General features: G+C 36.6%; 2 protein-coding genes, 2 long non-coding RNA genes and 2 pseudogenes across 5 annotated transcripts; 3 read left to right on the top strand and 3 right to left on the bottom strand.

Moving 5' to 3' along the window:
* Positions 1 to 69378: 69378 nt before the first annotated feature.
* Rpl10l (ribosomal protein L10 like) lies at positions 69379 to 71219 on the bottom strand. Its single transcript, XM_048415722.3, has one exon. The coding sequence runs from the start codon at positions 71146 to 71148 to the stop codon at positions 70504 to 70506; it is 645 nt and encodes a 214-aa protein (XP_048271679.1). The 5' UTR covers positions 71149 to 71219; the 3' UTR covers positions 69379 to 70503.
* Positions 71220 to 249213: 177994 nt separating this feature from the next.
* Positions 249214 to 1012115, bottom strand: Mdga2 (MAM domain containing glycosylphosphatidylinositol anchor 2). Of its 2 annotated transcripts, XR_015004446.2 has the most exons (18): positions 1011608 to 1012115; positions 686774 to 686913; positions 605647 to 605821; positions 536894 to 537090; positions 518392 to 518524; positions 492473 to 492742; positions 452257 to 452586; positions 424607 to 424900; positions 353623 to 353892; positions 332813 to 332961; positions 293530 to 293707; positions 292284 to 292304; positions 287038 to 287193; positions 286434 to 286592; positions 271408 to 271538; positions 256458 to 256563; positions 254256 to 254816; positions 249214 to 253936 (listed from the first exon to the last, which is right to left on the bottom strand). XR_015004446.2 is itself a non-coding variant. In XM_048415642.3 (17 exons), the coding sequence occupies exons 1-17, from the start codon at positions 1011678 to 1011680 to the stop codon at positions 254728 to 254730; spliced, it is 2871 nt and encodes a 956-aa protein (XP_048271599.1). In that variant the 5' UTR covers positions 1011681 to 1012115; the 3' UTR covers positions 249214 to 254727. The 2 variants fall into 2 exon arrangements, 1 of the variants encoding a protein (XP_048271599.1); XM_048415642.3 differs by having other exon boundaries at positions 249214 to 254816.
* On the top strand, positions 266052 to 266767 carry LOC146892393 (elongation factor 1-gamma pseudogene; annotated as a pseudogene).
* On the top strand, positions 266764 to 267742 carry LOC146892392 (elongation factor 1-gamma pseudogene; annotated as a pseudogene).
* LOC125387819 (uncharacterized) lies at positions 946261 to 962605 on the top strand. The gene is made up of 3 exons (XR_015004445.2): positions 946261 to 946693; positions 947396 to 947550; positions 962439 to 962605. It is a non-coding gene; the product is annotated as an uncharacterized LOC125387819 (long non-coding RNA).
* A 62771-nt stretch (positions 1012116 to 1074886) lies between the features above and the next one.
* Positions 1074887 to 1079144, bottom strand: LOC125387753 (uncharacterized). Its single transcript, XR_007227986.2, has 3 exons — positions 1079097 to 1079144; positions 1076723 to 1076801; positions 1074887 to 1075002 (listed from the first exon to the last, which is right to left on the bottom strand). It is a non-coding gene; the product is annotated as an uncharacterized LOC125387753 (long non-coding RNA).
* Positions 1079145 to 1153433: the final 74289 nt, after the last annotated feature.

Here is a 1153433-nt window from a genome sequence, read left to right as displayed (position 1 = left end):
TGAAAGTTGATGTCTAATAAGAGAGATGACTGGAAGGTTTATGGGAGCTTAATTTTAAAGATAGGGAAGCAGAAGCAGCATTAGCAAGTGGGAAAGATACATGTTTGAGAAAACAATAGGGGGAGGGGGGAGGCAAGGAGGGGAGCAGAGAAAAATGTAGAGCTCAAAAAATCAATAAAAATAGTATAAATGTGAAAGCTTGATAAAAACTTTTGATTCAAAAATCTAAAAAAAATCAAGCAAACACAACAAAAATGAAGAAAAATTCCTTTAAAGTCCTAATAATATTAAAGCAATTCACTATAATTGTGTTTAATTTAGGATCATCAAGAGAGAAACAGAGTAGTTAGACTACAATAAAACAAGAAAGAAAAGAAATGACTTCTTTAAAGAAACGTTACCCAATTATTCAAATACAAATGGCATTGGGGAAATGGACTGCTTCTTCAGCATCATCCCTCCTCTCGGACTGGGACTGTAGGAATAAGAGGGGAGAGTCCTCTGAGGAGCTGAAGCCCAACCATGTCTAAGAACAGAACACTCCTCTTAGGAAGCCTGTTGTGATTAGAACATATGTTTTGATTCACAGATTTGCAATAAAAGGAATGAATAGCTCAACACTACACATAAGCTATTTTAAAAATTATTTAGAAGTCTATTTTCGAAATCCTTCCAATATCATATCATGGAATATTTCTCCACACATACCCGACAGACTATGCCAGGGTACCTATTCTTAATAAGTCCTATTGAACTAATGATATAACTGTAAAGCTACGTGTTTTTTGATCTTTAACTTTTGTCTTAATTATTTTCAATTACAAAATAAAATAAATCTTTTTCTTCAGTGTTGCAGTTGATGTGCCTACATACATCATTCTTAGAGAGTATAATTAATATAAACAGGGCAGCAATGTAACAAAAGCATACCCATGAGCTGCTGTTTTAAATATACTTATTTTATTCCACGTGTATGTGTTTGCTGCAATTTATCTATGCTAACTGCATGCATGCCAGAGCCCCCAGAGGTAGAATACAGCACCATCTCCTCTGGAGTCGGAGTTGTGGGCAGTTACTAGCCACCACAGAGGTTCTGGGAACTGAAACGGGTGTTCTGCACGAGCAGAGATGTCCTTCCCTGCTGAGCCATCTTTCTGTTTTAAAAATAGCTTATCTGAGTGTTGAGTCATTCCTTTTGTTTCCACTCTGTGAGCCTAAAATAAACTATTTCATGTTTGTAGCTCTCTATAAGAAGAAAAACACCCATAACATGGTATAAGAATATTGTGTTGTCCAATGAGGACCCTAAGAGAGACATACATGGATCTAATCTACATGGGAAGTAGAAAAAGATAATATATCCTGAGTAAATTGGGAGCATGGGGACCATGGGAGAGGGTTGAAGAGGAGGGGAGAGGAAGATAGGAGAGAAAAATATAGAGCTCATTAAAAATCAATAATAAAAAAATACTGTGTTGTCAAAGGGTGTGAGAGCTGATTTTTGTATGTATTTGTGCACTGATCAAATAGGGAACCAAGAGGACTTTTCTGAAGACAAAGTGAGAATGGTGCAGCAAAAGTGTGAAAGAGAATGTGAATTAGCCCATGTACGAGATTTTCTCCCAGGAGCAGAGCTGACTGAGTGACATGCAGAACACTCCATAATTGTAATGCCATTACTCAATTCCTTTTCAAGTTTAAGCAGAATGGACAATTAAAGTGTCTTGGCATTTGTTTTATGTCAAAGTAAACTACACTTGAATATTCAGACTGTCAGAAAAACAATTTATTTTTGCTGATTGAATAATGGAGTGACATTTATTTTTAGAATAACATAAATATATTTAAAAGATGTCTCTTCTATTTGTAAAAAGCCTCATTTCTCTACTCATGAGGTATTTTATAGGTATAATACATATAAAATGATGAATTAGGGGCCCAAAGTAAAATTCTAAAATATGGCTGCTTGATTAAAAATTAAATGTCGTGTTGAGGCTCCCTGGGCTTCCTCTTATCTATGTTAGCATGCCTATTGAGTTTTCCATGTTCAGTCCATGTTATGAGTGCAGCTTCTAACATTTCTAAGAGAAATGATCTCACAGCAAATTCCTTCTTCCTCTGGTTCTTACAATCTTCCTACCTTCCCTTCTGCAAAGATCTCTGAGCCATAAATGTGGGAGTTCTCTTATAGATGTTCCCTGGTTCCCTGTTGGGACTAAGAAGGCAATCAAGAAATTCTGAGAGCAGAGAAACAGTCTTCTCTAGGGAAAAGAACACCAATTGGTTAAACAATAACAAATGGCTAATCTTGAAAACATACATACAACTTACATTATACAGACTGAGCTGGCTGTACTAATGTAGTTAGAAATATCCATATCCATGTATAAACACGTGAGTATATGTAACAATTTAGGAAGAACAAGAAAAGAAATATAGGAGGATTTGGAAGGAGGAAAGTGAAGGGTAAAAGGTTTATCATAATCTCAAAAAATTAAGTAATTTTAAAAGGTAAGCGTATAAATAAATACACATACACTCACATTCACGATCATATAACCACTCAAGCATACACACTCAAACTAACACACATACACACACACACACACACACACACACACACACACACACTCTTGCCTTCATTTTCGTAACCTACAAACCACCATACAACCTGCTCTCACCTGTATCTCTCGTGTCTCCATGTTCCTTTCCCTCAGTTTCCATGCAACCAAAATCTTCATCTTTGCTTATATCACATCCTTTTATTTGTCATGCCTCTTAACAAATGTGTTGGATACTATTTTGTCATTTTTAATAGTTTGTAATCATTCATCCTTCTTGCCTTTATGTTTTTCTTTGTTTTCTTATAAATTCCCAATTTTTATGTTTATTTTCCCCTGTATTTTATTAATTTCCCCACTTCCAATTATGGTGCTGTCTTCCCTGACAGCCTGTAAGTATGGATCCATTCTCCCTTAACTACAGGTCAGAGAGTTGGAGTTTAGTTGTTACTTCAAGGTTATTGTCAACAGTTCAAATAACAGGTGTGGCTAACATCCAGAGCTGGTGTTACAGGCATTAAACAGTAGGTCTGTACCGATCTCAGACAAAGGTCAAGGCTCTATTCCACCATAACTTAGCTGGGAGAATTCTGTTCTCTCAAGGTTATGGTCAATAGGTGTGGCTAATAGCCAGTCCTGGTATTTCAGGTATTAAGAAGTAGACTTTCTACCTCAGACAAAAGTCTAAGGATCCATCTAGGTTCCTACTCCCTTAGAGAGATAACTATGGATTCCACCCAGGAAGTTTGCCTACAGAATATTTTGGTATAGGGTGTGAGTGTTACTTATCTTGTTTTGGCAACAGAATATTTAACTAAGAATGTAGCCCAAAATCCTTCAATTGGTCTGTTCATTCCTTGTATCATGTTACTGCTGTTTTTTTTAAAAATCTTATTCCTACCTTTAGGGGTGGGGTATTTAAACAGATTGAAATTAAACTCAGATGATTTCAGCATTCACTGGAACTCTCTCCTGGTACTATCCCATGTCTCTGTTTATTATCTTCTCTTGTGTCTTCATTCTCTTTACTTATTTTTCTAACTCCCGTGCTCCCATCCTGGTAAGTGGCATACTTGTTGAAGCTGGTCTCCGACATTTTCCAGCCCTGTTTTCAATTAGAAAGTCACTTCTAAAATTTACTCTCTGTTACAACTTATTGAGCAAAGATAAATTTAATGAACTGGTATTTTATTGAATCAAACTGAAAATTCAGGTTATACTATGCCGTGGACTGAAGGATGTCCCTACAGTGCTAAAATCCATATGTTGAGACATAAGCCTCAATGTGATAGCATTTGGACACAAGCCAGTGGAGTTTAATTACCAGTGAGAGACCCTCAAGTGAAGAAGGGGACCTAACTCTATCATAAAAACAAAGTAGAAAGTTCTGCAAGCCAGACAGAAAGCGTTTAACAAGAAATGAACTTGGGCTTTATAATTAGCAGATGCCAGAATTATTAAACAAAAGTTGTTTAATAATTGCCTTTGAGGATGATCCACCCAGGCTCTGGCATTTTGTTGTCAGCCTGAGCCAAATCAAGCTACAATCTTGTTTTCTGCATTGTGTATTAGCCCTTTTTTTTGAAGATGCCAGCATCTATCTTGCATTACTTTGAGTTTTCTCTTTAGGACCTTGACTTATTTTCAACTTTATCTTGTTTTCAACTTTATTTATTAATATTAGCGTGTGTGCGTGAGTGTGTGTGTGTGTGTGTGTGTGTGTGTGTGTGTGTTTACATATTTGGAGACACAGAATTCAGAGGAAAATTTTCAGGAGGATGTTCCTTCTTTCCATTTTCAAACTGCAGAAAGCGCCTTTACCCACTGAGCCATCTCACTAGCAACAGAATTTTGACTCTTCTTTTCTTCTTTAATCATCTGAGTTTTTGTTATTGACTTCTGCTTTCAAGTAGTAACATAGATCCATATTTTCAATGCATTATGCTTAATAATCACAACCTAAGAGTTGTGGGAATTTGTTCATTTCTAATGGTGTACTTACCTGGGCACAATTTGAGGTATCCTGAATCGTGGAAGCCTGTGGTGCTATGAGCTTTTAAGGGACTTCTCAGGGTCCTATTATACAAACTTTTGGTTAGGGAAAACGGGATCATGCTGAAGTATTTATGGCTTGCTTGCATTCCTTTATTGATTGTGCAGATCATTATTTCATAGATTTCCCATTGAAGGCTCCATGATCAACTTGATCAATCTCCACGTATTGACTAAAAGGCTTGTTTTGTACAGATGCTTGATTCATTATTTCCTTCCTAAAAATAAAATTGTGGACATTATATGGCACTGGGACCTCATGTGTCCTGGTTCTTTCACAGCCTTGCGATGGTTTCACAGGAGCTATTTTTTCCAAGAAGAGCCAAAGTTATCCGTAGTTTTCATTGCTCTGCGCTATAATTATTGAGAATGACTTTCTTCCTCTTCTGTGTTTAAGATTCTATTAAATATTTTCTGAAGTACTGGTTTGTTGAACATGAAATTCTTTAATTTGAGATTATCAAGAAATGTCTTTATTTATTTATTAATTTTTAAAATGAACTTTCCTGGCTAAGGAAATCTTGATTTTGAGATTTTAGTCATATTGTATTTGCTTATTTTCTTGATGCCTAATATTCTCAGTATTTCTATGTTGTGATATAAATAAGCATTTTGGGGGCTGGGCACATCTTTCAATTTTTTCTACAGTTCTATTAAACTTTGATATGGGTCTTTAGAGTGGGTGATCTTCATTGGATATATTACTGTTTACAGGGGAGAATCAAACATCAGCAAAAGGGGCAATTATTTGCCAAAAAAATTTACTAAAATGTAATAAAATAAAATGGGTATTTCAATTCAGCCCACAATACGATTATAAGACAAAGAAGCTTAGATACTATTAAAATAAATAGAATTTAACTATTGTTAAAATTAAGGCATTGAATAAGTACAAAATGAAAAGATGGGGGGAATAAATAACCTTAAAGATAATTAACACAGATAAGTGGAAAAGTATATGGGGTGAAATGTAGGAGAAACAATAAGAGGGAACCAAATAATGGATGAAGAAAAGAGGAGAAAAATCATAGGATCTAATTAGGCAAGACAAACTTTACACAAAAGAATGCAAATGAATATAAAAGAGAAAAAGTTAATATATGACAGCCAATATTTCTTCCTTACTGGGAGGATGGGATTGCCCACACCCTGAACTGTCCTGTAATCAACTCAGAAGGCAATAGAAGAGCAGATCATTTAAAGTTCAAACAGACTAGTCAAGGAGAGCTGTGTGCGGTCTGTCTTCAGTGTTTTTGCTAAGTTTAATTCCTGCACAGACATCTACCTTCAGCTGTTCATTTATCATGGAGTTCCCCTAGCACAGTGTCCACCACATGAGATAGTATCAGTCATGTGCAACGTAGGCAGGCTTTCCTGGACTACAACGTCCAAGGCTCTGAAATAGGCTACAGCCTGCTCCTTCTTACATTTGAGGTTGGATATTCTTGTCTTATTAGGACTCGATTCTTGTTTCTGCTGATGCTTTGCAGCCTTTGTAAAAATATGTTTGTGTCTGTGAGTGTATGTCTAAGTCAAAGCCTATCCTGTGTTTGTGCATGGTTTTCAGGGCCATTGCTTAATAAGTCAATGGAGAGGGGCTCAAGTTTGGAGATAGTATAGTGTTGAGTATTCTAATATCTGCTCCAGAACAGTTTCGTTGCTGAGTTGCATTACATTTTGAACTTTTTTTTTTACTGTGTTAATATCTAATCTAATCAACTAATGTATTTGGGGCATCTGAAGAATATGACATTCTATTATTTTTAGAGATGACATACCTTTATATAAATCCTGATTTAGGAAGCTTTTATAATTTCTGCACAGGCAGACATTTGTACCAATAATTCATTATTTTAATTAAACATGTTTTCTACTTTGAAGTGTAATCTTTTATTTAGACTAACATGTTCTCATGAATTTTATACATTTGAATAAGGGCTATTCCTTTTTAAAGTTATTTCTTTTATTTCTTGATGTTAAGGTATAATTACATTTGTCCTTTTCTGTTCTTCTCTTTAAATTCCTATTTACTCCAACTTTTTCTCTTTCAAATTCATTGCATTTTCTCATTATTTACTGTTACACACATATTTGTGAAAGTATATTCAAATATATTCCTAAATACATAAATATAACTCGTTATAAAAATAACCAACTGCTTGTGCTGTACCCTGGGGAAGACTATTTATCCCACGTTCAGCGTTTCCTAGTTAGCTGGAGTTCTTTGTAGGGTTGAAGTCTCATGGGCAATCTCCCAAGCACTTTGCATGCTCATTGGTGCCATCCTCGCTTAGTTCATATTTAGATAGCCATGTCGGTGAGATTTTAGGGTTGTAGCTTTTAACATTACTAGGAGATGCACTCTCACAATCTTTCTGCCCCCTTTTCCTCAATATTTTCTTAGCCTTAGGTGTGGAGGTGTTTAACATGTGTCTATCCATTGAGACAGGGGACCACAACTCTGCATTTTGATTGGTTGTGGTTTGCTGTAGTGTTCTCCATGGGTTGCAAAAAGAAGTTTCCTTGATGAAGGATGAGGACTACAGTTGTCTGTCGATATGACGACAAATATCTAGACTATAGTTAGGGATTGTGCTGGTTTAGTAACATTGTAGGTTCTTCTCCAAGATCTACAACTTCACGGGCACTGTGTACTTGCCTAGGTTTCCATTACCAGACATGGTTTTCCTCTTGTTGAGTATGTCCTAAGTCCAATTAGAGAGCTGTTTACTACCACCAAGGTATGTGTGCCACTACTGTACCCTTAAGGCGATGTGCCATTTTGGCTGTTGAGTGGTTCATAGACATCATACTGTGTAGGACTGTTGGTTGGCCACTCCTCTGTAAACTTGCATGGCTGCTTCTGGAACCATGAAAGCTAGTCCATAGAGAGAAGGCTTTCGGGTCAGTAAAGCTCAGAGGCCTATGGGTTCTATGTTGAAAGTACTGGTGTCTTCAGCAACAAGAACTTTACCTTCCACCTCTGGGAGGACATCGAAGAGCAAGAGCAATAAAACTATTCTTTTTATTTTCACGTCATATTTTTTTTGCTTTATTTTAATAATATATTTTATAGTATAAATTTTAGTAGACCATATGACTATATTTCTGATATTTTGAATATTAAAACTTCTTCCATTCAACTTCTTATGAACAGTGATCTTCTTCTCTTAGTATATGAATACTTCTTCACCACATCTACACTGACATGTGATATAAAATTAAATTTACACTATATTCACATTTGCATTTAATTAATCCTTACAATTACAATGACACTCATTGATTTATTAGTAGTTCTTACCTTAATCTTAAGAGGTTAGAATTAATACACTAAAACTGAGAGAGTATTGTCTCTTATACTTAAATATAATATCACCTATGTTTGATGCTTTGTAGTGAGGAGCTGCGGGCAGGCCTGCTTTTCGTCTGGCCAGGCTCCCGCACTGCTACCTTAGCCCCGGAAATAACAACACACAAATTGTATTCATTTAAACACTGCCTGGCCCATTATCTCTAGAGAGTTAGTAACTGGCTAACTCTCACATCTTTATTAACCCATTTCTAATAATCTGTGTAGCACCACGAGGCAGTGGCTTACCGGGAAAGATTCAGCATGTCTGACCTGGTGGCTGGCTCCATGTCGTCTGCCTCATTACCCTCTTCCCAGCATTCTGTTCTGTTTACTCCACCTGCCTAATTTTCTGTCCTATCAAAGGGCCAAGGCAGTCTCTTTATTAACCAATAAAAATAACACATAGACAGAAGGCGCATCTACATCATTGCTTATCTTATAGTCCAACAACATGGAGATCAAGTCTAATATTTATACCTTAAGACAAAAAGCTTATTTCTTCTCTTGAAGTTTGTTTCAATTGATGAAATTTTTTTTCTTCCAAGACAGGATTTCTCTGTGTTGCCTTGACTGTCATGGCACTCACTTTGTAGACCAGGCTGGCCTCAAACTCACAGAAATCCATCTGCCTCTGCCTCCCAAATACTGGGATTAAAGGCATATGCCACCATGCCCAGTCCACTGATGAAAGTTTTATACTCCCCTGAAAGACTGGTAACTAGGATATACTTGTCTGTATATTGCCTTGAGACAGTTTCGGTTTTACTATATTTAGTCTTTCTAGACACCAACACCTCACATTCATTCATTTCTTCATTTTTTGTTAGGTTTTTAAAATAATGGTCTTTACTTATTGTAATAGCCTCATTTAAATCAGTCCCAGATCAACATTGCTCATCCACAGTAGAAAAACTCCGTTTATTCTCACTTAGTATCTGTGTTGTATGTTGCTTATACAGAGGCAAAATAATGAGACCTAGGGATCAATGGCATATATTTGAAGCCCATTTAATGAGCTTGTTATCTTGGTTTATTTCCTTCTCTTATATTCATTTCATTCCTTTATATTGATGTCATCTGTGTAGTTATATTTTAGTCTGTCTATTGATTTAATGTCACTGCATCCTAAATCTAGAATGTCAAGATATTATTTTATTATTTACAGTTCTATAAACCTGTTGAAGTTTATTTTCAATTTATGGCCAGAGAGGCAATCCATCCTAAACTGACATGATCACTTCACTCCCAGAATAAACATGAAGCTCCACTTTTACTTTCCAGTGTCTGAATTTCCTCTCTTCTCTATTATCTCTGTCACCTGGGTTGAGATTCATATAAAGCTTGATTGGTGCTTCATTCCCTATGTGTAAGAGCCAATCATGTGATAAGGCAGTGACTCTGTTTTTAGTGTTCTTCCATATGTACCTTTATTGCTAACTTAGTTCAACTTTCCCTCACAGGCTGCAGCCATGATTTCTCAGTCAACGATGCAGCATCTCCTTGCTTCATTTCATCCCATGGAGAGGAGAACTTGTTTTCTCTTTGCAGTTCTAATTCTCAGTCAGCTTTCATTCTGCTAATGGCTCTTCCCTAGTTCTTCAGATGGTATTAACATTTCTTTTCTTTCTTTTTTTTAATTTCACAAGTTGGTCTTTTTTAAATTTTTATTTTATTTAGTTAACATATTTTATTTATTTTGCATACTGACTACATACCCCTCCCTTCTCCTCCCTTCTTTCCTCCTGTTCTCTCCCTCCCACTCCCATCTCCTCCTCTTCCCATCCACTCCTTCTCTGCCTCCATTCAGAAAGGGGCAGGTCTGTCATGAGCTCGAACAAAGCATGGCACATCAAGCTGCGGTAGGACCAGGCTCCTCCCCTTGGTGGAATCAGATTGGTGAGTATCCTGGCTGCCGTCCGTGAGTCGTCATCTAGTCACTGGTGAAAGCAGATGGTATTAACATTTCTAAGAGACTCCTAGGGCATCCTAAAATAACCATTCAAGTTTTTTATAGTAGAAATATGTTCTGATTTTGAGTTGAATTTAACAAGACACTAGTACCCCTCACACGTGCAGTTGGAACAAAATAAACATGAAAATCTCTAGAACAGTCAGTACATTTATAAATGACATATAGACATGACTCAAATACTTTTTCAAGTTGCCTGCAAATTCATTGAAGTTGTAGAAATCAGTGACAGACAAAGACATTTGCAAAAGACATGAACTGATCATCTAATTACATTGTCTTTAAAACCTGGCTTTCCTTTTTCCTTACTGGTACTCTTCCCATATGGAGGTTAAAGTGAAATAAAAGATATAGTGCATGAAGTACATGGTAGCAGCAGAAATATTCCACAAGTGGGGCACTTATCAAATAGCGATTATCCACTAGCTGCTTTTTATTAGATCCCTGACTCTATCTAGAAGAGATTACATTGTCATTTGAAAAAAAACAAATTAGAAATGGTTTTTCAAAAGAGTAAAGTACAAAAAAATAAAAGGATTTTTCTACATATCTTTTAGACTTGGAAATAACAGAATTTGATCACCAAAGGTGGCAAGATATGAGGCAAGACACAGCCTTCTTTCCTTGTGTACATTTTGTATTGGAAGGAATGTGGCAGAACGCAGCAAGATACTAAATAGCCAGGCTTAAGTTCCTGAATGTGTGCAAACTGATGGGGCAGGCATCTCAGGCCACCTCTCTTTTCCTGGAATGCTAATACAGGAGCTGGAGGAAATGTTCTCTGTTTCTCCACAGGTTTCCTTCCTCAGATGTAAGCTCTGAACTGTACGTTCAGCTTAGAAATAGACCACCTGTTTGCCTACCATAAAAGTTGACAGCAAGCATCTGAGGGATTGACTAGAATGAGGTCGAAACGTCCCATTGGGATAATTCGAGAGTTCTCAGATGTTAGAAAACATATACAAAGAGAGGCTTTTTAAACCAACAATGAATTATTGGGGCAATGCACCCTTCGCGATCCTGACTTCCTTGCTCATGTTCTCCCTCCTTCTGCTCCTCATTAGGACCTTTGGAGCTCAGTCCAGTGCTCCAATGTGGGTCTCTGTCTCTATCTCCATCCATCACCAGATGAAGGTTCTATGGTGATATGTCAGATATTCATCAGTGTGGCTATAGGAGAAGGCCAGTTCAGGCACCCTTTCCTCTGCAGACCAAGGAACAAGCTGGGAACATCTCCTTGGACATCTGGGAACCCCTCTAGAGTCAAGTCTCTTGCCAACCCTAAAATGGCTCCCTTAATTAAGATATATACGTCCCTGTTCCCACATCCACCCCTTCTTCATCCCAACCATCCCATTCCCTCAAGCTCTCCCCATCCTCCTCTTCTCCCTTTTCTCCCCCCACTTCCCCTTAATCCCACCTCATCCACACCCCCATGCTCCCAACCCCTACCGGGCAATTTTGTCAACTTCCAATATCCAATCACCAAGGCCAGTTGGAATGGGACTGATGAAGCATGTGATCAAACCGGACTCTTTGAATGTGGCTGATGGTGGAGACTGTCTGAGAAGTAAAGGACAATGGCACTGGGCTTTGATTCAACTGCATGGATGGGTTTTGTGGGAGCCTTGCCTGTTTGGATGCTCACCTTCCTGGACCTGGGGGGAGCGGGGAGGACCTTGGACTTCCCATAGGGTAGGGAACCCTGACTGCTCTTTGGCCTGGAGAAGTAGGGGGAGGGAGAGTTGGGGGAGGGAAGTGGGAGGAGGGGAGGAGGTGGAAATTTTTAATAAAAAAATAAAAATAAAAAAATCTAAAAAAATTATTGGGGCAAGTAAGTAGATTCAACTTATTTCAGATGCAGCAAATCTCAAAAATTCTCATTACCCACACATCTTTTCCAATTAATTACCTGAAGATATCACATATCACAATACACATTATTGAAGAGGGGTAAGAAACTGACTTAGAATGCAAAGTATTCTTACTAAAAGTGTAGGTAAAGAAGTCAATTTCCAGAACCAGTTGAATTCTGAATAACTAAATCTTTCTTCAATTCCATTGTTATGAATGATCAGCATTGATAAATTGAGTTAGTTACTTTTCTGTTACTATGATTTAAAAACAAATAAAAAAATGCATGGCCACAAGCAGCTTGCAGAAGAAAGGGTTTGTTTGGCATATACATCCAGGTCGTAGTCCATCATTGAGAACAAGAGGGAAAAGCAGAAACCTGGTGGAGAAACCACTGGCTCACTGGCTCACTCACTCTGGTTCATGCTCAGGCAGCTTTCTTCTACCCAAAGGTGTAGGCCCACCCATACCAATAAATTATCAAAACATTTACCCACAGATAGGACCGTAGACAATATGGGCAATCCCTTACCTGAGATTCCCTCTTACCAGGTGACTCTTGATGTAACATGGTGACAATAAAAGCAAGAAAAAAAAAGGTTGTGAATATTTATTGCCCATGTATTATACTCAAGGCACCGTTTTCCATATGTTAGTTCATTAAATACATTCTTTCCTTTTTCTCTTATCAATCCTTATCTTGAACTCTTCCTTTAAAGGAACTGAAACTAACATGCCTGCTTGTAAGCATTGCTTTTTCCTGAAATTTTGGTTTCTTTTTTTCTTCCATCCTCTCTGAGTCAACATTGTCTATGATTTTTTTAAGCAGTAATGGCTTCACTTAGCTTTTAAGCTTCGGTACAGCTATCATTCATGTTCTGCCCATGACTATTATTTCATGCAGTCTGTGTCTTTAAAAATTCACTTATATCTCGGTTGATACGACTGTACATTTTCAGTTTAAACTTGTTTCTTGTAGCCCATTCTTTCTGAATTGGTGACATAGTATGGGAATTTATAAAGACAGGGAGAAGGGAAAACTTTGAAGTAGTTCATCTTGCTAAAGGTCTAGTGAATAAAAGTTTTTACAGTTATTACCCAAATCTCTATTTTACCCAAATCCCTATTGAAATTCCCTAGAGGTCTAATAGGCACTATATCCAAAGAAACCCTCAGTGACCTTCCCAAATCGGTCTCGTTAAATAAGCAAACTCCAGCGGCTCTGCTGCTTATCCTTCAAAGTTGGTGTGATCACTGGGATAGTTTTCACATTGCATGTCTAATAAGTCAACAAAGTTGCCAAATATACTCAAGATCCAACCATATTTTATCATCTTCATGTCTACCAATTCAGACAATTCTTTCAGTATCCTAAGCGATTTCTAGCCTTGAGCTTTGAATTTTGTTCAGATTCTTCTTTCCTTCCTTCCTTCCTTCTTTCCTTCCTTCCTTCTTTCCTTCCTTCCTTCCTTCCTTCCTCTCTCTCTCCTTCCTTTTTTCCTTTCTATTACTTACTTGTTTTTGTTTGTTTATTTATTATGGTTTTTTTTTTTTGAGGCAGAATCTCACTCTGTAGCCAGAGCCAACGTGAAAGTCACAGAGCCTCTTAGGCTCCCCTTAATTCATTTCAGCTCTTTTTCTTTAACCCCCTAAGTGCTGGGATCACAAGCAGAAGCCATAAAGCTTGACTTATACCAGAGCTTTATTTATTTTTCACTGTTTAAGAAAATTTAATCAAAGCGAAAATTTTATAATCCGAATACAGAACCTCAATCAGTTGCTACTTAGAAACAAACTGACATCCCAAGCTATTTCAGTTTCACAGTAAGAACTACCCAATTAAGTAAAGGAATACTTTAAATTTTGTTCCTTGCTAAAAATTCTTCTCCCAAGGTCTATGAAACATTAACTTATTCTTGTATTTTATAATTTTTTGCATTTTTGTTTTTTTAATCATAAAATCTGGGGCTAGTGTTGTTAGACCTGGCATTTACTCGGCCCATGGGCTCAATGTTTTTTTCCTTTCTTTTTTATTTACAAATTCTTATAAGTTTACATTCTTTTTTCTATGTTTAGATATATTTTTCTTCAGTGAAGTCCAGTTTCTTATCGTGGTCTCTGATTCAGATAAAACACAGGAGACACTGCTTTCAGGGCTGCCTTGCTCTCTGGGCTGCCTATTCAAGCTTTCTGGGCTTACAGTGTGATTACAGGTTCATCAGCTTCTGAGCCGAGTCTCTCTGGAGACTCAGTATGTGAAGCAATTCAGAGTTATCAGTCCAACAGCGCGCCAGTGATTTTACCGGCAAGAGGAGAGTGCATAGCTCCATTCTGTAAACAATACTGGAGATTAAACCCAGGGTCTCTCACATGAAAGGCAAGGGCACTGTCACGGAGCTGCTTCCCTAACTCCCACATTTGTACTTTTGAGGTGTCTTTCCCCAAAACCCCTTCAACCCATCATTAGAAATACAAACAACACATTAACAGGGCTGCTCAACACTCCTCCTCTCCTGACTGCCTGCACTAGGAGGAAAACCCGTTCAGCAGCTGTGAGCTTAGAACCGGCAGCTCTATTGTTGATGACTATCAGCCTTTTCATCCTAACTCTACTGGCCTCATAAAGAAGGTACAGATACCATTTAAATCTTCACTTTGTCTTGGTCATCACACAAGCTGTTTTTCAAGAGATTAACATCCTGTGTGACAGTCTTTCCTAATTCTTTAGTCCGAATGCACTTATTAGCATGTAACATGTATAGTCACGTGTTTGTTCACTTATTTTTCTTTCTATGTGCTCCAGATGAAGACTTTTTGAGTAAAAGTTTGAAGCTCCTACCATAGGAGCCTGTCATCTGCCTTCCCACTCATCTGCCCAGTGAGTAAGTGCAGACAAGAGGAAGTTTTGCTAGCACCTGGAGCTTGAGTACAGGCAGCCAGTTGGATGCAAGAAGACCAGCTCTCAAACCACAGTACATGGCAACCTGCTACCTTCCCCAGAAGAAAGTTGAAATATAATTTTTTTTTAAATTTTTGATATCTTCACCCACACGTCAAAACGCCAGTGACAGGAAAAGAGATGAGCTTCATGGAAGCATCGTCTAAATTTTAGCTGAAAATGGAGATGTTTTACTCTAGGCTTGCATAAGCAGAGCACCACAGCAATGAACATTTTCAGAAATAGAATTACAGTAAAAGAACACTATTTTATGTATTGAATGTGCCTGTAGGTGTACGCATGACAGGAATGTGATGTTTTCACGTAATTTATTTCAGATACATTTTGAAGAGTGTTTTTGTAACTGGACCCCTTGTAATTCATTGGAATTAAAAGTTGATCATTGATAGTAAGATATTAAAGAGAAAACTCAGTGTCTAATGACAATTAAATGTGCTGAAAAACCTACTATAACTCCCAAAAATGTAATTTAAAAATAAATCTTTTTTTATACTATCTCTATATCCTCTACATCAAAATGTTACAATCAACCCATTGGATCATTATAAAAACTGAATTAAAATCCATCCATCTTTTTTATTACAGTTCTGCAGTGTTTCTCAAATCAGGGAAAATTTAATAAATCTTTGAAGGACTTAATAAAAGAACAGAAGATTTATATATCTAATAAAAAATTCATTTATTTCTGGTGGCTTTATTTAATTTGTTTCTCTATGTCTTCTTATAACCTATTAGATATCATTTTGTTTCTTAAAATGCAAAGAATAGAAATCATTTATATAATCTTTATATAAAAGAAGTTTAGACTACTCAAGTAGTCCGTGTGTTTGTCCTTTAAGATGTAGATTTGAGGCCAGTCTGCACTGCCGCAGAGACTGGGGGAAGGTCTTTTTGGCAACTAAATTTCAAATCCAATTGTGTCATTTTAACGGTTTTATTCATCATTCACATAAATTTCCGCCAGAGGATTCCAGAGCACAGACGGGAGTTTCAATTAAGTATCTCACAAGGCAATGAAAATTCATTGACTTCTTTTTGTTTTTAGTAGAAAAGAAGCTATTTTGCTGATGAATTTTTCATGGTATGTCAAATTGTGTTGTAATCCTTTTCTCGAGGAGAAAAAAATGTATGTCTGATTTTAAAGCTCTTTATAGTTCATGAATTAAGAATTAAGACCAATTAAAAGGGAATCAGTAAGATTAACCCTTTGTTGACAGCTGAAGTGTGACTGTTCTGATTATAAACGTTTTAGGATTTGGATAATAGAGTGGCTTTGTTTCTAGAGATAGCGTTAAATGACAGTGGGAATACGAATTTCTCTCCAACTAGGCTTGTCCTTTCTCTGAGAATCAGAAGGCGGGTTTTAAAAATTACACGGAAAACAAAGTCAATGAGAACCCAACAGTGACACAAGTGGTCCTAGGCCACATGAGACTGTGTTCTAGGACACTTGCCAAGGACTCTGTTTAGTACTTAGCACAGCACCAGGGGAGATGACAGTTATTCCCATTTAATTAGTTATGTGACATTCGATAAACCTTGCTGGGTCTAATATCCTTCTTTTGTTCAAAACCAAGGACTTTCAGTATGAAATGCTATTCAAGTGTATTTGCTGGGGGAACTCCTTCAGCCAATGGCCTTTGAGATGCTGGCCCACTTTGGAAGTGGCCTTGAGTACTATATAAACTGATGTAGAAACGTGCACACTCACTTGGCTGCTGGATTCGGTTCCTGTTCCCTGTTCGTGCAGAGGATTGTTGATCTGTGAGTCTACCCTAAGTAAAGAATCCTTTATTATATTCCATTCTGAGCTAGTGTGGGACTACTTTATTGTACTTGCTTACATGTCATAATTCCACCTGCTTCAAACATGAAGCTGTTTTGTTTTGCTTTCTTTTGTTTTGTTTTGTTTTTTTGAGTCATATACTTTTGTTTTATTGGACAGGGTCTCTCGTTGGTCTGAAACTCGCTGGAGAAGAGTCCCAGGGATCTGCCTATTTGTACCTCTTCAGTAATGGGATTGCAAACACGTGCCACCTTGCTTGGCTTTTTGTTTCTTTGTTTTTAATAGCAGTGAATAAGGCAAAGGAGACACTCCCATCTGTATGGTATGCATAGTCCAAAGGAAGGCTACACAGCAATAAAAGATGGAGTCATTGATTTTTTTTTCCTTCTAGGCTTCTGATCACCTTTTTCTCACATACAAACTCCTCATGGCCTGAGCACAGAGTTCTCTACGTTCCTTTTCTTGGATCATTTATTTCAGAAAACATAAAAGTGTAAATTCTTTCTCTTCCTCTTAGAGATATAAATCTTCTCATAGCCTTTTGACTGTTTTACAACATAGCACTATCTTGCTTTGAAATGTAATTTTTTTCATATTTTGAAATATAGTTGTGAAGAAAGATAGAGCCCCTGCCTCCAGGTTTCTGTGGGAGGGTAGAGCCTGAATTGATGGCTAATGTTATAAAACTTCTCCCTACCATGAAGATTTAAGGGACTATATTTTTCTTTAGGGTAAGACCAATTTGTATACAAACCTGACCTAAGATCCTTCCTACTTCAGCTCTTAAACCTCTTGAGGCTTTTGGTTCAGTAAAATGGAATTCAGGCAATTTGGAGGGTTTGTGTCCCCTGCCGCAATAAAGTCCTTTCTAGTTATTTAATTTTGCCCACTGCAACATTTGCTCTGGCAAAGCTAAATATATCCTGTGCAGTAAAAATAAAACAGGGTTAACACTTGCTGGGAGGGTTATGTCTTCACAGTCTTAGTGGAGTGTTCCATATAAATTCAGGGAAAGAACAATAAAGGAAACACCTGATAAGGAATGGTAAGAGAAGAACAGTCCTTCCAGGCCAAGAGTCCTTCAAAGGTATGCATGACAACATGAAACGTGGCCAGTGTAGTGGTCACAATAAAGTGGCCACATGAAATACAACAGTAACCATGGATCCTGGGCTCCAGTGTCTCACTGACTATTGTAAGGTCTGATGTTTAATCCAGTAGAAAACACTAGAGTTTTCACCAGAGAACATTGAATAGAAAAGGGGCACTGTTTGAATTATCATATAGAATAGCCATGACAACATTGGAAAACATAAACAAAGATATTTGCAGATAAGAGTAAAAGCAAGTAATAAATTAAGAGCAGAAGGTTAGTAATTAATTTCAATAATGAGAGAGAGAGAGAGAAAGAGAGAGAGAGAGAGAGAGAGAGAGAGAGAGAGAGAGAGAGAGAGAGAGAAATAATGGCTCCAGAACCAAAGTAGAGTCGAGATGTTGAGGTTTGCTTAGATTCCAATGTTTTCAGGGTAGAATTATTAGCATTTCTTAGTAAACTAAACTAAGCGACTCATAAGAGTGAACTAAATAAGAGACTGTGGAGTGCTAGACCCAAATGGAACATCTCTATCATATCCTCTCTTTTCAGACGTCAGGATCATCCTGGAAGAGGAGACTGTAAGAGCCAGAGATAGTGGAAGGCTGCAGCAAAACAGTGGTTTCTAGATACATTAGGGCAGCTGCATATATGAACCAACAGTAGCTGTAACAACATGCACAAGACATACAGAAGCTCAAAAGACATACGACCCAGCATGATGGGGAAAGGAAGTCATAAATTCTCATGCTGAACTGAAGATTTATAATTGATATTAGGTAGAAGAAGAGTTCATTGTCTATTTATATTTGAGCCTTGAGGTGTTACCCATGCATCAGTAGATGGTCCAACACCCATGCACAGGCTGTACTGGAAGCACCAAGTGGACTTGGTGGGGCTGAAAAATAAAAGCTAGTGAGAGGAAGTCGTGGTGGGTGGTGTAGGAGAGGAGCTCAATGAGAGGCGTGAAGAGTCAAATTTATCAAAATACATTGTGTGTATGAAATTCTCAATAACAAGGATGAAATACTGTTTAAAGAAATGAACTGGAGTGTTTTTTAAATTTTTCATTTATCAGTTGGTTTTGATTTTTTTTTTTTATTCCTTCTTAGAGCTGTGTGTTCTCAACTTAGAGGATCAGTCTGGTGAAGAAACTTAGGAGATTGGTTTCAACATGATAAGTTAAAAGATCAAGTATAATAATATTGAGAGTTTTAACTGAGTAATAAAACCATGAATTCCAAAGATTTACTTGTGAAAAATTGAGAGGATACACACAAAAAATTTTAGTTCTATGCATAGTATATAATGAGGATATTAAATATAAATATATCATCATTAATGTACATCTAATCCTTGACCATGTCAAATGTCAAACTACCTTGAATGACTCTAAAATGAAATTTATAAGTAATGTAATTCTATATCTATTATTAAAAGCATGAAGCCACAACTGTCTTTAATCTCAAGAAATAATCTCATTATAGATGTTTCATAATAGAACTAAAGAAATTAAAACTATCCAAACTTGGTATCACATGCCCTTAATCTCACCACTCAGAAGACAGAACAGTAAGATCTCTATAAGTTCAAGGCCAGTATAGTTTATACTTAAAGTTTGAGGGCAACCAAGAATACACAGTAAGACTATGCCTTCAAAAAATATTTTTAGCTAAATATTCTTGAAATAATGTGAACATTTTTGAGATTGTTTTTTAACAAATTCCAAATCTGCATTTTAACTTGGTTAGTTAAAAATATCTGTATCTAAGTCTAAGTTTATTATAAGGTACTCATTTCATAAATACTTACCATAAACTGCATTGAATATCTCAGTAATTGTGCTAACATGCTATACTACTCTATTTTTCTCTTTAGTTGACACCATAATACATAAAATAAAGGGTGTATTGAGGCTAACAAATTGTTTAGTAATTTTGAGAAACTGTGTTCTCTAATTTCAAGCTTTCCCTGGGTTTAAATTTTGTTCTTCATAGAGGAGTTCTGGAATCTTAGAGTGTGATGAGGCATACTGAAATTAAATATTACTGATCTATATTTATAGTAGACTCAATGGGGCATGACATTGGACAGAAAACACATCTCTGATACACAAGAGTTAAAGATTAGCACTTTTACCTGATTTCTCTGGCAGCAAATATGACATGTACTGACATTTTAACTCTCCCATTTATTAATATTTTTAAACACTGCCCCCAGAGAATTTGCATATGGAATTTCTCAAACTTTCCTGCCAAAGGTACACCTGGAAGGTCATGTCAGAGGAAGGTCCCAGCAGAGAGGGTCTGGCGAGGCTGCCAGATTGAAGGCTGCTGGACCCTTGTGTTTCCAAGATGCAGTCGGGATCACACACCAAGGAGTGGCAAGCAGTCTCATTCAGTTCCTTCAGAAGTGACTCAAGGCAGCACCTACTCTGTTCTCTGTGGACACTCAGAATATTTGCTCATCCATGTTTTGCCTCTCAGTGGGACGCCCCTTCACAGTGCCTCTTCTGCATCACATTTTCTCGGATGTCTGGATAAAAGCTGTGTAGTAACTGTGTGATCTCCTCCACAATAAAAACACCATCTCTGCCAATCCCATCAAATTCTGCAACCTGGCCATCCACCCCTCCCCATTGTTGACCCATATGTAGTGAACATCAATATCCTATGTATACGCTAGGGGAATTCAGTTTCCTTTCTGACTTTTTCAGACTCCTAAAGTGTCTATAAAATAAAATGATTTTACAAGCAACTCTTCACTGAACATAGTGTTAATTTCCTAGAGAAAATTTAAATATAACATATACTCTTCCTCTATTTATTCCCACCCATCCTCTCCTTTCAGTTTCCTTCTCTTTTCTTCTTCTTTCTGGTCCCATACCTTCCCCTAGTCTTTCTTCTACCTACCCCCCACCACCACACAATCTTTAATCTATCATCCTAGGTTCAAATCAACAGGTAAGTGGTAAAGAAAGTGTGGCATATAAACACTATAAAGAATGAAATTGTCATTTTCCAGAAAATGGTCGGATTCTAATATGGGAAATACTCAGACACACAAAGACTGATACCGCTCTTATTATCTATGAATTCTTGAGTTCATTAGATGACCGTGTTTTCATGTCAGTCTTGACCTCCCAGACAGACCTTCCACTTAGGATCTATGCTGCCTCTGCCACTTTGCGGTCCTTGGAACAAAGGGGTACTTCTGGAGGTGAACACACAATGTAGGACTCCAGTACTTTCGCTTTTGTTTTTAACCTGGAAAGAATGATTTGGGTGAACTCCTTATCAATGAAAAATAGTGTTGCTTTCTGAATGTATTGGCATTATATTTCAATGAACAGGAAGTTCTTTGAGGTAGAATGTTTCTTGCTAGAACAAGGCCTGAGGAACCAGGAATTCCAATGGGAAAAGCTGAATAAATAACGAGTGTTCCAGATCCATTGCTAAATTTATGCCAAATTTTTCATGTTTTATGACAATTTTAAGTTATTGTTACCCCATTCCATTGATAGGAAATAGAAGCACATGAGGTCCCACTGTGTGGAACCCTGTAAGTGGCAAATATCAAACCTGACACCATGACAGTTTTGTTATGACTCTCAGCTGCTTGTAGAATTTATTGTTGCATCTAAAGATTTTATCCTATCTAAATTACCACTCACTAACACTGTCATAAATGACTCTGTTTTCGGTGTGAATTTTAAAAAGCTGCATATTACATTTTCTAGAATTTACACGGGCTCTTTGTAAATGGCATTATAACTTGCATGCTACTTACAGAGCCTGAATAGACAGGGCTCAACAATCCTGGACTCTGAGAAGTTCTTAGACCACATGACATCAGATGTTCTTCCTTCCATGAAATAAATAAATAAAATCTCTAACAAAAATAAACATTTTAGATTCAGCAATATCATTTATATGAATAAGTTTTGTATATTCATTAAAATTTCACAGGAATCAAAAATAATTTGATATTCATAATCTTAAAAGAATACTTATTTAACAAATTCTCTCACTAGCCATTGTAAGAAAGCTTGGCAGCTATGCTATACTGTCTTGTAGCATGAATAATAAAAACCCATAAACAGAAATTGGTTTTCACCTGAAAACTAGAAAATGAAGGCAACCAAGCTACTGGAGAAGTCTTACCTATACAAGGCTGGACAACTGCAAAGTAAGTATAGACTAAACCTCTCTCTCCTCCCATTTTTTATTCCCTTTAGTGCTGAGATTAAAGGTGTGTGACTCTCTAAAACTGGGATTAAGGGTGTGAGCCACAATCACCTGAATTTATTTCTGCATTGATCTTGTGTAACCCAGGGTGGCCTTGAATTTAACAGAGATTCACCTGATTCTGTCTCCCAAATCTTGGGATTAAAGGTGTGTATCACTATTGCCTGACCTCTAGTGGCTTTAGCTTTGCCTCTGCTCTTCAGGCAAGATTTATTTATCAAAATACAAATAATATACCACTACACTTTCTCTTCTGATATGTAGATAAACAAACAGATTTATATATTATCTAAAATCAAATAATAATTTCATACCTAATCAAATTATTTAGATATAAAATTTAGTTTGGAATGAAAATTATTCTTTCGTAAAACTAAATTGCTTATCTATTAAACAAAAGCAAACCTATGTAAATCAACATCTAGTTGTACATTTTCATTACTGTTGATTGTTATTTAAATAAGAAAGTAAATTCCATCTTAGAATTTATGGTCAGTTCAGTTCTCTCTACTTACTGTAAGTTGTTTCAAAATCATAAAGAAAACAAGAACTTAAAGATTTTATTGTCATCCAACTTGAAAATGCTGCACTAGGTACAATTTCAAGGGAATATGCTCAGAAATGTGTTACATCCCCACTCAGATGCCCTATGAATAATTTATTCTGCATTAAATTGCATATTTAATTATATAATAACAAAACACTAGTTAAATAGTGCTGCAGTTTCAAGGCGACATAGGTACATGATGGCACTAACTTCATCCCCTTAGAGAATCTTTATTTGTAGTTACAGTTCACAGTATAAGACAAAGAAACAAAAGTTTAGGAAATTTTAAATAGTAGGCATTGAGCTAAAGGGAATAAAATCATGGTAGATCATGTGTGCATGAGCACATGTACATGTATACATATGTACTCTTATATGTGAGAAACTCTTGATCATCTTTGAGTCCCAAACATGAGTTGAGGTGCAAAAAGCGTTTGAAGATACAGAAAGCAGGACGGATAGATGTGATATTCACGCTTAATTGACTTTTCTAACTGTCCAAAGCTTTGCCTTCTCTTGTGTCTAATGTGGAGATGGCAACTTGTTATTACTACTTCCCTTTTATAATTCTACCCTGACCACCTTCACACTACTCGGGATTCCCTGCGTCATAAGGAATTTTGCTTTCTGTGCACTTCTCTTCCACATACAATTCTGGTTGAGCCAAAGACTCCAGTGGCCCTTTCCCTTTCCCACTTTGCATTATTACTGCAAAATCATATTGATAGGACTTCTGTAGCTAGCATTGGAATCAATAGTACTAGTGTGTCTCTCTTTCTGGTAACAATATGAAGTTGGGACTCCAAATATACCTTTCTGTATGTCACAGATTATTTGACCTCACTGTGTAAGTAGTTCACAGTTTTCCCAACATTTTGTCAATTTTTAATAATCTTATAAAATTGAATTATATTGTCAATTTGGATGTTCATTACCTCATTTTCATTGTTAATATCTACACTACATAGGGTTGGATGTCTATTGGACTCATCAGTGTATCACAGTATCCTTCAATATACCAGAGAGATTCCTGACATTTATTAATATCTATTAATCAATTGTTGAGTTGAACATCAATTTGCACAGATCAGTTTGAATGTTTCCAAAAGTCCTGAAATGTAAGTCCAGAAAGTATTGTTACGTGCCCTTTCCTGTCTGTATACTTTCCCACAGACATACTGCATTTACAACTATTCAAACACAAAATTTCCCTTGCAATTTCTCCACGTTTTTGCTTAGAGTATGCCTAATTCCTACTGGGCTACTTCATAAAGTATTGATGGTGCTGAACTTTGTTCTTATGAAAGAACTTTCTTTCTTTCTTATGAGACATTGGAATTCTGTATTATTGCTGAGATAGCAATAATCACTCTCTAGTTGCAGATTACTTGATTAAAAATAAGTACATTTTTAAATGTTTGATGTCTAACAGAGAACTGTACAAAGAAAAGTCTGGGTTTTTATTTAGAAAGATGGGAGGCAATTAAAATAAAACTTTTGATTAAAGCAGCGTTTTGAGCTTCTAAACTGCCATAACTTCTGAAATCATTCCACGTAGATTGTGGCTCACTCTCCTGTTGACTGCAAAAGAGAAAAAGCCATCAGTTACCTATCCACAGGGCTGGGCCTCACCTGAAACACCCTCTATAAGATGAGTCAGGTGCTCACTTTTCTCTCTCTCACCGCCAAGTATGAGATTCCATGCTCTTTCCTGAAATGCTGTGTTTGTCCATTGCCTTAACATTTACTTAGTCATGACTTTTATGGCTATGTATATTTTTACTTGCTGTAACTATTTATATGTTACTGAAGAAGTATTCATTTCTAAAACTCATATATGTCTTTCGCAGACAACTTTCATTTTTATTATCATTGTCATCTTCTTTGTCAAAGAAAAAAGTACTTCCTTTTGAGTAATTTCCCACTATGCCTTCAAAAATGCAAAATATATCTTTCTGAGCTTATGATAATAAGCTCAAAATAATTTCCCCCAGTTCCATCTATTTGCTTGCAAATGTCATAATTTCATTTTTCTTTACAGATAGAGTAATATCCCATTGCATGTACATATCGATCGTATTTTTTTCTGTTCATCTATTGATGATCATCTAGGTTGATTTAATTTCCTAGATACTATGAGTCAAGTAATGAACACGGATGTTCAAGTTCCTCTGTATTAGTATATAAAGTTCACTGGGTATATGCCTCACAGTAGCATAGCGGAGACAAATGGCAATTTGATTTTCAGAAACCTCCAGACTGTTTTCCTAAGTGGTGGCATTACTTTACACCCAGCTATCAGTGTATAAACTTTCTTTTGCACTGCATCCCTGCCAACATTTGTTTTCATTTGTATTTCTGAAGACATTTTTGACAAGAGTGACATGGACTTTTAAAATAATTCTGATTTACATTTCCCTGTAACTAAAAAAAATAATACTTGCACTTTTTACAGTGTTTTCCTAGCCATTTACATTTCTTCTTTCTTTTGAAAGTTTTCTGTTCAGTTCGATAGCTCATTTTTAATTGGCTTATTTATTTTCTTCATGTTTGGCTACTTTCTATGTCTTTAAATGTCGTAGACACTAATTATACAGCAGACGAATAGGTAACAAAGGTTTTTTTTTTCCCTTTCTGTGGCTGTCGGTCCTTGCCTCACAGCTTCTGTGGCTGTACAGAGCTTTTAAGAGACCTCAAATGTTTGTTGTTGGTGTTATTTTCTGTGCTACCAGAGTTTTACTCAGAAAGTTCTCAGCTCTACCTGTAAGCTGAAGGCTGTGTTCCGCTTTGTCGTCCAGCAGTTTCAGGGCATCCACTCTCAGTTTGAGGTCCTTTATCTATGTGGAGTTGATTCTTGTGCACAGGGAAAGATAGCCCTGTAGCTTGTTTCTTTTTCTCCCCCTCCTCTCCCCCTTCTCTCTTCCTCCCTTCCTCCCTCCCTCCCTCTCTCCTTCTGTCTCTCTCTCTCCCCCCTTGTTTTCTTTTTTCTTTCCTTCCTTTTTAATTTTTTTTCTTCATGTTGAAACTCCACTTTTCTCCATCCCTTACATTGTCTCTCATGTGTGAATCTCGACTTGAAATATGCTTTGTTGTGTGTGCTTAACTGGGAGTGTAAGCGGGAGCCAGGAAATTAGGAAGGAGCCTTTTGAGTCAGGAACAGATTGAAGGGAGTGACAGAGTACATTGCAGGTAAAATAAAGACGATGGCATGGCAGACTAGGGTAGAGTGGCTTAATCAGGGAGGGACATGAAGTATGGGGAGATCAGGAGGGGAAGGGGAGGATTAATTAAAGGTAAGAGGTATGAAAAGTCATATGGAAACTAATTTTCTCCCAGCCAAATTTTCAAAAAGAAACCATAAGTGGAAGGATAGTGGGACACATGTGAAGTGAAAGAAGAGAACTGAGTGCTAAGAGTAAGGGTAAAGTGTAGATGGAGACAGGAGTGCACAGTGGGAGGGGTAACTGAAACTAAGTGTGTGTGTGTGTGTGTGTGTGTGTGTGTGCGCGCGCGCGTGCGCACGTGTGCACGCACGTGTGTGTGTGTGTGTGTGTGTGTGTGTGTGTGTGTGTGTGTGAGTAAATAGTTAGCTAATGCCAAAATATAACTTTAAAAAGAGACTGAGTGAAATTACCTCACATGGGAGGACGAGATCACTCCCAGGAAATAGAAAGGACTATACGTGAAAAATGCAGTACTTGGCATGGGATGCCTTCCTACAAATTATCAATCACGAGAGCCCAGAGAACTCTGAATCAACAGAGGTCACTGACATTGCTCTTGGTTAAACACCATAAGTACATGGTAAGATCTTATGGCTAAAGATACCCCATACTTGGACCAGAGGACATAGAGAAATCAATCTTCAACTGGCAAAAAAGCATCCTTCCTGTGCCTACTTTCCATATTGTTGGAACGTGCTATATAGTCTGCTATGTAAGAATAGACATCATTGATCTTATACAACTCTGGAACCTGAGTAGTACAATACAGACCAACTAGGACAGAGGTGCCCATTAGAACAGTGGTGGCATGGCTCTTATGTGGTACCTGAACACTTTCTTACTGGATTGAGGCCTTCTTCACAGGAAGGAATTCATGTCTGGTCCTATAGTTTTGTTCAAAGACCTATGGCTATGGAACCCATAGGCCGTAGAATAGAATCTGCTGTCATGACTTGGCTAAATGACCATGCTGTAAAACTGCCTTCTAAATATTTATATTTATACCCAGAAACTTGGGCTTCTCCCAACCTGACGACAGAAGCTATTTTGCTATGAGAAGCCGTCGACAGAGAGAGGCTCATAGTGCTCTGAATAAGATACTGAATTCGTGGTCCCAAAAACTACATCTATAGTCAGGCCTCCCACTATCAGTGTTAAGGGGACATCACGGAAGAGGAAACTTCAAGAACGTTAAGAATCAAAGAATAGGAAGAAGTGCTGTGAGATGTGGGCTTCTGCACATGACATGGCTATTGCACTCTTAAACCCTCAAGAACCGTGGCTACCGGCACAACACTAGCACAAAATTATCACAGCCAAAACCCTGCCAGACAGGAGTAGAAGAGCTCCCAGGGGCCACCCCTTACTGAGTTAGTGGCAGCTGACAGCTGCTGAGGAAGGGATCATCATTCAGTTTTAAGGATATGTCCATGCTCAAACCGTGAGATTTCCCATTCTCCCGAGGATGGCCCCACAACCCATGAACATACTGGCAGTGCTAAACTCGACTAGTAATAAAAATAAGAACTTGACATGCAAAATATTCATCAATATGGTTATGGGCCAAGGCCAGTTTAGGCACCCTCTCCTCTGCTGCCCAGGGAACAATCTGGGGACCTCTCCTTGGGCCTGGGAACCCCTCTAGAAGCAAGTCTCTTGCAAACCCTAAAATGGCTCCCTTAGTTGAGATATATACTTCCCTGTTACCATAACCATCCTTCTCTGAATGTGGCTAACATGGAGACTGTCTGAGAAGCCATTGATAATGGCACTGGGACTGCATGTACTGGCTTTTTGGGAACCTGGTCTGTTTGGATGCTTACCTTCCTGGACCTGGAGGGAGGGGGGAGGAACTTGGACTTCCCACAGAGCAGGAAACCCTGACTGCTCTTGGGACTGGAGAGGGTGGAGGAAGGGGAGTGGGGGGAGCAGGAGGGTATTGGGAGGAGGGGAGGAAGTGGAAATTCTTATAAATAAAAAAATAAAAAAATAAGAACTTGAATCTTGAATCTCAGAGTGAAATGTATTGGGGGTAGGACATGAAAGAAGGTGGAGGGGAGAAGTTCGGGTAGATATGATAATGTTTCATTATATACGTGTATGAAATTCTCAAAAGAATAACAAAAAATAAAAGTTAAAATTGAACAAATGCAAAATATATACTGTTCTTGCCTCTAAGAGTAGCGTGCTATTTTCACCGCATGATTGATCCTAATATACCGAAGGTGCAGAATGTCCGTGTTCCAGGCTACATATGGAGCAAACGCCAACAATGTAAATCATCCACTCAGCAGCCCAGTGGGAAATTAGTTCATTCTAAAATGGATCATATATTGTAATTATCAAAGTGTTTTGTGCCCAAATAAATGAACAAGCCAACATTAAAAGGAGGAAGAAAGTGTTCAGTCGTCATGGCACTGAATTTGAGGGAGAATTCTCAGGCAAGGAACAAATCAAATTTTTATTTAACTGTGTTTAATTGGGAAATTCATATATACAAAATTCAAGCCCCATATTTGCAGCACCATGTGAGGAGACACAATCTAGAAATTGTATTGTAAACTTCATAGAGGAAATGGCTTGCTACTGCACAGCTTCATAATTACTTGTGGCTGGTTTACATTTCTATGCATACATAAAAGTATGGTCAGTGCATATTTATTTACTTTAGAGTGTATGGCTTGTGCTTGCTGCTATATCCCCTTCATTGGGAGGGTGCTGAAGTGCATTTTTTTTTTCTGCAGGAGAAAGGAAAGTTGGATTAATTTGTTTCTTACATGCTATTTCAAAGTTTGGGAATTAGGGTAAGATAAACTTAAAAGTTTTGTGTTTTCATTGATTGCTTTTAAATATCCCCATGAAAGCCCAGCCCTGTATTCCTTTGCTCAGCCTGGTCTCTCTCAGGGCTCTCATTACTGCCAAGATCAGCATGTTTTTGGATGCTATTAACTAGCAAAGCTCAGGCATTTGGGATTACTGGAAAATAAAAATAGGTTTGAACTTATTCACATTCACCTGCTGTTCTTGAGATGGAAACACTCAGTGAAGCAATTTGAAACAGCCTAAGATTTTTTTTAATTTAAGGAAATTATTATATTTAATGAAAGTATGTACCAGAGAGCGAGCCACTAAGCCACAGACAATTGTGTTCTTGAATAAACCCTAAACCTTTTTATACTTCAATTTACTTAACCTAGATCTTTTGTAAGCTTAAGAAAAAAAGAACACTATATGCAATATATTTTTACTGTCCAGAGGGTTTCCAAACTTTTATTGGTTAGTTTCTAAGAAGTGTGATGTATTTCAAGTTCTGTTGTGATCCTTGTCTCCTTCAGAATCATAGGGCCTATATATTGAAGAGATGAAAATGATCACAGAGATATCTCTGAAACCAGGATTTTCAACCATCATCAGGAGTTAAAGCTCCTACTGTTGGAGCTATCTTGATTTTCATTTGGACGTCATTTGGAGTTGGTACAAGATGTTCTCAAAAAACTTCCATTAAATCCCTGAATCTTCGACTGAGAAAGTTCTTAATTTCCTCCAGTTTCTGCTTCTTAGAACTGTGCTAGTGGAGAACAGTTCCTCTAGAAACAGGCAAAGTCTTAACTTATAAAAATCGAGGTTATAGCAAATGTATTGTCGGACAATTATGGAGATGGTATTACCGACTTGAGAAGCACCTGGCATATCTTCAATGCAAAATAAAAGTTTCTTTTCTTTCCCTCAATCTTTCTTTTTTCTTTTGTTTTCCTTTTTTTTTGAATGTACATTTCTACATACTTTGTTATAAGAGTCAGAGTGTAAACTATTTGTATTTCAACATTTTTAAGTCTTTTGAAGTGAATCAAAAGACTTGACCTCTTCACCCCACCATTAAGGTTTAATGTGCATTGACTGCACATGGGTGTGACTCAGTGTTATATTTACACATAGGCATACACTGGACAGTGACAAATCCTACCACATTGAACCACATCTTCCTCACACCAAATTGTCTTAGCTGTTTTTCTGCTTATTTTAACAGAAAAATAGGCCTAGGGTAATGGATTTTGGGGACTGTCATTATGACGTAATTCAAATTTTTAGATGGACAAAAGACCACAAAGGCATATTTCAAAGAACCATAACACACTGAAAAAAAACTAAACATCAGGTAAATTCAAATCAGAACAACAATTGACATATCACATTGCCTAAGCTGTCATCAGAAACCTTCCTACCAAAAAAGAGCCCTGGACCAGATGGTTTCAATGCAGATTTCTATCAGAAGTTCCAAGTAGAGTTAATACCTATACTCCTTAATGTGTTTCACAAAATAGAAACAGAAGAGTCATTGTCTAACTCCTTTTATGAAGCTGCAGTCACCCCAATACCAAAACCACACAAAAACTTAACCAAGAAAGAGAATTACAGACCAGTATCACTCATGAACATTGATGCAAAAATTCTCAATAAAATACTGGCAAACAGAATTCAAGAACACATCCAAAAAATTAGACATTATGATCAAGTAGGCTTCATCCCAGAGAGGCAGGGCTAGTTCAACATATGAAAATCTATCAACGTAACCCATCATATAAATAAACTGAAGGAAAAAAAATATGATCATTTCATTAGATGCTGAAAAAGCACTTGACAAAATTCAACACCCCTTTATGATAAATGTCTTGCAGAGATTAGAGATACAAGGTTCATTCCTAAATATAATAAAAGCAATATACAGCAAGCCTACAGCTAACATTAAATTAAATGAAGAGAAACTCAAAGCCATCCCACTAAAATCAGGAACAAGACAAGGCTGTCCACTCTCTCCATACCTCAACACAGACTTCTTAAAAATGAGAAAAGATACCTGGTTTTGGTGAAAGTATGAAAAAAAAGAGAACTCCTGCATACTATCTGCATTGGTGAAAACATGATAGCTCATTGTGGAAAATGGTCCCTAACTCTGGGACTTGAGAACACAAGTGAAACTCTCAAGATTCCTACAAGCAACACCTTAGGCTTACCGTACAGCAAACGAGAGAGACCTCTTTCCTGGGTTATTCATGTCACGTGGTTCTCCTGCCACTGCCTGGTCTAGACCCCAGTGTCCATGTCTTATGGAGAGTCACCGCAGCTCTCCAGTAAGTGTCGCCTCTTCTGACCCAGGCTCTAATGCTTTGAAACGGATCCTGGTTTGGATTTTGAACTTGAGTCACATGTAAGGCACAGCATTAAGAGCGGCTTGGCACATTGCATACTAGCTGGCTGCTAAACAATGCATGTACCAGTTGGGAGGGGTGCTATTCCAGCCATTGCCCTCCTCTTCTTTATTTTCCTTTCTCGGCTGGATCTTGATTCATATTTTACAAACAGTACCATGCTGCTTAACCACAAGAAAGCATTTTTGTTCATGTGGAGGACTTCATACGAGACTCGAGGCAGAGATGTGAGAAAATTCAACTTAAATCTTCTTGAAATTCTTATCCATGTACAGTCCAGGCAAATAGATATGTATTAGTTAATTACGTATTTCAGCCTGACACATCACTTTTTCTATGCAGCTCTGGTTAGGAAATACTCAGTGGTTTTTCAATTTCTCTTATCTTTAAGAGAAAATGGTCTTGTATCTCATATTACTCTATAATCCTTCACACATTTTGGGATTCTTAAGTAAACTTCTATTAAAGTTTACTTCTTTATAGAATAGAATATTCTTTATGGAATAGAATAGTTACTTCTATTCCAGTTAGAATAACTGGAAATTGTGTCAAGAAAACAAAGTTCAGGGCAGGGTAGATGGATCAGCTGGTAAAGGCACTGCCAAGCTTGATGACCCAAATCCAGTCCTATAGTATAATGGTTGAAGGAGGGAACTGGTTCCCACAAGTTGTTCTCTGACCACCACAAATATACAATGTCAAGTGTATCTGCCCACCTATAAATAGACAAATGAATAACTAAATAATTATAAAAATGAAAAAATTCATTTTACATTTCTTACAAAATGTATATATAAGAGATGTACAAACTATATTAAAATATCAAGCAGAGTACTCTCTCCCACACAATAGAAAAACATGTTCATACTGGAAACTATGCAGCCAATATTAATATACATGTAAATATTGAGTTGATACAATCATTTGATAAATATAACATTGAAATATTTAAATTAGTCATATTTAAGGAGAGTAATTGTAAATCTTAATTCTATTTTATTCTTGACTGTTATTCTATTTATTTCATAGTTGAACTTTTGGAATATTTGACAAATATCTATTAATAGTTGATTTTTTCACATGAATTTTTTGTCATAGAAATTTCTTTTTCACAATTCAAATAAGTTTAATCACATCTTCCTGCTGATAAAAATAAATGGTTTGTGCAAAATAGGATATGAGCAAAACTCTCCTTATGTTTATGTGGAGATCTGTCTTTCCTTCCTGGTTTGTCAAACTTTCCATCTCAACATACGATATTAAATTTGTCTAATTGACTGATAGGAACCTACAAAGTATTGATAATTTTTAGATATTACTAAAAAAGTTGTATACAGTATTATTTTCTTCTTAAAATTTACATTTTTAAAATGTTTTTTAACAACTTAGTGACTTAGGTTTCCCTTTGGACATATGGCTTTGATGGTAAAGTTGATATGGATGTGTATGGAACCTATAACAAAATACTAACATTTGCACCTTTTCTTTGAAAAATATAATTCCAGGATTGTTTAAGAAAATTGATATTTAATAATTATGCTTTATCTCTTCTGCAATTGCTATAAGGTATGCTGACTTTTTCAAATAAAGTATAACTCTAAGAATTTAGTATACTAAGTCATAGTAGACATTACACACAATCCTGTTTATAAACAAAGGTGATCTAAAATCCCACCATGCTTGAGATAAATGAATAAGGGTCTTTCAGTGTAAACACAGTTGAAGATTCAGCCACAAGCAGGTAGCGTATGTGCTCATTCTCCCCAGCTTGGCTCACTGTGAGGACTCCTGTATTTGTCTTCGATGCTGGGAGACTGTGCCAGAACCTACAGAGGACACCATCCCTGCACAGTTGGAACCAGTCACGTCATAAGTAGTAGGTGCAAACATTCAATTTTTAAAGAGTAGGTGGCAAATGCAATCTTACAATCTCTAATTATTTGATTCAGCTTAAAAAAGAAAAGAAAAGAATATTCAAAAAGTGACATATAGACTAGTAAATATAATACTCACCAATTTCAGAAAGAATTTTCAAGAACCATTTTTCTGGTATTATCCATGTACAAAATATAATTCACCATATTTCATCTAGTATATTTAACAATTCTATATTTAACAAAATATAGAAACTTCTGGTTTTCATGATAATTTATTCTCCAACATCTTAAACTTAGCAGACATTTATAAAATATAGCTTTTATTTATTCATCTTTATATGATGTCCAATACAAAATAGAAATTAAAATATTAAGTTGTTTCAAGGAAACTATTTCAGTGCAAAAAATTCTTGGGACATCAATGAGTGGTGTATTAGTGCAACTCATTAGGTGCTTTATTCCAAGCTCATTCTTCTGACGTAGACAAAGCCAATGAAAAATAAGAGAAATCAAAAGTTTTCATTGGCGTTATGGGTAGTGGTCAAAGGAATAAAGCAACCATAATGAACAGACAGCTTATACACATGTGCTATACACTGTATATTAATTATATGTTTAAAGTATATACACACATAGAAAGACAGACAGACAGAATTCAGTACTTAATTAGGACAACTTTTAATTCATGCTCACAACAGCAAGTAAGCAGTTAGAATAAGGTTAAACAAAGTCAAAGTAAGGACTAAAGCTAGAGCCTTGAAGTAATCAATCAAAATATAATCAAAATTTTATGAAGTATAGATACATGGAAAAAATCAAAGTACAAATGCAAAGCAGGAAAACATTATTTAGCAGAAAAAATATAAATAATACAAAATTTATGTTTTAAATAAGATGTTTAATAGATTGATAAATGATAGATAGATAGATAGATAGATAGATAGATAGATAGATAGATAGATGTTAGAAAGATAGATGGGCTGATGATAATTTTGTTTGTGATTTAACAAATAAAGCTAGCCTGAAGATCAAAGTGCAGAGCTAAATCACTAGTTAGTCATAGAAACCAAGCAGTAGTAGCACACATCTTTAATCCCAACACCAGGAGATTCTCTGTGAGTGCAAACCGATCTCTGAGTTCAAGGCCACCCTGGACTACAAAAGATTGAATCTGTCCAAAAGGGAAACAGAGCTTACACAAAATTCCAATTTCTGGGATCACATGCCTTTAATCCTGAGGTTCTGTAGAGATAGTATTCAGTCTAAGGATTCGTGGAAACAGGATCGCCCCTTTTATCTGAGCATTGGTAGAGGTAAGAACTCTAATGACTGCGGCTCTGCTTTTCTGATCCTTCAGCTTTCACCCCCGATAGCTGACTCTGGGTTTTTATTATTAAGAACAATTAGAATTTGTGCTACAGATCAATATAAAGATATTGATATATAGGCATATAGATATATAGATTAGTCATGTAGATAACGAAGTTAAGCAAGGAAGATCACTTCCACTAGTAACTTTTTGACACTTGCTAAGATTTGAAAAGTCAAGGTGAAAAGCACATTACTAATAAAAAAACAATGAAGAAGAGGAAATAAGAGTAATTCCTCCTTTGTTTTTATTATATAGAAATACAAGAAAAGAAATCCCTTCAAATAGAAGAGGAAAAAACATTTGATGGAAAAAGAGAATGATCATCAAACTTTGAAACCCTAACAATAGAACACTAGAAATAAATGTTTTGAGAAAGGTCCATTTTAAGAAATACTCTGCACAAAATTTGTCTTACAAGACTTGGAGTAAAGGTAGTCAGAATAGCAAAACAAACAGCTGTAGTAAGGATCCTAAATGGGGCTGTGATCATTAGAATGACCGAGGAAGGATACCGCCAAAGGAATAGTAGACACTTGGCTTGGAAAGCCACCTGTGGGCAAGAATAGGGAACTTACAATAAACAGAAAGTGAATAAAGTGTGCATAAAAGAATGTTATCAAGACTTAAAAGCAATGGTCACATTTGTACATTTCAGGAACATGCTGTATAAATTTCTAAGTTTGTTACATTTGATTCCCAAAGTTCTGTCTCAATAACATGAGTGTCAGTGATCTAAATACACCCTTCCTTTGGCATATTTTAATGAGGCATAGTAAAGTTTGGGGAGTCGAAGATGTGAGCCTGTTCCACCTTGCCTGGAGGTCAGAGAGTTTAAGCTTATTTTTGTTCTTTCAAAGTTGTTGACCACATGTGTGGCACAAATCCTGACCTAGGGTGAGGTTACTTCATGTTTTGGAAATTATGAAGGCTCTATAGAGGTGGATCTGTTTCAACCTGACAAAAGGTCAAAGAATTCAAGCCTACTCCTGCTCATTCATTTTAAAACAGGAGGCTTGACATAGGGAGTGGCTGCCCCCCAGGATACTTGGTCTAGGGCATATTTGCTGCATATTCTGCCCAAATTATGAAACGCTTTACTCGGGAAATAATGGCTTGATGTCTCAAGTACTGAAGCAAGTAACTGTTCTGGTTGTCTTTTGCATCATGTTAGAGCAATCTTTTTGCCTTCTTACACCTTTTTGTATGTGTGTATAAAAGCATGTGAAAATTAAACACGGGTAAATTCGGTATCCAGTATTCACTGAGTTGCCCTCCCACAACTATCCAATGTCTCTGTATTTCTTTCATATCTCTGTTCCTTCTACACAACATTTCTAATCCACACGCCCCTTCCCTGGAGCATACAAACCCGTCGTGACTGGACTGATCAGAAGTCACCACAAAATGTGATTTACAACATAAATTAATACACCTGAAGTTTGCATCTATGTCTGAGTTAGGCCTGCCTACTATATGGCCTTGATGACAGTGAATAAAATGGGGGAAAAAAGGTCACGGAGATGTGATAGAGAAAATAATAATCAGGCATATGTAAGCTTGGAAGGAAAAGATAACACTGCAACAGCCAGCAGTTCTGTATCCCAGCAGCTAAGTATTGGCTAACACCCTCCATTGAAATTCTGCCGTGCACCAATTTCCTTGTGAGCAAAGCCATTCATCAGTTCTTTCATGCTGGTTCAATTAATGCTATGGTGCTCGGAGGCAGTGTAGCATCAGCACTGGTGAGGAATTTCAATTTCTGTAAACAGGCCTGTAAATATGCCGCCGTGGATAAATTGGCCATCAGGGTGAAAGAGAGTAGCAAAGGAAAAAGCGTGATTACAGGGAGTTTTAGAGGGCTGGGAAGCTGCCGAGCCATTACTGTGAGCAAGAACAATGGTTCTGCCTTCTCTGCTTAGCTGGCATTTTTTGCTCCTTCCGTTTTAGCTATTTCCAGGCAAATACTCTTCTCTGATTTCTAGTTCCCCCTTAGTCACTTTTGAAATACCCCTGATCCAAATTTTTGGGAGAACCAAAACCTAATTTGCCCATGTGTGTGTTCATTTTCAACTGGGTCACCTTTTCACCATTATAATTCAACCTTCTGAGTTCTCCAATCAGAAAGTTCAAGGAACTTAGGATGGCTTGGTAGGGTGTTTTATTATTGTTGTTTATATCCTTAACACTTTTTTTTTTTTAAAACTGGAAGATTCTCGCCTACCTGCTTCCTTAGCTCTTTCGATTTTTAGATCTTTGTTTCTATATTGCCAAGAGGAAAAGTTGATCTAAAGATGGGAAGGATTTGAGGGACGAAAGGGGGGGGAGAAGTGATGTAATTATATTTTAACTAAAATATAGTCTAAATATGTTATCTAATAAAAATCACATCATTATTTTTGGCACTCAGGCATTCTGCCTGCCCTTGGGTCCTCAACTGCAACCACTAAGAACACTCTCAGTGTACATCTGTTTCTTAGTATCCAGGCACTTCCACTGGCCTGCCTTTGGGGACCTAGCAAGATACCACATCAGCTATATCCATTCCCTGTGTGCATGTGCTACGTCCCCTCATATAAGGCAGGATCCGCTCAATCCACAACTCCACAGGCCTCACCACTCTGGCTCCAAGCCCCTTCCCAATATACCTCCCATGTGAGTCCTATTGTATGGTGGAACTTTTCTTCCTGCCACGCCATGACTTGTAAAACATAGTTACAATGAACAATAGATAGAATCCAAATGTGTCTTTGAAAGAGGTGTCTTTTTATAAACTCATAACGTTCTGGGCTGGAAATATGCTCAACTGTTAAAAGTGCATACCGCTCTTACAGAGGACCCAAGTCAAATTCTTGGCACCCAAAACAGGCAGCTGACCACCTCCTCTAAGCTCCATCTTTAGACTCTTCTGGTCTGTCTGGGCACAGTAGTAACTGACAACCACCCATAAACAGATGTCTGCACACACTCAGACACTTAGTCTTAAAATAAAAATAAATTTTTAAAATATGCTTAAAGGGAAAACTTATTTAATGTTATGAAAATGTCTTTCCTTTAATATTATAATTTTCTCCAAAACATCCAGAGGTTATACTTGAGTTGTTAGCAAATGAAAGAACCACAGACACAAACTTCATGGTATTTCTTTAGATACATCAAATGCTATGTAAACTGCTGTGTGCTAGATATGCATGAATCTTTGTGTCTGATAAAATGCATACTATTGTAAATCCTTTAGGTTAAGGGTTTTCAAAGAGGGGTTGGAGAGATAGCTGAGTGGTTATGAATGTGTACTAATCTCAGACATGTTGGTAGAGACAGCTTGTTTGTTCCCGGCTGCCCAAATCATGAAATAATCACAGAGAAACTATATTATTTTGGGTATTATTTCCTGCCCCACAATACATAGGAAGGCATATTGTGTGTGGAAGGGCACAGAGAGAAGCCAAACAGAAGATTTGCCCTGTTATTTCCACCCATCCACCAGTCAGCAGCTACCCTTGCTGTCAGTCTCCTTGGGGTTAGAAATCAGCCTCACCTTTCTAAAATGCAGCACACTTCTCTGTACTATCCATGCAATCACAAGCAGAGGAATCGGCTTCCCTGATTTCACCTGTACACAGTTTATTTGGGCAGAATTAGGTTAATATTGTCCGTAAATCAAAAATCACACCTTTTAATTATGAATCTCATTATAAAAAATAAAATTAAAGTATGTTGGGGTGTACACTGACTTTTCAGAGAAATATTTGGAAGAGTTCAGAAGCAAAGAAATGTCTACAGGCATTTTTAACAAATGGGGTAAGTAGAAAAATGTTTCACAGCACAGAGCTTAAAATGACAAACTGTACTTGAAATGTACTTCCGTGTTTCTGGTGCCCCACCATGCTTGATTTATACTTGCACGCTTTTTACACAGAATGCAAGCAAATGCATTGTAATTTTTATATGGGATAGAAGTACTTATTGTATTATTTGTTCCACTTTGAAATTTCCCTCATTTTGGTGTGGGAAACTAGAGACTGGTGATTTTGGTGTAGGAACTTGGGACTAGTGATTTTAAAAATGAGATCTCACGTTTATTATTACGACCATATTTGAATTTCTGTATTTTGTTTTGCATTCTCAGAAATACTTAATTCTTAGCAATAACAAGACACAAATACAATATTATTACAAACTACAACTACAAATACTGTTACAAAACTATTACCAAAAAAAGTAGGTAATGGAGTGATTGGGGTTAAAAGATTTAGATTAAAGCCCCAATTCTGGTACTAGCTATCGGTGAAAAATCTAATTTGATAACTAGTAAACGATTACTTAAGTAGATTTAAAGCTCCCCAAAGCCTAAACTACATCTAACATTTAAGTTAGTTTAAAAAATTAAGGATTTACTTTCCAAAGAAACTTGGGAAGCTTGTAAAAGCTCAAACAAGAAAAAGCACATAAAAAAACCTCAGTGTTTTAAATGTGTTAGAAATCTTTGACCCATGACCAATGAATTACATCTCAACCCACTGGATTACCTTGACACTAACATTATAATCAAGTTTAACATCTCTTGTTAAAATAAGTGCCATTCCTAAGAGCTATTATGTATTTAATAAAAACTGAAGTTTTAAGTCAGTTGTGGTGGCACATGCCTTTAATCGCAGGACTCCAGAGGCAGGGTGAAGCAAATCTCTGTGAGTTTAAGGCCAGCATGGTGTACTTATTGAATAGTTTCAGGCCAGTCAGAGTTGCAGAGTGAGATGCATTTCAAAAAGAAAGGCAGTAAAAATTTTTCAAAAGGAAAGAAAATTTCTAATAAATTCAGTGAGAGTCTCTTGCACATCACTCAGAGAATGGGCTTGCACTTCGATTTCTTAAATATACCTTCATGGGAACACAGCCTGCCTGTTTGTTTCCATATTTCCTACATCTGCTCTCCTATTTCAGAAGCAGTATGAAAACTCTGACACAGACAACACGGGACTTGCAGCCTAGAATATCTGTTATACTGAAGATTCTACCAACTTCCTAACTGTAACACTGTTTATGCCCAGTGTCTTAATCAGAATTTTGATTTCCACAAAGTTTTGTTGGTGGTGGATTCTTTCTGTCTGAAGAGCATCAAGGAATTTGCATACAACATTCCAGAAGCAGAACTCATGCCTTATCTCCAACTCCAATGCTGATATTTTCCCCTAGACTTCCCCATGTCAATCAGCTGCCTAAGGTGAAGTTTGATTCACTCAGGTTTTACAAGCTAACACTACACTACCCACCAGCATGTTTCGTAAAACCTCACACCACATACTTGGTCCTCCATACATACCTTCTCCTATTCTTAAATTGTCTGTAATGGCCCTGTTACTACTGAAAGAAGTCAACAAACACATTGACAGCACAAACCGATTGTCTTCCACGTCTGAGATTAAATTCAGAATCTAAACTGAATTTAGTGGTTCTAAACTGGCTAAAATCAGTGTCAACAGCTGGGTTCCATTTTGGAGGTGATAGGAAAGCATCCATTTTCTTGACTTTTCCAGCCTCTAAGCAACCCCTTGTTTCTTCAAACCCGAAACTGACAATTGAGTGTTGGTCCTGTGTGAACTGTCTCTCTGAGTCTGACATTCTGCCTCTCATAACTTAAAGATGTTTTAATCCTAGATAACCCAAAATAATGTCCTAACCTTTAAATTAGATAAGTAGAAACTTAAATTGCACCTGCAGACTTAAATTCACATTTGCTGTTTGTTATAATAAGGTAACAATGTGTCGGTATCTGCCACGACAGAGAAATATTGTTCTTACATCGAGTTTAACAGTTCAATAATCTATTAAGACAGAAACTTAAGACTCAATGCTAACCTCCATGCTTGCATCTGTATTTCGTCCTAATCCAATCTGTCCACTGCTGCTTTCATATGCATCTCCCTAGCTACAACCTAGCAACTTTGCACTTTACATAGAGAAATGCCCATGTCTCTTCAAAGTTGTGTGTAGTGTGGCTCTGAATTCTCCAGTATCAGCATCAACCCATCATCATTTGGGATCACTATGTCTCAGAAAAAGTCTGCAGTGACATTTTCCTGCCTGATTAAATGCTACTTTTATGTTAGTGAACTTCATTCTTTTTACAAATCTTCTTGTGGTGACCTGTCACTTTCATCTTAGCTTAAAGGCCATTTTTTGGAGAACCTTTCTCTCTTTACCAAACGAAACTTCCCTCCAATAATCATCCTCCACCAGTTACAATGACCTATAAAGAAATCGTTTTATTTGTTCTCATTGTTATTCACTTGTATATTTATTCTATGCTCTTATATACCAGAGTCTGAGAACTTAAACTTCATCTATCTTGTTGAGAGTGTCAGGCCCACTGTGGAGTATAAAGAGGAACAGATACAAAATTCAAGATGTCATTGTTTTTTACCGCTGAGTAAAACTCTAATGTATATATGTTCCACACCTTCTTTAACCATTCTTCTATTGAGAGGCACCTAGGTTGTTGCCAGGTTCTGGCTATTAAAAATAGTGCTGCTATGAACATAGTTGAACAAATGCTTTTGTAGTATGTTAGGGCATCTCTTGGGTATATTTCCAAGAGTGGAATTGCTGGGTCCTGAGGGAGGTTGACTCCCAGTTTCCTGAGAAACCGCCACACTGATTTCCACAGTGGCTGCACAAGTTTGCATTCCCACCAACAATGGATGAGTGTTCCCCTCATTCCACATCCTCTTCAGCACAGGCTATCATTGGTGTTTTTGAGTTTAGCTATTCTGACAGATGGAAGATGATATCTCAAAGTTGTTTTGATTTGCATTTCTGTGATCGCTAAGGAGGGTTAGAGAGAAGGGAGTAGGGGAGAAATGGGGAAAGCTCGTTGGACTGGGATGGGGGGGAGGGAGGAAGGATGGATATGGGATCAGGGAAGAATATATCTCAACTAAGGGAGTCATTTTAGGGTTTACAAGAGACTTGATTATAAATGGGATCCCAGGTCCAAGGAAAGATCCCCAGATTGTTCTCTGGACAGAGGAGAGGGTGTCTGAACCGGCCTTGGCCCATAACCATACTGATAAATATTTTGCTTATCACCATAGAACCTTCATCTGGCGATGGATGGAGATGGAGACAGAGACCCACATTGGAACAATAGACTTAACTCCCTAGGTCTAAACGAGAAGCAGAAGGAAAGAGAACGTGAGCAAAGAAGGCAAGACCAGAGGGAACCTTCATCCGACGATGGATGTCGATACAGACGGAGACCCACATTGGAGCACTGGACTGGGCCCCCCAAGGTCCAAATGAGGAGCAGAAGGAGGAAGAACATGAAAAAGGAAATCAGGACTGCGAGGGGTGCGATCACCCACTGATACAAGGGGTCGGATCTAATGAGAGTTCACCAAGGCCAGTTGGACTGGGACTGAACGAGCACGTGATCCAACCAGATTCTCTGAATGTGGCTGGCCCGGAGTCTTTCTGAAAAGCCATTGACAATGACACTGGGATTTGTTTCCTCTGCATATACTGGATTTTTAGGATCCAATCTGTTTGGATACTCACCTTCCTGGACCTGGAGGGAGGGGGGAGGAACTTGAACTTCTCACAGGGCAGGAAACCCTGACTGCTCTTAGGGATGGAGAGGGAGGAGAAGGAGGAGGAGGAGAGGGAGTGGGGGGAGTGCGAGGGTGTTGGGAGGAGGGGCAGAAATGGAAACTTTTATAATTTAATAAACTTTGAAAAAAAAGAGGAACAGATATTCAGTTAACATAAGAACAAAGCAAGGTAACAGTGAAATGCTGACAATGATTATGGTAATGTACTGTATCACTAGAGACCTCATTTTCAAAACAAATTGAAGAACTGATGAGACAGATGTTAGAGAGCACAGGCTCCTTCATTGGCTACTTCACCTTCCAGTTTCAGTTGTCTACAGTCATCAATAGTGAGAAAATATTAAATTCAAACTTGCGGACACTAACTATTCAAGTTTTATGTCCTAACCTTATGTCCTATTCCTGCTGGAGCAGGAATCAGCTTTCATTCATTGAAGTTAATGTTGTGCACACCGTCCACTCATGTTTCACTTTACCTTATTATCAGGTCTGCTGGCAGAGTATCAGAAGAATATATATGTCTATATCTATATATATATATAGATAGATAGATAGATAGATAGATAGATAGATAGATATCACTCATTACCACTTCCTGTGGGTATGCATTCCATAAACTTCAGTGGATTCCCAAAACAGGAAGTGGCAATATTGTAATGAATTACTAAAAATTATTAGCTAGAATTCTCAACATTATTACATTCCTCAGTAGCATTAGCTCTCTAAGTTCATGTTTGATGATCTCAAAAGAACCTAAAAGTAAAGGTATAGGGTCAGTGTAGAATTATAACAAATATTTTATAATCAGCATATTAATTATTTTACAGGGGTTATTTAATTTAAGCTCTATCTTTAATTTGTTCATAAGAAGAACCTAGGACTTCAAGTATTTAAGCAAATAATAACTGATGAATATGAAGAAAAATCTGTAAAAATCATGAGTTCTGCTCAGGTGCATACAAATGCCACCCCAGGAAAAAAGAAAAGGACAAGAACAGATACATATTGAATGGTTAAGACAACAAGTAGGGGGGAAAAGCAAGCTAAAAGCAAAGCAATGCACTCAGGTAGAAGACTATGAGATGGGTGCTGATTAGGAGGTAAAACTCTTGTCTGCACACCAGTCAGCCTCAATAGCTGGTTCCTGCCATAAATATGAAAAACGAATTAGTAAAATGTGTTTTTACTTAATGGTGACTTAAATTAAAATTCAGAAATGGACTATAATTGCTTGAACCAAAACCTTTTCCACAAACTAAATTAAAATGTCTTCATCTATAAAAGGAGCTTTCAAATAATGATAGGTAAGAGCAATCCTGAAGCTGAAGCTGCAAGTGTAGCAAGCATAGGCTACCACCATTAAAACACACACACACACACACACACACACACACACACACATACACACACACAACATCAAGCACCCAAGATTGCACAGCACAGAGCAATCGTGACTATGCTCTCAAAATGCATCGATTGTCCAGCAAAGAAGGATTCTCTTCATTCCTACAGTTCACTGATTCTGAAGCACTGCAAAGTCTTCACTTGCACACGGAACCTCCACAGTTAATAGGTGCATGAAAAAGGAAGAGAAAATCAGGCTGTACATGTCGCACACTGAGTGGAACATGAAATGCAGCAGTAAGCGGCCAATGTGAGCATTCTAATTGTTTGAAAAGAGAGAACAAACTGGGAAAATGAGAACAATGCAGTGTTCATCTTATATGTGCAATCATAATAAATATGACATTATTGAAAATCTAAGTGAAGATGACTAAAAGATTGAGAAAAAAATTATTCTTACCGTAAAATATTATACATTGTGCCTAGCACAGCCTTAGGCTTTATATGCAACTCGCTTTTCTAGGAGCTATTGTGCCGACTTATAAATTTCATATGACTTATAAGAAAACTAAAAACTTTTTCCATTAAATATACAAATTATGTTGCAAATAGTCATTCAACTGTCTTCCCTTCTCCACTGTGAATGAAGTCAATTTAGTTTCCCTTTATGCATTCATTTTAATGTTCCTGATGTATTAATGTGTTTCTTCTTTGAATTTATTCCAATTTATTTTCCATTTCTTCATTATGATTGAATATTTATACAAGTATGAGTCATACATTAGAATAGTCTAATTCTGATTTTATAAATAATTGTAGAAAACTATCAATGGCTTACATTGATCTATTTTCCTTCCTGTCAACACATTTCTCTCTGTGTGGGGAGGGTATGTGTGTTATAAAAAGACAAGAGTGCATTGAGATTTCATTTAGGATACTATAAGATGAGAAAGAGAATTGTTTTTCTTTGGTAAGATTCTCCAAGCCTCTACATGATGTCTCATTTACTTTCTAACTGCTCTCTGGGACATCTGGACTCAGTCTGCTGTATGGTCTGGTAGTTTATGAGCAGTGGTCATCAAAACTCTGCACAGCATGTTTTCGTGATCATGGAGGCTATCCTGGGCTATATGAGACAAAAAAGGAGGAGTAGAGAAAACCTAACAATATTGTTTGTTCGTAATAAAAAACCTGGAGTCAGATAGTAGGGGGTGAAATCTGAGAGATCAGAGAAGCAGTGCAGCCAGCCACTAGAGAGACTTTTGACCTCTATCGAAGCTCCAACCGAAGGGGCAAGCATGTCCTCAAACTGCTCAGCCTGCATCCTCAGACTGTAACTGTTTCCACTCAACCTCAGACTTTGTCTGTCTCCTGTCTCTTTCCACCTTATATTCCTCTCTCCACCCAGCCATATCACTCCTGTCTCCACCTCCCTAGTGCTGGGATTAAAGACATGGGATCCCAAATGTTGCAATCATCTTTGTGTGAGCTCTGTTTCTCTTTTAAACAAATTGAATCTTGTGTAGCCCAAGGTGACCTTGAACTGTCAGGGATCCCCCTGCCTCTGTCTTCCGAGTCCTGGAATTAAAGATGTGTGCCACCACTGCCTGGCCTCTAGTAGTTTAGCTCTGTACTCTGATCTTCAGGAAAGTTTTATTTGTTAAAACACAAACAAAATATCACTATGACTCTCTAATTTCTCTCTCATTATTAGTGAAACTGGGACTAGTGTAAAGGAATTGATGTTTGTCCAGGTACCAGATTTAAAGCACTGCAAGACTTCCAGTTAACAATATGAAGAGCTGTATACTTTAAATGAACCTCCCAAAGTATAACTAGCATTCCCTTGTTATCATGGAACATAGATTTAGTTAAATTGAAAATAAATAAATCTCTAAAAAATAGAATACATTGTATTGGAACTGAAGAACGTGGCTATGAATGGCTAACAAAATGAAGGGGGTAGCTTTCCTAGTATGACTCAGAAGAGAATCATTGCAAAATCAAAGTGGAAAGCAAATTTAGAGAACTCAGTAAACAAACTACATTTTTGACCTCTAGTAACAAAAGAGAAGTCAATTCCAAGATAGTAGCAATCCAAAGAACTGATAAAATCTGTAAGTCTCTATTTAAAAAGATACCTAATGTAGGTCTTTGTATATAAAAGAATTACATATATATATATATATATAATAAGTTAAGCAAAATATAAACTCAGAATTTTAAAAATTTTTAAAAAATTAAAGTAACATTACATAATAAGAATGGAAGTCAAAGGAATAAATGACAAATTAGACCTGGTATGAGTTCTAACATTGAAATAATTAATTATAAAATACAAATTTTATATATATAGACATAGATATACATAAAATATGCAATATAGATGAAGTATTTTTAAAAGGTAGTATTCCTTCTGAAAGTAAAAAATAAAGCATGCCAAAAAGCTAATATGTTGAAAGATTATGGTCCAGACACTATTCATATGACAAGAAACTGAGATGGGAAACATGGGAGATTAGATTAAGATGCATAGTGAGCACAGTGCAACACCATAGCCTCTGAGTTCCCGAGGAAACAGCAAAGCTTGGAGATCAAGAAGACCTATGAAAGCGATAGCTATGAGTTAAGTCTCTACAAAAGTTACAGCAGGAGATACAGAAATCAAAATAACAAAGAGAAATAAAAATACATGGCATAAAATGTGAAAATAGATAAAAATAAGAACCAAAATAAAGAGAATTTTTCAGAACATTTCTATCAACAACATTAGAGAAACCTCAAAGAGAAATGTAGACAAAGACTGCTCATTCATTCCTGGGCACACACACATGAATAATAACACAGAAACTATATTAATTAAAACACGGCTTGGCCTATTAGCTCAAGCTTCTTATTAACTAATTCTTACATTTTAAATTAGCCCATTCCTATTATTTTGTATTTTACCACAAGGCTCATCGTTTACCAATAAGGTTCCTGGGAGTCTGTCTCCTTCTGTAGCTACATGGTGTCTCTCTGACACCATCTTCTTTTCTCCTCTATCTCTGTTTGGAATGCCTTGCTCTGTTCTGTACTGCCATAGGTACAAGCAGCTTCTTTATTCACTAACCACCAAAAGCAACACATATTCAGATGGACTGCACACACCAGAGAAACACACATACGCACCACACATATATTTTAATATAATTAGTATATGTATGTATATACATATGTATTATTTAAGTTGACCCCCAAATGTAACAACATCACTAAGACGTTAAAGATAAAAATCTTCATGCACACACATAGAATAAAAGAGATTCAGATATGTTAAAATGAAATCCAACAAACCTAACAGGGAAAATTATTGTAATGCAAGGGTTTTTTTTTTTTTTTCCTGTAGCAGAGAAGAGTGAAAAACTATTCTAAGTCAACAAACGAGCAAGGAATAGCCTACTAAGGAAACAGTATTAAAATTACCAGCTTTTCTCAGCAAGTATCAAAATTTACACAACAATTGAACCTGATTTCTATTTTTCCCTGGAACCCAAGGACGTTCTTATGAAAACAAAAATGTATTCATATAATGTGTATCATTTATATACTACTATAGAGAAACACTAAACTAACCCCATATGCTTGTAAAAAGATTTGATGAATTCAATTTGTTATTAATTTGAAAAAAAAAGTATAAATAAAAGAACCTCTGGCAAAACTGAAAACAATTTAAACTTCTATTATCCCTAAGGAGAGTTTCCATTATAAAGACTAGAAATATCTGTAGAGATAAGAAGTGAGATGTAATTTCTTTAAATTCAGGATTAATATAAGATTACTTCTTACTACTACTGTTTCTGTTCAAATTGTATTAAGTTCTTATTGTATTAACAGAAGTAAAATATGTAAAAGTAAATAAAAGTAGCAGAAAGAAAAAAGATAATTAATGGAAATGAAATGTTTTTATGCTAAAAGGGTAAGACAATTAGAAGAAAGATTTATTAAAGTTGATCAAAGGTCATTTAAAATGAATTTTTTGGGGGGGTGGGAATAGGGCTTCCTTTGTAGATAAGTAAGTCCTCCTAGGTAGATAAATAGGCCTTTCTATGTTGACAACTCATTCCTAGTCCGTCTCTGCACTCATTATATTCCGATTCACCCTCCAAATTATGGAGATTTGCATGCATAAACCATGATGCCTGGTGCTTAGAGTCTCTTCTTTTCATAACCAACAAAAAATTGGACGCTGCTAAGAGCAAATCTTAATAGAGAGATGCAAACCAATAATGAAAAACTTACTAAAACTCTCTAAGGGAGACCCAGTGGTTGTAGAGGTGTCTCTACTTTGTAAGACTGTCAGTGAACTCACAATACTCCTCAGATTACAAACTTAGGAAAGATAAAAACCATGCCAGCATTTTAAAGGGTACCGGAAAACCGAGATTTGACTATCTTTTGCATTAACTCTTCCAGGGGAGAGACGAACAGGCATCTCATCATGCTGAATGGGCGTCAATGACAATATCAAAATATGATTTCATCAAAATCTAACTTGATGAAATCTATGAGTTTACTGGTATTCAGTACAAGCCTCTGATGAAAAGAAACATACTGGCATATGGGAGATCTTCCAAACACCCACATCTCCATTAATATTCATCCACTTGTGAATGGCAACCTAGTGAAACCTGCATCATGGAGTTGTGCTTTTGATCAACATTTTACTTTGTTTTAAATCTTTTACATTTTATATACTCTATCACAGAGGTTCTTAGAGGTTGCATATTATATTTTCTGCATATCAAATATTTTGATTCTAACAGTAGCAAAATTATAATCGTAACATTGTGATTCATAACAGTAGCAAAATTACAGTTATGAAGTTATAACAAAATAATCTATGGTTGGGGGTAATACAACATAAGGGACTTATTAAGGGGTCCTTGCAGCATTAGAGAAGTTGAGAACCACTGGTCTAGCATCTCCCAAGATCACTTGCAGCTGGGGAAGAGATAAGAGATAGAATCCCTGGAAGGTCATCTGACCCCCAGAGTGTGCCAGTAGCTCCATCACTACGACTCACAGCTGCCTACCACTCTACTGTTTCTCTATAGTTTCCAAGCCTACCAGGGATAAAGCCCAATGCAGAGAAAAAAGCAGCATGTAATACAATATTATCCTCTGATTTTGATCCTATGGAAGCAAAATATTGCAAAAGTACCCCACATATACTGAAGAAATATGAGTGAGAAGGATTTGCCTTAAAAAACAAAATGTTTTAAGGTGCCTGTCACAAACAATCTATGTCCTTCTCTCTCTGACATGATAGTTACCCATAAAGCCAGTATGATTTTTGTGAATGTACTTACATTTAGATTTCTTTACTATACATTTATTCATATTTCCAAACTATTTCTTCTAGATTTGTTTTTTAAGATCTTTGGAGAAAAATATTATACACTTTAAGGTCTTCTTTTTTTTCCATTAAGAATTTTCTATCTGAGGTCTATCCATGATTTTGACTATAGTTATAGTTTATTTATCTTCAGTTTATTACATCTTCCATATGCACACCAAACATGGACAAATTTAATATTAAGACTAAGGAAATTCAGGATTTTCCTGTATATTTTGCTCTTCTGAGCAATGTTAGAGTATTTTCTAGAATCAGTATCCAAAATAATGATTTTTAATATAGTTTTGAATTTTATGTGTTTGAGTATTTTGCCTGCATTTACATATGTATATGTGTTTTGTATCTATGCAGTATCTGAGGAGGCCAAAAGGGGACATCAGAGTCCCTGGAAGTTCAATTATAGAGGATTTATGCCATTATGTGGGTACTGGAAACTGAAGTGGGATGCTCCACAAGAGCAGCAAATTCCCTTTCCACTGAATCATCTCTCCAGCTCCCAAAGTAGTATTTTTGATTCTGGACAAAATCCTCTTGAAATTGAATATATAATGTCAAAGTATCTTTCTCAGTTTGGAATGTATATAGATCTCCAATTCACTATCCATTATTCCTGGGGCTATTTGCTACAACTATGTCATTAAATATAGTTAAAGATAAAGTTTTGAAAATATCAAGGTATCCTTAGATAAGATGATTCAAATCATGTACGTTGTGATGTCTGGTAACTTTTTATTTAAATTTTTGAAGCATAAAATTGGGATAAAAGCATCTTACTAGTAACACATTTTGACAATTTTGTCTCAAATTTTGTTTTGAAGCTCATGTATCTGTCACATTCCTAAAAATTAAATGGAAGACCATACGCCTTGTCATGGTTAATGTTGTCAATTTGTGTTGTTAGAAGGCTGCTATTTTCGTTCTTGGCTGCTCAGCCCTGAAATAATCACACAGAAACTATATTATTTAAATCACTGCTTGGCCCATTAGCACTAGCTTCTTATGGGTTAACTCTTATATCTTAATTTAATCCATTTCTAGTAATCTATTTATCGCCACATGACTGTAACTTACTGGGTAAAATTCCCAGCATCTGTCTCTGGCAGGGCTACATGGCTTCTCCTCTGACTCTGTCTTCCTTCTCTCAGAATTCAGTTTAGTTTTCCCTGACTAGCTCTGTTCTACCTTATCAGACCAAGCCAGTTTCTTTATTTATTAATGGTAATCACAGCATGCAGAGGGAAATCCCACATCAAATTTGATAATATTTAGAATCATACTAGAGAGTAGTAAGGCACACATGTAGGTGTATCTGTGAAGGCAACACTTTGAAAATTAATATGGAAGACTCATGCTACATGCCATCTCATGAGTTGAGAGCCCTGGTGGACTAATGAGGAGATAATCAAGAAAGTGAACAGAACATTGTTGAATTAACGTGGGCCGAGAAATACAAGGCTAACTAAAAGATAGACCAATTATATTTTTCTTTATTATAAGGGGCAAACTCACAAAACAGGAACAAGAAGTCCAAGCTCAGCTCTGTAGTGAGAAAACCACAGAGAGAGCAAGAACCCTGAGCTGCCCAGTGTTTTTCTCCTGGTACCCAAAAAATTACACCCTAACTTGATCCCACCTCTTAAAGTTCATTGGCTGACAAAGATTCCCAGTAACCTCTCTATTTTGTCTAAAAGAGAGTTCCAAACCCAAAACAAAACTATAAACAGTGGGAACAGACATCAAATATAAAAATTAGAATTACAACCAGCATAAACAATATTAAGCAAGAAACATATGCTAAATGTTTTAATAATTATCCTATTCTAAGGAGTCTAAGTCTTGTATTAGAAATGGCTTGGCTAAGTCATAAGAAGAAGGTAACTAAGACTATTTAATCTTCAACCCCATCAAAGGCCTGAGATGGGAGATAATATTACTTGAGCAGGAAGAAAGTGCAATTAAGCAGCTACCAAAGCATGCAGCATATGACAGAGAAAACTGGCTACCTGAACAATCACCCAAAGTCTCATTTGCAATGTTGAAACAACCAACTTTGGCTAAGGCCTAGAGTAAATGACAGACCATTTTCAGAGGCAAGAAAAAATTTCAGAACTATTTTACCCTGTATTGGCAAGGTTTGGCAGTCTTTTTCCTTGTGGCTTGCTTATCTAGTCTGGACACCATGTACTTTGTCAGTGGTTGAGGCATCGAGGCATGGGCAGTTCCTTACCCAAAGGCCAATTGTGCCAAGAAGAAAACAAACTCCAAGTGTAGTATCTTCAGTGTTCAACATTCTCTTATGAATAAACTTGTGCTGTCAGGAGCAATCATGTCTCATGCCAACAGAACCCTAAGTTATTTAAATGCCATGTTCTACAGATCTTTGAAGTGATTGAAGATTACCCATCAAGGCAGAATACAATCTCTATGTATCTAAAGAACCTAATTAATCTGACTAGATAGATAACAAACGTGAATAACTATAGACCTATAATACTTAATACCTATATAACTTAAAAACTAAGACCTCATATCAGAATATTAAATAATTTGTAAACAACTGTGCAGTAATGATGAAAATGACCTCAAAATGCAAACAATGTATAAGTATCATTATCAGAGATAATGCAATATGAAAACGTATCCTAAAATTTGTATCAATATACAAAATATCTTAAAGAGAGATAGAAACATGCATGCATACAATCTGACAAAATAACTTTGCATAGGTGTATAAATATTGTAAACAAAAACAACAAATATAATTTGAACTTGTATCAATATATAAAAAACTATACCAATGTAAATTGTTCATAAATAATAGCTCACAAGTATTCACTCTATTACCCACTATTATCATTATTATATATATTACGAAATGCGTGTGTGTGTGTGTGTGTGTAGAATGCCTTGTCTGTCTTTTATCAACATATATTCATTGGTCCAATGAGAGCCTTTGCCACACCTCCTACATACACCTGAAGGCTGAAACCTATTCTTGCCATTCCCAGAGAATATATTAGTCCTAGTAATTCTATGTCTACAATCAGATGTCCTATTCTACCACAATTAAAACATTTGGTATTTTGGTGTCTCCTCATACCATTGGAAATTGCTTCTTCTACTAAAGCTTCAGTACTATAGTCAAATGTCTCAACATTCATTGTCTGTAAGATCCTTTTGTCCATTGATACTGATCTGAACTTTAAAGGCCCAAGGATCTTTTTGCATTCTAAGTTGACATTCTGAAAAGCCAAAGATTTAAGTAGTACATGTCTAGCTTCTGGATCTGTTACTCCTATGTGCACAGTCTTAGTTAATCTTTGTAAAAAGTCACTAAAGAGTTCTCTCTGACCCTGTATAACCCTAATATATGATTCAATTCTTTTTCCTAGGTCTGAATCCTGTCCCAAACATTTAAAGCTGCTGTGCTACATAGGGACAAGTTGTGTTCACCGTAAAGAAACCTGATCTTGAGAATCAGAGTAATTCCCCTCGCCCAGAATTTTAATTTTGCAAGAAAATGGATGGAGCTAGATAACATTGTTTTGAGTGAGGTAACCCAGACACAGAAAGACAATTATCACATGTACTCACTCATAGGTGGCTTTTAAACATAAAGCAAAGAAAGCCAGCCTACAAACCATAATCCCAGAGAATTTAGACAACAAGGAGGACACTAAGAGAGACTTACATAGATCTAATCTACATGGGAAGTGGAAAGTAGAAAAAGACAAGATCTCCTGAGTAAATTGGGAGCATGGGGACAGGTAGGGGAGGTTGAAGTGGGGAGGGGAAAAGCAGTGAGGGGAGCAGAGAAAAATGTACAGATCAATAAATAACAATAAAAAAGAAAAAAAAGGTTCCTTTTACATAGGAGGGTGCAATTGTATTTGGGGCATAGATGTTCAGTATTGAGAGTTCCTCTTGATGGATTTTTCCCGTGACTAATATAAAATGTCCTTCTTTGTCTCTTTTGATTGATTATAGTTTGAAGTCTATTTTGTCAGATATTAGGATAGCTACACCACCTTGTTTCTTAAGTCATTTGATTGGAAAAACTTTTCCAACCCTTTACTCTGAGCCAATGTCTGTCTTTGAGGTTGAGGTGTGTTTCTTGTATGCAGCAGAAAGGTGGATTCTATTTTGTATCCAATCTATTAGCCTGTGTCTCTTTATAAGTGAGGTGAGTCCATTTATCTTAAGGGATATTAATGACTAGTGATTGCTATCTCCTGTTAATTTAGTTTTCATTGTTGGTGATGTTGATTTGTGTGTTTTTCCCTTCTTTGGGATTTGTTACTGTGAGATTATCAATTGTCTGTGTTTTTGTTGATGTAGCCATCTTCCTTGGGTTAGAGTTTTCCTTCTTTTGTATAGGGCTGGGTTTGTGACTAGGTATTGGTTAATTATGGTTTTGTCATGGAATATCTTGTTTTGTCCTTTTATGGTGACTGAAAGTTTTGCTGGGTATAATAATCTGGGCTGGCATTTGTGATCTCTTAATGCCCGTAAAACATTTGACCAGGACCTTCTGACTTTCATTGTCTTTATTGAGTAGTCAGGTATAATTCTGATAGGTCTACCATTATACATTACTTGGCCATTTTCCTTTGCATCTTGTAATATTCTGTCTTTATTCTGTATGTTTAGTGTTTTGCTTATTATGTGGCAAGGGGACTTTTTTTGATCCAGCCTATTTGGTGTTCCGTAAGCTTCTTGTATCTTAATAGGGATATCTTTCTTTAGGTTGGGAAAGTTTTCTTCTATGATTTTTTAAAATAAATTTTCTGTGCTTTTGAGTTGAACTGATCCTTCTCCTATTCCTATTATTCTTAGGTTTGGTCTTTTCATGGTGTTTCATATCTCCTGAATATTTTGTGTTAAGCTTTTGTTAGATTTAAGGTTTTCTTTAACTGATGAGTCTGTTTCCTCTATTATATCTTCAGCACTGAGATTCTCTCTTCCATCTCTTGTATCCTGTTGTTTACACTTGCATTTGTGGTTCCTAAATGTTTTCTCATGATTTCTGTTTCTATAATTCCCTTGGCCTGTGTTTTCTTTATTGTCTCTATTTCAGTTTTTATGTCTTGAATAGCTTCTTTCATATGTTTGATTTCTTTTTCTTGGTTTTCTTTAAGGGATTTGTTGATGTCTTCCTTTTTTTTTTTTGTCTCCACTTCCATGGAGTCACTTAGACCTGCTCTAGCCTAGATTGCTGGCTCAGACCTGTTTCTGTACATGTCCCTGGTCTTGATCTGCTCCTGCAGAGGTTCTTGGCTTGGGTTTCATCCCGCAAATGTCTCTGGCTCAGATCTACTCCCTCGGAGTTCCTAGACTTATATGCATTTGGACCCACAGAGGCCCTGGCTCAGGCCTACACCCTCAGAGGTCCCAGACTCTAGCTGGACCCGCAGAGGTCTCTGATTCCTGCCTACTCCCTCTGAGGTCCTAGACTCACACCCAGACCCACAGAGGTCCTGGCTCAGGCCTAGTTCCTTGGAGGTCCCAGACTCATGCCTGGACCCACAGGGGTCATGGCTCAAGTCTATTCCCTTGAAGGTCCCAGACTTACTCCTAGACCCGCAGAGGTCTCTGGTTCCTGCCTACATGCTTGTAGCTCCCAGATTCACACCTAGTCCCACAGAGGTCTCTGGCTCTGGCCCATTCCCTCAGCAGTCGCTCCCCTGTGGAGTTCGCTGTCTCAGGTCTGTTCTGGCCTAGGTTGCTGGCTCAGTCCTGTTTCTGCAAATGTCTGTGGTCTGGATCCACTCCCACTCATGCAGAGTTCATTGTCTCAGGTCTGCTCAGGCCTAGGTTGCTGGATCAGTCCTGCTCCTGTGGATTTTGCCATACCAGGCCTGCTCCAGCCCAGGTCACTGGCTCAGTCCTGCCTCCACAAATGTCCCTGTTCTCAGTTCACTCCCACTCCCACAGATTTTTCCATCTAAGGCCTGATCTGGCCCACATTGCCAGTTCTGTCCCACTCCCATGGAGCTTCCTACCGCAGGCCTGCTCTAGCCTAGGTTGCTTGCCCAGTCCTGCTTCCTCTAATGTCCCTTGTCTGTATCTGCTCCTGCTCTCATGGAGTTCACTGGCCCAAGCTCATTCTGACCCAGGTCACTGGCTCAGTCCTGTTCCTATGGAGTTCACTCTCTCAGGCCTTCTCTGGCCTAGGTCGCTGGCTCAGTCCTGTTTCCATACACGTCCCTGGTCTGGATCCGCTCCCCACTCACATGGAGGTTGCTCCTCAAATCTTTCATCAGCGAGTCAGTCACATCTTGCTTCATCTCTCTCTCTCTGGGTGACAACTGCAGACTCAATTAAAAATTATAAATTATAAATTTGACCTTATAAATCTTACCTGTAAGGAGTTGGAGTAGGTGCAATAACCGTTACCAGCCAGTAGGTGTCACAGCGCAGTTGTAGCCACATGGCCAGCCTGAACAGTTTGATTGGTCTTTACTGAAAAATATGCTCAAATTAAAAGCAGTTATTCAGTGTAAACCAGACTGTGTGCTCCTTGTCAGCAGCCACACAGGGACACCTGGGGAAGCCCGCACCCTGCCTGAGCTTCTGCAGCCAGGAAAGCTGAACCCACAAGCCAGCCGCAGTACACCAGTAGCGCATGTCAGGGGACCCGGAGTGGCTCCAAGGTGCTACTGAGGCTAACAGCTACTCAGGGCTGCCACAAGGGAATGCTATCCAAATACCCAAAAGCACCGCATAGAGCATGGTGGTGGCTGGCTGTATTCACAGTGGACCCAAGCCCCACAATTTGGTGCCAACTGTTAAATTAACACAGGTCGAGAAATACCAGGCTAAATAAAAGATAGACCAATCATATTTTTCTTTACTATAAGGTGCAAACTCATGAAACAGGAATGAGAAGTCCAAGTTCAGCTTTGTAGCGAGGGAATCACACACACACACACAGAGAGAACATTGGACTGCCGGGGCATTTTTCTCTGGGTACCCAAAAGGTCACGCCCTAACTTGGTTCTACATCTTAAAGTTCATTGACTGACAGAGATGCCTCATCTGAACATTACCTTCTCCCTTTGTCTGATTCCTTGACCACAGGGATTGCTATATCATACAAGTCTTTCCCTTAATGGTTTAGAACAAAACAAATATTGAATCTCAAAGCTGTATAACTATAGTACATAATAATATCATATTTAGAGATTGATATCTATTACCTGCATACACACATAGATAAAGAGTTTGCCTAGAGCTATATAGATATGGATTTCCATGGGGGGAGAATTTGAAATTTGCCCAAACTTAGTGCATTTATATGGGCAGAGTAGAAGAGGGTGGATTTGTTTCAAAGGGGTGTTAAACGGTTTCTTTGTGTTGAATTAGAATTCGTTTTTCTACAATTTCAATATGCTTCCAAATTTTAATGATTTGGATACTTGCTGAAATGGTTTTTGAAAGATATTCATCAAAATAGTTATGGAACAAGTTTGACAGAAGAAATAGACATGAAATTTTTATTTTTTTGGAATAACTACCAACTTTGCTTTATTAAAACTCTATTGCTTTTTTCTAGTATATTTTCTTAGCAGTACCTAAGCCATATTCCATAACTTTTTAGTCACTATCAATTATCAAAATTATTATCCAACCCACTCAAGTCTGTTAAATGTTCCATTAGTATAACCCATACTTATGGTTTCAGCTACTTAGCTCAAAAATGGGAAAATTGTCTTTTCCTATAATTTTCTGATTTTTTCTTATTCATACCTTGATTTAGGTTATTGACAACATGATGTAAGTGTTGGTAATATTCAATTTCCTTTTCACATGTAACGTATCTTATGGACTATCTCATGAATCCCAGGCATTTGTAGCCAAATGATGACTTTAGGGAATATATTTGTCATCACTTTGGAGGGCATTTGAGCATCTTTTCTCTCACTGAAGCCATTATAGACAGAATAGGTAAGTGGTGCTTTCATTCTCAGCCATAATCTGGCATCATACAGGAAATACCCCAGACAATAGCTTCCTAATGTGTCTCCCTGTTCCATCAGTCAGTACTCTCGGGAAATGGTGCTTAGAATTAATTGTTGTTTCAGCTTAAACACCATAGCCTTGACCATACTGATGGATCATTTAAAACTGAATATTAAAATAAAAAACAAAACAAACAACAACAACAAAAAAAACTGAGCTAGTAACATTCAGGGAAGCAGGTAGGAGATCTTCAGATCTTTACTGTTCCTCCGCTCCGCTAAATCCAATCCCCAAATCTCTTCTCCACTACTGGCTGTGACCGATCCTCCCTTTCTGACTCCTTCACAGAGGACTAAGGAGATCCTGGTGGCACATCTTGTTTTTTACCCCTGGACTTCCTGAGCTCCCTGATTCCTATCCCTAATTGTCAACTACCAATACCAAGAAATACATGCTAAATGGAAACCGCAGTGGCCACACCTGCCAGGATCTCAGAATTACTCACTAATAGGAAGCCCACCACCATCACACTCTAAGTATAAAAAAGAGCAGCAGAAAAACATACACTGAACAAAGACAAGACCATATATCAACACCTAGAACTAAAGTTCTCCCAAATTCAGATACCTAGACACCAGCATAAAAACACATTTAATAACAGCAGAAAAAATATGTATTCGCCAAGCAGCCCTACTATAGTGGACTCTGAGAAATGCAATATAGCTGAAGGACTTCAAAAGAGCATTTATGACTATTTTAGAGGTTCTCAAACAAAAAATGAGTAAATTTATTAAAGAAATTGCTGAAAAAACAGACAGTGGAAGGAATGAACAAAACATTTCACGACACCATTAGAAACAGAATCAATAAAGAAAATGCAAACTGTCGAAAACTGAAAAATAAAAGTTTAGGGACTTGAATAGGCACCTCTGAGGCAAGTCTCACTAACAATACACGGTGGAAGAAGGTTCTCAATCATTGATGACAAGACAGAAGAAATGAATACCACTGTTAGAAAATATTAAATTTGGAAGTACTCCTGGCACAAAACATTGAGGAAATCTGGGATGTTATGAAAAGACTAAATCTACGAGCAATAGGAATAGAGGTGGAAAAGAAGTACAGGTCAAGGCAAATAGAATGTCTCCAACAATATCATAGAAGAATGTTTACCAACCTAAAGAAAGAGCTTCCTGTCAAGGTACAAGAGGCAAGCAGAAACAAAAATAGACTGGAACATGATAGAAATACCCCCACAACACACAATAGTCAAAATGAAGAAAGAAAAAAGAATGTTAAATGCAGCAAGTGAAAAATAGTATATGAAAGCAGAGCATTATAACACCTGACTTCTCAGCTGAGTCAAAAGGGCTGCTACAAACTCTAAGAAAACACAGGTGCCTAGTAAAAATTTCAAATAAATGGAGAAAGACAAATAAGCCATGGTAAAAACAAATTTAATTAATATCTGTCTTACAAGTCCAGCCCTATAGAAGGGGCTAGAAGTAAAACTTCAACCAGAAGCGGTTGATCATGCCCAAGAAAATATAAGTAGAGTAATAAGTAAGAACCAAATCAAATAAACTGAGAAGAAAAAATGCACACACACCTCAAAAACTAAACAATGGGAAGCAATAAATAACACTCATTGATAACTTTCAACATCAATGGTCTTGACTCCCCCAGTAAAAAGATGTGAACTAACAGAATGGATTTAAAAACAGTATCCATCCTTCTTCTGAATTCAGGAAACACATCTTAACATCAAGAAGAGAGATCAAGCTGAGCAGTGGTGGCTCACGCTTTTAATACCGGCACCTGAAGGCAGAGGCAAGAGGATGTCTTTGAGTTTGAGGGTGTACCTGCCCTGATGCAATAAAGTGACTCATGCCTTTAAACCCAGCACCGGGAGGCAGAGGCAGGAGGATGTCTGTGAGTTTGAGGCTGTTCCTGCCCTGATGCAATAATGTGAGATCCTGGTTCAACAGACTTCTGTGTCTTTCTCCTTGGTGGCCAGTGGGGAGTTCTGGGCCATTCGACCCTCACCATCCTCTCAGCCCCAGGGAGAGATCTGCAGGACAGCTCTGCCTCAGCCCTATTTGCAGGAGAACCCAGCAGAGGCCAGCCTAGTCTACAAGAGCTAGTTACAGGACAGACTCCAAAAACTACAGAGAAACACCGCCTTGAAAAAAAAATAGATATCACCTCAGGATAAAAGGATGGGAAAAGATAGCCCAAGCAAACAGACCTAAGAAGGAAGCCAGTGTAGCCATTCTAATAAAATACTTCAAACCGAAAGTCATCAGAAGATGTAGGGAAACTCACCAGATCCTCATCAAAGGAAAAAACCCACCGAGAAGAGGTGCAACTCACTTATTTTTTAATGTGGCAAAGAATGGTGTGTGTGTGTGTGTGTGTGTGTGTGTGTACATTTTTAAAGTGTATTTTGCATTTTACATTCTGGCTGCAGTTTTCCATCCCTCTCCTCCAAGTCCTTCCCCCCACCCCACCCTCTCTGTTCCCACACCTCAATCCACTCCTCCATTGTTGTTTCTGTTCAGAAAAGGTCAAGTCTCCCATGAATATAAACAAAACACAGTGTATCAAGTTGCACTAAGAGTAAGCACCTCCACAGAGTCAACTAATTTTGGTTCATAGGGGCTCACAGACACCGAATCAACAACCAGGAAGCCTGCGTGGAACAGGCATAGATACTCTGCATATATGTGACAGTTGTGTAGTTTGGTCCTCTTTTGGGACTCCTAACAGTGGAACCAGGGCCTGTGTCTGACTCTGTTAAAGGTTTTGGGGACCCTACTGACCAATTTCCATTATGAATGTAGATGCAAAAGTTCTCAATAGAATACTCGCAAACTGAATCTAAGAACATATGAAAAACTTTATCCATCATGACCAAGTATGCTTCATCCAGGAGATGCGTGGATGGTTCAAAATACAAAAATATGTCAATGTAATCTACCATATAAACAGACAGGGAAACCAAAAATATACATGGCCATCTCATCAGATGCAGAAAAGCCTTTAACAAAAATCCAACATCCCTTCATGATAAAAGGCCTGGAGAGTTTAGGTACACAGGAAACATACCTCAACACAAGAAAGGCAGTTTACAGCAAGCCTATAGCCAACATTAGATTAAATAAAGATAAGCAAAGCAATTCCACTAAAATTAGGAACAAGACAAGGTTGTTCACCCTCTGCATATCTATTCAAAACAGTACTTGAAGTCTTAGCTAGAACAATAAGACAACTGATAGACATCAGGGGTATAAAAATTAGAAAGGAAGAAGTCAGTCTTTTAATTTGCAGAAAATATAATAGTATGCATAAATGACCATAAAAATTTTACTAGGAAACTTTTACAGTTCATAAAAATTTCAGCAATATAACTGGATACAAAATTTACACATAAAAATCAGTAGCCCTCCTATATACAAATGACAATAAACTGGGAAAGAAATTAGGGAAACAACAGTTTTCAAAATAGCCTTGGGGAAACTGCACCCAGGATATAATGTGTGAGAGAAAAATAAAAATTAAGAAACAAACTACAAATTTAAGACATTGAAGAAAAAAAATGATGAAGATATCAGAAGATGGAAAGATCTCCTATGCTTCTAGAACATTAGGGTTAATATAGTGAAAATTGCTATCCTACCCAGAAATCTACAGATTCAGTGCAATTCCCATCAACATACCAATGTAATTCTTCACAGAATTTAATTAATCCCAGCACTTGGGAGGACGAGGCAGGCGGATCTCTGAGCTTGAGGCCAGCCTGGTCTACAACAACAACAACGAAAAAAACCAAACAAACAAATGAAAAACAAAACCACGCAACACAGGATAATTAAAACACTCCTTATGATACTGGAAATGTCACAATCACCACCTCAAATTGTACTGCAGAGCTACAGTAATAAAAAGAGTATACTATTTAGCACAAAACAGACATGTTAATCAATAGAAAAGAAATGAATAATCCAATATATAAGTCCACACAGCTAAGGATAACTATTTTTACAAAGAAACCAGAACTGCACACTGGAAGCAAAGGCAGCATCATCAACAAAGGGTACTGACCAAACTGAATATTTACATGTAGAGTGAAAATAGATCCATACATAGCATACTGCACAACACTCAACTCCAAATGGATCAAGGACCTCAACATGTAGCCAGATACACTGAAGCTCATAGGGATGAATGTAGGGAATAGTTTTGATCTCATTGGTCTAGGAAAAGACTTTTTGAAAGGAACACTAATATCACTGACATTAATAACAATTAATAAATGAATGTCACGAAACTGAACAGCTCCTGCATGGTAAAGGACTTCATCATTTGTACAAAACAGCAGGCTACAAAATGGAAATGATTTTTTTCCAAATACACATCTGATAGATGTTTACATAAAGAACTTTAAAAAAAATAAACCAACTGGACTTCAATACAACAATTAACCCAATTAAAAAATGGGGTAACGATCTAAACAGAGAATTCTCAAAAAAAAAAAAAGTCAAATGGCTGAGAAGCACTTAAAGAAATATTCAACATCCTCAGCCATCAGCAAAATGCAAATCAAAATTACTTTGAGATTTCTTCTTACACCGATCAGAATGGCCAAGATCAATGAAATAAATGTTAGGTCAAACTGGGAAAGATATGGGGTAAGAAGAGCGCCAATCCATTGCCAGTGGAACTGCAAATGTGTACAGCCACTATGAAAAGTCAGTGTAGTGGTCCCTCAGGAAGATGGGAGCCTAGCTACCTAAAGATCTAACTATACCACTCTTGGCATGTAAACAAAGGATACTTCAACCCACTACAAAGACACTTGCTCAACCATGTTGACTATAGGCCCAAAAATGTGAACCCCTATTTCCACCAGGACCAATAGTCAGAGAGTTGGAACTTACTTCTAGTTTCTTCAAGGTTTTTGTGCTTCTACCTCAAACAAAGGTCCCTCTGAGCTGTGGGTCAGAGAGTTCTACTCTCTCAAGGTTATCGTCAACAGGTGTGGCTAATATCCACACTTTGTACTTCAGGTATTGAGAAGTAGATCTGTTTTTTACCTTAAACAAAAGTCTAAGGATCCAACTAAGGTTCCAGTTCCCTTAAGGGGATAACAGTGGATTTTATCCAGAGAGTGATTTGTCCACAGAATGCTAGGTCTAGGGTGTGAGTCTGACTTGTTTTGTTCTAGCAACAGAATGTTGAACTACAGATGTAGCCTGCAACCTTCAATTGGTATGTTTATTTCCTTGTATCATGTTAATCTAGTTTTTTCTTACTCCTACCTTTTGGGGTTAGGGGTATTTTAAGCAGTTGGAAATTAAATGTGGGTAAACTTCACTACTCACTGGAGCTCCCTTCTGATACTATTCTATATGTTTCTCTGTTTAATTATTTTTGTTCATGTCATCATATTCTTTACTATTTTAGAAATACTAAATCCCCATGCCCTTACCCTGGCAAGAGGTATTTTTTGTCAAGGGTGGTTCCTGACAATTGTATTTTATTTTGTTATCATTCCATAAAAGAAAATGATGGGAAAAAAAGAAACGGGTGATTAATAAATTCTCGATTCTGGCATCTTTTCTGACCTCTACCAGTATCGAATCCTGTTTGTTGATTTGATTTGGTTTGGTTTCACTTCAGAGATTTAAACTTTCAAGTAAAATAAAATTTTCTGTCAGTTTGCATTCTGTATATCCCATCAGAGATGGAAAGGGAAAATGCTACTGTAAGAACCAAACCTCTGTGTAAAAGCTGCTTCCACAACCAAGTATAAGTAATACACCACATCAGGGGTATAGACTACACATCTGAGCTGGCCGGGTATTAGTATATGGTATCCCATGACATATTAAGGAGTCAAGACCTAGCATCCATCAGACCGTGTCCCTTAGCCATCCTTCCATCCCTAGGATATTGTAAAGTAGATGGATTGCATTATTCAGCCCTTGAACTCTAGCCCTCAGAGAAAAGACTAAATGAAAAATGACAAAAAAACCCGAGAAAGAGTAACTAGACTCAGTCTCAACTTTTCAGATGGAACAGGTCTGTGAAAAACAGCTGTATTCTAATACAAGAAGCCTGAAAGTAATGCTTTTAATAGTGAGCTGATCATACAATGAAAAAAAAAATGAAGAACAAAAAAGTAAATAGTACATGAGAGTTCACGTCTGGGCAGGATCAGGCAAATATCCATAATGAGTCATGTATAAAATATTTAGTAAAAATAGAGATGAATTTTTCTCAAAAGGAACTCATAAGGTAGATGGCAAAATAAAATTAAACAGACATGCAATTTACAAAATTGGCTGGGTTGTGATAGTGCACACCTTTAATACCAGCACTAGGGAGGCAGAGGCAGGCACATCTCTTTCAGTTTGAGGGCAAGTTGGACTACAGAGTGAGTTCCAGGATTGCCAGGGCTATACAGAGAAACCCTTCTTCTCCCCCAAGAAGAGGGTGTGCTGGAACACAGAATATTAAAGTCACGAAATCATTTTAAAGGGGATAACTCAGAAGAGCTAAGAGCTGAGTAGCATTGAGACAAGAACAGATGTAAACTTAATACCAGTGCCAACTGTTAAAAATTGGCATCAATTTTATGTCCTTAATATGTGTGCAAAGCACCATGTGGCTACTTTTTAAACCACATTTTTGATGTTTTGTTCAATTACATAATACATTTGTGTTGTGCCCAGATCACGACCCCAGAGAGAGACCACCAGAGAGGCTGACTGTAATAAGCAAGGTTTAATCAGCATAATACAAACATGTTTGGAACTCATCTCCATCCCCGTTACAACAAGGTAGAGAGGAGTTGTATCTCCTCTGTGGGGTAAGCTTTTAAAGGCATAACTACAGAGAGAATCTTTGAAGATGCTTTGGCATGGGTACAGGGACTTTTGCTCCCTCCCATTCTGTTAAATCAGCTTTTTTCTTGTTTTTAGAGAGGCCACTGTTCTTGAGTTAGGCCATCTTTATCAGCCTGTACCAGGTGGCTGGCTGGGCTGAGCTAAGTGACCTTGTGCTCAGAATCTCCTGGGTGGGAGAGGGGAAGGCCACTATCTTCCCGGGAAAACATTCTGCTAGGAAATTTCTTCTTGCCCCTTTGAGAATAAGGGGTGAAAGGTCCCACGATTTGTTTTACACAAATTCCAATTTTTTTTTCACTCCATGATTTTGTGAAAACATATCTTAGAGTTCATGCCACCATTAGTATTATTTCTGAATGATACCATCATCCAGTTGTGTCCTCCCTCTAGTTTACAACTTAGCTATGAAAGTGCTGGTACTTGGTTTGTTGGGTAAAAAAAAAATCTCCTTTAAAATGTTTTTTAAATTAATTTTTAAGTTTTTTTCTATTCCTACAATGAATTTTAATGACCTTCATTTTCTCCCTTCCCCTTAACTCCTCTCAGATCCACAGTCCTCCAGATTCATCTTCTTTATAATTTTTTATCAGTGAATTGATTAAAATTTGTGTTGCATATGGAGTTGTGCTGTTACTTTTAAAAGCTGTTTTCAGATTTATGAGTGTTTGGCCTGCATGTATGTATGTGCACCACATGTGTACCTGGTACCCATGGAGGTCAAATTGCCTGGAACTGAAGTTACAGATGGTTGTGGATGCTGGACACCAAACCTGGGTCCTCAGTAAGACAGTTAAGCTCTCTATGACTCTCTATGACTATGGAGTCATCTTTCAAGGCTTTAAGGTTTATCTATTTTTTAAGATTTATTGTAAATACTATGTGTTTTGTGGGTGTGTGAACATGAGTGTTTGTGTCTTCAGAGTCTACAGGGCAGATCCCCTGGGGTTGGCAGTTATAAAAGGCTGTGAGCTGCCTGCTGTGGTACTTGGAATATACTCGGGTCCTCAGGAAGAGCACCATAAGCTCTTAACCAGTACGCCATCACTCTAGTTTAATTTCTTAAATGTATTACCTCATTCGATCCTAAAATAACAACCTGATGTCTTAAACTCATTTCATAGATGTACAAATAAAGGAACGGTGGTTTTAGTTTCTCTCAGTAAGGGTATAAGCTTAGATTAACATCTAGTCTTTTTATAATACTTTCTTTCCTATCTCCTATAAATTGTGGTGATTTTTAAATTTATAATTGGAGGTTTAACTTTTGACCACAATCATTATCTTCTATACTATTTGCCTTAAAAATGACACAAAGACTTACTCTTTCGATTTTGGGAGAGTGTGTACATGTGAGGTAAGTGGAGGTGCCCACAGGGGCCAGAAAAGCCTGTCAGATCTGCAACTGGAATTTCTGTAGTTGGGATCTGATGGATGTGGGCACTGGGAACTGAACTCCAGTCCTCTGTAAAATGAGGAACAACTCTTAACCACGGAACTATCTCTTCAGTGCCTGTGGTGGTTTGAATAGGAATGGTCCCATAGATGCAAGGGTTTGAAAGTGCCACCATTAGGAGGTGGGCCTTGTTGGGGGAAGTGTGTCACTGTGGATGTGGCCTTTGAGGTATCACATGCTGAAGCTATGCCTAGTGTAGTACACAGTCTCCTGCTGTCTGTTGATCAAGCTGTAGAATTTTCAGCTCCTTCTCCAGCACCATGTTTGTCTGCATGCCACCATGTCCCGCCATAATGATAATGGAGTAAATCTCTCAAACTGTAAGCCACCCAATTATATGTTGTTTCCAGGATCATCATGTCTCTTCACAGCAATAGAAGCACTAAGACATTCTCCACCTCAAGTATTTTGAGTGTAGATTAAGTTATTATGATATACCAACAACTTATAATGTTTAAGGCAGGCATGATTGGTACTAAAGGATTTCTTTAAGCTCAGTCCTTAGGTCAATGCTGGCATTCTAGCAATCAGAAAGCACTGCTTGAATTATGTCAGGGGTAGTAACAGAGCATAAAATATCTGCCACTATTAAACATAGACAGTTCGTGCTAGAGATGATATATATTTTCATTTTAAAAATGAATATTTTAGGCTAAATATGCTTAACATAATTCCATTCTTTAGATGCAGCAAAAAATGAATTACGAAATGATCGCCTTTGAAGTGAATTTTTCCTAATTAAGCCAAAAATGTGTAGTCCCACTGGTTTTCTCTGTCTTTCTTATTCAGTTTTCCATAAAATCTGGAGACTCAATCAACTAAATGAAAATTTTTGGGGAGAGTAGTATTTTCTTCAATTTAATTTTAAGTATATATTTCAAATAGTAAATAGTTTTTGAAGTTGTGTATAACTACAAATATATTAATATAGGTTCTAAATTAAATTATCCACTTTGAATATTTTTACTTTTATTGATTATTTGTGGATTTTTCATCATGAATTCCAATTCCGCTTACCTTCCCAACTCCTTGCATCTGCCCTCTGCCCTTGCAACCTCCCCCACAATAAAAACCAAATTTAAAATAAAAACCAAAAACCAAACCAAACAAAAAAACAAAGCAAACTAAAATAAAAATATTACAAATTAAAAGGGAAGAATCTCGGCGCGGAAGATGTAGTGTGGTCTGTTTTGTCACACATCCATTCATCTTTACCTGAAAGTGTTCATTGCTAGGATCCTTGGTCTGACTCAAGTCCTCTGGCTTCTGCTACACCGTGGGTAATGGGCTCTCACTAGAGCTCCTCTTGGATATCCTGTAGTCCTGGGTCTTAGAGATCCTGCTGTTTTGCATCTGTAAGTTTGTCCCCTTCACATGGTCCAACATACAGATGAGGTGGCTCTTGGGGTGGGCGAACTCATAGCCCTTTATCTGGGCGTTGGTCATAGCTGGGGTGGTGAGCTCCCTAGCTTTCAAGCTGACACTATCCGGGTGAGCTCTTCAGCACTGTGGAGACTAGCTCACTCCATACAGCAAGGAGCAGCGCCAGTTCTCCTGCTCCCGTCCCTGTCACTCTGTCACCAGGGCCAGCTCTATTGTTTGCCCAAGCAAGATGCAGGACCCTCTCTCTTGGTTGCTGCAGTGGGGATAGGAGGCAGGTCAGCTCTCCTGCCTCATTCTCTCAGGGCTGGCTCACTCACGGCCCTGACAACAGGCTCAAACTAGTTTGCTGCCCAGGCCGGGTGCAGGGCCCACCCTCCTGTGTGCTACAGTTGGTGAGGGGCAGGGATAGCTCTCTAACTCACATGGGGCCTGCCACAGGTGGTAAGACTAAAGGCAGCAGACAAGCCAGTTGGGGAGGTGGAGTCAGCTCTCCTGCTTTCTGGCCATTAGGGTTGGCTCACTTGTATCCCCGACTGCAGGACCACAGGGTCAGCTCTAGTGTGCTTCTCGGGTGAGGTGCAGGGCTATGACAAGGGGTAGGGTCACCTTCAGTGCACGCCTGTAGTGAGGGGTGGGGGTCTAGTGCCTAGACAAACTCTCACCTGAGGGATAGGGCCACCTTGCCTGCTGCAGTATCCAGGGGCAGGGCCAGCCACCCCAAGTCCAATGAATGGTGGGGCTGACTCGGCACAGCACGGTTCCAATGATCCCCCCTACCCTGCCATGCTCTCATGGGCCATGAACACCACCATGGACCCCAGCTATAGCATTAGTATGGATGCACATATGGCACTTGTCAGCAGCTTGGGTCTGAACACCACCATGACCCAGGTGACAGACAGGACAGGCCACCTAGATCAGCATGGCCCTGTCGGCAACAGCACAGTCCCAGGACACCAACAGGGTAACAGGTGGCTGCCCAAACCCTAGCTGTTTGCAGAGCCCTCGGTAGCAACTGGAGCCAGGAAGACCACCTCAGATCCTGGCCTCCACAAGGCCACAGACCCAGACATGGCCCTAAGCAGCTGCCCGTGTCTGGATGTCTCCATGGCTCAGGGTGGCAGCACCAGCTAACCAGATTAGCATGGCCCTGGGTACGACATGGTCTGTGGACATCCATGTGGTCCAAGGTGGCCGGCCAGATCCATGTTCCACATGACAACAGGAACCCAGGACATTAACTCAAATCCTGGCTGCTGTAGGGCCATACACCTAGACACGGCCGTCTACAGCAATCCTGACCCGGATGACACCATGGCCCCGCTGTCGGGTGGACAGGCCACTCAGGTTAGGATGTCCCTGGTGGCAGCCTGGTCCTCAGATGCCCTCATAGCTACAGGTTGTTGTCCAGACCGCAGACATCTATGTGGCCTTTGGTGGCAACAACGGCCATGGACATCTGTGCAGACCCTGGCTTTACTATTACCCAAACAGTAAACAGCTGTTTTGTTGCACTTGTGCATAAATACATGAATATAGGTTCTAAACTAAACTTTCCACTTTGAATAAAAATTTGTAAAATAAGAGCCTTAATACAATTTTTCTTGAGTCCAACTGACCTCATCAAATTTTTCAAGTAAGAACTTAAAACTCTGAAATCAGAAATATCAAAAAAAAAAAAAATCGTAGCTTAGGAACATAAAGAAAACTTTCAAAGAAAACCAATTGGTGAAACTACATTTATTTCAACATTTAAAAAAATGGAGTTATAAATAATTTATTTCAAGAGAGATGGCCCAGTGGGTAGACAGAGAGCTAATTCCTAAATTGTCCTGTCCTCAAATATGACTCTTCCACCCCAGTATCTGAAATAAAAATTTAATTAGAAAAACGTAATCACTTATAATGCAAAACTGTAGAAAAATTAATTAGACATGGCAGCAGACAGCTGACCCAGTAGCCTGGTCTTGTAATCAGAACACAGGAGGTTCCGTCCTGGCATCCAGGAAGTTGTCAGGAGTGGTGGCCTGTTTGTAATTCAAGCACTGGTGAACCAGAGCTTGGCAGGCGCTGAGGCGAGCTGCCCACAGTCTGGCTTATTTAGCAAGCACTGGAACCTAGTAAGACCCTGCCTCAAAAAACAAGGTAGGTAAGGTCTTTGAACATGGTTGTGTTTAAAGGCCTTGCTGAACAAACACAAGAACTGGCATATGGACTTGGACCACCAGGATCCCTGTCAAAACCACTTACAGGCCAGGTGGTGGTGGCCCACACCTTTAACACCAGCACTTGGGAGGCAGAGGCAGGCGGATCTCTTTGAGTTCGAGGCCAGCCTGGTCTATAAGAGCTAGTTCCAGGTCAGGCTCCAAAACTACAGAGAAATCCTGTCTCGAAAAACCAAAACAAACAAATAAAACCACTTATAACTCCAATATTTGAGAGGAAATGGCAGAGGAACCCTGGGGCAAGTTAGCTAGCTAGACTAAGAATTGGTGAGCTCCACACACGAGAGAGAGAGAGAGAGAGAGAGAGAGAGAGAGAGAGAGAGAGAGAGAGAGAGAGAAACCAGAATGTCCAAGGCAGACTTCTAATCTTTTTTTTTTTTCATTTTATTTTTTCAAGACAGGGTTTCTCTGTAGCTAGCTCTTGTAGACCAAGCTGGCCTCGAACTCAAGAGATCTGCCTGCCTCTGCCTCCTGAGTGCTGGGATTAAAGGCGTTTGTCACCACCACCAGGCTCTGACTTTCAGTCTTAATATCTTACCCATTTGTGGAAAGTCCTCTCCTGTAAAGCTGATGGCTACCCACCAGTTTTTAACATGACAGTATTTCAGATTTCTTTTGTGATGCTGGGGAATAAACTGAGACAAAGCCTTGCACACTCTGCACTATTACTGAGCTCTTAGATCCCTCCTATTTCCACACATCTGTACGCACAAACATTACTACTAATCTTGAAAGCAAACAAAACCAAACATAACAATAAAAAACTCTTATCCATAACTGTCTTATAAATGTATCGAAAGAAGAGTTCCAAGTCTCAAGATTCTTTTTAACATGCTTCAGGAGTTTTGAAACCAGAAAGAATGATCCCCAAATTTTATGGCTATAGTAATACTTAAGCAAGGGCTTGGTTGCTTGTTTCTTTTTGAATTTTTAAGACAATTTTAGTTTTTGAGAGTTTGATAAAATTCAAAAAGGACTGCACAGGAGCCAAACTATCTGGTTAACGTTTACCTTTATTAACTGCCATGATGTAATTTCCTAGAGTTTCAAGAGTTCTCAGAACACTCAGTGAAACAACAGGTAAGCACTTCTGTTAGAGAGCCTTTTCAATAAATTCTTGTTATTTGTTGAGAACTACCTATAACATGAATATTCTCGTTGTGTAAAATAGCAACTAAGTATAAAACACACAAGTAACTTACAGGGACAAGTCAGATGTGGTGCCATTTGACTAGGAAGACATAAATGCAAACAATAAGCAGTGTAACCATGGAGTTTAGTCCCCCTTTCCAGCCTCCTTTAAATACGCATCCTCTGAAAATGTGTCATTAGTGGAGGAAAACAGGAGGCCGGATTTCCAGGATTAAGATGCAGAGGTCTCAATCAAAGAATGGGTAAGCTAACCACAAACTAAATAGCATAAGCCCAGCAATTTTAGGTAATATCATTTCTAAATAAAACAGAAACCACCCGTGTGATCGCTGTAACTCTAATACAGGGCAAACAGCAACAGATTACAGATGCTCTCCCCAGACCCCCTCAGAACAGATGGCTGATTTAGTGTCATTTTCTCTTCTTTGCTGATTCTACCGGGACCCAAACACAAGCAATATGAACTCCGTTGTCACCTATAACCTTTCTGTGATGAAGAAATGATTGGATCTTGTCTCCTGAGTGCAGGACAATGTAAGGCTTGTCTAGAAAATCTCTTCAGTATACTCAAACTGTTCCAAGATTGATAACCTGAGGTTACAGGTAAGTCTAAAAATAATATTGACCAATTTATAGCGAAACAGCCAAATTTAGATATAAGCTAGTTTTAAAGATACACTCGAAATATAATTCCACACAGATCTTCCAACTCAGCACTCTGAATCCTGGATAATAGTTTCATTTATGCCTTCACTAAACAAAATGTTCACTCCAAAAATTTAACGTAGATGGCTCAAAATAGCAAATGCGTTGTCTATAAACTGCAGTTTTCTTGTCCCTTGAACAAAGCAGGCACTTTCCAACGAAACGTTCTGTACTATGCAAACTATCGTCCTACATGCTATAAACGGAACAAACACTCTCAAACAATAACCTTCACTTGTGCAACTGGTCTGCCAGCTGAGTCCTCAGGAATGAAGAGCCCGCCACTTGTCCAGAGGACCACGTTCCGGGATGTATTTAACTCCGCAACCGTCGGGGATGAGGCGCTTCGCCGCCACCTTGCCTTCGAACTCCTCGGCGTTGAACTTGGTGAAACCCCACTTCTTGGAGATGTGGATCTTCTGGCGGCCGGGGAACTTGAACTTGGCACGGCGCAGGGCTTCGACCACATGCTCCTTGTTCTGCAGCTTGGTGCGGATGGACATGATGACCTGGCCGATATGCACCCGGGCCACGGTGCCCTGCGGCTTCCCGAAGGCGCCCCGCATGCCGGTCTGGAGGCGGTCGGCGCCGGCGCACGACAGCATCTTGTTGATGCGGATGACGTGGAAGGGGTGCAGGCGCACGCGGATGTGGAAGCCGTCCTTGCCGCAGCTCTTCACCATGTACTTGTTGGCGCAGATGCGCGCAGCTTCCAGGGCCTCCGACGACAGCTGCTCGTACTCGTCCGACACCATGTGGCCGCAGAGCGGGAACTCGTCCACCTTCGCCTTCTTCCGACCCAGGTCGAAGATGCGGATCTTCGCGTCGGGGACCCCGCGGCAGAAGCGAGACTTGGGGTACGGCTTGTTCTTACAGTACCGGTAACAGCGAGCCGGGCGACGACCCATGGCGACGGCAGGAGGCTCCGGAGCGCGAGTCCACGGCCAGCCGCAAAATGGAACCCGGGGAGAAATCTGTTACCCACAGAGCCTTGCGGGGGCCATAGAGTGCGAGGAGGACTTGAGGATAGATAAACCCTTCCGCCCAGGCGCTGGGTCAGTGCGCATGCTCAATGGGAGTGGGTGGGGATTCGGGGTGGGCTGGATCCTTCAGGGCAGTGAAAGCCGGGGTAATCATCCTGACAGCCTTGTTGATCATCTTGGATTTGGGGCTTTGACCTTACGCTTTGTAGTGGGTTAAAAAATAAAATCTCCTATACTGAGCGGTGGTGGCGCACGCCTTTAATCCCAGCACTCGGGAGGCAGAGGCGGGCAGATCTCTGTGAGTTCCAGGCCAGCCTGGGCTGCACAGCGAGTTCCAGGACAGGCTCCATTCTACAGAGAAACCCGGCCTTGAAAAATGAAAACATAAAATAAGTCAGGTCGGTTTGCAGTTAGGCTAAATGATAACCATATAATAATCGGCTTTCCAGAGCTCGTATCTCACTGAGCTTTGTAGATCAGTTTTTTGTTTTGTTTTGTTTTAAGTAGAGGAGCAGCTTTCCTGCTTTATCTACGTGTTTGGCTTGGCACGTGTGCTCTAGTAAGGCTCAGAAGATAAGAACCGTGGAAGGGTAATGAAAACGTCGTTTGTACCTGTGATGATTGTTGTATCTCTTTAAGAGACAAGCCACACCCACTCCCTCCCCCATCCGCTGAGGCAGGCTGATCTTCAGCTTCTCCCTTCCTTCCTCCTCTTCCTCCTCCTCCTCTTCCTTCCCCCTCCCCCCTCTCTCTTTCCTGCTGGGGAGCCTGCAGGATTTTTAATTTTTCCATAACAGTACCTATTACACGGTAGTTGTTTTAATATATGAAACTTACTTGGCCTAAGGAAATGATTTGTTTTTCTAAATATGGGATCTACAAAATTGATTGAAATGCCACTTGAGTGTTTTAACTTAAGGTTATTGGTTTTCTAATATTAAAATGACTACAAACTATAAAGAATATATTCTAAACAATCTTTCCATTTAACTGATGAGTATTTTCTTGATCCTGATGTTTGATTTCTGTAAGATTATTGAGACATGGAACAGAAGGTAGCTGAGAAAGAGAAGTTAGAATTTGCAAACAGGTTTGAATTTTTCCAGGTTTGGTTATCATTATTTTTTAATTATTTATGTTATTTCACAAACCCATTATCTCCTGGAACAAAATCCCAGTGTAAATTTATCCTGATAACTTTTCCTTTATTAATAGAAAAGAACAAACACTCTATATAGTAATTCTTGCTGTGTACAGATTTATAGGATACCAATGTTAGGATACAACAATTAAAACTTGGTGTATAGAGAATTTTCCCATAGAAGTTTGAAACTCTTTTGTGTGTGTGTGTGTGTGTGTGTGTGTGTGTGTGTGTGTGTGATTAACATTGCTTTTAAAATTGAGACTTATTGCTGGGCGGTGGTGCCACACACCTTTAATCCCAGTACTCGGGAGTTCCAGGCCAGCCTGGTTTACAAGACTAGTTCCAGGACAAGCTCCAAAGCCAAAGAGAAACCCTGTTGTAACATGAGGGGCCGTCTTGTTGGGGTATCTGTTCCCACCTGCCCTGTACCCCACAACCGGCAAGTCCCAGAGAAAATCAATCACACAGAGATCTCTATAAGTTATAAAGCTGATTGGCCCATTAGGTCAGGCTACTTATTAGCTCTTATAACTTATGTTACCCCATTATCCTTATCTATGTTAGCCACATGACTCAGTACCTTTCTCAGCTGGGCAAGTTACATGCTGCCTCTTTGGTGGTCTGCACAGGAGTGGCAGAGGGAGCTTCTGCTTCCAGAATACTCCCAGTCTCTTTGCTCCACCCCTACTTCCTGTCTGGCTTTCCCACCTATACTGCCTGCCTGGCCAATCAGCGTTTTATTAAAATATGATTGACAGAATACAGACAATTCTCCCACACCACCCTGTCTTGAAAAAAAATTCAGACTCATTAACTTGAGAGATCAAGGAGCAAAACATATCTGTAGCATGTAAGCCCCTCACTTGTACAGGCTGTACATAGCAGCCCACTTCCCTTTTTGAATAAATGGTAAAGACTGTTCTTAAATTAACTGACCTTGTAAAATTTGCTGCTCTAGCAAGATAGTAGGTCATAAGACTAACTGCTATTTCTGCTTTTGTAATCAAATTTGCTTAGTCTGCTCATAAAGATGACCAGGGAAACTATAAGATGTAGATTAAAATTAGACCCTACTTACATCTTAGACAAAATACATGTATGTAATCTTGTGGGTTTTGCCTTTATAAGAGCCAGCTGATATTACTAGGGTCTGCATCTTGGGAGCGCTTTCAGGGGTAGTTCTGGCTCCACATTGGATGCTGATACCTAAATAAAAAGCCTCTTCTTATTAGAATTTATTAATGGTTATGGTGAATCTCTGAGTGAGTCCATACCCATAATACTTTGATCCCTCTTTCAGTCAGGTTGTCTGGGACTCTTTGCTATGTTCCTGGGTATTAAAAGAGTATGCTGTCTCCACCTTGGGCTTACATAACGAGAGGACTTACATGGTACTTGGAATCTTATTTTAGATAAATGTGCAAAAGAGGAAAAGAAACCCATGAGACACTGTGGAGTGCTGATCTAGACAGAGGAGAGCAATCAGGGAAGACTAATCTCAAATTCTACAGGAACAGTTAAATGGTGACCTACATATGGGAAGGCCCTGGGTCCTAAGAACAGGAAACCTTTAAGCTAAAATAAGGCTGCTGGGATTGTTAAGGAACTTCACATATCACAACCAGCCACCTTACAAATTAGGGGTCTTGGTTAGCGTTCGTGAGGCTATGGAGGAGCTTCACACAAATGTTCTCAGTGACTGGACTATGATGAATAGACCCGGCTGATCAAAATGTATGCAAGGACATAGGAAGGGTATACTTTATAATACTGCAAGAGATGATAACCTGAGCATGATTTCGTACATTTTACTTTATGCATGTGTAGTGCTTAGAGTCTATTGTTATCTCAGGAAAGAGAGAAATCTGTGAGATAAGAGTAAGAAAATGACCGATCAGAGTCCATGTGATACTAGGTGTTTCTACCTGCCTTGATTTTGCCTTTCGTTTCCAAAATTATAGAATTTTTCTTAACAGAGAATGTGGTGTCACCATCATTCCTGCCTAATAAACTTTTTCAAAAATCCAAAACGTAACCTACCCTGGGTTACCTGGCCTGTGCTAGTTCTAGGATTTGAAGTGTGGCGCCCTACAAAAAAACAAGAGGGCTGTTTTCATTACAGTTCTCGTACACATAGCCGCCTCAGTTACAAGACAGTCGGGAAGGTGGAGAGAGAAGCAGGGGCAAACTGACACCCTTCTTTTATACGCTTTTATCTTGCCTTAGATATATTAGGGGAGAGCCCATGAGAAATGTAGAATCCAAGTAATTCAGTTCTAGAAAATGTGAATGATGCTCACCATAATACTGTCACCCACAGTGGCATTATTTTAAGCCACAAAACAAAACAACAAAACCAAAACAAACAAGAAATGTAAATTTTCCTCTCTTGAAGTAGGTTGAAGTAACTATGGGCTGCATAGAAGGAACAATTTGAGATTTCTTGTTTGAATTTTTATCTTAATAAATGCAGATAAAAGTTTAAGAAATAGAGACATTGGTGCCATGAAAATCAAAATGTTCTAGAGAGAAAGGCCCAGTGGGAAAAGTGTTTTCTTCACTGACCCAAACCAGCTGTGTCAGGATTCTGGCCAGGTCTGAGGGTGGAGGACTGAGAATGTAAAAGAAAGAAAAACCATGATATCAGGCCATGTGGGAGACCTTGTGAGAGGTATCTGAGTTGCCAAAGAATACTGAATCGTCAGTAAATGTTCAAACGGATAGAAAGATTCTTCCATCTTACTGGATAATCTATTGGGGGATCAGCAATGTAGGCCCAGTACCCACCCACCTCCATCACTACGGCATTAATAGTCCGGAAGGTCAGATAAAGGTGTGTGTGTATGGGGGTGGTGTATAGGTTTTATATTTTTCTTTACCATTGTGATTCCCCTGATTGTAAGCAATTTAACCTGACCCCAAGTTTGCAGTGGGCCTTTCTGGTGTTCTCTGATGGTCTCTCAGAGGCTCTCCCAAGCACAGCCTTCTCACCTATAGGCTGAGCTGGAAGAGGTGGTCTCTCTCTCTCTCTCTCTCTCTCTCTCTCTCTCTCTCTCTCTCTCTCTCTGCAGGGGAACCCATAATGGTCTGTCAGCTGTGTGAGGAAAACAAAATCTCGTACTTATTCCCCAATTAGTACTGGGTGTTCTGTTCAGAACCTGCCACTCTCTTGTGGCTTGATCTTTCCAAGGTGATTCTTCCCACTCTGCACCTGCTCAGCCGCTTGCCCAATCTTCACCCTTGACAACCTGTTCTGTTTTTTTTTTTTTTACATCCTAGCTGCAGTTTCCCCTTCCTCCTCTCCTCCCAGTCTCTCACCCCCTCTCTCTTCCCAACCCTCAATCTGCTCCTCCTCCATTTCTGTTCACAAAAGGGTAAATCTCCCTCCCACGGCTATCAACAAAACATCATATTGTCTACCTTAAGACTAATCATCTCCCCTCATAGAAAGGCTGGGTAAGGTAGTCCAGGATGAGGAATCGGGTCCCAAAAACTAGTAAAAGAGTCAGAGATAGCCTCTGCTCCCAGCATTAGGAGTCCCACAGAAGGGCCACGCTACTGTCATGTGTATATAGAGGGCCTCAGTCAGTCCTATGTGGACTTCCTGATTGTCAGTCAGTCTCTGAGCCCAAGTTAGTTGATTCCTGGATTTTCTTGTATCATTGACCCCTCTGGCTCCTAACAATCTTTTCTCCCCCACTTTTGTAGGGGTCACCAAGCTCTGCCTAATGTTTAACTGTGGGTTTTCATCTGTTTCCAGATGATCTGTTTGTAAAAATTTTATGTTACATGAGCTGGGCAGTGGTGGGGCACGTCTTTCATCCCAGCACTCGGGGCAGAGGCAGTCAGATCCTCAGACAGCCAAGGCTACACAGAGAAACCATGCCTTGAAAAACTAAGCAAAAAACAAACAAAAGGAAGGTTATATGGAGTTAGAGGATAAAGGGAGATTATTTTTATTTTTTAGAGAAATTCTTTTATGAAACTGTTTTCAGTTACACCAGTCTGTTATAGTCAACTATTGTGTAGTATTTTAATAGTTAGATATTTTTAAATAAACGTTCTGTTAGCATATATTTTAGCAATATTTCTTTGTGATTTTTTTGACCTTTGATATTTTGATATGATGCATATTATTTTGAAATCTCATCCTTTATGTATTTCATATTTTTGATAACTTATTTAGACCTTTATAACTTGTAAGTTTTGGGGGATTTTTACTTTGTAAATATCTATTTTAATTTTTATATATGCATTTTTATTAAAACATTTTTATCTTTTATATATAAATCCTTGTAACATTTCTATTTTTAATATTATGAGACATAATAGCATTCATAAATAACTTATTATCTGTTATGAGAATTTTCGGGGGGAGGGCTACTAAGTAATGTCTTTTTTAGTCCTTATGACAAGTCAAAGTTCAATCTTAAAGTTCATCCTGGGGAACCAATGAATTTATGAGGCTTATTTACAGATAATTAATATGGGATCACTGCTGGGAGTGGGGGTGACTCAGAAGCACCCATTTACACAGTATGAGGACATTTTATAGTTTAGATAGGTCTCTCTCTCTCTTTTTTAGCTGTTTACCTGTATAAAAATGGCTGGGGTGGTCTACTTGTCCCCTCTTCTCTAAAGGAGTAATGACATCCAACAAGCCCTGGTGCCATCACTTTAGACTGGCACAGCTGAGGGCGTGCAGAGGCCAGTAATTTCCTTCAAATGATAGGAAAGAGCCTTATAGTGGATCTTGCAAAACCTGTTGCTTTGTCCTGTGAAGTGTTTGAGTCAGTGTATGCCCACCCCAAAAACCCCACTCCCCCACACCCCAGCAGGTACTTTTCTTCTGGCCCAAACCCTGTGGCTGCTTCAACCAGGCACCCCATCTTCCCCAGAGGAGAAATTCCCTGCTATAGTGGAATTAATCCAGAAAAACAAGCAGGCTTTTCGGTCCAAAATACTTTATTAGGGGGCCCAGGCTTGCCCAGCTTCTACAAATGAAAGGCAGAAGGCTTTAACTGGGGATCTAACAGTCCCTTACAGGATAAAAGAGGAGGGGCACTTGACTCAGCCAAGCAGGTCGGAGCCTTTTTGTGTGATTTTACGACTGTATCGTCAAAAGAAGAGACTTCCTCTTCATCCTGAGGCCTCATGAAGTGAAAGTAATTCAAGAGCTGAACAGCTTCCAAGTCCTCAGGGCCTTTTATCCGTATTTCTTGATTCGTTATTTTTATCTTTTGCACAAAAGCAAAATTTTTTTCTAAGTGTTTCAGTGACACACAACATAATGGAGAAAGAGGCAGAGAGTAAAGCAATCGAAAAAAAAATCAAGTTTTCCTTAGAAAACTTCTGCCAAGTTTTACTACTGATTGCCCTGCCTCTTCTTTCAGACCAGGCGTGCCTAGTCTAAACGTGAAACTTCAGGGCTGTACCTACCTTGCCACTATGTATTCCCTTACTTCTGTTCCTGTTTCACTGCCACTTGACCCTGAAAATCAGGTCCTGCCTGGACCCCAGAGCAAAGCAGGGAGGAGACAAGGAAAGAGGCTAAAGCTAGGAACAGGCTTCAGGGAGCTCACCCTAGCTCAGATTCCTTTTAAGCAAGGTATACTCTAGGATGGCATACAAAGCATTTGACATCTCAGTGTCTGGAACATTTGAGCGCATACATACAGGGAAAAGGTGGGTAGGCTCTGGCGCCAGTCCATAGCTGGCCTTACCCTGTATGACTATGTCTAGGTGAGGGGAAAATTGCCTACATCTCATCCTCAGGGCTCTGGACAATCTCCAGTTCAGCCTAGCTCACAATACGGCACAAACATGAGGACCTGAGTTTATATGCCCAGCACCCACGTAAAAGCCAGGCATGGGGGCATGCATCGTAATTCAGCCCTGGGAAGTAGGAAGCAGAAACAGGGAGACCCTGGAGGATCAGTGGCCACGCTGTTTAGCAGAAACCATGAGCTTGAATCCTGAGATAGACAGAGTGGAAGAACTGAAAAGAATCCTGTGTGTTGTCCTCTGTCTTCTACTTGTGCACCTCGCCATATGTATACATGCACACACACACACACACACACACACACACACACACACACACACACACTAAATACACTTATAACACAGTTTTAAAAATAAAATGGAGATGGGCTGGAGAGATGGCTCGGTAGTTAAGAGCACTGGCTGTCCTTTCAGAGGTCCTGAGTTTAGTTCCCAGCAACCACATGGTGGCTCACAACCATCTGTAATGAGATGTGGTGTCCAATTCTGGCATGTAGGTATGCATGACAGCAGAACACTGTATTCATAATAACTAAATTAATTAATTTAAAAAAATCAGGTGGAGAGCAACTGAGAAAGTCACGTGACATTGACCTGTGGCCCACTTGTGCATGCATAGATGAGTGTATCCACATACACATGTTCACACAGAGAATGTTTTAAGTGGAGTGAGGTGTAAGAACGAGGCAGTATGACTCTGTGGGATGAAGAGCTCTAAAAATGGAGACTGGCCTGCTCGATTTTATCCCTTCTCAAATTTTGTGGCAAGACCCTAGTGAGTACACACTATGAAGTTGACTACTGTGATGATGAACATTTAATAGTCTGTTCATTGTTAGGTTTCAAACCTGGGATAAAGGCTGAGATGTCTACTTAACATATCAAAGCAGATACTGGCCACCAGATTCTCCCTGCATCTTTCAGTCCCTACCTGATACAGGATCCTCCGAACTTGTATACCCCTTCCCTACCATGAACTCTCCAGCCTAGAGGGCTGGGCTGCTCTTCCTTACCTAATCCAACCATTTTGTTACCCACCCTTTTTGTACCTTTGGGTCTGCTGGCTGCTGTACCTGGTCCCTCTCTCTCCCTTCTCCCTTCCCCTCCCCCTTCTCACATGACTCAGTGTCACGTCCACTCTGGACTCTTCTAGATGTCCCTGCCTCTGGCTATGCTCTTCCACACATCCACAGAAAAATTCTCCTCCGCTGTACCTGAAATCAGTCATGTGCTTTCCTTTCTTTCTTCATTTCTTTTTTTTTTTCAATTACTCATTATGGAAGTTTTGGGGCTAACGAAGAGAAAGTTCTAATGTGCAGCACTGTTTTATTAGACACCAATAGTCTATCATCCATTTAAAACTCCGGAGTGATGTTACTCAGCACAAACCTAGAGAAGTACACACTCTGCTTATGTGAGCCAGTGTTAGTGGACTCTAGGACTGCTTATCTCAGAGTTGGTTGCTGTGAGATAAGGAAACTAGAAGAGACATTCTTGGGTGAACCTAATAGTGCGTACCCTGAAATGATGTATTCGAGGCTGGGCATGGTCAGATAACGTTCAAGTTCTAAGAAAGCAGGCAGCACGCATGTAGCTTTTTTAAAAAAATGTATTTATTTATTATGTATACAGTATTCTAGGTATTCCATCTGCATGTATGCCTGCAGGCCAGAAGAGGGCACCAGTACTCATTACAGATGATTGTGAGCCACCATGTGGTTGCTGGGAACTGAACTCAGCACCTTTGGAAGGGCAGGCGGTGCTCTTAACCGCTGAGCCATCTATCCAGCCCCACATGTAGCTTTGATAACCTCTTCCTCCATGTATCTGTTCAGTGCCGTAGCCTCATGTAAGAGGTAGGTATACTTCTTTCTATATTACAGCAAGGCAGCTAGCCATTGGAGACATAAAATTTGCTCTAGACAGTGTTAAAAATATAATCAAAATTAGACTTTCTCGGTTCCCTTGGGCAGACACCCACTGTATAACCACAGGCCATGTTAGCCAGACAAATCAGCTAGGCCTTCTGCCTGAAGACAGCATCTATTCCAGCTTTCAGCAGACCCAATTCTCAGTTGTCCCTTCTGACCTTGTTGTTGTGTCCTAGCTCCCAACTCCAGCAAACTCCCACTGCCCAAACAAAAGCCATGCCTGCCAGAAGACCAGATAGACTGCCAACCCATGGACCTCCTCCACTTTAATGGTACTCCCCCTTAGACACTATCCCTAGTTCCCCTTCCCCTCCTTTCTGCCACATTCCCACTCCCTGCTAGAGCAGAGGCCACAACAGCCACCAGAAATCCAGGTAGGCCACCCACCACAGACCTCTTTCACTCTCACATGCTCCCATCCCTGTAAAGGCTACCCCCAATATCCCCTCTCTTCCTCCTTATCAGTCTCCAACTCTGTGGAGACTCCCTACTGGATCAGAGGCCATGCAGGCCTCCAGAACTCCAGCCCCCAGCTCAAGCTACCCACTCAGGGACACACCCTCACTGTCTAGCTCCCATGCTACCTGTTCTCCCCTCCTCATCGCTGTGTCCTAACACCCAATTCAGGCAGAGACCTCCTGCTCTATACCAGAGGAGACTCTGACCACCAGAAGTCCCAACTTAGGTGGAGACACTCTACTCAACCAAAGGTCACAGAGCAAACTCCACCTTCATTTTTGACTGTTATTTTTTTATATTACAATAAACCTCTCTTTGTCAAGACATGGAAGGCTGTGTTGCTCTTCTGTGTCGAGTTATGTGCTTCCTTCATTGGATCAGTACTCATGTCACATTAGCTAGAAAAGTTAATGCTTTTCTCTAATGAGCTCAAAAAATTCATCAATTTTCCATTAATTGAATTTTGTAGTGTTTTTAAAATCATCCAAGAGCCTATTAACGTGAATTAAAATGTTTATTTAATTAATTTAAGCTATTGATAGAATTTGAAATTTGTTTTGACTTTCTGGTTCTTGATTGCAAAATACTTCCTGTCGACTTCACTGCATTTATTTTACAGTCCATTATTTGCTCTCTGTTATTTAATGAATAAGTTTGAAATCATGAATCGATGAGATCTATTTTTTTTAATAAGGAATGTGGCCCTTTTCATCTTTTCCATTTATCTTGTTTCCCAGGACAGAGGAGAACTGGATGAGTCAGCAGCAGGAGTAGTCAGAACAATTTTGGAAGAAATTGCATCAGACCAGCTAGCAGGAACTCATCCATCCATTGACACAACTACTTAGTACATAAACATAATTTATTAAAATCAAACGCATGATGCCGTACTTTCCCTTTAGACTGACCTGGGGATTACCAACACTCCACTGTTGTCTGTCCTCAATGAAAGTGTGAAGGAGGAGCTGCTCCTGTGGTCACAACAGGGTAATTGTTGAGCCTAGCATCATCTTAAACTCTAGCGCTTACATATTTATCAATTAATACTGGTCAGTGAAATCCAACTGATATTACGGTCAGAATAGCACATGCCTCCTCATTGTACCCCACTGTGTGGTAATTGGCTTCCTTAGAGAAACGCAGGCAGGTCTGCGTCTGTGCCACCTGATAGCAGAGATAACGCAGCTTCATATTCAGTGCTATTCACTGTATGTAAGCTGCTGGTGTTAATGTATATTCAAGGAAGAAGAACTAGACTTTATTTCACAATTAAAGCATAATCAAAGTTAAAGATTGCTAAGCAACTTCTAATGCCATCATAACCCATGTCTGGATACAAAATATCTACATTTCTCAAAGAAGAAAGGTACAACAAATAAGATTCTCCACCCATCTATAATAGATTTAGGTTACAGTTTGAAGTACAGATGTTTATAGTCTACATGAAGTCCAAGTGTAGGAGATTTTCTTTATGTCAATATGAAGATTCATGTATGGAGAATTGCTTGTGGGACAATTCTGTATTCTGTCAATTATATTTTAAATAAATACTGATTGACCAATAGCCAGCAGGAAGTAGAGGTGGGGCAATGAGAACAGGAGTATTCTGGGAAGAAGGAAGCTTTTCCCCAGTCCTGTCCAGACACCAAAGAAGCAGGATGTGACCTGCCCTGCTGAAAAAGTTACTGAGCCATGTGGCTAACATAGATTAGAATAATGGATTAGGGCTGGAGCGATGGCTCAGCGGTTAAGAGCACTGCCTGCTCTTCCAAAGGTCCTGAGTTCAATTCCCAGCAACCACATGGTGGCTCACAACCATCTCTAATGAGATCTGGCGCCCTCTTCTGGCCAGCAGGCATACATGCAGACAGACTACTGAGAATACTGTACACTAAATAAATAAATCTTAAAAAAGGAATAATGAATTAATATAAGTTATAAAAACTAATACGAATCCTGAGCTAATGGACCAATCAGTTTATAACTTATAAGAGACCTCTGTGTAATTTTCTTTGGGACTTGCTGGCTGTGGCAACTGGGCAGGACAGAAACCCCAACAAGCAGGCCCTCATGTTACAAAGAATCAAATTTCCTGGCCTCGAACTTCTAAAATATAATAGCAGATCAAACATAGAAGGTCAGCAGACAACACAGGCTTTGAAGAAAAGCTGAAAGATGTCTATTTTCAAGGATGCATGAGTGTTCATATGTATTCACTAGTTTCTTTTCGTATGGTTCAGCCATGCTTCATGGGTGTAATCTTCTGTATATTTCGACCACGGCTTCTGGGCTCTTAGATCTGATTAGTCTTTCATTTTCTACCAAAAGTGGCTTGTAGCCCTGCGGTGGTGGTGTACTCGGGAGGCAGAGGCAGGCAGATCTCAGTGAGTTCAAGGCCAACGTGGTCTACAAGAGTTAGTTCCAGGACAGGCTCTAAAACTACAGAGAAACCCTGTCTCAGAAAAACAAACAAACAAACAAAAATAGCTTGTGCTTATACCTGTGTTTATTTGTTTGCTTTATATTCACTGAAGTCCCAGTGCACAAGGACCTGTTTTGTTTTTGTACCTTTTCTGTATCCTGTAATCTTGCATGGTGGTCTTTTCAGTGATTCAATTCCATTGAGCACTCTTTTAGCACCCTGTGAGTTGTATTTGTGGTCTTATTACAAGCCAAAGATCTAATCTCAAATCTGTGAGGCAAACTGTTCTCTTTACCTTAGATTCCCTCAAAGTATATGGGAAGAACCCAGGTTAAAATTTCAGAAACCATAGTACTTCACTGAGATCAGTAAGGCATATCCTTAAGCTCCTTGGAGAGCATTCTGACTTTTGAAAATGCCTGAGCAGGGTTAATATTTTGCAAAGTCTTAACAAAGGGTTTAGTAGTCACAATTTCTTGGCCCTGTTTTTTACTGACAGTGCTTGGAATTTGATCTTTGCCTGAAAGTTATTTCTGATTTAGAAAATTGTTTTCTATTTGGAAAATCTGGGAAGGAAGAGCAGTTTTATTTTTGAAATATGCTAATTTGGGTTCTTTTATATTTAACCATCTGTTCATTAACTAATCTCTCTCCTCTTTTTATTACAACCAACTAGAGGAATCCAGGTGGCATTTCCAGCACTTCGACTGAAATCTCTCTTGCTGGATGTCTACTTCATTAAACATATTTTCTATTCTACTGCAACAACGTTAAACCTTCTGCCGGGACACACCAACATCTTTCTTTCTTCTGAATTCTCATAATCTTTTTTTTCAAAGAATTTCAGTATCCACAAAAAGCTTTTCCAGAACCCTCCAGAATTCCATCAGCTCTCACAGTCTTTGAAACCTATTTGAGCTAAGGGGCTTTCAAGCCAGTGTCTCATTTAGAACTAGGAAGCAGGGAAGCATAGAGTCTACCTCCGATACCAAATCCATGCTAGTAATCTACTATGGTGAACCAGGACTTCTGCCATAAAACAATCCATGGCTATCATTACTAATTCTTCTGAAGATGAATATGCTCAGTCAGAACATCTTCGCTCGGGGATTTTCTCGTGGTTTATTAGATGACAACTTCAAACAGGTGGAAAAGTCCTCACACACAGTTGCAGGTACTTCTGCCTGTTGTCTGGGGTCTCACCTGGAGCAAATTTCCTACCCTTAACTCTCTGGGGGATAAGGTACAGCCTGGGGGCAGATGGCTTGCTTAGAACACATGAGGCCGTGGGTTTGAACTCGGGGGTTAAGAATTATTCTAGAGAACTTGCTTCTCCTCATTAAGACCACGAGTCCTGTATTTCACCTGCCGGACTCCCATTTTTTTATCTTTAGTTCTAAGGTGACTCTGGACACCAGGAGGCACATCACCACTAGAGGACAGGTCAGGTAAGGAAGGCGGCTTCCCAAAGGCATCACTCTAAAAGTCTTAACTATTCACCATGCTTGGGCCTCTGTAGGATCATATTTCTATATTGGTGTGGCAGCCAGGCTCTGAAGCCATAGGCCCACCTGAGGTGGTTACAGACCTGCAGACAGCCTGTCACTGCCCTCAACAATAGCCAGGATGTGCTGTTCCTTCTCTTTGTTATAAATATAGACCGCCTAGGGAGAGATGTTTTGCTGAAGGTAATAACTTAATTCCAGGTGCTGTCCCTAGCTGCTCCTTCCCCGAAAAGAGAATATTAATGAGGTATCCCACTTCGGTTGAGGGGGGGATTAAGAGAGTTTTTGATATAATAAAGGCGGGTAGATCTTCAGGAGAGAGAAGCCTGAGATGCCCTTCCGTGATGACCATGTAAGCTGTGTCTGGTTATTCCTTGTGCCTCCGTACCAGTCGAGTTAGAGACCCACGGGCCCTAACAGGCCTCCACTGAAACCCTCACATATGGGACTGTTAACTGGTGTATCTCAAAGCTGACTCAGTGGGCAAAGCCCCAATGCTCAGTTGACTGTTGCAAGCAGTTAGGGGCAGCAGTTTAACTTTGAATGTACCTAAGGTAAAAAAATAGCTGTGCAGAAAGTGCCTGAAAAACTTAAAAGAAAGGTAATAGTGATGAAAGATCTCGAGGGAGATTTGATTCTTTCTGATTTGACCCCAGGAGTCTAGAGGATCACCTTCATGTACAAGGCCACACAGAGGCTCAGAACTTTCCAAAAGTTCTGATCTCTTTATGGCTGGGATTGAGGCCCCAAAAGACAATAGCTGAATATACTATAATGCTACAGACTGATATGTCATTGACATGATACCCAGATGCATAAAAGGAACCCTGCAGCTAAGAGTAGAAAACATACGATATGGAACAAGCAAGGATGTTTCTATTTTCTCTTCCAACAGTACACCTTTCAACTAACTGAGCAGTTTTCAATGAACATATATAATAGAGAATACATTATTGAAGGGATTACTCAGGACCTCAGGAGCTGGCCTGGGGGACTCAGGTGGTCAACATGATTACTAGATAAGCGGAAAGACCTGCCTTCGAATCCCAAGCATGCATTGAAGAAAAGTTAAGGCAAGGCTGCATATATACCCATTATCATAACATTGAGTGGTAGAGACAAACAGAACCTGAAAGCTCACTGTCTAGCCATTCTAACCAAAATGGGCAGCTTCCTGTTCAGAGACCCTGCATTAAGACAATGGGTATAGAGCTATGGATGAAAATAATTGATCATGCTATAACCTTCAAGTGCATACAAATACGCACATCTGCATATGTGTGCAGGCCACACCTCCATGCACACACAGATTATCTCCAAAATCAGCAGTAGCAACAACAACAAAATAAAAAACAACAAGAAACAAAATAAAACAAAAACATGTGAGCAACAAATTCCAGTAAAAACAGATGGAGAGATAGATCTGCACTTGAAAATTACCATGCCACATAATTTTAAAATGTCTAGTTTTCAACAAAAATACAAATTGGGAACTCAGAGAAATAGGTCAGTATTGTTCATAGACCAATGAGGAAAATCAGTTACAAGAAATTTTCCCTTAATAAGCCTAGCTGTTGATCTAATCAACAAGAGCTTTAATGCTGCAATAACAAATATCTTCAGAAACTAAAATAAATAGTGTCTAAAGAACTAAAGGGAAAAGTGGGATCATGCTTGCCAAGGAGACTAGTAGTAAATAGACAGAAAGTATTGGTGTAAAAAGGTCTGAGTGACAGTTGGGGGATTGGATTATGTGCTATATACAAGTACAAAATTACCAATAGTTTAAAAACTAAATGAATGGGAAATTCTAGAGACAAAAATAGAATAGCTAGAATGAATAATTCGATAGATGGGCATGCCTGATTTTATAAAAGGAGTAATTAGCAACCTTGTACATAAGTAAACTACGACTTTCAAGTCTGAGCATCAAATCTGAAAACAGCATAAAGCACATAAACAGGCAACAAAAGAACAGTGATGCTCTATGTGTGTGCTAGCATGTGAGCAATTATCAAACAAGTAACAGCTGTTTAGAAATCAACAGATTCTTACACTCATCATTGCCACTGGTACACACCTGAAATCCCAGCAGTCAGGTGACTGAAGCAGGAAAATCACTGATCCAAGAACAGTTTGATCTATATAGAAAGATCCTGAAAATAAAATAATAATAATAATAATAATAATAGAAAGGACTATTTAAACAACTAACTTTAAACAGAGAAAATCTGAAAGGGCCTATAATAAGTAAAGAGATTCAATTTGTGAGATAGTAATCTGTACATTTCTCACAAACGAAACTTATACCCAAATAATACATTATATCAAATATTCACATCAACCATACTAAACTAATTCTGAAAGCAACAGTTATTAACAATGTTACCTTTAAAACAAGACTTACAAATCAAAATCAATAAAAATTATAGATAAATAATCTTTATTGATACCCTCAATAAATTCTGTAAACAAAGTCCAGTAACATACAATAAAGATTATATAGTATAACTAAATATGAATTGTTCTATAACCCACAAAAGTCAAGAGTAAAGGATGAAAACCACTTGGATATTCCAATAGATACATGATAAATGTATTTGACAAAATCCAGTACCCTTTCATTAAAAATATTGAACAACACTAGCATCTTGGATAACATTCAACTAACATAATGTTTAATGAAGAAAGATGATTTTCCTAACATCATAAATGAAACCAAATTATTTTCTCTATTTCTACTCAGTATTGTAGAAGAGCAGTAACCAGAGTACTAGGCAAAGATATATATACATAAATCAAGATGGCTTTTGCCAGGCTGTGGTGGCACGAGCCCTTAATCCCAGCACTCAGGAGGCAGAGGCAGACAGATATCTGTGAGTTCGAGGCCAGTCTGATCTACAAGAGCTAGTTCCAGGACATGCTCCAAAGCCACAGAGAAACCTATCACAAAAAAACAAACAAAAAAAAAAAGAAAGGAAGGAAGGAAGGAAGGAAGGAAGGAAGGAAGGAAGAAAGAAAGAAAGAAAGAAAGAAAGAAAGAAAGAAAGAAAGAAAGAAAGAAATGAGTTACCATCTTTCATTATTTGCACCTATAGTAACTTGTAATGTCATGTCAAGCTACAACTGGGACTCATGCTCTGCCAGTCTTGAAGTTGTGAAGGTCAGCTGTCCTAGCTCAGCCATTCAGAGAACAGAAGACTGAAAATTGTAAGCAAAACTGCTTTGGTGTCCATGTCTTAGATGAAGAAAAAGGAATGTTAGGGGAGTCTTGACTCTGGGTAAGGGTGCTGTTTGTGTTAGCTCCTTAATCTTTCATTCAGTGCCTGCCAGTGCAAAGGAGAAAGAAGGTCCTGTGTGGCTTTGAGCTCTGTATTACCAAATCCTGTGTGTTTGTAGGAATGAGTGAGCTGGGTGAAAAAGTAATATTGGTAGAGCCTGTGTGGTGGGGGATGCTTTGTTTTACTTCTGAGTAAATTGTGAAAACAGTAACGGAACTTGGTACTGGCTTTGTTTCATGTGATGTATTAAATAAAATATCTGTGGTTTGGCAAAAAAAAAAGAGAGGGCTTTTAAATTATTCATTGTATTTATAGAATACTATTATTGTGGCAAAATAGTCACAAGATAATTCAATGGGGGAAAAAGTCTTCCTAACAAATGATGCTAGGACATCTGATATGCAGATGTAATAAATAAAGCCAGATTTTTAACAACATTTAAAAAAATACCGCAAAATGGGGCACACACCAACATGGAAAACCTAAAAGCATATGAATATTATAAGAAAATAGAAACTATGTTATTGTTCAATAATGCCAAAAGCTTAAATAATGAAGGAAAATTAGATATGTTGACCACTACCATGGAAGGGGAAGCTTATAAACTGGGAGAAAATACTTGTACACATATATTTATCTCTCTCTCTCTCTCTCTCTCTCTCTCTCTCTCTCTCTATATATATATATATATATATATATATATATATATATATATCACTGTGTTGTAGTTATCTGTGTAGATTGAACTGTCAGTTCTCCTTAAATTTTTAAGAGTTAAATGATAGTATACACTGGAAATGTTTAAAATATATATTTGAGTTGTTATAACAATATTGATGACTGAAAGTGTAGTGTCTTTGTTAATTGTATATCACTGTGTGGGTAGGCTTGGTTTCATTCACTCTTTTTCTATTGTAATGTCTAATACAAACAATACACATATTTTGAAGAGAAGAGAAAACTGTGTTTTGAAAAACTCTATGCTACAAATTTTGTTCATATTTAGTCCTCCCACCCACCCAAGAATAAAAAGAATCATCTCTTCCTTGAGCTTGCTTTAAATAATTAAAAATGACATCAAATTAAAGCATAATCCTTTGGTATGAAATGTTAACCAAATAAATTATTAATCACTAATTATGATAGGCTGACTCTCATTAACTGTGAAAAAATGCCAAGAATTTCAAACCATTTTTTCATAAAACATTGTTTTCAGAGGATATAATCATCTATTTGTATATGTGCATGCATTTGTATGTGTGTCTGTGTTTTCTGTATGTATTTTTGTGTGTCTTTATCTGTGTGTATGTGTTTATTATATTATTTTGCATTTGTGTGTGCAGATTACTGCAAAGGCCAGAAGTGGGTTTCCGATTCTCTGGAGCTGGACGTGTTTGTGAGCTAGATATGGATTGTAGAAACTGAATTCTGGTCCTCTGAAAGAGTATTGTGAGCCCTAAGGCACATCTCCAGTCCCATCAGAATTTATATATTATCTATACCAACTCCATAACTGACAGAATTCATTGAAATAAACAGTTAGAAAACAGTTAATTGGCCCTTATGTATGAACAGTATAAATGTTTAGAAACACAATCTCTGAAGACATAGATATTATGGCATATGAATTTCTAATTTTTATTACTCATATATTGTAATACTCCTCTGTATTGCATTACTGTGTCGTGGATGTACTTTCACCCTCCTAGGAAGTGATACAGGAAAGAAGCTTTTGGCATATTTTACTAATTGTCAATGTAACTTTGTATAATCAGAGACAAGTATGCCAGGCCATCTTTAATTCTGATGCATGGATGTACGACCTCCAAGTTTGTTTCGTCTCAGTGTTGTGTACTTTCTCTACTTACTGAACAAAACTCCCAGTTTTAAGATTTAATGTGAGGTAATTCATAGGTTTTTACCTAAGTTAGTTAGCTTCCAGGCAAAATAACTTAAATTTTTGAGAACTCATAGAACACAAGCTATGGGATCCAACCTGTAGGTAGATTCTTACAACAGAACTCCTTTCACAGCATCTCTGCTCATAACAGTTTTATTTAGTTGATCATCTGAACTGAATTAAAATCAGAAAGTTTTATATTAAATTAAAGGAGACTTTAACAAGTGACACAGGCTCACTTCTGCTCTGCTGCATTCCTCATGTGTGGGAGCAACAGCTGTGAAAAAAATCTAATTTGAGAGATAAGATGTGTGCACATGAAGAAATATGAGTAAAAACTCAACACACTTTGATGCTTATAATTGCTTTTCATACTTGAGATATGAAATTTGAAGAAAGTAATAGTTCCTTCAGCTTAAGTGGGATTGTGGATTGGCCATGTCTTCCAAAAGTCCATAAACAAGATGTCTTGGGGAGGGGTAAAGGATTTTTTTTTATGTTTTTACTCATTCTTTGAGCATTCTATAAAAGTGGGACCTGCTGTCAACTTCTTTTCCTTGTAGGTATGCCTCAAAGGGGATATTGGAATTACACCCCTTTCCATTTCTCCTTTGAGACCTAGCCACAAAGTGAATGCTTTTGCCTTATCATAGAGCAAATGTAAGAAAGCTAACCTTGTAGACTGAAGCTGGCAAATTGTGACCAAAATAAAACTTTTAAAAATAACCCGAGTAACTGCTGTGGAACAATGGTCTTTTATCCTGTCGTTAATATAGCTCTGATTGGCCAGTAGCCAGGCAGGAAGTAGAGGTGGGGTGACTGTAATGGTCATTCTGTCTCTTTAAGAGACAAGCCACTCCCACTCCCTCCCCCATCTAATGAGGCAGGTTGATCTTTAGCTTCACTTCTGCCTCTCTTCCCACTTCACTTCTCTGCTTCCCTACTTCTCTGTATCTTTCTCCTCTTCTCTCTCTCTCTCTCCCCCGCTTCTCCCTTCTCCCTCCATAACCCCCTGAATAAATATTCAACCTCACTCTGCATGTCGTGTCTATCCATGTCTCTGTCTTCTGCCCGCCCACCATATGTCTCCCTGAGTGGGACCAGCCACTGCTCTGGGATCAGCAGCCATCTCTGCCCGGGACTGGCTGCTTCCAGGGCCAGCTGTCTGCTGCCACATGACCCGCTACCACCATTTGGTACCTATAGCATTTCTGCTGACTACTGTCACTGGGGAATCTTGCAGCATTTTTTAAAAATCATAAAAGTGATGAGAGAGGGAGAATTCTGGGAATAGGAAAGTGTCAGTCTGCAGTGGTCACCCAGAGATAAAGGAAGCAAGATGTGACTGCCTCACTGAAAAAGGGTACCAAGCCACATGGCTAACACAGACAAGAATTATGGGTTGATATAAGTTACAAGAATTAGTTAATAGGAAGCCTGAGCTAATAGGCCAATCAGTTTAAAATTAATGTAGACCTCTGGGTGTTTATTTGGGACTGGATGATTGTAGGACCAGGTGGGAGAGAAACCTCAGTCAACAAGTAACTCTGTTATTTCTTAAGTAATATAGAACTGATGAATACAGATGGGGTAAAGTTACAGTTAGGGGAACCATTAGGTGACTCCATGGGTAGAGCACTTGCACACAGGCCTGACAACTTGATTTCAGTTCAGGAATTCTCACAAGGTGACAAGAGAAAACCAACCACAGGGCATTGTCCTTTGACCTCCATGTGGGCATATTGCATGCACACCATGTATACCATGGTATTCTACACACACACACACACACACACACACACACACTCATAGGCACAGACAAACCCTATACAAATAAATGAAAAAGAATCTCTAGTTAGGAAGCAAAAAAAAAAAAAAAATTCCTCCATCCTCCATGTTTCTGTAGTGACACTCATGTAAATTATCAGGAAACTAGTTTTTCATTACTTTTATTTCCTGAGTCTCTCCTCCTTGCTGTCCTGTTCCATTACCCCACAGTCTATAAATAGAGGTGGTCCTCTTTTACAATGAGTATACATACTTGGCAGAAATTTTGATATCACTAATGAAGCACAGAAATAAAAAAATCTCTTGATATCTTTAATAATTAATAACAATTCAGACACATATGCATACTCTTATCTGTGCAGTTCTCCGAACCTTGCCTTAGCATGGAAAATTAAGACTCAGCATCCTCCCTAGGAAGCAAATTAAGTCAGCTTGAATCTGTGTTTATTACCAGTGAGTGGAGTGGAAACCTTCTCTGAATCTTTGGATGGTTTTCTAAGCCGTTTAGTTACATAGACACCTTTTCTCTTTTGTGGAGGCCCAAAAAGGCCTATTTCTACCTTGACCAAAGGTCAGGGAGTTGGGACTTGTTTCTAGTTCCTTCAAGGTTATTGTGCTTCTACCTCAAAACAAAGGTCCCACCTAGACGTTGATTCAGATAGTTCTGCTCTTGCAAGGTTATTGCCAACAGATGTGGCTAATTGCCAAACCTTTGGCTCCAGGAATAGATCTTTTCCTACCTCAAACAAAAGTCTAAGGATCCAAATAAGTTCCAGTTTATGAAGATAACTTGGTATTCCACCCAGGGAGTGGTTTGCTTACAGAGTGTTTTGGTCTAGGGTGTAAGTGTGACTTGTTTTGTTCTAGCAACAGAATGTTTAACTATGAATGCAGCCTGTGACTTTCAACTGGTACATTCATTTCCTTGTATCATGTTAATGCAGTCTTTTGTCTTACTCCTACCTTTTGGAGTCAAGGGTATTTTAAGCAGTTGGAAAGTAAACGTTGGCGATTTTCAGTACTCGCAAAAATTCCCTCTTGATACTATCCTATATGTTTCTCTGTTTTATTGTTTTTATTTGTGTCTTCATATTCTTTACTTATTTCCAATCCCCATGCCCTTACCCTGGTGAGAGGTATTTTTTTATCGAGGCTGGTCCCTGACACTCTTTGACAGGAATGAATGTGTTCAGCTCATGCTAATGATTTCCTTTTCAGAGCATCACCTCTTGACAGGAGCTTGTAAACCATATCTACCTGTGAATCTTGGTCCAGCTGGACATTCCCTCTAAATCCAAGGTTGAATCTTTCTGTACAAGTTAGTTAGGAAAATATTCAAACTAGACTGGCGATAACTTTTATGTGTGTATTTTCTCATGTACAGCGCAGCTTACTTTAGCATTTTGATTTTCCCTCAGCAATGTGGGCTAAGGAGCTAGTTACAAAATCTGTGATGGCAAATGGTGGCAGAACATGAGATTTGCTCTGTTAGTACTTCTGTCAGAAGTGTTCTTAAAAAAATGAGCATCTATTCCTTTTAAATTATGGACACAAATAGGAAAACTACTCTATCTGAACTGCCAGTTTAAAATCAAGATGTAGTTGATTGTAAGAAGCACCCCAGTCCCTGGCATTCATCCTAGGGGGCGCCAATGGAGCGCCAATGGAGCAGAAGACTCCATCTCAAGCTCCCTCCTTCTGGGAGTTGACTCCACCTCTAGAAAGCCTGCCAAGCCCTGACCTCTCCCCAGGATCACTCCCACAGGCTATTTATGCTTGCCCTGGCAAAAGGAACTTGCCTGTGCTTTCCCTCTCTGTCTTTTCCCCTTGCCATGCTCCTGGCCACCAGAGAGCACTGCATTCATTAAACATAGGCATCTTGCCAGCCTGGTCTACAAGAGCTAGTTCCAGGACAGGCACCAAAGCTGACCAACAAGGCGTTTGACCCAGGATGTGGCTACTGGATGCCTTACTCTTGAAAGATCAGTCAATAGGATATTTTGACTTAGGGAGTGATTACCAAGTGTTTTGAATGTAAGAATGTAATTATACTTGCTTGTTCTTTATATAATGGAAAACTTGTGCCCTCCCCATTTGATTGGGATGTGTAAGAACTGTGAGTAATAAATTCCTTTTTGTTTGTTTGTTTTACAGTATGCACTGGAAGCCCTCATAATTCTATCTTCTGTCTTTTGCCTATTTTTTTTCTCAACCCACACTTTCCTTCTCAGGAACAGACAGACAAGTCAGGCCAGACCCAACACAGGTATAAATAATTTTTTAATTAATTAATTAATTAATTTGTTTGTTTATAAAAATTTCCACTTCCTCCCCTCCTCCCCATACCCTCCCATTCCCCCCACTCCCTCTCCTCCCTCTCCAGTCCAAAGAGCAGTCAGGGTTTCCTGCCCTGTGGGAAGTTCAAGTTCCTCCCCCCTCCCTCCAGGTCTAGGAAGGTGAGCATCCAAACAGACTAGGATCCCAAACAGCCAGAACATACAGACAAAACAAGACCCAGTGCCATTGTCAATGGCTTCTCAGTCAGCCCCCATGTCAGCCACATTCAGAGAATCCTGTTTGATCACATGCTCATTCAGTCCCAGTCCAGCTGGCCTTGGTGAGCTCTCATTCGATGAGTCCCCTTATATCAGTGGGTGAACGCACCCCTCGCGGTCCTGATTTCCTTTTTCATGTTCTCCCTCCTTTTGCTCCTCATTTGGACCTTGGGGGGGGGGGTCTCAGTCCGGTGCTCCAATGTGGGTCTCCGTCTCTATCGCCAGCCATCGTCGGATGAAGCTTCCCTCTGGTCCTGCCTATCTTGCTCACGTTTTCCCTACTTCTACTACACATTTGGATCTAGGGAGTTAAGTCCAGTGTTCCAATATGTGTCTCTGTCTCTATCTCCATCCATCGCCAGATGAAGGTTCTATGGTGATATGCAAAATATTCATCAGTATGGTTATGGGCCAAGGCCAGTTCAGCCATCCTCTTCTCTGCTGCACAGGGAAGAATCTGTGGATCTCTTCTTGGGCCTGAGAACCCCTCCAGAAACAAGTCTCTTGCCAACCCTAAAATGGATCCCTTAGATGAAATATATACTTGCCTGCTCCCATATCCATCCTTCCTTCCCCCATCTCATTCCCCCACGCCATCCCCAATCCTCCCCCTCTCCCTTCTCTCTAACCATCTCCCCTTACTTCCAACCCCCACACCTCCCTGTGCACCCAAGTTTGCCTTGCAATCTTGACTACTTCCAATATCCAGGAGGATAACTATATGATTTTCTTCAGGTTCACCTTCTTATTTAGCTTCTCTAGGATCACGAATTATAGGCTCAAAGACCTTTAACTATGGCTAGAAACCACTTATGAGTGAGTACATACCATATTCCTCTTTTGGGGTCTGGTTTACCTCAGTCAGTAAAGCATTTTTTATTTCCATCCATTTGCATGCAACATTCAAGATGTCATTGTTTTTTACCACTGAGTAAAACTCTAATGTGTATATGTTCCACACCTTTTTTAACCATTCTTCTATTGAGGGGCACCTAGGTTGTTTCCAAGTTCTGGCTATTACAAATAGCGCAGCTATGAACATAGTTGAACAAATGCTTTTGTAGTATGATAGGGCATCTCTTGGGTATATTCCCAAGAGTGGAATTGCTGGGTCTTGAGGGAGGTTGACTCCCAGTTTCCTGAGAAACCTCCACACTGATTTCCATAGTGGCTGCACAAGTTTGCATTCCTACCAACAATGGATGAGTGTTCCCCTCACTCCACATCCTCTCCAGCATAGGCTTTCATTGGTGTTTTTAAGTTTAGCTATTCTGACAGGTGTAAGATGGTATCTCAAAGTGGTTTTGATTTGCATTTCCCTGATCGCTAAGGAGGTTGAGCATGACCTTAAGTGTCTTTTGGCCATTCGAAGTTCTTCTGTTGTGAATTCTCTGTTCAGTTCAGTACTCCATTTTTTAATTGGGTTAATTAGAGTTTTAGTATCTAGTTTCTTGAGTTCTTTGTATATTTTGGAGATCATACCTTTGTTTGTTGAGGGGATGGTGAAGATCTTCTCCCAGTCAGAAGGTAGTCTTTTTGTCTTACTGACAGTGTCCTTTGCTTTACAGAAGCTTCTCAGTTTCAGGAGATCCCATTTATTCATCGATTCTCTTATTGTCTGTGTTGCTGGGGTTCTACTTAGGAAGTGGTCTCCTGTGCCTATATCTTGCAGACTACTTCCCACTTTCTCTTCTATCAGGTTCAAAGTGGACGGATTAATGTTGATGTCTTTAATCCATTTGGACTTGAGTTTTGTGCATGGTGATAGATATGGATCTATTTTCATTCTTCTACAGGTTGACATCCAGTTATGCCAGCACCATTTGTTAAAGATGCTTTCCTTCTTCCATTGTATACCTTTAGCTCCCTTGTCAAAAATCAGGTGTTCATAGGTTTGTGGGTTAATATCCGGGTCTTCTATTCGATTTCATAGGTCTACTTCTTTGGTCTTATGCCAATACCAAGCTGTTTTCAATACTGTCGCTCTGTAATAGAGTTTGAAGTCAGGGATGGTAATGCCTCCAGAAGTTCCTTTATTGTATAAGATTGTTTTGGCTATCCTGGGTTTTTTGTTTTGCCATATAAACTTGATTATTATTCTCTCAAGGTCTGTGAAGAAGTTTGATGGGATTTTGATGGGGATTGCATTGAATCTATAGATTGCTTTTGGTAGAATTGCCATTTTTACTATGTTGATTCTCCCAATCCAAGAACAGGGGAGGTCTTTCCATTTTCTGGTGACCTCCTCAATTTCTTTCTTCAAAGACTTAAAGTTCTTGTCAAATAGGTCTTTCACTTCCTTGGTTAGAGTTACCCCAAGATATTTTATGCTATTTGTGGCTATCGTGAAAGGTGATGTTTCTCTGATTTCCTTCTCTGCTTCTTTATCCTTTGTATATAGGAGGGCAACCGATGTTTTGGAGTTGATCTTGTATCCTGCCACATTACTAAATGTGTTTATCAGCTGTAGGAGTTCTTCGGTAGAGTTTTTGGGGTCGCTTATGTATACTATCATATCATCTGCAAATAACAAAAGTTTAACTTCATCCTTTCCAATTCGAATCCCCTTGATCCCCTTATGTTGTCTTATTGCTATTGCTAGAACTTCAAGCACTATATTGAAGAGGTATGGAGAGAGTGGACAGCCTTGTTGTGTTCCTGATTTTAGTGGAATGGCTTTGAGTTTCTCTCCATTCACTTTGATGTTAGCTGTTGGCTTGCTGTAAATAGCTTTTATTATATTTAGGTATGATCCTTGTATCCCCAATCTCTCCAACACCTTTATCGTAAAGGGGTGTTGAATTTTGTCAAAGGCTTTTTCAGCATCCAATGAAATGATCATGTGGCTTTTTTCTTTCAGTTTATTTATATGATGGATTACATTGATAGATTTGCATATGTTGAACCAGCCCTGCATCTCTGGAATGAAGCCCACCTGGTCATAATGGATGATTTTTCTAATGTGTTCTTGGATTCGGTTTGCCAGTATTTTATTGAGAATTTTTGCGTCAATGTTCATGAGTGGGACTGGCCTGTAATTCTCTTTCTTTGTGTGGTTTTGGTATTAGGGTAACTGTAGCTTCATAGCAAGCGTTTGGCCATGACTCTTCTGTTTCTATATTGTGAAATACATTAAGAAGTGTAGGTATTAGCTCTTCCTGGAGGTTCTGGTAGAATTCTGCATTGAAACCATCTGGTCCTGGGCTTTTTTTGGTAGGGAGTTTTTTGATAACAGCTTCTAATTCTTCACGACTGACAGGTCTATTTATATTGTTCACCTGGTCTTGGTTCAACTTTGGTATATGATACTTATCTAAAAAAAAATGTCCATTTCTTTTACATTTTCCAATTTTGTAGCGTACAGGCTTTTGTAGTAAGATCTAATGATTCTCTGAATTTCCTCTGTGTTTGTGGTTATGTCCCCATTTTCATTTCTGATCTTATTAATTTGCATGTTCTCTCTCTGCCATTTGATTAGTTTGGCTTGGGGTTTGTCGATCTTGTTGATTTTCTCCAAAAACCAGCTTTTTGTTTCATTGATTCTTTGAGTTATTTTCTGTGTTTCTATTTTGTTGATTTCAGCCCTCAGTCTGATTATTTCCAATTTTCTACTTCTCCTGGGTGAATCAGCTTCTTTTTTTTTCTAGAGCTTTCAAGTGTGCTCTTAAGTCTCCAATGTGTGCTTTCTCCGTTTTCTTTAATTGGTCACTTAGTGCTATGAACTCTTAGCACTGCTTTCATAGTGTCCCATAGGTTTGAGTATGTTGTGTCTTTATTTTCATTAAATTCAAGGAAGACATTAATTTCTTTCTTTATTTCTTCCTTGACCCAGGGGTGATTTAATAGTTGACAGTTCAACTTCCATGAGTTTGTTGGCTTCCTGGGGGTAGCATTGTTGTTGAATTCTAACTATAATCCATGGTGATCTGACAAGACACAGGAGGTAACTAACAGTTTTTTTGTATCTGTGGAAGTTTGCTTTGTTACTGAGTATGTGGTCAAGTTTTGAGAAGGTTCCATGAGCTGCAGAGAAGAAGGTATATTCTTTCCTATTTGGGTGGAATGTTCTATAGATATCTTTTAAGTCCATTTGATTCAATACCTTCAAAAATTCTCTTATTTATCTGTTGGGTTTCTGTCTGATTGACCTGTCCATTGGTGAGAGAGGTGTGTTGAAGTCTCCTACTATTAGTGTGTGTGGTTTGATGACTGCCTTGAGTTCTAGAAGTGTTTCTTTTACATAAGTGGGTGCCTTTATATTAGGAGCATAGATATTCAGAATTGAGACTTCCTCCTGATGAATTGTTCCTGTTATGAGTATGAAATGTCCATCTCCATCTCTTCTGATAGATTTTAGTTTGAAGTCAATTTTGTTAGATATTAGAATTACCACACCTTCTTGTTTCTTAGGTCCATTTGCTTGGAAAACCTTTTCCTAGCCCTTTACTCTGAGTAGATATCTGTCTTTGTGGTTGAGGTGTGTTTCTTGTAAACAGCAGAATGTAGGATCCTGTTTTCGTACCCAATCTCTAAGTCTGTGCCTTTTTATAGGTGAATTGAGTCCATTGATATGAAGTGTTATTAATGACCAGTGGTTGTTGACTCCGGTTTTTTTGTTTGTTTGTTTGGTTGGTTTTTTTTTGGGGTCGTAGAGTGTATGTGTTTCCCTTCTTTGAGTTGTGCTTGTGAAGGGTCACTAGGTGTCTGAGTTATTATAGGCAGTGTTGGGAATGTTGGATTCCTTGGGTTGTGATTTGCCTTCTAATACTTTCTGTAAGGCTGAATTTGTAGCTACGTATTGCTTAAATTTGTTTTTATCCTGGAATAGTTTGTTTTCTCCGTTGATAGTGAATAATAGCTTGGCTGGGTATAGTAGTCTGGGCTTGCATCCATGGTCTCTTAGTTTCTGCAGTACCTCTATCCAGGACCTTCTGGCTTTCATGGTTTCCGTAGAGAAGTCTGGTGTAAGTCTGATAGGTTTACCTTTATAGTTATTTAATCTTTTTCCTTTGCAGCTCTTAATATTCTTTCTTTAATCTGAATGTTTTGTGTTTTGATTATTATATGGTGAGGGGATCTTCTTTTTTGATCCAGTCTATTCGGTGTTCTGTATGCTTCTTGAACCTTCATAGGGATATCGTTCTTTAGGTTGGGGAAGTTTTCTTCTATAATTTTGTTGAATATATGTTCTGGACCTTTGATCTGCAATTCTTCTCTTTCTTCTACCCCTATTATTCTTAGATTTGGTTTTTTTTATTGTGTCCCACATTTCCTGAATGTTTTGTGATGAGAATTTTTTGGATTTGCTGTTTTCTTTGGTCAGAGCGTTTATTTTCTCTATGGTGTCTTCAGAGTCTGAGATTCTTTCTTCTATCTCTTGTATTCTGTTGGTTATGCTTGTTTCTGAAGTCTCTGTTCATTTACCTAGATTTTCCATATCCAGCTGGCCCCCTGTTTGTGTTTTCTTCATTGCCTCCATTTCAGTTTTCAAATATTGAACTGTTTCCATTACCTGTTTGATTGTTTTTTCTTGGTTTTCCAGAATTTCATTTACAGATTTACTCATTTCTTCAAACTTTTTGTTATAATTCTCTTCCCTTTCTTTACTCATTTCCTCAATCTTTTTGTTATACTTATCTTCCATTTCTTTATGGCAGATTTTCACCTCCTGTTTAAGTTCCTCTATTATTTTCATAAAGATCCGCTTAGAGTCGATTTCTTCTATTTCTTCTGGAGTAGGGTGTTCAATTCTTCTAGTTTCGTGATCCCTGGATTCTGGTGATGTCTTGTTGCCTTTCAGGTTGTTGGAGGAATTCTTGCATTGGTGCCTGCCCATCTCCTCCTCTCTGGATGAAACTCCTCAGCACTCTCTGGATAGAACTCCTCAGCACTCTCTGGATAGAACTCCTCAGCACTCTCTGGACTGAACTCCTCAGCACTGAAACAGGGACAGCTGGTATTCCAAGGACTCAGGAGACAAAAGGGTGGTGACAGTGGGGGCAGGGAGGTGTCCGTGGAACACTGAAGACCCTGCCACAGAAGTTGAGGGGGGAGGCACTGTGCTCTTTTCCCGGACAGACCGCCCTGGCGAGCACCCACTCATCTCTCTCAGGTATAAATAATTTTAAATGAAATAGTCTAAGTAATTTTTCTGTTGGGTATGAGCATGGGACAGCAATAATTGTGGCATTACAGCCAGTAAGAGAGTTAGGGATGTCACAGTTTTTAAAGGAAGGTAGGATGGCATTTGAGAGTTGGCTTCTTAGTGAGAAACAAGAATGACATCTGGAAAGGACCTGGGGGACACTGGGATCTTACTAGTAAGGAGACAAATGTTTTCTTGGTGGTAATATTTATCTGTTTCTGATGAATTTAAATATTTTTGTGCTGTTGTAAACAGTATGTGTTCATCATTTGATAGTCTTAGGATAGGAATGGCTTTAAAGAGTTCCTATTAACGGAAAAAGTCAATTTAAAAATTCAATGTTGACTGAAAATGTTTGAATATCAAAGACCCAGAAAGAAAATAGAAACTAAAAAAAAAGACAAAAGGAAATGAAAGACCTGGATAAATACAGACCCCTTTAGCAGAAAAAAATAGAGCCAAAAATCTAAGCAGGGAGAGAAGAATCAAAAATCTAGATTGGCCAGTTCAGTGACTCTGTTTCAGGAACTAGCTGAAGATAAAGTTAGATTATAATCTTGAGAATAATCGTGAGAAACAGTGAGTTACCCCGTTGTGATTATCACTGGTATTTTCAGAATTTTTCAAAGATCGCTGGTATTTTCGGAATTTTATGGTTTCTTCCCTTAAATACCCCTTCCCCTAGCTCCTTGGAGTTGAACTCTCTACCCCTGCAGGGGAAATGAATTTTGGCCCCAGTGAACTGGTTCCTGTCCTGTTAATAAACCTCATGTTATTGCAGCAAGGAGGGTCTCTTGTGATTTCCTGGGGGCGGGTCATGTTATCCCTAGACTTTAGTGACACTCTCCCCGCTCCAGAGGTCTTTCAGGAAATACAAATGGGGGAGGGGGAAACCCTATTCCCAAGTCATGTATTTGGACCATATGCCTTTGTCCTTTGGAATTACAAGTTATACAGAGAACGTTAGACCACTGAGATGGCACAAATACATAAGAAGCAGTACATTAGTTTGCCAGATTGCTAAAAGTTTTATCTGTGTATTATAGACCTGGAGCCAATGTTCAAAAGGCATTTACCTAATTTAGTTTCAAGAGGCAGAGAAAAGCCACAAAGAGCTCCTAACTAACCTCTAAGGACCTCTAGCCAAGTCTGCTTAATGTTAGTAGTATCAGACGTTACACCTGTTTAGTAGAATGCATGGCTTTTTAAACGAATGTTAATCACATCATTTGGCAGAAAACTTCCTTAACGTCATAGGATATATGAGATTCTGTAGCTCAAAGCCAAAAAATTGCTCCTTGGGAGTACCGCATAATTATTAAACCATATCTCTAGCTAGCCTTAGAGATATAATATGTTGTCTTTAATTCAGAGGCTTTCTGCCTAGAAACACTGAGAAAATATATTTTGTTTAAAGTATGCATTTAACACTTAGGAGAGATTCACGTGGTTCAGATTATACAGTGGAAGATTTATTGCTTCAGTGCTGTTTGTAAATACCCACTGGGGCACTGCCCCGTCATCACCAGCAAGCTAGAAATATTTTGGCACCACATTCATGAAGATACTCTCCTAAAGCAGCATTTTGTGTAATGGCTAGGGAAATAGCATCCAACATTTCTTAATTTTAAATGTGCATAATTAAATTCAGTTGTATAAAATACGTTTTAGGCCAGGTGTGGAAGCACATGTCTTTAATCCCAGCCCTCAGGAGGCAGAGGCTGACAGATCTCTGTCAAGGCAAGCCTGGTCTACTAGAAAGTTCTGGGAAAGCCAGACTACCCAGAGAGACCCTGCCTCAAAAGCAAAACAAAACAAAAATCAGCAGCAAGCTCACACACATCTGAGTGAAAACAGCCAATGTGTTTTGTGTCTTGCTGATTGACTGATGATTGTGTGTGCCTATACTATATCTCTTGGTTTCCTTCCTTAAATTAAAGTTTTGAAAGCATGCCAGGGTAAGCAAGACCAACCAACAAGAACAATATTCTAGTTTTAGAAAATTCAAGTGGAGAAAGCATTAATAATGACTTCTTGAATTAGAAAGTAAGAGTCAAAGGGTCTGTGGCATCCGTGGCATCGAGGTATTGGTAACATGGTATCTGTACTCCTGGGCTTGCATAGAATTGAAACTTACCATCTTTAAGGATAGTATGATGGAAGAACAAATGGGCAATTGGTCTTTGTCATAGAAATTGATGAATAATGCAAATTGAAAAGAAATAATCCTAGACTAAGTTACCTAATGTTTATTAAAACACAGTGGAAAGTCATAATGAAGCAGGTATACAATTTTTCTATTGTTGAGCTATAGAAGAATATTATTTTTAAGTGTAGGTAGTAAGGAATATTAGCTAAAACTCATAAAACATAAATTCTGAGTTCACTATTCTACTTTCAAGGTTTCATTATAAAGATAAAGGGTTTTTTCCTGTACTTTGATTAAAATAGGAAATTTGTGAAAATGTAAAAGTTATACAATGGAAAATACAATAGTATAACAATGTTATAATTATAATGCTGATATATTGATAAGGATGTTAGTTATATGAAAATGATAAGGCTATACCAATATGAAAGCTATTGAATTAGATTAAACTTTTTTTCAAAAAAAGAAAATAAATATGCAGTGTACATACTGAGTACTTATCGATGTCTTCCATCCAGTTGCCTTTGATTTCCTCAAGGGATTAGGGACTATCTGTTGCCCCATGGGTCTGCATAATAGACCTGAAGGAATACTCAATATGCTCAAGATTAACCTTTGGTCAATGATGTCAGACAACAGCTTTGACAAGAATATTACTTACCAGGTAGAGACATGGGGATTAGAAAGCTAAGTAAAGAGAATGAAGACATGACTAAAAATAATAAACAGAAACATAGTATAGAACAGGAAGGGAGTTCCAGTGAAAGTTGAAATTGCTTGCATTTAATTTTTCATATGTGTTTATACCCCACAACCCAACAGGAGGAAGAAGACAAAAAAACTGTTTTAACATGATACAAAGGACAACTGGAATAGTTATTTACTTCGATACTCTGAGACATCAAGTCGTTAGAATTCTTCTGTTTAGGCAATGAACTCACCCTAGATCAACTATCCTAAAGACAGCTATTCTCAAGGTCAAACCTTCTATTTCAAAGGAAGGAGCAGAAGTATGCTTGAATTTCCTGACCATTGGTCAGGGTGAAGTGGATCTATCTGTATTGGCCATCTTAATGTCAAAAACACCAAGAGACCACACCCTAGGCTGAAGTGTGTAGCCACAATGTTGTCAACAACTTTGAACAAGCTAAAACCCTCTGCCCTTCAGACAAGGTGGAAATAGGCTCACATTTTTGGGGTTCTACTCAATAATAATTCATCATCCAGTCAGATGGGATGACTCTTCCCCCATGTTCTCTCCCGTGTCCTAAAAGGTGCCCACATCATAGCGTCTCTCCTATTGTGAAAACTTACTTATGAATGTCATGCAGTGGGCCTTCTTTCCACCTGCAAGCTTCGTGCAAGGCTTCTGGGCTTACCTTTCGAATAAAATTATTTTCTTTACAGCCCTCACTTACAGTCTTGCTTATGGGAAGATTTAACTAAAGCAATGTTTTATGTGTGTTCTATGTCTTAGTGTGTATGTGACACACACACACAGCACATACTGGTATGTGGTATAAAGACAGTAAGAATATTAGCCAAGATGTTGGTTAATAGAATTAGATGGCGTGTGTATACATTGTGCTGTTCTTACTACTGTTAAGCATAAAGAAGAATGGATCAAAAAGTCAGTTCACTAAACCTTCTAACTACACTGAGTTCTAAGCCAAATATAGATATATTCCAACCGGATGTTGATGGTGGACATCTTTCATCCCAGCACTCAGGAGGCAAAGGCAGGCAGATCTCTGTGAGTTCAAGGCCAGCCTGGTCTATACGAGTGAGTTCCAGGACATTGACGGCTACCCAGAGAAACCCTGTCTCCAAAAACCAAATACATAAAAAAATTTAGAAAAAGATATTTTCCAGATGCAATTGGAAAATGCTCACAGTCTATATCCTTCCTTCTTACATGGGCCTGCTCTTCTCTTCTGGAACTTGGTAACACATAGGGGAGATGTTGGGCATCTTCCTAAGCTAAATTTGTAAGCAGTGCAGGGAAAAGTACAGGAAATTTATTGTATACATCCTAATAACAGCAAAAACTCAAGTAAAGCATTTTCATTCATCACATTATTGAACTAAAAGATAAATAGAAACCATGTGTCACCAATGTTGATCATTAATGCCATGAATTGCTAGTACCATTTTATTAAGCATTCAATTCCTGCCTATTATATTTAAATTAATTAAACATTTGGCATTTTAAGATCAAAGTTACATATAATTATAATATTTATATTACTCTAAAACTAAGAATTAGAAGAGAAAGAAAGGTTAGTGATGAGCTGTATTTTTTTTGGCTGACTTTTATCTACTTATTTTGGTGTATATGTGTGTGTAATTTATGTGTGCTTTTGTTCATCTACACATGTGCTTGTAAGTTATGGAGATTGGAGGCCTATGTCGATGTCTTCTTCCTCTTTTTCCAACTTATTTTTTGATAGAGTCTTTAACTCTGCCCTCTCACTGATTTGACTATACTGGTTGATCAGTGTGCTAAAGGGATCCACCCGTATCTGACCCCCACCTCCTATCTCTAGACTTTCTGTGCTATGACTGTAGATGCCACTATTCCTGGCTCTTGTATAGGAGGAGGAGATAAGAACTCAAGTCCTCGGATTTGATGCAGACTCTTGACTGAACTTTCGTCCCAGCCCTGAGTCATACTTCTTAATGCATTGTCCATATGTCCATGCCTGCTAGCTAGTGCTCTTTGTGTGGAACAACGTTTTTTCTTTTCTTTTCTTTCTTTTTTTTTTTTTTTTTGGTTTTGTTTTTTTCGAGACAGGGTTTTTCTGTAGCTTTGGTGCCTGTCTTTGAACTAGCTCTTGTAGACCAGACTGGGCCCGAACTCACAGAGATCCACCTGTCTCTGCCCCAAGTGCTGGGATTAAAGGCGTGCGCTACCACTGCCCAGTGTGAAACAACTTTTGTCTGTTGATTATGAAATGAAAGGCAGTTGCTACTACAGAATGAAATTTTATTACTTTTTTCATTTTGACACTTGTACTTTTTGATTTTTTTCTTCAAAGAAAATTGAAAGCTCTGTCTTTACAACTACTGAATCATTCTATAGGGCTAAACTGTGTTTATGAATAATGGAATATTAAAAATTCTATTAATTGTAGATTCCTATTTGCTGACCCTCTAAACTTCATTACTTGTTACCAAGCAAGCAACAAACTCAGACACAAGCTTACTTGAGAAAAAAAAAAGTCAGTGTTCTATTCTGCTTCCTGTTGCTGTGATAAACCACTCTAAATGAAAACAACTTGATGAATACGGATTTACTTATTTTATAGGTTCCTATCTATTCTCAAGCAAGCCAAAGCAGAAACTCAAGGCAAGAGCTGGAAGCAGAAACTGACAGAGGAACCCGGATGACTTGGTTTGCTCCCTCTAGCTCATTTGGCTATGTTCTTTTTATACAACCCAGCCTCAAGGGTTGACACTGCTCATAGTGGGCTGGGCCCCAGTACATCAGTTTGTAATTAAGAAACTGTGCAACAGACGTGCCTATGGGCCAAACTACTAAGAGCAGTTCCTCAACTGGGGTTCCCTCTTCTGAAATATGTTATGTTGAAACTGAAGTTAATTATGAAAGTTGGTCTTCCCCTAATGGTGCTAAAAAGCAAGGTGTTTGAAATAAATATTAAAATGTATGCTAGAGGCAACTTTCTACATGGAACAATTTTCACATAATTAAAATCTCTTCAAGATGATATTTGAGGAAAAAATTCTTGCCTTGTAAACATGAGAAGCTGAGTTTGGACTCTCAGCACTCATATAAGAAGCCAGGCATTGTCATGTGGCTACTCAGTTGTACAAAATTGATAATCTACTGGTTCAATAGAGACCCAGGCTCAAAAATAAGGTAGGGAGCACGAGAGGAAGACATATGACCTCATCCTCTGGTCTCCACATACACACATGCATAAACCACAAAAATTTAAACATTTTAGAGACAGGGTTTCTGTGTAGTTCTAGATATCCTGGAACTCATTCTGTATACCAGCATGGCCTCAACCTGACAGAGATCCTCCTGCCTCTGATTTCTGAATACTGGGATTAAAAGTGTGCACCACCACCACCCCAGCTGCACAAACTTATTTTTTAATAAAAGGACAATATTTGGAAGAATATTGAATATTTCACTTTAGTACAACTCGAACACTGAAATGGTCAAAACACAGGACAATTGTAATACTGAATTGATAATACTCTGTCAGCTGTTGCCAATATGTGCAGATTTCATTACATTGAAAATAAACCTAAAAGACCTAAGAGCAAAATATAACCTGTAGAAGTATCAACTGCCAACACAAACTGCTTATTTACTGAAGGCCCCTGTTGATGGATAATTTGGTAGTCTTCCTGTGTCTTTAAGTAATTAGGCACTCACTACAAAGTAAATGCTAAATTACAGTTTCTTCCTGCCGCAAAAGAACTTATTCTCAACTCTAACTAAGTGAAGTGATGTTTATAGTTCTTACATAGCAATACTTCAATGGTCTAAAACTCTTCTTATCTATTTATTGTAATTACAGTACTTTTAATAGTAAATGGTATAAATGGTGAAAGTTGTGAACTATATTACTTTCCACCATGCTATTTGCCTAATAAATAAACCTGGTTATTTTCATACCCATTTTTACTTCACCAGAAAAGAAAAGTGACCACATATTTGCTGCTTGTTTTTAATTATTATGCTTTTAAAATTATGATTTGTCAGATATCCCACTGTGTTAAACTTCCATTAACTCATCCAACTATAAAAACAAGTAAGTTGACAAAAATAAGCTAAATAATTCCTCCTATTGAACACATGAGGTCATCAAGACTTAAATGGCTTATCCAGGTCTACATGGCTGAGCGCTAATGTGATCCGAGTAGGCTATATAGAAATTGCCCTGGTCAACTAGTGTAACTAAGAGATTCATGTTGTTTCCTTACAAAACTCATACTTCTTACCTTACTCTTCTTTCTTATTACCTTTCTTAAGAAATTAATATGTTTTAATGTATTGTTTCAGAGTATAGCTTTCAACTTTTTTTCTTTCTTTTATTTATTTATTTTTTTGTCTAACCCACTTGGAAAAATCATGCAAAACACAGAATAGTGAACTGTAATTAATTTAGAACACCAAGTGTGCTTTTTCTGTGCCTATACTTCCTTTCAAGTTTACTTAAGAAAATAATTTTGGCCACAGTTGGACCCACCACAGTTTGAAACCACAAAGCATAACAGAAAAGACTGCCCTGGAGTCAGACTGCTGTCACATTCTAGCATTTTCTGAATGTGTGGCATGGGAAGAGCTAACTGTCTCTTTGCATGGGAGTTCTTACTTGCAAAATGTACAGACCTACGGAAGTGTCATGTCTCTGTGGTAATGATTAACGAGTATACAGGATTTGGAATGAAGGCATAGAAAGTATGCAGTTAAGGGCTGATCACATGACTCAGTGGGTAAAGATCCTCCAGAATTGACAGCCTGAGTTGGGTCCCTGGATCCACAGGGCAAAAGGAGGTGTAGTGTTCTCCATGGTTGTCCTCTGGCCTCCACCTACTGTTTGTAACTTTTAAAAAAGTGTGCAGTTAATGACAGGTACTCTAATGAAAGGAATGGCAGATCGAAAGGGTGCCTAGGTGCTTTCCCTACATGCTGTCTCTATTTCCATCTTTGTTCTATTTACTTTATCAGCCTTTGGGCTTTGGCGTCATTTTAACTGAAAATACACACTCATTTTTCACTGCATTAAATATACAAGCTTTCTCGATTATAAAAAGCTTGGTACTTTACACTAGCTTTATATGATTTCTGTTCTTTTAGGCGAGTGCACAACATATGAATTGAGTTACTTGCTAATCCATCACTCAAAGTGTGCGGCTTTGGCATTGCATACTGGTTGGTTAATAGCGCTAATGATGTTCTCAGCGGTATGATGGCTTTTTTAGTACAAGTCTCAATCTTCACTAATATTCCTGTGCAACATTCTCCTTTATCTTCCTGTCATTTTCCTGATGGATTTCCATACACTGAGGCATTTGGAAAATCTATCAACTGTCAATTTTAGGATTATATTTTTGCTACACAAGGTAAGCTTTTAAAATGTTTCACTGCAAGCCTAGAAATGATCAGTTCTTTCCTTCTTATGAGAATGAGTTCCTCCTCATTATAAAGCAAATTATGAAGCCCAAATTCATCTTAAGTTTCTTCTTCCACAAAAGTGGATGAGAAAGAAATATCTCTGGGCTCTATCCTCATTTCCATCTTTTAATCCATGGGTTGGCATAGTACAAAATCAAGTTTCCAGCCTAACGAGAAAGTTTTTAAGTGCTTTTAGAATCATAGTTTTTAAAAAGCATGTCTTAAAATTTTCTAATATGTATCTTCCTACATTACAATTATTTAACTTAATACAAATAAATTTTCTGAGCAGTTAAATTTTTATAATTAAAGAAGAATATAGGAAGTAATTTATTTAGTTCCCTTTTCAGTACGGTGTTTGGAGTCATTTCTAATCCTATGTATTGATATCAACAAAGATGTTTATTTTTATTAAATTTTGATGTTTCAAAGAAACATTTTTCCTCTGTCAAATATAATACAATGCATTGTCCAAGAAAAATGAAAATAACTACTGAAAAGAAATGATCAAAGCAAATATGTCCAGGCCTGGATCACAATGACTGCCTGAAACGTCAGAACACGTGAACCACAGCACACAGTAAGGCAAGTACAAAATATGAGTGTGACAGTATTCCATATACAGAAAAACAAAGGAATTTGCCAAATAAGGTTTCCATAGGACACAAATTTATCTCCTTGTCTGTCTAGTTTGCTCTTAACATTTTGAGGTTTAGTCAAGCCTTTTGAAAACATTAATTATGGACTCTCTCTCTCCCTCTCCGACAGCTGTGTGTCCTGAGTCAGGTCCACATACACACCGGAGGTGAAACAGCAGCAGCTTAGCTCTGTCTGCTTGTCCAGTCACCTTTCCCTCCTGCTTCTTCCTTTGCAGTCTGCTCACACAACTCTTCTCCAAACTGCAGTTTCCTCGGAATGGCTGCAGTGCCAGCAGTTAACTTCCCAACAACCACCTGCGATCTCCCATCGGTCCAATGTCCTTACCAACTTTGTCTGTGAGACCTTGATCCAGCTACATTTTCACATTTAGGACTATTTTGAGAAAACCTTCCATTTTACCGCTGTAAGACTGTTACCAACCACGTAAAAGACTCTGCTTAAAGCCCTCTTAGAGCCTTTCTTCTTGTCTCACTGTATTCACCCAGAAACAATGCTCTTGGTGCTGGAGAGATAGTCCAGTGGTTAAGAGCAATTGTGGATTATGCAGAGTACCTAGGTTCAGATGCCAGCACCTATAAGGTGGTCCACACACTTTGTAATTCCTTATAGAATTAAACAACATTTTCTAGCATCTCCTGGCACTCACATACTATATAGACAAACATAACTCATAAGTGTACTTTCACTTATGTATGTGAAAATAAAAAATTAAAACAAAAATAAATAAAAATAACACTACTCTTTCAAGGTCCTTGCTGACCATTTGTAGCTCTTCCCCAAATTAGGCATTTATGGTAGCGATCTCTTTGAAATGCTTTTATTTATTTTGGTTTATTTTCTCTGGTTCCTTTCACTACTGCTTCCCATGCCTATGTCAGTTTTTAAGTTTGCTAGAGACGGCTTACCTTACTCATCTACAGGAAGTGTACCATCTGTTTAAAACAGGATAGAATCCATCAAACGGTAAGCTAATCTATTATGACTGCTATGGTAGTATCCTTGACTTGACGGGGTGGCTGTTATACATCAGATAATACTTCTTACCTTTCAGGAGGCTGGGAGTTTCTGGAACATTCAAAGCGCTGGCATATTAGTGCTGGAGGAAGCCCATTTCTTCACAAATAGCAGTTCTCCCACCGTTAACTCACTTGCTCAAAGCAGCAGGGCATCTCTGGGGTCTCTTTGGTAAGGACACTTATTGCATTTATAATGTTTTTGCCATTATGACTTAATCAACTCCCTCCCCGACTCACTTTCTAATACTATCAGCGTCTGTACTGGCAGAGGCAGAAAAAAAAGCCAGACATTCAGTAAGCAAACAAGAATTACTCAATGATTTAAATTCCAGATTGGTAACAATTGTCTTTCTTTAATAAAGAGGAAAGTGCAGCCACCCATATACTAGGACAGTGGTGGCAGGGGAGAATCAGGGACTCAGATTTGCATTGTTTCAATGCTTGAAAGTGCAGAGCTGGGCTCTCAGCTACGGTTTCCAGAAGGGAGTTCAGTTCTACAACATCCTGATTTTAAAGGAGTAAAGTTTGTACTAGACTTTCCCCCCAAATGGCTGTTAAGACTATATTATCTTAAAGTATCTTATTTTATAGATTTCTTTTGCTGTGAGAAAATACTTGAAAAAGAAAAAGAAAAAAAAGGTTCTATTTTAGCTCATGATTTTTTTCAACCTGCTTACTTGTTTTGGAGCCTGTGATGAGGCAGGTCATCATGGGAGTCAGTAGGTGGTAGAACAAAGATGACTACCTTGTGATATCCAGTAGGCAAAGAAGGTCCAGGGCCCTATATCCCTTTAAAGGACATGCCCCACAAGCTAACTTCTCTTACTGATCCTTCCTACTGAAGATTCTGCCACCTTCCAATAGCATCACAACTGGTACCCAAGTCCTTACTTAGGACTTTGGGTCCATTTTGGCTCCAACTGTAATAACAGCAATGAAGCAGATAGTATTTTGTTATAGCGGCAACAAAGAGTCATACACCGTTTCTGACTTGGGATATACAGTATCATCAGAATTTGTTAATAATTAGATGACTTATGAATATTGATTTAAACTCTAATACAGTGGTTCTCTACCTTTCTAATGTTGTGGCCCTTTATTCCAATTCCTCAACCATAAAATCATTTAATTACTACATTGTAACATAGCTTTGCAGCTGTTATGAATCATAATCTAAATATCTGATATATAGGGTACCTGATATGCAGCCCCCATAAAAGGGTCATTTGAAACAAAAAGGGTCATGACCCATGGGTTGAGAAGCACTTCTCTAACACATTGCTGCTGCGGGAGTATCTTCCGCTGCTTCAGCCAATAGTCGCTGAAGCACGAGCCCATGGTGCTGTGGGAGGGCCTTCTGCTCCATCAGCCAATAGCCACTGAAATACCAGCCCACTGGGGCATGGTATATTTCTCTTTTAAAAAGAGACACAGAGCTCGGCTCGGTCCTCTTGGTTCCGGCTCTTGGTTGCGGTGCTTGGTCCCGGTGCTTGGTCCCGGCTCCTGCTCCCGGCTCCTGCTCTAGCGACTAGGCTCCCTTTCTGATGGTTTATGTTGTATGTAAGTTTTACCCCCCAAAATAAATAACCCCTTAAAACGTAACTGGTGTGGGATTGATTCGCCGTCACATTGCATTCATTTCTTACGGCTTTTGCTGTGCAGGCAGTCTCAGCCTGCCCCTGGCTGCTCTGGAATGCCTCTTCTTCCACCAAAAAATCAAGACTTTCCCTGTATGCTCATAAACCTCTAGCACCTTCCTCTGTGCTCCATCAGTTGTGACCCACTGAACACTTGGATTAGCTGCATAGATTTCCTTATCAAAAGGGGCCTTATTTGGCCTTTGTCAAAATGTATTTCTGGAGGTCACCACCACCCAAATGCTAGTGTGCTCCTATTTCCAAGAAAGCTCAAGTGGATACGACTATTAAACAACTTTGGAGACATCATTGGATTCGGCTAATTAAAGCACTTTGCCTAAAAAAATATGAAGCTTGTTTCATCTGCTCTCTGATAGACTCTATTGCTTATGTCACCATTTTCTAATGATAGGCTTTGGCCAGTTAGCTTATTCCTGCAGGATAGTATATTGTCCTAAATTTGCTAGGTAGTCACTGTTTCCCGTTCTGATTCATGCTTATTATAGTTGAATGGTTTCATTGTGTTGCCGGAATTCTGATTTTATGAAAGATAATTTCAGTGTATTTCTGGTGCATTTTTCCCTTTGAACCCATGCTTTATGTTGTTAGGAAAACAACAGCATGACAGTTAGAGAATAAAATTCAATATGAAGTAAGTCAGAATTTTGACTGATAATTGAATATTCATCACAATTTTTGTTCCCATTGCTTCAAGGTCTTCCACATTTGGGAAATGTAAGCCTATAATCTATTGTCCACAGATAAAATGTATAACTCAAATAACAGTAAACAAGCCAAGTGATGCTCTCCCATCAAACAAGTTGTGGAGAAAAGTCCTCCAGTAGCTATGCACAGGCCAGCAGTGTACCATTGTACACCATTACGAGCTCTTCCCTTTGTACCCAGGCATGTCTACATGAAATGGAAGCCACAATTTTTCAAACGTTTCTTCTGACCTAAGATATGCTCTCTGAAAATAAAAATAGAAGCACTTCCAACTGTCAAAACATCAAGTTGATTCTATCAAGTAGTCAGTCTCTGAAAAATTATGGAAAAGATTATATATTGCCTGATGGAGTTCATTGAGTTACAGTATATTTGGGGTGAATTTCTAAGAAAATAAACATTATAATAAAAACATTAAGTTGGGATCATTTCTCTAAGATATTTACACTCCAGAAGAGCCCAACCAAAATACTCTGAAATCAGATTTAATGATATCCATTCTCCTTGTCTTTTTAACTGATCTTCTAGGATTTATTTTATGGTCTTGATAACTTTCAAATGGCTCCTGAAGCCATAGAGTGTGCTTTTGCCCCCACACAAGAGTCTGACCTCCCATTAGCAAGAGGCCAATCTCAGTATAAAACAGCAGCAAACATCAAAAAAATTCATTTTTTCAAAGGTCTGGCTACATGCCTAAAATAATCAATAAGTCATTTATTCCTGCTTTGGCTTCATTTTCTCCATTCTATCTCCAAAGTCAGCAAATGTAGCTGATTTTTTTTGCTGCAGAAGAAGCAGAATATAATAAAATATGTATAACATTCTCAAAGATCACTCAATCGCTTCTTATAACGCTTGGCTGTACTCATTGTGGCAGCCACTTCTGGTCACCCACAAAATAGTCCATCATTCTTTCTTCACAGAAGTGGGCCATCTTTTTCCGCAGAGCCAGCCCCTCTCTTGTGGTTGTGGTCTCTGAATGTGATGGTTGTTTGCCAGGATGGGAAAGATGCATGGTTTTAGGCTAATCGTTGGTTGGTTTGTCGGTAGGTTTGTTATAGTGAGATAAAAGGGAACTGTTTTCTTCCAAGAAATACTCCTCTTTAGATGAAAGGGGCATACTTGATAGAAGAAAATAAATACCATTGTTTCTTTATATGAAGTGACTTCACAGGCAGTGCCTAGAGTGAGAGTCAGCACACATCAATGTAGTGACACAGCCTTGCATGTCTGCAGCCACAGGTCACAAAAGGACATTACAGGGCTCTCACTGAGCCTAAGCCAATTTAAAAAATTAACTTTCCTCCAACTTCCTGGAAAATAGGGAGGTGAGGCCTATAGCCAACAAGCTTACTTGTGTCTTCAGTTAAGAAGAAACATTTCTGCTGTGTCTGATTTTCTTGTAGAAACAATAAAAAAATATATTGATCTGCTTAAAGAAATAAAGAGAATGCCAAAATAGATAAAAGTTCTTCAACTGATGGGGACATTCTATATGAAACAGAGGTACTGGGATATAAAAGAACTTGTCTTATAACCTATATCCTCTGTGAGATGTAGATATTTGTCTCTTCACTGTTTAAAATGTATATCCAGTTATGTGTGTCAGATAAGCCTCATAGCAAAAGAGTTGACCTGTTACCCCTCAGCACACAGAGCTAAAATCATCACTCTCACAAGCAAATTTCAGTGCTTCACCAAGTTTTGATACTTGATGAATGGTTTTGTCCCATGGGACAATTGCACATTTTTCCTTCTTTATCAGTGTGTATTCTATATATTTAACCACCTGACTAGAGATTTAAAACATTCTATCTTTTCTAAATATGGACAGTTTTCTTTTCCTTGTACTTAGTGTAGGGTCAAAGGTCTGAACTCACTTTTACATTTGAAGACCCACCAATTCCTGAGCTCAACATCCCACCAATCCCTGAGCTTGTCCCAAGCTCAGTACTTAAACCCACCAATCCCCACTCGGGAAAATCCACCCTTGAAAACTCCTCTCCTAAGAAACCCTATAAAAATCTCTTTCCTACTCAGTTCCCTGCTGCTTTGTGCCCAAGCAGTGACTGGTTACCCTCTTGTGTCTTTCCCAATAAATCTCCTTTAGTACAAATTCTAATAGGTCTTAATCATAAAAATCCAGAGTCAGATATTGGGATAAATGCTGAAATATCAGAGAAGTAAGAAAGCCAGCCACTAGAAAGACCTTTTACCTCTACCGAATCCTCACACTGAAAGGGGCAATATCCTGTCTCCAGGAATCCTCAGACTGAACCCTCAGAATGAAAGCCTTGAGCTGCTGTTTCCTGCCTTATATTCCTCTCTCTGCCCAGCCATATCCCTTCCTATGTCCATCTCCCTAGTGTTGGGATCAAAGGCCTGTGACTCCCAAGTGCTGGGATTAAAGGTGTGAGCTACCACTGCCTGGCATCTATGGCTAACTAGTGGCTAACTCTGTAATCTGATCTTCAGGCAAGTTTGATTTGTTAGACCACAAACAAAATATCCTGTCTGAGATTTGTTGTATGGTGTGACTTTGCTGTATTCCTTGGCTCTTAACTGCCAGGATTCCATTCCCTTCAGAGCTGTACCACTTACACTTACTCCCTAAATGACACAGCATAGCAACTGGAGTATATTACATATTAAATAGGACAACATCATAACTTCTGTTTAGTTTGTTTTCGAGACAGAGTTTCTCTGTAGCTATGAAGTCTTTCCTGGAACTTGCTCTGTCAACCAAGATGGCCTCAAACTCACAAAAATCTGCCTGCCTCTGTCTTCCGAGTACTGGGATTAAAGGTGTACGTCACCATGTCTGGCTACAGCATCTTAACTTCTAAAGATGATTTAATGTACTTTAGGTCACTTGCAAACACCAAGCCATTTTTCACATAGCATGCAAAGAATTTGTTAAAAGTACTTGGCACCGTGGCTATTTCAATCTTTTGTCCTGCACACTTTCACATTTCAAGAAATAGATCTTCAAAGGCATTTACCAAACATAAAATTTTATTTTGATATTGTTTTAAATAATATCTTTGTATTAAACTGGGCAGAAGCTCCTTGTTTGGGAAATTACTACTAACATTTGGTGTGGATAATATTGACTAAATTATTCTGTGTTCTTTTGTGGGGGGAAGGACTACTGAGAAAATTTTTCTGGGACCTCAACAGCAGAAACTGTTATGATTTTCTATGCAAAGGATCCCAAGCTGGGTGTGGTGACTTAGCCATAAATAGAATTTGACAGGCTGAGATGGGGATTAAGAAGGAAGCCAGGATCTAGGGAGATGGTTCAGACCCTCTCTGAACAAAAGAGAGCCCATTGTCTGTAGTAAATTATGTGGCTGTGGCTGTAAACCTCAGACATATTAATGTAACTCAAATTTAGCAAAAATCAGATGACATTAACAATGTATAATTATCACTATTTTTTATTCTTATTTCATTATTTTGCTGCTCTTTTATCTTTTCTGGATTTTCTTCACTGACTTATTATCTGTCACAGATCTACTCCACTCTCATGGACAATATTGTGTATATTGTGAAGATTTTATTTTAAAATCCCTCTCAAACTAGTCTTGCACTTTTTCATAAACTAAAATGTCACTGTTAGAGATCATGATAAGAAAGACTGCCTTCCTATGCTGCTGCGGAGGTGAACATAGGATTCCATTAAAGATGCTGTGCTGTGTAGGGTCATCAGAAGGTACAACAGGTAAAGGCAGTTTCTCATCAAGAAGTCTGGAGACTTGGGTTTCCTTGAGTATGAGGAGAAAATCTGACTTTATCAAGTCTTTCTCTGTCTATCTGCCTGCCTGTATGTCTATCTGTCAGCCTGTCTCTCTCCCCCTGCTCCCTTCTTTCCTCTTGTCCTATTCCTTCACCTCCCTGTTTTCTCTTCCCTACTCACTTTAAGGGAATTAGTTCCTTTTTTATGAAATCAGTAAATTATAAGCCAACGCTTTGTGGTTAAAACTGAGGCACCTTGCCAAACTCAAACATCTGGAAGCTGTTTTACAAAGGATCACCGTAAACCTTACCAACTTCACTCCTAAAATGAGCCAGAAGGGAGCCCATTTCCAGACCCAACAGAAGAGACAGGGTGAAGGTCTCTATCTGAAGCTACCAACTTTTTACTTCATATAGTGTGATAATTTGTTAACATGGTAAACTCATTAGCACGCTAAGTTGAATGAAAGAGTTATCTGCCTAGCACTTACAATCTGAAATGTGCAGTCACCAAGAACAATATTACATCTAGCTGATATTTCCAATCCCACTAAGCTCCTGTTTCTGCTCAGCAGTTCCTACTTTTCTGCTATTCAGCTGCATCAGTGACTATGTTTGTCACAGTGAGGGGACAAAAAATGTCCTTCTCATGTCAAAACAAGCACACCAGCCTTGTATAGGACCCTTTCCTATTGACTTGTTTTTTGAAGTGTTTGCAAGATATGTGATTCCTTCATGTTTCTCTTAGATTCATTTTGCAATTGTCAGGAGACTCCTTTTATTCTTTCACCAGAGACTAACACCATTCATTCACCTATTTAAAATTCAGAGACTGGGTTTCTGCTATCTTCTAGGCCTGATTTTAGGTGCTTTGGTAATAGGTACAATATTGGAGTGCGGGATAAGCAGTCACCCAGTTAAGCATAGTGTCATAAGGAGCTACAGTAGGAATAAGGAACAGTTGTATAATGTAGCAGATTTAGTGGATAAAGTGTCGTAGAGGGTTTTTCAAAATTATTTTGAGGCCATAATATAATTACATCATTCCCGTCCCTGCACCCCTTTACCACCCTCACATATATCTCTCCTTGATCTCTTTAATATTCATGGTCTCTTTTTTCATTTTATTAATTGGTTACATGCACGTGTGGTGGTTGCCAGTGCACATGTGGGGACTGTAAATGTTTATACTCAAGCACATTCATAAATATTCTAAATACATAGCTACAGCCTTCTCAGTCTGTACAATATCACCGGTACGTGTGTTTTCACGACTGACCACTTGGTATTGGATAACCAATTGGTGTGCTCTTCCTTGGGGAAGACTATTTCTCCCACTCTCAGATTTTTTTCATTGTCTGTAATTCTTTGCTGAGGGTTAAGGGTTTATGAACTTTCCTGATTCTTTGTTAGTACGTATATTGGTGTGGTCCTTGTTCTGCTCACATTGAGAAAGTCACACCCAAAAAGATAATAGAGGTTGTTTTTCAAACATTGGAAGCAAGATACCAGGCAGGTTAGTCAAGGGAAATCCCATGTAGCAAAATCCCTTGAGCTAGAGATACACCATAGTTAAGTATAATGTGATTAAAAACTATAGTAGGGATAAGGAACAGTAATTGTTTCAAAAACGGCTCTAGACTCTCCCTACTTGGAAAATGTATTCATATTTCTTGGATTATCCACCATGGTAAGGGACAGGGAGAGACACAGCCCCACGTCACCATTGTTAGTTCCACAGCACAAGAATAAGACCACTACCACAATTTCTGACTCAAATCTGAACCACACTTTAGTAAATACTGGTCAGGGTGATTGATATTAGTCATATCCATGCACAGGATTCCCAGTTTATGGTCCAAATTTATATTTGTCAGTGGCTTTTAAAGGCAAATCACATAAGGCTATACATTTTCCATCTTTGTCCAATTGGGCCAAGCAGACATCCGAACATACCTCCTGCCTACATACCTCCTGCCTACATACCTTTCATCTACATACCTCCCATACCCGGTGCAGTTGGGGCAACTGAGGTTCTTTACAGAAGCAAAATCACAGGGTGTATTTTCTTACATCAATAACAACCCTCAGCATTCCAGGAAGTTACTGTTCTTGGGCAAGTGTGGCTAACAGGTTAGAGGTATTTCTGTTGTATAGATCTCTTAAACTTAGTAATTAACACTTAAACATATCTTTAGCCATGGTGAAAGATCCGAATAAATCCAGCCCCCTCTAGCAGAAAAAATAGAGCCAAAAATCTAAGCAGGGAGAGAAGAATCAAAAAACCTAGATTAGCTGGTTCAGTGACTCTGTTTCAGGAACTAGCTGAAGATAAAGCTAGATTATAATCTTGAGAATAATCTTGAGAAACAGGGAGTTACCCCCCTTGTGATTATCACTGGTATTTTTGGAATTTTACAATGATCACTGGTATTTTCGGAATTTTCCAATGACGCCCTCCCTACCCCCTTTGGATTACTGGGTTATGGTTTCTTCCCTTAAATACACTTTCTCCCAGCTACTTGGATCGAACTCTCTACCCCTGTGTGGGAAATGAGTTTCGGCCCTAGTGCACTGGTTCCTGTCCTGTCAATAAACCTCGTGTGACTGCAGCAAGGACGGGTCTCTCGTGAATTCCTGGGACTTCATGTTATCCCGAGACTTGAGTGAGAGTCTCCCCACTCTGGGGATCTTTCAATGGCAGCAAACAAACAACTTGAGTTCTTCTCAGAGACCTTCACTTAGATAAAGCAGAACCCCAAATTTCACTGCAGAAAGGAATTTTAGGACAAGACAATATAAAAAGACGGTTGGAGTTTATTTAAAGAAATGTCTTTAAAAGTACAAAGATCTAAGCAGGGAGAGGAGTAGAGAAAAATAAATTAAAAAAATTAAAGAGAAAAAAGAGATGCTCAAGGAAGGGGAGAACAGGAATCTGAAAAAGAATCTCATTTCACTGTCCCTACAATAGTCACCTGTAGGATTTGGCTGAGTTACCCTCAAATAGTTAGGAAATATAAATGAGATTACTATCCTATTTTGAATTAGAACCATAAACAGGCTTGTTGACATTAACAGCCAAAATTTATCAAACTCCTGTTTAAATTGTGTTATTAGAGGTTATGCAGCTACACTATTTCAGTCAGTTCATGTTTTGTATCTTGTGATAAAATCCTGTCCTTGAGGAAATCTAGGTGGTGTAACTTGTTTGATAGCTCTTGTCTACACAGAGATTCTAGGGAATGTAGGGAATCCATAGTATTCCAGTGGAATTCCGCTCTTGAGTGTGTTCTGCATATGGATCTGTGCAGTGGGAGTGTAAGCAAGAACAGTGGGTCCCAGATGAAAACTACATGAGCAAAGCTGAATAAACAAACTATTTTGATACATGTAGTGTTTTCTTTATATCACACCAACCTTTTGCATGAGCTATAAGGCATACTGGTTATTTTTCTTTCTAACCTGTATCTTTTGCAGTGATCTCAACATAGAAAGTACATTTTGATATCAACAGTTATTATTAATATAGATTATATAATATATACATCGTCAGCTGCTGTGCAATCATTTCCCTAAGCATCATAATTTTTTAGCTTCAGGCAAAGAAGCAGATGCCATCTTTTTGTTCCTGAGTATTTTTTTAAGTAATTTTATTAAATTATAAAAGTTTCCATTTACGCCCCTCTTCCTATCACCCTCCCACTCCCCCCCCCACTCCTCCTCCCTCTTTGTCCCTAAGGGCAGTCAGGGTTTCCTGCCCTGTGGGAAGTTCAAGTTCCTCCACACTCCCTCCAGGTCCAGGAAGGTGAGTATCCAAACTCCTGAGTATTTTGCTTGTTGGTTTATTCATTTTAACTTAAAGCAAGTTCCATATTTTAATACATTTGCAGTATATTTATCTTAAAGGCACTAATGAAAAACAGTAATTGGGACTTCTTTTAACCTTATCTCATCTTCTCTCCAAGAAAGGAAGTATTTAATACAATTTTAATTTTATTTTATTAATTTTATCTATTAAATGTTGATATTTAGATTCATCAAGAAACAATAAGCAGCTAAAGGCTGAAAATTATGTTTTGAAACATCAACAAGCAAGGAAACACATTTATCATGAAGAAAGTGTTTTTTTAAAAGTTTTTCAAAGAAAGAAGATGATCTATTTTGGAAATTGTTGTTGTCTACAAGACATTTAACCTTAAACAATTAATAAAACTAAAACTGAATGTCTGGGCTGAAAATTTTCAATGCATACAAACAAAAATTTTAAAGTATAAACTTAGGCTATAGAAAATGTGCTAAATTTAATAGCAAACATAGTTTTAGTTGGATGGATGTTTAATAAGAAAGCACATAAATATTTCCCTTGTATAGAGAAGTCTAAATAAGAATAGAATCTTATGCAAAAATTTTAGTGAAGATATTATGAGGCATGGAATTTCTAAATGCATTTTATAATCACTAGTACAGAATTACTTTTTATAGTAATGAAAAATAAGAAAATTTTATTACCCTAATAAGGTCAGATCTTTACTTAGAGAGACTATATATAACTAGTGAATAAGTTTTCCGAATTATAATACAAAGCAACAGAATACAAGTCATCAGAATTCACATCAAAAAACAGATTAAAGAAGTGTCTTCTTGCATTGATATGTTTGGAAGGCTGAAGTGATACGTTTGATATATTTTGAGAGAATGAATGTTTGCAGAGAAGTAATTTACTCACACCTGACCTCTTACCCATTTAGACCAAAGTTAGTTTTAAGAGATGTAATCCTATGTAGCTGAAAATATTTCCTCAGTCTCACCTAGTCCTGCTGGACCACTTTCTTTTCTGCCCTTCAGTCCCCACTTATGAAATAATCACTCAGAGGCAGATATTAAATACAATTGCTTGGCCAATGGCTCAGGATATTACTGGGTAGCTCTCTCTTATAAATTAACCCATTTCTACTGATCTGTGTATCAGCACACAGCCGTGGTGTTACCTCTGTTTTAGCATCTTTCTCCTTAGGCTACTGCTGGCATCTTTCGTCTTGGTTGGCTAGCTCGCATCCCCCTGGACCTGCCCTTCTTCTCCTGTATATTTGTTTGTATTTTCCACCTAGCTATATTCTATCTTGCCATAGGCCAAAACAACTTCAATTATTAACCAATGGGAGCAACATATATCCATAGTCTCCAGAAGGACATCCCACCTCAATCACACACAAAGAATTCTAATGGATTCTCTTGCTTTAGTCAGTCATTCAGTAGTTTAAGACAACAACAACAGCAACAAACTACAAAACAAAAACAAGACAAAGCAAAATAAACCTCAAAATTTTACATAGAAATCTCTCTAAAACTGATTGTGTCTCTCTTTCTCTGATATGATAAGGAAAAGCAAACAGTGAACCTGAAGGACATCTATTAGATCTGTTTTCACAGGAAGCCTTATTAAGGGATTGGTTAGATGATCAAATTATAAGAACTGTATTTCAAAGTTCATTATGACCAAAAAATATTCATAGCTGAGATGTAAACCATTTAAACACAGCACCTTCATAAAGAAATAGAGTGGTGAATGTATTTTGGCCTTCATAAAGAAATAGAGTGGTGAATGTATTTTGGTACTTCTGAGAAGATATTACCAGTTGATAGTAGCACTAGATTCTTGAAAGAATGTCAGAACTACATAAAAAACCAGATTAATTGTGTCTGTTGGTTCTTCTCAGACACATGATCCATGGCCAGGCAGAAAAGCTAGAGACAAGGTTAGTGTGGAGGCACCTTCATTCCTCAGAAGGTGCAGACACTGGTTTCACTTTCTTGGGGATTGTGAGAAATTGCATCTTGAGGCTTAGAACTAATTATTAGTAGATGCACTGGTGGCATTAAAATGGAAGAAAATAGTAGGGAGTGGTAGAAATTGTCCAAGGCAGGGCCTGATTGGAGGAAGTAGATAATTGGACTTTTGCTTTAACCAAGGTATCCTGCCTTTAAGTCTTCTTTTCTGTTGCTCTTTATGAACACTCTAGTCTGCCCCTCCACCATCATCTGTCTCATCGTGGGCCCCAAAGTAGCGCCACCAGCCATCCTTGTACTGAAACTTGGAGCCAATCACTAATCCTTTAACCTGATTCACTCAGGTATTTTTGTGTGATGAAAAGTGGCTAAAACAACCAAAAAACTATTTTAGCATCTTTTCAACTACTAACAAAAGAAGCTTAGGCCCTGGGATTTTTATCATGTTGTGTGTAAGGAAATCTGGATGAAGAGTAATTAAATGATTTTGAAGCCAACAGTCAAGAACCAATGACTCCTATTCTCATTTAGCCTTCCTCATTCTGAGACAGAGACAACTGCAGACAAAAAGCAGACACCTAGGTTGTTTCCAGGTTCTGGCTATTACAAGTAGTGCTGCTATGAACATAGTTGAACAAATGCTTTTGTGGTATGATAGGGCATCTCTTGGGTATATTCCCAAGAGTGGAATTGCTGGGTCCTGAGGTAAGTTGACTCCCAGTTTCCTGAGAAACCACCACACTGATTTTCAAAGTGGTTTCATAAGTTTGCATCCCCACCAGCAATGGATGACTGTTCTCCTCACTCCACATTCTCTCCAGCATAGGCTATCATTGGTGTTTTTGATTTTAGCCATTCTTACAGGTGTAAGATGGTATCTCAAAGTGGTTTTGATTTGCATTTCCCTGATCGCAAGTTTCTTTTGGCCATTTGAACTTCTGTTGAGAATTCTCTGTTCAGTTCAGTACCCCATTTTTTAATTGGGTTAGAGTTTTAGTGTCTAGTTTCTTAAGTTCTTTATATATTTTGGAGATCAGACCTTCGTCTGATGTGGGGCTGGTGAAGATTTTCTCTCATCCAGTAGGATGCCTTTTTGTCTTAATGACAGTGTCCTTTGCTTTACAGAAGCTTCTCAGCTTCAGGAGGTCCCATTTATTCAATGTTGCACTTATTGTTTGTGCTACTGGGGTTATACACAGGAAGTGGTCTCCTGTGACCATGTGTTGCAGTCTGCTTCCCACTTTCTCTTCTATCAGGTTCAGTGTGGTCAGATTTATATTGAGGTCTTTAATCCATTTGGACTTGAGTTTTGTGCATGGAAAATAGATAGGGATCTATTTTCATTCTTCTACAGGTTGACATCCAGTTATGCCAGCACCATGAGGCTGACAATGGGGGCTTACTGAGAAACCATTGATAAAGGCACTGGGACTTGTTTCTACTGTATGTACTGGCTTTTTGGGACCCTAGTCTATTTGGATGTACAGCTTTCTAGGCCTGGATATAGGGCAGAGGGCCTTTGGACTCCCCATAAGGCAGTGTTCCCTGCCCTCTCTTAAGGAGGAAGGGGGAGGGAGAACGGTGAGTGGGGGAGCAGAAGAGGAATGGGAGGAGGGGAGGAAGTGTAAATTTTTGAATGAAAAAAAGGCAGACAAATACTGAGCCAGGAACCCATTTCCCATGAATAGCAATGTGCTACCAAGGGAAACCCAGTGTCACTCATTCCTAGTTGGGTTTGAAAACACCGATTTTAGAGGCATCATAGCCGAGGAATACAGTATTAGCATTCTAGCAGTAGGTAACCTTATCAAGATTTCTTTGTGAGGAGTCAAAGTTCACTTTCCCTAATCAAAATTCCCTGAAGCTTTCCACTTGAGCCTGTAGATGTTCAATGTATGGCAAAATAAGACAGAAGACATTGTGACTCTGTCTTCATGTTGTGTTTACTTCTTTTCTGTCTTAACCCTTCTGCATGTAAATGTGTTCGTCATTTATAATTATTCTGGCAAGATTGTAATATAATATAAATTTGGCCCTTTCTATCCAAAACTGTAATGCAAGGTTAATTTGGCACATTTCTTGTTGGACCTGGTATGTGTTACTTCCGTGCTAACTTTGTGTTTTCATGACAACTCAGTCTATTCCTAAGGTCCAGGCCATGCAAAACTTGAGGCCATGACATTTATAAAAGGATACTAGCTGAAAGAGTAACTTTGCAATTCTTGGGGTAAGACACCTGTCCTTTAACTAAACTTACTATTCATTAACAATCAAACATGGAGGTCAGAGTGTTTATACAGAAGAAAAAATAATCTTTCAAAACTATGCCTGTGACCAGTGAATAATTATCTAACTTTAGCCTTCCACAGAAATCAATAACAGCTCTCCTTCTCTTTGTTGAGGAAGTGGCTTGATTACCCCTTTGATCAGCTCTGGCTCTCCTCTGCTTGTCAGATGAAATCTCAGTAAAAACACCTTGTCTGTTTTGTGCATGACTTATGGATTTTCCTCCTCTTTCTCTTTGCATGTCTTAAGACCTCATAATTTGGTACTAAATGAACTGATTTTCCTCTTTAACTGGCCCGTTCTTAGTCCCAGCATGACTTTTACACTTCCCTACATCCCTTTCTCACAATGTCCAGAGTTAGGAAGAGGCTAACTTTATGCATCATTTTAGAGGAAGAGTAACACCTGTGAGAAACTTTCCAATAAATCTATTTTTAGATCTCATCAGTCAAAATTATGCAATGTATCAAGTCTAAACAGCGATATGACAATTGAGAGTATTTAAGGAAGAATTTCTTATCTAAGCTTTCAATACAGCAAAACGTGAGAAATGGAGGAATGCAGGTGTGTTTGCAGCACTGCAGACTGAAGGCGCACCACTCCTGAACGATGCCACAGTCCTAGCGGAGAGGAGATAAACCAGTGTCTGCTGCAGACTGAAAATGACTTGTTGGAGTGCAGGGTTGCTTTTGAAGTTCTGCCATTCGTGTAAGCCGCCTTTGGTGATATGTTAGAGATTAAATGTGTGCCTGCGTCTTCTGGTTCTCGACGAAACACGGCGACAACTGAAAACTGAACTTTACAGAAGATTGAAACATTTTATTTAAACCCAGCGTGCGAAATAGACAATAAGGCAAACAACACAGAGATCGACGGAACAGGTGTCTGCTGTGAATTGAAAGGACCCGCAAGAGTGCAGGCGTCAGGGAATCATTATGGGAATAAGCATGACGCATTTCATCTGTCATTCACAATAACCCGATTAGCAGCGGACCCTGTCTTGATGTAAGAGGGGCTTGTGCTGGGGAACTGAACTGTGTGACTTTCAGAGTAAGTCAAGGAATTTGAAGTGTTTTGCAGTTTTTTCTTTTTTCTTTTCTTTTTTTTTAGATGGTTTTACTATAGCACTAAGTATAGTTCAGGAACAATTGATGTAATTTCACAAGTCCTGACGAAAAACACTCAAAATGCCTATTTCCCATTTTATTTTTCTCATGTTTTAAAAATTACATCCTTTGTTTCTCTTTCAGTGGTCATTGTTGTAAGCCTTAATAGTTTCAATGAAAAAATCCATTTTTCTGTTTTACTTGATTAAACCATTAAATTAGCTGTAATTCTGCTTAATGTATTATGATAAAATTATGTTCTCCCAAATGTAATCTTCAACAGAACAGAAAATAAATTTCATTCTTTATCTTATTCCCTACATATATTTTAGTAGATACTAAATATATTTTAAATTAAAATGAGCCATAAAACCTGCCATTTCCTGTTAACTGCCACTCTGAAGTCCCATCAGGAATGTTATGCCGATTCGGCTTTATTGTACTGCGAGCAAACAGCACATAGTGTAAGACCCTTCTAGTTCACACGTAGCAAATCCTCCTAAATGTCTGGAAACATAGCAGGGATGTGTTTTCAGATATTCTTTATTGACTGGGTGACTACCCTGTGTGAGTGTTATCAATTGCTGCCTAGGTCTTACTCAATTCAGAAACCATTTGGGGGCCTGTCATCAAACTTTTACTTAAGCCCCTGACATTCATATCCCTTTATTTCTCATAAGGGTTTTCTAGACCATTCTGACTATTCTACAATGATGGGCCACTGGCAGAAAGCTAACTGTTCCTTATGTAGAGAAGAAACTAAGTCATTTCACTGTTTAGTTAAGGTGTGTGTGCTGCTTCTAAGTAATCAGGGTGTGGCTTACCGTCCCTCTCTTCTCCTATCATGTCAGTGGGTGATATAGATCCAAATGCTTAAACTTCAGTTGATGTCATATCCATGATCAGAGAGTGTCCTCAGGCCTAACCTGTGTGCATTGTGGAACTGATGACCCTCAAAGGGGATGCTAGTCTCCAGCTTATGAAATGTTGAAAACGTATACTGATTTAAGCTGATTTACAACACAGAAAAAATAAAATTCTTTCAGGTGAGTTTTGGAATATTTCTTTATTGCCTTTGGGAGGTATTGAGTGTAAGAAATCAGCAGTTTAGTGTCAATTCGTGAAACAGAACAAGTTCCTCTACCCTTCAAAATCCCCATTCTTTTGATGCCTTGTGTTGATTTTTAACAATGCTGATAATTTTTGAAAATGAATGCAAGGAATGCTTACTTCCCTTGACTACCCCATGCTTTCCCCTGAAACTAGACTCTCCAGTTTCAGTCTCCTCTCCCTCGTTCTTCTGTCTGGGGAATTCCGTTCTAGAACATTTTAAATATGTCAACTTTCAAAACTATTCTTAAGTCAGCAGATGCTTATTATTGTATCCAACTTGTTCTCCATGATAAAAATAAGCCCAGGCCACCAGTGGGAGGTGCTGTCAGCTGGGTTAGGATCACAAACTGCAGAAAAAGCAGAAAGCTATCTGAGCTTGAGAATTGGAAGATTTTCTATTTCCTGACAGAGAACACAGTGTAACCAGGGTGCCTCCATGACCTCCTGTCAAGACTTCTCGACGGGATGGATAACACCCTTGAATTGTGAACCAAAATGAATCATTTTCTCCTGTGAGTTGCTTTAGTCAGGGCTGTTGCCGCAGCAGCAGGAAGGTAGGTAAGAAAGCTGGAATACCCAAGGCTTCGTAGATTAACTAATTCAAGGCGTCAGAGAGCTGTTTAAAAAATGGTTTTGACCCATGCGATTTGCCCAGTTATCAGGACAGGAGACACACTGTTCAAAAACAGAGTATATATACTACAACCAAACTACATAGTTTGGTGAAAAAGTCCAAGAAAATTATAGCTCATATACAAGCTAATGATTTATCTTTTGACGTGCTTAGGAGTTTGGATTTAAACAGTAATGAAACATTGACTGATCAAGGAGGAGCGATATGACCTGGTTTGTGTCTTGAGAAATATCCATTGTCGGATGGATGGGAGTTGTACATAAAAGGAGAATTACCTGAAAATGGATGCTAAATAAATCAGAGGTCAAAAGCCAGTTCTTCTACACAGCTTTTTACACACACACACACACACACACACACACACACACACACACTCACACTCATTTACTCACTCACACTTACCCATCTCTTTTCTTTTATCTATTTGTTGGGAGCACAGTATAAAGGTTGTTGCATCTTCACATCTCCAGAGAAAGAAGGAGAGTTAAGCATGTAGGATAATCTTTCCAACAGGAAAGAGGAAAATCTCACTCTTCCATCCAGAAATCTGGGAATTGGAAGTGATTAATGGCCTGGTGATCTGAGTTATCTGTTGAGCCAGACTGTATCAAATTCCTACAACCAGGACCATGGTGGCCAATAGGTTAAATGATCCTTACAGTCAGGGATTCCTCAAGCTCCTACAACCAGGACTGGAGGGAGATACTTAGTACTAAAATGTACCCTTACATTGTCTTTTAGCCAGAGGCTCCACCAAGCTCCCACCAGGACCAGAGGTGGCAAATAGCCCAAGTAACTTCTATGCTATCTGTGTGACAAACAGGCCAGAGCCTTCCTTAGGTCCTTAAGCTACTAGAGGTAGCCCTACCTCTAGAATCCATCTTCTTGTAACAAGTGACCTGAGTTGAATTTTGACATAATTATACTTCCTTATGCACTGGAGATTGTGTTACCCCAGGAAGGTTTTTTCCAGATTGTACTGTGTTTTACATAAGCAGGCAATGAGCTGCCTAGCACCATTTCCCCGAAGTCTTGATCCAGGAGGACGAAGACAGTCTGACCTGAGTTTTCATGTTCATCTCTTCGCAGCTCACTTCCCTGCCTGCTGTGACCATCTGCAGGGTCCCCTCAACCTACAAGATTAGAATTTACCAACTCACTTGGCTCAGAAATGGGCTTCAACTAATTTAACGAATAAAATACATTATGCACCTTAAGAAATAGTGGTAGATGTTTTGGAATCGAAGTATGAAGCACAAATTGTTCCTGCAGGTAATTGTGGCTCACCACAGGAATAAGAAGAAAGAGAGCAGTAAGATTTTAAAAAATATTTTAGGAAAGATGAAAGTTGAACTGTCTTCATTTTTGAATGAGATTCGAACCCAGGGCTCTTCAATTGCTGTCGCTTTAGGAAGAATGGGCACAGCAAATATTCATGAACAGGGAAGAAAATTACTCCAGGTTTCAGAATTATAAATATAGAGTGAGCAAAACTTATAAAAGTGAACACTGAACCTTTTCAATCTCAGTCAGTTCATGGCGTTTACTTTGCTCATGATCAGGTGTTTGCAGCCTGTCCCTACTTGGTGGAAAAGCAGAATAGAAAAATGTGTTTATGGCTTTATCCCAACAGAGATGGGACAAAGGAATTGGCTCACTTTATAACAATCCATCCTCCCACTTCTCCTACGGTACTAACCCAGTGTCACAAGAAAGATCATCTGCGCCAAGGGTTGCACTTCTTAATGCTACTATATTGATAACATTTTGATGAAATAAATTGCTTCCAAATTAAGACAGCCAGGATTATGGCAAATGTGGTTCAAACACTAAGCAGTAAAATCTTATGTGCTGTTTGTTCTTTAAGCATCCTCTTCCTTCTTCCTATCTACTTACACTTCAACTAGTGTATATTCCTAATTCCAGGTTTAAAGACCATTATATTTCTTCTGTGCCTCAGAAACATAAACCTTGAAATACAACCAGTATGCATGTTAGGGATATTCAAGGAAACAAAAACAGTGAGATATATAGGCACCTAAGAATCTGTTTATTATAATAATTAGTTAATGTAATTATTTAGGACAAGAAGTCTCATGATATGCTGACTAGTAACTGAAGAAACAGGACGGCAAGTGGAGTTGAACCTGCATCTGAAGGCCTAAGAACAAAGCAAGCCAATTTTGGAGTTCTATTACTAAAACTGAAGGGCTACCAACTTGGGGGCTAAGAAGCATTGTTGATGGAAGTACCAGACCCTGAAGACCAAAGTATCTTGACTCTAATGGACACAGCGTGCATGTCTTCTCTCTAGGAAAAAAAATGAATTGTGCCCTTCTCCAACCTTTTGTTCACTGTGCTACTGAACAGTGTCTGCAACCTTTTAAAAATATATTATTTGCTATTTTGAAGCACAACTTTGCAAAGTTACCCCATCTCACCATGAATACCTTCTACGACCTTAATAGACTTTAAACATGTGTCCCCTCTACTACAGAGCCCCAGGTAGGTGGGATAAGCAATGTAAGTCACCACGTCCAACTAGATCTCCGTTCTTCTGATTCAAATGTTAGTATTTGAAACTAACTAATAAAAGTACTGTCACAGACATACCCCCAAACATTATTTTACCAGCCGTCTTGCTATGACCTGGCTCAGTCAAGTTAATATATAAGTTAACCATCCAGGCCAGGCCTGCCCTTTGCTCTGTAGCATTAACTTTTAGAGCTATCTCAGTGATAAACACTCCAGTAATTCTGCAGGACACCCACATCTAACACAGACTATGGTTTTCTTACAAACTGAAAGCCTCTGAAACTACTTTGTTAAAAGTAATTTGAGATCACCAAGGTCGCAAGCAGCAGTGTGCTGCTTAATGGGGGTCTGTATTTCACCATCACACTGTGGTTACAATCGTATACCCACGTGTTCTAGAGGAAAACACGACATGCCTGGGTATCAAAGTGACAAACTTGCCAGTCATACTTATGTTTTTCTGTTTGTCTTTGAATTTTCTGGGAAACAATTATGTCTGAGTAGACAGAGGAAAAGCATTGTTCTTCGCACCAAATCAAAACTTTTACCTTCATTTATACTGCCTTCCTCACTGGAGTGATTTTCCTTACTGGATACCTATATCAACACATTGTTATAAACAATGACATCAGGAACTTAACTAAGTGTTATTCAAAATGAGATTTTCTTTTAGCTCAATTATTCTTGCCCAGTAACATTCTCCTTGTTCTGTAGACGGAATCATTTATTATAATTATGAATTTTAAATTTCATTCAAAGTCATATAGAAGTAGTAGATATAACTTAAGTTTTTGAGATTATAATTATAATGGTTCTCAGCTACCCAAACGTGAAATAGTCACACAGAAACTATATTAATTACAATACTACCTGGCCAATTGTTTAAGCATGTTTCTAACTAGCTCTTACATCTTAAATTAATCCATTTCTATTATTTTATATTTTACCATAAGTCTTGTGGCTTAAGGGTACTGGCATGCTGGTGTCTTTCTCCTCTGGCAGCTACATGGAGTGTCCCTGACTCTGCCTACTCTCTCCTCCTCTATCTGCTTGGAATTCCCTCCTTGCCCTATTCTGTGCTGCCATAAGCCCAAAGCAGCTTCTTTATTCACAGCATACAGAGGGGAATCTCACATAGTCTCAGACCTTTGGATTCTTGGTCCGTGTGTGATGGCTCTGTCTGTGAAGCTTGAATGGGTGCAGACTTACCAGAAGGCTTTGAGATTTATGAGAATCCTCACCTACATCCAGGTTATTCTGTCTGCTAGATGCTTATAGTTAAGATGTGAGCACTCAGCTTTCTGCTCCATCCCCCATGCTTGACTTGTGCTGCCGTACTTCCATACATGACGGACTCTCATTCTTCTGAAACCATAGCATCAAATAGATTCTTCATTCTGTATGTTGCCTTGCACATAGTGTTTTATTGCAACAGCAGAAATGTAATGCATCAAGTAAAGGTAATTTTCTTACTATGCTTAGTGTTTAGGGTTCATAAAAAGGGCATGCCGTTTTAAAGGTGATGGAAAGTTGTTGCATGTTTTTCTCTTTTTCTGTATCATTTTTTAAGTTATAAATTAGACATATAGGAAATGGTATTCTTTGTTCTTGTTCCTAGTTTCATGATCATCTTCACCTAGGATTTTGCTGTATTAGTTTTTGAATCAACCATTCTACCATTCATACAGGTATCCTTCACTTCTCTTGTCAGAACATTCTGGCTCAGAAACTGTCCTCTCTGGTAATATACTACGTAAATGTGAACCCAAGTCTAAATTAAAAATGAAATACTTTCTGTGCCTAAATTGTTTTCCATTTGAAACAGAGTTTTTGATTATTTTTATAGGATTTGAATAACAGTTGCATAAGTTCTGAACTGTGTACATTGGGAAAAATTCATACCAGTTGGATGTTTTAAAAGCAGTGACATTGGGATGAACTGTTAGCTTGCTTCCAGCTAGGACTGACTGATGGATTCCTTGCTCATATGTTAATATCAGGATCCTCAAGGCAGCCTTATTAGCTAATAGTAATATTATTGGCTAATATTTCTGAGAGCTGATTCATGTTACAAAGACAGAATTCTGATGATTGTGATCGGTGTCCTTACATAACAGTCCTCAAAGATCTGCCTTGCCAATCAAAACTGTGGACATGCAGTAAAGTGACGGCCATCTATGAAGCAGGAGGCAGTGCTCTGCTGGTTCCTGTGCCCTCCTGTCCTTTGATCCAGAATGCCCAGTCTCCAGAGGCTGAAAACTAACTACTTTAACATCTGAGTCACTGAGATTATGATATCTCGGTGTAGAAGATCAAGCCAACTGAAATGTTCCTCCACTGTCTTTTCCACTTCAATACTAAGTAGGCAAAGGTTGTTCCACTTTTTTCCTGTCTTCAGAAAACAATTTGCCTATTTGTGGGAGTCTTAACCTTGTTTCCAAAAGTGTACCCATACAACATTTACTTATATGCAAAGATTATAACACAAATACTGGTTTCATGAGTATAATCAAAGTAGAGCTAAAATCCATTAATCTTATAAATATTTGGAATCACTAATAATTGGAAGCCATTGGTTATTAAAAGCTATATTACCTTCCTAAAAGTTATATTCACGTAAATAAAATACACAGTAGGCATTTATAGAATCGATGCTTTATTTGAACAATTTTATTAAATATATGCATTGAATTTTAGACTTGTATGGAATTTATAGACTCAATTTCATAGGTTTTCATGTTTCATATAAGAACATATTGCTTCTATTAGAGACACGAAACCACTCAATGAACTGACAGCTGAATGGGGAACAAAATCCATTCCCTTTGTAAGGCTGTGCATTCTCTGAAAGAGTTAGAGATCAAGATAACACCTCTTTTCCCAGGGGTTATGTATGTTCAGGTAAGTAGAACATTAAATTTACACGAGCATCCCCTAAGAGGTAGGAAAATACTCACGGGATATTTCATTTGATGGGTATTTTAGCCTTGAATCTGTGTAGCTAAGATACACTTTCCAAGTCTCTTTAATTTTCTTTCATTTTCCTTTTGGTGAATGTGTAGGGCATTTGTTGCAGTAAACTCTATGATGCCAGCTAGCTGTAAAATAGATCAGTTTTATGAGTAATCATCCACCACAGCCTAAGTTTCGGATCCCTGCTAACTTAATATGTACACATCTCTCTCCTTACGGTTTCACTACAGTTGTCTTAGATTTTGCTTTTAAATTTTTCCCATAAATTATCTTCTTGTCTTTTCCTTCTTTATCTGAATCTATGTTTTCTGCTTTTCAGGGATACTGGTTAGATTTCTGTTATTATAAATCAGTAGTAGATTTCAAATTGTGCAGAAGAGTTGTTAGAAAGGTTAGAAAGTTCATACTCACATAAAGAAACTTTTTGCAGAACACAATTGTATCCATTAACAAGCCATGAGTATTCACAAAGAAATTAAGATGTCACACCTACACACCTACACACCCCCCCACACACACAATGCTGGTCTTTGGCAAACTTCTGTGATTTCTTTCTGCAAGACATAGAGAAACGTGGAAAACTGAATATGTCTGAACATTGTCATTAATATGCAACGAAAATTAAAAGGTACTTCAAGAAATTGTTACTTTTTTTACTCTTAATTGTTATGTTCCTGAAAAGTAGATCATTACTGCGGCTTTTAAAAGCTTTTTACCTAGAAATTTTAGTTATAGTGTTACCTTTTAAGAATTGATTTTGAGTTAAAATACTTGAAAATGATTTTAAGGAAAAGTGTGATAATATAATACTTGAAAATGGGTCCTTCAAGAAAATTACATATCAGTCCATACCATGACCATTATACACTCTTTCAAATTACCTGGCATTTTCTAGAGAGTGCTAAGTGATGCTTGAATTAATGTGAAGTAGAACTTAAAACAGGGCTGATTCTGGTCTCCGAGAGTCTGAGGGAGTATGTGTGTACATGTGACTGGTATTTCTAAATGACATCATGGTGATAATAGTCTGTTGTCCTCTAGATGAATACTTTACATGAAATTCTTACAATTGTTTAAATTATCTTGTTTCTTTTTGCTATCATAGTTTTAATCAATAATAGGTTGAAGCGTAAATATTCATTAATCCTGGCAAATTTATCAAAAGTTACCTTTACATATGTTAGGAACAATTATTATTATGAAGAATATTTTTGAATCAGATTTACAAAAAGAGATAGCAACTGACTAATATTCATACTAAGACAATATGATATTTTTAATAATTACACAAATATGTGCAAATCACAATCAACCTCCTAAATCCCTTCTCAAGGGAACCTTTCCCCAAGGTTCTTTATATCTGTGTTGTAGATGTAAGATTAACATGGAACATTACCCCATACTTGACCAATCGACAGATAAATTGTGTTTACCTGCTTTATTGCAGTATAAATGACAGAAAATATAACTTATGTACACTTTGAGTACACAATGCTATGCTTTAGTATAATAATACATTGCCATGTTGGTTGGAGTATCTATTGTTGTGATAAACCACCTTGACCTAAAGGAGCTTGGGTAGGAAACAGTTAATGTCATCTTATAGCTTGTAGTCCCTCATTCGGGAACTCAGAGCAGGAACATAGAGGCAGGACCTGATGGAGGGGTGCTGTTTACTGGTTTGTTCCTTATGACTTTTTCAATTTGCTTCTTACAGCGCTCAGGACCTCCACCCCAGGGATGACTTTGCCCACAATAAGCTGGGGTCTCCCCCACCAGACACTAATTAAGAAAATGTTCTGCAGGCTTGCCTACAGCCCAGTCTATGAAGGGATTCTCACTTGAGGTTCCTTCTTCTCAGATGACTCTAGCTTGTGTAAAGTCGACATAAAACTAGCCCAGTCAAGGGTGAAAAGAGCAAGTCAAACTTGTCACCGTGTTCATTTCCTCACATATTTATGGTTTGAATGGGGTCTGTGGGGAACACATTGAAAAATATCTCATTAATTTTCAAGGCTTTGGTACAATATTATTAACTATAATCGTGCAGTTCAGTGGCACTCTTGAACTTATTTGTCCTGTCCCAGTACAACTTTAGTACACTTTGGTGAGAGCAGGGAAATTTTCTAACTGTTTGTCAAGAGAAACTTTTCTTGTAATGGTTAACCTTTTCTCAAGAGGAACTATGGTTGGCATGTGTTTTTCACCTCTGATTTAAAATTATGATTTTGCACAAAGAAATTTCCAATCTCAGAGCCTTGTATTACCCTGACTTTACCCTTACAAACACAAGAGGAACTCCAAGTGCTTGCCTCACAAAACACTGTGCGTGACCCTCAGACTGCCTCATAGATGAACTGTTACATGGTTGGCTCTTGGAAGAGTGGCTGGTCATATCAGGACCCCATGAGTTTGCTGTGAGGGGGCCCTGGTGTTGTCTAACATCTTCTTTCCATAGGATGGTGATTAGAGAAGATGATTTCTCAGTGCTGCGGGGTCAGGGTCATTCTTTCCAGGTCCCTGTGCATTTCATTTCTTCTCAAAGCTGCAAACTGGGACTCGGGAGACAGGTCAGTTGGAAAAGGGCTTGGGAGTGCAATCATGATGACTTGAGTGTGAGCTTCAGAACCCATGTAAAACTCCAGGTGTGAGAGTGTAATCTTGTATCCCAGTTCTGAGGAGGTGGAGACAGTTGAATGGCTTCTGAAGAAGGACACTTGAGGAACTTTTTCCCTCTCTGTGCATGCATGCAAGTTTAAAGTCTTTTTGTAAAGCCTTAAGTGTAACGTAAAAGAAAAAGAATGTATTTTCACATTAAACTCTGTTTTCACATGTAATATCTGGTTATGAAAGAATGAATTTGCCATAATGTAACAATGCTTGAAGACATTTTCAATTTAAATATACTCTCTACTTTGTGAACGTGTGAATGTAGGTTGTCATACTGACAAGCTTGGCTGCACCTAGTGTATACATTGTGTTCTTTACGAGGTGAGGAAACTCAAAGTAACTTATTTCTCTGATATATGACATATACTAAGCTACTTAGGTGTTATTTGTAATATCAAATATTATATTAAGATTATACTTTTCTTTGAAGCAATATTACTTGAAACTATTAGGATTAACTTGGAATGCCTTCCATAATTAGCTTCAATTTTTGTTATTTAAATATGAAGTGCAATAAAGTTATTATATATATTAATTTTATGTTTGCTGGTGTTTTACCTGCATGTGTATATGTGTGGGGGTGTCAGAATCCCTGGAACTAGAGTTACAGACAGTTATGAGTTGCCATTTGGGTGCTAGGTATTGAAACCAGGTTTTCTGGAAGAGTAGCCAGTGCTCTTAACAGCTGAGACATCTCTTTATTCCCAATTTATTTATTACTAATTCTTATAACAAATGACTTTATAAAATATCTGTTCTATTTTATTCTTTGAGACAGGGTTTCTCTGTGTGACTATCCTGGTTGTCCTGGAACACACTCTGTTGACCAGGCTGGCCTTGAACTCAGAGGATAGCCTGCCTCTGCCTCCCAAGTGCTGGGATTAAAGGTGTGCAGCATCATGATTTGACGGAAATTTAGTATAATGAACCATCTGTTTTTCTGTTCAGAACATGAAATAAATATTTATGTTAAAATTTATTTCCTTATTTACTTAAGAGTCTTCATAAATTCTTTTTTTAATGATGCATTTTGTTGTTTCTAATTTTGTGCATTCATGTGTGTTGTTTTGTGGGTATGTACATGTGACTTCTGATTCCTTGGAAGCCAGAGTGTTAGACTTCCTTGTATGGTGTGGGAAGTCCTTCTGTATATATGTTGCTCTTATTAGTTAATAAATAAAGCTGTTTTGATCGGCAGCTTAGCAGAATAGAGCTAGGCGGGAAAACTAAACTGAATGCTAGGAGAAAGAAGGCAGAGTCAAAGAGAAGCGATGTTGCTGCCACCCGAGACAGATGCACTGGAACCTTGCTAGAAGGCCATGAGCCTCATGGTAAAATATAAAATGGAAATGCATTAATTTAAGAAATGAGAGCGAGCTAGCAATATGCTTAAGCTATTGGCCAAACAGTATTGCAAATAATATAGTTTCTGAGTGATTACTTCATGATTTGGGCAGCCGGAAGCAAACAAGTAGCCTCTTACTACACTTGTAGCTGGACTTTTCTATGGCTTTGTGCTGCTAGGCTTGGGTGCTTAGACTTGAACTATGGTCCTCTGTGAGAGCACCTTGTACTCTGAACTGCAAAGCCATCTTTCCAGCCCTACTTTCTTTTATAAAACTTAAGATCTGAAATTATACCATTCTTGTGACACACATAAGTCAAAATAAACAGTAAACTAAGTAATAAAAGGTTAATTTTTAATTGTTTACGATAATTAAGAACAAAACTTAGCTATTTTTTTTCTTTCAGAGCCAGATAATAAATACTTTGTGCCCCTTGTGCAGTGGTACAATTTCTCAGCTCTGCATGGTACTGAGAAAGTGTACAAGTTCTCACCTCTGTACTGTAGTGAGGAAGTGGTTCAATTACCCAGCTCTGTCACTATAACAAAGAAGTGGCCAACTACCTACCTCGGCCACAATAGCGAGGCAGTGGCCTGAGATAAAAGGCAAAGTTTGAGAGGGCTCTTTCAACAGAGTTATTAACAAAGCTAAGGACTGTGCCTCATGCAAACTCTAATCACCTAGTTTGCCTACTCCTTTCTTCCATTATTAGAATTTAATGACAATGTCAATTATACTTTATTATTTTTTCCTTTTGAAACACATGGTGATTTCCTGGGCTTGTGACTATCTTCAATGTAGAAGTCTAAAATCAGTTATATGTAAATGAGAAAAGAAGCTCCTGTAAGACTAGCGTTTTCCTTTCTCCTCTTTGTTTGGTTTTTGCTTGTATGTTTGTCAGTGTTGGGTTTCAAACCTTGGTCCTTGCGCTTGATAGACAAGACCTCGTTTACCACTGTTATATCTTCAGCCCTCCTAAACCTGTATTTTCATATCTCATTCTTTTCTGGGAAGAATATGTGGACAAAAAATTATATTTCACATTTGATCAGCTTAAATTTTGAACACTACAACTATTTTAATTTAGTTTAGCATGATATGTGAAATAACACATTTTACAAGTAGAGATCCAACTACCATCTAAAAATGTCATGAGAAAGAGGCAGTTTTGTGAGGCTCTGTTAGTGAATGAAACAGTGCCAGCAGCCCTGATGCTTAGTTTTGAACACCTAGCTCAAGTTTGAGGCTACCATCTTACCAGCTCCCTACAGGGCATGGTTTCTTCTCCTTTACAGGACACTGACATCAGTTTTACAGGTTAACTTGTAAAGTTGAGTGTTTGTGTGAATAGAAACAGATTTCATTCCACGTTAATTCATGCCTTCTTTTAAGGAATGATTTGGACTTTTAATCTCCTGCTCCAAGTATTCACCATATCTCTTTGCCCAGGCTGGTCAAAATATGAGTAATGCCTGTGTCTGCGGAAGCTTAGAAAATTGGTCTGCTTGTTTCCTTGAAAATCTTCTTTTCATAGCTTCACTGTGCTGCACCCTGTGTACAGACTGGTATGGGAATTAGTAGAAGACTCAAGAGGGTTCTCCTGGGAGTCTCTGACGCCTTCTCTCTGCGTTGCTCCCTTGTCTCTAACACTCTGATTTGAATTCCAGTCCTAGTTTTCCTCCACCTTGCTCTTTGTCTCCTTTCCTCCATGGGACTTCCGATCCCCTAGGTTCTCCTTCCTTCTTAGAATAAGAACTTTCTTCCAAGAAGAAGACTTGAGTCCTCAGCGCTCTCCTCTCTGTTTCCTCTGACTTGCATCTCAGTACTGCGAAGTCCATCATCTGCGAAGCGATTCGTGTCCACCTAACTTCACAGTTGCTCCACTGAGAGCACATGCCAAGCATTCGCTGCTTTTCAATAAGCAGATGCGTGTCTTTAGTGTTAGGCTCATATGGAAATCTAACTTTGTTGTGGGAGTAGGAGCTGGGCTTATCTTGTCACTTCATATTGATAATCATCTAAACTGTGACACAAACCTGTACCAACTCTGATGCAGTAAGTCTCAAGGTGCTTGCTTGTCTTTATTTCTTCCTCTCTCCTTCTTTCCCTCCCTTCCTCCTTTCCTTCCTTCCATCCTTTTTCTGTCTTTGAGACAGCATCTTACTATATAACCTTGAACTCACAAAACTCCTTGCCCAGTCTGGTTTGAGAGCCAACATGTTGCAAATCTCCATTTGCTTTATTTAAAAATTATTATCTTTTAAAATACATAAGCAAATGTACTTGTTTCTCCATATTCCTGGAGCTAATCTTGCTCAGATTCTAAGACACTAAAGCTCATAAATGCTCACATGTCTTATATAAAATGGAATGGTATTTACATATAACCTATGTAAATTTTCCTGTATGCAGGAACCATCTCTAGATTATTTATAAACCTGAATCTTATATAAAGGGTAAACCAATGGTTACACTATATTATGCAGGAAATAATGTCATAAAACAAAATGAGAACATAATAGATGCAAAACTTACAGATGAAGCCAAACCATTCATATACACCACAGCTGTTTAAACTCTGAATTGTGAAACCTTATGTGTTGAGATTTAACAATTTGTAAGATTTAGACTTTACCAAACGGCGTGTCAATTATAAAAGCAAACTCTAAGAATGTCTGGATTTGATATAAATTACATTAAAGAGCTTTCAGAGCAAATTGGAAATGTGTAACAATGTTTTGGTGTTTCAGAATAAGTTGATTTATTGAACTCTATACTTGAGGTGTGAAATTAACATTGAGAAATAGTAATATAATTGATGTTAAGGTATTATTTCCTGCCTAACCTTTGCCAATACTACGTAAAGATTAGCCTACCAATCAATTTCACAGGGATTGTGCCAATAACAGAAAGTGAATGCTTTTTTCCCCTCTTTCTGTTTGCTATTGTAGATTGGAAATAGCCAAGAATATACTGAAATACAACAAACACAATAAATTGTTTTAGATAGAAATTAAATTGGGTTGAGGAAACAATACTCAAATCTTTTCTGGTAAGAGTTAAAATTGAAGAAAAGTTTTCCTTTACTCTTAAAATGACTGCTTTTTTTCCATAGTCCTTGAAAAATCATTATTAGACTGACAGCCATGTGATTACACATATTCCAGTGCTTTCCTGTCAAAATTCAAGTCACATAAAGCTGTGTCTGAGGGTTATAATCACTGGGGTGGGAGAGAATCAAACTGGGTTGTTACTGTTTTCTTTAAAGCCATATGACTAGATGACCTTCCCTAAGGTGCATCACAGCAAGGTGTATGTAAACAAACTTTGAAGAAAAACATATATAGACCCACCTGGAAACTGGAAACAGACAAGATCACCTGACAAAATTGAGAGCAGGGAGGTGGGAGGAGAAGGAAGTGTAGAAGGGGAAGAAGAGAGGAAAAGGGGAGGGTTGGGGAGAACTGGAGGAAATGGGATAGTCAAGATGGAGGGACAACAGAGAAGAGAGCAAGGAAAGAGATATCTTGACTGAGGGAGCCATTGTAGGGTTAGCAGAAACCAGGTTCTAGAGAAATTCCCGGGAATCCACAAGGATGACTCCGCCTAAGACCCTAAGCAATAGGGGAGTGGGGACCTGATCTTGACTTGCCCTGTAATCAGATTGATGATTATCTTAAATGTCACCATAGAACCTTCATCCAGCAACTGATGGAAACAGAGGCAAAGACCCACATCAGAGCACTGGATTGAGCTCCCAAAGTCCATGTGAAGAGTGGAAGGAATGAGAATATGAGCAAGACCATGATGGGTTCACTCACTGAAGTAGTTTACCTGAGCTAATAGGAGCTCACCAACTGCAGATGGACTGGGAAGGAACAAGCATAGAACCAAACTAGTTCCACTAAATGTGGTTGACAGTTGCATGGCTGGGGCAGACTGAGGGGCCACTGGCAGTGGCACTGGAATTTATCTCTATTGCATGTACTGGCTTTTTGGGATCCTATTCTCTTTGGATGTATACCTTGCTCAGCCTTGATATAGTAGGCAGGGCCTTGGACCTTCCACTTTTCTCTTTCTTTCTTTCTTTCTTTCTTTCTTTCTTTCTTTCTTTCTTTCTTTCTTTCTTTCTTCCTTTTGGTTTTTAGAGATAGAGTTTCTCTGTAGCTTTCTGCTGCTTTGGGATCTGTCTTGAAGCTCATTCTGTAGACTAGGCTGGTTTTGATCACACAGAGATTCACTTGCCTCTGCCTCCTGAGTGCTGGGATTAAAGGTATGCACCACCATTGCCCGGACACCAGCACAATTTTCTTAGTGACCATCCCTTTCATATCCTCTTTACCAAATATTAAGGAGAACTCCTGGGCTGAGAGTATTGCTTAGTATTAGAATATTTCTTCCTTAGTATTCTCAGTGCTCTCGGGTCAACCCCCCAAAATTTCCCATATATACAAATATGCACACACACACATAAACAATAACAAACAAATAAGCAAGGCAACCCTCCACATTTGGAAAGGAGGAGGACTTAGATGAAGTAGTGCTTATGCTCCCTTCCATCAAGAGAATATTATGAGGGCAAGAAATATTTTTGTCTTAGATTAACTACTAAGATGTTATTACTAATTTTATCATATTACCTTAAAATATTATAATATATAATATTATATAATACTTTTTATAAAATATTATATGTAATACTTTTAATAAAATATTATATATAATACTTTTAATAAAATATTATATATAATACTTTTAATAAAATATTACATATAATATTTTTTATAAAGTATTATAACCAAACTATGAAATTCCTCATAATGTAAGGCATATATAGGAAAACCTATATCATGCACTGAAAAATAGTCACTTGTTTGGATCCAGACTGATGGCCGGCAGCTTGAGAACCGGGGTTAGGAAGCAAGGGGAAGTATGCAAGTGTTTCATGGGTAAATGTATTAAGTTAGGAAAAAAACCCTTCAGAGATCAAAGATACTACTGAAGTTGAGAGAATATAGGCCATACAGCCTAGGAAAAGAAAAAAAACCCATCTGTTACTAGAGGTAAAGTATTCAGAATAAAAGATGAAATGTTTCCAGCCACAATGGAACCCCTCAACTGAACAAAGACACTCTGAAGTTAAAAAAAAAAAAGAGAGATCAGCTATGAGTGTTACATTCCCATCAAGTAGTTCTCTGGATGACCTCAAATTAGTCCATTAAGTTGAGGAAGAGGACATCAGGACAAGGGATCAAAGAAATAAAACAAAGGCAATTACATCAAAGAAAGCATTAGGTGTATTTCCTAGCACATGGTGGCTATTGACTAAGACCAGAATTTAACTGTACATATTGAAGGACCTGTAACACAGGCACAAGAATACACACACTCTCACATCCACACACATCTGCAGTCCAAATTAAACATCTTCATTAGTTTGTATTTCAGTATAATTCTCAAACTCTCAAGCTTGTTTAAGTGAAACCTGGCTCTGAATTCTAAGCGATATTCTAAGAATTCTAAGCGAATTCTTTGAGCGATATCTCCCAATACTTCAGTCTATAGTAGGTGATGAACAAATGGGGGACCTTCCAGAGTTTAAGACTGGAGGGTAATTAAACAGTTTTCAGTTGTCCCAGGGCAATGAACTACAAAATAAAATGAAACAGAATGAAAACTAAAACCTACTGCTTATACCGTGCAAAGCCCTGCAGTGTCCTGCCATGACCAGGACAGATAAAATCTTTGCTCTTCTAATGCACGCATCTTAAGGAGGCACCAAATAACTTGAGATTGGTAGAGTTTACTCTGTATAACGCAAAGGATTATATGATAGCCAACAGGATAAACAAATTAAGTCTAAACTCATGCAATTTGTAAAAAGATTAGTCTTGTATCTCTTTGGATCTAAAACTTTCCTAATTTTAGATCCATGAATATCTCAGAACAGTATCAGTTTTACTTGTCTAAAAATTGCCCCACTTATTTGTTTATGACTATGTGACTGTGGCCATAGCCCATTCTTTAATGCTGCAACACTGTGATATCTGAAGGACTTATCCTGCGAGAATTTAAGTCACAAAGTATATTTCAATCCATAAAAACGTAATGAATACCAATATTTGAATATAGCAGTATTTGTGGTATTATCTGCATGATTCTATAAGTGATGTTTCCAAAGCAGAAGAAAATGTTGCCAAATTTTAAATATTCAAATATTTTTTCACTTTTCTTCCTCCTTGTTAACATAAATCTAAATATGAAACCAACTGTTAAGTTAAAGTCTAACCAGGCACAAACATAGACATACGATAATCACTGGTAAATTCTTGTTTTTCCATGTACATAAGGTGTACATACATTGAGATCAATTGCCCTTATTACTATAAAATCTGGTGTTTGTACTGTTTCTCACATTAAGAACTTAGTTGAATAATATATGGCAAAAATAAAGTATAAATTAGAAAATAAAATCTTGAGTTAATTTCCACTTAATTTAATTTCTGAGTGTTCAGGACTGAGTTGAAACCATTTGGTAAGCTTTGGCTCCAGACAGACTGTTGGTGAACGGAGTAGCCTCTCAACAGTCAGCCTCCATTTAAAGTTGTAAGATTCCAGTGCTCATGTCAGATTACACAGATCTTTGACTGGATAAAGCATTCTGACTGCAGATGAGTAGTTAGCACTCAGGAGTAATTTGATGAGCAAAGAGAAAAGTTACCTACACCTCACATTCTGTTTGAATTGAATATCAGGAGAAACTAATTAGTGAAAAGATGACTGGAAATATAATGGTCTATTAGTATAGTTAATTTCAAGATAAACGACAGGTAACTTCGATTTCTGTTTGCCTAAGATTATTTTTTAGTTTTTTAAAAATTTATTCTTTGTGTCTTTCACATCATGCATCTTGTTGGGGCCCAGCCTTGATGGGGTTCACACATTCCAGAGTAGGGGGTTGTGGATATGAAATATCAGATAAAAGGAACAGAGATATGAAAGAAATACAGAGACATAGTATAAATCCAGGAAGGCAATCCAGTGAATACTGAATTTATCCATGTTTATTTTCCATATGCTTATATACCCCAATCTAAAAGAAGGCAAAAGACTGCATTAACATGATACAAAAAACAAACAGAGCAATTACTTACTTCAATACATGAAACATCAAGCCACTAGAGCCTGAGTTAAGGATTCTGTTGTTTAGACAGGACATGCAGTGACCACACCTTAGACCAAGCACTGTGTAGGCAGTCACTTCCTGGGTCAAACCTCCTGCCACATCCTTGAAGGAGCAGGAATAGGCTTAAATTCTCTGACTTTTGGTCTAGGTGGAATAGATATACCTCTGCGGTCATCTTAAGATCCAAAACACCAAGTAACCACACCCTAGGTAAAGATATCTTGTTTGTAGCTACACCTTAAGTAAGATCTCTGTCAATAACTTTGAAGGAGCAAGAGTAGGCTTAAACAGTCTGGCCTTCAGTGAAGGTGGAGTGGACCCACTTCTGTGGCCTGTATAGCATTTCAATCCCATTTCCCTGCCCTTCATATTTGCCCTCTGCCCTTACAACCTCCCCCCCAAGCAAAATAAAACAAAATTTAGGAGAAAAAAAAGAAGAAAAAAATGTGAAAAATCAGCTTCATCATGGAAACTGTCGTGTGACACAGTGAGTATTGAAGTAAACCTTTTTATTTATTTACCTTTACTAGAAAGTGTCCATTGTCAAGAGTTCCAGACCTCTCATTTCTGCTATATCATCCATGCTGGGCCCTCACTTGATCCTTTTGGATGTCCTGCTGTTGCCCTGTGTTGTAGGGATCCTGCACTTTGATTCTGCAGGGCCGGACCCACCCTTCACATGCTCCATCAGATCACAGATGGGGTAGATATTAGGGTAAACAACTCATAGCCCTGGTTTTGCACCTGAGTAGTTGTAGGGATGGTCAGCCCACCAGCTTTCCCTTGTCCTCATCACCAGGATGAACTCTCCAGCATTGCCCTGGCTACTCTCCGTCCCCACTTAAAGAGATGAGCAAGGGGCAGGGCCAGTTATGCTCTCATGCACTCAGGATAGGCTCTCCCACACTTACACCATCAGGACCAGCTCTACTGTGTTGCCCAGGCAACGGGCAGGAACCACACTCCCAAGGACTGCATCTTGTGAGGTGTAGGGGCAGCATTCCCACTCTTATGCCCTCAGGGCCGGCTCTCCCCCCTGTCACAGGTGGCAAGGGTTGGGGTATCTCTCCCTTGCCCACACCACCATATGTCCGATATGTCAGATATCTGATAGGGCCGTATTTCCCACACTCACATTTTAGGGGGTTCACCTGCACCTCCTGTCACTGATAGTAGGCCATTAGGGTCAGCTTTACTGTGATTCCCAGGCCAGGTGCAGGGCCTACTTTCCTAAGTGCTGCAGCTGGTAAGGGAGAGAGGGTCAACTCCCTTTCCCCTACTACAAGTGGCAAGGGTGGTAGGGGCAAGGGAGACAGGGCATCTCTCCTTTGCCCTCACCACCATAAGGTAGATCAGTGGGATGTGGTCAACTATTCCACTCCCTAAAGGCCAGCTCACCTACACCTTTGCCCAACAGGGTCAGCTCTACTTTGCTACCCAGGCAAGGAACAGGGTTCACTTTCTTGAGTGCTGCAGCTCGTAAGACAGAGAATCATCTCCCTTGGCTGTTGCAGGTAGTTAGGGCTGAGGGGTAAGTGGTTGTGAGGGAGCAATTCTCCCCTGCCCATGGCTCTGCATGATGGATGAGTAGTGGGGACAGTTCTCTTATGCTCACAGCTTTGGAGCTGGCTCACCCACACCTCGGCCTACAGGGTCAGCTCTACTGTGATGCCCAGTGGAGGTGATGGGCCTGCTATCCTGAGTGTTGCAGCTGGTGAGGGATAGGGGTAGCAGCTCCCCAGCTCTTAGGACCTCAGGGCCAGCTCTCCCACCTGCCCAAGGTGTAGATGGGCAGAGGGGGCCATCTTTCCTCTTCCTGTGCCACCATAAGGCAGATGAGTGTTGAGTTCAGATTTCCCATGCTCATGTTCTTGGGTGGCTCACCCCTGCCTCCTGCGACTCACTTGGCTTGCTCAGCCTGTATTCTTGTAGAACTCAGGACTACCAGGCCAGGGATGGCACCACACACAATGGACTGGGTCCCAGTCACTAATCAAGAAAATGCCTTAAAACCAGATCTTATGGAGAAATTTTCTTTCTTGATGTTTTCTCCTTTCATATAACCCTAGTTTGTGTTAAGTTGACACAGGAATAGCCAGCACACTTAGTCTATCCCGAATTCACCTGCAGTGCATGACCTCTCTATCTCCTATCCCACATAAAATCTCTCCCTCATCTCTCATAGTTGCCATTCTATTTCATGGTACACACACACACACACACACACACACACACGAGCACATTTACATATAATTAAACATCTAGCTTCTGCATATGAGAGAAAACATTTTTCTTCCTGTCTCTAGTGTATTTCATTTACCTATGATTTCCAGCAGCCTCTATTTTCTTGCAAATTTTATCATTTTATTTGTTGCTTACTGAATCAAATTCCATTGCATATATATTCATTACCAAAGCAAATTAAATTGCATATATTCACATTTTCGTTATCTGGCACTTAAGTTGATCCCATTTTCTGTCTATTGCGAATATCTCAGCAATAAACAAGGGTACAAAGGAAGTTTTGTGGTTTGTCATACAGGACCCTTTGGTATTTATCAGAGTGTATAGCTGGGTCATATCGTAGTTCTGTTTCTTGAAGCTAACACTTATTTTTTGAATTTCATGCAGTGAATTTTGATCCCATCCATCCTTCCAGTTCCTTTCCTTCCACCCTATGTATTCAACTTCATTCATCCCCTCCCTCTCTCCTCCTCTCTCTCCCCTCAAAAATTGACCGTTATTATTCTAGAAATCCTTGGTGATTTCTTGAGTAGCTGAACAACTCGACCTTCCCTTCAACACTGTAACAATTGTTCTTTCTGTGCATCCTCTTGCTGACATTTGCTCTCTTGGTGATGACCATTTTGAATTGGGTGAGACAGAATCTTGAGCCTGTTTTAACTTTTGTATCTGTTTTCTTTGGAAAAACAAGTCTGTAGTTTTGTTTGTTGTGACCTTTTCTGATTTTGATATAGGGATGATTTTTGCTTTGTATAATTTGTTTGGGAGTGGATCTTGTGAAGTTCTTGAAAAAATGTATATGTATGTATTATATATACATATATAATATTTATATATGTGAAATATATATTTGAAAAAATACATACATATATATTTCTGGTAGATTATGTAATATTATATAATATTATACCAAAACAATAATAGTAGGTTTCTCCCAGTGTCTGTGACTTATCTTTCCACAGGTTGTTAGCTTCATTAAAGGTGTCAGGTCTGGATTCTATCTCATGAAACAGTTCATAAATCCAACTTTATAAATCCATCAGGCATGATGAAAAATTAGTGGGCCTAATCTTTGGCATGTCTTGGGTGGGTAACTATGTTTCCAGTGGGATCATGACCGTATCTTATCCAGAAGCCATTGTGTTTAAGTTTCTTCCCAACTTCTGTCTCTTACATTGTTTATTTTTCCTTTTCTGAAATGCTCCCTGAGGCATAGAGGAAATGATGTAGATGTTGTTTAGGGACCAAGCACTCAGTGGCCTCTTTTCCTCAGTACTTTGACCAAGTTATACCGTGGGTCTCTGAGGTTGCCTTTCCCACTGGAAAAAGGAGCTTCTGTAATGAAAGCTGAGAGTGTCTCTAGTCTCCACAAATGGTTATATATGTTCCCTTTAAAACACCCTCAGTACCTACTTACAGGAGATGGTCAGTTTAGGTTAGGAATATTCCCTCCTGCTAGAAGCCTTAGCTAAGGTCATCCTGGTAGATTCCTGCCACATTTGATTGATATTCATAGGAGGACTGCCCTTGTCTGAATATAAATGGAGGAGGAGTGGATGGGGTGGGGAGGGCGGAGGTAGGGGGAGTTGTGGGAGGGACTGAGAGGAGAGGAGAAAGGGAAAACTGGTCAGGATTTAAAAGAAATCATTTTAAAAATTATCCTTAGTTATATTGTAAATGTTCTGGTAAGTTGTGGTTACATTTTCATGGTTCTAGAAGTTTCCATTCCTCTCTGGTTTCTAAAATGACTTACTAATGGTCATTTAAAAGTGTGTTGCTCAGACTCTAATATATGTGTAGTTCCTTTAGTTTTTCTGACTATTTGTCTCTAGCTTTATTACAGTTTATGATAAGTGTAATAATATTGATAAGATACAAAAGACAGTTTAATTTAATTTGTATTTGGTAACACTGGTCTACCTTAGAGAAGACTCATTTGAGAAGGATATGTAGTTGGATAGAATATACTATAATGATTTTCTAAGACAATATGTCTGTGGTGCCTTTCAACTCTCATATTTCTTTGTTGATATTTAGTTTGGAAGCTTTGACTAGTATTGAGGTCACCCTTAATTATTATATTAAGATTCTAGCTGGCTATGCATTTTATATTTGCTTTTTCAAGTTGAGAGCCATGACATTTCATGAATAGTTGCTTCTATTAATTATGCAGCAGTTTTCTTCATCTCTTCTAATTTGATTTGAAATCCACCTTATCAGATATCAAAATAGTTAACTCAGCATTTTTTTTAAGTTTTCATTATTTGATAGCTTTTTTTATCTTAAAAATTTGGCTCTCAATCTGTGGGTGCTTTACCAATGGTGTGAGATGGCCCAATCTACTTTTGAAAAAATATTTTTATTTTTATATTCATTTAATATATGCAAGTGTTTTGCCTGCATGCATCATATGTGTGTCTGGTGCTTACAGAACCCAGAAGGGGACATCAGATCCCATGGAACTGGATTTACAGATTTGGTGCAGGAGAATTGTCTGTATTCTGACAATCTTGTTTTAAATAAATGCTGATTGGGCAGGTAGGAAGTATATGCTGGTCAACCAGACAGGAAGTGAAGGTGGGGCAATGAAAACAGGAGAATGTTGGGAAGGATGAAGCCCATTCCTCCCCAGTCCTGCCCAGACCACAGAAGCAAGATGTGATCTACTCAGCCAAAAAAGGTACCGAGCCATGTGCCTAACATAGATAGGAACAATGGGTTAATATGAGTTACAAGAGTTAATTAGAAGTCTGAGCTAATGGGCCAATCAGTTTATAACCTATTGTAGACTCTCTGTGTGATTTTCTTTGGGGACTTACTGACTTTGGGAACTGAGAATGGCAGAAATCTGAATGAGCAGGCCCACATGTTACAGAATAGCACCCACATGAATAACTACTTCCACAGAAAGCCTTAATCTCAACATTTGGGAGACAGAGGTAGACTGACCTCTGTGACTTCAAAGTGTGGTAGCACACACCTTTAATCACATTGCCTCTGAGGCAGAGACAGATATATCTCTGTGAGTTCAAGGTGTGGTAGCACACAACTTTAATCCCAGCACTGAGGAGGCAGAGACAGATGGATCTCTGTGAGTTCAAGGATAGCCTGGTTTACAGAGTGAGTTCCAGGACAAAGATACACAAAAACCCTGTCTCAAAAAGCCAAAAATTAAAAATAAAAGAAATAGAGTTTAAAATAAAGACACATGAAGATAAAAATACATAGAAAATCTTGATACTGTATGTTATTATGCTCTCTTTAAATTGTTTAAATGCTGAGGAAGGAGCAACAGCTGCTAAAAGATATTTGCTTATAAATGCTGCTAAATTAATCCAATATATGTATTTTCAAAATACCTTGACTTCAAAATTGAAGTCAGAAGATGTGTTACTTTGGAGAAGAGATTTTGCTTTTGTTTCCACAGGAAATGAGAGGCTGTGGACTCATTCTGAGTTAAAAAAAATCAGGTTTGATCAAGGAAGACTACCTAAAAAATCTCCAGTAGGAACAGATGGCCCAGATGTCAGAGTTCTACATCCAGAATGGGTTCAAAATGTTGCCTGAAATGATCAAGCCTCACGGGATACTCCAGTAAGGACTTGATCATAATTCTAAATTTTCTTTAGGTCCCCATAAGATTATCAGCACCCCCAACCAGCCAAAGTGGCCTAGAATACTACACCCACATTCCCACAAAATGGACTATGGATATTTTCTTTTGTTTAAAAAAAGAGAGAGAGAGGGAAGTGGTGCGGGAGAATTGTATGTATTCTGTCAATCATGTTTTAAATAAATGCTGATTGGCCAGGCAGGAAGTAGAGGCAGGGCCATGAGAACAGGAGTATTCTGGGAAGCAGGAAGCTCCTCCCCATTGCTGCCCAGATCACCGAGAAGCAAAATGTAACCTGCCGGGCTGTGAAAGGTACTGAGCCATGTGGCTAACATAGATAAAAATAATGGGCTAACATAAGTTATAAGAGCTAATAAGTAGGCTGAGCAAATGGGCCAATCAGTTTTATAACTTTGGAGATCTCTGTGTGATTTTCTTTGGGGATTGCCAGTTTTGGGGTACCTGGTGGGACAGAAACACCAACAAGCCGGCCCTCATGTTACACTGAGGTACTTTGATGTCCCTGATTACAGGTTTAACAGCTTGCAATATAAATACACATCTTTATAATATTTTAGGATGTGATACCATGCATTCTCTTCTATATTTCCTAAACATTTATCTTGCATTAAATTAAAAGCATAACAATATTGCTAGCATATTTGATGTAATCATAGTCCTACACCTGAAAATCATAGCTTTAATTAACACTTAAATATCTGAGAAATTTCTCAATATTAACATATGATATAGGCATATAAGTAAAAGGTAAGAATGATACAGGATCACTAGTAAATTCTCATCTTGAAGGTATCAAAATCATCTAATTGTTCTGTGTAAGCTTTTTCACATCAACAAAAGAAACTTAGATATAAACACAGCGTTTATGAAGATTGCCTATTTAAATTAGATCCAAGGAAAGCATATTTATTGTATAGTTAACTTTTAGTGGCTTCTGTGATATAAAAGTTTAACTGGTTTATATTCTCTTGAAATAAATCAGAAGCTACTCTAAAAAGGTCATTGTATCCCTAGAAGATGTGCATGATACTAAATTCACTCTTTCTGCCTGTGTGCCTCAAAACAAACATCAAACTTTTAAAAATCATAAATTGCATATATTTATGGCTAAGAACAGTACCAGCAGTGTCGGCTTCCATTTCCCATCTCCTAAATCATACTTCTTAATTGATGATTCTGGTCTTATGGTATCACATACTCATCTATTTCATGATTTATTCCTTCACAAAGATGCACTGAGAAAAAATTTCCTAAAGTAGAGTAACTACAAAAGAACCAGTCAGAAAAATGTTGTAGCAGATCTACGATATCAACTTCTATCATATTAATGTGTCCTTTCTTCAGATGCTTTCTACTTATGGCAGTAACGTCTCCTTGGTATAGGAATTTAGTAAATGCAAAGGAAAAGAGTTACCTGAATTTTCCCTGGATACCTCATGGAGAACTGTTTTTCATATTTCATATTGCATTCATCATATTCATCATGCATATAAAGGTCTTCATAGTACATATGTATGGAATATATGTATATATGCTTATGTGCATAATGTATATGTATATATGATTTTGAAACATGGCATTACAGCTTACTTGCTATTTTATAAATGTCATAATTTCATTTTTTGTCAAGATTAAGTTAAATATAAGCTAATAATGTTACATAATATCTGCAAAATAGTTCATGGCATTCACATAACACCTGTTATAATGCAGTGAGCCCATTTCCTCTAGCTTAGCAAGGAAGTGGGCTCTTTCTTCTTCCCAAATTGTGAAGTGGATGTTTATTATCAAATACATGTGTTTCTCTATAATTATCTTAGAAGTAAAACTTCCTATACATTTTCCATATCCTAAGAAATAGTGTGCTTTAAGCTTCTTGAAATGTTTAGACACATTCATTTTTCTCAAAACAATGTTATTTAAACTCATGTCAGTTGATAATCATTATCCTCTGTAAAGCAGAAAAACTGTAGGATGCTTATTGACTGTGAAATATTGGTTTTTGAATATAGAATGGAGTATTCTTTTCTCATTATATGAAATATTGTTATTTTATTTATGCCATTTATTTGGTCATCCATCCTTTTCCTCCATTATTTCAAAGCAAGCTTATTACAAATTCAGTTTGTTCATAGCATAAGTTATGAGTTTTCTCTTCTTTTGACCTATTTCTGCAACAAGTGAAGCCACAGGGCGATCGGTAATGAAAAATCCCCAGACTATCTTAATACAAAATATACAGCTTTAATAAACAGAAGTAAGACTTACACCAGCTTACACCAGAATCCAAATGATCCATCTGGACACAGGAGCCAGGCGAGAAAGAGCTAGCGGAGCGTGCTTACAGGTTTATAGGCAAGCTTTAGCCTAAGGGCGACACGCCCCACAAACAGAAAGTGATTGGCTGAACTCCCCTATCAAACAAGTAAATTCAGGTCTTCTCTCTCCTTTCTTTCTTTCTTTCTTTCTTTCTTTCTTTCTTTCTTTCTTTCTTTCTTTCTTTCTTTCTCTCTTTCTTTCTTTCTTTCATGCTGTCATACAAGTTCCAAGGACAGGAATGTACTGTGACCAATGTCTATTCTTCATGGCTGTCATTTGCACACAGTGTTTGGATTAGGGAATGGACATTTGTGTCACCAGCTCCCTTACCATGCCACTACATCTAGCTTATCTCTGCTCAGGCCCTGTGCATGCTGCCAGTCTCTATGTGTTCATATGTGCATCAATTCTGTTGTCTGGGTGATACTGTTTTCTTGACATCATTCACGCCCTCTGGCTCTTACAATATTTCCACCTTCTCTTCCTCATAGCTCCCAGAGCTCTGAGAGAAGGAGTTTGATGAAGAAATTCCATTTAGGACTGAATTTTTCAAAGCCTCTTACTCTCTGATCATTGCCCACTTGTGAGTTTCTGTATTAGTTCCCGATAATTACAGGAGGATAATGAATAGATCAATGCTCAGATATGGCTATTTTAGGTGATGTGTACTAGGGAAATATAAAATACAGAAACATTAAAACAATAAATACATCATCTATAATCAGACTTACATGGACCTCATATGGTTTTGCATCAGAGTGTTTACCTACACTTTCATTTACTTTGAAGAGAACTTTCAGTTTTCATGATTGACTAAGTAGTTGTAAGTTCTGTGACTAAACATTAACGCACTGTGTAAAAGTTTCTCCTTTCTAAAATTGAGGAAACTACATGCATGCCCTCTAGCAGAAGACAGGCTGGTACAATATTAGTATTGTGGCAAATCAGAAAGCCTGTGATACTTTCATGTGTTTCTTCCTTGTCACACTGTTTCCCTGGATTATTTGGGAGAGGAAGTGGTTGAGGTTTCTTCTCTATTGAAACCTTTCAAAGAGTCAGTGAGTTTAGAGAAACTAATTCACAATTTCAGTATTAGCTAAATATTCTGTATTATTTATACATTCAAGAAATAAAAATAGCACTCTTGGCCTCTTTAAAAAGCATATATTTTAATGTCAAATCAAAGTTGTTCCTGATGTCTGAAAAATGATCACTCTTTTGGAATTACAATAATATTTGGACATTCCTCCATTCATCATGTTAATTTACATATTGAATTACAAGTATAACTTTATTAATGTTATTTATAGTTAAATGCTTCTTTTTCAGTTCATTTAATCTATTTTATGTGTTACTAAGATCTTATTCTAGCAGAGATTCATGATCCTCACCAGACTGCCAAAGTTGTCTGCGTTACCAAAAAGTTGCAAATCTGAGGACTCACCAGTTTATATCCTTTCAGTGCCTTTTTTGTGGTTTAAATCATAAATTATTTTAAAGTAAATTTTCTGTAGTATTTCCAAGTCACTATTCAGTCACAAAAATGGATGTAGTAGGAAAATATTTATATGTTCTCATAACAATATTGTGGCATTAGTTCACTACAGTTTTGGAATCCTTTAGGGTCTCATGTTTCATTAATTTATTGGTTTTATTTTTATAGGCATTATAGGTTTTGACCCCTAAAGTAAGACTTTAAACTGCTGGCTTGTCACACTGAAGTTTTGAGTTTTGGAGGATGCTATTAGTTATTTGATTTGGGCTAAGGAAAATGAGCATCAATTTTTTTATATAAGAAAATATCTGAAGCATAATTTTTAAGTGTACATTGTCAATGCCAATCATGTTCCTTAACAAATAGTTATCTATGTATAACATCTCCGAAAAATGACTGTACTCTGCAGTCAGGTGGAAAATAATTTTTTTCAGTACAATAAAACTTGATGTGCAAAAGCATTTTTCTATCTCTTCGCTGTGTCTGGTCCAACTTTTAGCATTCTGTAATATATGACATAATGCTCAATAAACACTTAATATTTGCTACATAATATTTCAAATAAATACCATGATTTATAGGGGCTGAAAGATACTTTTGAATTTGAAGTTTAGCTGTAGGAATTTCAAAAAGTGCCTACTTGTATTTTTGTAACATTCAATCATTACTAGTAAAATAGAGTAACTTTTACAAATGGTTGAAAAAATTGATTGTGCAGATATGATTTACAGAAAAATATTTTTTCCAGTTCGCAAACAGTAATTTTCCACTGTGAAAATACATTAAGGGGAAAAATATGATCTTAGAAGTTACTTTTTAAAAAGTTATATAGGTACATGATATTTGGCGCTGAATGGCCACTTAAATTGTTTTAAAATGCATCACCTTTGAATCCGTTGAGAAGCTGATTGCACTCAAAGAAAAGGCAGAAAAATTTTGGTTGAGAAAATACATCAGTTTAGTAGAACACTCAGTGTTGGCTTGAGCAAGTGGGCCATTTCATCCTCATCCAAGGAAAATATATTCTATACCTGTACATGCTTTATGTTCTTTCCTATACGTGCATATTTATAATGAAGTTTAATTTCTAAACTAGACAAAATACAAACGATGATAAGATTAGCAACAATAATAAAACAAGATAATTATGCCACCTGCCATGACAGTAGACGAAACCTCTGAACTGTAAGCTCGCCCCACTTACATGTCTTCCCTTGTAACCATTGCTTTTCAGGTCATGATGTCTTTTCAGAACAATAGAACCCCTAAGATACTTGTCTTATTGTATCTTGTTTTGTACCATTTTACTGTTGTCTCTTGGCAGTATGCTTTTTTTTCTGTGGAGGAAATTGAGGATGAGTGGATCTTGGGGAGAGGTATAGGTAAAAGGCCATTCAAATAAATGCATCCTGACCTCGAAACCAGAGTCAAAAGCTTAAAAACAGCCAGTGAAAGAAATACACCTTGGCTCTGAAACCAGAGCCAAAGAAACACACTCTGCCCCTGAGCAACTCAGCACAAAAATCAACCAATCAATGAATACAAAATCTAGCCAATCTCTGAGCATGACTAAACTCAGGGATTGAAATATAACCATTCCCACACAAACAACTTCACCCTGTTTAAACTCTGTTCCTAGGATACCCTGTATAAGCCCCATATCTGTTCAACTGGGACTTGTCTTGTCCATCCTGGCTGAAGCAGCCACTTTTCTGGATTCCTCTCTGCCAGTAACTCTTTATGAGGTTTGGGAGATGACCTTTCGCTGGAGATTAGACAGGCAGAGAAGCAACAGCTTTCACTGGAGCAGGAACAGAACTGTTACACTTGTGCAGAGAATCCCCCTTAGCACAGTGGAGCAGAGAAGTAATGGGTCTCCTAGAGAGGAGCAGAATTGCTACATTCCTGAGGGGAGAGGGACAGAACTGGGAGGGGGCACAAAGATGGGGGGACATGACCATCCCCCACCAGAACAGAACTGTAGCTATCCCCTGGCTTCCTATGGCCAGGGTGCCTTTCCCTTTTGAGCTGTAACACTTACAAGAGGGAAGGTGGGGTAGGAGCGGGAAGAAGTGGAAGGGGTATTGTTCTTTTTAAAAATAATATGATGTTGGGATGGCCCAGGCGGCCTGCAAGCCAGGCAGAAGCTGCCGCCAGAGCAGTACAGGGTCTCCGGGCGAGCGGCAGAGTCAGGCAGCTGGATGCGGTGGACGACAGAGAAAATGGACATAAGGCATACATAAAGCTAGACATTTATTACTTAAAGAAAGGGAGACATAGACAAATATAGAGAGAAAAAAGACACACGTATACACGACACGAAACACACACACACACACACACACACACACGAGAGAGAGAGAGAGAGAGAGAGAGAGAGAGAGAGAGAGAGAGAGAGAGAGAGAGAAGATGGCGGGGGGGGGGGGTCAGAAGTGGCTGGGGTGGGCGTGGTTAGTTCTTAAAGTGACAGCAAAAGAATAACAAGGGGGAGGAACTGTGGTTGCGATATATTGTATGAGAGAAGAATCAATTTTTAATAGAAATTAAAAAGAAATAGTGGACAGCCCATGACAAATAACACCCAAGATTGATCTCTGGCCTCTATATGCATGAACACACATGCTCCAACCTACACACATAAATTTGCATGCACACACAAGTTAGTGTGTGTGTATGTGTGTGCATTTGTATGTGAGAGAGAGAAACAGAGACAGAGAGAAGAGACAGAGGCAGGCTGGCATATAGAGATAGCTACTATGTATGTAAAGAATTGTTGTACTCCACAGTGAATTGCTAAAGGCAATTCTTACCTCAAGTTGTATATACAAGAATGACCTGGACAAGTAAGTCATTCTTGGGTGACAGTGTCCAGAGAAGGAAGTTCCAGAGGGTCAGAGATAAAGGATGTAGACTGGTGGGCTGTGTCAGTGTGCAGTAGGGTTTAAGAGCCACACTCTAACCCATGACTTAAATTTTGATTCCTTCTTCATCATTTCTTATACCATCTCACACTTAAAATTAAAGGATGTTTAACGTATTTCATATATCATGTTTTAAAATAATATAAAGATTCATGCTTAAGTTCTTATTGTGAGAAGGGAGATTTTTAAGCTGATATAAGCAATTATACTTACATTTTGGAATCTGTCTATGTAAATTCAGTGTTATCTGCCACATTGGCTCCTGACAGTGTTACTCAAGCTGAAGTGAAACATCATCTGAAGTGCTGATTCCTTGGCATGAAGATGAGCTGGAAACAACAGTACCATCACATAGCTTGAAAAGGTCCAAATTTGTGGCTAAGGAGCTTGTCCCTAAGCATGAAAACCTGAGTTCAAGTGACAGAAACCTAGCACATGACATGCACGTGTACACACACACACACACACACACCACGTGTTGTCTTTGTCAGTGTTCTTTTTCTTTGGAAGAGACATCATGACTGAGGCAAATCTAATAAAAGAACATTTAATCAGAGGCTTGTTTATAGTTTCAGAGGGTTAGTCCATGATCACCATATCAGGAAGGAGACATGCATGGTACTGGCGCAGTAGCTAATCAATGGGCAGCAAGGAGAGAGGCAGAGAGAAAGACACAGAGACAGAGAGAGATACAGAGAGGAAAGAGAGAGAGGGAGGCGACTGGGACTTGTGTAGTCTTTGGAAACATCAAAGCCCTCCCCCAGTGACACACCTCCTCAAAGGCCTCACCTACTCCAACAAGGCTACTCCTCCTAGTCCTTCCAAACAGTTCATCAACTGGGAACTAAGCATGAAAATATATGACCTAAGCATGAAAAAATAATATGTGGGACATTCTCATTGAATCTACCACATCTGGGGCCATGATCTTGTGATCCCAGCATTGGGGAGGTGGAGACAGATGAACCCCTGAGGCTTGCTGGCCAGCTAGTGTAACCTAATCAGTGAGCTCCAGACTAGCAAGAGACCATATCTCCCAAAAAAGGTAAAGACACCTGAAGATAACAACTAAAGTTGATCTCAGTTTACCACATGCATGTTCAGATATTCATGTGTACTCCTCCCCAACATACAAGCATGAACACCCACACACAGAGTCACTGAATCAAATTTCCCAGGCACATGGCCTAAATATCTCTGCATTTAAAAGCTACTAGATGAGTCAGGTGCTGGTTAAACCATTGTAACACTGCTCTGAATGGAATATGTTTTCCTTGTACCTGTACTCAGTTAAAGTCAGATGAGTCAGAGAGAGAAAGAAAATGTGGATAGATATTCTTGGTGGCCTTGATGTCTTCAGGGAGTTATGAAGTCTAAAAAGGAAACAAAACCTAAAAGGAAACATTTACCCCACATAAGAAAAAAAAGGCAATAAGATTATGATTAAAAGGTCACACCGTGGGTTGCTACCATCAAGAAGTGTGTGTAATAGTGTTACACAGCATGGTCCATGGAGTTCATGTTTCTGTACATGAAAGGGTTCTTTCAGGCTGGAACCAATATGAAATTTAATCTTTCTGTCAAAAGAAATTGAATTACATTCTCACACTTTGCCACAGCTCCATTTGGACACATAGAAATCTGGCCAAGGGTACAAACTGTCTCAGAAAGATGGAAGAAAGAATGTCACCTTGCTGGCCTAGTAGACCTCTGTTCAGGAAAGGAGTCACTGAAAACGGAGAAGACTTTTTTCCCAAATGCCCAGAAGGGAGAAGTTACATGCACGGTTCTGGGAAGCTTCAAATTATGATACCAATTCAGCAAAGATATTCACAAAGAAGTACTTGCACCCACCTCCTACACGATGAAAAACAAAATGAAATGAAAACGAGACCCTACTGGCTTCTTTTTTGGGTTTGTTTCAAGATTCTCTGAGTTTACAGTCCGAGTGTAACAAAAGGGTCAACTGTGTCTAAAAACAAAATTAAAAACGGTGATTCATCACACTGTTTGTTCCCACCTATGGGTAATTCTGGTCAATTTCTAGGTTAATAAGATAGTCTTTCAATGTTCCATCCATGGATCTTTTTCTTGTACCCCTTCTGATTAGTAACTCTCCCAATATTTAAGTAGATCTGACTTGAAAACTGTGAAGGGAAAGCAGAAAAAAGCCCGACAGTGCCGATCCAGAGGAGAGGAAAGTCAACAGAACAGTTGCTGCTTGAAGGTAGCATAATGAAACCTAATTCTACATATTATAAGTTTATATATAATTAAAAGAGAAGACGTTGACAAACTAGCTCACAAACTGTTACTCTCAAATTGAAACCTGAGCTTTTGGAGAGAAGAGGTTTAGTAATTTGTGCAAATCAAGCTCCAAGATTTAAAAAAAAAAATCCTAAAACGTAAAGCTTTCGAACCACAACCTAGTGAGAAAATTTTCAAAGATTGTTTAATAGAGATATGCGGTTTAGTGTCTCTTTTTGTCTACTTGATACCACAAAGGGTCACTTTAGAAGAGAGAGTCTCAGTTGAAGAATTCCCTTCACCAGATTGGTCTGTGTGCATATCTGTGGGGCATTGTCTTGACTGTCAAATGACTAAAAGGGCCCATCCCAGTGCGAGCAGTACCATCTGTAGGAAGGTAGGCCTGGGCTATGTAAGAGAACTAATGAAACATGGCCCAGTATACAGACCTACTTTTGTTTTTACTTCAGCTCCTACCTGAGCAACTGCCTAACTGTAGTGATGGACTGTTACTTAGAAGTATATGCGGAAATAAGATCTGTCCTCCTATAAACTCCCAGCGGAAGCTAGAACAACAGATATTTCTGACACTGAAAGAGAACAATGATGATTCAACTAAATGCAGGGTGTATGAGCAGAATTTAGATGCTATCGTTAATCTCAGAAGAGGATTATGGGCATAATTCTAGTTAAATCCAAGTTCAAGTCAGAGTTTTAAAAAGTGAATGCCTATTTAAGTTTGAGGCATAAATACCAGAGCATAAGGAACTAGATTTTGGATTAGAGGGTATACACTGAGGCTACAAGTAATATTAAAAAACTAGATTATAAGTGCCTGAGAGATCTTTAGATGGATACATTGAGGATGGCATTATTTTCAATAATCTGCACATCAACCAAATAGGCTAAGAAGTCTCTAACTATATACATCAAAATAAGAAAATAAATACTCTCCTTTAAATATTAACCATGTAGTGACTGTTATGGCTAGCATTTCTGGAGAAACTGTAACAAAATATGATCACTTGAATATATGGCAAGACTGTAACGCGGAGAAAACTAAACCTTCAAAAAATCATGTGGAATGCCCACACAGTCATCAGAACACAAAAGAAGACAAAAGATGAGTCTAGAGTGTGCAGCACGTATGTGGAGTGTTTATGATTGACTATAGTTTTAAAGCCTGGTGACTTTAACTCTTTGTTTGAACTCGTCTATAAAAGAATAAGATCTAGAAGCGAAAGAAATGGCAGAGAGGACATTTTACATTTGGAATGGTGGAGGGCTATAGTTTTGCTGACAATATTTCACAATGACAAGATATAAGCTATGTCAAGAAGTGATTGGCTGAGATAGAAAGACGAAATGATTACAAAGCCACCAGGGAGAGTAAAGCACATTATTAAAATTATCCTTGACCACAGATACCCACATATTCCTTGGGCTTCATCGCCGCCTGGGGCAGCATGGCAGTCCACTGATATACCAGTATGGCCTCCTGGTGAATTATGGACCGTGGAGATATTTCCACGAGGTTCAATCCAGGAAATGAACCATTCTTCATCTCAGATATCCTGTCCATGCTCAAAGCCAGTGCCATCCTGTGTCCTGTGGCTGGACAGCTTGTTTAGGGGCTGAGTCTGCGCAAGCTCCAGGCTACTGCTGCATACCACCCTGTTGACCCTGCCGGGAAACTGCATGTTCCTCCATCAACCACAGCCTTTTTTCACACCTGTCACAGCTGTCCCTGCCTGAGGCCATGCTGATGTCCGTGGTTCACGCTGTTGCCCAGACCCATGTTTGGGTCTACGGTCCTGATACAGCCAGGAGCTGTGTTGAGGTCCAAAGTCTGTGTTGCCACCAAGGGCCACTCAGTTGTCCGTTTTTGTGCCACTGCATGGGGCCATGTTGATGTCTATGGGTTGTATTGATTCTGGGGGCCATGGTGCATCTATTCAATTTTTTTTTACCACACTTGTTTGTTCTGTGCCATCATTTCCCAGCTCCCTCCGACAATAAAATAATGTAAAATAATGTCTTTCTCGATATGAAACACAGGCATTCACTTTATTTGAAAGGGTCTTCTATGCCAAATCATTCAGTCTTTCCCATCTCTTTTAAATGTGCATACCTTCTCAAGTCATTGAGATCCACTATTTCTCATTCTGTTCAGTGCAATAATGTCAGAAGATAAGCCAATTGTTGCTTTGTTTTGTTTTGCTAAATTAAAGATATTTAGCATTGGCAGCAGCAGATTTTGTATAAGTCATTAATCTGAAGCTTAGTTTAATAAAAGAAACCTTGTGAGAACTGACAAGTGTGTGGATAGGATGTGATCAGAACATTTTGACACAACTGTTTTGAACTGTGACCTTATAATTCTGCCTTGGGGAGACAAGCTGTATACACACAAGTTGTATGTGATGATCATCAGACACGGAAAGAAAAAGTGTGCGTCGGCATTAATGTGGTTACGGCTTAGGGAACTTAATTAAAAAAAAAAGTCTTCTCCAAACTCAGAGACCTTCTTACAAAAGCAATAAAGACAGAAAAAAAGTGTTTTCAATAAGCAGAAGTCAGAATATGATTGCACGTAAGCCATAAAGTTCCTGTGAAGGAGACTGGAGAGAGGGTTCTATGCTTTTAAGGGAGCACACTGTTCTTGCAGAGGATCTGGGTTTGGATTTCAGCACCCGCACAGCACATCACAACCACTAGTGACTCCACTCCACGTATCTGGCACCCTGTTCTGGATTAGTTGAATAATGAATTTTCTCCTAAGACTCAAGGACACTACTCACCACAAGCAACTTACTCTCGGTCCATGCTGTAGTTGGATACCCATCTGGGATGACCAATTGGTTTTATCCAAAGGGAAATAACCTTCTGATATAAGAACTGGTGCATTTGAAACTGGGATAAGAAGCCCACCAAAGTTACATCACCCCCTCCCACAGAAAGGAAGAAAGGCCATACTGTTCTCTTTGATATTTACATTTCAAAGGGATCATATCCAGAACTTTGAAGGACAGCTCCTAGGTCATAGAACAGACAAAGGGCCTGATAATTTTCAAAAGGATTTACACATATTTCAAAGAGAAGAGAAACTACTTAGAGTTACAACTGGTTCCTTTAATAAAAGGACATTATTTTCTCTTGTTTTCCATAGAGAGAATTAAAACACCATTTTAAAGTATAATCTATTAATTCTTTGAGAATTTCTCTCAGTATATCATGATCAGTTGTGAGTTTGCACATTAGCCACTGCCCCTCTGCACAAAGAAACTTCTCTGATTAGGTCTGAGGGCTGATTGTGGGTAGAGACATATAAATTTAGAGGGTGATTTGATGTTATGTCCAGTTAGCAGAATAGGAGGAATTCTTTCCTGGGGCTGGTGAGCTTCCTAACCATCAGGGCTTGGCCAGATTTACAGTAATAAGTTTGAGTTTTTTTCTGTGTACTAGGCCTTAAATTCAACCAGAAAGTGACTAGTCACCTCCATAGCATTTGTGCCACGGTTGCAAGCGTGGGTGCATCATGCCTCACTGGTCCTGGTTCTTTGGATATATACCCAAAAGTGGTATTGCTGGGTCTTGAGGTAGGTTGTTTCCTAATTTTCTGAGAAATCTCCATACTGAAAAACAAAGTGCTTGTACCAGTTTGTACTCACACCAGCATTGGAAGAGTGTTCCCTTCACCCCACAACTTCTCCAGCATAAGCTGTCATCGGTGTTTTTGACCTTCCTCATTCTTACAGGTGTAAGATGCAATCTCAGAGTTGTTTTGAATTTTATTTCTCTGATATCTTATGATGTTGAGCATTTCCTTAAGTATATTTCAGCCATTTTAGATTTTTCTGTTGAAAGATCTCTGTTTAGGTCTATACCTCATTTTTTTATTTAATTTTTTGTTACTTTGGTGAGCAATTTCTTGAGTTCTTTGTATATTTTGGAGATCAGCCCTCTGTCTGATGTGGGATTGGTAAAGATCTTTTCCCATTCTGTAGGCTGCCGTTTTGTCTTGTTGACCATGTCCTTTGCATTACAGAAGCTTCTCAGTTTTAGGGGTCTAATTTATTGATTGTTTCTTTCAGAAGACAATATTTTTTATGTTTAGTTGTTTTTACCCTGGTGGTCTAGATCTCATTCCTGAAGTATCATCTCAGCACTAGCAATAATCAGGATCAATGGGTAATTTTGTTAGAATTGTAGGATTCCAGTTATCACTACAGCAATAAAAAACAAAACACAAACAAACAAAAATACCTTTGCATAATTCCAGTTCCAAACACTATTTTAAATCACCATTCTTTGGTATACCAGAATAACACAACTGACCCTCACTCTGGACCACAAATTTTTTCAGACTTCAAATATCCAGTCTACTAGATTAATAGTATTATCCCCAGGTACTCCAACCAATCTATAAGAACCCAAAATGTTTTTAGCATTAGAGTTCATGACTTCAAACTTAGACTTGAGCTCACTCCTTTTGAGCTAACAGATTTAGAATTTGCTGCTATGCATGTTTCTGAGTTTTCTGCATATACAGATTAGCAAGATTTAGAACTCCTTGGAACATGAGCTGTTTCCTCCTACATTCAGTCTTGAACTTGACCATGTCATCAGCATTTTGTCTCATGTTACAGAACTGAAGACTATGTCCAAAGGTAAGTATAAGTCTTTGCATATGACAAATAACATAGATGCTGTTACTAAAATGTGTATAGAGGAGGAGATGGGTGCTCTGCAAATACTGGTTGTGGGTATCAGCTACTTAACCAGAAGAGAAGCTTTGGGGTTTGAGAAAGCGAGACGTCTCAGCCTTGTTCATGTTACATATCTTAAGACCTCAATATTTTCCTTCTAATTATCTTCCCTTATATTGTCCTGGGGTTGAACATTTAATGAAGGCTACAATTCTGACATGAAGACAAAGGTGGGAACTTCAGTTATGCACCTTGCCATGGTAAGATCTGTGGTCGTTTTTAAAGATACCTTCAAAGTTTTCTGACTTTCTGTTTGTTCTCTGTGTTGTATACTCACAACTGTTATTTTCTTCTTCCTTCCCACACACAGTTTGTCTGGCCATGAGGGAAGCTATGGTGTGTATCTCACTTAACCAACAGACTGACTCATTGCCACAGCTACTTGATCTCTGAAGAATTTGCTGTTTACTTACCTGCCATTCTGTGTACCGATGGTAATGATTTTATTGACAGCAATTGCATTGGGTCGGGTGACTTACAAAAATATCATTCCTCCTCAGAAAGAATGTTATCCACTTTGCTTCTCAAAGAAGGCTGAGAGAATTTTCTGAGAGGCTGTTCTGGAGTCGCTGCTGGACTCTAAAACTCCAGTCAGGCACCTGGAAGGGTTCCCAGGGACTGGACAGGGTATTAGCATAATGAACTCACTCCCTATTACTGCTCAATCTCTTGTTATATGTCTCAGTTCTCAATCACAGATAGAAGTGAGAAAGTAGGAGACCGCTGCCATTTAGATGTCTCCCGAGACTCGGCAGATTGATGAGCCAGGAATAAGAGTAGAAGGATGCTAACACATGGGCTGGTAGCTGTCTACATATAATATTTGATTTTCAACATTCCAACATGAGAGTATAATAAAACTCATGAGATTTTTCCATACAGATGTTGACACTTGAACTGTCCCTTTCTTCCCAAGTATAGAATACAATACACCAGGTGTGAGATGATCCTCTGAAAGACTATGAACATATTGGCCATTAGTGGGAAACATGATTGGCTATTTCTTAAAGAGATACTCTGATAACAGTAATAATATTTCACTGTGTGAATTTAAACTCTATGTACGATGTGGTTTTTATTTTTCCTTTTTAGTTTTTCTGACCATATATTATTTTCATTTTTATTTCTGATCTTACTTCCTCTGAGGTATTTTAGAGACTGTGGTGAGTCCTATGACTAACCGAGACTCCAATCTCAGGAAAGCTAGCCACTCTTACATTAATCCTTCACAGTGCTGTCACAGGGGCTGGTGGAGAAGTGTATTTATTTCTGTGTGACTACATCGGAAAGACTGTTGCTTTCATCTTGATTTCATCATGTGTACCTTTCTTTTTATATCCTTTCACTGTGTGGAGCCACAATACGGCAATCTAGTGAGGACTGTGAGCCAGTCATTGATCTTGGCACTTGAACAAGCTTGACCCTTCCTTCTCCATGCAACCTCCTCTCTGCAATGCCATACGCCAATACAAATTTGAGAATACTATAGATGTTCATCTATCTATCTATCTATCTATCTATCTATCTATCTATCTATCTATCTATCTATCAATAATATAGCAGAAATCTGAGAAATCCCGTTACATTTATTTATTTATTTTGGAAGAAGAAAGTTTATTTGGACCTGGAACGAACCTGTCTTAAACATGTTGAATACCACACTTTTCAAACTTTTGTGGCAGAATTGATTTCTTTCCATATGCTTCTGGTGGTTTAATTTGATTAGCATGCCATAAAGTATTGCTCTTTGATGTGGGAAGTTGTTCTTCTCATACAGGAGTATGGGCGTAAATTTTATTTGTGTTAATAATGTTGAATAAACTGCATTTAGGCATGGGGTTATTTCTGGCTACTGTGCTTTTACCTAACTTGATTGTCCAGTTTTCAGACATGGATTTAAATCTTCCTGCAGCTGGGAATTCACCATTCATGTTGCATTTGCTTCTGTTTTCAGAAGCACAGTAATGGCCAAACTAAAGCCGGAAAGCTAGTTCAAGGTTTTCTGTCTGCTTTGAAAATGCAGAATGAATTCTGGAGTGACCTTGCATGAGGAGTCGTCACTTCACTCCTTCTCTAAGTCTGTTGGAATGACAACTTGGAAATATACACTTCAGGCTTTTCATTCAACTGCTGCATACACTGGGTGAAGAAGGCTATGCTGTCTCTATTTTGTTTTAGACAAAATATGTTTTTGTTTTTTATGTGTATATGCATATACATAGATGAATGTAGCAGCATTAATTAAAAAGATCATGAATTAGAAATAAGACATCATTGACTAAAAATTATAGTTGTCAAAGTTAATGCTGAAAATAATAAATGTATAATTGATAAAAGCCAACCTTGAGCTGGGCATAATGTCTGTAATACCAGCGCTCAACCGGTAGGGAGATTTCTATGAGTTTGAGATTAATAGCAAATTTCAGATCAGTGGAAACTACAGAAAACCATACTTTAAAACAAACAAACAAACAAACAAACAACAAAAAACTTCCAACCTAACAACATTGCTTAATATAGCTTTTATTAATACGTCTTTGAGGGGTTATTATTCCATAATTTCCCATTACTTTTAAAAATAATACCTGTGAGTGTGTGTGTGTGTGTGTGTGTGTGTGTGTGTGAGAGAGAGAGAGAGAGAGAGAGAGAGAGACAGAGAGAGAGACAGAGAGAGAGACAGAGAGAGATGCACATTAAGCATACATATGAAGGCCAATTCCGTTGACTCTTCCCTTCTATCTTTACATCTGTCCTAGGGATTATATTCATGTCAACAGACATTGCTAGGTAGTGCCTTTACCTTCTAAGCCACCTTATCTGCACCTTTTGTGAATTTTAAATCTGAAGTTGAGAATTGCCTATTTTTTTCTTTCTGTTTGATTTTTTAAAATTATTTATTAAAAATTTCCAGCTCCTCCCCTCCTCCCATTTCCCTCCAATTTCCCCCCACTCCCACTCCACCCCCCTCCAGTCCTAAGAGCAGGCAGGGTTTCCTGCCCTGTGGAAAGTCCAAGGCCCTCCCCCCTTCATCCAAGTCTAGGAAGGTGAGCATCCAAACAGACTAGGCTCCCACAAAGCCAGTCCATGCAGTAGAATCAAAACCCAGTGCCATTGTCCTTGGCTTCTCAGTCAGCCCTCATTGTCAGCCACATTCAGAGTGTCCGGTTTAATCACATGCTCGTTCAGTTCCAGTCCAGCTGTCCTTGGTGAGCTTCCATTAGATCAGTCCCACCGTCTCCATGGGTGGATGCACCCCTTGCCTATTTCTTATAAAAGAAATATTGAAAAAGAACTAGAGTAGCAGAGCCATAATATGAAAAACAACTAATTGATCGCTGTAGCTTAAAACCTAGAAAGATACCTCAGGGTATTTTACTAACTTATGACTTTGACAATTAAGCTTTTTCATCAAATAAAGACAGATGTTTAGATACATAAAACACATCGATTCCAACAAGCTGTATTTAGCAAATCAGGAATGTATATGTTTCTTTTCAACAAACCAATAATTTTAGGTACTTTATTAAATTATGACAGCCAGTTTTTGACCTTCAAGATAATATGATCTTTTTGACATCGAAGCCCATGAAGCCAAAGAAAAGCATGGTGGATAAGAGATAATGCTCTATAAATTGTGACCTTATGGAGAGAAAGAGAAAGTAATTTAAAATCATTAATATGAAAGAGAACAACCCTCAGTGGTAGAAATGTGCAAAAGAAACATAAATACTTGTATTTGTTGATAAGATTGCTGAAAGTCAACTCACACCTATTTTATATTTAGAAGGAATAATATATTTTAGGAAATCAAGAACCTTAGTTTGAGATTTCATCTTACCCTTGTTAGAATGTCAAAGATCCAAAATTTAAATGAGAACACATGCTGGCATGGATTCGCCAAAAGAGAAGCCCTTATTCATTGCTAGTGAAAGTGCAAAGTGCTGAAGCCCCTATGGAAATCAGTGTGGAGCTTCCTTGGAAAACTAGAAAGAGGCTCAAAGTGATCCAACTGTGCCACTCTTGGGCTTATACCCAAAGACTCCGATATTCAACCAGAGACACTTGCTCATCCTTGTTCTTTATTGCTCCATTCACAACAGACAAGGAATGGAAACAGTCTAATGTCCATCAGTGAGTGAATGGGTAATAAAATATGGTATAGTGCACAGTAGAACATTAACCTATTGTTAGCATAAATGAAATCTGTATGTAAATGGATAGGGTTGGAAACAGTCATTCTGAGTCAGCTAACCTAGGTATAGGAAGACAAACACTGCAGTTTCCCCTCGTTTGGGAATCTTAACATTGAATCTTTAGACAAACTTGTTTTTATTTTGAAATAAATATAGACGTCAGCAAATTAGTAAGGTACCTATGGGGGGAGGTGCTGTTTTAAGTGGATGAAATAAGGTAGACAGTGATAAAAAGGAGGAAAGGAGATAATGGAGCAAATAGGGTTACACAAGGTGGGGGATGCGAGGGCAAAGCAGATGAAGAAATTCAGAGAGAGCGATAACTAACATTAAAGGCAATCTGAGAATGCCATTTGAAAAGCTATTGCAAAATATATTTAATATAAACTACTGGATGTATACATGCACACAAACACACACATAAAAAATAGTTTAAATGGAATCATCCACACCCCATACTAGAAATCGTCACTAGGCTAAACACTATTGCTGAAATGACTATCATTAACCAGTAATCAATTAATACACATATCTGTTATATTATATATGCCATTTTAGTCAAATATTTTCTCTTCCATCGGACTATTCCTTCCCCTCTTGGTCCATTTGTGAAGCCAACAACTTGTACAGCTATGCCCCTCTTATTTCTCTGGACCCATATTCTGTTTCTTACTTCAGAGCCATCAAATGCACTGTTCTTACATTTTCCTTAAATAAACCATCTCATCGCAGCACATTCCTTTAATCTTAGTACTCAAGAGGCAGAGGCAGGAGGATCTCTGTGAGTTCGAGGCCAGAGTCAGTTCCAGGACAGCTAGGATATTATGCAGAGAAAACCTGTTTCGTAAAACCAAAAATAAAATAAAATAATAAAATACCTCAGTAGTATCTGGCCTAATCAATCTGTGCTTCACATGCATTTAATATTCTTTTTTTAAAAATTATTTTTAGGTTAGTGGGACTCAGCATAGCTGCCAAGGCATAAAGACAAATTATCACGCAGCAATGCCCCCAATGAAAACCACAGGCTAACAAACAAATGACACATTGCCAGATGTGAGTTGTGTTTCTTTTTCTAGTCAATGAATTTCACTGATTCCCCAAACATCTTTAGCTATTGGCACTGCTCTTAGTGACCTTCCAGAACTTTATAGAAAGTCTCTATTGCTGAAGACACCACATGCTTGAGTCATAGAACATTGAGAAGTCAGTTGATGCTCACCGGGAAAAGTCACCTCCAGCTTTCACAGGGCTGGAAAGTGCTATGTGTTCTACAAGTGGGGGAAAGTAGTTATTAGTTTCAGGGACAATTTTTTTTTTAATTAAAAACGAGTGTTAAAAATGTTCTGGTGGAAGCTTCACTCCAGTCCCTGGCATCCATATACCTGAAATGTTTCTGCACCCCATAATCCCTTCCATTGAAGGAATAATCCCAATCAGATCAAATCAAACTGAATTAGAAAAAAACAAGGCTTAATGGATACCAACGCTCCTGTATGACTTTCCAGACTCGCAGAAAGGAGACAGGAAAGGAAGATCGGGAAAACGACCTGTTTGTTCTCTGGGGGAGCAGTGTAAACACTCTGTGGGAGTGGTCTTGAACATCTTTGGGGAAGGTTTCATCATTTGGTGGCTTTCTCGGGGTGGAGTCTGGAATGAGGCCACTCTCGGGGGAGGGTGCTTGGGATGGAACTTCCCACAAACATTCCACACTATTTGGATATATGGATGCCAGGGGCTGGAGTGAAGCATTAACCCAAATATTCCAGACTCTTTGGTTATATGGATGCCAGTGGCTAGGGTGAGACTTCCACCAAAGCATTCTAGACTCTTTGGATATAGGGGTGCCAGCTCAAGTCTGACTACTTCCTGCAGGTATGGGGTGACTTGCTCCCACACCAGCAAATAATTTTTAGGTGTCAAGGATGTAAGACATCAGATAGCCCCAATTTAAAAGATTTTATAGGCCTAAATTCCTCCATCTCAGCCGGGGTGGGCACCGCGGCCCGGGGCAGGCGGTGAGTGCAAAGGGACGGGAGTCCCTTTGTTCTGATAGCCGGCCTGCAGCAAGCTAAGACCGCAGACACGGAGTCTTCTGACCAGCGAGGGGCTCTGATCCTGTGGATGGGTGAGTGTGTTGACCGCCATACAAGTCCGGTTAGGTACACACGGTATTCCCGCCATCCTTATCTCCCTGACTGCTCCAAAGGGGCAGCTTCCCCCAGCTAATCCCTCTCTCCTGCTACGCCATCCCAGCTTTCGGCCTCGAACCCCTCCCCTCCTCTCTCCCTTTTTCTGGGCTTAAATTCCTCCATCTCAGCTGGGGTGGGCACCGCGGGTCGGGACAGGTGGTGAGTGCAAAGGGAAGGAAGTCCCTTTGTTCTAATAGCCTGCCTGCAGCAAGCTAAGACTGCAGGCAAAGTGATTCCTGGATAGCAAGGGACACTAATCCAGTAGAAGAAGACCCAGTGGAGGAAAGAGCCATTGGAGAGCATCTGAAGGAAGAGATGGGCAGGCGCCAAGGCAAGAACTCCTCCAACAATCTGAAAAACAACATGAAAACACCAGATCCCAGCGATCTTACGACAGAAGGACTGGAACGCCCTATTCCGGAAGAAGTGGAAAACAGTGTCATTATGAAAGCAATAGAGTCTCTTAAACAGGGTATGAATAACTCACTTAAAGAAATAGAAGACAAATATAACAAAAAGATGGAAGAAATGAGTAAAGAAATGGAAGACAAATATAACAAAAAGGTTGAAGAAATGAGTAAATTCGTAAATGATACCCTGGGAAACCAAGAAAAAGCAATCAAACAGGTAATGGAATCAGTTCAAGAATTGAAAACTGAAATGGAGGCAGTGAGGAAAACACAATCCGAGGGCCGGCTGGATATGGAAAATCTAGGTAAATGAACGGAGACTACAGAATCAAGCTTAACCAATAGAATACAAGAGATAGAAGAACGAATCTCAGATTATGAAGACACCATAGAGAAAATAAACGCCCTGACCAAAGAAAACAGCAAATCCAACAAATTCTCATCACAAAACATTCAGGAAATATGGGACATAATAAAAAAACCAAATATAAGAATAATAGGAGTAGAAGAAGGAGAAGAATTGCAGATTAAAGGTCCAGAAGATATATTCAACAAAATCATAGAAGAAAACTTTCCCATCCTAAAGAGGGATATTCCTATGAAGGTGCAAGAAGCATACAGAACACCGAATAGATTGGATCAGAAAAAAACATCCCCTCGCCATATAATAATCAAAACACAAAGCAGTCAGATTAAAGAAAGGATATTAAGAGCTGCAAAGGAAAAAGGTCAAGTAACCTATAAAGGTAAACCTATCAGACTTACACCAGACTTCTCTATAGAAACCATGAAAGCCAGAAGGTCCTGGATAGAGGTACTGCAGAAATTAAGGGACCATGGATGCAAGCCCAGACTACTTTACCCAGCCAAGCTTTCATTCACTATCAACGGAGAAAACAAAATATTCCAGGATAAAAACAAATTTAAACAATACGTAACTACTAATCCAGCCTTACAGAGAATACTAGAAGGAAAATTACATCCCAAGGAATCCAACATTGCCAACACTGACTACAATAATTCAGACATCTAGCGACCCTTCACAAGCACAATTCAAAGAAGGAAAACTCATACACTCTATTACCCCCCCCCCCCAAAAATGACTGGAGTCAACAACCAATGGTCATTAATATCTCTTAATATCAATGGACTCAATTCACCTATAAAGAGGCACAGACTTAGAGATTGGTTACGAAAACAGGATCCAACATTCTGCTGTTTACAAGAAACACACCTCAACCACAAAGACAGACACCTACTCAGAGTAAAGGGTTGGGAAAAGGTTTTCCAAGCAAATGGACCTAAGAAACAAGCAGGTGTGGCCATTCTAATATCTAACAAAATCGACTTCAAACTAAAATCAATAAGAAGAGATGGAGATGGACATTTCATACTCATAACAGGAACAACTCATCAGGAAGAAGTCTCAATCCTGAATATCTATGCCCCTAATGTAAAGGCACCCACATATGTAAAAGAAACTCTTCTAGAACTCAAGGCAGTCATCAAACCACACACGCTAATAGTAGGAGACTTCAACACTCCTCTCTCACCAATGGACAGGTCAATCAGACAGAAACCAAACAGAGAATTAAGAGATTTATTGGAGGTATTGAATCAAATGGACTTAAGAGACATCTATAGAACACTCCACCCAAATAGGAAAGAATATACCTTCTTCTCTGCAGTTCATGGAACCTTCTCAAAGATTGACCACATACTTGGTAACAAAGCAAACTCCCACAGATACAAAAAAATATTAGTAACCACCTGTGTCTTGTCAGATCACCATGGATTAAAATTAGAATTCAACAACAATGCTACCCCCAGGAAGTCAACAAACTCATGGAAGTTGAACAGTCAACTACTAAATCACCCCTGGGTCAGGGACGAAATTAAGAAAGAAATTAAAGTCTTCCTTGAATTTAATGAAAACAAAGACACAACATACTCAAACCTATGGGACACTATGAAAGCAGTGCTAAGAGGAAAGTTCATAGCAATAGGTGCCCAACTAAAGAAAATGGAGAAAGCACACATTGGAGACCTAACAGCACACTTGAAAGCTCTAGAAAAAAAAGAAGCTGATTCACCCAGGAGGAGTAGAAGACTGGAAATAATCAAACTGAGGGCTGAAATCAACAAAATAGAAACAGAGAAAACAATCCAAAGAATCAATGAATCAAAAAGCTGGTTCTTGGAGAAAATCAACAAGATTGACAAACCCCTATCCAAACGAATCAAATGGCAGAGAGAGCACATGCAAATTAATAGGAACAGAAATGAAAAGGGGGATATAACCACAGACACAGAGGAAATTCAGAGAATCATTAGATCTTACTACGAAAGTTTATATGCCACGAAGTTGGAAATTGTAAAAGAAATGGACATTTTTTTAGATAAGTACCATATACCAAAGTTGAACCAAGAACAGGTGAACAATCTAAATAGACCTGTTAGTCGTGAAGAATTAGAAGCTGTTATCAGAAATCTCCCTGCCAAAAAAAGCCCAGGACCAGATGGTTTCAATGCAGAATTCTACCAGAACTTCCAGGAAAAGCTAATTCCTATACTCCTTAATGTATTCCATAATATAGAAACAGAAGAGTCATTGCCAAACTCCTTTTATGAAGCTACAGTTACCTTAATACCAAAACCACATAAAGACACAACCAAGAAAGAGAATTACAGGCCAATCTCACTCATGAACATCGACGCGAAAATTCTCAATAAAATCCTGGCAAACCGATTCCAGGAACACATTAGAAAAATTATTCATTGTGATCAAGTAGGCTTCATCCCAGAGATGCAGGGCTGGTTCAACATACGCAAATCTATCAATGTAATCCATCAAATAAATAAACTGAAAGAAAAAAACCATATGATCATTTCATTGGATGCTGAAAAAGCATTTGACAAAATTCAACACCCATTTATGATAAAGGTGTTGGAGAGACTGGGTATACGAGGATCATACCTAAATATAATAAAAGCAATATACAGCAAGCCGACAGCTAACATCAAATTGAATGGAGAGAAACTCAAAGCCTTTCCACTAAAATCAGGAACGCAACAAGGCTGTCCACTCTCTCCATACCTCTTCAATATAGTGCTTGAAGTTCTAGCAATAGCAATAAGACAACATAAGGAGATCAAGGGGATTCGAATTGGAAAGGATGAAGTTAAACTTTCGTTATTTAATGACGATATGATAGTGTACATAAGTTACCCCAAAAACTCTACCAAAGAACTCCTACAGCTGATAAACACCTTTAGTAACGTGGCAGGATACAAGATCAACTCCAAAAAATCAGTGGCCCTCCTATACACAAAGGATAAAGAAGCTGAGAGGGTAATCAGAGAAACATCACCTTTCACGATAGCCACAAATAGCATAAAATATCTTGGGGTTACTCTATCCAAGGAAGTGAAAGACCTATTTGACAAGAACTTTAAGTCTTTGAAGAAAGAAATTGAGGAGGATACCAGAAAATGGAAAGATCTCCCTTGTTCTTGGATTGGGAGGATCAACATAGTAAAAATGGTAATTCTACCAAAAGCAATCTATAGATTCAATGCAATCCCCATCAAAATCCCATCAAACTTCTTCAAAGAACTTGAGAAAACAATAATCAAGTTTATATGGCAAAACAAAAAACCCAGGATAGCCAAAACAATCTTATACAATAAAGGAACTTCAGGAGGCATTACCATCCCTGACTTCAAACTCTATTACAGAGCTACAGTATTGAAAACAGCTTGGTATTGGCATAAGAACAGAGAAATCGACCTTTGGAATCGAATAGAAGACCCGGATATTAACCCACAAACCTATGAGCACCTAATTTTTGACAAGGGAGCTAAAGGTATACAATGGAAGAAGGAAAGCATCTTTAACAAATGGTGCTGGCATAAATGGATGTCAACCTGTAGAAGGATGAAAGTAGATCCATACCTATCACCATGCACAAAACTCAGGTCCAAATGGATTAAAGACATCAGCATTAGTCCGTCCACTTTGAACCTGATAGAAGAGAAAGTGGGAAGTGGTCTACAAGATATAGGCACAGGAGGTCTCTTCCTAAGCAGGACCCCAGCTGCACAGACAATAAGAGAAACAATGAATAAATGGGATCTACTGAAACTGAGAAGCTTCTGTAAAGCAAAGGACACTGTCAGTAAGACAAAAAGGTTGCCTTCTGACTGGGAGAAGATCTTCACCAACCCCTCATCAGACAAAGGTCTGATCTCCAAAATATACAAAGAACTCAAGAAACTAGGCACTAAAACTCTAATTAACCCAATTAAAAAATGGGGTACAGAACTGAACAGAGAATTCACAACAGATGAACTTCGAATGGCCAGAAGACACTTAAGGTCATGCTCAACCCCCTTAGCGATCAGGGAAATACAAATCGAAACCACTTTGAGATACCATCTTACACCTGTCAGAATAGCTAAAGTCAAAAACACCAATGATAGCCTATGCTGGAGAGGATGTGGGGTGAGGGGAACACTCATCCATTGTTGGTGGGAATGCAAACTTGTGCAACCACTGTGGAAATCAGTGTGGCGGTTTCTCAGGAAACTGGGAGTCAATCTCCCTCAGGACCCAGCAATTCCACTCTTGGGAATATACCCTAGAGATTCCCTAGCATACTACAAAAGCATTTGTTCAACTATGTTCATAGCAGCACTATTTGTAATAGCCAGAACCTGGAAACAGCCTAGGTGCCCCTCAATAGAAGAATGGTTAAAAAAGGTGTGGAACATATACACATTAGAGATTTACTCAGCGGTAAAAAATAATGACATCTTGAATTTTGCATGCAAATGGATGGACATAGAAAACGCTTTACTGAGTGAGGTAAGCCAGACCCAAAAAGATGAACACGGTATGTATTCACTCATAAGTGGATTCTAACCATAATTTAAAGGTCTTTGAGCCTATTATTCGTGATCCTAGAGAAGCTAAATAAGAAGACGAACCTGATGAAGATTATTTAGCTATCCGCCAGGAGGTAGGAAATAGTCAAGAGTCCCAGGTAACCTTGGGTGCATGGGGTGGGGGGGTGGGGGGGTGGGAGGATTGTTGGAAGGGGAGAGGGTTAGAGAGAAGGGAGTAGGGGAGGAATGGAGAAAGCTCGGTTGACCGGGATGGGGGGAAGGGAGGAAGGATGAATATGGGATCAGGGAAGAATATATTTCAACTAAGGGAATCATTTTAGGGTTTATAGGAAACTTGATTATATATGGGATCCCAGGTCCAAGGAGAGATCCCCAGATTGTTCTCTGGACAGAGGAGAGGGTGCCTGAACCGGCCTTGGCCCATAACCATACTGGTGAATATTTTGCTTATCACCATAGATCCTTCATCTGGCGATGGATGGCGATACAGACGGAGAACCACATTGGAGCACCGGACTGAGCCCCCCAAGGTCCAAATGAGGAGCAGAAGGACGGAGAAAATGACGAAGGACTGCGAGGGATGCTATCACCCACTGATACAAGGGGTCGAATCTAATGAGAGTTTACCAAGGGCAGTTGGACTGCGACTGAACGAGCCCGTGATCCAACCAGATTCTCTGAATGTGGCCGGATTCTCTGGATGTGGCTGGCCCGGAGTCTTTCTGAGAAGCCATTGACAATGACACTGGGACTAGTTTCCTCTGCATATACTGGATTTTTGGAATCCAGTCTGTTTGGATACTCACCTTCCTGGACCTGGAGGGAGGGGGGACGAACTTGAACTTCCCACAGGGCTGGAAGCCCTGACTGCCCTTAGGGACAAAGAGGGAGGAGGAGAGGGAGAGGAGGGAGTGGGAGGGTGTTGGGAAGAGGGGCGTAAATGGAAACTTTTATAATTTAATAAAATTACTTAAAAAAAAAAAGAAAACAAAAAAAAAAGATTTTATAAAAGGCAGCCCAGCATTTGGGCATCAAGCCTCAAAGTGTAAGTGTCCATTTTGGAAGTCTATGCCAGACCTGAATTCTAATGCGATGTGTCCATGTGGTAGACCTTTGGCAAAAACAAACAAACAAACAAAAAAGCAGAGGGGCGTGAGAAAATCTCTTTAACAGGATGTCTTCTGATAAAAGGATCCCACAAGACAAGGCAGGTCCTTGGTGCCCCGATCACAGATCGGGAGCCTGCTGCGATCATGTTACATGTTCACAGGGCAGCCCAAAAATTGCATGAGGACCTGGGCCTCTAAGCCAATGGCTTGGAAATAAGAACGTAGCCTGACAAAGCCAAACTCAGCCTGGTGGAGAGCAAGTGAATGGAAGAAGGATGTTTTCCCAACAGGTGGCGCTGGGCCACTGGGAGAGCAGAACCCCCTTGTCGAGACGTCCAGATAAAACGTTTCTGCACCCCATAAGCCCCTCTGCTGACACAATAATCTGAATCAGACCAAACCAAATCGAATTAGAAAAAGTCCAGGTTTAAAGGATACTGTAGTAAGAGGAGCGGGCTGTGTCCTGCCACCCAGCTGGCTTAACCCCTGAAATAATCACACAGAAATTGTATTAATTAAATTACAGCCTGGCCCATTATCTCTAGCCTCTTATTGGCTAACTCTCACATCTTGATTTAACCCATTTCTAGCCGCTTGACTGTGACTTACTGGCCTGAGTCTAACCAGCGTCCGTCTTGGGCAGGAAAACCATGGTGTCTGCCTGTCTCTGCTTTCTTCCTACTAGAATTCTCTTCTGTCTACTCTGCCTACCTAAATCTGCTCTATCAAAAGGCCAAGGCAGTTTCTTTATTCAACCAATGAAAGCAACGCATAAGCAGAAAGACCTTCTACAGGATATAAATGCTCTCAGATGGCTTTCCAGCCCCACCAAAAGGAGACAGGAAAGGAAGACCAGAAAACCATGTGTTTGTTCTCTGGAGAGGACAGCTTAAACACCCTGTGGTTTTAAGGTCTTAAGCATCTCTGAGGAGGGGTCACAATTTGGTGGGCTTTCTCAGGAGTGGAGTCTGGACTAAGACAACTCCCAGGGGAGGTGACTTAGCATGGAAGTTCCACCAGAACAATACCCAAAGCGTCTGGGATGTTCTGGTGGCAGCTCTGCCCCTAGCCTCCTCCCCCTTGTTGCATCTCAGAAAGCCTGCCAAATGATGACAACTCCTCCAGACATGCTCAAGACCACTCCCACAGAGTATTTAAACAGCCTCCCAGAAAACAGACTTGCAGTTTTCCAGTCTTTTTTTTCCATCTTCTCTCTGAAGGGGACTGGAAATCATCTGTGAGTATTTTATTCATTAAACCTGGGCTTTTTCTAATTCGGTTTGATTTGATCTGATTTGTATTGCTGAGTTGGTAGAGAGGCTTATCAGAGTACAGAAAGCATCTTTCTAGACAGTCTACAGAGTGTACTGATTTGTAACATGCTTTCCCCTGATATTTCATTTTAAACAAAATAGCAGAATCTTGCTTTAAAAATACTTCTGTTTACTAAGTGTCAGTTAAGCATGAAAAGATTCCTTATTTGTAAATCTCAGAGAGGTTTCTTGCAGAGGAAATAAAACAGTCTCTCCATCTACAGAGCTGCTCCAGGGGGAGGGACTTCAGCTGTGACAGCAGGGTTCTTTTGTCTGTAAGTCTGGAAGTTGTGAGTTAGGCACGCACACAACAGTGTCCCTCTCTAACATCTCAGCAGGCACATTATTTCATGTTCAGACTCGCTTTTACAAAAACAGGACCTAAAATATGTATCTCCTGTCCTATGCATAGAAAACAGACTCTAACGTTCACTTTTGTGATAAGAGAGGGAGGTCTTAGAGTAGCTGTGTTTTAATGATCCTGTTAAAATTTCATTTGATGATTTGGATGACACACTAATGTTCTGAGACATAGTGACAGTTTTATCCAACTCAAACATCAGAGGAAGTAAAATTTTGTCATGGCTTTACTGAAAGCAAACTTTCTCAAGTCAGAACAATACATCAGAAGAAATCAAACATAAGAGACATATTGTTTTAGGTGTAGCTCTAAGGATAGTTTTTGGATAAAAAGAATATAGTAACTGGATAAAGAATTAATCACAGTCGATTTCCTAATGAAATATTTTCTGATTTTAAATTTATCACAGATTTTTCTTGGATAACTTTTTTCTTAATCTAGAAGGCAGCAAGTAATTTGTTTAGATAGAAATAAAATCCATACTACAACTATTCTTGTTGATACAAAAATTCTCAAAAGGGAATATTTTATGCCCCAAGAAATTTCCCTGTGAAGAGATACATCTAATCTTATTCTAAAGACATACTTCATAACTTTATTTTACAGTATCAAAATATGTAACAACCCTATGTCAATGGTGTAAAGCTACTACCTGTATTTAGAACAAAATTTCCTAACACTGTATATTGCAGGCAATTCTTATCATAAATAATCAGTGTGAAATTGTTATCTGAAACTAAAAGCTGTAAAGATCAACACACAAAGATGTATACTCATGAGACATGTTCTAAGACACCTTTTTGAGTAGATGCTTAATGAGATTGTTTTAGCCCTGCTTCTAATGTCAGATTTCTAAGAATACCGTGACCATCAAAATTGTTGTCTCCATAAAGTATGTAATTGTAATTCTGATAAAGTACAGTAACAATACTAACCATAAAAATACATAGATAGTTGGAAACACTAATATTTCTCCAGAAATATTTATGGTAAAAATTATAGTGTCCAAACTAGTAAGGCTGAATTCTCATATTCTTGTTTGGCAAGCAGTTTCCAATCACAATTTTGTTTTCTTTCAAAAGGCCCTTAAAAGTGAAAACAGAGTCTAAAAGTGCATGAAGCCCTTGTTTCCCTGACAGCTGTAGTCTTCCTTTTCAGATTTAAACATTATTTTTAAGTCATAACTCTCATCACTTCTATATGAATTAAAATTGTCTGAAGATCTGAACACTTAGGTTAGACACATCAAAAAGAAATGCTGAAATTCTGATGAATCTTTTCTGAAATAATAAGATGACTTCTCATTTAAAAAAAACTCAAAATATTCAGTCTCTGTCAAAACGTACAGAGACTGCATACAAGGTAGCAGTCTAGACTATTAAAATACAGAACTGTCTGTTACCAAAAGACAATGAAAGGTTCTTTAATTGTGACTTATTCTACTCAGGAGAAAGAATTTAAGAAGATAAAGAACAGACAAAACTTTCTACATAAATGCACATTTTGTCTGCTTCTGAAAAACTGAGTTATTGATTGCTAAAAACAGCAAATAAAAAAACCAATAACAACAACAAAAACCCTGTAGATAACATGACTTTAAAAATGAGTCCTTCAGCTGAAGTCAACATAGGTAACCAAAGGAGTGTTCGAGATGATTTGTAAGTCTCTATTCTTACTATTAAAAAGTCAATACTAGATGAAAAGTTACAGAAGTGAGTTTCTTCAGAGGCACCTGAACTCCGACATCTACCCTGAGTCCATCTCCATTTCTTTGCCCATCTCCAAATCAATAGTATATCATATTTTGGCAACATGCTATATTTCTTAATATAATATAAATTGCTTGAGAATTTTACAATGTAGTTTTTTTCCTCTGATTCAATGAGATACAGAGTTAAAACTCGCTGAGGAAAATAATTAGTAAAACATGCCAGTATTCTTGTTGATACAAAAATTCTCTATGTACCCCAGCATATCCCCTATAGAAGGACATGTTGTAATGCCTATCAAAGGACGTGTTGTATACCCTTAGATGTTTGCTCAAGTGATAGGGACTTAACGGGACTCATTCTCAAGCTTGGCTTGATTTCTTTAAACTTTATAAACACATAGAACTGCAGTTTGATTAAAACTTAAAGGTGATAAACAAATGCTTTGAGAGAAAATAAACTGGTATGGACAGCATCATTAGAGTATTTTATATGGACTCAAGTTGGACCACATCCTACCATAGCATTATCTCAAAGCCCTTTCAAGGAGTTACAAGGGCATGCTAGACTCAGAGAATGGCTCATATTTCAGTATGTCGGTGCAGAGGACAAATTAAAGAAAAAAGTAAACTAAATCAACTAGGCAGGTTGAATCCAACCTTCAGAAGTCTCATGCTTAAGAATGAGACATTAACTGGGCAGTGGAGGTGCATGCCTTTAATCATAGCAGATCGCTGTGAGTTCTGAGTTCGAGGACAGCCTGGTCTACAGGAGCTAGTTCCAAGTACAGGCTCCAAGACTACAGAGAAACCTTTTCTCAACAAACAAACAAACAAACAAACAAAACAACAACAAAAACAAACAAACAAACAAAAATGCTAACTAGCTAAAAATGAGATCTTGATCTGAGAATGTCTCTGAAGGCACCTAGTTAAGTCCTTTCCCAGTTTCCCTTGCAAAGGTGTACAGAGGCCCCTAGAGCTGTAGTAGAAGGGCCAGAGTACAGTCTCTAGATGTTAATAGAACTTCATAGTGTTGTCTACAGGATGCTGGTTTTGAATGTATGCAAAATGCAAGACATATGGATCACAGAGGCCTTTTTTCCAAGTTCCAGAGAACTTCTGAGTCCAAGAAATGTGTGTTTGGGTCTTTTTCTCTGCTGTGAGCTCTTGAGGTACTGTTGTGTTAAAATATGAAACTGAGACTGAAGTTGAAGTGGAGAGACCTCAGGATGCTGGAGTTTTCAGGACCACAAGTCAGTTAATGAGGAGAGCTGCAGGCATGGAATTACAACAGAACACAGGGAGGCTAAGGGTGATACATGTGGCAGAACCAAAGGTCATGCTTGTCCAAGTCTACACTAATGTAGATGATACTACCATAGTCTCCAGATGACAGACATGAAGCTTCAGGTTTTATGGTTGCTCTGCTTTGATCTTATTTTCTCTTGAAATCTACCCATTCTTCATAAAATTTTTAAAGTAAAAATGGTTACTTTGGTTGTCTATTAGAATTATATACTATATATTTTTTTCAGGGGTTTACATTTAAGAAACTGTCTAGTATAGTAGCACATTCCTTTAATCCCAGCACTTGGGAGGTCGAGATAAGAGAATCTCTGTGTTCTGAGTTTGAGGTCAGCCTTGTCTACAGAGCAAGTTCCAGGTTAGGCAGGACTACAAAGAGAAAAAATAAATGTCCTGCGTATAGGTGAACATTTCTTTCTTGCCCACTAGTTATCAAATGCTCAGCCATAGCACTGGCTTAATATTAACTAGCTCTTATAACTTCAATTAACTCATATTTCTTACCTAAGTTCCACCACATGAATTATGGCTCAATACCTCATTTTGTACGTATCCTACTTCTTCTGCATCTGGCTAATGATTCTCCAGATTCTGCCCTTCTTCCCAGCATCCTCTATGTTCCCAAAATTCTCCCTAGCTATTGGCCAGCTTTTTTTTTTTCATTGATTTTTATTGACTCTACATTTTTCTCCCTTCTCTGTATCTCCCCTCCCCTGCAACCCTCCCCCAAGGTCCCTATGCTCCCAAATTTCTCAGGAGATCTTATCTTTTTCTGCTTCCCATGTAGATTAGATCTATGTAAATATCTCTTAGGGTCCTCACTGTTGTCTAAGTTCTCTGGGATTGTGATTTATAAGCTGGTTTTCTTTGTTTTATGTTTAAAAAACCACTTGTGAGTGAGTACATGTGATAATTGTCTTTTTGTGTCTGGGTTACCTCACTCAAAATGATGCTTTCTAGCTCCATCCTCAAGATGTCATTATTTTTTCTGTTGTGTAGTACTCCGTTGTGTAAATGTATCACATTTTCCTTATCCATTCTTCAGTCAAGGGACATTTAGGTTGTTTCCAGGTTCTGACTGTGACAAACAATGCTGTTACGAACATAGTTGAACACATGTCCTTGTGGAATGATTGAGAATCCTTTAACTATATACCCAAAGTGGTATTTCTGAGTCTTGAGAAAGGTTGTTTCCTAATTTTCTGAGAAATTGCCACATTGACATCCAAAGGGGCTATACCAGCTTGCATTCCCAGCAGCAATGCAGGAGTGTTTCCTTTACCCCACAACTTCTCCATCTTAAGTTGTCATCAGTGTTTTTGATCTTGGCCATTCTTACAGGTGTAAAATTTAATCTCAGAGTTGTTTTTATTTGCATTCCTCTGATGACTAAGGATGTTGAATATTTACTTAAGTGTCTTTCAGCCATTTTACATTCTTCTGTTGAGAGTTCTCTGTTTAAATCTATACTCCATTTTTTATTGGATTGTTTGTTCTTTTGGTGTCCAATTTCTTGAGTTCTTTGTACATTTTGGAGATCAGACCTCTCTCTGATGTGGGGGTTAGTGAAGAACTTTTCCCATTCTGTAGGTTGTTGTTTTGTCTTGTTGACCATGTCCTTTGCTTTACAGAAGCTTTGCAGTTCAGAAGGTCCCATTTATGAATTGTTTCTCTTAGTGTCTGTGCCACTGGGGTTATATTTAAGAAGTGGTCTCCTGTGCCAATGTGTTCAAGTATATTTCCCACTTTCTCTTCTATAAGGTTAAGTGTGACTGGCTTTATGTTGGGATTTTTGATCCATTTGTACTTGAGTTTTGTACATGGTGATAGATATGCTTCTATTTTCATTCTTCTACATGTGGATATCTAGTTATGCAAGCACCACTTGTTAAATATGCCTTCTTTTTTCTATTTGACGTCAGGGATTGTGATGCCTCCAGAAGTTCCTGTACAGGTTTTTTTTTTGGCTCTCCTGGGTATTTTACTTTCCCATATGTAGTTGAGTACCATTCTTTTAAGGTTTTTGAAGGATTTTTCTGGGATTTTGCTGGGCATTGTAATGAATCTGTAGATTGCTTTTGTTAAGAATGCCATTTTTACTATGTTAATTCTGCCTGTATAAGTTTGATTTATTCCAAAGTCTACTTTTTCTTGCAGAAGTTTACCTTGACATTTTATCCTTTCTTAGCATTCTTCTGTGCACACATCCCCTGGGTATCTGAGTATGTCTAACCCCCCCCCTTTTATTTATAAAGACACCATCTAGTTTGGATTAGGGGGACTAGGTTGCCAGATATTAACTTATTATCCTCTTTAAATATCTTGTATCCAAATTCAGCAATATTCCGAGGAGCTAGAAATTAGAATGGCAACAAATAAACTGGGTGGAGCATGATGCTGTCCATAATGATGCAGCATATGTACCATGTGCCGCTGCTTCATTGTAGGCTCAAATATTTTGAGGCCAGTGAGTAAAGAAAATAGTGAAGTTAAAGATTATGAAACTAAATGGATGCTAAGGACTCTAGTAGGGCAGGAAGTGTGGGCAGATATAGGCTATGAGATGTGATTTTAAGTTTTTAGAAAAAAAAGTCTATGTCAATACAGACTTTCTGGTCAGTTAATGAACCATTTTCTTCTATTAATAAATTGCATAAAATATTAGAGTTACATTAGACTGAACAACAAGGAGACCTGGTTTATTGATAGTTTCTTAAATATTTTACTGCAGCCTTCAAAAGTGTGATAATTACTTAGCTAGGATGTTAATGCCCACCTGTAATCATGACAGGGAGACAGGAGGGGTAGGAGTTCAAAAAGGAGCAGAACAGGCTGCGTGATAGCCTGTCTCAAAAATAAAAGCATCAAACAAATAATATTTGTTTGTTTTACAAGTATCGAACACACAAGTCTGTTTCCCTCTTCTATATAATGACAACCTCATGCATAAATACGTATTTTTATTTCTATAAGTAATTTCATACTTTCACAAATGTTTGAAATTTCAAACTGTTGTACTTACTTGCACATAGTGTGAGAAATTCCTACTTTCTGGTGATCCACGGGTATTATACACATTTTTTTTTATCACTACAAGTCACCATCCTACACGGCATCTACTAAATGATTCATATTTAGCATAGATAAAATTGAATAAGGAATAGAAATGATACTTTCATACCTTTAGGAAATGAAACCACAATCATTTTTAAAGTTCGCTCTTTTGAAGACTATCAGTCAAAACCATTAGAAAACACCGTCAGTACTATGTCTTGTGGGATTTTTATTGCTATCTACCTAACAGACAGAAGAAACTAATGGATTTCTGGGAAGGATTTATGTACAGCGTCAACTACTTTAAGAAGCACAGCATAATTATCACGACTTTTATGGAACAATGTCACTTTTGAATGTAACATGCTGCTTGGGGTAAAAGACTTCAAATGTAAGTATTCACATAAAATGGGATTATTGATTCACCCAGCAGCCAGTCTGCTACCTCATAATTACATTTTATGAAAACCATTTTATTAAATATTTTGGGTCTCTCATAACAATATAAAGCCATAAAAATGGTGGGAATTTAAAATCTCAGTTTTATTTTCAATCCTCTTGGAACGCTGTGATCATTCTTTTGTATGTGGGAAGAATAAATCCAATGCTACAATAGTAATTCCAGACAGTAAGAGTTTACTTGGGAAAATATAGGACTTTTAGGCTAATTTTAAATGTATGTGATTTACCTTAATAATTTAGTCCTTATGTTTTGTACAAATTCACAAAATTAGTTCATCTATCCATGGATATGTAGCATGTAAGAAATTCAGCTTTCCCAGTCTTTGCAATAGATGAACCAGTTTGCCATTCTCTTTCTTTAAGCTATATTTAAGAATTAAATATAAATATACTATATGTATTTTATATACTTTCTATAATATATATTTATATATTATATAAATATACTAATATAAATATAATATACTATGGTTACATTTACTCATTACCTTAAATTACAAAAGTAACAAGTTCTCTAAAGGTCAATTTTTCAACTTTTCTCCATACTAAGTTTTCATATTAATTGTTCAAAAGACATTTCATACACAAATGTATAAACAAAGAAAGGGTGGCAATTGTATTTCCATAAGGATGCATCTTTTTGTGAAGGTTCAATTCACAATGATTAGAAAATCATCATGAAGTGAAAAACTCTTTGTAATATTCAGTAATGTATCATAAATAATCAATTGATAATGAATAAAATGTCCTTCCTTGAAATATTTTCCTATTATAAGGAAATTAGTAAACTAAGGACAATTATGTTTTATATTTATAATACATAAGCAAGCTCAAACTACACACTCCAAACTGACTTGGAATGTTTTGGTTAGTTATTTGAAGAACTTGATTCAGCATTTGTATTGGCCCAACCAGATAAAAGATCTAGACATACCAGTTCTGTAAATGGGGATATGAAATCAATTTTAGCTGTTTTGAAAACCAAAAAAACTGCTAAGGGAATACAGTGCTTCATTCTCCTTGTTTTTTGAATGCACGCTCTTTCAAGCTGTTTGAATGTCTCACATTCAATTCAAAATTTGAGATTCATAGAGGAAAATAAAAACCCTCAGTTTACCTTCCAAGTTGACTGCTGTTATACTGTTTGCTAAGAATTTCCTGGGGGTGTAGACCACATGTTCTGGGTAAGTATGTCATGTTATTGTACTTAACATCTATACCCTGAGTTTAGAAACTGAGACAGAATAACTGATAAATATTAAGTAAGAAGATTTCACATACAGCAGTAACACTTTTAAGTTTCAGTTTAGGACTTTGACCCAGCTACTCTTTAAAATCACTTTCAATAAAATAATAATAAAATAAAATAAATTGCTTTCAAGTCAAAAAGTATTAATTCTATAGTATATAAAATAATCTTATGTCTACATATATTACCTCATCTCTCATTTCATACACAAGAACTCAATGTTCCAGATTTCTCAATAAAATATACAAGATTTTGATAACTAAAAACATTCAAAGAAACAAATATCATTATACATTGATATCTTCAAATATATTCATCAGCTTTTAAAAACTCCAAATAATTGGGGTAGTAGTTACTAAATCAATAAAGAAAAAGTTTGCAAAATGCAACTCCATTTAAGATTAAAAACTCACTAAATTGGGAATAAAAGGAAGCTCTATAAACTTATTTTAAAAAGTATAAGAAAATCTAGATGGTATTGGACATGGGTGTTATAGTCATGCTGCTTCATTCAACAGTGTACTAGAGACTTAAGATGACTTAAAAGGTACATCAATGAGCCAAAGAAAGCCCACCCATTCAGAAATGAAACTATCCAAATTTAAAAATTAAACACTTTCTATTTTCTCCAGATTTCCTCTAATAAACATGTTAAAACTGAGGAGTTTATCTTGCAGAAATGAAAGAAAAGAAATGAAGACATATTCTTATAAATAAATGAATTCAATGTTCATAGGAACAGAATTTCTAAAGGTCAAACACCTACAAAAAAGTGATATATCCACAATAAAACACAATTCAGCATGAAATGATATGCTATCACTGAAACATGCTACATGTAGTACTGAAACATGACCCTCAGTCATATGAGATGTCTCTATCAAAAGGAGAAATTTGAATGCACATGTACACACAGACAGGAAAATACAAATTGCTTATCAGAGCAGAGATAAAAATGATCCTGGAGAAGCCAAAGAAGGAAAAGGACTCTAGCAACTCACAGGAAAAAGGAAAAAGGGATAGACTGTCTTTCACAATCTCAAAAATAACCCATGGTTCTCATCCTTCTATTGCCCATAATAGAAACAGTAAATTTCCATTTTAACTATTTAGTTTGCCATACCCTGTCACAGTAGCAGAGTAATACACCAGGAGGCGATGATGAGAAAAGCTTAGTTTCTGATGACTTTGAGATCTTGACTACCTGATTCTGTTGAGTGAGGCATGTTACTCTTTTCTACATTTTGTCATTGTTTGGTGAATTTCCTATTATTTTAATTCTGTCATTTCCTAGTTGATGAAATTACTTTTGTGCTATTTCAGTTTACCAAATTCACCAGATAATTTATCCATGATAAATTTATCTAGACAAAGACCCTTCAACCTCTCTATTCTATTAATCCATTTTGCCTATTTTGGATCACCAGTTGTGTTGAACTCTGTCACAGGGGAAATGCCCTTTAATGTTATTTTCAGAAGGTACTACTATTCCTTTTGTGTTAATCGTTGTTCCTAAGAGTCAATGAAGAGTTTACCAAAGTTAAGGTTCTCATTTTGGAGCTACATGAGGAAGAGTATTTCTGAAGTCATATACATTAAAAAGTAGCTTTATTCATTTATTATGTTATTCAGTAATAATTCGCCAGGTGGAAGTTTCTCTTTTATTCTTTGAGAAAAAGCTAACACATATATACACATAACATATATATATATATATATATATATATATATACATAGCTTAAGCAGAAGTTTATTTAGCAAAGCCAGTTGAGTAGCATACTCCAGAGACAAATTGAAATAAGGTTACCCGAAGGATGAGTTATCAGCCCGTTGGCTTCTGCAGTGGATTTTGAAAAGATTTTAATGAATATTTATTATGTGTGTCATATATTCATTAAGTAAGATGACCCTGTTTCCCTTCCAAATCATACTAGAATGGACATAAAGGATATTCTCCTGGCATGAAAAGCATAGAGGAAGAATGTCAAATGCACAGTACATGTGATACTATAATGCACTTGGGTTTTGCAGATTCAGACCCTTTGCTAGTATTCAAGTGTGGCAATCAGAAGGGTTGTCTGGCATCTTAGATTTTGGTATAGTGGAAAGAACCTAATCAAAGCTTCAATAGGGGTACACTGACCATCAGAAAATACAACCACCAAGACATAGTGGCAATTGGTCTTGCTTACCTCCTAGCCTTATTTGATCATATGCATAAATATGTACATATTTTATAGGATGATTATTAATCTATCAATAATATTTTGTATTTGTAATTGCACTGTATTTTAGCATCTAAAACTTCTTGGAGGAACCCAAGAGCATGTCTTTTCAATTACCATGATAATACATAGTGACCAAGGCAACTTAGAAAGAAAAGTATTAAATTTATGGCTCACATTTGCAGAGTGTTAGAGTCTATGACTATTATGACAGGGAGCATGGTGGCAGGCAGGCACGCAGCAGGCAGACAGGCTGGTAGGGATGGTACTTGAGCAATAGATGAGAGTGTCTATCTTGATCCATAAACATGAGGCATTGGCAATGACACATAAAGTTCTTGAAACCTTAAAACCCACCTACAGTATCACACTTTCTCCAACAAGGTCACACCTCCTAATTCTTCTTGAGCAGTTCCACCAATTGGAGGCCTAGTATTCAAACATATGGGTCACTGGTCATTCTCATTTACAACATTACATTTCTACCCGACCTCCATAGACTTGCACTGGATCACAGTGCAAAATACATTTAATTCAGTATCAAAAGTCCTCCAGTCTTTCAAAGTTTGAACATTGTTTTAAAGTTGAAAGCCTAACCTAAGAGTCATGGAAATCACTTAATTGTTAGTCCTGTTAAAATCAAAAAGCAAATCATTACATGTCTGTAATACATCTTGGCACAGAATATGCCTTATAATTCCAAAAAGGAGAAGAGGTGGCACAGTGAGGAAATCTTGGATTAAAGCAAGACCAAACCCAACAGGGCAGAGTCCAAAACCTGCAACTCTATATCCAATTTCAAAGGACTGAGATGGCTCATGCCTTCCACCTTTGCTGACTGCTACACACATCTGTCTCTTGGTCTGGGTCCACCAGGCTGTTGGTAACTCTCCTTGGCAGATATCCCAGTGCTCTGGCACCTACAACATCCTGAGGTCTTCAACACGATCAAGACTTTACTTTCACAACTTCATGCAATGGTCTCTGATTTCCACACATGTATAACCACATTGAATGCCTGGTTCAGTAGCATTCCTTGTTCAAACATGTGTTCATGGGGGCCATTCTCAATCAAACCACAATGGAATTCGAATCCCTCTACCTTTGCGAATTTCTTTGTCTCTTTACCACTACCATACACATGAGTGAGTGCTTGTGTTCCTGGTATCTAAAATTTTACAACTATATTCTTGGTTTACTAATGTCTACAGTGAGCATCTGTCAATCTGTTCTGCTCCTGATATCGCCATTTATTTCCTTTGTTTGTCATTTCTGAAAACTTTGCTTCCCAGGGTTGGTTTCCTAGACTGGAGCTCTAGTTCGTTTTTGTTCATTTCAAGGTTTAGCACCTTTTAGATTTTCCTCTGACTGTATTTTTGACTTTTACATGTTTCCTTTAGAAAGGCTGCTTCCTGTTCATTGAGCATTTTTCCCTCCTCGTATCTCCTCTCTCTAAGAATATTGGTAGCATACTGGAACTTTTCTTGCTTCTGGCATTGTTGTCTCCTTTCATTTCTTTTTTGGTCTTCCATACTGTATGTTCTCCCTTAATATCTATTTCTACTTGACTCCTTTCCATCCTTGGACCCTGCCTCTGAAAATAATATTGAAGTACACAATGTGTGAGAAAGCTCATGGTGGCTTATCAGTTTTTCCAATGGCATTTTCCACACCACAGTACTGTTTCACTCTCTAGAGGTATGCTGCACTCCTAGGATTCTTTCAGGTTTGTAGAAATGAATTGTGCTCTTTCTTACCTAAAGACTTGCATACTTAGCTATAGAGCATGGTGATCTGAGATCAGAAGAGGAGGAAACAAGCGTCCACTGTACAGTCACCTATTTATTCACCTCTTTGCAGGACTTTGCTACATTCTCCCATGCCATAAGTTCTTTGGTTTGATTTCTTCTGCAGAAAAGACAGAATCTTGACTTTTGTCTTTAATAAACTTACAGAGATAATAGAGGTCTAACTGTTTCTCATAAAGTTTTACATGACCCTCCCAGCTTTTACCCTTCCTCTCACCCTTAACTACTCCTTAATGCTTTCTGAGTCTTTAACATTCTACAGGTGCCATTGTTCTGCTTGTTTCTGCTCTGGAGATCCTCTCTCTTTTATTTACATGTTCAGATCAAGCATTATGTTTTTCATATTCTAAAACATAAGCTGATCCTTCTTGTTTTTCTCTCCCTCATCCCTCATTCTGTTTTTTTTTTTGTTGTTGTTTGTCTTTTGTTTTTTGGGTTATTATTTTTTTTTTATTTTATTGGATTAAAATCTTTGTGATCCCTCTACTACTTATGTAGTAAGTTTAGGAGAACCACAGTATGATGTGAGATTCCCCTCTGTATGCTGTGATTGCCACTGGTTAATAAAGCAGCTGCTTTGGGCCTGTTGATAGGGCAGCACTTAGGTAGGTGGGGAGAACTAAAGTGAATTCTGGGAGAAAGGGAGGCAGAGTCACGGAGAAGCGAAGGAGCTGCTGCCTGACATGGACGGGCTGAAACTTTGCTGGTAGGCCACGACTTGGTGGTGATGCACAGATTAATGTAGATGGGTTAAATTAAGATGTAAGAGTTAGAAAATAAGAAGTTAGAGCTAATGGGCCAAGCAGTGATTTAATTAATACAGTTTCTGTGTGATTATTTTAGGGCTGAGTGGCCAGAACCAACAAGCAGCTTTTCTACAACAACAATAATATTCAAATATATCATGAATAAATGTAAAACTAAGCAATATTTCAGAAAAACCTCAAAAAGACTATAGTTTCTACTATTAGGTAATAGTTATAAATGAGTACAATGCTTCTCGACCATTTAATCTTAGTTAATATATAATCTTACATATGAGAAACCAATAATTAAAACTCAGGAAATGTGGCAGAGTTTATAAGAAAGATGACAGTATTTATTAATGCAAAGAAGATAATCTTTCCTGTGTTCAATGAAAAAAATATAGTACTTTGCTAACTTTGAAATAAGACATAGCTGAAAATGCAGTAAAATAAAAGTTACTATAAACTAATATTCTGTTCAAGGTCCTCCCCTCCTCCATCCAGGTCTATAAAGGTGAGCATCCAAACAAACCAGGCTCCCACAAAGTCAGTCCATGCAGTAGAATAAAAAGCCAGTGCTATTGTCCTTGGCTTCTCAGTCAGCCTTCATTGTCAGCCACATTCAAAGTGTCCATTTTGATCACATGCTCCATCAATCCCAGTCCAGCAGGCCTTGGTGAGCTCCCAATAGATCAGTCCCGTCGTCTCAGTGGGTGGATGTACCCCTCGTGATCCTGACTTCCTTGCTCATGTTCTCCCTCCTTCTGCTCCTCATTTGGACCTTGGGAGCTAAGTCCAGTGCTCCAATGTGGGTTTCTGTCTCTATCTCCATCCATCACCAGATGAAGGTTCTATGATGATATGCAAGATATTCATCAGTGTGGCTATGGGACAAGGCCAGTTCAGGCACCCTCTCCTCTTCTGCCCAAGGAACAAGCTGGGGATCTCTCCTTGGGCCTGGGAACCCCTCTAGGGACAAGTTTCTTGCAAACCCTAAAATGGCTCCCTTAATTAAGATATTTACTTCCCTGCTCTCATATCCACCCTTCCTCCATCCCACCCATCCCATTCCCCCAAGCTCTCCTGAATCCTCCCCTTCTCCCTTCTTTCTACCCATCTCCCCTTACATTCACCCCCCCACACACACCCCCGTGCACCCAATGCGGCAGGGAACCCTGACTGCTCTTAGGACTAGAGAGGGAGGGAAGATGGGGAGGGACAGGAAAAAGGGAGGTGGGGAGGAGGTGGAAATTTTTAATAAATAAATAATTAATTATAAAAAGCTTTTAAAGGAAAAAAACTAATATTCTGGGAACAAACAAAATCTCCAAATAAGTTGGCATGGTTCACATAAATTTATTTTATTAAAGATTTAAATTAGAATTCAGAGTAATGGACTTCCTTATGGCATTTTCATATATACGCACATATATACATACATAAGTGTGTGTATGTGCTTTGGGCTTATTTGTCCTCCTCCTCTGCTTCTTTCCCCATTGCCCCAAGTCTTGTAATTAATCTTAATTTTTTAAAATGTAACTTAAAAATTCTGTGAGCATTTCCCATATGCATACAATGTGTTTGGATATTTACCTGCACTTTCCCAACTCTTTTTAGTTCTACCCTACTTTTCAATTTCCCAAATGCCACATCCTCTTTTTGTTCTTCTAATTTAAACCCCACCGGGTCTCATTATTGCTATCCACATACTTCTGAGTGTAATCTCCTGGAGCCGGGTTTATGGTCAGTTTGAATGTACAAATAATAAAGTCAGAGCCACCATTAATGTGTTGGTGGTAATTGAGGAAAAAAGTCTGTCCTTCCCCTCTGTCTTTTTACCAAGAGCAAAGCCAGATTTGAACTCTCTACTTCATTCTTCCCATGTCTTCCTTCATTCCTTTCTGTGAGTTGCATGAATCTGAATTTGTGCTTGCCTGAAGACGATCATGTGACTCTCTCCCTGTTCCTTTGTCTGTTCCTAACAAATGTCTTACTCTATCTTTTAATGAATAGCACAAAAAGAACATGAGGAAAGAAGGAAAAATATGCCACAGAAATCTTTAGCAGAGTTTTGTGGTGAATTAAGTCACTGGCTCCAGCTGACCAAGAAACAAACAGTACCACAAACATCATCTTTACTAAGTGATATCCATATATTGTGTTCCACATTTATGATGGATATTCATTTAATAAAGTTGTTCACATCCTATCTTTTCTGTTTTCAGCAAATGTTTACCATGACACATGCACAACACCCATGTATATATTCCTGTGCATCAGAGACATGGAAGAAAACAGAATTTATGACTACAGCAGTGCAGTCGGTTTAGGTTTTCAAAGTAGATTATAGGGGAAATCCAAGGTGAGGAAGGTACATTGTTCCCTTTAAAGTTAAACAAACATGCTGAGTACACAGTTGGGTATCAGTCCTATGTCTTAAGTAACTGCAAGGTGCTATTAACTCCAGCTATGAGGTTCAGAAAAAAAGTTCCAGTCTTTTAGAACATGAGAGAGATTTTTCTAAGAATGGATTGCCGCAATGAATGTTTAACCAGGAGCCACACACATCCTTTACTAAAACTGATTCTTTCTCCTCCACTTCCATGAGCTGTCAACAGCTCTTCAGCTATGGATGGAGGCTTTTGAGGTCCTTCTTCCTCAGTGTTGCGATATTGCCTGGCTTGGTTTTGTGCACGCAGGACTCGAACAGCCACTGCAGCTGCTGTGAACCTGTGAGTGTGTCAGTCCTGCCATGCTCATAAGACGGAGTTTCTTTCTCGTCAACCGCTGGCTCTCCTAAGCTTTCTGCCACCTCTTCTGCAGCACTCCCTGACCCTTGAAAAGAGGTTGTCATATAGATGCTCCATTTGTATCTGAGTCCTCTGAAGTCACTTATTCTACGAACTTAGAACAGTTGTGAGTTTCTGTTTTAACCACCATCTATCTAGTTGTTCACAATGAAACTTCTCTTAAGTGTTTAATCAAATTAATTTTTTATTAATGAAAACTCAGGAGTCTGATATCAGGGTAATAATCTGAATGATCAGAGAGGCAGCAGAGAAGCGACCAGAAACCTCTTCGGTCTCTCCTTCTTAGATCTAAAGAACTGAGAATCTTTCTAAACCCTTCCCTACTACTTTCCGTGTCTCTTTATGTGTCCTCTTTCTCCAAAACCTCTATGGCTGATTTTGGTCAGCTAGTCACTAACCTCACTCTCTGAGTCAAAGTAAACTTTGTTGTTAATCTTTGGAGAGTCAGAGTGTAATCAAAACATCCTACAACACTTCTCTACAGAGGTCTGAGAGTTTCACTAGCCTATGGATAAGGAAGTACAAATCCAGAGATCAGTTTTATTCTGTATCATTTACCAAAATAATAGTAGCAGCTTTATCCCTGGGGACTAAATTCTTTCACCATGGGCTCTTGGCTAGATTGATAGTTCAGGCTTGTATTTCTTGTTGTAGTGTGGGTCTCAATTTCAATCAGAAAACAGTTGGTTATTTTTATATTTCTGTCATTATTGTCCCCATGGGTATTCCTGCCACTCTCCATGGTTTCAGATGGGTAAGATTATTGATGACATTTACCCCCATATCAACCTACATAGCAACTCAGGTACTATAAAATCTAGCCAATAGGAGAGAAGCATCCTGGTCAATATCAGCTTGTGTCCTGTGACCGCAGCATCTTTAGCATTGACATTTTACACAACAATTGGCTGACTAGTTTATGGGCTTTCTGAGACAGCCCTGACTTATACCCTCAGGGATAATATCCCATAGCTGGAATTGATTTTCTTTTAATTTGGCAGACTATGGGATGATGGACTAACCTTTGAAAATAAGATTTGGACCTGCAGAAGCTGTTTCATTGGTAAAGTAGTTTCTACACAAACAGAACGACTTGAGTTTGGATCCTCAGCACTGACCCACAAAGGTGGGTGTGGCAGTGTGCTCTACAATCCCAACTCAGAGAAGACAGTGGCAGGTGGATACCTAGGGCTTCCTGTTAGCTAGCTTAGGAAATTGGTGAAATCCTGGTTCAGGGAGAGATCTTGTTTCAAAAGGTAAGTTTCTAACTAAATATTTTGCTCTGCTGTAAATGGAAAGGTTTGGTAGCATTTCTGGTGGTGACCAGTTGAAGCTGAGAATCAGTTGTCCTTACAGCTATGCGAAGGATTTGTTTGTTATTTCTCTTTGCTAGAGGCTCTTAAGATGATACAAGCACACTGAAACAGAGCTGTGATGCCCCAAATGGGGTAGGAAACAGTGGTTTGCCCCCTGCTTTCTTCTAGAAACTTCTAATTGAATATTTACTGCAATACAGCCTAGTTTCAAATTTCTGAGTTTCTTGAAGTGAAATATATTCCATTCAATAATTTTCACTTCCTCACTTCCCCCCATTCCCCTCCTACTCCCCCACTCATCCTCTTCCCTTGCTCACCAGTCTTAAGAGAAGTCAGGGTGCCCTGCCTTGTGGGAAGTCCAAGGCCGTCCCCGCCTCCATACAGGCCTAGGAAGGTGTGCATCCAAATAGACTAGGGTCTCAAAAGTCAGTACATGCAGTAGAAGCAAGTCCCAGTGCCCTTATCAATGACTTCTTAGTCAGCCCCATTGTCAGCCACATTCAGAGAGTCTGGTTTGATCACATGCTAATTCAGTCCCAGTCCAGCTGGATTTGGTGAGCTCCCATTAGATCAGCCCCACCATCTCAGTGGGTGGACGAACCCCTCGCAGCCCTGACTTCCTTGCTCATCGTCTTCCTCCTTCTTCTCTTCAACTGGACCTTGGGATCTCAGTCCAGGGCTCTGATGTGGGTCTCTGTCTCTATCTCCATCCATCGCTGGACGAAGGTTCTATGGTGATACTTGAGACTATCAGTGTGACTATGGGACAAGACCAGTTCAGGCACCCTCTGCTGTCCATGGACCTAACTGGGGACATCCCCGTGGGCACCTGGGATCCCCTCTACAGCCAAGTCTCTTGCCAACCCTAAAATGGTTCCCTTAATTAAGATATCTTCTTCCCTGCTCCCATATCCACTCTTCCTCCATCTCAACCAATATTTTTTTAACAGACATAACTCAAGGGTAAAAGGAGGGTTAGTTATAAAAAGGCTAAGAAAATTATACATCGTGCTGTATTTGTATTCTAAATTTTATATCCAGCATTGTTATTCATAATTGCGATGCTATTGTCATTTTATTTGTCTCATTTATTTAAAAATTCATATTTAAATTTAATAATTTTAGATTACTTTAATTTAATACAAATTTATTAAAAACAGTATTGGCTGCTTTCTCATTTGTCTGCTGTAATCATTACTTTTCAGATTTATTCTCTCATAAAGACTCAACCAACATTCTGAAATGTGTGGACAAAGTCAACTGGTTGGCAGTATGTTAGTATGTAATGGTGTTTGTCCCTAGAGGAGAACATATTTTAGAATAAGGACTACTTATTGAATATTAAGTTGTTCTGTCTCTGTTTCCATCCATAGACTAGGACCATCAGTGATTGTTCAAACCTCAGTAATGAATAGTGACATGCAGAGGTTATTTCTGAGGTAAAGACGCATTAAGAGGATGAAGTAACATATAATACACATATGTATACCTGCATACATACACATGAATATGTGTATATGCATAACACAGACAAATTGTCTTATATTAATGACTTTCAACAAGTAGCTTCATATTTTTGTTTTTTTGAAATTTTCCCAATTGTGGCAGATGCAAAATCAGTTTGCTGCTAAAAATATTTGCTGGAAACTTAATCTAGAGCCTCCTTTCAGGTTTGCAAATGGTGGTTTGAAACTAGATTTCTAGTTAGTCTTTTAAGACTCAATAGAAAACATTTCTTAATTGCATTGGAAAATGGAGCAATGTAAAAGATTTATGTTTTGGTATGTATACAATCACTGAAGGGCTCTTTGGAATAGACTATTTTATTTCAAATTTGTCTAAGACTAAAGCTAATTATGAGGATATGCAAATAATGACAGAGTGGCATATGCCATCTCATCAGCAAACTGAAATGAAGTATGAACAGATGGTTTTGACCTCTCCAAGGAAATTTTGCTGTATTTGATAGATCTTTATATATTTTTCTTTTCTTGTGAAGACATAGCCAAAGAATGAGATATCATTTTATTAAATGAAAATGCATTTGCATTTTTGAAATTCGTATGAGCGAGTATGAGCTGCTTATAATAAACAAGGATATTACAGATCATTATTAAACATCTATGCTTAATATTATGTTCTCTCAGAGCAACCAAAAATTCATGATCATGATTATGAGTGGATAAAACATGCACAAGAATAATTTTTTAAAAAGTCTTTGGAAGTTAAAATGTTTTGTTTACCAAACGTCTTTCCATTAAATAAATAAGATCAAAGGAAAATATCAAGAGTAATGCTCCACAATGAATATGTAAAAATATTTTAAATATCTCTCTAAATGTGAAACAAATTCATATGTAATAAGCAAAAAAGAAGTTTATTCTATACTTTATTCTAAATGTTTATTCTGTTTTACAGGCATCATTGATAGACGATAAGGCTCTGGGCTGGTATCCATGATAACAACCCTTGACAGTTGTCCTATAGATGAATTATCTCTTTGGGTGTCAGCAGCACTCAGATAAACAAATGAGTTAATGTACATCAGATCAAGCTTCAGATCCAACCTCATCCCATGCTGAAATCTTAATTCCAGCCCAGAAAATGGCCCAGATAAAGCAGTGTACTTACTCTAAGACACAGAATCTGTGTGCTGATAGATGTTGTTTTAAGCTATGGAGTTTATGATAATACTGTTACCTAGCAACCGATAACTCATCTAGCTATTTATGCAATTAGAGCTGTGCTTCATTCAAAGAACTGAATACTCTTTTGTACCTTAATTATAGAACAAAAATATGCACATCTTACAAACAAATTATGTAGTGAATGCAATTAATAATTACAATATTCCAATGTATATGTTGTTGTAAATAAGCGTTTCTAACTAGTCTAATTTATATTATGAACAAATTTGATAGAAATTTTATTATATGATGATAAACATTTCTGAGATACAGTTCACTATAGGTAATATATTAAAGAGAAGTTTTATTTTGCCAATGATGCAAAACAAATTTGTTCTAAACTGTTCTGATTTGTTCAGAACTGTTCTTTTTGCTTTTGAAATACATGTCTAGCACAATTTCAATCCCTATTTGAGCTCCTCACATTTAAAACATGTGGGATTGTTTGCACAAATGAACCTTTTAATTAATTTACATTAATATTATTGTACATCAAGAAAGATGAAATAATAAATGCTGTGAGCAAATTCCAATCTCAACACCCCCTTTCTTCAGTACTCTTACCTATTTGTTCAGATTTCTTGCAACTGCAGTGAAAATATTCTGTGCATGTCTCTCTAAGTTGAAAAATACATAATTCCTTGGCTGGAAACGTTGTTCAGAAGTTACGAGCACATATTGCTTTTGCAGGGAACCCAAGTTTATTTCCCAGCATTCACATCTGTCTACTCCCAATAGCCAGTAACTCCAGTGCCAGGGTTACTACATCAGCAGAGTTACTATATCAGCACCCTGCATGAATACATGCACTTGCATGCACTTACCCACAGACAGACACATGCATATACAGATGATTCAAAGCTAAAGTAATGTTTAAAAACTAAACAATTTTATTATTCTTTGCTCCACTATCAAAATTAATACTTTTATAAAATATGTTGTTAGAATTCAAATGGCCTCTTTTCTTCCAAATGTCCAATTTTATTAGCAATTTGATCATTTGACCATAATCCATATAAAGACTTAGACTAAATTTTTTAATATACTTTAACTTCCTTTCATCTGATTTTTTTTTCTTTTGTAAGTTTTTAGTTTAGGAAGTTAGTGTTTTTTTTGTTTTGTTTTATTTTTCCAGTAAATGTCTGGCATTAATCCAGATTTTCTTAGTTTCATTTCCCTTGGCTGGACTCTTACAGACTTGCAATACCTCTGAGCCTTTCCTAATATCATACCTTGGAAATATGACTTTATGAGTCATATGAGTTTTTAAAAAGATATTTATTTCTAAAATTATGTGAATGTCTCTGTGTGTTGAGTTTGTTCCTGTGAGTCCAGATAACTCATGGAGGCCAGAAAAGGGTATCAGATCTTGTGGAGCTGGAGATACAGGAGGTCGCGGATGGCCAGGTGTGAGCACTGCAATCTGAATTCCATCTGCTAGAGCAGCAATTTTAAACATGGCGTCTCTATCTTCCCTCATCTCTGGTTTCATGTGCTTTCATTAGCAACTAGTGATTATATGGTTGGCCTCATTTACACATTTTTAAAGTTTATCATTCTATTTTCTGTGTATAGGAGTTTTGTTTGCATGCACACATTTGTATCACATTCGCGCCTGGTGTTCACGGAGGTGAAAGAGGGCATCAGATCTGGAAACTGGAGCGACAGACAGCTGTGAGCTACCGTATGAGTGCTGGGAATTGAACCCTCTTCTTCTGCAAGAGCAGTAAGCGCTCTTAATGATCAAGCCATCCTTCCGTCTCCTGACCTGTGCTTTTGAAATAAAATAAAAAGAAGCCATCATTCATTTACTCGAGAGCTTTTTGTCTTCTTTAACACTGAAGGTTCTTTTTTTTTAATATTTTCAAATTTCTTAGAGAACGTCACCTCTACTTCAGCAGAAATATTTCAATCCTTTTCATCACAGCATCATGGGGAAAAACAAGACATATATGTAGTTCTTGCTTAAACTTAACTTAATTTATAGATTCAAGTAAAATTACAGAGCATAAAGTTTTCCTGTGCAACAACACCATTTTCAAATTTTATTTGAAAATATGCAAATGTTATAAAAGAACACACACATTCAAAATGCTGTGTAAATGAGAATACTATTCAGTTAAACTTAATTCTTAAATATTATTTTGTGTTGATATGTATGACATGTGTATACATTTGTTTGTGGGCATGCACATACCATGGTGATAGTGCAGAGGTCAGAGGATTATCGTAGGTATTGCTTTCCCACTTGTTTGAGGCAGAGTATCTTTATATTTGATGCTATGTGCATCAGAACATCTGGCCTGCAAGCATTCTAAGAGGATTTCATCTCTACCTCCTATCTCACCCTAGGAGCACCGTGATTACTGATAGAGGCTATCAATTTTATGGATTCCAATTCAGGTACTTATGCTTGTCAGCTGACATTCTATTCTCTGAACTTCTCCCAGATCCTTCAATCTTAATTTTTAGTGCCATTTTTTTTTATTACCAGAACTGTAAGGCAATAAAAATGTGTGCAAAAATGTGAATGGCTCTTGAAGTCATTATATTATCTTTAATAATTAGGAGCCAGAAACATAGAAGGAAATAAATGTGTAACTGTTTTAGAATTTCTAAAATACTAAGCAAATAGTAGATAGTTTATATATATATATATATATATATATATATATATATATATATATATATATATATATATTTCCTGTAAAATTTCTAGGTGAGCTTGTCAAATGGCCATGGTGGAAGGGCTTATAGTATTCATGTGGTGAATTTCATAACAAATCCATTGTTTAGTAGACTTCTGTTTAATTATCTTACATGAAAAAAATTACTGCTACTGAAAGTTGTGCAGTAGAACCCTTGAAAAGTTACACAGAAAGCAAGACTCCAAAGTTTTCTGTACAATAGATAAAGCAATACTTAAATAAATTTGTTCCTAAAAATACATTGACAAATTTGATAATATATCTCATAATCAGGTTTCCTGCATTTTATCTTTCTGTGAATTCTAAAGGATGTAGAAGGAATCACGCATGCCTGGAGAGCAGAGACTAAGCAATAATGTGAAAGCAGTTATGAGGAAAATCTAACGCACAAATAACAAAGACTTAGCTAGGGAGATGAAAAAAGTCAATTCATATCTAGATAAGTATGCTTCACAGTATAGGGTCTTAGAGTTTGCTAGAAAGTTACACTTTGTGGGTCTTTTATTACTTCAAACTTCAATCCCACAACCCCACTTCAGAACTTTTTATTCTTACAATTCTGTTAATTCACATGTTCTCTGAATCAATTTTTATTTTATAAACTCCCATAAAATTTGTTTATTTAACATCTTTAACCTATACCTATCACTAATGTTATACATTCTCTTTGTGAACAGGCATTTTTAAATACTTTTTTTTTGTGGTTGATGATAAATGCCCAGCACAGAGAACAGTGCTTACCATTTTTTTTTATTTTTTACTAATTCTTTGAGAATTTCATATAATGCATTCTGCCTATATTCACTACATGCCCCAGGTCCACCTTTGTGTTTTTATTGTCCCTATTTTGCAAATTCATTGTCATAGTCATTAGTTCTATTGCTGTGAAAAAGCAATATGACCAAGGCAACACATATGAAAGGAAACATTGAATTAGGGGCTTACTTACAATGTCAGAAATTTAATTCATTATCGCCATGGTAGGGAGCATGGCAGCATGCAGGCAGGTACTTGAACAGTAGCTGAAAGCTACATTCTAATTCAAAGAAAGAGAGAGAGAGAGAGAGAGAGAGAGAGAGAGAGAGAGAGAGAGAGAAGCTGGGGGGGCTGACGACATAGGCTTTTGAAACCTTGAAGCCCACTCCCAATGACACACATCCTCTAATGAGGTCATGTCTAATCCTCCTGACTCTTTCAAATAATGTCACTCTCTGGTGACTAAGCATTCAAATGTATGAGTCTATAGGGGTCATTCTTTTTCAAACCACAGGATCCTTTTAGCCAACTTAGTGCTGCCTTTGTACTCTTTAGTGTTTGAGCACTGATTGGAGGATGGGTCCGTTTACCAGAAGTAAGGGCTTTGAATAAAACTAGCTTGCCTCTTCTTACATCTACCAATTACCAACAGTTCCTCCACTAGTGGTGGGACGCTACGCCCACCTCCCCACTTCACAGTGAGAAATTTTTCTGGCTTCAGCATGCATAGGTCTATGTATGCTGCCGCAACTGTTATGTGTTCCTATGTGCAACTGTCTGGTTGTTTCTGGAAAGTTCTGCATTGTTGTCGCTATCCATTAACTCTAGCTCTCATAAGCTTACCATCCCCCTTTCCAGTATTATCCCTGAGTCTTGGAAAGGTGGGTGTGATATGGATGTCCCATCTGTCTCAGAGGCTAAAAAATCTGCAGTTTCTTTTTCTCTGCACTTTTATGAATTGTGAGTGTCTATGTTAATCACCCACTAGGTTTCTTTTAAAGTCTATTTATTTATTATGCATACAGTGTTCTGCCTGCAGGTACACCTGCAGGCCAGAAGAGGGCGTAAGATCTCATTATTGGTGGTTGTGAGCCAGCCCATGATTGTTGGGAATTGAGCTCAGGACCTCTGGAAGAACAATTAGTGCTGTTAACATCTAAGCTGTCTCTCCAGCACAGTCACCCACTACTTTAAAAGGAAGTATTTGATGCAGTTTGAGAGATGCTAGTCTATGAATATGATGGCAAGTTATCAAGACAGTGTACTACTAGGTCCCTTGATTGTAATTTTCAATGTCTGTAATGAATATAAAACCAAAGACAAATGTTGAAACAAGACATGGCAATTAACGTTCCTACTTTTTATTTAGTAAGTCTCAGGCTGTAGATAACAGATTAGGGTGTAATTGATGCCAAAAGAGGACAGAATATACCTGCTGTTAATGATTTTATGTTAATAACCAGCATATAAATAAGAAGCAATGAAGTCAAATTAATTATAGAAATTTTATCACTTTTGATCTATTTGTACTAGAAGAGTCAACTCTTACTTTTATTTATTATATTGTCAAACTCATAAACATTTTAACAAATTTTGCTTACCTTTTCTGCTCAACATTAAAAGTACAGCACCATTTCCAGGACAATAAATGAACACCCATGTATTCTCAGTTAGATTCAAGCATTGACAAATTTGTCTGTGTTTGTCTTGTCATCAGTTTCTCCAAGTCTTGATTCATTTTGACTATACTATGTGGAGGCTGGTTTCAAGGTGTTGGTAATTGTCATTGTTTTAGACCAATTTCATAAATACTATTGTTAATATTCACAAATGAAATCTTACCACATAAAATCCTAAAATGGACTAAAATTTTAAAACTCTTACAATCACAAAGCACAAGTTATGTAAAGAAGGAAAGGATGGGCCATTGCTTCAGAGGGTCTTGTTTGATCAAACTATACTAGCTGGTAAGAAATCCACTGCACAGGCAGCAAAATGTCTCTGTCAATTCTAGAGTTTTGGAAGCTGTTTACAATGTACTTCCTGTTTACTAAGGTAATAGTATATCCTTCTAGAGTATTTGATAGAGTTGAAGAAAAGATAGTTCTAATTATAGCTTTCCTTAATTATGATAAAAGGTAAAGAAGATATAAGTATTGTAACTGTAATTCTTGCTTGATACCTGCTTTGTTATATATAATTTTACTGTTAAAGTTAAAGCCTGGCAGAAAAAGAAAAGACCCCCCCGAGTAAATTGGGGGCATGGGGACTTTGGGAGAGGATTGAAGGGGAGGGGAGAGGCAGAGAGGGGAGCAGAGAAAAATGTAGAGACCAATAAAAATAAATAAAATTAAAAAATAAAGAGATTAAAGGGGAGATGAAAGAAAAGGGGTGCAAGGATGGTTCACCAATAGGCACCTAAGTTATAAAATTTGTCTAATAAATGACTTTAGTGTTTAAAAGATAACATCAAGGAGATACAAAGAAAATAAACATATATTAAATCCTTGAAATGTTAATAAATTAATGATCTCATCAATGAAGTGTAGTTCAGCAAGAGAGTATGTTCACAGTATATTAAAGTCTTTGGGCTTTATGGCTATTTGCAAATTTAAAAAATTTATTTCTATTAGTGATCCAAAATGGAAAAATAAAATGGTAAGAAAAAGTATTTCAGGAGTAAGAAGAATGTTTGTTATACATGTGCAGGCCACTTGGTTCAATCACTATGTCTGATAATGGTGCAGGAGAGTTCTGTATTCTGTCAATCATATTTTAAATAAATGCCGATTGGCCAGGCAGGAAGTATATAGGTGGGAAAACCAGACAGGAAGTAGAGGTGGAACAAAGAGAACGGGAGTATTCAGGGAAGCAGGAAGCTCCCTCCACACTCCTGTGCAGACCACCGAAGAGGCAGGATGTAACCTGCCCAGCTGAGAAAGGTACTGAGCTGTGTGGCTACCATAGATAAGGATAATGTGGTAACATAAGTTATAAGAGCTAATAAGTAGCCTGACCTAATAGGCAATCAGTTTATAACCTAATGTAGACTATGTGTGATTTTCTTTGGGACTTGCTGGCTGTGGGGTACCGGGCAGGACAGAAACCTCAACAAGCCAACCCTCATGTTACAGATGGTGCCCACATGGATAACTGCATCCACAGAAATTCTGAGAAAGCTTGGGAAAGAATAGAGTAAAGCATGGTTTCTTGGTAGTAGCAATTTCCTAGGTCTGCTCTGCTTGCTAGAGGCAAGCAAGACTCTCATCTAAGAGAGGCTTCCTGACTCAGCTTTAGCTGCAAAATCTTGCAGCTCTTTTAAGAGGTCCTGCCACGAAACACTTAAATAATGTTGAAGAAAAGCTGAATGCATGCGTTTCGGTTTTCAGCTGTAGCAGGAAAAAAGCCATGCTGTTTTAAAATGCTGGCTTTTGAGGCCGTCCTGCCAGGGCAAACTCTGACTCTTTCAAGCAAGTGGTCCTGACTACAGGGGTTTTGAGTGTTGTTTAACACTGTTGTAGCTTGCTTGCTGGCAAGGACCTTGAAACGCCGTAGAGTTGTGGAGATAAATGTGACTACAGCCGGTACCTCTGCCATGAGGCTGGAAAGCTAAAGAATAGGCTGTATCTAGCAGTCAAAGCCATGGCTCTCCATATTGCTTAGCAAATTTAAGACTCATGTGGTCAAAAAAGAGAAATATACAGTAAAGAGAGATTCAAAGACAAAGGAAACCCCTAAATGTTTTACAGTATGTTAAAAATATATGCAGGCAAAATTCAAGATGTCATTGTTTTTTTACCTCTGAGTAAAACTCTAGTGTATATATGTTCCACACCTTCTTTAACCATTCTTCTATTGAGGGGCACCTAGGTTGTTTCCAGGTTCTGGCTATTACAAATAGTGCTGCTATGAACATAGTTGAACAGATGCTTTTGAGTATGATAGGGCATCTCTTGGGTATATTCCCAAGAGTGGAATTGCTGGGTCTTGAGGGAGGTTGACTCCCAGTTTCCTGAGAAACTGCCACACTGATTTCCACAGTGGCTGTACAAGTTTGCATTCCCACCAACAATGGATGAGAGTTCCCCTCTCTCCACATCCTCTCCAGCATAGGCTATCATTGGTGTTTTTGACTTTAGCTAATCTGACCGGTGTAAAATGGTATCTCATAGTTGTTTTGATTTTGAATTTTGCATGCAAATGGATAGACATAGAAAACGCTTTACTGAGTGAGGTAAGCCAGACCCAAAAAGAGGAATATGGTATGTATTCACTCATAAGTGGATTCTAGCCATAATTAAAGGTCTTTGAGCCTATTATTCGAGATCCTAGAGAAGCTAAATAAGAAGGTGAACCTGAAGAAAATCATGTACTTATCCTCCTGGAGATTGGAAATAGACAAAAGTCCCAGATCCTTCATCTGTCGATGGATGGCGATACAGACGGAGACCCACATTGGAGCACCGGACTGAGTCCCCCATGGTCCAAATGAGGACCAGAAGGAGGAAGAACATGAAAAAAAAAAACTCAGGAGCGTGAGGGGTGCGATCACCCACTGATACAAGGGGACTGATGTAATGAGAGTTCACCAAGGCCAGTTGGACTGGGACTGAAAGAGCATGTGATCCAACCAGATTTTCTGAATGTGGCCGGATTCTCTGAATGTGGCTGGCCTGGAGCCTTTCTGAAAAGCCATTGACAATGACACTGGGACTTGTTTCCTCTGCATATACTGGATTTTTGTGATCCAATCTGTTTGGATACTCACCTTCCTGGATCTGGAGGGAGGGGGGAGGAACTTGAACTTCCCACAGGGCTGGAAGCCCTGACTGCTCTTAGGGATAGAGAGGGAGGAGGAGGGGGAGGGGGGAGTAGGAGGGTGTTGGGAGGAGGGGCGGAAATGGAAACTTTCATAATTTAATAAACTTTGAAAAAAATATATGCAGGCTAAAAGTTAAATTTCTTAAAGTTAAAAAGAAAGAAAGAGAGTAGTTGGGTATGGTGGTATACACCTTTAGTTCCAATGCCTGGAAGACAGAGGTAGATTGACCTCTGTGACTTAAAGGTGTGGTAGCACACGGCTTTGATCCCAATGTCTGGGAGGCAGAGACAGACAAATCTCTGTGAGTTCAAGATATGGTATCACATGCCTTTAATCCCAGCACTGGGTTGGCAGAGACAGAGGAATCTTTGTGAGTTCAAGGACAGCCTGGTCTACAGAGTTATTCCAGGACAAAGATATACAGAGAACCTGTCTCAAAAAGTAAAAGTAAAAATAAAAGAAACAGAGGTTAAAATAAAGCCGCATAAAGATGGAAATTACACAGAGAATCTTGATACTGTATGCTATTATGCTCTCTTGGAATTGTTTGAATGCTGAGGAAAGAGCAACAGCTGCTAAAAGACTTTTGTTTATAAATGCTGCTGAACTAACCCAAGACAGTTATTGTGAAAATACCTTGGCTTCAAAACTGAAGTCAAAAGGTATGTTACTTTGAAGAAGAGATTTTGCTTTTGTTTCTACAGGAAATGAGAGGCTGTGGATTCATTCTGAGTTAAGAAAAATCCTGTTTGATCAAGGAAGACCACCTGAGAAATCTCCAGTAGGAACAGATGGCCCAGATGTCTGAGTTCTACATACAGAATGGATTCAAGACTGCTGCCTGAGATGATCAAGACTCACAGGATACTGCAGTCTAGACTTGATCATAATTCTAAATTTTCTTTTGGTTTCCATAAGATTATCAGTGCCCCCAACCAGCAGGAAGTAGCCTGGAATACTAAGCCCACATTCCCAAAAAATGGACTATGGATACTTTCCTTTGTTTTTTTTTTTTTTAAAAAAAGAGGGGAAAGTGGTGCGGGAGAATTGTCTGTATTCTGTCAATCATATTTTAAATAAATGCTGATTGGCCAGGCAGAAAGTATAGATGGGAAAACCAGACAGGACGTAGAGGTGGAGCAAAGAAAAGCTCCCTCCACACTCCTGTGCAGACCACCGAAGAGGCAGGATGTAACTTGCCCAGCTGAGAAAGGTACTGAGCCATGTGGCTAACATAGATAAGGATAATGGGGTGGTTATTCCTTTGCTCTGGTCCCTTTAAGGGCAAGCCACGCCCACTCTTAGCCACTTCTGACCTCCTGGTGGCCATCTTAACCTCTTCTGTCCCTCTCTCCTGGCGTGTGCACATGTGTTTTCCTCTCTCTGTCCTCTTTTCTATTCCTGTCTTTCTTTCTCTCCTTCTTCTTTAAGTAATAAATGTTTACCCTTATGCTTAGCCTTATGTCTATTTACTACGTCCTGTGAACCTTTTATCCGCCGTACCCACCTGCCTGAGTTGTCCAGACGCATGGCGGGACCAGCCTGCCACCCTGGAGATCTTGCAGGGACCCACAACCATCCTTGTCGGACTAGCGGCTGCTCTACGAGCCTGCCAGGGAACACTTCCGCCTTTTAAAGAACAAAAGGGGTAACATAAGTTATAAGAGCTAATAAGTAGCCTGACCTAATAGGCCAATCAGTTTATAACCTAATGTAAACTATGTGTGATTTTCTTTGGGACTTGCTGGTTGTGGGGTACCAGGCGGGACAGAAACCTCCCAACAAGCCAGCCCTCATGTTACATGAGAAAAAAAAATAACCCAAATGTATAACTATGACAAGTGTGTAGCAATTTGAGCATTATCTGTCTGTGGAACATGTTTACAATGAAATTCTTGGCAGCAGAAGAAATAAAGCACTGACATATAAGTCTGTGGATGACCCAAGTACGTACTTGAGTAAAAGTTTATATCTATGTCTATAATCTGTATTACTTTTGATAACTCATGATATACACACACACACACACATATCATAATACAGAAATATATTTTTTCCAACATCAAAAGACTGTTTAGTCTTTCAACAGTCTCAACATGTCTAAAAGTTCAAACTCCATTCTGAGACTCAGGGCACTCTGTTAACTGTAACCTCCTATAAAATAAAAAATCAAAAAGCAAATCACAGATTTCCAATATGCAATAGCACAGGATATATATTTCAGAAGGGAGGAAAGGGAGCATAGTGAGGAAATATTGAAACAAAGTAAGACCTAAAATCAGCTGGGCAAATTCAAACTCTGCATCTCTATGTCTGATGTCAAAGTGCCCTTCCTGTCTTCAAATTCTTTCTATTTTCTTGACTACAACATACTTCTTTCCCTTGGGCTGATTCCACACTCAGTCTGTAGCTTTTCTCAGCAGATATTCCATGGATTTGGCATCTCTAATATCCTGGAGTCTCCAACACAATCTAGGCTTCATCTTCAGCTTCATACAATGGTCTGTCTGGAATATATATATATATATATATATATATATATATATATATATATATATTATATATATAATATACATATAATTTACATATAAATACACTCACATATACAATAGACACAAGACGTGCACATCAAAATTTATAACAAAATAGTAGAAGCCCTGTATTGGGAAAACTGGAAGTGGGATTTTACTTGGCAGGCTTAGGTAAGGATTTTTTTAGGATAATAGTAAATTTCAGCATATAAAATTATGTACATAGGCCTGCATGCATAGCATAAACATTGAAAATTACTTCATATTATTCAAGTGTTATCTCATAAGAAAAAGGCTAAACATATTGAAAAGATGTTGATAGAGATGCTGATATATCTAGCAATAAAGTGCAATGAGGGATGGTTAGAGGAAAAGGACACACAGTAGAGTTTGGGATAGACAATAATGGACGATCTGAGTACAGCGTATGGCTATCATCTCATAAACAATTGCAACAGCTTTATACTTTTTTGTTAAAACTTTTAACTATAACATTAGGTGAGTTATAAATCATGGTGAATTCACAGAGTAGAAGGTGTAGATCATTAATGTTCAAACAAGTTTAAAATAGCAGCAGAAAGCGCCACACCATGTACTGTAGTATAGAAAATACTTTATGATTGTATTAAGGTCATCTGGAGGACAGGATCACTGTAGAAGATGTCTATTTACAGATGCAAGTTTGACATTTTATTTCTAAACTTGCCATACAATTTATTACTTTAATCAGTATTGTATTTGGAATCAAGCTGCACCACTTAACTTCTAGAAATTTAATTTCATGTGAACTTGAACCCTTGTGAAAAGTGAATTTCTCCCATGAATGTCATAAAATTATTTAACCTTAATTATCTATTTTTGTTTCCTCTCATACACACATGTTTTTATTATTTGTTTAGAATTGGACAGTTAATTTACTTCAAAATAAATTCATGCTCTTTCATTCTTGTTATAAATTGAGTTTATGTACTTAAGAGGCACCATTAAAGCCAGCATCAAGATATTTAAAATGCTATTTCAAGGGAAGCTGGCAATGAATAGCACTTATAAAATTAGCCTTTACTGACATTACACATTTCTGAGTTTATTAATTAGTGAGTGGGTCCTTGGATAATAATGTAACCTGACCCTGTTATCATTATAACTGAAAAAAGAAAACTAAACGTTGTTTATCTCTTTATATTGATTAGAAAAAAGAAGTATCAACTTTATATAGTGAATCTTTTTAGTGCTTTTAAAATGAATTTCTACACAGAAAACAAAGATATGATTATAGGAAAACTGGTTTATACCTTCAGATGATTGGACAAGCAGTACCTCTTAATAATTTTTAAAGGATAAACTTTGCACTTGAAACTCAATGAAGTTGATATGTTTTAATTTCTTCACCTACCACAGGTTGTTTAGAAAATGGTAGAAACTGATAGAATGAAATTCTTTTTCTCTTCAAATTCTTCAGTACAGGAAACTGTGATTCTCACTGACTTACACACCAAGACACACCAAGATAAGGTAAGATATTAACTCATTTTACATTCTTTCTTTCACTTTGAATGTTGGCTAACTGCCAGCCTCTTTCAGTTACATTTGACTATTCCACTAACTAGATAATGAAATAAAGGTCAATGGCATGGTAATTATAGAGAATTATACTTTTCTCACGTACAAAGCAGTATTTCATGAGCTCAAAACAGTTTGACTTAAGACAAGAACATGCAAACTGTGGTCATAAAAGCAGTGATTGGCTGAAGTTAAACATTTAGCACATGCCATATTGCTTATATGAAGCTATAAAGTTTTAACTGTTAATACCAGTGTTTAGAATTTTATTTTGAGTCATATATATGTGTGTCTCTACATGTCATGTTCATATGAACCTGCATACAGTTGCCTTCAAAAGGGGTTGGTAGGTTTCTGGGACCTGGGATTACTGGCAGTTGTGAGCCACCCAGTTTGGATACTGGGAATCACACCTGGGGCCTCTTCAAGAGCAGTGTACTTTCTGAACCACTAGGCAATATTTCTAGCCCCCAAATCAGTTTTAAATGTAGCCACTGTGACCTTAAAATGATATCCATATAAAATTATATCCAGTGTTATCTATTCAAAATATTTATGAGAGATGATTTCATCAGTGTAGTGTTCTACTTTTAATCATTCTGTTCAAACTGTTTCTGCCTGTTCAATGTAACGTAGTATTATCTTTACCTATCTTGTGTTTAAATATTCCCATTATGAAGATGAAAGACAAGCTACTTTTATTTTTCCTTCCTTCCTTCCTTCCTTCCTTCCTTCCTATCTTAGAGATAGGTTACTGCGGAAACAAATGCCTTATATTCAACATACTGCATCATTAAAGTTTTGCAGACATTATTATAATTAATATAAAATGATTACAAATCTACACCATTGACATAAGGTTTTTAATCATTGCTTCCATTCTCTGATAGGACAGAGAAAAGAATGAGGAGGAAAATTAAAGGAAGCATTCAATCAGGGTGATTTTCATGAATATCCTTGATACTCAGAACATAGCCATGTATCAACACATGCTTCTTGGAGTACTATGCATTCAGTACTTTAAAGTAATTTAATTTTAAACTTCTTTACTCTTTAGAAAGTTTTGTGCATGTGTGATGGTCTAGACTTAAAACTCTAACCCTCCTGCTGCAGCTTCCAAAATAATGGGATCACAGGTGTGACCTACCAAGCCTGGCTTCATGACTGCCTTCCAAAGGATTTTTTTTCACTATGATAATATGTCACATTTTCACTAAATCCATCCATTTTCACTCAGAGTAGATTTGAAAGAATATATTTAGCAGAAGTTGAGGTTCTTTATGACAGAGAAGCTTCCAAAACACACAGGTCTGGGTAAAATTCCTTTGCACAATGTCTGCTTTTGAAGGGAGTTTGTGGGTTTGCCGTATCCATTCTAGAAGTGTATAGTTGTAAATGGTTAATTTTGCATTAGTGCTTCTTACAGACCAAAAAAAATGCATCCTAGAACACGGATATGACTGGAGCACAAAAGTGACCAATTCTAGAATTACCTTGGTCAGCAGAGAGCAATTTCCCCAAGCTTCATGGATCCCACATCTCATCTCATTTGACCGCTCTGGTTTGTGGGGACCAATTTTCATTCTTTTCTTTTTTGTTTATTTGTTTACTTTGTCTATAGTAAAGATATAAATACTTCTCAAGTAGAGAAATGGATTTCCTTCTTTTAATATTTTGGAGAAATTGATGGAAAAAAAAGAGTCACTCATCCTGGTAACAGTGCATCAGAAGCTTCTGCCCACAAGGGTTTCATCTGGAACCAGTTTTAGTATTTTAATACAAAACAAATGTTTAATTACAGAAGAACATCACCACTTGAGGTCTAACCTTAATTCTTTAATCTGATATAAGAGATGCATAAGTGACACCTGAGGATCTTGGGAAAAGGCACCTGTGTTGTTAGGTTAGTTTGGATGTGGCAAAGAATAGATGAACACATGAGTCATAGGCTTCTCCATATAAGAAGGTCATGGCCCTAGTCAGGTGTGTAATTGTGTATACCAGAGAGTGTGTGAGCAGACAGGACAGCTCCTATTTTAAACCTAAGGGAGAGGAACCCTACCACCTCACCAAGATGAAAGAGTTCTACCACAATGAAAATGAAGGTGATCTAATCACACCCAAGTAGAAATACCAAAATATGTTACCAAAATTTTGCTCCGAATTTCTTTCAGCTTCCTGGCCCTGGTGACTTCTGGGAAAAAACTCAGTTGAAACATCCACATCACAATATAGAAGCCAGAGTTACAGAAAAAACTGCAGCACTTTAAAGGGAGGCAAGCAGGTGTGACCCCCAAAGAACCAAGCAACAGGAAAACGTTGTCAAGATATGGGAGTAGTCAAGGGTCAGATTGAAGCATTGGTCTACTGTAACTTCTCTTCAATCATGCATTTTCCTTTGGTCATTAAAAGTTCTGATCACACCCAGTGTAAGCAAGCTCTGATTGCTGGGAAGAAAGGGATAAGTCACTGGATCATCTGTTTCAGCTCTTCTTATGTGAGTTTTCATGCTTCCCATGTGTGCACAGTGCCCAATGAGGCCAGGAAAGGAAATCAGATATCCTGAAACTGGATTTATATGGGCTGGACAGTAGAAACCAGCCCAGGTCTTTGGCAGCAGCTATAAGAGCTCTCCACCACTGCGCCACCTCTCCAGCTCCAGGCTCCTGCTTTATTTTCTCGTAGTCACCATAATTTTTGGTGACTAGTGACATAAGCCAGAAGCGACCAACAGCTTTCTTTCCCCTTTGAGTACCTGCAATGCCTTTTGAAATCACTCCAAAATATATAGAGGTGTTCTTTCCTGCCACATTTTGTCTTGAGTTATGACCCTGAACATGCTCAGGAGTCTCCCTTTGTTTGGGGAAAGCAGGCCAACAATGGCAGCTGCACTCTCCTTCTCCTTCTGTGCTTTGCTGTGCACAGGCTGTAATATTTTGGCTTTCCAATCCCCAATTTGTGACACCATTGTATTTGTTTTTATATTCAGGTAGATATTTTTATACTATTTCTTAAAGTTTCTAAAACAGACAGTATTTCTGGGAGCGGTGTGCCTGTTCAAGTGATTGGCAAATTTATTTATAATAACTCTTTTTTAAATTTATTAGATTTTTTTAAAAAAAATACCAATCCAAATTCCTACTCCTCCCCTCCTCCCATTCTCTCTACACACTCTCCCACACCATCCCCATCTAATCCTAAGAGAGAGTAAGGCACATTGCTTTGCGGAAGGTTCAAGGCTCTCCCTATAATATCTAGGCTGAGCAAGGTATCCATCCAAAGAGAATAGGATCCCAAAAAACCAGTACATGCAGTAGAGATAAATCCTAGTGCCACTGCTAGTGGCCCCTCAGTCTGCCCCAGCCATGCAACTGTCAACCACATTCAGGAGAAAAGATAATGCTGTCTCTGTTTTTTCCCAGAGAGTGTCCACCAGATACAGTGGTGGAGGCACTGTAATATGGCGTGACTCCACCAAGAGCCAATGACAAGACTTCATTCCATTAGCAGAGTTAGGCAGTTTCTATCCTGCATTTAACAAGTTGGCACTTATGAAAGAGGATGCCACCCTCAGAAACCTTCAAGGTTGCTAGTATCTACCCAGTTACCAGCAATGACTCTGCTGTTCATTGTAACTAGTTTTATCTCAGACAGTTGGCCTATCCTTGTCCTGGCTTCAGTGGTTCTCAACCTTCCTAACACTGTGGATTTGGAAACACAATTCCTCATATTGTGATGACCCCAGACCATAAAATGATCTCATTGTTACTTCCAGAACAGTAATTTTGTGGCTGTTATGAAACGTTATGTGAATATCTGCTATGAGACCTCCAAAGGGGCTCAACCCAAGGTTGAGGACACATGAATTTTAGACATCATGGTCTGAGTCAGGGCTCTTTTCTGTTTGTGCCACTATTTTGAGACATCTCTGTTATTTACCACCTATATTTCTAGTCTTTGTCTAGTTTCTTTCAGTTTTACAAAGAAACTAGCTTACCCCCCCTTGCTGATGCTTTCCACATATTTCAAAGCATGCCTTTTTCCATAATCAAATTTTATGCAGCTTCAACTCTCTTATTTATTTCTTACCTTAATTATTCTACTTTTATTTTCTCAGTAAAATCTAACATGCTGCTTTTTAGATTCATGGTTGATATTTGTATTTACATATCAATAGACAAACATTTTTTCTTTCTATCATTCATGAATTTTCTTGAGCATTTTAAAAGCTGAAACCTCCCCCCCCCCTAAGTTCTCTGGTATTTTTCTCCTTTTTAAAGACACTGTGAAGGCTATCACTGAAAGTTGCAAGTCATTTCCTTTTTTATTCTAGTAGCAGAGGTCCTTGACCTTCCTAATGCTGCAGCCCTACAATACTGTACCTCATATTGTGGTGACCCTCAGCTATACAATTAGTTTTATTGCTCTGAATAACTGTACTTTTGCTACTCTTATGAATTGAATGCAAATATTTTCAGAGATATGTTTTCCAAAGAGGTCCATGGCCCACAGGTTGAGAGTCACTAGTGTTAGCATTTGTTTACAGTTAGCTCGCCACTAAACGCCATGTAGAGTAACTATGTACTGGGTTCAGTGCTGAGTACGAAATCTTTTTTTATTTTACTTACCAATATACGTCCACAGAAAACTGATGCCATTAGGCCTACTTTTCAGGCAATGAAACTAAAGGTATTTTTAAGAAAATTTCACAGGTTTGTCTTTGTTAGCAAATGTGAAGTTCTTAATTTGAAGCCTAGATCTTGTCACCCTGAACTCCATATTTTCAGTCATTCATGAGGTCCAGGTTATGATTCACTAAGTAGCTAACAGGCTAAAACACTGAGAGTACTGATAGTTCATAGGGGAAAGGTTATTTACTTTGTAAACTGACTAATTAAAAGTCTATTGATATCTATAACAATACTGAATATCAACCATAAAAAAATGGAAGAGGGAAAAAAATCAATGGAACACTTCTCTAGGATTTGATTATACACCATGCTTATTTGGGAATCTTAAATTTTGTCCTATTTTCCACCCTTTGATATTTAGACATAAAATGGATACACCCTTTGATATTTAGACATAAAATGGATATTAACATGGATAAATTTTATGTATATATATATATACATATACATATACACACACATATGTAATAAAATTAATGTGGATAATTTGAGGACTGGAGGAAGCCCTAAGTGTGTGAAGTCCTGAGTAAATGTGTGTTGTTGATATGAGCTGGCCATGGCAAGGATCATGACCAATGGAAAAATGGCAAAGACCTCAGATCAATGGAAAAATGGCAAAAATTTCCCCTCGAGTAAGGCTCAAAGGATAGCAAAGCCGTTCTGTGGTCTGTATGCAGAAAATGTTCACCACAGCTTTTCCCTTCTATGTGTTTACAGCCTGAAGACAGCTCCCTACAGAGACTGCTCCTACTGAGATGACCGAGACCTGTCTCTGTGACTCAGTTGTGTACCATAAACCCTGCCTCATGGTCTATCTGTCTGCAGTAACCCCACCTTCTTGTTGATCTATATATAATAAACATACTGAGCCTCTGGGGTGCTGAGGTCATTCATTAATAAGCTCTGCCCACCTAATCCCTGCTTTTCTGGGTCTGTGTACTCATGTGTTTCTTTTCCTTGTCTTCCTTCCATCTTTACCAACCCAGTCGGGTCAAGACTCTATGCAAGGATCAGAGAAAGGTGTAATTCGAGAATTTTAAGTGACCCAGTTTCTTTAATTTTTGGATCAACATACAGTCTTTGTGTAGATATTTCCAGGAATTTGGAAAGAGATCATTGTCAGTGTTGTACTTAAGTGCTCAGAGTTCTCTTCACAGCACAGAGATGCTCTGATTCAAACATAATATTTGGATATCAGTGAAACCTTTGAAGCAGCATTTTTTTCACTCAGATATCAGATTAAGGAGCATACACTTTTCTTATTATACTAGTCCCTTTGCTTTCAGATGAACAATTCAACTACTCTACACATTATCTAATTAAACATTATCTAATTAAAAATTGAAATATTGAAATTTTCATATTCTGACTCTCAAAATGGGAAAGGGTCACATAGAAACATCTCCATGAAGTGAACAATTAAATATTCAGAAATCATATTGACTCAATAATGTCGGGAGAAAGAAGTTTCCTCAGTATTTTCATGGTTCCTGACTAGAGTTGCGATCAAACTGACAAAGAACTATTAACAAGAGGAAAACATTTTTTTTCTTTCTTTCTTTTTTTTTTTTTTTGTTTTGTTTTGTTTTTCGAGACAGAGTTTCTCTGTATCTTTGGTGTCTGTCCTGGAACTCGAACTAGCTCCTGTAGACCAGGCTGGCCTCAAACTCACAGAGATTCACCTGTCTCTGCCTCCCTAGTGCTGGGATTAAAGGCGTATGCCGCTACCGACTGGTGAAGAAAACATTCTCAATTTATCTGTGCAAAATTTGTACTTGATGTATGAAGCTTTTGAAAGTGCAAAATCCCTGAAATGTTTTCTGATTTTAGGCTCAAGTGTAGTGAAGAATGTATAGTGTTGTAGGCACGGGGCTGAACAAAAGGATGTGATCTAATTGTAGATTGTAAAGGGAAACCCAGAGTGGCCAGGTCATTCTCTTCTGTCTTTCTGTGTGTTCCATCCTTCCAAGTACAAGGCTCTGAAGGGAGGGTCCTATGAGATAAGGGAGATTGGAGAAAACCAGCTCTTGTGTAAAAATAGGGATTTAGAGTAATGTTTCTAGATTATTTCAAAAAATATCTCTTTTAAGGGGAATTGAGTTCTAGTGACTAAAATGCACTATGGGGAAGAGCAATTCTAGTTTTTGTGGCTTGTTTTGGTGAAGAAAGAGAAGAAAGAAGGGGATAACAGGTCTGGAGGATCTTACTTCTAGGCCCTTTGTGCTAAATGTTCCCCTTAATAGTGTAGTTTGCTTATACTACAGCCTGAACCCTAGCAAAAAATATAACTTAGTAGTAGCATGTAGCATGTTGCTTCTATGGTGAACCTGAATTTTAAAAAAATCTACTTAACTTGGAAAATTACTCACAGATATTACTATCTGCCTTACCAAATTATTAAAATTAAAAATCATATTCCCACTGACTGAATATCATTCCTACTCTCAAAAATTTGTTCTGCATTGCGCACATTATGAAAACATAACAACCCATTGATCTTCATCACTCTTGAGGTTGCTGGTCTCCTAGAAAGTTCTCCTAGGTGCCCTTCCACTGTGCCCATGCTCCTTTTGTTCGTCCACTTTTTGTCTCTACCTAAGTCTTTTGCAAAAATGTCTTCGTTGTCTTTGTTTCCCAACAGAAACCATCCAGGGGACTGTGCCTTGGAGACTTCTGTCTTGGAGACTCCCAGCCCAGGCTGCTGTTCTCAGTTCTCCAGTGTCCCTTTCATCTCCTGATGCACACTTCTCTGCTTTCAGTTAATTGTGCCACCCCCATTATCAATTTTCTGTCCCTTTGGTGTTCTTCTTCCAGGAACAGTAGCGAACATGTGTGGCATATGTGTACCTCAGCACTACAAAGACTAGGACTGAAGAATCACTTCGATTTGATGCCAGTCTGGACCACACATCAAGGCAGTTTGGAAAAAAAACAAAAAAATGTGACATGAAATCTCAAGCTCCTTTTTTCACATGCTACTATTTTTAGTGCATTTTGTTTCATTTTTAAAGCCTCTATTTGTACCTTTTCCCTCATCTATGTCATCTTCATAAATTTACCTAAATCCTTCCATCTAAAATGTTGCTGGAGAGTGAAAATGACAGCATTCCTCTGGATTTCCAACTTTTCATAACAAATGCAAAATGATCATAAACTCTTATTTGTTTCTGTTCTTTCCATATGTTTGTATTTCTTGTTTATTTGTCATGTTTTCTACACATATTTATATACATAATATAAATATTTATTGTACATGCTGTTAAAATTATGTATGTATTCATGTTTATTAAAAGTCTAGTAGTTGTTACAATAAAAGGCCCATCATAAAATTTTAATGTGTTTAATCGGTCTTGGTTCTCTGATAGACTCATTCATATACATCTAGAGTTTTGAAGTACTATAGTAGTAATATTTTAAAATTTTAGAGTTGGAGAGATATCTCAGTAGTAAAGAGCACTTGCTAAATATTTTTCAAGATGAGAATTCAGACCTCAGCTGCCATGTAACAGGCTGAGCATCTTCTGAATGCCTGCCACCGCAGTTGTGAGAAGGACAGAGGTATGAGAATCACTCGGGCTTGCTGGCTTTTAGCCTTGCTGAGTAAATGCGAACCTTAGCTTCAAAGAAAGATCTTGCTGCAATGAGGAGGTGGAAATGTTTTAGGAGGACTCTGCTTTCTTCTTGGGCCACTACATGCATGCATGGGTCTACTCACTCTCCCACATGTGCACAAGCATTCACATACACCTACAAATTAACATTCTTTCAGTAAATATAAATCATAGTAAAAGAAAATAATATTTTATTCACATTAACCAATACTTTCAAAGAAAGGTTTGTTTCCTTTCATTAGTTTTGGCTTATTAGTAAGAGAGAATACATGTTTTCATTTTTGGTCATGACGTAACCCAACATTGTGCACTGCCTTGGGCTGTGCTCCGCATTTCCTCGTGTGAGACAATCACAGTTGAAGTGGAATGCTCACGACAGGCTGGATATCACTCTCTTTCTCATGATGAAGAGATACCTGTAGGTGGGAAAAACAGACAGGATGCACTGCCAAACCACTTCAACTTTTGAAATTGTTCACAAGCCTGAAAAGGATAGTGGTCCCCAACCCCTTTGTCTTCTTATGAGTCACTGTGTTTTCAGCCCCATCTCTTTTCTTATTTAAAGTTATTTCCTTTTACTTTAAAAGTAAGAAAATTTATCACATGAGTTTATTAAAGGATGTATAGAAATCAGCTAAATACATCAGTGGTAACGGCAATGATTCATTTCCACAGCCAACATCCTCCAAATTTAGGTCATTCATTAAAAACACGAATGAAAATTTAGGGAAGTAACACACATGCTAGCCCATGTGAAGACTACAAAGCATCCCCAGTAGTATTTTAATGGCAAAGATTAAAGTTGAACTTTCTACTTTATATAGAGAATCTTGAGAGGTGTTATGCACATAAAGGTGTAGAAATAAGCTTTTGTTTCTCCTTTTTAAGGTGAAATGTGTGTAATAGTGATCTTTCTGTGAAACAAGAAAAAATAACACTACAAAATATAAAATTTAGTTTTTGTTTTAGAATGTATAACATCAAATTTCTCCATAATTAAATAGTTTTAATTAATATTAGATGTTTGGTGCTTTGTAACAATTCCAAAGAATATAACTACAGTGCTTTGAATGAGAATGACCCCATAGGCTTACATGTTTGAATATTTGGTAGAACTATTTGGGAAGGAGTAGAAGTTGGGGATGCGTGTCGCTGGTGCTGGGATTTGATGGTTTAGAAACATTTCATGTTTATTCTCTGTTACTACATGCTTTAGGAATTCCTACCACCAGTAGCCTTTAAGTTACGAGCCCACTCGGGCATGGCCTCTTATACTATATATGCTGATGTAAAACGTGCCTCTGCCCTCTTTTCCAGCTGTGGGATTCACTTGTTGTTCCCCCTTCCCTCAGAGGATTGTGATCTGTGAGTCTAACCCTAAATAAATAACCCTCTATTATTCTCAATTCTGAGGTAGTGAGGGATTTCTTTTTAGTGTCCATCTTCATCTGGTGCCCAATGTGTATCCAAACTCCACAACTACCGGGTGGCCTGGTTTAAAGGCCTAACCAGTCCACAACCCAGAAAGTTTCTCACTCCTACACGTTTGGCTTGATTTTACCTACTAAGCAGTTTTTTGTAAAACCCCTGCCAATTAGGGGAGCTAACTGTTTGCGGCAACTTGGAAATTTCCCAAGCGTGCGCTGGCCTCCCTCCCTATCCCTGCTGCCACATTTCCTGTCCTGTGGCGACTTGAGCAACTTTCAATTTGTACTCCAGCTCCTGAATTTGGGGCTTCTTGTTCCTTGTACGGAATTGATTTAATTGCTTTTAATTTGTCAAGCAAAACATATTCCTCAGCATTGAACCAGCACCAAGGCAGAGAAATCTAAGTGGTTCAGGACTGTTTGTAGCACCAGGCTGTGCCTCTAGTTGTGACTCTGCAACCATGACACCTGCTGGGCAATAAAGATTATTATACCTAAAACAACTGGATCTCATAGCAGGTAAATATTTTATTGATTAATAAATCAATAAACTTGAAAGTTATGTAATTGCAGATAACATTACCATGGGAAATTTTAGTAACATTCTTACTAAAACTATGAATTTTATTCTGCAAGGCTTATATGGTTATGGTGATACATCCATTTATTGGATATTAGGGCTCAGTTTTTCTCTTCATAGTATATCCTCAAGAAAATGGTTTGAAAACAGAGCCAAGAATAAGGCACTTTTAGAAATGATACTAATAATGAACAGCTAGCTGACAGGATTAATACCATGGAGAATCAAAAGTTAACTGAAAAAAAATAATACTATTGAAAAGGGTAACAATAATTTGACAGACAACATTGAATCCATGTCAAAGGATACTGAGAAAGTATCTGAAAGAATTCATACTGTTGAATTTGATAATCAAAATTTGTTAAAAAGGTATGATAGAGTATCTCTCCAGGATGGCAATCTGCATACTATTCAAATAATGTCCAAGGATGAGGTGTTATCTTTTAAGGAAAAACTTCAGACCTTTGATTTACATATGCAGAATGAGGACCAGAGTTCAAGGACGGGCTCCAAAGCTACAGAGAAACCCGTCTCGAAAAAAAGATTATATAAAAATTATGTGTGTGTGTAATAATATAGAGTCATACACACACAGACACACACGCACACACATTATCATTGAGATGAAACCAACATTACATACTGAAGTAAAGTCTCTAAAAGACAACCATGAGGGGCTTTGGCAATATGTCTATGAATTTATTCATACTTCCTTTAAAGATGACAGCTAATATCCACTATCTTTCAAAGCATGCAATGAGAGGCTTTTGCTGTGCTGCTAAAGAACAGAGTCCTGTGGTGATGGTGGGGAATGAATTTGGCGAGGGCATCACAGTTAGGACAGCTTTCTTCTTCATTCTCAACCAGTGACACTCAGGACAATTACCTACCATGTTTTGGCAAGAAGCTCATGTGTGGAGAATTTAATGTATTCTGCTGAAAAGACTAAAGAAACTGAGTCTTCCCAGGAACAGCCATCTGAGTGTTTCTTTAGTAAATTCTGAAATTTAGGCTGGCCTTCAGATGACAACAACCCTCTCTGAAAGGTGTTAACAATCATGTAGGAAACCTCACTCCCAAGTATCCTGGAAACATCTGGATTCCTGACCCATAGAAATTGTAATATGTGTGCTTTGTGGCTACTGAAGTTTTGGAATAATACATGATAATACGTGATACATCAGTAGCATACATTTTGACAAACCAAAACTGGAAGACACTGTAACATAATCCTATAGTATGAGAGATGTTAAAAATGTAAACAGTTGGAAGAATATGGGGAATTTTGAGAATGTCTGTAAAAAACTGACAGAACATAGAGAAAATTGTCTATTAAGGCATCATGCCTTTTCAAGGAGCCATGAGTGATATTTTAAGAGAATGTAATGAAAGTTTAAGAGAGAAACAGAGAGGGAAAGAGAGACAGAGAAAGAGAGAGAGAGAGAGAGAGAGAGAGAGAGAGAGAGAGACAGAGACAGAGACAGAGACAGAGAGTTAGTTGGAGGATACTTACCACTTAATGGGAGTTGGAAACATCACTCATTAACAGTTCTCAAGTAAGAACAGATACTTAACGGACTGCAATGATTTAGCAAAATATGCTCCAACCTTATGTATTTAACATTCTGTTAACATTCTGGTATTTTACAGTAAATAATGAGAGGAAAGGGATCATTAGGTAAGGGAAGAGGATTAAGCAACAGATTCTAAGCAAAGAGAGAAAATAGTTTCGACGATGGAATCTGTCTAACTATGAAACTAAGACAATTAATGCAAAACTCTTTGCTAAATTCTCAATCATCTACTGAAGATACTTCAGATAAAACAGAGAAATACCAAAGTCCACAAAAGAATGGAATAGGTAAACTCATAGAGGCTCAGATTCAGAAAACAGATTTCTAAAATAAATTTAAGGGCATATTCTGGGCTGCCACATTGCAAGTTTCGGATAGAGGATTTTCATTCACATGACTAGAGTTTATGGCATTGGAAAGCTAAGTAAACCAGTATTATTTTGGGCATCCTTCAGCAACTTAGAGGAATTATTTATGTTAGCCTCTAGAACTTTATAGTGAAAAATAAAAGCATAGTTCAAAATAAAATGAGATGTATAGAAACCCCAAATTCAGGCAGATACTAAGTGTTAAATTTACTTTGGTGAAGGTGAGCCACATTTGACAAAAAGAAAGAAGAAATGGGTAGAGAAACAAAGAGCTAAAAGGTATAGTGTTGTGGGGTAAGATGAAGAATCAGGGATCACTGTTCCTTCTAAGGACTAGGGGATGAGTTGTGTTGAAGGACTTATGAATATAATTCAAAATTAATATGGTTTTGAACTGATATGAAAGCTTCTTGCTTGCTGACCACCATTCATAGGGATGGAAGGTGCTATGCAATCTGTGAGTAAAGAAAAGTCATTAAAAGTCTAGCCCAGCTTTGGACCCTCTGTGGTATAATACTGACTATACAACCAATATATGCTTAAAAGTGCAGTTCTGAAATGATTGTTGCAGGGACAACCAACCTTTCTAATAAAATCTGAGGTCCATTCCGTTTGAGGGAACATGGCTAGTGCTGTAAACCTGGTAAACTTCATGGTTGGGGTGATCGTAAGCCTTAGGAGGGGAACTTACTATTGTTGTTTTGTGATACCTGCATGGTATTAAACTACCTCATAAAAATTATATTTATACCCATAGATCAATGCTACTCTCAGCCTTGGTTATAGAAGTCCTAATTTGCAGTGAACCATGTGAATGCAGAGACTCATAGCCTTTCAAGGTGCTGAGAATAATGGCTGAGTTATGAGCCCTAAACAGACATGATTGCCACACCTTCTAAAGCTTAGGAAACAAAGGATAGATGATATGGAGAAATACTGTGAAACTGTGTGCTACAGGCATGACTCAGCTGTTACAATCAAGATCTCATCAGCTTTGCTAACCTACATCTGGGCCTGCACAAGACTCAATTTATGAACAGTATCTGTAGGGAAATGGATTAAGGGTCTGTGCTTCTTTCTGATGAACTATCAGCTATTTAGCAGTTGATGAATCCTGGAGGAAAAGAGATCATTGTCTTTAGTTATATATTCCCCGATGTGCCTATAGGGTTTCACACTTGTTGCTATGTAGATGGCCCTGGTTAAACTCAGGGGAACACAAAACAAATCAAAAATTGCCAACTATATTTACCATCTACCAATTGGAGGAAGATGTGATGAGATCCAGGACATCAGCTCAGGAAAGGTGGCTTGCTCACCATTTCCTTATCAGTTACAAGATTCTGAATCAATAATTTTAAAGTGAATTTATTTTCATAAATAATTCAAAGGGATTATATGTATTATTGCCTTTAAAGTCTTTAATTCTTTATTTGTTATATATAATGTATCTGTACCATTGTGTTCTGCATATTCTTATAAAATTAAGATCCATTTTATAATGGCAATATATTTCATGCTTGTTAATGGAATAATGTTAATTATATTTTTTTTTTTACCTTTCTATCCTTAAACCTTTTTAACATTACAGTGTTTATTTGCAGGGAGATTTCAAGATAATTCTTACTTAAAATCTTGAGTATTTGAAGAAGACTACATTTGTCAACTACAATTTTGACATTATAGTTAACAAACTTAATATCCTAATTTTAAAAAGGATTTAAAAACCCCTGACTGATCAAGAAATTATAATTCCTAGATTGCTTATGCTCTGGCATGTTTTTCTCTTTTCTTGATGACAAATTTTCACTTTCATTACTTTCTTTTCATGAATATACAGATGATCCAAATGGTAATAAAATGATTGTGTGCACACCTTTGCGGGGTGCATTAGATCTTTCAGGCCACTTGAGTCCATTTAGTAAATTGCTACCCTCATGCACTAAGTGGGACTCCAGTAGACTAAAATCCTTAATGCACTTAATAACTTGGCACTTGTAATTGCCAGTGATGGCAGCACATTTGCTTTCAGATTTTCACAGTAATGATTATAAAGAAAGAATTTGTGCCCAAAGATTTACATGGTTAGCCATTAGTATTATATAGGCCTTTTTTCAATTTATAATAAGCCTCTCTGCCATACACCGTTAAATAATGGATATTTCAGAAGATACTGTCAATGGTTTTGCTTCCCCAAAAAGCTGTTTATTCCAAACAATAAGAGAAACCACATGCATACTTCATTTTGTGCTGTATTTCCATTTTCTCATACTTAATGGGATTATCATTTTTAAAAAAAACCTCATAGAAAAGGAAAAGGATTTATAAGGCATTTGTAGAAATGGAAATGTGAGGTCAGAAAGTTTCCACTGTAAACAGCTGTCAAGTTTTAGAGAGCGTTCATGTATTCATAGCAGCAGTTGTAGTCTTAAACTATCGAGAAACTGAATGTTTAAATTCTCTTACATAAAGATAGTAACTATATAACCTGATATAATACCTTGATTCAGTTAATAATGGTATTCATATGTGTGTATGTGTGAGAGAGAGTGCCCTGTATTATACAACTTAAAAATATGGAACTTTTGTTTGCTATTTGGAACTCAATAGTGTTGTGATAAAATAGTCATACTGCTGCGGGAGTACCTTCCGCTGCTTCAGCCAATAGTCGCTGAAGCACGAGCCCACAGAGCTGCGGGAGCGCCTTCCAGTCCATCAGCCAATAGCCACTGAAATACCAGCCTACTGGGGTGTGGTATATTTCTCTTTAAAAGAAGAGCAGCAAGCCTCGGCTAGGCCTCTTGGTTCCGGCGCTTGGTTCCGGCTCCTGCTCCCGGCTCCTGCTCCAGCGACTAGGCTCCCTTCCTGATGGTTTATGGTGTATGTAAGTTTTACCCCCCAAAATAAATACCCCTTTAAAACATAACTGGTGTGGGATTGACTCGCCATTATCTGGCACCCGAACGTGTGGGTTTTTCCCCCCTCGTGGCGTGGGCCAAGCAACCAGAGCCGCACACCGCTACTGGCTCCCGACTGGCCCCGACCTCGGGCGGATCTGGGAGGGAACTTTTTGGATTCTGCTACCCCTATCGGACACTGTCTTCCCCACCACCCGGCTGAGTCCAGCGCTCGACCTGCGCCGGAGCACACGATCTGTGAATTTAACCTCTGGATTTGAGTGTATATATTCTAGAGTTTACTTCCTGGATTGACACCATTGCCACGTGGATTCAGGTGTGCCCCCGCCACCTACTGGCAGGCAACGGTCATTACAGGTAAGATTTTTCTTTTTGGTTGAAAATACATACATACATACATACATACAAGTACAATTTCTTTTGATTGGAAATGTCATAAAATATAACTATCCAAAATTTCAAAGTTTTTTTAATTGCGCTATGGAGGATATTCTGAAGGATGTCTCTGATATTCCTCTTACTTGGTTATTCCTGGGATCTGTTGCTTTTCTGGTGTTTGGCTATTTTATAAGTATGATACAGTCCTTACTGACTGAATCCACAATGCTGAGGGCAGAGATTAAAACCTTAAGGACAATTCAGACTGACACCAACCTCCTCAAAAAAGAGTTTGGAGTTTTCAAGGAGGAGACTAGATCAGAGTTTGGAGTTCTCAAGGAGGAGACTAGATCTTTGTCTGATATGACTTGGTCGACTGGCCAAAATATCAAGAAGGTATAGTATGATATTGCTTCTTTAGAAGGGAGCTTCACTGCTCTGGAGGAGGGAACGACCAAAATGACTCATAACCTCCAGTCCATGACTGTAAGTGCTGAACATTAGCTGAGAGGATTATAACCATTGAATGTGAAAATCAGATTTTATGAAAAGGGTATGATAGATTAATTGACAGGATTTCCATACAAGAAGGCATAGTACATGCCATGAGGATTATATCCAAGAAGGATATGGTATCTCTAATGGACAAGCTCCACACCTTAGAATTATCAATGAAGGTGATTGTGTCCAAGGAGGAAATCGTGTCTCTGACGGACAAGCTCCATGCCTTAGAATCGTTAATGAAGGCTTTGGAGCATAATACTGGACAGGAGATTCAGGACTTACAGAAGGCAATGGTGAGCAGATTTAATAAGATTGAGGAAATCATAAACTCTGATGAACAGGAGCAAAAGGTAGAAAGGCAACATTCACTTCAAAAAACTCTCAGTCTACATAGAGTTATACCTGCTTTTCCAGTAATAACATCAGAAAAGATAACCGGCTCTAAAAACCCTAAGGTCATTAAAGAACATACATGGGAGCCTGATCATACATGAATGATCTGAAAGAATTTAAACAAGCAATTGTGAATTATGGACTACATTCATCCTTTGTTAGGGAGATGTTAAAATCCTGGGCTCTGAGCAGCAGGACCACCCTTCAAGATTGGAATCAATTAACGTCAGCCGTCCTCAAGAACAGACCTTTATGGCATTTCAAATGCCTATTCAAACAAGAGGCCAGACTTTTACAACAACAAGAATCAGCGAAAGGAATTGAGGTTTCACTAGATCAAATTCTAGGGGAAGGACTTTACTCTGATCCTCAGGAACAAGCTCTTTATGATGAAAACATTTTATCCATATGTGCTACAGCAGCTCTAAGGGCCTGGGACAGGGTTCAAGACTCAGGTCAGAGATTGGAATTGTATATCAGGGTCAAACAGGGTCAGAGAGAACCCTTCAGTGACTTTTTACAAAGACTAACTAAGGCTGTACAAATAGGGATACCTGATCCAGAAGCAAGAAATATAGTAATTGAGTCTTTGGCTTATGAGAATGCCAATGTAGAATGCAAAAGGATCCTGGGGCCTTTAAAGATCAGATCAACGCCTTTGGATGAATGGGTTCTACATACAATGAATGTTGATACATTTGATTATGGCAATAAACATGGGTGCAAGAAGTAATTTCCAAAGGTAAAAGGAGACATCAGATTACAAAATGCTTTCATTGTGGCAAAATGGGACACATGAAAAGGGACTGCAGACAATGGAATTCCAGGAATAATGCCTCTTCTAGAAATAACAGGAATAGGAGGACTCAGCCTTCAGGTTTATGTAGGAGATGTGGAAAGGGCAGGCAATGGACGAATGAGTGTAGGTCAACAAGAGGTAAACAGGGCAACCCATTGCCATCGGAAAACTCAATGGGGAGCCTCACGCAGGCCCCCATGGCAAATGTGGTTCAGTCATTTCCGATCACTGCAGAGAACATGCCTCTTCAGGGAAATTAGAATGCCCCATGCCTGCTGTTAAAAGCAATAACGGCCTGAAGGATGAGTTAAATGTGGTGAATGAATCAAGAAATCTAAGAGAACAAAGTAAACAAATATTCTGGCAGACTTCTATAAATGAACAAAGACCACAGCTAAGAATGTGTGTAAATGGCAAACTTATTACGGGCTTACTGGATGGACACAGGTACGGATGTAAGTATCAATACTCCAGAATCTTGGCATCCGCATTGCCCTCTTCAGGAGGTAGATATTCAGTTCTTAGGAATTGGAACCCTATCTTGAGTAAGACAAAGCACGAGATGGGTCAATTGTATAGGTCCAGACGGACACATAGGAAAACTAAGGCCATATGTAGCCAATATTGCAGTGAATTTATGGGGCCGTGACCTATTGCAGCAGTGGAATACCCAAATTAACATTCCTGCTGCTTCCAGAGCCTATATTTCTGAGGACAATATTACAAGATATTACAGATGGCAGAAACCAGCCATTAGAGCTATACAAGAACACAACACAATTGATGGCCCTGCAGAGATACCAACAGCCATGCCTCTAAAATGGTTGACTGAGAAACCAATATGGACTAAACAGTGGCCTTTAGCTGAGGAAAAGTTACAGGCTTTAGAACAGCTGGTATAAGAGCAATTAGATGCTGGACATATAGAAGAATCTACCAGCCCTTGGAACTTTCCTGTATTTGTTGTTAAGAAAAAATCTGGTAAATGGAGAATGGTGACAGATCTTAGAGCTATCAACAAGGTTATTCAACCTATGGGCCCTCTGCAATCTGGAATTCCTCTGCAATCTGGAATTCCTCTGCTCTCCCTGTTACCAAAGGGATGGCCTCTTATAGTTATTGATCTGAAAGATTGTTTCTTCACTATACCATTACAAGAAAAAGATAGAGAAAAGTTTGCCTTCACAATGCCTACTTATAATAACTCTCAGCCTGCAAGGAGGTACCACTGGACTGTCCTCCCACAGGGAATGTTAAACTCTCCCAATATTTTGTAAGCCAACCATTGAAAATTATATGCAAACAATTTCCTAAGTCCATAACATACCACTATATGAATGATATCCTGATATCTGATCAAAACAAAGACACCTTAGAAAGGCTGTTTGAATAAGTAAAAATAGTATTACCTAAATGGGGATTGCAAATTGCTCCTGAAAAAATTCAGAGAGGAGATTCTGTTAATTATTTAGGTTATAAAATAGGTTTACAAATTAGGTACAATTTAGGAGAGACCGGTTATGAACTCTTAATGACTTTCAAAGATTATTAGGAGACATCTCCAGCCTATGTCCAGCTGTTGGGATAACACCTGATCTAATAATTCATTTAAACAAGACCTTGGATGGTGATAAACACTTAAACAGTCCCAGAGAATTAACAGCCAAAGCAGAAAAAGAACTGACAATGGTTGAGGAAAAATTACAGGAGGCTCATGTGGACAGGGTAAATCCAAAGTTTAGTTGTATTCTCGTCATATTGCCTTCCAGAATTTCTCCTACAGGAATCTTGATGCAAAGAGATGATATTATCTTGGAATGGATCTTTTTACCACACAAACCAAGTAAAAAATTAAAAACTTATGTGGAAAAAGTCTCTGAATTGATTATAAAAGGAAAATTGAAACTTCGTCAATTAGCAGGTGTAGTAGACCCAGTAGACATTATAGTGCCTTTCACTGCTGATGAGATAAAAAAGTTGTGGGAAGACAATGAACCATGGCAAAGAGCTTGTGCTAATTTTTTGGGAGAAATCAATAACAATTACCCAAAAAGCAAGAGACTTAACTTTATAAAGAGAACTTCTTGGATTCTTCCTCGAATTGTCCGTGATGCTCCAATAACCAGAGCCAGTACATTTTATACCGATGCTAATAAATCAGGGAAAGCAGGTTACAAATCAGAAGAATTGAGTAAAGTGGAACAAAGTCCTTATGATTCTGTCCAGAAGGCAGAATTATATGCCATCCTTATGGTGCTTAGGGATTTTAAAGAACCTCTTAATATAATTACTGACTCACAATATGCAGAAAGAGTTATTTTGCATATTGAAACTGCTGAATTTTCAATTCAACCTGATGATACAGAACTGATCTCATTGTTTATCCAGGTACAAGACATGATCAGGAACAGACTCTACCCTATGTATATAACACATATCCAATCCCATATGGGTCTGCCAGGTCCTCTAGCACAAGATAATGCAGATATTGATCAATTATTGATTGGTAGTGTACTGCAGGCATCTGAATTTCATAAAAAACATCATGTCAATAGCAAAGGCTTGAAAAAAGAGTTTTCTATTACATGGTAACAAGTTAAGGAGATTGTAAAGAAATGCCCTACTTGCTCTTTTTATAACCAAACACCATTGCCTGCAGGAACTAATCCAAAGGGTATTAAAAGGAATGAAATTTGGCAGATGGATGTGTTCCACTTTGCAGAATTTGGAAAATTAAAATATGTACATCACACCATTGACACTTATTCAGGCTCTCAGTGGGCAACTGCTTTAACCTCAGAAAAAGCTGACTCAGTAATCACACATTTATTAGCAGTTATGGCCATTATGGGTATACCTGCACAAATAAAAACAGATAATGGTCCAGCTTATATATCTAGGAAAATGAAACGGTTTTTTGCTTATTATAATATTAAGCATGTTACAGGTATACCATACAATCTTACAGGTCAAGCAGTCATAGACAGATCAAATTGAACTATAAAGGACATGTTAAATAAACAGAAAAGGGTGGAAAATGCCCCCAGAAATTGATTACATAATGCCTTATTAACCTTGAATTTTCTTAATGCTAATGAGGAGGGAACAACAGCAGAAGAAAGACATTGGATAACGGAAAAGCCTGTTGAACTAAATCAACTGGTTTATATCAAGGATGTGCTGACCTCTCAATGGAAGTCAGGAGATGTGTTATGTTGGGGAAGGGGTTTTGCTCTTGTTTCCACAGGAGAAGAAAAATTGTGGATACCATCAAAATTAATAAAGGTTAGATCTGAAGAGAAGAAACCTCTTAGAAAGGAGAAATGACAGCATCTATGATGATGATGACCATACAGGTGGTAAGAAAAACATAGAATGGGGAGAAGGTTCTGTTCTTATCTCCACAGGAAAACACTCATCTTTGAAAAATTCAAAGGACCCTGGATGTTTAAATACTGACAGATGGAAAAATAACTACCCAATATGGATCATCAAGAAAACTGAATTGGTTCTGTGAGTATGAAGCTCTGGAATATACTAAATCATATTTCTGAATTTATAGAGCTGGTTTTTGAGTTGGACTCTTGGCTCGGTCCCTCTCTAATTCCAAGCCTGTTGTTAAGAGAAAAACCCAGAGTTTCTGGAGTTTCTGTCTTATGTCAAGAACCTTATGATATGAGACGGAAAGAAATATGAGTTTAGAAAATATCTTTGCTTTTCTTCATATCTATCATACTTTTCATTGAATATGTCTATCATACCTTTCATTGAATATATGTTTATATATGTCTATATAATTAATGTTTAAGTTTTCCACAATGAACAATGAGTTTTTCCTGCACTGACATTTGAAGTTTCCAGGAAGAAGATGGGACCCCCATAACCACAACTCCACTCGGTTGATATGATGTCATGATACTGATAGTGCTACTACAAGTCCTGTTTCAGGTATCAGCTGCACAGATGATTCCAACTTGGTTAACTGAAATGGTGCACATCTTGTACAACATTCTGGCCAGACCTCCACAGAATACTCAAAGACTTTTGCAATTTTAAAAGACATTGATCTTGAAATTTAACCATCATTTTACTTTCACAGGATCCTCCAGAAAGAACCTCACCCCCATGACAGCTGGAAGTAATTCTAGAGGACGATGTCCCCTCTCTTAGCAAAGTTTGTCCTCAGGTTTAGGAACAATATTTAGGGATTGATTATAATTAGTATACAGTTGAGAGTTGGGAAAGAAATTTTATAAGCTCAGGGATCTTTTTGAAAAAAAAGAGGGAAAATTGGATAGATAATAATGGTATTTGTGAGTTATTGTTTATAGATAATTACATTGGCATAGATTTTTGGATATGAATACAAAGTTAAATCATATTGAATATTGTATGTATGCATGCTTCTACCTCTTTAAAACATTTTTATATATTGATATATATATTGTATTGATATATGTATACCATATTGCAGTGTACATTTTTACCTTTGATTAAGATATTTACATATTGTTTATGTATTGATATTTATTGTTTACATTTGGAGGTCATTATCCTCATTTATTGCACAGTTGTTTATTCTCTTAGTCTTTAAGTTAGATATATGTTAAGAATTGTAGATCAATAGTCATCTATGTCTGTCATATTTATGGTTAGACTAATCAGGTTCTTTAGATACATAGAGATTATATTCTGTATAAATAGTCTTCAACCTCTTCAAAGAGCTGTAGAAAACGGTATTTAATTTAATCTTAGAGTTCTGTGTACTGAGACACAATCACTCCTGGCAACACTGATCTATTCCCGAGAAATTGTTGAGCACCAAAGACACTCCACTTGGAGCTTGTCTTCTTGACAAAACTGGCCTCTGGGTAAGGAACTGCCCATACCTCAACTACTGACAAATACACGGTATCCGGAAATGGATAAACAGAACTGTCAAATCTTGCAAAGACAGGGTAAGACGGTTTTGAAAAATCTCTTGCCTGTTAAAATCCGGAAATGGATAAACAGAACTGTTAAATATTGCCAAAACAGGGTAAGATGGTTTTGAAAAATCTTTTGCCTTTTAAAAATAATCTGTCAGTTATTCTAGGCCTTAGTCAAAGTTGGTTACTTCAACGCTGCAAACAGTTCTTTGGTGATTGCCCAGGTAGCCAGTTGTCTCTGTGATTTGTTGCATGTTTTGGAAGTTCTTTGATTGCACTTCCTAATTACTCAGGTAACATTATTTCCCTTCTTGGATCTTCTATGGGGTTGAAGACTAGATAAATGTAGCTACTTTCCTCTCATGACTTGGCCAAGTTATTTATTATACAAGGCTTTAGCTAGTTAGAATAGGATATTTGTACTTATTGTATATAATTTTGTGGGTTTGTACTTACTGTATATAATTTTGTAGTAGGCTTAGAACTCTCTTACTTAAACAAAAGGGGGAGGTGCTGAGGGAGTACCTTCTGCTGCTTCAGCCAATAGTCACTGAAGCACGAGCCCACAGTGCTGTGGGAGCACCTTCTGCTCCGTCAGCCAATAGCCGCTGAAAAACCAGCCCACTGGGGCGTGGTATATTTCTCTTTAAAAGAAGAGCAGCAAGCCTCGGCTCGGCCTCTTGGTTCCAGCGCTTGGTTCCGGCTCCTGCTCCTGGCTCCTGCTCCAGCGACTAGGCTCCCTTCCTGATGGTTTATGGTGTATGTAAGTTTTATCCCCCAAAATAAAGACCCCTTTAAAACATAACTGGTGTGGGATTGATTCGCCATTAGTCATACAAATGAAATAATATTTCTTACTGCTCACGGACAACACTTTCATAATAACAACTGAGAAGCCTGTGTTGAAACTTCGTTGAATATAAGGGTTATCAGAGTTTTAAACAGAATAACAAGTGTTCAACGTCTACCTTCAATTGAAGGAATAGTCATGGTGAAATTTTCTGTATTACACTGAGTTTTTGCTTATTAAATGCAAACATTGCAACCAAGTAAGTACTTTTAGTAAATAAACCTGACTTAGGGCTCATTCAAGTCAACCATTGTCTCTTGTAGCAGCAGCCTTTCTGATGCACTGATCACAGAGGGGATCTTCTCTGACCAGCTGCACTTTCTGAAGGTTTGGTAGGTGTCATGGAAGATGAGATTCAGTCTCTACATTCCAACATGAAAAGCTCAACAGAATTCAGCATGTATTTTCAGACACCCTGATTTCCTGCTGTTCAGTTCTTAGTTAGCAAACGTATAGCAGCCTATGTAATCCTAAGGGGAAATTGATTTGAGATCCAAGTTTAATCAGAGGTTGAAAACCACTTAGCAGTTATTGTAATCCTTAAATATATGGTGTCAGTTCATATATTGTCATTTAGTGCACTGTATAAAGACACTGAGTCAGCTTTGCAGTTTGAAGTGAAACTACTCTGTTACTTCTTCGTATTTATAGATTTCCTGTTCTAGATTTGTGAAAAAACAAACAAACAAATAAACAAAAACAAAGCTTCTTCTCGTTCAAATAGAAAGATAAAATGGTCTTATATGCCCTACCAGTGCACCTATACTGCTCTGAGACCACTAGTTTCTGAAGACGCTTTTCAACATTTCAGCCTGATTCTTCATGGTTTAATAAAGCAATCTGATTCAGTCATAGCGATTTTGTCCTACATGTCAAACCAAAGATGTGTGTTTGACCTATTGTTCTTTTGTCCTCTGTCCAGAGTCATGGAGGTCTCGGTGTTTGTTTACAGATGTGGAACTCATGTATGTGTGTGGGTCTGTGTGTGTGCATGCCACATGTGTATGTGCCACAGACGTACAGGTACATATGGAGGCCAGAAGAGGGTCTGGGAGCTGAAGTTACAAGCAGTGTGGATTGTTTAATAGGGATGCTGGGAAATTAATTGGTCCTTTCCAAGAGCAATATATGTTCTTAACTACTGAGCCATCTTTCTGGCCATTTGATTGTCCTACTTGAAAATGTAGACTGAAGGGAAGTCTAAAAATAAATGAAGATTGTATACATAGAGAAGTCAAATTGAGCTAAAATTACAAATTTTCACACTGTTCCCCCAAGTATTCCCTTTAGAGGGTGACAGCAGGTTGGCAAATTGGAAAGCTTGGGTTACACTAGGGATACAGTAGGGAACCACTACGAAGGAGTAGATGATGAGTTGCCAAGACAAGAAATTTATAGTCAGCCAATACATAGTTTCCAAATTCCAAACACTTCAAATGCAAGATAATAATTTAACTATTTATAATTCAGCATACCTTCAAATTTGTTTTTGCCTACTGATTTATGGTCTTTGAAGGAAAGGGCATTCTAAAGCATGTTCAATTTTATCTATCTTCTAAAAACTGTAGAACAAGGACCAAGGAGATGGCTCAGCGAGCAATGGTCCCTACCACCCACATGGAAGACCTGTGCTTAATCCCTGCAACCACATGATAAAAGGAGAGGGCTGACATCTCTTCATGTGCTGTGGCTTAGACATTTGCATCCACACAAAGAAATAAGGGGGATAAAAGTTTCTTTAAATTCATGGTGTACTGCAGAATAGAGACGTGGACAAAAGCAAATACAAACTCGTTTTGAGTTAACAGTGCAGAATTATACAATTGAAAATTCTTTATTAAAACTAACCCTCAAGTTCTTTCATTATTTCAAAGTGACTTGACTTTTAATAAGTTCTATATATTTTAAATTCTTTTCTTTAATTTTTAATTTTTTTTTTTTGCTTGAGGCATTCTACAAATTAGGGGAAAAAGAGAAACGATGAAGATTTAGATATTACCCGTCAGGTTTTAGAAAAGAATGAATGCTTATTTCTCCCTTTCCTTAAAATATCCAGCCTGTTATCTATTTCCTAAAGTATTCTCAAACGTGCCAAAGGCAATGATCTCCCCTAATTCCCAATACATTTCGCCTAAGAATTCTGCTAGCTCCTTCCCCCTCCATGGCACTTGCCATGGTTTAACATATGATACAATTCTGTTGATGGTAGCAGCATTTATAGAATAATCTATAAAAATCTCATCACAAAAGTATTTTTATTTAAAAAAGTATTTTTATTTATTTCAATTATTGCATTCTTAGAACATAGAATGGTTCCTGCTAGTTTTGGCCAGAGAGTTCAATGGTGAAGTTACTTGCCACAAGCTTGTTCACCTAATTTCAATACCTGGAATCCACATGGTGTAGAGAACAGACTTCCCCTCAAGTTGTCTTCTGACTTCCATCTGGTTGCAATAGCTTGTGAATATACACACACAAACAAATATGAATCTATGGAAAGACCAAAAGCTTATCTCATTATAGTTATTGTCTTATTCTTCATGAGTGAATGGATAGAGGTATGTATGCATCTGTCATGTTAGAAAAGACATCAGTATATGTATGATTTAGTAATTGTTTGAATTTAGTAATTGTTTGAAAATAAGGAGTGGTCTATAATGTTATCATAAAAGCAAATGTTCACAAAATTTCTGAATCTATAGCAATTCAATGACCTTTTATAGACTGAAGACAGAACATAGTTATAGAAGAACTGAGATAGTTTTTTAAATGTAAGACTTTCATTTCTAAGTTATTCTTTCTTTGACTTGTAAGTCAGTTCTGGGAGGTTTGCTTTGTGGAGGCTAATGAGGTAAGTTTTATGTTACTTAAGGGTAAGGAAAATCAGGGTGGTAATGTCTCTTTTAAAATGGACATAATTAATCATGGACTCTTTAAATACTGCTCCATTCTCAATTGGGTAAACAGCATCACAGATTCCATCAAGCTCATAGTAAGGATATTTCTTTTTTAAATTAAATTTAGGTTTCAGATCAGAGTTAATATCACAAAAAGATAATTTGCTCTTATCTTCAAATTTTTTTAAGGCCTTACCTTTAAAACATGTGTTTATCATTTTGTAAAGTATCTGACTGGAAAGACATAAGGGCTCTTTGAACCATCAACCTTCACAGAGCCTCATAGCATCTTTTCTCCAGAGCTGATGTCTCTCCCCACTTTGTGATCACCTTATTTTGGATACTGGCAGTTTAACAGTATAAAGGGCCTTTTGTCTGATGAGTAGTCAGTAGTAGTCTGAGGAAACAGAGTACCTTGTTTCCGGCATGGTCCTCTTACATCCTGTGATGCACCACAGAAGTGGAATCAGCCTTTGAAGACTCTAGGTGAGTTGAATATATTGACTAGGTAAGCAGTAAAAATTCAAAATGATATGGCTATGTACACATATATGTTTTATTAAACATTTATAGTGCTTTATTTTTTTCACTCAAAGTTGCTATAAACATGGGAAAAACAAAAGCATATGCAAATTGATGGCAACTTGACAGTGGAAAATTGTATTTCCTGAGCTGAGCAGCAACCTTAGCTCACACAAGGATGCCATGTACTTCTGGTGAATGAATAAATGCTAGGAGGAATAATTTCAGGAAGAAAGAAGCAGAAGCAGAAAAGTTAAACCTCTCATGACTGACTCGCCAAACCTGAGTTATGTTGAAAATTTATCTTGTCTTCTCTCAATAGTAAAGCCCACTTTTAAAATTATTGAAAATAATTCTGGAATAATGTTCTTGTACACTGTAAGGATTTGTCACTTATATTAGTTTAACAAAACACTGGTTGGCCAGTAGTCAGGCAGGAAGTATAAGCAGGGTGATCAAACTAGGAGAATTTTGGCAAAAGGAAATAAATGGTCAGTTACCAATCAGATGTAGAAGAAGCAAGTTGAGAATGCCTTACTGAGGAAAGGTACCAAGTCACATGGCTAAACATAGATTAAATTATGGGTAAATTTAAGTTGTAATAGCTAGCTAATAATCAGCATGAGTTAATAGGACAAAAAGTTTATAATTAATAAAAGTCTCTGTGTGTTTCTTTGGGGCTGAACGACTGTGGGACTGGGTGGGACAGAAACTCCCACCTACAAATGGTGCCCAGATGTTTGCAAAAATTTTCATATCAAGCCTGAGGAAGCTTTAAAAAAAAGAATTCTAACCAGACAAGAACAGAGTCAAGCATATCTTCTTGGAAATTGTCTTTACTCTTTGTAGGCTCTGTTTCCTGGCGGTAAACAAAGGTACAACACCTGTAAGAAAGGCTTCCTGATTCAGTGTTAGCCACAAAATCCATATGGCAGCTCTTAAAAAGCCCTGCCACCAAACACTTAAATGGTGTGTATAAGCATACAGTGGCATGCTTCTTGGTAGTGTCATGAACCTAGAAACTCTACAGAGTTGTAGCAATAACACATAATAATAATAAATCTGGCTCCCACCAATACCATTGCAATAAAGCTAGGCTCTCAGGAAGCCAAGGAATGGGCAAAGCCAGCTGCCAAAGTTGCTGTTTTAATCCTAGCCATATTGCTTAGCAGATTAAAGACCCATGTGCTCAGAAAAAAATAGAAATATACAGTAAAGACAGATTCAGTTAAAAAAATCTCTCAAGGGTTCATAGTGTATTAAAAATATATGTAGGTTTGGAAGAAAAAAGGAGAAAGGATAGAGAAAATCCTTAAAAAAGTAATAGAGCAAAAATAAAAGAAAAGTCATGTAAAGATGGAAAATATATAGAGTGTCTGAATGCTGCATATTATTATATAGTCTTTGAATTGTTTAACTGCTAAGGAAGGAACACCAGCTACTAAAAGACATTTAATTATAAATAGTGCTGGTTAATCCAATTTATATATTTTGAAAATGGCTTGACTTCAATATTTAAGTCAAAAGATACATTATTTAGGAGAAGAGGATTTGCTTGTCTAGGTGTAGCCATGTGGCTTGGTACCTTTTCCCAATAAGGCATTCTCATCTTGCTTGCTCTCTGTCTGACCGGTGACTGACTGTCCTCCTTTCTTCTTGCCAGAAATCTTCTAGTCTAGTACTCTACCTGTACTTCTTGCCTGGATACTGGCTAATCAGCATTTTAATAAACTAATACAAGTGACAATTCCTTACAGTGTACAAGAACATTATCCCACAGCAACTAGCATTAAAATTAATTTTAAAATTTGAAATGTTTTGCTTGTTACTGAACAGTTATTAATTCTTAGTCTCCTCTAGTAGAGGGTATTGCATTTCAGACAGGACATTTGCTTTTTGATGAATAAAAACACTGATATTTCCTTTATCTTGAAATTATAAAAGAAATGGTATTTAAAGGAAAAGTAAGACAGCAGCAATGTTGTGAAGTCACTTGATAACAGGTATGGTATTTTTGTAGGCTATTTATTATGAAAACCATCACTGTCTTGAACTTCCTGAAATTCTATCTTAATAAAATGTCTCTATTCAATTTCAACATTAACACTCAAGAAATTTCTTTGTGGAACGTAATAATCTAATGGAAACAGACACAGTACTTAACAAATTGGTTTAGTTCATTTTTGGAAGAAAAATCATAGATACAGATTTTCTTTATAGCGAAGTCATGTAATTTCCTCAGCAAGATCAGTGTTTTTTTTTTTTGCTTAAGTTTATTAATTACATCAAGTTATCAATGTGGGTGTTTCAGAAAAAAATCCTTTATAGATTTTTTGTTATTTGGTAATTCATGTCAGTACCATGACAATTCCAGTTATTTCCTGCAACCTGTGTTCAGTTGTAAAGATGAGTGAAGATGACAAGGTTTGAATACCATGTCTTCTTTGCCCAATTTCTAATGTAATTCCACATTCAGACGGGTAGGTGTTACATGGGATCTCAATTTGTGCTATGCGTGCACAGACTGTTGGACACAACCAACACTGAAGTAATTGAGAAGACTGCAGTTATGTGTGTCCCGTCTGTGCTCATGTTATAGGTATTCTTAAAATAACATGAATCTGACTCAGTTTGTCCAAAAGAAATATTCCCCAATTTTATTTCTTGAGAATAACTATGAAGTATATAAGACTTGATTCTTTGCCAGGAGATTAATTCAGCCTCTGAGAAAATGACTAAAAATTTTATTTTGAAATTATAAGAAAATTGAAATGAATCTGTGACTGTAATTTTCATTGATATACTGACCAATATATATACATATACACACATATGCATATATATACATTTATCTACACACATACATATATGAATACTTAAATAATTGAACTTACATTTGTGCACATTATATATGTAGTGTATAAAACACACATTTCAATTATATACATGATAAGTTCTGATAAGTAAATTCATTCTTTTGTCAATCAGTCTTCTCATTTTTAGAATATAATATGCCTTGTTAACTGACTTAAACTTTCAAATACCACAAGTAATTCATTTTGTATCTGTAAACAAATAATACTAGGAACAGTTGAGGATATGTTATAACGATAGACATTAAAATCCCCTGGTTTGAGTTCTAGGTCAGTCAATAGTTGCCTTGCCTTTTATAGGTCAATAATAAAATATCTATTCAAATTAACTGATCCAATGAATGAGGATTTTTTTTATCTTATAGAACACTTGCCAACATTATATTAATATTTTATTAAAAATTGATAATTAAATCCTATACATATGAGTAATATTAAATATAGTAATAAAACAAGTGATGCAACAGGAACAATAAATTCTTTATTCTGTACATTCTGATATACAAATTTTTCTTGTTTCTTGAATTTTTAAATACATGTACACATTTTTATTCATTTGGTTTTCTATGTTTTTAATTTAATTCAACAAATATTATTTGAGCACCTAGTATGCACTAATCCCTGATGTTGTCACTGCAGGGAACAGAAAGTAAAAGATAGTGCCTGCTCATATGGAGCTTACAGTCTTTATTAAGGAAATAAGGAGGACCAGTTCGTCATACTACAAAGCAAAATGTTTATCTTTTAAAAGAGATACTAAAAGGTGACATTGATTTTAACAAAATTATCAGATAAAAAGTCAACATTTGACATAAATGTTTAAGAATAAATAGATCTCCCCGTGACCCAGGAACATAAGCTACAAGACATCATTAAATTAGAAGACATTCCTTGCATCCAATTCAAAGAATTTAGAAAGAATGAATGTTTTCTAGGGATAGTATTCTTTTCTATAGAAGCACACTATATAGTAGTTTAGCAAAATACAAATATTTTTTAAAGTGTGGTTATACATGTAGGCATTTGTACTATAATAAACATGTTATAGGTAGACAGTGAGGATCCCTGAGAGGGAACCAGGAGGCTTGAGGTGCCATGTTCTCATAGTTCTGGTAAGAGAGTGGTACTGTATTTAGGAGGATAACTCGATAGGATTGTGGTGATGGATTTGAGAATGGGACATAAGTGGAGAGACACGACTTGAGATGGTCTTGAAAAGTCCAAATTTCTGTGTAGGGAGAATGGGGTTCAGAAAGGTTGAAGACATCAGGAATGGAAGAAATAGTGATTAGACTGAAGACATGAGGGAAATGGAGGCAAAGATGGCTCGGTGGATTTACAAACAGTAGAGCATAGTTTACTGGAAGGCAGAAGCAGGAGTAATGGTGACCATATTAACACGGCAGTCTGGGAGAAGTTCAGAATTCAAGATGACATTTGTCCTTCTTTGTTTGTTTTTGGAATTATGTAAAGATTTTATTTTGTGTTTTATTAAAACAGATCTATCCATAGTATTTTTTCTAATAATTCAGATCCAGGTACTTCTACAATCTTGAAAAACAGGGACCTGTATGTGCAATTATTGACTTATTGTTTGGTGTACAAACATATGGGCTACAAGCATGACAAGTTATTGAATGAAAACTTGTGTTTCCGTGTTTCAATTTATCTCTAATAATGGATTCTGAAACAGTACTAAGCTTATTTAAGCAGTCTATTGAAAACACAACATTGATTATGGAGCTTTTTTGATAACTATAGAGAAGAAGCTGATTATTTATTAGGATTCTCAATTCAGGGACTAACCTCATATCTGTATTTTAAGATTTACAGACTAGAAGAACAAATTCAATTTGAAAATAATCTACCAGGGCTAAAATTCTTATAGTGTGTGGGAAAAAATTAACACAGGTCTTTTGGAATGACCATAGTTGGGCTAGAAGAGCATGCAACATGAGGAGAAACAGGTTAAATTCTGTAGCATCAGGAAAGCTACACAACACTATGACAGGTACTGATGTTGTAAATCTTATAACTGATGGGTGATGCAGTAAATCACCAGACAAAATATAACTGAAGGGAATGGGTTTCAAAGGAAATCTTTGGAACCGGCTACTCAGAGATTCTAAAGAGGCAAACACCACTGTTGACACTGTGTTGCTCAGAAATATTTGAATAAGTGGTTAAGCAGCAAATTTGTGCTCCTCCTGGTTTCCCAGTGCTCACACTGTATTAGGTGGGGGTCTCAAAAAACTATACCAGCCTTCAATCAAAGTTCTGAGAAATATTAATAAGGGAAAACTGAGGATGCGTATACTAAAAGAAACTGATTAGATATAAATGGTCAAGTTGGGGTCCCAGAGGAGCACAAGTATTCAATAAAAGCATAAAAGTGAAGCCATGTTTAGGGTTAGTCACAAAAGTGCTAATGTTACAGAAGCCATATTTGAGAAACTCAGGCAAGCTCAGTATCTGAAAACAAAACAAAGAGCTACTGGCATGAGGAAGAATGGGAGAAAGTAGATCGTATAGACATTTTATTACTTTAATAATTAATTCCTTATTTGGTGAGCAATAGAATGCCATTAAAATATCAAGAAACAAAATATTTACTTCCTTATACTCTAAGACAGTCAAATAGTCTGCATGTGAGGCATGATGCAGCCAATAGGATGTAGAAGTCTACAACAAGAAGTCTTGTATCTTAGCAGATTTCATAGTAGTTCGGTCTATAGTAGGCACATTGGAGATGGATAATTTGAAAATACACTTAAATTATATACGAGAAGCAAATTGACTAGATGTGCTAATTGAGTGTACAAGGTGAACAATGAATAATATCAAGGTTAATTTATTGGTGACTATGCCATTCTATTATAAGAGAAACTGGAGAAGTGATGGGGAAAACAAAGAATAATGTTGAATCGTTAATAAATAGGAATAACAGTAGTGAAAACCTCATTTTAGCCATGCACTCTACCTTGGCTTCACTTCTGATTGTAAGAACTGCTCAGACAGTTGACTGAAGAAAGCAGAGTGTATCCATGGTTTTTATCTTGGTATGTAGAGCTAATTAAGATGGTGTTTGAGTCCACAGAATACATGTCATTAGCACACACCGAAATCAATTGTTCTATCTGGGCCAGACAGATGCAAAGAATGTACTGCAGCTTTGGGCTGAGTTTATGCTCAATGCACTCTTTCCCAGAATGAATAAATACAAGGGAAAGCCTATAATTGAGATAAACAAATAATTAGTGTATAGGGGAATAGATAATCAAGTAAAAATTCTTTTTAAAAGTTTCAATATCTTAACTTGTGTAGATTTCTTTTTCAAAAAAAATTGTTTTTATAGAACTATGCTAAAAATTCTTAAAGGATATGCCCTTTATGTCCTGTCCCAGAAATCAGTATTTCTTCTTGCATACAGTATTCATTATTGCTATTGTTCATGCACATATTGTTATTTCCAATAACTTTCTAATGTGACTATCACTTTTTTCTGAACAATTAGTATTTCCTACCTAAAATTTAAATTAAGTGTGCTTCACTAAGTACTAAATACTAGCATATTTTGATTGTTTAACTTACTTGCTTTCCTTGGTCAATGTGTGCAATTTGGTGTCAATGAGTGGCATTCTGTCTCCCTATTTTTTCTGCTCTATCACTTCAGCCCATCTCTAGGATGTGATCAGGGAGGTATGCTGTTCTTCCTGCATTTAACTTCTGTCTAGAAAACTTAATGCTATATTTTTCAGCCTACCTTAGTCTTGTAAAGAATCAGATCAGGCCTCTCCACATGCACAAATTTCTTTCTTTTTTTTTTTTGATGAACTATTTCATCTATTCCCTTTCTACCCTCCATTTTTTTTAATTACAGAATTAACATGTTTAATACTGGAAAAGGGGAGCGAAGGTTGGAGGACAAGACAGATCCAACCAGACAGGAGGGCCAAGGATTCAGAACAGCTTATGTCCAAAAACATGTAATGGTAGACATGTTTTTACCCAGACTATATATAGTGAGCATGTTGGGATGTTAGCAGAATAAAATGTGCCAGCTTGCCTTTAAAAGCAGAATTTTGACCTTCCCTTCTATAAATAAGCCACAGTTTTCAATTTGGATTTACCAAAGCTGTCTTGAAATGAAAAGCCAGAATTGTATCTGAATTCCAGGAGGTTCCAGTAGAGATATGAGGAAGTGAGAAAAGAAAATTAAAGTAACTGACGAAAGTTTGCTGTTAATCCCAGGGCACTACAGGCAGTGAATCTGACTCTGCTGAAGAACTCTGGAAATTTTCAAATGGGACAGAACTAGTCTCTCCCAGCGCAGACAATACCAAGCTCCGGTTGAGGATAGTTTGTGTAGGGCAGTGGGATAGGGTGGGTCATTGGTTGTGGCACAGTAAACTGAGGGTAGCTAGTACAGGGTAGTGGAAAGGGTGTTGTTGGTTTGAAAGGCAGCTGGTAACAGGCACAGGGTAGGGTGAGGGGTAACCTGGTTGTGGGCAAGTGGTTGAGGATGGCAGGTAGCAAGAATGGAGTGGAGTGCTTGGTGCATTTGGTTGAGGTTGTGGTTATGAAACACTTTGAACTACAGTTTTAAGTAGTGCCTGGTCATGAAGAAATCTCTCTCAACTGTCAGACCTCTGAACGAAAAGCATTCTTTTCATTTGCAAATGAAAATTAAATACGGGATCATGGAAATGAAAGAGCCATGACTACAAATGCTGAGAATATTCTGAAACTGGAGCATTCATTCACTTCTGGTAATATAAAATGGCAGGAAACCCTGGAAAACTTACTAGGTTTTTATAAAACCAAACATGCAATTACTGTACTACTCAGCAGATGTACTTAAAGGCATTTATTCTGAAGAAGAAAAAAGATCCAACATTTATACAAATGCACGAGTTTTTTTTGTATTTTTCAAGGTTTATGCTTTTGTTTTGTTTTTGAAAAGTCCCATAATGGTAACAACCCATACCTTTATTTGGGCAAATGCTTTCACAAACTATCCCACAGCCAAACTCTGCAAGATGCAATAATAAACGTAAACCTATTGCTACTAATAAATCTCTGCATAATTATACTGAGAGAAGAAACATCCTTCAGTATAAACATGCAGGGTCCCTCTTTATGTTCTTGCACTGGCAAAAAGGAAAGGACATTTTGAAAGTCAAAGATCACTGTAGATGCTTGGTGAGTATTGCTCCATTTAATCAGTGTATTGCCTAGGTGGTAAATACTATGGAAACATTTTCATAGGTGAGCAGACACTTGTGGGAATACTTGTTAAATGTCAATCATAGTTCACATGAATGAGTTTCTTAGACATCTTCTCCTTAGTTAGAGATGAGGGAAGTGAGGGAGATTATGCAAGAAACAGATGTAAGGGACACTAAACCGCACACACACACACACACACACACACACACACACACACACACACACACACAAAGATTGGATAGGCCTTGTTCTCCTAACAGTCCTCCTGCTTCATACTGCCAATTACTGGAAGGTGACTCGCTGCCCCAGCTTGGGGAACACTTCTTAGACTCTCTAGTCAAGGTCATGCAGCTAGTGTGGGTAAAATCATAGCCAGGAGAGAATCTGATGATTCTCAAACTCTACATCACACAGCTCAGAATTATTTTCATTTAACGTCTTAGTAAATGTTATGTTTATGTATACAAGGTATGTACTTGTTACTGTGTGTCCGTGACCATGCATGTGTGACTGTATATCTTCGTGCACATGCATGGGGGGGGGGGCTCAAAGGTGAATACTGTCTTTCTTCAATCACTCTCCACCGGCATATTTCCTTTTCACTCTCCACCACAGTGCCTCTCCCTGAATCTGAAGCACAAGCCCATACATTTGTGTTAGGCTGACAGGTCAGTGAGTTTCAAGGATCTGCCTGTCTTCCTTAGCTCAATATGAGACTATCAGAATAAAGTAAGCCATTTCTTTTAAAGCATAGCTCCTCCTCTTCCTCCAACTCTATGGAATCAAAATCTCCTTCATGCTAAAACCGTGGGGTCTTAATTTTCAAGGCTTCCCTCTGAGATTATAATTAACATTAAAATGTGAACCCAGCCACATTCTGAGTCATAGAGGTTTCATTTCAGGTTCAAATAAAATAACTGATCAATTTATACCTAATTTAATAACTCATTAATCATTTCCTAAACCTTTATTTTTACTGTTTTAAGTGTGTTTTTTTTGTGTGTGTGTGTGTGTGTGTGTGTGTGTGCATCTGTTTGAATGAATGCTTTATAAGTACAGGTACTTGCAGGGACCAGAGAACGAATTGGATCTCTTGGAGCTAGAATCACAGACAGTAGTTAGCTGTCCAATATAGGTGTTGGTAACTGAACTTGGGCCCTCTGGAAGAACAGAAATCTCTCTTAATTGCTGAAACTTCTTTCCTGCCCTATTACTTCAGTAATCCTAAAATTCAGTTTTTGTTTACAACTCGCTATCTCTAAAATAAGACTGCCTGTCATAACTGGTAGTATTTTGCTACTGTAACAAAAGCAAATGCTTTGTTATTTTTAGTTGTACAAAGAGTAACTCGGATTTGCTACTGCACAGAGGCACACTGGATAACAACATATAGAATCATGCCTATCACACAGTTCTTTTAAATCTTGAATCTCAAATGAAATTGTGTTCAGGATGTCACAAGAGGCCAAGTGCTAGAAATGGATGTCATCCATTGTATGCATATTCACAGAGTTAATGAGTGTGAGTAATTAGTCTTTAAGAGTTACAGCAGATGAACTGATGCTTCTGGAGATGCACACATTGGACCTGGCAAGTAATGTCAATAGCATGTGTGTCTGAGTAAGCGAGTAATGCTATTGCAGAGATTGGAAATAATGCAGAAGGCTCATTTCCAAACATAATGTGTGCAAGGTGCTTCTCAGTACTGCATAGTTTTCTTCAAAAACCCTCAGCACACTAAGAGTTAGTAAATGTTCGTCGATGTTTTGGCATTCTTAGCTCTACAAAGCTGCTTAAGAGCTTTACAAAGACAACTGTGCTCCGCCTCTCATCAGCTGCCCGGAATACCATATTATATGGTTGCTGGTATCCCTGTTTCACAGGAGAGAGGCAGAGTTGTGGGGGCATAAGAAAAGGAAAAGTCATATGAGAAATTGGCATAGAGTATGAACAAAAAGAAGTAGTTTGCAATGCGAACTTGCTCAATGAAGGAAATATTACAGTATAATGTACTCTAGAGTAGCCTACAGTTTGCCATGAACTCATACTGGCAGGGCAAGGTCTGCTGAACTTACAGTGCGCCTAAGAGAAGAAGAGAAAGATGTGCATGTGGTCAAATATTCACAAATACACTTCTTACAAATCTTTTAAAAGCTTATTTAATTCACTGATACCTTATTTTCATTTTCTAGTTCCCGTGTACCTATGTGAAAGCACTTGGCTGTGAAATTTTTCTTTTTCTCCCTTCTACTGACAAGGATACTGTGTTTTAGCTCCTTGTAAGATTCATTATCTATAGCCTTTCCCCCTTCTTCTTTCTGGGCACCACTGTGGGTTTCTCCACAACAAGCCTCACCATGTTGTTGTTTGAGCTTTCTCAGATACCTGATAGCCTGCATGCATCTCACTCAGTCTTCACCTCTGACCTGGGTGAAGTCTCAGCTGTCCTTGGGACAGCTATGGAATGAATACCATCTTGACATTGCCCTCCTTTCTTCTTTTTATACTTTTACCCCTTGTTCCTTAACTCTTGCCAGAAAATCCACTGTCTTCTCATTCTAGTTTCAAACTAACAAGCCTGTGTGGACAGACAACTGTTACTCTCAATTAGCAGGAACTAATTTGTCTGCGAAGGTGTTTGTAACTTGAAAAGAAACAAAACAAAACAAAACAGAGAAACCACTGCAAAGGGCAAAGGAATGGACCAGTGAGTAAAAAATGAGAAGCTCCGTGGAGCTTGTAGAATCAGAATGGTATCTTTAGTATCTTTAGCATCCTCAGTTCCTCAATATTGTAAGGGCTTTTGGGACGCTAGCAAAGTTCCATCGAAATAATTTATATTATTATAAAAACTTAATCAACAAAAATGAAGATGCATGTTCACTTAATTAACAAATTTTAACACACAAAATACTCCCACCATTTACTTAATGATTAAGTGTTGCACTATTGCTGCATAATACCACCATAACATTCTTTCACTGCGTTGCTAAATTGTGCAGTTTAGTGAATTAAGCTATATAATCCAGAACAGAAACAAATTTAAAAGATCATTGGCCATCTCTGCTCAGTACTGTTTTGATTTTGACTATTTGTTTCTCATTTTGCATCATTTATTATTTTCCATATATAGATTTTTTTGTTCAGTTTTTGTTTGAGATGAGGTTTTACTACGTAGTTCAGGCTGTACTGGAACTTGCTATGTAGCTCAGTGTGACCTAAAATTGTGGTGAACTTCCTGTGTTTAGCCTCGTGAGAACTGAAATTCCACGTGTGAGCCTCCATGCCTGGGTTATATCCTATTATTTTTATAATGTTGCTTTGCAGTTTAAATTATCAAACATGTCTGAAAATGCTTGCTGCAAATCATATTCACGTTTTCCTAGGTGATTGGAGACCAGACTTTTATACTGCAAAAGATGTGGAAAGAAACTACATTTTGAAGTAAGAAGGAACTCATATGTATTTGGAACATTAGACAAGCAAGCAAAAACCACTTAATCTATAACTAATAAACTACAGTTGAAAGAAGAGACCTTATAAAGTATTATTTTCATGTTTAATGTGGGTTTCTATCAAAAACATGCTCAATTCGTCTAATTTTCTCCAGGTTAACTGTGAGCTTTCTTCTCAAAGAAAATATTAGCATTTGGGCTTTGACACACTTCTGGTGCCTACTTACAATTTAAATTTAATTTAACTTTTATTTCTTAACAAATTTTAACACACAAAATACCCCCATTAAGATATTTGGATGCTGGAAGACCAGAGTTCAAAGAAAGTCTCAGATACACAGAACGTTTGAGTTCAACCTGAGCTACAAAAGACCCTCTATTAAAAAAAAAATATATTATTGCCTGAGAAGTTAAGAAACACCAGATATTTGTGTTAAAAACAAAACTTTTGCAGCAATTGGATTTTTTTCTTTTTTCCTAATATACAGGCCATATTTTCTGTTTATGAAATTTCAACGATTTTATAATTAAAAGAGAACAGTTCTGAATATTTTTTAGCCTTTTAAGGTTTTTAGCTCAAATATAACTTAATTAGTAATAAATCATGCCATATCTTTCACTGAGCCCAGACTTATACCTTACCTCATGTAAGACATGGATAGACAGCCTTGCCATAGGCAAGGTTACTATATCTTCAAGGAAATAAAAATGACTAGAACTGAGGAGTAACTTCCTAGTATTTTAGGAAACAAAAAAAGGATTATAAAATGCTACTAAATTTAAATGTTTATGGAGAATGCAGAGTAATAGAACACTAGTCGAGGAACCATAGGGAGGGGGTTGATTTTTAAACACAATTAATTGCGTCAAATGTTAATTATATTTATTCCTTAATGTTCAAGGGTTTACTTTGAAGCATAGTGGCAAAGATAGAGAAAAATTAAGCAGAACAGACAGTAAAATCTTGTGCTAGTTTTCAGAATTCCACTTAAACTTTGATTCCAACTGATCATTGTGGGACAGTGTATTTGTTTCCTTGGGAAGACGTGTATTTATCTGACAGTGTCCTGGTGAACATCTAATTAAAAAAAAAAACAAAAACAAAAATCTCCCTGCATAGAGTTGACATTATCAATCTGCGATTACTGCAGCACAAGGGCTGGAATCATTGCATCATCAAGCTTCGGTAATTTCGTGTCTTATACAGAAACTTAGGTACTGCACCACATCATAATTCTTAAATCACATTTGTTCACGAAGATTGTAGTGTCTAATGGCTTATCCCAATCATGTAAACAATCTGTCACAAATGATGCCAAAATCAACCCAAATCTTGATGGTCTAATTATGCTCACAGTGGTGATGAGTCTATACAGTCTTCTTAATTGTGAAAGAAACGATGACACTTTCATTTTAGTTGTCATTTTAAATATCATTTTTGTTGTTTCTTTAAACGTAATTGCTTATTGACAGCAGAAAATTCCCCCAAACACTAACAGAGTATTTAACATAATTTCATTTATTGAAAAAAAAACAAAGTAAAATAACATACAGCTATCTGAAACTATTTGGAATAAGGAAAGTATCAAAATGTAAATTAAGTTCCATCTAAACTTTATGGTCTTCAATGTAAATCGTATTTCATAGAAATTTAATACAATGCATATTTGATTAAACTTATACATTTAAATATACTGGTGAGACTCAAGAATTAAAAATGATAGCCTGGAAACCCAGGACAACACTGAAGAGCCATACAAAAACAAAAAACTACCAAGCTCATCCCTACGCATAGAATTTCCCATCATTTTATTGAAAAATAAGAATACATTTCAGATCAACTTATGGAAAATTAGTACAATTGAAATTAAATTCAATCAGTTGTAAATATATCCTTGAGAAAACTATTGCAGTTTCTACCCAGAGTTTAACCTCAGCCCAACTCCAAATTTTGGATTCCAGTTTGAGATTCTCACATGGGTTCAGGGTAGTGAAACCACTACTCATAAACTCATTAAGCTTTAAATGAACATGTGCTCATAAAGCAATCCATATAGAAATTTGTGGAAGCTTTACCTGTCTTTATCTCTCACCTCTATTTCAAGGCAGACATTAACCCGCTCAGGACTGTTCCTCGCTGATGTACTTCATAGTACAGTGTCAAGCTTCTATATCTTTCTTTACTCATGAAATAACATACACAATTATATGTATACATACTATGAATATTCAGTCATTTTTATATTAGTTTTGAAAAAAATCAATTTTGTAGTAGCTTTTCTCCTATGACAGAGTAGAAAATGATACATATTGTGTTCTAAAAACAACTCTAGAGAAAATGAATTAAATGGGTTAGTCACAAAGGGAATGCTGTAGGAAAAGAAATAGTTTGGGATTGAACCCTATGATTTTATTGTTTTCACAGAAAATGCAATAACTCCTCATTGACATCAACTGCCCAGTTGCAAGAAGAGTGTACCGTCTGCTTTGCTGAGACACAGCTGAAACAGTGGAAGTAGTCATCAACCAGAATTTTTGGGGGGAAGGTAAATTTTTTCCATTTTAAATGTCTATCGAGTGGCCCTCGTATTTGAAAGGCACATTTGAAAAAAAAAAGGTTTTGTGATAAAGAACATGTACTTAGGAGAATCATTTGAAAAGTTTACCAAAATCAGATCAGTCTATCACAAACTTTAAAATTATCAATAAGACATAAATTGATTATGAAAAATAATTGTTTCTTTGAGGTTTATAGTCTTAAGTACAGAACTAAATGAATTAATTATTCTTTAAATTACACATGTTTTTGGCAGGTAAGTTTATTATTATAAAGTACTTAAGATAAATTCCATGTTTGGTGAAAACTTAGTACAGTTATAATTTATATTTTTTCATATTTCCAAGTATGAAAGTCAAGAATGGAATTATATTCATTATATAGTACATGGTACAACGACTATCTAGGTTCTAACGCAGATACAATTCATCGTTCTGCTGAGTCAAATCAATGGGAGACATGAAATGAAGACCATTCATGTCAAGGTCTGCTGCCTGACATTTTAACTGTCCATTCATCAGTGCTCTTAAGGAAATGCAGTCATGGAGCAAACTTCTGATCTACTGAATACAGGAAGCCACATGGAGACAGGGACCACAGCAGACCAGGAATACATGTGATCCGTAGTGGATCTATACGAACAGATGGCAGGAAAATTGCGAGGAAACGGAAAAGCAAGGGCAGGTGTGACTGTAGGGCATCTGAGAAGACTCTGATCTTTTTTAAAAAAACAAGGAAATTAGGTTATAAACTGCATAGTCCGTGATTAGTTAGACATCCTATAAGTGTGATTCTTTTTCTTACTTTCAGGTTTGAAGAAAAGAAGATCATACTTGATATTGTTTGGCACTTCTGGTAACTTTCGTGAATGTGGTGATACTCAGGTTCTCTCAGCTCAGGTGTGAACCTTCACATCACTACATGGAAATCCTGCTAACTGCAATCAAAATAGGCCTGGTTGTAGAAATGTTAACTTGCAAAGGAACATCATTTAACTGAAGAAAAATGGTCCTGCTTCTGATTAATAGGGATCAATTATTGTCAAGAATTGGAGATTACATGGTATGTTGTGTCTCCCAGAAACCAAAAACCTAATGGTTAGATGCTTCCCCATTAAAACAAAAACAAAAACAAACAAAGCAATAACAACAACAACAACAACAACAAATCCATCAGCTCCACTGGCTTATTTCCATCATAGGCCGATAGATTATCAAATTGTCAAAGGGAAAGTGTTGTTGCGGCCAGTTTTCGATAGACATAGCAGTGTTAGGAACGGGAATGCCATCGATAGAGAGGTGCTTTAAGGGTTTCGTGATCATTAGTTCTATTAAAGACAAGGCGATTTCACAAAATTTCCAGTTCATTTTCCCAAATCATTTTAAAGCTTCCACATTTTTGGCTTTTTGCCTTCAATGACAGCAACTGAGCATTTGATCTGAAGTCAAAACACCGGTTCTCTCTGTTAGTTTGTCTAATGGAGGCAGATCTCATGTGAGAAACCCATTTTATTGTCATCTCAGTAGTCTGTTTGTTTCCCCCTCTGACTGCTCCCTGTCCTTCACAGTCTTCTGCGACTTCTTAGAAGTTTAATCAAAATGATTTTTGAAGTACCAGCCAGTTCTCGTGAACTCAGTAGTGTGTTTTCTGACAATGTGAAAGTTTAGGAAAAATTTATTTAGTATTTGATAAATGCGTAATGAAATAACTGAATCTTTTGCTTACAGAAGCTTGTTGGCTCGGGATAACTTAGATGAAAGAAAAACCTTGTCATTTTTCTTGAAAGAATAAGTATGTTTTCAAATGAATTTTGGGGTCTTTTTCCTTTACGTTTAACTTGCAAAATCATCACTCAAGCCAACTTAAAGGTAATTGAAAGAAGATGACAAATTAAGCCTCTCTTTAAATCAAAAGATACCCCTGGTGCTCCGGCAAAGAGAATGTAAAAAACAAAACAAAACAAAACAAAATGAATAAAATTGTGTTTTCCTAATCTTGGACAGTGAAGAGATGTGGTTAGTTCCAACACGGTGGAACAGGCCATGCAATGCAGGCAAATGCACGGTTTTCAGACGCTAAGTGCCCATATATCTTTTACTTGAAATCTTTGGTTTGACAGAATAGAAGAATGCCTTTGAATTTTTGAAAAAAAAATTCAATAGGACTAATTAATTCAAATAAATTATGATAGTAATTTGTTCCTTTTGTTCAATTTAAAGGATTTGGGTTAGCTTGCTTCTATCACTACCTAGGTTTTCTGATATGTCCCATTTTGAACTGATGATGAAATTAAACATTAAATTTCAAAATGCCTTTAGTTCATTCTTTACCTATAGAGGTATAACAGTTTCTACATGTATTCCAGATAAAGGAAAGTGCATTGGGTGTTTCTAGTAAAATTTCTTCCTCAGACAGTAATTGCGTATGAAGCACGGAAGAGTTATCCCGAGATAACATAACCAGTAAATTACATAACTAATCTCATTTTAGTGATAAGAGAATATTGCCCAACAAACACACGCACTGCTTGTCATACCTTACCTGGAAAGAGGCTTTATTGAACAGAGCTGTAAAATTATATTTTAAATTGAATTATTGAATTTGCACAAACATTTCTACAGTTGTTTAAAAAACCAAGCTTTGTCATTTCTACTACATTTTGTTGTGCTTTTTATATTAATATTTGCAAATACTGCAATTTAATACTTAGATTCCCAATTACTTGCATAATCAGTATTTTTTAAATCCTGGGGTATGGAAAGAACAGATAATAATAATATTCTTCTTTAGACAAAAGTCTTTTTAAATGAAGTTAAAAGCTGAGATAATTTAAGGAAAAAGATCTTCAAATTTTCATAACCAACAGGTGTAAGTGGAATTTACAATGCATTGGAAAACTGGCTGGTTAAAGGTATGCTTTGTCCTCAGGTAGCTCAAAATCATTTTTACAGGTTTTTGTTTTTTTGTAAAAGTGTTTTTTTTAATCTTGTTAAAATAATAAAATAATATTTCACAATTTGCACGGAGTCTGACTAAAGGGCAGAGGCATATTACCCTCAGAGTTTAGAATAAAGCCGGCTTTTTCAGGCCCAGTTCCGCGGCAGAGTTCGTCCGCACAGCAATCTCCATCATTTCCTCGTTTCCTCTAAAGGCAGGGCCAATTTCATTTCAAATGGAGGTTAGAGTTAAAAAAAAAAATCACTTCTGTGTTTTACCACCTTCTGGGCTAGGTATTATCACAAGAACCTTTTGCTCTGGTTGACCCATTTAATAACCTGGAAGAAAAAAGTGTTGCTCCCATTTCTGGTCTCAGTGGAAGTTCCTTTCTATGGACAATAAGCCAAAAGGCCATGGCTGTCTAGGAGGTCAAACAAACAATCTTGTCTGCATGGGCTTCTGCAGCAGCGGGTCCTTTCTTCTTCAGAAGCGGCTGGGGCATCTCGCCTGGAGTTTGCACGTTTCGGCTGTGTCGTCTGTTTACAAACTAGTTCTACACAAACCATTGTTTGCAGTGCAAGCTTCTGAGTGGAGAATTATTCAGGCTTGTTTCATTGAAGGCACTTGGTTTCCATGGCAATTTATAAAAGATGGTGGTTTGGTTTCTTCATAGGAACAGATGACGTAGTTTGGGTGTTCAAGTGGCCGCAAGCAAACTCCGATAAGCCTGTGTAATATGTAAGCCCAGGTTTACTGTCCTGGATAGTAGTGCATGCAAAAAGAGACATCACACAGTTATCTAGCTTAGCCATGGGAGGGAGAAAAAGGAAAAAAAGAACAGCGAACAGTAACAACAACAAAAACCAAACTAACAACAGCAAAAGTGGGGTGGGGTTGGGGGGAGAGAAACATGAAACCTTTAAATAATTCTGAGTTTGGAGTATTTTCAATGACGGGTAACAGCCAAAGGTAAAAGGGCCTACATTTATTTAATTCTCTACATAAAACCTTCTTGAAAGGAAAATAAATGCCAGCTCTCCACGTACCCTGTTTACAGTGAGGTTTTTGTTGGCAGGCCATTAGGTTTCCATGGTAACAAGCAAACTATTCATTTGAAACAAAACCAGCCATGACTTTGTGCTTTGACGAGGATTTCTGTAGCTCTTTATTTCTTCTTCTTCTTCTTCTTCTTTCTCTTTCTTTTTTTTTTCTTTTTCCAGAGTTCAACCAGATGAAGCTGTAATCGTTGTAGCCACAAAAGCACCTGAAGGTCTCTTCCGTACCCAGGCCAGGATTATCTTCTCTATGTAGTTTGGAATAAGTTATATTTCCATGATGTCTTTTTATCCCCAGTGCTTAAAAAATGCTGTTTTTATTATTAATTTTTGAGTCAGTAGTCAGTGGAGGAATCTTTGGTAGTTTGTTTGTTTGTTTGTTTGTTTTTCTGTGTCCATTTACAAAGACTCTTTCTTCATGCCAGTGCCTGGTGAATCATTGATAGCCTCTGCCAAGATAAGGTCACCTTCGAGGACTTAGGATAGAGATGAGGATGATGACGGGGAAAAGCCATAGGTGCACTAAGATCCCAACAGCACCATCCACGGAATCTAGAGATAAAGAAGAGAAGTGCCCAGAGCAGACATTAAGGACATAAACATTCCACAAACCTACTCATGCATGTTGTTTGAACTAATAAATTGAACACACGTAAAATAATTTGGAAAAAAAATAGGTTTTGCACTACACATCAGCTTTAATTCTAAGGCAAGCAGAAGGGACAACAGCCTGGATTTATAGTTATGTATATGGCAGACACATTTTACTCTGTATTTACTAATTTGAAAGCTTGGACATGAGAATATTCCAGACTATGATACTGAAAACATGGTAGGCTTTCGGAGTCATTTCCTTGGGACTATTCTCACCACTTCTGCTTTCTCTTATCTTCCCCATTTGGAAAGTTTAATTCAAATTATGAAATCCAATGCATTTAATTTTGGTAAAATTGTAACATTTGCATGCAACGTGGATATAAACTTCATTTAGTGTAAGGGTAGCATCGTTGATAACTGTTCTGAAAGCAAAATTAAACTCCACAGTCTCTGAAGAGAATACATTGTGTGTGTGTGTGTGTGTGTGTGTGTGTGTGTGTGTGTGTGTATTCTGGGCAAACTAGGTTCATGCAGGTGCAGCAGAATCTTTTCTGAAGTGAAAATCAAGGTAGTTGTTACTAAGGGTGTATTTAAATCCTAAGTGTCATAAAAAGACACCACGACCTATTGATTTTTTTGTTTTTTACAATGTTATATAATAGAGTCACTTTTGTACATTAAGCTGTAATTGCATAGTTGACTTTCAATATCTAGACTGTAATAATTTTTCCATAAATATGCTGAGTTCAAAAGGCTCTGTTGCACATCAGACTTGAGAAACATACATTTTCAAACCTTTAACTGTGCTACATCATTGATGAATTATTTGTTTAAATTTAACTTGATTACTCTTTCATTGTGTGCTCATAGTTTTCAGATAGGTCTAAGAAAATCCTGCAATTGATATGCATTCTAAAATACGATTCTAAAAACATGTTTCAAATGAAAGAAATGAGAGGAAGCTTTAGGGACCAAGGCAATACTTATTTCTAATACTTTTGAAATATTCATGTTCAGTTAAGAATGACCCTGAAATAGAAAATTGAAATTTGAAGATATCATTCAAGTAAAATATACAAACTGTTCTGCAGATAAAAACAAAACTATTTAACAAGACTGTGAAGCAAATATGAAGTAGATTATGTCAGAATAAGTAGGGCTACTCCAATACAAAATATACACACTAAATTCCCATATAACTACATTTATATAAACAGTGTATTTCAACTATTTGGAGTAAAAACAGCTTGGTTATGTGAGTATTATGTGTATAGATTTGGCAAATATTTTAGCAAAAGTTTTCCAACCCACTGACAAAATACCAGAAATAAATATATTTTAAATGTTTTTAATATTACAGTGCATTAGTCTTACATAGAATTAAATAGAAATTACTATCACTTTATGCTGCTGCAAATATGGCAAAAAGGGCATTTAATCATTTGATTTAAGCATACCTTGGATGATTCACATTCAGAAATAAAAAAGTTTTAACCAAACCATAACTTTTTGTATGAAATGGAAACATGCTACTGTCATAGTTCCTATGTCACTTCCCCATCACATTAAGTGAGACTCAACAGGAGAGACACTTACTCTTAGTTGTTAGGTCCTGTTTTGCACATTCTCCTTCAGCTATTGATACATCGTCAATAGCGATGTCACCTTCTATCCCAGGACCTCGAATGCCTTCAAAAATTAGCTAAAAACATGATAGATTTATTTGAGTGGTTTTGTTGTGAAGAAACATATTTTCTCAGTTTCCCCTAAGCACACAGCCCAACTCTTCCAGAAGTATCTTAAGGAAGGAGTCAGTTATATTTTCAGGATATATATATTTAAAGCCAAGAGCAGAATGGTGCCCTACCCGGTCAAAATGCGTTGATGCTATGCAGGTACACTGCACAGGTTCCTCATGCTTTTATACTCACCTTTTGACATCCTGCTGTGATGTTTCTGAAATTCTAAATTTAAAACTTGATGACAATTATGTGTATAAAATCATAAATTTGAATCTATTGGGAAGCCTTTGAATTTCCAGTATTTATAATAGTCGAGCATGGAGGCCCAATGCATGAGTGCTGAGAGGGTAGATGAGTGATATCAAGTAGCCTTCATTTATAAATTTCAGCTATGATAACAAAATAAGAATGATTAGATAACTTTAATTAATTACTCTTGAAGGAGACAAGATCTTTAGAATTATCTTCTTAGTCTTCAAACCATCTCTTTTCTCCAGAAAAAAACAATAAGTTCTAAAATGTAACCAATGTATTTAGTGGTTTGTACTTTCAAAATTTTGAAATAAGGTATTAATTTGGCTTTTCCAAAGAAACAACAATTCAACAAACAACTCTAGCATAAGGTAATACTGTTGCATGCATTTCACAAAATAATCTGATTTTACTATTATTGTAAATAAAATTTACAATTTTATTTATATATTAAAATAAAATAAGTGTGAAAATTTATTTTGAGCAGTAAGAACTGTTTGCGCTTACTTTTGCTTCATCTTTGAAAACAGTTCATTGAAGACAAATTTAAGATTATTCTTAGAGAGCTTAGGCTACCTTTGAAAAGCTGATCAACATGGCTTTGAATGCTATGATAATTTTATCAATAAAAATCTCCAATTAGTTGAAACTAAAAATTTCTTATCCTGCCTGATCCCACAGTCGTTTTTAAGATAACCACTCAAAGGTTTAATATTTATTACATACTTTCTGGTCTGGTAGCTCAGGCTTATTATTAACTAGGTCTTACAACTTACATGAATTCATTTCTATTAGTTTATATTTTATCACAAGGCTCGTAGCTTGTTACCTCACATCTTGCTTCCCCTGCAGTTGCTGTCATCTTCCTTACTCTGCTCTTTTTCTCCCTGTATCTCTGTTTAGATGTCCTGCCTGGCTCTATTCTGCTTGACTATTGGCCAAGTCAGCTGCTTTATTAAGCAATGGTCATAAAACATATTCACAGCATACAGAGAGACACCTTACATCAATTAGTAAGCAAGTACATTGGTTTTCAAGCATTTTCTTAATTCACTGCCCTTCACTTAGAAGCAGTCTGGTAGACAGAGTCTTTACAACTTCACAAGGGAAATGTTTGGTGAAGTCTTAATTAACAGATTTAATTTTTAAATACTGTTTCTTATGTATCCTTAGTATTTATTCATGATAATTAAGCCTTCACAAAGCCATCTCTGGAAAACATCCCAAATAACATGCATCACTGAAGCTAAAGTTCAAACACTCAGAACCAAGTTTTCAGTTTAAGAATTTTGAGTCTTGAAGGGAAATGGGCAGAAAGAACTAAATTATATGCTCTGAAATAAGAAACTGCTGAACCACAAACCACAATCCCAGAGAACTTAGACAACAGTGAGAACCCCAAGAGTAAACTAGGAGCATGGGGACCTTAGAGGAGGGTTGAAGGGGAGGGAAGAGGCAGGGAGGGAAGCATAGAAAAATGTAGAGCTCAATAAAAATCAGTTAAAAAAAGAAAAAAGAGAGAAACTGCTGAAGTTGGGATGTTAAGTATGAAGTTGTCTGGGACATGACTACAAAGAGGTGGAAATGTGAATATTTTGGATGACCTTAGATACAGATCCTCACCTTATTCCGAATCAAATGATAGAATAAATCAAATTTCCCCAACCATTTCTCTCTTTCATTATGGGATACTGACTCTTTGCTGATGATAACAGGAACCAAGTGTCATCCGGAGCTAGTTCTGAGAATCTTACTGAATATTTGTTTAATTCCACACAAGCAAACATGTTCCACTTTTGATTAAAAAAAAAGGCCACATTTGTTGGATTTGTTAGGGTGTTGTCATAAGAATAGATTTTTATTTTATGTATGTATTATAAATACTTGAATACAGTGTTATATAGAACACTGGGCTGACACTAAATGACTGTTGGCCAGACATTTTAATTTCAGAGAGCAGGAAAATGAGATGTGTTCTAGCTAGGTAATTTTGACATAAGTATCCATAGTTGTGTAGACTTTTCTTGCAGAATTATTTTCAGGTACTCAGAATTTGACTTTGAATAGGTCAAGACAGGAAGTAGGAATAGAAGCTCAACTAATAAAGCTTATGGAGTGGCATGAAATAATCCTCTTGTACACTATAGAGATTTGTCAGTTGAATTGGTTTTAATAAAACACTGATTGGCCCGTAGTCAGGCAGTAAGTAGAGGCATGGTGACCAAACTCAGGATGATGGGAAGAAGAAGGGTGGAGTCAGAGTGGCCAGTCTGACACAGAGGGGGCAGAGGATGTATGTGCCATACTAAAATAGCACCGCCGAGTGGCAGAGTATAAATAGGGAATATGGGCTAACTTAAAATGTAAGAGTTAGTTAATAAGAACCCTGATTTACTGGCCAAGCATTTATAAGTAATATTTTGCATTGATAAATAATATTAAGTCTCTGTGTGGTAATTTGAAAACAGCATGTGGGAGGTCTGGACAGGAAATGTCCATTTACAATGGAGGAAGATGCAGGGCTTGCAATGTAGCCATGAAGAAGACAAGGAAACTACATTCCTATGTGCTTTTTACGGTATAGTGATTTAAGAGGGCTGAGTCCACTAAGAGTTAGCTAAGAAGATCTACGGGTGCCATTTAACTTGGATGCTGAAATCACTTGAGATTCAAACATTGGAAGTTAGAGTTCAAAGTTTCATTGGAAAGAATGTATAAACAATAGCCTTATTAGTTAGTATTCATGCTGTCTTTGCTATGTCAGAGTGAATAGTTTGATGAAACTATCAAGCTTACCTTAAACTATACACTTACATTCACTTAGTAAATTCTCATTGTCTATAGTTAGGAGCCAACATAAGGTGACACATTAGTATTTAAAAATAAAAAATGAAAATGAACAAATTCTCAAAATCATCTCTGATCTCTTTGCAGCTGCTTCGCTGGAAAGTTACGTCTTATTTTTAATAGTCCATCACTCTAAATTTTTCTCTAGTCGTTGCCTTTTAATACTGATGATTCCTACTGGTTCAATTATTTTTGTAATGATTAATTTTCCTTTTCTCTCCTTCCCGTCTTTCTCTTCAGCTTGATCAAGTTGCAAGGTCAGATCAAAGTTTACATTGAAGATAAAACCTTGAATCAGGATGTGAAAGATACCATTTTTCTTTTGGGAGTTATGGGAGAAATTGTCTAAAATAATTCAACCTTTGTACTGTCTTCCCACCATCAATGTGTTGCAGTATATGTTCAGTTTACAAATCAACAAAAATTGAACTATACTTTGTCAAGAGGGCTATCTTAACTTAGAGTAATTTTATACATGATTATTTCATCTCTTCATATTTTAAATTAGCCGGGCGGTGGTGGCACAAGCCTTTAGTCCCATTACTCTGGAGGCAGAGGCAGGCGGATCTCTGTGAGTTCAAGGACAGCCTGGTCTACAAGAGCTAGTTCCAGGACAGGCACCAAGGCTACAGAGAAACCTTGTCTTGAAAAAAACCAAAAGAAAAAAAAGATATTAAATTATCTGGATGGCAATAACAATTGGATGATTTGAAGATTTCTTAGTTTTGCTGACTTTTATAACCATTGATAATATCATTGGCCATTAAGTATATGTAGCAAGGTGATTTTTTCCTACAGAAACCTAGCATGAGTTTAGATAGTCTATAGAATTAAATCAGGGAATTAGTTATTATTTGTTGTTATGATAAAAACACTTTCTGTCAAAACATTTGCGATATGTAAAGTGTTTTTAATATTTATGTGCAACTTTGTGATCACTATGACTTTAACCAGTGGGACAAGGAGCTATTATAATCCCAGAAAGCTCCTCTAAGACAAGGTTGTCTGCTTATTTTTCTTTTGATATTATAATCCAATTATATTTCTTCTCTTTTCTCCCTTCAAACCTTCTCATGTAGTCCTCTTCCCTCTTCTTCATATTTTTGTCTTCTTTCAATGACTGTTTTTGCATGCATACACACGCCTAAATATAACCTGCTCGGTACGCATAATGCTATTTGGATGCATGTATTCAGGACTGCTCATTTGGCCTTTGGCAACCAATTTGTGCGCTCTTCTCTGGAGAATGCCGCCTCTCCTACTCCTAGCTTTTTTTAGTTGCCTGCAGTTCTTCGCGTAGGGTTGATGCTTTGTGGACTTTTCCCAACCACTTTGACATGTCCACTCCCATCATGCTCGTTGCTTCTTTTTAGATTTTGTTCCAGTTTGCTGAACTATGATCAGCCATTATAAAAGGTAAGTCATGGCTGAATTAGGCAATGGTCTCTGAGTACAGCAGCACATCATTAGGAGTCATTTTATCGTTACATTTTCATTCTGTTTTTAGACAAGTTATAGTTTGTTTTACTCTAGGTTCCTGGGTTATCTAGTTTGAAGTTCTTGGTCACTCTAACAGTGCTTCCTTCTATTGGTTTATCTTGTCTGACTTCATTATGACAGTTTTTATTTTCTCTTCTTATATTTTATCTGGTTATATTTTTTTCAAAAATGAATGAACAAATGGAAACTTAACTACTAGGGTAAAAATTAACAACTGAAAAACTGTCACTTATGCTTGCTTGAAAGGGAAAAACCAACTTTCTTCAACTGGGTATATCAAGCACTTCAGGACACGCCTCATGTTCAGGAGTAGGAGATCAATAGATAATGGACTCCATTGATTTTTGTATGCTTTTATTTGGCTACAGTTCAGTGTTTTTTGGGGGGGTATCTTTTCTTGGTTTTGGGGGAGTTTTGTGGTTGTATTAAGTTTTTGTTTATTTATTGAGAAAGAACTTAACATTGGGTGGGTGTCTCAGAAGCAGGGAGAGGATTCAGAAGCACTTAGGGGAAGGACGAATATGATAAAAAATGTACCTAAATATAAAAAAACTGTTTTGAATAATAAAAATATAATACAAAGAAAAATAAAATTAAAGAGATATGAGGCAATGCTTGTCAGCAGGCAAATTGTGCTGACTTCTTCCGTGGAGAAGCTACCTCCATACTTAACTGTGAGGACAACTTCACAATGCTACCTAATCAACTTGCTGAGTGTCAGCATTAGGAGCTTCTAATCTGAAATAACAACCTAAGACGTGAATTTCTGGGAATACAGAGAAACAGAGCACATTGTGACTTTTAAATGGGAGGCATTTATTGAGAAATTTTTGTTTCCTATTTTTAATTCTGTTTATTTATGTGATTCTCTCAATGTGTAGGTACTCATGGGGCCAGATGCATTGGAGACCCTGGAGCTGGATTTACAGGTTGTTGTGACTTGTCTGTTGTGGTTGCTAAGAATTGAACTAGGGTCCTCTGCAAGAACAGTATGCATTTAACCTATGAGCTATCTGTGCTGACCTTTAAAGTGTTTTCAATGGTGAATTCCAATTATCTGCATAAACCTTCTGGAACTTGGCTCAGCTTGTAAGCTATAGAACTGCATACAAATATGTCCCTGCGTGATAGTGATATCTTCCAGATGATTTTTTATTATTAAACACCAAAGTCATGTTGAGAAAACATGATCATCATTTATCAATAATTACTTACATTTCAATTTCTTTGAAATCTGTATCCAACTATTTAAATGCTGATTCAAGAGTAAAAGATCTTTAATCACTTTTGGCAAAACTAATGAACTACAAATGGTAGTGTCTCATAATGTCTTTTAACACTTGATTCCTGGAAAAAATAGACTATATTACAAACGAATTACAGTATTAACAAGAGTAGTAAGTTCTTTTCCTTGACACATAGTGTATAAAATATAAGGTACTTTATAGGGCAAAAAATGTATTGAGCTTATACTTTCATAACTTTTGCTCTAATCTTTGAAAATGGAGCAAAATATGTAATGAAAATATTATTACAAACATTGATGGTACTAAATTAAGTCTATGAAAAAGCTTGGAAAGAAATATTCATAAAATAAAACCTTTATTTGGTACAATATAATTTATTTTCACTAAGCAAATGGAAGTTGTTCAATAGAACAGGCAAGTGTGTATGTTTGAAGAGTTTTTAGATCAACATAATTAAATTTTCAATCAAATAAAACTAAATGAATCTAAGTGAAATAATCACTTGACACCATTCATAGCTAATTTACTCCAAAAGAAGGATAATATCATGCTCTTTACATGATTTAAAATATTTCCAAATATTATATGTTTGAATGATACAACTTTTTACAATTTAATTTACATGACATTATATTTGTATCTCTTGTTGTAACAATGCTTTTTGGTAGGCATGACATTACAGGAAGTATTTTAAAATTCTTCATTCTGTATAAATTATTTCAAGTAAAAAATTCTTTTTTTAAATAATTCTAACTAACAATAAAGAAGAATAAAGCAAATTAAGACTATATTATGTCAAAGTATGAGTAATTTCCTTGCACAGTTAAGATTAAAGAAATTAAATAAATATTTTAATGAAATAAACATTTTAGTCAATATATCTAGAAATACACTGTGAAATAAAAGAACAGAAATTTCATAATTAAAAAATATTACTTATCTTGATTTCTCACTGATAGTTTAGCTAAAGATACACTGGACCTAATTTTTAACTTCTGGTGGTTTCTACCCCAAACAAAGTAGTGAAAATTAAATTATTTTCTTCCATTTGAAACATACAAATTACTAAATGAAGTAGTCAGACCCTGATATAATGATAATCATAAAAACCCATCATAGATACATGAGAAATGAAAACCAAGTCTTGCCCTGATGAAGTTTTCAGATCATTGTAATCAGAACCAGTTCAAAATCTGTTCAGAAAATCTGACCGGAAGAGACTGAATTGAGACCCCCATAGAAAAGAACATGACTAGCCTTTAATCTATACTATAAACTTTTGCTTCACTTAGCCATGTCTGGGTTTGATACATTTGTTTGTCAAGTCATATTCATAAGATTGACAAAAGATTTGAATTTAGTTTAGAATTTTATGGGTTTTTGTTTTTTGAAGCACTATAGGAAGAAAACAAAATATATGTGGTCAGGCACAAACAATATCAGAAAATACTAAAAAGGAGAAAAAACAAAGTGGTGCTTAGAAAGGAAGAAAAAGAGAGAGATAATGAGAGAGAGGGAGAGGGAGAGAGAGAGAGAGAGAGAGAGAGAGAGAGAGAGAGAGAGAGAAGGCATGGGAAGACAAAAGGTGATTTTCTTTAATAAATATTAAATTCTTAAAATGCACAGACTGTTCCTAAGTCACTTAAACACATCATTGTAAACACTTTCCACTATTTACGAAAATCTTACAAATATTCAGTATTTAAGTTCAAATTCATGATGTCTATCACCAAATCACTAGATTTTCAAAGAAAAGCAAACCAATGATCTATAAAAGGAAGAAGAATTCATGTATTAAACCAACCAAGGATAGATATGTCATTCCAGAGAGTGACTCCAAATAGTTAATCATGATTTACCTTCATGTAACTAACTAAATAAATAAAAATATTTTGTAAAAAGACTAACATTGAGTTTATAGAGATGAAGTGTTTGATTGCTGAGATGAAAAATTCATTGAAAGAGGCTAAATTTAGAGTAGGCATTATCAAACAAATGATCATTGACTATGCAGGCAGAATATAAGCCATTCAAATCAAACACAAAATCAGACAGCGTGGCGGTGCACGCCTTTAATTCTAGCACATGGGAGGCAGAGACAGGCAGAGTTCTATGAGTTGAGACCATACCTAGTTCTAGGACAAGTGAGGTACCCAAGGAAACCTAGTCTCAATGCCTCCCCACTGCAAAAGAAAGAAAGAAAGAAAGAAAGAAAGAAAGAAAGAAAGAAAAGTAAAAAAGCCAAATACAAACTTTCAAAGAGGAGTTTGAAAGATAAAATGGGTAACAAAGAAATATGAAGAAATCAGTCACACAATCCTCAGTTTTCATATAATGGTGAACCCACAGGGTCAAGAATTTCAGTAATTTAGAAGTACATAGAAAAAGAACACATCAAAGCATATCAAAGTCTAGGTTCTTACAACCTATAATAAGGAGAAAAGTCGTAAATGATCTCAGAGAAGGAAGTTTGCACAATAGAGAGAAAAATAAATGTGTGTGCAACCAGAGATTCTTACTTGGGAAGAAGACTGAGACAGAAGGGCATCCAGAAACTTCTAAAAGAAAAACTACTAAGCTATGCCTAGAGGAAACGATTTCTTTCTTTCTTTCTTTCTTTCTTTCTTTCTTTCTTTCTTTCTTTCTTTCTTTCTTTCTTTTTCTTTTTCTTTTTTTTTTATTGAAGAATGAAGGTGAACAAGACAATTTTTTAAAAGTACAGAAGGTGAAAAGAATTCATCCTCAACAGACCCACACTTCAAGAAATGTCAAATGAAGTCCTTCAGGCCAATCAAAACTAATAGCAGAGAAAGTAGGTGCTTTCCACTGCTATAAATCTATGAAAACGTCCAAGGAACACAAGGGAAGGAAAGTACATTGAGAACCAACTGAACAAACCAAGGCTGCCTTCTTTATCAGAAGCAGAGCCGAATATAGCAGAAAGATTTTCTCCAAGGCTTACCTAGACCACTAGGAAGGAAGTTTCATTAATTTTAACAACTTTCAACATCTCTTTGTACATTCCTTTTTATACATTTCTGTGACTTTTACGCAAATCTCTGTAGTTGCAGAAACACATTTTCATGGGTATTAAACCTGGACCTCTTTTGTGAGTTTAAACTACCCCATTGATTTCTCAGAAGAAAAGATCCTGAAGTTCCTTCTTTTAACCAACAATTGTGAGAAACTGAGTCCAGTGGGTGAGTAAATCAGCAGGAAAAGGGACTTGAGATTGGAAGCCCACAACTTCAAACTCTGACCTGGTGCTCCCTCTGCCTTCCCTTTCTTGTCCCCGTAGATTCTCCTCAGCACTCCTGCTTCAGGGGTAACAGCTGTCTATGGTCTCCATGCTGCCTTTTGGGTAATGAACTAGGTTTTCTTGCAAAGGCATGATCTAATAAGCAAACTCCAAACTTCTGTTAATGTGGAAAAGCTAATAGAAGAAAAAGCCTATTTGAATAAATCACATTATAATTTAATATTGTCCTGCAGGCAGTTCAATTAACTCTCAATATTGAGTGGGTTTTAGTTAAGATGGTTACTTATTTATTTTCTTTCCTAATTTCCTTGTGCTTCCATGTAAACTTCTTACCCTCCTCTGCAGAATTACCATGGCAGCTGGGACCTTGTACAAAAATCCTGCAAACTGGAAGGCCTTCCCTGCTCAATACAGTGGGGTTGAGATCATTGTGCTCTCTGAACCACCCATTTCTCTTTTGCCAAGCCACTGTGCCCTGGAATTTCTGGAAAATTTCCTGCCGGGAGGGTTCCAGTATTTGAGAGTGACAATGGATTCCGTGTCTTTGAGAGCAATGGCATTACCGATTATGTAAGCAATGAGGAGCTGCCAAGAAGCACTCCAGAGGCAGCAGCTCTGGTGGTGCATGAGTTTTGCTGACAGTGACATCATTCAGTTTTCCCCACTTTGAGCATCATGTGCAGGCCACTGAAAATGCAGATATCCAAGGAGATAAGGCAGCTGGATGTTTTCTTGAAACCTAGGAGCTTTCATGGTGGTAAACAAGTGACATTGGTTGGTAACAAAGTTGTCTGCACCCTGCTGTGGTTCTCTAAACAGGTCTGAAAGCCTACTTTTCCCCAGGCAGTAGCCAGTACCAAAGGTTGGTTTCTTACTTGCATTAACCAGGTCCATTTCAGCACTCTCCTGGTGTAAATAAAGCTGTGTGAGAAGATAGCCCCGTCTGATGCTAAGAAGTTCGCAGAGAGCCAGCCTTAAAACTATACCCCAAGAAAAGAAAAGCCCCAGAATGTGTGGGGACCTATGGAAGTGAACCTATTCCACCTTATCTACAGATGAGAGAGTTCAGATGTATTCTTGCTCCTTCAAGGTTACACAACAAGAAGCTTGACCTAAGGTGTGGCTACACAATGTTTTGCCTAGACAAAAACATATTTTGACCTAGGGTGTGGTTGCTTAATATTTTAAGACGCAAGGAGGTAATTACATTTATTTGTTCTTTGTATCAGGGTAAAGAAGTCTTTTGCCTTCTCCTTTCTTTTGGATTTGAGTATATAAGAACTTTGAGTACTAAGGTTAGGGCGGATTACAGTATTCACTGGATGCCCTCGAGAGTCTGTTTTCTCTTGTCTACTTCTTCCTTAATCCTCACGCCTTCCTCCAGGTGTGGACTAATAAATAATTCAGTTGGGGCCCAAGAACTGAGTGGAAAGAAAAAATGAGGCAGCTGCCTCAGCTCCTAAGGAGATGGGTGAATGTGAGTAGGCGCCAGCAACTGAGCACAAGGCTACGGCCCCTTCGCTCACCTTCTCAAGGATATCTTCATGTGAAATGAGTTTAAGCAGAAATACGCCTATGAGGACACCCTCTCTGTGGTGCCATATTTTGGAGAGCATTTTGATAAGGATGATCCCCGTGGATATGATCTGGGTATGCTGAGGACTACTTCCTTGAAGAGCTAATCCCGGCTTTCATGGGTTGCAACCACAAGACAGGAATGTTCCAGGGATTGGGAAAAATGAGGAAGAATGCCTTAGCTAGATTCCTTCTCTTCAGAACCAACAACAACAGCTCCATTTCTGGCATTTGGGTCTTTCCAGGCCGAGCCTGCCTTTCTGCTGAGTGGGTCTAAATTGGCAGGTGGACTGTGAGTCATAGACATTTATACTGAATACTGGACCCTGGATCCAGACCCTGGTTGAAGAGTATTTTCCTTGGAAAGGGACTTTACAGCGTATAGGCAAAGCCATCAATCAAGACAAACAAACCTGTACCCACCCTTTCATAGAGATAGAAATCATTAAAGGAAACTGAACATCGAAAAGGTGCCCCTCAATAGAAGAATGGTTAATAAAGGTGTGGAACATATACACATTAGAGTTCTACTCAGCAGTAAAAAACAATGACATCTTGAATTTTGCATGCAAATGGATGGAAATAGAAAACGCCTTACTGAGTGAGGTAAGCCAGACCCAAAAAGAGGAATATGGTATGTATTCACTCATATGTGGATTCTAACCATAATTAAAGGTCTTTGAGCCTATTATTCGTGATCCTAGAGAAGCTAAATAAGAAGGTGAACCTGTTGAAAATCATGTAGCTACCTGCCTGGAGATTGGAAATAGACAAGAGTCCCAGGTAACCTCGGGTGCATGGGGGGGTGGGAGGGTTGTTGGAAGGGGAGAGGGTTAGAGAGAAGGGAGTAGTGGAGGAATGGGGAAAGCTAGGTGGACTGGGATGGGGGAGGGAGGAAGGATGGATATGAGATCAGGGAAGAATATATCTCAACTAAGGGAGTCATTTTAGGGTTTACAGGAGACTTGATTATAAATGGGATGCCAGGTCCAAGGAGAGATCCCCAGACTGTTCTCTAGACAGAGGAGAAGGTGCCTGAACCGGCCTTGGCCTATAACCATACTGATGAAGATTTTGCTTATCACCATAGATCCTTCATCTGACGATGGATGGCGATACAGATGGAGACTCACATTGGAGCACCGGACTGAGCCCCCCATGGTCCAAATGAGGGGCAGAAAAAGGAAGAACATGAAAAAAACTCAGGACCGCGAGGGGTGCGATCACCCACTGATACAAGGGGACTGATCTAATGAGAGTTCACCAAGGCCAGTTGGACTGGGACTGAACGAGCATGTGATCCAACCAGATTTTCTGAATGTGGCCGGATTGCTGAATGTGGCTGGTCCGGAGCCTTTCTGAAAAGCCACTGACAATGACACTGGGACTTGTTTCCTCTGCATATGCTGGATTTTTGGGATCCAGTCTGTTCGGATACTCACCTTCAGGGACCTGGAAGGAGTGGGGAGGAATTTGAACTTCCCACAGGGCTGGAAGCCCTGACTGCTCTTAGGGATGAAGAGGGAGGAGGAGGGGGAAGGGGGAGTGGGAGGGTGTTGGGAGGAGGGGCGGAAATGAAAACTTTCATAATTTAATAAACTTTAAAAAAAAATTCTCTAGTGGACACTGTATCCTGTATAAAATATAACTTGTATAGCTGTGACTTAACTAAAACCTAAGCTTGCCAATTATGTTATATTAATTACAAAAATATTTACTTTATTTGGTAAGATTTAGAAATTAGATTTCTCATGAAAATAGAATTTTACAAATTATCTTACAAGAAAGGACATTCTACAAGTAATTTATTTGTTTTATAACTTGAGTTTGTCTCTCTTTTTTTAGTTCTATGACTATTTGAATTTCTCTAAGATACTACTTAGGATGAGTATGTCTGTCACAGTTCTTAGTGATTGATTTTGTATGGTTTTACATACTTGACTTGATCATTTCAATATGTAAAACTTTCCTTGCTAATAACAATTATTCAGGCAGATTTTTGTTTGTTTGTTTGTTATGATTTTTGAACAGGGTTTCTCTGTGTAACAATCCTGGCTGTCCGGGGACTTGCTTTGCAGACCAGGTTGGTCTCGAACTCAATGAGATCTGCCTGCCTCTACCTCTCAAGTGCTGGGATTCAAGGCATGCACCACCACTGCCCAGCTTCAGGCAGTTTTCAGTAAGAGATATAATCGATGACACATCCATACCTGTCTCTTCAAAACTTCAGATAGGTAGGGTAATTCCAACAACTTCTCCATATCTTTAAAATCCCCCCTCCCAACCAGGCATTTTTAGTAACTTGTTTAAGTCAGAAGTAATCATATATGTTCCTGAATCTGATCTCTTTTCTTCTCTGTTTTTACAATATAAACCAATCCGTAGCTCAAGCATTATTCAACACTTTGTAAGCCAAATATTCTTAGTCAGTAATGCCTGCTTCCAAAATTCCAGTCATGAAAAGGTAAGTATATCCTGACGTCTCTCTCCTTCCTGTGTACCAGGTAGCTTCCAGCATCTTTTACAAGAATTTTATCAAATCTTATGCCTTCCAGTGTGACAGACAGAAAATTGGAGCTCACATATTTTTCAACTAATATCTAGAAAAGTAAAGGACTTTCCTGGAGGTACTAGATAGATGTTTAGTAAATTGATATAATGTCAGTAAAGGATTGACTTGATTATAATATTATCATAACTTAAATTCTTCTTGTATATGTATTTAATTTAATCATTGTGTTGACCAGGCAGCCCGTGTAGGAAGAAAATATGTAGAGAATATCAATATTTTAGAAAAATAATCTTCAGTGTCCAGACACACACACACACACACACACACACACACACACACACACACACACACTTTAATATTAGTTGAACACTGAATCCTGTTTTCCCAGGTTAAGTTTATTCCATTTTTTTCATTGTATTATCTTTCATAGATGTAAAATGATTCTGCTGCATTTGTAGGTATATGATTCCAAGTAGTTTTACTTAATTCCTTATACTCTGCTCTTGTGAAGAAATACAGTCATTTTATCAACTTGCTTAGGTTTAGAAGATTAACCTCTCAAAGAGTCATAATTTTACAAATTCTGAGAAAAGAGATTCTATCGAGGAAAATATTGTATAATTGGATCAGTTTGATTCTCTGTACCCTTAAATGTATGACATGTCATGTGTGCATGATATCATTAAGTGCACTTGAGTCTTTTCAAAATAAGGGTCAAACTATAGACTATATTAAATGTAAAGAGATTTTAAATATATTTTATCATTTTATAGAAATAAAAACATTTTGGTATATGTTAGCTAGAAATGTACTAAAATATAGGTGGGTATAAATATATATGTTGTTAATGTTACTTAAATCACAAATCTATGCTGCCAACGTTATTAAAATAGCTTGTAGGTATGTCATCCTTTACAGTTATTTTTAAGGTTTCTTATTTCACTTAAAAACCTCAAGTCATTAAATTTTTGGATGTCTTTGTAGATGATTTTTTGGTATTCAACTGAAGTCTAACTTCAAACAGAAAGAAAAATAATTTGTTTAAATTATGATTCTGATTGAGGTGACAGATTCATTTAAAACTGGATCAAGATTTATTCAACAAATTGGTATATTGATACTCAATTTTATTTGTGTGAAAATCTATATTACTTTCTATAGAGAACAAAATACACAAAATACATGCAAGTGATTCTATGAAAATAGATGACTTTACTGATACTTTGAGTTATTTTGTTTTGTTTCTGGATCAGGGTTTCTCTGTGTAGGGCTGGTTGTACTAGAGCATGTTTTGCCGACCAGGCTAGCCTCAAACTCAGAGATCTACTGCCTCTGCCTCCCAAATGCTGGGACTAAAGGCATATATACTGTGCCACACAATACCTTGAGTTTTGATAGATTGTTTTTCTATATGGTATTTCATGGAACATAATAAAGATACACTGTCTTCATAAAATAGTTTTTTAAACTGAAGAGAAACTAAAATAATGTGATTTTTATATGTCTTATCTAGAATTTCTGAGTATTACCGTCTTATTTGCTGCTTCTTCAAGATATGTGTTTAATGTTGCATGCAATTACATAGCAATCAATGAACAAAGGTGTTTCTTACCTGAAATGAAGTAATTGGATATATATTAACATGAGCCTCATTCCACCGTTGTCCTTTATTCCCACTTGAAGACCATAGAGGATTCTCTATTGTTGTCTGCCCTTTCAAACGTAGATAGACATTTAAAACACCTAAAATAACAATGGAATTTGATGTTGTATATTTGTGTCTGCTTCAAGTTTCTTTCTCCTCGACCAAACATTTATAAATACTGAAAATTAAATTCTGTAAAACATTCTAGTGTCTACTCCTCTCTTTCTGTTCTTATCTTGCTATCATGGTGTGATCTAGCGCTAACAATGTCCTATTTCCTAGAAACTAAATGATACCTTATATTGTTAAAATGGCTTTGCAGTCAAGGTTAAAGTTTTTGAGAAGGAAAGGCTGGCCTAGATTACCTCAGTAGGTTCTAAATGCAGTTACACATAATATTTGGACCAGAACCAAAAATATTTTGCTTCAAGAGAGAAGACAGGCTTGTGATGGATGTTATCTCTTATTGAAGATAGGGAATACATCTACAAGTCAAAGAATATGAGCTAGAAGAGGCAAGAGAATAGATTTTTCCCCAGAATCCCCAGAAGAATATTGTCATCTTGATTTTAACACCACAACGTTTGAGTACTTATTTTGCATTTTGTTTTCCAGAACTATAAGGTAAAATGCATCAATCTTATTTTAAGCCCAGTTTTTGTCATTTGCTATTTATTATGTTAGCAGTGGAGAGGCAACACAGTATTTACTCATGTACTAAATGGCCCACACACTAATTTGGCCTTCGTTTTGACTTGTATTATCATTTAGTATCTGTTTTATCTTTAAAATAAAATCAGATTTATTTTCATCTAAGTAGTATTTTCCATCTGAAAGTATTGAACATAAAATAGATAGCTTTTTTATTTCATCATTTAATGTGTCTAATTTTGTGTCTTGTACAGAAAAGTGAAAAGTAATGATGATAACAGAATTGATACAATACAATGTATGTTAGGGACCTGTGCATATAAGGAATTAATCTTCTCAGGAGCTCTATAAAGTACTTACTGCAATTATCCCACATTACAGATGAGAATAGTTATAGGGCTTAAGTGACTTTCCCTAAGTAATGTAACAAGAAAATAGCAGGGGCAGGCTTTAAACTCAGAGTTTAAATTTTATGTCTTTTGATGATGCTATCAATATTTGAATAGAGATCATTATGAACACCAACTGCATTGAAATGATATATTGCATTGCTATGTTGAACAGAGATCATGTTATAAGAATACATTTTACACAATAATAGATGAAACTTCTTTTGTCTTAAGGTCTATTCATTTAGTTTTATAGGAAAAATAATGTATGCCTTTTCATCTATAAACTTATGCAGATTTTTATTGTTCTACCTTCCTTATTGTTTTCATATACTACTTCAAGAATTTCTGTTTTCTTTTTAAATGTAATGAATATTTACAGATTTTTACACACAAATATTTTATCATTTAGAACTTTAATTTCTATACTGTTTCTAATGAGTCCACCCACTATCTAGCTACCTCCCACACTCTTTTATAACTTCTGTTTCTCCTCTTCGTATCTAGCTTCTGCTTTTTCTTCACTCCTTGTTCTATCATTCACCATTTTTGTTTCTTGAATTTCAAATTTTAATGTATATTAACAAAAACTGCAATGTACTGAAAGTTAAGTGCATCTTTTTCAACAGATATGCTCCTCTGTGTTCTGCCCCTAAGTCTCTTCCACTCTCCCACCCAGATATCTCTTATTCTTTCTTCCTCTCGGTCCTAAAATTCTTTGCCTTTGTCTGCAATGTAAAGCAATCCTGTAGCCTTTTCCCCCCAAGATCATGTTTACTACTTCTCTTTCATTTTTTCATATGGAAGCAAGACATAGTAATTTGGTTAAACTAAAAGAAAATTGATCTTGCTGCCATATTTGTAATTGGATTAGTTAAATATTAAGAATGATACTACTTTTTATATATGATCATTATAATTATAATTAACAGATAGTGAAGGCTATTAAACCTGTCAGAATTTGAGGTTTTAAGTTACTTTAGTGAAACACATATTTTTTTCCTTATTTATTTATTTAAAGAATTTCCACTTCCTCCCCTCCTCCCAATACCCTCCCGCTCCCCCCACTCCCTCTCCTCCTCCTTCACCCTTTCCAAGAGCAGTCAGGGTTTCCTGCCCTGTGGGAAATCCAAGTTCCTCCCCCGTCCCTCCAGGTCCAGGAAGGTGAGCATCCAAACAGGCCAGGGTCCCAAAAAGCCAGTCCATGCAGACGAAACAAGACCCAGTGCCATTGTCAATGGCTTCTCAGTCAGCCCCCATGTCGGCCACCTTCAGAGAATCCAGTTGGATCACATGCTCGTTCAGTCCCAGTCCAGCTGGCCTTGGTGAGCTCTCATTCGATCAGTCCCTTTGTATCAGTGGGTGAACGCACCCTTCGTGGACCTGACTAATAAGTGTTACAGACCAGATGTGAAATGCCCCACAATGGCTTCTATGCCAAGGGCTTAGTTTTCAGTGCAATGTTCAGAGTTATGCATTTCAGGAAGTGAATAATTGAACATTAGAATTTTGACCTAATATATGTTTATTTCTGTTATTTAATTATTGAATATATTTTATATGAAAAATATTTTTGCCTAAATCTAAACAGTAGCCATCTAAATCATATCAGAGTTAAAATTAACTTTAGAATAAACAAGATGGCTGTAATTAATTGTGGCTAGATTATATTTTAAAAGGAAAATACTTGTTTTATAAAAAGATAGTATAATTAGTTGAAAGATGGCTTCCACCTGTGTTAAAATTTAAACAATTTCTTACATAGGTGCCTGTAATTATCTTATTGTCTCCAAGAATAATACAAACTGCTTCTTAGCTGGTATAGTCTTGAGATAATGCCAAAAGTTCATAAATAAACAAAGACTCGACCCCTAGCATTTCCCATGTTTGTTCCTAAGACAGAACCTGCTGTCAAAAGATATCTATCCCTATTCCAGGTTACCTTGGTCAACAAAATTAGAACTTGTGCAACAGAATAAAGAAAGCTCCTTGGGAGCAGTTAGAGGCAGCAGAGCTGATTCAGCACGTTATTATATTATTACAGTAAAAATTTCAACATGCATATGATGGATTGTGTTAATACCCTTTAAAAGCATTTTTTTTTAATCCTCAGAGAGATGGTTTATGCTTGAGTAGGTATCAGATGTCAGGATATATGAACTTAGCCATCCCCAAGGATCTAATGTTATGTAATTCTATGCTAAAAGTTAGAAATAGTTAAATAAATCATAGATTTCTCTTCCTTGACTCCCAGCTGTCAAAGGCTAAATGACCTCAGTTGTTTTATATTACAGATAATGACTAAAATTCAGGATTCTTGTTTTGCAATATCCACAATTTATACTTAATATTATTTCATCTAAATTACCATATAAAACATAATTTTCATAAACATTATTTATTATCATGATTAGCTAGTTGCCATCTTTCTTTAAGTCTTCACATAATTGTCTCTTGATTATTTAACTATAAAATATATTAGATGTTTTAGAAAACAGCTTAATGACTCATCTTAAAATGTACATTTATCTTTACCATAGATACTTGCAATTGAAAAGTTTGTGTGAATTAACTTGTCCTTTGGCTTGTTCGAAGATCTGGCAATCAGTTACATATAGATAGCATTTTTATTATAATCAGTAACATAGATTCATTAATTGAAGTTTCACATCCTTTGAAAAGATGAGAATGCTGGAAAATTATCTGACTCTAGGCAAGATCTATGTATATTGAAAGGCAATTGTTAGCATCATTTGTTTTATGCACACATACAAAGTGAGAAATTAGGAAGTCGTTATTTCCTGCTTGAATAGAAATGGCTGCATCGATACTATTTTTCAACATGCCATTGCAACAATATCTTAAACCAAAATGTCAGGTCAATTTCTCCCATCATTATCATGCCTCTGGCATCTAGCTGAATTTATACCATAACATTTTTTCTGGTGGTACTCTGTTCGGGCCTTCTACCATGCTATTTCAGGTTCCTTATTTGCATCTTTTGACTCTTTAGCTCTAACTGTCCCCTGGAACAGTGTTCTCTATTCTCGCACCTTAGTGCCTTCTGATTCTCAGATACTGATCATTCTAACTCTACAGAGAAAGTTTTAAGTTAATGTGGCTGTCCTAGTGTTTATTGTTCACCCACAGTATAAACGTGTTATATATATGATTGAATATACGTTCTTTAATTTAGTAATTTATTATGTTAAATCCCTGAAAGCCATTTGATTAATAGGAAACATTTACCACAATTCTCTATTATCTTCTATAAAATTCTAAATAGGACTAAGCACCTGCCTCATGCAATTAGTCCTGATTAATTTGGTTAGTGAAAGAAGTAATCAAGAGCCAAAAAAAGTCTTCATTTTCAATAAAGTGAGTTTAAATGCTTGTTTCATTGGGTAAGAAGAAAAACCAGTTAAATTTTTTAACCATTATTTCTATTGATGAAAGGGTATTGTTTATCTACTGTAGATCACATACTCAACTTCGTTTAAATATACTGGGCTCTATTAAACACATCTAAGTGTTCAACTTCAGTGCATGCTAAAGAACTGGCTATGGGCGATGTACATTATATGCATATATGGAAATGTCATAACACATATAATTAATACAAAAATAACAATTTAAAAAATAATATATAAGAGGAAGATAATTTCAGAGATTGTTTGTGATTGTGAAACAAGTATTAAAAATAAATGCATTAGATGTTACTTGTAGTTTTTAATCAGAGTATCTGTGATAACTGTTTCTAGTAACATTTATACAGAAGAACGAAAAAAATAGATTCTACTCATATCTCCTACTCTAAATACTTATCATTTAAGAATGTAGTTTACTGAATGAATGTCATATGATGCTATCAATTTTAAATATAAATAGGTCTTTATTTAAGTCATTGACTTATTCTTAACCGATACCAGTTATTATCAAATTACCACAGTATAGTTGTTATTATTAATATTCCAATGAAGACTTTTTAGCATCCTCCTGTTGTAGTTCCTAAATAATTTAGAAAATGCAATAGTCAAGAAACTTAATTGAGAATTTACCAATGTAAAAATATTTTTCACTATTTCATTTATATTTTCAAAATTTGTGTCTGTCTGGTTGTCTGTATGTGCACCCTGATATGAAGCTGGACATAGAGGCATTGAATATCTTGACACTGGACTAGAGTCAATTCTGAGTGACCTGGTGGGGGTGTGCTAGGAACCCAACTCCAGCCATCTTAACCTCTGAGCCATCTCTCCAGCTGGAGAAAAATACTAAAATAGTATGTTTTACATGCATCCAATATATTTGTAATCATATACCTGTGCCCCATACAATTAAGAGAAATACTGTCTCTACCAAAACTGGAAAGAAAAGGCAGTCTCCAAAAACCATCTAAAATACAGTCACTTTTCACTGTTATCTGTACAAAGACACTTATATCACCATTTTAAAATATTTGAATTGCAGCATATCACATAGTTCAATACCGTTAATATCCACTTCATGTGAAAGAATAATTCAAGGTATTTTTTAAAGAGAAAGTTAATAAGACATTAACTCCATATCCTTAAATGCTATTTCTACATTAAGTTAAATCATCATAAGACAGCATATCTGAATCACAGCATTTCGGACACAATTTCATTTTCTTATGCATATGGATTATCAGTGTGTGTGCTTTTATTATATAAGCTGCTTGTGACACTACATCACATATGATAGTTTTCCCCATATTTTGTGTTACTTACCAGAGCCCTAGATGTAAATTCACTGGGGGACAATAATTAACTTATTATTTCCTTATTTGTACAATGCAAGAAGTTTTCTTGAACTATCTACCATTTCCTGTCTGCATTCCTTATACTTTTTCTTGTTATTCTTTTAATACAAATGAAAGGCAATGTAGCTACTTTAGGCCATTTTTTAAACCTACTAAGCACTTGTTGTTCTCAAGAATCACATATAAATACATCTTGCTTATTGTTCTCGGGAAGACTGCAAAGGGACATGCTTCAGTGTGACAAATGCAGGTATTTGCAGTAGGAGCAATGAAAACGAAGGGAGCAGAGAGGGCTGAAAAAAACACTGAAGATGTCCTTCAGTTGTAATCTAAAGTAAAATACAAATTTTGCAGATGGTTAAGAAAGAGAAAGTGTGTTAACTCTATCCCATAGCCTTAAAATATATTTAGTTGTAAATGAATATTGATTGTGTGCTTAATCTAATATTTCTACTCAGGATACCATGCCCTGGAAAGAGTCACTGATTCTGCAGCCCTCATGAAGCACAGTTCGGCAGGAAGAAGGTCAGAGGCTGTGATCTCCACAGAACCTCAAGTGTGTTGAATGTGACTAGAACAGACTGTCCTTGCTTGCACAGCCAAGTCTTCTGAGTGTGAAACAACATTGCCATCTACGAAGCTCTCATTCAAGAACTGCATAGTTGAGTTCCAAAATAAAGTTTTTAAAAATGTTTAATACTGTGTTAAGTATACAGTGTTGTGTTGGTCTGCAATATATCGGCACCCTCGTACACCAGAGCTACACGTTGGCTACTTGTGTGAGAAGCCATGGAGGGACAAGTTCTTGAGGCTTTTATGTTACAGGCTTTAAAGGATGAATTTCGTCGTGAGCCAGGGAGAGAGTGGAAATTAGGAATCTGAGTCTGTACTGGTTGCTTGAAGTCATAAGATTTTGACTGAGCTTCTCTTTCCTTGCTTGAGACACATTTCAGAGTCCCAGGACTTAGGGCCTCACTCCAGCCTCTCCACCTATCAAGTTTGACTCCATTTTGCTTTCTTCTAAAACTGTCCATTCTTGGAGTGTGCACTTCATATTTACTTTAGAGAGATGAGACTTTCACGTTGCCTGCTGTTCTTTTTTGCAGAAACGCATCAGAAGCCATGTTCTTACATAATTATTTTTTCTCACTTCAGTGGAATTGGAATTAACTCCCTTCTTTAGGGATAATTCTATTATTACGGCATTACATTCCTACCTTTTCATAAAAATTTCTTCCCCATGGACTTACAACATCTGTTAACTTTCCCTTCTCAAATCAGGTCCACTGTGTGCCCACATCTCTTTATTGTCATTTCTTCATCATTGCAGTTATTATAATCACAGAAGAATAACTAATTCATTAATTCTTTTTTTCCCTTTCATCTCTGTAACTTCACAGTGAAATAGGATTTTCAGAGGCAGAACCTTGTTTAATTATCAGGAAACTCAAAGGACTTATTCATAAATGTATTCTGTATTTTACCTCTAATTTTCTGGGACAGTGTGATGCTTCTAGCTCAAATTTTTTTTTATTTATCAAACTTCTACCATATTTAGTGATTTCCATGAAATAAAGTTTCTTTAGGACTTCAGGGGTTCCTTCAATTAATTAAGAATTAGCTCACTAAAAATTAGTTCATTAAAAAGTAGCTCACTAGGAGACACAGAAAAGGTTATATATGTACACACACATATAAATCATTATTAATATCTAAACATCACATTGTGATAATTAATTTTAGTTGTCAGTTTGACACCACTTAGAATCACCTGGAAAAAAGTCTCAGTGAGGGACTGTCTTGATCAGATTGGCCTGTAGGTGTGTCTATTAGGGGGTTATCTTAATGAAGTTAATTGATATGGGATGGCCCAGCCTACTGAGAGAGGACACTTGCTAAGCCAGGGATCCTAAACTCTATGGATAAGCGTAGTGAAACTGAACTGATTATAAGCAAAAAGAAAATCAGCATATATGGATTTTTTTTCTCTCTGCTCAATATTGTGGATGTCATGTGACCAGCTGTCTCAAGATTCTGCTCTTATAACTTCCTCACAGGGCTGGAAAATAATCTAAAATTGTGAACTAAAATAAGTCCTATCTTCCTGCAATGAGTTTGTCAGGGTGTCTTATCCCAGTAACAGAAATCAAGCTATCTACATACATCATCTACATACATGTTAACCTTTAAACCACAGCAGATCGGGTGTTTGATTGGAAAATACTTTTCTCAGCCAATTTTGATAAAGCATCTAACAAACCTACAATTGTACCAGTCTGGCAGACAGCCTTTAAATTGTACCTCTAAGCTAAACCTAATATGAATATTCTTCGCAATTGTCTTTTCTGGGGTAGGGGCTTAGTTATGATAATTAAAATAAATCGAGACAATGTAAAGCCATTTCGGTGAATACTTTATAAATGTTTTTAGCATTCATTTGCTTTCTCTGTTATCTATTACTTGCTTTGAAGGAAACCAGTTCAGTAGAGATAGATATTCACACTCCAAAACTCAAAGGCATCCTCTGGATAACAGTCAGCAAAACATTAGCATCCTAAGGTCTGAAGGCAACATATAATTGACAATTTAATGAGGTTCCTCCCAAATTGACTCTTGAAATTAGACTGGCTTCCTTTCTTGCTCTTTTCTTTTTTAACTTTGGAGCTTGATCTAGAACTAGCTCTTGTAGACCTGGCTGGCTTCAAACTAACAGAGATCCATCTGCCTGCTCTGCCTCCTGAGTGCTGGGATTAAAGCCATGTACCACCACCACCTGGCTCCTTTCTTGTTAGACTAATAACAACATCAAAAAATGATACTGACCCAGGAAAACTATGGGCATTCTCATGATTCGCAGACACCATGAGAAAATAGTTCAGCTTAAATCACAGTTTTTTTTAAAGAGGTTGTAAATTAATCATGCAGCAATGGCTAAACATAACATATCAGATTTTACTTAAGTGGATCTCTTTATTTTTGTATTGTTAGAAACTGCTGATTCCCAATATGTTACCTGTTAGCCAGTTAAGATTGCAAGACTTCATCACAATTAATCAAAACATAGTAAATGAAATTGGGATATGACACATTCAGAAAAAAACTCATTTTGGAATCATATTTTTAAAAGGAATCTACACAACTATTAATATTATTTGCAAAATGAGTCACTGTAGTTCTATTAAGTTTACAGATAGATGGGGGTCTGAGTTAACGTACCAAGATAGTAAGCATACCTCAAAGATGATGCAGCTTCAATTCTAGATCATTCCAATAAAGCAAATGACAACACACAGAGTGTAGGTCTTTTATCTTGCTTTCCCAAAGTACATGAAGTTTATGTTTATATTATTTTCTAGTTTATAACACATGTAATACATTTTTGCCTGTGAAGTATGCCTTAATTAAATTAAATCTATCTCTTAATTAAAATGCTTTATTGCTAAAGTACACTAACAATCACCAGCCTTCATAGAAACTTTTGCTGCCACAAGGCCCTATCTTAATGCTGATGGCTATTAATTGATTAGTATGGTAGTTTTAGAAGGTTGGGTGGTAAAGTCAATGTCTTAAAGCAGATGGCAGCAAAGTTTGCCACAATGTTTGATGTTTTCTTTAGCAAAGGATTTCTGGGCAGAAAGCAAGGCTATTAGATATCACTTGACTCACAGTAGACTCTTCTCAAAAATTAACATCAATCCAAGCAAACCTTATCACCGTTTTATTGACTAAGCTTAAGACACGGATTGCTTATGTTCTTTGTTGTCATTTCAACATTCTTCAGAGCCTCTTCAGCAATAGAATGGTATAGTCCACCTAATAAACTAATTTCTGTGAGGCAGTGACTCCTGTGGAAGAAGTCACATATCTGGAATCCTTTCCAGAACTTCAATTGACTGTGAGCGTCGGACAAAATGTAGTCTGGCAGCTGAAGACTTATGAAACAATTATTCCTAGGCACCAAGTTTGCATTTTTTTCATGCCCTCTAGAATGGATGTATAAATACATATACAGTGGACAGAAAATTACCTTTCACTATCAGCTCTTGGCTGGACAGGTGCATTGTCATTGAGCAGTAATTCTATCAAAGGACTATCTTTTCTTTTTATAGTTGACCCCTATTGTGAGTTTAAAAACTTCCACAAACTATTTTCTAAACACATCTGCTACCACTCAGCATTTCTTAATCCATTTATGGAACATAGGGACAGGAAATTTAAAATTCATAACATCCCTAGGAATCTCAGGATGGTATGTGACCCTTGGCTTCAGTGTGAAGTCGCCAGCTGTATTAATCCTTTTGTCCTAATGTGGGTGTTAGTCTGACCTTTGAATTCAGGTGCTAAATTAACCTCTCTAGCTATGAAAGTCCTTCATGCTTTTTTCCTCTGTAGAACCCTGCGTGCTCCACATTGAAAGTTTGCTGTTCAATGTACTCATCGTCCTTTCTCACTTTCTAAAAAAATCCTCTGAAACCCACGCTGCCATTTTTACACCAGCACCAGTTTCACGCTGAACTATGATTTTTGTCATTGTGCTACGGGGACAGTTTCCTACCTTAAATCTCATGACTCCAACACTTTCAAAATCTTTTTACTGGTTCCTTACATGCTCTTAGTCATTATAGAGTTGTAAAGAATTAAAGTCTTATTCTGTGTTACTCTTTGACCTAACAGGTTGCTGTACCTGGTTTGATCTAAGGGACCCTTTCATGTTTCTTTGCATCAGCACTAAGCCCAGTTTGTTTACATGGCATTTGTAAGCTCATGAAGCAGAACTTTTGATGTCTCCAGGGGCTTTTTCTTTCTGCATTGATAACGTGGTAGTGGTTTGCTTCAACAAGCTCAGCACAGTGTAACCTACCTGAGCTCTTTTCATGCCTTCCTCTCTAGGCTCTCTCACTTCTAATTCTGGTAAAAAGCAAGAGGCACGAGAACCTTTCACTTGAACATTTACAGGCCACTTTAGGGTTATTGATTGACCTATATCCAATGAGTCTGGACTTGTGGCCTAAGGAAGCTAGAGGAGAGGAACAGATAGCAGACGAACAGCCTGCCAAAGTAGCAGGCAGGGCACCATCTTTGGGAGCATCGTTTCTGATGACTTCAAATAGAATAGTTTCATCAAAGACAATGGACCATGGATTACAATAAGATAAGAAAATTGTATAACTTATTGTATAACTGATACAATAAGACTAAGAAAATCTCAAATATTTTGATTGTTAGCAAATATTCAACGCAAGCAGAAGGACTGATGGAATTCCTGCAGTAGGACAATAGGACTCAGAAATGTGCAGAATGTACTTGAAAAGAAAGACCCCTTCCCCTGATCCTTTTGCCAACACTACTAACTGATCAGAATTTCAAAGATTTGGTGAATTTAGAATGTTGCAAGCTCACAGACAAATCATCTTGGAACATCTTCACCACTACTCTTAATAGTCACTTATTGCCTTCCTCTTACATGACCTAATGTCTTACAGCAATCAGATCAGTCCCTGGGTATGTATGGACAGAAACCTAGTCTATAAGTGACTGAAGGGTCAACAGTTGCTGTCAGAGGGTGTCTGAGGCCAAGAGACAAGACTTCCCTGCTTTGTCTAAGCCCACCATTTAATATTTCTATAAATGTTTTAAAAAGTACTTTGATTTGTCCTGTTACTAGAAAGGCATCATCAAACTGTCATGGCTTTGGGACAGGAATATGGAAAAATCTAAATCTGTTTTCCTGGGCCAGTGTCACTCATATTGATCCCAGAATAAACAACATCTCTTTGAGGGGAGAACTGTGTGGTTATATCAACATAAACTCAATTCAGGGTTGCCCAAACTTTCCATTTCTAAATAATGCAGTATCTGTGAGATTCAAAAAAGAAAATATAATAAAACCAGACATGCCTACATTACATCTATCTTTAATTTAATGAACAGCCTGGGACAAGTATATGTACTTAAAATATTAGCAATTTTTGTGCCTGTTCTCTGCTTAGAAGTCACACGTATTAAACCTGGAACGTAACCTGCTACTTTTGAGATCAGATTAAACTGAAAAATGACAACAAGCTCAAATCATAAAAATTTACTCAGAAAAAAAAAACAATGCCACTGATAATTTGAATAAGACAGGCGGAAACACTGATGACTATTTGCTAAGAGTGAAGGGAAAGAGGTGGAAGTTAGATGTTTGTCAGAAGCAATTTGCATCCCATAAACATATAGACAATTTAAAATGGAATCACAAAGGTGCTGGTTTCACGAATCAAGTGCATATACATTTTGTCAGGTATATATATATATACATATACATATACATATATATATCTTAGTATTATATATACATATATACTTGATTTTTTATATGTTTCTAAATAAATTATGAAAGGCTAAAGGAAGTTTTAAAAATATATTTTAAAATGATAGTAAGTAAAATAGACAAGGTAAACTGAAAACAAAAATTATATCTGAGCTAATTCCACTCAATATTTTCCAATAAATAAATAAATAAACAATAAATAAGGGGAGTAAGAATTTTGAGATAAATCATTCATTTCACAGTTAATATAGTGTAAGACCATGGTCACTCACCCCAAATCTCTCATAGCACCTTTTCTGTCTCTGTTCCATACCCCAATGATATTAGCATCCTTGTAGTATTGACTTCCATAGTCAAAAACTCTGGCTTTTGATCGGTAGTGTCTGTGATAAATCACTGTGACTACCAACTGACTGTCACATACTTAGCCTGACTTTCATGACCCTCTAGTAAGTCTTCCTGCAGAGCAGGGGCTGGGTTCAGCTTCCTAGGTTGAATTATGCCTTCACTCTCAGCTGTGTGTTGGGCATAGTAACTAAAGCTCTGTATTTCAGCGTTTTTATCTGAGATAGAAAGTAATTATCTTAACAAGTCCAAATGCTTATTGTGAAAATTAAAAGAAATAACAACAAAGTGCCCTCTACCACAGCTATTTGAGTATTGAATGAACAGGGGACTATTATCTACTACATCAGAGAGGATGGTGATTATGGTCTTATAAATCCAAACTAGAGCTTCCAAAGACAGAAATTATTGTTCCCATTTTGCATATGAGGGGGCTAAGAGCATGCATTCAAAGTGATTTCTGCAAAGTCTTAAGGTGACTGTGTGCTTCTACCATAGTATCCTTTGTATGTATTGTGTTTCGGGTTGTGGCCCTTTTCATTTTTCTTGCTATCTACGCAGGCTTGTCACTTGTTGCTGTACTGAGAAGAACACGCGTGTACTTCTGACATGAGAGTGAGTGAACAGCATGGTTGATCCACCCACGCTAACCTCATGAGGTTCAGCTCTCTTCACTGTAAACACTGGGCCATGATGCTCACTTTTACAGGGAGAGTAGCAGCTTAAACAATATGGCAGCTGGTATTGTTGGACTAGAAGTCCAAACGTCAGGGAGGAGTTGCTCCAGACATCACTCCCATAACCACAATTAATGCAAAAGCAAGAGGATTTTTATTCTGTCATGACAGGGCCCTTCAGGTTCGGGATATGAAGGATATCCGATAGCTATTACAGTCCATCTTTTAAAGCAAAAAGCCACAGACACAAGGGGAGAACCTGTAGGTTGTTTTCCAAATTATTGGATTGGCTTATTTAAAAGGTCACTAGCAGTGATTGGTCTATTCCAGGGCAGGAGAATAGCTGCGTGGTCAGGTGAGATAAGGGGGAACATCTATGGGCCATCCTGACCTTGTTCCAGTGACTAAATCAATACATCAGGAACTGAGTCAACATCTGTGAGTTGTCTTTGCCTTAATTCCCAGAATGGAGTTATGTTTGAAGATTATTCACAAGGACACAGGAGGATAAGCAGTCCAGCATGTGTGTGTGTATGTGTGTGTGTGTGTGTGTGTGTGTGTGTGTGTGTGTGTGTGTGGCGGGGGGGGGCGACTGTCCCGTTTACAAGAGAGAGTGAGTGTAAAGTTTTAGAAAAATGTCTTAGGGTTGAGGGGGCATACAAATGCATTTAGAGTCTTTCAGTATATGCACTATGTGACTAGTTTAGTAGTTTATGCCAGTACATGTTTACATTGTTTCTGTTAGTTCGTATCAAGAGTGTAGGGTCACCCTTGTTTTCACAATTGGCCAGTGTGTTAGTTTTACCTTACTACTCACAAGGGACTGTCGTCCTTTGTGTATAAGCACCACCTCATTTCTCTCCTTGGTACAGATGTGTAATCCTTTGATTAAGCTCTGTTGGACTAGACATGTTTTATTTACTTCTCGGGACTGTGTCTTAGTTTAGGGAGGTGGTAAATGTATAGTTCTAGTATAGTATATGATACCGACAGCCATGGTAAACACAGGGCCACAATTTTGTATAGCAATAGGTTGCAAATATAATTATTTTCTGTTTTTAACATAAAAATTATAGGTTCATATCATTTCAAGACCTATACTTCCAACATATGCAGATCAGTATATCTGTCTTCTGTGCTGACTGTATTGTCCAATTGTTATTTTTTTTAACAAATTGGGTGCTCAGTTTTTTTTGGACTTCAGCATTGGATACTACAAACTGTAAATGTGGATAATCTTTGGTCCCACTGAGGGGTGTCAAGTTCATATGTTGCTGCATGGTATGGTACTCTTTTTTAACAGAGTTGCATCATGACTTACGGTAAGTTTCATGACTGCTGTGTGAAATATCAAAAGGTAGATGCCCTCAGTTTTGTAGTCCCTCTAAGCCTCTGATATTCTTCAATCTAGTTAGTTTATTGTATATACATTTAAAATAATCATAACACTATTATGGGTGGTGCTAAAAGTTCTTGTCTGAGCGACAATATTCCTTTTAATCATCATTAATATACATTGAGAGATTATTCAAACTTCGGAAAGAAACAAAGCCTAAATTACGTCATACCAGTTTCACAGAAGAGCATGTGAAGAGTATAATTTTTGATGGGCGGCCTGACTCAGGATCCAGAGAGACAATGTTACTCAGAGTCTGCAGGCTCTTGTCTGAGTGTCCCAGTTGTGTGATGGGAGGACACCTGCGGGGTCTTGCCTAGCATTTGTAGGCAAGTCATGAAACCTAATTATCATATTCTCGGACTAAAGCTGCCTTCCTGGAGTGAGTGAAGCTTCACTGGGATCGGCAAACAGACAGTAGAACACTTTATTATCTTACCTATATGTTGCCCATACATGTGGTAGAAGAAACTGAAACAATACGCAGTGTTTGTGGGTCCATATGGATTTTTGGGAGCTATGCTGAATACAGGGCTGAGAAGTCGAGCCTTTTCACCTTCTAGTCTGGGTCGTGATGTCTCAATGTACATATAAAAACCTGGAAGTCGGAGAAGCCAGTGTTGAAGCACATTCTTATGAAGTAACATAAGTTATCCTCGTGACATTTCAGAGCTTGGATCCATAGTGAAAGTTGATAACATGGTTTACATCTCATTAATAAAATCTGCATAGTTACATATAATTAATCACTTTCACAGAAAAAAAAAACACATAAAGATCTGAGAGAAATGATAATTTTAGAGATGAATTAGTACAAAATAAAAGGTAGTACTCTGATCTTTCAACTACATTTATCACTAAGATGTGAAAAAATATTAATAACCACAAACCTTGGAAATATCTGAATTGCTGTTAGTATGCGCAAGATATAAAAATTTACTCTATGATTCTCAAATACATAGCTCATGACACACTAGTATTTCTTGTTCAAAACATTTCCAGCTCTCCAGTTGCTGTGCACACAACTCTGGAAACCCTCCTACCTTCTTTGGAACCACTGCGATCTGCATTGGGCCCCGTGTTAGGAGTGTATTTTGTATTTCTTGTCGCAGTACTTTGTTTTGTCCAGTCAAAATTATCAGTATCATCTTGGGTGAACAAACAAATATTACCATCTTCAAATCCACAGTGAAACTCTCCTGTTAATAGATTTTAATTAAAATAATAAATATTAATTAAATAGAGCATTGCAACATTTTATTAGAAAAATTTCAAATATTACAATGTAATAATAGCATAGTAATGATATCCCAGCCTTAATGGCACAATTATCACTAAATATAGAACTATTATAATTTTGTTGTAAAAGAGTAATGATTTTATTAGCTTATTTTAATTTTACAAAGTAATGGGTTGCCTTCCGGCATTTCCATACGAACATACAATGAATGCCTTTTGATCATATCACTCCCATCCCCGAATATCTACCATCCTTTTTCTACTTTTCTCTTTCATGTTTCCTATAAGCCCCCTTTAAGAGTAATACCTTAGTTTACGTTAAATCAATATCTTACTATATAATTAAGGCCCAAATCTTTTGTTTAGAACCAACTAGGTAACTCAAAATAATACAACAATTCATGTTTGACTTTTTCCTGGAGAATTTTTTAACTTTTTTTTAATGCATTGAAACAGTTGAGGCAGAAGTGTCGATTAGGAAAGAAACTTTCTGAAAGAGAAGGGTTGGAACAGACTCATAATCTCAGCACCAAGGAAGCTGTGGTAGAAGGACCAACATGACTTAAAGTGTACAGTAAATCCCAAGCCGGCCTTTATTACAGACAAGACCTTGTCTTAAGAAACAAAAGAAAACGAGACTTTGGAGGTCACATGATAGCATCTTAAACATGTACACCTGGAGCGTGTAATTTTTTATGCCCTCTCCTCTAGAAATGTTCTTCTACACACACATCTGTGAAGCTGTACGTTTGCTTAGGGCAATGCGACAGCAAATTGCTTTTAAAACAGTCATCATTCATGCTTGAGTTGAATGTGGGTCTGCCAGATGTGAAGATCCTCTTGAGGTGAATTTTATAAAATAACTTTATGTAGACCCCAAGGAAGGACTGGGAGCTTTCGATGCTTGCCATATGCTGAGTTAAGAGAGGGACTTTTTCAACTTGTCATTAAATATGGGTGGTGGTAATTCTTTTATCTATCTATCTATCTATCTATCTATCTATCTATCTATCTATCTATCTATCTATCATCTATCTAACTATCCATCTATCTATCTATCTATTTATTTTTGATTTATTTTTGTCTTTCGAGACAAGAGTTTCTCTGTAGTTTTAGAATCTGTCCTGGAACTAGTTTTTGTACTCCAGGCTGGCTTTGAAATCACAAAGATCCACCTGCCTTTGCCTCCCAAGTGCTGGAATTAAAGGCGTGCCCCACCACTGCTGGGCTGGGTGGTGGTAATTCTACAACAGAAGATTATCTTACAAGAATTTGCCCTGCTTCAACAAGTGTATACACAGATGATCTGGTTTATTCCATCAGAAACACGAGCTGCATGCACCAATTGAAAAAATATAAAATGTGGTGTATATTCTTCCACTCAATAAAGTAAGGACTCTGCAAAATCTCCACTCTTCACTGTGAGTTTCTCAAAAGAGGAAACTTTGGTTCAGTCAGCTTTGCTTACCAAAAGCAAAATGCACACAGAATCCAGCTTCACTGAAGTTCACAAAGAAAGAAACATCCAGACTCGACCAGTGGAATCCCTAGTACCCTTGCAAAGGGGTAGATCCGTTAGGCATCCTCAGGAAGAGGGAACTTGATTCCCATCATATACCCTAGTTAAGTGAAGTCTTTTTCTTTACAATTAAGGAATAAGTTTTTGTCAGATTAAATAGTTACTATGTGTCTGTATATTTATTTGTATTCCATACAGATGGATATGTTCTAGAAAGACAATATTCTACAATAAAATATTTTATTTTAAAAAACATTTTTATCTGTGTGTGCATGTATGTGTGTGTCCATCTTTCTCTCTCTTTCTCTCTCTCTCTCTCTGTATCTCTGTCTCTCTCTCTCTCTCTCTCTGTGTGTGTGTGTGTGTGTTAGTGTGTGTATACCTTCAGTATGGTGGTTCTCATGGAAGCCAGAGGAGCTGGAAACGAGGTAGTTGTGAGCTACCTAAAATAGGTGCAGGGAATTGTACTCAGCTCCTTTGGTAGAGCAGTAATTGTTCTTAACCACCATACCATTTCTCCAGCCCAACAATGACATCTTCCAGGCACATATTTCTGGTACTGATTTTATATGAAGGAAGACAGGATCTTAGGATGCTAGCAGTCAAAAGTATAACATTTGTGACAGTAGTGTGGCAATATGCATGTGACTTTCTCCTGATGTCTTTTAGGAACAATGCATAGTTTCTTTGATTGTGAGTTTTGATCCCAAAGGAGACTGTTCTGAAATGTCTTCAGCTGTTTAGTGTCATATTTTACTTATGAACAAAAAGAGGTCAAAGAAAAAAATGGTAAGATGTAGTTCAGAATTCTTGCAGAAACTTATGCTATATGTTTTTAAATTAAGTACAATGGGGCTAGAGAGAGGCTCAGCAGTTAAGATCACTGGCTGTTTTTCCAGGGGACCCAGTTTGGTTTCCAGCTCCCATATGGCTGCTCACAACCAACTAAAACCCAGTCCCAGGAGAATCAACGCTGTCTTCCATCTATTGAGGGCACTGACATACATGGTACACATATACATCTAGGCAAAGCACTCATACATATCAAATAAATACAATTGTTAAAAAAAAGACTTGGTGAGAATGCTTTTTAAAAATTAAGTAACATGATTTTTTTGTTGTTGTCGTTGCTTTGTTTTTCAAGACATGATTTCTCTGTGTAGCCCTGGTCATCCTAGAACTTGTTGCATAGTTGAGGATAGCCTCAAACTCAGAAATCTTTCTGCCTGTACCTCCAGAATGCTGGCATTAAAGGTATAGTAAAGTGATTTTTTTTTACAGTAAAAAATAATTTTATGATTATTCTATCACTTTAAATTAGATAATTACACATACATGCAAAGAAGATGGCTCATATAAAGTTTATTCAATAAAGAATAATCAAAAGATAATGCATATTAACTAAGATACATAAATAGCAAAAGCCAGTGTAATATTCAATTTTAAATGATCTCACAAATATGAAAAAAATGTCTTGGAATTTATCAAAGTCAGACACGTAAGACTGACTACTTTTTAAATTTTTGTTAAATTTCTGATTATAGCAAGAAAATCTGAATTTAAAGACTGTGGTGTTCTGAATAAAAATGGTCACCATAGCTTGATATGTTTGAATGTTCCATCCTTAGTTTGTGGAACTGTTTGAGGAGGATTAGAAGGTGTGGCCTTGTTGGAGAAGGTTTGTCACTAGGGGTGGGCTTTTAGGTTTCAAATGCCCAGTTGTTGTGTTGTGATCCTCCACTTCATGCTTGTAGATCAGATGTCAGCTCTCAGCTACTGCACCTGCCTGCCACTATGCTACTTGCCACGATAGTTATAGACTCTATGACCCTCTGGAACCATGAATATAAATTAAATATTTTCTTTTATCAGTTGTCCTGGTCATGGTGTCTCTTCCCAGCAATAGAAATGTAACTAAGACAAAGACACACAAAGATGTTTCAAATATTCTACATTATAGGATCTCTAACATTTTACATTAATTTTCCAAATCTATTCCAATATGGTGAATAAATAACTTAACAAATTAGAACTAAGAAGCTGGGAACTCTTTGGCCTACATGTATCAACCTATTTTATTTTTTTGCAGTCCCTTAAAACCTGAAAAAAAAATGTAGCCTTACATTAAAAAAAAAAAAAAACAAGAGTTCTCAAGTACTGATACTGAGATTAGGAAATGTATAGTTCATAGGAAATCCTCTTTTTACTTCAAATGGTTTACAAAGACAGAGATATGTGATGGCTAATTGTCATGGGCTCCATGGTCTAGAATCACCTAGGAAACACATCTTGGTATATTCTTTAGGATTTTTAGACAGAGGTTTAATGGAAGAAGGCAAATCCACCCTGAATCTGGGTACTACCACCTCATGGGCTGGGATCAGTGAATGAAAAAAAAAATGGGGGAGAACTTGAAAGGAACTAGCATTCATGTATTTGTTTCTTGACTTCAGATCCCAGAGTCACACCTTCCTTCCATGACAGATGGTATCCATATTTATGACATGAAAAAACAAGAGTCCTTCTCCACTCAAGTTGCTTCTACTAGGTAATGAATATGGGATGGTTTTATGTGTGGCACTAATTTTCAGGTATATGAACACTATTCCTCATCATGTACATATAAAATGTAACGTAAAGCAAAAATTCAGAATTCAAAATCAAACCAAGATCAAATAATCAGAAAATTTAATTTACATAATTTTAGTAATTTGAGGCCAGGTATGTTGGTGAATGCTTGAAATACCTGTACTTAGGTGGTACTGAGGACATTGCAATGATGAGTCTATGTCCTAGTCTACCCTAGACTATACAGTGAAACACGGCTTTTAACAAACGCAATGCTAAAGTAAAATAATATCATGTATAAGAAAAAACTTAAATACAGGATTAAATAATCAAGGGTTTGGTTGGTGGCTCTTGGAGTAAACACTTTACAGTTTAAGCATGGTGACCTAAATTAAAACCCAGGTTACCATGGTAAAAGTAGAGAATTGATTCTGTAAAGTTGTCCTCTGACCTCCACAGATGCAAATTGGAACACATGTGCCCTGCCACAAACACTGTACACATACATTATGCCCACACATGCACTAGCAATGATAATTATTACTATAACAAATGGCTTTAATAAGTCATTTTAATATTTATGGGGAAAAGACAGCAAATCAAGAATCAAATCAAAGAAGACCACAAAATGAAATACACAAAAGACGTCAGAGAGAAACTAAAGAGAATGCCATAGTTATAGAACAGTGAATGCTAGCCAGTTTGGGGAAATGACTCCATATTTCCTAACTTAGTTAAATGTATAACCATCTATGACCAGTTCAAATTATTTGTTTATATCCTCTGGTAAAACTATATCCCGTGAACTTTGAAGTGCAGTCACAATGCCAATTATACTGCTTTGAAATCATTGTTTTATACCAAGTAAGAACAGTTTTTACCTAATCTTTGTATATTTATATGTAATCCAATTCTTCACTATGTAATATAATGTGATTTTCCAAGTGAAAATAATATACTTACTCAAGTGAGGATTTACAGGTGCTGGAAGAAAAGCCAGAAAAAGCAGAGCAGAGGAGGGGGGAGAAATAGAAAAATTTTAATAAGGCTTGAATGTCGTTTGTAAACAAAATTCTAATAAGTCTACTCAGAATTCTATGATTTTCTTCCAATCCTAATGATGGCAGTGGATAATTGCATCTGATCCATTTTGTTCTATGGGATATAGAATATTTTACATTGAGCTTATATTAAGGACTTCAAAGTACCACAAATTCAGTGTTAAAGAGCTTAGGGGAGTCAAACAATTTAAAAGGAATGACATTGTTCAACTTTTATACCTTAACCAGTGCTAAACAAACCCAGAAGTCAAACAGAAGTCATGAGTAAAATAATCTATGACCCAGATGAATTAAGAATGGAAGCAATTATTCAAGAGATTATATTTATATTTTTGTTACAACCACATTTACTAAAAATAATGACATATAAAATTAATGAAATTATCAAATCATGTTATATGTCTGAAATAAATCAACACCATCACCAGTGGGATTTGATAAATTAACACATACCCACACACACACAAACAGAAATTTTTTAACATAGATTTAACATATCTTAAGTGACAGGACACATTTTTACTGTTTGTGCACAAAGCAAACCTTTGTTTGAGAAAAACAATTATGCTTTCCATAAAAATGCTCTACAATTTCTCTTGAAGGGAGAAATAAAGATATCAAGTTTTACTAACAAGTAACAAAAATATTTCTACTCTACCATGTAAAAGGAATGCGTCTATGATCAAGAGTTATCACTGAGAGCAAACTCTGCTCTTGAGTCTCTTGCTGTTTCTTCCCAGAAATATAGTGGCTGGTAATATCCTTTGTGGGACTTCTGCTTTATCATTTCCCTAGCGTCTGGCTAGCCACCAAGTTAAACTTACAAATTCCTAAAAAAGCAATACATACAAACATGTAGAATAAGCCTGTTCAACCTTACACAAGAACATGTAGACGTGTGGTTCCTAATCTGTGTGTTGGTACCTCTTCAGGGGGTCAAATAACCTTTCCACAGGGATTGTGTAAGACCACCTGCATATCATATATTATACTATGATTCATAACAGCAGCAATAACACAGTTATGAAGTAGCAAAAAATAATTTTAAGATTGTAGGTCATCACAACATATGGAAGTATATTAAAATAAATCTTTCATATCATTTCATACACAAATAAATACTTGCAATATAAAAAAAGCCTACTTACCAGTATATTTGATTACACGAATTGTTGAATCTCCTTCACCAAATTTAGTGAGAGGAGTTAGTCGGACTTCATAGGCCTCTGGTTTAATCAGTTCAGTCAAGTTATATGTAATCAGTTCTCCCTTTTGAATATTCCCATTTATTTTAATCTCCTGTTCCCACCAACGCTGCTGACCAGCCTAAAATCAAAATGATTGTATAATAATGTTTCTAGCATCTAATTTAAAGTTACTTGCTTTGTTCGAAGAAAGTGAAAAGCAGTTTGGAAGTTTAGTTAATTTCATTTTAGACGTTTATCAAACATATTATATTTTATACATTATTATTATATATGTATGTTTTATACATATATTTTATAATGTCTTTTTCAGATGTTTCTTGATAGCTGAAAATTGTCAGAGATTAGTTAAATGGATTCATCTTTCAATGGATCATTTTATACTGAGAGTTGGAACATTCAAACAAAGACCATCATTTAATGCTTGAAGAAAGATCTTTGTAAATTCATTTAACATAAATTATTGATAGTATATGAGATTCTTAAACACATATACTGAATACCTAATAGTTTTCAGGGTGAATTGTAGGTATAAGAGTTCTAACACAGAGATGAGTATTGTCTTAGCTCTTGGAGTTCATTGAAAACAGAGATATAATGAATACTGAAATAAAGCTCACTATAAAGATTTCCAAAAGTCACGCATGCACTTAAAAAATTAAAATAACAGAGTGATCCAGTAAATGCCATTGGAAAGGACCCATTTCCAAATAATCAGAGGGTGACTCCATAAGAATGTTGTTTGGTAGTTAATAAGATAAACGCAGGCACCTGTCATTGGGTTCAGGGGGATGTACATACCAGTGACTTTGAAATAAGTTGTTGCAGTGGAGCAAAATGGATGAAAACACTACTGTAGCAAGCTAAAATAGGAACTAGCATCAAACAGTATTCTACACTGAACACAATGCTTGGATAATTTTATGATTAGTTTTGGGGGGCAATAGGTACTCAACTTGGGGCCTCACACACGACAGCAAGTGTTCTCTGAGGTATGTTCTCCAGCCTAGGCCAGACAATTTTACAGAACAGAAAAATAAATTACCAATAAGCCAATTGGGATCTTAGAAAAAACTCTTTCAAAATTTATGAAAAAAGACCTCTTCTAGTACCATTCCATTAAAATTTTGAAAAATTAAGAATAACCCAGTAGAGTAGTTAAGAAAGAAAGATACTCATTCACGAAACAAATTCATTAGTTTCTGTTTTGCAACTTCACATTTGGTTTGTCCCTCAATAGTCAAGAATTGCTCAATGTTAGCATGTCTGCTAAGGAAAGAAGAATAAGTTTCTTTTACATGGAGAAACACTGACCAAGCTTCCACATTTGCTTATAGTGAACCTATTAATTGGCTAGAAACAATAACTTGATTAATCGTATGAATGAAACTGAACTTAAATCTATAAGATGCTTTATTAATAATGTTCATTTACTGCAGTTGTTTATTTTGGAATTGAAATGAGAAGAGAATATTGAGTCATATTCAGTAGTCACAAACAGAAGCAAGAAAACATTTAGTAATTGAGACTGTAGACTTGTCTGCATTGATATAAAATCACCTGGTCTTTCTCTCAGTCTCTCTATTATCTCGCCTTCTCACATTTCCTCTTATATGTATATTTGATTTTTCCTCATACATATAAATAATATCTATTCTTTATTTCTGATTCATGTGACTGTTATTACTAATATTTTTAATTTTTATTAATTAAATTATTGCATCCTATTCTTTAAAGTTCTTAACAGGTAATTATAGATTTATTTACTTTTGCAAATTGAGCTTTTTTTACCATTTTAACATATTTTGCTGACTTATCTCATTCTCATGGATATTTTTTATTCTTCTAAAATCTAATAACATAGATGATAGACAAATGGCAGGGAATAGGCATAGCTTATTTAAAATATTTTCTGCTACTGCCCATATCTGAAATATATTACATATATTCCTCTTTTTGATAATATATGCCCTTGATATATATTTTAACTATGTGCTGATCATGTGACTTAAAATTCTCCTACTGGGGAATGTTTGCAGATAAAGGCAAAGAAATAGTCTTTTAGAGGCATACCTTTGTTCTGAAATGCTCCTAAGGGCATCTCACCAGGCTAGTCACTGTTTGACTGTGAAACCTTTTGATAGCCCAGATAAAGGTGGAGAAAATTCCTTAGTTTCCACTAGTCTTAGGCTTTTATTTTTGTTTGTCTCAAAATGTTAAGAATCAAAGTTCAGATTTGCCTTGGTGGTGAGCAGCTAAGCGCAACAATTGTTTGAATAAGAATTTAACTTACTAATGTGGATTGTGGATTTACATGTTTCTTCATAGTTTTACGTGGCAATTCTTTCTTTCATCTCTGTACACACATACGCATGGGTTCCTTATATGTACATATATTTGTATATATATTGTATCCATGTACTATATATGTGTGCATATATGTGTATTTACCTATATTCATATAAAAACTGATTTGTTTTCTGAAGGTGGATTAGTCCTGATTATGAAACCTGGCCTCCTATGGTTCTTATACTTCTACTGCTAAACTTCTGAAAATGAAAATGTTTGATATGTGTACTGTTCATGTTTCTCACTAAATTGTCCCAGAACAATAAACAAAATAGTTGAATCAGGAAGAGATTATTTCATATGTAATTCTTGGAGCTGTGTTCAGAAGAGAGTGATAAAAGAATATGCTATTGAAGAGGTATGTTTACAAAATAAAAGCACATACAAGATTGTTATCTAAGTATTACAGAGAGAAGTCAGTCTCAGAAAGCTTAACTACTTAACTTTAAAAGACAAAATTGGATGTCTACTATGAGATTGAATTTCCTAGAACCATCGGGGAAACTACACCCATGAGATCTCATCATAATGACTGCCTAAACAAGACCCAAATAACGATGACACCAATGAGTGTGTTAACATGGAAGAGAACTCTCACAGTTCCTATCATTGACAAAGAACTCCAGACAACGAAGTTCTGGAACTGGGAGAAATAGTCTTTCCTAGAGAATAGGACATCAATTAGATATACACTACCAGTGACAATTCTGATCAGTTTGTTTTACATACTTAGAAGTATATAAATGTATATTATATATACACACACATTACAATAATTAATACAAGCAGGCCAGACGCCACGAATCAGAAGAAGATAAAAGGTAGAGGTACATCGAAGGAGTTGGAGAAAGAAAAAGAAAAAAGAAAGTTATTTAGTTATATTTAAATATAATAAATACATAGGACTAAAAATGATAAACTAGAGGAGATAAATATGACTGTTTAAAACAGAAACTTAAAATCAATCAATATACAGAGATAGAATGTCAGTGGAGTACTCAGCCACAAAAAGGATATCTATATGTCCTACCCCTTCTCAAGGCTCTGAGACTATTGCAGATAAGGGACAAAAGATTGTAAAGCCATAGATCTGGGAGCACCACAGCAAACAGTGTCTTCTGGGAATGACAACACCCCTGAACTCATGAACTCAAATGGGCTCTGTGGCTGCCTGCCCAAGAGCCCATGATCCCAATCAAATTCCAAAATGATTTGTAGAGGTGTTTCAGATCCCCACCACTTACAGAGGAACTATGGACATTCGATAGCTCTAGGGAAGGAGAGTGTTTCTTAAAGGCTCTAGCGCCTGATAAGTCAATGCCTCACCCATTAATATATGGTCAACACAAACTGTGCCCCATAGGTTAATTCAAAAAAAGACTAGAAGCTGGGAGGAGTTGGAGGGAGGGGTGAATTTGGAAAGAGTTAGGAGTCGGAGAAGTAGGGGTGAACAAGATCAAAATGCATTGTATGAAACTCAAAAAATAATAAAATCACATAATTTGAAAGTCTGCTTTCCTTAGAATTCTAGATTACATAGGGTTGTATAAGCCTGAGCTTTGAACAACATGAATATAATAAAATTCTTATAAGTAAACAAGAAACAGAATTCAGTGGCAAAATGACTCAGATAATAGGTATTTCACAGATGAAGAAACTCCAATAACTAATTAATTAGGGAAAGCTAAGTCCTCACAAAAAATCAATGAAATAGAAATTAAATCCCCATTATTTCACATAATCAGATAGACTAAAATATTAAAAAATGAAACAGTATTAAAGTTTGGTGTAGCAATAAAACAATGAGAAACTTTAAGCATGTCAGAACCTATGTGTAAGAAATGGGAGTGAGTGTAACTCCACCTCCCTAACAAATCAGACTGCAAAGGTGCTGTGAATTCTCCGAGGACTCTGGTAATGCTGACTCCGGATTTATGACACAGTAGACAGCTATGATAAGCTTTCTGATAGCCTTGGTTTCCCTTAGTTCCATAACTCCTGGGTAACAAATCACCATTTGATGGCATATATGCTTTGGTATGTCTGAAGGACCCTGAGTTGTAAGAACATTATGTCATATAACAGACAACAACCAAACCTGCCCAACATATTTATATCTTTATTATACTGGACATCAAATCTTCCCTGCACTCCAGAAAGGGAAATTATTCTCTAAGGAAGTTTGCTGTGCAAATGAACTTTAAAAAATGTGGCTATAAAAAAATGATGCGGTGTGTCTGTCCGCACAAGACTTGCAGAAACACATGTCTGTAACCATCTGGCCTGCAAGCATATAGCCCTGCTGGATATGCAAACTCTTCCAAGTTTGTATGGCATTAAAAAATGTTACAGCTTTAACAGGTGAATTTTTATACTCAGTGACAGGAATATTCACAACATAGGAAACAGAAAATGGCATAAGCATAAAAAAATAAAGTATAAAATAAAATCAATGGTTATTCCTAAAATATCTCTGGGGGCCAATTTTTCTTCAAAATAACTTAATGTAAATAGCAATTCTTATGTCTTTAAATATTAAGTTTTATATGTAGGAGCTGAAGGCAAAGGTGTAATTATTTCAAAAGGAAAATAAAATCAACTTAACTCTTTCAGATAAATGTATAAAGGCAAATAGGACAGTAGCTGAATCAAGATACGGTCTTCTGGACATGTAAGCTTAGTACAATCCCCATTCATCGCACAACCAGAGGAAGTGCGATACAGCAAAGGCTGTGCTAAAGCATTTCGGTTGGTGTGGCTATGGGGATGTTGTTATAAATTCTGAAGTCTCTAACCTCACCTGTGAATTTAAAAAGCAATGACCTCGGATCCAAGCCTTTCCTTTGAAGCTGTCATGAAAGTATACCATTCAATCGTTGAAAGCATAAGCAATTAATTTTTTGTATTGCATATCAGCTAGCTGTGCAAGTTATACAAATGGAAAGTGGAAAGTATTGTTTTCACAAACTTATGAATGCACAGTTACACCCACTTATTGAGACTGAAACCAAGGAGCAGTTGAAAATAATAGAGCCACACCATAAAAACAGAAAAAGCTTCAATTCGTCCCTCCTGTGTGCGAGAAAGTTAAGGGTTAAAATTTTTTATGTTGATTTCAAAATCCATTTCCCTTTGCCTAATAGATTTGTTCCTTCCATATAGCTTAGAGCTAGCTAATGCCCCGAAATCCTCACAATGTGGGTTTTTTTAAATTAAAAACTGTGGCTTGTGGTTTTATTTATTTTTAAAATTTAAACCACATGGGATTATTAAATAGCTATTGCTGAAAAGGTCTCAGGAGGAAAAAAAATGTTAGAGTCTTCCTTTAATTTTCAAAGGATAGAAATTAGATATTTCAGGCAAATTAAGCAAAAATCTGCAACAGACTTAAAATTGAAAGCAGGAAATAAAATCATGCTGCCATCTTTTCCTCATTCCATCTGGATGGCAAACACCTAAAAGCACTCTTCGGAAGTCCACTGAAAAGAACTGGAAGAGAGAGAACTAAAAGGGAATAGAGGTACTTTAACTGAATACAGGGCACATCCACACCATCGTTCCTCTTGTTTTAATGTGACTAGCTGAGAGAAAGACCAACACTGCCTTCCATGGGAACTACTATCTGCATTCACCAGTCATTCTGCAAGGGATTATAATAGCTGGCTTTAAAAATATGGACACTGCAGAGTCTAATCCATACAGTCATATGCTTATCCACAGAATAATACACCTTTACGATGAGATTTCAGGCTGTAAATCATTTCCTTTACTTTTCTGTAGCAAGCATGTGCTGATGGTACAGTTAGTGATATCATTATGACGTTTCCATCCATCCATGTGCTTTGATTATATTAATCCATCTTGTCACTTTTTCTATCCATCCTATTACCCCCATGCCTCTTCCCTTGTATATCCAGAGTGTCTCCACTTTCAATTTCATACCCCCATTCAGTTTCTACTTCTAAGAGAAAAGATGCAACATCTGTTTTCATGAAACTGACTTATTTCACTGAACACAAGGATCTTGAGTTGTATCCATTTTTTTTTTGAAAATTAAAAAATTCATTCATCACAGCTAAAAAATCTACTGTGCCTGTGTGCCTTAAGTTTTATACTCCCAAGTGTAAGGCGGATGGCACGGATTTCAGATGCGCCATTGTTTCAGCTACATATTGTAGAGGAAGTGGTTTTGCAGGAACTGTGCTAAGAGTTACTTCCCATAAACGCTGGAAAAGTTCTATATCAATCTTTGCTCATACTCGCATCTAAGTTACTGCTGACAGGACCTTCTCCAGGAAATGCATAAGGGTTTATTCATTTTTGGTGGTCACATCTCTTGGAAACTTGACCTTTATTTCTGTATTAGAGGAAAGTAGCATCCTGTGGAGGCCAACTTCATCTTGATAGACAGATTCACACCTGGTTTGTCAAAAGAAAGCACCAAAATTTGCTGATTAAAGTTTCTGCCATCTCCTGGGGTGTGACGGCTGCATGTACTAATGCTCATAGCATTTCCATTGTCATAAATTTACCAGGTCATGGCCAGGTCGATGTTATCGATGACTTTCATTGGGAATCAGACTGCAAGAATAAAAATACAGCTTGGAAAGCTTTCAGGATCCATATTTATGTCAGAATTGAAAGGTGTAATACTGCTGTATTATACATAAATCATTTTAGCAGTCACAAACTAGGAAGTGATGTCAGCACTCTGTATGCTTCAACACCTAACTAAAATCTTCCAGTATTTGAAAAAGGAATGTACAGAGACCCACATTGGAACACTGGACTTAACTCCCTAGGTCCAAACGAGAAGCATAAGGAAAGAGAATGTGAGCAAAGAAGGCAAGACCAGAGGGAACCTTCTTCTGACGATGGATGGCGATACAGACGGAGATCCATATTGGAGCCCCCGACTGAGCCCCCCCATGGTCCAAATGAGGAGCAGAAGGAGGAAGAACATGAAAAAGGAAATCAGGATCGTGAGGGGTGCGATCACCCACTGATACAAGGGGACTGATCTAATGAGAGTTCACCAAGGCCAGTTGGACTGGGACTGAACAAGCACGTGATCCAACCAGATTCTCTGAATGTGGCCGGATTCTCTGAATGTGGCTGGCCTGGAATCTTTCTGAAAAGCCATCGACAATGACACTGGGACTTGTTTCCTCTACATATACTGGATTTCTGGGATCCAATCTGTTTGGATACTCACCTTCCTGGACCTGGAGGGAAGGGGGAGGAACTTGAACTTTCCACAGGGCAGAAAGCCCTGACAGCTTTTAGGGATGGAGAGGGAGGAGGAGGGGGAGTGGGGGGAGTGGGAGGGTGTTGGGAGGAGGGGCAGAAATGGAAACTTTTATAATTTAATAAACTTTGAAAAAAATCAAAAAAAAGAAAAAGGAATGTAAGGTAGGAAGGAAGGAAGAAAGAAAGAAAGAAAGAAAGAATGTAAGGAAGGAAAGAAGGAAAGGAGGGAAAGAAGGAAGGAGGGGGTAAATAGATTAATGAAAAGGAGAACTACACAGCTTTCAATCTAGATTAAAACTGGATGCAACACAGTTAAAAGTGTAGCGCTAGGGCAAACAAAAGTAGAGCACACCTTTGAAGAACAAAGACTTTGAAACCCTGAACAAAGCCAGAACTTCTATAACAGCAAAAACCTAATCGAAAGGCTAGAAACACAGCTACCTCTTAACATTCTCAGATATTCTCCTCCATACTTTACATTAGTTCACAGTCCCAAGATGATATCTTAAGGATGAGAAAAGCTGCTCAGAATAATGTAAGCACGGCCAATATCTATTGATTGAATTTTATGAAGTAAGGTGTATCCTATATATATCTCAATGCTAATTTAACATAAAACAATGTAAGCAGTTTATCTTTAAATTGTATTTATAGTATATTTAACACATTTTATTAAAGTTTATAGATTATTGTATCTCCATATAAAATTTTCTGAGTAACTGAAATAATAAAATTGTGCAGAAAAATAAAAGATGTCTTAGAAGATATAAAGGTTATGTTATACTCAAACAAATTTGGTTCAAAATCTTCCTATCTCTTTGTGCCATTCTCTTGGTATCCTTGTAATGTTTGAACTATAATTGCTAGTATCTGTTTTAGGAAATATTTGAGGTGATTTCTTTTCAAAATTAATATACAAGTACATTTAGCTTATTAATATATCTTGTTTCACATACTAGGTTATAATTTTAGTGATGAATTATAATGGTGATTTAACTAAGTATATGGAATAACAGTTCGAATGCATGCACATGCAATTATCTCCGCTCTATGGAGGAGGCAGGACTATAAAGATTAGGCGCTGCAGACCAATCCGAACTGCAAACTAAAATGGGTCACAACCACCAACCAACAGTAAAATCTTGGTTTTAAGCATAGTATGTAGAAGATGCCCATCACAGCTCAGCAACAGTACACGAGAACATCACCGAGCAGCCGCGTCTCATTTTGGGGCCACTCTCTGTTCTCGAGCAGAATCCAGAGAGTTTCAGGCAGCACACTACAAGCTCAGGAAACTAGGAAACTTCAAAATTTCATTGTTGCAGTGTGACTAATAATTTTACATCATGAAAAATTTAAAAAAAAAATGAAGGCAGATCGTCATAAACCTGTTTGTAAATGTGATTAAATTTCTAGGGACAAATGTGACATCTGATCTGTTATTTGCACAATTAAGAACTTAACCAATATTCCTCAATATTCCTCTCTTTCACTCATCTATTTAAGGATGGTGATCTATGCTATAGTTCATCTTTCACAACTTAGGGATCTGCAGTTTGGAATGATAGTTGAGAATTCTGCACGTAAGCAATTCCATTAAGAAATGAAAAATAACAGCCATTAACATTTTTTTGACGCTTTGCTAGGACCAGTTTACTGAAGATGTTAAGCTTTAATTAATTTAATTTCTTTCTGGAAGTGTACTTTGGTTGCTATCATGATTATTATTTCATCAGCCGAGGAAACTGACACACCAATATTACCTAATTCAACACGACACCCTTCATTTGAATCCTTGATCTCCATATCCAATCACTGCAGATGTATCTCTTTTACAGGTTTTCTTGACCAAGAGAAACACACCCCTATGATTATTATAGTGAGTGTGTGGATGATAAACTAAGATTAAAAATCCAACTTCAGGAGGTCACGCACTACAAAATATTCTAGATTTTGTGATATTGGGCAGCTGAAGAAAGTCAGTACCTGCTTTGAAATTTTTTTAAGTACACCAGTGAGTATGTGATCTGGCTGTGTCCAGTTCGTGCTCACAGCTCAGACATAACCCACTAAATGACGGTGAATTTCACACTGCCTTAGGAAAAAAGTTGTGAGTAGCTGGCATACCCCTCCACCAGGTATTTATGACGTCCGTTTGTTAAAACAAAATAACTGCAAGCAAGAGTCCATGCTTAACAGTAAAAATTAGCATTCTCAATAGATTCTGAAAAATTACAGTGGAAGAAAACTTGTTTCCTATCTAGCTAAGAAAGAGCACAGGTTCTGTTATTTTCTTAATGTCATTGCCTCCCTAAACTGGAGCCGTTCATCCACTTCAACCTGGGAGAGCTGTTGACCTAATGTGACACAGCTATTCATTTAAGAAATGCATAGTTTCATGTTTTTGTTTCAATTGTTTCAAGGTTTAAGTTTGGATTAACTTGCTATCTCTCTGATATATTATGGACTATAGCCACTTAATTTAATTATTTTGTGAATAACAAGGTATTTTTCTTTCCAACTGTAAGATGAACACCGTGTTAAGTCCTAGGATAGCGCTTATGGCTGTAGTTTCACCCTGAAAATACTGCCTGTGGCTTCCATCTTCACAGGCTGTACCATAGACAGACGTTCAAATGAGTCTTACATATTTTTTCAAATTGCTGTGGTGATTACCAATCTCCAGAATTATTTATAATGTTGGTCAATATTATAGAATATCCACTGTGTATTAAATAAATTATTCAACTTCATTTAGGAGATATATCTACAAATGTACAAGCATTATCTCCTAAGTCTAACTAGACTGACTCAGATTGATAGTAATGAATGAATAACCACTTTAAATCAATATGGCATTCATAGGGAGAGATTTCATGTTAGTACCTTTTTATAAAGTAGAGCAAACATACTTTTATGTAAATTTAAATATGGTGCTATATAATATTGTATTCAATAAGTAACATGATAACAGCTGAAAAGTATTGACTTAGTGTAGAAAAAAATTAAAAAGAGTGACTATACAAGTGTTGAAATAGAGATTAACATCGCTTTCTGAATTTTAGATTAAAAATATCAGCAGTATTCTCTGGCTTAGAAAAATTACTAAACAATGTGGATTGATAACATTTATAATCAATCCACAACCATCTAACTTAGTTTTACATGATGAAGAATGCTGTGAAACCATCATGAGGTATCTTTGTTCATAATGTGTCTTGAACCAGGAAGTAAATAGAGAACACACAGAATATGGAAGACTCACGTAAAATACACATGGTCATGATGCCGCAGGGCGATCGGTGATGAAAAGTCCCCAGACTATCTTAATACAAAATATACAGCTTTAATAAACAGAAGTAAGACTTACACCAGCTTACACCAGAATCCAAACGATCCGTCCGGACGCAGGAGCCAGGCGAGAGAGAGCTAGCGGAAGTGCACTCGTCAGGTTTATAGGTAAGCTTTAGCCTAAGGACGACACGTGCCCCACGAACAGAATGTGGTTGGCTGAACTCCCCTATCATGGTCACATTTTAAAACACTGTTAAGTTTCATGAACTTTTCCAAGAGCCATAGAAAATTTAGAACTTAAAAAGTATTAGAAATATAAAATCATAAATTTGCTAGATTTTTATGATTAAGGAGAGTCAATAACTGCTTAGTGGGTTTGCATTTACAAGTCAATGTGGTTTATCTATTCTCGGTCTTCATGTTCTTTAAAGAGAAAACATATATGGATGGAGATGCTGGGCGGTGGTTTTGAAAGTGGAGAACTCATAAACAGCTAAGAATGGGTTCATACACTTGGAGAAATTTTTAATTTTATCCTTAATTATGGCTTGTAGCTCTCAATGCAACAGGTAACTTCAAACATCAGAAGTCATGGACACAACACAACAACATAAGTTAAAAAAACAAACAAAAGCAGAAACACCACCTGTGTCTGTTCGATGCTCCCATGAGGCAGCATGTTGGTCATAAGCTGCAGCTGTCAAAACTGGTTTTGCAAAGTAGAAATTCACATCAGTTTCATAGACACTTCTGTTATTTTGCTCTTTTCAATATTATACACTCATATGCATCTGTCTACATTGCAAAATATTTTTCTAGATTTTTTTTAATTTGGGTTACACTTTGCTAAAATTGTCTTCCATTTAAAAACTAGAAGAAAAATGCTAATTTAAGAAACATCAAACTAAAAATAGGACAATGTTGCACTTAACCGTTGCCAAGCAATACAATATAACGGACCACCAAGAAGTCTTCTTGGCATACACAAACATCTATTTCTTCCTTGTGTACAGGCTGTCCAAGTCAACTGGTGAAAACCTGGCAGAATCTGGCTCATTTCTAGTCGTGACTGGACTCATGGTTAGTTCCTTGTCCATCATTATCTTGGTCCATTAAGTAACTCACAACATATTTTTCCCCTTATTGGGCTCAGATGGTGTGTTGAGGTGAGCAGGATTCTACATGGCCTCCTAATGTCTAGGCTGAGAAATGGCAGTTGTCATTTCTCTACAAAGAGCAATTCTCATGAGAATGTCCAACCTGCGTGGGTCTGAGATATGTTACAATATTGGGTAAGGTTTCAAGAGAAATAAATCTAAGATGAACAAAAGTATATTTCATGATTCTCAAAAAGTTTGAGACGATCACAGTTTTTCACTGTAAAATTTTATTATTAAATAAAAATTATCAAAATATGTAAGTTATTTAAACTTACACACATATTGTAATTCATTGTATATTTTGGTTCATGTATGTGTGTAAAATGTGTTGGGTAGTAACCTCAGATCAGGAGGAATTGAGTACACTGGGCAGTAGCCCCTACCGATAAAAATAGCTTAATTCCTAGTATGATCCACTCCACCCACAGAAACATATGCCCAGCTATCAGAAACAACACACCCTGTTCCCAGGCAAACCATAGAAAGTAGTTATAATTTAGTTGTTGCTCTCTCTCCCCTTTCTCTCAACCGCCTTCCCTCCCCCATCTGTCCATCTGTCCTTCTCTCTCTCTCTCTCCTTTTCTCACTGTGTGTGTGTGTGTGTGTGTGTGTGTGTGTGTGTGTGTGTGTGCATGTACCACAACCCATCTAAGAACACTCAACCTTCAACCCACAAAAGGACTGGGATGCCTCACTGTTCCAATAAAGCAGTGTCAGGTTGTTGAAATTGATTGTGTCTGCTTTTCTGTCTCATTTTTTTACATCACGTATGTATGGGTGCATGCATATGTGTATGTTTGGGTGCATGCAGAGGCCAGATGTTGTGCTCTACAACTTTTGCCTCTTTCTTTGAGATAGCATCACTGACTGAACCTGGAGGCAGGCTGCCATCCAACAACCTCAGCGGTTCTGTTTCTGCATCCGGATCTCCACAGTGGTCTGGGCATCAGCATGCAGGCCTTTTACATGGGTGCTGGAGGTCTGAACTCAGGATACTTGCACAGCAAGCTCTTTTAGCTGCTGAGCCATCTCTCCAGCCTTGTATTTCATAATCCCTTTATACAATCCCAAATAAAAGCAAAAACATTAATGTATTAAAAATTTGAAAAATGATCATCTACTTTCCATTAAAATCCACCCACCTGTTACTGAGCCATACACAGATGCAGCAACTCCTTCTCATAATATGAGATTAATTCCAAATTTTTACAAAAGATAATTGTTAAAAACATTTCTTAGGCTTTCATTGGTGACTATTGAAATAGTAAGATTACATCAAGTTTAATTTAAATACATGCAACAAATGAGTCTCTAAATGGTACCAAATAAGTTGATATTTGATACAACCAAAGATATAGACATATGAGCATTTTTTAGAGAACTCCATACGGTATCCATATTCATTTTTACATGAAATTCTTATCTATATTATTATTCTTTACTAGCATAACTTATTCATCTTTATTAAATATATAATCTAAAATTGCTCCCTAGTTAAAACTCTCTACATCCAAATATCATTTCTTAAATGGTTTTTGTGTTCGACTTGGGTCTTATGTAAGCAATTTACTACTGAGCAACATCATCATTTTTAAATTGTATTTTAATTTAATATAGTCCTCATCTCTTTACCCAAATTAAGATAAATTTGCACAACATGTTCCAAACTTCAGTTATCTTAAGAGAAAACACCAATGTCTTAAAAGTAAATATTTGAAAATTTAATGTCTTTGAATATGCTAACTTTTCTAATACAACTTAATATTCAGAGGTTGTAAAAGCAAATTTTTAGTTGCATAGTTTTTAAAGCATGTACAATTACAACTAGAAAGGCAAAGATAAACTCATGATGGTAATTTCCAAAACATAGGTCAGAATTCTTAATATATGCAACTTGTATAATTAGTAAGAAAAATCATAGAATTTTAAATAGTTGTAGCTAATTAAGGTAAACAGTTTAAACAAGAAAGGTATAAGTGCATTCAGAAAGAGGTTTATATGATTTGGGAAAATTTAAAGTGGTTAACAAAGATGAAACCATTAAGGGACTTTCAAGAGATAAAATTTTCAGTACTCACTGATAAAATGGATATTAGTAATGAATTACAGGGAGGCTCTTTGCAGTCTGAGCAGTTGGATCCACAATGCCCCTTCATTTCAGTGGGTAGTGCAATGGAGAATCAAGCATCAAACTCAGCAGGGTAAGACTTAGAACTATCTGATTTGAGAGGCCTCAAAAATAAATGTTTCTCAAATGGGGAGATAGCACTCAGCTTTAAGAATTTTATCCATCCACAAATTTTAAGTGTTTAATAAATGCACACTAATGACCATCCCATATATGTGATGACTCCTTTAAAAAATAAAACTAAAGGAAAATAGAGACAGAAAAAGAGGTTAAATGCAAGTAATTGAAAGCAAGACCATGTGACTGGAAGGGGAAAAACACTTGAGGAAAATATGGTTTATCAAGGTCAGACAACTAATTAAGAACAAAAGGTGTCAATAATTCTAATTAAGCAGATGGAATCAATGAAAATATCACCAGAGTGTAAGAATTTTAGCTCAGTATAAGCAGGAGGAAGATTTATTTGTACACGATAAATTTCTCAAAAGAAAGAAGAAAATATAACAGGACTTTTTATTCTCTCCAGATCCAACTGCAGAGATATCATAAAAGAAGACTGACAGTTGTTAGAGGAAAATTGCAGCCCCTAATGGAAAAAAGGTCATGTTACAAACAGGAGACACATTAGCAGAGAGTGTTTTGTTTTTCCCATCATTGTATAGATCAGTCATTATTCAGCCTTTTCCTTCGAAGAAACAAATGAACAAAATGACCACATCAGGTAAAAGGTCACAGATGGATAATGACACAGGCAAATTGACAGTCAGAGAGTATCTTCTCCCCTCAAAATATTCAGGTGTAAGGAGCCTTCCCAAAGCTAAAACCTAGGTTTTCTTAGAAGAGTCTGAAGGGAGATGGGCAGGAGTCCAGTCTGTCTGCAGTGCTGGGGGCTGACTGTGTTATAAAATAATTCATCTGTATCATTCAATTTCTCTCTGATCCTTAAGTTGAAGTGGTGGGGAAAAACTACCATTTAAACTTCAGTTTATCTAATGGATAACTGTGGTTCCCCAGATCTTGACAAAACAGAGAAACTTGCAAAAGTTAAATACATTTCAAAGAGCTAAGAAGACTGGTATATTCATACACAAAATGTTACTTACATCTTAATAAAAGAATGCTGACACTTGCTACAACTTGGATGAATTTCAAGGAATTTACACTGGTTACCTAAAGTCAATAATAATTAAAATAAATGATACTAATAGAGATGGAGATAAACTTGGTGGTTTCTCAAAGTTGGGGTGAATGTGGCTATAAGGATGTAATATAAGTCAGCCCATATGTGTCAATACAATAGGGTATCCTGATTGTTCTGCGGTATAGCACTCTATGGGATTTACATTCACATTATCTGTACAAACAAGCACACATACATACCAAATAGAATATATTCCAGCTAGAAAATTCTGGTGGCATGCTGGAACTTGTACTGCTGTCAAAATCTTGGTATTTGTTTGTTTGTTTTGTAACATACCAAGTTTGTTCAAGACGTTACATTGGGGTTGGGGCTGGAGGGCTCCAAAAAACTTCCCTGCATATTTCTATGCAATCTGTTGTGAGTTTATGTTATTTGAAAATAATTTTCACTACTGTAAAAAGACTTTATATCAAAATTTTTGTGAAGAACTAGAAGGTGTGCATCAAGGTAGGAAACGAACACACACATATACACAAACACAAAAATTTAATAAAATGAATGGAAAGAAATTCCATAATCTTCCAGCAAATAGGTTATTTAACTACAAAGAACTGAAAATCAGAACTCATTCTGTAGACCAGACTGGCCTAAAACTGACAGAGATCTGCCTACCTCTGCCTCCCAAGTGCTGGGAATAAAGGCATGCATCCCACTGCATGACTCTCATTTCTTAGGTTCCTCAAATTCTAAGACACACACACAAGTTGTATTAAGACACATTAGAATAGGAATTGCATAGGTTTAGGGCATAAAATTATTTCTAAAACACATATGCAACGAGATAGTAACCTTTAATCACTAATTTGTTGTGTTCATGGACAAACCAAGAAATTAGAGGTATGTAATTTTCTTACCAATTAAATAAGGCTGGCTTTCAAGGCAGTTAGTATACTAAACTGCTGAGTTCTGAAGCAGTGTAGAGTATCTAATTCATAGGAAGGGTGAAATATTAACAGCATGCCATAATCCCCCATTAATGTCCTTCATATTAGTGATGGTGAAGGGACTGTTTGCTGCAATGCATGAAGTTCATTAAACAGAAGTGTGCTAAGACTAGGAACCGCAGAAGTGATTTGTCTGAAAACAGTTTAAAACTGTTCAAAAATTACAGAATGATACAGAAAACAGAGAAATAACTTTTATATATTTATCAATAAAATAAGCTCTTGCTATCTTGTACTTACTCAATATACCTTTTTACTGTTAATAAAATGCAAATGTACAGAACCCTCATTTGATCCTTCATACTTTGCTTTTATATCTTTCTGCCCTCAGGATATGGAGATGTGTGTGTGTGTGTGTGTGTGTGTGTGTGTGTGTGTGTGTGTGTGCATTTTCAGAATGTTCTTTGGAAAAATCCTCTCTCAAATAGAATTTCAGAACTCTTCAACATTTTTTTGATGACATACAGGATTTTTACACTTTGAGGGACAAAGCCTATCTCTTTCCATAACTGGCTTTTTGTGTGTGCTAGGCAGGAGTTTTCTAGAGAGGCAGTGTTTGTTACTTCAGCACTCTCCCAATGTGCGTGCTACAGTAGTGCCATGGAATGTGTTCGAAGACAGCCTACAGCAGCAAATTCTTCTATTTGTCTGTTTTCGCTGTTCATCTATGACCATCATGTTTCATGGTATCCTCTAATAATAGTAAAGAATCCATTTCACGTTTTGGGTAACATGATATAACATTTCATGATGGACAAAATTAGAATTTCTCAAGGTTTACACTAGTTTTCATGACCATAATGTAAGATAATTAGAGAACACACAGACCTAGCTAAATATAGAGCTTAATTACTATATCTCCTTTTTGGCTATATAATGTAATTTTGAACAAATTCCACTGAAAAAGGAGCATGGACTTGTTTTACATACCAAGAAATACACCCCTATAATTATGGTTTTAGCCTCAGGTAGCATTTCTAGATAAAAAAAATGAAAGTTCTGTGATTTGAATTTTCATTATTCTGATATAATACATTTGATGCTTTAAAATTATTTTAGAATCTTAACCAATCTTGCAAATGCAAAGAACATCAATCCGTTTCCCAACAGAGGAAACATTGATCCTTCTTATCTCTTTTAGAGTTACTGTGTCTGACAACTGAGGCTAAAGCTGAGCACATTTTAGCTGATGTATGGACATGCTGCTTTGTTTCTGATACAAGGCATGTTCCACTCCACATTCCCACTCAACATTAAATATCTCAATTTTATCTGTTATCTTCTGTTAGTATGACTTTAAAGAAAGAGATTTTTAAAGTAGAAATTAATATACATATAGAATTTTATCTTGTAAGTCAAATCCAGACCCCACTGAAAGTATTATTTTTAGTCTGTACAAATTATAATTAAGTAGGAGAAGTAACAGTCTCTTGGATTATTACACAGTAAGTGAATTATAGTTAATGTGTATGTCAAAAAAGAAAAGGGGAAAATTTTTAAATGGTAACACAAAAAATGATTAGTACTCTTGTTAGGTAATTACTTTGATTTGATACACTACAATCTATAGATGTATCAAAACATCTTTTTATGTCATATAAATAAATTCAATCAAAAAGTCACCATGTTCAACAAATGGTGCTGGTCAAACTTAGTAGCTACATGTAGAAGAATGCAAATAAATCCTTCTTTCTTACTCTGCACAAAACATAGGTTCAAATGGGTCAGAAACCTCAACATAAAGTCATATACACTGAACATGATGGAAGAGCAAGTCTGTAATGGTCTTGAGTGCACTAGCACAGAAGACAACATTCTGTACACAATACCAATAACATAGGCACTATTAATAATTAGGGCCTCATGAAACTGAGAGGTTTCTGTATGGTAAATGACACTGTCAATAGGGCAAAGCTGCAGCAGACTGGAAAAGATGTATAACAACTCCACATCTGAAACAGGGCTAACGCCTAAAATATATAATGAACTCAAATCTAGATATCAAAAATTTTAACAATCTTTTTAAAACAGAGTACAAATCTAAACAGAATTCTCAGAAGAGGAAAGCCAAATGGCTGAGAAACAAAGAAATGTTCAGCATCTTTAACAATCATGATAATGCAAATCAATACTACTTTGATATTCCATCCTACACCCATCACAAGGGCTAAGATCAATAACACAAGTGACAGACAAGGATGTGGAACAAGGGAAACACTCCTTCATTGCTGGTGAGAGTGCAAACTCGTTCAGCCACTATGGAAATCAATATGGTAGTTCCTTAGGAAGTTGGGAATTGATCTACCTCAAGATCCTTGTATACCCGTCTTGTGCATATACTTAAAGGACACTCCATGCTACCCCAAGGAAATTTGTTTAATCATGTTCCTTGAGGCTTTAGTCATAATATTCAGAAACTGGAAACAAACTATATGGTTCTCAACTAAAGAATAGATAAAAAATGTAGTATATTTATACAATGGAGCATTACTAAGCTACTAAAACAATAACAGCGTAAAATTTTCAGGCAAATGGATGAAATTAGAAAAAAAATCATTCTGAGTGAGATAACCCAGACCCAGAAAGATAAAAATGTTATATAATAACAACATGTTTATAATAACAACTTAAAAGTGATTGTTAGTCATTAAGTTAATGATAACCAAGCTGCAATCAGTAAACTCCAATAGGTTAGGTAAAGCTGAGGGGTCAGGAGTCGGGGAATGCATGGTCTCCCTGGGAGGGGTAAACAGAATAGATTTTACTGGCATACCGGGGGTGGGTGAGGATGAGTTTCAGGGGTCCAGGTACAGGGGAAGATGGGTGTAGATAGATCAGGCGGAGAGACCATTGGAATTGGGGACATTTGGCATTGTATGGAAGCAGTCCACTGGAAACTTTTGGGGATATATGAAGGTGATCCTAATTAGTAACGGGGGATATTCAGACTCAACTGGACAGCTCTTGTCCCCAGGGGAGGCGTTCAGTGGCAAGACTGGGTTGCATTCATTTGAGTTGTTGGATGAGAGGATCACATTGAAATTCTTAAACAACCTAAGATAAAGGATTGCTCTCAGCAAAACCACAGTGAGGCTCCATTGCTGGGACAATATTTGTCCAACTTATTGAACATGGAGAAGTCAAGCGTATAGCTCAATAAAAACTATAAAAATAGAAAAAGAAAAAACTCAAGCTGGTGCCTACCTGGAGCCTCCCCGCAACTCCGCTCAGTTCTAGTCTCTTTGAGGCAAAAAGGTACTCTGGGGAACCCTGAGTGAGAAACTTGGACATGAACCCAACCACAAGGCCTATGATCTACAATCGGACTCTTGTATCTGCTTATGGGACTCTTGATGAAATAATAGCTTTTGTTTCATATTATTAATATTTTATTTTGTCATTTTGGGTTATAGTCTGTTCTTTTCTAATGAGCATTAGAAATGTAGTAGATCCAGAAGGGACGAGAGGAAGGATGGGAGGAACTGGGAGGAAGGGGATGATTATAATTAGAATATATTGTATGAGAAAAGAATCTATTTTCAACTAAGGGAAAAAATGAAAAAAATCAATCATTCCTCAAAAATAAAGAACTAACAATAATGATACAAACTAAAGAGAAAAGATATCATAAACAATGTTGGATAAAATATAATTACTTAACTAATAACATTCGCTTTGATGAGTACAATTTAAAATCTTTGTTTTAAAAATTTAAAATGTTTCATGCACATGTGTCTATGTGTATGCCCACATGTTCATATAAGTGGAGGTGTCTGCAGACATGGGAAGGTCAGAACACAGCATCAGGTGTTTGTCTTCTCATTCCACTTTGTTTGGCACCGGATGTCTTGTTTGTTAGCCTAAATGCTAATCTAGCAGGCCCATCACTTCTCGGGATTCTCCTGACTCACTTTCTATCTTGCCACGGGAGTTCTGGTACTACAGAGGTGCACTATGCATCTGGTTCAATCTATGTACTTGCTAGAAGACGGAAGATTTATAAAAATGGTAAGTGTAAACCCAGCCTACTCCCTGTGGTTGGGAGGCCATGGTGTAATAGAGAACCAAACACTTAACCCTTCAATAACAGGATAGTTCCTAACAGCATTCTAAAACTCATTCCTATATCCACAGGTCAATGTAGTTCTCGCCCCTTGTAGTAATTTGAATGTAAAGGGTCCGCAGAAGTTCATAGGAAAGGCCACTATTAGGAGATGTGTGTGCTCTTGATGGAGGAAGAGTGTCACTGTGGAGGCAGGCTTTGAGGTCTTTTATATCCTCAAGAATTGCCCAATGAGACAGACCACTTCCTGTTGCCAGTGTGTAAAGACGCAGGACTATATATCTTTACAAACACCTTGTTTGCCTATACACCACTGTGTCCAATCATAGTGATAATGAACTGAACCTGTAAAATATAAGCCACCTCAATTAAATTTTTTCATTTATAAGAGTTTTCCATGGTCACAGTGTCTTTTCACAGCAATAGAAACCCTACCTAAGACACCCCTCCCCACAAAAGTTTCATGTAACAGATGGAAAAGTCACAGAAAGTCAGAACGAGGGAAAATGAGACAAGAATCAACTTCAGGGTTCCTGGTTCCAGTTGATAGCTTTACAAAACATCCATAAACCTTAGAGAACATTATGAAAAATGGGAGAAAATATTTTCAGTTCCAGAGTCAAGTTAGGACATCTGCTGTGAGACAGTGTCCTCTATGTGTGACAGAAGTGTTGCCAGGAGGTCTAAACAACATGGTTTTCTAAAAAAGACTAAAAAAAAACCAATTAGTGTGCCAATGTGAGCTAACTATCCAGAGAAGTAAAATTTTCATCTAGACTTTAGAAAGTACGTACAGAAGAGATTTACATTGCACATAGTATATGGCAGGGGGTGAGGATGCAGAGGGTGTAGGTTTCTTGGTTTTATATGTAACAAAGAAAACATCTGCTGATGAAGTTTGATGATTTTTGTCTCCTGTCCCTGAACACATTTTGGAACTGTTTGAGGTCGCTGACTATTCTATGCAAAAGTTACAGTTAAAGTATTTAGGAGTCCTCATCTTTTTAACATCAGGGATTTCACCTTCACTATAACCTCTCTTAGAACCTCACAAATTTCCTATTTTTGCTGGTTTTTCTTTTTGAAAGTTATTCGTAAATTACGAATAGATTTTCACAGAATGCCATATCATCAATATAGATAATATGATAAACAAATCTGGTTTTAATATTCTAGATGTTTTTCCTTACACTTGGACTGACTTGAGACTTATATGTGCAGCCTTGAATTTTAGGTCCTTTAGTTTATTTAGGGTTAATTCGAAGAATAAAATAGCAACAAAACATGGAAAAGTACTGATCACTTTCAGCTAGAACTTACAAGTGCAAGCAAGAAACTATTTTTTCATTCAATGTTATTTAACAACTATAATAAAATAATGAGCATATAGGTACTGGAAATAAAGCTTCTTGACAAAGAGTGCATACTGTGCTTGCAAAGAACCTGAATTCAATTCACATTTCCTGGGCTGGGTGACTCACAATCTGCTTTATTCCTAGGACCTGAAATTAGTCATGTGAACATATCACATACAAAATGCACTCATGCATATAAGTAAGATAACAATAAGATCAATCAGTTTAAAACAGCAACAAAATAATGTACATGTAGGAAACATGAAGCCCAGTCATTGCTGCTTTCTCAATACATGATGAAATAAAGGTCTTTCTTGTACTTAGCTCTATTCATCACATGTTTCTGAAATGATTAGCATTAACATGCTTCTGCAATTGTCCTTCTAGTTATTTTGGTTTACTCTGTACCAAATTGTAGGACTCAGGAAATCACAAATGTGCTTCTTATTTGGTTCAGTCCTTTCCTATACACTCTACAGTATATAATATCTACCTACAAAAGAATCAAAGAACATTGTGGCCATATCAAATTGTTAACAGGGTAACAGGACCATGTGTCATGCTTCATGGTTGTATTGCATGGATCATATGTGAACAAGACATTTGTATAATAACTCATTTACTCAGTCACTCATAAGATCTCTTGATTTCCTTTGAACTTCTTATATGTATCTGTACTATTTGAAATACACAAGACAGCGACAAAATTAAATATCTAGACTAAAATGTAGATTTTACTGAGGTTATATTTGCCACAGAAAATCAAATGATATTAATATAGTTGATCACATATTTTTAGCCAGGAAGACAGAGCTTAAGATCAACTGGGGTTTCTCTGCTCTACTGACTGTAACACCATGGAGCCTAGGCTAGTTACAGAGAGATGAAGAGCATGTTACAGACCCGATCAATATGGAGGACTGTTGGACCAGTGTATGTTTTTACAAGGTCCCTCCAATCACAGCTGATATTGCAAAAAAAAATCTGCATTATGCAGAAAAAAGCTGTTGGCGCAACATGACTTGTAGTTTGAAGAAAAGAGAAAACAAAAATTACAGAGGAGATATATTGAGAAAACAATTAAAATTATTTTGAAGATAGAATTATTCTTTTAAAAATGCTTGCATGGTATGGTTTTAAAAAACGTTTACAGTTATTATTGCAGTACCTTTTAGTGGAAATCCATTTATATTCCAAAACACTTCTCTAATTCAAGAAGCTTCTTATTACATCTAAGGAAGTAGCCCATGAATGTTTTACTGTGTCGATTCCAAAAGCATGGATTTCTGGAAACAATAATTTGTTCTACGACGATTAGGATATAAAGTAAAACAATTTTATGAATATGTGTATATTTTATTTATGTTATATCAAGACATAAAGCTTCCTCCAGATTTTATTCTTAAATTTTATCATCTCACATATCTCTGAATGCATTCCATTAAATGTTTGTCTAATATGCAACTCTAAAATGGTTAATTTTCTTCTTTGAACAAGTTCTTTAAACTATACAGTTTAATATGGAAACACAAGATTGTGTTGAAAGCATTTGCAATCATGTAAGTGTTGAACAGCTGTCTTCATTCTGGCTCAGAATTATTCCTCCTTTATCTCAATCTTCATTCAACCACCAGGTCTTATAGAGTTTGCCCTGGGTATTTCTCCCAGGTCCTCAGTGCTGTCTCCCTGCTATAGAAGACTATATTTCACTCAAGTTTCAAACAAAAAAGAGAATCAAAACACAAAAACTTCCTTCACTCATTGCTTCTATCATATGAATTTGATATCACAACAGCGATCACTTGTCTTGTCTGTGTTTTATCTTCCACTTCCCAAAGTCAAACTATTTCTATTAGAACTCAAATGACCCTCCATGATCTTTGTCCCTCTTTGTCAACCTCATCCTTCCAGTTCTCTCTTTTGGAATATACATGTCAATAAACTCATTTTTTCAAGGGGATGCAATGAATATGAGTACAGCATGTGGACCTTACTCATCTCAGATTGCTAGTTCTCTCATTACTGGTTTTCCCAGATTCTCTAATGTCACCCTCCCATGTCCCTTATATGGACTTATCACCAAACTGATTATAGTACCTATTACTCAGCTTACTGTAGACTTTTTGCTAACCTACATCTTCACGCTTTAAACTTTCTTACAACAAGAACTATTGCCTCAAACCACTTTCAAGATTTCAAAGATTAAAAAAATGCTATGTTAATGGTTCCCATAATTAAATTATTTATAAAGTAACAAAGTGAGGAAGATGCAACCAGAAGCATTACAACGTTATACAAAGCATCACATGGAGAGTAAAAAAACCTTATGTACTCACATATGGATCAGAAATGAATCAAAATGTTACATGTAATACTTAATATATCCAAGGACATAATATATCTTGAAACATAAAATTGGGGCATAGGCTTTATTTATAAATATAGTAGTATATACTTAAATTAAAACCTTTATGACAAGTAAATCTTATCTTTAAAAATGGTAGAAATTTAGTTAGGTAATAAATTGATTGCTTATACCCCAATGATTATGCCCCCCACCAATCCACCAATGTACATATGGACAACACTAGCTGGGCTCAGTAAGCTAGATTTTATATATATATATATATATTATATATATATATATATATATATATATATATATATATATAAACAAGATGATTTGGATTTAACAGAAGCATGTGGAAAAATGAAAGAAGTTACAGAAGGAAGAACATGATCAAGATGAACTATACTCAAGCATGAAATTCTCAAAAATAAAAATGAAATAAAATAGCAGAGGCAAACAACAGAATAAAATAAGAAGAATGCCGAAGTTGAAATAGCACTCAAAGACCCATGCTTGTAAGTCTCTTCAGTCAAAAGCTTGGGTTCCAATTCCTGGTGCCTTTTTTTTTTTGTTCTGTGATCTTGTGTGAGCTATTTACACCTTGAATCCTTCACAGACAGAGTAGAACAAAAAGCTTGGTGCACTTTATTGGGTTAAGAGTTGAAACACATAGCATATGTAAAAATTTTAGGCTAGCATCAGAATGCTACAAATGTGTTAAGATTATTAAATATGTATTACTTATGTTATTCAAATGCTACCCTCAAATTTCTATCTGACTCCTTGTTCTGAAATGATTTCTAAATTTGGAAGTGCACAAAAGTATATTCAATCTGTTCTATGGTTCCTTTTGTGCTTGTGGTTTGAACTTCTAATTTCAAAGAGGAGAAGCATGAAGGCAGCAAGCCATTGTGGAGTAATTGTACACCAGCAGGAATTCTGCAATCACTTTTAAAGGACCATAGCCAACGGTTCTCATTTGAAGGCTGTGTTATACTGACCCTCTTAGGAAAATATTTTAACTGCCAAAAGTTATTCATACTACTTGCATAAGATACTATAAAATATTGATTTCAAGTTTAGAGTATATGATTAAACCAATAAATACAACTGAAGATGATGCAGGAAAATTAATTATAGTCTAGAGTTAAAATTTTAAAAATAAATTAGATTGAAAACCAATTAAAACAGCCTTAACAATACTTACTCTTCGTGAAATACAAGAAAATTGCAACCTGATAGCTGTAGGCATTTTCATGTGCTTTAAACATGTCACTCACAGTTCCAATGGCCACATCTCTAAGGGAAGCAATGGCCAACCACTGGTCTGCCATAGGCAGATCTTAGTTTCACACAACCACAATCAAATAATTTGTGATAATTAATAAATTTCTTATAAAGAACAGGCTTGGGACACTAGGCTACCAGTAGGATGTTTGAAAAGCAAGATAATGGGCTAAATTTAAACCCAGCATCCACACAAATGTCTGGTTCATCTGCCCATCTGTAATTCCAATGCTGAGAAGGTGGAGACAGGTAGGTGCCTGGATGCTATGAGACAATGGTCTTGTGCCCTGTAAAGATTTGTTACTTGTATCTTAATAAGGCACTTATTGTCCAGTAGCCAGGCAGGAAGTATTGACTGGGTGACCAGAATAGGAGATTTCTAGGGAGAAGAAAGTCTGCAGTTTGTAGTGGTCACCCATACAGAGGAAGCAAGATGAGAATGCCTCTCTGATAAAAGGTACCAAGTCACGTGGCTAACACAAACAAGAATTATGGGTTAATGTAGGATGTAAGAGTTAATTAAAAGCCTGATCCAGTAGGCCAACCAGTTTATAATTAATGAAGACCTCTGTGTATTTCTTTGGGACTGAATGGTTGTGGGGCAAGGCACAGAAATGTCAAGCAACACCTGGAGTTTGCTGGCAAGCCATCATGGTTAACTGAAGAACTCTAGGCAAGGGAGAGACTCAGTCTCAGAAAACAAGATGAAGGGTGATTGAGGAACACACTTGTGGCTGAACCCTAGCACCCCATGCATACATATACAGATACACATGCAACCACACAAGCCCTTATATATGCATATTCCCTATAAATCATCCAAATGAATACATTAGTGAATACATACATTGCCCTTACAAATATCATCCCAAAAAACTGTGTATACTTTGGCCATATTTAAAGAAAATGTTTGCATTAGGATTAGCTCTCAGAATATCTGTTAATTCCTAAAACATAATTCCATCAACCATTTTGGAAATATCTAATTGATCATATAAATGATATCACAAGCACAATTTCAATTATAATGAGTAAATTCATCTATCTGGTAATAAATTAGAAATCATGAAAGGGGTGCAACTCTGTTGTGTAGAACTTGCTAACCATGCATGCATCCTAGCATCCCAACTTCAGCTGCACAGAGAGAAGAAAAGAAAAGAATAAAAAAGAATGAAAGCCAGAGAATTACCAAATTGAAAATTCATTTATTCCACGAAAAGGTTCTGACACAGCATTTTCAAGGCTGTGGTTAAAATAAATTTTATATACCTGACATCATAAAAGAATGTCTGTTAAAAAGAAAGACAAAAATGGTGTATGAGCTCAGTCTTCTCATAGTAGAATGGTCAAATCACATGTTTATCAGTGTGGCCCCAAGTAACTGTTTCCTCAACATGCCAGAAGTTGTTAGAACTATAAATGTCCAACCTAGGCAGTAAGTCAGCAGTTAGTTTAACAAGCCTTGAGAACATCTGGGGGCATTGCATCTTGAGAGCCACTTCTGCTGAACAAGCAGTGTTTTAAGGGTATAAACAGGTACAAAAAATAAAGTACACAATTGGAGAATGAACTTAAATTCAAACAAACAGCTCACATAGTGTGAAAGCCTGAGAACATGTGATAGCTATTAGTCTGAATGTGAAACTTCGTATGGTTTATTCTTTCTTAAAAGCAATTAAGTGAATACCTGTATTCTAATGAGCTTTGTACTTCTAGTCACATGAGACTGGTCAGTTCCTAGTCTGTTGGACAGTTTCTTTGACATGGATTAAGGTGATGGAATCCATGTGGGTGGTGGTAGCACACACCCTTAATTTCAACGCTCAGGAGGTGGAGGCAGAAGCAGGTGGATCTCTGAGTTCAAGGCCAGTCTGGTCTACATAGTGAGTTCTAGGACAGCCAGGGCTAAATAGTGAAACCACTTCTCAAACAAAACAAAACAAAACGAAAATAAAAAACAAACAAAACCAAAATAAAACATGAAACACAAATAATAAAAACTCAGAGTCAGATATTGGGTTTTGATCCAAAAACCAGAAAAGCAAAGGAGTCAAGTCACTAGTGAAGTCTTACCTCTATCAAGGCTGGGTGAGTGCAGACAAAGTCCACAAATCAGACAGAGTCTTTCTCTCTATTCTCCTATTTTATATTCCCTCTAATGCTGTGATTAAAGGTGTGAGTCACCACCTCCTGGATCTGTTTCTGCATTGATCTTATGTAGCCCAGGAAGGTCTTGAATTTACAGTGATCCATCTGACTCTGTCTCCCAAGCCCTCGAATTAAAGGTATATGCTACCACTGTCTGACCTCTTGAGGTTTAGTTTTGCCCTTCTGATATTCAAACAAGCTTTGTTTATTAAAACAAATAAAATATCACTACAAAAACAGAAGAAAACAAAAAAAAAACATATTGGAATCTACACTAACATACTACTGCTTCAAGTTATATTAGTAGTTTTCAAGAAAATATGTATGTCAGTTAGTCTTTAGTAAAATATTTATCACATGAATGTCAGTATAACTCATATCATTTAAATTAGTTTTGAAATTCATTGTCTGGTGGTATTTCGAACCTACATATAATTGTTTTACTGCTATTCAATGCCTTAGTTTTTAAATAAACCACTTGATTTTAGCAATTGATAATTGAAGTTTTATAACTTTGCAAACTTTAAAATTTGAGGGTAAAGTGCATATTGTGGGTTGAACTCAATGGATAAATCATTTAGTCCCCAAATGTGTAGACTTGAGTTTGAATCCCTGGTTCCATATGAAACCAGATGAATACAGATGCAGCACATTGTGATCAATCCCTGTGCTCCCACTGGTGAGAGAGGAGTTGATATTTACAGGAATAAGACAGGAAGATATGGTGTTCTTCATTGGAGAACAGCATTAACTTCACTTTTACTGACTGGCTCATGTATTTTTCTTTTTTGCAGTGCTGGGGAGATCATCCTGTGGTTCCCTCATTTCTCTGTATTTCAGGCTCCCTCTCTCATGTCTGTCTGTGATTGTTTTGAGAACAGATAATAAAAATTTTGAGTAGCTGGTGAAGAATAGAAACACTACAATTTTTTCAACATTTTTCCTCAGAACTCACACTGTATACAAATCTGACCAAGCTCAATGTTTGCTTAATTATTTCCATCTCTGTCTTTAATATCAAAACTCCAATCTAAATCATTATTACTGACCTCAAATATTGGTGGCCTCCGTCTATTGTAAAATAGGACTTAAGATCTGCATAATATATTCTGATAAATCCATAAAATGGTGATTATATTTGTGCTTTAAAGAATCTGGTTTATTTGACAAATCTCCACAGAATTTCCTGGGTGTGTATTAAGTAACTGACTTGAATTGATTTGAATTCTCTGTCTTTCTCAATAAAAATCTAGATAAATAGCTTAAATCAAACATATTGATGACCCCAGTAGTACTTCAATTTCATCTGCCATTCACTGTTTATACCTGTTTATTGTCCCATACACAAAATTCTTCATTTTAGTTACTGAAGTATGAAAATGTCATTCATTCGAACCAACCAACCACTTGCTTATTTTTTAAATCTTTCTTCTTACTTCTTCAGTAAACATATTAAAGTAGATATTTAGCAACATTTAATTTTAATTATCATATTGAAGTACATGTATACATATGATAAATTCAAAACTGTATTTATTAGAACATAATCCAATAATAAATACTCACCAAACAGGGATTAGCAAAGAACTGATGAATAAAATCACTTTTAAAATGCTTAGCCTAATGGGAAAAATAGTCACTCAGCCATCATGATATTAACATATAACAGAGTAAATTAAAATGTGTATTAAATTCATCTCATAATTAACTATAACAATAGATATATGCATACTACTGTTTTTGATCAGTGATTTTTGTTTTTAAGGAAAAATATGGCTAAAAGCTTAAACGATGGCCCAGTGCTAAAGAACTGCATGAGCAGAGTTCAAATTCCTGTTCCCATGTGGGTGGTTAACAGCTCCCTATCACTCAACCTTAGTGGATCCAATGCTGCTGCCTAGCTTCCATAGGCACCTACGTTTACATGCACATTCCCATACACAGATAGGCATATGCATGGAATAAAAATAAAAGTCCTTTAAAAACAGAAGAGACAGGAATAAACCTATTGTATTCATAAAGGTTCTATCTTAGAAATTGTGTTTTAACCTACAAATGTTTTGTCCCAAATGCCCCTAAATCTGGATGTTGTGGCTTGCTTTCTGTTGCGGAGATGAAACGTTGCCGCAAGCAACCTGGGGAAGAAAGCTTTTATTTCCTCTCACAGCTTCCAATCTATCAAGAACAGAAGTCCAGACAGGAACCTGGAGGCTAGAATTGAAGCTGAACCGTGGAGAAATACTGATTGCTGGCTTGTTCTTCCTGCTTGCTCTGTTTGGTTTCTTACACACTCTAAAACTATCTATCTTGGGTTGCACGGCCCAGAGTGGTGAATTCCCCCACTTCACTAATCAATCAGGAAAATGCCCTATGGATTGTTTTAACCCAATCTGGCCCAGTCATATTTTCTAGGCAGTATCAAAATAGCTACAAAATTAACCAGGACACTGTGTCTATCTATCTATCTATCTATCTATCTATCTATCTATCTATCTATCTATCTATCTATCTATCCATCCATTATAGAACACATTTCAGCGATACATTAAGGATAATATTTCATTTTTTTAACTCCTGGAAAGTATTGTATGATTAATTTACTACAGTGACTGAATATCTCATGACTTAAAAAAAAAGAACAGACTCAAAAGTTACCATGTATGAGGGGGAATTACTCTGCTTCCTAAAAATGACAATCAAAAGTCACACTGTGTGGGAATTTAAAAGAAACTGTACAAAATTTGAATCTCCTTTAGGAGTAGAAACTGGAATTGCATGAGTTTCTAGTGGAATTCAACAGTGTTTATGCTGTTGCTATATTCAGATAACTTAGTGTAAGCTCTGCTTTGCCCTTAATTCTTTTGATATCAAAGACAGCAGACATTTAAATAACTTTTTCTCTGTCACCTTTGAAACAAACAAAGCAAGTAATTGGAGTCTAGTAGCTGACTGAGGCGATCAAGCAATTGCTTAGTTTAGTCACAAAAGTACAACTTAAAGACATGGAGATTCTGGAGAAACATTGTTTCAGAAGTTATTATGTTGGCTTCTCATATTTGGCTTTCTCAAAGTCCCTAAACCATTGTCCCCAGTTTTGGGTATTTTCCCAGACACTCTAAGATGTTTTCTATAAACAAAGTAAATGTATAAATGAATGTCAAGGTTTGAGACTTTTATTTTTTCTATCATATTTAAAGACAGATCACATACTTTAACCAAGTCAGTTAACTTTTCAGTGAAGAGCAGAATGGAATTCTTAGTTCAGTTTAGCACTGTCTTCCAGTCCTTTGCTAAGAATAGAAGTATGATTTTGCAATTATAGTTAATTTAAGAAGAGCTAATGGTATTTCTAAAGTTTTCTGAATTAAAAACCAAGTTGAATCTGTATAACTGCACGTGATACTTAAAGAATGGAGTCCTTCAACTTCCAACAAATAAAAAAAAATATTGTATTATTCAGTCTATATTGTTCAATAGGGATATATGCCATATTTGATAGAGTATATATTTCATGGGTAGAGTATTTTATTTAGGTATATAGGATTAAAATAAGTATCTGACCTAAAGTAATTTCTCTTTAAAATCATAAACAGGGATTAAGGTATAGCTTAGTCAGTCATAGATGACTCAGTTACATAAATGTATTTGATATATAGAAATCCAAATGACTGTAAAAATTTTCACACTTTTAACATAAATTAATATACACTTTATAGAAAGGTAATCTCATTAAGAATACATGAATATTACTTCCCAAATGAAGTTTATATTTTATTTTGCTATTTATTTATGTTATTTTGTTTTTAAATTTTTAATTGTATTTATCAATTGTACTTTCCAAGTACTTTTTGCACTTTAATATTTTTAATGCTTTTAAAATAGTTTTTATTTTATTTATTCTGTATTTTTGTTTTGTCTACATGTATCTTAAATCTGGCTTTGGAGTTGGAGTGTGGCTCTCTACTTCTCTAAACCGAAGCATGCTTATTAAAGAGAAATCCATAATATCTGTCTCATGTCAGAAGAGCCACCTGATATGGGACAGATAAAAAACCAAATATTTAATGATTACTTTATTGCTACCAATCTCATAATCCTTTGGTTTTTATATTAAATCTTTAACTGTTCTTCTTAAGGTATAAACTTTTTGTCATGATATCAATGGTCATATAGAGTACTAACTAATTTTAGATAAAGATTTCATCTATTTTCCTGTACATGACTTCGGATTTGAGTTTCTTTCAGTTTTCTGCAGTGAACTATAAGCACTTCTAATAGTGACCTGTGAAGTCTCCAAAAGGAGGATGGGGCCCCCTAATGATGATTTCTTCATGACTATGATAAAACCACTAAGCTGAAAAACACAATCTAAAGATCAGCGTTTGGACTGAGAGCTGCTCAGACCAGTTTTGAGGTGGCTACCTGAGATGATTCAGTCTTCTAGCAGACTAATCTAACCAGGACTTGAGACAAGCCCTTATTATGCAGAGACTGGACAACAAAAATTACAGCTGCCTCCCTCAGGCAATGAAATTTAACCAGATTTTTCTTTAGGGACTTTCCAGAAATCCCTAAAGATACTGTCATTCCCAGATAGCAGGAGGTAGATTTAAGAATATGATGCCCACATTCCCAAGAGGTAGGGTGGGTGTTTTTTGGTCTTTCGATGGGTTATGGATATTTTTCACTGTTTAGAGGGGTTGGTTATAGGTTGTTATTGGTTATGGCCAGGAGGAAAATTGAACAGAGGAGATTAGGTTCAGAGTTCTTCTTGAAAAGAAAAAAAAGATATATACAGACATGATAGAATAAAAGGGTATATTATTGAATCTACTCTGGAAAGAAATAAGGGAAAATACAGAAATAGTAGGAAAAAAGGTAGATTAGTGAGTCTACATTAAAAAAAAAACAGCTACTTTAAATGTTTTGCATTGGATTGGACTTTTGTATATTGTATGTAAATTTTGTATATTGATATAAATTTGAGATTAATTTTGTTAGTACATACTGTACATACATTTCTACTCTTGTTCAAGGTATTGTACCTATACAACTCATTTAACAATGTAATGAAAACTTCTAGTCTTTGAAAATTATTACTTCCAACTGTTTAAGATATTAAGGATATACAGGTTAGTTTTTAAGGTCAAACAAAGATAAATTTTAGATAGACATTTCATCTTCAAACACTTCAGAGGTGTACAGAATATGGTATTTAAGATGTTTTAATAACACGGGTGCTATTTTTTTATTACGATGTGACATGCCTGTTTACAGTAACACCAATCTACTTAGAGAAGATGACAGGTATCAAAGAAACTCCACATGGAGTTTTCTTTCTGGTAAAAGTAAGCCATTGGGCAAGCCCTGCTGCTGACTGTCTGCTATCCTAATTGGACAAGCAGGGAACAAAGGAAAGTGAGTGCCAGACACTGTCAAGAGAAGGAGGGATGACCTTCAGTATATCCTACTTCACAGAAAAGTCTGTCAGATATGCTAGACTTGTAGACCAAATATGAATGCTCCCTGGAATATGGATGAAGAGGAACTTTGGGTGACTATCCAGGCAGCCAGCTGTTTCTGTCATTTCTCACATTCTTTGGAAGTGACTTGTTTGCACTTCCTGTTTACTCAGTTAATATTATTTCCTTCTTGGACCTCTGATGGAATTGAAGACTAGATAGAGTTATAGCTTTCCTTGTTTACCAGGTCCAGAAAGCAAGTTATGATAGGAAGCAAATTACATACAAGACCTTGGATTCACAAAGGTAAGATAGCTAATGGAGCATTTTTTTTAAATTTGTCAAATGCAAATGGACTAGGCATTATTGATGTATTTATTGACTGTATATGTTGAATTTAATTATTGTATTACATAATGGAGTATTTTCTAAATGTGTCAAATGCAAATGGAATACACATTATTGATGTATTTATTGACTGCATATATTGAATATAGTTATTTTATTACATAGTGGAGTATTCTCTAAATGTGTCAAATGCAAATGGACTAGACATTGTTGATGTATTTATTGCCTATATATTGTATATAATTATTGCACTTATTGTACATAGTTTTTCTTATATTAGTTATAGCCTTCTTTATTATTTTAGACAAAAGGCAGGAACTATAGTGGTATATTATTTGTGTTTTAATAAATAAAGCTTTCCTGAAGATCAGAGGGAAAAGCAGCCATATTAGGCCAATACAGGCCAGGGAGTAGTAGCACACCTTTTTAATTCCAGGATGGAGACAGAGGCAAATGAATCTCTGTGAGTTCAAGGTCACCCTGGACTACAAAAGACTTAATCTGTCTAAAAGAGAAACAGAGCTCACACAGAGGTGAGCCCAGAACTTGGGATCACATGCCTTTAATCTCAGCACTAGGAAGGTGGAGACAAGAACAATACAGCTAGGCAGAGAGAGGAATATAAAGGGGAAGAGACAGGAACTCAACAGTGTGGAGTTTGAATTTTCATGGATACAGGATCCTGCCCCTTCAGTCTGAAGGTCTGGTAGAGGTAAAAGGCCTCTCTAGTATTTGGCTGCTTTTTGGATCTTCAGGATGAACACCAATATCTGTCTCGGGGTTTTTATTATTAGTGCTATAGTGCTCTGCATAGTTGGTGCCCTCAGGAGCCAAAAGATGATGTCAAAGTCCCTGGACTACAGTTAACAGATAGTTGTGAGCAGTCATGTGGGTTCTGAGAATCAAGCCTGAGTACACACGGAGTCTTCTCTCTATCCCAAGATGTCTTTTCACATAAATTTTAAAAGGTAAAATTTCTTAGAATACACTTCTAATATGTTTATCTCAAAATTATTAAAGCTACATTTATTACATTTAGGCATAAAGATTCACTGATTTAAGCATAGAATTTGGGAAGATGAGTTGAAAGGAATGCTCAAAATTGTGAGCTACAGTCTTGGCACTAACTGAGTTAACTGGAAAAGTCATAAATAGTCACAAACATTCTTCATGAAAGTGGTAATAAGATCAGATTTCATGTGCAAATTTTTAAAAAATAATGGGATTTTGTACTAATAAAGTGTCAGTATACTATTTCCTTTGAAGCAGAAAATAAACTTTCATTTCTGAGATAATATGGAAATATACCTTATTTATAGTAATCGCTTTTCTCTATAATTGAAGAGAAAAAATTTGCGGGAAAGCACTGCATAAATTTCGTTGACTATGAAATGCTTTGTGTTATGATAGAATTCTGCCCATAAGTGGAACTTCAAGAGCAATGTTGTCAATTGAGAGTGTTCTGCCTGTAGGCTATTCATGAGACTTGGATGTGATGAACAAGGAAGTGAGAGAAGAAACATGTATACATATTTTTTGTGCTGACAAGCACCACCTGTCTCTTTACCCTGGCTGAGATCATAAGAACATGACTCTGTATTGAGACAACGTCAAAACAAAACAAAACAAAACACTGTGTCTATTCCACAGCAAGATGGAAAACCTGGGTAAAATTATCAGCCAAGACAAAGTATCATAGTAATCACACCAGGAATAGAATGGCTATTTATAGGCCATGTGTGGTGGCCCACATTTCTAATCTCAGCACTGTGAGGCAGAGGCAGTTGTATCTCTGTTAGTTCTAGGTCAGCCTGTCTATCTGAAACTATTGTCAGTTTCAGAACAGTCAAGGCTAAGTAGAGAGATTCTGATAAAAAAAACCTACTTCATTTATAAATATAAAAAAAATTCTAGTAACAAGTAGGGCTGGAAAAATAATGGTATGATAAGGCAACAGATTCAAAACAGTGCAGGGAACAGGATTTGCTGTTTGGACACCACTTGATAGAAATATGATTTGCAGCAGCCGCATTGCCTTGTGCATTAGCTGTGCAGACTGAGCTGATCAAGAATGCTTTAGCGGGAGTAAAAGTGGATGAGACAAATGTGAGCCAACAAAATGGATCTCACAGGGGATAATGAGGTTGAAATAAAAATAAGAAAGGCATGATGAGAAAATGTCTGCATAGTAGTTTATTTCAAGAGAAAAGCTTGGTATCACACTGAAGCACGGGGTGTATGGCATGCCTAATAAAATACAATACAAAAATGTGAGCTACGGTAAGCCCTGGCAAAAAATTATACCATCTTGCCAATTAGTACAGGAACTCCTACAAAGCCTTGCCAGGAGTGTTCTGTGAGAGAGCACTTGAACTATGGCTAAGTGGAGTCCTGGCCCACTGGAAGATATTGTTACGTTCAATTTATTGGACAGCAACTCAGACTTGGATAAGTTCAGAAACCTGCTCAGGGTTATATAACTAAAAATGATGAGGCTAGGCTGTCTAGACTTGGAAGTTAGAGGTGTCTAGAATTCATTATTTTCAAAGGCGTACTAGAGGAAAATTTATATGCACATCTCATGTATGAAGGATCTTGGAAAGAAGCAGAATAGAACACTGTTTAATGAACTTGCTGCAAAGGAACAGTGAAGTGGTGAGGAAATGTATGTCCCTGTATGTTCGGTGGTTATCACAGAACTATGATTCAGAAACATATCAGAGTGGATTCTGTGGGTGCATTCATTTTAGAAAAGCAAATTTTAAAGGGCGGGGAGCATTATGGGAAAATCACAGCCATTTCAACAAAATCTCTGCAGGACAGGCTTTTACCATGAGTATGAAGAAAACAACCCTAAACCTCTCTCAAACATTTCTGCTTTGTCTGAAGATAGGAAAACATTTGTTGGCAATTAGCTTTCCTTTTAGCTTATATTTATAGGAAAGGATTCTGACTTTCATATATAACAGGAACTTTAGGTAGGTAGACAAGTTTTGAGACCAGAGAAAGGATAAGAAAAAAATGGGCAAATCTCACTGACTTAAGAAGAAATCCCCCTCCCCCTCCCAGTTGTAATGAGAATTTACCTGGTTGATCTAAGAAAGTACAAATGAAGAAGTCAAAAGCTGAAGATAAACTGACTTTAACATTGGAAAAAGATTTGTGTAGAAAGAGCAAATACTCAATGGTTAAGAACACTGGCTGCTCTTCCAGAGGACATGGGTTAGATTCTCAGGGCCCACTTAGTAGCCCATAGCCTTCTATAGCTCCAGTTTTAGAGGATCTAACACTCTCTTTTGGCCTCTATGGGCACCAGGCACAAGGGTGATACACAGACACACATTCAGGCAAAATACCCACAGATTAAAACAACAAGATTCCTCAAAAATAGATCTTTGTAATAAATCAGGGAAGGACATCAAAAATGAATTATTCTTGCAAATAAGAATTTGCTTTTGGTCTTCATGTTTCAATGTACACATTTGTATATGAATGCATAAGACATGAGTATCAATGAATAAATAATGTGCAAGAACTTGAAATAAAATGAAAATGATGTGTGAAAACAAGAATGCTCTAAGACGCTCCAAATAATACTATTTAAATATCAACTATGCTAGGAATATAGAAAGGGGCCAGTGAGATGTTTTCATGGGTGGAGGTGCTGGTGTGCTGGCCTCCAAGCATGACAACGTGAGTTTGATCTGCAATACTCACGTGGCAGAATTTAAGTAGTGACTTCTGCAGACTTTCCTCTGACCTCTGCATACATTCTCATGTGTGAGCATTTCTGCTCATACATGCCAAATGAATAAATGTAATTGTTCAGAAAGCAAGGCTATAGAGATGGTAACTCTGTCAACTGGGGGAAAATGAGTGTGTTGGTCTGAAATGTTTCATGTTTATCGATCTCAATAAGGAAAAGCACACAGCTGGAAGAAGCAGGATGTTATTTAGAAATGGGCCTGGGAATAACCAAGTAGCCCTGTAAATGTGATGATCATCAAAGAGACAGCTTCTGAATGTTCTGGGGTCAGATGAGAACCTAGATAAGAATGCCATGCAGATCAAAGACCTTGTGTTTGTATGATTTTCCATTTCAAGGATTAAAAACAGTAATGATGAGTCTTGCTGTAGACTATTACTTTAATTGTGTAAAGGTATACTACATTTGCTTATGCTGCATTTGTTTAATGATGTAAAAATGTGTCTTTATGTATGTAAAGATGTGTTGCATCTGTTTCACCTTTTCTCCCTAAGGTACCTGATTGGCCTAATAAAAAGCTGAACAGTCAATAGTCAGGAAAACAGGAATAGGTGGGGCTGGTGGGCAGAGAGAATAAGTAGGAGGATGAATTGAAAATTGAGTGGAAGAACAAAAGAAGAAGGAGAGAACGAGAGAGAAAGTGAGGGCACACAACAGAGGCAAGAAGACAGCCTCTGCGGCCAGGAAGCCAGACATGAGAAACAGTGAAAGTAAAATATACAGAAGGAAAGAGAAATAAATAACCCTGAGGAAAAACTCAGATAAAGAGAAACAGGTTGCTTTAAGCTAAAAGAGCGAGCCAGAAAAGTGTTAAACTAAGGTAGAGTGTTCAAATTCAATAATAAGTCTCTGTGTCATGATTTGGGAGTCAGTAAGTGGTCCAATAGAAAAACTCTTTTATAAGAATATACAATGTTCTAACCTTGAACCTTACATTACTAGATATTTTCTTATCAATGATGTTAAGAAGATAAAATAAATAGTTTTATGGTAACAGTTGGACAGGTTGGTAGGATACCGATTCTGGTAGTTTGAAAGAAATGGCACCCAAAGAGAGTCGCATTACTAGGAGGCGTGGCCTTGTTAGAGGAAGTGTGTCACAGTGGGGGGTGGGCTTTGAGCTCTCTTTTCCTCAAGCTTTCCTTAGTGTGGCTTTCAGTTGACTTCCTGTTGCCTGAAAGATGTAATACTCTCAGCTTCAGCACCATGTCTGCCTCCACACTGCCATGCTTTCTGTCATGATGATAATGGATTGAACCTCTTAAACTGTTAGTCACCAGATTTAAATGTTTTCTTTCTAAGAGTTGCCAAGGTGTCTCTCCACAGCAACAGAAGAAACCCTAGCAAAGACAGGGATTAAGTGTTGATTTCCAAGCAATTTTGCTTTTATTGTCCTAACTCAGATTTTTATTCTTTGATTTTAGTTAAGGAATTGGGACATGTACTAAAAATCTGTATGTGATTCATAGTTTCATTTCACAATACTTCGCCACATAGAAATATCCACATAGAAAATGTCTGTAACATGAAATAAGTTGGATATCTACATATAATCTCAAAATTGTCAGTTATATCAACAAGCATTGAGTTTATAGTGTTTGTGTAAAGAATATATAAATCATTTCATACATCTTCAGCTAAATTAGAATAATTTACTTTATTTCTTTTCAATTTTCTAAATTATTTATATTCTTCACACATAATAACTTTTAAAACATTTTGTATATCAAGTAAAAATATGTATGACATATAGCCTTTTAGGACAAAGTGCAATGAATTCATACAATCCAATATATACCAGAACATCCTAAATTCCTTTTGTTGTATTGTGCGATATAATTTCTCAAGACATCTAGCAATAGGCTAGAATAGCAATAGCTGTTCAATAGGCTCTTAGGGAATTACTTTAATAGGTAAATTCCCTAATCTATATAAAAGTGCATAGATTAATTCAAAAGATTAGTAATTCATTCTGAGTAGTTTCTATAAAGCAATATTATGATAAAATAAAATAAATTCTGCAATACATTCAAAATATGAATAAAAATTACAGCAACAAAGTCTCAACAAGAGAATACAAGAAAACAAAAACAAAATCAAAACAGATACTAAATTTCTCACCTGACGAATACCCAACCGGTATGCAACTATTCGATCCACGGCATCAGGATTCATTTGTGTCCACTGTAGACTGTAGGAATATACTCGGTGTCGGTTCTGCCACACAGGGTTGTAGGTGTCGTAATAGAACTCTGGGGCATAGGCTTTCCCTGAAACAGAAAGTGACTCAATGTGACTGCAGGCACATCAGACCTTCAACAAACTCACCGCTCTCTTGGTCTCATCACTTTACATTCTGCTTTTCATAAGGAACTCTCCTACATGAAAACTCATCTTATTAAAGTAAAATCCATTACCTGATTGGTTTTGAAAATAGAAACATGAAAAGTTGACTTGAGTAGCACTATAAAAAAGGAGAATCAAGGAGAAAGCTAAGGTTATAGGCTAAGTAACTCTGAGAATAAAATTTCTACCAGCTGAAACAGAGAGCTATTGAAAGATTGAATTTTTGTAGAGACATTCAGAAAGACACATTTTTTTAAAACAATTTGAGTGATAAATTGGATATTCCAAGTATATAGTGGGATTTAACTAGGCTGGAATGGTGAGCAGTAAGAATTAATGTTATGGTCTTACTAGGTTAAGGCATACTCAGAAACTAGAGTGCTGAGAGTGAGGGCATTACTGAAGAGATTTCAGACACTGAGAAAAGATGATTAAGTTCTGAGAACTGATACAATCCGAGGCTAAAAACAATGAGAAGAGCCTTCAAACCTGAGAGAGTGAGCAGAGAAGAGAAAGAAAATTTAAAAGACGAAGTGTCATCAAAGAAGTGTGGTGGGAGATGCATTATCAACTCCCTTGTGGGGGATCATATAAAAAATCCTGTTTTTTCTTCTTGTGGTCAGTAGGTCTATAAGTTAAGATTTAAAGTTCTGAAACTTGGAAGAATCAATATAGAGTACTTTGTATCAAGCTCACTAACTTCCATCAAGTAAACGAAACTGGAAACATTAATCAAAATACGCATTACCCAGAAGAATGTCCTCAGTGCTGACATATGAGAAGAATGCATATGCCTCTAGTTTGCTGGTAAAATTAGAGAAGGTGTAGTAAATATCTGAATTCTGGTAATATGTTTCAAAGTCTTAGCATCAATAGTGTGTGCTGGTTATTGTTAATTGCTCTGTGACATCTAGAATTACATTTTTCTTGGTGTTGGCCTTGGCTTTTGATTCACAGACACATTTTGAACATCTGACCATACAATTCAATGAGAACAGATTTTATTGTTTTAATCTGCTCAATTTATGATGATTATAGTATCAATAAACTGATGCTAGTTTGTGACTAACTAACTGACAGTGAAAACACTCTATGAATGAACTGAATTTGTAATAATTTTCTTGGAGCAGTATGTCAGAAAATTTTTGAGATAAACTGAATAGCTCATATGACAGATGAGGGGATGCTGACCTAGACTTATCGATGGCAGGTGAAAATGATATAGACAAATAATTAACACAGTAAGATCTTTCATTCAAAAATTAAAAATAGAGTTTGATAAAGCTTTCCTTTTAATTTATACTATCTAAGAATTAAAGAGGAGATAAGATTTACATGGTACATAAAGAGTATTTGTTAGTAACAAATTCTGCCATTGCTATAGATGCTCTATAGATTTTAAAAACACATGTGAAACGTTTTCTCTGATGGTCTTTATTTATTCTCTTTCATTTGTTAGAGGAATGATACATTGCTATGGCAGGAATGTAGTTCTGAGCTCTGACACCCAAACATGACATCTGCTGGCTGAACAGAGAAAGAATTCCCAACATTTTTTTTTCTGTTTGCAGAGTATGTGCTTTCTTTTAGTTCTTGTGAGAAGGCAAAGATTTTCTCTTACTATTTTTTATATTCTAGTTTTATTTTTATGCATGCTCCAGTTTGAAATTTTTAGATTAGCTGACCTAGATCTATATCCACTATTTAAATTTGGAAATCATTTTTTTAGATCTTAGGTTTTACAACATTCTTAAAATATACAGGTAGAAGTAATTGTAGTACTCAGAGTTTTGCACACAATTTATATAACAAAATGAACAGTATATTTGCAAAAAATTCCTTTTAAGTGATAACACAGTTATTTTCAAATACAATTTCAAGCATAAAGATAGAAATAAATATACTGAAGCAATCATTTGCATTTAAAGCATTAAAATGCTTTAGGTTATATGAACTATTAGTGTTAAGTAACATTGCATATGTATGTAGAAACAAAGGCGAAAGGGAGTGATAGTGGTCAAGAGTAAATATATTCTCTGTAATGTCAATATTTCAGAAAAGAAGCTGTAGGAAGATAAACAAATGTGTAAATTTACCTTAGCAAAGGAAAGGATTACAAAATATGTTTGAATATGTATGAGAGATATCAGATACATTTTATTTATTGAGAAATCAGCAAATAACTTATATAGGTCCATTTTGCTTTATATTCCAAAATATTGAAAAGTGAAATTCCTGCCAGAATAAACCATGATGAATTGTTGACATGACATAGCTAGTTAAAACCCTAACTACTTTCACATTGTGCCCAAGAATATTGGATTGTATTACAACAAATGTTATTGAGAAAGTATGCTTAAGCTTGCAAACAAAAATTATTCAGGAGTCAAAGAACACAGATTCTGATAAAAGACAATGAATAGCAATCTGTGACATAAGAAGTGTTGACTTTTATACTCATTTGAGTTGCATATTTAGGCCCAGAAAGATGACACTACTGTATAGGTGATGTCACCACATCTGAGAAGGTCAACAGAAGCTAGAACCTCAGCCATGTTGTGTTCTAAAAAGAGATTGTCACTCACCGTTAAGGAGTAAGAATATTGCTATGAATAAAAAAAATATTGTCTGCTACTGATGCTGTACACAGGAAAGCCAAGGTCTCACTGGCTGGGACATACATGCTGTCTACGTGAAAGACAGAACGCTCCAAATACAAATCTGCCTGTCCTGTTCAAATGACTATGATTTCAAAATCCACCACAACAAACACACAAAGAAGCATCCCACTATGGGATGGCCAGGAAGGTCAATGAAGGGAGGCTAATACTGCAGCAGTATTAGTCATTCAATAATAGAAACATGAAATAAAAATGATACAAAATATATTAAAACTGGTGAATTTGTGTATTAGAGAATGAAAGAAAGGCACTGTTGGCCATCTGTGAAATAATAATTAATATTTCTATTGATGTGAAAGTTATTCTTTATGCTGAGTGAGCAAGAGGAGGATAACCTTTCTAAACTGACTGGTGTCTCTAATGGATGTAAGACGCACTTCTCATCTTCTTTACCAAACTATACACTTCTAAGAAAACTATCATCAGTACCTAGTTTGGTATCTGAAAGAACACCTATGCTTGAAGAGGACATAATAGTCTAGGGCTGAACTATGGAGAACTATGTTTGATAAAATTAGTTGTTGAACATTGACTTTATATTTCAGCTGTTCTGAAATTATCCACACAGTTTCCACATGTTTTTTGGGGAAAATTTATTATGTGCCTCAATTTTTTTATTTTCCTGGGTACTCCATTGTAACAATTATCTGAATGGGAAATAATATAATTACTAGAATGAAAGCAATGAGACCATTTAAAATGCAAACTAAAAATAGTAAATCTAAAATTTCTCAAATGGGTATTGATTAATATAACAACATGTTATTAAAATCCAAGGCAAACAGCACTAACACTGATAATACCCTGATTAAGAATTAACTTTAAAATAATAGGAGCTTTTGGCCTCTGCCTGTGTATTTTCAGTAGGGTCTGAGCATCCATAAAATGATTGTGAATCAGAGTCACCGTATAATTATATAATGAGGAAAGTAGTGACAGACCCACCAGAGAATTCCAAGGGTACATACAGTAAGACACATGCACTGGTTGGAGGTGGCACATGTCTTTAATCCCAGCACTCAGGAGGCAAAGGTGGACCCTTGTGAGTTTGAGGCCAGTCTGGTATACAGAGTGAGTTCCAAGAGAGTCAGGCTGTTACAAAGATAAACCCTGTCTCGGAAAATTAACCAACCAACCAAATATAACAAACAAATAAACAAAAAACCCAACAACAACAAAGAACAAAACAAAACAAAATCCTACATGCAACTCTTAGTCCTCTATCAAAGAGAAGAAAGAAAAAAAATACCTGTTGAAGTTAGAATTACATCATCTTCAAGTTAGGTTCCAAATTTGCAATAAACAAAATAGAGGCTCTATCTTAAGCAACAGGAGATGATAGTGAATAGTTATGACAGCAAAAAAAATTGATCTGGATCACTGTCCAACTGATTTCTATTCCAGGTTCCAATACCTCTGGGTATACTTGCTCATATCTGATTTTGTTTTCTACCTGGACATGAGGGCTAAAATCTAGACTCTGTCACTATTATCATCAAATATGTCCTTGAATAGGAGCTCCATTTATACAGAGAAAGTACACCCCTCCTTCATGTCCTTAATTTATATATAGAAAGTAGCGAATAACCTGCAATAATGCTAGAGTCACTAATGAAAAAAGGCACTCTGCCCACTAACTCTGCCCTCTGTAAGTGAGAAACACAAATTATTATTGTGTCCCTGGGACTCCTAGTACCTGTCATATTGTATCATTTTCTGAAAGCGTTATCAACTCAGGAAGTTTTAATGAGATAGGGCGACTGACCAAATCTGTCAAATGAAAGCTATTCATATACTATAAACATTTAACTCAGGAGTAACAAATATATAATAAGCAACCAATAAATGCATTCAGACTTCTCCAAAACTATTTCTTAAAGCTGACTGGTAACAAAATACCTAAAAGCCTTGCATTCATCTGAAGGAACATGACTTGGGATGTGCATATGCACGCGAGGTGACAGATGGGTAAACTGGCCTAGACACTCTCAGACTGAGAGAACTGAATGTTCATGGTGTGAGCATTAACTTCTTGGCAAGGGCTGCTACTGCACACATGGGTGGTTTTCCGTCCCTGAGTATGAACGCAACAAAGGCCATGCTGGCAGGGAATGAGAAGTGTGTTCCTTAGAATTACAGAACAGTCCTGAAGCCATACTGTTTGTCTTCTAGGAACATTTGTTTTCTGGAAAACATGTAACTTGAATTACTAGAGTCAATTTCACTACAACTCCCAAGAATAATTACAACATCTGTGAACATGATTCCCAGAACAGGAAATCAAAAGAAAGGGCTTCAAATTAAGAGTTCTTTTCCCTTTGCTAAGTAGTTCTCTAGTTTGACTTTGACTTTGAAGTAGTTGTTTGGTCAAAGTTAGATCCCAGGCTTTTAGAAATTGTTGCATTGATGGCATCTTAAAATTAAAACAAAGCTTATTAGAATAACGTGAGTTGATTTTTCAAACAAGAAATCTCCCCTCGGGCAACATGAGATTGTAAGACTTTGATTCTAGCCTGTTTTGAAATCAAAAATCAAATCTATAAAAGAAAAAATGTATTGTTAATTTCTTCAACTTACATTTCTGTCCAACATGCACACATGAGTACACACACACACCGGTAGACAGACACATCCATGAACACATGTACACACTACACACATGCACAAAAATGTACAAAATCCTTACACTGGAAAAAGAACACGCATCATCTTCTGAACTATAACACAAGACTCTCTCTCTCTGAACTGCTTTATGTCCAATTTCTCACATGCGCTGGAAACACGGTCTACAATGTTTTCATCCATTAAACATCCATCAGGATGATGGACAGGTGCCAGGTGATTAAGCAGATGATTGGATGTTTAGAAGGCAGCTGTGAGTTCACTGATCTAAAGAGTCCTTTGATTCTTTCAATTATTGGTTTTATTACCACTCTATATATCTATGTCTGCTGGTTGGCTTTGGTCAAATTGACACAAAGAAGGTCTGTCTGGAAAGCAGGAATATCAATTGAGGAATTGCATCCATCAGACTGATGTATAGGCATGTTTCTGGGGCATTTTCTTAATCAATGAGTGACGTGACGAGGCCCAGTCCACTCTGGACAGTGTCCTGGGCAGGAGGACCTCGGTTATATAAGAGAGTAGTTTAGCAGGCAGTGGAAGCAAGCCAGTAATCACCGTTCCTCCAAGTCTCTGCTTCAGTTCCTGCCTAGAGTTCCTACTCTGACATCCTTGGTCATAGGCTATAACTTGAGATTCTAAGATGAAATAAACCATTTCCTCTCAATGTTGCTTTCTTGGCATGGTGTTTATCATAGCAATTGAAAGTGAACTTAGACACCGTGTGAAAATCATTCTAGGTATAGTCGTTTTCTCCAAAACGTACAACTCGAATTCATAGAGTGAATTTTACTACAACTTTGAAGAATTACTACATCTGTGAATATAATTTTCAGAACAGGATAAAGAAAGAACTTCAAATTAAGAGGCTTTATTTCATCTTAAAAGTCACAGGTTATAGCCCATCGCTGAGGGGAGTTTAGGAACACAAGGCAGGACCTGTACACATGTTTGATGTAGCTATTATGAAGCACTGCCTATGCTCAAGCCAACTTAGCTGGTGAACATCATCCTTGTATTGGGTAGTGTTTTATTGAGGCACTTAATGTGAAACTGGTCCTTAAGAAGAAAAAAAGGGCATCTCTCTCCCTCCCCTCACTCATCTCCCTGTCTCTGTCTCTGTCTCAGTCTCTGTCTCTGTCCCTGTCCCTGTCTCTCTCTCTCTCTCTCTCTCTCTCTCTCTCTCTCTCTCTCTCTCTCTCTCACACACACACACACACACACACACACACACACACACACACACTGTGCATTTTAAAAGTCAATGCTGTTTTCTTCTTTGACACCAATGACTATTATAATCTTTTCTCATGGGAAACAGATTTCAGACTGTTTATTTTGCATACATTGTATCTCATGTAGACTCCAAAATAGAAAAGGAAGTAGCTTGGAATCCCTGACCCTCTTTAGTTTTGCCGATACCTGTTTGCCCTTTATCTGAACAGCAATGACATTGTCCACCTAGAAAACAGTGAGCACATATAATCTGATCCATATATTTCTCATTTAAATTTTATATGTCTTTTGATACTGATTTATTAGGTCATTCTGTCTTTTGAAACAAGGCATATAACTGAGAAAAAATTAATAGCAGTTATCATGAAGAAGGAAAATACCACAAAGAATGACCCATTTAAAGTTCCTAAAAAGAAGTAGTTTGATACAGATTCAGGGGGTAAATGGATGCAGTGTATTAGACAAATTTTTTTTGCAACATTTATAATCAAAATATAGATTTCAAATTTATATACAGTATTATCGTAGATATTGTGAAGTATTTTCTATGTTTGAGGTAATTAAGTTGGTGAATAGAATATTATCCATGTACTCAGTTGTGCTTCACTGAGCTATAACGCACTTCATTACTACAGTGTTGGGGATTGAATTCAGGACCTCGTGGAAGCTACCCTAGCTCTTTGCCATAGAGTTATAGCCTTAATCTCCTATTTGCACACATTTTAAGTGCAAATTTTCATGAGTTTGGAAAAAATATATATTATTTCATAATTTGTACCTCAAGTAAGACATAGACCCTGCACCTCCGAAATCATGTTTAAGAATCTGAGTCTTAGAGAAACAAGGATCATTTACATCTCTTTTTAAAGATTAGTGTTATCTGCTAAAATATTCATATACTTGCAAATATAAATTTTCTTTTCAGTAACCATACTGCTTTGAACACCATTAATACTGTTTTAGGTATCACTAGCTCTTTGAGTCTCTCTGACTAAGTGAAATGTATTTTACGAATGTATCAAAAGTTGTTTCACTTGGCAATAGAGATTTTTTTTTCTCTAAATTTGATGCTATTACAGGTTCCACTGTCCAAACATTGAGCAGACATACACTTTCACTTTCACTAGTGTTCTATAATCAGCTAGGGTAATTGCTAAGTCAATTGATAAGGCCGCATGATGTTTTCTATTTCTTAATCTCAGTTTGCATTATCACCAGAAGTATGTGATAGAATCAGTTATTTGATGTGTTCAACATTTGATATTGCCAGCCATTTAAACTTTAGTAAATATAATTGATGTGTGTTTGCAGTATGACTTCAATGTGATATAAAGCTTTTCTATGAAAAACAATAATAGCAATGATTTTTTTCATATAGATATTGACCAATTATATACTAGACTGTGAAATGTCTACTCAAGGTTTTTGACAATTTGAAGTTATATATTTTTTTATTGAGTTATAAGAATTCTTTATATACTTGGGATATTAGGTTCTTTGTTTCTTGCTTTTTCATTTCTTAATATTTTGGAACAACAGAAGCCTGCACTTTTATTAAAGTCTAATGTTTTAATAACTGGATCTTTTGTTTTTGTTTTGAAAAGTCTTTATATTTGCAAATTTGTTTTGATTTCCTCTTGCAGAATATTGTAGTTTTTACTTATAATTCGATCTGTAGTCAGTTTTATTCTTGCATGTAATGTGAGTTATTGTTTTAGGATTTTTAATATAGATATCCAGTTGTTCCAGTACAATATATCTAGAGGAATAGCTCTGTGTGTTTGTGTGTGCACGTATGTGTACACACCAAGGTGAATGTCAGGATAGTCTTCTCCGTTGTTTTCCAACTTACTTTTGGAGGCAAGTCTCTCTTTAAACCTGCAATTCACTGTTTGAAGTGGACTGGCCAGTGAGCTCCTAGGAGTCCTGTGGTTACAGATCCATACCACCACACTGTCATTTATAAATGGGTTTGAGGGATTCAAAATGAGGTCCTGATACTTATTCATCACGCATTTGCATACTCAACTACCTCCGCTGCCCCCAAGAAAACTGTTGCTCTCCAATAGATTGTGCTAGTGTTTTTAACTTGTCAACCAATCTAGGTATGTAGCCCTAAAAGGCGATTTCTGTTCTCAGCATTATATCTCATTGATGCATTTATTTATCATTATTCAAAGCTGCACTACTTTGATTAAATTGACTTTACAGAAGGCATTTAAGTGAGATAGTATAACTTTATCTTTCCTTCATATATCCAAATATAATATAAAGTCTAGAATAAATGTTTAATTCCTACTAAACAAAACAAAGGAAGTTTTATTAGGATTTCTTTGAACCATAGAGAAGTTTGGAAAAAAAATCTACATCAAAGTAATATCTGTTCTTTCCATCCATGAATGTGAACAAAGAAGAATGTGGAATGTTTTTATTTAACTTCTTTTAAAAACATTTTTGGAATTCTCATTTTATGTGTTACATAACTTTTGTTAAATTCATTTCCATTTGGATTTCATTAGAAGTAGATTTTTACACTGAAAATTCAAAATAGTCATTACACCCATATCAGTGTATTCATAGGTTGAATATGTAGACTTAAGTAGTCATGGCCTAAAAATATATAAGAAAAATTGTGATTGTACTGAACATGTATAGAATTCTTTTTTGGTCACTATTCTTAAAGAATACTGCAAGCAGCTATTACATATCATATACATCACATTAGACATTGCACTAGGTATCGTAAGTAACTAGTTAGTGAAGTGTGCAATTGGACATCTAGAGGTTTTATGCAAATACTGTCATTCTGAATGAATAATTTGAATATTCAGAGACTTTGGTATCTGAGGGGCCATGGAAAACAATCCCCTACAAATGCTAGGGGATACCCTGTACAGAAATAATAACTTATTTCACGCAATCTTATATTATGCCATTCTTAAATTATGGGATTAATTTAAATTTACTTTACTACATATTCTATAGGTTTTCTATAAAAACATGACCATGAAAAATGTAGTTCTACTTCTTTCTCTCCAAGTTATACTCTTTTCATTTACTTTTCTGATACTTAAGTTTCAAGGACTTCTAGCATCGCATTGATATCTAGGAAGACTAATTTTTTATTCCTTCCAATCTTAGAAGTAGCTTAATTAATACATCATCCACTTCATTGAGCATTCCATGCAGATGTTACAGTGCTCTATAAATATGAGCCAATTGAATATGCTTAATGGAGTAGTTCATATTTCTAAAACAATTGACAATTTTATGTCTACATGTGATACCAAATTTTTTGTATATGAATATTAAAATAGTCCACTATAATTACATAGTAGTCTTCCCAAGTACAGTTTTTAGTTTGTGAATTTTGAGTTCTATTGTGATGTGTACATTTACTTGAATCCTTTTTAAATTATTAAATGAGACTTAACTGTTCTTATTCACTACCTTAAAATTTACTTTTAAAATAATTATACAGACATATCAGCTCTCTCAAGCTTTCCCATTTTGTCTACTACATATCCCTCATACTTAGCCTATATCTTTGTTTTTAAGGTATGACTCTGGGATATCACAATATGTGCATTGTAATTCTTTTTTTCAAAGAACTCAATCTATCAACTTTTGACAGTTAACTGGAATGCTAATTTCACTCACGCTTATTAAAATTATTAAAATACTTGAATTTGTCTGTCATCTTGTTCCTTGACAGTTCTTTTCATCTTTTGTCTTACTCCTGAACAATTTTGAATAAACCCAAATATATTCGATCTTTTTATATACTATTTATAAACTTCCTAGGAATCCTTTTATGGCTTAAATTATGCTGTTTTAATTTGTCAGTCCTTGTTATAATTCATATTATAACACTCAGCTGAGGTCTATATTAATTCCACTTCCCAAATATTATCATATTTTAGTTTTAGCATCGCTCTAAATATGGACTCACAATTACTTATTATAACTTACTGTTGAGTCAGGGATTTACTCGCTTTAGACTGGAAAGGAAATGAGCCATGCTGAAAACTACAAGCGTCCCACAATGCTACAGGGGCTCTAAGAAGCAAATTGGGCAGGATGGGTATAGCTGTAGTGAGCCATTGCCCCTTTTGGAAATACATTGTAGGCACGATTGCTTTTTATATATTTATGATTTTAATACACAATTTTAATGCAGTTAATTGCAATATACTAAATTGTAAGTAAGTATGGCTTCTGATAAGTCTGTCTCTACCCCAAACTACCTATTTCCACTCCAAACTACCTGTCTCTACCCCAAACTACCCTCTACAAAGAGATGACCAGGAACACTGCAGCTTTCTCCTGTGGGCTGTGAGAGCAAAGAGTACTTAATTTAAATTTAATTCACAGTGCCTAGGACATCTGCAGGGTCAAAGACAGCAATACCAGGCGGTACCTGATGGCAGGCTCATACTCAAGGTCAAGATTAATAAAGCCACAGTCAGAGATGAGCAAAGCAGTGCTTCAAACATCCCTGACTTTGTTACCCTAACGACATGACCAGGAAAGCGTGTACAAACCTGGGATCCTCTAATTTGTCAAACATTTACTCTCTCTTTACTAAATCTTTATAACTTGAGAGTTTTGCTCAGGTTAACTTTTTACTGCTCTGCAAAATTCTTAATAAAGTGTGCCCTCTCCTCACTCACTCCATCAGCATTCATTGGTGTAAGCAGTGATCTCGGAGCCTCTCTTCCCAGTGAACTTCTGGTGATTCTGAGTATTCAGCAACTATGAACCGTGTGCCCTCCCACCTATGCCCAGAAAATTCCCAGCGTACCCACTCACACCTCTAGTTACCCCTAATTATCTCCTAAGAGCCCCAAACACCCATAGCACTGGAGCTGTAACATATGAATTTTAGTGGGGCCATGACACAAGCCAGTCCATGGCAGAGGGTCTGAAGTTCATGTCTTTTTGCCCTGTTTCTGTGTATTGAATTATTGACTCTCTTTTTATTATTAGTTTCAAGATAAAGTGACCATATTTTTTCCTGAGTAAAAATGTCTGTCATACAGTCATTCTTGAATGTTGGACCTAAATATCAAGACCTGGTAATTACAACTTTCAAATTGACATTAATTGTTAAATTCAGTCTTCACCCTTCCTGTATCCTGGCAAGTCTAGTGTTTGGACATTGTGACATGAACTCATCTTTGCTTGGAGACAGTCCAGGATTTTATAATGAAGCTAAAAAAATAGTTAGACAGAGTATTTAAGATATCATATTATATCTGTGATAAACATTTTTAAAATTAGCTTAGGTTCTAATTCAGACATGATATGAAGTATGTGTACCTCACGATGTTTTCTAGAGAGGAATTTTTTTTAAAATAATGTATAAACTTAAATCTATAATTCCTGTGCATGTATTGGTAGTTTTTTGAAAGTAATAACAGAGATTACTATTATATTATAATTTTAAAAAACAGCTTTTAAAGTTCTTGAATATACCCACATATATTTATATTAATTACCAAAAATTATTTTCTTTAGTATTTTTAAAACAGTTACTATTAATCCATGTCTAAAAAAGATTGATGATTGTATTGCAGACTCTTTGAACTTCCATTACTCAAAAACAGATGGTCCCACCTTTTCTAAAGAGGGTGCATGTGGAATCACATCATATATAGAGGAATATTGTATTTTAAGGACTACTAAGGAGTAGTCTTATTTTCTATTTAATGGTTATCTAATAAACCAGGTACTTGAAGAAACAATGGGACCTACAATTTTATTTTATCCTTTTTAAATAGAATTCTAGAATGCTCATCAGAATTCTGGCCCTGTAAAAATATGTGACAAATATTTTTTCTTTTAGAGTTATTATAATGAATAAAACTGAAAATTGCTCTTTATTTTCAAAGTTTATATTCTCCACCCTTCTTACAAGTTATGAATAGTTTTAAAACAACCTTAAATTGCCTATTTTAATTTATTTATAAGAATTATATACTCAACAGAATACTGCTAGAAGATGTCATGCCAAAGGTCAAGATATATTTTCATCTGGCCACTTTTCATTAAATGCAGAGCTATAAAACAAGAACAAACTTCAAAACCTTATAAGGAATTAAACTTGCTTTGGTTTATTTCTTCCCCATTACTTTTCCAGGCAAAGAACTTATAGAATGTTCTAACCCATCTTAGGGGCATTCCTGTCCCCAGTTACCCTTGGTGCTTTAGCTCACTCCTTTATTTAAAACACCTCACCCTACCCTTATTTTTTTCAGTTCAGTAGTGGCCGATATGCTGATACTGAACACGCATAAAATGGTAGCTTTAATATCAATCTTGCAATTTATGAAATGAAAAGTTAAGAACACACAATCCTTGAACAAATACTCCAAACGAGAGTGAAAATTAAATAGTCACAGCTGCACTTTTCTTGCTAGCTATTAACCTATTTACCATGAATGTTGAAAGAGATTAGACTGTGAAGAAAGTCTTTAGTTAAATACTACACTAGACACAAGAATTTTACTCGGGGATGACTGTATTCAGAAGGCATTCCTGAGGGCAAATGGTAATACTAGTAGTAGGCAAATTGTGAGATGACGTGCAAATACTCCTTTGGATAATTTTCTACTACTGAGTGTAAAAGAAAACTATGATTCTTTTTCCTCCTAAACTAACATGATGTGCAAATGTGATAGAAAGACATTTCTGTGACTCTGTTACATGGTATCAGATTCTATTTTGAAGTGCCTGAACTGAAGATTCCTCTTGTTGGTGTGTGAATCAAATGACCATTCAGGAGAACGCCTCATAGGCAAGGACTAAGTTAGTAACAATAGGTTATCAAAATCTAGGTTATACAAGCATTTTTTTTGGGGGGGGGACTAAATGTAGCCTCAGACCCCAGGCAGCAAATAGCAAAGTCTTTAATATTCAACTGCTGCAAGGATGTCATTTTTTCTTTTGTTTTTCAAGACGGTTTCTCTATGTAGCCCCGACCATCCTGGAACTCACTCTGTAGACCAGACTGTCTTGAACTCAGAGAGCTGCCTGCCTCCACCTCCTGTGCGCTGGGATTAAAGGCATGCACCACCACTCGGAAAGGACAGTATTCTAATAAAACAGAGAAATATGGAAAGAATTCCTTCACATTGCACCTCAAGATATGAGCATATTCCTTAGTATATTCCAGAACAGAGAAATGTTAGAGCATTGACATTCAGAAATTAAGTTTTGCTAGATTTGTATTACTTTTAACTGTAAAATTTTTGTGTGAAAATGAAAAGTAACATACTGCATTTGCTATAGTTTATCCATAAAATCTCTTAAGAATATCTGGCTGAACTACCTATCAGTAAAAATCATCTGACACTAAATGTGTGTGCTCCTATGTGGCAGGAAGGCCCAATATTGTGTTACTAAACTATAAGACATAACTGATTCACAACCGTTATAGAGTAATTACAAAGATCAACCAGAAGATTCAAGATTTTCCTTTACAAACTTGACTAACTCCATTGCAATGTTCCCAAAGGTAGATCCTTTCAACCTGTAAAAGACATGGAGTGTTACTTACTCATTTCCTAATAAAGTCAGTACCCACAGCATTTATGACAGGTACAGCAATGATTAAGCTACATTCAATAATGAGGCATATACAATTATTGGCAAAGCCTCAAAAAGAATTAGATTTCACTTTCATCTCAAATTAGGGAAAATTATGAGAATGCCAGAAGCCATTAAGGCAATGGGATGTCGATTTGATGCTGGTTGAGCAACAGGATGGAACAGGCCATAGTTCAGAGAACTCTGTAGCAGAGTTTATACATGAGTTTCACAAGTAATACATCAGGTAGCAACCAGTGTGAAATAATTTTCTGTTCCATTTAAATTATGATTACTTGGAGAATATTGGTATCTTTAGATGCTCTGGATAGTTAATACGTTACTATATGAATTACGAAACAATTTAAGTTATCACAGCCTATATGCTGCCAACTGACACAGGTGCCAACATCATCACAGTATATGAAGGCCAGTCTAGACGAACAAACAGGATTAGTATCTCACAATACAGTGTCAGCAAAACAAAGGAACAGAATCCTAAAGAGATTTGACCTTTCATATACTGTTATCTCGTTTGAAGTGACTTTGAAGTGTCGTATAGACTTGAGGGAGAGATAATTCCTTGTACCTTCTGTGAGGTTTGAGTGAAGGGTTTGAAGGACGATGGCAATGAAACACTTCTGTATCTCAGAGGACATAAAGAGCACCAGGATTCTTCACATAACTGTAAGAAGGAATTTCTAGCAAAAAAAAAATATTATTCCCAGGAATATAGATGTGGAAGTAAGAGCAGGCAAAAGTGAAAAAGCTCAGATGAAGTGCTATGATAGTATCCCAAAGACAATGAGGTACTCTCAAGTAATACAGGGAGAAAAGAAAATTATGCATTTATAAAACTTACAAAGACTTAGAAAATATTTTTCTAGTTAAAGTATCTAATCTAGCATATCATACTTTGCTGTTAACCAATTATTTTCTCCACTGTGAATATATATTACTCTCATTGGTTAATAAAAAGGTGACAGACCAGTATCTGGGTAGGAAGTTAGGCGGGAAAGGCAAACTGAGAATAATGGGAAGAAGAATCAAGGAGAAGCTAGCAAGCCACCCAGGAAGCAAGACATGATAGACGACAGGTAAAGTCAGAGGGAGATACGTAGATTAAGAGAAATGAGCTAATACCAATGTAAGGTTTAGCTAGTAACAAGCCTGAACTATTGGCTGTGAATTTTTAATTCATATTCAGCCTCTGAGTTTGTTATTTGGGACCAGGCAGTTGGGACAGGAAATATCTGTTTACAACATTCATTATTTACCCACAAACATTTATCAAATACTTTCAGGATTGTAAATCTTTCCTAAGATAAGAACCTGTTACATAGTCTTCATACTCAACTATAAACATGTGTATGCCAGTAAGAATACACTGTATGTCTAGTCTTACCATACAACTTTTTAATTAATATATAATTACATCATTCCTCTTCCAATCCCTCCCGTGTTCAATCTACTCTTGCTCTCTGTTAAATTCATGGCCTCTTGTCTCTATTTATTTAATTGTGTATATAATATTAATATTATTATAATAATATAATAATTAATAATAGATATTAGTAATAATTGTGCATATAATATTTAATTGTGTATTGTATATATACATATGTATGTATATATATGCATACACACATAAACATATTGCTCAGTATGTATAATGCTACAGAATGGCTACTTGGTATTGGATAATTCTTTGAAAAGGGTAATTTATTTAGCATGTTTTCCTTTTAAAAAATTTAAAATGATTTCCAAATATTAAATTCCTAATTTTTTATAAGTCTAATTGAATGTATTTTCTAGTAACCAGAGGATGCTCTGTTTTCTCTTCCTAGGCTAAACATGAAAACAATGTTACTTTTAATTCTTATGTTATGTAAGTAGAAAAATAAATATGTTTCCTTATGTTTTCCTCTGATACCATCATCTACATTTTCTTTTAGCAGCTCATCGAAAGCTAAACTGAAAGCTTTTCTTTTCCATGTTTGATTTTAACGTCTAATTTCCCTCACATATGCAAATTTAAACAGTTTTACCATCATAAGGCTATTGAATAATTACAGAGAGAAAATGGTTAGAAACAACATGAGAAATCACTTAGACCTGTAATCCTGATTGCTAAGTATGCAGGAGTAGCAAATAGACCATTTGATAAACAAATCTTTTGGAATCTCATAAACCAATGTTGTATGTTATTACAAGTAACAGGATCCTTCTCTTAAAAAGAAGTAAAACCATGTCTTTCTTCATGTCTGGTACTCTTGGTAAAATTGGCTCATAGGCTCTTTCCCATCTCGATAATTAAGTTTTAGGAGATTTTTCCCCTTGATCTTCTGCTGAAATTGTGATGACATTTTAAAACAGAGAATATTGCTAGCTCATCTTTGCTGATGAGTTCCATAAACCAATATATAAAACGGATGCCATCTGTGGGTTAAACCAATCTTTCAGGTTGCTTTGCTCTACTGACTGTTAGTTGTAACCTGGTTCCATTAGCTCTCTAGAAGACAAGAATAATCAGAATGCACAGCTCTGCTGAGTCATGACATATCACTAATCCTCATGAAGACACTCAACACAGGAGTCCCTTTTGCCTTGCTGCATTTTTAAAGAGGATTCTTTGGGAAAGCGATCAATGAGACACATGTGTTAGTTATCCAAGACCACCATAAAATTCACTACAAGCCGATGACTTAAGGTTTACTCTGCCTAGGTTCTGGCTTTGAGGGGCAAACAAAACCTGAAGCCGTGGTACAGCACAGCGCCCCCTCCTGCTGAGGCGGTGGAGGAGCATAGGTTCTCTTTCAGTCCAGGTGACACCAGAGATTCTTTGGAATGTCTTTACAATAGCTCATACTCAAAATCTCTCCTCTTATCTCTCAGAGTTCACTTTGTCTCTCCCTTGTGAGAATATGAACAATTACATTTAGAGCCCTCCTTCGATAGCCAGAATATCCTCTGAAACGTCTGAACTTATCCCTCGTTTTTTTCTGAGCGTATGGTGTAAGTTTCGAGCTACCAAGTGAGTCTATAGACACAACTTTGTGGCCATCCATTAGCCTGCTGTGAAATGCATTGTTCATCTCCACCCTGAACTACTCTTTATCTTTGTTCAGACCCTTTTCTTTTCCTAATTAAAACATGAATGGCACTTTACTTGTATTTTAATAAATAAAACTTGCCTGAGGATCAGAAAAGTAAAACAGTCACACTGACCAGCCTTATAGACCACACAACAATAACATGCACCTTTAATCCCAGTAGTCACACCAGTTTGCCATAGAAACCAGATGATGTATGCCTTTAAACTCAGAGGTGCATGCCTTTACTCCCAAAATAGAGAAGATTATAAAATGGGAGAAGGCAGTTCTCAGACACATTCTCATTCTGACACTCCTGGACACAGGATCACCATTTTGGACTGAGGTGGAGATAAGAGTCAATGGCAGGCTGCTTTGCTTTCTGCATCTCCAGGTTGAACCACAATTTCTGACTGAGTTTTTATTAATCATGCTTCAGTTCTAGTTTTCCTTCTTTTAATAAAAAGTGTTGTTGTCAATTCACCTATCTATTTAATAAGTAAAGATTTACCATCCTTTCTTGGTCAAATTATGTGCTAGGATAAAATACAGAAAGATACTTAGTCATGGCATAAATAATTCTAGGTGTTTTAAGCATTTAAGAATATTTTCCATAAATTAAACAATTTCATCAGCTCTCTGCCATAATGGCACAGAACTGTTTATTAAGATACAAAATATAATGTTTATGTCTTGATATAAAACTGTGCATATACATATATAAATATCTATATAGCAACTTAAAATTTCATGTTTACAAATGAGTTAATTTTACTATACCAATGTGTCGTATTATTCCTAAAAACTTGTAAAAATTCCCCCATGGGTAAACATGATAAACACCACCAGATTCTCTACCCCTTGTTTATCTCATGTTAGTTGAGAAGAATTCTGAGGTGTCCCTAACTCCTGAGGGATGGTAATTCTGATATAATTCAGTAGAAGAGCATACTGTTTTTCAAAAGCTCTTCCACGGGCACTTATGAAAATGTCTACTTCCCCCATGTATTTCCCTTGATTGTACTTTCCTTAAAGTTTGATCTTTTCCTTTTCTGTTTTTTTTTAAACACTTCATCTTATGAGGAGATATTGAAACAATAATGTTGACCTGAAGTTTGAAGAGCACATACCACAAAAAGAAAATAACGCCTGTGGATATTTCCTTTCCCCCTGTAAGGAAACTCATAACAAATCTATTCCTTTCAACGGTTATCAAAATCCACTTGCTGCACCCCACAGATGTGAGATGGAAGAATGGAGCTTAAAGTTTCTTCTGGTCTCAGCTTGTCCTCTACTTTTCAAAGAGAATTTGGATCACATAAGAAGGAACAAATGAAAACCTTACAGAAGCAGCATGGTCCTAAACCTGACAGTCCGTTAAAGAACAGCACCACTTTAGAAAATTGGAAATTATCTACGGCCAAAAGAATTGAAAAGCTTACAGTTAATTTTATGATGTCTTTTTTTTTAAGGATTAATGGATGAAAGTCAGTTTCTTCATTTGTGTCAACATGAGAAAAGTAATCGTCTCTACACGATGCCTACTACTGTTGAAAGTAATACATAGAGAGTGACGAATTGGCTCAGATGGCTCAGCACGGAAGGTCATTGGGAACCAACCCTGACAGCCCGAGTTCCTCACTAAGAGAACTGAATCCTGCAAGAAGTTCTCTGACCTCCACATACATAAAAGGTGAACCAGAACCACCCTCACATGAGTACACACAAACACATGAAACAAATAAAAATAAAACAATTTTTTAAAAAAGATAATCAGTAAGCTAATTAGCTGATTGCAAATCTCCTCTTGAATAACAGACAACATTCCAGTCCTTATTAATTTCACTACACTGACATTTCCCTCCTTCCCCCAAGCTAAGTACACTGTTTTAGGGAATTTTGGCTTTATGTTAATAGTCTACTTTAAGAATCAAATGATAAAAGGCTTTTATTGGTATGAACCATAATAAAGGCTTGTTAAATCAAAAGAAGGAGAGTACAGTGGAGAAGACTGCTTTATATTCCTTGGTAGCCAATTGATTTCATCAATCTAATATTTTGTTTTAGGAAGCAAAATTGGTTCAAAGGAAATCCAGCTTCAGAGAGTGTCTTTGGGTTTCTATTATTGCAACAAAACCCCATGAGCCAAAGCAAACTGGGGAAGAAAGGGTTTGTTAGGCTTACACTTCAGGATTGCTGTTTATCTCTGAAGGAAGTCAGGATAGGAACTCAAACAGGGTAGGATTCCAGAGGCAGGAGCTGATGTAGAGGCCATGGAGGTGAGCTGCTTTTGGGATTACCTCCCATGGCTTACTCAATCCACCTTCTTATAGAATCCAGGACCAGCAGGTCAGGGATGGCACCACCCACAGTGGGCAGGACCCTCCCTCATTGATCATTATATGGAAAAATGCCTTATAGCTCGATCTCAAAGAGGCATTTCCTCAGCTGAGGCTTCTTCCTCTCATGACTCTAGCCTGTGTCAAATTGATACACAAAACTACCCAGTGCAGAGATTATTCAAAATAAAAACTTAACAACCAGATTCTCACTAATGAACAAGTTTTCAGTCTAGAATATTTTCATCTTTTTTTAACAATAGCATTTTAGAGATGACACGGGGGTCAGCTTCTTTATTCAATATCACAAAAGTACTAACTGTTAAATGTAATTTTACATAAGACAAAAATAGCTTTGAAAAGGTAATTTTCTTTTAATACATTCCAAAACTCTGGTTCAAAATACAGCAAAAGAACAGATTTACCATAGCATAGAGAATATCAGAATAATTTCAATAAGGGTCTAAAACTATACAACATGAACATACAGTTGTTAACAGCATCAAAAAGTATTAGTACTTCTCCCTATTTGTCATACTTAGTATAGAGTTTATTTCTCTGCCATGAAATATTTGAGAACATGTGACAAGCCAAGACCAAACTCAGACCCTAAGCCTTAGACACTAAGAGGTAATAACTAAGCAAGAAAGCAAAACATTGATACTTCTAATAAAAAATGAGAGCCAGACCACAAGTCGTATCTGGCAATCTTATCTCAGAACTACCAGTTACCACAGTCAGTTGTGTTATTACTGAAATGAACAACAAAATCCAGAGAACTTTCTCTCTTCATCTGAATTCAGAGGAGTATCTGTGCTATTTTATAGGCACAGGCATTGCTCTCACCAGAAAGACAGACCTGCCCTGAAAAGAATCAAGTAGACGCTGCAACTAGAACACTGAGATCACAAATTTACACACCTATCTATACACGAAATGATTTCAACCAGCATTCACATTAAATCCAAGGTCTGTTGCTCTAAAATCATTTATTCAAAAAATATCAAATTAATTTAGTATCCTACCTGTCACCAGAAAGCTGCATCTCCCCGCCCCGGCTTCATTGATGATGCTGCAGTTATAGACTCCGTAGTTCTCATTGGAAAGACTTTTTACAGGGTACTCTGTATATTCCTGAGAGTCAAACTGACCGGTCCGTAATAATTTATTGCCCAAACGCCACTCATAGGTCAGCACTCGTATTGGATAAGCTCTCAGGACCCTGCAGCTCATGGTCACACTTCTGTCCTGTCCTTGACGGATTTCCAAGAATGCTGGTTCCACAGCTGGGGGATCTGGGGAAAGATACGTTAAAACAGATGAAAGATGAGGCTTTCAAAGCAGAACTCTTTTTGGCTATTTGGTTATGAAGGGGTGATTTTTAAGAACATATGTTACAGTGGGTGAGCATAAGAGGAAGGTGGTGGAGTACGTCTAAAAATGGAAGGATTTCATCTTGAGCTTGGAAATAAGGTTTTCTCGGAGTGGACAGTCAAGAGACTTGTTTCTTTCCAAAAACAAACAAACAAACAAAAATAAAAGCAAAAAGAAAAAACTATTTATAGGTAAGACAACAACTATAACAAATTCTTATTTCCTTCTTGCTGGTTTCAGGGAAAACATTGTATTCAGACACCAATGAAGTTCTGGATGTGCAAACAAAATCAAGGCTTCACATTAGTATGAGACTGTGAAGTAGAAAGTCTTCTATCTCATCTGTAAATTATAATTAGTGCTTGTTTAGCTCAGTCCGTGGTCTGATACTTAGTTTATAAAAGAAGTAAGGAAGATTCAGAAATCAGTGTTTTAAATAGTTAGGTTTGATTTCCTGGGATTGAAAGTCCACAATCCATAAACTGTGAGGACATTTTGCAAACTATACCACAGTTTAAGATGGCTTTTAATCCCACTTTAATAGCAGACTTATTTGACATATTTATGATTTTTTGTGTAATTAAAACTTGCTATATTTGGCACCTAACGTTTTTTTATTTTGATGATGAAAATTGCAATACCTTATTTAAGGGATATAAAAACACACACCTCTCATGGTTAAAAACCAAAATCAAACCTTTGCTTAAATGTTTAGTAACCTCCAGTTAAAAGTTAAATTCTGGCTGTATCCTGCTACGCCATCCCAGCTTTCTGCCTGGAACCTCTACCCTTCCCCTCTCCCTTTTTCGGGGCTTAAATTCCTCCATCTCAGCCAGGGTGGGCGCCGCGGGCCAGGACAGGCGGTGAGTGCAAAGGGACGGGAGTCCCTTTGTTCTAATAGCCGGCCTGCAGCAAGCTAAGACTGCAGGCAGGGAGACTTCTGACCAGCGAGGGGCTCTGATCCGGAAGATACAATGGAGGGATCCTTCATCTGGCGATGGATGGCGATACAGATGGAGACCCACATTGGAGCACCGGACTGAGCCCCCCAAGGTCCAAATGAGGAGCAGAAGGACGAAGAAAATGAAAAAGGAAATAAGGACTGCGAGGGATGCTATCACCCACTGATACAAGGGGACGGATCTAATGAGAGTTTACCAAGGCCAGTTGGACTGCGACTGAACGAGGAAGTGATCCAACCAGATTCTCTGAATGTGGCTGGCCCGAAGTCTTTCTGAAAAGCCATTGACAATGACACTGGGACTTGTTTCCTCTGCATATACTGGATTTTGGGGATCCAGTCTGTTTGGATACTCACCTTCCTGGACCTGGAGGGAGGGGGGAGGAACTTGAACTTCCCACAGGGCAGGAAACCCTGACTGCCCTAAGGGACTAAGAGGGAGGAGGAGAGGGAGTGGGGGGAGTGGGAGGGTGTTGGGAAGAGGGGCGTAAATGAAAACTTTTATAATTTAATAAAATTACTTTCAAAAGAAAAAAAAAAGGAAAAAAAATTAAAAAAAAGTTAAATTCTGAAGTGGATGATGTTACTGGAAGCTGTGCAGTGATACAGGGCTGAAATGTCTTGCGCGTCCACCCTTAATTAGACATTTATGGAACTCTTGCAAATTGTCCAGTATAAAAACTGCACAGCTGGACCTGGTGGTTCTTACTTCACACTGCTCACAGGTTTAGGAAATTGATTATTTTCAGTCTCGAATTGTTCACACCCTATGTAACCTGTTAAATAGTTTCAATCTCTATTCTTGTTATCAGTCTACAGAATGGTCTTTCTTATTCCTTTCAGCAAACATTGTTAAGCCTCTCTATCTATTCTGATTTCATCTATCCATTTTCTTCTTTGTATCCTTTTCATTAAAGCAGTATGCATTTTTTCTACATGCAAGAAAATGTATTAATATTTGTCATGTTATAACAAGGACAAGGTGTTTTAAGTAAGGTAGTGCCTGTGTTGTGTCTTGTAAAAAAGAAAGAACATGAAGCACATTCCAGGTATGAGAGAAGGGTGTGTTTAAAAGAGCCAGGGAAGAAAGAATGTTCAGAGGAATTCAAAGGCACTACCAGAACTAGGGATAAAGCACCACCATGACTCTGGAGATAATGACAGTAGAAAGGCAGGAAAGTCTGTTCAAGGATAACTCAGCCTCATGTTATAGAGTTATGCTTTATAGTCGGTGTTAGAAAAATTATAAAAAATAAAAGTCTTACGTGATCAAATTTTTAGTCATAATATTACCAATTAGTAAGAAAAATCTGTATTAGAAAAGAGGGCACGAAGCAGAGAGGACAAGGCAAGTTGCAGAAAAATGACAGCATTGGTTTAAAAAAGAAAAGAATCAAAAGGTAAACTACTCTCTATGAACTAAGTGGAAAAACCGGCGATTGCTTTTTTGATGAGGTGGACGATAAGGTCATTTCTACAAATGGGAAGAAATGATGGGATTCTAGTGTGCAGTTGGCATGTTGATTCTTCGCACGTGTGAACCATTCAGGGAGCAAGGGCTTCCTTCTGTTATCCCCTAGGCCACTACTTTGTCTATTTCCAAACATACAAGCTGTTTCTGGTTATCTCTTGTCTTGAATCTTTATTTTAATGACTCATGGTTATACAAAGTTCACATAGACGCAGTCCTCCACATTTGCCGGTGCTTCTGTACAACAGGGAGTAGCTCTTCGACTCAGAGAAAAGGGAGGAGAGGAAACATGGTATAGTGTGAAAGTGTGTTTTCATCGATCAGATCATGTCTGGCAAGACTGGTTGGTTAACTGAGTGATTGCCTACTTAGTTCAGTTGGGTAAATCTTGACTAGTATTATCATCATCCAAAAGAGTTTCATAATGTCAATTTTTTCCTTGTAACACTATCTTCCTTTTGCTCTGCCTTTTTCTTGATTGTACTTCAAAAATATGCACCTTTTAAATTTCATGAGTTCAGGTTTTATTACTGTAAACTCATCGTTATCTCTAAGGCTTGGCTTTAAGAGTCTATTTTATGTAGTAATGTAGCTAGCTACTCATGCACTCATTTATCTAGTATCTGCATTTCACATTTTTACTAGTTTTTACTCTTAAGCTTCAGCATCATTATATGTCCCAGGCTCCTTCTGACAAGCCTGTGCCCATCCAGTCATTTTTGGAGAGCATGGCAACCCGTGCCCTTGGCATTCAGCACTTCATCCACTTACATCTGGATAAAATTGTTTGTTCTCATTTTGTATTTGTTTTCAAGTTTTGATTTCTCATTGCCTTCTCTTTGATTGTTTCTTCTCCAACCCTTTTCTTGCTGCTAGTTGGGATTTGTCCATTTTTCCTATTATTTTGATTCCATAACCATGGATCTAGAGAAAAACTAAATCTGAAAACTTTCTTCTTCTTTGACTCATATCCTGACCTGTCTTACCAGCTCGTGAATTTAATTCTCCCTTGCTTGGAAATTCTATTTCACATCAGCTGCAATGCTAACATTTCTATGTCCCAGTTCATTAGTTGTGTGTTACTTAATTTACTAAGTCCTTGGACCTGTGATCATTTTCTTTGTTTCTGTCGTCACTATTCTGAACTTCCCAGTGCATCTTTGCTTATCTCTATGATCTTTATATGCAAAGCATATTTTCATTATTAAAATAATTTTCCAAGGCACACAATTTTATAGACTAGCAGTTCTCTCTGTTTGTCAACACACATTTCCATTATTTTTGGATGACCGCACATCCTGTAGAAAACTGATTTCAAAGCCTTCCATTTTGAGCTCCCTTTTCTTCCACCTAGCTCCTTTCAAAATCTCTTTGTCTTTGATGTCTATGGTTCCATGTAGTGTTTATAGGTATGAGCTTCTTTTTAGTTGGAGGTTTCAATTTGATGTTCTTATAGCTGTTAGTTCAAATTTGTCTTTCATCTGTGATATTTTGAAAAGGTCTCATCATCAGCTCTTCAAACAAAACTTCTTTTGTCTTCTTTAAATTCTTACTTGATGATCTTTTCTCTTATATCTTCCACATTTTTAAAACTATTTTCTAAAGTCTTTCTATTTGTTTGTGTTTTTTCCTATGTTAGTATTAACAAATTCATCTGAGAAAAAACAATTTGTTAGTTTTTTCATAACTCTACTTAATCTGCTAAGTGTATTCATGGTGTTTTAAATTCAATAATTCATATTTAATCTATAAACATTCTATGCAATTCTTCTGCATAGCTATTACACTGGCTAGCATGGTCAGACTTATATTTAATGTTCTTAACTAGTTTAAGTACAGAAATGTCTTCTAGTGATATTTAATATAATCTTCAGTCTGACTACAGGGCAAGGCCAGTTCAGGCACTCAGATGGAAACAGAGAAAGAGACCCACATCGGAGCACTGGACTGAGCCAACAAGGTCCAGCTGAAGAGCGGAATGAGGAAGAGTATGAGCAAGGACGTCAATACCACGAGGGGTTGACCCACTGAGACAATGTGCCTGAGGTAATGGGAGCTCACCAACTTCAACAGGACTGGGAGTGAACAAGCATGGGATCAAACTAGTTCCTCTGAATGGGGTTGACAGTTGGGGCAGACTGAGGGGCCAATGACAATGGCAATGTGATTTGTCTCTACTGCATATACTGGCTTTTTGGGATCCTATTCTCTTTGCATATATACCTTGCTCAACCTGGATGTAGTGGGGAGGGCCTTGGACTTTCCACAGGGTAGGGTGCCTTGCCCTCTCTCAAGATTGGAGTAGGATGGGAGAGAGGGTGTGTGGAGAGAGTGGGAGGGAAGTGGGAGGAGGGGAGAAATTGGGAATTTGGATTGGTAGTTTTTTAAGTAATAAAATAAAATAATAATAAAATAAAAAAGAAATGTCTTCTGATAGTGAAGAACATGAAGAACATATTCCTACTGCTTTTCCTTCAGAGTTCATTGCATTTCTGCCACTTTGTAAGTGTTGATTCTCTTCTACATTTTGAAGTTTAAAGTCATTTTGATATTTTTTTCTGCAGAGACAATTCATTTCCATAAACAAATATTAGCAGCAATGCTTGCAATTACACAATGCCTGTGGCTGCAAGTCTATTTGAACTATTAAATGGTAGAGGCTGTGATATCAACTTCTCGGTTTCAGCATCTTAAATCGTATTAAAGTTTCAAAATGGCCATTTGCTTGTCTTTATTGAAAGTGGAACTGTAGACACTATGTTCACTTTGTCTTTGTTCTCATCCTTGAATTCCTTCCACTTGGGGAAGGGTTTACAAGTGTCTGCATTGGAGACCCTCCCACATAAATATTCTAGATTTGAAGTTCTTTACCTGTTGCTCAGGGATATTAACAACCAGACCTCCTATTTACCCAAGTTGGCAAAGGTACTCAGTGAAAATGAAGTTGGTTTGACCACTCTCCTACAAATTCTACGAACTGCATTTTAATATGCATTTTGATGTTCTTAACAGGACTTAGGAAGCATTTCTCATTTGTGTCAACTAGAAAGGCTGTTTAGAATATTCCATTTTTCTATTTGCTCAGATATGTCTTCTTAGTCAAGGAGACATGTGGCTATAAAACCACATAAGATCTGGGCATAAATGCATACCTTGAAATCTCAGAACTTGAAAGGCTAAGGCAGAAAGATCAGTTTAAGGACAGTTTAGGCTACTTGAAATCATGTTTTAAATAAAATGGGTATGGTTTCAAGTTGTAGGTTTTAAGTTGCACTTAAATTGTGTATAAATAGTCAAATAAAATGCAAAATTTGGTTTTTCCTTTGTGTATAATCACTCATGGAGCTGAAGTAAAATAACTACTAAAGAGGAATACATAAAAATAATCAGTGATTTATGGATATTCAAAGTATACCTGTAAGACAAATGAAAGGGTTACATTAAAAAATAATTAGATTTATTCATTTTATTATATGTGTGATTGTTTTGTCTGCATAAATGTATACACATCACATGGGTTCTTGGCTACAGATGGTTGTGAACCACCAGGTATGAGCTAAGCATTGAATCCAGGCTCTTTTTAAGAGCAACAAGTGCTCTTACCTTCTGAGCTATCTCTTCAGATCCAAGTGCTGCATGTTCTAAATAACAGAAATAATAAGCTGCCTCACCATAGTAAGAAATAAATGCATTTATCTAAAAATATCAAGTTTTTAGAAATTAGCTCCAGAACAACTTGTGAAAGTCAATATACACGGTGCCAATATATTATAATCGGTAGATTTGGAGTGTGCAAATAAAGAATTAAACAGTAGAAAAAAACTACAGATAACTTTTTTCCCAGGAGCAGTGCCTATGACTACAAAGGAAAATTGTTTCTATAGCTTGTACCAAAAGTATCTGATGGACTTACTTATACGCACTTCGCTGAAACTCTACTCCTCCACCATTATATGTTACATAGAATGCAAGCCATCCTGCAATGCCATCTAGCAGGCCAGCATCCTTCCCTATGGTCTTCCCTTGTTATCCTCAGGCCAGAAACACCTGCTCCTAAGAAGCCTCCTCACATTGTGCCCTTACTGAGTGCATTTTATTGAGTCCTCTGATGATCTCCTTTTCACGGTGCTGAGAATGTCTCGTAACTTCCGTCTCTGGCTACATTCTCAACCAACTTTTCCTTCTATAATGCATGTAAAGAAAGTAGTTTTTGGAGTAGACTGGTGGCTCTGTCCCTTCTTTCTACTTTAATTTTTCCCAATTAGAAAATGAATGCCTTCGCTGAAAATTTTGTACCTGTTTTGATCACACACAACCCATCCTCCAATTCTACCCATATCTACCTTCCCCACTTCCTTACCCACCCAAATTTGTGTGTATGTGTGTGTGTGTGTGTGTGTGTGTGTGTAGATTTGTTGTTTTTTTTAACATCCATCAAGTCTAAGTGGTGCTGATCATATATTATTGGATATGTGGTCTTCTGCTGTAGCATAATCAACTTACCAGAAACTGCGTTATTAAAAGAAAATGTGCTCTCTCTATTCTAGCAGCTAGCAATTGCCAATAGCTTCTTGGCTAAGGGTAAGCTAAATTAAGATGAAATAAATACTTCTAACAGACCCCATCATTTAATAAGATAGAAGTAGGAATTAAAAAATCTGCCAACAAAAATGTCAAAGAAACAAATAATAACCCAGGGACACATGGATTCACTTCAGAATTCTACCAGATCTTCAAAGAATAGCATACACCAAAGTTCTTCAAATTATTCAGTAAAATAAAAAACAAAGAACATTTCCAAAATGTTTTGATAAAGAAATATTACCCTGATGCCCAAACCAGACAAAAGTCTATCAAAATAAAAGTATATGTCAATATCTATGGCAAAAAAGTACTCTTTTTCTCCCTAATGTGTTTGTTAGAATCATTGTTCTGCTTCCAATAGCAGATCCCTTTAATGTTTTAGGTTTTGTGACTTTAGAATTCAGCGTTCATTATCATTTTTAGAGCTGGTTATAATGAAGTATGCTTCTTTTAATCTCCTTGATCTCATGTTTATTTCTTAGGTACTAGCAACTCCATGAAACATTAAAAATGTAGTAGTTGGAGAGAAGGATGGCTTTCTTGGAAGGGAAGAGATTGTAATCAACAAGAATTATGGCCTGGGTTCAAATATCTATTGCCAACCCAAAGCCTTTGCTTGCCTCATACTCCAGCTATATAAGCAGAAAGAATCAGATTCCCAAGAGCTACCTGACCATTCAGTTAGCTGAAACTAGTAAGCTTCAGTTGCAGTTGGAGTATTTAAAGGCAGTAAGACAAGGTAAAATAAGAAGACACCCAATGCCCTGTTTTGGACTGCAAACGTACCTGCACACTCAGATGCATGCAACACACACACACACACACACACACACACACACACACACACACACACAGTCACACACTTCTTTTATTTGAGCCAGGCATGGGGGTGCACACCAATAACCCCAGCAGTCTAGAGGTAAAGTCATGAAGATTACTGAAATTTGAGATCAGTCTGAGCTATGAGTTTCAGGCCAGCCGGGGCCATCTAGTGAGACCCTGTCTTAAACAAACATACGATGAGAAAACAATAATAATCTCATAGTTTGATACAGACAATGGAGATTGAACTTAGTGGACTGAAAGAACAAGAGACAAAAAAACAAGGGGAAGGAACAGTGAAAGGGATAAACCACAGTTTGGGAAATAAAATAATTTAGTAGGAAATTTATGAGGGAAATCAGCCAGCATATGGCATCATCAGGACCTGGAGGCAAAAACTTAGAGCATTGAGGAAGATTTGCTAGAATGAATTATTTCAGAGACCCAGAAGTTGGCAGTACTTAGAAGAGCAACGATATCACCAGTAAAGTGCAGGATAAATTCAGAGAAGGTTAAGAATGTGCGAGTCAAACATAAACAAGTCAGGTGAATACATAGTCCCTCTCAAGTTGTATTTGTTAAAAAAAAATTAAAGTGTTTGCCAGTGATTATCTTTCATGTTAAAAATTAATTTTAAAGTAATAAAAGTAATTAACTTTTTTCTAGCAGGGATATAGCCTAAAGTCTTAGTTATTTTTGTGAATGTCTACTTTGAGGATACTTTATCTGGCATCTTACATTATTTCAAATTGTGAGTTTTTGGTACCATGTCTATGTGTGTTATTTTCCTCATATAAATCACTTAGGGTAGTCTACTAACGGCTTATAAGGCAACCCTGTAATTTCGTTTAAAATATTTCCAATTCAGTATGATTTTATAAAGTCTAATAGACTGGGTTGGAAAGCTTCCCCAAATTGCTGCAGCCATTACTTCTGTTTAAAAGGCTGCCAGAAGGGACTTGAATTCCAGGTTGTTTTTTTTATCTCAGAAAGCTAGCGGATTTGAAACTGGAGGTTCACTCATTATGGCCCGATGAAATCCACCTATGGAAACTGTCTTCATGAAAGGCTCACCTTTAGCATACTAGATATTAGCGAGCTCTGCATTTCACTCTCTGGTTCACCTGGTTAGAAGGCTCAACTCTGCAGTCACGATGAAACGTATGGTGAGAAGACAGCAAACATCAAAGAATCTGCAGGTGCTAAAATTGTTAGAGCTAACTGAATAGAACCAGTGTTTCATGCCGCAAAGACTTCTTCAGGCTATTTATTAAAATATTTAATACTAATGAATTTATAGATAAAATTACTATAAAAATTAATGTGTTTTCAATGCCAAAAGTAGGGTTTCTTGAGATGAGTAAATAAGTTACTCATGGCTTTTTTAAGTATCTATTTCAAAGTCATTCTAAATGCTCTTAAAATAGACGACATTTGCTGCTGCAGAGTGTTCACTCAATGCTAGGTGTTAAGATACTCACAAAGATTACACCCTTATGACAGACAATAGCGTATTTTTCAGAAGTGCCTAAAACACAGAACAGTTAAAAATATTACTCATCTAAAATTGGCAGAATAAGTGATCAATCAAAGCAATTTTATTTCAGAATGTTTTCTCTCCATTGCAATTTGTGTTTTGTTATTTTGAAAACAGATATCAAATTGTTTTGGTTGAATTCGTTCATTCACAGAGGACCATGAATAGAAATTGACCCAATCACACCATCACCAATGGTGAGAAACAGAAACTCCTCAAGGAAGCATGAAACCTTTGGGGCAAATCTTGTAGAAGAAAACAAATGTTAGCAATGAATTTCAAACCAGAATCAACTTGTAATTTGTGTGCCACTCTGTGAACATGAATGAATATATTTCTCGTACAACAGTGTACATATCTAAAGGTAAAAGTATAACCTTTGAGAATTAATAAGAATTTAATTGTAAATAACCCATTAAATAAAAAATAGTTTCAAGCTTAGACTTTTTCTTTATGTAACTATTGGATCAAGAACACTGGCTCAGGATGTCTGGTCTAGTGTTTGGAATGGAAGTTGGGGCTAATGGTCAAATGCATATAACCAGTCTAATTTTTTAGGATGTAGAATAGCATATGGAAAAATTTCTTTTAGCTATTATTTCTTAACAGAGGGCTCTGAGACTATTTTGCAAGTTCTTTGGACACTGCATAAAAAATAAACTTCTCCAATGAATTCTGGGCAGCAACAGCCAATTTTAGATGAGTCCCACAGGTTAAAGCAACATGTACTTTTATTTTATAAAAAAATAATTATCTATTAAAGGATTAAGAATATCTTGAGGTCTCTTCAGCAGCACATGTATGAAACTTCAAATGATACATAGATTAGCATGACTCATGTTCAAGGACAGTGTGCACAACCATGAAGCCTTCATATTTTTATATATTATGAGATGAAAGTATTTAAATTAAAAATGGGCATGAAAATAAAATGAAGTGATTTGTTTAACTCTGTAAGAGTCTGTGCTTTTTACCAATTTGTTTACCTAATAGTGATTCATGGAAATCTTTAAACTAATATTGATAACATTAATGGAACTTATTCTTAAACTTTTAATAGGTTTAGGGATGGAGATTGGATATCTGTTGAACAGTCTTTGTGACTTAACACTCTAGGAAAGAGAATGGTTATCACATGGAGCACTTCAATGTAGAAACAGGAAACTACTAATGATTTGGTGTTAATGTTCACTACTAAACAGACATAAATTAGCATTTATTCTTAAAAACAAAAGTCTGCCCCAACAAACCATCTGTCATATGTTCTTTTCTTGGTTCAAAGGGAGTAAAGAAATTCTATTTCAAATAATTGTCAAAAAGTTTCTAGGTTCTTTCTAGTGGAATGTAGGAGAAAAATAAAATTGTAGAATTTTGTGGTTAGCTTCTTCTATATCAATATGATCTTTTTTTATTTATTTATAAGAATTTCCTTTCCCGCCAGCCATCCCAGCTTCCATCCAGAGGGCCTTCCGAGTGGTGAGTTGATTCGGGCCACGGCAGCGGCCCCGGCGAGGGGGAGCTAGGACTTTCCCCGACCCCATAGACTCCCAGGTCAGCCTGCCCTGCTGGCTCCACCCTGCTAGCTTCCTGCCAGCCATCCCTGCTTCCATCCAGAGGGCCTTCCGAGTGGTGAGTTGATTCGGGCCACGGCAGGGGCCCCGGCGAGGGGGAGCTAGGACTTTCCCCGACCCCATAGACTCCCAGGTCAGCCTGCCCTGCTGGCTCCACCCTGCTAGCTTCCCGCCAGCCATCCCTGCTTCCATCCAGAGGGCCTTCCGAGTGGTGAGTTGATTCGGGCCACGGCAGGGGCCCCGGCGAGGGGGAGCTAGGACTTTCCCCGACCCCATAGACTCCCAGGTCAGCCTGCCCTGCTGGCTCCACCCTGCTAGCTTCCTGCCAGCCATCCCAGCTTCCATCCAGAGGGCCTTCCGAGTGGTGAGTTGATTCGGGCCACGGCAGGGGCCCCGGCGAGGGGGAGCTAGGACTTTCCCCGACCCCATAGACTCCCAGGTCAGCCTGCCCTGCTGGCTCCACCCTGCTAGCTTCCCGCCAGCCATCCCTGCTTCCATCCAGAGGGCCTTCCGAGTGGTGAGTTGATTCGGGCCACGGCAGCGGCCCCGGCGAGGGGGAGCTAGGACTTTCCCCGACCCCATAGACTCCCAGGTCAGCCTGCCCTGCTGGCTCCACCCTGCTAGCTTCCTGCCAGCCATCCCAGCTTCCATCCAGAGGGCCTTCCGAGTGGTGAGTTGATTCGGGCCACGGCAGCGGCCCCGGCGAGGGGGAGCTAGGACTTTCCCCGACCCCATAGACTCCCAGGTCAGCCTGCCCTGCTGGCTCCACCCTGCTAGCTTCCCGCCAGCCATTCCTGCTTCCATCCAGAGGGCCTTCCGAGTGGTGAGTTGATTCGGGCCACGGCAGGGGCCCCGGCGAGGAGGAGCTAGGACTTTCCCCGACCCCATAGACTCCCAGGTCAGCCTGCAGTGCTGTGTCCACACTGCTAGGCTCTCCCGCCTGCCATCCCAGCTTCCATCCAGGTACAAATTTCTATATTTCTCCCCTCCCACTGAGGCCATAAAATTCCCCCAGTTCAGCTGCCTTGCACACTGGGCCTGCTCTGTAGGGGCATCCCGGAAAGAGGGAGTGCCTGTGCTTCAATACCCTGCCTGGGGAAAGGTAGGCATTCTATCAGTGAACTCCCTGCCCAACAAGGGAACCTGACCCGATACCAGAAGCTCCAATAGAGAGCATTGGATCGAAGAGATGGGCAGACGCCAAGGCAAGACCTCCTCCAACAATCTGAAAAACAACATGAAAATATCAGATCCCAACGACCCTACAACAGAAGGATTTGAACACTCTAACCCAGATGAAGTGGAAAAAAGTGCCATTATGAAAGCAATAGAGTCCCTTAAACAGGATATGAATAACTCCCTTAAGGAACTGGTCGAGAAGTATAACAAAAAGTTTGAAGAAATGAGTATAGAAATGGATGAGAAATATAACAAAAAGTTTGAAGAAATAAGTAAATCCGTGAGTGATACCCTGAGAAACCAAGAAAAAACAATCAAACAAGTAAAGGAAACAGTCCAAGAATTGAAAACTGAAATGGAGGCAATGAAGAAAACACAAAACGAGAACCGGCTGGATATGGAAAACCTAGGTAAACGAGCGGAGACTACAGAATCAAGCATAACCAATAGAATACAAGAGATAGAAGAACGAATCTCAGATTCTGAAGATACCATAGAGAAAATAAATGCTCTGGTCAGAGAAAACGGCAAATCCAACAAATTCTCTTCACAAAACATTCAGGAAATCTGGGACACAATAAAAAAACCAAATCTAAGAATAATAGGGATTGAAGAAGGAGAAGAACTGCAGATCAAAGGACCAGAAAATATATTCAACAAAATTATAGAAGAAAACTTTCCCAACCTAAAGAACGATATTCCTATGAAGGTTCAAGAAGCATACAGAACACCGAATAGATTGGATCAGAAAAAAACATCCCCGCGTCATATAATAATCAAAACACAAAACATAAATATTAAAGAAAAAATTTTAAGAGCTGCAAAGGAAAAAGGTCAAGTAACTTATAAAGGTAAACCTATCAGGCTTACACCGGATTTCTCTATGGAAACCATGAAAGCCAGAAGATCCTGGATAGAGGTACTGCAGAAACTAAGAGACCATGGATGCAAACCCAGACTAATATACCCTGCCAAGCTACTGTTCACTATCAACGGAGAAAACAAAATATTCCAGGATAAAAACAAATTTAAGCAATACGTAGCTACTAATCCAGCCTTACAGAGAATATTAGAAGGAAAATCACTACCGAAGGAATCCAACATTCCCAACACGGCCTACAATAACTCGAACATCTAGCGACCATTCACAAGCACAAATTAAAGAAGAAAAACACATATACTCTACTACCTAACAAAAAAAAAAAATGACCGGAGTCAACAACCACTGGTCATTAATATCACTTAATATCAATGGACTCAATTCACCTATAAAGAGGCACAGACTTAGAGATTGGATACGAAAACAGGATCCAACATTCTGCTGTTTACAAGAAACACACCTCAACCACAAAGACAGACACCTACTCAGAGTAAAGGGTTGGGAAAAGGTTTTCCAAGCAAATGGGCCTAAGAAACAAGCAGGCATGGCCATTCTAATATCTAACAAAATCGACTTCAAACTAAAATCAATCAGAAGAAATGGAGATGGACATTTCATACTCATAACTGGAACAATTCATCAGGAGGAAGTCTCAATCCTGAATATCTATGCTCCTAATATAAAGGCACCCACATATGTAAAAGAAACTCTTCTAGAACTCAAGGCGGTCATCAAACCACACACACTAATAGTAGGAGACTTCAACACTCCTCTCTCACCAATGGACAGGTCAATCAGACAGAAACCAAACAGAGAATTGAGAGACCTATTGGAGGTATTGAATCAAATGGACTTAACAGACATCTATAGAACACTCCACCCAAATAGGAAAGAATATACCTTTTTCTCTGCAGCTCATGGAACCTTCTCGAAAATTGACCACATACTCGGTAACAAAGTAAACTTCCACAGATACAAAAAAATATTAGTAACTACCTGTGTCTTGTCAGATCACCATGGACTAAAATTAGAATTCAACAACAGTGCTCCCCCCAGGAAGCCAACAAACTCATGGAAACTGAACAGTCAACTACTAAATCACCCCTGGGTCAAGGAAGAAATAAAGAAAGAAATTAAACTCTTCCTTGAATTTAATGAAAACAAAGACACAACATACTCAAACCTATGGGACACTATGAAAGCAGTGCTAAGAGGAAAGTTCATAGCACTAAGTGCCCAATTAAAGAAAGCGGAGAAAGCACACATTGGAGAATTAACAGCACAATTGAAAGATCTAGAAAAAAAAGAAGCTGATTCACCCAGGAGGTCTAGAAGACTGGAAATAATCAAACTGAGGGCTGAAATCAACAAAATAGAAACAGAGAAAACAATCCAAAGAATCAATGAATCAAAAAGCTGGTTCTTGGAGAAAATCAACAAGATTGACAAACCCCTAGCCAAGTTAATCAAACGGCAGAGAGAGAACATGCAAATTAATAAGATCAGAAATGAAAAGGGGGACATAACCACAGACACAGAGGAAATTCAGAGAATCATTAGATCTTACTATGAAAGTTTATATGCCACAAAGTTGGAAAATGTAAAAGAAATGGACATTTTTTTAGATAAGTACCATATACCAAAGTTGAACCAAGAACAGGTGAACAACCTAAATAGACCTGTTAGTCGCGAAGAATTAGAAGCTGTTATCAAAAATCTCCCTACCAAAAAAAGTCCAGGATCAGATGGTTTCAATGCAGAATTCTACCAGAACTTCCAGGAAGAGCTAATACCTATACTCCTTAACGTATTCCACAATATAGAAACAGAAGAGTCATTGCCTAACTCCTTTTATGAAGCTACAGTTACCCTAATACCAAAACCACACAAAGACACAACCAAGAAAGAGAATTACAGGCCAATCTCACTCATGAACATCGACACGAAAATTCTCAATAAAATACTGGCAAACCGAATCCAAGAGCACATTAGAAAAATTATCCATTATGATCAAGTCGGCTTCATTCCAGAGATGCAGGGCTGGTTCAACATACGCAAATCTATCAATGTAATCCATCATATAAATAAACTGAAAGAAAAAAACCATATGATCATCTCACTAGATGCTGAAAAAGCATTTGACAAAATTCAACACCCATTTATGATAAAGGTGTTGGAGAGACTGGGGATACAAGGATCATACCTAAATATAATAAAAGCAATATACAGCAAGCCGACAGCTAACATCAAACTGAATGGAGAGAAACTCAAAGCCTTTCCACTAAAATCAGGAACGCGACAAGGCTGTCCACTCTCTCCATACCTCTTCAATATAGTGCTTGAAGTTCTAGCAATAGCAATAAGACAACATAAGGAGATCAAGGGGATTCGAATTGGAAAGGATGAAGTTAAACTTTCGTTATTTGCTGACGATATGATAGTTTACATAAGTGACCCCAAAAACTCTACCAAAGAACTCCTACAGCTGATAAACACCTTTAGTAACGTGGCAGGATACAAGATCAACTCCAAAAAATCAGTGGCCCTCCTATACACAAAGGATAAAGAAGCAGAGAGGGAAATCAGAGAAGCATCACCTTTCATGATAGCCACAAATAGCATAAAATATCTTGGGGTTACTCTAACCAAGGAAGTGAAAGACCTATTTGACAAGAACTTTAAGTCTTTGAAGAAAGAAATTGAGGAGGATACCAGAAAATGGAAAGACCTCCCCTGCTCTTGGATTGGGAGAAACAACATAGTAAAAATGGCAATTCTACCAAAAGCAATCTACAGATTCAATGCAATCCCCATCAAAATCCCATCAAACTTCTTCACAGACCTTGAGAGAACAATAATCAAGTTTATATGGCAAAACAAAAAACCCAGGATAGCCAAAACAATCTTATATAATAAAAGAACTTCTGGAGGCATTACCATCCCTGACTTCAAACTCTATTATAGAGCTACAGTATTGAAAACAGCTTGGTATTGGCATAAGAACAGAGAAGTCAACCTATGGAATCGAATAGAAGACCCAGATATTAACCCACAAACTTATGAACACCTAATTTTCGACAAGGGAGCTAAAGGTATACAATGGAAGAAGGACAGCATCTTTAACAAATTTTGCTGGCATAACTGGATGTCAACCTGTAAAAAAATGCAAGTAGATCCATATCTATCACCATGCACAAAAATCAAGTCCAAATGGATTAAAGACATCAACATTAATCCGTCCACTTTGAACCTGATAGAAGAGAAAGTGGGAAGTAGTCTACAAGATTTAGGCACAGGAGGCCTCTTCCTAAACAGGACCCCAGCAGCACAGACAATAAGAGAAACAATGAATAAATGGGATCTACTGAAACTGGGAAGCTTCTGTAAAGCAAAGGACACTGTCAGTAGGACAAAAAGGCTGCCTTCTGACTGGGAGAAGATCTTCACCAACCCCTCATCAGACAAAGGTCTGATCTCCAAAATATACAAAGAACTCAAGAAACTAGGCACTAAAACTCTAATTAACCCAATTAAAAAATGGGGTACTGAACTTAACAGAGAATTCACAACAGATGAACTTCGAATGGCCAGAAGACACTTAAGGTCATGCTCAACCTCCTTAGCGATCAGGGAAATGCAAATCAAAACCACTTTGAGATACCATCTTACACCTGTCAGAATAGCTAAAGTCAAAAACACCAATGATATCCTATGCTGGAGAGGATGTGGGGTGAGGGGAACACTCATCCATTGTTGGTGGGAATGCAAACTCGTGCAGCCACTGTGGAAATCAGTGTGGCGGTTTCTCAGGAAACTGGGAGTCAACCTCCCTCAGGACCCAGCAATTCCACTCTTGGGAATATACCCTAAAGATTCCCGATCATACTACAAAAGCATTTGTTCTACTATGTTCATAGCAGCACTATTTGTAATAGCCAGAACCTGGAAACAGCCTAGGTGCCCCTCAATAGAAGAATGGTTAAAAAAGGTGTGGAACATATACACATTAGAGTTTTACTCAGCGGTAAAAAACAATGACATCTTGAATTTTGCATGCAAATGGATGGAAATAGAAAACGCTTTACTGAGTGAGGTAAGCCAGACCCAAAAAGAGGAACACGGTATGTATTCACTCATAAGTGGATTCTAACCATAATTAAAGGTCTTTGAGCCTATTATTCGTGATCCTAGAGAAGCTAAATAAGAAGATGAACCTGATGAAGATTATTTAGCTATCCACCAGGAGGTAGGAAATAGACAAGAGTCCCAGGTAACCTCGGGTGCATGGGGGGGAGGGAGGGTCGATGGAAGGGGAGAAGGTTAGAGAGAAGGGAGTAGGGGAAGAAAGGGGAAAGCTTGGTGGCCTGGGATGGGGGGGGGAGGGAGGAAGGATGAACAAGGGATCAGGGAAGATTATATTTCAACTAAGGGACCCATTTTAGGGTTTACAGGAGACTTGAGTATATATGGGATCCCAGGTCCAAGGAGAGATCCCCCAGATTGCTCTCTGGACAGAGGAGTGGGTGCCTGAATCGGCCGTGGCCCATGTCCATACTGATGTATATTTTGCTTATCACCATAGATCCTGCATCTGACGAAGGATGGCGATACAGTCGGAAACCCACATTGCAGCACGGGACTGAGCCCCCCGAGGTCCAAATGAGGAGCAGAAGGAGGAAGAACATGAAAAACGAAGTCAGTACTGCGAGGGATGCCATCACCCACTGATACAAGGGAACGGATCTGATGAGAGTTTACCAAGGCCAGTTGGACTGGGACTGAAAGAGGACGTGATCTAACCAGACTCTCCGAATTTGGCCGGATTCTCTGACTGTGGCTGACCCGAAGTCTTTCTGAAAAGCCATTGACTATGACACTGGGACCTGTTTCCTCTACATATAATGGATTTTGGGGATCCAGTCTGTTTGGACACTCACCTTCCTGGACCTGGAGGGAGGGGGAAGGAACTGGAACTTCCCACAGGGCAGGAAACCCTACCGCCCTGGGGGACGAAGAGGGAGGAGGAGGGGGAGTAGGGGGAGTGGGAGGGTGTTGGGAGGGGGGGTGGAAATGGAAACTTTTATAATTTAATAAAATTTACTAAAAAAAAAAAAAAAAAAAAAAAAAAAAGAATTTCCACTTCCTCCCTTCCTCCCAATACCCTCCCACTCCCCCCACTCCCTCTCCAGTCCTAAGAGCAATCAGGGTTTCCTGCCCTGTGGGAAGTTCAAGTTCCTCCCCCCTCCCTCCAGTTCTAGGAAGGTGAGCATCCAAACAGACTAGGATCCCAAAAAGCCAGTACATGCAGACAAAACAAGTTCCAGTGTCATTGTCAATGGCTTCTCAGACAGTCCCTGTGCCAGCCACATTCAGAGAATCCGGTTTGATCACATGCTCGTTCAGTCCCAGTCCAGCTGGCCTTGGTGAACTCTCATTAGATCAGTCCCCTTGTATAAGTGGGTGAACGCACCCCTCACGGTGCTGACTTCCTTGTTCATGTTCTCCCTCCTTCTGCTCCTCATTTGGACCTTGGGGGCTCAGTCTACATTTCACATACCTATATTTATTTTTTCCCCAAAAACAACTTTGAGAAAAATCCTCATGATCTGTCATTTAAATAGGTAAAGAGACTTTTCTTTTTTTTTTCTTGATGATGATTTTTTTCTTTTTTAAATATATTTTTATTTTTTTATTTTTTTTCAAAGTTTATTAAATTATGAAAGTTTCCATTTCCGCCCCTCCTCCCAACACCCTTCCACTCCCCCCCTCCCCCTCCTCCTCCCTCTCCATCCCTAAGAGCAGTCAGGGCTTCCAGCCCTGTGGGAAGTTCAAGCTCCTCCCCCCTCCCTCCAGGTCCAGAGACTTTTCTTAAGTAAGTGTTGGGAGTGTGGCAAGAAGGTCCATGTACCCACAGATCTTCAGAGAAACCAGGAATCTTAAACACACAGGGTTGTCTTTCCAATGAGAAACATGAAAGCTGAGAATCGGGAGTGATAAATAACCTGATGATTTGTGTTATCTGTTGATTCAGGCCATATAAAGCTCTTACAAACAAGACCAGAGGTGGTTAGGAATCTAAATGACCCCTTATAGTCAGAGGTTTCCCCAAGCTCCCACAATAAGGACCAGAAGTGGCTAGTAGCCCAAATGATCTTTACCCTATCTCTATGACTGATATCAGGCCAGACAGACCCCTAATCCCTTAAGATAATACAGGTAGCCTATCTCTAGAACCAATCTTCTTGGGAAAAAAATGGCATGTGTCCTGTAATTATGCTTCCTTGTACACTGGGATTGTGCTAACCAGAAAACTTTTTCTAAGCTATACTGGACTTTGGGAATAAGCCACCTAATATCAGGCTTTAGAAATTTTGATTCAGGTTGATGACGTCAGTCTGAACCAGATGTCCATCCTCATCTCTTCATAGTTCACTTGTCTGTCTGACACCTGCAGACAACCCCTCGAGTATGTATGCTCTCAAGAACCTCACACATATTCCAGGTTGCAGACTCTTGGTTCAAATTCAAAGTAACAATTTAAAAATCTAAAGCTAAACTATTTTAGAGAATAGCATATGTGAATAAGTACATAACCAGGTTCATTGTGATGGTTTCTGGATATTATATCAAAGGTACATTCTGTACAAGAAATAATGAGTTATACTTTATTAAAATTGAAATCTCCTCTTTCGTAACGTCATGGTTAAGAAAAATTAAAGGACCAAGGACAAACTAAGAAGATGCTTTCCAAGAGATGTGTCATAAGGGACAGTTAGCCACAATATACAAACAACTATAAAAGCTAATAGAAGACAAGTGATTTAATTTTTAAAATGGGTCAAAGTTCCTAGCGAGAACATGAATTGATACCTTACCAGAGAAGGCAGACAGCTAGAAATAAGATACAAATAAAAGGCTTCCTTGACAATAAAGACATAAAAGATAACAGCACACACCTATCAACATGTCTGAAATATAGACCATTGACAACACTCGATACTGGAGAAGGTGTGGAGCCACAGTGAGGATTCTGCATTGTTTTTGAGAAAACAAAATCAAGAACCAATACTGGAGTCGTTTGGCATTTTCTTAGAAACTAAGAACAGTCTTGTTAGATACTACGGCAATTCCATAAACATTTATCCAAAAGGCGCTGAACCTTTATGTTTGCACAAATCCCTACCTATTGCATTATAGTACCTTCATTTGCTACTAAACTTAGGAGAAATAAATACCCCTTTCAGTAGATGAATGTATAAACTATCTTTGGTTCAAGTAGACAAGTGGAATACTATTCTTTACTAACACAGAAAGAGACATAAGGACGTTTAAACACACTTTACAAAGGGAAGAGGCCATGCTGAAGAGATACATGATTACAATAACTCTGTGTGCATGGTACTCTGAAAGGACAAAACCCGTGAAGACAGTAAAAAGTCTAGCTGCTCCTAGGACTCAGGAGATTAAGGAGATGCATACTGGTGAAACTTAAAAGACCTTTAAGTCAATGGAAATGTTCAGTGTGAGGCCTAGTGGTAGGAGGCTTACTGCTATCAATTTCTCCATCTTGTGGAATTTGTTGCATTCAGAGAGATTTTTCTAGGGTTGGAGAAGAAAATCACATGCTCTTCATCATTGGAAAATACTGGCCTTCTATCTATCATGTGTGCATGTATGTATGCATGCATGCATGTATGTAGTACATACATATCTCTATCTATCATCTACCTGTCTGTCTGTCTGTCTATCTATCTATCTATCTATCTATCTATCTATCTATCTATCTATCTATCTATCTATCTATCTACCTATCTATCTATCATCTATCTCAATAACTGTAATTGTCGATGTAGTATAATATTCACCAAGGAAACCAAGAAGAAGTAATATTAAACCAGAAGAAAGGCTAGAATGCAGGCAAAAGGACACATGGGCTGTGGAAGAGTATATAAAACTATTTATTTTTTAATGTCTGTCTTGGGTATTTCCTCTTATATGTAGATAAATGTAAATGACAGTGAAAACAAAGCCCTGAGTCCAGCTCCATGGCTTCAGCATGGCTGTTCTAACCATTTAAAGTTTACTGAGTAACAAGCACTGTGAGACAGGGCACCCCATTGGCTACCTTAATTTAGATGTGCAAAAGTTTAGTTCGTGACTTCATTACAAGAATGGTTTTATTTTTAAAAGGTAGAAAAATCTTAACACATAAAAAACAGAAGCAAAACAATTAATTTGTTTCTGTTCACAGTAGTCAAATTTAGACAATCTGTTGCATCTCTATGCTCCTAAATGAAGTGGTAATTTGATAATAACTTTAATTTGGAAAATGTTGGCCTAAGGAAAAAGTAGCTGAAATAACACATTGATTTCTTAAAGTCTGCTATAACTCACCATTCCATATGGTCACAGGTCTACTTAATTTAGAAAATTGATCCTTTTGTAGACAGATGTCATATAAGTCCATACACCCATTACAAATCACAGGAAGACATCAGAGATAATTTACATTTATCTTAGTTGGCACTTGAGAAATAAAGGGCTTTTTCTTTCTCTTAAGTCTATAGAAATTGGGGAAAATATTTGGAAACCATCAAATTGTTATAGAGAATCTTGGTGCCGGTGTTAAAATGCCAAATCTTAAGCCAAAGAGTATCAGATGTTGTTTCAGCTCAGTGATTAGCTAACAGATGATAAGTCCCAGAGGGAAAGTAGACATTCTGGGACGTTTTCCTCATTATTTTGTTCATAGCTAATAGCTTTCTTCAGACTGTCTTTTGTTTATCATTATTGTGTTTTATTTTCTTTGAAGATGAAGGCATCCTTCACACATTTTGTATTTATTTATGAAACTTCCCACAGGAAAAAATAAAACAAATCAAGGAAAAAATGCCAAATGATTCTAATTGAAATATCAGTAAAATTATGTCATAATGTGATTACCACATGCTGTTTGTATTAATGTGTACTTTCCCCTATTCTAACCAAGATAAAAACTGAATAAAAAAATTTCTCAGGTACTACTCATATATAGGAGATGATTAATTATTCTGCAAAGAGGATTCTTTGTTACAATTTAAGAAAAACATCTACCGTAGGTGCCAACACTCCAGCAAGTATGGTGCTGAATGGATTTGTAAGAAAGAAAGAATTATGAGTAGCAATTTAGATAGCAGTGTGTTGAGCAGTTGCTAGTTGGTGGACACTAAATAACCCTAAACTATCAACAAGTCTACCAAAGACAACAGACATTATCACTAAATCTCATCTAAGAGCAAGGACCAAAGAAGAAAATCACTCTTTAGTGTGTTATAAATGCTTTCCTCTTGAAGTCTGTGATGCTGCAGCTTCAGCTTTTGAGAGCAACTGGTGACAGGGTAGCTGCTGCCCCATGGCCTCTGAGAACGCATAAATGCCTCCCTTGAAAACACTAATAGAGATAGGTTCTCTATTAAACGTGAAAAATATCTCTTAAAGAATGGCTCAGAGGCAAGCCATTTGAATATATATATAGTATTTGAGTAATAAGTTTATTTCACATACAAAATTTGAAAGATAATTTCATAGACTTTCTTTCTGCATATAAAATGTATTGATCATATGTATTAACATATGAGTCATCTGTATATAAAATGTATTGATCATATGTACCAATATATGAGTCAGTTCATCAATGTCTCTTTGTGAAAATATATGCATCTCAAATTTGTGAAACTTTTGATCATGTCTGATTTTAAAGAACCTTAGTTTATTACCAACCCAGCACATACATATGCCACTAAACAAATATGTATTGAGACCCTACAGAACCGTTCATGGCATTTTTAAAAATTTTAAGACTACTATAAGTAAATTAGTATTATAGGTTTTGTAGGAAAGAATAGACAGATCATCTTTTCACAGAGTTTATGGTCTAGCATAGGAGGACTAGGCATGATTACAAGAACATTTAAGCACTAAACTTGAGATGATTTATGGGATTTCAGGAAGTTGAAGTGAAGGTGAAGATGGGCATGATATAATAGTCCTGCTCAAATTTAACTAGAATAGAATGTTAGTGTGAGACTGTAAGTGACCACAGTTTCTTATAACCTAGCTGAATGGGAAAAAAAGGAAATAGAAACAAAAGGACATGACAGCTTCTACATATGGTGGAGGAAAAAGTTTATTATAGATATATGGGAGAGCATATCCAGAGGCAGAGACATTTGGGAGAGTTCAGAGTAGACGTGACCAGACTGAGTTGACTTGGGTGGTAGGAGAGACACCTATGTGCAACAGCCAAAAGAGCAAAGGTACACAAGGGGGCAGATAACCAAATTGCTGGAGTATATAGGGAAATTTACTCTAGCCCCTTGGGCTGGAGAATTCAGGACAGAGCAGGGTATACTAGCCAGAAGAGCTCTAGAATAGGTAGGGTCCAAGGGATGCTTGGAGAACCTGGTGGCCAGGTTCACTTTGATAGGCACTTTGATAAGCAGGCACCCCAGCCACTCATCCCAGAGTTTTTAGAGGATTTTTAAGAAAGTGTTTGATTAGTGAGATAGTATGGTGTACTCATAACATTTCTTCTTACTGTAACCAAATGCCTGGCAAGAAACAGCTTATAGAATGAAAAACACTTTGGAAGTTGGAAAGAAATGCCCTAATAGATTAATGTGTGTTTGTGGGTGTGTGTGTGTGTTTGTATGTGTGTGTGTTTGTGTATGTATGTGTATGTGTGTTTGTGCATGTGTGTATGTGTGTGTGTGTTTGTGTGTGTGTTTGTGTATGTATGTGCGTGTGTGTTTGTGCATGTGTGTATGTGTGTTTGTGCGTGTGTGTGTATGTGTGTTTGTGCGTGTGTGTGTATGTGTGTTTGTGCGTGTGTGTGTATGTGTGTTTGTGCGTGTGTGTGTGTGTGTGCGCGCGCACAGTGGGGGCATAGGGTGTTTACCATCAAATTGTAACACAGGAAGAATGTAGAAAAGAGTCTTTAAGTTTGAAGAAGGGCTAGGATTCCAAATCTGAATGCTGTACTCTGACAGAGAATATGTTTTGCTTACAGCCATGAGTCATTTTTTAATTTGTAAATTTGAGCCTCACCACAGAAGAAAATGCTGCTGATGGGGACACTAAAGTTCCCCTTGGTGTTCTTTATCTCATTAATAAAATAATTTTGAAATGGACTCAAAAGGAAGCTCACAGTTTCTGTTTTAATAACATTTGAGAGAAAAACAGCAAGGGCAGGTTGGAAGTAAGAGAGGATCCTGGCAGGTGGCTAACAAAGAAACTGAAAGAGGAAGACAGCTGTGCAATATGAGTTGGTCCAAGGAAATTGGTGGATTGTTGGATAGAGGAGGCCACTTGTTTTTCCCGGCTGTCCAGCCCTGAAATAATCACACAGAATCTGTATTCATAAAAAAATCACTGCTTGGCCCATTACCTCTAGCTTCTGATTGGCTAACTCTTACATATTAATTTAACCAATTTCTATTCATCTGTATATCACCATGAGGTCATGGCCTACCAGCAAAGTTTTAGCATATCTGCCTCTGACTGCGAATCCATGGTGTCTCCCTGACTCTTTCCTTTTTCCAGCATTTAGTTCTGTGTTCCCTGTCTATCTAAGTTCTGCCCTATCAACAGGCCAAGTCAGTTTCTTTATTCAATAATGAAGAAAAACAACACACAGACATACGGACCTTCCACACCAGTGGATTAAATGATGGAGTTTGGCAAAATGCTGCATGCTCTAAGGGATGGAAATCTTTAGAGAAAGGGTGGGAGAACTCAGAGGGTCAAACAAGCATGTATAGCAAGAAGACATAGGTCAAGCACAAACAAGCAGGCTCTGCTGTGCTGCATGGGAGAAGAGAGGTGCTCCTGGGAAGGCTGAGTGCTCCTGAAGGTGAATTGGCTTTTTGGGCCAGACGATTGACAGGCCCAGTGAGATAAACTCATATTTTAGAAGACAGTAGTATAACTTTTATACGAGAAGACAGTAACATGTGATGGTCTCTACCCAGGGCCAGAGGTAGAACTCATATCTAAGTTCCTAAAATGGGGAGCAGAAAGTGATTTGCCTTAACAAAGTCCTGCTATTTGCACCTTTTTATACAGTAGCTTAAATTCTACGCAGGGGCTGTTGTATTTAGCAGAGAAAGGGTGTGGGGGGGGGGAGTGGAAGGTCTACAGCCACCCTGAAGGAGGGGGTCCATTTTCAATGGCCTCCAAGGTTAATAATCAGTAACTAGTTTCATAAGAGCATGTCTCTAAATGAAATCATAGAAAGAGTAAGGCAAAAACTATGTAGGCAAGAGTGATAGATTATAAACACTCACAGAAAAGAAAATTTCTTAAGTCAATAACATGTATACACAGAAAATCAAATTTGTGTACCAGTCATTTCTTTCAAAACCATCTAAGCATAAAAACTGTTCTCTTATTTTATGTCAGGTTTTCATTCAATATATATACTGTATTCTACAGATTTGTATATAAAATATAATACTGTAACGGGGCAAGACAGTCCAGCAGTTCCTTCATCTTATGTCTTGCTGAGGCCATTTCAGGTTTAACTAGAATTTGATCTCCTTGACAGAGAATCCCATGGAAAATTACCCAAGTTTGTTCTACAAACCTGAGGTCACGATGCCCCAGGTTTAGCTTCTGTAAAACTGACTGCTTGTGCAAACCTCAGTCTGCAGCTGCAGAGCAGAATACCAGGGTGTCAGTTCTTTTTCTTTTCTTTCTTTCTCCCCCCCCCCACACTTTTTTTGCCTTTAAAAGTTCCTCAAAACTCTAGGGGCTACACTTGGCTCCTGAAAACCTGAGTGTAGCCCAATGAGCTGGTATAAAAACCTTCAATTGTCGTAAACAGTCTGAGTCATCATATGTGTTGGGCTTCCTAGTAAAAGCAAGTTACTGCATAATGTAAATACTAATATATAAACTGCAAATAGAATAATCATGGACTCTTTCTTTTAAACCTTACACAGGTTCCCTAAATTATTTAGCTGCTGTATATTTTGAAATATTTATAAACTTGCCTATTAATTTATATGTGTTTTTAAAGCTGAAAATCCATTCATTTAAATGGGAGTCTAAATATTTTTAAAGTAAAATATAGTATAAGTCTGTAAAATTTATAGAGAGATACATTTAAAGCAACATTATGAGAAAAAAATTTACAAGGGTATGGAATACTCTGTTTCATTTAGTTTCTATCAATTTAAATATGAGAAGTCCATTACTTACTATTTATTATACTTTCTTTAAAGTAATTCTATTCTTTTCTGCTGAATGTATTTTCTAATATGGTTATATAATTTTTATTACTAAAGAACAAAACTTGTATTTCATAATTTAGACATTTAAAATAAACAGGCTCTTTAGATGTTTTTCAATGTCAATTTAACATATTTAAAAACGAATTTCTTTAAGTCTACTTTTAGAGAATTTCAATCAAAAGACTCTTGTAAACCTGTATTAAGTGGATACATCTTAGGTGGTGTGATATCATACACCTTTAATGCCAGCACTCAGGAATCAGACAAAGAGAGGAGGTTCTCCATGAGGTTGAGGCCAGCCTGGTCTAAATATTAAGTATCAGACCTTCAAGACTGTATGGTGAGACTCTATCTAAAACAAATCCACGCAAAACATAGAAACTGGGAATGTCTCAAATAGCAGGTTTAGAGATTTGTGTTTGGGCTCTGCAGGAATGAACTGCAGAGTTCCTTTGGTTTAGACCAGGTATTCAGTGATACCAGTATGGTTCCAGTTTCAAGACCTTCAGGCTTTGGGGAACTACATGCTGAAAGAGAAAGATGTGAGTTTAACTACAGTTTCCATTATATCTCTTATTTTTATCATTCAAAAGCAAGGGAGATGAGAATTTCTGCTAATTCTTTTCATCCAACAAATTGTTCTCCTCATCACACCTACTAAGATGCTCAATGAAAGGAATCTGAATATGAACTTATTTATCAGTATAGGTTTAATATAATTTTGATATTGTTAAGTATAAACTTGATAGTGCAGTATTTAGTAACGTGAACAGGCTGTTCTAACAAGTTTGTCAATATGTTTCACATGATTCCACTGGATGTATCTAAGGAGAACTTCACATTTCAATCCCTACGGAGATCAGCACATATAGGCTCAGAGTTGTTTCTGTACACGTCTCCAACATACCAAACTATAGATAGAGTCGTATTTTTCACACGAATAACTGACAGTAATTTCTAAATCTTCATTTGTTGTAGAACAGTCAGGAATTATAATCTCTAGGAAATAACTATTCTACTTCTATTTCTAATATGAGTTTTTATTAAACATTGATTTATTGTTTCCTTATATTTTTCTAAAGAAGACGTTCCAAAAATGCCTTTGATTTTGGTGTCAGATTAACATAGGAACAAGGCTGCAAGGAAAGCTGTGAGCACATTGTAGGGCATTTCCTTGGTTATCTTGGCTTTCTTTAAATATGTGCTTTATGTTTTTTAAGAATGCTAAGAAAAAGTTTTCTTCGCCAGCTCACAGATACGTAAATATTAATCAAAACACATAGAACAAAAATGAATAGCAACACTTGTAGTTGCTAACTCTGCAATAACTAGAAATTACTTTCATGCTGTAATTTTGTTATCAAAATTACAATTTTTATACGTAGCCCCACTTTCCATTTTTTCTTGTTGCCGTGCATCTAATTATCCTAACACTGACAAAACTTTAAGTCAAAATTAAGAAAAGTAATTCTAAGGTACAATTAATTCTGAAGTCTCTGAATAGGTATCTGCCAAATTTACCATAAAGTATTATTTTAAGTGGAGCTTGTTCTATCAATATTCATCAGTCTACTTTATTTTCATATTCATTCTATCTTTTCCTTATGGCTTTTGGGAATTATAGCTCAACTCAGAAGAAAAGAACATATCTATAGTCAGGGATCCAGAAACCTCAACCCGGTTCTCAAGCTAATAGGTTAGAGCCCTGTTTCTTAAACTGTGGGTCAAAAACCCATATAGGAATATGAAATGTTTGACAATAGTATTATATTACATTCAAAAATTAATTCAAAATCAAGCATGCAATGAATCTGCAGAAATTTTATTAGTATTCACCTGTGTTGCCCATGTGACTTCACTATAATCTTGGTTCTCAATACCCAAGTGCACTTTCCACCTGCACCCACACAAGTGGAGCTAATAAACCCTGCCTACAGTAGCTCATCCCCATTTAGAATCTATTGTATGCTATGAACTGTGATGTTTTCACAGTACGTGCCAAGACTTCAGCTCTTACAGAAATATAAATGTTAGCTATGAAAAATAAAGATTACTAATGTTTTTAATCCCCAACGAGTAACAATTTGATTATACTATGTTAAATGCTAGATTTAAAAAAAAAATTGCTGTCAGCGTTGCTGACTTTTCATTTTAAAAATCAACAAAAACCAAATCAATTTTGTTTGACGATCGCATTAGAATTAATAAAAGGTTACTGAATATATGTCTGCCCTTTTATGCTACGTTTATGAGCAAAGTAACAATCTTAACATTAAAACATTACTGATTATAATATATCAACCAGCTCTGGGAAACATGGAGGACTCTTTTTGCCCTAGAGTGTCAAATATTCATACATGATGAAATTCTTGCAAACATAAACAACTCTATACAGTTTATTAGTATGGAAGTCTGCTTTCATTATTGATTAATAATAAAATACATGTGTGTCAATGCATTGTTTTAAAACGAATTTCTCTGTGATTTATTATCTGCAAATCTTTCATGTGTTACTATTTTATATGTCAATGTAACTGACAATGCACAAAATTTTCTTGAGTGTAAAAGGGTCACAAATGGAAAGTGTTTCACAGATCTTGGATTGATAACAGGAACCAAGGCAGGAGCTAAATTCTCTTGTAGATATTTGGGAAATTGTATATATAGAATTCCTTGTCGTTATCAATGAGTTATTTTCTTTTCTTTTATCAAATACTAGACAGAGTTTCATAAAGTTCAGTTTAGCCTATGATTTAATATGTAGCTCAGAGCTCAGGTTGGTCTTGAACTCTGGGTCTTTCCGATTTTCTTCTTAGGAACAAAAAGCACAGGTTTGTGCTACCAAGCTTGGGTTTATTCAATGAAACTTTATGAAGATTAATGAAAGAAGATGTCAAAGTGACTATAAAGAAGTATTTTCTCAACACAGTATATATACAGCAAATATATAATCAACATTACTTTCTATTCATTATTTATTTATTGACAAATCTAGTACATAACATTTACTATATGTTTCTTTAAGAATTTTTTAAGAAGAATTGGACTGAGTGAAAAGGGTTTTGCACTTATATGAATGCAATCATTATTTCAACCTTAACTTTCTTACTCAAGTTAGACTCCAGTTAAAATGTTGAGATGTTATATTACACTTGAGATGTAAATTTGGGAGAAATGTAGGGTTTCCTTGGTGGTTCATTTCTCCCTTAGTTGAATGTATTGAAAACTCGGAAGGATGCAGAATATCTATATCTATATCTATATCTATATCTATATCTATATCTATATCTATATCTATATCTATATACATATACATATACATATATATAGAGAGAGATTACTATTAAAATTAAACAATGAACATGTCATCTTTCTTGACAAGTGTTTTGTGGAGCTAAAAGAGTTGAACATCAGTGATTTACAAGAAGAGATAAGATATATCGATCAAGAAAATAAGAGAGGTGTATAGACCTCACCTAATTTCCATCATCAGACACTCTATGAAAAAGTTCTGTATACTTAACATAAGAACCAGAGACATCAATAACTCATTCTGCTGCACCAAGATGACTGCTATTTTCCTTACTGAGAGTCAGCATCAGCTATTGGTAATTGGGAAATTTCTCTATAAGGAATCCAAGACTACAAGACAAGCCTTTTTACTTTCACAGGTTGCTCTATGTGATTTGTGAAAAGACAACTATTAATAGCACTATCATTGTCTACTAAAAAGTGTCACTGTATTTTCTTGTATTTTGAAGCCTGGAGAGATTTGCTTAAGAATTAAATTCCAAGTGAGTAACAATGCACTCCATCGCTCACTAACCTCTGCTTTTGCCTATGGTGTTGGCACTTGGCACAGACACAAAATAGCAGATGGCTCAAAGATATCAATTGTTCTCCATTCAATAAGAATGTCACATACAGAACTCAATTATGCACAAATGGCTACAGAAGCCTTTTGTACAATAAGTTTTAGGAGGTACCTGCACATCTGTGTCTTTATTGTTTGTATTCACAAAGCCTCCACAGGGCTTCTACCTGAAGTTGAGCTACTCCACTTAATTGTAAAGCAATGGGGTGCTTTCTGCAATGCTGACGGTCACATAAAACCAGAAAACAATATTGAAGGGAAAGAGCCTGTGAATCTGCCAGCACAAGATCCCAGACTATCCTAATCATATTCCTGGAATATGTTAAGCCTCCCTTAAAACTCTTAGATTTGTTTTTGGATTCTCACCGATAGATTGATTAGGTTCATGGTTAAAATTCGGGAATGTGGCTCTGTGGTAGATGGATGTGTAGATAGCTTGCACAAAACTTGAATCCTCCATGTTGTAAATAAAACATCATTAAGTTTTCTCGATGGTAGCTAATCTTCAATAAGATACTAATGGATTTTCAATACATCCATTTCCTAAGGATTTAAAGTTTCCACACAAGCCATCTACAGAAAAGGTAGCAGTAGATGTCCAGCTTGCTACTTATATCTTTGATAATGCACTCCTCAGGCATCTCAAGACATATGTGCTATTCTGTTTTATTGTAAAGGATAGATGTCCTCCTGAAAGCAGTAGAAGTGAGCAATGCAATCTATACTTCCTAGCATAATATGTTAAATGAGTTTGATTTTTCTATTGATAATAACCTAGAAAGCCTGATTAGAGAACATATTGATTATTAGATCCATTCTTGGAAATGAACATTAAGGGTTATTAATACAAACTTTTCCCAATGGGGTCCTTACTTGATTTGGAATCATTAAAATGGTTCTAAAAATTGTGTCAGTCATGTATGTATGCATAAACTGAAGTGTGCCTGTACATATATACATGTGTGTATACCTGCTTACTGTTACAGTTCATGATGGTGAAACACAAAGTAAGATAACAAAGATACCTGACATAAAACAAACATGTATTTTGGTTCAAGAAACTTATTTATCTTTGTTTTCAAACGACAGTCCTTTCATGTAAATGATAAAAGTACTTCCTACAGTACTATGGGATTAGTCTTTGGGAAAAGACCAGTGAGAGAAAAACGAGGGTAGGATTCATCACTACTTTTTGGTGAGTTAGTTCCTTTGGTTTCCACTAGAACACCCACACTCACATTCATACCAATACACACACACACATGCAATCACATAAACATACATATACATGGTGCGGGAGAATTGTCTGTATTCTATCAATCATGTTTTAAATAAACGCTGAATGGCCAGGCAGGAGGTGTAGGCGGGAAAAAACAGACAGGAAGTGGAAATGATGCAGGAGAGCAGGAGAATTCTGGGGAGGAGGAAGTTGATTCCTCCCACTCCTGCCCAGATCACCGAAGCAGCATGATGTGAGCTGCCCCACTGAAAAAGGTACTGAGCAACATGGCTAACATAGATCAGAAAAATGGGTTAATCAAGATGTGAGAGTTAGCCAGTAAGAAGCCTGACCTAATGGGCTAATTAGCTTTATAACTTATAGAGATCTCTTGTGTGATTTTACTTTGGAACTAAATAGCTGGGGGATAGGGTGGAAGAGAAAACCCAAATAACAATCAGGCCCCATAATGTTACATATACACAAGTATACACATGCTTGGTACATACAATCATACACTATATATTTACACACAAATAAACATACATATATGCATACATATGCATATATGCCTCTACATACATAAATATATACAGACATAGACACACACATACACAGTGACTTAACTACCATGACATAACTGACAATTTAGCATAACTACCCTAAAGGTACAAATTTTATTTTCAGTGCTTTCTTCATGACATCCACAGGCGCTACTCCTTGCTATATACTGTGGAAAAATCAAAGAATTTTTCTTTACACCATGCAGGGAGGGCTAAGGCCTATATTTTGTTTCCAAGACAGCAAATACAGGAGCATGGCTACCCCTTTATTAACAAACTCAAGGAAATTTCTCTCAGTGATCTGAAAACAAACGCAATTTGCGGAAGAAAACTAGCACATCTGATGGGTTTCCCTTAAATTTCTTTTATTTATTTATTTATTTATTTATTTATTTATTATGTATACAATATTCTGTCTGTGTGTATGCCTTTAGGCCAGAAGAGGGCACCAGACCCCATTACAGATGGTTGTGAGCCACCATGTGCTTGCTAGAAATTGAACTCAGGACCTTTGGAATAGCAGGCAATGCTCTTAACCTCTGAGCCATCTCTCCAGCCCCTCCCTTAAATTTCTGAACATGCACAAGGCACACAGAAATTTGGAGTAACACTTCTGCAAAATAAAGAAAAATTAGTGGCAATGGAAGTGTCTAACTTGCTACAGTGTAATAGGCAACCTATCTTGGACTCAGTGAGTCAAACCATAAGAACACATAGAAAACATCTTCCTTCTTGATAGAACATCATTTCTACTAAGATGAAAAATACATGTGATAAATGAAGGGGGATCCACCACTCCAGGAGCCATGTGTATGTTAAAAGTGACCACCAAAGTACACTCTAGTTAAGATACACATTATAGCACAGAGCAGTGAGAGGAAAGGCCAATAACATTACTGAATTTAAAATTATTAGGAATGCAAGCAGGTGTGGTAGAGCAGATCTTTAAATCCAACACTCAGGAGGCAGAGAAAGGCAAATCTTTGTAAGTCCAAGGCTACCTTGGTTTACATAGCAGGTTCCAGGCTAGACCTGTTCCAGAAACACAAATAAAAACAGAAAGAACAAGAGAGAAAGAAATAATAGAAGGAAGGAAGAATAGAAGGAAGGATGGAATGAAGGAAGCAAGGAAAAAATAAGGAATGGAAGAAAGGAAGGAAGGAAGGAGAGAGAGAGAGAGAGAGAGAGAGAAAACCATGTTGCAAATTGGGAAGTCAGGGTACAAAGTGGAGATCATAACTGAAAAAAAATAAAACAGGGAGCAGTAGGTAGTAACTGGGAAAATGTGATTTATTTTTGGGTTTTCTGGGTGCTGAGCACATGTTATGGAGATGGAGATGGAAAAGAAAGAATTCTGAAACATAAAGTAAAATTCTACACCCTGAGTGTAGAAAGAGGCTTCTTAAAGTTTGGTTTAGCAATCCAACAATACTCTGGAATAATTCATCTGAGTTTAAGCTCTCCAGCACTTCAGAGAAAAGCAAAATACTGACCACACCGTATAATATAAGAGGATAAAGTGATTGTCAAGTTTAAAATAGAAGTGATAGGTTTGACAGAAACAAATAAAGATGATTCACGTTTGTTAAAACTTAGGATAGAGGGAAAAATAGTGAGAATTCTAAAATTTAAAAATAATAATTATGAATTGTCTTCGGCAGGAATATAAGCACTGAAGAGGTGTAAGCCTAGAATCTTAGGAATTGTTCATTCCAATGCTTGCAAACCTGTGTTTATTTGAACATTTGCTCCCTCTTTATCTCTCTTCCACTGAACAACTAGTTCCCTAAGAGAAGGCAGGGATACAGTGAGAATCAAACATAGGAGTCTGTCCTTGTGAGCTCTCCACCATGCCAAACATCAACACTCCTGACTCGTTACCTGTTTTCTCATGCCTACTCATCCTGCACCTGCTTTCTGCCTCGAACATGTTTCTCTCCTTTTATTCTGATTTGTCCATTCAAGATCCTCATCTTCTAATCCCTCAATTGAAATATATTTTTTGCATGAAAACAGTATTACTGTATGGTGAAAGGCAAAAATATAAACAGGTTCAAATATGTATAAAAATAGTAACCTGTCATATGTTTTGAACATGTCATAAATAAATTATTTATTTCATTACAAAATGCCTATTACTGACTTATGAACTTTGGTATCAGTAATACTAAATTTCTTCCAAAAGGGAGAACTGGACCTGATGGCACTCATTCTATCAACTCATAAAGCTGAATCAGGAGATCACAACTAAAGGACTGCCTGAGCTACTGGAAGAAAGATTAAGGCCTATCAGCAAGTTAATTAGGTCCTATCTCAAAATGATAAGTAATCCCAATACTTCTTTTTTCATTAATTGCATATATATATATATATCTGCATATACATATATGTTTCTAAATAAACCTGCTTCCTTTATATAATGTTATTCATATGCATGTTTCCCAAACTGACCTGTTGATACTGAGTCACCGATTGGTGTATTCTTCCCTAAAAAAGGCTCTTTCTCCTACACTCAACAAGCCATGGTTGCCTGGAGTTCTTTGTGTAGTGTGTGGGGCAATATGGGAGTGCATAGCTTGTTATCTTCCTCCAAGATGCTTGAGGCCATGTGGTTAACAGCCTGGTAATTTATGCCCTGGTTTCCAAGGCCACACTGAATCCCCCACCCCACTCCGGCTCCCTCTGCAAGACCCTTATTGTGAGCTTATCTACCTATCTTGGTCTTGGTAAGTGATAATCTGTCACAGATGCATCTTTTTCATTGTGGACAGAATTGGATGATGCCAGAACAATAATGTTAGAAATAAAATACATCGGCTTGATGCATCTGTTGTCAAAAGCTACTCTGAACACGTCCAGTTAACTCTTAAAAGTGGCAACCTCTTGGGGTGACAAACTCACAGAAACCAAGAGACTGTGAGAGAGACTCACAATACATTATTTATTGCAAACACTGTAGAGCGCTCAGCATCTGAAGAAAAATCAGATGTCGGCAGACCAGCATCTCAGTTTAACAGAAATGGCATCCCCTCTGCTCATTTGCAACCATGCTGTTTACTCATGTTAGCAAATGGAAGCCGAAGCTCCGGATTTCATACAAAGAGTAAAACCACTTGTTTCTCATTTAGGACAGACTAATATGTCAGTTCTCAGTGTAATACGCTATTACTAAGAGCAGTTAAATTGACTTCTTTTTAACTATGTGTTTTTCACATATATGATCTTAACTTCCTTTTCTCATCAATTTCCACATTTGTAAAACAAAGATAATAATGTCTAACTCACAGGTTTGATCTGAAAGAAATTGTAACCTATATAAATTCAATGTATCTTACTCTAAGTTGTAAATGCCCAACTTAGCACCAACCCTATGAGACTTCTCAGCTATAGTATAAACCCAAGAAACAGGAACATTCCTAGGCTTGTTTATTTTGGTAATTAAAATACTAATTTTTATTAAATTATTAGACAAATGATTTTATAGTAATGTTCGTTTTGAAATCCTGTGGCATAAATCTTCTCTTGAGGGTCAATGAAACGTTTTCTTCTTCTTCTTCTTCTTCTTCTTCTTCTTCTTCTTATTATTATTATTATTTGGTAATTAAAGACATTTATTTTTTCACACCAGAGATCAAGATGTGATAGAGCAAGTTCTCCACCCTGGGCTTGGTTTTTTTGCATTATATCTTTTATTGATTTTATTGAGCTCTACATTTTTCTCTGCTCCAATCCCTGCCTCTCCCCTCCCCACTTCAACCCTCCCCCAAGGTCCCAATGCTCCTAATTTACTCAGGCGATCTTGTCTTTATCAATGAAATGTTTTAACCAAAAAAAGTGTTGAGAAACAACAGAATAGATGCAGAGATATGATGAAAAGGAACTAGCTCATTAAAAGGTGACTGTGCCATTTATTTTTGAGGTTCTGGTAATATGTGAAATCTTTTTGCAAATGATGGCCTTGTTTTTGCAGTTAAAGCATATCATTTAAAAAACTAAGAACAAAGATCTTGGTGAAATATATAGCCAAAAAATAAAATGCATATTTTATCGGGAAAACACCTCAAACTATAGTAAACATAGTTCTAGAGGGCTATACACTTAACATTCTAATCACTAAGGACGGTATAAGCCTATAGCTTCTATGTTATCAGCATTTTTGTAGATATGGAGTTACAGGTGTGCTTATCTACATACACTCATATACAGTCTAAAGAATAAAAGATTGATGGTCATTTTTCCAGAGGATTATGACTACACATCTAAGAGCATGCTTTGATTTAATATTTACGTTCTGTGACTTTTTTTCTAGTTACCATCGGGTCCTTTAATATGGAATAAGCATTGTTGATTTTTTAGTTTGTCTTGTTAGGGTCACACAACCAGCATGTTTTATTACTATGAATGTACTTCTTATTGCTTTTGTATTTCTATCTAAATTCCTATGGAAATGTTACAGACTTCAATAAGAACACCAGAAAATGGCATCATAGTAGCAAAATTATCCTCCGCTCGGGAAAGATCATCTCCCGGGGATTATTGAAATCCTTGAAGAAATGTAAATAAAAGATTTTGGTAGTGATTTTCAAAGATAAAGGTAGTGGTATGCTCATCTGAGTATTTGGAAAACATTTTCTTTCTTTTTACACTTGTCAGCTGTCACTCGGGAAACTACCTCAGATATTCCTCATGCCCCTTCCGCCTTTTTTCATTTATGTATTACGATTCAAAGAAATTAACTTGCATATTTTGGCCTTGATAGTAAATTGTTATTTTGATACATAGTAAATATACCTATGGAAGCAATATCTTTTCACTTAATGATATCTAAAAATATTTCAAATCATTCAGCTTCCATTGACATTTTTTTCCTAGACTTGAATGTCACTGAGGAAAAACTCTTACATCGCAACAACATCCACTGAAACTAAAATGTAATATTTTGTCATGGTTTTTCTTGAGGACCAGAATAGATAATGAAAAAGTTAAATTATAAACTTTTAAGTTTGAAATAAACTGTTAATGACCTGTGTTCCTTTGATATATTGCAATGATGAAGTCTATCTGTGAACATAGCATTCAGTGTAAGGCTTCTTGGATCACATCCTAAGTCAAGAAACAAAAGAGCCTTGTGTATAGGTTAGGTCTTCATCATGCACTCAGAAAATGCATCTGTGTGTAATATCTGTAGGAGAACGTCTTTTTCTAATCCATTTAAGGATCTGGTGAGAAAAGCTAGACCTAACTATAACATTTTTTTGTTAGAATATGAAAAAGAACATCCATTAGCACCAGTTGAGGGACACACTATGGCGGTGAAATTGCTTCTAGTGACAGAGCTTAGAAATCCTCACATAATTCAAATTGTTGAAGGGAACACAAGCAAGACAAGGGAAGGAGAGGGATGTTGCACTACAAAGCCATCTCGGAATTTGTAATTTAGAACTGACAGATGTTATTAAAATATCTACTATGAGATTAAAACTATTTTATTCAAAAGGATAAAAAAGTATAAATAGAAGTCTAGCAATATTAACCAAAGTAGTTCAAGCATATTCTTTTTAAAAATAGCTAGATGATAGTTTTTAACTCTTATAAGCATAGAGGGTGCAATTACTCTAATACTTTTTATTATAATAGAATGCTATTGAAATTTAGCTAGCAACTTATACACTGAATTATAGCAGTTACTTTTCAACTTGTGCATTATACAAACTTTCATATGTTGAGTATTTTTCATTCTTGAAAAGAAAATGCTGTTATACTTTCTGAGCATTGATTGGTGCATTTTTTCACAGAAGTTGTATCATAGCCTCAATGCTCCATTGGAAAAATTCATTAGTACATAGCAAAAAGCTCCTATTTATTGAGTATAGCAACATCAGTTGTTTTGCCTATGTTATACAAGGAAATTGAATTTTGAGCTCAACATTACAAACTTGAGTCAGAGACAAAATTTTTGTTGATTTCATAACATTTTTGGCAATTGAAGAGACCCACATGAGGCTGATTAATCTCACAGTGATCGGCCTTTCTAAATCTAATCACTTACATGTCATTTAATACTGTCAAAATGAAATGACTGTGAAAACAGCTGCCAAAGTTGTAAACCTATACAGACTTTTCCCATGTTAGGCATAATTATTTACTTGAAAGTTTCCTTTATCTTTTAAGTTCATGAAGAACACTCATGCAAAAACAGAACAGCTCACATATTAACAAAAAAGTCACTCTATACACTAGGGATGAAGCCACAATGAAAAAAGATGTCAAGTGGTTATAAAAGAAAGGTTGAAGATGGTTGATTACCATAACACTACAATGATTAATACACTAATTTCCTAAAACAAAATTATTTAATAAACATGGCATAACTTGCTTATCCACAAAAAGATAGGAATCACAAAGAACAAATAGAAGATATCTACATTTTCTATCTACATTTGAAAACCAGCATGTCCCTTCATTATTTTTTCTTTGATCCTCAATACATGATACTGAATAACTGATTGAAAATCTTGTACATTTACATCACTGATAATAAATCACTATATAAAATTTACATAATTCCTGTTTTGTAACAATATCATCTTATATTAGAATCCTTTTAACTGTCTTTTCTATTCAATTATTTATATCTTTTCATCTTTCTGCTTTAAAAATCTGTCTGAAGATGAAGCTTTACTCAAGGGAAGTTTCATATCTGCTTTATAGCAGAGGCTTATGCCTCTGGGTGGAAATCTACAAGATAGTACATAGCACCTTTATTTTTATTCCAAGTGGGAGATTATCAAATAGTATAGTTAGGTTGGGATATGGCATGCCACAAAGATCAACTATGTGATTTAGAGTAAGAGTTAGTCACCAACGAAGATAACCCAAGTGATTTAGGGTAAACCTTTTGGGTGATAATCTATCACTAACCAGAACACTGACTTCAGCTGACACAAAAGCTTGTGTAAAGGAACTTCAATGAAGCCCCTAAATCAGGTTTTCCTCATTGGCACTATCTTTGGATATTGTCACAATTAATGTTGGGAGATAACATATCCTAATTCTATAGCAACAGCAACTGAAGTCTTGAGTTTGAGACTCTAGCAAATTGTACTGTATGTGTCTTTTCTTTGGCTGATTTTATTCTATATATTCTCTTTTTAATATTTTGCAACTTTAAATATTGCAATTTTCTGAGTCTTTCTAACAAATCACCAAACCTCTAAGTGGTATGGAGGTGTGTCTGTTCATCATTGCTGTGTTGAAATGAGGCAGGTCTGCAAAGGCTGAGTCCTCAAACTTGGCTGTTATGTTAACTCTTTGTCAGAATGCTTAGATGTTCCTAAAGTAAATGATAAGCACACATGCACAAGTGCTCCAAGCACGTACTTACAGACTCTAAAAACTCAAAAATATCAAGACAGAATTTCAGAGCAAATACATAGTAGCTAACATTGACTCAAGCGATGATCAACAGACACAGTTCAGAGAGATCCTGCTGGTGCCCTGTCTCTTCCTGCTTTTTGAACTATGACCAGATTTTTTAAAATCAAGTTTTAAATAGAAATGCCTTCAAATTAAACATATTTCATATAAAACATCCAGATTTGAAATTGCCACTTCAATATTTATCAGATATAACACAGAGAAAGACCTGTGTTTCTGAAATGATTAGAAATAAAATCCTATTCCCAACTAAGCTCGAGATTGCAAACTAGATGATGTTGACTAACCATATAAGAAAGGACTTGGGGAAACAAGAAAAACATTCATTTAAAGTAACAAAACATTATTTCTATTTGCTTGAATACATTTTATTCTTTTGAATTCTTTTCTGCAGGCTGCCAAGCCAATGTCTATTAGAACCAAAGACAAAGGCTTCTATTCTAACCTGAAATATCTGTGGTTTTAATTGGTAGTTTAAAAAGGTTCTCTGTATCTGCCTTTTACAAACTCTCTGGATAGTCCCGTTTTATACCAAACCTAAATTCCAAACACCGACTACACTAAAAAATTCTCCAATCTTGGATTCATGAATAATCTTAGTAGCATTTCTGATATTTCCCACTCTCTTTCTACTACACTGAAAAAGCATCCAAAACTAAAATGATTGAGATTTCAGAGTCTATTCTGTGGGTATCAGTTCATATGCAGAATGGGTTTCAACCAGCATTACTGTCAGACTAATCGGGAGAAGAACTGAACACAAAAGTGTTTGTAGATCAACAGAGGGCATGTTCATGGTGAACACTCCATGTTTTCCGCCATAAACTTAAGTGGAAAGCATCATTATATGAGACAGTTTCAGATGAGGAAAAGCTTGGTAGGTTTTAAAATCATCCTAATATAAATGAGTTTCCTGCCTGTCCCCTAGTTTTGTGCCCATAAATTCTGAGTGTATCTAACAAGCAGAAATAGCATCTTCAAACATCTCAAGAATGAGGGGAAGGCAGAAAGCTCGTGGGAAGAATTTGATGCCCGAAAAATATCTCTGGGTAGAACAGAAACCACGTGAGCTCTGGTCAGGCTTGTAGAGCCTGACCAGAGCTCACAGAACTGAACATTCAGGATCTTAAGACCTAGCTCTATCACAAGACTGTAGCCTTCATCAAGTAAGTTGTGGACATTTTTAGCAGTGGAGAATGCATCTGTGAGAGACGATCATTTTGAAACTATATAAGGTTGGGGGTGCAGCTCCATGGTAGAACACTTACATAGGCAGTACATTGTCTGGGTTCTTTCGAGTTTTATTACCATTTATTATTTAAAGAATGGCTAGAAAATAACTGGATTTTCTAAGTGAACATATTCTTAAAAGTACATGTTTGGCAATTGACTTCCCTATAGGATGCCAGTATTAGCTCTCCAGGACCTGTACCAAGTACCTTTGGAAGAGCAGCACTCTTTCCTTCTTTGCTTTCTTGCTTCCTCTCTCTCCCTTTCTTCTTTTCTTTCTTTCTTTTTTAACAGAATGGACAATCAATAGGGTTAGGAAGAAGGGCAAAATTTATTGAAAACTTTACAGAAGAGCTGGTTAGGACCTCAGAATATTTGTACATGGAGGAAGCATGGAAAGCATTTGGGAATACTATTTCTGCAGCACTTAAGAGGTCCTGCTCCTATAATATTTCCGATGGAGAAAATGCTCAGGAGATGGTTCTGCTGGCAAAGGGCTCCTTGAAACAAATGCCATTATTCCTCATTCTGCTCATGCTACGTCTTTCAGAGGTTTAGCCTTCTTCACTACTTTGTCCTAGATGTTGCTGAAAATAAGTTTATATTAATACTAATTATGAGCGATAACTTCACACAGTGTAGAAAAAGAAATGCATTGTACAACACAAATCAGTGAATCCATGTTTACTAAAATTGTTCTACTCATAGAAGTTGCAAATAGAAGATGCAAATAGAACATAAAACTTGTACTTATTAGGATTACCACCAACATTGCAGTCTAAAGAAATTGAAGTGAAGTGAGGATATTACTTAGGGGTGTCAAAACTCAGTATTATAAATTAATCAACGTTGGTGGAACACTACAAATTAAGAGGACAACAAGTATACATCTTGTGTATACTGCTTCTTTATAAAGAAAAAATATTTTTAGAAATTTGACTATTTTAAATCATTCTTGCTGAGTATCATATGAAAAGTATGAATCAATTGGGAACATTCCAAAAATGGAGACCAGAAAAAGAATGGTGTTTTGTTAAGGTAACAGAGTCCTCTAAGACATAGAAACTTTTTTTCTAAAAAAAATAAAGGGGGGAGGAACCCTTATAAGAAAAGTGAAATGCTGTACAGTATGAGGTGTGGGAAATGATTTCTGTGCATATGAGATGTATAAGTATCAACCCAGGATTAGGAAAGAGTGAGCTCAAGAAGGCATTTTTTAACGATTACTAGAGTTATAAAAACAAATGCATTGAAAAATGGTTTATTAAACTGGGGAAGCATCATTAGACTGAGAAATACATAAAGGTTATTAGATTTGTTAATATCTTAGAACTCCATGAGCGATGTCAAGCTATTCTGTATTTGAAAACCAGCCAAGAGATGTGCAAGGTAGAAGTCATTAAACTTTAGTCAAAACATGAGAAAGGCCCACGGGAGATGGGGTACGCATGCAAAATTCCTTTTTAGTGGACTTATTTTTTTGCAAAATGAAAATAACAAAAACCTTTTATTAAACTTCCCAGAAGGTATAGCAAGGTTCTTTTTATCAGCTGTGAATAGTAAATTGAAACCATCTGCTCTGCACCATCACTAATTAAATGTGTATGTGACATCACTTCTTTGCTTTTACTTGGTGGGTTATCTTGATCATTTAAAGGTAGTTAAAAGTATGCAAGGGGACTTACACCTCCACGGGCATGCTTGTTCACTTCTGTCCTGTATACACTTGAGTTCTTGGGTTACAAATTGTTTCATAGGGGAAATTTAATGAACCTGAGCTTCACAGAAAGCAATGGTCTACTCGATCAACTGTCAATAAAACAATAGACTATAACAATATGCAGAATTGACAATGGATACAAATAATCATCTTAGCCTATGGGGATTCTCATTACTTCCATCTTTATTTTCTAGTTCTAGTCAAAATATTCTCTTTTAATATTAAAAATAAAGCAGCTTGAAATTTTAATTAACTATAAAAGGAAGAGATGGAAAACAATGCTCTATTTTACCCAAAGCTAAACAAAAAATAAAATAAAATACATTTTATACTGAAATGATAGTTCAGTAAGTTTCAAGATTAATGCAACAAAGACCTGATTTTTATAATCATTGAGGTCGTAAGCATTAACAGAATACAAAAAAATGCAAATACCTACTTTTTCTTTGAATTTTTAATGCCAAGTGTTAGCAAGGTTTTATAAAACTACAGATACATCATGGTAACCCAATATAATACAAGATTAATGGATTTTCATCTAATGTTTCAAAAATAAAATATGCATATTTCAATATAAATGAGGTCTGGAAAAACACTGGTATTTATTTGCTTTGTAATATATGATTTAGGCATTTTCGAAAAGGAGAATTTATTCTCATAAGAATGATTAAATAGGTACAAATCCACCATTATTTAAATTCTCTAAGTATTGGCTGAGGTGAATATGAAGGGAGCAGGGGAAAACATATTAATAACTTTCTTTTCTCTGCCAGCTTAGAAATCAAAATAGGGCTGCCACCTCTTACTTTGCTTTGTATGAAATACCGTCTTAAATATTTGTCACCTTGACAAATATTTGAGTTGATGAAGAAATTGCTGAGAAGTGATATATACCAAACAAATTAGGAAGTTCAAGACCACAATGTTTTCCTTCCTGCACACATTTGTAGGTGGCTGAGTTTTATAAGAATGGTTTGTAATCATTAGACAAAATGGCTAGAACTTAATGATGGCAAATATGAAACACCGAGATCAGAACCACAGCATGGCTGCCTGTGTCCTACAAACTTTGCCAAGACCCTTACTCTTTACAACATTTAGCTATTCTTCCTGAAAGCAGTTGCAATTACATAAGTTAAAGTAGTTAAGATATTAGTCCTATAAAGTTATATAAAAATTTATAGTTTCCATTTATGTGATACTTAATTTCTTCTTGGTGTATTTAACTCTCACAAGGCTATGACTTCGACACAGTTATAGCTAACACACAGTAGAAATTCTGACTCGAAAGCATGCTAAAAAGAAAATCCCTTCTTGTCTAGACTCTAGGAAGTTGTGAAAATATCAAAATAAAGTAAATAATAAATTGGGCAGGAACTTTGTGAATTAAATTGCTGAGAAGGTTGTTATCAGCTATTTTAGCATGATGCTTAAATGACAGCTTTTTTAAAAAAAAAAAGAGATACTGACCTTGTCCGCCAAAGACCTTAAGAAAATGATGGCTAGCATTTTCAGAGTATTAGACTCATAGTAATTTTTTGAGATCATGTAGGCCTCTGCAATTTCTAAGTCCAAACATGAATTACAAGGCAATAAGGCGAATTGCTTAAGATCACAAATGAGTTAGCAATGGATCTTGAAAGAGACTCAATTTCCTTGACTTCTAGTCTTTTTCTTGGTTTCCTCAAATAAACTACATTTTTAGTGTTTGACTTTTCACGTATAGTCTTCCAAGTGAAAACAAATGGAAGAAAATAATGTTTAAAGGTCAGATGCTCTTTCAGCTATTAAACTAGGCATAGTTAATGTTACAAAGGAGAATAGCACATTTTTATTATGAATTCTAAAGAAAATTGGTTAGCTTTTCCAGATATTTTAAGTAAGACCAAAATAATAATTCATCCATCTACATTGTATATTGTGCTTAAATTATTTGGCTTCAAACAGTAGAAGCCAAAGTTGTGTGTCACAACAAAAATTTGTCTTTTCTGAGTTGCCAAGTCAGGGACAAGATGAATCAAAAATCATATCAGTTAAGCAAACAGATTGGGAAAAATATAAGCAAATATTTTACAGTGGAGGAACAGAATGCAATATACAGATGTGAACAATAAATTTATCTGAGTAAAAGAGCATAGCTAAAGAACCGGAAGGAATTTTTATTAGAGATTTATATAGTAGCATATCTTAAAGGGAAATAGAGTTCTATAAAAAAAATGTGTGTTAATAAATGAGCAGTTAAAACCACACAGAGGATGAAAAGAGAAATTGAGACCAATTTGATCACTAAAGTAACCGAGATGAAGATGAATATATGAGAGACATAGGCAAGCAAACCACATATGATTGAAAACTGAGTTATAAAAATGCCTGAAAGTCTAACTCATTCAGGATGTGTCTGTAAAAAAAAAAAAAAGGATGGATGCATTTTATACATCAGAACACAAATAATAAATTGGGAGACCAAATACTACTCAATATGAAAACCAAGTATTCCTCAAGTTGTCATTTAAACAATAACTCTAAAAAAGTACACAAAACGTAATCTTTTCCTCAAAATAACACATTATTCTGAGATAAAATATAACAGAATATTCAGCACTAATACATATCCTAGATAGAGTACTGAATTCCAGTAAAAAGACGTAGTTTGAAGCTACCTAGAGCACATAGTAATTTGTTCAGGAAAGTATTCCTAGCAGTTGTTATGGCAAATACATTGAAGACATTTTTATAGCAAGTGCCAATGGAATAGTGTGTGTGTGTGAGGGCATGTGCGTGCGTGTGTGTGTGTGTGTGTGTGTGTGTGTGTGTGTGTGTAAGGCAGAGAACCATGTCAATCCACCTTCTGCCATGTAGTTGGTGTGATCTAGAATGTGTAATAAGTGGGATCAGCTATTATTTCTTATTTTTTCTTATAAGGTTTACTGAATTAGGAGGAAAGCTAGAGGTGAAGTGGATATACATGTTTTTAAGACACAACTATTTAAGGGTTAGCCACAGAACAGGAATGACCAGCCCTTCAGCATCAGCTATTATAATGTGTGAGTAGTGCTACTGGGTTGCAATTTTAATTGTTTTGCAGATAGTCATGCAGTATTTAGTGAAATATCAGTATGGCTATTAGTTTCCTATCATTGAGTTCTGAAATCATTTGCATATTTTTTTGAAAATTCTATTACTTAGAAGCTTATTTTAAATTTATTTCAAATAACTGAAGTTTGTGTGGATTTTTCAACATTAATTTATCTTTTCTTTATGATGGTGTTTGATGTGCTGTTGTGAACAAAATATGAAACTATACAACTTGTAGGAAAAAAATTGAGGTTGTAGATTTCTTAGATATAAGGTCCAATCAGCCTACAAAAGGAAAAAATGGCAAGTTCAACTTCATTCATTAAAACTGGGGGTCAAGAAATGGTTTCATCCAAAAGTTCTTTCAGGTTTTGAGTTAAAATCCAAAGCCTATGTAGGCACTGGTAGTCCCATGGCTGGGAAGGTGGAGACTCCTGAACCCTGGTGCTCACTGGTAGACTTGTCCCAGACACCTTGGCAAGTACCAAAGCCAGTGAGAGACTTGGTCTCAAAAACAGAAGCAATGAGATACTCAACAGATTACTTCCAGATAATCTACAACTAATGAAGTGAAACAATATTTTTATTTTACTGTTGTGTATAGTTCAAGGGTTAATTTCAACATCACTTTTAAGAATATGAAAACACAATTGTTAAGATACATTTTTTTTAAATCTACGTAAGGTAAATTTCTTTTACATTTAGGAGATAATCAGTTGTCTACCTATGTGTCAGTCTCATCTGTCCTCTTGTTCAGGCTTCCCAAATACCAGTGTCACATTCTATTTATTTGTTCCTTTTTGTAATTTGAAATTAGATTGTCCTACCCAGGAATCAAGTCATCCCACTGTTTTGCACAGTTGCATGTCTACCTTGTGTCGACTTCTGTAGTAAGCTGATATATGAACATTTTTAATGGTGTGCATCTACCTTTGCAGTAGGCTGATAGATCAGCAGCATTAATGACCCTGTGTCTACCTCTGTTGTAAGCTGAGAGATCAGCAGCATTAATGACCCTGTGTCTACCTCTATCACAAGCTGATCGATCAGCAGTGTTAATGTTCCTGTTTTGTTGTTTGATTTTCAAATTTGTCCTGGCTTTTAAAAAATTGTTATATCCGCCAATGTTTGCTGGAATTGTTTGAAGTTGGAGCCCATGGGTGTGGATTCATTCTACCTTGATCAAATGTCAGAAAGTTCACGCCTATTCTTGCTCCTTCAAGGTTAATATAGGAGGTTTGACCCAGGATGTGTCTACCAACCTGATGCTTACCCTAAGGTATGGTTGCTGCATGTCTTGCCTAAACAACAGAATACTTAACTCAGGATATAGCCACTTGATGTTTTGGGTATTGAATTGGTAATTACTGTTTGTTCTTTGTATCATGGTAAAGCAGTTTTGTTGAACTTTTTGTTTTATTTTGTTTTTGCCTTCTTTCCGCCTTTTTGGTTGGGGTATATAAAACTATGAAAAATAAATGCAGGCTAATTCAATATTCACTCGGTTGTTCTCCTCTGTTCTGTGTCTCTGTTCTTGTCTCTTGTATCTCTGTCTGGTTTTTTCTGCCTAACATTTCTAATCCACATGCCCCCTGGAACTTATGAGTCCACTGAGGCATGAATCATGACAGTTAGATGAGTCTGGTACCGAGGTAGCAGAAAAGTATCTATTAGTGACAAAGCGCTCTTTGTGGGCCTACATCAACATAAGAGATGCTATAGTATATATTGAAGTAATGAACCATAGATTACTTAATGAAGATGCAGGGATACCGAGAGAAGTAAGGCATGAAGTATAGAGCATTAAGGATTAGTATCTAGACAGGGGAGAACACAAGTCCTTAATCCTATACAAAGCACTACAATAACTAAGGAATGCTAAGAGTGGGAGAAATAGTCTTCCTCAAGAGAGAGCATGACAATTGGTTATCCAATATCAAATAATCAGCCCTGAAAACATACATACAAGTAATATTATATGGACTAAGCAAGGCTTATTACAGAGTAATTAGGCATATATATATGCAGTTGTAACTATAATCAATGAAAATATGAGGACACGATTTGAAAGATAGAGAGGAGAATTATATGAGAGTCTTTGGAGCAAGGGAAGGGAAGGAAAAACTGATTTAAATATAATATCAAAAATAAAATTTAAAAATACTACTAAATGGCTAAGGTTAAAACTCTTGCTTTGCAAGTGTAAGACCCAAGTTATGATCCCCACAACTCAAGTGAATTCTGAATGGTTAGGACAGTTTGCCAATAATTGCAATCCTTATAAGGCAAAGACAGGGTATCATTGAACAAACTGGTTACCCATATTAACTATACGGGTAAGTTTTTTGTTTAATAGAGAGATAATGCCTCAATGAATAAGATAGAGGATGATCCAGAAAGACTCCCAATATCAAACTCTGGCCTCCACATGCATAGACCCACACCATGAGCCCACATGTGTGAACACTTATATACAGACACATGCACATCCACACAAAATATGGGAAAACGTTGTTATGATGATTATAGACAGTCTATTTGTTTTTCTCTGTGCTTGCACCATAAACCATGATCTGCAGGGAAGTGAGTACACAGGGGAAGTTTTGATATGCTTTAATGTCTCCAGATCATTCATCTTGCTTCCCATCATATGACAAGATAACATAATTTGCTAATTTAATATATATTGGAGCTTTTTTCCTATCATGCCAATACATTCATTTTAATGATGTGGGTTATTTGTTAGAGTTATATTAACTTTGGGTGAATGAAATTTTAAAAGCATTCAATTATGTTCATTTTCAATAATGATAGAAAGGAATAAATGGAGCACAGAGCAGATTATAACAGGATGAAAATTATTTTGCAAAGCATAAAATTTCCAAGTGTGTTTTATGTGAGACTCTTGCTTATATCTACAATTCAATATTTTTGTTCACTGAGTATCAACTGCAAATGGCAAATGACCACTGTATAACCATGCTTTTGTGCATTCCACAATGAAAAAATATGCCCAGAACTTTTATCCTATGAAAATAATATGCAGGCAGGAGAATGATGCTTAGAAACATGTGTATTAAAGGAATAAAAACAACTGATGTCCTCTTAAACATTAGGACATAATGGGAAAAACTAAAAGGTAAAGTAGGAAAACAGTTGAAAAATAAATAAGTTCTTAATATATGGTATTAGAGACAATGCCAGAGCCTAGCCAGTGCTGTTCTTGCAGTTGGCTCCTGCGAACATCTAACCTGAGCCAACTCCCCTCTGAATGTGGTTTGAGAGTGTTACTCTTTGCCAACCAATATGTCCTGATCTTCCTTGTTTAAAGGCCTGCCATTTCGATGTCTTGTGTTTATATCCTTTGGACTTCACACAATGAAGATATAGAGTGCCTTTTATATATCTACTCTAAAAAGCCATTTTATATTGACTTATATATTTAAATATTTTATGTACTTTGACAATATAAAGTGAAATCTATCATTGGACCAAATATTCTGGTCCCATTTCTTTCAGCAATCAGGTGAATGATTTACTTAATTCACTTAATCTCTTAAGATATGATGTCATTATCTATCAAACACCTGTTCTCGGAGTCTGAGTAAAACAAAGTCATGTGCTAGGAGATATTCATAGCGTGACTGTAGATCATTCTACCAAGTCTCAGCCTCCCTTCTATAATTTCTTCTTCTCTCATCAGTAATGGGTTTAAGCGTATCTAAGATCCTTATTTAGAATTGTTCTAAAATTTCTTTTTCCTGAACACATTATAATTGCCTAACTATTAAACTTTACTCAGAAAACTAGGTTATTACCTATTCATGTCTACTTTTAATGTAACATTGAATTGGAAGGAGTATTTCTGACCACACAGATCATAAGCAAGCCAATGCCAATTTATTGTCAGTGATTGTCACCAAGCTGACTCTTCTTAATTTACAAAATTCAACGCAATATTAATGAGCTGGTTATACAAAATTCTATAGTATTAATACAATTCATACAGTTCCATAGATTAGTTACCCACAAAAGTCAGGTTGATAGTGCAACTATATGTTCAAGCTTACATTTATTTTTTCTCTGCAATAAACAGTGCAACAGTAACAAAATATGAAAAAATTCAAATGAAGTATTTATAGCATAGCCCAAATGATTTCAGTTGAACCACCCTTTCATGTGCTTTAAGAATCAGCTTACATGTCTTTACTATCTCCTCCAGGCACTGTGGAATCCTGATAGATTAACTGGTCTCTCTGGTGATCTGCTCCCAATCATTTAATGCTAGTCAATAGCCACCCTTCTCTAAGCAAGTACGGTTTAAAATCTATCAATATAAGGTTGAACTGGAAGAAAAGTTGACCTATAGGATATAGGATTTGTGAATTCTTTTATCAAATTGTAGGAAACTGTGAACACTATTTGTGCAATGTTAACTGTGATAAATTGTGAGGAGTACATTTAGATTCCCTGTTGTACATGCTGAATTGTATAAAACAGGGGCAAGAGCTTTGGAATTCGGCTTTTATTGGACTATTTTATCACAGTATCAGGAAGTGAAGACAGCGAAGAATGTTCTGTGTTCTCTGTTTGTGCTGAAAAGGAAGAATCACATGTAGCAGTATGATTCTACTGAATCGAGGACTTAGATCCATCCTATAAAATATTTCATTAAGACATTTTTTCAAAACTGAATTTTCACAGTTTACAGTAGATGTGTATGTATAGTCTATTAACTTTATATTCTAGCACAGCTGCAAAACTTTCTTCAGTGTCATGCCCACAGCAATCAATAATTTGAAAAGTACATATTTGCAATTCTCTGTGATATTGAAAAGTTTCATATTAACAGTTTACTTAGAGTTATATGACAATGTAGAAAGATGTATGTTGAGAGATCCCAGGAAAATTAAAAATATATCATTAAGCTAAACTGATATACATACAGATTAATATTAAAAATTAATATATAAATAATATATGTTTAATAATAGTAATCTCATATAATAATTATAATAATTTGGTAGTTCAAATAATGGGATTTTCCTCGCAAACTGTTTATAGGAGGAAAGGAAACAAGTATAAAAATTTACCATTATTTTATTTCTCTCAATTTAAACTTCATTAATAAGGTGCCTATGTGTACAGCTTATGTGTTATTTTTACAACACCTTTCTGATTCAGACTGTTATCAGATTATTAGGTCATTTGCCTTTGTAAATGTTAAAATTTTGAATTTTTTCACACTTCCTGATTCATGACCATGTAGCATTTATAACAAATAATTGCAAGTTTTGAAAAAAAAGTAAGAACAGTGTAGTGAAGCATAAAGTCAAATACGAAGATGGAGATTGCTTTAAACATTCCCGAGATGCTTTATTCAACTGAGTACAGGTGTTAAAAGGACCTGTATAAAATAGACTGGACTTGACATTAAAATGATCAATTGAATCAACATCTGTAATCCAGATGGTAATCAGTTCAGATGTCCTCCGAAGCCAAATTCTCAGGCGAGCACTTACCATTGATTTACCACATCATTAAATCATTTACTGTATTGTTTTCTGATACCAATGTAGTGTTTGGCACTGAATTCTTTGTGCTCAAAAGTTCAAGGACAAATAAATCACCACCTCATCTTTAGACACTCTAAATGAGCTTAGTTTCTGGATAGAAAAAGGAACACAATATCAATATGCACACAGTTGATCTCCTGTGATGTGTATCTGAGGAAAACATGAAGATTAAATAAAACAGTGCACGCAAAGAGTTTGCTGTAATGTTCGTTATAAAGTTTTCCACAAATGCAATTTCTGTTTTTATTGATGTTCTTGTTGATGACTTGAGTCTAGAGGCATGAGGACATACCTCAGTGGAAGACTCAAATCAATTATTCCGATCGAAGTGGTATGTAGTATGGTCAGGTGAAGGGCAAAGAGAAGTCTACATAACAAATAGTCATCAAAAGGGAAGTAGACGGAAGCATGGCAATTACTGGTAACAGGAAAACTGAATACCGTGGCAGCAGTGGGGAGGGGACAGAGAAAAGCCATAACTAAGGAGCTCTGCACCCACTGACAGGCATGAGAGCCCAAGTTAAAGTGTGATTTGCTTGTGACACGGTGAAAACATGAAACTGGTAAGTTAGATAGTCAAACTGAGGCCAAGATCAATTAAGCTAGAAAAGAAAGGAAGAGGCGGTGATCTAAGACTACGGTGTCCAAGATGTACTTCAAAGGTGAGGAAGAGTTTGAGGAAGGTGAGACAAGACAAAATAAAGGAAAGCAGAACTTCAGGAAGCTAGGGTAACAAAAGAAGCGCAGCCCAAACCATTAGAGTCGGGAGTAAGATGAGCAAAGGACACCAACCCTCTGTGAAGGGTCGCAAACTGCAAATGACCCCAGTAAGCAGGGAAGGTCCTTTGGTGCTTTCATTTGGTGATTATGCATATACATTGCTGGTAAGATGTTGGGTGAGATGTGTCATCAAAACTTTAACTTGAGTTGAATCTAGGGATCAACTAGGGAATTCAGCCTATACTCTGCAAGGCAGCTTCTCACTCAGGAAAGGTAGAAGGTGTCACACGTCTACACCTCTCCCTCCTGTTTTGATTTCTAGTCACCTATTGTGATTCACTTCTACAGAATAATTTTGCTATTTTCTGAGATTATACTATAATTGCATCACTTCTTCTTTCCTTTCCTACCTCCAAGCTCTCCATGTTCCTCTCTCCCCTGCGATCTTTCAAATTGGTGACCTCTAATTCTTTAATTCAAAAATTTTGGTTCATTGGTTTTTGATTTTTTTTTAATCTGTGGAACTGATTTTTCAGACTTATCATAGAAAAGCATTTTCCTAACTTCATACTCCTTAAAGACAAGTTATTTTTTTCTTTTGAGACAGGGTTTCTCTATGTAGCTTTGCAGCCTGTCCTGAAACTCACTCTATAGACCAGACTCAACAGTCAAAAACACTTTATGCTCCTGCAGAGGACCATGTTCTGTTCTTGAAACCCACAAGTAACTCCAGTTTAGGTGATCTGGCAAGGTCTCCTTGCCTCCAAATGCAGCAGGCACATACATGGAACACAGACATCTACTTATGTAAAACACTCCTCCCCACAAATAATTACAATGAAGTATTTTTCATTTAATTAAAATTGAATCTTAATATGTAATTTTCTTCTGAGAATACTCTGAAGAATCTCATAAATTAAGTAGCAAATGCATATAATAATCAATAAAATACCTTTTTAATCCCATAGTCTGTCAGCTATAAAAGTAATACAGAAACAGAAGATAGAACCAGGGGGAGTGAAGGAAGGATACCTTGGGATTTTCCTAACCTATGTGGTCATAGTTGCAGCATCTACATAAACTTATACAATTTCCTTTGTTAGAAAAGAATAAATAAAATTCTCCTGATTTTGAGTTTCACATAAAGTTAGAAAAAAAAACAAAGAAACACAGCTATTAAAGGAAGTTTTCTTTTGTCCTCCAGTGTTAGAGAAATATGCCCTGCTCCTCTCTTCTGGCAAGTGGATCACTCATTTTCTTAAATCAATACTACCTTTGAATTTTCCTTTTGAATTTTCCTGAGGGACTTCACAAGCATGGCATGAAATAGGACCTGCATGGCATTACACTGTTCAAAGGGGCATCCCTGACAAAATATCTATATTTTCTTTGATATTACCTTTTTTGCCCCATCTTAGATTTTAGACTCAATATTTTGGCGTTGGTTGCTCTATACTTTTCTTCCCTTCGTTCTCCCTTATCTGTGTTGATTGGCACCCAGGCAGCAAATGTGCACAAATATGCACAAAGATATGCATGTGTACACACACCACTACTGCCGCACAACGTGATGTGATGTCCATCAATACTGAGAAAGGAAGTACATCTACTGTTTCAAGACCAAAGTTACTATATGCTGTAGAAACGTAATTTGCTGAGAGTGATAAATGACTTCTTATTTAGAGTGAGTCCTTTAACAACTGGTCTTTGTGTGGCAGGGTAGTCTGCAGAGAAGATGGTAATTATGAGAACAAATGCACCACTGCACAGCGTTCAACACAAACCTGTGCATCCTGCCATTCCCAGGACTTGGTCAGGAATTACAGATGTTGCTGGGTGAGTGCTGGACATTCTACCGGAGAGAATATTCATGGAGGCAAAGATGAATGGAAGCTATCTACTGACACTGATCGTCCACCCTTAGAGGGTCTCCTTCTCTCCATGTCCTTTACTTTACCTTCTCTCTAATGGGTAGGTTGTTTTCAGAAATCTGTTCAGATTCTTAGTCTCTGATTAAACCAGCTCCAGAGAAGTATGAGAGGAGATTATGACCAACAATGATGTTTATGGGAGAGGAAAATTGCAGTTGTTGACAGATAATGTGGAGTAGTTGTTGAAAACACTGGAGACTTTTAAATGGCATGGAGGAAGAATGGGAGCCATAAGAAAATCTCAGAAATACTAGGCAGCGATAGGGTAGGCAACTTGCCCAATTATCTAGAAAACCCAAGTCATTATGCACACAGATTAAGCTGAAAGAGGAAAACAAAGTATGATGAAGGGAATGTTTCTAATTGTTCACACTCCCCTGCTAATATGGATGGATATGAATGTAAAGACCCACAGCAGGGACAACAGACTCTCTGACTTCACTCCTTGTGTGATACATAACTTGTCATGAAATTTAGTTTAGCGGTTTTTTGGTCTGTTTACACATTAAATTAGAGCATAGATCACCTTTAATTCTCATGTGGATTAAAGGTAGCCTAGCAGAAAAAAATTGATAAAATTTTATTGACAAAATTAATATTTATTGAGAAAACTAATTAAAAATAAACATTTATTGACATAATTTATTGCAGTTGTCTGATTTATATACTGCTTTCTGTGAAAATACAATATTGTTATTACCTTAGAACAGAAAGAATCAATTATTTAACTACATAGATTATGTAACCACCTTAAGATTCAGTGCAATGTCAATATCCTGAGCTCCTAAAATGTAAGAAGAATAGTCCTTTTGACTAATTTTCAGGAAATAAGGAAATATACAAAATAGTCATAGAAAGCATAAGAGACAAGTTACTATCAGATACAATTTGCAATTGGTTTTAATTCATTGTTATTTCAGCTTTTCTTGCCTTTAAAATTGTAAAAGATTCTGAAACATTCCTTTTTATGGAAAATAGAATTTGAAATAATAGCTGCTTGCTAAAATGGGGAAATATTCTAGGAAATCATGACTACTGAACATATATACAGTTATTATTGTTACAAGGGAGGCTACACATATTTTATTTCCATTAACTTTGATTTCAGGCTCATCTTTGAATTTTATTGAAATCATGAGCCCAACTTTGCAATTCCCTTCTCAAAAACAAAAGTAGAAAAGTGAAAATGTAGAAAATGCAAAACACTGGTAATTTTAATTCAAATGTAGATGCATACAAACACACACACACACATACCATAAAGAAAATGTGATTGGTGTTTTCAATATGGGTTTCTATCTAACACTGTTAGTAAGTATATCAGTGTTAGATCAAATGGGATTCATTTTTTAAATGACCTTGCAGGTGTAATTTTTTTTAAAGATTTATTTTTTTTATTGTTTGTACTGTGTTCTGTTTGCCTGCATGCCAGAAGAGGGCACCAGATCTCATTACTGATGGTTGTATTGCACAATGCAGTTGCTGGAAGTTGAACTCAGGACCTCTGAAGGAGCAGCCAGTGCTCTTAACTACTGAGCCTTATCTCCAGTCCCCTCAAATATGATTCTTAATAAACCCTGGGTTATTTAGTTGTTGATAACCAGATTAGAAAAAAAACAACGGTGAAGATCTAATTACAGAATGACTATGGGCCTGATATCCATCTTAACAGGAATGAAAGAATGCAAAGATGATGACCTCCTGGAATTTTTCAGAAATCATGCCTGATTTTTCACAAGGGACGAGTTCTGAGGTATGTTCCATTTTCAAATAACGGACAATGAATTCTAAAAATATCTCTTAAATGCATATCTATATTTAAGCATGCATGAGGTGGAGGGTATAGTGTGTGTGTGTGGTGTGTGAAACAGAGTGAGAAGGAAAATGAAAATGGAAGGAAAGCAAAATAAGAGACAGAGGTTTAGAAAGGAATGGGGTGGAAGGAGGATGGTATAGAGAGGGAGGGAGGAATGAAGAAAGAAAGAGGAGAGGAAGAGGGAGCAACTTCCTGAAAGAAAAACTATTAACTGGGCAAAGAACACTGGCAGTGTGCTTGCTGTAGAAGCAGCAGTATGACACCAGAACCCCTGCTAAAAGCACTAAGCATGGTGGCACCTCTCATTATCACTTCACTGGGAAGGTGGAGACAGGCAGATCCCCAGGGCTTGCTGGCAAGCCGACTAGCCACTCTCCCAGATTCAGGCCCCTGAGACATGCTGACTCAAAATAACAAATGAACAAAAATATAAAGTTGATATGACCAAGGTAGAAGGCATGCCTGACAAACAATTCCTAAGTTGTTCTTTGACCTTTATGTGTTTCCTTTCTCTGTCTCTGTCTCTGTCTCTCTGTCTCTCTGTCTCTCTGTCTCTCTCTCTCTCTCTCTCTCTCTCTCTCTCTCTCTCTCTCACACACACACAGATACACACACACACACACACACACACACACACACACACACACAGACACACATGCACACACAAAACTGCCCAAGAAAAAAGTTTTCCCCAGACTCTGAGAGCTGTCCAAGATATTTTTAAAATAGACACTTTAAACCAAATTTTTCAGCAGCAGGGAAATATCAATGTGTCTTTGCTGAACCAACTAATTTTCTTATCCAAACAAATTTGCATCATGTATTTAAAACACTGGAAGCAGAACTTTTTTTTTAAAAAAAAAAAAAAAGGAAAAAAAACCCAGGATGCTTTTAGGGAAAAAAGTTACAAACTTTTCAAAGCAGGGTACTTGCTAAAGAAAAGGGAAATGTAAATTAAAATGGAGCATCTGTTGTGAAATGGCAGTGAAGAAAGGCACACTAATTTGCAGACAACAGGATCTTTTTATTCCTTGGTAAAATTTATTTTCTTCAGATAAGCACAGAAAATATCTACACAGGGACAGATGTGGAGCCAAAATGCAGTCAATTAAGCTGATTTCCAAAGAGCTACAACATATTTCTCTCTTTGTATTTATGTGGTTGTTTGGTTACATCAAGAATGAACTTCGCAAACTATATTTAATAAGATCACATATTCATCTTCTTTAGAAGCAATTAATTGGAAAATTACAGAGTTCTATGTGCATGAAATTTGGATAAGTTTATGGACTTAGGGTTCTACTCAGTAACCATTCTTATTCTAAATGAGAATTAATCATGAAACAAACAAAGGGGAAGAATATAGTCAATTTTTTTTTATAAATTAAATCACCAGGAATTTAAACCTTGTCACCCACCCTTATGTTTTTTTTTTCAGCTGTGCAATTGTTTTCTCTAGGAGCCACATGCACATAATTGTGCTGTTAATTTTCAAGTAGATTTTTCTCGTTTTGTCATTGTAACATATCTGAGTTTAATTTTTATACTAAAAATGTATTGCAAAGAAGTTTAATTCTCTTTCTTAATTTAAGCAAGCAATTTCATAGAGATTCCTGAAATTATTACATACACACACACACACACACACACACACACACACACACACCTTGTTATTCATATGTTGACTGTAAATAAGTTTGGGTAGCAATTTTTGAACTTGAGTTTATTTGGAGATTATTTTGATATGTGGAGGTAAGGAGATGGGGAGCCATGGAAGGTTACGTAACTAAAATGGGCAATGCAAAACTTTAGAGTTTTCTGCAAAATTAGATTCTATCCCATAAATTCACATTTCCCTATCCATGTATTCTGATTTCCCTATAGTCCTTCTCAGTCCATGTCAAAAAAATGGCAAGTGTGATAGCACACTTCTATTAACAAAACTGCAGGTGACTGCAGACTGCACCGTGGAAGACATGGCAACCGGGTGACGCCTTGACGGTGATGAAGAATGTGATCCCTGAAGGTGACTTCAGTTCTATGCATGACAAACGATGAGGCGACAGAAGCACCGAGAAAATGGTAGGAATTTCTTACAGAAGATACATTTTTTTATGTTGAAACTGAAAATTATAATCAAGAAGTCAGAATTTACTCAGAGAGGGTTTATAAGATATGAAATAATGGATATGCTGACTTCGAACTAAATACTGAACTAAAATCCTTTTCAAGCATCAACATATTTAATTTGTATTTGTTTGTTAGCTGATATTTTATCATGTCAAACATTAAAAAATGTATTTTAGAGAAATTATGGGGACTGTAAAAATGTGTACGTTAAGTAAAATCTTTAATTCCAGAATGTGATAACCCAGTTTCACACGCATATTTGGGGATCGGAAAAAGAGCTGGTGACTATGAACCTGAATACCGATGAGAGGGGTCCTGGTAGGTGGAGTATGAGTTCCCAGAAGAGAAAAAAATAACTCAGGAGAAATACTATGAGTTTTATTTTAGTTATATCAGATCTTAGGTTCATCAGGAAACTATCTTGACATTTTGCAGAAGCCAGCTGAATGTCTCTCACACACATTTTGGGGAGAATTTGCACAGTGCCGATAAGCCTTTACATCGCCAAGTAAGAGAGTGTGGATCAGGAAACCGTAGGAAGAAAATGTGATTTAGGGAGGAGGAAAAAAATAGCAACCCAAGCATAACTATAGGATTAAAATAGAATCCATATATACTTTGCTGTCATTAAAAAAAAAACATGGATGAAAGACTGAATTAGCAAGAATAAATGTTGATTCAAAGAACATGTTCTTTGTATGGAGCTAACACTGAGGCATCCAGGAAAATGGAGGGATAATAAAAGCATAGAAATGTTGAATACACAGTCATGGTTCTGGTATTATACCATGTGCATCGTCACCTATGTACATATGTTGGTTATTGGTTGATGCATTTGCATGTTAAGGTTTCATGTGAGCACCTGATATAAAAATATCGCCTACTGAAATAACTCCTATCTTTTACTTGAGCTATACTGCTCAACATCAATAACTGCTTGCTACACACTAGGAAATTCTGTAGTGTAGATGAGCTCATATGCTCAGACATTAGGAATGCAGGGAAATAGTTGCTAAGAATGGACATAAGGAAGCTGAAACTGTACAAGAGAATACTGCACGGTTGCTTCTGCTATGTCATGCAGAGAAATGAGGAGAAACTTCACATTTTTCTAACATACTCTTCAATTCTCTACTTTCAAAATGTTCTTTCTTTATTAATTTTGTATCATTATCTCCCCCATTCTAAACATTCTACTCAGGGGTCGAAGTGATGTCTCAGCATGCAAAGTGTTGCAACCAAGCCTGATGATCTGCATTCAGTGTTCTCCAGTACAGGATTACAGCAACTTTTACAAGCTGTCCTTAACACACACATAATGTAATAAAAATAATTATAAACTGCTCTAACATTTTAGATTGCTTTCAAGAAAACCACTTTGTGCTTCAATTCCTAAGATAATAAATAATAATAATAAAATATTCTACTTACTCATTTTCGAGAAAAGTACATGGCAACTTTCTCTTTGCAAATAGTTTTTGAAACAAAGAGAAAGTAATTTTCATAGTTAAAGCAAGTATCAAGTTTCTAATCAAGTAGGCATTTCTTTAAATTTCACAATGCATTTCTTGGTTAAACCCAGAAGTTTCAATTTGAAGAAATTTTGCCTTTGTTCACTACAATACTGAAGGGTTCAAGGAAGGACTTGTACACCAGAAAAAAAAGGGATTTTTTTAAAGGAGAATGAGAATGGATTGATGGGACAGTGTAAGATATAGATTTTCCTATTCAAATGAATAGCCAAAGAATCTACAAGAAAAAATACAGACAGCACTTTATAGACAATTTCTATTCTGAAATAACTTTGTTAGAATAATACTTGTTTGTGTAGAAAATAAAAATGGGACCAAATTTTAAAAAAAACCAAAAAATCAAACAAACAACAACAATTTGGATACTCTAAGAGACCTGCGCTGGTTCCTTGACAGATGAGATTGCAGAGAAAATGGGAAGGATGAAGGGAGAAAAAAGCTCTGATTTGGTCCTCCACATTGGAACTCTCTTCTGCAGGATTCTAGCACTGATGTACTAATGACATGAGAAGGGCGGAGTCAGTCATGACTCCTGTCGAGCAATGCTTCTGAGTGAGGACGCTACTGAGAGAGGGTATCACAAAGCTTTGAACTCTGTGAAGTAACTCTTGTAACTGGCAGGCTTCTTCAAGGCCTCTGGAAATGGTGTCTATGCTACGGGTCTACACATGGGGATCCCTGGCAGAGGATACTCCACCAGATTCCATCCCCTCTGCAGTTCTGTCTCCTCGTACAGGGGTCATCACCAGTGCAGTGGCTCTTGGTCTAGGGTTCTTGTGGTCAATTCAAGAATATTTGACCATACGTGGAGATATGTTTTGTTGTCATGACATGGAAAAGGTTGCAGTCTCAAAATGTAAAGATTGGAAATTAGGGATGCCTCAAAACCCTACAATTAGCAAACTAGGATCATCTCTTCCAACAACTAATTACAAGCTGGCAGGAAAAGGGCGTTAAGGGAAGCACTACAAAAATCTGCCATTTTTACAGTATCCCTGACCCCCCCCCCCCTCACAAGACTCAAGAAGAATTCTTTCTCAAATCATGATGAAAAATATTCCTTTCCTTGTGAGTGGTGGTGGTGGTGCAAGTCTTGAATCCCAGAGTTAAGGAGGCAGCAAACAGACAAACAACCCCAAACAACCAAAAGTTCTCTCTCTCTCTCTCTCTCTCTCTCTCTCTCTCTCTCTGTGTGTGTGTGTGTGTGTGTGTGTGTGTGTGCGTGTTTGTGTGTTTCGAGACAGGGTATCACTATGTAGTTCTGGCTGGCCTGGAACTCTCTATGTAGACAAGGTGCATCTTGAACTCATAGAGACTTACTTGGCCATTTATCCTAAGTACTGAAATTAAAGGCATGTGCCACCATGCCTGATCTCCTATATTTTTAAGAGTTTTCAGACTGGAGAGGGAGGAGGAGAGGGAGTGGGGGGGGGGAGAGAGGGAGTGGGGGGAATGGGAGGGTATGGGGAGGAGGGGAGGAAGTGGAAATTTTTATAAACAAACAAATAAAAATAAATAAATAAATAAAAGAATCTCAGATAAACACATTAAATAAAAAAAAGAGTTTTCTGGGAGATGGGGAGTTATAAGGCCTGGTGGGAAACTGTATGTTCTATTCTAGATTCCTGTGAGACATTCGGAGGTTAAATTCAGTTCAAATTATCTCATGCTGGTCAAAGGAGTTATAGCTAAAGGTGATTTTGGTATGGTAAGCACAATTTGAAAAACACTGAGTTTTTTTAATTTTTTTTATTTTTTTATTTAATTTTTACTGGGAACCCCTCCAGAATCAAGTCTCTTGCAAACCCTAAAATGGCTCCCTTAGCTGAGATATAAACCTCCCTGCTCCCCCAACCATCCTTCCTCCCTCCCCCCTCCCATTCCCCCAAGCCTTCCCCAATCCTCCCCCTCTCCCCTCTCCCTGACCATCTTCCCTTACTTCCACCCTCCCCACCCCCCATGCACCCGAGTTTGCCTGGCAATCTTGCCTAGTTCCACTATCCAGGAGGATAACTATATGATTTTCTTCAGGTTCACCTTCTTATTTAGCTTCTCTAGGATCACAAATTATAGACTCAAAGACCTTTAACTATGGCTAGAATCCACTTATGAGTGAGTACATACCATATTCCTCTTTTTGGGTCTGGGTTACCTCACTCAGTAAAGCGTTTTCTATTTCCATCCATTTGCATGCAAAATACACTGAGTACAATAAAATAAAATCTAATATAATATATATAAAACAAGATATCTACAGTTGGAATTAGATATTACAATGTGGGTTGGGTATATGGCTCAGTGGTTTAAGAGTACTTGTTCTCGTAGAGGACCCAGGATCAGTTGCCAGCACCCACATAATTGCTCACATGTGGTTGAGTTAGAAGTGATTCAGTGCCCTCTTCTGACCCCATGGGCACAAGGCACATATGTGGTGCACAGATGTACCTGGAATCAAAATATTCACGCACACAAAGTAAAATAATCAAATTTGCATTGAACAATGGACTGTCAATGAAGATGAAGATCCTAAGAAAATAGAAGCTAAAATCCCATGTGACCAGACCCCCTTGGTAGATGGAGTTCTCTGTAAGAGTATCACCTGCTGGAGTGTTAGAATTTCCCAGCTGTTGTTGTTGTTGTTGTTTTGCTTTTTTATTTTTACAGTGCTGGGATCAGTCATATGGGTTTGCTTATGGGACATGTTATTGTTCACCACTGTAATATATTTTAATGGTCTATTGTTACTATATTTTTATTTTATAAGAACTCTCAAAGTATTTAGTAATACCTAAATTCTACATTTTGAAAGAAAGATCTTTGACATATTATGAATGAATACAAAGAAAAAGAATTTTGACAATTATATGTCTGTTCTCATTTATTTGAGAATTCATTCATGAAGTGAAAAGGGGAGAAAGATGGGACATTTCCCCTGAAAAAGAGATGATACATGTTCCAGTTCACAAACACTCAGTTTACGCCGTACCTGAAAGGTTCAGGTATGGCAGCTTTGTAGGTATGGGATGCTGTGACCACTGCTTGAAATTCTACACAATCATGTTAGACAGAAGTACTTCTTAGAGAACTGGGCTGATGAAACACAAATTTTGGCTGGGTTAAGCTGTGCATTTAATCATTCTGCTAAACCCAGCTTTTTCCTGTTCCAATTTTGTAAACATGCTTTAATAAAGCACTTTTAATAGATACACTTTCCCTAAGCAATCTCTTCCTGAATCTCAATTCAGACGGCAACAGAGGCTGAAGCAGAAAGAGAAACTGTGCTGATTTTCTTCCCAGGAACCATAGGCTAGATGATTTCATCTTTTTCCAGGTGATGCTTACTGAGTCTAAAGCACAGGCTTCCTGCTCTGTTTTGAGAATGTCTGTAGAGAGTGGGAGAGCCCCTTACTGTTTTCAGGGATAGTTTCTCAGGCATTCATTATCCCTTAGATGGTTGTCAATTGTTCTATTCTTCAGAAGAACGAAGAAACTCAAAGTAGGAGAATGAGAGGCCAGTTTAGCTATAGTAAATTTACTCAAAAAATTTCCTGAAAATGTAATTTGCATACATAGGAACTTAAATTTTCAAATACTTAGGAGTAAGGGAAATTCATAAATGGGTTAAGTAAACTATGTATATTAATGTATAGGATATGTTGATCTGAGATAATATCTCCATAAATTATTAATACAGAGTTTAAATTGAATGGTATCCTATAAGCGCAATTGTTTCTTTTTGGTAAACAAAAGGTCTTAGGATCAAGGAGGAGGCCATGGGCAGGCTGGGAAAAAATATAAATATTAATGTTTTCAAAATGTTAACATGGCCTCAGGGTTCACTTGATTAACGCTTCCAATAACTACTGAAAACAACAAAAGAGCTAATACAACCATTTAATCCAAACAAAGTAATGCTGTATAAAAAATGTAGAGTTCTCGTTAACAACCATTAACATTAAAAATAGGAAAAATGTGCAGCAAATGTATTAACATCTTTTTAGGAAACCAGGAGCCTTTCTCAACCCACTTTCAGGCAGAGTATACTGTAGAGTGGGAAGAAAAACCTGAGGATGTATTATCAAAGAGAACTTGTCTCTATACTGTTCTTTGGGAAACCTGCTTCTTGACTAAGAAATAAAAAAAATTGCACAAACACACACATATAAAAGTACTATGATGCTAAAAGTTATAAGGTATTTGAATACCCAAGTTCAATCCCAACCCTGCTGAAAACCTACACACACACACACACACACACACACACACACACACGCACACACATTGCTTTGACAAGCAAAGGAATTAGAGCACAGTAGGAAGGAATCATTCTTCAAATATGAGAAAGTGTTCTGATCTGAACACTTGTTTCTCCACTCCAATCGTTTCTGGTTTCTGCAGGTACTAGAAAGTGGAGCTTCGGAGAAGGCCCAATTGCACACATGAGATTAGTGCCCTTTAAACAGGTGTCACAGAGATAGTGCTTTCCAATGTACCGCGTGATCAAACTGGACACTCTGCATGTGGCTGGCCATGAAGGCTGACTGAGAAGCCAAGGACAATGGTACTGGGTTTTGGTTCTACTGCATGGACTGGCTTTGTGGGAGCCTGGTTTGTTTGGATGCTCACCTTTATAGACTTGGATGGATGAGGGAGGACCTTGGACTTCCCACGGGGCAGGGAACCCTGACTGCTCTTAGGACTAGAGAGGGAGGAGGACGTGGGGAGGGAAGGGAAAAGGAAGGCAGGGAGGAGGTGGAAATTTTTAATAAATAAATAAATACAAAAAAAAGCAAAACAAAAGAAAGAAAAGCAAGTGGCCTCTATGAGGAAGGGATAGGGACTTCACACTTGATCATGGATTTCATAGCTTCAGAAATGGAAGAAATATCTGGAATGCATAAGCTATCCAGTTTTTATTATTTTTGTTATAACAGCCTTACTAAGTTAAGTAGGAAATAGGATGACTAATCTGTAAGCAGGAAATGGATTTTTAGCAGAGGATATATATTTAAAAAAATGAAAATCATACTAATAATTATGTTTCCCATTCTCTTTTTTGTGGTTTGCACTTCCCTTGGTATTTCTTAGTATAGTTTGTGTGGTAATTTGAATAGATATGGTCCCAATACACTCATGGGCTTGAACGCTTGGGTCATAGTGAGTGACAGTATTAGTAGGGTGGGGTAGGTATGGCCTTGTTAAAGGAAGTGTGTCACTGTGGGGGAGAGATTTGAGGTCTCCTATATACAAGTTTTGCTTAGCTTTGTACATGGTCTCCTTCTGCTGACTGTGGATAAAGAGGTAGAACTCTCAGCTCCTTCTCCAGCACCATGTCTGCCTACACGATGCCATGCTTCCCACCATGATGAACTGTAAGCCAGTCTCAATTAAATGCTCTACTTTATAAGACTTATTATGGCCACGGTTTCTCGTCCCAGCAATAGAAACCCTATCTAAGCTAGTTTGAGACTGTAAACACTAATGAAAAATGCAAATATTTCCCTTTGTTTGCAAACAAGAAAACTAATGACTAGAAAAGTGAAGACACTCACTGAGAGGCACATCTATTGTATAATGTAGGTTTGTAAAATCAAGACCCTGTGAGTTAAAAAAAAAAGATTCTACATGGGTGTTCCCTCAGAAGGGCGTACTGGAGCGGCACCTAGGGAAGAGTGTTCAGACCTTCCTTGCCTATACATTTTTAAACCAAGTTAGAATATGTCATTCAGGCTTCTAATGCAGCCTTTCAATATTCATAAAGGCAATTTATGTTATGAATGGAAACTAAAGGTCACAAGAAACAAGGAACTTTATTGAAAAAAGTGAGTTCATTGTAAAAATGTTCAGTTCACATATTATCTCTGTGCTGATCACATTAGCTCTCTAGACAGAAATCCAGCAGAGTTCTGTGGCAGGCAACTGTCGTAGCTACTCGTCATCCGTTGTGATAAAATACCTTGACCAAAGAACGCAAGGGAGGAATGCTTTGTTGTTGACTTTTTCTATTTTTTTAACTCAGTGTTCAAGGCTCCAGATTCACCCTGATGGAAAAGGACTTAGACACACTTGAAGGATTTGAAGAATTTGTGTGACCATGGAAAGGGAGCAACCGAAGCCAAGGTAGAGGCGAAGAAATAATATCAGATTGCATTGTTCAGGAGACTGAGAATAAGAGACAGATCATTCTTAGAAAGTATACAGTACACAGACTGTGAAAAGATACAGCTCTTCAAGTTTTTCTATTGCTTTGTTTAGAAGTTAAAATACTGTCCCTTCCCTTACAGATCCACTGAACAGGAAAGCACTGACTAATTACAAAGAGACTGATTGAGCTGCAGGAATAGAAGCAGGGGCTGTGGAAACATCACTAGAAAAGGGACATTTGGTGTGACACAGGCTGTGGAGTTGGAGGCTGAAAGTTTCTATACATGCTGTCTTAGTTGGGGTTTCTAATAGAAACTGTACATGCAGTGAAGAGACACTATGATCACAGCAATTCTTATAATGGAAAGCATTTCATTGGAATGGCTTAATTTCAGAGGTCTAGTCCGTGATCTTCATGGAGAGACACGGTAGCATGCAAGCAGACATGGTGCTGGAGAAGGAGCTGAGGATTCTGCATCTTGATCAGCAGGCAACAGCAAGTGAACTGACTCATTGGACATGGCTTGACCATATATGAGACCTCAAAACCTGCCTCCACAGTCACATATTCCCTCCAATGAGACCATACCTACCCCATCAAGGTCACACGTCCCAATAGTGCCAATCCTTTTGGGGGCATTTTCTTTCAAACCACCACACACATCCAAGACTGAGTTGACAGAAAGAACCCTGATATTACCTGGGCAAGTAACAATAGGGGATGGTATTAGTATGCTGAACAGCTTCACAGGAGGGTCTGGGAAAAGATAGTCTAACTACACAGTAAACACAGGTAGGGGTCCTTTCACATCCCTTCAGAGCCTTCATCACAAGAAGTCTTAACTAGTTAGCAGGGTACTGAAAATAGAATGTGAGACTTGAGACAAGGTGTCTAAAGAGGGGTCTGGGAGGCATGTTAAAACTTCCTTCCATTATTGAATTTAAAAGTCTTCCTTGGCAGGTGCAGACAAGAAAGAGGCAATTCAGTCATCTCAAGAAGGAAGTGACTGAGGTTATAATATCTTTCAATTTATTTTTCCTTATTTTTATTTTTGTTTATATCGTTGTACTTCAATTGTTTAGTTTCGTTTCAGCTTATAACTCATCATTTTAGACTTTTATTCTCATCCTTTTTCTTACAGTAGTTTCAAGTACCATTTTTATGCCTCTACCATACATACATCCCCTCCTGTTCATGAATTACTCCCAGCTTTCTCTTTTTCCAATACCATCTTCATTTTACCCCTTACTTATTAATACCCTTAACTCTAAAGAATATAAAACAATTTTTCAAATTTGAACTCTTGTTGTGTTATCTCTGAATCTTACTGGGGAGACAAAGAAAATACACATATGTTTTCTAGTGCAAGTTAACACCAATGATACTTGCTACTACAGTAGGACTTTCTCCTAAATGGAAGCAGGGAATATTCATGAAATAAAAGACAACTCACCAGGAAAACACATATAATGACATAGAGTGGGTAAACAGGAAAAAAAATAAAAAAGAGAACGTATTAACCTAACTAATATATAATCACCACAAAGAATGATAAACATCATGATTATGTCACAAGCTCACACCTGTCCAACTAAGGAAATGAAAGGCCCCTCTAGGAAAACACTAAGGTGTGGAAAAGGAAGCAGAGGAGAGCACAAGAATATTCAAGGATCTGCAGTGACGTCAGGTTGGCAGGTTTAATATTGTAGGGACAGCTATTTACTGAAAGTTATCTTCAATTTCAAAACAATTCTAATCAAAGTGGCAGTGACCTTCTTCACAAAATTAGAAAACATAATCCTAAAGCTTGCATGGAAAGACAATATCCTATAAAATAACCAAAGGAGTGGAATGTAAACAAAAAAATCAATGATGGATGAATTTCAATACTTGATCTCAAAGTACACTACACGATCTTAGTGACAAAGAGAGCAGAAAAAAAGAAAATGTAAGCAAATAAAACAGAAAAGAGCTCCAAAATAAATCCACTCAGCTACCACTTGTTAAATTTTGATGAAAATGTCAAAAAGTTACAACGGAAAAAGGACATTTTCTGCAATTAGAGGTGATGTGACAGTGAGGACACAGCATATCAACAAGCAAAGTTAAACAAGGTGTATGTTTCTTGCACTGTACAAAAGTCTGTCCAACTGCATCAAAGATCTTAATTTAAAACCTGAAACACTAAAAATACTATGGGAAAATATAGGAGAATAATTTTAAGATATCGGCTTAGCAAGAGCTTTTTTATATATATAAAGGACTACAATAGCAAAGGAAATAATCCCTAAAACTGACAAATGTTATGTGAAAAGTACAAGTTTCTCCACAGTAAACAATCAGCAATGATTAGAGACACTCTACTGAATGAAAGGAAGCCGGTCTTTGCATAGGGGTAATAACTACAGCACATAAAAAAAAAATGAAAGAACCAAACACCCAAACTTCAAATCTTCCCATCAATACATGGGTTTTTCAACTGAAGCTCTCAGAAGAAAAAATAAATTGGCCAGTAAGCATTTATAAACTGTTTAACATCACTAGCTTTCAGAAAAAAATGTAATTTAAAACTATTCTAGGATCCCATTTTACTTGGTCAGAATGGTTATCAATAAAAATAAAAATGAGGCTGGACATAGTGGTGTACACATTTAATACCAGCGTTCAAGAGTCAGAGGTAGGAGGAGCACTGTGAGTTTGAGGCCAGCCTGGTCTACATAGTGAGTCCCAGGATAGCCAGGCTACAGTATAAGACTCGGTCTTGGAAAAAAAACAAAAACAACCAAAAACCCAAAAACTTTTAAAAAATCAAAAACAAAACAAAGAAAACAAAGAAATGATAACAAAAGCTAAAGAAGATTGAGGAAACATAATCTAATGCAGCTATCATAGAAATTAGCATGAAGATTTCTCAATCTGAAAATAAAACTACCAAATGACCCACTTATGCTGCCTCCTGAAAGTATACCCAAATGTCTCAATTTCAGTGTAACACATAAAAAAAGAAAGAAAAAACTTTACACTTACACTTTATTGAAAGACTATTTGTTATTTAAGAAATAGAATTAGCCTAGATTATCAATAATGAATGAGTAAGAAGTGTGATATATATATATATATATATATATATATATATATATATAATGACATTTTATTGGAAAAATAAAATTATGACATCTAGAGGAAATATTTTACGAAAACATTGTATTAAGCAAAATAATCCAGACTCAAAACAAAAAAATACCAACCAAATAATGCAAATTTTCTCTCATGTGCATATCCTAGATTTGATGTGCGTTTGTAGGTCATGAATTAGAAGAAGATGGTGAGAGGAGGAGAAACCTTAAGGGAGCAATGGAGGAACAAAAAACTTAAAAAGAATATAACAGAGTGCATCGGCACAAGTGCAGAAAGAAGGTATTGGGGGGAGGAAAGAGATCAGCAAGAGAGGGACGGGGAGAGGAAGAAAGATGACTTAAAGAAGGCTGATGGAAACATCATATTTAAGTCATTACTTGGTATGACAAGTTAGAAAGTACTGAGAACATTAATTAAATTTCTATGTCTTAGAACTCGAGAGGCAGTAGATCTCCCTGAGTTCAATGCCAGCATGATCTATGTAGCAAAACACTAGCCATCATGTCCTCAGATGCTCCTGACACATCACTTTCACCAGAAGTAGGAAGCATGTATGTATCTATATTTATATTTGTCTTCAAATTTAAACATATATTTATATACTTGTCAACTGGCATTCACGTATATTTAGCAGCTTTAGTAATTAGCCATAGCATAAATACAGCATGCTTGGAATACACATGTGTAAAGAGCTTGTGGGCTAAGGAGGAGGGAAGCGTGCGTTCTGGCACACGTCTGAGGATTTGAGACTGGATCCTCAGCACCCATGTAAATGTCGGGTGTTCATCTGTGACCCCAGTGCCAGGTTATCAGAGACAGGCTGACCCCTAGGCAGCCATTCATGTAATTTGTGACCTTCATGTCCAATGATATTCCGTCTAAAAATTAAGCTGGAGAGTAACTGAAGAAGATACCCAAAGTCAACCTCAGGTTTACACATGCATGCTCACACGTGTCTGGCTAGTTGTGTGAACATGTGAGCACATGTCTATATACCACCCACATACATGTCTATATTACCACCCACAATTATCAAAATTAGGCAAAACTATAATTTTATAATGAAAAATTTACAATGTTTGCTATTTTAGTTTTGTCCAAGCAAGCCTTATGTAGTCATGGAGTATGTGTCCGCAGACAGGGATGATGTTGCCTGAACATGAACTGATTCTCCGGGGAGTATTTTGAAAGTTGCCAGCTGCTTGTAGTTGGCAAATTCTCAAACACATAATCAGATTCTTCAGAAAGAGTCGAAATCTATGTAAAGAGACTCCTGAAACACAGCGCACCCCTGCCCAGACCTGGAAAGGTTGCTGGTGTTTGGCATTCAGAGTTGACAGGGCATGGACACAGGACTCTGAGTGAAGTCCTTACAGCCATACTCTGCTCTCTCATTGCATCTTGTACCTTTCTACTTACACCAGCAGAGCTGAATTTCCCTGGTGTCTATTGGTATCTTTTTGAATCACAGTCCGCTCACCATAGAAACCACAGTACAATCGTTCTCATTATCTGCTATGATAAGATCAAATTTTACATTCTTGTGCTGATTTTAGGCATTTTCTCGAAGTAAGCAGTGCCAGTGATATTGCTCAGTTTTTATTAACTCTTAAATTTATTGATTTAATTATTTTAAGAGCAAATATTAACCCCATAGTGTCTACAGTTCTTGTAAGAAGCACAGCCACAATTTCAATAGAAGCAGTTCAAGAATTATCATATTTAGCTCATAATTAAACACTTGTCCGTTAGGTAATTCGCAAAATTCAGCACCTAAGATCCTCACTCACTCCATTACTAGATAATTGTGCTACCTATTGTAACAACTTCATACATGCAAAAGGACCATTTCAAAGATCAGACATTCACATTTAGGCAAAAGGATTCTTTAAATAGATGAATGCAATTATTGAAAAAAAGAAAAATGAAAATTAAAGAGCTTAGTAACCTAATTAACAGTCACTTTCATCTCCATCTTGCGCTGTTTGTACTCAGTTGCCTTTAAGTCATTAGAGTTGTTGATTCTCTAGTCTTAAACATCATTATGAGCGTAATGTGTATATAAGAGACCTGTTTTCTAAAAGCTAAATAATATCCCGATAAATGACAATTATCATATAAGTTGGACAGTAATTGATTTTTTTCATTTAATACTTATCCAATGCCAAGAATCAGCTCTTTCATTCAAACCAAGGTGCTGTCATCTCCTCCTTTACTCCCCCAGAGAAACCAAAGGGAAGGGAATTTACTCACACTGTACGATGAGCTGGACCAAGGCTTCTCTTGGCTTCACGTTGAATCCGTTGTATTGGCTGGTTTGACACTTGTACATCCCTGACATTTCCCTTGACACATTCACAATCCTCAGTGTCCCATCGTAACTCTCCATTTGCATTGTCCCATCAGGCATTGCGACTTCTTTATCCGCTCTAGACCAAAGGATGATTGGTTTAGGTTTCCCAGTTACTTGACATTGAAGTTCTATTGTGTCTCCTTCTCTGGTGACCAAAGGTGATTTTTCCTGTGGAACAGTCAGATTGGGTGGAACTTGAAATGGGAAAAAGAAAATTTTTCAAGGTTAGTATAAACTTGTAAGATATATTCAGTCACAGAACATCATAAGGAAACAATTTGTGTTGGTTGAAGGAATTTGACAATGCAGGTGACATAAAATATAGGAGCCACAGAAATAAGGGGAAGATGCTGTCACTTAAAATAATCATACAACTTTCATTGTACATTCTAAAATAAAGACTATATACATTTTCACAATAAGAAAAATATTACATTTATAAAAGAAAACTCTGCTCAATGTTTTGTCTTATTAGCCATTAACTGGGCCATCAGTCTTTGCTTTAAACAGAACAAGCAAATTCATGCACATGTGGTCATCACATATAAACACAACTCTCTTCTAACACTTAAGTCATTATCAGTCATATAGAAAATTGCCAATCAAAATAATACCAATGAGGTAGAAACACTTAATTCAGTTTTTAAATTATTTCATTTTACTCATATGAGCATGTGACAACAACAGAGCATGGAGGACTAGTAGGAAAAAGACGAACTCCAGATATAAAATTAGAAGTTTAAGAAATGGGGCTAAGATTTGTGGTCTATTTTCTCTCTGGTGATAATTTAATAGAGCAGCTGACTAATGGCACATTCAGATAATCATTATATTCTCCCATATCACGTGAGCATATTTGCCTTAATAATGCGTTTGTACTTGAATGAAATTAAATGTGTCTATGCAGCAAAGTGTCCACAAACATGATCTATGCTCAATGTTAGAGATACGGATGGATGGAAACATGATTCTGATTAATGCTGCAATTCTTTTGAAGGTGTTGCAGATTTTAGGTTAACTGGAAGATTTATTTTCCCATTAGAGATTACGAACCTTACTTTATTCCTGTTTCAGGGTAGCAAAACAAACAAGTTCAAGTTATTTTTCAACTAATGCTGCTATGTAGATTTTTACTACATTTAGAGACATTAATTTAGAGATATTAATGAGATACCAAATTTATTTTGGCATTTAAATGTCTCACACATACATTTTTATTTTAATTTCTCCATTTACTCCAAGTTATGAAAAAATAGTTATATGATATACATTACAGAATCTCACAAGTCAGATAATATAAACAGTGATCATCATCTTCCTGAAGTAAATATATACATTATAGGAGTTGATCTCACAAAATTCATCTGAAAATAAAAACATTTATAAAAACGTAATTCTTAAATGATTTACTCAAATAATTAGTTTAGGAGATACTATTAATAATTTATTACAAGAATTTTCTTTTTTAAGCAAACCACAAAAAAAATTATGCAATTCTAAGCAATGTATCTCAACAAAACAGTTGGAACTATAATATTTGTTTGCCTTTTCTGAGAGTAAATGAAATAGAATAACAAAAATGATCTTGACATTTAACACATATGATGTCTTTACCATGTGTCAAGCACAATTAGAGGTTTTACAATTGTGTTCAACTCCCATAATAATCCTAAGGAGAAAATATTTAATGTCAAAACTTACCCAAGGAGAAGCACTGTGTTTCAGGATAATAAAATCAATGACTGACCAGAAATGAAAACACTGACAATTTGACATGATACTTTAGGGGGTCTAAGGAGTTGTAGTATCTGCAAGTGAGCAGTGGGCTCTTTACCCAGCTCCCACGCCCACTAGCCTCACAGGATGATGGACAAAATCCCATTCAATTACTGCTCTTCGGCAGGACGCCAGAAGAAATACAAGTGACATTATGATGTATATTTCACAAAATTCTTTCTTATGCTGTAGTATTTCCTAACTAAAATTTACTCTATTATCATATTTTTGAATACATATCAAAATAAATATAAGCTATATTAATCCTAGTATGTATCTGAATTTCAATTACTCTGTGAATTACATAAAAAAAACATAATTTAAAAGACTGTGTAATGGATTGCTGTTGCTTTAAATATTTACTCCACAAAGCTCCCAAAAGCCACAAATGTGGGCTAAGTATAACCAATCTGTAAATTAATTTCTAAAGTTTGAAACTAATTGTTTGACTTTTTTGTATCAGACTTGAGGGCACTCATCTTATGATAGAAACAGAGAAGAATGTCAAGGAGAACAGAGTCAAGGCAAACATTTGTATCTTGATTTAATATGGTGAATATTTAAATATCTTAAAACATTAGACCATTATAACTAAATGCTTGACTACCTAAAATTTCCTAAAATTTTACTATGTTGAATAGTATAAAAATACCTTTGCGCATTTGTTATTCATTGACTTAAAATATTTAATTTTTTAATTTGCATAACTAAAGTTAGTAAAACAGAATTCAGTTTTTTATATTGTCAGCTTAAAAATAGGTCTTTTATGAATTACTTCAAGTAATTTTAATGTTTGTTACTAAGCAACAAACATTAAAAAACATTTTAGAATCTTTTTTATTCTGTAAAATGTTTTGTTTGCTTTGGTTTGGGGAAGGGTTCTCACTATTTTATGTCACACTGCTGCTCTGAAACTTACTTTATAGCCTATCTAGACAGTGCTTGCATTCATGATTCTTATGCATCAGGCTTCCAAGTGCTGGGCTTACAGGAGTTCAAACCACGCTGGCTTAAGGACTTTAAATGTTTGTAAACATCTCTCTTGACCAAAAATATCTTATGATTTCCTTAAACATCTATAAGCTTCCCTTTTTGGCTCAGACTAAAAGTTCTATATCCTAAAATTAGACAACAAACTCTGTCTTATCACTATCAGTTTTTCCATGGGAAATCATGTTTGTTACTCTTGACTTTCCTCGTCTTCCAACTTCTTCGATTCTACAAAGGAATCTATTTTTATATTCCAAGTGTTTCAAATCTTCAAACACAAATACCAATCATTTTTTAAATTAATAGTTAATTACCAACACATGCCATCTGCTAATTAAAATGATAGTTTTCCTCGTTTTCTCATATCCTCTTGCCTGCACTTCTAAGTACTATTTAATCCCAATGAGCATGTTTACATATGAGTATTTATAATATATACAGCATATACACTAAAATATCTTCCATCCCTGCCTATTTAATTTTTGTTTTTAATTGTAGAACTACTGACAGCCATCTCAGGAAAGTCATCATTTGCTTTCTTGTGATAGTATCTCCTGACAGTATCACTGATACTATACAGTGTCTCCATTATGAGGGCTTCACTCTCCCAATTCTCCTGCTGCCCTGTCATTAGATTTTTCACCACAAACACACTTTTGTTCAGGTTACTATGAAGTCCCCACACCTCCCTGACATTGCTCATTAGAGTGCTGTTTTAAGAAATTCTGAAGACAGCGCAATAGATTTGTTGAATCATGGAACTGTCATGGTACAATATGATAAAGGCTTTGAAATGATGTTGTCATTTTTTTCTATAAACATAGATAAAATATCAGTATTGACAAGGAACAGCATGTTAGCGAGCAGTGTGGGTAACTGCAAGTGCTGTTGTTAAGTGGATCATGCTGCTGTGCGGTACAAACTCTATTTTATCCAAGCAGAGTTTCTTCTCCCACCTCCCCAGTTACTACAGGGGATGACAGCTCATCATGTGCTTCACAACAGTAACTGGTTTATTATCGTGTGTATTTTATAACAGCATATTCTACGCGTCAAAGTAGAAATAAGAGCTTCCAGAACGAACACACACATATTTCATCGCTGTATTGTCAGCATCCAGGAGACAATCTTGTACATAATATAAATTCAGTAAAACAATTTATATGTAACAAATGAATTGTGACAATGAGAAAGCTAGGCAGTGACACAGGGAGGAAAGAGAGATAGAAATAAGGAGAGTCAAGGAGGAAAGCAAATTCTTGCAGGGGCTTCACATGACAAGAACAGTGGTTTCCCTTAAATACACTACTACTATCAATTTTGTCTTGATACATTTTGCTTCAATTTTTACTCTTCCCATATTTGTGAGACATTAGCATATCAAAGGTTCCATAGAAATGTGAACTATTAAAGCAATCTATATTCAGAATTCATTCAAAGAAATGTGTGTTTTTCATTGCTCTCCCTCTCAGTTCCTCCCCCAACTCATCCGTGATAGAAGGAGCCATTATGGGTTTAGGGAGAAACCTGGTGCTAGGAAAATTCCCAGAAATCCATGAGGATGACACCAAAGAAGACTCCTAGCAATATTGGAGAGGGTGCCTGAAGCAGCCGTCTCCTCTAATCACATAGGTAACTACCCTAGTTGTCATCATAGATCCTCCATCCTGTAACTGATGGAAGCAGATGCAGAGATCCACAGCCACGAACCAGGTGGAACTCCAGGAGTTCAGTTGAAGAGGGAGGAGGGATTCATGAGCAAGGTGGGTCAAAGTCATGAGGAAGTAACCCACGGAGACGGCTGATCTGAGCTCCTGGGACCTGGATGGGTAGCCTGCATGGCACAAAACTGGGCCCTCTGCAGGCCGGTGACAATTGCATGGTTTGGTTTTTTGTGGGGCCCTTTGCAGTGGGACCAGGATCTATCCCTCGTGCATGAACTGTTTTTTTGTTTTTCTTCCAATTTCTTGTGATGGGTGCCTTGCTCAGCCTTGATGCAGTGGGGAGGATCAAGCCTCAACTTGATATGTCAGACAGATCCTTTCTGAGAAGTGGATGATGGGGTCATGGGGAAGAGGGATGAGGGGTGGGAGTGGGAACTGTGGTTGGTATGTAAAATGACTAAAAAAAAGAAAAGTGTATTTTTCATATTGTAAATGAATCATTCCAGAGATGGTGTTCTGAACAACAGAATAACACCCATGGTCTACAGGTTTCGATGACCATAGTGATCTTGAATAATCAGTTATTTCATCATATTTATTTCCCCCATGTTTAGAAGTAGGGGCATTCTTGGGGGTCTTCTAGCACTTCTGCACATCCTACATGTTAAAACTCAGCACAAATAGTATTAAATTTTTTCTCTATGTATAAGTGTAGGCAATGTCTATTCATTTGTGTTTTCATGTACATGGGTTCACATTACTGTAAGAGTACATGTGCAAGCTCACGTGTGTATGTGTGTGTGTGTGTGTGTAAGAATGTGTGTGTGTATTTTGTGTGCAAGTCTGAGGAAGGTGTCTTTCTCAGTCTTTCCCTACCCTTTGTGTAAAGACGGAGGCACTTGAACCCAGAGCTGTCATTACACACACACCCTGGATTATGCTGGTATTAGGGACCCAAACTCTGTTGCCCATATTTACAAACCAGCACTTTCATCACTGAGCATCTCCCCCCACCCCACCCCCACCCCCGCCTTAGATGTTACTACTTTCAACTTCTGGTGAGAATTTGCCCTTTTCTGTGGCCAGGAAATTCATTCTGCGTGTCTACAAGAAACAGGTGCCATTTGCCCCTGTTCCCAATCTTGGGATTCTGTTGAGCATTTCCCCCATGTTTGGGGGATGAGAAAGCCCTTTGCAGCCACTCTCTTGATGTTTTTATTGGTAAATTGTGCTGCCCGTCCTAACAGCACATGAAATAACTGAGCAAGGAAGAAAGGGGAATCAGTGGAAAGCGGGCTGACAGAAAATTACAAATCTGGGACTAAATCAGATAATAGAAATAAACTGACATGAGTCATGAGCATTTTTTAACAGCAATAGATAGAAAAATGATAAAAATATGTAATTACTAACTCAGATAAGTAGAAATTGTGAAAAAGAAATAATGTTTGGGTAGATTTATAATGCAGGCCTTGCCATGTAGAGGTGTCTCAAAGTTAAGAGACTTAAAAAAATGATCCTGCATATTCTTTTTTTGTTTTCTTTCATTTAAAATGTGTATAGAAAAAACAAAGCTCCAAACTAATTTTAAAATAGAGAAAGGAGAGGCAATTTAAAGGCACATAATTAATTGCATTATGGATGTTTAAGATGGTTTATATGAATAATAATATTTATTGTTTCTTAATAAAAGTATATAAAGTAAAAGACAGCAGTCTTATGCATCTGCACCTTGTAAAACATATCTATTCAGAAGGTACTTGTTATTAAAAAAAGTCTCTGAAAATAAAAATATATGCATATTTTCTGATGTAGTTCATACTAAAAGGCTATAGTGGGAGGAACTGGGAAGGTCTTGATCAAAACTCATTCTTCCAAACATTAAAAACATCATCGTCAACAACAAAAAACAAAATAAAACAATAAAACCCACAACTCAAACAAAATAACTTTCTGACAACTTTTCTCTTATATCGCAGACTGTAAATGAAACACAGTGACTGAAACACAAGAGGAAACACTTTCTATGTTGTATTAGGGAGGAAAGAGAAGGCATCAACTCTTCAATCTTTACTTGGAAAACGTCATTATTCCAAACACGTAGGTCCATTTGAAGTTCCCGAGATAATAATAACGTGAAAAGAAATCAGATATACTTGTGCACTTCCTGGCAGGTGCTGAACTTTAAAAGGAATATGAAGATGAAAGGAATACTTTATTTTTACTTTATTTTTAAAATGCAGAACTTTCTACAGTTAACTAGCCAGACCCATATTATAAAGACGCCTGAAATAAATACACCATTAGTTAATTTACACTTGAAGTTTTAGGAAAATTAGTTTTTCTTAGATGTGTATATTTTAGACTAGAAATAATAATTGAAAGCATAATTGATATTAAAATTTAAAAAAAAAACAAGAAAATAAGATTTCAAAGGAATAATGGGTTCCTTGAAGGGACCTCTAGAGTAAATTTTCAGATGTAAATAATCAAAATGAGAGCTGGTAATTTAGTTCATGGAGAGCCCTTACCCAACATGCACAAAGCACTAAGCTATGTCTCTAGTATCATACACACAAAGGCAGTAATGAGATTTAATTAATGAAATCATGTGACTGTGTGCATGTATGTTTTCTCTTCAAAAACAATAGAAAATTTTATAAACAATGAAAATATCACTTTTTCAGTATTTATATTTTATTTACATCTAATTACATGCTCATGTTATGTTGGTGCGGGTGCCTGAGTAGATCATAAGAAAGCGATGGATCCTCCATAGCAGGAGTTACAAAGTTGTACTGAGAGGCAGAGTGGGTGCGGGGACAGAATTTTGATCATCTCTAAGACCAGTGTGTGCTCTGAGCTACCACCCATGTTTAAAAATTATGTCGTATATGATATGAGTCTTGTATCTGACTTAGACTATGAAGGGAACAACATCTTATTTCAAGTAACCGTTATTGATGAATTTAATCTTGCATTGATGTGGCTCAACGTTCAGACCCTACACTTTTTAGAAGATAGATATTCTACCATAGGGAGCTTTTCCATATTCATGCAATTTTACACTCAATCTTTTCATTGCTCCCGTATTCTGGAATATATATATTCCAGAATACGGAATTCTGGAATATATATATATATATATATATATATATATATATATATATATATAGAGAGAGAGAGAGAGAGAGAGAGATACTCAGTATTGGGGTTTTATGAATCACAGATGTTTAATATAGGACTGAATATTATGCCTTTACATTAATTATAAATTGGGTGTTAGTAATGACGTAGTATGTTTGGCTGTGGGGTAACAGAAAGAAGCTGCTGGTTAAGTACCACCATCTGCACATATACTATAAACCTACTTGGTCCTCTTCCATTCAAAATAGCACGTTCTACATAAGATATCAATATGTTATTGCTATAATACCTATTTGAAAATAACTATTCTATAGGATTGAAAAATTCTGATCGCCTCTCACTTTACAGCATTCACTAAAAAATCACTAAGATTATGAAATTTTGCTTTAATATACCAAAGTTATAAGAACACAGGATTAATGATCACTTGGGGGAGAGAGAGTCATACGTACATTCAACACAAATCAGAGCATTTCCTTGGAATTCAAAATAATTCCAATCTAAGTCCTGGCATTAATTTTTGAAATAATAACTTTGGCTCACTTTTAACATGATAAATACTTACATGCTGGAATATAGTAAGAAAGACTTTAATGCTATTTGGGGTGAACATATTCAGATAGGATCAATGTTCCCTCACTTACATATGGACTTGCTGATGATATATGCTTCCTGCTTGACACCGCATCTGGTTTCAAACAATTTCTGATGTAAACCTGGAAAATTACTGGCCATTCATTACTAAAGAAATAAATATTGCTACCAGATGCTTGCTGGTAACAGTTCTTCATTTGGACAAACAGAGGAGGAAAACAAGTCTAATTATATGATATACAGGACCTAGAACTTTCTGGTCACTGTTTTATTTACATATTTGTTCATTTGTTCATTCATTTATTGTTAAGAAAATGTATCACTGTAGCCGACTAGGCAGTTGAGACTGCCCTTGAACTCATTGTCCCTCTCTTTCTGGTTTCTAAATGGAATCACTTGCCTGCATCACCACTCCTTGCGTTGTTGTTATTGTTATTTAAAAATATTCAGAACTAGCCAGGCAGTGGTGGTGCATGCCTTTACTCTGGACACTTTGGAAGTAGAGGCAGGCAGATTGCTGTGACCTACAGAGTGAGCTGCGGGGACAGCCAGGGCTACACAGTGAAACTCTGTTATCTATCTATCTGTCTGTCTGTCCATCTATCTATCTATCTATCTACCTACCTATCTATCTATCTACCTATCTATCTAATATCTTTACATATTCATAACTTTCTTGAGATGCAGGTATTTGAAAGCATATTTCACTTCTGTACTGCCTTATGGATCATCATTAACTTTATAAACAGGTTACTAAAATTAAATTGACAAATATCGTTCTCCTAAAAAAATCCTTTATCATTTCTGAGTTGATTTTAAAAATATTATCATCTGAATGTGTATACTAACTACTAATAGCCCATTCTCTGAGATGGAATGTCTAAATCTTACTGATTCCAATCCATCTTATAAACTATGCATTAGTATGCATATCTTAATAAGTACATCTGTGAAAACTCCCTATTTGGTTAGGACAGGACTGGTCTGCATATCTAACCAACAAGGTTGCTCAGTTGTAACTTTCACTGCCATTCATAAATGAGTTCAAACCTACCATACCATGCAATGTTTCACCTCCATTTAAATGTTCTTCTCTATTCAAATTTTCCAATTCCTGTATTCTTTGTTCATCTTCTGGGTCTCTGAATTTTATTATTTCTAATTTGTTTTATTTATCACCAAGAAAATGTGTACATCCTATCAGGTGTATCTGAAATATTCTAACCAAATATTGTAACCAAAGTCTTCTATCTTTTCAGTAGCCCTCATGCCCAGTGACTTTTTAAGGTGCTTCAGAGGTATTTAGTAAAGTCCTGGTTGGCATATAGTCCTAAATCAAAGTTACTAGACAACCAAAGAAGGAAAACTACTACTGAATAATTATTATCTAATGATTAAAAATATTAAAACAGAGGATTTATAGCATATATATATATTATATTAATAGTAATATTACTACCCTCATTTGGTCACAAGAATGATACAATGAAGCAGAAATAATACACTGAAGTGTGGAAGAAAGCACTTGTTAGTGTTAAGTGATTTGCCTATTCTATGACTTTCCTCATCTAGCAGCCAATAAAAGGCTAGTCTGATCTACACAGGAGTGCTCGTGTGGTCCTCTCTTCCCAGACTTGCATCAGTTACAGTCCTGTTCACATATGAACAAGCAGTTATTTATAACATGTCTTCACACCAGATGGCATGCCCACTGTTCCTATCTGTGATAGGAATTAGAATAAATACATCCCTTGCCCTGCTCTGTAAATAAAACTTAGCCTTTTGTTTTTGCACTGGCACATACCTTTCAGCATCTCACCTTAATAAATTAGGAGATGCTAACCGTACAACGTTGATAGTGTTTTACAGATTTCAGGACAGAGCAGAAAGAAAGCAAATACACAGGAGGTTCAAATGCCCAGGGATCTACATCTGAAGTTCTAAGGAGAAGGTTAAAGGGCAATAATACACACACACACACACACACACACACACACACACACACACACACACACAATGCTTACTTTTGAAGAGTTAGGAAATCTTATTATAATAGTATTGTTAGGTGTTTGGAGCATATGGGGAGCAGCAGTATCCTGGAAGGAGCAATTCTGAAGGTTTGGTATTGGAGATGGAGGGCATGCAGTGCCATTCATTGGGAAAGCTGTTTTGGCAGGCATCTGATATGGCTGTTCCAACTTCCCTCTCCCAGCAGGTGTTGCTATGGCACAAGAATAGTCTCTGAGGGATTCCACAGAACACAAAGTGTAAGAACAAACCAGAAAATCATTCTCTGCATCACATTCAAATGTTTTCTGCTACATGAGCCAAAAGACTTGCTGCAAATAAACTCAGAGCCTGTGCCTTCCGCCTCAGAGAGGGCTAACGTCACTTTTGGCGCTGCTTGTTAGGTGTTCCAGTATCTTGAGCCATTTAGATCTTTGGATAATTTAATGATCTAACTTGTATTTTTGATGGAATATTTGTTGAGTTATTATATTGATCTCTATTATGAAAACTTCTTATTCACTTCTTTGTTCCTTCCTCAAATTCTTGCTCAGGTTTGCGCGTCTGCACTGAAATCCATGAAAATAATTGGTGGTTCCTGATTATGGATGATAAGACTCACAAGATAAATTTTATTTTTCTTAAAGTACACAAACAGGGACAATTTTTTGCGTTCTTTTTTATTGTTTTTATTGAGCTATACATTTTTCTCTACTCCCTTCCTCCCCTCTTTCATTCTACACTCTCCTGTGGCTCCTATGCTTCCAGTTTGCTCAGGAGTTCTTGTCTTTTTCTCCTTCCTATATAGATCTATGTAGGCCTCTTTTAAAGTCCTCTTTGTTGTATAGGTTCTCTGGATTGTGGACCCGGAAAAAGTTTTTAAAGCCACTTAGTAACTCAAATTATGTGAAAATTTAGCAACCACAAATTATGATTTAGAATGAAATTTTGAAAGAAAGAGCAGAAGCACGTGATGATTTCTATAAATAGAACCAGATTTTCACAGGAGCAACATAGCAGATGAGTCTGAAAATATTTAATTTAAGGGAATAAAAAGATTATTTCATAAAGAAACATTAAGCCATAGCATGTCTGGGAACTAGTCTGGTTCCCCAAACTATTGCTCTTATAGAAGCTTCATTAAATGTTTGGTATATTTGAGATTTTGTAAAATAACAGAAGATAAAAATAGAAAACTACAGCGATATGGAAAAACTCTAATGACTTTGACTATAAAATACTTTACTCTAAATAGAATGTAATACAAATTTAAGAGGATAGACAAGACACTCTTACAGGTAAAATGTAAGAAAGTGAAGTTTCAGCTGGGCATGTGGCACATGCCTTTAATCCCAGCACTTGGGTAGTAGAGGCACATAGTTTTCTGTAGGTTCATGGCCTGATCTACATAGGGAGCTCAGGTCAGTCAGGTGTTCACAGTAAGTAAAGAAAAAAAAGGTGTGTGTGTGTGTGTGTGTGTGTGTGTGTGTGTGTGTGTGCATGTGTGCCAAGTTCCTGTAACCACTATAGCCCATAACACATTTGCATTCTTGCTCATTTGTTCTTAAAAATGATGCCCATGATTTTTTCAAATGTGTGCGTGTGCGTGTGTGTGTGTGTGTGTGTGTGTGTGTGTGTCCCAGCATTTCCCCCTAGCCTGATAGAAAGTCCATGGAACTAAGAAGTTCAGGACATCATACAAAACTATGTAGCCTATGCTAGACTTACTACTTTAACGAGTACTTTAGTCCTTTCTGTAGGTGAATACATTCAAGAGTGTAGACAAGAGGCACATATTAGGCCACTCACCAACATCAAGAATTACACTGTATCATGGGAAATGATAAACATGGGGACTTTTTAGAAGCTGCAATTGTTCGTAATAATTTATTAACTAGAAAACTGTTTAAAATGAGCATGGAGGGCTTTTAGGAATTTTAATTATATTAGGTTAAAAATTTAGAAGACTGTGACAGATGGTTGAGTGATTAAGAGCACTTACTGCTCTTCCAGAAGAGAATCTAAGTCCATTTCCCAGAACCCATATCATGTGACTCAAAAACACATCCAACTTCAGCTCTTAGGGATTCAACACATACACTTCCAGTCCATGAGAACACCTGCATACATGTGAAATACACACTCACAGCACATTATATGTGTGTGTGTGCGTGCATGTGTGTATATATATATATATATATCCAAGTATAAAAATAAATCTTTTAAAGAAATTAAAAATTAAAAGCTGGATTAAAAGTTTGTCTTAGACAAAGAACCTCACCACATATAAAATGCATAATCTTAGCAATGGGAAGGAGGCATTTGCTTCCTCATTTTCAAATTAGATGGCTGAGAGGAACATTTAGTACAAATTTAAAGCTAATGTTGCACACTGCAGAGCAAAGTGCCCCTAAACAGACTTACAGAAAATGAGTCTTAGGTTGAGTGCCTAGCTTCAAGAGCTGGTAACTTGGGGAACATTATCTAGTCTGACCCTCTGTTTATATAGTGTGAACACAATAATACCTACTTTGCCCCCCGTTTTTTTTTTACTTATAGTGTGTTTTCTACATGTATATGCTGTATAAAGGAAAAGCACTAGATATAGTAACTACACAGTACATGTTAGTCATCTTCATATCACTGATATGTTTACCATACTATTACATATTATGCTTTATTGTTATATACATATTTCTATATTAAGGGTATAGACCATATTTTATTGAAACCAGATATCTCAACTATTAAGCACAGGTCCACATCCAACCACACAAATATGTACAGAAATAAAACATACAAACAGACACAGACACACAAATATACACACAAACACACACGGATACATCCACACATTTGCCATTTCCAGTAGATGAGAAGATACAAAACATTTCTATATGGCTGCTTTGAGGAAAATAGCATCTTGGGGAGGATACAAATGTACCCAGTGAGTATCTAGAGGCACATCTAAAGACGTCCTAAGGGAAGAAGCCTACATTTGTCTGCCATTATGGACAATAATTTGATTTCTATGTCTCGATAGTATCATAAATGGCAGGCTACATAGATATCCAGCTCGCGTTCTTTTTCTCTGAAGTAATGAGGTCCAGACATCCCTAAATAGATCCATTTCTCCCTTATGAGGATGACAAAATGTCAGTGCTGTCCATTTTCAGAAAGGTCAGGGTGTAGCCATGAAAACCACAGACTAGAAAGTGAACGGGGATTGTGTGATCGTGTTAATTATGGCACTGCTTTCCAATGGTGAAAGAACTCTGAATTTAAAGGAAGGCGGATGATTAATCATACACCAAATGTGTTTTGTAAAAGCCTGGTAAGAGATGCTTCAAAACAATCTAAAATTTATTTTATTTTCTGCAGCAACTGTTGCTCACACCACTAAACTCTTCAAAACAAAAGGGCTAGGAAAAAAATCAATTTACTTGTACAACGAAAAGGCCTTTTGTCTCTTTATAGAACCCACGTGACATTTTAGACCTCTTATAAATGATCACTGCGGACAATGCCTGTAGTTTACAAATTCCCTAATTGCAGCACTGATTGTGTCCCACCGGAGATGCCTGATTCTCTGGAAATAGATACGATTGCCATCTTAATAAACATTTTGACATGAAACGGAGCTGGCTCCTTTATGCCTTATCAAGAGTAAAATGAAAGGACTAGCGAACGCAATGTTCCCTCCTAAGATCACAGCCACATGTTCCTAAGAGCAAATGAGGTTTAATTAACAGATCTGCTGGCTGATGACTGGTCAATTAAAAGGAAATAGGAGGAGAGTTCGCATATAACACACGGAGTCCTCACTAAAAAATATTACATGGCAGCATGCTTGCATCTTACGATGCATTTGGCGTTTCTGAGAGGTGCAGCATGCAGGTCTAAAATTATGGACCCAATTTCAAAACCGCACTGAGGCGTATATAATGCCATCGATTGTGGCGACTCATTCTGATCTAATATTTGGGAGGTATGTTTTATGTTGTAGTTTATTTTCAAACAAGAAGATTTCTGTTAAAATGTTCACTGAAGAATATTGTTTACAAATCTTACTTAGAGAGAGTTGGTAAAAGTGTACTGCTAATGTAACTTTTACAGTCGTTTGTAAGTCATTCTAAGTGCATTTTGGAAAAAGACATTGGTCCACTTGCCATCTTATTATTTCTACCTTTAAACTCCCCATGTATTTCATAATATGCAAACTGTCTCTTTAAAAAGTTTCATGATACTCCTCTCATTTCACAAATTTTAATCTATTCATTGGTACTGAAGGATCTACAAAATTTTGGGAGTTCTGAAATATTGACGCTCATGGACTTGGGAGTAGCCTAGTCTTCTCAGATCTTCCTGTACTCTGAAAGCCTTTGTTATCCATCCTTGCAAGCATACAGTCCTGAATATGAACTGTCCCCAAATGGGTCTTCATAGTTAACCATATTACAAGACTTCTCAAATTTGTATACCCACCAGAATTACCTGCCCCACGGTAAATATCTGTACATCCAAATCTCTTTAAGTAAGCTCAATCCAGTGGTGTTTGTGTGACAAATGCAATTATGCCCATTGAATTGATCTGCATTCTCTCTTGTGTCACTATTGAGGAGCCCTGAGGAAAATTACACGTTTCCAAAGTTGTGGTTTCTAGATGTGAAATACTATCTTCAGGGTATGACATGGTTTTGCAAACATAATAATCTCAAAGCAACTGAGTACCTTGCACTGGGCCTGCACAAGACAATCATGGATGGGAAGGAGCTCACAAACCTTACCAGGATTTGGGCAATCATTGTCTTCATTGGAGTACCAAATGGAGAACACAGCTGATTCCTATAGACTATTTCAAACCCGTGCCCACTCAGACTGCTCAACTTCAATAAGAGGGTCACAAACCAAAGCAAAAGGGCATGACATACTTTGGGAGTGGTAAGTTGAATGTACCATATACATACATGAAATTGTCAATAAATGAATGTATTCAATAAAATGTAAGTGAAACCAAAATACCTGATAAAATGCTGTCCTGCATTCCAACTGTAGTGTTTAGCTTAGAATTTAGAATGTAATAAATACTTATTGAAAAATGTTTGTCTCTATTCATGTGATATCCATCTTTCAAAACCGTCAGTGTATTATTTAAGAAGGTTGAGATGTGTATTCACTCTTTATGCTGCCTGAGTAGCATTCCTAAATTTTAAAAGTCTAATATGATGCAAAAAAAACTTTAAAACTATCTTTTTAACATAGATAATGTAATCTCTATCAATGTACTTTAAGTTTTCCAGAAGTACTGCTGATATTTAAAATACAGCTGTATACACTCTTTAAATACAGGTGCACTTAAAAACCCAACCCTTAGGGCTAGTGAGATGGCTCAGTGGTACACTCATGATGGTTTAATATATGTCTATATGTCCGTTGCAGAAAATAAGTAAGGCCTCTCACTATGTGAATGGCATAAGAGACTGGCTTGCAGGCTCTACCTTCCTAATACTCCCCAGAGTGGCATTCTACCCTCATCTTTTTCTGGACCATCCTCAGCAGAAACATAAAACTTGTCCAACGGAAGTCACCCAGACAAGGCCTGTGTCGAAGGCACGCCAATCAGAATGGCCAGAGGTACGGAAGGAGAAGGAGGTGTTAAAGTGTGAGGTGAGCTCAATACTTCACTCAGTGTCTGAGATTTACAGCTCATCGTAGGAGATAGCTTTAGTGAGAACCAATTCTCGATACTTCTGAGCCCCATCTCACTCTCCATAAAGAAAAAAAAATAAGAAATTCAGTCTACACTGGATGTTCAAGACTATGTCAGCAATTGAGACAGTCGTTTTGCAGGAGTCAAAACACTAAGTCAGAACAATAGAGAACATTAGCATGCTCTCTGTCCAAGGACGTTGTGCAAATTTTGAGTCATTCCGTGTTTGTTTTTAATTACCTAAAAATAAATAATTGCAGGACATGGCAGAATCTCCCGTTAATCCCAGCACTTAGAGATTAAGCCAATCTCTTTAAATTTGAGGTCATCTTAATCTATCTAATGAGTTCCAGGGTAACCAGTAATACGTAAAACACTGGTGTAAAACAAATCAAAAATCTCCGCACCCAAACAGACAAACAAAACTAAAACATAAAGAAAGAATATAAACACTTTTATGAAACAAAAGCATGGAATCTGGATCCCACTTATATTTTTAAAATTTATTTTAAAATATTCAGAATATATGAAACCCCTGGTTATAATACCCAAATTCTACTTTAAGGGTTTTCTATATTTTCTATTCTGTTTTCCAAATTTTACTGTTATTTAACAACAAAAATAAATAATTCCATAATTAATTACTTCAGATAACCCAAATGTGTATGTTTGCACGAAAATGTGTTAGGGGTATTTTTGTATTAATTCTATTTCCATACTCAGTCTTGTAGCTCTGACTTCTGACTCTGTCAACTACAAAATGATACTTAACTCTCCAAGGGAGGACTGGGGAAATGGCTCAGTGGTCAAGAAAAGCCAAGAGCTTTTCTAGAAGACCCGGGATCAATGCCCAGCAATCACATCAGGGCTCACAACCATCATTAATTGTAGTTCCAGGGGAATCTAATGCCCTCTTCTGGTTTCTTCGGGAACTGCATGCATTTGGTGCATACATACATACAAGAAAAACACTCATACACATAAAATAAAAGAAATATAAAAAAAATTTTTTAAAAATCTCAGGAGACAGTTCAGTAGAGTGCTTGTACAGTGTGCATAAAGTCTTTGGCTAAATCTCCAGCATCAAGCAATCAAACAGATATATAAAGATATAAAAAAGTTCTGTTTCAGTTTTGCTGTTTGAAGCCAGGCATGGTAGTTCATGTGAGTAATTTCTGCACCTGGCAGACTGAGGCAGGACGAGTGCCAGGACTTCAAGGTCAGTTTAAACAGCGTGGTGAGTTCCACTCTAGAATGCACTACAGCATGAACTCTCATCTCAAACAACAAATTGTCTGTAGGCTGCAACTCTTCCACCTGCTGCCTGAATCCTGAGAGATTTTGCTCTTATACAGAGAACAACTAAGTTCAATCTTCGCACGATGGAGGCACTCACCAAAGGTTTTCCATTTCCCTCAGAGGGGCCTAGGGTTAGGACAGCAATGTCGTTTGTTTTTAAGCTGAATCACATTCATAGTTGTCTAATTAGCACAACAATACCACTCCTCAAACCTTATGTTCTCTTCTTAGGAAAAGCCAGGGGTGGTCCTGGTACTATAACGTTAAAATACCAAACCCTAATTTTTAATCCACTCTTCACAATAAATGAAGGGAAACATTTATTCCTTATCTGCTAATTAAGATAACTATCATAATTATTGTTAACCCAGGTAATTGATGGCGAGGATAACTTTATTTGCAAACTGTGGAACTAACTAATTTCTCAGTCTTTATTAGATTAATCTGCATTTTGCTATTTATAATCCAAGTGGTCCCTGTCTCCCCACTGATTGAATCAGACAAGGTGTTTGCCAATGCAAGCGTGAGGATTGGCGTTCTCATCCCTGGTGCCTACATGGAATCCTGCCAGAGGCAGCAGCCTGAAATACCAGTGCTAGGGAGGCACTGACAGTGATCCCTGGGGTAAACTAACTAGCTATATTATCTCGAACTGGCAACCTCTGGGTTAAAGGAGGGATACTACCTCAACAGGAAATAAGCAAAAAAAATAAAAAAGTAGACTGAAATCTAGAAAAAGGTGAGAACAATGCTGGGCCTTAACACACATGTGCACCCACACACATTTAAACACACATATACCCACATGCACACCACACACATCGTAAACAAAAATTAATCTAAAAAGAAAAAGATCAAGACTATAGAAAGCATAATTTAGGCATGATTACTTGTATCTGGTTAATTATTTTTTTGAAAATATGGGTTAAGCTATAACTTTTAAGGTAAAGACTTTGTTCTGCTATTTGGAAGATTTGAGTGTTTTCAGATAATTGCAGGGATTTCATGGACAAAAATTAAAGTATAAAAATGACTAAAGTTCACAGACAAATTCTATTTTGTTGCTTTTTTTATTTTTTGGGTTTTTTTAATTTTTTTTTTTTTTTCCGATACAGGGTCTCAATGTGTAACAGCACTGGCGCTGTCTTGGAACTCCCTTTGTAGATCGAACTCACAGAGATCCATCTGCCTCTGCCTCCCAAGTGCTGGGATTAAGGGTGTGCAGTTCTTAAATTCATATAGATTATCTCAAAAAGTAGGTGGTTCATATCAACATACTTTATGTCTCTCAACACAATTTACAATTAAAAATTTGTATAAAATTTCCTGTCACTCCTACAAGCGCCACTGAAAAGATAACTGGTACAACTGCCGTTTCATGTAAGATGTTCTACGATGTTACTTGTAGGCTATGCTGAACCAAACCATGAGGCATAAACACTTCCCTAACCCACCTCAAATACTATAATACAGTCAGAATTCCCTTTATCCATGGGATTTTCCTGAAGGACCTCTTCTGGGACCCTCACGAATGAGGTCTCTTAATCTTACTTTAAGCTATCCTTCCTTACAAGGATCCTCTCTACATTTCAAAGGGAGTGTCTCCTTCCCTTTAAGACCCTGTCACACTATTTTTAATGCAATGCTCACCCACCTTAAGTTCTGAATCACAGCACCTGCCTTTTTTAGAAAAAAATAAAAAACAAAAGCTAATTCCACAAGGGTGATGATGTATCCACTTCTTTGCAGAGTCAACTACTGTTGCTCCCTCATATTTAGTTGTCCCTTAACCCCTCCCAGAACACTTCCTCATAACACAAAAGTAGTGTCCATTGCTGAGGAAATAGAAGAAATATTTTCACTGTGCAATTTATTCATTATAAAATCCTTTTGAACATATTTGGTCTTTATGCTTTCCACCATTTCTCTTACAATTGTGTTTAGAATGAATTACCTCTGGTGCAGAGAACAAAGCCTTTAGCTTGGGTGGAGACCTCACAGTCTAATTGGTCAGTCAGTGCAGCCATGCGACCCAATAATCCACCATAGGAAACTGGGCTGTAAACCATGCTAGAAAGAGGCAATATTGCTATTTTTAAAATGAAATGCCGCAATGCTGCATTTCCTTCTTCCCCGAATCTCCACCCCTGGTGAAGTGCCTCTTCACTGGGTCTCCCTCTCCAACATGCGACCAGGAGTCAGTTATGCGTCTAACTTCCAGACAGCTGCCACAGCCCAGTCCTTGTTTCCCTTCCTTCTACTCTAGACAGCTGTGATTTACAGCTTGCCCGTCCTTCAGGTTTTTCTTTTACTCTATAAAAACTGTGTTTGAACCCTTGTCCATTCTTAAGTTATTTTATTAATAAGACTAAGAACCCTAATGGGACTTTGATTTGCTCATTATCAACTGTTGCTTTTCAACCTCTGAATGGTCATCCAATGATTAGGCCCCTAAAGCATCTGCCATACCCCTCCCTCCCTCTTTCCCTGCTTTCCTTTCTCTCTTTTTTCATTTTTGACAATTTTGTAAATATGTGTTAATAAGGTCTAATGATACATTTGTCCTTTAAGACCAGTGCCTCGTTCCTGTTCCAGCTCAGTGGCCAACTATCCTTCAGGATTTCTGCTGGTCAGGGTCAGGCATTGTCTTGTGCATTTTCATAAACTTTGGTAACAAATTAAAGCAAATGTCATGCTTTGTCAGTTATTAAAGGTATTCAATGTAAACACACTGGAATATTATTAATCAGATTCTATGGAATTTTATTTCTTTTCATTGCCGCTTTTCTATCATAACTATTTAGCAAATACTTTTACTGATTGTGCACTGTATTCATTAATTATTTCTACAATTGTGACACACGTATTAGTTCTTGGTATGTCACTTGCCCCTTCCTATCACTTTTGCTTTCAGCTAGCCTTGTTCCTCAACATTTGATTTCCAGGGCACATACACTGCGCTCAGTATTGTGGGAGATTTTTTGTCTTGAATCAGAACAGTCCAAAACTGTAGTGTGTTTTCAGCTAAAGTATTTTTTCCTGCCATGCCTGACGTTTATTTTGTGTTGTTTAGCAATGTCTTTTAAATCATTCAGTACATGTTAATAGGGCACTTAATAAACCTTTAGAAGGTGTTTTTATCCTAAAATCTTCAAAACTTTCTTGACCATTTGAAAGTCGAATGAAAAAAACAGAAGAAATGAAACAATGTCTCCAGGAGCTACGGGTCTCCACCAGATCTATAATAAGAATGATTAATTAGAATATTCTATGTGGGAAAACTGGCAGGAAACTAAAATATTAAGAAAAATTTGCAACTTTTATTTACCATTTTAGCCAACTATATTAGCAGTTCAAACCCAGAACGCAGGTAAACATCATCTAGCTCTCTCTCTTACTTTTGATTGTTTCTGTACTCCACACTAAACTATACAGGACTAATCCAAGTCAGCAGAACTCTGATAAATGTTTAATAATTCTTGGAAGCATATTAAATTTTTAATACAGAGCTTTCAGATTTTAAATAAAACACATTTATGGAACAAAATCTTTTCCTCAAATAGAGAACGCTAACAGTATGACATTCTTCTTGGTAAGACTTATGTAGCTCAATATGAATTATATAACGATCATCTGTAACACTGATTGACATGCATACTGTTTTTTCCAAAGGACTGATGAAAATGATGCATCGTTGTGTGTACCCTGAGTTGAAAATTTCTTTAGCCTGTGCACATACTTAAGGATATGTAGAGACTCAGTAAGAGCAGTGTTGTAGTCCAGTGGCTCCCTGAGAAATTCACTGAACACAGTGGCCTCTTAAAACTCTACCACTAGTAGGTAGAGTTGAGCTCAGGCTGCTCTTCAGGTCTTCCCTCTCAATCATGCCTCTCTCCACCCTGGAGAAGAGGACAGTCTGTAAAAGGAAGACAGGAAAGGCCACAGAAGAAGCACTACTGTTTGCAGGAGAAAATCACCCCACTGTTACCATGGTCAAACGTTATCCTTCACCTTGGCCTATACCAAGGAATGGTGTAACAAACTAATAGGAATTAAAATGCTCAAAGGACGCACTTGGTGCTTTCTTCCTTGGTTACCACAAAATCGAGGGAATGAACCCAAAGAATTAGTATTTTATCAGGAAACTCCTGCTGGGAGAGGGAACAGCTAGAACCTTCAGGGCATTCAGAGGAGGAAAATGCCTCCTAGACAAAGATTTACATCTTGACAGATGGTCTTACAGGAGAAACATGGAGTGGAGACAATGTGGAAGACCGCCTCATTGAGCAGTATGCTTTCCCTTTAAACCCATAATTCTGTCAGGACTCTCACTGGACGTCTTTGTGTCCTTCTTCACAGTGTGGCCATATTGAATCTTCCCTTTCTGATTTTTTTACTATTAATTTGGCTCCTTTAATTGGTTAATTAAGGGTGAGTGAGTGAACTCTATTTGCTAAGATCACAGGTGGTGACTTAAGTCCAGCAACACTACCTGAAAATAAATATAAGAGTCAATCTTCATGAGTTAAAGACTGAGTTTAACTTGCAGGAAAGCCGTCCTGCCTAAGGCTTGTGTGGAAGTGGCAAGTCAGCCATCCAAAAAAGATTACCTGGCCTCAAAAGTGTTAATATTTTTATTTCACTTTTAGAAATGCTATAGCTAATTATTTTTGCATTATGTCTCTTAAGCCATTTGTGTGTGTGTGTGTGTGTGTGTGTGTGTGCGTGTGTGTGTGCCTGTGCATTACATCTCTCTGTTCTTATGTACTCACCTGACAGAGGGATGGAAGAGTTATAAACAACATAACATCAGCAGCAGGAAAGCAATTCCATGTCACGGATAAAGCCTGAGGACTTGAGCAGTCACAAAATAACCTCAGGAATATTTGCAGCATACAAAGTTCTATAGTTTGGACCACTCTAGAAGACATCAGTTAGCTTAGCAAGTTGGTCAGTAAAACGTGCATTTGAAGGAAATCCAGGGGAAGTCTGAGGTTTTGCATCAATCTTTACAAAGGATGTGATGGTGTAGGCGGCCCTTCTGTATTTGTGTTGCTTTCATTGGTTATTAAAGAAACTGCCTTGGCCTAGTTGATAGGGCAGAACTCAGGAAGGCAGAGAAGACAGAACAGAATTCAGGAAGGAAGAAAGCAGAGACAGGCAGATGCCATGAATCTCCAGCCTGAGAAGGATGTAGGTTAGAATCTTGCCAGTAAGCCACAGTCACGTGGTGATACACAGATTTAATAGAATAGGTTAATCAAGATGTGAGAGTTAGCCAATAAGAGGCTAGATCTAATGGGCCAGGCAGTAATTTAATTAATACAATTTCTGTGTGGTTATTTCGGGGATAAGCTAGCCGGGTGGCGGGATGCAGGCTGTTCCTCCTCTTACAACAGATGTGATGGCATTTTCATAGGTAAATAGTAGTTCAACTTAATTTTTTTTTTAGCAAGTCCATATAGCCCATCTGTTTAGTTCTGTCCTGTTAATGAATACGATTCCAATATTATACATTAGAGGTCAGCATACCATGACCTCTGGGCACATATCCTTGTTTCCTCTTTTGAAAAAGAAAGTTTTAGTGCAGCTCTGCTTGTTTCTTCACTAAGGTAGCTTAGCTGTGATAATCAGTAGAATATTCAGCCGAGTAGAAGAGCTGTATCTGAACCACATGCACAGCTAGAGACTCGGACAACTCCTACCCAGCTCTTCACCAGCCCTTGCTCTGGCATCAGTCCAAGGTCCATAGATTTTATGTTTGGGGATTAAGAAGGTAAATTATTTTTTTCTCTGTCTACTAACTTCAGTATGAATTTATAAATCTTAACTGCAGGTGTTTTCTTCTGACCAAAGCATTATTTTTCATGTTGATGTAAGAGTTCAAATTTTTTAGCAGAAGAGCTCCACCCCTCACTACAGTCATTCTGGACGAATACACTTTTAATCAGCAAAATTCCCTAGGTCGCTTCCTTTCCTTTTGAAAGAGGGAAAACAAAGCAAAAACAAAAACAAAGAAAGAAATCCAATGAAATGGGCTTAATGAGCTTTTCCTTTGCTCTCATGTTTGCTTCTGATTCTCATTCACTGTGCACCATAGCCCCAAGCTAACAGACACTATCACCGTACCTGTGCAGACATTTGCTCTCTTCCAGAGTAACTAGATGGCCAGCAGCAAGCTGAAATTGTGAAGTCATTTCCAGGTGGTTATCATTGGGCTTGTGCACTTATGTCTCTGTATCTTGATTAACCCACACAATCTTGTTCCTTTTTCTGCCACATAAAATTCCCTTGTACTCTTACTAAGAGAAGAACACAAGCCTGCAATCCCGTGCTGAGTCTTCTTCTGTATTTATTCACCAGATGTCTCACCATGAGTTCCAAAGGAAACCAATTTTCCTTTAACTTTCAAGGCCTGATATACATATCTCTGAATTTACTATAAACACACGCTTGTTGAGTCATGTGAAGGAATGTGTGCACGCTCATGAGCACCAGAGCCTTCACAATGAAGTGAGGGGTCGAAGCAGTGGAATGTTTTAAAGAAAAACCTAGGAAAACTAAAATTCTACTCTGCCAACTATGCTCACAGAAAGGAAGAACAGCTCTTTGATGATATTCTAAGAATTTGATTTGAGCTGCTGATACTTTAGGCTTCAATTTGCATGCATTTTCTTTAGGAGGCACATGAAGAATCTATAGCTCACAAAACAGAATAGTGACATTTAGAATTCGATATATTTAAATCTGCAGTGGAAACATTTACAGCGGTGCACAGAAAATACCTTAAGTTAGCTGAAGTCTAGCCTAAAATACAGTTTCAACATTGAAATATTAAGACTAGAATGAGCAATTGTGATTTTATCAGATCAATGCCAATGCTATAAACATTACATAAATAGCAGCTTTACCATTTCTGAGACTTTCCCACCTTCTGTTTGCTTCTTCTGCTTCTTTTAAGATTCAAATTTAATCTAAACTCTGTCTGAGACTGTCCTGTGTCTACACTGAAGGAGCACTCAGGGCATCTAAAGAAATCTGGTCAAAGTTCAACTACAGTACCTGCCTACTGCAGACTATGTCAGGCTTCTGGGTACTCTTCATTGCATGACCTAAGAGCAATGTCTGTCTGAATCATCTTCATATGGTACACAGCCCAACACGGAAAGAATTTAGGAACGGAATTGGAAATACATAGCTATTTAAATTGAGAAAACAGCAAATGGTTACAACAAGGATAATGTGCAAACTTACAGAACTCTCTGTGTGTTTGTTAACACTGAAATAATTGGAAAATAATATATAATTAATGTCATGTACATTGTAGCCTTTAGTATCCTATAAATGCATGAATAACCCTGAAATAGACATAGCCTCTCCAAAGTTTTAATATCACTAAATATAACTCATTTTTCGACATCATTGTCTTTTAAAACCATTAATAATCTGCAAAGTAGAGGTTGCCTTCAGGGTTATTTCCCACTTCAATCAGTCTTAAGTGTCGTCTACTACACATGCTGATATGAATGGGTCTGTGATTAAAGACAGATTTCTGTGCTGTTGCAGAAATGTCTCAGGGCAACAAATCCTCATCTTATTAAGCATCATGTACACACCTCTTAAAACAGTGTAACAACTGACAATTAATGGTAAACTCTTGTGTAATATCAGGCTCAGAAAGTTTAGAATGAATTTAAAAATGTAACCCAAAATGATGTAAATCTAACGTAAAAATGCTTAACTATAATAAAACCACTGACCACTTGACCATTGTTAAACTTTCTCAAATTGTGATAGTTAAGAAACCCCCAAATTGAGAAGGCATGTAGATATTTTTGATTGTCTTTTTGTAGTACAGGCTTTTAATAATGGAGCCACATGTTCTGTTATTTATATCATTAACAATTGATCCATTTTCTTTGATTTACTCACTCAACCAATTCATATAAATTTCTCTATTCTCAGGGTTGTTAAATTGACAAAGTCTGAGACTTTCTTATGTGATACAGCTTGTACAACCTCCTTAGTCAAACTCTGGCTTATAACATATCTGTTTTCATATTCAAGTGCCATTTTGAGTGTAGAATTCTATGATGTGGAGATAATGTTTTTAATGGTATGAGTAAAATCCCAAAATCTCATCTATGAAAACTGTATAATCTACCCTGGTATATCATTGAACTCTAGGTAATGTGAAAAACAAGCCTGTTTCAGCACAAAGAAAAACAAGGGCAACAGTGTTTGTACTACCGAGGTAGAATAAGAAAAGACAGTAACAGTAGAGTGTTAGATTCAGAAATTAGATTATAGTTGCGTTAAATAACTATCTATTGAGTTCTGACTATGTACCATGTATTTTTCCTAATGCTGAGATTGCACTGAATAGGAGAGACAAAATCTAGTCTTCACAGAGTTCCTCTTAGAAGGCATCAGATCTGTGTGTGGCAGGAAAGAAAAGGCATAGAGTGTGTTTCTAAAAATCATAACACTGCTTCTTATTTTTAGTATTGTGGTCTTTAGAAACCAAACAAAGAGTGAAGATAATTTATTGCAAATATTCTAATATCTATTAGGTTCTTCAGGAACAAAAACCTGTTTGGCGGCCAACTTGAATTTTTCTTTTAGAATCTCTGGGGATTTCATAAGTTAAGGTTGAACATTTCTACTTTTTCATTCACAATATTTAAGATTCAAACAACCAGATGTAAACATAGTATTTAAGTGAATATAAGAACATATTCTAGTAATAATTTTACAAATCTCATTTTTTCTGTGATCTATTTTGTTTAATTGAACAGCCAATGAATCGTGTTCCTCAAATGATTCTGTTAAATAAAAGTTGTGATTCCTCTCTCTCTCTCTCTCTCTCTCTCTCTCTCTCTCTCTCTCTGTCTCTCTCTCTTTGTATGTGTGTGTGTGTATGTGTGTGTGTGTGTGTGTGTGTATGTGTGTGTGTGTGCTGATGAGTTCTCAAACAAAAGATGAGTGAACAAAACAGGAGAAACAAATAAAGTAGAGTAACGTAGATGGGTAAAAAATTCTGGAGAGTTATCCTTCGAAATTAAAGGCAAATGGCCTTGGAAATTTTCTTACTTTTACAGGGAAATCGTCCATGGATGTCACTTAGTACAACGATGCCTACCATACTGATGTAGGCCATTCGTGGATATCTGTTGATTGAATAAATATGTGCCAACAGTTTTCCATTGAAATCATAAATAAATCTATCTGATCACGCTAGTTCAAATATTTACAGATGAGGTAGATATAAAGAGGCTTTGCCTAAGCTAGGATAGGAACCATATCCAAATACAATTACTTTTACCATTCTAACTTCCTTTCACATAGATTATGTGTCAGATAAGGACTGGATATACTTTAGAACAAAGAATTACAAAACACAAGAGAACATTTTCAGCCTTTCATACAGACTTTACGTAGTAAAACCAATCCGGCGTGAACTTCCATGGGAACCAAGAGAAGGCACACAGTTGCATGCAAACCAAACATGTCTAAGAGTCGAAATGCTGCCCAACTGGAAAGGAGAAGCCAGCTGTTCAGTGCCTGCAAACATGGAGCTTTTCTCCTGTAACGAATCTCTATGACTTCAATTTATAGTTCCCTCCCATCACTGTGTAAGAATCTTCAGTTAAAACAATCTGGTAACAGATTGGAAAAGTACACACAGGTCTTGAAAACACCCTGGGAGTTAACCTGGCCCATCCTCTCCTAAAAACCCTGGACTTTCCCTCATCTAGACAGAACATTTTAAAAGGATAACGCACTCTCATTTTTAACTTGGAAAAAATTCCCCTCCAATAGATCTTTGTATTTGGCTATTTTCATTGTGAGGGCATACATAGTACCATGGTATTCTATAAGAAGTTCTGCCTGAAAACAGTTGTAAAAAAAGGTTTCCTCTAGTAGAAAACACATTTCTTATGTAATTTTTTTAATTTAAACACTCTTAAATTACTTCTCAAGGTTCATGCCTTAGATACAAGTAGTTTCATTATATTTTAAATTTAGAAAAATGCTTCAGCCTTAGTGCTGGTTAAACTTTCCTAATATGATTTTTAGTGCTACAGGGACTGTGGTTAATGTAAAAAAGCTGGGACAATTTTACTTAAAGCTTGGGAAAACTTTACTTTACACTGCTACTGATTTTATTTACAGTTTTTATAAAATCCCATTTAAATTGAAATAAAAATAAAAGAAGCAACATCTCAATTCAAATATTTACTAGATATTTAGGATGGTAAGATTTATATTTTATTTAAAAAGAAATGATTTCTTAGCTTCAATGATTTCACCCAACTCAAGTCATTTTAAAAGCATTTGGCACCATGAGCGAGCCTCTTACCTGTACTGCTGGAAATATTAACGTCAATACTGATATCAGATATTCCTCCTCCCTTCAGAGAGGCCACGCATGTGTAAGTCCCAAAGTCCGTGAATTTTAAATCAATGATATCCAAATTTGTTGTTCCGGGGGATACATCCGGGTCAGTCTGTGTAATAACCATCCGCTCAGAACTTCTTAATGGACGACCATTTTTAAACCAACTAAATGTTAACTCCTCAGAAGGAACAGCTTCTACTTGACAAGATATTTTCACCTCACGCCCAATCTGGATGTTGTCATCTTTGTGATAAGGATCAGGAGTGATCCAAAATCGTCCTTTTTTTAAGGCTAAAACATAAAAATTCCACAAGGAGTTAGTGTTACCTTCATGATTGTGGGGATTCCGTCACTCTAGGTAATCGTGTCTGGGCTGAAATAATAAAGCAAAGTAAAATAGGATGAGCATGTGCTTCTTTGCTAGTTTTTCATTATTTACACTATACATCTTAATCGTTAATTCAGAAAAAAAACTAAATGAGAACCTATTTGAAGATCCTCAACATCAACTTTTATACATAAGATAAGGCTTGACAGTAATAGAAAAGATACTCTTTGAATTCTACTCACAATTGTTGCTCCAGTTAGGTCTTTGTTGCTGGGGAGTGAAACACTGACCAAAATCTACTTGGGGAAAGGATGGTTCTATTTCTTGTTTAAACTTACAAGCCATTATTGAGGGAAGCAAGAACCCAGAACAGGGACTCAGGCTAAGACCATGGAAAACAGAATTGCTTGCTAGCTTGCTTGCTCCCTTTGACTTCCTTAGCAACTCTTCTTATGCAATCCAGGCTTACCTGCCCCGGCATAACAACACACACAGTGGCCTGAGCCTCCTACATCAAGCAGCATTTAAGAAAATGTCCCACAGACATGTCCACAAGCCAATTCAATGTAGGCAACACTTCAGCTGATGTTTCCTTTTCCTAGGTGGACCACAATGGCAATATCAGCTAAGTATGACTACTGTATTTAACTATGCTGTACTATGACTAAATATTTTTACCATAGGAGAGACAGGTGAATCTCTGTGTGCTCAAGGCCAATCTAGTCTATAAGAGCTATTTCCAGGAAGACTCCAATGCTACAGAAAAATGCTGTCTCAACAAATAAAAAAAAAATTAAATGAATCATGGAAATGGAAAGTTTACCTAAATCATAGGGCATTAATGTTTATAAAATAATATGGATCATCTAACCTAATACCTTTTTTATACTATGCTTTCACAACTCCATAATTTCCCAAGCTATATATATGCTGTACAAATTTTATATTAAGAAAACTTCCTCTGAGATTATAGCTACATTCTGATCAAAGCTGGTTTAGTAAGACTTGAGTTCATTTATTCTTACTAATCATTTCTAGATATGTGTAAAATGTGAACTGGTGGTGGGGGAGCTTCATCTGCAAAACATTCTCCTAACCCCACAGTATGTAGATGGTTCAGTTAAAACAAGGTTGACTCTTTCTTGGAAAAGACTAAGAGAACCCCTTGCATATGACCCAGAATGCATGCCATGCTTTGTCCTCACAACAGAACATTCTGGGTCCAGGGTCAGTGATAGCAATAATTGGATTCTGCCTTAATGGTGGACTGAATGTAGCTGGGGTGGGAGGGATGGCTTCCTAGGGGTCTGAACTTGGCTTGAAAATGTAGAACGAAAAGGGAATGAATTATTTTTGTTACAGCTGCTTCTCATATGGACATACTATTTGTTTTCTGTTATTGTCTGTGTTTTCTTTCAGCTTGATATTGGCCACCCTGCATATGAAATACAATTTATACAGAGCAGTTGTATCAGAATAAAATATGGGACACCCACTTTTAACCTCAAAGCTACAAGCTCAGAGATACTATCAGAAGTCAAGTGTCTGCAGTGGACCTGCAGACATAAGAAGCTATGCAATAATGTTTGCATGACTTCCTTGAACCTAACACAAGTTCCCTCAGTTACTCCTGGAAAATCAAGGACAGCACATGCGCACAGAACGAACAAGAGATGAGTAAGTTTTTAATCTGAAAAAGCAAGCCATATAAGTTCCTTTTTGTTCATCTTAAGAGTTTTCTCTTTTATGCATTGTGTCTCTGGAGAAGGAGAAAACCATGAAAAACAGTGTTTCCCTTCCTCTTTGTATTCAGTACATTGTTGTATGGTCCTTCTCCATGACTAGACACTCAATTCATTTGAGATGAACAACACAGAAATCACCAGGACCTTATGGGAATGTAAGATGTCATCATTTCCAATAATTCATAATTACAATATTTTCAGCACATTCTTATGAAGCATAAATCTAGGGAAACTAGGCAATATACATATGAAAAGCTTTACAGGCTTCAGGAAATCTGAATTACACAAAAAAACTTCACAAATTAGTGTTTATTAAAATGTAGCTTTGATGATAATGAAAAATCAGATGACAAATAATTACAGCACATTTAATATTGTTGTTTATTGAATTTTTCATAATAACATGCAAATTCTTGAATCTCACTTCTGTGGAACCCTATCTTTATAAGTAGGTTACTGTAGGACAAACCAATGATACATTGAGGTGATCTACTACTTAGAATAATGTGCACTGAGGCTGCATCCACTTTCTCAAGAAGGGAAATGTAATTTAAAACATGGTCACACGTTGCTAGTATATTAGGTACAAGATACTGTGTACATATAATTCAAATGTAGTAATAGTTCTACTCATAATCCAGTTTAGGGTGTCAGAGAATAGCTCTTCTTTAAAAACATTAAAAATACCAAGAATGTTTTTATTTTTAGTATAACATCTAAATCTGTTTTATTTCTAAATATTACTTCACCTTAAAAGTAAATACAAATTTTAAATGGAATATTACTGAAACCAAAATTGTGAAGCAATAAATTATATGTATCAACTTAATAAATAATTTTAAACTAATATGAGGGTACATTTGAATACCATTAAGAGCAATTTTATTTATAAAGTGGTATATTGATTGACATATACAAACAGATGCAAAACCTACTTAGGTGTTCATGTGATTGGGATCCACGTAACACACAGTACTATTGTGCAGTTCAGTGATTTGCTTGGAAATGAATTAAAACTATTATTGACACCAGAGTCACTTTACATTACTCAGCCAAATTCAATTGAAAGTGCTAAACTCGAAATAAAAAAATCCCTGATAAAACATGTGAAATCAATATTCACATTATATGCTACAGACTGTTTAACTCATGGAAAAGTTATCTGCAAAAGACTAAGTAAAAAGATTAAAGATTATATAGCTACAATAAGATTAAATGTCATACATAATTGCAGTATTTTATAACAATGCAATCAAACATATTTTAATAAGCTACTAAAACAATAAATTTAATGCAAAAGATATTTGATCTCTGTATAAAATCATTCAACGAGTTAGCCAAAGCCAATCAACGAAAGGCTACAAAAATCAAAAGAAAAAAGGTCAAGTTGGTCTGTTTAATTCAAATCAAGGTAAAGAATATCAGAATAAGAGTTTGAATCACTCACCTGTATGGCAATCATTTTATGTTTCTTTATGACTTTCCTGTATCTAAACAAGTAATTATGGAAACAGAGGAGAAATAGTCTAAACAAAATAAACTACAATTGTGTGGACATGAAGTATGCTTTTCTACACTAACGGGAGATTAAAATTTATTCGATTTTCTAACCCATTTTGTTCAGACAGCTAAGAGACTAGCTCTGTAAAGTAGCACGTGTAAATAGCAACTTGTAACTCTCTTTTAGCTTCTGTGAGGGCCTAGATGGGTTATCTAAATTTTATGGGCCAAGTGTGTCCTTCATAAAAATAGAAGGTATAAAAATAGTACTAGTCTTTCTCAGAGACCCACTGTGAGAAATAGCTTATTAGCGATTATGTTTGAGCTTTGAAAATATAAAGTGCTTAATTTAGTTAATAAACTGTGCAGCAGGTCCCTTAATTTACAATTAAACACTCTCTTTTTCAGTGAACAATTTCTAGTCGATTAAACAATGCTAATTTAAAGCCATTTCTTGTTAACATTTAAGAGTTCAACCTGTTCAAATCAATCTGAGATAAGTGCTTAAGTATGGTAGTTGTCCAGTAGACTTAAGAGACTATAGAGCACTAAAGCATTCTTTGAAAAAGAGGAGAAATCTCTTTTTCCAAATGTAATTTCTTAGTCAAATATTGAACATTCTCTAATGCCATCCTAAGAGTATGAAGAGGGAATCTGAGCTCGAAGTCCTACTCCCGACTTAGGGCTTATTGGCAGTTGTCAACTGCTGGCAGAGGGGGAGCCATTTTTCTATATGTGTAGACCTTGATAATTCTGTCATGCTCCAACATCAAGTCATATGTCCAAGACTAAATGGGCATCACAAAGTGCTCTTGGAAAAAAAAGACATAAAGTTGAATGGGTGTGGAAGAAGTGAATCTGGAAAGAGTTTAGAGATGGTAGGCATCTACTATCCAAACATTGTATAAAAGTCTAGAAGAACTAATACAAGACTGAAACACAGATTTTTTTTATTTATTATTTCATAAGTTAGATAAAAAGTAGTAAAATAAGAATCGAAGCAATTGATGAAGATAACACAATAAACATAGCAACTAAAAAAGTATCTCCTTGGAGCTGAAATTATCAGCTAGCTTTCTGCTTTTGGACTTCTGCTAAGAACTTATTTCATAAAGACATTGAGACAGAGCAGCCTCTAATTACCAATCTAAATTGCCGATTGGTAAAAAAATGGGGTTACAAGGTTTGTTCAGTGTTTACGAGAACTGACTGATTATCAAGAGGTCCAAGGTTTGATTCTCAGCGTCTACATGGTAGCTCACAATCATTACTAACATCAGTTCCAGGAGATCTGATGCTTCTTCTGTCCTCTGTGAGCATACATATGGTGCACATATATGTGTCAAACACCTCGTACATAAATTAACTAATAAACACAAATAGTGAAAAACATTCCAGGTATACCTCATCTTAAATTTCAGTGGAATTCTAGATGAAAAAACTTTAAAAATGTTACTGAGAGAGACACAAAAATCATTAAAGAATCATCAAATGAATAAAACATTGATTTTTCTAATCTCTCCAAAAGGAATTAAATATTTGTTTGAGAAATGAGGTGTATTCCAATGCCAGCAGATGCCAATTGAATACGCGGTTGGAAATAGATTACATCAGCAACAACATAAAATAGAATTAACAATGGTATATTTTATCTCTTCCTTTATAATTAGGCACCCACGGCCTCAGGGAATGATGAACAGCTTCAGAGCAATGCCGCTTCTCATTCTTCTGTATTGTCTTGAATCTAAACATGATTTCCTTTTTATTTTATTTTATATATTTAGCCATCAATTTTTAATAGACTTAATATAAATGGGCATTGTAAAAAAATTTGCTTTATAGATACTAACTTTTTGCATTCAGTTGTTGTGGAATAATTCTGTGAAAATGTGTGAAATTTTCACACAGTGAATTTCACACTGTGAAAATGTGTCACTTTTGTTGTTGATAAAAAGATGATTGGCCAATAGCTAGGCAGGATTTTCAGAGAAGAGAGAATGCTGGGAAGAAGAAAGCTAGAGTCAGAGGAATTGCCAGGAGACTCAGAGGGAGCAAGACGTGATGAAGGACAGGTAAAACCATAAGCTGCATGGCAGCTCACAGATTAATAAAAATGGGTTTATTTATATTGTAAGATTTGGTTAGTAATAAGTCTGAGTTATTTGTTGAACATTTATAATTAATATTAAGTCTCCAGAGTGGTTATCAGGGAACTGGTAGGTGGGATGAAAAACTCCAGCTACATTCAGTGTGCAATGTCTGTGCTCTCTTTGATTTTGTTTTACTGTCTTGTACTCTTAAATTTCACGGTGGTGGGGGGATGAGATAGGAAAAGATACTTAAGAATATGCATAGACTAGGATTCAACAATACATGGATTCAACAATACATGATAGACTCTAGTAATACAGGGATTTTGGTGAGGAGAAGACTAACACAGAAGCCCTAATTCTAGTATAGCATTTGACTGGGTGCATGTATATCATGGGTCCTTGGTGTATATATATCATGATCATGAGACATCAACTGTCAAACACTCCATTCTCAAAATGGAACCTAATTTCAGGCCAAAATGCAATAAAATCAGAGCAGATAACCAAATCTGAAGAAAGATGGAGGAAAGGAGACACTTAGAAACTCTACTTCAGAAAGTTACTAAGAGTTATACTAAAACAAACTACAGTGGTGTATGACATTTGAGTGTGTCAGGAGAGTTTGCTTTTGCAGAGAAGTGTTCAAAGCTGTGAATATTCTTGCAAGCATGTTGCCACATGCCTGGATGTTGGTTGTACCTATCAAAGTTCTGCTTTTTTGTTTAAAAATTTCTGAGTCTTATGCTCCAGAAAATCAAGTGAGGAAATTGGGTACTATAGGATGAATCATGGAAGCACTTTGAAAATGTTTTGTATTCCTGATGTCTCAACCACTCTCATGGAAAACATCACAAAAATAACCAACAAATTAGACCATACAGGGAAATGAAATTTATGATAAGAAATAATCAGAACACAAAAGATAGATTTTGACTTCTTATTTCAAGTATCAAATGTTTCACTGAAGTCATCAAACACTTCAGAGCTATCTAAGAAATTTGTTTGCAGTAAGGCAATCAATGTACTTGCAATATTTTTTAACAAAGTAACTTTCAGTTTGCTCATACCTCGGAAATAGAAAATGTTGTATATGTAAGTAGCTTTAAAAAGACACAACTGTATTGTTATTAGGTGTAAAGTTATGAGAGTTGGCACAAAGTTGATAGAAAAAAGTGTATATTAAATTTTGAGAAAGAAATAATCTAAGTTTATTTATACTACATATTATGAAATCTATGATTTTAGAGCAGAAAAGGATGGATGTTGTAGGATAGTTGGGGATTGGAAGAATTTGTTTTTGTTTTCTTCATTTTCTTTACGAACTACCAGCCATACATTCATTTCCTTTTGACACTCAAACTGCCAATCAATGACCACCAAAGCAGAAGTTCATTAGCAGTGCAGCAGCAACCAATTACCCCATTTTTTTAGAGCAGACCTAATAGAACGCCCATAATCACCTGAACGCAGAACTAGATGCCGAAAGGTAGTCAGAATTCTTTTTAACTGTAAAGTATCTAGGCTCGGCTTATTTTGTTGGTTTATTTGAAGTTAATCACCATAGTAGTCATTCAAACTGCTTAATCAAAGTGTGGCTAAATTGTAATGGCTGTTTGACTGTTCTTACTCTATAAAACAACTGTACATATGGTCCTTAAAGGGGGCGGAGAAAGGCACTTCTGGTACACATGCATCATGCTTTTAAAAGCAGACCCTTCCTTGAAAAGCCTATAGAGTAGATTTCTTAATCATCACTATCACCATGATTTTCCATTCGTTCTATTTCAGCTTGATCTTAAGAGGAAACATAAAGTGTTCATAAATTACCAAAATAGCCACATCAGTAACATATTAAAGAATATTTTCACAGTATGACTACCATGTAAAGGGTATTTTACATAGCCTAGTGACTTATCACTGTCTATTTAAAGAGGGGCATATTAATCATCACCATTTGCTGGGCCTTTGATGTTCAAGCTTAGTATTTTGTATTCACATTTCCATCAAATCTTAAAATGCCCCTAAGTGATTAGAGGCCAAAAACATGACCAAAGTTAAGTAGATATCTTACGAAGCTGTTAAAAAAAAATAGGGTTGGAAACAGTTATTCAATGATCTGGCACTAGAAATTTCTGGGATAGCATAATTCTTTTGAAGTCCTTTTAAAAATAATAGATATTTAATATTTATGGAACTGTTTTGGAAAACCAGCCCGATTAGTGAGAATGAAAGTAAACAAATGGGCAGTACTGTCACTTCACTGCTCCCTTGCGTATACTTAATAATTATTTTTTGAGAGGGAGAAGCAAGAGAATAAAGGAAATAGAAAAGGGAAATAGTGAGGGCATTCCTACGTAAGACATTTTCCTTGCAGTAGATGGCATGCCCTACTTTCATGCTTTGGTGTCTTGTCTCTAGAGTCATAGTCTTTCTTTTCTTAAGTGACTGATGCCTCTGCCACCTCTTTCACAGTACCCTACATCCAATTCTCCTCCAGATATCCTCTTCCAAAAATTTCAGAGTTTTTCTTTCTAAGCTATTTTTTTTTCGTACAAGATACTTGTTTAGCCCACACCTAAATGCTTCTCTTTACCCAGCGGCCCATTCCTTAATCTGCTGATGGCCCATTTCTTGAAGAAATGGCGAGGCACCAGTTGCCTCTACTGCTCTGTCATACATTCATTCACTTTGACAGGCTGTACACAGGTGCTCTTTGAGCTACTTTGGCCTTAAGGACCCCAAGGCTAGCACTGACTTTTTAACTGATTAACACCATGCCTTTTTTTTCTTTTAGTTCTTTCACATTTTTGCATTGTTTGCATCTTTCATTTCACATTTCTTTTTTATTGTCAGATAACACTTGAGAAGATAAACAAGTTAGAGTCCCTTGGGACTCACCCCACCCCATCCCACCCCACTGTTTTTTTGTTTGTTTGTTTGTTTGTTTGTTTGTTTGTTTTGGGGAGGATTCCTAACAACAGAAACAAGGTGTCTCTGACTCTTTTTCCTGCTCTTGGAAACCTTATTCTCCTACTGGGTTTCCTATTCAGCCTTGATATGAGGGTTTGTGTCTAGTCTTATTGCATCTTGTAAGGCTGGTTTTGGTTGAAATAAAATATCCCTGGGAGCAGGGGAGCTGCCCTTTTATAAAGGGAAATGGAGTATCAATGCATTTCGGGGAGAGAGACCTCAGGGTAGGAGAGCTGGGAGGAGAGGAGGGAGGGGAGGCTGAATCAGGATGTTTTATATGAGAAAAGAATAAAAAATAAAGAGCAATAAAATAAAATACAAACCATAAACAAATGGATTTTGCTCATTTGCATCACAATTCCAAAGTCAAGCTCCCTCTTTCATTCAGACTCTCTAACAGTAAATGTAAAATAAGTCCTATTGAGTGAGGAATTTTGTTTCTGAATTATTTTGACACAAGCACAAACCACACAGACTTTTCCTAGTATTCAATGTATTTTGCTGCCTAGGTTTCAGGAACATGGAATTGCTGTTTTTGTTTGTTTGTTTTGTTTCATTTCCTAATACAAAAAATGTTGTAATCATATTTATGACCATTTCAATAAAAAGGAAATAGATTTAAATCTATTGTTTCATTTAGCATTGTAAAACAGAAATAACAATAACTTCAATGTAGTAAGTATCTACTCACAAACAGATGAAATGTTTGTGTTACTTAGTTAACACTGTAGAACACTTCCTAAGGACAACTGATATTTGATGGTTTTCTTTCTGACTATAGGTTCCTGACCTTATTTTCTAGTATCTGTACAGAGTATAGCCCTAACTTTCAGAAAGAAAGGAGACAAAGAATGATAGCTTAATAATAATATACAGCAATCTTCTCTCTAACTTTTCATTTGCTATTCTACCATTTATTTTTTTTCATTTTTGCTTTAGTGTCATTGAGTTCTATACCTGTTCTTTATCACAGTAGTAATTAAGGGAATCTCATATTTGCAAGTATTAAGTGTAACTTCGATTATATACTATTAAATTAAATTCTCTGAACTGCCAAAGTGGAAGAATTAGGATGAAGTTAGGAAATTAATTATGATAAAGCTTTAAAATGCCAAAGAAAATGCTTACAGTTACAATGTGCACACACACTCATACATAAACCAGTAGAATCACAGTGCTATAGCAAGTGGCTCAATGATGGAGAGTCATATTAGTAAAGAGTATTTGAGAGTTTAAAAGGTTATTTTTCTCATGACATACTTTTTAAAAAATGATAAACTTTGTTATTTAACTCTTTGTTGCTCTTGAGTTGCTGGTGGCCATGTCAGCGGAGCAGCAGGTGACAATTGAAGTTTGGGAGATCGGCCCACCAGAAAGGAAAGCTCTGTTGGGTGAATCTTAGGTAGGCAAGGACTGGAGGGATGGGTTCCAGAATGTCTCTTGTTGCTGCCGTGCCTTTACATGTTTGCCACTGCCATTTTTTTCTGGCATGGTGTGAATGGGTGTGTGGAGATCCCCACTGCCTTTAATGTAGTGTGAGTATCTCATGGAAATATCCCACTCTACTGAACATTTTTACTGTGGATGATTATGAAGATGATTTCCTTTTAAGCTGTACTGTTTAACTGAAGCAATGATTTTATACAATAATATAGCTAAAGTAGAATTTTGATGATTGAGAGTTTTTGATAAATATAGTAAGGGACTATGATAGAGGTTTGTTTATTGGGATAACTGATGTAAGTAAAAAAAAAAAGAGAGACATGGTTTTGCCTCTACCTCTGATAAAATGAGCTGCAGAGGATAGAAAATAAGAACAAGGTAAGACTCATGAGTTTCTCATGAGAAGCCTATTAGACTGCAGCTTAGGTTAATGATTAAGAAGAACAATTGTGTCTCAAAAGCTAAACTAGCTCAAGCTCTTTCAAACTTATTGTTGAGAGATGTGTATGCAAGTTTGGTATGCATCATAGCTAAAGCAAAACTTTAAATATGACATAAGCCTAGGTTAAGATGACTTTGTTAATAGTTTTGAGATGAAAAAGCTGGGGGAAAGTCTAAAGTATAGGAAGGCATGTAGTTGAGCGAAGGACTCATTGCAAGAAACAAGAAAAATAACAGTCTGGCTATTGATGACTGAAATACCTTTCTTGCTAGGATGGGTTGGTGATCAAGAGTGATGACCAATTCCTTGGACTCCTTTCTGCACTCAACTTTCTGATATAAAAAATGGTTGATGAGTGGGTATGTACTCAGGATGTAAAATAGAGCTGACTTGTTGTTTTTCGTATATAAAAGTTTAGATTTGTGATTCTTTTAAGATTTCTTATATGATTCCCTGTGAGATAAATAATAAAGTGACTAGTCCTTTCTTTGTAACCACAAAATGTAGCCTGACAGTAAAAGAGGAGGCTGAGAAAAATACCTTTCTTGCTTACACTTTATTAATCTCTAGCTAGTTGCTTAGGTATGAATATATATGAATTCTTGGGATAATTTATATTTTATCTGTAATACATAAAATGTTTAATCATATAAGAGATATGGAAAATGAGCTGTTTTTTACTTGTATTCATTGTAATAATCCAGGTGAAAGATAGAATGTAACCATGTTGTAGTTTTTATAATGTTTGAGAGATATTGTTGGGGTATATGAGCTGTAAAGGAAAAGAAAACTAATGATAGACAGAAGGGATATGTCTGGATAGAATTAAGAAAAAAATAGATGAGAAAGAAAATGATAGAGAGACCCTAAAGGTGGACGTATGTTTTTTCCATTTTTATCAGCCCGAGAGAGTTAAGCTAGTCTCCCTTACTACCCCAAAGAATTGTTTTACTCCCTTAGATAATAAAGTCAAATCGAGTGTTCACTGACTCAGTGGATCTCCTTCATTCCCTGAGCTGCTGAAGGCTTCTTCTCATAGCATCCATACAGCACTGAGAGGAGGAAGATATACATTCCCCACCTCTAACCAAGAAATCATTTGCAACTGATACCCACTGGCAAATAAAAAATTATTTTTCTTTAATGGAGTCTCACTGGGCATTTTACCCACACTCTAGGCCGGGTTCCATATCTAGGATTAGTTGGTCAATGCAATACTAACTTAATGGTATTTTTGTAGACTTTTTGTCTCAGTTTGCTTTGTTTTGGCAGTTTTGTTACTTTTTGTTCTTTTTCAGTTTTGATTTTGTTTTAGGGTTTTTGATTTATTTCTTGCTTTTTTGTTTTAGAGACGGAGAGAGAATAAAGCAATAAATTTGGGAGAATAATAGATCTGGGAGGAACTCAGGGTAGGAAAATCTGATCAAAACATGTTGCATGATAATTTTTCATTAGAAGTTTAACTAAAAATAGAGGTCACAAAGTTGGGTGGGTAAGGAAAGCAGTTAGGTCTGGAAGGAAATGAGTGAAATTCTCAACAAATTAATTGTTGGTACAATTAATTTTGGTACATTAATCTTTGGTACACAAAGATGAAGTAGGTGGTAATGACATAAGATTCACATACTCTTAGCAAGTAAACAAATTCATATATCAGAACTCAGACTCTAAAGAGATGAAGAGAACATACTTAGACAAGGATAAAAGAGGTTCCTGTGAAAACTAAACTCTATAAATATATAACTTCATGGCCAAACAAGCCATATTTACAAATAGAGATAGCTTGTGTTTTCTCTCATATGTGCAATCTAGGGAGAGGCTTCAAAGTAAACAGGTGGGCAAGCATTGTAGATGGGAAAAGAGCAAGGCAGAAGCGGGACAAACTGGGCCACCGAGATGAGTGAGATTATAGTACATTAGATACAAGTTTGTAACCTTATTGTAAAATCATTACTTTGTACAATTAATATATACTAATTAAAGTAATTTTGCATCTCTATATATAAACCTCACAGTCTGAGAACTGTGGGAACATCAAGATTAAATATTTTTACAAATGCTTCATGATAAATCCAATATTTGCACTCTTAGAGTGTTGTTAAGTATGTCACCTTTTAGTAACTTGTAACCACTGGAATCAGTGACTTGTGTTAGAAGGGTTGATATGAATTCCTTCTCACAGTGATTACATGATTAGATTCTATTGTCGGCCACGTACAAAATTACAGCTAGTTTGAGAAATCAAAATAATAATATCTGTATTTCAGAACAGTGTTCTCAAATGTTCCCAGCATCAGCAGCAGAGGTAAAAGAATCACTAGGCATCTTATTGGAGATATTTAGATTGTTCCCCAGAACAGATCCTTTGTCCAGCTTTTCATGTTTTTAATAGTTTGGTGTTGGAGTACCTCTGTCTTTAGAAGCATTTACCTGCCATTCTTTAAAACCTTGGGGCCACTGGAGAAAGCCACAGGACATCACCATGCTCAGAAAAATTATTGGTTTGTTAAGGCATATGCTAAAAAGAACATACAGGACATGGTGGTACACACTTTTATTCCCAGAAAGAAGGAGGCAGAAACAGGCAGATTTCTGTGATTTGAGGCCACCCTAGTCTACACAATAAGTTCTAGGCAAATCAAAGGCTACATAGTGATTTCTTGTTTAATACATACACACACACAGACACACACACACACACACACACAGTGTTTAGAATACATATTTCTTTACTCTTCAAAGCCTCCAAGAATATACTCTCTAGATGATAACACATGAAATAGTATCAAGAAATGGCTTCTGGAAATATGAATGGTAAAGTGGTCTAAACTGAACCTAGAAATATTAATGTCTAATATTTTCTTTCTTTATAGCCAAAACTTGAGGTTGAAACAAAAAAAAATATTTCTACTTATTTTTCACCAAATAATAATAAGGTTGGTGGTCATTTTAAGGTAACAGATTGTTTTCTTTTGGTCACGTCCTTGATCAAGACTGAAAATCTCAGGGCTAGTTATCTATCTGTTCCTCTTGTAAGCTACTTATAATATCAGACAAATGAGTATAGTCAAGTTGCTGAGTGGTTCAGACTTAATTTTGACTCAAGGAGAAAACCCCAAATAGAGCCTTATTTCAGACTGTAGAAAGAGTGCAAGTTACAGTCTGGGAAAATCACCCGGAAAAGTTGCTCATGCTGCTGCCAATGGTGTTACCTGGTTGGAGATGTTGCTAACCTCGAAACAGCAGAGATAGTAAAGTGTGACATTGATCCATGAAACTTTGAGTTTGTGGATATAAACTAAACAGTATTGCATGTCAACTATCTTCTACCCAGTGTTTCTTGAGTGCTCAAAGTTCTGGAAGAACAAGAATTCTTGTTCTCCCAGATATATATTAGTGGCAAAGGAAGGGTGAGTGATTATACGAAGGCAGAGATTGAGGGTGCTTGCTAAGATGAAAGGAAATATTTAAGTAAGGGAAATATAAAATTATCTAAAAATCAGAGGATTCTCCTGCACTTGACAGTGTCTGAGAATTAAGGGTTTTAGAAGATACCCAGCTACTTAAAGATATTCCAGGTGTGACAACCTCGTGTGAATATAGAAAGTTTCTTTTCACATAAACAGTTGCTTTTACAAAACAGAAAATTCCCTTATTTTCCCACAAGACCTTTTCCTCAAGACCTTTTCCTCTGTAAGTTCAAAAATTTACCTCTCTGTAACATGACGGGGGCCGGCTTGTTGGGGCTTCTGTCCCACCCAGTACCCCAACAGCCAGCAAATCCCAAAGAGAAATTACACACAGGACTCCATAAGGTTATAAACTGATTGGCCCATTGGGTCAGGCTTCTTATTAGTCCTTGTAACTTATATTAATTCATTATCATTATCTATGTTAGCCATAATGGCTCAGTACCTTTTCCAGCGGGGGCAGCTTACATGTTGCTTCTTCAGTGATCTGTGCAGGAGTGGCAGAGGAACCTCTCTGCTTCCCAGAATTCTCCTGTTCTCATTGCATCACCTCTACTTCCTGTCTGGTTTTCCCACCTATACTTCCTGCCTGGCCAATCAGCGTTTTATTAAAATATGATTGACAGAATACAGACAATTCTCCCGCATCACCTCTCCCTGCCATATCTGCAAGGATGTTCTTTCTTCTAGGACTGACTTTTCAATATTTCTCATGAATTTAAGTCTAGGGCTGCATACAAAACCATTAATTTCCTTGAATTCATTTTTTTGTTGTTTTATTATTATTATTTATGTATTTTTTAAAAATTTCCACTTCCCTTCCTCCCATCCTCCCCCTCCCTTTCCAGTCCTAAGAGAAGTCAGGGTCCCTGTCCTGTGGGAAGTCCAAGGCCCTCCCTGCTCCATCCAGGTCTAGGAAGATTCCCTTGCAATAATGTTCTTTAAACAATGTTTAAATTAGGAACTTTAAAGAAACAAACAAGCAAATCTACAACTCAAAATAATACAGAAAGCTTTTCCTCAACTTCTCTATCCCCTGAAGTCTTTTTATTCTCTTTTCCTAGCCTAGTATCATCACAAAGCAAGCCACACACTTTGAGGCTCTTTCCCATAGTTTGGTTGCCATCAGAATAGAACTTTTCTCAAAAGGCTGTTGGAGAGAACACTTTCCAAAGAGTTCAGCCTCTCCCACACAACTACCAGGGACAGTCTGACCTGACCTCTAGTTTCTCCTCTGACGCCTGTTCTATTTCTACTTTCTTCGTCCTGAAGCCGAGTTCCCTTTGCCTCGCGTCTACTTCCAGAACCTGTTTCACATCCATTATTTCTCATACAGAACAGATGCCACTTTAGGAAAACTGCAGGTCTGAGCTCTGTGCTAGTCATTTGTTTTCAGCTGCCGGTGTGGGCTCTTGTGTGGCACAGTGCTTCAGAACATATGGACACTTTATTGCCACTTTTAGGACATGATTCGACTCCTCTTTTTCTCTGTCTCTGTCTCTGCCTCTGTCTCTGTCTTTTTCTCTCTGTATTTCTCTTCCCCTTCCTCTTTCCCTCTCTCCCTTTCATCAGTAACATCCTCTTCCAAATATTCTATCTTTTTCTGTTCTGTTCTTTACTAGTTCGAGTCCACAGTATTCTCCATTTTTGCTTCATTTATTTAGAATGGTGCATACTTTGCTGTGTGTACAAGTAGGATCCAAATGAAAAGCTTAAATTCCACTTCAAGCAATTCTACTGATGCAATTCCACTATTTGTTTTGTGTTGGAAAACTGTTTTCCACACAACTAAGTTTCCAAATATTACATATTCTCTGAACTCTCACGTTAAAAACAACAACAACAACAAACCCAGTCTGTATTTCTGTCTTGCTGAGAGCACACTCACTTCCAAATAAATGAGTTGTTACAGTACATAGGTTCATGATAAGAAACAATAGAGAAAAGTTCCGTGGAGACTTTGTTCACTGAGGACACAATTGAAGCCATTTCCAAGTAGCTATTGCCATCAATGTCTGTGGCCTGAGCATTAACAACAAAATAAATTAGTCAATTCTGTCAATTACAAGGCTACTGGCATTTGAGTTACAGGTGAAATAATATTGTGCCGGAGTCATATTTAGTAACTATATGCTGAGTACATATGAAATGCTACTGAAAGATATTTTATAAAATGACAGTATATAATCAATATATGCTCAAATGTCTCAAAATGTATCAAACATATATGTCCATGCATTTATGTGCATATATGGCAGATAGAATATGATAATAATAAAACTAAAGCATATATATGGAGATTCCTTATCCTGGCCTTATTTGTAAAGCAGGTGTTTCATGAGTGAATAAAAACAGCAACAGGTTGACTTAATTTATACACACAGGTTTGAAATCTGTTCTCATGGTGAAAGTATAAATGCTAATGTTTTACATCTCAAGAAGATTGTTCTCATGTTAAGCTAAACAGACGTTTTATGACCTTTTGAAAATTATCAGGAGGAAAAATCATCATCAAATACTGACATAGGCTCCACAAAATTGCAAATAAAAATTAGGCTGGGAAACTGACTTTCTCAATAAAATATTTGTCAAGTAAATAGATTAATCTTCCATGCACAGTGGAAGCCAATTAGTGAAGGAACATGATAAATGTTAGGTGCCTTTGTGAACTGCTTCACAGCCTAATAAAATCTTATTGTAGAATATTCTTCTTAGTCAAATTAAAACACATGATCAGTCATTTTGAAAAATACTTTAGAACACAAAAAGACATTGTAATTCTCTGAATTAATAATTCTGTATGTATTTCAAAAGAAGAGTCACAAATAGGGGGTCATCTAATATATATCATCTGCAATTTATCATTAATATCTATAAATTTATATGATTTAAAATAAGATAATACATTAGATTCCATTTTATTAACTATATGGCCCCATAGTAACCTATGAGAGCTCATACCACATAAAGTACTGAAAGTAATATGGGATGCTTCATTAAGGGAGCACTCTTTCAACACATGCATCTATGTAAGTGTGGGTATGTGTTGTATATGTGTACTCCAGAGAAAATTAGTTTCTAGACATCTTGAACATAAACTCCTCATTTTACTACCAATTTTATCTATAGATATAGCACAACATGAGAAATATTTATTAAAGGTCACACTATGTGAAAAGGAATCTTTATTTAGTGACTTATATGAAATTTGAGGACAAACGAATTAGAATTCATAAGGCCATTATTTCAATTTTTTCTCGGAATTAAGCATCTGGATCTAGTCCTTTGATGTGGGTTATAAATAGTATGCTATCACATTAGCTTCTTATGTTCTGTTTCCTTTTTATTATTCATGGTGATAACACAGAAGATAAGTTGGAATTTAGCCGAGTCAGGATAGTGGTTTGAAGGAGGACTGTCCTGCCCAGGCATAGGTATTTGGATATTAGTACCTTAATGGTGGTGAAGGTGTGAGATTAGCCCCCCCTGCCCCCGCTTGGAAATGAATCACTAGGTTTAGGATTTGAAGGTCTATAGCTTCACCCACTTCCAGTTTGCTCTGTTTCCTGGGTGCCCTGTGAGACATGACCTCTTAGTTTGAAGCTCTGGCCACCTGATGATATAACTCCCCTGCCATTATCGTCTTCCATCGGAACCACGAGCCAAAAGAAAACCTTTATTCTATAAATTGCCTTTGGTCATGGTACTTTAACATGGAAAGAGAAGTAATATACCTAGAGACTATAGTCTTTCTTTCTTTTTTTTTCTCTTTCTAGGTTTTCTTCTTATTTTTATTGAAGAGTGTTTTGCCTGTGTATGTAAGCATATTGTGTGCATGTCTCATGACTATGGATGCCTGAAAAGCATCCCAGACAGACTGGAACAGGAGTTATAGACAGCTCTAAGTCACTGTGTGGATGCTGGTGACATCTGGACTGGCAGCAAGTGCTCTTCAATGCTGAATTATCTCTTTACCCTTCAGGCACTACTTTCTTAACTGCTTGTTTAAGTAATATTCTACATATTACCAACTTAATAGGACTTTACAGAAAGATCTTAAAATATATAGTTGATAAGCAATGTATATGACTTTAAGACTACAGTTTTAAACGTTCATGTGTTTAAAGTAATACTTGTTCTGACCTGCACAGTTTGGTACTGGGCATCCTTCTACTGGAACTGAAAAAGTTCAATGAATGACATCTATATTAGTTTGTGGCTGTTGTTTATTTCATTTTCTACCACTTTGTTCATTATTCATTAACTTTCATGTCTCACCATCATGTTAGGACTAGGACAATTTTTTTTCCAAATCTGTTCTGTTTTCCATTTATGAGAAGACACACACACATTTCATAATGAGCACCCACACAGCTTCTCATACTCACGCGGTTTGCCTTTTTTTTTTTTTACTGCATTTAATTTTCAGTTGGTTCCCTCTGGGTTTTTAATAATGTTACTTTGCCAGATCTATAATAGGACTTAACCTATGTCAGAAGCAGGAGCTCATCTATTAGTGGTTTTATATATCCAAACAAGGATTTAACAGACTTTCTTCATGAATGTTAATATATTTTGGAGTAAAAATTTCCGAAGAAATCTGAGGTTCCTGCTGCCTGAGAACAGGGTAACCTATGGGCCACCTCAAGCAGACACTCCCATTCCTATAACTTGAGCACTTTGTGTTCTGTGTGCCACACCTAGGTAGGAGATTCTTACTCTCATTGTAACTCCACACTGACATCTGAGGTTTCCTCACCCTGCACAACTTTCCCAAGTGATACTTCTTAATTCCACTACAACCCCAGTTAAGGGACACCTTAAAACACTGTGAAATTTCCAGAGAGTTCTGAGGACCATTATGAGAGCCCTAAAACTATAGACAAATTTGGTCCTTTTCTTCCAAATTTGACATAGACCTAGCTGAGTTGGGACCAATCTAATGATCTACAAGACCAAATTTCAACATAATTTAGTAGGTCCACATCCAGACAACTTGAGGTAACAGGAAATGGTGATTCAAATACTCAACAAACAAAGGTGAAAAATGTATTCATACTAAGTAACCATAACAATGGCTTAATACCATAGAATTGCTCCCATCATAAAAGTATAAACAACATGAAAAGTGAGACAATATATCTGCCTCTTTCAAAATAGTGTTCCCATTTGTCTTAGCTAGGGTTTCTATTGCTGCAACGTAAAACCATGACCAAAAAGCAAGTCGGGGAGGAAAGGGTTTATTTAGCTTACACTTCAGCATAACTGTTCATCACTGAAGTCAGAACAGGAACTCAAACAGGGCAGGAACCCAAGCCAGGAGCTGATGCAGAGGCCATGGAAAGGAGCTGCTCACTGACTTGCTTCCCATGATTGCTCAGGCCAACTTCTTATAGAACCCAGAATCACTAGCCCAGGGATGGCACCATCCACCGTAGGCTGGGCCCTCCCTCATTGATCATTAAATGAGAAAATGCCTTACAGATGGATCTCATTGAGGCATTTCCACATCTGAGGCTCCTTCCTCTCTGATGACTCTAGCTTGTGTCAAGTTGACACATAAAACCAGCCAGTACAACTAACCCTTGTCAAGTTGACACACAAACACATCGCTAGTGAGCCATAACCATTTCTTTCGTATTCATTCCCAGGATTTCACAATAAAATATATTTGTACTTCAAGAGGGAAAATTCAGGGCACTGTCACAATCAAACAAAACAAAATTCCAACTGTTCAATGTCTGGGATCCACTGAGGATCTTCTGGACTCCTTCAAAGAGCTTGGGTCATTTCTACAACTCTGCCTTCTGCAATATACACAAAACTTTTCTTCCAGAATCTGGTTGGCTCCACTCTACTGCTGCTGTCGTTCTTGGTGGTCATGCCATCTTCAAAATGCTCGAGTCTTCTGCTTCCACTGGGCTGCACTTTCACCAACAGCCTCTCATAGACACTCCTCCTAGTGCCCAACTTCAGCTTCTTTGCATGTCCCCTTCATTCCTGGTGCTTCGATTGCCACTAAGGCTGCACCTTCAACAGTGTCCTCTCCTGCCATCTCACAGTGCCAAGCGTCAGCTGTTCTCCATGTCCCTTTCATGCCTTCAAAACCAGTACCACCTAGTTGATCCTTACACATGATCAAGTCTGGCTGCCAACATGAAGAACAAACTTGATCACAGCTTTTCTGTGCTCTCGAAAAACACTTCCCAAAGATTTCACCAGTGATGCTGGTTTCTTCTTAATCAGTGCTAATTTCTCAGCACCCAGATGACCAGCATCAACTGTCTCAGTAACATAAAGGTTCTACTTCAGTAATTTGGGTATCTTGTTAATCACAGCTCATCCTTCAGCCCCAGCTAACCAGAGCCACAGGATTTTAATTCAAAATACCAATGGCCCTGACAGAGTCTGCAAATTTCCCTCTGAAGCTTTGCAAGTCAGGCCTTCATCTTCTGCATTTATCTCCATATTAGCATCTCCCAAGGTAAATGGCATTATAAATCCAATGTGTTGAATATTCATAGAACATTTTACCCAAACACTAGAAAATACATACTCTTTACAGTAATCTGTGGAACTTCCCCCAAATTAACCAAATATCAGGTCTCAAAGCAAATTTCAACAATATAGAGAAATTGAAATAACATCTTGCATTCCCTCTGACTACAATAGAATAAAGTTGGATATAAAAACAATAGAAAAGACAACATAATCCAAATGGGAGTCCAAATGATAATTGGACTAATGAACAAATCAATAAGCAAATTAGATCAAGATTAAGTAAATAATCTAAACAATCAATGAGATGAAACAGTGATTAAAAGTATCTGAACGAGAAAAAAAATCCCAGGACCAGATGGATTAAGAACATAATTCTAATAGACCTTTAAAAATATCTGCCATTAAAAGACTCCAAACTGTTCTGAAAAATAAAAAAGAAAGACGTATTTTTGAGTTTTTATAATGTTAGTGCTAAATTGATAACTCAATTACATAAGATCTATCAAAAACAAAAATTATAGGACAATTCCTCTGATGAATATAGATGCAAAAACTCTGAAAACAATACTCGCAAACCAAATTCACGAACACATCAAAAGGATTATCCACATAACTGAGTCATCTTCACACCAGAGATTAATGGATGATTTCTCATATGTAAATAATAAGGATAAATCACCATATAAATATACTCAAAGGCATAAATCATAGGATTATCTCATTAGATATAGAAAATCTCTTCAACAATCCAACATCCTTTCATTATACAAATGTTAGAGAACCTAGGGATACAGGGCAATATCTCAGCATCATAGTGACAGTACACAACAAACCCAAAAACAAACATCATGCTAAACAAAGATAAAGTTCAAATCATTTCTGCTAATATTAGGAACATCAAAGATGTCCACTTTCCCTCACCTGTTTGATTCATTGTTTGAAGTCTTAGCTAGAGCAATAAGAATACCCCAGCCATACAACTATCATCCACATTCAGAGGGCCTAGTTTGGTTCTATGCTGGTTCCTTCCTTGCCTGGTTGGAGTTGTGAGCTCCCGTTAGTTCAGGGAAACTATTTCACTGGGTGTCCCCATCATGGTCTTGACCTCTTTGCTCATATTCTCACTCCTCCTATTCTTCAAATGGATTTTGGGAGCTCAGCCCATTGCTCCACTGTGGGTCTCAGTCTGTTTCCACTAGTTGCTGGATGAAGGTTCTATGGAGAGACGGCTTAGAGGTTAAGAGAACTGGCTGCTCTCCAGAGGTTCTGAGTTCAGTTCCCAGCAACTACATCACATGGTGGCTCAAAACTATCATTATATCTATGATGACATATAGTGCCCTCTTCTAGAATGCAGGTATACATGCAGGTGTTCATGCAGGCAGATACTGTATACATAATAAATAAATGAATAAGTAAACTTTTTTAGAACAGCAATATCGACTTTTTATGTTAAATGTTATTTTTTTTATTCTCCTGTAGCTCTTGTCATAAATGAATCTCTGCCATCATTTATACTCAGGTTTACTTAGTAACCTGTGAAATTTTGACTAACACATCCAAGACCCAGTATCAAGATAAAACAAAACAAACAAGTGAAAATAACAAAAACTTAGGCACCGTTCTCTTTGCAATCCCTGAAGACTGACCAGCATTTGGCATGCATCAAGACACTTCTCTGAACCCATTTCTCTTTTCTTTCTCATTTTACATTTTAGATTTCAAAATCCCCAACTGCCCTTTTCTAAGATAATCACGCTTAGCTTAGAAATGTGTTGCTAGTCAAAGGAACCCAACAGAAATTTTGCATTAATTAAATGACTTCAGTGATCACCTTCTATCTGGCCCCGGTGAACATCATTCTGTAACTTAGATCTTTAAGTTCATTTTCTTCACGTTCATTTGCAAACAAGAAGAAAGAAGGGAGGGAAGGAGAAGGAGGTGAGAAAAGTTGGGAAGTGTCTGAAGTTCAACTGTTACTGTCTTTACCAAAAATACCTCCTTATTGAAGTACCTGGTGTTATTGCTAAACCATTTGGGTAGCTTTTGTGCTATATTACTGTGTAAGGTATTTAATGATTGAAATGATATGAACTAAATGCCTTTGCCTATTGAGAAATGCAGACACCACTGCTAAAAAAATGTTTATTTGTGCTCATCCTTCCAATGTGTCCCTTTGATAAAATAATTATGTGGCTTCATGACCTCAAAATTTTAGAAGATATAGTAGATCATCATGGAATCAAATTTTTACTTTGCATTTTAGCTTTCTACATGGTATAGAGTATTGAAACACCACTGAGTAAACTAACATATACATATATAAGTATAAAATTTTGGTATAGTTATTTCAAATTTGCTAATAAAAGTCTTAGTGACAAGGACAGACAAAATATCCCTCTGAATGTCATTTCACTATGGAAAAATATTAAAAATCTGCAATGATGCCAATAATAAGAGGTTTAGGCCATATTGACAAAAGATTAATTGTCCACGTTCTATGTTATTTGGGTCAAATGTTGTTTTTCTATATGCAGGTCACTCAGAATTCAATCAAACACAGGGAATGATAGGAAGGTGAATGTTTAAAGGCTTTCTAATTCAATTAAACTGACACTTAGCGAATATCAATTATATAACAGAAGCATTTTTAGGGCTTTAGGGCAGAGTCTTTGTAATTTCAGACAAAGAAGGAAAATACAATTCTAAACCAAAGTTTAACTATCTTAGACACCCACAGAAGCAAAAAAAGCCTAAATTATATTTATACTTAATTCAACAATTTCTGTTTAAAAAATATATCTAATCTTCTTGTTTGTAGGAGAAAACAGAGCAATTTAATTTCCCTTCACAAGAAATTTGGAAGACTTTAACTTTAGTGAGGAAGTGTACATTTTAATGGATAATTTAAAAATACATTTTATGAAGGAAATCTTGAGATAGCCAATCTTTTAATATTATTTACTAATTATTTATTCCCAAGGATTACTGAATTTTACTTCAATTTTTTGCAATTTTCTATTATCTACTTTTTGTTTTGGAAATAAGATGCAAACAGAACAATTAAAAGGCAGAGCCATTGCTCTATTCAAATAGGCAGTTAATCATGAATTGTAATTAAAATATAATTAAAACTGTAAAAATGTACTGGTCAAATTTTTTCAAATAAAACAGTACTATCTACTGTCATGCTGTGTTAAGTAAAGACCAGTTTGAAAGTTGTCTTTGGTTTACTAGTAAGGCATAGAGATAAAACACCTGCTTAAAATGTTATGGAAGCTTTTTGCTCCTCGGTGTTTTATGTTTCCTTTCCAATGTTCTTAATTCTCAGAATCGGATTTCATAGTCCTCAAAGCTACATGCTCAAGTTGCATGTTAGTCATGTCAAAGCCATTCTCATCAACTTCAGTGAGAGAAATAACATCATGTATAAAAGTCCACAGGGAATTCCATACCAAGTAAATCTGATTGATACCTCTCTCCTCCTCTTTCCTCTGTTCAGTTTACTGTTAAGGGTCCAGCCTTGGATCAGTCTTGTTCTGGCACTTTCTCTGCTTGCGTTGCTTGAGTTTGACATAATGAGTGCCAAACATGACAATATATTCCCAACCCTCGTGGAGCTACCCAAAACTTGATGGTAAGATCCTGCTGCTGAAGACATCACAGAGCTGGGTCACAGAGAGCAAAGGGATCAAGCTGGCACTCACCGGCAAACCTTATGCCCACTACCTACCTCATAGTGCTGGAAGGTGCTCTGCATGGTACTGGAATTACAAGTCATCATCAATTAAAAGGAACAAGTGAAGTCCTGAGCAAGTGAAGCTCTGAGTGAATGTGTATTGTTTGATATGAGACAGCTATGTCAAGGAGTGAAGACTAGGATCCATACAAGACTGGCAAAGCCTTTCCCCTGGGTCAGGATTAGAAAGGCAAACCTTCTTCTATCCAAACACAAACAAGTGTTTACAAGTGATTGAAATATTAAAAAAACAAAACAAAACCATAACAACAGACGACTAGTAACGTCAGCTTACTCCTCCTGGATGTTTATACAGTGATACTCCTCCCCCATAGAAACCTCCTACTGAGACTAACTAACTCCTCCCCCTGTGCTGTACATAATAAACAGATGAGATCCTAGGTTGCTGCAGTAATAAATATGTATCCATCAGAGCATGCATTCTTAACTGATTCCAGGTTTCTTGAATATTTGTGTCTATCACTTATTTAGTATCACTATCCTTTCTTCATTACCTCTAGTCAGTTACCTCTAGATCAAGTCCCAGGCCTGCTGGTTGGCAAGCAATCTCAATTAGCTGAGAATCCTCAGAACTATATAATAATGATGGCTCTCACAAACTCTGTCCATTGCTGTAACAGAAACATGGGTGTTATGGGGCTAATTGATCATTTGCTGATTGAATTGAAAGCCCACTGCACAAAATGTAATCCATATCTGGACTGTTAATAGGCCCCCAAATTTGTTGCTACACAAGCCCTAGCCCCTAGCAGGGGAAATACTACTATTATTCTGCTAAAGGGATTAAAATATTATTAAATAAAATAGTATTAAATAAAATAACATTAAAATATTCCTAATGAGTTATTGTTGTGTTCATTGCATCTTTCAACCCTCTTTGGAGAAACTTCTACATGCAGTAGATAGCAATTAACACAAAGTCGCTCAAATGATCCACCTCATACAGAATAAAAGACTGTCAATGCTTGTGCCTACATGGGACGTCCCTATCAACATTTCTTCATCCAAGGCTCAGGAATCTTTCGCAAAGTGGGCCAGAATATTGTAAGAACTAGAAGTGGTGGATGATTTCAAGAAAATTACTTTCCAGATAAATAGCGAAGTTTCACAAATGAGCTCATAGTGATTGTGATAACACGCGCAAGTCCTGTGCCACTTCAAGCCAGACAAAACTTCAGCCCAGACGGAGGAAGTTGAGCACAAACTCCCACCCTTAGCAGAGGAGTTGTTGGCATTTGACAGCTGCTGGGAGACGGAATAAGCTGTCAGTTTCCTTTAATGGTGTGACTCTTGGTAGGTGGACCACACGGCAGGGAAAAACCTACACATGAAAGAGTTGGGCAGAACAAATTGAACTTGATGGATTAATAATAATAATAAAGTAAAAAACAAGAAAGTAACTCAAAGTTGAGTGTATAGGAAAGTAGGGTGGATCTCTGAGGAGTTGTGAAGGGAAGGTGAATATTAAAATATATAGATCATCAAAGAATTAATAAAAATATTTTCTTTACTTTTTCGCTGTTTGCCTAACTCAAACTTTTACTCGTATTCAAGTCTCTATTATGTTAAAAACAATCTTTCCTACATCCCTACATTTTTCTTGTATCTTTATTTCAATTTCCTGAAGAGAGTTCGGTGTTTCTTAAGTGCCATTCACTCATGGTCTGCTGAAGTTTGCCTTCAGATTTACCTCTCTGTCTGGCCTTACCTTCCAAATTCAGAAACTTATTCGTGTAAACTCCTTCTGGTATGTTATATCATTCACCATGTCGCCATCTTGAAAACTGCTTTTAAAATTCTCAGAAACAAAGTTTGTTTTTGACAGTCTTTCAAGACTCACAAAAATTGTTTCTCCATTAAAAATTGTCTCATCAGACATTTATTCAAACCTCATTTCTCCTTTGTTTATGCCATATTATCTTTAGTTTGTAAGAGATGCATAGGACAACTTATTGAAATCAAATCATAAAAATCAAATTGTCCTATTCAAATATTAAATACTGTCAGAACAACTTTCAAAAAGTAATATATTTTTCACATTCATGCAGTTTTAAAACTTATACATCTTTTGTGACAGGGACAGAAAAACTAGGGGGAACATTTGGACACAATGTGCTTCAGAAGAAAATAACAACAAATACAAAAAATAAACCAAATTCTACTATAGTTTAGTTGGGAAAGGGGTAAACACTGAATTTATTTTTGGAAAAAAAAAACATGTCTCTTAACTGACATGATTGAATGATACACAAAATTACATCACATATTAGCTAGTAACTATGCATTGTTTCTAAATTGTCACTGGGGAAATACCCATCAATTACCATATTCTTTTCTATGCACACAATACCTGAAATCAAGAAATGTTGAATAATAAAAAGAAAAGAATATAAATTTATTGCTCAATTTAAATTTTCATTGTTTTATGATTGAGCCATTTTCCAATTATTGTTTATGTGTTGTTAATTACCATATCATAAAATTACACTATTTGTGCCTTTAACATGAAAATTCATTGTGTTTTCAATATTTTTATATTGTATCATAATTTTATTCTGAAAAATTATTCTGCTAAATCAACACATTATTGAACTGACTACTAATGACTTATCATTACACCCACTGATGATTGTATTTCTAAATTCCCATCAGAGAAGGTTTTCTGTGCAGTAGATAGAAATTAATTCAGAAACACACAGCTAGTCATAAAACAGAGAATGAGTGGCTACAGTGTGATCTGCCTTAAAAGGGACATATATGTTACACTCCCTCCTCCCAAGGCTCAGGCATCATTGTGTAAGAGGGAGGGAAAGACTCAAGATCCAGAGGTAGTGTGTGACTACAAGGAAACAGTGTTCTTCAGACACAGTGGAGCATTCAGGCTCAAGGAAACAGAATCCTAGTGGACAGAGGGGAAGTGGGCATGAAATCCTTCTAGCGGAGGACCTATGTAAATTGATAGTCATTAAGACTGGGATAGCAGTATTGTTTGTAATAGTCAGAACCTGGAAGCAATCTAGATACCCCTCAACCGAAGAATGGATAAAGAAAAAGTGGCACATTCACACGTTGGATTACTGCTCAGTGGTAAAACACAATGACATCTTGAAATTTGCATGCAAATGGATAGAACTAGAAAAAAACCATCCTGAGTGAGATAGCCCAGACCCAGAAAGATGAAAATGGTATGCACTTACCCATAATTGGATACTACCTATAAAGCAAAGGATATTGAGCCTATAGTTTATGATCCTAGAGAAGCTAAGTAATAAGATGAACCCTAAAAAACATACATAGATCCACCTGGAAAGGGAAAATAGACAAGATCACCTGACAAAATTGGGAGCATGGGGTGGGGGCAGAAGGGAGGGTAAAAGGGGAAAGGAAGGGAGTAGGAGGGGCGAGAACTTGATGGAAAGGGATAGTCTAGATGGAGGAAGGACAGAGATGAGAGAAAGGAAAGAGATATTTTGATTGAGGGAGCCATTATGGGGCTAGCAAGAAACCTGGAACTAGAGAAATTCCCAGGAATCCACAAGGATGACCCCAGCTAAGACACTAAGCAATAGTGGAAAGGGTACCCCAACTGACCTTGCCCTGTAATAGATTGATGTCTATCTTAAATTACATGGTAGGACCTTCATCCAGGAAGTGATGAAAGCAGAGGCAGAGACCCACAGTGGAGCACTGGGATGAGCACCCAAAGTCCAGTTGAAGAGTAGGAGTGAGTATATGAGCAAAGACGTCAAGACCGTTATGGGGGACATACACTGAAACAGTTTACCTTCGTTAATGGGAGCTCACCACTCCAATCAAACAGGGAAAGAAACAGCATAGGTACAAACTAGTCCCCCTAAATGTGGGTGACAGTTGTATGACTGGGGCAGACTGCGGGTCCACTGGCAGTGGCACCAGAATTTATCCTTACTGCTGGTATTGGCTTTTTGGGAACCTATTGTCTTTGGATGAATGCATTGCTCAGCCTAGATATAGTAGGTAGGGCCAAGGACCTTCTCCAAAGTAATGTGCCTTACCCTCTCTGAGAAGTGAATGGGGGGTGGGTGGAGGCATAGGTGGAGTAGGAGGAAGGAGGATGTGGGAATTGGGATTGGTATGTAAAATGAAAGAAGATAGTTTGTTTTTTAAAATAAAATAACAAAGAGTGGGCTAGGCAGTTTTCTTCAATGGTGATTGTCTTGGTAGGTTGACTATGACTTAGTGTACGGCTCCATACCCAAGAGTATATGGGAGCACAAACTATACGCAATGAGCTTTCAAAGTGACAACAAACAGATGAGTGTGTAGGGAAGTTGGGTATGGATCTGAGGTGTTGTGTGGTGAACATGACCAAAATACAATTTTGAGATTCTCAAAGAATTTATAACTAAAAAAAAATGTGCTTTACCTATGGTAGTTTTGTGTAATGAAATTATGATAGAAAAAAATGAATCAACCTATGGCACTAACTTATTTTATATTTCCTTTGCTTATAATATATGCATCTTCTCTGCCATATCCTCATCTTTCAAATACTTAAATGCAAAGTAAAACAGACATTTCAAATATATTACTATTGAGAAATAATCAAGCTTTTTGGATTTTGACTTTCTTAGCTGTTTTCAGCTCACACAAATTTATTTTGCTTTTTAAAGCTTTATTGGAAACCCACTTATTACAGCTACTGTTTTCACAAGTTGTTTTCCTGTTTCTGTAATTTAGCAAGAGGTTGAAGTGCCCAGCAAAGCCTTTAGAAAATAATCGAGTAGTTAGGAATCTCTGAAGAATGGTGCTCTGAGAACAGGGGTAAGAGATGTCAAGAGAAACCATTATCAGCTGGACAGTGCAGGCCTTCAGTCTACACTTCATTCTGGACACAGAGGAAGATGGATCTTTATAAACTGGAGGCCAGCATGATATACATGTCTATATAGCCATCTGGGGGTACAAAATAAATCTTTTGAGATAGAAAGAGAAGGGAGAGAAAAGAGTGATCTGAGACAGGTGGAGGAGGAAGGGAGGAAAGAAGAAAGAGTATGAATGATTATGAATGAATTGTCAAACCAACCCAAATCTCCAGTGGATTCAAAGAATAAAAATATGCCAGTACTTGCCATAAGATGAAATATAAAGAGAAATATTTAGAGACAAAAATAATCCTTGAACAAATTCTATAGAGAATAAATGACAGACAGACTATTACATTTTATTTTTTATTTGGTTTTTTGCTTTTTTTTTTTTTGTTTTTTGAGACAGGGTTTCTCTGTATAACAGCTCTGACTGTCCTGGAACTATCTCTGTAGATTCGGCTGGCCTCAAGCTCGCAGAAATCTGCCTGCCTTTGCCTCCCAAGTTCTGGGATTAAAGGTGTGCATCACCACGGCTGGGCCAAAATAATATTATTTTTCTTTCACGTATATATGAGAGTGCTATGTGCCTGTCTGTGTGTGTGTGTGTGTGTGTGTGTGTGTGTGTGTGTGTGTGTGAGAGAGAGAGAGAGAGAGAGAGAGAGAGAGAGAGAGAGAGAAATTGTTTGCATGTGTATTGGTAATGTGCATGTGACTACACTTACATAAAGATGTAGGAGAAGGCCCAAATTATTTTTTATTTATATTCTATTATCTATCTACCTATCTATCTATCTATCTATCTATCTATCTATCTATCTATCTATCATTCATCATTTCATCATTTTTTCTCTGTATGTGAGTGTGTGTGTGTGTGTGTGTGTGTGTGTGTGCACATGGGCACTATGGTCATGTTTGTGGAGGTCAGAGAATTACTTGCCTGAGTCAGTTCTCTTTCCCCATGTGAGTCACAGGCATCAAATTCAGGTCCCAGGCCTTAGGCCAAGTGTCTCTACACGCAGAGTCATATTACCATATTTTGAAAATATTCATAACAATTTTATAAGTACCCAGCACATGGGAGGCACAGGCAGGCATATCTCTGTCAGTTAGAAGCCAGGCTGGTCTGCAAAGCAAGTTCCAGGACAGCCACAGCTGTTACACAGCTGTGTACAGAGAAGCTCTGCCTCAAAAAAAATAAAAAAAATAAAAAATAAATAAAAAAAATAAAAAAATAAACTAGAAACAAAGATTGAAACCATTTTAAACCCTACGTCCATACTTTTAGATAAACAAACCAAAATGAAATAAAATAGATACACTATCCATTTAAACTTCAATCACATTCAGGATCCCTAAATTGTATTGGAGTAATTACTGAATCTCTCTCTTTTTTTTTTCTTTCCTAGTGTGGCCACACTGTGAAAAATCTCCCTTTTCCGCTTTCCACTCTTCATCTGATCCTCTTGATGGGCATACAAAGGACAGGTGTCTGAATTTGACTTATGGCTCAGAATGTGACCACCTAGTTCAATAGTACCTTTAGTAGGTAAGTAAGTTGTTTTTCCCTCATCACTCAACAATCATTGGTTTATCTTAGTTAAGATGAGTTTGAATTGAGTCTCATGGCTTCCATGACAATGAAAATTTCTAAAGAGTGAACTATGAGGGAAAGAGAGAGAAGAATGACGATGGGGAGGAGGTGAGCAAGCCCATCTCAGAAGATAAAATTAGGAAGTTATGTCTACAAGAAATCTGTTTCAGAATTATATCTGATGGACTCTGGGAATTTCCTGAAACATTTGGAATGAGAATTAGTGTTGAAGAAGTGAAAATATTTGTGGAAATACACAAGTTGTAGTAATTGTATCTTTTACAAAACATTAAGCAATTATTTTTTTAAAATAATGTCTTATACAACTTAGAATTTAAAAGAAATAAAGTTGTGTGATTCTATATACATTCACTGGACGAAAAACATTAATCACATGGTTTCTGGAAAGATTGTAGCATGGAAGGTCAACTTTAAATGCTGATTTTCTATTTTAAGGACTGAAGACAATTTCTAACTCTTCATAAAAAGAAAATAGAGGAATTTACAAAGCTACTTCACTTTACCCCTTGGCCACAAATAAAGACACTTCCTGAATGTTTAAGCTTGCTTGTTTGCTAAAATCCAGCTCCAGGGAACCTTCTGCCAAGGAAGTTATCTTGCTTCCTTTTTATTTTTTATTTTTCCTTGCCTCCTTCGCTCCCTCTCTCCTTCCCTCCCTCTCTCCTTCGCTCCCTCTCTCCTTCCCTCCCTCCCTCTTTCCCTCCTTCCTTCCTTCCTTCCTTCCTTCCTTCCTTCCTTCCTTCCTTCCTTCCTTCCTTCCTTCCTTCCTTTCTTTCTTTCTTTCTTTCTTTCTTTCTCTTTTTGCTACTTTGAGACAGGGTTTCTCTGTGTAGCCCTGGCTGTCCCGGAACTCGCTCTGTAGACCAGGTTGACCTCAAACTCAGCGATCTGTCTGCCTCTGTCTCCAGAGTGTTGGGATTAAAGGTGTGCACCAACAATGTCCAGCCATTCTCCCCTCTTACTAGTCAGAAAAGAATTTATTTTAAACTTCAGTTTTCTTTAATAGCTAAATGAGAATAAAGGAAAAAACTATGGACCCATGTGTCTTGATGCTTTTGTTAGAGTGAATGTAACAAGCAAAACAGAATGAGGAAGTCCCCAGACACTGCAGAAATAAGAACGACCCCGAGTATTGTGGTAGCATGGGGTGCACATGCTTGGAATTATGTGTATTAGAGTTGATACAGTGCAACTGCCTAGCTGGACAGAAAATTAAAATACGCAAACACAATGTAAGAGCTAATTTAAGGAAAAGCGTTTGGAATGACACAGGTATCTTGCCTAATACTTCTCTGTTTATAGACTGTTAAAGCCACATAAACAAAGTTTCCTGAGCCTCTGGATCTGAAAAAAACAGATCTGTCAAATCACAAAAACCAAAGACACAGAATTGACTTTTCAAAGAATCCATTGCTTCAACATCATTTTACTACCATGGGGCATCTAAAGACTGCTCTGCCCTCAAAAATTAATTAAAGAATTAAAAAAAATGATTAAGCATGTTTCTTATTTGTTAGGTATTTAGTGGTGTTTTTTTAGAGCATATAGAAATTGAAATATTTCTTTTTATCCAGTGTAAATATGATAAGAGAGGTTCTATCTGTAAGCAGGATGTGTCAGGTTTGTTTTTGATTTTTCTAGACAAGGTTTCTCTCTGTAGCCCTGACTATCCTGCAACTTGATCTATAGACCACACTGGCCTCAATCTCACAGAGGGCCACCTGCTTCTCCTTCCCTAGTGTGCCATCACAGATCAGAGGCTAAATTTTAACAATACAAATAAATATGTTATTTAAGAATAACAATAGCAATACAAAAGTACATGTGAGATAATACAATATCTAGATGAAACATTTTTGAGAACATATTTTGTGAGATTCTTCATATACTATTTCAATGAACAAAGAAAAATTTAGATCCTAAAACCAAGCTGTCTATTGTCAGATGATGGCAAATAAAACTGATCATTTTTAGAATTGATATGGCTCTGGTCAATCATCAAAAAGAGAACACTAAAATTATTTTAGAGCTGGAGAACCATGTAATATAACTCTCTCTGGTATGGTTTTGTGTGTGTGTGTGTGTGTGTGTGTGTGTGTGTTGAAGTTGGAAAGAGAGTTTTAAGTAGCACAGAATATTAAATGGAGAAAAGGGATTAGGTATTTGCTGTGCATGGCCCTATGGAAGTCATGCATGAAACAGGCAGTGTAATGAAGACAGGAAAGGGTTTATTTGCATAATTTTAGATGTTCTATTATTAATAATGATCATAGAATGAAGATACTGGTGGCTAAAACTGAATTTGATAACCATGGGGATCTATGTACCATTTTACTGACTACAATTTAAAAAATGCAAATAATTGCCATTAAAACATTTATTAGGCATAAAATATGTTCAATTCTAGCTGATAAATTTCCAGCTAATGAGGACTAACATTTTGGTCAAGAGTTGGTCATTTTCCTTTACAATTAGTGAATATTTAAAGAAGCTCATTTTCTTTTGTGTTTATACTTAACATTTTAATTGTACTAATACTTTTGTATCTTTCTCTACGTGATCCCATTGATCCAGATATAAGAAATTTTTAATTATTTTGTGAAATAATTTGCAAGATAGCCAGAAAAAAATCATTGTAATGCCAAGTCCCTCACAATGTATTCTTGTTAAGAAAATAATAATCTGTGTATTTCATGTTAGCACTGGAAAAGTCAATAAACATATGTTTGGGGTTACTGAAGAAAGAATATGAACAACAAACCCCTGAAACAACAGTAACAAAGCAAACAAAAGCAAAATCCCAAACATGCTCTAATTTAAAGAGGTTGTATATTCCAAAGGGACTACACCTTTGTAATATTACTGTGTTTTGCTGTTTTAGAAAGAAAAAAGGGGATGTGTTCCCAAACTCAATTTGTTGCTGGTATGTCTCCAAGGGCTACTTCTTCTGCAAAGGTATAAGAAAGCCTGAAAAGGGCTTGGAGACTCCTGGGTTGAAACTCAGAGAGGGGTGGGTGGGGGGGTGGGGAGAGAGAGAGAAAAAGAGACAGAGAGAGAAAAGAGAGAGACAGAGAGGAGAGACAGAGAGAACTTGACTTCACTCAGTTCAAATATTTTAGAGAAAGTAAACTATTGATGGAATTCTGGCTAAATTTTGAAAGTTACCTTTGTTATGTCAGTGGCCCGATACCTGGTTGTGATTTTTTTGTTGTTGTTTTATTGCTGAAATGAAGCTTGATTTGAGAAATTGCTTAATAGATCTCTGCTAAATTTTGATTTCTTTAAAATAGTCATACTCTATCTCAAACATTAATTTGGGAAGTGTGTGTGTGGGGGGGTGTGGGGGTGTGTGTACATGTGAAGATGTCTTGGAGGGGAGAATAGGATATCAGATCCTCTGGAGCTGGATTTACAGTTGGTTTTGAATCACTTGTCCTTTATGCTAGGACTTGGATTTATGTCCTCTGCAAAATCACTAAGAAGCAACTCACCAACCCTTAAACTATACCCTAAAATGTTAATGCCTTTAGTGTGTATGTTCTATCTGGTACATAGCAGATACATAACTGGTATAGGTGGTTGTTATTACTAAGAACTGGTATATTTTAAAGCTAATAGTTTTAACCATAAATGTTTTTAATCTTAAGTTTCCCCACCAATAAATATAAAGAGGAATATTTTGAAATGTTGACTGTGATAATGTATCTTTCAATTAAATTGTTTCATGATAAATAAGTTTAAAAATAAAATTTGAAATTTTGAAGTCAGTTCATCCATGCATATAAACTGAAAATAAGAATATTAACATTTGTTCAAATTTAATCTCATTTTATTATTAATTTTATTATTACAAAATAAATAATTTCTGTAAATTAAATTAAATTTTAAAAATGGGTTTATGATATTCTGTGATGTTACACTATATTTCTATGCAACTAGGGAAGTGTATATTCAGTCCCCAGTGAGTACATATTCACTTTCTCTGAAAAAAAAGGTGAATTGTAACTCAATATTGAAATCATACAATTATGTCACCAATATAGATTATGTTCAACAAAAATGTTGAAACAATTTTAAAATTGAAAGGGGAAAATGTTTTTCCATTACTATTTTACAAAGAATTCATAAAAGATTAAGAGATTAGGAAGAAAGGTAGACATAACATGAGTATTGAGGCATGTAGAAAACATGATGTTTTGAAGCATATAGCTTACAGAGCACCCTGAATTCAGTAGTAGCATTAAAGCCTGTCTGTAAATTATTTGATGTTTTGTCCATCAAAGGGCATCTACAGCATTTGCTGCCGTCTTAGTCTTGATTTATATTGACAGTTCCTTCCAAATGTTATGTGCTTTACAGAGGCTTAGCTGCTTTGGAAAAGTGTTTCGATCATGAAGACTCTGAACCTGTCAATGAATGAATTCATTGATGGGATCGTGCTTTGATGAGCTGTTAGAAGGAGATGCAAACCTAGGAGACAGAAATAGCTAACATGGTGAGTTGCTGGGGTTATGTCATTAAAGGGGTTGCTTTAGCTCTAGTTCTTTTGTCTTCTAGCCAACATATGGCAAGCCTATAGGGCTCCATGTATGCTTCTGCCCTGAGGTTATGTCTAACCAGAGGCCCACAAAAAGTAGAGTCAAGTGGGCATAGATCTTCTAAAGCTGTCCGTCAGAATAAAACTTTTCCTAAACCTTTCTTTTAAGATTTCCTTTGCCAAAGTTTTTTTTTTGTTTGTTTGTTTTTGTTTTTTCTAAGAGCTGATTAAAATATTCCTTTTATAAGAACAATCTAGTCAGTACTACCAAATGAATTATCTGAGGATTATCTCATGCGAACCAACAATTATCTAAAGACTTTTCAGTTCGCTCCATTCTCAGGTTTCTTTAACTCCCAAAAGTGTCAAACCAGTGAATGATCCTTTATCGACAATGGACCTTTTGAGAATAAAAATTCTACTCAAGGTCATAGTCCTAAGATATTATTTTTCTCTTCTTTCTTAAATAACACGTAAACCAATTGACTCAGCATAGTCTATCTTGCCAGATTTTGTGGAAAAGTGTCTACAGGATGATTAGTGTTAAGACTAGTTTAGCAAAACAGGGGAGATATGCTAATGAAAAGAACAATGGTGGTATCAGATGGTATCAAATGTGAGAAGATATAGTCATATAAGTTTTTGATGGTAGAGGCAGGGAGAGATTTTGTAGGTCACATTCAAGAGTACAAACTCACTGTTAATTTCCTAATTTTTAATATTATCACTAGTCTAAATAATAGAATATTCCTGATTCATTTTACCAAAGATTGGAATCCAGAAAATTCTACAAAAAGTATCTTATCAATTTATCAAAACACATGGAATATACCTCATTCTTTAGTTCTTAGACTGAATATGTGACAAAAAGTAGAAGAAAGTCAGATAATAGAGTTAATACAGATGTAACAATGGGGACTACTGAGATGTAAGCTTTTTCAACGTTCAAGATGGAAAAAAGACACATCTATCTCATCTCAGTCCTGTGGAAGATCTCTCTATTCTCTGGGTTTGGGAATAAATGTTCTCCACTGTGCTTGACTCGTTTGATATTGAAAACTATGTTTTGGTGAGGTCTGGTGATAGACTCTGGCTGTTCAAAAAACAAACCTTAGAAGGAATCATACCCTCATGACTCTAACACTCAATGGATGGAGATAGCAAACAGGGACTTGCATGGTCTTACAGAATTAATAGTAAATGCTTCTAATATAGAAGTGAATGTTGCAAAAAAAATGATCTCATGTCATGCCGCGTTTATTTGGATGCTGCTAGGAAAGAGAGAATCCTCTGAAATAATGGAATGTTCAAGAATGTTGCATATTGATGGTTTCTTGAAACAGTCTCATCAGAGGACACAGTTTTCTTTGGATTTTATTGTCATGTATTAATTGTACAAATTATTACACGCGGTACATACGTATAATACTTTGGGTCACTTTTACACCTCTCCTTTACCCCTTTGTATCCCTTCTTTCTCCACCCTCTTTCCTCCTTTCACATCCATAACAAACTGAACAGTTCTCAGTGTACACAGATGTTTATGTTATTGAGAAAAATATCTCTTGAGACCACTAACGCTGCATGGGAACAAAAGAAAAGCTCTTTGTAAGGATGACCTCTGTTAGGAAGGTATGGGAAAGGGATGGTGGAGAGAGGAGCAGAGAATTGACAAAGGGGAAAAAGAAAAGTTAACCATACTTCATCTTCTCTTCTCACTGCCAGTTTCTGGCCTCAAATGGACCTGAACTGTGCCCAAGGAAACTCAGCTAGAGTTTGATGCTATTTTGGATCGCATATACATTCATGATTTGAAAGTACTGTAGCAATTTAAAAATCCCACAATACAGTAAAATACGCTGAGAATTTCTTGAATATATTATTTCCATGCTTGTTCAATAGCGTCTTAATCATGACAGAAGAAGTGTGGACATTTCTAAAACTAGCAAATCACAACAAAAAACTTCAGATGGAAATAACACATTATCTAGTAGGAGTATGGAATGCACTGAGCTCAGCCACCCAGGATGAGATTAGGAATCAACATAATTTTCTGTTCACAGTTATCAGGCAACTGCTTCTTGCTTGACTTAGGAAAATATGCCTCAATCACTGTAAACTTTTTAAGGATCATTTGAGAAGCATTTCTGCCTTAGTCATAAATGTTCTACTCAGATTGTAAACCATGACATTCATTTTCAGTTTGAGCTGGCTATATTTATGGAATGAGACATGGCATACAGAAAACAATATCTATAAATCACACATATATTTTACTTTAAAACATTTTCACTTTTAAGAAAATGTCTTGCACCTGATTTTAGCTGAAATGCTAGAGCAACGGTGACATGAATGTTATGGGAGTAGCCAAACACTTATTTACTGGATTTAAAGTTCATTTCATGAGACAGAACATATACCTGTCACTGACAGTGCTGAAGAGGACAAGAACCTGAGACTTGATAGACTATGATAATATTAAAAATTAGGAAATTGGGGAAGGGGACAAATATAATCAAAATATTCTGTATGAAATCATTTAAATAAAAAATGAAAAGATTAAACAAAGAGTTCAGAAATGTGTCTAAAGTTTTGTTCCTCTTTGAACTCTATGTACTCTTCTTCTGTATGTAGACACAGGATGAAATGCTGGTTTTATGAACAATATATCCTTGATATCCCTCCGGATACCCAGTTCGTTAGAGACAATCAAAAAGGAGGTAAATCCAGCATTCTGTACTTTGCCTCTTCTGTGGAACAGGGAAACTGAGACCCTATGGAGTTATACACATTCAGAAGACTAGAGAATAACTGATTAAAAAAAACATAGAAAGAGAAAAATCTTTTTTTTAAGCTTACTTTCTTGCCATTGGATAGAAGACAGGTCCCTGGAATTACTGAATTACTGCAGTATTCTCTCCGTATTAACATAATATCCTTTAGACTGTGTATATATATATATATATATATATATAATGATATATATATATATCATTAGATTATATATATTCAGTTAAATTACTCACAACCTCAATTCGCTGATTATTTGAATGTCAATATTGAGGAGTCCCACTAGCAAGATAGTGTGGTAATGCAAATATACATTCCAGAAGGCTTAAATAAGAACAAAGAAATTATGTATCAGATAAATAGTTGTTAAGGCTTTTCTTTGTTCGTGTTACTTAGGTAAGAGTTGGGAGGTTTCCTTTGTAATGATGACAAGGAGAGGCAAGATTCGGGTAGGGTGCATTGCTGCACATTTTCTCTTTCCTGGAGGATGCCTGAAAAACAATGACGTTTTGTCCGCCCGTGGATTCAGTGTTATAAATGACTGTACTCTGTAAACTAGATTGAACTCATCACTTTTTCTCAAGTGAACTTGCTTCTTTGATAAAACAATATAATAAGGTATTCACTATTGGATCTGTGACACTTCAGGCTAAGTGTTACAATGCTTTCATGTCAATCTGACAGCATGATTTGACAGACTATTTTACATCTCCTTGACAATATAGGCATTTTAAAAACAAACACAAACAAACAGACAGAAAATAAATACTGTTGACGGCATACTCCGCCCCCCTCCGCTCCCATTTCTTTCATTTTTAAACAGTTGGTGTTTGATGGATGATAGATTCTGGCAGCTCAATATAACAAACCCTAGAGGAAAAAAAGGAGAGGACAGGCGGATAGGTGGGTGGTGGGTGGGGAAACTGCGTGGTATGTAAAATAAATGGGAAAGATGTTATTTAAATTAAAAAAGAATCTCACTTTGGCAGTACTAATAATCAGCTCGGGATTATTGGGTCTAGCCATTTTAATCCCAAGAAGAGGCATTATGGTCGTTTTCTCGGTACTATTTCATTTTATTATGAGGCAGGAAGCGATGGGTTTAACACCTCACAGTTACTCACTATACCATGGCTAACAATTCTACAGCTGAGGCCCAAAACCACAGTGTTTTGGTTTACACTATAGTAATTTACATTTTCTTAAAAGTATAATTTTGTCCAGGAGTGTCTTTCTAACATTTTGTACATTGACACAATGAGCTGGGGTCACTAAGATCACTACAATAATCCGTAAAAGTGCCACATGTTCATGACAATGGAGCTAATTAGGCTTCAATCACATAATAATCTGTTGTGTGCAAAGGGTCTCTCCTTGCTCCTGTGACATCTCATTGTTCATCTCCATCCCTATCCAGTACTGTGTTAAGTGACTACGACACAAAGAACATAACTTCTCTTTGAAGTTCTTCTTAACTCCTTTATCTCTTCTAATAGTGGGGCTATATACACCATCAACATATTAGCTGGTAGCCATTACAGCAATCTCCCTATTGCTGCCAATTTAGGAGTTCATACATATTTTGCTCTAGTCCCTCAAATAAGCTTTTTTTCTGACTTTTTCAAGTCTTTGTTTCAATAAGGTCTTTTGAAACCTTACTCAAGTGAGTATGAATGTCTTTATATATTTCCTAATGACCTCAATGGAAAAGAACTTGATATTTTTATATATACTTTCCAAACCACATCATGCAAGTATCACTGTAGTTTATATTTATTTTATATTCAGTATATGTAAGAAGAATCTTTGAGGTTCTATAAATATTGATAAATCATGAAGTTTACAAAATTATTAAATGTCTAAACTGACATATGCTCTTTGTATATTTTACATAACACTTTATTAATTATGTTTTACTTATATAAGTACATGTCAATGCATCATTGTAAATATTTTGTAAATTTCTTTCATGCAAATAAAGTATCATTAGGATTTAAGATTTTTCAGATTCTAGATATGGTTACATATTATCCGATTTTTGCAAACATTTTCTCAATAACTGGCAGACAACGTCAATATCCGAGAAAATACTTTTAAATTAAACATGGTGATATTTATTTTCTCTTCAGACCAACTTACCTCTCACAATGATGTTGGTGGATTTTTTTGCAGGATTTCCCACATTATTATTGGCAATGCAGCTATAAGTACCAGCATCATCTGAGGTGATGGCAGGTATGGTAAGCGTCCCTCCATTCAAAACAATCTTGTCAGGTAGAGTCCCGAAGGACCTGACCCAAGTGAGAGAGGGCGTGGGCTCTCCTCCTGTCGTAACACACACTAATGTTATGGCCTCTCCAGGATTTACGACTATAGGATCATCCACCAACAGCTTAATTGACGGGGATGCTAAAAGACACAAACAGAAGACATGCATACATTTAGTGAGGGATGCTGCAACTGGAAATCAACAACAGGACTTATATATACTTAAATGTTTGAGCAGTTAAAATTAAACTTTGTTCCTTTTTTTTATTATTATAAAGACAAGGTACTACTCAAACTTGAGCCGGGTTTAACACTTCTGTACCTCACTTAAGCAGCATAAATGTCCAGAACATCATTAAATGTTTGACACTTGATGTGATCTTTTGAAGCTCCTCCCTCAGAAGTGAAACTTTCCCTCATGAAATTTCTCCAGACTCAGGATATTAATCAAACCCATCAGGTTCAGAAAACTCATGAAACTCATAAGAATTTTGGAGCTTCTCCCAAAGCTTCACAAGGTTCCTCCCCAGTCTCTGGTAGGAGAGGACACTCTCTTCAGTGTCACTGCCTGGAATCTGTGCAGACAGTTCCAGGAAGTCAGTCTTTGCTAGTGGTCCCCAGCTCTGGGTGTGGCTCGCAGGAGTGCAGCTGTTTTCACACCACCTGTGACCCCAAGAGGCACTCCAAAAAATTCCTGATTTCTTAGCTAGACTTGAATAACTTCTAGGAGCTGCTGTCAATGCTCTAATGTCCAGGCCACCCTAGGAAAGGTCACACAAGAATATGCAAATATTCATTTCCCAGAATTATTGTTTTCTGTCACAGGAAAATAAAAGTGATGGAGTCGCCAAGAGCAGCATCCATTTCTCCTCAGTGATAAGCCACCTTTTCTCTCTATCATTTGTAGTTGTTCAGTCCTTGTGTTTTCTTGGCGGAGATGGCTGAGACTTTCATTTTTGGATTATTCAGGAATGGGATGATTGATTTTTCAACCTAAATTTAAGCAAGCAACAGAGAGCATAATTCCTCACAATCTCTACCCACAGCAAGCCCTGACTGCACTTCTTCAGGTGCCAATTCAAGGCTGTGTTCATATGGAGTCAAAATAAGTGCCTAAGGCGGTACCTGAGTCAGGATGGCTTAGGTAGCGAGTTCTCACAAGCACAGGTTTAACATTCAGAAAGAAACAGCCACAAATTTCCCAGCAGAAATCCCGAGCCTACCACTTCTATTATGGTTAAACGATAAAATTCTCACAGTAAAAAATAAGTCTTCTGAACTCCTCAGGTTAAAAGTAGAAAGATAAACACTCACTAAATTAAAAACAATCACCTTTTCAGGAAACACTGAAATTAGAAGCTATATATAGAACATAAAATATGACATTCATACGTGGTATATTCTACTTACAGCAAAGAATAAGTATACACAACACTTTCATAATAGAAGTAGGGACATATATTTTATTGATGTTCAATTTCATATGTTCAGAAATATTTTATGACAAAATGAAACCTATATTATATGTAATCTATACATATATATTTAGATAGAGAGAGAGACTTAAATTGTTCAATGTTATTGCTTTATTTAAAAAATTATTAAGCTTAGTTTAGACATGCAGTTTAGAATCATAACTTGTTAACTTGTGTGTTTAATAAAATAAATTTTACTTAAAAAAAAAACAAGCTGAGCAGTGGTGGCACACATCTTTAGTCCCAGCACTCAGGAGGCAGAGGCAGGCAGATCTCTGTGAGTTCGAGGCCAGCCTGGTCTACAAGAGCTAGTTTAAGGACAGGGTCCAAAGCTACAAAGAAATCCTGAGTCAAACCAACAAACAAAACAAAACAACAACAAAAAGAAACAAAAGAAAAGAAAAAGAAAGCAAGAATAGGGCAATAATTCCATATAAATATTCATGAGAGAAACAGGGAGTCTATATGGCATTTCCGAACATCCTTGTTCCCTCCTGCTTCTTCTAACATCATTAAAATAGCATGGGAATTTTCAAAATGTCACAACATCAGCTCCTCTGATGTTCTGACATTAAAGTATAAAGATTTATTATTAAAAAGATGCTAGGAAATACACATAGTAAAGGTGATATGCAAAACTCACCACAGTTGGGGAGAAAACAAAGTGTATCAAAGAATTATTAAATATTAAACTAATAAATGGAAGATGTCACTAATTAAATTTTCTAAAATATGCATTGTGCTTAATTATTAATGTATTACTGTCAAGAGACAAAATGAATATTTATTGGAGTAAATAGCACAAACCTAGAATGTTGTAGTTATGATAAAATTATTATATAAATCCTAACATATAATACTGACAATGTTTAATGTGTTATACATGAATTTAAGTTAAGCTAAAAGTAACCAAGTCAAAGTTTACTAAGGTATATTAGGACCACAGAAACACTGAATTTACATTAAATAAAAATTATTTGTCTATATAAAAGGCTTATATGATGGTGAACAGTTCTGTAGACTTAATATTATATTCAAATGTATTTGTTAAATAAATCTCAAAATTATAGGGTGGTACTTTTGACATATGTGCATTAGCATGTAACATTTAGTTAACTATCTTTTACAATTATAAGGTCTTTTTTAAGAATTGTATGTGATTTTAGAGCATAAATAGAATCATGTTAAAGTGAGGGATAGCTTGCCATAGCATAGAAATCATTTAATATAGGAAACTCAATTTTTTAAAATCAAACTTTAAAGAATTTAGATAGAATGGGTCATTTGTTAATTAGGAATTATATACAAACATTCTAAAGAAGGTTCTGCCTCTCATAATTTATTTCAGTTAGACAGGACCTGACTGTTTAATCCAGGAATTAATTATCTCACTGTGCAACGAAATGGCCATTAAACTTAGCATTTTTGGAGGCTTTTGCTCCTGAGGTCTGGGATTACAGGAGCTGACTTCAGTTTCAAAAGTCACATGCAGTATGTAATGGTGTGTGTGTGTGTGTGTGTGTGTGTGTGTGTGTACATCTGTATTTTGTAGGTCAGTGTAGCGTGTGTGTGTGGACAAAGGCACCAATAAAAAGCCCAAAGGATAACTTGAGGGGGTTCTCTTCTTTCACCACGTGGTACCTGAGGATTGAACTCAGGTGGTCAGGTGGGTGGCAAGAGCTTTTCCTTGCTGAACTGTGCCTCTAGCTCTAATGTTTCATTACTTCATGCTTTCATCTGACTTTTGTGGCAGAGGCCTGCATGACTATAAAGATAGCTCTAACTAGAGCAATGGGGAATAAGGAACCTGGAGACAAACACACAGAAGAGTTGGACTGAATGGACTGTGCTCTGATGGAGATGCACTGATGACAGCCAGGAAACCCAGCATGTTTATTACACATAGCATGAAAGAAGAGAAGGCCAGCCTGCCATCCAGGAAGAGAAAGTTGTGACTGATAGGTTCTGCATACAATGGTTTCAGCTAAAAGTCAAAAGTTCTTGATCAATATCCATACTTCGACCAGGGAAAGGCTTTGTGATTCTGCTGAGCCAGGCCTGGGGAAGGATTTTCCACCCAATGGTTCTGTCACTGGGGTCATTATCATGGCTTTTTTTATCTCAGCAGTACACATTCAGTCTCAACTTCATTAGCTCTCCACACATTGCATATATTTCCCAAGTTACAAATGAAACTTTTTAACCATAATTCAGTCCTACCGTTGATTTTTCTGGAGTATGGCATGATAGTTACTCAAAGACCTGACCGTGAACTTGGGCAAGTTCTTTCACTTCCGAGTGCCTCTTTACTGACATTGGTAAAGCAGAGGACAAAACAATGTTTTGACTGAGAGTATAAATATGAAGTCCTTACTTTAATACCTACTGCACACGATTCACTGAGAGGTGTTTTATAGTGTCATTCATTCTACGTTCACCTTGTAGGTTTAGTTGTAACCTGACATATAGTGTGGCAACTAAGAGACAAAATGTTTATAAGCAAGGATTGCTTTGATTACAGGTGAGAGGAGTATTTTAAGATCTGTTGCAGTTCTTAAAGGTTCTGTACCATAACACATAAAACTTATTAAAAGTCATCCAATTTGAGAAACATGAGCCTTTATCAATCTCATTTTGCAATACTGTTATTAGAGAATTAAACTCACTGTATTTCAAAATTTGCTGTCATTTGACTGTTAAAAGCACAGAGATAATTAATGCTTGTCTTGCAAACATGTGCTGTTCCCCACAGATCATGCATCATGAGATTTCTCTCCTAGTTTATAAGAGTATTCAGGAAATGAAGACAGATAAAGCCCACTGAACTATATCATGAACCAAGCAAGCAGAATGTGAGGCATAAGCTACCTCCTGTATTGATGAAGTAACCACTAAAACACACATCTATAGTTACGCATGGAGAAAGAGACTTGTAATTCTAGAATGTCAGTGGTAGATGTAGGATAACCAGGAGTTTGAGGTCATTTTTAGATAAATAGAGAGTTGGAGGCTATCCTGGGCTACAAGAAACCTTATTTCAAAACTAATAAACTAACAAACAAAATAAACTATGCACCCATTTGTAAGCTAGGGGCATATATTTCATTTCTTCTTCTTAGTATGTGAGACAGATTACTTTGCCTCATTTTAAAGCAATTAATAAGCACAACGTTGGAAGTAGACCAAGAGAAAAACCAAATAAGACAACATGGAGTTATTCTTTGAGATGCTAACAGAAGTGGGAGGTGGAAGTTATTGTAAAGGAAAGAAACTTGACACAGAAAGGCATAAGGTATGTTTTTACTGATGGGAAAGTAATGAATTGATTTACTAGAATAAAAAGTCAACCAGTCTTTAAAGTCTAGAAAAAGTGAAGCAGATGGAAGAGAGTTGAGTATAGTATGTTCCCAAACATGATCAGACGAGGACTAAATTCTAGGGTCTTGCTGCACAGTGGAATGACAGCTGTATAACAGATCTATAGTATTTGCTATATGTGTTTAGAGGACCTAGATAGAGAAACCTGACACTTCTCAGCACAAAAGTACAATAAATGTTTGAGAAGAAATATATATTACCTTGATTTAATGTACATTTAATATATGATTTAGTAAATATATGTAAAAATTATAAATTAATATAACCACACATTATAAAATGTGTAGAGTTAAATCTATACCCAAATAATATGTATTATTACTATTCTTCAAATAAAGAACCATCAATGTGAGACACACAAAAAAAGGAAATCCTACAAATAAAGTTAAACAGTTATATTAACACATGCTGCAGATAGCCTTGTTTCTGAAAGAAACATATTCTGTGTCTAAGGGAATACTGACCCTCAGCACATTAAAGACAGAGGGAAACATCCTCTACATCAGATTGCCAACTTCAAGGACAGGAGCGTGCTATTTCTTACAACATAAAGGCTCATCTTATTCTCTTATATTTTTCTATCCACTCTTCCTTGTTTTCCCTGGTGATCTGAGGGCAAAATCTTCTATTCCTTATAAACATGGCTTAAACGACTCCATAACATCTTTCTTTGTAGCTCCTGTTAAGGCCTTCGGATCCTTGGAGCTTCTGGGGTACTTGCTGGAGTCCCCAACCTCCTATGCTGACAATTCACATTGCAGATCCTAACTAGGATTTGTTTCAAAGCCCAAACTTCACTGTCTGCAGCAAAGAAATTTAAACCATGCTTTATAAATTGTCAAAAGAGTGCTCTAATCTAAGCACATGAAAATAATTGCAGTCACATCATCACTGAGTCTTTCTGTACTCAGTGTTTACATTTAACTATGGTGCCAGTCAAGATGTCAGACTGATAATGTGCCAGAACTTAATGATGAAAGGTAGTTATCACAGTTATGGAGACTGGACCCCTCTTTTAGGCTAAATATAACAGTATTGTAGCATACATTATGTGCTCTGTGATGGGGATAGTATGAATGATACACAGATAAATAATAGATAGATAGATAGATAGATAGATAGATAGATGATAGATAGATAGATAGATAGGTGACAGATGATAATGGATGATGGACAAGTGATTGATGATAACTAGAATATGAATGTTACAGAAATTGATGAATAATATAAAGACCCATAGATGAATCATAGGTGATAGGTAGATACAGGATAGATTATAGATAGATGATATATGACAATTAGAAGAAGGGAGGAAAGGGAAAAGAAGAAAAAAGGAGCAGTATGAGAAAGATAAATAGGAAGAGAAGAGGGAAAGATAATATGGTTAATGTGAAATGTTTCTCACTTCATCATATGGCAACCTTGGTCTTCATCTGACACTGCTAGATGTAGTGACTTTGGAGACATCAGGAGCTGCTTCGGAACTGAAGAAGCTGGTAACTGGGAAGTTGCAACTGGAGTGGGGGCTGTCTTGAAGTTTGTCTCTGCCTTTATCTTGTCATATATCATACCCATATTTTCCTTTCCCTTTCTCTTCCACCTGGTCTTGATATGAGATGCTCTGCTCTGCTAGGCACTCCCTACCATGATGGATTGAAGCTTTGGAAACTGTGAGTTAAGATAAACCATCCCTTCCTTAGGGTGTTAACTTCAGGAGTTAAAATGATGAAAGTCTGATGAAAAAAGTCTGACAGACAGATAATAGGTGATAGACACATAGATGGATATGTAGCAGAGATTTTAATTCTGGAAGAGATGGGAGGAGATAAAGCTAAGAAAGAAAGAGGAGTAAGAGAGGAAAGGTAAGAGAGGGAATGAGAAGAGAGTTGAGGTAACAAAAGCTGCATTTCTGTTTTCCAAAATTCTAGACTGTTTTGTTCAATGCAGTGTCTTATAAACCTGAAGCCTGTTTTCTGATTCAGTAACTTGTTATGTTGCTCAGGACTATCTCTAAACTCTTGACCCTTCTGCTTCCACCTCCCAAGATCTAGGGTTACAGATTGGCACACCACCGTGGCCAACCAGCACTTTAGTCAAACTTCATTATAGCATGTCTGGGGAAATAAATTCTTCCCATATCCTTTTCAGTACTTTTTTCTTTGTAAAGAAAAGCAATTCTTTTCCCCGAGATGATCAGGAGATACTTAAGAGATCCATGGTAGGATGACAGGCCTGTTGTCTGTCATATGGCCATCTCCTAATATTGGATATTACAGAGCATGTGGTACTCTGTATCCTTTCTCACATTTGACAGTATGGGTGTGGCTGGCTGAAAGTGAAGGACACAGTATCCTCATGGCCCTGGGAAAGAACTAAAGTTCTCAAGAGTGAAAGAAATAGAGATACCAGGTAGAACTGAAGTCTCCAAGGCAATAAAATGGAAAACACTCTCAGGTAAATAAATCTATCACAATTTTCCGGAAGGACTGAAAGTGTGGCTTAGTGCAAAAGCACTTGCCTAGAAGTTTTGAGGACTGAGTTCAATCCCCAATCATACAAAAAGACAAAATAATAAAAATGTCTTAGGGATACTCTACAGGCTATGGTAAATTGGTTGCAATAAAATTCTAAAATCATGGCACTATACACAGTTGAATTAAAAAAAAACAATTGAGAGTTAGAAAAAATATTTTAAATCTGGAATTATATGAGATTCATATCCACTTCAATTTTAGCAATTCTGTTGCTACTGAAATTGTCTGTTGAGATTAAACAAAGATTTTGAATAAAATCTTAACCATTTCGTTTTAATTGGATTAAAGTAGATTGAGTACCTTCTTGGGTGTACTGTTTGTTTTGCAACCCATCGTTGGAGGAAAGCATGAGCATAAGCATTCTTTTTAAATCTGAAACTAGAACACAGTGTTACTCATATCTACATTCTCATAGACTTTGCACTTCCATGGACCTGAGATATTTAATTCTAAAACTAGAGCCTAGTTTGCTCCCTGGGCTATAATTTGAAGACCACAAGCTGTTACTTATTACATGCATCTATCACATATTTCAAGAGCAAAATGTGTTTCCTTGGATGCAAGTAATTCAAGAATTAAGTGGATTGATTCATAAGAAAACTGACAAGGAAGGAAAAAAGAACAAGTAAGAATTCCTTGATAGAAATGTTATCCCTGTTAATATCTTCCTAATTTAAATCCTTGAAAGTGGGTCCTGGAAGTCATTCTTGAGTGAAAATTGCAAGGAGCGTTGACAAAGATGAGGAGACTAGAAATGGAGAAATGTCAGGAAAGATGCTGTGATAATCAGGCTTTGGAGTGGAAAACCCGGCTCTTTCCTGCACAATCAAGAGTTTGCCCCTCAGAACTCTCTTAATGATCATGGTACCTGGGAGGGTTTTTCAGCATCTATGAATCACTGGACTTTAATTTGCCAGGTTCATGATATCCCAGTATCCAGAGAAAGATTTTCTACAGAAGGCCAGTTATTTCAGTTTTATTTCTGTTGCTGTGATAAACATGAGAATCCCCAAAAAATATTCAAACAAAAAAGGAACTATTAGTCTTACAATTTTAGGTTCTGGTCTGTGGAGAAGTTAAGAAAGGATCATAAAGCAAAGAAAGAATATTTGCATGGATCCTTGCTTTCTTGTTCTTGGCTACCCCTTTCCTATTGTGCAGGACCTCCTGCCAAGGGACTGTTGTGATTCAGAATAGGCTGCTATACCAGCTAGCAAGCCAGGTAATCCCCACAGACAATCCTACAGGCCTATCTGATGTAAATGACTCCTCTGGAAACTCCCTTTCCAAGTAATAAAAGGCTGTATGAGGTTAAGAGGAAAAGCTAACTAGCACGTAAATTAGCGCGGTGATATTTTGTTTCTGCTTTAACACATAAAGCTTACCTGAAGATCAGAGTGCGAAGCTAGACAAACTAATTAGCCTTAGAGAATTCATAAAGACAGGATCTTGTCTATTGGGTCTGAGCATTCAGGGAGGTAAGAACGCCAGTGACTGGCTGATCTCCTCTGATCTTTCAGCTTTCAAATCCTTAATATTTGACTACAGATTTTTATTTAATAAGATCAATTAGGATTGTGTTACAAATAAGAAATCTGGTTGTTTTGCTTTTAGAGGTTTTAGGTTATCAACATTTAAAAAATATCAAATGAAAAATTCCATAAATAAATTGTTCATTAGATTTAAATTATATAATTTTAATTAGCATGAATTTATAGCATCTTATTCTGTCCCATTGATCACTAATCATTGCATTGTCTAGCACATCCACGTTCCAAATGCTTCTGGCCACTTCGTCACTTAGTAGTCCTCTGGCTTAATTGTCTACTGTCCCAGCATCACTGTATCTGTTCCCAGAGAACCTTTATTTTCCTTAATAATGGCAACAAAACAAAAGTCATGATGCCTACAGTTCAGATTTGACAAGAAGAAGCCAGTGAGTGCATCCTTTAGGGAAAAAGACAAAGATCAAATAAAGAAAGTGAAAGCAATTTATCTAATGCCACAGTGAAAATACAATCCTATTTAATCATTGTGAGGAGGGGGACAGAGTCATCTGCTAGTTACATATCACACTGTGAACTCTATAGCCAATGTGCAGGATAAGTACACTGTTAGGATGCATGAGGCATTATATGTGGGTAGAAGACATGAAGGAACAAATGATTTTCGAATTGCAGCAACTTTTTAAATTATGAAAGAGTGTTGCTATATGGCAACACTGAAAGGTGTATGAACAAAACCAAATTATCTTTCCTATCCTCAGAAAGAAAAATGCAGCCATATTGTTTATGGAATGGTTTCACCAATACTTCCTTTTCAGAAGGGAAGACATACTTAGAAGAGGTAGGAAGAGATTAAATTTCTGTTCATGAATAATCAATGTTTCTGGGCATTCTGAGTCTGTTTACCACAAAATTAAAATATTGCTACTATATCTTTTGATTATTGAAAACACATTGCTTTAGTTTCTTGACCAAGTCACTCAAGTTTGTAGCTGTTACATACATCTTCTCCTGCTATTTGATCTCACTTGTTCAGTAGTTTATGCGGACTTCAATCTGGAATGCTGAAAATCATTCTCGATAGCTAAGATGTCAAAGCTGCAATGGGGGAATTAAAAGTAGGCACTGCAAATTCACACCGTAACTCTGACATGATGCTTTCAATTATGCTCTAAACTTCCGGGGGATTGATAGAAAGGTTAGGAAAGCCATTCAGATAGAAAGACAAGTTGGTCAAGAAGGACATGATGACATTCTTGATGGTCAAGTGCAAAAACACACATAAGGATACAGAGAGGCACGAATGATGGAGCAAATGGATATATGTTGAGTCTTCTGAAGAAGTGGAAGATGAAAAAGAACAACAGGTATGTGCATACTTCCAGGAAGTAGTCTCATAAAGGATACTTGGGGCATATAGAAGTAAATTATAAACAATAGTATGAACTTGTTAAAGACAAGGGCCAGCTATGTCTCTGTGATTATGTTTCAGGGTTTAGCATAGGTTTAAAAATGAGAGCTTTAAGGTCTTAAGATAAATCTGTATTTAATCTACTTAATATTAAATATACTTAGTAGCTTTATCTCAGTCAATTCAATCCAAAGCTTAATTCTTACCAAGTAAGCAAAACTTAGAAGACACTCAGGATTTGTGTGCAATAGTGAGACATACTAGACTGGAGAGACTGTGGACACAAATGCATGTGCTATGAAGACTTTTGTAAAACAATTATTCATTACATACTTATTATCAAAATAAGTATTACTTGAATTTAATGCGTCAAGCACTGCCATGTGTTTTCTAGTATGGGGACATGTAACAGACTTAACAGTGGGAACATTTGTCTACATTTTATTCAAGTGGGAAAAGAATTAAAAAATACTTCCGTCTTGCAAAGAAAAAATAAAGATGGTTGGATATGAGTATATTTCAGTTTACAAATACAGGTAATTATTAGGCTAATATTTAAAATAATTATCAAATTTTTTAAAAAGAAATCTGTCTACCTAAAGTAGAGCAAACCACAGGAGAGTCAAAGACCAGAAGGCATCAGTACACTTGCTGTCCATGGTCACTCTTTCATGTACACACAAAAGCAATCACTAGCTACATGAAGATTATGTGTAAAGAACAAATAAAGAACAAGAACATAGATGTCAGATATGCTATTAATTATGAGGTAGATGTCACATGAAGTGAATGAAAAAACATGACGAGGTAGCAAACACTAAGAAATGTAATCTGTTAACTTCCCCTTTTTGTTCTGGAACCTGATGTTTTTAAAGTTGTGGGGAAATACAGAAGATGTGGCCATCTGAGATGAGTTTGTATGTGGAGAGACATGCCTGGAAACCATGGGTTTCTTAAAAGAAGACCTATGTGGTAGAGAAAAAGAACATGTCTGTCTTTTCAGTCACTTCATACAGATTTCATTCTCCATGTGTATTTCATGCCATGTTTGGAGAAATGAACACTTCACAAAATAAAGAGGGGAGCATCTATTTGAAGTTGAAAACTTTAAGAGATCTTGCCCATTTACATGAGCTTATCACTTCAATATTATCATCCACTTGTGGGCTGATGGTCAGGACGGAAAAGGAGGATATCATACTGAGGTAGTGTATGTGAAGTGATGTTCAAGGATATCACAGTATTCGAACTAGCACCTGTAAATAGTACTTAATGCAGGCGTGAACCTTTGCTAGAGATATTGAAACCAACACATGTTTTCGTTATCATCATATTCATAAGACAGAGGTTTCTGGAGATGATCAAGAAAACAATCCATTTTTCATCATGGAAAATTGCATTAAAGAATTCAGAGAGTGATCGATTTTATAACAACACAAATCTCAAGTAATGGAGCCCCTAGATTTCATTTTTAATTCGGAGGGTGGTTTAATTGTAACTTTTGCTGGTATTACTGTCATCATCAGCAATTGTATGCCTTCAAATGTCTTGCTTCTTTCCAGTGAAACACCCGACCTATTCATTTAACTGAGTACATATTTAGAGGGCATTTATAGGACATTATCAGGTTCTGTAATGTGGCAATGAATAAAACAACCCAAAGTTTCTCAACACTCAGAATAATGAGGTCTTTGGAGACAACTCCCTGTGTCTCATGTGACCTTATATTGTTATATCATTTCCTCATTCCCTGAATACACTCACTGAAGTAAAAATGACCACAATCAATTATCTATGCCATTATAAACATCTATTGCCCTGAGAGGTCTCTATAAATATGAAAAGGCATTATGAAGACAAATTTCAGTATTGCATATAGCTGGCTCTGTTGGTTCACAGTCCCTTCCTATCCTTTTCAGGAGGTAAGCTCTTGATAGACCTGGTCTCATTCAAGTTCAAAAGAGAATCAAAATACATATGTTAGCTATCACTCACTGAAAGAATTCTCAAGTTAAATATTTCCAGCTAAGACATCAGTGATGCATGAAAACAATTTGTTGTACACAGGAGATACTGGAACTAGCAGAGTAAGGCTATATCGTCAGAGTTCATTTATCACAAGCAGAGCAGGAACTCACTGGTTCTGTTGCCCGGAGTTTGCTTTCACTGCTTACCCATTTAGTAATCAAGCCATTAACTAATTTATTATTCTTAAATATCAATGTCTAGTCTTCATCATGATCTGCAGCTTTTACCCAGGTGACTGGTTCAGTTCCTCCTTTTCAGGAGCAAGAATAATTGTAGTAGTCTACCACTGTGACATCGTTAGGAACAGGACATCAAGGTGACAAGAGCAGTATATGTTTGTTTGTTATTTATTTATTTTTGTATCACAAGCTCCTGATAGAGGATATAACAAAAATTAGGTGGTTAATGATGTTCTCACGAATGAAAAAGATGAGAGACCTGAGCCAGGTGTGGAAGCAAACACTGGTATTCATAACACTTGCTGAGGCTAACACAGGAGGGGGATTACCATTTTGAAACCAAGTTTTGTCTACAAACAAATCAACCAGCAGGTTACATGGGCTATTTACAAAATAGCAAACAAAACAAAACAATCAAAACACACACAGCAACTATAAAAGCTCACCAGTTCTTGAAATAAATCACATATATTTTATTACTAAAAGTGATGGCAAAGAATTACTTCTACATAATTTGTTACATTTTGATCAACAAATGAATACATCTTATCTGTAATTTTTCAGTTATATTACTGAAGATTACTGTTCATAAATAAAACAAGCTAAGTAATGTCTCAGAAATCAAATAAAGGGATCATAATTTTTTTGGAGAACTAGTATGTAGGTAATTACAATGAGATAGCAAGATTTAAGTCAGTATCAGGAAAGAATACTGATATTAAAACTCTTCTATGTGAACAACCTCAGTGAGAGGACAGAACAATTGAGGACTACCTGGTGTTGATCTTACAGCTAGATATTATATTTTTTACTTGTGAGAGTATCAAAAACAGCTCTCATATTATTTAAAATATTTGTTTGATAAAGATGTTTTAGCGTTGATTACCTAACCTGCGACTAATTTATTTCAGTGTTATATTTTGAATCCTGTATAATTGCATAACTTCAATTCATAGAATGTTGATTGTGGTTTGTTCATAATTCTCCAGAGCTCTGGGTTTTTCTCTAATCAAGGAGTAAATTAGTTAGTTTCTAAGGAGGCCCCCCTGGAGCATATTCTGCCTTGATAAGGAAAGCTTGGGGCACAAAGCTGCATCTTAGGACATAATTATTCTTACAGTACTCAAATACATAAATGGGCTCACAATATAGCAACTATTAAAAGTCACTCGAGGAGTCTAAGTGACCTTGCCAGTGATAGCAACAGAATAAGGAGATTCAGTGAGAAATGTGCACATACATATTTTGTCTTAGTGATTATTAATTGGGCAAAGTCAGAGACTTGCTTACGATTCCCCTATCTAGGCATTAAGCACACTTTGATCAAGTTCTAGACCTCCTTTGCTCTTACTATTCTTCCTGTGTGTTCTAGATATTAATTCCTTGCTGAATAAGTACTACACTAAGGCTTCTCTCCACCTTAGAGGCTTCTCTTAACTCTTCTGTTGATGAGAGACTTTTAAATTTAATGGAGTTCTTTATTTATAAATGATTTTAAGAAAAAAAATGCCAAGCTGATATAGATTCACTAAGAATCAATTGTGTACCTGGATTTGGCCTGGGCTTTGAAAAATGTCATAACAAATCAAACAGAAATTCTGTCCTCCTGGAGAGTGTCAATAGATAAAGCTGATGAGAGTTGTTACTATAGCTGAGGTGATGTCCAAAAAGCTTTACATATGGACACTTATTGCTTTACAAAAAGAAAAGAAAAGTAAACATCACAGATCGAATCAAACTGAAATATTTCTGTACAGCAAAGAGAAAAATCACCAGAGAGAAAAATGCAATCACAAAAAGAAAGAAAATAGTTATATTCCATATGTTATTAGGAGTTAATCTCTAAAACATGATAAGTTAAATCATTCAAAATGAAAAATTATGTAATGTGTGAAACTATGGAACATTTTGATAAGAAAAATAAGCAGGTAGCAGATACATAGTATATGATTTTCCTTATAAATAGTATCTAACACATTCAATCAAATTCCCAGAATGTGGAATAGTGGTGGCCTGAGCTTGAGGGAGAATGAAGTGGGGCATTCATAATCTGGGCATAAAACATTAACCAAGCAAAATGAACAAACTCTCAGATCTGCAGTGTATCACTGTACTTATACTCATCAATAATATATATTAACATACATACATACATACACATACATTTTTAAATGTAAGAGTACAGATATCATCTTTATTTTTTGCCCCTAGCCTGAATTAAATAAAACACATTTACAAGTGGAATTAAAAAATAAAACTACCAAAGAGAAGACTGTGATTCCCAGTTTTGTATGTAGGTGGAGTCGCTTTAATGGATTGGATTACAAAGTCACAAAGTTGTGCTTTTCACTGGATAAGGTAGCAACTATAAACTATGGACCTTGTAGTCTGTGTCACTAAAGCATCATGTTGACTTGAGGAAACTACTAACTGCTGCCTAATTCTGTTATCACAAGTCTAGTTAAAATGAGTCCATTCAAGTCTCACACTTAAGTAGCTCTTATCTCGGGGTTTCAGACAGAATATTTCCATATATTGTTCTGTGTTTTAGGACTGTGCTGTTATGTGATAAGGAAGGTACTTAGTTTTCAAATAAATAATACTCTGTCTTCATACAGAGGAAAAATATAAGCTTCACAAAATGGAATGTTGCTTAAGGAAAAGGTAAAGAACAATAAAATCATATTAATACTTTTATTCAATGAAAGATCAAACACTAAATCACTCCTTAATTCACTTCTTTTCTAAACAGAAATGCATGTAGACAGTATTCTGTCAAGATCTCCTTTCCCAGTGTTTTTAAAATAAAAGCTATCACATTCTAGTTACAGTATATTTGGTAGTTATTTTTATCAAACTACATTTCTCATTCTTATCAGATTAATTAGCTACTGAAATATCTTTTCAGAGTTAACATTTACCAGCCATTATTTTTAGTACAGAAGTATAAAAAAATGAATACTCATGTACATATTGATTTACATATGTAGACAAACTATATATATACACATATACATATATATATATATAATAACGTGTAGAGATTTAATGGTAACCAAATAAATATATTGGAAATCAACTTTGGATTAATATGTATTATATATAGAATATATATGTATCAAATGTATTGTATATAACATACACATTTATTATATATTATGTATGTGCTTATGATACTTTATTTACTTGTATCTATATTTAATATCTTCTTCTACCCAATAAAAGCAGCATTTTGCTCAAAGTAGAAACCTAAGGAGCAATTTCAAGCAAACTGTCACATCTCTATATGTTAAATATTCTATGTCTTTTTGTCTTCATATTTTTTTTAATCTCATCTCAAGTCTCATTAAAAGAGAAGGCAATGTGACAGTGAACATATTCCCATTACACTGTGTGACTACCAGTAATCTATATTGATGACTTTATTGGAGACTCATGTCACTGAATCACCAGTCAATAGTATGCCCAAGTAACATAAGGCAGCATTCAAGCAGAGTACCTGAAAAGAACAGGCCGAGAGCGTTGCCATCCGATACACGAACTAAAGCATATCACTGAACAATTGGACAAGCCTATTTTCTACAGCAATAGAACAGCAACAGGAAGAGCATGCTTTTATTTTCTTCCAATAAATAAAAGTACAGCTCTTAGGACTTTGTTCAAACCAGGAATTAGGGGAATAGCTGAAAAAATTGTCATGCTTTGAGAAATAGGTGCCACACTATGAAATAAATAGGGTACCCTGACTTACAATCAAAGAAGAGATATGCAGGTATCTGATGTTTTGCCTGCTCACTCTCTCCATCTTCCAAATGATCCCTCTCCATATAACCTGTGTATACTGGATATACCACACCTTCAATATGGGGTCTTTACTACTTAATTAAAATATTCACAGAAACCAAACGTACAAACACACATACACAGAATAAGCTTTGAATTTTGGTAGGTACATGTGTGTGTGTTTAACAGAGATTTCATGACCACATAAAGACACACTATTCATAAATTTTATGATTACTGCTAGGCAGACAATGTCTGGAAAACACAAATATTTCGTATAAAGATAACAAAAGTATATTTCTTTGATCGTGATAGTTAATTAAGGAAGAGAATATATTCATGGCTTACTGAAAGGAATTCTATTTGAACTTTGCTTCATCTTTAGATTGGAAAATGTATTTTATAAGTCTTCTCTGGTAAAATATTAATCACTATTTTGGTAAGAAATAAATTTGACAATTTTGTAGGTAACTGGCTGATGGCTATGGCTACCTACAAGAAACTTTGAAAATATGCTTGGCTTTCTCTATTACAGAAATCAACACAATAGAAATAAAGCATTCAACATACTTCACACAGGGGTTAGGGAGCTTGCCTTTAATGAATATATAATATCTAACATTTTTCTTATTTTTCCAGCTATGTACAAAAGAACTAGGACAAAATAGCTGGGAATTAATATTTCTCCTGGAAGTAAGATTAGTAGGTTGAATCATGGATACTTTTCAAAAACAAACAACTGAAGAAGGAGGAGAGAGAAGTCTTTGGCAGGATGGCGTTACACATGGCATAGCTTTCCTTTCTGTCATCATGATTTCCCTGCACAGTTCACATGTAATCTCAATCATCTGCACAATATCGTAATGGCATGCGATTCCTCAGGAAAACTGATACTCTGAATGCCTTATGGGTGGAAAAGAACAGTGGGCAGTCACATACCTTCTCTGTAGGAGTAACACTTCCCTGATAGAGTCCTGAATAGAGTCACTGAGAAAACATTATTTGCAAAGACTCTTCCAAAAGAATGCATTTAATTCGAAAGTGATTTGTTGCCCATATTTTTGAATGTATAAGAGGATGAAAACCAGGTATCATTATTCTCACATTCTGCATGCTTGGACTTTTCAGACAAGGCTCTTAAGGGTCAATAATCACCAGGCAGTTGTACATCATTTCTTGACACTTATCATTTCTTGTAAATTGTATTGTTGCTGTTGTTCCCTTGACAAACAAAAGTGAACTAATATAGTACACAATTTTTCATCAATCTTTATTCAATTGATCATATTTTCAATGTAATTTAGCAGGAATTATTGATATGAACCAGCATTGAAAATGGGTGATCTACAAAGTGAATTGCAAGCTACATATCAGTCAGTACTACACACAGAGGCTGTATCTCCAAAGAATAAAAACAAAGGCAAAAAATTACTACAAAACCCCCAACAAAAGAATGGAAGGAAGAATGGAGGGAGGGAGGGAGGGAGGGAAGAAGGGAGGAAGGGAGGGAGGGAGGGAGGGAAGAAGGGAGGGAAGGAGAGAGGGAGGGAGGGAGGGAGGGAGAGAGGGAGAGAGGGCGGGAAGAAGGGAAGGAAAGAAGGATAAAAGGAAGGATGGAAATATAGATGGAAGGAAAGAAGGAAGGAAGGAAAGATGGATAGAAGGAAGGAGGGAGGGAAGAAGGAAGGAAGGAGGAAAAAAGAGGGAAGAATAGAAAGAAGGAAAGAAGGAAAAAAGGAAAAAATGGGGGAGGGAAGGAAGGAAAAAGGATGGAAGGCTTTGCATCTTCCTCATCAGAGTCAGTAATTTATAAAATCCCAAACCCCTCTGGAAACAAGAAGTTGTCACAGAAATTTTAAAATAACTGATTGTTTAAAAATAGAAAATCCCAGTCCTTCAGAAAGTTTTCATTTGGGCCTACAAGCATCCAGATCTCCAACAAACAGTAAAAAAACTTCCATCTGCTTTTATTTTGCTAACCTTCTGTGTCACCTGGGTACCCTTTCCCTTTAAGAGACAAGCTCTGCCCACTCCCAACCTGTTCTCTCTCTCTCTCTCTCTTATAGTCCTTCTTCTGAAGAGGTAACTACTACCCCTTTCCCTTCTTCCCCCACTTCTCCCCTTCCCCCTTCTCTCCTTTTCCTTCTTATCCCGTCCCTTTCTTTTTCATAACCCACTAAATAAACTCTATACCCAAACTCTCTCTTTCTCTCTGCATGATGTATCTGTCTGACTCTCACAGGCCCTGGTCTCCCATCCACCAAGGTAACCTTTAGCTGCCCCCATCACCACCACCACCAAGGCCTTGGGTGGCCCACTGCTGCCACTCATGGGACTACTGCCCTTTGTGGGACTGCTCCCCTACCACCATGTGTTTATAAATAAAAACAAATACAACCTGAGATGTGGAAATACCCTGACACCCTAACAGATTTAATGTGCATAACCCCCAAACAAACCTTGATGTCTGTCTGTCTGTCTGTCTGTCTGTCTGTCTGTCTGTCTGTCTATCTATCTATCTATCTATCTATCTATCTATCTATCTATCTATCTATCTATCTATCTATCTATTTTTCTGTCTGTCTGCCTGTCTAGCTATCTGGTTTTTTACTTTCCTCTTCTTTCTCTGCTATCTCCTTTTCCTCTCGTTATCTCCTAGTTAATGAAAAGATTCAATGAATGACAAAGCCCAGGCTGAAAGTTCTAGACTGCCTGTACTGATGTGGGTACAGTGTTAGTCGACTCTCTGTATTTTTAATGACCCACAGGCAGGACAGAAGCTTAATATGATTTTTAAGGGAATTTTTAGAAACTGGAAGTTTGAAGAGTCAAACCATGTTGTACAAATTTCACTTTTGAAATGTAAATTAATATTCTTAATATTCAAAAATGGTGCTGATTCACTAATTCCGTGAAACAATCATTTAACAGAAGGATATAGGCTTCTGAAGGATTTTCTGAGTAATGCTTTGTGGGCCAGGTGGATGGCTCAGCATGTAAAAGTACTTTCTGCCAAGCCTGAAAATCAGAGTTCTATCCCTAGATCCCAAGTGGTGGGAGAAGAGAACCACCTCCTGCAAGTTATTCTCTGACCCATACATGTGCACTTTAGACTCAAGTTGTTCCCTGAGTAAGTAAGTAAATAGTGTTTTATTATAATTAAATTCAAGTAGCATATTAAATTAAAAACAGTTACACTAGAAACATAGTAAGTGGCCATTTGGACATCTTTTAAAGCAGACCATTTGAGGATGCTCTAAAATATTCATGCTGTATTGAAAGAACATTCATATCATTTGTTTCTGTCTTAATACGTATAGTGTTACTGTCTCTCATTTGATTAATAAAGTTTCTTTGACCTTGTATTTTTTTTGACATGCAATTTCTGAATTATAGTATCTTCTGGGAAAGTTGCTAGTTGATGAAGGATGCTTTATGTAAGAATTTAGAATCTCAAAATAAACTTGAGTTCTAGGAATGTAAAAAATTCATTGGAAGGACAACAAGCTACACAGGTAGAGCGAGAACCCAGCAACTTGCAAACTTTCTGTTACTATGGTAATATAATTTTGGAAAATCTGGGTCATCTTGTTGCTGTGGAAACACTCAGGAAGAGCAATGTTGAAACCTCATAATGACCATTACTTTTTCTCCCCAATTGACAGTGAAGCCATCATCTATAGTTTCCTATATCTGAAGTTGCATTAGTGAGTCTGGGGCACATTTAATTTTGATTACCTTAGGAGATGAGAAAGCACTTAGATGGAGGACCTAGTGTGTATCAACAATGTTATTAGTTTCCTCTATTTGTTTTACAAACTCTTTTTTTCTGTCTTAGATTGCAGCTATTTTTTTCTCGTGTATTATATCCTGATTATATTTTACCTTCTGCTATTCCTCCTAGTTCCTTCCCTCTTTCCCTCCTATCCAAGTCCACCTCCTTTTTATGTGTCAGAAAACAAACAGGCTTTTAATGAATAATAATAAAATATAATATAATAAGACAGAAAAGAAACTAACACATTGGAAGGGTACAAAACAAACCAACCAAAGAGCTCAAAAAAAAGGCACAAGAAACAAATATGGTTGCAGAGACCCACTCATTTTAAAACTCAGGAATCACATAAAAATATTAAACTGAGGCCGGGTGGTGATGGTGAACACCTTTAAGGCCAGTACTGAGGAGGCAGAGGCAAACAAATCTCTGGATTTGAAGCCATCCTTGTCTACAGAGTGAGTTCCAGGACAGCCAAGAACTCTGTTTTGAAAAACAACAAAGAAAAGTAAAGCCTTATATGATACTACGTGACAAAGAATCTCCAAAGATAGCTTTGAGACTGCTTTCTGTTGGCCATAGAAACTAAACTATTTCAAGAAGTCATATTTTATATTTATATTTAAAAATTGAGTCAATAACACAGGTCACCATACAAATATATCTCACATAGCATCAATACCCTTAGGTTTCTTTGGGAAATAGTATTGATTTGTAAGAAGTAGTCTATTGATAAAGAACAGAAGCATTATGAACTTTGTCTAGACTAGTCGTTGGTTGAAATAAGCAAACATGGGAGTATGACATTTCCTTAATTATCTTCACTTGTGTGAAGATTGCAAGCATACCCTTTCTTCTATTATTTGGATTATAAATCCTATCATAAATAGTATTTGGGAATATTTCCTATGTGCCAAAAACTTTTATGTTTTAGACATCTAGATTTCCTACCTATAAAAACAAACAATATGATTACTTTTTGCTTTTGTTATCCCTAATTTTAAGAAGTATTGAAACAGAAGCCAATTAATGTCCCTAGACTTAAAGATCAGAATTTGCAACCCAGGTTTTTGAATGAAAACACTTACAGAAAAGCACTTTGTACTACACCCCACACCATGGAGGCCTTGTTGAGAGAGACAGGCTTTATCATTTAGTTTTCTATGACTTTCTATGACATTACATATCTCAAACTGGTTTCAAACTCTCCATAATCCTACTGCCTCAGATTCTTGAACACTAAGATTGTAGGTGGAAAACACCATGCCTGGCCAGAAAACATGTTATTGTCAAACACAGTGTAACAACATTTACTTTTAAACACTGACATATATGATGATAAAACCTTTTTATTTCCAGTAACATCAATTACTTTCTTTCAATATCTGAATCTGCTCAAAGACTATAAAATAAAAGTCAAAAATTTCCCTAGTATTTCATATACTAAATTTAGAAATATAAACAATTATAACCAGAAAAATGCATACTTCAATGCCATATAATAGCAGCATTAGCATCTTTACCCCGCTTTTAAAAAATAATGAGAGTACCATAATGAAATTATGTCTGTCTCTCTTAAGGTTCAACCTTCATTCTTCCCTTAGATTTGCTTTCTCCCTATTTTCCCAAAACAAAATATATAGCGGTATAAAGAATCACAATAAAATTCTATTTTGAAATGAATCAGAAGGAATAAATCAAAAGTTAACTAATGTATAAAAAGTATGACGCTGATCTAAGAAAGACCATCTTTACATGAATAAGGTATGCAGAGCACTCATTCCATATAGCAAAGAGGAAAAGTCATGTGACTACCCAGAGATAGGAAAACCATGACAACTCAGTAAGACAGCTCCTACCAGACAGATGGCACTTTGATCCTGCAATTTGTTGCCTCTAGAAGCATGACAATATGCATTTCTGCTGTTTGTGCCTTCAGGATGTGGCATCGTAATAATGCAGTCCGTGAAGTCTGATACAGGACAACATCATATCTGTTGTAGTTGCATCTCACAAAACCCATCTTTCTAACAAAAATGACAGTTGGTAAGATAACATGCCTAGATTCTAATAAGCAGTAATTATCACTTAGATTCTGTGATGGCCAGATGAATAGAGTAAATTAGGAAAAAAACAACATGGCTAAGGAAAGTGGCTAAGGTCAGTGTGTACCTGTAAGAGCAAATTTCCCAATACTTACTTTTCTTGACTATAAATTGGCATTTCTGATAATATGCATATTATACAAAGAAGTATTTATATATTTTATTTCATAACTTTGGCTACTAAGTTGCTACAACTAAAATAATATTTTGTTTCTTATGACATGTAGGCTGCATTCCTCTAAACTAAAGAGACCACCATGAAAAAAAAGCAGATTATGCTGTGTTTTATACTCCACCTCACAGCAGTGGCTGACTGTGATTGAGCTCCAAGTTACACTAAATAATAATAATAGCAGAAAACAAATGCAAGAGAGCTATTCTTGAATCTGTTTCTTCTGTGACAATTGATGAGGACAGATTGAAGAGAATGAATGAGAGAAGAGGGAGACAAAGAGGGAGAGATGGAAGGAGATGGGCAAGGGTGTGCAAGGAAGAAGGATGTGAGGGAGGAGGAGAAGGAGAAAGAACAGCCACAGGGAAGTATAGGAGTTCCCTACTTGTTTACTGAGTATCACCTTGCATCACATTCCTCTCTGGATGTAACCCACTTTTAAGGAAGACATCTTAATTATGTAATTTTTATAAATGCTAAGGCTGTGTAGACTAAATCAAGGAATCTATATAATTAAGTAAAATTAGCCCCACCTGTCTTGTTTCTTTATAGTTTTCATCATCACCTCTCAGGCAGGTACAAAACATGTTTTTCATCCTAATATAGGTAACCTACTTAATTCTTAGTTGCCATTGAAATCATGAGATATCTACATATAAGTGCTTTAAATACATTAAAATAAATTAAAATATTATCATAATTTCTATGCACCCTTATGTTATAGTACATATTTTAAATAAATTTTTAGTTATCATAATTATGATCATTTCAAAATACACATTTATTTATTGAGATTATGAATTTACACATCTAAGTGGATTATTTCCATGAACTATGAGAAAGGAAATTGCATCAATAGTTTACCAGAAAAGGACTAATGTAATGTTTCTTCAAAATGAGATTAAGACCATCAATTTCTGGAATCAGCCACAGGACTGTGTCACTTGGTCAGTATGAGTGACAGGGATAAATAAAAATGTTACTTTATACCTTTTATATAACGTGGTATGAATGATCACTACAGAGTTAGGAAAATTGGGATAAATGCAATATATACTGTGACAAGACATGTGTTTATAGTATGTCATCACTGAGAATCATACTGAAAATTTTCTTTAACTTGATTTGGACTTGAACTGCAATGCTAATTCATTCTGAGAAAGTCAGGACAACCCAGTGTTGGGTAATGTGTAGATGATTATGACCTTTCAAATGATTCTTGGTAAATGCGCAAGCAACTTGATTTCTTTAACTAAAGCGCATCTGTACAGAATGGAATGAGTTCATTAAAATACCATGATAACAATAACATTATCTTCTCATCCAAAACCATCATTTAAACTTATTTCAAATTCTATATTCCTAGGTCTCACATCAAAATCGTGCTTCAGCAGGTATAGAATGGACCCAGTATTCTACTCACAATTAAACTGCTTTGCTATAAGAACGAACTTTGGATAACAATTATCAATGAGGATATTGTTTCTATATTAGTTCATTATGTCATTTGAGTATTGTATAAACAGGCCTTCAGATTGATACTCATAACAAGTTCAAATGACCACATGGATTTTAATCAAAATTTTTTTCATAGTAAATTTATACTTATCTGTTGTTTGTTCTCTACTAGGACTAAAATCTCCAAATTTATATTTTAAAGGTGTATTTATTACAGAAGACATTAACCAGACCTATTGCAACATTCACAATGATACATTGATTATATCCCTTATTTTCATGCTTCTCTTTCATGTCAGAAGAACAGTATGTGGGCCTTATTGTTTTACATATCCACTTGCATGAAAATGGTCTGAGATGAGTTACTCCTGATACATTTTGGAAGCTACTATGATTTCATGTAACTAAAATGCACAAACCTTCCCAAATCTGAGCACAGCCAGATGGGAAACAAGTATACATGGATGGTCTGACCTCTCAAAGGTCAGGCAAATGATGTGTCTGATTGCAGTTATTAGAAGCCCTAAATAAGTACCATAACCCCAATCTTTTTCCACAGTTTCAATACTCATTTGTAATAAATGCCAATGTAAGATGATCAACTGAAACATGGTTTATAAAGAAGCTTATCATTTGTTTTCTGCTTTGCCATATACTTTAGTGTGTGTGTGTGTGGGGGAAATGACAGAACGCTGAAAGTTTCAGTGGAACATTTGTAATCTGGAAAAACCACGCCTCTAGAAAAACAGCAGCCATCGCTCTTCTTATTATCAGTCATTCTAGCAACAAGCCTTAAAAAAAAGAAAGAAAACTAGCTGCTTCCATGGTCTTTAAGGATTCTGTCACTTTCCACTCTAATATTGTCGATGAAGTAAGACATAGTTATTTGTATCTAATAAAACACTCTGACTTCAGCTTGAATTTCTTTTCAGTAACTCAAAGCAACTAAAGTGCTGGTCATCCTTCAGCCTAAATAACTCCTCAAGCATAAGAGTCCGTCAGACTTACCCATCTCATGAATTGTGAAATAGCAAATCTCTAGACTTTGGCAACATGAAATATTAAGTTTAAGTTTTGATGTTTTGGTCCTTAAACAGTTTTTGTGTCCTTGGTACTTCTGAAACATTTTCTATGAAATATTTTATACGCTTATTAGTTAGTAAAGCTGATTTTTTTATCACACATTATTTTTACATTTGCCTCGACTGACTTTTACCCTGTGATTAATACAGCATTTTCTACTGTATGGCCATTTAGTCAATATTCCTTCGCACAGCAATTCTGATACACAGTAGAATCTCAGAAAATTATTGAAGAATAAATGAAAGAATAAAAGAATAGTCATTTCAAGTTTTAGAGACTTGTTTGAACAGATGCAAATAAATGAAACAGATACAAAAGAAAAGTACAAATGTACTTTGGAAACTATTTCTATAAAATCTTAAATTCAAATCTTTTCAGTAAATAAGTTGACTGGAATTTGCTGATCAGTTCTTTGCTGGGAGAAGAAACAATGTATTTTCTAGATGTTTTAGACATATCAACACATTAATTCTTTCTTGTACAAAAGAACTCTCCTGATGAAACCTGGTTGAATTTACCCATTACATTTTTCATTTAAAAAATAGCAAAAAATGAGTCTTATTTAGCTTTGCAACCGTAAAACATTTTCAGCAAATAAGATGGTAAAGTTTTATATGAAAAATCCAATGCTCCTCAAAACTCTCTTTAAATGGCACATAAGCTAATTTGTAAAACTTATGACTACAAAATTTTAAAATATTAAATTTTCTTTATTCCATACATAGTAACATCACACAGTCTCTTTGTGTTACTTTTCCTTGTTTAGAGGTATGTCAAACATTTCTGGGGGAAAATTATGACTCTCTTCATCTGTAACCATCAACTGGCCTGGAAGAAGGTTAAAAAGCTTTCTAAAAACTAGTTTCAGAAAACACGCATATAAAATACAGTGACAATTCCATACCTGTTTTATTGGAAAGTCTAAATGATACCATCTTGTCTGGAATATTACACACGTTCCTCACTGAAGCAATGCAGCTGTAGTTAGCATAGTCCTGAGGTCGAAGATTCTTTAGCTTTAAGATCTTTGTTTCACCCTGAAATGGGAGAAGAGATCATCAGCAAAGACAGTGATAACCAGAAGGAATGAATTGACACATACCATTGTGCTATAGAGATTTGCATTGGCATGAATCTTGGTTTATTGATATGAATTTGAGGTCAATTTTGTTATATGTATATAACATATACATATATATATATATATATTTCTGCTCTTAATTAAGGTATTGTGAATGTATAATTAAGAAATACAGGTAAATAGATTTTCATCTATAATAGTCCAGCTTGTAGTGATGTTAGTTAGATTTTCTAGATATATAGAGATGTATTTCAGATAGTTAGGTATTCTTCAAATCTTTCTGAGACCTTCAGAATATGGCATCTAAAATGTTTTAAATATAACCTCAGCAGCAAAGACACCGAGAGAAACAATTAATAAGTGAGACCTCCTGAAACTGATAAGCTTCTGTAAAGCAAAGGATATGATCAACAAGACAAAATGACAGCCTACCAAATGGGAAAAGATCTTCACTAGGCCCACATCAGAGAGAAGTCTGATCTCCAAAATATACAAGTAACTCAAGAAATTTGTCATCAAAAGAACACATAATCCAATAAAAAATGAAGTACAGACCTAAACGAAGACCTCTCAACAGAAGAATCTAAAGTGGCTGAAAGACACTTAAGGAAATGTTCAACATCTTTAGCCATCAGAGAAATGCAAATCAAAACACCTCCGAGATTCCATCTTACACCTGTAAGACTGACCAAGATCAAAAACACTGATGACAACTTATGATGGAGTTGCAATTCCTGCATTGCTAGTGGGAATGCAAGCTGGTACAGCCCCTTTGGATGTCAGTGTGGTGATTTCCTAGAAAATTAGGAAACAACCTTTTTTAAGACCGAGTAATACCACTTTTGGGTATATATCCAAAGGATGCTCAATCGTGCCACAAGGACATGTGCTTAACTATGATCCCAGCAGCATTGTTTGTCATAGCTAGAACATGGAAACAATCTAAATGCCTTTCGACCGAAGAATGGATAAGGAAAGTGTGATACATTTACACAATGGAGTACTACACAGCAGAAAAAAAATAATGACTTTTTAAATTTTGCAGGAAAATGGATGGAGCTAGAAAACATTATCTTGAGTGTGGTAACCTAGACACAGAGAAACAATTATCACATGTACTCACTTATAGGTGGTTTTTAAATATTAAGCAAAAAAAAAAAAAAACAGCCTGCAAACCACAATCCCAGAGAACTTAAACAACAATGAGGAAACTAAGGAGACTTACATAGATCTAATCTACACGGAAAGTAGAAAAAGACAAGATCTCCCGAATAAATTGGGAGCATGGGGACCTTGAGGGAGGATTGAAGAGGAGGGGAGAGGCAAGGCGGGGAGCAGAGAAAATGTAGAGCTCAATAAAAATCAATAAAAAAATAAAGACACAAGTTAGGACAAAAATGTTTTAAGAAGTTAGGACTTTTCATGATAGTGAGATTTATCTGCTCCTGGCAGCACCAATCTTCTTCAAGAGAATGATGGGCTTCAAAGAGGCTCCTTTGGAGTTGGTTAGTCATGTGGGTAAGAAATTGCTCTTTCCTGGACTATTTTATGAACTGGACATGCAGGACCCACAGAGAAAGGACTGCTGAACTTGCCTAAATGTGAGACCATCCTTCTGAGTTCCTGCTTCATCAAAGAGTCTGCCAGACATTCTGCAGGATACACAAGAAAGTGACTGACAAATTGCCAGTATAGGCAGAACTATTTTTGAAATTTTCTGCTTTGTGGAAAAGTCTGACAGATACTATGGGTGTGTAGGCTGAAAATGGATGCCCCAATAGTAAAGAAGAACTTTGGGTGACTGTTCAGTCTCTTTCAATTGATGTCTCTGTCAATTCTAGAGTTTTGAATATTACATATCCTGTTTACTTAGCTAATACTATGTCCTGGAGCCTTTGATGGAATTGAAGAATTTATAGTTAGAGGTATAGTAACTATGATTCTTGCTTGACATCTGTTTTGTTTTATGTAATTTTAGTATGTTGAAGTTAAAATCTTCCTTTTTATTTAAACAGAAAAAAGGAGGTGAAGAGAGATTCTTCTCTGTATTCTGTGAATATCATTGCTTAATAAATAAACCATCTTGGGCCTGTTCAGGGAATAGAGGTAGGCAAGAAAAACTAAACTGAATGCTGGGAGAAGAAAGGCAGAGTTTAGAGAGAAGCCATGTAGCCCCACCAGAAACAGATGCACTGAAACCTTGCTGGTAGGCCACGACCTTGTGGTGATGCACAGATTATTGGAGATGCATTAAATTAATATGTAAGAGTTAACCAATAAGAAGCTAGAGCTAATGCGCCAAGAAGTCATTTAAATAATATAGTTTCTGTGTGATTATTTTGGGGGTCTGAGCTGCTGGGAACTAACTAGCTGCCTCCTTTCAATACCATAGTAAGGTATTAAATCACATTATTAGCAGAACATGTCTTAAATGAAAAAAGAATCACCACACTTAAACATGATACTAGAATATATCTAGAGGTAAAATATAACAGACAAAAATGAAAATTCATAATGTTTTCTTGGCATACTTGTTTTCTAGGGGAGGAAAGCCTACTTCTGGCAGTATTGATGCAAATAATCATGCAAAGTTCTGAACAGTACACTTAATAATCGAGTTTATTCAACAGACACGGCAGTCTATGCAGACTTCAGCAGGAAACACTATTACCAAAAATGCTTCTGAAGAAGAGCCAATGAATGAAATGCTAGTTTTAGAAAAAATTAGAGAGGAAAATCTAATTTTAGATTATTATGCTTATATACATAAATATTTGGTGTAGATGGAGCAATAGCAGATGTCAGACTGAACCTGGGCTATAGGAAGTTTTCTGATGTTCTGGATTCTTACTGTCCTTGCTGTTTGTTTTGATTCAGAAGCTCAGGGGCAGCTTTCCAATTTGGAGTGGTACAGACTGCTCTAACTCAGAAGTGATCAGAATATGAAAGAATTCCTACTGAGCAGGGCTGTAGAAACATTGGATGAAGCTGCACAAGTGTAAAGAGAATAAACATCTATGGTGGAAATGCTTCTCCTGCTCGGTCCAGGCTAGAGTCCTTGTAATTCTCTAATCTAGTAAAAATCTCCCCTGTCTCCCCTCAAAATATTTCTTTCATTAAGAAATGTAGTTTTCATGACAAAATAGGATGACTTAATGACTTCCTATGTGGGAGAATTTTCACAATATGAATTTTCCTATTTAAGATATTACATTGTAAATGACAATGTGTTGTTGCGTTTATCTTTGCTTGGCATAAATAACATCATTGATTCTTTAAAATCACCATCCACCTAATATGCCAGTGTGGACTGAAGTACTTACTCAGTGGTTTAACACAAAAAGCCCAAGTAAGCCTCTTATCCAGACATAGATTGTTGTAGGAGGAGCAGGTCGCATCCCACTACCTGGCTAGCTTAACCCCGAAATAACCACATAGAAATTGTATTAATTAAATTACTGCCTGGCCCATTATATCTAGACTCTTCTTGGCCAACACAATTTTCACCAATCTCTATATCACCACGAGGTCGTGGCTTACTGGGAAAGATCCTAAGCAGTGTCAATCTCAGACAGGAGTTTCATGGTGTCTACCACATTGCCCTTCTTCCCAGCATTCTGTTCTCTCTTCCCCACCTACCTGAGTTCCGCCCAATCAATGAGGCCAAGACAGTTTCTTTATTAAACCAATGAAAGCAGGACAAATACAGAAGGACATCCTACACCAGTAGATGTTCAGCTCCTACACCAATAGATATTCAGCCTGGCTTTCCTCAAATGGGATAGGGCTCTACAACAGTGCACAGAGCATTGTGCTAACAATCCTTCTATTTGTACCCAAGTTTAATTTTAAACAAGCTACACATATAACCCTTTCCTCAGACAAATAAGCAGAGCTCTATTTTATGCTTTATATTGTAAAATGATCATTGCAATAATGAACACTCCTGTCACCTCACAAAATTGCCACATTTTTTTCACTTTTCTAAAATTATGAAGTCTAATCATTCTGCCTCCCTGCTAAAGTCACGTGAATTATTTGCCTTGTCTTAGGAAAGACTTTGCATTGATTTTTTAAAACAAAGGTCTTGCACAAGCATATATAGAAATCAATATAGTTTTATAATATAAACATGTGCACTTGTGACATAGAGCTGTAACACTCCAAGCATAAGATGCCTTGAAAAGATGTGTTCAGCTGTGCAGAAAGAAAACTTTACGCTTGAATTAGTTGACCCAGGTTACTTTGTAAAATCCACATTTATTTATTTATTTATTTATTTATTTATTTATTTGTGTGTGTGTGTGTGAGGGAGCAAGAGAGAGAGAGAAAGAGAAGAAAGGAACAAAGGAAGGAAAGAAGGAAGGAAGGGTGTGTATATGTATTTATGTCTGTGTGTTTACATGTGAGTTTGCGTGTATAAAGGTCTCCAGACAACTTGCAAGAATGTGGTACTTGCCTATTACCATTTAAAGCCTGGCGCTCAAACTTAGATCATCAGACCTGGCAGCAAAGACTGCTCAGTCACCCCATCAGCCCTTAACTCCCTTTCCTAAGATATTACCTGCTCAGATATCTTTATTTTTTCTACTCACGGAAACTGGTAATGGTGTCACCTGGGACTCCAGCTCCACTGTTAACATCACTTTATACCAGTTCCTTAGATGGCGTTTTGTGTTACGGAATTTCTACTGCAATCTCCATTGTTCTACCCATCTCATTAGTTCAGAAAGTCCTTCAGCTCCATTTGTCATCCACTACCCAAAATTTTGCCTCAATGCCTGCTTTTGATGCTTCACAGAAATTGAAAGCTTAACATATCCGAAAGTGAACTTGATACGTTATCCTCTAAACCAATGCTTTATTCCTTAATAACACATCTTAGTCTTCATTAACTTTTCATGCACATATTCAGAATCTCCTTCAGCTAGTTCTTTTGTTGGCATTTAAACCTGTTCCATTTCAAAGTATTCTTTTTTACTTATTTTCAATTATAATATGGTGACAGTTCATTCAGTTGATGAACTCTTAAATGGATGTAGCAGACTTGGAGGATGTATGGGAACAAATTTCAACAAAAAACATTTCAACCATTTTCTCAGCATTAGTGATGGATAATTGAGAAATAACAATTATATGTTTCTAAAGTATACAATGGTTTGGTTTTTTTTTAGACATTTACATTATGACATAAGGCACAAACAAGCTAACCAAATGTCCATCCCTTTACAGAGTTGTTATTTTCATTGTTTTTAATCTCTTAGATATAAATATCAATTATCTATTGGCTCTCTATTTATAATTTTTATATAAAAGCTAACATTTTTATATCTATCATCTACCAATCAATATAGAGAGGAAGAGAGAGAGAGACTAGCTATATAGCCTAGGTAGCCTGGAACAATCTTTCTGATCAAGGTTTCTCTATAGGTATATGCTACCAGCGTTGTAGACTTACTGTTTGTTTGTTTTTAAATATGAAATCAGCTCCTTCACACTTCATGCTAAATCACATTAAAACTTTAGTGTTGCTTCAACAAATAAACACACCGTGTGTCTCTTCATTTCATTATCTCATACCCTAAGCTTCATCCATTTTCCTCTTTCTATAGTATATTCACCTATTGATTATTCAATATTTACCTATTCCTTAATTTGATCTAATCCTTGGAAGCTAACCGTCTTTATCACTCCAAAAAGTAATTCTATGTTTGTTTCCTCTGGTTGAAAGAATTCTTCCAAATGAGTTATGTTTCTGTTTCATGCTATTATTTTTACATTCATTTGGGCACTGGATTTACTTTTTCCATATTCCTTGCCTTGCCAGTAAAGTCGTAAGTACTGTTAGACTATCTCTCTCAATACTATATCATGTGGGCAATCACAGAATTATCACAGAAAATGCCCTTTTAGAATGAATAATTTACATTCATTTACATTCATACATACAATTTAGTTCAAATTGTAATATCCATCTACCTTTCAGTTTATTTGGTTTTGCTCGGTATTCATTGTGTATGCAGAATTTTCTGCCTGGCTGGCACCTGTTCTGAATTCAATAGATGTTAAGGAAACATCACTTAGACACCAAACACATGTTAACAAAAGGTTTTCACTAATTTACACACAATCAGACCATATTTGTGTGTGCAATAAAAAGCATTATTCTCTTGTAAAAACTTATCTAGATTACATCGATTAAAAAAATGGAAAGGAAAAAAATCATTAAAGACAAAAATATCAAAATCAAGTGAAACTTTAATCTTACCAAAGAAATAATTGTAAATCAGCAGAAATATCAGTGGTATATTTCTATATGTAGCTGTATAACATGTAACAAAAATAAAAAATGTATGGAATTAAATATACATATATTTGTAATTTTACACAAAATGACTTTAAATTCTAAATGGTAACAAATTTTAAGTTTCTCTAAGAGTTTTAATTATATGAAACCAATATTCTAAAGCTAGTCCTATAATAATAGTTCTCAAATATATTTAAAGTGTGGAAAAGTTTGACTCAGTTTCATAATTAATGACAAAATATTGATTCAACACAGAGTTAATTATACTTCATAAGAATATACTCAGTGAGACATTATGTTTAATTCATACTAATCTGGCTACTACTTTCTCAAGAGTCTACTGAAATTAACCCCACTAATACAATTAATGATATTTTATTTTGTTAATATATAGTAAGCAATATCATTTTATGTAACCATACCTTTCTGGTTCCCCACACATTTTAGATGGTCTTTTAAAGTCCCCAATGTGTAAATATTTATAATTATAAAAATCTAATTCCTTCTAAGTTGATTTTTCATTTCATTGTCTATGATACAAATTAAATCTGCAATCTTGTACAAGTACATTTCTAGTGAAACTTCATCCATTACCCCAATATCAATTAGCACCAATGTATAGATACACAATAAATTGCTCATTCAAAAGAAAAAGATACCATACTTGAAAAATCAGCAATAATATTACTAAATTCTAGCTCTTTCTAGTTCTTTGTTGTTTGGTTGGTTTGTTGTTGTTTATAACGTTCTTTTGTCTTTTTGCTTGAAATGTTTGATACTAGTGTATTTTGCATTTTTTTCTTTTCCTCTCTTGAAAAGTACTGGTTCTCTAATTTTGTTTTCTTAGTGTTGCTTAATGACTTCTATTTTTAAGGTACTATTTATCACATATACACACACACACATACACACACACACACACACACACACACACACACACACACACACACTTCATCCTTGACCAATAAAAAGTAAGTAGAAATTGACTTTTCTCTTTCCTACCATATTTGATTTTCTTTCTTCCTGGATTTCCTTGTCTTTTCCCTTGCATCACTACTTCCACGCCCCTTTCTGAATGTCTCGACTCTGTTCTCATCTCAGGTTCTTTGGTAATTGTCTGAAGCTGATTTTCTAGGTCATATCAATTCCACAAACTCACTTTCACACTTGGTTAGTCACTCTATACCCTCTGTTTCACTTTCTTTTGGGCTGTCCCAGTGACCATCACCAGTATGTTTTCTGTTACTCAGACTCAGAATTTAAGCCATCATCCATTCTTCACAGTTATCATTCCCTAGAAAATGATAAATGTGCTTTTGACTCATTCTTTTTTTTTAATTGACAGCCTCCACATATAAGATGCTCAATTTCTAAATCTCACAAACCATTGATTTATCATATACTGATTTATTTGGATTCAGGCAGTGCTCTGTCTACTCTAGATGATCCTTTACCCAAATCATTCTATATTCTACCAACACTCCCTCTCTCATCATGATTTTCATATGCTACAAAATAATGAACACCTTTTCTTCATTGAAAGTCCATTTCAGATAAAACTTATTTCATTAACTGAGGCTGTAGGCAGTCTAAACAAAATTATATTCATTCCTCAAATAAACACTATTACCATAAAATTAGTTTCATCACTTTTTGGAGGAGACTTTCTGAAATCTAGTATTTTGCTATTAAATGAAACTTTCATCTATTAATATTTTTTCTTTATTATCTGAAGTACAGTTTTTTAAAACTTATTGTTATAAAGCCCAGTCAGACAGTTAAAGGTGAATTATCTTTCTTTTGAACAATTTTTGTTTCTCTATACAATGACATCTGTTTAAAACCAACTACATGGTGCTTTGTTGTGGATTTCCAGTGAACATGTTGGTTTATGTTTCTTACATGAGGTCCTAAGGACCACAGGAGAAACAGTATTCTGTATCTCTTATGACATATAGGGTCCTGAATATTCATTAATTTTAAAAAATCTGTTGCTTAAAATGTGGATTTCACTATCCAAAAATATATTTCTCAAGAATATAAGTCTAATAAATAAAACATTTTCAAATATATCTGAAGGGGATGGATGTCTGTATTATAAAAGGAGTACAAAAATAAATAGAAAAATAGAGCAACAACCCCTCCAAAATAAAAGCCACAAATAATTTCATTTAAAAATGATCTGCATAGTAAAACAGGTATCCTTCAAAAGAAGATACACAAATAGCCAAGAGATATGCAAAAGGATTTTCAGCATCATTAGTCATAATAAGAATATAAATCAATCTTAGTTATCACTTCACCTCAAAAAGAAAAAATAAATTAGAAAAAAATCACTAAAACGTTACTCTATAAAAATAAGTAGACAGGAAGAAATCATTCAAGGATAAGGATATGAAGAAATAGAAATTTTGCACAGTTCGAAAGAATATTAATCAGTAAAATAATTATAAAAATGAGAATGAAAGTTCTGTTAGGCATTAAGAACAAGTTTCTGGGTATTCAAATCAATTTCACTGATCTACCTGTTGGTTTTTATTCCAATATCATTCTGGTTTTAGTACTATGTCTCTGTAGTAGAACTTGAAATTAGGAAGTTCCTTTATTGTACACGACTGTTTAAACTATCCTAGAATTTTTGTTTTTCCATATGAAGTTGAATATTGTTTTTACAGGGTATGTAAAGAATTGTGCTGAAATTTTGATGAGGATTGCATCAAATCTATAAATAACTTTTGGTAAGATGGCCATTTTTAGTATGTTAATTCTACAGATCCATGAGCATGGAATATCTTTCCATTTTCTGATATAATCTCCAAGTTCTTTTCTTTAAATACTTAAAGTTTTTATCATATAAGTGTTTCACTTGTTTGATTAGAGTTACTCCACTATATTTTATATTATTTGTGGCTATTGTGAAGGATATTATTTCCCTGACTTTTTTCTCAACCTGTTTATTGTTTGTATACAGGAGGGCTACTAATTTCCTTGAATTAATCTTGTTCCAACTATATCACTAAAGGTGTTTATTAAACCTGGCCTAATAGGTGCCCACAGCCACTGGGACAACAGCTAAGGAGCCTGTATGGGAACTACTGAAACCTTCTACATATGTGTGACAGCTGTATAACTTGGTCTACTTGTGTGACTCTTAGCACTGGGAGTGGGGCCTGTCACTCACACTTGTTTGGCTTTGGGGAACCTATTATTTATACTGCCTTGCCTTAACAAGCCTGAATATGAGAGGAGGAGCTTAGTGCCATCTCAGTTTGGTATGCCATGCTGTATTGGCACCCATGGAAAGTCTGCCCTTTTCTTCATCAGAAACAGAAGAGGTATGGATGGGGGTAGGGAGTTAAAGGGAATGTGTGGGAGGACAGGAGGGAGTGGAAACTGCAGTTGGGATGCAAAATAAATGAATACATTTAAAAAAGAAGAAAACAAAAATTATACCATGCAAAAAAAAATAAAATCCCTGCTATGAAAACACCCTCCCTTTGCATGTATCCAAATGAAAATAAATCACTTTGCTAAGGAAAGATCACACCCCTGGCTCATTGACAACCAAAACAAGGAAATCAACTCAGAGCTTGAACCTTTCTCATTTAATTCACTGTGTGATAAAGAATAATTTTCTGATTTATAAAATAAATAGATATGCCTCTGTGTTTATGAGTTGTGTGTACGTGTGTATATTTGTGTGTGTGCGTGTGTGTGTTAGTATGTGAGTGAATATACACACTTGTGCAGGCATGCATCTCTTCTGCATGAAAGTGGTGGACAGAGAATGTCCTTCAATGTATAAATAGGTTCTGGAGATCAAACAAAGTTATCTTTGTTGGCAAATATTTCTTTTAATGATTAATCTTGCCATCCCAGTACAAAAATTTTATAACTATGTATAATTCATAGACTACCAACAGGTACATGAATATGTGTATAGATATTATATATGCACAGTTTCAAATGGTTTGTGGGGGCAGAGGTTACTATAATTTAGTATATACTATAATTTAGACTCATTTAAAACTAGGTCATCATAGAACATTAGTTTTATTTCGACATTCATACAAAGTTAATATTTTGTAATATTAAGATTATTTTTCATGGGAAATTCCACACATTTCTAAAATAATTTTGCTTTGATTATTATATAAATATATATTTAGTTTAACCTTAATGGAACTGATAAAGTTCTTGATGTAAATATCCTTAATCATATGATTAGTTGATGTAATTATAATACAATACACATGATGGTGTCATGAACATTTTTACAAATATTCTAGGAAAATGGCAAGTAAATATTCAACTTCTAAAGTTTAAATTCACATTTATCGGCAGTCACATAAAACATTATAATTGAATTTTAAAAGTATTTTATAGTTGGAAATAAACACAATCATTAAAAACTGTTTTGAGAAATAAATAAGGAGAAGGTAATTATATATAATTCTGTGGGTGTTGATGTGGTATTTCCCTCTGTATTCTACGAATATGTTTTATTATCATTGGTTAATAAAGAAGTTCTTTTGGCCACTTGCTTAGTAGCATAAAGCCAGGTGGAAAATTTTAACAGAAGTATAGAGAGAAAGTAGGTGGAGTCAGAGAAATGTCATTTAGCTGCTAAAGGAGAATGTCGCCAGTGGCCAACCAGAACCTTACCGATAGGCAACATTCCCGTGGTGATACATAGATTAATAGAGATGGGTTAATTTAAGATGTAAGAGTTAGCTAGAAATATGCCTAAGTTACTGGTCAAACGGTGTTGTAATTAATAAAGTTTCTGTGTTATTATTCGGGCCTGGGTGGCAGAGAAATCTACCTCCACATACAAATGGTGCTCCAATGACTGAGGCTAACACACATGGCTCGCCACTTACTTCAGGTCCAAGTTCTTGTACACTTGCTCAGGGTTAGGAGGAAAGTAGCTAAGAGCATGTCAGCAGCTCAGTAGTCTCTGCTAGGCAACTGGCAAGAACAGGTTTGCTAGGTATGCACAGGCAGGAGAGCATGGCAGGTGCCCAACACCACACACAGAGCTATTTTCAGGCCATGAAGTGCACTGCATGGCTAATTTAACTTTTACTCAAATAAAAAGGGTTTTTATGCTGCACGCTCCTTTGCATAGTTGAATTAGTGAGTATGGCTCCCAGAGCTGGTGGTAAAGCTACCTTTCCCACATTGAAAGAATGAGAGATGTGGAGCCAGCAACCAATGCCACTGTGCCCATTACCCCACTGATTACCATTTTGAAGTGATCTTTGTAAGAAAATGATTACAGATATGCAATAAAGACAGATTCAGACAGAAATAACTTCTAAAATGGTCATAGTATGTTTTAAAAATGTACATAGGCTTGGAAGAGAAAAGAAAAAGATTATAGACAGTTGCAAAAAATAAATACTTTTAATAAAATAAAACAAAGTCTTTACAGAGACAGTAAATGTAATATAAAATAGCACAGACAGTGAAAGATTAAAGAAGTAAAGAAAAATAAGTAACGTAAAGATGGAATATATACAAAGAGTCAGGTTATGCAGATTATTGTGTTTTCTTTGAATTTTTTTGAAAACAGAGAGACATTTGATTCTAGGGACTGCTAATCTAAACCAATATATACTTTAAGGTATTTTTACTTAAAATTTGGGTCTAAGGATATGTTACTTTGAAAAAGAGGTTCTGCTTTTTTTTTCCACAGAAGATGAGAACCTGTGGTTCTTTCCAGGCTAATATGGTTTGATGGAACAAGACCCCCAAAAGTCTTCATGAACCTCCCCCAAATCTTAGCCCAACAATTATCAGGAGGGAGTTTGGAGAGAACAATGCCTAAATTCCCAAAATGATTGTTTTAAATGCTTATTTTCATTTCAACGGCATTGATTATAAGTGATTTATGGTAACAGTCAGTTTTGTTATATGTTTATTTCTGTTCTTTATTGAGTGAAGTATTGCACTTGTGCAGCTCATTTAAAAATGCAATGTATAATTAAGAAATTATTACAGGTTAATAATAGTCAAGTTTGTATTCATGTTAGTTAGGTTTTATAGATTACAGAAATATATTTCAGATGGATAGGTATTCTTCAAATCTTTCAAAGACTTAAAGAATATGGCATTTTAAATGTTTTAAAAATATAGGAGTTTTCATGACAATGAGACATAATCTGCTCCTGGCAGCACCAATCTACTTCCAGAGGATGATAGGCATCAAAGAGGCTCCTTTTGGAGTTTGTTAGCTATTTGGGCAAGAAACTGCTCTTGCCTGGACTGCTTGATGTTATGCTGTATGAACTGGACATGCAGGACACATAGAAAAACGACTGCTGAACTTGCCTAGCGGGGGACAATCCTTCAGTGTTTATGCTTCATGGAAAAGACTGACAGACATTTCGCATCATACAGAAGAAAGTGACTGACAAACTGCTTATATATGCAAAACAGTCTTTCAAATTTCTGGCTTCATGGAACAGTCTGCCAGATACTATGGGCCTCGTAGGCTGAAGATGGATGCCCCAATGTTAAAGATGAAGTTTGGGTGACTGTTCAGGCAGTGAGATATCTCTGTCAATTCTAGAGTTTTGGAAGTTGCTTACAATGCACTTCCTGCTAACTTAGGTAGTATTATATTCTTCTGGGGTCTTTGATAGAGTTGAAGAATAGATAGTTATAATTATAGTTTTCCTTAGTTATGATAAAAGATAAAGTAGATATAAATATTATAACTGTAAATGTTGTGGATATTTATTTTGCAATATGCAATTTTACTATGTTAAATTTAAAACCTTCCTTTATATTTAGACAAAAACAGAGATGATGTGAGGTTTCCCTCTGTATGCTATGAATGTTTTATTACCATTGGTTATTAAAGAATCTATTTTGGCCAGAGGCTTAGTAGGGTAAAACCAGGGGGAAATCCAAACAGAGATATATAGAGAGAGTAGGTGGAGTCAAAGAAATGCCATGTAACTGCCGAAGGAGAAAGATGCCAGTTGCCAACCAGAAACTTACCAGTAGGTCACAGTTTCGTGGCTATGCAGAGATTAATAGAAATGGGTTCATTTAAGATGTAAGCATTAGCTAGAAATATTCCTAAAATATTGGCCTAACAGTGTCGTAATTAATATAGTTTCTGTATTATTATTTGTGTCTGGGTGACCGGGAAATAACAAGCAATCTCAGCTCAGCTTACAGGCTTTCCAATGAATTTTACATTCTAAAGTAAAAACCAAAAATAACTATTACCTGAAATGATATTTTAAGTTATTTTCAAAAAAGATTAGACCTTTAAACATGTTGTTCCATATATAATTACACATATATACTATTCTAAGCTACTGGGCAAAGCATACTTCCCAATTTATATTAATTCATACCTCAAATTTATTAAAAACATACAGATACATATAAACACATGCTTTTTTCCCTTTCACTGTTAAGTGAGTAGAAATTTGAAAAGGATAATTATTGCTCTTAAACTTATTATGTGACTGAGATTTCACATTGGCCTCTAAAACACTGCTGATTTGATTTTGGATATAATAAGTGCAAGAAACTATAAATAAGATTTTATTACTCAAGAGGATTTTTAAATAAATATTCAGTTCAAATTGATGTTGTTATTAGCCTGGATGCATAGGCACACAAGATAGAGTCATTTCATCATCTCTGAAATTATTTTTATTAAAAATAAGACATTATTGAATAGCATTAATATTGAAAATCTAATATCTTTTGCAGAAGTTTAATTTCCTAACATTAAAAGTATATGAACTTTTATCCAAATCCTTATCCAGCATTGTCCCAGAATGCCCTCTCATCTTCACAATGAACTCTTCCCCACATAGAGAAATTACTGTGCAGTGTATCTCAGGCACAGAATAATATTAGGGAGTCACGTAGCTTCATTATTATTTCTGATGCTACCGTGTCATTTGCATGCTCCTATACCATTTTGTTAGCTTCCATTTTAACTCCTTTTTGCTTTTATTCACACTATAATCCTCTTTCCCTTAACTCCTTCTTTATACATCAACTATGTTAGAAAGAGGGATCCAAGCCTCAACATTGTCTACATTAGGCAAACATCTTCCCATACCTTGCACATGGCAGATTAAAGTTACCTTTCTTCATTTATAAATTACAGGAGTCCTAGACAGTAGAGTTAAAGAACTCTACAGTGGTTTGTCTGTGTTCTCCACAATGGAAGCTGGTTTTAACTGCTACTGTGTTGGAAGATGGGACCTTTTCAGGACAGTTACAATAATATCTAAGTCTTCATATATAAAGTTATTCCTTTACTTTAGGAGTATGTGCATTAATCATAGGAGTGACTTTGTGGTTCTTTTGTGTTCCCTCACTCTTTTACATTGTAACTAGAATGTCCTTGCTGGGTGCCAACACCTTAATGTTGAACTTTCTCGTATCTAAAATTTTGAGAAGTGTATTTTTAAATAAACTACACAGATTGTTGCTATAAGATCAGAGCATGACAAACGATGCTGCTATGAACATAGTCGAGCACATGTTTTGTGGCATGATTGAGCATCTTTAGATACCAAAAGTCGTATGTCATAGCCAGAAACTGGAAACAAGCTAAATGCCCTTTGACTGAAGAATGGATAAGGAAAATGTGGTACATTTACACAATGGAGTACTACACAGCAGAAAAAATAATGACATATTTAATTTTGCAGGCAAATGGATGGAGCTAGAAAACATCATTTTGAGTGAGGTAACTCAGATACAGGAAGGCAATTGTCACATATATTCACTCATAAGTGGTTTTTAAACACAAAACAAAGAAAATCAGACCACAAATCACAATCCCAGAGAACCTAGAGAACAATGAGGACTCTAAGAGAGACATACATAGATCTAATCTACATGGGAAGTAGAAAAAGATGAAATCTCCTGAGTAAATTGGGAGCATGAGAACCTTGAGAGAGGGTGGAAGGGGAGAGGAGTGGTAGGGAGGGGAGCAGAGAAAAATGCAGAGCTCATAAAAAGATAAGATCATTAAGATATACTTTAATATAAAACTTGTTAATATTGAAAGATTGTTAACCATAAAGTATTCATAGCTGTCAATGTAAAAATGTATGTAGAAGCTAATAGAAGGAAGATACATATATGACCACAATAAAGAGTAACAATATGAAAAGGCAAAGTCATCATACAAAGGAAATATGGCCTTAGGTAATATTTTAAGTCTATAACATATAATTAGTTTTAAGCCTAAAGAAACATTGATAGGTAGGTAAATAATTGGTGGTTTTATCTCAACCACAAAGTTCTGTATAGAGTATTTTTTTAACTTTCTAAAGCTGAGAAAAATAGCCCAATAAATTTGTAAATTAAAACTGACAAAATGTTATCATAGTAGAATAAATAAGCTTAATCAATTACATTGTTTTTCATTACAAGATGACCCCCCAAATCACAATGCTTTCAATTTTCTTTCAGCAATTGACAGCTACAAATGAGGGTGTTGGTGACTCTTAAGTAAACTTGTAGGTAAAAATGTTCTCCTTATTAATTTTTTTCTCTTATGAACATGTGATTGAAAGTTAGAATTAGACCTAAATGTCTCAATCTACTCTATTTTTCATCAATTAGCAAATTTTGGAGAAACAGATTAGTCTGTAACTCCTCATCTGTATAATCATATAAAACTTTTATTTGCCACAGGATCAATCCTACATAATCTTAGGATTCAAGCAGAGTTTCAAAAATGGTAGCCCAGGGTTCAAATAAAGACACCTGGCAGTGGCAGTTGCTGTTTTCTAGAGTGTGTGTGCACATTCTGTTCTCTGCAGGACTTATTAGACTTGAGCTCATTCTCCCAGGAAGAGTCACAGAGTCTCTTTGCCATATTAGTTTCAGCAGTCATTGACTTATGTGATGTCTGCAGTAAAGGAAACAAGTATTGCCCAGTCAAGAACAAAGCTTGTAACCTTCCACTTAAGCTGACATGGCTTAAGTCAGCTTAGGATAGGGCATTTCTTCATAAGAAATTTTATAGAATTTATTTGGTTGGATTAAATTGCATGTGCACACAAGTGTACGTGGACACATATGTATGCAGTTTAAATGAAGTTATCATAATTAGACTTAATATTACTCCCCCTCTCCAAGACTAAAAAATATCTATAATTTTTTTCTCAATAGACTAAGAAAAAAATCTCAGTACTAGACATGATAAACATCTTTTCCAGTTTTTGGTCAGAGGCATCCAAGATATTCCCAAGACAAGGTAGGTTATTCCTGTTTTTCATGGTTGCCTCACAGAAATTAAATGTAAGACTCTATCACTATGGATTCATTGTACTTTGGACACAGAGCTAAGAGGAATCCAGCTAGATATCATTGGAAATTGTCTTTCTAGCTAGCTTTCATAAGATATGAAATTACTATGTAATCTAACAAGGGGAAAAAAACAACTAGTAGTCCTATCCAGGTGTGATCCCTGTAAGTCAGAGTAGTAACCACTACAGCAAGATATCCACAAAGGTTCAGTAGTGACATTCATAAGTTGGTGATAATCAACAGTTGTCTACTTCCTTACCATGAATGGTAACTGAAACAGTCAACTACTCTGAGCTAGTGAGGTCATAGATCTTTGAGAAAAATTTTCCACTGCCACTTAACTAAACCACTATAGTTTCCAACTTCATTCTAAATACTTAAACCCACCCATATGTATAGTTCAAAGAAACATCTCTTTGAAGCATATAGAGACCATTACAGAAAACCACAACTAGTAAAAATGCAGAGCACTACTGACATGGAGTACTTAGGCCCAGTTGATGCATCTATAACTCAACACTCACATCTAAGGTTCATGGAACATTTGGAAGAAGGGCAGAGAGAGTCCAAGGATGAAGAAGTCAGCTGTGAGTTGTATCTCAGAAATGAAAGGCATTTGGGAAACCTAAATGCCCCTCAACTGAAGAATAGACAAGGAAAATGTGGTACATTTACACAATGGAGTAATACACAGCAGAAAAAATAATGATATCTTGAAATTTGCAGGCAAATGGATATATCTAGAAAACATCATAATGAGTGAGGACCCAGAAACATGAATATCATATGTACTCACTGATAAGTGGCTTATAGACATAAAGCAAAGAAAATCCAGCCTACAGTTCATAATCCCAGAGGACCTAGACAACAAAGACGACCCTAAGAGAGACATACATGGATCTAATATACATGGGAAGTAGAAAAAGACAAGATCTCTTGAGTAAATTGTGAGCATGGGGGCCATGGGAAAGGGTAGAAGGGAATGGGAAAAGAAGGTAGGGGAGCATAGAAAAATATATAGCTCAATAAAAACAATAAAAAATAAATAAAAGGCAAGCTATTCCCATGATTTGACATCATTGTCTACACAACACCCAAACAAAGAGAACAATAATAGACTTGCTAGTGTAGAAGGGAAAATTTCATTGGCCCCACACACAGGTAAGAGGTAAAGGCAATTAATGACTATTGGGAGAGGGAGAATTAAACTTCTACAGTGGTAAGTCTTCTGATTGGTGATCCAATATCAAGTATTCAACCCTGAAAACAAACATACAAGCAACACTACACAGGCACATCATGTATTTATGAACATATAGATTGGTGTGTTTATCAATGCATATGTGTGTGTGTGTGTGTGTGTATAACCATAGTGATTAAAGAAAAAGGCATAACTTAAATTTGTCATTACAAGTTGGAAAATTCCAATTGTTGCTTTAAAATGTTTTCAATCAAATTTATCAGTGAAGTGTATAGGCATGGTTTTTAAAAAGGACACGGAGATAAACATATGGATGAAGAAATATGACGTCAGGAATCGGCATTTTAAATTTAACTATCACTTATAAAACTAGTTGTCTTTTATATCTTGATGTCCTGATCTTACAATCAAACATATATTGTTTTATAAAAGGGTAGATAAGGAGAATAATCTTCTCAAATAGCTATAATTTTGTTGTTAGGGTAGGAACAGTGTTCCTAGTCTCTTACCTGGGTAAAGAAGGGCTCATAAATTTCCACTCCTTTGTCAGATCCTTGAAGCAACACCTCTTGGCCACGTCTCCAACTGTAGCGCACAGGCGGGTTAGAATTGGCCACACACCTGAGAAACACTGTTCTCTCATAGTAAAATTGTTCTTTAGCTTCACCTATGCTTTGATGAACAGTTACTACTGGATCATCCAAGTCTAGAAGAAATAAAAATAAGCAAGTGACAACATTACAATATGTACAGCCTCTAAACTATTGCAAACTTATGCCCTGAACAATGATGCAAGCTTCTACTGATGGCGGTGCTATGAGTGCATATGAGCAAACTCAATAACAGAGAAATTTTCAAACTAAAATCTTAAATTTTGACAGTGTCTTCAGATTTGTTAAGATAGTACAGAAGTTCTTATATTTTTTCAGTTGTCTTGCCAGAAGCCACTTAGATAAGATTTCATGAAATTGAACAAAATCTAAATGGCCACCCCTGAATATATACAATACTAATATATATATATATATATGTGTATATATATGTATATATATATATATATTCAGTAAGTTATATTTAGGAACAGACACCTATATACATACATTAATTGTTATTGCATGCATGAATATATTCAATTAAAAACAATTCATGAGAATGGAAGCCATGAATTTGAAAGAGAGTGGAGAAGATTATATGGGAGCCTTTAAAGAGAAGAAAGCAAAGGGAGAAATGTGATTAAATTAAAATCTCAGAAAGGTTTAGAGAGAGATCAAAACACTAAAACTGAACTCAACCAGCATAGACTCATAGGAATGTTGCAAACTCTTGCTATTAATGACCATCACAACCCACTTAGCATTCTTTCAGCTGTATAACTTTGATGGAGGGACTCTTTAACTTTAGCGATCTTCCTTGTCAGTAAAATGCTATTATATTATTAAGGTCACCTGAGGATGAATAAATGAGAGAGCTCATAAAACATGGGCATTTGTATATAGAACAGCTACTGATTTTTTGTTGTTGTTGTTGTTAATCTTGTATCCAGTCACTTCACTGAAAGTGTTTATGAGCTGTAAGAGTCACCTGGTAGATTTTTTGAGTCCCTTCTGTTTATTATCATATCATCTGCTAATAGTAATAGTTACTTTGACTTCTTCCTTTCCAATATGTATCCCCTAGATCTTCTTCAATTGTCTTATTGCTCTAGCTAGAACTTCAAGTATTATATTGAATATATTTGAGAGAGAGTACGCAACCTTATCTTGTTCCTAATTTTAGTGCTGCTGCTTTGGGTTTCTCTCCATTCAGTTTGATGGTGGCTATAGGCTTGCTATAAACTGCCTTTATTATGTTGAGGTATATTCCTTTTATCCATACTCTACTCTTTCTAAGACGTTTATCATGAAGGGGATTAGGTTTTCAGCATCTACTGAGGTAATCATGTACTATTTTTTTCTCTCAGTTTATTTATGCGGTGGATTGATGTGGGATTCACAGCATTGATGGTATGTTGTGAATACCATTGGTTAATAAAGAAACTGCCTTGGTCTGTTGATAGGACAGAGTAGAACTAGGTAGGGAACACTAAATTAATGCTGGGAGAAAGAAGGTGGATTCAGACATCTGAACTTTATCTGGTAAGCCACAGCCTCATGGCAATACACAGACTGATGGAGGTGGATTAATTTAAGATATGAATTAGACAGGAATAAATTTAAGCTATTGTCCAAACAGTATTGCAAATAATATAGTTTCGGTGTGATTATTTAGGGGCTGAACAGTCAGGAACAAACAAGCAGCCTTCTACAACAGTAGATTGTATTGACTGATTTTCTTACGTTAAACCATCTCTGCATCTCTGGCATGAAGCCTATTTGATCATGGATGTCTTCTTGGATTTGGTTAGTGAGTAATCTTTGAGTATTTTTGCATCATGAGAGAAACTGGTCTGTAATTCTCTTTCTTTCTTTGATTTGGGAATAAGGGTTACTGAGACATCATAAAATAAATTTGGAATTTTCCCTTTTATTTCTATTATGTAGATAATTTGAGGCTAAGAAAAAATAACGCAAATGACATCTCATGCTGGCGAGGATGTGGAGGAAGGGGAACACTTTACCATTACTGATGGGGAAAGCAAACTTGTACAACCATTATGGAAATCAATATGGAAGTTCTTCAGGAAGATGGAACTTTATCTATGTCTAGATTCAGCTATACCACTCTTCGAAATATACATAAAGAATGCTCCATCCTGTCACAAGAATACTTTCTCATCTATGTTCATAACAACTTTATTTATAATCGCCAAAAACTGGAAACATCCCAGATGTCCCTCAAACAGATAAATGAATAAGAAAAATGTAGTACATTTACACAATGGGGTGTCATGAAATTGGCAGACAAATGGTTAAAAGTAGAAAAATCTCATCCTGAGTAAGGTAAACCAGGACCAGAAAGAAAAACATGGTATATAATCACTCATAAGTGGATATTATCTGTTAAGTAAAAAATAATCATGCTCTAATCTCTAGACCTGGAGAGGCTAAATAAAAAGGAGGGATCAAGGTCTTATGCACAAATCTCCCTGGAAAGGGGAAATAGAATAGATTTTGCAAGTGAACTGGGGAGGTTGTTGGGGACGGGAATCACAGGGACCAGATAGAGAGTGTTGGGGGAGAGAATATTGTGAGAGATGACCTAATTTTCAGGTATTGGGCAGTCATGTGGAAACCTAGTGCAGTGGAAACCTCCTGGATCTTATGGGTGGAGACTAGCGATGACTCCTAGTAATAGGTGACATAGAGCCTGAACCTGCCATCTTCTCTAACCAGGAAAAGTTTCCAATGAAGGGATTAAGGCAACAACACAGCCTCAGAACCATTGATCTATAATTAGTCCTCCCTGTAGGATGTATTGGGACAATGATGTCCCAGAACTTCTGAAGGGGTTCTATCTTGGGGATCCCCAAGGAAGAGGCAGAGGAAGGATAGTAAAACCCAAAGGGCTCAATTACACCATAAGAACATGACCCACAGAATCAACAAAGCAGGGCTCATAGGGGCTCACAGAATGAAGAAGCAATCCTAGAGCTGTCATGGGTCTGTGCTAGGTCCTCTGCATATATGTTATAATTGATTAACTTGGTGTTCTTGTGGGACTCCTAACAGTGAGAGCAGGGGTGTCTCTGACTCTTTTGCCTGCTCTTGGGACCATTTTCCTCCTACTGGGTTGTCTTGTACAGTCTTGATATTAAGGCTTATGTCTTTTCTTATTGTAACTTATTATCCCATATTTGGTTGAAATTCCTGATAGGCTTGTTCTTTTCTGAAAGGAAATGGAGGAGGAGTAGATCAGGGGAGAGGGGGAATAGGGGAAGAGTGGAGAGAGGGGAAACTGCAACTGGGATGCAATATATGAGAGAAGAATAATTTTTAAAAAAACATGGGCACACAGTAAACAGTCAACATAATTTAGCCTTTACTGTCTCTCTCTCTCTCTCTCTCTCTCTCTCTCTCTATATATATATATATATATAAAATCTATCTATCTATCTATCTATCAATTTCAGTTAGTATTAGGGTCTTTTCTTAATAACTGCTATTGATTCCATGGTTTTTCCAGCCTTTATCTCATGACCCTGTATGCTCTCAACTCATTATGAATAAGCACAAATGAGGCCCTTGGCCATTTGTTCAGGCTATCAAAGACTCCAGATGACAAGGGAAAGCCTGGATAAAAGCTACAGTGTGTACATATGCATAATAAAGAAGGATGTGAGCATATGGGACATATCTTGTTTAAAAAGTCACAGCTTCTAAGGAAAGATTCTTTTGATGTATAAAATAATAAAGAACCAATACTACTAGTGATGTTATGGCTAGTGATGCAGGGGGAGAAAAAGAAGGCAGAATGCCAAAATTCCTCAATTCAGTCTGTTAAAATGTGAATTACATGACAGTTCTAGTTTGATTTCTTGTTTTGCAACGTTCTAAGATTTTCTCTTAGATTTCTTCCAACATTAGCATCTTTTCACAGCTACCTCACAGACCTCTAATTTTAGTACTGTAGATTTACAGAGCAACTGCTGCATTCCGTGAAAGATTATGGACTGTCAGATCAAACTCACTCTTCTGTCCATGCAGACACTGTGCTGTCTGATCTTAACAAGTTGGGATTTTGGGGATTCGCAATCCTATGAAATATTCACATAATGATTAGCTCTTCACATAAACCTAATCCAGCAGAAGACTGGTGAACTGAATTTGGTTTAGCCACTTGAATAAGGAAGTAGCTGTATGTGATTGTGCACATTTTATTTTCTTTCTTGTTAAAACATTTCCCTCAAAATTGGGCAGTAACCACGAGCTGATGGCATAACCATGACGGCTCGTCAAACTCTGAATGGTTAATAGCTTTATTGCTTTCCATTTTGTTAGTGTAATGAAACACACTAACAAAAGCCACTTAGGAGAGTTTATAGGTCCAGACAGGACACTGTTCATCATGGATCAGGAATGAGAGGCTTTCCTAACTCATAGAAAGCAAACTGACAACATTTCATTTACTCATGGTAAGCAGAGAGAGACTAAGAAGTGAGATGGTTCTATAAAACTGGAAAAGCCTGCCCCTCCTGATATAGTTCATCCAGAAAGTCTCAAGCTCTTAAAGCTACCACAACTTTCCTGAGCAGTGCCACCAGCTGGGAACAAGTGTTCATACACAGGAGCCTAAGGGGACATTGATATCCAAACCCAAAGAATAGGGTTATCTTTTTTAGTGCCCCCTTCAGATGTATTCCTAGGTCTTTTCTTGTTTGGTGGTGATGTAACGAGGCTTAGATAGTAATGACCTAGATCTGAAACTCATTTATACATCCTTTATCCTGGTTTGCATGCAATTTGGGTCATGGATCACTAGCCTTCTAAGAATCAATCTTGGTATAGCAGGTTTCCAAATAGTCTATTGGCAGAGTTTCTATTGGAAAAACCCATAATTTTTTTCTCTTTAAAGTGAAAATCAGCAATCCTGAGTAAGATGTTTGTAAAAAAATCAAATATTAGAAGTAGATTATACATATGCATATGTAATTATATATGTACCTTCTGAATGTATGTTGTGTGTACATATTGGTTAAGTAATACACATATATTACTTTGATATATCTTAATATATTTGGGTATATATTCTCTTTAATTTATAGTTTACATACTATTAAATACTGAATAAAAGTATTTTTCATAGGTAGGTGTCAGAAATAAGAAACAAAGAGATATGCTGATATAGCAAGTGTACTGGGTAACACCTTCTAAAACAACATTGGGGTTCAAATATTTCTTTTTCCCACCAGGGTACAGGACCTTTGAAAGCACAAGCAGTGTTTGGGTTGCACTGATTTCTAGAAAGGAAATTTGTTGATGAACATTAGCTGGAATACATTCAGCAGCAAGACGAATAAGAGCTGTGATCCTAAGCAGGAAATCTGGCTTTCAATTAAAATAATTACTCAGACCTACGTGTGAGATATAATGGCTCTAGCCAAAAAAGGCTAGGATTCTGGGTAGTCTCATTTCCTGAAAGAAATTTCTGCAGGAATCTATGATGGGATCACATCCATCATGTCCTTGTAATACTATTTCTCAAGAACCCTCACACCTTGGCCTTGTATAATGTATTATATGGGCACCTTTCCTAGTGTAATCACTAAAACTTTTATGCAGAGAAAGTAGAGATCTTGGTCTCCATACCTTTCTCAGTCATGTTTAATGACTTGATTTATTTACCACCATATATGGTAAAGAGAATCCAAAAAAAATTTCACTGGGATAAGTGAGCATTCCTCACCTTCTGAATGGCTTTATTGTCATGTCTTACTTCAGAGAAATGTATATGCTGTCTGTTCAGGACAGTGCCTCTTCTTATGTGTTGTTTCTTGATACATGAGGCTAAAGTAACTAATGGTCATAGCTTAGAGATTAATAGGATTCTTCCTGTGTCATTTAATAAAAGTTCTGGGAACCTCAAAATTGGCAAAGCCTAGCATTGTGGGAAGAGAAGTATCGATCTCAGTGGGTCATTGGATGTGATGGTAGTAAATGAAGTCCCCCATTGTTTCTTAGACCCATGAGTTCTTAAGAAAATATCCCGCAGTTCTGAACAGTGATTGGGAATTTCACTGAAGTCTAGAAGAAGCACCTTCTCACTGGATTCTATCTTTAACGTTATGTTGACATTTCAAAAGGCCATTCTATCATTCTCCAAAGCCAGCATTTCCAGGTGACATGGGATCTACTGTGAGAAGATAATACTATGGCAAAACACACACTGAAAATTTTTGTATGTCCATAGCAACACTGATCCTGCAAGTGGCATATCTAAGATGTTCCAAGGTCTCCTTTCCCCGGTATATTGTTTTGCAAGTAAATGGATGATGCATGTTCTTCCTAGAAAGAATTTGGTGACTGGCTCATCATCAAAATAGTCAGGGTGATGCTGCAGAATAATTCAGTTGCCCATTTAGTCAATATAAGCACATTGTGAAATTACCTCAGGAAGCATATTGTTTTTCTAATTGTCCATATTTAGTCTTTTAATTATATATATTTAATATATTTTAACCATATATACTGTATAATACTGAATAGTTATCTACTTAATTTTCCCCAGGGATAATATATCCTAAGAATCTACACATTTTTTTGTGAGAGTAGGGTGCTGAATGCATTAGAATTAGCTATTGATGTAGACGAGTATACTCATCCAGCCTGTGACAGTTAAGCGTTATCTGAAATTTATGACCTTGAGATATTGTCATCCCCACTAATCATGCAAAATCGAATTATATATTAGTATCTCCTGTCCATCAACATTGTCTAGAAAGAACTGTGAGCAATGAGATGCTCAATGATGTCTATGACTCACTTATGAGTATATTCTTACTGCTTTAGTCAGTGGAGCATCTTCTGAACATTTATACAGAATAGGGTCAGGTACTATTATTTCTGGTCCTTATCTGCCATTCACTTTGGCAAGCCCATAAATCTGTTTTTATGTTTTTTTAATACTCTGCTTTGCAATGGTGGCAGTTTCACCTCACTCAGTAGGAATCTCATCCTGCCAGAGAGCTCACATGTCAATAAGCTTTTAGTTTTCAATCTCACTGGATCGCCTCTGTCCACAAGCTCATTCAATTTTATTCTCCATCACATGTAATTCCATAGTCTTAGGAGCTCATTTCATCCACACTGTAATAACTCCTGCTACATTCTTCTTAAATCACAGTTTTCTTTTTCCCTCTCTCATTTAAAAACATAGCAGTTTAAATGAAAAGTAATTGTATTGTTGGTTTGTACATTTGTGTCTTTCCTTGTTTGAGACAGGGTTCTGATACTTTCTATAGCCTCAGCTGGCCTGCATCTTTTTGTGTAGACCAGAGTTCCTTGCGCTGTACAGCAATACGCTATCTGCTTCTGAGTGCTAAGATTGCAGGCGACCATTTCCTTATCTGGAAAAGTGATGCCATAGAGCAACTGTATGCAGTTATCTACTTGCCATGATTGAAAGCAGACAATATATTCTGATAAGTATCCATTTCCTTAAAGTCAAGAATTTTCTGTATTATTTCAAAGAAGAAAGACATTGTAGTTCCTGCAAGAAAGAGGCTACTTCCCTAAAGCCTAGACTTTTTAAAGAAATCTAGGGTTTCAGAGTTTTTGACTTCAAAAATTGCCAGCTTGGCATTCTACTTTAAACAGAGTTTTCTCTCTTGTTTGACCCTCTCCATGCTTCCAAATAGAAATCTCTTCATATTTTGTTACAGAGATCTTCTACTCTCATTACTCTCAAATAGTGATTAATTATAGTCATTCTTTCATGAAGTTTTTGAGCATAGCATGAATGGAGTGCAGAATAAACTGATTCCATTATTCTTAGAATTATTTCTTTCCCCTGAATTCCTCCAAAACCTGAGAGATTGTGTTCATGGTGTTTTACTTTCCACTGTGTCTCTCCTCTCCACAGGTGAAGTTTTTCAATAAAGATCACTGTAGCATTCAAGGATCAGCATTGTTTCCATTGGGGCCTTTAGCTTTCCTTAGAGTGTCTGGCAATTGCTTAAGTGGAGACGGGCACTGCATCATTAAAATACATTTCAAATGCAAATTCTTTAGACCAAATAGTAGGAATGCTTGGGAAGTCTGATATTTTGATAATAGTATACATTGAAAAAACACATTAAGAATTGTCCCAAATGTCCTTAATGTAAGAGTACTTAATGTAGGGTTGTTTGCCTTGCTTGAAAACGGCCTGGAGTTTATTGGTTCAAAAACTGGGAGAAATTGACAAAACAACTACCCCGAAAACACAAAAAATAATAACAGTGAAAGATATAAACAAACACAACCAAAGTTTTCCAAGTGTCAATTGTTGGTTGCATGTGGACAGATGTTTCTTAAACAGCAATTAGACAACGGAAAGTATTAAATTGTGATGTATTACTACAAAGGCTCCAGGAAGTCGGGATGGAGTTCCTGAGCTGAGGACTTGGCAAAGCCACTGCACAACTTTTCAACAAGGGGCACTCTAAGCCACTAGATGCTCAGTTATAAGAAGGCTCTGTCTCGCAATAGATAGATTTTTAGGTGAACATAACTGATCTAGAGGTCAAATAAATTATATTCTTTCTAACATTCGAAGGAGCTAGTTTTCTTTAAAATGTGTTCATATTAATTTTATGGGCTATTTATAAAAAACTCAAACTATATTATTTGATAATAATATTATATTATATTACATAATATATATTAATAATTAATATAATACTATAATATATTATATAATAATATAATATATTATTTTATTTTATTATGTAATATTATATAATATAATATAATAATATAATATATTATAATATTATATATTATAGATACTATAATCACTTACACAGGAAAAATGTTCATGAGAGTAAAAAGCGTGTGATTTAAACAAACAGTTAAGTCATTTACCTGTGGTAAGTGTTTCAAATTTATAAAATGGTGGCAATTAGCAAATGCATTATTGGATATTCAAAACTGTGTCTTAAATATATTTAAATTATATAACTGCTAAGATTTGCTATTAAGCCTTTCCATATGTGTGTAGGACCCTTACTTTAGTCAGATTTTTATTTCCACAAATCAATATAAGCTACCTACATACTCAATAAAGACCCAATAAATCAATCTAAGTAAGACAAATCTCTTAGTGATATGACCAGTGTCAGTTTTCTGCAAGGCTACCCATATATATCATAATAATTACTTAAGGGAATTTATTTTTATTCTTAACCTTGGCAGTTTACCATTTATAACTGAAGTAATTTTCTTGAAGCATTTTGCTTGATTAAAGATGTCAGACCCTTGCAGATTAAATTCATTCCAAGAAATAAGAATCTGATGCCTGATGCGTGCTATCTTCCTTCACTCTAGGAACTAGTCTGTCAAGAGGATTTATTCTATGACAAGACTCTAACCAGCATTAGACAAATGGGAAGGGAATTTTGGAAAGCACTCTGAACTTCCCACACATTTCAGTTTGTGTAGTTTAAAGAATGAACTACTTGTTTAATTTCATCTTCCATACCTTTTTTTGAGTTCCTATGGTGCATTCATGCTATGGGACACACAAGTGTTGAAGACAGAGTAGGAATCTTGAACTAACAGTGATGGATCTAAGATTTGTCAAGTATATGCTTTGACAGGAGTTATTTCAAAAGAAACTTCAAGAATGGCAACTAATGTCAACTTCCCAGAAACTTTAACTTTTATTATATCAAAAAAAATAAGTTTCATAAAGATTAATACTTTGCAACTGCATATGTATTGGGGTCACTATAATAACTGAATTTATCTAAATTTTTATACCTTATATTTTGTTGCCAAGTTTTACATATCTGCAAATACACTCACTATTATAAATGCTGGCTAATTTACAAGCATCCTGCAATTTATAAGTCAAGAAAATGAGTTAGATGATAAAACACTAAAATTAAAATTGTTAAAATTTCTGTAGAGAATATAAGTAAGAAGGGAAAATAAAAGCATCTTGAATAAAATAATGGTAAAAGATTTTTTAAAAATGATATGTAAAGCGAATTAGGAGAATAAAATATGAGAAGGAAATAAGTATGTATAAACTTGTGAGATTTCAGAGTAAATTACATGTAGACTATATATAGCCAGACTAGAGGTGGAAATATAATACTATAGAACATATGAGAGATGAAAATCAGCTAAAGAATTACTATCCCCACGTACAGTATAGCGAATCAATCACCTTGTCTTTTAGAGAATATTTGTTTTCAGGAATAACATTCTAGCTTCTTTCTGCATGTGATAACTTAATGTGGCAAATGTAATGACAAGAAAATTAATAAGAATGGGAAGATGATTCCGTGGTAGTTGATACAAACTTGTATAAGACAACTGAGACAAGATTTTGTCAAAAGGCATGGAGAGAAGGCATGAATGAATGAGCTATTTGTATAACTAGATGTGGTGCTCCGGAAAGGGAGTAAGTCAAGGGTTACTTGCAGATGATCTGGCTTTCAGCTTTGGTTAATTATGTGTGTGAAATGAGAACTGTGTTTGGCCATTGGGTAGGATGAGCCAAAGCTGAGTTAGTTCAATGTGGATCATGTCGAATGTCAGGAAAGTACCATTCCCCCAGTCACGAAGTATCTGACTTGGAGACTTGGGGGTAACCAATAGCTCTCTAATCAGACTTGTAACAAGCTAAATAATAGCCAGAACCTGGAAACAGCCTAAGTGCCCCTCAATAGAAGAATGGTTAAAAAAGGTGTGGAACATATACACATTAGAGTTTTACTCAGCGGTAAAAAACAATGACATCTTGAATTTTGCATGCAAATGGATGGAAATAGAAAACGCTTTACTGAGTGAGGTAAGCCAGACCCAAAAAGAGGAACACGGTATGTATTCACTCATAAGTGGATTCTAACCATAATTAAAGGTCTTTGAGCCTATTATTCGTGATCCTAGAGAAGCTAAATGAGAAGATGAACCTGATGAAGATTATATAGCTACCCGCCAGGAGGTAGGAGATAGACAAGAGTCCCAGGTAACCTAGGGTGCATGGGGGGGTGGGAGGGTTGTCAGAAAGGGAGAGGGTTAGAGAGAAGGGAGTAGGGGAGGATTGGGGAAAGATCGGGGGACTGGGATGGGGGGGAGGGAGGAAGGATGGATATGGGATCAGGCAAGTATATACCTCAACTAAGGGAATCATTTTAGGGTTTTCAAGAGACTTGATTATAAAGGGGATTCCCCGGTCCAAGGAGAGATCCCCAGATGGTTCTCTGGACAGAGGAGAGGGTGCCTGAACCGGCCTTGGCCCACAACCATACTGATGAATATTTTGCATGTCACCATAGAACCCTCATCTGGAGATGGATGGAGATGGAGGCGGAGAACCACGTTGGAACACTGGACCTAGCTCCCTAGGTCCAAATGAGAGGCAGAAGGAAAGAGATCGTGAGCAAAGAAGGCAAGGGCACAGGAAACCTTCATCCGACGTTGGATGGCGATACAGATGGAGACCCATATTGGAACACCGAACTGAGCACTCCACAGTCCAAATGAGGAACAGAAGGATGAAGAAAATAAAAAAAGTAATCAGGACTGCGAGGGATGCGAGCACCCACTGATACAAGGGGACTGATATAATGAGAGTTCACCAAGGCCTGTTGGACTGGGACTGAACGAGGACGTGATCCAACCAGATTCTCTGAATGTGGCTGGCCGGGAGCCTTTTTGAAAAGCCATTGACAATGACACTGGGATTTGCTTCCTCTGCATATACTGGATTTTGGCGCTCCAGTCTGTTTGGACTCTCATCTTCCCTGGACCTGGAGGGAGGGGGGAGGAACTTGAACTTTCCACAGGGCAGGAAACCCTGACTGCTCTAGGGGATGGAGAGGGAGGAGGAGAGGGAGTGGGGGGAGTGGGAGGGTGTTGGGAGGAGGGGCTGAAATGGAAACTTTTATAATTTAATAAAAAATAAAAAAAAAACAAGCTAAAGAGGGGGAATTCATTCCTGGTACTGTTAACTTAACCAACTAGTCTTGGTTCAAGAGGACATAGACCTGAAAGATGACTCTTCAATTGCCATTTTTTTCCCTGTTTTGTTTTGTGACACACTGAATCTAACCAGGGACATTTGTGGCCATGGGTTTTGTGCCATCCATTAGAAGCCAGCTGGCTCACCAGTGGGAGTATAAACAAAGCCAATGGCTTCTCCTTTATGATAACTCATCAATAACCACAGGTTCAGCTGTAAGGAGCCCTTTCTGATCCGTAAGTGATTGTTGACAGAACAATCTTGTATAGACCTAGCACAACTAAATGGCTGCATTGAGTTCTTTGCTGCAGTGGTTGGGTTGTGCCAAGAAGGAATTTCATATGCTTTCCCCCTGTGTTCCAGCTCTTCATAGTCTGTGCACTCCTTACACAGTGCTGCTGTGGCTTCGAGAGAATGATATAAATGTCCTTATTAAGAAAGACCCTCAACCATCATTTTGTCTTAGTACCTTGAGCAGCCATGAGTCCCTGCATCCATTCATTCACTACAAAGAGGGGCTTCTTTGATTGAGGCTGAGAGTATAAACAATGGCATTTAGAAGGCAGTTTGAAGCAATATACACTTACTTAATGAATTAACTCCAGTGACATGAAACAGTTAACCTGACTGCTTAGCCTGACTGCCAGTCTGTATCCGCCAAACAAATCTATGCATTATGAGGATCAATTATTATTTACAGCTGAAGTTCTAGGGTGTAGTTGCTAGTTAAAGAGTCAATTAATCTAAAAATAAATCACAGCAGAAGTGTGTTTTCCACAGGGGTTTATTCCACCATTTGGTCCAATTTTTCTGTCTTTTAATCTTTGAATTAAACCAAATGAATCTGAAAACCCAGATGGCAAAGATACAGTGAGTATTGTATTGGATGGCATCTTTCCCTCCAGAAAGTTTCAGACACCTTAGAAATCTTATGCAGAAAATACACAAACAGGTTTTATGTTTTTGTTTTGTTGAGGGGTGTGCAAAAAATTACTCAATATACTAGAAGGCAGTAAATTAGTAGAGTACATTATTTTACCAGTTTAGGGACAAGATTTGAATAATTATAGCATAAATAATCACAATAATAGATAGTGCTAAACAACAAATATGTGCCTGTCAGTTAACCCAATCTGAATAAAACTGCCACACCTTGAAGCCTTCAAAATACAAAAAAAAACAATCGATCCTTCTTTAGACATATCAGTCATTAACAATAGAACACTTTATTATGAGTGAGAAATCAGAAACAATGAATTTTTTGCATTTTCTGTAGATAACAACTCAAAGGCATGTTTGCTTTAATAAAACAAAAAGGAATTTTCCATAATTTGTGAGAAAAAGTAGTTTATATTTTTTTCCTTCGTGGTGATTTTTGAATAGCAATTAATTTTATCTGGTAACTCATAAAAGAAAGCACACAAAATGAATACCCAGATTTCCTCAAGACATTATTTCCCAAAGCAAGATAGTTACAGGTGTAGGGTTAGCTATAAAATTTAGTCATTCTTGTGTGAAATTTTGTTGTTAGTCATCTACTAGCACAAACTAGAATATGTTGCGTTTTTGTGATGATTTTGAAAACACATGTATCTACACGTTTTACAATATCCTTCATGATATTGTACATATCATTCTAGGGAAATAATTTTTCAAATTTCATACGTCCTGGAGTAATAACCCTTGTGTATTTCCTTCATTTCACTTCATTTCATTTCATTTCTATTTTTTCATTAGCTCTTTGAGAATTTCATACAATGTGTTTTTATAATTTTCACCCATTTCCGCAACTCCTGTCAGAACCACCTCTATTTCTACACACCCATCTTCATGTTCTCTCTCTCTTTCCCTCCCTCTCTCTTTCTTGCTCTCTTTCTCTTAGAAACTCAAAGACTCTCTTATATTCTTGTATATGTGATCTTCTACTGGAGCATGGTCATTCTAAGAGGACATAGACTCTTAGAAAAAACTGACTATCCTCCCACCAGTTAGTTGCTAATAGTTCCTCAGCTAGTGGTGCAATTTAGTGACTCCTCTTTCCATGCTAGGATATTATCTGGTTTGAACTCTCACAGGGCTTGTGCATACTATCACAGCCATTGTGAGCTCATATATGTCATTGTTATCCCTGCTGTGTCTGGAAGTAGTGTTTCCTTGTAGCCATCCATAACTTCTGTTCTTTAATCTTCTGCCCTTGATGTTGGATTCCCCTTTCATGCTGTGAATACCACTGGTTAATAAAGAAACTGTCTTGAGCCTAGCAGAGGAGAATAGAGCCAGGTGGGGAAAACTAAACTGAATGCTGGGAGAAAGGAGGCAGAGTCTGAGAGAAGCCATGGAGTTGCTACTAAAGACAGACATGCTGAAACTTTGCTGTTAGGTCACAGCCTCATGGTGATGCACAGATTAATGGAGATGGTTTAAATTAAGATGTAAGAGTTAGTAAATAAGAAGCTAGAGCTAATGGCTCAAGCTGTGATTTAAATAATATGGTTTCTGTGTGATTATTTGGGGAGTCTGGGCAGCTAGGAAATGAACAAGTTGTTTCCCTACAATGTGTCCTCTCTTCTACAATGATCCTGAGTATTGGGGGGAAGGAATGTAATATAGAAATTCAATTTAGGAATGAGCATTCAGAAGTTTCTTATCTTTTATATCTTGACTAGTTGTGGGTCTCTGTGTTAATCCTCATCTATTATGAATAGAGAATCTTCACTGATGATGCTGGAAAAATCCTCTAATCTGTGAGTGTAATGAGAAGTTGCTAGAAGTTGTTTTAATACTATGTCATTGAGCAGAATAAGAGTAGTAGGATCATCTCTAGAACCCATGATCTGTCTCGCTACAGGTTCTCTTCCCCAGTATTTGTGAGAAATTTGAGTTTTAGCTTATGGAAAAGACCTTAATCTAATAACAAAGTAGTTGGTTACTTTATAATGTTCATGTCACTATTGCACCGATGGGACATGCCTTTCCAGGATGCTCATTGCAGTAACTCCCAGAGATCACAGCAAGTTAAGAAGACTGATTCTTTTGCATAATGCTACAAGGCCATACTCTCAGAGGATGAAATTTCCAGGTGAATACTTGATTTCTCCAGGTTCCTATGTTTTCTTCAGCAACAGTTTATCCCTGCTAAGTTTTAGAGGGTAACTAATAGCATTTGTAATATTTATTATCATTATAGAACAACACCACATTCATGGTTTTTGAATATGTACATTTTTGACAGAACATTTTTTTAAATGGAAAATTGGTGTGTAAATCATTGTAACTGATTTTGCTAGGTTGCTTTTCCAAAGAAACATGTACCTCAGCAAAGTACATGAGCATCATTTTTTCTGCATCTCAGTCATATTTTTTCCTGTTCTGAATTTTTATGTGCTTGATTGCATAAGGTGATAGCTCATTGCTATTTTATATTGCACTTTCCTGGTTATTGTGAACTTGAGTAGCTTCTGATTTCATAAATTGTCTTCTATATACTTTTGTTTTCTAATTCCTTATAAATATCCTTTGTTTCTTTTTCACCAGGATTAATTATCCTTTTTAAAAAATAAGTATCAGCAGAATATGTTATTCAAGGCTTTTTCATTTTTATTTAATAGATGTTCTCATGAACAAAATAATAGACAGTCTCTACTTGTATTGTTTTACTCATGAAATAAGGCTAGATTTCCCCACAATGAAAATGAAGGTTTACTACATGTAAAAATTGAATTTTAAATGTGATATGATTGACTAATAAGTTAGATTTTCTTTTATTTCTTTGTTTCTGATGAGTGAATAGACTCAGTAGCCCTATCTAATAGTTCATTTTTTGACAGGGAATTGAACTTTTGTTGAATATTAAAGTTTCCCACATAATAGGAGCTCCTTCTGGTTTATTTTCTGTGCTATACGAATTTGTCTGTTCTTATGTAAAATGCAATGTGACAGAGAAGATTTTTAGCCTATAAGTTCTGCTAAGACAGCTTCTTGGATCCTAGTTCATTGATGCTGTTCAATTTCACACATTGTTGGTTATTCTCTGGTACCTGTATTAGAGTTAATGTCTAGAGTATTTTATTTTATTCAAACTAAAAATCACATGCACAAACACAAAACTTTTAAAATTCCTTCTTGAGACTGTATTACATTTATGCTCATTTTTATTCAGAAATTCATCAGGATATGTGCACGGATGGAAGTTGAGTACTTCATCACAGGTTCACAGAGACTGGGACAACATCCAGGGAGTCTGTTCGGATTTAATCTAGGTCCTCAGCATATATTTTATGGCTGTGTAGCTTTGTGTTGGTGTTCTTGTTTGACTCCTAACAGTGGAAGCAGGGCAGGGACAGGCTATCTTAACTACTTTGTCTACTTTTGGGATCCTTTTCCTCCTACTGGGTTGCCTTGTCCAGATATGAGGTATGTGCCTAGTCCTACTACAAACTGTAATGCTATATTTGTTTGATATTCCTGGGAAGTCTGCTCTTTTCTAAAGAGAAAAGGAAGAAGAGTAGATATGGGGGCAGTGGGGATGGGCTAGGAGGAGTAGAGGGAGGGTAGTTACTTTCAGGATATAATATATGAGAGAAGAATAAATAAATAAACAAATAATTTTATGAGGTATATTTTCACGTGACATGGCTGCAAGATAGTATCTCACCATTTATGTTTTACTTTTTCACTGCCATTAAGAACAATGTGAGTTATCTCTTAAGTTTACAATCTCTTCTGTATTTAAAAATCAGAGCTTAATTTAAGGTTATCTCTCTTTATTAGAAATCTGCCAAATATTTGCTCTTTTCCTACATCACTAGAATTGTAAGAGGATTGCCACTTTCAGATGCCCTTTGTGTTATGACTTTATTTTTAGACACTTATATATGTATATATCACAAGCATGTGAGTACTCAAACAGAAGCATGTGTTGGAATCCCTGGAGCCTGTGTTCCACGTGGTTGAGAACTCCATGGCACAAGCTGTAGGAACCAGACTTGTGTCCTCTGTAAGAAAAGCAAATGCTTCGAAATGTTACCCCCATTTGTCCTGAATTTTAATATGCCAAGATTTGTGTTTTCCTATTTTTCCATTTGCTTTTGTTGCCTGTTACTAGATACTTTTTGTTCAGTTATAAATAATGATGATGAACATTGATTTCTACTTCATTATTAGTAACAAAAGCTGCATATTATCCACTAAATTCAACATTTACTTGTAGGGAGCTTAAACTGTGCACTGTATAGAAGCCTTCATGGTAACCACTAGTTCACTGCTGATGTCCCTTCAACACAGAAGTAATCGAAATCTGTTTTGAATATATAATTAAAATATAGCTAGTTATCACTTGGCTATTATACCGTATGTTATGTTTGGAACTTGTGTTCTACAAATCTTTACTTATTGGAATTTAAGGTTTGACACTAAAAATATGAATAATATACTCAAGGAGAGATAATTTTTTCCAATGTCATTCACTTTGATTCTCCCTTTTCTCTTCATATCAATGGAAAACATTGAAATAAGCCTGATGGGAAGTTCTGATCCTGACTTTGCTCCTTGCCTCCGACAGCAAACCTTTGGGGAAGTATACATATATATTCCCTTTCTTCAAATTCAACATCAACCTAGGTTTTCTGCTTTCTCTTCCTCCTCCTCCTTCACTTTCTCCTCCTCCTCCTCTTCTTTCTTCTTCTTCTCTTTCTCCTTCAATTTATCTTAGGGAAGTTCACAGCTTTCCAATTTGTATTTAGATCCCTATTGAACACATTCTATCCACCAACTCCCAGAGATTTAATCAGTTCTCTGAAACCTTCCTCCCCAACAATGGACCTGCCATCTTGAGGTCCCTATTTTCCTTTCCTTTCTGTTCTTTCTTAGGTTTTTGTCCTCTGATTATGTAACGAGTGATGCACTCACTGAAATTCTACATACCAGTGGACTTTGTTTTCTTTTACCCCAAGGTCAGTAGCATCATCATTGGTCATAGAATTACTATTTACAAAGTGGTCCCATTCTTTTATTTTCTGGCGTTAAAAAATAGGAACTTGGATATAAATAAATTCCCTTTTGCTATTTTTTACTATATGATTTCATTTTCCTCCTAATTTTCGAATTATTACTGTATTGTTCTATGTGATTATCTTTACTGTAATTTAGTTTTAATTTAATCCCTTCAGGAATTTTACAAAGCTTGCTACAAATTAAACTTAATGATTTCAGTCCCCACAAACTTGACTGTGCACATGTGGATAATATATGTTCATTCCCTGAAGGGCCTAAACCCAGCATGTTAATTCTCTTAAATATTTAACTTAGAGTTTGATTTTGTTTGTACTTAATCACACGAAGCAAACATCCTGTTTCACTAGACATACATTACTCAACATGTTTTTTTTCTTTTCTTTTCTCTTCTCTTCTCTTCTTTTCTTTTCTTTTCTTTTCTTTTCTTTTCTTTTCTTTTCTTTTGTTTCTTTGGCCACAGGATACATGAGGGTCTGTAATGCTGTTCTTTAATAGCAAATTTAGACAGTCTCCTAAGTGTGGGAATAGTAAGTTTCCCTGTCTGAGAGCAAGGGCAATATCAGCAGACAAGGCTGATATTTCTTATAGAGCAAATGTCCCTATACTCTTTGCTATTGTTGGATAGTTCACTCCTATGAGAGGAAGCCCACCCTGATACTACCTGAATTGCCAGAAACTTGAGACATGATAGCCCAAAAACCTGGAATAGAACCAAACATGACTCAATATACATATACACGTGTGTGTGTGTGTGTGTGTGTGTATGAAAAATGATACCTAATGGTATTATTCTGGTACAATCATAGACCAGGGTTTAGCATAATTGACATCAGAATGGCTTTATCCAGCTACTGTTCGGAGTAGATGCACTCAAGCTAATGCTTCAGAAGAATGGGAGGAAGAATTACAGGAGTCAGAGGGACCAAGGACACCAATATAAGAACCAGGTCCACAGAATTAACTAACCAAGGCTCATAGGGGTTCACAGGGACTGAAGCAATAATAAGAGAGCCTGTATAGATCAGAACTTACATCTGCATATATGTTATGGTTGTGTTGTTTGGTGTTCCTGTGGAAATCCTTACAGTGGGAACAGGTGTTATTTCTGACTCTTTTTACCTGCCCTTGGGATCTTTTTCCTCCTGCTGTGTTGTCTTGTCTAGCCTTGGTATAAGGGTTTGTGACTCATCTTATTGTAACATGTTATGCCATGCTGGTTGATATCCCTGGGAGGACTGATATTTTCTAAAGGGGAAAAGAGGAGGAGTGGATTTGGAGGAGAGGAGGAGTGATGAGGAGGGGCTGGGAGGAGAGAAGAGTGGGGAAACTACAGTTGGGATATGATACAGGGAAGAGAAAAAATAAATAAACAAAGAAACAAATAAAATAAAACAAGAAAGATTGGCGCCGAGAAAGAGGCTGTGACTATTGAAGGAATTAGACTTTTAAAGAGAAATCCCCTTGTCTATATTGGGTCTCTAGGAGTGGTGTGAACAGGGCAATATCTCACCCATTAGAGAACTCATTATGTAAAAAAATTCAAATTCATTTGAAAGGAAAGAGTCTAGCTGAACATGTCACTAAGGGGTTCCTTGATTGAAAACAACCACGGCAGAGTGTTTCCAAGGGTCATCTGATTACAGCACACAGACACTGACCCAAATGAGGTCCAAGGGAACAGCCTCCATCTTGAGCTGGCAGCCACACTTTGGCAGCATCATTTACACAGTACTGGTTTCAAAGTCGCGCAGAAGCAAGAACAAGGTGGGGAAGGGGAAGGTTATGACAAGGTTGCAACAGGCAATGAAGCCAAAAGATGTGAGTGAAAGTGAGAGGCCCTGAAAGAGTATTACGAGGCCTTTGTGAGAAGCTGTGAATTTGAAACATATGGAGATGCCACGTTGTTGAAGATGCTGGAAGCATGCAACATCCGCTAAGGAAACCTGCATTTAAGGTGTGGAACTGGCTCAAAGGAGAGGTGACGTGTGCTATAGGTGTCAGAGAGAGAGAGCAGGACAGCCCGACACTTATGGAGCACAGATAATTCAGTCACGATACCCGGATGGAGGATTTGGGTTTGCAAGGTTTATTTGCTTGCTCACCTTTGGTCCTGTTTAGATGCTGTCCTTGCTAGCTATGCTCCCATCGCTCCCATTGAAAATAGAAATATTTTACTGCGGACTCTTGAATATAGGAATGAGACTCTGAAGTTACAGTTTTGAACAATGTTAGAGCTGTTAAAGGATCATAGGGACCTTTGGAATTGGACTGACTGACTGAATGGATTTTGCATTATGAGATGACCACAAGTTTATGGGGAGAAAGGGATGAAATTAAAAGCTTAAGTAATATATTAGGTGTTAACAAGTTGACTTGTCATGGATAATACTGTTACTTTGAAAAGATTCAGAATCTCCTCTTATATAATGTATATTTAAACACAAATACGTGTGTAAGATAGCATGTTTCAACCTGATGCTACAAATAACCAATTTTGCATAAAGGGGTAGGTGACCAACAATAGAAATGTTTAATTTCTATGTAGTTACAAGTTTGCAGATAATGAAATAATAAGAGGTTAAATATTTTTCCTTCAGAAATACCTTTAAAGCACTACTAAAATATGAAAAAGATAAACTTAAAAAAATCCAAATCTATTCTAATGGTTGAATAAATGGATATGTTTGTTTCTATTTTTCATGCAACTCTTCTCATCTAATATCAGTTGTTCTTCATAATATTCTTTCTATCCTTCTTTCTATCGTCAGCCAACTTCAATTTAATCAGTATATAATATTCCCTATTCATTTCTTTTTTGATAAAAAAAGAGAGGGGTGAAAGAAAGTTTGTATTGACTTTGCCCTTATGAAATTTGCATTCCTTTGAAATATATAAGCAGTAAATAATAAATCATAGAAATATTTTGTTAACATTTCTCCTATGATACATGAAATTACAAAGGCAGTGTGTGATAGGAAGCATGAAAATTGAACAGATGGAACTTTCCCCCAAGGAAAAATCTGCATAAGGTGAATTTGGTCGATGTCATTAGGGAGAATTTCAGGTAAATGCAGTAGAATGCAGAAGCCTTGGAAGGAGTAACCATTTTATGGATTCTTTGTAATGAAATAAAGGAAGTATTGGTGAGGGAGAGAAGGTAAAATAGGAATGAAGCTTGTGGACCAGGAGGATCTCAGCCAAAGCAAAGACTTGTGGTGGAGAAAAGTAGTGAACCTTCAATTCAGTTTGCCATAAACCAGTGTGACTTTCTGTAACAGTTACAAGCCACAGTGCTGAGAGTATATTGGAAGAGAACTAATGAATGTAGGGTGGCCAAGTAAGTGCTTTGTACTTGTCTGGGCATATAGGTGTATGCCAGTGGAAATTGATATTATTTAAATGGATAGATAATAATATTACAGATGCAATGATACTGTAAAGTAAATTTTAAAGGTTCCAGAAGAAATTGCATTCTGTTTGTTGTGCACAAATGGCATTAAAATTGATTTTATAAAATAAACCATCAAATCAATGACACTTTACTATTTAACCGCATGAAATAATGTGGCTTGATTTTGCTGTCTGCAGTGGAGGCTGTGAATATGTAATATGCCATGATCTATACTCAAGTCCTGACAGCTAAGAGGTCATAGGTGGACCTACTACGCACAGATGGAAATGTCTGAGACATCAAAGAGTCTTCAGAAGCTGATCTTACTGCACTGCTGTTTCTCAGTCATAGCATTTGTAAAGATATAACGACTAACCTGGCAAATGACTAGTTTTTTCAATGTTGTTTTTTTTCAGCATGTACTCATCAAATACAGAGCTTACCATTTGCAATCTCTTTTCATAGACTGAGTGTTTACCATTCGTTTTCCCTCTAGTCTCTTATTGCCTATGTTATGGAGTATTTGTAGGCTCAGGCAACTACAGATACCCAACATCAATATTGAATAACGAACAACTGAGGCAAAGAAGCTGTTGCCATGGCAGATATCTTCCAGTGGTACATGGTGAAGCAGCAACAGTTCTGAGTTGCCTGGGACAAAGGACAGCTGTGTTATGTCAGTACCAGCTGTTTCGTATGAGTGGTAACTTCCCTGTCTTCACAGGTTTAAGGAAAGACTCAGGACTTTCCCAAGTATCACTACCATTCCAGATGGTTTTCTACTCTTGTTATGTCCTTAGTGGTTTTATAAAATTCAGCTGTGCACATTTCTTCACTTATGTGTTGTTTTTGTGTGTTATATAGGTAAAAGGAAGGTAATTAAAATCAGCCAGATTTTACATCAACTGTTTTCATTTAATTAGCACGATTGATAGGAGGAAGCCAGAAGTCGGCTTCATTCCTTCTCCCACTGGGCCCTAACCTAAGCCTAGTTGATGAGTTATTTTTTCTCCTGCCTTTGGTTGAAATTTTAGACACATTTCACAGTTTCTCAGTTCCCTGTAGTCAGTCGCAAGAACAATCCCACTTCTGTAATTAAAATGTCCACTTCAATAATTAACAAAAAAGACCTGTGAACTTTGCAATTTAGACGGGCTCCATTCACAACAGCTGAGTACTTGTTGAGGCTCGATATGCTGAGCGCCTAAGGGGGAAGGTGCAGGCATTTGTTACTTAAGAGTTGTGGTTTTTCCTTTCCTTTCTTCGGCACCTCCTTTCTACACTAACTACTCACAGGACACATTCTCTTTGGGACTAAATATATGAGAAATATGAGAGATCAGGACAGACAGAATTTCATCCTTTGTAGAAACAGATTTGTATACTTAAGGATAACATTGGTGGAGATAGAGAGATGGCTCAACAGTACGGTTGCGAACACTTTCTGCTCTTGGAGAGAACCTGGGTTCAGTTACGAGCCCCATATAGTAGTTCCCAACTCTCTGCAACTCTAGTTCTAGGGCATCTGACTCCCTTTTCTGGCCTCTATGGACACTACATGCATGTGGTACTCCTGCATACATGCAGGGGAAGCAATAATACATATGAAGTAAAATTAAATAAATATTTAAAAATATTGACATTGTTGACTAAAAGTCAAACTCATATATATATACTTTCTGCTTTATGTTTAGATTTCTTCAATTTTTATAAACCTTTCTGCTTAGTATTTTAACACTGAATTTCTTCTTAGCCAACACACATACATTACTTATTATGTTAGTATAAAAAAGTACATTTCTGGATATCTATTTTTTTTCTATTTTCTTAAAGAAAATGCACCATGCATTTCTTTTAACAAAAATGATGTGTTTTCTGTATAATCCAAGTATTGACATTTTTTTGTTCTTAGACAATACAGTCTCAGTGGCAAATTGAGGAACATGATGATAAAATGGCCTCTAATAATAGATTGCTGTGCTCATAAATCAGACTTCATCAGAGATGCTTCTTTTTGCAGTACTTGGTAATTAAAGTGGAGATCCTATACTGGACTGTTGGCAAAGAGTGGGAGATTATGGAGCACATGGCTCTAGCCCCTCCACTCAAGGCAGTGGTACACTTATAAACCCAGAGACACTGTACACAGATAAGCATGACAAACGTCCAGCGTGGGAAATGGGAAATAAACACAAAGTCCCACCCTAACCAACAAGTTGCTTTCAACTGACACCTGCTGGGGAAGGGAAACTCAGTTTGCTCCAGAGGAGACTTCCTGCCATTTACAACCACTCTCCAGGGTAGGCATCATGCCTAGAAGCAGAAGATTGACCAACACAAAATAGATACTATGATTTTTGTATGTGTGTTTTGTAATGTTTTGGCATTTTTGTCTTTTTGCTTTTGTTTGCTTGTTTGTTTTATTACCTTGACTTTTTCCTTTCTTTTCTCTTCTTAAAGAGAGAGGATGAACATAAAATTTGGCATGTGGGGTACTGTAAGGATCTAAGAGGGGGTTGGGGAGGGAAAGAATATGATCAAAATGTACTGTATGGAGGAAAAATGGACCATCATCAATTGAAAACTACAACTGTCACCTCAACAGGCATAAGAGATAGTTTATTCTCCAGGCAAATATGAACCAATAACCATGGCCTAGAAGTACAAATTTAGGTTACTCACAATTCCATATTTCAATATAGTAAACGTTGCATGAATTTCTAATAATAACAGAACAAAGAAAGTTATAAGTCAGAGTTATTTTCTAACACATAAGTGAAAACTTCACATAGGAGAAATGTTTGCTATAGGCCTTGGGTCTGTGTGTGAAACATTGGGTCTATGTGCGTCACTTAGACGCACGGATGTTAGGTAGGATGGGTGTGTGGGAAAGAAATGGCGCACATGGGAGCTATAAACAGCTGAAGGTAAATTATTGTTATCCTCTGAACCTGCAACATTCCACCTTCTCTGCATTCACTGAAATTTTTAATCTGTTAGTCAGGCCTTGCCGAAGTTTAATGTCACTAGAAGTCCAATGCGCTATCCATTGCGCCACAGAGCCACCTCGAAGTTTAATGTAAGGTGCCATTCCTTCTAGAAAGTTTTATTAGTAGCACAGATTTCAAAATAAGGTACCACCTAGATGAGTTATTTATCCATATCTCTAAAGTTCAACATTTGAAGAACAAAAGAACCTCAAAATGAATCACAATAGAATGAAAACAAAAAAATAAGATACAAAGATATGAAATTAGAGATGGCTAAATGGATAAGAGCCCCTTCTCATATCAGGTGGTTGATAACCTCCTATGACTCCATCTTCCTGGCTTTATGGATGGACACTTGTACACACACACACACACACACACACACACACACACACACACCTGTGTATACACAGACACATAGATAATTCACACATAACTTTAAAAAAAAAAAACATGAAGTGCCACAACTCAAAGATGAAAGCTTCATCTGAGAATCTTTTAAAGACTCTCACCTGAGGATTCTCACGTAGAGAATCCTTTACACCCAAATCCAGCATAAACATGATTGTGCAAAAACCAAATCCAAACAACCAAATGCTTGAGGAAACACATTTGTCTATAGTTCTACTGATTATCAAGTGCGCCTTATCCTAATAATCAATTTAAGAACGAAGCTTCAGGGATCCACATAGGTAAGTAAGGGAATTCTTGTCAAAATATCAGGTCCTTTAGCTGCATATCCAGTACATCAGGCCCAACATTCAGCTGCCAATGCCGAGGAGTTTGAAGTTTGTAATCACACACATAGAAAATTAGCAGGATGTCCAAAAGCAGAACCTGACTAGACCCCACAGTTGAAACACATCGTGAATACAAACCCTCCATTTATTTTACTTAGCCTGTAACTTTTCATTCCAGTGAAGATATGGCTTTTGCTCGCTCTCTCTCTCTCTCTCTCTCTCTCTCTCTCTCTCTCTCTCTCTCTCTCTCACACACACACACACACACACACACAACTATTTTTAAAGGTAACTGGATGGAACATTTTCCTATTGAAATTGAATACAGAAACATTTCAATCTACTGATAACAGGAGCTAAATCATTGCGGGCATCCTTGCTGTGGTCTTAATACTAATATGGCGAATTTAATCTCTCTCCAAAGTCAGTCTTATAAAAGCAGCTGTAGTCAGACCTCTGAGTCATTGATTATGAAAAGCACAACTTGGAATTCCTGATAAAGAGAAAGTTAAATAAAGAGAAAGTCACATCAGTGAATATTCTCACAACAAAATAAGAAGCCCAGAGGAACAGAATGAGAACAGCAGCTGCTGAGTTGTAGGCAGTACCCTTATAAACAGGCATAGTAAAAGAAGAGGGACCAACTGGTAGCTCCCATTTTATTTGCATACATCAAGACAAGCACAATAAGTACACTGAAAACTCAGCTTACTTATGCATTCAACAATATGACCAAGTATTACATTCCACAACTCCAAATTAGAAGTTACTTCCAGAGCATTTATATATATATATATATTCCATAATTTTGCAACATGTACAGGTATTTATATAATTATGCAATTCACCTACAGTTTTAAAGTGTAATTATGATGTCTTTACTAAACTGTCTTGTAACCTGTAAATATTTGTCACTTGCATGGTTTAATAAATTGCTGATTGGCCAGTAGCCAGGCAGGAAGTATAGGTGGGGCAACCAAAACAGGAGAACTCTGGGAATTTATAATTGATGTAGACCACTGTGTGTTACTTTGGAGTGAATGACTGTGGATCCGGGCAGGACAGAAACCTCTCTCAACAAATGGCACCAACATGGAAAACCATATCCACGTAAAGATGAGGAAGCTTGGGAAGTAAATCTAGACATAAATGAACAGAGTTAAGCATGACTTCTTGGTATCAGCATTTTCTCATGTGGGCTTTCTTTTGCTAGAGGCAAGTGTGTTTAATTTTAGAGAGGCTTCCTTATTCAGCTTTAGCTGCAAAATCTTGTAGCTCTTATAAGAGGCCCTGATACAAAACACTTAATGGGGTTTATGAATAAGCTGACAACATGCTTCTTTGTGATGGCAGGGACCCTGAAACTCCATAGAGTTGTGGCAATAAACATGGTTCCTACCAGTACCTCTGCCATGAAGCTAGACTCTCCGAAAGCTAAGGAATGGGGGTGGATAAAGCATCATTTAATCCTAGCCATATGGTTTAGCAAATTAAAACCTCATGTGGTCAGAAAAAGAGAGATATATAGTAAAGATAGATTCAGATTAAAAAAAAAAAAACAACCTCTAAAGGGTTTACAGTGTGTTTAAAATATATGTGGTTTGGGAGAAGAAAAAAAAAGGATAAAGTTCTTAAAAAAGAGAGAGCAGTTGGGTGTGGTGGCACACACCTTTAACCCCAGCATTTGGGAGGCAGAGGCAGATGGATCTCTGTGAATTTAAGGACAGCCTGGTCTACAGAATGAGTTTTAGGACAGCCACAGATTACACAGAGAAACCTTGTCTCAAAAAACCGAAAATTAAAAGGAAAAAGAAAAAAAATAGAGTTTAAAATAAAGTCACATAAAGATGTAAAATACACAGAGTCTGGATACTGTATGTCATTGTGTTGTCTTTGAATTGTTTGAATGCTGAGGAAGGAGCAGCAGCTGCTAAAGACATTTGATTATAAATGCTGCTGAATTAATCCAATATATATGTTTTGAAAATGCTTGGACTTTAAAATTTAAGTCAAAAGATATGTTACTTTGGAGAAGAGGTTTTGTTATTGTTTCCACAGGAAATGAGAGGCTGTGAAATCATTCTGGGTTAAGAAAAATCAGGTTTGATCAAGGAAGACTCCCTGAGAAATCTCCAATAGGAGCCAATGGCCCAGATATCTGAGATCTACATCCAGAACAGTTCAAAGACTGCTGCCTGAGATGATCAAACCTCACAGACTTTTCCAGTCAGGACTTGATCATAATTCTAAATTTTTACTAGGTCCTCATAAGATTATCAGTGCCCTCAATCAGCAGAAAGTAGCCTGGAAAACTATGCCCACATTCCCCCTCAAAACTGGATTATGGATGTTTAGAATGTTGATTACAAGTTGCTATGGATAATGGTCAAGGAAAAAGCTAAACAAAGGAGATTAGAATCAGAGTTTGTTTTGTTTTGAAAAAAAAGAGAGGGAGTGCTATGGGACAGCTGTCTTTTACCCTGTAAATATTTATTGTTTCTGCTGTTATAATAATATTTAATAATAATAATATGTTAAATGGTCAGTAGTCAGGCAGGAAATATAGGCGGGGCAATCAGAACAGGAGAATTCTGAAAAGAGGAAACTCTGAAACTGGAGTCATTACCCAGACACAGAAGAAGCAAGATAATAATACATTGCTGATGAAAGGTACCAAGTCACATGGCTAACACAGACAAGAATTATGGGTTAATGTAAGTTATAAAAGTTAGTAAGAAGAACTAATTAGGCTAACCAGTTTATGGTTAATATATACTTCTGTGTGTTTCCTTCAGACTGAATGGCTGTGAGGCCAGGTGGGACAGAAAACCTCTGTCATCAATTTTTTCTAAAGATTTGTAAAACATTAGTCACATGAAGGTAAATTACTATTTAATAGGAACAAAACTTTATTACTGAAAAATGACTTTATGGATTAAATTCTAAAGAAGTATTAAAAACTGATTTATGTACTAAGATATTTTATAAGCTTTTATACAAGAGCTATGATACACTGAAAATAATCATATACAAATACTTTTCTATAATGTATTAAAACCAAAATATGGGGCTTCTGAGATGGCTCAGTGGTTAAGAGCACTGACTGCTCCTCCTGAGGACTCAGGTTCAATTCCCAGCGCCCACATGGCAGCTTGCATCTGTCTGTAACTCCAGTGCACATGAAATAAAGTTAAATAAAGTTTACAAAAAATAAAATAAAACCAAAATATCTTCAGTTTGGCTGTTCAATAAATTAATTAGATCTCAGATTTATTAAAGGAAATTCAGCACGACTATTTTTTAAAAATATTAACAAGTATAAATCGAATATAATTAAGTTAAAAACATACAAAATTTTAAAATGTTATAATGTAGTAAAAATGTCTTTTAGATTGTCAAGCCCAAGGGATGCATTATTAAACAAATACTAATGTGTTCACATAGTGATGTTGTTTACTTTGAATAACATGGGAATTAAAGGTTTTAATGTCAGAACACTCAAAATACATATATAAATTGCTTTCCCCATATACTATTAACATACAATACTTTGTTAGTCAAAACCTTGACAATAATATATACAGGCCAACATGGCATACTTTGCATGCTGCATGGACTGTTGATGATGCAATGTAGTCAAAAATAACAATTTTCCAATTTTTTGAGGATATGAGATTTTTTTTCTAATGGTTCTCAGTCAATGAGAGCATTGCAACTGTATATTGGGCACACTGAGCATTTGAGCTTACTATGGTAGAACAAGGGGTATCTATGAAGATGTTACAGCAGTACAGACTAATTGCAGGTAATTTTATGGCATTATTTTTACTTATATTTTTCTTGATTGTGAGCTTCCCTGTGAAGTCTGTGTCTATAGGAATTCTTGGGTAATTCTTATAATTTTGTGATAGAAATGTACATTTTATGATTGAAAATAAAAAGTACTACTTATATGTGTTTAAGACATACCTAAATGTTTTTAATTTTTAAGATATTTCAAGGCTTTGTACTCCCTTTCATACTGTCATGATGTTTCCACCAAAAATACGTTGATGAAAACAATCTACCCAAGTACCCTGGGATAAGATCCAGCCTCTTCAGAGTCCATCTTCAACTCTTCTGAGTTAATTTTACTTTTCTGTCAAAAAAATTATAAAAATTCTACTACTCATATATAGAAACAAAACTTTTTAGGCCATAAGAAGGGAGTTAGGACTTTCACTGTTGGTGGGAGGCACGTTTCCCCTGACTTATGATCATGCTCTGTGTTTAATTACTTGCTCACAATTCCGATCTCTGTTTAATCACTAAAACTCAGGTAACTAGAAATAAATTAAAAGAGAGAAAATTATAACAGCAATAAGAGGACTTCCTTGAAATGACTGACAATGGGAAACTGTTAGTGAAAAGATCATAAATCAGGAGGCTAAATTATGTGCTATAATTTATAAGAACCTATTGTGTTCTAGATACTATGCACCATTGTACCTTATATTCAATGTAAAATTGTGCTCTGAATAAGGCCCTCTTATTGCCATTTACAGTTCTAAAATGTCCATTAATGTGTGTGTGTGTGTGTGTGTGTGTGTGTGTTTGTGTGGTATTGGACAAAAAGTTCCATGAAACTTACCTGCATGTTAGAGGACAATTCTTGGGACAAGCTTCTCTCCTTCCAACAAGGGACATCCAGTTTGGAGCAAGAATCATTACTGCGGAACTACCTCACTCACTTTTCTCATTACCATTTTAAAAGTGAAAAACTTGTATCTGTTGTTCTGTGATGCTAAGCACCTTGACCAAGAGGTGACAGCAAAGATTCAAGAAAATCCCTCCTGTTCTCATCCCCACCCATCCTCAGTTCACCCATAAAATCTACTCTTTCTCCTTCTCAGGGATATCTAACTATGTTCCACCCACTCACTATCCCCTCTACCCCACTGAGCCTTCATTGTTACTTAGCAGTGAATGGATAGAGGAAAAGAGTACTGGAAAAGTCAACTAGAATTGGGGGCATTTGTGAGGCTATGTAGAAACCTAATACAGTAAAAGCTCCCTGGAATCTATGAGAGTGACCCTGTAAAGACTCTTAGTGGTGGGGTCCATGTAGCCTGGCACAGTAAGCAGAAGTGGGACTCAGACATCAACCTAATCATAAAACCTTTGATTTACAATCTGTCCGGCTTGCGACATTTGGTGGATTAAAAATGGCACAGAACTTCTGGGAGTGGCCATCCAATGACTGGCCCAACATGAGGTCCATGCCACAACAGAGAGACCACATCTGACACTATCTGGATGGCCAGAAATCAGAGGCTGAACTGGCCAGAGACCCAGGGTAGAACAAACATGAATGAAAAAAAATCAATGAAATGATTATTAATGATATTCTGCTATACTTATAGATCAGTGTATAACCCGATTTTCATCAGAGAGGCCTCATCTAGCAACTGAAGTAAGTAGTTGCAGACACTCACAGTCAAACATGAGGAAGAGCTCAGGGAACTCCAGGGAAAAGGGGGAGAAAGTAGTATATGAGCCAGAAGGATCAAGGACACTACAAGAACAGGGCCCACAGAATCAACTTAGCAGGGCTCATTGAGAATCATAGATACTGAAGTGACAATCACATCATGAGCCGTTTATGGGTCTGAGCTAGGTCCTTTGAATATAAGTTATGATTGTAGGTGGCTGGGTGCTCCTGTGGGACTCATAACAGTTGGAGTGAGGGTGTCTCTGATTCTTTTCCCTGCTCTAGGAATCCTTCCTATTGGGATGCTTCTTCTTGCCTTAATATGAGGGTCTATTTCTAGTCTTATTGTAATGCTATGCCATGTTTCGTTGAAATCCCTGAGAGGCCTGATCATTTTACAAAGGCAAAAGGAGAAGGAGCAAATCTGAGGAAGAATGGAAATAGTGGGCAGGCAGGCAGAAGTGGCGGGATGGGAAACTGCAGTCACAATGTAATTTATGAGAGAATAATAATTTTAAAAGATTCAAGAAAATATCTTTTGACTTCAAATATGTTTCTGCAATAATTAATAAATTGAATGGTACAGATATTTTATTCACTGAGAAATATTCACACATATTTACTGGAACCACATACATGATTATGACTTTGCAACTGCTTTAGACACACTTATAATATTTAAACAGAAAATAGATAAAAACATTCTATAAAACTGCACACAAAGTCTCACCATTCCACATGAGAATGTTTTCTATAGATAGATAAGTTTTCAAACAATCTTAGTTTTGTTGGTTTGTATTCACCAAGGTTAAAACTGAATGAGGGCGAGCAACACAGTTTAAAAATATAATAAACAGCATGAAAACAGTTTGATTATGCTGTTCACTATCCTGAACCTGCAAATGTTTTGTAACACAGTTCAGAGTGACTTCATGTGTACAGACAATACACAGTAAAAAACGATGTCTGAACAAACATACTGCTTGACTCTGACAACATCACTCAAGTATGTACAAAGTCCCCAGTCATATGCTCTTCATATACCACTGGTTCATGGTTCTGGGCATAACACATTAAATCAGTCCCTTGCTCTTATGCTTTTTTCAGAATTGGTCATTTTTATAACAAAAATTCAAGATGACTTTTACACTCAAGACAACAATAAGCTATGACAAGATTATGGATTATTTCTAACCACTATGTACATGATTAAAGGAATCTGAGTAGGGTGAAATAGAAAGCCTTTTTTTTTGCTTTAGTACTACTAAAACTCAATCAGTTATGAATCTTTTGAGCAATGTAAACATGAAATTTCAAGTGAAAATAGTAACATATTGAACATCATTATGTTGGATCCACTATGACCAAATTGAAGAAATTTTAATTTCAATAAGAGAATGTTAGGCAGTTTCATATTCTTGCCCTGAGAAAGAGGTAATTATTAAAGAACTACAAACTAATTTATAAAATTATCCTCTATTTTTACAAACAACAAGGAATACAACTCAAAGAAAGTTATTTTTATTATTCAAAAGGATAATTTCTTTTGAGATTATATTTATTTAAAATAGATGTATCAATCACATGTATATACTATACTTTTTGAGAGATAGTTGGCCTCAAAACTCATATGTAGTCAACCAAGGGTGACATTGAATGCTTCCTGATCTTCATGTTTCCGTCCTAAATACTGGGATTACAGATGTGTGCCAAGAATCTGATACTAAAATTTTATATCACCTTTACTACTTTTGATTTGGAACTGTTTCAGAGCAATATTAACAGAAATGTTTGAGCACTGACAATATAGCATAGTGGTAGAGCACTTGCCTATCATGTATGAGGACTTGTCTTTGAGCCACACCATCAGAAACTATGATGGGCGTACTTTACATCAGTTCTACTTCATGGCTACTCATGTCACAGAGAAAATTCCATTGGAATGAATTCTGGGGAGATATTGTTTATGAGACACAATTGAAGGATATAGCAAGAGGGTTACAGCTCTCTTTTGAAACAAAGGAATTCATTAGCATTAAAATAAATGACAGAAGTATGTGGCATTTAAACACAAGAGACATGCTGCTGTCGTTTTCAGGTGTGCTTTAGGAAATACACAGTGGAAAACTCATCAAATTTCTGGACCTTCTCTAGCTCTCTTGTTATTTTACACAATTGAGGAGTCCTCAGAAGCATCTTCATTTGAGCAAAAACTGCCGGACTGATACCAACATTTTCTAAAGCTTTAGAACTGATATTTAATTTGGAACTTACCCTATTTAGGATCTGAGACTACAAAATATTACCTCTGAACCTGTTTTCTAAATAAATGCACTTGTAAAATGTATTGCTCAGTTAACTGCTGGTTAAAATATTTCTTTTCTGGAATTTGTGTTCCAGGCATTGAGCTAACAGAAACAGGAAAGTATCCAAGAATATTTCAACCTTCAAAGAGGTAGAAATTCAATTCAGGGGGAAAAGAAGGCAAAAAATAATATATATGCCATGTCACTGGTCACATGGAAGCTACTGAGATGTTTTACTAGAGATATAAGATTATGTACAAATTCTCCCCAAGTTTATCCAGGGACTCAGGAATAAACTGCAATGGTTTTGACTAAAGTGATGGAGAGAGTGACCCTGAGCTAAGTTTAGGAAAGTGAAGAGTCACTACTTTGTTCTCAACACACGGAACAATACAAATACTGGAAGGATTGCTCAATGCTTTATATTCAGGTAGTACAAGCAGTTCACACTAAATAGAGCAACAGTTACGAGTATTCATCTAAGTAGTCAGTATCCACCAGACACTGTTCTTCGAAGAGAACAACCTGCATGGTGGAACATGAGCTTGCCTGCAAGGAACTTCAGTTCAAAAACTTCTAGATTTGGCCCAGGGCTAGCACACAAATATCACAAGCAAAACATATGGAGGGTCTTTGTGGAAAAATACTAATGTCAAAAACAAACAAACAAAAACCAAAAACACAAAGAGCACTACAATTAAAAACTGTAAGGCAATCAAATAAACAAAAGTTGTAATTTCAATATCTAATTTCAACTCATTACTTCTACTAAGTATTATCTTTAGATAAGAATTGCATTTGTTTTATGATATTTTTCTATTTGGATTTACCTTGCATAGTTCCACATACTGTAGTTTAAAGTCATCAAAGCTGAATATTCATATTTTTATAATATTTTATTTTATTCAATTGTTTATTATTTTAAACAAAGTATTATATATTTGTGAAGACATTGATATTTCTGTACTATTCAGAACCCATTTCCATATTATAATGTACACTTAGATAATTCAAGTCCTATGTATATAATATTAATCAGTTGCAGTTTTATTTATGAAAAATCACATGCTTTTAATATAGTACTGAGATGGAGGTTTAAATATGTGTGTATGTGTTTGTAACACGAGGGGCCAGCTTGTTGGGGTTTCTGTCCCTCCCAGTACCCCAACAGCCGGCAAGCAACAAAGAAAATCACACACAGGACTCCATAAAGTTACAAACTGATTGGCCCATTTGGTCAGGCTACTTATTAGTTCTTATGACTTATCTTAACTCATTATTCTGATCTATGTTAGCCACACGGGCTCAGTACCTTTTTCAGTTGTCAGCTTACATGTTGCCTCTTTGGTTGTCTGCGCAGGAATGGCAGAGGAACCTCCTTGCTTCCCAGAATTCTCCTGTTCTCATTGCATCACCTCTACTTCCTGTCTGGTTTTCCCACCTATACTGCCTGCCTGGCCAATCAGAGTTTTATTAAAATATGATTGACAGAATACAGACAATTCTCCCGCATCATGTGTTTAGTTACTTAATGTAATTGTGTAAATCATGTATGTCACACAAAACCACTAACCCCAGCACTATCTCTTCATATGAGCAAAGTGAGAGACAAAGAATTCTAAATAAAGAGCCGTGAAATAGTTTTGAACTGTCAAATTTAAATATTTCAAATTAGGTACTTCTCATATATTTGAGTAGTTACAAATCTAAAATACCGAAATATTCTATTTTACTTTATCTTAATCACAATCATATCAATTTAACTTTGATACTTCCTTTTTTTGACAGTAGTATCTGTTTTAAGATGGAAAAAATCATTTATTAATTTTATCAGTATAATTCATTGCGTTCTAATGGATGGCTCATTTTTCCTCACTACCTCACTATCATATTCTATTCTTTACTTTTTCAGTCTGTCTTGCTTAGCTTTCTCTCAGTCAAAGAATCCTGACTTGCTACTTTTACAAAGTGTACTCTCTCATGTCCACTTCAGAGATTGCGGTCCATATCTTACTTCAGATATCATTCAAGTGTTATTTTTAATCAATGATTTAATTTCTTTCCTGTTAATATGGTATCTCTTATAATTTTCTCTTCTTTATCTCTCTTCTGCATTTAATACTATTTTTCTGCAAATCACATTATTTCCTCTATCTTTTAAACTATCAATGATCATAGAAAATGTAGGTTAAATAAACCTTAGAAGGACTGAGGTCCCAACCATTTTTTTTCCTAAGTAACTACAGCATTGGAAAAGCAATTATATTCTATTTTTATTTCATTTATATTTGTATTAAGTTGGAACTAGATTATTTTTTAGCTTGCTATATAAGCCTCAGACCTTCTGCATTTAACTTTTGGTGAACTAATCAGACAGTCATTTTCTGTTCACTGTTCATCCCAAACTAAATAGCTTATGTCTTAATCTATGCCAGGAAATGTTCCAAGTGTGGGGAAGAAGCACCTGCCTTGTGATTTTGATTTTTCTGTTTATCTGAGATTCATGACAGTTACTCTGACATCTCTCAGGGGAGATCAACTTAATAGAATTTGTCATCATAGCTAAGCTTTATTAAAGCAAATTTGATATTGGATTGTATTTGAATTTTCAGCTTGTTTTGATATCAAAGTTGCTATGAATTGACTTTTGAATACTATACATAATTCAGTATGACCTTGAATACTATACATAAATTCAAAATCTCAGTGAGATTTTGTTTGTAGACAGAATCAACAAGAAGGCCACTAAAGTTAAAGGGAGTCCGGCAGATGCAATCTGACTCCAGCAGGAATAAAGTGCATATGTGAAGCAGAAGAGACATCACGAATACAAAAATCATAAAACAAAGGCCCAGAAACAAGGTAGTGAGAACTTGGCTTATTACAAGTGAGGAAGAGAGGCTACTCCAGCAATCAACCCCACAGTCAACTGGATCTTAGCCTTCCAGATTTCAGAACTTTACAGGTGGCTTAGACTATGCTATTCTTACCGTTGCATACAAGACTGCACAGAGAACACTTTAACTTCAAGTGTGAAAGTGTTACAATCACAGTCCATTAGTTTCGATAAACAAAAAAAACAACACATTTAAAGAGCTTTAGTTCACCAGATCTGAAACTCATAGGGTTAAATCATATAACTACCGTTCTTAAACCAATCCCTTTTTGTTGTTCAGCTTTAGTGACCTTTTATACTGTTTGTTGTCCCAATGTATCTGCATAATCCACATTTTCACTTTTCTCACTTTGATTCACTTTTGGAAAGAAGCATGAGACAACATGTCACTATGTAATCTAGTATAGACTGCCCTGAAATCACAATATAACCCAAGCTGTCCTTCAACTCACAATCTACACATCTGAGCCTCCCAAGTGAAGGTAGGTATACCTAGCAATGGTAAGTTCTATGATTTTTAACTTTAATTTGTAATAGCATCCAGTTTGTTTTTAATTTATTTTTTGTTAATAGAAATCTATAACTTAAATCTAATTCAACAAAACATGTACATTTTCCCCCAATGATTTCTCCAATATATGGGTCATGTATGGTCTTTTCTTCCTGTGGTTATTAATACAAGTAAAAGTAAACTTATCTAATTTACTATGTTAAGTTGTGGCCATCTTTGAGTCATCACTCTTCTACTACCCAACCTGAAACAATTCTAATCCTGCCACAGTCTACATGCTACCTACCACAGTTTAGGTACCCATCACTTCTGTCTCATGAAACAAGTATTACGTTCCAGATTGTTCCACATATCCTGCCTATCAATAGAACAAGAAATTTCTATATTTCAAGTCTAGCAATACAACAGTTTATTGATACCATAAAATAATATTTACATATTTTAATGAGGATTGTAAAATGCCTCATCACCTGCCCAGGACATCATTTTTCTATTCCCAGTCTGGCATGCTCTTCTTTAGTTGTCCTTTCAGTCATGCTGAAACACCTTTGTGTAGAGTAGGAGCAACTACAGGAAATGTAATAGTAACAATGGCATGCATATTAATTACTTTCTTTGGGCTAGGAACTACACAAAGTACATATATTCCCCCACAATACCAAATCTTGGGACTGGAGAGATGACTCAATGGTTGAAAGAACTGGCTTTTCTTCTATGGTATTGTCTTAGTGACTCACAACCCTCTCTAATGCCAGTTCCAGGGCACCTGATAGTCTCCTCTCATGGCTTATCCGTGCTCTGAAGAGGCAAGCCTATTGTACATAGATATTCACTGCAGTCAAAGCACTTGTACATATAAAAATGGTTTTAAAAATGTAAACTCTCCAAAATAATTGTAAGATAACATTGTAAGTAAACTTGTCTTTGAACTAAAATTGTTTTACAGTATGATTCTCTACTAGAATTCAAATTTAGAATTCACTCTATTGAAATGTAGGAGATCATACTCATGAACTCTCCTGCCTGTGTGCCTCAAAGACTCTTTCTAGAGTCCGTCATACTTCTTTCATCCTTAACTCATATGTAATGGCAAAGGTTTCTGCCTGAACTGAAATCCCATTAGTAAGTTGCCTTATTCATCTTCTTAACAAATAAATTCTTAGATCTCCTTCTTAAACAATCCCGTGGTGGAAAAGAATAGTCTATTACTTGATCTATCTATCTATCTATCTATCTATCTATCTATCTATCTATCTATCTATCTATCTACTTTATATATATATGTATATATAATAGCATATTATAAATGTATATACAGAGAGAGATAGATAGATACTTAGATAGATAGATCAAAAACATATATTCACATTTTGAACTGCTTAGTATTGAAAACTTACCCTGATTTTGTATTATATATCTTCTTGATTTAAATTCCTCTCCCTCAATATTCTTTAATGAACATGTATTAGTAGTTAACAATCCCCCAAAAGCTAGACAAAACATCTTTATCCATGCAAAATTGCTTTGTAGAGAATAGTAAGAAAAACAATCAACCAGCTGCAAATTGGACCACTACTGGAGTCTATCAGAACCATTTCTGGCCATTTAGTTCATTAAAAATCAACACACATAACGTCAAATCTTGTAACTTGATACTGTTATAAATTAGTAGTTATTCTAAGTAGCTTAAACAACCCTGTGGCTGATATGCATTGAATTTATGTTCACTGTAGTTATTAAGCTCTCTCCTCTCTCTTTCTTTCATTGCTGTCTGCTTGTCTCTCCCCTCTCCCTCCCCTTCTTCTTTCCTCCTTCCAAAGATGCTGCAGTACACAAACCATAAAATGTGTCTTTCCAGAGTTAAGCAATGGGGTCTGAAAGCTGTCCCATGTTATTTGTCACAGCTTAATTGTCAGCACTAATATAGTTTATAGAAGTTTAATATTCTATGGAATGAATGATTGAGGTGAAGTGTTAAATGTTTAACAGACTACTTCATGCTGAAAATGTTTCCTTCTAAAGTACGAAAAAGCATGAATTTTAAACCTTTTTAAAGTAAAAGCAAAACTACAGTAATCAAAAGTGATAAAAGCACTAAGGTGAAATAAAGACAATCATATAAAATAGTGTTATTGAATAGTATGTTGGAAGTATGTCAAATCTCTGCTAAATATATCAATGGAATGTCACAATAAAGAAATTTTCTTTTTCAAAAAAATCTAATGTGTTCTTTATAATGGGATACTCCTAGAATGTAACCATAACAGAACATCATGAAGTTTTAGGTAACAAAAAAAACCAAAAGCATGTATTAATAAAAATGATACTACATAAATACTCTCAAGAAAACTAGACAAAAAGTTAAACAATAATAAGCCATCTTTCTTTCATTTGAAATCTATTTTGTAAGCTATTAGGATAGCAAAATTTGTTTCCTTCCTGGTTCTATTTACTTAGAATACTTTCGTCCTCCATTGACTTTAAGGTGGTAAAACTATGTTTAAATCTAAGAAGCTTGTCTTCTGATCCATTCGCTCAGCCTGTATATTTTTGATTCCATAATTGAGGAAGTTAACGCCTCACAAGAGTGAGGCCTCCTAAGAGTGGAGTGGGGAAGTCCTCATGGCCACAACCCTACAGAAAGAACTGTATGCAAATAAGGAATGTTGGGAGTGGGAGAAACAGTCTTCTCCAGGAAAGAACCCAGCAATATTAAACTGTCAACCCAACATACACAAAATAAATAACATGATACGGATTGCATAGACTATATTTAGGAATGTATCAGTATTACATTTGTGAAATTTATGAAAAAAGAGGCCAGAAATTTGAAACAGAGAAAGGAGAGGTATCCAGGATGGTTTGGAGGGAGGATCTAAAGGGAAAATATTGTAACTATATTATAATCTCAAAAATTGATAAAACGTCTAAAAATATCATTAGTTTAAATAATGGAGCAAATTGTCAAGAACACACTGAAGATGTATCCATCACATTGCATTTATGCATACTTTTTATGAATTGACCTTATTAACTCTAGCACCTCTATGATACAGGTAGACATTTCCTTCTGACAACCAGGAAGCACAATAGAAACATTAGGAACTTGCCTGTGATTCCAAACTATTCAACTCTGGGTGGTGGGGAAATAAGACAAACAATAGCCATGTTATTCAAATTGGCTAAACTGACAACGTTTAAAGCTTCTGCCCAGTTAGGGTCTACTGACACTTCTCACTAACAAAATAAATTCATCATGGCTTACAGAGTTTCTCTTCAAAGATTATGTTATAAAGATGCTGTGGTTTTCTTCTTGGGTACCCACTCTTGCTCTCTTTCCAGCTATCTGAAATCGTTGTCTTGAAACCAGTCAACATACATTATATTAGGATAGATTATTCCTGAGTCAGAATTGAGAACAAATGCTAGCTTGGATAACAATAAGTAGGAGCTTTATGTTAGTCCCTGAACACAAACCTAGCCATGATACATAAACTGTGACGTGATGAATGTTTCTTACTTAAACCAAATCCTTCATTATTAGGAAAGTTCTATAAACTAAGGTATGAAATAGAAAAATATATTTTTGCAATAAAAAACAAAAACAGTAGAACAATTACTCTGGTTGGACTTTAAAAGATGATTGACACACGTTAACATCTAAGGAGACAGAGCAAAGATTATTTTGTTGTTGTGGGGGGTTTTTTGTATTTTGAGAAAGGGCCTCTCTGGAGCCTGTCCTGGAACAAGTTCTTGTAGACCAGGTTGACCTTGAACTCACAGATCTGCCTGCCTCTGTTCAGAGTCCTCGAACTAAAGGCGTGCACCACTACTGACTGACTGACAGAGCAAAGATTTAAAAACAAAAACAAACAAACAAACAAACAAATCTCATTACTTTCTTCTGAAGACCACATACACTCCAGTATTTTATTGAGTCTGGCCATACAAGGTGAGAACTGTTTATGCACAAAATGTATTGGACTTCAGGTAAGAAATCCATAAATCTGAGGTGCTGGTGTTTATACTCCTTCTGTAACCCACCCAGATTGTGTCTGCATTGTATATCCATTAGAAACAAGAAAATTTGTGGGGGAGGTAGCAGGGACAAGGTATCACTATGTAGTTCTGGTTGGTCCTAGAAGTTGCTTTGAAGAACATACTGGCTTCGAACTCATTCAGGTCCTTTTGTCTCTCCCTACTGAATGCTGGGATTAAAGACATAAACCACCATATCCAGTGAAAGAAAACACTTACTGACACAAGTTTGCTCATTCGCTTGGACATGCTTTCAGTTAAAGACTAACAAACAGGAGAACCAACAGCTCATTTTTCTGAGTCTATTGTCACCTCATTGCCCCCTCCTTCTGCCCTTTTTTTCTTTCCTCTTTACTAATATTTCTTTTTTTTTCTTCTTTCTCCCTCCCTCTACACCTCCCTTCATTACTCCCACACACATATCAGTTCACAAATGCAATAAAATTTATCACTTATCAGAAGGACTTGACAAAGGGACACACAGAGAGTTCCAGAGCCACTGAAGATATTTGGTTCTGTTACCTATCCTTAAGACACACCTGAGTCACAATAAAAAGAAAAGCAATGGGGGAACCTATTTCACACTAATTTCAGTGTGGCAACCAAAGCAACGGACACTGAATGTGCTGCCATTTTTGCTCTTCATCATGCGGGATATAGATATTTGGACACCTTCTGAATTATCTTCATCTCTACCACAACTTAAAATGACCTGCTTTTATTTACAGATTTAAAGGTGACTGAGTGAGGGCAAGGCCATGTCTGGCAACTAAGTTGCCAGAAGATATTTATCTTCAAATGTAAAGTAGAAAGAAGGCTGAGGATACAACATGGATATCTTGCAGAGAATGCAGCAGGCAAAGATTTAAAGCACAGTATTGTGTGGAGAATGGGGAAAGGACAAATTCAGACCAGTATGAATTCTCGGTCACAGCATCAAAAAGAAATTAAGGTTGAGTCTAAACAAATGAAACCTATGTCTTCCTTCTAGTCTCATAGAGTGGCTGTCTTGGCCACTTTGCCAGTCTTTGAAAGTATATGTACTACCTCCCCAGAGACAGCCAGGTTAACATCGACAATGTGAGTGAAGAGGCTTGTGTCCATTGGGCTGAAGAGTTAGGTGCTCAGGACAGTACTGTGTGAATATATTTCCTCCATGCAAATGTATCCATCACAGTTATTCACAGAGTCAGTAGAAATACACAAACATTGGCAAACCCAATAAGTATTTTGACAGATTGAATATAAAACAAAGGATCCCAGGATGGCAAATTACCTTTGGCTATGTAAAAGTAAAGAAAGTCTCTACAGGACTGCCATGTCTGTATAACATTATGAGTCATTATGGGTCTAATATTATTCATGGAATGATGATTTCATATAAATTATTGAGTATTTTTATTTCCTTCTTTCCTCAAGGGAATGAATTTTATCAACAGAAAAATTTCCAGTATGGGGAAACATGTGTCTGATTAAGGAGCTATCTAAAACAATTCTCTCCCGTAGCCACAGTGGAAATCTGAGATATGCTCAAGCAATTCAGTGGGGAAATCTAGCATTGGGCCCAGGGGTATGCACTGAGTTTTTCACTGTCTTGTTTGTGACAATGCACTTGGTTCAAGATTTCCTTAACAGAAGCTCAACTGTTTAGGAGATGTTCACCCACAGAGATGCTTCAAAATATGTTAGTTGACATTTGCCCTAGAAACTAGTATGTCTGGTTCAGAGACGATGGGGAGGTTTTCAAATGAAGAGTTACAGTCAAGTAACTTGGAAAATTTAAAAATATTTGGAGCAGCTGCACTTGGCTACCATGAACTATTTGTACACTAGCCCTCATAATATGCAAATGTGCTGTTCTTTATGACTAGAGTTGTATATATAGTTAATACTTTCCTGTTGGGGGAAGCTGCTCTTTTCTTTCCTGGCCACCCTGACTCAAAATAATCACACAGAAACTGTATTATTTAAATGACTACTTGGCCAGTCACTTAAGTGTATTGCTAGCTAGCTTTTATATCTTAAATTAGCCCATTTCTATTATTTTATATTCTGCCTTGAGGCTTGTAGCCTACCAGCAAGTTTCTGGCTAGCAGCTTGTGCTTTTCTCCTCTGGTGGCTCCATGGCTTCTCACTGACTCTGCCGACTTTCTCCCAGCATTCAGTTTAATTTTCCCTTAGTTTTCCCACATAGCTTTATTCTACTAAGCCACTGGCCAAAACAGCTTTATTCATTAACCAATAAAACAATACATATACAGAGGACTACCCACACTGCTTTCAAGTTCAGAATATTGTGAAGATCCATATGCAAACATATAGCAACTGCTTACTAGTTCTTTTATACATTATTTTCTTTACAGATCAAATAAAACAAAATGGGATTGTTCCATTCCAAGACAGAAAGACTTACTTTCTGTATAAAGCATTCATTAATGCATACACGTGGATGTACGCATTCATACTTAGAAATGTGTTAGGACTGTTGTCAACACTTGTTGCAGCATCCAATATTTTTCTCTGAGTCGGAAAGTTTCGGTTGTCTCATGGTAGTCTGCGATCTAGAAACCTTTTAATTATGATTTCACCTGAAACTCCTTACAAGTTTATGCCCAACACTTTTCACAAGGTTATGAATCCAGTTTATCTAAGGAAGGAAGGGCAATGCCTATACCTGCCGCATCTACCCTGAGCACAACTTATCTGCCTGGATGTCTTCTTTTTAACCTCTGCAGACAGACTGCAAGGAGTAACACCTCCAGGTGTACAGCAGTCAGAGAGACGCAGTAGATGCATTTTAGCTTTCATTTTCAGACTCAAACAGAGGAAAATGAACCCACCTGTGATATACCCACAGCAAGTGAATACCAAGGCAGAAAGACACAGATGTTAATCAAGGTGTAGAACTCTCTAATATGCATAGAGACGCTATCCCAACTGAAAAGGAAGTGACCGCTTATGCCTTCTGTAACACAGTGGAGAAAGCAAATAAGGTAGCTATGGGGTTAGTGAGGATTCTGGATATGAGGTGTGAAATGTGTATACACACAGATATGAAGAATTTTGAAAATTAGTAATTAATAATATGAGCAAGACAATTTCAATATACCTAGTGATCGTTTCACCAATTAAGAGACAAATAATTACTTTTCTAAATCTTTGGCAAAATATATAACACTAATAGTCACAGATCTTCATAATATGTTGTTTAGTTTTTTGTAAAATACTTTATCTGTAACAAACGTATAGAATTATTATTTTACAGAATGTGTTTGTTTATTCTTTGCAGTTGCTAAGTATCTCTCTTTTAACCAGTATAATAATGCACACCTGCAATCCCATCACCTGGGCATTGGAGGTTCATGCCAGTGTCAATAAACAAAACACACACACCACACACACACATATGCACACACGCACACACACACATGAATTAGAAAAAAAATGTGCCATGATGGAGGTACATCATATGCTCATATTAGCCATAAGAATGGGGATTTCTAATAAGTTACCTAAAGAAAAAAGACTGATAGTCTGTTTTACTGATGAGCACTTTCTCCTGACCACCAGTATAGCCCTATATGTTCAAAGAAAGGTGCTATCCATAGGGTTGTTATGCAACATCCTGGCCTGTCAGCCACCTGAAATGGCCACGGAAGCCTACTCAATCCTCTTTGATGGAGTAAATTGCATAAATCTAGTGCCACCTTCTCTTAGCACTATCTAGAATGATGGTAGGGCCACCATAAGGACAAAAATGGCTGGCACAACAACTGACCTTGACACCAATGAAGCTTCTTATCACATTATATAATACTCATCTAAATTTTTTTTTAGCAGAGTATCAAGGTTTGTGTTTTACCAATAACACCTGCTTCTATATTTGGCATCTTAACTAGTGTTCCATAGCTAATTATATTGAAATTAAGAACTGGATCTACAAATCCTAGAGTTAGAGTATCCACGTGACCACATTTACTTCCTCCTGACAGTTCACAAACATGCCATTCTACATAGTTCTGAGTTTATTGCAGTCATTCGGTGAGCATCTGCAGGTGAAGACAGCGTCCTCCAATTCATCTTTGGTCACTGATACATATGTCAGAACTAGGAAGTTTTGGTTAGACATTTGGTTCTAATCTAAAGCCCAAGAAATAACCAAAGTAGTAGTTAGTCTGACAGCTTCTCTTTCACAAGAGAAATCTAGCATTAATGAAGTTAATATTTAGAAAGCTGTAGAACACTGGTTCACAAGTATAAGTAGACAGAAATCATGTAAGCATCTGAATGGCAGAAGGCTTTAATGCATCCAATCTGCAAGAAAGCAAAACCAGAGCTCAGTGGAGGAAATTATACTCATTTTCTGGGCTATTTTTTTTGGTGTTTCATTCAGGTGTTCTCTGAATATCATTTACCAACCGTGATGTATTGTAAAATTATTTTCAAAATATTATATTCATAGAAGACTGTAGTGACAAGACTTACTACTTCAATTAATTCAATCAGAGTATATTTGGCAAATAGTCAACATAATTAGGCTCAGTTGAATGTAACAGTACTTTTTAGCCAGTAAAATAAAAAAACGGAATAAATTTCTTGAAGTTGCTTTTAAGATAAGTACATTAGCAGTCACTTGCCAGCATGCTACATCTCAAAAGAGATAATGAGAAAAAAATTTAAGATATTTCCCATAGCTATAATTCCATTTTCTTATACTATATTTTGATTACTAAGATTACATTCTAGTAATAGATCTAAACATGACCTGAAGTAATATTTAAACAACAATAATGTCTTTCAATGTTTTGGAACAAAGGTTTGATTAAATAAAAGCAATGATAGAACAAGACAGTTCAGATCCAAGTTCACTTAGAAGAATGTAAGTTCTCGATTAGCAACAGAAGTAAAGCCTTTTTCCCAGAAGTACTTTCAAAGTAGCTTCATTGTGTATGAATGTACCAAAGAGATAACATTGAATCATCAAATAGAAAGTTTTGACAAGAATTTGGGTTAAATCTTTTCCTATTCTCTCTTTTATTTTTCTCTGTTTTGTTTCTCTCCCAACTCCACTATTCCTACAGCACCCAGTAACATTAATCTTGGGAAAATGAAGAATGGAATTCCCCGTTCAACAGAGGCTAACTGGTCTCTGGAGCCTCTTGACCTCTTGAGCAAGAAGAGTTTTAGGATCAGCACTTGGATCTCGTACAACAAAACCAGCTCAAAATAAGCCTGAACCCCACAGTGAAACAGTAGTATCAACATGGAGACTCAGAAAGCGCACAGATGAAGGTGTTTATGCTGTCCAGGCTATCCTGGGGCATTGGCAGGTATCTCTCATAGAGACTCTACACAAGCACTGGGACACTATGGCTCTCAACCCAGTTTTCATAAGAAAATCTGAGTGAAAGAGATTTCCTAACATTCTCAGAACTATTGAACTGTTAAAAAATTACAACATAATTTTTTACTTTATTTTCCTAAGTTTACCTATCCTAGGGGACTGATGTTTTATATGAGATATAGGCTCCCATTCTTTCCTTTATTTGACATTAAATTTCTAAAATTCAATGCAAACTTCATTCATTGGCAGTCTAAAGTCAGATGGGCAATTGAGAAAGATGTAAGTGTATTATATATTTCCTTCACTTTGACGATTACATGTTAAGTGTAAAAGACAAGCATATAATTATGGAAAACCATGTCTTTGTGGAGTAAAAAATGCTAAAATACAAGATATATCTGGGAGATGTAAGTGTAGTTTAGTTGTAAATTGTATTTATCATGTATGAAACTGTTTATTTTATAGCATGTTCTTACACACACACACACACACACACACACAGAGAGAGAGAGAGAGAGAGAGAGAGAGAGAGATGGGGGGGGAGGGAGAAAAACAGAGAGGCAGAGAGAGACAGAGACAGAGATTGATTCACACACACAGCTGCATCTAAAATAAAATAACCACCTGGCGCTACAGAGATGGCTCAGTGGGTAAAGTGCATTAAGACCTGAGTTTGTATCTCCAGCACCAAATATATCTGGATACACCTTTAAGCCTATAACTAAGAGGTAAGTTTAAACAAAAGGATCCTGGGAGCGTTTTAAGCACCCAATCTACTGAGTGGCCAGTTTCAGACTCAATAAAAGACCATGTCTTCAAAAGTAAGACAGGAAGTAATGAGGAAGACAGCTGCTCCCAATCTCTGAAGTCTGCATATGCATATACAGGAGTAAGCAATGGCCATACACATACACAAACACATACAATCACATATAAATATAATAGCTACATACACATTAGGAAAATAAATTATTAATTTTCGGCTTCTGATCCTAATATGACTGATTTCCCATATGTGTGTGTGTGTATCTGTATATAATATTGACACTCTGTCTCACACTTATATATATGTATGTTGGGGAGGCATAATCATTTGTTTCCTGGCCGCTCAGACCAGAAATAATCACACAGAAACTATATTATTTGCAATACTGTTTGTACAATATCTTAAGCATATTTCTAGCTAGCTCTTTTATCCTAAACTAACCCATCTCCATTAATCTGTGTATCACCACGTGGCTATGACTTACCAGCAAGGTTCCAGTGCATCTGTCTCTGGAGGTAGTGACATGGCTTCTCACTCACTCTGCCTACTCCCTCTATTTATCTTTTCCAGCCTGGCTATATTCTATTAAGCCATTGGCCAAAAGAAGTTTCTTCATTAACCAATGGCAATAAAACATTCACAGCATACAGAAGAGAATCTCACATCATATGTATATGTATATTAAAATATAGGTATATTTCAGTATGCACATACATATATAAGTATAGAACCCTAAGTATTAGGCTGATAAGGAAAACTTTCAAAATGGGATAGAATCCCCCTTTTTAATGACATCATAAGCTATTTAATTTACAAGATAAAATGCACTTATCAATTGGAGATAGCTTTTAGGTTAGGGATGGGGCTTGTGTCTACTTCCTCTCTCAGTGCTTTGACACTGTCTGGCTCAGACCCTTGCAGGGTCTACATAGTCACAGTTTCTGTGTGTGCGTCCATATGTTTCAGTTCTTTCTTGTTTAAGAGACACATTTTACGGGTGTCTTTTATTCCTAGTGGCTCTTAAAATCTTTCTGCCTTCTCTTCCACTTAGAAAGGAAAACTAGCTTTTTCCAACAGTGGCTCACCAGGTATACAAACCACACTTAAGGCACTATGCCCAATGGTACATAGCCAACACAAAATAAATCAAGTGACATTTTTGGAAGGTTTTGTCTTACAGTGCTTTGTCTTGGCATTTTTCCTTTTTACAGATCTTTTGCTTATATGTTATGATTTCTGATTTTGTTTTTATGGGTTTTCTCTGAATGTGAATTTGGGTGCCTCAGCATCTCTGTGTGTGTTTCTTCTGCTTTGTTTTTATGGGTTTTATCTGTGTGTGGATTTGTGTGTCCAGCATCTGTGTGTGTTTTTTGTACTTTCTCTTTTGCTCTTTTTTAAAATGCTCATTTATTTGTTTTCATCTTCATTTATCTTGCCATTCTCATTATTATTTTTAAATGCCTATTTGTATTCTATTGTTGGATAGAAGTGTCTGCATTTCGGTGAGTGGGGGGTGTGTGGAGAACCTGAGAAGAGCTGGAGAATGGAAACTGTAATCAGAATACAGGACATGGAAAAAATATGTTTTCAATAAAACAATAATTAAAAAGCTTTAAATACAGTTATGAAAAAGCAAATGTGTTTTTTGCTTTAGAGACGACATTTCAGTAAAAATTGAGCTGCGACACATGAAGGTAAACTAAATGGTTTACTCTTGAACTGAGAAATTTATTAGAAGTAACAATCACATCATGTAAACAGTGGCACTTGACAAGTGTGTTAAGGAAAATATGGAAAACATGACAGGCAGCTGTAGCACCAGAGTGAGTGAGAGGATTAGACAGAGGAGACTCAGTAGTTTGTTTTTAGCATCTTCTGTAATGGTTCTGTGTGAGGGGGACCTTGGATGGTGAGAGACCAGAGGTCTCACAGCGGGGTAGTTGATGAGAGACAAATACTCCATGCATACAGCACTTGTGGAGAGTTTACTGAGAAGGAAGGGGGAGAAGGAGGGAGGGAGGAATACAGGAAGGGAGGGAAAGAGAGAGAGAGAGAGAGAGAGAGAGAGAGGAGCAAAGACCTGGTTACCTCTTCAGAACAACAGTAGGAAAGGAGGACAGAAATGGGCGGAGCTTGTATCATAAGGGGACCTTTTGCACCTGCGTACAGATTACACAAGTAGTAGCAATGATAGGATCTTAGGCTGACCTGGGTACTACTTGAGTGCATCCTGCCAGGTGACAGACCAGCGTGATGCCTTAATCCTAACATCTTCAATAAAAAGAGAGGATCCTGGCTGGTCCTGCCTTCACTTTTTATACTCTTAGGTTTCAAACCTGGCACAAAGCTCAGGTGCCTATAAACATATCAAAGCAGAACCAGGTTCTTCCCACATCCCTTGGTGGTTTCTACCTGTGGCAGGGTCGTCCTGACTGGCATAACTTGTCCCCTACTCTGAACCAGCCCAGATATCGAATGGGCTTCCTTCCCCCAGTTCCTTTGGTCCCCATACAACTCAGCCATTTTGGCTCTGCCAGTATCTTGACCCAAGCAAGTCACTCTTGGCCAGATGCTCCTCTCTGGTTGCTTCATCTGTCTCTCCTGACATGGCCTAGCTCAGTCTGGCCATGCTTTCTCTGGACTCTCCCAGATGTTTCTGCCTCTGCCCCGGCTCTCCCTCCTACTTACAATGCACCTTGTCCTCCCCTTAGGAGCAGTCAAGGCTTGCTCATTCATTCATTCATTCATTCACTGTGTAGCAGTTAAATGGACTTTACATTTCCTCATTTAGCATGCTCAATATAAATGTCATAATCTACATAAAAATATCAAAATGGACTTCTTCATGTTAATATTATAAAACTTGAGTTTATGACAGGGAATTAAAATCTTTTATTTTCCCCACATTGGGAGACTTCTAGGCAAATGTTTCATTCTTCCTCACCCAGTAAACCTTTGTTTACACAAAGGTTCCACTGCCTTGTTCTAGAATTTCTTAATCTGGAGTAGTGGCCTCTACCACATTCCAGAAACAGCATGCTTAATCAGACTAGCCAACTGTATAAGATTGTGAGGTCAGACTCCAGCCGATGGGGAAAAGGTATAGCTGCCACCTGAGTTAGAATCAAAACCAAATTCACATTCTGTCTCTGTGTGTTCGTCTCCAAAGCACACCCTCTTGATCAAAAGTAAAGTTTGCCCTCCCCAGACACCTCAGTTGAAGTGGTGGTCCCTTTCTTTTCAATACTAAACATATTTCTGATATCTCAAATGATGATTTTAATAATACATAATGATAAAAGTTGCTACTACCAATGGAATGTATTTCACCAAAATTAATACAGAAAGCTAAGTCTCTGTGAGATATTTGGAAGCACTGCCTCTTGAGAGGTAATTAGATCGTAAAGGTGGAACCCTCAGGTCCTGGTTTAGAAGTCTTAGAGGAAGAATGTGTGCTTGTTTCTCATCCCCCTCCGGGCCAGCTCTCAGACCCAGACTTTTTATTTTGTAGTCAATATGGGTACATTTGAATCTGAGAACTCTCTAGAATTTGTACACCTGAGTAATCTTGTGCAAGAAAATTTCCAAGACTAAATAATAAATCTCAAAGAATCCTCCCAGAATATATTACAGAGTTGTGAGTAAACCAGGCAATTTTAGAAATAGAGGTGCTAGGAGCTTTTTGGTGGTTTGGTTTGTTTTTTAGTCTTATGGGGCTCTTAGGATACAAACAGAGAAAAGAGAAGAAAGGTGGAATGTACCAAAAGAACTGTGCTGGCTCGAATTGATTCTACCTCCCATTGATCAAGCCTGACTCCAGGATAACAACCAGAAAATATCAAAGGTGCCAGAGGGTTGATTCACACCACAGAATGTTGCTAATTATTGATATCATTTTCATCTTAAAACATCTTGATTATTAATAAAATGCTTGCTTATTAAATGCTTCAAAGAACTAGGAATTTTTTTTTATTTTTTTCAACCAGGCATTATAGTCAGCTATGATTTTGCTGATGAGTCTATTTACATTTATAAAGACATAAGAGAAAGTTCCTGAAAGGGACATTCTATGTGACAGACTTAGCCTCCACCACCAAAGGCTGTGCCATCAGATGCCTCTGAGTCCTGTAGCTGAGCTTTCCCTCTTTGTTTTAATCTCACCACTTAAGGTTTCCACTTATGTATATGAGAAGCACCTTAATTTATGATTTTCTCTGTGTTTCTGCTAAAACAATGAACAGTTACCACTTTAGAAAGTGAATTCAGAACAAGATAAATCTGTGTTTCTGAGCAATTGTTGCTCATATTTTGCTTCAGAGTAACTTGTCCTTTATGATTTTTTTACTTTTTAGTTTTTATCTTTTTTTGAGTGTTCTGTTTTCTCATTCACAAAGAACTCCTTAGATATTTGGATGAAGAAACCCTTAAAGAGATTGGGAAAGGTGAAGTGATTAGTCTTTATTCAGTGTGGCTAGGTTTGATTATTTGTTTGGCCAGATACCAGGACTTAGAAATCGTTTCTGAATGGTATTAATTCTTAACGAACGGACACAGAGAGACACAGACTTCAATCGCGGGGGAATGGTCTTCACCTAGATGGAGATGAAGGCTTTGAGTATTCAGAAGAACATGGTTGTCTCCCTAATACTTCAGTGGAAACCAGAACATGAATCAGCAGTCTGCTGTCCTGTGGAATCTAGACAAGCTTGCTACAAAATACTTATCAGGCTGGCCAGCTTGACAAACTGTTAGTTCTACAACAGCCCCCCCCCCCCCCCAATGATAGTGTCCTAAACAGGACTCTGCAAAGGTAAGAGGATTGCTGTTGGGTAAACAGAGGCTCAAAAGTATGCTTCTGTTTATCAGAAAAGCCACTGCCTCCCTTATCCAAGACCTAAATCAAGTACTTCATGGAAGGACATTCAGATCTCAGTTAATCTGAACAGCCTATATCAGAAATTCACTTCCCAGTCTCCCACTCCCCATCCCCCACCACCACTGACTGACTGTCATAAGATTCCTTTGATTTTCTGCGTTTTCTGTTCTCTCTGCTCTCCAACAAATAGCCATGGCAGTTTGGTCCTCAAATAACCCTTTCTTTCTGCCCATGGTGATTTCCAGTTCAGTGGTTTCGCTGTTTCACTGCACCATTGCTTATAATAATGTCGGACTTGCTGACTCCAACAGAATGAAAGCCAAGGAGGCAAGCATATTGCTTTCGTTCCCTGTATGCATATATTCATATCTATTTAAAAACTGGAAATATTTCTCATTTGATTTTAAAATAAGACAGAGAATTTGGTCCATAGAATATTTCACTTCTTAATCTATGCTAATAATTATGACTATGTATCCTTGAATACAATTAGGCATCATGATTCCTTTTTATGTCACTATCATAAAGCTAAAATAGTTATTTTTGAAAGAAGGCAAAATATTTAAACTTATTTTTGTGGGACTCAGAACAGCCTGGCCACATGTGTCCATAACAACTTGGCCACACTGTTGCCATGACACTTAATAAAAACCAGCTAAAAAGTAGGCCTGAGTTAAAGTTTACTGGTAGGCAACACTGGGTTCCAGGGAAGGCCATAAACTGATACCATTGGGGAGGGCCAGCATCTAAAGGAAAGTACCCGACATTCTAAACATTAAATAAGATTAGAAAAGGTCAATAGCTACCACTAAGTCACATATTCCCTTTTTGAAAAGCCCCCTAGATAAATGTCAGCCAATTAGGGACATGAATAGTGAAAATGCCCTCACCTGAATCTCTACTATGATAAAAACCCTACTAACTGGGCTGGGCACTCTCTAGTCTCAACTGCGGTGTAGGATGGAGAGTCCAAGCTTAAGCTTGAATGAAGGCTTTTGCTTTTATTTACAAGTGCAAATTTCATGGTGGCTTTTGGAGAGCCCCATGATGATCATATTTTTATTTTATTCATTATTTGTGAGTGTGTGTGTGTGTGTGTGTGTGTGTGTGTGTGTGTGTGTGAGTACATGAGAACTCAGGAACAAACACAGGTCACCACACTGCCTGACTGGGCAGGCTTTTTCCCATTGGCCTTTCACCTGCCTCATCAAATAAACTTTCTACTTCCTTCCACCTTAAAGGAGCTTGAATAAGACAGAATGTGAAAGGGCGTGAAACAACAGGGTGTTTTAAAACAAGATGTTTACATCGAGGCAAAATGAGGTTGTTCTAAAGGGAGGTGAAACTCTACATCATATAGAGAAGCTACTTAAGACAAGAGAACAAAGAACTCAGATTCCTGAAGTCCCTAAGTTTGGCTATGTTCAATAAGCCCTTTCAGCCCCAAGAATGTATAAGCATTAAAGATATACTATGAGAGGTGATGTGGGACTTCCCCTCTAAAGCTTTGAATACCATTGGTTAATAAAGAAGCTGTTTTGGGACTGTGATAGAGTAGAACAGAGACAGGTGGGGAAAACTAAACTGAATGCTGGGAGAAAGAAGGCAGAGTCAAGGAGAAGTCATGGAGTCACAGTCAGAGACAGACATGCCAAAACTTTGTGTGGAAGCCACAGCCTCATGGCAATACACAGATTAATAGAAATGGGTTAAGTTAAGATGTAAGAGCTAACCAATAAAAACCTAGAGCTAATAGTCCAAGCAAGTGATTTAAATAATATATAAATAAAAAAAAGACAGCTGAGGGTCACTACCAGGCAAGCTGTTTTTTCCTTATGAGCCAAAAGTTCGATTTATTCATTTCTTGCTTTTGAAGTGCTCTTCAGTGACATCCTTGGCCTGAAATTCTTTGCCATAGTTAGCTACTATACAACTGCAACCAACCACTTCCTGTGGCTTCCCCTCTAGATCAGTTTTGCAAAAGCCCTAGTTTCTTGTCATCAGCCAAAATTAGGTTGATTTGTTGTTGCTCAGCACGAAGTGCCTCCACAGACTTGACACACACTTGACACACTTGACAATTTGATGCAAGCACACAAAGATGGGCTTGACTCCTGTCTAAGGCTTTGACTTCTGTCTAAGCACATGTGCCATATGCTAGGTCATATGCCGTCTTGAGCACCTCTTCTAGGACAATATTGACGTCCATTACACTTTCAGAAGCAATGGCTTCCTTATCCTTGGCAGTGGATCACAGGTGAGGCTGAAACTTGAAAGCACCCAAGCCTCTGCTTCCTTGCAGCTCAGCAGTGGCAGGGGAAAAGCAGAAGCTGACTTTTTAAAAGAAGCTCAGACGGCTACTTTCTGCAACCAAAGAAAACAGAAACCACCAAAGGGTCTAGAAGAAACAAAGACCAGCCAAGCTCCCTAGAAAAGGCTCATACCAAATGAAACTGGCCAAAAGGGCACTGTCCTAACCTTATTATCTGCCTGGAGACTGTACAATGTACTCCAGGTTTCCAGCTTTTGTGAATGTTACCTGCTGTGGTATGTTGTTGGTGCAGCTGTGATTGAGCCATTTCTGCTCTTATACATGACTCTTAACTCATATTCTTATAAGGGACCCCAATAAAACTCACTGATTCACAGGTGGGATTTTGGATGTAGTCATACATTGGTCTGCCATGGGCTCCCTATCTTGCTTGACAGGACGTCTGCTTACATTTTGTCAGAAATAGTGTAACACAATAAAGTTTTGTTCTCGAATACGATGCTTTCAAACCACATATTTTCAAAGGCAATGAGAAAGTCAGTACCAGTCTAGATTTTCAAAACCAGGCCTTCCAAACTCCTCATTTCACATGGACTGTGTCTGAGGCTAGGAAGATAGCACTTCAGCAGGAGTCTACCTTCTTGTTTTCTCCAAGGGATCCCACAGATATCACACTGAGTGAGACAAGACTAAACCATGCAGATGCATGCGAGTGAGTGCTTGCTGAATCACCGAAATCACTGAAGATAAATATGGACAGTGTCTTTCTTCACTCTATTTTTAACTTCCAAAATAATCTAGATCCCTTTCCAGGAACACAAGCATGAATTTGATATTCAGAAGATTCAGAATGGTACAACTTATGTACAAAGTTTTACTTTGCTGAGGTACTGGATTATTAATAAAAAAATGTATCCTTAAGAAATCAAAAACTGTAATAATCATAATGAAGTCTTAGTAGCCTAAACATGAATATATTATTAATATCAAAAGCCAGGACAAAATGTAAATAGAATAAAATACAACAAGAGAAAAATAAAATAACGAGATAATGAAAACAGAAATTGAAAACAAACCAGAATTCTCTGTATTTAGATCTCTCTTATGCATGTGCATATTCAAGAGATTTGCTTACACTTGTGCCCATCAATGCTTGCATTTCTATATTATATATAATAATATTTATAATCAAGGAATGAGAAAGGAAGATGAATATAAATAATAAATTTTGTTTAGCTTAAAACACTCACCAACTGTTCCTGCATATGGTACTTGTGAGGTATATTTAATAAAAACAAACAAGCAAACAACAACAAACCCCAATAGACTAGGTATCAAAACCTGTGAATGTACCTTCCAGTCTTTGGAAGAGTTCAAGGTCATTCTGACTACATAACCATAACCATTATGAACTTTTTGGTATTTATAAGACTAAGAGAAGAAAACGCTATCAGTTTTTTGAAGCAAACACATGATTAATGTTCATAAAAGTAATTGTGTGGATTAGATAACACGAATTCATAGATTAGATATCATTACTGTCCATTATTAAAGAGCATTGCAATTTGCCTGATATCATAAAGTCAGTAAAATATAGATGGATTGTTTGATTAGATTTCTAACTTAACCATCTCTACTCTGGAAATAATTCAACTAGTTTCCTGATTTATTTATATGGAGGCACTTTCCTGACATGCAAAATTAATATATATATATTTATTATTATTATTAATGTGACATTGCTACATAGGGAACAATTTTTAACTTTGAAAAAATATAGCTTTTTTTTAAATTGAAATGTCACAAAAGAGAAGCAATAGTTGTACAGAGGTACGGAGGCAAATTCTCAAATGCACATTTGGAGAAAGACAACAAAAATAAATTTACTTTTGTGTGTATTTTCAATAATTGATCAGTTCCCTCACCAATATATTCTTTTCTATCCTACTTCAAATTCATCACTGAATTGGCATACTTCATGATGACATAAGGTGATCCCCAATCTCAGAGAGTTTACAGAACATTCATAAAAACTAAAACTGTAGGTATGATTCACCCAAACTATGGTGACTCTGTAAAATGTATGTATGCATCCATATTGCCTTATATATAATTATATATAATTCCACAGTACTGTCTATGTAATTCTGAAACTTAAAAACTTTTAGAAAAGGGAACGGGGAAGGTATTTTCACGTCCGCTCAGAAGCACAGAGTGTTATCTGTGGTTTCTAAAGTGATAATCACCATCAAGACGACGGAGGCTCAGCTGTAGAGTTCATTTGTCTTGTTTCACCTGTGTCAAACTTCAGACTACAGAAAACAAACGATTTTCATCATAGATATTACCCTACAGGACACTGCTGATGTTTCAAAATTATTTTTATTCCTCATAGAATTTGTAAATTTGGTAGCACTCTATATTCTGAAATATCATCAGTGTCTCATAAAATAAATTTATGACAGCAATGAAAGAAGCCAAATAATCAGATCACAAATTTTTAATAAAAGAGTAAAAATCAAAGCCTTAATTCCCAGAGAAGACAATGACACAGATCAAGGACTCAACAAGGAATGCCAAGCATAGGCAAACACTGAGAGCTGGTCCAGTAAACAGCACACAGAGAAAGTCACATCCAGAGCATAAGGGGAGGCAGCAGCAAGCCCACCCTTCATATGGTGCACAAGGATCAGGCGACCCACAACATGTGAATCAAGAAATGAGGGGCGGAAAACTTTCCTTGGGAGAGTAAGAAATAACAGAAGAGGAGAGGGAAAAAACAGTAGAGAAACCAAAACTGTCATTAAACAAGATGTAGAAACAGAGATTCAAGAGCACTGCTGAACACAGAAACTGAGTGAGAGTCATTGGTAGGAATTAAAGAAATATAAGGTGAAAATTCTTATCAAAGAACATGTCTAGTATGTGGGGGAAGTTTATTCAGGAACCAGGCACTTAACATCGAGGGACTAGAATAAGACTGAAACAGGAATTGGGATCAGAAAACACAATGCCCCTAGTTCAGCCCCCTCTGATAACTGGGAGATACTAATAAAGTACATTCTTTGCTTATTTTCTTCTACATTTAGAGTGTAATGTCCAAAGGAATGGACATTTGAAAATGTTTAAAATGAATCAAACCTGTTAACATATTCACAGCTGTGCAGGTGCCTTGATTACATGTATGTTTCAGAGATGTCAAGAGACACTTCGATTTTTATAGTCTAAGACTTTTGACAAACTCAGGATCATCAATTAAAATATGACTGCAATGTCTTCAAGCAGTATGTAGATATTTCTACCCCATCTAGAGTTTAAGAGATTAATTTAGGGTAATTTCCAGATTCTTCAGCATTATCCTACATTATTCCTATCACTATGTTTCATGAGCTCAAACATCTTAGAAATATTGATGAGTGTGAAATATCAGAGTGATGTCAGACATTATTGGTATTCTTGGAAATACACTTCATTCATTAATTAAAACATATACTCTTAACTTTAAAGTTATAGATAGAGTCCACTTCCATTTTAAGGAACTTCTTACCTGGCATAAAATCAAGGCATCTGAATTTTCTATGAGGAATTTTCCTCTACATCTTATGAAACTAGTCAACAAATATTATTTTAAATGATTTGACTCATTGCATGGTACTTGCTACGCAAGGATTAGAGGCCTTAAAGGCCACTGATGATGGATCTATCTCTTGAGTCAGTTTTAGACACCACCTTCCATTTCTCTGGTAACATTAGAAAGAAGAGCATCATAAATGCACATCCGTAGACTTCCTGGTTAAAATTGTATAGCAACTCTAGCCCTTATTGAAGACATAACATACTGAAACACTACCCCACCCTAGGTATAGCTGCTTACAGAACTGCCATCATGCATCACTGTTAAGCCTGTCTGCTTTTCTCAGTTCTGAAAAGTGCAATTGTTCCTATTTCTCCTTTGTTTTATGTTAGACTATTTACCAAACTGTGGAACCCTATCTCTTACACTCTGGGCCATCTCACTCTTTTCCTAAACCTCTTTTCTTTCATGATTCAGTTCTTTGCCAACTTCCATGGGTGAACCTACCAGATTTCTTGAATCGTAGTTAAAATAGAATGGTTTCTATCTACCTTTATTCCATCTCCTGCTTCCAAGCAGCTGCCAAAAACGTATAGCTTTCCTGGCCGGTTGGTTATTCTTTCAAGCACTAATAAAATGTCCTGAAGCTTCCTTCTGAGTCTGTTTAGAAGTTTTTATTAAGGCAACTACACATTCAAAGGGGAAATCATGATTTCCCTTGTAACAGTGTTATTGACTGAACTATAGAAGCAAAGATTGCTTGGGAATCTGATGATTTTAAATCAGATGGCATAATATCCCCTGGACTGAAGAACTTGCTGCTGGGTACCTTCCAGTATTAAATGTATAAATATGGTTATGGGCCAAGGCCAGTTCAGGCACCCTCTCCTCTGCTGCCCAGAGTACAATCTGGGGGCCTCTCCTTGGGCCTGGGAACCCCTCCAGAATCAAGTTTCTTGCAAACCCTAAAATGGCTCCCTTAGTTGAGATATAAACTTCCCTGCTCCCAGAACCATCCTTCCTACCTCCCCCCTCCCATTCCCCAAGCCATCCCCAATCCTCCCCCTCTCCCCTCTCCCTAACCATCTTCCCCTACTTCCACTCCTCTACCCCCCATGCACCTGAGTTTGCCTGGCAATCTTGCCTAGTTCTAATATCCAGGAGGATAACTATATGATTTTCTTCAGGTTCACCTTCTTATTTAGCTTCTCTAGGATCACAAATTGTAGACTCACAGACCTTTAACTATGGCTAGAATCCACTTATGAGTGAGTACATACCATATTCCTCTTTTTGGGTCTGGGTTACCTCACTCAGTAAAGCGTTTTCTATTTCCATCCATTTGCATGCAAAATTCAAGATGTCATTGTTTTTTTACCGCTGAGTAGAACTCTAATGTATATATGTTCCACACCTTTTTTAACCATTCTTCTATTGAGGGGCACCTAGGTTGCAAATGAAGACTGAGAAGCCATTGACAATGGCACTGGGTCTTGTTTCGTCTGCATGGACTGGCTTTTTGGGATCCTGGCCTGTTTGGATGCTCACCTTCCTGGACCCGGAGGGATGGGGGAGGAACTTGGATTCCCCACAGGACAGGAAACCCTGACTGCTCTTGGGAATGGTGAGGGAGGAGGAGAGGGAGGAGGGGGAATAGGAGAGTATTGGGAGGAGGGGAGGAAGTGGAAAGAGTGTTTTCGGATACTTGAATAAACAAAAAAAAAGAAGGGTAAAAAAATGTATAAATATGTATGCTTTAATTTGTTTCTACTTCCTCTTCTCTGTTGCTCAGAAGTTATCAGATTTTTTAAATATGTGAAAAGAATCACATTAAGTGCATGTGTGTGAAAATTTAAACCCTCTTATTCTTGCAAGTTTGTTTCCGATCATTATTCTTTCTATGGTTTACTTTTGTTGTAAAATGTGCATGGAGCTCTGAGTTGACAGCCGCAGTTTTGGCCCTCAGGGCAGAGCTAGGTTCAGAGCACTCAGGAACTGACTAGAGAAGAGAACACTGGATGCCAATCTGGAATCTCTGCCTGACTCAGCAGGAGCCTCTGTTAGCCATTTAACCTTCAGCTAAAGAATCCCACACTCCTGTGAGCAGTGATTTTAAGAACCTGTCAATCAGTTTAATCAATAGATTTAACTGTTTATGATTGCCAATAACGTTATTTTATACTTAAGTCAGGGCTTAGAAAACCTTTATGGAAAAGGAGACAAACAACAAAATAAACATAGATGTAAGTGCTAATAGTCTGCAATGTTTGTGGAAAACATTACAAATTTTACTTCATAGAGTTGCTCAGTACTCAATAGATTTTATACAACTAATAACAAAGAAGAAGTAAGCGTAGTCTCACATAATAAAGTTATTCATTTTACAGTCTTTAATGTACTTAGCAAGACCTAATGTCTACTTTTATATAATTTGAGGGTTAGTACTTTCAATACACAAACTTTTTTTATACTTACTAAACTGAACTTTTGCTAAGTTTTTCATGTGTGTGTTTTTCAAATCTTCAAATCATTCTAAACTTTCTCTAGGGCAAAGGGCTTGCAATTTGGCTTTATCTCTGAATAAATCTTCTAGTAGAGAATTTAAAAACAGCAAGATTTCAATAACATTGGCAATAGACAGAATCTGTTTGAATGTGGCTTCCAGTGCCTCAGGTCAAAGTAGATCATAGAATATCTGGGATTTTCAGAATCAAATGGATGGAACAGAGAACCTGAAGGCAGCAGGATCAGGTTCAGGACATAGGAGAGAAAATCTGGTTGCCATTCTATGCACCTGTGGGATCCTGGAAACAGTCGAGTAGCATTCTGTTAATACCTCTTGAAAGCCTACTTTTGAGTTATAATGAATTGAATAGAATCAGCTTCATTAAGAGAAGGCTCACATGATCCAAAAGTAACTCTCCCTTTGTGTCTTTTGTATAAGAAACAATAGAAAGACTTGACATTGAAAGAAGAGATAGCTCCCTGCAGAGAGCAAGGGTAAGTTATGGATGGATCATGAGCTGGTCACAGGGAACACATAATTCCACCTACAAAAAAAATTAACTCGCAGGTTTGGCTGATGGGAATGTTTAGGACGGAGATTCCTTATTAGTTCAGTCATATGCTCAAATTACCAGTTACAATAAAGATGACCTAAGTTTCCACTGAATTCTCTCCATATACGATCAAAACATAAAATAAAATAAAATAATAAAAAAACCAACCTGGCAACTTGGGTGTTAATCCTTTCTTGAAGTCCCCCCCACTCCTGGGAGTTCTCATTTGCTCCTAATAAAATCTACATTATCTTTCACTGACTCAGGGTGGTTTGATGGCTGTTGATCCTCTGGGACTCTTTCAGGGCAAATTAAGTTCAGCAAAAACTAACCATGGCACTTAAACAACCCAAGTTATATCAATGCTTATCTGTATATTTGTCTATTTTGACAGTCTTTTATTAAGACTCTGTCTAGGAACTAAGTTAGGGCAGACCTTACCAGTAAATAAAACTGACAAGAAAATATTTTTCTTTCATGTGTGATATACTTAAAATTACAAAATCCTGTCCTGAATTTTATTAATAGGATTATTAGTGTGAGAACTACCCATTTCAAGAGACATTGTGATTACCATATCAAACACCCTTCTGATTTTGTAATCCTAGGCCTATTGTTTGGAGAAGATGGGTGGTGGAAGAGAAAACAATGCTTGATGGAATTTACCTGGGTATCAGTTTTCCTCCTGACATTGGGGAGCTTTCAGAATTCACAGCAGTTTTTCAAGGTCTTTTGCTAAACTTTTCTGTCCAAGATTCATGCTGATGAGCTCCATAAAATTAAAAGTAAAGGAATTCATTGTCGTCGTTTTTAATCACGTAATTTCTAATTCTAACACAGGTAAATTTTGTTTGCAGAATAAATTGGCAGCATGTTTGCCACCCGTCTCCAAATATTTTCTTGGGTCTAAATGTAATAAATAATAAACCTCTTAGACACATACTGGTCTAAATGTAATGAAATACAACAATTTACGTAAGTGAAAGGAGATTGAAGAAGCCTTATTATTTTTTGAATAATATGGCTTGCAAATGTTCAATGAATATTTGAAAAGATTTGTTTCATTTGTGAACAGTGTCTGCACACATGAAAACATATTAAGTTAATGCCTCAAATCCAATTTCTTTTCGAATTAAGTCTAAGTTTTAATCAAACCCTAACCTTTCAAGTTGTATGACCTCTATTACCCTGTGAGCAACACAGTCAGGGCTGGAGGTAAGTAGACGTATCAGGTGATTACATTCTTAGAAAACTGTTTAAATATCCTCATGATTCTTCAGTAGACAAACATATTGGAGCATGAGAGCACCAAAATCCAGAACCTCATGCCCTTCTTTCTCCATAGGCAGCTTGGAGGCATAATGAATGAAATTGCTCTTTATAACACAGGAGGCAATGTGGTAGTGTGAAGAATGCATCAGTTAGTCTACATTCATAACACTACAATTTCTCTTTCTACAGTGTCCCTAAGATCATTACTCATTAGGTCTAAGGCATCATCAGTAATAGTTCAACACTATTTAACAATCCATCTTTCAAATTAATCCTTCATTCCTTCTAAAATTCAGCATCTTATTCAGTATTCCCATGAATGCTATTCTGCAGTTATCTATTTTATGTCTTTAATGAGAAATTTCATCCACTGTATAAGGGATTTGGCTTTCTCCATTACTTCGGTAAACCACTTTTACTTATTTTAACATTTGTAAGGTCAGGAACTGTGAGCACTCTGCCATTTTATCTACCTGTTGACTAACATGTAGCTGATTATACTTTCATGAGTGCTTGAGGCAAGGGACTTCTGGGGCACAAGGTAAAGCCATTATTAATGAGGTCTCCAATGTAAATACCAGCTTTCTGATTTTCTAGGCTACCTTTCTCCTCTACTTTCATGGGGACAAGATGGGGTACCCTAAATATATTCATTGCACCCAGTACTTTTATAGCATAGCCAAGGAATACTGAGCTTTTAAAACTCGGAGTTTAGCAAAAGCTCCAAATGAAAGTCTTCTTTTCCTTCACTTAGATATTATCTTCCTGATTGTGGCCAGAAAACAAAACATCCCTCTACTCCTAAGGAAACTATGTCTCCATTGTCTGAGGCGGGTTGCTACATAAACTCTAGTGAAAGGCAGTTCACGACACAAACTGAACTAAAGCATATAGAACAGCCTGGAAGCAATATCTCTCAAACTAATTCTCTTCCGCTAAGACACCTTACTAGCCTTTTCCTCCTGGCAATCCATTTTATCTGACAACGGCACACTTTCACTATTTCATGTTGTGGGGAACTGATGCCATGATACTTTCTACTTAGCTGCTATAATCTACTTAAATAAATTCATACACTTTGTCTCCTTAAATAGTTGAAACTCACTGAAGCCATACAACATAATAAAAAACCACATTTTTGGCCACACATAATCTGTTGGTGCTATACTGTGAGTGGTATAATATTTTAAATATTTATACACAACCAGTATATAAAATCATAGTAGTAGAGATGATCCTGAAAGAGTTCATTTTTAAAAGTTAGGATATTTATTAATTGTCAGAATGTTGTGCCAACATTGCCTAAGCTGTCATCTGTACTTTACTTATGTCATATCTATGGGGCCAATAATTCTATTTTCAAGTATTAAATACCAACAAATTTCATCACTTATTAAAAGTATAAGAAGAAAACTAGTCTGTGCAATCTGAATAAGGTTTTCTGAAGAAGATTTGGGATAACTTGGCTCAGAATTGTGGAATCTTCATATTTAAATATTCAAGACTACCAGGTATCTCCGGTTTAATAGTCGTGCATGTGTTTTGTAAATTAAAAATGCATGACATGCATAAATAGCTGCATATGAAATAACTGCCTAGGTGAGATTTGCTGTTTGTTTTTATTCTCCCCTTATATAATACATCCAGACCTCAGTGTCCCCTCCTTCCAAACCTCAGCCTCCAACACACAAGGTTCATTCCCCTCTTCCCCAGGTTCATTCCTCCCCAGTTCTCCTTCAGAAAAGTGCAGGCCTCCTAGGGATATCAAACAAACACAGCTCAAAAAGTTACAATAAGTCTAGGCACAAAACCTCACACTGGTTGCTGGGAGAGGCAATCCAGTAGGAGGAAAAGGCTCCCAAGAGCGAGCAAGAGAGTCAGAAACACCCCTGCTCCCACTGTTAGGAGTTCCACAGAAACACGAAGCTCATAGGAAATAATTTATGTTTGCACGCTGGTTTGACCTGCTGCAGAAACTGCTGCTGGGACTGAAGGCATGTGCCACTACTGCTGGACTGCCTGGGTGTTTTTAATGCTTAGTGGTGGCCTTTCACATTTAGAATAAGGCATCCTATTCACATTTGATTCTGCTGTACTGTTTTTCACTGTTTTATTGTTTCCTTTTTCATCTTTCACATTGGGTTACTTACTTCTTTTCATGGACAAGAATTATTTCTCTCTCATATACTAATCCTCTCATATCCTTCACATACTTACATCCCACATTGTGTTAGATCAGGTTCCGATGCTATTGTATTTATGCAGGCATTCTTCACTGTTGACCCTTGCAGCAGGTTCCGATTGCATCTCTTACCCTACAGCTTGTTTGTGCCTTCTGTTAACAGTTCCCACATTTCCAGTAGTCTATTCTGTATGCTCGATGATTACCATACTTTAAGCTTATAGTGAGAGCTATAAAATTTTTTACAAAGCATCAGGTAAGCTCCTTGTTATGATTTAAAGACAAAGCCTGTCCCCAAATGCTTGTTACTGAAAGCATGGTGTCCGGCTGGCAGTGTCACCTGGAAACATTAGGAGGAAGTTTGCAGTGGAGTATGTAGGGCACTCTAATGAGTCCTTGTGGGTATCTTGTTCCAGGCTGCCACTTCTCTCTTCTGACAGTGCCCACATTAATGATAACCTCAGAGGGGCCAAAATATGCCCATGTTGCTTAAAGGAATGTAAACATGGCATTTCCTCTTGGATTAATTTGACCAAGAGCTAGTTCAAATTTGAATTATCTCTTCTACCTGCATCTTCAGCCTGTCTGTTAGATGCCTGGCACTCTCCTGTCTGAATCTATTGTATCTATCCATTTTATCCGTAACAAAGAGATGTGCATTGTGTACTGAACAACACAGAAATCATTGCAAGGGGACGAGGTTAGAGATTCTTTCTGGACATCTTTAACAGAGTTTTACAGGGGGAGAACTTACCTTACTGATCTGTACTGATCCAAAATAGTAAACAACACTGCAGACAGACATTATTAGCTGTATCTATTTTTCTCATAACCTTTATGGTGGATATTTATTGCGTAAGTCTGCTTTCAAACTTTTGGCTACTTTAGTAAATGGTTATCATCACACAAACATACACACATACATTATCCAAGGTCAGAAGATGAGAGCATTTAATTTAAAGCTATACATTAACTTAGGTTCTAAAGGTATATGCTGCCTTTGTTACTTTTCTGTTGTTGTGAAAAGACACTGCGCTAAAGGCAACTTATAAAAGAATACATTTAATTAAGGGGTTGCTTACAGTGTCAGAAGATAAGTCAAAGACCACCGTGGCAGGGAGCAAACCAGCAAGCTGAAAGGCACAGCACTGGGGTGGTAGCTGAGAGTTTGTATGTTATTCTTTTAAGTTGTAGATAGAGACAGAAAATAGGAGACGAAGCCATATGTGAGCTTTTAAAACATCAAAGCCACCCCAAATGAAACACCTCCTTCAAAATCTCATGCTCTTTAATCCTTTTTACAACAACTTCCACCAAATATGAATACAGCATTCAAATATATAAGTCTGTGGGGGGCATATATTTTAACCATCAAATATAGAAACTTAAAGGGATTGCACTGCTCTTTTAAAGGCTGGCTAACCAGAAAGAGGCTGACTACATGGTAGGTGTTTGCCAAGTCTTAAGTGATAGCAAGGAGTATCATCAACACTCCTGTGAGGTCCTACAAAAGTTTCATCTCTCCTAGTGTAAGAAACATGTCTATTGAAGCAAATTACCACAGTCTGTACTTTTGCTGGTTTCCTGCCACGAGGGAAGAGACTACTCTGCTATAGACGAGGACACCACGATGTTTTGCCTATCCTAAAGAGGTCCACCAACCACGGGCTGAAACTTCTGAAGATGTAAGTTAAATGAAAGACGTCCCTCACCTAAACTGTTTGTGTCAGGCATTTTGTTACAGTGTGGGAAGAAAGCACAACATTGCTCGGTTAGCCATGTTTTTATTACCAATGATGGACAGTTACAAATTGTTGAGGTTGGTGTAGTACATGAAAACATATGAACCTAAGTACTCTGGCTTTTGTTGGAAGTTATATTCAGAAAACAGATTTTACAAATAGATTCGTTATCTCTATATTGTTATCACTGAAAACTTTTAAAATTTACTATGAAAGGAAATTTATTCATAGTCATAAAAGTAGGTATAATTATGGAAAAATTACCAGGTTCTTACACTATGAATTGATCATGGGAACTGAGGGCATTACCTGGGAAATCCCTCATAATGAGATGTTGCATTTGTTAATACAATCCAAAGCTTAGTACTATTTACTTGAATTTAGATGACTGTCTCATTGACTGTATATCAGAAAGGCTCAGGAAAATAATATAAATTAAATATGGCACATATCTTAGTAATATTTCACTCAAATAATATAGAATATGGTGATTGTAAAACCTAAATTATATCTAAAAAAACAAACCCAAAGAAAGTCAAACGGAAGAAGGCAGCATAGCTGCAAGGTTTTGATTGGCATTTTAATAAAGGAGAAGAGTCGGGGAAAGAATGGGCAGCACTATCATCCTGGGAAGCTGTCCAGCATCAACTGCTCGGGCACAACCCACTCTGAATAGAAAGGTAAAAAGGAACAATTCAGGATGGTATTGAAAGGTTTAGCTACAGGAAAAAAAATCTTTTAAAACTCTTCAAATGTTATTTCCTGCTTTGTATATGAGTTTTTAAGCCCCAAAGACACATATTTTACTATCATCAAGCCCATTGTGGTATCATTGTAGTCAGAAACTCTTATTAAACTGGTTGCTACTGTGTTTTGGGACTTATAATACTTCATTTAAAAAAATACAATACATACACCATATGATATATGAATCCCCTAGTAGGAGTGGTGGCAATATTCTAATCAAACAAATTTTGTTTGATTTTAAAAATTAATTTTAAAAATTAAAATTTACTACTTAAGGAGCTTCTGGTCACATTTTGCTACCAACCTATTTTATATGAAACTGACAAGCATTACCCAAACACAGCAGGACAAACAAAAAGAAACCATGCATTCACTCTGAGAACACTTTAAATTTTTGAATTGTATTCAAGATACTAGAGATTTGTATTTGAATATCATGACCTAATAAACAAGGAAATAGCAGTTCATTTAATTAAATAGTGGACAATAAATAAATAGGAGGATTTAATTCATTTAAATCAAAATAAGTTTATTTACAAATATATTCAAACCTTATAGAACCTAAGTGGAGGGCTGGTGCTTGGCTATGGCTGGGAAGTATACAGGTATGACCAACCTGGATACGCAGAAGATGAGTGTGACACATAGGATGAACCAGCCAGTATCATGTCGGTGGATGTCTTAGTGCTAAAAAATCCTGGAATGAATGGCACACGGGCTTCTGTCATACGCAAGAGGGCCACAAGTCCTTAACTGGGGAAGATGAGTCACAAATGCTGCTGTCACTACTTCCTTCCTTATTGTCTCCATAAATAAATGAGCCCAGCACAGGCTCCATGAATAGACCATTGATAACTTCTAGCCTCCCTCTAACTATGTAACACCTGCACTATGTTGAAAGAACAGGAAAGGGGAATAAAAAGAAAACAGGCTGGAAAACAGGAACGCCTCACTTGTTGTTTTGTCTGAATTACCTAAAGGAGAGGAAAATGCAATCTAATATTAGAGACTTAAAAATAAATGCCATTTCTTGTGAAAACAACAAGTGTTCCAGACGAACCTGTGTAAAAGTCTGAACTAAATGCAGGCGCTTAATTTCTTCGCTAGAGAAAGAAGTAAAGAGACCAGAAGATTCTAAACATAGTAAAGAAAGAAAAGGAGGAAAATGTGACATAATGAAGCAGTCAAGCAGCAGACTCCAGAAGGCACCGTGTTTTCGGGGTCAGTCATGGCCACTTGCAAACAGTATGCTCTTCAGAGAGATGTGTGGGCCTCACAAGGCAATGCAGACAACTGTGCTTGCATACAAAATGTGCATTAAAAATGAGAACGGTTGACTCTGCACACAGGTACAATGAACAAGCAAGTCACAGTACATTGTGGAAAGATCCTTTCTTCTTAAATTTAATTAAGATATATAAGCTTACGAGACTGTGATGGTACATGCCTTTAATCCCAGCACTTGGGAGACAAGGGTAGGTGGATATCTGAGCTTGAAGCAAGCCTGGTCTAAAGAGCAGGTTTAAGGGCAATCAGGGTTACACACAAATAAATTTTGAAATTGTGTGTGTGTGTGTGTTTGTGAATATATGTACCTATATGTTGTTTTAGCTAGGGTTTCTGTTGCTTCAAAGAGATACCATGACCACGGTAACTTGTATAAAGGAAAACATTTAATTGGATGGCTTACAGTTCAAAGGTTCAACCCAACATCATCATGATGGGACATAGCAATGTACAGGCAAAAATGGTGCTGGAGAGGTAGCTAAGAGTTCTATATCTTGTTCAGCCAAAAGGAAGTGAACTGAGATATTGGTCATGACTTGAGCATAAATCAGACACCAAAACACACCTTCACAAACACTTCCTTCCTTCCACAAAGCCACACCTACTCCATCAAAGCCATACTTCCTAATAGTGGCACTCTCAATGAGCTTATGGGAACCAATTATATTCAGAGTATCACCCAAGTAAACATAAAATGTATATGTGCATGTGTGTACATACTAAATGCAAAGAGGCTATTAGTATTACCAATAATATTTGCCATCTTTTTAGTGGGATATTACATATTCTCTACTAACTATGTATCATGTCACAAATTCTTAAAACTTGAAGTGAAATTTCTATTCTCAGAAATGTCTCAGAGCAAGGTAGGGAATAGGTTCTGCAATGCAAGCTTCAGGGCCACTTTTGGGTCTTCAAAATCTGTAAGGAAATGTCAGGTAGGGTGGCACACACTCGCTATGGTCTGAACATGAAGGAGGACACCTGGTGTTGCTGGCCGACCTTTCTACGCACCCACCCATGTGCAGAAGCACACATTTTTAAAAAGACGTTTCTTAAAGGATTACCCATATTATAAAATTTTTGTTCACAACTGAAGAAATCGTTTATTTTCAGAAAACCATAGTTAATCACAGAAACAAATTAGTCAGAACAGTATTTGACTGAGATTTACTTACAGTACACATCCACTCGGATCGACTTTATTGCTGGGGACCCCAAGCCGTTCTCTGCTTTACAGTAATAGCGGCCACCTTGGTGTCTCTGAATGTTTGTAATCCTCAAAGTCTCATTGAAGACACTGGAGTCTTGGAATCTGTCAGAGGCACTTCCTGCTGTTTTGGTCCACCTGATCTGAGCAAGCATCAACAAAGATTGTTACTTTAGGTTGGTTTTCCGCAGACAATCAAACAGCAGTTATTCCTAGGATGAGCTGGCTTTCAGAGCCACTGCACAGAATTTCTATGGCTTTAGTGAGAGATTAAAATATATGTCCCCAACTGAGTTGCAGAATCGCAGGTGCTAACCTCATCACCGTAGAGTGCAAGTCAGGTAGAACCAACGGCATGGAAGCCATCAGCCGTCTCACCAGACTGCAGGCAATGCCCTGCAGAAACAAGACTCAGCTTCTGTGTCTGCTGAGCATTCCAAATTTCCTTAAACATGTCTGAACTTTGTAAGGCACCTTTTTTTTGTGATTTGGATCAAATAGGCTCTCGTTTCTTTTGGGACATGCTTCATTATTTTATTTAAAATTTTCTCTTTGGTTTAGAAAATGTAGGCATGTTACCACAATGGCTTAAAGAGATTATGTATAATTTCATACACCTGGTTGTTAAAAGGGGTTTTGTTTTATGTAATGACTTTGCTTTAATAAGCCCACAAATGATTCGCTATTTTGAAAATTGGAATTCACTTCACATCAATAATTATTTTCAAAAAATGTGTAAACTTTTCAGAGAGTGCAATCTTATCAAACTGTCAAAACAATTTGAATATCTAAAATTGTCCATTATAAACAATACCATGCTTTTGAACACAGCTGTGAGCAACAGATTTTGTGTTTGCTAGCAATAACTACTGGTATTCAACTTAAATTTTGTGTGTTGTCATATATAAAACCTGAATAAAAGCCACATGTTACTGTTGTATAGTGCTGCAAGATAGAAGATGGAAACTGTTTGGTTTTATTTTTCTCTATGCTTTGCCCATGTATTGAAAAAATCATTTAGAATTTGGAAGCAACCAAGAGAAATACTCTGCTTAAATTTGTATAATATTAAGCACGTTGAAATATGGAGAAACCAAAGTAGGAGTTTTCAAACTTGAAGCTGTATAATCCTTAGCCACATCACTTTCACACACAGCACAATAAAATTTTAATATAATGGTTTTAAGTTGTCTTTAAAAAAGTTTTTCACATCATAAATTAGCAGGATGAAAATAAGCACGTTTACTCTGCACTGTAAAGGCAACAAAAATGTTTTCTAGAAAAAAGAAATAACCAATATTTGTTCAAATCTTGGTATGTGTATGGAAAACTACAGGGAGTAAATGTATACTTTATAGACAAGCAGTTTGTCAATTATGTTATTTCTAAAATCTGTAATGATGGTGTTGGTATCACTGAAAAGTTTACAATTCTGTTTCAAATTAAATTTTAATATCTATAGGCAAAGAAATAAGGATTTTTTAAATTAATAAGTGACAGTTTTGTCTTTGTGTAGAGATTTTTATTTTATTAAAAAATGGATACTAAAATTTAAGTTACTAAATAACAATTTTTGTAAATGTTTCAAAATAATGTTAAAGCGGATTCAGAAAACTAAATACTTCAGAATATGAAAGGTCTGAATTAAAAGAGTTATAGATATGGTCTAAGTCTTTCAAATTTGTAAAATTAGGTTGTTATACATAATTTCATTGGGCAAAATTATTTTAGCCCTACATGTGGCTCGACAGAGCAGGAGAAGTGTGTGAGCATGTGCGGGAGAGTGGAGAAAGGAAACGGGGTAGAGCAGGAAGGATGCAATCATGATTCTGAGACACAAACATCAACTTTTTGTTCACAGCTCACCTTAACATTTTTTAAAGTTGTTGAGGATCCCAAATTATTTTGCTCATTTTAATTTTATTCATTTATTTTTTGTTCATTTTACATACCAACCACAGTTCCCCCTCCTTCCCCTCCTCTTGATCCCCTCTCCCACCCCAACCCCTATCCATACCCCAGAAAGCTAAGGCCTCCCTGGGGAGTCAAGAAAGCCTAGCACACCAAGTTGAGGCAGGACCAACCACTGTCCCCTACATCAAGGCTGAGCAAGGCATCCCACCAATGGGAAGAGACTCTAAAAGTCAGCTCATGCACCGGGGATAAACACTGGTTCCACTATCCGGGGTCCCACAAACAAACAAGCCACAAAACTGTCTCTCACATGAAGATGGCCTTGTTCAGTCCCATGCAGGCTCCCCATTTGTGGGTCTTGAGTCCCCAAGATCCCAGGAGCTCAGGTCAGTTGCCTCTGTGGGTTTCCCAATCATGATCTTGACCTTCTCCCCCCCCAACCCCATGCTCATATAATCTCTCCTCTCTCTCTTTCCCTGAATTTCCAGAGCACAGCCCAGGGCTTAACTGTGGATCTCAGCATCTGCTCCTTCCATCAGTTACTGGATGAAGATTCTATGATCACAATTAGGATAGTCACTAATCTGACTATGAGAAAAGGCCAGTTGAGGTATTTTCTCAACTCTTGCTAGGAGTCTTAGCTGGAGTCATCCTTGAGGATTCCTGGGAATTTCCCTCGCAGCAGGTGTCCCCCTAACCCCATAATGACTCCCTCCATAATGATATATCTTTCATTGCTCTCATTGTCCATCACTCCCCCAATTTGCCCATCTAGTTCCCTCATATTCTCATCCCCCATCCCCTCCCCTCGACCTGTCCTACCCCAGTTTACCCAGGAAATCTCATCTATTTCCCCGTCTTAGAGTGATCCATGTATGTCTGTCTTAGGGTCCTCCTTGTTATCTCTCGTCTATGGAGCTTTGTTTAATTATTTCTAGGCTTTTCTTTTTAAATTAGTTTTTAACTGGAGTAAAATCATATCACCTCCACACTCTCTCCATCTTCTCCAAATATTCTCTTAACAACTCCTCCTATGCTCTCTCTGCTCTCAGGTTGATAGCCTATTTTTCATGATCTTTATTGTTACATAGATAGATGCACATGTAAGCATACATATGCATGTGTGTGTGTGTGTGTGTGTGTGTATGCAATGCAAAATAAAACGACTTTGACTTTTTCATCTTACTCTAGTCAGAATGACTAAGATCAACAAAACTGCTGACAACAAATGCTGTTGAAATTTTAGAAAGAGGAACCTGATTCATTTTGGTAGGGATGTAAATTATTGAAGCCACTCTTTACATAAGTGTTGAGAATGCTCAGGAAACTAAAAATAAATCTACTACATGCCACACTCATTGGCATATGCCCGAAGGACTCAACAACATGCTCCATAGATACTTGCTTAGCAATGTCCATTGCCACCCTCCTAAAGAGCCAGGAAGTGGAAATAACCTAAAAGTCTGCCAACCGAAGAATGGATAATAAAATGTGGTAAGTATATGCAATGGAACACTTTTCAACTGCAATTATCCATATTTTTGTTTAAAATAAAACAGTGTTAATCTATATGGCCTGTATTTTAAATACAGTCTTAAAGCTATGCCTTACTAACAGCAGTATGGCTTTTAATCAGAAACTTATGTTTTCTAAAACATCTAGGAGTGACATACTTTCCAACACTGTGACTCTCTTTAGTGTCCAGCTTAGGGGAACCAAGTTAGACAGAATTCCTTATCAACTTCTGAATATTCAAGATGTTTCCTTTTTAAGAAACTGACAAAGAAAATCTGAATCCACACTTAAACTTATTCAGAAAGGCGTGACTATTCAATATAGCCTTTTCAGAGAATTATGCATCTTCTACACTGAAACTCCACAAGTGGTCATTTTTCAATAGTTTTGCACAGTATAATCCAAACTACAACAAAAGTCATTCTATAGTCTATTACATGAATACTCGTCAGTCATCATTGATCTTTTTGTCTGCATTATTTTGCAACATTGTATATTGGTCATTTGAGAAATACCCACTGAGCTAAAAAGGTATTTAAAAAGTTACTAGTACCAAACTTCACCATTATAGGATACAATTGAGATCACATGTAACAATTCCATCAAAAGGTCTCCTAATTAGAGCCTTTAAATGTCAAAAAGCCATTATACTGACTTTCCCAAATTATAATTTTTCTCTTAAAACCATGCCTTTTATCATCAATGAAAATATCTACATTGTTTTAAGACAAATAGGGCATGGTCAATTAATTCGTTAAAAATGCTTAGAAAATACACAAGTCAGAATCACCACACGTTTAATAGTAATCACCCTTTTTAAATTTAAATTTATTCATTTCTTTTTGAAGCAATTTTTCTCATTTTACATATCAATCCCAGTTCCCACTCTCTCTCCTCCTCCTGCTCCCTCTACATTTCCCCCACTCTAATGCTATCCACTCCTCAGAGAGAGTAAGCTTCCCAAGGGGAGTCACAAAGTCTGGCAAACTACTTTGAGGCAGGACCAAAGCCCTCTCCACTGTATCTAGGCTGAGCAAGTGACCCCTCCAAGGCTCAGGAAAAGGAAATGGATAGTTCATTACAAAACACAACCACACAGATTTCTTTCCTTGACAGTACTGCCCAGATTTGCAAACAATAAATTCTTCTTTTCTATTTTGTCACTTAGAATATTAAAAATAGTGAAGCTTTAGGAAATTAACATTGCTCACTTTTATGAAAAGATTTACTAGAGATATGCTTAAAATCATTAGAGTTTTGTGCTAAGGCATGTGGTAGTCAGGGGAAAAAGTTGACATCACTGTTTTGCTTTTGCTTGAATGACACATCCGCAACGCTCAGTTGCGTTACACCATCACTGTAAATGTTATACAGCAACAAAATATCTTTTTTTCCCCTCATAATCACTTTAAGGGTCACAAACCACTCCCAGAGATATTTGTAGCTATTATCTGGAACACACCTTTTGTTAAGAGTACAGAAACAATCCCATAAAATGAGATGTAAAAAAACTCACATTTGTGGCAATTTAGACAAACAGACAGAAAAGAAGATTGTTTACAAAGCAGTGTGAAGGCAACGGGATGTATATGTACAAGGAGGAAACAGTTGTTCTATAATTGGCCTCTTATGCTTAAAAAAATTCCAGGTGCACTAGGGACTTAAATGTAGAAAACCGATGTCTTAACAATCCCTAAGATCAATGGTAGAAAGTACTGTAGTACTATAATGATCAAGACTTCAAATCTAAGCATCCTAAATCTTGAAAAAACAATTCTGAAGTCTTCTGCGTATATGTATGGTTCTGTAGATTGATGTTTTTGTGAGATGCCAAACAGTGGAGGAGGGGTTTCTGTGACTCTCTGCATGCTTCTGAGACCCTTTTCTCCTACTGAGTTTTCTTGTTCAGCCTTAATATGGAAGTATGTGTCTAGTCTTATTGTAGCTTGTTATGCTGCCTTTGGTTGATATCTCTGGGAGGTCTGCTCTTTTCTGAAGGGAAATGGAGGAGGAGTGGATTTTGGGGACAGGGCATGAGGGTTGAGAGAAGAGGAGGGAGGGAAAACTGCAATCAGAATATAATGTGAGAGAGATAAGTAAATAGAAAGATAGATAGATAGATAGATAGATAGATAGATAGATAGATAGATAAAGGAGAAAGAAGGAGGAAGAGAGGGTAGAAAAGAAAAGAACGCGAGAGAGAAAGAAAGAAGATATTGGTGCCGAGAAAAGTGGCTGAAATTGTTAAAGAAATTACACTATTAAAGAGAAATCTGCTCTATTTTGGGTAACTAGGAGTGGTGTTAAGATGGAAACATCTCATCTATTAAAGAACTCACTAAGTAAAAATTTCAAATTCATTTGAAAGAAGAAAGTCTAACCGATAATGTCAATAGGGGTTTCTTGTTTGCAAAGCACAGAGGGGAGTATTCCTAAGGGTCAGTTTAAAGCACACAAACACTGACTCAACTGAGGTCCAAGGGGGGCAGCCTCTATCTTGAGCTGGCAGCATTATTCACACAGTGCTGGTTTTAGAGTCCCAGTGGAAGCAAGACCAAGGCGGGTGGTGTAAGCTTCTGACAAGGTTCCAAAGAATAGAAGGCAAAATGATGTGAATGAAAATGGGAATCTCTGAGAGAACATCACAAAGCCAATGTGTGAAGCTGTGAACTTGAAACCTAAGTTGTCAGGAGACCCATGATACTGAAGACACTAGGAGCATGTAACATCCATGAAGGTAATCTGCTTGCATGGGGTGGAACAGGTTCAAGGGATAAGCCATGAGAACTGTAGGTTTTAAAGGTACGGAGGCAGGGTTGCCTGGTTCTTTTGGAGCATAGTTAATTCAATCATGATCCCCAGATGGAGAATTTGGGTTGCAAGATTTGGAATGTAATGTATGAGAGCAGAATAAAGAAAAGGGAGTAATTCAATAAACGTACCAATTATTTTATTCATGTAGACCAGAATATATAATAAAGAATGTCAAAATTCAAGGGTAGCATTCAATTATATAAATTATATTTACATGCATATTATATTTATAGTAAGGGAATAAGAATGGCAAGATCATAAAATTTGAGTTTAAAAAGGAAACACAAATGAACACGTTGTAGCTGAAAATATTCTTAGCATTTTAATTTCAAGCGTATTCATTAAAGCAAGAGGAAATAAAGTTTATCACCCAGTCGGAAACAGTGAGAAGCTAGCAAGACAGCAACAATAACTTGTCAAAAATTCCTTTCAGAAAATTTTATGAATGATGCGATAGACACAAATATTCTTACACTGACTGAGCAGTCATCGAATTACCACTTCCTTCACTCTTCTATTTGCATGCGAATCAATACAACTCTGAGTAGATACAGAAGGACTGAGATAAAAGGTCAGTATTGGCTTTGTATGCTTCAGATGTTGTATTTCATACCCAGCATCTTGTTCATATGTGTGCATGAACATGCTCACACACACACACACACACACACACACACACACTCATACACACACAGTAAATGCTCATGAGAGTTGAAAGTGAATCAAATATAATTTGAAAATCAAACGATAAAGTAGAAAACCATTTTCTTAAGATGATGTATGTTTGCTTGTAATTACACAACTAAGCATGGTAAAGATGCTAAAAATTTCTTCCTTTGGTAATTAAAACAATAAAATGCCCACTTTCACTTATTTAACTGTAAAAGGACAATTTACTTGAATAAGCCAATTTTAAAAGGTCTCCTGAGTAGGAACTGGCCTGAAGGCATCCTCTCTGAGGGCAAGCTTTCACGGTATCTGAGCAACCATACAAGATTCCAAAGGAAGGAAGAAAGCATGGAGCAGTCTTTCCTAACTATTAACTACACCTATTAACTACAACAACAACTAGCATGGAATAATTACCCTAAGGATGCAGTAGCAATATGCTTCCTTGGGTAGTAACCAATATTTATATTTTTCTTTTTTTATATTTATAATTGTATTCATTTCACATACCAACCATAGTTCCCTCTCCCTGTCCTCCTCTTGCTGTTCCTTACTTCCCCCCAACCCACTCTTATTCCCTCCTCTGGAAGTTATTTTCATGGATATGTTTGGATATGTATTCCTAAGGCATCTATGGCCCCTTGTTACATAGAAAAATATATGTATATATACATATGTATATACATATAACCAAAATCTTTCTAATTGGGCTTAGGACATGCTTCACAAAACACAAATCATGTCTGGGACTGGAAGTGTAACCAACTACTTAGGGCTCATGAATTTAAGAATCTAGGAGATAAACCTACAATTGCTATATAAAATCAGCACCACTGAGTTCCATTCAAAATGTCTTTATACCCACAGAGAAGTGTATTTTTTAACATTCATAAAGGGACTGCCTCTTTGTAAAAGATGGAGACTATATAAGAAAACTGCAACCAACTAAAAGAGTTAGAAGAGTTGTAGAGCCTAGTTCCAATGACTATGTCCAAAACACAACTTCTGCACCAAAGGCTCAGTGATCATTATGGAAGAGGAGGTAGAAAGAGTGTAAGAACCCAAGGAATATGGAGTTTGCCAACAAATTGTCTCCTAAAAATGTCAGAAGCTACACCCATGAAGTCTCAACCATATGGCTGTTGAAATATGACCTGAACCAAGTAGGCACCAGGAGATGTGCTAAAGATGCAGAAAGTTCACTAAGATCAAACCTAGATGAAGAACTGTAAGCAACTAAGGTATGAGAGAGTAGGAGAGATAGTCTTCCCATGGAAGAGCCCACCAACTGGTTATTCCATATGAAAGGGTCAACCAGAAAACACGCAACACACACTTACATATGTTTATGTGTGTATGTAACTGATACATATATATATTACTTACATACATATGTACATAAATAACATTATGCATAAGAAGAGGTTCTATTTATGTATTATGTGTGTATAATCTTATCTTTCAATTCAAATATGTCTAAGCTAAATTATTTAATTCAAAATTATACATTTCTCATTGGTCTTGTTCCTAGTCTTGCTTTTCAATGAGAATTGTATATTGGAAAAGTGCATCTTCTGATGCTCTTCATATGTTTATTGCTAGCCCACTCTTCACAAGTCTCAGTGTTGGGGGATCTTGAAGGTGAGTTTTGCCTTCCTCTCCCAGGAATTCAAGTTTTACCATGCTTTGACTGTTGGCCACAAGAACACCAGAAAAAGAACAATGCTGCAAGGTAGAATTTCTCCCCTGTACTAGGACTATAAACATTCTGTCCCAGATGGGCAAAGCTCCACAGTAATGGGGAATTGTTTATTTCTGAGTCAATGTTTCCATGAGCTTACTTTCCATAACTTATGATCCAAGTTAAAAAGCACCAAAGTAAGGTGAATGTCTGTAAGTTTGAGATAGTCTGGTCTCCATGTAAGTTTGAGGCTAGAGCTGCATAGAGAGACCCTCACCTCAATAAACAAACAGACAGACAAAAAGACACCAAGATTGAGCAGAAATGTGCAAAAGGTTGAATCCTGCTTTCTTATTATAACATTTCTATTTGAGATGTACACTTGAGAGTGGTTGACTGAACAACCGAGAAATGATGTGTTGACTAGGGTAGCCATGATCTAACAAAAAGTCCTGCATTTGATTGTTATAATAGAATAAGAGAGATAAAACTAAGAAATTAGTGGTTCAGATAAAATATAAGTTTATTCCTTCTACCTGGAAACAAAATTCCAGCTTTGATATCGCAGCTTTTATCAGACTGTTGTGTGCAGATATATTGGCTTGTTCACATCTCACATAGTCTGCTAAGTCCTAAAAATCTGACAATATCAGACCTTTCTACTACTCAGGATTATTTCCTTTAAGTATTTATTATTAAAAAAACCAGATGATACAAAGGGAACATTTTCCTGTAAATTTGCATCAACTTCAGTTCTGTTGTATAACTTCCCTAAATTTGATAATTAAAGAATTCTATTTTTTCTTTTTAAAAATAATTTTCTTTTTATTTTGAGACTATAATATGATTACATAACTTTTCCCTTTTTCTCCTCACTCCAAATTGCTCCTTGTACTGTGTTGCTGCCTTTCAAATTCATGACTTATTATTTTCTTTAATTGTTGTTTTATATATATATATATGTATGTATACTGCATATACATGTATATATAAACCACAAACACATATATAATTATAATTTGTTATATATATAATTTGTTAGATTACATTTAGAGTTAGAATCTTGTCATTATATATAATGTTTTACATGCCTATATATACATATTACACCATACATACCATATGTATGATAATAATTAAAGATTGGAAACCAGGACTGAGAATGAAGCCATGGATAAAACGGTCAGAGAAAATGCAAATCTATTACTCATCTTTAACACTTAGAAAACCATTATTGTTACTGGTGATTTGGTAAAACAAAAACCAGGAGAGGCACTTGGCAAAATTTTAAAACACAAGAATGCAAGAAATGCAGTTTTGTCTCAATAGTCTCTTAGAGGACTGGAAAAAATGGTAACACAAGGAAAACAGTGAGGAAACAAGCAAATATGATGAACATGTAACTTAGAAGTATATAAAGTAATTCATTCATAGAATAATAGACTTTTCCTTATGCTTTTCAATACTTGCAAATTCATTATACAATTGACAACCAAAGAAATCCTATTTTTAAAAGTAGGCATAGCATAGATAACTTGATTCAATTCAGTGTAGTTACAAATATGCTTAATAGGGTGGTGAGAACACAGAAAAACATTGTTTAAAGACAAAATTGAAAAGAAAGTCCTTATGGGGAAATCAAAGGATAGAAAGCTATTTCTTGATAAGAACCCATTACAGCAGTATATGTAATCCATAGAGGAAAACAGAAAATAAAAAACCATCTGTGGGAAGGGATAAATGAACGAGGAAATAGCACTTCTGTAATTGTGTGCGTTTGTCGGGCTCTACACTACAGCGTGTTCAAGGATACAAAGAGAACTCATTCTTATTTTCAACAATTTCCTGGAGTTTCTTCTATGATATGATGCCATAGGTAGGATGGTAGCCTTGAGGGTAAATAATGCTTTATGGGTAATTTAGTGTTGGATCACTAGCACTTAAATAATATAAATTTATTGAACAAAACTATAGTATTTGAGCTAAAATTCAGGTTTTTGTGTCAAGTAAAGCTAAGCAGCAAGCTAGCTATAAATAATTCAGATCCACTATCAGTTACTGATGCAAGGGTAGATAGTCTATGCTGGTGAACTCATATCTAATGTGAGGCCAGCCGATGCATACCTGTGACATTAAGTAATTGGGAATTTGGTCTCTGTGGGAATATTCCTTTTGTTGAGTTGTTTGCGTTCAAGACCCAGAACAGAAGTTACCCATCAACTATTCATATTTCTTTCCTAGTATAAAGATAGAAGTTCTGACACCTGCTTGTAATAATTTACAATGGGAAGCTGTCATAGAGCATAGTTGAATCAAAATGCTTATCTACGAGAAAGTTTGGAAAATAAACAAATCTTTGAGAACAGAATCTATCTATTAAAATCTGGTGGTTCTATAGCTTTTGAAAAACAGGAAGTGACTGCTTGAAACACTTACTAATTCCACACGGGACAGAGAGACTATCCTGTACTCAGATATATGTATTCTTCAATATTCTTGTGTTTAAATCCTGTTATAACAACACTATATCTGCCATCTTCCCTGATAACAGGAACAGAAATAGGAAGGCACTAGATTTAGGACATACTTTCTTGTAACTTCCTACCTAAGTTGAAGAAAAGAAAGGAGATTTGCTTAGGGTACAGACCACAGAATCTCACTTAAGGCTAGGTGGCTCCTAACAGAATGATCTATTCTGATTTTTGATATCCAGATACTACTGAAATACATGCTTTATATACATTTAAATAAAGCAATTGTTCACTCAGATAATCTTAGGAAAACTTTCAAAACCTTAAAACACAGATGGGCACATATGTTGTTTGATTTTAATAACAATATTACACAGATGCTGGACAGACACTTTGAACTAAGAATTCAGCATTTCTGAGACCTAGATTTCATTCTTCTGCTGATTCTCACTAAATGAGAGTCCATTAACTAGAATTACTTTCTATTGGCTGTCAATGAGTGAATCCAAATATACTCAGATCAGTCTACATAGCAAAAGCTGAGCTGGCCCTATTGTTTGAACGCTGAAAAACATCCTGTAGCAGAAGAAAAAAAAAGAAAAAGACCAAAAATGAGATAAGGTAAACATCACCTGAGTTGGCATAATTATCAGGAAATTTGGGAACCAGTGTCATGAGAAGCTGAACCTGAAAGTCCACTTAAGGAACATCATCCTGGGCAGGTATAAAAGAATATCCACAGTAGCAGTTATGAGCAGACAGTGTTCATTAGAGCATTGAAAATAAAGGTTATCCTCTTCTCTTATGCTGATATCAAGGAAAATTATACAGAGATAGGTTCTCTCTGAATTATTTAGTACAATAAATAGACTCCAGAATGGCATAAGACTCTAGATTATACAGGTTAAATTTTTAATAAATTGTATCATCCTGCAGTAAATTATGGCACCATGACATTTGTTTCTAATTCTGCTTTTACAGGAGAATCTACAGTTTTCTGACAAGGCGATGAAAATTTCACCTGAAAGTTCCTACGTACAAGGAATAAAGTGTTAGACTTTTTATTTTTTTCTTTATAACTAGATTGCTAGGGATTATAATTGCTAGCATGATTAAACACATTGCTACACAAATAATATATGGGTTTAAAACATTCTAAACATGAGTGTCCGTATCACACACATCGGCACACATACATATGTGCATGTCACACACAAACTTATATACCCATTCTCATACAAACACACAAATACACTTCTATGCTTTCTCTCCCTCACACACAGAGAGATTGAAAAAAAATAAAAACAGTGAAGGAAAAACATGATTATTGCTAACACTATATAAGGCTTAAAGCAGAAGATACTATTTTTTTCAAATTTTTAAAACTGATCAATATATATTACTCATAAATGTGCATAACTATTCCACATTCCCTTTCTTTGGGGTTAAACTGAAAATTTGTCCAACTCTTCTATGGATAATTGATAGTATATTGCATAGAAAATTAATGCATACTGTTTAATTTTTCTTAATACCATTTAATTAACTAGATTTTTCCTTGACAATGTCATGCATGCATATAATGAACTCTGTCTACTCATGCCTCCATCTTCTAGTATTACTCTCTCATCTTTTATGTCCCCTCCCCAACAAGCCCTTTTTCTACATTCTGCTTCTTTTCTTTGAGGCCCATGATTTTACCTAAGCGCACCTGTGAGGCAACAGGTTTAGAACTATGGAGCCTGGTGAACTCCCTGGTACATAATTGAAAGAAATGACTGTTTCTCTCCCATAATCAATCAGTTACCAATAGGTCAGGACTGTGGGATGGGCCCATAAGCTCCCTCCAGATCTATGACCGACTATTCATAGACCAGTTTTGTGCAGATTGAATAAAGGTAACTGTACTTGCATAAGATCGTGTTTACAAGTTCTGTGCCATGCCTTCAATATGGTCTTATTTTGAAATATTATTTTAAGATGTGTTACATTTGTTTATATTGTTTTAATGAAGCAAAAATGCGTTGCCTTCTTTAATGTTGCATTTGTTTAACTCTGTGAAACTGTGTTATTTTGTTTGTCTAAAACAAAATAATTGGTGGTGTGGGAGAATTGTCTGTATTTTGTCAATCATGTTTTAAATAAATGCTGATTGGCCAGGCAGGAGGTGTAGGTGGGAAAACCAGACAGGAAGTGAAAATGATCCAAGGAGAGCAGGAGAATTCTGGGGAGGAGGAAGTTGATTCTCCCACTCCTGCACAGATCACCAAAGCAGCAGGATGTAAGCTGCCCCACTGAAAAAGGTACTGTGCCACATGGCTAAAATAGATCAGAAAAATGGCTTAATCAAGATGTGAGAGTTAGCTAATAAGTAGCCTGACCTAATGGGCCAATCAGCTTTATAATTTATAGAGATCTCAGTGTGATTCTTCTCTGGGACTAAACAGCTGGGGGGCAGGGCAGGACAGAAAAACACAAACAAGCCGGCCCCCTCATGTTACAAATTGGTCTAATGAAGACTCTGACTAGTAAAATAGAGAGTCAAACATCCAATAGCTACAGAATAAGCAGGGCTGGCAGTCAGAGAAAATTAATAGGAAGAAAAATCTGGGAGAAAAGATTCAGGATTGAGAAAAGAAGGGGCCAGCCACCCAGCTTCACAGTCAGGCACAAAATAAGAAGGAAAGACAAAATTTACAGAAATAGAGAAAGGTCAAGCCCAGAGGCAAAAGGTGGATGGGATAATTGAAGTTAAGAAAAGCTGGCGAGAAACAAGACAAGCTAAAGCTTGGCATTTATGAGTAAGAATTAAGTCTCCATGTCTGATTATTTGGGAGCTGGATGGCAGGTCCACTTAAGAGTCAAAAGAATACAAAGAATAAAACACAGTCAAATACATGGTCTTTTTTCCTATCCCCCAGCTTCTGTTTCCTTCTACTCCCTCCAGCTCAGCATTACCTGAGCCGGAGAGTAGGACATATAAATGTCCTGTTTAGAGATAGACATGGTGTGTTTCACTAGGACCAAGAACAAGACAAGAGCTTCTACTCTCTCCATTCCTTTCAATGCAGAGGTTGAAGTCATTACTAAAGTAATGAGCCAAGAGCTGGAGATAAAAGGGATACAGATATGAAAGGAAGAAGCCGAAGTCTCCTTATTTGAAGATAGTGGGTTCTATAAATAAATGACTCTAAAGATTCTTATCACAAAACTTATACAACTGATAAACATTTTCAGCAAAATGACAGGATACCAGGACTAGTATCTTACCTCTATATCAATGACAAGCATACTGAAAAAGTTCAGTGGAAAATCTCATTCTCCATTGCTAAAGTAATACATGAACTATTTTGATAGAAATTTATCCAATTAATTGAAAAAAACTATTTAACAAAAACATTAAAACACTATAAAGAGAAACAAAGGAAGATACTAGAAAATGAAAAGCCTTCCACAATCATAGGTGGGTATAATTAATATTGTAGAAATGGTCATCCCACTAAAGGTAATTGTAAACCTAAAGCAATTTCAATCATAGTTACAATTGCATCCTTCCCAGAAACAAAGAAAACACAAAAATTCACAATGAAACATAAAAGACCCCCATATGCTGCATGAATTCAAGTTACATTGCAGAACCATAGTTATAAAAACAGCATAGTACTGACTCAAACGGTAGACACAGATATGATCTAGCACAACTACAGACACCTAAGTTTTGACAGAGTTCTAACATGCACACTAGAGAAGAAACAACATCATCAACAAATGATGCTGGAAATATAGATAAATGTGTGTAGAAGAATGGAATTAGGTCCCTTTCTGTACCATACACAAAAATCAGTGATAAATAGACCAAGGTCCTTAGCACAAACCTAAAGCTCTGAAACTGCTAGAAGAAAAATAAGAATACACTACAAGATACAGGTATTAGGGTAAAGGCTTTCAAAGCAGTATTCCATTTGCTCAGGAAATAAGAAAATATATTCAACAAAATTATAGAAGAAATCTTTCCCAACCTAAAGAAGAATATTCCCATGAAGGTACAAAAAGCATACAGAACACCAAATAGACTGGATCAAAAAACAAAAAAAAAACAAAAAACAAAACAAAACATCTCCTCACCATATAATAATCAAAACACAAAACATACAGAATAAAGAAAGAATATTAAGAGCTGCAAAGGAAAAAGGTCAAGTAACATATAAAGGTAAACCTAACAGAATTACACATGAGTTCTCTATGGAAACCATGAAAGCCAGAAGGTCTTGGATAGATGTGCTGCAGAAACAAAGAGACCATGGATGCAAGCCCAGGCTACTATACCCAGCCAAACTCTCTTTCACCATCAATGGAAAAAAAAAGATATTCCAGGCTAAAAACAAATTTAAACAATACGTTGTCACAAACCCAGCCTTACAGAAAGTAATAGAAGGATAATCACAACCCAAGGAAGCCAACAACACCCACAATAACTCAGACATCTAACAACTGTCCACCAGCACAATGCAAAGAAGGGAAACACACAAACTCTACCACCAAAATAAATAAATAACCAGAGTTAACAACCACTGGTCATTAATATCACTTAACATCAATGGACTCAATTCACCTATAAAAAGGCACAGGTTAAGAGAATGATAAAAACAGGATCCAACATTCTTCTGTTTACACGAAACACACCTCAACCACAGAGGCAGACATTGCCTCAGAGAAAAGAGTTGGGAAAAGGTTTTCAATCAAAATGACCTAAGAAACAAGCAGATGTGGCTATACTAATTTCCAACAAAATTGATTTCAAACTAAAATCAATCAGAAGAGATGGAGATGGACACTTTATACTCATAACAAGAACAATTCATCAGGACGAAGACTCAATCCTGATACCTATATTCCTTAATGTGTTTCACATAATAGAAACAGAAGAGTCATTGCCAAACTCTTTTTATGAACCTACAGTTACCCTGATACCAAAGCCACACAAAGACTCAACCAAGAAAGAGAATTACAGACCAATCTCGCTCATGAACATCAATGCAAAAATTCTCAATGAAATACTGGCAAACCAAATCCAAGAACACATCAAAAAAATTATCCACAATGATCAAGTAGGCTTCATCCCAGGTATGCAGGGCTGGTTCAACAAATGAAAATTATAAATATGTCATCAAATAATTTTGTAAAAAGAAATGATGACATATTTATAAAATGTATCTCAAGTCAGGCAGTAGTTTCACACTCTTTTAATCCCAGCACTTGGGAAGCAGAGGCATCAGATCTCAGTGAGCTCAAGACTAACCCAGTACAGTATGGACTGTTGCACAGATAAATCCTGTCTCAAAATACCAAAAACACCCTCAAGACATTTATCTATATCATCTATATCATACACATCTATGCATACATATATAGGTGTTGAAAATAGAAACCAAACGTGATTAAATGCAAATATTCAAACATTAATTTTTCCAGAGACTACTTTTAACAATTTATTTCATATTAAACACGAATACAGAGAAAATGAAGATGCTCTTTTTTTTTTCTCTTGCCATTGAAATCAGAAGAACTGAATTGCTTCCTCACACCTCCTTCCTTCTAGGTCTCACATGCTGGCTTCTACTCTTTTAGTGACCCTCTCACTGCCCCAGTGTCTTGTTCTATGACCCTTCTCCATAGTATTCATATTCTCAGCCACCCGAAAAGCACTTTTAAATATTTTCTGCAAGGATGACTCAAAATAATTACCATAGTTCCGAACTCTTCCCTAAACCCCAGATTTAATTGATCAGTTGCTTGTTCTGAATCTGAACTATAACGTATATAACAGGATCTGTCTTCCAAGCTTGTCTTAATCCATCCTCCATCTAGTCTTAACATTCTTTTTTTTTTCTCTGTTATTGGCAATGATATTGTTCTTGAAATTTAATTTAAACTTTATAGGCCAGGTCACCTTAATGAAAAGGAGGATTTAAATAAAGACACAAAGTCATCGCACTGATCTTTGTTAAAATACAATAAAATTTCAAAAGAAAAGAGAAGAAGATATCTGAAGAAAAGAAGACAATAAATTGGAGATACCGTTCAGTTGTAGGCACTTGCCTAGCATGCATGGAGCCCCTGGTTTAATTCCCAGCTACTCCTCACGACTGCTCAAAAACCAAACCAAACAATAACAACTAGTCTCATGATAGACTTCATTTGCTTGTTTCCTCATCTATGTGTTTATTTGTTTGTGTTTTTCAGATATGGTTTCATGGAGTCCAGGTTGGCCTTATACTCACTGTATATACGAAGCTAGCTATAAAACACTGATCATCAACCTCTACCCACTAGAGTTGAAATCCCAGGAGTGTAACATAATTCCCAACAGGTCTTCTGATAGAATTAAATAGGATTTCCTAAGTGATGAATCGGTAACATAGTCATTTGTTTTTTTCACGTTTTCCACAAAACTAAGAGATCACACTTAGGTTCAGGAAATCATGGTGGAGCCTTGGGACTCAGTTTAAAGTCACAGTATGGGTGTGTTATAGTACAGAGAAAAGACCCAAAGAGCATAGGCAAAGGGGAATAAAGATATGGGGAACAATGATTCACGCAGGATAAGTTTAGTTCTACCAGCATAGAATTACGACAACTACTAGGAATGTTGTCTACCAAGGGACATCATTAGAGACCCATTTGCGCATCATTCACTGGGAATTAGTCATCCTGTATCTCACCTATGTCAAAATGTCAGTCTGCCAAGCGTAATATTAGTGTTCAACATAAACATAAGCAACTTAGGCACAACGAATCCCTCAGCAGTGAAGAAATGACAGAGATAATCTTGAAGTTTAAATCCCCAGATGTCAGTGAAGAAAACACCTCACTGTAGACAGATTCAGAGCGGTGATCTGGAAATGAATGCCATTTCAGCCTTCTTCACAACTAGACCTCTTCTCTATAGCACTGAATCACAACTGTTTTGTTTATGCTACTGTGTTTCTGCCAAGTGCAGTTTTGTCATGAAAATTTAAGCAAAATATAAGATATTTAATTTTAATTTTGAAGACTTTATAAAAAGGTAGGCTCTGTACCATAACGCAAAATAATGAAAGTAATACCCTTCAATAATTAACTAGAACTTCTCAAATAAATAAAGAGAACTGCATGTACTGGAAATGTTGAATTTAAGTCATCTAAAAGATTTCAATAACATCTCAGGAGAAGAAGAATAAACTACTTGTTTAAAAAAACTCATTAAACTAAGATGTTAGTAACCTCTAGTGGAATATCACAATTAAATCATCACTATGTCATTTTTATGTAGAGAAACGTAACGACTTACAGTATATTCTAAACATATTTTTAGTTGAGGTACTCTGAATAAATGTTGGGGGACAGTGGTATTCAACTTTTAGTATAATGCTTCTTCTATAACTTTAAAGGCTTTCTTGATTTAAACTAACACTTTTACTGTTATTAATCAGTGTTGATTTTCCCCAAAATTTACAAATTAAAGACTTTTCATAAATGTCACAGCTGAATGGCATTACTTCATCTTTTTATAGGTTTCTTAGGGGAATTTTTTTCACCATCATTCTCAATCTTGTTGAAAGAGCAGCAGTAATTTCTTTAATGTCTTTTATAATAAAATATAATCTAAATTAACAGTGTTACATACACTGTGGAGTATTAGAAATGTAATAAAAAATAAATTGCTCTGTTCCATTCACTCCACAGCTGCAATCTATTGAAGCTGTATTTAATTCATTCTTAAGGTAATCAAACGAACTCTTTACATTTAAAGAGAAAAACAATATAAACTCAGCACATTTATGGAATACTGGTGTGGGAAATACTTCTGTATATGTGTTGCTTTTATTGGTTAATGAATAAAGCTTTTTTGACCAGTGGCTTAGCAGAATAGGGCAAGGCAGGAGTTCCAAGCAAATAAAGGAGGAGAGAATAGGTGGAGTCAAGAGAAACCTTCAGCTCAATGAACTGTTTAACTCATGTCTAGTTTCAGGGCCAATAGTGGTATTTTTAAATCAAGAATCATTAAAAAATACTTTGAAAACAGAGTATAAATATTCTATTTGACTAATTAAAGTTTATGAAAAGACAAACAAGCATGAACAAAGAGGAAGAGGGGGCCGTGGAGCATGCAATTGTGATGGTCCTGAACCCTGTGTATGCTCAGAAAGACTTGGAAAATTCTACTAGGTACACGACTGTGTTGTTGTCCTTACTGAAGGAAAACAAGATGAACTCACTCAGCTTTGCCTCCCTCTCCACAGTGGACTTACAGTATCAGGGTGGAAACACGCAGATCCGTGTGATCTGGCCAAGCCAAATCAAGGAGCCCTTCTACCAGATCCACATGAGGAAAACAAAATACACACACACACACACACACACACACACACACACAAAAAAAAAAAAAAAAAAAAAAAAAACGATGCTAATGCCATAACCGTAGACCTGCGACAGAAGTCTTCCTTCCAAACGGCTACATTGGAGCGTTTCTCCTAGACAGAATTTGTCTGCAGGAGCCACTGCAGGAGACAGACACCTCTGCCGGAGCCTGCTGAAACTTTGCCAGTAGGTCACAACCTTTTGGTGATGCACAGATTAATGGAGATGGGTTAGTTTAGGAAATAAGAGCTAGCTAGAAATACACTTAAGCTATTGGCCAAACGGTATTGCAAATAATGCAATTTCTGTGCGATTATTTTGAGTCAGGGCAGTTGGGAAATGAACGAACAGTCTCTATCAACAGAATACTAACAGTATCGTTGACACATAAAGATTTGATATACATTTATAAACACAGTAGTTTAGATTACTCCCAACATGTAAATTTTCTCAAATAAGCAATGCATTCTATTTCATGTTCTAAAAGTTAATCTAAAATAGTAATAATATTAAAAAAATTACACTAAACTGCCAATATTTTTTGATGGAATCATCTTATTTCTTGTTACTTTTTGGGAAACCTACTAGAACTAGAAAAGAAAAATGCTGTCTTCAATTGCTATCTAATATATTCAAGGAATGGACAAATCTCTACCCCACTTCTTGCTATCAAAATTTTGTAATAACTTACAGAAGATCAAAACTAGAACACAACCTGCTTTATAGGAATTTGAAACTATTAATGATAAAAAACTGAACTCTCAGCTTAAAAGTGAATTGATCACAACATCCAAGTGACTGATATTGTCAACAAGATATACAAAATTCAACTAATGGGTAAGAAATACTGTGATTGAAGCAGGATATCTTTGTCATAGTTGTTATTGAGAGATGTCTTTTTATGTAGTTCTGGCTATCCTGGCACACTTTGAATAGAAGGCTGGGCTCAAACACATAGAGGTCCTCCTGCCTCCCAAGTGCTGAGATTAAAGATGATGTGGCCAAAGTACAAGCCACAACCAAAGAACATTGATAGTTAGCTAGTTGGGGTACATTTGAATGATTTTTCTCACTAGATATTTTATTAATAAATGTTCCTATAATTTAATTTAATTTTTATTGTAATTCATGCATTAAATTCTGAAATCAGCAAACTATATTTAAATTTATAAATTTATGAATGTTTTATTTTGTTTCATTATAATAAAATTTATTAATAATAGGGCACAAAAAAGAAAAAGCAAGAAAGAAGACTGTACTGACTTTTTCTCTCCAACTCTGCATGAACTGTCTTCATATAGAAACCACCAGTGGACCCTGCACTCATCTCTTTGGTGACAAAATATAGAATACAAAAGGTTGGCTATCTTTTCAAGGTCACACAATTAATAATGGCTCAAGAATACTAAAAAGTTTATATGTCATGGTATTTCTCCTAAGAATTATGAGTACATGATGCATGATTAATAAAAACTCAGAGACAGAAATTGGGGTTCAACCTAAAGGTCAGATAGGAAAGCAGCCAGCCACTGGCTCTTACCTCTACCTGTCTGAAACTGGTGATCCTGCCTCCAGGAATCTGAGACTATGACTGAGAGCTGTTTCTCCCAGTTTTATAATCCTCTCTAGGGCTGGGATTAAAGGTGTGCACCACTGGGATTCAAGTCATACATTGCCCAGTTTCTGTGGCAAACTAGTGTGGCTACTGGGTTTAAAGGTGTGTGTTACCACTGGCTGACTGATCTGTAAGACTGACAAGTTGGACTGTTTTACTCTCTGACCTTCAGGCAAGCTTTATTTATTAAAACACAAATGAAATGCCACTACAAATACTTAGTAAGGCCTTACCCTGGTCCATGCTTTAGTAATACAGCACATGTGGTCGTCGAGATAAATAATGCAGTTAAGTGTTTTATTTTATAACAGAGAAAAACTTAATTTTTCCCAAACATCCACATATAAGTATGTCGGGGAGATGGGATTCCCACCATCTAAATCCAGAGTCCATGCCCTGTGTTCTGGTATTAAAATGAAGATTTAGCTTAACTCAACAACATTGTCAAGCTACTAAAAATTAAAATGAAAGTCAATGGCTGTGTTTTAATTCCTGGTGGAGAGAATATACTTGATTAAAATTTTCTGATTTGTTATAAAATTTCTCATAAAAATGCATTTTTCACCAGATTATTTTTCTTAATTGAACCCCCAAAAAGAGTAAAATACAAAGTACTCCAATACAATATACAGCTGGAGATTTGTGGAATGAATGATGTTCAGAAAAAAACAAAATAGCAAAATTAGAATAGCAACTTGAACTTAAGCTGAGCAAAGATCAATGAAAATTGAGAGAATAAATCATGCACAAATGTAAATGTCTAAGCATAGAATTCGTGGAGAGAGATCATGGATCTTTTCTCTAATATTGGCTGTTTCCCTTGATGCAATAATTTCCAATACAGGCATTTTCATGAATATGTCATATTACTTCCAGCTAGCTAGGATGCCTTCTTGCAATTTGGAGTCCATAAGGTACAACAAAATATATTTAGGTGACTCTTCTGCATGAACATTGTGAAGCTAAATTATACAAATAAGAATTAAGAAACCAATTAATAAAGAGAAGTGATATATGTTGTCAGGAATCTGTTTTTTTTAAGTTGAAAAACATAGTCTTTATTGTTAAGGAACATACTGTTATCAAATTAATTATTGACTTATTAAATCATAAATCTTTTTTATTGAATTAATGATTAGGAAAGTATTTTTTCTTTCTACTAGAAGCAATTCTATTAGTGGTCACCTGCATTGGCATTAATTTTTGGTTTTCTTCCTACATTGAGACTTAGAAATTTTTACTGCAGCTTTTGCAAACAAGTTGGAGTGGATTCTATCACCTGCAATTTACTGAACTTTAAACTCCTGCCATTATTTTTGCCTTCCCTCTATCAGATTCATCTTCAAAGCTAGGCTTAGTGGAATAAAAAGTAGTATCAGAACTCCAAAGCTACATATCAACATCTTCTATCCAAATGCAGCATTCTTTGGATCACACTGTCTCCTGAGACCAAGAAGTGCATCATAATCACCATACTTACAAAGAAACATCATAGCTCCAACTGCCCAGGACAATGGACATGTTTGCAAGTGAGCAACATTACTTAAATATAATCAGGGAATTTGAATTCTAACTCATGGAGTTTAATGGAAAGACACGAAATTTTATAATTTAGAAGGAATTCAGGGACTGGAGGGAAATAAAATTCTCTACAAAATGAAGAAGCCTTGTTTCATTAAAATGAACCATTATTTAAAACTTTGTGAGATGCAACGAAGTACCTCTACAATACTCATAGAGCCTTCAGCATGTTTTCTCATGAAAGCAAATTATTATAAAGGAACTTCATCCTGGACTTAAATGATCAGTACATTTTCTTCAACATTTTAAAAAGAAGTTTTTTTTCTTGAATATTTAATCACTTCAGACAACTATTGCACTTTGTATCATTGGTAAAATTGCATCTAATGAATAGATTAATGTTTATATATATATATAAAATCATTTAACCATTCAATTATAAGATGTAACTGTATAATTATAAGGTACAATGAAATGACCAAAATCCTCATTGTCTTTTTAATTATTAGCATAGTTTGATATTTATGAGAGACCTGAAAGCATCATTAAATCAGTTAGCCTTCAAATTGCTTATTTTAGTGATTAATATTTCAAAAGGAAATAATGGCATAATTCAAATGTTTCTGCATGTTCATAGAACAAGTTTTTCCCTACTAATACTATGACATGTCAAAACACATATTAGTGATGATTACCATCACTTAATTCAGACATTTATTAGTTAACACATTTATTACTTTGTGAGGGTTCATTTTGAAACGTGCTTTTTTTGGAGACTTTGTCATACTGAGTAGCAGAAGGTGCTTCAAACTCAGTATCCTTCAGATCCTGTGCCACCCAAGTGTGAGGATTACAGACCTGTGCTACAATACCAGAGAGAGAGAGAGAGAGAGAGAGAGAGAGAGAGAGAGAGAGAGAGGAGAGAGAGCGCAATTTTTCATTGTGGTCTTAGATCAGAGTATTAAACAGACAGCTTCCTGAGGGGAGATAACAGATTTATAACAGAAGTGTTCAAGTGATAAGACTCGGGGATGTAATCCATCTTAGTCGAAAAAGGTTGTACCGGTTGAAGCTAGAAGAAGGTAATTGACAGCCAGTGGTGACGGAGGAGTTTGAAAGTCACATGCCATCACGGAAGAATGGAGAGCTAATCAGTGCTTTCTTCCAACAAATCCAACACAATTGTTTAGTTAATGCTCCTTTTTCATAAGAATCTTGTTTCTGGGTGAGGACTGATGACAGATTGAGTACTGGCCCCTTTAATCACCCCATCAGCGACTGCTAAATGATTGAGTAGCCACTTCAGCACCTTCAGGGAGGCCATAAAAACAAACGCTGACTTCCCACATTAGCATAACCAATAATCAACTTGTTTGGAATGTTTCAAATAGGGTAACAAGCACCATCAGCTCTTATTTTAATAAAATGAAGACAGCAGTCAGGAAATCCCCAAGCTGTGTGGTGAGGCTCAGCATGGTCTCCGGGCAAATGCACTGCCTGTTTGTAGAATGTAACACCTTACCCACTGTGAACCTTACATGGCATTCATCTGGAACCCTTCTCTGACCCAATTCTTAGAAGTTTGCTCTCAAGTTACCTATTAATACCTTAGGAGCGCACAGGGCCCAAATATGCAGCGCTCACGATATTCAGGTTCTTATAAAAATAGCTCCTGCCTGTCCTGAAGTAATTTAAATCTTCCTTTTTGCACAACCTATATCTAATTTAGACAGACTTGTTATTAATTCAGAATGTCAGAAAACCTCCTTCATAAAGATAGAAGCAAAGGAAAAAAAGTATTGTTCTTTTTTTGGATCTTATCCAAGGTCAAGTTTAAAATCTAACCTTATTTCCCTGATTAAAAATATCAAAATCAGATTAGGCAGTGTGACAAAATCAAGCGTTTGATATAACCAAGTGATTCACAACACCTCCTACTCACATGTCCCACCCACGTCTCCCAGCCAACCCTCTGTAAAAACTTTCCTGCATTCTGAATTCAGGGTTGCAGAAATGACTGCACATGAAGCTAAAGCCTGTATGACACACGGAAAAGTAGTGAAACATTTCCCCTCAGTTACTAAAGGAAAAGGTGAAGAAGAGGCAAGACGCAAGATGTTCTTTGTATAATAGTCAGGTTATATTTTATGGCATATATACATTAAGCTTAAGACTTGGCAAATGTCTTCTTTTTTTAATTATTGAAAAATTTCTGCCTCCTCCCTACATCCCATTTTCCTCCCCCTCCCCCCACTCCCCTCGTCCTCCCTCTTCAGTCCAAAGAGCAGTCAGGGTTCCCTGCCCTGTTGTAAGTCCAAGGTCCTCCCCCCTCCATCCAGGTCCAGGAAGGTGTGCAACCAAACAGACTAGGCTCCCATAAAGGCTCCCACAATGCATGCAGTAGTACATGCAGTAGGATCAAAACCCAGTGCCATTGTCCTTGGCTTCTCAGTCAGCCCTCATTGTCCACCATGTTCAGAGAGTCCGGTTTGATCTTATGCTTTTTCAGTCCCAGTCCAGCTGGCCTTGGTAAGCTCTTATTAGATCAGCCCCACCGTCTCAGTGGGTGGGAGCACCCCATGAGGTCCTGACTTCCTTGTTCATGTTCTCCCTCCTTCTGCTCCTCACTTGGGCCTGTCCTAGAGAAGCTAAATAGGAAGGTGAACTCAGAGAAAAACATATTATTATCCTCGTGGATATTAGAAATAGACTAGATTGCCGGGCAAAAATTGAGATCTTGTGTTTGGGGATGTGGTGGGGGTAAGGGGACATGGAGAGAGAAAAGTGAGAAGGGGAGGATGGGGAGACCCTGGGGGAATGGGATGGTTGGGATGGAGGAAGGGTGGATATGGGAGCAGGGAAGAAGATATCTTAATTAAGGGAGCCATTTTAGGGTTGGCAAGAGACTTGACTCTAGAGGGGTTCCCAGGTGTCAATAGAGATGTCCCCAGCTAGTTCCCTGGGCAGCTGAGGAGAGGGAGCCTGAAGTGGCCCTACCCTATAGCCACACTGATGAATAGCTTGCATATCACCATAGAAGCTTCATCTGGCAATGGATGGAGATAGATACAGAGACACACATTGGAGCACTGGACTGAACTCCCAAGGTAAATGTCTTCTTACGATACATGTGTAAGTACGCCGATCACTTAGGACTTTAAAATTCCTGCCTGTTTGAATGTGGCTTACCCATCACATGGTTTCTCAGATCATTTCAGCAGCATCCTTCCCTGCTTATTTTCTTGTTCCCATAGCCAATATTTCAATTAAACCTTCACTCAAAATGCCATCTGGAAATATATTTTGTGTCATTGTCATTCTCACTGGCAAATCAGCTTCCACTACCCCTTCTCTTTTTTTTTTTCCAAATTAAAGCCAAAGTAGCAAGGAAGAAATGCAAGCCTTATTATTTCACTTTCTGCTCCCATCTTCCCACACTCAACCCCTAATTCACCAGGCCCTAGACCCTTCCTTCTGACCTTAGCCACCATACTCTAGATACAATAACCGGCTTCACACACCAACCATCAACACTCCTCATTTCAGAACTGCCTACTGTTCTCTTTAGTCCTTACTAAAGAGAAAGTCATATCTATTGTTTATTATTGCATGGGGTGAGTGTTCTACCTGCATGTGTGTAATGTGTACCATGTGTATGATTGCTTCCTTAGAGGTCAGAAGAGGACATCAGACGTCCTCAGACTGTTGTTACAGAGGGTTGGTAGACACCACACGGGTACTGGGAGATGAACACAGATCAACCGCAGGAGCAACAAGTGCTCCTAACTGGGTAGCCAAGTCAACAGGGTCTTTTCTCTTTTCTTAACTCTACCTGTTTGAATTTAATCAAAGGAGAACCCTAGAATCCCCTTTATCCAATAATAGTGTCTGCTATGCACATTAGGCTTAATCCAGTATAATTCTGTTCAGAGTGCCTTGATACTAAGAATCAAAAGGTGCTTGCTGTTTATTTTTCTCTCAAAAATAAAAATGAAATCGCCGTGGGATCTGAAATAAGATTAACTCTTTATGTACTGCTTATCACAGCCCCAAACTGGTGTTTCCCACTTTTCAGATGCTTAACACTCATCTCCATCTTGAAGCACACTGTTTGCCTTCTCACTTTACAGTTCCCTGGGAAGCATTAGAAATCAGGAAGGACCTCATTAATGCCTCTATGTAATTCTGAGGTAAATCTCTACTCTAAGAAGCTCAATTTGCCCTAACAAAAATAATGGTTGCCCCCTCAGCAATAATAAAAACATCACATTATTAATTAAAATGTTTGCGTTTTAAGTTACCCTATAGACCTCTCCAAATACATGTGGAAACACTGTGTGTCCCAGAAGAGCATTTTATTCAGAGAAACTTTTATGGAAAGACTTAAGAGTTCAGCAGTTTTAGGGAGAAAAAAAAGCGAAAGGTTTAGAGGAAAAGGAAACCTGCCCACGGATTCCTTCACACTTTAGGATATGAAAACAAGAAAAACTTTAAAGGAAAAAAATCGTTTCTACTAAAAGATTGTTGACTCACCCCCATTCCAATATAAAAAAGATTTAGGAAAATCTGCTTAAAATACCTTTAAAAAGTAGATTGTACAAAGTAGGTAGCCTATTGTCAGACATGTGATCTGTCCTGCAATGGTTAATTGCTGTGAAATAATGGTCTTTTACACTGTAAAGATTTATAATTCATATTAGTTTAATAAAGCAGTGATTGTCCAATAGCCAGGCAGAAAGTATAGGCAGGGCAACCACCCTAGGAGAAGGCAGAGACACGGTTGTCATCCAGATACTGAGGAAGCAAGATGATAATGCCTTACTGAGAAAAGCTACAAAGCCACATAACTAAATACAGACAAGAGTTATGGGTTAATTGAAGTTGTAAAAGCTAGTTAATAATAAGCCCAAGCTAATAAGCCAAACAGTTTATAATTGATATAATCCTCTGTGTGTTTCTTTGGGACTGAATGGTGGTGGGACCAGGCAGGATAGAAACTTCCATCTACAGTCGGTCTCTTTGAACCCCATAATGCTATAGAAGATGACTTTGAACATGTGATTTACTTGCCTTTCCCTCCCAAATGCTGTTATTTATCATGTTTCTTCAGGTTCCTGAATCCAAGCTTTTATATATAGTTATGAAATAGGAATTCCCACACGTAAAATTGAGTGCTTTCTTTTGCCATCACTCAAACTTTCATTGCAAACCTAACATGAGCCTTCTACCCACCTGATAGACAAAAGACACACTTTACAGTTTTGAAGACCCACGTTATTGTGCAAGCCCAAATTCCTAAGAAAACAGCTCCCACACTGCTCCGTAGAGTTAAGAAGAATATCTTTCATGAAGCAATAGTTCCATGGATCAGGAGTCAGGAGTTGATGAAAACTGGCTTTATTTTATTGATAAATGCCTCATTACTGGCACTGTATAAAATTATTTGTTAATTTCTAATGTGAGAGAAAGCATTCTCAAAACTGTGTTTGCCTAGGAAAAGACAAGTAATGTGCTTTGATCGATTTTTTGTGGAACTTAAAATCTTCTAGCACAGGAAATAAACTATTATAAGAATATAATTATAATCACAGAGGACTTTTATCAATTTTTAATATTACAGGGGAACTCACAACAAAAGGAGCTTTAAGTTCATGGCAATTTTGTTAGTACCCTTCCAATAAAATAAAAATATATCATCTTTGGGAAAAATATAGCCTCAATATTTAACATATTGTAATATTCTAAATTAGATTACCTGCTTGAACAGTCATTATTTCAGTAAGTGTTAGAGTGGTTCAACTTTTATTTATTTTATTTTTGTTCTCTACAGTTACAACTGCTGTTGCTTCCTCATTTCTCAAAATAATAGGTTTATATAATATTTTCACATTGTATGTTTCATACATTCTTGTACTCTTTTTGAAGTGTAGTCACATTTTTTTCTAAGCTTTTCAGTTTTTGAAACAACCTGGACACATTCAATCTTCTAGCCTTGTCAGTCAAATATGTGGTCAAAGGCAGAATGATTTCAGCTAAAACCATGGTGTGTGGGGGAAGGGATATATGTTATACTAGGTAGGAATATTGGATAGTCAGTGTTCAGGTTCTTGAATTGGGTTACAGAAGTGTGTTGAGTCAGTGACATGGTGAAATTATATTCATTATGATAGAGAGCAGCTGGGTAAGTGGAAAATTCAAAAAACACAGAGCTTCTCATTACCAGGAAGCATTATCGACTGCACCCGTCTTATGGATCTCCCAAGTAAGAGAAAGTACAAGCTGGAACTGAAGAGGAGTATGGAGAGGCAAAAGGTAAAAAAAAATGAAAAGATTTACAAAAGTCAAGGAGAGAAGTGCACGAAGCATGCTTTTAAGTCATACACGTTTTAGAATATATTCAATAGAGACACTTAAGGGGAAAATATATTACCAAGACAAAAGAGTGTTCAAGTAGAAGCAGGGATAATTTGATGCTGTTCTGAGGCCCTAATCAGGTAGTTCTTGCCAACCCTCGGAAAAGTCACAGACCCTCAAGGAGAAGGGTGCTTGTTAATTATTTTTTTGTCGATTACTTAAAATAAATGATTTTTTTTCATATAATTAGCTGAGTCAGTCTTAGAAAATGCTGTATTTATGAGAGTATTAAAACTGTGTGTGTGTGTGTGTGTGTGTGTGTGTGTGCGCGCGCGCGCGCGCGCGTGCGCGCGCAAAAGAGAGAGGGAGCATGGGGAAGAAAGAAGAGAAAGGGATCTGGGTCTGAAGGTAAAGAGACATTTTAGAAAATTTATCATTTGGGCAAAATTTACTAAAATCATTGAAAACTTTCAAATCCTAGTACTCTAAACTTGACGTGGATGCTCATTCCTTATGAGGCATGCAAAGTTGCATGCTTAAAATGCTACTTTGATGGGTTGTCACTCAGATCTTAGGAACCTTGCATTACCTTCTGGAGCAATTAGGGCAAGCTAAGTCTGTGTTCTACGGCTGTGACAGAACCCAGACCCAAAGGTGAGACTATGGACCTCATTCATTCACAATCTCACTTTCCTTTCAGACAAAGCCTAAAACATCCTCACATTGCCTAGAGCTTTGGGACCAACATAAAGGCACTCCACCCAGCTTCAGCAAAACTTATGCTTGTGTTCCTCATAATACCTTAATATATACTCTTCTTCTGAATGACTTCTTGCTGTCCTGCTAGTTTCTAGCATCATAAGCCCACTGGTGCAAAAATAATATTTAGTATTCATGCTGCCAAGACAACATCTATATTCTACACAATACTTTTAGATTGAGAACTGACAAAGCTAAAAGCAGTAGCCAATTCCCACATCTAGAGTGAATTGCTTTGTGATTATTTTTCTCCCCTAGCACCCCACTCTGAACATCAGTAAGGTAGAGATAGTTATACTCAAATCATAGGACCACTGTGAAGGAAAACATGAAATAGTATACAGCAAAAAGAGATAGAGGTTCCTGGGTCCACAAATGGCGTCCAAGGACTTGAGCCTGACTGGAGACATCAAAAGAATGAAGAAAAGACAGACAAACACATCAAAAGACCAAAGGCTGGGATCAGATAGTCGGGGATTTCTCCTGGAGAAACCTGAGCACCTTGGGAGCTCAGCATGTTTATTATAGACAGTTGAACATAGATGTAGGATTATTGCATATAGTAAAGAGGTAAGGTTATTATAAATGAGCAGGCAGTGTTCATGGCATATAACTAGGTCAAGGAGACACAATAATCTGATCTCAGTGGGGCAGTTACGGCAAGCAAGCAGACTTCAAGCAATAAATGTCAAGGGGAAGAAAGCTCTGGAGGACATTTTCTGAAAACACTATGAACATTCATACTTGATCACTGGACAAGGGCTTTGCCATTTCTTTGTCTTTAGAGTCCTTGACATGGCCATGCCTGTCAACAACACACAATTGCTCAGGTCTAGCCTCACACAGTATCCTCAGCTTCTCTACATGGTGTGTTTTCACTGACGACTGTCTGCTCCTTTCTTAGCACTCAGGAGAACATTTTCTCCTCCAAAACCTATTTCTATTGAGATGCCATTTATTTTGTCTAGAAATGGAGCTCTTAAAGACTATTATCACAACTCACAGATGTGGCAATTCTGTATTTTAATCGTTGTATGTGATGTATGCACTGATGAAACATGCGTTGTCTAGAAGATATTACACACAGACAGCCAAAATTCTATCCTTTTCATGTAGTGCCTGGAGACTGTGTCTAATTGGCAACAGCACACACATGTGTATGAGTGGTTGGCCTCTGCCTATAGCTGAATCATTTCTCTCTCCAAAGCACAGTTTACCGGGACATAAAAATGTCAGAAATCACTGCAGTGCTTTCTACTTTTATTACCTGAAAGCTTATGCTTTCTAGAAGAAGCTCGTGAATTTTATTTCTTTGCTGGTACTTTGAACATTTGACAATTGTTTTTATTTATTTATTTATTTATTTATTTATTTACTATTTATTTATTTATGTCGTTATTTATATACAGAGTTTATTATTAAACACAGCTAGGCCTGAAACTTCTAATCTTTTTATCAACTGGGATTAAAAGCATGCAGTATATGTCTAGATTATAATTTCTTTATATTGCTATTATGTTGAATTTTCATGAGATTGATTTTTCCATCTATGGCCCTGAGAAGCCTGGAACTTGCTATGTAGACTATGCTGACCTTGACCTTGCAAATTAGCAATGAACTATCTTTTGTCCTCTGCCTTCCTAGTGATGGGATTACAGTCATATATGCCCAGCGGGTAATAGTTCTTTATGTATCTGTACCTCCCAGGAAAGTCGGCCATTGGAGGCAGAAACTCACATCCTCCCAATCCTTCTGCTCAAGCTGCCAGTAAAATGCCTACCATACAGGAGAGTTTAAACTTGTCTAGTGAATAAACAAGTGTCTCAGATATTACAGTAGAAAAGATAATTTGCCTATAATAATTTTATATGCTTAAGTTATGTTTCTTTAAAGTAAATCAATATCTTTTCAATTTATGCTAGGCACTCACTAGAACTAAATAAACAAATCCCTGTACATTCAATTGACAACTCCAGAAATTCTTATTTATGTGCCACGTTAATAAAAATACATTTAAATATGCATTTACTCATAGAAAACATTGTTAAATGTACATGTTTTCATGATAGATTTGCCTTTTTTTATTTTTTACTGGACCCCCTTGCCTATCTGGTCTCCAGCAGCTAATTATCTAATATATTATATATCTAATATATACATATCTATATATCTAATACAGACATATACATACATACACACACACACTCACACACACATACATACACACACATATATATGTGTGCATATTTTTCTAGGTGTATATGTGAGTGTATGTATTATGTATGTATGCATGTATGTATGTATATAATTATATGATGCTCATTCAGAAAATTTCAATTATCCATTAACAAAATTTTCAGTCCTTCAAGAATCAATCTTCTGTCTACCACTTGGATTTCTCTTTTGAGTCTTAAACACTTCTTTAATATGCCTATGCTGACTTTCAAAGTTCCTGTAGAAGAGAACCAAACACTGGAGGTAAATGTATTGTTGTCTAAGTCAGAGCACACAGGCCAGCTGGCATATTGCAATGACCTAACATTTTGCTTAAGGTGTAGAAGAAGTGGTTCTGTGAAGAGATATTGAAGGCACGGCCTTGAGGTCAGTATTTTTTTATGTATATATCATCTCCACACAGTTATTTTGTTCCCTTGGTCTCTTACAAATAAAACTGTGAACTGATAGAAACAGAAGAGGCAAAAATCATGTCAGAAATAAAGGTGAACATAAGAAAAAATTTCTGTGAGACACGGATTGATATCAGGCAGTCAAATAATGTGGATGTGCTAGAAAGCTTGCCTTGCCTGTGCGAGGACAGAAGAATGATGCCCAATATTTGAAGAAAAGAATAAAAGCTGCAGTCAGGTGAGCAGCTAACTTCTCCATAAAGATTTACCTGAAGATTTCATATTATGAATATATTTCACCTGATTTAGTCGAGTAATGAATTAGATATACTTCTATTTCTTTTTCACATAGCCTTACCCACGTGTGCAAGGTAATATTAGATTATTAGGTAAATTATTTGATTCCTTGTGCCTGGCCTCTTCCTAGACATTAACAAGAGATATGAAAGGTTTTTCACCTTCACTTTTAAAAACATAACAGTAGTACAGTAGTGGCACAAACAGAGTGACATATATACAGTGTGGAACTCACATTTTTTGTAATATTTCCTCAGTTATCTGAATAATACATTAGAAAAGAAGACCATTGATTTATCTTATCTTATTTTTAATGAATATATATTAGCTAAATAGCGGATTTCAGGATGCTGTATTCATACAGGCAAACAAGGGACACTGACTATAATTGGTCTCCATTACTCACTGTCTTTCTTTCAATAGACTATCTAACTTCAAAAAGTCACTTGGGCTGGAGAGACGGCTTTGTGGTTAAGAGCACTTGTTGTGTTCGCAGAGAACTCAGCTTTGCTTCCCAGCATTTTCATGGTGTCTCACAATTTTCTATAAGTCAATTTTTAAAAGATCCAAAGCACTCTTCTAGCCTTTATAGACAGAGGCATTCATATACATACAGTCAAAATACTCATGCACACAAAATAAAAATAAACAAAGAATAAAGCTGTACTTTCATGTCTTAAAAATTCTAGGGTCTATAGATGAGAGAAATCACCACATTTGTTTTTCTGAGTTTGACTTATTTCATTTAATTCAATGATATTCTGTTCTTTAAACAACTTGACATTATTTTATTAGGATTGATTAAATTCCCACTGTGGATATAGACTATATGTTATTACTTCATTCATCAGTTGATGATTCCATAACTTCAGTATTGTGAATAACAATAAACTGGAGTATATGGGCCTTTATAGTTTATGGTAACTCTCATTCTTCCTAGCATACATTGGGAGTGGTATGTTTGGATTATATGGTAGCTTTACATTAAATTTTTGAGGAACCTTCATCCTGATTTCCATTAGTGGTTGGACTAATTTACATAAGTGCATAAGTCCTAACAATACTAAAACGATACATTTTATGTTTTATTGATGATAAATCTTCTGACTTGGGTAAGATGGAATCTCAGTATATTTTTCATTTGTATTTCCCGTATATCTCAGGATAATATTGTTTTTCTAAGTATATATCTTACTTCCTTTTGATCCGTGGTTATCACTATGCAACCCAGGATGGTCTCAAATTCATGATGCCGCTACTTCTACTCTTAGTTGTGGGACTAAAAATGGAGCTGCTTTACCTCTTCTGAGAACGGCCTGTTCAGCTCATATACATTCCATTGACTGAATTATTTATTCTATGACATTTCGTTCAAGAGTAGAACACTAATAATCTGTGGAAATTTATGCTAGATGTGATCTGTGATGACATACTAGGCTATTTCTGAGAGATATTAGAATTTTTAGAATTCCCTCCTCACCGTATTGACCACAGAAAATGTCTCCATTTCCTGCCTAGTGTGTTTATACTATGCTTCTAGCAGTTTCTCTTTGCTGGTGCAGAAGATCGGGGCCATGTTTTGGACATCCAAAAAACATGAGAAAATGCTCACCTTTTAGCTCATTTAACTATCCCTTTATCTAAGAGATATTCTTAGATATTCTTTATTTAAGAGATTTTCTTAGTCACCCTCTTCAAAATGTAACTCCTTCTTGTTCTATGAGAATGTGGGAGAAGTGATCACTCAACAATGCAGAGTCAAAGGAGAATATTCTGATTTTTTTCTAGGACTTCCAACCTGAAGTGTTTTGTATCTCTCGGTATAGATATGACATGATGCTGCATGTTCCTAACCCTTTAATGAAGGGGAGAATGGAGTCAGTGTTGTAAATCATACTTCCTTTCATTGTCAGAATACTGGTTTTGAAATCAGCATTTTTTCCTCCCATCTCTGCTGACCAGCTGTGGTTTATCTTCCAGTGATATATTTCCCCAAAATTCTGGTCATCACTTTTAAAGATTTATAATGTGCCACTCAATGGTGGTGCACACCTTTCATCTCAGCACTTGTGAGGAAGAGGCAGGCAAATCTCTGTGAATTCAAACCAAGTCTTGTCTATAGAGTAAGTTCCAGAACAGCCAAAGCCACACAGGGAAGCTCTGTCTCAAAGAAACAAGTAAGCAAATTGTAATGTAATAGTTTTACTCATTGCATAAAATCATTACTTTTAAGAGAGGATTAAAGATTATTTATGCACCGACTCAATGTGTAATATTTCAGCAGATGTCACACAGGTTTTGTGCTTTTCAATGAGAAAATTGAAAACCAGAATATTGGTTTTGAATGTACCAAGTCCTCGTTTCTCCTTTAGAAGGTAGGATAGTTACTATAAACAAAACAACAAAATAATTTGTTACTATGATAGACTCTAGGTTTGTGGACCATATACTCAAAGAACTTAAAAAATTCTAATACTATGAGGACCTATAATCAACTATGATTGAAGTAGAGCACAAATGCCTTCAAAATTATTTCTGAGGTTCACAGAACTATGACAAAAAAGAAATAGGTATGTTCCAACATGGAAATTTATCCAAGATATATTTTAAGTGGAAAAATGAATCAAGTTATAAAGCTGTGGGAAAACAGTTAAACAAGTCATAAAATCAAGCAAAATCCTTCGTGTATATTTGTAAGGTTCTAAATTACATTTATTTGCAATGAAATATATTTACAGACTGTGTTAAAAATATATGACTATCTAAATTGAAAAGTTATTTAAATATTGTAACATTCTGCCCTTATTTACTTAAGAAAATAATTGAAAATTACTCATACAACTCTAAGTCCATAGAGTCTGTTTTGTCTGTTTTGAAACAAACTCACTCTATGACACTTAGGCTGTCCAGGAACTTATACTCTTTCTCTATTTGCCTTCTAAATGTCAAGATGACAAACATTCAATCTATATCCATCTTTGAGGATGATTCTTAAAAAGCTTTTTAGATATTAAATAATTTAATAGCAATAAAACTATGAAATACTCATCCTAATTACATCTAATTTACAGATAATGAATCTTTTGGAGGAAGCAATATAATTTTTAGGCCAAGTTAAAAAAAAAGCTGAAAGTTAATGGAATTGGACTTCAAGGAGGGACATCCTGAATTCAAGGTTCAGAATGCTAAACATGGCTGTATAGTTGTCTGTCGAAAGAGCTGACTAAGAAATTTGAGTAATAAAGAGTGTTCAGTCCAGGGTGGTGTCTCATTATGGCAGAAAATGGCTTTTGCATATTTTGTAGTTTGTGAAATAGCTCCCGGAGGCTAAAGCATCTGGAACCTTGAATCCCAGCTGATAGTACTATCTTGAAAGGTGATGGATCCCTAAGGAAGTAGAACCTTGCCAGAAGATGTGAGTTCCCAGGCTAGGCCTTGACCTTTGGCAATCAAATTCCACTCCTAAGGTGCTTTCTGATTCTTGAAAGCAGACGTGAAGTAGCAAGCCACCTCATACTTGTGCCACCATGCATTCCTGCCCTGATGTTCTCTGTCTCCTCCACCTGTAAGTTGTGATAATCTTCTATTTAATGTATAGATGGTTTGTATAGGGTATTTCATGTGTAGCAGACTTGTGTTGACGTGATGCAGCTCTGCCTTCCTAGGAATATGCTGACATGAAGGGTTGAAAGTGATAAGACACAGTAAGTGGTTGTTTCTTTTCTTGAATTTTGTGAAGTAGATGTGTCTGGACCGTTTTACAGTTATGCATCTCTAAGATAAGCAAAAGAGACTAGAACTGGAATCTACTTTCAGTGGATAATCTTGTGAGGAACACAGAAAATAAAGTGATAATTATGATTATGATGGGACAGCTTATCAGCAGATTTTTTTTTAAAAAAAAAGGATTAGCAAATAGGTTAGAAGAGGTTGAGGTTAGAAGTCTCAAAAAAGAAAACATTTTTTCCTGTAACTTTTTCCTCTCATCCTCTTACCTATTTAAAAATGTGCCATCCAACAATTCTCAGTAGATACACATTACTGTATGGTATCTTCCACAAATTTTTACCTTACAAAACAGAAACTCCATAGTCATGCATGACAGCTCACTGTTTCCTGCTTCCCGCAGAGCCTGTAAATCAACATTCTATCCCGTGTTTATGAATTTAGAAACTCCGCATTGCTCGTGTAAGTAGTGTCGTATGGATTGTCTGTGACTGGGTTACTTCACTTGTGATAATGCCCTCAACTCATTTATGATTACCATGGTGCATCAGTTCCTTTACTTTTATGGGTGGATACTACTATATTGTTTATATCAAATACTCAGAAGATATCATAATTGCTCTCCTTTCCTAGTTCCTCGGTATGCTGCTATACATTTGGCATGCAGATATCATTTTATGATTTCACATTTAAATAGAAAGTGATATATTTCTGGAAGTACAGTTACTAGATCAGATGGTAGTTCTAAGTTTAATTTTTGAAGAACTAATATCCTGTTTTATATAGAAAATGTACCATTTAAATATCTAATAAGAGCTCTAGTTTCTCAGTATGAACACTTTGTAATTTCAGTATTTTTGTGATGGCCATTGTGTTGAATGAGGTGATTTCTCATTGCAGCTTTCAATTGTAGTTTTGAATGCTGAGTAATGGCAAACATTCCTACTCTTCTTGTCTGCTTCTAGGCTCCCTCTGGATAAATATCTATTTAAACTTAAATAAGTTTAATAAATCTAAGACCCGTGTAGTCATTACTATTTTTGCACCACTGCTCTAGTTAGATCTCAAATTACCATTTTATTTTAACTATTATAAAAATTAAAAAGAGGAAGGCTGACAGGTAGAAGGCCACTGAGGACTTTGTAGAGACTAAGAACTGTGTTGTAGGAACAGAGGTACAGATAAACATAGAAAATCTAGCCCATGCATGTGATCCTGCCAGATCATTGTGTTATTGAAATTCTCCTGTCCTTTACCACTCAGCCTTCACAGTCCATAGGTTCCTAGAGTGTTTACTGTGCTCCAGTTCAACTTGCTCCAGGCTCTTGTGACAATGTCTTATTCCTTCATGGCACTGTGCTTTGCCAGGGATTTGACTATTTTCTCTTTATCTGCCTTAAATCTCTCTATTTATAATTTTTTCATAAATTTATAGCGTTCCTGTGAACTATTCAGGCCAACTGGTAGAGGACAAGAGTCTGGCCATGTGTCTTACCAGTAATGAGATTCAGCAGTTGACTTTAAGCAAGCAGACAGCATACCTAATCTTATGTTCACTGTGTGTCTACTTGTGCCTATGTTCAAGTTGTAAGCCTTTAGATTTACTCCTCTAGTTTAAGCTTTTACCAACAGACTCTAAAAAAAGACATTGGCAGCTACATTCTCCAAGAAAATTTTACCAACCTGTACCTATTTTCTCCTCTTTTCATATTCAATTTCCATTTGATTTCCTCCATTTACATAGGATAAGGTGACTCTTTCATTAGATAGTTTTATCTTTGACTTTGTACTTAAATATGTTGTTGTGGGTTAATTCTTACATAGTTTTATCTGACAGTCATAGGCTTCTGATTCTCATAACACATGGTTCCACTCAATGAAATTCTGATACAATAAGTTTGAGTCTTTACTATTATATCTGAGCACTAGATATTTGTTAGCATAGTGAGACTTGAATGTAATCATTCCCTGAAATAAGTGTGGTATGGGTTTTTATAGCCCAGATATCGATTAAGGTCACCTAGCCTTTCAATACCAAACAATTGCCTCCTTTACCATCTACTGTTTTCATTTAGTCTGAAGTCTAATATTCACAAGATTTCTACAAAATATTTAAAACTTAGGATTGTGTGTGTGTGTTTGCGTATGCACATACATGCGCAGTGTGTTATTATCTGGTTTTGTTTTGGCACCTTGTTGTTACTTATTTCTCATTATTAAGAGTAAGTTACAACCAAGTATATGCTAATATTTTGCACTTGATACCCAACAAAAAGCTATATAATATATTTCCTCTGACTGGAATGAATATGGAGCATGCAAATGAGACACTTGAACTTGGGGGGAATTGGGAGTGAGATCAAGCAAACAACTGCAAAATAAACTAGTAGATGCTCAACTTGCCTAACTACATCTTTTTGGCACCTCCCCTCAACTACAATCAGAAGTTTATCCCAGCTGGCAGTTCCCGACATTGCTTTTCCTCTCTTTACACTCTGTCTTCTTTCTCTAATATCCCAGACATTTTTCTGCTGTCACCTATTCTACCAGTAACTCTGTCCATTTTTAATTATTAGTTTATCTTTTTCCAAATTCACCATGCACCCAGCCATCACATTGTCTAATAAGACATTATATTAAGAAAAAAATTAACTCTGAAAGATTTCCTGACAATCTACTTGAGATTATAAATAGAATATTTCAGTTCTTCAAGAGAACTTAACTGGGTTGGCCTTACATTGAGAAGTAAATGGGGAAAATATTTTACTAACGAAAAAATTCAAGACTATATTATCTAGTTAGATCTGGGTCTCAAAAGGAAAGGAAGACAGGGAAAAAAGAATGAGAACAGAAATATGAAAGGAAAGGGAAAACTTAAAGGTAGACCTGGGAGAGAGAAGATTGTATTGACAGTTTGGTGGGGACAGCCTAGGTTTGGATATTAACTTTTCTGTGACACTGCACAACTTTTGCTTATAGCTTCTGTTTAAAACAGTTCACAGAGCACCCATCTTATAATCAAAAGGATACTTCCTTTGTTGCTGACAGGGTGCTCTACCAGGATTGCCTTCCAACTGTCACCTCCTAGGTATTCTACTGGATTGCCTCTACAACCTTACCCTCCCTTCATCACAGCTCAAAGAAGTTTATGCCCACTGTCACTTTATCAATAATATTTGACACACTTTCACCCTGGGGAACTCTGTCTTGCTGTTTCTTCTTCAGGAATGGTTTGTGCCAGATATTCACACGCCTCACAACTCTGTGTTCTTAAGCTCTACCTAACTCAAGTTTTAGTCTCCGCATTCCATTGGGAGCTCCAAATGCCCTGACCACCTCTTCCAGATATTCCTGCTTATTACTCCTAATATCTTCCTTAAATATGTGCATGATCTGCATCCATTCATGAGACTTTCTGCTAGTCCAAAGATTTATGCCCTTTTGTTCACTGAATACTTTGTAATCAGTATCCAATGTGTCTGCCATTGCTTCTCAGTGAAATTTTAGTAATAGCTGAGCCTAAAACCTACCAGTATCACCACTTAACTAAGCTGACCATATAATTTGATTTTCTATTTGAACACCATTTCAGCTCAAGATATCTATTTGTAGGCACAAGGCCTGAGAAGCAGACAAAGGCAGTAGAAAGCAAGGATCAGAGAAAACCCTGGACATCTACATAAATACTTCACAAAGATTTTTATTAGACATTGGGTTTTATGGCATTGTTTATATTTAACCCAGAAAACATTCTGTACCTGAGTAGTTTATGCAAAATTTTAAACTTGCCATCTAAAATTACTCCCATAAATTTAATGAGCCATAATTATTCATTTTAGCTAATGATATTTCAAGGTACAGCAGTTATATACTTTATACAAATCCATGAAACAAACAAAAATTTGATATTCAATATCATATATGAAAACATGGACTCATTTAATAGTTAGAAATTTTAAATCATTTAAATTTTCTTGAATCACAATTTATTCCTCTTTTAGTCACACCACTATATCTTAAATATTTATTTGTTTATATATAATATATGTCAATTTTTACAGTTATCTGGGAATCAAATATGAGTTCAACTTTGAGATTCAGATGTATCTCTGAATTATACCTACATTGGCATAATTGAGCCAAGTAATAAAGATATACTCCCAAATATGAGAAGTATTGATGAGAAATACATCCCTTAATCGAAGACATTTTCTAATTAATTCACATGCTTCAATGGCCATGGCCTATTGTTAGTGATACAGGGGATTTGTCATGTTGGTTATGAAGTTCTTCATTTTTTTGTTGAGAACTAAGGAACTTGCTAACCTACAAAATAATAAGGGATTTTTACACCACAGATATTTTCTCCAAAGAAACAGAAAGAAAAAAATCATATAGTGCTGTCCTATATATATATATATTAAAAAAAAGGATTTCCAATAACTTGTTAGCTGATTATCCCATTAGGCCTAGCTTAAAGGTTACTGAAGGTCAAACTGCAATCACTTTAACTGCAGTAGCCTCTGTTACACAAAGCTGAAAGTCACACATGCTTTCTCCAGCCAAGAACAAGTTCAGTGTGTCTGGTGCTTTGCCAGATATTTCACTCTGGGCTAATGTTTCAATAACAAGATTAAGGTTGCTAAGTGCATTTCCCCCTGTGAATTGGAGGAACAGGCGTGATTACTGAGGAAGGGAAGAGGAAATGTAAATCCCATCAACTCCTTAGCAGGTGAATCAGTTCCAGCAAGCATTGGTGTGGAGGTTAAAGGTATTTAGGTTGATTTTCTCCTAACTGTTTCTCCAAACATGTCCTTGCTTGAAGGTCGCTGCGTTGAAAGAGAATTAAAATAAAACAAACCATCAGCTAATGAAAATCCTGAAACACGTATACGGTAAACATGATAGGGAAATGCTGACTTTTCTTTTTTTCTTAAGAGACTCAGAGTGCTCAGGCACCATGAATATGTATAGCATACATGATTTTTCCCTGTTGTAGAAACCTGTCTCTTTAATCCAAGATTTCTAAGTCATATTTGAAGATAAAACTCCCCTTCCTTAGTGATATGGATGAAAACTGACGGATAATGGATTTCAGTGTTACATGTCTAACATTGTGCTTGGTGCTTCTAATACATGTATGTTCATTTACATTCAGTCCCCATGGATTATCTCTTTCTCTACTTGATAATTCCTTTAATAATGAAAGTGGCTTTAGAAGATAAGGATTTAATAAGACTCTTGAAGTCATAAGAAAGAGAAACTTTAAAATCAATGAATCTGGGAGCACAGAAAGGGATTGAGGAAGTGATCCGTGCCGAATATTCAGGACAGAAAAGGTGCTGGTTTGAGAATTAGGGGTTGGGGAGAGAGAGGACATAGTGTCACCACTGATCTATTATGTAAGAGACTTTGACAAGATGATCCAACCATCAGAACATCTCATGCATATTCAGTAGTCGAGATGATGCTGATAATAGTGTTCTTTCTTCTGGAAGCTGGAGGTGGAAGGGTAACTTAGAAAAGAAGAGCATCTCCAGAGACCTGGGAGCTAACAAAATCCACTCAGGCTTGAATGGTAATAACTGAAGGAAAAAAAATAGTGCTCTTGGAAGGAGATGAAGGAGAGAATGACCCACAAAATAAGGCTATGTAAAAGTGAGACATACCCAAAAAGAATGATTAAGCAGTTGAGATGAAGGTAATGAATTGAATGAATGAAAGATGATTTAGCATATAAAGTAAGTTAGAACTTACATTTCTGTTTATTTACTGTTGTTTGTTGTGTATTTTGTTTCTTTCTATGCTTCCTTAGAATGGCAATGAAATTCTGGATACTTAAAGCAACACAGGAAAAGAAAAGTAAGTAATGTAAAAGAGATGAAAGGAGAGGGTCGAGCATGAAGGAGAAAGTGAATCTTCACAAAGTCCAAAGATAGAGTACACATGCACAGAACAGATAGCAGGATCCATACAGGTGCCGTTCTTCTTACAAAGATTCTTATAATAGACATGTTTCCCTTTAAGTATCTAAGCGCAAGTTTTACAGTTTTAGAAACAAACAAAATGTTGCAAAGTTGTCTGAAGGGAAGGAAAAAACAGGGAGCAGAGAAAACAGAATGAATACCCACAGTTCAGAGATGTAGAACCTTGTGTTATATCCCTGATGGTATTCCACAAGCAAACATTTGAGGTTATCTGGACACTCACATGACGGAACTGAAATGACTCTGAACAGATCTTAAAACACACCTAAAACTAGTTGCCACTATATCATGTCCAAAAACCTGTGTTTTCAAAACCCACATTAGCCCAAGTTTAGCAGTCAGTCAAGGGAATTAAAAAAGGATGGAAATACCCACAATGATTTAAACATGAAACCCAAGAGACCGATTATGTTTAGCTTTCGTATCAGTTACTATGACGACCAATGGACTATTTGAAGTTGTTAGCATTCCAGCCCACTGAGTTAATAATATGGACAAGAGTGACATGAGGGTTGAGGAGAAAAGCAAATTGCTTTAATGTCATATCACATAATAATGACAATAAAAGCAAGAAATGTTTGAGGGGATTCTGAGCTTTAGAAAAGCTTAGTTACAAGGAAAATCCACCAGGAGGTTGTAAGCGTCCTTATTTATAACGCACACACTCAAAGATATTTCTTAATATCATGTTTTTCAAGCTTTTATAAACCCTGAACTTGGAAACTGAAACATAAGAACATTGAAAGTTAAACTGAAGAGGGGGGATTGGTACCCAGAATCTTTGACAATTACGAGGCCTCTATTTTCCTAACTACATCCTTTTCACTTTAGCCTTGTGGTCAAGGAAGACGGTCAAATTACATCTGGATCACTTGGAGGTTTTCATCAAGAAGGAAAAAACAATGACACAACAAGGAAGCAAGGATCAAATGTTGTAAAGTGTGTCTGAAAGACTCTTCTGCTAAAAACAGTGAGAGTGTGCTACATCATCAGACATAAAGGCAGATGGCCCAAGTCACACTGCTAATCACACACGCATGCAGACTGGCATGAAAATAGCCCAAGCAAGACTTTTTTTTCCCTATTAACAAGATGCCAAGCACAGTAGCAAAAATACCTTTATGAAGCAACCTCATTTTAATAAAAGTTTGTTCTTCTTACACTTGTTGCTATTTTCTGAATTGATCTTGCTCTCTTGTATATATTTAAGTGTCTGGGTGCCTGCCACACTCAGATGAAAGAAACTAACCTCTTTCCACAAATGAGGCTTCCTTGTCTTGTGTCTCCTCCTGAGTGATGGGAACTAATGAGAAAAAACTAGACCAGCACCACAACAGTTCAATTCTCTGCATGTGCTTGCAATGACTTCTTTTTGTTCACTAAACATTTGCATTACTTATAAAAAAGAGGGTACTCATGAAGAGTATTGACACTCAATGTTTCCAGAATAACATTAAAATTATTGAAGTGCTATCAGAAAATTGATGACAGAACATGGACACAGACTGTAGTATACTGAAACAGGGACCTGGACTTACAGAACATTTTATTCAAATTGCATCACCCCAACAGACCAGAGCAAGCACTCGAAGATACGTGAAATCCTTTATAAAATCAGAAAGATAGTCTAGAGCAGGCCAATGGGTTTGCCTGCATGGTTCAGTTAACAAAGAACACTCACTAATGTGTATACATTCGTTCCCTTGGAATGTTCACCGGGAGTATATAACAAACAAACAAACAAACAACAACAACAACAAAACTGTAGAATGAGGGTAAAAAGCACAGATCTGGACTCCTGACAACCCAGGTATGTGCCTCAGGTCTTCTGTCATGAACTAGTGTGTGATCACTAGTCTATAACTAATTGGGATTATATAACTGTCGCAAATGTTTAAAGCCCTTGCTGCAATGGCTGGTACTGAATCTGCATCTTATTTATTGGATATACTTACGCATTCTAGGCACATATAAAGTAGAAAAATGAGAAAGATGAGAACAACTGCAAATTCTAATATTTCCCTCTGTTGATTATAATTTTCCAACTCCTATCAGCCTTCAGGCCCATCTTCTGAAGGAAAGAATTTGAATAGAGACTGCTTTCCTACTCCATTCTGACATCTCCCACTACTTTCCAGCAAAACAATCATGTTCAAGTTCAGAATGAAATGACCCAATTATTTAGATTTGTTATTGCAGGGAAGCTATTCATCTTTCTACATGTAGCTGTGAATCACAGTAGATTTTATGAGGATGAGTTGGTCTTCCAAGTTCACGAAAAATTTGAGTGCTGGTGCCAATGAGGCTGTGGTGCACACTGTGGATGAAGGTCAATTCAGCAGCATCGCTTCTCTTTCTGTTTCAGGCATCGAATTCTGGTGACACTACACTCTTGATGATGACGCTTCAGCTTCTCACGGGATTAGCAAGGGCAGCTGTTGCTGCATGATTGGTTAAGTAAGTAGAAAATTTCTCTTTTATTCCTTCATGTCACACAAGCTCAAGGATTCTCTTAAATGTTTAGATTCTAATGATGAGATTTTTTTTTAGTTGTGTTTAGTTTTTCCCTACAAGCTTATGATCTCATTGAAATGACCAGTAAACGGAAGAATATAGGGTTTGATTTACATAGTATAGAGTAATATATTTTTAAAAATTATTCTCATAATAAAACCCTTTTCTTACTGAGAAGTCATTGTCTGAATTAAAAAGATATCTGCTTCTGCCATGGGTAGTGAGTGGCGCATGTGTGTGTACTTGTGTGTGCATGCGTGTATATTTCAGTAGGGTCCTCATTAAGTAGCAAAGTTTCAGAGAGTGGAGTAAACAATGAAATGTTATTTCTTTTAAAATTATTTCAAAATATTTGATAGATGTGTAAAGATTTAGGCTGTATATACTCATTCATGTTAGACCCCAGTGCAGCCCTCACACTTCATCTCCTAGAGATGGTCATTCTTAGAGCAAAAGCATCCTACTTGCCTTTCAGATGAGGGTGATTTGCCTTTTTAAATATTCACTTGAAGGTCAATGTTGCAAGCCATCCATTACACTGAGACGAAAAATTAATTTGTGTTTTTTACCCTACTTTTAACCATGTATTATTGATTGCCATAGCTCTAATTCTCCTTCATGAAGAAAAATAGCAATTTAATCCTAAATTCCTTATAACAATAAGGACCTTAAAGACTAAGACCAACTTGTGATAAGGAATATCTTGTGAGCAAGATATTGTGAGCCAGCCCTTCTCTATGGAAAAGTGGGAGTCTTTAGTCGTATTCAATTTGAAATAAAGTTATATAACATGAGCACAGTAAAACAATTTTTTAGCTTATAAAATGTACTCCTATTGCTATTTCTTGAACCTAAGGAGAAAATCAGGAAGCAGACTCTATATGTCAAGGTGCCCTTGCAGAATAATTTAATAACCACAGTTTCTGGAATAGCAGAGGGGAATCTATTTCTGATGGCATTCCTGTATGTGCGCTTCTAGGATCCATCTATAACACACTGACTAAAAGCTCAATGAAATTAAAATTCCTCACCACTTACTCTGTTCTGAAATTTTTGTCAAATGGACCTGAAACATTAGATAACTTCATTTAAAATGTAAACAAATAAAATAAATAGCTAAGTGTTTAAGATGTTCTTTACTCCAAGTAGGCTGATATTGGCTTGACAATATGTAGCAATTGATGTAAAAGCATGTTTTTAAAACTACATTAAAGTCATCCTCTCTGGTAATGCTCAAAGATCATCCTGTAATGGCTAATCTTCCTTATCAATGAGAGTTGAATTGGAGTCACCTAGGAGAAACAATTGTAGGCACATTGGTAAGAATATTTCCAGAGAGTTTACCCCAGGAAAGATGATACATCCAGAACTTGGTAACATCATCCAGCAGTCTTCAGTCCCAAACCAAATGGACAAGAAGTGATAGCATTCATCTTTGTCTACTTTCTAACTCTGGACACAATGCAACCAACACCTCAAGCTTTTCCTACTATGGTGAATGTCCTCCAACTCTCAAATAAACCCTCTTTTCTATAAGTTGTTATTTTCAGACATTTGGTCACAGTATTGACAAATTAACCTACACATATGCCTTTAAAATCCTTACCAGTCACCATGCTCTCAGTCTGGTTTTCGGTACAGAGTTGAAGAAAATGTCCTACATTGTAGGTTTTACCTTCTTACAGAACCCAATGTTTCCAACTTTTTCTTACTGATTAGTGAGATTTACATCACCAGTCTTTCTTATAAATACTTTTCACCTTGACTATTAAAATATTGTGACATTTTCCCTTCAAATAATATTTTATATTTTTATTTATTTTTTTATTTTTATTTTTCCATTCAAATATTTATACTTCCTTCCCTGTAACATGAGGGGCCTGTTTGTTTGTTGGGGTTCTTGACCTGCCCTGTTCCCCCAGCTGTTTAGTCCCAAAGAAAATAACACAGAGAACTCCGTAAGTTATAATGTTGATTGGCCCGGTAGGTCAGGCTTCTTACTGGCTCTCACATCTTGATTAACCAATTTTTCTGATCTATGTTAGCCATGTGGCTCAGTACCTTTTTCAGTGGGGCAGCTCACATCCTGCTGCTTCGGTGATCTGGGCAGGAGTGGGAGGAATAAGCTTCCTCCTTCCCAGAATTCTCCTGCTCTCCTTGAATCATTTCCACTTCCTGACTGGTTTTCCCATCTACACCTCCTGCCTGGCCAATCAGTGTTGATTTAAAACATGATTGACAGAATACAAACAATTCTCCCGCACCACTTCCTCCTCTTTTTTTTTTTTTTTAAAAAAAAAAAAAAAAAAGGGAAATATACATAATCCATTTTTTGGGAATGTGGGCGTAGTATTCCAGGCTACCTCCAGCTGGTTGGGGGTGCTGATAATCTTACGGGGACCTAAAGAAAATTTAGAGTTATGATCAAGTCCTGGCTGAAGTATCCTGTGAGTCTTGATCATCTCAGGCAGCGGTCTTGAACCTGTTCTGGATGAAGAACTCAGACATCTGGGCCATCTGTTCCTACCGGAGATTGCTCAGGTGGTCTCCCTTGGTCAAAGATGATTTTTCTTAACTCTGAATAAATCCAGAGCCTCTCATTTTCTGTGGAAACAAAAGCAAAATCTCTTCTCCAAAGTAACATACCTTTTGACTTCAATTTTGAAGCCAAGGTATTTTCAAAATGCCTATCTTGGATTAATTTTGCAGCATTTATAAGCAAATACCTTTTAGCAGCTGTTTCTCCTTCCTCCGCATTCAAACAATTTAAAGAGAGCATAATAGCAAACAGTATCAAGATTCTTCGTGTATTTTCCATCTTTCTGTGACTTTATTTTAACCTCTATTTCTTTTATTTTTACTTTTAACTTTTGGCTTTTTGAGACAGGTTCTCTGCATATCTTTGTCCTGGAACTCCCTCTGTAGAGTAGGCTATCTTTGAACTCCCAGAGATCCGTCTGTCTCTGCCTCCCCAGTGCTGGGATTAAAGGTGTCTACCACCACACCCAACTACTCTCTTTCTTTCTTTTTTATTTTAAGGCTTTAAACCTTTTTTCTTTCAAGCCTGTATATATTTTTAACACACTGTAAACCACTTAGAGGCTTTCTTACTCTTTGAATCTCTCTTTACTGTATATCTCTCTCTTTCTGACCATGTGGGTCTTTAATTTGCTAAGGAATATGGAGAAAATAATAGTCAAAAGCTCTTAAGGCTTTTCAAGGTCCTTGCCAGGAAGCAAGCTGCAACATTGTTTCCATAGTCTGGACTGCCTGCTTGAAAGAGTCAGAGTTTTCCCTGGCAGGAAGGCCCAGAAAGCCGACATTTTAAAACAGTGCAGCTTTTTTCCTGCTACGGCTGAAAACCAAAATGCTTTACTCTAGTCTTTCCCAAGCTTTCTCAGGCTTTCTGTGGATGCAGTTATCCACGTTGGGCACCATTATGTAACATGAAGGGGGCCTACTTGTTTGTGTTTTCTGTGCCTCCCAGTACCCCACAGCTGTTTAGTCCCAGAGAAAATCAACCACAGAGAACTCCGTAAGTTATAAAGCTGATTGGCCTTTTAGTTCTAGCCTCTCACTGACTCTCTTCTCCCCATACACAGACTCTCCAAGGACCAGATTCTTTGTGACAAGGGCATTCTCCTTTCTGCGACTGAAGAAGACTCCTTCATGCCAGTGTGGTTTCAACATCACATTCTTCCCTGACTGATTTCCTCTCTTGCCTCCCCGGCCACCACCTCGACCTGGCAGCCCCCAGACTGGAAGCCCAATCCCCTCCCACTCCCACTCCCTGCTTGAGAGAGGGAAGGGAACCCTGCCCTTTGGGAAGTTCAAGGGCCTCCCCACTACATCCAGGCCTAAGAAGCTGTGCATCCATATAGACTAGGGTCCCAAAATACCAGAACATGCCATAAAAACAAGTCCCACATTTTTATCAATGGCTTCTCCAAATTCCCACACAAATATCTTCTGAAATTTTCAGTTGGTTGCTGTTTTTTTCACTCTCTCAGTCGGCATATCTTATATAAGAACAGAGCTTTTAATCACAATTACATCCATAAAGTATAGTTAAAATTAAATTGTCTTGGTTGTGAATGTAACTTAATCTAAAAAAATAAATGAAATTCAAAATTCTACTAACACTTCATTTGCAACCTTCACTTCTGCTAATTATTTAAAGGGATTTGATTCAGCTATTTGATTTTTGTTTTTATCACATTTTAATTTCTTCGTCCATTTTCCCTTTTTGTGATATCTCCTGTGTTTTAACTTCTCAGAACAAATGAAATAAATAGAAAATCTATCATCTCAATTTAATAAGTTTCTACTGCTAATGTTCTTAATGTATGCATATTTAACTAATACTGGTTTTTACAAATTATTGCTTACAAAAAATGTAACTCTGCATAAAAACTTAATGTAAATAAATGAATACTACATCTGGGAAATTAATCTGGTAGTTTTTTCAGATTTTACACTGTTAGGTGTTGTTCATTGTTTGTACCTATATTTTACACTTTTGCCTTTACCATTATTATTTACTATGAATAAGGAAACAATTAAACAATTTAAAGTCCTTGAGTGGGTCATCGGTATACTTTCTAGTTCTTCAGGATAATGGCCAAAATATGTTTTAATTAAAAAACACTGAATACAAGTCATTCTTTTGCCTTGAGTTTTAAACATTGGTTTGTTAATGTAGAGAGCACAATATGATAAAGACTGACCACATGACATATTGTATTCCCTTGAAATATACAGTCAACATCATAAAGAAATTTTGAAAACATTTATTTACAGAATGAACGATTCTAAAAGCACAAATGTCTGCTAACAATCACATATTTTTAAAATACAAATTTAAGACTGAAACCACAAATTTAGTAACATTTCATCCTGAAACTCCATAATCAAGAAATCAGTTTTTAGTGACCACTAGTTCTAAGCCTTCATTTCTTAAAAGTAAAACTATGCCATCAGAAGTCTAGATGCAATTCTAATGTATGTGATGTCAAATTATGTAACTATTTCTTATCAAATAACAAGAGTGTAATGTGGCTTTAAAGTTTACCCCTGATCAATAATGATGTGACATCATCACTCTTCACCACTTTCAAACACATTCTTCACAGCTGTAAAGAGTGAATTCTGTGAGTAGATGAGCTGGTCTAGTGAGAATCAGTGGGAGGACACAAGCTGTCATTCAGAACAATCATAAAGAAAAAGTATGATTTGAATTAGTAGTCTTTAATTTAAAAAACAAACAAACAAAAAAAGAAATACCCAGTGTGAAGTGGAGGAAGATGTGTGTGTGTGTGTGTGTGGCACAGCTGGCTCATCCTGGCGGTAGGTAGCCCAGGAAAGGCAAGGACTAGAATAGTGATCATAGCAGTTTAGGTGGTGGGGTGTGGGTAAAAACCAGGAGAACTCTTGAGCAGCCAAGGAAAAAGAATGTGTGTCTAATCATGGGATCATGTTTCCGCATTGCCATGTGTTGTCTGACCGAGAAGCAGCTAAGAAGGGCAGGAGAGAATTAACTACTTCATGAAGCAGTCTCCCTGCCATCTGTAATTCCCCAACTCTTTTCATATCTGTCACTAAGATGCATTAATTGCCAATCCAAGGCCCAGAATATTTTTTCTGAACTATGACTGTCCTGCAGCTGGAGCTTGTACCCAAACTGGATCACAACGTTCAGGATCCCTGGGTAACGGAAAACTGGCATATGGTAGCCCAGGAAGCATATCCTGAAGCTATTAGCACCTGGGAGAATCACTACCTGATTGCCGTTGCTACTAGGAAAATCATACAGCTGCTGTGGGGTATATCTGAAAGCATTGACAATATTTGTGAAAAGGTGGTTTTCAGAACTCAGTGCCATAGTGGAGTCTCTGGTGGAGTGGAAACCATGTTTTGATTTTGACAGACACAATGGAAGCAGCAGCCTTTCATTTGAAGAACAGTTTTGGTTTATGCAGAACCCCCTTGGCGCTCCACAAATTTGTTAATCTGGCCTGAGATCAGGCTTGTTGCCACGAAACAGCTGGTGACCACTTTCCTAACTGTCGGAAACAATACTTGTGTCCATGGGGAGTGTTCTTACTGCAGACAAATAAAGCCAACGTGTACAGATGGCGACACAGTGGAGGGAACTGTCACACTTTGGCTTCCAGGTGTATGGCCTGAACAAACATTAATACCCATTGGGCAGAACTTAGACAAAAAACAAAGTTCCCAAGTTGGGATGTGATGAGTGCTGTTGTAAGGCTGAAGAAAAGAGATTATATGCCTTGTACAACACTGAGAAATAAAAGTTTCTGTGTTTCTGGTACTTGATTGGTAGAGATGATCATGAGAACAACTGGAGCTTTCAAGATGATATGGGTTCTAATAATAAGGTGCTCACCCTCCTAATACTACCCATGAGAACCCATCCCCACGATGTGAGAGATTCTTGCACTCACTGTCAGCATTTTCTCTATCTCAAATAGCCTACACTACCCAAAGAAATGATGCTAAAGTCTTCTTTAGACTCTGCCAAGGCTCCGTCTATCACATGTAAACTGTGGACCAGAAACTCCTGAGTGTCCCAGCCACCACAATGCACTGCAATGACTGCTTTCAGGTGGACTTTGCACTAGAGAGAAAAGTGATGCTTCCCTAAGACTTGCAATGCTCAACCCAAAGTAAGCGGAACTATCTGTTTCGTTGACAGAGAAACAGTACAGTCATTTTATGGTACGAAATTGACTAAAAGTAGCCAACAGCAACATCTGGGGTGGAGGATTGGCAGGCTTTGTGCTTCCTCTAACTAGAAGCAGAAGGATAGACTAGAGGCAAGTTTCCACACACAGAGGTGTTCCCATAGAACTAGAGTGATCTACCTGAATTTCTGTGAGGTAAGACAAGGAGATGTATTGGAACTGGTCCCAGAGAGCATTCTGAGTTGAACCTTACACATCTGTCTCCACTTTTGTGGTTTTATGAAAACACTGCACTTTCTCCTTTCCTGCTCGTGGTCCCTTCCATTCCTCCTCTCTCCTCCCTCAGTCTCTTTGTGCTGGTCAAGTCAGAGATCCTCCTACCTCCTTCAGCATGAGCTCAGTGGTGGCTAAATCCTTACATTCTGTTGGAAGAAAATGATGCCTTCGGGTCTATAAAGTTTTCACAGGGTGCTTTGAAGCAAGACTGACCACTGTGCGCAATAATCAGGCAAAATGAAAGCAGGGAGAAGTCCTAGCAGAGCAGGGAAATATCCAAAGGGATGACATTTTACAACTAAGGCAATTTGGGCTTGCTGAAAGGCACACTTACCCAAAGTTTAATCTTTAAGATCTTTAGCTAATTATCTGCACAGTGGACCCTTGCACATATATTTTCTCTCACTACGATGTGTTATATATTTATTCTTACGAAAGAAAAAAGTCACGGAACATTTGAAACACCACATTATCAGCACCAGCTCTATTCCCTCAGGCTACTGCGTATAGAGTATTTAGTCCACTGCCTCATCAGCAACCAGTGTCCTTTTTGAGATATTTTTTTAAAAGATTGAAACATATGCCTTTTCACGAAACAAGTATAATTTTCACTTCTTCAAAAAGATACTGTACTTTTACTAGAAAAAATTCAGGGCCCATGATTAATACTGAGAAACACTAGAGACAAGTCACGACAGATAGCAAGTAACAGTTTGTTATGAAAATTACATTCAAAAGAAAATTTAAAAATTACAAGCTACAAATCTGAAATATATCCTGTTAATGCCTGCTCCTAAAAATACTAGTAAAAGGTAAGAGAACGAAAGCAAGGTCGTCCTTTTCAGATTTTAAGACAAAATTGCCACATCTGTGGGTTTGGTAGATATTAGATGAGAAAACTCGAGTACAAGGAACAAGCAGTCTGAGAAAACACTTTTGAGGGGCTGTTTTCGCCTACAAGACCACAGTCTTCCCCCACACTAAAAAGACGGAAATGAAGCCTGGAACAGTACCAACGGCTTCCCTCTTGCAACCCATTACACCAGGCAGCATTTCCCTGTAGTTGTGATTATTATATTACGACATGATTACTAACTATTATTGCCACAGTTGGAGAACCAAAAGCACAGCATGGGACCATTTCCATTAAAGGAATATGAATGTCCATAACAAGCTCTGAGGTTGCAGGGCTGCTGGTGGGGTTAAACTGAGAAGTGTATAAGCATCTACGTAAGATGCTGTTTTGAAAGAGTACCACAGCTTACATCATCATTTCATTTGGTTTGTACCACAGATTTTTTTTCCATTAAGCAATGTTAGACACTTAAACACCATATTGAGGTTACTTTTTGCTTAAAAAAAAAAGAGGTAATACAATTTTTTTCTAGTCATTTTCCAGAGTACTAGTGTTTGCTATTCAATAGATTTGCAATCTTGATTTTGCCTGGCAGGCTGAAGTGGCTCCACAGAGAATGTCCATCATATCAAGTGGCAGAATTGAGGAGCAGAAGCATAGGTGACCATATCCATACAAGGAGCATGTGCTATTTACGCAGCTAGAAAGAAATGAGGTTGTTGTCGTTTAGCCAGCCAAGAAAATCTAAACTGATATTTAAAAAATCGTCATTTGAAACGTATTGTGTGTTGCTTGTGGTTGTGGGGGAAGAGGAACAATCATCTCATCTTTCATCTCATCATGCTTCCCATGTGGCTCAAATGACAAGGTGTCTGGAGATTAAAACAAAGTTCTTTCACAGTGGTTTTAAGTCAAAATATAGCAGAGACAGAAAACTAAACTAGCTTCAGGATTTTGCAGGAAACTGTTAAGCACCTTAAGACAACTGCAAGTACCATTTCATCCAGTCTGAGACAGACCGACAATAACCGCACTTGTATTTTCTTAACTGAGGTGTGTGTGTGTGTGTGTGTGTGTGTGTGTGTGTGTGTGTTTGGGGGTGTACATCTAAAATAATAAAAAGATCTGAGGAAGATACATATGTTTTCAAACTCATGGGGTTCGTTTCCTTGGGTGATGATTTCCTCTATGGCCACCTTTTAGGGGAATGCGAACAGAGAAGGTTAAAGCTATCCCTGGAAGTTCTTACTATGTGAAAACGAATTATTCTGTGTCTTTCCTGACAACTTTCACCACCGTGTGAGAACCCTGACCTTAATTACAAAGTCATAGACCCTTCCCAGGTTCTGATAGGAGTGGCAGGCAAGGAACTTAAAAATTATTCTGAACTCTGCTGTCTGGCTATGTGCACACCTAACTTCTGGCCTTGTCCCAGGTTACACCTCTACTTCCGTTTGAGTAAGCACAACTACATTGTTCACAGGTTCACAACAACTTCACTTCTGTAGTCCTATGTTCAACATTTAAACACAATGATTTCTATTTACAGGTTCACAAGAGCTTCACTTCTGTAGTACTATGTCTAACATTTAAACACAATGATTTCTGTTTACAGGTTCACAAGAGCTTCACTTCTGTAGTCCTTTAAGCACAATGATTTCTGTTTTATTATCCCATTACCAGTTGGTGAGGGTAGTTATCTACAAAGATAAAGGAGATTGAATGGTCAAGTTTGTTGACTGCTGTTTAAAAGTGTGTGTAAGGACATTTCTCCATAAGATAAAAATGTGCATGAAATTTAAAAGCTTAAAATGCAGTGCCAGTTCCTTTTGCAAAGGGAGCATCTGCCAAAAAGGAAGAGTAAGACTCTGCAGAGCAGAGTCTGTGATGTGAAAAGGTCCTGGGAATGCTGCCCGAGGAAAAATCATCAAGCAGCACCAAACCACAAATCACAATCTTCATCTCCTCCCTGTGCTAGTGCTGCTAAAATCTTAGGCCAAACAGAAGATCATTCTCCCTCTTAATGTTTAGCAAGTCTAATAATGTTAAGGAACAACCCAAAATAACTCTTTTTTTCTTCTTCTCTCATACATTACATCCTGTTTGGCCTCCCTACACTCCTTCCCTACCCCAAATTCCTCCTACTCAGGATTCATTCCTCTTCCATTTCCCTTCAGAAAAAAGAAAACCTCCTAGGGATATCAAATGAACTCAACGTAAGGATCCAGGGTGCCAGAGGGGTCAAGGACTCCATCAGAACATGGCCCACAGAATCAACTTAGCAGGACTTACGGGGGCTCACAGAGATTGAAGCCGGAAGGGTCCGCGCTGGGTTCATTATGTATATATTGTAGTTGTTAGCTTGGTATTCTTGTGGGACTCCTAACAGAGAACATGGGACTCTCTCTGACTCTTTCACCTGCTCTTGGGAACCTTTGTTCCTACTGAGTTTCCTCAACTTGCTTTGATATGAGGGTTTGTTTAGTCTTATTGTCCTAATGGTATTATGTTATTCTCAAAATGACTCTTTAAAATATAAATAACAATAGACTATTAAGAAAAAATTGCTCGTAGATGTGGTGTTTTGGTGCATACACTTAGCCCCAGCTACTCAGGAAGCTACTGCAGCTGGGTAGAATTCTAAGGCAGCCCAGACAATTTAGTAAGGTTTTTTTCAACAGTATTCCTACATGCTGCAAATTCAATAGTAGTCCTTTATTTTACATTAGTTCTCCACTATTATTTTCTTTCTCAGTTGTCAATGACTAGCTCTTATAGAACCATTTTTATTTAGAACTTCATCCTTGGAATGTCTCAGTCTGCTGAAAAGTCTCTGATGGCTTAAGTACACATGATTTGGCATTTCGTAAAGCCAGTTTTCCCACTCCAGATGTCAATCAGTAGTAATGTTTTGTTTTTGTTTTTAAACTGTTAATCTCAGTAAAGTACACTTAAAAATGAAGCGTTGAAAAGCTGAAACAAAAATGATTAGCATCTTTTACTCTAGTAAGTCTAATAAAGAAACATCATACACAGCAAAACGTAAATTAAGATTCCAAAAAAGTGATAGAGGAAACAACCAATTTTAAAAGATCAATTATTGATATTTAAGGAGCCCTGACATCAAGTTGGTGGCCTACTGCATAAATACTTTGTTTAGTTGCTCTCATATGGCCTTCATAAGACCTTCCTGGGAAGGAGGCTTCACGACTTTTATTTCACCAATGGGAAAACTGAAATGAAAGGTAAGGACTCTGAAGGTACCTTTAGAAGAGGTGAGGCAACCTCTGGCATAAAGTATATGAAAAAGCAATGGATGGAGCATGCTACAAAAAACCACAGAAACCCAAAATACACACTTGTGGCATCCAGTCCCAGTGGATCCATCTATAAAACACTCCTGTAACTAAGCTTCAAGGGACATTGTAGAAGAGGAGGAATAAAGACTGAGAGAGTCAGAAAGCCAGGGACTTTGCCATGAGATTGTATCTCCCAGGATTGTCAAAAACTACACAACACAAAGTTCATCAATATGACCACCCAGACATGGGCTGCACAGGGATGAGATGACACAAGCAGACATGCTAAAGAGGACAGAGAAAACCTTAGGAGACTCCAACACACTATACAAAGAACTATAGGCAGCTAAGGAATGCTAAGAATGAGAGAAACAGCCTTTTCAAGGAAGAACGCACCAATTGGCTACCCAATACCAAATGGTCAGCCGTGAAAACATACAGACACGTGACATTATGCAAGTCCAACAGGTTATTTTTAGGTGTGTGTGTGTGTGTGTATGAATGTGAGTGTGTATAGATACATATTTATTCATATACACATATGTGAATTCACACATATATATAAATGGATATCTATCCATCTATACATGCAATAACAATAAAAAATAGGTCATGAATTTGAGAAAGAACAAGGAGGGATTCTTGGGAGGACTTGGAGGGGAGAAAGGGAAGGGAGAAATGATGCAATTATATTATAAATCTCAAAAATAAAAATGAGAAACCAAGAGAAGAGTAGAAAAAGTTAGAAGCCAGAGGAGAAGGAAGCAAAAAGAAGGAAATGAGGAGCTGGGCAGTGGTGGCACGTGACTTTAATCCCAGCACTTGGGAGGCAGAGGCAGGTGGGTCTCTGTGAGTTCCAGGCCAGTCTGGTCTAGCTAGTTTCAGGACAGGCTCCAAAGCCACAGAGAAGCCCTGTCTCTAAAAACAAAAACAAAACAAACAGAAGGAAAAAAAAGAAAGAAATGAAGAAGACATTTCACATCATCCTTCTAACCAGGATGTCTAGTCTTCACTTCCTTGTCCACTCCCAAATTCCTATTCAGGGTTTTCAGCAGCCTCCGAGCTAATCGCAATTAATTAATTAATTGCTCTTCTTCTACTACTTACATTTAGGTTTTGGAGAAGCAAATCAAATTAATGAAAGTAATTACACTATTGAAAAATTTTTTTTGTTTTATGCAATGGAACTAATTGTCAAAATTTACACTGTAGATGGAATGGCAGGCAGCTTCCCGCCACCTGCCCTGCTAGCTTTACCCAAAATAATTACAGGGAAACTGTATTCATTTTAAACACTGCTTGGCCCATTAGTTTCAGCCTCTTATTGGCTAACTCTCACATCTTGATTAACCCATTTCTAATAATCTGTGTAGCACCACAAGGTGGTGGCTTACCAAGAAGGATCTTAACCTGCGTCCATCTTGGAGAGGAGAGTTATAGCGTCTGCCTCACTTCCCTTCTTCCCAGCATTCTGTTCTGTCTTCCCTGCCTACCTATGTTATGACCTATCAGGCCAAGCCATTTTCTTTATTAATCAACCAATGAGAGTAACACATAGACGATGACCCTCCTCCATAATTACACTTTGATATTACTGATAATTAAATGACTACAGCTCAGTGTATAGTGGTTTCCATTACTCTGTTGTGGTTTTTCTCAGTTAATCTGTTAAAATGCCATGTAAAACAATGCACATACTCATATACAAACAAATTAAATTGCACTGTAAGTATTTTATACATATACAAATGACTGGATAGGTGTTATTGTTTTCTTATGCGATAGCAACTCACTGCTAAGCAAGCTTAGCTCAGGAAGACTCAGTCAATAAATGCTTTCCTTGCAAGAATAAGAATCTGAGTTTGGACTCCCAAACTCATGTTCCAAAAAAAAAAAAAAAAAAAGCCAGCGCCCTGATACACACATGCAAACCTAGTTCTTGGGTGGCAGAGACAAGAAGATGCCTTGAGACTCACTGGCCAGCCACCCTAGCTCAGTCTGTGAGCTCCCAATCAAGCAAAGAGAGACCTTGTCTCAAATCTAAGATGAATACAGGCCCTGAGGAATGACACAGCAAGTTATCTTACCACCAGCGGCTACCTCCCCCCACACAGGTATACATACACATATACAATTAGTTAGTATAAAAAATTCTGACGGACAAAGAAGGAGTTGGAGGAAGGAGTATGCGGAGTGAAAATTATGTAAATATTCATGTAAGTGCACATGTAAGACATTCTCACAAAACAGAAGCATAATAATCATAAAAAGATTCTCAGTTGCAGGAAAATCTGTAATACATTTGGGCCAACCAGAGCATTGTTGTTATTCTAAGGAGAAGTGTTTGGTGGCTCTCCAAGGCCTAAGGTGAACTTTGATCTTGAAATTCAGGTTTCAATTCCTTATAAAAAGCAGAGGTTATTATATGGTTTATGTATTAGGCTCTTAATTAGGTTTGGGTGAGAAAGACTGTAATCTTGCAATCACTAAGTTTGAGGACTATCTACTTTCTCAAGCACAATTTTGGATGAATAATCAATTTATGAGTGTTACTTAGTGCTTCAGATGTCAAACTCACACCAAACTATATGGTGATGCTATTAATGAAATTAATAGCAACAAAAATACGTTAAAATATGTGTTATCATAATAATGAGGCTTTATTGGTACTGTCCATCTTATTCAAGTATACAGAGGCAAAGATAAGTCAGAGTTAATTAGCAATGTTTTAGAGTCTTAATGGAGCTTTAATGATCACAGGGGCATCACTGATTTATAAACTATCTATTATGATAAAGAAAAGTGAGTCCGAGATGATGTGCTCTTTATTAAACCATATGAACAATCCAGTGCATTTCAGTTTTTTTTCCTAAATAAGATACAACCAAACTAGGCCCTCTGTATGTGGAAAACAGTCACGAACTTGGTCTATCTGAATGGACCCTGGCAGTGGACTAGTTTATTGGAACCCACTCTCTATGGTGGGATACCTTAATGCAAGGAAGAAGAGCTTGGTCCGACTCCAACTTAATGTGCCAGACTTTGCTGGAATGAGTGGATGGAAGGTGGGCTTGGGGGTGGGGAGTCAAGGAGGCAGGAGAAGGGTGGGAGGAAGAATGGTGGTTGGAATGTAAAGTGATATTAAAAAATAAAATAAAAATACTAATCTTATGCTCTTGTATAAAACACAGGCAAAAATTAATCCTGCCTATAGGTTCTTTTCAACATTCTAAAATTCTGAAACCATGTTCAAAGGGACATTTGAGAGTAAGAGATAACACAATGGAGTCCAGCTGTATATTACCTAGACATAAATTACGGAAGACATTGGCAAGCATAGAAATAAATAATTGATCTTTGAGAATGAGGATCTTTTAGTTTTTTTTAAGGATGTACAGATGAAGTGTTTTCAGTGCTAACACAAATGTATACAACAGCAATAAAAGAATAGACAAATGACACATATTGAGGTTTGGGGGAAATTTCTCTAGAAGCCATATTTAACCTTGGGTATTGAAAGAAAAAGCAGACTGAGTGAGCTGATATTTAAATAATATTTGGAAGCCACATAATCCATAAACTTAGAGTTTATAATTCAGTGTTGAATATTTTTCATACAGTTGTACAACTGCCTTGAAATCTATTAGAACATTTCCATTGCCTCTAAAAGATACCTTGCTACTATCTGTTGACATTCACCATTTCTCTTTCCTGCCCCTGCTCTTCCCAGCCATGCCCTAACCTGCCCACTTTCTCTCTCTTGGACATGTTTATTGTTTCTACTTTGATGTTTTATGAGTAATATATGAGAGCTTATGTAGACAAGAGTTTTTAAATATTATTTTAATTTTATGTGTATGAGTATTTCCTCTGCATGTATGTAAGTACATTCCATGCAGGCCTGGTGTCCACAGAGGCCAGAGAAGGGCACTGTATCTCCTGGAGCTGTTACGGATGGCTGTAAACAGTCATATGGGTTCCAGGTTTGGAAAATGGACCCTCTGTTAGAGCAGTATGCTCTTTTAAGTGCTGAACTATCTCTCCAGTCCCCGTGTACACAATGTTTTTGTAGACTCGTTTCTATATTGTGAGTTTATAGCTCTGAATGGATTTTGTACATCATACAAAATTAGTTGTTTAATATTCTGAAAACTTAACAAACTGCTTTTCAAGGTAGGAGCAACATTTTAAGGTCCCTCATATAATATTTAAGAGTCCAAATTTCCTCATATTCTCCTCTATGTTTACTAATAATACTTATTTTTAAAACTCTTAAATGTTTTAAAGACACCAATCTCTTAATAGCTGTTTAGTATTTTCCTGATGACTAAAGATAGCAAGTATTTATTTTTTGTGCTTATTGGCACAAAAATTCTTATGTTTCTGGAGAGATGAATCAGATTTTTCCCATTATAAATTGTGTCAACATTTCACATTAAATTGCAAATGTGTTTTCTATACTCTAGATCAATGTTTCTTATCATTTGCAATTTGTAAATGCTGTTTTCATACTGTGAGGCTCTGCTTAAATGTTCCCCTTTTTCCTTCCTTTTCTCTTTCATTTTTTGAGACAGGGTCTCATTATGTAGAACTGGCTAAGCTTAAAGCCTGCTATGTAGATCAGGTTATTCTCACACTCACGGAAATCTGCCCACTTTTGACTTAGGAGTATGAGAAAAAGTCATAGCATTACTGACTTTTTAAAACATTATCTAAGTTCTTAAACAAAATTTTCTAATTTGTATGAACTGAAGTTTAGCTATTCTATCTTGCTGATTCTGTTATTTGGAGTTTTGATATCATATTAAGAAAGTACTTACGCTTGTCTTAAACAGTAGAAATTTCAAAGTATAGCATTATGCTAATAGATTTCATTTTAGGCAAATTTTCAGCATTCATCTCAAATATGAAATCTTTCATCAAATTTGCTGGGACTTAGTAAGCTGATGTGAAGCAGACAAGGACCCAGTCATCACATTTTTTCAGAAGAGAAGTGCTTCACTTATTCATGACAACAATCTGTAGATAGTGTGTATGAAACAGAGACCTCTGTCAACACAGAGTTCCTTTTCTTCACAACACCAGCAGCCTGTCTTCTGATATATTACCCACACCAACTACACTAACACTGTCTTATTGAAAAATTAGCTTACACGGAAGAAAACTTTTCAGCTTGGTGTTCCTTGTATAATCTAAAGAGATGTTCATGGTGAAACAAGGGATGAATGTGAATGCTTCCATTGCAGCAGTCTGGGCCTGCAGACAGTTCTTCAGCCATGTGGTTTGACTTTAGAGTGCCAGGTGAGACTCTCAGAAGCATCTTTCCTATGTTTGCCTCTTGTTAACAAGCTTTTTTGTAGCACTATCTTTGGACCACATGCCCACAAATAATGACCGGGAGACTTTTTATTAATTATGAAAGTTTTGCCTTAGCTTAGGCTTTTCTCAACTAGCTATTATAATTTAATTAATTCATATTTTTTTTCAATCTACATTCTGTCACATGTCTCAGTTACCTCTTCTTAGTCCTGCATGTCCGATTTGCTCTGATACTGCTGGTGAAATCACCCACATGGATTCCTCCTCCCGGTTTCTCTCTCCCTGCATGGAAGTCCTGCCTATACCTCCTGCCCAGCTATTGGATGTTCAGTTTTTCCTTGCATCAATCATAACAATACATCTACACAGTATACAAATCCCACAAAAGTCTCTCCTATAAACATGACCGGGTATTCTTTATAAAAGTCAAGCTATTTGTCCTGCTTTTAAATAATGCTTTGGCATCCTTCTGGAGATAAGTGGAACACTATTTAGATTGGTAAGGACACCAAGTCTTTAAGTAACAACTAACAGAAGAAACCATAAAACATTAATCAAAAAATTATGACTTATCCCAACATCCTACTAGAGTGCCTCATTATTCCTTTGTATAGAAATGTGGAAATATAGTAAACAAACAAACAAACAAACAAAAAACACATGTTTTGTTTGGCTTTGTGTCTCCCCAGATTATTTATACAACAAATAACTCTTTCACTATTAACAATCTTTAAATGAAAGCATCCATCTTTGTTCTAGGAAGTTGCAGATTAATCCTTTAGGGCATCTGATAAGTGACCAAATTTTGATGAAATAGCTTAGTTAATGTATTAAACTGTCCTTTTAAAAACAAAACATTTTTATTACTCTTAGTTAGAATTGATAATAGCTCATGCTATTCATCTGATGTAAACAGCATTTGAAATTAAGAAATTTTTCCCTTTGGCAGTTTCTAGGAATATGGCAAACTATATTCCTATGACTGTATACCTGTATAATTTTTGATGCAAATTCTGTCTCAGCTATGTGTCTTTTGGATTTGACAGTATGTTTGGTCACATTGCTCCAAAGTACACATTTTTTCTGTTTTTTACTTCTGAACTCCAACAGAAACTTAGGACTTTATAACTTCTGACACCCTCATTACCTTTTTATTAATCATATTTAAACTCCTCAATCTCACGTAACAGATATATTTTCTATTCTTTTATACAAACCCCATATTCGGCATGGCTAGGTCACTAGGCATGGGGTAAAATTCTGGAGCTGTAGGACTGAAACGCTATCACTCTGCCCATGCTGGTCCAGGGCAAGGTTTGACCATGACTGAAAGCTGCCGGGACAGGGAAACTCTTATCACCATTCACACAGCAAAGTTTTCCTGAGGCCCTTCTTTGGCCTCCTCTGCCTGAGATGATACTCTTGTTTGCTTCTTACTGCTCTGCCCTGGTTCCCCCATTCTTTTATCAATCATGTGTCAACACTTGTTAGATAAATACCTGTGTACCAAGTCTTAATTTAGAAACTGCTTGGAGTGAACCTTAACTGAGAATTTTAGACAATAATAAAATGTCTATGCAAGTTGCATGAAGAATGTTCAGGGTTGGCTTTTACTTTTAAAAGAGATATATAATTAAGAAGTTATTAACAATCACTTCATGTTATCATTTGGTTTGCCTATTACTTCACCATGAAGTACCCCGCAAATATATGTTTGGTAAACAATTGTGAATCATCAAATTAGTCAACACATAAAACACATATACACTCTGAGTAATTCATATGCCCTGAAAGGAACAGTTCTGATCTAGTCTATTTAATTGTAGATGGAAGATGCAGTAAGATGAATATGATTTTTGAAACTGAATTATTTGGAGAAAACATCAAAAGTCACTTGGATCTTACTGCCAAAATATGAAATATTTGTCCACATGAACTGAGAAGAGGAACGCGATCTAAAATTCAGGAAGGCATAATTTTTCGCGCAGCGCTCTGGAATGTCTTGGTAAGGAAGCTTAGCCTTGAACACCTGACAAGGTTATCTGCTGCCCACTTCAGGATAGCCAGAAACTCTGCAACTATGAACCTGATCCAAAGCATGGGATTCCTTATAAAGGAGCCGTAAAGTGACATTGAGACCTGGAGATAGCTTGTACTAGCCCAGAGAAGGAGTAAAGAGGGAATGAAGGACACACGCAAGAGATGTGCAATAGCAGCCATGGGAAGGAACAGAGAGGGTTTTTAAAGGAGAATTGAGATGACCGAAAAGAATACAAAGCAGAAATCACACTTTGAAGTTCGACATCTACCAGTCCAGAAGAGGGCACATGGAAAAGTGAGTGAGAGGAACAGCTTCCTCCATAGGGGTCAAATTTGATATGAAGGAGAGGAATAATCAAGATGGAAGCTTATTCTTGGTTTGAAGCCAGAAATGAGAAAGCAATGACTCTAGGAAATACTGCCCCCTTGCGAGACCCTGTATGCAAGACCCACTTCCTCGACAAAGTGCGATGCCAAACCACAATTTGAGAGTAGGGAGGCATTCACATCTCTGGACCAGTTCTAAACTGGGTCTCAAATTGTGTTGCAGTCATGTAAGGTCTACATTAAGCATAGATGCTTACTGGAAAAATCCATATTAAAATGAGGAAATTTTCGTTCTAATTACAGGAGTATATTATTTATTTTTGAATAAATGAAATGTTAAAACTATAATCCTCACTGTCTATGTAGTACTTTCCCTAAGGCACCAAAGATACCACAATCTATGAATAACAAAGTTCCACACATAACATGGCACATTACTTAAATATTTCTCTTATGATTTAAGTGTTCTCTATGTTACTGATAATGTCTAATACAACATATACAATGGCATTCCAAACACTTCTAGTGTATCCTTTGATGGATAACAATAAAACACTTTGTCAATATTAAGAATATTTTATATTGCAAAAGTAGTCCGGACTCACATGAGCATGAAGATTCATGGAGCATATGTTTCGTAATTCAAAACTAATATTCAAAGTATGGTGATACATACTTACCACATATTCTAGCTAATTTATATGAAGTAGTCGAATATACTACTGCTATTCTTTTAGGGATATCCAATGAATTCTCAAGACAAACTTTAGCAATGGTTTTTGGTTCAACAGTTTTGTCTTTGCTTTCAGTAATTTAAAAATTTATCTTTCTGACTGAACATAAGAAAATATAGTTTTAAGAGTTGCATAATTTTCATTTAATGTATTTCCTTATTTGATCCTTAAAATTTCTCATTTAAGATTTATCAGTACAAGAGTTTGCAGAGAAAACCTTAAGAATATATATTGTATAATGCACCCTACCAAGACATAAAAGAACATATCTGTAAGATGCACTGTTCTGACATCAGTGTCAAATATCTAAGTCCACTGTTCTATTTTTAAAACCTTTACTTGATCTCGCAGGAGTGACACAGGCCTTTAATCCCAGAACTGGAGAAACAGAGACAGGCAGATTTACTGAGAGATTCCAGGACAGCAAAGATTATATAGAGAAAACCTAGTTCAAAAAACAAAGAAACAAACAAGAAAAACTAAAAACCAAAACAACAAAAACACATTACTTAATGTTCTTAAGTATTTTGTCTGCATGTGTGTATGTGAACCACTTGCATCGAGCCTCTTACCAACTCAAAATGGCTCCCTCAAGTAAGATATATCCTTCCCTGTTCCCATATCTGTACTTCCTCCATCTCAACCATCCCACTCCCCCAAGCTCTCCCCAACCCTCCCCTTCTCCCTTCTCATTTCCCCTTACCCCTTCTCTACTACCCACCCCCATCCCACCCCCATGTTCCCAACTTTTGCCTAGCGATCTTGTTTGCTTCCAATTTCCAGGAGAATCTATATATGTTTTTCTTTGGGTTCACCTTATTACTTAGCTTCTCTGGGATCATGAACTATAGGCTCAATGTCCTTTGTTTGTGGCTAGAATCCACTAACGAGTGAATACATACCATATTCATATTTTTGGGTCTGGGTTAGGAGACAGAGACAGAGTACTGGACTGAGCTCCCAAGGTCCAGTTGAAGAGCAGAAGGAGGGAGAATATGAGCAAGGAAGTTAGGACCACGAAAGGTTTGTTCACCCACTGAGACAGTGTGTCTGAGTTAATGGGAGCTCACCAAATCCAGCTGAACTGGGAATGAATGAGCATGGGATCAAACCAGACTCTCTAAATGTGGCTGACAGTTGGGGCAGACTGAGGGGCCAATGATAATGGCACTGGGATTTGTCTCTACTGCATGTACTGGCTTTCTGGAATCCTATTCTCTTTGGATACATACCTTCCTAAGCCTGGACAAGAGCGGGAAGGCCTTGGACTTCCCACAGGGAAGGGTGCCTTGCCCTGTTTTAGGACTGGAGGGGGTTGGAGGAACGGGAAGAAAGTGGGAATTTTGATTGATATTATTTATAAAGTAATAAAAAACGAAAACAAAAACAAAAAGATAATTTGCCCAAAGCTTGCACTGTCTTATTTTGCATGCAATAACGAGAGTAAAATGTATTACCCATCCTCCTGCAGTGATACTTCTTTTTAAAACTATGCATGACATGAGTATCATTTTTAATTCTTCTGTGTCGGTGTGTATGATATGTTTGTGTGTGTGTGTGCCTAGGCTCATGTGGGAGTGTTACTGCATGCATACTAGAGTAGGCATATAGAATCAGAACACAGACTTAGCTTCTTGCCTTCTATCTTATTTGAGACAGTCACTGGATGTCCCCATTGCAGGTTATCTGGTCTGAGAGTGTTTGGGGATTTACCTGTCTTGACTGATTCCCTGAAATTACAGATAGGACTACTGCTTCTGGCTTTATGTGGATTCTGGGGATCCAAACTTAGGTGTCACACTTGGGAGAAAAATATTTTATATACTGAGCCATCTCCCCAGCATCTATTCTGGATGTAGATTTCTACAGCAACTATGTAAACTCTATAAACAAAAATTCCAAAGAGAAGAAGAGTATGCACTATACCTTAAGTTTAAAATTTATTAATGCTAAGCAAAGATCGTCATATACCTAAATTTCTTATCAGCTGAATATGTTTTTGTCTTTTAAAATGTCAATAACTCTATGGCTTTAGTCTGAACGTTTCAATTAAAATAAATTCTGTTGTCTAATGAACTCCTAATAATTATATGCAATTATGGAATACAATGTAATTTAATATATGCATATACTGTCTAACCACAAAATCAACACAATCAGCATTTCTTAGCTTCAGAATGTTTAAAATGGTATTTTGTTGGAAGAGGCTGCTTGTTTGCCCCGGCTGTCCAGAACCAAAATAATCACACAGAAACTGTATTAATTAAATCACTGCTTGACCCATTAGCTCTATCTTCTTATTGGCTAACTCTTCGACCTTAATTTAACCCATCACCATTAATCTATGTATCACCATGAAGTCGTGGCCTACCAGCAATTTTCAACATTTCTATCTCTGGTGGCAGAGGCTCCATGACATCCCCCTGACTCCACCTTCTTCCTCCCAACATTCAGTTCTGTCTTCCCAGCATACCTAAGTTCTGCCCTATCAACAGGCTATAGCAGTTTATTTTTTCATTTACCAATAAAAAGCAACAGTGGACAGAAGGACCTCCACACCAGTGTTTTATAGTTATTTTGAAATAATTTATAAGTGACTCAAAAATAAAATCACTATCCAGTGTTAAAAAATACTAGAATTTTGCCTCCTATCTAACCATTCTTGGATACTCACTACCCAATTTCTAAACTATTAGCTCTTCCTTGCCAACCCTCTCCTAAACACTTGTACATTGCTAACAGTAAGGTAGATGAACACAGAAATTATAGAAATCAGCATGAAGGTTCCTAAAACAGTGACAATAGAGGTCAAATATGATGCAACCTTCTCACTTTTCTGAAAGAAAATGAAGTCAACATGATGAAGAGAGGCCTTCATGCTCACATTTGCTGCACTACTATTCACACTCTCCAGGAAGTAGAATCAAATGAGGGATTCATAACAAATGAATGTAATATGCATGCACAAGTGAATGCTATTCAGCCATAAATGAGACTGAAATCGTGTCTTGTGTGACGATATGGATAGAATAAAAGAAAATATGAAAAAGATACAAAAAACAGATATGAAATCCCTTTCTAATAGGGTTAATCATTTAAATTAATCATCATGTTGCCCTTTTCTGCAATCATATTAGCAAGGTGATGGCAAGTATACAGGAATATCTTACAGATAGCTCCATGAGGTATGTCCATAATGAATAAGAATAATAAAACACTATCCAGTCAAGTAAGGTCATTTACACTCCCTAAGGTTAAAAGTTATGCAAGAAACAGAATAGGAGAAACCTGAATATTTGAAAACATAGAAACTAGTATGGAAAGAATGTGGGTTTGTCAGTCTGGTGGCCATTTTGCTTCTGTCCCCAGCAGAGTGTGGTGCTGGTCTCACCGTCTTCTTAAAACTATTTTTCCCCAAAATCTTGTGAAATATAGAGAAGATAATAGGATATAATCAAAACTGCATTGTCTTTCTAACAGAATATAATCAAATGCACACATCTTAAATTAATTACACATACAGGAAATAAGATTGTCCTCAGAGAAGGACAGTTGCTTCATTAAGCAGAATTCACAAAAAGGTGTAAAAATCAATGAAGAATGAATATTTATGTATCAATATCAACATACTTCTGAGAATCAGCCATTATGTGAATGAATGTACTAATATTAATATATCTAAAGTGAAGAGATGTCAGTCAAAACAGGAAATGATCATCTTGTTAACAGAAAAATCAAGCTTCTGTAACTAATTGTCCTTGGGAGGTTTTTGTCTTAGATTCAGATATATACTTCTTTTCTTTTTATTTTAGAAGGATCTTTACTTTATCAAGTTTATCAGTGTGAAAAGGATGAATTCATAATAATAACCACTTAAAGACATCATTTTTCTCTCTGCTTCCATAGTTCAGCTTACCATTTAGTCTATAGTCTCATTTCATAGGATCTGAACTATACAATTGTGTATTGCAGACAAAATATCTTCAAGCTTACTTTGAAATGATACAAGGAAAGAATAGATCAAGGTGTCAAGTTTACAGAAACCCATATTGTAACAATTGACCAATATAAATAGTTCTTAATACTTGTTTATTCTGTTTTATTCAAATAACACTAAGAATCCTACCACATGCTCCCCTATACTCTCCTTATGCTAGTTTTCTGCTCTGTAAGTCAAAACCTCTCAAAGTCAACAAATTTAGAGCTATGCATTTCATTCAAATCAGTGATCTATGTCTGTGTGATCCCTAAACATAATCGTGGACTATAAGAATGTAACATCATAACTACATTCCTAACTAGAATTAGTACGTCTGCTTTTGTATCTTTATGCTGTACTTTAACACTTCGTATTACTTAGGTTCTTTTGCTCTGGTTACAAATGGCTCAAGTAGAAAAGCGGTCCCATTCATATTAAGACAGTGTACAAAACTGTAAATAAAATGTGTACAGTGACTTGTCTTTTAGACAACTAGAATTGTCCTTTATTTCTCCATCTCTGTAGAAGGAATCTGTACTTCCTATTGCAAGGCAGTCTCTTGTGTCTTCATTGTGTCTTCCCCGTGCACAGTCTAAGTTTGGAGCACTAGTTCATTATTATGTTTATTACAATTTTTAATAAATTGAATAGGTAATATCACATGTAATTAAACTGATGTGGTTATCTTTTTTAATAAAGTTAAGACACAGTTTTTCAGTCTTAGGTTAAATAATGTACTTTAAATATGTTAAAATTCATGAGAATTGGGATTTTGGTGTATCACCATTTGCTAGGAACAGATATATACTTCTTATCCCTTGGCAGATGAGAGAGCCTCAGGTGCCTCCATTGACAAGCTTTGCTTCCCAGTATCATTTATTTGGCTTCTGAGCTGGCTTCCTAGAAGCATAATCCTGTTTTGGAAAAACCATGACCAATTCAATGCCATTTCAAATTTTGAAATCATGTTTTGATTGTAATTTTCCTTTACTTTACCCCACTTGCTCAGATGATGCAGAGAACAGTCTGCTAGGTCTAGATTTGGACTTCTCATCATGAATGCCAAACTTGACTTTTGGATTGTTTGTATGTATATTTCCTTTTATGAGATTTGGAAAACACCAAATCAGTCCTTAATCTGTTCATGTGTATCAACCAAACCAGGGTTATGAGTCTAAAAAAAATCCAGTATTAGAACATATTGTGCCCTCTTTAACAAGAAGAATGCTCATTTGTGAAGAGCTGTGTGAGGAAAACAAGGCAATAAGAGTAGGTAGTACCACTTTCCCTGGCTGGCAGGGCTAGCAGAAGCTCAGTCTTTATGCCAATTCATTCTTTTTGCCTTCTCTCTTCTCCAATATACCTTTAGATTAAGTAATTTTCAGTCTTAAATTTTACTGGTTTTAAACTGAGAATTTTAATTGTAATTTTATTATTTATTATTTAATTGTGTATGATTGAATGTGTTGTATGTCTTCTGTGCATATCAGTGCAACACCCTCAGAGGTCAGAGTAGGCCTCAGATCCTCTGGATATGAAGTTGCAGACAGTCTTGTTCATGTTATTTTATTGATTTTATTGAGATAAACATTTTTTTCTGCTCTCCTCCCTGCCTCTCGCCTCTTATTCAACCCTATCCCATGGTCCCCATGCTCCCAATTTACTCAGGAAATCTTGTCTTTTACTACTTCTCATGTAGATTGGATCCATGTATGTCTCTCTTAAGCCTCATTGTTGTCTAGGTTCTCTAGGATTGTGATGTGTAGGCTGGTTTTCTTTGCTTTATGTTTAAAAGCCACTTATGAGTGAGTAGATATGATAATTGTCTTTCTGGGTCTGGGTTACCTCACTCAATATGATGTTTTCTAGCTCCATCCATTTGCCAGCAAATTTCAAGTTGTCATTATTTTTCTCTGCTGTGTAGTACAGCAAAGGACATGGTAAAAATGAAAAAATGATGGCCTACAGTATGGGAAAAGATCTTCACCAACCCCACATCAGACAGAGGTCTGATTGCCAAAATATACAAAGAACTCTTAAAATTGTTCATCAAAAGAACAAATAACCAAATAAAAAATTGGAGTATAGACCTAAACAGAGAACTCTCAACAGGAATCTCACATGGCTGAAAGACATAGGAAATGCTCAGCATTCTTAGTCATCAGAGAAACACAAATCAAAACAGCTCTCAGATTCCATATTATGCCAGTAAGAATGGCCAAGATCAAAAGCACTGATGATAACTTACGCTGGAGATGTTGTGGAGTAAAGGGAACACTGTTGCATTGTTGGTGCTAGTGCAAGCTGGTACAGCCCCTTTGGATATCTGCATGGCAATTTCTCAGAAAATCAGGAAACAACCTTCCTCAAGGCCTAGCAATACTACTTTTGGGTACATATCCAAAGAATGCTCAGTGGTACCACAAGGACATGTGCTCAACTATATTCATAGCAGCATTATTTTTCATAACCAGAAAACAACCTAAATTCCCCTTGACCAAAACTTGGAAATAAAAATGTGGTACATTTACACAATGGTGTACAGGCAGTTTTGAGTTTCCTGATGTGTGTACTGGGAACTGAGTTTGTATTCTATGTCAGAGTACCGGGTGCTCTTAATTTCTTAGCTATCTATTCAGCCCCTAAACTGGACATTTTTTTTAAAAAAAAATAAAATCAGAATGGTTTCTGCTTTACATATTCAGATATAAGTGATCTATTGTAGGCATTAGAGACTAGAAGTAAATGCAGTCACTTCTTCGGAGAACATTAAGCATGCATTATGAATCCACTGAGAGACATTCATGTTGAAATATATTAGCCCAAGACATGTTGATTTGGCTTTTTTTTGTAAGTTAGGCTAGGCAGTTTCCTTCTCTTATTTGAGCAGTAAGCAGAAGAAATTTAAGCACATGCAACAGAAGGCATGAACTCCGTATCAGCTGAAATCTACTCTTCAACAGCATAGTAGTTTCCTAACATGGCTTATTGTGATTATGAGGAGTAAAGATCTCATATCAATGCAAGACTGTTGTGTGGATTGTGGGCAGTGTATGCATAAATATCAAAACATCATAAAGCCTGCATCTACTAATTCTGCTCAACTCTCTGCTATTGATTTTTCTCTTTCTTAATGAAAACCAGTCTTCCATTTCCTCTATATAGTTTAGATAGTGAATCAGATAGTAGTCTGATGTTATCAGTGGATTTCCAGTTTATTCCTGATACTTTGTAAATTAGCCTTGGACACTTATGATCCTCATGTTTAATTCTGAATTGTAGTTAAAAATGAATGCTGTATCTGAAGCAACTGAAGGGTGTAACATCTGAATTTACTTTTACCAAAAGCTTTTCTATAGCTATGTGTTATGGAATCCTATCTCCTAAGGTTCTTGAAGTTTATGGTGGGTAGTACAATAGAAAGATGCATTAAGTCTTTAAGACTATCAAAGTCACATTTATTATACTCCAATAGGTGTGTATATACCTGATTCTAACTGCAGTTCCCAGATACAACAGATTCAAAGAACTCTTCAAATGCTCAGTGCACAGAGATAAATAGCACATGTTTAAACAGATGCAAGTTAGCATTTTTAACGATCTTTTTATTTATATATATTATGTGTCTGTGCTTGAATATGTTCATGTGAGTGCCAGAGCCCACATAGGTCAGAAGAAGGTGTCAGGTCCTCAGAGACTGGAGTTAGAGGCAGGTGTAAGCCGTTTGAAATAGAAGCTAGGAACTGAGCTCAAGATCTCTGCAAGATTAGTATATACTTTTAGTTTATGAAGTCATCTTAACAAGGCAAAAATTAGCCTTCCAAAAAGCAATCTGCTAAAAAATATGTTTAAAAAATTGAACAATTACCCCCAAAAGATATATGCTTGTGATATGTACCCACTCAGTAAAATTTTAGGATCCTGTACCCTTTATCATTATGATGGTTAGTCTCTGTCTATGTGACACAAAATAGAGTCATCTTGGAGGAGAAAATGCCTAAATTAGACTAGCCTGTAGGCAAGTGTATGGAATATTTTTGAATAATAATTGATGTGGAAGGGCCTAGCCAAAGTGGACAGTGCTACCATTGGGCAGGTGGACCTGGGTTGTATAAAATTCCAGGAGAGCAGGTAAGAAAAAGAGAGGCAACAAGCAGTTACCCCACGACTTCTTTAGTTCCTGCCTGAGGAAAGGCTGTGATCAGGGTGTGTAAGACAGATAAGCCTTATCCTCCATAGGTTGCTTTAGGCCATAGTGCTTATCACAGAAAAGGGAAAAAAAAACTAAGAGAATTCTCTACAACAGAGCACATTTTAAAATAGGAAGTATCAAAGGCGTATTACATCAACTTGTGTGCTCATAATATGCTATCACCAACTCTAGACACTATGCTGCAAAAGGAATTTTGTGACAACCTGATAATGTGTTCAGAATCTTAATAATAATGTGAATCTTATTAAATCTTAAAATTAATTAATTATTTGTTGGGGGTGTTTGTGAGGTTGTATCCTTTGATTGTGTAGGACATGGGGATGAAATGGGTCCCCAGGCTAAGTGGAAGACACATTTACCCACTAAGTTATTGCTGGGGCAGGGGTCACTTGAAAATCATTTATATACAATATGGGTTGAATAATGTACCATCCAAAACTGTGAAATCATAACTCAAAGAAGCTCTCACAATCAAAATGAAGCTTCTTATGTCAAACCATAATAAAAAATAGATGAAATAATACTGACAGAGAAGTTACTAAGGAAGTCATAATGTAAGACTAAGAAGTATTCACAAAAGACCATGAAGAACAATTACTTTGCACAAAGGGCACCACAACCTTTGGACAAACACCAAACATAGATTAAATGGACTAAACAACTGTCCGTTTAATCTTAAACTGACATCATTCTTTGCTACAAGAATCATCTATACATCATGTTCATCATTTCACCTTTAAACATTACATCTGGCTGTATCATGTTTGAAAATAACCAAAGTTCCTACTAGCTTTGATATCTACAAATAAGCAGATATCATTCATCATTTCTCAAAGAATCTCTTTCAGGTTGCTATTTGGGCTGTCATTTGGGGGATGTTTTCCACACTTTTTTTTAAGGTGACAATAATGGATTGTGAAGATTCTATAATCCAGTACTACTGATGTTTGTGAAAAAGAGGAGAATGAACACACACACACTCACACACACACACACACACACACACACACACATACACACACATGTGGTGATAGAGACAGAAACTGGAGTGATACACTTAGAAGCCAAGGAACATCAAGTTTTGATGGCCATCAACAGAACATAAGAAAAGGCAAAAGAAAAAAATGCTATTTAGAATCTCTTCCCATTAAAGTAGCCCATGGACACACAGAATCTAGAATCCTAACATAAGAAGGTCAATGCCTGTTGTTTTAAACCATGGAGTTTGTGGGACTTTCATAAGACTTTCCTAGGAATATAATATAATACAGAAATGTGCATTTCATCTGAAAGATTTTATCGATTTTATAAAATGTGTTTATATTTTTCTGTATATTGGTTCAAGTAATTATTTTTTTCCAAACCATTTTTGATGTGTATTGCAACTTTGATTGCCTGTAGTCCTTCAAGAATGTACTACACAGTAATGCAAGGTGGTCTCTTACTCTAATTACAATGAATAAGACAACTTACACTCACTAATGTACCACAACCCTGGATGCTTAAAGTTTATCTTAAAAATAGTGCAGATTTTAAGATGCCCAAAGGAAGTGGTACTAATTAACTAAGGATTTTGTGCTGCTCAATCCTGTCCTGCATCATTTCATGATTTGTGCCAAAGGCAAGCAACTAGGAAGAGAGCCGCTTATAAAGGATGATGTTTCCTCATGTAGCACAAGGAAGCATAAAAAGGGAAAGAATCAATGTCTGCTGATGGAAAAAGATAAAACGCTTTGGAAAATAAATGACATTTTTACCTCTTTGTTAATACCTTGACAGCCGGAGAAAATGAAACGATTAACAATTACTAAAATTGAAATCCTGGAGTCATTCTTAACATCTGTTTCCTCATTTATCAGTCAGGGAAACATTCCATTTCATAACCACTTTTCTTCTTTGTAACCAGGTTAACGTTTTAGGGTAACTGTTATACTTCACTTATTTTTTTCTGGAACAAATCAGTGTACTTCAGCCAAAGGTTGTGATGATACTAATTTCGGATAAATTTTACTAGCTTGCAATCAGCACTTGTGTTAGTTATTACTTACTACTGATATCATATTCTATAACACGTTGCCTACGCCTTTCTGCTTTTAAGTAAAATGAAGTTGAAATTCTCACATTCTTATTTTAATGTCATTTCAATGAGCACTTCAGTGAGGTAGTCATATGAAAGAAATCTTGACAATTCAAATGTCTTAATAAGTGAGAATAAATGTAATTTAAGAATATCATCACTATGGTGACTTTCAAGCTACTCTTCAAGGAGAGATAGATAAAACCATTATTATTACTGAACATTTGTAACATAGTGAGTGTGTTCAAATGACTAAGGGTTTCTGAAATTATATACATAAGGACACACACAAAACCATAAAAATAGGTCAACTGGTTTATCATTACTCGAGAAAAAGTTCACCTGAGTGATGTTATGCTTAGTATGTTTAAAATTATTCACAGTTCTAGAAACACTAAAAAAAAGTAAAAGAGAGTAAAAAAAATCATGTTGATAAATGTCAACTAATTTCTAATCTCTGGTTATGACATATATGTATTAAATTATAAAGCATGTAATTTTTGTATGTATCAAATGCCTATTATTTTGTATATCTAATTATTTTGCTTTTGTGTTTTGAAGTCCATTATCTGACCCTTACCATGATCCAGTTCAGATCAGGAGAAAATGTCATAGGCAAAGTAAATTATACCGTTCTTTTTGTTATCGGATATCTCTGTCACACAAAATACCTAATGTACAAACCATCAGAGTTCCAGAGAGACAGATAGACTGACAGACAGTTAAATAAATAAAGTGTGTCTATAAGTAAAAAAAGAGTCATAAATTTGAAATCCAGGAAGGAGGGGTAATGCTAGAATTTGGAAGGAGTAAAGGGAAGGGAATAATAATTTCATTATATTAATGTCTAAAATAAAATAATTTTAAAATTTATTATATATCTTTTTTAATGTAGTGGCATCAAAAGTGGTTTTTTTGTGTGTTACACGAGGGCTAAACTACTGAACTACAACTACACATTCACAGATTTTATTTGGTTATTATAGGCAGATTGTAGATTTTAAAAATATGTTTAACAATTTGCCTAATTTTTATGTATAAATCAGAAATCTGAGCTCTTTCTCTTTACTTAAAATGCTAGCTTTCTATTCTATGAAAGTCAGGAGATTCTTATTTGTAGTCTGTAAACTTCATTGAATTTTTATGATTAAAACCTAACTCTAACTTTTAGATTACAATTCAGCTCTTACACATTTTTGCATGACATGCTGTCTTTTCGAAGTTCATATTTCAAGGTTATTTAGCAAAGCAGTACTGTGTGCCAATGTGAAGATGAAAGAATTTAAAGACAACAAGCTGGGAGAGAAGCATGATGCCAACTTCAGTCATGACTCCTAGCTATTTAATGAGAATCCTAAACCCTATGAGGCTTTCCATCAGAAAGATACTAAACATTAGTTCTGTGAAATCCAGAGGCTTTCTGATGTTTAGGTGTAAAATATGTGAACTGAAAAAGTAAATCTTCTTTAGAAGAAAATATAATCAGCATAAATTGTTCTACAAAATGCTTTGACTTAGCACATTAGCTAAGGTTTTTAAAGAAAGTTTCTAGAATATCACATTTGTATGCATATATATGTTTATCCCATACATACATATATATCACATATATGCATATACATGTGTAATAACATGTATTATTAGAATAACATGTAGTTATTCTAAGCACAAATATTGTCCATAGAAATAAACAAATATGAATTCTGGAAAGATACTAAATACATTCAAATTATTCATGAGACAAAACTGACCTTGTAACTATAAGAGTTTTAATTTTAAATGTCGGTAGTATATTTAGAGAAAAACTATTAGCGCATTTTAAATATATAAAATTGATTCACTAGAAGTATATTTCATACTGCATAAACATAAATAAAAACTAAAGTATTGAAGGTATGTTATCTACCATCAAAAAGTTATGTCTAATACTTTTAAACATGTAAATATGAAATTAATAAGAATATGCATCACTAATGGATAGAACTTGGTGAATGTTTATTTTGGGAATATGAAAATAGCCTAGATCTGGTATTTGAGGAAGTTTCTAAGCATCTTTTTAGTATTCTATTATCATGAATTTAAATGATTTATTAAAAAATTACTTGAATTGGCAATTCTCTCACATGAAGAAACAGACAGATCCAGTATAAACATATATATGGTTTGCAAAAAAGTATGTTATATAGCATTTTCTAAGCCATGAAAAAAGTAATATCTGATAATTTCTGGTAGGATAACAGAACCTAACTCTTCCCATAGCCTATATGTGTCTGTGTATGTATATGTATGTCTTTACCAAATCTATTATATCTACTTTTCATGTACATACATTAGAATTTTTGTAAGAAATATGGAAAAATGTTTTCTATTTCCATCCATTTGCATGCAAAATTCAAGATGTCATTGTTTTTTTACCGCTGAGTAAAACTCTAATGTGTATATATATGTTCCACACCTTCTTTAACCATTCTTCTATTGAGGGGCACCTAGGTTGTTTCCATGTGGGGAAGGATGGAGATAGAGACAGAGACACATATTGGAACACTAGACTTAACTCCCTAGGTCCAAATGAGAAGCAGAGGGAGGGAGATCGTGAGCAAGGAAAGCAGAAACAGAGGGAGCCTTCATCCGACGATGGATGGAGATAGAGACGGAGACCCACATTGGAGCACTGGACTGAGCCCCTAAGGTCCAAATGAAGAGCAGAAGGAAGGAGAACATGAAAAAGGAAATCCAACCAAATTCTCTGAATGTGGCTGGCCCGGAGTCTTTCTGAAAAGCCATTGACAATGGCACTGGGACTTGTTTCTTCTGCATATACTGGATTTTGCGGATCCAGTCTGTCTGGACACTCACCTTCCTGGACCTGGAGGGGTTGGGGGAGGAACTTGAACTTCCCACTGGGCAGGAAACCCTGACTGCTCTTAGGAATGGAGAGGGAGGAGGAGAGGGAGTGGGGGGAGTGGGAGGGTGGTGGGAGGAGGGCCGGAAATGGAAACTTTTATAATTTAATAAAATTACTAAAAAAAAAAAAAAGAAAGAAAGAAAAAAAGAAAAGAAAAAAAGGAAGTCAGGACTGCGAAGGGTGCGCTCACCCACTGATACAAGGGGACTGATCGAATGAGAGCTCAGCAAGGCCAGCTGGACTGGGACTGAACGATCATGTGATCAAACAGAATTCCCTGAATGTGGCTGACATGGGGGCTGACTGAGAAGTCATTGACAATGGCAGTGGGTCTTGTTTCGTCTGCATGAACTGGCTTTTTGGGATCCTGGCCTGTTTGGATGCTCACCTTCCTGGACCTGGAGGGAGGAAGGAGGAACTTGGATTTCCCACAGGGCAGGAAACCCTGACTGCTCTTGGGAATGGTGAGGGAGGAGGAGAGGGAGTGGGAAGAGCGGGAGGGTATTGGGAGGAGGGGAGGAAGTGGAAATTCTTTAAATAAATAAATAAGGAAAAAAAAGAATAAGTAAAAAAATGTTTTATAACATATCACGCACACACACACAAAAAAGGAAATATGGAAAAATGAATCTGAGAACTGTTTTTAGTCTGAAAGCATTGAATATTCAAGTATCTGACTTAGAGCATCATTTGAGAAGTCTGCCATATGACTTTTCTCAAATGACTTTTCTTCACTGAGCAAATGAGGAATAAGTGAGATCATAATAATTTATATGGGAAGGTGAAATTATTGCCTTTCAATTCATAGGGACGAAAGAAATGGTTGGCCTCCACCAAGGGCATACTGAAAAAACAATGTCTATAAAAGACCCTTGAACTCTAAAATAACAAATTGTATTAGAAACCTATAGAATCTAAAGTAGGATTAAAATGAATCAACTTTTAAAAACTAATCGTCAAACAAAACTAACACCCAGAATGAAAATTCGTAACATATTTGTCAACAGTAGAATTTATGAATTAAGCAAACAACTAAAAAATCTCCTATCCATTTGAGCAAACTGCCCGCTTCTTTATGTGATTTCTCTTGTATATAACATTACTCTTGGACGACTTGCAATGATTTCCAAATAATATAGTTTTAAAAGTCTGTAATGCTTTTGGAAATGGGCAATTTGTAGTATTCTATTAGCTATAATAAGAGGTAGGAGACTGAAAACTGGGGTGACAAATGACTAAGAACCCTCTGATCTTCATTCCCAGCATCCCCAGTGCCAGCATGGATACAGAAGTAAGTTGCTGCAGCTCTTTGCTATCATCCGGGAAAATCATCTTCAGGAACAGCTGCCAATAGCATGTCCTTTAGACATTGGCCAGAATGCCAAGCCCCAGCTGTTCAGTTAGCCTTCTCAATACAGCCTGCAGGCAAAGCAGACACCCAGTCAAGCATCGCAAAGAGGAAATATCAACTCAAGGGACAAGCCTAACAACACAAGAGTTACTTCTAGGAACTAAGTAAAAATTGATGCCAATGACACAGTGGCTTTTGTTGTCATCGTTGTTGTTGGTTTTAGCAATGACAATATATTTAAATGGACCCCCTAAATGGAAGTATTTTTTCTTTTAATGAATAAAAATGTTCCCTAACCCTTTTTACCAGAACTCATTTAAAATTAGCTAGAGCTGGGAAGGCACTGCGAAATATGAACGTTGAAATGAAAGTCTTTCTTCTTGACCATGTCAGACAATTCTAAGGCTAAAGGGGAAGGAGAGCTGTTAGAGAGGGCACCCAGTCGATCAGTGGATGGCAGGGATAGAAAGAAGTTCCATTTCTGGCTTACAGTTCAGAATCTACGAACATGGCAATCCAGTGTGATAACCTGGTGTGTGTTGGGGAGAGGGTACAGTGGTCTCTTTCTGGGAACTGTCTTTCAACATCCTCTTCCTTTACTTTAACCTATTTTGATTATGAAGTTAATTCTAGCTATATGATTAGATCTTTTAATTAAAAAATACATTGTAATAATATCAAAATTTCTTGAGTTAATATTTGAGTTAACTCTAAATATGTTTTTGAAGTATTTGATGAAATTATCTCACTGAACTCAATTTTTCTATGTATTCTAAAAACACTAGTGTCATCTCATTTTATATCTAGCACCAATTTTTGCTTGTTTTCTTTTGGAATCACATTTTAGATCATATTCAATTAGTTTTAGTCAGATTTAATGGAATTTAATTTTATTAAGCTACATTCTGTTCTTTAATTCATATTCTGTTAATAAGAAATATAATTACTCATAATTTTCTTTAAAAAAAACTTTAGGCATTGTTTTTGGTTACTTTTACACTTCTAGGCTTAACCAACAAGATTAATTAAATAAATACAATTTATCACCTCAGTCATACTATGGTCCTGTGAACCGATGAGCCTATCTATCCATCTATCCTGTATAATCTAATCATCTGTCTTCAAATGAGCCTAACTATCCAATGTCTCATCCTGTAACAGATTTAGTTTTATATGTTCATGTGTTAGAATCAAGGGTTCCTTAAGTTAAGTGTGGCAGAAGTAAATGACAGTAAAGCAGTAGGAAATTCATAAACTCCTCCATTTTTTATTTCATTCTCTTCTGTGTCTTGTGTTATCAAAGCAAAGCACTTAAGATATATAACTTTTTCTATTAAACCAACTTATTTTCTCTACCATGTCTAAATATCTGTGTGAATTCTGAAGTTGTCAGATTAAATGTATGAAAATAAGAATTGTTAATGAGTAAAAACACTTGAATATTATATATACAAATCTCATTTTCACATCATATGTATATTCTTCATACATTATAATAATGTTTGTAGAATTATATCTTTTGGTTCCAAATGCTGTTTCTTTGCATGTTATTTGTAATTTTAGTACCTTTAAAATTTCTCAAATGCTCCCTTTGGTAATCATTTAAGAAGTGTGCAGCTAATTAATATGAAAGTCCAAATGAATTTTAAAACCTGTAAATGTTTACTTAAAACATTTATGAATGTTTTTATATAATGGCTAAGATTATGAAAAGTACATGTGATGCCTTGCATCACATTCTTCAAAACAAAGCTTTCTCAGGTACAATGATGTCATCATGAAGTCAGGTTTTCCACATTCTAAAATAGACTCATCGCCATATGAATTGTTATCTTACTGAGCCATTTTTGTAGCTGTCTTTTTCACACCTTTCTTGGGAGTGCATTCTAAATTTGTCACAATACAAACCCCCAATTTTTTTGTTTCTTCTTATGCTTTTGCACTCTTGATCAATATTTAGAAATTATCACACCTATCTTTCATTCTATCATTTACATTAGAGTGGCAAATAAAAATACAGACATAACCCGCACCTCCCCCAGTACACCCAGCCACACAAATACATGAATTCTAGCTTAATTATGTAAAATGTGAACTTTCAAATTCCAAGAGGAGTCAGTGTCTTCATCAACGTCACAGCTCAGGACTCACCTGTGGACGTGGATGTCCTGTTACCAGACAGGTCAACTCTAGAGTTTCTCCTTCCCGGATAGTGTAGACCCTTTCAGAGTAGCGCTCCTCCTCAATATTACAGGCCAATCCTGAGTGCACGATCCGAACTGTCGGGGGAGCTGTGGAATCAGGAAGAAAAGACACATGATACATGAAAACTTAGGTAAATCATCTTCACATGAATTATCCCAATTGTAAGAGCAATTCTTATTATATCCTATGATAGCAAGAACCATTAGCCTAACACTTCAGACATTCTCAAGGGATTTGAGATTTTCTTGGTAAAATATTTCTAATTTATCTAATACTCATTACGACATTGTAAAAATTACAAAGAGCAACACAACAGTAGGAGAAAATTGATGCATCCTGGAACCATGTCACTACAGGCCACATGATTAAGTAGATTGTTACAATGCAGGAAGGCCTCTTCCTTTCTGAAACAAAACTTGAAAAATGTAAGTAATGATTTACCTGAAATATATAACACAAAAGGAAGATGACAAATATAAGGGAACAAGAGATTCAAATTAAAAACTTAGACATTATTCAACTCATTTTAATTCCCTGTGGTGCACAAAATGACCTAAGGGACATTCATGCTTATAGGCAGCATATCCACTCAGTTCACAGCATCTACAGATCCCTGAATTAGAACAAACAAAATGTGGTTTCTGGGTGAAGACACTGTAAATGACAGCAAATTATTGATGACTTAGTCAAAATTTTGATTAAAGAATAATTTAACACTCACAGAACTGTCTAAATCCCTACTTTCTCATGCAATAGTGCACAAGGACCTTAAGAGACTTGACTATCTCTTGTTGCATTACCTGTCACAAGCAGAAATTCCTCAAAGGATGAGATATCCTTAGCTAATCATAGATGCTGTCTGAGATCAAATACGTACTGACAGCTCGGAACTTTGGAACAGAGGTCATCTTCATTTTTTTGATACACCATTTTTTGCGTGTAATACATTTGGAGGCAAAAGATAAAATTATCTTAACGGAAGGAAAATGGGAAGATCACCTGCACATATAGAGGGCAGCAATCACAGGCTATTCTGACAAGAATATCCATTCTAAACAGCAGTGACCTTAATAGAAGCTATCAATTTCCAAAAAAAAAAAAAAAGAATGCTAGAATGTTTGATTTTTTTTAAAAAATGGCATAAAAAGATCACTAGTCCTATATTTCTTGAGAATGATGTTGGTGGTTCTAAGAAGAGGAAAAAGACTGTACTCAATTTATGGAAAGTTCTCTTCTGGGAAATCATGTTTTAAAGGGAAAATCATTCCTAATATGTAATGTTTTGACATATACCACTTAGATTCTCAGGCCACTCATGGAGATGAATAACTAAAAGGATGTACTTTTCATCTTTCTGAATTTTAGTGGAAATGAAAATAGATAAGTCCACTAGATGGAAAAAATAAGAATGAGAACCATAATATAAGCAACAAACAAAAAAATCAACAAATGTTTGTATTTTTTGCATATAAGCCTGGCGTTCAAGGACACTAAGAGAATTTACATAGATATAATCTACATAGGAAGTTGAAAAAGATAAATCTCCTGAGTAAATAGAGAGTATGGAGACCTGCAGGGAGGGTTGAAGACAGGAGGGAAGAGACAGAGAGGCGAGCAGAGAAAAATCTAGAGCTCAATAAAAATTAATTAAAGAAAAAAAATAAGTATATAAGTAAGAAAAAAATCAAATTGCTCTCTACTATTCATCATGAGAAGCTACAAAGCTGGCTGGGAATAAAAGCCATTTCTAGAAGGTTTCTTGCAATAGTCCAGCTGAATAATTCTTGCCCCTAGTGCTTGCTTTGAATACTTTTTCTTAGTGCACAGAATGACCTGACATATGCAAAATAACTCTAGGACTTTACATTTTAACCCCCCCATTGATGTGATTATAATGGTACTACTACTCAGACTACATCATAGAAATACTTCACTAGGTCTTATATATATATATATATATATATATATATATATATATATATATATATATATTTACACTAAGTGAAAATGTTCCATGAGATAAATATTCTTTGACTTTTTAAAGAAATCTAACAATGGGATTAGAGATGTGGCTTAAGATATGGGAGCACTCACTGGTTGCCCTTTTAGAGTACATAGGTTCAGTTCCAGGTTCTAACATGATAGTTCACAATCATCTGTCTTTCCAGTTCCAAGGTTTCTAAGACATCTTTCGGTTTCTTCAGGCACTAGACACTCAAATTGTGCACATACATACACATGTGCAAAACACCCACACATATCAAAGAAAATTTTTAACCAAGTAACCAAGCATGACCTGAGACAGTAATACTACCAATAGACATGCTAACACAGAAGGGGAAATCTAGACAAGTGGTCAAATCTTACACTACATACAGCATTCTGTCTAGACAATGAGTAATTTCTGGGGTCTTGTGACACTGGACACTGCTGATGCTCTGGATGCTCTGGTGTCTCATGCAATGTTTTTCCAAGTTATTTCAGACAGTGACCAAATTTAGAATTTAATTTCGACAACTCTAATCCTGGCAGGTACTTTTTAAGGTATCAGCCTTGTATAATTATACACGTATTATAAAAGTTAAAGTCAATAGATGCTGAAAAAACAAAAATAGAAACAATTTAAAGGGAAAATATAGATATTTTTCTTTAAATAAATATCTATGCTAATTTTAGCCTCATAAATGATAGTCCACGTATATTAATACATCTAATTACACAGTTACATGACATTCTTTCTAGACTAATTTGTACCTGCCATGTTTTGTTTAAATTTCAAGTAAATGCCCAGTGTTGTTATTTTTAAGATATATCTTTCAAATGCTTCATTATGCAAATAAGCACCTTTATTTAAACAATTTAAATTATACAGTAGGCAAATCACGACATTTATAAGGGTTAATTTTCAACTATTTTCTTCTGTATTTTAACACATTCTTGGAAAAGGTGGTTGTTTTTGCACTCTCAGCACAAATGCACCACCTAGCCTGTAAAATCCATGATTTTCTCGCAAACTTTTTTTTTTTTTTTGAGCATATGTTCCTGCTAACCATTAGATAGACTCTCAGTACTGTAGCTGCTCAGGGCAAAGGTCAACATTTTGGATATCTGGGTGACTTACAGAGAAAGCATAGCTGAATGAGTGTTAGACTCATCCAAATCAATACTCTTAATTCCAAGTTAGAAAAAGAAAACCTGAGGACATCAGCTGTCTGTGCTGCATGTTTACTATAGCCTAAGTGAGAAACAGCAAGCAAGGAAGCAAGCAAACGAATAGCACCGGTCCTTTGCACTTTTTGCTTTTTGGTCTGTTGAAGCTATATCTGGAGTCATTACATTGGGAGTCTTCATAACTCCCAAAGTAGTTTAGACTAGACTAATAGTAAGAAGTACTGTGAAAGTATTCACAAAGTCAAGCACCGTAACTAGACTAACATTAATGATCTAATTGCTTCAAATGCAACAAACAGTCTTCCCAGTTCACTATCCTGTCCCTTACCCTTCCAAGTCCCAGACACCTACAATTGTGAAGATGTTGTCTCTTTCTAGAACCTCCCTCCCAGTGATTGAGTAAGGAGCTCTGAGATTTGAAGCAAGTTTGCTTATAATACTCTCCCATTTTGAATTCCCTGACTGCTCTCTGTAGCCATGTTCATTGTGAATTCTTAGATTGATAAGCAAGGTTCTTATATATATTTTTCTCTATAGAATACATGGATTGCCTTCGGTACTTTTATCTTTTCTTAACATTCCAGCACAGTGTTAGGCACTTAATGGGCTGAAGACATGACTCAGATATTAAGAGTTCCTATTATTCTTCCAGTGAACCTGAGGTTTGGTTCCCAGTTTCCACGTTAGGAGACTCACAACCACCCATAACATTAGCTCCACAGTATCCAACACCCTTTATTGGCTCTGCATACACCTGTTTGCTTGTCAAATAGCTAACACACACACACACATACACACACACTCTTTTTAAAAAAAATTAATTATGTACTTCTGTTCTAGGAGAAGTGTCACATTAAATATCTGCCGCACATTACATAATTCAGAAAACAGTTATTGAAGGTATCTGCATTTTAGTATACACTACTAAAATTATAAAGACATCAATTTTGTCTCTTAAAACATCAGTCAGATTTATTAACATTAAATGAAATATGCTGTCTGATATAAAAACAAGACATGGTTTTGTCCTCTGGGTTGTTGGAATAAGCTTCAATTTATCATCTTGAAATTGGAGCAGAGGTTATGATTTCCTTTGCCCTATAGATTCAGCAATGAACTTAAATGTTAAAATATTGCATGTGACTCAGATTAATCCAAAATTTTTGAAATCAAACAAATCTCATTACTTTCATAGCACTAATCCTACTAAGTTACTTTTGTGCTCAAGAGGTCAGTCTAAAAGAGCAAAAGAGGGACACTTTTTATCTTGTTAAAGTATGGTTTTGAAAGTTAAAACCAATTTCAATTCATTCAGTTGGAAAAAAAAGAACACAGATACATTCCCAATATCAAAAACTAGGAGAATATTTATTCGCTTACATTGCATGCAGCATCCACTGATACAGCAGGGTGAGGCTATACATGAAGATTAGTGTCTACATGAAATATACTAGTGTTCACATGAAGCTTCAAAGAATGGCAGCCTACAGAAGCTGCAGACTGGGGAAAAAATGATGATGGTTAAACAGAACAGAAGAAAAGAACCAAAAGAAAAATTTTCAAGTTACACTGGAAGAAAGATAAGAAGAGCTAAACCTGCCTAGGGCATTGCAATGGGCTTCACACATTCGGTGACATTTAAACTACGTTTGGAAAGAGATGCTCTGAGCACACAAGCAGGGAGACACTCCTGAGAGCAAGCAGTCTGCTTGAAAACATATCAGGAATCCAGCGCTGTTGTGTTCCAGAAAGAATGATATTCGCATGTGGCTCATTCACTAAAAAATAATCTACTCTAAATTTTGACTCCAGTATGACTTGCCCACCCTAGCAATCGATTTGCAGGCACCAGGAAGTTGCTTTTCAATGCCTAGGACAGACGTGATGGAGAGAGATAGTTCAAGGTCTTGATGGATAGGATTTAACTGAAGCAGTACGAAGGGAGGAGAGTTAGTTTAAATGGCACTGCTGTTTACCCACCTTGCTAAAAGAAAAGTGATTATTTTACTCAAAATAAAATGAGGTGAAGAATATCTAATTTAATCCAGAGATCAATAACCTTCAAAAATACATACACAAAATGTAGATGGAGGAAGATTGTCACCCTAAATTCCCCAGAATGAACAATTCAGTTGAAAGCTACTATCATTCTTTCAAATGACTAATGCATTTTAATCAGCATATGAAGTATCAAGTTTCATGATGACATTTCAAACAGAATTTGCTCTGGTTTTGTCTCCTCCTCCTTTCCCCCCTCTCTTCTTTCCCATACCCTTCCCCTATTAGAGATCTGCTTCCTGTTTTCCAGTCAAATGTGTCTCATTGCTTTATCTTCCCTCTTCTCCACACGTCTTTCCCCTCTCATCGTCTCCTTTGCAGTTTGTAGCCCAAGGCCACAGCCACATCACTTTCCTATGTACTTATGAACATTAAGAACTGAGACCCGCATAGGAAAGGCAATGTGTAGGATACGCAGTCAGATACACGCCCCTTTAATAGCAGCCCTCCAGATGTGAATCTATGAGTTGAACTTCATGGTTAGCTTCCAGTTAACCTGGGATGTATAGTAAGATTCAGGAGGAGGGGATATGAATATGTAATATTTGCTTATCTGAACAAGGTCACCCCTGTGTAACTTCTAGTTTCATCCCTTTTCCCACAGATAAATTCCATCTTATGTATCATGTTAAGAAAAATGACTTAGTAGAAGGCACACTCAGTCACTTGAGAGTACACATGACTCACCGAGAGGAGATGCTTGAAATAAGGGACCCTAGGTGTAAGTCATGGCCAATTGTTGGAATAGGAATTTGATGAGAAATGTTTTCAAGTTTAAGCCTTTTCCTCTAACAATTACAGTCCTTGGAGTTTATTATGCTCCTTATTATGGAGCAATCATTTTGGTCCTAGCCTCCTCTGCTTTAGGAGCCCCCAGTGAGAGCCTTAGACTTGAGCAGATGGCTTCAGTCCTTCATATACCTCACAAAGTTGCTCTGTTCCACTAAAATTGTCACTGAGTTGTTTTCTCCCCATCAGAGCAACTCGGCTTAGGCTCCTGGTGCATATACAGGGTCTCCTAGGAAACACAGCTTGGAGATAGGACAACCACCTTTGTTTGTCTTTTTACTGCAATGGGTAGATCAGTAAATCCCTGTGCACAAGGGAGAAGTAGAGGAGAGGAGAGTTTGGAAGAGAAGCAAAGGGGCAGGGAGAGAGAAAACTGCTCTCACACGGCAGGCAGAGGCAGCAGAATCAGCACAGAGTTCTACTATTCTCCCTCCTGTCATTCATTTTGCTTATGAAACCAAAGGCAATCATGTTCAGAATTTCCCTCCATTTTCCCATTGATTTAAGCTGTCATAGTCTTTTCTAAATTGAATTTCATTTTCTACATCATTTTACACTTAGCTAAACAGCATTACTGGCAATTGATCTCCTTATTCCACTCCTCCCAATGCAGCATATGTGCACAATACTTCTGGGACACAGTGGCTTCTGCTCTTCCTCTCCTTGCTGCTGCTTATTTTCAATAACTAACTGAACTCTCTTTTCACAATCATCTTATAACCTGATTTTTAAATGTTCATGTTGGTCTAGTATAGTTATTACTAATCTCCATGACCCTTCATTGACTGGCATTCCCCATCAGACTAGTCAGAGTATATATTTTATCACAAATACATACATATATATATATATATATATATATATATATATATATATATATATATATAATCACAAACACAAAAGCAGAGTTGGAGAGCAAAAAAAAATAAATATCTCAGTCTTGGATGTTATTGATGAATAACTAGGCAGCTGTTTGTCATTTGAAGACTTAGGACTTTTAATAAGCAAACAAATGAATTTTCAATAGCAGACCATGCAGTGTGTGAATCTAGGAGGGTATTGAACATCATCAAAGGAATCTCTTAAAAATATAAGGCAAAAAAAATGAGTTGATAGGATTTACAAAGTCTTGGAGTGGAAGTAAAGCAAGGCAAATGTGTGCTTCTGAAGTTACCTGAAGGGACGCTAGAACACATTTTTGACAGGGTTGTCATTTAAGAGGAGAAGAAACAAAAGGTCATTGCCTTCGAGCATTTAGGTGGTGCTCGTGAATTCTGAGTGACACACAGTCTGCAGAGAAGGGAGATCAAAAGAAGAATGATGTGAGACCTGACTGAGCAAAATCTCTTGGTCGAGCAAAACACGATGGCAGTGTTAAGTAAAACTGCTGACGTGGGCTATAAAATGTACAAATAAACAAGGAGAAACAAGGAGTAAGCAACCAAATAGTGCAACAGAAATGTGGCACCATCCTTGAAGGATAGATGAGATGCCACACATCTCTATTTCCAATGTGATGGTGATGATTTGCCAATACAGCAGTTTATAGAAGCTTCCATTCACCTTTAAACAATGTCTCCTAAGTATCTAGTCTATTTCCTTCTTTCTTCGTATTCTTTAACATGTTCAACTTTTACAAAGTTCTTAGCAAACATGATGATATTTCCCAAAGCTCTCTAATCACTTCTACAAAAGAATAGGCAATCAGGATTCATCTTTACAGTTTATAACACGATACATCTTGCTCCTGTTTAAAAAGCAAACAAATAGATTTATCTTCTCATCAACAGGCCTGCTCTTGTTTTGCCTTTACAGTTTGGCCATTATAAATCATGGTGCACATCAGTAAGGAGGCTATGTGCCTGCTTTGCTGTCCTGCCCTCTGCTGGCTGTCTTCTGTCCTGTTCGTTGGTGTTTATAAAGACACAGCACTAGCAAAATTCTACTCTGGTAAGGTTTCCTTTCTCCCCACCACCTTTCCTTTACTTGCTTCTCAGCCTTGTTGACCTGATTCACTTTCCATTGCAATGACCTTTTGGAACAATACACTTACCATACAACTCATTTAAGTCATTTCCAAAAGGCAATATTCTGATATATAAATGATGCAAATGGCATTGTTTTAAATCTATCTTTAGCTCACTTGCTCTTTTTTGTTCCCATCACTGTTCTTTTGAGCTAACTACAGTTTTAGAAACATTGTAAGTTTCTCTCCCTTCTCTTTATGAGTTTTCTTCACCCTCCAATTTTGGTTAATACTGTACTCCTCCTATTCACTAGGTAGAAAAATGTCTAAATTTCATAACTTAATAAAAAATAGAGTGAAACAAGTAAGAATCCATTGATCACATAGATTTTAATCAAAAGCTCATTCTAACCTCATGACTGTGGCGAATGACTCTCATTGTAACAGATGTTAAATATTTTGTGTTAATCAAGTTTATTTCCACAAAGTCAACTATATGTGTCCTTTCAACAAAGGTCAGTAAATTTTAACAAATATATTTTCCTGCATTTCTCTTGAAATATCCATTTGTTTTTCGTCTATAAGTGTCACCCATTGATATCTAAAGCTAACGTTTCAACTTGCTTGCATGTTTAGTAGAAGAAAAAACTTGTATTTTAGGGACTGTAAGGCTTCCATATCCTCTTTATGCTCAGCATTTGACAATCTTTGACAGGCAAACAAAGAAGAAATAGGGCCAATCAAGTCAGACACATTCAAGTTTGGCCCCTAGGCATTCTTATTTCTAGTAAGATGCCCTTCGAAGTCTTTTCTACATTCTTCTCAGAATTTCCCAGGAGAAATATTTGAATGCCTCCATGCACTATTGGAGTCTATGACACATTTTATTAATCAAACGTTTGGCTTAGTTGGACCTATGTGTGCTGTGCAGAGTTCTCCGACATGAAGGCACATGTGTGGAAGAGCAAAGCTTCCCTTCCTTTGGTTGAAATGTGATATTTCCATGTGGGTCCCAATTTTACATTAGATTCTCTAGAACATCCTGTTTTCTCTCTAAGTCAAGACTGGATTACTGACTTTTAAATAAAAATAGAGGCTGAACAAATGGCTCAGTTTTTAAGAGCACTTACTGCTTTTCTAGAGGACTAGAGTTTATTTCACAACACCCACTTCAGGCAGGTTACTACCATCTCTTACGTCAGCACCTGGGGGATCCAATGACTCTGGTATAAGTCAGAACCTATGCTTATATACACATATTCACAAACAAACCTACAGAATATTAAAAATTAATCTTAAACAAATATAATTGCTCCAATATTTTGGAAAATAGGTTTCTGCCCTTTGTCTCAAAATCAAATATATATTTATATATTTAATATAAATATGTATTTGATACACATACATTATTTTAGATAAACAAAAAGCAGCTTTCCTATTGCTCACCTGGCACCATTCTTCATGTGGGCTCAATGAAGGGAACAGGTTGTTGTGAGACTGTAGGAGGGTTTGTAACACATGCAGTTCTGAAGTGTTTGGTGGGGTCTCCTCTACATCAAATGTAGGCAAAATGTCAGAAGTCATATTTATCTCGTGATCCATGTATTCTATTTTGAAGGAATAGCCACCATACAGTAAGAAACAGTGAATAGGAGACATGGGTATCTATAATATCAGTTTATTTAGGTTTCGGCCTAAAAGGTATGACAACATATTCATACGTCCCTAAAAGTTAGAGCTTTTCTGCTTCTGTTGAAGTTACTATTAGCCTCAGCGTACACTAAACTGAATAAATCTATTCCCAGTGTTTCCCATCTTTAATCACAAATTGGGTATTTAGAAAGAAGATTTTTTTTCTCCCAGCCAAGCTCATCAAAAAAACAAATGGGATTTATTACAAAATGTGCCAAAAATGAAAACTTCAGTTTGCTTTTCCAAGAGTGATGATAGCAGACAGAAATAGCAGAATCTGGCCTGCTAATGTCCCCACTCCCTCTTTCCATTGAGAAATGCCATTCATTGTCTGTGACTAGTTCCAAAGAGGACAAGTTCTTCAGCAAAGGGGGTCAATGCCTATAGGCCTCAGACGAGAGGAAGAAGTCCAGTCATAGTACACACCCATAGTTTGACCTATCAGAAGCACAGCTAGTGCTGGCCATTTAGATTCTAGGAGGACAATAGTCTGATGAATTAGAAGCACGGCTACTGCTGTCCAATTAGTCTCTAGGATGGCAATAAGGACTAGAATTCAACAAACACTAAAAGCTTGCTCACTCTGAGAAGCACATGTTTTTTATTTCCATGGGAATATATAAACACTGGCAGGCAATAGAATGAATTTCCAAGGCATTGTTTTTGTCTACATTTTTCTTTTACATTACAAACAGATTTTATATGCTTTATTGGCATTATATGTATGTTTATTCTTCTAAGGACAATGCATTCTAATTTTAGAACTTTATATATTTATATATTAAGAATACAATTAAGAAAAGTGAAAAATTGTCATCTACGTTCTTAAACACTAAGAACAGTTTATTAAATTACTTGATGCCATTGCATCCGAGTTCAAAGAAAATAATTTGTCCAAATCACACAATGTAAGATGTAAGAAAAATTAGTAAGTGTTATTAATCAACTCTCATGTCTTAAAATATCAGCTTTTCACTATTTGAAAGGAATTCACACAATGATAATTCACACAATGATAATTCACATAATGCTGAATTATCTGAATTCTTTGCTCAAATAATGCAATTTCTTCATTTGAGTATGAAGTATTGAAATTGATCCTGCAAGTATCTTTGCAACTCAAGGCTGCATGACATTCCATGATAACCCATTTCCCTATTCTACATGACTCTCCCAGGTCTTTTGTCAGTCATGTTCTCAGGAGTGTACACCTAGAACTAACTGTACACCTAGTTTTTATTTCTTGTCCCCCCCCTTCGGCTAATCAAAGGACAAGAGCAATTTCAATTATAAACATTTTATATAAACTCCTACTTAAATTCACAAATATAAGGTTTAATAACAGACATGAGTTATACTAAGAGTATTGGTATCTGCCTGTGAAACATAGTTGAATTTGGCAATGTCACACAAATCTCAGAATCTTAACAACAACAGAAAATCAAATGGGTGACTCATAGCTCTTAACATTTTCAATCATTTTTAGTGAAATTTGTATTTTAAATACAGTTTCTTTCTATTAAACCTTCTGACTAGTGACAGTCCCTTGACACTTTTGTATAAGTAAAACAAATATTAAGTAAACATTTATTGTAGCTACAGTCCTTTACTGTTAGAGGTTAAATGATTTTTGTTTAAATTCTTTCAGAAAAGTTTGTTTGACTATAATTTCTGTTTGAATGTGTGTCTGTGTAGAGACCAGAAACCATTATAGGTTTCCTCGGAAACACTTTCTACTCCCTGTTAGACAGGATCTCTGACTGACCTACAGACTGGACTGGCCCCAGCAATCCACTTTTTATGCCTCTCAGGTTATGACATTTCACATACTGTACTAAGCCTGGGACATTTACCTAGGTTCTGGGATCAAACTCAGACCCTTGTGCTTTCAAAGCAAGCTCTTTGCTCTTTGTGCCCATGCCTACCCTAGACCTCCATTGTAAGTTTTTATTTCTACTACAGGGGATTCTTCTAAGTTTAGTCTGTAGAGTTGAGTAAATCAAGTCTCTATTGAAAACCAAGTTAAATAAACTTAATCACCACCACAAGTTCTGAGAAAACTAAGCTACTGTTTTTCAAATTCTACTGCAAAGAACAGGTGGCCTATGAAATATGTTCAATACAGTACAACATAAATACTTTGAAAACAAATTTAAATAGTTTAGTTTTGCTTTGCCTTAGATATAAATAATAAATCAATACTACTTTTGAGATAATTTAATTGCAATATACACATTCATTTTTGATGGGTAGACTCATTAGTTTTTCTTGAAGTGGGTTTGCTAATGTAATTTTAATTGTGAAATGCACACAGGTTTGGGTCTATCTCTAAGGAAATTGATCAAAGAGACAAATCTCAAAAAGATGTAATGAAAAATGCACCCACTTCATATATGTGAAAAATTTAACTTGAATATCAGCACATACAGAAACTCACATCTGTATCACCAAACAGATTGGCAGAGAAAACATTGGCATTAGTTATTTTTCAAAACAGACCCTGGAGAAAGGTATGGACTGTACAAAGATTTGAATGAGGACTCTAAGTCTACATGCTGAGGTTCAAATTTTCACTGCGACACAATTATTTGTCACTAGGTAAATAACTTGACTTTCCTGTGACTTTAATTCTCTCTCTGTGTTGTATAACAATTTCATTCTAATTATATGTCTGGGAGAGAGACTCCAGAAGAAAACAAATGTGTCTTGGGAAGTTCCTAAAACTTATATTTATATCCCCTCCTCACGGTTACATAAAAAGTAGGCACTTTATGATAGAGGAGACTCTAGCCAGCTTCAGTTAAAATGTTTAACAACATTTTTCATAACTCAATTATCACAAAAGAGAACTTTTGTGCGATGACAGATTTTTTTAAAATTTCTTTTTTTTACCTTTTTTTAAAAAAAAGACTGTCTTTTTATTTTACATAACATTCCCAGTTCCTACTTCTTCCCCTCTTCCCATTCTCTCCACCTACCCGCTGCTCCACCTCCCATCCACTCCTCAGAGAGGGCAAGGCACATTGCCTTGGTCCCCAAAGTGATGACAATTTTTTAAAATTTTTCTATGTTGGTGATTTATATACAGTTAATATTGTACTTCAAAATATTTTTATTTCTAGCTTCATAGATTTTTGTATAAAATTATTAAGAAGAAAATGATCAAAATATGTTGTATGAAATTCTCAATATTCAGAAATATTTTGCTAGTGAAAGAAAATATAATGAGTTTAACAATCATTGCTATAAATATTATTTAAATATTAACTCTCTAAATGAAGTTTTTCCAACAAAAGTGAAACTTTGGCTGATTATTTCCATAAGCCATGAACTGTCATTAGCCTTAGATTTGACTTTCTCATGGAATTGTTAGAATAAAACTGTACAGTTTGGAAAGGCAAATCCTCCCAGGCCCATGAATAACAAAAGGGAGATCACACAAGGGTATTTGTTACATTTTCCAAGGAAGGAAATCCACTCAAACATGGAGACAGTAACACAGCAATAATAAGACTGTTTAAATCTTGTTGGAGAATTTAATTAAAGACATCTTCATAAATTCATTTGTAGTCATAAATTTACTCATGATTGACCATTGAACAGAAGAAAGTTACTGAAGTAGACAGTTAATAGTTTCTCTATATGCATGTCTACAAGTGAGTGTAGGTACCGCTAAGTTAGAAAGGGCTGGATGAGAGGTAGGAAAGGAGAGCTTGAGCAGACGAGTGTAGAAAGGATAATAGAACACACGTGAAAGAGAAAGGGGATAGAATGACCTAAGCAGGGATGGGGCAGAAAGGTGATGGAGAAAAGGAATGGTAAGAGAATAAAAGTAATAAATGAAAAATGTAATGAAAAGTTATCAAATGTAATAAAGAAAAATATAGTGAAAAACTTAACTTTCTTATTTTCTTTTTTAAATTTTGACAGATTTAATTACTGTTTAAATTGCCATGAATACCTGATGGAGGAGGGTTATTTGTCTATTGTGTTATTTTCATTGGTCAATAAAGAGACTGCCTTGGCCCCTTAATAGGACAGAAAATTAGGTAGGCGGAGTAAACAAAACAGAATGCTGGAAAGAGGGCTATGAGGCAGAAGCCATGGAGCCAGCCACCAGGTCAGACATGCTAAATCTTTTCCGGTAAGCCACCAGCTCGTGGTGCTATACAGATTATTAAAAATGGGTTAATATCAAGATATGAGAGTTAGTCAGTAACTAACTCTCTAAAAATAATGGGCCAGGCAGTGCTTAAATAAATACAATTTGTGTGTTGTTATTTCTGGGACTAAGCTAGCCGTGCGGGAGCTGGGCAGGACAAAAAACAGGCCTGCCCACAGCCCCTCACTACAAATACCATAAAACTTTTGTGTTGCATTTTGGCAAAAAAGAAGTCTTAGAATTTTGAGCCATAAGTTGAATGTGGAATGAAAATATATGGTTTGTGACTCACTGTAGGGGACATGGGGATTGAACAAAGCCATGGATTTGAGCCAAAATGAGCTTCGTCACTGTTTGTAATTTTATTTATTACCCTATTTTCTATAAACATGAGTTGAGAGGAATTAACATATGATTGAGATACTGCCAGAAACTATTAAGGGTTTTATTAAGGAACTCAGGGAGAGGTAGAACAGAAGTTGTTGCTGACATCTTAGGAAAAGCCTATAAGTTCATATCACACACCAATGATGCTAATGGATTTCAACAACACATGACTGCTCTCTGAGAATGTATAGATAGTGGCTTAAAGTAACATAGCATGTGAAAGAGTAAAACGTCTCCCAAGTTATAGGTATTGGCTATGATTCGGGCAAACTTGGCAGGTTGGGTAAAAGTACTGTATTTGAAATCCCCACAATTAAAGTGATTTAAGGTTCCAAATTATTAATAAAAGCCATAAGTTTTACATTGAAAACCATAACAATTCTTTGTTTTATCTATCTGGATAAAATAATTACAGAAAATGTAAAGATAAAGTAGAAAAACCATCATAATCAGATAGACGAAAACTGATTCTGAAGCATAGAAATAAACTGTACAATCATTTTATTAGTTCTCAATAAAGATAAACTATGGAAAACGCACATTACTATTGAGAAATTTATTCCTAGGAGAGAAAAAAGTCTCTTGACTAATCTGTTGACTAATCCATAAATAGAGCAAAGGCTGAGACAATTTTGGTGACTTGGATTTTGATTAGTTAGAACTGACCAAGTGAGATTGCTTAGTTCTCTGAATTATCATGGTTTGAGCAAACAGAGGGCAAATCCAGGAGATGATCTGCTGCTATTCACTTTGTCTGCACTAAGTTAAGGGCGACTGAAACTCCACTCTGCCCATCGGGGGCTTCATTAATTGGTTTATACTGTGATCACTGAGTCAACATCACTACTTTTTAATCCTGCAGAAATCTGATGGGTAGTTCCTTACAATAAACTCTCATTTTTTTTCACAGCTACCAAGAAGCAGTTAAAGGTATTCTTAGTTAACTTCTTGTCTCCAAGGTAGTTTGTGGTCTCTTTCCTAAAGCAGGTAGAGGCAGAAACCATTCTTAAAAACTTGTCTGATTCTATTGGCTACCTTAGAAGCAAGAGTATGTGAAAGAACAATATGTCCAGGTTACAAAGCTAGCCATTCAGTTCAGCAGCACTGGCATTGCTTCTGAGAACCTGTCTGTCTGTCTGTCTGTCTGAATATCTGCCTTTACTATATTTAGTCAGTTTGGCTTTTTCACAATCAGTTACATGCTTTGCTTCTTATCCTTGACTTGGCATTTTAAGCCAAGCCTTCTTTTTAACTATGGTGTCTGCTTTCATATCAGCATCTGTGAGTCCCTTGGAGTTTTCAGCATGGGCCCTTTTCCTTTTGTCCTATAGGGAGTCAGTTTTTGCATCAATATCATGAAAACCAATGCCCCCAAAACATATCCACTGACATTTTTTCAATGGGCATTTTAGACACACATTTATAGTATTATTCTTAGCAATGATTCTTTCTCTTTAAAATGAAAATTAATTTGTGTGTTTGTGTGTGTGTGTGTGCGCGCGCACGCGCGTGTGTGCATGTATCTGTCTGTCTGTCTGTCTGTCTGTCTGTATTTCTGTCTATCTGTCTGCCTGAGTGTATGATACATATGGACTGGTACCTGCAGAGGCCAGAAGAAGTTTCTGGATCACCTGGACCAGAATTCATATATTGTAAACCACCTCACCTGGGTGCCAGGAACCAAAATCAGGTGCTCTGGAAAAACAGCAAGTGCTCTTAAATGGTGACCTTTCTAAAGCTCCATGGAATACTTTTTTGTGTACAATTTGTGTCACTTTACATTGGTAACAGAATTTATCATCTCCTTTTTAATCTGATAGATTGCTTAATACTTAATGAAATAAAACCAAAATAAAACCACAACTGTGGTTCTACCCACTTTTTTTCTCTCATTATCTTTATTAATCATTTTGTTTTAGAAAGAAGAATCAGAGAACATTCTCACAGAATCCCTTCTTTTTCACAAACCCTATATATACATGAGTGCAAATATGTCATGGATTGCACCTTTTTCCAAATCCTTGTAACTGTACCTCTGAATATTAATCACAAAGCTATAAAATCAGACACAAAATATGATTATAATTCAGCTTTACAAATTTTGTGCGACTCTCATCGATAATTTAAACAAATTGTATTCACCCTAGATAGGGGACTAAAGACAGGTCAAAGTAGTAACCCATCAAGTTGTCCACATTGTCAAACCAATGGATTTACGTACTATGACTGAATGAGGCCTTACAGGAGCTTGCATGACTGAAAGTTAGCAACATCACCAAAAAGCCCTCTGTTCTCAATGAGTACTCAAAAAATCTGTAACCTTAACAGTTCGCAAAAGTAAGCATGGACAATAATCCCTTAAGGTAAATACTTTTTTAATTTACTTAATGTCACTAACCACTTCTAAACAAAGCAAAATGATGAATGGTTATTGAGTGACTAGCAAATCTGTAAACAGAGAAGCTAAAAAATCCCATAGGTTGATTTCTCATCTGTAAAAATAATTAACACCTAAGAAATAACATGTGAATTCCCAGACTCAACAACATGTATGTGTTTCCAAAAAAGTCTTGAAACAAGTCAAATATATTCCAAAAAAAGAAAGAAGAAAAAATAATCAAACAATGTTAGCATGGCATTTGCCTTATTGAAGCTTCAACACTTAAAATATATACTCAAGAAATAACAGAAGCTGGGAATGGGTATTATGTAGATGAAAGCTCCATTTTAATTAAGAGCTGCGAACAGGAGACCTGAGGGTCTAATTCCAGAGCTATTTTGACATACGTCAAGCGTTCCTTAATTTACAGTGAAAGGTCTGTTTGACACGTTCTCATGACTCTGTGTTCCTACTAGCTATCAGTGCTTTTAAGTGTTGTTTTGTCATTGACCTACATTAGTATATCAAATTATGACATAAAGTTAATGAATGAGCATCATAATAATTCAGATTGCAAGCTCCAGCCAAATAGCTTAAATCACACCTCAACAGCAAAATAGTCCAAGCATTTCTCTCTACGCTACTCATTTGATGAGAGACACTGAAGAAAAAAATTAAACACATGATAAATAGTCAAATGGGCTTTCATGGTATTTTTGAAATTGGGATTGCATCTTTCAACTCCAGAAATATGCTTCCTTTCTAGATAAGTAGGAAAAAAACTAGTACTTTTCAGTAATTAATATAGAGCTTTGTACATCACATAAATATACGTATTTAAGATATTTTCTATTGACATGGATTAAATATGATAAAATTTAGTGTCTCATAACTTTCTTTCACAACTGAGATACAACTGTACATGTGAACTTTTGAAAATGACCACCAACAATGGTTCTCTAATCTTTTTCTTCTTTTTCTGATATTATAATTACATTTGCTACATTAGTTCTCCCTTCTCTTAATCCCTTCAAACTCTTCCACATACTCCCCTACCTCCACCACCTTTTCCTCTTTTTCAAATTCATGGCCTCTGTTTCTTTAATTGAAAGAGAGAGAGAGATAGATAGAGAGAGAGAGAGAGAGAGAGAGAGAGAGAGAGAGAGAGAGAGATCCTAAATACATAAAACCACATTCTGGGCTGATGACTCAGTGGGAATCACATTGCGATGAGAGTTTCCATTCAGCTTCCACACACTGTTATTGTATAAGGGGGGCTTTTGACATACATTCACAAGGAGAATATTTTGGAGACATCAAGGCAATTAGTGTAATTAATTGATTAAGACCCCAAAGAAAAGCAAATAAGATTACTGATATACCAAGCTTCTTTTTTTAAAGAGTTTTAGAAAAGACTATTTTGTAGGGACTTAGAGACATCTGAAATCAAGGGTATCATGTCCAGAACACTGAAAACATAAATCCCTGTACTGTTTAAGCTGCTATGCAAGAACAAGCTGTTAAATACATCAACTCACACTTCCTTTTCCCACCTTGTCTCCAGATAACCAGGACTCTCCCTTTCTCGTTTCATTTTTCTTGATTTCCCCCTCCTTTTGCCTGCACCTTTTTTTTTAACCTTTTCATTTCCCCCTCCTTCATTTCTTCTTTTCTTCCCAATATATTCTTTTAACCAGAGAGCATGGTGAATAATAATTTAAGACTCCAAAAAGAAAGAAAATTCCATGTTGAGATTTCCAAGGGAAGTTCTTCATTTTTCTGAATTTCAGTATAGCAAGAGAAAAGGATGACTGCAAATTCTGAGACTTATTTTCTCACAGCCACGAACCATGTATTTTTCTTGGAAGAAATAAAAAAATCGATGACTACCATGAATATCAGTATCTGTTCCACCCTGAGAGGAAGTGATCTCTCTACCATTTGGCAAAGAAGCACTGTACCACCATTATTGGTCACTGGCTCAACATGATATGTACGACATGCTTTGTTGACTCCCACAGAAGCTCTGCCCATTTCTGAACTGAGACGGAGGAGGGGCAGATATGGTGGTAGATGAGAGGTGGGGGGATGGAACTGGAAGAGAGGAGAGAGTGAAAACTAGTCTGTAAGTAAAATCAAAGGAAAATTCTAATAAAAAGATGAAATGTACTCAGGGATGATAGCTAAAAGCATCATAAATAAAAGCATCACTGAAGAAGAGCTTCTTGCTCCATTTTATACTATAGTAAGTTTTGACTTTCCTACGACAGATACACACCTAACATGCAACCAAATTAGGCAAAGAATAATCTAAACTAACGGACAGAAGAGACTGCTGCACCTCCTAAGCAGTTAGATAGATAGTTTACCTTTACTCTTATCATTGAAGTTGAAATAGTCACTTACATAGACAAGACACATAAGAAGTACTAGGAATCTTAGAAATCTGCTCCTGAGGGTTTTTCTATGTCACAGACCTAGCCAAGGTCAGGACTGCAAGGGATGCTTTGTTGATATTTTCTCTTGTCATTTAATTACTCTCCTTTAGACACAGCTGGTATTCAATATAGCATCACATATAATAGCTCCTGCAGATTTTATTTTCAAGTGGATGTCTTACCCAAATGATGCATTCCATTTCTGCCTGTCATACATTGATTGCCCTAAAGGCTGGTAATTGAAACCCAGCCGCTGCCTGCTAAGAATGTCTCAGTGCTCAGTGCCAGCTTTCTCCTACCAGAGACTGTTATTACCTTCCGCTAGTCTGTGCCTTCCTCCGGGTTAGACGCTGACCCAGTGGGGGCGATTAGAGCTAAGTAACAGTTGTGGACCACCCAATAGTACTAACCCTACAATGCTTTTATCATGACCAGAGAAAGAAAAAGTTAAAAGAATGATTCTTGGCTCTCAAGTGAGAAAGAAGGCTGTATAGTTCTGAAATAAGCAGTGAAGTTGCAGTGCTAAGCCCACCACGATCATCATTTATTCTTGACCTGGGAAACTGTTACATTATTACATCTTCTCTTGTGGCTATAGCTCTTGATCACCCATATTCAGATTAATACAATCAGTTAGCAACTGACCTTCATCAATTCGTTTTAACAATCATGTTCAGTTCTAAGGGTGTATGATATTACATCTGCATGTGCTTAGTATTTGCTAGTTATTGGTGAACAAGATGATAAAAATTGGCTTTTTTCTCACACCAAATATCCAATTTCAAATATAATAGTAAACTGAGGGGAAAAGCAACAGTCAGAGAGATTCCAAAATACCCCATATGAAGAGCCTTTCTGTTCACAATCTTCTAGTTGGAATGATTCCCTGTCGCTAGAGAAACAGACTCTGACAGACATGCCATATGTTATAGAGCACATGCTTTTAAAACATCCCCAGCAGGAATTACCACAGACTGCCGAGAAACCAGCAAGCTAAGGGCTTCTGCATTCAAAAGGCTGTTTTCTCTAATATATACTTTGCGGATAAGTTTTGAAATATAAATTTTATAGGGAAAGTTCTCTATCAATTTGTACAGTAGTTTCCGGTGTAATTTACTTTGTTTTCTTATTGTTTTAAAAGTTAATGCCTCTCATAAGAAGATGAAAATGAATCTCTCTGACAGTATTCAGTGGAGACAACAATACCCATGGAATAGAGTCGCTGTAAAATAGACATCTCTAGTGCTTTTCTCCCTTCAGGGGTAATATGGAGTAGAGGGAGCAGGACTTCTGATGTGAGAGGAACCAGAAAACACAATGTGCCCTCAAAGGTTCAAGCAGATGCACAATTCAGATGGGTTGGATCACGTGTAGGAACCCCAGTTCCTACATATAGTACTGTGTCTTATTGTGGCATTATCATAAGGACTTTGTTCCTATTGGACTCCTCCATTTTCCTCTCCTCTGTTACTCTATTGCCTTACTGATATTTGTTACTTTCCCCCTAAGACTTCCTTTGGCTTTTGTGCCATACATAATCTACTATTTTGTTCCCCATTAAGATCTCCTCTTCTCCCACACGATCTCCTTTAGATTTCTAAGACTCTAACCCTACATACATACATACATACATACATACAATCAAGCTGTAAAGCTGTATTTGACTTTCTTAATCTGGTTTATTTACCTGAAATTTCCAATTACATCCATTTTCCTGAAATCTTGATTTCTTTTTCTTTGATTCCTAAGCACTATTTTTTTTTCCAGAATCATGGGGACAGTGCTGATGTGGGGAGGATTCAATCACCTCAGAATGCATTAACTAATCATAGTGTTTCCGTCTTCCATTTCCATCACGTCTGCTACCACTGCTACCATCCCCTTCTACTAACCCATCACCACCCTCATTTTGGAAGTATAATAAACAAAATAAAATGTTTTCACAAGAAATACAGAAGAGAGGGTTCCTATAGCTGTGTCAGTGATGTTGACAGAGACATTATGAAGAATTAGGTGAATTCTACTTGTTACCCCTTCTCCCAGGATATTTGTGATGTGTGGCTCATGATGAGCCTTTGAAAGAAATGCCAAGAAATGTCTCAGATATAATTATTTTAAAATGATTTATTGCTGGGCTTGATTGATAGATACATTAAAAATAAATTATTGATTTCTAACACAAAGAAAAAGCAAAAGCGAAACTGCCTGTAACTGAAAACAAACTGATAGACCCCAGCAACTGAATTGATGAAAGTGATCAGTAACACGCTTTGAAAATGGAAGCTGTCAGAGGCATGGAAGGAAAAGAGACAAACACAGAAGGTATCAGAAAGGAATATGATAAGAACGAGAGCATGTATCAGTTAGATTATGAGAAAAGTAAATCTTCAGTCACTGTGTACAACTCAATTTAGCAAACACTTAACTGAGAAGAGAAAACACAGTAAATGTATAACGCTCTGTGACAAATACCTAAATGCACAAAGGGTTCTGTCTTCCTGAAGTTCATAGCATGATTAGGAAAATCACACATGTTGCTACCTATGGGCTATTTCAAGGTCATAAGGACAGTAGGAAGTAGGGCCATGAAATGCCATCTTTGGGGCATGATGTGGCCTGGCATTCATGAAATTAAAACAGGTACAGCTATGCTTATGGGACCTACATAGACTGAGCTAATGAACATTCATTAGGGGGCCTAATAGAGGCCCTACCCACTGAAGGGCACTAATGCCAATACAGGGGTGCTGAATGAACAGTCATCATCTTCAGAGATGTGGTCACTTTAAATAATTATGGTTCAATGGATAGCTTCACATTTGTACTTGTTCAAATCAATGGTTCACAAAGCAAATCAAGAACCAAACAAAAAGACAAATAATGTCATCAGGAATACTTGTTGGGAAGAAGGGGAGAAATGGGGTGGAGGAACACAATAGGCTAGGGAATGAGTGTGAACGGAATATATTATGTATATGAGTTCGCCCTTCCTTTCTGTTGCTGCAGCAAACCACTAGAGCTTTTAAATGTGACGTACGGAAGGGAGGGTTTATGTTAGCCCATAATTACAGGTTGCAAACTGTCAGTGTGCAGGAGTCATAGCAGGAGGAACTTGAGGCAGTTGGCCACATCACATTCATGCTCAAGAACAGGGGGAATGATTGTTTGCTCTGAAGCTTGCCTGTTTGACCTCGTCACCCTGCTTATGGAACAGAGCTCCACTGAAGACATATTTCCCATATCATGTAAATTAGTTAAGGCAATCTCCAATAGACATACCCATCATCCAGCTCTTTCCTCACAATGCCACACTATGACTATCATCCCAGGAGACTCTCGGCTGTATTAACCTGGCAATTAACACTAACTATTATAACATATATGAAATTGTAGAAGAATAAATTAATAAAAAGTTTGATTTTAAGAAACAAAGCATGTTCAACTAATTAGGTAGAAAATTTTAATTTTAACTTCCATTTATGAGAAAAAGCGGACCAATTTATTTCTTCAGTGCAAACTTAGCCAGATACCTGTGTATTCTATGGTTATGCCTGGTCTCAGAACCACTGAGAGACGAAAAAAAAAAAAAGAAAAAGAAAAACAACAACAAAACCAAAAACAAAACACTAGTTCAACAGGACTATGTATCTTGAGTTCTTTACATAATTATTTAATTTTGCAGTAAAAGAGGATAAAATACAAAGGAAACAATTCCTCTGCAATTTTGATATGGGAGCTTTGTTTTTATCTATTTCAGATTCTAGAATAAACTGTTTAACTTTTCTTTTTTAATTTTAAATTTTTATTGATTTTACAGACCAACCTCAGTTCTCCCTCCCTCCCCTCCTCCCACTCCCCACCCTTTTGCCCCTCTCCCACTCCCATCCACTTCTTAGATAGGGGAAGGCCTCCCATGGGGAATCAAAAGCTTGGCACATTATGTTGATAGAGGACCAAGTCCTTCCCTTCCTGCAGGAAGGCTGAGATCAAGTCATAGAGAATGGGCTCCAAGGAGCCAGTTCCCACACCAAGGATAGATCCTGGCCCCACTGCCAGTATCACCACAAACAGATCAAGGCACAGCACTGTCACCCACATGGAAAGGGCCTAGTTTGATCCTATCCAGGCTCCTCAGCTGTTGGTCTAGAGTCTGTAAGCTCCCACTAGCTTGGGTCAGCTGTCTTTGTGGGTTAACCCTTCATAATCTTAACCACACACTCATATAATCCCTCTTTTCTTTCTTTGACTGAACTCCCATAGCTCAGCCTGGTGCTTGTCTGTAAATCTCTGCATCTGCTTCTATCATTCTATACTGGATGAAGGTTCTATGCTGACAGTTATGGCAATCACCTATCAGATCATGTGGGAAGGCCAGTTCAGGCATTGTCTTCACTACTGTAGGAGTTTGAGCTGGGGTCATCCTTGTGAATACCTGGGAATTTCACTAGCACCAGGTTTCTCCCTAACCCCATAATGGCTCCCTATATCAAGATATCTCTTTTATTTCTTTTTCTCTGTCCCTTCTCTACCATCCTGGTCCCTTATGTTCTCATCCTCCATTCCCTCCCCTTCACTGCCAACCAGCCCTCAGTTTAACAAGTAGATTTTGTCTAATTCTCCTTCCCAGGGTGATCCATGTGTACCTCTTAGGGCCCTTCTTGATACATAGCTTCTCTGGGGCTGTGGATTATAGCCCCAGAATGGCTAAAAGACATCTATCTAAGGAATTGCTCAATATCCTTAGTTATCATGGAAATGCAAATCAAAATGACTCTGGACAACATTTTACCCCTGTTGTAATGGCTAAGATCAAAAACACTGAAAACAACTTATGTTGGAAAGGAGTGCAAACTTCTATAGCTACTGATGGTAGGAGTGCAAGATTGTAAGGCTGTTTTAGAACTCAGTATGGCAGCTTCACAGAGAATTGGGAATCAATCTACCTCAAGACCCATCTGTACCTCTTTTGAGCATACAACCAAAGGATGCTCAATCATACCACCAGGACACTTGCTTACCTATGTTCATAGCAGTATTATTTGTAATAGCCAGAACCTGGATGCACCCTCCACCAAAGAATGGATAGAGAAAATGTGGTGTATTTACACAGTGGAGTATTATTCTGCGTCAAAAAACAATTACATCTTGATATTTGCAGGCAAATTGATGGAACTAGGAAAAAAATCATCTTGAGTGAGGTAATTCAGACCCAGAAAGACAAACACGGTATGTATTTACTTATGAGTGGATATTAGACTTAAATTATTTACATTTTCATGTTCTCTTTACAACTTGAAATTTTAAAAGTAGTGAAAGGTTTTATTGTTTTCTTTTGATAGTGATTTTATCTTAGTAAAAGGAGAAAGAGTGATACAGAATAATAAATGTTGTGTTATTATTTAGAGATAAGGATCTGGGGGGAGAGGGAAATGGAGGGAGAGAGAAAGATGAGAAGATTGGGCCACCTCTGCAGGAATTAAAGAAAATAAATGTGTTATAGTAAACTTGAGAAAAGCACTGACGAAAAAATAGAAAGATACATGTCATAAATATGTAATGTTTGCCAATTGGTATAATACTACAATCAGAAGTAATAAATGATGGTGTTCTGCTTACACAGTAGATCAAAGTTGTCTGCAATCTATTGTATGTATAAAAATAAGAGAGAAGCTTTTTTTTAAAAAAATAAAAACATTTTCATCATAAAGAAATAAAATGTTTAGTGTGATAACCATAATTACTTTGATTCCTATACACACACATATCAAAACATCACAATTGATCACATAAAAATGTACAAAAATTATGTCAATCAAAAATCTGGCACAATTGAAAGTGTTATAAAGTCAGGTATCCTGCCTAGATAATATTGCAGCATTGAAACAAAATTCAGCAGTAAAAACTGCCCAAAGCATGGGAATGGGAAGGAAATACACCAGAGTGAGATGTGAGTCAAGAAATATTGTGAAAGGTAGGAGTGTGATTTATTTTGGTTGGAAAGTCAAAACCTAGTTTTTTCCCTACTGTCCTCTTGATTATGAAAAGGAAATTGACAATTCAGCCACACTGAAATCATAAGTCACTGTAATAGATTGACCGCATCCTTCCCTCATACCCATGGCTATATACGGATCATGAAAAACCGCGACTGGGTCAACAGAGGAGATGAGGGCTGGGATGCAGGGTGAGTCCATTTCCCTTGGAAAGTCAGCATATACACTTGGAGCACTACTGACTCAGAATCTCTTGGCTCAGGACCCAAGAAGCTACATTCTTACTTTCCATGAGATCTTAGGATACTGTTTTTTACATAAAGCTACTTTGAAAAGCTAGAGAGATGACTGAGAGAATAAAGCAGATGGCAGACAAATATGTGGACACCAGAGTTCAGATTTCCAACACCTGTATATATTGTACATGAGTGTGATCCTTCATCTATAATCCCAGGGCCCAGGAGGCAGAGACAATTGATCCTTTTAGCAAGCTAGTTGACTAGACTATCCAAACTGGTTGTCTCTTTGTTCAAGGGAAAGACCACATCTAAATTAATAGGGTGGAAAGTGATCATGAAGACATTCGCCTCTGGCCTCCACAAGCATGCACACACACACGTGAACCATCTGCACTCACATCACACACATGTGCACATATACATTACTTTGAAGAGAACTGTTGGGTTGTGTTCAGAGATGAGGTTGAAAATTATTTTATGAAAAATAGTTAAGTGCATGGCAGCAGAACACAATGAGAAAATGAGCTAGTATATTCATAGTCTCAGCTAGTAGAAGTTCCAGCTTCTAGACTATGACCATGCACTCTGAAAATAAAAGAGAGAAACAGACAGCGCTTGAAGATTCCTCAAACTAAATCAGATAAAGTTACAGAGAAACCACTTTAGACAGGATAAATGGAAAGAAAAACACGGTGCGACAATATGAATGGCTCTACTGCATAAAAGGGTTCAACCTAAGACATACACATAGCAGAAGCCACAAAGTGAAAACCTGGATTAAAAACAAGACGTACTGTTAAAGTACGTCTGTGAGAAAGGCATTAATATTAATTTTCCAAGTTTGAAAAGATGAAGGAGAAACCGAGCCTCAAAAAGGTGATGAGATCTCTTAACCACTGTACTGTGATACCCTTAAATAACTCTACATTGTTTTCCATAGTGCGTCTTCCCTCCCTCTGACTGAAGTAAAGGCATACTCGGATCTTACCTAAAATACAAAACAACAGTAGTCTTCAGTGGAAGTTCTTGCTATTCTGAGATAGTAAGGATTGGATTGAAGACCTGGTGTACTTTAGATATGGGCTTTTCTAGTAAGTTATTACCACCTCAGTTCATATTGCTTTTGTGAGCTTTTGTTGTTGTTGTTTTACAATACAACCTTACTCTGTAGTCATGGCTTGCCTAGAACTAACTATAGAGCCCAGGGTGATCTCAAGTTATTAATCTCCCTACATCAGCTCAGAGTGGCTGTGATAAAGGTTTGGACCATACATCTGGCTCTGCAAATCAGTGTTTCCAGTCTCGATTTTCTTTCTTCTCAAGCCATCTCTTACTGTGCCCATATCAGTTTCTCTCAGATGCTAACCATAATAAAACTCTAGAGAATAGGGCACAAAAGAAGCATGTGCATGTGCACAGTTGCGCCATTCTTACAAACTCTTAACACAAAGAAAAAGTGGGAGAGATTCAGACAAATCACTTACAGCTTGTCTCGGCTTTAGAAATAGAGACATTAAGTGCTATCGATTCCTGTAGTGGGATAATCTATTATTCCTTCCTCTCTACAGAGAAATCATTAATTTTGTTTCATTGAAGAGATTCTTATCATTCAAAATCCTGTCAGGAGTCAGACTGCCCACTCAAAACCTGTGATTGGTGATATACTAATGAAAGGAAAATGGAGAACAGAGTAGTGTTAGAAAGGACAGCAACAATGCAGACGGCAACGGGAGTAATTTCTTATCTGGCCTTGAGTAGATATGCCAGGATCTATCCAGATTGCTGCTAGAATGGAGCTTCAGACAGGAGCCATTAACTGAACAAGGGTACAGAGCTGTGGACAAAACTGGGGTCTCTCTGAGAGTCTGATAAATAAACTCCCCAACCTGTTCAGCTACAGCAAGAGTCTCCTACATTTGTCTACCAGTCCAATCACAGCCCAGCCCACACAGAGCAGAATGAGTCAGAAAATGACACAGAAGTCAGGATAGGATAGGTAATATCAGCACACACACACACACACACACACACACACACACACACACACACACGATATATATATATAGTATATATACTGTGTGAGCTTTGTCAAAAGAAAGCCTTGATGAGTTTCCTTCCTCATCATTACAATGATAGAAGAGCCCCGCCTCTCTGTTACCACATTAAGGCAGTTGACAGGTTGACAAGAATAGACCATGACTGACAATAAATATCCTAATGTAAAGCAAGACCGAGGTAGCACACTCATTCTGAAGTATTGTTTTCTTTCCTCCCCCGGACACTTAGAATTGCTTTCCATTATTACTTATTTATACTGTATATTGTAAATTCATGCATGAATATGAACATTCCATATTTATATAAAAACCGGTATGTGTGTGTGTGTAAAATTGGAATGTTTTTGAATAATCCAGACTCAATGTTACATATTTCACTTAGTCACCCATTGCCAGTTCACATAATCCTAGAAGTTATATGTTATTTTCATATATGCGGAATATTCCTAAAGGGCAAGCAGGGTAAACAAAGGACAAAAGTTCACACTCTGATGAAAAGCAACAGCTAGAGTGCTGGTTCCGGGAACCAAGCTGTTAGACTCAGAGTTGCTGCCTACAATTGCTGGATAAAAGAGTAATACACTGTTACAAGTTTTGTTTCTGGAAAACAAATACAAATGCTGCCGCATACCCTACAATAACCTTACATTCATTTTCGTGGACTATTTCCACGATGGAAAGATTGAGGGGATTGCTTAAGCATCACTTGACATCTCTATAATTTCACGGTCTGAATGCTTCACAGTAGGCAGAGGAGACGAAATTAAATCATTATCTGGAAAACAATTTGAATTTAGACATAAATTCCTGAAGAAACGTAGATTTTTTCCCCCCTCACAATGATTTCTATCCTCAGTGAACTCCCTATGTCTTCTCCCATCTACAGAATCTTTCATAGTTAGCTGAGGTTAGCCTAAAAAATAAGTGATCACAGTCATAAAATGACTCCTAATGGCATTCTGTTACACCCATAGATGAGTGTCTGCATCAGAGAAGCTTCTTCTTACAGCAGATGGGAATGGACACAGAGAACCACACCGGGCAATTTGCAGAGATTGAGAGACCTTGGAACACTCAGTCCTAACTGAGATGTCTTCTTCAAATCCCTCCCATTCAGGGTTCAGGGTGATCCTGGCAGAAGAGAAGGCAAAAATATTGTAAGGATCATAGAGAACTGATAACATTGGTTCAAGCCAGTGTGGAAAGTAAACAGGAGTTTCTATCCATAACCAGAAGCCATAAGCTATCTCAATTGGCACATGCTTGCAATATATATATATATATATATATATATATATATATATATATATATATATATATATATATATATACATATATTCAGTTTCCTCCAATGGAGTCTCACTGGAAATCTCAACCACACTACATGCCCAGCAATTGAGGGCCAACAGAAAATGAACTCAATGGTGTTTGTGTAAACTTTTTGTCTAATATTGCATTGTTTGGGCATTTTTTCTTACCTGTCTTTTACTTGTTTATTTATTAGTGCTTCCAATTTTATTTTTTATTTGTGTGTTTCTTATATTTTTCCCTAGTTTTTTTAGTTTCTTTTTTGTTTCTTTGCTTGATTTTTCTTTGTGTTCTTTATAAAAATAGATAAAATGACAAAGATTTGCTAGGTAGAGAGGTGGGAAAAATCTGGAAGCATTTGGGGAGGGATAACGGTGATCAGAAAAATTATATGAAAACAATTTTCTATTAAAATAAAACGAAAAAAGAAAATGACCAGGGGGAAAGTTCCATATCAGAAAATGCATTGTAATTTTAGGAAGCAGAACTATAATATTCTCCAATACAATGCTTTGAAGGTCAGAGTCTGTCATACTAGGTGCTATACATTATCTGAAGAGGCTGCATCACATTGAGCATTTCTGCAGCCTCGAGTCCCAGACCAGGTGAGTAATTTCCAACGCACAGGTCTCTTACGTATATGGCCAACACATTCTGTTTTTTTATTTTATTCCTCTGTTCTTGATTTTATCCTGTTTTCATGTATTAAATATTTGAGTAACAAAATGCCTTCAGGGTAAAAGCTTTCCACCAAACACTCTGGTGAAATATGTCCACATTATACCAAGAAGATTAAGGATGGTCAATAGGTGCTTTAGCTATGGCTCAGTGGTTGTGAGCACCAGTTGTTCTTGCAGAGGACTCAGAATCGTAGCACGCAGAAAGTAACACATAATTGTAGCTCTGTTCCTGGGTATCTAATGCTCTCTCCTGGTCTTCACAGGCACCTGGCACGTATGTGGTACACATACATGTATGAAAACAAAACACCCATAAAATAAAATTTTAAATATCTTATTTATAAGGCAAATAAGCAAACTTATTGTTGCTGATGTATAATTTTTGGCATATTTTATTCTTTTTGACATGTTTTGCAACTAGCCAGTTAGAATTGTATGAAGGAAAACACAGCAACCCCACAGCAGGCAGATGAGAATTACAGTATCCTGTTACACTTATATATTTTTATACTAAACAGAAAAGATGGAAAAATTAAAAGAATCTTGAATTTGTTATCAATTACTTGTATAGTAAACAACATGTATTTAATATTCCATTAACCTAACTCATTTTATTGATGGACTATTCATTATTAAATAGGGAAGAAATTTCAAAGGTCCAAGGCAACATTCCAGGTATTTTCTGTAACAAAGTCACATGTTAAACCAGAGAAGATGCACAAGCTTTGTAAGACTCCAAACATCAGGCTTTCAGGGTTACAAAGATCAGGAGATCAGAATTTAGTTTTAGAAATTTAAAAAAAAAATAATTTATTTTTATTATTTTGAAACGTGTGTGTGTGTGTGTGTCTGCCCGTGCATGTCTGCCTATGAGGATATGTTACCAGGGAATCCAAAAGACAGCTCTGGATTATTTGAGGCAAGAGTTACAGGTGTCTGTGAGCCATGAAACCAAACTTGGGCTCCTTGCAAGAGCAACTTACATTCTTAACTACTGAACTATCTCTCCACTCTCGCCTTCCTGCACTTTGAGACACTGTCTTACTGACTTGGAGCTCACCAAGCAGGTGATGCTGATTGGTCACAAGCCTCAGAGATCTGGATGTTTCCTTTTTCTATATTTCAGGGATTATAAATCTGCAACAACAACATACCTCTCTCTTTGCCTTTCCTTCCCTCCCACTCCTGTATCTTCTCTCTCTCTCTCTCTCTCTCTCTCTCTCTCTCTCTCTCTCTCTGTGTGTGTGTGTGTGTGTGTGTGTGTATGTGTGTTGTATACTCATGAGAATGTGAGCATGCATGGGCATCTGCATGCCACAGTGTACAGAGAAGTCACTGGCTAACCTTGGAGTCATGCCTCACCTTGGCCCTTGTTTGAGATGCGCTCTTTCTGCTGCTCGGTGCTGTGTGAGCTAGCCTCAACAGCCTACTAGATCTTCCTATTCCAGCCTCCCATGTCTGTGCATGTCTGTTGCATTCAAACAGTTTTAGATGGCATATGGCAATCAAACTCATGTCCTCACACTTGTGCAGGAAGCACTTCTGCCTGCTGACCATCTCCCCAGCTCCAAGAAACACTGAATATATGACACCTCCTTTCTTCGCAATTAGGTAAAATGCACGGCCCCCATTTCCAAGTATTGCAACAAATGCAAAAAAGTCTAAAACCCTGTGCATAGTGACATTCTGTACTCCAAGCCACACATAGCTGTGGTTTGATAACAGCCCACAGGACATCAACTGTGTCTTCAATTATAGATAAAGGCCATCATTCTTACTTGAGAAACTGTTTTCACTAAGATCAGTTGCCTAGTGTGATTTCCTTTAGTCTACTGCTTTGTAGAACATCCTGGCTTGAGATTTATCGCCACCCACAAGACTCTAACAACCTGTTTTCATTCTAATAAACTATTTAACTGAAGTGATTTTTTTTTTATTCCACAAACGTTCAAAGCCAAGGAAAGCAAGATTTTAATTTTCTGCTGTTGTCACTGTCACCGGATTCAAGTAGCACGGCAGCTGTTGTGCATTGTAACTGTTATTATGTTTAAGAACTACCAAAGAAAGCATATCGCAAATATTGCAAAACAAAAAATCCTTATAAATTATAGGAGCTTATGTCATTAAACATATGTAATTTAACAACAGAAGGAAAGAAAACAAAACGTGGGAGATGCATATCTACTAGACGAGTGCAGAAGACAAGAGCAATTTGTATTGATTGGAATGAGAAAACAGAGGCTTCTGATTCCTTCTTGATTGAGAATGTTAGTAATTTTCTCACTTTCCACCAATAAACAGAAAGCTTTTCTATAAAACTTTAGTGTAGCTTATATTTTCTTTCCAAACACCAAAGTGGAGATCTTACTAATCTCTTATATATCTGGCATATATGAGCTTGTAGTACAGTTTTTCCAGAGATATCACATTGGCATTTGAGTCTATGCTCTCATTACTAGAAAATTCAAACAAATACAGAGAAAAAAAGAACACAGTTCAAATCACCTCATAATACCTCGTCATAATTCAGTATAGCATAAGAATAAATAAACATTTGATAAAATTTATTTGAAAGGCAGAAACGAATTTGTATCTTTGAAAAAAGAGGACTGTATCCTATATATATATAGGATATATATATTCTTTCAATTAGAATCTGAGGAACTGAACCTTAGTAAGGACTAATCTATCACATAATGATGCATTATTCTTTTTTATGGCCATTAGCAACTAGATCAGTTATAGCCTACTGAGCCTGAAATGCCTATCCAAATAGCTTCTCATAACCCCACAGAGATCATTTATTTGCAATTGACATTTTTAAACATTTTGAATGAAATAAAGAAGTTCCGGAAACAGCTCTCTTGAACATCTTTTGGAATTCCTTATCTAACAAGTTTACATATCTATAAAATATAAAATTTTAAAGTTATGTCTATGAAAAAATTACACATTTATGGACTCTTTTTTCCATGTTTGTATGATGTCTGAATCAAAAGATAACAATAATTAATGAAATGCAGCTGGAACTGACTAGTCATGTTGGTGCTTTAAAAAGTCCATTCCTTTTAATATGGGCTAGGTTTGGCAATTCTAAAAGCTATATAAGATGAAAATTTTGTGAGATGCAGTGTCAAACCATGAAGGGTTTTATTAAAGACCAATGAAAAAAGTTAATATTAATGATGAATGCATTTTGCTGTGTATATAATTAAATAAATAATTAAAAAGTAAAATGTAGTGCTTCTTTCAATATCGGGGAAAGCTTACTTTTATGAAAATGTATTTTTTATAAGATGGAAAGTGACATATTTCTTCAATCAAATGTTGAGATTAGAAAGAAAAATGCAATTTTCTGTACTTAGCCCTGAGCAGTTTGGTGTGAAGCATGAAAAAGAAAAAAAGTCAACAGGGAAATTACTATACATGTCATTATGACAAGAAACAGAAAGGTGCTAAAATAAAATGCATACTGCAGAGGCTAGTGTGTTTGACTACACACACTTAATTCAATTTTTAAATCTAGACAGCTGAGAACAGTTATTTTTTGCAACAATGTAACAATGTGACTTCTCCTCACATCCCTAATATGTATTCTCATTTCTCATTCTTTTTTTGTTTTGCTTTGTTTTGTGTGGTTTTGTTTGTTTGTTTGTTTTTCAGACAGGGTTCCTCTGTAGCTTTGGAACTTGTCCTGGAACTAGCTCTTGTTTTCCAGGCTGGCCTTGAATTCACAGAGATCCACCTGCCTTTGCCTCCCAAGTGCTGGGATTAAAGACGCAATATCACCACCCGGCTTATTCTCATTCTTTAAATACCTCCTGTGAATATAATTCTTTTTTTTTCTCAAGGCACTTGACATTTGCGAGGTTATTTTTTTAACATTTTTTTTACTTATTCATTTATTATGCATACAATATCTGCCTAAATGTCTGCCTTCAGGCCAGAGAGGGTACCAAACCTCATTACAGATGGTTGTGAGCCACCATGTGGTTGCTGGGAATTGAACGCAGGACCTTTGGAAAAGCAGGCAATGCTCTTAACCACTGAGCCATCTCTCCAGCTCCGCGAATTTATTTTTTATGATTATTCTCATTTAAGTTTTATTAAGAACTCCATTACGCAAGTTTAATTTTCTTTATAGATAAAAGCTAAGGCTCACCAAAATAACTTCCTCAAAATTGTATAGTTGTTAAAGAATTGAACAAGTCTGTACAATTTCTGAGCCTGTTCTTTTTTTAAAAAAATATTTTTAAAAAACTATCTTCTCTCATTTTACATGCTAAATTCATTTCCCATTCCATCCTCTCCTCCTGCTCCCTCTACTTTCCCTTCCCTTCATCCCCCCATTTATACCTCAGAAAAAGTAAAGCCTTCCATGGAAAGTCAACAAAGTCTAGCACATTGCTTTGAGACAGGACCAAGGTCCTTCCCTACTATATCTATTCTTACTACAGTTTTGCTTTTTGATAACCTTAGCCTATCAGAACTATGAAGAGAGTTTATTTTATTAAAATATAATAGGATTAACAAAGACTCTTGCCTTATTTTTTACTCACTCATTAGTGTAACTAGATCAGCAAGGCCTTCCTGATTACTGAGTAAATCTTTTCATTAGGTAGCTTCCAATTCTGAATCTCCTTTTTCTTCTGTAATCATTGGCAACAGGTACATATTTCTAAATATGTAATATTTGTGGACATTGCAGTGAGCAGAAGTTAAACGATTAAATTAAGGAGACAGAAAAGAAAACAGAAGTCAAAATAAAATCCTGTGATTCTCACATGAAGACATAAGGAAATCCTTCCAAATATTAGATAACAAAGTTAAGGTTGGCAACGGGAGTCACCTTGCTCATTTCAGGCATCTTAGTGTTAGTTCTAATGCTTCCTTTAGATATCTGTGATCACATTCATTAAGGCCACCTTACTCAGCTGGAAACCTGGAGGCCAGTCATTTCTGGAGTCTCCTTTAAGGTCTTGGATTTGTTAATTAGCAATTGGTTTGCATTCAGAAACTGGGCAAGTGTCTGCTGGCCTTGTTCCAGACACTTTGAAAACAGCATGTCAGCTGAACAGAAACAACATTCAGACATGTTTCTTTGTCTAAACAGCATTTCAACATGGCCCCCAAAATAATACAGGCAATCTGAGTTTATACAGGAAACTGTAACCTTCTAAGGAGAAAAGTGTCCATATATCTTTTGCAGCAAAGTCAGAAACTGGGTCATCATAGTAACCCAGTCAAAGGCAAAGTCATAAAATTCTATATAAAAATCTCAAGAAAAAGAGAAGGAGGAAAACCTCACAGCACAAGATTGCAATCCTAGTTATTCAAGGCGAAGTTTTGGGAAGCCCCTCAGATCAAGGCCAACCTTGGCAAAGTTCTATGTTCATCCCCTAACAATGAAAACAAAACAAAATATATAACAGAAGAAAGGAGGAAAAGAAAAGAAGAAAAAAAGGAAGGAAAAGAAGGGAAGATTGACACTAAGACAGCTTAATATTAAGGTAAAATGTCGTTTAGAAGAATAACAAGTTTTAGACTTAAATACCAAAGTTAAATTAATGAATTTTAATTTATAATGCTTCATTGAAAATATTTCATTACTAAAGATCTAATTATTCCAATTATTTTAGAAAAAGTTACATACTGATATGTAGTTATGGTACTTAATATGAATAGTAATGATCTATATTTTTATCCAATGTTACCACAGTTATCAAAATCTTTTTCTGTTGTTGTTATGATATCTCAATAAAATGACATAGTGATTGCTGTTTCAACATAACAATCATGAGTTTTTGTTATGGATTTTGATAATATAGTAATTAAAGAAAAAGCAAAACTTAAAATTATAATTATACTATTATTAATAGATAACTAATGTTTTCCCTTTCATCTCTCTGATTTCTACCTTGAGCAAAAAAGTGTGAGTCAATATTTAACAGTAGGAGAAAATAATTTCATGATTAAATGTCTCTAAGCCTATTTTAATCAATAATATGCACTGATATTATATTATATTTTCACTTCACATATGAGTAAAATGATATTCCGAGTCTGCATTTTTAAACATAACTAATGTTAATATTTCAGTTTGTATTTGAAATTATATCTTAGTGGTCAATAACACAAGAAGTTTTCCTGGAACCTCCTACATATTTTCAGTTTTGGTAGAGAAATTTTCTCTAGGAAACTTTTGCTCAGAGTTTAAGGGAATGGTCTCAACAAAGCTGTAAGGGCCAATTCTGCAGGAACTGTGTCTCGCTGGCTACTCTGGTAGGAAGTGCTGTTAAAGTTGTGGTGTGGCGAATGCAATGGAAAAGCTTCCTTCATTATTTCTAAGTCGTCCACAGCACATTCTCCAGAAGAAAAGAAAATAGAATCTATCTAGATTTGAGGTACATTAGGCCTGATTGTAAACCCAATTCAGGTGATTTTGACAAATGCAAATTATTTGTTTATGAATTTGAAAAGTTCAGAAAGGAAATTTACAATGTCAGGATACCAAATCCATTTCCCAGTAGGGTCATGTCTGAGTTCAAGGTTCTGAGGTAAGATCATGCAGATTTTAACCCATACTTCAGTCACCACATGTGCTGTCACAGGCAAGTCCCAGGGTCTCTTGGTAGAGAGTTTGTTCCTGACTTTCCTACAGAGACAATGAAATCTCAAAATAACAGCTAGTGGGGTTGTTCAGAAGCTGACAAGTTCACAATAGTAACTATAATTAACTTTTTGTTTAATAAAAATACAAATACAAGAAATTCTCGTTAATATAAATTGTTATTATCATTTGCTATTTTAAAACTAAAGATTTGAATTTTTTGTTATATGAGCTGTATGTTTGATTGCTCTTCAAGAAAAGTCAGTCACTTACTGGTATCTCTTTGATGACATTTTTAATAAAAATGATGCATTTTATGACATAATCAACAATTCCAGTAGGATAAAGTATAAGAAACTATAGCACTCTGAAAGCTAATTTAGTGTGTGATTGAGGATCTCTGATGTAAAGACATGTGAACTGGATCCACAGAATAATTGGGCAATATGTGATATGCTAGTACTTAAAATATTTTTTTAAAAAATTAGGAATGGTGCTAGAAAGATGACTCAGAGTTAAGAGCAATTGTTGCTCTTGTAGAGGACTTAAGATCAGTTCCAAGCACCAACAAATGGTTTAAAATCATAAAGAACTCTGGTTCTAGTAGATCTGACACTCTTTTCTGGCCTCTGCAGGCACTGGACCTATATGTGGTACATATGCAGGTAAAATACTCGTACACATACAATAAAATAAACTAATCTTAAATTAATTTTTCAAACATCAGAAAACTAGATTACAGAACATCTAAGGTAAATATACTATAATATGCATCTTGGGAGTTTTAATTTTTGATTGTTGTTGATTTACCAAACCAATTATGCTTGATATACACTGTCTTGTTTAATTTTGTTAAAGTTTCCGCTAAATATCTAGAAAGCAAAGAACTCTTTACAATGGGTTGAGTAAATACACAGCAAACAATATCCCCATCCTCATCATTTCTATGTAGTATTAACAGACAATTTAAACAATGTAGATAGTATATTATGCCAAATAAAGAATAAATATTTCATGTTTTTGATCATCAATTTCAGAGTAAAAAGATGTAAGATACAAAAGGATTTCAGAGACAGAGGAATGGACAGATGGCTGTGGTTCACTCCTTGGGAAACATAAAACTAGGTGTCATAGAACATGTTTATTATCATAGCACTTGGAGGTACAGTTAGGAGGACACAATGTTAATGTTATCCTCAGTTACATGTCTCAAAAAAGTATATTTCAAGGTCAACATGCTTAAATGGTATAGCTCAATGGTTCTCAACTTTCACAATGTTTGACTCTTTTATAAAGTTCCTCACATTGTGGTGATCCCCAACCATAAAATTATTTCATTGCTACGTTAGAGCAGTAATAATGCTCCTACTGTGAATTATAATATAAATATCTGATATGCATGATGTTTATATCATGATTTGCAACCTCTGGGAAAAGGCTGTTCAACACTCAAATGGACATGACCTATAGGTTAAGAACTACTGGTGTAGAGTGTTCAGGTAATACTTTTTTCTGTAAAAAAAATGTATTTACAAGAGGTCCTGATATAGAGGAGGGAATGAGTCAAACAGGTATACATGTAAACAACCTTCCAAATGGTGGAAATAGCAATTCAAAAATCCTGATGCAGATGGTGTCGGTAGAACTGATAGACTGGAGGGAGAGTTTGGTAAGAGATATAATCAGTCTCAGGAGACATGACTATGCATGGCTTTTTAGTATCTGGATGATTAGAAATTTAATAATATAATATAAAACATTGGACTAATATAGTATAGTACAATTTAAATCATATGTACATACATATATGTATGTATTTGCATCAGACTAAACATGTTTATAAAAATACATATCTGCATACATATAGAGTCACTGTGGCTAATGTGATAAAATATATTTAAGGGATGTAAACCTTCAGTAAGACCACAAAAATGATATTGATTTGACTCAGGCATGACTTGGTGGGAAGTGAAGGGGATGGAATTCAGAGTGTAATGGAGAGCTATAAAGCTAAATTGTTTATGATGTTTAATTAAAATAAAAAATACGGGTGTTAAAATTTCAGTACAAATTTAGTATTTAATCTATTGAGAGCCAATATGAAACTAAGCACACAAGATTTTATAAATGTGGGATCCTATAGGGAAATAAGGGATGGCATCATGATTTTTCACATGAGTCTTGGAATGACAGGACTAATAAATACAGGTATGAGAGATAATATAAAAAAAGAAAACAAGAAAAAAATTCCAAACCCCTAATCACCAGTATTTAATACATTTCTTTCAAGACTTCACATGGAGATTAAAATAAAAGCTAGAATCAAACTAGAATTGACCATAACATAAACAACATGGAGGTCATCAATGACCTCAGCAGAGGAGATGAAAGAGAGATGTGAAAATGGGCTTCAGGAATGGCACAGACCTCAGTTCTAGTGCTGATTTAGACATGGAAATTGAGTCACAGTAGGAGTACACGAGAAAAGACGATGTCTTTAAAGGAAGAAATGGTCACGTCCTGATAGAGCATTGACATTCTGAAGACAGCATGACTTCACATTCTACATGTAAGTGACTTGTCATAGATTAGAAAAAAAAGTCTAAAATGACAATTAATCACATTCTCTTTATTACTGAAAATAACTGCGTTAGATCAGTTATTTGAGATCTTGATATTTATGGAGATTCATTAATTCAGGGCTATTGTTGTTTGTGAGAATGCCTAAGATTTCAAACAAACTAACCAAACAAAGGACAATAAGTGGATGACAACAATGCCATATTAGTCATAACAGGTTAACATATGGAATACAAACCAATTGAAGTAATAGGCTGCCTCTTCTGGCAGTAATATTGGCCAGCAATTACCCAGACCACCAGTCACATACTGGTCGTAACACTGGGGCTATACCATTATAGGTAAAGTATGTGGGTAACAGAATGGGTTGCTTGAAATGAACATAATTATTTAAGTAGGCACTACAAAATAAATATGCCTAATGCTTTTTTGTGACAGTACCTGTAATACTTATTTTAAAGTGTCATTAAAGCTTCAGAAAAACTAACATAAATATTCAGATTAACATGCTGTAGGTCAATATTTAATACACTGTACCTCATTTGACTTTAATGCTTTATTTTATACATTGTTTCTTATAAGAAATAAAATGGAAAACATAATTTATGTAAAATAAATTCTATTGAAACATAATGTATTACACATATATTTAGTAAATAGTGTAAGCAGAATTAATTTTTAAATGATAATCAATAAATATTTGTAGTTTTGTTGATGATTAAAGTAAAGAAAATATATTTATTTACCACACAAAAATTTACTGTGTTGAGTGCAGCAGAAGAATTGAAAGTTTGAAAAGATATCTGAACTAATTTCAACTTGGAAGGAGAAAAGAAATGAATCAATGAATGAATGATTAGTAAACAAAAGACTAAATAAAGTCACAGCATATTCTTTGAGAATGATCATAGAAGATTATGATTATATGATCATAGAAGATCGTATCTATGTAATATGCATACACACATATATATGCACACACCTTATATTTTGCGTATAACTTGAGGGTTGAGGGTACTTTATTTCCTTAGCACTTACTGTCTACAAAACATTTTTATTTTGTTTGCTATTTTATTGCTTGAAAACTTCATTCATGCATATAATGTGTTTAGATCTTATGCACCACCCTCATTCCTTCTTCTTCAATTCCTCCTTATACTCCCCACCAAGATTCTCCCTCAGGGTCAAGTGCTCTGCTTTTAAAACCACTAAGGTCGCTTAGTGCTGCATGTAAGTGCATAGGTGTAGAACCATATGAGTAGCTACTCATAGACCATGACAGTCAAGAAAGCAGATTTACTCTCCCCTGGTCACCAAGCTCTCTAGTAATGAGTAGAATCTAATGAGCTTCTCTCTCACTCATGTTGATCTTTTGGCTGGATTGATCTTGTTCATGTCTTGTCTATTCAGTCACGAACACTGTGAGTTCATGAGCAAGTATCTATGTAATGAGCTCTTTAATCCTTTAGGAATATGCCTAAGAATGAGACAAATAGATCATTCAGTACTACGAATTATAGTCTTTTGAGGAATCACCACAATAATTTCTATAGTGACTCCACTTTTTTTTCACCCTTACCAGCAATGAATAAGTATTTGTGTTTCCCCTCCTTTATATCAGCATTGGTCATCATTTGTTTGCTTGTTTTTATCTCAGCAATTCTGAGGAAGAATGAAATATCAAAGAAATTTTAAATTTCATTTCCATGATGGCTAAGATGAGGCTACTGCCACTGCACTTGGTTAACCTCCACAACTTGACAGCAAAACTTTATGGGTGAGTTTAGTGCATACTTGAATCATCAAACATGGGGAATTCAAGCTGGTATTGACCTAGATGCTTTATCTTTACTGGATAGCTTCCATAGTATTGAAAGTTTCTATGAATACTAATGAAGGAGAAATGTAATTGTTGGCCCACTAGTGTTATGGTGACATGGATTCTATGGAAGTTAACACAATACTTTCTGACTGGATTTAAAGTCCATTTTGCAAGTTGTAACCCACAGCTGATACAGTCTTGGGCCAATAAACTCTGTCTAGAGAGGTCATCAGCCCAACGTGATAACCTACTGTTGTTACCGTACTAATGAAATAAAGTGTTAAACCACTTCCTAATGACTTATTCTTACACACATAGCTTAGAGCATCTCTTAACCCTCATCAGAAAAGCTTACTATTTCTACCCATAATCAAAGGGAAGAGAATAAGTGAGTGTAAAATTATCAGTCCCAATTGGGACATCAGTATTATAGCCCTTCTCCCACAGGTGAGGGATGATCAAAGAATAGCAGTCAAAGCCAAAACCAGTGAGCTACAAAAAAACAACCAACCAAACAAAAAACAACAAACAGTGTTTTCTGAACACAATAGGAAGTTGCAAATGTTAACTCACTGAGGCTGTGATAGCTTCTTCAAGACATGTTCAAGTATAAGTCAGGAAAATTCTAAATCTGGATGAAGGAGGTGAGCATGAAGTCCTGCTTCTGCCTGAGGAGCTGTTCAAAGCTGATGGCTGCTTGAAAGAGAGTGTTAATTTTCTTTAAACTTGCAGTTCATGGTGGGTCTAGGATGCCTCAGTGAATGGCCATAACACCTGAGGGTCAGTACTAATGGGACTTGACAAATATTTAAAAATGAGGTAGCAAAGTTGTATGTAAATAAAAAGGTTTCGTCTGAGATGAAAGAAGTTGAGGGGCATAAACATGTTGAAAATTCAATGTATGAAATTCCTTAGATGTTATTCAGAATAATCCTTAAAGTGAAATGATTTGAAAAACCACTGAAGAACCAAGAACTCTTATTAGGACAACACTGGGCACTACCTGTCCATGTTGACCTTTTCCGACTTTTGTTTCTTTCTCAGCAAAACTGACAATAATCTAGAATTCCAATGTTTATGATTAATTTGGAGAAAGTAACATGACTCTCATGTCAATTATTTCAAGAAAAAGAGTAAATATGTATAAAATTTTGAACGTAAATGAGGAAAGATGTTTTAAATTTTCTCAGGATAAGAATACTATCAGGGAGAGGGTGTGAACTTGGATTGCTAATTTTTCAAAATCTAATAAATTTTTAAAAAGAATACTAGTAGCTGATAATAATTCATTTGTTTTGGGTGTTGCGATAAAAACAAAGTAGAAAAATAGATATTTAATACATCTGAATAAAAAGATGATGCAAATAAAAGAGGAGAATGCATGATTCAACTGGTTGCCACTGTCTGGACTAAAGGCTAGTTTCCGTAGCATTATAATCTGCAGTATTATATAGACTAGATGGAGAATTATGCAGTATTCAACATTCAACGATCAAACTTTATGGACTATTATAGGCTTATATTATAGAAAACATCAAGGAGAATCTATGCCATTATAGCCTATATTTTGTTTAAAATAATTTAGTCTATAATACATGATATTTTAAATCGACAGACCTTCATGATAATGTGTTTGAACCTGCACATTCACATGTATTACAACAGTAGGCTGAAGTTTTTATTAAATCACTAATTTTTTCCATGTGAGTTGGTTAAATAACTGCACAGTGCACGGGAGCAATTTCATTCTGAAAATGTCTTAAAATAATCTGTGCGTCTACTGTATTCTCTTCAGTAATCTAGGTGAGACAATCTTAGGCCTCGATAGTTATGATTCCTTAATTATCCATTCATTCTTTTAATTAGCTTGTCACCAAACTAGATCATAAGGATTAGAATCAATGATACATAATTATATTTGATATGTTTGGCTTTAAAGACTTTGTGCAAGCTTACAGTCTTGAGAGTATATATTATACACATAGATATTGGTAACTCTATTATGTCACTAGACAGAGACATCATGATGCTACGAAATACAGGGACTAGCTAGACAGATTTTTAGCTCATTCCCAACCTACAATAAAATCTCTTTATGTTTCACATACATCATATACATGTTTGTTTCTGATATTCAATGTCAAGAACAAAAGAATGGTCTCAACCTCACTAATCTGTTTAAATTTATGGCATGATTAAGCAATCATAAAATTTGTTAAGTGCCTCATAGATTATAAAGCTTTCTAGATCTCCAAGAGAGGAGAATTTGACATATTTATTAGATTTTGATTGTAAAGGGCAATAATAAAAATCTAGATTACATCATAAATGGTTTACTCAAATGTGTAGACTCTCACCACAGTTATATGATTATTCAAACTTCTTTTGGATTTTCACAAACACAGAAACGACCTTCTATGCATTAGCAACTTGGCTTGTTTTTTTTAAATTAATTAAGAATACCAAACTTCTTGTTCATTGTTCTTTCAGAGCATAAACAATAGTTTCTGTCTTGAAAAAGCCACCTTATTATGCTACTTGAGTGGTTCTAACAGCAGCCTATATAAGTGTCTATACCATGAATAGGCATCAATCACTCTGACAAAATAGTGTTTGAACCACTGGTGAAGAGAAGTGGTCATTCAAATCAGTCCCACAGCTGTAGAGTGTAAACTGATTTGTATCTCAAATTTCTATTCACAGCAATATTCTTTTTCAAAATATTATGGGCATACGATAATAACATTTCAGTGGGCCACTACACTTTACAGTTGTACGTTACTGCAATTCATTCCTGTGATGTTGAACTGTATACAAATATATGAAATCAAACAGCCAGTATATTCATTTCTGAGACATGATTCTTGGCAAAGGCATGTGTTAATGTTTGTATGTATGTAGCCATTGCAATCTGGTCACAATTTTCTAATTTAATGAATAGAATACTATTAGATATAGTACTATATTCTCATTGGAAACTTCAAATTTCAAGAATTATATGGAAGCTATGTGATGGTGGTATACACCTTTAATCCCATTACTTGGGAAGCAGAAGCAGGTGGATCGCTGTGAGTTCGAGGCCAGCCTGGTCTTCAAGAACTAGATCCAGGACAGGCTCCAAAGAACAAAACAAAACACAAAAGCAAAAACTACAAAACACAAATAAATAAAAAGAATTATATGGAACCGTTAACATTTAGGCAGAAGTAAAAGCTTTTGCATTTATTTCTGGTTAAAATATATCATGGGTAATATAGTCGTGTCTTTCACAAGAACAGTCCATTTAAAATTAACTTTTTCATTTTTGACCACTCAGTCTTCAAAGCATGAGGAAATGTATATCTGTGTAGGGTTATGGAGAATGTACAAACAGGGTAGAGTTGTAAGAGAATGTGGAGTTTCTTTGATAGCTTAATCAAGTTTTAATAATATAGAAATATTCAGTTGCAATTAATATTTAACTAAATTTGCATTTCTCAAGAAATATAATATAGATAACTTTCTTTTCAGACAGTCTCAGAACTTTCTACATAGACAGGGGAAAATGTGTACTCACATAGCTCTACCGCTTCCACTTCAAGTATTGGGATTTAATGCAGGTGATTAAAGGTTAGCAATAAGTTCTCGATGACATCATACTACATAGAACACTTGAGAGCATGATTTTAAAGCTAATTTTCTTTTTAAAAATTTAAAGCATGAATATATTTTTAAAAACACAGGAGTGCATGTTAATGTACTCATATTCATATGGATATTTTCTCTAATAATCTCAACATTTAAGCTCTTTTAATAATTGTTGTTATATATTGTAAAGATCATCCAAAGAAATGACAGAATTAATCAAATATATATATCCTGAAATGAGATGCATGTGTAATAAGTTCCTGTTGATCTAAGAAATATATAAGAAGGAGAAAGGATAGATTGCAGGGAACTGATAGCCAAACACTCCTGAAGTGTTTTCAGAGACAGTTTGGGTACTCATAATTTAAGGTCCTCACTTTTATAGGTAATTATTTAATTTTGTCAGCAAAACCAGAGATCACCACAGGGTATACTCAATTGCAACGATTCTGGCTAACAAAACTCTCAAGACACCAATTCATAACCCAATTTACAAATGAATTTCCTGCTGGCTAATTTATAATGAGAAATATCAGTGCCAAACAAACTAGTGCCGATCAATGGAGTCTTTGTCAGTTTGTAAACTGAAATGGGAAATCAAAAGTATAAATAATATTGATTTTCAGTCATTGTCTAATGACATAGAAGAAGCAGAAAGGTGGCATCAATAAATACTCGCCACTTCTGATTGTGCCATTCTGGGGAATCTATGCCAATCCAGGTCCAAACCCCCAGGGATTTTTTTGATAGTGGCAACAATGCCATTTGTTGACACAAGAACTAAATCAATTTATTTCCAAATTGTTTTTCAAACATTCTCACTGAAGCTGGGGAATGGTGCAATGAAAGAGCACATGTCTATCATTTGAAAGGTTGAAAGGTTCTGTGTTCAATCTTCTGCATCACAAAAATATAAATAAATGAAGTCTTTCTACTCTGTTAGATATTAAACATCCTTGTATGGGAGATAATTAGTGCACAAGAGGATTAGTAAATAGTATGCAGCATTCTAACATTCAGTAGGAAACATGAAACTTCTTTTCCAAAAAACATGAAGTCGGGGATTGGATAACCTCTTTCCCACATTGGAAAATCATTGTCGGTGGCTGATAATTGCAGTTGACCTAAAAATATATAATTAGTTTGGAGGCATTATATATTCAAAAATTCAAAATTCGATGTTGTAGAATTATCCCTGATGTGATCTTATTTCTTGTATAATTTTAAACCAAACTTAGAAAATACTGACTTGGCTGACATGTGCTGTTCACTGACCGCACATTCCAAGTGTCTTGGCTATGATGTCATTTCCAGAGAGGCCTTTATCCTTGTGCTCTATGCATTAATCACATATAGTTCCTTTGACTGACCCCCAACTCTTCCTCCCCCGTACAAAGACCTTATTTTAAACATCTTAAAGAAAACATTTCATTCAAAGGAAGGCAAAAAAAGGTAGATTTCACAAAAACAGTATTAATAGGGAAATTATGTTTTTAGGAACTATAATTTATTTTTATAGATACAAGTAAAATAAATACTATAAATCATAACAAAATGCACTGATTTTTGGCATTTCAGCTATGTTAGCATATAACCAATAAACAAATACTGGAGATGTCATGGAGTGAAATGCCTAAGTCTGAATTGATTTCTTATCATGCCTGTAGAAGCAAGGTAATGAAAAATAAATCATATTAAAGATACAAGAAATATGAGTCATTTTTGGGCAATTTTCTAATTTCTAAGTGGGATATTTTTAATTTTCAAAATGTGTTGTATGAGCTTGGCAGTGGTGGTGTATGCCTTCAATCCGCACTCAGGAGACAGAGACAGGAAGATTTCTGTGAATTTGAGGCCAGCCTGCTCTACAAAGTGAGTTCTAGGACAGGCTCCAAAGCTACACAAAGGAACCCTGTATCGAATAAACAAAAACATTAAAAATAATGTGTTGTATGAATATGTGAATGCATGATCATGTACAAACATGCATGCACATCTGTGTGTGTAACTTGTGGCCTGTGCACGCTACAGAGCACATGGGAAGGTGAAAGGAGAATCTCAGTCTATTGGACCTGGCTTTCTACTTTGTGTCAGGATCTCAAATGAACAAACTCAAGATAAAATTAATACCCTGTTCCTTAAGAACGTAAGAGGTAGAGAGAGTGCCATGAAGGAAGTAGGGAGTGAAGTATTGTATTTCCTCGGATGACTTCATCATGGGGAGGGATTAGTGTCCCAAATGCAGACGTGTGGGGAGAGGCAGGTATGTGTTTCAAGTGAAACACCAGTTTAGAAAACAAATGACTGTTGAAGATATTTTGAGACAGTTCGGGTTGTAAACAGACAGTGGTCTTTTTACTTGAGAAGTGTCTGGGCTTGCATAAAGGAGGAATCACAGAAATATAAATATTTGTACTTATAGTGACCATAAAAAGTATCTATAAAGGCTATGGTTCTGCTTTGGAACCATAGGAAACAAACATGGGAAAGGAGCTTATCTAAAACTTACAGAAAATTAGTAGACAGCACATCTGTTTAGCTGAAGAAGAGTAGGAGTAGGGAAAGGTGCTTTGCTTGGGAGAATTTAACACAAGCTCTCCAACCATGAGGTGGGGAAGCAGGAAACACAGCCAGCATGGAGTCCTGGGGATTCACACTTATACACTGAAGCCACACTGGAACACATAGACTTAAGGCACTAGACGGTGTAATAAAATAGGTGCTAAGTCTACTTTTAGATAATTCTTTTGGCTAAAATGTGGCCCAGTATACATTACGTACAGAGGATTGGGTCCTAAGGATCGCCCTGCAACAGAAAGGCAAGGTAACTGAGTTGCTAAGCAGAGGATGATGCGATTCTGTGAGGAGCTGCTTAACCCCACAGCTCAAACATGACGTGACTAAGTTCAGCTGTGTTCCCAGCATCAGCATTACTAAATTTTCAGTTATTAGCCTCATGTAGACACCGACCTTCCCCTTCTTTCTTTCTTTTTGTCATTTCACTCCCAGTGGCTTTCATGATGGGTTCTTTTGAGATTTATCTTGAGTTGATACAGGGTAATTAACTACCACAGAGTGAAAATCATTTGTCTAACAAAGCAGGCAGACCCCAAGGAACAAAGATGCCATTTACATTCGCTATCTAAATAAAACTGCAGAAACACAAGAAAGTTGTTTCCCCACTTAAAAAAAAAAGTTTAACACTTATTGCAATTTCACATTGCCTTGCTAATTGATATACTAAAGCTTTCCTGGAGACTTGATGTCTTTGTTGCTTTTCCAGCATACTTATGCAGTACATAATTATATGGGCTATATGCATTTATAAATGCATCGAAAAGAAATTAGGTACTGCAAAATATAATACTTCAGAATAAAACAGCCACGTGTATTTAAAAAAGGGGGTAATTCATGATTCAATTTAACAATGGGACTCACCACTTTGAAGCTGATTTCTTTCCCCTGATTCTCAGCAACATCAGAAGAGCACACCTCCACACATCTAGAATATACTGAGTTATCAGTGCCAACCCTTTTGAATGCAAACAACTCATCATTGTTTACCACACAATCATGCTGAACTCCAATTGTCTCCCTGATTTCCTTCACAATTTCCTTCTGCCTTCTTTATCCTTGGCAGTTATCAAAAGCATTTCTTCTGGTGGGTAAGAGAGTTCTTTATTTCATAAAGAGGGTAGCATTTTTAGCTTTGGCATGTGCACAGCCAAGAATTTTTCACAATGCCATCTTGTCAGGACAAATGTTTTCCTTCTCATCCTATTGTTAAAGATTGCCCAGGGTGAAGACAATTGATGGTCTTTTTGTGAGAGGAACCTCCTCTTGATAATATAAAAACAAACACATTTGCGGTACTGTTTTGCTAGGCAAAACCAAAGTCATTTGTGAATCTAGTTTATTCTTCCCTTAACACTAGTTACAGTGAATAAAGATGATTAAAGAATATGAACCCCTCCACCTGTGATCTTCAAAGCTTTTGTCAGTAGTAGAGACATGTGAAGTAGATGCTAACACCAAGAAGCAAATATGATGTGATCTTTGAGCATATTCTGAAGAGGAGGCTACAGTAAATATTTGTGTTGGCTTACCAGGTTGAGTGAAATGACTGTTTGTATCCTTAAAAACAAGTCCTACCTGTTCTCTTGAAAACAGTGGATATTTCTTATGGTGAGTGAATATAATTACTACCTATTAATATGTAAAGGGGCTTAATTCTGTTCTGTCTTATTTTTCATGTAACTTTGCAAATATATCTTTAATTAAAACTTTGCATCTGATAAAACAGGATCAGGTGAATGCATACAGGGCTTTTTTTCTATCTGAGGGCTTCTGTCTAAGGCAGATGGGAGCTAGGAAACTACTTTCTTCACTAATAATAATTGGATGATTAGTTAAATAAAGGAAAACTTGTTTAAGACCCATTTACATAGTACAATTTGACTTTATATTACATCAATATAGAGCACACACTTAACATGGGACTCTAGAGCAGAGGTGTGTGATACACATTCTCAATTATTATTTCTGAGCTTAAGAAAAATCTTGTACAAAAGAGAAGAATCGAAAGCAAAAAGTCTTGGCTTATTTGTTCCTGAAATTCATCCTGATGTTTCATGAATGAAACTGAAAAATAAATAATAACATTTCTTTTTCTACATCTCTGGCCCTTGGAAAAAGAACAATGAGGAAAGGAAAACTCCAATTATTTTTAGCTAAGACTTGGCAAATAAAGAACATGCCAAGAGTAGTTCTACTGTTCTGAATATTAAATATTCAACAGATGGTTCTCCTTAGATTTCATCCCATCTGGAAATTCTCCAACAGGAAAGAAAAAATGGTACTCAAAACTGTTCCTTAAATAAAACTGCTTATTAAAATGTCTTAATGCATGCTACAATGTAAGAGGTAAGAACTATAAGTTTCCTTTTAAGGCAATAAGAGTTGATGGACGTTTTCAGTATTCTTCATTGAAAAAAAATCACCTGTAACAACTGCTTTTATTTTTATTACAAATGAAGTATCAAGAAAAATCAAAGAATTTAATATCAAAGGTTAGGTTCCTTTTGGATGCCTTCTGAAAATTCTAGGAAACCGCTGGAGACAACACAGTGTCGATTCAAATTCCAGGTTGTCACTAACCCAATTCCACACACACAGTCTTACAACAAAATAATGGTTAGAGAATAAAACCAAAGAGAACTGACAACCTGACAGCATGAAGCATCTTTCACTGTAAGACTGAAGAAGAATTTCAATGAAGCTCAAAGAATGGCCATAAGTTAGCTAGCCTGAAAATTAGATATTTTATATTCTAGAAATGTATACTACATGTTGGCTTTTGTCTTTCCATCACACACCAAATGTGCTTGTGGACACATATGAAAGTGAGTCGAGTAGAAAGTAGTTTGGCTCAAATGGATAATATCATATTAAATTAGAAGACACCTAGAAAATAGCCTAGCAAATAATCATTAAAAGTTAACTATTATTCTTGACTGATTTCTGCTTTAATTAATGGAAAAATTTAAGCAAATTTGGACATTCAGGTTTCAGAATCTTACCCAATGTACATCTGTGGGAGAAAGCCTGAACTAAATGTTGTTCTGACTGTATTTTTGATTATTATTTAAGAATTTTATTCATATATATATATATATATATATATATATATATATATATAACAGGTTTTGATAATTCTGTCCCTCATTTTTTCTTAACCTTCCAATACTTTTTCCTCCAAGATTAATGTGTTTGTTGTTTAACTGATTAAGTTTGCTTAGTGCTGCTAGGAGGTACATGGATACAGTCTCTGACACCCTGTCACTGGAGAAAACTGACTCTCGCAACCATCAACTGTCAATGGATCCTCAGCTAGGGGTGGTATGCTATGACATTCTTCCCATTCATGTGTTTGGGGTAACAATACTTTATGAGAGAATACAAAAGGAAAGGAGAGATTTTGAAGCCAGTGTGTTCAAATTTCACCATCTGAGTCTAAAATATTTGTAACACAAAGCAAAAGATGGAGGTTTTGAGTGGTAATACAATTTTGGAATCACCAACATAATGTGGAAATTTGACATGGAAATTTAATAGGTTATTGGAAGAACAGGACAAAGAGTAAAGGGCTACATCTGTCCTATTTAGTGATGCTAGCACAGAAAGAATGAATGAGATAGGCTCCTATAGGGTTTCTGAAAGGCTGACCGCACGTACAGGTCTATCATGGAGGAAATATAATGACACAGAATTCAGGGAACAAATAGACGATTTGCATCATACAATAATAGAAAAATGTCAAATAACATCTTGAGAAATATCCTAGAAAGAAGGCAAAACTGAGTTTTTAGGCAATAAACAAAGACTGAAATGGATTGAGTAGTAATTTTAACATGAGGGAATATCATTTTCTACATTTTCTTTAAAGTATTTATTTTAAAAATACACTGAATATTACAAGAAAGTGTCTTTAGGCCGAGAAGGGGGTAAACTGATATGAAAGACACAAACAATAGGCTTGTCTTGTGTTTTTTCTCAAAGGAATAAGAACACGTTAAGGTCACATTTTCACTCTCAGCAATGCTGGAGATGAGTAAAGGAAAGGAGTTGAGAATAAGCATGTTTTTTACAGACAGAAGGATATTCTAACAATTATAAGAACAATTTCATTTTGGGAAGAAGGTATTTGACATGTCTCACTATCTGTGGAAGTACAGTTACCAAAGGAAAAACTATTTTTTTTTGACACAGTGCCTAGTCGGGATGTCGGGATGTCAGTGTGTCTAAGTGGACGATGGCCTCTGGAGAAACAGCTGGGAAGAAGTGGAATCTATATTTTTTTTGCTAACATAAATGGCGTTCTTTCAATGACAGTCTCACTTTGTTTAGCTACACAGAGGGACCCTTTCCAGTTCAGGAAAGCCTTAAAAGAAGATATTTTGTTCTTATTTATTTATTTCAAATATGCAATAAAGTTTTAATTTTTAGCAAGTTTGTTAACAATCAGAGTAAACAGAAAAAATAGCAAGTAAAAGGAATTACAGTTTTATGTACATTTAAAGCTGTACTGCCTACTTATATATATATTCCCATATTTATAAAATAAAATAATATACATAATATATAGTAAAAATCATACACATGTAAATACATTTAATTTTTATTATTTCATTTTATAAATATAGGAATATACATGATAGAAGGTACAGTTTATATATACTTAAAATATTTATTTGGAAGAAAAAACTTGTACATAATTGCAGAAAGCAGAACACATACAAAATATTAAAACATGACCAGTTTTTATGTCTTCGATAGTACCATACAATACCAAAGAGACGTTCTAAATCTTGTGACACTGAAGAATCAAACATTGACTAAATTGCCATAATATATAAATGTTGTGCTTGAATATATTTCTGTTTTTTCTCTAAAATTAATTATTTATTGTTAGTTTCTCACTTTATTTTATTATTACTTTGTGTGTGTGAGTGTGTGTGTGTGTGTGTGTGTGTGTGTACTTGTGTATGCCTGTGCACTGAGGCTCTCCTGGTGTCTTCCTCTATTGCTCTGCCCCTTAGTTTCTACTGGTCTTTTTATAAAAATGTTTATATTCAGCTATATATTTTTCTCTGCTTCCCTCTCTACCTCTCTCCTCCTTTTCTACCTTCTCCCATGGTTCCCATGCTCCCAATTTACTCAGCAGATCTTGTCTTTTTCTACATCCCATGTAGATTAGATCCATGTATGTCTCTCTTACGGTCCTCTTTTTTGTCTAGTTTTTCTGGGATTGTGAATTGTAAGCTGGTTTCTCTTGAAATTTGCAGGAAAATAGATAAATCTAGAAACATCGCATTGAGTGAGGAAACCCAGATCCAGAAAGAAAAATACAATATGTACTCACTCATAAGTGGCTTTTAGACATAAGGCAAAGAAAAGCCAGCCTTCAATTCGAATATGTTTTTGAATGAGTATATTTAAGTGAAGATATTTGTTGTTTGACACACATTAGTTTTATAGTAGCATTGCTCTTCCACTTATTGCCTCTGTAGTGGTAAAAATAATGATTGATATATGTTATGTGCAGACCTCATTCAGATACATAAATGTGTGATTTAAATACTAGTATAAAGATGTGTTCAGTAAGTGGCATGCTTCCAACTTAGAACTGAATTTCAACAGACCACATTGTGATAACCCAGTTCTTAAATAGGAGTCAGATAAAAGTATACCAGTCACACATGTAGCACAACCTGAGGTCTGAGAATGTCCCCACTTTCAAATGCTTCCTCCTTTGGGGAGTAATGGTATAGTTACTATTACAGGCAAATGCGGAGTCTCAAGCAGATGTCATGTCCCTGGTGGTAGGTATCGGGGCATCCCTGGTATGCAGCGTCCCAAGTGAGACAGCCTCAGCAAATCCTGAACCCAAATCCCTTTGTATTTACATAAATACTTGCTTACACAGAGGACAGAAGTCAGAGCATGGAAGAAAGAAGATTGAGAAGAGAAGAACATGCTGAAGGCCTGATAGTTACTATCAACAAAAATTAGAGGGGTACTATTCAGAGGACAATCACCTGGGTTCTTCTATATGTACATGAATTCGGAGGAGGAAGAAGAGAAAAAAGATTCTGAGGAAGTAAAAAAGGGGAAGCTTTTATAGACAATAACAGACAAGTAAATATGGACCTCACAGACATGACTTTTGGATAAAAATCAAATTCTGATTTTAACAAACATAATTTCATTAAAATTTGAGATAATTAAGGACATCTAATCTTTTTTTACATTGCCCCTCCTTTTTTTTTTGAAAGTGATTTTACTAAATTATAAAAGTTTCCATTTCCGCCCCTCCTCCCACTTCCCCCCACTTCCCCCCACTCCCTCTCCTCCTCCCTCTCCATCGCTAAGAGCAGTCAGGGTTTCCTTAAGGACATCTAATATTTAAATAGCATTTTAAGTGACACTTGACACTGCAATTATGTTTTTAAGTTTTTTTTTTCAATCTAGGTCTGGGGATGTGGCTTAGCCTGTAAAATACTTGCTTGACAAACATGAGGACCTGAGTTTGATCATGAGAAACTGTGTTAAAAAAAAAAAAGATAAGTTTGAACACTCATCCTAGAGCAACAGCTGAAAAACAGGTATATCCATATGATGATATCTGAATCTGATATCTGGCACCCACAAACATGCACACTCATCTATGCTTGCATGAATGAATTCACCCACACAATACAACATATAACACACACACACACACACACACACACACACACGAATATACACACGTATATACACACAACCTGTTATCTAAATACAAAATTTGAAGTATTGTGCAATTAAATTAAATACATTACATGCCGGGATTTTGCAAGCATTTTCATGGGCTTCAAGAGCAGTATTAATCTTTCTAATTTCAAAAACGTTCTTTCTTTTCCTCTCACTTTATTATTAATAGGTGACCATAAAGGATCATGGATCCATGTAGCAGTGTCCCAAAGAGAGACACTGAATATATGAAAAGCAGGAGAAGAAACAGACCAAGGTATATTTCCTGGATTTTCTCTATATGAAATAGACAAGTTAAAACAAGGCTGCTTATGTCCTTAATGTCAGAGTCACTGGTGAGTGACCCTCCTACTCTGTGACACACTGTGGCATGAATCATTTCTTTTCGCTTATCATCCCTGGGAACCGCCATGGCAGCAACGTTCCACAGTAGAAATGTTCTTGCTTCATTTTCTTTAGCATTCTTACATTTTGAAACTTAGTGAAGGGAAGCAAGTTGCACTAATTGCCATGAGTGATCACATGTCTGGGATTCATCAATACAGTCTCCTTTTATTGTTAAGAAGGGACTCAGATTAACTGTGTCGTTGATCTGGAGACCTATGTTGACTTTAAAAAAATGTTGACCTTTTAACAAGGTACTATTAAAGGTTACCCATTTTTTTTTTGGCAAAGAGCCTGTTTTTAATATATCAGTAAAATATTGTTAAATTTAAAGATAAATGTAGCTAGAAAACTCAATTTATTGAGATTTATTTATCAAAACTATTTGTTTAGGATACTAAAATATTTCTCTTTCAAGCCATTTTTGTTTCTAGTCAACTTAGACACAAGTGTAAATTTTGGAAGTCAAGTGTCATGACTTGTGTCCACTGAACACTAGACTCCAGTTACAGATATTTGGAAAATGATTAAAAGTAGCATGTTTCAATCCCTGTGACTTCCATTATTTAATTGAGAAAATTTAGAAATTTGGATATGTAAATAAAATACTCAGACTTAGCCCAGCCTTTTTGGGAGTTTCCTTTGGCTTACACTAGAATGTGCAAATTTGAGGAAGGTGATTTCTACCTAAAATTCTTTGAGAAATCACTGATTAACCTCAATGTTTGATATCCTTTCATCTTCAAATTTAATTTTAATTTTGTATGTTACAAAGGTTTTTTAATAAAGACTGCAAAAGAATGAATTTCCAAGTCTCTATTGTTACTAATTATTTTCACTAAAACAAGGATTTTCCAGGAGTCTATAAGCAAGGGTGACACATGGGACATCAAAAGTGGTCTTATCGGGAGATGAGATTTTTTTTTAATATCTTTTTACCTGCTGACTATAAACAGAGAGTAATATTGAGAGATACTATAACCACCTTGGATCAAAATAACTTTTAGGTTTGAAGGAAAAATTTTAGATGTCAACATAATGGAGAACTGACTTAGCCTTAATGAGATTGTAATATTACAACTAAAAGAAACAAACAGTGTTGTCATATTTTTTTCAATATACCTTTTATAAACTAACCACTTAAAAATGGCACCTTGACATTTCCTGCACTCACCAGGTTCCTGTCATCCTGCCAATATTTTGTTTGATGCTATGTTAAGCATATCAGCTTCACAAAATTCAGACTTGCCTTGGCTAGGACATTGTTTTTGGAGGGACGGTGTGAACTTTGGAACCAAAGACAGCATATGACCTTATGTCTGTGGATACCTCTGAATATTTGCTTGCAATTAACAAATATTCTGATCACATTCTGAAACTACTTTTGTTACATCTGTTAGACGATCTGCCTTCTCTTAAGTAGTTACCTGTTCTTTACTCCTCTCTGCATGATGAATCACAATTCTGGTTTTCACTGTTCTTGTCTATCCCAAAGCATTAATGCATTCATGGCTCCATATAAAATTAAGGTTTGCATAATTTGTTTCTACTTGTCTGATGAGAGAAATAGTGAAGGCGGGAAAATAATTCAGAATGTTATTGAAGTATCATACCTTTCAACTTAGACTGAATGTACACAGAAATATGAAAATGACAAGAGAATAGATTAAATTGTATGTGGGAGCAAAGATATTGAGAGATCAGTTGAATTATGTCATATTATATATTTAAAGATACATCACATAAATATATATATATACATAAATTATTTTATTAGAATGAATTTATCATTTATGGGATACTGTGCTTATATATGATCATACAGAACAACATGAATAATTAATTCTTTGGAATTTGTAAGATATATGACAGAAAGTCTAAAAATCATCCTCCTGGACGCCGAAGACAGCCTGCAATGAACACTGTGCATCTGTTATTTCATCTACATTACTGAAAAAAAGTCCTTAGATTTATTATGCCATTCTCCAATAGGTCTGATGTCAATACCTAGAAAATAAGATAATCATCCTTTTAATTAACATGAATTGCCAACTGAGTTAGAATAGACACAATTTCATAGGCATTTAAAAATAACCAGGAAAACACTCAAAACACTTAAAAATACAAATGATTAATATAATTAGCAAAGCCTTTTGATGTCTTCAGCTACTCATGATATACCTAATAAATATATGTACTTTATAGCTAAAAATGAGTAGATACCCAAATATGCATATAGAAATCAATGACATACAAAAAAGGCATTATAGGGAAACATTATTTTCTAATTTCTCACAGTTTTGAGGTATTCCCATGTGGAAATAGCTAGATATTATATGAAATAGAGCTTATGAAATGCACAACACAAGACTGACACATGTTCAAAAATATGCATATTATATGTTTGATACTACTTATATTTCTTATAAAGACATTTCCAGGAAAATGGTAATATTTATAAAATTTCTTTTCAAATTAATGAGAACTTCTAAGAAAGGTAATTAGCTATTCTCTGTTTTAACAGCAATCTAGGAATATTATTTTATTGCATTGGATATGTCATGCTCTTAAAGAAATGCTTATTGGTATACCAAAATTTCTGTAGCTTCCATGGGTTGAATTATGACCTCAAGAATGAAACCCTAATTATCATTATTTCACAAAATTGGTGTATTTGTAGAAAAATTAAGTCTAATTTAGTTAAAATGATTCCTTTAGTATGACCTTAATTCAAAAGAACTATCACCTTTGCAATGAAAGAAACAGAGAAACCGAAGCTAACCCAGGGCAAATAAAGACTGAAATAGTGAATCTCTCCCAACAGAGAGAAATCTAGGACCAGATTTGCTTTGATTTTCTGCCAAAAATTAAAGAAATATTAATACCAATCCTTCTTATACTCTTCCAAGATATAAAAAGGTAGGAATTCTTCCAAGCTCATTGTTCCAGGCCAGCATCACTCTGATGTCAAAGCCATCAACATCAGAGAGAAAGAAGTCCACAGGCCAATGCCCTCATGAAACACAGATGTCCAGCTTCTCAACTCCACACTAGCAAACCAGATTCTATAACACATCAAAAAGTAGGACTCATGTTGTGGCGGAAGACTGCTTTAACATTTTCAAAGCTGTGTGATCTATGTTATGAACGATGACAGAAATAACAATCATCAAAATCTACATAGAAAAAATATATGACAATGATCAACATGTTTTTATTACTAAAAATTCTCTACAAATTAAAGGTTTAAGAAATTTCTTTTAGTATAACATAGTCGATTTATAAAAAACCCACATATATCTTATAACCGTTAGCATTAACTAAAAACTTTGCTATTAAGCACAATACAAGAAAGTTAATTTATATCATCTCAGTTCAGAGGCAAACTCAAAGCACTGACTAGAGTAATACGAAGGACAGCAAAGGATGCCCAAACTGTAAAGTAAGAAGAAACTGTATGACTACTTAGTGTGGGAATGATCCACTCAGGATCTTTAAAGAAACCTTCAAGAACTGTTAGAAGAAATGAATGTAATGCCATTTTAGGAGAAAAGACAGGCATTTGACCATTAGTTGCATTTTTTTTTACATTAATGACTCATTTAAAGAGAAATCAAGAAAATCATCCATTCCTGGTATAGTCTTAAAGAATAAAATGGTTATCAATAAATACTAACAATGAATAAATATTGTGTAATAAAAACTGTAAGACACTGATAAATGAAACCAAAGGAGACACAAATAAGTGGAAAATTGTTAAACATTCATAGACAAAATATTGTCACTAAATTCTCAATACCAATAAAAGAAATATGCATATTGCATAATTGTCTTTCAAAGTTCCAATGAGAATTTCTTTAGAAATTGAAAAATATTCCTTTAAAATAATTCACAAGATGCCATGAAAGACAGTAAGTAAACAAAATATTCTTGAGAAAGAAAAAAAAGTATTGGTATCACATTTATTAATTTTAATTTATCTCAGAATAAATCATATCACTGAAATGAAAGCAGGAATGTAGATCCATGTAGTGGATAAAAAGCCCAGAAACACATTCAAACATAATTGACCAATAGACTTTGGTATGAAATAATTGGGATATGTAATGTAGAAAATATGGCCTCTTCAATAAATGTTGCTGCAAGCACTGATTATCTACATTCAAAGAATAAAACTGTATTCTTGGCTGATACCACCTGCCAAAGCCAACATGGAGAACAACCCTATTCATAAGACTTGAAAAAGGTAAAAAAAAATCAAAAAGAAAACACAGACAAAAAGTTCCTTAACATTTTTTGGCAAGAATTTTTGGATAGTGTATCAGAAGTACAGGAATTGTAAACAAAATAAATAATCAAGGTTATGTTAAATGAAAAAAATTTCTGAATAGAATAGAAAAAATAACCCACTCAAAGAGCTGCCCACATATTCAGATGACACACAACTATGCCATATCTCTGAAGGTAGGTTTAAATATGCCTGCTATATATCTGGTAGTGAATATCTATGTACATACAAATATACATATATAAATACATAAAAATATACCTCAATAACATAATATGGTATAATCTTCATTTTGCTAATAAGGAAAAATTATGATCAATGGGCATACAAAAAGATATTCTATGATGGTGATACCCATAGACACAGCTTACCTGAGTAAGTGGGAACTCACTGACTGACTCCTGACTCATAGAAGGGGAACCAGCATAGGACCAAACTAGGCCCTATGAATATAAGTGACAGTTTTATGGCTGGGGTAGTCTCTAGAGTCACTGGCAGTGGGATGGGGATTTATTTATCCCTAGTGTTTGAACAGACATCTTAGAGCACATTGTCTTTGAAGGGATACTTTGCTCAGCCTAGATATAGTGGAGGAGGCCTTGGTCCTGCCTCAAAGTGATGTGTTAGACTTTGTTGACTCCTCCTGGAAGCCTTATACTTTTTGAGTAGTGGATTGAGGGCGAAGTAGGAAAGTGGGAGGAGGGGAGGTAGTAGGTACTGGGATTGGTATATAAAATGAGAAAACATTGTTTTAAATACATAAATAAATAAATTTAAATAAAAAGATATTCAACATTTCTAACTTAGAAAAAAATTAAGATTAAGTTAGAGTTGACATCACATTATTAAGTGTGGCTATTATCAAAAGATAATGGGCATTAGCTATAGGTTGGAGAAAGAAACCTTATTCATACCCAGTTGGTGGCAAATTACTCTGTCACAGCAACAGTGATGAACAATCTAAATATTTCCTTTAAAATAGATCTATCATATAATCCAGCCATCCTTCTTAAGGTTATAGACATAGGAAAGAAATATAACAACTTTTAGAGGTATTTAGATTCTAAATTTCAGTACATCATTTCTTAAAAAGGATATGGAAACATTTTATGTGTCCATGAATTGATAAATTCATAAATTTTTAGGTGGATTTGACTCAAACTATTATAATAATGAGATTCTGTCATTTTTGTAATCAAAGATAAACGTAAAAGATATTATACAACATTGAATAAATAGGGTTCAGAGAGGTTAAAAAAAGCAACTGAATACAAAATGAGTAGAAGGTTCACTAAGGGAGGTGGTTTGAAATGAACTCTCAATAAAAGGTAGAAGGATGCCATTAAATAAGATGACTATATATCTGGGAATCAGATAAACAGGAGGATTACAGTAATAGGTTTGCATTGTAAAATGCAAATTTGCTAAAAGTCAAATTTAAGCAATCTGAACTCAAAAAAAAGTATCTACATGCCTTACTCTAGCCATTTTTACACTATTATTTATGTCAAATTATCATGTTGTATACTTTAAATGTGTAGTTATTAAAAGTAGGTAATTAGGACACATACAAGCATCCCAAGGGGTTGAAAACACAGAAGTGCTACTGCATAAAGATGATTCAAAAGGATGAGCCGCTGAGAGCCAAGAAGGAAGATTTAGATGTACCCTGCCAGAGCTTTCATCCTGGACTCTAGATGTAGAAAACGATAAAACATTCTGTTGTTTTATCTATTCAGTCTGCAGTTGCATATTAAATCAGTCCAGCCTAGCTAATACACTACTTACCAAACAGTAAGAAAGTATAGGCTCATACAACCCTACTGCCATTGCCGATCTTATGTTGTAGGAAGGCTGTTACCATTATTTCCAAATGACTGATTCTGCTTCCCACCTTAGACTTCTGTCACATTACCCAGATCCAAAGCTCTTATCCTGCACAATGCCTTGAGAGAGGTTGCTGACCTTTCAAACTATGGGCTAGGGACTTGATGAATCTCTTAGACTGATAACTCCTGCCTGAGCCTCAAATGAGAGAATCAGTGATGATTACTGATCATCACACCAATATTGGCTAATTAGAAGGTAGCAATACAGTACAACAACAGCAACAACGACAACAAACTGAATTATTAACAATGCAGCAAAAAAATCTATTATTTATTGTCAGGCTTTATTTATTCCCTCTGAGAGCCCTGATTTGAATTCTTTCACACTTCCTTGCATTCTAAATTCTAAGGAAAGAAAATGAAAATATTTACTGCCAAACGCTGTTTCTCCATCTTGCAAAAATGAAGACATATTTTGTATAACATCAGAATGACACCTTATTCTTCAAATATATGCATCAGCTCACACAGAATAGGTAAACTGCTATGAAGTTTAACTCTCAGAAGGACTCCCGAGGTTTAGATGGAGAAGAATGTTCTTATGATAGAACAAAACAAAAACAACCAAACAAACAAAAATAAAGGAATGGAAAGGAAAAAGGGAAAAAACCTGCAAGCAGAATATCCCAATGACCAGTTGAGTCATCTTCCTGTCCAGTGTTTCTCCTTTCCACGCATGCTCTTTTTGCACACATGCATACTTTTTTATCTTGGAGAGATGATTTCTGTATAAAGAACTTTCTGTGTAGTCATGAGGATTGGAATTTGTATACCCTGAATCAATGCAAAAGCCAGGTGGGCATATCTCAGGGAGATTCCTGGTGTTAACTGATATCTAGACTAATCGGAGTTAGTGAGTTTCCTTAGTATCACTGGCTTAATAATAAAAGGAGAGAGGCATGGAGGAAGATACCATAGGTCAGCATTCCTATGCATCAGTTATGTCTTTGCTGAATTTCAAGATGAGAAGATTGGCATCTCCAAGGATTTTGAAATCCTTTTTATTTTCCTGCTCTGAAAATAATATTTCTTTTTCTGTATGTACTGTAATGATGTTGTAAATAGTCAGAGGTTTAGAGTCATAAAAGCCAAATGATTTTGAAAAAAAAAAAGATGAATGTGTGAAGAATTCTACATTAAATTGGAAAAATAAAAGAAAGTCTATGTCAAATCACATGCTTACAGATAAATTTTAATATAATCTGGGCACTTCTAGGTATTTGACTTCATCTCTTTATTTCAAATAATAAGTCTAGTGATTTATTAAATTTTATTCGTTCTACTTTTACAATATGTATGACTCATCTTCTAAGGATAGGGTACATAAGTAATTTTTCAATACTGAAATACTAATTTGTTAATCACGAATTACATTGCTTGTTAGAGTGAAGCTCTTCCAGCGAGTGACAACCAAATGAGGTCCTTCCTCTAAAGCAAATTTAGATAATTAAACATGATTGACACTAATCTGTCCCACACAAAGCTTCAGTGAGGGAGTTGGACCTCAGGAGAATGTCACCCTGCTATTCAAAGTTGGGTCTTAAAGTTCATTTTCTCATATAAACAATGTGAGAAGAGTTGCTTAGCAGAGTCAAGATGGAATTAGTCATAGTTTCTAAGTGAAGTAGAGTTTTATGGCTCCATCTAAAAATCAAATCACTTATGATATTTTCAATGACATAATGTGCAAAAATTCAAAGAAACAGCTTATATTAATTTCATGGAAGCTCATATTATATATATATATATATATATATATATATATATATATATATATATATATATAATAGAATTTCTTTTGGCGAAGATTTATAGTTTGCTTTCTATACTATTGAATGGGATCAGCTCTAAATAATAGCTCAATTCCATTGTAGAAAGAAAACAAAGTGTGTGTCCTTTGCTCTGTCTGTTCTTACCTTCTGGATTAGAGGAAAGATGTGCCTGTCTTTACATATTTGAATAGTGTTCATCACAGTACTCAACCCTGATTTTGTGGTCTGTTTAGGATTACCCACGGGACAGTAGCTTACAGTGTGTACAGCTGCTAAGGTGAAGACAATGACATCCATGATAAATCGTGGTGCTCTTTATGGAGTGAAACACAAAGGTTTGGTAGCAGTTGCACCAAGGCATGAGATGCTTTAGAGCTCAATGCTTCATCTTTCAGTTTGGTACTTACGACCAGCACTGAATGAGAAAACCCCAGAGGTCTAGAAAACTCAGAACCATTGGACAACAGTTTTCAAACACTGATAAAGAACAAAGTTATATTTTTATTTTCCTCTTTTTCGGTCATGTAAAACAAGAGGAAGTCAGTAACTTCTAAACAACAAATGATGGTTTTACTTTTCTAGGAAAAATACAGCCAGAAGATTTAAAGAGAAAATCCAGAAGGAGGGGCATTTATGCCAAGTACTGACCTTCTCCATCTTGTATAACATACTGCCTCACTGGACCAATGAAAAGAACTTTTCCGCCTCTCTCTGTTTACAAATATTTATAGTCACAGTGTGCCACCACAGCCTAATTTGGTGCCATGCCAAGGAGTAGTCATTCTTTAATCTCTCCTCATAAATCAATACTACTAACTCTTTCATCATTTTTTGTGGCTTTTCTCGGAAGCTCTTTTAATTTATCTAAATCTTTTCTTTAGAGCCGAGGTGCCAAGAACTCAATTATAAAAGCAATCTCAATAACTATGCATAAAGGGAAAAGTAAAATGGTTTGGAATCCAGTTCTACGCCACTATAAGTCATACTTCTGGAAGGGGCAGTTCTTGTCATTCAGCCTCTTCTTCCCATAGCTTGGTGTGCATACTGAGGGTCGTTTACAAAGCTATTGGAAGATGGTCAGGAAAATTATTAGACTAATGCTGGACTGAAGATTCCCAGCTACCAGTCCTTCATCCCCAGTTGCACATTTATGTCTGTAATACAAAAAGAAGAAACGTAGGAAAAAATAGAGGTATGACTAAACCAAGATATCTGTCACCTCTAATCTCCCTCAAAAGCCCATGAAAAAAATCTATTCTACAGTTCTCTACAGAAATTGAAATCGGTTGGAGCCCTTGTGGATCATCCCTGGTGAACCAGTTCTTCCTTGGCTCTTATGGTGAAGGGCCTAAGAACAGCCAATTGGTCTTCCATTTCTTAATCTTCTACTGAGTTAGTTATATTTGGAAGCTATCCTTCAGTCGGTGCCCTCTTCTGTAATAGACCAGAGAGGATAGCCTTCTCGGTTAAGATATGTATTTTACTTTTAGTAATGTGAAAATGCTTTTTTCTGTTTCAAGTACAATTAAGAAGTTCAAAGTCAGTACAGCATTTTCATTATTTTTGCTGTTCCTTCCTTTAAGAAACACATTAGATCTTTGAAGTAATATTTAATATTCCAGGGATGTAGTTTAGTAAGAAAACACAGGTCACCAAGTGTGAGGCTTGGCCTTTGATCCCCAGCACCAAAGGAAAGTTAGAAAATGCTGTAAGTCCTTCTGTCTCTGCATCAGTCCTCACTCTTCAGCATATCTGAGGGAGTCAGGCTTTCAAATGACAATCTATATCAGCAAAGTTTGTTATAGTGACGTCATCTTTTTGCTTGATTTATGTCAACCAGTTTTCCTTATAACTTAAAAAAAGTCAAATCTGTTTATGAAAAGAACTTAAGAACAGGACCATAATATACATATAAAAGTGTTACAGATTGATATAGTGTATAGTTTGATGCCTATGTGTCATAAAGAAAAAAACCTGACAGCTGAATAAGAATGCTGATGGAATTTTTTAGCCTACTTCTGTTTACATTTTCAGAGGAAAGCACATATTATGAAGATACCTTGTTTTGTTCTGTACTATAAGAAGTTAAAAAACAGTGGGGGAGATTTTAAGAGTTAGAGAACAGGGAATGTTAGATGGTGTCTTCTAGAAATCTAAGATGCTGAATCTATGAAGTCTCACCAGCATGACCTTAGTAGGGAAGACACCAATAGACATTCTTACTAGGAGATTAAAGTTGCTGAGATTTCAACTCTAGACAAACAGCACTTGTGTGTGTATATAAAACCACTTATAGGAAAAGAAGTCATAAATTTGAATGAGAGCAAGGAATGGGTACATGTGAGAAGTTTGAGGGGAGAAGGAAGGGCATATAATAGATGTATAATTCCAAAAATTTAAAGAGCAATGAAATGACTCTTAATGATATACTATTAAACCCCTAACTCTGTGCCTTCCTCATCCTTGATCAGAGTAAACCTTTCTCGCAGTAGATAGGAATTAACACAATATAACATGCACAGAAATTGCAAAACAGTTGAATACTCAGTCCTAAATAGAATGTCTTCATCAAAAGCCTCCCCTATAGGTTCAGGGAAATAAACTGAAGAGACAGACAGATTACTAGAGCCAGAAGTGATGGATGAGTCCAAGGAAATAGTGCCTTCTGGAAACAATGAGACCAAGGCACATAGGACCTCACAGAGACTGTGACAGTATGAATGAACAAAACTTGGAGAGGTTCAAGACAGACTAGGTCCTAGCATAGACACAAAAAAATAGAAACAAAGTCCCATCCCAACAAAGAAACTATTTGCAGTTGATACCTGCTGGTAAAGGTAAAGTCAGTTTCCTCCAATGGATTGTCACTTGGCATATCAATCGCTGGGTATATGAACTTCTACTGGGCAGAGAAAACCCAATGCTCAGTAGTGATTCATCAACACAAAATGAACTCAATACTATTTTTGCAGATTTTTTTAAAATCTCATTTTGTGTTGTTTTGATAATTTTTGTCTTATTGATTTTTTGATTTGCATTTCTCTGATCGCTAAGGAGGTTGAGCATGACCTTAAGTGTCTTTTGGCCATTTTAAGTTCTTCTGTTGAAAATTCTCTGTTCAGTTCAGTACCCATTTTTAACTGGGTTAATTAGAGTTTTAGTGTCTAGTTTCTTGAGTTCTTTGTATATTTTGGAGATCAGACCTTTGTCTGATGAGGGGTTGGTGAAGATCTTCTCCCAGTCAGAAGGTAGCCTTTTTGTCTTATTGACAGTGTCCTTTGCTTTACAGAAGCTTCTTAGTTTCAGGAGGTCCCATTTATTCATTGTTTGTATTATTGTCTGTGCTACTAGGGTTCTACCTAGGAAGTGGTCTCCTGTGCCCATGTCTTGTAGACTACTTTCCACTTTCTCTTGGACTTGTATTAATTTGCATTTATTTCCTGTTTTTTTAAGCTGGATAATTATTTAAAGAGAGAGAGAGAGCATGGGGTTGGTTGTGTAGGGAAGGGTTGTAGGGGAACTAGAAAGAGATATGGAAGGAAGAAATATGAGAAAAATATACTGCATGAAGAAAATTCAAAAAGAAAACATGTAAATGTATGATACTAGTAAAAAATTAACATCTCTATTTTGTTGGGCATATGTCTGACATATAAAGTGGCTAGATAAATATATGTTCCTACTTCATCTAAAAAAATTTAAATATGTTTTTAAGTAGCAATAAATAGCCTACTAAAACTAACATGTGTTTATTTTATTTGAGTTTGTTTTTTTTTGTGTTTCTGTGTATCCACACCTGTCCTGGAACTCACTCTGTAGAACAGGCTGGCCTCAAACTTAAAATATCTGCCTGCCTCTGCCACCTGAATACTGGGATTAAAGGCTTGAGACACTACTGTCTCTTTAAGCATATATTTAGTTTTACAAACCATCTTTGACTGAGGTATAACATTTTGTAATTTTCAAAATCATCTAAATCTTTCCTGTAGGGGTACATTACTAAAAGCGTCTATCCTTGACTCTGCCATAAAGAAGCAAGGAATCAACTGAGAATTTATGTCACCTACATGCTCATAGATTTCTGTAATAAGTTTTTCATGAAATTTGAGAAATAATTAAATTTACTTCCTCATCCAACAGGACTAACCTTTTTCAGTCACCTAATGCAGTTTCCTAAGTGAATATCACTTTCCAAAAGAAATTGATGGAGTGAAGGATGGTTCATTTTTAGAGACTATTATGACAAAGGTGTTTCAGCAAATACAGTATTTTCTCCCTTCCTGTATATAAAATCAAAACAAGTCACCCTAAACTGGAACCACAGTTGCAAGGGCATGCTTTCTGGTCTGGTAAGTTCCCTTTGCAATTCACCTTTCTATGCCTTTGTTAATTTCTTTACTTGGACAGTGTCCTAGATGTCAAGTCTCAAAATTCTATTGGGGAAATGTTCTTACAACTAATCTAAGTAGGAAATTTAAGATAATGATGATTTTGATATATAATATTTTGTACTTTTCTCCTTAAAACATCAAGGAACCTGTTAGCTATGCTCCTTCAAGGAAAATAAAATGGGAATGCCCTACATTCATCTTAAGCCAAAATAAATGGTACTGCAGGCCTGGATTCCACAAACTTTGATGACAATGTCTTCACAAAATTTAATATCTTTGCCATCTAGGTCTGAAGGTGACACAGGAATAAAACAATTGAACCATCGCAGAACATAAAAAAGGACTGACCTTTTCGGGTATGAAAGAAAGATATTCTTTAATGGTTTAAAAAAAAGAAGGAAAGAGTTAAATATATATATTTAAAATATAATTCTTTTATTTAATTAACAGATATTTCAAATTGTCTTTAATAATTCTGAGACCCCTATCCAAGTAGGGTGAAAGAGGCATGAATTTTTGTTCTTTTCTTTCTCTCCAATGGTAAAGTCGTTTTTGCAACATCCTCATTTTAAAAAATAAGGTATACAGTCACACAATCTTGAATGTACCAGATCTACTCAGAATGACTGAGTTTTGAAATAAAAATTAAATAAGTACATTGTTAACTGTGAGTTTGGACTGTGCTAGGTGATAAGCATCCAGTGGTGAAAACACAGTCTCTCCCCTTGAGGAGTTGACATTTGGGAAAAAGAAAAATATCAAATAAGTATAGACTGCAATGCCAAGTGTGGGCAAATGTTTTGCAGAAGGAAGGTAAAAGGCAGTGCAAGTACAAATAGAGGACTGGACACTCCTGGGTAAAGGGGAGATATTCACAGCAGGTGACAAAAGGCCACTCTGTGGGAACAGCTGATCAGACCCCTGTGTATGAATTAAGGATCATTCTGTTGAGTCCTTTACTGTCTTTCTTTGTATAAATTCACAGGTCAGAATTTTGTTGTTAGCAATTAGGCAGACATTTTTCGGCAAGTTAGGAATCCTATTTTCAAAAGGTCTCTGTTTTATAAAGAACAGGCTGCTGAACTAACTGTTTTGTTCATGTTGTGTATAACTCACATTAATTAAGCCACTTAAAATGAACTGATGTGCTAAATCCACAATAGTCAATATTTCTGCAAAACTTGATTCTTCAATAACCACCACCCAACTAAGTATAGCTGCTGTTCGTATCACTCTGCAACATTCTTGAGGGAAATATCATTGGATTCTTTGGACTCTTGCTTTGTGTTTGCAATGGGTATCAAGTTCTGACTGGTGTACCTTCAGTTTTGAGAAATGTGAGGACATTGTCAAGTAAAAGTATTACTTTTCTATTACTGCTACAATTATGATGCTTAAAAAACAGTAGCATAAGCTACTGCTGAACACTGATATTCCCAATGTGATGAAGGAAAACACTACACCATTTCCATTTAAGAATATTAAGCCTAAATGCATTATTCAAATTTTCAAAACACCCAAGTTACTTATTTATAATTACTAATCATTTTTAGTCATCTAAATAAAAACATTAATTCTATTCAGGCATAAATTGTATTCAATTCAAAACAGAATTTAATATATTTTCTCATAAAATATTAACATCACAATAATTATGTAAACCTAGGTACATTTTAATATGAAGAGAACAAAGGGAAGCACAGACCAAGAAAAGCAACTTGGAGATGTGATGCCAAGGGCTGTTTCCTAAGTGGAAAGACTGTGCAAGCCCCTCTTTCTGAAATAATCTGAGGGTCACATGCAGTTAACATTATATATTCCTAACTTCAAATGCTCTTCTGAGAAATGGTCAAAAATATATACTCATTTTATATTCTAAGTGACAGAATGTAAAATCCTCAAGATTTAGAATATTGAACTGATTGAATACAGAATAAGGGAATATGAAAAATTAGTGAGACATTTCTTCTGCATATTAGTATTACTTAACAACTTAGAGATGTGATATTGCTTAAACACATTATTCTTTGGAAAACACTTAATAAGTATAACTATACGATCTCTAGAAGGTTATGAAATGCGTTCTTAGACAATAAAACTTGAAAAATGACAAGAAATAGATAAATCTCAAACTAAAAATGATTTTAATATCAGAAACAAAAAAATTACAAATCTTGATAAAATATTCATAATGCAATTGATAAACAAATGATAATAAATTGCAAGAAGTAACACAGGATTTATGAGAAAAGCACAAAAGAATGATTGCCATTATACAGAAGAGAATACTTATAAAAATTTTTCCTCGTATTTGTAGTCAGTGAAATGAAAATTAAAACAATATTGAAATACATATGAAATAGAGAATTTAAATTTTTTGTTATGTCTATGTTGGTGATTGTGGAAGGTACTGCTTGAGAAGCTGGTTGGATTATGAATTTTTATTTCTATTTTTGAAGATGGAATTGGTTATACATTAAAGTGAACTGCTGAATATTGACTAGATAATTCTGCTTGGAGAAATTTAGCCCATATGGATAGCTATGTTATATATGAAGAGCGTAAGCACCAGCATGATTCCCGCAGATTTGCAGTTAGAACAAATACGGAGAGAAATTAACTTAATTTAAATATCTAATGAGAGGGAGATGTTTATATATTTTTACTACAATGATTTTATGGGATTATCTGTTATTAAAAAGGATGAGTTAAGCTACTGATTTCAGCCTAAAGAAATAATCACATGTTTTTAAATGAGAAAAATAATTTGCATTAAAGGGAAATGCAAATATCATTATCCTGTCTTGAGAATTCTTGCAAGCAGCATAAGCTTGAATATATACATATGTATGTATATATTGTATATACATATGTATGTAAAGAAAATAAGATGTGGTAAATATACACTTCTTTATGTCTAAAAGTATAGCAAAAGTGAATTACATAAAAGAAGACATTTATCATTTAAAAGGATCTAATGGAAATAAGCAGGGAAGAAATACTAATTTCTTAAACATAGCAACACTAATTGCCTTTATCCCTCTTGAGAAGTTGCTTCAGTTTTAAAAATTATGTGAATTTTAAATAAATTTTCAATATAAGTTTAAAAGTTCTATGATCCTACTTATACATCTAATAACAGAACAAGCATATACCCCCCAAAAGACTCATTACTAAAAATTCATTGCATCATTATTCAGAACATTCAAAGATTGGAAAGAATCGAGTATCTATCTACTTAGAAACTGTTAAATAATATGTGGCATATCTTTATGATCCCATATGTAATTGCCTTCCACTAGGAATATCCTGAAGGCAAGTGTAATCTGATTAGAATAGTAGCTAACTAAACTTCTTGGACCAGCAGGAAAATGACACAAAAGAAGTACCTCTTGTCATTTTTCTGCTTTGCGGGTGTGGACTGGGAAGAGTTTTCTAATATTGAATGGTAGTGACAGCTTCATAACCTTGTTAGTATCCATAGTCTACTTAAGAGGGTGAATTATATACTATGCAATGATATCTTGGTAATGCTGAAAAAAGGATGCAGCATTGAAACTACAAATTTAATCTTTAAATGCTGTGCTATGCTCATTATACTGAACATTATACATCAGATGGGATCCCATGTAAGTGAATTTGTTACTGTTCTTAATTTCCTCTCATGGTATCCTGAGTTTGTAATCCCAACACTTAAGATGCAGAAGGCAACGATCTCCACAAACATGAAGCCACTCTTCTGTACCCAGTAAGTTCCAGGTAGGTCAGGGTTATATTAAGATTGTCCCAAGACAGAAAAAAAATTGAAAACAGAAAACCAAGAAATATGGGAGGATAGACATTTCACTTTAATTTGTCAATTATTTTTCTAAATATCAAATTTTGCATGGAAAGATCTAAAGTTTGTTATAGAGCCACTTGACTTTTCCTACATGCCTAATAATTACATGTCAAGCTTGTACTTGGAAGTAGAGGTCTACATAAGCATCACTTTAATACTTTGAGTCAATACAATGTTAGCATAGTTCTAAACAGTAGTTGTTACAGTATACATTTCTTCATGATTCCTCAGGTGTCATTAGACAGTTGAAACTACATCTAAATAACAGTTAACACAATATGATCCATTTAAGAGAAAACCCAGAATCTCACCCCTAACCATTGATACATTGGAAAATCAATTGTGACTAATTAGAAGCTGTTTTCCTTGACTTTTTGTTCTACAACTTTTTGTTTACAACTATGAAAAACTCTGTTTTTCATAAGTAACATTGTTAGCAATAAATTAGATGTGACACTGTTTATAACTGCTATCATAGTATTTGGAAGTTGAGGCAGGGGAATTACTGTGAGTTCAAGGGATAGTCTGTGTCACATAGTGACTTAGAACAAGAAAGAATCTGTCACAAAACACATATAATTAGATGTAATAATACCCCAGTTTTCAGTCTGGGTAGGGGGGTCTTGACAGTCTCTATCCAGTATTCCCACCCCATAGTTAATTATGTCACATAGACAACACAGTTTCTTCTGTGTGTTAGAGTGAGAAAAAAATGTATTTCTAGGTCAAATTAAGCATTTTCTAAGCATTTACCTGGTCACTTACTTAACCTTTCCACAACAATGCCCTCTCTTACAAATCTAGAAAATCATATCAGCTTTGTGATTCTCTTCGTGGCTCCTTAGCCTTAGCTATCACTGAAATCAAGTCTCATAGTGCCTCTTTTGTTTTGTTTTTTGTTTGTTTTATTTTGTTTTTCAAGATAAAGTTCCTCTGTGTAGCTTTGAAGCCTGTCCTGGAACTAGCTCTTGTAGACCAGGCTGGTCTCGAACTCACAGAGATCCGCCTGTCTCTGCCTCCCAAGTGCTGGAATTAAAGGCATGTACCACCACCGACTCTTAAAGGAACTCATTCAGTAATAGTTCATTCTCTTTATCCTAACTTAGCCTACAACCAACTACCTTAATCAAAGCCTTTCTCCCTGCTTGATCCTATTTTTAGAATAACCAACTCTGCCAACATATCATCCTATTACCCTCTGCAAGTTTTTACACTTCTAAAACATCTAATGCAGAGTTACAGAAATATGTTACCAAGTAAACTCTAGTGGCTTACCACGGCCTTTAAAATCTCTCGTGATCTAACCTGATCTTCCTATTGTTTCAGAGAAATTCATATATTCATAGTATTGAAAATCACTTGCATTCTCTAATTCTGTCATTTTTTTAATGGCATTCTTAAATAAGAAAAAAAACCACTATATTCGCTTTTAGCTTCTTTCCCCAATTTTCTTTGTCTTCCTAAATTTCACAATTCCCTTTTCCATTAAAGAATATTAAAAAATGACACCTTACTTATCCCAATTTTCACATTTTGTCTTCATCTAAATTTTACATAATTGTCAAAGGTATAATCATCCTACTTTGAAGCCATGCCTCCAAGTCTCTGAAATAGCAGTTTTTAGGATTTAGAAGCCTATTTATTTTTTATTTAACAATTATTTAGCAAATTTTTCAGACCTTCTTTACTGTAGTTTCTGTTGATTTATATATTTTATGTGTAACGTTAAAAAGGTATGCTATCCCTCATAATATTGTCTGCCCAAAACACCTTTGCACAATGAGCAATTCATAGTCATTTGATGTGTTCTCCTCTGGTCATTTTGCTTTCAGTGTGATCATCCAGCTAAGCAACCTACACACTCCAGAGCCCTTTCAATGTAATATAAGTTTCTGAATCAACAAGAAGATAAAATCGCAGCGTATAGCTTCAAATCAATGAAAAGGCATTCTGCAATGTTTTAAATGAAAAACCACAAAAACATTGTATTCCAGAATTTTAACCTCAAAGGACAGTCATACATCTTTATTTATCATTTTTAGTTTTGATTAGTTTGGGGGTTTTGTTATTTATTTGAAAACTTATGTGAGTTATCAAAAAGCATACCAATAAAATAGGACTGAATAGCAATAAAGTGTGTTTTATGTAGGGATGAGCTAAGTATTTTATACCTACCCCATCTATAATTTTTCCTGGCAAATGTTTAAATTCTCTATTTACATATTTCTTACACAGGTAGAAGAACTGCACTAATCCAATTACCTTGTTGTTTATGTAAACTGTAAAAATCATTTCTAAAACACAAAATTCTCATGAACACTAATCTAATTTTAGAACAATTCTCAATGGAAAGTGTCTGTGTATGTGTGTACGTGTGTGTGCACACACGTAGTCTGTAGGTATATGTGGACATGTCTGTGCGCAGATGCAGAGGCCAGAAGTCACTGACATGTGTCTCCTTCTATCCACTTTAGTTTTTGAGACAAGGTTTCTAATTGAACCTAGACCTGCTGGTTAATCAAGACATGCAACTCTGCAAGCTCCATGGGGCTTCACTTCTCCAAGGCCAGAGTTTGAACTATAGGTACATCGCCACATCTGGCTTCACATTGTGGGCTGTGGGGATCTAAATACAGATCCCCATGCTTAGATGGCAAGGACCTTACTAAGTAAGCTGTTCCTTCATCCCTCAATGCTGATTATATCCTGACTTTTCTTTTGATTGTCTTACAAGAATAGGGAATTTTAACAAAAAAAGAAATAAATCGTCGGTGCCCCCCAGCTCTGTTATCTTTGATTTATTGTTCATATAATAATCTTCCCTTTCTTCTCTTGGCCTCAGAACTTCCATATAGTCTCATGACACATGTGTCATGTTATTCTAACAAAGCCATGTTATAGTCCAGAAGTGCAAACGTAGTGAACAATCTCTTCTTAGAAGGAAGTAAGGTAATAAATAAGACTATGCAAAAATAAACATACATGAGCTTAAAGTAGCCTTGAAGTCCATCAGAAAAGATGAACAAAAGCTTGGTATTTCTTAAAGATTAATTACAACTAATTCCAAAGATCAACAAAATATGAGGTAGAATAAAAATAAAACTGATAGAAAGAGGTGAGCTAAAGATAGGACTAGGTTTAAGAAGGTTTAATTTTGGAGAGTTGTGTCGGGGTCCATGGCCCCAACACAGTAATTATTTTTCCCTAACTTGACAGGTACGGAGGTGTGGGAAATAATGAGACACAGTTCATATAGCAATATCAGAAGGATATCTCAGGCTTAAACCATTCCTGATGATCTACCCGGATTTATTATTTAAACACCTTTTATCCCCCAGGTAAACCAAGGTGGAAACTCATTAATATTTTCTTTTTGGGGGACTGGACTACCAAAACCCCTACAACTTAAGTTACCAGCTTGAATTCAACACCTCTCCCCAGGCGATCTACATTTTAACAAAAGAGAAGGAGCCAAACATCCTGGTCTTTGTTAGGTGGCTAGCTTGTTTGGTAGGTTTGCAGTTGCCTTAAAAATTAAGCATGACCATCCAGAGAACCTGTCTTGTATAAAATATGGGCCTACAGAGTTGAAATGAGAAAGTTTTTAAGTAACAAACCTTGGCTGGGATGAAACAAATTAAGATAATGGTACAGTTGTGGTTTTATCTTGAGGAGACATGGGGGAGATTTTGAGTTTTGAGAGTGTGATGACCTACTAAAAATGAAGAATGATGGAATACAGTATTTTAGCCTATGTTCCTTGACTATAGAAGAATATTCAAAGTTAGATCCTTTATTAAAAATAAACATTTTCTGGCTTTTAGAGTCAGAAGTGAAAAATTCTAAGAGCAAGAAATCAACCCTGATTTTCTGTCTCTGATTAATTCACATTTTGATTTTTAGTTATTCTGAGACCATGAGCAAGAGTGACCCATGACAAAGGAAGGGAGAGCTGGTGTGAGTTCATTGTACTTGTTACTTTTTCTAAAACTATCTGAAGGACCCACTAGGTCCCCTAACACTGTAATGCCTCTGACTATACCTTTTATCAAATCCACTGCTGTGGTCAACCCTACAACACTGGCATATAAGATCCTTAGAAGTAGCATATCAAATCCATAACATATGGGAGTTAAAACTATGTATAGAGATTCCTGATTTACTTGGAGTAGATAATTCTGCAAAATAAAAGATGACAAACTTGAAAGAAAAGAAACTAGATTACTTGACAAAATAAATGGTTGTTGAAAAGGCTCATGTATTAATTCATCGCTGCAAGTATTTTACTGTTTAAAGAAATCATAAAATTCTTTGCAGAAAGCAAATGATACATGTCATACATGGTTCTGAAGAAAGAGTAATGGTTTTCTTATGTACAAAACATGTACTTGGGAATATATGATCATTATTCCATGCAAATATCATCTATGGAATACCTTATGCTAATGGCAGGTTTCCGCACAAGCTCTCTATTCAAGATAGAAGTTTAGAGAGAACAATAAGCCGAACATAACTGTGGCTCGTACTTATTAATATGTAGTCAATACGAGGAAGTGCTCTCACATGTACTTGATTATGAGGAATAATACAGAGCCTTACAAAATATTGCAAAATAGAGCCTGCTAATCATGTAAGCACAAAGTAAAAACGTTCTGGAAGATGTTAGCAATGTAGAAAGCCCATCAACAGAATCAAAAACACTGAGTTTTAGAACCCGATTATTGAGAGTTTCTTTTATTTTTCTTTAAATTTTATTTTATTTAATTAACATTTTTTATTTATTTTACATACCGACTACCATTTTCCCTCCTCTCCTCCTGTTCCCTCCTTCTGACTTCCAATCATCCTCCATCTCCACTCAGAAAGGAGCAGGCCTCCCATGGGTTTGAATAAAGCATAGTACATCAAGTTGAGGTAGGTCCAAGATCCTCCCCTGGCATAAAGGCTGAGCAAGGTAATCCAGAGTGGGGAACAGTTTCCCACATGCTAGTTAATCACCAAGGTCAGATCCTGTTCTCACTACTAGAAGCCTTACAGACCAAGGTACACAACTATCACACATATGCAGAGGGCCTAGGTTGGTTCCATGCAGGCTTCCTAACTGTCGGTCCAGAGTCCGTTTGCTACCAGAAGCTCAAGTCAGTTGTCTCTGGGTTCATCCATCATTATCTTGAATCCCATGCCTAATATAATTCCTCCTCCCTTTCTTTTTAGTTAATTTATATATTTATTAAAAATTTCCACATCCTCCTCTTCTCTCATTTCCCTTTCGCACTCCCCTCTCCCTCCCTCTCCAGTCCTAAGAGAAGTCAGGGTGCCCTGCCCTGTGGGAAGTCCAAGGCCCGCCCCCTCCATCCAGGTCTAGGAAGGTGTGCATCCAAACAGACTAGGCTCCCGAAAAGCCAGTACATGCAGTAGAATCAGAACAATAGACAGGAAGCATTGTTCAGAGGCCTCCACAATTCTGCTATGCAGCCTCATAAAGATGGCAAGTCTTGGGATAATTCTCAGTTCTAGGCAGTATGTAAAGACCATATTTTTGTCGTTTTGATTTTCTTCAAAATTAATTGTCCAGAATCAGTTCCCATAGCATTTAGCGTAACACACATTCTCTCCCCACTTTGTGCTCCTGCTTCCCCTTGGATTACGTGGACTGCACTAGGAAAGACTGCTCAGGTTCCCAATATTTGCATTCCCTTTGCTCTGACATGGCATGTTTCAGACTTTTATGCTCCACAGTGTGGCTCAAGAGGGCAACTTTACCACATGCTGCCGTTGAAATCACTGCTCCTGATTGCTTGGGTGGGTGCCACAGTACTTCCATACGGCTCCCAGTAGCTCCATCCCACCTGATATACCCACTTAGATACTCTCCAGTGGAGAACAAAATATTGCAAAAACAAATTGAAAGTCACTGAACAAATGAGGGCGTTAAGCCCAGTGGGGTGGACTAGATGAACAGAGCACTGCCGAGCTGATCAGGGAAACATACAGCCTGAAAACACAAAGAAAGCTGAGCCCGTAGCAGCGGAGAGGCCTTCTAATGCCATGTGTCTGATACCTCCAGTTATTTCAAAGTTGCCTTGCCAGGGTTTTCTAATTGGGAGCCAAAACTGCTTCTGGGTGTGAGCAGACAGGGTTTCAAAGTCCGCCTGAGCTATTAGTGGCTTCTGGGATTTCAGACAAAGCAACCCAAACTGCTTACAATGCCTCAGTTAGAAATAATCGTGTTCCATCTTATGTACAGTGCACAAATCTGAGAATATGAGAGAAGTACAACACCGTACTATTTATTTATAAGAAACACTTCTATAAATTGTAAGGAATTATATTCCAGATACTACAGACTGTATTCCACAAGCAGAAGCAGCTACGCTGTCAGTGGTGCTTTCTATATCCTGATGGAATCTGTTAGGAATAGTTATATGTTACAAGATTCAGATTTGGCATTCATTTCTCGGTACTGGCGAAATGATACCACTACATAATGAAAAATAACATCAAAGCAGCAAATCACTGTGTGGACAGTGACACATTCTAGCAGAGATTTTGTATCTTACCTGCTGTCAGATGAAAACTTAAATGCAACCAGGTGAATTTCCTTTGTGTGTGTATGGGTGCATGCATGTCATTTACCACCTAACTGCTTTGAGACAGAGTCTCCTCTAAGTATGGATTTTGCAGGTTTAGCTAGACTGGCTAATCAGCAAACCCCAGGAACCTGCCTGTCTTTGTTTCCCAAGCTGAGGTCATGGGGGTGTGAACAACCATGCCTGACCTTTTACAAAGATGTAAAGATTGAACTCTGGTTTTCATAACAGTGCAGGAAGTCCTTTATCATATACCCAGCACTTGATTATATTATCCAGAATAGCACTTAAATTATTATTTTAAAAATGAAGTCATGATGTTTAATATTTAATGGATGTATGAACATGATTAGATACTGGTAGGGAAAGCTAATCGTCCTTCTTTCCCAAGTTTTGGAGGGCTATAACGTAAAACCAGAGTGCATCATTGCTTTTTCCTGAAAATAACACTCCTCCTTCCCATTAGCACTGTTGCCCATGTTTTCCTCTGTCATATGATAGAAGTAAAAAAACCATGTATTTACTTTCTCTAGAAGATAGAAAGAATAGCTGAGCTTTGTGCACCCGTGCAGAACAAACGGGCCTAAGATGTCCCAAGGAAAGCATTGAACAACTGAGGCAGGCAGCTGTTTACTTTCCCTATATCAATAATAAATCCCAGGATAGTTGCTACTATCATATACTATAGACAGAGTAAAAAAATACAATTGTCTTAACTCAGAAATAATGACACCTAGTTCATGTCCATTACAGCAATTTAAATTTATTTTTTAGATTTATGTAAGTGTAGGTTTTATTTATATGTTTTTCCTGTGATGATTGTGATAGCATTGGAACTGATTATGAAAAAAAAAGAAAAATGTAACTACTGATTGGAAATACACAATTAACAAGGAGACACTCATCACCATCAATTTAACAATAAAGCAGCCACCAGTCCTCCAAGATGTGAGTGAGGCAATCACATCAGAAAAATAGCAACAAAGTGAAAACTGCACGGTGATTGAGTTCTCCAGAGTCGACAACAGGAAATGTGAGCCTGACTGAGTGAGCTGATTAGCCACAGACCAAAGACACAAGAGGGAAAAAAATGGCACCAACAGTATTGACACTAGTTAAAGCTAACCCTCTGGAGAGCTGTCAAATGAAGAGGATCCATTACCATGAAGGTCTGCGAGCCACTTCCCTGTCCCTTACCAATGGAGAGGAATATTTGTGACAATAAATTCATAAGGCAGGCTGTCTGCTCCATCTATTAGCTACAGATCTCAGAAGGCATTTTGCTTATTCATTAAGAAGAACAGTAGTCACTGCAAATGACAACTCTGAACAAGTACAACCAACTAGATCAATAATAACAACCAACAGTGAATTCTGCCAGTCTATGTGTGGACTATACTACACAATACATCCCAGTTTTTAATTGTACCTTCAGAGGGGGCCTGATTCTGTCATCTGAGATGCTATTTTTAGAATACCTATTTTTAAAACGAAAATGGTTACAGCAACCCAAAGAAAGATTAAAGATTTTTCTAACACATATTTTTAAATAGGTCAAATTGATACAGGAGTTGGCTTCCTTTCTTGAACTTATGAGCAGGTATGTTGGGGCAAGACAGAGAGAAGTGGGTTCCTTTGGTCCCATTGTTTCCCCAGCCCCCTTAGAACCCTCCCTACCACTTACACTTAGGAAGAGTGGCTACAGAGAAGAAAGTGTTTTTTTTTTTTTGTTCCTGCTGTCTTTTGAACCTTGTGAGCAATACGTAGAACCTGCTCAGTATTTCTGCCCACTCACCGTCTTCTAGCTCTTTCTTGTGCCCACTGAATGGCCCTTTCTATTCTTTTATTCTTAGACTCTCTTGGTTCAAGAAATCCCTACTAAATACAATTAAAAGAAGGGAAACTAAAGTTTTGGGAATTACTCTAAATTTTCTGCTCCAGTGCATAAACTAAAACCCTCACCATTACTAAAACCTCTTGGTTCAAATGTCATCATTGTGACTAATACTTGTGTTTGTAGGCCATGCTTGCACAGACTTTTAATCCTAGCAAAGCAGGAGGGGGAGGCAGTTAGACTGCAGATACAAGGTCATTCTGGGCTAAAGAGTGCGTTCAGCGATAACCTGTGAAACTTATGGAAGACCTACAACGAAACACCAAAAGTGGAAATGCTGACACAGGGCTGCAACTCCATGATTCAGAAAACAGAATCGCGGAGGGTCAGAAGTTCAAGGCCATTCTTAGCTACATAGTGAATATAAGGCAAAGAAAAAAGAAAAAAAAAAACAATAATTGGAAAAGTATGAGTGAAGATAAAGCATAGCAGTTTTTCACCATAAATACAACCCTAAGTACAATATCAAATATTATTAAAGAGTACCACATAAATGCCCCCTGTTCTGACAAACTCTGATTCTCTAGGCCAGGGACTCTCAACCTGTGGGTCGCAAACTCTTTTGGGGTCAAATGACTCTTTCACAGGAGTTGCCTAATGCCATCAGAAAATGCAGATATTTATATTACAAATCATAATAGTAGCAAAGTTACAGCTATGAAGTAGCAATGAAAATAATTTTATGGTTGGGGGTCACAACAACATGAGGAATTGTATTAAAGGGTCACAGCATTAAGAAGATTGAGAACCACTGATCTAGGTCACCCTTTAAATAGAAAGCAACAGAAAGACACAGACTCAGTTCCTTTGTGCATATGTATATGAATATGTGTATGTATATGTATATATCTGAAGAGGCCCTTTGTTGATTTCTAGACCTGTTGGGGTGGAAAAGCTGACCTAGACCAGCATAAGCTTCAAAACCATAGAAATGGCAACATATATACAAAGTTCCTTTTAGTCTAAGCAGAACAATGTAAATATCAATCAATTCAGATTTTTCCCTAGATTTTATGATCTTATTATTGGTGAACCAGAAGACAAAATGATAACAAACTGTTTCTATCTTTCCCTTGCTGTCTAAATCTGAAGACCTGCCTGTCAACCACTGTGAATTCTGCCTTTGCTCTCATTATCATTTAGTTTTTGGCTTTCTTTCTTCTTCCAGATGTCCCCAGAACATTAGTTGAATGTTTAATACACTGGAGACATAGTGCACTCATGCCACAAATTATTCCTTAGCTTGAATTGCATTCCTAAAGCTAGCCACACAGTAAATACCAGCCCACAAAAATCTATGTTTAGAAGAATATATTAAAGCAAATTGAGTATCGGACTTTCCTTGGCGTGACTAAACCAACACTCTTCCCAAATCCTCTTTAAACTGTAGAGATTTACAGTTGACTTTGTCATTTGAAGGTATTTCAATAACGGAAATCAGAAAGTTACACTAGCCGGCAAGAAATCCGAAGCTGTAGATGGGGAGCCATCTGACTGCTTCTTGGAGAATGTTAATAAAGGTAGACATGTGGACAAGGAGCAAGGAAGGCACGGCTTGAAGACATTGCATCACTGGCCTACAAAAACAAATCTTTTATTATTTTTTTTTCCTTTTTTATTATTATTAATTTCGCCCCTCCTCCAAATACCCTCTCACTCCCCCCACTCCCTCTCCTCCTCCCTCTCCAGTTCTAAGAGCAGTCAGGGTTTCCTGTCCTGTGGGAAGTTCAAGTTCCTACCCCCTCCCTCCAGGTCCAGGAAGGTGAGCATCCAAACAGACTAGGATCCCAAAAAGCCAGTACATGCAGACGACACAAGTCCCAGTGCCATTATCAATGAGTTCTCAGATAGCCCCCATGTCAGCCACATTCAGAGCATCCGGTTTGATCACATGCTCGTTCAGTCCCACTCCAGCTGGCCTTGGTAAGCTTTCATTAGATCAGTCCCCTTGTATCAGTGGTGAACACCCCCCTCGCAGTCCTGACTTCCTTGCTCATGTTCTTCCTCCTTCTGCTCCTCATTTGGACCTTGGGGACTCAGTTCAGTGCTCCAATATGGGTCTCTGTCTCTATCTCCACCCATCATCGGATGAAGGTTCCCTCTGATCCTGACTTCCTTGCTAACATTCTCCTTCCTTCTGCTTCTCATTTGGACCCAGGGAGTTAAGTCCAGGTGCCCCTCAATAGAAGAATGGTTAAAGAAGGTGTGGAACATATACACATTAGAGTTTTACTCAGTGTTAAAAAACAATGACATCTTGAATTTTGCATGCAAATGGATGGAAATAGAAAACGCTTTACTGAGTGAGGTAACCCAGAAACAAAAAGAGGAATATGGTATGTACTCACTCATAAGTGGATTCTAGCCATCATTAAAGGTCTTTGAGCCTATAATTCGTGATCCTAGAGAAACTAAATAAAAAGGTGAACCTGAAGAAAATCATATAGTTATCCTCCTGGATATTAGAAGTAGACAAGAGTGCCAGGCAACCTTGGGTGCATAGTGGGGTGGGGGTGGAAGGAAGGGGAGATGGTTAGAGAGAAGAGAGTAGGGGAAGATTGGGGAAAGCTTGGGGGAATGGGATGGGGGGGGAAGGATGGATATGGGAGCAGGGAAGTATATATCTCAACTAAGGGAGCCATTTTAGGGTTTTCAAGAGACTTTATTCTAGAGGGGTTCCCAGGTCCAAGGAGAGGTCCCCAGATTGTTTCCTAGACAACAGAGGAGAGGGTGCCTGAACTGGCCTTGGCCCATAACCATACTGACGAATATTTTGCATGTCACCATAGAACCTTCATCTGGTGATGGATGGAGATAGAGACAGAGACCCACACTGGAATCCAAAAACAAATCTTAATTGTTATAGATAATGTCTATACCTTAGCTCTTTTTGTCAAGTATCTACGATAACTGATCTACAAGCACTGCCTTGATATTTGTTAACACCCAGTCAATGTAATTTAATGATTCTCACCTAGTTCCTGATCAAATGAATTTTTCTCACTTCACCTCTTTGTTTTCAAATGAAATAACCTTTCCTGGAACCTCATCTTCCTTAACATCTCTACCATGCCTGGCACTTGTGTTGTCACTCTTTCAGGATGTTTGCTACCCATGTTATCAATGAAATATATTTTCATTCTCTACTTCTTCATAAACCTGGACTTTCCTTTAGTGAGATCCATGCTCATCAAGCACAGTACTTACTTGACAGTTTATCACACAACATCAGCCCTCATTGGTATTATATTGCATTAATCTTGATTTCACTTCATTCTCTGTATGTTGTCTGATTCCTAAATATGTTAGATGGTCAAGACATACCTACTTCCAGGAATGACCCTGATTTTCAATTCTTCATTTTAGCTTCTGTAAGCAGGCAAACTATGTGCCGATGATCCATTCTTATAATAAAGACCAGCTCCTGCTCTCAAAGGGACACTTAATGCTAGAGAAAGAAAGCAACACATATAGGTTGCTGATTGTAGAAATTTCATGCCCTTGACTTCACAGTGATTGGCCTTATTCATAGAGTGTGCTGCCATTCTTCAAGTCTTGTTGATCTACCTGCATTCCTGAGTTAGTCTCAGGAGACTAAGACATCCAGCAGAGCCGATGCCCCGACTCAGCGCCATAAACTCGGGATGTGGTCTTTCCTCTACTGAAAGGGATATGGTTTATTAGAGATTAGAAATGAAGGGAAAGATTTCTGGTTCATTTTTACAAGTATTGTTTATTTTGTTATTTGTGATTTCAAGTGAAAATCATCAGACTCAAATCTTCTGTAAAATGTTCTTCTCCAAAATATCCGCCATTCATGAAATGACACAACAAGAAGTCATTGGCTCTTTCCCTCTCGTTTAACCAAGAGTACCTTTGTGCACTTTCACAACTGTTGTCTCACCTGGGTCTGAGTGTTTGACTTCCTGGCTAGCCTTCACCTGTTGCAAAAGATATTCCCAGGGCCAACCCTTCAAGCCTATGACATCACCCTTGTGACCAATTAGATTCTCTTTTTCTCAGGATACTGAAGTTAAGGTTCTGATATGACATATCTGCTCTTGACTTCTAAGACAACAGTTGCCCCAAAACTGTTTCCAGCTGTCAGTCCTTCTCGCCTCCTTTGATCAGCTCCCTTTCCTGACATAGAACAGGATGAATATTGTAAGGCCTAAGTTCTCTCACCTTCCTCTACCCTTTCTAACCCCAAGCAACTAGCCCTCTCGGTAAAACATGGTGCTTTAGAGACTCAGCAGTCCTAAGTTCTGTGCTTTTCAGGCATCTCCTTTCTGGCTAGAATCATCTGCTTCCTTTTTCTGGCAAATTTAACAACTGCCTTCTGGCTTCTCAGAAGCATTTCTGGGCCAGACTTGGTAAAAGTTAATAATTATATTAAGTATAGTACAAATGCTACACTGATTTGTTTTTTTCCAATCCTCCGACTGCAATGCATATGCTAAGGATCTATTGCAGGATTTCTGTTCATTTGACTGTCGTGTTGTGTTATAAAATCTTTTGGCGGAGTTTCTCTCAGTAGGTCTGAACCAGTTTCTCTACACAGGTAAATGTGAAACAGACTGTAAGAAAAGGAGATGCAAGCAGAACCCTTCTCAGGCCCTGTGTCTGTGAAATCAGCCGCAGAGACTCTGAATGCCAGCTGTGGGGCTTCCCTGGTTCCACGATGACTTCGCCCCACTTTAACACCTATGTTAATTGCACTTGATTTACTCAAATGTAGGTATATAAATATAGCTCACTAATCCAGACAGCCCTTTTCTATCATCTTTGGCTTGTCAATTACAAAATGTCAGATTTGATCTTGATTATCTCCAAAAGACATTTTAGCAGAAAGGCATATGATGCTGAAAACACGTTACTAATTTGCAATGTCAACCAATTACTGGAAACAACCAGGTAGACATAATTAGTGTCAGAAATTCAACATTGCCCTTAGTGAGTCTGTTATAATGAGAAAACTCCTACATGACAACTCACAGTTCAGAAATGATATTATAGCACTTTTCCTTTATTTATTTTCCAAGTCATAGTTCTGGATCCATTCTCCTTTTGAAAATGAGGGAGTCATTTCTTATTTTCTATTTAATCTTATTTACTATTCTTTATTCTCAATTGCATCTCTCAAAAGTTTAGAGGACTGAAGGAGGCCACATCTGATATGTTGTATGACAAAGCTGAGGCACACCCTGTTCTTAAACTAAGATGTCTGTTGTCTGATCAAAATTCAAAGACTTAGACTTTTATCTCTGAGGTCACATAAAGAGGGTATCAAATAGAAGATATATGTCAGTAAGCGAGAAAATGCAAGCTGGAGTGTGGTAGTGTATGCCAGCATTGGAAAGTAAAATTAAGATGGCCAGTCATTAAGGACAATTCAGCTACATAGTGAAATCAACAGTAACATAGGCTCCATGGAATAAACACACACACACACACACACACACACACACACATACACACACACACACACACACACACACAGAGAGAGAGAGAGAGAGAGAGAGAGAGAGAGAGAGAGAGAGAGAGAGAGAGAGAACTAATGAATGAATGGACAAATAAATAAATGCATTAGATGAGTTTGATTAAGAAAAGATGCAATTGTTGGAGTCTTCAGTCTATCAACAAATGAAGCTTAGATCATCATTAGCTTCTATGATTTGACAAGGTAGATCATTCAGCACTAGCATTGATGGGAGGTTTCAGGTGTGCTGTAGGCCCTAAAATTTGCTGATGTTACAGACAGACTTTCTAAGTGCTTGCTGCAGTAGGGATTAAATGCTGTTGGAACCTTGACTACTGGCCAAATTTCTTCAAAAGTATTTTTCAGGAAATATCTGTAAGTGGAACATATAATGATTAACAAAAGAGATACAGATACTTATTACAAATTATCAAGCCAACAGTCAAGATAAGGTTCAGGCAGCCCTTGCTGAGATGCACCTGTCCCATCATGCCCCTGGAACTTTGGGGGAAAGGGCCAGGAAAAAAAGTTTTGCTGCCATTGCTCTGCAGCAAAAGTTAGGGCTATGGCTCCACCTCCCATCAGTGTCAGTGCTGAATCATCTCCCTGGTGAACTTATAAAAGTGAATACTGATCTAAGTTTCACATGTTGACAAACCTGGGCAATTTGCACACACAGTCCCATGATTTTACTAATAATTTCTACTTGAGATTATCATCAAATTGTAGGTTTTATTTTATTTTCAATTATGGGTTTTTGTGGGTATATTTACACGAGATCATCTGCCTGGAAAGGTCAGAACAGGAACAGAACTTTAAATTTGCAGTATTTTAGTTCTACATATCTGATATAAAAATGAAATAATGGCTTTAATGTATGAACAGATTTTCCATTAAAAATAAAATACTGTTGATAAATAACTGTTTCTTTTAATGTGAATGTGGCATTCATAATCAACAAACATTCAGCATCCAAATGGTTCTGAAGTTTTTGTCTGGTTTACAATCTGGGTTTCTGTGACTTGCTGTACATGATAGGGAAAAGTGTCTGTGACCCAGATAATCTCACTTCTTTGCAGAACTGAGGGTTTTCTTAGAAAAGAGACACTTGCTGCTAAATATGGTAGAATTAATCACTGAAATTTTATGTTGGTTAGCGACTTAGGGGAACTATGAAAGATTGAGTGTGTTCACTCATGCTCTTAGAAAACAAAATTGCTGAGTATTCCACTCCCATTGGCCTTTCTGAAAAGTAAATTTTATAGTTGTCAATTTTACCTTCATAGAAATAAATAACATCACAGGCAAATTATGTATAACAAATTGGGATGTGATTTTTAAGTATCTGACTCTTTTCAGAACACATTTCACATTGATTTGAATTACTGAACAACCCATAAATATAGAGACCACGTGTTTGCTTTTTAAAATACAAAGGCAATGGGTCCACCATGGATAGAATGAAGAGCTGTAGCCCTTGTTTTTAGAGCCTTAGCCAGCACCAAAACTTGTTGAATAAGAAAATAACAGGTAAGCTAAGCATATGTCTCAAAGCCTTCTCCAAATGTCTAGACTTCAAATATTTACCAGTCAGAGCCACCATCATATAAATCTTGCAGCATTAGATCAGTATAAGCAATCTGAAAATGCAGTTTACCTAGGTAATTATCCAATTACACCTGCACTACCTTACTTGATCCCTTCAGAGATGCTACTGAATTTCCAAATGGGTGGACACATGTGAAATTGAATGCAAAGATTAGTTAACATTCCTCTTCACATAAGTTAGCATGAATACTTTCTTTCTTCTTGTAGAATTGGAAGAAAACAGAGAATTACAGATCCATTTCCAGCCTTGTGTTCTCTCTAAGAGCTACTTCTCCATTATCTTAAAGGTAGATTTAAGCCCATCTGTTGGGAGACTCCAGGAAACCCCATCATGATTGGATCAGACTCTAAATCCACTTTGCATACCATTACAGACTAGATTAGCTTGTTTTGCTTTGGGAAAATGCTTTTCTGTTCTACGGAACTCATATAGCACACTAGTAGGTACTACATTCAATAAAGTGTGCAGGCATATAGTAAAGTGCCCAGCACATCCTGCATGCTCAGTAAATGGTGTATTACCTCCACAACAAGTTTATAAAAAGTTCAGTAGAGAGTGCAGCATTTATAAAAGAAAAGGTAAAGTTGTGTGACTATACATAGTAGTGACAAAATATAGGCTATAAAAGTAGGTTTTAGGATATCAGAGGAAAGAAAAGTCACTATGTATGGGTCAGCTGATGTGGTCAGACAAGGTATCCATGAGGAGGTGGATCTGGTTACCATCCAAGCTCCTTTGTGTGCTACCAAGAATATATAATTAAGCCATGACAGCTAAATGACCGATCCATAGTACAATAATAGCATGTGCCTTTGACTTACTTCCCTTTTCTGACAATTTTCTTCCAGTTTGAATTCATTATGCCATGGTAAAAATAGTCTTGTTGACAGAACAAGCATATATACATAAAATTTTTCTAAATAAAGAACACTTAAAGCTATCCATTTATTATTTAGAAAAAAACCACATACTGAAATAAACATCCTGATAATATGTTTTCTAATTCCTTCACGACCTTATTGTCAATTGATTTGTTTATTTCCTTGTGACAAGTGCTTTAGGCTGATCCTAGGTCTTTATAACATGCCAAGCAAACGTTCTACCCATGCCTCATATCCCCAGATCTCTTGTTCTTGTTATACAGGGACAAAGTCTCACTAAGAGTCCTTAATTGACTTTGAACTTATTCTACAGCCCAGGTCAGACTTGATCTAGCTGTTTTTCAGCTTCATTCTCTAAATTTCTGCAATTGTAACCCTGAATGTCCATGTCAAAAAAATATTCTTCAACATATATGCTCTCTTAGTGGTCTGAAACTATCAGAGATACTTGCTATAGAAATGAATAACTTGCTTTGGTATAGATCTTGGTTTATTGCTACAAATTTAATGTCAATTATGTTAGACTGTTATATATATATATATATATATATATATATATATATATATATACACATCTGCCCCTGATGAAGATGAAGATATTGTGTTTGTGTTGTTCATTTAAACCTGTAATGTATAACTAAGAACTATAAGTTAATAGATACTCATCTATAGTAGCCAAGCTTGTAATCATGTGAGTTAGATTTTCTAGATGTATAGATATATATTTCAGTTATATAGGTATTTTTCAAATCTTTCAGAGACCTTCTGAATATGGCATGTAAAATGTTTTAATAACTTACGACTTTTCATGACTATGAGACACATCTGCTCCTGGCAGCACAAGCTGCTTCAAAAGGATGATGGGCAGTGAAGAGGTTCCTTATGCAGTTGGTTACTCAAATGGGCAAGAAAATGCTCTTGCCTGGACTGCCTAACAAGATAGACATTCAGGACCCACAGAGAAATGACTGCTGAACTTGCCTAAAGGTGAGATGGTCCTTCTGGGTTACTGCCACCACCAACAAAGAAAAAAAAAAAAAACATGCCTTCTCTCTTCATGAAATTGCAGATCAAATTGTTAGTATTCAACTGTACTTAATGATGAAGAAAGACAACATTTTAAAGCATGGGGAGAAATTAGACTAATGTAAGGATTATGCTTGTCACCTTTGAGAGTCACCAGCTGATAATTTCAGTCACACATTCTGTGCTCCAGCCACAACAAGGCATGGCTTAGGATTAGGCTTTCCTTTGTCTCTCAGGCCTCCCATCTCACTGCAGGCACTACTGTCTACTAGAAATGTCCTGCATGCCATTGGTCTTCAAAGCTCAGTGCTCATTTCTCCGTCAAAACTTTTCTGGGCAACCTAAATTAAGTTTGAATTTGAGTCATTTTGCATTCAAAATAATTAGTTTCAGGACATGCTAACCCAAAATACGACAGCTTGACAACTGAAGCATGTGACCTCCCCTTCTCTTCTCTCCTGAAACAGACCAGAAGAGCGCTCTGGAACTTTGATCAGAAGCACACACAGCACCCAAAGAAAGAAATGTCTTCGGTATGACACCAGTGCACACAGCATGTGACTCTGAGCACATAGGACTTTCTATGTTTCCCCCATTTATTATTACCTCACACTGATGTTGTCCAATCACACATTTGTATAGCCATCCATTCTTCTTTGAAATTAGCACAAAATGTACAAGGTTTGGGCTAAGGAGATGACTTTGTGGTTAAAGTTCTTAAATAGGCAACCTTAGAACCTGGTGTTTACCATCAGAGCCTATGTAGAAAGCTTAGCACTGTAGCCCTCATTTGTATCCATAGAGCTGGCTAGGGGTTGGAAGGAGACTGATTATGGCATCCTCCAAGCTAGCTAGTCTGGTCAAATCCCTCAGCTCCAGTTTCAGAGGGAGACTGTATCTCAAAAATAAAGTTAAAAAAAAAAAAACAGGGGAAGATACATAATGAGATGGATTTCTAGCCTCTGGGTACCTGCATGTGTGTTTATACAAACATATGTTCCACATAAACACAGATGTATACATATACACACACACATGAGCATAGCTACATGCATATGTGTATTCAAAAAAATACACAGGCTTCCTAGTTCAGTGGACTCTCATTTTGAAGACAACTATGGTATACAAACTTTATACAAAGTACATGTGTTTTCTCTTTTAATTAATTAATTTTATATCCTGATCACATCTTACTCTCCCTTTGCTCCTCACAACTCCTCTTCCTCCTCTGTTCTCTTTTAGAGATCTTAGCAATAAATTGTGATGAGTGAAGACACTTGTTTTTCTCTCTAAAAACTATTTCTATATTGTTTTGTACAATTACTAAAGGGCTTCTGGTTCATTTGTATCCCTCACATATTTTGATGAAGTGTTCATGACATTTATATTTTAAAGAATTTAAGCAAATGCCTTTACTTACCTATTAAACAAATATTATATTATTTCACTTTGTCATAAAATAATATTTTTTTACCCAGGACAACAATTATGAAAAACTGCAGCCCACTTTATATACAAATTAAAAATAACCTCTTGCCCTGCATGCTACTGCAGGCCTGCAATCTCCTACAGGTGAAATATAAACATGAAGAACAAGAGTTCAAGTTCAATGTCAGCTGTATAGAAAGTCAAAGGACAGCCTGTGTTGTAAGATCCTGTCTTAAACAACAAATACAAATCAAAGATTTTTCAGAATCTTTTAGTATATGTAAAAGTTAATATAGAAAAAAAGATTATGTTTGTAGCAAAAATTAGCAAAGTGACATCCTTAAAACAATACTTCATAAAGCATTTTGTTTTGCACATCTTCTCTAATTTATACATATATTTTGTTTATACCAAATTATTAATAACAAGTATACTTCAAATGCAGCTTTATCAAGGCTGCAAAGTAATTAAAATGTCTTTAAATCATAGAAGTATGATATGCCCTTTACCTTCCACTTATTAATTCAAGTTCTAAGTAAAACATAAAGTCTCTTCTCACTTCATGTTTTTTGCACTTGGATCTTTTGTGATTAACATAAACTCTGATGTATTACTGCCAGAGTGTAATATTCTGTCATATCTGTGAATTCCACAAAGTCTTCAACCATGAAAAAGATGGTTGTATGTTGTTTTTAAAATGTCTGAGAATTAATCATTTATTTCCCCTTTTTGTCATGTCTTTTATGATCTGCATGTTTCTTGAAGATAAGAGGAGTGGGAATATTAAACACTGCTCCTACTCTTGATGGCAGAAGAAATGAAACTATCAACCCACTGCAACAGCTATGTACCCGACTTGGCAGGTGCAATAGTCTGTCCAATTTCAAAGTCTTCCTAATACCTTTCTTGAATTATGAAAAGCAAAATCACTTTGACAGTTGTCTGCTCTATTTTTAGAATCTATGCCTTTTGTCACATAATTATGCATAATCTTCTGTGTGCATGGAGCATGAAGACAATACAAGGAAGATTTAAAGAGCTTGAACTAGCAGAGTATAAATGACACATGAAGCAATCATGAATTCAATCAAAAGATTCACCTGTACAAAGAATCTTTCCAAACATTTTCTATGTTCATGCATGGCTCCACATTAGGAACAGCACTTTTAGAGTTGACAATTGAAAAAAGGCAAACAGTTGAAACCATCATAGATTACTTTGGGTTTAACTTTCTAGTAGTTTCCAGTGTGAAGACATTTATCTTGCAAAGTAAAACTTTCCAAGCCTAGATAAGGCTACATGAACATTGATTTCTTCTTGTTTCTTTAGGCAGAGATTCTGTGTTTGTGGCCTAACACAAGATAATGTTTGGAGCAACACTAGAGTAGATGCTAAGTTACAAGGATTTACAAGGGTAAAAACAGAGTCTCCAAAGACTGGCAGGACAGCAAATTGGTATAAGTTTGGAAGAAAATTTTGGAAAGGAAACTTTGGAATTATTTTGAATAAGCAAAGATTTTATCCTGGTAAGTCAGGCATTAGTCTCAGAAAGTGAAGGAGCCTTTACAATAATGAAGTCACAACGATAATGAGCATTTCTTATATTATGACAAGTTGTTACTAATTATATCACCCACAAATACACAATATAGTAACAGTCTGGTATGTTAAGCTAAAAAATTAGAACAGTGAATATGCTTGTTAGGCAGAAACGTTTAGAAGTAAGTATGGGGACATTGAGAAATAAATGTTTGAGGTTAAAAATTTACCAAGGAAGCATTGAAACAAGGAGGAAACCATAATGTCTCTCAGCTTCACATACTTTATTTTAAGTTCATCCCTTTATCAATAAAAAAGACTAGATAAAAATACTTATGAAACATCACAAAATTGTTGATAGAGGTTTCTGTCCTGCCTGGTTCTTCAGCCATTCTGTCCGAAAGAAACACATAGAAGCTTACATTTATTATAAAGTGGACAACCTATTAGCTTAAGATTCTGATTAACTCATATCTTAGATTAACACATAATTCTTGTCTTTGCTAGTCACGTGGTTTTGTAACTTTTATCAGTGAGGCATTCTCATTTTGCTTCTTCTGTGTCTGGGTGACGACTGCAGACTGAGCCATTCCTCTTCCCAGAATTCTCCTGTTCTGGTTTACTTATACTTCCTGTCTGGTTACTAGGCAATCAACTTTTTATTAAACCAATACCAGTAACAAATCTTTATGGGATACAAGACCATTGTCCCATAGCACAGGGTGATTACTCTGCTTCCTCCTACTATCTCTATTACTTATATTTATCAGATGGCAGCAGAAGCAGATATTGTTGAATGAATGAACCTTTTGAGATACATTGTACATAAGATTTGCTCTTATATCTTTGAGCAATCACACCCTGAACATTATAGTAATAGATCCTAATTGAACATACTTATACATGCATAAATGAAAAAAAGGGAATAAGGTTCATACATAACCCCTTGCTTTAGGAATGATACTTTTCTGTTCAACAATCAAATACTGTTCCCTTGGTATATGGAAATACAAATGTAGGACTACTACACAGTAACTTTACTTAGTTATAATAGCATCCACATAACCAGGAAACCCTTTATCACATGGTCTGGACTATTATCTCATTATTTTCTGTCTTCTGAACTGCAAATTGATTTCTGAGAAAAGGGATGGCATATTACAAGGTGAGGCTATCAAAGGGCTGCACATTGTTATACTTGCTTCTAATCTGAATGGTGGGTGCACTTGAGAGTGCTAAGAAGAGTAATTTCTTTATGGCACAGCAGACCTCCCGTAGACCACATCAAACAAGTAGATGGCACCTAGACGAGAAAGTCAGACTCATCGTGTTCTGAGTTCTGTTTCCAGTGGGAAGAAGATCTCAGAAACATGGAACACCTATCAGTAGAATGAGGCCCCCCAGAATGCGACTTTTAGATTTTAATGTGATGCCTTCCCCATTTCCTTGGGTTGCAACAATCTGCAGAAATGACTAGAATGTCTGGAGTAGTAAACCATATCATGTTCACTTTGATGTTTACTTAGGTTTGTGAACTGTGTTCAGAAACTGACTTCCACTCAGGAATAAGCATGGTGATCATCACAGGATAACTGTTTCATTTTGTTTATCAAGGTCTTGGTTGTCTTTTCCCTTATACCAAAATAATAAAATCCAAGAGATATTTGCTCTAGATCAAACAGGGTGTAATTAAGGACTGATTTTTATTCCAATCACTAAAAGACATAAGTATAAATTAATAAATAGAGAACGAATTACTACCAAAAATGGCACAGTGAACATGAACTATGCTTCTATTTTCTGGATTTCATAGAAGAGAGGGAGAATAACTGTATTTTTTTTGATCTTCTAAAAACTTAGAAGTTAAAATGTTAGAAGCCATTCAGAGAAACAAAGTGTTTGTGACTGCTCTTCTCTCCTGTTTTTATTATTATGGTTCATTTGCACAAGTAAAGTTTGCTTAGGTCATTTTCACACATTTGTGACACAGTTGATTGTACTTTCTCTCTGATCACCTTAGCTTCTCTCTCCCTTCCTTTTTCTGTTCCAATTACCCAGCAGCCCCTTTTAATATTAGGCTTCCCCCACAATCTCCTCATGAAGATTCCTCCCATTTTCATTACTCTAATAAGAGCTTGACATTTTTCATTTTTCTTTTTGATTTCAAATATATTTTTGTGGACTTTGTTCTTAAAGCATATTATAACGAACAAAGGCATGTTTTCAAACAATAATGGCATCCCAACCATATCTATTTATACTAACTAAGAATTTGCTACACACACTATGAACATTTGAATGTTGATCAAGAGAGGGCAAAAGAATGAGAGTGAGAAGAAAGATTTCCTTTTCAGGGGACAAGAACTTCTCAAAGATCATCATTCTAAAAACAAATGCGAGTGTCATTCCTCTCTATATATGTAAATCATCTTATTGCCTTTATCATAACTTTTCTATAAAGAGAATTTTATAGTTAATGCTGGATAAACTTGGTTTATTAGGAATTTATTTATTTATGCATTGAGTCCACTACTATTTATAAAATGCCAACAAACACCATAAAAGAGCTCAGAAATAAAAGAGGTTTAAGACTGATTGTACTAGTGAGAACCTAACATACTTTTCCAACTCAACATTATTAAACAGGCTTTAAACTTTGTGAAACATATACTATTTGAAGCTCAAAAGAGCTCTAAACTTGTTTGGTAGGAGACTACACAACTCAGTCATGCAGTACAGAGACCCTTCCTCACTATGGAAACAAAGTACATCTAAGAGACAAAGGTACATCACAGTTCCTTAGGAAAAAAGGCAAACACATTCCAACAGTAAGAGTACTCAGAAAAGGGATGCTTGTAGGTTGAAAGGGGAAAGGGAAACAAGATGTGTTCATTTCAATAAAATTGTAATAGAAACAATAATATTTTATCTTCTATATGGGCATGTATTTCATGGTTATACAATAGTCAAACATCTGCTAAGACTCCTGGGTATTCTTCAGAATATGTGTTATTGGAAAGAGGAAACAAAGGCACAAAAAATGTGTCCTATGTGCTTTGGTTTGATATTTGTAGATTAATTTACAACACTGAAGACAATCATTGACAGAAGTTAAGCCATTTATATCCATGTCTTATAGAGAGATGATAGGTAAAATGTACAAGAATCACTTAGTAAAATTTAAGCTTCTAAACTCTTGCCTTCCATTATTTAATTTTCACAAAAACTCTGGAAATATATCAAAGGTCTTAAACAAGACAAATAAAACAAAACACTCACTTAATCAAAAGCCAGAAATATAAAGCCGTGGAAATGAAAAAAAAAACATTAATTGGTAATGTCCTCATGAAAATGCAGATAAGGAAATGGCAGAAGCAACCAGTATAAAAAGGGAAAACCACAGACAGCAATTTTCGAGGTCTGTCTAATCTACAAATTTAGCTCTTCAATGCACATCTGAGGGTGACTTAAGATGGCTTAGGTTCCTAACCATGAATACCCATAGCATTATTTCATGATTACTTTATGCTATATAGCATATATCATTATATATATATAAATTTTTAAAAGTACCTGCACACATGTGAGCGTGCACACACACAGTGTTGAGTGTGTATTTACTTGTCTGTACGCGCATCAAGTGAATACTATACCCACAGAGTCTAGGAAATGGAGTTTTCTTATCTGAAATGAAGTACAGTAGGTTTAAAATTTCTTGGCATGGGTTCAGCTGTTATTCTTTTTAAGAGCAGAAACATTTCTCAACCACTGTACAATCTCTCCAGTTCCTACATAACTATCTTAGTACTGGGCTAGAAGAAGAGGCAGGATGGAGTGAAAGAAGTGTCCAGAGAGCCTAAAATGTCACACTGCCACCAAATCTACTCTCACATTCTCCCAGGAAAGAATCCCTGAAGATTACAAATGCTACTTATATACGTGCATTAGGCACATGTTGTTCATATAATTTCAAAGAGGAAAAGGCCTTTGTTTATATATCTTTACATTCATCCTAATCAAAACTCAATGACTTTAATTAATGCCTTTCTGAATACACTACATATATCAGAAATTTATAAATGTGGCAAAGCAACCAGTGTCTCATCTAAAATATTTGATTTTACTCAGAAACATTTTTTTCTGTCCAGAAAATGTTGTATATAAGTCTTTTTAGGTCATGAACTATTTTCCATATACCTAGATAAGCATCTGAGACTAATTAAGTTTTTAGAAATGACTATTTTTAAAAGCCAGAAAATTAAACAATTATTAAATAGCAAAAGATTTTAAATTTTTAACTCCGCTACAAAATACTTGAATGAGGGTAAACATTTGACATCAAGGAAAGAACATTCATAAATTCCTTGGATTTGTTTGGATTCATTAACAACTTGGGGTCAGTGAAATTTCTGAGATTGGAAGCCTAAATTTTAACAAAATAGAGTTTAAATAATCATTACTAATTCCTTCTGTAGCGTGCATTATATTTATTGTTTGAATTTCTGAACAAAGAAATAATTTCTCTGTTTTAAAAAGAACAGCAATGAGAAAACAGAAATAACATGGGAAATTGAAATAAAAGAATGAGAAAGATGTTTTGAAACATTCTCAAAGCTTCTGAGACTAAAACTTGAAAATTATTATTTCAACAAAATTGAAGGGACTCAAAGTTAAATTAACATGCTTCCTAAAGTAATACTGTAATAGACCTTCAAAAATGTATCTGTAAAACACAAAGATGACCTATGTATGCTTATAATATTCATTATAAACAATGGTCAGCAATTTTTTAATTGAGAAGGCAAAATTACTCATCAGTTTATCAATGCTCAACTAAACACATATTTTCTAAATGCAAATATATGTAATTCTCAAAATTATATTAAAATAGTGTAGGAAGAAATCTGACTAAAGCGTCTGTGGTAATACTAAGATTAGAGATGCATAATGGTTCAAGAACATAGGTCACACTTGACTGCAGTCTTCCACGTCATCATCTGAACACAATGCCTAAGTACTACAATCTGCTCTTTTCTTCTATTTGGATTGCCTGGTCCAGCATTGACAGAGGGCTTTTGCCATGACATATGGCATCTTGTTTTGTCATGTTTGGTTGTGGCCTCAGAGGCCTGCTCTTTTCTGAAGTTAATAAAGGGAGAGGAGTAGATTTGGGAGAGTAGAAACAGAAGGGGATTGAGAGAGGAGCTGAGAGGAGAGGCAAGAGGTGAAACTGTGAGTGGGATCTATTGTATGAAAGAAGACTCTATTTTTTTAAAAAAAATGAGGAAATAAGAGGACGCAGGCTCTCTAGTTCTCAAATTCATAGACTATAAGATTGAATACATAAAAAGTCAAGACCATATCTTAATGTTTGTGAGAGAATGGACAAATGAAATGTCACAGTGGAAATAGGAAGGGTCAATGGACTAGAGTAGTGATGAGAAACCTGCTTGGATATCACATGATAGTCTCAGAGTTGAAGTCAGCTGATTATACAGATGTAAATCCTTCTCTGCAGTCTTAGGAACACTGTAGCTTCGATCATAGCTAGAAACAAACAGTACCTTACTATAATCAAATGCCACTCTCTTCAGTGTTGCGTGGTTGATCTTATCACTGAACGTTTCCAACACTGCATTTCAGAACTCTCACTTAATTTAATCATATTTATGACATAGAGTTCATGAATATATTATTACTTTCTAGTATAATAATGGAACTATATACCAATGTTAACTGTCATTGGTATCAATTTCCTTTGTTATACTATAGATAAGTGTCTAGCAATAAATTTCTTGATAAATAATTTTGTGTGTTTGTGCATTACCTATGTACACATGTAATAACACATGCAAAAGACAATGAATGTTGGGCCAGATTTCTTAGCTCATAAATTCAAGTAAAAGCTACAAAACAACGCAGTTGCCAGTGTTCTACAAATAGAATTGCATATATAGTACATATGTACTTGCACCTATGAATGTAAAATCCACTAAGGTTGGAGTTTTCAAAATATTATCTTTGATTTAGGTTTCATTTTATGATGAGCACCACATTGAACACTGGGACATCATTAAGATTTATGAAATTCTGTACTGATTTGAATTCACACTATGGAACCCAGATCAAAAGAAAATTTAGATGCAGCAAAATAGGTATTTAAAAGACATAAAAGTAAGTCAAAAGAATAATCATAAAATTGATGCAATTTACCTCTTTAACAACACTGCAATGATTCAAGTTTAATTCCATTGCAAATAAAACACAAAAAGGAAGAAGCAATTTTTTGAAAGAATCTTTGGTTAAGGATATTAATAATTGCATATATTTACATATAAATTGGAGTATTTTCCGTCAGAATGGCTTACTTGGTGTATCTAGTTCATTCAAAACTAATAAACTAATGCTGCTATTCTAACATATTGAACTCTATTGAGGAAATCAAACTAGAGACAAATACAGATAAATTAGCACAAGAATAACTCTGTTAATATATGCATTTATGGCTATAAGCATACAACAAAAAAAAAACAGAGACCAAACATTGTACTTTCTAAATGACAAGCTGAATGACCTACTGTTGTCTCACAATAATGGATAGTTCGGCTCCAGCATATGTTCTGTAATATTAATATATTTGTTACTGCACCTTTGTCTGTACATCCACACACGATTCCATTTGTGGGACGGATATCAATGTCATGTGTCTTTCTCAACAGCTCTCCATGTTATATTTGAAAGAGGGTCTCTTGCTGAACCCGGAGCTGAAAGTCAGCTATACTGTCTAGCAGAAAAGCCCAAGAAATTCTCTTGCTTCACCTTCTGAGTGACAATCTTCCAGATCTACACTGCAGTATCTAGCTTTTTCAAACTGAGATCAGTCTTTACGTTTACATGACAAACACTACATCAACTGAGCCACCTCCTCAATCCTCATCATAGCTTCTTTAAAACCTGTTTTATATACACAGCATAAATAATTATATGTCTATACAATAAAACACAGTCAGCATACTAAAGAAGATTAGATATTTTGTTTTAAAGCTCATTATACATTTTAATTCTGGAAAACTTCTATTTTATTTTAGAAGACCTTAGCCTGTTAACACGCTAAGAATTTTTGTAGACATTGTAACGTATTGCACTCAGGCGCATAACTATGTTATAGAATAGGTGATTTCAAGCCAATAAAAACCATCACTTTTCTAGAGGCTAGAATCCTAGAATTAATTTGGAATAAATGCCACCATCTTGATTACCATGGTTAAAAAGCCTCAATACGTGGTCTTTTAGCACCATGTAAATGAATAAGATCCATGAAGAGCTTCATAAGACTTTATCCAGTCTCTGGCAACTGGACCAAGGAAGGTGCTTTAATTCTTTGGTATTAGATTATGATTATTCAGCATGCCAACTCATCTATACTCACTTTTCCATATCAATTGTACAAGTTTTTGATTTGTTTTAGTTTGTTTTGCTTGTCTGATTTCCAATTGTAATTTCAGCCTCATGACATATTCTCACAGAGCAAAAATTGGACACAGCAGAATAGTGGCATCATGCGAGGTTCACAATGTCAGACGTCTTCAGGGATGGCTCCAAACCCTGTGCCTCACATTGGTCTAACAATAGGAGGCAAATAAGAAACACTGCATAGGAAATGCAGTGATGTGAAACTTAAAATCATTCTGTGAAAACCATTCAGGTGTTATATGTTTTCATTATTTAGCCACACCCTTATTTATTTTCAAGCCTAATTTCTCACTTTTATGAACATTATTAAGTTAGTAAATTTGCAAATAGTAAAGTCCTACTGTTTATTTGATTAAAAAAATCCATCTTCAATTTCGTTTTCACATGTTTACAGGCAAACACTTTGGAACAGGCAAACTATATTTTTAATCTCTTTTGTAGATATTTCTTTATCTATATAGCCCATTCATCTCTCACAAGTTCTACTTTCTACAAAGCACAAGGCTATATGAATCACCTACTAAGCTCTTATGGGATTTTTAAATTCCATGCCCTTTCCCCCACTGTTTTAAATAACATGCTCTTCACTTCCGTCTAAGTCAGTTGGGTTAGCATTGTCCACGTTTCTTCTATGTCCAGATCCAGATGATGCACATGTTCTCGGAAACAGCTGAGCTTCTCTCCACCACTTTTTTTTTTCTCTGACTAATTCTAGAATCTCATTTAGCGATCTGTTCACAGAAATGCAAATCTTTCTCATAGCATACACCAAGAAATCCTCCCTGTTCTGTTATTTCCAGTTTTGAAACTACTTCTAAATTTTTCAGAATTTTATTACAGAAACATCCTAATGCAGGTACCAATTTTCTGCCTTAGACTGTTCGGACTACTTTATAAAATACTATGTATTAGTAGATTATAAATAATAGATATTTAAATTTTAAATTAATAAAGTCCTTTAGGATGTTTCTTTTATATGGGAAACCTAGAATTTAGTTTCTTTTTTACTGTTTATAGATCTAATTGTGAATGTGCATATGATTCACACAACAAGAAAAAATGCTACTGGGAGATGATAGAAAGGTTTCAATCAATGAATATACTGTAAAATGAATGAGGATAGGGATGGCTGTTGTGCAAAGTTCAAGAGAAGCAGGCCACAGAGGCAGGGAGAAAAAGGAACAAATAAATAGTAGATTATATGAAATTGCCATAAGGAAATTATGTACACTAACTAAATATCTGTACACTAACTATACCAAACAAATAACTTCAACACTTCTAAGAAAGATAAATATATAAAATGAGAGAACTGTTCCATTCTCATTGTTAGGTACAGTCATAGCTTTGTATCCACAGATCAAAGCTTCCATTATATATTCCTCACACAGGTTCCCATTTGTTACATGTTCATGGTTTAATTTGACATTAGCACCATTTATGTTGTAAGGGTGTAAACAAAGGATACCATCAATCAGAATATACAGAAAATTACTGTGTTATCCATAAAGTGTACTGGCTATATAAGTCAATAATGAAATTGATTTGTTAATCCAAAAGAGAAAAAAGATTATAATGCCAGAAGATCTATTTCTCTTTTGGTGGAAAGGGTTTAACTTCTGTAGAGCAAGATACACTTAAAAGAGATTGAATAACCTTCAAGGAGAAAATGGATCATACAGATTAAAAGATAAACTAAAAACAACAGAAAAATGATATATGTATGACTTCTGGTGCAAACAATTCCAGCAATAAAATTTTCATTTTTAAAACACTAAAGGGTGCCAATAATAATAATAATAATAATAATAATAATAATAATAATAATAATAATAATAATAACTATTATTCAAATGGCACAAGTAGTAGTTTAGGTAGCAGGGAAATGAATGAAAAGGTAAGATGTAATAAAAATATTCAACTGTGTTCATATACCTGCACATACATACATGTAAAACATATATGCTAACTTTATCTCAATATATTTTATCTATTTATGTTTTTACTTATTTAGATTTTTCAAGACAGAGTTTCTCTGTAGCTTTGAAGCCAGTCTTGGAACTAGTTCTTGCAGACAAGACTGGCCTCAAACTCACAGAGATCCTCCTGCCTCTGCTTCCCAAATGGTAGGATTATAGGTGTGTGTCACCTTAGATGGCAACATTTTATTAATTTTTAAACAGCTTATGAATTAATGATTTTTATAATAGAGTTTCTACACATACAGTATAAGCATTTTAAAAAACAATATTCATAATAATGATGCTATGTTAAAATTCACTTATGCATGGTGAGTGTGGTAACTGACATTTCAATTCAACAGAATCTTTTCAGAAATAAGTCTGTCATAGTAATGTGCTCTTGTAACAAGACAGAGATGAATGATAAAGGCTTCCAAAGGGAAGGGAGAGAAGCAGAGTGAGTCTAAAATAACTCCTGACTCCTGATGTTCTATTTTAAGTATGTCAGAATCAACTGCAAATCCAAAATTTAAATATTTCAGTAATATTTAGGTACTCAGTTAGCAGAAAAAGGTCTTTAAATTAACCCTGAGAATAAAAACGTACAATGAAAAGAAAGAAAAGGCATATGAGGTAGGAGGAGAGAAGAGGGAACATGGAGGGGGAAAGAGGGCAACAGGGAAGCAAAGAACAAAGACGATCCATGTAAATATACACTGTCACTTTTTCTTGAACAGTGCTATGAAAAACAGACATTAAAATTCTGAGCTGCTGAAAAGAGACATTTGTCAAGGTGGTAAAATTGTATGCACGACTCTGAATGTTATAGAACACCCTTTCCCATCTTGGGTCTGTTGCATGATGTTGTGGGTCTTAACAGTCCATTTGGATGAAAAAGCTTTTTAATATCAGACACATAAGCACACACACACACACACACACACACACACACACACACACACACACAGACACACTCACACCACACATACAGAGAGAGAGACTTCCATTTTCTCTTGATGGGAGGAAAACATGATAAGACAAAAGCAGGGGTAAAGTCAGTTTTTAAAGGGGAAATAACACCACAGAATTCTGTTTCTTCTTCTATCAGGAATAAAAATAAGCATACACTTTGAGGAGACATTTTGGGTTCTTGTATTACATTAATTTAGATGCAAGAGAAGCTTTTCAATTTCAAAAATAAACAAATCAAGAGTAGAGTAAGGCAAACTGGAACCAAATAACTATTTCTTCTTATCCAAGCAAATATTACATCTAAGATTTTCTTCTGCCTGTTCTTTCTGTCATTGTTAGTGTAATTCAAGCACCTGTTTGCTGTGTGACTTTAACATGAGAGGGATGGAGAAGTTCATTTTTCACATCTCAACTAAGCTCCCCTTGTGGTATGTTCAAATCTATTCTTCAAAGGACCTAGGAAGGGTCAAAACTTACTTTTTCCAAGTCATTTGAAATCTGGTGAGTCAATGAGATTGAGAAAAATCCTGAAAGAACCATCCTCCAAACTTGGGGGCAGGAGCCAGATTCCCCGGAGAGCATAACAGAGAACCGACCAACACAAGCAACAACCAACATGATCCAGGGACCATCATGATTGACCTAGAGTGACATGTGTTTCATGAATGTCAGTAACCCTGAACAAGAGACCAACCTAAAATAACAAACAAGCAAATAAACAAACTGAAGCGAAGTATGGTTTATGTAGCTTTCAGTTTTTTCAAGATGGAAAACAAGACCATACCAACTAACAGAAAGAAGAAATAACTGATCTGTATCAAATGAAAAAATGGAGTTGCAAATACTACATATAAAGCACTTGAATACCGGCAGACACCAAATACAGACAAACTAATGATGTAAGGATAGGAAGAAAAAAAGAAATTAGAGATATTAAAAGAGTCTATAACACGATGTCTAAAGCCCTTTATTGATTAAGAGGATAAAGTTACTATAATTATAGACAGGCACTGTGGTCTAAAGTTAATTTCCTATCCCATTGTTTCAAATATCTGGGTATCTGATTTTGAGAGAAAATTTGATTTGTTATTGTGTTAAATCATGTCCTCATTCTATTGGTGTGCCAATTCCTTCACCTATGTTTTCAAAAAACTGCAGGTATGGGACAACCATACAGGTGTGGTTACTATAAGAAAGCATTTGACAAGTTTTAAAGTATCCTCTGAAATCATAGAACTACCGGACAGACTACTAAAATTATGACAAAACACTGAAGTTACCCACAAGTACTTTGAAAGACACTCACCTTCTCTCTCCTGTTACTAAATGCCAGGCCACAAATACTTTCTGATTTTTATATCCAAACTCATAAATTCTAGATTCTCTTCTACATTAAGTCAATCTCAACATTATGTAACAGCTGTAGAGTAAACATAAGTTTGTGTGTGTGTGTGTATGTTTGAGAAAGGTATTCATGTATTAAGAACAAAACATGAAAGCTGATGTTGACCTTCCAATTATGGTATCTAGTCAAGGAAGCCTGCATTGTTCTTCAGGTTTTTGAATAACAAGGCAAAACATCTCCTGTCTCCCAACCAATCATAATTTCTTCGTCTAGCTTCTGCATGAACAAAAGTAAAAATAACACATCTCCCTAAACTGAAACTACTGTCAGGACATGCACTTGGAGGATTAGGTAAACACGAACATGAAGTAAAGAAGTATCTTGGATGAAAAAAAATTTTACACTGACTAGGTCTATTCCCATTATCCAAGTGTTAGGTCGGAATTTTTCTCTCATTTATTTGTTGTTATTAAGATTTGAGGTTTACATACAACACACTAGGTTCCATCACGTCACCTTTAGACATGTTTGTAGAGATTTGTGTCCCTGCCCCACGGCATTCACGGCTCCTCGCCCTTCAGTTGCTTCCTCCATTCCCCATTTACTACTTCCAGATTCAGTCTAATGTGTTCCATAACCGTAGTTCTGCCTCTCATAATATCTTCAGTTTCTTGTACTAAAATTTGTACCACACACACACACACACACACACACACACACAGCTTGCCATCTGTTGGTCATTATTTTTTTTTCCTAGACCTAAGCATCCATGTTTTAAAGATAACATAGAAACAAAGGTAAAGGAGAATAAAACGAACAAAATATTTGTTTGGCTGAAGTTTTACATGGTGTAGAAATTTGTTCCTTCTCAGTATTCCAAATTTCACAACTTGAAAGGCACAATTCATGTCCCCGCTGTTTTGGTCTAGCCATAAGTACAGAGTTAAAGTCAACGTTTAGGATAATACTAGAAAGGAATGTTAGATGAAACACCGGGATACAGAAGATTTTGCCAATGGTTAATCCTACGTGATCATTGTTCAGCTCCTTCCCACCTGTGCTGGCTTTTGTGTTAATATGACACAAGCTATAGCCATCATAAATAGAGGAGCCTCCATTGAGGATATACCACCATAGGGGCTGACTGTAGGAAAGCCTGTAGGTTATTTTCTTAACAGGTGATCAGCAGGAGGGATCCAGTCCATGGGGGGTGAGGCCATCCCTGGGCTGGTGGCCCTGGGATCTTTAAGAAAGCAGATTGAGTAAACCATAGGAAGCAAACCAGTAAGCAGAACCCTTGGATTGCCTTTGCATCAATTCCTGCCTCCCAGTCACTGCCCTGTTTGAGTTCCTATTCTAAATTCCTCCAATGATAAACAATGACGTGTAAGTGTAGGCCAAATTATCCTTTCTCTTCTAAACTTGCTTTGGTCATTTCATCTCAACACGGCAATAGCAACCCTAATTAACCACCGAAAATAAAATACCCTGCTCTAGAATTTTATGTTTCTGTGATACTGTAATTTAATATCCATATAATATATAATATATAATATATAATATAATCATATAAAAAGATATATGCAACATATGTATCCAATATATTCCTTACTTTCTCATTATTATGAGTCTCAAACATGTAGCATAGCTGCTGATGTCTACATAATAAATTTTTCAACATTTGGAAGATCAGAAATTAAATATTTCTCTTAGTGTTGATTAGGAAACTGTAGGTAAAATATAAGAGAGCAGTAGAAAAGAGTAGAAAAACAGTTTCAATCACTACAGGATTAAATTTGGTACGTCAATTTATCACCCTTTCATATTGAGATAGCTGTATTCAATGCTTATATATAAGTCTAGTAAACTAATACTTGTCCAAACTGTAATCTTGTATAAGAGAGGAAACAACATGTTCTGTCAATTACTTATCACATTTAATCACCACAGTGAGCAATTAGACAGTGAGAGCAGAGGTGAGCTCAGAATTGTTAGGTAAAAATCCCAAGATCACACAGGGATTGCCACTCTTGGTTTGAATTCACTTTGTGCTCATTCTCATTACTCCCTTAATTCCACCTAGTGATCAGGCACAGCCTGAAAAGTCAGAGTCTCTGCTCATATTCTAATGTCTTCCCATCATTATTACTTACATAGCTAGTAAAGAACTATGGTGGAACTCAGTTTACTTTTCCTACTGAATTTTACAGTGATTAAGCACAGTAAGACAAAAAGATACTTACGTGAGGGTATTGTTCTGAGAATCCCCATACTATTTGTTTTGTTTGCTGTCATTTATTTAGCAATAAAGAATTCATCTTGAGTCCAGAATGACTATCAACTTTCTCAAGATGTGTCCGTTAAAAACGGTTGTCTAGCAAGACACCTGAATACATCTTTTTAATGATCCCTCACTTTTTCCCAAGTCTTTCAGAACTTTATCAGCACTGAAACTAATAAGAAATAAGTTTCTTTTTGGTACAGTTGTAGCTATCCCAGCTATTACTTCGGTAAATGGTGAAGTTCTGAATTTGCATGGATGTTGAAGAGTAGAAACGAGGATGCTTATATAGAGCATCCTGTGCTGGTAAAATCGTTGGTCACCTGAGAAACTGATTTTTGTCACAATTATGATCTTCATGAGAAAAATCTCTTGATTTGATTCACTAACACAATTGCTTCCTTTTTCCAACTGTATTCTTATTGCCAAGTTACCAATTGTTCAAAACAAGCAATAAACAATTATTTCCTTTTTGTTTCATTTGTTAAAGTTGAAGAGAAAAGCGTCTTATATTACTGGGAACCAGAAAGAATCATGGATCGTGCACAGAAAGTTAGAGTTTCAGAAGTAGGAAAAGAATCAGAGTGATCACAGAGAAGCAGTCAGGTGATACGGGAATTGGAGCAGTTCCCACGATGGATCTTCAAACAGAATTTCTCATTTAAATTATCAGGCAGTTAAATTTAGCTTATCTGATAAGCCCCTGTCATCCCTTGTGCATTTCTTTAAATGTGAAAATTCTCTGTCCTTGAAGATTATGGTTCAATGTTAATGTCTTCTTGGGAGTGGCTGCGTGATGAATGACATTCAAATTATTAATTTCATATTCAAGGATATCAATTTCAGCACTATACATTGAAATGTGTCAAATAGAAATTAGAATTCAGATAACTAAACACTTGCTTAACTTCAGAGGAACATAGATATAGAAAAAAATCACCCAAAGACACAAATGATAATAAACATCACCATGAACCCTAATAATTCTTTCTAAATAAATAACTCGGAGTACTAGAAGTAAGGGCGTCAACAAAATGGCTAGAAGCTAAACTTAGCAAAGACATACACCTAGTCAATCACAGAAAAGGCTCGGTATCTAGAATCTTCCAAGAACAGGAAACATTATATTCTTTTCATCAATGTTAAGAAGTATGAAGATGATGCTCATTGATATGTAATTCTAAAGATCTCATTCAAGAGAATAATATTTTAGTACACACACACATACAGAGAGAGAGAGAGAGAGAGAGAGAGAGAGAGAGAGAGAGAGAGACTCAGTAGCAGCAGCAGCCAAAATATTAAAATAATTTCAGTTTCAAAATGAGTTAAAAGGGAGTATAGAATTCCCACGTCTTCCACCCTTGACAATTGGTGCGGGAGAATTATCTGTATTCTGTCAATTATATTTTAAGAAAACGTTGATTGGCCAGGCAGGAAGTATGGGTGGGAAAGCCAGACAGGAAGTAGAGGTGGAGCAAAGAGACTGGGAGTATTCTGGCAAGCAGGAAGCTCCCTCTGCAGTTCTACCCAGACCACCAGAGAGGAAAGATGTAAGTTGCCCCACTGGAAAAGGTACTGAGCCATGTGGCTAACATAGATAAGGATAATGGGGTAACATAAGTTATAAGAGCTAATAAGTAGCCTGACCTAATGGCCCAATCAGTTTATAACCTAATGTAGACTCTGTGTGATTTTCTTTGGGACTTGCTGGTTGTGGGGTACCGGGCGGGACAGAAACCCCAACAAGCCGGCCCCCATGCTAAATATGGCATCCACGTGGATAACTGAATTCACAGAAAGTTTGGAAAGAATAGAGTAAAGCATGTTTTCTTGGTGGCAGCGATTTCTCAGGTCTGCTCTGTGTGCTAGAGGCAAGCAAGCATTCTCAACTAAGAGAGTCTTCCAGACTCAGCTTTAGCTGCAAAACCCTGCAGTTCTTTAAGAGGTCCGGCCACGAAACACTTAAATGGTATTGATGAAAAGCTGAACGCATGCTTTTTGGATTTTCAGCCACATCAGGAAAAAAGCAGTGCTGTTTTAAAATGCTGGCTTTCTGGATTGTCCTGCCAGGGCAAACTCTGACTCTTTGAGGCAGGCAGTCCGACTAAGTGTGGTCTGTGAGCAGAATGTTGCAGCTTGCTTGCTGGCAGGGACCTTGAAACGCCATAGAGTTGTGGCAATAAAAATGGCTGCAGTCGGTACCTCAGCCATGAGACTGGAAAGCTAAGGAATGGGCTAATTCCAGCCATAAAAGTCACAGTTTTAATCCTCTCCTTAAAGACTCATGTGGTCAGAAAAAGAGAGATATGCAGTAAAGAGAGATTCAAAGATGAAGAAAACCTCTAAATGGTTTACAGTGTGTTAAAAATATATGCAGGCTAAAAGGTTAATATCATTAAAAATAAAAAAAGAAAGAAAGGGAGATATAGGGTGTGGTGGTACACACCTTTAATCCCAATGCCTGGAAGGCAGAGGCAGATTGACCTCTGTGACTTCAAGGGGCAGAGGTAGATTGACCTCTGTGACTTCAGGGTGTGGAGGTACACACCTTTAATCCCAATGCCTGGGAGGCAGAGACAGACAGATCTCTGTGAGTTCAAGGTGTGGTAGCAAACACCTTTAATCCCAGCACTGGGGAGGCTGAGAGAGAGGGATCTCTGTGAGTTCAAGGACAGCCTGGTCTACAGAGTTATTCCAGGACAAAGATATATACAGAGAACCTATCTCAAAAAGCCAAAAGTTAAAAATAAAAATAAAAGAAATAGATATTGAAATAAAGCCGCATAAAGATGAAAAATACACAGAGAATCTTGATACTTTATGCTATTATGCCCTCTTTGAATTGTTTGAATGCTGAGGAAGGAGAAACAGCTGCTAAAAGATATTTGTTTTTAAATGCTGCTGAACTAAACCAAGATAGGTATTTTGAAAATATTTTGGCTTCAAAATTGAAGTCAAAAGGTATGTTACTCTGGAGAAGAGATTTTGCTTTTGTTTCCACAGAAAATGAGAGGCTGTGGATTTATTCAGAGTTAAGAAAAATCACCTTTGATCAAGGAAGGCCACCTGAAAAATCTCTGGTAGAAACAGATGGCCCAGATGTCTGAATTCTACATCCAGAACAGATTCAAGACTGCTGCCTGAGATGATCAAGACTCACAGGATACTCCAGTCAGGACTTGATTATAACTCTAAATTTTCTTTAGGTCCACATAAGTTTATCAGCGCTCCCAACCAGCAGGAAGTAGCCTGAAATACTACGCCCACATTCCCAACTAATGGACTATGGGTATTTTCCTTTGTTTTTTTTTTTTTTTTTTAAAAGAGGGAAATGGTGTGGGAGAATTATCTGTATTCTGTTAATTATATTTTAAGAAAACACTGATTGGCCAGGCAGGCAGTATAGGTGGGAAAGCCAGACAGGAAGTAGAGGTGGAGCAAAGAGACTGGGAGTATTCTGGCAAGCAGGAAGTTCCCTCTGCAGTTCTACCCAGACCACCAGAGAGGAAAGATGTAAGCTGCCCCACTGGAAAAGGTACTGAGCCATGTGGCTAACATAGATAAGGATAATGGGGTAATATAAGTTATAAGAGCTAATAAGTAGCCTGACCTAATGGGCCAATCAGTTTATAACCTAATGTAGACTCCATGTGATTTTCTTTGGGACTTGCTGGCTGTGGGGTACCGGGCGGGACAGAAACCCCAACAAGCTGGCCCTCATGCTACAGACGATATAACAAATCCACACAGATCAGTTATTAAACCAATTAAGCAAACTGACTACATTATCATACTGGATTAACAAAATTATAAATTTTGTTTTTCATTTTGTTTACTGAATTCAGTAGAAATGTTGCTGAAGCCATTTAATACTATATGATACATTCCTGGACCCCATACTGAATTTAGGTTTTACTTCACCAACCACTCCTCCAATCTGTGAAAGAACTTTGGCTCTCACAGCCCTGAAATCTTCAAGGGCATATTTTAGTTTGGTTTTCTCTAATATCTTTTCATGATATGATATGAAGTCATTCTTCATTGAGACTACTATATAGATTATGTTTGCTCATCATGTGCTGATTATGGTTTATGACTCTGATCTATATTGAAGATCACCTTTCCAACATGCTCTGCAAGGTGCTCCAATCTTATTCTGTTTTTATGGCAAACAACATCACCAAAAGCAAATTACGATAAAGAAATATTTATTTTGACTTACAGGCAATGATCTTCTATTCAATGAAACCAAGGCAGAAATTGAAGGAGGAGTTGGAAAAACAAACCAAGTATGATGCACACCCTGTGACTATCTGCCTAGAAATGACACCACTCACAATTGACTGGGCCTTTCTGTATCAATTAAAAATCAGGGAACACTAATACATCCAAGAGAGCATAAAACAATATTATCCTGGCAAACCGTCAACAGAGACTTGATTCTCAGATCATTCTGGCCTGTGTCAAGTTTATAATTGAGACTATTAGGACACCAGAATTCTCTAACACAAACTTTCTTTTGCTTGTAGTTAGCAGTTATCTAATTTCTATTGCTCTTAAACAGACTGCACCAAAAATGCAGCTTAGAATTTATATAAATAATTTTATATATTATATATATATATATATGTGTGTGTGTGTGTGTGTGTGTGTGTGTGTGTGTGTGTGTGTGATCTGTCAAGGCTGTGCTGTTAGACAAAGGTCCCATTGGGAGAAAATCTGAGTGCAGGAGGGCTTAGTTCTGCTGCTAGATGGCTCTAGGGAAGAATCTCAGTCGAGGAAGGCAACATTTGAACAGCTTTCTCTCAGTGTCTCACTCATGCTTTTTTCTCTAATTAAGTTACAAGGGAAGAGGGTCTGTATAGGTAATCCAGAAAAAATGCCATGATTAAATATGTGTTCTGAAGATCTGAACTGAGGTCCTCAAAGATGTAGAGCAGCTGCTTTATCCCCTGAGCCAGTTCCCCATTCCTCTGCACTAAATATTTTAATGGGTTTCTTGTTTTGCACACTGTATGTTGCTCACTAATTTGAATTCCACCAGAGGTTCTGCATTATTAGAACAATGACCTAAAGATAATGTTTTCTCTCTCTTTTTCTATATTTCACTGAGAAATATTGACTGAAGAAGTAATTGTTACTTTTATCTCATTTATTTATTATTTCAGGTAGTTATGTATGCAAGAAGTCATATTATTGATTTTTTCTTTGGATTATCGTCAATAGTTTCATTATTTAATTACGGATCAAGTTATGTAAAATTTGATCATCATAGTTACATTCCCAGTGAATCCTGTGCCTTTTTCATATACTCTTACATTTCTGAAGAGTGATTTTTGTACGCTAAGTACACCTTTAATTTTTTTCACAGATTGTATTTTTGCAGAATTACAGTGGCTCTTTGAATCATGAAATAAAATAAACACAAAATGCCTTGTTATACTATCAGATCCTACATTTATAAAAGAAAAAGTAAAATCATTTTGCAGCAAAATAGTTAATACTTTGGAGAAAGCAATTCTTAAAAAATTCAAATAGACATAAAAACACATATACAGGGAACTGCCTACCTGTTCAGCAATTTATGTTGATTGAAGTATGACATTTTATATTCATGGGCTTTAAATTATGTTACCAAGAGTGCATATTTAAAGAAGGGGAGGGGCATTCATACCTTTTGGATTTCTCAATGCGCTGTGTTACTATTTTTAAACACGGGGAAGTGAATTGTATTGAAAAACACTAAAGTAATAATGGTCAACTCCGGTTGGTGAATGTTAGGCAATGTTTGAATTTGTGACACTTTAAGAATTTTGTTGAACTGGAGAGATGGCTCAGCGCTTAAGAGAGCTGGATGCTTTTCCAGAAGACCTGAGATCAATACCCAGTTCACATCGAGGCTCACACCCATCTGTAATGAGCCCTCTTCTGGACTGTAAGCATGCATGTATACAGTATCCTGTATACATAATAAATAAATCTTAAAAAAAAGAAACACTGTCTCCAACAAAATTTTTAAAAAATTAACAGAAGTTTAAAAAAGGTTTTATGATGACAAGTACTGACAAAGCTGAAGGCTGCTGGGAAAAACAAAAGAATTTTGCTGAATTAGCCTAACAAATTAGGGTTTGTACATTGGCAGTGTTTCCTAGTTCTACCAAAGCCAATGCATTTCTTATCTATTGCCACCCTGTCATTAGTGTCAATATTATGGGTTTTTTTGCCATTACTTTTGCATATCTCTTTTAAAATGGATTAATTGTGATCTCTGGGACTATAAATAAAATACCCTTCCATATAAAAGCCTAACAGAAATGTGGGCAATAAATATAAATTAACAGTATGATTTGGGGCTGTGGAAGAGAAAGGGAACAGTGAGGTGTGATAAAGGAACAGAAAGGCAGAGATGGATGGTTATCAGATGTAAGCTAAAACCTGCAAGTACGATATTTTCAATACTAGAGTAGTCCGTCTCCACTGGTCCTTGAATTTGCATTATGAAGGTCCAGTAATGGATGGTGAATCGTGCTTTGAAAATATTAGCTGGAAATTCTGAAGACCAAGCAAGGTACACATTTAATTTGTGGGTCATTTTGAATGGCTTGATGAAATGCCATGCTGCCTTACACCATATTGTCTGCAAGAGAATCCCACAGTGGGTGCTACCTTCCTGTATGTCGTTCTGCAGTCATCTCACTTACCAGATTGTTGTGGTATTCATGTGTTTGCCTCAGGTCCCCCTGGAGTAAGTTATAGCCTTAATACTGATCCCAATAATACAATGTCTTGCTTTTACTAAGCTCTATTTCATCCTTCAGCATTCTTACAAAAGAAAGAAGAGTAAATATAGAATGGGAAGAAAGAACCCAGTAAATTTATAATGATATAGTCATAATTACTCTACTTCATTGCCATTAATAGTTTGATATACTGGATAATATAAACTTTGCAATTATGCAAATAAGATATGTAATAAAACTTTATCCTAATTATAACTGCACAGGAAAAATGTATATAATACACATGTGGTTTTAGACATCACTGTAGTTCCTGTGTTCTAAACACTTCTACTTTTGTACTGGATAATGATGATGTGAAGCAACTTATAAGACAAGTGTACCTGATATTTTCTTATTTGTTCACACACCAACGCACACCACCTCCTCCTTCTATTTGCCTCCTCTACCTTTGCAGCACTCTCAGAGGAAGGAAGAACCCATATGCAATGGAGTACTTAGCTGTTTTTCCAACCAAGAGACAGGGTCAAAAGAGCAAAACCATTTTTCCTTCACTTGGATGTAGAGTGATGGTGGACACTTTCTCAATGGTGAATGTGTTTCAATTGTCTAGCAATTCTTCCTGTCTGAGAAAGTGTCAATGAGGGGTGAGTTAGCAGAAAGCTTCCCAGGCTTCTGCTAAACATTTGATTCAGTGCAGATTGTGTGAGAGAGGTGTTTCTCATCATTAAGAGATCTATCTCTTGCACTTGTCAAGATTAAAATTTATCATGCAGTTGTCAGGATCTATGGATTAGCTGCAATGCAGGAAAGAAATAAGCTGGTGCTAAAATTCTAAGAAAGATAAATTATTCCTTGATTTCACTAAAGTACATTTATTGATCTTAGCAGGTTTTTTTTTCATTTTAAGAATAGCTATTTTAATTTGCTGGTCCGTTCACAGGGAGACTTTTCTAAGGGATTCATGGCTTTATAATAGATCACTGAACTGGGAAACAAGAAAAAAATAAGCAAATCATTTATCACATTTTGTGAACTAATTTTACTAATAAGCAACAATAATTTTTTTTCTGGAAAACACCATGACCAAAACATTAAGTTCTCCTAATATTTAAAAAAGAATATATGCATTCCTAGGTTCTCTGCATTTCACTGCAGGTTAGAAATTGTTTTAGATGTTTTAACTAACTATTTTATCCTACATTAGTAAAGTAGAACAGGGTACTTTTATGACTTATTACTGAAGTTCAACACAAAATAAGAAAATCCTGGTTGGATGATGCAATGATTAATTTTCAGAATCAAGTTTATATTTGAGTCCAGCCATTTCAAATTTGTTGTTTCTAGGTTAGAAATTTCTTCCTATAAAGAATATGTCAAGTGAGATTAAAAAATAAAGAATATATCAAATAAGTTCAATACTGTTATTCATCCACAAACACCTCAAACTGTTGGCCTTATAACAGTATAATGTTACATGTAACAATCATGTAGACTAATCATAAAAGTATATTGAATCACATTCAATGGTTCAAAAGAGAAAAAAGAATAGCATATTATTGAATAAAACTAAGAACTCACAAATCCATAATATGTGTAAATATAACCACAGAGAGAGTTGATTTAGTTCAAGTTGTTCCTCATTAAGGAAGTTATATTCACCTTTAGCAAGGTTAGCCCAGATATGGTGTTAAAGATCTTCTGTATTTCCTTTGCTTTTATTAATGCTCTATCTCTTTTTCATGGTGCTCATCTTTCACCCTCTCCTGGAAAAATGTTCAGGAATAATCTTTTTCTTGTCTAAAGACATTCGTCGCTTCCTGTATCTCTGCATTTTGAAGTGTCAACTTCTCAAACTTTTCATATCTTTATAAAACAGGTGAGACTGTGGGAAGGAGTATGGGGTGTGTGAGAGTGTGTCTACATGTGTGTGCATGTACATATAGAGGCCAAAGTTCAATCTCAAGTGTCTTCCTTATTCATTGGGTACCTTATTTTCTGAGACAGTTCTCATCAAACTATACTAGGTGGCCTGCGACCTCCCAGATTTTCCTGTCTCTGTCCCCAGTGCTGTAGTGACAGGTTCATTTGGCTATGCTCAACTTTTGTTTGGGTGCTCATTATTTGATGTCAAATCTTCAGGCTTAAACAGCCAGGATACCACTCATGGATCAACTCCCTAGCCCCTAAAGCAGGTTTTGTACACTTTATTCTCTATCCTAACACTCAGTGTCAATATATCTTATTAACCATAATAGGTGCATTTATTTGCTCATCAGAAGCCTTTTTATTAAGTCCCTCTTTGTTCTAAGCAACATACCTGGAATGATGTTGAAAAACTAGACAAGATAATCAAGATTTGATTTTAGTGTGAAAGATGGGCAAACAAGGAATTCCATCTAAGGGTGGGATTGCCACAGGTAAGGAAGAAGAGGTGAGAAACCATCAGGGTTACCTTTCCTAAGGGTGGTATAATGCTGTACATGGAGACTTCTACAGAAAAAAAAAATATTGACCCTGACGAGGGTTAGAATAGCAATTGCAGTGAGTTCACAGATGAATGAAGTTGATAAAACAGGGACGAGTGTTTTGTTGCTTCAGCTAAAACAATAACTATAAAGAAAATTTTATATTAAATTATAAAACATAAAGAAAATGTTTAAGTAAAACAATGGCATTATGTACACTATGTCTACAGAAGCCCATTGTATAGCATTGTATAGCAGCTGGGAGACAACTGAAAAGTCAAGACAACTCAGAGAACTGAACATGTGTAAGCTCAACCATTAGGATGTGTTGATGAACTAAGATGATAAAAAGTAAATGTTTCCCCCTGAAGAACTGAGTGGGGAGTAACGCTAACACTATCGAATTCCCATCTGTCCTCAGTACATGTGCTGTCAACGGTCCCCTTCCAAAGAACCTCTTAGCCTCAATCTGTGCTGTCTGCTAAATTAAATATAGCACATACTTATGAAGTTGGTAGAGAGAATGCTTTATTGGAGGTTGGAAATTATAACTGTTCAAATGATAAAATTTCTCCCTATGGAAAAACAAAAGTGCCCTTTCACTTTCACTTTTTGATTGACACATTAAATTCTTACTTCAACTTAATCTTCATAACACGAATCAACAGTTTAGGGAGGGTGTGGAAGTGCATACCTATAATTTGGGTGGTAGGAATAAAAATGCATTAAATATGATGAAATGTTCAAAATCCCAGTTGAATAGTCATGACAGTCAAGGTCAGACTGAGCTACAAGAGACCCTATCTCTCAAATAACAGGTACTCACGTTCTTTATGCTGAAACACAGTAATCCTAGGCAAACAAATATAGAAGGTTATTCTATATAGAGTTTTGAAATCTTTCAAATATGGTCTATTTTTAATCTTATATTGAATGCAAAATAACCATGTAAAATTATTGATATTTAAACCCTTATATTTATATTCTTTCTCATTTACCTAATCTACATTAATTAATCCTGTTTAGCTTCCTCAATAGATAGTAATAGTCAAACATTTATTATTTGCAAATGATATGATAGTGTACATAAACCTCTACCAGAGAACTCCTACAGATGATAAATACCTTCAGTGATGTGGCAAGATACAAGATCAACTCAAAAAAAAAAATTCAGTAGCCTTCCTATACACAAAGGATAAAGAAGCTGAGAGGCAAATCAGAGAAACATCACCTTTCACAATAGCCACAAATAACATAAAATATATTGGGTTAACACTAACCAAGGAAGTAAAAGACCTATTAGACAAGAACTTTAAGTCTTTGAATAATGAAATTAAAGAAGATACTAGAAAATGGAAAGATCTCCCATGTTCTTGGATAAGAAGGATCAACATAGTAAAAGTGGCAATCCTACTAAAGGCAATCTATAGATTCAATGCAATCCCCATAAAAATCCCAACACAATTCTACAAAGACTTTGAGAGAACAATAATTAACTTTATATGAAAACAAACAAACAAACAAAAAGGATAGCCCAAACAATCCTGTACAATGAAGGGAACTGCTGGAGGCATTATTATCCCTGACGTCAAGCTCTATTACAGTGATACAGTAATGAAAACAGCTTGATATTGGCTTAAAAACAGAGATGTGGACCAGTGGAATCAAAGTGAAGACCCATATATTAATCCACACACCTATGAACACCTGATTTTTGACAAAGAAGCTAAAATTATACAAAGGAAAAAAGAAACCATCTTCAACAAATGGTGCTGGCATAACTGGATGTCGACCTGTAGAAGAATGAAAATAGATCCATATCTATCACCATGCACAAAAGTCAAATCCAAACAGACTAAAGACCTCAATATAAATTCAACCATATTGAACCTGATAGAGGAGAAAGTGGGAAGTAACCTTCAATGCATGGGCATAGGAGACCATTTCCTAAATATAACCCCAGTAGCACAGACAATAAGAGCAAAAATAAACTATTGATAGCTTATGCTGGAGAGGATGTGGGGTAAGGAGAACACTCACCCATTGCTGGTGGGAATGCAAACTCTTGAAACCACTTTGGAAATCAGTGTGGTGGTTTCTCAGAAAACTGGTAATCAACCTACTTCAGGATTCAGCAATACCACTCTTGGGAATATATCCAAAAGATGTTCAATCATACTACAAAATCATTTGTTCAACTATATTCATAGCAGCATTATTTATAAGAGCCATAACCTGGAAACATCCTAGATGTCCCTCAATGGAAGAATGGATAAAGAAAATGTGGCACATCTGCACATTAGAGTAGTACTCAGCGGTAAAAAAACAAGGACATCTTGAGATTTGCATGCAAATGGATGAAATTATAAAACACTATCCTGAGTGTGGTAACCCAGACACCAAAAAACAAATATGGTATGTACTCCCTTAATAGTGGATACTAGCCATAAACAAAGGACATTGAGCCTATAGTTCATGATCCTAGAAAAGCTAAGTAATAATGTGAATGCAAAGAAAAACATATATAGATCCACCTGAAAATTGGAAACAGACAAGATTTCCTGACAAAACTTGGGAGCATGGGGGTGGGTGGTTGAAGGAAGGGGAGACGAGGAGGGTTGAGGAGAACTTGATGGAACAGAATAGACGAGATTGAGGAAGGACAGATATGAGAGCAAGGAAAGAAATATCTTGATTGAGGGAGCCATTATGGGGCTAGTAAGAAACATGGCTCTGGAAAAACGCCCAGGAATCCACAAGGATGACCCCAGCTAAAACCCTAAGAAGAAAGGGTGTCTGAACTGGCCTTGCCCTGTAGTCATACTGATGATTATCTCAAATATCACCATAGAAACTTGGTCCAACAACCGATGGAAGCACAGGCAAAGACCCACATCGGAGCACTGAACTGAGCTCCCAAGATTTAGTTGAAGAGTGGAAGGAGTGAGAGTATGAGCAAGGAAGTTAAGACCATGAGGGATTCATCCCCTGAGACAGTTTACTTAGCTAACAGGAGCTCAACAACTACAACTGACTGGGAGTGAATGAGTATAGAATCAAATTAGTTCCTCTAATGTGATTGACAGGGCAGACTGGGGACCCACTGATACTGACACTAGTATTTGTCTCTACTGCATGTACTGGCTTTTTGGGATCCTATTCTCCTTCGATGTATACCTTTCTCACCCGAAATGTAGAAGGGAAGGCCTTGTAGTTTCCACAGGGCTGGATACATTGCCCTCTCTTAGGATTGGGGGTGGGTGGCAGGGTGTGTAGAGGGAGTGGGAGGGGAGTGGAAATTTGGATTGATATTTTTTAAAGTAATAAAATGAGATAATAACAAAAAAGAAATATTATTTAGCTAGAGGTATTATTAATGAAAAATAAATATAAATATTATTTAATTAGAGATATTATTAATGAAAAAATAAGTTAAAAACCAAATATTATTTAACTAGAGATATTATTATTATTAAAAAAAGAAGAAATGAAGACAGAGTGAATAGATACTCATTTGTATGAAAGACAGAACTGTGCGTGAAGAATTCCCAGGTGTTTTCAGATGTCTTTATATAATCTCTTTGTGCTGGGAATGTCTGACCCATGTAGGCAGAATCGTACCTAAACTCATAATGAAGTTAGATTGCACAGGCAATTTTGTCTTTTTCAAACATATTTTAATATAAATGGATTCTTAATATAAGTACATGTGATATATGAGTAAATTTTATATTATATATAATTACTTGGAACACACCTATTTATCAAATATATTATATATACATCAAATATATTAAAAACATAAGCACAACATATACATTTTATGTGACTATATAACATATAATAATATTTCTTGTGTACTTACAGATGTGTATACACTAATATAAAATATATGCTATATACTCTAATATGTGTTAAGAATGTATGTATAGTGATAATGCTAAAGAATGAGAGCTTGTGATCATCATTGTTAATAAGTCATCTATCAGCTACTCAATGAAAGTTTTTCATTAAGAAATTGCTGGGAAAGTCCAGTCCAAAAATTCTAAATTCAGTTTTAAATTTAGTTTTACAGGGACTGGAGAGATGGCTTAGATGTTAAGAGCATTGCCTGCTCTTCCAAAGGTCCAGAGTTCAATTCCCAGCAACCACATGGTGGCTCACAACCATCTGTAATGGGGTCTGGTACCCTCTTCTGGCCTGTAGGCATACACACAGACAGAATATTGTGTATGTAATAAATAAATAAATATGAAAAAAATTTAGTTTTACAAAAAGCAAATATATTGATATAATTATCCTAACAATCACAAGTCCTGAGCAGCACTAAGTTATAATACTTTTATATGAGCATGCTCAAAATTGCATATGATGTTGCATATTGGGTATAGGCCAATACCTAGCTACATAGAAGTGTTCTCTGTACGGTAAGCATCACATCAGGATATCCCAGACATACTTCAGTTGCTAAAATCTTAAAAACTTTGGCATTAGACATCTATTTAAATCTGCCAGTGGATGTTCCATGGCATATTGGTCTATAAACACTCCTTCAGAGGTACTTACTAACATCTGGAGCATTTCTGCTTTAAGGAATGAATGATGTGTGAAAACTAGACAAAGGTGAGGCATTTCATCCTACTAATTTGATTGACCAAAGAAAATGAACATAAATGAACTACTTTGGAACGATAATATTCATTAAGTTCAAGTATTCTCAATGACATCACATTCATATGCTTATGCACCTGTCTTCCTTTGCAATGAAGGATTTCATAGAGTAATTTGGTTCCTTGTGGGACAATTTAACTTGTCGTTTAAAGGTATATTTAATATTCAGAGAAGACTTTACTGAATTGTCACACGTTCCTTGTGATTACAGAAACCTAATACTAACATATGGTGTTTGAGCTCTGCTTAAATTTTGCCCTGCTAATAAAAATTTTGATATATGTTGTTCTACATATATCAGTAAAATTACACTTATGCCTTCACACGAGAATTAATATTATTCTATATATGCTTTCTGATTCCTATTTATCTTAATCACATGAAGGGCAACTTTGTACACAGATGCTAAAAGAGTGATAGGACTACAGTTGCTCAAAGACTTGTGTACTTGTTTAGTTAAATGCTTCAGTAACTACCTAAACTTTTTGTACACTCCTGACATAAAAAACCCCTGCTTATAATGAATATGACGCCTGAGAAAAAGAAAATTTTTAAGTGGAAACATTCCAGAAAATTGTACTCCCATCTTTAAACCACAAATATAAACAACACAATAAATATATGGGGCACCATTGTTAATAGATTTTTTTAAAAAAATATAGAAAACATAATTTGAAATAATAATTTATATTTTAATGTGGTACATGAATGAGGTAAACAACATAAGAGGTTTAAACACTATTTTATTAATTATTACTTTAGAAATTAAATACCAAAGTATTAATTTAATTTCATTTTCTAGTTCTTTATTCATAGAGTACTTAATGTGTACTCAGAAATGGGCCAATTCCCGAGAAACAGAGATAGAAAGGAAAAACTTGAGTCTCCATGTTCTGAGAGATCTGCCCTCAAGGGCACATGAGAAAGGCATGCAGCAAGCAATGATTATAGATACAATTGCCTTTTCAAAGGAAAGAGGGCAGGAAAGAGAAAATAACTTTTGAGAGGGAACATGAATTTGGGTAATTATAAAATGATCATAACCACAATAAATAGCTCTTCATCAAAAGCATTTTGATACCATTAGCCTCAGAACCCTTACAGACAACAGTTGCCATATTGGGAATTACAGACAGCTCTTCGATGTCCTTGGCTTTTTAATTAGAACTGTTTTGTGGAAACACAAAGCACTCAATTCAAAGAGCAAGTGACCTTCCATCTGACTGAGTTTCTTTGGAGAAACTACACTTGTACTCCCAAAATCAAAGTGCAGAAAAATGGAGAGAGGATAAGACAGCTAGAATAATTCAAGTTCACCTTGAAAATGGTTATGCCCTATATAAATAATCATGATGGCTAATGACAATTATGAAAAAAGTAGTAGCCTGATGTCTTAATGGAAATAGTTTCAGATTGAAGAGGCTTGTAGAAAGCCATTTAATAAAGGAAATTGATAACTCTAGATTTGAGAAATTGGGGAATTGAAATGTGAGTCTGGTGCTGTCATCTATGTTGTTATTTCCTGAAAATGGAATAAAGCTGTCGTCATGCATTATAAACACAGTGAGAAAAATGGAACCATCTCTTTGTTATTCAAAGCAGAAATGGAGCTTTCTCTGCCATTTAAATATGTCATCAAATTATGCAGGAAGCTAATACATGTTCCCTTTCAGGACAGTGTTGAAGCTTCCAAAAGCACATGGACAATGTGGTCAAGAATCAAGTATTAGTCATTACTAAGTTCTGCATGTCTGAAAATTTAATCATGGTGGACAAATATAAAATCAGGACAGTTATCCATGAGAAACAATCTTGAATTAATTCTGAACCATTGCTATACAAAAATGAACATAATTTAATCATCTTTTCAAAAAGAAAAATTGAGGGTTTTGGTGTATGAAAAGGAATCAAATTATAATAGTTACTTTGATGGCAAAAAGCAAAAATTTTTGAATATAGGACTTCTACTTTTGACCACAATACAATGGCTACAATATGAAGGCTATACTGAAAGTATTACTCATACATTTTAAATAATTAATCCATTATCAATGTTTTCTGCTTTTAGAGCTATCAATGTTGCCCTTAATTTGTTATGTTAATAGCAGAACATAAACATGACCTGTATTAATTTGTCTTTGGAGTTCAAATCTTATCAAATAATTCTGAAATAAATTTAAATTCCTGAATATTTCTTAGACAAATTTTATTATTTTATATCATTCTCATTGTGCATAGAGGTGTTATTTTATATTATGAATTAAAAAGTAATCAAAATGTTAAGTTAACCTCATAATAGTGAAGATGTTTAATGCATGACTAAGATATGTGTGGAATATGCATGTTCCTTATATTTAAATGACTAATTCCATTCTTCTCTTCTACTTCAAATTGTTTAAGTATGAAGAACATAAGTTTTGGCCTTTTACAAATAAAAGTGGAGGGGTGTCATGATTGTATACAAAAAACCAACACTTTTTCAGTGTTACAACTGTACTTTATGCAGGCAATACAACCAATGCTCTACCTAACCATATGGGAATATCATTCATGGAGAAGATCATCTGCAGCTCCCTAAAATCATCAGTGTCTTAACTTTTAGCAAAGCCATGATTTTTCTTTGTTTTCTGCCAGATATTTATTGAATGCATTTCTGCAACGCATGTATTTTTGACTGCCATATACTTTTCCCAGATTTCTGTCATATCCTGAATTATGCACATTTTCACTTGAACCCACATGTTATGCAGAGCCTGGGCTTCGAAGTAGGTTTCAAGCTACAAGTCTGAAAACAACCCAAAAATCAGTGCTTTTATACCCCAGTAGTTTCTACTCATGAAATCCCTTTCCTATGCACTGCTACATGACTACATACTGTTTCTGACCTATAGAGTGTGGTTCCCATTGCATTCATAGCAGCATTTCAGCTATTTTCAGAAACTTTCTCTAGTTACCATGAATTGTCATTTATAGTACAGATTCACAGATATGAAAGGCAATAGTCTTGCCAATTCACTCTTATACTCGGTAGCATATGCCTTTATGTTCTTGCCAGCAACACAGTGATAGATGGTTTGATTTCCATATGACTGAGCTGTTGCAAAAGTTCCCCTTCTATGCTTTTGGGCTCACATATCTTTATTCCTTTATGAATTTGGCAGAATGAAGCCCATCGAATAGTGTTTCCAATTTCTTCCTAGAAAATCTACTATTTCCAAGTGACCCATCTGGAGACACCCAGATATTTTCTAAGAATCTTTTCTTCCCTTCCCCCACCCGTGACCCTCTCTAATTGGTCATGTTTCATGACAGAATATGCCTCCATCACTATTGGCTCTTCCTCCGATTCAATATATGCATTCGGTGCACACCGCAAATCATAAGTTATATCCATACTTTATGATGTGGGATTCCCCTCTGTATGCTGTGAATATCATTGGGTAATAAAGGAACTGCTTTGGGCCTATAGCAGAGCTTTTGGGAAATAGAGTTACGTGGGGAAAACTAAACTGAATGCTGGGAGAAAGGAGGCAGAGTCAGGAGAAGCCATGCAGCTCTTCAGGACACATATGCCAGAACTTTACCCAGGAAGCCACTGGCAATACACAGATTAATAGAAATTGGTTAAATTAAGATGTAAGAGTTAGCCAATAAAAAGCTAGAGCTAATGGATCAAGCAGTGGTTTAAATAATAAAGTTTCTGTGTGATTGTTTTGGGACTATGTGGCCGGTAACTAACTAGATGCCTCCTTACTACAACTTTAGTTGCTCAAATTGGACATCTCAGGGAAAATTAATTCATGAATTCATGCAAAGGGAAATTGATAAGAGATTCAAATTTTAAATCATGGCAGGATGTCTTTAGTCACAGATGAATGTTTCTAGGCTTCTAGTAGAAATGTCAAAAGACTGAGTGTGTTTTCCCTATGAACAATCTCCTTGTTGAATCAGTTAGATGAGTGTTTGATTATATATGATCCAGCCTAACAACAGGGTATATAACTTCCTTTTTCTTGAGATACTTCAACTGGAGAGAGTATTTCTGCACTGGGTTGAGATGATCAAATGTGATGATGTACCTAACATTTGCCCATTTCAAGGCGGATGATAAAGGCAAGGAGTATCCTGTTTCCTATCCTCAACACATCTCTATTGTTCAATCATAACATTAAATAAGTTGTATACATATTATTACACCTATATGTATATGGCTAAGTTAGAATGATCATGACCCACTATTTATTTCATAGATGTATTTTCTCATGGTCTGTATCCAAGTCTTCCCACAGTGTGTAAAGAAAATTGATTACCAAGCCTGAAACTGAGTAGAGGGTGGAGTGGAGGCAAGAAACGACAGGAAGTAACTCCGTGAAATGACTCAGCCTCCCGGTATAATCGGGGATCTGGGGCCATCTCCTAATTTGAGAATATGATCGTAATTTTTTTTTCTGCAGCTGATCTTTTAAATTAAAAAAAAAAACAAGCACAGCTGGAAAAACACATGCAAATTTTGGTATTTTGGTCCAGCAATATGCAAGCATATCCACAGTGAGGGTAATTTTCTGAAGCTGCCTCATTAATGAGCTCTAGCCTCTGTGTGTTTCAAGCAATCATGCTGTACTCTAAGAGAGCCATAGTTTTCCGAGTACTACATAAGGTCACGCCATAGAAACAGTGCCTCTCCTCAGGAGGTGCCAGTCTTCGTAGTCAGGAACCTTCCTGTCATAAGGAAATGCATTGCGCATAAACAGTCATGACATGTCCTCCACTCATTTTGCTTTCTTTAGACACACTTGTTACAACCCTTTCTACTTCCAAGGTATGATGCGAAACCACTACTGCAAGGGTGGGCATGACCTCTCCACTTCAAGAACTGTTGGGGCTTAGCTACTGTTAACTGCCTACCATACTGGAAATTTGAAAATAGAAAAAAAATAAAATAGATAATTTGAATTCATCGTCACTACTAGAGGAAAGTAAGATCTGCAATGATGTCATGGAAGCCAGTATCTCTTTAGACATCATTCTGGAAAGGAGTGGCACCTGTGTCTAATGAGCTTCAGGCTCAGTGCACACCCTGAAAGAAACATCACTGGATACAAGGGGAACAATGTGTTCCAACCTTGCAGCCTAACACATACATTTTTTCATAGAATTTTAATTAATACCCTTAACCAGGTTCTAAATGGCTCCCATTTCTTATGCTTGTGAACAAGCATGTCTACTTTCTCTCTCCAGCTCAGGGATGCCATTTTAAGGAGACAGTGGCCAGAAATATGCTGCAGCTCTATTCCTGCAGCTGCGACTCCCAAGCTGGAAGAAGGAAATGTCAGTAATGCAAAAAGCAAAAGGGGAACCGGAGCAATTGGTGCTGCTAGTGCCTGACTCATTAGCATGGGCCATGGTTGATTCTCCAGAGCAGAGAGAAGCTGGCACAGATGCCTGGCAATGCATGCTCAGCTCGATCAGGGGAGGAACTGATCATTTGAGTAAGAGGGAAAAAATGTTTCTTGCTGCCTCACTGTGTCTCTTTATGTGTGCTGCTACAGTACTGCTTTAGGAACAAGCATAGTGTGTCTATTTTTAGGACAAATGTGCCTACTATATCTTCGCCAACTCAATCTTTCTACATGACTAATTTGCAAGTTGAATTATCTTGGTAAATAGGCTGACTCACTTGCAAATAATCTGCAGAATTTAGCTATCCATTAGGCTGGTCTAGTGAATGAAGTTCTTTTGTCTTGCTTCAGTAACTGAAGCAAACTGCGTTAATAATAATAATAATAATATTAATAATAATAACAATGGTCATTCCAGGTATAAATAGAACCTTTATATAAAAAAGATTTATGTATTGAGCTATATTGATAGACAGGACAATGTACTAAGTCAAACAAGCAAATGAACTATAGATAACCAAAATATTATAGTTCAAGTGTATATGGATATAAATATATATTCATTGAATAAATATACACATTATTTACATTGTGGGATAATTTATATTTATCTTTCCTTTTATTAAATAGCTTATACAGCAATCAGTGTCCATAACATACCTGGTATGGTTCCTAAACCATGTTTAGGATGCATATTCTGACTTTTTCCTGATCCAATCTCCATTCTTATGGTGATTCATTAACACTCAAGCATTATCTATACATCATAAGTATAGAAAAATAATTAGTTGGTTTGGTTTTATCTGAAAGTTTTTACCTATAGGCATAATGATTGTTTTTATTTAAGGGCATATACTGTTCAATCAGCATTGTGTAAAAACAACAAAGTTAAAAAAAATGTGCTTGTGGATCTAAGAGTGACCAAGAGAGTGGTGCTATGAGAAAAGTTGCATGTGTGTACGTGTGTGTGTGTGTGTGTGTGTGTGTGTGTGTGTGCACATTCACCAAGGCCAAGATGTGGAATATGTTACAGTATCAGGCATATGAACAGTTGGTACATGATAAGAAACAGAATGTTGTCAGCGTGTTGTTAAACATTATTTTACAATAATTTTCCGCACAAAACATACCAGTTTTCCGTCGGTGCTTGAGGTACAAAATTCCTGCCACCAGCTTTACTTGAGCCAGGATTCAAAGTAGAAACTTTCTCATAGGTGCATGGGAAGCTTGTCATAAGCACATTATTTGCACTCCCCACCATTCTGGGATTTCTTTGTAATCACAGTCACTGGTTGTGAGTTCCTCCCTCTCTCTCAACTCTCAAGGGATCAAACTGATGCTGCCCCCTGACACCCTTCTGGCCCCTCTGCAATATGAAGCTGCCTCACCTGCAAACAGAGAGCCACCAATGAGTTGGATCTCTGCAAAGACATAAAAGATCCATGCCCTTGCTATGATACCTCTGAAATCTGCTAGTAATGGCATCTATACTCCTGAGGAGCAGGGAGTTTTTACTTTCTTCCCATATGCTATCCTCACTCCTAGAAATATTTTCTTAACTGTCATATCATGAAATCTCACTCTGGGTCTTTTCTTGAATGAGAGAGGTGAACCCTGAAGCAGAAAACCTTGAAAATCACCACACAATTTCATTTTCCCTCCTCCATAGCAGAATAAAATGTTAGAGTCCTCCCCAATCTTTCTGTAGTCGAAACCATCAACAAACAAAAGAGAAGCTAATACAAAATTGTGATCCCAGCCAGCATGATACCACCACACTGACCACAGGCTTTCCGAGAGTCCCCATGAAGACAAGAGGATAAACAAGACCAGAAAGATCATCTTCCTGCCCATTGACCCCAAAGTTGTGTTCAAATGATCTAAAGACACAGTTCTTCTTCCTGAAACCCAGGTTATCAGCTATATGAAAATATTCACTTACTCCCAAGGGAGTAAATAATGTCAGAGACACAACTAATAGTAATAGTTCAACCACGGCAAGTCATAATTTGATTTGGGGACTTCATAAACAGAATTCAAGAAATTATCTACCATCAGCTATATTAATGTGCAGTCCAATCTGTGCACAGCAGTGACAGGAGAAAGACAAAAGCACCTGACTCAGAGAAAATGATACCTAAGAGTTCAGGGGTGCCAGGAAGTGAGATGCATGAATTCTGAACTGAGTAGTTATGGGAATGTGTGACCAGAATGCACTTGATGAAAGAATTCCTTTCATAGAAAAAAAAAAAGAAAAACTGTGAACAAGTACAATCAAGTAAACACCTTCCAAATTGAGAGCATGAAAGAAAGCAGAACAACTGGACAGTATAGCAAATGTAGGGGGCAGAAGAAGTTCCCCATGATGGGGTCTTCTGGGAGACTAGAGTAGGTGGAATCTAGATTTTGCAGAATTCAATGAAGGCCCACTCTTTGTCACAATTTCATTGTGACTGATATTCCACTTGTCTGGTGGTCATAGAAACACAAATTTGCAAAGTAATAGACAGACTCTCAGCATCTCTTCTGTGGGATGGTCTCTGGAGTTTTGCTTTCACAGACAGGTTTCATGGACAGAAGGTAATAATATGATGTAGTTACTGCCAATGTAGACCAGAGCAAGGAAATGAACAAAGTAAGTAAAACCTAAAATCAAGTTTGCACACTTACATTTTTGAAAGCCTTGTCTAGGCATTTGTAGAAGTCTCAATTGGTAGTGAACAGCGTAACAAAACATGTGAAGAAAATACACTGCCTCACAATGTAGAAAAAGAGCTAGGAAGTATCTTTTATTATCATTAAGTGTATATTTTTTCAGATAATAGAAAATTAATAATTTAAAATTAATACACAAAAATTTTTAAAGAAATTATATCCAAGCACAATGTAAAACTAAATTAGTAGAACCTGAAAAATGGTCATAAAATCATCTGATAATGTCAAAACTTTAATAAGTCAAATTACTAATGGGAGCAAGAAATTTTAAACACATGAAAATACCAGTTAGAAAACTTAAAGGAAAGATTAATTTTAACAGCCAACCTAAATATATAGCTATATATTTCATCAATATAGTCTAAACATCTTATTCTTGTGATATAAGGGCTATGTTGATAAATCATATAGACTTTTCCTCTCACCATTGTATCTATTTTTTCCATACATTACATTAGTGATGGCTACAGACTCGCAGAGCAACCAAACAGAATATGTCATTTGTAGAGCACCTATTAAGTTTTCATGCTGTATTTTACCAATAGGTAGAAGAATTTTGGCTGCAGTGAGTCTTATTAGTTAGAAACTATCCCAGGAACAAAAATCTGAGAATTCAAAGGAGTGGCCACACATTTGCCTTGGAACAAATCAGAACCAGGGGCATTCATTCTCTGAAGTAAAACACCTTTGCCAAGCTGGGAAGAGAGATCAGAATTTTAGAGCACTAGCTGTGCTTCCAAAAAACTCTGATTTGGCAGAGAACCCTGACTGCTCTGTGGACTAGAGAGGGAGGAGAGGGGAGTGGGAGGAGGGGGAGAGAAATGGGAGGTAGGGAAGAGGCGGAATTTTTTTTTAATAATAAAAATAAAAAAGAAAGAAAGAAAATCTCTGATTTGATTCCAAGGACCTGCATAGAAGTTCACATCTGTCTGTAACACAAATTGCAGGGGATCTGAAGCCCTCTTGAGGTTTTTGGGTGTACGTTGCATGCACATAGTACAAAAACATAGATGCATGCAAAATAAACACCCATAAACACGAAAAATTAAAACAGAAACAAAGAAGAAAATCCAGTCCAACATATTGATTCAACGGTCTGCTTTGGCAAAGCAAACAAACAAGCAAAAAACAAGGGTGAGCACTAAGGTAGAGTACAGACAAAAAGATAAAGCAGAGAATATTGTAGAAATTATCAAATACAGTACTCATCCTGTAACTCAGCACAGTATGTATTAATTTATTTTAATAAACTGATCTCAAGTATAGAGATATGTTTTAAGTCATTTTTTTGTTAAACAGCTATGCTAAGGGATTCGTAAGCATTTACTTTTTTCTTTCAGTGTACATCAGACTTACTGTCAGATAATTCCAGATGCCATCCAGATGCTGCAATCATATGAACAAACAGCAAAGGATACTGTCCTTGAAGATCTCTTTCTTGTAGTTTCTTGCCGCCTCTTGTGTGTGTACATATGCACATGTACACAGATATTCAGGGTAAATGTGTGTCAGGGATCAGTCATATTTTTCTTTAGCTACTTCTCCTGTTCTAGAATCACTGTGTAGGCTAGACTGACCCATCTGTTTCTTCCTCTGAGGTCCTAGGACACCAAGGTCGTTGTAACAACCTGGGTTTTTCAGATGGATTCTAGAGACTGACATGCAGTCCTGGTGTTTACAAAGCAAAGATTTTTCCCAACTGCCCCCTTGCCAGCTCTGTATGGAGAGCATGTCTGAATGACAGAAAGATCATTAAACCAGAACTGTACAATTCCAGTTAAAGTGAACTGGATGTAAAGCACAGCCAAGTATGTGAAAAAGTAGATCCATATCCAGATAGACTTGCCACAAAAGCCTTCCTTGATGAGCTGAGAGGAGATTTTAATGAATGGCAGGTTGGTGTCTGGGTGAACAGAATCACAGAACCAAGTTTAGCATAAGAAGCATGAAGCATGTTTAACATGACTGTGACCAGAATAGAATTGGTTGGGCATGGTGTGTGATAGGGGAAGGAAATCTAATCAGTAAGGCAACAGTAAATGGAAGAGCTTTGTGATAACACACTTATCCTCACTATGGTTCTGCCTTGGAGTTAGTTATTGTCACATTCCACCTTTCTACACGCACAAACAAAACTTAAGACATTTGCTCAGTCTGACACAAGAAATGGCTTGCTGTTCATGAGTGACTGGACTATATGTGTAACCTGCTTTTTCTATACATGCCCATACATTATATATGTCTGTACACCAATGCTGATCCTAATTCTGATAATTATATCCTGAATTTGGAATAGTTTTACACATAAATATCTCTCCATATTGCATATATATATGGAATATTTATATGTGAATATATTATATATATTTAGTTCTAAAATCTCCTATTTCAGATTTAGCTCCATGAACTATATTTATGTGTCTTATTTTAGTTTTATAATAAATATGATTTTATATATAATATCAAGTATAGTTACAATTTCCCAATTTCATCCCTAGCACTACTGAACCTGAGTTGACTTCAATGTCTAGTGGTTCTATTGAAAATACAAATTATATACAATATTATTCCATTGACAAATATATCCAGAACTAAAACTGAGATGTTACTGAACTGCTTCCAACAAAAGAAGACACTTCTTACTAGGCTAGGGATTACCTTCCAGGTTGATAGAGATGTCTCATGTTGGAATGCAGGCTGATACATAGTACAGCTCTAAGCCTGAATAGAAAATTCTTTTGATATCCTTCAACAACATCTGTATTATGTTCTACATGAGACCTGTGCTTTCCTTCATTGATCAATTATACTTCATAATTCCTAGATCATAATTTCACTAAAGCAAGCATTTTCTTCATCTTTTTTTCATGTAGCATACTCTCCTAGAAGATACTTTATACGTGCAAGTTTGAATAATGGATCAACTTCCCTCTTGAAGGTAGTCTTGGTTCTGAAATTTTTGCTGAATATTAAAACTGTTGCTTATATTGCAAATGTAAGACCTCTGAGATTTTCCAGAGTCATTCTGCACGAGAACTTTGTTCATTCACCAATTAAATAAAAGGAAAGACCACTTGGCAATTTGCCAGTCTTCAGTCCCAACAGACATTTCTTTTTTGTTTTTTGGCCTGTGGGCTTGGCATTAAAAGTAGAGGGATGATACACTACTTTGTGGGTCCACTAGATGCATCTCAATTCTTCCATTTGAAGATAGAAATTTCATTTCTAAATGATTATATATCAAAAGTTAATTTAATCATGTTGTATAACCTATTTTGTCTACTTAAAATGCATGAATATCCATGAACAATGACATGATAGAAAAGATGGAAAAGAAGAAGAAAGAACAGAAGCACTGAAAAGGAAATGTCAGGCATGGGGAGCAACCCTTTCCTCATCTTCTGTCATTTGGATGAATTTTCACATAGTTCAAGAAATATCCCAGAACATCTTCCCTTCATATATCCTTCGTACAGCCTTTGAAATTTAATATAATCTCAGGACTTCTAAGATGGCTTGCCAGGTAAGAGTGTTCGCTTGGAAATCCTAATGAGCTGATATCAGTCCTTGGAACCCATACTAAAATGATAAGCAGTTCTTTGACTTCCTTATGTGCGAAGTGGCACACACACACAGGCATATACCATCATTACAGTAATAATAACATGCATGCTTTAAATCTAGGCAAAGAATAACAAATGCAACTACTAAAATCAGAAATTGCACCTGGAATTATTCTCATGATTTTAAAGAACAAGAGAATTTTGTTTGTTTTGAGTTTTTCATTTATTTTAAATACTGACAACAGTTTCTCCTCCATCCTCTCCTCCCATTCCCTCCCTCCACCTCCCTTCTCCCTTCTACCCCTGCATGTGTGCACTCCACCTCCTCTGTTTCCATTTAGAAAAGGGTAAACCTCCCATAGTAATCAACAAAGCATTCCATATGGGATTGAAATAGGATTAAGTTCCTCCTCTTGCATCAGGCATGGCAAAGCAACTCAGCATGAGGAATAGGTTCACAAAAACCAGGTCAAGTGCCAAGGATGGGTACTAATCCCACTAATAGGAGTCTAACGAACAGACCAAGATACACAGCTGTTACACACATGCAGAGGTCCTAGGTAGGTCTCATGCAAGGTTCTTAGCTGTTGGTCCATAGTTGGCGTGCTCCCAAGAACTCAAGTCAGCTCTCTTTGTGGATTCCCCATCATGACCTTGATGCCCCTGACTCATATAATCCTTTCTTTCTCTCTTCAACAGAACACTCCCAGTGATAGACAGTGCTCTACATATGCTTCCATCAGTTACTGGATGAATGCTCTCTGATGATATTAGAGTAGTTACCAATCTTATTGCGGGAGATAGCCAGTTCAAGTACCTATCCACTATTTCTAGGAGTCTTAGTTGGGGTCATTCTTTTGGATTCCTGGGAATTTCCCTGGTACCAGGCTGATTCCCAACCCCACAGATGAATCCAATAATGAAAAATATATCTTCTTGTCCATCCCCAACTCACCAAACCGGATTCCTCATGCTCCCATACCTCCATCCCCCTCCTTCTGCCCCTAATTTACAGGAGATCTCTTCTAACTAGGTAGCAAGGAGAGTCAAAGTGAGATGCATGGATTTTCTTGGGGAGGGAAAATAGAACAATTCAACGAACATCTTAAAAATTAGGTAAGAAATGGTTTTCTGGAGAAAAAAGCATACTAGGAAAACTAATATAGTAGACTGCATTTTAATACGTTTTCTCCATCCTTTTAGATCACAAAGTGTAGTAAAACAGAAAAAAAAATCAAATAAGAGATGACCGTAAGAAATAGAGAAAATAATATAATGAAGACAACATTGGGGAACAAGAGGAAGGCACAAGACGGCAATAGCAGTGCGGCCTTCATCAACTGCTTGGCACTTCCTTTTAAAATGGGCCAAGGCAATGATAAGCACAATTGGGAAAAGCAAGGCAAGGAGTTGGAAATGAAATTGAATTTCTTGATACACAATACTAGAGCTATGACAGTTGACAGGGAAGAAATAAAAAGAAAAACACAACAACACAAAATATAATTTAGCTCCATAAGTCTTGTAGAGACACGGAAGGCAGCCTGAGCAAATACTTTGCTCATGTTAAACGTCCATAGCTTTTTATATTTGTTGTGCAAAATCATTTAGCAATTGTTTTTTCCGAGAGAGTCTCACAAACCCATCCCCTCTTAGATGTCACCTCAATCTGGATACAAATGGTAAAGTCTCCATAATTTCCTAAATCACTGTTAGTAATAATATATAAAAATCATTATCCACAATTTTATACAGTTATTTTTAATTATCACAGAGTCATTTTTGCATAGCATTGATGTTACGAGAAATAGTTTGTCACAGATGTGAACTTGTGTGTGTTGACCTGCACTGATTTAATAAAATAACAACATCTACAAAAGTGCTTTTGGGAATTTCCATCTTCCACAGAAAATGAGAAGGAGATTAAATAGTCAGAGGCTAATAGAAAGATGACTATTAGCTTCTGATTCAGGTTGTACACTAACTGCAAGGAAGTCAGGAGACTTTAAAGAGTCAAGCTGCTGAGTAAGCAGATAAGTATTGCTTCACTTATCTTTGGACTGTGACTCGCTGTGAGAGAAGCAGAAATAAAAAATTAAAAACAAGCAGGTTGGAGGTTTCTTTAAAATGATAATTATTTGACAACAAACAGACTAAAACCAGGGAAAAGTTGAGGATTTGTTCTGAATAAAGAAAAAAAATTAACTTGTTCTTTTCATGAAGGCTTGAAAGACTGAAGTGACATTCAGAAAGAAAGCTTTTCCTACTTGTCTGTCTGCATTTGTCTGTCTTCACTTGGCATGTCTGTAGCTTAGTTCCAGGACTAAGCAGAATAAAATAAATTCAGCTTGGGTAGCAAAAGTGGAAAATAAGAAAAGGAAAGGAAAAGAAAGGAAAACAAAGATGTTGAGGAACACACAGATTGGGGGGCATACACATTCTAAGCTGAATCTAAGTCAGAGATGTTAAGGTCACATCTATTTTAGCCTGCTTCTCCTGCAGACTTAAATGTTGCCAGCCAGTATTCTGTTCATGATCTATGGCTAGGTCTCCACAACAACTCTACTCATTAGATTGAATGGTCCAAATACAAGAGCATGTAAGCAGAAAATAATTTAGTCTTTCATACATGGGTCTATAATTCTATCCCATTCACTACTTCTTCCCTTACCCCTAAATATTTTATCATTATTTTTGGATAATACAGTGTTTCCATGCTGTGTTCACATATTAAATATCATCATTTTAGTAGTGGAAATACCTAGTTGGGTGGATATCTTGCTTAACACAATGGAGAGCTTTCTACCGACTATGTTCTAGCTCAGCTGGGCACTGGTAGTCTAGGAAGTACCTTGATGAGGTCAAGAGAATACAGCTGTCTACACCAGCCAGCATCTTGCCACTTGCAGACAATAAACTTGCCAAACAATGATCCTTTAAAACTTCTATTTCCCCCTCCCATGATATGTTAGGGTCAGTGTACAACTTTAGATCTATAGAATCATCAATAGAAAAGGATTCCATTTCTCCAGATTGACACAAGGATCCCTCTGCTCCACAGAGGAACACCCGGACCCACTGAAATCTGCAGACTGAAAGGGCCTCTTTTGTTCCAGTGAGAGGATGTTTGACCTGACCTTTAATAGTTTATGATTTCCAGCAAGGTAGAGTCTTGATCTGAGGTCTAGAACTTTCTCTAAAACCCACTCTCTCTATTTCTGGAAGTGGGAGAAGCTGAGCCAATAACATATTATGCCTATATGAAGAAACCTCCAGATATTCCTCTCTGAGGGTTCAAAAGCTTTCCTGGTTTGAGAACTGGTCTAAGTTCTTGAGGACTAAGAAGGCCTCAGAAAAGGAGATCCTATATACTGCATGATTCTGGACCTCTCTTGTGTACCTTGTAACTGATAACCAATGTGCATAATGTATAATCACTTGGCAGTACTTCCTATGAGATCTCTAAGCTATTTTAATACAGTGTCCAACCTCAGGAGGAGGTTGTGGCAACTCCTTGAGTTTGTAAGCCAGGTGTCAGAAATCTTAAACCTGGTAGCTGAAGTGGGGGTAATTTATGCAGCTGATGTTTAAATTGTGGGATGTACAACTAACCCCAGATAATTAGGATCAGAATTTAATTAATTGATAGAGAGACTTAGAGGGTTTCTGGAGGATTGGAGAACAGCCGGTTGGTGGGAAGAAAACACGCAACCACACTATCACCATCAGAAGTGCTTTTAGATGGAACTCTAATGTGATCAGGGGGAGGAGATATGTTGTCATTCTTTGTGAGGTCCTGCTATTTGTTCCTTACCTTTTCAGTAGTAGATGGGCAGCAAGAATCATGACCGTTAGGCATTGTGCAGTAGCCCAGTGGTATTTCTAAAATTGTGGAAATGATTGATAAATCTTGTATCTGTGTAAGAGAGTCTATTTCCCTCTATGCATCCCTCCTAAAAAGCTAAGAACTGTGAAAGCTAGTTCTGGCACTGAGGAGATCACTCGTTGGGTAATAGTTTCTTGTCACAGGAGAAAAAGGCTTGGAACAAAATGAGTAAAAGGGGGACAGACAGCCGTTAGTAAGTTCTGTCTGCTCCATAGGCTACCAGGGTTTAATGTACCTTCACACTCTAATGCATGCATCTGCTTACATGGACTTTCTCAACATGCAGTAGTGCTTCTAGGCCTATGGCTGTGTTTAAGCAGATCTCTGATGGTCTCCCTTTTTTGTGGTCTCCTTTCCCTGGGTAAAGTCCTTTGAAACACACACTCCAACTTACCCACAGTCAAGAACACAAATCATACATAAAAGGTGAGTCACCAACTTCTAATTCACAGGAAGCTGCAGAGAGGCCAGGAATAGAGAGGTAACTTCTCAGAAGTGATGTGTAGGCACCATCATCATTCACTTAGCATCATCAGTGGTACAGAAGATTGAGTGGAGAAATTCTAACATGTGGATGCTATGTGTATGGGCAGTTATGAGTTTCTCAGTTACTGTCCCCAAAAGGCTTGCAATGCAGATATTTGCAATGTGCTTACAAATTCCCCAGATTTTGATGAAAGAACCCAATGTACAGATTAGCTAGCATGTATTTTTTTTTTTTTTTAGAATTTCTGTTGTATTACTTGGGGAAAAAAGGAAACAATACAAATGAATGTAGTGAAGACAGTCGTGAATGAAATTACTCATTTTATGACAAACATTTTAGATTTACAGTATCTTCTAAAACTTATGTCCTGATGGTTGGGTTTATATAGCTATGTTCTGAATGTTTGTCTCTCTCCTGATTTCCTAGCATTTAGGCTATTGAAAATGTGATTGTATGATTTAGATCTACAGTTGACCCAAACAATTGTGTCATTGAATTGCAGGAGTGACCAGAGACGTAACCAAGCTTTCTGTTCTCCTTCTAATAACAGAATTGCTCTAAGAAACCCCAGTCCAGAGAGGATTTTCAGTCTCAGTGCATCCTGAGAGAGCCTGTGGCTCATTCTCTGAAAGAATGCTAACAGATGTGTTATACATTAGTCCTAACATTAATAGCTATGAATCTGGTATGTCCACCCACCTGCCCCCAGTATTTAAGGAAGATAATCTTAAGATTCTAGGGAATACGAAAGAGACTGAGATCCAAAGCATTTCAAGAGCATCTGTTAATTTGTGGAATACCACCAACTTCACATACACATTGCAGTTGTTACATTAATGAAAGCAAATTCTCTTATATGTCACCAATAATTTAATATTATTTTGTTTTGGTAGGTTATCCAAGTTTAGGTAATAAAATTATAATAATTGCTCTCTTAGTGATGTTTAAAGTTCTTTGCATTGCTTGACTTTTAAAAATACAAGAATTTATTATCTGCTCTATTATTGTAGACAGCTATCAACAGAAGTAAAAAAAATAACATTAAGTAAGATTATTTTTTCTTTTCAGAAACAATTAACCTAAGCTACACCTGATTTTAGAACTTAGTTATTTGAGCTCTGTTATATTTCCTACAATTCATTTACTTTCCTTTCTCTTTTAAAAGAATAGCATTTCATGAAAAATTTACATCAAAGAATCTCTAAGCAAAATAGTATCTTTAATAAACTCTTTACTTTATTTTTGTATTTTAAAGTAATGTTTGACTCATGATAAGGTACTACTAGTAGGCATTCTAGGGTCAAAAAATAAAGACTACAAATCAGTTTCATAAAATTTGAAATTAATGTTGAGCGATCTCAAAGTTTGTTTTCCTGATTTCTCTTTTTGTTTAGAGATCACTTTCCTGGTGAATATCCTCCCTAAGCATCCAACTATCATCTATAGATCAAGTTGAAACGTATAAGGTTTAAAGTCACATACATTTCCAAAGAAAGAGAGTAAAGAACTTCAGAATATTAGGGCAATAGCAGTTAAAGAAGTCACTCCCATCGTGGTTGTTTTAATAAGAGATTAGAGTAGAGTTGAAATTCTTAGGAATATTTTGCATAATGGTCTGGCCCGAAGGCAGTTCACAGAAGGATCTAAAGGAGGGAATACCAGACAATATCTTATAGGGTCTGACCTTGAGAGCTACTTGCATACCTCCAGTGTAGACTTCTATGTACCAGTGTTCACAGAGAGAGACATAAGGCCGATTGCTGCTCCTCCTGGTGTTAATTTCATGGAAAATCAAGCCACATAGATGAACAGTTAAAAAAGATGAGGTAACAGATGCTAAATGTCATGCTGAAATTAGAGCATATATTAGAGCCTATATATAGGCTATATGCTCCCTCAGCTACTACAATTGTGAAAATGAAATGAGCCCTGATGGAGAGATTTGGCCCTAATAATGCAGCTCTTCATTCCTCTGTTTGCGAACCCGTGTAATTAATTGACTTGTTCTCTATCAACATGGTGGTGGGATTGTATCATAGGCAGTATGCCCTGTAATTCCTGATGTCTGACAGCAGATGACATTCATGGCAGGTGACTGACAAGAGACAGTGCTGTTACCATGTACCATTCAGTTTTGTAGGGAGGAGGAATATCTAGTCTGTGCTAATATTTACAAATTCAATATTTCTTTAATATTACAAAACATAAGACCAATATCCTCCATGATAATTGATATTTTCAAGCATCAATTAAAATAGTTATTCATTCTTCCATTATTTTATTGTAAACTTGTCTATCAACTCACCTTCATTAGGAATACCTTTTTATACAAGTTCAGTAACAAATGGATTTTATACCTAGTCCTCATTCTCAGTTTAGACTCACTTCTCAACCTCCAGTATTAGAAATGCCTCTAATAAAATACCTCCCTGGATCAGAGTACTTAAAAGTTTACCAGAAGCTGTAGGAGGAAAGCAAGTATCTTTCAATATCTACTCAGAACTGGAACTCAAGGCTATAGCACCTTTTTCCAAGTAGAAAGTGATTCATGAAAAAGATGAATATGTGAAGAATAAGAAGAACTAATGAGTCTCAGAAATGGGGATTTGGGGAAGATCTCACTGACAAGCTCACATGAGCACCAATGGAAAGGTGAGAATACGTTATACTTCTCTTAGCCTTGCTCAAGGGTACCAGAAGATGAAAGCAGCATTGCAGAATGCCTCTAAAATATAAACACCCAATTATATAAGATATAAATGTGTAAGGAAGAGCATACTAAGGCAAATTGTATTCTTTATATTGAATCAATATGTATTTGAAGGTAGTCCTAACTTTTAAGTATGTCTGGATATAAGTTATATTAAACTAAATATGAAGTGCTTAAAATATTCAATTATGTAAGTTCCTGGGGAACTTGGATGTAGTTAAGATCTTGAGTGTGAGCCCCAGGATATAATATTTATAAACCAAATTCAGGAATTTATAAAGATTGTATGGTATGACCAAGTGGGATTAATCTCAGAAAGGCAAGGTTCATTCAACATTATGTAAATCAATAAATATAATACAGCATATAAACAAATTTAAAGATACTATCCACATAATCATCTCAATTTATGTTAAAATGACATTTGACAAAGTTTAACCTGCTTCATGATAAGTGTCTTAGAAAGTAAGACTGCATGGAGGATAAATCAAAATAATAAAGTCTAAATACAGCAAACACAGCCAGTCTTACTAGAAAGAGAGAAGATGACAGCATTTCCTGTAACATCAGCAATGAAATAATGATGTTCACTATCTCTTCTCTGATTTGACAGAGTACTGAAAGTCTTAGCTATAGAAATTAAAGAATAAGAAAATTAGGAGTGTAAAATAGGAAAGGAAGATGGCATACTATCCTTATGTGCAGACAGCATGATCCTTTACATAAAAGACCTCATGGAATGTATTATTAAAGGCTTAGATCTAACAAACACTTAAAACTGCAGGATCAAAAATCAATGTAAAAATAGATTATTTTAAGTATGCAAATATTTACTCATGGGGGAAGCAATTAGAAAAAATAATCTATTTAGAGTTACTCCAAATATTTAATATCTATGAATAAGGCAAAATGAAGAAGAAAGGCTTATAATATGAAAACTTCATAACATTGAAAAAGGAAATCAAAGACCCTAACTAGATGATGAGAGACTAACAAGCACCTGAAATTGCAGTATTGATATTGCGGGTATAGTATAAAAATTAACTAGAAATTTAAAATAATACCCATATAATTTTTGATGTTATATTTCTCAGAATTACAAAATTAATCCAAGAATTCTCATGGGACCACAAAAGAGACAAAAGTCAAAGCAATCCTAAGGAGGAAGAACATAGCTGGAGGCATCACAGGACTCCACCTCACACTATACTATTGACCTCTCTTCATGAAGACGCCCTAGTACTGGCATAGAAACAAACTGGTCGATGAAAAGAATGCGATAGAGGACCAGGAAATTAACCACTTAAGTTATACTCATTAAATTTTTGACAAATGGCAAAAATAGGCATTGTGAAAAGCCAGTTCCAGAAACGGTGCTGACAAAACTAGATATCCCCCTACAGAAAAGTGAGAGTAGATTAGTAGCTTTCACCTACTTTACAAATACTTTTAAAATGGATAAAAGATCTTGATTTAGACTTGAACCACTGAAACTTCTAAAAGCAAACAAGCAACAACAACAAGAATAATAAAACCCGCAGGGAATAGCTGTCAAGACACTATGGTAGGAAAGAACTGTATGACCAAAGATTGATTGCACTGACACTCGTCCTGTTCATTAAGAGATGAGACTGCATGAAAGTTATGTTTCAGCACAGCTACCGAAATTATCAGTCTACAAAATAGGGGAAAAGATTTACTGCCCATATTTCAGTCCAGGAGCTATTTTCTGGAATTTATAAACAATATTGCAGAAATTAAATATAAAAATATAAGACTGCCAGATTACAAATGAGTAGATGAGTTATATAGAACATTTAAAAATTATATAAAAATTGCCAACATCTATTTTCTAAAGTGTTCTTCATCCCTAACCATCAGAAAAATACAAATTAAAATTGTTTGGAAACACTTGCGCACCATAGTCAGAATAGATATCATTAAGAAATAGGCCATATGATGCTGAAAAGAGTTTAGAAGTAAAGGGACTCCTATTAACTCTTGCTATGGATGCAGATTAATACAGACAATATAAAAATCAGTTTAGATGTTCCTCAGATACTTAAACTAAAACTACCATAATAGCTAACTGTTTCACTACTGGGCATAAAAGATACATGCCTTGTGAAAAAGAATATAAAAGTAATTAGTATTCAGGCTTCAACACTGATGGATTTTTTTCTATTGTAGCGGATAAATAGATAATTTATGAAATAATCCATATTACTACAACAAATTATTTTCACAAATGCCTTCTTCCTCATGCGGTGAAGTTTCTGTTGCTCTTTATGGAGGTAATTTTTGATAATTTAACAATCATCCCAACTAAATTGTATCCCCTTCCATTGTCTGCTTCTAGTAGCCTGATTAGAAGCATACTGAGAAATAGTTCCCTGTTGGGACTTTGTTTTCTACAGAAAAACCTCTATTTATTTTCATTATCTACTTTATAATGGAGACACTTTTGCGGCAATTTTATTTTGTTGCTATTGTATTGTATGGTTTCCTTATGTAGGTAGAATATGAATGCCTCATCAGATACATGGCCTGCACCTATCTTTCCCGTTTAGAAAATCTTTTCTTCTGTTGATTATTTTCTTTGCCCAGCAAAAGGTTCTTGGTTTGATATAGAATCACTTATTCACCTTTGCTTTTGTTGGGTGCGCTTTGGGTGTCATAGGCTATATATATACGTGTGTGTGTGTATGTGTATTATTTTCCAAGACGAATGTTAAAGATCGTTGCCATATCTTTCTAGAATCTTAGTATTTGAGGTCATATGTTTATTTCTCCAATAATTTTTGAGTTGATAGTATAACCCATCTATCAGACAGGAGGGAGGAAAACATTTTATAATGTTACGGCTTTTTAGAGCTGAAAACACACCGTTTTTCTGCAGAATTGGCTGAAGAGCTTCCAGTTAAGTTCCCTAGTGCTGGGTAGAAACTTGTTTATTGTGCTCTATGGGTTGGGAAGTATGTTTTCTCCTGCTCTCCACTGTTTCTTTAACTGGGAAAGAGAAGTATCTATGGCCCAGTGAATTTAAGATAATCTGTAATTCTTGGACCAGAAAAATTTATCCCTAAGTCCCTGTGGCTTAGGCTGTTTGTACTATTCTATAGAACCTCATGTGCTGGAAATATGCCTTTATAAGCTAGGTGGTTCCATCAATTCGAGCTCCACTATTTTCCTGATGTCTGTATTTGATTGAGTGATGATGGGTAAAAAGAAAACAGCTCATACTCTGCTGAAGAATCACATGTAGGAATCTGGCAGAGGTCCTAAGACTGGGTGACAGGCAGAAACCTAGTGTTCACCTCAGTAAAGGTTTGGCATACAGGATAATAATTGAGGTTGTGATCCAATGTGTTAAATAGTGAAAAATTCCTCATATAATTTGGTCATGGTTTAACCCTTAGTTTCTTTTCTCAAAAATAATTATATGACACATCTATCAAACATCCCCTTTCCTTTCTCTTTTAATTACTTTACATATCTTACTTCCATTTACTTTCATATGTGTTGTGGGGGTGGCTGTGGGCACATGCATATGTGTTGGTAATTCAGGAGAGCAATATACAGGGACTAATTCATTTCCTTCAAGTAAAATTATACATTAAAAAGAAACTTTTAAACAATCTATTTTTATTTCATCTCATAACTTTTAAAGTGTCAAAACTAATTTTATGTGGAGTATGCAGCCATAAATGGGGTATCTGTATCACACTTCTTCTGCCAAGGCTCAAGAATTTTGCAGAACGGTGGAAAAATCATGAGTCAGAGATAGGCCAGGAACAGACAAAAAAAGGATAGGAACAATGTACTCATTGTTTCTTTATTTGTATACTCACAGCAGCTGAGTTCACCAACTTAAGACCTGCCTAGATCAAGCCACTCAAACTTTTTTGAATGGAAGAGGGATATCACACACCCAACTCTAGCAGTAGAGCTGTGTTCAGTTGATGGATGTGGGGGAGACAGACATTTATATTTTAGGGTATGATCCCTAGCAGAGCTGTGTACAAATGATGGATGCTGGAGGGGAGAGTCAGTTTTTTTAAGGGTACGGTCCCTAGCAGGTAGACCATGTTCCACTGTATGACCCTACATCCCTGTACTTCACACTGAATTCACTGCGTTTCCAAAAAACATAGAAAGAAAGAGGGATATGAAGTGGGGAGGGTGCAGGAGTATAGACGGCTACAGGGTTAGTTAAGAGGGATGGCAAGAGGTGAATATAATCAAAATACATTGCAAGCACATATGAAATTCTCAAGGGATGAATTGCTATATTGAAATTATGAGAGTTGGTGGGTGCACAAACAGATTATTTACGAGTTAAGGTAATGAACTCCCCGAAGTTCTTTCAAAGGGATAAGGAGCATATTTATTTTAAAAAGAGTGGAAAGAAGCAGGGATAAGTGAAGGTTATCTTCTACAACGTGAGTATTTGCCATTAAATGGTATATGATGGACTTTACATGTCCTGGGGACTCTATCTATTCATTTTAATATGCTTTTATACTCTTGAACTTTACATGGTGAATAAGTTCACTTGATCTGATTCCAACTGTTTATGAAAGACATGCATCATTTTCATAATTTTCACTCTACATCACGTTGAAATTGAGTCCTAAGGGATGAAAAGTCCTTTTGGGATTTGCAAACTACTACAGAGATTCAATTATTTGAGTGGGAGCAAACAGTTATTTTATAGTGAGGGTAAAGCTTAACATGAATTTCTTAAAATAAACATTTTATAAGCAAACTCTTTTTATTATGTTATTTTTAAAAAAAAACAGTATTTTTTATTTTGCATACCAATCCCAGTACCCTCACCCTTCCTTTTTCCTATTCCTCCCACCTTCTTTCAACCCCACTCCCCTATTCATTTCTGAGAGAGAGTGAGGCCCCCCATGGGAGGTCAACAAACTCTGCCACATCAATTGAGGCAGAACCAACACCCTCCCCACTGTATCTGGGCCGAGAAAGGTATCCCTTAATGGGGAATGGGCTCCAAATACCAGTTTATGCACTAGGGTTAAATCTTGCTCCGTGGCCAGTGACCCCACAAACTGCTAAAGCCACACAACTGTCACCCACATTTAGAGGGCTTAGTTAAGTCCTATTCTGGTTCCCCAGTTGTCAGTCTGGAGTCAGTGAGGTCCCACCAGCTTGAACCAGCTGTTTCTTTGGGGTTCTCCAGGTTTCTCCATCATGGTCTTGACCTCTTTGCTCATATTATCACTCCGCCCTTTCTGAGACTGGACGCCAGGAACTTGTTTCAGTGCCTAGGTGTGGATCTCTGCATCTGCTTCTATCAGTTACTAGATAAAGAATCTATGATGACAATTAAGGTAGTCATCAATATGCTTTAGAGGGGAAGGGCAGTTCAGGCATTCTCTCCACTATTGCTTAGACTTTTAGGGGTCCTCCTTGTAGATTTCTGGGAAATTCGCTTGTGCCAGGTTTCCCACGAACATCATAATTTGGTTCCCTCTATCAAGATAACTCTTTTCTGGCTCTCCCTCTCTGCCTTTCCCCCAACTTGACATAAATTCTTAAATTAGAAAGGCTACAATGTACGTTCTCCATGCACATCTATTTTTCACAAAGAAGGTGCCAGCAATTTGAGTTTTTTTTTTTTTTTAAAAAGGGAGTAGAGGAAATTTCAACCTCAAATTTATAAGTTGAGAGCAGAAACTGTGTTTGTAAAAGTGTCGAATTGCTTATCAAACACAACTCTACCATGAGAACCCTCTCTACACAATGGTAAGGCTACACAGCTGCCAGTGAGGATGATGGGGGTAGAAACCACATTGCACATTGGGACTCATCAGAATATTTCCAAAGGTCATTTATTATGTCACTAAAACTTGTTCTTCATAGAGTATTTCTAAATTTCATGAATATATATATATATTCATGAAATATATGATTACCCATATATATATATATATATATATATATATATATATATATGGGGTGGGGTGGGGTATTCATATGTATGGACAAAAGAAGTGGGACAAGCATCAGGAACAAGGACAAATAAACAGTTACACAAGGGCAAACTGTGGTCAAAAATCTCACCTCAAATAGAAGTAAGATAGAGAATTATAAAGAGTTCAGTCCTGATAAGATTCCCACCTGGAAATAATAACAAAAACATATCTTCATTTTATACAGAGTAGCCCTGTGAAGAAGAATCGAAACAATTTAAATTTTCAGTGATTCAGTTAATTTTCAGAAAAGTGTCTTCTTACTGCGAACATTCTCTCATTCACATACTCCATATTCTGGGGCTCAAATGTATATAATACACAACACACTAAGAACTATTAGGAAGTGTAAACTAAAAAGCACACCAAAGCATATGAATTGTTAGGAAAGCCAAAGGTAGCAAGTTAATGAACAAGATTTGAGCAATATGCTCTCCAAGTTTCCTTATTTTGATGTGAACACACTACTGTAGGTCAAAGCAGTTCACATTTCCTAGGAAACAAATTTTGAATTATTTCACAAGAGAACACTTTTAAAAGACTGAAACAGCAAACTAATAGATGAGAAACATGCTGGCAACAAAGTCCCCAAATTCTAATCTGTCGGATCCTCACACGATTGATTAAAGACCATAAACTATTTAATTAAAAATATAAGCCATGAAGATAACTCAACAGCTAACAATACTGTTAGGTGAGTGATGTTCCTTTCCAATAAAGGAAGCTTAATAAACTCTAATTGCTTTGCTGCCTTTCTATCTAGTTTGCAGAAGATCATCTTGATAAAAACCAGGGGCTGTTCAAGGATGCTCACAAACGGAGGTAACCAGGGCTGACAGAAGCACACCGGAAGCTCTATATGGATGCTTCTCCAGAGTTTCTGGATGATAACTGTTGCCTGGGATACTCTAGAACATTAAGAAATTCTGTCAGAATAGAAGTCATGATTAAAAAATACAAATATGTGTCAAAATTATAGTGTTCTCATGCATGAGCAGATCATTTGGACTCTCTCAAGAGGGACAGAAAGCTGTGTTCAATGAGCAAAGTCATTATTACACATGAGGCTATTTAGGAAGCCACATATACTGAAAGTCGGTCATTTTCAAAGTCGAAATAATTGATTAAACACAACTACATTTTATGTCTGGAATATGTAGATAGTGAAGAGCTTTCTAGACTTCTCCATCCATCAGCTTCCCACATGAAAACTGTTGAATACATAAGCAACATATTAGTCATCGCTGTTCAAGGCAAAAAAAGGAAGTTTGACATTGAACTTCACTAGGAGATCTGAAACATTCATAAATAGTTGTCATGTGCCACGTGTACACGAAAAAAGTTTCTAGAGGTGTAAATGGTAAGGAAGGATAGAAACCTCACAGTTTTATATGTACTGAAGTAATGAATTAAATCTAAGATATGAAAAACATGAATATTCTGCAGTTATCTAATTCTTTAGAAATAAACATGACTGAATTGGACATGATGACTCATACCTGAGTTCCAGCACTCTGGAGTGGAAGGCAGCGATCAGAAGTTCTAGTACATCCTAATTTGCTTGTCAAATTCCAGGAACTTCTGCGCTATATGAAACTCTACTTTCTCACTTGCCACATGGCACAGACTCAAAGAAAATAATCTTAAGCAAGTTTAAATTTTAAATTGAAACGCTACTAATTGTTCCCCTTTTCTTTATCCTATTCAACTGCAAAAGTCATTTAAATATGTTTATCTACAGATTCCTATAACAGATCATATAAATCTATAATTGGCCCCACACATATCTTACTCTGATAGATATATTTATAGCTCTGTTCATTGCAATTTCATTGGCATCATCACAATGCATAACACTGGTATGGAAAGGGGGAGCATAGAAGCAAAAGTGAAAGTCGGTAATAGACAATATTTCATCCATTACAGAAATACCAAATGTCATCCAAGTACAACACCTAATGAAGAATAATAATGAAGACTAATAAAATGAATTAGGTTTTGGGGGGTATGAATCTTGAAGGATCAATAATGTTTTCTCATAGTAAGTAACAACTGAGATCAAACATGTGTGATATAAATCAGAGGTGTATGCTAAGCGTTTTTATACAATTCTTACAATACTGATTGTGTCTATTCCCTACAATCATCTGGAAACTTCAAAGCACCTACTACTCTTTTCTTAAAAACAGGCTTTTCATTCTCTAGTATTCCCTATAATACTTTGGTGCACAAGCCAAAAGCTCCTTCAGAGGACGGCTTCAGACAGGTCGTCAATGGACATAAACTAAGGATACTATAGCAACAACTAGTGTATCCTAGAGCAAATGTTGGAAGATGAACTAACAAGTTTGGCTGAAAACACGTTTCAACACACACACACACACACACACACACACACACACACACACACACATATAAATTCAGTGATCCTGATGATTGCTCATGCTTGGCTGACAGTGCCAAACTCCCACCAGAGCTGAATGGATCAAATATGGACCAAAGATGAACATCAAACTCAGAAGAAAATGGCATTTAGGTTGTGAAAAAATCAATGGTTTTGTTCTTTGCAATTATTTGAATTAAGTACATCATTCAAATCAGTTGCTTATAACAAAGTAGCTATTAGAAAGGACTTAGAGTGCGATAACACTAAGAATTAACACAGTTTGAGGTGAGATGGACTGTCCTGATCTGATAATTACATGGTCAGACTCTTGCACTCATTGTCACTTTCCCCTTGAAAGTATACCATTGTTTTATAGCAATTAAAACATACCTGTATGATGTGGGATTCCTCTCTGTATGCTGTGAATATGATTGGTTAATAAATAAGAAAACTGGTTCAGCCTGATAGGGTACAGTGAAGCTAGGTAGGGAAAATTCAACTGAATGCTGGGAGAAAGGAGGCAAATCAGTGAAAAGCCATGTATCCCTGCCAGAGACAGATGCTGGAACTTTACCTGGTAAACCACAGTCTCTTGCCGATACATAGATTAATGGAGAATGGCTAGTTTAGGATGCAAGACCTAGACAATAAGAAGCTAGAGCTAATAGGCCAAGCAGTGATTTAATTAATACATTTTCTGTGTGGTTATTTTGGGTCTGAGCTGCCGGGTGGTCAAAAAACAAACAAGCAGTCTCTAACAACAGCCATAAAAATAATCACCCAGCAATTCTTATTAGAAAGCTTAGTCTGGGACACATGTAATCCTTTTGACCTATGTGAGATCAGATAAAGGAATAGGGAGAGTGAATATTCAGAATGAGAGACTATTTAGAATGAGTGAATGAGAGATGGGGAGAGGGAGTGGAATAGTGAGGAAATGGGGAGACAGAGGGCAAAGAACACAAAAAGACACTGGTGCTATCCCCTAGAAGCACAGAGAGGAACCAGCTTTTCTCTTTCCTGTAGGTTGTTGCTGTTGTTTTGTTTTCCCAATGTCAGTTCCCGCTTCTGTATTACAAAACTGTGTCTCCTCTCTATGACTTGAATGGCAATAGGAGAGTTTTATAGTCGTAAAATGCATTTATTAGAATGGAAGAGGTTTCATTGTTTATTCATGGGACTATCTGCTGGACAAATATTATTTCAAAGTGAATCTTTCAAATTTGTCCTCTGAAATACACATGAGTACATGACAGTGTACATAGCCATGGTTCTCTTAGATATAATATCCTAATATATTACTAGGATTTGAATGCATTTCAACATAAAATTATGCATACATATCCTGTCATTTTTCAAGCATGTTCTCATCCACTATCGATGCTTGCAATTTGCTGTGTACAAATAAGCAAATGGACAATGCCAGGGGAAGGAGCAAGGGGAGTGCCACTGCTACTTTAAGCAACAAGGCCAAATGTGTGATGCATACCCCCAGCAAAGATACTGTAACTAACAGAGGTAGTGGAGGTACCATGACGGCGGCAAATGTTCGCTAAAGCAGACTCAAGATCATAAATTGCTACTTCCTTAAAATAAGCCAGGAAGATTTATGATAAAGGCTACAACAAGCAACAGAAAGCCAAGGTAGGTAGACAGAATTTCTTAGTGAGAAAGCTTCCTTTTTCTTTAACAAAGACTAAGAATTGCTATTCATCAACTGCCGGTTGTAGGTAGTACAAATCAAAACAAAAGCAAAGGAAAACCAGACTTTCCCCAAATGTGAAAGGAACACATCAAAATTTTTAGGCAAAAGGAAATGAAGAAGTGGAGAACCCTGCCTCTATCATCATCCCATGCAGTGTAGGCTCTAGATGAAGCTCTGCTGAGGGAAATGATCACCTGCATGTTCTTCCTCAGTCATATGAACAGTGGAATCATTTGGTAGTTGTAATGACAACACATACTTTTCAACATCATAAGTAGCTAAAAGGACAGCAGGAGGCGGCTCTTCTTGGTGTGGGGCTTTACTCACACAGCACACTGGTCGTATGATCTGGGCTTAATTGTCTAGTCCTCAGCTCCTGTTTCCTCATATAAATTGAAGGATGAAGTGAATTGTTTCAATCTCATAAGGGGCATATTTCTATGTGGTGTGTGTCTATATGTGAATAAGTGAATATAACGTTTGGCACATATTTAACACCATATACATTGCTTAGTATTATTTATTATTTAAATTGTGTGATGCTTTGTACAGAAAAACAATGTGAAATAAAGTTTAACTCCACCCTTAAAGTAAGAATAAAGTAGAACTGCTCACACGTTATCATCAGCTTTAAACACTCCAACATGGGACAAAATTAAGCTCTAGATTGCAAGCCAGGGAACTGGCCTGTCCTATAAGGATAGGCAAAGGTAGTGGTGGGAGCATTTAGAGATAGAATATTAATAGTAATGTTCATATTACATTAGTACATACAGGAAAGTGGAAGAGCCAAGGTGTGAAGGTGGTCTAGAATGTATCACAAAAGTTCAATAATTTAAATATTTCTAGGTAGAGCCAGTGACCAAGGCTCAGCTCAAACTGGTCATGAAAGTGGGTACAGTTTCCTACAGCCTTTCTCTGTGATCCAAAAAAGATGCTTCAAAGCTAGAATGAATAGATGGACAGGTAAATTCTTTAAGTGAGTTGGAAGCTGAATATTCTTAGAACAGCTTCAAAATAGATGGATACTCAGAGAGATCTAAGTGGACACTTTAGCACCAATTCTGTCTTTCTATATGTATAAATTCTTGGTCAGAGTAGAATTGAATATGCTTCTCTTTCTGGAGTCTCATCAAGGAAGGACAACTGAATAGCATTTTTCCCTATGATGGGTACAGGCAGCTGAGGTCAAGGTAAACCAATTCTAACAGATATATCATAAGTCAAGATAAACTACATGTCAACTAGAGGCTTATCTATCCCCAGCAAAGCTGTCCCTGACCTCAGAAAAAAGTGAATTTCTCATAGTTTATTTTAGGAGTTAAAACAGTATGTTAATTCAGATTTAGATGAAGGTATATATTTTTAAAAATCTGTATATTCTAGGTAAACTTGGCACCTCTTTGAATATAAACGCCAGGTGCATTGCTTCTCAAATGACTTCAGCTTCTTGCAAAGTGTCTTAGCATATAGGGAATCTTGAGAACTTGCTATGCAAATAATAATCACTTAAAAGTATCTTCGAAATGTCAAATCTGCTTCATATTGAAGGCTGGAAACATGAGAAAAATAATTTTCTCATATTTTATATCATTGAGAAAGCTCTAGAAACAATTGGTTCTATTCTATTTGATTGCTATATATGTGGAAAACTCCAGAGAAAGTGAAAATCATATACAATGACCTGATATAATGATATAAATATTCAAATACTGCTACCTTTAATAGACTTTCTTAACATGATTGTAAATTAGATTCAGAAAGAAATCAGCATCTTGATGTTATAATAGAAAGCTAGCTAAAAATCTGATCCCTATGAAGGTACACGTGAGACAGGTCTTCTGTGCAGCTCCCCTGGTCTCTCTTACCCAGAAAACAAAAAAGTGGGGTGAATCAAGTTAGTGGTACAAGAGGCAGTGTCACTGTTATGTTTAGGTTCATTACTGTGACAGACAACAGATTTTATGAGGCATTCAAACTATTTTAGGTGACACATAATGTCATGTATTTATGGAACATTGTGAAGTTTATTTTCTATATAGATATACAATGGCTAATATTCAAATAAGGGAGGCATCATTTTCTGAAAGAGTGATCTTTTCTTTGTAACGGAAGCATATAAGGTCCTTTTCTTTCTCTCAGCTTTTATTTTTTTAGGTGTATGCTATCATTAACTATGATCATTATCCTGCACTATAAAACATTGTCTTCCCATGTTTAAGGCAATTTCAGCTAATGGATTACTATTTATGTCAAGATTAAGAATGAAGAATGTTCCCTAGGACAGATATTTTCTGTACCCAGATAAGCATTAACTAATGAAAGAATGCCCAAAAGCATTAAGTAAGGAAATGGGTCTTTCTCTCCAAAGTCTACAGTGGAAAGCATAGAGTGATGCCACACACAATCCATGTTCTGTATCAGTAGCAGCAGCAGCAGCAGGCATGTATTCAAGTGTCACCTCAGGTTGGCAAGGAACAGACAAAAGAAGGAAAGTTGCATTGACTGACTTGGGGCTTGTGCTTTACAAGAAACTCCACAGTTGATAGTACAGAAAAAAAAAAAAACATGATAAGCAAAATATTGGTTTATTTCATGGTGCATCTCAGATAAGTGCAGAACAGAGACTTGGGGAAGAAGGCAGTTCTGGAGTTTTCTTCAGGTTCCTGTGATTGGCAGTATTAGAGGAGGAGTTTTATCACTCTATCACTAACCACCTTTCCTGCTGTCATGGTACCATTTTTACACAAACTCAAGAGCTACATCCCTGAGTGGTAAGAAAGTTGTAAAATTGTCTTGGCATTTAAAAAGCATCACCCTATTCCTTTTCTAGTCTAACTGAGCGAGACAAGTTTGTAAGTCAACTAAATGGAGATCAGAAGAAAAATTAGTGAAAGTACAAGTTTAAGAAATAGATATATCTAACTATGTATTATTTTAAATATCAAAACATAATAGCTTTATTTTTGAAGATATAATTAGCCTTTCATGGAAAATGCTTTTATAGTTGTTATAAACCTGTTATTGGTTCAGCTGACTTATTTAACAAAGTAAAAAACCTCTAATATTAGATATCAATTTCTAATTAATTTCTAACTTTGAAATAGACATAATATTTTATTGATATCTTTATCATTTATAAGTTAACTTAATAGTAACCTCAATGACAGCAGAAAAAAACCTTGAAATTTTGTGAATACAGTAATTTTGTGCCCAATAAGCTTCAAATTAGTATTTGAATAAAATTTATTAAATTCGAAGATGAGTGCCAAAAAACTATTTCAATCTCTTTAGGACAAAGCCAGGTCTTCACAAATACAATGTTTACTATTGTATTTACAGTATACTCTAATCCAAATGGTTTTTGGATAGAACCAAGGTAGTAATATATAATATAATGTAGAACAGAAAAGAGAAAACAATAAAAAACATGATTTTTATTCAGTTTTAGAAGCTACACATCAAAGCTAATTATGGTCAGAGAAAACTTCTTAAAAGTGTGTAATCTGGCTTTAAAAACACAATTATTTTAAAATCATTTAATTCATTTTGTGTTTTTCTTATATGCACATTTTTGTTACAAAGAAAAGTATATATTCATTATATATTTATTTGTATATGCATATACAGTTTTGTATTTTAATTTAAATCTATGTAATGTGTTTGTTATTATTAATGCTATCAGTAATGACAGCAAACAATATTATCAATCTACCAGTCGACGACTTTATTGAAAGATCTAAGGCTGTGTAAGAAGTGGAATGAGTGAGTACATACCATATTTCTCTTTTTGGGTCTGGGTTACCTCACTCAGTAAAGCGTTTTCTATTTCCATCCATTTGCATGCAAAATTCAAGATGTCATTGTTCTTTACCGCTGAGTAAAACTCTAATGTATATATGTTCCACACCTTCTTTAACCATTCTTCTATTGAGGAGCACCTAGGTTGTTTCCAGGTTCTGGCTATTACAAATAGTGCAGCTATGAACATAGTTGAACAAATACTTTTGTAGTATGATAGGGCATCTCTTGGGTATATTCCCAAGAGTGGAATTGCTGGGTCCTGAGGGAGGTTGACTCCCAGTTTCCTGAGAAACCGCCACACTGATTTCCACAGTGGCTGCACAAGTTTGCATTCCCACCGAGGGTGCCTGAACTGGCCTTGGCCCATAACCATACTGATGAATATTTTGCTTATCACCATAGATCCTTCATCTGGCAATAGAGGGAGATAAAGATGGGGTCCCACGTTGGAACACTGGACTTAACTCCCTAGGTCCAACAGAGAAGCAGCAGGAAGAAGAACGTGAGCAGGGAGGGCAAGATTAGAGGGAACCTTCATCCGGCGATGGATGGAGATGCAGACGGAGACCCACATTGGAGCACCGGACTGAGCCCCCCAAGGTCCAAAGGAGGAGCAGAAGGAGGAAGAACATGAAAAAGCAAATCAGAACGGCAAGGGGAGCGATCACCCACTGATACAAGGCGACTGATCTAATGAGAGTTCACCAAGGCCAGTTGACTGGGACTGAAGGAGCGCTTGATCCAACCAGATTCTCTGGAGGAGGCTGGATTCTCTGAATGTGGCTGGCCCGAAGTCTTTCTAAAAAGCCATTGACAATGACTCTGGGACTTGTTTCCTCTGCATATTCTGGATTTTTGGGGATCCAGTCTGATTAGATACTCACCGTCCTGGTCCTGGAGGGAGCGGGGAGGAACTTGAACTACATACAGGGCAGGAAACCCTGACTGTTCTTAGGAATGGAGAGGGAAGAGGAGAGGGAGTGGGGGGAGTGGGAGGGTGTTGGGAGGAGGGGCGAAAATGGAAACTTTTATATTTTAATAAACTTTGAAAAAAAAAGAAGTGGAATGATAATCCGGAGTAGTGATGGATGACAAACTCTTTCTTTTATAGAGAAGGGAACTTTGCACCTTCCAGGAAAGAACCTCTCACTGTTAAACTGGTTATAACCAGAGCCAATTCTGTCACTTCCTTCTCACTAGATCTTACTCCTTGTAAAGTACTGAAATCTACAGCCAATGATGCTGAAATATAGTGATTTTGCTTCTAAGCCAAGCAAAATCTCTGGAATGACATTTTCGATGATAAAGGCAAAACAACCCTACATATATCCTCCACCTCCTTAAAAGAAAGAAAGGAAGGGAGGGAGGGAGAGAGGGAGGGAGGGAGGGAGGGAGGGAGGAAGGGAGGGAAGGAGAGAGAGAGAGAGAGAGAGAGAGAGAGAGAGAGAGAGAAAGAAAGAAAGAAAGAAAGAAAGAAAGAAAGAAAAATTTAGCTTAAAATGTTCCATTTAGTCGTCCATCTCCTAGATTTGCAAACTGTGGTGCAAAGGTTTCTTGTATAAGGTGTCCCTTTCATGCTGCAGATGCACTGCACATTTCCGTGGCAAACACACTTTGAATCAACACAGCAATAGCTATGTACAAGCAAGCAGCGAATTCTTTCACACTCTCATTAATAAACTGCCCCTAAAAATTAAATTGTTGGAATTGACTGTTATTTTGTTTGGTTATGTGTGTTGCAAAAGAGTCTTGAGGCAGACCTGGAACCCTCTAGGGGGGCAGCCTGATCTTGAACTCATTGCATTCCTTCTGTCTCAGTACCCACCATGTTGAGATTGCATGCACAAGCTATTACACCCAGCTGTCAATATAACTGCATATGTCTTTTCAAATATAAGAGTATCATCTTTCCAAGTGTCATGAGTACTAGAAGCTGTCCTCTGGTGGGTGAGAACATTGTTAAAAATCTACTCGCAAATGAGAAATTCTGCAGAGAATACTTAACTCATGCTTGGCAAGTTACTAGATAAGAAAAAGACATGGGTTTAGAGCATTGGAAATATTCCATGCATTGAAGCCTTTGAACTTGTAACTTCTATAAAAGACTCATCTTTGGTGTTCTTTGTCAAGTCAGATTCCCTATTTTTTACTTCATAAATGGAATGGACCCAACTCTTCCTTTAAAACAAGCATTTCTTGAAAACCAACAGTAACAATAACATACTCTTGGTGCTAACTACTTTTAATTTTAAAATTAAAAAAACTCTGGTGTATAATTTTAAATCCTTAGAAGAATTTAGAAATAGTTTGACACTGATAACATCATTCTTTCTGAGAAATGGAGTGGAATTTTTGGTGATAACTGACTAGCTGCACTGCTAGGCATAATGACTTAATTTTCAAATAAGTTTTTAATCATTTCTGTGACGAGGTCTCATGAGCAGGAACTCTGACACATTGTTAATTCTGTAACCTAAAAACCCAACGTTGAATGGAGGAAACACAAGACTGAGTCTCCTGCCTTCTTCACTTGTCACCTCACACCAACAATCCAAACACTTGAAAGCCAAAACTGCTCTACAAACAGGACAGAATGTTTCAACGAGGGTAGTAAACATTATCCTTGCAAAACAGTCTTCTAAGCAACTATAGGAAAACACATACTATTTCACAAGTAAGGAAAAGAGGGCATACTATAACAAGATACTTCAGAAGATACTCTGTAATACGCATACATGAATGCCCTTGATGATTCTCCCAAGCCCAAATGTCTACAGCTAATTTTAAAGTCATCTGTCTTCCCCTAGTTAATACTATCGAGCTTCTATCACAGCCCTGGAATCCATCACATCCGCTCCATTTCTTCTCCCCCCGGCAGTGTACACCTCCACACTTAGTCCTTTAGATTTTATGCAAATAGCATGTAGTTTCTGTTCCCTCTGTTCAACTTCAATCCAGTTTTATATTGCAACTGAACATAAACACTGCATATAGGTTGATTTTTTTTTCAGAATAAAAGCTTCAACTATTTCATTATTTAGAGATACTTTCGTATGTAATCATTTTCATCCAAAATTTCACATAGACCATTCAAAACTGGTCACACTTTGGCTCATGCACAATTGATTCATGATATTACCAGAATTTGAATCTTAAATTTTCCTAAAATTTGAATGTGTTTATGACTTGATATCCAGAGTGGTATTAGTGGGAGGAGACAGAATCTTCAAGAGATGGGTACCAGCAGGGTCAACTTGTGAAGACTTTTCAGCCTGCTGTTGAAATGGGATGGTGAGACCCTGGCCCTGACTACTTCCCCTTACGTTATTTTTTTTCACCATAAGATGATCACTTTCATTTCCTTCTTTACTCCTACCACAATATACAACTTCGTCACAGGAACAGCCTCAATGGGGACAACAATCGTGGGGTACAACTTCTAAAACCTGGAACCAAATTAAACTTTACAAAACCGTATTATCAGACGTATTAGAAAGCTAAATAACAGAAACATTATTAAAAATAAAACAATAAACAATGAGAATGCATGTATTTTGAGAAAAGAATGGAATATATCAGTGTTTAAAGTTATATGTCTAGAATTTAGGCTACAAAATGTATGCATTCAACCAAAAGAAAGCTGAAAAAACCTTTGCCTCAAATAGAAATCTTAAATAATGCCACACCATAAATTCTTATTTAATAATTAAAAAAACATTAGTTTTTTGCATCTTAACATGAGACACACCATAATCATTCTGATAGCAATAATTAATACTCTATTGCAATGGTGGCACTCTTTACATTGTATGGCAATGGAAATGAAAAAGATAGAGGAATCAGGAGAAATGAGACATCTTTATACAGGAACTTCCTACTAATTGGAAACGAATATCCCTAAAAGATACCCAGATAGTCATCATTGCATGTGTAAGTCCACTGGGTTCAGTTGCTTAAGTTAGAAAGATGCAGAGGAAATACACCAGTCTTCCTGCCTTACTTCTTTACTCCAGTTCTCACACACAGCAATAAACGTGGGAGGAAATCTGACTTGGCAAAGAACTTGTACTATTTCTAGGGTGGAAAATAAATCAATTTTAACTTAGAGACTTGAAAACCAGCATCTGATTTGACTATTGGAGTTTTGTTTGATAGTTTGAACAAGACACAGCCATTTATAGGAAATTAAAGTTGTAAATGACACAATCTGTCTGCAATGCAGAAGGCTTATAGATGCAAGGTGTTTCTGTTCAACATATTAAAAGGCCAGATGAGTGAATTCTGAGAGACACTAATATCCTGAACCATGGTATAATACCTCTCTGTCTTAAAAGACTGTGGAATATCCAACCTTCAACTACAGACAAAAGCAATCAAGTTATCTCAGAGTCGTATAATTACTTCCCAGTCAGCAAATGCTCTGGTCCTTTGTTCATCAGATAAATTAAGCACATGTGAGAGATTACATTTCTCTAAAAACAAAACAAGTGCCCACCCAAAACAGAGTAATGTCTATGGTCAAGAAATAATTTAGATTTGGCTTTAAAATATTAAATAAAACATCATTTCAGAAATGTCTTTTCAAGGGCTAACAAGGCATTACAAAAATCAAAAACAATTCAGTAGATGAATCACTTTATTTATGAAAATTATCTAATTTGTATTGCTTCTGAGGTGCTCTGTTCTAATCAATAAATAAATTTTGATGAGGATATGGTCCTCCCAATTTTCACAATGCTAGTGATACATAGAAGCAATGATTCAGAATTCTCGTGTCACATAATGTATCAGTCACATCAGGTGCCACTAGAGGCTGCCTGGGTGTTGTGGTAAGAATCATCCATAACTTCCGATCTGTGAGTGGAGTGGAGTTTCACTGGCACTTCTTTCATGGGTAGTAAGTAAGGGCAGAGGTGCTAGCTCTAGATGCTTTTACTCCAAAGTGTAGAAGGCAATAATATTGTCACAGGAAGTATATAAATATATAAACAAAGGGAGGAGTGTCCCCAATGTGAAAATGGTAAAAAAATAAATTTCAAGTTCCTGCTGAGGCACAGTTTGCAAATCCATAGAACATGTGACACATGGCAGCCACATCTGCTAACAGTGCACAGCTTTCTATGGAGAGTGGTTTGTTCACATGAATGGAAAGAACACTAGACTGGAAATAAGGTATAACTATAAATAAACAGTGGCACAGTATGCAATATCCATGGTATCTTTCACGGAGTCTCAGCTTCTTCACTAGACATAGAGTAATTGAATAGTGTTCTATCTGACTGAGGAATCTACATATCTCTAATTAGAATTATACAATTAATTTATTATATAAAACATAGGCAAGATGTACATTTCAAACTTATAAAACAAGAAACCCTGTATTAAAGAACTGTTTTGCCATGTGCTTATAACACTAATATTTGGGACATACCAAAACAAAAGGGATCAGGAATTCAAAGACAGCCTCAGCTACATGGAGAATTTTAGGCAAACCTGGGCAACTCTCTTATAAAACAAGAACAACAAGAAAGGAATGATCTGTTCATCTTATATTCTGTTCAATCATTTTTCATTCACTCGTTGGTTGCATTTTACCTGCCATTTGGAAATATCCTTCCTTATCTGTGTTAATAAATCACAGAGAATATTGTGAGACCAAGAATTGTTTAGAGACCATAGGGATTCTCTGGACCTGTGGCAAAGTATTGCTAGCAGAACGGGAGAAGGAGTGGTTGGAGTGTGTGTGTGTGTGTGTGTGTGTGTGTGTGTGTGTGTGTGTGTGTGTGTGTTATAGAAGCACTGAAATTTGCTGGATGATTGAATATGTAGCAAGGCAAAGAGAAAGGAGGCAGGAGTGGGTTAAGAAGGAAAGGAGCAGGGAGGGATAGAGGGAAAAGAAGGGAGGGACAGGCATTTCATTGCCATGATTTTGATTCTACTCTTTTTACTCTAAAGTCATTTATTTTTTTTTTCATTTTCCCAAAGGCATTTTTAAATATAGAACTGACATTTTGTGACATACTTTTAAATCTTAAAAAGTTAAGGGAATTATTTTTAAAAGCGTTCTTCAAAAAATTGTATTATTCCAGATAATCACAATTTAAACTTTAAGAATACCATTTTGTGGGCCAGGGGAACTGCTCAGTCTGTGAGGTGTTTTTCTTTTCCTAAGCCCTGACATATAAACAAACAGGCAGACAGATGGACAGACAGATGAACAGACAGATAGAGAGAGAAGGATAATGGGTGGATGGGGATAGATGAGTGGATAGCTACCTAGCTAGTTAGATAATCAAATGCCAGTTATGTTAGGCATGTTTGTAATCTCATCACCAGGTGATGGGGCAAGATGACAGTAGGGGATATTTGGCCAGTATGCCTCATTTGCTCTGTGGGTTAGAAGTCAAAGACCCTGTCTCAAAACTAAGATGGATAGCACCTGAAGAGGAATACCTGAAGTTTTCCGCACCCCACCCCCAGCCCACTTTAGAAAAGAATATAATTGCATGTAACTTTATTGGCTTTGTATTTTCCTTGCCATAATTCTGTAAAACCCCAGGAACTGTTTTTGTAGTTGCTGTTTGTTTGTTTCTTAAAAATTAAGGTAGTTTTTATTTGCTTCTCTCCAACATTTCGCTTACATTCAATAACCATATATTTCATATACTCCATATGGTTCTCTCCTCTCATCCCAACAATTTTCCTGTCTTGCTCATGCTATAAACAAATGCTCTGGAGAAAGAACCTGCTTCACACAGATTCACAGTCACCGTGGTCAGGACCACTGGGCTGTCTTTTCATTTCTTAGTAGTCTTCTCACCCCATCATTCTCCTGTCCAAGGCTGACCTTCATCACACAAAAAAAGCCTTCATCTCCGGCATCATTCTTATTACTCATCTACAATCCAGTGTTTCAGGCAGTCACAGCATACATCTGCTCTAAGCCTCCTCAGTCACAGCATCGAGGTCCACCACGTGTGCACTGGGAATTACAGATGGCGACAGACAAAGCTGAAAGCTCGTGAGTACATTGCAAAGTCAAACTCACAGTGGCTTCCATCTGTTAACGTATTCATAGCTGCCTAATTTTCCCACAAATGCTCCTCTTTACTCTCCGCACACACTGGCAAACACCAGCAGGCAGCAAGTGGCTGGCATCTATTTCCATCTCATAGTAGATCCTGAGTATCCATTTCCTAAACAGCATGATATTATTCAGACAAATGTCCAGGACGTAGTCTAGCTCCTGAAAAGTATGTGAGTTTCCCTATTGTTTGGATGGTTTTAGTTAAACAGCTCTACGGGTGAATAACAAACCTGTTCTCTTCCTATCATAATAGAAAACTACAGGTAAACAAATTTTCTTTAACTGGCAATCAGATCAATGTCTCTTAGTGAAAAATAAAATTTCCCATGTTGTTTTAAAGTTAATTTACTAATAAATGTAAAGGAGGAAAACGCACACACACACACACACACACACACACACACACACACATATATATATATATATATATATATATATATATATATATATACATGGGTACACATATGATATAGAATATAATTCACATATATTCATATCTACTTCATAAATTCTACAATGTTAGAGTTTATCAAATTTACAAAGTTTTAGCTCACTCATTGGATCTTATAATATATATCATGATAACTAAACAAGAATATGAGTCAGAAATTTAAAATAAATATCTAGTTATTCCTAAAGGCATAATTATGTAGGCTAGATTAGAGGGGAAAGGACGCACATTAGTTTGTCTCTTCATGAAAACACAGAAGTATGCTTTACAAGGTCAAATAAAGTTCAACCCTCAAATTGATAAAGGGAGAACTTTAAACAGAATAAGTAAATCAAAAGGAGTGAGTCACAAATTAACACCTAAAGAGCATGAAACAGATTTTGTAGGGAAAGTCAAAGAAGTTTGTTAATTTGAGAAAAGGCTCAACAATGAAAAGTTTTCTTCAGATTATCAATAAATATAGTACTACTTGGCAATTTTGATCTTCTTCCAAGTTTTAAACTACTGGAAATTTCAAAGGTCCTAAGTAATTGTCCACATTTGACATGAAGAACATGAGTCAAATACACACTCTTTTGTTTCCCTTCTCACTTTTAGTGAGTACCTACAGCAAGAGTCCAGTGTGCCTGCTGCTCACTTTATACAAGTGAACGGTGTGTGGTGGTTTCAACAAGAACAGCCACCATAGACTCATATATTTGAATGCTCAGGACCCAGTTGGTGGAATCATTTGGAAATGATTAGTGGATGTGACCTTGTGGGAGGAGGTGTGTCACTGGGAATAGGCTTTGAGGTTCGAAAGAGTCCAACCATTTCCAGCTTCTCTATTGCTATGGATGAAATGTGAGCTCTCAGCTACTATCTGGTGCCAACCCTGCATGTCTGCCCGCTGAGCTCCCTGCCATAACGATCATGGATTCTAACCCACAGCAAGGCCTTTGCTTTATAAATTGTCTTGATCACGGTTTTTCTTCACTGAAACAGAAAAGTAACAAAGGCATGGGGTTAACTGATAGAAAAATTTTCAGAATTCGGTGTTTCATGTTTGTAAAATTTTCTCATCCTTCCCACTTGGAGAAAAGTTTAACTGTTTCATCTATTTTAACAATAGTTTCTATGTCTATACAAAAACAATCTTTGGTAATTTCAAAACACTTATTAAAAGTAAATAATAGGAAATGTAAAGAAGTGAATGAACCAGAGGAAATAAACTTCTGAATGAATTTCAGGAAATTAAGTTGTTCAATAACTACTGCCTCCTTGAAGATTCCATGAGGACCAAGTGAGGACTTTTCTTGAAACCGCATAAGAAAGGTACTTCTATCTCCCTTACACATACTACATTAATCCAAGAATTGCTAACTCTCATTTTCACAAAAGTATTTGTGTCTGTAGCAATAGAGGGGGTGCTTGGAAGTTATCACAGGACTCACAAGGTGATTTAGTTGGAAACAGACACGCTGTCAAACTGAAAAGCTGAATATGATTCTCCATACGAACAAGAGAACCTGCTTCATCAAGTGTATGAGATGTACACACACCCTGAGAGTGGGCAGCTCAATTAGTATAGTATATTTTAAAATATCACAGAAACACCAAGAGCAGTGTTAAAACTAGTTAGCTAGCAGAATTCTAACATAAGGGATACAGTTTAAAAAGGAACTGAAAATCTTAAAAAGTGGTAGAATAATAAAAATCTCAAATTCAATACAGTAAACCAAATATCGTGTTATCCAAAGGAAATCTACAATCTCTTTCTTGATTCCTATGATAAACTAACATTCCAACAGGATCATCTCCCCCTCTTAGGAAATGAGAGGATAACTCTAGTGCAGGGCCCTATCCAGTAGCAAGCTACGCATATGCAATGAGGGAGAACAATGTCTCACAAGACCTTGTTCAGAACTACAAAAGCCCATCCAGTACCAATACTATGAAAGAGCTAGCAGAAGTATACTGAAAATGAATAGACCTATTGATTTAAACTTTTAATATTTATCAAATATATCAATATATTAAATATAATAACTTTATAAAATGTGATTCATAGAAATAAAACAAGAAATAGAAGGCTGACTGTATTTGTTTTCCTGGAGTTAGTTCTCAGTCCGTGTGAATGCTAAAAGAAACAAGACTAAGGAAGTTCAGTAATTACCTTGTAGTCTATAGCATTTGACAAAATTCAACACCCATTTATGATAAAAGTGTTGGAGAGACTGGGGATACAAGGATCATACCTAAATATAATAAAAGCAATATACAGCAAGCCGACAGCTAACATCAAATTGAATGGAGAGAAACTCAAAGCCTTTCCACTAAAATCAGGAACACGACAAGGCTGTCCACTCTCTCCATACCTCTTCAATATAGTGCTTGAAGTTCTAGCAATAGCAATAAGACAACATAAGGAGATCAAGGGGATTCGAATTGGAAAGGATGAAGTTAAACTTTCGTTATTTGCTGACGATATGATAGTGTACATAAGCGACCCCAAAAACTCTACCAAAGACCTCCTACAGCTGATAAACACCTTTAGTAACGTGGCAGGATACAAGATCAACTCCAAAAAATCAGTGGCCCTCCTATACACAAAGGATAAAGAAGCAGAGAGGGAAATCAGAGAAGCATCACCTTTCATGATAGCCACAAATAGCATAAAATATCTTGGGGTTACTCTAACCAAGGAAGTGAAAGACCTATTTGACAAAAACTTTAAGTCTTTGAAGAAAGAAATTGAGGAGGATACCAGAAAATGGAAAGACCTCCCCTGCTCTTGGATTGGGAGAATCAACATAGTAAAAATGGCAATTCTACCAAAAGCAATCTATAGATTCAATGCAATCCCCATCAAAATCCCATCAAACTTCTTCACAGACCTTGAGAGAACAATAATCAAGTTTATATGGCAAAACAAAAAACCCAGGATAGCCAAAACAATCTTATACAATAAAAGAACTTCTGGAGGCATTACTATCCCTGACTTCAAACTCTATTATAGAGCTACAGTATTGAAAACAGCTTGGTATTGGCATAAGAACAGAGAAGTCGACCTATGGAATCGAATAGAAGACCCAGATATTAACCCACAAACTTATGAACACCTAATTTTCGACAAGGGAGCTAAAGGTATACAATGGAAGAAGGAAAGCATCTTTAACAAATGGTGCTGGCATAACTGGATGTCAACCTGTAAAAAAATGAAAGTAGATCCATATCTATCACCATGCACAAAAATCAAGTCCAAATGGATTAAAGACATCAACATTAATCCGTCCACTTTGAACCTGATAGAAGAGAAAGTGGGAAGTAGTCTACAAGATTTAGGCACAGGAGGCCTCTTCCTAAGTAGGACCCCAGCAGCACAGACAATAAGAGAAACAATGAATAAATGGGATCTACTGAAACTGGGAAGCTTCTGTAAAGCAAAGGACACTGTCAGTAGGACAAAAAGGCTGCCTTCTGACTGGGAGAAGATCTTCACCAACCCCTCATCAGACAAAGGTCTGATCTCCAAAATATATCTGTCTCTTTGAACTAGGAGCTTACGAATGAATCTGAGGAATCCAGAACGATTTTCCAGTCTTAATCTCCTTTTCTATTCCAGGATTAAAATATTAACTCTGCAATTATTTTGTAAAGCAAAGGAACAGCATAGTCACATTCGCATTGCTCTTTAATCTTGATTCAAGAACACATATCCAATCATCTACATAGCAAACATCCACTCTCTTGTTTCTTGTCACGTTGATGTGTTTTTGTTATTGTTTGTTGGTTTTTCTTTCTGTTTTAAAATTCTGTAGTGCTAGGGATAAAGTTCAGGGCCTTGTACATCTAAGAAAGTACTTTGCAACTGAAAAGTAGCCTCTGTCCAAACGGTATAATTAAATAGACTCCTTAAGCGTGTTTCTGCAGATTGTGTCAGCACCAAGGAAACAAAGACCATGCTCTCCGTCCGCTCACTATATGAGTACTCATTATTTGCCTACAAATTTAGGAATCAGGAACAAAATGAAAAGGTGACAAAAGAAACCAAGAGAGCATATTTGATATTTTCATCAAAAGGTTATTGATTGCAATTTGAGATTGATCATATATTTCAACAATAATTTTCATATTAATGAATTGTCATAAACATAGGTAATTGATTTTCACTTTCACATCATTTAAATAAGTTCACTTTTACCCTAGTTAAGCATTAAAGATTGCATTATAGGTAATATTTTAACAAGTAATATTATTAAAGCCATATGGGAAGTATTCTGAAAAATACTCACTTTAACTTAAGACCTTAAAAATTAACAATAGCAAAATGATCATTTTATGATACCATGAAGTCTTTTGCTTTATAAATCAAGGTCAGTTCACTAAGTCTTAAATTTTCAAGGTATAAAGAATTATTTTATTTTCTCATTTTCTGCAAAACTACATTTCACTACAAGTGGTTTTCAGATGTACCCAAGAGTTCATTAAATTTCTCCCCTATATCTTCTATAACGATTCATGACCACAAACAAGACAACATTGTATAGATTTGACACACAGGTGGTTCCTCATACTTGTCAACACTGTTTTTAAAACTGGCTATGTGGTATTTAACATAATAATCACTAATTATACAGGTAAGAATTCTGATGGGAAGCCAAATATAGAATACAGAAGACATGCATTTCCTCCCCCTTTTGCAATATTTTAGTAGACACATAAAGTAAGTACCCTTATATTAGAAGATTTCTGCTGCATTGTTATGTTAAGATCTTCTTAACTCTTTCTTTGCTGTTTTATGTTAACTATCCAGAAATACACTGGAAATGTAATTAAAAATGTTTGTTATTCCAAACATAATTAAGAATAATAACCATGTATTTGGTTTCTTTTTCTTTGCTAATGCATGTACTAAATCTCACAGGATATCTGCTTAAGATTTAAAGTATTTTGGGCCAGAAGTCATCAAGTATGTACTAGAGAGAAATATACAGTTTGCTATTCAACACAGTGAGTGGAGCATCATAAAAATCTTAGTACTGGAAGTGCTGAAAATACGTCTTAAATTTTGTTCTCCAATGACAAAAGTTTGATCACTGCACTGATATTTTGAGATTCTATCTAATAAGCAAACCTACATTTCTCCAGAGAACCTGGAACTGAGACTTTAGATAAACATTGGAACTATTGTGTTAACATAGGCATGCCAACCACTACAATCGAAGCCTGTTATTTGAGAGTTGAGAGTGGCACTAATCTATGGGTATAAAAGTAAGAATTTAGAGGCCAGGTTGATATTATAGCCACTTAGCAAAATAATTGTAGTAGTATCATGCCTAAGATATAGAACATATCTAGTTATGGATAATTGTCGCAATTAATTGTACCAGGCATGACATCTATTTTGTCCTAATTTTAATATTTTCTTTGGGATAATTTATTTTATTATTTTATGTATATGACTGTTAGTCTGGATGCATGACTGTGTACTAATTGTGTTTCTAGTGCCTGTAGAGGCCAGAAAAGGATGTTAGTTCTCCCAGAAGAAGAATGAGCTGCCATGTGAGTTCTAGCAATCAAATCTAGGTCCTCTGGAAGAGCAGCCAATGCCCTTACTAATAAATCATTTTTCTGCCCCAACATCTTTGAAAGTTAGTGAAATTGGATTTTTTTTTCAAATTTTATTAGGCATTTTTATTTTTATAAATGGTTCTTTCACATATTCAATTTGTTTAATAACTGGAAAAGTTTATTATATATATGTGTGTGTGTGATACTTTATTATTTTATATTTTTAAAATATTCTTTTGATTCTTTGGGAATTTCACATCATGCACCCTAATCCCTCTTATTTTCAAGTCCTTCCATAACTGCCTCAGTAACATCCCCTCAATATGTATTTTAAAGACTGTTGTGGGACAATGGGGTTAAACCTGTCACTTATATTGTATTGTTTAAATAAAACACTGATTGGCCAGTAGTCAAGCAGGTAGCAGAGGTGGGGCGATGAGAATGGGAGAATTCTGGGAAGAGGAAAGAGTCAACTTGCAGTTGTCACCCAAATGAAGAGGAAGCAAGATGAGAATGCCTTGTTGATAAAAGGTACCAAGCCATGTGACTAACAGACAAGAATAATGAACTAAATTAAGATGTAAGATTAATTAATTTATCAGAAGCCTGAGCTAATAAGCCAACCAACCAGTTTATAATTAATGTAGTAAACCTCTGTGTATTTCTTTGGGATGAATGGCTGCAGGACCATGCAGGACAGAAACCCTTCAACAAAAGACTGGTGGCCAAAAACAAACAAAACAATCGAAAAACCACTTGTTTCCTGCATCTCTAACATCTCAGTGAAACTGGGCATTGCAGCACATCACACAGTAGCTTTTGTCCACTCAGTTTTACTTGCAAATGTTCATTGTAATGAGTAGCTGGTTTTTGACTCTGGCATCAGGCACACCATCGATACTGGAACTTGACTGGAACTATTCCAGATATCCCATTATTGACAGGAGTCATGGAGACTATGAGGCCTTGGTTTGAAAGAACCAGACCCTTCACTCACTTTGAAATGTCATAGATGGATAGATACTGGTGTGGGTCGGGATGTGGGTCTGGTTGGTAACTGATTTGGTCAATCCCAGCCTCTGGGTTCACCCACCTCAGGTGAAGGGAGGAGCCAGTCATTCTCAACCAATGTGGTGGGATATCTCTCCCATGCTTATTGTGAGGAGTGGGACTATCTCTCCTATGAGGATTGGGGCCCAGTTCTTCTACTGCACTGGCCAGCGAGAGGCAATGAAAACTCCTCCAAGACCAACACAGGGTGCTGCCTGCTCAGCAGGGCCCTTAAATTTAAGCACACACAGTTCCCTCTGCTGGGGCCATGGTGATCTGAGTGGCCAGTCCTGCCACCTGGGGCCATGGTGCCATATTGACCCAGGCTGCTACAGAAGACCATGCCTGAGTCTCTGGTCTTACTGAAGCTAGGGTCTGTGCTGATGGCTGTGGCTCCAGTTACTACTGAAGGTTGTGTTGCTGCCTGGGGTCTGGGCCACATGATATTGGGTTGTCAGTTGGTCTACTCTTCCCCTGGGAAGACTATTTCTCTTACTCTCAGAATTCCCTAGTTGCTTCTATTTTTTGTGTGTGTGTACAAAATTTTTATCATGAAAAAATTATCATAAAAATTTATCTACATAATTTGAAGGCAACCTCTGTTTTATGAATGGGAGATTTAAGACACTGGCAATATATTTTGTACTAACGAATATAACCTCAGTAAAACTAGAGGACTGAATTTTGCATCAATTATTTTTCTCATAAGTGCATTTGCACTTTCTAAACTTAGCAGACACCAAAATATTCATTGAAAACAACATGCAAATGATCTTGGGACTTTATTATTGTATATTTTAGTACACAGATTCATCTGTAAAAGCCAAGTCACTCATTACTACTTTGACTTCGTGAGGGATCATAGACAATTCATCAACTAAACCTGGTGCGGGAGAATTATCTGTATTCTGTCAATCATATTTTAATAAAACGCTGATTGGCCAGGCAGGCAGTATAGGCGGGAAAGCCAGACAGGAAGTAGGGGTGGAGCAAAGAGACTGGGAGTATTCTGGAAGCAGAAGCTCTCTCTCAGCCATTCCTGGGCAGACCACCGAAGAGGCAACATGTAAGCTGTCACACTGAGAAAGGTACTGAGCCCATGTGGCTAACATAGATAAGGATAATGGGGTAACATAAGTTATAAGAGTTAACAAGAAGCCTGACCTAATGCGCCATTCAGTTTATAACCTTTTGGAGTCCTGTGTGTAATTTCTCTTTGGGATTTGCCGGCTGTTGGGGTACCGGGCGGGACGGAAACCCCAACAAGCCAGCCCTCATACTACATAAACCTATCTCCAGATTTAAAAGATGTTTAAACTTTGATCTTAAAGTCTATGAATAGAATTTTCTCCAGTTAAATCAAAACACTGGAGTCCAAACCAAAATAAATGTGTTAGGATATAATTACTCATGTTCTTAGAGTGTCATTCCCTTTCAAACTGCTTTATTAATGTTCCTTTTAAGTTGTGACAATGTATTATCAAAAAAAGTGTCTGTTACAAACCACAGGTGTGTGTTCATAGTAGATTATGGTGCAAGTAAATTTGGGAGTCTAAATAGTTTGAATTATCAGAGGCTACTTATACTTAATAATCCTGCATGTTACGTCTGAATTGCTAGTGTGAATATATGGGAAAATACAAGATCCTTTATAGTAATTAATTTTCTTATTACTTTTCTGGAAAACATTCTTTATATAAGTATCAGATATAATCTTTTCTATATCTTTTTTAGAAAGTTAAATGATTACCCAGATTTTTCCACATGGTAGATAGAAGGCAAATAAGAAAAGCAGCATAGATGAAAATGGAGGTCCTGGGCAGAAAATCAGTTATATTGATTATAGATTGCCAACTTTTCACCAATATCCAGAGAGTCGCATATTCAAAATGTAAATTTTCTCCTTTATTTTCTGTCCAGTGGTATTCTGTATCAGCTACTCTCTTATCAACTCTAATTATATATGCTACAACTTTGAGTTAATATTCCTACAATAAAATTTTAAGCAAAGAGCAAGAAAATACCTTTTAAGCACAAAATTGTTAAAGAAAACTCAACAGGGAAAATCATAATTCCCAAAAAAATCTGGGCTATCATGATGTAGTTCTCCTTATGAACTGATGTTACTAAATATGTATACTTGCAGTAACTTTTTATTTTTACTGGCACAAAAAGTTCAGTATTTTAAGTCAGCATAAGAAAACTTTTCACCAAGATTTCACTGAGAAATAACACAATTATATGCAGCTGTAAAAGATGAGAATATCATTTAAACAATCATTATTTGCATAAGTATTTTTTCCTACAGTATCACCTATAAAAGAAACCCAATATATAACAAATGAAAAGATTTTTAAATATGTTGTTTGATTGAAGTTCGAAAACAATATTCTTCCCATGGGTATTTTAATATAGCATTTCAGCATATAAAAACACTGTAGATCACCAAGTAATTTGCCCTGAAAATTTTTAAAGAAGATAGTATTTTCCTTACTTATTTAGATACATTTTGAATTTGTAAAGTCATAGTTTATAAATCAAATAGTTGGTATTTAGCACTCAAAATGTTACATGTAATGATGTAGGTATTTCTTTTCTGTGGGTTTGTAATATGACCTGCTCTTATTACATTTCTCTGGGATAGTTCGCACTTGAAACCATAGGTGTGTGTTCATTATTTAAACATATTTCTTCCTAATAATTCTAGCTGGATCGAGTCCATAGTGTAATGGAACAGAGTTGAATAAAGTATTTCTGGCTGTCTTCCTAGTGGCCACTATCTGCTAGAATGTGATATCTTAGAGTTGTTGGCAATATCAAAAATAAGTTTCATTCTTTGTGGACATTGAATATCTGTTTCCTACTGATGGGAAATTATTGAATCTCCTAAGATTTCATAACATTTATGCAAATATAATTTTTCATATTACTGCTTGTACAGAGTTACAACAATTCAAAGTAATGCCCATCCACCAACAATCAAAATAGTCATAAGCACGACCTATTCTTTTAAAAAGTACAGGCACTCAATTAATTTATTTTAATGTGCATTGTTAAACTTTGTTAAAACAGTTATAGTTTAGTTGTCTCTTACTATTAATTATATAGAACTTACACACCTAGAGCTTCAAGCAACAGACATGTACAGAAGCTGAATTCCAAAGCTGAAGACCAGAATCAGTGGTAAAACACAAGGAAAAGGTTTTCCTCGCTTACTTTTTCATGAGTTTGTATATAGTAAGCTAGGATAGTCAGCTCTGTCTTCAGAGAAGAGACAATGTCCAACACAGACTTTGCATCTTCATTCACGAGAATTTACAAATAGATTTTCATTTTCAGCAAGATCTACCTTTCTAGAATTGTACACTCTCCTTTTGTGGTTGGTATTCGTCTTTGTCCATTCAATCACAAAGGTTATATCTACATTTAACTTGAAGATGAAAGAAAACGTCAAATTGAATAGCAGCCATAATAGGTAAATATGCCAACTTGAAACATGTATAAAGTGGTTATGAAGAACCATAACATCTATATGTCTATGTCCATTAATTTTTTTCAGACATTACAAAATAGTATAATGAAAATACTTGAAACAAACATAATATTCAATGTCTCCAGTTATTTGAAATGTCTTCCAAATATGAAATTAGTTCCAAGATTGAAGGAACAATTAGAAGTCTCAAACAGTGACATAAAACTGTTTTCCAATTTAGATTAATTTTCATACTGCAATTATAAGTAAGATTATATTCTATGTATTGAGAATAAGAAATCAAAGATAAGAGACACTCAACACTGCTAAAAGAGTCTCTATTTTAGTATATGAGCAAGAAATTCTGAAATAAGAGTATATTAAAATGAACAATGTGTCAGCTAGCACCTAGCCAAGGTTAACCAAACAGTAACAATCACTAAATTAAAGGAAATGGCCTAGAAAAGTACTGATGTGTGGATAGTGAGAAAATATTTAAGAATATTTAGGGCATGTTCTTGCAAGCGGTGTTAAAAGCCCGTTGAAGGGAATTTGCCTGCTCATTCTGAAAAAAAATTGGATATACTGGAAAGAAACATTACAAATGCTCAAAACATGTCAGTTTTTTAACATATCTATTATAAGACTAACAGAGGTAGTACATCAATTTATCACCACTCGAGATCAATATTTTATTTTGAAATTTCAGAGGAAAGGGAAAGCCTCAATAGCAGATTATACTTATATGAAAATAATGAGAAAGAGTCCTTTAATAAAATTAGAAAATCATTGTTTAGAAATGTTAAATAAATAATTGGTTGAGATAATATTTATCAATTAACTTCATTAAAATAAATGTTGAAGGAAGAAACATAATATTGAAATAAGAGTAACCTCGTTTAAAAACCACTAAAAAACAATTTTGGTGTCACTGAAGTCAGACACTAGAAGTATGTGCTTCCAGATAATATGATAAATTGAAAAACATGTGAACATCAAAATGCTCCCCTATAGCAGCTGCAGGGGTGGCAGTGTGTGCCCTACAGTGAGCAGGCAGCTCCTTGGCAGTAGCATCTCCATGGTGTGGGCTGGGTCACTGGAACTGATGGCCTACCCTTAAGTGGTCCTTCTGGTGCCTGCAGCTGATTTTCAAATATTTTTTAAGAGGTTCTGATAAAGAAATTACAGATGTGCCTGGGCACATTGACCACAGATACAGCCATTCTCTCTATGCGCTTTGCTGACTTTCTCACTGGCTCTGGCTTGTGTTCCACAAACAGTTGCAACAGCTGTGTGCACAGCGCCTCCATGGTAGCATGCATACTTAGTGAAGATGTTGGAGTCAGGGTCCAGTGTGTATGTTACACATGGTCTACCTGTGGTCTGAGGGCCTGTGGGCATTTCTGAATTTCTGATCTCCATCCTAAACAGCTGCCACTTCTGGATCTGGGCCCGGATCCCCATGAACTCCTGGGTCCTGCACACCCCTACTCACATTCCTTCCAGCCTTCAAGCTCCTGGTACCACTCTACCATCTATGACCCAAGCCCCAGGCACCCCAGCCTGGTTTTAGATAGACTCCTTTCAGTTGCCAAGAGACTTATAGACTATCCTTTTCCTTCCCCTTCACGCCTCTCCAAGTCCCTGCCTCCACTAACATCATCTTCTTCTTCACCGCCACCACCTTCTTCTTCTTCTTCTTCTTCTTCTTCTTCTTCTTCTTCTTCTTCTTCTTCTTCTTCTTCTTCTTCTTCTTCTTCTTCTTCTTCTTCTTCTTCTTCTTCCTCCTCCTCCTCCTCCTTGTCTCCTCCTCCTCCTCCTCCTTCTTTGCTTCATTTTCTTTTTTATTTAGAATTTTATCAGTTCTCTCCTATCAAGTGTGTCCAGGGGTAAAATTCATATTTGTGACAAGTCATTTGTCAGCAAGGACCTTTTCCCACTGAGCCATAATATTCATGGGCACCCCTTTGCAAATAATTTAAGAAAATTACCTTACATACATTAATTGGAATGAAAAGACCTGCCCACTGTGAAAGGCATCGATTCCATGAGAAGAGAATCCATAAGAGGCCATGTTGGTGCCAGTTATGCTGCCACCTGAGACCGTGATGTTTGTGGTCCATATTACTGCCAGGAAAATTGTGAATGTCTGTGACCTGACCTGCCACCAGAGACCATGTTGATATTTAAATTCCATGATGTTGCCTAAGGCCATGTAAATGTCCAACATTAGTCTTGCAGTCGAAGGCCATGTAGGTGTTCATAATCTGGGCAGTCACTTGAGTTCATGTTGATGTCTGTGATCTGTGCGTCCTTTGGGTTATTGGCACGGAAGCATCTGTTGTAGTGGTATAAAAGACTCCAGACTCATAATTGAGAGTGAGAGACATCGAAGGCTTCTTCAACAACTTCTTCCCCCCACAAGAAAAAAAGAAACATTTTAGGCAGAAAACTATTAAGAATGATCCTTAAAAATTGTGACAAACATGCTGAAGTCACACTGATGAATATAGAAGAAATATGTTGAAACACTAAAAACAGACAGCTATGCATAGACTAAGAGAAGAGGTATGAGGTGTTTCTACACAGCGCTCTCAAGGGCAGCATGGCTGCTAACATCTTGATTTGAGGCTTTCAGCCTCCTAAAATGTTACTTACTAATTTCTTGTCTTTAAGCATTTTAAGGTTCTTATGTGGCAGTCATAGCAAAACCTACACACTATTTAACTATGCTCAAGAGTGGGAAATATATTCTGGAGCATTTACACATGGAGCAATATGTGCAATATTCCTAGTACAATTACCTGTTAAAATAAGGAGGAGTAAAAGAATTAGAAGAAAATTGGTAATTCTCATAATTACCAAAGCTGGATTAAGGGGACTGAAAGTTAATTTCTATGTGTTTGAATTGCCATGATTTAGAAGATCCAAAAGAACTGTTTAAAAGAAGTGAATAAGCCCAGTGTACCATCTTAGAAATCAAAGGGCTTGAGCCGGGCAGTGGTGGTGCAAGCCTTTAATCCCTGCACCTGGGATGCAGACAGGTGAATCTCTATGAGTTTGAGGCCAGCTGGTCTACAGAGCCAGTTCAAGGATAGTCACCAAAGGTACACAGGGAAACCATGTCTCAAAGAACAAAACAAAAAGAAATAAAGGAAGGAAGAAAGGAAGGAAATAATGAAGGAGAAAGAGAGAGAGAGAGAAAGAGAGAGAGAGACAGAGAAGTTAAAGGGGTTATTATACTTGAAGATTTCAAGGAAAGTTGAAAATCAAAACAAAACAAAAGAGTCTTTGAGTAACTTAGGATCGAAGTCCATGCCTCAAGAATTTGACATTTCTCCACTGAACCATCTCCAGTGGGATGGCCAGACCAGACTCGTCCTTTTAAAGATAATGTTTGAAATGTGAAGACATTTTAAACTTTATTCATGATCAGGAAAGGTGAGTTTTTGCTCCAAATAAGTTTTCTGAAAAGTCAAGGAGTTCAAGAGTAAAGTATATTTTATGTGTCCTTTTAAAAATTCACAGTTTAGTTACATTTTTCCATAAGGAATAATGCGAATCAAACTGAGTCATTGCTCCTCACCACCACTCTCCATTATCTGACTCCTGTCCTAGACTCTTTATTTGGTCCTCTATTTGTTTTCAGTACTCCCATGCAGACTCTGGGGCATTGATAAATTGCACTGTTGTTTAGGGCTGAACTGAGCTTTTCTCTTTTACTTTCTACATGTAACGCTCTTGAAAAAGTGGTTAACCTGTATCCCACTTGGAATAGTTAGTTATTGGAGTTCTCTATTAATGCATAATCCACGACTTTATGGATGTTTGTGATATAAAACTTACAGTCCTAAGTGTCTCCAAAGAATCCTTGCAGTTACCTGGTATTGTTTTACAGATCTGAGAACCACAGCATTAAATGCTTACCCCATAATAAAACGAATATAAATGTGGTTTAAGGTCAAAGAAACTCATGGAACAATTTAAACTAAGACAGTCTAACTAAATTCTTTGAGGAATTCTGTTTTGTTGCTCAGTGATACTTCTATTGCATTTTGATTCTAAAATGTGTGTCGTTTAGCAGGAAGATCCATAAGCATTTTACGGTGGAGAAAATTATTTTTGAGTACTGAATTGGGAATGAGAAACTACTACTTTTCACCAGTTCTGAAAGAAATCACAAACAATGGTGGGAATCACATTCATGTGCATATATAATGCATAACTTCTCTATCATAACCTGCATGGAAGCACTGTAAGGCAGAAGCCAGGGCAGCATGTGATGTACTCCAGTCATAACTGTGGTTATAAGAATGATCCCTGCTACAAAACTTATGTGCAAGAGAATTACCAGGGTGGTTATAATCCTTCATAGTCAAAATTAAAGTGAATTTTATGCCATTATTTGAAACATATAGACTAATTCGTCCCTTATTTTCAATAAGGCCCACACTTTAACTTGCATTTCTGTCTCCCATGGTGGTGATAAAACTGATGGAGGAGTATAAAACTGTGGGAGTTCAGTGGGTTGCTATGGCTGGTCGAGAAAGATCAGAATAGTCTCCGCATTTTCTCTCGGAGCTTTTGAACATGAAAAGCTCAGGCAACTGGAGGTCAGATGTCACAATGATATTAAAAAAAAAACAACAACTAAAATCTGCATGATGAGTAAACCGTAGAGGAGATACTGATAACTAAGACACAGAATAAGGTATCAAGATAGAAAACATGGGATGCAATTCATGATCCTTTCAAAACTCCATTTTCCCTTGGTCACTGATATAGGGACATTATTACTGCAACTTGTTCACAGATAAATATGCCTGTGCAAGCAAGCTCTTGCCCATGCACGAGAGAACAAGCACCACGAGCACATTGCTTTTTGCTCCTCTGATTTAGATCATTAGCCTAGGGTTGTCTTTCTTTGTCTCTCTTCTCTTCTTATGGTATAGAAATTTCTAACATGACAATGGGAATTAAATATGCATGTGGTAACAATGCTCTATGGTCTAGAACCACAAGAAAGACCGAAGTAAGCTCTTTGCATTACTTGCTATGAACCTTAACCTATGACATCCAGCATTTCCATGACAGCTTTAAGTCTTCGCTAGATGAAAGAGATAAAAGTTATTTTGTATTTTTCATTTTTCCTGTGAGGTGCCACTGTGTTTTGCTGAGTTATTTCACTATAACTCAAGAATGGTTTGTTAACAGTTGTGAGCTCAACCAGTTGTGACAAAGATGGACAACAGCATCGAATCAATTAAAACTTTAAATGAGAATGTGAAAAAGGACAGGTCACCTGCAGAAGGTAAAACTTTGCTTATAACAGAAGACTAGCTTTCTGAAATATTAGCCTAAAACTAAGGAAGATGTATGAAATTCTTATAAAATTTTTGTTTCTGCCATGATTATGTCAGTAGCCGAAGAAAATTAAATTTGGGCTTAAGATCACCAAACTGTTTAGTCAGGTTGTTCTTGACTCTGAGCACACATTCTGAAAACTGAAGGTTTGACTAAAACAGGGATTACAGGTCTAAGGGAGGCCAACAGATCCTCACCCAGGCATCCAGCTATACACCTCTGCTTATCAGCATCCCCTGTGTCCTCAGATTAGCACAAAGTGTTGACATCAGAAAGCGAACGCTGTTGGGAATGGTTCTGTGTATTCAGAAGCCTTCCTGATACTGCACTACAGTGTCAAAGGAGGATGTGTAGCAGACCCTCTCTGTAAGGAGCGTTCCTCTGCAACACAATTTCGTTTCTAAGCCTTTGCAGAAAGCCCTTTGTCCAGTAATTCTTTCCAGTTTGAGCATTTCCACTGCTTAGACCATCACTTCTATAACCCACTCACTACTCTCAGTCACATGTTATGGAACAAATGTCTGTATACTAATTCTGTTGGTCTATAGAATATATTACCAAGCTAAACAATGTCTGTAGAAACTAATTCAGAGCTTTCATCTTATCCCCAAACCATTGAAATAAATGATTTTGGTGTTTTGTGAGGCTCAAAGTACCTTTCTAAATAACAAATAAAAACAGTCCAAAGTTACTCAAAATTAGAAGTTTTATAACGAATAAAACAGTCCTCAAAAACAGTTCAAAAAGCACTGTGTATATGTGTGAATCAAAATTATGTCTAAAGTTTTCTATTAGTTTTTCATTAAATTTCCCTTTAACTACTTCAGTCTATTGGGAAGAGAGGTGCATCTTTGTGGTTCATCACTGCTTTCTTTATGCTCCTCCAATACAGTAAGTTAATGTTTCCAGAATGGTAGTACTGTAAACATACCTTAAGAGAAGAGGAGTCTCTTCAGAGAGGTTCTAATCCTGTCTTCTTATGTCATGTCTCCTGCTATATGGTCACCCAGCAAGAGAATGGTCACTGTTACCAAGTAGATGCTGGTACCATGTTCTCCAATTCCCTAGTCCTCAATTTTATGAAACAATTAAAACTCCATTCTTTTTTTTTTTTTTTTTTTTTTTTTGCACTCTGCAGAATCTATTTATTCTGGGGCATACTTGATAAATAAATGCTTCCTCGTGAACCAGTTGATGGAATGAGTGGGCACCCGATGTGAAAGTCGGATATTTGAAAATGTGAACAGCAGATAACACAGCAGGAATGAAATCATAAGTGCAGCATCAAGGTGAGGGAATGCATTGGCATATAATGCACAGGGACAATGTTCTTCCCTGAGGAGCAATGCAGAGGAAACCTACCTCACCATGCCACAGGCACTCGCCACATCCGTATAAAAGTTACAAGTACTTTTAGTTCATGTATTGTTTTTTTTTTTTGTAATTTTATTAAATTATAAAAAGTTTCCATTTACGCCCCTCCTCCCAACGCCCTCCCACTCCCCCCTCCCTCTCCTCCTCCCTCTATGTCCCCTAGGGAAGTCAGGGTCTCCTGCCCTGTGGGAAGTCCAAGTTCCTCCCCCCTCACTCCAGGTCCAGGAAGGTGAGCATCCAAACAGACTGGATCCCAAAAATCCAGTATCTGCAGAGGAAACCAGTCCCAGTGTCATTGTCAATGGCTTCTCGGAAAGACTGCAGGCCAGCCACATTCAGAAAATCCGGCCACATTCAGAGAATCTGGTTGGATCACATGCTCGTTCAGTCACGGTCCATCTGGCCTTGGTAAACTCTCATTAGATCCGACCCCTTGTATCAGTGGGTGATAGTATCCCTCGCAGTCCTTCGTCATTTTCTTCCTCCTTTTGCTCCTCGTTTGGATCTTCGGGGGCTCAGTTCGGTGCTCCAACGCGGGCCTCCATCTGTATCGTCATCCAACGCCAGATGAGGGATCAAAAAAAAAAAAAAAAACAAAAAACAAAACAAAAAAAAAAACTCCATTCTTTAGAAATCACTCAATTCATTGTATTAGGTCATGGCATCAAAATCAGAGTAAGCTACATTTAGTTTATTTAGACACTGATTTCTTAAAACTAAACATACTCAAAATTATATCAACCCGTTTTGTTGTAAAAATATATTAAGGCTGAAATTTTTTAAATCCGTTACTGCCGGAAATTTTTTAATTTTTATTCGTCTAATTAACACAAAATAGCTAGAATTAGACATAAACAACAAAAGTAGCAAGATATTGACATGCTGACCCGTGATTCATTCCTTGTAAGAGAGGTTGCTCCAGGATGTGAGTCTCTTCTTAAACACCATTAATCATCCAATTACAACACAAAGTAATCAGTTATGAACTGTAGTATGAAAGAAATCATATCACTGGGTCATTATTCCTTTTGTTCTTGAAAAAACATATTAACTATGAGATTTGTTAGTGTTTAAGCAATTTCTTTAAAATGATCTGAGCAATAAAGAATTAATTAGCGGCACACGTTTTTTGAAATTTTTACTTGCCTTGATTCCTATTTCCACCATTACCTTTTCTGATTATTTCACTATGAATGAAGAGAGGAGGAATCAGTGGAGAAGGAGGAGGAGGAAACCTGATTTCATTACTGTCAATATTGGTAAGAAGACTAAATCTTCAAGTAAGGGTGGTAAGAAATGTTGGGTTTTTTTAAAATTTTTAAATTTTAATTTTTTAATGTGGATTAACATCTGGTTGGTAACTCATAAACCATGACATGTTCAGTATATGAAGAAATGAGACAAATGTACTTATAAATAATAAAAATGAGCAACAAAGCAGTAAATTTGGAAATAAGAACTGAGCTGAGATGCCTGTAGATGAAACCAGGCTTGGGGAAGAAAATTGAATTACTGAGGGCAGTACACTGGTACAGCATCAGTATTTGTTATTTACAGAGGTCAACCAAGAAAAACCAAAATGCCAGATGAGAGAGAATTTAGTCTGCACGACACAACAATACTGACTCTAACATGGAAAAAATAATCAATTACTAGTGAAAGTTTTTTAAATATGGGTAGGGCTAGCTTTGGATATAGCTAGTGAAACCTTTGGAAAATAGGAGAAAGGGCTCAATGCACGTATTATAGACACAGTGATAGTCCACAAAATGAGTTAGAAAATTCAAGGTACAGCATGTGAAAACATTTTCTGTTTAATTTATTGATTGAAAGAACAGTTAGAAGCAGGACATCTCTCTCCTTACCTGACTTTCACATTTTCGATAGTATCTAAAAAGTTTTATACATATTTAATTATTTTCTATACTTTAACCCGATGCCTCCCCCTCTGAAGATGTGAACAAGCTTTGCCTCAGAAGCCCATGATGTCATTGTCTCTCCCCTTTCATTCTGCAGAGAAGGACTGTTATCTCTAGGGTGATGCAAGGATAAATGGGCCACCAGCCAGGGACTTCCCAAACTCCTCGCACTAGTCGATAAGCTGGCTCCTGCCTCTCTGATGTCATTGCATCTTACCTTCCACCAAACGCACCTTCTTTCTGACCCTCCCTGAGCCTATTCCAGCCTCAGGGATTTTTGTTTTTCCCATCTATTCAGCATAAAACGTAAAGAATTTATCCCCATATCTTAGATCTGGGCTGAGATCTCATTTCTATAGCATAGACATCACTATCATGATCATAACAGCTACCTCCTTACAAGCTGGAACCACAACTCTACTGCCCAGTCTCCACTCCATTATGGTAGCTATGGGTGTCCGCACTGTTTTTAGTCAGCGCGTTCATCTCTGCTAATCTACTTTCAAAGAAAGCAAGCATGAACAGGGGTGTTCAGATTTTGGAAGAACGCCTACTGAATGGAAAGCTCTCTGTAAATAAACATCAGTAAAATGAATTAATGATCTAATAAAAACAATTCAAGCTGTAGACTAAAAGGAACCTCACTACTGATTTTAAATAATGAATTTAGAAAATCCGTCCCATGAAGTCAGCAGTAAATACGCATATATGAAAAATACTACTGTATTATTTTTCAATAACAAAAACATCTATTCAATAGCTAAACAGTTTCTTAATGTGGAAGTAATTAACATCACAGTTAATACTTTTAACACACACAGCTATAATGTATTTAATATTTTTTCAATTATTATGTGGCTTTAGTGAATACATAAGCTTTTAAAATTTTTTGATGTTTTTGTTCTTTTTTAAAATTACAAATCCAATAAGCCAAAACATGAATTTTCTCTTTATAAAATTTAAAATATGTGTTCATCAATGTAGTAGTTAAAATTATTAGGCACTGTACATGAGAAATGGAAAAAACAAAATCAACATAGACCACAGATCCACAGTAAAACACATTTCCTCTTTGTTTAAAGGGGAAATGCCAGTTCAACTAATGGAGCCTCCATCTCAAGCACGGATCTATCCTGTGCTGAATGTGCAGGAAGAGTGCGGAAAGAGACAGGCAAGAGAAAAGGACAGTCTGCAGCTGAACAAGATATAGCCACACACTATCTGGTATAACCCTACAGTGGCCACTGGGTGTTTCCTGTTTGAATGTAGAATATCTACAGCCCTCACACCCCACGTGAAAAGTTCAATCCATTTTAATACATAAATACAACAACCTGAAAAACAATATAACTTTGGTTCAGTAGAATTCAGCCCTTTAAAAGTATCACAGGGCTGGCACATGCTACCATCTCACAGGGCACAGAAAAATGTCTTAGGTGGTGCCATTTATTTTAAATGGCTTCAAACTGTACTCAAATCATAAAAATATTAAAGAGCAAACTCTTGGCTGTTTACATATGATGCAGTTCTCTAACAGCGGAGAAAAATTGTCAGAAACAAAAGGTGATGGATGCCCTTAAAACTTCCCATTGTTTATATTTGTCTTTAATTAGAAACGCCAATAAAACTATGTGTTATATATAAAAGAATTCACTGGAAATAAACATTCAATATGGTCTCAAAACCATTATAGTTGAAAATCATTAATAAAGATGTGGACTTTCCCTACGTAAATCAAATTCTCCATTTTATTTCCAGAAATGGTATTGACCTTTCTGGGTCCAAAGATTTGTGTGACTTATGAAGAGATGCCTTGTTCTGTCAACATCATAAATCTATCTTAGCCCAGGCCAAGGTCCACACTTAACAGTACTTGAGCTGTGAACTGCTAATTTAAATCCACAGTCCAATGATTCCCTTAAGCAATGACAGCAGGATGTTGAAATGATTGACAGAGTCTCCCAGAAAGCACATTCCCATAGGGCTATGCAAAGCCCACATGCTCACTGTGAGCACAGTAGCCATCTTTGACTTGTTTCAAAGGAGGGGCAGAAAATCAGGGCCAAGGTGACACACTCACTAATATATGGTTTTTAAATCTCAAACACAGTTTGGAACTATCAATTAATCTGTGGTAATATGATACTTTGTGTCACAGTTCCTACACTGGAAAAAAAAAGTAGAATTATTTATGCTTTCCCCACTTTGTATTAGTGATCTTTTGCTACCTAGGTAGAAAGAGACAGATAATTTGAGGGTCTAAATCACAGTGCAAATATTTTCTATTAAGATAAATTCCAAAACACATTGTCCCTAAATGAGGGGCTGGAAGACTAACAAATGATTATGGATTAAATTCCAGCAGAGAAGACTATATACATTGTAATGAAAATTAAAAACTAACAATAATAATAAATTAGTTGCCCAATGTTTGAAATATAAGAAATTCAAAGTCTATTAGTATACACTAGCACTCACCCTGGGCTGAAGATTAACTGACCTGTTTCTAATGTTGCAAAAATGAATCTTAAGTGGCTCCTCCAAATTAACATTCTGTGAATCTGTTCAGTAAGCATTTCTCTTGTACCTTTCCTCTTACAAGATTATTCATCTCTTGCAGGGATATGCTGAAGATGAATAAGCCATGTTTGAAACACAGTAATTGCAAAACATCCTCTTGCTTGCCCTGAACTAAAACACCAAATAGAATGCGACAACACTGGTGAGGATTGTCCCTCGGAGTCTGTCAGGAAAGCAACTTGCTGCCAACTTCAAAACAAGGAAACAACGTTTCTGTGAGGTGACTGCTGATTGCCTCAGAGGCAGTGTGGATTCTGTTTGTTTTGCTTTTGAAGATGAACGGAAAGCTTGCTACAGTTATTAGCTGAAGTTTGAAAAAAAAAAACAATTGATACATTTCCTGCCTTCCTTGAGTGCTGTATGCATCTTAGCTTCCAGTCTAAGAGAAATGTCATATATATATATTCCCTTTTCTGGGGAATATGGTACTTACTTTAAGCAATTCTTCACAAAGATATCCTAGCTGGATTCCAGAATCAAACAAAATTCCATCAAAAAGTCATACCAGAATAAATTCATCATCTGGAATTCCATCCTACTGCTGACATTTTTCAGGACCTGAGAAGAGGGTCTCATGTTTTACAAATGAAAACTCTGGATATTTTCTGGAATGTTTTTCACAGTATCATAAGATTTTATATTAATATCATAACAAAGCAAACTTTTCTGCATACTTAAAAATGAAGACTAGGAGCCCTGATAGTCTCCACTGATGATCCAAGGATAATGTGATTTTCTTATACCCCCAACCAGCCCTTATCAGCCTACAGTTGTTTATAAGGTCACAGCACAGTAATGTCCCCTCTACTCTCTCCCTTGCCCCTTGACTCTTCTGTCTCCAGGAGACTGGTGCACCTGGCTCATCTTCTGTGATGAAAAGCTTGAGTCAACCCCATGATTACCTGTAAAATATGAATTAAGTATACTTTATCTCTTTATACACCTGAACGTTCCACTTTTGTGCCTATAATCACTTTGTATTTTCCTGTAAAGTTCACTGAATAAACAAGATTAGCTGAAAAGGGGGAAGGAGAAAAGGAGCCTCTGCCAGTCAGCAGTAGAGAGTAATCACGATGACCTTTTACAGAAAAGAGTCTATTTTAGGATTTAGACTGGCGCATAGACTTGCATATGGGACTAGAAAGCTAGGCACAGATTGAGAACTAGAAAGGAACAAATATTTAGGATGCCTTCCACACCAGGTTGGACATCATAATTTTTAGAGGTGGCCTTGGACTTTTAATTTGGTTACTCTGCATAACAATGAATATACTGCATCTATCATGTTGTAGTCAGGTGGCAGACAGGATTGCGCCTACTATCTGTGTGCTATGGGAAAAAAAATTATCCAAATCTTAGCAAAATTCCTTAGAAATGTGAAGAGATAAATAAGACATGGGATCAAGGATAAAAACGTAAAATATGGATCTTGTTTCAAAGGTAATATGTAGTGGCATTTCATTTGTATTTTAATAAATACAATAAATAATAATAAATACAATAAATAATAAATAAAGCTTGCTTGAAGATCAGAGAGCAAAACAGCCCAATGGTCAGCCTTACAGACCAGGCAATTGTAACACATACCTTTAATCCAAGTAGCCACACCAGTTACCATAGAAACCGGGCGGTGCATGCCTTCAATCCCAGTAGTGCACACCTTTAATTCCAGAACTGTAGAGGATTGTAGAACAGGAGGAGACAGTTCTTTGGTACAGTCTCATTCTCAGATTCCTGGAGGCAGGATTGCCAGTTTGGACTAACGTAGAGGTAAGAGCCAGTGAATGGCTAATTTTGCTTCTCTGACCTTCAGGTTGAACTCTAATATCTATCCCTGAGTTTTATTAATTGTGTTTCAATAATATACGCAGGGATCAAGACAAAACCAAACTCTACATTTTCTTTCCAAATACTGAACCATCACAAATATTGGACTCTGATGTGGAATGCCCCTCTGTATGCTATGAACATGCTTTATTACCATTAGTTTAAAAAGGAGCTGCTTTGGCCTATGGCAGGGCAGAATATATTAAGGCAGGAAATCCAAGCAGAGATAGAGGAGGGGAGAAGACAGAGTCATTCGGACGCCATGTAGCTGCCAAAGCAGAAAGATGTCAGATCATTACTAGTAAGTCACAGCCTCATGACAATACTAATAGATATGTGTTAACGTATGATGTAAGTGATAGCTGGAAATATGCCTGAGCCATTGGCTAAACAGTGTTATTAGGAATATAGTTTCTGTGTGATTGTTCGGGTCTGGGTAGCGGGGAAACAAGAGTGCAGTCTCTGTTTACAGGACTCATAGCCATTTGTTAAGTTAAAGGCTACTTGCCCTTTGTACTCTCCATTCTCAGGGACTAAAAGACAATGAATATTGATTGGTTCCCAGCACCAGCGGAAAATAACCATAGCTCTAAAACCTCAATTTCAAGACTCAGTGCATTTTCTAGTGTACTGGCATGCTTAAGTTGTGCTTTTCTGAAATAGAGACCTACTTGACTCACGGGTGAATTATATCTCTAGTAATCCTCGGTTTTCTCATTCAACAGACCTACACAGTACTTATCAAGACCCATTCTTCCTTCTGCCTTACACGCTGTCATGTAAAACCACTCATTTCACACGAAATACACAATTGGAAGGAACCACAGATTGAGAATCAGGATACTTTCAATATCAACAAGTAACTTACAGATACAGACCAATACTTTCACCTCTGACGGCTTACCCTGCTTTGAGAGTGAAAACATCAGATGGATGACATCCTAGGTTGAATAAATCAGTCTCTCAAACTTGCTTCCAGGACACTGTGGAGTGCAAGCATGACTGTGTCAGGATGTCTTTCAACAGCCCAGGCGAGTCAAGTTTAGTTTAAGACTCCCAAGAGCTCATAGACAAATTACGAAGTCAAAGCACACCATCTAGCAAAAGCAATTCAGCAATATTGGAGCTCGAATATGTGCACACACACGCATATCCTATAGTACCAAAGGAGAGAGGGCGGGTTAACTTTCCAAAATATTATCTTTCTGCATTTCCCAACACATAAAGTGCACAGACTGAAACACATTAAATCTATAGTCAATATAAAACATGTTGCGAAATGTGTGTTATATGGATGCTTAGAATACAGACATAAAGGGCTGCTGTGGAGACCGCTCCCCAGTCAGCTGAGTGACCTTAATTGCCACACAGACGTTCCTAATTTAGTTCCCTCGCATAAGGCTGTAGCCTCACTCAAACATGAACAGTAAGAAGTCTGAATGTTTAAAAACAGCAGTCATGGTTAAACACCTAAAAATAGGACTTCATAAATCCCTATTTACTAAGCAAATGAGACTTTGCCTTACTCTGCATAATTTCAGATTTCCTTGCTTTTGTGTGTTTAATTGTCTAAATATTATAGCAAATTAAGATGATGGGTGCTATGATAAAAATAGTAAGCATATGTAAGTATGCTTTGCTTTGTTGTGAACTGGAATTGGGTAGAAAATGTCGTAAAAATACCATCGCTGAACAGTGCAGTAAGCTGTACAGAGGGTACATCAGTGTGTGAAGTAAGCATGGTACCAATTATGTTATCACACAGGACAAGGATGGAAGTCTTCCCTAGCAGCTGGCAATGGGTCTTCTCAAACAGAACATTCTAGCCTCATAAAACAGTTATATTTATGGAAGTAGACTAGCAGATGGATGAGTCCAACAGATTTCATACACACAGAGATAGAGAATATTTGTAAAATTTCATTTTAGTGGGGAAAATCCAAGTACAACTATTAAATATCTATATGGATATAAATCATTTCTGAATCAGTATATAATAAAATTTCATTATAAAAATATGTATAAGTTTTATACCTACATAGAAATGTTACATAGTGTTTTGTGACACTAATAGAATAGGTCAAGACAAAGCTTTTTCATTTAGGATTTCTCTCCTCAATCTACATATAAACCAAGAAAACAATTAGAAATAAATAATTTAAGCAGAAAAGAACATACCCATAATGGAAACAATGTGCTTGTACTTTTTTAAATTTTATACCTGTCTTTATTCTTTTTATACTGTCTAATAATTTGTTACATTGTACATCTCTACAGAAACATGCTCTTCTAAAAGGAAGTTGAAAAAAGCATTTAGAGTGATTTGAAGTCTATCTGCTTAAGACACGTAAGTCATTTGTACCACCACTCAGATTTATATGTGCTCTGATGACAAGCAGAGCAGACAAACACACATCAGTAGATACACAGTCAGAAAGGAGACAGACCACAGTTTTACTTTCTATCCTCTCTTCTGATACTCCTATTCCATTGGTAATGAAAACTATGTTATTAAATCCAAATGCCTTTATCAGAGGTATTTTTTTGTTATTTTACCATGTGTCTTCACAGAAAATCATTTTGACTTTATGTAGAATTTTCAAAAACACAGAACAGTAATGCTAAAATCCTTGCAGATTAAAATAACTAAAACTTTATAGCCTGTGGGGTTTGAGAGATGACTCAGCCGTTAAAACACTGCTGGAGAACCTGGGTTCAGCTCGCACTATCTACATCTGATGGTTCACAACCACCTGTAACTTCAGTTCCAGGGGATCCAATGCCTTCTTTTGATCTCTGAAGGCACTTATGTGTATCCAGACACACAGACATACACATGCAATAAATAAATAAATCTTTAAAAGATTTAGTTTGTACCCTAGTGTATATTTCATTCACAATAATGCTTTTAGTATCAGGAGCTCAATTAGGTTTTTACTTCTCTATATTTATCATGGAAGAAAAGGTGATTTCAGCCACTTTAAAACACACACACACACACACACACACACACACACACACACCATATATGCATATATTGTGTAATTCTTTTAAGATTCTTTTTTTTGCATACAGTGAATGATAAAAGTAGTTCACAGCTGGAAACTGGCCATCTGTTATTGTAGTCAAGCATAGCTTCTAGTGGTGGGATTGGGTCTTTGATTTAGTTGTTTGTCCTGAAGGGGTTCTGCTGAGATTCCCAAATATCCCAGACTGATGCTAAGGCAGTTTTGTTCTCTGCAAACCTACAGCCGAGCCTCATTGCAGATGAGAACATGCACACAACTAATTGAACATGGAGAGGTGGAGCTGGTGCCTGTATGAAGCCTTCACACCCAAGTTCTAGGTCTCTTGGTGCAGGAAGGTACTCCTCAGGCTACCTAAAGAGAAACCTGAAAACCAATCCAGCCACAAAGCATTTAATTACAATCTGTCCTGCCTGCAGAAGGGGAGCCCACTTCTTCAGAGCCATGGAGAGAACTACAGGAAACAGTTTTGTAGTCTTGTTCATTTTTGATCTGGCAAAAGCCATATCCAGGCACTCAGCTCAGCAGATATATCTATTTTAGATAAAAAATATGAAAATGGGCAGATCCCTTGGTCATGTTCCTTGTTAAAACCCACATCATCAAAGCATGTTCTGCTTGTTCTTCATGCTACTTGTGAGCTCCATGAGGATTTACATTCATCCTCACATGGTCTCTCTTTATATGGTATTTTTCATCCTTTATGCAAGCCAAATTATGCTTCAGACTCAAGGAAAGTACTTATTTTTATAAGAACAAAACTCATGTACTCAGAATTTATGGGAAAAATGGGTGATAAAAAATCTTAAAACCCTGGTAATGACCATCTAAAAGCACAGTTCGGGCTCTTATCCAATCCACTGAGAAGCATTGCCTAGACTTTATTTCCCAGAAGAGACTAATGTCAATGGTAAGTGAAGCTACATGCTATGAACCCATACGAACTTTCTAATGTAAAAATCTATAATATGAACATTAAAGTGTAAGTAGCTTGCAAAGCCTTAAAATTATATCAGTCATTTTTTTTCAATGACAGATCATAAGTAAGTATAGTCAGAAAATAGATACAGGACACAGAACAGGAGTGACTTGACATTTTATTAACAATCCATTAAAAGAAATGAGCTCATAGCCAAGCAAAAAATTGAATATCAATAAGAGTTTTAAATTAAGCACTTGACATGTTGGGAACTAATGTGCACATCAAAACACTCAAGAAACTCAGAATCTCAACAGGACATACAATTCAAAACTATCAGATTTGTTGCATGAAAGACTCAAATGGATGTTTTTCAAGTTCAAGAAAAATACAGCTGAAGCTAATACTGACCAGCAGTCCCCAAAGTCTAGAATCGTGTGTTATAGAATGAAAAGAGAATTATTAATATTTATAAAACAGTATTAGTTCAAAAGTGTCTGCAAATTATTAAGAACTTACCCTTCCATTTTGAGTAAAGAGCATTGGTATTTTATCATTAATTTAAGTTTAATGATAGCAATATGTCATGGATATAAGGGTTGTCTTCCCCTAGAGACTTCCCTGAGGCTGACACACATAGCTTCTCACAAAAATAATTTCCACTATTTCATGAAAAGACATGCTTCAATCTTCCAGGACACCTTGTTTATGTAGAGTTTTGTCTTAGGATGCACTCACACACTGTTCTTCTAGGATACCTGAGGTACTTCCACAATTACATGACTCAGCATTTATTAAGAGTGGTTTGATGTTGAGAAGGATAACACACAGAAGGGAAAAAAGTTTTTGTTAGCTGTTTGTTATTCACCTAAGAGTTCAAATCCAGATTCTATACAGAACTTAGAAACTGTAACAATTCTAAAATATGTGATTCAATGTGAAAATGTAAGAAACCTGAACAGACACTTCTCAGAAGAAAAACAGGACCAATGAAAATTCTTAAATGCTTAGCATAATTAGATATCAAGAAAGAGAAAATAATACAGATCTACTATGAGATTCTATCTCTTTCCAATCAGACAGAATATCATCTAAAAAACACAGCAATAAAATAACTCCTTTGGTTAAAGATGTGTAGAAAGGATTTTTGACTCATGTAGAATGTTAAGAGACATAATATAATCAGCTCAATTTTAAGATCCCTACCAATTAAAAAATGAAATTATTTAAACATAGTTGATCGGAATAAAATTAGTAAAGCTATTATGGAAAAAAAATCTGGAGCTTCTTCAATGAACTAGAAGTAGATCTAAGAGATAAGCTTAAAATTATATGTGTGTTTGTACATTTATACATAAGGACATGTGTGTGTGTGTGTGTGTGTGTGTGTGTGTGAAATAAGTGAAGTATGTGAAAATGTCTGCCTGTCCATATTTATCATAGTGCTGTGGCACACCATGCACATCTATGCCCTATGTGCCACCATACAGTTCATGAACCAGGAAAGGGGCTGGAGATTGAAACACACAAACACACAGAGACAGAGAGACACAGGTCATCCTTGAAACAGAATGCCCCAAGAATGCCCTTTTTATTGTGTTCAGAGGCAGCTTATATAGTGACAGCCATGTCCCAGCCAAACGCACCAGAAACCATTCCCGGTCATCAGGAACTCCTGAGGGTCTCATGCTCAGAGCAGCTGTAGGCACTCAGATCAGGGGAAAACAATTTGTTTACAAGATATTCAGGATCTGGGGGTTCACAGCTCCCAACAGTGTGCTCTTCCTGAAAGCTAAAATATGGAATCAGCTTAGGTTCCCATCAAAAGGAAGACAGTTAAGGATAATAGGCTCTATGTACACAATGAGATAGTATTCAAAAATTTAAAAATTAAGTAATATAATTACTAGACTAAGCTTAAAATTGGAGGCCATTATGTAAATGAAGTAAGCGACACACAAATAGACAAGTACTGCATGTTCTCTCCTCTGTGCACATAAAATATATTGACCTGAACACAGACTAGGAGTTAAGAGAGAGTGGAAAAGAGGAGTGACATCTACTACTTCATTAATTTATATTAATGGAAAATAACAATTCAAATAAAAAAAAATAAGGTCTCAGACTGCAGAAGAACCTGGCCTATAACTCACTAGAGGGTTTAGATGGTTTCAAATTCCTGGAGATATGACTTCAATCTCCAAAAGGTTATGATTTTAAGAATGATTGTCCATACCAAGAAAAGAAAACTTAAAAATTTTCTCTTTTTAAAATCATAATTAAAATGCAATTACAAAATTATCCCTTCTCTTTCCTCATCCCAACCGCATCCCATTTCAAAGAGAATCTGTTAGGTGCAATAGTTCCCCACTGTTCCTTCTATTCCTTTCCTTAACTTCTAGATCAACCACTGTCCCCACTCAAACACCAACAGACCAGCAGTAACTGGTCTTCTTTTTTAGAAAATTGGACATTTGAGAGACTAATAGTTTGGGCAATTTAAAAGCTAGAAAAGAAGACAGTTCAAAATTGAAATGGGTTGATGTAAAATCTAAATCCTACAATGACTCCTCTTAGTATTTTGTATTTTAATTGTAACTTGATTGCCAGGGGCATGTTATACTTTTTATGTTCAAAAATAAAATGCTCATGAAAAAACCCTATCTTTCCAATGCTTAATGTCTCGAGTTCCTAAATTTTTCTGTCTGTCTGTCTCTTTCTTTCTTTTCTTCCTTCCTTCCTTCCTTCCTTCCTTCCTTCCTTCCTTCCTTCCTTCCTTCCTTCCTTCCTTCCTTTCTTTCCTTCTTTCCTTTCTTCTGCTGTGGAACAATGGTTTTACCCTGAAAAGATTTGTATCTTGTATTTGTTTAATAAAATACAGATTGGACAGTAGTCAGGCAGAAAGTAGAGGTATGGTGACAACTACAGGAGAATTCTGGGAAGAGGAAAGGTCAGTCTGCAGTCGTCATCCAGACACAGAGCAGATGTGACTGACTCACCGAAAAAGATACCAAGCCACATGGCTAACACAGACAAGAATTAGGGGCTAATATAAGTTATAAGAGCTATTAAGAATCCTGAGCTCATAGGCCAATCAGTTTGTAATTAAGGTAGGCCCCTGAGTGTTTATTTGGGACTGAAGCGCTGTGGGACCCGGCAGGACAGAAACCAACCTTCTTCCTTCCTTCCTTCCTTCCTTCCTTCCTTCCTTCCTTCCTTCCTTCATTCCTTCCTTCCTTCCTTCTTTTTTCTTTTGTTTTCAATACAGGGTCTCTCTGTAGCCCTAGTTGTTCTAGAACTCACTCTTGATCAGGCTGGCATTGAGCTCACAGAGATCCATCTGCGCATAACTCCCAAGTGCTGGAATTAAAAGCATGCACCCCTTCAGTCAGCCTAAATGAGTTATCAATAGAACAAGCTTTATTTTTGTATCCACTTTTTCTTAAAATACTATAACAAACTGAAACATAAGCACATGCACTAATTTTAAAAGTGAAATGGCCAGAAACACTCACATTCCTGTTTTTATAGGGAAACTAATGAAGTGATATTTCTGTTCTCAGTACAAATGTTTGTTTTGAATGTGTAAAATAGGTTAACGAAAACGGTGTAATGTTGTCTTCCAATATTTGAGTATTCAGAATACTTATATATGTATAATCAGATATAAGTAGAAATGTCATTTTCACTTGGATTTGCTCACCAAACAAATTATCTTTTCTTTGTCATTCATTTTTCGGGGGCTGAACATTGATCAGTTTCATTCTATTTCTATTTAACCATTTAGTAACCAACTTAAATAATTTAAAAAATATTTTTGTTCCTTTTTTTGTCATTTGCCTAATGATAATATTGAAAGTTGTAAAGTCTGGTTAGTCTTAATGAAGCAAGGCAGTGAGTAGCTGAGTGATGCACTGAGTTTCAAACAACATTCATCACAAAGAATAGGGTCTGCCAAGAGACAGGAATATCCAATTGAGTGTAGAGGAATAGGGATAATAATATAGCCCTATATTAATTTTAAAAAAACTATTACATTCAAAAAGTTATTTCTATCTTCTATTTCTATAACCCATATTCTTGTATAGTATTTCTCCAGAACTTGGTGTATTCATTAAAATGCCAGAATTTCATTTTTTCAAAATTGATGGATGCTTTGTTGGGTATCTTCACAATTTTTTTTGTAATTTAGTCTGTTTTGATTTAAAATTGGTTTTTATCCCTGCATATAATGCATAGGAAATTGCTTTGTCTAATCAAGGGAGATGGAGCCACCCATTATACATACAAGAGTATCACTTAATCACAGAATAACACATGTTTTCAAGCTCCGAATTACCAAATTAACGCAGCCCTTTCCAAAGCTTAATTTCTTTGCCTCATCAGTATTGTTATGTATAGTTACATAGTTGTCAAATACAGACAATGGGTTCCTGACATAGGAGGAAGCTCATCTTTCCTATTTGGGTATGTCAATTAAGCAGAGGTCAAGGAAAATAAGAATCATAATCATATGGTGATAATATTGATGATGAAAATATTATCACTATGTTGATTCATCCTAATTATTTTATTTTCAAATGACAAAATGTCTGGTAAGTGCAGAGAATATATGATTATTAAAAACACCAAATTAACTTGAGGTATAAAATCAATATTAAATCAAACAGTAGAGTTTTATTATAACTTAATTAATATTGTCTATAAATTCCTAACTATAATTTTAATTACAATTTAAAACACTAAATAATTTAGAGATGACTAAATATAAATTTCCCTAAGTATAAAGTCATAAGAAATTTTTGAAGGCTGATACAGAGAAGGGACATTCAGGAAGACAGGTAAGGCCTATGTGAGTGAGCTCTCCTATACTCCCTAGGGAGGCTCAGTCTGTAGGTAACCAAAGGCCTGTTCACCTACCTGCCTATGTACAGACCTGGCAGTGAGTAGATGCATTAAGCCTGCCACACACAACTACCATGGTGACATCTACATTTATATTTTGTGATTCATCATATTTGAAACTGCTGAGCCTTGGCTTGTCACTGAAGCAGAATGCCCCTCTCTTCCCAGAGGAGTTTACAAGTAAAAAGGTGTATCAAATGGGAACACAGAATCACAGATGAAACGTTGACTGTCCCACAAAACAATCTTCAAGCGGTGGAACTGACAATATTTTTAGGGATGCTTGGGGGCAAATCAAGGACAGATAAAAAAGACCTGAGATATGTGGTATTTTCTTTTACCTTTACAGTTGGAAACTGCTTTCAAATGAAAAATATCTTTTCCACTGGATATAACTTTAAGAATAGGCTTCGGTGTGAAAGGCATGTTGTTGGAAATACCTATTCTTATCTCTCCAGATTATAGCATAAGTCAACCATGTAGCCTGAGTTATTAAAACAATGGGATTAAGGACTCTCAAACCCATTAGAGTTAGTAATGGGAAAGGTTTGGAGTAGGAAATAAGTGCAGAGGGTTTTAACTTAACAGTACAGCAAATGCACTTGAAAATTACCGTGACCATTTTTCTTCTGCTGCTACATAAAAACTTGATTTGATCATTCCATGCCTGAAAATTGGAATCATTACATTGCAAACCAAAATAGAAACTGGGAATCTCTGAACAATTTATGTTTGTTTAGTTAAGAACACTGGAGTCCTGAGCATGGCTTCTAGAACATCAAGGTGTAATACAATAGAATTATCTGAAAAGGGGACATATTAGGTTAGTCTTTTTTAATATGTGACAAACAGCATGTAATCTTTTTTGTAAAAGGAATGAAACACCCATTTAGTGAATTGTTCTTTTTCATTTTTCAGCTCTATTTTAATAATTTACGACCTGTCTTCCTTTGTCCTAAGTTATACTATGGAAACCTGAATAAGTTATCGTCACTCCAGAGAAGGATTTCTCTGTTCATAGTTAAGAAGATGTCAGGAACTATGTTTTGCATCTCTTAGTAGCTTTGCTTCATGCAGTGGGACTTCCCATGAAGTAGGCACTCAATAATATTTGCTGATTTCATGATTAAATGAATGGCATCGAAAGTCACTTGTCATGAAGATACAACAATTCATCACTAAAATGTGTATTATGTAATCATTTAACCTTGGGGTTATAAGGCATCTTCCAGGAGGGATCATTAGACTTACATTCAGTTTAAGAATACCATCTACAAATGTAATGCTTGGTCATCTAAATCCCAGCTTTAAAAGGTCAGTGAGTGGCTATTCATTCATCCATTTTTATTCAGACCAATTTTTTATATTTTCTTTGCTCAGTCAAAAATTGTTTTCTTCAAACTTGCATTACAGTTGTCTTTGGTCCTTGCATAGAAGAAGAAGATTATGGACTTTTGCCCTGAAAACACTTCAGATTTTTAAGACTACTATTACTGTCTCTCTTAAACATTCTGGGCTTACTGATCCTCCTTTTCTCACATTTGTATGACTTTCCAGTTTCTGAATATAGGTCTTTTATGACCTCTGGAGCCTTCCCTCTCTTCATCCAAGCTTTCAATTATAGTCTACAGATCTAAAACTCAAATCAGTGAGAAGTTAAAGTATCATGCGTTCACTTTTAAGGTTCTCCGATTTCTGTTTAAAGTGCGTTGTTTTATTTGACTCATTGCAATTTTATGGTGTTGTAAAATGTTTATTTACTTTCTTTTATATTTTTACTGCTGCTGCTCCCACCCCTGAGGAAATCTGAAGATTATGGACCTGTGGGTTAATTACCAGTTTTTTATATTTTATCCCCAACTCTACCCTATTTTCATGTTCTAATTCCAGTCATGATATAGGAGATGGCACATCGTGGGTTTTCCTCTATGCTCTAGAATGTTCTCTTTCTGAGCTCTAATGTGGACATTTGAGTCCTTTATCTCCCAGCTCACTCTATTTGCCAAATTTGTTGCCAACTAATCTATCATGTTCTAATATTCAGTTTTATTTTTCAGATTCTAGTTCTCGGGAAAACTCTTCATCCTTTGTTGTTTTTTGAAAATCATCAATTTTGACAAATATCAACTTTTAAGTAAGTTTCCACTTATTTCTTGCTGTTTTCAATAAATTGTTCATTTGAATGGAATTTAAAATGAACATTAATTACAGTACATAAAATAATGCAAAGTTGCCTGGTCTTCTGTCTCTCACAGCTGAATTATACTTTATTTCAGAACACAAGTAGAATTCTAGCATCTTCCATTCTATGCAGATTTTAGCCTTTGGTGGGAATGAATGTATGTCATCACCCACCCCGGCCCATATCTGGCCCTCATTCCAGGTCATTGCATTATGCGTCTCGAGATTGCTTTTTCACCCTTATGGCCCAATCTTCTCTGCAGGCCTGATTGCTGTTCTTTCTATACAAACCAGCATGTGTGGTCCATGGTTCTGCCTGATGATTTCTCCTCAATCTCGCAGCATTGCTCAAAACAAGCTATTTCTATAAGAAAGCATTTTTGAAGTTTAATACTTTCATTTAGCCAAATTCCTGTCATTTGTGGTTCGTCATAAGTATCTCCTAAGATTTTGATCTGTGACTGCAAATTTGCAAAATGCAGTGAGATGATTAAAAATTTTATCCAATATTTTCTAAATTCCAAACATTGTATCAGTCCATTAAATTGACTGAAATACAGGCCACTTTACTTTACAAGGGAAGAAGGTTAAGTTATGTGACATGATTGTGGGAGAATCAAAGAATCTATTCTTGAGAAGAATTACTTTTATTGTTGTTTCTATTTGGGAACAACTTCAGTTTTTGCTGGAGCTTATAAAACCAATTGATATTCACTGTAAAATATCCAATACCAAACACTAAAAAAATTATAAACTACAAAGATTTACATCAATATATACTATTTTATTTTCCATTCACCTTTAGGAATGGATAGATAGAAGTAGTGGAAGAAGTGTTATTGGAAATCACAGAAGAAAGATAGAAAACCACTGGAAAAGCAGCAAGAATCATATGGATATGAAACTATGCACATTGTAGAAAGAGTTATTGATGAAGTAAGACTACATGTAAAAAGAGTAGTTATGAGGGTTGGATGCATGGGAGAAGGAAAATATATAACTGTTTTCTTTGAGGTTGGAAGAATGAAAGTACATAAAAGACTCAGAAAGCATAAGGGCAGAAAGTGAGGAAACTTCAAGTATAGCAAAGACTTGTTACGTAAATCCCCTGCATATGGTCTCCACCTCATCAGAGAATAATGGGGATAACAAAACCAGAAGAGACCTTAATGACATTGAGTATTAATTATTCTTTTTAGTAACTGGGACATTAGGGGAAAGAAAGATAAAGCAGAAAGATAAAATCATTTTCTTAGCTTTAATTGTGAAGAGGCTTGGGCACATTCAGAAACTAAAGGCTAACGATATTAAGAGGCAAATACTAACAAGATAGTTTTGTGCTAACAAAATAAGGTCTCTAGTTTGGATGTTCTTATATGGGTGTAATTATTCCTAGCTACTTATTTATTCTTGTTTCAGAACCAGAATACAATCTAAGAATACAACTAAGAAATCCACCAAGTTGTTTTCACAAAATTTAGAATTAAAGTGGTCTTCACTTCCTTGTGCCAATATTAGTGACAAGGCCCATCAATCAATCTGCCTGAATATTGATAGCAGGAACAAAGCATGGCCTTTTGGGTAAGTAACTATGGCAACCTTCCATCTTTCAGTAAAAGATGATTGTCATGTAATTTCCTATCACTGTTTAGGAACAAATTCTAATACACATTAGGGTAATGAGAATGGAAAATAAGCAGCCCCTAAAAGTGTAGACACTTGTAGCAAATATTAATGAAATGCATGTTTTTGAAATTACATGTGAGGAGTTGTCTTTGTTTGTTTGCTTGTTTGTCTAATTTTTCAAGATCTGATAATAACGTTGAAGGTCTCCTTTTCTATCTTTAGTCTTTAAAATAAGTCTTTAAATAAAAGAGATTTGCATCATTTTCTCCCTCTCTTTCTTCCCCCAGCACCTGTAAGATACCCTTCCTCCAACCTGCCCTATCCTTCTGATCTCAAATTGATAGCTTTTTTCTTTGACTATTATTTTAATGTAATTTTATATACATATATGCTTATATATGAGTGTGTGTATGGATGGATGTGTGTAAATATGTATGTATGTATGAACATGTACAAATACATATAAATACAATCTGAGTCCATTTATTGTTGCTTGTGCATATACGGTTTCAGGGCTGACCATTCTGCATTGAGCAACCAAAAGACTTCGCCTTAGGGGTAATTGTCCTTCTTCCAGCAGCCTTTATTTTCTTATAGTTCTTTGTTTAAGGATGTGACCTCACAAAATTATCCCCTTCCGTGTTAACATGATCTTTGATACTGGCATTGTTTCATTCTTATTTATGAAGCTACTTTCTAAGAGAGATGGCTTCACAACAGACTTCCCAGTATTCTGGCTGCTAACAGTCCTTCCATTCCTTCTTTCATCCAATTTCCTGAACCTTAGATGTAGATGTGTGTTGTTATGGCTGGGCTTGCCATGATATGTTACTTTTGGCATTGTGTCCACTTGTGGTTTTCTGAGATGATCTCCATTTACTATAAAGAGAGGCTTCTTTGATGAGGGTTTGCAGCTATACTTGTGGGTACAAGGATGAGATTTAGAATGGACAAGGAATTTTGAATTATACCTTATGTTTTTTACCAGACACTGTAGCAGAAGCTGTCACCAAGTACTGCATAAGTCTCTTGGAAATCTGTTCTTGGCATTTTTCTCAGACTTTTTTAATTCTCTGGCCAAAAGATAATTTAGCATATTCTATATCCTGCTAACTAACTTGTTCTTCCTTCCTTCCTTCCTTCCTTCCTTCCTTCCTTCCTTCCTTCCTTCCTTCCTTCTGTCCTTCCTTCCGTCCTTCCTCCCTTGATTTACTTATTTATTTTAGGTGTATGAGTATTTTGCCTACCTGTATTTCTATATACTACATGTGTACATGGTACCGCAATAGGTAAGAAGAGGGGGACAGATGCCCCTGGAATTGGAGTTCCGCATGGTTTTATGCCATGATGTTGGATCTGGGAAACAAAGGCAGTTACCCTGGAAGAGTAACAAATGCTCTTAACCATTGTGCCATCTGTCCATTCTCTCTTATATTTTCTTTGTTTGATCTTCAGAAGAGTATATTGTGCTTTTTGTAGAAAACTTGAAATAACAAGACATTAAAGTTGAGCACTTTGGTCATACTTTTTTTTTCTCTTCATTTAAAGTCTTACAAAATATTGACGGACAGCATCTTCTTTAGAGAGACTGTAAAGTTTGTAGATTACGTTGCTTCCTTTGAGCCCTCTCCACTGAAGCTCAACATGGCCTGGCAGTCCAAGAATACCTTTCTCCTTTGACATTAACCAATTTCAAGACACTTGGATTGCTACCCAAGAAGCACCCTAGAATTTAAGTGAAATTTAAAAATTTAAGTGAAAGGAAGTGCCCTTTTTCCAGTTCCCCTTGGTCTCTAGCAAGAATGCATCTTATTCAGTGGCAGGTCCATTCTGCCTTGAGTCAAGACACTACTTCATTGGAAAACTTTGCTAGCTATTCTAACCTCTGATTCAGAGCACACTACTCTTCCACTCTTCAACCAGAACAGCAGTGGCAACTTCTGTGGCCATGCTGTTCTCAGAAAACACAGATTTTCCTTTTGTTGTCTATTTTACTAGAGTTCTGACAGCCAGTGGCTGGGAGGAAAATAGTTTCTTGACACAGTTGATGGTCTAGGAGCTACCATCAAAAAGAAAATGTAGTTTGCTTTAAACAAACTGTTTAATAAAAATTATTGGTTATATTGACTTTGAAAAACTATTTCTGGGAACTGGAGAGAGATGGCTCAGAGGTTAAGAACACTGTCTGCTCTTCCAGAAGTTCTGAATTCAATTCCCAGCAACCATATGGTAGCTCGCAAACATCTGTAATGAGATATGGAGAACTCTTCTGGCCTGTAGGTCAGCATACAGGCAGAAAACTGTATACAGAATAAATAAATCTTTTAAAAAAACTATTTCTGCACTTAAGATTATGTTACATTATTTGATTCTCCCTTCCACTTTCTCCATCCAAACAATACATACACTCCTCCTTGTGCTCTTTCAAATTCATATTCTTTTTTAAAATTAATTATTCACATATATATAATATTATTATATATCCTACAGAGTCTGAATAATGTTACTTACATGCATGTTTTCATGGCTAGACTTTTGGTATTGGGTAACCAATTTGTGTACATTTCCCTGGGAAATAATATTCCTCCAACATTCTGCATTACTTAAATGCCATTGATTTTCTGCAAATATATTGAGTTTCTAGACCAACTAGGTTTAACATACCCTAAGATTTAATATACCCTAAGTTTCAATTGCTTAGGTAATATTTTCAATACATTTGACATTTTAAATCGTCCATATACTACAGAGAAAGGGACCTAAACCCCCATTCTTAGGGGCAAATATACATTCCAAGAAACCATTTCATGAACTTTTCCAGCATAGAGCCAGGTATCATTAACCCTAAAATGCTGAGAGCTTTCCTAAGGAGCATCTGTCTGTGATGCTCACAGGTGGTAATTTTAATGAGAGAAAATTTGCAGAGACAATTTATGAAAACCTTCTTCCAGAGAAAAGTCTGCCATGACCCTCTCCTTGTAGATTTATAGCAAAGATTTTTGTTTAGTAATGTTTAACAAATATATTTTTAGCAAAGTGAATGCTAAAGTGTTCTCATTTCATTTTCCGAATTCTTTTTAAATGTTATTTACTTTCATTTGATTTAAGTGTGTAGGTGCATGTATGTATGTATGTGCATGTATATATACACACACACACACACACACACACACACACACACACACACACACATACATATGGTGACTGTGTGCAGGCCACATGATAGGTCATGAAAGTCCATTTATCTTTCCATAGTGGTTCCAGGGACTAAATTTCAGTCATCAAGTTTGCTGACAAGGGCTTTTAACTTGTGGGCCATCTAGCAGGCCCCATTGATTCCTATTTTTGGTATCCCCTAGCAGAGTTCTCTCCTGACTTCCAGAATGCTTGGTTGTATTTTTAGAGTCTTTCCTTTCCTACTAGAACTGTACGAACTTGGGAAACTTGTCGGACAGTGACTGTGTCTCTTTATACATGCTGTTGACTGTGACTTTCTTAATTCAAAGTCTTACCACTCAAAGCAATGGCATGCACGACGTATACATATTTATATAGTCCCAAGCACTTTTCATCATCAACGTTCTTTTGGTCTTCATAGAAACAATATAAATTGTGATTCTTATGAATCTGTAATTTTTTTTCTTTTTAAAAATACAAAGGAACAACAACCACAAAGACAAGATGGGCAGAATAAAGTGAGGGCCAATTTTCTTTTAGGGGTCACCTTATCTAAAATAAAAAATTAATGAGCTCACATAATGTACATTCCATTAACTTGACGGGCTAAAATTAATTTTCAGAAGGAGACAAAGATGTCTAGAAATTAACATTACACTTCAGACTAAAGATGTAACACTGGATATAGCACCTCCTGCTCAGCAAGACTTCAAGCAGCACGTTTGAAATGCGAATGGATGTTGCATGCTCACAGATGTCAGTGGTGCACAGTGTCCTTCAGGAGCCAGTGCTGATCAGGCTAAAATACTGCAGTGGAAGTGGAAGTATTGCACTATTTTATGTAGCCACTGGACAAATACAATATATCTAGATAAGAAGCATCTTAACCTATTAAAATTCAATCTTTTCTTGATAAAACAACATCAAAACGCTACCACACAGACTTCTTAAGGTTAAGAAGCAGATTCACAGGAAATCTTCTTATTGGTGACAGTTTGAGAACATTGTCACGGATGTCATTCTAAAACTTCAGACCAAGCAGTATTAGTTCACACTAATTGAGGGGATTTCCCTTTTGACTTGAGACTTGCAAAGTCTTGTCAAATGTGGCCTGCAACACGGAATGCATTTGTCTTTTACAATTAAAGGACAGAATCACATCTTCTTTATGTCAGGCATCCTGACTGACATCTGAACTATTTACATTTAAAGTTAAATATATTTGGTGACTCCAGGCATAGTAAGCATTTATATTTAGAAACATGCTTAGAGAGATAGAAACTTTAAAATATTTAAGGAAGAAAAAACGAAAAAATAGCATTAACAAAGCAAAATTACAGAATATCGATCTCTGCAGAGATTGTTGAATGGAAATACAATATTCTGATTCTCTAACACAATGTTCTGGAGAAAAACTACAAAGAAAAAATTTAACTCTGCACATTCCCTCTGTAAACATTTCTGTCTAACTGCACAATTTTCAAAAAGCAAACAATTTTCAAGTTTTTATCCTACATATTAATAACTATTATTGTTGTTAGTATTCAATACTATATCACATTCACTTATATTAATTGGCATTGTAAATGGGCCTCCCGTCTTACATATTACAACTAGACAGTTTGTGACATGACCTTTTCTTCTCTCTTTCTTTCATTTTGATCTTCCCACCATACAACTGTGCCATAACACTTGGAATTCCTCTAGAAGTCAACTATACTTTGTTAAATTTATATTCTTAGACTTAATCTTTAATGACTTTTACCTTCATACTAGTTAGTATCTGGAGATACTTAGCTTCAAGAATTCTTCACCCCTGTTCTACCACTGTATTTTCAGGTATTGATGGAGCCAAAGCTTCTTCAATTTATTACACCATCCATAACAATCTATGTTACTGCTGGTGCAGTGATACTTTTACCCAGTACTTATAAGACAATATGTTTCTTTGTGTAGGTGAAAAACCACATATTAAGGTGGTTTACAATAGAAAAACATGATTTCATTTTATTAATTGTCTCATTTAGCTGATAGTTCCTCCTACCTTCTATTTGATTAAAGGTTTTATGGAATCATACACGGTCAAGGATGCTGCTGTGCAGTCCTCTGATCTATTTTCACAGAAACATCTGCATCTTTGGTTCCATTCTATGGTTACAATTTCAATATCATGCCTCCCTCATGACTCCAGCATGAGTACATCAGATGAGAGCCTCTAACACTCACGTAAATCTTCCTATCAGAGAAGTCGGCATCATTTTAACACGACTAAACACAAACACTGAATTCTGCTACCCTTATGCTGGCTTACCTTATATGAAATTACTAAATCAGTCTCTGAGACCAGAAAAATTGGTATACAATGATTAAGTTACCATCATCTCTCTCAAATACGAGACTTGGAAAAGGCACAGAAATAAGCTGTATAGGAAAAAATCAGGGTATTAGAGAAAAGAGAATAGACCCTGAGAAGGAAGTAGCACTTAGAAATGGCACATCCCAGTGCTACAACAGGATCCTGAGCCAGATCATACGGACGTACTCCAGTCTCCATTCTCTCCATTCTCCTCATATCTTACTCCTTTCTTTCCAGCTGCAGCACTGCAGAGGTCCCATTAGTTGACTTTTAGTACACGTTCTAGGATTAACGATTCACTAGAATTGTTACTTGAAAAGACAGATTTGAGAATAAAGGGATCACACAAATTCAACCAGCACCAGGTCAGATGTTTGAACAAGGTTATGGTTCTTGCTAATTGTCAACTTAATAGAATCTCGAATAACCTCTGAACAAGCTTATTGAGGATTGTCTTCTTTATGTTTCTAGATGTGTATGTGCATGTATTTGTAAGTGTGCACTTGTGTGTGTGTGCACGCGCGCCTGTGCATGTGTGCTTGTGTGTATGTCTATGCAAGTGTGTGTGTGCTCATGGAAGCCAGAAGAAAGTCTCAATCACCTGGAGCTGTCATATTTGTTGCAAATGGTTGTGAGCCTCCTCATGTGAGTGAGACAATCAAATGTGTTTTTTTTTTTCAGAGAGAATGGAGCAATCAACTACAGAGTCAACTTCATTCCAGTTTTCTACTGATTACATAAATGAATATGGTAAGAACTACATTAATTCTAGTGAATGAGTTAATCCTAATACATGTATTTGTGCTAGTGAGAGATGATGGTAATCATTGGTGGGATCATTCCCTGGACAGGGCTACTAGACAGAATAAAATAGAGAAAGCAAGTTAAAACTAGTATGAATTAATTCTTTATTCTCTGTTCCTGATTTTGAGTGTGATGATATCAGCTATTTTTATACCCTAGTCACACTGGCTGCCAGCCATGGTGAGACTGTATCTTAAATTGTGAGCTAAACTATTTCTACTGTAACTTGCTTTTACAAGAGAATATTATCACAGCAACAGGAAACTAAGAAAGCTGTCAATATATTAGGATGTATACGATGTGGGATTTCTCTCTGTATGATGTGAATATGTTTTATTGCCATTGGTTAACAAATAAGCTACTTTGGCCTATGACAGAGCAGGAAAAAAAAACAATTAGAAGAGGTAACAAACCATGAACCTCTTAGTAAAATATAAAATAATAAAAATGGGTTGATTTAAGATGTAAGAGTTAGTTAATAAAAAGCCTGAGCTAATAGGCCAGTGTTGCAATTAATAAAGTTTCTGTGTATTATTTGGGTCTGGGTGGCCAGGAAACAAACCACAGTGTCCATTTGCATGTATACAATTCCACCTATACTCTCCACATTTACCTACATAGAATGGATACTCAAATCAATATATGTAGAAAATAATCTGAAATCTACTCTATTGTCTTGACTATGTAACTGTAATTGGTAGTTCTAGGTATTGAAGCCAGGTCTTACATACAATAAGCAAGTGCCCTATTACCTAATCTCATCTTCACACCCTTTTTGCTTTGTATTTTGAGGAAAGAACTTAGTTACTATTCTGACATTGAGTTTGACCTTGTAGCTCAGAAAAGTTCTCCCTCCCCTTGGAGGCTCTTACCTCAGCCTTCCCAGAGACTGAGATAATAGGCCTGTGTCACTAGGCCTGGCTATTTGCACATATTACATCCAGAGCTCAGTAGAAAACAGGCTGTATAATTCTGCCCTATGCCTATTTTTTAAGTAGCATTAGCTATTACTGGATGGTCTGTTACAAAGAAAGGACAAAAAGGGTTCAGCTCCTTTATGTCATGGAAAACGCAACCAAACCTGTCTCACATATCATATGAGGGTTCTTCATACTTACAGGAGACCTTTATTTAAGCATAGCTAACCTTTCTGAACACAGCAAACTGGGCCTGTGTGTCCTGCGTAGACAAGATGTGTGGAAGAAAGAGTGAGCTGGTACTGCAAAGAAGTGGCTTTAAAGTGATGACAACAGTTGCAGTTCTAATTGACTTACAGTGTAGCCTTCACGATTCAATGTCTTCCAGAGTGGAGGTGTGGGGGCAAAGCTGCAAGCCTTCAATAAATGAACGAGCAATAATAAAAAGTATGACTTTCGATTAAGCTGATTCATTATCAACCAGTCCATTAGCCACATGGACAAGGCTCCCTTGCTAAGATCAATGGCTCTCTGCACCATGACCTGTGGACTTTTGATAAAATACTGGCACACCAAAAACAGAAATGTTAGAACCTGTGAGAGAAAGAATGTGTGGTAGAACCTGTGAGGCCTACACTCAAACATGTATGAAAATAGTCCATGGACACTTCAAGAATCTGCATTGAGAAAACAAATGGCTCAATCGATGTCTTATTGACTAATTTGGGAGGCTGAGAGGAAAAATCACTCCTCTTTTGCTGTTTCAGTCCTAGAAGGATACAGTCAAATGCTATAAAACACAGATTGAGAGTCAAAATTAGAAACTGGACTGAAACCATGTTTATCTATGCAGAGTTTATTTATCATCATTAGAAGTGTGAAGAGTTTGACATTTATTCATTCTAGTGTTAGAATGCATGTCTAGAAAAGTAAAATGAAAAGCAGTCGAGTGAGTTTGATTCATGCCACTTACACGGGGTGTTTCGTGAACAAGATGCTCTAAAAATGGCGCACACATACTTCTGAAGATGTACAAATAGAAGCAGAAATCAGCCTGCTGTACCTAAAAGCCCGGGCATCATCTGGTTCTGCTGTGAGTGTTCCGAACGGGATTTTTTTCTTAGAGGGTATTCTTTCTTCTTCAAGGAGCTGCTTCATTTTCCTCCCTTGAGCATTCAAATGTAAGTCAGTTACTTAGTTTTTTGAGGTTAACTTCTAATTTTGGAACATTAAGTAAAATCAAAGGCTTAAATGCAATGGAAGTAATGGCATGTCCTACATTAGCAGTCAGTGGAAGAGGCTGGTTTTCTTAGAGAAGGGGAAAGAATGTGTAGTTGTTGTTATGTCTTTGCTGTTTCCTCCAAAACGCCAGGCAAACCTCACTAGCCCTGTGTCAGAATAAAGTACAAGAAGTGATTCTGACTTATTTGTGGAGAGTGAAACTTAATAATATAGCAGTAGACTGAGTCCCATTCAGAGAAATGATCCTAGGAGCAGTGGCATCTCCTACACCTAGCAGAGACAGAAAGAGGAAAGGGGCACATGGAAAGCAAATAGGGGAAAATATGCAGAATGAGATCTTTCGTCTTGAATTACCTACACAACAGTTGCAAAGTCATAATAAAGCCACTGAATGAGTTAAGTTTCCAGCCACAGAACTGATGCATAACCAATCACACCAAACCCAATGGTCACCAGTTCTTTATCTTGTGTTCAGGTATTCATTCAGCTGGGCTGGGGACTGACTATAACTTGTTCAGCTAATCTTGCTTGCTATATGACTTCTTCAAAGTTCCCATTTTTCTTGGAATAACAAGCTCACCATGCAGAGACAGTGGCAAGGACAGAGTTCACGGCTATTCACACAATGAAAGCTATGGGTGTGTCCGCATCTCTGAATGTTCCAATGATGCATGTAGATAATGCAGCTCTGTGCAGATTAAGAAATGTTTTCTCTCTCACGTTTGCAGAAATGCAAATGGTGTTGATGAAGGACAAAGACAACCAACTGAGTCCAATAATTTAATTATCACAAGGACTTAGGCAAATGGAAATTAGCAAAAGAAATATGAACAGATGCAGTATTAAATATACAACATGTGTTGTTCTTCAGCCAGTAGTTTTGCATTTGTGAAGTATATCTACACACCCATGTATTACACGTACAAACATAATGTGAATATCAGTACAATAGAATAAAGTGAATGGCTAGCTCTGCTTTCAACCTGTTCTGAAGGAGGAGTTCCTTGTGGTTTTATGCTGCTGAAACCAAGAATTTCCAAGCATTTTGTCACTGAGTATGAGTTCACAAGTACCCTACTCAGTACTTATGTACATTACTCAAAATTGCACCACTTTTGAATGCTAAAATTAAGAGCCAGAATATATCAATATTACTTTAAGAAATTGAAAATTTAGTAAAGTGAAATATTTCTAACAAGACAATGAAGAGCTACTAAGAACCTATTTATAAAAAGTGACTATCTAGTCAATAAATTACCAACAATATTGACAGCTCACCATGAAGAGTTCATATAGCCTTACTAAAAAATTGTCAAAATTCCAAGAATATATTATCTTGTCCAAATGTTAGTTACATAGCAACAGTAGACACCTTTTTGCCATCTGTTAGGAAATAAAATGTGGCACAAATTCTAAGCATGTAATTCAATATTATAGATCATTCCACAAAGAATGGACAATCTATGAAGAAAACAATAAGTGGAATAGAGGTCATGCAAGTGTAGCAGAATTTAAGAACTGCGGAATCTAAAAAAGGAAGTTCCTTTAAACATGCAACAATCACATGATACACCAGCTGTTGATGCAGGAGAGTCATGATACTGTGCAACTGAGGAATTAATCTGAATAGGTAACCTGGGGACTGCTATTATCTTCTTTACCTCCTCTATTTCAGAGAAATTTAAAAATAGGAAAAAAAAGCCGGTTACAGTATTAAAATTTGTCATGTTACTGTTTAAATTCCTCAGAGACAGATGGCTAATTTGACTAAACCAACCTTTGTTTACACTGGAACTGATTCATTGATCTTATGCCAAAAAATATCGTCTAAACTCCCCTCACTACTTCAGATTGCACATTAATTCCAGGATTGCTAAGTTTCAAAAGAACAAGGGTGTGATTTCAACAGTTCCTTTAAGGACTGAAACAAGTGAATGGATCATATTAGTAAGTTTTTAGGAACCAGTCTATCGAAGAACAACATAATGTATAATAAGCATCATTAGCACAGGTAAATGGATTTTTATCCTCAAATAGTTTTTCTACTATAAAAATATTGCTAAATGGAAAACAGTGTCACTCGCACTGATGTTTAAGACAATAGTGACTTAGATCCTCTATGTTTTATTTTATAATTAAACAGCTCAAGCAAATGTTAATCATTTGGGAGAAGCGATTGTTAAACAGTATACTCTTTAGACTCTCTGAATTCACAATTTGCTTAAACACAAATATGTTTGCTGGGTATTGGGTTAGTGATGAAATGAACTTAACAAGAAGTTATTCAGCATCACAATATCTTACTAAATTTTGACAGGTTTACTGTCACATTTTTTTCTTGTAATTTATAATACCTGGGTCAGGAAATGATTCTAATAGTATCATGTGAATGCCGACGATATTAAGTTCATTCCTAAACTAGCAAATGGTACTCAGGACATATTCAATCACATATAATCACATATCAAGCGCGTTAGTCTTACAATCTGAGTAGGCGTTCTCATAAATTATCTTTTTTATTCAGGTTAAAGTTTAATACAAAGAGCCAAGATAGCAAAGTCTCACATGGAAATCCTTAACAATTTTCCCCACAGTTAAACTGTTTCTAACTCTCCCTGACAGATGCACATGATATTCCTATTACACCTGTTGTATAGCAATTTCTTCCAAAATTGAAGCATTGGATTATGAGAGGCTCCTTAAAACTTAGGAACTACACAACACTTACAAATTTCAGGAAGTAAACAATTCATAAGAATAAAGAAGTTCCTGAAACTTAAGACAACTCACAAGCATCCTCTCCAAATTTATACAAGCAGGAATTATTGCTAAGGTGAGGAGATACTCAGATTTATTTGAGTTGCCTTCAGTACCACAGAGTGGGTGTTTTATGGTTGTTTCCTCTGAGATTAAAAATTACAGTCTTGGAGTAAAGCACCTCCTTAGAACATGGATGTTAAAAAGGAACTTGAAGCAATAGGGGCCTATAAGAGGAAGAGAAATATACCATTTCTCAACAAAAAATCTGGTTAAGGCAGAGCACATTCTAAGAAGAAATGATAAAACATTTCATTCTTCAGGGAAGCTCTTTAGGCACAGGAAGGAAAATATTCACAGGCTTCAGGAGTTCTTGAAAATGACAAAACTCTTCAACCTTGCCCCACCCTCTTCTATAAGTACATATAGTCATAAGGAATCATTCTCCAGCAAGATGAGTTTCCAAAAAGGGACGAACTGAACTGGTTGGAAGAATCAGATCTGCTGAAAAGGTTTAGAAGCAGAAAGAGAGCAATGAAGCTGCCTAGGAGAGGCTCAGGCCAGTTGAACTATGTGGAAAGGATGAACTGCAACCTGTGGACCTGCGTTCAGGTATTAAGTGCACTTCATTTTATCAGCTTTTGTGAAGTGACACCCGTGTTGTGTTGGGCGTTGGTTATGCAATTGTCTGCAAATCATTTCTTTCCCCATAAGTAACCCTTTACCTATATTCCTGCGATAATCCCAAGACTTTGATGATTTTCTTACTTTGATCTGTCACCAGCTCTCTACCTGGGATGAGTAGACTTTTTCACATTTCACAGGGATAGTGTAACATAGCAATGATTCAGGGATGCAGTTTGTATAACTCATCGGCTCTCTGAATCATCCATATTCCGGTAAGTAACCCCTCACCTATCATCTTGTAAGTAGCCCCATAAATTCACCAGTCCACTTAGCAGGACTTCAGTGAAATTTATATCTTAACTCTCAGCAGTTCCCTCTTTGAGTTAAACAGATGTTTCTCTGTGTTTTGCCAAGGCAATTCACACAATAACATGTGACTCTGCTTCTCTACATTGTAAGTCTTATCTCATCATGATATAGTATGTGTATCTGTATTTCTTTTCCTTTTCCAGTCCTCACCTATTCTAATTGCAAATCAATTGTATACTTATATAGATACCACCACTTAATGAATATGCATGTATATATATACACATAAGAAAAATACATTGGTATTATCTCTGCTTCTACATATACTATAATAAAAAGAAGTATGTATATTTCAGGAAAGGGTCACAGTCATTCTGTATATAGCAGATATATATTATATATATATATATATAATATATATTATATTAACAATGTTTAAAGCCTTGAATTCAACTTTGTCTTTGCATTATTTGTTGACTACACAATAAGTTGTGAACTAAACAAGCTTTGTCCGTATCAGTTGTAACTTTTGTTCTACTAGTCATGGTAGAAGCACACTGAAATCTCAAGAAATCTCTGCTCCTTTGACTGGACTTTTCAAGTTGTGTTCTTCAGATTACTAAAAAGGCAATCATGCGTCTTATTTGGTTTTGTTTTTGGCTTTTGTTTTGTTTTGGGGATGTCCTGCAATTCACTCTCAGACCAGGCTGGATATACCTACTTCTGCCTCCAGAGTGTTAGAATTAAAGGTGGTGATATGTCTTAAAATTTTACAATTATTTCTTCTGCTCTCACCACCTGATCATTCAAAGTCAAACCATGAGTCAGAAATCATGCTATAATTTGAACATACACAAACACACACAGACAAACACACACACACACACACATATGTATATAATGCATATAAAGAATTATTTAATAAGGAATGGCTATGTTGTTTTCAATACATTCTAAACAGCATTTATTTGTAATATGCATAAATATTATGACTTATATTTAATATATTGTAACTAATCATATCAAAATATCTTTAAAATATATTTACAAAATATGTTTTCCCAAATGTGAAAATGTACAGAAATGTCTAAGACTGGGGAGAGTTTCTGAGAAAGAAACAACTGGTTTGGGTGACACTACCTTCTCAAGTCTTGCACCGAGACCCCCCTGAAGCAGGTATGACATAGCTCAATAAATAGTAGAGAATTCTGCTGTGTTGCCTATATTTGATATCATCTACAGTTGCTACCCAGGTAGGTAGGACACATCCCAAGTGTACACAATCTGTGATTGGCTCTGGATGAGTACAGCCCATTAGAGCCCACTTGTCTGCAGAACAACAGAATACCAGCTGTGTATAGCTTCCCACCGGGAAGGACACAGTACATCAGGAACCAGAGTATTTACCTTGGGTGTAAACTCAAGGAGAATTTTACAAGAAGCTTCATGTCGATATTCTTGCAATAGACACAACAAATAAAATCAAACTATTTCAGAACTGAAAGAAAAGCCTGCCTTCCTTCCCCACTTTAATGTCCTCTACTAACAAACTCAATTTTGAGAAAACTTTAAAAGTTTTTATTATACAGTATCAGATTTTTTTTAAAAAAAAGTCAATTAGGTGGGACTTAAAATATTATTCAGTAATCAAAGGAGGTATTTATCCTGACAAATACCACATATTAGGACATATTCATTTAAATGTTGGTCCTCCCTAAATGCTTTCTGACAATCAATGAACATGAAGTATATAGTATATATATAACTTAAAGAGAAAAGGTTATTTACTAGTAGCTGAGAGATTTGGAGCTAAATTACACCCAGTTTTCTGGCATAGTCTTAGAGGTTGAACTCCTTTTTTTTTCAACTGATTCTCATCTATTATCATATTCTCTCATTCAGTACGAATGTTGGGTTGCTAATAACCATCTGTAATACATTATAGATATGGACCCTTTGTACAAATCCACAGACAGATAAATTCCTTCCCAGTGCAGCAGATTTAAGGCTCTTGTATCACCCTAGTGAGTCCACATGATCTGACCCACATTTCTCATTCATCCCAGAACGATTTCCCCTCAAAGAGTCAGAGGTTTTGTCCACTCATTTTCTTTAAATGTCACCTTCTTGATGTGACTTTTCTTAATGACATTGCCTAAAAATAGCAACTCACTGCTAAATTTCTCATGACATTTATCAACAACATTCTTTATACTGTATATACTATATACTCTATATTTGACTACTTTGGATATTGTCTGCTATCCAAATATAAAAATCAAATGAACTATTTTTGTTGATTTTCAACACCTGAGAACAGTGTCTGACACACAATGAGTGAATAATGAATATGTATAGAATGACTTTCACTTTGTGTCTAAGGGCAGACTATGGCTCGTTCCTTCTTTAAATACAGGATCTCACTTTACAGCCCCACGTGGCCTGGAATTTACTATGCTGGAATTCAGGCTGGCCTTGAATTCAAAGACATCATTTAAACACCTACCTCCCTCTGTCTTCCCATTACTGGAATACAAGTTTTGCCTCCATGCCTAGTTGTTTACTTTAGATGAAAATGATTCCAATGCTGTTATAAGAAGCAGTGTGTGTGTGTGTGTGTGTGTGTGTGTGTGTGTGTGTGTGTGTGTGTGTCCAGGCAGAGTGAGCTAGGTAAAGTGAATGTGTGTCTTGGCTGAAGAGAAAAGCCACTTGACAACTCTATTGCAATCTGGAGCCACAGAAGGAAGAGGAATCAACCGTAGTCATTTTTAGACTTTTCAAAAGAGGCAACAAAGAGGACTTTGGAGTACATTATCTTACTCTGTAAATGGGAGCAGTAATTCAAGTCAAGAGCCAGAAAAGCCCAAGCACAAAACCAAAATGTTCTGTGAGATAAAATCAACCTGGAGGGAGACCATAGACCCTGTTTGTGCCAGGATGTCATGTGACTCCCCAACAGACACACTGGAGACATTTCTTGTTTGATTTCAAAAGCTACTCTTTCTGAACTGATGCTCAAATTCTTACTGTTCCCAACCCCTTCTTGACAAATAGACCCTCACCCTTGCCTCATGCCCTCTTCAAATGCTTGCTTCAACCCACATGAAGTAAGATTTCAGAAGCAGCATCTATCTACTCTGAAACCTTGACTCAAGAGTTGAATTATAGTTCTGAAAACTCTTTAGTTGCCAGGAAAGCATAGATAAATTTCTACTTTGAGCTGTCTAATAGTGCTTAGGTTCCCTGGAAACAACTCTATTGTATTCTTTGTAAAGCTCGACACCACTTCTTTTTTGTCTTCTTTTGGGTGCTGTCTAGTGCCTGTGACTACTCATCTCTTGCCTAGCCAGAATCTATCTCTTCCTAAAAGGGAGATGCACAGCAGGCTCATCTGTCTTCTTAAAAGAGAAAAAATAAGAAGCAGTACCTACCAATCTGTTTTCCCACATAAGGTTCACTAGCAGTCAACACTCCCATTCATAATCACCGTTTCGTTTTCTTAAAGGAGAAGTGGGGAGAGAAAATGACAAATGGGAAGAAAGAGGAATAAAAGGAGGCAGAGGGGAAAGAAGAGGAGGAGGAGGACAGGGAAGAGGAGAAAGAAGAGGAAGAAGGAGAAGGAAAAGAAGAAGAAAAGTTATTTTGCTCCCAAGTATTCCATGTTGGGTTAACAGAATGGATTGTGTAGCTTCACAGCGCCCATTGTGTTCCATCATTCTGTGCTTGCACAAACAAAATGAACAGTTGGAAGAAAAGAATGTTTTACTGTGAAACAAAAATTTGTTTGTGGAAGAGTGGTTGTTTCTGTTTAAAAGTTCGAAAGAAGGATATTCTGCTCACAATGTCTTCTGCTATTATGCCATCAACAGATGCTTGAAAACGCATGTTTACTTCTGTAAAGTGTTGCAATTAAATAGACTTTCAAGTGATTTTATATTCTGTAAAATCCCTGGGAAACCTAGCTCATTAATCAGTTACCAAACAGTGGAAGGCAAGGTTGCTTAGAGCTGGCCCATTTGACATTCCTTGTGCTTCTTTTATTGATGAATACCATTTGGGGTAAATTCAGTCAAAACTGTCACTGCCTTCAGATCACACTCCACTGTAAACAGGGTAGCATTTAATATTATTCCTTGACGGAAATACAACATGTTTGCGTGTTAGTATGTCTATTTTGTTTTTAATTGCAGTGGCAAATACGTAACAGAAGCAATTTAAAGAAGGAAAAATTTGCTTTGGATTAGTAGAGCTAGGGTGAATTCAAGAGGTTCTTACTGGACACACTGAATTAGCATAAAAGAATAAGAGATTTGTAGCTAAAATGGTAGGGCCATAATCATTGAACTGTCCCCAGTGATATACCTCCAGCAACTATTCTCCTGACTAGCATGTGACTTTACTAGTCATGACTCTTGTCCCAAGATTCCACACACTAATACCACCAGCACTCATTGAGAACCAAGTGTTCTAATAGCTGAATCCAAAGAACCCATTATACATTTAAACACACAATAAATTCTAATATATAAAAAAATAAAGAAATTAACATCTATTCCCAAGTCACATTAGATAAAATTATTGAGATTTATTTTTATTGATTTTTATTGAACTCTACATTTTTCTCTGCTCCCCTCCCTGCCTCTCTTCTCCCCACTTCAACCCTCCCTCCAAGGTGCCCATGCTCCCAATTTACCCAGGAGATCTTATCTTTTTCTACTTCCCATGTAGACTAGATCTATGTGAGTCTCTCTTAGTGTCCTCATTGTTGTGTAAGTTCTCTGGGATTGTGGTTTATAGTCTGGTTTTCTTTGCTTTATGTTTAAAAACCACCTATGAGTGAGTGCATGTGATAATTGTCTTTCTGTGTCTGGGTTACCTCACTCAAAATAATGTTTTCTAGCTCCATCCATTTTCATGCAAAATTCAAGCTGTCATTATATTTTTCTGCTGTGTAGTACTTCATTGTGTAAATGTAGCACATTTTCCATATCCATTCTTTGGTTGAGGGGCATTTAGGTTGTTTCCAGGTTCTGGCTATGACAAACAATGAATGCTGCTATGAACATAGTTGAGCACATTTCCTTGTGGCATGATTGAGCTTTAAATTAATTTATGAGATCAAGTCTCTAGACTACTGAGATAAAAATAATAACTCATTCTTATTTTTGTTTATATGCAACTAATATGTAGGCATTACATAGGAGTAATTCAAAGATTTGACGTGAATATGGTATATTTATATCAAAAATAGGCCCATGACCTTATTTGTTTTCTAGTTAATAAATGTGATGTATTATCATGATATAAAAACACAGACTTTATTAAAATAGATATATAAAATAATAACTGTAGTTAAGAAGAATAATTCTTTAATAAATGATTAATAAAGAGGAAAAGTTCATTACCTTCTGGGTGATTATGATTTACTACTATTGCTTTAAGGTGTTAAATTGGATGTCAACACTAAGTCTTGAAAAGGAGACAGGTGGTTTAACTCTGGTTTAAGAGAAATAATGGCCACGGTATGATCCAAAGCAGAGTATTTAAGGAAATTTCTTAGCAGGGGAGATCACCAATTTAATAGTTTTCCTCATGGTTAATAAGTTTAATGACCCTTGCTTAGTTTTGCCGCTCCAAATGAATTTTTTCAGATTGCTCAAAAATATCTTGCATTTACTCATATACTCTGCTACTGTTGAGGACATAAATCATCTAATCTACTTACCAGACTCCACAGAAATCTATAAATCATCAAAAGAGAGGTGTTTGAAAGATTTTATCTAGGAGATTAAGCACTAAACTATCATTCAACAAAGTGAATAGTGCAAAGACTTCATCCACTGAAATTTCTATGAAAGTTCCAGGACATCAGCTGATTATTCATCTCTGTCACAGTCCAAGGGCATATTAATATACGAAAGTTTTAAAGAAAAAATAGTTGCAAGCAAACATGATTAACTTCATTAATCTAATTGAATATAACAACTATTACACTCATCTTAAACTTTTTAGCCAAACTATATATTATGCCTATGTAATATCTTGATAAACTGATAACGGCTTGCACAAAATTGTGACACTAAACAGACTCAAAGGAGTAAAATATAATAAAATCCACACATTAAAAATACAAAGGCTCTAAGGTATGTTAAGGAATAAACTCAGGTGTTACTACCATCAGTAATAAACTAAGTTACCAGATATTTGTGTTTAAAGCCTTTTGATTTTTACAAACCCACTAGTAGGATGAATTGCCATTCATCAACTCACTTTCCTAATGTAAAAATGTTCAACTTGCATATTTCAAATGTATAGTCATGGGATAACAATATAATAAAATATATTCTTCCTAATTACAGAAGGTTTTTAATTGTCAGAAAGATCCATATGAGGTAATCAGTGTCTCTTTAAATTCAGTCTTGAATGAGTGGATGTTCTACACATTTCAACCACTGCTCTATGATGTCTAAGGCCTCTTCCTAGTAAGACAGTTTCCCATACAACAAACAGCTATGCTGTTAATGCTTCGTGTTTGCTTTGCTGCTACTGATACATCTTGGCTTATTTATTAGACAGTGGGTTGGTCAACTGTGGATCCAGCAGCAGGCGCTGAATTTCCATTCAACACACTAATGACCTCTGAAGCTGAGAACTGTGAGGACTGCTCTTCCACCACCAACACTTAGGAGCAAACACATCACATGAGTGTCTCTAGATGATCTACAAGGAAGGATACGCATAAGACAGTTTAATGGGATATAAGCTATATAAAGAAGGAAAAAATACCATGGGAGAGCTGATTCCCTTGGTTACAAAAGATACTACAGGTTTAAATTAAGATTATTTAATAAACATAACTTTATTGCACTTAACCTATTTTGCAAACAGAATAATGTTTCCAAAACATTCCAAAACAAATGGAATGGACATAAACAACTGAGTATAACTATATTTTATCTGTGATGACTTATGATTTTAGCTTTTTTAGATGAATAATTATTTTAACTATTTAACTGTGAAATATCACATTCAATATTTAAATTAAATATTTTTGCCTTGTATTACTATTATAAAAACTTGAAGAATTCTGTGACAAATTCCACAGTCATGAATTAATTTCAAGCCACTACTGTTCTTGGTAAATGTGCAAGTACAAGGACAAAAGAGAAAGAGTGATGCCACTTAAAGATGATGATGACCCTCAAGTTATATTTAAGTGTCCAATGTAAAAACTGATGAAATAGATTGAAGTGCATACCATATGTAGAACAACATACATCTATTTAAAGGGAAATCTTTAATTTGTGGTAAATTCATTCCAAGATTGGCTGCAAAATAAGGTGTTTCCGTAGATTAGTAACTATCAAAGCAAGAGCAAGGATCATGTGAGAGGAGCAGGGCACACACTCCAGTTTGTAACAACGGGGTATGCTCATGATTGGAATTCACCAACAGAACAATTGGAAGCCACATATTAAAGAGTTACACATATCAAAGGCAAACAAAAACTGTGCAATGTGAAGTCGAATAATGTATTGTTGACAAGAGTGACCCTCTCTCATCAAATATTTTTCCTAGAATGTATATCAATTATGATATTTTCACAACATTTTAGAACTATGTCAGTTTAAAGAGAAAAAGGAAATATCTTAATTCCTCACATTGAGCATTTGGTGTAGAAGATGATGATGATGATGACGATGACAGCAAGGACACGTGTCTGACAAGGAATTGTTGAGGAAAACAAAAGTAGAGAAAGAGGCCATGTATAGACTTGGTGTCACTATCTGTCAAATGCATCAAAAAGTTTAAAAAGAATACGAGTTTATTAAGACATTTGTCTGGTATTAGTATATTCTAGCTTGTAAACATGCAGTATTTCCAATACATAATGCAGTGCCCATATATCTTTGGGATTTTTAGACAGTGAAATTATAATCTCAACATTTTGTAGTACTAATATAATGGTGGAATGGAGAAGAACATTGTAGATAAGGTAACAAAATTATTACTCAAATGGTATATTGGTATCCTCAATCAATACACATAGGCTTGTATTATTCAGAAAAGGAGCACATATAGATAACAAAGAAAAATACTTTATGAAGATTACTTTTCATAAGAAATTGTAGAACTTGTAGAATTTAATAAACAAATTTAACAAGGACAAGAATATATGCAATAATGGCTAAGTCTTAGAAGACTCAAACATTCATCAACCAGATATGAGGAGCTCCTTTGAGTAACATTAATATCTGAATATATGACCTCAATAAAGATAAATTAATGTGCATAGACATTTGGAGATGCACACACATACATATATTTGTCTTCATATGAATTTATATATGTATAGAGTCAGACTCACACTTCTACTTTAGAATGTAGATAAATTATAATATTATTGAAACAAGATACAGTCTGAACTAGATATTAATTGTAAATGGATCCACCTTTTTCTGTAGGAAAACAAATGCAAATTTCTTATGCATACCAAGGGTTTTATTTCATACAAATATAGACCAAAACAGGAACTTAAGGCAGGAGCCTAGAATCAGTTACTGAAGCAGAGATCGTGGAGGGATATTGCTTGCTTGCTTGCTCCCAGTTTCAGCCCAGGCCTGCCTGCTGAGGGATGGTATGCTCCTCAGTGGGTTAAGCATTCATATATCAGTTGGCAATTAAGAAAAGAGCATAAGGAACTAAAATATGCTCGTAGGCCCAAAGAATGAAGAAAATTTCTCAATCAGGGTTCAGTCAAAGTCACATTGCCAATTGAAATTAGTCATCATTGACATTAGCAATGAAAATTTGCCAAAGTTCAAGGATACCTGTTTAGTTGTGACAAGAAATCTCTGGCAGAGAAGGGTGGTGGAGTACTCCGTGTGGCTAAGTGTCTGCATCTTCATATCACTTTAGAACTTTAGGAAGAACTCTTGCACCTCAGTTCTGGAGATGTCCTTTCAGGTTTGTCAATGGAACACTAAAGGATAATGGACTTGAATCTGCTTTTCAAAGCCCCTGATTCATCCCAGTTACATAGTAAATCTTAATGACTAATGGTTAAAGTACTTACTACTATTTATTTTAATCAGATTTATTTTTTTTCCTGTCCTCATGAAGAAACTAAGCAAACTATTTCATAAACATTTACCAATGAGTATTTCAATATGTGGATTGTAAGTTATAGTTTTTTAAATTTTTTTAATTTATTATTTTATTTTATTACTTAAAAAAATACCAATCTGCTTTCTGTCCCCTCTCTCAGAGAGGCAGCTTTTTTCCCTCTCCCCCTCTTTCTCTTTCTCTCCCCCTTCTCCCCTTTTTCCTTCCCCTCCATAATCCATCTAATAAATGTCTTACTTAAAAAAAATACAATCCAAATTCCTACTTCCTCCCATCCTCCCACTCCCATCCCACTCCCTACACATACCCTCCCCCACCTCTTCCAATCTTAAAAGAGGGCAACGCACTGTGTAAAGTCCAAGGTCCTCCCTACTACATCTAGGTTGAGCAAGATATACATCCAGAGAGAATAGGATCTCAAAAAACCAGTACATGCAGTAGAGGCAAACCCCAGTACCATTGTCATTGGCCTGTCAGTCTGCCCCAAATTCAACCACATTCAGAAGGACTAGTTTGTTCACTCCCATTCCAGATGGAGTTGGTGGGCTCCCATTAGCCCAGGCAAATTGTCTCAGTGAGTGAACTCCTCATGGTACTGACTTCCTTGCTCATATTCTCCCTTCTTTCTCTTCTTTCACTCTTCAACTGAACCTTGGGAGCTCAGTTCAGTGCTCTGATGTGGGTCTCTGCTTCTGTTTCCATCTGTTGTTGGATGAAGATTCTATGGTGATATTTAAGATAACCATCAGTCTGACTACAGGGCAAGGCCAGTTCAGGCACCCTCTCCTCTATTGCTTAGGGTCTTAGCTGGGTTCATCCTTGTGGATTCCTGGGAATTTTTCTAGAGCCAGGTTTCTTGCTAACCCCAAAATGGCTCCCTCAATCAAGATATCTCTTTCCTTGCTCTCATATCTATCCTTCCTCTATCTTGACTATCCCATTCCCTCAAGTTCTCTCCAACACTCCCCTTCTCTTCTCCTCTTCCCTTTCTCTCCTTCCTTTTACCCCAGGCCCCCATGCTCCCAAATTTTGTCAGGTGATCTTGTTTGCTTCCAATTTCCAGACGGATCTATATATGTTTTTCTTTTGATTCAGCTTATTACTTAGCTTCTCTAGGATCATGAATATAGGTGAAATATCCTTTTTTTTTAGCTAGTATCCACTTATGAGTAAGTACATGCAATATTCATCTTTTTGGCTCTGGATTACCTCACTCAGGATAGTGTTTTATAATTCCATTCATTTGAACACACTTCCTCCAACAATGCCACACATACACCAATAAAGCATAACCTCCTTATAGTGGCACTCCCTGTGGGCCAAGTATTCAAGCACATGAGTCTACAGGGGTCATTACTATCCAAACCACTACACATATGGATTATTTAGATATGAATAACTTGATGTGCTTAATAATGACGAGGAGAGTACTGGCCACTGAATGTTACATACCCTTACTATTAACACAACTGACACAATTTCCGAACTCAATTTATACAGAATCATTTTGGGAAAAATTTTACATGCATGTACTGTTCTTTATGGCTGAATCATGAGTTAATGAACATTCTATCAATGTGAAAATATAACTAAGGACATTTAAAAATATTGCCAGGAATTTCAAGGGATTAAAGCTTTAGAAATCAGTGAAAACAATACATCTAAAAACATTTTTAACTTTTTATTTATTCTTTGTATTTCACAACATGTATCTTGATCCCTTTCACTTCCCTGTTCCTTCATATCTGTCCTCTGCCTTTGCAGCCTCCCCTCCAAAATAAAATTTAAAAGGAAAAAAAATAAATCTCATTATGGAAGCTGTAGTGTTACTCAGTGATTCATGCAGTTACCCCTTTTATCCATATATCTTTACTTGCAAGAGTTAATCGCAAAGAGTCATTGGTCTGGTTCAAGACGTTTTGTTGCTGCTACACTCCTGGGACCTCTCCTGGAGTAGGGACTGAGTGGGACAAGCAAAGCCACCCACACTTGGTGCCAGGTAGACAGGCACTATTAAGGTGAGCAAATACATGGTGTGGTATGGGGGGGGGAGAATGGCTCGTGTCCTCTAGACAGAGGTAAATCAGAAGAGATGAAAGTGGCGAGGGTAGAAGTTAAGCCACCCACGACCATGAGCTGGTGATGTCTGGGCTGCTACCAAGCCCATGTCTGCATTCAAGGCCCTAATGCAGCCATGCTCCGTGTTGATGTCCATGTTCTCATACTTTTTAAATAATCCTAACTCGGTTATAACTTCACACAGACATGGAAGACAGAAAAGCATCCATGTATTAAAACCAGACAACCAAATAGGCTTAATTTAATAATGTTGGTACTTAATCATAATTAGAAGGAATGCCTTTGCGTTAAACGAAAACTGAAATCATTTTTAACCTTACACAAAACTTTGTCTTCACTTTTGATTCGTCCTTTCTATTCTTCACAAAACTCTTAGCATGCATATGAGTGCAGGTGCCTAGAAGAGGGTAGGGAATGCTTTGGTGCTGGAGTCACAAGTGGTTGTGTGTGGTCCTGTAAGGGTCCTCTGCAAGTGTGCACCACCCATGGCCCAAGAAAGTTCATTTCCATCTCTGGAGTGCGAATGCTTTGTATTTCTTCAACTGCTTTTTATAATCTGTTGAAATGATCATGTTGTGTTGTTTATTAACTTGAATACTGATTGATCTTTAGATGATGAATCCAAGGAGTTCTAATGAGCCCTGCCTGCTCACACTGGTCCTTATTCATATGCACAACTCTACTGGCTTTGTTAGTATTTTTTTATTATATTTTTCATTCTTATCTGTAAAGGACCTTGGACTTTTGTTTTCCCTGAAAAATGGATTTGAAGCAACAAGATAATATCCCAATAGAATTAACTGCCCAGTATTCCTTTTATTGTTATTATTATTATTACCATTATTATTATTACTATTAATTTGGTCATAATGGAAGGGGTTCTTAATAATTCTACTTGAAAATTTGATATAATCTACCATTGATGCAATATATGCTTGAGCTTTTTGTAGAAAGTTTAAAATAATTCCTTTCATGTAAATGAACTCTCTTTAACTTATACATCTGTTCCGATTTTTCTGCTTCCTTTTGAGATAATTTCCAGTGTTCATCTTTCTAGGGATATGTCTGCTTCACTTAAGTTATCTAATTTGTTAGCATACATTATTCATGGATTTTTTTGGCAGGCAGAATCACGAGCCTCTAAAATAACAAATCACAATCTACAGAACCTGTATCTTGGCAAAGAGGGCTAACGATGGCAGATGGAATTAAATTTGCTAATTGCTTTACCTTAAAATGAGGACAGTCTCCTGAGTGATGGAGCTGGAGTGAATGTAACCATTAGGTCCTCAACTGTGGAGGAAAAAAAATGGAGCCAGGACAGAGAAACTGACTTAAGAAAGCTAATTATCCAAGCTTAAATAGGAGTCGACCTTGGATTATTTGGGTGAGTCCAATATAATGAGAAGGAATCATATCTGAAAAGTGAGAGGCATTATCCTGATGCCAGAGCTGACCCTACCAGATATTTTTGAGTATGAAGGTAGAGGGAGGGAAAATGGAAGCAAAGATAATGGACCTATCTAGAAGATGGAGAGCAAGGAAGATTCCGCACCCTAAGCTCACAGCTTATAAAATTGACACATACAGGTTTGGAGTAGTGAGTACCACTTAAGTGTTTTAAATAAAATAAAAGTGAAACATGAATTTCTCTTGCTGGGCCACTAACTTTTCAGTTGTCTGCTACAATAGCGAAACATATCTGCTACAATTACGTACAGATAATAGTCTTTATTTCAATAAAATTTTTAGGGTGCCCACTCTGCATAGTGTGTGTTTAGCATTTTAGGACTTTACTCTCTTCTTCATCTGTCATGTTAATGGTCTGTTAATTTTTTTTGATACTTCCAAAGAACCAACTTTTGCTTTTCTTGGCATTTTTATTGTTTTTTTTTCTATTCTTCATACCATTTATTTTTACCCTAAAATTTATTTTTTCCTATTCTTATTGTTTTGGGGTTATTCCAGCTGTTGTTGTTTGACATGCTGATAAAAATTTTTAAAATATATCTTTTCATTGTAGATATTTGTGCTTTAAAATGATAAGTTACACTTTAAATATTTACAAGTTAAAACATTCCTATGCTATTTTTGTATGTAGAACTATTTTCTATATATTCTTTTGTTTGTTAAGTAGAACTTAGTCTCTTTCCAATGCCCTTCTAAGTGATCCTCTAATAGCATCCATTTTTATTAATACAGGTGCTGACAATTACTTCAATTGGTTTATCTTGGAATTTATTAATTTTCCTTAAAATTTAATGCATTAATTTGGCTTTTCTGTACATAAAATTCTTGGTTAACAATCTTTTTTCGTGACTTTGAAGCCAATACTCTATGTGGTCTCACTTTCCCTAGTTAAAAAGACTGAATCTAACAGGGAGTCCTTGGATCTGAGGAAGTGCTGGATGGACAATGTCTTATAACGTTGTATTAAATGTTTACTTTAAAGGCTTCAGTAGGTAAGAGCATTCGCTATTCTTCTAGAGAACCATAGCTTAATTCCCATCACCCATCAGCTAACAACCATCTGTAACAACATTTGCGGAGAATCCAATGCCCTCTTCTCATCTCCCTAGGCACTGCAAGTATGTGCATATATACATTCAGGCAACACCCTTACACATAAAATGAAAATAAGATGTAAAAATCACTTTCCATCTTTTGACAGTTTGATGGTGCTGTTCTCAGACAGAGTTCCCTGGTATTTTGGATAAACAGATTTGAAATCAAACCTAATGTGGAGATCTTTTCTTTAAATATTCTCTCTACGTGTCTGCTCCCTGTTGAGACTACCAATACTTGTGTCTTGATAATAGCTACAGATGTCTCATCTGATAGGCTCTGAGCCTCTGTTAGTTCTTATTTCCATCTCTATTTTCCAAAGACTGGGAAAAAAATTTCTCCTCACCTGTATTTTATTGCCTGTACCAGGTCTAATTTATTGAGATGCTTTACTAATGTTATCATCTTAGCTGTCTCACTTTTGACTCCAAAATTACTACATATTTATATTTTAAAAAGTTGTATGTAGAGGATGGCAGATTCCTTTGCAGTTAAATGTACTTGTTGCTCTAGCCGAAGCCCCAGATTCAGCTCCCAGCATTCATGTGGCAGCCAATGGCCATTGGGAACTCCAGTTATGGAGATCTGATGCCTTTTTCAGGACTTTCCAGGAATCAGGCATGCATGTGAAATACAGGCATAAATATAGACAAAATACATATACACATAAAATAAAAATAAAGTGGTATCTATTGATAGTCTATTCTATGTGATAGAGTATGATAGTCAGTCATGATTTTTGAAAGCATTTAAAGTCATTACAGGAAAAAATCATTGTGATCTTGTGTGTGAGGGGTTTTCTAAGTTATATTAACTAGTACACACATAGACATACCCCAGATGCAGGCAACAACATCTACTGAATAAGAAGAACAAAAGGATAGCAGAAGCATCCATTGATGTGGATGCAGGGTGATCAGATGCTTCAGGTTCTTGCTGCCAGTGACTCACCATGAAGATGATATGCTCCCTGAAATGTGAGAAAAATAAACCCCTTCCTCAATAAATTGCCTTTATAGGGTATTTTGTCACAGCAACAAGATAAGTAACTCTCACACATAGTGTCTTTATACTTCCATTTATTTTATTAAGTAAAAATTCCTTTAGTATGATAATGTATTTATAAAAGGTAATATGAAGTCTTTGACTTGTGAGTACACCAAGTTTCGTTTCTCTCTGGTAGCTTTTCAAACATACATAACATACATTTTCTTTTCTTCTCTTTTGTGGATTGCTTTAAGTAGAAAACTAGGCAATTTAAGAACTCACATATTCTATCTTGGTTGTCTCTCTTCTTTGATTAATGGTTCCCTAGAATATCTAGCTATTGATATTCCTGATTATTTATAGCTAGTGGAGTCTCTGTTACATTTTCATAATGAGGAACAAATGATTAGAAATACATTTCTTAGTAGCTTTGAACGAAAAAAATATTCTCAGACTTTGAATAGACCATTTTTATGCGTTCGAGACCCGCCTTCAAAACTTCAGCACTTCAAGACTCTTAGTATTCCTATTTCTGCAAAGTTTCAAGATTAACATGGAATAATCTTTTAAAGATCCTATCCAGATAACTTCTCAGCTTTCTATAGGACTGGATCTTCTAGGTTCCTGGCAATATTGCAGAAATATTTCCTGTGGATTATCTCTTACTCAAGATTTCTTTTAGGAGTTTCTGGCCAGCCTGCTTGGCACAAATGTTAGCAGCACTTCCGACAGGTATATGCTGACAATTATAGCTGAGAGTTTGATGTTTAAATTTTTTTGTTGATGTGTGTGTGTGTGTGTGTGTTTGTGTGTTTCCCCTAAATTCATTAGTGAGAGGGCTTTCCTCAGAGCATGAGCTGAGTCAGACTAAATAATAAGAAGCAGTCTGGCTGGAGCTAGGTGCATTGAACACTGCCTCTTCCATGGAATGAACATTTGTATAGGACTCCAAAAATATTTTCCCTCAATAGTGGCAAAAAGACAATGAACTATAGACACTGTTCAGGAAGCTAATCACTTTCATACTACTATGGAGCAAAACAGAAGACGATTAATAGATAAACAATGTTAGAAAGCTAGTTTTTCCTTTGAAATTTATTTTTTCTTAAATAGACCCTGGATTAATGTAACCCTATGTTTTATCCCCATATCTTTTAATAAGCATATGTGATGGAGGTTTTTGACCAGTGTTCTTATTTGCTTCATTCAATGAAAGCCTCTGTTTATTGAGAGTTCCTTACATTTTGCCAAACTGGAAGGGCTTTTCGCAGGATGATTCTGGAAAATGCAGACATAATAGTTTTCTGCAGCCTTGTATTTGGGACTACAAAACACTCTCTTTTGAGCCTTGTTCCTTTATTCTTAAAGCATCCATGATTCTCCCACTCATGGGCTTTAGCTACTTTTATAGAAGTGAGCTGTGCTCCTCCTGCCAAATTTACATACTGGAAGCCAGTGCCATATGAAGGTAGGGTCTATGCAAGCATCCAACTGCGACGGAATGAAGCAAAGATGACTTTGCAATTCTAACATTATAGGATGTGCTGTGTTTTAAGCAGAGGCAGGATCATATACTATCCCTTTCTCTTTGACCCTTCACATCTGTGCCCATCACCCTCTCTGTTCCCACTACACACCAGAGAGGTAGAGGTAAGTCTCTGTGGACATAAAGTCAAATAGCAGCTGTCTACAATCCTCCAAGACAGTTCTGGCCAGAAACTTGCCATACTGATTCTCTGACTGACTTCTGACCTCAAGGACTGAGGGATGATAAATGTGTCTGTTCTTTAAATCATTTTGTCTGTGGCATTTTGTGGAAGAAGCTCAGACTGACTTACAGACGCTCTTTTCAATCTATTTCTGACCGTGTAAGAGAACCCATGAATCTCCCAATACATATTGAGTTTCTTGCCCTGGACTGCTTCCTCTAAATCCTCCTTATAATATCAACATGTTCCTACTGGAACTCACAGCTGCCCACCAGCATCTTTCCTAACCCAACATCCTTCCCTCTAAGGGTATGAGTCATTAGTCAAAAGAGGTCAGAAATAAATTGAAGTTATTGTATGCCACAAATTTAAGGTTATACATTATTATTTCTTTACTAAGAAATTCTTTGGAAATAGAATTATTTTATTTCCCCACAACTGACTATAAGTATGTGAAAAGTGTGTTTATGAATCTACCCTTATATGCTAATAGTTTTGAAATCAGTAGCATCTAGAATACAAAATCATGCTCTATGAATAGAAATCCACTACCAAGTCACTTAGACTGCAAAGAATGTGCACACAACTTAAATCTGTATGTACTGCATCTGTAAACAAACCATCAGAACAGGCATAGCTGGAGGAGAAACACAATCACTGCAATTCTCAGATGTCTCCTAAGTCAATATGTGATTCATTCACTGGGTTTCCTTTTTGCTTTTAAACTCACTATTCTAAAGCAAATTGAGAACAAGTTCCTACCTCACAATATTCTTCCTCGGACTGTAGTTTTATAAGTAGACACTGTTCTGCTTTGAGCAGTAAATAAGAATTCCTGGAATGACATGAACATTGCCAAAAGGAAGAACAGTTTTGTCTCTATTATAAGTCATATCCAATTCTGTCTTGGGTAATCTCATTTTTGATAACCAGATAACATGCAAAGAAAATACTCCCTTGTTGAATTTATAGTTCTGAAAAGGATTCCACTACACTCAAAGAGAGTAACAGAAGCTCCCTAAAATCCTTCCACAACTTGAACTGCGTGATGGCCACTGTGTCAAACTGATCCTGCTGAAACACGAAGGAAGCAAAGCAACCTGGCTACTTTTAAGGCAGAGGTTGATTCTCATCTATTTATAATTGTCATGTATTCAAATAAATGCTAAAGTATTTGTTAAAACAAGAAACATATTGACTGATTGAAAGAGTGTTCTAAGATACAACGTTTTATCAATGAAGCAAAATGTAATACCTTCCAAACCATATTAAAACCACAGTTTAAAAATCTTCTAGTCTCAAGAAGTTAATATTTTTTCTGATAAAAATTAATATTTCAGATCTTGGAGAGATGTCTTGGAGGTTAAAACTACTTGCAGAAGACCCAAGTTCAATTCTTAGCACACATGTATTAGCTCATAACTGTCCATACCTATAGTTGCAAGAGATTTGATACCCTCTTCTCACTTCTGTAGGACCAAAGAATGCACATGGTGCACAAACATACAAGCCAAACACGTAACATAAATTCATTTAAAAATACTTCAAAACTTCCACAACCAAAATTCTTACTTGAATATCAAGATAATGGCTCAGGCTGGTAATCGTCACCTCTACTACAGGGATGAGGCAGGTATATCAGAGAGAAGTTCAAGGTATTTCTGGTCAATCAGTGAGTTAAAGGCAAACTGGGCAAGTTGGGAAGACTGTCACAAAATAAAAGGTACCAAAAAGGCTGAGCTATACAGTACTGGAGCACTCACCAAGTATGGCCAAGGTTTTAATCCCTGTTATTAAAGTGATGGAGAAAAACAACCTGCTTTTAGATTGCTTAGGTAGTTGCTTTTCTTTTTACCTTGATCACAAGCCAGCCTCTAACTTATATCGTGATTTCTGATTACCGCATCAGAAAACACTGAGTTTGCTCTTTGCCTGGGGATAAATGCATTTGCTTTCTATGCATTTCTATTTTATGGAAACATCTCTTCTAGATGCAGCTGAACATCAGGCTTGATGTGCAGTTCAGTTGAACTGTCTTGGTATTTCTGCTTATTCTTACACCTTCCTGTGTGCATGTTTCTGCTCTGAGTCTCCAGGATACATTTAAAATTTCATAATTTAACAAAAAGTATCTCTGGTATACTTTGACATTTCCTCAACCATATTAATTCTTTAAGAAGGGTTCTCTTTATGTTTATAAATTTCCACAATTTTATTGCCTTTTACCTCCCAGAAACCAAAGCCCCTTCCAAAACAGGAATGGATAAAGATCTCTCCAAAGATCTTAAAAATATTCATATCTATCCTTTGATATGTTAGAAAACAAATCAGAAACTTCAGAAAGCTCAAGCATGAAAGTCATTTTATTTTATGTGTGGCTGTTTGTCCTGACCACACGCAAGTGCAGGAATGTAACATGTGGGATTGTTTCCTTCAGAGATCAAAAGGCAATCTCAAATCCCAGTGAGCCAACCTGTGGGTCCTGGGAATCAAACCCATGTCCTCTGCAAGAGTAACAAATGCTCTTAAGTACTAAATCATCCCTCCAGCTTTTAAAAGCACATTTCTAAAAGAAATGTCTACACATCCATAGAATGGTTATACAGTGGCACAAACAAGCTTTGCTTTGTCCCCCCGTTATCTCCTATCTTGACTGTTTTGGGAAAAATAATAGAAAATTATATATGTGGCAGGGAATAGAGAGAAACATTTCCAGCTTAACATCAAAAAGTAGTATTTACAATAGGAACCAGATTCCATTGGTCTCCCAATAAGAAACTATACTTCATTTCTAAATAGTTATGGTCACTGAGGCGAATCTTTAAATTAGACTAAAGCAATAGTTCAAGATTAAAACTTGCAATTTATTCCCGTTTCTGATGTCACTCTTCATAATTTTCCTTTGGCTCTGCTACCAATGTGGTGGCCCTACCATTGTCAAGTTCATGTGTATACAGAACGGTGCCTCTTATAGTCCACAGTGCACATGAAGATAAGAGGAAGACTGCAGCTGCCAGCCTGGTGTCAGTCATCTCCTCACACTTCACCTGTGACCCTATCTCTCTGCTGGCTGCCACACTGCACCCCGACTTAGCTAGCGCTGAAGACTGAGTATTCTATGTGTACCATCTGAGCCCTGGCATTGCAGAAATATTACTATATCCAAGTTTACGTGGGTTCTAGAGATTAGAACCCAAGTTACTCAATGAGTCATCTTCCCAGTTCGTCTTTTTCATCAAAGGTGACAGCCAGATTTCTATATGGGAAGACCCAAGTTCTCCCTAGTTCTATAAGGGAAGACCATGTGCACAAAAGTTTAGCACTTCTAACCTTGATTTTTTTTAATGAGGTTATTTGTCCCTTTGTATACTTCAGCTCACTGTGCATGCTTTTGCCTCAGGTATTTACACTTTCGATATAACTTTCTCAGGTGGCTTTTGACTGCCTCCCTAACTTCACTCAGATTTTTATTCAAATGTCACCATCTTAAATAATGCTTTCCTAGTCATCATATTTTAAGGTGTGAAGCCTGGCCTCTCTCTCAGCATGCCCTGTTCCACATCACTACTTTATGCTTCCAACTGATGACTACTGACAACTTTTCAGCAGCCATTATTATGACCTAATATGAACTGATCCATGGCAATGAATAGCATGCATTGTTTTACTATTGCTCTCAAGTATCAATAATTTTTTTGATTCAGAATGCCTGATAATCATTTTAAAATTATGATAAAGAAATCTAAAGATGTCTGAAAAATTATCAAGTATGGTATGTTCTGTTCTTCAAGAGTCCTACTAGATAATAAGTTACATTATTATTTAATAAAAAGTATTAACTCATGTCTAAAACACCTGTGGTGCTATTATATTTAATTCTTTTTATTTCTTTTTTTAAAATTATGTGTCTGTGTGTCTATACAGATTTGCTTATGTATGTGGAGGTGCTTGCTGAAGCCAGATGTCAGATTTTCTGGATTTGGAGTAACAGGTGTTTGTGATCCACCTGCCAGGGAGGTGGGAACTGAACTTAGGTCCCTGGCAAATGCAGTGTTAGCCACTGAAATACATCTGGAGCATCTCTTATAGTTTCGGTGGCTCAAATTCAAGTTCTATTGAGCCTGCTTGAAAGTTCTAGTAAAACACTGAAAAATAAAAAGAAAATATTATCTTTCTCTCCATAATTTTATATTTTGAAGCACTTTGTCCTTTCTGTGTGCATGAATGCATTTGCCTGTGATTAAATGGGTTTATGTGTGTAAAACACCAACACTCTAAGATATAGTTTGGTACTCAAGGGGAAATTTGAATTGTGTTGACTTTTTAGCTTAATTCCTCTCTGTCAAAAGATTTTGTAGCTTGATCTAATACACATACAAGTGCGTACTTTAGGAATTCCATTTTACTAGAATTCAAGTTATCTGAGGACAAATTCCTACCTAATTCTTCTATTCATTTATTCTCACACCACCATGACCTTTTCTCCTTTTACTCAGAATGATTCTACGCCTGCTCATATATAATACTTGGATAAGGCACAAGGTTAAATATTGTCATATACACAATCGTTTGTCTAGAATCTATCAGCATTTTCTCCATATTAGATGGTTAACAAATAATTATTTATAGTTGAGATACTATTTTAATATCCTCTGCTTTCATAATAACAAAGGAATACACGAAGGGAAATTCAAGCAGCCTCTTGGTTTTCCAGATATTAAAATACAAGAAAAATAAAAATAGTCATTTTATACAATTTGCTTTTAGCTTTGTTGTTTTAACCTTTCCTACGTTTTTTATGTTATCATTTAGGAAATACATCTACCTTTGCTGATGGTTCAGTCACTGAAATCACTCTCCATTATGGAAGTGTGCATGAGTCTTGAATGCTTGTGTGCGAAGTATTAGCAGGGAGGAGGGAGTTCCATTTCAGGTGTTATTGATTTGACTGTGTTTCTTTCTCTGAACTTCATTCTTCCATCTGACTGTCTGATGATGGGAATATCACAAACCTGGTAGTTTGTATTTCATTCCACAGAAATACAAACATGGGCACAGAAAATTGGTGGGTAGAAAAGAAAAAAAAAGGAAGAGGAAGAAAAATCTTGAAGATTATTTTTTGAAGTGCAGGCATGCTTTGACTGTGTTTTCTGGGGGGCAAAAATATCCTCAAATAAACAGAAGTACAGGGAAAAAATTAGCCTGTCTTCTACAACCAGTCTGCAAATATTAACCCTAAGCATTTTCCAAAGGGATGACAATGCCCACCTGCCAGTCTACCAGATAACTGAGGTGTTAACCACTCTTTTAGAAAGTTTCCATGAAGCAGGCTAATTTGATTACAGATGTTTTTGTAGAATATTTGATTTTAAGAACAGTCATAAGAAAAGAATACTTTTATCCCTGGGTGTTTTGATGATGAATTCATTCAATTTTCTAGTTCTCAGAATAAAATACATGTTTCATACAGTAGTGAGCACTTGCAGTCTTACACTTTCCATCCTAATCTACCATCCCTACAGTGTAGCTATTTACAAATGCAGTCTTAGAAGTTTACATTTCAAATGTATGTAGCAATTTCCCTTTCAGGTCCTTTCTCTTATGGACATGAATATGGATAGCAAAAGTCATCTAACAAAGGCTTAAATCTATGGCCCAACCCATTTCTCTATTTTGCCTTTCGATTATTTGCATTTATATTTCTCTTCTTGACTTTCCTCATGGAAAATACAGACTCAAGTTCAACCTACACATTTAAGTGTGCTAAACTTGGTCAGAAATAAAATTGAGGTGAAGTATGGTGATACAGACAATAATTCTAGCACTTGGAAGGTAAAGGCATGAGAATCAGCCACAGACACAGAACAAGTTTGATGACAGATAGGGTTAGGTAAAAACATATTTTAAAGAAACAAAAAAATCTTTATGAACATTGAGCTCTATTCTTTAAATGTTATGGGAAAAGAGACTGTGAGTACAGAGCACTTACCTCAAAGAACAAGCCAAGAAACAAGCTTAATACTCTGTGTGCCTTCCCACTGACTGAAATAAAAACGAATGGTCAAGGCTTTGGGGCTTATGAGACAGATGGAAGACAATGGTGTTCTAATCTTTTAAACCATGGTTATCAACCTAACAATAGCATTAGAACTAGAGACTAGAAAATTTGACCACTTCATTCTTTATCTTCATCAATGCTAGAACATTCTCAATTATTAAGGGCTCATGTTCACGAAGCTCAGAGTGTGAGGGTGCAGAGAGTCCATAGGTATGTGTGAAAGATTGATTGGAAAAACAGAGCAATTTTGTTCTGCTCATCATATGTGCTGTGAAATGATGTTCAAACTTAGTGTTTGTCATATGAGAAATTATAATCTCCCTGTATCCTCAGAAGACAAATAATAATTCTTCAAAATAATATTCCAAGATATTTTAAAGTGACTTCTACATTGGAAGAAGGAATAGCGAGTCTGTGGAAATTAGAGCCCATCACTCTGTCTCTTCTCCACTTCTTATAGTGCAGTTATTTAGCTGCCTAAAATAATGCCAGGTTCCTAGTAAAACTTCTCCTTTCCTCCAGGTTATTCCATCTTATGTGCTTGGGTAAGACTAATTGGTCTACAAACATTGTTCTGTCATTTATTCTTCTTTTCATGCCCATGTGAAAGACCCAAAGGAATGCCTCCATCTTTCTACTCTACAGTGATTAAGAAACACTTCTTCAAAGACATAGCAACTGATGAAAACACCTCCCATGTCTGGAAGGTTGGTTTGCCTTATGTTTCAATGTTCCTGAATTTAAGGCCCCAAGTTCTCTTAGTTTCTCTTATTGAGAGACTTCTGCAGAAACTCTGGCTGAATTTAGGTGAGTAGCCTCACTTATGAGACTCAGTAGCCTAGGCCCCTGAACTTAGTTTATGCCCTAACTCTAGCTTCAGAGTCAGTTCTGTCAAAAGAAGTACCATACAGTATAGATTATGAAGCCCTGCCTCTCACTAAATTAAATATAAACTCTAGCCACAGGCATTTCATACTCAACAATATGATCTAATCAAAACGTTAGAGTCAATAATTTGTTACCTCTTCATTTCACCCCACACAATAGGACTAGGCATTCCAAACCTGTCCAAGGCTTTTTATCTCTTAAGTGTACTACATGGAATGTTCCAGGTTAGATAGAATCTTGTAAGGTTTACCTCCATGTGTTGGTATGTTGTGCATTTTCAACCAGGCATGGTGACATCCATCTGCAATCTTTGAAATCAGGAGAGTGAGGCAAGAGAATCCCAAGTTTGGGGATAACATGTATCCTCTTAAATGTAAGCGTCTATCCAATTAAATGTTACTAACCAAGCAAGATAATCAAAAGAAAGGGATTGACTTGTTCTGAATCCCTCTTTACCACATAGAAAATCTTGTGTATGTTATATTTCTATAGCTGATGTCATTGATGGAGTGGAAATCATGAATTACATGTTCCTAGAATCATTGAGATGTCAATCTGAGTGTAAAGTGAAAAGTTCCTCTTTCATAATAGATGCCCAGTAAAAGTATACTACACTGTACACTGAGGTACTTTGGCCACAAACAAACAAACAAATAAATCATTCAATGTGTGAATATTTTTAAGTGCTTTTCTCATTTTTAAAGATCTTCTGAGCTATTTAACATTTTGGTATTTAATATTTTCCTGAAATTTATTCCAAAATAAAGAAAGCCTACATGGTGATAAATCATCTGACAGTGCCAATGACACCGACACTTAATGCACACCATTCTCTCACACCAGCACACACAGATCATACACCATAATGCAGCTTTCTTGAGAGGAGATTGCTGCTTTTTGGAGTCTTTTTATTATCTACAGAACAAACCAGAAACCTACTTTACACTTGATGATTGGGAACTCATTGTAAAATAGAAGTATTTTTCAGAATGACCATGATTGATAGAAAGAATATCTGCATCATGATAGATAGAAGATTTATAGCCCAAAATTTGAAAGCAAAATTTATAAAACTGAAAGGATGGCACAACCTTAGTACAGACCTGCTTCTAAATAGTCTAGTGGTCCCAGACTTTTCAGGTCAGCAAACTGGTATCTATCTGGGCATGCAAAAAAAATCTGACACTGAGTGTACCTTGTAAAAATAACTAACTAGGTTTGTTTTTTTAATTTTTTACATAAAGAGTTGTGGTGCGGGAGAATTGTCTGTATTCTGTTAATCATGTTTTAAATAAATGCTGATTGGCCAGGTAGGAGGTGTAGGTGGAAAAACCAGACAAGAAGTGGAAATGATGCAAGGAGAGCAGGAGAATTCTGGGGAGGAGGAAGTTGATTCCTCCCACTCCTGCCAAGGCCACCGAAGCAGCAGGATGTGAGGTGCCACACTGAAAAAGGTACTGAGCCACATGGCTAAAATAGATCATATAAATGGGTTAATCAAGATGTAAGAGTTAGTTAATAAGTAGCCAGACCTAATGGACCAATCAGCTTTATAACTTATAGAGATCTCTTGTGTGATTTTTCTCTGGGACTAAATAGCTGGGGAGCTGGGTGGGACAGAAACCCCCAACAAACAAACAGGCCCCCTCATGTTACAGAGTTCAGGTTATAAAAGTTCCTGACACCTCAGCTCATCAATTAGTTGTGAGGAAAGTTCATTCTATAGCTACATCTTAAGAAGCACACAATGATTAAAGGGATTATAGCATATGAGCAGGCTGTGATAGAAAAAAAAGCAGGATTAACATTGTGTTACAAAACTTGAGACAGCATTCAAAATTCAATCAGGAATTTTTTTCTGTGCATTTTCTCTTTCTCCATGTCTCTTTCTCTCTCTCCAAGTCTGCCTCTATACTCTTTGCCTGTGGTGTAGGTTTGTCTGTGCTGTACATGTGTGTTCTCATGTTTATAGGTACACAAGTCCAGAGAAGGACATAGACTGTTTCTCTCTATTGCTTCTTACCGTACTACCTTGAAAGTGGGACCCACAACTTCAGCTAGATTGGCTGGCTAGCATATTCCCAGGGTGTACCTGTCTCTATTCTCCAGTGCTAGGGCTGTAGATATTGCGGCCATTAAAGACTTTTTATGAAGACACTTGGGTTTTTGAATTTAGGCTCCCACATTTGCAGGACCAATCTTGCCTACCAATCCATTGCCCCAGCCTCCAGAGACAGGATCGTGGCCAGTGTTAAATTATGTAAAATGAAAAATCATTCCTTTCTTTCTTTCTCTATCAACAAACAAGCATGAATAGCACCTTCATATTCTATATCAGACATGGACAATGCAAGGAACAAGAGATTTAGTTATTAGGATGCATGTCTATGGAAGTGTCTGTCCCTCAAGGTCCCGCAGTCATTCAGTCCCAATGAAACACACAGAGGCTTATATTAATTATAAACTGCTCATCCTATTAGCTCATGTTTATTATTAACTAGCTCTTACAACTTAAATTAACCCATAGTTCTTGTCTATATTTAGCAACATGGCTCAGTACCTTTTTTCAGTGAGGCATTCTCATCTTGCTTCTTCTGCATATGACTAGTGACTTATTCTTTGTCTTTCCTCTTTCCAGAATTCTCTTGATCTGATTGCCCCACCGATACTTCCGACCTGACTACTGGCCAATCAGCATTTAGTAAATCAATATGAGTGGCATATCTTTATAGTGTACAAGAGCCCTATCTCACAGCAAATTAGGATATTGAACCCCCAACCAAAGTCTACTACTCACGTATATGCATGTGTGCATGTTTGTGTGTTTACCATATAAATATTCTTCATCAAAGGTTTGATTTGGCTTCAACTGTTTATTTAGTATATGTAAAATTTCCTTCTCCACATTGTCATATATATTGCTTACATACAAACCAATAAACTAAGTAACCTGGATTTTAGGTTTTGCACATTTTCATCAAAATTAGTTTACATGCACAACTGAAGTATCAGTGTGAATTATCTACTTACTTCAAACAGACTAAAGCATCTACTTTTTGGAAGTTAGGATTCACCAAGAACTTAAAGAGAATTCTGTGGAAGCATTGGCAGCAAAGAAAAAAAAAGTCCAGACAAAAGCTTAGTCAATCATAAACGTGACCCTCCTTCTACTCCTAAGGAAACAATATTCCTGGAGAAAGCAGACTGCCTGTTGCCATTTATGCCTACTGACAAAAATGCAATGGCTTCTAAAGTAGAATTACTCTTCAAAGAATTTTAATACTTGATTTAAAAGATCTATGGTAACAGTGGTCCCAGGCTTTTAAAATATCAGAAATAAAGTGCACTTTGATACCCTAGAAGAATGGCATTTAAGGATAGGCTGCACAATAGCATCTTTGACTTTAACTCAGCAGCTGGAAGAAGCAGTGTTTACTGAAAATTACTGATTCACCATGCCGTTTTCTGGGGGAGCACATTATGTTTGTATATTTGTTCCCAAACAAAATGAGAAGCAACTGTCAGAATTCCAAAAATAATGAGTAAACATGTCTGCATTTCAGAAATAAATGATCTAAATAAACAAAAGAAGCAGGCCCTTTAAAGCGTTTTGTAATTAGCCTATTTTCAAGGTGTGTATGTTTGTGTGTGTGATTGTGTGTGTGTGAGAGAGATAATATGCATATGTATGTGTCCCTATCCTTTGTTCCTTTTCAAAGGTCTTTTGAATTTATTATAGTAAACTGTTGCTTGCAATTCAGTGAGAGTTGAGGTGTGTATAAATTTAACTTCTTCCTTGTGGACAGATGTAATGGCAGTTGTAGTAAAACCTCTGTGAATTTATAACAAACAAACTAATAATTTTATTAAAGATATTTTCCAGAAACCTCTGATTATAAAACTTGCTGTCATTCCTGTTTATAGATACTATCTTTCCAGGGAGACTAAAGGAAGCGCCTATCATCCAGAAACTCTGTTTCATTTTCCTGAAAAATTAATAAACATATTTAAAATATATAAATAAATTTTTACCAAAGAATTTTAATGAAATTTCCTTGAGATTTTTTTTCAGGAATCTAAAATTATTTAGTACTTATGGGATTAATGGATTCAAGTTTTAAAAAGTTGTTTTGTTTTAAAATATTTTAAAAGACATCCATTCTAATATCCATGGTATTAAGTTCCTTGGATGATTATTTTCTATCAAATCTGTGCCAAACATTTGTCTGGGATAAATTTAGACGTGAAGATTTACATAAATGAAAACACTAACATAATAATGACCGCTGAAAGAAAGCATTCTTCTCTAAGGATGCACTCCCTGGTAGAGTTTCTAGTCCCCAGTGGTCAGCACTAAGCATGCACAGGTTTGAAAACCAAATATACTGAGCAGGATGTATTCATTTATACACATGTGCATGTATGTTTGTTTGCATGCTTGTGTTTATGAGTGTGAAACAGTAATTGGGGAATAAGTCACGAATTTGAGGGAGAGTTGGGGGAAATGGGAGGAGCTGTATGGGACAGAGGGTGGGCTGAAATGTTGTCAATACAGTCTTAAGTTTGAAATTAAAAAAACAAATAGCGAAAGGATCTAAAATGAGAGGGTCTAATTTAAATGATAGGGAAACTTTTACCATTGTGTAAAGCTGACCACGGTTGAGGTATAAATGTTTGCCGTCATTCAGCACTTATATGAGGACTTCAACAAAGCATTCATTTGGAGCTCGTTGGATCTAAATTGTATCTACCTTCCCTGCCTATCCCAAGCACACTAGGGACTGCTTGATAAGAACTCTGTTGGTCAGGAATAATCAAGAATCTTGCCTTAGAAGATCCTGGGTCCCTAGAATATGTGGGAGGGCTCAGGGTTACACTTTGTTGGATGAGAGTTGTTATGATTTTCCTTGCTGAACCCAGAGATGACCTCCCCTCTCATTTCATTTCCTTAAGATGCCTGTTCTTACTGAACCAGTCAGGCAGCTTCATTTAGCTAAGGACTCAGTCATATATCTCTTTGACTCTTCCGTTCGTTTCTTCTTATTCCTTTTTCTTTCTAAATCAGAGTGGCTTGTTTGGAATATATTCCCAGCTAGATAAAGGGTTGACATTTGAAAATCAAAGTTATCAGAAACAAGGAAAAAAGCATTTGGTTGTGCATCCAGGAATGGCTGGAGCTCCTTTACAAACTGTCAGATTTTCTAATACCTTCTCTTACTTGGCCCGAAGACCTGTCACAAGCACCTAGGTACTATTCTCCGGCTCTCCTGGCTATGCTGTTATTCGCTCCATCAAGAAGGTTCCAGTCCACAGTCACCACTGCAGTCCCTTGCTTTCGGGGCTTTGCAGTACCGCTGGGGCTCTAATAGTGAAGATTATGTTCCAGCCTGTCTGAGTTACGACACAAGCAAGGTTATTAAAGTTAAAAGTTTTCAAATCACATGTGGATTTTATGGACCTCATGCTGTCTATATAGACGAAAGTCATCAACCTACTGCTGTTCTGGGGAATTTTAGACCTGTACCAAGAGCATGAGTGTTAAGGATTTTCAGCTTCCCTTACTCCTTTAAGCCAAAATATTCAACATAGGTCTTTGAAACACTAAAATGAAACAGCCAAGAATGAATCATCTCGACTTAACAAAATGCAATCATTCTGGATTTTTGCTTTGGTAACAACAGCATCTAAATATTGACTGCAGCACTACTGGGTATAAACTACTAAGTAAATTTCACCAAAAATATGCTACCAAAAACAGCATTCCTTCCCCAACACGGAAATATTCTAAATATATCTGTGCAGAAAGTAATGTAGCTCAGATTACTGAATGTCTACTTTAAGGGTCTCATTGACTCCAGTGTTCAAATGGAAACTGCCTCAAACACGATAAGCTAACATGCCCTGGAGAAAATAGCAGTGAAAAGGTTTAAGTAATTGTTGTTAAATCTTTCTATTCTGGTAAAATTGTCATTCTACCAATTCTGGCAAAATTATCTGGTATCAGTGTAGTTGACATATTTAAAATTATTATTAGAGTCAAAATAAGTAAACACTGAATATTCACATAACAGACTTTAAATGACATTTAACCTTACTGATATAAAATATGCTTTTAAGACTTTTATTTAGAATTATGATTGTTAAGTCTTTGATGGGAAATTTTCTTATCTTTTTAGAATCAATTTTCTTCCCTCATGCTTCCCATTTGCATGTTTTCGTCCATGTAAGAATGACTTATGATAAAGCAAAATATTTGAATTCCTTTTTCCTTATTTCTGACGTCTTTATTTGATTTTCAAAATAACGCTTTAAGAGCTCAAAATTATTATTATTATTATTATTAAAAGTAAAGTCAGAATGAAAGAAATATCAAACTGGAGTGGCCAGGGCTAATAAATGTATGGCATTCACTCAACAAAGCTATTTTAATGTGACTGATTTCAAACAGAAAGAGAGCTGGGCATCTCATGGTTGTAGCGCAGGCTTTCTGGCTCTCAGCAAAAGGGAACGCATCCCACACATGCTCAGGTCTTCCCCTCAACCATGACACAGCCACCATGAAAACCAGCCTCAAAAACTACAATAGTCTCGTCTAGTGAAGAACTAAAATTTGTTTCAGTGTGAGTGACTGAACTTCAGCTCTCACATATGCAAGGCAAGTTGTTTACCACTGAGCTAGCTCAACCCAGCTTTCTACAATTTTTAGTTAATTAATTAGTTAGCTTGTTCATTTATTTATACAATTTGGAAAAGAGAGGTTCCTCCTAAGCAGTCATGCCAGACCTTGTATTTAAATTCCTTCTGCAGACCAGGCAGGTCTTTAATTTGCAGTTTTATGCTTCATCTTTCATAATAACAAGGGCTGTTATTAATACCAAGGTACAGCTGTCAATCAGTTCTTGAACTTCAAAACTTTCTGGAGAAATGGGTCATCTCTCGCCACCAAATGAAATTCCAGTACTGGGATTGGGTTGCATTTAATTGAGTTGTTGGCCGACGGGGTCTCATGGGAAACCCCTATCTACCAGACAATTGCCAAGAATATAGTTTTCCAACATAAACTGACAACGGGGTCCCTTTGCTGAGTATAACACCGACACAACTCATTGATCATGGAGAAGTCAAGGTGGTACCTACATTTAAGCTTCACTCCTATGTGCCAGCATTGTTGGTACAAGACAGTATTCTACAAGGTACCAAATAACAATAGATAAAAACACAAACCGAAAACATCAATGGTGTTCTGGCTGCAAGATGCGCTAAGGCAATAGTGATACAAAACTTACAGGAGTAACCCAGCAGTGGCTGATTTGACTTAAGACTCACTTTTGAGATAGAACCCATACCTGACAATACTTGTGTGACAAGAACCAGAGAAAATAGGTAGCCCAGTGACCTAGGGCAAAACCAAACAAAATAACAGTAGTGATAAAATGACTCCTAATGATATTGATATTCTGTTATACTCAGATCAACACCTTGTCCAACCTTCTGCTGCGTGAATTCTGTCACAGGTCTGCTGACCAATTGTGAAGGACCATTTGACCAAAGGGGTGGAATTAGCGAAGAAAACACACAACACTGTAGTGGGTATTCATGTATCCCATGACCTTGGACTATCGGGCCCATAGCTACCAGGGCAGAGCAAAGGTTCCTCCTTTGGATGGTAGAGTAGCTGGCAGTCTAGGCTTGGAACTTTCTCATCACCCTTTGGGATTAAGGTTACTAACCAGCAAGAGAGAGCTGGTCCCCAGCGGGCAGGAATGACAGAGCAGCTAGTGACAGGAGCCAGATTCCTCATTCTGTTTTGTCATCATTGTGCACGAATTCTGAGAGTAATAAAAGGGCACACAATCCCCAGATGTCTTTCTTTCCCCATCATCAGAGAAGTTTCCTCCTATGGCAGATAGGAACAAATATTGAGATCTACCCCTTACAATCAGGCATGACAGACCTTGGAACATTCAGCCCTAAATAGGATGTCTTTATCGAATCCCTTCCCTCAGGAGTCAAAGAATCACAGAGAAGAGGAAGCAGAATGTAAGAGCTGGGGGCGGAGGGGACAGAGAACACCAATAAAACATGGTCCTCTAAATGAAAATGATAAAAGCTCATATGGACACAGAGACTGGGGCATCACTCACAGAACCTACATGGGACCTGTACCAATTCTACTGCATATTATGGCTTACAGTTTAAAATTTTGAAGGGATTCTTCATTGTGGAAATGGGTTGTCTCTGATTTTTGGGCATTCTCTTGGGCTCTTTTCTTTCTGCTTTTTTCTTGTTCAATTTCAATGCGATAACTTTTGTTTAATCTTGTTATCCTTTTCTTTTGTTATATTTTAGTATTATCCCTTAGAAGCCTATTCATTTTGTAATGAATGACAAAATTGGGGTGGACCAAGAAGGATATGGGGGAGACCTTGGCAGAGTAGAGGGAGGGGAAAACAGAATCAGGATATCATGTGGGTGGGGGAATCTCGTTTCAAAGAAAAAGAGAAAAACTTCTGGAGATAAGAAATCCCCTTTTTGCTTAAACTAGATTTTCAGAAATTCCATTACTTATATCCCATTTCAATGGAATAAAATAATTATCCCATTGAGGCTCACAACAAGTATATTTCAGATACTGATCTTTCTTTTCTGGTTTTATGCTCCACTGAAGTATAAGAAATAACTCATAAGGTCTTAAATTCAAAAGTATTAGCTTCATAAATGGATCAACAATAAGTATCAGAAAATATAAAGCCAAGTTTAGATATCAAATAGAAATCTGACTGAAGTGTTTAGTAATACGTTCAAGCAAAACAAATCTCATCATTGATAAACATAAAAAATATGCTAAATAAAATTATATTTATTTCCACATATTGATCTGATTTAACAAATGAGGAAAATATTTTTGTCCAATATATTAATAAAAAAACATAAATTGCTGATATTTTGGCCAAATATAGCACAGCATTTACCTGTAAGCTAGTAAATATAAAAGGAAAAATGCTTTTCCACTTCAAGAAACAGTTCCTTTTAACACTGTGTTTTCTGAAGTCTTTTAAATATTTTTAAATGTGACTTTCAAATCTTTACTGTCATTATGGTATTCAATAAACCATAAAATCATTTGGACTTAGAAGTATGTCTTCAACTTAACATGGTCCTTCTACACCTACATATCTGTTTATGCCTATGACAAGCAAAGATAATGATATTTACAGAGACATCAGAAAATTGAATGGAATATAACATGAGAAGTGACAAAATTTTCTCCTGCCTTTCCAACACAAATTTCCAGGCAAAGATATATATTCTTTTAAAAATATATGAATACATTAACATGTACGTACACATAGTCACAACACACATCTGCACTGTATATTATTATGAATACACATAGATTACATATATACATACAAATATATATATATATATATATATATATATATATATATATATTATGTACACACACACATACAATTTTTTCACATTATATTATTACAGTAAAAAGAGCAGGAATACAATTGTGATGGCTATTCTTGATTGTCAACTTGACATAATTAGAATGAACTATAATCCAGAAATGGAGGGCATGCTTGTCACCCTGATTGTGAGGCAAGAAGATAGCATGTCTTTGATTGGGATTGAGACTGGAAGATACACCTTTAATCTAGGCTCCACCTTCTACTGGAAGCCAATGTGAAGGCAATGGAAGAAGATGAAAGAAGGAAAGGTTCGTTCTTTGCCTACTTGCACTTGCCTTGTAAGCACATATATTTCTCTTCAGGATCCCAGCAGATCAGCTGAGACTCCCAGTCTTCTGAGACTGAGCAGACTTGTTCTAGGTTCTTGGACTTTCCATTCATAACTAGCCATTGTTGGATGGCTGCCTGTAAGTCATTTCAATAAATTCCCATATACCCATATACCCATACACAAATATATATGGAGAGAGAAAGGGAGGGAAAAAGGGAAGGAGGGGGGGATTCATTCCTTAAGTCCTGTTACTCTAGAGAATCCTGCATAACACAATATCTTGTAAATTTGCCTCTGCCATTTCTCTTTTCCTTTTCTCTGCACAGAACATCCTATATTTCTGTATTCCTTTAGTAGGACACTTCCAAGAGAACCCTACACTAGTCAATCCCATCACTTTTCCTTCAGTTTTCATTGCCTATAGCTCTTATTATTTCCTATATTATCTATTCTATACAACTAAAGATAAACTTACGTACTTGACCATGAGCAGCAATCCTACTTACATGTCCTACTCCTAATATTTCATAAATTCACAAATATATTTCCATTATACCTATTTAAACTTCACATGAGCCACAGGACATCTGATATCTGGGAAGTCTCATAAATAGTAGCCATACATCCTGCTTGAAATAAAAGCATTTGGGATCACATCACTTCTTAGAATATGTGCTTAAAAAGAATTATGAAACCGAGTGCATAGTTTTTAAAATCTTTTATTTGAACTCAGTCATTAATAAGAATGGGTCCATGGTGAAATGATAATAATCTTAAGTCAAATACTTAACTTTTTGCTGCATTGATTTGTGAGGAAACAAATCATCCAGGTATAAATTAAACCAAAACTTGCCTCAAACTTGTCTATCTGGAGCTCAGATAGACTACAGAAGCAGAAAAGATTCATTTCTCATTGGAAAATATAGTGATCCATAGAGACTTTTTAAATAAACTTTTATTTTTAAACGAGACCAGAAAAGCCTGCCTAGCAGCACCATCTCTTAAAGCAATTGGACAACCAGTCTTCTAGAAGTATCAGGTTTCCCCACTTGTTTTTCTAAGTAAATGCTCTTTTGTATTCTTTTATATTGTGGTTTGCTATTTTTACATTTCCTTATAGTTCAGCACAAAGCAATAATTACAAGCAGAAATCATGGTGATTAAATTTAATTCATTTACCATGGCTTCTCTTTGGGTGTTTGTTTTGAGCAGGTCCCTATGAAATTACTCCAATGACCAACTCTCTGTAACTGATTATTTCTCTAATTTAACACATATTTTTGTAACAAAATTAAATAGCCTGCTTCTCTGCTTCATTATGCATTTCAAAAAGTCCTTACGATATCCATTCTATCAAATTATAATGAAAGCATAGACTACTCAATTTCAAACACCGTACTAAACAAGTAAGTCTTATTCTTGGATGGAGATATTAACCCCCACATCAGCCCAAATTTATATTTTTTACTCTGGCATTTTTCAAGCAGTTAAATGTAAGTTGTTGGATAGATAACTCAGCACAATAAACCTAGAGCTCTTTCTAGCCTAGAACAATATTTTTTTGTGAATAACCACATAGTTGCTGAGTTAACAAGGTAATACAAATGTTAATGCCATTTCAATCCCAGAGTCCCAATGAAGAACTATTTTTTTCACACATAGTGTTCAGTTTCTATTCATCTTTATATAACCAGTAGGATACAGCATAAACAGTCCCATCTGATATATCTACAACACAACTCCTTTACCTTCATCTTATTATTATATTGGAGAATATCATGGTAGAGGAGAAAGACTGTAAGAGATAGATAAAAAAGCAAATCTGCCTTGAGGTCACATCTCCTAAAAATGTCAGGGATGCCACACCAATGGAGCCTCAACAAGACTTCTCATCAAAAACCTGAACAAAGTCAACACTAGTGGAAAACAAATCTTTCTTATACTCAGTTTTTGTAGCTAAGAAATGGGGGGAAAGTAATAATTACCTAATGTGGTCGGGTGTTCTGTGGTTTAACTAATTAGAGGTTGCAAACGTTGATAAAGCACCAAGTGGTATTAAATATCTATAGAGCCTGCATTTAGTGGCCAACGCGCACCAGCTGCTTAAACACAGCTGCTCTTAATGAGCAAGAGAAAATGAGCTTGGAGCAAGTGTGTGAGGAGCTGATTGGAGGAAACTGAATGAAAGGAGTGTTTCACAACTCGTGAGTTTGTTAGCCTTGTCTAAAAATTAACAAGTGACATCATTCTGGAATGTTGCTGTCTTTAAATATCCCAGAAAGGTAAAACTAGGGAAAGCGAGAACTTTGAAACCAATAAGAAGATAAATATTGAAACTCCATGGAATGGACAGGTACTTTTGAAGCCAAACAGGCATGTTGCTCGGTGAGTTCCTGTGCCTTTGATCAGACAAAACTGAGATACCATGTACAGGTAAAAACAGAAACATTAGGTTACTATTGATCACTTCTAATAAAAAAGAAAAGGGTATCTGTGCCTTTGGGTTGTTCTTCAAGCTTGATTAAGATCAGAAAATTTTATATTTAGTTATTCAGATACCTGAGCATGTAAGAATAACTGTCACTGCAAGAGATGGAAATCTCTGGTCTTTGCCATGTCATGAGCCAAACTCTGTTGTGTTAATATTTCTTTATATTATCATTTCCTGTGTCTCTAGCTGAAGTTATGATGCATGAATCCTATTCATAAACCAATTCTGTATACCCTCTTTCCTGCCTGGTTCCTGCCCTTATATCACTACTTATATCCATATCCCTGGCTTCACAACACATATGACTGACATCTCAACTTGTATTTCTTACGCCAGTTCAAAGACATGCCTAAGTTCACCAAACATGTTTGTTGTTGTTTTATGAGACAATTTGCTTTGATTTTCTTATGTATGAATGTAACTTAATTCTAATTAATTCAGTCATAGCACACCAACTGCAGTATCTAAGGTCTTTCCTAAAAATAGGGACTGTTCCTTATCTTTATTTATAGTTCTGTCATAAGAGTAAAAATAATGCATAGAATTTATTCATTGCTTATTATAGTCTAAAAACTTGTCAGTTTCCTAGACATAGTAGTTACTTAACCTCAACACCAATTTTCTGAGGTGGTAACTATTTGCTTCTTATTTTAAAAATGAAGAAAGAGAGGCACTAAAGAACAAAGATCCTGACCCTGGTAAAGAACAAAGATCCTGACCCTGGCTTCAAGGCATGGAACTGAACTGAAATTGAACCCAGACCACTGTAGTCTGGTTGCTATGTGGCCCCACCTCAGTATTTGCTGCAGACCGATGAGGACAAGGAATACATGTCACCATAGTACTTAACTTCACTCTAGCATGTCAGTCTGAATAAAAAGCAATCAGGCCTTGTTGGCTTGAACACCCCAGCTGCCGTTTTCAAGCAAGTAACTTCTGAATCTATGAACCCATGTCATCTTTCCAAGAGGTAGAAAGTGTTTGCTAACCATTACACTCATTTTACAAAATGTATTCTGTACATTAGCTCTTCAGAGAGCACCGCCACACCGTGTGCTTGGACCCATATTTAAACACACCTCAGAAATACTTTCCTTTAGATAACTAAGAAATCGAGTTCAAAGCATACAGTATTACAATAAAATTCTACTTTAAATAGTGATGATATGATTTTTAACAGTTTCATGAATGCTTTCATATAAAATAGCAAACAGTAAAAACATATGGCCCAACTGCTTCAGTGTTGAAAGATTAATGGTTCTGTTTTAATTCAATTGGAAGGGAAATGGTTACTTTAGTGGGAAAATAGAGGCATTCAGTTTCATGAAGGATGTGAAGGAAAGTTTTAAGAACTGTGAGTTATCCTTTCCTCTTGACGCTCGGTATTTTAGCAGAGATCAAGACTGGGTACTATAAAGATGTCAATTTGAATTTCATTAGTTGTGTTATTCAGAAAGCCATTTACAAAATTATATTTTAATATTGTGCTCCTAATTTTGAAAAACATATAAAATATGTATGAAACAAAAACTCAAAGGTGCATTATCTAAATTTATATATTGCACATAAAAAGCCATCTGTTAGATTTCAGAATTCATTGTGAAAGAAATAATAGGGATTTACCAAAGAATTGGTATATGTATGGTTTTATGTGTATGTTTATTATGTATATGTTGTGTATTCCCTGTCCTGTGTTTTAGCAGCATATTTAAGACTAAACTTTATGAAAACAAAGATGTGTGTTACACAGACTGTTTCTCATTTAACTAGATGCTTATCATTTGATGCATTATATATGGAATAAAAATGCTAATTCGATTTATTTTCTGTTATCTATAATACTTATTAATTTTCCACCTATATCACAGTTTTGTGGAATATCTGTTATTAAAACCAAAGCATATCAATGTAAAAGGAATCTTACCCTTAAAATAATTAATATATCTATCTAGATCATGCATCAATGTTATAAAAATATAGAGTTGGAATCAATATCTTTTGGTTTGTTTGTTTATTTGTTTGAAATACAGTTTCATGATGTAGTGCTGGCCGGTCTGGATCTCTCTAGTCATGCACTCCCAGAGACCTTTCTGTCTCTTCCTCCCACAATGCTGCAATTAAAAGTATGTGTCACAATGTCCATTTTCTAGTATTTTAAGAATTTTATTTTTATTATTTCTTTGAGAATTTCGTATATTGTGTCATGATCATACTTCTCTTTTTTCCCCAACTTTTTTGAGGGCCACCCCTACATGTATACCTATCCACCTCCCCATACCTACCCAATTTCCCCCCCTTCTCTCTTTCCACCCCTTTTCTTCTCCCCCCCATTTCAATAAAAACTGTACCACTATTCTTGAGAAAAGAATCTATCCTGGAGCATTATTTATATACCAGAGGTCACACCATTAAAGAAAATCGACTTTGGCTTGCTAGCAGCTCCTCAACTGAAGGAATAGTACATAGTACATATCCTTCTCTACCATGCTTAGATTTTGTTTGATATTACTTTGAAAAGTTTTATGCATAATGTCACAATCTCTGTGAGTTCTCAGCAACTGTTGTGTACACACACACACACACACACACACACACACACATACACAAATGCTTCTTTGAAGTCATCTGCCATCTCTATCTCCTCTAATTTTCCTGTAAACTCTTGCAGGAAGATCCCTGAGCTTTGAGGTGAGAGATGTGATACATACATTACATTACATCTGATAACTCTGAAATATCTTATTTTCTAGAACTGACTGACCAGTTATAATCAGTTCTATGCTAATCAATATCCACTGCAAGAAAACAAAACAAGCCAAAAAAAAAACCCTCCACCATCTGATAAGTGTAAAGAGATGTCATGATCTATGAGCATAACAAGTCACTAAGATTTTTAAATGTTATATATATGGCTATATATATATATATATATATATATATATATATATATATATATGGACCCATGACATACCTAGTCACATGTTCTTGGTAATGGTTATACTGCTAAATGTGGGTCCCATCTGAGTTCATTCAAGCTAAGAAATACATTAGTGCATTTATTGTAGATCAACAATACTGGAAATAATACCCACCCCCAGAGAGTTTACAATTGAATAATTCAGAAATACAGTTGATTGTTAAGTGGAAGTGTAAAGCTTCAAAAATGTAGAAAAAAAATGTCTTGGCCTTTACAAGTCCACTTGTATGCCAAGAGAGCACATTCTTGGGAATGGAACAATGGTGATAGTATTAATTGTGCTTGCTTCTAACAACTTTGGTTAAAGGAGACAGCAATCAGAACCTTTGAATGGAAATAACTAGCAATGTTACAAATACATTTTCACTACTTATCACAGTCTGGAATAAAGCAAAGACTTTACAGTTAAAAGCTATCAAGGACCTATACTGTATATCTCACTGTATTATGGGAATGTCTGCACATGTCTTTGGAAGTCAAATTTAATTTCCTTGGCAGGTACAGACATTAAGGAATCATTATTTGCATGGCTCGGATGAAGAAGCATATACAAAGATGTTTCTCTCTGTCTAGTTCCATCATGATCGAATGAGCACGGATTTGAACACAGCTCTATTTTCCACTCCCCAGAGCCAGAGCTTTCGTATGTAAGTTGGCATCTGCAGGAGCTGTGCCCAGCTGGGTTGCTATAAGACAAGTCCATAGACAGTGATTTATGAATACAACAAATGCATCCCTCATAGCTCTGGAAGCTGAGAAGTCTGAAAGAAAGGCATCAGCAAGTTCAGTAAATAATTAGGGTCAAGTCCTCATAGATGGCTGCCTTGTATGTGTCTTTACAGGGTGGCTAAAACTCACAGAAGGGCTTATTTTTATCCTAGTATTATTCATCTGTAAGCCCCACCTCATAGTTTATCATACTGGGATTCGAGTTTCAGTATCTGAATTTTAGAAAACAAGAGTGCTTGGAGCATGGACATTAATATTCACACAATACAGTCCTATAAAATGGATGCTTCGCTACTATAATCTGTAGGAGTAGAAGGTCTGTGACTATGAAAATATAAGTGCAGGAAGAAAATATTCTGTCTGCTACTAATCTCTGATAAGATTATAAGGGGACTGTCTATATTTTCAGTACAGGAAGAAAAATGCCAGCATGTCTCTTGCAAGGTCTGCTTTATTGTATATGTGCAATAGTACATATTTGCATTTTGCTGAGATTTTAATTCAGAACCACAGGCCCCAGTGTTCTTGGCTGGTGGTTTGCCATTATGAGGAATAATGCCTCTGTCGCACCATGTTGCCTGGGCCCTCTCAGCCAACCTGGTGACAAAAGCTTTCACCACGGGTCATACATCAAAGGGCACATGTCAACAGTGGTTGCCTGGCTGAGCAGATTACTGAAACTTGTGTTGTTTAGAAGAGAAAAGTGAATGCTAACACTTCTAAGTCAGCAAAACCTAATCACTGGGTCAGGCACGATGGAATCATATGAAACAGGAACCAATCCAGGTTGCCACAAAGCCCTTTATTTCTTTGGAAATTTTCTTGAAGAGCATTTTTCCCTTTATTATGTTAAGAATGCCTGAAAGCCATAGACATGTTTTTTTTTTTTCCCCAAACACAAAGGAGTGGGCATTTTGTCGCTAAGTGTACTTATTCTTTCTTTCTTTACTTGACCACTTTCTGATTAGGGAAATATAGCATTCCTTTGTTGTTGCTGTTGTCTTTTTTAGCTATTAATCTTCACATAGGTATATATTGTTTGGTGAGCATATAACCTCTCCGTCCCCTTCCATTGTTTTAAGAGTAGTGCAGAGAAGAACTGGGGAATAGGAGTAGGCCATGATGGAGGCATCACTTCTCTGCTATATTTGTAGCTTGTTTGAGCTCCTCATTTCCAGTAAACCAATCCCTGATCAAAGATGACTATACGAATAATTAGTATGTATGAGAATTGAGATTTGCTAAAAACCAAGGATTTTTTTCTTGCATTGGCATTATGCTCAAATATGGGCAAATCAATGGGATAAACTTTAAAGTAAGCTTAGTTGAGTGGTGTGGGCGGAATATGAAAAGGCTGTACCATTGGTAGGTTTTACTGTGCTCTGTGCCACAAGAATACAAAGGGCTGTACCACTGGCAGATTATAGTGTGCCTGCACCACCAGAATACAGAAGGCTGTACCGTTGGCAGGTTAACTGTGAATGGCACCATCCTCGCTCATCACTAAGAGGGAGGCTCATGCTTTCATTCCCCATGTGGTGTTTGGATACGGTCAGTTGGCTATGATGATGATAGACTCTGAGAAAATTCATGGTAAATGCTTTCATTTTGATAAAGCATGTCTGTACTTTGATGAGAATAGGATGTTCAGGGGCCAGTGAACCAAAAGAGAAACCACAACTTAGAGGGGGAGGATCCTTAATATATAAGCCTACTTCACTGAATTTCAGGAATTTGTTTCTATAATTGTTTCCTGCAATCTGCCCATTACTGTTCATTACTTTATGCCCAATCTGTTCACTACTCTAGGTATAGTTAAGCATGGAATCTTTACAATAAGAGGAGACTTCTGTAAATTAACTTCTGTGAGTTCATTCATTGGCAAAAATTGTTAGAACTGCATTTATCTCATATTGCAATTATAGGAATATATAAGGTAACAGACTTTAAAGTCCTTAGTCCAGTATGTGGTATGCAGTAAGCGCTTACTAAATATTGATTGTTGCAATGCTGCCCTTTGATAATTTACATTTTAATTATTGACACATTATCATAGTACAGGATGCCCTAAAGTGGTTTGGTAGAAAATGGGAAATGAAAGTAGGAAGAAGGAAAAGATGTAGTCTTACCACTGAGATAAATTAACATGTTAGTATCAAAGATAGACCTCAACAGTTAATAGTTTTCATATAAAAATTAAAAATAACAAGCATGGAATCACATAATTTTATGCTTCCAAAATGTGACTATGAATTTTATATATGACTGAACATGAATTCTTTAAATGAAAAATTATTTTAAATCTTAATGGAGATATTTTTAAATTTTGTGCTAATTGTGACTTCCCTAGTATATAATTTTTTTAAAGAAAATTGAATGAGTTCTTTGATTCCATATTTTGTTTTTTTGCTTAGTTTTGGTAATTACAGTGTTGCCTATATTAACCTTATAGGCATCAGTGCTGATCCTGGGATAAAATCTCTGCTTAAATGTTTGAGAACAGTGATATATTTAGTTTAAATCACAGTGGAATGCAGCACTTAGATCTAAACTGCTGTGATACACCTGCTGTTCTGCCCAAAACAATTACTACATACAGAGATGTAGCAATTTGCTCTGAACTTCCTTCATATTCTCAATAAGTAACTCTATATCGCCTGTTGGTACTGTAGCATTATTTAAAATCCTGTCTTTTATTTCAAAAAGTGTCATTTCAATTTCTATGTCAGGTTTCACCCAGTCTCTCATTGCAAGAACCTTTCCCTAGGATGAGCAACTTTGCCCCCTATTCTGTTTGCATCATTATTCTATTCAATGAGTAGTAATATCTTGTTATGAAAACTATGATTATCCATAGAACATCAGTTCAATAAATGTTGCTGAGACACTTGGATTCATTAGTTTGTCCGTTATCATTCACCAAAGACAGAAACAAGATAGACAGAGTCTCTGTACTTGCTAGTATAGTGGGAAAAGGCTTATGTGAAAGTAGATAGTGAAGATTTTGATATGGAGACTTCAGAAAGAGTTAGGCAAAGGGAAGCAGTTCCACTAGAATACATGATCAAAGCAAGCATACCTCTCAGGAAATGATGTTTAAGCTGTGCTCTGAATGGCAGTCAGCCTCCAACAAGTGATAAAAAGGCAATGCTACTTCTGGCTGCAGTGGGAATACAGGCTTTTGACATTTCTCTCGTCACACATTTAATGATTTATGATTTATCTACTGAGATTTAGGGCACACCATTTTAATGTATTTCATAGTTAACAGTTTAATGAAACATCTTTTAATAAAATTTGTTGAATCTCCTCTACCTCAAAACATTGATGAATATTTTAAGTTCCAGGAACAAAACCATCTTCCTTTCACTCTCAATAAAATAATGGAGGAATCAGTGTTTTAAGTGTACATGTTTATTAATAACTACCCGCTCCTCACTTAACTTACTTTAATCAGATATTATATTAAAATACTCTAAAAGTGCATTTATTTCTACAATACATAATTCCTTTCTTAGACAATTCTTTATTAGCTGCCTTTAGAAGGGAACTGATTACCTACTGTACTAGTAGGAATTTATCCCTACCTACTATACTAAAAAGGAAACTAACACTCTGAACAATTTGGTAACTTTTAGATTACTCCATAGCATGCATTTTCAGAGTCTCTCAGAAGCCTGGATAAAGTGTTACTGTCTTGTCCATTGTCTTCTCGAGTCCAAGATGGTGGTTTCTTGAGAGACACATACTAACTCAATTAATTAAACATTTTATTTTATATAATGTTTTGAGATTTTAATCCACTAACTCAAAAACATGTATTAATTGTACAACTACTAAACAAGCAGCCATTGTGAAAATTCTATTTTTCAACAATAGTATGCATTGGTGATACAAATACAAATCAAATGTGATCTCTTTTGAAAAATCAATTATTTCTAAATTCCTATATTGTCCAGTGTAAAAAAAAATGGTGAAATTGTAAATACTCTCTTCTCAGAAATTAGCCTTTAATCTGGATACTTAGTGAATATTCATTAACACTTACTGTCAGATAATTTTTGTCTCTGTAGATATAATCTCAGTATGAAGACAAGAAATCAGAGCAAGCTTACAAACTATTCACAGGGAGACGTGCTCATGCAATCTGAGTGCATGACACTGATTTTCCTATTTCTGAAATTCTTCAGTAGCCTCTAGAATAACAGTCACCCTCATTCCTTCTCTTTGTTTGCCAGTTTAAAGCCTTTTGCCTTAGTATCAAAACATTTCCTAAATATACCTTCTTGCACAAGCCAAAATTGTCCAAATTTACACAAATGTGACTTAGGTCATCTTAGACTCCTCCTTTCCTTCTGCTGAAATTCAGGCTTTGAACATCTGATCACTGCTCCCACAGACTAGCCTAGCTGAACTTATAGTTCCGGAACATCCATTCTTCTTTATTGATTCATGCTTTTTCCATATGCTCCCTTACTTCAGAATGCCTTAGTCTTCAGTCTGAATGGCAGACATGAATTCAACTTCACTGAAATAAGACATAACATGTAACACATGTCTTGATTGGTCTGGGTACCACACTTGTCATAGTATTTTCTAAGTCTATCAATTTACTTGTAATTTTCATGAGCTGAATAGAATTTTTGTGTGTATATGAGCCAAATTTGCATTATCCATTCCAAAGTTGAAGGACGTCTAAGTTTTTGCTGGGAGTAGAGTAGCAATGAACATAGCTGACAAATTAAGCTGTAGATTAGGATGCTGATATCTTCAGGTATACGTCAAGGAGTGGCAGAATTGAAATTCTATTTTTCGGTTTTTTTTTTTGAGAATTCTTTACAATGATTTTTAGAGTGCTTGCACCAGATTGTAATTCCACAAACAATTATTGAAGGGCCTCTCCAGACATCTCTACCAACATTTGATGTCAGTACTTTTTTGATATTGGTCATGATGATCTGAGTAAGATAAAGCCTGTAAAGTACTTTAATTTGAATAACTCTAATTGTTAAAGGTATTCATCAATTTTTATAAAAGTATTTTTTGGTGACTTATATTCCTTCTTTTGAGAATTCTCTGTTCAGATCCGTGGACCATTTTAAAATTGGGTCATTTGTTTTTCTAGAAACTTCTTTTAGTTATTTAAATATTCAGGATATTAATCCTTTAACAGATGTATAGCTGGCAAAGATTCCCTTCCCACTCTGCAGGCATTCTCTTTACTCTGTTGGTTGTTTCTTTTTCTGGAAAGAAGATTTTGATGATATTCTATTTAAGGGAGACGGTGGAGGAAGGAACTATAGAGAGGAGGAGAGTGAGGCATGGCTGCCATGAAGTGGAAACAAAGATAACTTTGCTGGGAGTGGAGAGGGAGAGTGATAAATATATAGAGAGAAGATGGAGTGATGAATACTAAAGAGATTTGAAAAGGTGAAAAAGCCATATTGGAAAATAATTTTGTTTACTTAAATATGCATACATATGATTGAAAGTGTGTGTCTGTGTGTGTGTGTGTGTGTGTGTGTGTGTGTGTGTGTGTGAAATAATGCCATTTGGGATGATAATGCTCCACCTAAGAGCTATTATAACCATTATAGCTATTATAAACAATTAACAAAACTCCAAATCTCCAGTATCTGGAAGAGGATATGTCCCTTTGAGATGCTGGTCAGAGAAATCCAAGGCATTCCAAAACAAAATAGGCTGTCCCATTTTTTTTCTTTATCATAGAAGTTGAAGACAAACAAAGAAAGAAAATAAAACTGCCAAAGATTTTGGTCAAAGGACTTGATAGACTTAATATGGAAATCTCCACCTGGAAAATCAATTCTCATAGAATCCACAATACCTAGCGAGATAAGCAATCAATTTTTCTAGCCAGCTGTAAAACCCATGAACTACAATAATAACCAGCTTGTCAAGATATCCCCAATGGTGCAATAGTTGACAGTTATATCTTGGGATTAACCAAAAGCTCTCCAGGTGACATAGTCAATAGGAGAAAATTCATGCCTGGTATTGCAAACTTGGCCACCCACCCGTGTCCAGTGAGAAAGAGAACCTACTAGTACCACTTCGTTAGACCAGTATAGTTTCTAACTGTACTTCAAAACAGCAACAACAAAAAATTGTCCTACAAGTGTAGCTCTCATCCTTCATGATGGAAGCAGGTTTTTATTTTCACTATTTAAAAGGCAATTGTGGAAATCCACAACAGGTCAAAACACAGAAAACAACAGGCCATAGACAACTGATACATACAAAATTCAGCTTCTATACCTAAGGCTGAGGAAACATCATGGAAGGGAGAGCAGATTCTAAAGGCTAGAGATCCAGGGTGTCTTCTGCAAGCCAGTGACTTCTATATATGATATATAGGCTACTTCTATAGAACCTTAAAAGATGTAGTAGCCTATGCAGCACAGGAGTGGTAATGATGCTAGGTCACATGCCAACTCAGTTGGAAGAACTCTCACAGGGACTTGTTCCCAGATGCAGAATTCCAGGCAATAAAAGGCTGATGAAAGACATAGAATTAAACTTCGAGAAAGGTGAGTGCCCTTGTTATTTATGGGTAAACTCAATCTTAAATACATAATAAAGGAGCTATACTAAACTGTCTGAAAAGGTTCTGTCTGTATGTATGTATTTTGGGGCAAATGTATGTGCACAGCATCCATATGTATAAAACAATCACTAAAGAAGAGATCATTAACTTCAGGAGTTGGGTCACAAGAGGAGTACGAGTGAGAAAAGGGAGAAGCATAAATGAAGTGAATCAGAAAACAAATACAGAATTTTTATTAAAAATAAAATCTTTGTAAAGCATTTTCTAAATTATATTTCTCCATTTTAATGTACCTTATCGCATATAATATACTTTTTAAAATTATTCCCAGACTCTAAAATACTTTCAAAAATGCTTATTTATACAGGGATATCTAAAAATGATTGAATATGATCAATTATGTATATAGAATATTTAATCTTTTCTAGGTATTTTAAAATCAATAAAAATGTCCTATGTGACTGTTTATTAATATAAGACACAATAATATCTGAAATATCTAGATCTACCATTGGCTATCTTAGGACTGATCACTCCAGCTAAGGAAGGTTAGATGTGTCCAACCTGAATCACACAGTTTTTAAACATGTAAGTAAAAACGTTGGATAACTTTTCAAGTGTATGTTAACATTATATTTTCTTTTAAGATGTATCTATTAAAATACTTACTTTTATTTGCCTTTCAATCAAGTTCTGGTCCTAAAATTAAAGTTAGCTACAGGATATACTAAAAGTAGTCCTTTATTCTACAAAAAATACAAAATGATTATATATTAAGAATGAATTTAGCACAGACATTTCTCATGTAAGAAGTTCAATCCAGTCCTTACTATAAAATATACCTGAATAAAAAAATATATATATTTAGACTATGTATCTCAGGGTTGACTAGAGAATTTCAATTTTCTTCAATTATCTTTAAAGGCAGAAACAGCAACTATATGGACAATGATACTCATTAAATATTAATATTAAAATACAGATGTCTACTAAAGTGAGCACATAGAGTAGCCACTGTTTAGTGGCACCCATACCAGTTCATGCTGGTATGGTATGAGTTTACTCTTCCAAAGAGTACAAAAATTTAAAACACCAGGTAAAGGGAAATTAGAGAACAAGGCAAGTTTTCTTCAAAGAGGAGGGACACCCCTACTCTGTGAACAGTCTGACACTGGCAATTAGTGCTCATGAAGACAAATGATAAAACCCAGAAAAACCTGGAGACTTGTGTCTACAGGCCTGTGGCACAACCCAAGCTCTCCTGAAGTTAGGATGAACTTTCTGTCCCCAGTCAGTAATGAAGATGATTTTTAAAAATAGCTTTTTTCATTCCTCTTTTATAAAAATAGCCATAATCAGAATATATTGTTTTAAAAGTCTATTGTCAATGAAAACAAGAATATATATGAGAATATATATATGTATGTAATATTTGCATCATTTCTACTTCACCTTTGCCACCTTTCAATTTCTGAATTTCTCCCTCTCCCTCCAAGTTCACAGCCCTTTCCTAGTCCCAACTGTGTGCTGACAAGCTGAAGATAGAGTCGGGTGAATGACCTGTAGGCCCAATATTGTTCTGTTTCTTTTACATAAACATATCCAGTTGTTCCAGAACCATTGGTTCAAAAGACTTGTGTTTCTCCATATAATTGCCTTAGAACCCTTGTCAACAAATCCTTAAAAGTAAATATACTCATAATCTGCAAGTGCAAGTATATTGCCATATTTCATTCTACTGATTTATCTAATATCATATCATCATGATTTCTATAGTTTTGGGGTAAAATTAACATCAGGCACCATTAGTCTTCAACTGTTTTAGTTTTTCAAGATTGTTTTAACTGTTACATACCAAATGATTTCATTTTGATTTTAGAATAATCTTGGAAGTTTACCTCAGGGAATAATATGCCTTATTTCATACTTTAAATTCATTCTCTGACACTTAATACTTGGATCTTATCCACTCAGTATTTCCTGTCTCTCACCAACATCATGAACCACATAGGAACCCAATATCCCAGCTGAGAAGATACTGGTAGGTGAAGGCTTGTACACTAATTCCTTAGGAAATGTGACATCAGTTATGTTGTTCAGGCCCCTGTAAATATTCCCAGGCCATTCATGCATAGTCAGCTCTAATTGTATTTGGTGGTCTAATAATAATAGCAATAGCAATAATAATAATAAGATAATAATGATATGAATTTCAACGTTTTGCAAAATAAGTCATTTTGAATCAATAAAACCATCAATTCATTATGTCTCTCAGTTTGGCATCTCTGAAATTATAAATGTAAAACATTTTCAATGTATCTATTTCTGTCTTCTGTAGTTTACTTAAAAATGTTTTAAAAAACTATAGTTCTGGTTTACATATCTTCACACATTATTAGATTAACTCTAGATATTTTTCAAAGTATTATAAATTAAATTATTTTCTTCATTTAATTCTGAGTTGCTCATTGACCATATTTAAAAATATAGATGACATTTATTCATTGATTTAATACTCTAAAACCTTTAATTAATTTTTATATTTTGCATTTTATAATTTTAATTAATATACTATATAATCTATAAAATCTAACTTATAATATAATATAAATTTTATATTTTGCATGCATAAATTTTGTTTATAGAAAACTCTATAAACAAATTTTGACAAAGATAGATACCTTCATTTCTTTTATAATCTATATACATTTTAGTCATAAATCAGATCTTAAAGAATTAGTTGGAGTTTAATGAGGTTAGGTATATTCTAGACATAGTGAAAGTATTATCAAAGAGAAATGGAGCAATGTGAACTACAGTGATAGTAATACTTGCTATAACTAATTATTCTTAAAGGCGCAGAAGATAGAAGTATATTTTAATTTGATTTGTTTGCTAAATACTAACATAATGCAACACATCAGCAAGACCAAGATCTTTTCATATGCATTACATTAGAAAAACTAGGATAAAATCATATTGCATGATATTTGTAATGTATTTATTGGCTACCTAAACTCAAGAGAAGCAAATTTTCCACTGACTTCACCAAGCAATATTTTTAAGTATGATGACTAATCAACAAATAATGATGAAGTGTTGGGGAAAAAAAGTCTTTTTAACCCAATTATAACCTAATTTTGAATCAAGACAGGATATTTCATCATTATACTGGCAATGAACAAAAACTACATAGGTCCTAAAAATTGCCTTTGTGAAAATGCATCAAATTTTACTGCCAGTTTTACAAAACAGAATATCTGGACTTGTCTTTATGGCATGGGAAAACTGCTAATCCGTGGTGTGGAGAAATCCTTAGGCTGACTGCTGGGATTGAGTATCTGCCAACCACGCTCTCACACTTATTTGTTAAAGTTTGGCAGGAATTGAACTATATGCAAAGCTGGGCCAGGCTAAGGCAGAAGTTTAGTTAAGCCCCGCTAGATTATTTTAGAGATGAAGTACTGCAAAGTATTTCTTGTACAGCAGTCGACCACTTAGTATCATTTCCAAATATAATTTATTCCCAAGTTAGTGAAATTCAAAAAGTAGAAAAATTAAAACAATTTATAAACTATTCAGAAGAACAAAAGTCAATATATTTCTTCTCTCCAAAAGGAGAGCACTGTGTACTGTAAGCAATAGTCCTGTATAAAGTACAATTAACCCTCAAAGTAAAGGTTGCTCCTAATTAAGTAACAATTCTCTGATGTTGATTCCTACTGTCAGATTCTATCATGAATACTAGAGCACATACGGTATCGTCTGAGATGCTATTAACAAATCCAGTTTCCCATAAAAGGACACATTCTTCTACAGAGTCCTCCAACGGATTGTAGATATGTCCACAACTGAAAGGTACAAGAGATAAGTAAGTTTTAGGCTGAGAAAGGGAGGGACTCAGTCACCCTTAAGAAACAACTCTTTAGTCTCAGGGTTCAGAAGAGCAATAGGAGAAAGTCTTCAATGGTCTTTGTATTCTCAGGAGACGTACCACCATGTTCATAATTTAAAGAGGAGGATGGCTGTAGTTTTTAGCTGTGTGCATAAAATTGAACAAAAGGCACATTTTTTCCTAGTACAGTTATGGTGATGAGATTCCTTTCATCTCTTCAGTTCTCTAAACGGTAAACACTATGTATGTCCTAAGATGCCAGCACCGCACCAGATGCTGGGAATAGAGCAGAGTAAAACAGAACCTTTATTTTCAAGTCACTTCTACTGTAATCTAGACAATTATGATATGATATTGCTATGCTTGTCTACCAATTTCCTCCACCTACTTCCAACCGTCATCTTAATTTTACCCATTTTCTTTAAATGAGGATGCCTCACACTCCCTACAAGTGAAATCTTACCCACTTTTAAGGTGTGGCCGAGTTTCCCGCTCCTTTTACAATTTCCGTTTGGTCACATACATTTTTTTTTCTCTAGAACAAAGACCATAGCTTTAGCGTCTCTGCCATTTCTGATGGCACCTAACAGAGCTGGGCATCCTGTGGAAGCATGCTGTCTCTAGACACAGTAACGGTCTGCAAATTCAAAAGATCATTAGAACATTTCAAACATTTAGTTTTGAATGGTCCTCAACACTAGACAAAAGTAAAGAATAATTTTAAAAACTGCTATATTCGGAGGCATGAGAGAGAAACTCACCAAACATCCCCATCCATGTGGACACACACATGTAGGACTGAGTCAGGGACATGACAGCATAATAAAGTGGGAAGCAATAATTATGCTGAGGGATCCACCCTCAGCCCTGCATCTTAAGTACTTATCACCTGAAATGAGTCAGAGACAGGGCCCACGCCAGGCAAGCTTGTGTGGGCCGACAATGATCACTGCCCCATGATTCAATTTCCCTACTATTTGATACTTACCAAAACTTTCATTAAAGGTACAGACAATTCTCTTGTGCATGACGTGTTATATATATATATATATATATATATATATATATATATATATATATATATATATATAATGTATATGTGTATGTTGCAATATACCTTCTTTATAAGCTCAAACTTGACTTGAAATAAATCTTACATGAAAGAAAATAAGTCAAATTTTAAGAATAGAACCTTATGTCACATCATTTAAAGCACACACAACAAGTCTATAAAGACAACAAGTTGCTTAACTATTGCTTTGGTTGGGGCACAAAGCCTGGCTATAAAGTAAAACAGTCAGTTTTGGGGATGGAGGTATGCCATATTTTGATGAAGAAAGTGGTTATGAAAGCATTTATATTTCTCAAAATTCATGAACCAACATACTTATAGAACACATATTTAGTTGTATGTTAATAGTTTTTAAATAAAATTCATCTAAAAGTTAAGTAAAAAGAACACAAGGTTTGTAGAAAGATTAAGTGAATTTAATCAATTAAGTAATCAACTGATTCTCCCTAATAACTTTCATCGGAAGAGAAATGACTGCTCTCCTCACCATCCTCAGAAATTATCTCTGAGTCATCCTGGAAAGGTGATTTTAAAGGCCTATCCTTATTTATAGATCTCTTTCATGTTTCTAAGGTTGTGAATCATTGGACAATTTGATTTTGATCACTATCCAGTTCCAGTTTCATCATCTCCTACATTGCCTAGCAATTTGCATTTTCTTCTCCCTTTCTCTCTTCTCCAATAAAAACATTGCTACTACTGACACCAAGAACTAACTAATACTATGAGATACCCTGCTAGATGAGATTACTGAATTTTTAAAATACTGCTATAAGGTGAGTTGTTTGTATTCCTCCTCTCTATGGGTAAAGGTTTTAGTAGTACAGTTTAGGCAGCTTCTTTAGTTTCTGAAAGTACATAACTCACAGGCCTGAGTTGAGCCCAGATCAGGAACTGGTTTCCATAGCCAATTCATGCCAGTACCTCAGCCAATTCTCTAAGAACCTTGCTTTGCATTAAGTGGCATCTAATAAAATACAGGGCTCCTGCCAAGGCATATTGACTTATTGCTTTGCTGCATTGAAAACTCCAACAAAGTCACTGACTTCAGATGGTTCCATGAGAAAATCTGATCAACTTTTCCTGGAGTATGTCCACTATAGGATGTGAGATTGTGAAAATGCCCAATTCAAGGTAAAACCTTCTAAGCAAGCAGTTAAGAAAAATGTGACATCTTCATTAAAATAGATTCGTAGACTGTTTAAAATTTAAGAAAAGTATTTTTGTTTTGAGAAATTTTCATTTAGTTGCATGGCCCAATTATTATTTGGGTTGTTTTCTTGATGTTTGGTTTTGTACATTCTTTGTATATTCTAGATAATAATCATCTGTTGGATAGATAGTTGACGAAGATTTTATCCTATTCTGCAGGCTGCCTTTTCAGTTTATTGATGGTTGTCTTTGCTGCACTTTAATTTTATGAGTTCATAGTGAAATCACCGCCATTAAGTTTGTCTTCCTACAAATAGTTATAATAGCAATGTATTCCTTATACTCACCACACTTGAAGAATTGAAAAGCTACAGTCATCTTTGGAGTCTTCTCTACTTAAGTATATTTCAAATACATCTCATAAAAGATAAGAGCCAGGAGAATAGACCCTTACCACATTGCACAGTTTAGTAGAAAAAATATTGATGCTATGCTGTTCACCACTCTTGGGTTAATCCATGTTTTCCCCATAAGTTTATGTCACCTGCTAAATCTGATCATTAGATCACATGGAAAAAACATCATCTTCCTTCTTCTGAGTATCTTATAATATCATTCTGCACAAAGGCTTTTCATCACACCGCCAACTATTGTAACTTGACAGGAATCTGTCAAGGTGTTCCATCAGAAACAAAGCGAGTGAGAAAAACCCAAGGAAGAACAAATTCAGATGGAAGCTAAGGCAAGTGCTGGTGTTTTGTCTGTTTTTTTTTCTTTTGTCATTACATTTTAATAGCAGTAAAACATATTAGGATAATTACTTATTCATACTTAGGCACAAAGACATGAATACTTAGAGCTCAAAGCACTTCCACACACCTGAATATTCTCCTGAATTTGGTATTCTCACCCTTCCTAGTAGTAAGGCACAACATGCTTGGAATAACAAGGAAGGAGTTGCTCACTTAAGTCCATTAACCTCCTGCTCAGGCATGGACTTTTATTGATTTTGTTTGCCTTCAGAAGTTTCCCTATGTGAGAAAGAGATTATTACCTCTACATTCTTTGCAAATTTGTGCTATAAAAATATATTAATTTATAAGCAGAATGGATTTTATAAATAAGTTTGTTTCACCTGTTTTTGTTTTTGTTTTTGTTTTGTTTTGTTTTGCTTTTTTTTTTTTTGGTCAGGTATCTCAGCCCAGGACATTGCTAATTACATTTCCAGATTAACTGGCTGGTTTGCTGCTCTGTGTTGAAGGGCACAAGAGTGCTGTGTGAGGCAGCAGTGCAAAGGAGAGAGGATGGAAATTTATGCATGTCGGAATTGAGATGCGTGGTTTGCAGACTTACAGGAGTCACTCCTATTCCTGTCTTCTCCCATTTCATCCCATTTCAAACTGTGCGTGCTTGTCACAGGACAGTATCCTCATGTTATTCTTAATTCTTGGTGAGTTAAAGACTACAGGGTTCCTTTGGGATGTAACAGAAATGGTTCCTGCACCTTCCCCCAGATTCTAGTATCTTTTTTTCATTGGAGTCTCAGGCTGGTCGGGTCCAAAAAAAAAGAATAAAAAGGAATGCATCGTAACACATAAGAGTGGCTGGGGTCCACAAACATATCCTCAGTCCATCCGTGTCTAAAACATCATAGACATTGTCTATCTTTAAGATCACAGAAAAGAACAGACACGCACATCTAAATTTGAATAAATCCATCATCATCATACAGCTAAAAGGCAGCTTTCAATTAAGCGTCTGTCTGAAAGCTTTTTATAAAAGCCATTTTCAAACACTGAGAAAAAAAAAGTTGTCATCCAGTAAGTTTTCCCTGACTTAATGGGCAACTTTAACACAAATTTTAAATTTAGTGATACCAAAATTACATGGTGTTATTGCTAGCACTTTCTTTCAGCATGCGAGGATATGCAGTACTAAACATCTTTTAGAAGTCTGCGAGACTCCAGAGCTTTGTCAAGCCACAGCACAAGTCATTCTTCACAGGGTTCTTTTTGAAGGGTAAAGGCTGACAGAATACTTGATATCAAGTCAAAATGGAACACAATGAATCTTAATTTAGCATAGATTCTTCAGCATCAGCCATACTGTACACTGACAACACAGTTATATGCATGCTCCTTTTGTGATTTAGGGAGAATACTATTTGCTGTCTCCTACATGTGTTGATTCATCAAGGTGCCATGGAGAAAATAAAGAAGATCTTAGATGATGACAGTAAGCACCTAGGAGATGCTGTTGGAACATCAGATTACAGGGGAACATAAAGGATCATCAACATGACAAGTTGTAAGTCTACTATAAAATAAATCAATGTTTTTATTCTTCCAAAACTCAAAATAACTCTCTCTCTCTCTCTCTCTCTCTCTCTCTCTCTCTCTCTCTCTCTCTCTTTGTGTGTGTGTGTGTGTGTGTGTGTGTGTGTGTGTGTGTGTGTGAGTGTGTGAGTTTGGAGGTATGTTTATGTGAGTGTGTGTGCCTGTACACACATGTGCAAGTACACGAGGTATGTGTTTGGACACATGTGTCACAGGATATCAGGAGATAACTCCGTGGAGTTGGTTGTTTCTGTTCCCCTTTCTGTGCATTCCTCAGATCTAAGTCAGGTACCTAGGGTTATGCAGTAGACACTTTTATCCACTGTGCCATTTCCTGGAACCCTGGCTTTTAACTGGCATACAAAGTAATAAAATTCATGATGGCATCTTTGCATGTACTTTGTTTTTCTTGTTTGGATCTTCTCCACATTTGTGACTTCCTCCAGAACACCTAGAATCTAGAAGAAAATTTTTAAGTTTGTTTATCCAGAGCTTTTAGGAGTCTTCTGGAAGATTATGCAGGAATACAGAAGAAAGAGAGGATCCTTAAATTATAAAGTACGTTTACAATAACAAACCTATTTTGAATACAGGTATGAAGTATGCATCTGCAATTTCAGCCCTCAGGAGAGTGAGGCAGAGGAGGTCAAGTACATTTCAGCCAAGTCTACAAAGTCAGACAGGACCCAAAACAAACAAAAATAATTGAACTCACTATTCTAGAATAAACAAATTCTGCTCATTTATTTTTTCACTACTCAAAAGACTAAAATACATGATTTTATAAAAGAAAATAAAAAAAATGGCAGTATTCTGTCAGAGGTACAAACATGGTTGCAATAAAAAAGAAACCGAAATGTGAGTAAAGGTAGTTTACTCCCAGATTTAGCGGCATGCGAGGTAATGCCAACTACATGGATCCACACTGATTAGATGTGCTAGCCTAGTGTACATTTAGGGAAGAAAAAAAACTCAGTGCATGGATCAGATTGCAGTACCAGATATTAATTCTAACTGAGACTGGTGTTGAATCCAAGGATGTCTCCTGAATCTGTACAACGTGAAAAAAAATTAGAAACTCTCCTACAACCTTGGAGTTCTGTTTTGAGGTTTTGCTCCTGAAGTTATCACACATAACTAGGCACGAGTATTGTAGCAAGTTCACTTACTCAGATAGAGAATGCCTCAAACAACACAGACTGGGTAATTAACTAGGAAAATTTCCTTCAAAAAGAACCTTAGGCACCCGTGACTGCTTTTATCTGGGGAAAAGGAATATTTTAATTAAGTGGCACATGTTTTCCCTACAGTGATGTACCATCAGCTTAATATTTCTATGAAAGGATGACATTAATCAATTAACCATGCTAATCACCTATTCCAACTAACCAATAGACCTGTTCACCAAGCCGCTTGACAGTGACAATCATTCTATGACAAGCAACATGACATATGAAATCATGAAGCCCAGCACAAGGAGACTGCATCAGCAGATTTAATGAATGATGACTTTTAGATCAGGTAATGCCAAAACATAAGCAATAATAACTTTGATCAGATGAATTGCTCATCAAAACAGGAGAATAATTCTATTTTATATTTAGAATGTGTTTCCAGCACTCTGGAGCCCTATAAAATACAAACAACTACAGTTCCTCTAAAGTCAGGAGAAAAAGAGGACACTTCTGTGTACTCTCTTACTAGGTTGAAATTTGCATATGCTAATTTTCTTCTTTATCTGAAAGTATTTCCAGAATATAAAAGTTAGAGCAGGAATTCCATTTTGCTTCTTTAATGTGTAAAATATGATAACAAAAACTGTTGAGTACTTGCATAAGGGTTATGATGACAGAAAAATACCATCATCTAATCTGGAGTATGCAAGCCTGGTGAATGGTAAACCTTGGCTAAAAGTTAGCATGCCCAAAAGTCCATGCTACCATAGTTTTGCACATAGAGACTGTGAATATGTCATGTTGTATAAAAGTGTCTAGGCGGTGCAAAAGGTTAGAATGTGCACAACATAACTCTCTTGAACTTTGTTCTGATTGAATGCACTTGAGGAGTTCAAGTGGGGTATTCTGTAATTTTGAAAGCTTGATTCTTTTTACAAGAAATAAAATAACACAGATCCTAAGCTGCACATGAAACAGATCTGCCATAAAACCCTCATTCATGTGTTGTCCACAAACCCACAAGGAGCTGCTTGTCCTTGTAAGTCCATCTGACCAATTTAGGGGAGTAGGGAGATGAGTCACATCTCAACAGAAATCACAACCAAAGATCTCTATGCAGTCATGCATTCTGTCTGCCAAGTTGAACAGACATGACATATTTTTCGCTCTTTCTGTCTTCAGTGATTTAAATAAAGAGATTCTAATCTTCTGTCTCACTACTAACTGATTCTACTTTTACAATCTTTTCCCAGTCATTAAGGAAACTATCAGAGTCAATCTGAATACTTTCTTAAACTAAAGTACCATCAACAACACTTCCACACAGTCATGTATTAGCCAAAAATATCATTAGTACACCCTCAAACTATGCACACTAAACATAAAATCATCACTCTTCAAAAATGTTGCTTCAGAAGTGGCACTGTTTGATATCACATATAAAGTGCTCTTATGCCAGGTTGCCCCTCTGAACCAAGGAAACCTTGATCTCTGGCACTCTGCTGATTACCAAAGGCTTTCACTTGTCATGATCGGGCACAAACTAGACTGGGTTTACTTTCAATTCTCTAAAACGCATCCTAGTCTTTCCCCCAAAACTTTCATAACTTCCTGCCCTCTTCACCTTACTCTTTGTTTTCTTCTTCTCTTGTTCAATACCCAGAGTCACTAAAGTGTCAACAAAGACTTGCTGACACCCATATGAGTGACTGATGCCACTGAGCAACAACAGGATAGAACACAGAAGGCCTAGTAGCAGCCTCCTCCACTTGTGCCTTCTCAAGAATTATTTTTCACCTCCTCGCCTCTTCCTCTTTTCTTCCCCAACTCTCTTCCAACCATCCTTACCAAGTTTGGTTCCTCAACTCTACTTAAACTTAGGATAAGTTTGATACCAAAGTGACCTCACATTTTCATAGCCCCTATCAAAGTAAAAGTGGGAATGATATTGCTCTATTTCCAACTAAATTGCATTTTCATCCTCTTAGTACCCTTAGAGCATTCACTGACTTTCCTCAGTACTTTCCTTGAGCTTACTGTATAGGATATGGCGATGGTGACTAATCTACCTATTCTAGCTTCATCATGACAAGCATGTTGCAGAGAACAATAGGATCATGACACAATCCACAAAATCACAATTCCTAAGTTGGATTTATAAATCACTAAATTTGGAGGTAGATTGTAAGCACATCCAGCTTACATATTCAGTTTTCAGTTTCTGTCTTCCGTAATTTTTCTGTACAAATTAATGCTACACATGTTACTGTCATCATGTTTCCTTATATTTAATTAAATTACCTTGTTTTAATGACTAACAAATAACAATAAAATAATTAAACAGTTGAATCTTGCAATAAAACATTAAGAAGGCCATTTTAACTTTATGTAAAAATAAGCAAGAGTTCCATGGAAAAACTTGTGTTTTCACATGTTCACAAAACAATGAACATTGTACTACCACTAAAAGTATTTTACATACCAAAATTTATGACACGCTAAGTGAAAGAGGCATGTGGCCCCACAGGGAATGGTGAGTCAACCATCAGACATAAAATGTAACACTGCTGTATCATTCACAGGATTTTATCATTACTGCATATCAGAGATCCTGATATCACTTGCTAGAATGGGAAAATCACATCAAATAGCCTATTAAATATTTAAACTAGTGATAGCAAGCTATGTTAGTAGGTAAAGAGAATTACTAAGCCTGGAAACTTGCATTGATCTCTAGAACCCACACGCTCAACGGAAAGAACTGATTTCTCAAAATTATTTTCTAATCTCTAAGAGGACCACAATGTATGCACATACCCATACCTATACATACACGCAAAAGTAATTAAATATAGTTTAAAAACAAAACAAGACCAAGTAATCAAATGTTTTCACTATTCTATGGGCAAGCTTCATAATGGTAATGAATGAAGAAAAGAACTGTCAGAATTTCTTCAATATCTTCAATACTATCTACAGGAAGTTGGTGAAATCCTGACTGACAAAATGAGGATCAATACCCCTATCAAAAAGGAATTTCCTAGCAATTCCACAGTATCTTTCTTAAGTAATGGCTTGAACAAGCTGCCTTCCTGTCACTATTCTCTTGCTTCATGGCGGACTTGGTGTTCTCAGGGTGCCTTCACCACACACATACATTACTGTTCCCTTTCTAGGAGGCTCCTCCTTCATGGTGCCATTGCATAGAAGTCATCACTAGATGCTGTAAATATGATTACTAACATCCCTTCCCAAAGGAATTGTTCTCTAAAGTAATCTGAACAATATATATACCAAAAATAACTAACTTAAATTACCTTGCTTGTTTGTTACTTATTTTTTTTTCTCAATTAAAATTTAGTCTATGAGATCCAGGACCTTTCTCAATGAGTCCTTTGCTGTGGGTGTTATGAGAACAAGAATATGTACACGATGCACACAAATAGGACAAATCAACCAATTAGAAATGCAGAGTTGGTTTCTTGGTCATACTAAATACTTAATCTCTTGTCATTGTAAATCTGAAATTACTTCTTGTTTCTGTAAAGACAAAAAAATCAAAAAGATGCATTTTTATGAGAATCAATGAACTTTTAAAATAATAGATATTGGAAAGAACATGATTCAGTGTGAAAGGTTTTATTCCTGTAGATAAATAAATACACAGGTGATAGATAGATAGATAGATAGATAGATAGATAGATAGATAGATAGATAGACAGACAGACAGACAGATAGATAGACAGACAGACAGATAGACAGATAGACAGACAGATAGATAGACAGATAGATAAGATAGATAGACCCATATACACATACATAAATTTATGCATATATTTGCTCATTAATCATTATGCTGTGGCAGGAGAAAACCACCCTCTATTTTTTCCATAAGTAGAGCCAATTGTGTACTGTTTAAGTGTAGCAATCACAAAAATTTAGCCTCCAGTCAAAGTTTTTCATCTGAAACAAAATACTAAAGGTACGGTTTTCCTGATGTCAGCAGATCCACCCACAGCAATGAGAAAATGCATGGCCCTCCCCTACAGTGTGCAGTGCACTTGTAAAGATGTATGATATGATTTGCTTCCCACTGTGAAGAAACGGTTTGTAAGACAGAAAGAGCTGCTGTGAGTGAGTCAGAAAGCATGCATCTTGTGCAAACTGAGAAGCCATGCCAAAGAACCACAGAGGATTATTTTTAATTTGTTGCTTTTTTTGTATTCACTTAAACTTTGTAATTCAATTAGCAATTCAATGAATAAAAATAAGAGTATGTTTGAGTAAATAAATATGCATGCAGTACAATAATCAGATTTTAATAAAATGTGATTAGTAGTAATAATTTTATTTTAAGAAATATTTGTTCTATGTTGATATTTATTTCAGTAATGGCTATCAAAGGTCAAGTCTTTATTAACTGATAATTTCATGTAAGAAATTAGTGTACAAGAAAACAGCTTAAACTTTTCTACTTTAATGCAACTCCAGCAGATAACAAAGTGCTTGAAATTTATTATAAAAATATATGTTGTTTCTAAACTTGTGTGACTTCCTTACTCTTTGGTAATATATATGCATATGTAAACAGTCTAATTTCACATATGGGAACAATTTTTTTCTTTATGAAATTGTGCGAACTAATTTAACATTGTACATCCTATGTACATCCACTTTCCTAATACACCAAATTTTCATTATATATCCATCTGTGGAAGGGATAGAAGATTGGTTCCAATTCTTTGCTATAGTGAATAAATCAGTAATGAATATAGTGTAAAAATATTTATATTATTGTATGTTAAGTTCTCTGTGTATGCTCAGAGGTAAAATAGTGGGGTCGTATCATATTTCATTTTGAATTTTTTGAAACATTGACACTTATTTCCACAACAGGTGCATTCATTTGAAATGTTCAAATAAGTAGCCAATAATTATCTCATTAGTGAAAGCATGTTGATCTGTCAATAGTGAACAAGGATTCCTCTTTCTCCACATGCTCTCCAGCACTTGTTATCAGATTTTTTTTTGATGACAGCCATTCTGCTAGGATGAAGTAGTACTTTGATGCAATTCTAATTTACATTTTTCTGACAGCTAAGGATATTGAACACTTTTAAAAATACTTAATGGCCATTTTTGTTTCTTTTTTTAAAAGTATCTATTCGGCTCATTTTTCTCACTTGTTAATTGTTAACTTTATTTTCTTGGTATTCAGTTTCTGCAATTCTTTGTAGATTCTGCATATTAGTCTCTTGTCTAAGGTGCAACTGGTAAAGGTTTTTTTTTTTTTTTTTTTGCTTTGTAGAGTGTTGGCTCTGCGAAACGTTTCACTGCACTGTAATTTTTTTCTAATAATCCCATCTGTTGATGCTTGGGACTACAATTGTTTACTTCCTATACATTAAGAAACATTCTGTTTTATTTCAAAAATTAAAGATAATACTCCACACCTTTAATTTACAGATGTACATGTTTAAACATAAAGCATTCCAAATATTGTATGGTTGAGCAGCAGATATCAGTGAACCCAATTTTAGTCAATGATCAGTATTAAAAGCAAACAGAGGGTGGGCGTCCTCCTAAGCCACAGAGTGCTGAGTTCATTGGGATCAGTAAAGGAAGAAAGAGCCTCTAATCAAGAAAAAGCAGTTTTGACTTAATCATATAGGTCATAGGGAGAATGAGATATGTGTTTTAGAAACATGCTTAGCACTCAAACAAAAATCACTATATTCAAATAAGTAGTCAATAATTATCTCATTGATGAAAGCATATTAATCTCACATGCATAAGAAATGACTTAATCTGTCCCCAGGGGAACACTTTGTTATAAATGTGACAAGATCAAGTATTGAAGCCAGACTCTAGATTGCATGATAGCTACTATTTCTATTCCAAATTTATCAATTAGTTTTATTTAATAAGGGTAAATACAAAATCTAAAATACTTACTATTATTTAAATTACCATTTTTTTTGCAATCCAGCCACAACAATGATGGTAGTATGGTTAGAGACAGTCAATGTAAATGCAATATAAATACTTTCTGTGTCCACTTAGCATTATTGGACATCATAGTGGGGAAGGTGCCCTAGAGGAGCACAGCACACGCGTCTGTTCATCACTGGTTCCTGGCTCACAACACACTAACATTTCTCACACCTTTGCTCATCACTATCTCACAGCAACTCATAGACCATAGTGGTTCAGAGTAACATGAGATATAAAGATTTTTTTAATATACAATGGGCCTCAAAACAGATTGCAACCAGGCAAGCTATAGGGTGACTTTCATGTAAAAAGCACCAAATTCATACATTTTTGTCTTTATTATTTTAATTGTTTTTATTGAACTATACATTTTTCTCCACTCCCCTTTGTCCTTTCTCCTCCCCTTCTACCCTTTCCCATGATCCCCATGCTCCCAATTTACTCAGGAGATCTTGTCTTTTTCTACTTCCTATGTAGGTTAGACCCATGTAAGTCTCTCTTAGGGTCCTCTTTGTTGTCTAGGTTCTCTGGAATTGTGAAATGTAAGCTTGTTTTACTTTGCTTTATGTTTAAAACCCACTTATGAGTGAGTATGTATTATATTGGTCTTTCTGGGTCTGAGTTACCTCACTCAATATGATGTTTTCTAGATCCATCCATTTGCACACAAATCTCAAGATGCCATTATCTTTTTTTTTTTGCTGTGTATAGTACTCTATTGCATAAATGCATCACATTTCCCTTATCCATTCTTCAGTCAAGGGGTATTTAGGTTGTTTCCAGGTTCTGGCTATGACAAACAATGCTGCTATGAACATAGTTGAGCAAATATCCCTGGGGTATAACTGAGCACCCTTTGGGTATATACCCAAAGGTGGTATTGCTGGGTCCTGAGGAAGGTTGTTTCCAAATTTCCTGAGAAATCACCATATGGATTTCCAAAGCAGCTGTACCAAATTCATACATTCTTATCAGTAATAGAAATAACAAGCAGAGAAGCAGAACAGAACCAACAAAAGTCTTTGTTCTCATAAAGCTTATATGAGAAGTGAAAGGAAGGAGGATCAAGGATATAGCTAATAAATATCTTATGCTAATAAATAAAATTAGGTGAGGGGAATGCACATCGATAGGAATGGCAGAAACACTGAGAACAAAGTGCTTGGCAAAGATCATTGCATGCTTACTCAATTAAGTAAGGAATGATGCAGTTAGAAAGAGATATTTCAAATGAAGAGAACATAAAACATTCAGTCTGCATGGTAGACATGGGCATCTGAAGAAGAAGGTGTAGAAAGTTTGTGAGTCAAGAGCTGTAGTAACAGCTATTAGAAATAAGAAGTTCTGGGCTGGAGAGTTTGTTTAGTGTCTAACATAACTTGCAAAATGAATATGAGACCTGGATTCGACTCCCCAGAATCTACAAAAACAAAGTTGAATATGTAATGGAAGTATCTGTAATTCCAGCACGTCTATAGGAGGAAAGGGAATCTCAGACAGGTGGATCCTCAAAAGGCAGGACCACTGAACTCGGCAAAATAACATCCTGTCTCAAACAAGGTAGAAGGCAAGGGCTACCACCCAAGGTTGTCCTTTGACCTACACACTCCTCCATAACATTCTAAAGCCCACATTCCCCTCATATATGTAGGGGAATACACACACACACACACACACACACACACACATACACAGAGAGAGAGACAGAGACAGAGAGAGACAAAGAGAGAGAGAAAGAGAGATAGAGAGACAGAAAGACAGAGAGACAAAGAGAATATGAGAATGTCAGAGAGGCATCAAAGGCCTAAGTATGTGAGTCTGTAGATACTACTATGCAAAACAAAACAAAACTCCAGACAGGGTTATCCTTCTAAGATAAAAGTTGTTTCACATCCCAAACAAAAGATAAATAGACATTAAAAACTTCACACTGTTCATGTACTATAAGCTATAGGAAAGAGGTGAAGAGACAGGAGTTAGTTTAGAAATGTTAGGTGTTAGTGCTATGTTGCACAGGGAGAGGGGCTAAATTATGAGTTTACATTTCACAACAGCTAGAAAAGAGCCTTTTAATGTTCTTATTACAATGAAATGATTAATGCGGGATAAGATGGATATACTAATTACATTGATTTGTTCATTACCTAATGTATCCCTGTATCACCGAGTCACACTCTACTCCATACATTGTACAAATACCATGTCTTGAATTAGAAAAAGTAAAGACCACAGGCAAACAAGGTAGAAGATCAGAAAGCTGTGTGTAGCAGTCAGGCTACATTCACAGATAGTCATTCAATCTAGGTAGAAGCTAAAGGAGTCACAGTTTTTGCCCTAAGCATTTAAAAATAAAGCTATGACTTTTACTTTTTTATCATTGTTAAGACAAGAGTCCCTCCATGTAGCCCTGGTTGCCTGAAACTCACTATGTAGACCAGGATATCCTGAAAACTACAGAAATCTGCCTGCCTTGCCTCTGTCTGCCAAGGGCTGCAAATGAAATTATACAACACTATGCCCCACCTCAAAGACTTTCTCAAACTACTTAATGCTCTAGATTAATTCAAGTAACTATCATGCAAATTTTGAATTTCATGGTTTAGCCATGGTTCAGATGTTGAGATTGCTTACTACTCTTACAGAGCATCAAGGTTCAAGTCCAAACATCCACATGGTGGCTCACAATCATCTACAAATCCAGTTTGTGGGGATCTGTTATCTTCTGACTACAGGTTACTACATGAATATAGTAGAGATATATACAGGAACACACACAGAAAGATAAAATTAAACAAATCAAAACTTGTAAATTTTTCAATTAAAATTTAAAGTGGACTATATACAATCTCCTTAAACTACTTTTAGAGAATTTTTAAAAATCATTTTTGGATATTTATAAAAGCATTTAAGTAAGAGTCTCTTAGAAGCTCATTTTGCTAGATGGTATTAATCTCTAACTTGAACATACAAGGAAACTCAGTTTGGGATGAAAGCCTGCCTGCCTTCAGTTTGTGTTCTCCTTTGGTTAAAGAAACAGAAATAATTATTGTTCCCAACCTTGAATAACCTTGAATTTCTGGGAGAGAAAAATATCACATTACAGACCCAATAATGAAAACAACTGTCCCTGAAGGTAAGAATCTATCCTTAAGAATCAATTTGTCTGAGAAAATGATGGGACATTAACAGTGGAACCACAACTTGACAAAGACTCCTTAACACACACGTGCGCACACACACACATGAGTGTGTGTGCGTGCGCATGAGTGTGTGCATGCACATGTGTGCATGTGTATGTGTGCTGTTGTCTATTTAAACCCAAACTTTCTCTTCCCAGTGTGACCTCACTAAGTCTTTCTCTGCTTTGTAGCATTTCTCATAACTAGCAGAATGGGACAGGTGGCCCAACAAGCTTTTTGGGGAGTCTGAAGACCAAGTTTTATGCTAAACAGCGTGGTAACTGCTTTGTGATTTGAAGTGTTAATAAGTCTTCTCCAAGCAAAGTGCTACTGTTGGTGCTTTTAAACACTATCTGCATTTTTTTTTCACACAAAAGGTACTAAAATAGATTTTTACATGGGATATGTTATACACAGAAGTTAAGTGCACTTTGGACATATTCTATTTCCACAGGTTAAAAACATACAAAATGAAATTCATATCTAGTTAAAATATGATGTCGACAGGGGCTATGCTACTTAAAGTATACCCTGAAAAATTTAACATGAGCCTCCCCCTCCAGCAGCTCCCTGTCCAAGAGGACACAGGTTGTCTTCTACCACGGGTCTCTGACACTATGGATGCTCTGGACACCAACAGCTGTCATATTGGCTTTCTTCGCTGCATCAGCCTGAAGCTTTAGTGAGGCAGGGATTGCCGACAGTCACTTACATTCAGGTTTAAGTAATTTCCCTATGCTATTCACTGTGATAATTGCCAGAGTTTACTCACTTGTACATTGCATGACATTAACACATGCAGCGCCAAAGCTTTGTAATGATGTAATGGCTTTCTGTGTTAGTGTTATTTATCAGAAAATGGGGCTGGTTGGAATGTGAGGTGGGTGAAAGCAGACACTCTCTTTTAAGGATTCAATCTAGATCTAATGTGTGACAAATACTCCAAGTTTAGCATCATCACCATTATTTATAGGTCATAATGTGGATTCTATAACTGTCATGTGTCTATTTTTTCCTGGGTACGAATTATTTAATTTAAAGATACTCTGGCAGGTTTATCCATCTTCCTCGTGTGTGTGCATATGTGTTTAGGTGTAGTTTGGTGGTTTTTTTTTTTGCATCTTAGAATTCCTCGGGAAACATGAGTGAGGGACAAGAGTGCAGACAAATGACTAGGGACACGAATAAGGCAAAGTGTCACAAATTCCTATGCTACAGCAAAAATATACTTGACTCTGAATTTTGAAGCAGACAGTAAAATAAGATAGGATACAACTGCCAAAGTTGGCAGGAGATATAAAATGGATGTCTGTATGTTGTCTGAGACTCTTTGATGGACTGCTAACACTAGCAAAGACTTTGTTACTGGCAGTAAATGCTGAATTGGCTAGTTAGAAGGGTCTGTTTCACTAAGGTTGCTCATGAATAGACAGCATTCAGTTTTTGGTACAATTGTTTTTGAACTTGCTTCTTTATACCTCTTCTTCCACTTGAGTCTTTAAGGCAGAAACTTCATAATTTTTAAAACTTTCATCTTGAGTAATACTTGAGTTTCCAACACCCTTCCCTATCTTTCTGCTGCTGGGTTACTGGTTCTGCTCTAAGCTCAGTGTAATGCGCTGTCTTTGACCTGTGGTGACTTCTGCCACTCAGGAGATTGTCACCCAAATGGGATAAGGGAAACTTTACTGATTTGTAATATTTATTCCTTGGTAAGGAGATAATAAAAAGGTAACAGTTCTTTTAGAAGTTGAGACATTTTAAAGAAAGTTACATTATTTTATGTTTGAATAAATTCCAAGATGGAATATTAATGAGAAACTTTTGTACCCAAAAGCAAGAACAGGAACTGAAGTATCACTTAAAACCATTCTATCCAATACAAAGTCCTTAATCACACTGACTAAGTTGATTAAACCAAACCAAGATTCAATCCTTCCTTTTAACTACCATCATTTCAAATGCTCAAAATTAAAACGTGATCTTTAACCAACCCAGTGGACAGCATCAGTAACGAAAACATCTGCCATCTTCTCCAGCCATGCTGCACAGCTCGAACACAGAACTCCATTGTCAAAATGCCCTTGACAAGCAGAGGACTCTAGGATGGGGCTAACTCACTGGTCCCCAAAGGAACAAGTGTTCTCACATAGTCAAGAGTAGATATAATCCAGTAAGTAAACTAAAAGAACAGCAAAGTATTTCTTATATTGTTCAATTACGCATTAGTCTTCTTTACATGGTGAACTAAACCACCTACCGGGTGTTAAGAATAAACAATTACATTCTTATGAAGTTATACCTTTACTAAAGTTCATAGACTTCATATGTGTTAAGTTTCTCACTTACATTCTCAAGAAAATTTCTGTGTAAATGACATAAAAAACATAGATGCTTGAATTGTTTGGTGTAAAGTAACTGTAGCTACCCATGGTCTTATGTAAGAGAAATATTTTTATATATTAGCATATATTTACTGTGCAAAGAATGTGGTTTTTCATTTCTTCACTAAGTCACTATTCAAAGTAAAATAAAATATCAAAGCAATAGTAACATTTACAAGCAGAAACTAAATACTCTTGTTACTTCCAAAGACAGGCAAGAACAAACAAATGCATACTCTTACAAATAACCAACTTTATTTGAAAGGTTTCTTATAACTAATAACTTTATCACAGTAATTCTTAAGTACCATACTGATGCCTACAAATGTGATAAACCCATTTTTATTTGACCCTTTACTACACAAGGAAAATTCAAAATAGAAGACAAAGGAATTCTATAGAGCCCCTAAACATCACCTGCATCATACACATTTTGGGTTGCTCTTTTCCTTTTGTCAATTGCCACTTGAATCCCCTTTAGATGTCTACCCACAGATCCATGTCTGTGAATCTCTATAAAGTCTCCAAATACATACTCCGAAACTGATCACCTTTCACTCTTTTGTGTGTTCCCACTAATGAATGAATTTGTATGTGCCACAGATAATGATGTACCTATAGAGGAAAGAGGGCAGCTTCTTTTTATAGGGGCGTGTTCTATTCTCCTGCTGTGGGTTCTAGAGATCAAGTTCAGATAGTCATGACTGTGATATTCATGTGTTTTCACCGAGCCTCTCACTGTGTTGACTTTGACTTCTGATACAATAAAAGATTAAAACTTGAAAAAGTGGAGAAAGAATTATTCCGTATGGGATTAGCTAAAAGAAGTGAAATTCTAGGCTTTTAAGTGATATTACTTATCCTTTAAGAACATCAAACAATATATTTTGTAACATTCTTTTCCTTCCCGTAACTTCTCCCAGGCCCTTTCTCACCTATGGCCCAGTCAACTCTTTCTGTCTCTTAAAACTCTCTCTCTCTCTCTCTCTCTCTCTCTCTCTCTCTCTCTCTCTCTCTCTCTCTCTCACACACACACACACACACACACACACACACACACACACACGAACACACAAACACATACATAACAGAGTCCAACTTGTATTGGTCAAATACTTTTGAGAATGTCACCTACACTGAAGAGTGGTTGATATATCCAATGTCATGCCACTGAAGAAAACTTGATATATTTTATATTAAATGTTCTATATTGGTTGAAAACATGAACTTTACCTCCATCTCCCTCCATCGCCAGATGAGGGTTCTATGGTGATATGCAAAATGTTCATCAGTATGGTTGTGGGTCAAGGCCGGTTCAGGCACCCTCTCCTCTGTCCAGAGAACAATCTGGGGATCTCTCCTTGGACCTGGGATCCCCTTTATACTCAAGTCTCTTGTAAACCCTAAAATGACTCCCGTCGAAACACTGTACCTAGCTCCCTAGGTCCAAACAGGAGGCAGAAGGAAGGAGAACGTGAACAAAGAGGGCAAGAGCAGAGAAAACCTTCATCCGACGTTGGATGGCGCTACAGACGGAGACCCACATTGGAGCACCGGACGGAACCCTCCACGGTCCAAATGAGGAGCAGAAGGATGAAGAAAATGAAAAAAGAAATCAGGACTGCGACGGGTGCCATCACCCACTGATACAAGGAGACTGATCTAATGAGAGTTCACCAAGGCCAGCTGGACTGGAACTAATGAACACGTGATCTAACCAGATTCTCTGAATGTGGCCGGATTCTCTGGATGTGGCTGGCCTGGAGTCTTTCTGAAAAGCCATTGACAATGACACTGGGACTTGTTTCCTCTGCATATACTGGATTTTTGGGATCCAGTCTGTTTGGATACTCACCTTCCTGGACCTGGAGGGAGCAGGGAGGAACTTGAACTTCCCACAGGGCAGGAAACCCTGACTACTCTTAGGGATGGAGAGGGAGGAGGAGAGGGAGTGGGGGAAGTGGGAGGGTGTTGGGAGGAGGGGTGGAAATGGAAACTTTTATAATTTAATAAACTTTTAAAAAAAAGAAAACATGAACTTTAATCTGTTTATTTTGGCAACCTTTCTGAATATCTAATACACTGTTATATTACATCTTTCTTATGTGTCTTTTTTTTTTCCAACAGGATTGTTATGTAGGATCTTGCAATGCTTTAGACTAAGGCCATGAGCAAAATGAGCTTACATTTACAAACTAAATAAAAACAGAGGTTAGTTATTGCACATGACCCTGCCCTCCCCCCAAGTTCGCCCTTTTGTGTGTGTGGTCCTTGCACTAACAGGAGTCCCTGTTCACAGGATCATGAGGAGATCCATTCAGACAGCCTGCCCTATTGTCTGTGAGGTCCTTGGCCCAGGAATAGTTCCTGCTCCTGCACTGAGGAGATCCACCCAGAGAGTCAGTCACAGCAAAGATTGAACCAAGACACCAAGACTCTCCTGGCTTCATTTGAAGAAAGAGATGGGCAGGTGCCAATGCGAGAATTCCTCGAACAACCTGAAAGGCATCATGACAACACCAGATTCCAGGGATCACGCAACAAGATGACTTAAACACCCTATTCCAGAAGAAGTAGAAGAAATCGACTTTAAATGTAACATTATGAAAATTAAAATAGAGAACCTTAAACAGGATAAGAAAAATGTTTTAAAGAAATGAAGAAGACAAACAAAAAGGTAGAAGAAATGAATAAATCTCTCAAAGATACCCCAAGACTTGAAAAATGAAATGGAGGTAATGAAGAAAACACAAACCGAGGGAAGGTCAGATAGAGGCAACACAATTCAGCTTTTGATTCCTGCAGGACTGAGTAGAAATTGGAATAGTATAACTCAGTAGGCCCTCAGCATCCCACAATTTCTGTATACATAAAATTGATGGCACAATTGGATAATAAAGAAATCTACTGTTGTACAATGACATGTCCAGTGGCTGCTTTCCCCCAGACTATTTTTAGGCATTAACAAAGACAGAAAAAAAGAGAAATCTTGACACTTACACCTGGAATAAAACTCCTGGCTACTATGCCTTTTGTTTATTGATATTGCAGTACCCCTCAGCTTGTTCAATTTCTTGTACAGTGTAAATCAAACTACATATCTCTATTGAACAAAACAATGAACCTTATGAATGAAATCAAGGAGTGTAATAAGGAATTATATTTCATGTACACAGGAGGGAAGACTTAATATTGTCAAGTATCAGTTCTTGCCAGCTTGATCTGTAGACTCAAGGAAATACCAGTTAAAGTGCATGTACTTTCATTTGTTTGTTTTGATTGGCAGACCGATCAAGGATAGCTAAGTTAATTTTGATTAGAAACAATGCTCAAGAGCACTTGCTATGCAACTTCCAAACTTATATAAAGGAATGATAATCATAGCTATGGAATCATAATCAAATCAGTGGGCATAGTTATTATGACAATAGATATAGTCATCAAGATAGTATGTAAAGTCATCATGACAGAATGTACAGTGGGTATAGTCAACATAGCATTGCCATAGTTATAACACAACAGTGTGCAGTGTAAAGACAACAGTGGACTAGTCATCACTACAGTAGACCAGTCCTTGAATTAGTCATCATGAGATTGGGCTAGTCATCATGACAATGGACTAGTAATTACCACAACAGACTAGTCATCATAGCAATGTGCTGTGTAAACATGGCAGCATACTAGCTGCCATAGCAGTGGGAAGCCAATTAGTCCAGACACAAGGCCACAGAAATAAAGTAAATTAATCTTTCACAAAGGAACTACAACAATGGAAAAATGTCATTTTTTTCAACTAATGATGAGTGCAGGATGGAAGATATGAGGATTCGCGAGTTTTTGCTTAATTTTTGTGCAAGTTGAAAGCTTCGTGAAGGAGGAGAAGAAAGAAAGGGGCTTAATGATTCAAAGTAAAGAAAGAAAATTTAAAAACAGAACCAAAACCAGAAAGGCGGGAAAATAGTATTACATAATCTTTTTCGACAGCAGGTAAGTCTTAGTTTTAAGTTCATGGACTTGCCTATTTGGGTCTAAATGAATAGTAATCAAGATTGGGAAAACCCATAACTTGTAGTAAATTAGCTACAACACATAAATATAAGGAATTAAGTAGCTAGAAAGAAACCACCAAAAAATCCCATGTGCTCAGCACAAAAGAAAAATCTCAGCAATCACAATTCATAAAAAGTATTCTAAATAGCACTGATACGAGTAAAAACACAAAAACATAAGTATCTTATTTACAATGTAACTCTCATTCCCACCATTTCCCAGTCCACCTGCAAAATATAGAACAGGTAGGATCAGGATGGGTGGGAGATGGAGCAAGAGAGTACTCGGAAGACAACTGGAATCAGGGAGTATTTGGGGGAGATGTGGAAACTTAGTGCAGTAGAAATTCCCTGGGCTATGCCACAAAGACACCTAGTAAAGTACCAAAGGCTATACCAGCCATCTTGTATAACTGGACTAGGCTTCCAATGGTGAGACAGAGACATCAACCCATTCACAAAACATTCAACCTACAGTGTGTCCTGCTTACAAAGTCTAAAAACTTGTTGGGAATGTCAACCAATGTGTGGTCTAACTTGAAGCCTACACTTGGAGAGGGCGCTCACACCTAATATGGCATAGATGGCCATAAACCAGAGGCTGCATAGCCCAGGGGACTAGAATAGGATCAAACATGACAGGAAAAAATAGTAAATTACATAGTTCTTAATGATATTCTGCTATACTCATAGATCGGTCACTAGCTCAGTTATCATCAGAGAGACTTCATCCTGTAACTGATAGAAGCAGATGCCATGAGCAACTGGGGCAGATCTCACGGAATTCCATCAAAGAGGGGGAGAAAAGGTTGCAGACACCAGAGGGGTTGAGAGTACCACAAGAACATAGACTACAGTCAATTAAGCAGGATTCATAGGGGATCATAGAGCTTGAAGTGGCAATAATATTATCTTTATGGATCTGAGGTGGGTCCTCAGCATATATGTTATGGTTGTGTAACTTAGTGTTCTTGTGGGACTCCTAACAGTAGGAGGTATCTCTGACTCTTTTGCGTCTCTCTTGGGACCCTTTTCCTCCTACTGGTTTGCTTCTCCCAGTCTTGATATGATGGTTTATGACTAGTCTTATTATAACTTATTACGCCATGTTTGGTTGATATCCCTGGAAGGCCTACTCTTTTCTTAATAGAGAAGTGGATCTGCACAAGAGGGGACATGGGGAGTGGAGTGGAAGGAATGGATGGAGAGAAAGCTGTGGTCAGGATGTAACATATGAAAAAAGAATAAATTAAAATGAAAGAAAGAAAGAAAGCAAAAAGAAAGAAAGAATAAGAGAGCATAGCTCATTGAGGTGATCAGTAATAACTCATTGAGGTTATAGGTACAGGCTGGTCCAAATGTCCATCGTATGCATGTTCTACGTTAATAGCAGTAATCCCACAGCACTGCAGTGGAGGTTCCCTAAGGCTTTGCCCCAGTCACACTGGAGCCATTGAGAAAACACTGCCCTCATCTCATGGCAGCTCCTTGACATTGGATTTCCTAGTCTTCATCACTGTGAGCAGATACATTTCTATAATTGTGAATCATGCAGTCCATGGCACAAGACTGTCAACGTTATTGAACGAGATAAGTGTCTTTTATTCTGATATCCTATGACGGAAATTGCCCCTCTATCACCTTTTTTTCTTTATCATGGTTGTCTTCTTAGCTTCCCAGGCTCAAGATTTCTAAATCACAGCTAGCTCACCATGAAGGTGCTGCTGGTTAAAAGCAAAGCTGCTGCTACTCAAGTAATACACCAAAGACAGTTAACATCATTGGAACCATAACACTACATGGGTTAGCCTAATTAAACCAATACATTTAATATAGAAAAGTAATCAAAACTAATGACTGTTTACTTTAAATAATTAGTAAATTACTTAAAAGGAAAATAATAAGAGTGGGGAGAACCTTCGAAGCCAGAAAAGTGAAGAATCATAATTATGAGGTCCTGAGTTCAGATGTTCAGAAGGAAAGTAAAAAGGCAAGGGTGGTGGCGCTCACATAACCTTAGCTCTGGGAAGACAGAGACCAGCAGATTCCTGGAGTTTGCTATGCAGCAAGTTTGGCCCACCAGGCTAAGTTCCAGGCTAAGTTCCAGAGCCACTGCCTCAAACAAAAGATGGGAAATGGCTGGGGAACAACACTCACTCACTCATTTCATTTAGTTATATTTAGAATGACTCACGTATGTCAAAATGCGAGAATTAGAGGGAAAAGAAGAGTGAGAAGAGTAGTGTTGCAGAGAAATGGCTTCCAAGGCTTCAGTAAATAAATGGGATATTTTTTTTCCAACAGAATCCCAAAATTTCACACTTATTCTTTGACTTATTATGAAGATTAGAGGTGTAAAGAGAGCACAACAAAGGAAAACAGTGAATGATCCCTCTATAACGGAAAACAACATTCACTTCCTAAGAAGGGAAATTGAAAAGAAGAGAAACATGGTAGAGACCACAAAACTACAAGGTGAATGTACAGCTGGCAGATCTATCAGACTAATCCATCAGAAGTGTATATGGACATAACCACATGGGAAAACCCCTTCAGCAGAGCTGAGTGAACACTTGTCTTTTGGAGAAGTCACTGGCAATTCTGTAAAAACTTTTTGAAGCCATGATTCTCCCTTCAAAATGGGATTATCTCCCCAAATACCTCATCACTGTAACTTCCTCCTCTTGCCTGGGCAAAGGAATGATCTTCTATGTGACCTTATAGCAATAATATTCACTCTTTGTTCTAAGAGTCAGATTTACATAGAGTCAGCCTGTCACAATTACCCTTGCTAAGAGACCCAAGTAGGAATTGCAAAAAGATAGAAATACCTTACCAGATAAACAGGTCTGGGTTCACAGTCCAAGGTTCAGGGACATTTAGTAACCTTATCTAATGGTTTGTAATGTCAGGTATTTCCCCCTTGAAACTGAACCCTCTCGGGTGGTGCCACCCACTTCCTGGAGTGATGCTTTGTCAGGTTCTACCTGCCACTTTTGTGATTCTGAAATGCATATCATTATTTTCTTTGACTAAGGAATTCTAACCATGCCTGTAAAAGCTAAATATCATATTGTCTTTGACTATGAAATTCTTCTAACCATGCCTGTAAAAGCTAAAAACCTGGTGGAGATCACCCCCCTATTTTTCTCTCTCACTGTTTCTTTGCCCAAGGAATAAAGAACATGTAGAGGTAACATATGTGAGTTGATTTATTCCATTTACCCTCAGACCCAATTAGCCAAGTTTTCTCTTGCCATAGAGAAACTTAGCTAGACCCTTAGAGGGTGCTGAGGCTGGTACGCAAAGCTCCCAATAGAAACAGAAAAACAAATATTTAAAAAGAAAATTTTCTCTTCAAAATATGCTTAAAGAAATAAAAATATTGATATTTATGGATATACACTCAATTGAATTCCTAAGACAATACCAAAATCCAGCAATTTAATCCTAAAGAAATTTTTTTCATATATTTATTATGCTGCTGTATTCTCAGGGTTTTAAAGCAATAGGATAATGGTCATATCTTGATGGTTATTTTAGTTAATTGCAATAAGAGTAACAGATCCTCTTGCTTTTTTAATCCATTGCCCTGGAATGGTTAATATACTCCTATGCCATCCGATTGAAGAAAACTGATTTTTCATCTCCCATCACATAAAAATGATATTTCTATTGTTAATGTTCATCCTAGTGGCTAGGTTTACATCCATCCATCCATCCATTCATCCATTCATCCATTCCTCCATCCATTAATTCATTCAGTCATTCTAAATATAACTAAATAAAATGAGTGAATGAATTTAGATACATTTAGGATTATAAATGAATAAATGAATGAATGAATAACATAAAATAAAAACTATCACATTGAAATTGGACAAGACAGACCAACAAAATGGAAATAGCCCAAGAGAGGACACATGAATCAGAGCCTCACTCATTCATACTCTCAGGAATTCCATTCAAACAAGCTAGAAGCTATTCTATAAGTGTGAGGAATTGGTGCAGTTCCATGTAGGCCATATGAATACTGCTTCAGTCTCTGTGAGTTCATGTGAACTTTGTTTTGTTGATATAGAGTCTTGTTTTGTTGCAGTCCTTCACCCCCAATGGCTCTTACATTTTTTCTGTCTCCACTTCTGTGGGGTTCCCTGAATCTTGAGGGGAGGAATTTGATGGAAACATCCCATTTAGGGCTGAGTCTTCCAAGGTTTCTCATTCTCTGCATAACGTCTGGCTGCAAGTCTCATTTGTTCCCATCTGCTGCAGGAGGAATCAATCATCATCACTGATGATGGCTAACAAGGCATTGATTTATGATTACAGCAGAGTATCATTATGAATCACTTTATCAGTGCATTTTTTTCTTCTGTTATATCACTATTATTTGGTTCTTCCCTAAGTCCCTGGGCTACATAGTCTCAGATTCTTGATCACCCAAGCAGTGTTGGATATGGGTTCCAACTCATGGAATGGGCCTTAAGTCATATCAGTCATTGGTTGGTTACTCCCTTAAACTTTGTGCCACCATTGCCCTGGCACGTCTTGAGGGTAGTACATCATTGAAGATAAAGTATTTGTGCCTGGCTTAGTACTCACATTTCTTTTTGATAGTGTGCTGAGTACCCTTCTGTATCAAACATGGTGGAAGGGGGAGAGGAAGCTCCATGTAGGAACCACCTTGACATTACCATTTTCAATGAGTTGAACAGGTGTTGTCATCAGCAATGAGGCCTTGCTGTCAGCTTATAGAGAGTAACCTATAGTCTTAGCAACATCCAGGGTTATTTGGAGATTTCTGTGATCCCTTTGGTCAACATCTCAGTTAAACATATATAAACCCAGTACTGGAAATTTGGGTTGGTGATAAGACAACTGGTACTCTGCCTCCCTGATTACTTGGCAATTTCACTTAGATCACCATCATATACATATATACATATATCTCAGGAGGTGTCTACTGCATTAGGTTTCCATACTCCTCCTCTTCAAATTCCCCTGTTTTTAGCTGTATTTCGTCATATTCCCTCCCACTTCCTCCTCTCCTCATTCTATCCCTACTTGGTTCTCTTATTCTAGACTGTTTCCTATATATCCATCAATTTTGATTCTATATACCTTTCTTAATGAGATGTCCCTGTTCTCTCTAAATGGCAGAAATGGAATCCCAGAATGAATAGCCCTAAGATCTCTCAAGAGACCACACAGATGGTAGGTTCTTCCCTGTGCTTACTCAAACACAGGGGGGCTACACTGCCCTTTTCAAGTAGGGCCCTGACATTTTCAAAGGCTGTGAACTCTATGTTTTGTTTCCAGTCACAAATTCAGTCATCTGATGGACAGTTCTCTTTTTTTAAAAAACACACATACACACAGCATTGGAACAGATTTTTCAATACTGATCTAAGTACTTAAAATTTAACTGATCATCTGGCTATCTCCAACTGTTTCAATCACAACACTGAAAATAATTGACTAATGGATTTAACTAAAGTTATACCCATGGTAGAACACAGATAGCCATAGTCACCTATTCAATTTTGAAGGCTAAAGCCATCCTCTATGTCTTTGTGACAGAAAAGGTTGTAACCTAAGGGTCATAGGTATAATCCCTAAACTTGGGAGGCTAAGACAGAAGAATTGTCATGAATGCAAAATCAGCAATGTTTACAGAGCTACCTTGTGAGGCCCTTCATCAAAAAGTAAAGAAAAAGAAAAAAGAAAGAAAATAAATTAGCTTCACAGGATGCTGCTGGTTCATGAATATAAGTGTAATCCTTGACCAAACACTGATTTCATGAGCTTTAGTAGTCATTTAGTGTGAATTCTAAGGCAACAAGTACATGCCAAGTTTTAGCAATAAATGAAACATCAAGAAGCCAATAACAACATAATGCTTGTCATCCTATTAATCATTGTGCATGATTCAAGAGCATATTAGTAATTTAGATTTCAATTTGGAAAAATAATCAGTAGTGAGTGCACTACATTGTGTTCAAGGACACAGATATAGTTGGATAACACAGAAAGTCAACAAAGATGCTCTAAGAAAACTGGATGTTTTCACAAATGAAAATTAACCAGACAAACAAATAAAAAGTCTTTTTAACAACAGAAGAAGACTGGAGATGTGTGTGTACTGTCAGGGTGGCTGAGGCACATCATTACTCAAACAAGGACAACATAAACCCCAAGTTGGGGAAAGTGGATACCAATTTATCACATAAAGCACAGTCATGACAGGAAACACTGAGCAACCTCAATGTTAAAAGTTACATTCAGGCCAGGCAATGGTGTCACACGCTTTCAATCCCAGCACTCATGAGGCAGAGGCAGGTGGGTCTCTGTGAGTTAGAGGCTAGCCTGTTCTATAAGAGAGAGTTCCAGACAGCCAAATATACAGAGAAAACCTGTCTCAAAAAACCAAAATAATAATAATAGTAATAATAATAATAATAATGTTACATTCATTCGTGCATCTATAATATACACTAATATAACAAGTGTTTTAAAAGTACTGGCCTCTGTCATTAATTCCCAGCAGTCCTTCCCATAACACACACTGGTGTAAATTAGAACTTTATTTCCTTTTTGTTTACAATCCCCAATTTCTTCTCAATTCTCTAAACTCTTTAATAACACCATGGGATTGTCATTCTTAGTTACTATTTTTGCCACTTCTTCTTATCTCTCTCATTTCTGACAATACTCACACATGCACAGGTGATTTATGCTCATCCTTTATTCATTAATAAAAGATTTTTGCTTCTATTCATGTTAACTCTCTTGGTCAGAGACATACTTATAACAAACAACATTTTTAAATATACAATGCGAGAAAACATGGGAATCACAATTGATCATGCAATTTGTTTTATCCAATGAAATGTGATAAGAATTCACCAACAAATATTTCTGTCACTTTCTGCTTGTTCTTCTTTTATAAGAACATCATATCTTGCTATTATCTGCAAATGCAATAAGACATGTCTCAAATAGGAAGTGTTCCTTTTGACAGGAGACCAGAAAGGAACGATCACAAAAGAAATCATGACACACACATATACTGAAAAACAGGTTCTCTTCTTTTAAGACAATCAGAGTCCAGCTCATCTGACATTATGTATACAAATTCTCTTAAGTCTGTAAAGAAAGCTAGTATATCCCATATGTTTGTTGATGATTATAGGAGATACTGTGGGTATTGACCAACCATAGGTACTTTACGCAGAAATGATTCAATTCATCAGTAGTTAAGTATCTATCACCTCAATGGTATCTTTCACATATCTTCCTGAACTTTAAAGGATATAACCATATGCTTCCCCAAGAGTCATTTCTCTATGCCTCAAAATATGCACATAATTTTTCAATATGTATTGCATAAATTAAAAAAAAGAATAACAGATGAGGTTACCTATGAGTCATAATATAGAAAAAAGGATCTGGAGATGGGGCAGTAGAAAAACAATAGCATCACTTTTTGAATGAATATTTACTGACAATTAAATGATAAGTCAGAAACAATAAGAAATACTAAGAAGAAATATTTGAGTGAGGCAATTCTGTAAGATCATTTCTAGGAAATATGCAGGGGTTTGCCAATGGGGAAAAGCACAGTGAATTATAAGCTAATAAAGGAGTCAAAGAAGCTCCCTTTATATTGTAATCCCATGCATAAATGAGACCTAAGCAAATGAAACAGAATTTGTGGGTCTAGAAAGACATTCAGGCTGGGCACACATCTCTGATTATTTCCCAAGAGATGCAAGCAAAATCATCCATTGTCAGAAAAAGAGATAGAGATGGAGGACACAGATAATCTGCAGAATTTAAATGAGGATTATAGTAAGCATTACAGAAAAGAAGCTAAGTGGGGTGCCACAGGTGCCTCTAGCAGAAAACAGAGACTACTGATTCCCAGAGTCAGGTGATCTTCCTAAGGTGACATAGACTGACCACAGTAGGTAAGTCACTGTTGCTAGGGTAGCTTCTGAGGCCAGGTGGTTGCACTGTGGACAAGAAATCAGGCACTGAACCCTGGCTGCTGCTTTAGAGTGGGATGTCTAGGTCATGAAAATGAAACGTTGGTGTAAGTGTTCCTCTGTTGATCACTGTTAGGAAAACAAGTTTTGAGCGAACTGGTGGTCTTAATGATGTTGAAAACAACAAACATCACATCAGCACCAATATGATGCCAATGTTGAAATGTCTATTATTACTTCATTACACAGAATTCCTCACTCAAATATTTTCCAATTCATTGAAGATGTCTAATTTGGCTATCCATATGCTCCTTTTGAGTTATGTAATCCAGCATTAATATCTTCATTTTGTAGGATATAGAAACATTAAACTTTTAATTTTTGTGTGCTATTAAACTTTCCCAAATTCCTAAGGTATGTTTGTGGTAGACTTTAGCACCAGAGCCCTATCTATTATTCTTTTGAAGTCTGCCTCTTGGGTAAAACACAGAAACAAACAAAATCCAAAATGAAACTCCAGTACATGCTAAATTAGCCATCAGTTCAAAGAAGTTCCTTTATTTGACCCAGAAACTTCAGGCTCATGACTGGCTTACTGTGGTTGGTTCTGGAAAAAGATGCTCAGGTACCTTATGTTCTGTGAGACACTGAGTTTTCTTTAAAGTCTACCTGTATAGCATAAGTGCTTTTAAAAAAAATAGTCATTGTAAAATGTAAAGGACAACTCTACAGCCTAGTAAGTTGGAATGTCCTTGTTTTTACTTGAGTAATTTTATTTAATCTCCAGAAAAAAAACCTCTAGACATTTTATCAAATTATAAACCCATAATTAGAGCAAATGAATTAGTTGGGTCCAGGGCCTATAAGGAAATTTAGTGTTATATACAACAGTTAAGAAGCAAAAACAAAAAGGCCCCCAGGTTATAAGATGAATGGCAAACTATTTCCCTATGAGTGTCCAATTTTAAGTTAAAATTGAGGTCATAGTGAAGTGGTAGAAGTCAAAACCAATTAATTCTTTTGATCTCAACCTGAGAAACATGCACTTCTGCTTGCAATAATTGTGCCCAATAATGATTTCTTGTTTCATTTAATGTGTGTACTTCATAGAATTAAAAAGACTAAGGTACTCCTTGGACAAAGCCACACTATCAGTTTTTAAACAAGTGATAATCTAATTGTATAGACCTTTTGTGTTTGCTTATAAAATGTTTATATGATAAACATAACAACTCTATTTCATCAACTTTATATGTGAAATTATTATCATCATCATAATAACAAACCAACATATGCTCTCAAGTTCCAATTCATTGGTCATGACCATTAAGTTATTTTCCTAAAAGAAGGCATAATTAGTAAGTGAGATTTGCAAGACATTATAAGTCATTGCTCCTGAATTCTTTGCCTCCTCCTTCAACAACTGGTTACGGCAGAGTTTATTTCTGAAATTGATTTTTAATTCATTTTTGAATGATTTCATTGAGAACTATAATAGTCTTTATTAAAAGGTAGTCAATCAAATTGCCCTTATCTGCAATAAGAATCATGGTAAAGAACATAGATTATCCAAAATGAGGTTCAAACCAATAATAATAACAACAACAACAATTCCCTTAAGCTCCAAACTACAATATCCTTTGCACTCAAAGTTTTGTTTCACTGTCTCTTTCTAAAACATACATGCTGAAATGGATCCTACTAGTCACATACCGGTGCTAATGGCCAAAATAGTCCCATGTGTTCAAAGTCACTACTACACAAAATTCATATTGTATTTTCAGTGCTTAAACAGACTGACTTTGGTTTCATGCTACCAGAAGTTTTCAATAGCTTTTGACTATTAAATAAAGCTAGCATCTGAAATAAACACACGATTATTTAAACCTAGATTATGTTCATCCATATTCATTTTCTTTCCTTTAAAATTAGTTCTTAGAACATTAATTATCCAGACTATTAATGTTTTTCTTCAAATATCTCCCACTTCTAATCTTTCTTTCCTCCGTGTGTGTGTGTGTGTGTGTGTGTGTGTGTGTGTGTGTGTGTGTGTGTGTGTTATAATCATGTGACTCTGAAAACTAATACAGAAGTCAGACATTCATGTCAGGTATCCTGCTCTACATTTCTCTACCATATTTATTGGAACAGTGTCCTCCAGAGCACTGGAAGACAGTTATTTCAGCTAGAATGGCTTACAAGAGAGTCCCCAGAATCTATCTCTGCCCCCAGTAACAGACCTACAAGTATAAATTACAGTGCTCAGCATTGAAGTGAGTATGGGGACTTCCAATGTGGATCCTCAAGCTTGTGAAGCAGAGTCTGTATCTATTGAGACATTTCTCAGCTATTTGATTGCTTATTTGTTTTGCTGTTCTTGTTTTGAGACAATGATCTCATAAAGGACAGATAGCCTGGAACTGAGAAGTTGAAGTCCGTTTTTGCTTACCAAAACCTGTGTGCTTTACAAGGCCTGACTTGCTGCTCTCTAATTTTAACTAACTTTCCAATATTTATTCTAGGAGATTGAATTATCTCATTGTTGTACACTTTTGGTTGGCATTTTTATGCTTTCTACCAGTTACAAGGTTTTACATTTTTTTTTTTAGAATGAAATGTCTCTTGCCTCAATCTCAGGGTCCTTAAAATTTAGGTGTTGCCCTCTTTAGTTCTAGGATTATCTGCCGTTTCCACAAAGCTCATTATAGGTAAACAGAAAACTGACCAAGAGATGTAGCTTCTGTCAATAAATTCCAATGTCTTTTGTCGAGATCTTAGCATCTTGTCCTTCCTCTCCTGCTCACTCATAGTTAAGCCTTTGCTTAAGCATTCATTCACCCTGTTTGATTAGATGCTCTCCTATGCATTCTCACTACATCCTATGAATATTCATTCGACCAGTCAGTAATCTATGCTGAAATTCATTCTGCTCATGACAAATATGTTTCTCTTTTAATGCAAACCCCATGTTCAGTAAAAGAATCTAGACTTGTCTCCTGAGTTCAACAGCTTCAGAGTCCCTTCCTGAGCTTATGAAGTCTGTCTTCAGTCTTCTGAAACAAAAAAAAAAAGAATAGAACAGTGAAGAATTTTTCATGTATTATCCTCACTAAATATTACACCAACAAGTGTATGGATTCAAACATTTAAACTATTGTAAGCAGTATTTACCTTCCATTGCTTATCTGGACATCCTGAAAGGCCATAAGTTGCTCTGGATTTAAACTGTGAAAAGTGGGCACCTTGTAATGCATCACTCCAATTCCCATCAGAAATGCAGATTTCTCTGCCCCAGCTGATGGCAGTCCAGAATGAACACTTTGTAGGTTGACTCAGCTGAAGAACAGTACTGCCTTCAAATCATTCCATTATAAAGATCTAGATGGATGATTTCAACCCAGCCCTCAAGAGCTTGAGGCAGGAAGACTGTGAAAAGCATGAGTGTGGGATTCTGTCACTTGGGGAAAATGTGAAGGGTCATCCTATTGACAGATTTTTTTTGACAGAGGTCACTGGGGTTGTCACAGTCTCTGTGTTGTCACTCAATCGCTCTTTTAGTTCACACTTATCTCACTCACTTCTACAGGCACAGGCACAAAGGCCTTCCCTATCGGGAGGCCCACACATTAGGACATGTCTCAAGATCTGCTTCACAGCACCTCTATGTGTAATAAGAACAAAACCTGTTCTGCATAGATTTGTAAAATTGGTAAAGACCTTGTGGTATTTCAGTATTGTGAATTTGTACATATCATTATTAACTAATTTTGTCAGTCATTAGAAGATGGCCACATACTCATTCCACAGCAGTTTGTTAATAGCTACTTAAAAAAATTATACTTGCTTATGGACTGATATTATGGATTTTACATTTTAAAAATATCATTAAGCATTACATTATTTCTCAAAGGAAGCACATTGCTATAAAGAACCTTATTCTGAGGAAGGAAATGATACAGGGTGAATGTGCTGGTATACTGACACAATATAACCATTTTTTTTTAAACCTGAAAATTTAAAAAGTGCATCTTTATAAACAGACTAGTCAGAAGGAAAGTGCTGAGGACTAAAAATGCAATTAGCTTGGGCTAAGAAGTGATATCCTACACAAAGACATGTTTCTCATTAGAACAAAATTATTGTCTGGCTGACATTTGCAGTTGTTTTAGCAAGCTAGCTCAAACTTAACCCTTATTATTTCCTCTTATAACTTAATTTTGCATATTTTGTAGTTCAGCAATTAAAATAACGCAGAGACTTTCTTCTGAGGGAGCAAAGATTCTGCTTTGTAGTTCATTAGAATTATCTAGAAGGGAAACGCAGGATTCCCCTGTGGCCCTTCAGCTCTTCAGCTTCTCAGAGTTCACTGTGAGCACAAATCAGTGGAAAGATCTCATTAAAATGCGCTTTCTAAATCAAGAGTTCTACACTGAAAGCAAAGGTTCCACATTTCCAGGTGTTACTGATGTGCTGGTTCACAGGTCATGGTATGAGCGGCACAGTATAGGAACACATGTGAACACGGGGCCCGGCTCAGAGCTGGGTTAGATAAGAACGGATTCACTATGATGTATTGTGAAAGGGTACAGATTCCATCTTTATGAAGAATAAAAGCACAAACACACATAAAATATAGCACAAGATTTGAAGAAGTCACTTAGCTGCTTAACTACTGTACTTATGAAATGAACACATCATAGAAAGTCTACTGAACTGGAATGAGTACTTGTAGAAAATGAAAACTGCTTCTATAATGCATACCATAAAATGTTATGCATTTTTATAAATATGGGCCATATATAGCAATAAAAGTCTTGGGTGGCTTATTCCCTTACTACAAAATCTAAAGTTTAGATTGTAATGCTGTGTTTTTCGGTTCTAGTTTCTTCTAGCTCTACAACACTACAGTGTTCTGGAATTTCTTCTTAGATGAAAATGGTCCTTCTTGGCTATGTTGCACAGGTTTCTTGTCTCTTACATATCAATATACTTTATGTTTAGTTGAGGGACGCATATCTTTCTCACAGTGTGTATTGCATGGCTCTGAAGCCCACATCAAAAGCACGCTGGTCTAAAATAGCTCTTAATGCTATGCTGAGTCTCTCTTGAAGTGTGGATTCACACAACCTATTCTAAATGAGCTACAGGCTTCTGAATTTAATACGCCCAAGAATAAAGTCAGAATTTTCCCAGTAGATTGCTGTTACCACCCAGAGTTCCTAAAAGCAATGAATGGTACCATGAGACAGCTCAATCCCAGAAATGTGAATGTATGCCTGAAGCCTCTTCCCTTCAATATCAACCGTTAGTCTTCTTTCTCCATTATGTCCTATGACATCATCCTGGATCTACAGTCTTCCAGCTGCTAACTAATGCCTGTTCCGGTCCTCTGTCTTCAAATTTGTTTTTTGTACCCCAATCTACATTCAAGAGCCACGAAGAACAATACAACATCACCCTTCAAATAAAAGGTATCTTTCACAATATAATTCAAATTTAATGTTTCTTCTCTAAAAATCCCTACATTTTAGATTTATCTGGACTTTTCCTTCAAATGTAACACTGAAGTTTTTAAACTTTCTTGAATTTATGAAACTGAAAGGTAACTGTGGCATGGCAGTAGTGTTTATGGTTGTTTGGTTTTTGCTTGTTTTCTCTTTTTCCCCCCTTATAGATACTGCCTGAGTCATTGTTTGGGATTTTGGTATAAAGCAACTCCTCAGACTTTGACACAGATTAACTCTGAATGGGGCTTTGCCCTTTTTGTGTGGACTAAGGAGAGGCACTTGGCTAACTTCCTTGATCTGCAGTCATTTCTCTTTAAAGATAATAGAAATGTCTATGTCATAGAACCTTGTGAACATTAAATGAAACGATGCTTGCAAAGAGGCTGGCCCACTTCTGAGTATATGATATTAATAACTGTTATTGTTCATAAGCTCCTGGAACAGCATCGCTGAATAAAAGCATTTTAGGTCACTGTCCCAGCTGTTCTCATTATGCCCTCAGTACTGCTCCCGTCATTGTCCCCAGTATATGCAATCTCTATATATTCTGCTTTATTGTTCTGAGCCTTCTCCATAATGAAGTGCTCTTGGATCAAGATGATATCTGTTTTATTTACTGCTGCGCATCTGACACCTAGCACAGGGATGACTCTTTGCCAGCACCAGTTAACACTGCAATAAAAGCAAAGGGCTTCAGAATTTAATTTAATTTAAAGGAATCCTTTCCAACCATATCAGGGCTGGAGTTTACAAAGCACCACGTCGCACAGTATGCATGCATGTGTAGCTGTGTATAAGTTAAACATGTCAAAAAAAATCTAAAACTAAGTGTAATTTGTTTTCAATTTGGGATGAGTCTTAAATCTGAGATGATATTTTATGTCATAAACATCTTTGTTATGTGCAAAAAATAAATGAATTCAAAGATAATTAATACTAGGGGTTGCAGAGATGATTCAGTAGTTAAGAGCATTGGCTGCTCTTCCAGAGGATCAAGGTTCAATTTCCATTGAACACATGGTGACTCACAACTGTCTGTAACTCCAAAAGTTTCAACACCCTTTGCTGGTCTCTGTGAACACCACCCACAAGAGGTGATGCATAGGCACAAATAAAGGAAAAACACCCAAACACATTTTAAAAAAATAAATAAAATAAAACTTTTTAAAAAGAGTTTCCAAATATATTATTAGACATAAAGAAGGCATATAAACAGAAACCACAGATTTTAACTTGAAAGAAGTTTTGTGTTTTGAAATATTGGGGATATATCAATTTCCTCAACGAACTACACTAAACATTTTATAAACACTATATAAAAGCAACAGAATTCTACAAATGTTACTGATAAAATAACATAAATTTTATTTCAAAATCAGCTCTCATCAGAGGGCAGGTCCTCTTCCATGAGCTCCTCCTGAAAGGAGCTTCCAGGGAGCAGTCTCAAGTCAGACTGCTAGATGCCTGCCTCTATACCTGGAGGAGTGGTGCCAAGGAAAATAAGCGGGAAAAGGTCTAGGTGAGGACCTCTCCTTGTTGAAATACTGCAAAGGTTAAAGGTTTGAAAACCAGATTGTTTGTCCTTTTCTACAAGGAAATACAAAGCAATATGTACCTAACCAGTAAATGGATGCTTTAAGAAAGAAAATAAGGTACATGTCTTTTTGAAAGCTATTTGGAAAAATGTTTGTATAGTTTGACCCAGTATCCTTCTTCTGGAACTTCACCTTAAGAAAAATTTGAGAGAAGGAAGAAGCCAGATGCCTATTACAGTGTTTCTCAAAATATAAAGGAAATATAAAAATCATCTGGGTTTCAAATTTGGAGAGATTTAGTATGTCAGGTATATGCAACCCATGAAAATAAAATCCTGGCCACAATGCTGACATGTATCTTGTCAACTTATAATAACAAATATAACACCTGTTTTGTATTGGTTTCTTTTATAGGTTAACTATGTATGTATATCAACAATGAGTAAATATAAATGCAGGAAAGTGATTAATGAATTAGGCTTGCATAATAGTAAACACTCCTAATAAATTCTGCATAATATGTACATCTGCTATCAGTATATTAAAAAATCAATGTTTTTAAACCAAGGATTTATTTTTTTTCATTTTTTTCTAAATCTGATCTTCAGTAGACAAAGTCTTATAAAATATATTCTCATACTTTATGTAGTATAAAAGTCATCCATGAGATTATGTCTTTATGCTGTTTTATAAAAAGGTCTCAGGTATCCTGAGCTGGCCTCAAATTGGTTATGTAGTTGAAGACTACTAGAAGTTGGACTTCTAGTCCCCCTGTCTCCACCTGCTGACCAGAGGATTGAGAGGATTGCAGCCTTTTGTTCCTAGGCCTACTTCATGCAGTGCTGTGATCAAACTCAGGACTAGATATATACTATGGACGTGCTCTACCAATGGGCTACAATACCAGCCATTGTTCTCATATTTCTATGAAACCATAATTCCCAGAAAAGAATAATAATGGCTTCCTCATGTGCCTAGTCCATAGGCTTTAGTTATAAATATTCATTGATTTCTTTGTCAGGTTGTTTGAATTCGATTATTGAGTTCTTGAGGTATATTCTAGATAGGTCGCAAACTATTTCTATTTATTGGTTTTGTAACATTGAAGAAATGTGAGCTGTTAAGTAAAAGACAAACTGTTCTGAGAATCTTTCTCCTAATCACTATTAAGTCCATAGTAACTGAATCAACTTCAAATGAGCAAGTGGCTGTTAAGAAAGCTGAGTTCATAGATACTTGACCCTGAGACTGTATTCCAGCTCCTCCAATACTAATATTTATGACAATAAGCAAGTCAAGAACAGTCATATACTTTGCATGCATTGCCCATCCAGACTATCAAATATAACACCTACCGAGAAGACTTGCCTATGCGGTGTCAAGCACTGCATAGTTTACAGATGGGAACCATTTAAAACAGCACCTGATGCAGGTATGTAGTGTTTGCTACTTACATAGACATACCCACCTATAATTTCTCAAATACTGGAATTATGCCTTTTTTAGATATAACATACCCTAAAAGAACAGGTAACAAATAAGGTTTACATTGTTTACAAAGGAGGAAGTGTTCATAATTCTTCATCTAGAACTTTTAACATTGAATGGGCTACTTATTTCCCTATCAAGTTCCTCCAAAATAAAATGTAATGAGTAGCTGCATCGCAAGTTTTAGTTGAGATAGGATAATAAATGCGATATAATTCATAACAATAAAATGAATTAATCATCCCCTAAATTTAAGATAGCATGCCATGTGATCTAAGAGGGAAGCTGGTTAATAAATTTTGCTTTTACAAAGTAGGTGGCACAAAAAGATTTCTACAGAAAAAAAACCTGAATTAAATTTATGCATGTAAACTACACAAGCAAAATGTTACAAATTGTTATTATCTGTTACATATTTGATGTTCTCTGACACCAGAGTGTGGCGAGCTTTGCAGGAGTTTGTCAAAAATGCCACAGTGTCGGTGTTAAGGACAATGGTCGTCATAGAAAACAATTAACCTCCAAAGCTCAATGGTCCCTGAAGTCAAGGAGCAACTCAGTCTTCAGAGATAATCATGCCCTCACCAGGACGATTTTCTGTCAAGAAAAATATCCACACCTATTGTTGTCTTCCAGGGAGCACAGGTTTCATCTCAGGCAGTGTGTGAAATATTCAAGAATACTGAGGGAAGGTGTTAAATTAGAAAGGCTAAAAATAGGCACACCTTATGCAAAACATAATCTGTGAGAAGGATGGCCAGACACAAAATTTCACTCAATATATTCATTCAAAAGCTTCCAGCTCAAAAATTCTCAATGAACAAATAAGAGGAAGCAATATAAAATGAAATGCTTTTGAAAAAGCTCCTAAGGGAATAAGGCTTGCCAGTAACAGCAATTTCTTGCAGCATAGATTCTTATCATGCATCTGATCTATTCATAGTGATATTATACTTTCAAGGACTTTGATCCTCTGGACTCAAAGACTCCTGAAGTATATGTACAGTCCTATAGGTATACCTAAATTTAAAAAAAAGAAAAAAGATAACAAAGACAGCTACTGGAAGCAATAACTAAGTATGACTGGAAAACACACAAAACTGCATTGCAACTCAATCATGCCTTTGCACAAAAGGAGAGAGCTTTTGCTGATTGCTGGGTGGGAAGTGATAATCAGAGTTAACTCCACGAAAATTTTCATAGAGTCAGAGATAGTTAGAGCAATTGAAACTATCTGGTCCCCGGAACTCAGCATTAGTAGATGCATGCATGTTTATACAAACTCAACAACTTTAAGGGACTAAAATGCCTGAGTGCGTACAACAGGCTAAGCATTCTAAGTATGGCATTTTCTTATTTCAATCCATGAAACAACTCTCTCCAATCTGTTATTGTCTACATGTTCTATAGGGCATAAAGTTGCACTGGTGGCATATATCATAATAAGATCACAATAAGAAGTGCAATCAAAAGAAAAAGTTCAAAATTCAAACCCTAAACACACAGACACACATACTTACGGACACAAGGGGGGAAAAAGAATTGAGAAATAGAAGAATTTTATTTTCACTGGTATACTATTCAATTTCAGGAAAACAATAAATAAAGATAAACTTTGGCATATTAATATCAAAGCAAATTAATTTTGAAATATCAATTTTCATAGTTGTGTTCTTCTGAGATAAATATAACTCTCGTCACTTGTAATGATTAACATAAAACATATTTCAAGAAACTTTCTATGAACAATGTCTTTGAAGATATTTGAGGAAAGAATAGTTGAGGGTGACAAAATCAGCAAGAAACATACCTCCACTCCTAATAATGCAAAGTTCCTCACTCTGAAACATTCATATCTCTATACTGAAATGGCCTCAAATAGTCTGCTACATGAAATACAAACCAGTGTAAGTCATCACAAAAAAATGTTGGCTGCAAGACAATTTTAGATAAAACAAAGTCTCATATTTCTTGATACATTATCTGTTTTCCATATGTATATATATATATATATTTCACACATATAATATATATTATGTATGCGTATACATACTAGCTCTTGACTGATCTTTTTTCATTGTTCCTCCTGACTCTATTATCATGCAAATTATACCTCTATTCCCACACCGGTCTTGGCTAGGTGAATGTCAACATGCACAGATTCAGAGTCTATGTGGTTACCCAAGGAGATGAGATGGCACAGGTCTAATTCCAGTGTTGAAGGGGTTGGTGCCTGTAAGTGTGTACAACCACAGAGCATACCTGCTTATATAATATGCTCAGACATACACATTTCTCAAATAAAGACATCAAAACCATTTTCCAATGAAACTCATTCAAAATAAATGTAATTTAAGCAGTAGAGGTGAGGAACAGAGTAAATTTCTTCAAAGATATCCGATTAGAAATCTAGTTTTGTTGCAACAGAATATAGTAGCAATGGAAGCCTGTGGTGACTCTTAACACCTCAATCCAATTTGTTCTTTCCTTTTGTCTTAAGAATGAAGCTGAGTCTAAGGAACTCATTCATCAAATGCTTTGTATCTGCACATTCTTGTTTAACCCCCAATGTTAGACAATGCAATAGAATTTCACCTAAAGATTTCTTCAGCCTACTTTCTACACAGTTGTTCAGTAAAATCCCCAAGTTGATCGTGGCCACTTTTCTCACAACTTTCACTGTGTAATATGCAATTATGTTTGCCACCTTTTTCAAACTGAATTGTGAATCTTTTCATCATTTCACATTTCAGTAAAACTATATCATCTTTCTTCTAAACCACAGCAAATGCTTTCTAAGGGAATTCTGCAACAAGAGGTCGATACTTTATAGTCTAGTCTCCATCCGGCACCCAGAATGACCCTTCTAATGACAGACCCACCACTAGGTCCAGACACTATGGCTCCAGAAAATCTCCTCAGTATACACACAAACGTATTTACAATTGCCACCAAGGCTTACATGGTCAGATATTACTTAGGTCTTAGGTCCTTTCCTCTATTATTTTATCCAGTTCTGTGGATTTTCTTGCTGTTTCTTCAGAATATCAGACACACTTTTACTTTGGGGTCCTGATCATTAGAGACCCTTCAAGCTAGAAGCTCCACTCTATCTTCTTTGTATAAGTTAGATTTTTGACGAAATGCTTACTTCATTTAAATAGAAACCAGCTGCTATTTCCACTTTAAAAATTTGATTACTTTTAAATTTGTGTGCACACGCACGTGTGTGTGTGTGTGTGTGTGTGTGTGTGTGTGTGTGTGTGTGCAGGGCGCAAGTGCACATGAGTGAACTGTTCACAGAGGCCAGAATCATTGAGTCCCTGGAGTTATAGGCAGTTTTGAGCTGTTAGATGTGAGTGCTGGGCATCAAGTTAGGGTTCTCTGTAAGCACAGCATTTTCTCTTAACTGCTGGGCCCTCTCTGTAGTTATGGTCTTCCCATCTTAATTATTGTCTTTAGAACACTTATTACTACATAATGTATACTTATGTCAGTGTGTACATATACAGACAAAATTTTATTGTATTCATTGCCCCACAAATTGTCCTTTAAGAGCACAACTATTTTTATATTTTTGATGACATTTAGATACAAACAGAAAACATGATGTAGGGGTGTATTATCTAGGGATTCCTCCTGCATATTCTGCATCACGCCTGAGTTATGTCATTCATTGACCAACTCTGACTCAACAAAGAAACTCAGCCCTTTCCTTTGCCTACTTCCCCTTTGCATACAACAGGGATGGTATCTGTTTTGATTGTGTGTATATCACTTAAGACCTCTGGTCTTTTCTGCATTTCCCATCAAACCACTACAAGTTGATCTTTACTCATAATTGCATTTTATTCCTCAAGGGTCATCAATATCCTCTTAGACACTGAATGAAAATGTGTTTTTGTTGTCTTTCTTCTTAAGGCATTTATGGCATTTCATATCACATGTTATGCTTTTATTTTGATTCCTGTCATGGGCTGCTGCTTCTGTCTCATTATTGCTCCCTAAAAGTCCGTGTGTATGTATGATATTAGTCACAAAAGAAAACCTCTTTTTGGACCATCTCTGATTTCCTTATTGACGAATTCCCTCTCAGCTCCTTGAGGAATGGGGGAAATGACTGCTGATTATTGGATCTCTAGCTTTAAGCACAGTACTTAGCACAAGAAGAAAGATGAGCGAAAATGTGCTGGGTAAATGATGATGACTTCAAATCAGTCTAAGCAGTCTCTCTCTCTCGCCTCCAGAACTGTAGGCTACCCAAACCCATGGCATGCTCATTTGACTTTGAGTGTCCTGGAGAATTTTGATTACACATTCAAAACTTAAATCATCTATTTTCATCTCCTCTCCCTAAATGTCAATGCCATACAAAATGATATTTTGTTCTGTATTCTACATATTGTTTTTCTGTATTTTGTTCTTTTTTATTTTGCTCTTTTTACAGATTTTGTTCTTTATGCTATACATTGTATTCTACATTTTGTTCTGTATTCTACATACCTAATGCCATACAAAATGATATTTGGTTCTGTATTCTACATGCTGAAAACTGAACTCACAAGAAACAACATTTGGAATTTGCCTCGCCATAAGCATGCATATAGTTTTTAGCTTCTGTAAACATGTTATAGTTGTATCTTCAGCAAATACGCCCTCATTTGATGCTGCCACAGTTATGTTGAGTCATGACCTTATTATTTCTTGTTAGACTTACTTGAATGTCTTCTTAACTGTCCTCTTCTAGTTTTGTCCTAGAAACTTCCTTATACACTGACAGAGGTGTTTTATACATTTGTTGTTGTTTTGTTTGTTATTTATTTCCTTTGTAAAGCTAACCATGTCATAATGCTTTTTGAAAGTATGTTGTGACCTGCCTGTATATTTCTAGAATGTTAAAGAACCAGCTTCTTAGCATTATACAATACCCTACGAGGACCCTATTTCTTTTTCAGACATCATCTTTGATTCTTCACTCTATGGATTTCCCACTTATAGTCCACCAAGTATCAAAAACCTTGACTTAGTGCTTATGCTTCCCTTCAGCTAAAAGTATCCTCTTCTGCCCATCCTTCTGATCTATGAGGACTCACTCAAACTCTGCTTTTCAAGCTTTCCTTCTCTCTGCATGTTTCTTATGAGATCACGGTATAAGCCTGATGAAGCCAGAGTATATCTTCTCCAGATGACTACATAGGTTACATAGATGCTTTATGCCTGTAAGTTACATTTCAAAAATTTTCTAAAAATAAATAAATCTCTAATTTGTCTTTATAATGATTAAGTTGCTTTTCAAGGCAAGAAGGACTATTCCTCTAATTCCCAGTGGATGAAACATAGTACACATTCTCTTTGCTTTATTTTAAGATAAATATTCCTTATATCAACATATATGTATACATATAATATAAATTAAGCATATTTACATTTGATATGTTGACAATTAAGCCAAGAAGTTCAGGAACAAGAGATGCAGACCACTATTTTGATTTTTTAATTTTGCTTTTAGAATATCTAAGTATTATTTTTACATCTTTTCTACCCTACAGTCTCCTCATTTCTTACCCACTGTCTTTCAACTTCTTCATTAATTATTATTTTATATTAGATGCATAAAGACGCATATGTATATAGAAATACAAGTACCTTGATTCTTAAATTAATACAACTGAGTTAAAGAGTGTTCTGTAAAGTATATAAAAATTTTATTTCAAAACATGTATCAATCATTTCTTCTCTTGTTCAGCACCTTTGGAAACTGTATTTACTGAATCACTGAATAAGTTTAATGACATCTCACATATTTTGCTTTAAGTGTGAACATAACAATACAATGCACAGAAACAAAAATATATCAGAGATTATATGACTACAGAAATGGTGAGGAAGAGAAGGAACACCAATACAGGACAAGAAACTGAAAGGAAATGATAATCTAATAAGGGACTGAATGATGTCTAAGAGTTTGAAAAGTCTAGACCAGTGTCAATAAAAGCTCAATAGAAAGGCCGGTAAGTAGTGTTTGTATTATAATATATCTATCATCATGAGTACATAATCCTTATTACTTATGTATGAGTAATATCATTTTAGGTTGAAGACTTGTAATAACAATATCATTGACATGAAATAATTGGAAAGTTTTTCTCTGTAATATTTCAGTCTTGTTTTGTCAGGCACGCCACACTAACTGCCAGTTTTGAAGAATATAAGTTCATTAACCAGTCCATTTGTCTCTTGAACCCACTTGAAAGTACAAAGAAGAGAGGAGAAGTAGGAAAAAAGAGAAAAGGGAAAGGAGAGTGGAAGGATTGGAAGGGCAGAGAAAGTGAGCAACAGGCAGGGGAGAGGACAAGTGTAGAAAATCGGTACATTTATGAGAACAAGATAAAATTCCAAAAGAAACAAAAAGAGGAAAGATTCAGACTGCCTTTTCCCAGCTGGAATAAGAATTTAGAAAAATACTGTGAGTTAAACTAAAGTCCCGAAGGAAACATTTCAAATCTGAACTACCTGTGTCTGAAAAGACTCTGGAAGCAGAATTTCCTAAATTTCAATCTTAAGCTTACACCTTTATCATGGTGGCCTTGGGTCATTTGCTTATTTCATATCACCCAGCTCTCTCAACGTTAAAATGGAGATGATTTTGCTACCTATCTTAACAGGCTATTTCGTTTTAACATTTCCACACTCATAGAACAGAGCCTCAAAGACAGGAAGCAGAACACCACCGCATGGGTTAATCAAACATAGATGGCTATGAATATCACAAACAGGCTCAAAGGACAAAAGCTCAGCACCTTCCCAGTGACCACTGTGAGGAAGGGTTTGGAGAAAGTTTTCGTTTTTGCAGAGTATGCTACAGATACACCAGAATAAAAGACAAAAACAAAAACAAAACTGACATTTCACTCAACCACACGCATACTGCTAAGAACAACAGCTTCATATCACTTGTATAGCTATCCTGAACTCTTCGTGGCTGCCACCCATAAGCAACTACCTGAAGTCTTAAACATTCTAAGCTCTACATCCCAGCTGCAACCAAATGAACACAGACCATTTTGTAAGCTTAATCTAAGGAAATTTTTAAGTGGGATTAGTGATTTTCAAATTCATTAGGATTGTGCTTTTACTGTAAAAGATCCAATTCAATTTATATTGGGAGCTTTAATTCTGGAGGTATATTAGATTTTGACCCAAAAAGTATTTACTAGTTGTGGAACATAGATTTGATTTTTCTTTGCTATAGTCTCCTCACTTGTGAAGTCAATAGAGCAGAAGTGCATGGGTATATGTGTGTATGTGTGTTGTGTGTGTGTGTGTGTGTGTATCTATATGCTTGAATATATGTATGTTTATACATGTGTATATGTATGGATGTACACATGTACACATATATAAGGATATTACCAGCACATACTTTTTATCAAAAATTTATTTTTCGATGCTATTAAAAGTTGTATGCTTTTAAAAAGTAAGCATTTTTCAAGCATTCACTATTACTAGTATTGTTTTATTGGTTGAAACATGTTGGGAAATTATATTCTACTCTTAAATAAATAGCCAAATATAGAGCCTATGTAATATTATTTTAAACTTCCACAATAAAATAGAAATTTAAAAATCATGAGAATGTCTACCAAATGGATTAAAGATGCTTTAGTATGTCTTGTGCTTCCTATCAATCATATTTTAAAATTATGCAGAAGTCATTAACTCACCACCTTTAACATGTAAATCAATGAGTTCTTCAAGTTCATCAGGTTTACTGCAAAGAGGTTACTGAAGCAAACAAAAACGGCAATAGCTTTTCAATAGCTCCCATTTCTCATCTCTTAGAAATAGTTTAAGTGCAAGGGAACATCTTGCTAGTTACTGGAATGAAACCTTGCATCTTTTTATGACTGCCTATTCAAGCGTAAGAAAGCAAGCAGGTATCAACTGTTAACCTATCTGGCAGGAGCAGTTAATCCCTCCTTGAGAGTTCTGCTGTGCACATAAAATATCAAGAATCATCATTTTTTTGTTTTCTTTATACAGTGTAATCTTCTTTTGATTGAATAATAAAAATGTCTCACTTTTCATTTTGCTCAGAAAGATAAACTTAGGGGCAAACAGTGCTGAAATAAAAACAGCAGTTTAGAGTCCCTCGCTCACTTTCATTTAAAAGTAGGAGAAATAAATAAAAATTGAGAGGGGGAGCTGATTAAATCAGTTTTAAGAATACAGTAATAGCTGAAAGCTCATTAGGAAGGGCTCTCCTTGTTGGGTATAATTTGCATAGTGAGAAGAAGGAAATGAGCTATTGAAAGGTCACTGGACCGATCAGAGTGCCAGGCAGGTGAGTTTTCTCGTAGCTAGGCTTAAATCACTTTACCCGAGCATCTGCACAGGCATACCAAGATAAATAAGGGTGTATACTTCATAGGGAAATGCTCTCCCTACATTCTGGAATCTGACTGTGATGGGCAGCACCTAGGTCCCTTGGAGATTCCCACACCTAATTCCGGAATATGTGCCTTCTATAGGAAAAAGAACTTGTCCCCAGTAAGTAAAGATTTTAAGACTTGAAGATGCTCTTGGGTTGTGGGGAAAGCCTAAATATAATCAAAGTGGTTTATATGGAATGTGGAGGAGTTTCAGACTAGGACAATAGGTTTGAAAATGCTACTCCTAGACTGGATTTAAAAGGAAAGGTGGGGATCCTAAATCAAAAGCATGCAAGCAATCTTTCATAGTGGCAAAGTCAATAATCAGCTTCTCCCAAAAGTTTCAAGAAAGAAGAGAACTTCATGAAGACTGACATTAAGACTTAATTTAGATTTCAGCCTCAAAACCATGATATTCTTCCTGGTTGCTTTAAGTTATTTGCTATGTCTTGTTATACAGACATGGAGAAGATAATATGCCATGTTTACAGAAGTGATGTGGACCATGTTCATACAAACCTTTAACTCAAGTTATATACACCTGTCTTTATTTTCTTACAATTTCTGTTCCCATAAACCTAGCATAGTAGTTCTAATTTAAAATTTTAACTGATGAAACAAGATTTAACCAGACTATAACCATGTATTTATTTGTAAATATCAAATTTTTTTTCAGAGATATCCATTTAGTGATAATAGGAACATGTGCGATGACATATATTTTAATCACTAAAATGCCTAATTATTTTATTTTTTATTAAATAATTTATTTATTTATTTATTAAAAATTTCCACCTCCTCCCCGCCTCCCTTTTCCCTCCCCCTCCCCATCTCCCCCTCCGTCTCTAGTCCTAAGAGCAGTCAGGGTTCCCTGCCCTGTGGGAAGTCCAAGGTCCTCCCCCCTCCATTCAGGTCCATAAAGGTGAGCATCCAAACAAACCAGGCTCCCACAAAGTCAGTCCATGCAGTAGAATAAAAACCCAGTGCAAATGGCTCAGCGGTTAAGAGCACTGACTGCTCTTCCAGAGGACCCGGGTTCAATTCCCAGCACCCACATGGCAGCTCACAACTGTCTGAAAATCCAGTTCCAGGGCACCTGACAACTTCACACCAATGCACATAAAATAAAAGATAAATAAATCATAAAATATCAAATGTTTTGAAATGAATCGACAATAACAACCAATATAAAAATGGAGCTTATCTCAGTCTTATCACATTAAACAATGTGTTTTATGTCAGATAGCAAAATGTGATTATATACATCAATACATTTCTTTTACTTTCCAAAGACATATATAAATATCAAACTATATTTTGTGTGTATACTTGAGGAGTTTCTATAAATTAATTCTCTAATATTTCTATCTGTCTATCTATGTTCTACTTCTAAGATTGTAACTCTGAGACTAGAAACAAAGTGACTGATAAGACAGACTTCATACTAGTCTTACAGGGATCTGAATCCTTGCTCCTACAGCTACTATCTTGCAGATGAACTTGGACTTGTTATTTTCTTGAGTACCTTAATCAATTAGGGAAGACCAGAATTAATATATTCTTCTTTGTGGAATGTACATAAAAATACACATAAATGGTTCATACAAGCACAGTGTGTTTCTTATTGTTAAACAGCTTGTTTAATAGCTCCCAATACTTAGTAGATTCTGACATAACCATAACAATATATGGTGACATTTTGCATTGAGGAATAAATTCTGATCATAGGAAATCTTATGTAAAACAATCTAACATTGCTCTGCTCTCTAATTCCACAATGTTAGCATATGTCCACTGAGCTAAGCATAACATTTATATTTTCTGTATTCATTGGGCCAGCTCTTTAGAACATTCTACGGCAGTGTGATGGAAGGGAGTGTTGAAGCGCTGCTTGACTTACAAAGTACTTCATCCTCTCAGAGGAGCGCTGACTACGGAAAGTACCTTTTGCCCTAATTCCAGGCTCTGGTGCTGTAATGTCACAAATGAACATATTTATTCACTGCCAAACTGTACAGAAATCATAAGTCAGAAAAGTTTTCTTCTCTTTGCTTTTTCTTTCTTTTATTTTCTGTCCTTTCTATTATTTTTGTTTGTTAGTTCGTTAATTTTTTTGCTTTGGGTAATTGACTCTGAAATAAGAGCTTTAAATTTTAAGGATTTTTTTTAACAAACTTTTAATTATCCAAATCATTTTAAGTGTGTTCCATGTGGGCCGCCTTATAAATTTGTCCTCACAGGTCTATTAACTGCATGTATATCAGAAGTTATGTACATATGGTCTATTTGAAAAGAATTATTACATTTTTTTGCCAGTATGCCTCCTTGTAACACCATTTTGGGGTGTCATTCTCCATAATAATGTATACTAACATGAAATACAAGTTAATAATATAAAAAAAAATAATTCATTTAAAATGTGACTCAACTTCATTATTTGGCTCAGAGAGTGGAGATCATAAAATTCCATCTTAAATGATTAAAACCTAAATGGAGATACAAACTAAGTCTTCGAACACTGCAAATATTGCTAATCTTCTCTTGTAAACAAAGCAACCACACCACGTGGATTCACACTTAATTTACCTATGCATAGAGCAGAGCAATATTAGGGTGGAAAGTGAGTTACTATGTGTCCCAAATATGTTTCTTTGTTGTTTAAGACATTTGAACATTAAGTATGAAGTTTTATGAAGCACACAGTCAGTTACAAACACCACAGCATCTCTGTCTTCATCTCATTTGATCTTCAATCCTATAGTAGATGATCATCACATAAATATTCCTATTAAATACTGAACAATAAAAACAATACATTGTGACTGATCACTTAAATTGTATTTATTTTCAAATATTCATTCCTGTATTATGTATGTATTTTCCTCCAAGATTTTCTGTATTCTACTCCTAAATACCCTTGGGGGCATGCTTTAGAGACAGGATATTGCTGAACCCTACTCTAGGTTTTACTAGCTTACTAGTTTTATCTTTCCAAAACTTATACAGTCTGGCTCTGTGAATTCTATGATACTATTTAGGCAATATTTTAAGAATTTATTAAACAACTTACCTTATACATAGAAAAGCATTCACACGAAATAGATTATGGGTATGATGACAAATGTCGTTGTCATGTCAGAGACAACATATATTACATGAAGACAAAGACCCTTCTTATAGGTCTTCCGATGTTTATCTACATGTCTAGAAAGTAGTGTGCTGTGTACATAATATTCCACGATAAATTTTAGCAATGAACAATTGCACCCAAAAAACGAAAAAAAAGCAATTAACTGCTAAACCATGTAGCACTGAAATACAAGAAAAGCTTGGCTCAAAGACTAACATGTGAGTGTCCCAGCAAGTCAGGAAAAGAACAAAGGCATCGAAGAACTGAAAGTAGATATGTTGGCAAGGGAAAAGAAGATAAGAAAAATAAAATAATAATATATTCAGCAGAATAAGTTTCATAACTTAATTTTGACCTCAGTGAAATGGGACAGAAAATAATTCTCAAGACCACTTGATTTTATGATCTCTTCCCATATTTTCAATGCTTCTCTATTGAACTATATTCTAAATGCATATTCTCTTAAGAATGCAGATAAAAGGGAAGAAAAGCTAATATAGTTTTATCTCAAAGCATATTAATAGCATGTTGTATTAATACTGCAAATGACAGTGTATATATTCTGATTTTAAATGAAGCTAGAACATACGCTTATTTGGCAATAACAGCATATTATATATTCTTGATAATAGTAACATAAAATGTTTGTGCACATGGAATATTGAATGACTACTTCCAAAATTATGAGTCTAGCAGGACTTGTGTCAAAAGGTGGACTAGGTAATTTGCTTTTCTAAATGGATATGTTAAAAAAATCTGCAGATAAAACTTCTATTGTCATGTTATTTTGAGGCTTTAATTACTACCTCAAATATCACTAAAGGTTCAAGAATATTGAAAAGAGCCAGTAACTGTAGCTTCTTGGAGGACTAAGGCTAAAAGATCAATCACAATAAGAGGCTAATGGGAACCAACTTAGTGAGACCCCATCTACAAATGAAAGTTTAGGGACTACATTTCAATGTTATATTAGCTCTCACAGTCTTGGGTTTAATTCCTAGTTCAAGAATGATAAAATAAGTTATTGACAACCAATTTAAAATAAAAAAAAATATTTGAGTATCTACCCAATCATTCTACAGCTCCAGTAAATGCAAAATAATTATGTTGTATCAGGTTAGGTTCTATGTGCTGTAAATATCCAGGCAGAATAAGGCATTAGTTCTGAGCTTACATTTGAGTTACATTTACATTTTTTTTTAAATTAAGCAAATTTACCCTACAGTTTCTCCAATATGGACAAGCTTCATTCAGTCAGCTGAAAAGAACAATAGACGGATCTCCCACAAATAAGGAAGAACACCTCTAGCCTGTGTGTCTTTGAGGTACAATTTCACTGTGATTCTTATATATAAACTCAAATTTAAGCATCCTATCTCTATGAGTATCTCAAACCAGGCTTCTGGGTACCATAAACAATGGATGCTACTCCCATTGGCAATAGAAATCCTGGAACTAACCCTCTCTCATATACATAAGGAAATGTAGTATCGATACAAATTGAGAATTTTTCAAGTACAAAAGAGAATGAAGTTATGCCCTTTAGAAGAACATTGATGTAACTAGAAAAAAATCATATTAAATAATTAAATCAGACTTAGAAGAAGAGGGATTAATGAGAGGGTAGGGGTAGAAAAAGAAGGTGGGAAGATGGAACAGAAAAAAATCTTAATATAGTATGTTAATTTGAAAACATCAGACAGACATGACATTTTGAGGGTCTAAGACAGTGATTCTCAACCTGTGGGTCAAGGCCTCTTTGGCAAATTTCTATCTTCAAAACATATTTACATTGTGATTCATAACAGTAGCAAGAACATAATTATGAAGTGGCAACAAAAGAATTTTATGGATGGGAGTCACCACAATATGAGGAACTGTATTACAGGGTTGCAGCATTAGGAAGGTTAAGAACCACTGGTCTAACAGAAAAGGAAGGGAAATGATAGAGCTCTAGGGATCTTTATTTTCTGGTTATTAAGGAAAAAAGCACAGTCATAAAGAAGCATCTAATAATTAAGTTTTCTGTTAGAAGATGTTACAGTTTCCCTTTACCATGAAACATTATGAGAACATCTCGACTGTTATTGGATGAGGAAGCTTATTTACAGAATATGTGAATGTGCCCAATATCCTTCTCATCTATTATTCCTGAGAACAAAATTTTATATAGTTCTTATAAATTATTCACAAAGAAACCTGAACTTTCAGGATACATACATAACAAGCAATAAAAGTATCAGATAACACAAGAATGTTCTTAAGTTTTCTATTAATGAAACAGACATCAACGGTGGGGGAAAATCAGAGTATAATTTCCCTTTTTCTACAAAAATTAAGTAATTCAACATTGGTAATATTTATATGTTGTTGAATAAAATTAAATTTTTATTCACATGAAACAATCCCACAAATATTAACATTAAAAGTGGTTCAGCACTATAAAAATATTTTCTGTTATCAAACAAAAGCTGGAAAACTTCAGTAAACTAGGTAAATAGATGATGAAAAGGAAAACAGAACCATCTATTTTTTTTTACAATCTTAATCTGCAGCATTTTTCCTGTGCCTCTGTCTCTTTCTGTATCTTTGTCTATCTCACTCTCACTCCCTTTCTCTGTTCTCTCTCTCTCTCTCTCTCTCTCTCTCTCTCTCTCTCTCTCTGGTATACACATGCATGTATCCTCTCTAGTAATTGATAATTGAAGATAATGTGATCTGTCTTTCTTAAGAATTAAAAGTTATTATGGTGTACAATTCAGACTCAGAAATAAAGACCTGAATATATAAAGCAGTTGGCATGTGTAGGTGTGATGAATATGATTATTACCTAAGTGTAAGGGTGTTATCATGGAGTCCCAAGTGTATGAGTTCATACATGGGTATGAGAGCTATCCTGGAGTCACATAGGTATGAGTGCTAACATGGAGCCCCATGTATATGAGTTCTATCACGGGGTCACACAGATATGAGTACTAACATGGAGCCCCATGTGTATGAGTTCTATCACGGGGTCACACAGATATGAGTACTAACATGGAGCCCTATGTGTATGAGTTCTATCATGGGGTCACATGGGTATGAGTGCTACCATGGAGTCCCAAGTGTATGAGATTTTTCATGGAGCCACAAGAGTATGAGTGCTTCCCAGCAGCCCCAAGTGTAGGAATGCTATCCTTCAGTTCCACTTGCATAAGTACTATCCCAGTAGACCTCTGTGTCCAGTGAGAATCAGAGAGGAAAAGAATTAAACCTTCACAGTACAAAGATCCAAATCTAAACAATTAAGTTCTCTAAAATACAAAAATCCCCTTTTATATAAAAATAAATAAATACAAGAACAAGACAGTTACCGATAAATTACCCAAAAAGTTATTTTTTTAAAAAAAAATAGCTTCTGGTAAAATTTTTGCTACAATCTGTGACTAGTCTTTTCAAACTTCATGCTATCCTATGTTCACTACGTGAACCTGAATAACACATCAGAAGCATATATATGCAATGTACCAGCTATTTGAGTGGTTAATTGTAATATTTATGAAAGATAACATTAGGTGGCTATTTCTGAAGGGCATGCATATATGTGGGACTACATATCTAGATGCAACACATTTCTCTGAAAGGAGGAACAAGGATCCATCTTACTCCACAAACTGTTCATGTCTTAAACCATGAATACAGTGAATACATTAGGCTGCTTGGGAGAGAGAAAAAGAATGCTCATGTAATTGAGCTTGCTAACCAGCAAACTTTAAAGAATCATGGGTTACTATAGCATCCGTATGGTCCTTGAAATTAAAGAAGAAGGAGAGGAGAATCCAAATATGAACATTAAAGAAAAGCACAGAGAAGCAATACACTACCATCAGAGATGGAAGAATGCAAGCCATGAGAAAAGACAGATAGGGAGCCACAGAAATTGGGAAGGTAAGGAAGCAATTCTCCCTTACGGCCTCCGGAAAGCAACAAACCTTTGCTGAGCCCCTGATTTCAGTCCTGTTATATGTCTTTAATTGGCTAAGTGTGTGTCAAATGGGTACAATGGCAACAGAACACTAAAACAGTCATGAGTTTAAGGTGAGTACATCAGTCACAGAGTATCCTCATCAGTAAACTGGAAAGAATCTCAACTTTGCAAGAAATAGGGAAGGTTTCTTATCCAGAAACAAGAATTTAATAAATTCCTCTGTCTACTATAATAATATAATATGAAAGAATATGTACTATATTTACAAGGTATTAAAATGAATGTTACATTATATTATATCTACAGAATTTATAACGTTAATTAGATAAGTGTCAAGAATTTGGGAAGCCAAGGTAAGGCAAAAACAACATCAGTGGATGTTATAGGAGCCCTGAGGACCTGGGATCAATTTCCAGCACCCGCATGGTAGCTCACAACTGCCTATTAGTCCAGTTCCCGGGGATATGACATCCTCACACAGACATACAAGGTGGTCAAACACCAATGTATATAAAATTTAAAGAGGAAGAAAAGAAAAGGTTAATTATTACATCTTACACTGCCAATAAAAAAGAAACTAGTACAGTATCCAACAGGTTTACATGGGTTCAAAACATATCCTGTCTATCCTGTTTATGGAACACCACTGAAGCAATGATGACTATCAGAGAGGCTATGTACATCAAAAACTAACGACGATGGATGGCGATACAGACGGAGACCCACATTGGAGCACCAGACTGAGCCCCCCAAGGTCCAAATGAGGAGCAGAAGGAGGAAGAAAATGAAAAAGTAAATCACCCACTGATACAAGGAGACTGATCTAATGAGAGTTCACCAAGGCCAGTTGGACGGGGATTGAACGAGGACGTGATCCAACCAGATTCTCTGAATGTGGCTGGCCCGGAGTCTTTCTGAAAAACCATTGACAATGACACTGGGACTTGTTTCCTCTGCATATAGTGGATTTTTGGGATCCAGTCTGTTTGGATACTCACCTTCCTGGACCTGGAGGGAGGGGGGAGGAACTTGAACTTCCCACAGGGCAGGAAACCCTGACTGCTCTTAGGGATGGAGAGAGAGGAGGAGAGGGAGTAGGGGGAATGGGAGGGTGTTGGGAGGAGGGGCGGAAATGGAAACTTTTATAATTTAATAAAATTACTTTCTCATAAAAAAAGAAACTAAAGTACAGGGTTGCCTGAAGTAATATACTGCTTTCATCTATGACCACAAACTCTGTGACGTTAAAAACATCTTTGGTGCGAAAATATACCTCATAGCATTCAAGGCAAGCCCTGGTACAAAAAAAAAAATCTAATGGTTTTACGTAAGTTCCAGTAACTTTCAAGAACTGCACACATTTAGAAGCAGTGTGCAACTGAGCCTTGGTTTAGGCAGAGTGCCTGAGAAGAAGCTATTAAGAAACCATGAAGCCAAAAGTAGTTAGGTTTGGACAGTCGGTTTGTAAGATCAGGCAAGTTCTGCAGAAATCTGTCATTATTAGATGAAAACGGTACATTTGAGCCTGAAAACAAATTAGAAGAAATTGGTCACACAAACTACATGTCAAGGAGCCAAAGGCATGTGTACCTATCATGATTCAATGACTAACTCCCCTCAACTTATACTTCTTGTTCCTGGGAAGCTCAGTAAAACCATCAAGTCTCAGCCTAGTTCACATAGGTTGGCTTCAGATGTGGGATGAATGTGGAATGGAGTATTCTTGTCTAAGAACTAAGATGTACATATGGGCCCCGGTGCTCCCAGTGAGCCACATTTGTATCTGTGTTTCCTGTCTATGAAGTTCTAGGTTTTATAGGACTCCCAAGAGGAAACAGTAGGAATCCCAAACGCTCTGACTGTTGATGCCTTTTCATCGTACGCTCCTTATAACAAACAAACAGGGAAAAGGAGGAGCAGCCTTTAAGCAAGACTAATTGAAGCTGGTGGTTTTTAGAAGGTCCTGGTATGAAGGTGATATATCTGTCTATATTTCCTTCCTCACATGAATAACAAATGAATTCATTGTGGATGTGGCCTCAGAAAAGGCATGCTGACCAGTAGCTCATGTCCTTCAGAGTTACTTCATTGACAATTCCCATGCAGGCCATTGAAGTTTCCAACTGCTGGCCAGAGGCGTCCAGATTCCTAAGCACTCTACATAAAACTCTCTTGCAGCTGATCCTGAGTCAACCTTCTTCAGTTCTTTATTCAAAGCTCTCTTTTCTTTAAAAGATTCTTTCCTAGGTAATTTTAAGGTAAAATAGTATATATAAATTGTCCCTGAGGAAACAAACATACAGCATGTAAACACTACACTCTGTTTTGCCCTAATTGTGTGAAGCTCTATAATGCTATAATAATTTGTGGAAAGATGGCATTATGATAGTGAATGGAAAGAACTCCATATTTAAGTATTTTGGGTCAATTTAAGACCTATCTTTAAGAAAACCTAGGATTTTTAGATTTGGAAGCAAAAAAATCCCATCTTTTTCAGATGCATAAAATGTTTCATATTTTATTTTGCTTACAAATGTCTATTATAGCTTTTATAGACATTCAATTTGCTTTTTGCTAATTTTAATAGAATGTTATGTTTAGATGTAAGAAAAATCATAACTGAGACACACTTAATTATTGGGTATATAATTTATGGACTCAGTGTTAATGTCATTGTTCAACATTAACCAAAGCAGAGCACATGTCTAAGATCTTGTGAAGTGCATAAACTTATAGGAAAGCAAGACATAAGAAGTATACATACTGTTCTGTAAGTAATCTCAAATGCAGGAAGCAGTAAAACTATAAAACAGACCACTCCTCTTCACTTGCCTTTGACTCATTTTTCCTCTATTCTTTCATATACTCTTGCATTTTAATTTGAAGTGTGTGTTTAGAAAATAATGGTTGTCCATACCCTGCAATATTACCACACTGTTCGGTGTGCAAAAACCATCATATCCCACATCTTTCAAGCATTTGGCTAAAGTGCAAAACTGACACAGTTTCGGGGAAGGAATTCTCAAAGGCAACACTTCTCCATATTTTTAAAATTAAAAAAAAAGGAGATCTGACTTTGAAGTACACTATGAACTTAGTTATACTAGAAAACAGATTAACCTCCAAGTATAAACTATGGCTGTACAGTTCATTTCAGGGTACTTACAGAGAGATTCAAATAAGAATTAAAGTCATTCTGAGTGACTTAATCGCCTCCGGAAAGTTACGGGTGACTATGAGTTAAAGAAAACATCAGCTGCTTAGAAATGCATGGCAGGACAGCTGAATATAATACCTTTCCTGTTCTCGCTAGGAACGGTTTCCTATGGAAGCAGTTTCTGTATCAATCACACAATAGTCAAAATGGCACAGGGTTATACTACATGGCACAGTAACTGCATTCAAAAGCGTACGGAAAATGACATTTATAGCAGCGAGGCTGTAGCTAAACACCTAAAACAAATCACTAAGCTGCACTAATTTGTAAGCTTTGAGGGTTGAGGAACTCGCTTAGCTAAGGGGAGGGCAGAGCTTGCAATCAACGTTCTCCAGCACAACAAGATTTTCAAGAAAAGAAATTCACTGATACAGTCTCCTCAATTAACTCGGTGTCAAAAACGCTCCAGCCATACCCAGAGGGAACTCAAGGCAGAAATCAGGCCAAATATGACATTTAACTATCAATCTCTCCAAGGCCAGTGATTGTTCATCAGCTTGGGGGAAAATGAAGTCTTACAGCTGACAAGGGGGATATATATATATATAGCCACATGCAACTGCTTTACATGGAAAAAGATACCTTCTGCAAAATATATAATAGAGGCAGGTCTTCATTTTTTTATAGGTTACTGTGCTATACGTTCTAATTATGAATAGGCTTAAAATGCCCTATCAGTCCAAAAATAAATTTTAACAATCCTTTTTATAAAATATCTTTAACTCCAATAATAAAAGTGTTACACTATGAAGTGCTGATACCTTTGTGTGTGTGTGTGTGTGTGTGTGTGTGTGTGTGTGTGTGTGTGTGTGTGTTTGGTTAAAGCTAAAAGTTAGCACTCAAGTTATATTTTGCATATTATTTAAGATTTGCAGGGTTTAAATAGCAGAAAGATAAGCATTCATGTACCTGAGGATAGCTTTCACAATTCAATTGATTTATACAAATACTTATTTTTATATACATGTCATGTTCCATTCTAAATTTAGTCACTGGAAGCTTTACAATAATAATTAAAATCTCTAGAAATTCATATTTCAAATACACTTTATTCAACAATTAGGGCGTGGTGTGTCATTTTTATAAAACTTCTAATTCAGGGTGTGGCTTGTAACGGCACTTGTTTTGTATCTGAGACTTTATCTTTAAAGAACTATGTATTCTATGTTAAATTAGCTACAATTACCCAGGACGATAACTTAAGTTGCTAAAGTTGTTTGGAGATGTATTTTGGGGGACTGCAGAAATGGTTGGTAAACTGTAAACTCACAAGAGACATCCGGGCATGCCAAATCCCTGACCGATAGAAAAAAAGAGTCCTCTGACCATGCAATGGTGCTAGGTCCCAAGTGTGCATTTATCTCTAAAGATAAAGTGGGATGTAAAAGTATAGCACTTTGTAGACTGAGAACTATTTCTACCTCGACTACTAAAAGAGGAGAAAAAAGAACATGGCAAATGTTTCTGAATTGTCTTATGTGCGCTTGTATTTTATGAATTATTTTTGTGAATCTATGTAAGAAAAGATGTGTGCAAGTTATATAAAATACAGAAATATTTTTGTAGTTGACAAATGCGTTCGTGTATACATTCTTTAGTTCTCTGACCATGGAGAGGATAAACATCAGGGTATCAAAGCATTTCATTCCCACTATGTAATCTCAAAGCATTAAGGCATTAGCAAGTGGTGTTCAATAATGGCAGGAAAATGCGCTTTGAAACATTACCCAAAATAATGTAATGATAATAGAGTTCAAGAGCAGCATCACAGTGAACAGGGAGGAAGGGTCCTGATGTCAGTTGCAATGGCTGGAGGAATGAGACAGTGAGGAAGGAAACTATCAGAGAATACTCAGCCTGAGTAACAGGGTGAGTTATCTCAGGCTGCTGTCCAGTATGAACAATCCTTGCATCAGGAAGAGACTCTTGATCATATAATATAGTATGGCCATAGTGAAGAGTGTCTATCTCCAACCCTAGCTGGACCATACGTATTTAGGTAAATGTGCACAAAGGAAGAATGGTAATGCCAAAGGTTGAGGTCTAATTGACTGGGAGCTAAAACTCAAAAGAATTTTTTTAAAGGAATGTATCATTTCTGTCAGAAGGAGAGGGACAGAAAGGATACACCAAGATGAAACATGAAACAATAGAAAAAAGCAAACACAATAAACGAGTGGGTAAGCGTCCATACTCGCAAGCCCAATAATCTGAGTTTGACCCCTGAAGCCCACATGGTGGAAGGAGAGAAGTGACTTGCAAGCTGTCCTCTGAGTGCCAAGTGTGGCTTGTATCCATACACATACACACAATCAATACGTCCATCCACCCATCAATCAATGAATACATACATACATAAAAGCAAAATAAACAATTTTTTGAAAAACAATGGAGGACTCAAAAGATAAGGAAAAAGTACAGTACATGTCTATGTAAGAATGAGCGGAAAGACACAAACATAAGACAACATAAAAACATTTGTCACGCTGCTTCTTGGCAATACTTCAGGTATAAACTCACCAATTGTGAGATCTGAGACATGACGGGCAATGAACTCAAAAACTACCTGACAGTTGTGTCTCTTCATATCTCAGTCTTCCTTTACAGACATATTCAACCGCTAATGCAAATCCAACATTGTTCATTTCATAAGATGAAGACATTCCTCACAAGTCATGATATTGTTGTATGTTCACAGTAAGTCTTAAGTAAAATTGTACTAAAACATTGTTATATTCTAGCATTCATATGGGTAACCTGAGATTTATGAATCATAAATCAAGAGATTTATGCATCTCATTAATTTTATGAATATAAATAAGAGTTCTAAAAGAGAGTAATTTATCTTTAAAAAACAGAAACAAAGTATTTTTTAAAAAATAAAATTATTTCATCTTTTTTGAGATTATAACATAATCACAACATTTTTCCTTCTCTTTCTATCCTTCAAACCTCCTATAAACTCCACTTTGCTCTCTTTCAAATTCATCATCTCCTTTATCACCAATTATTGTTACAATCACATATGCATATGTATGTTTATTTAAATGCATGCTGAATAAAACAACTTTCTAGATGTATCTACCTGTTATAATTGCTTAAAGATAAATAATATCTTATCTTAGCATTTCAATTAAATATAGTTTATTGACTTTTAAGAAAAACTGTATGAACATCTGGGTAAGAAATCAATATTGGTGATTTTTTAAAATCAAAATCAGATATCCTTAATAAATCTGTGGTGTTTCCTGTAATTATTTTCTCTCGTTGCCTCTTTTAATCTTGAAATTAAAATTATAAATATATTTATATCACATCCATAACATTATTCTCATTCATGTGAATCATGTTTATACTGCAGCTTTTTAATTAATCTTAGAATCAAAGAGAAAATAAAAGAAAAATAAAAGAATTAGTATTTATATACTTTGATACAAAAACAGGATTTCTGCTTGTACTTCAACCCATATACACTGATACAAGAAAAAAAAAACTTATTCATAACCATTAAAAGTTTTAGACATTTTCAGATAGACTGACAGATCAAATTGTTTTTCAAGGAAAAAAAAAAGAGCTTCCTATCCCTTAGTCCTTCCTAAAAACTGCTTGGCAGATGTGGTTCAGCTGCCAGTGGTGTTAACTGGCAGTTAGATTTCAGAAGATGGAAACTCTCTATACTTGTTCCTTTCTGTCCCAAGAATAAGAAAACGCACCACAAGCAAACTGTTAGCTGTTATTACCTTTCCTCTCCACACTGCCCGCTCTTTTGTGCTTCCCATGGAAACTGAGGTGACAGAGTGAGCAGAAGGGAGAGCCCCATTGCCTGTGGATTTCCCACAGGAGCAGACTGCCCTGAAAAGAGGGGATGCACCACAGTGGAGCAACCTTCCCTCACCAGCAAACTCACCTCGGCGGCTCTACACGAACACGATATTCTAGCTCTTTCCCGGGCCCATGCTCTGCTGCTTTTGAACAGCACTTCTCAACATTTTAAAGAACTTTTGCAAAGCTGTTTCTACTCCAACTCCAAAGAGGACTGGATGTAAGCTTCACGAATTTGCCAAGATTTGGGGAGAGCTCAGAAACTCCCAGGAACTGAGACAACTCTCCTACAGTGTGAAGAAAGGCTCGGCAGTTTATACAATACCAACTCTGAATCCTGGTGCACATAATGTAGCTAAGTAAATTTCAGACACTTTATTTCACCGATGCTGCTCAGAATTTTGGAGGATGACGGCCAGCTTTAGAGGACAGACATCGCTTCCTAATTGAGGGAAACTCTGAGGAAATTCTTCCGGTTTGTCACGCACCCATTTCTGGTTTACTTTTCTTTCTGTGCTCCTTTCCCTCCAGCTGAAATTCAGGTGACAGTGTTCTTCCTTCCCTCTTTATTTGAACCATGCTAACGCGTTTTTATGGTGCAACCCATGGTGCAGCCCCTTTCTGTTGCCTCTAGCACACCAGCAACTATCTATGGTTGTTCTTTCTTTCTAAACCAATCATCAGGGCAATTCTTGGGCTCCTAATTTGTGTTTCCCATTAGTTTATCCCCTCGATAAATTTTATGGCTTATCTATGACTTTATGGTCTGCCACATAACTACATTAAGCGTACATATCAAGTCTGTTGATTTATTGACTGCATTTATCCATACTTAGGCTAAATCTCTACAAACTTTCAGGGCCACAAATTTATGTATGTCATATGCCCTTCTTGAAACAGTCTCTGTGCTACCAGAATATGCATATTAGCTTCGTCCTCCTGAATAGGACATCTACCCAAGGTAGTCAGACACAATTCACAAATACAGTCAGAGGTAACAAATGGAAGGCACCGATGCTTAGTGTCAAGCCTAACTTTCCTCATGTCCTATACGACGCAATTAACCATCAGAAAAACCCTCTCCTCCAGAGAAACCAATTCCCTTCCAAAGCCTGTTATCTGCCCCATCCTTCTTTTCAGGCAACCAATTAACTAATTAATTAATTAATTAATTCCCTGAAGGCATCTTTCAGTCAAACAACAGGCATTTTTTTTCTACCTGCTTTGATACACTTGAGCAAAGTTTTTGTTATCTCAGAAGAGAAATTATGATTTTCTCTGTTTTGACATTATTTAAAGGCCACATACATTTTTTTTCTCACAGCTTTTACTTCCTACTCATTTATTTTAGATATCAACTGCTTATAAGCTGTCTGTTAGAACTCTGGGGTAACTCACTGAGAACCGATTGTTTTCTTTCATTTAGGCATGTTTCCCATGCCACCAAATCACTCAGATATTTGCGCATCCCAAAGTCTATTTACAGTGAGAAAATTATATATTAATAATTTCTGCTTTAATGATATTGTAACATGTCACTAATGTGATCCCATTTGGCAGCTATCAATTCTTAATATAGATTTTTTCATTAATAAGAAGAAATACTCAATCTTTGAGCAAAATTGTAGACACTGAATACTTACAGACAGAATGAATAAATTTTCTGAAAATTTCTAATACATTTCACTATTCCATAATAAGTATTTAAATGATAAACCAACAGTAAATATAAAATCGCAAAATTATGCTTCTTATAGTTGATATTGTCTTCTGTGATTGTGAGCTACTTAAGACTATATGATCATATAAATAGCTATCTTAATTCAATAAGTGATACCAGTAAGAAAGAAAATGAAATGTTTTTCAATTAAGATAATAAATAATATCATGTGTTTTAAAAAGTTGAGAGAAACCAATAAGGGGATACTTTACACAGGATCTATTCAATGTTAGAAGAGAAAATGGAATTGAACTGGAATAAACCCCCTCCCCCAAAAGAACTGAGTACATTCATTGATCATGGAGCATGAAATGATTTAGTAATTTGCATAGAAAATATTTCCCAATGAAGAGGCATAAACAGGAGAAATAAAATTTCACCCACAGCATAGTATCTCAGACTACCTGTCACAATTTGCTCTAGATTAGACTTAGTGATATATTAAGTCTCTTCTCACAACTTTTTGAATGTACATTGTCAAAAGTTATAAAATTAGATTTGAAAGTGAAATGTGGGATAGATTTTTTACGAATGTAATAATTTTTTCAGTCTACTCCAAGTGGTGTCTTTACAATTGACAGTCACTGAAGCAAAGACAAAAAAATTTCATTTTGTGAGACCATTCAGTTAATAGCAATTATAATGAGCAAATACGTTCACACATTTATACTTGAAATTCATCCAACAGAGTACTTTGAATATTCTTCCAAAATACCAATCTAGGGAAATAATAAAGGAAGGAAAAGCATCCTGACTACTCCAGGCCAATATCACCCATTAAACTGACAAGGAACGGGGTCCTGAAGCTCAGTTGCGGGATGAAGCTGGATGTGTTGCTGTTGGCAGTTCTTTACGGGCACAATCCTTGAGTCCCACTCTTCCCGTTATCTTCCAGGAGTAGGAAGACCAGGCCAGAGTGTGTGTGATGTATCACCTCAATATATGGAGAGCAATCCATGACTTTCCATCTCTTTCTAAATCAGGTACAAACTGGACCCAAGAGACCCAGGTGTAATCACATCTCCATAAACACTACCCGAATTATATTAAAATAACACATTTTATGAAGAATACAAAGCCCACATTTAAACAAAAAAAAAGCATTTGTCTTGGCTTCTCACAGAAGTTTTTAGGCAGCTTACAGTACAAAACAAAAATTACATACAAAGTAAACATAAAGCTTTATTACCAAAATAAATGAAATTAATCAACAAAAATAAGAAATTAAAAAATGCATTCATGTGATTTCTTTGGTGTCATGGTATCACAAGAATTACCTAACTTCTATGTATTCACCTCTGACAATCAGTGATCTGAAACCTGCCACCATTATCAATGTATCCACTATAAAGGTACGGTTTGGCCTTGGTGTATGACCTCCTCGATCTAAACTACTTAGAGTCACCTGTAAGACTTACCCAGGGAGGACACAGAGGACATAATCACATGTTGTCACTGTGTAAAATCATACGCTTGTTTGCCATGTGAAATATTACCAATGTAGCCACTACCCCCAAAATTTCCCAGATAAGCAGATCACCCCAGATCCTTGTCTTCAGTGGTGCTTTTTCTCTGAGCACCTATGGACAGTAGCTAAAGACAGGGGAGAGTGAAGGCTAAGCCTGATTGTACGGCATGTGCTTTCAGATTAAGTCTCCAAACAACATTAAGTTAACTCTCCTCTTCCACTGACTGACAACTTCAAATGGTTCAATCAAAGGCAGCATCCATTTACACGGCGGACAGAACTCTAATCAACATACCTTAAGATAACATTGCTATGAGCAGGCAACGTCACAGGACTGGGAATAAAGAACGGTCAACCTTCAGCTGCAGCCTTATCCATTGGAATCAATGTGTTTATTAGGTTCAACACACTGACAGTTGGAAATTTCTTCCAGAACATTCCTGTCTTACTTATCTCCTTGCTCTCAATCCGGCCAAGTCATTTCTGTTCAGCCACAGCTTACAGTGTTATGTTTAAATTGTGTGAGATTTGCTGATATGACCTGAAAAGCGTAAATATAGATGGGTAATGTGTCAAGTACATGGGTTTAATGAACAATTCTACTTATGGTATTTGATCTGGGAAGCATGGCATAGACAGTGTTTTAACTATTTCAGGGCACCAAGTAGTTGATTTCTTTCCATTAAAAATATCTAGACCTAGGCTTTCCATTTGTAGTGGGGATTGGTTTGTGCTAATGCAATAATTAAGATGTATGAAATAAACTCCTGGAAGTTAAGGGAATGATGGTTATAAGTATACATGCAGTGAAGCCAATGAACCAATTTTTATTCAACGTTTTGGCACATAAATATAATTGTATATACATATACATATATATATGATCATTATCAATAATTAAAAACATGATTTGGCAGGAAAATGCTTCAAAACATGCAGGTCAAATGACTTCAGGAGCCACCTAACACTTTTGGGGTTGACATCCTGACCCTTCATGCTATATCTAATAAGTTCCCCAAGCACAATGCAGAGTGAACTCACCAAATTAATAACACCAGAAAAAAAAGAGGTATCAGGTCATTGCTCATTTAACAACCATGCAGAATTGAAACAAAATTAACCTCCTAACAGTATTTGGGATAATTTTTTTAAAGCAAGTAACTTTGTAAAATTCAAGTTGGTATAATCTTAAAAACATTAACCATTAAAAAGCATGCAAGTAAGCCAAAATAGGTATTATCTCATTAAAATATCCATCCCAAGCAGTTTACATGCTTGTGTTACTCTATTGTAAACTTTTTGCACTTTTTTTCTTCCAGGAGTGTATGCAATTATATATTGTAATGTTACATAAGATTCAAAATTTGGAATAAATATAAAGGGCAATTCCCATTTAAAATAAAATCCCATCAGAATTATCAGTGGAGGGTCAGTATCTTTCCATACTCTCACAGTAGACCCTGGACTGCTAATTCCCAAAACAGTACCCAAGATTGATATCAGCAAGCTACTACTTTTGGGAAGAAAACTTCTATATTTAACTATGTCTTATTTTGCCTAGATGACAACATAATTGGAAGGTTTTATTCATCGTGATGATATAATCCATACTTTTAAACAAATATCTCAATTTACTAGGACTTATGGACTGAATTTTATGCTCAGCCTTCCTCACTCAGGAAGTGGGATCCCACAGTTTAGCCAGAAAATGCTTTTTATTTCCTTTCGCTGCTAGTCACTGAAATACAGTGCAAAAAAATAATAATATTTTGCATGTGGTGAGGATGGCCTTACATTTGATGACTAAATGAAGTGATGGCGGGTTAACAGGTTTGCAGGTTATTACAGCAGACAAACTTTTTCAAAGTTTGTGTTTAAAGTTCTCATGATTTTTTAAAGATCTTAATGTAAAATGTTCAAAATATGTCATAGCATTGCGCAAAATCTATGTCCTTTTTCATCTACGTCCTTTAAAATAGTTTCCAACTGTTTAAATATAAAGTGTTCTCTTACTTAAAACCTAAAAATGAAATCACGTTAGGTGAAGAAAGGTCTTGATTTACAAAGTAAAAGCAATGAAATGTAAATGTGTCTTGGCGTTCTCTGACTTTAGTGCACTTTGTGGCAGTCACCAGGAGGGAGGTGATGAGCATTCTGCTGGAGCCCACTCTCTGAGGTCCTGATGCAGCAGTTTGGAGAGTCCTCCTTATGACTCCCCTCACTTTTAAAAAGTTCTAAGACAAAGTTTAGGCTGATGATTAAGGTTCATTTGTTGAAAGACTACCTCCTATGATCCATAAAACAGATCTGAAAAGTAATATATAAATGTTCTATTTTCACCCACCTAATAGCTGTGACATTTGTAATGGCTGGAGATGCTGATTAATATTTTCGACACAAGGCCAACTGTCTTCCTAGCTAAGTGACTAACAGCCCCATTCATAATAACATGAAACAAAGGCCACTCTCTCCATCATAGTGACCAACTCAGTAATGGAAAAGCATCCTCCTCACTGATAAGTGACATAGGCAAGGCTTATTTAAATTGTTGATTCCTGCTTATCAACACTGCCAAGCTGTAACCTCATTCTTCTGGCCAACAGGGGGCTTGCCCAAGTAACCCAAAAGACAGTGAGTATCAGGAAAAGGAAAAGTTCCTCTCTCAGCTTTCCAGAATTCCTCCCTCCTCTGAGTCTCTCTATCTCACCACCCTCTACCCCAGGGACAAGATTTTTCTGTGTAGCCCTAGCTGCCCTAGAACTCACTCTGCAGACCAGACTGGCTTCAAATCACAGAGCTCCACCACCTCTGCCTCCCAAAGGCTAGGTTTAAAGGAGTGTGCACCACCACCACCTGGCATACTTTATATATTTCTAAAAACAAATCAAAAATTCCTTTCAGCTGGAAAGGTCTGAGCCAATTAGAAAGAAAGACAAAATTGGACAGAAGATGACAAGAACTCAGGGGAACCGCTCTTCTCTCCAGCAATCCTTGACCCTAGACAGAATCTCTAGGTTTTAGTTCTCTCTCTCTCTCTCTCTCTCTCTCTCTCTCTCTCTCTCTCTCTCTCTCTCTCTCTCTCTCTCTCTCTCTCTCCCCTTCTCAGGGCAAAGAGAGGGGTGTAGCAGAGTCCTTAAAAGAACTCTAAGTGACTCCTAATTCTCCTCAGGCTTTGCCCCCTGCTGCCAGTCAAGCTTTTGGGAAATTGACTATCTCTTTCCTACATTCTAACTCACCAAAGCCAACACTGACCACCATGTTTGCGAGGGACTCTGCTGCAGAAAGAGAAGTGGCTTTGATTTGGCTAGGAGAAGGTGGAGAACAGGGGAATGAAGGTGCTCAGAGGTGGGAGAAAGTCAAGAAGGGCTTTGACTCAAGCCTAGAACAAAACTAGGAAGACATGAAAGGGAGTGGCAGCAGGAAGGACTAAAGCCCTGGGCTGAGGATCACCCCTTTCTGCACCCTGCACCCCAGCCACACACTATGTAGCTGTTTGCCCAGGGTGGAAGATAAGAGAAGAAAGTAAGGGCTTAATGGGATCTTCTGCACTCATCCACCCACTGCACACTATAGGGTTCCCAAGGAGTTTGAGGGCTTCAAGTCCATGATTCCAGTAACCACTCTGCAGGCAGTTCTGGAGTTCTGGAGAATGAAGGGAAATTGCAGGCATTTCCACAGATTCTCACTGTTTTTGCACCCAGTAGTTACTGACCTAGCCTAAACTGAGTCTAAAGCAATGCAGAAGCATGAGTTTTCCATGCATTTTCTGAGTACATGAGGGTGTGTGTTTTGAGGGAGTCTTGGCCTGCTCTGTCCTCTAAATCTTCCCTTTTCCATTATATCCTTGCAATATATATACATACACACATACACACACATATATATGTATTGAAAACACAAAAGTTCATTTTCTTTTAGGGCATTGTCAGCTTGTCCAAGAAGATAAGGCTAATTCCAACTTACTAAAGCCAGCCAAGAAAAACATGAGAGATGAGAGAGAGAGAGAGAGAGAGAGAGAGAGAGAGAGAGAGAGAGAGAGAGAGAGAGAGAAAGTGAAGAGTCAGAGTCTTAGGTGACTAAACACAAGAGTGCCAACTGCTGACAGGCAAAGGAACCGGGATTTGTTTGGGAGCACTTCAAAAGCCTTCCAATTAATAAGCTCACCCTTCGCCCTTCCTAGGTCCCAAGTCTCTTGAATGTAGGCTTTCTGAAGCTGAGATTTTGTTCTGATTGTAGAGAGTGGTGTCCTGCCCCGTAGCAGAGACGCGCGGACTTCATCTTCTGTTCATTCATGCATTTGCTCATCCATTCACACAAACATGTCCCTTAATTGTGTCTGGCACTGAGACTCTTGCCTGCGATTTCCCCTTCCCAAGTCAGTGCTCATGGCAACGGCTGGTGCAGAATACAACTCAACTGTCACCCCATTTCCTGAGCCAGAAAAGCAAGTCCTGTAGACATTCACAAAAAGGGGGGAAAGAGTTGTTTTTTTTTTTTTTAAAGGATAAAAACGTGGAAAGGAAGAAAGCACCTGAAGGGAGAGGGACTTCCCAGTCATTAAGGGATGGGAATGTGAAAGGGACTCAAGGGGGTCACATTCCAAGGTTTCAGTTAGGGGAAACCGCGTCAGTGACCCCGCGGCTTGCAAGCAACCAAACCGTTATTAATTCCAAGACTGCAAGAGCCCGTGTTCCCCCGCGGGGAAAAATCAAGTGCAAAACCACTAGTTCCCGCGAGTGCGAAGCTGTTGGCCCGACCCAACTCAGAACCCCAGTCGAGGAGCCTGGGGAGCCGCTCACAGCCCAATCCGCAGCGCGCTCGCTGCCTCCTTCCAGCTCCCAATAACGTGATGAAGTGTAAATCAAATGCCACGCCAGGAGGGGCCCCGGAACGGCGCGAGTCGTGCATCTTAGCTCAGCAGCCTATCTTGCCTAGGAATCACAAGGTCACGATAGCGTCGCGATTCCACTCACCGTACACTCCTTGGCCAGAGATCCCCTCCAGGAGGACTGTCAGCAGCCACACGAGACCGTACACTAAATCCATCTTCACGTGAACATAAACATATCCAGCCCAAGGGGGACGCAGTGGAACCTTCCGGAGGCCAGCGGCCAGTCAGGCGCGCTCCACTTGTGCCCGGGCCGAGACGAGGTTCTCAGGAACTGTTCCCGGTGGAAGGAAGCTCTGTCCGTCTGTCCTTCCCTGGCGGCGGCCGCGAGCAGAGCGCTGGATCCTCACACACCCCACACTCATGCACACACACACACACACCACACACACAAGCAAACACACACACTCACACACACGCACGCACACACACACACAGACACACACACAAGCACACGCGCGAACACACTCCCACTACACAATACCCCGATACACGCACTCACACGCAAGCCGCACTCACAACGGGCGCCTGGGAAAATCGCAGACGCCGGGGAGGAGCAGGGGGCGGTGATGGGAAGCAGAGCTGCCAGGACAAGTGTTCTTCGGGGAAGCGTTGCTCTGGCTCCCGGCGCGGGCAAGCGGCAGGCGCGGGCAGGGGCCCCGGGGGCGCAGCGCAATGCAAACCGCGGTGGACAGCCGGGGAGCAGGAAGTGGCCTCTGACCTGGCCACGAAGCGGGGCTCCCTTGCCCGGGTTCGCCTTTACAAAGTAACTCGCGAAGGTCCCCAGAGGAGCGTCAAGCGGCGGCAGCGGCTCGCCCGCCCGCAGTCCGGAGCCCCCAGCCCTGCTGTCTTGCCTTCCCCCATTCCATCAGTTGCCATTGCAACGCCAATCCTGTTACACGACACAGACTCGCATCGCCGAGCGGGGAGAGGAAGAGGAGGAGGAGGAAGAGGAGGAGTGGGAGACGGGGGATGGGGAGGAGGGAGAGGAGGAGAAGAGAGGAGGGCGAAAGGGTCCAGGCGGGAGCGGAGTGCCCGTCTGGAGCTCGCCAGGCACCAGCCTCAGCCGCTGCTGCCACCGCCACGGCTCTCCCCAACAGCCTTGAGCGCCCCGCCAGAGAAAAGGGTGCTTCTGCCTGCAGCACCGATCCCCGGAGCTAAGAACAGAGTCCGAGCACCGCCACTTGTAGGAGAGGAAAGACGCCGAGCGAAGAGCAGATCCGCACACCGTCCACGCGTGCCCACCCGTACCGCGCGTCCTCTTCGTTTCCGCGCCGCCCCCGCCAGGTGGAGGGGGTGGGGGCGGTCGGGACTGGCGGGAGTTTAGACCGGGGAGCCGCAGAAGGGCTTCCCCACCAGGGCTACCGGAGTGTTGGCATCCAGAGCAGAACCGAGGAACAGCTGCCCGCTGAGGGCACCCTGGCTGCGTGGCTGCCTCGCGGGCCGCAGTTGCGGCAGAGATGCCCGAGCTGGGCGGAGGAGCGCCCCGGGCCCTATGCTTGCCCGGGATCCCTGGATTGGCGCTGGGGGGTTGCGCTCCGCGGAGGCGAGAGGAGGGAGGAGTAGGAGGATGGAGAAGCGGCCGACGCGGAGCGCAAGCGGCCGGGCTGCCAGGGAGGAAGGCTGTGTGTGGTCACGTTGTGCGCTACGTGCTGAGAGCGCGAGGCTGCTAGCCGCAGCCCGGCGACGTCAAAGCCGAGTGCGCGGCTCGGCTGCCTTCCTCTGAGCCCCCTCTGCTTCCAGGGCTCCTCCTTGGCTATGCCAGCCCGGGGTCAGCCCTGGAGCTCATAAGCATGGACAGCGCTGAGGGGCTCCGCGGGGCAGCAGCACCCAGTCTCTCTTCTACCCTGCTGAGGCCCTCCCTGGTTCTCCCTAGCTCCGTGGGGGCGCGGGTTGGTAATTCATTTCCGATGCCACTGCTGCCGTCTGCACGCGGAAGGGAAGGGAAGGGAAGGGCCGTCTACGTCCTTAGACACGCGGTAATTACAGGACACCTTATTCTCTTCCTACCATCCAAGGTCTTCCAGGATCCGCTCTGCTTGGCTAGAGGGCAGAACAGGCCAAGGCATTGGAAGCCGCATCATGCTTCTCGCTCTCTGTCATATTTTAGTGGAAATATTTTCATCATATCAGAGGAAGTCCGCGGGGGAGGAAAGAACACCAGGAGTTCAGAGAGGGTCGGTTTTTTTTTTTAATTGACCCCTAAAGTTAAATGCCTGGAGAAGCCCTTCTTTTCTGAGGATTCTGCCTCTGAGATGGGACCAGCTCTGAGGTGCTTAAAAATTCCCTATTACAAAATGATGAGAAAGTCCAAACATCTTTAATTTACACTAGAACAAGTGTAGAACTAATTCACCAGAATGTAATGGGGGGAGTATCTGAGATCATCTGAGTTGCTTTGGTATGTTTCTTACTCAAATTAGTGTTTAATATCTACAATCCACTTAGCTCAAACATGGTAGGAAAGTGGGTGAAATGGTTAAATATGTGCACTTACAAATGTGAAAAAGTTATTGTCAGGAAAATCTCGAGTACAGTATTCATTTAACGGTCCCCATGATAAACTGGTATAACACACTGCCACTGCGGGGTCCTTCTATTCATGCGGTAGTTCTGCTGAGGAATGGGAGGGGGAGGACTCCCAAGCACTAGAAATGAATAGCCCTCAGTATTTTCACCACCCTTCCCTCCCTTGGTGAATTGTGAATAAGATTTTTGTAGGGTGTGAGCTAGTGCTATCTCTCTTGGTTTACAAGGAATGAAGAACCATGAATTTCAGAGGGTTTCCAAGGATGGCTCACAGGGTTGAGAACCCTTCATGTAAGAGAGACCGCTTTCTTTAGATGGAGTGAAACTCACTTGAGAAGCAAAATTCAATGTGTGGTATTTCTGAAAGGAAATAACTGAGGTTTACTTGCTGGTAACCTCGGGGTGGAGGGGTGGGGTCTTATGCTTTTGTCGTATTGGAAATATCTTGTTCCTATACAGTGCAGCACGGTGGTTTCCTGGGAGTGCCTTTCTCTTACATGCAAGCTCAGGATATGTCTCATGTGGAGTTCTATGAACTATTCTAATCCTGTACTTCACCTCCATATTTATACTACATATTTAACCCTTCATTGTGCAATCATTGGCTCAGTGTGTCACCCTGATCATTCAGAGTGTCCCTGTGGTAAAGAAACCCAGAAAGCTACGTGTGGCTCTGATGTGGTTGGCTGGTTACACTCCACACCGTGGCATGGGAAGTTTATTTCTACTGAATGTTTAGCTCTGCATAGGTTTTTTAAATTACCATAAATCCCTCGACAATTTCTGAGTTTTGGAGTTTGGAAAAAATGTGGATAATCTGATCCTTTTCTATTTATTTGAATAGTTGAATTAAAAATTTGGAAAATGATAATGTACAGCTACACTGTGACAAACACTGTCCCAAATAACAGATCAAGGATTAGCACCCATGACTCTTCCCCTCACTCAGTTTCTGGGGGAGGCAGGATGTGTTTTCCAATATATGCATTGCCACTGCAAGTGTTTTCCAAATTCTCTTAGAACACAGAATAGGGACAGTTATGTGTTGTATTGTTTTGTACAAACATGAAGAGAAAAACTACACTAGTCTTAATGTGTGCTTTTACTTTCCTATAAAAACATATAGACAGCTTACAGACTGAATTGGTCAGCTTATTTAATTAAGTTTTACGTTCTTCTTGAAATTCAACATTTCTTTTTCAGTCTGCACTGACCAAGCTGGCTTGATGTTGTCACACCTTAGCACTGGCTCCTTCAGGCCTCCAGGTGGTGAGCCTGAGCTGAGCCTGAAAGGCAGGCAGGAGATGTCCTAGCAGATAGAAAGTGCTATGCCAGAGACAACAGCCGGAGAACTTGTTACCCAATCCACAACAGGACACTGTATGTAGCCCATTTAGAGGAACTTCCCGCACAAGAAGTGTGAGTCACGTCTTAGATCACCAGTTTGTTTGTTTGTTTTTTATTTACATATGGAATATATCTGTTATACGGAATTTAACACCTGAAGTAATCCTCCTCCTCCATGACACTGCTAGCCTGAGCCACTCAGCAGTATCCTGTACAATTGTGGACACTATCCAGTGTGATGACGAGTCATAAAATACTTAGTGGCTATTCCCTGACAGCTTGAATTAGGTTAGTCCACTGTTGCATGTTTGTTAACCACAGTTTCATTAGCATTAAGTATTCATTTAATATTTAATACTTCCTTCTCTATTCTCTAATATGAGCATAATGTTTCAACCTAAATAGTGTGAGTGAGACAATGTCAATGAAGAGCTTATAGGAACCACTCAAGACAGTGGGACAAATATTAGATAGGAAAGATAGACCTGGTGGCATATACCTGCAATTCCAAGTACTCGGGAGTATGAGGAAGGATAACAGTGAGTTCAAGTCCAGCATGGACTGTACAGTAAAGAAGCCAAAAATGAAATACTAATTCTCGAAATAGGACTGAGAATGGAAAATGCAAAACATCAATGACAAATCTGTCTTGATTTTTCCAATCTAGTTCCTTATCATAATACAAATACTAGATCTTGTATACTATATTTATCCTACTTCCTGTTCCTCTGGCAGACAGTTATAGCACACAAACTCCAATCCACAAAACTCCCTTAGCCAGATTATAAAAAAGGAAACAGGGATGAGAAACATCATTATTGATCTACATAAAATATTTTTGGGAATTTTACTCACAGACAAAATCCATACTTAACTATGTTTGCTCTAATGTTCTTAGTCACAGATTTCTCACCCTGCGCAGGCTGGCATGGCTGTCAGCCAGCCTAATTAACTGTATATCTGAACCCCTATTTAAGCTCACTTCTAGTATTTCCAAAAATTTGGCAAGCTCAGTTTTTCAGTAGCTCAGTTATACACCTGAGACCCAACTATCCCTTGACCAAAAGGCCAATCTTTTTAAAGATAGCTCAGATTACAATAAAGTTGGATAAAATCTGCATGCTGGAACTAACTTTCTAATTCACAAAATCTTCTACACCAATAAAAGTTTTCTTTTACTAAATTCCTGTTCATTAGGCTTTCTTTCTTTTTGTTTAGTAATAGATGCCGATCTTAAAAGTCTGAGCACCATCGCATGTAACTGATGATCTCAGATGACTAATAAAGACAAGAAGCGCAGCATTGAACTAGTGATGTCCCAGCTGGTCCCAAACACAGGGGGCAAGTAGTGACACCTCAGCAGTGCTGTCTCCCTCACAGTGTTAGATATGAGACAATGGCTGGTTTGAGGAAAGAGAATCGACCCTGAACAAGACTTTAGTGTGAGCAAAGAGAATGAGAATGGCAAGTGCTAATACTGGAAATAAAGGACTTAAGGTGAATTCCACTGAAATAACAATCTCCAGTGAGACGGGCAGCTTGAGGAAGGGACCAAACTCCAAACAAAAATCCCCCCGGACAAAGCAAATCCTGAGTCCAGAAAAGAAAGAAAAAACCAGTTAGGTGCCTAGGAAAGAGACATATATGCAGATACCGGTGGTCTGGCAGGACGCAGATGGTGGGGCTAGTGCCTCCATATTCACTGTGGCTGCTGCAGAGAGGTGTCAGGCCAGCTAACAAAATCAAGAATTTTGAAGCTCTTCACATTCTGTTTTCATCTTAAAAGCAGTAGCATAATTTGGAGAGCTTTCACTCATTTGGGAAAGAGTATTACTGTCTTATATGCTATACATTTTGAAAGCCAAGCATCCTAGTCCTTAGTTCTAGATATCCTGGATTGTGTACCCCACTCTAGATTTCTGTTATATACCAGTTATAATATTGAACCCATGATTAGAAGCCTACCCTTAGATATTATTGGTTTGGCAGTTTTAGTAGCCTGTCCTAGATAAATTCTAATTCTGTCTCCTTTGTATTCTGTCTTGAGAGGACATTAAATAGTATCAGAATAATAAGAGTTCAATAAAGAAATGTACTGTGCAGGGCAAGAGAATGAAGCAAATAAGAAAAGGACTCAGTGTTTATATACGCATACCCTGGGCCTGAATTATACAGTGGGACCCTAACATCTTTGTCATGTAAAATGGAAGGAGGAATGACATATTAAGATTTTAAAATAAAATAGCATCTATGAGATATCATACTCAGAATTTGGCAAGTTGAAATAATTAATTTTGATATTGTTCTGATAATATTTGTTAATTCAGAGCTTTCATGTGTGGGTTAATGACAAGTGATTTTCTTCTTGCATATCTGACATCTTCTAATCTCCAGTTTGATGGAGGAGGATCATCTGTCTATATGTTACTTTCATTGGTTAATTAATAAAGAAAACTGCTTGGCCTGATGGGTCAGAAGATAGGTAGGCGGGGAAGGCAGAACAGAATTCTGGGAGAAAGAAAGCAGAGTCAGAGAGCCACCCACCATGAAGCTGCTAGGTCAGACATGCTGAATCTTTCTGGGTAAGCCACGAGCTCGTGGTGACATACAGATTATTAGAAATGATTGAATCAATATGTAAGAGCTAGCCCTTAAGAGGTTATAACCAGTGGGCCAGGCAGTGTTTAAATGAATACAGTTTCCGTGTAATTATTTATGGTAAAGCTAGCTAGGAGCCAGGCTGCAGACCACCGCCTCATGTACTACACCAGTTAGACTATTAGGGTTAAGCATTACATTCCTTGTTTTAGTTAAGGCTCGCCTGCCCTACTTCTGTCTGTTCACATCGAATCCTACAGATTTCCTTGCACTTTATCTGAAAGGTTTTGGTAGAGCAGTACTTAGGACTATCTTAAGATCTCCTGAAAACTTGAAAAATTGAGAGTACATTCTGCTTCAAGTTTATTTTTTTTTCAAGTGTTCTTTTTCCTGTTGTATCCTTGGAGAACTCCACAGCTTAGATATTAATAAAGAGAGGTTCCTGCATATCACTGTGCTTGGCTTACTAGCTTAAAAAACACATTAGTTTGAAAAAAAAAAGCTAAGACATTAGGGTCATCAATAAACCAGATTAAAGGCAGATTAAAAACCAACCTCTAAGTAACACTGGAAAATTTGTTAAAAACCTAAATAAATCCACTATTTCTGATGAATAAGTGATTTGATTAACTCACAGATTGGGTATAAAAGACTTTAACAGACGTTAACAAAAATTTACCATGAGATTTGAAACCATGTACAGATGTTTAGGCAATAGAAAATAAAGGTAAGGAAATTTAACTCCTAAATAGGTGATTTGCTATCACGGCATATACTCTGAGAAATGTAACTTTTACCATTCTCCCTCAGTTTATATACCTTGCTAAAATCTATTCATCTCAACCAATGGTTGTAAGGTATAAAGAGCAAGCTCACGGGCTCACAGGTTCATTGGCTCAAAACTAATTGCTGGGTTTTCTATGTTGGGTGGTCCTGGGAAAAATTGTCCTCCTGCACCCTCACCCAGGACTGTCTCTACTTGAACTTGGAGCATTTGCCACTTACCCTGCTATATCTGAAGTTCACATCTTAACCTGCAGCCACGGAACCAGAATTACACAATTATCTCCACTTTCAGCCCTAGGCTTCTCCAGCCCTTCAGCCATTGAAGTACGTCCCATGTGCAGTTTTGGAACATTTGTATCAGCGATAATGCATGATTCAAAGAAACTTTCTGTTCCTGAAACTCTTGAAATATAAAGAATATGTTCCCCCCTTTCTCTGTTCCCTTTCAAAAATTTCTTCTCCCCTTCTTGCTCCTCCCACTGTAATCCTCCCAGCATCAAAAGAACTTTTCACTTCCTTGTAAAGTTATTAATATGGACCCCAATTAAAGCTCCTATTTCCTCCACTCTCTAGTTTATAGAGACACTATTGCTGTTTGAATCATCTTTTTTTCTTTATTTTTCCATTCAAAAATTTACACTTCCTCCCCTCCTCCCATTCCCCTCCTGCTCCCCCACTCCCCCTCCTACCTGCCTGTCCCTGCTTGAGAGAGGGCAGGGAACCCTGCCCTGTGGGAAGTCCAAGGTCCTCCCTGCCCTACATCCAGGCCTAGGAAGCTGTGCATCCACATAGACTAGTGTCCCAAAAAGCCAGAACATGCCATAAAAACAAGTCCCAGTGCCTTTATCAATGGCTTCCCAGTCAGCTCCCATTGTCAGTCACAATCAGAGAGTCAGGTTTGATCACATGCTTTTTTCGACCTGGTCCAGCTGGATTTGGTGAGCTCCCATTAGAAGAGGCACACTGCCTCAGTTGGTGGACCAACCCCTCGCGTTCCTGACTTTCTTGCTCTTCTTCTCCCTCCTTCTGCCCTTCAACTGGACCTTGGGAGCTCAATCCATTGCTCTGATGAGGGTCTCTGTCTCTATCCCCATCCGTCTCCGAACGAAGATTCTATGGTGATATTCGAAATAATCCTCAGTGTGACTATGGGACAAGGACAGTTCAGGCACCCTCTCCTCTGCTGCCCAAGGACCTAGCTGGGTACATCCCCGTGGACACCTGGGATCCCCTCTAGAGCCAAGTCTCTTGCCAACCCTAAAATGGCTCCCTTAATGTAGATATTTTCTTCCCTGCTCCTATGATCCGCCCTTCCTCCATCTCCACCCTCCAACTCCCCCAAGCTCTAGCCAGTCTTTTCTTTCTCACTTCCCTCTCCCCTTTTCCCAAACTCACCCCCACCCCTACCTCAGGATCCAGCAATACCACTCTTGGGAATATACTCAAGAGATGTCCAATCATACTACAAAAGCATTTATTTAACTATGTTCATAGCAGCATTTGCAATAGCCAGCCAGAACCCTTGTTCTACTTCCAGCGCCCATGAGGTGGCTCACAGTTATTTGTAACTCCAGTTCTAGGATCTTTAATCTTATGACCTTGAGCACTCATGCACGTTCAGAGTTCTACAGGCAGGCAACACATCCATATGCACAAAAATAAATAAACAGATCTCAAAAGAAGTAAAACTGACTCTGCATAGGTATGAAGAGTTCTGTTATATTCAAATAAACACAGAAGAAGGGGTGTCAGTTGTGGCCTATGAGGAGTCCACTGGTTATCAGGGGCCTGGCAGAGTCTACACTCTCCCCATTTCTCTTCTCTGTTTTCTTGATCCTTGGTGACAAGAAGAGAAACCTTTGTATTTTTATCCCCAACTACAATAATAAATTCACTGCATATGAAGCAACAGATTTACCTACACTACATTTTTCATCACAAAGCAAACACCCTGACCAGATGCATTTTCTCAAAAATTATCTTAATTTGAGTGATATAAGTTAATTTACATGCTCATGAATATAGTATAATATTTTAATACATTAATAAAAATGTATTATGATTGTATATAATTGGCTTATTTATCACCTCAACTATTTGCCATTCCCTTGTGTTATAATTTGCCATCACATGTCAACTTTAGTTATCCCTTTATGCTACAGAACATTAGAGATCTTCCTACTTATCCAGTTGTAACCCTGGAGTCATTCATTATCCATATTCTCAGCATCTCACCTTAAAACCTTTTTCAGTCCCTGATAATTGGTAATTTACTATTTAATTTTATGGCATTGACTTTGCTAGCTTCAGATAGAAGTAATAATAACCTGTATTTAACAAAGGTGGATGTCCTTGTATTAGGTGCATTTTCTCAGTCAGGGTTTCAATTGTTGTGAAGAGACACCATGACAACAGCAACTTTTTTTTAACTTAATTTTATGTGCATTGGTGTGAAGGTGTCAGATCCCCTGGAACTGGATTTTCAGACAGTTGTGAGCTGCCATGTGGGTGCTGGGAATTGAACCCGAGTCTACTGCAAGAGCAGTCAGTGCTCTTAACCGCTGAGCCATCTCTCCAGCCCCATAACAGCAACTTTTATAAAGGAAAATATTTAATTGAGGCTGACTTACAAATTCAGAGGTTTAGTCCATTATCATCATGTCAGGAAGCATGATGGCATGCAGGCAGCCATGGTTCTGGTGAAAGAGCTGATAGTTTTACATCTTACTACACAGGCGACAGGAAGTAGACTGTTTACCACATTGAGCTTAGCTTGAGCAAAGGAGATCTCAAAGCTCATTCCCACAGTGACAAACTTCCTCCTACTAGACTACATCTACTTCAAAAAAATCATGCCTCCTAATACTACCACTTTCTTTGTGGGTGATTTTCTTTTAAATTGCCACAGGCATAGATGATGAGAATTAAAATAGCATTTTGGTATTTTATTTTCTTTTGATCAATATGAAGTATCCTTCCCCATATCTTTTGATTAATTTTGATTTGAAGTTATTTTGTTAGATATTAGGTTAGATACAGCAGTTTGATTCTTGGGACATTATGTTTGAAATTTTTTTTTCAGCCTTATACTCTGAGGTAATGTCTATCTTTGATGTTGTGTTGAATTTCTAATATGCATAAGGATGCATCTTGTTTTCACATCTATTCTACATCTATTCTGTTAGCATGTGTCCTTTTATTGTGGAATTGAGTACTGCGCCAGCACGGGCTGGAACCAAGAGTCTTGGCGGAGGGTGTTCAGGTTGAATGAATTCACAGAGCACAAGGTTGAGGTGGAACAGCTTCTTTATTGTTCTGCTGGGGCTAGCTTTTATACCATCCTCTTTGGCACCAAAAGAGGAGGGGGCTGCGAAGGGACTGTCAACTGACCCCAGTAGGGACTGTCACCTGACCCCAGCAGGGATCAAGGAATGATTACGTGCACTCAAACTTCCTTACCCAACTCCAGGAGCAGAGGGAAGTTTATTATGTTTTCTTTGCAGATAAACACCTCAAATGGGGGCAGGGAAATGTAACTCGGGGCTGCAATTCCCACAATTGAGTCCATCAATTTTGAAATATATCAATGACCAATGATTGTTAATTCTTATTATTTTTATAGTTGTTATTTGTAGAGGAAGAGAGAGAGAGAGAGAGAGAGAGACAGACAGACAGACAGAGAGAGAGAGAGAGAGAGAGAGAGAGAGAGAGAATGTGTGTTTACTTGCTAGTGTTTTCATTCTTGGGGTTATGCATGCTTTTGATTATTTATTGACTTGTTTTCATGACTGTATTTAACTTTCTTGGGTTGAGATCTTACTTCTAGTGCCTTCTGTAGGGCTAGATTTATTTTATGTAAGTTTGACCTTATCATGGAATACCTTGCTTTCTCCGTCTAGAGTGATTGAAAATTTTGCGGGGTATAGTAGTCTGGGCTGACATCTATGGTGTTATAATCTGCAGTACATTTGTCCAGGCGCTTCTAGAGTTCAGAGTCTGCCTTGATATGTTACTTGATTTTTTCTCTTGCAGCTTTTAATAGTCTTTATTTGTTCTGTGCATTTAGTATTTTGATTATTATGTGGAGAGGGAATTTCCTTTTTTGATCCAAATCTATTTAGTGTTCTGTAATCTTCTTTTACTTTTGTAAGCATGTTCCTCTTTAGGCTTAAAATTTTTTTCTATGATTTTGTTAAAAGTATTTTCTGGGCTTTTGAGGCAAGAAATCTCTTCTATTTCTATTATTGCCATTTATGGATGATGCTCTTCACAGAGATGTTATATGATAAACTGTTTCAGTCCTTTACATACATTACAACATTTCAACATTGAGAGCCACCTTATAAAGAAATTACTACCCACCATAGTTTCAAGATAAAGAACCTGAGGCAAAGAGAACTTAGATTAAGGTATTTTTATATTTCTATGGAGAAAATATGACTGTAGTAATCCACTAGGAATTTCATAATGTATAGAATTCCCTCATAATTTTATTTAGAAAAGTCTTATATTGTTTAAAACTTATATCATATTTCATTACATACTATAGTCCTTAGGTTAATCTGGAAGTATTTGGCTTTTATAATCTGCAAAGCATTATACAAATTATTACATAAAGATTCAAAAGAATTTAATATTTTTTCATTTTTCTAGATCTGCAGGCTCTGGGATGTGTTCTCTGTTAGTCTATTTATGTAATTCCTAACAGTGACTAAAATATAGTTTCATAGATAACACACATAAAATTTATTAAGCCTCTTCCCTAAGCAAATATATGTTTACAGCATTTTTTCATTCTCAAAATGTATTCATTATCTTTTATGTATATACATATGTGTGTGTTCATATGCACACATACACACATACCTACACTTACACATACATCAGTGTACATGCTACATGAGCTTTTCAGATTAATGTACTCCAAAGAACCAGTTGTCAAATAAATTCATCAACTATTCTTTTCTTACTTCCTAATTAATTCTCTTGGTTGGGCTTTCATCTGTGATTATTCTTTTTTCTGATTTCTTGAGATATATTTGGCATTCCAGTCATACCTTGTTAGATTGAATAATTAGTTTATTCCTAACCTCACATATTTACTGAAAAATTTAGTGTTTGCCTGCAAACAGATAAAAATGCAATGACTGGGGAATCTTTGTTTTGTTGTATGCTTGCAAAGCTTTCTAAAATTTTTTATAAATACAGTAATGGTTTTTTGAATTTTTTATTAACTAAAGTTGGCATGGAAAAAGCTTTTAATTTTTCCAAGGTCAATACTCTGGTTAAGCAGGCTACACTGAATTGTTGTAAATGTTGCCTTTTTCGGTTTTGTTATTTTGTTGAAATTTTCCATATAAAGTTTTGTTGACAGGAGTTTCTATCCTGCCCAGTCCTGCCGCCATTCAGACCCAAAGAAATACACAGAGCCCTATATTAATTATAACCCGGTTGGTCTACTAGCTCAGACTTCTTTTTAACTAATTCCTGCATAATAACATCTTAAATTAGGCCATAATTCTTGTCTGTGTTAGTTGTGTGACTTGGTTCCTTTTATTAGTGAGCCATTCTAATCTTCCTTCCTCTGCATCTGGGTGTTGACTGCAGATGAACCTTTCCTCTTCCCAGAATTCTCCTGTTCTGGTTACCGCACTTATACTTCCTGCCTGGCTACTGACCAGTCAGTGTTTTATTAAACCAATACAAGGGACAAATGTTTACAGAGTGTAAGACCATTGTTCCACAGCACTTCTCCCTTTTATTTTTCCAAAACAAAAACTCTGAATCTAATCTCTCTTGTCTAGCTTTCTTCCTTACTATTATCCATAAAAACATGTAACTAGTACTCTAAACAAAAAAAATTTGCATAACCCATTTTTTTTTGGAATGTGAGTGCAGTTTTCTAGGCTACTTCCGGCTGATTGGGGGCACTGATAATCTTATGGTGACCTAAAGAAAATTTAGAATTATGGTCAAATCCTGACCGGAATATTCCATAATTCTTGATCATCTCAACAAGAATTTTGAGGCTTTTCTGGATGTAGAACTCAGAGGAAACTGCAAAAGAGGTCTTCTGAAATGTTGTATCATATGAGCTATCTGCTCCTATTGTAGATATGTCAGGGGGTCTTCCTTGATCAACCTGATTTTCCTTAACCCAGAATGAATTCACAGTCCCTCATTTCCTGTGGAAATAAAAACAAAACCTCTTCTCCAAAGTAATATATCTTTTGACTTAAATTTTGAAGTCAAGGCATTTTCACAATATATATGTTGGATTAATCCAGCCGTATTTATAATCAAATGTCTTTTAGCAGCTGTTACTTCTTCTTCAACAATCATACAATTCAAAGACACCACAATAACATACAGTATCCAGATTCTCAGTGTATTTTCCATCTTTACGTGGCTTTATTTTAAACTCTATTTTATTTTTATTTTTAATTTTTAGTTTTTTGAGACAAGGTTTCTCTGTGTATGTTTGGCTGTCCTGGAACTCACTCTTTAGACCAGGCTGCTGTCCTTAAACTCACAGAGATCTACCTGCCTCTGCCTCTCAAGTGCTGGTATTAAAGTTAGGAGACACCACACCCAACTTCTTTCTTTCTTTCTTTCTTTCTTTCTTTCTTTCTTTCTTTCTTTCTCTTTTTAAAAGGACTTTCTCCTTATTCTTTTCTCCCCCAAGCCTACATATATTTTTAAATGCCCTGTAAACCATTTAGAGGGTTTTATTTTTGTCTTTATCTGTCTTTACTTTATATCTCTCTTTTTCTGACCACATGAATCTTGAATTTGGTAAGCTATATGGCTAGAATTAAAGCCATGGCTTTGATGGCTGGACCCAACCCATTCCTTAGTTTTTTGAGAGTCTAGCTTCATAGAGGTGGACCTGGCCTGAGCCATGATTATTGCCAAAACTGTATGGAGTTTCAAGGTCCTTGCCACCACAAAAAAGCCTGCTGTCAGCTATTCATGAAACCATTTAAGTGCTTTGTGGCAGAGCCTCTTAAAAGGGCTGCAAGATATAGTGCAGCTAAAGGTGAGTCAGGAAGCCTGTCTTAAATGAGATGCACATGCCTCTAGCAAATAGAGTCCACTTGAGAAAATGATGCTACCAAGAAGCCATGCTTAACTCTGTTCCTTTTTATATAACATATTTTTTATTAATTCTTTAGGAATTTCACTTCATGAAGCCTAATTCTGCTCACTTCCCATTCCCTCCATATCCTCCCCTCACCCCTGTATTATGCCCTAAAAGAAAATTAAAACAACAAAGCAAGCAAGCAAACAAACAAACAGGAGCAAAACAAAATAAAAAATATTCTTTTCCATCTTTCCTGCCTCTCCAACACCTCTTCATTTGTCCTGGTGGCATTGAGAATGGTGTGTCACATAAAATACTTTTTTGTCCGATCAGGTTTACTTGCAAGTGTTCATTGCAGTGGGTCACTGGTCTGGTTCAAGGTCTCTGGTTTTGGCACACCCACCGTCATCACTGGATCTGCACTGAAACTCCTCTGGGTTAACCGTGGCCATCCTGCGTCATGGAGAGCCTGTGGAATTCCACAGGACCAGTCCCTTCATGAGCTCCAGTAGGTCGTAGATGGAGTAGATGTAAGGTGGAACAACCCATGGCCCTGCTATAGGCCTGGGTGGTGGCCAAGCACGTCCAATGTGGCCACTGGTGCTTCCCACCTCAGGTGAGGTAAGGAGCCAACTCCCTTATGCCCTTGCCATCAGGGTTGCTGAGAACTGTTTGTTTTTAATCATTGAATCCAGAGTTCCAGGCTCATGGCAAGGTCTCAGGAAGTACTTGTTAAATGTGTAGAATGTGTAGTTAGAGTTATAATATGTATTTTATTAAACATTTAGCACTTTCATACTTTCTACTTTTGTTTTTCCAGTTAAATCTTTTTCTACTTACCAGTTTCATGCTTTGTCTCTTTTTATTAAAATTGTGGGTAGGCCAGGTGTGGTGGCCTATACATTTAATCCCAGCTCTTGGAAGGCAGAGACAAGAGGATCTTTGTGAGCTTGAGGCCAGCCTAGTCTACATGGTGAGTTCCAGGACAGCCAGACCTATATAATTCCTTATCTCAAAAATCCCAAAGCAAACCAAAACCAAAGTGTGGGCCAGTGAGATAGTGAGTAGAGGTGCTTGCTATCAAGCCTGACAGCACTCTGAGTCTGATCTTTGGGACCCACATAGTGAGAGGAGAAGACCAACTTCCGCAATTGTAAAATGTGTTAAAATGTGCCTGTAAAACAGTGTATAAAACTTGGTCACCTTTGTCATTCAGATGGGTGCACTAGTGGCTCCCTTCCTTAGTCAAATCTCTTCCTTGAGTGTTTCTCCCTCATCTTTGCCTGAACTGGCCTTGTCCCGTAGTCAGACTGATGACTGTCTTGAATATCACCATAGATCCTTTATCTTGCAACGGATGGAGACAGAGACAGAGACCCACATTGGTGCACTGAACTGAACTCCCAAGGCCCAGTTGAAGAGCAGAAGGAAGGAGAATATGAGCAAGGAAGTCAGAACCACGAGGGGTTGGTTCACCCACTGAGACAGTGTGCCTGAGCTAATTGGAGCTCATCAACTCCAGCTGGACTGGGCATGAACGGGCATGGGATCATACTGGACCCTCTGAATGTGGTTGACGATTGGGGAAGACTGTGGGGCCAATGATAGTGGCACTGGGATTTATCTCTACTGCATGTACTGGCTTTTTTGGGATTCTGTTTTCCTTGGATGTATACCTTCCTAAGTCTGGATATGGGGGGAAGGGCCTTGGACTTCCCACAGGGCAGAGTGCCTTGCCCTCTCTTAGGACTGGAGGGGGTGAGGAGAAGAGGGTAGGGGGAGTAGGAGGGAAGTGGGAGGAGAGGAGGAAGTGGGAATTTTGATTGGTATTATTTATAAAGTAATAAAAAAGAAAAAATAAAACTGAAAAAGAAAGATTGTTTAAAGGAATACACTTCTTCGGTGAAACTATACAGCAGGGCAGAAAGGTGTCAACGATGAGAGAGAAGCTCTGTTCTTTTGTATCTAGAATTATTTCCCAAGCTCTCTCAGGTTTTATGTGGATGTAGTTGTCCACGTTGGCATCATTTGTTGGTGGAGCTTTCTATCCAGCCCAGACCCACAGCCAACTTAGAAGAATTTTTGCTTTGCAAATATTTTAAGGACTTAGAAAATGTCTTTTCATGTTAGGTATAAAAGTTTTATGTAACTTCACTATATAAAATCACCCTCAGTAGGTATATTAATATTCTGTAAATCTGAATACATAAAAGTGAGGTCTGTTCTAGCAGCTAATGTTGCCATTCATTCATTAATGCCGAGAAACAAGACTGAGGCTAAACGAAATTTTCATCCACTGCAAGTAGCGGCTTATATCCCTTAGCGTTTTCACTTAATCCACTAAAGATTCAAATGACTATTGCTAGTGTGTTAGTGATACTGATTTGTAATTTTTCTTGAAACCTTGGGTAATTCATTGATTATGTTCATGACTACATTTCATTTTGTCTCTTTTTACTTTGACCTCTGACACTGAAGATGTCATGAGCCCTGTTTAGTAAATAGCTGCAATTTTATTTTTCATCTGGCAATAAATTTTTAGAGATGTGCTCATCACAGTGTGGCTCCATACTCCTTAGCTGCAAAAATTTGTATCAAAAATGCTAAATATTTTTAATGTTAAAAGAGAGTTTATGTCTGGGAGAGATTGATTTTTATTAACAGACTTCAGTGGTTTCTTAGCTCCTGACCTCTTCTATTTGTAAAATGCTGAGATTCCCTTAAGAGTGTAGTAGCATAGGTGAGGACTGTAGCTCTGGCACCCATGCAAGCCATGCAGTACTTTATGAACTCTTTCTTCACACTTGAATAAAACCCATTTTCCTGTTTCTAAAGCAATTAAATGGTATCATGTTACAACAACATTTGTATTTTGTTTTTTCTACAAAGTACATGTCCTTTTGCTTCCTTTGCAAACTTTTCTTGAAAAGCAAGGTGAGTTGGCTGGTTAGCATTTGGTTATTGAAGACTTTTGAAGTCAGGGAATATATAGTGCATTGCTTTTGTTATTCTCAAACTAAACAAATGAAAGAAAAACCCCTTGATTTTAGTCCAGTACTAAAACAAAAAAACATTGATTTGTTAATTTTCTGTCCTTCCATATTTTTCTTCCTTCCTTCCTTCCTTCCTTCCTTCCTTCCTTCCTTCCTTCCTTCCTTCCTTCCTTCTGTCCTTCCTTCTGTCCATCCATTCTTTATTCCTTCCCTTCTTCCTTTTCCTTCTTTTCTTCTTTTATCCCTTTTCTCTTTCCCTCACAATTCGTTTTTCTCTTTTTTTCTTCTTTCTACTCAATTTCCAAATGACTTCTACTTAAGTTTTAGGTATGCTAATTCTTCTCTTCCAGACTCTGACATAAGTTTAGGTATCTTACTTTTGCTCTTGATTTTGTTATTGTTTTCTCTGAAGCATGTTCTGCATGCAGAAGGCTTCATTTGTGGTAAACCAAGAAGAGATCATTTGAATGCAGCTTAGCACACTTAAGCTTCTTGATTATTCAGAGTAAGTTATTCTTCCTCCTCTGAGGGCTACAGAGTGTGCATGGCTAGAGGCTCCATTCCTCATGCTGTGGCCAGGTTACCTTAAATAGTTTTCCTGGGTTTATCTTCTTTAGGTGTTTGAAAAATTCTGTCACACTTTCCTCCTTGATTGGGAGACACCTAAGAAGAGGAAGAAAGAAATTGTTTCCCATTATAGCAGAGAAAGATCTCTAATGGGATTGATATTGCCATCCTTTAAAATAGAAATAGTTTTTGTTTCAAATAATACAGACTCATTACATTCATCCTATTGACCACTCTCATATTTCATTTATTAGTAGTTTAATATAGAAAAAAAGAAGTGAAAGTAGGAATATTTTGTTGAATATGCACCTAACTTGCATGAAGACCCGGATTCTATCACTAATCCCTTCTCTTTCTCTTTCTCTCTCTCTCTCTCTCTCTCTCTCTCTCTCTCTCTCTCTCTCTCTCTCACACACACACACACATGATACTAGGAGGAATACTGTAAATAATGAATGTAGAATGAATTTACTCAAAAGGCCGCTGGAAGCAAACCAAGCAATAGCAATATTGGAACCAGTAATCAAAAGAAATGTAAAAAAAATCATATCATCAATTCAACAAATGACAGAAATTAAAATACACCTTTCAAAAACAACGACAAGTATTACTGTTCTCAATTCCACAATAAAAAAGATACAGAGTAACAAATTGGATTAAAAAACAGGATCTCCCCCAGATCACTTTGACTGCCGTCAAGAAACACCTGGCCACCAACAATAGATACCATCCTTTTACAGTAAGAAGAATAAAAAGAAGGATTCAAAGTAAATAAAACTGAAAAACTAGAAGCTGTATGCTTCAACTCACACAGCTTGTATCCTGGAAAAGAGGCAGCAAGGGAATGAAGAACTTATGGACACTCATAAAATAAAACAGGCATCAGGTAACACTCCACTACCTGGAACCTCAGTTAGTTTATTAGGGACATCACAGAGGCTAGTGTTGGCTAGCCTCTGTAGGCTATCTCTATATTTGGTAATATGGGGCTGGAACTTCCAGCAGGAGTCAGTAGTTGCTGACTCTGCACTCACTGATCAGTTTTACGTAAACACTTAGATTCAGTCTGACAAAGAAAATTGTGTCATCCCATTGAGCCTCATCATCATCGGTCTTCACTGATTCCATAGGTCTACGGTCTTGGAGTCCTTGACATGGCAGTACTCATGTCAGCATTACTCATTCACTCAAGGCGTCACACACTTGGACTATTTCTAACTCGCTGCTGTCATAGCTTTAATATGTGACAAAAAAGACTTCAATCCAAAACTATTCAGAAAAAATAGGAGAGACATTTCGCATGAATTAAAAGAAAAATCTACCCAAGGGATTTCATAATACTAAAGATATATACACCAAACACAGAGGTGTCTAATTTCAGAAAAGAAACACTATTAGGTCTGATTCATGCCAACATAGTGTTGCTAGTGGGTGACTTCAAATACCCCACCACTCATCAATAGGTTGGACATCTAGAAAAGTAATCAACAGAGGAACTGTGGAGTTAAATGGCAGCATAGATCAAAGGAACCAAACAAATATCTACAGAAATTTCCACCCAAACACTAAAGAATGGCATATTATTTTCAGTATATCATGAAACTTTATACAAATTTAATCACCTAATAGGGTACAAAGTAAGCCTCAACAAATATAAAAAAACTTCAAAGCATGCTACATCCTATCAGCTATCATAGAATAAATTTATAAATCAACAAAACAAAAATTGCATGAAGTATACAAACTCATGGAAACTAAATAACACTGGGCCAAGGAAACAACCGGGAAGGAAATTAAAAAAAAAAATCCTTGAACTGAAAAAAAAACACCATATATTAAAATCTATAGGATAAAATAAAGGCAATAAAATGGAAAGTTTATAACACTAAGTACCCACAACAAATTTCTAAGAGTATAAAACCCCACATATTTTATTATCCAATTTTAATAAATGTTAAAATTTACTGCAATTATTTTAATTTATATATTACTCTTTTTGAAATCTTCATGAAATTTGAGGTACATAAATACATGGAAATAGATTTTCTCAAAATGAACATAGTGATCAGAATGCATATAAAACAATGGAATATTGACAATTTTGTGAAATTTTCTTTAGATAGTTCTGATGTCAACATAAGTAAATATTATTTCAGCTTCTAACTTGCATTCATTTTAAGCAAATAACAAAAGCCCCATCATTTCAAACATACATGTACTATATATCATTCTATATGATTGTCAAAAGACAAAAATTTCACTTTATCCCCAAAGTGTTTCATAAACAAAAAACAAGTTCATCATATTTTTCTAAAACACTTTGTTGAAAATTACATTTATATAGAACTGATCTAATGTCTGGATTTACTTAACTTAAAATCAATGTATAATGAAGGAGTAAAAATTATGTTTTGACTATATGAACTTGGGCTTCATAGAAAATAAAGAGTGTAAAATGTGCAGATAGATTTTTTTGACCACCTTTGCCCTGTCTATTTAAGTTAATTTTCTGTTATAATAAATTACCCTGATACAAAAAAATTCAAGGTAAAGGGAAATTATTTTTTGCTCACAGTTCCATGGTGCAGTCAATCTAGCCTGCATGATATTGTATCCACTGTCAAGAAGCAGAGAGAGATTAATGATCTTTCTCAGCTACCATTTCTTTTACAAAGTCCAAGACCTAAACTCTGACAATGTTGACTTCGTCTTTTAAGTTGAATCTTCCCATATCAATTACTGTTGTCAAAATAATCCCTCAGTAGCATGGTCACAGGCAAGCATCATCTACATAATCTCCCACAAGTGTGCTTGGATGAGTGTCTTCTGGGTAATTTCATGTCTAGACAAGCTGACTGGCGAGATTTACCATCACACTGCTCAATTTTGAACTTACTTGTGGTTTTGCTACAAACACTTGTGATTTCATTAAGAGTGACTTCATAGTTTTACATTATAGCTTTACATTAAAGCTTTATGGTTTGACATTATCTGTGAATTTCAAGCAATTATTCATTTGCTCTTATCTTAATCTACATTGAAATTTTTATCTTAAGATTACTTGTCAAAGTTGTAATTTTTCTTCTATATAATCAAATGTTCAAAATAATTAACATTAATGATAATAATTTAATGAATTATGGGACTTTGTTTTCAGCAACAGATGCTTCCACCATGTTAGTGAAGTACTTCCTTGTTTGACAGACAATATCCGACGGAGACAATTATTTGAGTGTCTAACTAAGTGTACCTTTTCCTGTAGAAATATTAATCTCCTTTTGTTAAAACAAATAATGAACTTCATCATGTCATTTTGCTGTATCTCAAAACAATGACTTGTTTCATGTTTGATTTCTGTATTAAACCACTAAGATTCTGTGTGAATGTTCACGTGTGCATAGTTACACATGTGTGGGCAGATGTGGGCACACGTGGGTGTGTTAGGAGAATAAAGAACAATAATGGGTGTTATTCTTCAGGCATTATCCACTGATTATTTGAGACATGGTGTCTCACTGGCCTAGATGTTGCCACGTAGGCTGTGCTCTCTGGACAATGAGCTTCTAGGGCAGTGATGCTCAGCCTTTCTAACACTGCAACACTTTTATACAGTTCCTCATGTGTGGTAACCCCAACCATCAAATTCTTTCATTGCTGCTTCATAGCTGTATTTTTGTTACTGTTATTAATTGTAATGTCAATATCTGACAAGCAGGATATCTGACATGTGATCCCAATGGTATCTTGACAGAAAAGCTGAGAATGGCTGCTCTAATGGATCTCTCTGGATCTCTCTCTCTCTCTCTAACTTTAAGCACTGGGATTACAAGCCTTTGGTAGCATGCTGAGCCTTTTTATGGGAGATCTTGAGTTCTTGAACTCCAACTCATGTATTCATGCAAGGTACATTCTTCAGTGATTGAGTTTTCTCTTTAGCTCCTAAATCAATAACGTTTGCAAAGGAAAAGAATATAAACAGGAGGTTCTTTTAAAATCTTCTGGTCAACCATCATACTGAAAAATACATTTGTAGAAAAATCTTGGTGATTTTTCTGAATCAATAGTGTAGAGAAAACACATACACAGTCTCCCTATTCCAGTAACATCACCTAATTACATAATAAAAAATACAGCCAAAAAACAAAAGTTTTAATTTATTGCACATTGTTGAATGTTAACAAATATAGAATTAAAAATGCATTTAAGAAATCTTAACATTTTATCAAATTTTTGAAAATAACGTTTAACTCTACTTTGGCTTAAATTTTTTAGATCTCTAAAGACTTCAGACTCTGAAGTGACGACTCCAATGAGCCAAATTAAATTTCCCACCATCCTGCTTATTCTACAGATAACAAATACTGGCCATTTATTTTCCAGAGTTATCAAGCATCTGAATTATATGCATTTTAACCAAATTGATTCACTCAAACATATTCTGTCTGAACTAATTAAAAATCATTTAAGGGTATAAATTTCCAGGAATCATATGTTAACTTCACCCCCCCCCAAAAAGATTGTTGTAAAGTTATTCATTATGTTCTCATGAAGATTATGTTAAGCATTTTGTGTATAATATTCAAACAAAAGTAATTTTCATATGGAAATATATCTATTTATCTTAAAGTAAAACTTTTCAATATAGATTACAAGAAAGCCCAATAAAGCGAACACAAGTACTTGAATTATGTATCAGTGTAAAAAAAACATGTTGTATTTCTTCTCCATTCCATTGTTGCCATGGTTAACAGAGTCACTTAAGAAAAAGCCTTGTAGCAGGGCAGTGGTGGTGCACTCCTTTAATCTCAATGCTCGGGAAGCAAAGTCTAGCAGATCCCTGTGAGTTCAAGGCCAGCCTGTTCTACAGATCAAGTTGCAGGACAAACTCCATAGCTGCGCAAAAACATCCTGTCTCAACAATCCCTCCACCCAAAAAATAATTTAAAGGACATAGTCTTTGTGCTTGATAAGAACCAATGAGTTAATCTGGATTAACATTTGTACTGAAAAGCAGAAAGCTGGTTTCTAAAGATCTTCACATCTCCAAATCTTTACCTACACCTATCTACCTTTCTATTCTTCTACCTATCTGTTAAAGCTATAGAAAACTAATGAGGAAGAATTCAAAGTACTTAATCAGAATCTAAAAGAAAACTGAAAAATTGTGGGCAGGCTACTACAACAATAGAACATATTCTTAAACCGGAACTTAGAGTGATTTGGGAAGTCCTTTTATCTATGTGTTCTTTTTATTGGTTAATGAATAAATCTGTTTCTGCCAGTGATTAAACAGAATAGAGCTAGGTAGGAAAACTAAACTGAATGCTGGGAGAAAGAAGGTGGAGACAGAAAGAGCCATGTAGCCACTGCTTGGAACAGACACCTCTGCTGGAACCCTCCATAACTTTCCTGGTAAACCATGACCTTGTAGTGTTGCACAGATTAATGGAGATGGGTTAGTTTAGTATATAAGAGCAAGCCAGAAATACACATAAGCTATTGGTCAAAGAGTATTACAAATAATAAAGCTTTTGAATGATTATTTCCATTCTGGGTAGCTGGAACAAACAAGCAGAGTTCCCTAACAAGTTGGCATGCCAACGTGGTCAACTATATCCACGTAAAACCTGAGAAAGCTTAAAAAGGAATTCCAGACACAAAAGAACAGAGTTAAGCATGATTTTTGGGTAGCAGCATTTTCTCCGGTGGGTTCTGTTTGCTAGAAGCAAGCAGAGACACGGTTCTTTTAAGAAAAGACTTCCTGACTCAGCAGTAGCAGCAAAACTGCAAAGGTCCTTTAAGAAGACTTCCTGATTCACTAGCACTAAAGACTCTGACACTTTATCAAGAGATCAGATAACAGAGGATTTTAATGGGGTCTGAGAGCAGAGTGGTACAACTTGCTTAATTTCAACATAGACCTGCTGTGTGCCTAAAAATGGGGCAATGTACATGGCTCTCAGAGGGAGCAAACAAGCATCCACCATGTTGAACTGGGCAGACCAAGCAGGCAGGGCCATGTTGGTCCTAGCCAGTCTGCTTGGAATTACTTTTTGTAAAAGGGTGCTTCTGTTCAGAAAATAATTACAGATACACAATAAAGACAGATTCAGATAAAACCTCTAAATGGTTCACAGTGTTGAATAAATGTTCATAGGCTTGGGAGGGAGATAAAAAAGAGTATAAAGAGTCTTAAAAAGAAGTATATCGTTTAAAAAAATAAAAGAAAGTCCTTAAAGACACAGGGTAAAATAGTCATAAATAAAAAGGAGTAAAGAAAAATAAGCCATATATATGTATACATATATATGGAATTTATACAGAGAGTCTGGATTATATATACTATTTTGGCTTTTATTTGAATTTTTGACAACAGAGAGACAGTTGATTCTGAGGACTGCTAAGCTAAACCAACATATATATTTTAAAGATATCTTGACTTCAGAATTTGTGTCTATGGATTTGTTGCTTTGGAAATGAGGGTCTTCTTTTGTTTCCACAGAAAATGAGAACCTATGGATTTCTTCCAGACTAATGTGGCTTGATGGACCAAGAACCCGAAAAGGTGGTTGTCAATATCCCTAAAAATTGCTTTGTCCAACAAAAAGCAGGAAGCAGTATGGACAGAACTATGCCCAAATTCACAAATATTGTTTATAAATGTTTGTTTACATTTAAAGGGGAATATGCCATAGAGATTTGCATTGGCATGGATCTTGCCTTATTGATACAAATTTAAGATCAGTTTTGTTATGTGTATATTTGTGACCTTGAATAACGTATTGTGTTTGTGCAGCTCATTTAAAAATGTAATGTATAATTAAGAAATACAGGTTAATAGAGAATCATTTAGAATAGTTAATCTTCAGATCACCAAAGGCTACAGAATATGGCATTTAAAATGTTTTAAAAACTTAGGACTTTTCATGACAAAGAGACACATCTGCTTCTGGCAGCACAAATGTACTTCAAGAGGATGGTGGGCATCAAAGAGGTTCCTTAAGGAGTTTGCTAGCCATTTTGGCAAGAAACTGCTCTTGCCTGGAATGCTTGATGTTATGCAATATGAACTGGACATTCAGGACCCACTGAAAAATGACCCCTGAACTTGCTTAAAGGTAAGAGTCCTTCAGGGTTCTTGCTTCATGGAAGAGTCTGCCAGACATTCTGAAGGACACAGACAAAAGTAACTGACAGATTGCCAATACAGGTGGAACTGTCTTTGAAATTTACTGCTTCATGAAAAAGTCTGCCTGATACTAGTGCCAGTAGGCTAAATATGGGTGCCCACAATGTTAAAAAAATAACTTTGAGTGACTATGATGTCTCTGTCAATTCTAGAGTTTTGGAAATTGCTTACAATGCACTTTCTGTTTACTTAGGTAACATTATATCTTTCTGGAGTCTTTGATTGAGTTGAAGAATAGATACTTATAGGTATAATTTTCTTTAGTTATGATAAAAAATAAAGTAGATATAAATGATGTAACTATAATTCTTACTTAATAGTTGTCTTGTTATATGTAATTTTACTATGTTAAAGTTAAAACCTTATTTATTTAAACAGAAAAGGGAAAACGATGTGGAAAGTCCTTCTGCCTATGTGTTGCTTTTATTTGTAAATGAATAAGTCTATTTCAGCCAGTGGCTTAAAATAATAGAGCTAAGTTGGAAAACTAAACTGAGTGCTAGGAGAAAGAAGGCAGAGTCAGGGAGAAACTATTTAGCCACCACAGGGCCACATACCTTCACTGGAGCCCACTGAAACACTGCCTGTAGGTCACAATCTTGTTGTGATGCATAGATTAATCAAGATGCGTTAGTTTAGGTTATAAGAATAAGCCAGAAATATGCTTAAGCTATTGGCCAAACAGTATTACAAAGTTTATTTGTAACAGTATTACAAAGTTTCTGAGTGACTACTTTGGTTCTGGGCAAAGGGAATGAACAAGCGTCCTCCCTCAACAGTAGAATGTAAAAGTTAATGTAAAATTTCCAATAAATTCAAGGGTCCAATGGAGGAGAATTTATGCTTCAAGACCAATTAAAAATATTAAAATATTATGGATAAAATAACAACTCTGATTTGAAATCTTGAAAGTCGACAGCTTAGCAGTAAGTGTGAAGCTAAATTAGACAAGATGTTTTCACCAGGCCTGAATCACAGTTTTGGTAAACGCTGGCCCATTCAGGATTAAGGTGATCAATTGTAGATGGATACGATGGATATCTCGAAGGAACTATGGATGAATTTGAAGGAAAGAAAATTCAGTCATATTAGTTCTAAAATTTCTAACAATTTTAATAAATTTAATAGAATGCAGGCTCCGATTCATACATTTAAATTTTGATACGTGTTGAGATAGAAAGCATGCTGTAGGTGTGGTTCCTAAGGTGGTAACTTAGAAGAGGATTTACTCCTCTTCAGTTGTCCACAAAGCTAGGTTTCTCTTTAAGATATGTTATTTCCAACAATTACTCCTGCTTTTAAATCGTCATCACTTGTTTTGCTTCTTCAAACTGCACATGCTTAATGTCTTCTCTTTTTCCTTTTTGTTCTCTCTCCCTGAAGATTTGAAGGAGAGAAGCAAACAGTAACTTTGTCCCACTCTGAAGGCTATCCTATCTAGAAATTTTCTCCCATGAACACATTTGCCCATTATTCCTGTAGATAATCTCTCTGCAGTTCTTAAGATACTAGCTGAAAGAAGGCAGCGTTGTTACCACGAAGTACCAAATATGTTCTCTAGTCATTCCAGCTACTAATAGTATCTTGTCTCCCTTCTGAAATTTGTTGAGTTGGGTCTGCACTATCAAAGTTTCTTTCATGATTCTTGTCTTCTAGACTCCTATGAGAATAATGGCAGACTCTCAGAAATTCCATAGAAATATTAAGCCTGAAATTTTGTGAGTTTTATTTTTGACTCTCTGACACATACATATATTACTGGGGTGTCAAAAATGTTGACTATCCCAGGTCATTCAGTTCACGATGAATAATATGAGTTTTTACATTTAAGTTGATTACACAAGCAGTGTAATGCATTTTGAAGGTTCAAGTTCTCTGGAGACTGTAATTCACTTTACAGTCTTTCAAAACTTTTGAATTCTAAAGTCCCAAACTCTTCCATGTATCTACCACAAATCAGCTCTAAGTCCCTAAAAACTACAGGCTAAGTTTAATTGCAACAGTCTCTTTCTGTTTAGTTACTTGCCTTGTTGCCAAAGAAAGCATGGTAACAACAAATGTTGGAAGGTTTTATTTGGCTACAGTTTAACAGTGTAGTATATATATTATTTTTGGTGTTGGGGGGGAGTCATGTCAACATGAGTTTGAATCAGATGGTCACATTGCCACCACAGTCAGGAAGCAGCGAGAGGTAAATGGTGTAGTTCAGTTCAATTTCTCAATTCAGGACAACAGCCTGTATACTGTCCATATTTAGAATGTGTCTTTCCATCTCTTCTATGTATACACTATTCTATTCAGCTCTTAAGGTATAAGCAATACTATATCCTCAAGGAAATTTGAGGTTTCTGCTTTTATCAAAAAAAAAAACAAAACTATTACAGACCTGATGATGTGGGATTACCTTCTGTATTCTATGAATGCCATTGGTTAATAAAGAATCTGCATTGGGCCAGAATAGGGCAAGGAGGGAATTCCAAACAGAGAGAAGAGAGAGTAGATGAAATCAAATGGATACCATGTAGTCACCAATGGAGAAAGACATCTGCAGGCAGGTACTGGTAAACCATGAGCTTCGTTGTAAACTATAAAATAATAGAAATGGATTTATTAAAGTTGTAAGAGCTAGATAGAAATATGCTTAAACTCTTGGGCAAGCAATATTTTAATTAATGCAGTTTCTGTGTGATTATTTTGGTTGGCCAGGAAATGAACAAGCAGCCTCCACCATTAGCCTTTAGACACATCTCAGTGGTAGAACTCTTGGCTGTGACTGTATGTTTTTAAATTTATTTTGAAATACATTCTTTTTATTTTATTTATGTGTATGTGTTTATTTCTGTGCATGTATGTAGTTGCATCTGTATGTAGGTTGCTCTGGGGACAAGAAAGGGGCATTGAATTCCAAGGAGGTGGATTACAACGGTTGTGAGCCATTTGATGGAGGTTTTAGAAACTGACCCTGGGTTGCTGAAGGTGAAAGACCCCAACTCTAGTCTCCAATTTAAGATGTTTTTATGATCAACTAGGCCAGGGTAAAAACAGGATGTCTGTGAGCGGCAGAAGCAGCCTTGAGAAAAATACCCTGTCCTTTATGTATCGAAACCCAAGGGGGCAGAAACTGGCTGAAACTGATTTAATCTAGACTTGTTTTTGTCCTGATGTTGACCCACCCCACATGTTAATTTGAATTGACCTTTGATGTTGCTGTTGCTATGCTTCACCATTAAGTAACGCTGAGACCCTATAAATGCTTGCTGGAAAAATTCATGGGGGGGGGGCTCAGTCTCATCAGAGTACTGTGTCACCCGTTGATGCCTTCAACAATAAAGAATTCTCTTGCTGTTTGCATCCATTGGTGTGGTTTATTGAGTCTGGGGGATCCTTCCCTGAACCCTAGAAATTAGGGTCTTTTAAAGGTATTGAATGCTCTTAATTACTGAGGCATCTCTCTAACCTCCCCCTGTCCCCACACAAAAGTTTTCTATACCTTACATAATAATTTGTCTCCTGCAGCTAATGATTCAGTGTGGGATCTGGTTTGCAGATGTTCACCAGAGAAGTATTAGGACCACCAAGAGAATGAGTTTGCTTTCTGTGGCACACCCAACAGTTCTTTGAGCAGTAGTCCATCTAGGCTTTGATCATTGCCCTGCTGTAACTATCGTCTCCAAAAGTCTTGGTCACCTTGAACCTCTGAAAAATATTACACTGCTCATGTAATCAACATTAATGTGTAAATTGATGATACTATTCACGGTGGATTGGAAGAGCTGAAAATAGTGGACACTTTAGATGCCTCAGTACTGTGGATCAGAGAGTCAAAGATAAACTCATAAAGTTTCAGGCTTAATTAATTAATATTGCTATGACATTTCTGAGGGGCCAGTTGTCTGGAGCACAAGATCCACACTTTAGAGCGAATTGTATTATCATGTGCTTTACACTGCAACACTGCCAATTAGCTTCCCCCCCAAAAAAAACCTAGGATAGGTGCGTTGGGGTGACACTGCAAATTTTAAAAGAAATATAGCTCGTATTTTGCATTGTACTTTAATCTGTACACTAATTGCTTCGGTGGTTGATCTCCCCAGAGAGAAATACAGTACCAGAAATGAGTTCAAGCTTCAGTACAGTGTGAATTTCCCCTTGGGACTTACAGTCTAGGTGATCTAATGACATTTGAATTTTTGGAGCAAATGAGAATATTCTCAGTGGAATCAACCTGAGAAGAAGCATAGTACAACTCTCAGAGGATTTGCAGGAAACTGATCTGATACCTTCTTTGGCAGATAACCATTTTTTGCTTGAGAAACAGTTTCTGATTCTGTGATTGGCACATGTAAAGACTTGATGTTCTCTTGAAATATTAGGAGACGATAAAGATGAGTGTTCAATCATCAATTCAATGTCTCTGATCTCCCAGGCTCAAGTATGAGTGTAAGCAAAGTCAATATACCAAGTAGACAGAAACAGAAAAGAGCGTTGGCTCAGACAGGTTCCATAGGCACAAGGAAATTAGATAAGCAAATGGATCTCTCTTATTTGAAACAAGTTCTTGTTGAGTTGCCTCATCTCTTTTAGCCTGTACAGTGGCTTCATGGAGAAATTCTTATGGTTTAGAGATTTGTAACACTACACTGTGATCATTCTGGATAGCAGCAGTGAAGTGTGATGTTATACTAGATGTACTGGAATAATATGCTTTTCTGTCTTCTTTGGATGGACCAAGAGGCAAGTAGATATAGGAAGGCACTTGCTAGCAATTTATTTGGATAGTTGGAATTTGAAAAATAGAAATAGAAGGTCGGTTAGAAGGAATTAATAAAGAAGTATGTGTGCCCCTTTATTCCTCCCTTCCCCCTGGGGCCATTAAATTTTCTCCAGATCAGCTGCCTTGTGCGCTGGGCCTAGGCTGTAAGCACAACCCGGCAGGAGCCAGTTCCTGTGTTTCAATAGCCTGCCTGAGGACAGGTGGGTCCTATGTCAGATCAGCGACATTCCTGGCCAGCAAAGGGCACTGAGCCCCTGGCGGATATACATCAGAGGGGTGAGTTTGCTCTTGGCCCACAGCAGAAGCCCGGCAAGGAGGAGTTCAGACTTTCCCTGACCCCCCTGACTCCCTGGTCACCCTGCAGTGGTGGCTCCACCCTGCTAAGCTCTCCTACCTCCCATCCCAGCCTCCATCCAGGTACACCTTCCTCTATTCCTCCCTTCCTCCTGGGGCCATTAAATTTTCCCAGCTCAGCTGCCTTGTGCACTGGGCCTAGGCAGTAAGCACAACCTGGCAGGAGGCAGTTCCTGTGTTTCAATAGCCTGCCTGAGGAAAGGTAGACCTTCCGTCACAGAAGTCCCTGCCCAACAAGGGAAACTGACCAGATATCAGAAGATCCAATAGAGAGCATTTGAAGGAAGAGATGGGCAGACACCAAGGCAAGAACTCCTCTAACAATCTGAAAAACAACATGAAAACACCAGATCCCAACGACCCTACAATAGAAGGACTTGAACACCTTAATCCAGAAGAAGTGGAAAAAAGCGCCATTATGAAAGCAATAGAGTTCCTTAAACAGGATATGACTAACTCCCTTAAAGAATTGGATGAGAAGTATAACAAAAAAGTTTGAAGAAATAAGTAAATCCGTGAATGATACCCTGGGAAACCAAGAAAAAACAATCAAACAGGTAATGGAAACAGTTCAAGAAATGAAAACTGAAATGGAGGCAATGAAGAAAACACAAACCAAGGGCCGGCTGGATATGGAAAATCTAGGTAAACGAACAGAGACTACAGAATCAAGCTTAGCCAATAGAATACAAGAGATAGAAGAACAAATCTCAGATTCTGAAGACACCATAGAGAAAATAAATGCTCTGATCAATGAAAATGGCAAATCCAACAAATTCTCATCACAAAACATTCAAGAAATCTGGGACACAATAAAAAAAACAAATCTAAGAATAATAGGGATTGAAGAAGGAGAAGAATTGCAGATCAAAGGCCCAGAAAATATATTCAACAAAATTATAGAAGAAAACTTTCCCAACTTAAAGAATGATATTCCTATGAAGGTTCAAGAAGCATACAGAACACTGAATAAACTTGATCAAAAAAAAACATCCCCTCACCATATATTAATCAAAACACAAAATGTTCAGATTAAAGATAGAATATTAAGAGCTGCAAAGGAAAAAGTTCAAGTAACTTATAAAGGTAAGCCTATCAGACTTACACCGGACTTTTCTATGGAAACCTTAACAGCCAGAAGGTCTTGGATAGAGGTACTGCAGAAACTAAGAGACCATGGATGCAAACCCAGACTACTATACTCAGCCAAGCTATCGTTCACCATCAATGGAGAAAACTAAATATTCCAGGATAAAAACAAATTTAAACATTTCGTAGTCACAAATCAAGCCTTACAGAAAGTAATAGAAGGAAAATCGCAACCCAAGAAACGCAACATTGCCAACACTGCCTACAATAACTCAGACATCTAGCGACCCTTCACAACCACAACTCAAAGAAGGGCAACACACAAGCGCTACTACACACAAAAAATAAAAAAAAATAATAATAACCGGAGTCAACAACCACTGGTCAATAATATCACTCAATATTAATGGTTTCAACTCACCTATAAAAAGGCACAGACTAAGAGATTGGATACGAAAACAGGATCCAACATTCTGCTATTTACAAGAAAAACACCTCAACCACAAAGACAGACATCTACTCAGAGTAAGGGGTTGGAAAAAGGTTTTCCAAGCAAACGGACCTAAGAAACAAGATGGTGTGGCCATTCTAATTTCCAACAAAATTAACTTCAAACTAAAATCAATCAGAAGAGATGGAGATGGACATTTTGTGCTCATAACAGGAATAATTTATCAGGAGGAAGTCTCAATCCTGAATATCTATGCACTTAATATAAAAGCACCCACTTATGTAAAAGAAAAACTTTTAGAACTCAAAGCAGTCATCAAACCACACACACTAATAGTAGGAGACTTCAACATACCTCTCTCACCAATGGACAGGTCAATCAGACAGAAGCCCAACAGAGAAATAAGAGAATTAATAGAGGTAATGAATCAAATGGACTTAACAGATATCTATAGAACATTCCACCCAAATAGGAAAGAATATACTTTCTTCTCTGCAGCTCATGGAACCTTCTTGAAAATTTACCACATACTCAGCAACAAAGTAAACTTCCACATATACAAAAAAAATTAGTAACCACCTGTGTCTTGTCAGATTACTATGGAATAAAGTTAGAATTTAATAAGAATTCTAACCCCAGAAAGCCTACAAACTCATGAAAGATGAACAGTCAATTACTGAATCACCCCTGGGTCAAGGAAGAAATAAAGAAAGAAATTAAAGTCTTCCTTGAATTTAACGAAAATAGACACAACATACTTACTACGAAGTTTATATGCCAAAAAGTTGGAAAATGTACAAGAAATGGACTGGTTTTTAGATAAGTATCATTTACCAAAGTTAAATCAAGACCAGGTGAACAATCTAAATAGACCTGTTAGTCGCAAAGAATTAGAAGCTGTTATTAAAAACCTCCCGACCAAAAAAAGCCCAGGACCAGATGGTTTCAATGCAGAATTCTACCAAAACTTCCAAGAAGAGCTATTACCTATATTCCTTAATGTATTTCACAATGTAGAAACAGAAGAGTCTTTGCCAAATTCTTTTTATGAAGCTACAGTTACCCTGATACCAAAACCACATAAAGACACAACCAAAAAAGAGAATTACAGGCCAATCTCACTCATGAACATCGATGCAAAAATTCTCAACAAATCCTGGCAAACCGAATCCAAGAGCACATTAGAAAAATTATCCATTATGATCAAGTCAGCTTCATTCCAGAGATGCAGGGCTGGTTCAACATATGCAAATCTATCAATGTAATCCATCATATAAATAAAATGAAAGAAAAAAACCATATGATCATTTCATTAGATGTTGGAAAAGCATTTGACAAAATTCAACATCCCTTTATGATAAAGGTGTTGAAGAGATTGGGTATAAATGGATCAAACCTAAATATAATAAAAGCTATTTACAGCAAGCCGACATCTAACATCAAATTGAATGTAGAGAAACTCAAAGTCATTCCACTGAAATCAGGAACATGAAAAGGCTGTCCACTCTCCCCATACCTCTTCAATATAATGCTTGAAGTTCTAGGAATAGCAATAAGACAACATAAGGGGATCAACGGGATTCAAATTGGAAAGGAGGAAGTTAAGTCCATTTGATTCATTACCTCTAGCAATTCTCTTATTTCACTGTTGAGTTTCTGTTTGATTGACCTGTCCTTTGGTGAGAGAGGTGTGTTCAAGTCTCCTACTATTAGTGTGTGTGGTTTGATGACTGCCTTGAGTTCTAAAAGTTTTTCTTTTACATAAGTGGGTGCTTTTATATTAGGAGCATAGATATTCAGGATTGAGACTTCCTCCTGATGAATTGTTCCTGTTATGACTATGAAATGTCCATCTCCATCTCTTCTGATTGATTTTAGTTTGAAGTCAATTTTGTTGGAAATTAGAATGGCCACACCAGCTTGTTTCTTAGGTCTGTTTGCTTGGAAAACCTTTTCCCAACCCTTTACTCTGAGTAGATGTCTATCTTTGTGTTTGAGGTGTGTTTCTTGTAAACAGCAGAATGTTGGATCCTGTTTTCATATCCAATCTCTTAGCCTGTGCCTTTTTATAGGTGACTTGAGTCCATTAATATTAAGTGATATTACTGACCAGTGGTTGTTGATTCTGGTTATAATTTTTTTGTGTGTGTGTAGTAGAGTTTGTGTGTTTCTCTTCTTTGAGTTGTGGTTGTGAAGGGTCGCTAGATGTCTGGGATATTGTAGGCAGTGATGGCAATGTTGGATTCCTTGGGTTGCGATTTTCCTTCTATTACGTTCTGTAAGGCTGGATTTGTGGTTACGAATTGTTTAAATTTATTTTTATCCTGGAATATTTTGTTTTCTCCGTTGACAGTGAACGATAGCTTGGCTGAGTATAGTAGTCTGGGCTTGCATCCATGGTCTCTTATTTTCTGCAGTACCTCTATCCAGGATCTTCTGGCTTTCATGGTTTCCATAGAGAAGTCCGGTGTAATCCTGATAGGTTTACCTTTATAAGTTACTTGACCTTTTTCCTTTGCAGCTCTTAATATTCGTTCTTTAATCTGTATGTTTTGTGTTTTGATTATTATATGGTGAGGGGATGTTTTTTTCTGAATCAGTCTATGCGGTGTTCTGTATGCTTCTTGCACCTTCATAGGAATATCATTCTTTAGATTGGGAAAGTTTTCTTCTATAATTTTGTTGAATATATTTTCTGGGCCTTTGATCTGCCGTTCTTTTCCTTCTTCAATCCCTATTATTCTTAGATTTGGTTTTTTTATTGTGTCCTACAATCCTGAATGTTTTGAGATGAGAATTTGTTGGATTTGCTGTTTTCTTTGGTCAGAGTGTTTAATTTCTCTATGGTATCCTCAGAGTCTGAGATTCTTTCTTCTATCTCTTGTATTCTGTTGGTTATGCTTATTTCTGAAGTCTCTGTTCATTTACCTAGATTTTCCATAGCCAGCCGGCCCTCGGTTTGTGATTTCTTCATTGACTCCATTTCAGTTTTCAAGTCTTGAACTGTTTCCATTACCTGTTTGATTGTTTTTCCTTGGTTTCCCAGAATTTCATTTACGGATTTACTCATTTCTTCAAACTTTTTGGTATATTTCTCTTCCATTTCTTTACTCATTCCCTCAATCTTTTTGTTATACTTATCTTCCATTTCTTTACGGCAGATTTTCACCTCCTGTTTAAGTTCCTCTATTATTTTCATATAGATCCGCTTAGAGTCGATTTCTTCTATTTCTTCTGGAGTTGGGTGTTCAATTCTTCTCATTTCGTGCTCCCTGGATTCTGGAGATTTCATGTTGCCTTTCAGGTTGTTGGAGGAATTCTTGCATTGGTGCCTGCTCATCTCCACCTCTCTGGATGAAACTCCTCTGCACTCTCTGGATAGAACTCCTCAGCACTCTCTGTATAGAGCTCCTCAGCACTGCAGCTGGGATAGCTGGCCTTCCCAGGGCCCAGGAGACAAGAATGCATAGGCAGTGGGGGCAGGGAGGGGTCCGGTGAAACACGGAAGACCCTGTCTCAGAAGCTGACGGGGGAGGGGCTGTGCTCTCTTCCCGGGCTGGCTGCCCAGGCTAGCATCCACTCACCTCTCCGGGTAGAACTCCTCAGCACTGCTACAGGGATAGCTGGTCTTCCCAGGGCCCAGGAGACTAGAGTCGGGTATAGAGTAATTTCAAAGTCACCTTAGACATTTTGGTGTGATTTTGTCTCAAAAAATATTAAAACCTGTTAACAATGTCTTCCCTAGTAGATGAAACACTATAACTTCTTAACATAGAAAGCAAAGAACATTTAAAATATAAAGTAGCCCTTGAAAATAAAAGTGAGATTACTTATTCATAGCTAATTACTTCAGAGACATGAAAGCATTATCACGTTTCTTAAGGGATGCATTTGCTCTGTGGGAAAAAGACACTATAGCGATAGACTGCAAGGATTTTAGAATGACAGCTATTTCAAAATTGTAAATTTCTTTCTTGCTTTATAATACACACACATGTAATTTTTCCTTTTAAAATATATAACTTCATACATTTTAAAGTAAATCTAATAGAACTATGAATGGATTGAGGGTTCATTTATGTTCCAACAGTGTGTGTCCCCTCACTTTGAGGGAAAGGAGGGTTGTAGCTATTTTTATAAGAGGTTTCTACATATTGTTGTGTGGAATCATAATAGTTTGTTTTCTTTCCCCCAATCGTAGCAGAAGAACAAATTTCTGTGCTGTTTTTATACCCTTTGTGTCAGTAGGTACGTTTCAACAGTTAGCCATCTTTGCCTACTTTCGGATCTTCCTAATACATTCTTCTGTACAAACTGCTATTTTGGTTTCTAATATCTTCTGTATTCTGAGATGTCGCTGCTTTTAAGTGTCTATCACTATACAGCAAAACACTCCCTGACTTTGCAGTGTAGACAGAAGTTTCTGTCCCTCTCCATCAGAATAACACCACATCATGCTTCATTACTGTTGGTCACAATTCTCTGACTTCACAATGAGCAGGAGATGATTTTTGCTTGGATGATTATGAGGCATTACTGTACAAGACAGCTCTCTCACTTGGATTGGAGGTTGGTGTCAGTACTGGAGCTCATCCAAGCCTCTCAAATTAAGAAGCTACATGAAAACTACCAGCATGAATATAGATTCTCAGAGAAAGCATCATAAAGGGAAAACTGAGATATACTAAGTGAGGACTCTGCCTACAATAGTGATATTGGAAGGGTATTGACATACATTCTAAAAATTTTAAAAGTAGCTGCTCATGGCATTTTTGTTTCCTCAGGCCCCACATTCCTACTCAAGGTACCTATTTATCAGCTAGATTCCAGGTGAACAACTATCAATGTTCTTTCCTCTTTCAATTTTAGCAAATAGAGAATAATTTTAATACCTATATGTCAAGAATATCACATAAATATAAGAAAAGTGTATGCCTAGTCTTCAGCATTCAAATGAAAACAGAAAGGATGCTTTCATAGGATAAACTCTTTCTAAATAAAAAAGTAACTTTCAATTTGGAAAGCATCATCTGACCACAAGAATCTCAGAAATGGAGTGATGTTGTTCCCAGAGTCTTATGTACACTCCATCTGTTGAAAATTCCTTTGAAAGTTGCCATAAGGTCCAATTCCTTGTGCTAGTAGTTCAAAGAATGACCTGATGAAATTCATTAATTTAGATAAGTCTAAATTGTATCCCTAAATTCAGTCTGTCAGAATAAATGAGCACATCAGATTTTATGCTCCTAATGTTTGTAATTGGAAAAAAAATTGCTTCCAGTCAGCACTCAATGAGCTAGACACTTCTCCAACACAGAAAGTAGATACAGATATGAAGAGGACTCCCAAAGTTGAAAATGTCTGATATGCATATTAAAAACACTTATTTTCAAAAACTTTTAGAGAAATACTGAATGTATTTTTGTTCTAGGCTCTAAGATAAGGGCTTAGTCCACAAGGTGTGGACATGAGTGTAGCTTAATGACTATGTAATGTGGTTCCCATGTGCCTTTTCCAAATTTGAGGATGGAAAATTAAATAAGTAATAATTTACGAATACAATTCTGAATAGCAGGATAATACACTCCACCGACACGGATATCAATGTGTACCAGAGTAATTATTTTGGTAATAGTATTAAATGTTGATTTTTATTCCACGTTCTTTTTATAAACATAGAAATTTGATAACACCATAGCCATTTCCATAGACAAAAACACCATCAGAAGAAAAAAAAAACACCTATCGTGTTTAGTTTCAGAGTATATTTATTACATAAATAACTTCCATTTTACATCTTGGAAGAGAGCTTCAATGAGGAATCGCCTGGATCATCTTGATCTGTGGGAATATCTGTGAAAGGAACTGCATTCATTACAGGTTAACAGATGCGTTATGACTCCATTGATTTGGGGGTTAACACCATTTTTTTGGCTTGGGTCCTGGACTGAGTACATGTAGATGGGAGAGGAGTTGTCTACATTCATTATCTTTTTATTTGGGGATGAGATACTAAGAGGGGGTTTGACTTCCTGGAAATGTTGAACTGTGAACGGAAATAGTAAGCCTATAAGCCTCTGTCCTCTGTTAAAATATGAACACAAACAACATCAAAAAATGAGTTTGCATTTTAAATTTTAAAATTACCTCCAAAATTGTATCTCTGTTAAAAAAAATATTGAAATGTTTGTGTTTTATGTTCATTGAGTTTCACTACAATAGCTTTAAAAAATTTTGTTAGTTCTCTCTCTTGATTGCTGTCTAGCCATTTTCTAAATCATTGAAGTTAAGGTTTTTTTCAAAAGCTTTGGACACTTTTTTATGTTATCTGGTTACTGGCACAACAGGTATTTATTCTAATTGTCCTACTCTTGACGTTGCTTCTGTGTTTACAGAAAACGTGAGAACACTATTGTTATTCTCTGGAAATATAACTACTTTTACTGTTTCAGCACTAGATGAGGCCCCAGATTTCCTAAGAGCATGCTGTTGTGTCAGCACTTAGAAGGATATCCAAGCTCACCTTTTCTCCCAAATACCGTGTTGATATACTGTTTAGAATCAGGTGAATTTATTTATTTATTTTTTGAAAACTAAATTTATCCCATATGATTTTTACTGGGTCTCTGTGGCCTAAATGTCTTGCCTATTATTGTTAAACTGTTACTGGAGACAGCAAACATTTCTAGAATCACCAGAGATGAACCAAATTCAGAATCCTGTGCCAAAAGTGTGGCCACCATAACTATCAAGCTGTGTCAGACCTAAGTGTATAACCCAAGACCAACATAAAACTGTATTCAGCTCATAGTCAATGATGTGTCTGCTTTCTATTGCTGGAGTGGACCCATAAACAAGGTTTGCTGTAACAAGCTATGTACAGTATTGGATGGACTATAGATCTTATAAACTGGGCCTGTATGTATCTTTTCTTGGCACCAAAGTTGTTCTCCTAGCCCTGTCTGCAGATGGCTCCGGGGACAAAGCTGCTTGGGTTTACCTCATCACAGTATCCACTGATTCCTAGGGCATATTCCTGTGCACAGAAATGGAATTCTACACAGTGTTGGGAAAATATTGGTTGGATACTGAGGCTATAGGAAAGCATGTGTCTCATATTAACAGGGGACTACACAGATTCTGGAGAAGAGGTAGGGACTTCTCAGGCTTGGGTTGAGGCTGGGGTTTATGTGACCATAGTTATATCTGTCCTAATGGTACATAGATCTCTGTCTGAGATGGTAGAGCCAGCCCAGAGACTCTGAGTTTTGGCCTCCCTAAGAGGACTTCAGTTTCTATTGGGTGTTAAGTCAAACAATAATTTGGTTGGTAGTGTGTTCAGAGAAAAAAAAATCCTGTTAAATTTATTTACCTGCTTGGTGAGTGGAATCTAGGTGTCCTATGCTAGTCAGTTAGTGAGGACTCTCAGTGACCTGGCATAAGGCACTACCATGGCATTTTCGTCAGTGTTATAGAGTGACAGTAGACATCTATGGGCTTTTGCAAGCACTTGTTTGAGTTCTGGCTAGGCTAGTATTTTCTTTGAAGTCTGAAACTTATATAAAAATCAATACTATGGTTTTCAGCCTTTAGTTTTTATGCTGATATTTTAGTGTTTGAATATCTGTTTGACTTGGTAAGTCTTTGAGAGAGATTGATTTGCATATTCCTCAGCTTTCATTTTGCAGAAATATATAGTGTCTCATTTTCTTCATGTTCAGTGAAAGAATTTCTCCACAAACATTCTGATTTTGGTTCCTTTGGCACTATTCTCTACTTCACTTCCTATTTATTCACCTAATAAAGTTATCCAGTCATTACAAGCCTATTTAAACTATTCAATTGCCATTTTTAAAAAATCAGTTCATATACTTTTCATGAAGTTCAATTTTTTGTGTGTGTCTCTGTGCGTGTGTATGAGTCTGATGTGTGAGCACTTTGATTTGACTAACCTAACAAGACACTTTGCTCTGTGGAATTATAGCAGAGCACAAATCCCATGTGCTTTCATCTGGGATATGCAGATTGAAACTATATCTCTCATACTTGAAAGGCAAACATTTAATCCAATGTGTCATCTTCTCATACCCTCAAATTTTTAGTTTTCAAATCATAAAATACCAAAAGTAAGAAGAACTGAAAGAAATAAAGTATTTTCTATAGAATTGATTTAGTGGTGATAATTCCTTCTATTCTGTAATTTTTTATTTCTCTTTCAGTTTTACTTGGTAGTTTTGCTAGGTTCAATATTCTAGGTTGGCCCTCAAACTCAGAATAGTTCTTTCAAAAAATTTCTGACTTTCAAAGTTTCTCTAACTTGTTCTCTCTAAAAGCATTCAATAAACTTTCTCCATTCTGTGATACTTAACATGTTTTAATGATCCTATGATATGGCCAGTTTCTTTTCTAGCAACTTGAACTTATGTGGGCATTTCTTTCTATATATTTGAAAAATTAGCTTCTGTGATGTTATGAAAATATTATCTGTGCTTTGTGTGTTGCACTCTCCTGTACTGGTCAATGCTCTATTTTTGTGAAGAGATACCATGACCACAGTCATACACATGACTCTTATAAAAAGAAAGCATTTTATTGGGATTTGCATATAGACTTAGAGGTTTAGTCCATTCTCATCACAGTGGGAAGCCTGGTGGCAAACAGGAAGATGTAGTGCTGGAGAAGCATCTGACAGTTCTATTCCTGGATCCATAAACAGCTGAATGAGAATGACACCGGGATTGACTTGGGCATTGGAAACCCCGAAGTCCACGCCCAGTGACACAATTCCTCCAACAATTTGCCACTTCCTAATTCAATTCAAGGAGTGTCAAGCATTCAAATATACAAGTTCATAGGGTGCATTTTTTTATTCAAATCACCATAGCATGTTCTGAGATTTATAATTGAAAGGTTAGGATTTTCAGCGTGACACAAAGCATTTCCATATTCCCTTCATATATCTTTTTACACTTTGACATTTTGCTTTAGGAGCGATAAAATTTTTCTACTAAGTCTTCTGATATATGGATTCCTTTCTGTATGCTGTGAATACCATTGGAAACTGTCTTGGGCCTGTGCAGGGCAGAATAGAGGTAGGTGTGGAAAACAGAACTGAGTGTTGGGAGAAAGAAAGCAGAGTCAAGGAAATGCTATGTAGCCACTGCTGGGATCAGATGAGCCAGAAACTTGCCGGTAAGCCACAGTCATGTGGCAATACACAGATTAATATAAATGGGTTAAATTAAGATACAAGAGCTAACCAATAAGAAGCTAAAGCTAATAGGCCAAAGAATGATTTAATTAATACAGTTTCTGTGTGCTTATTTTGAGTCTGGACAGCTGGGAATGAACAGGCAGCCTCCAACTACAAATTGACATGCCAAAGTGGTCAATTGTATCCATGTTAAACTTAAGAAAGCTTGGAGAGGAATTCTAGACACAGAAGAACAGAGGTAAGCATAGCTTAATGCCATAGCTACTTTAAGAAAGGTTTTCCTGATTCAGCAGTAGAAAAAAAAATGTGCGGTTTTGAAAGGGCAGCTTCCTGGTCCTTGCTGCTAGCACAAAGTCTGATTCTTTTGGAAGGTCCAGCTATAAAGCATTTAAATGGGTTCGTGAGCAGAGTATTACATCTTGCTTAATGGCACTATAGACCCATTGAGTGCCAGAAATTGGAGCTGTGAGCATGGCTTGCACTGAATAGATCCTCACACTGCCAGGTTGGTCTGTGTGAAGCCAAAAGGCAAAGAAGCTTAGTCTTAGTAACAGAGCTTAGCATTTTAAGAAGTGCTCTTGGACAGAAAAAGATTTTAGAGGCACACTAAAACAGATTTGGACATAAAAGACCTCTAAATAAGACACAGTGTGTTTAAAAAACATACATAGGCTTGTGAGAGAAAAGAATAAAGGAGACAGCAAATGTAATATAAAAGAGTACAGAAAGTCATAGATTAAAGGAGTAAAGATAATAAAATAAATATTATACTTGTAGAAAAAGTAAGAGTAAGAAAAATAAGCCACATAAAGATGGAATATGCAGAGAGTCTGGATTATGTATATTATTGTGTTTTCATTGAATTTTTTGACTGTGAAAGAGCTAAGGACAGAGAGACATTTTATTGTATGGGCTGCTAAGCTAAACTAACCTATATATTTTAAAGATATCTTGATTACAAATATTGAGTCTAGGGATTTGTTACATTGGAAAAGAGGTTCATCTTTTATTTCTACAGAGGATGAGAACCTATGGAATCCTTCAAGGCTAATGTGATTTGATGGACCAAGATCCCCTGAAAGGTCACCATGAACACCCCCAAAAATTACTTTGCTCAACCAAAAACAGGAAGCAGTTTAGAAAGAACTGTACCCAAATATCCAACTATTGTTTAAAAGTGTTTGTTTACATTTAAAGGAAGATATGATATAGAGATAAATACTTAGCATTGATATAGATCTTCATTTATTGATACAAATTTAAGATCAGTTTTGTTATATGTATATTTTGGCTCTTGATTAAGGTATTCTGTATGTGATGCTCATTTAAAAATGTATAAGTCAGGTGGTGGCGGCGCATGCCTTTAATCCCAAGACTCAAGAGGCAGAGGCAGAGGCAGGCAAATCTCTATGATTTTGAGGCCAGGCTGGTCAACAGAGGTAGTTCCAGAACAGACTTCAAAAGCTACAGAGAAACTTTGTTTCAAAAAACCAAAAAATTTAATGTATAATTAAGAAATATAGTTTAATAGATAGTCATCTATAATAGTAAAGCTTGTAGTCATATTAGTTGAGTTTTTCTAAATATATAGAATTATATTTCAGTTAGATCGATGATCTTCAAACCTTTCAAAGACCTACGGAATATGGCATTTATAGTGCTTTAAGAACTTAGGACTTTTCATAGCATGTGACACGTCTGCTGCTCGAAGCACCAATTACTTCAGGAGGAAGATGGGCATCAAAGAGGCTCCCTGTGGATATGCTGGCCATTTGGGTAGGAGATTGTTCTTTCCTGGACTGCTTGTTGTTATGCTGTATTAACTGGACATGTGGGACCCACAGGGAAATGACTGCTGAAGTTGCCTAAAGAAGGTGAGACAGTTCTTCAGGGTTCCTGCTTCATGGAAGAGTCTGCCAAACATTCCGCAGGATACAGAAGAAAGTGACTGACAAACTTCCAATAGAGATAAAACTGTCTTTTAAATTTCCTACTTTATGGGAAAGTTTGTCAGATACAATGGGCCAGTAGGCTAAAGATGGATGCTCACAATGTTATCAAAGAACTTTGGGTGACTGTCCAGGAAGTGAGATGTCTCTGAAATACTAAAATTTTGGAATTTGCTTACACTGCACTTCCTGCTAACTTAGGTAATATTATATCCTTCTGGGATCTTTGACAGAGTTGAATAATAGATAATTATAGTTATAGTTTTTCTTAATTATGATAAAAGATAAAGTACATATAAATATTGTAACTGTAATTGTTGCTTGATACCTGTTTTGTTATATATAATTTTACTATGTTAAAATTAAAACCTTCCTTTTTATTTAGACAGAAAAGGGGAGGTGATATGCGATTCCCCTCTGTATGCTGTGAATACCATTGGTTAATAAAGAAACAGTCTTGGGCCTACATAGGACAGAATACAGGTAGGTGGGGAAAACTTAACTGAATGCTAGGAGAACAAAGGCAGAGTTAAGCAGATGCCATGTAGCCACTGCCGGAAACAGTCAATGCTGAAACTTTGCTGGTAAGCCACAGTCACATGTGATATACAGATTAATAGAAATGGATTAAATTAAGATGTAAGAGCTAGCCAATAAGAAGCTAGAGCTAATAGGCCAAGCATTGATTTAATTAATACAGTTTTTGTGTGCTTATTTTGAGTTGTGGCAGCCAGAAATGAACAGTCTCCTACTACAGACATGGCCATAAAGTTTTCTACGTGACCTCTCCTATTGATGAGGCTTTCCCATGAAGCTTTTGTTTTGTTTAATGAGTTTTTATTTCTCCGTATCCTTTACGTTCAGTAATTTATGTCAGCAGTTCTATCTTTATATTCAACTCTATTTTCAGATGATAGCAAGAATAAAATAGAAAAAAAAAAGTCCCAACTCTGCCTCAGTCTTCTTCAGGAAGAGTCTCACAGTGCCTCAGTATTCTCATATAGGAAGCAAATTGGTAGGCTTTTAAAGGAACTAACTGATCTAATTGATCAGGGGCCTTCAAGCTGGGGAGTGTTAAGATCTGAAATTTATAATTGCTCTTGAGATGCATCTGATAGACTTTCACGTATTTTTCAGAGATGGTTCGTGTGCTCTACAACATGACTTTTACTGCATCAGTAAAGCAATTGCCCAGCCTGTAGTGAAGACATTAAAGGTAATCAAACTCAGGCTACAGGAAAAATCCGCAGGAATAAAAACAATGTCCCAGGTTTATTTTCAACACCTGGAACTTAAATAGAATGAACCACCTGGAAACTATTAAATTTATCATCTAAATCAACTGGGTAAAATGTGGCACATCATGAAAAGTAGACTTTTTCTGTAAGAAGGAAACAGACTGACTGATCACTATAAGTAAGCTTTGTGTGGCGGTCAATTCCTTTTTTGGTTTGTGTATGTATGTATGTACTCTCTTAAATGAACAAAAAATAATAAGCATCTTTATGTCTTGATAGAAAAGAATATGATAGGAATATAAGAGCTCACAAACACTTTATGAAATCAAATTATTTGTTTATAAATTATAACTAAGATGATAAACAGTCAAACAAGTTTGAAAATGTAAATCAACAAGCTATAAACAAATATACCAGCTTCTATATTTGGTACGCTGTATTTTGCACATTATTAATTGTGAAATGACTATAAGCAGGCAAAGTATTATTATCACTACTTGTCTGAATAAAATATCTTATTTCAGCATGAGATTCCACATATTTTTGTGTCAGTAAATTTTGATTGGTTCATATTTATTATATAGTTTTTGGAAATATCTTTTCTCTGTCTCTCAATTCCTTTTATAGGTTTTATGTTATAGTTATCATTTAATATAGTTAGTATTATATAGTAGTTAACATATTAAGAAAGAAATTAAATCATGTTTAATGCATAATCAGTCAAATAAGAATATTTTACAGTATTTATATCCAATAATATTTACTGTTATTATGCAGGTGAATTTCACTCAGTCCAAAGCTCTAGATAGGCAGAGAAATGAAAATAAGGAGCAATGGATAAATAGGAAACTTCTTAGATAAAAAGAAAGTCCTTAGCTGCTGAAACTCAGATACAGAAAATCAAACTTACTACTTTAAGTAATTATTTAAAATTCATACTCATACCAATCCACCATATATATATATATATATTCTCATGAATATTTGATCAGCAACATCATATCACTCGATATTTACATTAAAAAACAGAAAAAATATTTTATATAGTTTGTGGGCATTATACAATTATGGACCATCACCACTGATGACTTTACCAGATCAAATACCTGTGTACATGCCCAGTTCTGCATGAGAGTCTTGGAATATACATCTCTTATGGGCAAAGAAGCATCTCCTTTGGCTTTGGAATGTCTTCACTTGTTCTTTTTATTGTCCTTAAGAGAAGTTTCCATGAAGGCACATATTATTAGAGGCCAGAGCACTGAGTGATTCTGAGATGATAGTTCAAAAACTTAAGAAAGTGTTCCAGAAATAATAAATGCCATGGATATCACAGTAGCAGCAGCATTACACACAGTTCACAGGCAGTCAAGGTTCAGACTTTGAATAACTATTCTCCAGTGAGAATATATTGTCTGACAGTTTCTGCAGAAAGATAGAGTGAATTCTTATATCAACGATGATGAAAGAGTATGTACAGAAAGTAAATGCATTTTTAAAGCAAAGCAATCATTTCAAATGATGATAGCAGACATTCTTTATTTTCTTTGAAATTTTCCCTGACATAGTTCTAAGTATGGAAAAGAACACTTGATTTATGGGAAATGTACTCATTAAAACAACTTCATGGAAGAATTTCACACCATCGTTTGTGAAATTACATATGTTGGGACTGCTCTCTTTTGCCAAGGGTCTTTTTGTTAATTTAGTCATAGAATTAAACAGTTTTTGTGTAAGAATAATTTTTCCTGTTTTCTGTTCTAAAATTACAATCTATACTTCCCTAGGAAAATTATAATAAGCTTACATGTGACCTAGAAGAAAGTGAATCAGCTGAAGAATTCTCACAGTTAATTCAAATTCTAAAATTTAAGACTTTTATCTAGTATCTCTCATTTATTCCAGTAAGGCAAGCAAGCCTTTGGCTTTTCATAAACAAAAGCCCCAGCAGGTGCTGGAAAGAGGGCTCAGAGACTGAGTGTATCCTGCTCACCTAGAGGATGTGAGTTCATTTTCTTGAAACTATGCCAGGTAGCTTAACTGACTAATTCCAGCCCCCAAGGATGTGACACCTTCTTCTTGCCTTTCTGGTATCTCCACACGTATAACATGCAGAAGCACATGCATTACAAGCATAAAGGAGGAATAACACATGTAAACCTGACTTAAATAGGTTTAGTAATTAAAAAATAATTGAGGAAACATTCTGAAAACTTTGGAACCAAAGTCTAGAATGTGTTATCTCTGGAATGGTCATAATTTTGCGTTCATGCCAGCATTAGCCAGGCTGCTCTAAATACCATACCTTCCCACACTGGTGATTGACACCCATGGGAAGAGCATGGCTTCCCTTTGGGCCATCGTATCGTAAAACAAAGACATCAGGGAAGACAAGAAGCAAAGCCAATTATTTTGGATGGAACATTTCAGGTGGCATATTCATCAACTGAAATGAACTACGGAATAGCTACATTTTGCAGATTTGTCCAAAAGGATCTTTTATTTGAAATTGCATCTCCTTTCTAAAAAGAAAAAAAAAAGAAAAAAAACAGAAAACATGTAATTTTGAAAATTGTGCATATTTATTTTAGACCTGTGTCTCTTTAATAATTTAATTATTATGGATTTTTAATTGATTTATTGAGTTCAATCTAGTTAGTGATTAACAGTGAGAATGCTAGGCTAAGTTTTATACAACTGTGAGGAATTTGGTAAGTATATGACTGTGGGAAATTGCTTTTTTTCTTTTAAAAATGAGGAAAAGTATGGGTGTGCTTGAGGGTAGAGGGGTTTTGAAACACAATAATTCTTTCAAAAATGTTTAAGAATGGTATCACAGAAGAAACATTCAATGCATAAAAATTACAGGCAGGCTGATAATAGATATGAAGGAGGAAAAGGGGATGATTTGGTCTGATAGTTTACTCTGAAAAGGATGCCAAGTATTTGCAAAACAAGCCAAATATTTATTAGCATACACCCGAGTAAGTTAACATTTAGTAATCAGCTTCTTCTATGGCCTTCTTTGTGATCCCTGTCATTTATTGAATATTCTCTGTTGCTGTGGCACTATGCAAAGAGTTTTACTTATTTTCTTTATTTTAACCTGATATTAACAACCACTTAATTAGAGGGATAACAGTTTTTGAAACATCACTATCATTGAGTATGGGAGTCAGGTACATATATCCTTTGTTATATAATGAAATCCAACAATGGTGTTGCCCTTGACTTTAGGCAACCCTTCACTTTTCTGCATTTTCTCTTATATTCATTATTAAATATTTCTAAAGATTGAATATCTACCACACTTTGTGAAGTAAATTTTAGGAGATTTTAAAAAAGACTAATAAAGTCCTTGAACAATGAGAGGGAAAAAATTTCTTTTGAAGTTTATTACTTTTTAATTTCTTCTGTTGCTTAGCCACATCTGATTATGTAGGGAGTAAATAGAAAAAAATATTCATAAATATGGTATTATTTTCTATCTAGTTACAACATATAAATTTTAGCAAATGAGATAAATGCTCATAGTTCTTGGCAGATCATCTATATGCTGAAGAATTAACCTAGAGAATTTCAGAATGTGGCTATATTTGAAAACAGAACCTTGAAAGAGATGATTAATTTTAAATGAGGTTCTTACGGCAGACCATAATGTAATATGAGAAGTGTGCATTAAAGAAGGGTAAGTAAGAGGTACTTAACTACTTTGTGTATGCAGCTGCAGAGGTAAATGATCATGTTGGGACACAGAAATTGAGTGGCCAATTCATGTGAAAACCAAGGAAAGACACCTCAGAAAGACTCAAGCCTACCAACTCTGTGATGTTGCCTTGCCAGTCATGAAAACCAAGAGAAAATAAATTTCTATTGGGTGAATCATTTCGTATATTTTGTTATGGCAGTCTTTCAAGGGGGATACGCTTCTTTTATTCAACAAATATTTGCTTACAGGGCTTCTGTACTGCGGAGATATTTTTAGCTTCTTGGGGTAAAGGAAGAATCAAACATTGTGCCAGTGTATCAGCTACTTCTACTGTTGCTATAATTAAAATGCTCTGAAAAAAAGCAGGGTAAGGGAGGAAGGGTGAAGATGCCTCATTTTCTAGATACAGCCCATCGTGGCAGGGAAATCACGTGTGGTAGCTGAAGGAAGGGGTTGCTCAGTTAGCTTTGTTCTTTCCATGCCCTTCAGGACCTCAGTCCTAACAATGGTGCTACCAGTTGTTCCTGCACGTCTTCTCAGCTCAATTAGTTGTTCAGGATAATCCCTGGCAGTTTTTACCATAGGAGCACCAAATCTAGACAATCCCTCCTAGCCATGTTCAGAGGCTCATGCCCTGAATTGTTCTCAAAACTGTTAAGTGGCCAAGCAGCTTTTTCTACCGAGCTCAGCAGTTCTGAAGTGTATGTGGAATGTCGATAAAGTGTGGAGGACAGGGTAAGTCTGAGCAGTTTCTACGGCAGAAGCGGAGGGACTGAGATACTGAGCTGAGCGCCTTGTCAGACGAAGCTGGCCTTGGTTCTGATTCCAGCTATGCTGATGGTAGATGGAGGTGACCATTTGAGTCATAAAGGTGAAAAATTCACGGCTAATGATCAATCTAGCTTTTGTTTTTATACGGACAGGCAAGGTCTAACACTGCTGCTGCTGGAACCAATAAATACCCCTGAATCTCCAGTGAGATGTTAAAATCGACTACCAAATGCTTTATTATAAATATTCTTAACGTCTTATACTTTAGGCTCTGACTTAACACTCAGAAATTGCCTTGGCAGATATTCTTATAGGAATTTGTGTAACACGATTATTCTTTCTTTATCATATGCCAGATTTCGTAATTCAGGATGAATTGAATTAAGTTTCCAAATTTTGAATATGTTTAAGCAAAAATTTAGAAATTTCACAATTATCTTCTCTCTTGCTCACTTTCACTATCTGTCATCATCTATTTTTGTGTTTATGAGCGTGTGTGTGTGTGTGTGCGCGCGTGTGTGTGCGCGTGTGCGTGCGTGTGTGTGTGCGTGCGTGTGTGTGTGCGTGTGTGTGCGTGCGTGTGTGTGTGCGTGCGCGTGTGTGTGCGCATGTGTGTGCGTGTGTGTGTTGTAAGTGTATGTTGTCTTATAGATAGAACCTGGGCTGTGACGAATATCAGGCAATTTTTCAATCACTGAGTTGAACGGACAGTCCAAGCAAAGTCTATTCCACAGTAAGTTCTTTTCCTGAACCCCTGCAAGATTTATTTGCTCAATCATTTTCCTCAGTTGTACAGATAAAAACAAAATCGAGTAAAGAAGAATGATCCCTTCAGTAAAGCAGTAATTGCAGCACAGATCAATCTTAACGTCTTTTCCCTTTAATGAGCGCCTGTTATACAAACCACAAAATCCTATTTATTTGCCACAGTTTTTAAGAACTATTATCTGACACCATTTTCAGTCAGTGATATATTTTGGTTTGTGGTGGATATTTTTATGAATGAAACATAGTTTATAGAATTTTTCCTATCTTTTGTTCATGTGTGTTTGTATGTGTGCTTTGTATGTGTGCATTCATGTTTGTATGGATGTGCACACAGGCAAAGGATGTGCCTTCTTTTAGTTTCCCTTCCAAGGCTGGAATTACAGGCAGCTGGCAAGCCCTCTTGGCACTTACATGGCTTATAAGGTCCATAATCTAGAACTTCAACCCAGTCATCTCTCCAGAACCCTTTTCAATTCCTTAATCATCCCTGTACTTTAAATCAAGACCATGAAGAGGACAGAAACTTTGCATTATTTTTTTGTTGATTTTAAGGAAATAGTCCCCACCACCCCAGCTTTGAGGGTCTTGAGAACACCGTGGATCTTACTCATTTCTAGATGTGTTATAAAAGATTGCCAATCTATTTCAGGACAGAAGATAAATAGGTCACTATCTTTGACCTCTCCAGCCAATGCACATACAGATAAAAAATGATTAAAAATATTTTGAACAGCCTTTGCTTGTCCAAATCAAATACATTTAAAAGCCACATCTTTCCCATTTTTTTGTGTCTTTCGAATTTTAAGGTTCAAAAGTATATATTTGTACACCTACAAAAACCACATCTACTTGCATGTCATATAAACTTTGCCAAGATACTGACACTATTTTAAAGCTACTCATGTGAGAGCATGGTAGTTATCACAGAGTTTTGCTCTTCTTAGTTCCAGCATCCCATGACTCACTCACATCTTAATTAGCTGTCAATGAACATAAAAACAGAAATTAAATTTAATATTTATATACAAATTAATATGTTGTTACTTCCAAAATTATTGAGAGACACCATAGCATATGTTTTCTTGCACAGATGTACATATATTTGTCATTTGCACAGTCTTTCTGACTAGCGTGCATGAGGTCGTAGGTTCAATCCTTAGTCCCACCCTCCAAAGCAAAGGAGCATCATGGCATTGTCAGTCTGAAGACTGTGCGTTTCCTCCTGTGTCATTTCTTTTTATTTTAAAAGCATGAATAGAAACTTCTAATGTAGCATGATTATCCAATTTACACTCTCTTTCTTAGTCCTCATCAAGAAAAAAAGACATAAAAAATCGATCTAAAAATTCTCATCTAGTGTCACTGACTGTAAAGGTTAAGTCTCTTGGCATAGTGTATTCACTGTTTATTAAATGATCTAAAATTATTATCAAGCATCACTGACTGTAAAGGTTAATTCTCTTGGCATAGTGTATTCAGTCTTTATTCAATAACAGATTTTTTTATTTTTCTTTTATTGAAAATAATTGCTTTCATTAATATTATTCTGATTGCCTTTTCCCCTCCCACAACACTAGTAAGGTCCTCCCCATCTCTCCTCCCATCCAAATTCACACCTTCTCTATGTCTCCTTAGAGAACAGTATTGTAAAGAATAATAATTATATAGGACAGAATAAAATAAATCAGAATGTGACAAAACAAACAGACAAATGCTAGAAAAAGACCCAAAGAAAAAGCAGAACACACATATAGATGCAGAGATACACATATTCATACATGCAAGAACCCCATGAAAACACATACCTGGGAACCATGACATACATGTGAAGAACCTGTAATGTAAAAAATAAATAAACAAACATATGCCCTTACAAAACATTGTGCTTCAAACAGCCTTAGAATATGTCAAAGAGTTCATTCTGCTTTGGCCCTATACATGTGGGCATGGGGCCAGCTCTTAATATTGTTTTGTATCCCCACTGAGACTCTGTGGGAGAACCTATGCTTATTTGTGATCATTATCATTCTGAGTTAGAACTGTGGTCTTGTGTCCACTTCTCTCAGAACTAAAATCCCATGTGCTCCAGACTTGTATAGGCCCTGTGGATATTACCACAATTTCTATGAGTTCTTACATATATCAGTTCTGCTGTGTTTCAAAGGCCTGTTTCTTAGGTGCTTTCCATCTCTTTTGGTTCTTACAATCTTTCTTCCTCTTTTGTAGGGTTTCCTGAGCCCTGAGGGGAAAGATTTGATGGAGACATCCTACTTAAGGTTGAGTTTTCTAACATCTCTCTCTCACTGTGCATTAGCTGGCCATTAATCACCGCATCCATCCCTATCTACTGGAAGAGAAAGCAGTTTTGTTTATGACTGAAGAAAGCACTTTTCTAATGGGTATATCAGCAAGTCATTAGGAGTCATTTTATTGCTATGTTCCTTTAGTAGAACACTAGCATTTGGTTTTCACATAGGTCCCTGGACTATCTGGTATATTTCCGTGTTTCCCTATTAAGAATGGGTTCCATCTCATGAGTCCTCCTTAAGTAAAAACAGATATTAGTTGGTTAACCACATAAGCTTTGTGTCACATTTACACTAGTGAATCTTGCAGATAGATGAGATTTGTAGATCTAAGGTTTTGAAGCTGGGTTGGTGTTTACTTGTCTCCTTTGGTAGTGTGAAGAGTAACTTCCAGTACCATTAACACTTATTCACAGTGGTGAAGGCTCTAGGTAGATACCTGCATTAACTATAAGCATTCAGTGAGTTGTGTGGGTGTTGTCTTCAACAATGAGGCTTTACTGTCAGTTTGTAGGGAGAAACTCATAGCCGTGGCAACTGGTATTGTGATTATTCTAATTATAGGTGCTTATAACTTGTCTTGTGTTTGTTGGGTGTCAACTTTGTTCTTTGGTTTCTGTTGCCTTCTCTGGTTCTTAGGAGGATCTAGTGGCTATGAATTGCCTGGGAGGGGATACTTCTGAGATACTGTTAGTTGTGGCCTTTGGGATCTGGAGTAGAATGTCTTTCTAGGTCCTGGGACCTGAAACTAAAGCATGGGGATGGACTAGAACAGGAAATGTTGAGAAGGCCCACTGGAGGGGTGAAATCTGGGTGTGCTCTCAGAATATGTTTAGACTCATGAAAATGGGGGCAGAGAGAAAGGTGGTTCTAGCTGGTGATCTATGTTAGAGCTAGGAATAAGACTTGGGAATGGAATTAGAGGACAAGAAGAAGAAGAGGGAATCACCTACCTAATTCCCTGGCATGAGTGCCTGTGGGAAACCAAATTTCATGGCTTTTTTGTTTCTTTTTAATAATGTGGTGAAATTTGTGTTGTAGTGTCCTTTCCTATTTATGACTTTTGTCATTCCTTGTTCTTTAAAGGAGTCTATGCAGTGTAGGCTGTCTACTTCTTAATCATATAGTAGCTGTGTTATTAATCAGATCATCTTTATGGTATCACAATTTTTCTGTACACCTAATTGTTATTTTATAAAATAATGGCTCCAAGTACAAGGGAGAGGTGCCAGAATGTATTTGTCGCACATTGTCATAATTTTCTGTTCATTTACTAGTTACTATTAATTTTCTCCAAATGTCTAATCTTTAAGTTAAACTTCAGTGCTGGTATATGAAAATATAGAAATTACATAGTACATGTATGGCTTGATACTACTTGCTGTTTCTAGAATATATTGTCTATATATAGTACTATATATAGTACTTGGAACTACATATTCCCTTGGTATAAGAAGTTGACATTAAATGAAGACAAAAGCCTAGGGTGTCATTAGAATGAAAATTGTTTTAAAGGAGTATTTAACTGGAGTAGGGGGTGCTTCTGTTTATGTGTTGCTTTCATTGGTTAATCAATAAAGAATTTGGCCTGATAGGGCAGAACTTAGGCAGGTGGAGAAGACATAACTGAATTCTTGGAGGGAGAAAACAGAGTGAAAGAACGACCATAGAACTGTCAAAGTCAGACGTGCTGAATCTTTCTCTGTAAGCCACGACCTCGTGGTGATATACAGATTTTTAGAAATGAGTTAAATCAAGATGTGAGAGTTAGCCAATAAAAGGCTAGAGCTAATTGCCCAAGCAGTAATTTAATTAATACAGTTTCTGTGTGGTTATTTCCGGTGTAAGCTAGCCAGGCGGCCAAAACAAACAAGGGTCCCCGTGCTCCCTATAACATTTACCAGTTGACAGATGTTGGTAGCCATGACAAACATTAACTTTCACATTTCTAATGATATATAAGACTGTGTGCTTTAAACATATTTGAAGAATTATTTTTCTAGAACATATAACTATAATATTACTCCTAGTAATATTATATAGTAATTATATTTTTAAACTGTCTGTTAATTGATAACTTATATTTGAGAATATTATTTACTCATAATATTTCTCTATTTTTTCAAAATAAACCACATATCAATAAATTTTCCTAATAGCTTTTAAAATTCAACCATGAATTATGGAACAAAAGATGAGAATTGATATACATATATGAAAACAGTTATCTGATTAAAACAGTTTTGCAAGTACACTGGCATACCAAATTTTTCTCAAAATGTTATTAAAACTTTTATTTGTTAACTTGGATTATTCTATTATATTTGCAATTAAAGAGAGAATTTTGAAGAAGGAAATATGTAATATATTCTAAGCAATATTTTTGTTTATTTTGATATGTAAATTCTCTGTAGAAGAGGATAAGGTCATTAGTGTTCATTAATACATCACTGAAATAACTCTAAATACAATCATTTGGATAGTTTAATCGCAGCATGTCAAGATGTTATTTCCTGAATTTGTTTTGTGTATGAACTTTAGGTTAAATTATTATGCTACATTCCTTCAGGTGTACACAGTCATTTTGCCATTATTTCTATCAATAGATTCACTTTTGTCAAGTGAAATAAAGAAGGTACAAATAAAATTTATAAATGAAAACAAGTTTTTTCTTAGCATTTCAATAAAGTTATAGGATGTGATAATCCTTAGTCATAATATTTTGCTAATTTCATGCACTTTTAAGCATAAAGAAATTTGGTTTAAAAACAGGCACAAATTAAAAATTTTGTTTGCCACCGGTTTTTTCTATTAGTAATAGTTATTTTTGAAAATGTTTCAAATGTTCTATTTTGTGTGTGTAATTTTTTTACTTCTTTATTTTGTTGGATATTGACTGCATAATTTTTGCATAGTATTTATTAAACATTCCATTCTTTAGTTTTCTATTCCCTCATATCATATATGAGTACTTATGAATTTTTTATGAGACATGGAACAAAGTAAATATTAGTTGCATGAGGCTTCGTTTAAATAGCTCTGAGAACTCTAACAGAAGAGAAATTTCTTTGGGAAGGGGTACCAGGGACATGTGCTTATTTGATTTTTATCTGATGAATCTGGGAGTCATTAAGAGACAGATAAAGAGAAGTCAAGACACTCTAGACTAAAACATTCTATATGGAAATTAGTGTGTTTTCCATACTTAGTTATATTGTAGATTTGGTTTGATGTTCTGATGAGGTAACTATATTGAAGCAGCAATTTACATGGTCTCCTAAACAAAAACATATAAAAATGTCTGTTCAACTTTCTGTAAAAATTTTGTTTTGCAACAAATAATTGATCTTACTATTTAAGGATGTCTTGAGCTGGAAACCCTCTTGAATCAGTCTTTAGAGTGCTGGAGTCACATACATGGGCCACATGCCCAGTTCCTAAGTTTTTCTTCATATTCACAGTAATATTCAAAATAGGTAAACTGTCAAGATGTCTGTTTTCCAAGTATTGAATGAAAAAATGCCCATAATACCATATGAATTTTGCAATTTGTATATGATCTACACCTGATTCAATAAAACAATTCAATTTGCATAATTAAGCCAGTTTCTAAATATAGTTAAATACTGGTAAGTTAGAGGAAAGATGGTAAATTGGGTAAGGGATATTGCTTTGCCAAATGAATGCTTTTTTCAGTATTAATTAACTACAATTTATTGTTTTGAAGGAGAAGATGAAGACAGAAGGGATACCATTCTGTTTCAATGAATTTTGTAACATACATTGGTACTCAACCTCTGTAATTTTTGTAAAAACAAGTCAAAGTCTGAAAATGAAGGCAAATATTGATAAGGAAATTTAATTTTGAGATCAAAACTTTCTAATACATCTCTCATGTATTAAGATAATTTGTCTTTAGTTTCAAAATATTTCTTTGATGCTCCCTACAAAAAAAAGTTATTGACATACATAGTATTACAAGCACGTCAGGGCCAGGTGAACATTAAGGGCCATTGTAGAGAGCCTTCTTCAACAGTAATATGAATTTTTTTAGTTTGAAAGTATATTCAATAATCTGCCTTTTATTCTATCATATCAACCCCCCTTTTTCCTTTAGAAAAAAAAAAAACTTTGACTTTAACTCTTTTGTTTAACTTTTTCCTGAGTATGACTAGTAACATAACAATTTGTAATCAAACTCCACCTTAAATGATAATAAACATCCACAATCCATTATTTTGGGAATGTGGGCATAGTTTTATAGACTACTTCCTGTTGACTGGTGTGCTGGTAATCTTTGAGGGACTTTGGGAAAATTTAGGATTATGTGAGCGTCTTGACTGGAGCAGTCTGTGAGCCTGTATCATTTTAGCCAGCAGCCTTGAATCTATTCTGATTCAGCAATGGGGCATTATTGTCAAGTTTTAGAGGGAAACCTGTAGTATTGGTGACAGTTTTTGATATCTGGGTGTCTATTGGTTCCACAGGTGAAAGACATAAAAAGATGTAACCGATGTATTGGGAATTTATTTGGTACCATATGATGTGTGATTTTTACAATCCCCTTCTCACCAAAAAAGGAATAGGGAACATTTCTAAGATCCTAGGGAAAGTCAGAAGCAGACACTATGGCACTGAGACTCAAGGTGATGAGCTTATGAGGCGTATTAATATTTCAGTTTCTAATATGTTGCCATGTGTCCTATTGGCTTATGTCTTTTCTTATTTACAGTTTCCTAGAAATATTCATACTGCCAGTGTATTTCTTCTTCTTCCAAAACTTTTCTCCTTTTCCACTTAAAATTCATTTTAGACACTTACTTTATATTCTAGCAACCCCCTACTTTGGGATCAGTGATAGCATGTACCATATAATATTGTAAATTACATACTTGTCTCAATGCATAGGCTGTGGTTTTTGTTTTTTTTTTTTTTACAGAGGCAATTTCATTTTATTCTTTCTATATCCAGCACCTAGCACAATGGCTGGCACATAGCAAATGCCTGGCAAATATTTGTAGAACAAATGTGTTCATTTCCTAGTGTCAGCTCTGCCTCAATGCATTTTATTCAACGTTAAGCTTGTTCAGCTCTTGAAATGTCAATCATCCCCAAAGCCAAGCAGCAGTGTTAGACATGGTGATTGCTCTCCTAAGGGCCTTCACTTCCAGCTGGGATCCTGGACTGGCCCGGAAGCCAAGCTACAAGTGACCTAATTAGTCCTTTGGTTATTTCCAAAAAGATTGGGAATAATCATGTGCAGAGATGGCCAAAAACTAGGACAGGCAGAGTTTGATGAGAGTTGAAATGTTTGGGGTGCCAGATGTACATCTTTTAGACAATTTCAATAGTTTCCGAAATAAAGTAGTTTGCATTTTCATTGTTTGGGGGAGATTTTATCAACAAAATATGTTCATTGACTAATCAGGTCTTTGCAGCAGATTAGAAATTAGCAGCATGCTGGACACCGAAATAAGATGCAGAATCTCTCTTTCTGGCCCGGCTTTAAAATAACCCCTGATAGGAGAATTCAGCCAGATGCTGTTTATCTTTCCAGAGTGTAATTTTGGGGCTAACAAAATAGTGAACTGCCTTCAGATCCCATGCTTCTAATCAATGTCAGGAACTGGATGTTATGAATGCATCTCTCCCAGAGGAATCAGTACTTAATGGATGTTTGACAGGCTTTTAATGTTTTTTTTTTTTTTTTTTTTCCGAAAGGTTTATCTTTAGCTTCATTGTCACAGTTTGTTGCTGAGTCTGATGGCTGATGTCACAGATAAGTGTAACCAATGTCCCGTTGGTATGTTGTTTACCCAGGGGAAAAATCATGAACGAGATATTTTTCAAGCAAGATAATATTGAAGCGGTGGCTGATGAATTTAACGTTTGAACAATATGTATTTGAGATGATGGTAACTGTTACTAAGAAATCCCACTCAAATTCTTTGAATACTTCTGCAGCTGGCTAACACAAAGTACCTCATAAGAATTTCTTTGAGAAGCTGACATGTCACACTGAAGCATTGAAATAACCTTTGAAGGCAAAATAGTCATCTGCTTGGGAAAAACACAGAAGTCTGTGTACAAATATGCAACTGATTCAAACCTATCATCTACACATTCTCATGGATTCCGTATATGAGCTTCTTGCAATGAATAGTAAACAGTGTCTGGTGTTTTAGGTGACACATCCAAGATACAGTTTGAGAATCCAAAATGCCCAACTAAACAAAGCTATAACCCAAGTCGTTAAGACTATGTTTGTTGACTTTTGAGAAATATCTGGTGCTTGGTGAAAGCACTTTCTGCTTTTTTTTCTTGCTTTCAAAAATAAAAAGGGGGGAAACTAATGATTATACTCATTGATGGGAGCTCGAATCTCCATTAAAAGTTAAGCAGCTTACTCTTGCCTTGAGCTGCTTTGATATGTACATATAAACACTGGAAAAATGAAAATTAAGAGATGAGCAGGGTGGAAAGAAGGCTAGTAATTTAGATGCAAATCCATAGGATAGTCCGGTTTCAGAGCAATTCATTTGTAACTTCTAGTTTTCCTAAGTGATATAGTTTCCTCCACACCTCCAGTATCACAGAAAGGTTGCACATATTCTTCTGCCTCCAAGAAAATGCCAATCTCCCTGTGAACGCTTTCTGTTTGTAATAATGCAGGAGTACATAGATAGTCTATTTACACTAGTTAATCTTTTCATGATTGATCATGAAATTTGAATTTTAAAGACATCTTAGGAATTGGAATAGAATTACATCTTATATATAGTAACTATCTCAGGTTCTCATACTTTCATGCCAAGCATTTTACTGACTGAGTAACATCCCGCTGTTTGCAGATATTTTAATACACCACTGCGGTTAAACTATTTAAAGCCTTGAACCAAAGAACAAACGTGAAGTCTCCAGCAAACAACTGATCACCTAAATGTCATACCTTTGATAGCTGTGGTCGTCTCAGTTTTCATTTTTATGTTTCTAAATTTCTTTCATGAGTACAATATATTTTTCAGTTTTGATACTGTTTCATGGAAGATGAGTTATTGCCACTCAAGTGAGCATTTGCACATCACTTGTGTGTGTACCTAGCTGGTGCTTACAGAGGCTAGAAGCGCACAACCAACTCCATGAAACTATAATTACAAATAGGCATGAACCATTGTTCAGACTCTGGGAATCAAACCTGAGTCCTCTCGAAGAGCAGCCAGTGCTCTTAACTACTGGGCAACCCTTTCAGCCCCCACAACCTTTCACTTTAAAGTCTGCTGGATATACCATCACTTCATAGAAAGGTAGAGATGGAAAGTTAAGTGTTGCTTTCCTTTTTTTTCTCCTTTTTCCTTGTTCTGATCTTGAGTATGATATGGATGACCTGAATATCTCCTGGTCGGCATACAGAAAATCTTACTTTTCTCTTCCTTATGCGTTGATGAACCTGCTGTCAATTCTCTGACATCATATTTGTCTCATATTCTCCATGATATAAATGCATGTGAATTTTTCTTGCAGAAGCTATGCTTTCAGATTTCCAATGATTTCAAGTTTATATATTGTCTTGTTTTAAGAATACACGAAGGGAATTTGCAATTAATACTAATTTGAAAAACATGCAATGATATACATCATATATACAAGATAAAATATGAAAGAAGGCAGAAAAAAGGCAAATATAGCATGAAGGGAAAACAAAAAGTCAGAAAGCATAATTCATAATGTGATTTTCTATAATTATATTTATATCTGTTTGAGGAATAAGTGACCAATAGATTTATTGTAGGAGAAGTAGTCTCTTATTATGTTTAATACATTAATAATCCAATTCTCACATGTGTGACAAAACAACTGATTCTTTTCTTCTTTAGGTGATCCACACAGGTATTCCCCTATTATCTATGAAAGCAAAGAATAAACTTGAGAGGATTCCCAAGGGTCATGTTCTAGCCCTCCATGGTGGAGGAGGAAATAAATTAAAATATCTATATTTGGATGAGCTGCAGAAATATTCAGGTATGCATTTTTTTCTTCCCAATGTGATCAGTGTCACCTACATCATCTGCAAGAAATAAGCTTTTTTGTTGTAGACATGCAAAAGAAAAGGTGCATTGGATAATTTGTTTCAGGTCCTGAAAGTCACACTGGTAAATCACTTGCAAGGCAAAGTTTCTGATGAAAAAGTCTGTATTTTATTTGAAGAAAAACTGCCCTTGAAAGCAAAAGTCAAGTTCTCTGATTGAATGAAAATAAACATAAAACAAAATCAAGGCCAATGCAGCCCCAAGGAAGGTGGGATAGCAGCAGTCATGTATTAAGGAACAAATATTGCATACCAGTTAGGCACACAATAAAAGAAGCAAGAGTACTATACCATAGGCAAAGTCAGCTCTGAGAGTGTTCTATGATCTCTGTTCTCAGCATCAGGCAGATGAAAAATGTTGAGAGATCTGAGGATCATTCAATGCTATGGAAGCTAATACTGACTTTTGCCTTTTGTGAGGAGTTATGAGAGCTGTTCTGGTTATATCAGAGGACAGCCATTATTAATAGCCATATGCTTGTGGCTCAAAGAACAGAAGAAATACACTTTAGTACTGTTGGGGGAAGAAGCAAGGACTTGAGTGTATGTTCCTAGGGAGTGCAGAGGGTGGAGCCCTGGAAATTTGAACTGGTGAAAAGCTTACCTATTCAGAGGAAAAAAAAATACAGATTATTTATAACTTATCAAAGCTTTATTGCCTTCGAAATTTAGCAAATTTTTCCCATGCACTCTTAATTGCACGTGATAGTCCAGATATCCCATCTTTGCTAAGCAGATATTTTTTGCGTATTAATTATAGCTAGTTTTAGATTTCCATTTTTTTATTGCAAGACAGTATTAACTATCTCATTTCTATACATTCATCTATGATCTAGCTTCTAAGTACCCATTTGCTAATCTAATCTATCTTTACCCCTCTTCCTCTTAATATATTCATACCCTTTCGCTCTATCATCTTTTTAGTTATTTATGGAACAAAGCTTATATCATATTTAACTATTCAAGATATGAACTTCTGATTTCCTTTCCAGACCTGTAATACCTCTTTTATAACAACATGATGTATTGATGCTTTTGATTCCACTGAAGAAGCCTTGCCAATATCCATGAAGAGTGAGGCCAGAAATGATCCTACTCTCCCCACGACTGTGGATGCTAAAGGCATTATGGACACCATTTCAATTGTAGCAATAACTTCTGTGCTGACTACAGATAATAGTTGAATCCAGTGAATCACACTTTAGTTTCTCAGTATCATAGATTTAAGGTCTTCATTTCTATTTTTACTGCATCTTCCTTGACCTAAAACTCAACAGGAACAAAAACTAATGAATTATGTGACTGAACACATTAATGCTAAGCATAGAATCATCCTCCCTCAGCAATAACTCCATTAAGTCCAACTACCTATACTGTATATTAATTTTTGTTCGTACTAAGATTTATTTTTAGTAAAGTTTCTTTTACTCTAATACAAACTTATTTTAGAAGCATGCTTTCTACAATCTTTTTCTTAAATAATCGTAATTTAGAAGAATTATTTGGGTTATGAGTAGCAACTCAGCATTTATAGCTCTTATTTTAGTTTTTTTTATTTTTTGATAACTATCTAGGATATGTAAGTTGCTTTTTCCCTTGTTATGATATTATACCATGAATAAAAGTGACATGAAAGAAAATCTCTTCTGTCTACAGTTTTGTGTGGAGATTCTTTAAAGGTGAGACATAGAAGCAGGCATCTGGAGGAGAAGAATGAGATACCACACCTCCAAACACAAACACAAGGCAGAGAGAGCAAGTGAAGCCCAGTGAGGCTACACATTTGCAATTTCTTCCTCTAGTGGTATACTTCTTCCAGCATGCCTCTGTCTGCAAACTGTAGCCTCCTCAAGTAGTTCTGCCAGCTGGACACCAAATACCTGACCCTTAAAACTTCCATCTGATTATAATTCTTCCATAAACTTCAAATGGCTGCTAAATATTTATTTGTGTGTCCCCACAACTAAAGACAACTGTTACTTCCCACTATGGAATTTTCTGATAGATGTTATACTATGGTATTTATGATCTTTACCATAGAAATTCTGTTTCCTCAACTCTAAGCACAGTGCAATGAAGTGAATAAATACTGTGAGCCTTCATTCATTTTCAAATAGAATACCTGTGTGCAAAGAGTGGGTAGTTGCATACATGGTTTATTTTACTGGCAAAACAGTCAAAAACTATTCTGGTATTGGTGTGTATTGTTCAGGGTTACACCTGTCTGCAGAACCAGTTGAGCAATATTGTGAGCTCGGACATTTGCAATAACATAGAAAAGAGCAGGTTAATAATAAGCCTAAGCTAATAGACCAAATATTTTGTAATTAATATTAAGCCTCAGAGTGGTTATTCTGGGAACTGGTGGGCAGAGGAGATCGAAGTTACAGTGAAATTTAAAATATAGTCACTAGCTATACTTGATGTACAGTTGTACAATTGTGCCTAATGTTTTTGACCCAGAGATATGCTTCGTAATTTAGCTTAAACCTATCAGTGTAAACAATGCACATTGAATGTGCATAACATTTTAGGCCAAATTATAGTATTTATGTATTGAAAACACAATATGCTCATCCATAGCAAATACAGATATGCTGAACTTGTTTATAGTAAATAGAAATTTTCAGAAAATAAAAATGGGAATTTCTCTTTTACCATTATAATGTAAAGGTGAGTAGACACAATTCTAGCTATAAAATCTTCTGGGAAGTAGTAAGGTAAATTCTTTACTACTTAATTTCATGGGGAAATATGACAGTGACAGCAAAGGAGAGCAATAAGCAGTTCATATTTTATGTAACATATGTACATGAACATGCGTGTGAAAAAGACATACAGCCCTTTGAGAGGTGCTGTATAATTGAGCATTATCCAGCAATCAGTTTTACATGCTCCGTTCGTCTAGATCTGAATTCTAAGAAATATTTATGATTTCCTTCATGAATTGTTTCCTTCAAAGGAATTATAGTATTAATTGCAATACATTTTTATACTGTTATAAAGAAGTATCCTAAGTATCAATGGAGAAGAGCTATGGAGAGGTTTTTACGCAGAGGAAATTGATGGGAAGCAGGGGAAGACTAGGATGCTGTCATGCTTTTCCATGATACCCTGCACAGCCTGCTGAAAGGCATTCTACCCCCTGTAATCACATCTCTCTGTGACTCCTGATGCTCTGCTTTAGTGTTGTTTTTGGTTGTATTTATTCTCTTACGGTGGTATTATGTCTGTTGTCAATTTTTACAGAAGTATGACATCTCTAAATTAAGTTTTGAGACGTAATAAAGCATCAATAATAAATGCAAAGAAGTACAATAGAAATAGAAGAATTTAGTGTTTAAGCTTCACTTCACTTTGACCTTTATACTTTGGAAGCAGCTTTCTGCCAGTTGGCACCTGTAATGTCCCAGGCCAGAGTCACCTCACTGTCTGCCATATTATTGTGCTTAGCCTTCTCACTTACTCTGAGGGGAATGAGGCAAAATGTGCCTTGGATTTTATTTGTAAACTTAAGTTTCCAAAGATAAATTTTAAAAATTATCTGCTTTCTTACCTTCTGGAATTAATTTCTGGAATGCTCTCAGTGAGAGTAGCTTTGGTGATGCTGTTGCTGCGGTGGACATTTTTTTTTCAGAGAAGTTAGCGAGTGTGTGATCAGCTCTCTGTGGGCGTCACCTGTGTGCAATGATGGAGAGGGAAAATACAGAGAGGATGAAAAGGAAGCAATTAATGTAGCTTGTGTTTCAGATTCACGCCAATGTAATAATGAGTATTAATGATGCATTTTGGCAATAAAGCCATTTAATAGTCGTTAAACAGAAATTGCTATTCTTTATTAACAACAGATTGTCTTATAACACATTGACTAATTTCTCATTAAATTCGATACAAATTAGATGACAGTCTGTGTGTATAGCTAAAGAGAAAGGCCTCTCTGTTTTATTTCCCAAAGAATACGATAATTATCTTTAGAGGAGAGTTGGCTATACCTTGAAGTCATAATTAGAAAACAAAACACGAAGATTTTCTTTTTAAATGTTTAGAATAAGTATTCTAAGAAAGAGAAGCATAGTTCTAGTATAGAGTGTGAGGTTCAGGATAACAGCAAAAAAAAAATTATTGCAGGGATTCTTAGTGTCTAGTCTTCCATCCCTCACACTGCTAAGGTATTGCTTAGAGGTGTTTCTGGTGGAAATGGAGCTTTTATGTTCATGAGGAGAAGAATGAAGGCATTTCTCCTCCTGCTTCTCTCTCTCTCTCTCTCTCTCTCTCTCTCTCTCTCTCTCTTTCTCTCTCTCTCTCTCTCTCGGTTTATTTTTTTGAGACAAGGTTTCTATGTGTAGCTTTGGAGTCTGTCCTACAACTAGCTTTTGTAGATCAAGTTGGCCTCGAATTCAGAGAGTTCCTCCTACCTCTGCCTTCCAAGTGCTTGAATTAGAAGTGTGCACCACCACCACCTGACACTTCCTGATTCTTTTTTTTTATTTTTCCATTCAAAAATTTACACTTCCTCCCCTCCTCCCATTTCCCTTCAGCTCCCCCACTTACCCTCATCCCTCCCACTCCCTGCTTGAGAGAGGCCAGGGAACCCTGTCCTGTGGTAAGTCCAAGGCCCTCCACCCTACATCCAGGCCTAGGAAGCTGTGCATCCAAATAGACTAGGGTCCCAAAAAGTCAGTACATGCTTCCCTGACCATGACCAATAACGACTTGCAACCAACCCCTTAAAAGATGACACACATCCATAACCCATTGAATGTCAAAAAGCAAACAAAGAAACAAAAAATGCCCACCCAACCTCTTGGGAATACGGGTGTTGTGTCCTTTTGACTACTTCCTGCTGTATGAAGGCAACGGCATCTTTAGGTGACCCTGGGAAAATTGAGATAATGGCCAAGTCTGGGAGAATTAGCTGTTGTCCAATATCAGTGTGATGGGAAAGTGCAGGGCTTATCTGAACTCCTGTTAGGAGTAGTCTGTGAGGCTGGACCATTTCAGTTAGCCGATTTGATATTTTTCTAACTTTAACAGAGGCATTCTGAGAGGCTGGATTACCAATGCTCCTTTTTTGACTTTATTCATGGCTGGTTCTTTTGTTCTGAAAGTATACAAAATTTGATATGTCACAAACATATCAACACAGGTATGGAATGTGTGCTATATAAAAATCAGCTAAAGATGATTCTCTGTTTTATGTTGGAACAAACAAAAAGACATCTGTCAACTTTATATATCTGTTTGAACTGCATAACCAAACTGTAAAACAACCACCATCGATGCCATATGAATAGATGGCATATAATAATAAGTCATGTGATCCCTGTAGCCAACAAGATCTTTCATGCCCCATCTGGTATCAGAACTGTTTTCATGTAGAGGGATCATGGCATGTCACCTGTTTTGTAGCTTTTCTTTCCTTATCCTTCTTGTCTGTAGCCAGGATTTTCAGGACGTCTCCTTTGATCTGATGTGATCTTTATTAATTTTGAAAAAAATCCGTAACATTTTGTTTCCTATGATAATAAAAGAATAACCTCTTCCCCAATACAATGTATTTTCTGACTTCATTCTGAAGTTAAGACATTCTTAAAATATATATGTTGATTTAATTTAGCATTTTTCTACAATCCAATGTCTCTTAGCAGCATCTGTCTTCCACTCATCAGCATTAAAAAAAAGCCAACAAAACTACATACAGAATCCAGGAGTCATTATTCTCTGTCTTTACATAGCTTATTTTTATTTTTATATTACTTTATTCTTTCCTTAAATACTTTATTACTTTAAACTGTCCTATTTATTTATTTTTATGAGTGTTAGTTGCTCAAATGCTCAACCACACATCAGAACCTCTTAAAAAAGCCACACCTCTGTATGCCTAGCCTGTCACATGGAAACCATACCAAGAAGTTGATTCTGACTCCATGTTTGGAACTCTTTTATTTGCCTTTTGACTTTCTGAGACCTTATGTGGATATATGTGGCTGGATGTTGGGCACCATATGTAATAATACTTTCTCATTGGGACCTTCAATCTGCAAGTTATGACATAAAGACTTATAATTAACTATAAAATGTTGGCCTTTGGCTTAGGTTTGCTCCCAACTAGCTCATATAACTCAAATTTACCTGTTTCTTTTAATCTATGCTCTGCCATGAGGTTTTTACCTGACTTTCTTCCTTCCTTTTTTTGTATTTTGTTTTTGTTTTTGTTTTCTCAAGACAGGGTTTTTCTGTGTAGCTGCCATGGCTCTGTAAACCAGGCTGGCCTCAAACTCACGGATATCCACCTGCCTCTACCTTCCAAGTGATGGGATTAAAGGTCTGTGCTATGACTGCCTGGTGGCTTTTACCTTTCATGTGTAGCAGATATCTCCAGAGTGCCTAAATTATATCCCTCTAAGTTCCTCTCTCTGCCAGGGAGTCCTCTCTAACACTCCTTGCCTAGCTATTTACCATTCAATTCTACATTAAGTCAATTAGAAGGTACTCTAGCAAAGACACATCTTCACTGTGTATAAAAAGATTATCCCACAACATCATGCAAGTACCCTGTTTCTTTATACTATATCGCGCAGGGAATAGCAAAATATAAAAAAGCCTAAATTTATATGTTCAACATATTTGTAATTTTTTTTGAGTATTTGTGATCTTTAGGTAGTTAAATCTATGGCACTAAGGATCAGCTATATTGTATATATTGTAGACTTGAGTCCTACCTTTTAAAATATTTGTTGGCCTCTATAAATATCTCTATTAGTTTCTTTTATATGAGTTCTTTAATTATACTTAAATGTGGGGATTCAACTGAGGAATTTCTTATACATTCTAGGTAATATCTTTTTATGTTTTACTAAGTTTTATTATATAATCTAAAGAAGGCCATTTTCCTGCAAATGTCATGAACTTTGAGCAGATCCCCCATTTCTATCCTTTCTCTTCTCACTTCTCCTCTCTCCTATAAGTCCCCTTTCTTTGTTGTCACATAATTTTGCTTCTATGTCCATGCCATCAGTACACATATTGTGTATTTATAATCTCCAGCACCCACAAATGAGAGCAAACACATATTGTCTAAGACTGGCTACATTCTTTAATATGATTATCTCCAGTTAAGTCCATTTTCCTGCATACAATTTCATTAGTTATTGGTGAAAAATTCATTGTGCAGGTAACTGTATTTTTTAACATTTTTTATTGATTTATACATTTTGGTAACTCCATTTTCTTTATCATTTCCTTTGTTGTTGAATACCAAGTTTTTTTTCTAACTTAACTATTGTGAATAGTGTTGCAATGAATAGTGATATGCATGCATCTCTGTAATACATTGATTTGGCTGACTAATCTCTTTTTATAAATATCTCAAACCTTGTCTTTTAAAACAAACCTTGCCTCAGGAGACATTGGCAAGTGGATCTCTGTGAGTCTGAGGACAGACTGGTCTACAGGGTGAGTTTCTGGAGAGCCAGGGCTGTGTAAAGAAACCTTGTCTCAAAAAAAAAAAAAAACAAATAAAAATAAAACAAAAAAGCAACCCTTGCACAAGACTCTGCCTATCTAAATTTAGTTGAGTGTCATCAGATAAAGGATTTCTGCCTTCAATATTAAGCTTAAGGATTCTGGCTGATAACACATGAACCATGTGAGGAGCCAGCTATCCTCTGACGTTGAAGAACTAAGCAGACTGTGGAGACTATTCCTCACAGCTCAACTCTGAGAATCCCTAAAAAGCAATAGATGAACATGACTAGATTTCAGCAACCTACTTTAAACCAGACTTCAGATTTCCTCACAACCCGCTCTGGAGGCCAGCCTGATATAGAATCAGCATCTAGAACTTTCGAGACATTCCCAAATCTAATGATTCTATTGTGCCCATTGTAAACCCTGCTTTCACACACTGAGTTGGTAAGGCCTTAACCAGGCTAAATTCTAGACAGATTGTGTTGGCTAGTTTTACCTATTTGGACACAAACTACAATCATCTGGTAGAGGGAACTTTTACTGAAGAATTACCTCCATCAGAATGACCTAAAGGCACATCTGCGGAGAATTATCTTGATGGTAGGCGGTTGGGGGGACCATACCACCCCTATATGTGGTACCAAACCTGGGCAAGGGCAAGTGGTTCAAGCTGAGAAAACCACATGAGAAAAACATTAAGCAACTTCCCTCTGTTGTTCCTGCTTTTGCTCCTAGTTGTATTTCTGCCCTGACTTCCCTCAGTGATGGATTGTGACAGGCAAAATAAAACCATTTCTTTTTCCAAATTTCTTTTACTTAGAATGTTTTTATCACAGAGATGGGATGCAAACTAGAACACTATAACACAGAAGTTGTCCGTGTGTTGGGGGAGATGATAGATAGATGATTAGTGATAGATGAGAGATGGGTGAGTGAGAGAAGTTAACAAAAGGTGGATAAGACACTTGGTTCTATGGATATTAAGGTTCTTAGGTTCCTGGTAAGGAACAGTAAGTGCATTTAAATAAAGTGGACTGATTCCTCTAGAGCTATCATTTACCAAAGATCTTGCAAATGAAATGGATAACTTAAGTGATCCTATATTGTAAGGAAATTGAATTTTCCATCAAACATTTCCCTTTAAAATGGAAAGTCTGGGCTCCTATGCCTTTGCTGGTGAATTCTATTAAATATGAAAAGAAGATAATAACATAAATCATATATATTAATATTAATCCTCAAAGAACTCTAAATTTTAGGAGGTAATGGTTTTCAACTGATACCATGGAACATCATTATTATAAAGCCAAAGGAATAATGACTTATAAGAAATATTAGTGAATAGAATAAATGCAGATCTAAAACCTTTCAGAATTCTATGCATTGAAATTCAGAGTAGCTATCATAATTAATCATTAAATATCAATTGCTTCTCTTTATGAAAAGGTGAGATGAAAATATTTACCTCTTCTACTATTTCTCAGTAACTTTACCCTACTGCAAGTTCTAGCCAATGGTAAAAGGACAACAAACAAAAAAGCACAAAATATTATTAGGAAAAAAACTTCACTTTTTTATTGTTAGCTATTCCTTTATGAAGAATCTAACAAAAGCTACAAGATACCCTCTAAAACTTAAGAGTGAGAACGTGGATGGGTAGTGTACACATGTTTTTCCAGCACTCACAAAGTGCAAGCAGGAAGACTCAGATAGTCTCTGATTACACAGTGAGATGAGAGCCAGCCTATCACATACATGATGTTGAGATGCTGTCTCAAAACCAAAGCACACGCTAAAAACCAAATAAATATTTAACATCAGAAACCTATCCAAACTAATAAGCAAGGTATTCATCCATTAAGTCATGAATTAATATTCTTATCAGCATCATTTTAATACCACTAACCTGGAAATGATCTAATTTTTTACCAGTAGGTGAAATGGTAAATGAATATTCGTATATTTGTTAAAAGGCTTCCCACTCAGCATTAGCACAAAATGAACTACCGACAGAAACATCAGCATGGACAAATCTAAACACAATTATGTTAAGTGAAAGAAGCTGAGCAAAAAACAAAAATTCATATCCTAGGATTCAATTTCCATAAAAAAAGAGAAAATGCAAATCAGTCTGAAGTGACAGCAAGTAGTCCATGGTTCCTTGTGGAGGGCTGTAAAGTGGAAGGGGAGTCACGAAGGACAAGGATGTGTCTGAGGACAACGGGTATGTTTACTGCTATGATTATGATTATGTTTCCCTAGGTGTCTACATATAATAAACATTTCACATTGAATATCTGAAAATGGTTTATGTCAAAACATAAATTAAAGATAAAATTTAAAGTAGTAAACTCTAAATTGTATATGGTATGCTCACATAAAAAAATTATTTGATAATTTAAAAAGAATAACTTGTTAGTACGAACATTTTACCCTGGGGAAAAATGTGCTTATGTTCATTATGACATTCGAAATAATTTTCATCTGGTTTTACCACTATTGAGCTAAATAAAACAGCACAAAATAAAACTCTTGTGTTTAAATGTACCCACAGTTGTTTCCCCCTGAACAAATTTACTTGTCTGTAGTGACCAGATCTTTGCTTTTGACAATATCAATCTTTGTTCCATTTTTGTAAAATCTCCAGTTTATTTTAGAGTGCTTTTTACCAGGATCCAAGAATTAGGTCTAAAAAAGTCTAATCTTAAAGTTTCTTCTTGATTTATAATTTATTCATTTATCATTTTAATTGGTCAGTTCTAATTTGATGACTGACAATTTGAAAACCAAACCTCAGTTGAATAGGTCTGTATTATCTTAGAAAGTTTAGTAAAATGATTAATATTTTATTGACACCATTATAAACTGTAGTTTTGATTAGGTGTGAAGAAATTTTCTATAACAACAGCACAGTGTTTGTTGCCTAGCCAGTCCTGGGAGTCACTGAATATTTTGAACACCAGGACGTCTTTGGAAGCAGTAAGAACTAAAAAGAACTAGAAAAATCCTGCTAAGTGGATTTGCATCAATTTAGTGGATCAAGAAGATACATGTCTTCTTTTTAAAATCAAAGACTCAATTGATAGTTTTTAATTTAGATAAGAAAGTAAAAAAAATCTAAGGTCTTTAGCTACTAAAGAAAGAGGATTCCCAGAAGTTTCCATGAATATAAAGTGACTTTTCGAAGAAGTGCTTATTAAGCCCATGTCCTCATGGAACATAAAGAAAAACAATACATTCAACTTAGAGTTGTAGAAATCGAGGATGATGCAGCAACTTCTTACCTGCACTCTGAACTCTCTACAAAAAAATAATGACCTGGACTAGCTCCACAATATAGGCAGACATAAATTTATATTTTATTTTAGTGACATTTAAATAGATGGCTGTTTAAAATTAAGAATAAATTTTAACATTAAGCTAAACACCAGGACATTATTTTAGGTACAAATTTAAAAGTTTTGTCCTGTGCGTCTTTACTAAGCTCTGAAGAATCACTGCTTCTGAAAGTATATCTTCAGAATAACACCACTTTCATTCTGTCTCTCCAGCAACACCTCCTCCCATCCTAACTCAATTCCCTGCCTCTTAGTTGAGGGCCCAGGATCCCCTTAGCTCTTTTTCACCCACCTCTCCACCTTTTGTTCTAGACAATCTCCTTTCCTTTGGGTCATCTGCTGATCTCCAAAAGCACTCTATACCAGGATCCCCCAGTGGCCATAGAGGACTTGGGCAAAGGTTGATGATTTTCACCAGTCTTCCTGGCCTCCAATCTGGCCTCTAGAGAATTATTCTTAGTCTGGTAGCAGCATGCCTGCAGGAACTTCTCCTACTCCACTTTCTAGAGATTCCATCGCATAGCAGGGGAAGAGGACATGTTTCCCCCAGGTTTTTATTTTCCCTCCCAGCTCACCTGTTTTTCTTATTTCTATTTCTGCAGACATGAAGGAGCATGCTGTACCAGGGATCCCACAGCCAACACACTTTGCCTAGGATCCAGGGTAGGTAAGTGTAACCAAAGAACAGAATACCTATCCAACAAAGATAAAACTAGATATATTCACTAAAAACACCTTAAATATCATAACTCCAGATGCCTATATCCCAGCACAAAACACAATCATGAACAGCCAAGACACTACAAGTACTCCTACAGTCAGTAATCCTATTGTAGTAGCCTCTAAAAATGCAATTTAATACAAGGACTTCAAAATAGCAATCATAAATATGTTCAAGGACATTAAAGAAAATATGAATAAATGCATTTTAAAAAGAGCTTGAACATACAAACAGCTGGATGAAATGATGAAAACATTTTCAGACACAAAAACAGAAAGAGAATCACTAAAGAAAACTCAAGTTGAAATAAAACTGGAAATGAAAAATTTAAAATGTCAAACAAAAACATCAGAGGTAAGCATTGTCAACAGATTATAAGTCTTGGAAGAGAGAATCTAAACTACTGAAGGTAAATAGTAGAATTCTTCAATCAAAGAGAACATTAAATCTAAAAATGTATGTGTGCAACTATGTTCATAGCAGCTTTGTTTGTCATAGCCAGAACCTGGAAACAACCTAAATTCCTCTCGATCTAAGAATGGATAAGAAAAAATGTGGTACATTTATACAATGGAGTACTACACAACAGAAAAAAATAATGACAGCTTAACTTTTGCAGGAAAATGGATGGAGCTAAAACACATTATTTTGAGTGAGGTAACCCAGACACAGAAAGACAATTATCACATGTACTAACTCATAGGTGGTTCTGAAACCTAAAGTAAAGAAAGTCAGCCTACAAACCACAATCCCAGAGAATTTAGACAACAATATGGACACTAAGAGAGACTTACATAGATATGATCTACATGGGAAGTAGAAAGTAGAAAAAGACAAGATCTCTTGAGTAAATTGGGAGCGTGGAGACGTTGGGGGAGGATTGAATGGGGGAGGGGAGAGGTAGGAAGAGGAGTAGAGAAAAATATAGAGCTCAATAAATATCAATAAAATAAAAATAAAGAAAGAATAAAAAATAAAAATACAGGCATAAAGGCATTCAGAAAATCTAAAACACTGTGATAAGATAAAAGCTACAAATAGTGGGGCTAGAGGAAGGAGAAGAAACCCTGATCAAGGCACAGAAAATACCTTTAACAAAATCATCTAAGAAAATTTCCCTAACTTAAAGATGGAAGTGCCTATCAAGATTTAACGAGTGTAGGGAACACCAAACTGGACCAGAAAAGATATTTCCTGTGCACATAATAATCAAATATAAGTATATAAAATAAAGAAGGGATAGTAAAAGCTGCAAAAGCCCCCCTTAAGAGGAAGACATTTGCTATTGATACTGGCAAAGGGAAAATCAGCTTTTTCTGATGAAGTTTCATTAGGATATCAACAACACATCAGGGCAGACTTCATGGTTAGTAGTAGCTGACTAATAAAACAAAACAAACAAACAAAAAACCCAACTCAATGGTATGTTTTTGGTTTTTGGATTTATTTTCTTTGTTTTGGAAATATTTATCTTATTGTTTTTTTGCTTATTTGCTTTATTTTTATTTTTGTGTTTCTTGGCCCTTTCATTTGTTTTTGCGTCTTCATTATTTTTGGAAAGAGTATGACAAAAAATATGAATTTGTGGAGATGGGGAGGTGGAAAAATCTAGGAGGAATTGGAGGATAGAAAATAACTAAAATATAGTATATTAAAATATTTTTCATCAAAATGCCTCTACGTTGGTGTCATGCAAAATTCCTCCTTTATTGGGGAGAACAATCCCAATTTAATGATAGAAAACTTAGCATGTACTTTCCACAGACAACTTCTGCATTGTAATCAGACAAGATCAGGAGTTTTCATTCTGACAATGTGTTAGACTAGATATGGTGAATTCATGTGATCAGACATGAAAAATGATAAATTAAAAACAAAATTTAAAAAAGCTTGAAATGCTGCTCAAATAAAGAACAGTTGCCTATCAGAGGAGAAGCCTTGGGTTTGATCACAGGTATGACAAAATAAGGTAGACTAACAGACATTGCAACGCATATCTGAATCATAAGAAAATTTTACCACTAGGAGACTGGAGAATAGCTTGTTTGTAGAATACTTGCCCACAAGCATGAAGATCTGCATTCAGTCCTTGTCAGTTGTATAAAAGCTGGGTCTGGTGACGCATGTTTTCATATCAGTGTTGGGGAGGAGGAAATGGCTGGATTCCTAGGACTCACCAGCCAACTGATCATCTAGCCTCGTCAAAGAGTCGCAAATCCTAGTTGGAGACTGTCTAAAGATATTTGGAAAGGGTAGAAAGGTTTACGAATGACACCTGAAGCTGAGCGCGCACGCACGTGCACACACACACACACACACACACACACACACACACACACACAGTGTACATAGGACCTAGATATCCTCGAGCTGAAAAGAATGATGTCAAATTATGTTCATATCACTAAGACCCATTATGCATTTAAGAGAAAAGATTTGTAAAACGCTGTTAGTAAACATTCTTAGACAAAACTGCCCAGCAATATTTCAAGTAACCTTTTTAAAAATATAAAATTAATAAGAAAAAGAAAACAAACCATTTAAGCTACATGGAGAATTGAAGATTATACTATGATGGGGAAACTCTGTCAGCCAATCACGACTAATTGGCGCGTGGCAACCTGGACCCCAGGAAGAAAAACTGGGAGATCCAGGTGCTCACTCTCTCTGAGTGGTACCCGCCTGACCGATTGGAAGTCAGACCTCCCACTCTTAGTTTCCCCTCTTTAATCAATAAAGTATTACTGTTATTCTTGAGCCAGCCTGGTTATTTATCGTACCGACCTAATTTCTTACAATACTATTTAACTGTTGCTTAGTAGCTTACACACTGTTCATCTTACCCCAGCTTGCATGATTGCTGAACTCAGTGCATAGGAAGGAGGTGATTTCTGTTTCCTCACGTTTTGAAATTTCATATGTACATTCAGGACTGGCATTAAAATCAGTTGAAGCTGGGAAAACAAGAGGTGCTTCCATGGTTCCTTCCAAGGTTGCTGACTCCCAGAACTGCCAAGCACTGCTAACTATTGCCTGCGGCTTCTGACTTTTTTCCCCAGGATGATCTCTACGGAGATGCCTGAAGGGTGTTGAATGTTGGAAGATGATTTACACCAGAAAGAGCAACAAAAGACCAAGGAGAAGGATGTGATATTTTCTTTGCGGTAACCTCCTCAATCACCTGTTTCCACGTTTGAAATGACCTGTGTTAAATAGGTCGGTCCTATTAAATGTAAAAGCATGTCACAAAGCATGATTTCTTTGGGAAGTCACAGAATGGTTTGGAAGAGACTGAGGGATGTGTATGTTGTCTTAGAATTTCCTATCCATGGAAAGGGTTCATGAGGGCAACAAAAGATACTTTGTATAAAATTTGAAGGCAAGTGAAGTAGGTTCTTTCTGTAGCCAACAGCCAGCATTGTAATTCTTTTGCTTTCTTGGGGTGAAGCCACAAAGATAATGTTCCTGCTACAACCCCTCTTTCAATACCTTGGTGTTCTGAGTCAGGTACTTTGCAGCTCATATTAGTATCGTGAGCAGAGTGTGTCATCTTGGAAATGAACATTAGGAAGCAGTAGAAATGGCATGAATTCCAGTAAGCTTTTAAATGTCTATTCATTTCTAATATCAACATTTCTCACTCATCTTTCCCCAATCATTGCTTTTTCGAATGTCTTCAGCATAAAACACAGAAACAAGAGGGCCATGAAGCTTTACACCCAAAACCCACAAATACATATGACACAAATCCCTTATTATAAACAAATCCGCTGTTTCTTTTTCTTGGATAAAACTTTGGCCCAAAGATTGCAAAATAAGTAGCTTGAAATTGAATGAAGCAGAAAAGAAGAAATCGATTACAATAAGAAGTAAATAGCATTAAATGCAGATACATGTGAAAGAAGGCCAGAGAGAAGTTTTAAAAATGAAAATATTTTAAATGATGGAAAAATATTCCCATGTATCAGTTTATTATTTAGGTGTAATTAGGATGTAGGTAGCTCTGACAAAATTTCAAATCAATCACAGTTCAAATGTGTTTTTATGTCTTTTAATAAATGGAAGAAATATAGGATATCCACAGATAATAAAAGATTTCTACACTGGCAGCAAGACAATTTACTTTTTCTGACATGCCAAACAAGTTTCTATATCTAAGGCCAGAATGATAACTCCACACAGCTGTCATGTCTGCATTCCCTAAAACTGAATGTCTTAATCAGTATAGGCAATTAGACAAACTTTGTATAGTGAATGGCTTAAGAAACATTTATTACAATTCTGGTGACTGAAAAGGTAAAGTTCTGCTAGATTCAGTGTTTAGTTATTTCTTGATTTACAGAGAGCAGCCTTGTCTCTATACTCATATGGCATATAGTTGCTCTCTGGGTTCCTGGGATCTTCCCTTTCTCCTTTCTTCATTCCTAATTCTTTCCTGCATTCCATCTTTCTTTCTTTCTTTCTTTCTTTCTTTCTTTCTTTCTTTCTTTCTTCCTTCCTTCCTTCCTTCCTTCCTTCCTTCCTTCCTTCCTTTCTTTCTTTCTTTCCTTCCTTCCTTCCTTCCTCCCTTCCTTATTTTTGCTGATTTTAGTTATTTGACCCAAGTCCTTGTGTACCCCAAACTGACCCCAAACTGAACTTCCCTTATGGATGATGTCCCTGAACTTCTGTTCCTCAAGTCCTGGCTCCTGAGTGTTGGGATTCATGTGTATGTAGCACTGGGTTGTTTTTGGTTTGTTTATTTATTTGTTTGTGCTTTATAAGAAATGAGTCTCATTCATGCAGGTGTTACCTCCATGACTCAGTCATCATCCAAAAGCATCCCCTTTAAAAGCCATCACACTTGAGTAAGAGTTTCAACATATACATTTGGAAAGACACAAGGAGTTTCAACCTTTGCAGGATGAGAAGTTCTATACTTTTTCTTCCCAAGCTACTATCCATAGTCTGCTCCTAGTAACTTCATTTATCTACCAGGAACCTGGAAATAAGAAGCTTCCAAGAAGGTTTAAAACTGTATTTAAGAACAATCTGTACCTGCTAAATATTGCATCACTACAAATGGATATGGACTGAAAGAGGGCAAATTATATTCTTTAAAGGTTTGTTTAAAAGGAGACAAGGCAATTAGTTCCTAAGTCAATTAATATGGAGACAGTATTAATAAATTTGAAAAACATTAAAGCAAATTTGAGCTATACAAATAATACAGAAAATAAGGAAACATCAAAATATGATAAATTTAATATCAGATGCATTTCTTCAAAGAATAATTGAAATAAATGTTAATATTTGAAAAGCAGAGGAAGATAAAATGAATGAAATTCTATACAAAAACACACATAAATACATATATACATACACATAAAAACACACTCACATAAACAGACACAAAGACACACACACACACACACACACACACACACACACACACACACTGCCATAAAACCAAGCAGAAAAGACAGAAAAAAGTTCTTCAAAATTAACAAAGCATAAACTATGTAAGTAGCTACTGGGTTTTCCATGAAAATCTACATTTCAATGTGTATTGTTTACAGGGAAATAAACACATCTATTTGCAAATGAAGACTGAGAAGCCATTGACAATGGCACTGGGTCTTGTTTCGTCTGCATAGACTGGCTTTTTGGGATCCTGGCCTGTTTGGATGCTCACCTTCCTGGACCTGGAGGGAGGGGGGAGGAACTTGGATTCCCCACAGGACAGGAAACCCTGACTGCTCTTGGGAATGGTGAGGGAGGAGGAGAGGGAGTGGGGGGAGCGGGAGGGTATTGGGAGGAGGGGAGGAAGTGGAAAGAGTGTTTTCGGATACTTGAATAAACAAACAAACAAAAAAGATATATAACCTGAATCTGAAAACAAATTAAAGCCCCTGCAATACGCAGTGGAATCTTTGCGGGTAGTCTGAGAAAATATTGCTATTAGTATCTGGAGATTATACTAAAGCATACTTTAGCATTATACTAAAGCATCTTGGCATCATATCTGCAAGGTGGTCCCATTTCTCACTACATTAAACTACTAGCAGAATATACTACAAATTCTCCCTAGAGCAAAATGTAAACCTAGGATTTAAAAATTGAGATGAGAAAAATCAAGGAAGGCACTGTGAGCAAGCAAGAAGAAACAGGTAGCACACACATAATTAAAATTTTTCTAAGGGCTTCTGATGATGAAATGACCAGAAATGGAAGAAAAATAAATATAAATAAATTTGTTTGGGTAAATAAGTAAAGTCACAAAGCCAGTAAATAACAAAATATTGTTGAGACTGAATAGATGCAATATTCTGTTTCTGGCTATGGAATTTTTAAACATTAAAAATGTAACAAATGTGGATACTTTGAGTTAATTTTTTTCAGAATATTGTGGTAGCTAACACAAGAATCATCAAAGGAAAATAATTGTGTGACTATCTTTGACCTCACTGGACTGAGGAAACAGACTAGCTAGAGAGGGCTAAGGTACCTACAGTATGAACTATGACCAGATTACCAATGAGGAAGTAGGTATCTAAAGGAGGACCTCCTAGAACACGCGCAGGATTCCCTCAAGCATGGGGCTAAGTATGAAATTGTTCATTCATGGGGAACTCAACGGGCTGAGATTTGAGTTGAGTAAATCCCAGAGTTCAAACAGAGCTAGAAAGCATCTCCTATAATCCTCAACACAATGAACATTCAGAGAATCCAGTGGGCAGCATTACAGGGGTCAGGCCTTTAAATTATTTTGTAATATTCCTAAAGTATCAACTTATAATATGATAAGTTTTGTAAACAGAAGAACCACCATTAAAGTGTGAGAAGTTAGAGCTGCTAAATAAAATAAAAATAAATACTAAAATATACAATATTAATTTCAAAGCAGGAAAAATTGGACAGGTCCTAAAAATAGGTAAAGATATACATGTTGACATCTTTGCTAATAAATTTTTCTCAGCATGAACTACAAAACAAACTAAATTCTGATTAAAATATCAGCAATACTTTTATATAAATTGACTATCAGATTCTAAAGCTTGTAAGAAAGGTGAACCATTTAGCATCATCAGAGTGCTTTTAAAAATCAGGTTGAAGAATTTATGCTATCTGATATCAATATTCATATCATAATACACTATTGAAAGTGAAATATTGGCATATGGAGCCACATTCAGATTGATGGAACAATATATTCAAGAAAAGTGCATGCATATGTAATCCATGGATTTTTATCAAATTTGTCAATATAATTTAATGAGAAAAATGATGCTGATACAGCAGCAAGGAAAAAACCAAATGGTTCTCTCTTATGTTACAAAGGATGATTCCTGTCCAATTAATGAAATTTAGAATCCTGGTGATGTAGAACATGATGGACCACAAATAAGAGACAATCTTCTCTTGTACTCCTTGCCAGAATAGAACACTTGGAGGTCCTCTTCAGATCAAAAAGACAATATGTTTCATATCTGAGGATGATCTTACAGTTCACATACTACAGATTACATAATACAACTGCTTGCAGTTGTCATTGTAAGTAAGTACTACACACATTGTAAGTACTACACACATTGTAAGTACTACACACATTGTAAGTACTACATACCAGAAACCCAGTGAAAAGAATGGGTTGCCCAGTTCATAATCTCCCAAATGCTAGTAGGCTGTTGAGCATATGAACATAGTAAGCATGGGGGTGTGAGAAAGAATGTCTGTGAGTCTAATACCATGGACTCTATTCCAATATTCATCTATCAGTCATTGAATTGCACTGACACTTCCCACTGACATAGTGGAACAACAAATGGCCAGTTCAATGTTCCAGTGTAGTAGTGCCCGTCTCAGAAACTGGACTATATAAGCGCGAGATTTCATTTACCAGGACACGGAATTATTCCTTATGAACAACCATATCCCTTATTCTTAGTAGGTAGACTTCATGATCCTGAAAATCCTAGAATCTACATATGGGGGGATAAGTTTTTTCTTTAGAGATAGTTTGACTCTACTTAACATTGTATATTCATTCATTTACAAGCAAATTTTGTGACTTTATTTTTCTTTAGAACTGAACAATATTCCATTTTAAATATGTAGCACTATGCATTGTGTATTTGCCTTTTGATGGACAACTAGGTTGGTTCTATTTGTAACAAAAATAAAGCAATAATAAACATGAGGGAACAAATATACCTGTAGTAGAATATGGATTTCTCTGGGTATATGCCCAAAAGTGAAATAGCTCGATCATATGGTAGATATGTTTTTAACTTTTTCATGAATAGCCAAACAATCTCACAGTATGCTACAGAGATATAGCCTCGTGCCAGACCACAAAAACACATAGGTATACCAGTGGAACAGGATAGATGACCTGTGAATAAAATAAGCAAGACATGCCCACTTAATTTTTGACAAAGAAGATAAAAATCTTACATTTGAGAATAGGTAACATTATGTCTTGAAGGTATTAAAAGTTTGAACCTATGCTGGTGGGAACCTTTAATCTCAGGTTCCTCAGGGTCTGACTCAGATACATTATCAGTTTAAGGTCTGCTTTTGCTATACAGAGTGTCTTAAAATCAGAGTAAATAGGTTGTCTGGGATATAATGCAATGATAAATAGTACTTACCCAGCAAGCACAAGTTCCTAAGTCAAGATCCCATTAACCTTCCCCAAAGCATACAGTAAGACCATTTCTTCTTCCTCCTTTCCTTCCTCAATCCCCTCCTTTTTTCTCTCCTTCTTTTACTCTTCCTCTTTAACACTCCTGGAGACAAACCACTGTCTAAGACTTTATTGAAAATGATTATTTACAAACCAGGGACAAAAAAATCATACAAAAACTTTTATATAAAAGTTTTGAAATAAAATAGTAATGAGTGAATATGTAGAGGCATAACACTTAAAATGGAGAGAAATATCTGCAGTAACCATACAAAAATTTAATGATCTATTTATAAACACCAGGATCAATGTCATCAATGGCATTACAGTAAAAACATCAAAATTTTATGAAATAAGTTATTTAAATTATATACAAAACATGTGAATTTAAAAAATAAAATATTTTTTATCAAGTTTTGGTACAATAAAGTATTCATGTAAATACTACATCATAATACAATAAAAAAATTTACAGATGAAAGAGAGCACATCCCAATGAAAATATTGGGAGGTCTAGATCAAGAGTGACTGCAAAATGATATAGTAGTTTAGTCTTGGAAAATCAATTATAATATTCAATAACAGGCTAATGGCAAATATTACTTAGTCTAGTAACAAAATATGCTCCTAAAAATTTGGCATGTTATCTGTTAAAACCTCCCAGCCACAAGGAGCACATATCCTTAATCTGATAAATGACAGCTGGCAACTTGCTGTTGTAATAATGATCTGAGAAAAATCTTAGAAATACTTTCTGAAAGACTACAGTTCGAACAAAGATGAAGAATATAACTGCTCAAAGTCAGCATCATATCCGGAATCTCATGATTGCATAAAAGCACAGCATGAATGAATGCATACAAAGTTTGTACAGAAAGAAATTTGGACTATACCTTATAAAACTCTGTATATTATAAGGTCTCTTAGAAATGATCCATTAGCCTTATCTTATGAGACGCAAGTAAGTTTGGAATTAGAACTGACCTCAGTCCAACATTAAGGGAACAGCAGAAATTGAGGCAGAAACACAACAAGATTTATAATTTTTAACACAATGTTTACAAAAAGTGAAATTAATAAATGAAAGGAAATTATGTAATTAATTATGATCTCAAATTGTGAATTCAATTAATGAAACTTTTAAATGCATATTACTAAGTTGAAAAAGCTAATTTGAAAAATGATACATATTGTATTGCTCTAAGATATGTTTTTATAAAGCCAAACAAAAGGAAACATTGAAAACATGTATTTTTCACAATGTGTGTGTGTGTGTATGTGTGTGTGTATGTGTGTGTGTGTGTGTGTGTGTGTGTGACTTAACTCTACCATTTCTGATGTGAGCTTAGAAGATGACATGTCATGCAGCAATGTTAGAAGATTGGTCATGCCTTTCTGGCCATACAGTCATATTTATCTGCAATGCATAAACTTTCTGGAATTACAACAAAGTACATGTGTGTCATTCTCCTCGCTTCTGCCCTTCGCTTCTATGGGGAAAGGGTTATTGTGCTATATCAGCTCATAAAGGGGACTCAGTCTTCCTTGTCCTCAGGCTCAGATTTTTCCTGCCTGCCACAAACAAACAGCCCAATTCTTTCTAACTCCGAGAGCCCCAGTTCTCGCCAAATGCCATCATTTCTCTTCCATATCTCAGTGGACCTAATTGACTGGAATTCATTCCTTACCAACACTGTTCCTGTACAGTGACCCCCATGAATTTCTTTTGTCAATGTGGCTTTGAAGCCATCAATGTTGAAAATAGCAGAACTTGAGAAATTATAAAATACGTTAAGATGTTTTTATTAGCCAAGTCCAAATTGACATTATGCTCCTAACATACTCTGATGCACTGAGTCATAGTATTTCACCTTTTTATCACCTGAAAACCTTGAGGAATCTTTAGAATGAATTCACTTTGAAATATAAACACTGAAAATCGGCAAAGTGGACTCAGTCCATTCAGCACAGAAATCTTTTCTGATGTTTCAAAACAAGACTTTTGCTAGCTAAAATAAAACACTGACTCTTAAGCCTTGAGTACCGGAGAGCAGACGCACAAGTGAAGATGTTTTTGTAGTTCTTTAAAATTTCATAACTGTTATTTTTTTTCAATATGTGCATAAAGCCAGATTTGGAATATAATAGACCCAAACTACACGATTTTCTCCTGAGGACTTAGCTTTATTTGTAAAGTAATGTATCTGGATTCAGATATCAGAAGAGTACTTCTAAGAAAATTAAGTCCTTAATTAAATCCAAAAAAGGCATTGTGTATCAACACCACAAAAGACTTCACAAGTCTCTTCATCTGCCAAGTGCTGCCCAGTTTGTACATGGCTTTTATTCCCTCCTGAAGGCCACGTCTACTCCCTGAAACCCGGATGGCAGCCATTGAAGACTGGAATAAATGGGAGAACAGTGTTGGATGCAAATTTTATGAATTTCACAACAAATACACTTAACTGAACAAAATTAGATTTTTCCAAGTCCAAATCCCAAGAAATAGAGTTAGTGATTGGATTGATAATTCAGATTAGCTGGTTTTATTACATGGTGACCCTGGAGAAGGGAATTGATGACAAGAGCTAGCATTCCTAAGCATACCTGTGTCTGATATGACTCAGAGATGCTGACAATTTCCTTAATTGCCTTCTCAAATCTCCTTTTCACATGTTTCAATGTGCAGGACCTGGGATGTACACAGACTATGAAATACACCCAACTTCATGCAGTGGTTCAGGATCACATTACCTAAAGTATAAATATTGACAGAAGTTGACTGTTTCCTCGGTCTTTCTCTCATTCCTGCCTCCATACACATGAAGCAGACTGTGATGACTAGAAAGAATATCTCTGCTCCTGAAGTAAACACAAAACACACATTTAATCTTCCCCTAAAAATAGGTTGTAAGACCTGACCTGGAGATACAGGTTGCAGAAAATATTGCACAGAAACATAAAAAGGACCTAATTAAGCATGCCTTGCTAAATCCTTGCCTGCTATATTACTATTTCATCATACCATCTTTTTTCTGGACATATTTCTCTACAACTTGTCATTGATTTAGTATGAAATAGGCTTTCCAAATATCTTTGAATCTTTGTTTCTAAAGATGTCTATGGACTGGAGAGAGATGGCTCAACTGCTAAGAGCTTTTGCTGCTGTTGAAGAGCATCCAGAACTCAGTTCCCAGGCCCACAGTTTTCTAACCTGGTGCCTCCTTCTGATCTTCATGACACCAGATAAACAGGTTACACTCAAACACACACACACACACACACACACACACACACACACACACACACAATCTTCAGGCTTGCATATAGACACAATTAAAATAAATAAAGCTTAAATACAACCAAAATAAAGTTGTATTATTTATTGAATAAATTAATATTTCTTTTCTATGGTTAACCTGTGTAGACAAGGAACTTCAGTCATGATCCTAGAAAGCGGGGCTCTTTTGTCTTCCCCACAGTTTCAGCGTGCATACTTGGAGGAAAGCTTGCAGATGTGTGTGCTCATTTGGGAAAAATGACTTGAGAGAGCACAGTCCTAACACCTGCTCCTTACTCCTTTACTCACCATCACCAACTTATAATTTACAACTATTCTTTCCCCTTTTCTTCTCAGCCATTAACTCATCAATCTTTCATGACTCGGAAAGCAGAAATTCTATTTCACATAATTCAATCTGCATTCCCTTAAATATTAAATATATTTATATGCTGCATAAATATCAGTAAAATGAGCACCTAAGAGACTTACACAGATCCCTTATCAATGCGAAAGTTGCCACATCATATCCATTTTACAGCTTGAATACACTATCAGGCTACAAAAGTGTGAAATAAGAACACCCCATTCTCTTCTCATTCGTCACAACAAATACACAGGAAAAACAAAAAAAATAGCAACATTGACAACAAAAATAAGGCAACAATACCAAGTGAACAGCTAATAAACAATTTGAAGACATTTATCGAAAGCTTATTTTAGTATTTTTTAGAGAAATGTTCACACTAATACCATGTTTGTGAATACAGAACGAGTCGTGCAAAATTTAGCGTATCAGAGAGCCAGCGTTGTTCAGTATAATTCAATGGGAAAAAGTATCAAAGGCATATTACAACGAATATTGTGGAGTCATAAAAGTTCAAACTATCAGCCAGATTCTGCAGCAGCTTCAAACATCAGGTGACGTACAGCGTATGACATGCATTTCACAGAGCATCATGGAAATCAACAGAGAAGAAGGAAGGAATCGTTTGTGCTGAATATTTATTGCTTTGCTGTCTGACTGCTCCAGCTCTCCAGGGCTTCTGAGTCTTTCACCTGCTGTCCCTCAGCTTCTAGGATCAAAACATATCACACAGATGGAGTGAGTTATGTACTCAAGGTTACTGCTTCCCAGGGATACTGGTGAGAGGTGGAGAGGTGCTCAGCTCTGTGTCCCCTGAAAAAGACCTGAACAACCATCAATAACAACCACTTGTTTCCCTACTACTATGTTAAATAACACAACCTTGCCTACACAAGTGCAAGTTAATGAAAATGATTTACTTTCTGGAATGCCAATGACTTTCTTATTTCAGTTTTTGTGTTCTGTTCTCTCTCTCTCTCTCTCTCTCTCTCTCTCTCTCTCTCTCCCTGTCTCTCTCTTCTCCGTCTTGCTCCTCATTTCTCTACTTCTGATCTATCATCAAAATGCAATGATTTAAGCACCTGGTTTTAATATCAGATTAAAATTCTTTACCAGTTTCCTTGGATGTGTTTAATGTTCTGTACTATACTTATATGATTCATAGCAGTATATCTCTAAGTAGGAGAAATTTTAAAACATTATTGTGACCATTAGAAACATGTTTTTGTCTAATTATGGCTTTGCAATTAACATGTATTTTGTCTAATTATGGCTTTATAATTAAAGTAAGTCAACACCTAGAACCCAGAGGTAGTATCATAAAATTGTATCAAAATATAAAGATCATCAAATTTGAAAACTTAATGTAAGAATAAGAGCCTCTTAATCCCTGCAGCCTTCTCTGCCTCTGGAGGATATGTGTTAAAGGGGCATGCTTCCAAATGGGCCTTCCAACAAATAACCATAACAGTCAGATATCATTAAAGGTTAAATTTTATTTAAAGCAATGAGTGGAAAATGCTTAGCATGGGGGTTAGTGCTAGTAGATACACAAAACTACTGATTACATTTTCAGTTGATCTCCTCCTGACAGCCCTTAAGTATCTTTTGTCACCCTGTACAGTGTGGGTTCCTGAATAAGCAACATCGATGATTTTCCTTGGCATGCTTCTACAGTTTTAATATTGATCTGAGTTAGGATTTTTATTTCTGATGAAACAGCAGGCCTAAAAGACACTATGAGGAAAGGGTTCATTTCATCTTATATATCTACGTAACTGTATATCACTGAGGGAAGTCAGGGCAGGAACCTGAAAGCAGGAATTTAAGCACAAATCATGGAGGAATGCTGTTTTTTAGCTTGCTCTTCATGGCTTGCTAAGCCATGATACCAACAGGTATCACCTCCCAGGGGTGGCACTACCCCAGTGAGCTGAGCCTTTCAGTCATTAGAAACATCACAGGCCACCAACAAAACACGGATCTTTTCTCAATTGAGACTGCCCTCAAAACAAAGTGACTATTTTGTGTCAATTTAAGAAGAAAAAAGAAAAAGACCAAACAAACAAAAAACAGGATAATTGACCCTTATGAACTTGACACATAACACTTACCTATTTAGCTATGAACTTTGCTCTCTTACTTCTCCCTAAGAGCTCATGTTCTTGCGATATCAGTATCTCAATATAAAATGAATTCCAAGTTTTACAAGCCCTTTAGTCTTTAAAAATTCAAACACTTTAAACATTTCAGTGTCTTTAAAACATCTGACGTCTCTTTCAAAGTGTAAATCCTCTCTAAAATATCCAGTCTCTCAACTGTGGACTCTTTAAAAAAAAGCATAAAAGAGAAGAAAAGAAAAAGAAACTTACATATGTTCTTATTTCAATGTGGAAGAATCATGGCATAGTTACAGATCAACGCAAAACAAGAGCTCAGCAGTCTAAGCGTCAGTATCAGATTTTGGGACTCGGGATCTGCCTAGAAAGGGCCTTAGTGGCTTGGCTCTTTTTCTCCAGTTCTGCCACCCAAAGTACATGAACCTGTCTCCTGCATTAAGTCTGACTCCTTACTACAGCTGCTGTTGTTCTTTCAGCATCTCTCAAGTGCTGTAATTGGACTATCCTTTTCCTTCACCGTTAGTCTGACTTCAGAGACTCTCGCCCGACCACATGGTGCCAAGTCTCAACTTCTATCCATGACGCCTTCAACCCTGCGGCTCCTACTGCAACTGAGGTCACACCTTCACCAATGACTCCTCCTGGCTTCATATGGTACCAAGTCCCGGCTGCTCTCTCTGACTTCTTCGTGACTTCAAAAGAAGTACTCTCTGGAAAACTCTTAACCAAGTTTCGTTGCTAGTGAAGAGTAAGCCTTGTTTTCCTCTGGACCACAGCTTCTATGAGCTAGTCACATAGAAACATTTCCCAGATCTTTGCCTCCAATTTGCTGCTCTCTTATAAGCACACCTGATTCCTCAGCCCCAGCTGATCAGAAACTCAAGAGCTGTTCAAGCAAAGCAACGGGTTCTCTTTAGTGGATCTTTGCTCTTGCTAACTGTAGCCAATTTTTCACTTCCACATGACCACAACCACAGATTCTTAATTCAAAATATCATATAAATGGCTCTGATAGAGTCTTTGCTTCCCTCTGAAACTGCACAAGCCAGGTTTCCATTGTCTGCATTGATAATCGACCCTCTTAATGTCCAAGCGCCCATAGTACATCTCCATGAGCCCTGAGTGCTCCATGCATTTCCAGCCCAGAGTTCAAATAGCGTCATGGTATCTATACCCAAAATACAAGGTCAGCTCTGTCACAGCAATATACCTTGAATCTGGGATCAATTTATGCCTTGTTTGGGCTTTTATTGCTGTGATAAAATAGCATGACCAAAGTAAACCTGGATTGGAAAGGAATTATTCCATCTTAGAAGTCCAGTACATCCAGAAGTGTAGTCGTAACAGGAATGCAAGCAGGGCAGGAACTTGGAGACAGGAACTGAAGCATAAGCCATGGAAGAATGCTGCCTTCTGGTTTTTCCCTCATGGCTTGCTCAGTTCTGTTTGTTTTCTTTTATAATGCATGACCACTTGCCCAAAGAAAGCACCTTCCCTAGTGGGATACTTTTTCTATCAGTCATTAAGCAAGAAAAAGCTCACAGGCTTGCCTGCAGTTCAATGTGATGAGGGATTTTCCTCAATAGAGAGCCCCTCTTCCCAAAAGACTCCAGCTTGTGTCAAGTTGACAAAAATCCAACAAGGACATCATTTATAATAAATTTACAATAAATAAACACCATTTATAATAAATTCTTGGCACAAGTACACTATATTACATAGAAATATATGCAGAAATTTACTACTCAGATGCAAGGCAGTGAAGTGATTAAATATTCACTCATCAAGTTAAGTTTGCATATTTGAATCAATATATTTTAATTCATTAATTTTCGTGACAGGGTCTATTGGTAAAGCCCATGCTCGTCTTAACCTTACAGTCCTCTTGCCTCATCTTCTGAGTGGTAGAATTACAGATGTGCTCTACAATATCCAAATATTTCTAATAAATACTTTCCCCCTGAAGTTCAAAGTATATTCTTTTTTAGCAAATACCTACTAATTAGAAACATTCTCTGAAGACCATAATTTCAAACGTTGGGACAGCTGGAGCTTCCATACTGTAGTGTCTGCCTAGTGGACTGCCCCTCAATATATATTCAGAGTTCTGAGGTAATATTCATCAGGAAAACACACTGTCTAATAATCTTTTGATATTAAAGGAGAGTGACTAGTTTGCAATGATTTAGTTACTGCATACCAGCACAGGAGGTTCATGTTTATTCCTGTCAGAAATATGTTATTTATAACTAAACTATGTGAGACAGGCGAAATATTCATTGGAAAGAGATATTTGACCTACTGCACAATAGAATAAATATAATTTGATATGGATGAATTGATATTATGGCAAAATTTCTGTGAACAACATTTTTTTTCTAACTTCCAGGAACTAACTAAGAGTGTGTCCTATTTGAATGAGATTTCAGTAAGTGTGACAGAAACATAAAGACATTATTGAACAATTAAAACATCCTCCTCCCTCTGTGATCCTGATCTGAACTTAAACAATTTTTTTCAGCTATTTTCAGTATCTTTCCTTAAAAGGTAAGCATTTTCAAAAATACAGAATCAATGTGGTCAGGAAATAAAGAAGTTTTAAAATGTAACCAAAATGTTTTATGGTAAAGTTATCAAGGTAAAACCAAGGCAAATGATATTTCTCAAAGATTTATGGCCTTACTGCGTTAAATAAGGGAGTTAAATGACTTTTATCAAATAATATCCAATAAACAACATTTAATAAATAATACTCATAAATCATGTCTCAAAAGACAGCCAACTTTTTATTAAATTACTTTTGTTATTTGACAGCTTCATACATGTATACAAGAGATCCTGACTATTCTTTCCTCAACTTTTATTTCTCTACCCCCATTTTTATCAACCCTCCCATCCCTAGCACTCTGTTACCCAGGCTCCTGACTTTTGGTTCTATTTTGTGACCCTTTTAGTGTATCAGAGGATGTCTATGAGAACACTAGATTGGAGCTATCCATTGGAGCCTGAAGAGCAACTGTGAAATATACAACTGAAGCAAGGATTTCCCCTCTTCTTACATATATCAGAACTTGGTAGTTTCAGCACTCATAGATAGACACATGTTTCTCCTGAGTCCATTCTTGTACAGGCTTAGTGCAGAATTCTCAGCTGATTTAAGTTAATGACTGGATTGGATAGCCAACTATATATGTATAAGAGTTTAATTATACTTCTATTTACAAAATTAAAACATGCTCTTATATACAAAATTTATTTTAATAATACATAATTGATATTTTATTAAATATAAGACAATTTTATAGTTTTTTTAACAAAATAAATGAATTTATTTGTGATTTTTATTCTTGACTTAGAAATGAAAATTGACCTTGCTAATTAGCTTTGTCATGAGCATTTTTCATAAATTGAAAACACTGAGCTGGTACCCTCAAAATATCTTGATAAAAATCACCTTAAAGTTCAAGACATAAGGATGTAAAATTATTAAATTACTAAATTAGATTATGAAATTACTAAAGAATTTAAACATCCTCATTGCTCTATTTCTCAACCATGATTTTACTGGGAGTAAGCACACTAAAATTGAGATTCTTGAGAACTGTTTATTGGCAAAGGTTTAAATAAAAGAGAGTGAATGTTGGCATTTCAGAGGAATGAGGAGAGCACAAAGAACACAAAGTCCGTGTAAGAGTGAAGCTGTCATCCTGTTGCCCAGATGACACAGAGAGTGAGAACTTACCTTATGGTGTAGGTAAGACACTTTGTAAGTAAAACACTACCCTGTAGTGGAAAACAAACCACGCCCAGGGAGAAATTGAAAGATGTTGGACATACAGCAAACCAATATAGCTCCAAATCAGTAAGGCACCATGGCAGAGAGCAGGACACAGAACTCACTGAGTTATATGAATATTATACACACAATATACATATGCACATACATATACATACACACACACACACACACACACACACACACACACACACACATATATATATATATATATATATATATATATATATAAAGTTGGAAGAACATGTTGGTTTAGAACTGGAAAAAGAAGAATGGATTGGATAGAAATAAAATCCATTCTATGGATAATGAAAATGTGGGTATATTTATATAATGGAGTATACACAGCAGAAAAAAATAATGATATCTTGAAATTAGGAGGCAAATGGATGGGTCTCAGAAATACCATATTGAGTGAGGTAACTCAGATCAGAAAGACAAATATAATACGTATTCACTCATAAGTGACTCTTAGACAGAAAGTAAAGAAAAAAAAACAGCCTGCAATTCACAACCCCAGAGAACATAGACAACTAAGAGGACACATACAAATTTCTAATCTACATGGAAAGTAGAAAAAGATAAGTTCTCTTGAGTAAATTGGGAGCTTGGGAATCATGGGAATCATGGGAAAGGGTAGAAGGGGAGTGGGGAGGAAGGAGGGATAGAGGAGAAAAATATATAGATCAGTAAAACAAAAGAAATACCAGAATCTGAAAAAAAAATAAAATCCATTCTAAAAAATAGAGTTGGTTATGTAGTGTATTATTATTTGCTAAATCTTAATAATGCATTTTAAATGGCCTTTCCAAAAATTGAGATAATAAAAGCAACAAATAACAAAGCTAAAAATTCAGTTTCTAAACATTTTGTGTTTCTTATTTTCAACAAATCTGAAGTCTAAATAAATTTAGTTGCCAAAAGGTTTATAAAAATAATCTGTGGTCATTTTATTTTTTTGTGCTTGAGAAGGATTTTCAGGAAGGGAGTGACATTACTAAAATCCCCATATGCTATTTTTTCTTATGCCTATTCTTGGTTGTCAATGACTTTATCTGTAATTAACTAAAATGCAGGCAACTGGTACACCTGTAAGAATTTTTTTAAGTAAGTCATTTGAAGGACAATACACACTTCTTTATTTTTACTTTTTATAATTTTTGGATTTTTCTAAAAACAGGGTTTCTTTGTGTAACATTGGCTGTCCAAGAACTAGCTCTGTAGGCCAGACTGACCTTGAACTCACAGAGATGTGTCTTCCTCTGCCCTCAGAGTGCTGGGATTAAAGGTGTGAGTCACTATTCCCTAGTGGAAAGACACACTTACAATGTTGATCTTTGAGGAGGGAAGTTCACCTTTTACTTAGATCTATTGAGAAGTAAAGATCTACCTTTAATCTGTGTCACTCTTATTTTTTGCAGCCTATAGAAAGGGCATGGAAGAAGGAAGCATAATCTTTCTTTGTCTTCTTGTCCTTGCCTTATTAGCATGTCCATTTCTTCACTGGCATTAAAACTTACTTCTTCAGTATTAAGGCATGTGCTGAAAACCAGCTGTGATATTCATTCTCATAGACTGAACAACTACTGGAATCTTAGACCTTCTGTTCATAGAAAGACATTGTTGAGTTAGCTGAACCACAGCCTATATGTCATTCTAATAAATCCTCTTTCTACACACACATGCACATGCGCGTGCACACACACACACACACACACACACACACACACAGAGATGCACACACACACACACACACACACACACACACTCAATCATTTTCTGTGGTTCCTGCATGTCTAGTTCATCAAGAAGTCCAGGCAAGAGCAGTTTCTTGCCCAAATGGCTAACAAATTCTATTAGGAGCATCTTCGACACCCATCATCTTCTTGAAGTAGCTTGGTATTGTCAGGAACAGACATGTCCCACTGTCATGCAAAATCTTATTTTTTTTTAATTAACCAAAGGTATTCACAGCATACAGAAGGGAGTACCATATCATAATCACTGGGATAAAACACAAACACTAAAAACACCATGGGGAGGAAAGGGTTTATTTAATCCTATGATTTATAGTGTACCATGAATGAATATACTGAGTCAAAAAAGGAACTCAGGACAGAAACCTGGAAACAGGAACTGGGGCAGAGACCAATGAAAGAACACTGATTACTGGCTTGCCCCTCATAGTCTCTCAGTGGTGTGGGAGAATTGTCTGTATTTTGTCAATCATATTTTAATAAAACGTTGATTGGCCAGGCAGGCAGTATAGACGGGAAAGCCAGACAGGAAGTAGGGGTGGAGCAAAGAGACTGGCAGTATTCTGGGAAGCAGGAAGCTCCCTGCATTCCTGCCCAGGCCACCAAAGAGGCAATATGTGAGCTGACAGCTGAAAAAGGTACCAAGCCATACGGCTAACACAGACAAGAATTATGGGTTACTGTAAGATGTAAGAATTAGTTAATAAGAAGACTGAGCTAATGGGCCAATCTGTTTATAATCTTATGGAGTCCTGTGTGTAATTTTCTTTGTTGCTTGCCGGTTGGGGGTACTGGGAGGGACAGAAACCCCAACAAGCCGGCCTTCATGTTACATCTCAGCTTGCTTTCCTATATAACCCAGGACCACTCACCCAGGGGAGGTACCACCCTTAGTAAGCTGGGTCTTCTCACATCAATCATTAATAAAGGAAATGCTTCATAGTTTTGTCTACAGGTCAGTCTTTGGAGTCAATTCCTCAACTAATGTTCCCTCTATCACATTTTTCTAGTTTGTGTTAAGATTACAAAAAAAAAAATCTAATAAGGACACTCATCAGTTTGTACATATCAGCAGAAGTATTCATAACTAAGAAATAATGTGAAGCATGTGAATAGATTTCATTCTAAGCTGCCATTTTATCCACAATAACCTTAATAACAGAAAAAACAGCTTTACCATTCTTAAGATAAGCAGTTACTTCTTCATGGGTCAGCTGAAGTCAGGCAGTGAGGAAGTTGTCAGGAGTCTAAAAAGATAAATAAATAAAATTTAAAATAATAATAATACAAAACACCCCAAGGTTGTACTGAAGATAAAAGACTAAATGTAATTTGCTAGCAGGGAAGCAAACTGGAGAGATGAACTTATTGAGTCAGTGGAACGTTCACTGGCAACAGGACCAACTGAGGTCAATGTACTGCAGGGTTTCTTTCTGAGGCTGTGCTACCAGGAATTTCCCATCATGGGCCAAGCCACATCTCCTGCATGGTTAAGACCCTGTAGTTCAGTTGGCTGAACCTTGATCACTAGGTGGGCCCATGGAATGGCTAAACAATGTTGCTTAGAGCAGAGCAGGTACTTGGGGGGCTTTATGGTATAGATGACATTAGCAATAACACCATTCTGTCAACTTATTTTTTTTATATGAGCAGAATTCCACAGAATAGTTAAGTATAAATATGTGCTGGAATCAGGTTCCTTGTGTAGATGGTACTATTTAGCTCAGTTCCCAATTCACTTTGGACTCTATTATAACATTCTGGGTTTGGCCCATGTGACTGCTTTCCACAATTCTCTCACCTTAGCTTGGCTCAGTAAAAAAGAGGTTCTGGGGACATGAATTTAATGGCCCATTTTTCTCATGCATGACACATATAAATTCTGAAATGAATATGTGTATGCTAAAATTACCTCACAGATTTATAATGTACTTATGATGGCAAGTTTAACTATATAATGAAATCAAATATAGGACAATTCAATCAGAAAGAAATAATTTAGTAAAAAATACAAAAAGTCTTAAAATGTTAGTGTGTATACATATTTTGTTATAAAATGATATGGGGTGTTTATTTTAAAAAGATAATATTCACTTTGGTTCTAGATGTAGAATGCATATACGAGTCAATATATAAAGACTTTATAAAAAATACAATAAAAAGGGAAAATTATTGGCATTTTAAATGCCTGATGAAGATCTCAAATTGTCAAATTTCAATAAAAAAAAACAAACACATGCATGAGAAATATGATGTCTCAAACCTTTCAAGGTTTTCTGAGCTTTCCAACAGTGTACTATGGACAAGTGTTTTATAGCCATTTATTGCATTCCTTTATCATCTCTGATAGAATTAAATCTAGAAAATGTTCTTTCAGAATAGTTGATATATCTTATTCTATTAATTTATGTTGTATTTTGTTTTTGAAGTATTTAGCATCTCACTGTCTATATTTCTCATGTCTGGCTTACAGTGTGAGGAACAGATATAATTGATACATTCCTTAAAATTTTAGTCACACTAGTCCTATATTATGAACAAATTGCCACTGTTTATTTTCTGCTTCTGTGATAGAATACTGCAAAGAAGATAATTTAGAACCAATTAAAATTCATCTGTGGCCATCTGATAGTTGAGTTTGTAAATTGCATCCTTTACAAGAATGAGGTCCTAAGTTTGATCTTTTGAGGCCATGCTTTAAAAGTGAATTTTATGGTCCATGCTTATAACTGAAGAGCTGGAGAACCAGAGGCAGGCAGAACACTGCATTTTTTGGGGGGCAAGAAGGTTAGCCTGCTTGGCCAGTTATGAGAACCTTTAAAAAAAGTAAGATTGTTCAAAGAACATCACACTGATTGTCCTCTGACCTCTACTTCTTATTGCCGCCCCCACAAGTCCATGTGTGCTAGCACATGACATATGCACACCCATACTTAATTTAGCTCTCAATTCTGGAGATGAGAAGCCCTAGATTTAGGAGCCATCTCTCTGGGAAGAACATTTCTGGGTGGTGTACATGGTAGAGGTTGAACCAGCACATATTTGGGTTGAATGAACCACATACTTTTGGTTCAGCCTCTACTCCTACAATGACTAATGTGTTTTAACAAGGCACTAATTCATTTATGAGATCAGAGCCCTTGTTCCCTAATTACCTATTTTTTTCTTTTTATTATTAATCTATTTTATTACTTTAAAAAAAATGCCAGTCCAAATTTTTACTTCCTCCTCTTTTACTACTCCCTTCACAACCCTCCTCCCCACCCTCTCCAATCTTAAGAGAGGGAAGGCACCCTGAATTGTGGAAAGTCCAAGGCCATCCCCAAAACATCCAGGTTGAGCAAGGTATACATCCAAAGAGAATAGGATCCCAAAAAGCCAGTACATGCAGTAGAGACAAATCCCAGTGCCATTGTCATTGGCCCCTCAGTCTGCCCCAGCTGTCAACCACATTGAGAGGGACTAGTATGTTCCCATGCTTGTTCATTCTCAGTCCAGTTGGAGTTGGTGAGCTCCCATTAGCTCAGGCACATTGTCTCAGTGGGTGAACCCTCAGGGTCTTGAGTTCCTTGCTCATACTCTCCTTCCTTCCGCTCTTCAACTGGACCTTAAGATCTCAGTCCAGTGCTCTGATGTGGGTTTCTTCCTTTGTTTACATCTGTTATTGGATGAAGGTTCTATGGTGATGTTTAAGATAATCATCAGTCTGACTATAGTGCAAGGCCAATTCAGGCCCCTCTCCTCTGTTGCTTAGGGTCTTAGCTGGGGTCATCCTTGTGGATTCCTGGAAATTTTTATAGAGCCAGGTTTTTGTTAACACCAAAATGGCTTCCTCAATCAACATATCTCTTTTCTTGTCCTTTATCTCAACTATCCCATTCCCTCAAGCTCTCTTTTTTTCACCCTTTAAGGAGCCCAAATTTGGATACTTTTGCAACCTCAATCTTCACATGAGATTTAAAAAAGAAAACATTTAAGCCATAATATACATATTATGTCTTTGAAGGTCCATCTAATTCGGCATTTTCTTGTGTAATTTTTGTGATTCCCTGTTTTATCCCACTGATCTATTTGTATCACCCTGTGGCTCAAACTTTTATTTGAAATACCTTTGTGTTCTCAGTTTAAGTAGTTGGGGAAATTCTCCTTGATTACTCTTCAGAATTTACATATTTAATATTCCAGACTAATGGCAGAATAAATTTTTCAACCTGAAGACACTGGTGTAGATGATTGGAGAAGTGGCTCAGTGATAAAGTACTCTTCCTGCAAGGGACCCACTTCCTCTTCCTTACACCCACATGGCAGCCCAGAACCATTTGAAACTGTAGTTCTAGGGGATCTGACTCTCTCCTCTGGTCTCGTTGGCTACCAGACGTACATGTGGCACACATACACAAGTGCAGGCCCAAACACATATGTATAAAATAAAAACAAATGATTCTTTTAAAATTGCCTTAGAGTTTTTATTGGGCCTACAATAAATTTATCTAACATTAATGATTTTGTTTACCTGCCCTAGCTCAGAGTAACTGATACTCACTCTTGAAATGATCCCTACAATTTCTCCAAGAGAGTTAGCTACTCTGAACAGTACTCTATCTCAAACTATTTCATGGGAATATGTATCTATGGGATTCGTGAATTTTGTTTTTATGTAGAGGAATAAAGAAAAACATGGATTATTTTGCCTGATCATAATGCTTGAATGTTAATCTTTTGATACACATTGGCATTTGATGTCTATAGGATTATTTATTTATTTATTTATTTATTTTATTAATAAATAAAATATTATTATTATTTAGTTGTTTATTTATTTAGTTATTTATTTGTACAATCTCTCTGATTTGAGTTTCAGGAACCATGTAAAGGTCATATTCAAGGGAAATCTATCATTCTAAATTATATTGGATGGAAAAAATTCAATTATAGTGTATGTGGATAATAATGATTATCTCAGGCATTATTTATGTGTTCATTATAATAAAAGTTTTCTTACCACTTATCAATATTTTTTATCATCTAAAGATATTGTTTTATAGAATCTTATTAACATAATTTACATATGTATATAAATTGCACATATAAGCTTATATACATATTAAGGTTTGAGCATTTTGTACATGAACATAATGTGTTGTGATCTTTTCATACCCCATTCCCTACACTTCAAGTTCCCCACTTCTTCTTACTTCTTTTCTCTCCCAATTTCACATATTCCTTTTTTAATACACATATTGAGTTAACTTATTAAGGTATGTGCACAGATGTAGGACCACCCACTGGAGCACGAGTAGCCTATCAATTGCTGCACCCTGGAGCAGCAGACTCTCCTTTCTCAGCATCTGTCAATCACCTCAGTCAAGGGTGGAACTTTGTGAGCATCTCACACATACTGGGCTTTTGCCTGGCTTGTTCTTGTTCAGGTTGTACATGCTGTCTCAGACATTGTGAATTTTTGTGGCAATGGTCTTATCATGTCTATAAAATACCATTTCACATTAGCTATTAATTATCTTACAATTATTTTAACCCATAGTTCATGTTCTTTTAGCATGGAGGATGAGAATGATACACAAATCCCATTTAGAGCAAAGTACTTAATGATCTCTTATTATCTGAGAAGTTGTCAACCCTCAGGTTTGTCTTAATTGCCATACACAGCAAACAGAAACTTCTTCGTTGATGTTTGAGAGCTGCATTTATCATTGCACAGATTAAGCACCGAGGTCAGTTTCACATTAAATCTGTTTAGCAGGATAGTAGTAGTAGGTGTCTCTCCATGCACCTATGTTTAATCCATAAACATAGAACATAACAACCACAGGTTCTTGACTGAGTTAACACCACACATGAATTCAGTGATGTGAAAAGTGCATTAAATACAATCATAAAGTAGTTGGTTATCCATTATAAAAGCATAGAACTGTTGTACCCATGGGCATATTTTGACAGGTCAGTCACTGTAGCTGCACTGTTCACGGCTATGTAAGACATTTTTTCCCTGATGGTGTACAAAGGATTGTCTAGCATTGTAACAAATAAGGACAATGCTTCCTCATTTGCTCCAGTTTGTTTTCTCCATGTCCTATGTCTCAAGAATGTGATGTCTTCAGCCATAAGGTCTCATCATCAAGGAGCAAAGGGCAATCAAAGGCAATGGCAGTAGACTGTTATGTTTGCAGGTAACTGTAGCATGACTAATAAAAACCCAGAGACAGATATTGGGGTTCAAGTTGAAGATTGGAAAAGCAAAACAGCCAATTCACTAGGGAAGTCTTACCTCTACCAAAGTTGGATGACTACAGACTGAACACTGAGCCTCTTTCTCTTCCCGTCTTATATTCCCCTTTAGTGTGGGATTAAAATGTGTGACTACCTAGTACCGTGATTAAAAGGTGTGAGCCATCTGGATCTTTTTCTGCATTGATCTTGTGTGGCCGTGGTGGCCTCAAACTCAGAGAGATCCTGTGTGACACCACTGTCTAACCTCTAGTGACTTAGTTTTGTTTTGTGATCTTTAGGCACGCTTTATTTATTAAAACAAAAATAAAATATCACTATAGATAAACTATGAGATGCCACTGTCCAAAACTCAAAAGGAGGTAATCTTCACTTGATACTATAGTTTTGTTTAATAGCTTATGTCTGGAAAAGGCATTATCACCCAGTATATGGTAGCTCCATTTAAACACATTTATATTCTTGTTTAAGGAATGCTCTGAAGTAGTGGATTTCATTATGGCATAATCAATGGATGTAAGGAGGTAACTTGCACTCCCCACAGCCTTTCCTCTACCCTGCTCCCCTATTTTTCAACATATTTTTCAGCATTTCTGACTCCAAAATTTCCCTCTTACCCATCATATAAACTGCACCCTATTTTGCTTGGCATGAACCACTACCCCATCCTTGGCCCCTTTCAAGTTGTGTGACTTTTATCTGTACTCCAATATAAACACACTGTTTAAAGTTCCAAATCTAGGAACCACATAAGAGGACATGTGACATTTGTCTTTCTGGTCTCAATTACAATACTCAGAAAGACTGTTTTCAGCTCCATCTATTTACCTAAAATTTTCATAATTAACTTTTATTTAGAACTGAGTAAAATTCTATTGTGTGTGTAAACACCACATTAATTAATTAACCATTCACTAGTTGATAGACTGTTACCTTTTCTAGGATGTTGTGAACGTAGATAAACAAGAGTGAGTTTCAGGATGTGCAGGATTACACTGGGAAATCCTGTCTCAAAAACCTAAATAAATAAATTATATGTAAATAAGTGCAAAAACTTGAAAAAGAAATTAAAGACTTTCTAGAATTGACTGAAAATAAATACACAGTATATCCAAATTTATGGGATGCAGTGAAGGCATTCTAAGACACAAGTTCATAGTGCTAGGTAACTAAAAAGAAAAAATGGGAAGATCTAAAATTAATCAATTAAGAGCACACCTGAAAGTTCTAAAACAAAAAGAAAAAATACACCAAAAAGGAGTAGATGGCAATAAATAAATCAAACTCAGAACAGAAAATAGTGAAATAGAAATAACCACAGCAAAAACATAAAAAGAAATCAAAGAAACAAGGAGTTGGTTCTTTGAGAAACTAAACAAGATTCCCAAACACTTATAAAAATTAAATGACACAGAGAATTAATAGTTCTATTCAAATTGTTTATCTTGTCTTCATTTAATTTTGTTTCAAGTTGTTCTACATTTCACATGTCTGTATCATATTTGTATACGTCCATTATTGTGTTGAGATACTTCTCTTATCATACTGGTGTCTCTAGGACTTTACCATTAAAGGTATATTGGATTTCCCCAATATCATTCTACTTTTAATGAGATAAGTATATGTTTTCTGTTCCTGACATTTATATGTTGTATATTGTGTTTATCTATTTATGGGTGTGGAATGACCCCATATCTCTGGAATGAAGCCACCTTTATCATGGTGGATATGCCTTATCATGAGTTCTTAAATTCAATTTCCTAATAAATATTTTATTGAGAATTAATGCATCTATATTCACCAGGAAGTATGGGTAATAATTTTTTATTGTGTATTTTGTCTCCAACTATTATATTTATCATTAAATGTTGGTCATGTAAAAAGAATTTGGCTCATTCTTTCTTTTGTGTGTTTTTGAAATAGTCTGAGAAACTTTGGTTTTAGTTTTTTTTTTAAAGGTTGGCTAAAATTCTGTAATAATTATCTTGTCATTGACTCTTATTTGTTGAGAAGTTTGTTATTACAGTTTCAACTTTCTTTATTGTGATGAACCTATTTACATTTTTTATCTCTTCTTGGTTTAATATTGGCATGTCATAGGTATTTTAAAAAATCACTCTTTTTTTAAGTTTAATTTGATGGATAAAGAATATAGTGGTTTGGATCAGAATGCTTCAGATAGGCTCTTATGTTTGCATGATTAGTCCCAAATTGATGAACTATTTGGAAATTATTAAGAAGTGTGACTATGTTGAAGGAGCTATATCACTCAGAACAGGTTTTGGGGTTTCAACAGCCTATGTCAGGTCCAGTCTCTACGTCTCTACCTCTGTCTCTTTCTGGGTGTCTGTCTGTCTGTCTGTCTGTCTGTCTGTCTCCACCCACTGCCAGTGGATCAGGACGCAAAAAGCTCAGCTACTTCTCCAGTGCCATGCCTGGCTACTTCTGCCACGATGATGAATGACTAATTCTCTGAAACTGCAAGCAGACCTCCAGCTAAGTCCTTTCTTTTTAAGAGTAGCTTTGGTTGTGCTGTCTCTTTATAGCAATAGAACAGTAACTAAGACCAAGGTTTTTGAAGTATGTCTTTACAGTTCTTTGGATTTCATTGGGGTCTGTTTAATGTCTTCTGCATTTCTATTTTTGTTAATTTGTATATTCTTTCTCCTTCACTTGATTAATTTGTCGAATGGTTTTTTAATATTATTAATCTTGTGAAATAATAAACTATTCATTTTATTGAGTCTTTTTATTTATATTTCATTAATTTCTGCTTTGATCTTGATTATTTCTGTGTTGGGTTATTATTTTGGTCTTGCTTTCCTAAAGTCTTAGATTCGATTTGAGGTTGCTTTTATGCTTTTTTTCTTGATTTAGGTGGGTCTTATTTCTATTTGTTGCTTTCATTGGTTAATTAATAAAGAAACTGCTTGGCCTGATAGGTCAGAACCTAGGTGGGTGGAGTAGACAGAACAAAATGCTGGGAAGAAGGCAATGAGGCAGATACCATGATTCCGTGACCCAAGATGGATGCAGGTTAGAATCTTTCCTGGTAAGCCACGACCTCGTGGTGCTACACAGATTATTAGAAATGGGTTGAGTTAAGATGTGAGAGTTAGCAAATAAGAAGCTACAGATAGCGGGCCAGGCAGTGTTTAAAAGAATACAGTTTCCGTGTAATTATTTTGGATAAAACTAGCCTGGAGCCAGGTGGTGGGACACAGCCTGCTGTTCCTTTTACATTTTCTGACTTTTTGATATAGGAACTAAAATTATAAACATTTTCTTGGGGCTCACTTCATAATATTTTATTTTCATTTAGTTCTAGGAACTTTTTTATTTACTTTTTAATTTCTTCAGTAATCCCTTCCTTATTTGATAATGTATTAGTCAATCTCTATGACTATTGAATTTCCTATGTTTTCTGTGTCTATCGATATCTAGCTTTATTTACTGTAGTCTGATAAGATAGGAGCTATTTCAATTTTCTATATTTTCTGAAACATACTTTGTGTTCTACTATATGGTGTATTTTAGTGAAAGTTCCATATGTGGCTGAGAAGAATGTGTACTCTCTAATGTTAGGATGGAGTGTTCTATAGATAGCTATTAGGTTCACTTGAGCCATGATGTCATTTAGCTTCCTGCAATGATGGATTGCAGCTTGGAAAATAATTAAGTCAATTTCATCCCAACTTACTTATGGTAATGGTGTTTATCACAGCAATAGAAAAACAAACTCGAAAAACACCACTCAGTGTTGATGTGTGAATAGGTTTTCACATCACCACCACTCAGGTAGGCTTTAGACAAGTTTATGAGGTGGAACAAATCCTCAGAGAGCTAGTAGATAACTGGCCATAGATTCTCAAAAGTATGTGGAAGATATTCATGGATTTCTGGACTCATTGAGTGTTGGCAGTTCAGCATTGCAGGAATTTAGGTCATGTCACTGTCTATAAGAGGCACAGAACTCTGTTCTACAGGTGACTGCATCTTAGGGTAATGGTCATGGTGTTGAATCAATTTAAGAATGTATTAATTTATGTTAATATGTTTAATTCCAAAATTGTCCTAAGTTCACTAAAAGTAATTAATTTTGTCTTATCATGTATCTTCTATTGCTTCTATTTACATGTTTATTCCAAAGCTGAGAACTTAGGTTATTTATTTTTCTCTTATATTTACTTACTCACAAAATATTTGACATATTTTTTCTAAAAATTTGAACTATGTCACATATTATCTCTATGTTATATTCTGTTTAGCACAATTTGAAATGTCTATAACATATATAAACATCTTATTCAACAAATATTTAGAAACATATTTTCTCACTTCTATTTTTATTTCCTTTTCCTTTTTTGTTTCTTTGTTTCTTTTTTTTTTTTTCAAGATAAGGTTTCTTGATAGCTTTGGAGATGTCCTGGAGCTAGCTCTTGTTGACCAGGCTGGTCTTGAACTCACAGAGATACCCTGCCTCTGCCTCCCATGTGCTGGGATTAAAGGCATGCACCACCACTGCTGGGTCATATATTCATTTCTTATACTGTTTACAAATTTTTTGCTATTTTCTTATTTTAGTATCTATTTCAGCAAAGTTATAAATTATACCAGCAAAATACTATCACAGTGGTAAACACATGACTTCTTTAACAAGTAGCTATTTTTAAATTTTGGTTTTGAACAGAACTGAAATTTCAGTTCAACTCCAATGTTCCTACACTAGTAGTTAAAACTTTTGTTAGACTTACCTATGCAAGGCAAACTCATTTTGCTTTATTTGTCCTTACTTTTAAATATGTTCTGTTCATGCTACTGCAGGTAGCTATGAGACCTAGCTATGCCCAATGAGTTGCAAATACAGATACCCTGAGGTTTAGTTGAAAACAATATTTTCTTAAGTACAAAGGGATAGTAGGTGAGGATAGCTTTCTTTCCCTTCATCCTTCTATTAATTGAAATTCTCTGATTTTGTGGTGGCTGAAGCAGTGAGTCATTTGATAATTTACAAAAGGAAGAAATTTGTAGAAATAATGTAGTATAATTGGTATACTATCAGTGTATATCAGTATAACTGGTATAATTAAATTTTACTTTGTTTAATAACTACATAGAATAAAGCCTATGTGTGTCAACACTAATGCATTCTTATTGCCAAATTATGAAATTCTGACCAGAGATATTCAACTTTGAATTGTTTCTTTTTCTCTTATTTCTCATCATGTTTTCCAGAACAAAGATAACGTGACCATGACTAAAACAATCCTTCTCTTTTGCACAGTCAGCCTATAATGGAAGCTACTAAATGACCAGGCATCGCAAAAGCATGTGCTTTATCTAATTCTGTAAACTGTTGCTCCAACCATGGAAATTTTGTCAGAATCTTTATACAATTAAGAGTAAAACGTGCACGTTTAACAATCATTTTATTAGCCTTGGCTCCCTGTGCTTTACATACCAAACTTACCTTAAGTAACACTGATTGGAACTCAGAATGCTGATTGCAGTCAGCCATATAATGAAAGAGGAGCTGCTTCAGTGGCAAAGGAAATGAAAGTGCTTTGTTCTTCGGTTTTGTTGTTGCTGTTGCTGTGATGTATGAGAAAATTCCTCTGGGTTCTAAATTTTCACCGGTAGATTCACAAACATGTACAATTAGTGTTTTTTTAGACAAAGTTCTTTCCGTGAGAATAAAAGAAACAGTACGGACAGTGTATTAGAACTAATTGTGCTGGCATAAATTGCTGGCATACATTTTGAAGTAGAATCATACTTGAAAACACCAACCCTTAGTACTGAGGCAGATGTGCAGAGGCAAAGATTTTTTTTTTTGAAAGGAAATAGCTTTCTAACCTGAGTATGGTCATACCTGTTGACTTTCCCAGTCCTCGGGGAGGCTGAGCAAGTGCTGTAACCTAAGAATTAAGCGTGTGGGAAACAAGAAGGGTGAACCTCAAACTGCTAGAACAGGCTTTACTAAATACCAGAGAGGTGGCATCTCTAGCTCTGACCATGTGAGCGTGAGGTCATTGGACTCAATGATGACAATGCAAGAGGAGGGAGATTGCATGATTCAAGGTGCATGATTCAGAATTATCTATCTTTTCATAGATAAGGCTAAAGAATGGGAAAACAGGATCCATCAGGAGGTCAACTGTTTTCCTTAGATCTTAGGGCTGTTGTGTCTTTGTATCCAAGGGGTGTCTGAGATAAAGCTAGTGAAAAAAGGACACGAGATGAAAACAAACCCACTTAAAAGTTTATTAAAAGAGAAGTGTGCTCAAAGGCCTGAGGATATGATGTGTTGGGGGGAGAGGAGGGAGGAAGGGAGGGAGGGAAGGACGGAGGGAGGGAGGGAGGGAGGGAGGAAGGGAGGGAAGGAGGGAGGGAGGGAGGGAGGGAGAGGGAGGGAGAAGGAGAGGGAGAGAGAGAGAGACAAAAGATGGCGCCTTCAGCTTTTAAAGGCTTCCAATCACATGCTCAAGGGGGAAAGACATGTCTACGTCAGACGCTGATGATGACGGGCGGGTGAGTATGCATGCACACAGGGGGTTGAGTCATGGGTGGGGGTAACCACGCATGTGCGCACGTGTGTCACGTGGGCCTTGTTCCCAAGGATCCGCCCACATGTGCCTGCCTTAGAATTCAGAAGTGCAGCCTTACGGTGGCTAAAATAATTATAAAGGGTCAGCTGCTTTTCTTATGGAATCCACAAAACCTGGCTTCAGACAACTTTGCGCTCTGTTTCAGGGGTCTTAGTTTTTTGACAGGGGTTGATACATTTTGCATGTACAGAGTTTAGGCCAACCTGAGATGTTTAGTGATATAACCTCATGGGATAGAGAGGGAGAAGAAAAGAGGGAGGTTGGGAGAGAGGGAGGGAAGAATTCGTCTTAGAAGATATAGTTGAAATCTAATTATCTCAAAACTATAGTTAAAGGAGTTTTTAAATGTAGGATACTTTTCAGATAATTTAGTGCACTTGGTTTTATATATTGTGCTTAAATGTGTGTTTTAAATTTTAAAAAACAAAATATCTGTTTCTAGGGACTGTGTGGTATATTATATAATAAATTCCAGTGTCAAACTTATTTTCATTCAAATATTTACATTTAATGGTATCAGTAAAAGATGTTATTCAAATATGTAGCCTTATTTTTAAGACATACATATTCCAAAGATTTATTATACCTAGATTGAATTTAGTATATTCACCTATTTAAATCTAATTCTTAATTAATTTCCTAATGACTGTCATCAGACAGTACCTTCAGGAAGGTCATTGTTTAGGGAAAGAAAGAATGTTGTCTTTTCCAGATGAGTGGTAGTTTAGGGTAATCCAGTATCTTTAAATCGCAGGTCTTCCTATTCCTTCACTATCTGGTAGCTGCGTATATAAATTTTAGACAACTCTTTCATTTCCTTGAGTGTTGCTGGGGGATAGTCAAGCTGCCTGCTGATTTCTAGGCTGAATTTTAACTAAAGTTTATTTTATAAAGAGTCCCTTGGCTCTAATATGAGGCATTTTTATACCTCCTTTGATTGATTCTCCCAGCCACAGACATCAGTGGCTTGGTAATTTTCAATCCCAGCTCCAGTTGTTACACTGTGAGAGGAGCAGTGTGTGAGTATGCCAATGTGTTTGTACTCCATTCTCTCTGGTCAAGAGCTGATTTGATGGTCCCTGAGAGAATTTTATTTTTTGATGGCTTCCCCCTTCTGAACTCCATTTTCTGGGATTTTAGAAGAAGCTTAGTGTCTTTGAAGTCAGACCTCATCTATTTATCTTTCTGATTCTGCCATAAAAATGTTTCTCCTTTAAATATAAAATTAGAAAACAACAACACCCTATTTTGAAACTCCCATTTACTAGTGTTTGACTCAGGTTGAATGCTGATCTCGGAGCTACCTATTTGAAAAATGTATTCTGAGAGTCCTAAGACAAGTTATGGAGTAACAGTACCATGCACATACCTAGCAAAATAAAATTTTTTTCCTTTCCTTTTATTTTTGATATGACTATAATTTGTGCTTTTAATTCATCAGATGTTTTAAAATATGTTTTATTTTACTAAAGTTCATGTGTATAAGTTGTCTTCTTGAATGTTTGTAAACCATACAGTTTCAGTGCCCAGAGAAGCAAGAGAGTGCATTGGTTCCCCTGGGACTAGAGTTACTGATAATTTTCTGCCACCATGTGAGTCAGGTTCTCCAGAAGAACAATCAGTATTTTAATCACTGAATATTTACCTTAACTAATGAGATAAGCAATAATTTTTCTCTACTTCTCTTTGTATGCTTCTCTGCATGCATTCAAGAGTTATCTTGAATAATAGGAAAACAGTAAAATTAGAAATGTATTGTTGAAATATAGTAGCATCAACTCTACTATGCCCTTGGGTGTTTGTGCATTGGGGGGGATTTATAAATAAAATTTAACCTAATAAAATAATTCATTAGCTATTATGAATTTATAATATGAAGATATTAAGCTTATATTCAAATGGATATCTTCAAAAGTATAAATAGTATTTAATATTCAGGTTATGTCAAGCACATTCTTTAGCTTCACTTAAGATTTAAACATTGCTTTACATAAGGCCTAAGGAATGGATCCTTCATTATTTCAATGAATTGTGCTAGTGTTCTATTATCCTGAGGATTAGGCTTAAGCAATAAATCTTTGTATTCAATGTGACTTTTCATGTCTGCATAATTACCTTAATCCTACCTAGACTTTTGTACTTACACTTCAGAATTCTTCATCTACTTTAAGCTCTAGAGAAATATTGTTCAAGTTTTACACATAGAAAAATTTCCTCTTTACTCATGAAGGGAAGACAGAATTTTCTCTTTTAGTTGGCCGTGTTAGTCTTTTCAGCCACAGCAAATTAGATTTACTATTGAGACATGGCAAACTAAAAATTTAGGTGTTATATATACTGAGAAACATCAACAATTTACATCTCAATGCTTTTAGATTTATAAGACCCATAAACTGATGTGGGGTTCCCCTCTGTATTTTTGAATATGTTTTATTGCCATTAGTTAGTAAAGAAACTGCTTTGGGTCTATAGACAGGGTAGAATAGAGCAAGGCAGGAATTCTGAACAGAGTTGTAAAGAGAAAGTAGGTGGAGTCAGAGATATACCATTTATCTGCTAAAGGAGTGAAGCATGAGCTTCGAGGCAGAACCTTGTCAGTAAACCATGGGCCTCATGGTAAAATAGAGAGTAATGGAAATGGGATAAGTTAAGATGTAAGAGTCAGTCAATAAGAAACCTAAGATAATGGTCCAAAAAGTGTTGAAATTAATACAGTTACTGTATGATTATTTTGAGTCTGGGTGGCAGGGAATGAACGAGCAGTCTCTGCCTATAATAAACCTTTACAAATACAATAAATCATATTCTTACAATTCAAAAGAACATTCTTGTACTATTGTTTAAAGGTAATTATGAAGGCATTATTATTTCACTATAAATAATGGGGGAAAAAAACAGTGGTTCCACATAGGAAACACGAAGAATTGGAAAAAGATACTCTTTCCACCCAAGTTAGGAATCATAGTTTCTTAAGCTCATCAGTACTCTGAGCATGTAAAGAAACACTCTCAATTATAACTCACAGAGTAATTAGCAAAGTCTAGAGCAGAAAGGGCCCATTATTTCTCTCATACACAATGAAACAGCTTGTAACAGGAGATGCCACAATATAATATAAGGGAGAATGCTTATATTATTTAATAACATGCCAAAGGCCAACGTTGGTATAGTAGCCACAGAAAAAACTAAAATCTGCATCATCTGAACTCATAAGCATCCCTGAAATTTCACTGGAAAGAAAGTAGGCAGAAAAGAATAGGCACATTTTCCATGTGAGGTTTGGATGTGAAGGCACTGATTGTAGAATTCTCACTAGAAGACAAGAACACCAAGAGAACCACATAGACAATTCGGGCATTCACCAAGCACTAGCATAATGAACATGGGACATGAGAGTAAGACAGGTAGTTAGGAGAAATTGTCCTACTCACTTGTTTCTTGTCTTCAGAAAGTAATTCAACAGAGAACACCTGTACTCAACCTTACACTGCGGGGAGACACGCAGAGATTACTGAAGCCTGAGGACCACACAGGACACTGGAGGGAATCACTCCAGATATGCTGAGTCTTTCAAAGGACACCAAACATAAGTCATGTGGTTACAAGTGAGAAGAGGAAGATGAATGAAAATTCTCAAAAGTTTGAAGATGAGGTGCTCAGTAGCAGATGGTCATCCAAGTCTAAAGACCTGAGTTTGAATGTAGAGCAGCCATGTGAAAAGTCAGGCATGGTGACATAGTCCTGTATTCCTAGCTCTATGGAGGCAGATATGGTAGGATCTCTGAAGCTTTCTGGTCACATAGTCTTTCTGAATTCATGAGCTCTAGTTTCAGTAAGTTGACCTGTTACAAAAACTAATGAAAAACAAAACAGAGGGAGACACTCAACTCCAATCTTGGGTCTCTTCAAGAAAATGCGTATACATGTACATGGACCTGAAATATGTGTACACATGAATGAGTATGAACACCATAAACACACACACACACACACACACACACACATACACAATTCTCCAAGATGTGTGAATACGACATTTTAGCACAGAGAGTCAGAGGTGGTTCAGACATGCAAGTCTCCTATTTATTTGCTGAAGGAACATTGTGGGTTTGGATTCTTTTTTTAGATTTTTTAATTTTAATTTTCATTTGTCTAAGTGTTTTGCCTATTTCCATGTAAGTGTAGTGCAGGCATGCCTGGTAATTAAGGCAGCCAGAAGAGGGTGATTTATATAATATCCATTGGAATTGGAGTCATGTACAGTTTTGAGCCATAATACCAGTGCTGGGGTAGAATTCAGGTTCTCCACAACAGAAGTATGTGCTCTTAAATTCTGAGCTATCTCTCTACCCTGAGAAGGAACATTTATGAACCCACTCTCAAATAGCTTGAAACCTATATTGAAATGAGCCTAACTATAGCAATGACAAGTAATTGACCCAGATCTCCTGAAGACCGGGTCAACTCAGAAATACAGTTTTCCCAGACGTATATGGTGGCTAAACTAGATTGTCAACTACATAAGATCTAGAGTCAACTTAGAGGCAAATCTCTCAACATGTCCATAATGTGAGAAGATCCAACCTAAATGAGGAGGACAGAATTTCATAGGCTGAGGTTCTAGATGGAATAAAAAGTAAAACATGGGTTAAGGATCAATATTCAGCATTCTCTGGTTCCTCCCTTCAGAAATAATGTCATCCATTGCCTCAAGCTCCTGTCACCAAGACTTCTTCCATTTTATGATGGACCTTAACCTTGAATTGTTACCCAAAGGAGCTTTTCCTTAGGTTTCTTTGGTCAGGTATTGTCAAATTTGTCAAACAACAGGAAAAGTAACTAATGCAGAATATGTGTGTATATGTGTTGTGCGCATGTGTTTCTGTGTGTGTGCATATATATGCATACATATATGTGTGCTTTTGTGTATGTGTTTGTGTGTATATATACATATATGTATGTGTGTGTTGTGTATGTGTTTGCATGTGCATACATGTGTGTATGTGCATATATATTGTTAATGATTTTCTTGGCATATAAGCAAACTTTGCTAGACAAGTGAAGACAGAATCTAATAAAACTAATTCAGAGAAAACCAACCCCAAATACATGAATTATCAATGAGTAATTTAACAATAACTATAATAAACACTTGCCAGATATTTTAAAGTAGCTATGAAAAATGCATGGAATACCTTGTGCAAAAAGCAGTAGGAGAAGAAGGGAACTATAAACAACGACAGACATAAAAACAGTCAAAAAAGAATTGCAAATATGAAAAACCAGAGCTAAAGAATTCCTCTCACAAGCCTATAAACAGACTGAACAGCAGAATAAAGAATCAAGAATTATTGACCTACATTCAGGTCAGTGGGAAATTTTCTAATTGAATACTAAAAGCATGAATAAAAGAGTCATATGCTGTAACAAAATGAAAGAAAATCATACTAAAAAGATGTAGGAAACAAAAGACATTATATTCAGCTCAATGAAAGTGCTGCCTATTGCTCACCAGAAAGATTAAGGCGAGAAATGTTGGGATGATATGTAAATAATATTAGAAAAACTGTTATGCATGAAGACTTTTGTATTTTCAGATAATATTGATTAAAGATGGAGGTAAAATAAAACATTTGAACATAATCTATGAATAATATTCATTAAAAATGGAGGTAAAATAAGACATTTACATAGAGACAAAAGTTTAAGAGTTTCTTCTGCATCAAATATGCCCTGTAACAGACTAAAAGTCATGCAAGTAACAGAATAGCATGAACTTAAATCAGTACACCCCCATCTGCACCACCAGAAACAGCAGAAGCTATGCAAATGGTTGTAAAGACCACATATGGCTTAATAATAACTGCATTGATGCCAGTGTCATATTATATGTAGAATTCAATGAGAATTCTGAGGGTACACAGGAGAGAAGAGTGGTAATTCAGTCTTCCTTCTTTGAGATTAGCCCATTGTTCACATAATAAGTAAAAGGTAGGCTATGAAGACACACTATAGTAAATTAAAAATTCGTAAGAGAAACCACATAAATAAATGACAAAAGAGAAATGATTAAAAATCAACAGAGGAGACAGAATGGAATAGTGAAAATATCAATCTACTCTAGAGATGGAAAACAAATACCACTGTAGTGAACTTAAACACAAACATACCAATTATTACATTGAAAGCAAATGTCATTTGGCTTTTCTAGAAAGTTTACGCAAGACAGAATAGAACTTAGAGATGTTTACTCAAGGTAAAGAGACAAATAAGATGTTTATTCATGAAAACACCCGTGAATAATAAAGGAGAACTCAGTAGGAATGAAAGGAAAGCTTTTGTTGCTGCCCATGCAGATTTTCTGTTGGCAAATCTTGGAAGGAAACTGGGTTGTGCAAAATTAAAATCGGGTTGGGAAATGGTCTTTTTTCCCCCTTTATTTTTAAAACAGAAAACAAACATACTTTCTTATTTTACATACCTATCCCAGTTTCCACTCCCTCCTTTCCTTCCATTGCCTCCCCCTCTCCTCCATCCCCTTCCACTCCTCAGAGCGGGTAAGGCACATTACTCTGGGGAAGATCCAAGGTCCTCCCTACTATATCCAGGCTGAGCAAGGTATCCACCCAAAGAGAATAAATTCCCAAAAAGTCAGTACAAATAGTAGGGTTAAATCCTGGTGCCACTGCCAGTGGCCCCACGGTCTGCCCCAGCCATACAACTGTCATCCACATTCAGAGGGACTTGTTTGGTCCTATTCTGTTTCCTTTTCTGTCCGGCTGGAGTTGAAGAGCTCCCATTAGCTCAGGTAAATGGTTTCAGTGGGTGGTGTACCCATCATAGTCTTAACCTCTTTGCTCATATTCTCTCTCCTCCAACTTTTCAACTGGATTTTGGGAGCTCAGTCAAGTAGTGCAATGCTGGCCTCTGCCTCTGTTTCCATTGGTTGCTGGATAAAACTTCTATGGTGATATTTAACATTCAGTCTGACTACAGGGCAAGACCAGTTTGGGCACCCTATCCTCTATTGCTTAGAGACTTAGCTGGGGTCATCCTTGTGGATTCCTGGGAAATTTTCTAGTGCTATGTCTCCTGCTAGCACCATAATGGTTCCCCCAATCAAGATATCTCTTTCCTTGCTTTCAAGGGAAATGGTCTTTTCATTACATAGGCGATTAAGCTATTGCTATAGTTTATTGTTGGTGTTAGCCTGGGTCACCTGTCATTTATTGGCAGAGTATAAAGACATTTTTTCCCTCTTTCCTGCTATTCCTTGGAGAGCAAGCCACTATCCAGGAGTGAGGAAGAGTATCTGTTCAGTCTGACTGACCAACAACAACAAAATGAGTAGCTTCTGAGCAACAGAAGCGTTTGTTCTTTTCATGTCGGGAAGGTGAAGTTAATCAATGCACTGGCAGATTTGGTGCTGTTGAAAGGACGTTTTCTTCTCCTCAAGTAAGACCTTCCACCTTCTGAGATGAAAAAAATGTGAAGAAATTTCCAAGTCATCTCCTGTAAGGACACAGTCAGTTTATGAAGGCAACTTATCACTTTCCAATGATCCCCCACCTCATAAGATTTGCCCATAGAGTAATTACTATAATATTTGGGACAACTCAAGCCATATCAGGGAATTTAGGGGAAAGGAATAAAAATGTATCCTTATAATTTCTAAAAGCCATGTAAGTGTATTCATCTGTTCTCCCAAGTTTACTTAACTATAAAATTTTAATCAATAACTCATAGATACTGCATTATACATTGTGTTACAATTCCATACCACACTCTTTAGTTGTTCAAATCTCCCCAGCACAGGCCATCTAGAGAGCGTTCAGTTTGGCATGCATTTCTCTGACATGTATCAATCTGAACTTTACCAAGGAACATCAAGTACACATTTATTGGTAAGTTTTGTAAGAAGCTGTGAAATACCCTTGCAGGCTGCCACTTTGTGAGCTCAGCAGCAGTGAATCAGGGCTCTGCATGCTCTAATTCCTTGGCAACATTTGTAACACTCAATGACACGTCTGCTCAGATCTTCTATTTATTAACCAGGTTCTTTGAGTTTCAAGAATACACGCCATATTTGTGTGACTCTGTCTTGTGTTCCTTTTTCTACATGATTGGTCAGCGTGTTTATTTGTCTGTCCATAATGATTTTGATTATTGGAGCTTGGTAATAAATATAAAAACAGGTTCAGTGAGTTGAGACTAATCATTTTGCTTTGAAAAAAACTGTTTTCATAATTTTAGTAACCCTATTATATAAACTATAAATCATCTGTTGATAGGATATATATATATATATGCATATTGTGCTTCTTTATACAAACATGTACACCACACAAGCCTTTACCAAGCATGTCACCATTTGCAAACATTTTCCCCTATTTGCTCAATGCTTCATTTCTGTAACTGTTTTCTTGCAGAGAAAAATATTTTAAAATTTTTGAATAGATTTATTGTCATTTTGTTTAACTTTAGAGTTTTGATTAAAAATATTTTGATCAAACTTTATTATAAATTACATTTTATCTATATTTTATAGTAAAAGTTTGCATGCTTGCATTTTGCACTTAGTTCAGAAATCTACATTTAGTCGTTTTTGACATAAAATGTGAGATGTGCCTAGTTTTGTTTATTTGCATGTGGAGTCACACTGTTTTTTAATTCTTTATTTTTAATTTGTGTTTGGGTAAAAGTTAGCTGGCTGCATTTTCTGAGTCCTCTCTGAAGTCCCTTCTCTGTTTCATTGATCACCATGTCTGTCCAAGTGTCGATAGTGGGATGATTACTGCGGCGGTCTCAAAAAGCAGACAGTGTGAAACTTCACACTTTCTTCATGAATGGTTGTTTTCATCATTTTAGTACCTCATCTTACCATTATAAATATTGAATGATTTTTGTCAACACAACATCTAAAAAGAAGCCTGCTGAGACTTTGATTGGGATTGTTTTGAATTTACAGATCAAGTTGAGAAAAAACTCCAACATTATTGAATGTTCCAATTCTTTCTTTTTTTATTGGTACACACTAAGATAAAACATATATCTGAAGTTAAAAGAGAGAAGAATAACTAAATAACTCCATAAATATAAAAATAATTCTACATTTTCATTTAAAATAGAAAAAATGCCTTACATAACAGAATAAAAAATTAAGCAAGTGAGTACCAAAATGTGTTTGTGTGAGTTTCAAAGAGAAAGTAGCAACAGACTGATCTCTGACCACATAGGGGCTGAATGAGAAATGAATAAAGGAAAGATATTTTTAAAAACTATAAATTGGAGAAAATGAATCAACATTCAGATCATGGATCAAAGAAAAATAAAATGACAAGGGATACTGGATAATGGAAACTAAAAATAATAAAAACCAATGTTCAGTGTATGAGGGACATATATCTATTGCCCTTTAGAGTGATGTGGAATTTCCCTCTGTATGTTCTGAATTGGTTAAGAAAGTAACTATCTTGGCATGTTGATAGGGCAGAACTTAGGTAGGCGGGGAACACTAAACTGAATGCTGGGGGAAATAAGGGTAGATTCAGAGAGAAGCCATGTAGCCCCACCAGAGACAGATGCCAGAACTTTAGTATCAATAGCTCAATAATCCTCAGCCACTTGGCAATACACAGATTAATAGAAATGGGTTAAATTAATATGTAAGAATTACCTAATAAAAAGCTAGAGCTAATGTGCCAAGCTGTGATTTAAATATTATAATTTATGTGTGATTAGTTCAGGGCTGAGCAGCTGAGAACAAACTAGCCACCTCCTTATAACATTAGAGAACAATTTAAGCCCTTTAGAAACTGCATTTTACAAGACATTGAAGAAAAGCGGTGACGAGATTGTAAGAGTCAAAGAATCTGGGAGTTTGCTGTGAGATTGTTTCACCCATGGAATGTCAGAAGCTACAACCATAAAGACTCACCAATATGACTTCCTTAAAAAATAGACAAGGTAATGTGAACTGGGGAAAATCAAGGAGGCCTGAGTCTCTCACAAGGATTTATATAACAACCAAAGAACACTGAGAGTGGGAGAAAACCTCTTCCCCAGCGAAGGGCCCACCACTAACTTCTCAATGCCACATTGTGGGAAGATATTGGGCAGGTGAAAATGACAATGAAAAGGAAGAAGTTACATTGAAATTGGAAGTAAAATCTTTTTCTTACGGTCTTGGATACCCATAGAAAGTTCTAGAAAGACTACCAAGCAATACCAGTGAGTTTAAAAATGATTTAACAATGTTATAAGCCACAATGCCACATGCCAGCTTGCAAAATTTAGTTCTATTTCTTAATTATATCAGATACAATTTGGAAAATAAAATTAGAAACCAGCTTTTTTTTAAAATTGAAAAGATATAGAAAATAAATCCATCAGCAATCTGGTTACTCAGAGCATAGTTACCCCAAATTTCACATAGGATATAAAATTTATTATAAATGAGAACTAGAGAGATAACTAGGTCGCCAAAATTGTGACATTATAAAATGGAGTCATGATATTATAAAAATTCTCAAAGAGAGACCTCATCCTTGGTGCAACTTGACAACACAGTGAGAGGTGTCCTCTGTGATTTAGGAAAGGAGCCTTGGCAAATGGGTTAGCTCTGATTGCATTTCCTCTACAGTTAAACCTCTGTGTCTTAATGAAAACACTCAGAGACATGCCAGATGATCCTAAATCCTGCTATGTTGATAATGAGGATTAACCACCATTGACACTTAATCAATATCCAAATACCAAACAAATTTCCTTAGTGGAACAATGACAAACAGCAACACTTTCAAAACTGAAAGTTTCAAAACCACACATTTATTATATACTGATAATAGATGTGTGTGTTTGAGAGTTGTGAAACAAGTTTTTCCCTTCAAACTCCATATTTAGATCATGACTATTGTGGGAATAGAAGAGTAAGGAACAGAAACAGAAAAATTAAGATCACAACATGCTCTTGCATGGAGCAAATTTTACATTACAAATGCTTCTTCTATTTCCACAAATTGTATGAGCAGCCTCTATGCAGCTTCAGTATCCTCAAAAGAGTTCACAAGAAAACTGATAAACCATTTTAAGATTTATACAGAGCAAAATTAATAGAGAAAGGATAGGCTTAAAGAATTTACTCTAATTGGAATCAATTGCAATACTAAATCAAGATATATATTGATAATATTGTGAAACTGGTAGATCAACAGACCAACAGCAACAGTAGAGGAAAAATTAGGTAACAAATGAGCCCATGTAGTGTACCAGCTTTCTTTTGAGCTGCCAATAATCTTCCAAATCATGACACAGAGACTTCCTACTAGTTATGAATGCCCAGACTTATCTTATGATCATTTCATGCTAACTCTCATAACTTGATCCCTTTCTCTTCATCTAAGTTTTGCCTTAGGGCTTTATGCCTCTTACCTTTCTTTCTCTGTATTTTATTTTCCTGTTTCCTCCAGTGTCTCTCTGGCTGGGGACACCTGGCTTCTGGCTCCCTCTTTTCTCTTCTCCACCTACTTATTTTTCTCTGCCTGACATCTCTGCCTATCCCTCTCCTGGCTAGCTATTGGCTATTCAGCTTTTCATTAGACCAATCAGGTGGCTTAGGCAGACAAGGTGAAACAAATGCAGCAAATGTTTACATAATTCAACCGAGGCAGCATAAAGAACTGTAACACACCTTTACGTAGTTGAAGTAATATTCTGCAACATAAACAATTGTAATTCATCTTTACATTGTTAAAATAATATTCTACAACAATATATCTTTCAAATACTCAGACACAATAGTAAAGAAAGTTGTGTGGGAACGAAAATGATTTCCAAAAGCATGGTGGTGAAAAGTTACATATACTTGAGTTTTTATAAACCTCTGTCTTATATCTGAAGCTATCATGAAAACTGAAAGTACAGGGGGAACAACTACTGTGGAAAAAAAACAAAAATAATATATTGATAACATTATTCATGGGAGCTCAGAGCTTCAGTAGGCGTTTTCCTTTTCTATAGCAAATGTCATTCTATTTTGAAGTAGACGTAGAATAACTGCAGAGGAATCTTCCCAGAGAAATATGTTCCTGAAAGAAATTGCTACAAAAGTATGCCTAACATACAATTGTTGGAAATGTTTCATAAATAAACATGGAGACATTTAGTGAAGAAAATGTGAATACCTCTAGGAGATTTTATATTTGTAGTATATAAAATTATGCATCGATATATTTTAGAAGGCAGCAATTATCTATTTAATTAAAAATTAATTTCTTAATAACATATAAGGCATTGGTAAATTACTAAAAGCTGTTTCTGGTAGGATTTGATGAATCTTTGCATGAAATATGTGTTAATGGAACAAGAAAATAATAATTTAAGAATTTTAGAAGTTAAAAAATGAAGAATTAAATAATTTAAATTACTGAAATTAGTTCAGTTAAAAAAGAAGCATGAGAAAATGGTGACTACAACTTAAATAATCTTATTCTACATGTATGAAAAAAGTTGAAGATATTACTTCTAGAGGTATGTTTCTAAATATTAACACCAAATCAAACTCAGTAAGTCAAATATAGAAGTAAAAATCAGAAAAATATTTCAGAATCTAGTAAGCATTGCCTTTGTGTTGATACATCGTGAATTGCAAATGACACTGAGTACATCTGTGGTATCAAAAATCATGTCATAATTATAGACAACAAAGAAATGAAAAAGCTGTAACAGCTCTTGAGAGACAGAAGAAGGCAGATCTCTGAATTCAAGGTCATACTGGTCTGCAAAGCAAGTTCTAGGACAGTCAGGGATACACAGAGAATCCCTGTTATGAACTCCACACCAGACCCTAAAAAGAGTTGGGAAGCCCCACATTATGGCAAATGCCTTTAATCCTTGAAGTCAGGAGGCCAAGACAAGCAGATCTCTCTGAGTACAAAGTGAGAACAAAGTGATAAATTATTTGAATTCCTAAAAGACAGGTTATTTTTCCAAAATTTACAAAGTAAACATCTCAAATTGGCTCATCTAAATTTTAAATGAGATAAACATTTGAAACCTTTCATATAATCAGAAGGCTCAGTATATGTAATCCTTTTGGGATAGTCTAATGTAAGCAAATTTGAGATACTTTGCATTGTCATCTTTTGAATCTATCCATAAGTGCAAATGAAATTGTACCTCTTTTTTCTGAATATGTTACAACACCAAAGTGTATTATTTAAAGCATTAATCTCATCTATGTATGAGTATCACCATGAAATCATATGCTAAACAGCCGAGTGTTGTCTGAGAAGCTACTGTATTCTATAGACAGAGTGAAATCTATGGCTTGGCAGGGTCCATTACCTGTATAAATACATTAAGTATACTTAACATAATTTTATAATTATATATATTTACACTTATATACACACATATATATACAAATACATATACATACACATACATATCATAATAAATGTTATTTTGGAAGTATTTTATCTCTAAGTACTACTTCTATGGTATGTATTTGTAGTTGCCAAGTGAAAAGTCACTAAGTACAATAAAGCAATATTGTGCATCAAGTTTGCCGTAGAAGGATAATATTTGAGTTTCTTTTACTATATGAGGTAACTAGGTAGGAATTTTTATTTCATGGGCTGGTGGACTTAATGAAAATCACTGTTTTAATTTGTCATTGCCTTATTTGTGGGCAGACCAATAGAGGAAAGTGGAGTGTGGGAAAGGTGAATTTCTGTAAGTCATCTATGGAGTGTATAATATGTTCCATAATATATTAACTGCTTTACCAGTACAATTATGGATAAACACACAGAATTTTAGGGAACAGTTTATCACATATCCTTCATTTCGTCTAAAGGATCATTTCAAAAATACTAAGCAAACGACTAAAATAGAAAAGAGGATTTGAATAAAGCGTTCACTTTGTCACACAAGTTAGTACTCTTCATGCATGTGAAATCTGAGTTGAATTTTCTTGGTTTGAAACACCCATCTCCGATTTTCATACATTACACTAAGCCACCATGAGCCAAAGGCTGCATTTGCAAGTCCAATGCCTGGGTGATCCTGTCAGACATGAACAATGCAGATTCCGAAGTTCTTTGCCACTTAGCAATTAGCTCATGACATAATGATCACTTCAAATTGATAATTCAACAAAAGAAGGATCTCCATTAGAAGACATTTCTGAATACCACTTTATTCTTTGATCCAATGCCCATTTATTGCTCTCTCCAAGTCCCGTGGAAGAAGTTGATATGTAAATAAGTCATCAGCCAAAGGGGAAAGAGAATAAAGCTTCCACATCCTTAGCACTAATAAGATTTCAGATGGGCTTCATGTAATAAGCATTAAAATGATTTAGTTTCTGTTTCCTCCAGGGAGTTCTATGTGACCTACTTGCAATGTTGTGTTGTGTGTGCTTTCTACATATATTTTGAAAAAAATTAAGGCGGATTTGGGAAGTGTTCTGATTTTTAAATGTATTTAAAAATAAGTGAGTTAAAGAGATGTGAGATAAATCATGCTGAAGTGTGTCAAATAAAATACAACACTGGTTTCATAGAATTCGGAAAAGAGAAATCAAATTTTTTCTCACTGGCACATTATAATAATAAAAACTAATTTAAGTTATTTTAAAAAGGAAACTGAATATATACATGTATACACACACACACTCACGAGAGAGAGAGAGAGAGAGAGAGAGAGAGAGAGATACATACACATTTTATCTCAGTAATTAATAGCAACTGGAACACTCACCCCATATTTTCAACTGGAAAAAATATGCTGAAGATGGGAGATCAAGGTTGTTCTGGGAATGACAGCCAGCAGGTGAAAGTCTGAGTTGAAGAAGCCAGAGGAACACAGGCCCCACATTGCAGAAGTGATTGCTTTCCCAGGATGCTCAGAGCTACACTGTACTGCAAGCACCCACCAAAGTCCAGGATTGGGCTGGCTTCTGTTGGCAAAATCATTTGACTTGAAGATCTTTCAGAACAGAGCAGAACATGCTGTCATTGAAAATCCATAGGATTTTATAGTTAAACCAAGGTAAATCCAGAATACTTTGTGTCTGTGTGTCTGTTCTCCCTGAAGTACCTGATCTGAAGATAAGGGGTGAGTGTTCCATAGAAGTTCTGTCGAGGTGAAATCAATTGTTTTGAATCATGTGAAAATTTAAAGCCCATATTCAGAAAGGAAGGAACTCATGTTATTTTGTTAAATATAGAGTATATTATATTGATCATTGAAAATTTACTTATAAACAGAACAAAAGTGAGTTGGACAGGTTCAGTTTCTTGTTAAGATTCTGAGAGGAGGAGCATGATTTGAGTCATCTCAGTGAAAGGCAGGGAAAAAGTGAGGGCAAAGCAGAGGGGGTGTCACTAGTCAGGATTTCTACTGCTCCATCTCAGTTTTCACCAGCATCTGGGTCTATATTTACTCTTACCCTTGCAAAGACTAGAGTACTAGCGTGCATCCCTACTGAGATGTTGAAGACATGATGGACGATGGAAGAGGGTTTGAGTCCAATTATCAAGTCAGTATGCTGAAGTCACATGCAACTAGAAATACTGATAGATTAGTGTCTTTAATTATAAAAATGTCTTTGAAGAAAATATTATTATGGATCAGACTTTTAATTAATCTCTTAACTAAATTTATTTTTAAACTTTGTTAATTCATTTAGTCAAATCTCATATAAGGTCACAAATACAATATGATATTAAAAGGTTTGAGTTAAATGAAAATAATAAATTTGTGATCATTCTTTCAATTTTAAATAACTTTCTCTTCTTTTAGAACGTCATACAATTCATTTTATCATATTCACCCCAAACTTGCTCCCCTAACTTCTCCAAGATCCAATCCCACATCCCTAATCTCGAACTTTGTGTTCTCTTTTATTTCACAATGTCATATATAATATACAATATATCTTTATATTAACTTGAATTTTATTGTCCATATTCTGAGGGGTGTGACCAGCAACTGAAGCATGGTTCACCTACCAGCATCCATAGCCATATAGAAAACCAGCTCTCCCTCCCCTGGAAGCCATCAACTGTAGACCATTCATGACAACCTTCCAATTCTGTACTATAACGTTAGCTGACTGACACTGTGCTGGAGACTGCAGCTGCTGTGAGTACATGAGCACCGCAGCCCTGTCGTCTTGTTCTGCCTTCATCACAGTGGCTGCACTTGACATGACTAGTAGCCCAACTGCTAAGGCCATAGCCTTGGGGAAATTCTGTTCACCCAGACAATGGCTCTGTTGCTGCCACTAAAGGGAGTTCTAACCAAATCTCGATAGTTCTAATAAAACTCAGGAGTCAAAGGCTAGAGTGCAAATCTGTGTGCTTAGAGAATTAGAGTTCCAATTGGCTAACTTTCTCTTTTTCCTGACATCTGGAAACCACGCCCTTCCACACCACACACCTTCCCAACTTTAAAAGAAATGTGCTAAGTTCCTCCCTGCTACTTCCTGCCAAGCATTTGCAAACCCACTTCTCTAAGCCTAGGTTAATTTTATTAAATTAACACAAATGCAACACATCTTTACATGCAGCATAAACAAGTGTTTATATTTATAACCAGGCAAACATATCATTGCCTGGTTAAACAAATATTTCTCAATAATGTCAAATCCAGAAGACACTGTTTCTCTCCAGTCCTTCATGACCTCTGACTTTTAGAATGTTTTTGTTCCTTTTCCTGAGCTGGTCTCTGAGCCTTTGGGGATGATGTGGTATAGATACCTCATAGGTGCACCAGGATTTTTCTTTGGGCTCACCAACCAGTTCCCAAAGTATTACATGTAGACTTATTATTTATGAATGCTCAGCCTATATTAGACCCATTTCTGGCTAGCTCTTTTAACTTAAATTAACCTGTTTCTGTTTATCTACCTTTTGCCTCAGAGCTTTTTACATCTTTCCCCTTCTTTCTGTATATTTTACTTCCACCCCTTCTCGTGTCTGGCTGTCATCTGCCTGGCTTCTTGCCCTGGGCCTTCCCCCTTTCTCTCCTCTTTCATCTCACTTCTCTCTACCTTTGTGAGCCTAGATTTCTTCTTCTATTTATTCTCTCTGCATGGCAGCTCTACCTATCCTTTTTCTGCCTAACTATTGGCATTTATCTCTGTATTAAACCAATCAGGTGTTTTAGGCAGGCAAGATGAAACACATGCAACACATCTTTACGTAGTTAATCACACATCATTACATCATTAAACAAATGCAGCACAAACAAATGCAATACACATTTGACCACTAAAAATAATATTCCGCAACACATATGCATTTGAGTAATTTACTGACACTACTTCTCTGTAGGTTAACCAAGTGTAAGTTTTGGCTTTAACCATCATCCATATATAAAGAAACTTCTCTGATGATGCCAACAGATCCACCACACTGGCAGACTGCTTGTCTAGCATGCATGGAGCATGGGTTTCTTCTCTAATATAGAAAACCAGGTGCAGTGTCTGTGGGGAAATGGAAAGACAGAAGTTTAAAGACATCTTCAGCTACATAGTAAGCTCAGGGCCAGCTTGTTCTACCTGAAAAACTGTGTAAAAAAGTATATAATTTTTGTTGACATCAAGTTTGTAGATTGACTCAATATTTTACTCAGGAAAAAATGAAAATCTTTGTAATGTTTACTTTCACTTATTCTATAATATTGTTTTATGCCACTTATAACATCTCAGACAGGTTATGTGAAAATTTATGCATTCTATTTTATATTTTATCAATTTATAAGTTATAAACTTATATCATTATTTCAGTGAAAAAAGATTTTTGTTAAATTAAACACATATCCTTATTATTATTTTTAAGAGAGCAGTGGAATTATTTTTTCCTTTTTTGATAAGATTAAAATTTTAAATATACTATATGTTTGGTTGTTCAAGGACATTATCCTTCAGAAGTTCTTGCAATAAAATGAACCTTCACAGGCAAGTGTATGGTTTCTCTGCTCGACAGAAATCAATGAAACAAGCAGGATGCCCAATTGCAACATGGAAAATGATTCAGTAGAAAGTAAATTTGTTCTGCTATCCTGGAATGCTTGTTTTCTTGTGGGTATGCCTTTACCAGAAGTTATTTGCTTACTGTATAAAATGATTTAAAATTACTTTCATTCATTTCAAATCAAAAGCCAGTTTCCCATTGTATGTGCTTGAAAATTTGGAGTGAGATGGCAATTGATTTTAATTATTAAGAATATGTCTTTCTGGGGCATGAAAATAGAGTATTATATTCTGAATGTTTTTTGATTTTCTTACATTATTTATTGATTATAAATAATACTGTAACTTTCATTTTTAGGAGGTTGCTCACGGTTTCTTCTCTAAATTTAAATATTGTCAATTCCAAGAGATTCCAGGTCTTGATTAAGTAATTTGATAATATACTTAAATTCTAAGATCACTATTTCAATTTTGCTTATCTCACTGTTTACTGATTTATTTGCATCCAAACTTCTGCTTAACTAGTGTCTCCTATTATCTTTCAAAATCAGCTAGTGTTTTTATTTTTATTGACTTATCACTTGATTTTTTCTTATAACAATGCTTCATCAACACATGTTATTTGAATAATTATTACTATAATGCATTTACAAAATAATAATAGTTGTCTGGCACAACATTTATGATTTCAGCATTCAAGAAGGAGGAAACTTTGAAAAAGTGTGTATTAGGGAGAAAGGGAGAAAGAAAGGAGAGACAAAGATAGAAAGGGAATCTGGAGGGAAGGAGATAGATGATAGATAGATAGATAGACAGAATAATTCTGTTTCATCATGAGATTTCAAAGTTTCAAACTTTTGCAGGTTTTTCACCGAATTTAAAACCCCTTTGAATTATTAGAATTGACAAAACATTCATCTGAAGTTGTATCACTGATATATAGACATGTACTCTTAAGTCAATACTCACTAAGAATGAGAAAAATAAATAATTTTGTTAAGCCCATTCTTTTAGTATTTCTATAATTATTCTACAGACTTGGTTTGACAGATCACTGAACAGTTGAGTTTGTGAAGACATAAATGAGTGAAGAGAACATGGAAGAGAAGATGACTTGTTTTTTCCAGACAATTTGAGCTCATTCACAAATAGAAACTTACACACACATGCCTTAGAAAAAGATGCTTTAATCTTTTATGTTTCTAAAAGCAGAGATAGATTCTATAAATAATTTTACTTTAATTAAAAATATTTTAATCACGCAATACATCTATTTTATTGTTTCTCCTCCCTCTACTCCTCATAGTCTTTCCCCACCTCCCATTCATTCTGGTCCACCCTCTTTGTATTTCACATTAGGAAACAAACACTCATCTAAGGCATAATAATAATAAAAAAATAAGACACAATACAACAAAATGAAACAAAAACTAACACCTTGGAATTGGACAAAACGAGCAAGGAAAAGAGCCCATGAGAAGGCACAAGGAACAGAGACTCACTCATTCACACACTCAGGAATCCCATAAAATCACTAATCTGAAAAGGCATAATATAAGCACAGAGGACCTGGTGCTAAAGATGTAGTCTCTCTACTGCTGCCTCAGTCTCTGTGAGTTCATATGCGTTTTAATCATGTTGATTTAGAGGGTCATGTTTCTCCGGCTCTCCTGGTTCTTACACTCTTTCTGCCTCTTATTTTACAGGGTTCCCTGAGACTTTGGGTATGGTTGATGATTTTATGAAGATATCTTGTGTAGGGTTGAGTGCTCCAAGGTTTTTTACACTATGCCTAATATCTGGGTGTGGGTCTCCATGGATATATGTTTTGTTTAGATAATAAAAACATGAAGTATTTCATGTATCAGATTACCAAAAAAAAAAAAAAAACATCAGGCAGAAAACATGTCTCTTGTTCATTCACACTAGAGACTTCTCTCTGGTCAAAAATTTAAAGAGCTATGATTGGGAAAAAAGTCATGAGAAGATGCTCTGCTCAGAACAATGAACATGTAAAAAGTGTATAAATCATCACAAAAGTAAGTGTTTAAAGTCCCAAGTGTAAATCAAGAGTTAATGAATAGTCTTGTTTATGACCCTTTAAGAGTGAGAACAAATGTGTGCAGAAGAGGTATAAGGCTCCAGGAGACCAGAGAGAGACAAGTCTCTCTATAAAGATCCTATCACAAACACTGGTTTTCTTTTTTACTATTATTTGATTTTTCTCTGTTCCTGTACCTTCCTTTCTCCTCCTCTTCAACCATCTCCCATGGTCCCTATGATTCCAGTTTACTCAGGAGATCTTGTCTTCTGCTATTTCCATATAGATAAGATTCATGTATGTCTCTCTTTGGGTCCTCATTGTTGTCTCAGCTGAATCGTCAATGGGTCAAGGAAGAAATAAAGGGAGAAATTAAAGATTTCCTAAAATTCAATGAAAATGACCACACAACATACTCAGATTTATGGAATACAATGAAAGCAGTGTTAAGAGGAAAGTTCATAGCACTAAACACCTACAGAAAGAAGCTGGAAAAAATCCCACACTAGTGAATTAACAGAACATGTGAAAACATTAGAACAAAAAGAAGCAGACTCACCTAAAATAACTATATAGCAGAAAATAATCAAATTGAGAGATGAAATCAACAAAATACAAAGAAAACAATACAAAGAATCAATGAGACAAAGAGTTTGTTTTTCAAGAAAATCAACAAAATAGATAAAATTTTATCCAAACTAACCAAAAGACACAGAGAGAATATCCAAATTAACTAAATCAGAAATGAAAAGGGGCACATAACAACAGACACGAGGGAAATACAGAGATTCATCAGGTTATATTTTGAAAACATGTACTCCACAAAATTGGAAAACTTAAAGGACATTCAAAACTTTCTGGATAAATATCACTTACCAAAATTAACTCATGACCAGATAAGTAAATTCAACAGATCTATAACTGCTGAAGAAATAGAAACAGTCATCAAAAGTCTCCCAACTAAAAAAAAAAACAAAAACAAAAACAAAAACAAAACAAAACAAAAATGGTTTCAGCTCAGAATTCTGTAAGACTTTCAGAGAAGAACTAATACCAATACTCCTCAAATTAATCCACACAACAGAAACAGAAGAAACAATGCCAAACTCTTTTTATGAGGCTACAGTTACCCTGATACACAAACCACATAAAAACATTACTAAGAAAGAGAATTATAGACCAGTCTCACTCATGAGCATTGATGCTGAAGAAGACAGATACCAAAACCTTACTGATAGACCACAGCCTCGTGGAGATACATAGATTAGTAGAAATGGGTTAATTTAAGATATAAGAGTTAGCCAGAAATATGCCTAATCTATTGGCAAAGCAGTGTTGTAATTAATACAGTTTCTGTGTGATTATTCGGGTCTGAGCAGTTGGAAAACAAGTGAGCAGTCTCCTCCTACAGGACACTACAGTACTACAATAATTGTATCTTATAATGTGTGGGAGATGAAGCAATGTTTAAAAGTTAAAATAAAAATGAATTTGATATTATAAATTTCATATGAGAAGGCTAAAAATGATTCATAGGCATGGTTTCTTTAAGAAGTTTACCAATATTATGCTTGTGCAATGAAGTCAAAAGTGGCTCTCAGTGATTAAAATCTTAATGCCTGGTGCTGTGAAAGTGATTTCAATATGGCAAAGCTGACTCAGTGATTGTTAATGAACACTGAACAGCAGATGAGACGCAGATGTGACTCAAGGCTGCAGTGTTATTTCCTACAGACAGCTAAACTCTTTTACTATTGCCATTATTATTACTTATTACCTTACTCCTCTCTCTTGGCACAGAAACATATTTCAAGTTATCTTTAAAATTCATTGAAAATGCATTTGTATCGAGTTTGTGTAGTGGCATTTCATTTGTATTTAAACAAATAAAGCTTGCCTGAGGATCAGAGAGTGAAACAGCCCCACTGTCTGGCCTTACAGACCAGGTAGTGGTAACACACATGTTTAATCCCAGTAGCCACACTAGTTGCCACAGAAACCAGATGGTTCATGACTTTAATCCCAGTGTTGCATGCTTTTAATCCTAGTCCTAGAAGGAATATAAAATGGAATGAAATAGCTCACAGTCCCAGTCTCATTCTGAGATTCTTCGAGGCAAAATCACCCATTTCAAAATGAGGACAAGGTGAGACACAGTGGTTAACTGCTTTGTTTTTCTGATTTTCATGTTAATTCCAATTTCTTTCTCTGAGATTTTATTGTCATTCTAATTAGAGCTAATTAGATATAATCACATTATTATACATTTGAAAACTGTATTGTGGTCATCAGACTGTTTTAAATATATCCTAGTGAAAGAAATAAAATTCTCTTTATATCTCATAAAATGGAGTAATACCTTATAAGACATATGATAATAGAACATTGAAGGGAATATCTGGGCTTGGAAATGGAGCCAAGGGTTAAGAATGTACAATGATCTTGCTCAAGATTTGGGCTCAGTTCTCAGTACAAACATCTTGCAGCTCACAACTGCTTGTAACTCTACCTGTAGAGGCTCTGGAGATGAAATAAGGTACATGTTGAGTTTTAAGACTAGAAATGGGCATAAAAAGACAAAAGAGGGTGGTAGATGAAAGTAGCCAGAATCCATTTTATACATATATTAAACAATCAAAGAACAAAGTTAATCAAATTATAATAGATATAAACCATAACTATAAAGAAATTTATAATTCCACTCTTAAAGTAGTATACTAGATGATGCTTTTCAGAAACTGGAAGATGCTAGATAAAGTAAAAGAAAGCAGAGAGGTATAGACTATTAACAACTTGATGCTATAAACAGGGGTAAAAGCACTTAAATGTGTAGATATAAAACTTTGTAAAAACTTACATTCTTTAAAATACATATAGGATGTTTATAGGAACTGACAATCTTGACAAAAGAAAAAGTGAAGTTCAGCTTTGCAGCTGGTCTCAAATTAATAGATCTCAAGCCTCTGTCTCCTAATCCTAAATCAGAAGATTACAAGTACGCATGACACTTGGCCTTCTGAAAAAAAAGTTTACGTGTTATAGAGTGTACTTGTAAGCACAAAGCAATAAATGTAGTAAGATTGATTTAAAAATTAACATCTTTACAGTATCATTAAAGCTTATGGTTTTTATGTTAGACAGAAGTTCAAATAAGACATGCCATACCGAACTTGTATGATGAGTTTGTAGAAATGGCTAAAGCAGCGGCAAAGGAAACTGAAGACAAACAGTTTTTCATATAATGGATGACCGTGGTATTGTCTGGATTATTTATACCTTCATTTTAGTCACACATTTATAGTGTTAATGAAGATTAAAAACAATAAAGAATTATAATCTCCAAAAATATTGAAAATGAATGGCAAGAGAGTGCCTTAAATATACTTCATGGCCAAACATTTTAGTTTTACAAATATGAATGCTCGTGCTTCAGCTATGATAGAGTTACAAAGAAAGTTTGAAGTCAATAAAACTAGGTCAAAGACTGAGAAAGAAAGATGTCTCAGTGGTCAAAGACTCATGTCTCTCTTGCGGGTGACCAACGTTCAGTTCCCAGCACTCACATCAAATGGTTAACAGCTGCCTGGTACTCTACCTTCTTCTGTAAAAACCTATTTCTATGTTACTACATATTACTAAAATGTAAAGAAATATTTCTAATTAATGTATAAAATATCCAACATTAGGAATCAAATCAGGAAATATATTGCAATGAAAAGAGTTTGATATGAGAAGATGCTCTTTCAATGTATTTTTGTTGCTAAAGATACCAGGACATCTCATGATTCACAACACTAAGAGTAAGCATTACAAAATGCCAGCATCACAAAAATCATATCTTCTTGCAGTAGCAGTTAATATTGATGAAGTTCAATAAGATCATTTACAAACTGCTAGAAAAATGACCAGTCTTAGACTAAAAGAAGTCATGATAACATTTGCCAGTAAACATTTAAAATTAGTTTGTGCATCAAGTATTCTCACTTTTTTTTTAACCACTGAATAAGTCAGATCAGTAATGAATTGCTTTTGGTTGAGAAAAATAAAAGAATTTTTGCAGAATGACTTAATATGTAAAATTGGATTGGGTATTTAATTCAATTGTAAATGATGAAAATAGCAGTTTTAGCCAAAAAATTCAGATAGATTCAATTGAGTTCAGTAAAACCAATGATTTTATAGTCCAAAGGAATTACTTTTAACAAATAAGTGTTAATTGTGAATGCTTTTAAATGTTGTCAAGATGTACTGTTTTCTTTGAAATAAAATAGTTGCCTTTAGAATTTCTAACATTTGATTGAAAGTGAATTTAGACTGTACTCTTCCCCTACAAAAGATGTACTACAGAAGAATAATGGTAGAGGAGCAGAACAGAAGAGTGTATCTCACAGTGAACTCCTGTAGGATATATAGTATGCATCAAATTCAGTATTCTCGCTCAATTTCATGGTGCTGTTTTAAAATTGTTTTATTATTTCTATAGAAACACATTTGTAAGTGTGTAATTTTTGTTGCAGATATAAACTTAGGTTTTATGAATCGCATATTGAATTGTTCTGTCTTGGCGAGATCATGCATTACTAGTCACTTTGATCTGATAAAATCATTCAGCTGTCTCTGATGTTGTTTGTCAACACCTACATCCTGCTGTGGGAAACTAATGCAAAAACTAAAACTGAGTCGCATCTAACACCTAGAATTCTTAGAATCACATTTAAGAGAGTAAAAAAAAAAACTCAAACTGATTCATTGTGTATTAAATTTAAAATCCTATATTGTTCAGATTATCATTTCAACTGTAATTAATCAATGTAAACCTTATTGAGATAAATTGCAGTCTTTTGATTTGAGTGTGTCTAATTAAACAACGTCAATATATGTCTTCTGCTTGTACTGACCACACTTTAAGTGTCCTATGACAATGGCATGATTAGAGGTTTCCTAGTTTATAGCACAGGTCACAGCTTTGTTTAGTATTTATTTAAGTTTTCTTATCTGAGCTGGCTAATTTTATGATAACTTGACTGAAGCTAAAGTTATTTGAGAGGAAGAACAATTGGGAAAATGCCTTAATAAAATCAGATTGTAGGAAAGATTTTAGGGTATTATTAAAATTAGTGATCAATGGGGGAGGGCCCTGCCCATTGTGAGTGGTGCCATCCCTGGGCACCATATATACATTATACATTAGACATATACATATACATATATACATTAGAGTTTTACTCAGCGGTAAAAAACAATGACATCTTGATTTTTGCATGCAAATGGATGAAAATAGAAAATGCTTTACTGAGTGAGGTAAGCCAGACCCAAAATAGGAATATGGTATGTATTCACTCATAAGTGGATTCTAGCCATAATTAAAGGTCTTTGAGCCTATCATTCGTGGTTCTAGAGAAGCTAAATAAAAGTGAACCTGAAGAAAATCATTTATTTATCCTCCTGGATATTGGAAGTAGACAAGATTGCCAGGCAAACTTGGGGGCACAGGGGGTGGTGGGTGGGGTGTAGGTGGTTGCAGGGTGGATGTAAGGGGAGTTGGGTAGAGAGAAGGGAGAAGGGGAGGATTCGGGATAGTTTGGGGAAATAGGATGGGGGGATGGAGGAAGGATAGATATGGGAGCAGGGAAGTAAATATCTCAACTAAGGAAGCCATTTTAGGGTTTGTAAGAGACTTGATTCTAGAGGGGGGTCCCAGGTCCAAGGAGAGATCCCCAGATTGTTCCCTGTACAGCAGAGGAGAGGGTGCATGAACTGGCCTTGTCCCATAACCATACTGATGAATATTTTACATATCACCATAGAACCTTCATCTAGCGATGGATGGAGATAGAGACAGAGTTCCACAGTGGAGCACTGGGCTTAGCTCCCTAGGTCCAAATGAGGAGCAGAAGGAGGGAGAACGTGAATAAGGAAGTCAGGATCACAAGGTGTGCGTCCACCCACTGAGACGGTGGGACTGATCTAATGGGAGCTCACCAAGGCCAGCTGGACTGGGAGTGATGGAGCATGTGATCAAAATGGACACGCTGAACGTGGCGGGTAATGAAGGCTGACTGAGAAGTCAAGGACAATGGCATTGGGATTTAATTCTGCTGCATGGTCTAACTTTGTGGGAGCCTGGTTTGTTTGGCTGTTCACCTTTAAAGACCTATATGGATGGGGGAGAACCTTGGACTTCCCAAGGGGCAGGGAACCCTGACTGATCTTAAGACTAGTGAGGGAGGGGAAGGTGGGGAGGGGAAGGTAGGGAGGGGGATGTGGGGAGAGGGAGGTAAAAGGGAGGCGGGGAAGAGGTGGAAATTTTTAATAACTAAATAAAAACAAAACAAAAAAAGGAAAAAAAGTCACAGTAATGAAAACAGCTTGGTATTGACGTAAAAAAACAGAGACGTTGACCAATGGAATGGAATTGAAGACCTGGCAATTAATCCACAAACCTATGAACACCTACCTGATTTTTGACAAAGAAGCTAAAATTATACAATGGAAGAAAGAAAGCATCTTTAACAAATGTTGCTGGCATAACTGGATGTTAACCTGTAGAAGAATGAAAATAGATCCATATCTATCACCATGCACAAAACAAGTCCAAATGGATTAAAGACCTCAATATAAATCTGACCACACTGAACCTGACAGAAGAGAAAGTGGGTAGTAGGCTGCAATACATGGGCACAGGAGACCACTTCCTACATATAACCCCAGTAGCACAGACAATAGGAGAAACAATGAATGAATGGGACTTCCTGAAACTGAGAAGCTTCTGTAAAGCAAAGGACACTGTCATTAAGACAAAAGGAAACCTAATGAATGGGAGAAGATCTTCACCAACCCCACATCAGACACAGGTTTGATCTCCAAAATTTATAAAGAACTCAAGAAACTAGACATTAAAATTCTTAATAACCCAGTTAAAAATGGGGTACTGAACTGAACATAGAATTCTCAACAGAAGAACTTCAAATGGCCCAAAGACACTTAAGGTCATGTTCAACTTCCTTAGCCATCAGGGAAATTCAAATCAAAACAACTTTGAGATACCATCTTACACCTGTCAGAATGGCTAAAATCAAAAACACCAATGATAACCTATGCTGGAAAGGATGTGGAGTGAGGGGAACATTCATCCATTGCTGGTGTGAATGCAAACTTGTGCCCCCACTTTGGAAATAAGTATGGCAGTTTCTCAGAAAATTGGAAGTCAACTTATCTCATGATCCAGCAATACCACTCTTGGGAATATACCCAAGAGATGCTCAATCATACTACAAAAGCATTTGTTCAACTATGTTCATAGCAGATTATTCTAATAGCCAGAACCTGGAAACAACCTAGATGCCCCTCTATGGAAGAATGGTTAAAGAAAGTGTGGCACATCTACACATTAGAGTACTACTCAGCTGTAAGAAACAATGGCATCTTGAACTTTGCATGCAAATGGATAGAAATAGAAAGCACTATCCTGAGTGAAATATGCCAGACCCAAAATATGAATATGGTGTGTACTCACTCATTAGTGGATTCTAGCCATAAACAAAGGACATTGTGCCTGTAGTTCACATTCCTAGAGAACCTAAGTAATAAGGTGAACCCAAAGAAAAATATGTATAGATCCTCCTGTAAATTGGAAGCAGATAAGATTGCCAGGCAAAAGTTGGGAGCATGGGGGTGGGGTGAAGTGGGGGGGAAGGGGAGAGGAGGAAAGAGAAAAGAGAAGGGGAGGGTTGGGGAGAGTTTGGGGGAATGGGATGGTTGGATAGAGGAAGGATGGATATGGGGGCAGGGAAGGATATATCGTAATTGAGGGAGCCATTGTGGGGTTGGCAAGCGGCTTGACTCTAGAGTGGTTTCCATATGTCCACAGGGATGTCCCCAGCTAGGACCCTGGGCAGTGGAGAAGTGGGTGCCTAAACTGGCCTTGTCCCGTAGTCAAACCGATGACTATCTTGAATATCACCATAGAACCTTCGTTGGGCAATGGATGGAGATAGAGACAGAGATTCACATGGGAGCACTGGACTGAGCTCCTAAGGTCCACTTGAAGAGCAGAGGAGGGAGAATATGACCAAGGAAGTCAGGACCAAGAGGGGTTGACCCACCCACTGAGATACTGTGCCTGAACTAAGGGAGCTCACCAAATTCAACTGGACTGGGAGTGAACAAGCATGGGATCAAACTGGACCCTCTGAATATGGCTCACAATTGAGACAGACTGAGAAGACAACGATAATGGCACTGGGATTTGTCTCTACTACATGTCCTGGTTTTGGGATCCTATTCTTTTGGATGCATACTAAATATGGATGCATATTCGTAAGCCTGGATGGAGTGGGGGAAGCCTTGAACTTCCCACAGGGCAGGGTGTCCTGCCCTCTCTTAGGACTGGAGGGGGAAGGGAAGAGAGAATGGGGGAGCATGAGAGAAGCAGGAGGAGGGGAGGAAGTATAAATTTTGATTGGTATTATTTATAAAATAATAAAAAAGTTATCAGAAAAATCAGAAAATTGTAAAATTGAAACCTGTGAAATGGCATCAGCATAGTTCATTTTTCACAAAAAAAAATTTTGTTGTGAATACCACCTCGATGTATTGTTCTACAAGCCTTCCTTTCTGTTTCCTCAGGAAATACAAATGGGCTTTAATGAATGGATGGATGCACCAAACTAGCACAACTGAATGAACTCTAAGAGGTCACTCTAGTAGCGCACAGTGTAGTTTTGACTGCAACCCCTTTATTTTAATCTAATAAACTGTTGCTGGCAGTCTTAAAATGACCAACACAGATGCATTTATGTAACAGTGCCCCATGACCAAAAGATTATGTGGTTTTTCACTATCAATCCTGTTCTACAATATTAGGTTTGTGCAAGTCATACAGCTGTTGCTAAATAAAGACTCTCCAAAACTGTCTGACTTAATATTTACTCCAATCATTCTACTGCACTACGGAGTATTAGAGCATGACAGGGCTCTGGTCACATTTCAAAGGCATAAGATCCCAGTGCTCTCAGAATGCACAGCCCTATTAAACTGTTCCTACAGAACTTGCCTTAAAATTTTCTTTTGTATTTTGCTCTTTTAAATTAAAAATATATGTTTTATTATTTTTATGTGTATGGGTGATTTGTCTGCTTATATGCCAGTGTACCACCTATGTTCCTGGTGTCCATAGAGGCCAGAAGAGGGCATTGCATCCTTTGAGATTGGAGTCACAAAAGATTTGTTATCTGCCATGTGAGTGGAAAACTACATAGCAGGATGGTGGCTTTCAGTTTGATCAGGTGGACCACCCAAGTCTTGTGTTCTACACGTGCAGTGCCTTTATTTATATTGAGCTACCTGTAAGCCCTGAGAGTCAACCCAGGATTACATCAGTAGTCTATTCTGTTTTGGGAGTCACTTGCTGTACCCTGCCTAGCCATTCAAAGGGCAGCTTCTTGTTAGTTTATGGTTCTTCTCAGCAGCCTAAGTAGCATAACTTCCTTACACACACACACACACACACACACACACACACACACACAGCCCAATTGTGTATAATTTTAGGCAAATATAACATAATATGATTCCTTAAGGCATTTTCAAACAGCCTTGGTGTTATTTGTCCGCCCCTTCTTCTTCACTGACTTTTGTCCCTCATATGGGCTTTCCTCTCCTCCCTGTTTTTCTATTCCCACTTTAAATCATCTTAACTCTGATATTCATCTCTCAAGCCTCCACTCTGATGCCTATGGCAACTTTAGACTTCACTGGCTTTATGGTTACTCCATGTTGTATACTAACATCTGATGATTTGGAGTTAGAAAACTCAGATGAGAGAGAAGCTGCAGTATTTGTCTTTCCGGTTATGGGTTACCTCACCCATATAACTGTTTTGATAGAATTCTCTCCTTACCAATTTAATCTTCCCTACAGATCTACTGCTTTGCTGTGGATTATTTCTTTCATGAGGATGTTTTCACATAGTTTTGAAACAAACCAAAATAGAAAATATTTTGCAAAAAGAAGAAATATTCCTGCAAGATTAGAAAATTGTTAAGCAAATTAAGAATCTTTCTCTATATTTTAATAATTGAAAATACTTTTCTAACTCTTTTTGTTATAATTTTAAAATCTCCCTATTGCCCCGTGCTTGAATAGTTACTTTAGCACAGTTGATTATTTAAAACAATGTATTATATAGCCTATAATAAAACTATTTATTAAAAATGTTGTTTTATATAAGTTAGCAATTACTATAATGATGTGCAACAAAGTTAAAAATAAGTGGTTTGTGGAGAGCTGCGTAGAGCCACTCCTTGAAAATGGCGCTGGCTTCCACCCCCCCCCCCCCACTATCCCAAAGGCGAGCATTCTCTGGGGTAAACAACCCCATATTTGGAGATGGTCAGGCTCTTGCGTTTCTTACCTGATGATCGCAAGAGGCTTGTGTGTGTGTGTGTGGACCTATGGACAGTGCCTATGTGGCAATCCAGGGTTGGCAGCCCAGGCATACTTAAGGGCTGGGAGGGGCTTGTCCCGAGAGAGAAGCGAGAAGAAGCACGGGAAGTGTTGTTTAAAAAGGGTCCTGAATAAAAACTGCTTGCAAGAAGAGCTCTGGAGTCGTGGCATTCTTTGCTGGTTGAGGTGGCAACAATAATTGGTGCCGAAACCCGGGATACGTTACGGGACAAGTGACGTACGGGAATTTCATCCACTTTCTCTCCGCGGAGCCCAGAACTTGTAGCACTCAGGGGTGCACCGGAAAAAGTCCTTAGGTAAGTGGGGATCCGTGTGAAGAACGGGTTATTTGCTCTCACTTCTCAAAAGGGAGAGTGGGACAGTGGGACAGTAGAGCTGCGACCACAGTGGACGGCTTCAAAGGGACAGTAGAGCCGCGACCACAGCAGACGGATTCAAAGTAAAACTGAAAGGTTAGTTATGGGCGCTTCATCTTCGCACCCAATTTTCTTAGCTCTCAATGAGCTGCTACGCTCCAAGAATTTAAAACTAAAAAGGAGCACCCTTGAACAATTTTTAGGGGAGGTAGATGTGGCTGCTCCTTGGTTTGCAACCTCAGGGCATCTCAACTTACCATCGTGGGATAAGCCTAGGTAGAGATCTTGATTTTGTGTTCAAGCAGGAAACATTGAAAGGCGGGGTTAGACTGGTTTGGAAGCTGATATGAAGCTGCCTGAGTGATCAGAGATGCAGTGTAGTTGTGGAAAATGGATGGGCAGCATTGGAAGTGCTATAAGAGGAAAGATCTGAAAAGGCAGCGTCTGAAAAAACACATTCAGGCAAGGATCCTGGAAAAGGGAGGGCAAAATTATATCCCAGCCTTTCAGATGAATCTGATAGCCCGAGTGTCAGTCAGTCCGAGAGAAGTAGTGAGAGTGAGGAGGATTGAGAGGCCATAAAGGCAGCTCGAAAAGCCTTTGAAAGGATAAAACTGTGCTGTAAAAGGAGAATGAGGAAAGGCTATAAACATCATACTGAAAGGGATCCCACTCCCACGGCTCCTCCTCCCTATGTGGAGACTAGAGGGGCTGCGGCAGGAGGCCCTTTTACAACCACTGGAGGAAGTTCCTTTAATCCTGCAGTATGGAGAGAGGTCAGAACTGAAAAGATAACTCAAGGAGGGGCAAAAATGATGGCGGCTTTTCCGATCTTCCAGGATCAACAAGGAAATAGATACCATGAGCTCTTAGATTTTAAAACAGTTAAGAATCTAGCCGAATCTGTCCGGACATATGGCATTACAGCCTCCTTTACCATGACCCAGGTGGAATCTTTAACCAGATTTGCTATGACACCCACCAATTAAGCAAATGTTGCCAAAGCTTGTTTGTCCCCTGGGCAGTATTTAAAATGGAAAGCTTTCCTATTTGAGTTCGTGCATGCACAGGCCGCTATAAATCAGGCCGCAGGAGGACCCCAGGCAGTCTGGGATGCAGACATGTTGCTAGGACAAGGCAGATTTGCAAACAATCAAAATGGATATCCTAATCAGGTATATGAACAGATCAATACTATCGCCATCCGAGCCTGGAAAGCACTACCCAACAAAGCAGAGGTGAGAGGAAATTTGACAAAAATTATTCAAGGCCCTGCTGAGCCTTTTTCTGATTTTGTGGCATGAAAAATGGAAGCTGCAGGTAGGATATTTGAGAATTTGAACTCTACTCTGCCCATGCTAAAACAATTGATTTACGAACAGTGTACAAAAGAATGCAGGACTGCCATTACCCCGCGTAAACATAGAGGAATAGAGCATTGGATGAGCGTATGTAGGAAACTGGGAGGGTCATTGACAAATGCAGGCCTCGCTGCGGCAGTACTGAGGCTGACTAGAGGTGGAAGTTCCGCTAATGGGGCCTGCTATTGCTGCAGCAAGCAAGGGCATTTAAAATGTAATTGCCCTCAGCGGAATGGAGCACCACCTAGCAGCATGCCAGCAGTAGCACAGGAGACGCGACTTGGCCCCGGGGTGTGCCCCAGATATAAAAAAGGGAGGCATTGGGCCAATGAATGTAGATCAATGAAAGACATTGACGGATGGCCTCTTGATGCTAGGCCAAAAAATGGACAGCGGGGCCCCTGACCTCAGAGCCCACAAATATATGGGGCAGTGGAGAATTTGAATCAAGAGGGGAGTCTAGAACAGTGACCAACTTTCAGACACCCAAGGACCGTGGAGAGCCACTGCAGGTTCAGCAGGATTGAACCTCCGTGCCACCACCAGACTCGTACTAACTCCCCAAATGGGAGTTCAAACAGTGGACTCTGATTTTCAAGGCCCTCTTCAGCCTGGCACAGTGGGGCTATTAATAGGGAGATCATCTACTACCCTAAGAGGTCTACAAATTCACCCAGGGATAATTGACCCGGATTATACAGGTGTTGTTAAGATTATGGTGGAGTCGCCAAAAGGCATCTCAGCAATTTCCCCAGGAGATAGAATAGCTCAGCTCGTTATTCTCCCAAGCATGCATGAACAACACCCTGCTAGGGAGGTGGAAAGGGGAGACAAAGGTTTCGGCTCGTCTGGAACTGATCTCACATTTTTGTCATTAGACCTTGACCAGAGGCCTACATTACAACTGACCATTAATGGAGTACAGATTATGGGTCTGTTGGACACTGGAGCAGACAGAAGTATAATATCCAGTAAAGACTGGCCAAAAGGATGGCCTGTTCAAATGTCTACTCATACTTTGCAAGGCCTGGGATATGCCATTGCTCCCAATTTGAGTGCTAGCTGTTTACAGTGGAAAGACAATGAAGGTCATTCTGGAACAATACAACCATATGTATTAGAGCTTCCTGTATCTTTATGGTGTAGAGATTTACTAAAACATATGGGCTTTAAATTAAGCAATGAATATTCCAATACTGCCCAAAACATGAAGAAAGAGATGGGATGTCACCCTAATTATGGACTAGGAAAATTTCTTCAAGAATGTAAAAAGCCTGTTAAGGAAAAGCCCAGAGAAAAGAGGAAGGGCCTGAGTTTTTCCTAGGGGCCACTGGGGATGGAATTCCTATTTCCTGGAAAATGGAAGAACCGGTATGGGTTCCTCAGTGGCCACTTTCTTCCGAAAAATTGCAAGCAGCACATCCATTAGTACAGGAACAATTAGAAGCAGGAAATATTAAGCCTTCTCTTTCTCCATGGAATACCCCTATATTTATCATTAAAAAGAAATCTGGTAAATGGAGGCTCTTGCATGATCTGAGGGCCATTAATGAACAGATGAAAATCATGGGACCCGTCCAACGAGGCCTTCCACTTTTATCAGCTTTACCAGCAGACTGGCCCATTATAGTTGTAGATATAAAAGATTGTTTTTTCTCCATTCCATTAAATACCCTGGATAGCGATAGATTTGCTTTTACTTTGCCTTCCATCGACCATGAGGAGCCAGATAAAAGGTACCAATGGACTATATTGCCACAAGGTATGGCCAATAGTCCTACGATGTGTCAGATTTTTGTGTCAACCACCCTAGACCCAGTCAGAAGTCAATTTCCTGAAATAAGATGCCTTCATTATATGGACGACATTCTTTTAGTTGCCAAGAAGGAGTCTGTGCTTCAGGAAGCTTATACTGCCCTAGCGGATAACTTGAAGAAAAGGGGATTATCTATAGCCCCTGAAAAGGTACAACATGGTGAAATAGTAAACTATTTGGGCTCGAAAATAACCCATGAGCACGTTGTACCACAAAAGGTAGAATTAAGAAAAGATCATTTGCATACATTAAATGATTTTCAAAAATTACTGGGAGATATAAATTGGATCAGGGGCAGTTTGGGCATGGCAAATTACGAGTTAAAACCATTGTATGACATTTTAATTGGTGATGTAGCTCTAGAATCTCCAAGACAATTAACCAGTGAAGCACAACAAGCGCTCTCTCTTGTTAAAAAAATGAAGCACGTACTATTGTCTATCCAGGTGTCCTCCACCCAGAAAACACTACTGATGTAGAAGAAAGGAAAGATAATGGAGGAATCTTTGTCAACCAATTATCATTAAGGAATGGGACCAAGTTAGGGTGTGGCTTTCTGGAAAATGCAGAAAATTGGTGCGTGGCCCAGGTGTGCTATCTCAATGTGGTTCCCTTGCAGCACAGCTGAGTTTGGACTTCTCATTCTTGTTTTGTGAGTTTATCCCTTATAATAAATAAAAATATAATTGCTTTATATTTCAGTTAGTCTGGTTATTTCTTGAATCGAGACAACATCAACATGTGTGCCAGTGTATCGTGACTAGATCAGGTTAATTGGTTAATTAGGTCTAAAACACACCTTAGCCATTGAAGTTGCAGTTCCATAAACTGGGGTTTGATGTTGAAGACAAAGGAGGCAGCAAGCTGAGTCCCAGAATTCATCACTCTCTGCTTTCTAGTTACTAAATAACTATGTACTAAAGCTTATAAAAACTTGAGCCTAAAAGATTTTTCATCTTTTAGGTTGAATTTTCTGGGTTATTTTGTCACAGCATAAAAAAGCTGAAGAAACCAGATATCTGTATATCTTTTTGGCTCACCTGAAATAATAACAGGAAACTCAAAATTCTGATACAGTTCAAATTGCCTCCCTTCCTTCAGGGCAATGCCTACTTGAGACCTTCTTCATTAGGAGGAATTAATATTTTGAGCTGAACACCAGTATTCATTAACTTCTGCTTCTAAAAGTTAGGTGTCATAGTGGCCTCACTTTTCTACTACAATGAGCTTCTAATCATAATAGATTCACTGGGAGTCAAAGTAAACCCTTTCTCCCTTAAGCAACTTCTGTATGGATAATTTTTTTCACAGCAATAAAGAAGTGAAAAGCAAATAATACACTGAAGTACACTGGCTAATTTTATTTTCCCAAGAAAATAATGTCCAAATGAAAATAATTTTAGGGAATTAATTGTCATTCTCACTGGATGTGCAGAATGTGAGTTGTTCTTTGAAGCCTTCTAATGGAATCTACCTCTTGAAGGAGCATGATATTGGAGTCTGATTCTGGGGACTGCCCAATTACAAACTAAGTTGGTTTCATAATGTCCTTTCATCTTCCAAATTTAGATAATGTATCAGGAAAGAGAGGAATTCTAAGAATTGACATGGATATCCCTTAGAGTCAGAAGTGGCAATCCACTTGTTATCAGTTATGTCACCTCTATCTGATCCGCTTCTTCCTATGTCATCTGAGGCTATTGTAACGTCTTACACTGGGTAGTTTGATCTGCAGTGGGATATTAAATGCTACACCCATGTTTCACTAAATGAATACACTATGAATACCAATATTTTATTAAATGAATACACCATAGTTGGCTTACTTATTTACCTATGAATAGAAATTAGTCAGTTTTTACTACTGGACAGTAGGACAAGAGGTACTGTGAACATCATTTTAAAGGTATCTTTTTACATGTACTTTAATTCCTTTCATTTAAAAATCTAGGAGAGAAATTGCTTGATCATAGAATGGCCATATAAATATTATAACATTTCCGAAACATTTGGGCATTTAAAGATAGTTCAGGAGTGTGGATACAGCAACTCCTTATCCACATTGTCAGTCATTCCTAATTTGAGGTATTTAGTGCATCTGAGGCAGATTCACTAGCTTGAACTGATTGCTCTGGTGATGAACAATAGTTCATAACCTGGCTATTTTATAACTTAAAGTGTGAATTTAAGATACTGTTGAGTTGGATTTTTGTATTTATTGACTTTAAAAATTAGATATGGTTCTAATAAGATTTATTTATTTATCTGTGATTTTTAACTGAATAATGTGGGAGAATTGTCTGTATCCTGTCAATCATATTTTAATAAAACGCTGATTGGCCAGGCAGGCAGTATAGGCAGGAAAGCCAGACAGGAAGTAGGGGTGGAGCAAAGAGACTGGGAGTATTCTGGAAGCAGAAGCTCCCTCAGTCACTCCTGCGCAGACCACCAAAGAGGCAGCATGTAACCTGCCCAGCTGAAAAAGGTACTGAGCTGTGTGGCTAACATAGATAAGGATAATGGGGTAATATATGTTATAAGAGCTAATAAGTAGCCAGAGCTAAGGGCTAATCAGTTTATAACCTTATGGAGTACTGAGTGTGATTTCTCTTTGGGATTTGCCGACTGTGGGGTACCGGGCGGGACAGAAACCCCAACAAGCCAGCCCTCATGTTACAACTGAAACAATGATTCTTTATATATTTAATAATTTGAATTTTAAACGGGGCTATGGTGGCACATGCCTTTATTCCCAGCACCTGGGAGACAGAGACAGACAAGTCTCTATGAAATCGAGTCTAGTCTGGTATACAGAGTGAGTTGCAGAACAGGCTCCAAAGCTATAGAGAAACCCTGCCTCAAAACACCAAAAAGAAAAAAAAAATATTTTTAGAATTAGCAAATTATATGATGTCATAAAATTATGACAGAAAAGGTACAAGGATTTTTTCCCCTGCGTTCAGTTACAGAAACTTCAATGTTTAATTCCAGTAGCTACAAGGACACACCTTTAATCCCAATAGCCACACTAGTTTGACATAGAAACCAGGTGGTAGTGGTGCCTGCCCTTAATATTAGAACTAGAGAGGATTGTAAAACAGGAAGAGAAAGCTCTCAGACTTATTTACATTCTGAGGTTTCCAGGAGGCAGAATCACCCTTTTCATACTGGGGTCAAGATAGAAGCCAGTGGTTGGCTACTTTGCTTTTCTGGTCTTCAGGTGTTGAACCCCAGTATCGACCTTTGATCTGTTATTAATTGTGCTTCACAGAACCTCTTTTCCTAGCTATAATATGAAGTTAAATTTTTATTTTATATTCTTTCTAATAATTTCCTCATTGGCAAGTAAATCTCAGTCAATTGCTTTTAATTTAATGAGTAGATAGTTTTCTTTTACAGACATGATATTTCACTAATTTAAATAATTCTATCACTTCCTTGATAAGAAGACTTTTCCCCTTTTCCCAAGTATTTGGCATATGTACATTGCTGATTTTTCATATTTTACTCCAAACTCCAAAGCCAACATTTTAGTATTAGTTTGAGTTTTACTTAAGCACTAGATGGAATATTTCTTAGTTATTGCCCGTTTAGGAACTTGTATATTTTGTCACTTAATTTTCTCAGCCTTATATTCCCTTTATGCATTAACATTATCTTGAATTTATTTTCATCCCCATTTGGCTATTTATTCCACATATCATTTCAGGTAGG

The sequence above is a fragment of the Myodes glareolus genome, chromosome 11 (assembly GCF_982192425.1).
Source record: "Myodes glareolus chromosome 11, mMyoGla1.1, whole genome shotgun sequence".
Lineage (NCBI taxonomy): Eukaryota > Metazoa > Chordata > Mammalia > Rodentia > Cricetidae > Myodes > Myodes glareolus.
This window is presented reverse-complemented; position numbering and strand designations above follow the sequence as displayed.

Coding starts and splice junctions, on each gene's coding strand:
- Rpl10l (XM_048415722.3), bottom strand. CDS start 71,148: ATGGGTCGTCGCCCGGCTCGCTGTTACCGGTACTGTAAGAACAAGCCG.
- Mdga2 (XM_048415642.3), bottom strand. CDS start 1,011,680: ATGGATTTAGTGTACGGTCTCGTGTGGCTGCTGACAGTCCTCCTGGAG. Junction 287,194..292,283: donor ACCTGTAAATCCTCACTTGA/GTAAGTATATTA, acceptor ATCTATTAACAG/GAGAGTTTCACTGTGGATTT. Junction 271,539..286,433: donor CATGTATGGGCAACATATAG/GTAAGATAATAA, acceptor TTGTTATTTTAG/GTGTTTTAAATGTCTATCTA.